This window comes from Triturus cristatus, chromosome 2_2 (assembly GCF_964204655.1).
Source record: "Triturus cristatus chromosome 2_2, aTriCri1.1, whole genome shotgun sequence".
NCBI classification, from domain to species: Eukaryota; Metazoa; Chordata; class Amphibia; order Caudata; family Salamandridae; genus Triturus; species Triturus cristatus.
The window spans coordinates 179,882,118-181,035,550 of NC_140582.1; positions in this window are offsets into that span (position 1 = coordinate 179,882,118).

The window sequence follows — 1,153,433 nt, forward strand, 5'->3', positions numbered from 1 at the left end:
GAGACAGCAGCCCTAAGAATGAAGTTAGAAAAAATGCAAAGAAATCCCTTTGATGCTTCATCTTCTCAGATACAGGTTAATGTTCCCCCTCCCATCTGTCTAGCTACTCCAGAGAGATTTAATGGTGACCCTCACAAAGTACAGGTCCTTTTGACCCAGATTCTGCTGCATTTTTCATGCAAACCATCTTCATTTCCCAATAATCTTTCAAGAGTGGCTTTTGCTATCTCCTATTTGGAAGGAGATGTGGCTAATTGGGCAGTACCATTGGTAAAAAACAATGATCCGGTTTGTCAGATTGGAATGCATTCCGTTCTGAATTCGAACGAGTTTTTGATAGGAGGACCACTACATTCAGTGCCGATAGAGAGTTGTTAGAGCAGAGACAAGGAAAAAACGATTTGGTCACTTACTTAACTACTTTTAACCGGTTGGTTGTGGAGGCAGCTTGGCCAGAAGAAAAGAGAATGTCTTTATACTACCAAGGACTTAGAGACCACACGAAAGACATACTGGGTCAAATCAAACCTCAACCAGCCACATGTGTTGACCTTATGAATCTGACTTAATGGGAAGATTATCGTTTGGCAGAGAGGTTTGGTGAAGAACAAAAGGGGGGAAGACCAGTAGGTCGTTTCGATTGAAGTTATCGAAAATGGACCATAAGCCATGAGAATCAGGTAGAGCCCATGGAATTGAGGGCGATCAGATCTCCCCTCTCTAAAGAAGAAAGAAAAGCATGTAGACTGCATGTATTGTGGAAAAAAGAGACATTACATAAGGGAGTGTCCCACTAAGCCAAAAACGCAGTCCAATGCTTTTCAGAATAAAAAGTTTGCATTATCATTGATACAGAAAGAGACCCTCAACAATGAGTCTCATCCCTTGGACACAGTGCATGAGTGGAGAGTTCACTCTCTATCTTTATGTACTATTAAGGGAACCGAGGCACACATATTGGTCCCAATGTTTTTAAAAGTTACAGATAAACAACATCAGGTAATGGTAATGATTAACTCTGGGGCCACTGGGAATTTTATAGATCAAGGTCTGGTATGCAAGTTATCGTTATAAAGAATTCCTAGAATCGTACCAGAAAAGGACTTGACAGTAGATGGCAAACCTTTGAAGTCCAGTCCCATCACGGAACAGACAGTGCCAGCTACTTTGAAAATACATGCAAACATCTATTGGCATGTTGAGTCCCTTGCATTAAACATCATAGGAGCCCCTCAATATGAAATCATATTGGGCATGCTTTGGCTTTGGCAACATAATCCTTTGATTGATTGGAAACAAAAATCCATACAATTCCTTTCTGACGACTGTCAGACACGCTGTTTGCAGACATCCTCCTCCACTCAGTTGGCTTCTGCATGTCAGTTTTAGATAGCCACCGCAGCGGACAAAGAAATTAAATTACCTGAATGCTATACGACATATAGTGATGTGTTCAGTGAAAGCAAAGCTGAGTCCTTGCCACCTCATAGAAAATATGATTGTAAGATTGATTTTATTCCTGCAGCCATCATTCCCTCTTGTCGAAAACATGAATATGTCAGGCACCAATGTAACATAAAGGAAAATGCAATGTTGCTTTTATCGTTCCTGAATGCCTCGAGCAGGTTCTTTTTACATGCATTTGCTCATGTTGATTATTTTTTCCTTTTAAGGATTTTGGGTACAGTATGCCTACATTTCCCATGAGTCAATGGGAGATTGTGGTCCAAGCACAGTGGAAGTCTGGGGAATTTAAACGTGTTCGCATGTCAGCCTGCATGCGCTATTCATAGAGGAAAGTTTGGAGGCGAGGGAAGGTTTGGGCGTCCAATGCTGTTCTCAGTTGGATCACTCCCAGTCGATTGAAGATTTTGGGAAAATGTCGGACAACGCTCTCCCGGTTTTTGTTTGCTGACACAGTCCGAGTAATTCTGCCGATTGCGAGGTTTAGCAGTCAGGTAGGAAAAGAGGTTTGAGACACGTGCTTCATAAATAGATTTTATGGAAGTTCAAAGGTTCCGGCTACCAGTGTTCTGGAAAGACAATTTCAACTTAAAAGGACTTGCTAATTACTTGAATGTAATACGATTCAATGCATTTTGCTGTGAGGATCTGAACAGCGATGATGCGAGACATTTAGGGGCATATTAACAAGGGCTTTATCTCTGCTTTTTTGGCTTTAAAAGCCAAAGAAGCGGAGATAAAAATATCGCCCTATCAACAACAGGGTGCTAACATGCAAAATTGCATGTTAGCACCCTTTTTCACTACGCTTCCCTTTGCATCTGTAATGAGATGCAAAGTGGGCGTTCCAGAGCAAAATAATAGGAGAAATGTCGCTTAAAATAGGAGAAATGTCGCTAAGCGATATTTCTCCTATTATCAAGCTTCACGCTAACCCTGTTAGAGACAAAAAAAGCAGCGCTAACCACGGTTAACCCTGCTTTTTTACGTCTGCTAATTTTCAGACTTAGCCATGTAATCCAATAGGAGGTGGATTACATGGCTAAATCCACCATGGGCTATCAACAAGGATATCCCTATCCTTGTAGTTTTATCGCTGCATTACCAGCGATAACCTCCCAAAATGGCGCTATCGCTGGATTTTTTATCGCCTAGGCGGTTAGCGTTGTTAATTATGCGATAACCAGGTGATATTATCCAGCGATAGCGGGCGTTAAAAAAATTAACGCTAAGCTCCCTTAGCGTTAATTTTCCCTGTTCCTTGTTAATATGCCCCTTAGTTCTTATTATTCTCATTTATTTTTGAGCCAGAGGAATTAACTGGAACTATTTTCGATATGATTTTTTTGTGCCATAAAGAAAGACTTTCTGTGAGGAATAAAGACACAAAATATAGGGGATAATTCTCCTTGGATGACTCAAGGAGTTTTGATACAATCTATAAAGAATACATTTTGTTCTTTTTGATTTCTTTGTTTGTCATTATGGAAAAGGGTAGGTTCACATTACTAGGGAAAGAGTGTTTATTTTTGCCTCTTTTTGGATGATTGTTTTCTAATGTATCTCTCTGTCCACAGGTGGTGAAGGTTGATTAACCTTTGTAGCTTCAAGTAGTCCAAGTGTGGATGTTCTTTAGAAGAACGATTATTACGAGTGCAGGAGGTAATATTTGTACCTTTAAATTAACAAGACTTTATGAGAGTAGTCTTGACATACTTACAGATCTTTTGTTCTCCTCTTTTCAGGTGTCTTCCTATTCCCTGCTGTTCCTTCCGTCGCTTGATCACCCTAGAACTCTGCGCCTTTTTTGGCAAGTGGAATTGGGGATATCAAGGGGTGGACCATTAGTTTATCAAGCTGATCCTGAGGCGTTCCATGTGCACGTTTATAAGTGCAACCCTGACAAACTTACTCAAAAGTGTAAATTTACCTTTGTAAATCAGGTCCTTAGCATGTTTAGCTGTGTCTTGATATATTGAGATTGAATGCAAAACACATGAAGACGGGCTATGTTGGTCAAAAAGGATTCATTTGCTAATAAATTTGGTATTGAATAAAAGTTATTGCAATGAAAGTTAGGCCCAGTGCCAGGAACTCAAGCTTTAATAAAATTTGATAAGGACTCAAGGGATGCATATATAGAAGGGTAAAATATATAATTAATTTGCTGATAATGTTGGGGGCATTTCTTGGAGTGAGGGAGTTCATAGTCTAAAACTTTTTAACACATCCAGACAAATTTCAGCAGATGTGAATGTGTATAGTTTCCTACAAATTTATCAAGGGAAGGCAGAGTTAATGGGGGGTCAAAAGGGATTTTTTTTACTTATAACTCCCATATTGTTTAATGCATCTGTATGAAATTCGCAGGCTGTTAGTTATGCCTGGAGCTAGTGTCTCAGGTTTCAATGATAATCCACCTGAGGGGGTGCATTGCAAAGCTAAACGAATACAAATATTTGGTTTACTGATAACTTTAGTGGCATTCCATGGATTTGCTTGAAATGTCCCATGTTCTTAGTACATTTAGCCTGCTCTTGATAATTTGAGTTCAGTGCAGATCCATGGTGGTGGGGGGCAGGTAGTTAAACTTACTTTTGAAAAATCAACAGTCGTTTCAGCAGACATGTACATGTTTAGGGTTCTGTTGACATTAAGGGCCTGATTATGATGTTGGGCGGATCGTCACAGATAGGCCGTCGGTAGGTGTCCGTCCAACATCTCAGGGTGCGATCCGACTGCCACATAATGATGAGATTGGGCGGAGTGCTGGGGGCGTAGGGAACGACTGATGCCTCCCACAGGCTCAAGGAGACTGTAGGAACCTGTGCCAGAGAGTAATCCCTACAATGGAGATGCTGCCTGCAGAGGCACCGCCATAGAGATTAAGATGACCCTTTCCTTCTGGCTTTACATGGCAGACCGACGGCCAGATGAGCCCCTAGCAGAGCCCCCGTCCCCTGTGGCCTCCGCCATTTGTCCAGGGGGGCACATGTGGTGCCCCCCAAACATTCATACACCGTATGCCAGGCACCAGAAGGTGCCTGGCACATGGATGTTTGTAAACTGCCCTTTTCCACTATGTCTTGTGCTGCGGCCCTTATCTAGGGCCACAGCACAACCCGCAATAGAAAAGAGCAGTTTTTTCAACAGCCTGCATGGCGGTCGCATTGTAATCGGGCAAGTGGGACATTTAGTCTGTCGAACACCTGCGCAATATGATGACTGTCATTGTAATGAGTCCCACAAAGTAAAATGTAGTGCTTGGATCCCAGGTTTCACACAAATCTGACAAAGGGTAGAGAATTGTAATGCAGGGCTCAAAAAGGTGTACTCATAACTTTGGGATCCTTTGACAAATTGAAATTAAATTCCGTAGACATTTACCTTTTTATTTTTATGTATCTGTGTAAAGTTCTGTGACAATAGATTTGAAGGAGCAAAAATAAAGGAAGCAAATACATTAAAATTCATTAATACGTTTGGCACTGTTTCATGAATCTACTTGAAAATTGACAGGCAGTTAGCAGTAAAACCTCTAAAATGTGTGGACTTGTAACAGTGTCCGTGAACTTTCTGGCAACTTTATATATCCTTCCACCACATCAAATAGTGCTTCTTTATTAGCAATAGACTACACTACCACCATTCTGAGAAGAGCAGGGTGGTCTTAACATTTGCTTCTGAGAGAAACAGCTGCATTTCACACCTAAGCCATGACAGACAGAGCTGAAGAGGATGTTCCTTAGAATTCAGCTGCTTCTGATCCTCAAGGAACAGGAGGAGGAACACTGTGGAACAATAAACACAGACAAAGATTCAATAGCCTGTGAGGTTTCCTCACATCCCCCAAGAGCACAACTGAAGATCATGCACAGCACTGGTTGGCAGTCCATGCAAGGTTGGTGGCAGGGAATGACCAAAAACCTGACCCTGTTACCAACCCATGCAGGGCACAGGATAAAGCAGTGCATAGTATGGTCGGCCACAGCTAATAAGCTGCCCGCAGGACCACGCCCATTGCCAAGCCTAAGAACAACCCCCCACTGTGCACAGCTGACAGCCATTTGCAGCGTGGGTTTGCTGCCTTCGATGGATTGGCCGCAAGGCCTTACTGCAGACTGGGAAGTGTGGCCAAACCCTGTTGCGAATTCCATTTCACTGTGAAAAGAAGGAATGGGCATCCACGAAGGGCTGGATGAAGGGCCATTCTGCAGACCACATCACAGGCCTTGCCCTGAGGTCAACCACCCATGTCCACGCTGTTTGTCTGTGCAAAGTGGAGTTTAACTGCCTGCTATGCATATTGGAGAGGAGGCTACTTTCAAAAAAGATGGACATAATATAACATCAAAACCCCTTGAGATTCACTGGAAAAAAACCCTAGTTCAAATAAAGGTATGATTAGCTTTGGTCCTAGCACATTAAAGCATGTTTACATAAACTTCTCTTATTCACTTATTCACTACAGGTACAGTGCAGTTATAGATATGAATTAAAACCAAAAACTCCCTGAAATTCCCAGGGTAAGGTTAACTCCATATCTCACACACCACATGTGATGCTTATGACCTCACAAAATGTATGCCAATAAGTAAAAACACTTTAAATACAATATCATTCAATAACAAAACATGCACAAACCTGCTAGTGTTAATGGTAATGCGATATATAATTGCAACTGCAAGATCATTTATGTAATGTGTAATTGCATCTGTCCCATCAAGCATGGGATCATGCAATTGCATTTGGTGTGTAAGTTATGGTGTGCATCATATTTTAATATATATTCCAACATGAGATCACCTAATTTTCCCATTTGCTTGGTATTTATATTTTTTGCTGTATTTTGAGGTCTTTAACCACCTAACTTCTCCATCCCCTTCTGCTACCATGGCTCCCAACACCCCTTGATATCAGGTGGTCCCCAAGAAGGTTGCACATTTCTTCCTAACCCCAAACAATGTTGAATGTCTTCATAAGCCTTCTTGGTGATGGTAGCTGTGCACAGTTGGTCAGCTATGACAGTCACCTTATCTCTAGTCCAAGTCAGTATGTTCCAGGGTTTTCCCTCTTCAGACTCATTAAATTATTTACACAGATCTGTATCTCTTCAAAAATCCTGGACTGTTCCATCCACCTGAACTTCTAATTTTGAAATGTGTACTGTTCTGCCTGGTCCCAGGTGGAATTGTAGGTACTTATGAGCTGTTATGTTTTCTGTTGTTTAAATATCCTGATCGGTGGATAAGGAAAAGCTTTCCTTTTTAGATGAAGAACAGATCGATCTGGCCTTATTGAAAATTATGTATTTCCCCACAGACATTAAACCAGTAAAGTTCTAGCTTTTCAACTGGTGGTTGGAGGGCATTAAGTGGCAGTCAGGTGATAGATAAATCATCAGGTGAAATCCAGGTAATCAGTTGTGTTTCATAAGTTTGTAACATTTGAAACAAAACATACGATTTGTATTTGGAAGGCATCTTGGTGCTGAATATCAGATTTCTTTTGTTACTTAACTCAATATTACTCATTTTAGTGACCTCAGAATGATGAAAGCCTGACTGGATCTCTTGGAATGTGCACCTGTTACAACTGTATCAAACACAAATTAATGGAGTGGGTGCAGCTATAATGGATGATCCCTTTGTTTCTTTTTTCATACAAACAGTCCTGCGATCAGCCGGGACTAATTTTCAATATTGTTTTCAGCCTTTTGATTTATGGATATTCCTATCTCTATGGGTTGGTTTAGGCAAAGAATCAGATTTTGAGGTTTTTTGCTTTTTATTCCACTACCTTTAGCCCAGTAGTAAATCCATTATTTTATTTTCCTTTAAGGTGACTACTTTTGCATTTATTAGGCAATATTTCATTTAGTGCTTTCTTTTGAGACTTACTGTTGGAATAGTTAGGTAATCTGTGTGGCTGTCAGAACTTGCACTCCTGCCCAGAGCTACCTTTTTGCAGTAAAAACTCTGTAGGTTTTAATTTTTCCCTGCAGTGCCCATGACAATTATGCATATTTACTCCAGGCATTTTGTGCATACTGCTTGGGACCCAAACTGGGGTACTGTGGTCCAGAGAGGCACCCCAATGGTACTCTTCCTTTTTGGAGAGTGAATACTTTAATCTCCCTGAACTGGGGATGACTGGCAGTGGTGTTCGCAGTTTGATCATAAGTGAGGCCGGGCCTGTTTCCCGTTACATTCAGTGAGAGAGTGCATACTGGCCTCTCATACTTAAATTGCCCTGCCTTCGAATTTTGAGAAGAGACATGTGCTTGCTACAACCATGTTGGACATGGATGACATGTCCCTTATTACTCTGCATACATGTGGTAGGTTTAGTATAGAGTATGTGTGTGTGTGTTTAACTGTACAGAGAGAGTAATTCACAAAGGAACTGCTGTGTGTGAGTGGCTAACAAGATGGAAGTCAGAGCAGAGCCTTGTCAGGCATGGATGTGGATTGGCTAAAGCTTTCAGAGCAATTCAGATGTGTATTTCAAGTAGACAAACCCCACTGGAGGATGGGAATCTGATAGTATTTTGATGTGGAAGTAGACACAACCCTCTTCCTCTGTGTCATCTTCCTCATATGTGAGTTGCAGACAGAAATGTGTAGTTGCTACGAAGCAAAGGGCCTCATTTCTTTTGTTCCTTTGTTCTTTAACTGCAAGACAGCGTTGGTCCTGCTTCACCAAATGTTCTAGCAGACCTCCAGACCAAAAGATATATAGCTAAGCAGCACCATCGAAGGGTTATCAAATGTCAATCATGCTGCACAGTGACAAGAAGGATGGCTCACTGGAAAGGGGGGCATGTGCCCTAGTTATAGCCCCACGCACACAGGTTCCTCCCGATACTGCTTTTAGCTGGCGTTATGCCACTCATCTGATAAGATTCAGAAGTGGAGGATGAAGGGATAGGCTGCGGGCTGGCGCATTCCCTTGACGAAGTAAGTGGTTCACTTTGTAGGTTCATTTTTACTCCACAATGGACTTCCTAAATAGGAAGCTAAAACATCTTCCTTAGTCTTCCAGTGTGTGAGTACAGGGCATGCTAACATCCCTGACCTCCATGAGGTATTGCTAACTAACAGTATGGTTAAGGTTTTGGGATAACTACACAACGTATGAGAGCATGCCCGTGTGCCAGTTTGATTACGATTGCCACCAGTATTTTCTACTTCTCTGAACTGACAAATGTTTGGTTTTTGAAATGTTACACAAAAACAAACAAGAATGCAGCATTGATTGACATGATTAATTGTTCTCACTTCTGTGCCTAGGAGCATTCTTTAATGCATTGCGATGTGTTGGTATGAGTATTACTCCATCGTCCAACAGACTACTACTATATATGTTTATGTATGTCTTCATCTTCATTTACATCCCCAGGCACTAGCTTGACCTGACAGTGTTATATCCACCTAGAGTACCACGTCTGTATACTTTAGAGAGAATGATAGAATGCATGAGTGTGAGTTGTATGTCTTAAAGATTAAAATCCTGGGAAAAGCCACATACCCAAAGTTGTTGTAAGGTAAAACAGGACCCACAATAAGTCACCATTTTAGCTACACATTTTAACTTGACATCTTTTCCAATGGTGATGTTTTACAATGCTTTGCACTTATACCACAATGTTCTTAGAAATTATTCTGCATGCAGTATATTTCTTAGTAAGCATTTTTATCATGTTGCTTGTACACTTTGGCCAAGGTTAGGAACATTGAACGAGATGCCCTTGAATTTGATTGTCCGGTTGAAGGCAACTCTAAGGTTCCAAACAAACCATTGCATCAGCTATGCACCTTTGGCACAGTGCAATTGGAACCATGGTTTTATTATATAAACTGCCACATGCCACATTCAGCAGAGGGGCAATTCTGCTGGGATTATCGTAGAACACTGTGCACTGTGACTGATATGCAGCACTGCTGACTCTGACCTTCATCCTGGAAGGGACGATATCCTATTCCATCTAGTCCAGTTTTCTAGCACATCATACCCAGGTATTAGGGGTTAGACTGTCCCAATGGATCAGGCAGAGGGTACTCCCACTCTGCTCTTGATAGTGTGGATAGTATTTCATATGAGTATAAGAATGTAATCATATAATCAGATAGTAATATAATGGTTGAACTGTTTAGATTTTTCACCATGCTGGCAAAGTTGGTCACAGTGCTTTGTTTCATCCTTTTACTAATTGCAGCTCAGGCTTTCTACATAAGAGTAAGATTGTTTCAAGAAATGTTTGAAAGTCAGATTTGTATATTTCTTATGTCTCCCTTGAGCATACCTAAGTAACAACGAAAGCGCAGATCTGGTTACACGATTTCCTTAAGAATTTAGAGCTGCTAGGATCGAGGCTGCAGATACCATCTGGTACCCTGATAAGGTTATGGGTTCAGATGAGGCATTGTGAGCTAGATAGGAATTGGGCCAACATGTGGACTACGTCTCATTATTCCGTTGTTTACGGTGTCCAGATACACAGTACTACTTAATTTGTAGGAATTGTATAACAATGTGGGATCATTGAGATGGCTGGAACATGTTGACAGGGGGTATTTGGGAACAATAACAATCCCTAAGATCCCACATTTTTGTTTTTAATACCCCACATTGTTTGACCCCAGAAAAAAATGTATACTAACAGGTACACACTGCACAGGTATTTTATCTACATGCTGATCTCCACTGACCTCACCAGTGGGTGAGACAGAAAGGGACCACCAAGGTGCTCTTGATTAGGTCCATTGAGCCCATCGCCCCCTCAGCACAGTACCCTGGCCTGAGAGCTCCTGATTAAGTCAGTAGGAGACCCCATCTATGCACCTTGCAGGGGGGCCCTCCTTATGTTGCATTACGCACCCTGCCCCTACGAAACTGTCGGGTGGACGTAGTCAGGCCTATGATGTAGCATGACACCTTGGTTGGTGTGTGAGGGTTCGTATACATTTTTCATGATTAAACAGGCACACACCAGTTTCTTTTGATGGTGGTCCCCATACCAATTCAATTGTCCCGGATCCTCAGCGTCACATGTTAGACACCCACGGTAAGGATATGTTTTTGCTGCTTACAATAGGGAGCCTGTTACCTTGGGTAGCCCCTATCTTTCTTCCCCCTGTTGTTTTTTGAGTGGCTGCTGCCACCTGTCTGGCTTGGGGAAGTATGCCAGTAGTTTTCATCAAAAGTGAAGGAGCTATCTTTTTGCCTGTTACGCTAAGTGGGAGATTGCATGCTGTCTCCTCTGATTTACATTGGTGTGCCAATTACTTTTGACAAAAGCCCTTTGTTACATTCATGTGGGCATGGATGGAGAATGCATGTGTATTCTTCATACATAAACGTGTATGAACATGGACAGTGTATGTGTGTTAACTGTTTGAAAACGTGAATCCATTTTGGATCTCCTATGTACAAGTGGCCAACAAGATGGAAGTCAGAGCTGCGCCTTAATAGACAGGGATATGAATTGGAGAGAGCTACCATAGCATTTCCTGCAATAGTACAGGATCCCCTGAAGGATGAGTAGTGATCAAACAACCTTTTGATGTAAATGATAGCCTCCAGCCCATTTCCTATTTATTTTCTTCCAAGAGATGGGGTGCAGACAGACATGTGTAGTAGCCAAGTAAGGAAACGCCTCTCTTATTTTGTGGCTTATATCTTTAATTCCAACACAGTGCTTACCTTGCTCTATCCTTATTTGTGCAAGACTCCCAAATCAAATGATTTCCTACTGGGCATTTTCTTGAATGTAATGCCGAACCCTGAAACCAGAAAGCCTCTAAAGTGGAGCAGAGCTGGGAAATCCATATTTTAGTTTGCTAGTCAGGTATAATAAAATAAGGCAGATTCCACAAGATCAATATTCTAGGGACTTCTTATTAACTAGTGTAATGGTGGCACACATGAGTGTGCTGGAGAAACTCTCTATGTTCCAGGATGATGTCTTTGGTAGAACAGATGCCTTTTCAGAAAAGAAACAGACCTGAGGTTCTGCAAACATCCGGCTAGAAGAAGACATTCACACATTCACATGGGATGATGAACCCCCACTTACCTAGTTGAGGTTCCACATCTAGAAAACTACTGTTCACTGTTTGCACAGTCTCCTGTTTATGGTTCCCTAGTTTGTGGAAGATCATGTCCCTTATGTTGACATTTATGTTCTTCATTTATTAAATTGTCATACATGTATTAAAAATGTTTGTAGAGTAACTAAAACATTGTTTTTTTTACCTCTGGATCCGTACCACAAGATTAAAAACAGGAGGGTTGAGCAAAGGACCTGGGGGCATATGTATCAAACTCCTTGTTAGCGAATCTCAATTTGCGATATTTTGCGATTCGCAAATTCAGATTCGCTAAACGGGATGTAAAAAATAAATCGCAAATCATTTGCGATTCCTTAAAAATCGCAAATGATTCGCAGACTCCCGTTTTGCGATTTCTTAATAGCGAAATTCGCAAATTAAGAAATCGCAAAAACGGGAATCTGCAAGCCAGGTGCAGCCTGATGACATCACAAACAGGAAACTGGAGTGATTTCCTGCACCTGCTCACCTGAGCCACACCCAGAGGCTGCTTGTGGAGTGTGAGGAGGCATCCCTGGAGAGTGCAACCAGCAATGGATCCCACCCAAAAACAGCAGGGCAAGGAAGCAGAGAAAAGAAAGCGAAAACATAAGTTTTCTGAAAAGGAGTAGGAGGTCCTCATTGAGGAGATGGTCTGCAGCCATGAGCTCCTCTTCGGAAAGAAGGCACTGCGTGTCCCAGAGTCCAGGAAGAGGAAAATCTGGCTAGACATACAGAGCAAGGTGAATACTTGTGGAGTCACCACACGTACCATTGAGGAGCTGCGCAAGCGGTGGTACGACATGTGCCAGAGGTCCAAGGAGAGGGTGGCAGCCAGACTGAAGGATGCCAATCAGACTGGTGGAGGACCATCCACTGCAGAGCAGCCAACCCCCCATGAGGAGCTCGTGGAGTCTACTCTCCTGCCTGAGAGCGTTGTCGTGTAGCTGACATAGACAGCTCCGACCCTGCATCCAACAGCCAAGGTAAGATGCATGCAAAATCAATCTGCACTCCTCCCCATCCCTTGCACACTTCCCCAATTGCGCATAGTAAACTCCCAAAATGTCAATCCAGGCCAGGTCTTACAGCACACCCAGCAATGCATCATGGGACTCGTAGTACTGTGTCTGACTGTGTGTCCATGACACTATCAAACTTAAATGCAACATGTGTGTTTTGGGGATAAGTGAATGAAACTGTGTCAGAGGTTAGCCTTAAACAAAAAGTAACTTTATTGATTGCCACATGCAGACAGTAACACAAACTCATGTAGTCCCCTTTACATCCACAGCACATGGCATGCCACAAGAAGACAGTGCAGAGGGAGAGGAGCCTGCAGACCCTGCGGACTCGAGCGATGACACAGAGCAGCAGCCAATTCAGCGCAGGAAGCGCGCACATGTGCCCCCACTGCCCCCATTTGAGGACGAATTCCCAGCAACAGGGGATGACACCAACATGAGAGAGGGGAGTCAGGATGTGACACAAATGCCCTGTCATGACGCACAAACACCAAGGCGAAGGGCACAGGAGACATCCAGATCAAGGCCCAGGAGCAGCACTGTGACAGAAGCAGAAGGGTCCATGTTCTCCGGCCTGGAAGAGAGCATGCTGCAGGAACAGCGCCTGCAAAAGGCACTGTGGTCAATTAATCGCCAGCTATGCCGCATACATAAGGACCAGAGGAACATGGCAGCGGCAATCCATGAGCTCTGTGCCACTTTGAGGGACACTCAGGCTGCCAATGACAGGGCTGGACGACGTGCCAATGCACGCCTACACAATTATACTAAGGCAGTAAACCGCCTCTGCACCACCACCAGCGCCCTCACACGCAGAAGCGTAACAATGCAGGTAGACATGGCACATTGCTGCCAGGACATTGCCCGAGGGCTTGCCCAGGTAACCACTGCTGTGGAGCAGCTGCAGACAGCCAATGCTGGTGGCAGCGCACTAATGGCCTCTGCTGAGAGTGAGGACACATCAAGTCGCAGCAGCATCACTCCCACCTTGCCAGGGGAAAGACGCCGCAGTGCCAGACAGGGTGAAGGCCAAGGGGACAACATGGGGGGCACTCAGCCTGGACGGTACCGAAGGAGGTGATCATCTGCGGGGACACTGACTGCAACACGGGTGCATTAACCCGAAAATGCTGTTTGCACAATTACTTGTGCCTTATCTGCACTGTGTGCACAACATGTAATGGGGACAGCTACTATTTCTGGCATGTGAAGTGTGATTAAACACTTGACACATCATCAAGCTTTGTTGTCTCATTTCATCATTACTCACCTAGAAGTAGTTTTGTGTGATCTCAGTCCGTCTCTGGCGTCCAGCAGCTGCCCCAACTCCTGCTGCTGGTCTGGCAGGGGGAGCAGGGCGCTCGTCATCCGATGTGTCTGTATCGGTCACATCAATTGTGGTGCCTTTCCTCATTGCCATGTTATGTTGCATTGCACAGCTTGCCACGATTTTACAGCAGGTCTCAGGGCTGTATTGCAGTGCGCCTCCACTCTTATGCAGGCATCTGAAGCGGCTCTTCAGGATTCCAAAGGTACGCTCAACGACGCAGCGTGTAGATCTGTGTGCCCTGTTGTAGCTCCTCTCATTAGCATTTGCAGGATCCAGATATGGGGTCAGGATGAAGTAGCGCACTGCATAGGCACTGTCACCTGCATGGAAAAAAACACAATAGGTAAGTCAATGTCCCCCCCCCTCAAGTGATGTAGTGGATGTATTGATGTGTGCAATGTATTTACCAAGCAGGTACCCCTCCCCAAACTCTCCAGCACTCAGACGTCTGTGTATTCCACTGTGTCGGAAGATGAAAGAGTCATGTGTACTGCCGGGGTATTTGGGTATGATGTCTGTGATGAGATACTTAGCGTTGCGCACAATCTGTATGTTGAGGGAATGGTAGCATTTCCGATTCCTGTAGACATATTCAGTTGCTGCTGGGGGTGGGATGGCCACATGGATCCCGTCAATGCAGCCAATGACGTGGGGGAAATATGCAATCTGGTAGAAGTCCAGTATTGTTTGCTGTAATGCCTGTTGGGTGGTGGGGAAGTAAATGTGATGTGAGAGCCTCTGTAGCATTGCATCTAGGAAGGCATGGAAGAAGCGCGAAAGTGCACTCTGTGACACCCCACCAACCTCCGCTATGACCCGTTGAAAACTCCCTGACGCCAGGAGGTGCAGGGAGCACAGGACCTGCGCATGTGTGGGAATTGTTTGTGTCCTGCGTGTAGGGTGCTCCAAGTAGGGTTTCAGCTCCTCAATCAGGTCCATTATGGTCTGTGGGTGCAGTCTGTACTTGTCATAGATGTCCTCTTCAGTGTGCTGGAACAGGGTGATGCGCAGCCTGAATATACGTACCTGTCTCATTCTCCTGTGAGCAAGGGCCCGAATACGCAGCCTCCTGGCTATCACGTACATTGCTGCCATTGTGGGTGGGTCTGTTGCATTGTGGGGTGGTTTATGTACCTTGCACCAGTTTACCACCTGCAAGCAATTGGTGTTAATAGCGATTTCTTAGAATTGCGAATTCTGCGAATTCGCAATTTGTGACTTTTTCATACATGCGCTTGCGATTTCTTAGTTTGCGATTTCTTATTTTGCGATTTTCGCTAGGCTAAGAAATCGCAAATTAGGTATTCGCAAGATATTTCGCAGTTTTGCTGTGTCGCAGCCTAAGAAATCGCTAATTTAGCGATTTCTTAATTTTCCATGTGGAAGTGTGTCATACATCTGGAATAGCGAATAATCAGTCGCAAACGCTGTTTTTAGCGATTCGCAGTGTTTGCGACTGATTTTTCCTTTCATACATATGCCCCCTGGTGTCTTAATTTTTGGGTAGATCATGCATCTTTTTTTCTGTTTACATGTTTGGGGGTTCAAAGATTGCCGCAATGTGGCCGGCACCTTCTTCAGGACTACACATCTTGGTACCCTGCATTAGATATGGGGAATGAGTCCTTGATTGATAGGGCATGTTATACAAGTGCATTCAATCTATCAGTTGTACACCTTGGGTAGGAACAGTGCAAGCTTCCCTCCTTCAGAGAACAGGCAGTTCGGTCAACAGGTGTGCAAGGTGTTTGCATCACCGGAGGCTTTCTAATCTTGTAAAAGTCGTCCAAGATTTACTTCCTCATAGAACAGGTACATCATAGCAGTAGAAAAGCAAGCCTCCTTTTCTCTCTGACTGCAGTAGGTGCAATATTCAATTTTCTGCTGGACAGATTCAGCAGGACAGACTATTACAAGTGTTCATCTCTCACATCTCTGCAAATTCGGACATCACTAGGTGATATTCCACATCAGCGTCCGGAAATTCTTGTTGCTGTCACTTGGAAACCTGTTGTCATTTTTGTCACTCCAGTTGTCATATCCTGCAGTCTTTCTGCATTCACTTCCTGTAGATCCAACTCCTGCCACTCACGTGCACATTCATCAATGAACCCTAGAATGGCAGCGCACTTGCTCTACCAATCCAAAGACCTTTTCGGATAGTGGTGTGAAAGCGAGCGGAGGGAGAAGCATGAGCCCTGTGTGGCCATTCAAAAAAAACTTTTTAAAAAATAAATAAAAAACATCTCTTTGATGCTCTTTTGTTCTTCCCCCTCTATTGCTCCTTTTGCCTCTGTTGTCCCCCTTTTCTACATAAAATATTTACCCATTCTCTCTCTCACTCTTTCTTTTTAGCCAGCCCCTAACTCTGTCCTTTCCCTTCCTCCCTTTTCTCTTGTTCTTTCTCTCTCTCTCTCTCTCGCTTTACCTCCATCTCTCTCTTGTTCATCTCTTTAGCCTACATTTCTCTCTCTTTACATTCTCTTCTCATCTTGTTTCACCTACCTTTGTCTTTATCGTCATTTTTTCTTAACCTAAACTCTCTCGTGCTCTTCATTCACAACTGCTCTCACTTGCTGTGTTCGATTCCAGGTTAATCGCTTGCACATAACGTCTGCAGCACTCTTACTGTTGCTGAGTGGTGCCATGATGCACTTCAGGAAAGTCTGTGTTGGGGCAACGTACCCAGGCTTATATGCATTGCATCCGGTATGGAATGATACTTTGTACGTTCGAGATGACAAAGTGATGAGAGAAAACGCAGTCAGAGTAAGATCTTTGAAGTTTATGTAGTGACATCCAGTGACTGCCACTAGGTAAGTGTGCCAGCTCAGGTGGCAAAAGTATTTTTAATAAGATGCAGTCAGAGTTTCTCTGAAAGTATATTGAGTCTAAGTTTACCAATAATTTGGGCTTTTAGAAACAAATTGCTAAACCTGCCCACTTGCTGGTCTGCCTTGCATGTACCCTGCTGCTTTCCATACCTCTGACCTTGTCGTAGACTAAACATTCTAAATGGGGTGATGTTTCCATGCTCCATTCCAAATGTCTCTTAATTGGGCCTGCTGTGCAGCTGGCCGCTCCCAGCAGACAGACACTCCATCACTTGCAGCTATGTGACTGCTAAGTGTAATGGAAGCGTTATTCGCTTCGCTCTTGATGAATTAAAGTTGCCACTCTATCCCTCCGCCTCTGGACTATCTCCTTCCGCACCCTTCTTTTAACTAACCCTACCACCACAGTTGTTTGTGTGATATGTGTGTTGACCACTATCCTCCTTCATGCCCAGTGCCAGAAATAGGGCCTGTTTGCCCCCTGCGGAGTATTCAGTGTGTTACTGCCTTCAAAGCATACACAGATTATCCCTCATGCCAGGAATTAACTCCCCAGGGCACAGGTGAGAGCTGAGTATGAGGTGTCGCTTATCCCCTCCCCCCCCCCAGTGCCTTGAGACCCTCAGGGGTGAGTAGTGCGCTTTACAAACCCCTGATTGATTGACTGATTGAAATCCCCTCTCAACTGATTCTTTGGTTACTAGTAACTATCTAATATTTTCAGAAAGTGGAGAACTAAACACCTGCTTTATGATCACTGACAAGCGATGACATGGTTAACCCTGTTTTTGGCAATACACAAAAGTGCAATCTAGCTAGGTAGTATCAGATCTTTTCAAAGTTTCATGCAGAGCTGAAGTGTTTGTGGGGCCTGGGACATCGGACAGTAGCAGGGTCGTTCACGGGCTTTGGACCCGTTTCAAACTTTAAAAATATGTCCTGTGGGGAAAGTCGTATCTCCTTGACTTCAATAGCAAAGCTTTATTGTAGGGTCAGCAATGCGGCTCACGACAATACCGCTACCTTATACTATAAGAAACTCTTCTTCTGCGTGCTGCCCTTTGTGCCTGTTCACCCTACTATATCAGTCAGTGGGGCGAATACGAGCAGAGCACAGTGCCACCAGCTACATAGTATTCAATGTATATGTCAGTAATAAAATAAGGTATATGTACTCAGTTAACAGTTGTGAAGTTGGCCTTGAAATCCTAGTTGATCAAAATACAACTCAGAAAAAAACCTTCAAAGACGTGTTAACATATTTCAACTCTTTAGTGTCTCGTGTACTGGGTTTGTTGGCATTTGCTTCAAAATATGCACTCATGAAACAAGCAGTGACAAAGCCAATAGGTTTCATCTTTTGGCTACCAATGTAGACCTATTGTCTTTATCAGTGCTTTTTTCCCCAATGTTTTTTAGCATCGACAAAAGAAAAAAATTACGGGGCATATTATCAAGAAACGGCGTTAAAATTATCGCCGTTTTAGCGGCAGAAAACTGCTGCTAAAGTGGCGATAATGGGCTTGATAATATGCCCTTGAGAATTCCCATAGAAGCCCAGGTTCTGGTGTCAACATGGGCTTCTATTGGAATTCTCTGCGGCATTTTATCAAGCCCCCTATCGCCGTGCTTGATAATATGCCCCTACTTTCTGCCGATGGTGTTCAGCATCGGCAAATTAAGTTCAATGAGACTGATGTGCAGCGCCTGCTGTTTGTTGACGCCCCCCAATGACCACCCCACCACAGATTCCCTCACCACCACCCTTTAACAGTGACTATCACATCTCCATAACCGTTCTCTCTTACATGCTTTTCTTTTTGTTTATAGCGCTACTGATACCAGTATATGGTGTCAGAGCACTTTACATCACACACAAGTTACACAGAGGCAATGAATCACGTGTGTGTAAATCAGTGTAGAAATGTTACATCAGAAAGAGGACTATAAGGTATAGGAGGCACATGTCATTCATACTGGTAGGCAGTACACTTCAAGAGTGCTTGATCTTGAGTAGAGCAAGCTCAGAATTTAAAACATACCACCATGGTTGGGGGTTGCTTTTATTAATCAAAATTACCCAACTGAACCCTTTTTGCAATATAAGGATAATGAAAGACTGGGGCTAACCTATACTTTGCAGTTTCCATGCAGCTCTTTGATGACAGTTAATAGCTCACTGTTCTATATTCGGATTACATTACTAATTGAAAGTAAGAAAAGGATCTCTTCGACAAAATCAGTAACCCACTAAACGATTTACAATATTCGGACTTCAGTGATCGGCAAGGTACAGTACTTTGCAGCAGGCATATTAACCCTCTGCATTACTTTATGATGAGTCAAAACTTCCACTAGACAAAACTCGATCTCTCTCCAGCCAGTCCCTTAATCACCTTTGCTGTCTTGACATTTTTATTGCTGCCTGAAAACTGCTGGAGGCAAGGAACGCTGCTGCAGGTGGTTTTAATCCACAATGTATTTGACAACTCAACGCCACCGGCACAACATATTTGACAACACAGCGCCACCGCCAGTGCCACAGCGGTGGCACCGATCGCACCGTCCTAGAGCCGGCCCTGTGGATGTGCAATGGTCATCACACAAGAGCGCACGTATCATGATGCTACAACTGCATTGGCTGATAAAGTGTACATGCATTAGCACGCAGGCACATGTATAGGGGCAGGATGTAGTCTACTGCTCCAAGAAAGCAGATTCCAATGTTGGAGTGGTAAATAAAACAAGTAACAATTTAAACGTGTGTTAAAGTGTGATTTGAAAAAATAGCAAACTGGCAGCAAATTACAACTGCCTGGCCTTTCATTTTTTTTAATTCATTTAGTTTCTTAAAGGTGCGGGCCATGATGGGTGGGACGGGAAAGCAATGGAGGAGTGGGTGGGAGAGAAGTCAAAGCAGGGGGGGCAAAGGAGAGTGGAAGAAGGGGTCAGGGATCAACTGAGAGGCTTGAAGAGGAGAGGGAAGAGGAAAAAATAAATAAAAGTAAAACCACTGTCGAGCTGGGTAGGAGTAGACGGATACAACAAGAAGCTCAGCATGGAAATTGTTTGAGAGAGGGAAGCAGCACACAGGGTAAAAACACATGCAATCCCATGGAGCTTAGAAAGAAAAAGAGAAAATGACTTTCCAGAATGCAAGCAGTGGCAGGACAAAGTCATCTAATCAGAACACAGAAAAGAAGAAATGCTCAATAGGCAGTACAAACAATGAATAGTGAAGCAGGTAAATGGGATCGACAAGTAAGCTAACACACTCTATAAATGGTAAACATCCATTAGTACGCGGCTGTTACACCGCGTACCATTGCTTCGCAAGCGTTACAACGCATGCGATGTTACAACACGTAGCCTTTACTGCACAAGTTGATACATCGCATGTGTTGCAACGCTTGTGAAGTAAAGGCTATCCACATTGTTGTGTGGAAACGAACGCGCTTCCGTTTCATCACAACGATGTGTAACACTGATGACGCAGGAAGCCGGAGAAGACAGGAACCCAGGAACCGAGGACAGAGAGGTAAGAGGGGCTATGTAGTATTTAAGGGTTCAGGGTAGGGGGAGGGTTGTGTCTTTTTGGTTTAAGGGTAGTGTAATTGTGTTTGTGTAGTGTACAGTAGTGTATTTGGGTTTAGGGTAGTGTCTGGGGTCTTGAAGGGTAGTGTTTGGGAGTAGGGACAGGAATGGGAGTAGGGGCAGTGTTGTGCTGGGGGTAGTGTTTTAAGGTTTGGGTAGTGTTGTGGTGTTAGTGTAGTGTAGGATAGTGTTTTAGGGTTTGGGTTAGTATCGGGGGGGGGTCGGGCAGGGTAGTGTTTCAGTGTAGGGACCGGCATTGGGGTAGGGGCAGGGTCGTGATGGGGGTAGTGTTTTAGGGTTTAGGGTAGTGTTGTGGTGTTAGTGTAGGGTAGTGTTTTAGGGTTTATGGTAGTGTTGTGGTGTTAGTGTAGTGTGGGGTAGTGTTTTAGGGTTTAGGGTAGTGTCAGGAGGTCGTGCAGGGTAGTGTTTCAGTGTAGGGACCGTCTTGGGGGTAGGGGCAGGGTCGTGCTTGGTGTAGTGATTTAGGGTTTAGGGTAGTGTTGTTGTGTTTGTGGAGTGTATGGTAGTGTTTTAGGGTTTAGGGTAGTGTTGGGGATGCGTGCAGGGTAGTGTTTGAGTTTAGGGATCGGGCTAGGGGCAGGGGGAGGCTCGTCCAGGGGGTAGTGATTTAGGGTTTAGGGTAGTGTAGTGGTGTTTGAGTAGTGTAGCGCAGTGTAGTGTTTGAGAGTTTTGGTAGTGTTTTAGAGTTTGTGATGTGTAAGGTATGTATTTGTATTTAGTCTTTAGTGTAGTGTTGTTTTTTTTTACATTAAAAAAATGGGTTAGGAAAAATAAGCGGGGTAAATGTCTGTTTTTATACTAGGCAAATTTTTAGTTCGCATACATTAACACTTGCAATGTAAAGGTATGCAAACTAAAAACTTGCGTAGTAACGGTATTTACTAAGTAAAAACATATAAGTAAAAAGCTGCGAAGTATTGGTATGCGAAATAACGAGTCATATTCTCTATAAACTCTCTACTCCATAATGGCAACATTCCTATATACCTCTTGCTAATGTGCTATATGCCTACCACCACATAGAAGTCACTTTTTAACCTGTTGCCTTACTATTTTATCCCCTCTTCCATTTTTCATGCACCTACCTCTCCTTTACTGCCTCCTCCCCATTTTTGAGCCTCAAATTCTCTTTGGGCTTGATTTTGATCTTGGTTGGACTGGTCCCGCCGCTGCTTTTTCAGCAGTCTTCCTGCCCATCGCTTTGGCGGTCCACCACCTCAATTCAGATGTTGGCTAGTCACTGGAGGGATGTCCCCAGCAGTCCCATTGCCTCTGCCAGAATCTTTCCCCTACATCAACTGCATCAGAGGCAGAAGCTGCTGTCGGAGGAACTCCCACCAAGATTCCCCTGTCCAGATTACTATGTGCTTCTCTGTTGAAGCAACTGTGGTGGGGAAACCTCCAAGCTCGAATTGGCCCAATTGAGGAAAGAGAGGTGAAAACCCACCTTTTTTTACTGTCCCACCTCTGATTCCATCTTGAACTTCATTGTCCAGCCCCATCCTGCGCTGCTGCCACTTGACCACGATGCTCAGCCACCCCATTTTTGCAGTACACATTACCTACATATACATATTGACAGATTCACAACATGTATGTGTATTGAGATGAGAATATATCGCACTTACCTCTCGCCACACCACCATGGCCTCACTCCGTAAGGACTCCACCTCCAGGACACCACCAGCACAACATTAACATCTAAATCAGCAAGGTGCAAGTCAAAGAGCGTGACAGCGACAGAGTACTGTTAGCCAGCAGAGAAGACCGGCGCTGGACTGTCTCTAGTGCCGCAATGTCTCAATACTGCGGGCGGGCCACCCTCAACTCGACGGAGTACTTGGAACCACTTCTGCGGCGGAATAGGAACAGTAATACCGCCAAGATTTAAATCAGGCCCTTTGTCTAATCATTGCATTAATCCCTATCATTAATCTTTTCCTCACAATTACCTCAAACCTCCCCAATCAAACGTTCTCTCAATATGCTTCCTTATTACCACATGTTCTGTGTAACCCCTCATCTCAGAATCCTGCTAATATTGCAAAGTCTAGTTCTTGCATAACATCCATTGCCACCTTTAGAGCTTTTAAGCAGCATAAAGTGAAGAGGTGACTGTGCCACATCACATCAACACCAACAAACCCTCTTTCCCCAGTTTCCCTTTTACTTCTAACCTCCCGAATCTTGACAGCCTTTACTTACTACACTGGCTAGCTTACTTCTTCACATGCAAACCACCTCCATTCTCTGCCTGCTGACTTTGAACAGTCTCCCACCTTTGCATTACCCCTGCTCAATCTCTCTTTCTAAATCCCCTATTAATGCCTTTTCCTCTCTAACTTCTGCGTGTTCCCAACTAGCCCTTTTAAGTTACATACTGATCAACCCAAGCATTTTCCTACACTCAGGAAATAAATCTAACTACGAAACAATCACTGCTCTATCTTTTTTATACTCAAGTTTCCTTCAAGACCACTTCCAGATAATAAAATAATTTAAGCTTCTAGGAACACAGATTACACCTCTTGGCAAAATAAAAGATGTTAACAAGGTTATTCCACCTATCAAATTCAAATAAAAAATATTGTGACATAAAAATATCGCTGCAATATAATCAAATTTCATATCACAGGTAAGAATATCTTTTGAAGTGTTTTTAAAAAAAAATATTGCTGTTAATAATATAATTGTTTAAATATTTTTATATTTACTGTCAGTTTTATTCTATTTTATTTTATGTATATGTTTTCTGTTACATATATTTTTAATTATTTTAAATTTTTAGGAGTGAGGTGGGAGGTTTATAGGGAAATAGGTTAGGGAGTCAAATTTTGATTATGATGTTTTAAAAAAGTATGCAGTTTCATTGTGATGTATCGTCTTATTTTTATATTTATTGTGTTTTTCTATATAATGTAATAATACCAGGTGCATATATTGATGTTTTGTTTTGGCATGCTCTTTTAAATATTAAACTGTTTTATGAATGGAATATTGGGTTTATTGGGGAATTAGGTGAGGAGTTTTTAAAATGTGAATATTTGTTTAAATGTTTATATTTTTTATATAGTTTAAATAAAAGTCGGATATTTCTAAAATGTTTAAGTTATATTGTTAAATGCATTGTGATTTTTTATTTAAAGAATTTTATTGCTTAAGTAGGAATGTTTTACAATATAATAATATTTATATTTAAAGTTTTCTAAAGTATGTGGAATTTTCTATTGTTATAGGGGCTGATTAGGATGGCAGGTGGATCGCCACCGCCAGTCCCGGCGGTAGCCATCCGCCCGCCATCGCAACCCGATTTACCCTCTGCCATATTATAATGGTGGGGGTATCGCAGCTGATGCACAGTGCGTCCGCTGCTTTTCCGCCGGTCGGTAATCGTTGCGATTGCCAGCCGGGCGGATATGGGCCACAATATGGTGGCGATGCCTAGCAGGCACTTCCATCCATATTAGGATGTGTGCATTCAAGGCCTTTCCATAGCGTCGATGCCATGGAAAGGCTGGCGGGGATATTCTTTGGGGGCCCGTTACGGGCCCCCGTGGGGAAGGGGGTGGGGCTGCATTTGGGGGGTACCTATGGTACCCCCTAATTGCCATGCACAAGGTGGCAGGCACCGCGCGGTGCCTGCCACGTTGTGCATGGCAATGCACAACATGGCATTTCACCATTGCGGCGGGTGCTACAGCCAGCAGCACTTGCTGCATTGTTAAAATGCCTGATGTGACCGCCGCGGTGGCGGTCGCATCATGATTGTGGTGGTGAGACCGCCGCATGGCTGGCAGGCAGTCCCGTTACCACTAGGGTACGTCCGCCCGCTATCCTAATCACCCCCCCATAGTTACTTTCTTGGGTATTGTTACTTTGATAAAAGTATTTAAATATAATTACAATTTTAGTAAAATTGTTTCATGTATTATACTTTGTTTATTTTCAATTTTTGCATACTTTTTGAATATTTACGTACTTTGTGTTCATTTTTATATAATTTTTTCACATTTTTATTTATGTTTTTATCTGTTTTTTTAAGTTAGTAATTCTTTCATTTGTATTTTGTATATATTAATTTTGAGACGTAATTACAATTTTTATCACTATTTTATTTATTTTGTGGCTTAGATTGGAGTGGAAATATTAAATCTACCTCCCTAAAAGTCCAACGCTTTCACCAATGTGGCTTGGATTGGAGTGCTATTTTTGAATATACATCCATTAAAGTCTAGCACTTTCCGCAATGCTGCTTAGATTGGATTTGGAATAGTAAAGCTAAACTTCTTTAGCTTTGTTCAATGTTGCTTAGAATCGAATGAAAATAGTAAATCTATACCCTTCAATACTTAAAATTTACTACAATGTATTTTATTTTGGATCTAGAACATTAATTTACACCCTTGTAAATTGAACACTTGGTTTACTGTGTTTAACGTTTTTTGCAAACAAAGTTTGCTTTTAAGCAGTGTTATTTTTTTATTTTATTGCCTTTTATTTTGTTTTAGTTCTATAGATAAAAGTAGGATTTATATGTGAATGTAAACATTTATTAGCATACTTTGTTTTCCATTTCAGGCTATCAAGTGTAAATTCAAGAATGACACAGTGCTGTTGTGAGATACGTTTGATGTATTACATGTAGTTATTTTAGTAACCCCAATAGTTCTGGTGTATTTGCTGTGTATTTATAAATGTTATATTTATTTGCATTTCAGCACTCACTGTCATGCATCCTTTCAACATGATTTTCATGTACAATATCTTTTTTTAGCAACATGAACATTTTAAACTTAGATTTCTTTAGTATTTTCTAATACATTATTTTAACAAATATGATGAATATGTTAAGTTTTTAGAGTTTTTTTACATAAATATATGTATAACATTTGTTTTTACAAATATATAAAAAAATCTTCATCTATAACATTTATTGTATATATCGTACATTCAGACTCAATTTTAATATATAAAAAAGTACTATAAGAGCACTATTTTGATGCCGTGTTGGAAACGGGACCACCCAACAAGGAGTCTGAGGTCCAGAAATCCAAATTACGATGCAACCACATTCACGGCGGTCATAAAATGTATGTTTTCTATTTGAGCTTGTGCTGTGGGCCACAGCACAAGCAGCAAAAGTAAACATGCACTTTTTAAACATCCCTGCACCGTGTAGCACACAGTGCAGGGATGTTTGGGGGGGCACACCCAGGCCTCATAGTGGAAGCAGCGGAGGGACAGGTGCCCTGCTAGGGGCCCCAAAGTCTGTTTCCATTCGCCTTTCTATAGCCGTTGGATGCCATTGAAAGGCAGACCCAAAGGGACATCCTAATCCCTATGGTGGCGCCTGAGCAGGCACCACCCATATTGTAGGGAATACATTCCGACTGCTGGGCCGAGGGGCTCCTTGAACCTGTTGGAACAGCAGCAGTCGGTCCAGCAGGGGCAGATGTTGGTAAAACCGCAGCCGACAACCAGTCAGTACTGGTCCAACCGACATCGTAATGAGGGCCGATGTTATTTTAAACTTGTTTTTATTTATAGATCTTTTTAATATGTTTCCATTTTTTGTTAATTTACATTTATTTACATATCTTTCAACTGTTTGTTAACTTTTACAACTTTTTATATAATGGAATAAAATATTATAAAATATGAAATAATGTGTTTTAATTTTGAATTGTTCTCTACAGGGTTTGAGTCATTTTTCTATGTTTATTTAGTTGCCATTTTTCTGCTTTTTAAAATTTTTATACACTGACATTTTCGGCTGTTACTGGTTGTGGTTCCTGTGTTCCTTTTTCCGGGTCAAGTAATATTATGTTTTTGTAATTTTTGGGGGGTTTAGTGTTTTGGGTATGTGTTTAGGACTAGTATAGTTAGATTACGTTAGTGCTTTTTAGCATTTTGTTTGGTTAGTGGTATAAATGTGTTGGATTTGTGGTATTTGAGTGTGCTAGGCCTCATTCTCTTGAACGCTGAGTGGACCTCATGTGATACTTCAGAGAGATCCAAGAATCTTTCCAAATCTTGCATAATTTAAAAACATAGACAGAATTCTAAAGTTTGCATTAAAGAGATGTGATACTTATAGTTCAGAAATTTTAGTGAAACTTTTAATCAATATGAAAGCCAAGCCAAAACATGTTTTGCAACTTCTACAATTAACTGTTGCTTCTTCTGAGCTTTTTATGCAATTGTTTTTAAGTTTATGACAATACATAAAGGATTATTTGTTGCTCACAGTGTTTTAATGCTCTATATATACTAAAATTGTATTTTGTATCAGATCTTTTGATTTTTAGAGTTGATATTTGTTCTATTTAATATTGATCTTTATTTAAGTATTTTATTCAATTCAGTCCTATTAAGTAAAATACATGTGTATGCCTATTCTTTACTTAGGGCCTTATTACCAGTATGGCAGTCTCGGGATCGCCGTACATGTGGTGTCGGTCTGACCACCGGGGTCAGTCTGCCATATTACGAGTGCGGTGGTCAGACCTCCAGAAGCCTGCTTCAATACCACTGGGACTACCAGGATCGTGGATCCAGTGATGCCGGTGGTGTGTGAAATGAGGAGAAATGGAAGCGTTGCCGATCCCGTGACTGCCATCCATATTATGACTTGCCCTTCCGCAAGTCTTTTCATGGCGATTCTCTTGCCACGAAAAAGTTGGCAGAACGGCAAGGATGGGGCCCCCAACAGGGCCCCTGCGCAAATCTGCTCATGGGTGGGATGCAGGGGGCACATGATGTGCCCCCCTACAAGTGCATGGTTATGCGTTCATTTTGTGGCATGCACGGACGAGCATTTAGCGCTGTCATGGTGGCTGTAACTGTATAGGCTCTCCTATGAGCCTAACATACCTGCCACGATGACACAGCTGCCACCTTCCCCTCCCACTCTGGATTCTACCCGTAATCCGGCGGGCAGGTGCACCTCGAGTTTGGCAGTCTTCCTGTGACTGCAGTGGTCCCAGTCGAAGACCACCAATTCGGAATAAGGCCCTATTTATTGAATGCTAAAAATATGAATGTAATTATAGCCAATAAATACATTGTTTAGTTTTTTTTATAGTTTGTTTAGGGTCGTTTTTGAGGTGTTTTTTGGATTGGTTAAATTAGAATAAGGTTCTTGCTATGGACTTTAGGTATGGTAGATCTTATCATTGTCACATAAAAGGAAAGTGTCATTTGTGTATGATGAGGTTAAGTTTTGGGGGTTATTTGTATGCTTGAACATTTTTGGAGCAGTATGTAATTTTCTAGTTCTGACTTTGAATCTTTTTTAAATTAGGAATTGCAGGACTGAACTGTAGTAGAATCTGGAACATTGGGGATTATATTTTTAAAAAGGTGCCAGTAGTCACTTGTGAGCTTAAACTAGCTTCCCTGAGTTCTATAACCTTGGTGGGATGGTTATGCTCTTTAAATGTGCAACTATTTAATTTTTTGCAGTTATCCACCTGCGACATGCATTAGAATAATATATTTTATATTTCCAGTGCATTCTCTCACTGCTTGAACTATCTTGGTTGTACGTGCATTTCATGAGGTTTAATAATAATTTTCTGTTCTGGAATCTTGTGTATGTGGCATTTTATCTGTGGGTTGCACAATAATTATTATTAATAAATTGTACAATACTGCATTTTTACTAGGGAATCATTTATACATTTTTGAAACATTTTTGTACGTTTATACTTCCAAATTAGACTTTTTGGTGTGTTTTTGGAAATGTTACTTTCATTGCTCATTATGGTTTTTGCCATAAGTGTTTTTTTCGGAACTGTTGGCAAAAATATAGTACCAGTTGTATGTGGTTGTTTATTAATTTCCTTTGAAATGTTTAACTCTGTTTTATTTTATCTTTAAAAGATAAGTTGTTAGCTAATTATTTGTTAGTATTCTATAACATTTTACTTAATTTTTATTTGACGCTGCAGTGTTAGATATTTGTTTTATATGTATCTCATTTTAATTTCACTGCTGTTTGTTTTGTTTTTGGCTTGAATGCATTTTATTGTTCTATTTTTTGGGACATAAAAATATATCAAGTACTTAATTACATTAGGCATTTTTAGTTTTTCGTTTCATTATTAAGTTTAAATGTAATTTATTTGTTTTCTTTGGAGCTGGATTTTTCCTGTGGTGTGTTTCACTATTTCAGCAGCGTTTTAGCTTCTTGAAGTGCAGGGAGTTTTGTGAAACTACTTCTTGAATGTTAGTGACTTTTTAGTACTGTTTTTCAGTTACCAAAGCATTATAATTTGTTGGTTTCTTTTCTTTATGAATTTTGAGTTTTTTACCTTATTTGGTTAATGCTAATTAATGTTTGTTTGTTTGTGCTCTATCAGTGGTTTCTTAAAGTCATAGATTCATCAATTGCACATATTTAATTATTTAAATATATATTATATATCTATTTTTCTTACTGGTGAATAATGATACTCTTATTTTGTTCAACAGGTTCATTGTTCATTTTGATTATTTGTATAGTAATGCATTAAAATAAATATATATTTAATAATGTGTATATTTTTATTGCATTATATTTTTTATTTTATTCTTTTGGAATTATTTGTGAAAATTATATATACTTATTGTTGTTCAGGGCATTAGTTAATTTTTTGATTGTAATAACTTTTTTTGTTGTCTATATTTTAGCTATTGATGTTTTTGTTATGTTTAGTATGTTTTATTGTGGTGGCAACATTTATTGTTTCTGTATTTTTTTTCCAATACTTTAGATATTTTTGATGGCGATATTTGTGTGGTCCATATTATTGTATTCTCTTTTTGAGTATAAGATCGCAATGTTAGGCTAATCAATATTTTTGGGCATTATATGCGGAGTTCAATATTATTTTCCTCAATATTATGTCATACAACTATGACAAAGCTATAGAATGATATCACTACTAAACCCTTTAACAAACTCACCCCTCGCAAAACATTCACATATCATTAAGAATGACATAAGGTGCCTTGCACCAGTGAAGGAATTGACAATAACATAGGATGCCTTGGACCAGTGAAGGAATTGTCACACTCAAGTCACCACCACAATGTAGATATGAACATTGCTGCATGAACAGCATGGTAACCTCACAAGTGTCATTCTCCATTAACTGTGCTAAAACGTCCAAGACTGCACTTGACGCTGACAATAAAGACAGGGAATGGGATAGAGACAGGACAGAAGGCACAAAGAGATATTGGTAGTTTGTAGTCACAAAGTTTGTTTTGCTAAATGGAGGTTCTCATTGATTTTCTGCAGCCTCTCACAAAGTGCTTTTTTATATTAAACTGAGCACTGCTCTACTCTCTGCTCATACATCAACTTAAAATACACACTTTTTTCATTTACATGTATTTCGAAGGAATGGTAACATTCTACATGACTTGAGACCATCACACAATTTAGCCCCAGGCGACACGAGTTTCGGGAGCGGCAGCCTCCACCCTCCCACTCTTTCATGCAGCCGCCGCGGCTGGCAATGCAAAAACCACTAGCACCCTCCGTTCTTTCACGCGGCTGCCGGGCGGCAATAGCAGTGACCACCATGGGTGTCACAAGGGCTAGCTACACCACTGCTTGTCTTGGTCTGATGCCCTATAGCAGTTGTGAATGCTTTACAATATTGCACACTGGACTAAACAAAGGTTCATACAAGATCTGCAAATAACACTGCAGTTATTAAAGAGACATTTGTTAAGGCACAACTTTGAAGGTGTGATAGAATTTCAGCATGTAGACAGTACAGGGACCCAATAGACATCCCACAATGTAAACAATGTTATATTTACCTCTCCTTAGCTATCACTAAGCTGAGCCCTCTGAAGGCAGTCTTAACATTCTTTTGGAACTGATGACATCATAGTGTCATTTACACATTACTACAGGCAGCACTTGGAGAAGTCAAATATTTACAAGGATGCAGGGAATGTCTTTGAGGTGATCCTTCAGAAGACATTTCAAGAAGCACTTGCAAACGGAAAATCTCTGTGAAGATAATTCCAATGGGTGAGCTGGGAACACAAGTGAAGAGATAAGCCCAAGCAGAACAGCATTGGTGAAGAGCAGAGCCCTAGAAGAGACTTGCTCTTGTCACCTGGCCAGTTTCTGGGTGCGGCTTTTATAGAAAGCAAGATCCTCATATCCTGCAGTAGATCCTTGAATCATGGGATTCTTTGAGCCTTTGGTCGCTGCTCGAATCCTGCTGTAGCCTGCAACTTAAGGCATACAGTCATTGTTTTTGGGTGCCCCACATGGGGACAGTATTGGCTGTACTGTGACGGGGTAGCATTTGTACAGTGCACATGTGATAGACACAATCCTGTGTGTCATGACTCCAATCATGCAGCGCGCATCACATCCTGACTGGCAATGCACTAAGCAAGAGGTGAAAGGTACAGCCAGTAATGCCCAGGACAAGAGGTGGATGAGAGTGGTGGCAAGCCTCTGTGAGAAGAAGGACAGTAATAATGAGGATTAAATCATAAATGGATCCACTTCAAAATCAATGGAAGAAATACAAAGCTTGCATGACAAAGCCCACTTCCAAAAAATCAACAGGATCTACAAATCAAAAAAGCTAAAATGCCACACCACTCAAATTGGAACTCCAGTGCCAGGTGCCCCACAAGGGAACTCCACAAGGTTGTCACAGAACTCTGAATCTCAGAATGCACTACCTAAAGGACTCCACAATCCACAGACTTCTGCATCTCCATCACAGACCACTTTGTTTCCAGAGTGAATATGCTAGTATTAAATGTCTATAACAAAATGCAGTGGTCATTCCCTCTAAGGTCATGAGAAAGAGGACTATAGGAACCAACATTCATTTAACACTTGATTTCTTAAAGCAACTCTCTGTCTTATATCTGATCAAGGGAATTCGAATTGCTAGTTTAATTTCTAAATCTGCCCACAAAACCTCCTCAATAACCTCCTCTTACCCTTGAACCATAATTACCTACTCCCTGACTTTAAGCACCTTCCCAGCATAACTTAGGATATTTTACATATGGCCACTCATCAAGAAGAACGATTGTGATCCAGCAAACCCTGCCAGCTACAGACCAATTTCAAATGGTTCAAAACTGATTGAAAAAGCATCATTAATGCAGATATGTAACTTCCTTACAGAAGCCACCCTGATCTCAGATCTGTATTCTATCCAAGATGAGACACAGAATTAACCCTGATCTCTTTCTGAGATGATCTTAAGGCCACTGTGACCAGGAATCCGTAATCAAAATGTATATATTTATTAAAAATAAGTTGAATGCCTTAATTAATTACATTCATGAGAATTTAATAAGGCCTGGGAGAAATTTTATTTACGCTGGAGTAATCAAAATATTTTGCGTTGCACTTGTGAAAATTATGCAGTTACATCGTTTTGTGTAATTTGGAATAATTTTTGGCAAAAATAATTGGCCATGAGCACAGAAAAAGAGCATGAGTTGGTGTCTGCTGCTCTTCCTGTTTTAGTGCCTAATGCCTCCTCTGGTTCCTTTTGAATGCAATGGTGCATTTTTTTACTAAGAAAATAGCACTCACTGCAGGGTTATGCTCCCTGCATAATTCTGCATAATGTTATGTAACTCTGTGGTATTTTTGTGTAATTACGCTACAGCAAATTACGGATTTTATGCCCACCCCTGAATTTGAAATATAAAGTTCAGAAAACAACAAATGTAATTGCACACCCTGGGTATCCTTTACAAAAATAAAAATTCGATAAGTCACATAGGTTTCAGAACACAAGTACAAGTAAACATCTCATCATCCATGTAGGTAAAAGTAGACATACATTTTTATTGAATTGGTAAACAATAATGTACCAATGTGTAGAAATTAAAATTCTATGCACTTGATTTCTCTAAAAAAAGATTAGTGCATCAGCACAGGAAAAAGCATTAAACCTAAGAAATACTTGCTCTTTAAGAATCAGAAAGCAAAACAACCCAATAGTAATTCTGGAAGTAAGAAATGAACATGCAAAACAAATATACATAACCCATTCTGGCCTCCAATGGCTTCCACAATCCCTTTAATCTTCACGCTGAGGATACTTCAATCCTCCATCTAAGGAGCTCCTTTCTCACCTTGGGTTCTGAGAACTATACCACTTAATAATTCCAACACAGTTACCAAGATAACCCTATAAATGAAGGATTGTTTTTTACTGGCAAGATAAGCTAAGGCACACATGTGCCGATTCACGAAGGGCCTCCATACTCATGGTGGAGGTCTCACAGTCTGCAAATTTCACATGCATATATTATATGCACGCAAATACTTCGGGATATCACAACTAGTGTAGATTTAGGCCTCCTATGGCTGCGAACAAATCCTATAAAAATCATGTGTGGCATGTAGCAGGAGGCATTAATACCAATGAGGATACATGCTTCAGGGCCACTGGATAACCTTCTGTATCATGTAATGAAAGGCATAAAATCAACACCAACAACATCCTTGGTTTAGAATGCTAAATGTTCAACAAAAAGTTTAAAGTTTGTGATTTCACATAAAATTCTAAAGACATTGGGCCTGATTACGATGGTGGAAGGCCCTCCACCAACAGCCTGTCGGTGGCGAGCCCTCTGCCATTATACTGCGGTTTTCCGCCCTCCAGATTACTGTGGCGGTCAGAAACGTGGCGGTCGGAAAGACCAACTGCTACGGTTCCAACAAGTGGTCATTTTCCGACCGCCTGTCTGAGCTGCTGCAATGCCTAGCTTGGCTGCGGTGCCTGTCAGGCACTGCCGTTGGGATAATGATATCCCTTTCCGTCCACCTCTTCATGGTGGTTAACCCGCCATGAATACGTTGGCGGAAAGGGACCTTGGAGGCTCGTAGCGGGCTTCAGCCCGGGCACTTTTTTTAGGAGGGCCCCATACATTTCCATGCTCCATGTGGTAGGCACCGCATGGTGCCTGCCACGTAGTACATGAAAATGTAAATATTGCCTTGCAGTGCGGCAGGTGCTGCTGTAGCCAGCAGCACCCGCCACAATGTAAAGTATGGCAAGTGCAACTGCCACAGTGGCGGTCACATCGTAATTCGTATTGTGGGGAGGCCGCCTCATAGGCGGCTGGTCCCAAATCCAAAGCGATGACAGACGGCAGTCCGTCCGCTATCGTAATGAGGCCCACTGTTATTCCACTTTGATACCTTGACAGGTACCCAACTGAGACACACCTAGAGCTGTCTTATAAGTTTGCCCTTCTGATAACAATAAATTAATCAAGCTATCCAGTAGTATCACTGGGTAGCTGTAGAAAGCAATAGGTTCAATTATGGCTTTTATGGAATTTATTAAGTGTTTAAAAGAAACATCCTCCCTCGTATGGTCTGTTAAATTTCAACAAACCTGTAACAATGCTTATCAATATTGTTTTCTCCGAATTTTTTCCCAGGATAACATATAATAAACTACATACCGAGATACTAACAGGATTCCACTAGATCCAGCTTCACATCTACTGTCAACCATGAGGATCTATTTTTTACACGCAAACACCTTATGTTGTGCCACGATTTGTACTTACTAGATGATTTAGGGCCTCACTCATATTTTGGCGGTTGATCAGTCCTCCGCCAAGGCGATAAAGTAAATTATACCATTGCCCTGACAGAGGTGAAGACAGTGAAATTTGAAATGTCCTTCAGCCCAGCGGATGTTTCAAGCATTGATAGGTACTACCATTTTCTCCTATAGACTAGCCTTGGAGTTGGTGTAACTTCCAATTGGAAATAAGATCAAAAAAGTAAATTGGTGTCTCCGGACTCGCAATATAAAAACACATCTTTTATTGAAGTTGGTTTTGCAGGTATGAAAAGGCCACTTTTAGAAAGTTGTCATTTTCTTACATTAACCATTCTGTGCCTTATGTCGTCCTCTGGAATACACGCCTGGGATGGGTGCCAGCTGGGATTTGTGCATTCCCTCTGGACAGTCACACACACAGGGAGCTGAGATCTTCCACTCACGTCCTGATGGCCCTTCACCAGACTGAGAGTCTTCTTGAGCTAGAGTGAGCGGGAGGAGCAGACACTTGTACCTGAATAGAGCTGTGCCTGTCCCCACACAAAAAGTTGCATACCCCCTGTGGTGAGTCCAGAGCCAGGGCAAGAAAGGGCAGGGCCTTGTGCACTACAAAGACCTTTCTTTGAAGGATCTCTACTTCATAGGCTAAAATGGGTATACGTACTGGACCTATGACATGATATACTTAGAACTGAGGATTTTCTACCAACAAGAGGATCTGTTGTGCTGCCAGGAGGGATTGCCACAATGCTGCTTGCTTTTCGGTGTTGACCTGCTGCTTCTTGCATGGGAGGGAGAGGACTGGGCTTGACTCTCTACATCCTGCATCTCTAAAGTTCTCGTAGGGCTTGTTGGGATTGCCTCCTGTTTCTGAATTCTCAGTGATATTATAGACTTCACCTGCATCTTGCTAAAGCACCTGTGCACCTCTGCTGTGAGTCCTACTCTGCCAAGTGTATATCCAGTCCTAGGCCCTTGGAAGTGAGTATTTGGTGCGGCAACCCAAGAACCAACACATCAACACCAAGCTGATCCGAACCTGTTGATTTCCCTATGATATTGATGCATCGTCGCTGCCTGCACCGAAGCTACGGACACTGCAAGCCGACTGCACGATGCAATGACCTCGACATACAATGCAGCCCCAACTTTGCTGATACAGCACCTCCCAATCACTACTGTAGCACAAGTCTCGAACACTGCATCGCTGACATCTGCAATGCACTGTCCCCAACACATTTCTGTCCCTGCATAGCTTCCCGCCAATGCACTGCCTACAGCCCAGCAGTTCGACAGCGAAGTATCGGCCTGACATAGAGTGCTCTTGACATTGACGCATCAACGACATTGCCTGACTTCGGAAACAATGCATCGTCTTTGGCAGCGACGCATCCCCTCCTTTGCTCAACACATTGTCCCTGATCTTCAATGCCTCCAAGGTACACTCAGCGGGTCTGCGTGACTCCTGTATCCAGCCCGCATTCCATCATGGTCAGACTGAATTTTGGATTTACCCCAGTCAAGCGCGACCAGATAGCCCCAGTTGAAGCTATTGATTTCTGAGCACTGCATTTTGATTTAATCTTGCAAAATTCATATCGTGACTAGTGTATATTGGATTTTTATCACTTTGGTCTTGTTTTACTTAAATAAATAGTGTCTGTGTTTCTAAACTGGTGTGGAGTACTTTTGTGGTGTTTTCACTGTGTTGCTGTGTATGTGTGCACAAACACTTTAAGCATTGCCTCTTTAGTTTTGCCTGAATGCTCTGTGCCAAGCTACCACAGGGTGAGCACAGGTAATCTTTTAGTGTGTACTACACTCATCCTGACTAGGATTGTGGTTACTGTTTGGACAGCTCTGCCAACCAGAAACCCAATTTCTAAAAGTGGCTATATATAAGCCCATCTAAATTAGATGGGCAAATATAAAGCCAAATGTCTGACTACCCTTACTCTGCCAGACAGTCGAAGAAGCTTAACCATGGTGGAGACAGAGTAGTCTCCACCATCGTCAAACTATGGTCCGCATTGAAATCTGGTGGAAAAACAATAGCCTCTGGTGGCTTCGCGGTGGAGTTTCCTCCCCACAAAGATATAAATCGGACCCTGGGTCTAAATAATTTCCCTGACAATGAGTCTCATGGAGTGTGATTCGTCTCCATAAATTTAAAATGTTTCCATCTAAGACAATGAAATTGCCTGTAAAAGCGACAAATATACCAGTCTAGCCTAGGTGAAAAAGAATTAGACACCAACAGAGACATGCCAGAAAAAGGGAAAAAAGCGGGGTAAGGGAGCAAACATACACCAGTGCTTAAGCCCGTTTCTATTATCTAGCCCATAGCTAGTTGTTTACACTTGGGCCCGGGGCAGGTTATTTTGCTTTAATAACTGCAAGACTACAAAAATTACAGGAGTAATTCCTCATTCATGAAATCTGTCCCAATGCATTTCACAAGTTACAGAGTCAGAAGTTGATTTGAAGCCCACAAAGCAGCAATCCACGCTGCGATATAGACTTCTAAGCACATTCTCTGAGGCCCAGACAATAAACTGTCATGGCGAATTTTGTTTGAATGTCTGCTTGTTCATTTGAAAACAAATAGTAGGAATCTATACATTCTCTTAAGTAAGTAAATACCAATTTATGAAATACTTTAACAATTACATCTAGTAAAGAGATTTAATGGTAGTACACTGGTTGTTATACATCCTCCTTCAAACAAAGGCCTAATTTTAGCCCCATCCAGATTTATGAGAAAGTTCAATTTTGAACCACCTATCAGAAGAATAAGCATAATAGTGCAGCTCGCCAGTCTGTGTTGCACCTTCATATATTCCCTGGAAGGTAATTCCGACCCACTGTCCTGCTCCTATCCAATGAATGTAACTTTATCTTGCACACAATAGTGCAATTAACACTAGCAGGTTATTATCAACAACATAATCTAAACTTTCAAGAGTTGGACCAGCATATGTCAGGCTCTCCAGTTCTGTATCCTCTGGGCTGTGCCGATGCTCAAAGGAGGCCCACCTCTGAATTGACCAAAGTCTGGAACATGTGAACACACACAGACTTTTGGGGCAATTGAGCGGGGGAAGGAAAAGGTAGGAACTGCGGGGAGGGAGACCTGTGGGGGAAACAAGGAGACACTATGAGGTTCTGACTATAACACCTTCATCTATTGCTACGTTCTATTTTCCTTGACCCCCCCTCGATATCCTTTTCCTACCTGCAAAGGAAAATAACGACGTCCCAACACACTTCAGAGGAGAGGATAACGCCCTCAGATCAAGGCTCCGGTATTCCGGTTCTGCGTGACCCGGCTTATGCCCTGTAATGTCTTTGCCTTTTTGTTTCTCCCTCTGAGCTCTCACTCCTATGTGGTTACCAAGATAGAAAAAAAAATAACAAACAAAAAAACACGGAGAACAAACACAATAGCAGGGTACTGTATTAGGAAATATCCTGTCCGGTGATGACACAGAGGAAAACGGTAGCCAGCACGTCTCCTCTAATGGCTTTGCACTCCAAGACCCAGTATACTGCGTGGGTGTATACAACACACACGAACTGAAGTAAGTGCAATAGTCAAGCTGTGTTATTCCCACGCAAGCGTGTTGCTGGTACCGTGTCTCGTGCTCTGAACCCAGATATCATTATATATACATATATACACTCTCGGTATGTGACTGTTTGCCAAAAGTCAGGCTGTAATATACCCCCCTTCACGAGCGATGTGCAGGCAGCGAATCCCACGTACTGGGTTCAGGGAATATCACACACACCAACACACACTGTCGGAGGACAGTTTTTTCGCGGGCGTGATTACTCACCCTGCATGAAACCGAGCACGGTTTCTTCAACAGGGTAAACAACAGCCCAAGCGCCTCTAAGGGCACCTATACTCCCCTGCACGAGACCTCTGCTAGAAGTGGTCTCAGCCAACAGAGGAGTCACTCGCAACCAGGGACTCGTCTCCGGTTGCCGAAAAGATAGCGGTTCTCAAGAGTTGTGTCTACGACACTTTTACCGCCCACGGAGCAGCCAAAAGAAACATCCTGTTTCTCCCAAGAACTTGGTCGAATAATCGGCAGCGCGGTCCGGAGTTCAGGTGTCTTTATTTCCTGCTTCCGGAGCCGCCGCTGCCACACGCGCGACGTACTACGCTTTGCTTTCTGGGTAGTGCAGTTCCATTTAGGATCTCTTACAGCTGGTTTTCCTTTTCAGAGAGCAGATAGCATGACTGCCTGCGCTGAAATCCTGACAGAACATCCCCCTTCCCGGGAACGCTAGCTGCTATCAGGTTTTTCGGGGCGCAAGCGATGAAACTGGGCTACCAACCTGGGGGCGTGCACCGCCTCCCTCGGTACCCAGGAGTTCTCCTCCGTGCCATACCCCTTCCAGGCCACCAAGTACCACAACTTCCTTCTTACTTTCTTGGCATCCAGTATGCCCTGCACTTCATACTCAGGTTTTCCCTGCACCAACACAGGAGCTGGTCTTTTCCGCACCCTACCCTGAACAGGTTTCAGGAGAGACACATGAAACACGGGATGTATGCGCAGATGGGAAGGGAGCTTCAGCCTAACTGCCACAGGGTTTATGTGTTTAACCACCTGATACAGGCCTATGTACTTAGGACTAAACACGCTGTATTTCTTAAACCTGATGTGCCTTGTGGACAACCAGACCCAATCACCACTCCCATACGTAGGACCTGGTCTACGATGTTTATCGGCCTGTACCTTTTACCTCTCTTTGGCCTTAATCAGGTTGTTGTGTGTTGCCAAAAGTGTTTTGCGCATGAGCTGTAGCCTTGTGTGTACCTCAGGAAGACGGGTGTTGGTGCTGGGAAGGATCAAGGGAGTGAATCTAGGGTGGAACCCATTTGTGCAAAGAAACAGAGTGCACAGTGTGGAGCACTGTCTGGCGCTATTGTATGCAATTTCTGCTGTCCACAACCAGTCAACCCACTCGTCAGTATTAGTCTTGAAATAGCACCTAAGGAATTGTTTTAGGGTTTGGTTGAGCCTTTCGGTTTGGCCGTCTGTTTGTGGGTGGAAGCTAGTGGAAAGAGAGGTGGTTATCTGCAGTTCCGAGCACCAGGTTCTCCAGAAACTGGCCGTGAACTGGGCACCTCGGTCTGAGACGATATCTTTGGGAAGGCCATGGAGTCTAACAACGTGGACTAACAACAGTTTGGCCAACTGGCTGGCTGTGGGTGCTTGTCTGCAGGCTATGAAGTGGCCCATCTTGGTCAAGTAGTCTAGGACCACTATGATGGCGGTGTTTCCTTGATTAGCCGGTAAACCCATGATGAAGTCCACCAAAAACCGTTCCCATGGCGTTTTGGGCGTGGGCATGATCTGCAGATGTCCTTGTGCCTGTTGGTGATCTGATTTTGCTTGGCCACACCTGGTACACTCCCGTACCCATGCCAACACATCCGGGCGAACCGTTGGCCACCAGAATTGACGCAACACATTCTCCAGTGTCTTTGTACCTCCTAGATGTCCTGCACATGGGAGATCGTGACACCATGAGAGTACTGTTTTGTGTAGTTTTTGGGTAGGGAGTAACAAGTGTTGTCCTTTTATAGGGAGACCATGTCGTATTCGCCACTCTGGATGTGCTTTGAGCCAGCTTCTCCATGTGAAGGTCTGCATCCCAAGTCGGACTCCACGCAGAAAGCCGTTGGTTTGCATGGAACACAACACCCTGCTAGGTTCGATAATGGGGTCTTCGGCAGGACTAATACCAAGCGGGGCTGTGTCTTGTCTTGTCAGGGCATCCGCCTTCTTGTTCTGGACTCCAGGCCGGAAGGTAAAGACAAAATGGTACTCGGTGAAGAAGAGCATCCACCGGAGCTGACGAGGAGTGAGATGGCGAGGGGCCTTCATAAACTGGAGGTTACGATGGTCGGAATACACTGTGACCTGGTGGACTGCTCCCATTAAACAATGCCTCCACTCAAGAAATGCATCTCTGATTGCCAACACCTCCTTCTCCGCAATTGTATAGTTCTGTTCCGCGGCATTTAGTTTCCGGGACATGAACGCTATGGGATGCAGATAGCCTGTGGTTTCATGCCGTTGTGAGAGCACCGCTCCGATAGCTGCCTCAGACGCATCGGCTTCCACAATAAACGGCAGGGCCGGATTGGCGTGGGTGAGAACCGGGGCTGTTGTGAAGGCGTGTTTGAGGTGGTCAAAGGCTTTCTGGGTGTCTTCGGTCCATAGGAACGGTGTCTTTTTTGCTGGTTAACCTGGTCAAAGGAGCCACTATGTCCGAGAACTGTCAGATAAATCTGCGATAGAAATTTGCGAAACCCAGGAGGCTCTGGATCTCCTTGACGTTGCGAGGACAGGGCCACTCGATGATGGCCTTCCCCTTCCTTTCCACCATCACTTGGCCAGACGGGGTAAGCATAACCCCAAGGAATTCCACAGTATTTACGTGGAACTCGCACTTCGTGATCTTACAAAACAGCTGATGCTTCCTTAGTGCTTGCAATACCAGGCGCACGTGACCGACGTGTTCTTCCTCTGTGGTGGAAAATATAAGGATATCGTCTATATAGACCACGACGAAGATGTCCAGATATTCCCTCAGGACCTCGTTGAGAAAGAACTGAAACGCCGCTGGGGCATTGCATAACCCAAAGGGCATCACAAGGTATTCGTAGAGCCTATACCGTGTCTTGAATGCGGTCTTCCATTCGTCCCCCTCCTATATCCGGACCAAGTGGTAGGCACCCCTCAGGTCCAATTTAGTGTAGATGCCTGCTGCCCGCACTTGTTCCAAAAGCACTGGAATCAGAGGAAGTGGGTAGCAATTCTTGATAGTTATGTCATTTAATGCCCTGTAGTCAATACAACATCGCAAATCCCCGTTGGCCTTAGGAATAAAAAAAAGGGGAGAGGCCGCTGGTGATCTAGAGGGTTGTATAAAGCCCAGCTCTAGGTGTTTATCCAAGTACCCACGTAGGTAGGTAGATTCTGGCACCGTAAGAGCGTATATCCTCCCACACGGAACTACCGATCCCGGGACCAGGTCTTGTCGTACTTTAATCTCTGAGACCGCGTAGGGGACAGGGCCCTACCCCTGTCTATCTTGGTATTAGCGAACCGCAAATGGTGAATGCGGCATGTACGAGTGTTTTATATACCGTTCTAGTTATGAATGCACTGTGTACACGTCATTCTGCTTCACTACGCGGGTTCCATTTTGGAAACAGTGGCCATCTTGTCATTGCCCTCACATAGGCTATAATGGAGCAAACACGGGCCTCACAGTACATGTGCTTTCCCGTGACTTCTCTGTGACCTGGGCAGCTGGCTCTGCTGCCCTGGGTCAAACCGGTCTCACGAGCTCTCCTTCCTCCGTCCACCTGTGATTAGCATCAGGGCTTGACCCATCATAAAACCCTTTCATTCTACACAAACCTCCGGCTAATCTCTTCCACACCTGCTTGTTCCTGCTTTATGACTTGTTTCCCAAAACAGGAGATGCTCATGTTTATTGGGGGGTCTGCCAACATCAAATGTGGGATCTGAACCTTACTGTGTAAATCATTGTGGGCTGGCCGAACTGGAATGTGGGATGGTCATCATGACTCTGCCTTTTCTTTGTAATATATACTTGTATATGGCCGTATCATAAAACCTAGGAATGTATGCTTGAGGCCAGAAAAGGCCTATTTAAAGTGAAGTCCGTTTCTATGATTTTCAGCAGTCTCCTGAGAACATACACGCTGTTGTACTTCTAGGATACCTGTCATTGGTCTGCAGCCAATAAACGATTCTTTGACTTCACCCAGAAGACTCTGTGTTTCTGTAGGTCCGGAACAGGGTGAAACCCAGAAGTCATAGGGTGTGTGCCCCTGCACCGCTGGGACTAAAATACCCAGTACTTCAGTTTGGCGCCCAACTCGGGACGATTTCAGCGGTACCAGTCCAAGCCAGAGGTTCGTGAGGAGCTTCGTGTGGAAATTCCGGAGGAAGGCCGCCACTTCATCGACCCCTGCATGTCGACGTGGTCCGAAAGTCTTTTCTGCGAGGTTCTCCGCGTGCCGACGGCTACGAAGGACTGCTGCCCTGATTAATCGACCTGTTTTGGACCCTTGACGAGTTTGAGAGAGCGAAACAATCAAGAGAGTCTTCTGGTGACGCCATTGATCAGCAATATTCAGTTAAGTATAAGTGGAGCGTCTCCCATTTGTTTTGGTATCCTTCGGGATCATTTGAAATTAGTGTTTTGGAGTTTGCAAACGCCAAAACCAGAGGACTCGTGTATTCACGAGACTATCGTAATCGATAATCCTTTGACGTTTGGGATCTAGACTAGTGAGCGAAGATGCCTGGTTCTGGAATATTTGGTAGATTATCCTGTTTGGGTTGCGGAAAGGATTTCCAGCTGGAGGAATCATGTCCGGTTCCTCCGGTTGGAACCCCAACTTATGAGCTCTATGTGAAACATGGCGTAGGCCCCATTGCATATAACGAAGTATGGATCCACTGCACCAGGAAAGATGGTGTTTTAAAATGGCCCCAAAATGGTAGTTTCGATACTGATATTTTAGATAATTTGGAAATTAAATTGTTCAAGAAGAAAGCCCGGCCGGCGATGTTTGACTCTCTCCGCTTATGGCGAAAGGAAGCCAAACAAAAGGAAATTAAGCTAGCGAAAAAGAATAGAAGAGAGAGAGGTATGACAGTAATGCAAGCAGCTGTACAATTTAAAGACAATGAGGAGGAGCAAATGAGTGAGCAATTGCACAGGCAGCGCAAGTTAGGTATCGACAAATGTTACCCAGTTTTACCACACTCTAAGCAGAATGAGTCCGAAGAAAAGGAGAAAGATCCTCTGATGTCACATTTGTTGAGTTCGCCACCCCCGTATGCTCAAAATGCCACGGCGCCTCCCCAGCTTGTAAATATGCCACCTCCAGTGAATATACTGCAAGCCTTGCCGCAGCCGCCAGCGGTGTTCCCGACTGCCCCCGCGCTCCCTGCGACTTTGCCTAATTCAGCAGCTGCCTCTTCTGACACTTTTCCTTGCACTACTTCAGTACCTGTTTCTACATCCTCTTTTCTTCCCTCTGTTTTTCCCCCTGTTTTCGCCTCAAATTCTCCTTCGGCGCGACAACGTTTAGCTAATGTGGTTACTACGTTAATGTCGCCTCTCTTTGATGCGTCTGGTGCGACTCCTGGCTGACAGCGTAAGCAATTGCGTAGTCAGTTGCCTAACCCCGATGAGAAAAAGGTAATAGATCGCATGGCGCGCAGATGGATTGTTTTCCCTTCACTGTATGATGTGGAGTCAGTGGTTAATGTCTTCCATCAGTGGGATGCCCCGAAACAGAGATATGTGTTTGAGAAAATGTGTGAGATTCTCTGTGAAGAATTGGAGGATAGTGGTAAAAACCCGAGCCCGCAGGAATTGTGTAGAGTGAGGTCTGATTTTGAAACTGGTATAATTGTGGATCGCGAAGTAGATAAAGCAGTCGCGGTTGTATTGTCCTTCAGGAATGGTGATTGTCAACAGTCGTTGTTTGAACCTGATGTCCTTGTGGGGAAAAAGGTAAAAGCGCGACAATACCCTATGAGAGAAGTTCCCCCGGTATGGAAGGAAGCGGTTGCAGCTGCCGGTGGTAACCCCGCTGTGGCAGCACATTTCCAGCGTGTTTGGGTGCATGTTCCATGGAAGCGCTCTGAGGTGTTAGCGCTTAAGCAGTCCTTGCCTGATCCCCGTAAAAACCCAGCAGGTTATTATAAAGAGTTGTCACAGACGGCAGGGTCATGCGTTATGAATCTGGCCGACATAGACATGTTGTTTGGTAATGTTGTCCCGCAGCCCCTATGGGGGTCAATCCGTAATGTAGATCACGATGCAGAACTAGGGGACATATGGGCTAACATTGTTGCTGCTGATGCTAGACAAACTGGTGGTGCGAAACCGGAGCCTTTAGTAGCTGAACTGCCTGGTAGAATTATCACGTATATGAAGACAATAATGCCTGCGATGCGCGTAAATTGGGACAAGCTATCTGCCTGCAAGCAGAAGAAAGATGAGACAGTGTCAGACTTCTTTACCAGGTTTGAAGAAACGTTTATTGATCACAGTGGGCAGGATATGAGTACTGAGGGTGGCCAACGGTTATTTGTGGATAAATTTGTGCAGAATTTACTTCCTGATCTGTGTAAAAAGTTGAAAGATTCAGAGAGTTCTTGGGCTGTTTCTTCTTCAGCGCAAATACTGGCTACTGCACAGTATTACGAAAATCGGGATAAAGACGAGAAAGATAGGACAGAAAAGAAAACGAAGGAATTGAAGACAAAGGTCCTTTTACAGCAGGCCTATCCACCACGTGGAGGTCAGAATAATTATAGGCAACCCCAAGGTGTCTATCACCAACCCCAACAGCTTCAGAACAATCAGCAAATGAACGGGTATTATCAACCACGTGTCCCTGTAGGTCCCAACCAATGTTCATACTGTAAAGAGGAAGGTCATTTTAAATATAGTTGCCCTAAATTACTACAGCGGAATGGTAATATGTATGGCGCAAGAGGTAGAGGTGGTCAGCAAGCTCCTAGAGGTAGAGGGCGTGGAAATGTTCCCCAGAACGCGCGTCCTCTGCCGCCTCAAAATACCATTAATAGCTTCGATCAGCAACCTAATGCGACTAGTAATACAGCTCAGTATTATAATAATGATTATTATGCAGAGGATGGTGATGCAGAAAATAATGATTACTAGGACAGCCATAGACAGAGAGAGGGAGTTGTTTCAGTGCCAGTGGATCAGAGTGGACCGTATGTTGAGGTGACTACAGCAAATGTAACGGAGCCTTTTCTGCTAGACACTGGTGCTGCAAAGAGTTCAATTATGCATTCCAAACTCCCTGGCGCACCTTTGTCTGGCAATATAAATGTTTCAGTAGGTTTTTCTGGCGCCCCTGTTAGGAACCCGATTTCTAGTCCCATGTCTCTTTCTGTTGGGCCTTGCGAGCTGAAAGCACCCTTGATTCTGACAACAGGTTGTGGTGAGAATTTGTTGGGATTAGATTTGTTGAAAAGATTGCATGCTACACTGTATTGTTCTCCTTCAGGAGTACAACTTACATTAGGTAAGAAAGTGATTTCCCCGATGTACTTGTCCAAAAATACAATGCCGCCTGAACTGTCATCCCTTCCGGATGCCCTCTGGGCTACTGGTCCCAATGATGTGGGCCTCTTGGAGATACCGCCATACGTGGTGACTTTAAAGGCTAATGTCAGACTGCCACGTATTCCCCAGTATAAAATCTCTAATGAAGGTCAGAAAGCGTTGTTAGACATTGTCAGCGACTTGATTAATAAGGGTGTGATTGAAGAAACAAGAGGCAACGTTTGCAATAGTCCGATTTTACCTGTCTTAAAACGAACGGATCCTTCACAGCCACCTGTTTACAGATTTGTGATTGATCTTAGAGAGGTTAATAAGATTGTTGTACCACAGTTCCCGGTTGTCCCTGATATAACTGCCTTGTTAACGATGATTCCAGCCTCTGCTGCATGGTTTTCAGTGATTGATTTAAAGAATGCTTTCTTTAGCATCCCAATTGCGGAAGAGAGCAGAGACATTTTTGGTTTTAGTCTGGGAGGCCAAAGCTTCCACTTCAAACGCGCCCCCCAGGGCTACTGTGAGAGTCTATCCATATACAGTCAAGCTTTGAAAGCACAACTTGATGCACTTGTTTTACCCAGTGGCGCTATCCTGATTCAGTACGTGGACGATTTACTAATCGCCGCGGACACTGAACAAATCTGCAAAGAAGCCACATTGTCATTGTTGCGCCATTTATCTGCTTTCCATCACAAGGTGTCTCTCTCTAAGCTGCAATATTGTCGACAAGAGGTGACCTATTTAGGTCATCTCTTATCGAAGGAGGGAAGGAAACTGACCCCAGAAAGAATTCAAGCTATTGCACAGTTGAGTGTGCCGAAAACACAGAGAGAAGTGCGTGCTTTCTTAGGAATCACCTCATACTGTAGGCATTGGATCCCTAGTTTTTCTTTGTTGGCAAAACCTTTGTTAGCATTAACATGTAAAGACACACCAAATCCTATCCCATGGTCTGAAGAGTGTCAGAAAAGTTTTGTGGAATTGCGAAATGCATTGTGTTCGGCTCCTGTGTTGGGTACCCCTGACTACAGCAAGCCTTTTACATTGTATGTTCACGAGAAAGATGGTTGTGCGTTGTCAGTGTTAACACAGCCTTTTGGCGACAGACCGCGCCCATGCGCATATTTTTCATCAACCTTGGACCCTGTAGCGAGGGCATTGCCAAGCTGTCTGAGAGCGACAGCTGCTGCAGCAATGTCTATCCGACAATCTGCTGGTTTGGTAATGGACAACACATTGATTGTTATGGTTCCACATGCTGTAGATACATTATTAAATAGGACCAAGACACAGCACTTGACTAGTGCGCGATTATCAGGCTATGAGCTCACACTGTTAGCCAATCACATACACATAAAGAGATGCAATACGCTGAATCCAGCTACATTGTTGCCAATTCCAGCAGATTCAGATGAGATTGAGCAACATGATTGTCTGTTCAGAACGGAAGAAGAGACGAAAGGGAGAGTGGATCTCAAAGATACTCCCCTGACTGAGTGTGATGGCACTTTATGGGTGGATGGTTCCTGTTTCAAGCTCCCTAATGGTGACACGACTGCTGCATATGCTATCACGACTTTACACACGGTCGTGGAAACTGCACGAGTGCCACATAATTCGGCCCAAGCAGCGGAATTAATCGCCCTCACGAGAGCGTGCGTGTTGTCTGAAGGAATGAGAGTGAATATATACACAGATAGCCAGTACGCCTTTGGCGTGGCTCATAATTTTGGGCGACTGTGGAAAGAGCGTGGGTTCCTGACGTCACATGGAGCTAAAATTCAGAATGGCAAGCTGGTGAATGATCTCCTTGAGTCACTGACCCTACCGTTGCAAGTTGCGATCATGAAATGCAGTGCGCACAGGAAAGTTGCAGATGATGTTGGACGTGGGAATGCGTTTGCTGATGAGACCGCGAAAGAAACGGCACAGAATGTGAAGACTAGAATGTATGTTGCAGGCCCCGCAAGATGGGTTAATGATGTTGGGATGTGTGAAAACACAATAGAGAGTGTGAAGTCGCTTCAAGCTGAAGCCACAGAGGAAGAGTTAAGCAAGTGGAGAGAAAGTATGGGTAAGTTGGATGAGAATGGTTGCTGGATTGATCTGACAGAACATAAGCGATGGTTATTGCCTGATGCATATGTACTTCCAGTGGTTACTATGGCACATGGAATGGCACATATTAGTACGAAAGGTATTTGTAAGTTGTTGGCTCCAGTATGGCAGAATGCTGGGATTCCCAAGTGTGCAGAGAATGTGGTCAAGAATTGCATGGTATGCTTGAAGTACAACCCTGGTAGGGGAACCCCAACTCCAGCCGGTCACTTTGCACCCCCATCATGTCCATTTGAAGTTTTGCAGCTGGACTTTATTCACATGGAAATATGTAACAACCTGAAATATGTACTGGTGGTTGTTTGTGCTTTCTCGAAATGGATAGAGGCTTATCCTCTGAAAGATAACACTGCCCTATCCACAGCTAAAGCCCTTGTGAAAGAGTTTTTCCCTAGGTTTGGGATGCCAAGAATGGTGTGGTGTGATAATGGAAGTGAGTTCGTGGGTAAAGTGATGAAGAATGTATGTGAAGGTTTAGGCATCCAGCAGAAATTCCATGCTGCAAATCACCCCCAATCAGCTGGATTAGTAGAGCGCTACAATGGAGCCTTAAAGCTCAAGCTGCCCAAAATTCAGGCGAGCACCGGTCTTAAATGGCCTGACGCTCTGCCTCTAGCACTCCTGTCCACCAGAATGACCGTACACTCACGAGTGGGACTTAGTCCTTACGAGGTAGTTTTTGGCCGTCCGGCCAACATATGGGGTGTACCGAGGCCTACGAAGTTCAGTGAGATAGAGCATCCAGTACTGCTCGATTACCTGTATGATTTGACTGTTAAACTGCGTGTTTTGCACCAACAGGTACATGATACTCTCCCTCAAGCCTCTGAAACTCCTGGACACCCTATCAACCCTGGTACGTGGGTGCTAGTCCGAAATTTCCAGCGCAAGAGCAACGACGAGCCTCGCTGGATCGGCCCTCATCTTGTTCTACTGTCGACAAGATCAGCAGTGCGAGTGAAAGGGAAGAAGCACTGGATCCATGGCACCCACTGCAAAGTAGTCCCCTTGCCTCTGCCATATGACCAGTGGGTCCAGGAGGGCATCGCCGACTCCGAGACAGACACTGTACCTCGTTTCATACCATTCAGTGACGCACGCATAAAAGACACAGTTTCAGACCAAGAGAGTGACAATATTCTGCAGGAAGCTGTGCCGCCATCAAATCGACTGGACACTACTCAGCCTGAACTTTTGTTCCAAGACCAAACAGCACCTGGCCGTCTCCGTTATAATTTGAGACCTAGGCCCATGGACAAATAAAGATTTCCTTACTATTTCCTTTTTTGACATTTTTTGCTCTCCCATCTGAAAGACTTTCTTGATTTTTAGTTTTTCGAACCACCATCCGGGTTCTGCCGCAGGGTCGCGGTGCCAAGACTTTGGGGTACAGGCCGAAGACGCTAGGTCGACGGTTCTGGTTGGTCTAGGGCGTTTCCCTGGACTGACAGGCGTACTCCTTAGCAGAAGAAACTCATCCGCAGCGAGCGGCCCGAGTAGAGGATGGAGTTTTTTATGATGGAGAGACCCATTGAGGAAATGAACTTTAAAGCAAGGATATGTAAAATTATGAAAAGTAAATGTTTTGTCTTTTTGTGCCTTTTTACACTGTGTAGTACAGTAATGTTTATTGTTGGATTTGTGTTTTTCTCCGCTCAAAAGCCCATTGCACCCACTCAACAGCCTATATCTCCTTCTACCGCCTCCTCTCACTCTTTTCACCCTTTGCCTGAGCACGAGCAGACCAGACGATCGGAGTTTGTAAATAACTTGTTTATCCAGCTCTTGCACCAGCACCAACTAGTAATGAATACGACCAATTGCTGGGTGTGTGGGTTAATGCCACATACCATTAACAAGGGTATTCCCTACCTGGTGCTGCCGTATAGTTACAATGGATCGTCATGGGCATTCCAGACCATGTTTCTCTATGCTCTAGATACGTACTCCCCTCGCCAACCGCGTTCCATCAGACCTGTCACCAATAATAAGGCTTTAATGAAAGGAGTTGCCGATATGAGTAGAGATATCGACGCATACTCGTCCATTCCCAAAGAAGAGTTGAGACCTTATGTAGGATGGAACGCGACGGGGTATAGTATTAGTCTGGGTGAAAGACAGCGAAAAATCTCCTCTCCAATCTGGGTCGTACCCCACTTGGGACGGTTCTGCTTACAGGGTAATGGTCAGAATCCTAGAGCTCAACTGGGAAGAAGTGACTGTACTGAAACGTACACTTTCCCGTCACAGTTCTCCCCTGCGTTTCTGGCTGCCAAGGGCACATATTTCATCTGTAATGACCGAGCATATACATGGTTGCCCCCTGATTTCTCGGGCACATGTTATATTGCGAATCTGCTACCGCCCACATTTACTGCCGCCTCCGACTATCACAAGACCAGAGTTGTGAGAGGTGTGATTAGTAAGGAGGATACTGCCGGTCAGGAAGCAGGAGACTTCTTCTTGGGTTTCCTGCCGTTTTGGGGACCTATGGTGAATAGTAGAAACCTGCGACAACTGACACGTGTGGTTGAATCCACTATAAATGTAACGGCTGGTGCCCTTAGTAATCTGACAGCTGAGCTCCAAGCGGATCGCCTTATGACTCTGCAGAACCGCATGGTTCTAGACGTTATCCTTGCAGACCGCGGTGGAGTATGCAAGGTTATTCAATCCAGTTGCTGCATTTTCATACCAGATAACGCTCCAACAGTGTATCAAGCCATCTCCAAGCTCCATAAAATATCTGAAGCCATACACGTGGATAAGGGAGACTGGTCACTGATGGGGTGGTTCTGGGAACTGATATCTGCCTGGGGTTGGAAAGTTCTAATGGTCATTGGAATGATCTTAGCCATTCTTTTCCTGTTCTGTCTGTGCATACAGTGTGCTCCTGCGATATGTGACCTCTGTGCTACCTTATGTGTAAGGAAACCTGTATCGAGGGACGAGCTAAGTAATAGGATGATGCTACAGCAACATCTCCATGACTTTGCGGACATTGACCTAGACTCGGATTGAGATGAGTATAGTGATTGCCTATGTAAGGGCAAAAGGAGGGTCTGTCGTACTTTAATCTCTGAGACCGCGTAGGGGACAGGGCCCTACCCCTGTCTATCTTGGTATTAGCGAACCGCAAATGGTGAATGCGGCATGTACGAGTGTTTTATATACCGTTCTAGTTATGAATGCACTGTGTACACGTCATTCTGCTTCACTACGCGGGTTCCATTTTGGAAGCAGTGGCCATCTTGTCATTGCCCTCACATAGGCTATAATGGAGCAAACACGGGCCTCACAGTACATGTGCTTTCCCGTGACTTCTCTGTGACCTGGGCAGCTGGCTCTGCTGCCCTGGGTCAAACCGGTCTCACGAGCTCCCCTTCCTCCGTCCACCTGTGATTAGCATCAGGGCTTGACCCATCATAAAACCCTTTCATTCTACACAAACCTCCGGCTAATCTCTTCCACACCTGCTTGTTCCTGCTTTATGACTTGTTTCCCAAAACAGGAGATGCTCATGTTTATTGGGGGGTCTGCCAACATCAAATGTGGGATCTGAACCTTACTGTGTAAATCATTGTGGGCTGGCCGAACTGGAATGTGGGATGGTCATCATGACTCTGCCTTTTCTTTGTAATATATACTTGTATATGGCCGTATCATAAAACCTAGGAATGTATGCTTGAGGCCAGAAAAGGCCTATTTAAAGTGAAGTCCGTTTCTATGATTTTCAGCAGTCTCCTGAGAACATACACGCTGTTGTACTTCTAGGATACCTGTCATTGGTCTGCAGCCAATAAACTATTCTTTGACTTCACCCAGAAGACTCTGTGTTTCTGTAGGTCCGGAACAGGGTGAAACCCAGAAGTCATAGGGTGTGTGGCCCTGCACCGCTGGGACTAAAATACCCAGTACTTCAGTCTATGCGACAGTCGTAGTCCCTGTGGGGTGGCAACACCTCTGCCTTAATATCGCAAAAACCTCGGCATAGGTCGCACAACACGGAGACAAAGCCACGTCTTTTTCGACTGCGGTTGCTATATTTTGTCTGGTAGCTAAGAGTCTCGACAGCCAGGATAACGTTGTGGTGCAATGGTTTCGGCAATACTCAGAATCGAAATTCAATGTCTTGTGAGCCCACCGTAAAGTTGGGTCGTGCTTCTGGAGGCAGGGGAGACCTAGAATAACCCCGTACTGCAGGGCGTGTATTATACAGAATGATAGTTTCCCCCTATGATAGTCCTCATAGAGAAGCTCATACTCCGGAGTGCTGTGTGTGATAGGTCCGGTTTCCAGTTCTCTGCTGTCCACTGCGTACACCGTCTCCGGAACAGTCCTGGGAACAAGTCGCACTCCCAAACGTTGTGCCTCTCCTTTGTCCATGAAGCTGGCTGTGGCTCCCGAGTCTACCATCGCATGGATGCGCTTGGTTTCATAACCAATTTCGATTGTCAATGATATAAAGAAATGATCCGTCTTAGCAAAAACATAGGTATCCACCGAAGGGATGGTACAACCACTTGAGGGCTTCCCTTCCTGCTTCCTCAAGCCTTGCCGTTTCCCTCCTCTTTTTCGGTGGTAAGGGCTGCAGCTTGCCCTATCCTAACCCTGCCATACTTGGGTTTTACCTGACATTCCCGAAGGAAATGCCCTTTCTTACCACAATAGAGATATAATCCTTGTTTGCGACGATGATCCCTTACGCTTAGCGTTAGCGATGCTCTTACCGTTCCTATGTCCATTGGTTCGGGCTGGGAGGTTGTCTTTTCAGAAAAGGAGGTACGATCTCTGTACGTGGTGTTTTTCTCTTTCCTTTTGTGTTCTCCTCAACGTTCCCGTAGTCTGTGATCCAGACGTAGCGTGAGGTCAATAAGGGCTATATACGTGCGTGGTTGAGGATCGATCTGGGCTAACACGTCCTTTAACTCCTCCGTGAGCCCTCGATAGAAGATCGCCGATTGCTTCGATTCCGGCCAGTCGGTTTCAGCCACCAGCCTCTGGAAGCTATTCAGGTAGCTAACCAGATCGGATGACCCCTGTCGTAACTCCAACAGGTCTCTATCCGCGGAGAATGTTTCGGCCCTTCTGTCAAATGTCTTTTCGAAGCTTTCCCGGAACTCGTTCCAATCTTACAGCCTTGGGTCGTCTCTCAACACTATGGGAACTGCCCATTGAGCTGCCTCTCCACCCAGGTAAGAGATCAAAAAGGCTACCCTTGCTTGATTTGTACTGAACATCTTAAGCTTGCAGGTGAAGTGAAGGAGTACCTGAGTAAGGAACACCTGAACCTTCTTAATGTCTCCATAAAACCTCTCAGGAGGTGCTAATGGAATCTGTGCTGGCATCTCCACCACTACTGACGTTGGGTGTGGAGGTACCCCGATGCCAAAAGGGTTTCTCTGTAGCCTATCTACTCGAGAATGTAGAGCAGCCGTCTCCTGACGCGAGGCAGCCAGTTTCGCTTGAACAAGCGCTAAGGCCGCTACTACATCCTCCAAGGTGGCCATTTCCGAGCTCAACACAACCAAGAGGAGACCGATTCGTGGGCCGAATATTCTGTCAGGCTCTCCAGTTCTGTATCCTCAGGGCTGTGCCGATGCTCAAAGGGGGCCCACCTCTGAATTGACCCAAGTCTGGAACATGTGAACACACACAGACTTTTGGGGCAATTGAGCTGGGGAAGGAAAGGGTAGGAACTGCAGGGAGGGAGACCTGTGAGGGAAACAAGGAGAAACTATGAGGTTCTGACTATAACACCTTCATCTATTAATACGTTCTATTTTCCTTGACCCCCCCCTCGATATCCCTTTCCTACCTGCAAAGGAAAATAACGACGTCCCAACACACTTCAGAGGAGAGGAGAGGATAACGCCCTCAGACCAAGGCTCCGGTATTCCGGTTCTGCGTGACCCGGCTTATGCCCTGTAATGTCTTTGCCTTTTTGTTTCTCCCTCTGCGCTCTCACTCCTGTGTGGTTGCCAAGGTAGAAACAAAAAAAAACACGGAGAACAAACACAATAGAAGGGTACTGTATTAGGAAATATCCTGTCCGGTGATGACACAGAGGAAAACAGTAGCCAGCACGTCTCCTCTAATGGCTTTTCACTCCAAGACCCAGAATACTGTGCGGGTGTATACAACACACACGAACTGAAGTAAGTGCAATAGTCAAGCTGTGTTATTCCCACACAAGCGTGTTGCCGGTACTGTGTCTCGTGCTCTGAACCCAGATATCATTATATATACATATATACACTCTCGGTATGTGACTGTTTGCCAAAAGTCAGGTTGTAATATCCCCCCCTTCACAAGTTATGTGCAGGCAGCGAATCCCGCGTACTGGGTTCAGGGAATATCACACACACCGTCACACACTGTCGGAGGACAGTTTTTATGCGGGCGTGATTACTCACCCTGCATGAAACCGAGCATGGTTTCTCCAACAGGGTAAACAGCAGCCCAAGCGCCTCTAAGGGCACCTACACTCCCCTGAATGAGACCTCTGCTAGAAGTGGTCTCAGCCAACAGAGGGGTCACTCGCAACCGGGGACTCGTCTCCGGTAGCCGAAAAGATAGCGGTTCTCAAGAGTTGTGTCTACGACACTCTTACCGCCCACGGAGCAGCCAAAAGAAACGTCCTGTTTCTCCCAAGAACTTGTTAGAATAATCGGCAGCGCGGTCCGGAGTACAGGTGTCTTTATTTCCTGCTTCCGGAGCCGCCGCTGCCTCACGCGCGACGTACCGCGCTTTGCTTTCTGGGTAGTGTAGTTCCGTTTAGGATCTCTTACAGCTGGTTTTCCTTTTCTGAGAGCAGATAGCGTGGCTGCCTGCGCCGAAATCCTGACAGCATACATAACTTGTAAGAAGCTAACTCATCTGTCTTCTAGTACATTACATTTTTATCATGTAGCTAGTTTATTGGTACTCCTTATTAACCACCAAGAATTGTTCCTAGTCAGGGCTTTGTGCATAAACAGAATTGGCATTGCTGTACTTCTTCCTCTAAACCTTGCTGCTACATTTGATGTAGTTCACCACCACTCACTTTTATAGAGATGACAACAATTTGGCATGAAAGGAAGTATGCATGATTGATTCTCCTACCTCTCTGGCACATAAAGCATCATCTCACTTCCCCATGCACAGGACTGCATTTCAGTATCAAGGCAGGCATACCTGAAGGATAAATCATTGTTTTGCTCCTCTTCAATGTCTCTCATGGCCTACTATTACTTGATCTCAACAAATCATTCAACCAGGTATGCTTTAACTATGATAATAACTGGCACGATCCTAAAACTGTAAGAATAAAGGGACCTTTATTGATCAAGACTAGACCACTGTCTCCGAGCCATCAACCAATGGATGTTGACTGATCACCTTAAACATAACTCATCAAAAACACATATCTTCACATGTAGAAATTAGAAAACTGCCATCATTTATCAGTCTAATACAAGCAACAGTGATCCTCAAGAGAAGGGATGATCAACAGATAAATATAGTACACAATCGAAACTATATTCTAGAAGTCCAGCCGGACAACTGATTTAATGATTCAAGAACATATACAATCTTCAAATTGCAATACGTGTGGGACACAGTCCTGTGTCCAGAGAGAACATTAGACATTAACAAAACAAACAAGGCATTTCAGGCAAGACAAAAAATGGAGCTTTGTGAGATTATTCGGTGTCAAAAGCTTTTACGAAACAGCGAATGCACTTTCATAACACAATGGAACAACGTGCATGCTATTTGCAGGGGTCGACGACGTTTCGATCCTATTAAAAGAATTACAGGATCATCATCAGGACTGAGATGTGTACATGCCTGATTTGAACGAAATTGCCTGTGGGGAAAAACAAAAGGGTAGATATAGAGAAAATGGAGGGAAACTTGTTTTTAACAAGAAGGGTTGGCTGACCGCTTAAGAAGTATGTAACTACAAGTGCATGCGACTTATGTGAGCATGCATGAATATAAAGAGCAGGGGTAGATGTGAAACGCGTGTGATAGAACAACGCAAACGATTAGCTTGCCGCTTTGAGGTATATTTCATCAAGTACATGCGACTTGTAAGGGCATGCGTAAATAATTATGGAACATGAATAGAAAGCGCGGTGGTACCACGCATGGGTGATGTGATAGGGTGTCAATACCTATGCAACTAGCATAGATCAACATCGGTAGAGAGTAGTGGAGACTACGGTGATAGACATGCTGGAATCGTGCCTGTGACCAGCCGAGGGGGTCGGAAACAGTGTGTGATCTCGGGCAGTGAAAATAATGCTGGGTGTATGCAGCCGAGAACAGTGTATTGCGGTAACGTGCGAAAAATGAATACGTGACCGTGCAGAGGTGGTGAATCCACTATGCTGGAGGCTCTGACCAAGGGTTACTGGTCTGTGACCCTTGGTTTCCTTTTCCAGTGGCCGCTCATCTTTAACTTTTACCGCGCGTAAGTCTGCCCGGCTCAGACCCTCGAGCCTCCGCAGCTGCCCCCGTCATTGTACGGTTTACCTCAATGTTTACAGGTCAGAGCCTCCAGCATAGTGGATTCACCACCTCTGCACGGTCACGTATTCATTTTTCGCACGTTACCGCAATACACCCTATCACATCACCCATGCGTGGTACCACCGCGCTTTCTATTCATGTTCCATAATTATTTACGCATGCCCTTACACCACCCTTAGAAGTTCCTGATTGACTTCCTATCAGTAGAAAATCAACTTTCATGAATATGGGTATCACCCAAAGACCCATTAACTGCAATTGACCACCTTTCACACAAGCAAAGCTAAAAGGATGGTGATGGAAGAGAATATTCCATCTCTGCTTATACGAAGTATGAAAGAGAACAGTGGGACCTCCTTCTCTCTCAGATGGTAAGATCTGAAGCTCTCTTCCACTGAGGGTAAAAGCCATCTGAAGTCACCTTGATTTCAGGAAGGATCCTGAGACCAAGATGATGACAAAATGTCTACAACTATTCCCATAATAGTCAAGAAACAGTCATAGTCTAAGCTGCTCTGGGTGGATGATTTTACCAGCCGTGAGAGCATTTTATACAAAATAAATTGTTGTAGAACAAAGTGTACCAACCAGAACGGAATCCTTCGATCTATACTCTCTATGAAATAGTCTTGCAAGAAGACTAATTATACATCCGTGTTCGTATTAACCTGTGGATTTATGCTTTAGATGGTTCTGTCAGGAACAGTGGTAGTATGGACAGGAACTGTCTACCATTCTCTGATTAACATATTGTCTCATTATTATCAGGGCCCTCAGAATGGCCTATCGCCTGCTGTCAATGCTGACTACGGACTATAAAATATTAAGTCGGATACTGGCGACCCGACTGCTTCCATATATGGCACAGTTAATACATACGGATCAGGCGGGGTTTATACCCTCCTGGAATACAGCCCGGAATGTGTAGCGCCTTCTCAGTATTTTGGATGCAGATACATACCCCAAGTTCTCCGCTGCTGTGTTGGTAATAGATATTGAGAAGGCTTTTGATAGCTTGGAATGGCCATATTTGTTCCAAGTCATGCGACGGTTTGCCCTAGGGGATGATTTTGTGGATTGGACAGCTCTCTTATATCGCCAGTCTACAGCGCGGGTTAAAACAGGTGGGATAATTTCGGGTGCCTGTGCTGTGAGCCGGGGAACAAGACAAGGCTGTCCCCTATCCACGCTGCTGTTTGCCCTGGCCATGGAGACGCTGGTGGCCCGGACCAGGACGGGATTACATTATCAGGGACTTCAAGTGCTTGGGCACGTCCACCACATTGCACTTTATGCCGACGATCTTCTTATGTTTTTGGCGAACACGGAAGACGCTCTTAGGGCACTAAGACCTTGTTGGCTGACCTTAGCGCCATTGCTGGTCTCAAAGTAAATTGGACAAAGACCTGTTTGTTTCCTACTGTGCCTATGGCTGAAGGTCCACCGACAACGCAGGGAATACAGTGGGAGCATCAATGCCTGGCATACCTCGGTACTCCTATTTATTATACCCAACCTGACTGATTGGAGGGCAATGTGGGCAGGCCATCAGGGGACTTAAGGGCTGTATCTATTTTTGGGGTACTCTTCCTCTATCGGTAACCGGCGGGTGGCGCTTCTTAAAATGGTAGCACTTCCCCGGCTGTTGTACTATTTTAGTACGCTACCTATCTGGATCCCGGCCTCTGTTTTTAAACAGCTTCGATCAATGATGGTTGGGTTTATATGGGCGTCGGGCATGTGGAGATTGGCACTTAGTACGCAGATGAGACCGAGGTCGGAGGGCGGCTTGGCAGTCCCAGACTATGAAACATATTACATAGCGGCACAGTTGCAGTGGCTTACTCAGACGTTGGTACGGATATTTTGGGACCCACCTGCTATAGACGAGACTCAGGGAACTAGACAGATACTCTCCAGATTGATATTGCAATTGCCGCTTCCGGCCACCTCTCTCACTCGAGAAATGATGATGCCGAGCACACATTGTGCGGCCATATGCTCCTGAGATCCCGCTAGTAATGTGCACGGTTCTACCACATGGGGGGATTGAGGGACGCTGACCGACTGGGCGATGAGGGGCCTGACTACCATGGGGGATCTTAACGAGGATGGTGCTGTACTTCCTTACGAGACACTGCAAGACAGGTTTGAACTGGCCCTGGGGGACTATTTACTGCATATGGCACTCATGACAGCCATTCAAGCGCATTGGAAGGTGGGGCTGAGAGAACCTTCAACCTCAAAGGCATGCCAATATGTAGTTATGGCAGCCGGCCCTTTTAAGGTGGTTACGTGCCTGTATCGTCGAATGACGCATGAGAATCTCACCCCTCTGTGCTCCCTTCAACAAAAATGGGAGGAAGACCTAGGTGTGGAAATCCCTCAGAAAACATGGGCGGGATTATTGGAGCAAGCATGGAAAAGCATGAGGAACGCATGCTTCCGATTGATACATTTTTTTATGCTCCACAGGGCTTATCTTACACCAGCAAAAATTAACCAGCATTTTAGGGCCAATTCGGCAATGTGCCTGCGCTGTAGTACAATGGGAGCGGACTTCTCCCATATGATGTGGGGGTAACCTCAACTGGTGACATATTGGGAGGAGGTGGTAACGCTTCTGCAAAATGTCAAGACTAGAGACATAGAACCCACCATAGGCCTCTGTTTGTTACATTGGTTCCCATGCACCTCCAGGAACAAGGTGACGAGCACATTCATAGATTTAGGACTTTTGCTAGCAAAGAGGGAAATCACAATTCACTGGAAGGGTCCTAGTTATCAGAGAAGGCATGCTGAATTTCTTAAGTGGGTAGAATGCGAAGGAACTACAAGACTGCAGTTGGCAACCCGCGCCAATAGCGAAAAGGCAATGGAGTTGACAAGAGCGTGGGAGGCACTGGTGGCGTTATTGAAAATTCCAGACACTGAGATTGACCTGGATTCTGACGAGCCAGCTTTGGATGTGCTGCCTTGAGGGTTTGTCCCACCTGGGGGCCTTGGGCGCTCTGTTGCCTTGCTTGGGGGCTACCTCTGACAGCCATACTCATGGTGGCCCACGTCTCTGGGGACCCCCCCGGCCTCACCGACCACGCACGCAACCTGGGAGTCATCCTCGACTCGAAACTCACCATGACCAAACAAGTCAACGCAGTCTCCTCCACCTGCTTCAACACCCTCCGCATGCTCCGCAAGATCTACAGATGGATCCCGGCAAACACGAGGAAAACAGTCACCCAGGCCCTAGTCGGCAGCAGACTCGACTACGGAAACGCCCTCTACGCCTGATCCTCGACGTCCCGCGCCGCGACCACATCATCCCCCACCTGAGGAACCTGCACTGGCGCCCCGTCAACAGGAGAATCTCCTTCAAGCTCCTGATCCATGCACACAAGGCACTCCACAAGACCGGACCAGCCTATCTCAACAATCGGCTCTCCTTCTACGTACCCAACAGGAAACTCCGCTCTGCTGAGCACGCCCTGGCCACGGTCCCGCGCATCCGTAGAACAACTTCCGGAGGCAGATCCTTCTCCCATCGCGCCGCCAGGACCTGGAACACCCTCCCCCTCTACCTACGACAAACCGAAGACCTGCTGACCTTCAGGAGACAACTTAAGACCTGGCTCTTCGACCAATAGCAGCTGCACCCCCGTCCCCCACCCAGCGCCTTGAAACCCTCACGGGTATGTAGTGCACTTTACAAATTACTTGATTGATTGATTGATTAATAAACGGTGTCAATGCTTGATGTTGTATTTTTGTTTAATGTCGACCCGCCTAGCTCATGTGACTACAAATGCTTGTATATAATTGTTACGGCACTAGGGAGAGGGGTGGGATGTGAGGGAGGGACGGGAGTTTATATTTTAGCAATGCCAGGGTAGAGACACTTATACTTGCTCGCCAGGTTGGGAGATTAGGACATATGAATAGCAGTTTTGTGCGACTATAATTACAGTGATATGAGCCTTTGCCTGATGCTAGTAATTGTCCTTGATTATACCGCGCCCAATTACATATTACCCGGATTGCATATTTTTCTGTACATTGCATTTCTATGTGTTGTTTGTGTTGAAATAATAAAAACATATAAAAAAATATATATATATATATTATAACAGGGCCCTCGCTGTTCCCAGATGCTCCCCTGATCAGCACAACATCAGCTATAGAAGAGTGGGAGAAGCTGAGTAATACAAAAAAAGTCAAGTGAGGGTTGCCCTACATGGGGCGTTAATAACAGAGTATCTTTGTGCAGGTGCTGCTCCCGCAAGCCTTATAGTAGGAAATAAGCCGAAGATATTTCTGGAGGATAGACTGTTCCGGGTGGATTGGAGTTTCATTGCCAACAAGTGCACCCGGAATTGGCTTATCCTGATTATTGATACAGCCAGGAGACTTAGCAAGGAGTTATTAAAAGAAATCCTTGAGCTTGAAGAGACAATTAAGAAGGATACCACCATTACTGACACCAAAGAACAGCTGACACATGTTCAAAGTAATCTTGCTGACTATAAGAACGATATGGTCAACCAAAAGATCAAGGGGTTGAAATGTAATCTGGACCGGTTTTCCCATGAATGGGCATTTCCCTATGTGGAAGACAAATATTATCAACCGGGAAACGAACAAGTACAGCAATCAAATTACCAAAGAGGTGGGCATCATCAGGCCAGGAGAACCCTTCAGAACTGGACTTTTGACAATATTAGCAGGGAGGAAGAAAGAGACAGGTGCACAATCATCAAACCGGAACTGAGTAAGATTCAATCCCCAGAACAGATCCAACGAAGATCTAGGAGCCTTATTGTGGTATTTTTTAGGACAGAACCAGAGGGGCAACAGAGGGGGAGGAAGAGGCAGGGCACTCCAAAATCAAGACCAAAACACAATAAGGAGGTATAGGGGCAGAGAACAGGTTGTCCCCCACTCTAAAGACTTGTATACAATAAATGACCTGTTTACACGGTGAAAACACAGCTCATACACCTATTAAAGTTGTCATATATTTTTTAGACAATGGGCGAGAAAACGAGCATACAACACGCCATGCGCTGCTCTTTTGGAAAAGACTCCTAAGAAGAACAGTGATTGCATTCCAGTGGTTACCACTTTTGGTCCACTTTCCACGAAAATCAGACAGATCATCCGCAGGCACTGGCACCTGTTAAACACCACGAATATGCAAATGCCTCCACCGCGGTTTGCATTCAAACGATCAGCTAACATCCGCGGTCGTTTGGTACATACTAGACCCAAACAAGATCTACGGGAGACCAATGTCCCGCAGGGACCCTACCCATGCGGGAGTTGCTCAGTCTGTGTGTTCACATCTTCAACGAAAAGTGTTACTCTTGCTAATAACAAAATTTGGTTTTTAAATAAATTCAGCAACTGCAGTACAATAAATGTCATTTACAGATTGACGTTCCCCTGTGATCTACACTATATTGGCCTAACCACCAGGAAGGTCAAAATAAGGATACAAGAACACCTCAGTACATTACGTGCAGGCAAACTGAGCACCAGTTTGATACAACATTTCCAATCTCATAAACACACATACCCCTAAAGATGTTCGCTGGGTGGTTCTAGAGAGGGTGATGGGGGATCAATTTAACATGGAAACAAGATTGAGTACCAGGGAAGCACGCTGGATTTACCAGGAAGGTGTAGATCAAATCGGATTGAATGATCTCATTGAATGGAATAAGGTAAATATAAAATCCATTCATTTTTTATACCTTTTCAGGATGATGTACACACACTCTTCCATTGTATGTGATGAAATCACCAACTGACATGATCTGCCAGATTCTCTGTGCTTTATCTGTGGGGATTACGTTACTTCATCTTCCACAGTAACAGCAAAAAGGCACCCTTGTTAAAAACCCTATCACTTATTTAGGTTTTCCCAATAATGTACAGTCATTGCCAATAAAGTTACTAGGTATTGAACATGTTATCCTGGCCTGGAACAAGGGTTGTTGAGCGACCCTACTACAGGTGTTTCTGTACATCAAGCTACAGGTAGTGCAGATGGGGCAGCATATGTTTATGTATAGCGGATGCAGCACTTCAAACATCTTGTTCTCATTGTTTCGATGGGTCAATAAAGTTGATAGGTATTGCATACATATTCAACCTTATAGCAGGGGCCCGTATGAGTGTTGAGTTAAGTTGACCAAAATATGATTTTTTGGATCGAGCCACATTAACTGCATGTAGGATTACATGTGGATATATATGTGGCTCTGTAACATTTCTAAAGTTCCTTTGAAGGTTTTTCAAAATATCGTAAATGATAATGCCTATATAATCGACACGAGCAGATGATACATTCACTGTTGTTAAAATCGCAATGCATTCCTCTCTGAGCGTGGGAATTTGCAAAAAAATGAAGACCTTACTGTTGATTTCGCCATTCAATCATGGCGGCGACGGTAATAGCGCAAAAAACTTTGATCCCCTAAGGGAGGGCGGGAACGATTTAGTGCGATCACATGTTGAGTGTGATTACGTTTATATTCACGATACACAACAGCCGGGTAGACGCGGTGCCGAGTTGATGCCGGATACGTACTCGGTCACGGTGAGTCTTGCCGGGTTGGTGTGTTTGGAAGGTTTTTAAAGAGGAATGGCAACACCTATCATGCGATTTGCCATAGCTATAATGGGAGTATATGCTATAGGGTTAACAAACTGGTTGGGGACGAGGTTGAGGAGCAATAGTCACCACATAGCATAGGGACTTCTTCGATCATACGATGAGTGAAAGTTACAATTAAAAGGTACACTACAGAAGGGTAGATACACGCTAAAAATGGGGAACAGGAGCATTATCGTTGAAGAACAAACATTTTACGGCAAAGACAGCGGTGGTCATACGGGGAAGTTATATCTCCCATGGCCTCATGATTTCTGTTATGTGTTACAGACTCACGTTAGGGGGTGACCGGAAGAGCCTTGAAGGAGTGATCGCAGTCACACACATAAGTGCTCGAGGGTAAAGGTATGCCCATGTTGGGCAATATCCCAGTAAAGGTTTTGGAGGATATGCAGTCAGGGAAACAGTACATACTGCATACCGTTCTTTATAATCAGAGGCCAACTAATTTTGCTATGTGTTGTTTGTCTATCTTTTGTTTCCCTGTGTCTCTAATAGAATTGTTTTTAATAGACAAGCGGTGGTGCAGGGTGGAGCGATAATACCCCACGCCCTGAAGAAATTGCCGTGAGTTTATCCTCAGGCAATGAAACATGTCGGCATTTTAATATGAGCAGACACACAGCACAGAATAAAAATCGAAAGCCAGTGTGATCTAGCTCAAGTTTGTATACAGTGACACGGGGAGCGATTTCTTGATCCCCAGGTCCCTACTGTGGGGTCGCATTTGATGCACGAACTATTGCACAGCTATTCCTTATCATACACCCTAGCACCTTGTCTTTTGGGTCTCAACCCACCTATATTCTTTTGCACACTTCTTTCCTTGGAGTGGTGGTAGCTGATGATGAGATCTTGAGGTAGCAGGTGAGTACCTTCCTGCTTATCCTCCCTGGTGTTGCTACCGTGAGGCACCATCACTCCACTCTCACAATTTTTTCACCACATCAGGGTGTTAGAGACACAGGCTATTGGTTACAGAGATAGTTTTTAATTCGTATGAAATCTTTCTTTCTCTTTCCTTTATTGGTGATTCATACCTATAGCAGTATAGATGGTGTAACCACTTGCTTAATAGATTGTCTAAAAAATATATGACAACTTTAATAGGTGTATGAGCTGTGTTTTCACCGTGTGAACAGATCATTTATTGTATACAAGCATTCCAAAATCAAGAACAAACATGGCAAGCCTACTCATCGCGGATAACCCGCAGTCGGGGCAGGACTCCCCTTTAAGTAACATAGTGGTCAATTTATCTGACCATCCACTCACACAGAGTGAGGTGCGAGTCTTGAATAAAGGTTTTGGTTATGTACCCACACCCCAACATGGTGCTTTCAAGTTCAGGATGGAGTTTCAGGAAGTGATGAGAAAAATCAATCTCAAAAACTTCTTTGCAAATAAGAATCTTGACCCCCCATGACTGTTTTCAGCGAGTTTTCATCGTCTGTTCCAGTTTTGTCCACCAAGTTCCTCTGTGGGACCAGAAGTTCTGGTTTTTGAAGAGCGAGTGCTTCAAGATATTATCACATTGGAGAAATCTGTAAACCAACACACATTCAGTAACTTGAGTCGTGATGACTGGCAGGCAATTAAATCTTTGCAGGACAATGAGGAAATCACAATAAAATCTGCCGATAAAGGCGGTGCAGTGGTTGTAATGAATACCAGGGACTATTAGACTGAAGTCCTTAGATTACTGGGGGCTTATGAAAACTATCAACCCCTCTCTAGAGATCCTTCTGGTAAACTACAGGATCTTATTAAGACCATGGTAGGACAGGCAAAAGGAAAGAAGTGGATCACTCAGAAAAAGGCAGAATTCTTGATAAATTCCAAACCCAGGACAGTGGCATTTTAAATACTTCCATAAATTCATAAGGCACAATGTCCTCTGCCAGGACGCCCTATAGTTTTGGGGATTCAATCTGTCCTAGAACCTCTGTCTCAGTTTGCAGACTTCTTTTTGAGGTAGTCAGTGTTAAATCAAGCCTCATATGTCCAGGACACTACTGACATTTTAAAATTTCTCAATGAAGTAGAGTTTGATACCATACACCAGATCTTGGTGACCATAGACATTGAATCTCTTTATATCAGCATACCCCCAGATGCCACGCTGGTGACAGTAGCACGTGCTCTTGGGGCCTAAGACTGGTTCTATGATACACCTCAATCTTTTGTACTTCAGTATGTCGAGCTGGCCCTGAATAGAAATTACTTTGGCTATAAGGACCAGCTGTTTTTAAAAGTCTCTGGAACATCAATGGGGGCAACTTTTGCACCGAGCCTGGCCTGTATTTATGAGGGTCAATTCGAAGAAAATTACATCTAACACACATCAAACCCCTTCTAGACAAACATCTGCCTCTGGAAGAGGTATATTGATGATATGCTGTGTATTTGGACAGGGCCCGAGACCAGACTCATGGAGTTTCTGGTTTGGCTTAATGAATTCGACAGGTGTCTCAAATTCACTTGGACAACCAGTAAGCAGGCGGCAGTATATCTGAATTTGGACATTTCCATAGTGGATAAAGAACTGTGCACCACTGTCCACAAGAAGCCTACTGATAGAAATGTATTACTCCACTACCAGTCCTTTCACCCGAGGGCATTACAGGACAATCTTCCCGTGGGACAATTTCTGCGGTACCGCAGGAACTGCACTTCCACAGAAATGTAAATGGAGCAGTCAGAGAACCTGGAGGCCAAATTAGAACAAAGGGCTTATCCCTTCAGGGTGGTAAAAAGAGCTAGTAAGAGCCTTAAACACACCCTGCGATGCATTATTAGAAAGAAATGTCAGACAGAAGAGTGCTTGCCTGCCAGTAGTCACGACTTTTGATCCATTGTCAACAAAAATATTACAAACCATCAGAAAACATTGGTCATTGTTAACCACGACTGAATTCAACATGCCACCACCCAGATTTGCGTTCAAAAGAGTGTCGAACTTGAAAGATAAGTTGGTGCATACTCAGCCGGTCCAACATATAAAAGAGTCAACTATCCTGCCTGGACATTACCCTTGTGGTAGTTGTTTGGTGTGTGACCTCACGGTAAAAACCAGGAGTGTGCAGCTGCTGAATGGTAAGACATGACATCTCAATAAATTCAGCAACTGTAATACTGCCAATGTGATATACAGACTTACCTTTGATTGTGGACAACATTACATTGGTTGAACCACACGAAAAATTAAAGTATGGATCCAGGAACATCTTAGCACAATAAAAGCTGGAAAGCTAACTACACGGTTGGTTCACCATTTTCAGGAACAACAACACAATTTTTGTGCATTAAAATGGATGGTGGTAGAGAGAGTGACAGGTGAGGCATGCAGTATAGAGGGGACACTTGCTAGAAAGGAGGCCCGTTTTTTTCTGAGAAGGCTGACCAATCGGGCCTTAACAACTGCATCAAGTGGAATAAAATCAGTAGATAAGCCACTGGTGAAATAATAGTTAGTTGTATCATTTTCCCTAAACAACATACTTTCTGCAGTATTGGTGTCAGTGATGGTGTTGGTTGAACCAATGATGCATATCTGATGGGACTATACCTTAATGACATGGTCCTTACAGTAAGAACCATTCACCGTGATCTGCATCACAGCCATTATTTAGCTGGCCTCTTTGGATATTCTTCCCCCCTCCCAGATCTGACAACTATGAAAAAAGAAAAATGTCTTTATCATATTTAAATTTAAAAATTCCAGTGGATTCCTGTGTGAAAGGGAGATTAGAGACCCCCTTTTGACAACTGTGGCCCTGATGTTGGGGACGTTCTGGGACATGAGAGCTACCTTAACGGCTGTAGCCCTGTGCATTGGTGCACCAAGTCCACCTATTAAGACACTGATTGGTATGACTATTATGAGCTACCACTTGGTAAATACATTTTGAACGTTGTGTCATACAGATCACCTCTGGCAAATTTGTCAGTATATGTGTTGTAGGATGTCCTGCTTGGTTGGTACTTTTAACTTGTTCTTTGTTATTTGTTTATCAGTCACCTTTGGTCTAAACTTGAAATCCAGTGAGGTGAAGTCTGGCCCAAACCCTGACAAAATTGCCGCAGCGGAAGCTTGGCAATGAAACATGTTGGCCCATCTTAAAGTGGTCTGAGACATGCAGTTTGTTCTTAATCTCCAGTAGGCTCACTACATGGAATAAAATTAGGATCTTATATATGTGAGTCATAACTCAATTTTAGTTTGAAAAAAGTGTTTTTCTTTCTCTCACATTACGGGATCCTGTTATCGACACAAACCCGTTTCTGTGCATATTCTTCTTTAACTGTTTCTTCACTTCTTGTGTTTTACACTGGATACTTCTTCCTTTTTTCTTTTCACGGGTAAGAAAGTTACCGATGATGAGAAATGTGGGCAAACTGGTGAGTACCTACCAGCAGGTCCTCCGGTGATGCGTACATGAGGTACTTTCTCCCCTTCACACATTTTTTTTGTATACACCTTTCAAAAGGAGGTACATAAACACGGGTGGACTGATAAACGTGTGTTTGGAAGATTTCTTGTGGGACATTTAGGACTTGATACGACTGGCAATTGACTTAAGCCGGCGGTTGTTTGGAGAGATCAGTACCCCCAGTTTTGAAGAGATTTTTAATATGTCCTAACCAGTCAGGTCTAATGTTGTTGACTGTGGATGATTTTACATGACAAATGCTCTTACTGAACGATAGAAGCTGAATGAATCAATCAGTGATCTTCAGATAGCCAAAAGAGGATTTGATTGCCCGCATGATGTCCTTCCAGACGCTGAACCAGTATGCCTAATGTTCAGCTTCTAACATTTGCCAACAAAATCTGTCAGTGCTTGGAAAAGTGCTGACTGCAGTACTCAATCTATTTACATCTCACTTAAATCAAAAAGGGTTTTTGAACTTTGCATGTGTTTTGTGTGAACAGTGCTAGATAAAGTTTAATTGCTGTGCTACTATTTTTACAGTCTGGTTAATGCCCACCTGAAATCTCGAGTGCTGATCTGACCAAGTTTTGTGAGAATGCCACCATCAACCTAATGCTTAATTTTCTCTAACACTTTACTACATCATTTGATCTGTTTAAGGTTCACCTGAATACAAATGAATTCTTCAATGGCACATGTTTTGTGTAAAATATGCCACTGGTGCAAAGAGTTATTTGCTGTATTGTGTCACTAGAAGGCTCTGCGTCAGTGCCTGCAGGCCATGCATCCTTGGGCAGTGTCAATCCCTCCCAATTATCCTTTGGAATGTTCATCTTTCTCCCCTTGATTCACCTTATAATATTTTGGAAAGATGGTTATACCATGCTCATGACTATGTGTTGGTCTCAGTACACTTGAGTAGGCACATGAAGACATTGACTACGGCTGGCCAACAGTAATCCCTCCTCTGTTCACTTCAAAATAGACCTAACAGATGATATACAATGTCTGGTACTAAAACACCCCTCCCTTTGGATTTCTTCCTTCCACTCTTGGTGGAAACCTCAGAGCATATAACATGGCTGATTACATAATGGCCATTCCTATGTGACGCTCCTCTGCAACCCGGGGAGACACCAAGGAATATACTACGGGTAATTCCAACCGCAGCTCTAAAAGTTGCATCCTTCAACTCAAGGTGTCTCCCTGGGTGCCAAAGTTAACTGGGTGTCGCAGACCTCTCCATTAATTCTTGTGTCTCTTACACTTTTTCTTACACCCATGCATAGTCGCAGCTGCTTAGGATGGAATGGGGCTTTATCACAAAAACTGTGCACTGGAAGTGCAATTTGTAGACAACTTTGAGCAACAGTTTTGGGCTGACAGATGTTTTAAATAGAGGAAGAGCGGAAATAGCAGTGTTCTGCCACTGTAGATAGATATTTGGTCACTGCAACTTTAAAGGAATGTGCTGCTTTTGTCTGCGAATATAGCATCATCTCTAAAATAAACAACAGAACATAACACAATAACCTTACACAAAGCAACCATACAACACAACTTAAACATAATAAAATACAACACAACTAAACAGTCAAAAAGAATACAGTCTTTGGGCTTGCAGAAAACCTAAATAGGGAAAAGGGCAAAGAGAGAGAAGCAAATTGGGCAAGTTTGAGAGAAAATCTAAGCAAAATAAAGGAGGGAAGAAAAGTAACAAAGATAGAATTGATGCATTATGGAGAGAAAAACGAATTGAAGGCTGAAAAGAAGGAGGAAAGAAAGGGTTTCAGAAGCAAAGGGGGAAAAGAAAAGAATGGTGAAATGATTGGTGAATCGAAATTCACTAAAAAGTATGAAAGGAAAGATGGAAAGCTGAAAACAATGGATGGAAATGTAAAAGGCTCCATTGATTGATGGGGTGGTAGGATTTTTGGGTGAAAGATGGATAGATGGAAGCATCAAAAGATGGGTGTAAAGATGGATGAAAGCATGGACAGAAGATGAAAGGATGGAAAGTTGAATAGAAGGGCATAAGGGTAGAAGAGTGAAAGGATGGGGGTTCCCATGCGTGAGTTTTGATGGAAAGCTCTATTTGCTGACAATAGCTGACAGACCTTTGGGCCAAAATATAACGCCTTTTCGATAGTGGTGTGTGAAGGTGTACCCCTCCAGTAAAGACAGTAGTTTGTCATGGAGGAGGTCAAGGTATATTTATTTAGGTACAACAGCTACAGAGACCCCATCCATCTTCAAGCTAAGACCAACCGACAATATCTCTATTCCACTCACCACCTAGCAACCATCCCCACATTCCAAAACACCATAACGCAGGACATCACATGGTGTTAACTTGGACAAATGTTTTTATTTCTCCAAATTTGTTTGACTTTGCATGTGTGCTGCACTGGACAGTGTTTTGTACTTGAATGGTACCCGTAAAGAACAAACCCTATACTAGACACCACACACACACCATGGCACTAGGGCACAAAGTTGTGTGTGGCAGCTAGGCAGACTAATTGTGTGGCAGGGCTAGGGGGAGAGCAGGACAGTGCCATATTTACTACTGTCCCGCAATGCAGTTTATACTGTCCCCATGCTCCCTTCATGCCATTTTACCAAAAAACTGCCTGACAGTGACCGTTCCAGTCAGCACCAAAAATGCTTTTCTTGCAGCTCCCAGGTACTGTTAGCATTTCAGTGTCCATTCTGTTGTGGTATTTAGAAAGTTTACTGTGGTTTTATGGCAGCCTTTCGAATGTATGCTGAGTTATTTGATGAGGTGGTTGTTCTGACAGCTTTCTGCTCCTTCTCAGACGCCTTCAGCTTTTTTTATTTAAACTTCTAAAGCTTTTGTCTTTTATGTAAGGAAAGATGAACGTCGCTGTCAGCGTAGTTGTGTGCCAAGAGTCCCCCGAGGTAATCACTTGCAGATAGATAAGCTCACTTGGGAAGAAATTAGATCTGGCTACTGCGTAGTAAAATCATCTGATATGATACCATGTGAGAGCAACGCAATAAAACGAGCAGCAGGCTCTCAGGCAGTTTTCTTCACTTTTGAAGCCACTGCTGCAGGGGTATTTGGAGCTGTCTTCTGGTCTGATGCCTCCAGTGTTCTCTTGCTTGCATGACACTGATAAAAAGGTATTTTGCCCTTTGGAGTCACATCTCTGATCATTAGCCCTATGGAGGGTTTGGAATGCCTGTTCATCTGATATGCCTGTCAAGGGTATCATTTTTATGGGCAGAGGTGTGCAAAATATATTCCATTTATGCGCCGCGCCCACAGATTTGTCATAGCTGTCAACTGAAAGCTTCTGCTAATTAGTCTTTCTGCTATTTCACACTCAGAAACTTTTGTGCTGATGTTGGAGGCGAAGGAGTGAATAAAAATACACCCTGTTCTACGCACCCTACTGATTTGTGATTACTACGCTTCATTTCGAAAATTTCTAGATATATATTAACTAACATCTTGAACCGGGTTTGCATCAAAAATGATTTATTTTCCAGCACAAAACTTTGCCCTGTAAAATAGCCCTAAGGTAATGCAAAGTAGTGCCAGAGCTGCTTTGCGTCAACATGCCATACCATGGGTGGTACGTCCGCGTTCCAGTTTAACCAGTCATGGTTTTTTATACAAGGCCCCAGCTGCTACCATTAAAAAGGAGAAATGTTTTTATTTCTCCATACTTTCTTCACTTTGCATGTGTGCTTCACTGTACAGTACACATCCAAAGTGGGTGACCTTTTACATTTTTCTTGGCATAGTATTTTGCACTTGAAGGATATTCTTGCAGAAGAATTAGACTAGGACAGAAAATAGGCCCAGGCACTAAAATAAAAGTGGCCCCCATTAAAGAATCAGACGGCTAAGGAAGTTGCCAAATTAGGCAGATTTGAACTTGCACAGAAACTCTGTAAAAGGTTTTTGGGTGGTTAGGCAGACGGTATGCATTAGTGCTTGCTGTAGGCAATATTTGTGGTAAAATCCGTGTAAAGAATAGTAAAAACTGTCCCACCAAGCCATAAAACCGTCACACAAACATGCAGAAAACTGGGCCACACCCTGACCTGTAAGACCAGCCTATTGACTCTGCCAAATTGCCCTATAGACCAGCTCAGTCCAAGTACTTTATTCAGTTTTAGAAACAGACCATAAAAGCATACAGATAAAAACAATTACAATATCGATCATAGACACAGGTAATCATAAAATATGTACGATTTAGTTAATCTTGAGATAAAGGTCAGAATAAAGTGCTTTAGTAAAAACAAAATAAAACATCTCATAAAACATTTCACTTAAACAGTATTAAAAAAGGCATGTGTCAAACAATTCATTCTTATTTACCAGCTAATGTCCTGTGTTTCATGACACATGCAATATATTTATATACATTTATACAAACTTGCTCAGTCTGGAGCAATTGCAGACACTCCCAAGCCTCTTTGCACTTTCTAATGTTTAAAATCCTCATGAGGGGCCTTAGGATCCGAATTCTCATTTATCTATAAAGCTCACAGAAAAAATACATGTGGCTTTGAAGATTGGAGCGTAACTGAATTGCGTGGGCACTGAGCCAAATCTTTCTCAGTAAAAACATTGGAAGGGTAAGACGCCAAAAAGCAGGCCAGGCCAAGTCTAAAACCTAACAGAAGAAATCTCTGGTGACGGGGCACCTTCAGCAGATATGGCTCTATGCTAGTTGTAGTGCACAAAGGAAAATACATCCTCACCAAACCTTCTTCTGCTCACCCCCCCCCCCACCTCCTTTAGGCGATCAGATGCAGTAGCTCCCTTTATACCAGTAATCTGGTCTGTCAGTCGATGGACTTCGAATCAGTAAACAACTCTTTCCCGCATTACCAACTTACTTTATGCCGATGACCTGGTGCTATTAAGCCACACAAAAGTGGGCCTACAGAGGTTATTGGACGAATTGTTATCATACTCGACAAAAAATCATCTAGAACTTAACCTGTCAAAAACCAAAACTATCTCCTTTGGGAAACTAAAAAGGACAATAGAAAGGTGGTACTTCAATAAAACAAAGCTGGACTCAACTCCCAGTTATAAATATTTGGGCATCTTCCTGGAGGCAAGTGGCTCCTTTAGCAAGCACAAGGAAGCATTACAAATAAAAGCACTCTCATTAGAGGTGGCCGCTGCAAAACGTTCAAACCAGCTACTAGTTCCCAGTCTTACACCTATCCTGAAAGTAATGAAAGCCAAAGTAATCAACTCACTGACATATGGTCATGAGATCACCAAGGGCTCAACCAGTAAATTAATAAACAAATTAATTACAAAAATCTTCAAACGAGCATTCCGGCTGCCAAAATCTGCATCGCCAGCCAAGGTGAGACTAGAACTGGGACTCCAAGATCACCTCGGTGTGGAGGCAGGTGCCTTTGTTAAACTGTGCCATAGACTGAGTCAGGCCCGGGAGGGTTCTTTGGAGGCCCGACTCTGGCAGGAAATACAGAAAAAGCCTACCAGTCAAAAGCACCGACAATTCTTGGATCACAGCTTACAGCTGTTAGGCGTAAAAGACCTCTGGGACTTAAATCTCTCCCCATCAGTGTTAAAATCTGTCATAAAGAAATCTTTTAGGTTGTGGTCCTTCCATTCAGACAGGGCAACACTATCGAAGAGGGGACATGCCTGGGCGGTAATTGCCAACTACGAAGTGGGTGTCCAGTTGCCCTATCTGTCTAGCACATATGCACTTTATTGGAAACGCAAGTTTTTAGCCTTGAGGATGGGAGAATGGCCCTTTTTGAAGAATCTCCCGGCATGGCGCCGGTCGGGCTGTAGCATTGCATGCAGGTTGTGCGGCTATCATACTGAATCAATAGAACATATTGTTTGTGCATGCCCAGTACTACTTCAAGCCAGACGGCAGTTATTGAGAGGCCAATGTATTAAATTTGGTGTACGTTCCTGCCGTCAAGCAATATTGGCTGCCCTTAACCCTGTTAACACCAAGTTAAATATTGGGCTTGCGAAATTCGTTCATAAAGCGTCAAGACTTCTTGAAGCTAAACTTCCATTTCAGTTAGAGTTGAGATTCTGAACTAAATGATGTTTTATCTAAAACTACATGAAACCTAGGGTGACGTATTGCATCAGAATATTACCAGATTTTCACGATCCCTGAACTTTATTTTATTGATTGATTGTTTTAAAATTTTTATTATAGTTAAACCAGATTATTCAATTATTAGCATGTTCAGTTGTAAATGGTTTTTAAAATCAAACAATAAAGAGCTATTATTATTATTAAAAAAACAAAAAAAAACTCTTTCCTGCCTGTTGATCGTAACATGATCTTCACATAGTTCAGCCACGTGATCTTGTGGGCCCATGATAAATTTAACCAATCATTGAGCGCTGACTGTGTCAGTGCTGCCTCAGATGTGGTCCAAACTGAAAGCCAAAGTAATGTAGGTGCCATCTTCACTTTGGCCCCCAAATATTGCAATCCTAATTCCTTGTGCATTATTGATGAGGGAATGCTGCTAGGGAGGGATCAATCTGGCACTGGCTTCCAGTACAAACCTATGCTAGACTTGACACAGGAACCTTTGCACTTTGGTGTGTAGGTGTGTTAGGCCTCTGTCCTGCTCTTTGCTCTCACTCAATGCAATGCGGCAATTTTGATTGCTAAACTGCGTGAAAACTTTGAAAATATGCCACTGCATCTTTAAATCCACTGATCCCTTCAAATACACACCTAAATGGGCATGCATCTGTTTTGATGTCTATATGTTACTCATGTGCCTCAAAGTTGGTAGGAGGGCTTGAGAGAGGAAATACCACAGATGTAACCCTCTAATGTAAAAATGGGAACACAGCACTGGCCAGGTTTCTTTCTCAGTTTGGAATGCTGCACACAAGTTGCGCACAAGCCCGTGATGCATCTCTCAGTTGTGAAATGATGGGTTGCTGAACAATTAGACCAGACAGCTGGAAAAGAGCAGGGTATTCAGTGCTGTATGAACACAAGTGTTTTGAAAATGGGATGCTCTCTGAACCCTTACAATAAAGTCATTTTTAGGCCGTTTGCGTCTTGTCAGACTCATGCTTTCATATAAAAAATATATACATATATAGGGGCTTTCAGTAAACCCTCTTTTGCAATTGACCTGTTCAAATGTCACTCACATCATGCTTCCTCCCAACACAAAACAAAGTATTGATCAACAGGCCAGCACCCTTCACCATTGGATCGTTTTATTTTGAGTGACTGCATTTTTCCCTTACATTTATGCACATAAATAAACACATTCCCCAACAATGAAAAGTTACAGGCACTTGTATTTACCAGCAATTGTTAGTGCGTCTGGATTGCAGGATGTCATCAATAATTTTCATTACAAGCAAGATATTTATTGAAAGTTGCAATGTTAACTCATCATCATAAACCAGCTTTGAAATATGTATTCATCCAATAGAGAACCTCAAACCCTGACATTAATGAATGACATTTCAAGAAAATGCATCTGGCCCTAGTGGCATATCTAGTAATGATGAGATGTGCTGCAGCTTTGTGAAAAACTTCAGGCTTATAGATCTATCAAGAGGAACATCTATTAACTAAAAGTACAGAAGTCTTAGTTAGGATCTCACTAGATGTTGACAAGGCGGTAGTAGACCTGGAAGACCTTCTGGCTAATTTGGCACCCACAGAAATGCCCATCAGAGTTGGCAAACCATGTGAGCCAAGACAAATGGGTAACGCATTTCCAATCCCAATATGCAGGCACCTTAGATGACAGGGAGATACCTGCCCTTCTTTACACCTATTATGATGGTCCGGCTTTTAATGAAGACGAGGTTAATATTGCCCTAGGCGCTTTGTTGGGCGGTAAAGCGCCAGGTCCGGATGGAATTCCAGCTGATATATTTCTTTCCAACAAAGTTAAATGGAACCGTTATTTCCTGTCTTTAATGAACGAAATTGCGAAAGGTTTGTCGGTACCAGAGTCCTGGAAGGGAGTTGAGATAATCCCAAATTATAAAAAGGGTGATAAGTCATTACCTGGGAACTATAGACCCATAAGTCTAATTGATTCATCACAGAAGATTATGGGACGTTTGGTTTTAAATAAAATCCAGGAATGGATTAGTGCACAAGATATTTTATCTCCCTTCCAGGCTGGATTCCGGGCATGCACAAGTACTATCGATCAAACCTTTCGTTTTACATTACTTTACTGGAAGACAGTGGTTCTGGAAAAAGGCAGCTTGTATGCTGCCTTTGTAGATTTAAAGTCAGATTATGGAGAGTTCTACAAGACTTGGGGATGCCCCATACACTACTTTCTCTGATTGCAAGACTCCATCAGGGCACCTATGCAAAAATTAGGTGGGGTTGTCAGGGCCAGGTTACCCCCCATTTGGAGTAGAAAGAGGGGTGAGACAAGGCTGTGTGATGGCTCCAACCCTGTTTTCCATCTTTATTAATGGGGTAGTAAAATTCTTGGAAGATACTCCAACGGACGCTCCGAAATTGGTAGGTGTAGGAATTCCGATTCTTATGTTCGCCGATGATACGTTGTTATTATCAAAAACACCGAGTTGTTTACAGCGTGCTTTATCTCTCTTCGAGGAATTTTGCCATCTCCGGGGATTAGAAATAAATGTCTCTAAAACAAAATATATGACATTTAACGCCCATAGATCATTTGATGGAAGATTGTTACTAAATAATCGTCCGCTGGAGCAGGTAAAAGAATATACATTACTTTGGGGTTCTCATACAGAGAGATATGAAATGGGGCAAACAACTGGATATGGCCACAGTGAAACATCGACAGCTAGCTGGAACTCTTGTAGCTGAGTTCAATGCATCTTTAACAAAACCAGTTAGCCCAGTTTTGACTATTTACAACATGAAAGTCATTAGTGCAGTTCTTTATGGGGCAGAGTTATGGGGCTTTAAAAACCTGTCTAAATTGTCTGTTGCTGAAAATAGCTTTCTACGAAAAATCACTAACCTCCCCCAGAGTACACCAGTGCTGCCTCTACTTAGCAATCTAGGAAGGAAGGCATTGGCTGACAGTGCTAGACTGCGACCCCTAATATACTGGTGAAGAATTTGGTCAACCCCAGAATTATCCTCGTATGCTGAGGGTTTCAAAGATCAAATAAGAGTTGACCAATTCAAGAAAATTAAATGGTTGCAGAGTCTTAGATCGATCTTAGGAGACATTGGGATGATTGAACTTTGGGAGAATCCAGAAAAAAAGCAGTTCCCATCGAAAGTGCAATTGAGGGAAAGATATTGGGGATGGGTGGAAGCCAACACTTTTAGGAATAGTGACCCATCAACGCTGACGGGCCAATTTTTTATGGCTAAACCAACTCAAAGGCTAGAAGCCTATTGGGACACTATAACAAAGCCATTTGATAGAAAGCTTCTGTTCCAATTAAGAGTTGGTACACTACCTGTCAAGTCTTTATCAGCTAGCTGGGGGACCATACTTGATACGTCTTGTCCTCTTTGTCATATATCTAGGGAGTGTCTGGCTCATTTATTATTTGTGTGCCCTGCCTATACTATTCCGCGGCGCATATGGCTGGCTCCTATTTGCCGTGTCCTGGGTACCCGAAAATGTGAGATTGCCCTCAGATTGATTCACACAGAAACTTGGCTACCTCTTCTTATAGCTGTAGCCAAATTCCTTGGTTGGGCATGGATAATAAGATCAAAAGTGACGGCGTCACTCTAAGCCATGCATTTCATCCCGCCAATGAATGTAAAATGTTTGCTATCATTTGTACATTGTTATATAGCCTGGAGACGAGCCCATGAATCTTATTTTTATTCTGTTTTTAAAATTGTCTTATGGTATTCTTAACTGAGGAAAAATTTCCTGTTTTATCAATTTTATAATATTGATTTTCTATCATGTATTGGATTGTGCTTTTATGACACACTGTCGAATAAAGCTTTTATGACTGACAAAAAAGTACATTTATATATGTATGGATGAAAAAATTGACTTAACTAACAGGTATTTTATAGCAAAATGCAAAAAGTGGATAAGAACAATAAAGCTTACTAAAAGTAACAATAATTTACTAGCATACGAACAGTGACACGCCAAAATCAGTTTCTTAACAGTAACTTTGAAAGCACTTGAACATAGCTGTCAGTTTTATTACCTATTTATATTAGGGGGCATACAAAATGTTGCATAGTAATAAAGATATTTATTAAAATTTGCAATATTGACTAAATATCATAAGGGGGAATATCACATGGGGAAAGTGATATTGGATCATTTAACAGTGTTGCTTGATTATTTTAATATCATCTCAGACCAACAGTATGGTTTTAGGCAGTGTAAAGGGATGCTGGATCAATTCCTTAACCTACATTGATTGGGAAGTACACTATTGCTAAGAAGGGAATTTTACATATGGCTTTTATGGATCTAACATCGGCATTTGACCGTGTAAACAGGTCCAAATTATGGTCGATCCTACATGACATGGGATTGGACATAGAATTGGTGGATTTTTTACATACTGCCCATGAAAACACTACGGCCGCGGTTATATAACGAAAATGGCGGCCTGACCGATTCCTGGGCAGTTAAGACAGTTAAGAGAAGGGTTCCACAGGGGTGAATTTTGGCCCTCCTGTTGTTTACGCTGTATATCAATAAGTTAGGGGACTTTTTATTATTCAGCTGCAAAGACATCTCTAGAGCTGGGACTAAGATGATCCCCGCGCTCCTGTATGCAGACGATGCAGTCCTACTTGCCAGAACCACTGTGGGTCTCTAACAACTTTGAAATGGTTTTTATAGTTTTTATGGATTCATTCGATTTGACCACAAATTTGACTAAATCACACACCATGTCAACAGGCCCCCGAAAGACTGCCAAGGCTAAGTTTTTTTGCAAGGGGGCTGAATTAACTAAAGTGCCCACTTTCCCATATTTAGGGGTGCTATTTAATGAACAAGGGTCTTGGTGTGCACAAAGAATGCACAAAACAAAACTATGCCCCAGCTGCTACCATTAAAAAGGAGAAATGTTTTTATTTCTCCATACTTTCTTCACTTTGCATGTGTGTTTCACTGTATAGTACATATCCAAAGTGGGTGACATTTTACATTTTTCTTGGCATAGTATTTTGCACTTGAAGGATATTCTTGCAGAAGAATTAGACTAGGACAGAAAATAGGCCCAGGCACGAAAATAAAAGTGGCCCCCATTAAAGAATCAGACGGCTAAGGAAGTTGCCAAATTAGGCAGTTTTGAACTTGTACAGAAACTCTGTAAAAGGTTTTTGGGTGGTTAGGCAGACGGTATGCATTAGTGCTTGCTGTAGGCAATATTTGTGGTAAAATCCGTGTAAAGAATAGTAAAAACTGTCCAACCAAGCCATAAAACCGTCACACAAACATGCAGAAAACTGGGCCACACCCTGACCTGTAAGACCAGCCTATTGACTCTGCCAAATTGCCCTATAGACCAGCTCAGTCCAAGTACTTTATTCGGTTTTAGAAACAGACCATAAAAGCATACAGATAAAAACAATTACAATATCGATCATAGACACAGGTAATCATAAAATATGTACAATTTAGTTAATCTTGAGATAAAGGTCAGAATAAAGTGCTTTAGTACAAACAAAATAAAACATCTCATAAAACATTTCACTTAAACAGTATTAAAAAAGGCATGTGTCAAACAATTCATTCTTATTTACCAGCTAATGTCCTGTGTTTCATGACACATGCAATATATTTATATACATTTATACAAACTTGCTAAGTCTGGAGTAATTGCAGACACTCCCAAGCCTCTTTGCACTTTCTAATGTTTAAAATCCTCATGAGGGGCCTTAGGATCCGAATTCTCATTTCTTTATAAAGCTCACAGAAAAAATACATGTGGCTTTGAAGATTGGAGTGTAAATGAATTGCATGGGCACTGAGCCAAATCTTTCTCAGTAAAAACATTGGAAGGGTAAGACGCCAAAAAGCAGGCCAGGCCAAGTCTAAATCCTAACAGAAGAAATCTCTGGTGACGGGGCACCTTCAGCAGATATGGCTCTATGCTAGTTGTAGTGCACAAAGGAAAATACATCCTCACCAAACCTTCTTCTGCTCACCCTCCCACCTCCTTTAGGCGATCAGATGCAGTAGCGCCCTTTTAACCAGTAATCTGGTCTGTCAGTCGATGGACTTCGAATCAGTAAACAACTCTATCCTGCCTGTTGATCGTAACTTGTTCTTCACATAGTTCAGCCACGTGATCTTGTGGGCCCATGATAAATTTAACCAATCATTGATCACTGACTGTGTCAGTGCTGCCTCAGATCTGGTCCAAACTGAAAGCCAAAGTAATGTAGGTGCCATCTTCACTTTGCCCCCCAAATATTGCAATCCAAATTCATTGTGCAGTATTGATGAGGGAATGCTGCTAGGGAGGGATCAATCTGGCACTGGCTTCCAGTACAAACCTATGCTAGACTTGACACAGGAACCTTTGCACTTTGGTGTGTAGGTGTGTTAGGCCTCTGTCCTGCTCTTTGCTCTCACTCAATGCAAGTCGGCTAATTTGATTGCTAAACTGCGTGAAAACTTTGAAAGTATGCCACTGCATCTTTAAATCCACTGATCCGTTCAAATACACACCTAAATGGGCATGCATCTGTTTGATGTCTATATGTTACTCATGTGCCTCAAAGTTGGTAGGAGGGCTTGAGAGAGGAAATACCACAGATGTAGCCCTCTAATGTAAAAATGGGAACACAGCACTGGCCAGGTTTCTTTCTCAGTTTGGAATGCTGCACACAAGTTGCGCACAAGCCCGTGATGCATCTCTCAGTTGTGAAATGATGGGTTGCTGAACAATTAGACCAGACAGCTGGAAAAGAGCAGGGTATTCAGTGCTGTATGAACACAAGTGTTTTGAAAATGGGATGCTCTCTGAACCCTTACAATAAAGTCATTTTTAGGCCGTTTACGTCTTGTCAGACTCATGCTTTCATATAAAAAATATATACATATATAGGGGCTTTCAGTAAACCCTCTTTTGCAATTGACCTGTTCAAATGTCACTCACATCATGCTTCCTCCCAACACAAAACAAAGTATTGATCAACAGGCCAGCACACTTCACCATTGGATAGTTTTATTTTGAGTGACTGCATTTTTCCCTTACATTTATGCACATAAATAAACACATTCCCCAACAATGAAAAGTTACAGGCACTTGTATTTACCAGCAATTGTTAGTGCGTCTGGATTGCAGGATGTCATGTAATAATTTTCATTACAAGCAAGATATTTATTGAAAGTTGCAATGTTAACTCATCATCATAAACCAGCTTTGAAATATGTATTCATCCAATAGAGAACCTCAAACCCTGACATTAATGAATGACATTTCAAGAAAATGCATCTGTCCCTAGTGGCATATCTAGTAATGATGAGATGTGCTGCAGCTTTGTAAAAAACTTCAGGCTTATAGATCTATCAAGAGGAACATCTATTAACTAAAATGACAGAAGTCTTAGTTAGGATCTCACTAGATGTAGACAAGGCGGTAGTAGACCTGGAAGACCTTCTGGCTAATTTGGCACCCCCAGAAATGCTTATAGGATTTCACGTTGATATTTTCTTTCATCTTCGTTCCTATTTTTTAAAATCTAATAGAAATAAGGGTATTTATCAAAAGAAGGGAAGTAAATGGTTCAATAGGGATTGTAAGGAGGCTCGGAGATCTCTGGGGCTTGCCATCAAGGAAGGAGATATCCCTAAGATCCGGCTAGCCAGGTTAAAATATAAGAAAGCTCAGGACCTGGCAAAAAAATGTTGGGACGATAACAAATGGCTGGACTTAAAAAGGGCCTGTGAAAATAAAAACCAAAAAGTATTTTGGGAAGTGGTAAAATGGGGTAGAGAGAGATGCCCATCAGAGTTGGCAAAACATGTGAGCCAAGACAAATGGGTAACGCATTTCCAATCCCAATATGCAGGCGCCTTAGATGACAGGGAGATACCTGCCCTTCTTTACACCTATTATGATGGTCCGGCTTTTAATGAAGACGAGGTTAAGATTGCCCTAGGCGCTTTGTTGGGCGGTAAAGCGCCAGGTCCGGATGGAATTCCAGCTGATATATTTTTTTCCAACAAAGTTAAATGGAACCGTTATTTCCTATCTTTAATGAACGAAATTGCTAAAGGTTTGTCGGTACCAGAGTCCTGGAAGGGAGCTGAGATAATCCCAATTTATAAAAAGGGTGATAAGTCATTACCTGGGAACTATAGACCCATAAGTCTAATTGATTCATCACAGAAGATTATGGGACGTTTGGTTTTAAATAAAATCCAGGAATGGATTAGTGCACAAGATATTTTATCTCCCTTCCAGGCTGGATTCCGGGCATGCACAAGTACTATCTATCAAACCTTTCGTTTTACATTACTTTACTGGAAGACAGTGGTTCTGGAAAAAGGCAGCTTGTATGCTGCCTTTGTAGATTTAAAGTCAGATTATGGAGAGTTCTACAAGACTTGGGGATGCCCCATACACTACTTTCTCTGATTGCAAGACTCCATCAGGGCACCTATGCAAAAATTAGGTGGGGTTGTCAGGGCCAGGTTACCCCCCATTTGGAGTAGAAAGAGGGGTGAGACAAGGCTGTGTGATGGCTCCAACCCTGTTTTCCATCTTTATTAATGGGGTAGTAAAATTCTTGGAAGATACTCCAACGGACGCTCCGAAATTGGTAGGTGTAGGAATTCCGATTCTTATGTTCGCCGATGATACGTTGTTATTATCAAAAACACCGAGCGGTTTACAGCGTGCTTTATCTCTCTTCGAGGAATTTTGCCATCTCCGGGGATTAGAAATAAATGTCTCTAAAACAAAATATATGACATTTAACGCCCATAGATCATTTGATGGAAGATTGTTACTAAATAATCGTCCGCTGGAGCAGGTAAAAGAATATACATTACTTTGGGGTTCTCATACAGAGAGATATGAAATGGGGCAAACAACTGGATATGGCCACAGTGAAACATCGACAGCTAGCTGGAACTCTTGTAGCTGAGTTCAATGCATCTTTAACAAAACCAGTTAGCCCAGTTTTGACTATTTACAACATGAAAGTCATTAGTGCAGTTCTTTATGGGGCAGAGTTATGGGGCTTTAAAAACCTGTCTAAATTGTCCGTTGCTGAAAATAGCTTTCTACGAAAAATCACTAACCTCCCCCAGAGTACACCAGTGCTGCCTCTACTTAGCAATCTAGGAAGGAAGGCATTGGCTGACAGTGCTAGACTGCGACCCCTAATATACTGGTGAAGAATTTGGTCAACCCCAGAATTATCCTCGTATGCTGAGGGTTTCAAAGATCAAATAAGAGTTGACCAATTCAAGAAAATTAAATGGTTGCAGAGTCTTAGATCGATCTTAGGAGACATTGGGATGATTGAACTTTGGGAGAATCCAGAAAAAAAGCAGTTCCCATCGAAAGTGCAATTGAGGGAAAGATATTGGGGATGGGTGGAAGCCAACACTTTTAGGAATAGTGACCCATCAACGCTGACAGGCCAATTTTTTATGGCTAAACCAACTCAAAGGCTAGAAGCCTATTGGGACACTATAACAAAGCCATTTGATAGAAAGCTTCTGTTCCAATTAAGAGTTGGTACACTACCTGTCAAGTCTTTATCAGCTAGCTGGGGGACCATACTTGATACGTCTTGTCCTCTTTGTCATATATCTAGGGAGTGTCTGGCTCATTTAATATTTGTGTGCCCTGCCTATACTATTCCGCGGCGCATATGGCTGGCTCCTATTTGCCGTGTCCTGGGTACCCGAAAATGTGAGATTGCCCTCAGATTGATTCACACAGAAACTTGGCTACCTCTTCTTATAGCTGTAGCCAAATTCCTTGGTTGGGCATGGATAATAAGATCAAAAGTGACGGCGTCACTCTAAGCCATGCATTTCATCCCGCCAATGAATGTAAAATGTTTGCTATCATTTGTACATTGTTATATAGCCTGGAGACGAGCCCATGAATCTTATTTTTATTCTGTTTTTAAAATTGTCTTATGGTATTCTTAACTGAGGAAAAATTTCCTGTTTTATCAATTTTATAATATTGATTTTCTATCATGTATTGGATTGTGCTTTTATGACACACTGTCGAATAAAGCTTTTATGACTGACAAAAAAGTACATTTATATATGTATGGATGAAAAAATTGACTTAACTAACAGGTATTTTATAGCAAAATGCAAAAAGTGGATAAGAACAATAAAGCTTACTAAAAGTAACAATAATTTACTAGCATACGAACAGTGACACGCCAAAATCAGTTTCTTAACAGTAACTTTGAAAGCACTTGAACATAGCTGTCAGTTTTATTACCTATTTATATTAGGGGGCATACAAAATGTTGCATAGTAATCAAGATATTTATTGAAATTTGCAATATTGACTAAATATCATAAGGGGGAATATCACATGGGGAAAGTGATATTGGATCATTTAACAGTGTTGCTTGATTATTTTAATATCATCTCAGACCAACAGTATGGTTTTAGGCAGTGTAAAGGGATGCTGGATCAATTCCTTAACCTACATTGATTGGGAAGTACACTATTGCTAAGAAGGGAATTTTACATATGGCTTTTATGGATCTAACATCGGCATTTGACCGTGTAAACAGGTCCAAATTATGGTCGATCCTACATGACATGGGATTGGACATAGAATTGGTGGATTTTTTACATACTGCCCATGAAAACACTACGGCCGCGGTTATATAACGAAAATGGCGGCCTGACCGATTCCTGGGCAGTTAAGACAGTTAAGAGAAGGGTTCCACAGGGGTGAATTTTGGCCCTCTTGTTGTTTACGCTGTATATCAATAAGTTAGGGGACTTTTTATTATTCAGCTGCAAAGACATCTCTAGAGCTGGGACTAAGATGATCCCCGCGCTCCTGTATGCAGACGATGCAGTCCTACTTGCCAGAACCACTGTGGGTCTCTAACAACTTTGAAATGGTTTTTATAGTTTTTATGGATTCATTCGATTTGACCACTAATTTTACTAAATCACACACCATGTCAGCAGGCCCCCGAAAGACTGCCAAGGCTAAGTTTTTTTGCAAGGGGGCTGAATTAACTAAAGTTCCCACTTTCCCATATTTAGGGGTGCTATTTAATGAACAAGGGTCTTGGTGTGCACAAAGAATGCACAAAACAAAATGTCTTAGCCAGAGCGGTTGGGGCCACAATAGATTTTGGAAAAAGACTGGGGTCAAAACCTATCCCTGTCCTGTTAAAGATCTATAAAGACAAATGTATCCCTATGGGTGTGATGTCTGGGGCTACAAGAAAATGCATCTGACCCTAGTGGCGTATCTAGTAATGACAAGATGTGTTGCGGCTTTTTGAAAAACTTCAGACTTATACATCTATCAAGAGGAACATCTATTAACTAAAAGTAGATTTATATATGTATGGGTGAAAAAATTGACTTAACTAACAGGTATTTTATAGCAAAATGCAATACAGTGGATAAGTAACAATAATTTACTAGTATGCGAACAGTGACACATCAAAATTTGTTTATTAACAGTAACTTTGAAAGCACTTGAACATACCTATCAGTGCTATTACCTATTTATATTAGGGGGGCATCAACAATGCTGCATAGTAATCAAGAATTTGTTTGAAATTTGCAATATTAACTAAATATCAAAAAATGGTTTTAACTATAGAAAACAAGCACACATTTTTAGAGTAACTATCGCTTATATGACATTTTCTGATTTAAGCCACACCTCTAAAGTTTATGAATGGCATTTTAAGCAATTGTATTTAGGGGCTGGAGTGCCACCTAGTAACGACTTGTGAGGCCACAGCTTTGTGAAGCCTTGAAGCAGTTAGTTCAAACTCCAGAGGGTCAACTAGTAACCACTTGAACTATTGCAGCTTTTTCAAAAAATGCCAGGGTCCAGATTTAGCAAGATTTTGAATCAGGGTTGTGTCACTTTTATGGCACAGCCCAGACACAAAATACGTTTTGGCAGTTACTAAGCTATTCAAAGTCAATTTGCATGGTCTCAGTAAATACAAAATAACAAAACACAGCACACTGCGCTCCCCTGCCTTACTTTGCATCTGGTAGGCTTTACTTGGGTGTAGTATGGGTGCTCCCATGAAGCCATCCATGTATTTTATGCAAACCCAGATTTACAGACACTTGTAAACCTGGGTTTGCACTAAATGGGTGCACCTACCTGACAGAGGAAAAACAAGGAACAACATCTTCTTTTCGCCTCGTTGCTTCCTCTTTCCACGTGTGTTGCATTATGCTGCACAAAAAGAAGAGGCATAGGCCTACAAAGATAGTTTTTGTGCAGGAAGGCATCCCTTCCTACACAAAAACTATTCTGCCCACAACACAGGCATCCTTGCACCATGGCACAAGGGTGCCTGCATTACCGCAGGCAGCCACAAGTGCGCCAGTGCTTAGAGGGCGCTAAACAGCACCATATGTTGTTAAATATGGCACTATACAGCTCCCTCGAAATCATGCAAGGCAGCACAGCAAGGCAAATTGCATGAATTGTAAGTAAATGTGCCTCCAGACTTTTACACTTGCCGCAAGAGTAACATCTAGTACCAACTCTCCAAACACACCTTTTCTAAAATAACTCATAGTAAAAAGGCATAATTCTTTTTATACTTCTGAGTAAAATAAATGTCTTTTCCTTTTTTTATTCCCTGATTTGCGCAACTGACCATGATGTCGTACAACAGCCTTGTTTTACTAAAAAACAACTGGAATTTACTAGCACATATGTATATAACTACTCTAAACCCAGTGGGATAAGGACACATTTGAAAGCCCTTGGTCATGTCAGTACATAATTATATTGGTATGCCATCACAAATGCTGCATAGTAATCAAGACATGTACGGAAATTTGCGATATTGACTAATCAACATATACCAGTCCTGACATATTTTTTTATCCTATAGAAAACAATTAGAAATCATTAGAGTAGCAATAGTGTATATGCTAATTTCTAGATTGAAGCCACGTCCCCACAGATTTGAGAAGAATATTTGAGGAAGCTGAATTTGACTTGAGAGCGACATCGAGCAAATACTGCACTGTACTGCAGTTTTGTGAAAGACATTATTTTATGCTTTTATATCTGTCTTGAGGAAGCCATCTAGCAGCTTTTGAAGATCTCCAAACACTTGCAGCTGTCTCAAGAGGTGACGGCCCTGGGCATAATGTTTGGCCAGCCCTCGCGCTGAAACGTAGCGCAGCACGGCAGCAGTGACGCGTCACACGCTCGCCTCTCCTCAGCGGCCGCCAGCACAAACATAGTAGGTGGTGTTATTATAAAAAGCATAATCAGTCTATTTTTATTTGTATTCTCCGTTTCACAGGGTTATTATAGAATGCATAATCAGTCCAGGGTTATTATATAATGCATAATCAGTCAATTTTTGTTTGTATTCTCCGTTTCACAGGGTACTCGGTTAGAGTCTTTCATTTCTATAAATCGTGAAGGTCTCTTGTCCGCCTTAAAAACTCTGACCTATTCTTATCGGGAGCGGAAAGCCGTGCAGATTATAGTCCCGCTCACGTTACCATCAAAATAATATTGCAGACGCCTCCGATTACTTTCAGTGGATGCCCTGTCCAAACTCCCCTGAAGATGCAGCTCATTGTCACACTGGGGAAGCCCTGGACAGACTGCGTTTTCGTTTCGTTCGTGATTAAATCGCCATCTGAAATAACGCCCTTATGGACAGCTGACTGACTGTATGCGAGACTGCGCGTTTGGGGGTACGATCTGGTAGGAAAGAAAACGTGACTGCAGTTCTCTTTGTTCAATGACATATTCTTTGGTTTTGCTTCATAGCTGTTGAAAGTAGTTGGCAGACTCTACTGCTCCCTGCGGTGTACTATGTGCCATTTCTATGTACTGCTACATGCTTCGTGAATGCATACTTTTGATATAGCCGTTACTGATTCTCTCCCCTTGTTTAGCACAGCCTCTTTGAATCTTTGTGCAAGATTGGTTTGGGGAAACTGACTCAAAGTTGCTTAATAAGGGCCCTTTCCTCAGGGTTTTCTCATCAGCGCGGAGTCAGGCTTGTACTTTTCCCTGTCAGAATTTGGTAATATATGTAATTGGGATTGTGCTGTATTATGAGTTGCCTATTCAGCTGCGGGACTAATTCTTTTTGGGTAAGCCTATTAATTGGCTTGGTAAACTGCTCGAGTTATTTTTTTTCTCGAGTTAATTTAGTAATCATATATTCAGGTAATTGAAACCTTTACATGATGAGAGAAAATGCAAGTAACAAATATTTTTAAAAAGCATGTACTCTATCAAAGAGCTTTTTTAAAAACATGTTTTAAAAAGGCTGTATGTATGCTCTGCCACCCTTCCGAGCGTACACAAGAGTGCCAATGATCATTTAAACTTTGTCCTTAATGGAACACGAACGTGCAAATTAAAGTTATTATTTTTTCTTGTGTTTTTTCAAATTTATTAATTGTTTCAAAAACAACTAACTACCCACCATTGTGCTGCAGTTGGGTTCCAGATACTATCGACCAAGGGTTGTTAAACAAATGAATCCTCTTCGTTCTTCTCATATGGTCCAGCTGGCCTCACGGCCCCCGAAATGGGAGGGCTCGGGTCACTCGCTCAGGTCACTGATGTAGCAGCAGCTGAGCTTGCATTGTTTTTTTGGGGGTGACCTAGTGGTTAATGCTCTGGGTTTTTTTTTGGTGGGGGATGAAGTCAGCCTGTTCCGTTCATCGCCAATAGTTCTGTTAATCACCGAGTGCTCCGATCTGTGAGTTGTGAATTGTAAGGTCTTAGAAGCTACCGAAGTGTGGCTTCATGCCGCACCTCTGGTATTAGTTTCTGCCCAGATACTTCCTGTTGGTGAACCTGCAAGGCCAGAAGGCGTCCAGCCTTCATCCCCCAATCATAATAGCATTGTTTATAGCGTAGAAGTGTTTTTTCTGCTCTGGTGGTGTACAGAGTGGGTGTAGAGTGTGACCTATGTGGGAGTCGTTTTGGTGTTCTTGATGTCTAGCGGGTGGTTTTACTGCTGTGGTCTTGTAGCAGCAGTTAAGTATGGAGTGGTGTAAAGAGGAGGAAGGGATACATTTACTTATGCGTTTAGCAACCATTTTAGTGCTGGTGGGCCTTCATCAACTGAGACTTGACCTTCGAGGTTTGCTCTATGCTTACGTCTCAGTTTCACACCCTTTCTTGTGCAGTGGAGTAGAAAGTGGCGTCGTAACTTCAACCCTGTCAATCCACCCCTGCTGCTCTCCATAATTTTTCTCCAGGTCCCCCCCTCCGCCCCTGCCGCTACCTGCCATGGGCGGCAATCTGGGGGATAGCCCCGGGCGCCATGAGCTCTAGCTACGCCACTGGGTACGTCGCTGCTTTTAAAGCAGGTGCGCGCGCTAGCAGTTTAGACGGGGCCGCGCGGCCCGTGGCGGCTGCCTTTATCATTTATTTGGGGACAGGACACTACTGTGGACTGAGTGTCCAAACAAATGATAAGGCCCCCACCACGGGCCACCAATGCCGCGTGGCTGCCGCCTCAAAATTAGTGCCGCCTGGGGCGGACCGCCCCCACCGCACCCCCCTAGCTACGCGCCTGCACTAGAAAGTACTGCACAGTTGTAAAATACATTTCAAGACTCTTGACTTTGAATCAAGGGGGACGTCTTAATAACTTGAAAGACTACAGCTTTGTGAAGATTTCAAACACTACCTTTTAACTAGAGAGGGGCAACTTGTAACTTCTTGATTTAATGCAAGTTAGTGAAACTGTTGCATCTAACTCGAGAGGGACGTCTACTATCAACTTGGGATAATGGAAATTTGCTAAAGACTTTTCATGCAGTTGCTTCTAGCTCAAAAGGAACTTATCAGTAATGTCTTGAAAAACTGCAGTTGTGTTAAAGACTTGAAGCTAGTAATAATGTGGTCTGACGGCTAGATTGCGGACTTTGGTGCTGGGAACCAAGGTTCGAGCCTCGGGGTGGCGTCCACATCCTGTGAATCTCCCCATGCCTGAATGTGTACTTGTGTAACGTAACCGGTGCTCATGTAAAGCGCTCCAATACCTTTGGGTCGAGTACGCGCTATATAAATCTGCATTAAAAAAGAAAATGACCTTGAAGTACTGCAGCCATGTCAAAAGCCATTCCAATTGTTGTTGAAAATACTTGTTTATCTCTGGCATTAGCAAAGACTTTAAGGGGACTATAATGGCAATGTGTCCTTTTTAAAACCCACAAAAATATTTTAGCTTTTAGCCAAAGATTTGTTTTGATTGACAAGGGTCCAGCAGTTTGCTCAAGAATAAAGATTTGCTAAACTCTTGACAAAAACATTGACAAAACCAGACCTATTGACTTTGCCAATCCTTGCTGTTAATTGGCAGGACCTAGTGCGGCTCTATAAGGCTGCTGGTATCTCCTCTTTATATTGAAGTGCCAGTCCTGCCTTAAAACTACGGGCCCGATTCACAAAGGCAATCTGAGACAAAAGTCTAACTTTACGACTTTTGGTATTCACCGAGGTCATTTGCGAGTCATATCTTTATGTTCGTAGTCGGGCTGGCATCTCCGGCATGGGCTGTCCTCTCCACGCCAGGACCATATTCTCCGGCTCTGGCCGTACTCTACAGCTCTGGCCGGATGAAGTGTAATCAATGGGTCAGAATGCAATTTCTACACAAAGAGACATAAGGAACGTATAAAAAATGGTAGAGGTGGTCATGAAATTCAGTTTGGGCAGGGAAAGGGTGTGGCCGGACACTACATCATATCCCAGAAAAGTTTTCTTCTTTGCATCATGGTACTTGTAGTCCACAATTTGCGCTCCCCTCAGTGCTGACTGTAGTGTCAACAGTACAGTCAACACTAAGGGGAGTTCAGCATTCTGGCTACTTATCACGCTTTCTAAAAACATCTTCTTTCCCAGAAAGAAGGAGAACTGGATGTAAAAAAACAACAATCGATGATGAGGGAACAGCATCCTCTCCTGGCCTTCCGGCTGCTTATCCAAGTCATAATGCCAGTGGAAAGTAAATGAAAAAGAAGGATATTCAGATACTATCTGGATTATAAAGGTGAATGTTCAGTGTTCTCATTAAAAAGTGCAGATTGATGAAAACAATGTTTAGAGAAAGCTACTTATTTATATAATGCTTAAAACTAATGGTAGCCAAATCTGTAGAACTGTATCATAGCCATTGATTTATGTTATTTATTTATGAGATCCTCAGCGATACTACCATTGTTGGGGGACTTGACTAATAAAGTTGGGATGGGAAATTGGTGTCTTCCGCTGACATTGTAAGTATACTAAGGACAAGAAGGGGGCCATCAATATGGCCTTCATGGACCTCATCTCGGCCTTTGACAGAGTTAACCGCTCTAAGTTCTGGTCGATGATGGAACTGATGGATGTTGATATAGTCTTAATTAAATTTTGCGTGATTTGCACAACCGCCTCTCTGCCAGCGCTAGGTATGGCCCCAATGGGGTATGCACTGAGCACTTTAAACTTGAGGGAGGGGTACGGCAGGGTTGCATTTTAGCTCCTTTTCTATTTATATGTTACATCAACAGCTTAGAGCAGGTCCAGACTGTTGCAGGTGTTGATGACCCCAGAGGAGGTGGCCGTCCCATTCCTGCCTTACTATATGCTGATGACACAGTTTTAATGGCCCGTACTGCTAAAAGCCTGAATAAGCTTCTCTCCCTTTTTATTAATTTTATGAATAGTCTTGACCTATCCACTAATTTCTCTAAATCACAAGTCATGAACAATGGATTATGTAATAAATGGCCGGCACATTAGAAGGGTGGATAAGTTCAAGTGTCTGGTGATTGAACTGGATTCAGAGCTTAATCGGCAATCGCTCATTAATCAAAATGTTTCCTCTTTAAGAAGGGCTATATTCAGTGTCAGGGATTTTTACGGTCGACTGGGGCGCATTAACATCCAATCAGCTCTGGAGATTTACATGGCTAAATGTATCTCCTTAGCATGTTATGGCAGCGGAATCTGAGGATACAGCCAGGTTGCTCCATTTCAAGTGGTAGAAAATACGTTTTTAAGGAGTCTCCTGGGCGTTTGCCTAGCACATCCTATGAAATAGTCCACGAAGAACTAGGTATGGATTACTTATCTGATCGGCTTCCACCTAATCCATTAAAACTCTGGAACTCGATCTGGACAAAGGAGGAGTTGGGTTTTGGTAGATTAATCTTACAATTAGACAGGCCCCTACAGATCCCATTGTTGGCGTCTGTGGCACGCAGTTTGTGGGCTATAGGGAGGCCGCATATGTTTATTAACACCACAAGCATAACCCGTGCCGATGGAAAATGGGTTGAATCCGCACTTATGGACAAGTTCAGGTCAGAACGCGAAGATATTGCTCTAACAAAACACCCTATGCGACACACACTGTTGGTGAAAACAGTTACAAACATTGAACCATATCTGACCTGGGACATACCTCGTCATCAACGCCGATTGTTGACCTATTTTATCGACTGGTCCCTTTTAATCGGGGTTGTTTCAAATACTCAGACCTGCCCCTATGCAACTGCGATAACATCTCGATTAATGACAAAAATTACATGTGGTTATGTTTTGCCCAAAATATAGTTACCTGTGCCACAATTTTATACGCCCGATTTTATCACCGCTTAATTTTAACCAAGTTAGGCCAGCCTTACTTTTTTTTACAGCTGTTGAATTCACATTTACCTGCTTTTTTCTTGTGCGCTTTCTGGTGGGAGTTTTAAAATATGAATGACTATAAAACTGATTTTCCATATGTTGTTTTTAAATGAAATGCTTTGCCTTTTGTGATTTTAGCTATAAAGATTTTGATGATGGGCAAGAGTGGCTAAGATGAACCCAAGATTGAAGTGACCACTATTGTATTCAAAACCAAAATAAAAGTAAAATCTTATATTGGCATAGAGTTTAAATGTAAATATTTCCAAAAGTCTTAGGGGCCGATGACAATGTCGGGCAGAAAGCCTCCTCCCTATAGTCAGATTCTCCTTGACCGTGTCGGAGCCCTTCCGGCCGGCTCAGTCGGTTTACAATCCACCCGAGAGATTACGATGTTCCCGGTCAGAAGGAAAACCGCGCGGTCATTCTGAATCGGTTCCGACCGGCTTTCGGAGGATTCATGTCAGTTGGGACCGCATAGTACATCCCAATGGACAGCTTTACCGACCTCTCGATTTCCAACAGCCTTTTTCCACATCAGTCAGTCTGACACAAAAAGGCTGTCAGAAAGTTACTTTGGGGGGCCCTTGCAGTGCCCCCTTCATTCTGCGGCCTCCAGTTGGGGGCAGAAGGGGTACCTAAGGGACCCCTGCAAAACCGTGCACTGAGGGGCAGGCACTGTGGGGTGCCCGCGACAGGTTGCAGGGTTTTCCACACATACCCCATTTTTCCATAGGAGCCTGTGTTACGGGCAGTTGTCGGGCGGAGCACAAGCTCCCACTGGAAACAATGGGAATCCGACCGAACAGTGTTCAGTCGTATTGTAATCGGGCAGGCAAAACCGCTGACCACGAGACGGCCGGTCCCGATTCCTTGTCGTTGTCGGGCGGAAACTTTCCGCACAACATCGTAGTCAGCCTCTTAACATGTGGACAGGACTGGTAGTGCTTGCCATCAGTTTATTATGATTTAACTATTTTAAGCACATTCAAAAATAATTTAAATGATTTGGTTGCTTTAGTATTCTTAAAATATGGGAAAGAAGCCGCTCATTAGCTCTATACAGTGTGAAAAAGCATAGCGTGTCTGCTGGTAGTAAAGGCCTGCCCTGCACAGAACAACATATTCCTAGCTTTTCTCTGCAGACCAACAGATGGAGTTTCTGTTACCATAGCACATTGCAATGACATTTTTCACTGTCCAAAGGCAAAAAACTAAGGTCCTCATTACAACTTTGTCATAATAGGGTGGGTATTTACCATATTTACCAAACCTAAGGCCAGATGTAAGACCCTTTTTTGCGGCCGCAAACGGGAGAACCTCCCGTTTGCGGCCGCAAAAAAGGATAATAGCATGTACAAATGCTATTTTGCGAGTCCCTGACTCGCAAAATAGCATTTGCGATTCTGGCTATTAGGAAGGGGTGTCCCTTCCTAATAGCAGGTCAACATGTCATGTACGAGTGTTTTGTGACGGCATTTGCGGTCGCAAAACACTCGCAGTTTACCACCTACTTCAAGTAGGTGGTAAACCACTTGCAAAGGGAAAGGGGTCCCCAGGGGACCCCTTCCCCTTTGTGTGTATGTTGTAAAATATTTTTAAAGAGCAGGCGGTGGTCCCAGAGACCACTGCCTGCCCTTAAAAAGAACTGAAACTGAGAAATTTCATTTTTCTTTTTTAAATGCAGCGGCTTTCCTTTAAGGAAAACGGGCTGCATTTTTAAAAAAAGAAGCTGCTCTATTAAAAAGCAGTCCCGGACATGGTGGTCTGCTGAGCCCAGCAGGCCACCATCCCTGGGAGGGCTGCAATTCCTAATGGGCTTACAAATTGCGAGAGGCTCATTAATATTAAAGGGAATCGCAAACAGTGTGAAATACACTGTTGTACATCGAAAATTGCGCCTCTCAAATTGCGTCTCGCAAAAGATTTGCAATTTGCGATGGGCAGTTTTCGAGGTTGTACATCTGGCCCTTAGTAAATTCCATTACCACACAGTGAGGTATTTCTGAGGTGATAAAAACCTTCTGGCCGAATTTTTGCAAGGGGCAGAACATGCAGATTTCCATGTTTTGACTTTATGTAGGGAGTTTTCTCCCCATACATTTCAGCAAGTTTGACTTGCCAGACTTTATATGAGTAAAGCTGCAATGGTGTCATCATTTTCACACAATTCGTAATTCTGATCCTGGTGCAAAAACTTTTCCAACGGGATCATAATTTATCTTTGAACTAGCAATGAGGGCCAAAGAAGTTGTGACAAAACTTTGCACATTTGAAATACCATTATAGGTTCATCCTTTGTGTGAAAGTATTGACTGAGTAAAAATATGAGCAAACAAGTAAGCGACTGTGAGAATACTGCGACTGTACGGAGTTTGCGGGTGAGCAAGTGTTTAAGTGAGATGATACAAGAGGTAGGTGAGCGAATGAATAAGCGAACAGGCGATTTTTTTCTTAGAGCTCACCTTTCAACTCAAATTTCCGATAGCTAGAGGCTTCCCTAATAAAAACACAGGTATTTCCCGTGTTAGTGGTTTCTCTCTCTCTCTCTCTCTCTCTCTCTCTCTCTCTCTATATATATATATATATATATATATATATATATATATATCCTTTGGGTGTGACCTTTGATGTGTTTGAGCTCATGCCTTCTGAGAATAGAATTATCATCACATTTAGTAAAGGCTATTTTTATAGTACAGTTAAGCGTGTTTTGGCTTAAACCCTCCAATGCCTGAGAAAAAAGATCATGTGGTCAATTCTGACAAAAAACAAATAGTGTACTTGCAAGGGACATGGTAGGGACATGTTTCTGTCGTGTCCCTGTGCTGCCTACTGTTCTTTTTTGATGTCTCGATTTATCTTGTTGTTTTTATGAGGCACAGACTAATGCATTTTGTTTTCTCTTATGGTCAGACAACCAAGTTGCACCTTACTTATATGTATGACAGTACACTGCTCCCGAAGGCCAGACACGCTTTAAGAATACACTAACTAAAACAATGTAATACTCAACAAAAACTAATTGGCAATCTTGTTCTATCGGGATTCTCTCTGACTATGCTGTGCTGCGATATGATGTCTACTACTGCAATTCAATGTAATGCTCCAACGTTAGGAAATTACATGGTAATCTGAAAACTGTTGTTTTATACCCACATTATAATTCGAAATGTTAGCTAAACCATCTGCCCTCTGAATTTATGTACCTATGTATCTGACCTCTGGTCCTGAATACAATTGTAAGAAATGATAATAGACAGGAGCAGGCAACCCTATATAAAAGCCTGCCTCTAATTTCCTTATTACAGACGACTTGATATGTCCCTAGTCGCCTGTAATAAAGAAATTACATAGCCGCTTAGCTGTAATAACTTATTACAGTGGAGGTTTGATGTCACAGTGCCTGCAGCCAGAGTCAGCAGCCAGATGAAAGACAGGTCACAGAGCATAATTAAAAATGCACTTTAGTAAATGAAACGTGACTTTGCTAAGTTTTTCTAGATAAACAATGATAGGCAGGAAGGAGAGATTCACAGCAACATGTTTATTTTTTCCGCTGTTTAGGTAAATAAAATGGAAAGATAGAATATATCTCGCCATCTTTCTACATATTCTGAGCTACGCTTTTTAAAACCTGGCTTGTAATAACTTTTTTTTTTGCAACAAAAATTAAACTGCTTTTTATTGCGCTTAATTTTGCACTAGAAATTCTAATTGCAGGCTTTGTGTTTACAAACGTCCTATCTCCTTCTTTTGAAAGAAAGAGCACCACACCCAGGATTTAAGGTGTTTGTGTGAGGGCAATGGTGTGACCATACGCCCTCTGCCATAATTTATAAGGGTATTGCAAATTACCTCTGAGTTCCATGACCTTATAAAGAAACGTGGGCTTCAGCCTCATTCCTCTTTATGGCCACAGAGCTCCTCAGTGACTTGCAATAGCTTTGCAATGTATGACAGGAGGTTCTTTATTCCATATATTCTATGCAGACTCCGGGGCAGATTTATGTTTGACTTGCGCCTCATTTACGCCGCCGTTGCGTCACTTTTGTGACGCAGCAGTGGCGCAAATCCTGCGCCATGGTGCGGGGTATTTACAACGTGACGCATCTGGGAGATGCGTCACGTTGTAAAGCCCTGCGCCACATGTAGGCGTTCTAGGGCAGGTGGGGGCGTTCCGGCGCAGGAACGCCTCCTAAAAGTGGCTGAGTGAAATCTACAAGATTTCACTCAGTCACTTTTGAGCCCATGCTGCGTCAAAACCCTGCGCCTGCTTGAAGCAGGCGTAAGGATTGACGCAGCATTGTGCAGATAGGGCACCCCAGAGCCTTGCTGGAGCTGCGTCGCGCTTGCGACGCAACTCCAGCAATGCGCCACTTTTACGGCACAGATGCGTGACACATCTGTGCCGTTTTTGCCCCATGGTGCGCCGCATTATAAATGCGGCGCATCCATGATGGCGGAGCTGGGGCGCAAAATAACTGGCGCATCCCTGCTGATATGCAGGGATGCGTCAGTTATTATAAATCTGCCCCTCCATTTATAATTCCAGTGAGAATACTCAAGGTTAGAGTATAGTCAAATAACATCATGAACTGTACATTTAGTGCCCAATGTTTTATTTACTATTAACAGACTGTGCTGACAGGCACCTGTGCTACATTAGGGGAATAATAGGTAGCAACATTTTTTTCTACAAGATAAATTTCAGAGCTCCTGTCTGTTTGGTTTTGTGTATTTGTTTAATTATTCCCTGTGGTGATTTTTCATTTACTTTTTGATCCAGGTAGACTGGTAGCCACAGAAAATTTCTAACAAGAACTATGAAATAGATTACTGACATTTTATGCTTGGACAAGTCTCTCCCTGGTAACTTTTCTGACTTTTGTAGACAGGGTGATCCTTGCTTACAATTTTTATTGCAGATGACTTGCGAGTTGTATGTTCATAAAAATTAAGGCCCATATATTCACAAAGGTTTTGCAGTGGATTTGCATCACTTTTGAGGCGCAGCTCAAACACAAAATTCATTTTGCCATTTTCTAAGTCACACAAAGTTAATTTGTATAGATTTGCGTGGTTTTGTAAATATAAAGTAAAACAACACAGTGCATAGGGGCATATTTACAAGCAGGCGATAAAAAATTATCGCCGCATTTGCGGCCGTTTTCGGCCGAAAAGCGGCGATAATTTTATCGCCTAATTAGCAAGGCTACGCTAACGCGTGAAACCTTGCTTTAGCGTGGGGATTACTAACGCCCAGCTTTGCATCTCTAATGAGATGCAAAGTGGGCGTTCCTGACCTAACATGACACGAGAAATGTCGCTAAGCGACATTTCTCCTATCATCAAGCCCCACGCTACGAAGCATAGCGTCAGAAAAAGTAGCGATAACCCCTGTTATCGCTACTTTCCTTACGCCTGCTTCAGGACTGACTTAGCCATGATATCCTATGTGTTAGACGGACCGGGAGGGTCGGCCGAGGACAAGGGGAGAGGTCTCCGGGGAGAGCCGTCTCCAGCGATCGTACAGATGAATAACTTCCCCCCCACAGATATACACCACACAAGGATAGGATTTAACGTTCTTTATAGGTGATTTCTTAAGGTACGATGAAATGGTACAAGGAGGTCTGGACTCAGGGGTCCCCTCGATTCTAGTCTCTTGGTTTGGGAAAAGGGGGTAGCGGGACAGTCTGGTTACAAATCTGGTAGCTGAGATGGTATGGTGGATAGCTCACAATCCTCGAGCTCGGTGTTCTAGCTTGGACGGGCCGCGGCAGCGCCAGCAGGTCCCGGTGAAGGTGGTCGTTACACGGTCCGCGGCAGCGCCAGCAGGTCCCGATGAAGGTGGTCGTTACACGGTCCGCGGCAGCGCCAGCAGGTCCCGATGAAGGTGGTCGTTACAACGGTCCGCGGCAGCGCCAGCAGGTCCCGACGAGGATGGATGATGCAGAAGGCCGCGGCAGCGCCAGCAGGCAGGACGATATTTCACAAGGCAGGGCTACGGCAGCGCCAGTAGTCCGTCAAGGCTGAGTTCTTCTCGGTGTCTCTCGACTCCAGGATACAACTGCCTTCCTGCTCTGGAGCTGCCCTAGTTATAGGTCTGGCGCCCTTTGATGTCCGGACCCTCGCACTTGGAGGTCGGGGGGTCCGGGATGAGGGAGTCCAGACACCCAGCAGGGGGTGGAGCCAGCGCCTGGGGGAGCTGGAGGGCGATCGGCACCTGGCGGGGGAGAGCCATCGACACTTCTTTCTCCCATTGACCTGCCAAGTGGTCCGTTCACCTCCTGGGTGGATGGTGGTGCCGGGATGTCGGGGCCGGCCAGGCCCAGGGTTAGGGTCGAGCTGAGGCCACGCGGCCTCGTGGCGCAGTGTCCAAGATGGCGGCTGATCCGGCCGGGGGAGCCGGTAGTGGTTCGGCCCCATGATACATGGCTGTCCGGGGGCAGGAGTTCCGTTGGGAGACGGGGTGCGGGTTGCCCTTGTGGGTAACACCTGGGAGTCCGGGGCTTGGGCCTTGTCATGCGGGGAGGGAGCAAGCCCTTCATGTGGCCTGTCCAACATGCGTCCCCCCCAGCTGAAGGCGGGGAGAGTCACCCATCCTCTTGGGGACTCTCCTCGTCGAGGCGGAAAAAGCGTGACAGGCCATCTGCGTTGGCGTGGTCTTGGCCCGGTCGATGTTCCACAGTGAAGTCCATCCCCTGCAGGGAGATGGACCAGCGCAATAGTTTTGGGTTTTCCCCCCGCATCTGCATTAGCCACTGCAGGGGTCGATGATCGGTTTGCACCCGGAAGTGGGTACCGAAGAGATAGGGCCGGAGCTTTTTGAGGGCCCACACTACTGCGAAGGCCTCCCTCTCGATTGTGCTCCAGCGCTGTTCTCGGGCCAGGAGGCGTCTGCTGATGAAGGCCACCGGCTGGTCAAGACCCTCGGGGTTCAGCTGGGAAAGAACCGCCCCGATGCCGTGGTCGGAGGCGTCCGTTTGCACAATGAATTCCCGACTGTAATCGGGGGCCTGGAGCACAGGGGCGGTGCACAGGGCGGCTTTCAGCTTCTCGAAGGCCGCTTGACAGTCGGGGGTCCAGTTAATCTTCTTCGTGTGGTTTTTGGACGTGAGACCCGTGAGGGGCCCCACAATGCTGCCATAGTCCCTCACGAACCGCCGGTAGTAGCCGGTGAGTCCCAAGAAGGCTCGGACCTCGGTCTGCGTGACTGGGGGTTGCCAGGACTGGATGGCAGCAATTTTGAGTTGCAGAGGGGCCACCAGACCGCTTCCCACCTGGTGTCCGAGGTAGGTCACGGACCCCTGACCAATTTGGCATTTGCCGGCCTTGATCGTGAGGCCGGCCCGCTGGAGGGCTTGCAGGACCTCTCGGAGGTGGTGGAGGTGGTCGGACCAGTGGCGGCTGTATACAGCGATGTCGTCCAGGTAGGCGACGCTGAACTCTTCGAGCCCCGCCAAGACCTGGTTCACTAGACGCTGAAAAGTAGCTGGGGCATTCTTCATGCCGAAGGGCATGACCTTGAAGTGGTAGTGGCCATCGGGGGTAGAAAAGGCGGACCGTTCTTGGGCCCGGGGTGTGAGACCGATCTGCCAGTAGCCCGCTGTCAGGTCGAAGATGCTGAGGTAGCGGGCAGCCCCCATGCGGTCGATCAATTTATCCGCTCGGGGGATGGGATGAGCGTCGGTCCTGGTGACAGCGTTCAAGCCCCGATAGTCGACGCAGAATCGGAGTTCAGGAGTGGTGCCGGGGGCAGCGGCTTTGGGGACCAGCACGACCGGGCTGGCCCAGGGGCTGTCCGAGGGCTCGATGACCCCGAGCGTGAGCATCTTGGACACTTCCTCTTGGATGCAGGCCCGCACCCGATCTGGTACGCGGTAGGCCCGGTGTCGGATAGGGGGACAGTCCCCAGTGTCCACGTCGTGCAAGCACCAGGGGGTGATCCCTGGGGTGAGGGAAAACAGAGTAGCAAACTGCAGCAGGAGGTCCCGGCAGCCCTGGCGTTGCTCTGGGGTGAGGGCATCGGAGAGCCGGACCCCGTCCACGGAACTGTCTTTCTCCTGAGTCTTCAGGAGATCAGGGAGAGGCTCGGAGTCTTCTTCCGCCCCACTGTCTGTAGCCATCAGGAGGCTGAGTTCCGAGCGCACAAAGTGGGGTTTGAGTCTGTTGGTGTGGAGGACCCGGAGGGGGTTCCGGGGGGACTCCATATCGATGAGATAGGTGACGGGGCTCTTGCGTTCGACCACTTTGAAGGGCCCCGTCCACTTATCTTGCAAGGCACATGGTTCGGTGGGGGACATCACCCACACTTGTTGACCAGGTTCGAATTCGACGGAGGAGGCATTCTGATCGTACCATTTTTTCATGTCCTCCTGACTGGCCTCAAGATTCGCTTTTGCCATTTCCCTGAATCGCCGGGTCTGATTGCGTAGTGCCAGGAGGTACTTGAAGACGTCTGGAGGGGTCTTTAGGGGGGCCATCTCCCAACCTTCTTTGACTAGGCTGAGGAGCCCTCGCACAGGGTGCCCGTACAGGAGTTCGAAAGGGCTAAAACCGAGGGACTTCTGGGGAACTTCTCGATAGGCGAAGAGGAGGCACGGAAGTAGTACATCCCACTGGCGACGGAGGGGCTCTTCCAATCCCCCAATCATTCCCTTGAGCGTGCGGTTGAATCGCTCAACCAGTCCGTTCCCTTGAGGATGATAGGGGGTCGTGAATCGGTAGGTGACCCCGCACTGTTGCCAGAGGGACTTCATATATTTCGAGATAAAGTTTGTGCCTCGGTCGCTGACGACTTCTCGGGGGAAGCCCACCCGGGAGAAGATCCCCATTAGGGCCCGGCCGACCACCGGAGCTGTTACAGTTTGCAGGGGCACAGCCTCGGGGTAGCGGGTGGCGTGGTCCACCAGTACCAGGATGAACCGATGTCCTTGTGCTGTGCGGGGGTCCAGGTGCCCCACAATGTCTATTCCTACCCTCTCGAACGGGGTGGTGACCACTGGGAAGGGTTGCAGAGGTGCTTTGAGCTTGCGGCCGCTCTTCCCGCTGGCCTGGCACGTGGGGCAGGACCGGTAGTGGTTGAGGACGTCGTTTCGCATCCTCGGCCAGAAAAAGTGGGTCACCAGGCGACTGTAGGTTTTGTCCTGGCCCAGGTGTCCAGCCAGGGGGACATCGTGGGCCAAATTTAGCAGGAAGTCTCTGAAACGGAGGGGCACCACCAGCACTCGACTGGCCCCTAACTCCGCGATTCTTTGTTCACTGTATAACAGGTCGTTATCCCAATAGACCCAATGGGCTCCGGTGGAGTCCCCTGCGCTCTGGGCGATGGCTTGCTGGCGGAGTCCCTCGAGGGAGGGACAGGTCTTCTGCTCCTGGCGGAACTGTTCCTGGGTGGGCCCCCCTTCTTGACGCCACTGAGCCAGGCCGGGAAGGTCCTGGGGCTGGGCGACCCTTTCGGGGGTTGGCTCTGGGGGGTCGGTATAGTCGGTGTCCTCTACTGGAGCGATCGGGGGAGGAGGTGCTGGCCATTCTGGTTCTTCTGGTCGGGGGATGGCACGGGCGGCCATGGACCGGGTGGTTACGCACGCCCAGTCCGGGAGGCCCAGCATCCCCAGGTGCTCTCTTCTTTCGACGGCGGCCCACGGGGAACTCTCAAGGTCATTCCCCAGGAGACAGTCCACGGGGGCATCCTCCCGGACCGTCACCTTCAACATGCCGGAGACCCCTCCCCATTCGAAGGGGACGCAGGCCATCTGACATAGACTCTCGGAATTGTCGGCTGAGCGGACGGGGCAGAGAATGTTCGGCAGGATCTGCTCTGGTTTTACCAGGTGACAGCGGACGGCCGTCACACTGGCCCCTGTGTCACGTAGGGCTTCGGCCCAGCGCCCATTAATGTTCACCCACTGGCTATATTTTCTGGTGTTGGCAGGTAGGGGAGCCCGCGGGACCATGTCTTTTCCCACTAGGCACGCTAGAACCATGGCGGCCGGTTCCCACTCTTGTTGTGCCTGCTCATATTCTTCTTGTTCCTCGGAGATTTGTTCTCCCCCCAGGGCGGCGGCAGCTACCTGGCGGGGTTTTGGCGTTTGGTTCTGCGGGCAGTTCGGGTCATTGGCGTAGTGGCCGACTCGCTGGCATCGGTGACACGTGACGTTGGCTCGGAACCCCGGGCGCATCGGGGGGTTGCCCCGGCCGGCCGGGGGCGGGGTGCTGGCCGCGGGAGTGGCCGGGACGGTGTCTCTCCCTCGCCCCTGGCCTCCTCCTCCTCCTCGGGGACGGTGCTGACCTTGGTTGTTCCGGTTTTGCTCGTGTGGCCCTCTCCGGCCCACTCGGGTGCTTTCCCACTGGTCAGCTTCGGCGGCGAGTTGCCGTGGGTCAGTCAATTTACTGTCGAGGAGGTGCTGCCTGAGCTCGACGAAGCAGTTGTTAGACAGGTGCTCCCACACCATGAGATTAAAGAGTTGCTCGTAGGTCGTTACGTGGCTTCCCTTGATCCAACCCTCGAAGGCTCGGCTGAAATAGTTGACATATTCCACCCAAGTTGTACCCGGGATCCGGGTGCAGTCTCGGAACCTCTGGCGGTACATTTCGGGTGTGAGCCCATATCGGGTGAGGAGGGCAGCCTTCATGTGGTCATAGGATGACATCTGATGGTCTGGGAGCTGCAGTAGGGCATCGCGGCCTTCGTTGACGAACCTCCCCCATAGGCCGGCTCCCCAGTCACTCCGATCGATCCGGTGGGAGGTCATGGCGATCTCGTAGGCTTTGAACCACTGTTGTATGTCGTCCTCTCGGACATACTCTCGGACAACATCCTTGGGGATGTGGACTTTCTTTTCGGTTGCTCCCGGGGTGCGCGGTCGCTCAGGCACCTCCGGTTCTTTATTCTGCTTCCGTAGTTCTATTTCTGCCAGTTTGCGCTCGTGTTCGAATGTTAGTCTTTTTTCTTCGAGCTCTCTCTGCCTCTGTTTTTCTTTCCGTTCTTCTCGGAGCCGCAGATGTTCTAGGTTCAGTTTTTGCTCGGCTAATTTTAGTTCACCGTCCATTTTGAGTCGTGCCATTTCCAACTCATGTAATCTGTTTTTTTCTCTTTCTTGGATCTCTTCCTGCGAGAGGCCCGTTCCTCGCTCCTTGGGAGCTGTGGCGTTCCCCTCCGATGCTGCACCGTTTTGGTCTGGGGATCCGGCGACCCCGGTTTCCGCCCACGACTCAATGGCGTGCTTCAAATCGTCTTTGGTACTCAGGCCGGTGGTAGCAATGCCTAGTTCCATGCAGAATTGTTTCAGTTCACGATGGCTATACTCTTCCAATTTATCCATCTGGAATTTCTCGGTGGATCCGCTCTCTTTGGTTGACATCGTGGTTTTGTCGTGGAGTGAGCTACTCTCTGTACGATTACGCGTTGATTCGGATCGCGCCGCTGGCCACCAATGTTAGACGGACCGGGAGGGTCGGCCGAGGACAAGGGGAGAGGTCTCCGGGGAGAGCCGTCTCCAGCGATCGTACAGATGAATAACTTCCCCCCCACAGATATACACCACACAAGGATAGGATTTAACGTTCTTTATAGGTGATTTCTTAAGGTACGATGAAATGGTACAAGGAGGTCTGGACTCAGGGGTCCCCTCGATTCTAGTCTCTTGGTTTGGGAAAAGGGGGTAGCGGGACAGTCTGGTTACCAATCTGGTAGCTGAGATGGTATGGTGGATAGCTCACAATCCTCGAGCTCGGTGTTCTAGCTTGGACGGGCCGCGGCAGCGCCAGCAGGTCCCGGTGAAGGTGGTCGTTACACGGTCCGCGGCAGCGCAGGCAGGTCCCGATGAAGGTGGTCGTTACACGGTCCGCGGCAGCGCCAGCAGGTCCCGATGAAGGTGGTCGTTACAACGGTCCGCGGCAGCGCCAGCAGGTCCCGACGAGGATGGATGATGCAGAAGGCCGCGGCAGCGCCAGCAGGCAGGACGATATTTCACAAGGCAGGGCTACGGCAGCGCCAGTAGTCCGTCAAGGCTGAGTTCTTCTCGGTGTCTCTCGACTCCAGGATACAACTGCCTTCCTGCTCTGGAGCTGCCCTAGTTATAGGTCTGGCGCCCTTTGATGTCCGGACCCTCGCACTTGGAGGTCGGGGGGTCCGGGATGAGGGAGTCCAGACACCCAGCAGGGGGTGGAGCCAGCGCCTGGGGGAGCTGGAGGGCGATCGGCACCTGGCGGGAGAGAGCCATCGACACTTCTTTCTCCCATTGACCTGCCAAGTGGTCCGTTCACCTCCTGGGTGGATGGTGGTGCCGGGATGTCGGGGCCGGCCAGGCCCAGGGTTAGGGTCGAGCTGAGGCCACGCGGCCTCGTGGCGCAGTGTCCAAGATGGCGGCTGATCCGGCCGGGGGAGCCGGTAGTGGTTCGGCCCCATGATACATGGCTGTCCGGGGGCAGGAGTTCCGTTGGGAGACGGGGTGCGGGTTGCCCTTGTGGGTAACACCTGGGAGTCCGGGGCTTGGGCCTTGTCATGCGGGGAGGGAGCAAGCCCTTCATGTGGCCTGTCCAACACTATGCAAGGTGGATATCATGGCTAAGTTTGTGAGTCCCTATCAGCAAGCTAACGCCACATTACGTGAGATTATCGCTGGGTTTCCAGCGATAATCTCACGTTAGGCAGTTAGAGTGAGGATTTTTATCGCTGAGGAGATAAGCGTTGCTAATAGCACGCTATCTCAGAGATAAAAACCCACGTTACCCGGCGATAATTATCCTCACGCTAAGAGCGCTGAGCAATAATTATCGCCGTGTGTTGCTGATATGCCCCATAGTTTCTTATTTCTCATTTGAGAACACACACATAGGGATGCTGGTTTGCTGTGTTTTGTAAGGCTAACATCTCTGTGTTTGTGGACAATCGTAGTAGGACACAAATAGCAATCTACCTAATCAATATTCCTTGTGTGGGCCATTCTATGACCCGATGCCTTCGGGCACTTCACAATGCGACTTATCAGGGTATAGTTTGAATTGGAAAATCAGAGCCAGATTGTAAAAAGTTGGTGTGGAATTTGTGGCCACTATTTACACCCTGTCTCCTAGTAAATACGGCCTGTGACCTTTATTGACGTACCTAAGTGTATTTTTTCCGGGACATGAAGGAACTCTTGGATTTGGACAAATACTGTGGACACTGTACATGGACAAGAGTACTCCGAGGATGACACAATATATGCAGGCTTATGAAAAGCTGGCAAATCCAGGTGACCTTAGAGAATTCATCATTTAAAGTTACACATTTATCAAAATGTTTTACTCAATAACCCAGAACACTGACCTTTTATCAGTGACCTCGTTATGTGTGGTCTTTGCATACAAAGCTCGTGCACTCATAAGTTCTCGTTTATGAAATAGGGCATTCTTTTTGAAATATTAGTCATAAGGCATAATCTAAAAACGTTATTTTTAGTAGAGATGTGAAATAGCAAGCATACACTTAATATTAAATCACAGAGAAATCACTCTTAAAAGAAAATAAAGAATATAAAGATGAAACATTTTCTGGGATTGATATTAGGGCTCATACTACAGGTTTTTAACTGTTTTACTAAAAGCCAAGAACGCATTGTGAGTATAACTATTTCCTTTTGCCAAGGAATGTAGCACCGTTGGACCTTTCCACCCAAGCATTCCTACACATTAACACATCGACTTCTGAGAGTGCAAAAAGGTGAAGTAAATATTAATTAAGGTTACACCAACGTATCTCTGATAAATGCAACTGGAATGCAAAATATCTGTAGCTTTACTGATTCTCAAAGTAAAATACAGATTTTGGTCAAGCTGACTTCTCCGGTGCAGGGGTGTAGTTATAACCTTGATTGGAATGTTTACCATTCTTGCAGCTTCCGCCAGCATGTCACTGCTTTGTCATCTATTAACCTTATTGGGTGTGCCTTTTCGAAGTAGAGTTGAGCAGTCAGTTTCAGTGTTTTGATTTTCATGACGATGGACTACACTCAGTTAGCATGGCCATGAAAATTGAGCAGAGAGTTTGAGAAAATTAGTTTGAATGTATCATCTATCAGGCGCGTAATGTAGACTTATGCAGGCTAGTCTGTGCAGGAAGACCTCCACCCTTCAGAAGCCCAAGGCTCTTCCCTCAGCTTAAGACCTGAAAATGAATTTAGCAGTGGTGGTGCGGGCCGCCTCGCCACCACCCTGCTCCCACACCGCCAAACCTCACCGCTGGCCGCCCACCAGACTACAAGTTACCTCGTGGTCTGGCTGGCTGTCCTATGGCGATCCCACGGCGGTGCCTATTAAATGGGCACCACAATGGGAGCATCAAAGCCCGTTCCTGCATGGCATGGACTGGGAAGTGCATGCAGTGCAGGATGGGGGTGCATGCAGAAAGGGGGTTACCCCCTGCATGCATCCCCTGCCCTGAGGCAACCTGGGGCCCCATAGGGCCACCTTTGTTTCTTCACTACCACAGTTTTCATGGCGTCCTCACTGATATGAAAACTGTGGCAGTGAGGAAACTCCAATTATGCTTGGTGATGCCGCAGCAGCACCGCCATGCATATTGGAGCCTCTGTAATCCCTGGCGGTTGTGGCGGTCCTTTTGTGGTCCACCTGCCGTACTCATAAGACGGCAGTCGAACCACTGGTGCGGAGGTCCATGAATACCACCGCACCTCCACCGCAAGTTTGGCAGTCCTATTGACCGACAAACTAGTAATTCGGCCCTTAGATACATATCAGAGATGAAGGAAAACAAGGGAGCCATCAAAACATTTTGGGGGGGGTGGGGCATAATCTTGCATTATGCCTCTTTCTTTTATTCACTTATGACTTTAGAACCAAGTTTCTAGACAACATCCCACCCATCGTCATAATTCAACTTAATGCAAGTTCTCGCCAAATTCCGTGGATGGTTTACTCCAATTATTATAAAACGCATGTGAAAAAATCCCCCTTTTTGTGCAGGCACCCCATATTCTGCTGAAATTTACTGGTGTTTTTTAATCAGTGCACTGGAACACTGATAATCAGCCCCTATTGCATGTGCTTTGCCTCCTAAAGTATATTCAAATGTGCTAACTCAAATTGGCATGTTTAACTTTTCTGTAAGATAAGACCACAGTTCACAGTGCAGAAATACAACCAAAGCATGAAAAGTTAATTATTACCTATGGACGGCAGCTCTTATTAGGCCTTCCCGTTTGTGGCAAAGGAAAACATAACTTCCGGCCTACTATTGTAGCTTGACTGCTGTAGTTAAACTTGCAGCCTGACCTGTCACATAACCCCTTTGGCAGGTTAAAAACATTTATTAAAGATTAATAAGTTACCCCTATGTAAAGGCTTGTAGCATACAAGGCAGGGTGCATGGTATTTAAAAGTAGAACATTAAGAAATGTAAGGTTGCCATGTACCTTGTGTGACAAGCACCCAAAAGCTCTGTGGAAGACTCTGGCTGTCATGTGAGGAAAACTAGAGTGCAGATTAATACATTAAGTTTGCCTTCTTGGGTTTGAGACATGCTTGAGAAGTGATTCAACTTCTATTTTTAATATTTAATAAAAGTCCAATTCAATGGTGAAGTTACATTTAAAAAAATATTTAGGAAAAGTAACATTTTGAAAGCTACCTTTTTCCTTATTGACGGTCCTGGAGACGATTTTGCATTAGCCTGCCAGCAGCTGGCCCTGCCAGTGCTTCACCTTAATGAGGTATGAAAGCTGCTCCTAAAGCAAGAAAATAGCTTAAACCATGGAGCAGGATGGGCTGGACTTGGGGCATATGATCCCTACCACATAAGCAAGAGCAACTGGGGTTGTTCTAGGAACTTCATTCACTTGAAAGGACTCGAGGGGAGGCCGTTGTCTCATTCATAGTTTAGTGCAAGTATAAAACTGGGAGGGGGAACTCTTTGATTCCAGAACAGATGGTAGTAAGCCTTGCTCAGTCCCAGTGGGAGGGGACACTGGCACCAAATCAATATGGTGTAGCTTAGGAGGAGGGAACTTCTAATTTCACTAAACACACCACTTACTGGCACCCAAAAACCCTCCAATGGCTGAAGACCTGTGTCATCTTAGATTTCACTTAGAATAGTGCACTTTGGGACAGTTTGCAGTAAGCTACACAAGATGTACAGTAAAGGGGGTAGGGTTCTCTCATGAACTTTTACCTCATAGGTTAGGAAGTTTCCAGGAGTCGCGCCACTCAGTGCGAAGCAAATCTTAGAAATCCTACAAAATGAACCTGAACAACAGCTTCTCATAACACTTTCTTAATCCGCAGAAGAAAAAAGAGGACTGAACCTGCTGTCTGAAACCAGTGAGGAGACCTGAAGGGCTGGACCTGCTCCCAGCTGTACCCAGGATAAATATGTGAACTCTGTAGCTCAGTTGGCTGACCTCCTGTGTGGCTACTGGGAAATCAAAAGCTGCAAGAGGCATTTTTCTAGAGTGATCAGTGACCATTTGTAACTTGAATAGGACTAGACCCTGCTGGTGGCATTTCATCCCTTAGTGGTTGATAGACTGAGCAGAGGTAAAGTGGATGATTGTAGCATCTGTAATTTATCCTGCTTAATACTATTCAAAATAAAAACAAATATTGATTATTATTATTATTCGTAATAGTAGTAGTAGTAGTAGTAGTAGCAGCAGTAGTAGTAGTCATACTAGTTGTTTTTAATATTATTATTGCTATTATTATTGTTGTTATTATTGTTATTTATTCATTGCGAGGTAGGGAAACAGAGATATGCATATGGCAATATAGCGGTGCAATCCTATTCAAGCAAAACAAACCGGCATAGTGAAGAATAAAGGGGCAACACCAATGAAAAAGGACTGAAGTTAAAAATAATTTGTGGTGAAGAGTGGTTAAATACTTAGGAGGACAAAGCACAATTTAGCCAATAAGCTGGGAAAAAGTTCACTCGTCAGTTATGAAATTTACTCAAGGAAAAGAAAAACAAGTATGATTGCCCATATGGAGCACCTAGATGAAAACATTGCCTATGATCTACAGGAAGTTGTGAAGACATTTATAGCTTTTATGAATGCATTACAATGTACGAATCTGTGGGTTTTACCAACAGTAGGAAACCATGTTTGAGCCAGATATCCTATTCAGTGAGCCACCCACAGATCAGGTAAAACTAGAGACCTTAATAAAATATGATTGAAGTCTCAATGACCAGCAAACACTCACTTTACTTACTTAAGAACAGTTTAGTTCAGAAAGAGTTTTGCTTAAAAACACAATACACATAAAAACAGATTAAATAAAATACTAGCAAATAACACACAACAGAAAATAAAATTGGCTATATACAATACAGATTGATAAAACGTCCAGCATTCATTTTATTATTCTAAAAAAAAAAGTTCAATAAGATAGTTTAGATAATACAGACTATAAAAATATCCCATTACATTTCCATAAAAGAACAACATTTGGTAGCCAAGAATTGCTTCCTTACCACCCCCTCTAATCACCCAAACAGACAAAAAAAATTGGGGAAAACAGTATACGATACTTAAACTTGCATCATTGCAAAGAATTTTAAGGGCCTCCATATATCTTTTAGTACCAATTCTTTAGCACAACGGGGCTATCCACTTATTTCTTAGTGCTACATAAATCCTACGAGAAATAATATGTGGGACACTGACTCTTCTTCTACGATACAAGGAGGGCAAAGCACAGAGCCGTCTTCCAAATTAGACCACTTTTTGCAGACAGTTGTCTGGTTTAAGCATTGAAGGTTCCCTATCTATCCTGGAATTTTTTTATTTTTTCTAGTGGATGGATGACCAAATCCTGAAAGGGCTCATAAAGCAGAAAGGGCTTAAATCCAAGAAACATATCAACTGGCTTCCCTAAGGACTGAAGTAAGATCATCTGGATGATGCCAAAATCACACAAGGTACAGTTTGGCTAAAAATAAATTTACAAAGCACATCTAAGGAATCTTGGCACAACCTGAGAATTTCAATATTTCTTGGACCCCTACTCTATAGGAGGAAAGTTCTTCATTTGTCCATGAGCAGTACCAGTATAACAATGGATGGCTATGTACTTTCCAACGGATCTGTCTATGAGCCAGGTCTTGGAGAACAGGGACTAAAGGGGTGCTTTGTGGTAATGAGGGAAGAAATCTCAAGAACGTATTTTTAGCGTCTGTTACCAATTTACAATTTGCATAACCCTAAATTTCTGCACCACACAAAGACACCCATTGGGCTTTAATATGATATATTTTGTTTGCTGGAGATATGGCTCTTGACTGTGTCGCTTTAACCATCTTTACTATGCTAGATGAATGTTGTATTATACTTACTTGGCTTTTTGTATGTACGGAAGCCAAGATAAGCCATTGGAGAGTTTTGTGCCCACGTAATCAAAGCTTTCTGGCTGTTCAATCTCTTCCTTGCCCGCATTCAGCTTGACTCTGGGGGCATTTGTTGCACTAAAAAACAAACGATTACATTTTGAGGAGCAATTAAGTTCTATTCCCCTTTCAAGGCAGAATGGGTGAAACTCACTTAATAGCTTCTGTAAGCCTTGGGGGGACTTTGACAGCAGAAGAGTATCATCAGCAATCATTAGGGCAGGAATCCTTTGCCCTCCTTGCCTAGAGACATTGCAACCATCTTTGTCAAGATATTTTGTTAATAGTAAACCACAACATGTACAGAAAATCATGTATTCTTACAATGATTTTAGATGAGCGAGACTATGTTTTAAGGAAGTAGCATCATCATTGGGATTTTTATCACTTGAGTGCTCGGTTCGCCAAATGATCTCCTTATCCTACACCTTAAGGTAGACCATCTGGTTTTCCGACAGTTGTGAAAAGTAAGTGCGAAGGTGTGCTGTGAAGAGTGAGGTTAAAATTGCCTACTGTACTCAGTTAAATCTTTTATTTGCCAAGCATTGGGCAAGATTAAAATGGAAGTGTCAATGTCCCACTGCGCCTGATTGTAGGTCTTAATAGGTCGACATGTTTTGGCCCGTGGTAGCCCTCATGGGTCTGTGGGCCTTCTTCAGGACCAAATCGAAGTAAGCTACCTTTGAGGTAGCTTATGGATGATAGGTAAATTTACTCACCCTGCCTCATCACTGAGCCCATTCTCTCATCTTCATATATATTGGTTATAGAAGGTACTACTGTCAAGGAGATCATTTGGAGAACCGAGCACTCAAGTGATAAAAGATCCAATGATGATACTACTCACTTAACAACAGAGCGGAGAATCAAGATATACCGCACAGTATGCTTGATGTTAATGAGGGTCTTCACCATACAAGAACCTGAGACCCTGGTAAGAACAGTAGGTGTGATTCATTCCTCTTTGATTTTTACTATATCCAACGGAAGCTAAATGAAACGCTGCTTCTTCCTCCCTGCTTTAATTAAATGACTATGTTTTTAGGAAAACAAGAACCAAAAAAAGGTCTTGCTAGTCCAAAATCATTATAGGAATACATGATTTGTCATACTTGTTGTGATTTATTGTTTCGTTTTGGAGGATGAACAGTAAGTAGACCTCTAGCTCTCTTGTTGTGTGAGTCAAGATATTTTGTTACCCTCTGATGTACCACAAAAATAGTATCGGACTAGCACGCACCCTTACCTCACACCCTTCTGGAAATTAATGCACTCTGTAAATTGGCTCTTCTTACCCCATATAGCTTGTTCATAATTGTGTGAGTGTAGTCGAAATTAGTATAGATAGCATGTTGCCTGGCAAACCTATCTCATACTAAGTGGCCAAAAGGTTTTGCCTAGGGATCAGGTCAAAGGCCGAACTCAGATCAACAAAGGTGACATATTACCAGGCCCGTTGATCAAAATGGTCTTCCAATAGATGGTACAAAATGGGAAGACCTTTTCTATTGTGCTCATTACCGACTTGAATCCCGCCTGAAAATCTGATAGGGTTTTATTATCATCCATCCATTCCTGCAATTGGTTCACTGTCTGTTTGCTATAGACCATCTGTAGGCTATCTAGTAGCCTGATCAGCCAATAGTTATTGGGACAGTCCCTGAGGACTTTTTTATACAGTGGTAACATCTCTGCTGCATCTCACGAGCTGGACATCGCTGCTTTCTCAAGAATAGATTTTATGATGTAGTTAGTGTAACAAGTCCAAATTTCTGGGTGAGCCAAATATAAATCCTCAGGCATTCTTTCATATCCCAGTGTTTTCCCAGCTGTAATACTTTTAATTGCAGCTTTTGGCTTGCTGATAGATAGGGCCAATGGATGACACTCCTTCATCCGTACTTGAATCCTTACATGAATACCCTTGTCCTCTGTCTCAATTAAATCCTCATTCCCCCGGCTATAAAGGGAGCTAAAATACTCCACTCAGATCTCTGGTTGAGTATAATAATTTAGCTCATTTACAGTTCTAGACAATCCTAGTGCCACTATTGCCCAAAATACCTTATTGTCCTTATTTCTACCAGCTGTTGGCAAATCATCCAAGAGGGGGCTTTCCCATGCTTTCTTCTCTGAAGCTTTAATATATTTATAATATTTCCTGTGAATCAATAAATACTCTCTGTTCATTGATTTAAAATCTTCCACTAATTTGCTATTGCTTGCCTGAAGAGATTATAATACAATAGGGACGAGCTATTTTCCTTACCAGCCTCCTTGGAGCTGCGGCTTAAAGTTTCTCTTATCTGCTTAAACAAAGCTTTATACTGATCCACTGAAAATATTCATCTTTCTTTATTAGGGATTGATAAGAGATTTTCCATTTCAGAAACCACCTTAAAAGCCACCTTTGAAAGAACATCAGAATCCCGCACAAGATCTCTAGGGGAACAGGAATCTGACGATTCCATGGGCACCAAGAAATGTAGTCTTCAGCCCTGAATCTAGGACTCCCCTCTAGATCAGTGTACATAAGTGTTACAGGGAGAGTCCTCACCAATGTTACAGGGAGACAGAAGCTTCAACATGCATACACATGATGAAAGATGTTTTATTCGAAATAAATCACAAATCCTTGGGGGCAGCCACTACTCAACACCTCCAGGTCGCAGTCACCTCCAACTGTCGCATCACCCCTTAAAATTCCAAATGAATGTCCGAGCGGTGACGCATAGGAGAGGTATCATGAGCCAGACTGACCACGCGCCAGCTCCCCTAATATTGGTAGATGCTATACATTGAATATAACTTTTTAAAATAATTTCCATCTCAATTGCCCCATTGGTATCATATCTCCCCAGGGTGGTAATCCTCACAACTTTAGAACTTCGCAGTCTATCTTTCTGATCCAGATTTGAGGCCATATTTTCACCTCTACAAACCATGATCAGAAGACATTTCACACTAGAACTTGATTGCCAGCCCTTCAGCATCCTATATCTAATCCCATTTTCTGTACGTGCATTGCAAATGATATGTGCATCAATTGACATTAGCGCATCAACTATTTCTCTACTGTAGAATGGAACCCCTATTCATCATAATCTTTTACAGTCTTTCTACCAACACTATGTCATTCCTTAAAACAAATATACAATTCCTGGTCCTTCTCAACCAAAATATCACTTTGTGTTTTTTAGGGATTCCTCACTTTCCCCAACTCCCTTTTATGTTTGGGGACAGGTCAGGGGCGTAACACAGGCCCCTGCAGCCCCCCGCGGTTCGGGGGGGGCCCAAGCTCCAGGGCCCCCTCTCAGCACAGCACTCTGGCTGCAGAGCTCCTGATTGTGCCCGGAGGGGGCCCCTCCACGTGCCTTGCAGGGTGGCCCCCTCGAGTTTCGTTACGCCAGTGGGACAGGTGACAAATAGACTTGAGCTTCTTGAACGTAAGATGGTTTCTTCAAATATTTTCCTCTATATGCTGTCCCTAACTGTTACTCTCTTCTCTTTTTCATTGGTGGGCTTCTGGACTATAATGGTCATGCTTAGTCTGGTTTCTAAAGCTATACTGGGATGCTTGTTCTGTTTTTAGCAGGCCACAACCCATGCCAGTAGAGGCAGTCAAATGCAGGATCAGGGCTTGCATGTTTACTTTTTGGTTTGCATTGGACAGATCTGAACACCTCAAAAGGAGCACGTCACTTTAGTGTATCGGTAACTTGCATTTTATTATGCGATATCTGCGCAAATTTTTGTAGTGCAAATTTGTGCGATTGTGAACCCATAAAAACGCCACTGAAGAACCCATAATTTTTCAATCAAACGCCTTTGTAAACTTGTGCTTTTATATAGCCTGTGAAGTGTGCTCGTTTGTGAAGAGATTGTGTAATAATACACTTTATGTGATGTGGAAACTATTTCATTGCACGTGGGCTTAACTAATTATTATGTTTTTAGATTCAATTAGTGTCCACTCCCTGTTAGAATGTGTGAATTTACAATATTGTTTCTCTTGGCTCCAGGCGCGTGAACGTAGCCACCTGGGGCTCACAGAGCAGCTTTCTTCGAATAGAAGGTAAAGACCTATTGATACTTGCCCTGTGAATATTTATAGTAACTTCAGAACTCACAAGGGGAAGAAAGATCCCAGATCTGCACATTTGTTTGGCACTGCATACTGTAGCATTTTCTAGCACTCCAGAGTGAGATTCAGCCAGCAATAAATAATCTATCCTATTATCCTTTCCCTTTCAGCTTACACTCTTGCCCCCTCGCATTCTCCTGCTAAAAGAACGAGTCCTTAGAAATATACCTTGATGTCCACTCTCCTGTGGTTTCAGCATAAAGTGACCAGATAACTGTGGCATTAGAGACGCCATTTTCCTGTCCTGGATATTCAGTTACAACGCAATGCATTCTGGGAGTTGCAGCCCTGGCAAACCTCAAGTGGACCAACATTTTTAATTACAAATGAGTGCAAAAGAAAAGCTAGGAATGAAGGGAAATCGTTTTTTAAAAAAAATAAAATATCTGCTTTTATTAGCAAATGTGAAATCATTGTTATACCTGCTTAAAGCACCAAAACCGTTACGCTATTCCACAGTAACACGTATTTTAAATGTACAGCCAAGTTGTGTTTCAAAGTCGTAAATTTAACATCTAGCCTGCCTGTTCAAGGAAGCGTAGCCATATTTTGTAGTCTGCATAGTCAATAGAGAACTGCAGATTTAGTGAGGTCAGCTTTCTGCTGTACTGCACAGTGTTTCCACCCAAGGTCTTCCTACATTCTTCCTGCGATAACTTGTATGTTAGTGTTCATATATTGACTTTCAGTTTAATCAGGCGTTTGTTTCTCTCCTTAGTACATTGCAAAAAATGTACAAAAGTGAAGTAAAAATGTACGGAATTTAGCATATGTGAGTCGAAGCGCTAGTCTTTTGATTAGACTTAGATTTGTACTTTTTGCAATAAACACGTGTTAGACATCTATGAGCTTTCCAGACTGTCTGCTTTCTTTCTTAATAACATGGCGAGTAAACTTTTTGAAAACAAGGAGCTGGGGAGAATGTAGCAAACCCCTAGGGAAAGACAAAGTGAAGTTGTAATCTTATTTAACGTGACAGATGTAGGAAATCCTCCTTTTCTGTTTTTCACTTTTACTGGGCCCTATGTTTTTGCTAGCTTTTGAACTTAATGCACCTTACCTCTGCTAATCAGGCGTAGACTGCTTGTGCTCCCCCTTTAAACATGGTCAGTTTGGCTTATTTCTGTTTGGCACATTGCACTTGCCTGTAAGTCCATGGTATATGGGGTATAGAAAGCGATAAAAGTTAAATGTCACTTGTGGACTGCAGCACATATTGTGCCATCCACTACAGTGGCAGTGCATACATGGCTACTGGTCTACCCTAACTCACCTGACTGCTGCAGTGTAAAACCTACAGCACAACCTGTTAAAATGACAATTTTTGACAGGTAAAAAACCTCTCTTTTAAATATTAGTTAATCAGCCCTATAGCCTACAAGGTAGAGTGCACGGCATTTAAAAGTGGGACATGTAGAAAATTTATATTACCATGTCCATAGTGAAAAGCCCTAACAAGCTATTTTCACTGTGGCAGGCCTAGTTATCATAGGTGGAAGCCAGAGTGCAGACTGAAAAACTAATACTGCTAACTCGGGAAATGGCCCAGCTAGAAAAGTCATTAAACCACTATTTTTAGTGAATTGTTATAAATCCAATTCAATCGTTAAGTTGGATTTTCAATAAATATTAAGGAAAAGTAACTTTTAGAAAGTTACCATGTCCATGTCTGACGTTCTTGGAGGCTAATTTGCATTAGTTACTCACTTTCTCTCAGCATGTGCTCAGCCCTGAATAGGTGTCAACAAAATGTGAAATGCTTCCCAGGAACAAACAGTAGGCTGATCTGAATGGGTAAAGATGACTCTTGTGAACTCTACAGATTATTCAGGGCACCTGAGACACCTAACTATCAAATCCTGCTTGACAGGTCTGTTGAGCAACATGAAACACATGAGCACACGTGAAAGGGAGAGAATGGGATGCCAAGAGATTTGATTGCTGAAGGACCATGAGTTTGTCCTTCCAGACATCTCTGGATTTGTTTTGGGTACAGTGCCTGCCTCATACTGGAGTTTAGTATTTGGCGTGGGAGGACAATCGGATTACTATAGTACACTCCCCACCTACACATCTGACCCTTAGAGCTCAAGTTTAGTGTTGCCGAAGATTTTGCCATCTTGGAAATGCCTTGACAAATGGCATTTTGGACCTGTTTCCAGTTGAGCAAACTGAAACTGCTAAATACGGGGTAGGGTTGGCCCTGTGATCTTTTACCCATTGGTTAGGGAGTGCCCAGGAGTTACCCCCACCCACTTGCTGGTGCCAGGCATAAATGTGCACCTCTAAACACCCACTTAAGAACACTTTCTGAAAGTGCGGAAGAACCTAAAACGACTGAAAATGCTGTCTGTGACCTGAAAAGAACCCTGAAAAACTAGACCTGTTCCCTCTTGTACCCAGGACAAAGAAGTGTACTCCGGGTGTCAGTTGGCTGGCTCCTGTGTGCTTAAAGGGATACAACAACCTGCAAGACGCCTTTCCCCTGAAGTGCTCAGCTGAATAGTGGCAACTGGACTTGGATTGGACTTTGCTGCTGGCATCTGCCAGATACCCTGAGAGTCTCTAAGTGCCCTCCCGTGAGGTCCTTGGGCCCTTAGAAGTGTAATCTGCTGCTTGGTTGGGACTTAAAAGACTGAATAAGATGGTAAAATCTTTGACTGGGTTGAACCTGGTTGGTGTATCCACCCCACGCTCCATTGCGATCAGCCTGAAATTGAGCCTGGGTCCCAGTCTATCGCAACTATAGCCTATCATTGGCATCTAGTGCTTTTTGGCGCTAGTCCTACTTAAAATTAGTTTTAAAAAATTGTATCTCTGACTCCGCTTATTGGATATTTGTCATTTTGGTATCATTATGTTTCTTCAACTCTATTTCTCTAATTTGTTTTGGGATTTGTATGGTTTGGCATTTTGACTCTATCTGCTCTGTGCTGTAACTTTCAGAGGGTTGAGCTTAGGTTAATTTAGTGACCTTGAGCTGAACAGTCCCCACCCCCAAATAATAATCCAATTTCTTACACAAGGTACCTATGGATTGTAACTCCTCAGTAAAGATTGATGCAGAGTTCGCTCATATCATTCTTGAGTCTTCATGTAACATCAATCCAGTGCAATTTTCAAATAAAATTGGTGAAAGCCACCATAAAGTTATAGAAAGATAATTCCTTTAATTTTCATGGTCATAAATTTCAGGTGATAGTTTGGGGAGCAAATAAATGTGAGGGCTGTCGAGCTGTCTGTTGTATTGGAAGTACCACAGGCCTCCAAGAAAGTTGAGAAGATATGTTTATTTTTTCATCTGATTAAGTCTTTAATACGGAAGTTGCTTTATCAAAATTAAGTAGGAGTAATATAAAATGCAGTCTGAACTCTTTGACCCTTAGCATAATGCTTTTTATGGCTTATCACATCCGCCACCACTTAAAGACTTCCTCTTTTCTGCTGAGAGGACAGGGTAAGGACAATGGGCCAAATGCACAAATGTTTTATGCGGTCGCAAATGGGAAATCGGCCCGTTTGCGACTGCAAAATCGGTCTGCCCTCTGTAAAACTCTATTTTGCTAGTTTGTAATCTATAATCAACTCGCAAATTAGGGTTTGCGGCTCACTGTTAGTAAGGGACGTGCCAAGGGCGTCAATTCTGAATAGTGAGTCGCACTTCATTGTACGATTGTTTTGCGGCCGCAACTGCGGCCGCAAAAAACTCACAGTTCACCACCCATTTCAAATGGGTGGTAAGCCACTCGCAAACTGGAAGGGGTCCCCCTGGGGACCCCTTCTCCTTTGTGACTGGCACTGAAAATATTTTTTAAGGTCAGGCATTGGTCTCACGGACCACTGCCTACTCTTAAAAATTGAAACAGAAACGTTTCATTTTACTTTTTTAAATGCATCCCATTTACCTTTTAGGAAAATGGGCCGCATTAAAAAAAACTGCTTTATTTTAAAAAGTAGTCACAGACATGGTGCACTGGTGACCCCAGCAGGGCACCATCCCTGGGAGTGCTAGACTTTCCCAATGGGGTCGCAAATTGCACATGCCTCATGAATATTAATGAGGCAGGCAATTTGCGACCCCATTAGGAATCACAGACTGTGTCTGAGACACTGTTGTAAATTCCAATTTGCGAGTCGCAAATTGCGAGTCACAAAATGACGCAATTTGCGAGTCACAAATTGAAAGGGTCAGTCATCTGGCCCAGTGAATAGAATGGGCAGAAACCAAACATGCTGGGGTAACAGTGCCATTGCCAAGGACAAGCCATCTATTTCGCTCACTATTTGCCACCTCGATGGCGCATTCAGAGTAAAGTCTAATTACACATCACCTTACTATGCTTATACCAACAGTGGACATTAGCCACAACCTATGACACATCATACAAAACTATTCTTTCAATCCATATAGTTAGCTACAAATTATCAACCTTGGAAATAGACTGTTTCAAGTTAAAATAACATGTCTATCCCTTCTCACCACTCTATATGTCAACCATGCTTTTAAAATTAACTTAAACATACCACACACACACATATACATAGAACACTATCTAAGGCACATAATGAAGACAGATACCCTAAACCGTAATAAACCACCTCAAGTTAAGCAATAAACTATCATACACCCAAGAAAGATCAAATAAATCGTAATAGCCTTTGACACACACATACATTCACATATTGCTCCACACATATCCATAACAGAATCTACCTAGCACTATCCAATTAAATTCATCACTAAACAGTACAATGCTTTATTTTAACTGAGCAAATGAAAGGCAAATGACATATGGAGAGGTCTGATGCAATAAATGTTTTCACTGACCACTCAGTACACTATGCCCACTACACTGTACTCCATGACACTTCATTGTATGTCACTCTACTTAACTGTATACCCCTCTACTGTACTCCACTCCACTCAACTCCACTCTACCACGCTCCACTATACAACATGCTACTCTTTGGTACTCCACTCTATGACACTACACTGTTTGACACTCTGTTCCTCTCTACAACACTCCACTTGACAACACTCACCCTACCTCCACTGTACTCCACTCTATGACACGCCACTCTATGACATACCACTCTACGACACTGCACTACACTCTACTCTGTCATTTAAGTCTAATCCACCCAATGCCCCTCTACTCTAAGACACTCTACTCCACTCTATGCCACTCTACAACACAGTCCTCCACTGCATAACACTCTACGCAACTCCCTCTACTCTAGTACATGCTATTTTACTCCACTGTCCTCTATGACACACTACTCTACTCTATTCTAGTCCACTAATCCACTCTACGCAACTCCACTCTATGGCACTCCACTGTAACACAGTGTACAGTACACCACTCTATGACACGCCATTCAAGTCAACTCCACAAGACGCTACTTCACTCTACGGCACTGCACTCTGCAACACTCTAATCCACTCTATTCCCTTCCCCTCTGCACCAATCTACTCCACTATGCAAGACTGTACTACACGCCACTCTGTTACATGCCACTCCACACTACTGTACAATCCACCACTAAACTCAACACCACTGCTCTCTACAACACTCTGCTTGTCTGCATGCCCCTTCCACTCTACGCCACTCTGCTTCACTCTACGACACTGTATAAGAAGCCACTCCAACTCTACGACACATCACTCCATTGTATGATATACCTCTCCACTGAATAACACACCACCACACTCTATGACACTCCATTCAACTCTATGAGATTCCATGCCACTCAACTCTCTGACACACCACTCCACTATACAACATGCCACTACACTGTACACACTTCCACTCTTCACCGCTCGAATCTAAGATACTTTATGACACCACACTATGACACCCCACTCCACTAAACTCTCCGACACGCCACACCACTGTACATCACTCCACTCTACTGTACAACATGCCACTCCACTCTACAGCACTCCACTCTATGACACACCACGCCACTCCACTGCATGACACTTTACTCAATGCCACTCCACTGTAATCCACTCCATTCTACTCCACTCTACGTCAGTTCACCGTATATTACACTCTACATCACTCTCCGCCACTCTTTTCTATGACACTCAACTTAACGGCACTTTGCTTGGTGAAACTCCACTCTCCCATTTGAAACATATTTTGATTAAAAATAAAAAAACATAGCAATTCAATTAACCCCTTCGATGCTCATGACGGAATGGTTCCGTCATGAGCATCGGTGCCCCTGTGCTCATGACGGAACCATTCCATCATGAGGACAGCGACACGAAATCCCTCTGATGCAGACAGCAGAGGGATTTCCTTTTCTCCCCCAGAGCCTCAGGAGCTGGGGAAGAGCTTCCCCAGCTCCCGAGGCCCCCTCCCTAGTTTCTGTGAAAGGACGATCAGCGCGCACCTCGTGCTGTCTTCATTTCACAGAAAGCGAAACTAAAATGAACCTTTAGGTTCATTTCAGTTTCACTTTCTACGTGCTCAGGGGTTATCTCAGCCCCCTGAGCACGTAGAAAGATGGGAGAGGTATCATTGGAAAGGGGAGAATCTAACATTTCCAATGGTACCCCTCCCCAGTGGATCTCTGCTTGGGGATCACCCCAGGAGGGCAATCCCCAAGTAGGGATCCACCCACTAGACACCAGGGAGGGGGGAGCGGCCCCTTGGGCAAGGGCCAATTTAGTCTTTCTGCCCCCCCCGGGGGGCAGATGGCGCAGTAGCCCCCAATCTGCCCCCCCGGGGTGCAGAAAACCCACTAGATGCCAGGGATTTTCATTTATATTTCAATTCGGGGTAGGGGCTGCCAAATATGGGCATGCCAATGCCCCCACCCCTCCCCCCACCCCCGGCCACAACATCTCAGACGTTCTGCCCCACCAGGGGGGGCAGAAAGCCCACTAGTTACCAGGGATTTTTAAAAAAATTATAATTAGGGGTGGGGGCTGCCCAAAATGAGCATGCCGATGCTCCCACCCCTCCCGCCACAAAGATACAGTCTTTCTGCCCCCTCTGGGGGGCAGATGGGGGTAGTAGCCCCCAATCTGCTCCCCCGCTACCCCTACCCCAACCAAGACTTTGTGAGCCCTTGCTCTACTTGTACATACGCCTCTGCGGATCATAAAGATCCTGATATCTCTAGATAAAGCATACGTACTCCAGAATCTACGGTGTGGTGTCTCTGTGTTGCCTGGTACTAAATCAGCTACGATCCTCGGTACGAGACCCAGCTCTGAGGGGGTCTCCGGCCAGTGCTCGGCTACTTCTCCCAGAAGGGTGAGGCGCAGGGGGGTCAGGTACCTAGTCTGTCCGTCCCTGAGGCTAGCCTTTCTAACACTGGTGGCAAGCGACGGGATCCGAGCCCACAATCTAGAGATCGTACAACGAACGGCTGACGCACTACCGAACAAAGACGACAGAAGAAACCACCATGAGCACCGCTGAAACCGACGCGAGTGCTACGTTTTGTGTACAGCGATTAGAAGAATACACACACAAGGAGCTGAAACAATTTTGCAAACAACGAAAGATCGCTACCACTGTTCTGAACACCAAGGAAGACATGCAACACGCCCTGAAAGCCTGGGTGGAGTCCGGAGCCTCCCTTCCCCGACTGGATGACGTCGGTGAGGAGACAGAGCGGGCGGACGAGCACAGGAACTTCCCGAGAACAAGCAATAACCCCCAAGCGCAAAGCAACGCAGCGAGTGGGGGCAGGTCCCCGGAAGATGTCACAGACAGGGAAAGGGACCGAAGTCATGAACTAGAAATGGCCAAACTGAAAATAGAAGGCGAGATAAGGCTAGCCGAATAAAAGCTATCAGTGGAACAACTCCGAGTACAAGGAGAGCTAGAAGAAAAGAAGTTCGACCCTCGGGGGGCCAGGAACCCGCACCCCTGGGGTAACCGAAAGTCCACATCCCTAAGGATGTGGTCAAAGAGTACTATCGGAATGATGACATCCAGCAGTGGTTCAAAGCCTACGAGGTAGCCATGACCTCCCACCGCATCCCACAGAAGGACTGGGGGGCCGGGTTGTGGGGGCGATTCCTGAGCGAAGGACGAGACACCCTCCTCGACCTACCGGCCTCTATGCAAACATCCTACAGCCACATGAAAGAGGCCCTCCACACAAAATACGGCCTCACCCCCGAAATGTATCGGCAGCGGTTCCGGGACTGCCGAAAGGTCCCAGGCACCACCTGGGTGGAATACATGAACTTTTACAGCCGGGCGCTGGAAGGGTGGATCAAGGGCAGCAAGGTAACCACCTTCGAAGAATTGACCGACCTCATTGCCTGGGAACACTTGTCCACAAACTGTTTTGTAGAACTACACCAGCACCTGCTCGACAGCAAGCCCGCAGACCCGAGGAAACTGGCCGTCGAAGCAGATCGCTGGGTAAACACCCGGGTCCCCCGTAACCCCGTTGGGGACTACCCCCGCAGCCATCAAGGACCTCCCCGTCAGAGAGGGTGGGGAAATCAAGGGAAACAGAGGGAGTTTCCATCCGGGACCCCGCGTAGCACCCGAGGAACCCACCCCCGGGGTTCCCAGCTCCTCCGCCAGGCAGTGCCGCCACCCCAGGCAGACAAGGACCCCGGGTGAATATCACATGTTTCCGCTGTCAACGGCTAGGGCATTACGCCAGCGACCCTCAGTGCCCCATGGCCCAGAAACCCCTGCCACAACAGCTCCCCCAGCCCGACACATGGCCACCGTAACCCTAGGGGAGGAGTTTGAGGACCCTGAGGGATGGGAGCCTGCAGCCATGGCCCTGGTCTCTCTAGGAGATCGAGATATGATTCCCGGGGCACCCCTACCCGCAAACACCAAGAAGTACCGCCAGCTAGTAAAGGTTAACGGCCACCCGGTGGAGGCCCTTCGCGACACCGGGGCGAGCATCACTGGTGTCCTCAGCCACTTAGTCCAGGCGGACCAGATCATCCCAAATGTCTTTTGCCCTGTGTTAGCTTCCGACAACACTGAGAGTTTGTGTAAGGTGGCCTTGGTACCATTCGAATGGGGGGGAGTAACCGGAACATTACGGGTAGCTGTCCGAACCGCCCAACCTGTAGACTGCCTCCTGGGAAATGACCTGGAAAGTTCCCCCTGGAGACAGGTCGAGCGCAAGACCCACCTCGGGATGATGGGTCTGCCAGAATGGGTGTGCGCTACCACCCGATCCATGGCGGCCCGACTACTCCCCTGTGGGGGAGTCGAGGATGAAACCCCCAGCACCACCTCCGTTGACCAAACCGGAGACGACCCTGTTGAACCTCACGCCCTATCCCCAGGAGAAGAGCCCCTCACCGATGACGGGCTCGTCCAGCCCGACCACGCGCAGATCACGGAGTTAGGTGATCTGCCCGAGTTGGCCCAGTGGCGCCATGAAGGGGGCCCCTCCCGAGAGGAGTTCTGCAGAGAACAAGCGACCTGTCCTTCCCTGGTCGGACCTCGGCAGCAGGCTGCCGCCCAAGCCGCAGGCGACCAAACAGGAACCCACTTATTGTATTGGGAGAATGACCTCCTCTATAGCGAACAGCGGGCTGCCGAGCTAGGATCAGCCCGGGTGCTGGTGGTCCCCCTACGCTTTTGAGACTTCCTCCTGGGCTTGGCCCATGATGTACCCCTGGCCGGCCGCTTGGGCCAGGACAAGACCTACCACCGCCTAGTAACGCACTTTTACTGGCCAAAAATGCGAGCCCACGTACAGACCCACTGTAAGTCCTGCCCCACGTGCCAGGCCAGTGGTAAAAGTGGAGGGAAGCGCAAGGCTCCCCTCCAACCCTTCCCAGTCATCAGTACCCCCTTCGAGCGGGTCGGAATTGACATCGTGGGGCCCCTGGATCCCAAGACTGCCCAGGGTCACCGCTTTAACCTCGTCCTAGTGGACCATGCCACACGATACCCAGAGGCCATCCCCCTCTGCACCGTCACGGCCCCCGTGGTGGGCCGGGCCTTAATGGGGATCTTCTCCCGGGTAGGGTTCCCCCCGAGAGGTCGTGAGCGACCGGGGCACCAATTTTATCTCCAAATATATGAAATCCCTGTGGCAACAATGTGGAGTAGCTTATAAATTCACTACCCCTTACCATCCCCAAGGCAATGGCCTAGTGGAGCGGTTTAACCGGACTCTGAAGGGAATGATCATGGGTCTCGAGGAGCCCCTGCGGCGTAAGTGGGACGTCCTTCTCCCCTGCCTCCTGTTCGCCTACCGGGAAGTCCCCCAGAAGTCCTTGGGGTTCAGCCCGTTTGAATTATTGTATGGGCACCCAGTCAGAGGTCCCCTGAGCCTAGTCAAAGAGGGATGGGAGACAGCACCCCGGAACCCCCCGCAGGACGTGTTCCGGTACCTGTTGACTCTCAGGAACCAGACTCGGAAGTTCAGAGAGCTGGCCGAAGCCAACCTCGAGGCGAGCCAGGAAGAAATGAAGCGCTGGTACGACCAGAACGCCACGCTGGTCAAGTTTCAGCCCGGCCAGCAGGTATGGGTGATGGCCCCAGTGAAGCCGTGCGCCCTCCAAGACAAATGGACCGGGCCCTTCAAAGTGGTCGAACGGAAAAGTCAGGTGACATACGTGGTGGACGTCCAGTCCCCTCGGAACCCCCTTCGGGTCCTCCACGTGAACCGCCTCAAGCCTCACTTCGTGCGGACGGAGTTGAGCTTGCTCCTGGCCACAGACGACGGGGCGGAAGAGGAAACGGAGCCTCTTCCTGACCTCCTGCGGGCCAAAGAAAAGGACGGCTCCGTGGAGGGGGTGATCCTCACCCCCTCCCTCATACCCCAACAACACGAGGACTGCCGCCGGCTCTTGGGCCAGTTCTCCGACCTGTTCTCCCTCGTCCCCAAGGTCACCGACTGGTGCGTCCACGACGTGGACACCGGAGACAGCCCACCTGTACGGCACCGAGCCTACCGCGTCCCCGACCGAGTCCGGGCCTGCATCCAGGCGGAAGTATCGAAGATGTTATCCCTAGGGGTGATCGAGCCCACAGACAGTCCGTGGGCCAGCCCAGTGGTGCTCGTCCCAAAAGCAGCTGCCCCTGGTGTTGCCCCCGAGCTACGGTTCTGCGTGGACTACCGGGGGCTCAATGCGGTCACCCGAGCCGACGCTCACCCTCTCCCCCGCGCAGATGAGCTCATTGACTGCCTTGGGTCTGCTCATTTTCTCAGCACCTTCGATTTGACCTGCGGATCCTGGCAAATTGCACTCACGGAAGGCGCCAAGGAGCGGTCCGCCTTCTCCACCCCGGATGGGCACTATCGCTTCAGAGTGATGCCATTCGGGATGAAAAACGCCCCGGCCACCTTTCAGAGACTGGTGAATCGAGTCCTGGCCGGGCTGGAAGAGTTTAGCGCCGCCTATCTGGACGATATTGTGGTATTCAGTTCCGAATGGGGTGAGCACCTCCAGCACCTCCGGAGGGTCTTGGGGGCCCTGCGCCAAGCTGGCCTCACAGTAAAAGCCAGCAAATGTCAGATTGGGCAAGGAACGGTGGTCTACCTGGGGCACCAGGTCGGCAGCGGGCGGGTCGCCCCCCTCCAACCTAAGATTGACGCCATCCTGGCCTGGGAACCACCAACTACCCAAACCGAAGTCCGCGCCTTTCTGGGCCTCACTGGTTACTACCGGAGGTTTATCCAAGGTTACGGCAGCCTCGTAGGACCCCTCACGGAGCTCACGTCCAAAAAACAACCTAAAAAGGTGCAGTGGACACCTGCCTGCCAGAAGACGTTCGACGCCCTGAAACTCGCCATGTGTACTGCCCCTGTGCTCCAAGCCCCCGATTACTCCAAAGAGTTTGTGGTACAAACGGATGCTTCCGAGCATGGCATTGGGGCCGTCCTATCCCAGCTCAATGAGAAGGGCTTAGATCGCCCCGTGGCCTTCATTAGCCGACGGTTACTGCCCCGAGAGCAACGATGGAGCACCATTAAACGCGAGGCGTTCGCCGTAGTCTGGGCTCGAAAGAAACTGCGACCCTACCTCTTCGGAGCCCACTTCCGAGTCCAGACAGATCATCGACCTTTACGATGGCTCATGCAGATGAGGGGGGAGAACCCCAAATTGCTACGATGGTCCATCTCCCTCCAGGGGATGGACTTTACAGTAGAGCATCGCCCTGGCAACGACCACGCCAACGCTGACGGCCTCTCCAGATTCTTCCGCCTCAGCGAAGAGAACCCCCAAGAGGATGGGTAGTTCTCTCCGGCCTTCAGCTGGGGGGGACGCATGTTGGACCCGGCCTCGTGGCGTGGCCCATTCAGACCCGTAGAAACACCAGACTAACCTCTACACCCCACACAACCCTGACTAACGTAGCCTACCCGACCCAGAACCCGGGGTCACCCCCGTCCTCCCCTCCATCTTCCCGACACCGGGCACCCTTCCCCTTCCATTGGCCTCGCGGCCTCCAGTGACCCGGCCCAGTACCCCAGATGGCCGCCCTCGATCCAAGCGCAACCCCGGCCTAGCCGCACCATACCAGCTGGGGGGAGAGAGAGCTCCTGGTGAGTAGGAGAGGGAGGAGTAGTTTCGTTCACACCTGGCCTCTTCCCAAGAGATAGTTTCGATCGCCCCTCCGGCCACCCTGAGGGCTGGCTCCACGCCTGCTGCGTGTCTGGGATCCCTCCCGACCCCGCTTTGAAAGGATCAAAGGGCCGCGGGGCAAGGACCCCCAACAACCGACCCCCAGGCGCTAAGACCCCTGCCCGTGAGGACTCCGGACATCAAAGAGGAGTCGACCTATAACAAGGGGCGCCCAGGTACCCTTGGAGTTGAATCCTGGAACAGAACAAGCCCTGCTGACGTGGTCGCGGCTGAAGAACATCCTCCCAAAATCCAATGGAACTTTTGGAACCTCGGTGAGCCCTGCAGACAGCGTCGCGGCTCCCCCTGGCAGAGACGGACTTCTGCCTAAAAACATCCGAGCCCTGCAGACGTGGTCGCGGCTCACCTTGCACCCTAGAGAACTCTGAGCCCTGCTGAGTGACTCGCGGCTCCTGAAAGATTGTCCGACCTCCAACACCTGGACTCGAGTCCTGCAGATTTGGGACCCACACAAGAGACATTCCGGTCCGGCTGGGCCCCAAAGATCGTCTCGTATCCCCCGGCTCGAGGATTGAGAGCCGTGCACTGGATACGCTCCCGCATTGACCCAGAGCCTAAGACTGTCCCGCTACCCCTACCCCAACCAAGACTTTGTGAGCCCTTGCTCTACTTGCACATACGCCTCTGCGGATCATAAAGATCCTGATATCTCTAGATAAAGCATACGTACTCCAGAATCTACGGTGTGGTGTTTCTGTGTTGCCTGGTACTAAATCAGCGTGTACGATCCTAGGTACGAGACCCAGCTTTGAGGGGGTTTCCGGCCAGTGCTCGGCTACTTCTTCCAGAAGTGTGAGGCGCAGGGGGGTCAGGTACCTAGTCTGTCCGTCCCTGAGGCTAGCCTTTCTAACACTGACCCACACAAGTGAGGTACCATTTTTCCTGTAAGACTTTGGGGAACGCAGGGTGGGTGGAAATTTGTGGATCCACGCAGATTCCAGAACTTTCCACCACAGAAATGTGGGGAAAATGTGTTTTTTTGACACTTTTTTAGGTTTGCAAGGGATTCTGGGTATCAGAACCTGGTGGGAGGCAGTCAAGTCACCCCATCCTGAATTCCCCTGGGAGTCTAGTTTTAAAAAATGTATAGGTTTGCTAGGTTTCCCTAGGTGCCGGCAGAGCTAGGGTTAAAAAACTACAGCTAGGCACTTTGCCAAAAAAGGGTCATTTTTCACTGCGAAATTGAGGTGTGACCAAGTTGCATTTTGCGCCGTTTCCTGTCGCGGACACTAGGCTGACCCACACAAGTGAGGTACCATTTTTCTCGTAAGACTTTGGGGAACGTGAGGTGGGTGGAAATTTGTGGATCCACGCAGATTCCAGAACTTTCCACCACAGAAATGTGGGGAAAATGTGTTTTTTGGACAATGTTTTAGGTTTGCAAGGGATTCTGGGTAACAGAACCTGATGGGAGGCAGTCAAGTCACCCCATCCTGGATTCCCCTGGGTATCTAGTTTTCAAAAATGTATAGGTTTGCTAGGTTTCCCTAGGTGCCGGCAGAGCTAGTGTTCAAAAACTACAGCTAGACACTTCGCAACAAAGGGTACATTTTCATTGTGAAAATGTGGTGTGTTCACATTGGATTTTGAGTCATTTCCTGTCGTGGGCACTATGCCTAACCACACAAGTGAGGTACCATTTATCTCAGGAGACTTAGGGTAATTCAGATTTGTAAAGCAACTGTTATTACCTATTGATTTTTGATGCATTTCTGCCTTCCAAATGAAAGACATTGTGTAAAAAAGAAGTCACTTTGAAAAATGACCGCTAATTCTCATGCTAGTATGAGTATTCCCAATTTCGAAAATGTGCAAATATGTACTGTTTCTAAACTCTATAATTTGTTCCCATTTCAGAAATACATAGGTTTCTTTCATACCGATTTTTCCATGTATACAGTTTCCCACAATAAATGCTATATTCCCGGAACATAATAAAAAACCATTGCAAATTGCTGCTCAGTTTTTCACTTTGGGTTCGTCAGGTTCTTGGTGAACCTACAAGTCCTATATATCCCCACAAACAGGAAGGTCCAGCGGATGTAACGGTATATTGCTTTCAAAGAGCTGTCATAATTAGAAGAAGTTACAGGTGAAAACGTTGACACAAAAGACTGTTTTTTTCAACTAATTTTCAATGTTTCCTTTATTTAAATGTTAGTTTCTATAAAGAAACCTTGATGGATCTACACAAATGACCCCTTGCTGAATTCAGAATGTTGTCTACTTTTCTAAAATGTATACCTTTCCAGGATCCATTATTACTTTCACACCCATTTCTACTATTAACTGGAAGGAGGTTGAAAGCACAAAAAATAGCAAAAATAGGCTATGTCCCAGAAAAATGCCAAAACTGTGTAAAAAATTTTGGTTTTCTGACAAAAGTCTGTCATTCCCTAAAAGCTGGGGAAGTGGTGATTTCAGCCCCACAAACCCTTCTTTGATAACATTTACAGGGAAAAACCCACCTCCATACAGTGTTGGCAACTCGCTAGCCACACTACATAAACGCTAACTCACCACTCTACCATGCAGAGTGTTCTCACAAATGGTGTAATTTGAGATGTTATAAGGGTTATTACGAATGCTTTGTTTTTTCAGTGGCATAAGTGATGTAATATGTAAGGGTATAAGCAGTGCATCGTAAAGGCGCAAGTTATAGATAATGTAGTGTGGCTAGTGAGCTGGCAACACTGTGTACAAAGGGGTGTCAGTTAAAACATATTGAACAAAATATCACCAGTTACAGTTATCTCAGGTAACTATAACTAAAGCCTATAAGTAAATATAACTTCAGCCCCAGCATATACAGGGTTGTCATCAATGATGTTGTTTCAGATATTGCAGTGATGTTAGCAATGATATCATAGAACATGTCATGTGTAATGTATGTAATTATGTGAGATAATTGGCAGTGTATGGCGAGGGCATAAGTTATAGTTACTTCAACTATAACTGGCGAGTTTCACTGTTTTTGTTCTTTTAAAACAGTATGTTTTCATTGTCATTTTTACTTAACCATAGTGTCCCTTTAACCTTTGCTTTTTTTCAGTGAATTTCTAGTTTTTTTTTTTAACGCAAAGTAAGATGTACATCGCCATGTGAGCCATGGGGTTGAAAGTTGAATGCAGGGCTTGCCAACATTTATATATAAAAAACTGGTCAATTGGTTTTTATCATAGGGACAGCACATCAACATATATAAAGCAGGAATATTAGCTTTATCAAAAGATGATGAATATCTATCTATAATTAAATGTATATTTCATAAATTCACATGTTGCAAGGTTCAATAATAGTGATTGTAATAAAATATCCATTCAAGTATTTTGTGAGAAAATAAATAACGATGATTCTGAGTGTTTTTTGACCATTCACAAATTTTTACCATCTTTCAGACCAGAAAGCACAGATACAGAACCATCCCACAGAAGTCTCTGCATTCCAGTTGAAGAGCATACAGCTTCAGCTCGGAGTGCCACAAAAATAATAAACATTAGGTAAGCTCTCCTGAGGTTATAAATTGAATGATAAATATAATCAAGAGAAGGAGTGTAGAGGTCCAGTAAGTAGTGGACTCACCCTTCTCTGTGAATCATGAAAAAACAACAAAAACAACAAAACAAAGAGAGTCCACCCTTTTTTTTTGATAAACAAATTTTTATTGTTTTGAATGAAACAACAGAAAAAACATTGAGCCTGATGAGCCACCAAATTACAATCACACAGCACGAGGCCCCGCCATCCCCTCGCCCCCACCTGAAGCTCCCCCCTCCGCCCCAAGAGTCCACCCTTTTAAACAGAATGATATTATCCTTCCTAGATCAGTTCTATGGTGTCGAGAACTGTACGTTTCCCTAAAAATGTATAGGAAAACACAATGTTTTGTTAAAATAACCCTCACCCACCAAAAGGTCCCTTGGTGGCATGCTTCATCATTGGGTTCTTCTCCTTCCTAGACAACGAGCAATGTAGATGACAAGGTATCGTTTTAGAACAACAACTTTATTTCTGATTTCGTGTGCACTTTGTCTTCCACAGTGTGTGACTACAAGCGCTCCTCCCTTCCCGTGAAAATAGCTCACGGGGCTATATTTTGGTAACTAAAGTGTACATTTACATGGAACCCCTCTCCACCCTACTCAAAAAAGGTAACATTGCCTTCCACCTATATGCTGACGATACTCAGATTTACTTAGAAATCTCCTCCGTTAAAGACATTCAAAGGCTCAAAGGCATACTGAGGGAAGTGCAACTCTGGCTGTCAAGTAACCACTTAAAACTGAATCCTGATAAAACCGAATTACTCCTCATATCGAACAAAGAAGAGAACCCCCAAATGGTCGATTGGTTAAAAGCTATTGATGCGCTCAATGGGAACCTCACCCTGGCCGACTCTGTTAAATCACTAGGCATCACGATAGACCCGAAACTGGACATGACCAAACACTTTAAGAACTCAGCTAAGAGCGCCTTCCTTAACCTGAAGCTACTGAACAAAATAAAACCTTTCATCCCGCCCAAAGATCTCAAACAAGCCACCCAATCATTGGTGCTGTCAAGATTAGACTATGGGAATGCAGTCCTCTCTGGAATAGCTAAATCACATCTTGCTCCTCTTAAAACAACTCTCAATGCGGCTGCCAGAATGGTCACTGGAATCAAGAAATTTGATCACATCTCACTTGCACTCAGAGAACTCAAGTGGCTCCCAGTCGAAATGCAGGCGAACTTCAAAACAGCCTGCCTCACACACAATGTCCTACACACCGGCAAACCCGAATATCTGGCTGCCAAACTCAAAAAAGCAGGTCAAAACAGGAACCTCAGAAGCTCTAACACCCTACTACTCATCCCTCTGAAATCACAAAAACAAAAAACCGCGGCCAGGTCCTTCGCCGGAAACGTGCCCAAAATCTGGAATTCTATTCCCCCTCATATCAGAACTATTCCCTCCTTTGCTAAATTCAAAAGTCAGCTCAAAATCCTGTCTGTTCCTCGACTGATCCGTAGTGAACCGATAGGAGCAGTCGGAGCGCTGAAGTAGACACCTCACTCCTCTCCGACGCTGCATCAGCAAGACCCCGAACTAGAACTCTTCGTCATTGACATTTATTTGTATTTTTATTACGGGATTTTCTGCATTATTGTATTATGTTATGTTCTGCTCTGTAACTGATATAAAGCGCTCTGATACCCTCCGGTCAGGTCAGCGCTATATAAAACTTCTCACATAAAAAAAAAAATAATAAATAATAATATAATAAATAAATATGTTAACTATGCTTCACTATTTTTTCTTGTACCTTGTTTTATAGAGTATCTCACAAGGCATTGCAGTATATTTTGCCCGCATATAAACAACAAAGAGTCCGCAAGAGTTATAGACATGGATTTGAATACCAGAAATACAGATCATTGTGTTCAGTATTGTATTGTACGTCACAATCAAGGGCCACACGGCACCCACTTGAATTACGAGCTGTCGTACACTAAGTGAGAAATATATCACTGAGTAGACCTTCCACAATTTTGGTGATGTGGTCTTGCAATTATAATACTGCTATAATTAACCATGTTTTTTTCTATCCTTCCAGATTACCTTCCATGACTATACCAATTGGGTAGTGTATAAGTGCATGTTTTTAATATGCACAATAATCTTCAACATTGAGTAGGCAGCCCACATTGTTGTTTCCTATTTTAGAGTGGTGCAGGGATCACTTTCTTGGTCCTGATGAGAAGCTAGGGGAATGGCTTTGAAACATGTAGACTATGGAGGAAGTAGTCCATTAGAGCATACATCCTCCACTTTCCATGTTACTAATACTAGCTATAGGGAGTATTACATTATAGTTTCCACACAGCCAGATATTTTTTAATCACACTATATTCAATCTGACCCTTCCACTCTCACTTTACACATAGCATTACCTCACTAATAAGTGCTCCCACGTCTTCGTCGGTCGCAGCACTCCCGTCCCGCAGCGGGGCGGGAAGAACCCGATGATGAAGCATTCCACCAAGGGACCTTTTGGTGGGTGAGGGTTATTTTAACAAAACATTGTGTTTTCCTATACATATTTAGGGAAACGTACAGTTCTCAACACCATAGAACTGATCTAGGAAGGATATTATCATTCTGTTTAAAAGGGTGGACTCTCTTTGTTTTTTAATGATAAATTGAATGACTCAGGAAAATTAATGTATTTTTTTAATGTTACTGGGGACTTGTGGTGCTCCCTGAAGTTCTCCACAACATTACAAACTGCTTGCTGGTACCCCTGTCCCTTCTAGGGGATCCAAAAGGATCAAACACAATTAACTAAAAAGACCTCACAAGGCATTATGGGGCGCTCATTGCTGGAGCTGTGAATATTAGATGAGTGTCTCTTGCCACATATTTTTTATCTTTTTTGTGGCTCTGTCCCACATGGTAGACCCACACCTTGAATTAACTTTGGGGCCACAGGGGGAGTCGCAAGGCCTCCACAGCCCCTACCAGTACCTCAGTCAGCACCTATGATTGGTGCCGGCGGAAGACGGGCATTATTTTATTGTGGGTGCCCCGATGGTCAACAGGGGCATCCACAACATAACGAATTATTGGGGCCTGTGAGGGGAGCCCCATGGCCATCCAGGCCTCTGCGGGTTACCCTGCCAGCACTCATCCATGGTGCCTGCGGGAGCTGCCTCAATTACATTGCTCCTGCCCGGGAGAGTGCAGCTTATTTCTCTGCTCCCACAACCAAAGTTGGGTTCCCTCCTGTTAGGTAGGGAACAGTAGTGTCCTGGGTAATGGGGTCTGCAGGACACTGCTGCATAGGTGCTGGAAATAGGGCTTCTGGCGGTGCTACACTGCTCCAAAAATATCAGTGCTGGAGTTTAGAAGGTGAATTAGCAATAAAGATGCCTTTAAATGTTGTTATTATTTGGTAATATTTGCTGGGATTCAAAGACGTAGGTCAAATGTCATTCAATACCTTGTGGCAAATGGCTGTTTATTCTTTTAATACGGAGATTGAGGTTTACCTTCTCTAACTGCAAAGTGAGATGATTTTGTAAAGTGAGCTATTTGGCATTCTTGCAGGGGTATAGTAGTTGTCATTTTTTTTAACACATAATAACATTTAAATAACTTTAAATGAACTCTACACATTTTTCAGGCTAATTCAGTAATTTGGAAAGCATAAATAAAGTACAATCATTTTGTCATTCTGAAGTGTGATAGAAATAAACATTTTAATATGATCGAAATAAATCAAGACATACTTATTTACAGGATCCTAAGTTTCACACATTATTACTTGCCTGCTATTTAGCAGTCACAAACTATTTGTCTGAGAAGACTTAGGGCCAAAGCAATAGTAAATGTGCAGACCAGACTGAAAAAACAGTGACCTATCACATCATGCTTTAGTAATCACTATGCAATAGTGTTTTCCAAAAAGCACCACCATCTACATACTACACCCTTACCACTGTCATGCTGAATATCTTTGCTGCACTTGTTCTTTGATGACAGCACCCCCACTCCGAAAATTGTTCCAGCACCACTGCACTGCAGCAATCAGGCCCACAGGGTTGAGGTCTTTGGGGCCATAGGATGGCTGGGTGAGGTGGGCCCTACGGCCTCCCACCTTTTTCGAAAATTGCTTTGGCCCTGGTGGATGGGGTCCCCTCAGTCTAGAAAAGGCTCAGAGAGGGAGTTCAAGCTTCCCCCCCCAAAAAATATCGACCCCAGCGTTTGGGGTCCTCAAAACCTAAAAAGGTCTTGGTGAGGGGAGTCACATGTCCTCCTCCCCAAAAATGTAAATCAGCCCTGGGGGATGGGGTCCCTGGGGCCTTAAAGAGGCTCATGGAGGTCTCCCCAGACAAATATAGCAGACTAGGGGGATGGGGTCCCCAGGGCCTATAAACTACTAGAGAAAGGGGGTCTGCATTCCACACTCCCCAATTAGAATTGTTGCTCCGACTCCCAGGGCCATGGCTCACAGCAAGGGGCATAGAAAAAGGGTGGCAGCCCGTAATTAATGTTTTGTTGTACTGTGGATCCAAGTATCCTTTGTGGATCTCCAGTAGCAAATTACTGTCTTTGGCCCCGGGGAAGGGGGATCCTTCCATCAGGCATAGGGGGAAGGTATCCTTACCCTGCTCCCTATGTATTTTTTTACTTTTTTTCTCATGACCGAGGACTGAGTCCAAGAGTCCTAAAATAGCTGCCGCCACATCATTGTTGATGTGGTGTCAGCCAATCAGGTCATATTTTGAAATCATTCAGCTCAGCGGATCCTCCTGCAGCATGATATATACATAAAATATTAACCTTAATTTCTCAATAACTACTTTACTAATTTATACCAACTAACAAAAAGCATGCTTTCTGAACCAAGATCTCGCTTTCTGTCAAATTCGGTGTAATCCCATTCAGTAGTTTTTGGCGCTATCGCTGTTTAATTTTCATATGGGAAAAATGCATTGAGAAAAAACATTTTGGAAACTCCCCCCACTTTTTTAGCTTGCCCCTCTGATAGATCAGCCCTGAACTTTCCAGGATGGGGCTGAGGTGGATGAGGCTTCTTCTCTGGAAAGTTTTGTGAAGACTTGTCAAAAGGCACCAAAGTTATTAGCAAACCAAAAAAAAAGCTCTCTATAGAAATGGTGACCTAATCATAACTGCCCAGTGGCAACTGCCACTAGGTAAAATAGATCAGATAGATCAGATAGATCAGATAGATTAGATAGATAGATAGATAGATAGATAGATAGATAGATAGATAGATAGATAGATAGATAGATAGATAGATAGATAGATTTTTTTTAAAGTAATACTTCATTTCAAAACTTGCTTCAATTGCCAACTGATTTGCAATAATCTACTGTGTGGTGAGCAGAGCTCTTGCCATTAAAGACCTCCCTTAAACAGGAAATCCAATCTTTTTCTAGGAGGAATTGCTTTTCTCTGCAAATGTGCGAATACTACTCAAAATCTTTCAGTAAGAAATTGAAGGCGTCCAGTGACCTAAGAGCAACTTTACAGGTCTGAAAACCAGAGCTGTGAAAAATGGCACTTCGGCCTTGGTGACATGCCTGTGGTTGGTGGACTGTGAACCACTCTCTGCAACGCCTACAGTTTATCCTCAATTTTTAATTTGTAGTTTTTTCTGCACAATTACTCAAGAGGAGGTGACTTGAGTTTCCAAACCTGTGTCTTAGAGTTTAGAATTCCAACAAAAGTGATATACTAAAATATTTTTCTGAGTTAATCTTGCAGAAATAAAAATGTCAAGTAAGAAAGCAGAGAAATTAAATGTGCCATTGCTCCTGTGTTTTGAGCTTGAGATGAATATGTATGTGACTATAATTTCGTTTTATGTGAAGTGAAAAAGTGCTTGGAGAGTATCATAAGCCTCTGAAACAGCAGTACTATGGAAGCACTTGGAGATGTAAAAGGGAAAGCGAGAGAAAACTTTTCCAAAATGTATTACACTGCTTTGCATTTGCAAAGTCTGTGATTACCAAAATTACAGGCTTTGAGACCACAGAACATCAATCACATTATACAAAGGTTAGTTGGCGAGCTGGAAATGTCTCTCTGACCCAGAAGGTGTGCTTTTTGAATTGCATTTTTTTGTACAGTTTTATATAGCGAAATCGACCGAAGGAGCAGGAACATTTACACCAGTAACATTACACATACATTTTTTAATGTTTTTTAGAAGGTGGAGATTAAGTGATTTGTTCACAATCACAGGATGCTGAGTGGATGCCTAGACTCGAGCCTGGTTCCCCAGTTCCAATGTCGAATACTCAAGCGCGAACACCACATCCCCTCCCTTTCATTGCAAATCGTAAATTATCGAGGGGGTGAAAGGTGAGCTGTAACATATTAGGGGCATACTTACAAGGCACCTGGGCCACAGTGCAGAGGATAGCACCGGAATGCGTCATATTGCTGCAAATACGATGCATCCCTGCACTTTCCTAATGATTCTGCTTGACGCAGCAAGATGGCTTGCAGCACTGGGCTGGGTCATTTTCTAGTAAATGTGCCCATGGGTCTCTAGTTGGCAGAGGTATTCATGCAGTCGGGTAAAGGCGTCATCGTTGAGCCTCACAGTCGGGTCCCCCGTCGGCTTTGAACCCCTTACAATGTAGGCGCTGCTTTGTCATAGAACCACGCACTCGGGTCCTGCGTCGTCGTCAAACCCATTGCGATGCAGGCACTACGTCGTCAAATCTCGCAGTTGGGTCCCACATTGCCGTTGAGCCATACAGGGATGTCCTCGGATCAGCGCTACATCGGCGTCAAAGGGCACTGCGTCAGTTTTGATTGCCACAAAGTCATCACTGTGTCGATGTTGATGGTTCTGGACAGCAGAAGTCACCTTTCAAGGGCCCAGGACTGGATTGGCACCACTTTGCAATGCAGGACTGTTAGAAATGGGATTTCTGGTCGGCTGAGGCTTGCGCCAAAGCCAGGCAGAAACCACCACTCTATTCAGGGTAAGGGGGAAACACGCCAAAGATAACCCCTGCTCATCCCCTTGGTCGCTTGGCACGAGTAGTCAGGCTTATCCCGGAGGCAATGTGTAAAGCGTTTGCGCAACACACTCTCTCACAGCAGCAACACACTAGGTACGCCACACAAGGTTATATAAAAAATAGCCTCTGTATTGCCAGAAACACATTAGAAACATAATCACACATTTACACTGTGCCAACTGGCTCGGGCAATATTCACAGGGGATTATCTACAGGACCAGGCCAATCGGGCCACGGTCAGGACCATTAGAACAGGTAAGCAAATGCAAATCTAAAACACAATCAGTAACTACTGGTACCATAATGACCTAAGCATTATCACATTAGCATTAGACATAATCCCACATTAGGCCCAAACCTCATCAGCATAAACACATTACACAATGGGTCTCACCATCATAAACCCTATGAACCAACCCCATAAGCATAAACACATTACGCAATAACCTCGTGGGCATAAACCACAGTAGAGGCATCAATCATGGTGCATAAAACTCAGGCATGCATCACATTTCCTAGCACCTGCATAAATCACATTAGGGCCTGGTGCCCTACCAACCTCCTAGTCCCCTGGCCAGCTGGCCTTCTCAAAAGGGGCTTGAATGCCCTATGTCCACAAAGTCAGGGCGCTAAGCTGCCACTCGCAGCTGAAGCAAAAAGTGTGCAATGCACTGGCACCACTGTGCCTCCTGGCTGCCGTCCTGGGACTCCTCAATGCGACCTGGCCTAAACGTAGCAGCTGCCCACTAATTGCTGGGCAGCTGGGATCACCAAATGGCACCACTGTGCCCTCCTGTCCCATTCAGGGACTCTCATCATCATCATTGTCACCAAATGGGCACGGGCCCCGCAGGGCCCTCGGGATGCCCCTTTGGGCCCTAAAACAACTTGGAGCCACGCAGGCTCTTGAATTCGAGCATGCCCCACGTTGCAGCTGCCCAGTGTCCAGCGGGGCAGCTGTGACCAACTGACACACTGGCACCACAGTGCCCCAAGTACCCCACTGGGACTCTATAGAACAAATGGTCCCATCAATGCTGCTGCCCACAACTGCGGTGCAGCTGGGTACCAAGATCAGGCACCAGCACCACTTCTTCACCGGAAGCCCCACCAGGCCCAAGGGAGGGGGTAGGCACCGACAATGTGCCTCGGACAACCCCTGCCCGCTCACACCATAGCAGCACTCACCGGGGCTGGGATCAGGCTCCGTCTCCTCCCGTCGGCTCAGGAGGCTTCAGCTGCTCTCTCTGCCGCTGACACCGCCGGGCTCCCCCTTGCACACGGGAGCCTCGCTGCACCGGTCCTCCTCCACTGATCTCCTTTTCACCCGGTCCCGCTCCTGGGGCCGGGACTTCTTCTGCCACAGTCCAGAGTGGGGTGGGCTCCGGCCTGGAGTTTCTTTCCCACGTTCTTCACCGGCCGGCAACTTCCTCCTACCGGCCCTGCCCACAACCAGGCAAGGGTGCCTGTCTTCCGGGTTGCACTCAGCAGTGGCCCGGAAAGTTCTCTCGGCGGCTTCGGTTTCATCGGCCATGATGCGAGGTAGGCACCCGCTGTCCCACATAGCATGAGAGCGGGGTGGGCAACCGCTCTCCAACGTGAAATTCCTCTGGAGCGAGGTGGGCACCCGCCACCACTCTAATCATAACCGCGGGGTGGGCACCCGCAAAAGGAGCCACAGTGTTGGTCAGCACAGTTGCGGGGTGGGCACCTGCCAGATGAGGCAAAATAGCGGCACCGGCAGGGCGGGATGGGCTCCGGCTCTACCGCTAGAAGTCCCCACAAGGCGGACACGGGGGAATCCCTACACCGGGGGTTCCCTCTGAAGTCCACAGCACGCTATTCACGCCAGCTCCTTTTCTGGTGATTTGCATGCAGAGCGCTCCTCTTCTCCTGGGCAAATTTGGATCTCTGACATATTATCGAAAGACACATTATCGAACTACAAAAATTTCGCAACAAAAATATCGACATCAAAATTATCGATATTGTATACTTAATTAAAAAACTACACTAATATCGACACAACAATATCGTAATACAACTATATCGATCACAGAAAAATCGCACACATCAATATCGCAATACTAAAAATCGACATAAAGAAATAAATATACCACATGTAAAAAATATCGATAACCAAAATATAGACATCAATAATATCGTTTTTTTACATGTATCGAAAATTCTAATACAAGTAAAACCAATACTTTAAACAACATAAATACAATATTTTCCTAAAACATACATTTTCAAATTATATTCAACTTAAACATAAACATAAAATATATAACAATATAAATATTTAACAACATAATAAAAAAACACAAAATTTATTATCAACTTGGCATTTCGAACATATTCTAAAAAATTCATACACATTATAAACAATGATTTTCTATATAATTATTTAAAACTCTCCTCCTTTAAAACAAATTATACTCTTAGTTAGCATTTTCCATAAAAGGAAACCAATTAAGTAAAAAAATTCAAAACATCCAATAGAAAGGCCACATACAGAAAGCAACCAATCACCTTCAAGAAACAATTTAAAATCCACTATATAAACCAATAAAAACAAGTCTTCTACTGTGCCTTAAACCAAAGCATTGAAAGAAGAAGAAACTCTGCTAAACAGAAGAAACCTAAATACTACTACACTTCTAAAAACGTAAGTAAATTACCTTTTCTAACTAAACCGCTAAATTAAACTAAAACACTAATTTAACTTTACTCAAAAAACTAACTAACTTATATAATTCATCTCTTTATATTTCCACTACAGATATTACTCTAAACAGCTAAAGAAAAGATTGAACATTGCCAGAAAAGACTCACAAAAAAAGTAAGTATACTATCAAAATACTTTCGAAAATGTTAATTAAATCCTACTCAAACCCCAAAACAAATCCATGTTACCTTTTTTAAGTTTTTAATAACCTGTATAAATTAAAACCTATAGTCTATACCAAGCAGCAATACCAACCCACTTAAAAAAATAAAATAACCAAAACAATATATTTTCTTTAACTTTCACAGACTACATCAACTAAACAGCATTTTGTCTACAAAGAACATCTTCATTCAAATACAACAAAAAACACTTGGTAAGTATATATAAAAAACATTCATTTTTGCTATTTTCATTTAAATATATAAAGTACTATTTCATATATTTTCATATACATTTTTTCCAGATTTCTAACACATCACAATGACAGAAGAAGCCCAATTTATATCATCGCAGAAAGGAAAATTCCTATTGTGTTACATGGGTTACACATACACCCAAGAAAAGCAGACTGAACGAAAAGTGAACTGGAAGTGTTCAAAATATTATTCAAACAAATGCTATGGTTGAGCAACAACAAGAGAAACAACTGTACTATATACTAGAGAGCATAATCATCCACCCAATATCTCTGAAATAGAAGTAAGATCAACCCTTGAAAATATAAAAGAATTAAGCACTGGTTCACAAACTGCTACAAGTGTTATCCTAAAAGAAATATTATCTAAAGTGCCCAAAGAAGCAAGAGGCCAATTACCATCAATTGCTTCTATGAAAAGAACAATTGCTAGGACCAAAAAATCAACCACAACAACAATACCATCACGTAAAACTTTTCAAGATATCATCATTCCACCAGAATTAACTATCACCCACAATAATTAACCTTTTATTTTTTTTGATAACAAAAGTACAGAAAAAAGAATCATAATGTTTGCTACTGCAAACAATATAACTAAACTCCAACAATGCCAAACATGGATGATGGATGGCACCTTTACAATATGCCCAAAACCATTCTACCAGCTTTACACAATACACGGTCAATATCACAACACTTGCATACCTTTAATCTATGCACTATTACCTAACAAACAAAACACAACATATAATGAAATGCTAGGAAAAATAAAACAAGAATCAAACGATTTTTCCCCTCAAAGAATTATCATAGACTTTGAGCAAGCCATGATAAATTCCATTCTAAAACTGTACCCCCATACATCTATCCAAGGATGTTACTTCCATCTAAACCAATGTCTATGGAGATATTTACAAAAATCTTCACTCAGGTGCCAATTACGATCCGGCAAAAACCGGGTACGAACCGTCGGACGGAGGCTTTTTTCCTCGTACCCGGTCGCAAAACTTTACAAACATGCATGTACGATTCGCACGGAAACACCATTTCCGTACGAGTCGTACAAAACACCGACCGACGAAAAGATACATACAAATGGGATCCGGGGAATGCGCCGACGTGACGTCGGGACGCTCTCAGGCCGCGTTTCACGACCCAGGAAGTACGATTCGAACCGACAGCAGTCCGGACGGCAATATTTTTACGGCACCCAAAAAGTGCCGGAAAAGCGAAGTACGGCGCGAAACGACCAGAGTAGGTGGCCCGGTAAGCGCCGTACCCCCCCCAGCCCCCGCATGTACGTGCCGTACCCCCCCAGCCCCCGCATGTACGCGCCGTACCCCCCCCAGCCCCCGCATGTACGCTCCGTACCCCCCCAGCCCCCGCATGTACGCGCCGTACCCCCCCCAGCCCCCGCATGTACGCGCCGTACCCCCCCGTGTATGTACGCCCGAGTACGTGTCGAACCCCCCCGTGTATGTACGCGCTGGGGGTACGCACCGTACATACACGGGTGGGGGTACGACTCGAACGTACACGGGTGTACATACACGGGGGGGTTCGACACGTACAGTTCGGCGCGTACTCGGGTGTACATACACGGGGGTTCGACACGTACTCGGGCGTACATACACGGGGGGTACGGCGCGTACATGCGGGGGCTGGGGGGGTACGGCGCGTACATGCGGGGGCGGGGGGGGTACGGCGCGTACATGCGGGGGCTGGGGGGGGTACGGCGCGTACATGCGGGGGCTGGGGGGGTACGGCGCGTACATGCGGGGGGGGTACGGCGCGTACATGCGGGGGCTGGGGGGGGTACGGCGCGTACCGGGCACCTGTTTGGACGTCTCCATGGTTGCTATTGGAGTTCGGTGCGGACGGTCTTTTAACCATACGGTTGTACATTCGGACGCCCGGGACGGATCGTGATTCCCCGGTCGGACTTCGCTTTTCACGTTTGTACGGTAAATCGTCCGAGGACGTGTCGGACACTTTTTACGACCCGAGGACGTGTGGGGAATTATTCCCAATGCGACTCGTATGGGCTTTTGACCATGCGAATCGTGATTGCCAGTTTGTACGGCACTTGTACGATTCGTACGGTAAAAAGACCGGATACGAGTCGTATGGGAATTTTTTTTACCGGATCGTGATCGGCACCTCAGTGTAGAATATGCCACAAACATAACTTTTGCACATCAAATAAAACTTCTAACAGCCCTAGCTTATGTACCAACCACAGATGTTGCAGAACATTACAATCTTTTATTAGAAAGTCAATTCTACAAGCAAAATGAACTAAAGTTATCTCCCCTCTTAGATTATTTTGAGGATACCTGGGTGGGGAGACTACACAGATCAGGCCATAGACGTCATCCAAAGTTCCAAATACCTTGGTGGAATGTATATCTAAGTACACTCAACCAACAAACCAAAACTAACAACGCAGTCGAGGGCTGGCATAATGCATTCCTAACTTCTACTGGAAGAACAACTCCAACACTAGAAAAACTACTAATTTCCATACAAAAGGAACAAAGTTTCCAAGAATTAAGAATGCAACAATCTGTCCTACAATTAAAACCAAAACAATCTAGACAAACTACTCAAATGTATAATTACCTACAACAACAGGTACAGCTATACCCATCCACAAGAGGACTTGAGTACTTAAATATAATAGCTCAAACTCTCTTCTAAACCATTTCAACAAATTAACCCACAATTTTACTAAAACAACTATCACAACGTAAAGAAACCACTTTATTATATCAAAAAATAATTATTTAGTCTAAAATATATAAATAATTTATATATACATATATTTAGACAACATAATTAACCCCTTCCCCGCTCATGACGGAACCACTCCGTCATGAGCCACGGGTGCGCTGTGCTCATGACGGAGTGGTTCCGTCATGCTGCGGCCGTTGGTGGCCGCTCCTCCCACGCGGCGCTAATTCCCCGCCTGTGCGGGCGATTATCGCAGTGGGTGGAGTCATGACGGAACCACGCCGTCATGAGCACAGCTCACCCGTGACTCATGACGGCGTGGCTCCATCATGAGAACAGCGGCGCTGTCAACCCCCCCAAACCCCCCCAGCGCTGCGGCAGAATTCGCGCCGCAGCGAAGGGGTTAAACAAAACAAGTACACAACAACAACCATAAAAATACAATATTTTCCCACCCACAATTACAATATTTAAATCAACTTACCTGTCTGGTTGCTCCAATACAATAATTAAATTTCTTCCAAATAAATCCAGGTAGCTCAAAATCCATAGATATAAAAAATAAACCCAAATAAAATGGAAAAATACAACTGTTTTTCGAAAAAATCGTCTAGGCAAAAAAACGACAATCCAATAACCATAAAAATCCCGAAAAATATTAAAAAGATAAATAACCGCTCCTGGAAACCCGAACAATAAAGGAAGTGTAAAATAAATATTAGTAAACACAACTAATACACACTTCCTTAAAAAAAAACGGATTTTGAAAGAGACGAAAATATCTTCTCCGTAAAACCTACAAAAGAGAAACAAACATTACCACCCACACATAATGCACCTAAAAACATCACTACAAACATTATTCAAACACTATAAAACTTTAACACACCTAAATAACAAAACACTAACTAAGCCGCAAACACGGAACACAACGTAAATTATAAAATCGTATACAAACTATTACTAACACCCTAACTTCTAAAACATCACTCCACACACACTTATTACAACATTACTACTTCCAGAAAACACTTAAAACTATTTAATAATAAAGAAAATAACTCTTACCTTCTCAAACGCGAAACAGCTCCCAACCGCGACCTGGATTCTACCAAAATAACCCAAAACAACAGCAAGCGGTTACTAAATAAAAGACCCAAACAAACATAACAACTAAAAAAACACCAAATAAATATCCAAACTATTTATTTAACATTACACATTACTTTAAAAATTAGTAAAACATTTGAATAAAATACTAAAAAAGAATACCTATTTATTTTATATACGTGAACATTCTTTAAAATTATTTAACTTATAATAATAAATATAATAAATTAATTATATTTACTAATATAATATTAAAAATGTATATATTACAAAAAAAATTATGAACATGATATAATTAATATATTGTATCTAGAACATACCAGAACTAAAAATAAAATAAACAACTGTTATAACATGTAAAAAGTATCAATATTAATGATCTAATATCAATATTAATAATTAAAATATATTAATAAGATATTTCAAAACATACAATTTCTTATAATTTCTAATAAAGTGTACAAATATTTACAGTATACAATATAAATTAAAAAATGTTAAACAGCTTTAAAAATCTGAAAAAAATAAATGTTATTTATTTTTTCTGTTAATATATTAATGTACAAAATATACATTACAAACATGGATATCCATTATAATATATTTCTTACAATAATACAAATGTAAACTACAAATTATTTTATTACATGTTTATTTCAATAATTTCATTGTTAAAATATGCCTACTAATAAACAATATTTTCTCTGTAATCAATATACCTTCCAACAACTATACAAAAAATTATATTTTCCTTTGCACTATTTAATACAAAAAATTTCAATTTGCATTCTGATGTGACTTCTATGTTTTATCCAATAAAAACTATAATCTACAGAATTATTTTAAATTAAAACAAACTAATTTTACTGTTCCTATTCAACTCTATATTTAATGATAATAACTGCTGTTTAACAAACTTAATTAATTTACTACTCCCACTAGACACTTAACTTAATTAATTTACTATTCTCACTCCAGTCTATTTAACCCCTTGAGTGTCCATGACGAGATAGTCTCGTCATGGGCCACGGTTGCGCTGTGCCCATGACGAGACTATCTCGTCATGAACCCGGCCCGCTAATTCAACGCCCGGCACAGGGCGGGGAAAGGGCGGGGCACACAAGGGGTTAATTAGGAAAACTGCTGGACACTGAAGTTAATTAATTTACTATTCCCACTCCAGTCTACATTTAATTAAAATAAGTGCTGGACACTGAACTTAATTAATTTACTATTCCCACTCCAATATATATTTAATTAGGGTAGGTGCTGCACACTAACCTTAATTAATGTACTATTCTCACTCCAGTCTATATTTAATTAAGATAAGTGCTGGACACTGAACTTAATTAATTGACTATTCTGACTCCAATCTATATTTAATTAGGGTAGGTGCTGGACACTGAACTTAATTAATTTACTATTCCCACTCCACATATATTTAATTAGGATAGGTGCTGGACACTGAACTTAATTAATTTACTATTCCCACTCCAGTCTATATTTAATTAAGATAAATGCTGGACACTGAACTTAATTAATTTACTATTCACACTCCATTCTATATTTAATTTAGATAAGTGCTGGACACTGAACTTAATTAATTTACTATTCTCACTCCAATCTATATTTAATTAGGGTAGGTGCTGGACACTAAACTTAATTAATTTACTATTCCCACTCCAGTCTATATTTAATTAAGATAAATGCTGGACACTGAACTTAATTAATTTACTATTCTCACTCCAATCTATATTTAATTAGGGTAGCTGCTGGACACTGAACTTAATTAATTTACTATTCCCACTCCAAAATATATTTAATTAGGGTAGGTGCTGGACACTGAACTTAATTAATTTACTATTCCCACTCCAGTCTATATTTAATTAACATAAGTGCTAGACACTGAACTTAATTAATTTACTATTCTCACTCCAATCTATATTTAATTATGGTAGGTGCTGGACACTGAACTTAATTAATTTACTATTCCCACTCCAAAATATATTTAATTAGGGTAGGTGCTGGACACTGAACTTAATTAATTTACTATTCTCAATCCAGTCTATATTTAATTAAGATAAGTGCTGGACACTGAACTTAATTAATTTACTATTCCCACTCCAGTCTATATTTAATTTAGATAAGTGCTGGACACTGAACTTAATTAATTTACTATTCTCACTCCAATCTATATTTAATATTTAATTAGGGTAGGTGCTGGACACTGAACTTAATTAATTTACTATTCCCACTCCAGTCTATATTTAATTAAGATAAGTGCTGGACACTGAACTTAATAAATTTACTATTCTCACTCCAATCTATATTTAATTAGGGTAGCTGCTGGACACTGAACTTAATTAATTTACGATTCCCACTCCAAAATATATTTAATTAGGGTAGATGCTGGACACTGAACTTAATTAATTTACTATTCCCACTCCAGTCTATATTTAATTAACATAAGTGCTAAACACTGAACTTAATTAATTTACTATTTTCACTCCGATCTATATTTAATTAGAGTATGTGCTGGACACTACACTTAACTAATACACTATTCTCACTCCAATCTATACTTAATTAGGGTAGGTGGTGGACACTGAACTTAAATAATATACTATCCTCACTCCATTCCATATTTAATTGTGTAGGTGCTGGACACTAAACTTAATTAATTTACTATTCCCACTCCAGTCTATATTTAATTAAGATAAGTGCAGGACACTGAACTTAATTAATTTACTATTCTCACTCAAATCTATATTTAATTAGGGTAGGTGCTGGACACTGAATTTAATTAATTTACTATTCCCACTCCAAAATATATTTAATTAGACTAGATCATGTACACTGATCTTAATTAATTTACTATTCCCACTCCAATATGTATTTAATTAGGGTAGGTGCAATATAAATATATAAATATAAATATATTAAAAAATTTTTTTATTTTTAATCATTATTTCAAATTTTCCATAAAACACTCCCCACCCTTATCCTCTACAAATCCAACTCCCCAATCTGAAATTTATAAAAATATTTAAAATTTGAATATATTATTATAACTAAAAAATTACTCAATATTACAAATTTAATAAACTTTTTTAAAACACTCCCCATCCTTATCCCCTATAACCCAACATACAACTCCTAGATTTAAATATAATATTCAAAATTTAATTCAAAATTTCTAAATTAATTTTGTAAAATATTCCAAAGTAAAAAAATATTTTTAAAACACTCCCAACACTTATCCCCTATAACCCAACATCACACTCCTAAAACTAAATATAACATTAAAAATCTAAATCAAAATTTCTAAATAAATTTGATAAAATACTCCAAAATGTATAAACATTTTTAAAACACTCCCCACCCTTATCCTCATAACCCAACATCCTGCTCCTAAAATTAAAAATAACATTCAAATTTTAATTCAAATTTTCTAAATAAATTTTAAAAAATATTCCAAAATTTAGAAACATTTTTAAAACACTCCCCACCCTCATCCCCTATAACCCAACATCCCACTCCTAAAATTAAATATAAAAATCAAAATTTAATTCCAAATTTCTAAATAAATTTTATAAAATATTCCAAAAGAAAAACAAATTTTTAAAACACTTCCCACTCTTATCCCCTGTAACCCAACATCCCGCTCCTAAAATAATTATAAATTTCAAAATTTAATTCAAAATTTCTAATTATATTTTACAAAATATTACAAAATAATAAAACATTTTTAAAACACTCCCCACCCTTATCCCCTATAACCCAACATCCCGCTCCTAAAATTAAATATAAAATTCAAATTTTTATTCAAAATTTCTAATTAAATTTTTCAAAATATTACAAAATAAATAAATTTTTTTAAAACACTCCCCACCCTTATCCCCTATAACCCAACATCCCGCCCCTAAAACAATATAAATATTTTTAATATTATATACATTTCAACAATTTATACAAACAAACAACTTAAAAATATTAACTAAACATACAATAACGATATTTTGACATGTTGATATTCTTACTAACGATATCACTTACATCGACATATAATTCAAAAATAAAAAATGATTTTTTTAACATCGATATTATCAATTTCGATATTTTTTACATTAGATATTTTTTACTCGATATTTAGGTCCCTTGATATTAAAAAGTCGATATTTAGACTGCTCACTGGGAAATTTAAAATAAAAAGTGCTCACGGGGCGCTAGGTGCAACCAAAAGAAAGTCTTTAGGAATCAGGGGTCAATGCTGGACCCAGAGAGGCAGCCCTCCTGGCAGGTCCTCCTGGGCCCCAGCAGCAGCACCCCCCCTTAGCATCAGGAACAGCACCCAGGACTGAACAACCACATGGGGTCACAGCCCATTCTTTTATACACCCTTTCTCTTTTGTCTGTGCCAGCACAGGGCTTGGGGAACCAGCAGAAACCGGTTCAGGGGGGAATTGGAGCACTCTGTTGACAGGGCTCCTCCTCCCCATTGTTAGGTGGGGGCTAGCCATCAGACACACCACAGGGGGGTGGAGCCAGCATTCACTAGGAAAGACACCAGCCTATTCAGAGTCAGGGGATTACCCCTCCCACCACTCTTCCTCCAGGTATCCCATTCAGCTCAGTGTTGACTCACCCTGTCCCTCCTGGAGACACCCACACCTCTCAGCTCCTGTCACTCACAAGCCAGACATGCAATTCACATCAGGCAGGCAGACACATAGCACACAGAAACGCCAACTTCTAAAAGTGGCATTTCTCCACCAGTCAACATAAATCTGCGCACACCATTGCTCAGCATTTATCCTCACGAGTTCATACATACTAAATGTGCCCCTGCCGCTCCCCTCATACCAGTAGTTAGCACGGACACACTCATCCCCAATCCATTCCTATGGGAGGGCAGGCCAATCTCACCACACATACACAGAGAGTGCACGCACTTTACACTGGACCACAGTGCTCAGAGGCCTAAAATCACCAACACCAGGTTACAAAAACAGGCAAGGAGAATGCAAAACGTTTCAGGGTGAACCTGCCAAAAGGCCCAAGTCCAACAAAGACTCACAGATGGAAGAGACCAGGTGCTGTTTCAGAGTTGAAGGACGTCTTTGATAACCCTGAGACTCCAGAACAGGATGCAAGTGAGCAAGCCCTTGGAGTCACTCTGGGTTCAAGTGAGATGGATCTAGTCCTTGTCCTCAGCAGGGCAGCACAGCAAATCAGAAAATCAATTCTTCCAGAACAGCAGTCAAGCATAGTGGCAATCCTTTTAGCACAGCAGTCTTTACTCCTGGGAGAGTTCTTCACAGGTCAAGTAGTGTACTTTCTTGGTAGGGTCAGTGGCCCACACTTATATGTAAATGTGCCTTTAAAGTGGGAGGTGACTTCAAAGCAGGCCCTTGAAGTGCACAGGTCCCCTTTCATCTCAGCCCTGTCTGCCAAGCTATCTGTGGGCGGTAATCAGCCCTTTGTGTAGGGAACAGAACACTGCCTAGTCAGGTGTAAGTATCAGCCTTCTCGTCTTGGCCAGGTAGAGCTATAAAATGCAGATGAATGCAGATGAATTCTCTGTCACACCTACTCTTCCTGCATTTGTAGCTGTCTGGAAGGAATGCACAACGTATAGCTGTCACCCACTCCAGACATGCATTGGAAGCAGGCTGCAGGCACACAGAGCTAAGTTAAGAGCAGATAAAGGTCCACTTTCTAAAAGTGGTGTTTCTAACACAGTAATGTTAAATCCATCTTTACCACTAAAGAGGATTTCTCATTACTATTCCATAGATATGAAACATGATGCAGCTACTCCTTTCTAATCAGGAATTTTAGCTTAAGAGTGTTTTAAGAAATGTCCAATGCCAGCTTATGAGAGGAGTCGGTCTCACAGTTGCGAAAAATAAATTTGGGTGTTGGTCACTACAAGGACATGCAAAACTTACCAGAACATTTCCTACCTTTTACTTACACATCACCCTGTCCTATGGCGTACCTAGGGCCTACGTTGGCGGTGTGTAATAAGTAATAAAAGGGAAGTTTAAGGGTTGGCAAGTGGTTTTAAATGCCAAGTTGAAGTTGCAGTAAACTGCACACACAGGACTTCCGATGGCAGGCCTGAGACAAGTTTAAAAGGCTACTTGTGTGGGTGGAACAACCAGTGCTGCAGGCCCACTAGTTTATCAAGGAACAAAAGGTCCCTAGGTTTGAGAATGCATCCAACAATGCACATAGAAATTCAATAAGTTCTATGTTACAAATTTTGTAAAGAGAATTTTTTTAATATATTTTCACTCACATAGTAGAGCGGAACAAAATGAAACTGCGACACATAAGACAACATACACAGTGGCGGCTCCTCGAGGGAGTGCTGTGGGGCGGAGAAGGGGCAGGGTGGGGGGTAGTAAACTCCGGCATACGGCCGAATAGAGTAAAGTAAATAAATAAATAAACAAACAAAACAATTTACATTGAGCGCGCTCCATCGCCGAGTTGGTGATGCAGTACGTGCAATGTTAATTGTTTTATTTATTTATTTATTTACTTAACACCGTTTGGCCATATGCCAGAGTTTGCTATTCGCCACCCTGCCCCTCCCTCACCCAGCCCCCAAGGCCCGCAGCACTCCCTCGAGGAGCCACCACTGAACAGACAAGGGGAAATTTACAAGGAAACACGTGAAAACCCCAACAGTTCGAGGGGAGTGACAATTAGCAAAGTTACAAAGGCCATGTCACAATTGCTGGAATCAATGCTATTGTACTTAGGAATCAGTAATATGCAATAGGTACTGGGTGTCGACGACGTTTTAATCCCCTTACGAGATATAGGGATCATCATCAGGACATGGAATATGCCTGAGAGTATCAATTTGTCTTGTCATGAAACCAATGGAAGTGTGGTTTCAAAGTAGGAAGGGAACTCACTATAGTAAAGTATAGCAGCAATGGCAGCCAGCTGGTAATGCTGTGAATTGGTAATTACGAGGCGTAATGCTCGAGGGGTTGATTAAGAAGGCATCGCGTCCAAATTATGAAGACGCAGCCATGCGGAATTGCCATTCAAAGCGATGACCAGGAGGCACCCATAAATGTGAAGATTAGGGGGAGAGCAGTGCAATCGCACGGATGTGCGGGTGCTAGCCGTGTGCTCACAGCTTACTGGAGATGCTGAGAAGAACCTGTGTGGGCGGACTGAATGCATGTGAAAGACTGGAGTTCGAGTGAGCATTTAGGTTACAGGCCTTGGGTATATGGTATATCATTTTACAAGGGTCTTACAAGTAAACTAAATATGTCAATTGTCAATTGTGTATACACTAATTATACCATGTTTAGGGGAGACGCACAAGCACTTTACCACTGGTCAGCAGTGGTAAATTGCTCAGAATCCAAAAGCCAACAAAAAGAATGTCAGAAGAATAGAGGAGGGAGGCAAAATGTTTGGGGTGACCCTTTAGAAACAGCCATTTTGCAATGGGCACCTCAAGCAAGTAGGAGCAAACAATACTCCCTGTGAAGTCACAAGAAGCCTCACTGCAAGAAGCATAGGGCCTTGTCTTGAGGGCTGCGCTGGCTCAGCAGAGCAGAGAACCCAGCATATGATTTTTATGTGCATGGCATGAGTAAAGTGTTTTAATTTAATACCATATATCTTCAAATTAATTACTGCATTATTTTAGACAGCACAGCTATGAAACAGAAAGAGGCAAACCCTACTCACTGTTTCTGAGCTGTGCTGTCTGAACAGCAAGTCATATCTTTGACACATATCAGTTGACATTTGATGTAAACGAGGGAGACAGAGATACCCATCTAATGCCAACTGAAGTTTTGGTCCTTTTCAATTGCTAATGAATCACTTGCCTCCTACTGTCTGATGAGTGTGGATTTCAGATGTCTTCGCAAATGAAGATCATTAAAATAGCAGACTGGACTAGGGAGTACAGCACATCTCCACTTCCAGAGAAAAAAACATCCAAGAGTGTCAACGTGTGAGAAACATTTTGTGTAGATCTGTTAGAAAGGAACATCTTTTCAGTGGTATTCCCCCAGATGTTTGCCTTCTGTAGCTGAACCCATTTTGTTGGCATTAGTACTTTGTGTACTTTACCTCTGCCAAACAGTGGCAAAGTGTCTGTGTTCTTTCCTTTAAAGATGGTAAAATTGGCATCCACCTGACAGGCACAATTAATTTAATTTAAAATTCCCATTTACATGGTACTATATGCAACTACGACCTGGAAATTAGCTGCTACAGGTGGGTTGCAGCATTCATTCTGCCACTCACCAAAGCAGCTCTCTAAAACATGCCTCAGGCCAGACATTGCAGCCTCTGGTGCAGTTTGAAACTGCTCTTTCTACATGGAAAACAAACCACTTTGCCAAGCATAAACCTTCCTTTTTAATACTTCTAAGTCACCCCTATGGTAGACACTAAATGCTCATAGAGCGGGGTATTTAAAAAGTTGGGCATGTATATTTACTCTTTTACATGTCCTGGTGGTGAAAAACCTCCAAAGTCATTTTTCAATGTGGCAAGGTTGGCCTTCCACAGAATAACACTGGTTTCCATTGTTATATTTAATAAGTGCTAAATTCAGTTTGGGAACAAAAATATAAATACTTCTTCTACTCATATTAATTGTAATTTTAAATCCTCTTTAATGGTAAAGTCAGGCTTTAAATTACTATTTTAGAAATGCCACTTTTGGAAAGTTGGCTTTTCCCTGCCTAAAGTTCCTTGAGCTTTTCTGTGAGTGTCCATTGCTCTTGGGCTGGTGATGGTTCCCCCACTGGAAAATGTGCATTGGTGCTAGACAGTGGAAGGGAACTTTTAGAAGGGGATGAGTTATGTCCTGACTTGATTACACTTCAAAGGAACCTGCCCCAGCACACACAAATGAATCTGACACCAGGTCAGGCCCTGCCTTTTGTTCCTCTAGCCAGGCTGATGTCAAACCTAGGGAAGAGGGATAACTGAACAGAAATGGTTTTGGTGGTAAGCTAAGAGGCACCTATGGTAAACAAGAAAGGGGGGGGATGAGAGGAATCTTTGTGATCCAGCACATACCCTACCGGTTTTTCACAAAAGAATGCGCAGTTCCATCGTATAGGCCCTAGTTTCCAAATGCTGGTTTTATAATCGATTTGAGATTAGTGGAGACATCCTCAATGGGATGTGTAGACCCACACCAGCTGAAGTGGCATGCTTCATCTATGGGTCAGTCCTCACCATGAAATAGTATATATGCATGCAAGTGTATTATGCAATGACCCAAAAGAGGCCGAACCTTGAGTGGGTCATGATGTTCCTGCACGCACTCAATGGCAGCAATAAACAGCATTTTGAATTCAGTGTCTCTGCATGCATGGTAACGGCATGATGCTGTTTCACACGTAGAAGTTCTAAACAAAGTCATTAACCAGAATCTCAACATCAGCAGTTAAATGTAGGGCAGAACAATAAAGTAGGCCATGCGAGCATGGGCCTAGTTGACTTTCTCTGTAAAGTGATTGGAAGATGGAATTTGTGAGAGTGTGAACAACGATTTCTCAAGGTAGTTATTGTGTACTATGACAATAGTGTGGAATTTGACCTTTGCACTGTTATAATTAATATATGTGAAAATGCAAATTGTTGATCTACTTGTTCTAAATAGCATGATTGATTTGGCCACATATTTTGACCATCATGGCACTAATACACATATTAGTGGCCCCTGTTCCTGGACGAGCGCTCCCACGACAGAATGCACTTTTGGCGGTAGTGGCGCACGTACCATATGGCTAAGAAGCTGGGACAGATGTGGTGAACTCCATATACCCAGAGTGGGTATATGCTGAACATACTGAACATAAAAATCCCTGGTTCAGTATTGTATTATTTACTTATCACATGGTTTTTCCCTTGTTTTTTTCACGTATAATGCACGTATTTATTGCAGTAGCTATGTTACCAACCCTGAAGAATGCCTTGACACTATTCTAGGTCTGATAGGCTGAAACATGTTGGTCTTGTAAAAACACAGTGGCCTTGAATTCTGGCACCTGCGTTAAAAGCTATATTCTGTTTTTAATCCTGACCCCGGGCAGCTGAATAAATGGTGCTTAATAGCTGACCCTGTAGCCAGTTTTAACCACTTAGATCACAGCACTGCACTTCTTTCATCACACCAAGCTCTCATGGGGGTTTAGTACATCCCTGAGCTCCTCCCTCGCAGCGATGGGGTAGTAGCCCGCGTGAGAACTAGGTCTCTCACCCAAGGAGGTACCCCCACGATGAAGCAGGACACCTCTGGTGTGTGAGGGGAACTGTCCTTAAAATGGGAAATCCCCTGTTCTGCACTAAGACACTTCTCGAGTCACATGATAGACTTCCCTATCACTATGGACCCGGGGCTTCTTTTGTGACGTGAATATATGAGTGGGGAGTTGGCTCCCGCTGGTCCTTAAACCTCCTCCAGCCCCCTTGTGTGATTACTAATACACATATACCTATGCCATTACTGAAATAAAATGTTTGCTTGCTGTGCAAATTCTGGATGTCATGCCAATTTTCAGGGAACTTAGAGTGGAATAACCACGTGCAGAAGGCAGCCCTAGTCCTGCGACAAATGGCAGGTGTGGTACTGAAATCTGTACATAAAGTTGGTGCCAGGAGCATTAGTGTCATTCTGCAGATATACTAGCAATGGGCAGTGGTGGACGCTCATTATGGGGTGGAGCTCTGGGGGTATTCGAATCTGTGATCACTTCAAGAGGCCGAGAACAACTTTTTAAGCGCTCTTCTGAGTTTGGGGCCAGGTAATCCCCTAGCAGCACTTTACGCAGAGTTAAATTTTACTTCAATGTCAGAAACTACAGAATCAAGGTCACTTCTCTATTGGGTTGGGTTGTTAAGAAACTCCAAGACAGCGGATTTTTTAAAAACCCTACAGAAGCTAGCTACAATTGTGAGCGCAGGGGCAGCACATGTTCATCTCATGTGCAGAAGATCCTAAGCAACCTACAGTTGGCATTCTTATGGGCAGCTCCTTGTATTGTTAGGCAAGACACTACAGACATAATCCAATAACGGTACCACGTATATATGTAGACGAAGAAGAATCTGAAGTTGAGGCCAGGTTCTATTACATTCGACTATTTTACTAGGATCACTCATGGCTCCACCCCCATTGAATACTTAGATGTGTTATATCCTGAATTAAAGAGAACGTTGTATGTAAAGCTTAGGCTGGGTATCCTGCCGACTAGGGATTCCCTAACTAAAATTTTCAGGCTAGCTGCGGGATCTGAGTACTGTGACTGTAGCTTTAGTGAGATAGATAATCCGAATCTATTTTCTCTTGCTCTGTAGTAAATGTGATTCTGCCCGGCGACATTGTCTTCTCCCCCTCTTCAAAGCTTATGAAGCTAGATGTGTTAAGTCAGCAATGACACTGTGCATTAGGTTGGATGATATGTATGTGGTTAATTCAGTGGCATCATTCCTTTGGGTGGCGTGGCCCTGTCTGAGAAAACTATCCACCATGCTAGGTATCAGTTCAGCTAGATACCTTAAGAGGTTCTCTGTATCATTGAATGTGCTGCCAGCCATAGGTCATACTGTGTAAATTATATACATTGTATGAGCATTTAACGAGATGGCTGGCTGTTTATAACGGGACTGTGAATATCACCTAAGTGTTTTATTCCTCACACTTGCACTTTCACATTCTATGAACTTGATGACTGGTAGACTGGGAAGCAATGCTGTGTTTAATTGTGGGATGGTTTTTATCATTTAAGTGTTCTATCCTCTGCACTTGTATTTCTAGGCATATAATTAATTTGTTGTATGCAATGCAGGAACGCAATGCTGTGTTGAATTTCTTTTCCTACAGATTTTATTTTCAACACGTTCTTAAGAAATCTTTACTGTATTTATTGTGTTTTTACCTCCAGTTTTTATTATTATATGGCTGACAGCTGAAACAATAAACGTTGACATAACAAAACCAATGAAATTTGCCAGTTATAGTTTATCTCAAGTAACTATAACTTGTAGCCTAAAGTGACCATGCAATGCTGCTATCAATGATGTAATTTCAGATGTTGCAGTGATATTGTCAATGATGTCATAGAACATGTCATGAGTGATGTAATATAGGATGTAATTAGAAGTGCATGGTGAGGGCGAGAGTTACATTTACTTAAGTGCATAAGATATAGTTACTTGACATAACTATAATTAATGATCTTCAGTGGCTTTGTTAATTTAAAATGGTATGTCGTACCTGACATTTTAATAAAAATAATAATAATAATATGCGTTTTATAGAGAACCTATCTACTCCTGTGAGGAGTGTCCCAGTGCTGAGTAGTCAGAAACAAGCTGATGAGACAAACAGGAGAGGGGGGCCTAAAAAAGCCAAGTCTTAAGGTTTTTGCAAAACTGAGGCTCTGACGGGGATTGCCTCAGCTGCAGCGGATAGGAATTCCAGAGTTTAGAAGCAAGAAAGCAAAAAGATCTACCGCCAGCGCGAGCTTTCTTGATTCTGGGCACTTGCAAAAGTATTGCCTCCGAGGACCTGAGGCACCTTCTAGGAGAGTATGGAGCAAGAAGAGAGTGTAGATAAGTCGGCCCAGTCTTCCTATGGATCCTATAACAGTAGCATAGGGCCTTAAAAGAAAGGCGCTTTTCCACCGGGAGCCAGTGCATTTTCTGAAGTGCCCTACTCATAGATGCACGTTCAGGGAGTTTATGCAGCAGGCGAGCCGCTGAATTCTGTACTTGCTGGAGTCTCTTGATCCTACCCTGAGAGGCTCCCAGGTATAAGGCGTTAAAATAGTCCATCCGACACCACTAAAGCCTGGATCATAGTTTTCTGGGCCGAGAATGGTAGGAGATGGATAAAACATTTGAGAGATCTAATAATACCAAAACACTTGCCTGCTATGGCTGTGATTTGACGCTTAAAAGTGAGTTTATCATCAAAACCAAACACCCTTATATTCTGGCCACCAGGCTGAGGACCAGATCGAGGGCTGCTAGCCAAGGATCAGGACCTCCATCTTACCTGCGTTTAACTTCAGGCAGTTAAGGTCCATCAAGTGGGATACCTCAGCCAAGCAGGCCTTCAAAGCAGTAGCGGCTGAGTTATGGGACAAGGTGACGATCAACTAAGTGTTGTCGGCGTAGGATAACATTACGAAGCCATGTCGCACAATGATGTCTGACAGGGGCGGATGTACAAATTAAAAAGGGTAGGGCTCAGTAAGGAGCCCTATGGAGCTCCCTGGGGCAAAGGAATCACTGGGAGCAGAAAGACTTATGGAGGACCAGGAAAGTGCGGTTTTCCAGGAAAGATACCAACCACTCTGGGGCTTTAAGGCCGAAATCGTAACTCAAAAACCGCTCCAGAAGATGACACGATGTCAAAAGCCACACTTAGGTCCAGTACTAGTAATGCTGCAGTGTCCCCATTGCCTGGCACATGGATTCTGAGGCTAACAAAAGGGCTGACTCAGTGCTGTAACTGGGGCGGAAACTAGCTTCTTTAATATGTAGAAGATCCCTTTCCTCAATGAAACCTGACACTTGCTGATTGATGTAGTCTTCAGCTACTTTAGATAAGAAGGGAAGGAGGGAGATAGGCCTCTAACTCTCTGGCTTAGCAGGATCAAGAGAGGGCTTATTTAGCAGAGCAATAACAGAGGCATGTTTCCAGTTAAGAGGTATCTGGGCTGCCTTGAAGAAATGGTCAAACAATTTCTTGAATACAGGAAGAAGTTCCATAGTGCCCCGCTCCAGGATACTAGGGGAGGCAGGGTCAAAAGGAGAATCCGACTTGATGGAACATATGACCACCCTAAGCTCAGCCTCATCAATAGGTTTGAAATGAAGCAGTCGGTTGCCTTCACCAGAAGGCTCAAACCAAGTTTATCCTAATTAAACCTAACCTTTGATTCTTGAATGAATTTCTATGTTTTTTTTATTGAAAAGTAAGATATTATTACAATTTCTGACTTTACAGTCACTTGAACCTATGTTTTTTTCAGTGAATTTCATTTTTTTAAATTGAAAATAAGTTGCCCAATACCAGTAGGCAGGTCATACACCCAATCCCCCTGCTGACGCCCAGCTTCTTGCCATCCACAGGCTTTGGCCATGCTCAGCGTGGAGTTTGGGAGCTGGGAAATTATTTTCCATAAATCATTCTTTAAAATAAGATATTAACATCTTTGAGCCTTTTCTTACATTATTTCTAGGCTACAAAGCACAGTTATAAAACCAACCGCAAGGGGTATCTGTGCGCCAGCTGAAGACCATACAGCTCCAGCTCGGAGTACTTTGAAAATATTGGTCAGCTAAGCTGAGATCATGGATTCAATGACTGAGTATGCTTACTGCGATTGTTTTTAATGTTGTTAGAGGGAAGGGCAGGTGTGCTCCCTGTAGCCCCAATAACATTTAAAAAAGAAGCTTGGTGGTGCTTCTACCCCTTCTAGGGCCACCACAACCATCAAAGAATATTTTTTTGAAAAAGCCCCTGGAGGCCATTAGGGAGTGATTTGTAGCTGCATCAGTGAATGTGAAATGAGTGAACTCATTTCACATTTACAGCTATATTTATGTATTTTTTTAATTGAAGAGGGAGCGTGCAGCCCCGTTACCCCTGCCATTTCATGACCCTGGGAACCCCATCATCTAGGCTGCAAAGTTTTTTTGGGGGTAGGGGCCCAGCTCCCCAAAGCTCAGAAGGGTCCAAGGGACCGCATCTCCCATGGTCAAATGTCTTTGAATTAATTTGTCTTACATTCTCGAGATTTGTTCAATAGAGTCATAAAACCCGTTGGCATGCAACCATGAAGCTATGATACAGCTCTCAATTAAGGACTCAGATGACGGCCGAAAGAACATTTATGACTCTTTTTAACAAATCGCAAGAATGGAAAACAAATGTGTTGATAAATTACCTTTCTCTTTTGGATAATAGTAAAATGCCCTAAAGACGTCCCGTTGTCTCTGGGACAAAACGTGTTGGCTGTGTTCGTCATTCACATTGTGGCTATGTTTGGCATTTATATTACAACAAGGATGTAAAGAATATCACTTAGATCCCAAACAAGTGTTCTTCTATTTGACGGATTTAACAATCATTTTGGGATTTACACGTAGAACATTAAATCTCTTCTTAGCCAAATTGAGATTTGGTCTATTATTTAAAGAGTACCTATCCCCTATTTTGTATACGCATACACACACAGTTACACACTGTCACATGCATGCACACACACACTCACTCACAATCATACACACTCACATATACAGTCACACACACACTCACATACAAACACTTTCACACTCACATGCACAGTCACTCACACAAGACATACACAAACAATGATATACACACACATAAACACACACACATGCAAGCACACACATCCACACACACACTAACCCTCTGACATGCATGTACACACACTCACACAGGCACACTTACACATACACACAAACTCTCACTCATAATCATACACTCTGTCACAGACTCTCATACACATATGCACACACACATTTACACTCATTTACACAGAGACACTCCAAACCTGACACACACACACTCTGATATACACACACATACAACAAGACAAGCACACAGAGATACACTCTGATATACACAGACACACATGCAAACACAGTCATAAACTGTCACACTTACACATACACACATGCACACACACTCTTATTCATAATCATACACTCTAGCACACTCACATGCACATACACACATATGCACACAGTCACATACACATAAGCACACATTCACATACAAACACACACACTTTCACACTCACACACACACAGGCACTCCGACAATCACACACAAACATACACACACACACTCTGACAAACAAACATGTACAACACTAACACATGCACACATTGTTATACACACACATACAAACACAGTCAAGCACTGTCTCACTTACACATACATTAATACACACTCCCTCAAACTCCTTCACTCCTCTACACTCTCACACATGCCTACACAGACAGTCAAACACTGTTGCATGGGAGGAGACTTGCAATAGGTCTAACCTATGGCAATCACTCTGGATAGTATTACAACCCATTCATCTGTTGCCCACCTTTTGGACACTTCGGTCAGGTTTAGCATGGTTCCAGTGGAGACAGTGAGCAAGGGACCCACGTCTGGGCATATCCTTGGCCAGATACTCAAGCTGCTGAATTGATAGATTTGCTAACAGACCTGAATCTAAATCAGCACATCCATGTACCCACTCACCAGAAAGGTCACAGCTTGGACCAGATATGGACGCATAATCTATCTTTATCCAATTTAGTCATCAGCCCATGTATCTGGTCGGATCATTTCATCATCTATTTCACACTAGAAGTAGGCGGAAATGTCAAACCCAAGCCATGCAAGAGCAAAGAATTCCGCAAATGGAAATCTATGGACCTTCCGGGATTTATTGACATTTTAAACAAAACCGTACCACCACCGTACGATGATCTGGACACTAGCGAGAGAGCGCTGTCTAACTGGTTACTTAACGCAGCTGACCTCTCAGCCCCCTTAGTACGGGTCCCTAATGTTAGAGGAAATGAAGCACACAAATGGTTCTCCCAAGAACTGAAAGATCTTAAACTGGGAGTTCGACAGAAGGAACGGAAATGGAGACAAAGCTACTCCCCTCAAGCCAGGACAGTGTACTGTACCGCAAGAAAGGAGTTCCAAAAAATCTTGCTCCAACATAAATCTGACTATTTTTCTCAAAAAATTTTAAATTCCTCAAATAAAACTAAAGATATTTTTAACATAGTCAACGAGCTCTGTGACGATGATAGGACAGCCCCATCAATAGCCCCTACCCAGAAGTTGTGTGACTCTCTGAATGATTTTTTCAGAGAGAAAATTGTAAATATAAAACGCAACATTGCTAGCTCTCCTAAATCGTCTCCTTTAGATGATATTTTTAATAACCCCACTACATTAGACACCCTTCCTGCTATAGATGCTAAAACTTTTTCAACTCTCCTGGCACGGGTTAAGTCTGGATCACCCGATGACATCTGCCCACCCCACATTTTTACAGAGATTGGGCACTCTATCCCTCACGGGATCCTCTCTCTGCTTAACGACTCACTTAACCAGGGAAAGGTACCGGCAGGATTTAAGCATGCTCTATTGATTCCCCTGATCAAAAAACCCAGTCTTGATCCTCACGATCCATCTAATTACCGCCCGATATCCCTGCTGCCATTCCTATCAAAAATCCTGGAGGCACACGTTGCTAGCTGTCTTTCTAGCTTCGTTGAAACCACTGGATATCTGGAGCATAACCAAGCTGGGTTTCGACCAGGGCATTCAACCGAGATGGTGACACTGGCGGTCCAGAATGTACTAAGAAGCAATGCAGATAGGGACATTCACCAAGCATTGGTACTTCTCGACCTATCGGCCGCATTCGACACGGTCGACCATACCATCTTGGTCGACCGTGTCGAACAGGCTGGCCTGAGAGGCTCGGCACTTAGATGGCTGAAGTCATTTATCTCGGAGCGTACCCAGGCAGTGAGATTGGGAACTTTTACAGCGCCCAAAATCAAAAATGAATGTGGAGTCCCCCAAGGCTCGTCCCTGTCCCCACTTTTGTTTAATTTGTACTTACGACCCTTGTTATTTTCATTAAAAAAGTTTAGCGCCTTAATTTTTAACTATGCAGATGATCTGCAACTGATCTTCTGTCTGGACTCCCCTGGCGCTGCCACCGAATTTCGGGAGGTCATGGTTCACATTCAGAGATGGATGGGTTTAAATCATCTGAAACTCAACCCAGGCAAAACTGAACTGATTTTGCCCGGGAAGAGTGAACTGCATTGGGGACCACACTTCTGGCCTCCAGAAATGGGAGATCCTCCAGCTAAATCCCAAACAGTTAAGAGCTTAGGTATCACTTTTAATGAAGATCTTTCGCTCAAAAGCCAGGTAGGGACTGTGGTATCTGCAAGTTTTTTCCAACTTTGCAAGATTAAGAAGATCGCCCACCTTTTAACCCACCCTGCTCTGATTCAGGTCATCATTGCTCTTGTGCTGTCCCGTTTGGATTATTCCAATAGTTTATATCTGGGCCTACCGGCGGGGCAGCTCAAGAGACTCCAACTGGTTCAGAACCAAGCGGCCAGGTTGATCTGTAAAATTCCTAAGTGGCAGTCTATTAGACCTGGACTGGCCAGTCTCCACTGGCTGCCTGTAGCGCAGAGAGCAGCATTTAAAGCGGGATGCATTATCTTCAGGGCTCTACAAGGTAAGGGCCCTGGATTCATTAGCTGCCTGCTGGTCAGTTACACTCCCTCCCGTGCTCTCCGTTCTGGCCAAAAGAATTTGTTAGTCGTGCCCCGGATTAGGAAACAACGCCAGGGAGGAGGATCTTTCCACTTCCTGGCTTCCTCCCTGTGGAACTCCTTACCACTGCCACTAAGACTCCACGAAGATCTGTTAGCCTTTAGACAGGCTTTTAAGACTTGGCTCTTTAAGCAAGCTTATCCTTAGTTAAATTTTCTTTCTTTCTGTCACATGTTATGTTTTGCTAGTCTTCCACAGCGCCATGAAGCCTACGGGCGTACGTGCGCTTAATAAATTTAATTTAACATAACATTTAACATAACACATCGGGCGGTACACAAAACACACAAAAGGGGTTGCGAGGATGCTTGCCTACCACGGCTTACCTCTGGCAATCACTCAGGGTAGCATTCCAACCCATTGTTCTTTTGCTCACCATGCCACCCAGCAATATGCATGTCAGTCTTGACCCTGATTCAGTAGGAACAGTCCAGCCCGAGCTGCCAAGCCAGTTCCTCTATGAACTGAAACAACCAGTTTCACCCTGATTGGGGCTCTTCAGCCAGGTGTGGCTTGGTTCCAGTGGCACAATGAGCAAGGGATCCAAGTCTGGGCATAACTTTGGCCTCATAGGGTGGTACATCAAACACACAAAATTTGATGGCAGGCTACATACAATAAGTCTAACCACTGGTAATTGCTTGAGGTAGCATTCCAACCCATTGTTATTTTGCCCATCATTCCAACTAAGATTAGACCCAGCCATATGCAAATCCATCTTGACCCTGCTCCAGTAGGAACAGTCCAGCCCGAACTGCCAAGCAATATCGTCCCTCAACCGCAACACAAGAAACCCAAAACCATTTTCACCCTGGTTGGAGCTCTTCAGTTGGGTGTAACTTGGTTCCAGTGATGCAGTGAGCAAGGGACACACTCTCAGCATAACCTTGGCCACTTAGGGCATTACATCAAACAAACAAAAGGTGATGGTAGGATGTTCAATAAGTCTATCCATTAGAGTCTAACCAATCACTCAGGATAACATTCCAACACCATCGTTCTTTTACACACAATGCCACCTCAGATTAGACCCAGCCATATGCAAATTAGTCTTAATTCTTCTCCAATAAGACTAGTCAAGCTAGAACTGCCAAGCTAGGTCCTCCCTGAACTGGAACACAAGCAATCCAAGACCAGTTTTACCCTGATTGGGGCTCTTCAGTCAGATGTAGCTTGGTTCCAGTTGCACAACGAGCAAGGAACTTACACGTATACTCACTCACACTCATACATTCTTTCAAAAACACACAAAGTCACTCACACAGTTTCACACACACACACACACACTCAGGTATACACACAACTATGATGTGCACACAGTCTCACACAGACATACACACACTCTGACATACACACATGTACACAATCTCAGAGACACACACTCACTCTAACAAACACACACACATACTCTGACACAGTCACACACCTATAGACACACACAGACACTCTCACACAGATTTATACTCACACACAGTCACACACACATACACACACACACACACACATACCAAGTCAGACACGTTCATAGTTGCACTTACTCACTTGCTCACACTTACTCACACTTATACAATATCACAAACACTGACACATACATACACACACAAAGTCACACACACAAATGCAGTCTCCCACACACTTTCACAACACTCACAGTTTCCCACATACATACACACACATAAAAATATTAGCATACAGACACAGTCTTATATACACACACGTCGACAGTCACATATACACATACACACAACCTCTGAGATGCACACCCGCACACAGTTTCATACCCACACCTACACACATACTCTAGTATACACACACACACACTCATACATACACATACACTTTCTGACACAGACACATATATAGACACTCACAATCACTAACTCACACCTATATACTCACACACACATGTACACAGACATACGCACTGATATAGATGCAGACATACACATACTCTCTGTTTCACTCTATCAATATATACAAACTTAAAGACTGATACATGACAAACAACATGAATGTTTTCTATTTTTCAACCACAATAGCAGTTCTTAAAAGATCCTTTATGTTTGTATTTTCAAAAGTTTTTAAAAATATTTTTATTATTTTTCAAGTAAGGGAGTTGAAACTAAACACTTGTAGGTTATAACCAAAACATATGCATTGTGGGAACATTGTTTTCCCTTAAAAGTTTGTTGCTTGCAAAAGTTGACGACTCTCCAACAACAACTATTGTTCAGCATGTTCCGCAGTAGATTACATTTTGCAGGTGGTCTGGAATGATCTCTGGGTCCTGATCCACAATATCTGGTGGCACAATATCTCCAGGAGTCATAGTTGGTGCTTTTGATGTCAATGGCTGTTCCCCATCTTGCTTTCTCTGAGCTTGACACAAGTGTCAAGGGTGAATCCGGTATTTGTTAAGAGCAAACTAATCACCCCTAAAGGTCTAAAGGTGATGGGGATGCTCGGGGAGATTAAGTGAGGTATTGCCCAGAGTCACATGGTGCTGAGTAGAGCTGCTGCCAGAGATTGAACCGGGATCCCCGCTCTCCGGAGTCAGTCACTCTGGCCTCTGCGCTACACCTCTCCTCTTTTCTCTCCTAATGGAATAGCAAATAATTTCCACACCAGGGATTCTATTTTTGAATCTTGAGGAGTCTTCTCCTCCTTCACGACCACCTGGAAATCTCTGTCCTCATCGGACGCCATTTTCAATTCCTTTTTTGGAATGATAATGAATTCATCAAATAAACAAAGCCACATTCAGCACACAAACTGGCAACAGCTCTGTGCTTCACCAATAGAATTTGAAAGGGTATGATCTTCCTGAACATCATGAAGGAGGACAATACTTTTAGCCAATCAAAAATGTTCTATGTGTGTGTCATCAGTCCTGCAGTATTCTCACAATAATCCTTGAGGACCTTGAAAAGTGAAAAGAAGACAATATTTACACAGAAACAGTCAAGGTATCTTTGTGAAGTGTTCCAGATAAAAAAACTCTAGGCTTCGACTTTGATAAAAATTATTAATTCATAGAAAATAGACGTTTTAGGTGTCATGGCAGACTTGCAGTGAAATGCAGAATAGGAAGTAAAACCCATTTAGAGTTCCCTTGAGGGCTTTTCACGAGAGTACGCAGGACCTTAAACAAATCCCCAAAAATAATTCTATGTATTACATTTTTGTTTTAAAAAAAAACAAATAATAAATGTAATGAGTAAAGAGAAATATAATATTATTGCAAAATCAAGGCAAGTATAATGTACAGTAAACTTAGTAAAATGGTTTTAAATGCTAACTACCAGTACCTGCCTTTTAAAATAAGGTCCACTGCTGCACAATTGGAGTAAGAGGCTCTTGGCTGATTGCACAGGATCATGTCCTAAATGCATGGGCATTTGCATGTGGGCTGATTAATGGAAATGCTGTCTACCTCAGCCTTGTATCTGCATGCAGGTAGCATGTCACAGATGCGACCTTTACTGAATTGACTATGGGTATTACAAAAATTTATATTTTCCAATTTCTTTTTGACTATAGTGTGATTCTGTAGTGCTTTCCTGAAAGTCTGTATTGATTTACTGTATATACGTTGTAGACAAAACCTACACCAAAGCAACATGTACCCATTGGCTGAACCTAGAGATACGTTTAACGTGCACTTCCCTAGGTAAACAGAAGTCCTGAGTGCAAATATTACATTATTTCATCTATATTTACACTCCTTCATTGACTAAAAAACCCCTTAATTAGGTTTGGGCTTTGAACTACACTGCTAGCCTAAGTTCATTATTATGATGGTCAGCAGGTAGATCAAAGTATTCCCAATAAAATAGGCACTTATGGAGGCTTGTTTTTTAGAGAATCTGCATAGATTAATTACATTCACATTGACTAATAGGCCAGGGCATAACCATTCCCAGAAAACAAAGAGAGGAGGCCCTACCTTTGGCACCATTCATGAGATGGGCTCTCCTCTGATGATTGGTGGGAAAGAAGCAATTTGGAAGGGGTAGTTAGGCTGTCCGAGAGCTATGACCACTATCTAATTGAAGTTGCAATCTTGAAAAGTCCCAAGATGCTAGGCAGGCAGGATGGGCCAGGGATGACTTGATAATGTGTCCTCTTTTGAATGGGAAGAGGTGTCCACTTTCATGTGCTTCCAACAGACTTAAAAACCATTGCACAAGGGAGATAACTTGGAACCTGGGGAAAATTATGCCTAAAGAAGAATTCAAAGCCGGAAGAAAGAAGATTTCTGATTCCAACTGAGGGAAAGCATTTAAGAACTCCTGACTCATGTTAAAGAGAGGACATCAAGGATTTCTGACTCTTTATAGAAAAGAAGCCCTTTGTGACACAAGACCTGCCTGCCCAACACAAAGTAGTACAAAAAACAATGGTCCTAGACCTGAATTCAGAGATAGGCTATAAGTCCTTACTTAGTGTTATCATTCAAATGTTCTGGGCTATACAGCATCAATTTGGGTAGCCCTCAATACTCAATATAACATTTGTCATATAAAACAAGACATGCAACCAACCAGCATCAAAAATTCTTATAGCATTTATTATTTTTATAATTTTCTTTTGACAAATTTCAATCAAGGTTGCTCCAAGGGGAACGTGCAAAGAGTAAGGTGTTGGAATATGAAAAAGTGAAAGGAAAGAAAAAGTATTCGAGAGATTGTGACATAAAATACTTAAAAGACTTGAACACTGGACCGGTTGTCAATCACTAGGGCTCTAGTGGATGGCACTCTGTCTAATAGTACGAAGATTTTCGCATATCCCTGGTTGACTTTTTACTGTCAGGTTATTATTCTCCTATGTATATATTTTCAGAACACATAAATTGATTATGAAGTGAGAAATTTGAATCAATGCCTAGAATGTATAACCTGGGTTTATGTGTCTAACATATTCCATCATTCGAATTATGCTGTAAAACGTATCGCTGTTTAAGGATAAGTGCCCGTCAAGTGTTATTATACTATATACTTACTCCCTACCTTTTGCAATGCTGCTCTATATGAATTTTTCTTGACTGTGTTGAACCTATGGCCATGTATAATTTGTTTTTTTGTTGTCCAATGTTATAAAGTTTTAATCTAATGTATAGTTTGTCTTGGAATGGATAGACCGAAGACTTAACACCGAGTGTTCGTTGCGATTGCCTACTCGGTATCAGTATTAAAGTAATTTCCAAATATGTGGTAGTTTCCATATAGGAATTGATGGTGTGAACTAATGCAGCCCACATCAGGGTGAATTAATTACCGATAGCCCGGTCGGGCTATTTCATAATCATTGGCTATGTTTAAATTGTTTTCTGTCATCACAATTAATGTCCGGGTGCCCTTGAGCCAATATGATTCAACAACGAGTGTCCAGGGCGGTTGTCTACCCAACATCAACATTCAATTAAATTCCAATATGTGGTAGCTTCAATATATGAATCAATGGCGATTACTCATATAGCTCACACCAGGGACAATCATATACCGATAGTCCGGTCGGGCTGTTCCAAAACTAGCACATTGATCATTCTAATTGTATCCTGAATTAATACGTGGCAGACCTTAAACCATATGAAATATAATCAACTGTGACAATTTATTATTCACAAGGGAGACTCAGTACCGGCAGCCCGGTCGGAGTCTTTTAACTCTTTCCATCCGCGTCCCGGTACCGTCACGTTGACGTTCTCATTAAATCAGACGTCTCCGAGGTGCGCGGTTGCTTAAACACGAGCGCCTCGCGGTACGGACGTTCGCCGGATGATAGCGGCACCAGGTAAAGACTTTTAATAACACAACACCCACCCTTTAAAAACTTCCTCCCTTGATGGACCTTCCCTTAAAACACGCTTCTTTATATATTCTTTCAGTTTGGCAATCAATCCGGCTGTGTTTACAAACATCGAGAAATCTAGTGGAGTGACACCACGTATTAAGGTACCTCTCGCATTGTTTATTCCCGTCAGGTCACCAATCAACTGACTTGTTTCGGTTACTAATAGCCGTAACTTTGTTTTTGCAGTTTTGAATTCAATTCTACCTAGTGGCACCTCACCAATGGAGTCCAGCCACACGATGTCCACCGTTATACCTTATTTACAAGGATAAGCGGGTAAGCCCCTTAGGCTTTACACAGCTGATTAATAATACATTAGCCTCATGCAACAGCCTCAATTTAATTTTCATTAATTTTAGGCACTCCACAAGGCCCAGTACCTATCTAGGTTGCCCTTCAGTCCTGATGAAGATCCGCATGGCCAAGGTCCAAATTTCCTCTTGAGGCCACAAAGACGGATCGAAACGTCGACGCCCTATATCATAAAGCCTGGAATACGTTCATTTATTCACGTGCCTTATTGGAATTAGTTTCCAATTTACCTTGTAATTGTTTAATTCATCCGCTGTACAAATTGATTAACGTGACCGGGCTATTTCATTTGGACGGTGATTGACAACCGGTCCAGTGTTCAAGTCTTTTAAGTATTTTATGTCACAATCTCTCGAATACTTTTTCTTTCCTTTCACTTTTTCATATTCCAACACCTTACTCTTTGCACGTTCCCCTTGGAGCAACCTTGATTGAAATTTGTCAAAAGAAAATTATAAAAATAATAAATGCTATAAGAATTTTTGATGCTGGTTGGTTGCATGTCTTGTTTTATATGACAAATGTTATATTGAGTATTGAGGGCTACCCAAATTGATGCTGTATAGCCCAGAACATTTGAATGATAACACTAAGTAAGGACTTATAGCCTATCTCTGAATTCAGGTCTAGGACCATTGTTTTTTGTACTACATTGCACCCAGGTCCTTGACTTTTTGGGTTACCCCACTTTTGTAATGGTTGCCCAACACAAAGGGCAGAGAAACTCTAGTCAAAGAAAAAAAATCATGTCCGAAGATACACTTGCCATTTTCAACCTGTGGCCACCTCAAAGGCAGAGCTGCAGGACCTAAACAGCTGGGGAAGGGATTGCACCATAAGCCCATGCGAGGACTAATTAATTGGCCTTGTTGAAAACAAAATAGGGCAGAGGTACCACCAGAGGAGTGTCTGCAGGTTCTGGGAGCTGCCATGAACCCAAAGGCCGCCTAGGCGAGTTAATTAAAATGTTTTGATTGCCTCCCAAATTTTCCCAGAGAACATTGTTCGCTGCTTCATGTACTACTTGAGCCAGACCCTTACATCCTTATTATGACTGCTGCAGTCCATAGGACCACTGCAGTTGTGGTGGTGGTCTGACCACTGCCACACTGCGGGACCGCCGGAAGTATAATAAGTTCAGCAGCTGCACTGCCGAGCATATTATGAGTTGCCTCTCCACAGTCCTTTTCATTGAAAAAGGGTGGCCGTGAGGCAACAAAGGGAGCCCTACAGGGGACCCTCTTTTCCCTGTGCAAGGGGGTGCATGCAGGGGGCACATGTAGTGCCCCCTGTAGTTTTGCACCCCCAATTCCTGCACGGCAAGGAATGCACAACAGGGTGCATTCCTTCCCGTGCAGGAACATGCACTGGCGGTACTGTTCAAGGCCTACAATGAGACTTTAAACAGCACCGCCTTGGGACCGACATGCCGCCCGCCAGACAATAAAATTACTTGTAATCTGGCGCACAGGCGGCGGTGAGTTTTGGTGGTCCTGAAGCGGAACGGTGGCATGCCACCCACTCCAGGACTGCCGAAACTCGTAATGAGGCCCTTAGTCTTTTGGCTCCAGGATGGAGGGACCTTTGTCTAGGTCCTGTTGATGCTTTTCAGCAAGTGTAAATGTAGAAGAAAGACTTATACAGTGCACATCATTCAACATTGACAATAACACTATTAACAGTGACTCATTACAAGTATGACTAAATGTAGAAAGCTGGTACCATCCTGAAATGTTTTAACATTGATTGCATCGTGTTTTAACCTATCACTCTACTTTCAACTACTGTGGTAACTGCACCCACTATATTTTGTTGAGCACATGGGGTGAAGGGTGACTTGGCAGACACTGACTGTTAGGTGTGCCTCTAGCAAAAAAGATATAGTGTACATATATAGAGTTACCTGATCTGTGGACCTGTATTTAGTGTTAACCCCTTAATTTTTTGAGGGACTTTAGAGGTTGTTACCATAGGCACTTCCACCTGCTACTCTGCATACATTTGCAAATGTGTGCGTTTTATTTATAAATGTGTGGGATAAAGTACTTTTAATTGTTTTTACTGGAAAATGTATGGACTACACAGTTACTTCTTAAGTTTTGTTTGCTGCTTTTTCTGAGTTCAGAGTCTCTAGCTCACAGAACCTTCCCTGAATAAGCCTTTGACAGTTCCACCTTGTTTTTTCAGAATCAAATGCTAAAAAGGGTGACTTGGTTCCAATAAGAGACTCTGCAGTACATGATCCACTAGGCACCAGTAGCGAAAGACCCAAGTTGATGCTTTTGGGGCCCAGTACTCTCTGTCTGCCCTGGGGCCCTCCAAACCAGATTCCTGGCAACCACCTGCCCATGCCACTTTTATTTCTACAATAGTGAGTAGCAACTGCCAAAATCTCATATATTTTACTGTTGGTTTAGGAGCCAGTGATTCCCTTAAAAATGGTTTGGGGCCTAACCTGTTGTATGCAGCAGTCATGTAATGGGATCTAAAAGACACATCCTTTAGTATGTCTGCAATGAATGAGCCTTGCAGACAATTCCCTTTTAGGCTGCTTTTAAACAAATCAAAAGAATACCCAGTTCTCGGCCTGGTTTTAATTTCAACTGCTCAATTATGCTATTCAAATAAACACACCATTGAGCATTATGAACCTGCATTTTATTCAGCCAAAGACAGGACTTCAGGGATCCCATTTCTGCCCTCCATAGACTGTAACACTATTAGATAAATTGAGAGAACACAATGACCTCTATGTCCAGTAGCTTGTATTCTAGTCGCAATTGTGGATGTGAAAAATATCTGGTCAAGTTGAACTCAAATATCATACCCATCCGATGGCCTTTTCCGCCAATGTGACTGCTTTATTTATAAACATTATGACCCAATATGTCACGTTTGGAAGCAATTTGACTTTGGGAATATTTAACACAAACAGCACTGTAGGAATTATGAAGATTACAATAAAGTTTACTGAGCTGCCACAGAAAAATAGACTTTTGGATTTTGAAGCGTTATGTAAACTTTTAGACTGACATGTTTTAATTACCACATGCCAAGATAGTTATAAGTATTAAGTGGACTAATTGAAATGACTTTTAGGTTTACCATATGTGATCATCTTTGGTTTCTTAACTTTGACTATTAATTTATTAACTGTGTTATAATCTAATAGAGCAGAGAAAGACCTTTTCAAACTGTCATCTGCATAGGGAAGCAGGGGCATGTGTTGGCCACCTAATTTGACTACAAAATGTTATACATTCTCAGTAGATTTCTCAAAATAAGCAGTATATAAATGTAACAGTAATGGTGCCTGCACAGAGTGATGCCTCAATCTACAGGTGGTCTGAATTTGATTTTTACTCCTGAGCCATACCAACCTTAATACACGCCTAGGTGTTCCAATGTAACTTATGAATTGCTCTGAGTAAAGATGCTGATATTCAAGATTGCAACAGATTTTCCCATAAGATTAACTTGTTAACTCTATCAAGTGCTGGTTAGTAGTCCAGGTCAGAGTCCAAAAGCCTGCTGCTTGGATACCCAACAGCTTTTGGCTTAATATATTAATTGCAGGGATGTCAGTCACAGCTCAGCCATCGCTCCTAAACTGAACCTAATGGAGAAGTACTTTTGTTTAATTTGTCCAAGCTTGAGATACCTTCAGCAGAAATTAGGTTACTTAACATTGTGTCTAAAAGAGCTATGAATCAAAAGTCACTAGGATTGTTAATGCCCCCTTTCTGAAATACAGATAGAGGACTTACCCACACCAAGAATCTGGAATGACATGTAGTTTGAAGCAAGAAGAGGAAGAAATTTCATTTTCGGAGACCAAAATGCTGGTTCTTTTTAAAACACATCTACAATCACTTCATTCTGGCCGGCTGCATTGGATGACCAAACTGCTGTTCACTTGCTATACACTACATCTTCTGACATTGACATTCAATAATCAATGGCTTAGCCTATGAGTGATTTAACATGTTGGATCCAGTCCGTGGCCTGTACTGCATTCCTTTCATTGCTACCCTTTTTCCTCCAAGGGTACTAAGAAGCTCCAAACATATTTTATGGCCCTAATTTTTGTCATCTAGGAAAGATGTGCGTAATCCTACATAAAAAAATCACTGTTTTGCCTCTCAAAGTCTTTTTTTGTATGATTTTTTTAAGACACTCACTGAGTTAAATTACTTCACGCAGTCTTGTCTTCTGCTCAGCCACTTAAAGAGTTGGTTATGATAAAGAACCCTCTCTTACCTTTCACATTTACTAAACCCACCATGTTTGAAAGAGAGTCATCCCAGCGAATACAAATAGAATCCTAATTGAATTCACTATCAACATTTCCATCAAGCCATGGCCTCCTAAAATGCTACATTTTTTAACTGTTCCCAACTATTTTGTGTCAATCTAAACTTTTTGAGGGCGACTATCCCATAGTATGCACCAAGACTAGTGCCATAATTTTCTCTGTTTTATCCTAAAGCAAACACTTTAAAAGGAATGAACACCATCAATTTGTCTCCCACATTTGAAGGGATTTATACGCTCACAAAGGTGTAGTCCAGTAATTTCCTTTGCTTTTTGTCAAACAAGAAGCTTGAGTTGGAAAGTCAGCCCCTAATGTACCCTTTAGGCATCTAAGAGATACTAAGGTAAATTCCCTCTAAAGTTGGTGATCATCATTTTCCCTTTTCTTCCACTTAGAGGTCATACCTTGAATCATTCCATTTATATCTCTCCAATACTTGAAAATGAAGAATCAAAGGCATCATTAAAGTCCCCCATTAATATGTCATTACATTCTGGGTTAAAAAAGAGATTGTGGGACTTTTCAAGGAATTGAGGGTTTGACATTTTCTTTATTTATCTGGTAAAATTTAAGCATTAATAGGAACATTTTCCCTTAAGGTTTCTACTAACCAATGGTTCAATTCCAATTTTAAAATCTGTATTTTACTGAATGTGTTTTAATTATAGTACCTTTCATATCCAATTTTACAGAAAGGAAAGCAATCGGCTGTCAGCAGAATTTGCCCTTTCTGTGGAATCTTTTAGCTGAGTGTTCCCATGATAGATAGCCCTCTACACAGCCCTCTCAGTCTAATCAGCTTTCCACTTACATATTATATCATATAAACTCCAAAGATTCCTATTGCTGTCTTGATCTAAATGCATTTAAAAATTCATCTCATATGACTTAAAGCAGTGATGTCATTGATGTAATCGATAAAAAATGAAATGTGTTTGCCTATGATGGGTATTTGAAACCTTCCCTGGACTATTTTGGGGTAGGCCTCTATTGCTCTACGTGAGCTCTGAGTGGTCTGTGCTACAATCATTTGCTTTTAATGTTTAGGGGAAAAATAGTGGAATAAGATGCCCCTTTAGAAGGACTGGGCATTTTCTTTAATTTGCTGTCTTGGACCAATGCTTTAAATAAATCTAACACATCACAGGTCATCTTAGGGATAAATATTTCTTCCTTGCTAATGTGAAAGAATGCTTTTGTTATCCTCAAGGCTTCATTACCCTCTGCTACCCACAACAAGTTGATGTGATTAACGTATCTCTGCATTACCTTAGTACTATTTCCTTACTCTTACTTTTATTGTGGTTAATTAAAGTGCCCTTTTCCTCAAGATGACCCCTTTGTAGGGCGCGGACAAATAAAAAAAAATAGAGGGCTTTCATCTTGGTTTGAAAATCTTTGCCCTTTTGGAACAAGAGGGTTTTGTTCTAGATGAAATCTGCTGCATATTTGGACTAAAAATCACTTCAAAGTTAAAAGAAAGAAAGGTACCTTGTGAAATAGATACAGGAGGCCTGCTGCTTGCCCTTTGCCTGGATGCCAGTCCGCATGTCAACAATGTACTTGTCATTCTATGTACTTGTCATGCTTACTACTATGGCGCATCACTGATGCTCTGTGTTGGTTTCCTTGCGATTGTAATGGTAATAGCAATCAGCTTACAAGTAAGCAGACAATTGAATGTTGTTTGTCTCTTTTAAGCTGTGAGTAATTTAATTAGTTTTAGAGCCTGGTTTAAATTCTTGCAGTAAGCGTACTCTGTTACAACAGTGACAGAGTATGCTTACTACCAAAATAATGGTCCATTCGCTAAATTTAGATGCGGGTGGACCTTTGGTTTAATCACGCCAGAGACTACTCCATCTACACCATGATCAGACTCCTCTGACGTCCCTGTGAAGAGCCGGCAGAGGTAGACCTTTATTTCTAACCACCAAATTTAGACGGCGAGGAATAAGACGTCACATTTCACTGCCTGTCACTGCCAGGAAAAGGGACAGTGAAAACCGCTAAATGCCCCTCACCATGGGAGAAAACTCCCATGGCGAGCAGACTATTTTCTTTTCCATTTTCAAAAAGAAAATTTCGAAGCAGAATTTTTCTTTTTGAAAATGGAAAAGAAATAACATAAAAAGAAAACAGTTTGGTGCACAGCTCCGCCATGTTGGTGGAGCTGTGTACCAAACTGCAAAAAGCATTGACAGGCGGTCATTTCTAAATCTGGCAGATGGTACCTTAATCAGGGCGATGGAATAATTTAGTCCGTCAACCTGGGGGAGAAACAGGCGCTCCGCAGGATCATACATCTGGCCCTTTAGTGTGGTAAACATACCACGTTAGGATTCAGCAGCTATGTTCTACAAGCAGAGAGTACCAATGTTTGGTGAGCATTGTCATCCAACAATTCTAGCAACCTTGAGCATAATCCTTGATGATAGAAAGGGTAGTTATGTCAGGCAGAGGAAATCACTGAAATATGAAAATGGGGCTCTTAAATTGCTAAAAAAATAAAGGTACATGTCCATAGATTTTGTAAGGAGCCTTGTGCTGCTGAATACCGGGTTTGCCAAATACCATGACTGCTGCGTTTTGATTCCACGTTATGCCACTTTCTTCTGCCACCCTACATAGCATGTCTATCTCCCTCTTGCAGGTTCTTTTTCACCCCTGCTTTATCCTTTTATCTATTTAAAAATCTGTATCGTCCTCCTTTCTTCCTTTTCTATCTTTACTTGCTTTGGATCACAACCAGATGGTAAAAAAATTGAGCTCCAGACCCCAAAAATGTGGGTGCCTGTTAGAAGTTGGGTCTCTAGCTGGCGGAGGTATGCCCCCTATCCAAGTAGGAACCAGAGTCCCGGTCAGGGAAAGTCAGATACACACCAGAAATTAACCTGTGCTCACCCTCTGGTAGCTTGGCACAGAGCAGACAAGCTTAACTTATGAGGCAATGTGTAAAGTATTTGTGCAACACTTAAAACAGTGAAAACTTCACATAAAAATATTTCACACCAAGATAGGAAAATAGAGCTTAATTTAATATAGAAAAAAAGACCAGAATGACAAACATCCAAGAAGTAGAACCGGAGTTATGAATAAAGCTCCCTGTTTTCCATTTTTACTGATTTTTACAGACCATTTATTTTCTTGTCTTTATTTATTTTCAAAAGTGGATAAAAACAGAAATTTGGTTGTTTTTGACTGATTCCAAATGATATCAGTCATGACTGCCAGGCCAATAGCTGTGCGGATTGACAGGCGAGGGGATTAAAAAAAATAAGACATTTAGGGCCTCATGTAGGTAAATTACATTTACCACTTCATAAATACCGAATCATACCGATTCGATATTTATGAAGTGGTAAATGCAATGTAGGTAAAAAGTCGGTAAATATTACCGAATCAGAAAAATTCGGTAATTACCGAATCGGTATTTACCGATTCGGTAATGAGGCATACCTTCCCATTGATTCCTCAATGGGAAGGTATGCCTCATTACCGAATCGGTAAATACCGATTCGGTAATGGGGGGAGCACAGTCAAGGGTGGCAGGGTGTCACATTGAAACCCTGTTGCACCCCTGATTCCTGCATGTGTGCACATGTGGCACACATACATGCCCTGAGGGCATGTATGTCTGCCACATTGCACACTTAAACGTGCACAAAAATGCTTTTTTTCACCTATTCGTCATTTACCACCAACCTTTAGTTGGTGGTAAATAACGAATCCCCACACCCACGACACACTCCCCCTACTTCTCATTTCATGATTCGGTATTTACCGATTCTGTAAAATTACCGATTCGGTAATTTTACCGATTCGGTAATTTTACCGATTCGGTAAATACCGATTCATGAAAGGAACCCCCTACATCTCAAAAGCCCAAATACCGGTCGGTAACGGTATATTTACCGAAAATCGGCCGTTACCGACCGGTATTGGGCTTCCTACATGAGGCCCCTAATGAAGAGCCTTAAACAGCAGTTGATTTGCACAACTTTGATACTAAAATTTGCATGCTTTTTTATAACTGCATATTTTATCACCTGAGTGTTTATATATATCATAGAAACCTGTCAGGCGTTTAGGAACGAGAGTACGTTAACTTGTTAAATAAATGCAGAAATATACACATTTCAGCTTAATTTTTTCACAAACCTAAAATAAAAATGGATAAATACTGGTAAAATTAGCAAAAAATAAATATGGATAAATACAGACGGAAATGACAAAAATATAAATACCATAAAACCAGGAGCCCTAGTTATGAATGTTTAAAGAGTATCTGCAAATATAGTGCTTAAAAGCATAAAGCGCCAACCAGTGACATGTGGTTGTGCTTGAGCGGGGTGAATCCAAAATTCGGATGGACTACAATGGAGCTTGGGTCTGATACAGGGACCAACCTTGTACCATTTAAAAAGTACCTTTCGATGGAGGACGTGTCGTCATCAGAGACCCGATGCGAGGAGCAGAGGAGGCGATGCATCAACGTTGATCTGCACAGCTGGAGATGCGTCATCGGCAAACCCTTTACAATGAAGGCAAAACATCATTATTGAACCGCGCAACCGGCAATGCGATGTCTTTGTCCTCAGCGGCAGCAGCGATGCATCGGGATTGAGGGCAAATGTGCTGGTTCCAATGGGCACAACAACAGTGATGCATGGATTTTGCAGCAAACAGCCAGAAAACCCACTTTCAAGGGCCCAGGACTGTATTGGCACCACTTGGCAGGGCAAGACTCACCATTGGCGGAGGGTGTAGCAGGTTTGTTGGAAGTCTTTGATGTCTCTGAGATATCAGAACAGGAGGAAAGTCAGCAAGCCCATGGAGTCACTTTGGTCCTGGGGATGTAGAAATGCAGCACTCCCAGGCAAGAAAGGCAGCAGGCAGCTGGACAGGTACAGCCAAGCAGCAGTTCTTAAAGTCCAGCAGTGTCCAGCAGAATGACAGTCCTTTCAGCAGCACAACAGTCCTTTTCCCTGGCAGAATGTCCTCATGTCCTGATGTGTACTGATTGGTGGTATCAGGGGTCCAGTACTTTCACGAAGTTGTGCCTTTGAAGTGGGGGGACTTCAAAGAGAGACGTTTGAAGTGCACAAAGTCCCTGCCCTACCTCTAAACTCAGTACAGGGGGTATGCCGCACTTTGTGTGGGGACAGGCACAGCACATTCAAGTGCAAGTGTCAGCTCCTCCCTCCCATCCTGCCCAGGATGACCCATAAGGATGTTAATGCCCCACAAAGATGTTCCATTTGTGCATGGCTGTCTAGAAGGAATACACAAATCCCAGCTATCATCCACCCCAGACGTGTTTTCAGAGACAGGCAGAGGCAAAGAATGGTTAAAGTAAGAAAATGCCAACTTTCTAAAAGTGCCATTTTCAGACTTGCAACTTAAAATCCAACGTTACCATAAGTTGTGATTTTAAATTGTGAATCCAGAGACACCAAACTCAAAATATCGATCTTTTCCCAATTGGAAATTACACTTCTAAAATGTAATAAGGTAATCACAAAGTTAACCTATTAGCAGAGATAGGCCTTGCAGTAGTGAAAACCAAATGTAAGAGTTTTCAACTTTCTAAATACAATGCACCCTGCCCTGGAGGCTTTCCGGGGCCTACCTTTGGGTGACTTTATATGTCTTAAAAAGGAATGTTTGGGCCTGGCAAAAGGGTTAAATTGGCATGCCAAATAAACAAAAGGAGACTTTTAAGATCGTAAAAGAACTCAGCAAAAAGTTAGATGCAAACTCTGCAGTAGCACCCACTGACTGTAATGCTTTACAATCCTTTTTTTCCAGAAAGTAACTAACATCCTCCTAGAGATTGAAAAGTCCCCATCACCATGACCTCCCTGGAGCTGATTACACCCCTATCCCTCCCCTGCCATCATTTCACTAGCTTCCCTCAACTAGACCCAAGGTCCCTTATACTCCTGTCGAACGGCACTAAATCAGGCTCCCCTGCCGACCCCTTACTGCCACGGACCTTCAGGATGGCACTCCCTGCCTTGGAAAGTCAGATTCTCACCCTCCTGAATAATTCCTTGGCGACTGGTCAGGTCCCCTCAAACCTGAAGGAGGCTAGAGATACAACTCTACTAAAAAAACCAGGGGCAGACAGGACTGAGCTAAAAAATTATAGGCCTATCTCCCAGTTCCTTTTCCTGGCAAAGGTTGTGGAGCAACACGTCTTGAAGACGATCTCGGCATTCCTGGAGGAACACGAGCTACTCCATTCTCACCAGGCAGGTTTCAGAGCCCACCACAGTACGGAGTTGGTTATGCTATCTGTACTGGATGAATTTAGGATCAAGGCCAACAACAAAGAATCGAGCGCCCTGATCCTACTAGATCTTTCAGAGGCGTTTGATGCGGTCTGCCACACAAAACTACTGTCACGGCTGGTGGACCTGGGCATTAGGGGGCAGGCTAACAAATGGTTAGAATCCTTCTTATCAGGACGATCACAGAGGATCCAACTGGGCGAGCAGGTATCGAAAAAGGGCAACATCTCTTGCGGGGTCCCTCATGGCTCTGCACTGTCCACTCTCCTCTTATATATATATACCTACAGCCTCTGGTGGCCGCGCTAGCGAAAATGGACTGCCGAGTATTTAATTACGCAGATGACACCCAACTAATCCTGAGGATTGATAATTCGGCCCATGCCCAACAGTCAGCCCTGAGCATACTCAGGTTCACAGTAAACTGGATGACTGCTAACTCCCTGAAAATCAATCCAGACAAAACTGAAGTTCTAGCCATCTCAACTAAAAACAACCCCTGAAGCGATCGGTTTATTCCCCAAGAGCTGGGGTCCACTCCTAACCCAGCACCCATTGTGAAAAGCTTGGGCATTAAGATCGACTCTGAGCTCTCTATGACCAACCAAGTCAATCCGGTGGTCGGGACATGCATTGGGCTTCTTAGACAGCTGAGGAAACTGGTTCCTCTTCTCTCAGTTTCGTCAATGAAAACAATAGTATCAGCAACTATTGTCTTGAAACTTGAATATGGCAACACGCTTTATGTCGGGCTCCCCCAGAAACTTACTAATAAACTGCAGTTGGTGTTGAATGATGCAGCCAGGCTAATCTTTAGGCTGCCCAGAAGAACTCACGCCACTTCCTTGCTGTGCAAGTTGCACTGGCTGCCTATCAAGCAAAGAGCGAAGCTTAAGGGGTTATGCATTACCCACAAAGCTCTACACAGACATGCCCCAGGGTACATAAAATAACGCCTAATCAAATATGTGCCAGGGCGCGCGTTGCGTTCAGCGGAAGCAGGCCGATTGATATGCCCACGTTTTAACACCACATCCAAAGGGGGACGAGCGTTTTCGTCCTTCTGCCTCAACTCTGGAATGAGCTGCCCGTTAATCTCCGTAACGGAAACAACTAAAAACTATCCTTTTTAGGTTAGCTTTAGATACGGCTTAAAATTCTTTCAGTACCTGGAGACAATCCCGCCTTTGACTGTGTTTTCTACTTCCAAAGCGCTAAGAGACCTGTCGGTGTACATGCGCTATATAAGAACAAATTAATATAACATAACATAACAGGTCGAAATGGCAGATTAAAACTGAACACACAGTCTCTACAGTGGCAGGCCTGATGCATGTAAAAGGGCTACTGAAGTGAGTGGCATAATCAGTGCTTCAGGCCCACTAGTAGCATTTAAATTACAGGCCCTGGGCACAGGTGGTGAACTTTTCTAGGGACTTATAAGTATATTAAATATGCCAGTTGTAGATAAGCAAATGGTACTATGTTTTAGGGAAAGAGCACACACACTTTAGCACTGGTCTGCAGTGGTAAAGTGCCAAAATCTTAAAGCCAGCAAAAATGAAGTCAGCAAAACAGCAGGTCAGAAGGCAAAACAGTCAGGGGAAACTATGCCAAGGATGCCAGGTCGAGGAATGCCTAACCCCTCCGATAATCTTCACAAATGAAGCACTGGCATAAGGGCTGTAATTCTATGGCGATTGGTACAAGATGTGTCATAATTTAAGGTTCCTGTTCCACAAGCTGCCCTTCTTTCAACCTACAAACTACCTGGTACCCATTACTGGGGCTTTTATGATCTTCTCTTTGGGGGAAACACCCTTTGTCACTTAGATTGCTCATACAGTGGCTTCACAATACTCTAGACATTTTGCTACCCTTTCCTAATGTGATCGTCTAAACAAATGTCGATTATTGATGAAAAGTAGCCTAGGTTTATGATGTGCCTGCTGGAGGAGAGACTAGAGTTCAGCTCCCGGCCAGTGGAAGGCTTGAACCCTACAGAGATGGTTTCTCTCAGACAGAAGACTGCAGGTGGGCTTCAGATGAACACCCAGCACGAAACCTTCACAATAACCTTTTAAATGCTAATGTGTTCACATTTCCCCTCCGTGGATTAGTCATTCATACAAACATTGACGCTGTTAGAATCATATCAATAAAATTATTAATTATTCTCTTTTATTCAACTTTATAGGGCCGATTCACAGAACTAACATAAAACAAAATCCTAAACTTACTACTTTTGGTATTCACAGAAGTTAGGATTTTGTCTTAAGTTTGTCTTAAGACAGACTTAAGACAGACTTAAGACACACTTAAGACAGACTTAAGACAGACTTAAGACAAATGTAAGACAAAATCCTAACTTAAGTCTGTCTTAAGTCTGTCTTAAGTTTGTCTTAAGTCTGTCTTAAGTCTGTCTTAAGTTTGTCTTAAGTCTGCCTTACGTTTGTCTTAAGACAAACTTAAGACAAAATCCTAACTTCTGTGAATACCAAAAGTAGTAAGTTTAGGATTTTGTCTTAAGTTAGTTCTGTGAATCGGACCCTATGTTTCTAAGTGGTGCTCTGTAGTAAATGGTGTACATTTGCAGTGCTTTGTACTTAATTTCTTCCTGTTTTTAGAGCGAAAAGGCCAGTTTGCTGTGGGGTTTACCTCAGCAGCTGACGTCGAAATTGTCTTGGGTATGTAACGAGCGCCTGGGTGTTTTTTGATTGATTGCTGCATCCTTTTTTGGTTTTATTAGTTTCAAATGGTGGGGAATGATGTGATGGGTGGGTGATATAGGAATTTAATTTCCTGCCTTTTTAAAGGCTCGTGTACAATTTGAAGGTAGTTAAGGATACTGCGTGTGATATAAAAACATTTTTTCTCAGCCTGACATGGGGAGCACCATTAATTTCCCTGAAACAATCCGTGAGCGACCGACGTTCATTTTAATTGAAAGGAGCAAGAAGCAAGGTTTGCAGCTGTAATACAGGATGTATATCCTGTGTTGTTACAGGGTTCAGGTCAGGTGAAATCCCTCTTCGTCTATGCGTGACTTGTCAAAGCTTTGAGGTTCATCAACTGGCCTCGATTTCCTTATGAAACAAGGGTCGAAGTTGTTAGCTGCCCCACCCAGTTTTACAAACCGATGGCAGACCAAATTTCCTTCACAAGCATAAAAGTAACTTTACTTTTGATTTTGCATGCAATATTACTGGGTTATTTCTGACCTTGAGGTTTTTTTGTAGTACCAGCTCGTCCTGGGAAAAATAAGAATTTGTCACGCCAAGGAAATTTGAGCGGTTTCTTCAGTTGTGCAAATGAAGTCATGGGATGTTAACAAAACAGACAACTAAAAGTATTTTACTGAGCATTTCCAGACAAAAGTCTGAGGGTGTTATTTAAATTGTTTTTTAGATGTAGTGAATTACCATTGAAAGTATGGAAAATAATGTTTACTGTCACTCTGCATTTTCAGCTGATCTCAAACAAAATCAAAAGAATGTCAAAAGTACTTTACTGGTAATCTTTATTGAGCACGTGAAGGAAGAAGCCAGGTCTCAGAGTAATGATTACCTGTAATTAATCGCATATTACTATCTGAACTGCTTCCTCATGGCAGTCTTAACTACTGAGGATGTACCAAGCAAGAATCCCCATCTCATGTGATTTGTTACAAAACACAAAAGGGCGGATTTGCAAGCCCCTTACCCCTCCTTGCACTGCCATTGTGTTCCTTTTTTTTGACGCAACAGCGGCGCAAACAATGCAGCCAATTTACAAGGTGACACATCTAGGTAGATGCGTCACGTTGTGTAAAGCCCTGCTTCACATTATACCTGTATCAGGTATAATGTATGCAGGGTAGGCGTTCCCACGCAAAAAGCCATGTAGCACTGATGCAGTGAAATTTACAACATTCCAGTGCGTCACTCTATACCTTCACTGCGTCAAAATCACTACGCCTTCTCGGACCAGGCGTAAAGAATGAGGCAGGGCTTTTTGAATTGGACTGACCTATCTGTTGTGGCGCAGTGCTGGAGTTGCGTCACTTACATGAGCAACTCCAGCACTGCGTCACTTTTGGGCCAACAGATGCATCAGAATTTCAGACGCATCTGTTAATCCGTGCGCCCTGGAGCTCTGTATTGTAAATACAGCGCATCCATGGTGGCTCTAGGACATTTGGCGCTGGTGCAAGGAAACTGACACATCTATGCAGATGCACCAGTTCCTTGTAAATCTGCCCCAAATACTTTAATGGTTTACATCACCCAGCACTGAATTACCGAAGGCAGCAGAACGGAAAGCTCCAGTAGGCAATTTCTAATGCTGGGAATCGGTATCTGACACAGAATATGTAGAAATACAGAAGGGGTTTGGCAATCAAGCTCTCTGTAGCTCAGCTCTAGAATTCTGGGTGGATCATCCTTCATATGTCGAGGATGAGGTAAAAGGACCATAGAAATGCTAAAGAAAACAAGGTGTTAAAGGTAAATTAGGAAGACCCTATGCATATCCAAGAGAAGATGTGGCAGGAGGAAGTGCAAGGAGAACCAGTTCCTAATCAACATGAAAAACAGAAAAAACCCTAAACTGAAATAGAAAAGACAGGATGGAGAAAAATTCCATCATAAAATATTGCAGCCAGTGTGCATGACACAATATAATGCCCAATTCCACATCCTACTAGGCAATGGTAACGATCACAAGGAAGAAAAGGTCTGCAGGGAAAACCGAAGAAAAAAAAAATCCCGCAGAAAGAAGTTTTCAAAGGAGTGACCTGTAATGTATTCTAGAACAAAGGTAGATCCCATTGAGAATGTACACCAGGTTAGAGACTGGAGAGACTCCTCAGAAGATTCCAAACAAAAGGAGAAATAATAAACAGATCTGAACATGGAACACTGAAGGTCTGAACAGCAGACCATTGGAACCTAAGAGTCAACACAGTGAGACTATGTAGGAATTTGTTCCTTCCAACATCAAGTATTTTCAATAGATCATAACTTCAAGAATGCAGACCACGAGGAGAACACTAGGAGGCAGACAGATCCTAAACTTTAGTGTAAGAATTTAAAGTTGAAGGATGACGAACTTGCTAACATACTAACTGTACTCAGGGACAACCTAGCCGCTTGAGCCTGATCTGCTAAACTTTCAAACATGTAGGCTAAGATGCAGAGGTGAGGGAGTAAAAAGAAGGATAAGCAATGGGAATTCTCTCACTGCAAGGAGTCAGGGCTGACCCAACACATACCAGAAAATGGTATCAGGACTTTCGATAAGTGAGCATACCCTTGCTTGCCACCAGAGACAAAATGCTCAGGACAGCTTTATTGAGTACAAAACGGACTTTTCAAATGGAAAGCCCCCGGGACATATCAGTTTAATTTACACAGACATGTTTCAAAGACAAAATTAAATTTTTCCAGCTTTTAGTTCAGCAAGATTTCTGTTAGTACTCATAGGAAAGCCTTTCACAAGCTGGCGCACAGACTACATTCGCCCTTGCGCTATTTTGTTTCCCACAAAACTGATATTAGGGTCCAATGGTATGAGCAGTAACCTCAAAAGTGTGGTGGCTAAGACCCTACTTGTTCTTAGAATATTATCATTAAAGGAGCTGCTGGTGAGATCGAAAAGTTGATCCCTGTGTTTTTTATCCTATTGGACCACCTCAGAGAGACCTGACATTGTGTGGCAGCAGCAGAAAGTAAACACTTCCTGAAGAGTACTACTAGCTAATGTGGGTTCTTCGCAGCCTCTTTAGGAAACTAGGATCTGCTTTTCATGGTTACCCCCACTATTTGCTGGTGTCTTTATGTTTTACTGACTAGTCTGACTGGGATCCTGCTAACCAGGACCCCAGCCTCTGTGCTTTCTCCCTAAATTAGACATGGTGAGTACCTAGGTACACTCCAGATTGGCTACTGGAATACCCTTGTAAATCCCTACTATATGGTACTAAGGTACCCAGGGCATAGGTACATCAGGGGTCCCCCATGGGCTATAGCATGTTTTGTGCCACCCATGGGAAACCATCCAAATTGTGACTAAAGGCTTGCTATTGCAGCCTGTGTAAGCAGGTGCTAGTACCACTTACAACAGATATAAGTTTACTTATTTCAGAGGTCACTGCACTTAAAACCTATAAGTCACCCCTAAGGCGGGCCTTTCAATCCTGAAGGCAGGGTGTTTGGTTATAAGTGTGAGGGTGCCCCTGCATGAGCAGGGCACCCCTACAATCCACGGAGTCCATTTCCTCTTCTTCACCAGCGGCATCTTCCTGAAGTCCTCTATTGTTGACTACGGCAGTTTCTGACGTCAATTCGCACCTATACACCTGGCTTCCATGCTGTATGTATCCTGGTTCCTGGGGTATCCATGGGTGGGGTGACTCTCTAACCTTCCATCTTCCACGGGGTTTCTTCAGGGTTCACTGGGAAGGGTCCTTCTTCTTTAAAAATGCAACCACGACTTACCCATTGACATCTATTGAGCATGCGGCCGTGTTCCCACTCTGCACATGACCTCTGTGGGGTTCTTAGATATTCACCTTGGGTGGTTCCTTGGGTCCACAACTCTTCTACGTCTTCTGGGTCCAGTCTCGACTTAAGTCATGGTTTGCATTCCAATATTTTAGTATATGGTTTGGTCTCCCCCTGACGACCATTGTGTATTTGTTCTACTTACATATTCTATTTCCAAAGTATTGTGTGTATTGTGTTTATATATCTGGGTAAGAGATATTACAATGTGTTAGTAAGTGTTACTAATAAATGCATATTTTTCTAACTACACTGTGTAGTTCTTTTTCCCTTAACTTATACCATAAGATTAAGTACTGCTAAAACAAGCTGCTTACAATCTTTCTGGGCTAAGCCTGAAAGCTGCTTTCCACAGCTACCACTCATAGAGCTTTTCAAGGTTGTCTAAGACCACTAAAATCACCATAAGGGTTGTCTGGATTAGTGCAGGGTACTACACTTACATAAGTGAGCACCATATAATAAGCCAGCCTCCTACAGACTCTCTCCCCTCCATCGCAAGTGTGTCTAAAGACTGTGACAGTCCATGAGAGGAGTAGGGCAACGTTCCACCATTCTGTATAAATTAATTGTGGATTTACAGTTTCAATGTTGTCACAGCACAAAAGCAAGAGGAAAACACATCTGGGGCTAGAGTTGAATATATAACAATATTTTTTCTTAATGCATTGTTTGAACAGAATACGTCAGACCCAGCAGCAACAACAGGTAAAACATAACATTAATTGTAAAAAAGGGAGCAGCAGCAAAGTTATGTAAGAGAGCTGGGAATGTCACATCAACACTGCAGTTTCATGGCAAAGAGGAGAAAATTTGAGAAAAACTGCAGCCATCATCTTAGATTATCATAGATTGCATCAGCGTCAATGTTTAGATGACACACAAAAGAGTGCTCCTCACATTTGAGCAGGGATGGAGCATTGATATCTTTCACTGCTTGATCCGTCATCATGTCTAGGAAGGTTACAACCCAGGAGACAAGTGTTTCTGGAGTTCTGAGAATAATCCACAAAACACCGTCAGAATCCACATTTACTCAGGACTGGGCTACAGTCTGGAATTTCAGTGCCAATCAGTACAAGACTTTTCATTCTATGCCTGTTCCTCAGTTCCCTCTGAAAAAAAGAGCCTCTTCTCTGATTATGGACCGAAAAACAATTCCTGCTGTTCCAGGGAATAAGGACCATGGGGTGGTATTCAATAATTTCTCTTGTGAGCAAGACGAAGAGGGACTTTTCATTCCATTTCGGTTCTTGTACAAGAACAAGTTCCTGCTACCTCTGATGATTAGGATGAAAACTCTACATTCTAGTCTACCTTAAGTTCATCCAGGAGGTTTTTCTGTGTCACATCACAAATCATGGGTGTATATGTATTTATTTATCTGTGTATGTGGGATTTGCAGTACACAAACATAGCCACAAGGCAGTGGAGTGCTGTACAGGATCAATGGCAAGCATACAATCAATGAGTGATATGAGAGGTAGCTGGGATATGGGAGCAGAAGTGTAAGATTTCTGCATTGTGATGCAATACTCTTTAAAGTGGCTTGCCTCCTTTATCCTCAGTTAGAGTAACTTTCCTCGTGGGTATGGAAATGTTGTTCTAGATCCTAGGTGCAGTGATGGAAAAGTACTGCATCCTTCTTTTTTTTCTTTTTTACACTTCTTAGTCTCCAGTCTGATTGTTCCCTAGCTGAGGGAGTGGCAAGATCAATACAAGACAGTGAGCTAGTCTTCAAGGTAAGCAGGTTGCTGGTGGTGGTTTGTAAATCACACCTGGGTTTGAAGATGGTGCAGGCCGGCATGGGGAGCCAATGAAATTCAGTCAGGACTGAGGTGATGTGATCATATTTCTTCAGGCACTAAACGAGAGTTGCTGTGGCGTGTAGGATGTACTTGGGTGGGGGGGTTGCAGTCTAGAATGTAATGGGGCAGAGTGTTCCCACCATCCAAATGCATGAGTAGGAGGGCTTGAACAGCAGTCCTGAAGAATCTTTATGAAAAAAATGGTTTCACTGTCTTTGGGAGAGACAACCTCTACCAGGCCTTTTTTTTGGCAAAGTGTTCCTTGAGTTTGAATTTGGTGTCCTGATAGCTGTCAAGGCTCATGTCATTAAGCCTGGTTTGTACTATTTCTTGCAGGTTGCTCTTGCCAAATAAAAGGAATTTTGTTGTGGTGGGGGTGAGCTTCATGAAGGCTCTAAACACCCAGGTCTGGATGAGGTGCAGGGAGTTATTAATGCATAGGATGTCCGAGCAGAGGAGACTTTCAAGTAAACTTGTGTATTGTCTTCAGATTTGTGAACTTTGAGGCTGTTATCTGTGAGTAGAGCACCAGGGTACAACATGTAGAGATTGAAGGGGACAGTATGGAACACACGCTCCTCCCCATAGTGTGGTCTGACCATTTTCTGCTTGGTTTCAGGGTCCGTAAGGAGTCAGGTAGTCCTCAATCATTTTGCAAGCCTCACGCCTGCTGTTTTAGGCCATTTCAGTTCGCCTCGGAGGTGCTGTATACTGCACTTAGTCTACACCCCATCCCTCACAGCGGAAACCTCGAGAGTGATGTGCTCTCCTTGGAACACCAGCTACAGCTCCTTTCTTTGGATCTTGCCCCTCCTACCAGTCGGGCAGCAAAAACCAGCAGAACCTCGGCCCATGGTTTATGGAGGCCTTCAGCAAGAGCAAAAGCGCTTGCAAATGCCTGGAGAAAGCGTGGCGGAATAATTTTAATCCACTGACAAAATTACTTATAAACTGGCCCTGAAAGTCCACTACAGTAAAGTTTGCGAAGGAAATTGATCAGGCAAGAAACTTTTACAATTGTAAAAGACTTCTCATCCCCTAAAGCAATTCATAGCCCATTTGCCCCTACCAGCGACTGGACTAACCAGCCGGCTCACTATTTCTATGACAAAATCAAAATCATCCAAGATTCCTTTGAGGCACTGCCCCAGGTGATGGAAGTAAACATGGGTTTGCTCCGCCCCCCCACGCCAACCCTGATACTGGGTTTTCATTCCTGCAGTTTCCTTTTATCACTTTGGATGAATCCCTCGATATAATGAAATCTCTTAAGTCAGGGTCACCCTCCGACCCTTGTCCATCAAAAGTCCTGGCGTCTATTGCTGGGGTGATTAACCCAGCCGTCAACTTGGTCCTGAACACCTCTCTGCATGAGGGGCAAATGCTAGAGAGCTGGAAACATGCAAAAATGCTCCCGCTTTTAAAGAAACCCACGGCCGATCCATTGGTAGCCGGTAACTACAGACCAATATAATTGCTGCCCTTCTTTTCCAAGGTTTTGGAGAAATATGTAAATACAGTCACCACCGAATATGTGGAGGCCAATCATTTACTTCACCCAAGTCAGTTGGGCTTCAAAGCAAACTTCAGCACCGAAACAGCTCTATTAGAAGTCTCGGAAACTATTAAAGCAACACTAAGTTCAAAAGAATTTTATTAAACAAATAAATACAGCAGAAAACTTAAAGCATAACAGCAATATGGGCGGTGAAATAAAACAAGGCTATGGAGATAAACATGATTGAGGCTATATAACAGAAAGCAGTACTGGGTAAATATGCAGTAAAAATGAAACATAAGAAATGCAAAGAAACTGAAAGGTCAATCAAGGAGGTTTAGAGACTTCTTGCTGAGAGGGGACAAATGAAACGAAGGAGACGAGCGTTTAGCACAATTATCAAGGTATAAGGTTACAGGAAGCCAAAGATCATGTCGCTTTTTGGCCAGATTAAGGGGGTGAATAAAGACAGTATCTAGCCTATGATTATGACACACATTGTACCACCATGCTCTAAAAGATACATTAGCAAAATGTTTCCAACTAACCGTAATTTGCTGAAATGCAACAGCTAGCAATAAATCAACAATTTGCACATTAGAATCAATATCAACCCAACAAGGGGAGAGACTGCCTAAAAAAATATTAACAAAGGAGAAAGGAAATACAGTGTGAAATATGGCATTGATTTGGGTCCAGACTTGCTTCCAAAAATTGAGCGTAGCAGTGCAGGAAAAAAGCATGTGAAAAAGAGTAGCCTTAGAGGTCGAGCAAGACCAGCAAAGATCGGGAATTAGAGGAAATCTCTTATTTAACATGTGAGGTGAGAGAAGGAGTCTGTTGTAGATAAAAAAGAGGGTTTGTGTGAGGGAAGCAGCTCTGGACGACTTGCGAAGCTTGGTCCACAGTTTATCCCACAGAGAAGTGGGCCAAGAGATGCCAAAATCAGATTCCCATTGTTCCTCTACTTTAGATTTTGGCCGGGGTGCAGGAGTCGCGCGAAGTGAGTGATAGATTGAGGAGGCTGTGGGCTGGGTTCGTAGCATAGAGTGGAGGCATGAAGAAGGACTGGGAAGGGCAGGATGAGTGGGGGAGTTAGAGAACTGGGTATATGTGGACATAATTGCATTCTTAAGTATAATATACTTACGGGTGAAGGAGTGAGGAAGATCAAACTTTTGGCTAAGGACAGAGAAAGGTAGGAAATCGGAGCCAGAAAAGAGATGGGACACCCAAATCAAACCCTTTTGTCTCCAAGATTTCCAATAAAAAGGTTTACTGTTATTGTTCCATATGGTGGTATTGAGAAAGTCCGCAACAGAAGAAGGGGGATTAGGAGAAGTGGAAAGGAGAAGCTTGGTGGTGAACTTATGTATGGGAGTGGACATAACCTGGGGCTTACGAGAAAATGAGAGATACTCAGTGAAGGTAAAGGGGGACAAAGAAAGACGTTCAAGAACAAGCCATAAGGGGGAAGATTCAGCAGGGTCCCGCAACCAAAGGGAGGCTTGTCGCAAAAGGAATGCTTTGTGATAAGTGGGAAAATCTGGAAAGTTGACCCCACCCTCTGATTTAGGAAGACGTAATCTACATAAGGAAATACGCGCTTTTTTGCCGGACCAGAGGAAAGAAGAGTAAATAGTATTGATTTTCTTGAAAAACTTAGCTGGGATAGGTACTGGAATATTGGATATAGTGTATAGAACTATTGGGGAGATCATCATTTTAATCGTGTCGAGGCGACCCCACCAGGAAACGTAAAGTGGATGCCATCTGGAAGTAAGATCGGACAATTTCTGGGCACATTTAGTAAGGCACAACGAGATAGTATCAGGGAGAGAAGGGGCAATATATAAACCAAGGTATTTAAAATGTGAGGGTCTCCAAGTAAAATTGGACGCCTCAAAATCAGGCTTAAAGGTAAATTTAGTAAGGGGTAAGATTTCACATTTGTCATTATTCAACTTATATCCAGAGATTTGGGAATACTCACAAACTTCATTGAGAAAGGTGGGAACAGAAATAGCAGGGTTGGACATAAGGAGTAGGATATCATCTGCATAAGCAGCAAGCTTAATGTTTGTATGGGAGAATTGGAAGCCATGCAGATTAGGATTTTGGCAAAGCTTTGAAAGAAAGGGTTCTAATGCCAGATTGAAAAGGAAGGGGGAGAGGGGACAGCCCTGACAAACTCCTCTACCCAAACTGAAAAAAGAAGAGACTAGACCATTGGCACAAACCGCCGCTCTGGGACTGGAATATAGAAAAGAAACAAAAGAAATAAAATTAGGACCAAACCCAAACCATCGGAGGGCGGAGAAAAGGAAAGTGCACTCTACTCTGTCAAACGCTTTCTCTGCGTCTAAAGCAATTGCCGCTAGCGAATCCTGAAACCTTGAGGATTTGGATAAGACATTGAACAAAAGTCTAGTATTGTCTGTAATAAAACGACCCTTAACAAATCCGGATTGTTCCGGACCCAACAGTTCAGGAAGAAAGGGATCTAGTCTTAAAGCAAGAGACTTAGCGTATAATTTATAATCAATATTAACCAGGGAGATTGGCCTGTAGTTCTTGCAATGTTGGGTGTCTTTCCCTTCTTTAGGTATGATACAAATATGGGCGTCTGAGAAAGTACCAGAGGAAGTGCCACTAAGTATAAAAGAATCAATAAGAGAATGCAGTCTAGGTAATAGCAATTTAGAAAAGTGCAAATAAAATTCGACTGTGAATCCGTCCGGACCTGGAGCTTTATCCTTCTTAAGTGATTGAAGTGCAATTTGTAACTCAGAGCTAGAGATGGGCAATTCAAGAGTGGATAGATCAACAGGGAAATTGGGAGGTGCCTTAATACTGGAAAAAAAGGTAGTGAGGGATTGGGCGGATGGGTGAGTTTCAGAAGAGTAAAGCGTGGAATAAAAACGGGAGAATTCCTCTAAAATATCAACATCTGTATGCTTTAAAACCAAATTAACATCAAAAACAGATTCAATATTCAATTTGCGTTGCTTGACTTTTAAATAATTGGCTAAAACCTTACCCGCTTTGTTCTTTCCCCCATAAAATTTTGAGCTAGATTTCAGTAAATATAGTGAGGCATCATCAGTGGAATGTTTGTTAAATTGCATCTTAGCTTCAATAAGAGTTGTCAAACTTTCCTGTGAGTGAAAAGTATAAAAAGAATGCTCCAAATTCTTAATCCTGAGGAGGAGATCAATCGCAGTTTTGCAAGCGATCTTACGCTTTTTGGACACAAAATCAATGATAAAACCTCTGGCTGAAGCCTTATAAGCATCCCAAATAACATGCTTGGGCAAAGTAGGCGTATCATTAATGGCAACAAATTCTGTGGTGAATTCAACAAAGGAAGTGGTGAACTTGGGATCTAAAAGTAGGGTGTTATTAAAGCGCCATCGTTTTGGCCCAGTGGACTTGGGTAGGACATCTATGTTAACCAGCACAGGGGCATGATCGGAGAACAGGATGGGACCAATATCGGCGTGAGTGAGGGATTGAGAGATATGATGGGAGAGGAAAATATAATCAATACGGGACTGTGAGTGGTGGGATGGGGAGTAGAAGGTAAACTCTTTAGTAGTGGGGATACAAAGACGCCAGGCATCAATGAGTTTGTGCTGGGAAATTGCTTGAACAAACAGTTTTTGCGACTTATTAGGGACATAAGATGCTTTAGAATGTCTGTCTAAAAAGGGGTCAAGGGGCAAGTTGCAGTCTCCCGCCATAATGAAATTATCATCAACGTATTCAGAAATACGAGAAGCCATTGTGCGCCAAAAGGCAGGGTCACCGCCAGTAGGTGCGTAAATGTTGAGAAGGGAAATGGGGATACCCCTCGAGGAAAGTTTGACATACAACCATCTACCTTCAGGATCTGATTCAGAGATCAAGAGCGAGTGGGAAAGAGATTTACGGATTAACACAACCACACCATTTGTTTTACCATCACCAGGAGCAGAGAACACATCGCCTACCCAGCCCCTCTTAAGCTTAGCAGCTTCAATGTCAGATAAATGAGTTTCTTGCAAAAAGGCAATGTCGACATTTAACTTGGCTAAATGTGAGAGAATTTGTTGTCTCTTAATTGGAGAATGGAGATCTTTAACGTTCCAGGAAACAATACGTACTGCCATTAAGAAATATTAAAGAAGTAATACAAAGAAAAATCTATAACATCGAGAAAGAGCCTCATGAAAAATAGTAACGTAAGGAAAAGAAGAAAAGAAATAGGAATAGAGAGGGGATGAAGTATACAAAGGAAGGAAGAGAAAAGGAGGAATGAGAGATGTCATGAAGAAAGAAAAAAGCCAAAGTGATGCTTAGACCAATGAAAAGATAAAGTGAAGTCCAGAGAAATCGGTAAGTAAGGACAAGTGAGAAAGAAAGAAGAAAAAACAGAACAAGATCAATGAACCATCAGAATAAGAGAGAAGAAGATCAAGAGAAGAAGAACATATATATGAGTTAAAGGTGATATGAAATAGCAGGGTGAGAAAATTTTGAGAACGAAGGGAGTATGACCAAGGGAACCAATAAGCGATAAGGAAAAAGAAGAAGAGAGAGAGGAGAGAAGAAAAAGAGCGTGAAAAAGGTACCGACACCAATAAACCTGAAAGTGCGAAGAGAGGAATCAAAATAAGGAAAAACAAAACAGGAACGGACATGTTAGAAAAAGGATGAAGAATACTCACAAGGGGCAATTCGGGAAAGGTACGGTCAGGAACAGGAACAAACAATGACGCACGTGGATGCGGGGGGAGGGAGTTAGGGCCAACTGGAGAAGGCAGGACACTCGGGGTCAGGGAGACGTCCAACCAGAGAAACAGGACGGAACGCATAACAATAATCTGTGGAGGAGAAAGGTAACAAGATTAAATATCGGCAGATGACAAGGGCAAAAGGCAGACAGGGAATAGGACAAACCAAGGAATCATAACATCAATAATAAATACTACAATGGAGAGCATGCACTGATCAAGAGAACTAACATGTTTTAGAACAGTGAAATTAGAAAATAAAACAACAATTATAGGAAACTAGAGCTTCATTATAAGACTTCTGCAAAGAGTCACGTTGGAGGAAAAGAAGAAGGACCAGAAAGCTCCATATCAGCTTGACCGCAGGAATTCAGGAAGCTCCGAAGTCGCGCAGGCTCCTCATATGTCGTAGTCTTATTATTATAGGTGACTTTGAATAAGCAAGGATGAAAAAGGCCATATCTAGCGCCAATGGAACGTAGGTCAGGTCTCATGTCCAAGAAGGCCTTACGACGATTTGCAGTGACTCTGGCGTAATCCTGCGCAAAGAACAAAGTGGAGCCTGACCAAGTGATACGAGGAGAGGCTCTGGCCGCAAAAAGAACTTTCAGCAGATCTGTGTATTCCAAAAAATACATTATTACACCTCTGGGCTTCACTGACGTGGAAGGAGAGGAGGGAGCTCGCCCAAGCCTATGGGCTCGCTGGATATTGAGAGGGGTGTCCTCAGGTAAGTGCAACAGCTTAGGAAGAAAAGACTTGAAGAAAGTAATGGGATCACTTCCCTCGCAACCCTGCACCAGGCCATAAAGACAGAGATTATTGCGTCTATTTCTATTTTCCAAGTCCTCCACTTGTTTCTGAAGAGAGGAGATCTGCGCGTGCATATGAGTAACTTTGGCTGCAGAATCCTGAAGAGAAGACACGTCACGCTCCACCGACGACATTCTTTCATCCATCAGGGTCCAATTGTCAGTGAGAACCTGCAACTTAGCGTTGGTTTCCTCCATGAAAGGGCGCAAGGCCCGAATCTCTTCAAAAAGTAACTCCATCGAAATGGTCGAAGAGGACTTGGGAGGAGAAGGTGGGTCCTTTTTTAAGCGCTTAGGCGTCATTTTTGCTGAAGACTGTGAGGAGGGTTCCATGATGGGCGACGTCTCGGTGGTAGGAGGAGACTGAGAGGCTTCTAAATGAGCCAATTCCGTGAAGAGCTTAGAGTTCTTGATATAATTGCGCCTCTGGGACTTGGTGGAACCTTCAGCCATAAATGCGTCTGCAAAGTGTGGTTTCACACAGCCAAACTAGAGACAGAATCAAGTATTTTACAGGATCCGAAGCACATAAAGAGTAAAAAAGGAGCAAGCAGGAAAATTCGATGGGGAGAGATGTCAATCCAAAGAAGCAATAACACCAAAAAACCAGAAGACACAAATTAAAAACTCAAAATGGCCGCTAGATGTGAGGAGAGTAAAAAATTAAGTCCAAGAGGCAATTTTGCCAAAAAACAAATAAAATAGTCACCAAACAGTATGAAATCGCGACATCTAAGTTGTTAGAGGTGCTGAAAGCATTGCAGGTTCAGTGCAGCAACCAGGGATGCAACGCACGATAAACGTGCTACTGAAAGGAGGGCGAGCACATCAAACGCGGCGAGCGACCGGGAGTAAAACGGGAACTAAACTCAAAGCAGGTCTGCCGTTACGCTGAAGAAGGTCTCAGGACATTCCAGAGACCTTCCGATACAAGAGGCTTCCTTTCATCGTCCGCTCGGTGGATGTGAACCGCCTGTAGTACCCTGGCACGGACGGAGCCCTCACGCCGGCGCAGCCATTCCCTCTGGCACCTAGCCACGCCCCCTTAAAGCAACACTAGAGAAAAGTGGCAACGCGGTACTGGTATTGCTGGACCTTTCCGCGGCCTTTGATATCGTGCCCCACGACCAACTCTTGCGAAGACTCCAGGAGTGTGACATTGGTGGCACAGTACATAGATGATTCACCTCCTTTTTAAGTGGCCGTCAGCAAACAATATGGTCCCCTCCCTTTTTGGCTCCCATCCCCCCTATGAAAGTAGGGGTTCCACAGGGCTCGATTTTGAGCCCGACACATTTCAACGTGTATTTGGCCCCCCTTGCGCTCCTAGCGGAGGAATACGGCACAAAAATAGTATCTTACGCCGATGACACGCAATTGTTGTTCACCTGTGATAAGGGTGCTGATTTCAGAGGTGGTGAGATAAACAGCTGCTTGACAGCAGTGTTTTCCTGGCTTAAACAAAACCAATTGAAGTGTAATCCGGAAAAGTCAGAGATTATTTTCTTCGCCGCTAATCTGTGTGAAGCATGACGCCAATGGTGGCAGCAGGATATATCCCGCCCTGTGACCTCAGTTAGCACTGTGAAGAACCTTGGGGTCAAGCTGGATGCCAACCTGTCCATGAAGGCTCAGATTCAAACTGTGGCCGGCACCTGCTTTGGGTTATTGAAAATGTTAAGTAATTTTCTTCCCCTGCTCCCGGTCCCACACAGAAAGACTGTAGTCCAGGCCCTGATTGTAGCAAGGCTTGACTACGTCAATGCCCTGTATTTGGGCCTCCCTGACTATTTACTAGTTCATTTGCAGGTGATTCAGAATAGGGCGGCCAGAACTATTCTCATGGTAGGCCCCAGGGAGCGAATGTCCCCTCACTTGATATCCTTGCACTGGCAACCAGTCCGGAAGAGGATCCATTTTAAAGCTCTGGTCTTGGCCTTTAAGGCCCTTCATAGTACAGGAGACCCTTACATCAGGAAAAGTATTCCGTACTATGTCCCACAACGGACTTTGAGGTCCTCAGTACAGCTCCTGATGACCATCCCAAAGTTTTCCCGCTCCCGTATGGGCGGACGATCCTTTCAAGTGGTGGCATCAGGGCTATGGAATAGCTTGCCACTCTCGCTTAGACAGGTGCAGGACCTCCTCGTTTTTAGGAGGCAACTAAATACCTAGCTAGTCCAACATGAGATCTAGGCCTTCCTGGTTTTGTGCATACTGTCTGTGTCGGGGTCCTTCCGTGCCGGGACACTCTGTGGAGTAGCTGCGCACTTTTACAAGTACCTAGTTACATTACATTTGGTACTCCTCTGTGATAGGAATCTTTTGTGGTTCTTTTGTTCTAACATCCCAATACTTGCAGTCCACCCTGTACCATTTTCTCTAGAGTAGGCATTGTTTTGTTGTACTATCTTTAGACCTTATATTCTTGTTAGATCAATGCAAGAGTTTATATGTAAGAGGACAGCAGCTATGTTGGCTGTGAATATATATCTGTGCCTGAACTTTTGTCCTTTGCCTGGCAGCCTGACGTTAGTAGGAAGCAAGTCTGCCCTTTCCATGTCTCAACGCTTACGCTTTCCAGTTTTTCTGCTTTTTTGCATTCCAAAAGTATCTCTGCTTCTTCATAGAACTTCTGTGAAGCTCTCTTGACTTCCACAGTGCAGCATCTAGCCATAGAAAGAAAAGACACAATGGTATGTGCACCTACCCTTTTATTCCCAACAGCGCCCCACTGCTAGTATGCATGCAAAGTTTTTATATATATATATATATATATATATATATATATATATATATATATATATATATATATATATATATATATATATATATATATATATATATATATATATTCACCGAAAAAACCATAGGTTTCACACATGTTATAGTTAGCTGGAAATTTTACTGATAAAAAACCAATGAAATTCCCCCGTTATAGTTACTGTAGGCAACTATAACTCACGCGACCGCAATCTTCTGCTGATGCTAATACTGTATTTAGACACTTATTTGCCCATGTCTTCTTCCATTAAATTTTAGCTATACATATATTACAATTTTTTTTTTTTCATAAAGACACATATGTCATCAGCAGAGGATTACGGTCGCGTGAGTTATAGTTGCCTACAGTAACTATAACGGGGGAATTTCATTGGTTTTTTATCAGTAAAATTTCCAGCTAACTATAACATGTGTGAAACCTATGGTTTTTTCAGTGAATTAGCAAGGTTTTTTAAATGCTAATTCCTAACTATAACGTGTGTGAAACCTATGGTTTTTTTTTTATTTGTTTAATAAAGTTTTTTTCCGGGTGCGCGCTGGGTGCGCGCACTCGGCGATATTTTTTAACAAAATATAAATCTTTTTTTTTGCCCTACAAGGTCCTACTTTGACCCCCTTACAATGCCTACTGAGTCAATTTCTACCCACTCTGCCCCCTTTTCAAGTTCTCCCCCTTTGTTTATCAACCCCTCTTTATGCGATAGACAAAATGGCGGCCGCCGCTTCCTGATTTCCACCGATTCGAATGTTTACTAAGATCTAACAACCAATCAGAATTGCGCTCGCGCATGGCGAGGTGCGTGCACCCAGCGCGCACGGAGCGCGCTTACAGATATATATATTGATTTAAAGGCTATTTTCTCATAATCTACTGAACAGATTTACACCAAACCTACAAAAGGCACTTCCTTGACCTGAGGACTACCTCTCTGCCAAATTTCTAGTAATTCTGTTCAGCCGTTCGGGCTGTAGCTGTGTCTAAAGGTCCTATGGAAAAATGCATGGGAAAAACGCGTTTTGGGACCCCCCTTTTATCTCAGCCCCCGCTTGACGAATCCCCCCGAGACTTTCAGGGTAGGAGCGGAGCGGAGCGCCCCACCTATATATATATATTATCTACTGGCGGGCGCCAGTAGATAGTTATAGTTAGGACCGTGTTTCCATAGGAAATCTCAAAATTCTATTTTGAATAACTTTGGCGCCGGTTGACGAATCCTCGCGAATTTTCAAAACTACTGGGGCGCTCCGTTCAGCTCCTACCCTGAAAGTCTCGGGGTGATTCGTCAAGCGGGGGCCGAGAAAAAAGGGGGGTCCCAAAACACGTTTTCCCGATGCATTTTTCCATAGGACCTTTAGATGCAGCTACAGCCCGAACGGCTGAACAGAATTACTTGAAATTTGGCAGAGAGGTAGCCATAAGGTCAAGGAAGTGCCTTTTGCAGGTCTGGTGTAAATCTGTTCAGTATTTCCTGAGAAAATAGCATTTAAAAGCATATCAATATCTATACGCGCGCACCGTGCGCGCACCGTGCGAGCACCCTAACGTGCGCGAGCGTAATTCTGATTGGTGGTTACATGTTAGTCAACGTTCGAATCGGTTGAAATCAGGAAGTGTCGGCCGCCATTTTGTTTGTTTTCAGTGCGAGAGTGAAAAAGGAAGGTGGCGAACGTGAAAAGGGGGCAGGGTAGAGAGTTCCTGACCCCCTAGCCTTTGTCAGGGGGTCCCTGAAGGACCCCGAAGGCAGAATTTTTTTTTTATTTTTTTTTAAATCGCGGGGATGCGTGCACCGTGCGCGCACGGTGAAAACCAAAAAAATAAAAATAAAATGTAATACGTAGTTTATTGTAAAATAAATATATAAAAAAAATAATAATATATAAATAAATTAGAATTTAAAAAACCGTACCAATTCACTGAAAAAACCATAGGTTTCACACACGTTATAGTTAGGAATTAGCATTTAAAAAACCTTGCAAATTCACTTAAAAAACCATAGGTTTCACACATGTTATAGTTAGGTGGATATTTCACTCGAAAAAAACCAATGAAATTCCCCCGTCATAGTTGGTTCAGATAACTATAACTCGCGCGACCCCCACTCTATCACAAGGATGATGTCATCAGTGATGTCATGAGTGATGTAATATGTGACTTCATGAGCAGTGGATTGCAGGCGCGCGAGTTATAGTTATCTGAACTAACTATAACGGGGGAATTTCATTGGTTTTTTACGAGTGAAATATCCACCTAACTATAACATGTGTGAAACCTATGGTTTTTTAAGTGAATATATATATATATATATATATATATATATATATATATATATATATATATATATATATATTTATTATCTAGTGGCGGTCGCCAGTAGATAGTTATAGTTAGGACCGTGTTTCCATAGGAAATATCAAAATTCTATTTTGAATAACTTTGGCGCCGGTTGACGAATCTTCGTGAAATTTTCAAAACTAATGGGGCGCTCCGCTCAGCTCCTACCCTGAAAGTCTCGGGGTGATTTGTCAAGCGGGGGCCGAGAAAAAAGGGGGGTCCCAAAACGCGTTTTCCCCCATTGCATTTTTCCATAGGACCTTTAGTCGAAGGTACAGCCCGAACGGCTGAACAGAATTACTTGAAATTTGGCAGAGAAGTAGTCCTCAGGTCAGGGAAGTGCCTTTTGCAGGTCTGGTGTCCATCTGTTGAGTAGTTCCTGAGAAAATAGCATTTAAAAGCATATAAATATCTATAAGCGCGTGCCGTGCGCGCACTGTAAGCGCACGGTGCGCGCACCCTATCGTGCGTGAGCGAAATTCTGATTGGTTGTTACATGTCTGTAAACATTCAAATTGGTCGAAATCAGGAAGTGTCAGCCGCCATTTTGTCTGTCACACTGAAAAGGAAAGGTGGAGAACGTGAAAAGGGGTCAGGGTAGGGAGTTCCTGACCCCCTAGCGTTTGTCAGGGGGTCACGGTGGGACCCCGAAGGGCCCAAAAAAAGATTTAAATTTTTTTAAAAAATTCGCGAGGTGCGCACATGGCAAAAAAATTTTTAAAAAAAGATTTAAAAAAGAAGATTAAGCACCATATGTAGGTAAATTACATTTACCGATTCTTAAATACCGAATTTTACCGATTCGGTATTTATGAATCGGTAAATGTAATGTAGGTAAATAATTACCGATTCGGTATATGTCAGTATTTTAGAATCGGTATTTACCGATTCGGTAATGGCAACTGGCTTCCCATTCATTCCTATGGGCCTGGAGGCCCATAGGAATGAATGGGAAGCCAGTTGCCATTACCGATTCGGTAAATACTGAATCGGTAATGGGGGAGGCATCATCATGGGTGGCAGGGTGTCACATTGACACCCTGTTGCACCCCTGATTCGTCCATGTGTGCACATGTGGCGCACATACATGCCCTAAGGGCATGTATGTCTGCCACATTGCACACTTCAAATTGCAAAAAAATGCCTTTTTACAGGTATTCGTCATGTACCACCAACTTTTAGTTGGTGGTAAATAACGAATCCCCACACCAACGACACACTCCCCCTACATCTCATTTCAGGATTCGGTATTTACCGAATTGGTAAAATTACCGATTCGGTAATTTTACCGATTCGGTAAATTAACGAATCCTGAAATATGCCCCCTACATACCAAAAGCCTAAATACCGGTCGGTAACGGGATATTTACCGAAAATCGGCCGTTACCGACCAGTATTAGGCTTCCTACATATGGCCCTTAGTGTTTAGATATTAGGTGGCTCTAAAAAGAGCCGTTGTGTTTATTGAGTGTTTTTTGGTACCTACAAGTAAGTACCGATGCAGAGTCTAAAGTTCAAGAGGAAGACTCTGTTCCCTTCATCATTGAAATGTACATCGTCTCCTCTATAAATGCCTTGCATGTTGTAACGCAAGTTGTTGTGGTATATAGAACCCATACCATAGTCTCTGAGGAAAGCAGAAACAGACTTATTGACATGCTTTCTTGCTTTGTCAATCTGCGGACAATGTTGGTTGGACCAGTTCCACTTTTGCCTTTGGCATATATTAGAATATACAAAGGCAGTTTGTGGAAAAAGTGACATCAATTGCAGAAAGGTGTCCTTAATAAGCATTTCCAGACCTACCCCAGTTAAAGTGCCTAGGTCATTTCCACCACAGTGCACAATAATAAGGTTAGGCTGTGGGAGATGTAGAAAGGTTTTCACCAAAGGCATTAATTGGTGCCACTTTAACCCTCTCTGACCAATCCATTTAATGTCTACATTTGGCAAAGCAAGATCTTTCACAATACCTCTTTTTTCTGCAAACTTTTCACTCCAGAATACATAGCTGTGACCTATAATCCACACTGTGAACATCTTCCAAGGAGATCTGGATGCACTCAGAAGGTGTCTTTCAGTAGAATGGCAATATGAAAAGAAAGATAGATGTAAAATGGAGGCTTACATACTTTTTTAAAAATAAAAAGAAATCATTGGCTGTTTCAGACCATTCAACACTAAAAACTAGGCTGTATGTTTAAATTTTTAAAAACATGTTTTGTACTGGTTCAGAAAAATGTGTTCCCACAGAACATTAGTTTGGATTTGCTCTTAGGTTTGAAAAGTCAATCACTCCTGCTCTTTGGATTTGAAACATTGAGTGCTGAACTTCTGACCTCTCTGCTCACACCAGTGTTCCATGACCTGTTGCTTATGGTAGCAGGCAGAAGTCATGTTGGGGGAAGGGATCATTTGGAAAAGGGTTGAAATTTGCAACCAATAGAAATGTGTGATTCCATTTGAAAAAATGTGGGAAACACTGTGATTTGAAGTTAACATGTATATGTATGAAAAAAGAGAGGGAAAGATTGCCATTTACTGGTTCTGCTGAGAGGTGTACAGTTCAGAGATTCTGGCTCTGATAATCTGCTGTGTGAGTGGCACATTTCTTTCTCAACTAACTACTTTTAAAGGTGAGTTATGAATTTGAGAGGGGATGTATGTGGTGTAGTTGGATATAAATAATAGAAATGTGATTCTTCTTATAAAGTTGTGTTTTACATTTTATGTTAAGGAAGATATTTAACTGCCTTGAACATGTCAGATATTATGGAGTATGTCTTCACCATAAGTTAAGGTGTACTGGTATCACCCAGAAATAATGTTTTGTGCCTAGAATCACACCATGAGTCTGTCTGTACACAGGAATTTTTCACAGAGATTTAATTCGTGTTGCTCTTGCTCTGTTAGACTTGCACTCGAAGGAAAGGGGAAGCTTGTTTTCAAGAACTGTGATGGTTAGCATTCAGTAAAAATAACCTTCACACAAATGAGAGGCAAATGCTAACACATTTGAAATTAGCATGGTACATTTTCCTACCACTTTAAAAGTTGTGTTTTACATTTAATGTTAAGGAAGATATTTAAGTGCCTTGAACTTGAAAGATATTATGGAGTATGTCTTCACCATAAGTTAAGGTGTACTGGTATCACCCAGAAATACTGTTTTGTGTCTAGAATCACACCATGAGTCTGTATGTACACAGGAATTTTTCACAGAGATTTAATTCGTGTTGCTCTTGCTCTGTTAGACTTGCACTCGAAGGAAAGGGGAAGCTTGTTTTGAAGAACTGTGATGGTTAGCATTCAGTAGAAATAAACTTCACACAAATGAGAGGCAAATGCTAACACATTTGAAATTAGCATGGTACATTTTCCTACCACTTTAAAAGTTGTGTTTTACATTTTATGTTAAGGAAGATATTTAAGTGCCTTGAACTTGAAAGATATTATGGAGTATGTCTTCACCATAAGTTAAGGTGTACTGGTATCACCCAGAAATACTGTTTTGTGCCTAGAATCACACCATGAGTCTGTCTGTACACAGGAATTTTTCACAGAGATTTAATTCGTGTTGCTCTTGCTCTGTTAGACTTGCACTCTCAGGAAAGGGGCAGCTTGTTTTCAAGAACTGTGACGGTTAGCATTCAGCAGAAATCACTTTCTCACAAAGTAGAGGCAAATGCTAACACATTTGAAATTTCGCATAGTACATTTTCCTACCACTTTAAAATTTGTGTTTTACATTTTATGTTAAGGAAGATATTTAAGTGCCTTGAACTTGAAAGATATTATGGAGTATGTCTTCACCATAAGTTAAGGTGTACTGGTATCACCCTGAAATACTGTTTTGTGCCTAGAATCACACCATGAGTCTGTCTGTACACAGGAATTTTTCACAGGGATTTAATTTGTGTTGCTCTTGCTCTGTTAGACTTGCACTTGCAGGAAAGGGGCAGTTTGTTTTCAAGAACTGTGATGGTTAGCATTCAGCAGAAATCACTTTCTCACAAATGAGAGGCAAATGCTAACACATTTGAAATTAGCAAGGTACATTTTCCTACCACTTTAAAATTTGTGTTTTACACTTTATGTTAAGGAAGATATTTAAGTGCCTTGAACTTGAAAGATATTATGGAGTATGTTTTCACCATAAGTTAAGGCGTACTGGTATCACCCAGAAATAATGTTTTGTGTCTAGAATCACACCATGAGTCTGTCTGCACACAGGAATTCTTCTCAGAGATTTAATTCATGTTGCTCTTGCTCTGTTAGCCTTGCACTTGCAGGAAAGGGGCAGCTTGTTTTCAAGAACTGTGATGGTTAGCATTCAGCAGAAATCACTTTCTCACAAATGAGAGGCAAATGCAAACACATTTGAAAATAGCATGGTACATTTTCCTTTTAAAGTTGTGTTTTACATTTTATGTTAAGGAATATATTTAAGTGCCTTGACCATGTCAGATATTATGGAGTATGTCTTCACCATAAGTTAAGGTGTACTGGTATCACCCAGGGATACTGTTTTGTGCCTAGAATCACACCATGAGTCTGTGTGCACACAGGAATTCTTCTCAGAGATTTAATCCGTGTTGCTCTTGCTCTGTTAGATTTGCACTCACAGGAAAGGGGCAGCTTGTTTTCTTGAATCGTGATGATTAGCATTTACCAGAAATCACTTTCTCACAAATGAGAGACAAATGCAAACACATTTGCAAATAGCATGGTACATTTTCCTTCCACTTTTAAAGTTGTGTTTTACATTTTATGTTAAGGAAGATATTTAAGTGCCTTGAACTTGAAAGATATTATGGAGTATGTCTTCACCATAAGTTAAGGTGTACTGGTATCACCCAGAAATACTGTTTTGTGTCTAGAATCACACCATGAGTCTGTATGTACACAGGAATTTTTCACAGAGATTTAATTCGTGTTGCTCTTGCTCTGTTAGACTTGCACTCGAAGGAAAGGGGAAGCTTGTTTTGAAGAACTGTGATGGTTAGCATTCAGTAGAAATAACCTTCACACAAATGAGAGGCAAATGCTAACACATTTGAAATTAGCATGGTACATTTTCCTACCACTTTAAAAGTTGTGTTTTACATTTTATGTTAAGGAAGATATTTAAGTGCCTTGAACTTGAAAGATATTATGGAGTATGTCTTCACCATAAGTTAAGGTGTACTGGTATCACCCAGAAATACTGTTTTGTGCCTAGAATCACACCATGAGTCTGTCTGTACACAGGAATTTTTCACAGAGATTTAATTCGTGTTGCTCTTGCTCTGTTAGACTTGCACTCTCAGGAAAGGGGCAGCTTGTTTTCAAGAACCGTGACGGTTAGCATTCAGCAGAAATCACTTTCTCACAAAGTAGAGGCAAATGCTAACACATTTGAAATTTCGCATAGTACATTTTCCTACCACTTTAAAATTTGTGTTTTACATTTTATGTTAAGGAAGATATTTAAGTGCCTTGAACTTGAAAGATATTATGGAGTATGTCTTCACCATAAGTTAAGGTGTACTGGTATCACCCTGAAATACTGTTTTGTGCCTAGAATCACACCATGAGTCTGTCTGTACACAGGAATTTTTCACAGGGATTTAATTTGTGTTGCTCTTGCTCTGTTAGACTTGCACTTGCAGGAAAGGGGCAGTTTGTTTTCAAGAACTGTGATGGTTAGCATTCAGCAGAAATCACTTTCTCACAAATGAGAGGCAAATGCTAACACATTTGAAATTAGCAAGGTACATTTTCCTACCACTTTAAAATTTGTGTTTTACACTTTATGTTAAGGAAGATATTTAAGTGCCTTGAACTTGAAAGATATTATGGAGTATGTTTTCACCATAAGTTAAGGCGTACTGGTATCACCCAGAAATAATGTTTTGTGTCTAGAATCACACCATGAGTCTGTCTGCACACAGGAATTCTTCTCAGAGATTTAATTCATGTTGCTCTTGCTCTGTTAGCCTTGCACTTGCAGGAAAGGGGCAGCTTGTTTTCAAGAACTGTGATGGTTAGCATTCAGCAGAAATCACTTTCTCACAAATGAGAGGCAAATGCAAACACATTTGAAAATAGCATGGTACATTTTCCTTTTAAAGTTGTGTTTTACATTTTATGTTAAGGAAGATATTTAAGTGCCTTGAACATGTCAGATATTATGGAGTATGTCTTCACCATAAGTTAAGGTGTACTGGTATCACCCAGGGATACTGTTTTGTGCCTAGAATCACACCATGAGTCTGTGTGCACACAGGAATTCTTCTCAGAGATTTAATCCGTGTTGCTCTTGCTCTGTTAGATTTGCACTCACAGGAAAGGGGCAGCTTGTTTTCTTGAATCGTGATGATTAGCATTTACCAGAAATCACTTTCTCACAAATGAGAGACAAATGCAAACACATTTGCAAATAGCATGGTACATTTTCCTTCCACTTTTAAAGTTGTGTTTTACATTTTATGTTAAGGAAGATATTTAAGTGCCTTGAACTTGAAAGATATTATGGAGTATGTCTAAACCATAAGTTAAGGTGTACTGGTATCACCCAGAAATACTGTTTTCTGCCTAGAATCACACCATGAGCCTGTCTGTACACAGGAATTTTTCACAGAGATTTAATTTGTGTTGCTCTTGCTATGTTAGACTTGCACTCGCAGGAAAGGGGCATCTTGTTTTCAAGAACTGTGATGGTTAGCATTCAGCAGAAATCACTTTGTCACTAATGAGAGGCAAATGCTAACACATTTGAAATTAGCATGGTACATTTTCCTACCACTTTAAAAGTTGTGTTTTACATTTTATGTTAAGGAAGATATTTAACTGCCTTGAACATGTCAGATATTATGGAGTATGTCTTCACCATAAGTTAAGGTGTACTGGTATCACCCAGGGATACTGTTGTGTGCCTAGAATCACACCATGAGTCTGTGTGCACACAGGAATTCTTCTCAGAGATTTAATCTGTGTTGCTCTTGCTCTGTTAGACTTGCACTCACAGGAAAGGGGCAGCTTGTTTTCTTGAACTGTGATGATTAGCATTTACCAGAAACAACTTTCTCACAAATGAGAGGCAAATGCTAACAAATTTGAAATAAGCATGGTACATTTTCCTTCCACTCCCGCAATGAGTGAGGTAGTTTTAACATGTTCAAAGCTCCAATTAACCTTTACCACACATGTAGTCTTACATACATGTCTGCAGTCTTCATGCAGTTGTGCAAGCGGACATGCAGATCTGTGTTGCACCTGACAATACACGGTCTCCAGAAGCACGCTCTTAGCACACTGACAGGTGCTTCTCCTGCACTCTCATGCTTACTATTCAGCTCTGTGTGGTATTTCAGATAGCAGTGTGTAATGCTAACACATTCAACGTCACCAAGGCTCATTTCCTTTGCTCTACTCTAATTACTCACCCTGTAACACATGCTGATGGTCTCAAGTAGCTGTTAGGACATGTGCTCTTTTCTGCCTCTCTAAAATATAAGGAAAATGTGTCAGGCTGCCATAGTAATTATCACTTACTCTTCCACAGTAGTAAATGTGCTTTGAAATAGCCAAACCAAAATCGTTTTTTCCTAGATTCACACCATGAGTCTGTGTGCACACAGGAATTGATGTTAGAGATTTAATACGTGTTGCTCTTGTTCTGTCAGACTTGCAGTTGTAGGAAAGGGACAGGTCATATGATAGGATTTGAAAAGCTCAAAAAAAAATCGTAATGTAGTAAAATTACATAAATGTATTTTTTTTTGTTTCTTTCAGGTATTGCTGAACAACAGTGAAATTAATTAAAGATGCCTATAAAGTCAAGAAAGAGAAAAGAACAGCAACAACATCTATATTTGAAGAAAACTGGACCAAAAAAAATTGTTGAAGAACCTCATGTTGGAAAAAAGAAAAAGTCTTCCGGTAAGCAGACTAAGGATTTTTAAAAAAATATCTTCAAACAAAGAAAAGATGTTAAAAATATATCCACTGCAAATAGTGTTTCAAGTACAAAACAACAACAGAGTCGACAGAAAATACGAAAAGCCAATGTAGAATCAGAAGTAAGAAAGAGTGACTTAACACGAAAAATAGATTTTAAAAACATTCGTAGAAAAATGTTTCAGAGAAGAGTGATGTTAAATTTGCTAAAGGATGTGAAAAAATATAAGAAGAAAACCAAATTTTATAAAAAAAAGAAATATATTGAAACAATTGTTGCTAAGGCTTTGGAAATAAAACGAAAACTATTCATTTTAATTTTGAACAGGATGCGTAGATTAGAAAAATTAGTCAAAGCAATGAAGTCACAAAGCAAAAGGAAAAGAGTAGTAAAAAAAATAACTTTTGTAAAGTGTTCTTAGGAGAATGGAAGCATAGTTCAAGTACTGAACCATTTTTTAATGAAGAGAGTTATCTTCAAAGTAATAGTTTGTTGCATGCAGTTGACACCAATGGTCGAGCTTATGAAGTTAAAGATGGTTGTGTAATGGAAAAGGTGAAAATGGTTCCAAGAAATGAGGAAGAAGTGTTAGCTGATGAGGTTATGGGGAGACGTCCTAAAGCCCCAGTGTACACTTGGAATTGTAGTAGTATTTGCACTGTGCGACAGGAATCTATTGATAAATTACGTGACTTCCTAAGAGAATATAGTAAAAAGAGTGTTAAACAGAAGATTAAGGTGCTTCAAAGACTAGACCCATGCCGAGTGAGAGAGAATACTGGTTTGCAAGGACATTCTCTTGCTTGTCTATCTATGAAAGTTTGCAAAAGTGTTTTTCACAATTTTAGGATGCTGGCTGTTCATCATACTGAAATGAGAAAGTTTGTGAGAACATTGTATTTTGCTAAAAGTCCAGCACTAAAGTTAAATGGGTTGAATAGTGCTCTGTCCCGTGGATCTGTATCAGATGTAGTGAAGGTTACTGATGATATTCAGTTTTGTTACTTTGGTCCAGAGCAAGAAAGTGCAGGAAATGACACAGTTATTGAGGAAAATGTGGAAGAGAAGGTACAACTCACTGTTAGTAAAAATTTTGAAGATGAAATGACAAAATTTGCTATCATCTCTAATGAAAGACCAAATATTACTTGTATTTGTTGCCGGAGAAGCCATTATAAAACTCAAACAAGGAATGTTGATCTGTATAAAAAAAGTGAAAAGGAAGATAATTATAAGTGGAAGGATTTTGCAACATATATATTTCTGGAAAATAGTTTTGATTTGGGTGAAGATCAGCATATTTGTAAATACTGTTATAACAAGTTAGAAGAAAATAGAATGCCAGCCAGAGCTGTACATAATAATTTAGAATTGGTTGATATTCCTGCAGAACTTTCTCAATTAAATACGTATGAGTCTATACTCATTCAATGTGTCCATCCGTTTCAGACCATAGTGTGTATGGAGCCCAAAACAGGTAAATTACCTCCTTCAGATTTACAAAGAGGTTTAAAAAGAAGAGTTGTCTATTTGCCATTGGATTTGAAAAAAAATATGGAAACAAATGATGCAGATAGATTGGAAACTGAACCATTAGTTATTCTGGTTAATGGAGTACCAACAAAGAATAAGAACATTTGGCAGGAGCTGTTAGATGTACGAATAGTACAAAGAGCAACTTTATATTTGAAAAGAAATAATAAATGGTATGAAACAATTTATATGGATGAAGATGAAGAAGTTTTACAAGCAGACCCAGGAATACCAGCTGGGCAAATTGAAAAAGTGGATAAGTCAAAAGAAGAAGAAATGTATGAACATTTCAGCATACATCCTCTTTATTCTACAGAAGTTATGGGAAACACTATTGATCTGTTTCAGACGAAAAAAGCACAAGGAACTCTCGTGAGTGTATGGGAGGAGAGCTTGGAAGCTCGTTGTTTTCCCCAGCTGTTTCCTACAGGAAAATGTGGACGATATGATGAACGTCCAGTACAGATTCCTGCTTCTGAGTATCGGACTACAAGGTTATATGCAGAAGATCCAAGATTTCGTCAAAGTATTCCATATTTGTTCCATCTTTTATTTGAAAGTGACTTGTCTGCACTATCTTATGCAGTAAATCACATTTTAAAAACTGGAGTACATCTACATAATGTGTCTGCAAAGGATTTTATGAACAAAGTGCAACAGAGAGATGACCATTTGGAATCTCAATTGATAAATTTGATGGCTTGTCAGCGAGGAACTAATGAATATTGGTACCGACACCATGGAGAATTGAAATGTATGTTACGGAATTTAGGAACTCCTACATGGTTCCTTACCCTAAGCTGTGCTGAGTACGCTTGGGATGATTTACTGGATTTTCTTCGAGAGGCAAATTCAAATATTGAAAACATCCAATACAAGACAGCAGGAGAATTGTGCTCATTGGATCCGGTTAATGTTTGCAGATATTTCAATCATAGATTTGAGGCTATGATGTCCTTCATCAGCAATAAAAAAAATCCACCTCTTGGAGAAGTTGTGGATTTCTTTTGGAGAAAAGAGTACCAAGCAAGAGGTGCTCCTCATATTCATATGCTGTTGTGGATCAAGGATGCCCCAAAATTTGGAACAGATTCTGATGATGCAGTTTTATCTTTCATTGAAGAATATGCAACATGTGCTATACCTAAAAGCACAGAAGAAAAAAACTTAAAAGAGCAAGTTTTACGTTTCCAAAGACATCGGTGTGGAAAATACTGTCGACGAAAGTACAAGAGTAAAGATAAATTCTACACAAAATGTCGATTTGGATATCCACGACCAGTTCTTTCAAAAGGAAGAGTAAACAGTTTTATGTCAGCTGTGCGACATACTATTACAAGAAAATCGCCTAAGTATACCTACAACCTAAGAAGAAAAGAAGAGTCAAAATATATAAATGACTACAACCCAGTCATTTTATCCATGTGGAATGCTAACATGGATATACAGTATGTAGCTGACAATTCTATTGCTGTTGCTCGGTATGTCACATCTTACATCACTAAATCTGAGAAAACAGAATTGAAAGAAATGTGGGAAGAGATTTCTCACGAGAAGACTGTCAGTAAAAAGCTATACAGTTTCAGTTTAAAGATGTTATCGCATCGAGAAATTGGATCCTACGAATGCTCAGATAGGTTATCATCTGCAAGTCTGTACTCCAAATCCAGAAGAATAATTTGGGTAAGTTTAGGCCTTGCAGGAATGAGAAATCGGGTACTGAAATCTGTTCGAGAAATTGAATATTTAGCAGAGTACGAACCTGAAAGTACAGACATTTTAAGAACAACCATGTTGGACACATATTACCCACAAAGAAGTCATCATCTTGAGAACATGTGTCTATTTGAAGTGCTGCAGAACTACATTTATAAACGGAATACCACAGAAGACATCAACAGTGGAAAATATAAAGTCACTGGTGAGGAAGGATGTTTAGTAAAACAAACAAAAGGAAGTTTGATTAATCACCGGAATTTGAGTTGTGACACTACTGACAAAAAGGAATTTTACTACTTGGCACTTTTACAGCTGTTTAAACCATGGCGTTCAGAGTACGAACTACTTGGAGATTTTCAGAGCTATGAAGATTCCTTAAATGCTTGCAAAGATAGCATAGAATGCAGTACTTTCTCAACTTATGTTCAAATGTTAAATGAAGAAATTGAACAAGAATCAACAATTGCAGCTGAAGTAGCTAGAGACAGTTCTCAAGACAGTCAAAGTTCTGGGACGTTCAGTCAAGATCCTCTAGGACAACCAATCGTAGAAAATGAAGCTGCAATAGCCATGACTGAAGTCGAAACAGCTATGAATCAAGCTCAGGAAGATTTAATAAACTTACCAAATATGGAACAACAACTGCATGATTAACAACAACAAATTTATGAGGAAGTCAGAAAAAAATTGATCACGGATTACTACATGAAAATAAAGAGTGCTCATGCACATCGTTTCAACCAATCAGAATGTATGTGAGTGGACAAGCCGGAACTGGAAAAGTTTCTTCATTAAAGTAATTAGAAGCTACCTACAGCAAAAAACAGATTCAACTTTGTCTTGTGTTGTTACTGCTCCAACTGGGTTAGCAGCATATAACATAAAAGGAATTACCCTCCATCGTTTGCTAATGTTACCAGTAGAGCACGAGAACAAAATACAATACCACAAGCTAACAGGAGAAGCATGTTTTGAAGTTACAAGAGTATTGAAAAAAATGAAAGTTCTCATCATTGATGAGGTAAGCATGGTATCAAACTTAATGCTTGCCTTTGTGCATTTAAGAATGCAGCAAATTCTAAAGACAAACTATGACGTGCTATTTGGAGGAAAACATGTTATAGTTTTTGGGAATCTTCTGCAGCTTACTCCAGTTAAAGGACAACCAGTATTTCAAACCCTTACACATGAAGACACAAAAAAGTCATTAGGAAGTATAGGTAATGTGAATATTTGGACATACTTTGAGTATAAAGAACTCATTACCAATATGCGGCAAACCAATGATGAGGATTATGCAAGTATTCTCAAAGATATCAGAATTGGACTACTCACAGAACATGGCAGAAAAGCTTTACAGAGTCGATTGCTATGTAATGTGTTTCCAACAGAACAAATAGTTCCAAAGAAAATATACAAGAACATTGCTGGAAAAAATATTGTAATCTGCTTAATGCCAACACTACATGAATGCTCTATTTCAATCAAGAACTTTTGAAATTGGAAAATGAAGAGATTGTCAAACTGCAAGCTGTGGATAAAATACAACATGAAGGAATAACTATTATATTGACAAACAAATTGACAAGTAAATTGTATTCTCTAGAGAAAAACATCTCGAAAACAGCCGGTTTAGAAAAGAATCTTTATGTATGTATGAACTGTCGAGTAATTTTAAGACGTAATTTGGATGTAGAGAAAGGTTTAGTGAAAGGAACTATGGGTAAAGTTGTGGGTTTTGTTAATTACCAGAAAAAAGTTGGAATTGAATTTTTAAAAATAAAATTTGTTCAGATTGAAGAGGTTAAAGACATTTGTCGTTGTTCAGTTCGTTTCTTGCTTGTGAAAGACTTATATGTACGTAGGAAGCAGTTTCCGTTTTCTCTAGCATATGCAGTAACTATTCAAAAATCTCAAGGATTAACTGTAGATAGTGCATTTTTAAACATGGGATCTACTGTGTTTAAAGAAGATATGGCATATGTTGCTTTGTCACGCGTGAAACAAATATCTGGTTTATTCATGATATACTTTGATGACTCAAAAGTTAGTGCTGATGCAAACTGTGTAAAGGAGTATAATAGATTAAGAAGAAGCTATGCTCCTCATTTAGGTCAGTATCCTGTGTTTGAAAAACGTGTTGTTTGTCGGAAAAGGAGATTTGAGAATATCTGTAACGAGGATGTACAGAAGAGAAAACAAAAAGAGAGTGATGTGACTGCAAGCAAAAAGAAAAAGGACAGTGTTGAAGAGGTTGTTGTTGTCATTTTGAAAATAGCTCTGGTGTCAACTGCTACGTAAATGTAGTGCTCAATGTTGTATTTTATCTTCAAATTTTGCAAGAGCAGATAATACTAAATCATGAAAAAAGATTCTGTTCTCTGCTGAGTCTCCTTTATGAGAAGCTGAGTAATGATAAAACTAAAATAGAAAGTGCTTCTGATGTTAGAACATTTTTAGATGAATGTTCTGGATGTACACAGTTTACACAAGATGTCCAGCAAGATGCACAGGAATTCTTGATGTATATGCTTATGGTACTAGAAGATGAAGGGGTAGAAATAGAAAATATATTAGGTGTTTCATATAAATGGGAACATTGTTGTGAAAACTGTATGAACACATGCAGCAGTAATGTTGATTCAGAAAGGTTCATATATTTAACATTACCAGAGAGTAAAAGAGTGACTTTTAGTAAATTAGTTAAAGATGCAAATCACAACATGGAATGTTCTCAATGTAAATCAGACATGTTATCAACGTTATTTTTACATAAATATGGACAGTATGTAATTTTAATGATGCAATGTTGTAGAGCAGATGGAACTAAAATGGAAACTTTACTAAAGAAGTTTGTAGGAAATCAATTATCAATATGAGGTAAAACTTTTGTTGCAGTTGCAATTATTTTTCATGATGGACCTTCTATAACTTCTGGTCATTACACAGTTTATCTTAAATGTGAAAAAAGATGGACACTGTGTAATGATTCTCAATTGATTTTCAAGCAACGTTTGCCTTATGATTTACCAAATTGTTACTTAATTTTTCTAAAACCAAAATTTTAGATACAAATTCCAGCATCTGAAGAAACCATTATTTCAATTTTATAGGATTAACATTGGATATTTCACTTACAAAGGATTTTAAAATTACCATTTGGCCTCATGGAAAGGTAAAGGTAACAATTGTGGACTTGTTTGACAGATATTATTTTGGTGTACGTGCTTAAGCAGCAAGATTTACATACGTTATTTATTGCAAATAGTTATTGTTCTTAGAAGGTATTATTAATATATTTGTGACATTTCTATCAAGGTCTGTTTTAGTGAGAAGAGATTCAGGGCTTTTTTTAAACAATCCTTCAGATTGTTTTTTTTTTGCCCGCTGTTAAATGATGAAAACAATTGATATCACTATCTTCAGTGAAATTCAATACATTCTGAAAACAGCAAAAAAAAGGGCAAATAATTGCTTTGTTAAATATGAAAAAGCATGTACTGCTTAAGAAAATGTATTGTTGAATATTAATACTTTTTTTCTTTTTTCAGATCATGAAAGAAAATGTAGGAAATGTAATCCATTTTACTTGCAATTTAAAAAAAACATTTAAAAATGTGTTTAAATTTAAAACAAAGGTGGAGAACATGGAAAGGGGGCATGGTAGAGACTTCCTGACCACCTACTCTTTGTCAGGGAGTCCCTGAAGGATCACAAAGGGTGAAAAATACGATTAATTAAAAAAAAAAAAAGTGCGCGCACGTTAAAAAAAAAACACCGAAAAATGGATTTTAAAAACAAGTTTTTGTGTTTAGATTTTAGGTGGCTCTAAAAAGAGCCCTTGTGTTAATGTAGGGACAGAGGAACAGAAAAACGAAAAAATGAAAAAAACTATGGCCGGGTGCATGAGTGCTGCTCTAACTTTCTCTAAATGAGATCAATACTGGTTTCACCAATAGAAATAAGAGCATGACAGTCAACGCACCGTGTATACAGCCTCCGAAAAGCAGGGCGTATATCCAGAGGTAAAGAAGTAGGTGAAGGCACCACCGCAGAGGAAGTACTCGGCTGAGCTGCCAATGATGTGCTCGGCTGAGCTGCTGCGGATGTGCTCGGCTGAGCTGCTTGTGAGTTTTCACTAGCAGCTCGAGCAAAAGCCACAGGATGTTGGCCTTCAACGTGCCTTAACATCGTGTGAATACTAAAAGAGTATTTCTTATTAGCATTTCCACGTGATAAGGTCCGCTGGCAAATAATGCAGGTGATTTTGAGAGCATTTACCTTCTTCTGCCCCTCTGGAAAAGTGAAAAACTGCCATATGAAAGTCTTTCTGCTTCCTCTGTCTCTGTGGCACAAGAGTCTCCCGATCATTTCTAGAAGATGGCTGCTGCTCTGCCATTGTATCTCAAAAACAGATCAGCTCCTTCTCCCAGAGAATCAGAAGTAATAATGAGGGGAGTGGGTGTGGTATTGGAAGAATCTGGAACCGAAACCAATAGGAACCAATGAAAAGTGTTGTTTCCTAATCACATGACTTGCCTGGGTGTGGTGTTGGAAGAATCTGGAAGTGAAAGTACTATGAACCAATGAAAAGTGTTCTTTATTAATCACATGACTTGCCTGGATGTGGTGTTGGAAGAATCTGGAAGTGAATGTACTATGAACCAATCAAAAGTGTTCTTTCTTAATCACATGACTTACCGTGCGCGCACGGCGCATGCACGAACGTACTACGCACACATGCGCGAACTTAGCACACGTAGTACGTGCGCACACGCGAACGTTTCGCGCATGCGTGAACAGAGGTAGCGTGCGGAGCACGCACGACGTACGCATGCGTACGTAGTGCGCGCACTGAACACGTACGAAGCACGTGCGCATGCACGAACGTACCGCGCGGAGTGCACGCGACGTACGTATGCGTATGTGGAGAACGTACGCATGCGTACAAGAACAACGTACGCATGCGTACGTAGTGCGCGCACCGAGCGCGTACGATGCACGTGCGCATGCGCGAACGTACCGCGCGGAGTACGCACGACGTACGCATGCGTACGTTGAGAATGTACGTACGTGCACAGCACCGAACGCGTACGATGATGTAGCAATCACCGTACGCGCACCGAGCGCGCACGGTACAAACCCATCAATAAATAAATAAAAAGAATTCAAGTGTTTATAAGTTAATAGAAGATATTAACTATGCTGTTCAACTTTATCAAACATTTTTTTTTTAAAAGCAGAGCCATTCCAAATTAAAGGATAGAGGTAATCTATAACTATATACATAGGTAAGAAATTTATAAAAAAGATATTAAAAAATACATAAATTAGCATTAAAAAAACCTTTGAAATTCACTGAAAAAAACATAGGTTTCACACACGTTATAGTTAGGAATTAGCATTTAAAAAACCTTGCAAATTCACTGAAAAAACCAAAGGTTTCACACATGTTATAGTTAGCTGGACATTTCACTCGTAAAAAACCAATGAAATTCCCCCGTTATAGTTAGTTCAGCTAACTATAACTCGCACGCCCGCAATCCATTGCTGATGACGTCACATATTACATCACTCGTGACATGGTCAGTGACATCACTCATGACATCACTGATGACATCTCAAATGACATCACTGATGACAATGCTGGCAATGATTAAGGCATTCGCCGAAACACGTCTGCCAGGTGTTTTAAGCTTTTATCTGTCTGGATGGTAGCAATTAAAACCTTACCTAATCTGTCCAAAAGCATGTGTCGGACCCGTTTCTTGGCAAAGAGGCGGGTGTGGTGGTGGATATGTATGCAGCAGTCGATGCTGCATAACCGGCACGCCTCTCGATTTGGTGCTCCGCTTCAGGTCGACAACTCTGTGGTGTTTGGTGCTGGTTGCACAAAGCGGCGCCCCCTCGCCCAAGATAGCGTTCCTGGTATCGAGGAGAGAGCAGCAGCTTGCTGCTGATTTGGACAGCGACAGGCGATGTTTGCTGCCATGGACCCTGCGGCAGTGGATGAGCGGACTCACAGGCTGGCAATAGCTGGGGCATTACTTAATGTATGGACCGGTCACTGTACCAAAGTCGCGATGTGGGACTGCTGACATGCACTATTTTTCTGGGCCCTTACAGACTGCAGGACTTTAGTTACCAGCATCCTTGGCGCCTACTGCCCACAGCAATGGAAGAACAAGCGCTGTGATTGGACATATGAGTACCAATAGGAACACCGTGAACAGTATGTAAAGTCCTACACAATTCAACTGCTTTCTTAAACACAATGCTGGCAATGATTAAGGCATTCGCCAAAACGCGTCTGCCAGGTGTTTTAAGCTTTTATCTGTCTGGATGGTGGCAATTAAAACCTTACCTGATCTGTCCAAAAGCATGTGTCGGACCCGTTTCTTGGCAAAGAGGCAGGTGTGGTGGTGGATATATATATATATATATATATATATATATATATATATATATATATATATATATATATATATATTACCTACTGCCGGTCGCCAGTAGGTAGTTATAGTTAGGACCACGTTTCCATAGGAAATCCGCAACATTCTATTTTGAATAACTTTGGCGCCGGTCGACGAATCCTCGCAAATTTTTCAAAATAGGTGGGGCGCTACGCTCTGCTCCTACCCTGAAAGTCTCGGGGGGATTCGTCAAGCGGGGGCTGAGATAAAAGGGGGGTCCCAAAACGCGTTTTTCCCATGCATTTTTCCATAGGACCTTTAGACAGGGCTACAGCCCGAACGGCTGAACAGAATTACTTGAAATTTGGCAGAGAGGTAGTCCTCAGGTCAAGGAAGTGCCTTTTGTAGGTTTGGTGTAAATCTGTTCAGTAGATTCTGAGAAAATAGCCTTTAAATCAATATATATATCTGAGCCAGCTTACGGTGCGCTTACGGTACGCTTACCGTACGCGTACGGTGGCGTGCGCGAGCACGATTCTGATTGGCTCTTAGATCTTAGTAAACATTCGAATCGGCCGAAACCAGGGAGCGGCGGCCGCCATTTTCTCTCTCGCACTGAGAGTGATGATGAAAATACAAAGCACAAAAACATGTAAAGGGGCTGTTTAGACAGCTCCCACACACATAGCCATGTTGAGGGAGTCCCCAAAGATCCCCCAAGGCCAAAAACGGAATTTTTTTTTTTTCGCTAATTTCGCCGATTACGCTTACCGTATGCGTACGGTTACAATTTATATAAAATAAAAAAAATATCCACACTCTCCCCACCCCGTGTGCAATTGGTGGGCGAAGGCCACCAATTGTGCATGGCTTATAACAGATGAGATAAACTATAAAATTAAAAAAAAAAAAAAAAAAAAAAAAATTATCCACACTCTGTCCACCCCGTGTGCAAATGGTGCCCGAAGGGCACCATTTTGTGCATGGGTTATAAAAATTACGAAAAATTAAAATATTACCTTTCAAAACGAAGTGCATCATATGTCCTCCATGTGCGCACGGTGCGCGAAGCGCATCGTGCGTACATGGCCCATCTAGCGTAACGTGGGCACGCGGTGCACGTAGCGCACCGCGTGCCCACCGTGCGTGCACGGCACTAACTGCGTAAAGTGGGCGCGCGGTGCGCTGTGCTTACTGTGCGCGCACCGTGCGCGCACGGAACGAACTGCGTTGAGTGGGCGCGCACGCCACGAATGGCGTAAAGTAACTTAGCATTTAAAAAAACGTACAAATTCACTGAAAAAACCATAGGTTTCACACACATTATAGTTAGGAATTAGCATTTAAAAAACCTTGCAAATTCACTGAAAAAACCATAGGTTTCACACATGTTATAGTTAGCGGAAATTTTACTGATAAAAAGCCGAATAAAATTCCCCCGTTATAGTTAGTGCAGGCAACTATAACTCACGCGACCGCAATCTTCTGCTGATGACATATGTGTCTTTATGAAAAAAAAATATTTGTAATATATGTATAGCTAAAAATGTATGGAAGAAGACATGGGCAAATAAGTGTCTAAATACAGTATTAGCATCAGCAGAGGATTGCGGTCGCGTGAGTTATAGTTGCCTGCACTAACTATAACGGGGGAATTTCATTGGTTTTTTATCAGTAAAATTTCTGCTAACTATAACATGTGTGAAACCTATGGTTTTTTCAGTGAATATATATATATATATATATATATATATATTCACTGATAAAACCATAGGTTTCACACACGTTATAGTTAGGAATTAGCATTTAAAAAACATTGCAAATTCACTGAAAAAACCATAGGTTTCACACATGTTATAGTTAGCGGAAATTTTACTGATAAAAAACCAATGAAATTCCCCCGTTATAGTTAGTGCAGGCAACTATAACTCACGCGACCGCAATCCTCTGCTGATGCTAATACTGTATTTAGACACTTATTTGCCCATGTCTTCTTCCATACATTTTTAGCTATACATATATTACAAATATTTTTTTTTCATAAAGACACATATGTCATCAGCAGAAGATTGCGGTCGCGTGAGTTATAGTTGCCTGCACTAACTATAACGGGGGAATTTCATTGGTTTTTTATCAGTAAAATTTCCGCTAACTATAACATGTGTGAAACCTATGGTTTTTTCAGTGAATTTGCAATGTTTTTTAAATGCTAATTCCTAACTATAACGTGTGTGAAACCTATGGTTTTTTCAGTGAATTTGTACGGTTTTTTAAATGCTAAGTTACTTTACGCCATTCGTGGCGTGCGCGCCCACTTAACGCAGTTCGTTCCGTGCGCGCACGGTGCGCTTCGCGCACCGCGCGCCCACTTTACGCAGTTAGTGCCGTGCACGCACGGTGCCCACGTTACGCTAGATTGGCCATGTACGCACGATGCGCTTCGCGCACCGTGCGCACATGGAGGACATATGATGCACTTCGTTTTGAAAGGTAATATTTTAATTTTTCGTATATTTTATAAGCCATGCACAAATCGTGCCCTTCGGGCACCATTTGCACACGGGGTGGAGAGAGTGTGGATAATTTTTTTTTTTATTATTTTTTTTTTAAATATTTTAGTTTATCTTAGGTGTAATAAGCCATGCACAATTGGTGCCATTCGGGCACCAATTGCACACGGGGTGGAGAGAGTGTGGATAATTTTTTTTTTTTTTTTAATTTTTTACCGTACGGTACGTACGGTAAGCGTAATCGGCGAAATTACCGAAAAAATAAAAATTCCGTTTTTGGCCTTGGGGGATCTTTGGGGACTCCCTCAACATGGCTATGTGTGTGGGAGCTGTCTTAACAGCCCCTTTACATGTTTTTGGGCTTTATATTTTAAAAATCACTCTCAGTGCGAGAGAGAAAATGGCGGCCGCCGCTTCCTGGTTTCGGCCAATTCGAATGTTTACTTAGATCTAAGAGCCAATCAGAATCGCGCTCGCGCACGCCACCGTACGCGTACGGTAAGCGTACCGTAAGCGCACCGTAAGCTGGCTCAGATATATATATTGATTTAAAGGCTATTTTCTCAGAATCTACTGAACAGATTTACACCAAACCTACAAAAGGCACTTCCTTGACCTGAGGACTACCTCTCTGCCAAATTTCTAGTAATTCTGTTCAGCCGTTCGGGCTGTAGCTGTGTCTAAAGGTCCTATGGAAAAATGCATGGGAAAAACGCGTTTTGGGACCCCCCTTTTATCTCAGCCTCCGCTTGACGAATCCCCCCGAGACTTTCAGGGTAGGAGCGGAGCGTAGCGCCCCACCTATTTTGAAAAATTTGCGAGGATTCGTCGACCGGTGCCAAAGTTATTCAAAATAGAATGTTGCGGATTTCCTATGGAAACGTGGTCCTAACTATAACTACCTACTGGCGACCGCCAGTAGGTAATATATATATATATATATTTTTTTTAGTCTCAAATAAGGTAACCTAGGAATCTTGTACACTGAAAAGCAAAAAGAAGTGAAGAGTGGACTGGGGTGAACTACCATCACATGGGCAACAAGGAAAATCCCTTTGCCAAACTCCCATCCTTGGGAAAGACACTAAAAAAATAGTGCTGCAGTTTTGAGATAATAGTGTGTCAACATGAATGTGTGTTGGCTGTTTATCACAGTTTGAAAATAAAATTGCATACCAGCATTAATTATTTGCAGTCTGTGTGGCCAATATTCGCTGTTTTTGTTGTACCATTAGCCACCCTGCCATCCATACAATCAAACCGCAAAACAGAATTTTTATGTCAGCCTTGGACAAGGTACAACAGAAGTCAGGATTATTAGACAGATCAGGTTTATGAAGGCTCTTTCACAAATTCTTAATGAATCCTAACCAAAGAACAGGAGAGATATAACCTAGAGCTAAACCATCCCACAAGACCATTCTATTGAAAGGAGGTTACAGGTTTGGACACAACTGTATGACATGAAGGGAGGGGTCATAGCCTTATCAAATCCCTCAGAAATCCAAGGACAATTACTCGTGGTCTATGCAGTTCGAGCAACTATGAGGTACGGCCACTAATCTCTACAATTTTTTTTTTTTTACCATGTGTAGAATTTCACAATCTATATATCTTCAAAGGCCCAAACCATAACTAACCAAAGAGACACACTTGGCTTTGTAGATAGCACACATTTCCTGTATGGGCTCCTGCCTCGATTTGGCCCCAAATATAGCCACACTCTCAATAGAACGTTCATACTGTTGGTTACGGATGTTCCTTATGTGAACTCATCTTCTGACCTCAGCTAGCTGGATCCCCAGATTGGGTAATGTGCTAACTGCAGAATTTAGAAATCTGGACAGAGTGGGAATCGGACTTTATAGCCTTAGGACCATAAATCATCTTAAACGTCTTGTCAAAGTTGTTTTTCAAATCCAGGTGATCCATAAACAGTGTAAAATCCCTTGGTAGTGGTTGAAGGCCATTGGCTGCTCCTGATATCAAAAGTGCATTGTCAGTCTAAAGCAGAACTGGGATCGAACGCCTGCCAATTTGAGGCATGTCTTTGCCCATGGCCACCAACAATTTTTCAAAATCATTAACATATAAATTAAACAAAAAAGTCACTAAACACAAACCTGCCTCTCCCCTTGCCTATCCCAAAATATTTGGTGGATTCCACATTTGGTCCAAAGAGTACTGTAACTTAGATATCAGTATACAGTTGATGCAAGAACTGGACGAGTGGGATAGCCGCACCCATATTTAGCATAATTGCCATAACTTGGAGTGGTTCACACATGGAGTGTTAAGCGCACATTAGAGATCCATAAGCTCCAAGTGCAGTGATCTCTCTTTTGCTAGAGTGTATTTGCCTATTTATAGATGTCAATTCAGACACCCTTCCACTGTTCCAAGCCCATACCTGAATTTTATACTGAAATCAGTTAAAACAGAGTTCACCTCTGCCCAGCTGGTTAATTTAGCCAGAAGTATCCACCCATGGCCTTCAACAAGGAATTATGAACTATGAACTAAGTGGGCCACATTTAGCTACTGCACTGAGAACATTAGTCAGAACAGGGGGCCAAATATGTCTGCAACTTAAACAAATCTAAAGGTACCCAGTAAAGTCTAGGGGTGTCACCTCCACCACTCAAAATAATTACCAACAACACATCAGAGTAATCAAAATGTAAAACTTTCCTTGTCAAATCGATTGGTAGATTAATATTTCCATTAGGTATTAGAGTGGAAGATGCTGCAGGAGTCTCTAAGCTTGAACTGAAGCCACTATATGCTCACAGCAAGGATACTGTGTGGCCTTAACTAAACCTTGAGTCTTGATTATATGGTCCTTTGAAAGAAGTATCACACTATGTAAACAGCAAGCAATGTGAATATCGTTTATTCCAATGGAATTTATTAAATATCAGTTGCTCACTGTCAAGAAGCAGATCATTCAACATCTGATCCTACTAACAAAGGACAAACTTTCTCTTCTCCCCCAAAGTATGACCCGAGAAGTTGAGTGCAGACCCAAATCTTTTGACATTAATTTGGATACCATAATTATGGCTTGTGTTCAGGAGATATACCAAGCATATATTGGCAGCTATCCATGTTTTCCTTCAATCTTTATATTACATTGAGACAAAGTGAATCAAGAGGAAAATCATTACACAACATACAAAAGTGACAGGAAGATAATTTAAAGAGAACTGACCAAGGTCCAGGCCTGGTGAGGAATGGGCATGCATTGTCTCAATTTTTTACATATAACAGACACTTCCACACCAAATCACTTCTTCAAGTGAGATTTCAGAGTGTGATAAATTGCTGTTTCATTGAGTTTGTAGGCCACACTATTGACAGAGCCTTGAACATGACACTACCATGATGCTGAGGGAGCAACATAATTTGCATATTTATTCACATAAGAGTTGTGTGAAGTGCTAAAGTGTCATGTTGTGGCTATTATGGAGTCATAGGATGGGCACCAGTTTTGGTTACATTATTGTGGAATACAGTACAGCCATAGTTATTTGTTGTTCTGGCAGGTACTGGGTTGATGGTTTCATATTATTGTCAAGATGAGTTGCCCGTCCATAACAAGCTGTGGTGGAGGGTCACCCATGTCCATTAGCTAAACTAAGAGACGGGCCAAACTGGCTAATTAGTCTTCATGGCAGGATGTTTTGGAGTCCTATACAGTTTGATTGAGATGATCTCTTTGAGGTGGGACAACCTCATTCGTGGACAATGTTTTAAAGTTTGCCTGAACAGTATGATGTCCGGGTCCTGCTTGTTGTTAAGGCATAAACTCTAGAGTCTAAATATCATGAGTACCATTCACAATTAAAAGATAATTATTAATTGATGATACGTTTGAGTTAATTTAAGATTACAATGAAAAACAATAATTTCTAGCTGAAAGTGTTTTACTGATTATGTACTGCAATATTGGACAGGAGGGACCTAAGAGTTTTTAAAGAAATAAACGCAAAAAATTACAAAAGAAGCAGAGGAAAGACCATCTGCAACTTCATAGAGGTGACTCAGAGTCTGTTTAAGGAAAATCAGCCGTATGAGTATGCCAAAGTGTCTGGCAGCAAAGGAAAACCAGTGAGGAGCGGTTTAGTAGATGAAGGTGGAGGGGAGAGGTGTTGAAAAGTAAGGACCGTGTAGCATCTTACTGTTATGAAAGAAATGACAAGACATGACATTAGGGGTGCATTTATAGAAGTTTAGCAAGCAAATTCATGTTAAACGGAACTTATTGTTTTACTATTAATCATATTAACAATTTAATGCAAGCTATCTAACTCTTTCAAAATGATTTTAATGAAAAGCAGTCGAGATTAATGAAATTAAGTTGATAGCACTTAGGAATTAAATATAGATCATTAAAAGTGCCTATCACCAATTTGCCCTAGCAATTGAATTCTGGATGTAAATGATGAACTGTATTGGCTGCCCTATGTAACTGTGTAAGTACTGTGCTTTACTCCTCCTTTTCTTGCCCAAAGGCTGTGCAGGTTTGTTACAATTGGTGATGAGGAGCGTTTAGAAGTCAGCAGGGTGCAGATCCGTAAAATACACACTTACAGTGTGTCACATCTTAACCAGAGGTTCAGCAAGATCTGGTGAGTTCCACATCTCAACCTAATCCCCAGGCAACAAACCATATTTCACCTTCTTACTACTGTAGGCAAGCTTAGTATTTAAAGTGTAGGGTGATGTAGTGTGGGTTGCACACATTCTGGTAACCGCTGGATAGTCAATGGAATCTCAGTGTGGTGTGTGCGCCCTGTTGCCAGCAGAAGGTAATGCAATTGTGCAGGAATCTGTGCAGATTTAGTACACAAAGGCTCCATAACCAGGTGTGGGCAGTACTCATTATCTGGAAGGCTGCAGAGACTTATGTGGCGAGAATTCAAATGCAGGCCCTTGTAATGTTCTGGAATGCAAAATCCCTGGATCTTTGGATAATGCAGACTGTGTTTTGTTTCATAATTGACTTGCTGAGAAACAATATAAACAAGAAAGCTCCAAGGTACAGGAGATCTAGTGCTTAGCTTTTGAATGTCCCTAGGTGTTGCCTGAAAACCTAAGGAATGTGAATTCCACAAGCTGTGAAGAACTGTACGCAATCTCATACCCAGCAGGTCAGCATCAGGGCACTTTGAAGACAGATGCAGGATCTAGAAGTAAAGTGGATTTAATTAGACAAAACGTACAACCTCCAATGTCACCTCACCAAGCTCCACTGATCAACATTCAAACTGTCAGGGATACCTGGAGCATTCCAAATGTAAGGTATGCAGGGGGAACAGGAGTGGGGGAAGATACCACATTATATAAACGTTGTAAGATCATCTTGAAGGTTTTCTAATATGATTAGTTATAATATATGTCTTTCCTATAGAAGGGAAACGGAAAGGAACAACGTCCTAACTGGTGATAGGTAATATACACAACTGAATACGCTTAACTATTAAACCGCATACATTTATAGTGCAGGTTGATTCATATCCTGGAAGAAACAAAAATCAAGTACATTGCACATTACTTAACAATGTAATCCTTGTGCAAATGAGGTACTTTTCTTCCTCTGTGCCGAATGTTCATCTCATACGAGTTCTTAGTTACTTCAAACGGTACCAGGGAATTAGAGTGTTTACCTGGTACTTCGTGAAATCCGGTTAATTTGACAACGCTCCATGTATTGCCATCATCCAAAACCACTACATTTTTGTGCACCTGTGCTATTTTCTTGGGATTAGAATAACAACTGTTCTACTTTTACATAGATTAGGAACTTTTACTGTCACTATATCTCTAACCTCCATATTCTTCCTTGCTACACCATGTCTTTTTTTGTATTGGATTCTGTAATCTTCTTGGTGCTGCTTGGCATTCTCTCACTGCATCTCTCTGCACCCTTACTGGTTGACCACCACCCAAACAATTGAGTGATAGGTTGGTTACTGATACTCTGCCTTTGAGTGACACAAATGGGATACACCTGTGACTGTATTAATGGTGTGTGGTAAGACCATAACACGTTTCGTAGGGATTTCTCCAATAGTTATCTAGACAAATTAGCTAACTGCAAACATTCTTTAAACATCCAATTCACACATTCCACTAGGCCATTAGCTCTAGCGCAGTATAAGTCTGTTCTGTGGTGTTTGATGGATAAATTAGACAAAATCACCTCCATCTCTTCTGACATGATTTGTGTGCCATTTGTCTGCTATCAACATACTGGGGATCCCCTCAGTAGAAAATGTATCCGTGAGGAATTCCAAAAGTACTTTAGTGGTTATAGAACTTACAACTTTGGTTACAATCCAGTGAAAATGATGGTCCACTAAGAGTAGCATATACCTTCTTTCCCATGCCATTTGAAGAGCCCAATAATGTACACTGCCAGCTTATCTTAAGGTTTACATGGAACTTCTACAGGTGAAATAAGTTTTTTTCTGGTGGTTTTAGCCTGAGTGCACAATTCAGACAAACCTTAACTTTGTTTTCTAACAAGGAGTCCGTTCCAGGTAGCCAATAGTGAGGCCTGGCTTTACTTTTGGTGAAATTCCTTCCCAGGTTGCACTCATGGGCTAATTCAGCAATTCTATCCTCAAAGAGTATTTGAAGTGCAGTATTGCCCAATAGCAAGTTAGTGCTTCTCTTATAACAGTGGAGTCATTGGATTCTGAACATTTAAGGGCACGGGAAGCAGAAGCAACAATATTTTCTCTATTGTCAACTATTTGGGTTAAGGTGGCTCCTATACTTTAAGTGCTTGCATCTGTAGTGAAGATGGCCTTGCGTCTCACATCAAATTTCCCTAATGTGGGTGCAGTAAGCATGGTATGTTTGATATGTTGATTGGGTTTTTGCAGTACATTCTAAATGACAGCCCTTTTTCATGAATTCTCTTAGAGGTGATACTTTGTCTGCAAAGTTTTTTATGAACTTGGACATGTATTCCACTAATCCTAAGAATAATCTTAGTTTGTCTTTGATAGATAATGGAAGTGCTTAGCGAACTGCCTCAGCAAGATCAACTTTGGGTTTTATGCCATCTTTTGAAATCGTGTGTCCTAGATACACAACAGGTCCTACCCCAATCTGGCATTTATCAAACTTTAAGTTTAAACCAGCTTTCCTTAATGCTGAAAAGACTGCTCTTGGAGTTTCATTGTGTTCTGTCTCAATGCTGCATTAAACTAAAACATCTTCTTGGAAACACAAGACTCTGCTTAATCCTTTCAAAACTTGCTGCATTATTCATTGAAATGCTGCACCAGCAGAGGCTAGTCAAAATGGCAGTCTGCCGTATCTGAAAGCTCCAAATGGGGAGAGAAAAGATGTGTGTGGCCTCTATTACTATCACTGAAAACACCAAGTATACTGTACAGGAACATCAACTCTGCACTACTGTGGAAGGGATGCAACACTATCTTTCTGTAATTCCTTCTCCTTTCTCCCGCATGCTCGTGACCCGGCTCCGCACTGACACTTTTTTCAGACTGTTGACATTCCCTAATCAGAACTGTTGGTCGAGAAACTTGGAGAAATGCCCATGTGATGGCCTGTCATCTCAGTTCAACATTCACTGCATCCTTTTTTGTAAATTTTACAAACTGCCAAGGGTTGCCTATTTGAAACCGCTGCTCAAATCCTGGGGACTTCGTTCCTGCAGGGCAGCCTATCTTAAAATGAAAGCTTTAGACAGCCCTCTAGCTATCGCAGTGATTTCTTTTTATTTAAAAAAGATTTTAATGACTAGGGCTTCTATGCACCCATAAAAGAACACATTGCTTTTATGCTCATTTATTGAATTTGATATGTCTACTATCACTCTTTTAAACTTTTATTTTATTTCATGATGTGATAATGTGATTTTATTGTACTTTTATGATAATGCTTTTGCATGTCGAATAAAGAATTTTGACTTGACTTGACTATTAGGGGTGTAGGTCTACCTGATGGAATGCTGAGGAAAGGTCGATCACACTGAAGCAACTTAATTTACCAATCATACTCAACATTTTGTTTATTCTGGGGAGAGAAAAACAATCCAACCATATGTTTGCGTTGAGGTCCCTGAGGTCTGCCCATAAACATATCCCTTATCCTCCTGTTTAATTGATGATCACAATAGGAGCAAGCCACTCAGAACTCTCTATGAGTTAAATTACCCCTTGCTCTTCTAACTTCCTAAATTCCCCCTTTATTGACTCTTCCATGAGATGGGGAATAGGTCTAACTTTATGTACTACAGGATTGGCATTATACTTCAATTTAATATCATGTTGATAATCACATAAAAGGCCGAATTTGTCGTAAGTTCCAGGAATTCATTACAGACTGTTTGACCAATGTATGATCTTTCACACAGCAGAACTTGTTCAGGATTATTGGATTTAAATTCATCCCTAATTCCTTCTGGTGTCTTCATCCAAGTAGATTAGGCCCTTGTTCTGTAGCATACATTTTTCTAGTAGTCAAGTGATCCTTGAACTCTATACACATTGTAGTCATACTCAGTAAAGGAATAGGATTCCTGTTGTACACTCTAGGTTTGATATCAGCTTCTAGTAACTTATACCCTGTACGGGAAAATTTGCTGTCAAATACATTCTCTTCTATCAATGTATAAGGAGAACCACAGTCTTCAAAAACCTTTACTTCCTCCCAATCCATGGTAACCATACATTTGGGATATGAGTTGTGTACATTAGTATCTTGCAGAATAACTTGGTAAAACACATTTTCTCTGTTATCTTCCCCACTCGCTATCACATATGTGTTATGTTATGTTATGTTATTGTGTTTTTATAGCGCGCTCAGCTACTCCTAGGAGTGTCCCGGCGCGAGCTAAGAGGACAGTAAAGCAGAAAGGAAATTAGAACAGGAAAGTTTTGAGCTGCTTCCTGAAAAGCTTAGGGTCCTGAATAGCACGCATAGATAACGGCAGTGCATTCCACAGCGTGGCTGCCTTAAAAGCGAGAGATCTACCCCGCATGGGGTGGACGCAAGAAGCTGAGATGACGATCTAAGAAACCTGGTAGGCTGGTAGAAAGAGAAGCGCTTTCTGAGATAGAGAGGACCTACATCATATAGAGCGCAATGGGCAAGAACCAGAGCCTTGAATTCGACGCGTTTCCTGACTGGAAGCCAATGCAGCAAGCGAAGCGAAGGTGCAATACGATTTCTGATGGGGAGGTTTACCACCAGCCGGACTGCCGCGTTCTGAATTACCTGCAATTTTTTAAGCAAATAATCGGGAAGACCAATATATAGACCATTGGCGTAGTCGAGACGAGAGAGGATCAAAGCCCGGACCACTGTTTCCTTAGCTGGTCTTGGTAACAAAGGTAAAATCTTTCTCAGAGATCTAAGTATACCAAAGCAGCAACCTGTATGTTTTTTAATCTGAGTCAAAAAAGACAGCTGCTCGTCAAACCAGACCCCCAAATTTTTAACTGGAAGACCCGTGCAGGAGGGAGAAGGATAGGCGGAGGGCAAGAGAGTCCCTAAAAAGAGGAGGAAATTTACCATAAAGTAGGATTTCCGTCTTATCCTCATTGCATTTCAATTGAGCGACGGACAGCCAATGAAAGACAGCTGACAGGCAGCCCTGCACTCTGGAAGTAGAGAAGTCAGATTTACCCCACGTAAACAGGAGCTGAGCGTCATCGGCATATGCAATAACCTTGGCCCCACATTCCTCTGCCAGTTGAACCAGGGGCGTGACATATATATTAAAAAGCAGGGGGCTCAACGAGGATCCCTGAGGAACTCCGGTAGTAACAGGCTGAGGAGGAGACACAAAGGGCGGGAGCCAGACCTGTTGTGACCACCGTGTGAGAAAAGATTCCAGCCACTTCCAGGCCTGACCTGTGATACCGATATCGGCTAGCCGAGATAACAACAGAGCATGAGGAACGGTGTCGAATGCAGCCGACAAATCCAAAAGAATAAGTGCTGCACTTCCCCCCCGAATCCAAACACTCACGGATAGCTTCCAAAACCTCAACTAAGGCAGACTCTGTGCTGTAGGAAGCTCTAACACCCGATTGAGCTGGATGGAGTAGCCTCGAGTTCTCAACAAAATCAGTAAGCTGTTTGTTGACTACCTTTTCACAAATTTTAGCCAGACAGGGGAGTAAAGATATCGGGCGATAATTGGCAGGGTTGCTGGCGTCAAGGGATGGCTTTTTTAACAGCGGGATGATTTTAGCTTGTTTCCATTCCTGTGGAACAACAGCCTCAGTAAGGGACAGATTGATGAGTGTATTTACCTCAGAATTAACTGACTCGGCAATAGAGGCCAAAAGCCTGGCCGGGCACGGATCTGACGGAGACCCTGACTTTAAAGATTGAAATAATTTAAGGGAATCGGAGAGATCCACAGAAAAAAAGTAGAAAATAGCACCGCCGGAATAAGACCCCCAGCCGGAGGCTCACTATGGCAGGCAAATGTCGCCTGGATGGTCTGAATCTTAGCTACAAAAAAATTAGATAGCTTTTCGCACCATGACGCAGAGACCGGTAGTTTAGTGGCAATGGCTTCAGGAGCCATAAAACTCTGAACGATTGAGAAGATTTCTTTAGAGTTGTTGCTGGCGGACTCAATCTGATTGGTATAGTAAAGACTTTTGGCCTTACGAATGGCCTGGTAGTACAACTTCTGGCTATCCCTCAGAGCCTTCTTGGCTGCTGGGCAAAAGTCGGTACGCCAGCAGCGTTCAAGCTTTTTGCAGTGCTGTTTAAGCAGCTTCAAATTAGGAGACAACCAAGGTTGCGAGGGAGAATCCCTATGGCGACGACGACAAGACAGGGGAGAAAGACTGTCCACAGCTCGCTCAATCCAACCCAGAAAACAAGCAAGAGCCCCTTTGAGGTCAGTCGGAAGAGTAACCCTAGAGTTGTCTAAACAGAGCCGAAAAGCTATAGGATCAATTTTTGCTGTCGGAGGACAGGAATTGACCTGTTGGTCGACTGCCCCTTCACTCACAGACCATGTAAAGCAACAGAGAAAATGATCCGACCAAGAGACCGGAAGAGGGTTTTCAATAGAGATAGGGTTATTGGAGCAAATAGGGTCAAGAATGTGACCGCCACAGTGGGTAGGAGAGCTAACCCATTGGGTAAGCTGAGCTAGATCCACCGCCTCTAGAAAAGCTTGAGTATTGCCCAAATCCCGTTGGTCTAAGTGAATATTAAAATCTCCCACAAAGAGATATTGCGAGAAACGCAACACGCGGGGAACAAGCACCTCTCCAAGACTGCTTAGAAAAGGACCAGCGTAGCCAGGTGGCCTATAGACTAGAGTACCGCCCAGCGTAGAGTGGGCCGAAAAAACTATGGTGAAGTCAAGGAGTTCACTCTGGTCCAGTGAGATATTGTTGCCCAATGTCACCTCCCAGACATCTCTGTAAACAATGGCTACACCACCCCCCCTGCCACACAAACGGTAAGCTCGGCAAATCAAATAATCTGTGGGGATCGCCATCTGAACAATAGGGTTGGAAGAGTCATTCATCCAAGTCTCTGTGATAAACAGAAGGTTGAAATGTTGATCGAGGATAAGATCAAAAATATCCTGGTGGTGTTTTACCAGCGACCGACTGTTTATAAGGCCAGCTCTGATAATTGGGCGGGCTTTAGAACTCACCGCCCCACTGAGGCGAGGGTACAACCTTCTCGGCGAATGGCTCAGATGGAATAGGCACTTGGTACACAATAAAGGACGACTACAACAAACAAGGTTGGGGGTGCATATATTGGGTCTAAGTACCAATAAATCATTACGGCTGTATATCAGCGGGGCCTCCACGAGACGAGGGCCACGGACAGCATAGCTGGCGCTGGCCGCTTTCGGGACACGGACGGGCGCAGACGGGCTTGCCTTAGGCGCGCCTCTGGCGCGTCCGCGGCATGTCCGTCCGGCGCGCATCAAATAGTCATCCCGTGTGCCCGATGCTAGAGCGCCCCAGAACCAAGATGGCGGCTCTCGGCGGCACAGCGAGGGACCAGGAAGTAGTTAATCACGAGAATTCACTAATTAAAACACAAGTTAAAACAAATATGAGGAGAACAGTGGAGATTAAAATCGTTTTCAATTTTTAAAGTGCAAGTATGAGGGCATTTCAGAATCAAGTGTACAAAATAAGCAATTCAGCAAAGAGACGCCTAACCAGCGTAAGGCGTGGTGTCAACTGAGCCTCAGAGCCTCATGTTCACATGTTATCTGTGTTCTTGCACACTCTTGTGTAATGTCCCCTTTTGTTACTTTCCAGCTTACACATGATCGCGCTGGATAGTAAGGGTTATTAGCCATGTGATTGCTATTTCCACACCTATAACATTTCAGGTTCAAGGTTCAAAGACACTTTATTCGGATAACATTGTATACATAGAAGCACAAAACACAACAACAAACAGGTTAAAAAATGTGCAAATTAAAAAGTCATGATAAAACCCTAGCAGCATACAATATACAGTAATCAAGAATTCATTAATGGAGATCTTAAAAGCTCAGGGATTGGACATCATTTGACGTGCTCGGGCTGCAATTCTCTACAAAGTGCCTGTGCGAAAGACCAACTCTTCATCATCCAGGGTAAGTAATCTTAAATAAGCTTGTTCCAAGCTGATGGGCATGTACTTTTTAAAATACGGAGTTAAAAGCCACTTAATATACTTTAAATAGTATTTACAGAAAAACAAAAAGTGCTGAATAGATTGGCCACTCTGGCCATCACACGGGCAGGGAATACAATCAAGGTCAGAGTGGTAGCCAAGGGGAAAACATAATACAAATTTAATAGTGCCAGCCCTTAAACGAAACAAAAGGCTCCTCTCCCAGTGGCTCCTTGGCAGGGTAATGTAATTAGCCAGTGGGTGTGCAGAATTTCCAATGGCAATGTAGCTGTAAACAAGGGATTTTTTTAGGATTCCTTTACGAACCTTTCTGCTCTATATAATGAATAGAGCGGACTCCTAAGCTCACTTTTATTTGCGGCCATTGCTGTGCTAGAATCTTTATAAATACTTCCCTTGTTAACGCTACAGAGGCTCTGATACATCCCTGAAAGCCATGGTATGTCTTTCCCTTTTGCGCATCCTATACAGTTACTAATGATCTCTCTTGTTAGGAATGCGGCCGGGTTTTTCCAGACTGATAACCAGAAGAAGGCAGGGCGAGCTCTAATAAAATCTTCAATAAAATGTAGGTTGAGTTCATTGTGGCATATATATTGGGGTGTAGAGATTGGGACACCATGGCCCAGATGTATCAAACAGTTTTACACATTCTGTGTCTATAGGAAAATGTGTTCATACATCTGGCCCCTAATAATTTCCTGCAAAATCTACTCTCTTCCTGTTGGATGCAGGTACTATTGGCGAAGCCTCAAACCTCAGCACCATACGTAGCTGTTGGCATGCATTGAGACATAACATTTTTTTAAATGGCCAAAATGGCACCGGTTTTTTACTCATGTGGTTCAGGTGTGGCTTGTATTTAGGTTTAGCGTCTGGATTTCTTTTAGTTACCTCCATTATTCTTGATTCACTTTCTTTAGTACCATATATTTCCTTATTGTATATAGCTTGTTTCATTAGTTTTATACATTCAGCTGTGTGCTCAATAGTCTTCCCAGATCTGGATTACAAGCAAGTAGTTTTTCCTGTATGTTGATGCTATTACTGCTGCACCTGACTAACTGATCACAGATTAAGGAATCACACCAAAGTACACCAAAGTACACTAAAGTCACACATGTCAGAAATCCCTCTGAGCACTGCAATGTAGCAAGTTACCTTCTGATTTTGCTGTTGTACCTTGCTGAAGACCTTGTGTCTCTCTAGGACTATGTTAATTGTTTGTATAAAAATGTTCTTTTAATGTCCTGAATTTTGCCTGGTATCCATCTAATTGTTCTTCATCCTCCTCATCATTCCCTGTACTAGAATTACACAAGTTCTCAAAAATCGTCCTTACTTGCACTCCTAAATTAATTAAGAGGATGTATTGTTTCCTACTAGGTGAGAATGTTTCTCCCCTATGACTATACAATACCACTCAAATAGTTTTACCTATTCTTTCCATGGTAAAATGGGATCACGTATGTCATTTAAGAAGGGTGGGGGTTGGCTGCTGCCATTTTATTTCCTATAATAATTTGACTGTAGCCTTAAAGTTCTACACACTAAGGGGCATATTATCAAGACAGGCGATAAAATTATCGCCACTTTAGCGGCAGAAAACTGCCGCTAAAACGGCGATAATGGGCTTGATAATATGCTCTATGGAATTCCAATTGAAGCTCAGGTTAGATGTTCTTCACATCTAACATGGGCTCCAATTGGAATTCCATAGAGCATATTATCAAGCCCATTATCGCCGTGTAAGCTGCAGTTTACTGCCGCTAAAGCGGCGATAATTTTATCGCCTGTCTTGATAATATGCCCCTAAATTAGAATGTTTACTGAAAGAGAACTACGCAGTGAGCTCAAAGGATGCCATGGTTCTCTCAGCGTTCAGTTCTCAGTAAGGGCGTCATGTGCACTGCATACAAAATTAAAATATAGCTTCAAAAATCAGGCTCCTTGGATAGAAAATAGAGGCAAAAATCTGTGCACTACTAGTGGCCAAATAAAACTTGTATGCATAAAATGACTGCTCCAATTACATATATAGTCAGAGGTTAGGAGCGTTCCAACGATAATTTGGGGGGAACAGGAATGGTGGAAGACACCATATTATATAACCATGGTATGATTGTCTTTAAGGTTTTTTAATTATAAATATGCGCAAAAGAATAATATGATTAATTATGACATCCCCTCTGTTTCGTCTCTCTCTATAGTCTTGGCAGAGCACAGGAGACGGTGATGCAATTAGTTATTTTCCTTAGAGAGCACGCACTGTGAATTAATTTTCTTCATGTTCCTAAAGTAACCTTCTGATTGCATTTTAGCTGGAAGTTCAGATGTAGGTCTGCTAGAACACTTGCGTATGAGTCTTTGAAAATGTATCATGTTATATTGTACATCTCTGGGCAGCTGTTATTATGTTACGTTATTCTATGTTACAGTTAGACTTGGCATCTTTTGGCGTGTTTCCTCTGTGTTTTTGCTCTCTGACCTCCCAGTTTTGACTCTGTTTTTGCTGGTTTAGAGTTTCTGCGCACCTTCTCACTGCTGTTCAGTGTTAAAGTGCAAGTGATCCTGTTGTAAATTGTTATTATGGATTGGTGTTTCCATGATTGGCATATTTGATTTACTGGTAAGCCCCTAGTAAAGTGCACTGAGTGTGCCAGGGCCTGTATATCACATACTACTGGTGGACCTGCAGCACTGCTTGTGCCACCCACATAAGCATCCCTTCAACGGGAACTCAGCCCTGCCAATGCAGTGTCTGTGTGCAGTCTAGTACTGCCATGTCGACTTGGCAAGTGCACCCAGTTGCCAGGCCCTAACCTTACTTTTCTTACATGTGAGTCACCCCTAAGGTAGGCCCAAGGTACCCCTTTGTGCAGGGTGCAGTGTATGTGAAAGATGGGACATGCCCTGATGTGTGTGGCATGTCGATAGTGAAATACTGCCAAATTTGTTTTTCACTATTGCAAGGCTACCTCTTCCCATAGGATAAAATGGGGAGTTTGCTTATAACCTCTTATAAAAATAACTACCCTTGGGAACAAGGTAGGGAAATAAAGTTTGGAATGCCTGAACACAGAATGTCAAAATGCATCTTTTAGTGAGAGTGATTTTTACATTCTGTATTTGAAAATACCACTTTTAGAAAGTAGGTATTTTCTTGCTTAGCCATCCAGTGTGCCTCTGCTAGGATGTGTATTGACTCTCTGGCTTTGGAGTGACAGGGGCTGGGGATGTGCAGTGGCTCCAGAGAGTCTGAGTATGGATGAATAGACCTGGGCTGCATTTAGAGTAGGGGGAGGAGATTTCCTTTCACCTGAATGGGCCTTGTCTGCCTTCCACAATATGGTTGCCGCCTCCTGCCAGGAAGCTGGGCCAGAGACGACAGAACTGATTCGTACTAAGCACAGACACTCTCTGCCTGAGAGAAAAAAGGGATTTTGAGTATAAATATTGGGGCCCGGACCCCAGAACTTTAGAACTTGCTGGAGTCAAGGAACCTGCCAAGAAGAAGAGCTGGAAGAGCTGCCAGGATGGGTACTGCCCCTTTGCTGTGTTGTTGCTTTGTTGGGTTTGCCTGAAGTTGCTGCTTCTACCTTGGGCAGTGAAAGGACTGGACTGAACGTTCTTGTACTTGTGCTGAGTATCTCCAAGGGCTTGAAATAGAGCTTGCCTTCTGTTCTTAAGTCTGAGGGACTGCAAAGACTTCACCAACCTTTGGGTACCGCTTCTGGAACCGCTGTTTCAGTTGCCACAGAGAAGTGTAATGCAACCAACTCCATCCCTGGCTCTGTGTCCTGACTGCACCACAGAAGGCACCATCCACATCTTGCACCACAAACCTGGTCTCACTGACGATGACAACTGCAGCCACCATTCCTCTGCTTGCACCGTGACCTGTGTTGTCACCGCACTCCACACCCCCTTGCTTCACTTCGCATTCCTGGTCTCACAGACACGGTCGCTGCTGCTTACTTCGACATCCTGGCCACATCGTGGCTGGGGGCACTGCTCATAAGTTTCTTGATGCGTCGCTTCGTCCCACACAGCAGTCTGGACCGACCGATGCCAGCTCCTGCTAATTGGCTCTGTCACTTGCAGCGCAACCTGCCAGTACAGCATCGAGCACCACCTTGCGCTGCACCGTAAGCCTTGGTCTCACCGATGCGATTTGGACGATTGTCAACAAGCCGCTGCCTGCACTGGATAGAGAGGGCATCGCACCCTGCACCGCTTCCATTTTGCAACTCAACCACGATGGTTAGCACAACCGGCTTGAACCACAGTGCCAGCAGATAAGAGAAAGGTACTGTTACCGAGTCTGTCCACGCTTTCGCTGACCCATACCGATGCGGCCGGCTGGAACGAATGTATGGCATTACTAAGCCATCCATTACCCCGCAGTAGGTTACAACGCGGACGTTACATCGTCCGCGTTGTTACCATGCATGGCTTTACATCGCAAGTCATTTCTACGACTTGTGCTAAATGGCACGCTGGATTTAGGAATAGTACAAATTACTATTCCTACTCCAGTTAGCTCAACAGCAGGGAATGTGTTGGATTCAAAATCTAACACATTCCCTGGTGTTGCGCGCCATCTAGCTCAAGTCGTTGAAAGGACTTGCGATGTAATGCCATGCGTGTTAACAACGCGGACGATGTAACGTCCGCGTTGAAACCTACCCGCGTTGTATTACCAGCGTTGTAAACGCTGTTTCCCGGCTGGAACTGTTAGACTTGTTTTCAATTTCGTGGTAGCCCCAGACGGAGCTACTGACTTGTACAAACTGTGTTTTTGAGGTATTTCTGCAATTTTAAGGATGTCTTGCAAAGTATAGATTTTTTAATTACTGTATGTTGTATTTTTATCATTTTGGTCTTGTTTTGGATATATAAAAATATTGGATATTTTTCTAAACTGGTGTGGTGTCCTTTTGGAGTGCTTTCACTGTATTACTGTTGGTTATGTGCAAATGCTTTACACACTGCTTCTGAAATAAGCCTGACTGCGCATGCCAAGCTACCAAGGGGGTTAGCAGGGGATATTTAGGATTGTAACTCCCTTACCCTGACTAGGAAAAAGGGTCCCTACTTTGACAAAGGTGCAAACCCTTGCCAACTAGAACCCTCCATTTCTAACAGTAACATTAAGTTATTTTAGACTAAGCTATGTTAGATGGATTTGTAAAGCGCACTTTTCACACGAGGGGTATCCAGGCACTGGAGTGGATGAGTAGGCTGATTGGAATCCTAGCTGAAGAACCAGATTTCCTTTCCAGGATGGATCTCTGTTCGTTCCATTTCTGGATTTTGCCGTTTTTTGGGACTTAGATTAATTCTGATTTCTGACTATGTTCTCTGTATCCAAGCCTTCACAGCATTCCAACATTTCTGTATTGCCTATTTTGAGATAGTTCAATAAACTTTTTAACTTTTCATTGATCTAGAACTCAGTTATTGAGTGGGCCCAGTTAATATTGTATCCTCTGCTATTTTGTTGGGACTGATGTCAAGGAGGGTATTGATGCTTATTGCAAGATAAAGAAGGTCGAAGCTGAGCCAGTGGGGGTAGATTCTGGACTGATTAAAATATCAGGGTGCAGTGAAATATTGGGATTCAGCTCCCATACTAAAAACAGTCCAATCCATGGAATGTACCATGTGTGGGAGCCAAATATAGTTGGCAGAAGCCCACAGCTTCTAAGCAAGAGAAAGGGTTCATGGCAGTGGTAAGTCAGGTCAGCCAAGATATTAAATTCAACTAGAAAGACTCTATATGCATATTAAATAGCCACAGCTAAAATGGTACTGACTTAAAGATAGCACGCTTATAGAGGCTAGATACTAGAAAGAAATGCACCAGTAAAAATGGATGATTATGAGTCACAGGAAGAGTAAGCTTGCAGCGGACAAATTAATATCTCGAAATATGTGTGTGTGCATTCTTAGAGAAAGAAAACAATTCTGTTGAACATAATCAATATTCGGTTGATCTATATTTAAGATGGGTGATTCCTGCAAATACATGGTCAGAGAGCTATTTTCATAATAAACAACACATTCAGATCAATCCAAAAGAGCAGAAAGATGTCTTTTGGAGAATCTGTTGTGAACTGAAAACCAAAACAGGTCTCATTGTTTATGGCGGCTGACTGTCTTGCTCTCTGGTTTCAATGCTGCACGTTTGGTAGACGTCTTATTTGAAGTGTTACCATCAGCATTAAATTGCATGGAAGAGAAGGGTTTGCTAGCTGAATTGGAGTGGATTATGAGTATGGCACAGAGTGGAGAGGTGTGGTGCAGTGGCCAGGGCAGCTGGCTTCAGAGCACAGAGCTCACAATTCGATCCCCGGCTCTGGTGGCAGATCAGCTCAGAACCATGTGACTCTGGGCAATAGCTCACTTAATTTCCACAATGGCCCCTAGCGCCTTGAGACCCATAAGGGTGAGTAGTTCTCGCTTTACAAATACCGGATTTACGATTTATGTATCTATTGATTTAAATTTGGAGATATTTTCCCAAATGAGGACCACAATAAATGCAATTCCCCTAGGTTTAGAAAATTAAAATATTGGACACAATAGCATGGCCTGCTCCCCATGAGCTGTCCTGACTCAATAAGCATAGATAGGCTTGCCTTTGCCATGCCAGTGGTGTACAAGCCCAGTGCGTTCAATTGATGTAGTGACCACCTAACTCCTCGTCATTAAGGACAAGTAACTCCAAAAAGTGTTATTAGAGTGACGGAGTAGCAGCAAGCTAGGTTCAGCAAGATTGAAACACCTTCAAAAAGATAAGCATTTTTAAAGTTAACAAATTAAACAGTAATCAGTGTCATGAAGAGAAAAACTTGTTAATGAAGGTAATTGCAACTCACATAAGGAACATGGGGACATATTTATGAATACAATCGTAAGTCAAATTTTTAAAGATACGCAAAGCCAATTTGCGTTGCATTATTCTGCCCTGGGTAGGCGTTCTATGGGCATCGCGTCGATGTTCCCACGCAACTCCCATTGTTTTTTACGCATTCCCAGATTGACAAGACCTTGTAAACCTGGGAATGTGCCAAAATGATACGCTTCCCCAGGAGAGGCGTAACGAGGAGATATATCTTTATTTCTCCTTGTTACTTCTTTTTTCTATATGTGCAGCACACATAGAAAGAGGAAAATGCCTCTCAGGATTGGTTTTGAGCAGGAAGGTGTCCCTTCTTGCACAAAACCAATCCCGCATGCAACACAGAAACCTTTGCACCATGATGCAAGTGTGCCTGCATTGGCGCTAGGCAGCCCATTGTGCGCCACAGTGGGGGGAGAAGTCAGAATTGCACTCTATGACTTAAATATTGCACTTTCCTGCAGTTTCCCAGTGATGCAGTGCAGTGCAGTAAGGATTTGCTGCACTGTGCCACTATTTCGGATCTGTGATGCACATCTTTGTTATACACACTGCCCACACCACAGCAACTACTATTATCATTAATGCTCTGCTGACACTACTGGTCTGTGACAACAGGACCTGACGAGCCCACGCTGAGCATATATCGTCCTTTACCCCAAAAACCGAGGAAGCTACTAAAGTAGGAAAAGAACTTAAACCCCAGAGAAGCATGTAAATAAAACTTGAATGCCTTTCACCGTTTGGGCAGTAAGCAGATCAATTGATGTTAGGAGCATAATCAAGGCAGGTGGAATCATACAATTCCATGACAGGAACATTTTCAGCATAGTTATGGATCTTTCTATTTTTTATTTATTTACATTTTTATTTTATATATAAAGTGCATAATTACCCTCATAGTTCTCCTGGTGCTACAAAAATGTGTGAACAGAATAGGGGTGGGTTTATTGAGGGAATAGTCAAGTTTTGAGTGATTTGTGGAATGGACGATGACATACGGTCTGAAGAAATCATGGAAGAGAGTTACATTTCTAGGCAGCCAAGTACAACAAGCATTGGTATAGCCAATAGTTCTCGCCTTTGAGACCTTATAAGTGTTAGGCCATGCAACAGTTGATGTTGTTGCACCAAGGATATTGGGCTGGATGACGAAACACTTATAAGGTCCCAAAGGCGAGACCTATTGGCTATGCCAATGCTTGTTGTTGGATGCGATAACGAGAGTCAACAACAGAGTTGCAGATTATAACTATTCTTCATTGTGTACCAACCATGCAGCAATTAATATATTAAAATCTAATGAATAAAAAATGGGTTATGAAGAAAACTATAATTTTTTTGGAATAGTGGTGATTTGCACAAGTTTATACTTAGGGTGAACCTTACTATTATTAGATTCAGAGGGTATTTATTCCTGAAAAAACATTTCCCTACATTGGTGGATGGGCTGATCGCCTATGACAGAAAGTGCATTACTGTTTGAACTCTGAAAAGGGGAGGGGGACTGGAATTGAGAGAGGAGCAGGTTTGTGTATCAGTAAGCAGAAAGACTGGTTGAGGGACAACAGGTGGCTTATGTTGGTGTGGGGGGGAAATAGAGGGTGTCTTATTGGGGGGCAGGGGATGTCTATTATAGGAGGGGTAGTTGGGGGTACACCTCCAAACGGCCATACGGGCAACAGAAAGATTGCAGGGTAAATTATGGGGAAGGGGCACAGCCAGACATCTGGGTGGGCCAGCCAGACACCAGCCCGGGGAGGGGGCATGGAAGGAGGAGACATACACATACATACATACTTATGTACACTTTTCTATTGTTTTCCAAAAGGCCTAATCCCAAGTGTCTGCCAGGTCATTAATAGCACAATATACAGTATAATTATGACCAGAACAGATAAAAAATACAGTGGATTTGTGTGTGGACAAGTGGTTAGGGCAGTTCATGGAAATTCACACGTGAAAAGAAAAGGTGTGCTTTGAGTGGGGGATTTGAACTTTGATGGATTGTAGCAATTGCTGAACGCAGTTGTTGTAATGTATCACAGAATGCTACATTTGAAGAGAAGGGAGGGGCCAGGTATAACCTGAAAGACTAGGTTTAAGAATTTCTCCCAACCCCGGGAAAACAGGGAAAGTGAATGTGCAGGTTGCAAAAAAAAAATTTGATTCTGCCAAAGGGCATGCACGCACTCAAGAGACTGTTGCAGGAGTCAAGCTTTCTTAAGACTAGTGTCTTGACGACTGCCACCGTGAAAGGGGAAACGTAAGTAATCTTTCAAATGCGTAAATGGTGTAATCGGGTGGCAACAGATTACAAGGAAGTTCAAATCATCCAGTTTAAGACAAAGGATGAATGAGCATCAGGGGCTAATGAGATCAGAATAGCTGTGGCTGCAGAGACAAAGGATTTTGAGAAGTAAATGATTTCTCTTTCAGAAAGAAGCACAAGTTAGCCCCAGATGGATTGCGATCGTGCAGCCAGATTCTGGCTTTAAACTGCAAAGAAAGATGGGGAGGAGAACAAGCATTGGCCGCGCGTCCGTGAAATTGACACGGACGTGCGGCCCGCAAAAGTGAAAGTGATCGCGATCAAGAGAAGCGGGAGTTGCGGCTGCGCGCGTGCAGGCTCACGTGCACGCAAGCTTTAGGCCACCAAAAGCCTGTGGCAGCACTATGAAAACCCGTACACTAAATGTCTCGCAGGGCAGCGCATGCACTGGCTCAGCGAGACCTAAAAACGATTTACTGTTAGACAACATCTCTCGATTGTTGGAACTGCCAGAATTCTGGTAGTAGAACAGACAAGTCTATAGGGCTGAAGGAAGTCTTGTACAAACTTTATTCCAAGACCCTGTATAGTTTTATGACAAATACATAGACTTTTGATAATCATCAGTTTAGCCTCTTTACGAGAGTGAAGCTTGACCAGATGTTATGTTATCTTAGATGAGCTGAAGATGGATAAGGGGATCAACAGGAAGCAATAGCAAGTACTTCTGAGAAAAGGCAAACATGCAGAAGTGGTGGGGTTTTTGCAACATTCCGAGGTAAAAGAAACAAATAGAAGCAATGCATTCAATCGAAAGACCAAAGTGAGAGAGTTTTCAGAAGAAAGCCATGTTGCATTCCTCTTCTTGTTTTACCGGACTCCGAACCACTTTCTCTACCAAGCATTTGGCTACAGCTCTCTGTATGCCTTAACTGCTCTCTGCTTCTCCCTCTCTAAAAACCTGCCTCCTTCTTACTTAGCTGCCCTTCTAACTCACTCCTTATTGTGCCGGGTTGCTATTGCTATGTTTATGTCTTCCAATCTCTTGCTCTCTCTAACTCTCTATCTCGCTCTATAAACGTACCTATATCTCTAGTTCTCTTATCGTGTTCTCGATCTACCTGTTCCCACCTCTCTGTATCTTTCTGACCCTCTCTCTCTCTCTAAGTCATCTCGTTTTACCCATGTGCCCTTTCTCCCTCCCCTACCATTTCTCTAAATCAACAAACACATAAGTCACAGTCTAACAAGAGTACACATAGAAAGAGGAGAGAGAGGGAGGACAAGGCAGATAAAGAGACTTAAGGACAAAATGATCCATTTCTCTTTCAATGGAATGGAATAGTGAAAATCCTTGGAACAGTGTTTTGATTGTCACTATTGTGGCTGAATTTAAATATCCATCATTAATTCTACAATGTAAAGTGCATTGTGTATGTATCTTCTTTTAATATTATGCACTAGTTCACTAAATATCCTTCTAGCCACCCCCACTGTGATTTTCCTACAGTGGGAGGAAAAGGCTGGCTTGATACTGAATTCCAAATAAATCTTTCTTGCTAAATATAAGTGAATGCCAAAAGAAATGGTTTTATGCCATATTTGGTAAAAATTTCATTTGGTATCGTTTAGCTGACACGTTGTGCTTTCACCTGTTTCTAAATGTTTAAAGGACAGTTCAATATTATTTGTAATCATGAGGGCTTGAATTAAATGAAAATGAATAATACATTCAGAGCAGTATCAAACCTGGTCCTCAAAATATATATTTTACGTGGTCTCAAAAATCCTTAAAATGCGACTGATTGGGAATGGGACCGAAGTCGACCGGAGGGATGGTGAGCCTACAACCATGACAGCCTCAGTCTTGACCAATTTTAGTTAAAGAGACTCATCATTCATGCAGAATGCGATTGCCACTGCATGCATAAAATTTTGATTTTTTGGGAGGATTTCCCACACCTGCCACATCTGCCGCATAATTTGCATATTTCAACAAAACACTTTTCTAGCTCAAACAGACTGTGTTACTTAAAAAACAGGCACAAGTTGAAAAGGATGCCAGGTCTCTTTTCAGTTAAAGATTGCTGTGTTCAAGTGTGAAACTGGTACTAAGGAGGTAAAACCTTTGCCCACATATTATAATAATAATTGTTAAAATGGCAAAAGGTGAATAATACTGCTACAGAATTAGCCACATTATGTTGCATAATGTATTTTTCATTATGCATAATGTATTTTTCCTTGTCACATGATTTAGTCCTTCTTTGCTTTCAGGGGCACTGATTATAATATGTGTTCATCTAGGCAGGCAATATGCAACTAATTTTAGAACATTATTAAGTTACTATGCTGAGGCTCAATATTGATTTAATATGTGTCTATACTGCTCTGTGAAGTTGCCAAAAGTTGAAACCTGGAATCCACCCCCAACCTAGCTAGTAAAAATCATACAAATGTTATTACCGCTGCAGGAGTGTTCCAAAGTTCTGAATATTTTGGAAGGATGCTAATAATACATGTGTCTTGTAGTGATAGGGTGGAGTCAAAGCACAATATTGCCTTGCAATGCTTTTCTCAGTATGTGCACTGCGGCACATATACATAAGTGTGCACTTTCCTGAGGATGTGGTGGCATAATACACATTATATGATGCTAATCTAGCAGTAGTGGCTGGTGTTGTGGACGAGTGGCGGGGTGGAGGGTACGTCAAAATACAAAAAGAAGTAAAAAAATAACTTACCTTCAGCCTGCCGTTTCGCACTCTTCTGCTCTTCTCCTCCAGGCACCGTCTCCGAGACCCAACTGCGGCCAATCCTGACTCTGCTCTCATGTCATGAAAGCATTGTTAGGATTGGCCTGAGCACTCCAAATTTGCGCTCCCTGTTAGACTGGGAGTCTGTGCCTGCTCTGTCTAACACAGCAATGCAGCGCAGTTTGGAGAGAGCTTCAGTGTGCATGACGGTTTGCCGGCCTGATGCGGCAGGCTAAACGGTCATGCACATTGGCAACAGTGACCAACACTCTTCCTGCAGCCTGTCATCCCCCATGGCCCGCCTCCAAAGCAGGAAAGTAAAAGTAAAACGATAATAAAATATGTTTATTACCATTTTATTTTTCCTTTCCTGCTGATTTGAGGCAGCTGGCGGGGGATGACGCTCCTACGTCTGATTCAAAAAGGTAAACTTACATTTTTGGGTAAGTTTATGACTGTGTGCTATTCACAAAGTTATTTTATTGGTAGTATCTTTACGACTGCGGAGTCTCCACACATAAAAAGATAGAACAGTACTTTTAGGTAAGTTTAGAATTGTTTTTTATTCACAAAGGTTTTTTACTAGCAGTATCTGTATGACTCTATAGTCCCTGCGCATTAAATATAGGACTTCTTTTTGTTTGCAGAGTCTCCACAGTCATAAAGATACTGGGCGAGTCGCAAATTGCGCACAATTGCGACTCCCACTTTGCGACTCGCTAAACTTAATGTACAAGTGTCTCAGACACTGTTTGCGATTACCAATGGGGTCGCAAATTGCATGCCTCATGAATAATAATTCATATTAATATTAATAAGGCTGTTGCAATTTGCGATCCCATTGGGAATGGCTAGCACTCCCAGCGATTGTGGCCTGCTGGGGTCAGCAGACCACCATGTCTGTGACTGCTTTTTTAATAAAGCAGTTTTTTTTTAATGCAGCCCGTTTTCCTTAAAGTAAAACAGGATGCATTTTAAAACAAAATGAAACTGGTACCACTGCCTGCTCTTAAAAAATATTTGCAAACCCATTCACAAACGGGAAGGGGTCCCCTAGGGACCATTTCCCATTTGCGAGTGGCTTACCACCCTTTTGACAAGGGTGATAAAGTGCGACTGTTTTGCGACCGCAAATGCGGTCGCAAAACAATGGTACATGGCAATTGCACTTACTATAAGAAGGGACGCAATTGGCACGCCCCTTCCTAATAGCAAGTCACTAACCATATTTTGCGAGTTGCTAATAGGTTAGCGACTCGTAAAATAGGGTAGGTACATTGGGCACACGTTTTTTGCAGTCGCAAAGGGGCTAAATTCCCCTTTGCGACATCTGCCTCACTATCAGTAAAATACATTTGCACATAGCAAACAATCATACACTTACTCAAAAGTGGTAATTTACCTTTGTGAATTAGGCTTTTAGTAGGCGCAGGCCCATTTTGTTTGCACCAACGAGTTCATTCCTCATAATAGAGTTTACGACATTTCAAAAACATGACAATCATCACTCAATAGAGTTGGCTTCCAATAGTTCATCAACTGCCAAAATCATCTTTAAAAATAAACTGTACCCTTTAAGTAATTTTTGTAAACATTTTATTTGAACCTAAAACTGTACAATAAATCCAAAATAAAGTGATGTTAATGTGACCTAAGCATTTAATAACTGAGTATTTTATTTTATATAACCCTACCCAGTCACATCATAAAAAGGAAAATGCATGAAATGACACAAATACACGACCATTACTTATGAGGCCGCACTCAATCATAAAAGAAATTGAGATGGCCCCAATTGGTGTTCAATGTATGCAGCGTATGGAACGTCTTTTCCATACAGACTTGGATCACCCAGCCAGGTTTCAATTCAGGGGGGCAGATTTACAAGCCCCTTGCACCTCTTTTGCGTCACTTTTAACATGGGAAAAGTGACTCAAAAGTGGCTCGTAAATCTGCCCCAGGGTATATATCTATTTTTCGAAAGACATTGTTCATCTTTTTTTAACAATGATAAATGGAGGGAAAACGCATTTGTCTTCAAGGAACTGCAGAGGGAAAAAAAACTGTACTCATAGGAGCATATTATCAAGCACTGCCCTTGAGAATTCCCATGGAAGCCCATGTTGACACCAGAGCATGGGCTTCTATTGGAATTCTCGGCAGCATATTATCAAGCCCATTAACTCAGTTTTCTGCCGCTAAAGCGGCGATAATTTTAACGCCATTTGTTGATAATATGCCCCATAATTCTTTGACCGATATGCCGATACCTTTAGTAAAGTACTCAGCATCGGGAAAGTTATAACCCTCCACTGGCAGCGAAACTGGTATTATTAAAAACGATGATGAATTTCATGGAAAAGCTTGTTGGCCAATTTTTGGAAAATCCACATGAGCCGTTTCTGAAACACAGAATGGAATCTTTAGAACATCACCGCCTAACACTGATCAAATAAAAGACCTCAAATGACTACAGTGAGGCCTAGCCGGACAGAAAACACTAGAAGCATTCTATGCATGGTTTATGTAATAAGAAAGCTTTTCTTTCAGCCCAGAGGCCAGGCATTATAGAGGACCACCCAACGAAGGGGTCCGCTTCGACGCGTCGCCCATAAATTCTGATGTTTATTTAAAGGAATGTCAAGAGAGGATTCTAAATTGGTGCATTTCAACACATAATTGCCTCGCTGTGCTGAGCAGTGCCGCTCAGGAGAGCAATTTGATGTTAGTGTGGAGGGGAGGGTGGGAGTTGACGGCTGCTGAGTATATGTTGTAATGAGAGTTTGGAAAGGCGCCGACATTACACGTTTGATATTAAAAAAAACATGTTACAAGGCTATATCAACACGTTGGTTTTCTATTGAAACATATTTCTGAATACCACACACTTACTGGCGACCTCTGCCAATGTTAGCATATCACACACACTGGTGGCAGCCGGGATCTCAGCTGAATAGAGGACAAATCCCTACTTGTGTTCGATTTGGAGTAGATGTTTCCATTTGATCCAATCGTAACAAGCCCTCTCACAATTCATTATTTTACTATTCATTAGATCCAGTGGTGGCAGGGGAAGAGATAACTTAATTTCTGCCACACACACTGGTATTTAGTGCTGTGCTAATACTTCACCACACTCTTTAAAATTCTGCAACTGTTTACAACCATTAAATTGCAAAAATGTATGTGGACATTGGTATCATATGCTAATCCTCATTTATCCACCCATAAACTCTAAACGGGGGGGGGGGGGTAACAGCAGGGGGTGCCTTTATAATTGCAAATATGTGTTACCCCCATATGTACATTCTAATGTAAAGGAGGGTAATCGAGATAAAATCAATCAGTTAATCAATTAAGGTTTAGTAAAGTGTGGATACTCATCTGTGAGGGTCTCAAGGTGGTGGGGGTCTGGGAGGGGGGCTGCTGATCCATCAGGGGGATGGAGTGGAGGTTCAGTCGAAGAGTCGGGTCTTGAGGTCCTTGCTGAACTGTGTCAACGACGCGCATTGCCTGAGGTGGAGTGGCAGGGTGTTCCAGGTCTTGGCAGAGAGGTAGATCCAAGCTAGGTAGAAGAAAGCTCATGTTCAAATTCAGCAAGAGCTATACTTCTGAATATAGCTTCAGAATCAACTTCCCAGCCTCAAGTGGAAACAACAGCTTATTGTGCACCTTCTGAATGGAAGATCTTAACATTGAAACCATCACATTATGTCCCGCTGAGTTAACGTCACTTTGTAAATGTGGAGTTGTATGATCACAGTACTTCTATTTATCCTAGATTATGCTTGCCTAGACTAAGAGAGAAGTGTCATCTTTTTTGACCTCCCCAAAACAACTCATTGTCAGACTCCAAAGAGTGCAAACCATGCAGGCATACTTAACGTACCCAAGAGAGTACACATAAAATCCACCCCTAAAGCAAACCAAAGCTCCCTTTCGATATCAAGATCAAATGTAATATATTATGTACCACCCAAAAAGCAGCATACCAAGGCAAAGGCCTGTACACCTACAGAAACTGGCACCATACTGGGACCCAACAGGACCCTTTCCCTCAATGTCAGCAATGTGGATTAGTCCACGAGCTTTCAAGAGGATGAAGCACAGACAAGTATCTCTGGGTTAGAAGGACCTGTACTTTTGAATGGTTGTAAGACATTGTATTTCGGTTGATAAATCAATGTATACGTATTATTTTTGCCTCCATGTCTACTTACTTGAGCTTACCTGAGAAATGTAGTGGTTAGGTCAATGTAGTAAATGCAATATTGTCCTATTATATAATGCATCCACACACACACACTTAGATAGATAGATAGATAGATAGATAGATAGATAGATAGATAGATAGATAGATAGATAGATAGATAGATAGATAGATAGATAGATAGATAGATAGATAGATAGATAGATAGACAGACGGACGGACGGACGGACGGACGGACGGACGGACGGACGGACGGACGGACAGACAGACAGACAGACAGACAGACAGACAGACAGACAGACAGACAGACAGACAGACAGACAGACAGACAGACAGACAGACAGATAGATAGATAGATAGATAGATAGATAGATAGATAGATAGATAGATAGATAGATAGATAGATAGATAGATAGATAGATAGATAGATAGATAGATAGATAGATAGATAGATATCAGATTTTCAATTATAAAAACAAAAGGGGTTGGCTGGATAAGGGCTGAGAAAATGCTTTTTTTGGCCATATCAAAGCTCAAAGCTCAATATTTGGCTGTTCATTTCGCATTGCAAAAAAACCCATTGCAAAGCCATGGGACAGCCAACCCCAACGCCGGCCGACTCTCGGAAGTGGGCATGTGTGTCCAGATATATGGAAAATCCGTGGTACACATGAAAAAAGTTTGGTATTCAGGGGGTGGCTCGCGAGTTGAAGGCAAGTTGGCCAGCAACCATTTTAGGTTCTGTATTCGACTGCTGTGCAGCAGTAAAAAACACAAGCAAAGCCAAATACTAAAATCAGTAACTGGCTTTGCTTGGAAAGCCTGAGGTAGGTTGTGGCTAGTCCCTGTCCCCATACTCCACTGAGTATTAGTAGCCACCTCAGCAAGTTGGGCAGAAGACCAGGCTCAGCTGCCAACCGCTTACAAGGGTTAGCCTGCTACAGCGGAGTTGGACTCAGGGCCTGGCACAGGCAGTGCACGGCAGGGGTTTAGTAAATAATAAAAAAAACAATGAAGTTCAATTAAACTAAATGATTATGTTTAAGACTCATGTGTGCTAAACTAATAAAAATTGCCAGTTATGTATAGGCATGCCAAACAACACACAACATAACTCATGGACAGTTTCCATGAACAAAGGGCCATAGCTATAATTATTTCACACGCTATGCGACACAGCAAGACACCTTGTCTATTAAAGTATGGAACATTCCTACTCTCTGCCTGTGCTGGCGCACAAACTCCTTCCTAGTGCAAATGCAGGAATCCTTGCACCACAGTGCAAGGGTGCCTGCAGTACAGGCAGGATACTTTTTTGTGCAGGAAGGGACACCTTTCAACAGAAAAACAATAATCTAAGGTTTTTTCCTCTTTCTACGTGTGCTGCATACACGGCACATGTAGAAAGAGGAAAAAACAAGGAGACACACATATATTTCTCTGCATTATGCCTGCCCAGGGAAGGCGTAGCAATCTGACGCATTCCCAGGTATACCAGTATTGGTAAATCTGGTAAAGCTTCATAATCCATGGGCAGATGGTTGGGAACACCTCGCTCCATCCATGGAATGCCTGACACGGGCAAAGTAACGCAAGTCAGCGACTTGCGCTGCTTTGCATTACTCCAGATTTTCCAAGCCACGCAAGGTGACATGGAGTGACGTGGCAATTCTCATTATAGGTTTTGCGTTGCCCTGTGCTATCCTGCATGGTGCAAGGGTGACACAAAACTCTTGATAAACCTGCTCCAGAGTTTCAAGGCACCCGTGGTTAGATGACATAACACTACAACTGAGCATATTCGAATCCAAATAGATATCTGAATTTCAGACTAAATTTTCAGGGGGCTTAAATCTGGATATAGAATTCCTCTGGATTAAGAATGGAGTATACATTTATAGGAAGTTGAATGCTTTGATTGTTTCTGTGTTCTCACTTTCTTTTTCATCCTTCACTCTATTTATATTGCAGTGTGATATGCTGATATGTTTGAAATGTTATCTTACATTTGAATCATGATCTAGAACTCACACAAAATCTATATTATCCTTTGGGTCAGTGAGTACTTATTAATTGAATTATTCTGCATAATGACTAGAATTGGAAACAATATGATAAGTCCTTTTAATGAATTAACCGGCTGTTGCTGAAATATGATCTATTATTGCCATTCGAAAGGAGCTGCTTTTATTACATTGACTGAAACTGAGGTTTTCTGTGTTAAATGTTCTTCCAAGTATCTCAACGATGTTTTTTCATTCATATTCATTTATGAATAGCACAAGGGAGTCTTTTCCCGCATCACTTTAAAATATGAAAAGAAGAGAATATGTTTAAATGATTTAAATAAATTGTGACTGATAATGCACAGTCTTTTTTCTATGTCTATGAAACATAGTATGTTTGTGAAATGATAATTATGCTATACAGATATGACTGTTATGTGTTATATCAAAAAATGTAATGCATTTAGTGTAAAGAATCATGACAATCCACATTACGATTTACTGTTAACTAAGGCCCTGACTTAGGGTTTTGCAGACAGAGTATCAGCAGGCACAGTGGCTGGGCTTATGTCCACAACTCTGACTTTATTCCAACCATTACATTGAGAGATGTAAGCCTGTCCTGCAGACATCTCCATACATTGACAGGAACCGCTGTCAGGAAATTCTTGCCAGTGTTGTAAAGGTTTGACTAATGACACCATCAAGCATGACAGATGCCCGTCACACTTTTTCAAAGTTTTTCTTTTTCAAAAAGAGTCTTACATAGAGGGAGTTTCTCCCATGGGGTGTGGGGAGTAGGCGGGTGGCATTATATTATTCCTGTCCTCACTGGCAGGTTGTACCCGGTGGTGGAAAGCATAAAAACAAACCACATAACACAATCAACTTGAAATAGGGCAGACAGTGTTATGTGCTTATTCTGACAGCCCCCACTCCAATAAACCAGAATAAAGGTAATCGAGTTGCCATGACCTAACACCTGTCTGGCATTAGAGTTTCGACAAAATTGCTCTTTCTGCAGAGATGGGAACAATCTTGCCAAAAAGATCTCCATCAAGATTCGAGTTTTCTCTTATAAGTGGGCTGTCCTCCATCAGAGATGCAGAGGTCGAACGTCTGCTGCACCCACGGGCTGAAGGACTGATTGCTCAATGCGAAATCAGCCCCCACGGATACTTTGTAAGACACAGAGAACATAATAGGCCTGGCTATTTAATATTGTTGCCGTAAAAATCAGTAGAAAGTGAAAATCATCAAGACTGATATAAATTAGAAGGGAGGGAAAAGGGAAGGGTGATTTTTTTTTTAACAAAGATTGTGACTCCAATGTGAGGCCAGTCAATCTGGTTTTCATGTGCTAATGTATGGAAATGCAGGCATTCATAAATGCTGTTTGCAGGCTAAAACCAGACCCTTTGATTTTCGTAATGAATGTTGCAACAGGAGGTTACTGGTGAAGTCAGCTGATGCCTGTGGTTGGTGCAGGCGACGTACATGGCAGTGGGAAGCTGCGTGGCTGCAGCTGCCCTGTGGACTCCCTGCTGCCTGTTACGTCTACTTTTATCAACACAATGCTGCGGTATTATGTTGGGCTAAGGATGATAAGCAGCATTTCCCAAACATGAAACGCGGACCAAAACACGTGCACTTTTACCTGATCTGGCCTTAGTTTTTGGACTCAGAACTGTTAAAATTGATTGTTTTAAAATTAGTATACTTCACTGTAGGTAAAATTAGATACCAAGCTGGGTGGGGCTCCAACAAGTGCTTTACAAGCATTAGTTTAATATTTAATTGTTTTTAAAGCCGTAAAGCAAGGTGCCATATAATTAACGGAAGTACTGCCCATTTGCCTCAAACCTTGACTCCACCATACATATATATATATATATATATATATATATATATATATTCACTGAAAAAACCATAGGTTTCACACATGTTATAGTTAGCTGGACATTTTACTGATAAAAAACCAATGAAATTCCCCCGTTATAGTTACTGTAGGCAACTATAACTCACGCGACCGCAATCCTCTGCTGATGCTAATACTGTATTTAGACACTTATTTGCCCATATCTTCTTCCATTAAATTTTAGCTATACATATATTACAAATATTTTTTTTTCATAAAGACACATATGTCATCAGCAGAGGATTACGGTCGCGTGAGTTATAGTTGCCTACAGTAACTATAACGGGGGAATTTCATTGGTTTTTTATCAGTAAAATGTCCAGCTAACTATAACATGTGTGAAACCTATGGTTTTTTCAGTGAATTAGCAAGGTTTTTTAAATGCTATTTCCTAACTATAACGTGTGTGAAACCTATGGTTTTTTCAGTGAATTTGTACGTTTTTTTAAATGCTAAGTTACTTTACGCCATTTGTGGCGTGCGCGCCCACTTAACGCAGTTCGTTCCGTGCACGGTTTTTATCAACTTTAATAAGCCCTGTACATTTGGTGGCCTTCGGCCACCAAAAGCACAGGGGGTGAGGTCAATGTGGATAGTGTTTTTTTTATTTCGATTTTATAATTTCATGTTGCCAAAATTACGTTTTTTTTCTCTATTAATAAGCCCTGCACATTTGGTGGCCTGCGGCCACCAAAAGCACAGGGGGTGGGGTAAGTGTGGATAGTGTTTTTTTTATTTTTATTTTTTTACCGTAAGCGTACGGTAAGCTTACGGTAAGCGTACGGTAAGCGTACGGTAAGCGTACCCCGCGAAATTGCCGAAAAAAAAATAAAACCGTTTTTGCTCTTGGGGGATGTTTGGGGACTCCCTCAACATGACTATGTGGGAGGGAGTTGTCAAAACAGCCCCGTAACATGTTTTTGGCCATCATGTTTGATAAACAACACTCAGTGCGAGAGACAAAATGGCGGACGCCGCTTCCTGGTTTCGGCCGATTCGAATGTTTACTAAGATCTAAGAGCCAATCAGAATCGCGCTCGCGCACGCCACCGTAAGCTTACGGTAAGCGTACGGTAAGCGTACGGTAAGCGTACCGTAAGCGGGCTCAGATATATATATTGATTTAAAGGCTATTTTCTCAGAATCTACTGAACAGATTTACACCAAACCTACAAAAGGCACTTCCTTGACCTAGGGACTACCTCTCTGCCAAATTTCTAGTAATTCTGTTCAGCCGTTCGGGCTGTAGCTCGTTCTAAAGGTCCTATGGAAAAATGCATGGGAAAAACGCGTTTTGGGACCCCCCTTTTATCTCAGCCCCCGCTTGACGAATCCCCCCGAGACTTTCAGGGTAGGAGCGGAGCGTAGCGCCCCACCTATTTTGAGAAATTCGCGAGGATTCGTCGACCGGCGCCAAAGTTATTCAAAACAGAATGTTGAGGTTTTCCTATGGAAACGTGGTCCTAACTATAACTACCTACTGGCGACCGCCAGTAGGTAATATATATATATATATATATATATATATATATATATATATATATATATATATATATATATATATATATATATATATATATATGTATTACCTACTGGCGGTCGCCAGTAGGTAGTTATAGTTAGGACCCCTTTTCCATAGGAAAACCTCAACATTCTATTTTGAATAACTTTGGCGCCGGTCGATGAATCCTCGCGAATTTCTCAAAATAGGTGGGGCGCTACGCTACGCTCCTACCCTGAAAGTCTCGGGGGGATTCGTCAAGCGGGGGCTGAGATAAAAGGGGGGTCCCAAAACGCGTTTTTCCCATGCATTTTTCCATAGGACCTTTAGAACGAGCTACAGCCCGAACGGCTGAACAGAATTACTAGAAATTTGGCAGAGAGGTAGTCCCTAGGTCAAGGAAGTGCCTTTTGTAGGTTTGGTGTAAATCTGTTCAGTAGATTCTGAGAAAATAGCCTTTAAATCAATATATATATCTGAGCCCGCTTACGGTACGCTTACCGTACGCTTACCGTAAGCGTACGGTGGCGTGCGCGAGCGCGATTCTGATTGGCTCTTAGATCATAGTAAACATTCGAATCGGCCGAAACCAGGAAGCGGCGGCCGCCATTTTGTCTCTCGCACTGAGTGTTGTTTATCAAACAAGATGGCCAAAAACATGTTACGGGGCTGTTTTGACAACTCCCTCCCACATAGTCATGTTGAGGGAGTCCCCAAACATCCCCCAAGAGCAAAAACGGTTTTATTTTTTTTTCGGCAATTTCGCCGAGTACGCTTACCGTACGCTTACCGTAAGCGTACGGTAAAAAAAATAAAATAAAAAAAACACTATCCACACTTACCCCACCCCCTGTGCTTTTGGTGGCCGTAGGCCACCTAATGTACAGGGCTTATTAATAGGTAAAAAAAACTAAATTTTGGCAACATGAAATTATAAAATCGAAATAAAAAAAACACTATCCACATTGACCCCACCCCCTGTGCTTTTGGTGGCCGAAGGCCACCAAATGTACAGGGCTTATTAAAGTTGATAAAAACCGTGCACGGAACGAACTGCGTTAAGTGGGCACGCACGCCTCGAATGGCGTAAAGTAACTTAGCATTTAAAAAACCGTACAAATTCACTGAAAAAACCATAGGTTTCACACACGTTATAGTTAGGAATTAGCATTTAAAAAACCTTGCAAATTCACTGAAAAAACCATAGGTTTCACACATGTTATAGTTAGCGGAAATTTTACTGATAAAAAACCAGTGAAATTGCCCCGTTATAGTTAGTGCTGGCAACTATAACTCACGCGACCGCAATCTTCTGCTGATGATATATGTGTCTTTATGAAAAAAAAATATTTGTAATATATGTATAGCTAAAAATGTATGGAAGAAGACATGGGCAAATAAGTGTCTAAATACAGTATTAGCATCAGCAGAGGATTGCGGTCGCGTGAGTTATAGTTGCCAGCACTAACTATAACGGGGCAATTTCACTGGTTTTTTATCAGTAAAATTTCCGCTAACTATAACATGTGTGAAACCTATGGTTTTTTCAGTGAATATATATATATATATGTATATATATATATATGCTTTCTGGAAGGCCAATACACATGGGGGGATGGGTACAAGGTGTGTATTATGTCTTTTTTTAAATAGGAATTCAGTGTTTAAAAAGCCTCTCTTCTGAGACCATCACACATATTCTTATAGTTAATTGTCAAACAGAATGTTACAAAGATACAAGCAGATTATTTAACAAGATTCATCTGAAATAATATCCATTAACAGGATTAATAACACTGGTTTTGGGGCAGGGTTGAAGAATGGGTACTCACTGGACTATCTAACTATATTATTGTTCTTGAAGGACCGACAGATTTCGAGATAGGTGTGTGCATGTAACTTAATTTTTATTAATGACTGATTTTAGAGCACGGGTGAGGTGGATAGTTTCTAGCCATGTGACCAATATTGGTAGGCTTGACTGTTTTAGGTTTAAATCTGTAATAAGTTATAGAATCACACTGAAAGAGAATTCCACCACAATGTGACTCGGTTAGACTAGGTAGCAGAAAGAAAAACTGGTCTATGATTAGTCCGCCTGCTCTTTGTTGTTTAGACATGTCATTAAAATATTGTCAATTTTTCCTTTTTGTTCTTACAGTTTTATGTTCTTGGTTTAAAGGGTAGAGTTTAGCTGCATGTCTTCTGAACTGAGCTACATATTTTATACACTAGAGAATCTGAAAGTATTTTTTTGCCACTGGTTGATAAAATGGCTGGCTCATAAGAATGGCCCAGGAATTATTTTATTTTAAAAACATATGAATGTAACATGTTTGCACTTTATTACTCCATTATTTTCCTGTTAATCAGACAGAGTCCAGATAGAGTGAGCGTGAGTGGTAATGAGATGAAGGAGAGGGTATGTGTGAGAGCTTATAAATGTGAGTAACAGTGCAATACACAGTCTTCTATGCTCAGCACAGCCTGCTAGAAGTCCATGGAACACCCAGCTATCCTGCAACTTCTTTAAATGAAGTATGTGCATTAAAACAATCACTGTAAAAAGAAACATATTTTTGTTTCTTTCTGTTTTGGAGGTTATGCAGCTGGTTAGGCAGCTGAATAAACACCTCTATGCTTTGATTTCAAAACGTCTGGAAAACACAGAGAAACCACCACTGAAACCCACAAAAAATAAACACTGTGAACTCCAATTTCCTTCTCTGGTCTCGAAAGTCCATGCTTTGGAAAATGCACAATTTTGTCCTCATGGACAACGGCCTACTGAAGCTCAGGCAGTGCGACAAACACCAAAGCTCATTAATCCAGGGAAGAGATGCAATGTAGACAACCATGAAAGCTTCCTCACTATGCCCATGGCTGATTGCCCACTCTGGCCTCCTTCTTATGGGGCTCTTGTTTGGTGTTCATCAGCAACGCAGGAGTTTTCCAAAGACTCAGATTAGAGCATGAACACAGTGGATGAATATAGCATAAGTTTTGTGCTCCTACACAAGGAGGAGTCCTTGTTCACTTCACTGTCTCCCACCTTGAACTTGGTGACCATTGTGAGTCATTATAGTTAGCTGGTAAAGCCTGACTCATCTCTCCTTCTATGTGACCTCCACATTAGTTTTCTTGAGTTCCAAAGATGTGACCTCATGCATGGCTTTGATATCTGGATTGTGTGCAATTCATTGCGAAACATCATTTAGCGCGTTATATGCATTTAGTACTTTCTACATGACAAATAACTCAGTGTCCTTTTGGAGCAATTTTAACAATGCTTTTTGCATATTGTCATGTTGTGGTGAAAAAATCTGAAGCTTTAGTGCTCACTGTTTTATATTCTGCACCAAGGAAAAGAAGCACACAGTTATTTTCGTATTTGCAGCATCATTTTTTGATTTTTCAGTTTTCCGTAATGTGGCATAACAATATGACAATACTTTACCTTTAGGTTTAGTAACTAGAAGCCAGATGTACTAAGAGATAGGTAACAAAAAAACATCCAAATTGCACAGCAACTTTTTACGACTTCACTCTGATTTTGCCATGCAACCTATACAGTGGTTGCATCGAAAAACTCTCCAGTCTCAGTGGGCCACAGAATGACCTACTTATAGAATGCTACTATTAATTGCAACTTCTGATTGTCTACAGGCGCAGGGAGGGTAGCCTGTAAGAAATAGCAGACCGCCACCCTTTGTTTACATTTCTAAACATAACCCTTTGTTTTAAAATCAGTCCAAGTTAGTTAACCCCTTCCACGCGCGGCAAATTCCGCCGCGGTGCGAGGGGGGGCAGGGTTGGGCGTGGCGCTCAGGTACTCAGGACAGCTCCCGGCAGTCATAAATCATGGTGGGCGTGGGCTCATGACGGCCGGGAGCCGTCCAAACTCCACCCACTAATTATTTCACCCACACAGGCGGGTGATTTGCAGCACGTGGGCGGAGCGGCAACGGTCGGACGGCTCCCGGCCGTCATGAGCACACGACTACTGTGACTCATGACGGCCGGGAGCCGTCCTGAGCATGGATGTGGTTAAAGTAACTGGGGCTGTTTAAATGAAACGCCTGTCTGGGAACATTTAAGAAGGAACAGAAAGTGGCACCATTCACAAAGGAAACACCTTCCCATTTACTAACTGATCAATGGTTTGCAACTGCAATTTTGGCGCAAATCATTGCTGCACTGTATATCAAATTTCACTTAGTAGGGACACCTCTTTTATGACCTACATCATTGCACTAGTGTATATGTTGCTAAACCTATTTTGAGTGTCCTAAAGGCTTTCCTGACATGCAAAATGGGAGTAATGCATACCTAAAAGACATTTTGCAGTTCCAAATCCTTTGTTTTTGTGACACTGCACACACTGTAAAATAGCTTTGAACATCTGGCCCTAATATATAGGTTCTTGCTCTGCGACAAATTAACACAAGGAAAAACTATCCTTTTCCACTAAATACCATCTGCCTTACTACTATTGCAAAAAATAAAATTTGATTAATGATTGTTAACTAGGAGAATGAGCTGTGTGCCATATCTGTTTAACCCCAAGTGGATGTTTTTGAGGAAATGGCTGGCTAGATAATTCATTTTTGTGTGTGACTCAGAGCCTCTGTTATTAGTAGATATGCAATTATATAATTATTTGGGCAGTTTGTTAATACAAATAGTATCATGGTTTTGAGATAACTCATGATTTGTTGGCTTGGTAAATTTAGTCCAGATGCAACACCAAGTAAGTCTCGTTTTGCATATTGATTATGCTGGTTAATGCTACTTCTTAAGATGTCAAACTCCCCTGCCTATTCAATGGCAAACATGTACTCCAAGGATGCAATTTGAAGCTGTAATCACACTCTAAGTAACTTTTAAATATCCATTGAACCTTTGCCCTTTCTTTCCTCTAGGATAATTGCAGGATATGACAATAACCAAATAGAAAGCTTATTTATGGTCATTAATATAATTAGTGGAAGCAACTGTTACCTAAGCCTATTGTCCACTAATGCTATTATAAATGAACATGAAAATGAATAATCAAATTAAATTAAATATACTATAAACAGTCAAGTCTGACCTAGAGTGTGTTCCACCAGGCGAAAAAAGTTTCCGAGGACTAACAGGCTGTAAAAAACCCTCTAATTAAATACTTTTCCTAATGGAATATTGACAGGTTCAGCTGCAACTAGGTATGTTACTTTACAGCAACTCAAATTACCATTGTGTATCCTGGAGGTAAAGTTCATGGGGCTTTATAGACAAACGTATTTTGGACTTCCAGGGTAAAGGAATGGTTTCCAGCGCATACAAGTAAATTGCTATTTGTTGTTGGCATTGTGACTCACAGTGCGCATGTTACAAACAATTTGAGTCTCAAGAGAAGGGCGGGGGGGCTGTCAAACCAGCCAGTCCTCACTCTTTTCAACTTGCACAGGTGCTTTGTGACCACTCTAGCGGATTGAAGGTGCCAACCGTTCACAAGATACGAGTTATCCATATATCAGGGTGTTAGAAATGGGTCTCTAGTTGGCAGAGGTATGCACCCTGATCAAGTAGGGACCACCACCCTTGTCAGGGGGTCACATACGGGCCCTAAATTAACCTGTGCTCATCCTCTGGTAGCGTAAGCCTAGCTTAAGCCTGAGCAGTCAGGCTTAACTTAACAATGTGTAAAGTATTTGTGCAACACATTAATTAAAGTAGCACAGTAAAAATACCACAAAAAGGACTACACACCAGTTAAAAATAATATAGAATATTTATCTGAATAGAATGCGAACAAAACGATAAAAGTCAAATAAATTGATCTAGAGATATTCAACTTTAAAGTTAACAAGATTTATCATGAAGTAGGCAAGATCATCACGAGAAGAGTCACACCTATACTTTTGAAGCGATGCAGGTTTAAAATCGCTCTGTTAGGGGAATCCTTGCGCTTCTATTCTTAGGTCTACAGTCGTGCTGGGGCTTAGTAGGGAATTGACAATTCTGAAGTGCTTCTACAGACTGTGGCGAACAAACTTATGGCCCCGCCTTCAAGACCAGCAAGCCCAAAGCTTCGATAGAATATGTAAAGCGGTTCTCACAGCCGCTTGGGCATTAGCAATGCACAGTACCTCCTGGGTAGAGGAGAAGGGCGGGCTCGGCGGTCTCTCCTTGTTGGGACTGTTATTTCTCCTCCTTTTGGCATTGTGGGCATTGCTGAGCTGTCCGATGACTTGCAGACAATACAGCAAGCTCCAGCAGCGCACAGCAGTGGTGGTTGTGTCGGGGGAAGTGTAATGCTGCATCAATGATCACACAGCAAAGACGGCCACAACGGCCTGATCAGCACACCACGAAGGTGGATGGGCCTGATGAATGCAAAGCAGAAGTGTGCAAGGGGATCACACTGTAAGGGGAGACATGAAGACGGATGCGCCTGATGAAACCAAAGCAGCTGTGCACTTGCTGATGTCACAGAGAGGGCAGGCAAGATAGCCTGCCTGTTACAAAAGAAGTAATTTCTGGTCCTGAGACTTCGGGGAATAGGGGGCAAGCCAGCAAACCATTGGCAAATCTTAGTTCCAGGATGTAGAGAATAGGTTTAGTCCTTCTCACTCCAGGCAAGAAGCAGCAGGCCAAAGCAGCAAAACAAGTAGCAAAGTGGTAGTCCCTCCTAGAAAACAGCACACAGCAAGTAGTAGGCCAAAACAGCAATGCGGTTTTAATTTTTTTTATAAGTAGCTCCACTTTAAACTTACTAAGCGAACCTCCAATTTCCACGCCTCTTCGGGTCGATTAATTTTTGCCACCATATTAGCATGGATCACCACCCAAACACATTTTTAAAACAAACATTGCCTTCAGCATTTCTTGTTCAGTCAATAATGAGAGGTTTGATGAAGTTTTTTAAGTTTATTTTCTCTTTAAGAAATTAGTCTGTATTTTTGTCAGTTTCTTTGGTCTTTTTATTCAGATTAATCAAATAAATCCATTTACAAAATTATTGCAAAAATGTAGTTAGAACAAGCATACAAAATAACAGCGTGTTCCATAAAAGAACTAGGAACACAAATGCTGTGAACGAATATGAAAACGTCCTTTTTATGGATTCAGCTGTCATATTTATTTCAACTGCTGACCAAAAATACATAAATAGAAATACTAAGAATTCTACAGTATAACCTCTCTACATCCATACTATGGCCTAATTGGACTCTAGGGCCATTTTGTTCTCTTGTTTTCTGCCAGTTCCTTATACCTCTTAGAGTCCTTTTAGCCAAAATAATTATTGCATAACTTTGAGTTGTCTGCTGAGTCAATTGGTCATAATTGTACGGTAGCTCACAAAATTATTTTATTTTACTCCCAAAAGGATGTTTATAGAATTAGAAGCAAGCCCCATTTTATCTTTATCACTGCTTTTCACAAATTTGCGAATTGGTGGTTGGAAAACAACTGTCCCTTGCCTATGACACTATCTAGATGGGTAGCCGCCCATCTTTCCATCACTTTCCATAGTCAGGGTAGGTCAGAAAAGTGTTCATAGCTGTATAATTGTCCTGGTTCCATTTTCCTTTTTTTTTAGGATTGGTGTGGTCTGGTTGTTTTTTTAAAAAGTTGGTTGATTTGCATTTCACCTGGAAAAGTCCTGTAAACGTGAACTGGGGAAAATGTTCAGGGAGAGGAGAAACAATTGGAAATCAGTGCACAAAGTACACATTCCTCATGCCTCATTCTTAGGGGACTAGGAAAAACCTACTTTGTGAAATGTGAGCCGAGCCTGGCTAACATATTCCGAGCATTGGTGCACATTTGCATCCTGCACCCATTTAAGAAGCTGGGCCCATTTGTACCATCAACATATTAAGTGATCTACACCCATTGAGTGAAATTCAGAGTCAGTCCATAAACCCTATAAGCCAATGTCACTCCTTGCCCAGTGGCGTAATGCTAAATGATAAGCTACACCTGCAGAATGTGAAGAGGGGCCATTAGGCTTCCTTATCTCACAGATACTTATTTGGCGTTTGAATCAATGGGGTCCCCCTGAAGGTTTGGATGCCCCTGAAAGGTTTGGGCCACCGGCACCACAGGGGATGAAGGGCTTGCATTACGTCACTGTCCTTACCCATTACTAACCTATCAAGTGTCACCTAGGGACCAACTCACGCCATCTTCTAATTGCAGTGTCCCTCCCATAACCGGGGTATTGCTAATTACTGCCCTTACTCAGGACCTCCAGTCTCTAAGGCCACCGGAAGACTACTCCCCACATTTCAAGCATACATGCACACCTACCCCATTGCCTTTTTTCATGCCCACCACATGCATCACTACCACGGCAAACTACTCCTACACAACCACAGCTAACCAGAACTACTAGACACTGAGGGCCAGATTTTCTAAAAAGACATGCAATGCAGTGCAGCACCCAAAGAGGCTGTGCTGCATTGCGTGACAAGGAGGGAGCAGGTGAGCACCATATTTACAGAGATATGGCTCTCTCCTCACCTCTCCCTCGCACTGGCGCTGATTTCAGCTGCAGTGCACCAGGCACACACCTTAGCGCCATAGCAATAGGGTGCGTGCTTGACTCTATCTAGCATGGGTTTTATAGAAGAAGGGTAGCCTTCCTGTACAAAATACTATGCCTAGACAAACTTAAAAACTTTTCCCACTTTGTATGTGTGCTGCACAAAGCAGCATGCATGCAAAGTTGGGAAAGAAAGGACAAATAAAAGCATTTCTTCTTTTAACGCCTCCCTTGAAGTGGTGTTAACTTTTGACACTAAACCCTGCCTACCATTGCTTGCATCAAAAGGCATGGGTGGTTGCATGGAAACGCCCATGTACCACCCATGTAGGGCCACCTTGGCACTGAGTAATGCAAAGTTACTTTTACTTGTAGGGTACTTTCCAGCACAAAACCAGTTTTGAGCTGGAAAGTAAATTAGAAAAAAACATTTTGTGCTGGTTAGCATCACTTTTGTGATGCTAACCCAGCACAGAATGTTTATAAATCTACCCCTCTTTAAGCTCTTGGGTACAAAACAAAATAATCAGCCACCTTTTCAATCTCCTTCTTTCTTTGAATCTATGGGCCACTGTTTGATTTCCCTGTCCAGCATAAGCCTACCATGCAGTATCAGGGAGGAAAATTGAGAAATGGTTGCCTCATCGTATAGTTGTGGCGAGAACCACTGTGACATTGATGTCCAGTGGAGAAAGGGCATCCAGTGCAAGGGTTTCCACCAGCAGAGCCAGCTGAGGCTTTTTATGTGGAAACCATGCAATCCCGACCTCTGTAAGGGAGACCTGACTTTTTGTTGTGGGTGCCCTGCATCCACCAACTCCAAATCCCCTTTCCCACGCAGGCCTCCTTCATCACACATATTATCTTTTACAAGCTCAACCATAACATGATAGAATAACAAACAAATCACTCCCTCTTCTCCCCAGGCAAACAGACATGAAAGTCAATTTAATGGTGTTCTTTTGTATGTTATACTATCTCACTCTGCTCACGGCCTAAGACGGATGACTACCCATGTTCTCTCTCACAGCACTCCCACTATCAAGTCTTGCAAGAATTCAAGTAAACAAACTTGAACTTGCAGTCTCCATTTGCACCATTACCTTTCCATTAATGTATTTTCTCTGACGTGGATCTTCTTTCCCGTGTCTCAGATTTGACTTCCTTGAAGTTGAAGTTGAAGTTGAAAAGGATTTCTTAAGCGCTCTATCACCATGCGGTTTCTTGGCGCTATAGATCAGTGTCAAACCAGAGGGGGAAAAGTAAGAGAATTAAGAGGGATAAGCTAGGGAGAACAGGTGGGTTTTAAGTTTAGCCCGAAATTCAGAGTAGGAGGGAATAGAACGGATGGCAATGGGAAGAGAGTTCCAGAAGGTAGGGGCAAGGATGGTGAATCTGAAACCACCGTTTTTTTTCTTACGGAAGCGGGGAATTTTAAGAAGGAACTGAGTGGAAGAGCGGAGATCTCTAGTGGGAACATAGGAGTTAATTTTGGCATTGATGAAAGCAGGGGCGGTGCCAGCTAGGGACATGAAGGTCAAACATCCTATTTTAAAGAGTGAGCGTTCCTTGATGGGAAGCCAGTGAAGGGTTTTCAACAAGGGGGTGACGTGACAGGTTTTAGAAAGCCTATGAATAAGACGGGCCGCTTGGTTTTGGACGAGTTGTAGACGGCGGCCTTCATAAGCAGGAATGCCCGCATAAAGGGCATTGCCGTAGTCCAGGCGAGAAGAGATGAGTGCAAGAATAATAAGTTTAAGTGCCTTCATAGTGAAGTAACGTGATATTTTTCGGATGGTTCTGAGGGCCAAAAAGCATGAGGATACTACAGAACTAATCTGGGGACGCATGGAGAGGTCTTGACTTACTTTGATACCCAGCGTTTTCACAGAGGTAGAGGGGGTAGGGGGGAACCAAAGCGGGAGACCAAGGATTGGAAGGACCGCCAAGGAGGACCAACTCAGTCTTATCAGGATTCAGTTTCAACTGGTTGAGATTCATCCAGTTGAAGATGAATGTAAGGGTAGAGTGGACCTTGGCGATGGAGTCAGAGGACGGGGAGAGGTTGAAGATAAGCTGCAAATCATCAGCGTAGTTAAACGCGGTGATCTCCATGTCCTGAAGAGCAGCAATGAGGGGGTGGATGTAAAGGTTGAACAGGAGGGGGGAGAGAGAGGAACCCTGAGGGACCCCACAAGAGATAGAATGGGTGGAAGCAAGAAAGCCGTCAAGACGGAGGGCCTGGGTACGACCAGTAAGAAAGGAGGTAATCCAGGCAAGGGCTGGGACTCGAAGGCCAGCGCCCTCGACACGGTCGAGGAGGATGGAATGATCGACCGTGTCGAAGGCCGCGGAAAGATCAAGAAGGACAAGGGCCTGGGGGGAGTTAATATCGTCTCAGCGTGGTTGGAGAGCGAAGAAGTGATGTGGCTCTCAAGGATTTTGCTTAAGAGCAGTAATAGGGAAATAGGTCTAAAATTAGAAGGAATAGTAGAATCAGCGCCAACTTTTTTTTTAATGGGAATTACAGTGGCAGCTTTAAATAAATCAGGTACCATGCCGCAAGTGATGGAGGTGTTTAAGAGGGTAATACAAGGGGAAGGGCAGCGAGAAATAATATCTCTTAAGATGTGTCCCGGGCAGAGGTTGGCCGGAGAACCTGAGGTGACTTTTCCTAGAAGCATGCTGAGAGCCTCATCAAAAATCAATGGAAATTGGTCTATGAAGAAAGATGACAAAGGTAGCGGGGGACAGGTGAAGGAGGCAGAGGCTATAGGGATATTCTGTTTTATAATGGCAATCTTCTCGATGAAGAAATCATTAAGGGTATCGCAGAGGGTCTGGGAAGGGATGGGTTTCGAGGCGGCTCTGTCAGAGGAGGAGAGTTGGTGTACAATGGAAAAAATCTCCTTTGGTTTATTAGCTGCCAATTGAATTTTCATCGAGAAGTATTTTTGTTTGGCAGAGAGGATAGATTTTTTGTATGCCTGCAAAAGAATAAGATATTGTAGCTTAGCGTCGGGGTGGTATTTGCGGCGCCAGTGGCGTTCCGCCTGGCGCAAGGCAAGTTTTTGAATTTTAAGGGCACTGGAAAACCATCTGTTAGCGTCATGGGGGCGCCGAGTTCTCACCCGTCTAAGAGGAGCCACTTGATTGCAGGTGTCAAGGAGCCAGGTGTTAATGAGGGCTACCTGTTTGTTGGGGTGAATATTGATCAGAGTGGGAACTGATGAGGCTAAAGACAATTCGAGGGCGACCATGTCCACTCTGTTCCAATTTCGAGCGGGGATGTTTTTAGGACAGGGGGGGAGATTAACCTCTGCCAGGTGAGTAGAGAAAGTAATCAGGAAATGGTTGGACCAGGCACATGGGGATATATTAGGAGCCGCGATGGATAGGTTAGTGGACCATACTTGGTCCAAAATGTGACCGTGTATGTGGGTAGGTGTAAAGATGTGGGGAGTAAAGTTGATACTATAAAGGGTTTCAGAAAAATCTTTGGACATGATGTCCTCACGCGGGTCACATGGCCAGAAATTAAAATCCCCTAATAGGAGGAGAGATGAGTTGTTGACTACCAGGGTGGGTAATAAATCCTGAAAGGCTGAAATGAAGTGGGACATGGATTGGGGGGGGCGATAAAGCAAAATGATAGTGAGGGGAATGGCCAGGTTAGTGGAGCGCACTACTAAAAGGTCAACAGATGGAATAGGAGAGTGAGAGAGGGATTGAAATAGGAGGTTGGAGCGGACAATCATAGCGACTCCACCGCCAATCTTTCCCCCTTGAAGCAGAGCCTTTTTTAAATGTACTGGTGAACCTGCATGAAAGTTTAAAGCAAGACCTTTACTAGTTGCATGGTGCATAATGCCAGTTTTTCTACTCATGGCTAACCTGTGCCTAATGAGGAGTTGCATCTTTCGAGACTAAATATTTCCCCAAGTGTAAGAAGAATGCAACTTTTGTTACTTCTTTTCCATTACTGCTTTCTAAACTCAACCTAATTTAAATCAAAAGTTTCTATGTCTGCAATCAGTGGAACTAGCAGGAGCATATCATTTGAACCATTGAGTGGTCCTAATTTATGAGCTTTCTCGCTCCTTTGAGTTACATTGAGATACACGCCCGACTCTTCGGGCATAGGTACTAGAAAATGTCGGAGAACGGAGCTACGCTAATTCTGGCAGTGCAGCGATCTGCCATTTTCAAAACGCAGGGATGCACTGTATTCACTGTAATAGAGCACACCCCTGTGTTTTCCCTAGCGCTGATGCTAAAATTAGCTGCCTAGTGCCAACGCAAGCCCCCTTGCACTGTGGTGCAAGGGTGCCTGCTTTGCAGGAAATGATTGTTTACGTGCAGGAAGGTATACCTGGCTATTTGTTACTTCTATGTGTGCTACAAAATGCAGCACACATAGAAATATCAATCGTCAATATTTAATGATTGTTTATGTGCAGGAAGGGACACCTTCCTGCACATAAACAATCATTAATGGCTTTTTGTTCTTTCTATGTGTGTTGCAGAATGCAGCACACATAGAAAAAGCAAAAACAAGGAGAAATAAGAGTATTTCTACTCATACGCCATTCTAATGCCAGCTCTTGCATGGTGTTAGTTTTTGGCACTGCAATAGATTTACACCATGTGCAGACGTGGTTTCCATGTTCACTGCGCCACTGGATTGAAGCTAGCCTGGCTGATGAATGGTGATTCCCCAAAACCAGTTCTAGGATGCTTGTTTCCGGTCCAGGGAAGACCAGGCTTGGCAGTTCGGGCTGGACTGTTCCCATGGGGAGTAGGTTCAAGACTAATTTGCATTTGGCTGGGTCCAAACTGGGGTGACGTGACGAGTAAAATAACGATGGATTAAACCCAGATCTGTGACTGAGGTGAGTGTTTGAAAAGTCTCAATACTCCGTCCATCATTTAAAAAAAATATATATTTTGTGATGTTGCTATGTGCGCTCTAAGAGGCTAAGGATATGCCCATCCTTGTGTCCTTATTTGCTCGCTGCACCACTGGATTCAAGCTGGACTGGCTGGTGGGAGGTGATAAACCGACACCGGTCCCAGGATGCTTGTTTCCGGTCTAGGGAGGGCCTGGCTTGACAGTTCGGGCTGGACTGTTCCCATGGGAAGCAGGTTCAAGGCTGATTTTCATATGGCTGGTTCCAAACTGGGGGGACGCGGCAAGAAAAATAACAGTGGAATAAATCCAGATCTGTGATTGGGTGTGAATGTTTCAAAAGTTTCAACACTCCATTCATCATTTTATGTTGTGATGTTGCTATATGCACCCTAAGTGGCTAAGGGTATGTTCAGACATGGGTCCCTTGCTCGCTGCGCCACTGCATTCAAGTTAGCCTGGCTGATGAGGGGGATATCCTGAAACTGGTCCCAGGATGCTTGTTTCCGGTCCATATAGTACCTGGTTTAGCAGTATGGGCTGGACTGTTCCCATGGGAAGCAGGGTCAAGACTGATTTGCGTATGGCTGGGTCCAAACTGGGGTGACGTGGTGAGTAAAATAACAATGAATTAAACCCAGATCTGTGAATGAGGGTGAGTGTTTGAAAGGTTTCTACACTCCATCCATCATTTTATTTTGTGATGTTGCTGCTGTTACAAATGGGGCTTCTAGTTGGCAGGGGCTTGCATCCTGTTCAAGTAGGGGCCACCAGGTTAGTCAGGGTAAGTCAGACGCATATCCTAAATTAACCTGTGCTCACCCTCTGGTAGCTGACAGGCGTAACTTAAGAGGCAATGTGTAAAGTATTTGTGCAACACTTACATAACAGTAACTCAATGAAAACACCACAAAACCCCTCCACATGGATTTAGAGAAATGGAGAATATTCATCTGAGTAAAACAAGACCAAAACAACAAAGATCCAATATGTAGAAGTCGAAATATGGATTTTTAAATATTAAATGAAAAAACAGTGCTTAGAAGTCACTAGAGGTCAAAAGGTTACTTAAGGTCGAGAGGGACTTGTGCAAATTCAAAGTTCAGGCCAATCCCGATGGAGGGCAGACCTAGACAGGTCCAGCTGAAAAAATAGCTTGGAGGGAGTTTCTGTCAACGTCAAGGGTCTACTGCTTCCTCGTTGAACTGCGCAAAGGCGGGGCCTGCATTATCGTCAAGCTCTGTTGAAGCGAATGCAATGCATTGTTGTTGAGCCCTGCAGAGTGTTGTTGTCAAGCTACGCAGGCTGTGGATCTGATGTCGTTGAGCACCCTCTGTGTCGGCATCGAAGGTTCAATGTGGAGGAAATTCTCATGGAGTCGAGGCAATGACTCGGGTTTGCAGAAATCAGCTGTAGAACCCACTTCTAAGCAACAGGAATGGAGGGGGCACCTCATGCAAGGGTAGAACTCACAGGTGGCAGAGTCCAGCAGCACCAGCATGACTGCAGGAAGTCTTTTGTGTCCCTGGGACTTCAGAAAACAGGAGGCAAGCCAGCAAGCCCTTAGAGTCACTCTGGGTTCAAGTGACATGGCTCCAGCCTTTGCCCTCAGCAGGGCAAAGATCAGCAGGCAGCAGGGCAGCTCAGTAAAGCAGAGAAGCAGTTCCTCAGAACAGTCAGTCACAGCAGAGTGGCAATCCTTACAGCACAGCAGTCTTTACTCCAGCAGAGTTCTTCCTAGTTACAGCAGTGTACTGATTTGGTAGGGTCAAAGCCCTGGTACTTACACTCAAAGGTGCCTTTCATGTAAGGGGTCACTTCAAAGGAACTCTTTAAAGTGCGGAAGTATCCCTTTCAACCCAGTCCTGTCTGTCAGGCTATCTGTGGGGGATAATCAGTCCTTTTTGTGAGAACATGACACAGCCTATTTAGATGTTAGTGTGAGCCACCTCTCCCCCTTCCCAACCAGGAAGGCTATCAGAATGCAGATGAATGCAGATGAGTCCTCTCTCATTCCCAGCCCTTCCTGTGGGTGTGGCTGTCTAAAGGGAATGCACAACATGTAGCTGTTACCCAGCCCAGATGTGTCTTGAAGATAGGCTGCAGGCACACAAAATAAACTGAAGAGCAGCGAAATGTCCACATTTCTAAAATGGTAATGTCAAATCTAACTTTAGGAGTAGGCCTCACAGTAGTGAAAAAAGAATGTAACTGTTTGTCACTACCAGAACATGTAAAACCTAAAAGTACATGTCCTACCTTTTAGTTACACAGCACCCTGCCCATAAGGTCTCTTAGGGCCTACATTAGGGGTGAATTATTTATGTGTAACAAAAGGGATGCCAAGTCGAAGTGGCAGTCAACTGCACGCACAGGCCCTGCAATAGCAGGCCTGAGACAGATTTGAAAGGTTACTTGTGTGGGTGGCACAACTACTCCTGCAGGCCCACTAGTAGCATTTCGATTCCAGGCCCTGTGTGTATGGTATATCGCTTTACAAGGGACTTACAGGTAAACTAAGGAAGATCACCCTAAGGATGACAGGTCTAACTGCTATCTACTGGAGACCAATGGCCACAGCCCCCCTTCCTCAGGTTTCTTGGCTCCACATGAGAGCAAGAGAAGTTTAGCAGTCCCAACATTAACTGCGGTGGTAGATAGCTCACATGGCTCAGAAGGAGCATACAGAGAGAGGTCACTATCCTATACGGCTGCTTAAGAGACAGAGCAGCAGAACACAGACTGTAAATGGCATTACACAGTACTCTACTCTGGACTTTTTTACACAGAACCTCTGCTTTGCAATTATACCTCACTGCAACCATGTCCTGGGAATCTGACATCAGCAACATTCTGACCTCTTCAGAAATGTCCTTGTTCACTTCTAGAGTATGGTGCTTTATTTGGCTGGAACCCCTTCACTCCGACTCAAACGCTAATGAGTGCATGTATTCTGCACTTCCGCTGTTCAAGTTCACATATAAAACCCACCTCCTCATACCAGAACTGCACATTTAATTAGGACTAGTACCTCCCTCATGCTTTTTACCTGCCTCCGCTAAAGGAATAATATATTAATTTCAATTTTAATACCTCTTTTGTCCAGATAAGAGGGCAGAAACATGTGTAAGGCATATTCCATGGGCTAGATTCCCGAAGGTAAACTTAGACGTTTGGTCTAAACTTAGACAAATGTATAAGTTTACAACTTTGGGAATTCGAAAACAGTATTTACGAGTAATATCTTTATGTCTGCACTCGAGGCGGAGATCCCGCTTGTGTGTGTCTGTGTGCAACTGCTTTTATTATTTGCATTTCAGCCATTAATTAGACCCTGACAAACTTATCCCCAATACAGAATTGTGTTTTTTAAAGCACAACACGACTTTAACTGTAAAAGGAACAATAGATGACAAAAAGTTAACAAGTAACACGTTGCTGTTGTAGATCAGCCACTGGAAGCCTCTGGTATGGAAACTGTGATTCAACCAACAATATATCTATTCATCCGGAAAGCATGAAATATGAATGCATTTGAGCAAATAACTTAATATATCTCCAGGGCAGCAGACCATGTGAGTTCTCATCATCATGTGCTTTCATATGCACATTTTGTAAAAATCTCACAGTCACTTGACTATCCCATGCTGCAGTGCGCCTGGGCACACTTCAGAAGCGATGAGCAGGCAGATTAATCCGTGGCCAACAGCCATGACAACCGGTCTTTGATATGTGAAATTGCGGTCAATCACGTTTTTTTTATTCTGATACTTACACAGAGACATCCTTTGATCATAATTTAAGAAGGCATTTTTCCCAGTGTGTTTTTGATTGGGGAATGATGGCTATTGGTGCAGTGGACATGAAACATTTCAGGGCAAATTAGTTCGTTTCCGCCTTCGAAACATGGATATTTTCTCACTGTTAATTAACACCTTCATGCTGCTGCCAGGGAACACATGGTACTACCAAAAATTGGAGAGTTACGAATAGGACATTGTTTTTCGCCAGGACTGTAGCTCTGCCACGGTGCGACAGGACTGGAGTCAGCTCCCGCCCCTCTGCTACTGTCTTCAGCTGCCATGTTCTGCTTTGTCAATGTCAATGTCAATGCCAAAGATTTTTGTATAGCGCACAAATCACCAAAGGTCGCAAGGCGCTAGCAACCAAGACAAAGAAGGCTTGTCTGTCAGTTCTCTAATCTCAGCAGTCTGTTAGTCGTGTCTGTGGCTAGATAAATCTAAACTCTGGCTTCCGCAAACTGAGCCTAATTTCTCGGCACACATACCGCTAGGACATGCAAGCCAAACTTGGAGAAGACACCTTGTCCTCAATTCCGACTTTGGCTCCTTGCTTTCTGGCTCCAGATACGTGGAAATATATCTCTGGTTAGGCAGAAAAAATAGAACCACATTTGAGTGCAAATATTTACAGTTATGTGACCTACTGAGAGAGAGAAAACATGTTATGTTTAAAAATAACTCTGCGCTTCAGTTATTGATCACAGACGTTCCTGAGGGACAAAGTCAAGAAGTAATCTGAAAACTGTTCAAATAAAACATTGGAAGGAACAGCACTTGGCGCTGTTGGCTACCAGCCAGTCCCAGCGAAGCACAAAAGAAAGACAATGGAGAAGACACTAGAAACAAGCTGAGATGCACATTCTTTCTTACTGAAGGTGAGTCAAGAAGTGCTGCATGGGGAACAAGTCTGCCGTAATGGTGGAATCGAAAACACTATTCCTACAACCATTGCTATGAATCATACCACAATATGTTCTAATTGCATTGCTGTCCTACTTGTCTACACGGTATAGAGCACAGGGCTGCAAAGCTGCACCCTTTAACACCAACAGCTCTAGGACTAAACCACTGTAGGCCACAAAACCAAAGCCAGGATTAAGAGCCATGGGGTCGATTTAGGGCCTCATTTATGAGGAGGCCCCTTGTGCCGATGGAACGCCACTTTTTGTGATGTTCCGTGGTGCAGGAGCATGCTCTATATTTACGAGGAAGCACAAAGCCACTTTTTTTGGCTTAATGCTGCCTCATAAATATCGTTCCCTTTAACGCAGTTTTCTGCATTAAAGGGGTGTGCAAACAGTGTTGCTGTAGGCGTTTCCAGAAACATCCGTGGTTTTTTAACACTGTCCTAGATACACAAGAAATTGTAACACTGAGGCAGCGTCAAAAACGTACGCCTCCCCTGCTCTTATTTTTGGTGGCAGCTTTTTTTTGCATTAGATAAATACAGGAGGTAAATTCATAGTAGTAAAAAAATTATACAATTGTCAGGACAGGCCATAATGATGTTACCTTTTCTGTTTACAGATTCCCCTACCACTCATCTTTGAACACATAAATGGGTGGTCCTGATGAAGGTTGATACAAATCAAAATTTCCACCGAAACGTGCGTTGACCTGGTTGTTGTGAATCCCAATCTCGAATATGGTGCATCCCTGCATTTTCAAAATGTCGGAGGGCGTCGTTACCAATTATGGCATAACACTGTGCTCTGCGATTCGGTAGTAAATATGCCTGAATATATCTGATGCTATGATAGTGCAGCCCTCCCTTGTTTCCTCCAACATTGTTTTTTTTCAGAGTAGTATGTTGTCGCTGAATGGCTTAATTTGCATCCACACATCTGGGTTCGGTAGCTGGCACGTGCGAGATGGGAATTAGGGAAGCCTTTCATCTGATTTTTGGTCGAATTTATCTAGGATTGATTTACATCTGTGTAGGGCAAGGTGCTTGTCTGTGTCTTTCGCTGTCTACCACAGAACAGCCTTCTGAGTGTATGCCCCCCAGGCCATATCTACCCGCCAGTACTTATTAGATGGAGTACACAGCCTTCCGACCCATTTGTATCCTGCATTTGTCCAGAAACAGCACTAACTCTTTACATTTATGTTCGCATTTCATCTTGCCAGTGTGTGGGAATTTTGCCAGCAGGCCTGTATCCAGGGACCTAGTCAAATGGCTTCCCTTATCGACATTGATGTTGCCTTTTATTTTTGCCCAAAATTCATTCCGTGCATACTTGAGTGACACTAAACATATTGCATATGTATCAGATAAGGTGTTTTCTTATGGAATTGCACTAAAGACACTTTACAGAACAACAGGGTGTAGGCATTTTTAAAATTATTTTTTTATTAAAGTTTTTACATCAACAAGCAAAGAAATAACAGAGTAAGAAAGAAAAAACATTACCGCATTTCAACACAGTATTGCTGTAGATGTGCATTATCCAACTGTTATAATAGAGCATACAGTGTAAAGTGCACACATCACAAGTTTTATTGCAACTAGTTGATCATGGGGTTTTACAATACTACTCGACTAGTCTGAAATTGCATGTTATTCCAATATATAAAGACCTCGTGTGCCTACAATGCGTCTCCGTCAGCAGCACAAAGCCAGCTAGTGAATGGAGACCAGATATCTTTGGGGCGGGATCGAGCCGGTAAGAGCTCCCAATAGCATGACAATTGGTCTCTACAATATGTGATGTCTTTCACCCAGGCTTTTATGGTTGGGTTGATATTGTTCCCCAGTGCATTGCCACTCTTCTTTCGGCCAGCAATAGCATTAGTGCTGTGAGCCATCTCACTGAGGTCGGGGTGTTGTGTATGTATCCCAATAGTACCACCAGGGTAGTACAAGGCAAGGTCTGCTCAGTTATGTTCTCTATGTGGTTAAGTACCTCTACCCAGAAAGTAGCTATGGGTCGGCACTCCCAAGCCAAGTGTAAGAAAGTTGCCTGGGGAATCCTGCAACGCCAGGAGCACGCATCAGGCCTTAATCCCATGCGGTGCAATTGCGTCCGGGTGTGGTAGATGCGATGTATATATTTAAAATGAATTAGCCTGAGACGATAGTTGGGAGAAAGCTGCACTAACTGGCTGCAGCAGAAGACCCACTGTTCGTCTGTGATTTCTTCTCCAATATCTGCTACCCAAGCGCAGCGTGATTGGGGGACAATGATCGGGGATTCACGTTGCGTGACCAGCTTACAAGCCGAGGTAACTGTGAGCATATGTTCCAGTGCAGGAAATGGTGCTGGGGCAGTTGGGAATGTACTATATCATGCGCGGCATGCTGCTCGCAACTGGTAATATAGTAGTGTATCTAATGCTGAGTGTTGTGATGAGCTGTACATTTGTTGGAGTGTGAGAAATTTGACCTTCTGGATACAGGTTGGTGCCGGTGATGATTTTGTTCAAGTGTGCACGAGCCTGTGTGTTTCTCTCAGTATCGGGGGGATCAATGGGTTATTTGCCAGTGGCATGGATGGCGCGTAGATAACCTTCAATTTCGCCAGGTTACAGATGCCTGTCCAGGCCCACCGCATGGTTTCTGTGGTACAATTTTGTGTCTTGGGCGTTTGTAGTTTTGGTATAGTGCCGTGTTCAGGGGTAGAGGTACCACCTTGTCTAATTCAATGGCTACATACGGTTGGAATGGCGTTGGGTGCTGCCAGAGTTGTAAAAACTGGGCCTGAGGGCTGTATGCGTATAGTACAAAGTCTGATGCACCAAATCCCCCTGTGTCAGCGGCAGTATAAGTGTTTCCCAAGATACCCTGGGCTGTTTCCCTGCCCATACAAGCTTGATCATGCTAGACCTGAGGCGTTTAAAAAATTGTGTAGTTATTGGTATGGGTATGTTTACAAATAGATGCAACAGTTTTGGGAGAATGATCATTTTGGTGATGGCAATTCAACTCGTGAGGGACAGGGGCAGAGTTTTCAATTTTTTTTATTCTATCTTCAATTCATCCCATTGCCTTGCCATAGTTAGCCGACCATTTTTCCTGCAAATCTCTGCTGAGCCAGATGTCCAAATATCGTGTCGGACAATCCACCGACACTATCAGATAGTCAGTGTCAAAAGCGATTGTACTTGTTGTTAGAGGGAATATAGTGGATTTTGCACAATTGATTTGGACCCCAGATAGTCCTCTGTATCGCATGAGTTCCCTGGTGATGGGTGCAAAATTTACTGCCGGATCAATAATGTAAAGATTGATGCCATCTGCATACATCAATACAATCAGACCCATGGTGGTGAAGCCTATCCCCCAATTTGGTGGTGTTGCTAGTGGTTCTGTAGCTATGGCAAGTAATGAGGGCGATAATGGGCAGCCCTGGCGAGTGCCCCGTGTGATTGTTATGGGATCGGAGATCAGGCTGTTTGTTCAAATCCTAGCAGTAGGTAAAGTGTAGAGAAGTTTAATTTGTTGAATAAAAATGGGACTCAGTCCTAATCGGGTTAGAAGGGTGAACAGCAATTTCCACTCTAAGGAGTCGAAAGCTTTAGTGGCGTCTGATAGTGAGGCAATTGCAGAGACATGTGGTGCGAGATGGTGTAAAAGTGTGAATATTATATGCAAGTTATGCGAGGTAGAACAACCTGGCACAAATCCAGATTGGTCATGTCGCACAATTAATGGGAGTAGTGGTTGCAGTCTGTTGGCTAGTAGCTTGGCAAACATTTTAGTATCTAGATTTATTAGTAAGAGCGGGCGAGCGGTCTTTGCCCGGTTTTAGCAATGTAATGATGACAGCTTCTCGCATGGACTTTGGCAGTATGCCATTTTGTGTCGCTTCTTGGTACACCTCTAGGAGGCTAGGGGCCAACAGCTCCGCATATTCTTTATAAAAATGTGGCTGTAAAGCCATCAGCCCCGGGGGCCTTGTCTGGCGGTAGGCTATGAATGAACTGCTTTATATCATCTGCTGTAAATGACACCTCTAGATATTTGCGATGTGCCCTACTTAGCCATAAAAGTACCAACAAATCTAGATACCCCAACAATTCTGAGTAGGGCGGCTCTGCTTGAGTGGAGTACAGTTGCGAGTAAAAGTTTTTCATTGAATCCAACACCTATGGCGGCGATCGGGAAGGTGGTGCATCAGGTGTGCAGAGTTCAGTGATGTAAGCAGTGCCTCTGGGACGTTAGGGGCGTAGGCATTTTTTGATCACCTTTTAACTGTATATAAAATGAAGATTCCCCCATCATTTTTATATGCTATAGAGACAATAACGACTGATCAATGGCATTTTATGCATAAGGTAGAGGGAGATATTATTTGCACTAGCTGCACCTTAAATTCTATGGTCTTGAAAGAAGTCCTAATGTTGTAATTAAGACTGGTGAGCACGTTTGTAAAAGGGTTGGCTGCTATGTTATGGTGGTACCATTGTTTATTACATACTACAGAAAAGTCTTTAGGTATTATAGCTTCAGAATGTTATGCATCTACCATGGGGACTCATTTTTAACTAATATTTTAACAGCAATCCAGCACTTTTCTCTAACTAAATTTGATATTCAGGATGTGAGTTATGTTCATCTTAAAAATCACTTAAAATATGTTATGAAAAATTGCTCCATGGAAAAAGAAGCAAAGGCATGTAGAGTAAAACGTCAATTTAAAAACATAATTCAATCATTTTGGGCAGCAGTTTCTCAAAAGTGTCTGACTTAGAATTTGGAGCACAAAGTGAGAAGATGTAAAATGATGTGTAGACTGAATTGTTTACCACTAAAAACTGTGATAGATTCGTGGCAGAAGGTAATCTGGGAGGGGAGAATATGTACCTTATGCTGTAATGATGACAGACTATTGAACATGTCTTATTTGCTTGTCCTGCTTTGAAAGTTTATCAACAGTAATTTTTAATACCACTTTTTCTGAAAAATGTTATTGCAACAGCAAGTGCTGCAAAATAGATGATAAATTTCCCAGTTAATATTAATGTGTTGTAAGATGTTTACATTTTATCTCTTTTTTAAATTTATATAAATTGATAGAATTTTTGTGCACGGTAAATCTCATAGTAAGATCTAAGGGGCACATGCATCAAACTTCTTTTTTGCGATTACCAAAGAGCAATTTTTAAGGAATCGCTATTTGGAAATCACAATTTGCATTACTTTAGCAAATCGGTAAAAATCGCAATTCCAATTAGCGATTGCCAAATTGCGAGTCGTAAAATAGTGAATCTGCAATTAGAGAATCGCTAATAGCAATTCCTGGATTTCGATGCAGCATGATGACATCACAACCAGGAAGTGAGGCATCCCATGCTGTTACCTGTGTACTGAGAGAGAGGAGGTGAAGGCAGACTGCAGGAGCACAGCACAAGGAAGCCTTCTGGGACAGCTGAACCTGTGCAAGGACATCAGCATGGCTACAGGAAACAGTGAGAAGGAGGCAGCAAAGCACAATAAGAAGCTGAAGTTCAGTGAAAAGGAGTGGGAAGTCTTCATTGAGGAAGTGGTCAAGAGCCATGAAAAACTGTTGGGGAAACTCTCACTCCAGTTCCCCAAGACTGAGAAACGAAAATATGGCTGGGAATACAAGCTAAAATCAGCACAGTGGGGGTCACACAGCGCACCATTGCGGATCTGCGCAAGCATTAGTATGACCTGCCGATCCGTGCGAAGGAAATGGTTGCTGCCAGGCTTGCTGATGCAAAGAAGACTGGAGGAGGACCAACGAGCCAAACAGCCACTACACCCCTAGAGGACCAGGTAGAGTCAACCTTTCAGCCTGAAGCTGTTGTTGGAGTGATGCAGATAGACACCTCTGCACAGCCCAGTACTTCCCAAGGTAAGATGCATGCAAATGGCCATTCAATGCTAAATTTTTAAAAATACCCCTTAAGTTAGATCAGGCTCAGTGTTGCAAATACTACTCCAGTCCACATTTTACTTGCTACACACAAATGCATTATGGGATTCGCAGTCAGCAACTCCAATAGGAAAGGAAAGGAGGGATCCAAACAGCATAGGTGCACGTGTTACTAAATAACTTTGCCAAACAAAACCATGCGCTATGTGACATACATGTACAAACATAAAAACAAAAATTGCACTGTTTAACATCACATATGCAGCTGCACATGAGTTTGATGAAGGTGAAGACCATGACACTCTGGAGACTCAGGCCCAGTCAGGAGATGAGAACAGAGTGGCACCATCACCCTTAATACCTGCACCAAGAAGACGTAGGACCACAGTGGCACCATTACCTGCATTTGGTATAGAAGAGGAGAGCCAACCTCACCCTCAGACAACACAGGCTAGGCATACCCCCACACCAAGACCCCAAGACCAAATGTGGCGCAGCAATGTCCTCATCAGGAGGAGCAGGGCAATGGCTCAAATGGGAGCTGAAGAAGGCAATGGTTCAACAGGCTTTGGTGGGCTGGAGATCCAAATGTTGAAGGTGCAGCGTCTGCAATGCAAACACATGCATTTAATGCAGGCACAACTTGGAACATTTGCAACAAACATGACAGAGATGTGGGACCTCATGAAGGAGCTCACAACAACAGTGGTGGAAGGATGGAGGAAAAGAAATGAAAACTTTAGGAATGTGACCCAAGCCCTCCAGGATTTATGCAAGGTTATGCAGGAAGAGCATATGTCCCACCGCAAAAGGTACCATCAGTTACTTGGGCACTTGGATGGCTACACTACATCACACCACCTGGGCACCACAACAGCTCTGCTGTATCGTCGTGCTGTGAGCATGCAGGTCGAAATGAGCCATTGCTGTGCTGAGGTGGGCAGGGGACTCATACAGGTCACCAATGCTGTGGAGCAATTGCAAATTATTTCAGTTGGGGGAAACAATGCCCTAGGTGGAGGGGATAGTGAGAATGCCTCCAGCCTAATAGTATCTTGTCACCAGTGACCACATGCAGGAGGCACAGTACAAGGAATACTTCTGCATCAGAACGCCCCACAAGGGATGTGACAGAGCCCACAGAACGGCCCATGGGAGTGCGTGGCTGCAGAAAATAGTGTGGCATTGAGAAAAGGAAAGTAATTTGATAAGGTAACCAGTAGTATCCATTTGTCAGAGGCTGATGTTCAAGTTCCATGGCAATGTTATACTTTTGCATTCTGAATGGCACACTGCATGTTTTCACCTGGTTTGTGTACATTAACACTATCTGAATTTTTTGGGAATAAATAACATTACAATGAAACCCTTTAGTGTCTCTTGTCATCATTACCCACCTTAAAAATAATTATGTGCTATTTCTGCACATCTCTGTCTCCTCCTGTGCTGCATTCGGCCAGTGTGCTGCTTGTGGTGGTTGCCTTGGCTGATTGTCTTCTTCAGGCTCATTGTCTGATAGTTTCAGGGGTATGCCTCTTATAGTTGAAATGTTGTGCAACATGGCTCAAGTGGCTACAATTTTGCAGCAGGTATCTGGTCTGTACTGCAATGCACTGCCAGTTTTGTGTCGGCAGCTGAACCTACTTTTCAGTGAATCAAAGGTCCTCCCTATCACATTGCGGGTAAAAATGTGTGCTGCATTGTATCACTGCTCACTTGGTGTACTTGGATTTAAATGGGCTGTCACCTACAGGGTAGAAGGCAACAGATTACTCAGTGCTATGCTTCACAATGACCAGAGAGTCAGCAAGACAGTGTTACATATATTTACCAAGCAGGTATCCTTCTACAAATTCACCCTTAAGGAGACGAGTACTTATGTCACTGTGTCGTAAGATGTAGGAATCATGCATACTACCTGGGAATCTTGCCACTATGTCTGTGATGATATTTTTGGAATTGCATATGACTTTTATATTCAGTGAATAGTATAATTTGCTGTTCCTGTAAATGTGCTCATTCACTGAGGGGGGACATATAGCTACATGCGTCCCATCAATGCAACCAATTACATTTGGAAATTTGGCTACTTGATAGAAGTCAATTTTGGTTTGCTGCAATTCCAGTGGTGTTGTAGGAAACCTTATGTGGTAGTGTGTCCTCTGCAACATGGCGTCCAGGAAGGAGTTGAAAAAGCGTGATAGGGCACTCTGTGAAATCCCTCCAGCTGCAGGTATTACACCCTTGAAGCTACCCGACGCTAGGAGGTGCAGTGAACATAGGACCTGCACATGAGTGGGGATAAAATGTGTCCTGCGAGTCTGACGCTTCAGTAGGAGATCTAATTCAGCTCATAGACCATGTCTGCATCTAATCTATATTTGTAATAAATCTCTTCCTCTGTCCACCCCAACAATGTTATGTGTACTCTAAAAATACGTTCCTGTATCCTCCTGCTCCATGCTGCTGCTCGTAGCCTCATTGTTGGACCCGGCCTCGTAGAATGGCCCTACGTGCCCCCGCACCCCCGAAACCTGGTACCTGCAGCCCAAGCACACGGCCCAGCTGACCCTCCCCACCAGGACACACGCACCGACCCGGACGTCCCCGTCCATGGCCTCTCTCCTTTCGGCCACCCCGGGCCCGCGTGCCCACTTCATGCACCAAGATGGCCGCCGGCCCCAGCGCGACCCGGGCCTAGAGGCGCCACTCCGGCTGGAGGACATCACGCTTCCAGGGGATGAGAGAGGGAGGAGCAGTTTCTATCACACCTCTGAACTCCCCTGGGACGATGGGTTTCGATCGGCCCTCCGGCCTCCCTGAGGGCTGGCTCCGTGCCTGCTGGGTGTCTGGGACTCCTCCCGACCCGGCCCCGAAAGGATCAAAAGACAATAGCAGGAAATCCCGACAAGCGACCCCCAGGTGACAAGACCCCTGCCTGCACAGACTCCGGACATCAAAGAGGGGTCGACCTATAACAGGGGGTGCTCTGGGTCTGTCCGGCAGATTCGACGCTGGAACAACGAGAGCCTGCCGACGTGGTCGCGGCTCCTGGAACTTGGACCCTCCTGAGCCCTGCTGAGAGACTCGCGGCTCCCTGAAGATCGTAAGACCTCCGAACTTGTACCTGAGCCTGCTGAGTGACTCGCGGCTCCCTGAAGATCGTAAGACCTCCGAACTTGTACCTGAGCCTGCTGAGTGACTCGCGGCTCCCTGAAGATCGTAAGACCTCCGAACTTGTACCTGAGCCTGCTGAGTGACTCGCGGCTCCCTGAAGATCGTAAGACCTCTGAACTCGTACCTGAGCCTGCTGAGTGACTCGCGGCTTCCTGAAGATCGTAAGACCTCCGAACTTGTGCCTGAGCCTGCTGAGTGACTCGCGGCTCCTTGAACCTCGTAAGACCTCCGAACCTGCACCTGAGCCCACTGAGTGACTCGCGGCTCCAACGGACTCTCACGGTCCCGCCGGACCCCGACTACAACCACGTAGCCCCCAGCTCGAGGATTGTGAGCTGTGCGCCGGATACGTCCCTGCCTTGAACCTTTACCAGAGACTGTCCCGCTACCCCCTACCCCTTCCGAGACTCATTGAGCTCGTGCTCACCTTGTACATATTTGCAGTGATAACCTACTTGATAAAGATTGATTTCTAAGAATACCCGGTGTGGTCACTCTGTGTCGTGTGGTGCCAGAAGTACGATCCTAGATACGAGATTCCTCCCCCTGGGGAGTCTCCCGCCAGTGCCCGGCTACGATACTTCGAGGGTGGGTCTCAGGGTAGTCCGGACCCCTTCCAGGCTCCTCTGAGGTCGCCGTCTAACACTCATCCTCCTCTCCATGACTTGTAGCGCTGCCATTGTGAAGTATTCTGAGACCTTCTGGGCCTGTTTAAATAGTTTGCCAATGGTTCCCACCAGATTCGATGGCTTTCACCTGGTTACTGTGGAAATTTAGCTTGCAAACTGAACATTATCTGCGCCATCTTGTCTCTCCCCAGCGCGACACACAGGAAAGCGCACGGTAGCCATTTTAGGCACCCTGGTCTCTCCCTGCTCATTGCCGATCGCCAGCGCGTTCCCCTGGCGCTGCAAGCATCCCCCACGCGCCGACCACCCCCGCTCTCTCATACACGGGCCATAAACCCTCTCCTTCTGCGCGACCCTGCCATGGAACCACATCCCACGCCTGACTGACATCCCATACATGGTCATGCATCTCTTTGATAACCCCCTTCCTCTGCGCCCCATTGTCCGAACCGATCCCAGGCCATCACCTAGCCCTGCGGATGCAGTTTATTGCCCCTACTGTAAGGGAAACACCCCACATCAAAGGGATTACAGTAGATCAAAGCCCCTACCCCCTGAGACCCGGCCGTTCGCACACACCCCCGGGAATTGGCGGAATGTCCAGCTGTGTGATAGCCATCTCCTACTGTGGATGGGGTGGGGACTTCCACTGTAGATATGTGTGGGAACGAGCTCGAAGTGGGAATTCCGAGGATGTTCTTTCATGTTCCAAGACAATCTCAAGAATGTGCCATGTATGATAACTCTGCAATAAAGTCATAAACCTGTGTATAAGAGGCCAGGCCTCAGAGATGCAGTTAGAGCACCTCGTGACGATACCTTGCTGTCTGATCTGATGTGTTCTGCTCCGACGGAATAAAACTTTGTTTCCTGCCTTCCAGTCTCCGGCGCCTGCCTCTTTATTGGTTTAACATCGAATGGTATAAGAGGCGATTACCGCCGGGCAATACTTGAAAGGTTATCGACTGAAACTGCTGCTACCGTTTAACAATTGGCATCCCAAACGTGGGGCCCAACAGCGACACGTGGATCCAGTGGGAGAGGTCCTGACGACAGAGTGAACAACTGCAACGATCGGGAGAGCTCCTGCCCGATAGACCCTCGTCTGGCAGCCGATCATCCGAACTTCACTGGTTCTGAGCAGACCTCTCTCGAGTGATCTACGGTCCTGACTGGGAACCATCAGGAGTGCCGCGGCAAATACGGAAAGTAGAGGACGATCGGGCGCTGGAGGCGGAAGACGAGAAACTGTCCACGCGGTCCGGGTAAGGTCGTGAAACACGACAAATTGCGAAATAATTGATTGATTATTTGAAATACTAGTATTGCTCATTGATTGTTCTCTTTGAGATATTCGCTGTCTACAAACGGGGAGGAGTAGAAATACTCTCTCTCTCTCCCTTTGCAGATAGTGAAGGGTAGGTAACGCAGACTTTTGTCCCCGTCGTAACCCGTCGTGCCTATCTTTATCTCCCCACTGATTGATTGTCCGAACATTGATTGTTTTTGAAGAATAGTGCTCTTTGAGATATTCTCTGTTTGCAAATAACGTAGAATAGAAATATTCTGTCTAGTCTTTGCAAATAGTGAAGGGTAGGTAACGCAGACTTTTGTCCCCGTTGTAACCCGTCGTGCCTATCTTTATCTCCCCATTGATTGATTGATTGATTGTCCGAACACTAGTTGTTCGATATTGGTTCTTTGGAGGTATTCTCTGCTTACAAATAACGTGGAATAGAGATATTCTGTCTAGTCTTTGCAAGCAGTGAAAAGATAGGTAGTGCTGACTTTTGTCCCCGTTGAAACCCGTCATGCCTATCTTCTCCCCACTGATTGGTAGTTGGTTCTGCCCGGACCGCTTATTAGAGGTGAACCATCCGGCTCCACTGGAAGGCACCCCTAATAAGGACATGTTCACTAAATATGGACTAGTCGCCGTAGCTTATAGCAAGCTATGGCATAAATATACAAGGAAGGACCCCGAGAGTCAGTGGCCACTGATGGGATCCTTCGACGACCATAAGTTAGAAATGCTAGAAATAGCTCTGCGTAGCAATAAGACGACGCCTACTATGCTTGACAGTATCGGCATGTGGCGCAAAGAAGCAACACAACGGAAAAAGAGGGAAGAGGTAAAAGCAGAAAAGGAATTACGAAAGGCAGCTCACCTTGCCGCTAGAAAGTTAGAAGAAGAAATAAAGGAGAGAAGGGAAACTAAACTAAGACAGGAGCCCGAAACATCAGGCCAGTACGCTGTTAGGACCCCCTCTATGCTCTACCCTGAGTTGTCCTCTAAGCAACGGACGAATGATGAATTACTATTAGGTCCCCCGATCATTTACATGCCCCCTCCATACGCACCCTCCCAATCGGTAGTGCAACACCCACAACCCCCAAACACAAGCGAAAGCAGTACAGGGGCCTCGGTCCTCACGGCCTCCGCGCCGGCCGAGCCACTTGTACTGAACACAACGTCGGCAATAACGTTGGATGACCCTGAGATGAGAAAGAAAGATTCCACCAGAATGAATCGACTAACAAGGGATGAACGAGCAGGAATCGACAAGATAGTAGGGACACTGGTGGAGCGAAAGGAAAGTGAGGAGTATATAACAGACGTGTATAACTCATATGCCGACAGCCGCAGACGACACTTTGTCGTACGACTTTGTTATCACGCCCTGAATACATATGAGGATAGGTACCACGATAAAGGTCCCGAAGGCTTAGCGGCCCTATATAGGAAGGTAGACATTGGGGAAGAAGGAGAGGGCGATGTGACGAACCTCTTCACTCGTACACTCGAGGTCTATCGACACCTTAAAGAACACCGACAGGCCACCAAAGCAGAAACCCCCATAGCGACTAAGCCCCAGGAAGGAAGGACTGATACCATGATGCCCATCAAAGAGGCCGCCCCCTACTGGGTCCCCCCACGAGGTCAGGGAACACATGACGACATCAACCACCAAGATGCGAAGGGAAAGGTTGTATATAATTGGGTCTACCAGCCATGGGACCGACAAGATATTTTGACCTTTCGAAAAACTCTACCCGACTTAAGAAAGAACCCGGCTGCCTTCTACACTGAACTAGGTACAGCCTTAGGCTCAACAATAATGACTTTAGCAGATATCGACTTGTTCTTCGGATTATGTCTGCCGGCTGATGTGTGGAAGCAAATCCGGAAAGTTGACTACGCTGAGCCGTTCGGATATACCTGGGTACAACTCGATACCATAGATAAACAGCGAGAACCGGGACAGAAACCCCCGAAAGCCATATTGGAGCTCCCAGACAAGATCGTACAGAAATTGAAGACTCTAATCCCAGAAAGAAAGGTAGACTGGTCGATAGTGACGGCTTGTCGCCAGAAACCCCAGGAGGATGTGTCTGAATACTTCTCTCGATTCGAGACTGTGTTTTCCGATTATAGTGGCCAGGACATGACCACTGCAACCGGACATCACCTCTTTGTCCAGAATTATGTGAAGGGTCTGTCACAAGAAGTCTCCCAGAAGCTACAGACTAGCGAGAGTAGTTGGGCAGCCTCCAAACCCGCAGCAATCCTCCAGATGGCCCAATACTACGAAAACCAAAAGAATGAGAACGATAGGGCGTCAGAGAGGAAGAAAAAGGAACTGAAGGAGAGGGTAATGATAGCACAGTTGCAAGGGGTGACCATAGGAAGGGAACCCCCGAAAGGGAATTACCAACCAACCGCCCCTAGAAAGCTACCCCCTAGAGACCATACACCTGCACCCTACAACGGACGGAGAGACTTAGATGGGAACCAATGTGCGTTCTGCAGAGGGTTCGGACACTGGAAATCCCAGTGCCCGGTCCTTCTGGAACTGAACAAAAATAGGGACCCCAGAGACACAGCATATGACCCCAGAAATAGAGGACAGGGACGAGGGTACACGAACGACGCCATCAACGACAGGCCAGGCAGACCAAACACTTTTGATCGCCCCCGACAAAACCAGTGTCAGCAGTCCGACTACGAAAGCACCCATGACTTCGCATAGGACCGCCAGGGACAAGGGAGGGATCTAGTCGAACTCCGTGTTGACCAGCAAGGTCCTTACGTCACTGCTAAGGTCTTGGGCACCAAGTCTCCATTCCTGGTAGATACTGGGGCGACACGTAGTGCGTTATCTAAACGACTGATTCCTAGGGCACCGTTGTCTGGCTCACATGTAACCTCAATAGGCTTCGATGGAACGCCCTCCACTAACCCCTTATCAGCACCAATCTCCTTTGACTTAGAAGATAACGCCACTGACACGACCTTTCTACTCTCCTCCAACACCCCCGATGCTATTATGGGACTTGATTTGCTAAAACATTTTCGAGCTACCATCAGATGCTCCCCAGACGGAGTTTGAGTCATCCTGCACGATAACCCAGATCCGTTCAGACCTTGTCACACACGGCGTATGCTCTCTATAACCGATGCTGACCTGTCCCTACTCGACACGTTACCTTCACATCTATGGGCTAAAACTGACTCAGATGTAGGGCGCATGGTGATCGACCCAGTACACATAACCGTCCGACCGGACGCAGTGCTCCCAAAGCTTCCACAGTATCGGATATCGCCCGAAGGCGAGAAGGCATTGGTGGAAATCATCGAGTCCCTAGTCGATGCAGGAGTGGTAGAAGAAGTAGTCAGTAATGTTTGCAACAGCCCTATCCTACCCATTGTAAAGAAGCAAGGCGAGGGAGATGAGAAAGCATACCGCTTTATTGTTGACTTACGAGAAGTTAACAAAGTAGTCATACCTCAGTACCCCGTGGTCTCAGACATCACCACCATCCTCACCCTGATTCCATCCACTGCCACCACCTTTACCGTTATTGATCTCAAGAATGCATTCTTTTCCATCCCCATCCACCCAGACAGCCGCTACCTGTTCGGCTTCACTTTAAAAGCCCGTTCGTACAGATTCTGTAGGGCACCCCAAGGCTACACTGAGAGTCCCAGCATTTATAGCCAAGCCCTCAAGAGACAACTAGATGCAGTCCAACTACCCAATGGAGTGGTGTTAATACAGTACGTCGATGACATTCTTTTGGCGGCCGACACCGCTCCACTTGCCGTCACAGCCACCATTCACCTCCTCCACTTCCTCGCGGAAAACGGTCACAAGGTCTCCAGGAAGAAGTTGCAATTCTGCCAACCCCAAGTGACATATCTAGGCCACCTACTATCCAAAGACGGGAGGAAACTTACCCCTGACCGAATTCAGACCATCCTAGAAACCCCTGTTCCCAAAACTCAGAAGCAAGTGCGGTCTCTAGTAGGCCTCACCTCCTTTTGTCAACAATGGTTGCCAAACTTCAGTCTTATTGTAAAACCTCTGCTTTCCCTGCTGGCTAAAGATGTCCCCTTCCCCCTCCCCTGGACACCCGAATGCCAATCCTCCTTCAAAGAATTACGAGACGCCCTCTGCTCGGCCCCAGTCCTAGGAACCCCAGACTACACTAAACCTTTCTCCCTCTACACCCACGAAAGGGAGGGATGTGCGTTGTCTGTCCTAACCCAGTCCATAGGCCCTAAACAACGCCCTTGTGCCTACTTCTCTGCCACTCTTGACCCTGTAGCCAGAGCTTTGCCCGCCTGCCTTCGAGCAGTAGCCGCCGCTGCTGTCTCTATCCGGCAAAGTGAGGGGATCGTGCTCTCGAACCCCCTCACAGTATTGGTACCCCATGCGGTTGACACCCTCCTGAACCAAACCAAGACTCAACACCTGACTAGCGCACGACTGACTGGTTACGAACTGACTCTACTCGCACCCCACATCACATTGAAACGATGCACCACTCTGAATCCAGCTACTCTACTACCTCTCCCTGACGCTGACCCCAATGCGTCCCCTATACATGACTGCGTGACCCTCACCGACGAACAGACCAAGAGTAGGGTTGACCTCCGGGATACTGCCTTCCCGGACCCTGACGGAGAACTGTGGGTGATGGCTCATGTATCAAGCTCCCCGATGGCACCACCTCAGCTGCCTATGCAGTCACCACAGCCCGAACAGTTGTTGAGACAGCCCGCATCACACAGCGATCCGCACAGGCGGCGGAACTAATTGCTCTCACACGAGCATGCATCCTGGCAGCAGGGACAACCGCAAACATTTACACAGACAGTCAGTACGCCTTCTGGGTAGTTCACCACTTTGGGCTCTTATGGAAAGAGAGGGGATTCTTGACTTCCCATGGCACACCCATCCTGCATGGAGATCTAGTCTCTGCCCTGACCGAAGCAGTCCTCCTCCCCACACGGCTGGCTGTGATCAAATGCCAGCCACACAAGAAGGTGACAGACATTATAGGACAGGGAAATGCACTAGCTGACATTACTGTCCGAACCACAGCCGAGAATAGGTCTACGACCCATATGTACGTGACCAGGTCGCAAACTGAGAAATGGAAGGATGCTAGGGAAACGATTAGGGATATCCAACTAGCCAGCACACCACACAAATTAACTAAATGGGCCAGGTGGGATTGAAGGACGATGACGGTTGCTGGCGAACTAAAGACTCGAACAAATGGTTGCTACCCGACTCATACTTGATCCCCATGCTGACCATGGCACACTCCCCCGCACACATAGGGTCTGCCCCCATGATCGAACTCATCTCCAAAGTCTGGCACAACGACAAAATCCCAGACTCAGCCAAACGTCTGGTCCAACAATGCCTGGTATGCCTCCAACACAACCCTGGGAAAGAAACTGCTGTACCCCGGGGAGGGTTTGGGGTTCCCAATCACCCCTTTGAAGTCCTACAAATGGACTATGTCCAGTTAGAAAGGTGCCAAGGTTTTAAGTACGTACTTGTCGTTGTGTGTGCCTTCAGCAAGTGGGTGGAGGCCTACCCAACCCACGACAACACCGCTATGACTGCCGCAAAAGTACTACTGAAAGAATTCTTCCCCCGATACGGCCTTTGTCGAATTTTGTGGAGCGATAATGGCCCCCACTTTGTAGCCGAGGTTATCCAACTCATCTTAAAGGGGCTGGGTGTGAAACAGAAACTCCACGCGGTCTTCCATCCCCAATCTGCAGGCTTGGTTGAGCGACATAATGCCACATTGAAGCTTAAGATAGCAAAAATAGTTGCCACCACAGGACTGAAATGGCCAGACGTTCTCCCGCTAGCATTGCTATCAATGCGTTCCACCCCCACTAAACACCACTTAACCCCCTACGAGGTCGTTTTCGGGCGGCCCATGAACCTTTGGACTGCACCAAAACCAACATCCATCCACGACGTCCCGGACGTCCTCATGTCTGACTATTTGTATAACCTAACTAAAACGTTGTCTGTTATCCATCAGCAGGTGCTGCAAGGCATTCCCGATGTTTCCAGGGGCCCCGGGCACGACATCCAACCCGGCGACTTTGTCTTAGTGCGTAACTTCCAGCGCGCCAAGAGTCTGGAGCCCCGGTGGACGGGCCCCCTGCAAGTCCTGATCACCACCCGAACAGCTCTTCGAGTGGAGGGGAAACGCAATTGGCTGCATGCACACCACTGCAAGAAGGTATCACCGACCCTGACGACTACGGACAACATCACCGCCCAAAAAGAACTTCTGGACAAAGACCGACCATCCCTGAACCGCCGCCCAGATACGGAGACACTTGAGCTAGTGAAATATCCCGATCCCACCGTGCCATCCAAGGAAGGGTATAACTTGCGACGAAAGGAGAGAACTTCGGCTAAGCAGACCACAAACTAAGTGGAAATCTCAGAGCGGTAGCCTAGTCACCTCAAAGGCCACCAAGAGAGAAACTAAACAAAGTCTGTGGTTCTGCCCGCTACCGAGTCTCTTGAAGGTGATGGAAGCGCCCGACATGAAGATGATGGAAGCAACCGGACGTCCGAAGATCCACTACAAAAACCCAAAGACTGACAGAATGCACAGCTCAAAGACTATTACACTTTTCATTACCCTTCTCTTTTGCCTTCTCCTCATGGTCACCTTCTGGATCATGGAGGAGAGCACACCCACTCATAAGACATTGCTGACCACCGTTCAACCTACCACCATGAAAGAACACCATCTGATCTCACTTTCACCCCAACTCCGAGAAAGGCGTAAGGAGTTCTGGAATAACTCTTTTGTGCAGTTGCTCCACCAACACAATCTTGCCGCCAACGCCACTAATTGCTGGATCTGTGGATTGCTACCACATGCCACTGGACACTCTATCCCTTTCATCCCTTCACCTTTTTCTGTCCATGGTTCCTGCCTCGCCTGGCTAATCCTCCTGCAGGAAAGCTACAGGGACAATGCCACTTCCGGCAAAACTGTGTCGCACTTCTACCATGGGTTCTGGCTGAACAAAACTGGAAAAACTTCTGCCCCCTTCTGCCCTCTGAGATCAAACACTTCCTTTCACATGGACATCCCTGCCAAAGAACGAGTTGAAATGCAAGTGTTCAACAACCCAGCCAGACCCACCTTCTCTTACCTCCGGAAACGGACGGCCGCCACCCTAACAGTGGCCCTATCCGTCATCAACATCACTGGATTTGTGTGCCTCGAAGGCCTGGGGGCGCAGCTGGTGGGCCACAGCTCCTGCCTCATCACCCGAACATTGGACTCAGTTGATCCACCCTCCTTTGTTGCCTCCCCGAATATGTACTTCGTCTGTGGTACTAAGGCCTACACCTGGCTTCCGAAAGGTTGGGGAGGCACCTGCTACATCGCCTTTGTCCTTCCTCCGACATATGTGGCTCCAGCAAACCATCACCGACAGAAACGTGCCAAAGACATTGTGCAAGCCGACTCCACCGGAGCACAGTTCATGGACGCAGTAAAAGGTCTTGTTCCACTCTGGGGTCCAATGGCAAACAGCCGTGCCATCCGCCACTTAACCCAGGCAGTCGAAACGGCGATGAACATTACGGCTGGCATCCTCGCCAACAACACCGCCGAGCTCCAGGCCGTCCGCCTAGTGGCTCTTCAGAACCGCCTCGTTCTAGATGTGGTTCTGGCTGATCGTGGAGGAGCATGCCGCATCATTGGGTCCAGCTGTTGTACCTACGTACCGGATAACTCACCCTCAGTCTACAAAGCAATTGAACACCTCCACAGACTTTCCGCAGAGGTTCATCAGTAGCAAGAAGAATGGTCACTGGGGAGTTGGTTTTGGGACACTATTAGAAGTTGGGGATGGAGGCTGTTTTCATTTATCCTAATGCCAATTGTGATACTATGTGGATGCTGCTTGGGGATTCAGTGTCTGCCACCTTTATGTTCGCTTTTTATGAACTGCATCTGCCCTAAGACTTTGAACTTTGAAGCGGAACGAATGAAAGCTCTGTATGAGAAGTTCGTAGTATTATGGGGATAGATCCGAACTAGACAAGCTGGCGAGACATGTTAAAAGGGAGGACTATGGAAATTTAGCTTGCAAACTGAACATTATCTGCGCCATCTTGTCTCTCCCCAGCGCGACACACAGGAAAGCGCACGGTAGCCATTTTAGGCACTCTGGTCTCTCCCTGCTCATTGCCGATCGCCAGCGCGTTCCCCTGGCGCTGCAAGCATCCCCCGCGCGCCGACCACCCCCGCTCTCTCATACACGGGCCATAAACCCTCTCCTTCTGCGCGACCCTGCCATGGAACCACATCCCACGCCTGACCGACATCCCATACATGGTCATGCATCTCTTTGATAACCCCCTTCCTCTGCGCCCCATTGTCCGAACCGATCCCAGGCCATCACCTAGCCCTGCGGATGCAGTTTATAGCCCCTACTGTAAGGGAAACACCCCACATCAAAGGGATTACAGTAGATCAAAGCCCCTACCCCCTGAGACCCGGCCGGTCGCACACACCCCTGGGAATTGGCGGAATGTCCAGCTGTGTGATAGCCATCTCCTACTGTGGATGGGGTGGGGACTTCCACTGTAGATATGTGTGGGAACGAGCTCGAAGTGGGAATTCCGAGGATGTTCTTTCATGTTCCAAGACAATCTCAAGAATGTGCCATGTATGATAACTCTGCAATAAAGTCATAAACCTGTGTATAAGAGGCCAGGCCTCAGAGATGCAGTTAGAGCACCTCGTGACGATACCTTGCTGTCTGATCTGATGTGTTCTGCTCCGACGGAATAAAACTTTGTTTCCTGCCTTCCAGTCTCCGGCGCCTGCCTCTTTATTGGTTTAACATCGAATGGTATAAGAGGCGATTACCGCCGGGCAATACTTGAAAGGTTATCGACTGAAACTGCTGCTACCGTTTAACAGTTACCACCTAGTTTGAATTGGTGCTATTTTACGAGTGCAAAATTGCAAATCCCAGTTTATTTGCAATTTGCGAATGTTTCATGCATAGGTTTGCGATTACCAAATAGCAAATTCAGATTTGCTAATTGGAAAGCGCAAAATAGGTCATTGTAAATTTAATATATCCCAGATAACCTGGCCAGTTTTGAAATGTGCTATTTCTATTTATTCATCCTGAGAACCAAGAGTTGCTTTCTATGGGTTAGCCAGGCATCACAATGTAGTATGAGAGGGGGATTTTTGCTCAGTTCCTCTGGGATTTTAAACTGTTTTGATTATTTATTTTTAGCCTCCTGTCCCTTGGTACTTTGGTGGAAATGGCTATTGTCCTACCCATACATTAGAAACATCTCATCACATTGATAGAGTAGAATATTCTGCCTTATTTAGCTGAAAGTAGTCTTGTATCATTAGAGCCATTTCAGCCCTATAAGTGGAATCCATTTTTAATCTCTATTTTTCCTATGGCCCTGTCTCTTTTTCCCCACCTACATGTGCAAGGTCTGCAAGAAGAATGATTGATATTGCTGCATCTTCTAAAGCCCAGATCAAACCCTGAGATATAAAAGTGATATTTTATGTGGGAATACGATAAATGTACCTTTGAGTAAAAGGAGTAATTACTTTCCTCAGGTTGCACTGTGTACCATGCGTCCTCTAAACACGGTACTCTAAATCTGATTTTCTTGCCTTTAGACATTGCCCCTGTAGTTGCTTATTTATTTTATCATCTAGTATCACCACTCCTTCATTAATGACTACCAGATCTTCCAGGACCTCTCTCAGAAACTGGTCCTTTTATGTTTTTGGTGCACATATATTGATCAGAGCTCAATGTTGGTAAAATATCCACATTTTTGCCCACAGATAATTATCTCCTGAATCTCTTGTAACTCGTGGAGCTTTTCCATCCCGTGCTTGTTTACACAAGATGCCTACACTTGCAGTTTTCAAAGTTGCTTAACCTCACAGTTACGGGAGGACTGTTTGTGCCTCATGAGGAAATAGCACTCTGCATTAAATGCATTTAATGCAAGAAAATTATGCCTGGATCTTCATCTGTAATAAAACCTCAGAATGTTTTTTTTAGGTGTGAGAGATTAGTCTTCTCTCATTAAGTGAGAGGAGCCCATATAAAGCTTCCAATTTGCAAACTTTCTGAGTCCATTTGCCACTAGTTGATGCTGCACTGGTCCTCACCACGTCTCATATCCGCTCTCTAAACTTCAACAAGGAGAACTGGACCATAACATTGTAGTGTCTTGTGAGTTTTATGGTGGAACGCTTTTGGTTCATACCTTACTCCGTAAAGCTGTGGCGTCAGTATTAGAGTGGAACGCAATAAAAGCCTGGTTTTGAATTTTGAATTAGCAGTTTCATGCAGCAGAACAAAGACGTGTAATAGGAAGCTCCATTTGAGGCACAGTCATTGGCAGGCACACAGGCTAGGGTAGATGCTACAACTGGCAATGAGATAAGAGATAAGTAACCCAAAGAATGACTGTTCACCCTCAGGAGTTTGCCCTGGTCCAAGCAGACTGCTTATGCATGCCATGTGTGTAACTATTGAAGTGTGGATTCCCCTTTTAATGCATGTGGAATCAAAATGCAGATCCAGCCCCTGTGAAGGAGTTCAAGATTACATATACAGTGTAAAGAATCTACACGTTGTTACCAAGAACCTGTTGGTCGAGCTATACATAAAGGTACCACGCAGCCACGCAAGATAGAATTGTGCATCATACAGAGTTTAATGCTGAAGGCAGATCAACCAGGTGGAAGAAACACAAACTAACGTTCCAAAGAAAAGAATTTAAGTGACTTACCAAATTCTTTAAAGAGAGTAATCGTACCACAGAAAATCCATGAGGTCACTAAGGGAGATGTGTTTATGGTGCCACCCATATGCAAAGAGGGCGTCCGCAAAGGTGCCGAGTGGGGCTCAGAACAGCTTCATGGGTCTAAAGCAATTCAGAGCAGAGAGTGCCTTTCGGAATAGTGAACTTTCTCAGATGGCTGCGCAAAAAGTCAACTTTCCAGCTATCATTATAGAATGAGTTAAAGGCCAACACGTCTCAATGTCTCACTGATGAATTACCCACATCAAGTCCAAGTCTAAGTAATCCACCAGCAGTGTCAGTAAGTTACGGTCTACACACTGCTGCATTCCTCAAACCACCAACACCTTTCGAGAGTGCCAAAGAGCAAAATATTGGTGATAGATGGACTGCTTAATTAGAGACATTTGATGATTTCATTGATGCACTTGAAGAGACCAATAACAAAAAGATTATCAAGTATTTCAAAACGTATTCTAATGATGATGTGAAAGAAGATATAAAGTAAATGCCCAAAATTGATGAAGAAATCACATACTGTCATATCAGAGAAACGTTGTGAATTTGTGGAGAGACTTGAGACTCTGTAAGCTCAATTAGTACAATTATGAAGAAGCTTTGCATCTTAGAGTTATCGATGGATGCTTGCAAGATTCATTGAGTCAACAAATACTGAGATAAACTCTTAGGGGCCGATTCACAGAACTAATCTGAAATAAAATCCTAAACGTACTACTTTTGGTATTCGCAGAAGGCATTTAGTTGTATTAAAGTTAGGACTCCTAACTTTATTACTACTAAACTGAGAGAAAATCCTAAACTTACAACTTTTGGTATTCACAGAAGGCATTTAGTTGTAGTAAAGTTAGGACTCCTAACTTTACTACTACTAAAAGCCTTTTGTGAATACCAAAAGTAGTAAGTTTAGGATTTTATCTCAGATTCATTCTGTGAATCAGCCTCTTAGTCTGGAGTGAGGTTTGATGCCTGAGAGTGCCTTGATTTACAAAAGTTATCATCATTTGGAACTCGAGGGGAATTGCTGGTACATTGCAACATTTTCTACACATTTGGCTTTGTTTTGTTAGCAGAGATTCCATTTTGGTGTGTCATTAGCTGCAGAAGTTTTCCAAGACATCATTCAACGTATCATACAGGCTATTATAAATGCATTCAGTTATATCAATGACATATTGATTTTTGGAGCTACACAGAAGGAGCATGATAAAGCTCTTGCACAAGTGTGTCGTTTACTTACAGATGCAGGTTTGACATAAAAATACCAACGAATGTGAGTTCCACAAAACAAAGTTGAAGTTCTTTGGTTACATCTTTGCAGATGTGGGGCATGACTCCTGACCCTGCAAAGGTGCAAGCACAGTCAAACGCTGATCTCCTACAAGATGTTTATATACTACATTTGTTTTGGCATGGTCATTTACTGTTGACGCTGCATAAGAGACTTTGCTACTGTAAGTGCTCCATTACAAGACTTGACAAAGAAAAATGTTTCATTGAATGGTCGTAAGAATACATGAAAAGTTTTAAGAAAATCAAAGAAGCCATTGAAAGTGCTGCAGAAATGAATTACTTCAATCCAAAGCTTCATACAGAGGTTGTTGTTGATGCTAGCCAAGTTTGGTTATGCACTATCCCCGCACAGCACAGTAGACATCCAAATGCACGAAAGAATATTGTGGCATATGCCAGTAGAAGTTTGTCCCACACCGAACATGCTTACTCACAACCTGCAGAGAGCTTGACTGTGGTATGCACTTGTGAATACTTCCATGTGTTTCTGTATGGAAAACCTTTCACATAGGTAACTGATCATCAAGCTTTACTGAATATATTTGGCAATCCAAAAGCCAAGATGCCTCCTCACAAGAATACCATTGTGCATCATCCAGGAAAGGATCAGAATCCTGCTGAATACTTTTCCAGAGTGCCTATACATCAACTCAGCCTATGTCAATTTCATTATCAAAACAAATACACCAGCTGCCAAATTGTCAGCTCAGATTATCACTACCACAGGTTGTGATAGTAGCATGCTGAGATTTAAAGAATTACTTACACATCAGTCATGGAACCAACTCAGGTTGTGATAGTAGCATGCTGAAATTTAAAGAATTACTTACACATCAGTCATGGAACCAACTCATTCGACCTCTCACCAGTGCAGGTGAAATAAAAAATACAAGAACGTTAAAGATGAACTGTCCGTAACTCAGGAAGGAGTCATACTACAAGGGTCAAGAATCCTAATTCCAGAATTTTTTTTCCCCATACCTATATGAGTGAGTCGAAAAGAAAATGGATAACCTCTTTGTGACTTGGGGCATTCCAGCCATTGTGAAGTCTGATAATAGCCCGCCCTTTAATAGTCGGGAGTTTATGGATTTTCTGCAGCATCTGAACATAAAACATCAGAATAGAACACCTCTGTGGCCGCAGGCTAACTGACTCTTTGAGTGTTTTATGAGTATGGTGCAGAAAGAGGTAAAGTGTGCCACTCTTGAAGGGCACAAGTTGAAAACAGTACTGAATTGTACCCTACGAGCCTGTCATTCAATGCCGCATTCGACCACTGGTTAAAGTCCTGCAACTTTGATGTTTGGTAGAGCAATGACTACCAAGGTACCTCAATGGACTAACCATTGAGAGCAGGGAAAGTACCACTCGTACAAAGGACTTGGTTAACAAGCAAAAAACTAAAGCCTATGCATACAAGAGGCAAAGGGCAAAGCACCTACTGTTCCATGGAGGAGATATCATGATCGCCCGGCAGATGCGACAAACGAAGTCTGATGCTCCCTATGATGTTGAACCCTTCTGTGTGGTATCCACTAAGGGACATATGGTGACTGCCCAGCATTCTGGGAAGTCTGTAAGCAGAGACTATTGTCACTTTAGGCATTCCACTTATTGGTTTTCTGATCGAAGTGGTGAACGAAATACTGAGTTTGAAAACCCACTAACTTGTTGTTTTCCACTGTCTTTAATGGTCCCTGACACTGAAGACAACAACTCCCAGCTTCCAGTTACCAGTTCCAGTCATATGATTAAAGCACCAAAAAGATTAATCGAAGAAATGTAAATTTATGTATATCAATATTACCTACTGGTGGTTGCCAGTAGGTAGTTATAGTTAGATAGTAGTTTCCATAGGAAAAGCGTTTTTTGACTAGCCTATATCTTTGGCGCCGGTTTACAAATCTTCACAAACGTTTCCAAACAAAGTGTCACAGTAAATCGTGTTGTGCATGGCAAGTTTTGGGGTGATCCATCAAGCAGGGGCTGAGAAAAAGGGGGCTAAAAAAGCGAGTTTTTTCTTGTTAATTCCCATAGGACTTGTAGTCGAAACTACAGCCCCAACCGCTGGGTGGAATAACACCAAATCTGGCAGAAAGGTAGATGTCGTAACACATTTTGTACTTATTGTTATTTGGGGCAAATCTGTTCAGTAGTTTTTGAGAAATGTAAGAAGGAAAAGATAGTGACATCGGTTTAGGAGGATATTTTGCAGAGATATTGAAATTAATTGTGAAAAAAGACAAGCTTGCACAGGGAAATACAGAGCTCTGATTGGCTGCCAACACTTCAACCAGGAAGTGCTGGCAACCATCTTGGGACTTGGCTTTACAGAGTTAAAAAAAAAGGAAAATAAAAAAAGGGGGCAGAGTAGTAATACCCTGATCCCCAAGCCATGGTCTTGGGCTCCCTCTGGGATGCCACCATGAAAAAAAAGCATTTCTGAAAAAATAGAATCACTGCAAGGTCGCGATGAATTCGCGATAAAAATTAAGAAAAAAACACGCTTCCGTCCTTGTGTTTGAAAAAGCCCCCAGGAGGGCCAAGTCCTGGGGGCATATGTAATAGTATGCAGGGGTGCTGCACCTCCCTAAAGCAATGAATGCAGCCCGGGGACCATCACCTCCCCAAGGCAATGAATTATTGAAGTGAGGGGGTCCCGCGCAGCCCCTCCACAGCCCCAGCACCTGCTACCTACCCGAGGCACAAATAATATAATGGAAGGGATCCGTTGCAGACCCCTGGTCCTGGGGACTACCACCTCTCCGGGGCAAAAGTAAACATTGGAGGAGGGCCCACCTGGCCCCCTCCTGGAGCCAAAGATGGCCCTGGGGATGAGCACCCCTTGCTATGTCCCAGGGTGCCTACCCTTAGACTATAGCTGTTTGCCATGGCTTGTGTAGGAAAGTAGGATCTGCTTCTCATGGTTACCCCACTTTTTGCTTGATGTTCTACTGTTTTGACTAGTCTGACTGGGATCCTGATAATCAGGAACACAGTCTATCTACTTTCTCCCTAAACTGTTGTGTTATGTACCTGCATACACTCCAGATTGGATGCTGGGGTACCCTTGACAATCCCTAGCATATGCTACCCATGTACCCAGGGCAAAGGTACCCCAGAGGCCTCCCATGGCTGAAGCATGTATTATGCCATCCATGAGAGGCCATTCAAATTGGAACCTACAGGCCTGCCACGGCAGCCTGTGTAAGTTGATGCATGCACCACTTACTTAAGATATAGGTTTACTATATCTAAGGGTCACTGCACTTAAAACCTATAAGTCACCCCTATAACAGGCCTTAACAATCCTGAAGGCAGGGTGCTTGGTTCTAAGTGAGAGAGTGCCACTGCATGAGCAGAACACCCCTGCAGCCTACAGAGTCCATTCCCCCAGGTTGTCAGTGCATCAGCCATTTATGACATATAGAGTAGCATTATGCGACTGCCTGATAACCAACTCTAAAATGAGTGAAACAAACCCTATCGCGTTTGGTGTCAAACACTGTGAAATCATACCCCCACCCTGGTAACCAGTGTGGGAGGTATGATTCGACACCTCAAAAGCAAGCTTCATTGATCTGTGGTGTTCCCAGTACCAGCCTTCTAGTCCCGAGCAGCACAAAATGGTTGCTGCCGACCAGAGACACATTTATGCCCACCTGCTGCTGAGCCAAGCTCAAGCAGGGGAAGGAAGAACAATAGACATTCTGTCACAGGGAGGTGTGACCAACTCCCAGACAGGATTTATTGCAATAGGGCTGGGTGGGTGCGCTTGCTAGTGATCGAAAGTCTGCATGAGGGGCACATTTTGTGTCCCAGTGCATAGTCCAGTTCAAACCAGTCCTGGGAGCCATTAGCTCCTGCTCGGGCGTGAAACTGGACAAAGGACATAGGAGTAACCGCCCCACTGTCCAGACCCTCCCCTGGGAGGGTCCCCTGAATCTGTCCAATCCTCTCCCAGGGGTAAAAAAGGGCTTACCTGGCTGTAGGAACCTAGATTCGACATGGACAAGATTGTGAACCAGAAAACACTGAACTTCGACCGTCTGGACACTCTGGACTTCGTTTGGGCCCGACTTCATCTCCCACTCAGTCTGCTGCATGGTCTGTGCCCGTGCACCATATATGATCCATATAGGACCTGTGGAGCATCAAGGACAACTGAAGATATCTGCAATAAGAATTTTGTTAGGGGATTGAGGCAAAAACGCATTGCACATATCTATTTGCATGGTAGCGTATCTAGCAATTCAATAGGTGCTTGGAACCTGAGACTCAAAACCCCTAAGCCTCTTGGGATAAACAAAATCCCTCAATAACATAAAAAAAACAATGATCCAACACACTCAGAATAAGTCCACGAGGACGAAACGCGTTGGCTACGGTTTTATCTACTGTGAAGAAAGAAGTCACAAATAAAGAAATTGAAAACAATCCTGCTGAATTGCTTTTATGTTTGGTCTTGTGACAAAAGTGAACCAACTGAAGACATATCCCTGCATCTGCAGGCACCACAACATTGCTGTCCAGTCTGCTGACCCTGAGCTCCTACGGACTCCTGCGGCTTCAGCAACACAGGCAGTGGGTTTCTACGTCCCTCGAGATCTGAGCTGCCCTCTCACCAAGTTTGAGGTTAGAATCCCTCGTGGGGGCTGCCATACCCAAACCCCTGTGCACCACGTACATGTGCAAGTGCATATGCAAGTTTGCATTTCCAGAACAAGTGCACTGTGATCCAAGTAGCACCAACCTTTGCCACCATTTCCTACAAAGAACTCCGCCCTCCTCACACAGAGTGCTCCATGGGCTGCTGCTATGTGAAATCACTTGTGGTCCTCTTGCGACTCCTGTGCCTCTGGCCTGGGGGTCCATTTGAGAGTCAACTTTGCTTTCCTTGGGCTCCCCTAGTTGCTCCAGGCCTGCCCTGACTCCACTTCCTGTAGTGAGTCTCCTAGACCTTGCTGGTCCAAACCGTAACCATCTTTTTCCTTCTGTGTGGGTTGCCATTGCCAAGGCTTGTTGGTGCTCACGCCGGACACCAAACCCTCAGCACTCGACATCCTTCGTGGGACAGCTCCGGCTCCTGGTTGTCCTTGACATCTCCTGGTTCCCATAGCTACAGAGTCAAGGACTCCCTCGACGCACCTGAAGCACCCGACATCGGTGAGCATTCAACTAGCGAGCCCCTGGTCACTCCTAAGTGACCCAGACTCTGTCCCCTCTGCTTTCAGTTTCTTCTACACAAGAATCCACCTTTGGATTCCAACTGACACTTTTCTTCGTTCCAGCAGCGTCTCTTCTTCGAAGTCCTCCATTAAGTTCGGCTGCAGTTTCCGATGCCACTTCAGACCTATGCACCCAGACTCGCTGGGATAGGTAACTTGGGTACCTCGGTATACACTGGTGGGGTGCCTCTCCAACCTTCTGTCTTCCACAGGGTTTCTTCGAAGTCCACTGGTAAGGGTCCTCAAGCTCTAAAAATTAAACCACGATTTTCCCATAGAATTGTATAGAGCATGCAGTCGTGTTCCCACACTGCACCCATCCTCCGTGGGGTCCCTACTTACTTACCTTGTGTGGTTCCTTGGAGTCCAAGCGATTTTACGTCCTCTCAACACTGTCTTGACTCGAGTCATGATTCTTATACCACTATTTTCAGATATGGTTTGGTCTTCCCCTGGGGCCCACTGTGTATTTGTGCTATTTACTTTCCTTTCTCTGCTACAGTATTGTGTGCTTTGTGTGTAGGAGATACTGTGTCATACTAAATAGGGTTATATTAATAAATACATATTTTTATAACTACTGTGTGGTTCTCCGTTTGCTAAAACAAACTGCTCGACATTCCTTCTAGATTAAACCTGAAGGCTGCTCTCCACAGCTACCACTTGGATAGCTTTCTAAGGTTATCTTTGACCTCTTAAGTCACCATAAGGGTTGTTTGGACTGGTGCAAGGTGCCCACTTTGATTACTGGACAGCATATACCAGGCCAGCTTCTCCCAGCTTGGCAGGAACTTTCATGCTGATCTGTAAAGAAAACTTCTACATATTTATTTAGGAAAGGGGGAGATGTAGTCTCCTGCTAGCTGTATGATGGAACTCTCTTGGTTCATACCGTACTCCATAGATCAGCAGTGTCAGTGTTAGAATGGAACGCACTGAAGTCTTGATTTAGAATGGTGAGTTTGCAGTTACACACAGCAGAATAAATACGTGTAATATGTAGCTCTGTGTGTGGCACAGTCATTGGGAGGTAGCAAGGCTGGGGTAGACACTACAAACATCACCTTCAAAATGAATACTTTTGTCCCACAGGAGAGCAGGATTGTATCCCGTCTCTCGTCATCAAGAAGGTTGAATAACTATATATCACCCTACGGAAAAACAAATAATAAACAGGATTGCGAAGGGGAAAGCAGAGGGGGCGCCAGGCCCCAATGGGATTCCCCCAATATTGTATAAACAAAATCCGGACTGCAGCCCTAGCACCACTTTTTAAGCAGATAACAGACACTGCAACAATCCCAGCGTCCTGGAAAGGCTCTATAATAGCACCAATACATAAGAAGGGCAACATAAAGGATCCAAAAAACTACAGATTAATAGCCCTAATCGACAACGAAGCCAAATATTACGCTGGTCTCCTATTAGAGGAGCTTCTGGACTGGATAGAAGAAAATGCAGTAATTCCTATCACCCAGACAGGATTCCGTAAACAAATGGGCACATCAACAAACATGCTAGCTCTCTCGCTCCTCATTGATGCCACAAAGGCAGCCAACCTCCCCCTGTATGTATGCTTCATTGATCTCACCTCAGCATTCGACACCGTCAATAGAAACTTACTATGGTCAAAATTGGAAAAAGGGAACATTCCATCAGGCCTCCTCACACAGCTGATTCTACTTCACACCGACACATGGGTCCAAGTCAAGCTAGGGCCAGGAGACTTCCTTTCAAGAAAAATAACGACCTCGAAAGGCTTAAAACAAGGCTGTGTCCTAGCTCCAACACTTTTCAACATTTTTATGTCTGATCTGGCACAGCTGCTAGACGAAACCAACTCTCATGCCCCTAGCCTTGGTGGCCTTACTATCTCCAACCTAATGTATGCCGATGACATTGTCCTAATAAGCAGAACATCGATAGGGCTACAACATCTGATAAGCACCACGTTTAAGTACTCGACAGACAATAACCTCACCATCAACCTTTCCAAATCCAAAACAATGAGGATAAACGCAAAAAGACGATAAGTAGGATTTCACTGGCACATGGGAGGCTCCAAACTGGAGACAGTAGAGGAGTACAGGTACCTGGGGGTGATCTTTGACAGAAAGGGCTCATTCAACCAGCAAAAGGAAGCAATAAAACGGAGGGGCACCAGCGTAGGGATTGCATTAAGGAACCTCAAAACAAAAGCAGCCGGCCGAAGCTTCACACCTCTGCTTCAAGTGCTACAGGCTAAATTAACACCGGCCCTGACCTACGGAAGCGAATGCCTCCGAGGAAGGGACGCTCAGCAACTGAACAGCACAATAGCGAAGGCCATGAGAATAATCTTCAGTCTGCCCAACCACACCTCCCAGGCACAAATTAGGCTGGAATTTGGCCAGAGAAATCAAACTCTAGAGCGAATGGGTGCCTACGCCAAAAGTTGGCACAAGATACAGAGAGGGGAATCCACAAGCCTAAATCATCATCTATGGAAAGATATGGAAAGTAAGACCAAGAGCGCGGCTGCGCTATACCTTAACCACTCCCTAAATTCCTTGAGTCTTCAAGAAGCCTGGACGAGCAGCGGATCTCATAACACCTTCAAACAATCAGTCAACAAATCAGTTAGATCCATAATCGAGGACAAAGCAAGCCTAGCAACCCGGTCCCATGGCTGGATAGTTATCCAAAGCTATACAACCAGCCTCTGTCAAAGCTACCTAGGAGCTGGGTTTACTAGGCGCACAAAGGAAAAGTTCCTACGTCTACGGCTGGGCCAACTTCCTGTACAAAACCATCTCCCCCCATGGTTAAGACCCAAAGAAACCATCAACTGCCGAATTTGTGGGAACACAAAGGAAGACATCCTGCATTTATTATGTACCTGCAAAGGTCTGGACGCAGAGCGCAGATCCCTTTTAAAAAAACACTGTAACAGGCTGGGCATAAGAACTTGCCGGCAAGCAGTAAAGGCCTGCTTGGACGGAACGAACATTCAGTTAGCAAGTCACGTTGTCAAATTTTTGGACAAAGCAGAAAAGAAACAAGAATGACAGTGGGCAAAGACAGGCCGACACCAACAAACGAAGTAAAACCTAAATCTGATAAGGAATCCTTTCACCTGCTATGGATAATGGCCTGATATCAGAATGGCAAAAACAGGACACAATAACACTGTAGGGGTCTGTAATGACCCAACAGACTCAGTAACAAAAACCACGGCTTAGCCAACACCCAGGCGCAAAATAGTCAGACAGTCTTTTTTTTTTTTTTCTGTAACCATTATTATTATTCTCTTTCTTGCTATTATTTGAAGCTAATTCTGCTGTATATATATATCTGTTATTTTTTCTTTTAACATCAATTGTATTTAAATTACGGTTTTTATATGTTAACAATTGCAATGGTTTTAATTAACTGCGCAATAAAGACTTCTTCTTAACTATATATCACCCTGCTGTCCTTGAGTGAAACCCAAGCTTCGTCATTAATTAGAGGTAGTTCCATAGGACCTGCTTCCCCAACTCCTCTGTGCAGCTGACACACCCCTCACCCTTCCCAACTTTTGTGTACTAAATCCCCAACTCACAGTCAGATAAGGTGTCTGCTTAATGCCCATGATCTTGTCCTTATTAACACTGCAGGACTTCAATGTTGGGACATCTTCCTGTTGCCTTTCTTCCTGGTCAATTTCCTGTTGTGGTGCTTCTCTTTTCTTTCCTTCACTTGTAGTGTGATCAATCTCTGAGTGAGTTGTGGAACCATCCGAGAGTACAGAGTAGTTGTGTTTGACCTTCTTCCAATGAGGGGATTGTGACCTCTTCACTTTGCCAGAGTAAGCTAAAAGGATACAACCAACTTTGTTGTGGAGAAATCCTTGTACAAGGACACTTGGGTGTCACAATATAGGAAAAGCACACCTGATAATAAAATACCACTCACTCAACTTACTGGGGAACTTCTAACGTCAACATTCTGAAAGTTATCAGTGTACATGACAATGAAAATAATTTTCTATTACTCTTTGTATTATTACTTGCACTGCTAAAGAACAACTTATCTTAACAGCAGCAAAAGAATGAATCAGGGGGCACAAATGAGATTTCAGGTTGCATTGGACAACTGCAGGTTTTCATAAGCCTGGGGATAGAATGCCCACAATAAACATTCAAATAATCCATAGCTACCTTGCTTGAATTCCACTTCCACTTCACTTTATGTTATGTTATGTTATGAATTTGTTGAAGCGCGACAGCTGCCCCAGCAACGGGGCGTCCCGGCGCTGAGAAACCATAACATTACCTACTGAGAAGGGCGGAGAGGGCAAAGGCTTAAGGTGGTGGGAACAGATGAGTTTTAATTGCCTTGCGGAAGGCAGATATATTATCAAGACAACGAATATTGAGGGGAAGAGAGTTCCAGAGTTTGGCTCCCAGAACTCTGAAGGAACGCCCCCCGATACGGCAGAATTTCGTACGGGGGACCACTACCAGATGTTGCCCTAGGGAACGTAGATTGCGCTGGGGGATGTAGGGTCGTAGCAGTGAACGGAGAAGTACAGGGCCTTCAGTCTTAAGGATTTTGAAGGCAGTAATAAGAGCCTTAAATTGGATCCTGTCTTCCATTGGGAGCCAGTGGAGCTTGTGTATGGTGGCTCTCGCCGAGCACCTTCTCGGAAGGCCGACTATAGCCCTGGCTGCAGAGTTCTGAATTTGTTGAAGCCGAGTAGTCTCTGCTTTATTAGTGCCTAGTAATAGGACACTAGCATAGTCCAGCCGGGAAAGAATAATAGATTGGACTATCAGCTGGCGTGTTTTGGGATCGAAGAAGCCAAGAATGGGGTTAAGGCTTCTCAGCAGGCCCACACACGTAGCTGCCACTTTTTTGGTATGGGTTTGATAGCACAATGATGAGTCCAGCCAAACTCCCAGGTTTTTAACCAAAGTTTTGGAGGGAGGTATGGGGCCCAGCAAGGAAGGCCACCAATGGTTGCTCCAGCGGCTGGCGTTCTTACCAAGGACCAGGACCTCGGTTTTCCCTGCATTCAGTTGAAGGCAGTTTCCCGTCATCCATTGGGCGACTGCGGCCAGTCCATCCCTGAATCTCGCGGCAGAGGTAGAGGGGGTCTCAGTAAGGGTAATCACCAGCTGAGTGTCGTCAGCGTACGACACCAGCGTGAGGTCCCATTCTCTAGCCACTGCCGCGAGGGGTTGAACATACAAGTTAAAAAGGGATGGACTGAGTGCCGAACCTTGCGGGACGCCTTGGTCAATTGAGTGAGACCGGGAGGTGAACGGGGGTGCTGAGACACGGAAGGATCTGCCCGTCAAGAACGAACGAAACCATTCGAGGGCCAAGCCACTAATCCCTATATCTTCCAGGCGCTTCAGCAGGATGTCGTGGGAGACAGTGTCAAAGGCTGCACTGAGATCAAGCAGTATCAGTGCAGCACTTTGACCGGCATCCAGTATCATCCGAAGATGTTCGGTGGTAGACAAAAGGGCAGACTTCGTACTGTGCCCTGGCCGGAACCCATTCTGAGAAGGGTCCAGGATGTTGTTGCGGGCCATATGATCTGATAGAACGACGTTAGCATGGGCTTCTGCTAATTTGGAAACCCAGGGAAGCAATGAGATGGGCCTATAGTTCTCCGGCTTATTGGGGTCCAAGGTCGGCTTTTTGATAATGGGGGTGACCCATGCTTGTTTCCAGCAAGTAGGAACAGTTGCCGATGCAAAGGAGAGGTTGAGAAGAGTAGCCAGGGAAGGAAGAAAAAAGTCAAGTGCCTCTAGAAATTGGGCCGGCCTCATGGGGTCTGAGGGGGCGCCGGATTTAACCTTTCTGCAAAGTATGAGAAGCTCCCCGTGGGAGATTTCCGGTAGGCATAAAAGTCTGGTACCTTTAAAGGGAGAATTAGAGGAGCTAATGTAATCAAGGGAGTTCTGTGAAAAGGTACTATAAATTTTCCTTACCTTTTCAATAAAGAAGGTGGCGAGGTCCTCACACTGCTGTGTAGAGGAGACACACGAGGCAGGATTGCCACAATATTGCAACTTTTGAACTAGTTTAAAAATGGTTTTTGTGGGATTGGGGCTGGAAGCAATTTCTTTGGCATAGAAGGCTGCGCGGGCCACGCGTATAGCTTTATGGTAAAATTTTAACTTGGACAGGTAAGAGGCTTTGTCCTTGTCCTTATAATCCTTCCTCCAGTTGCGTTCTGCTACTTTACATTCCTTTCTTAAGAGTTTCAAAAAGTTTTAACAGCATTTACTCCTACTTCTTTAACTAACGTATGGGTTTAACACATATTGTGGAATTTTACCCTCTCGTTGTTGCCCATCTTGCACTTGTGAGTGCATGATGGGCAATTTTGATATCATACCTCTTGGACTTGTTGATATCATACCTCAATTTAGCAGAAGCTTGACTAGCTGTAATGGTTTTAAGACTTTTTCATCTACATTAGCTAATAATTTGTTTGTGGCTGCCCAGCTTCTCTTAAGCACTGGGACATAATTGCAGAGTTCAATTGAACTCCATTATCAGACATAATTTCAGATGGGGAAACCTATCTAGAGAAAACCTTGCTCAGGAATCTACGGCACAGTGGCTGTAAAGTTTATTGATTAATTTGACCTTACAACATTTACAGTCATTGTCATCAAAGACTATAATGTGTGATTATTATTTGGGTAAACAATGAAAAACACCTAGAAGATCAAGTGCTAATAGAGGCCAAGATGTCAAGGGCAATTTAAAGGAAGTGTAAGGAGATTGTGTATTTTATAGTGTCTGTCTCTGTGATCACGCTCAACACATTTCTTTATCCTATGGTCCATATCATTGTCCATGGAGGGTCCCCAATAGATATTCTAAATCTTGAGTTTTCCATTATGGGCAATCTCAATTTTTTTGGTCGAACTATGTAAAAGAAGAGCAAATTTATTTTGCCTCTGTACCGTGCCATTTTTGACAGACATCTTGTGCAACTCCCTAAAAGGGATGACGTTTTGCGCAATGTCAACTAATGACATTGAATTTTAGCACACCATTCAGAAACGGGTCACTTAGGGTGGTACAAAGACATTCGTCTGCCAGTAAGCAAGCATTTCTGTCTCTGCCATTGCCATGCATATCTATGGCGGTACTCAATCATTCCTTATCAACTTCAAATCAGACATGATATGAATGAGATTCAATGGGCGATCAAGAAAGTTTGACATTTCTACTTTGACATTTCTACTCCCTGGAATATATAATACTCTAAAATAACACTCTTAACATTTTGTGCATATTATAAAAAGTCTAGGAGTGTGTATGTTCATGTAAGTTCCTTTAAGAATGTTCACAAGTGGCCTAATATCAGTCTTGAGATAGAACTGAGTATTTCCCATTAAATAGTCAAATTTGATGTCCGGCCATACACAGGTAAATAGTACTTTTTCATTAACTGAGTATATTTGATAAGTTTGATATAAATATACAGAAGCAAAATTTAGAGTAAATCCTTTCCTACCATCCACTGATCAGAGAAGAGCTCATATTAATTTATCACTCTCATCAATTATAATATAGCACTCTAGGACCTCTCTGAATGTCTTGAGACTGTGGAGACTATGGAAGATGAGTGAGTCCCTAAAAGCAGCAGGTATTCAGGTTTATTTACAGGAGCCCGCCAGGCTGAAGATTCTGCTGCATGGACATACCTATTTTTGTCCAACAGAAGTGAAACCTACTAACATCAGAAGACATGGCCCCACCATAGAGAACATGTGCTAATGAAAATAGTCACATTTCTAGCAATAGTGACTATAAGGAGTAAGTATGCATTGATAACATATGGTGTGGGGTCCGGTGGGGGGCGAGGGCAAGCGCTAATTTCTGGTTTGCTTATCTAACAGCAGAAGTGGGATGATTTTTTCCCTTGTTCGGAGGAGGGGTGGTGTGACCATGGGTCATGATTGTTGAGTTGGGTGAAACTTCATGCATGGTGTTTATAACATCAGTAAAAAAGGAGAGAATCTGCTAAGCAAAATAATTCAATATAAAAGTACATCAAGGGATTGAAGAAATGGTCACATGGCAATTGCAATGCTGACCTGGAATGTGTGTGGTTTGAATGTCCCTGTAACGTGCTGATTAGTCTAAGAAGAGATAAGGTAGCACAAACCACATATTCTTTGTCTTGTTGAAACACACACTGCATAAAAAGATTGAGTTCATAGAAATGTAGTCTATAACTAAAGATGTGATTATGAGTTTAGGCAGTGATTATGAGTTTTGGAAACACTTCCAAACTCTACCACCACCTGCCCGCCGGATTACAAGTTGTAATACAGATGGGTGGTCCTGCGGTGGCTTGTTCATGGCACTGCCTTTTACAAGCTCATAGGAGAGACTTAGAAAAGCATCATGTGGGACAGACACAGCGTGTTCCAGGGTGGCACGGACTGTAAATTCCATGCAGTGCTGGAACAGGGTGTGCATGCAGACAAGGGGGCACACCATGTGCCCCCTGCATGCATCCCAAAGGTCCTAAGGCAACAGGGAGCCCTGTAGGGCACCCTTTATTTACTCTCCAACACCCTTTTCATGGCGGTCTCACCATTGAGTAAAGGGTGGCTGATAGCCAACTCATAATATGTGTGGCAGTGCCGCAGAGGCACCACCAAGAATTTTGCGGCTTCAGACTAACCCCAGGTAAATTTCCGCACACTCCGCAGCGGATCGGAGTTGGCCAGCCCCCCACAGTAGTTGTAATACAGTGGTTGGACCACTGGTGTGGCAGTACCCAACCGCCACCACACCTCCAACGTGAGTTTGGTGGTCCTATGGACCGCCAACCTGATAATTAGGCCCTTGATCATTTGTCTGGCCCAACAAGTGTCTATATGCATTGTGACCACCGTAGCAAAATTAATTCCCAACAAAAGTAATTAAAAGGGCTACAGATCAACATGGGAGTAGCTCAATCACTCAATTAGCGATGTATAATAGATTATATTTAGGGCTCCCAGTTTTATGGTATTTATTTTTTTAACATTTCCATCTGTATTTATCCATATTTATGTTTGGCCATATTTTTGGTATTTATCCACATTTATGTTGTGTTTTGAGAATAAATGGAGCTGCAAAATGGTACATTTCCACATTTGTTTCACTGATGAACATACACTCATACTTTGATGCATGTTGAATTTTAGCAAATTATGTAGCCAGATTTTACAAACCAACCACAGGTCATTACCTTTATACTTGACATATGCTTGTAGTTAAGGACAGCTCATCTTGTTTAACTCCCCATACTGTTTGTCTGTTCAGCTGTTGGCCTGGAATTCACAAAAGACAGCTTTGTAAGTCACTCCAAAGAAGCACAATTTTAAGTGTGTTTCCGCTTTTAACAATAAATACAGACAGGAAACATATTGTTTTTTGTCTGTATTTATCTTAAACAATCAGTAAAAATGAAAAACCGGGAGTCTTAGCTATTTCGTATTTGTGGTATATATGGGCATAATATAGATAGATGATCCCCAACTGTTGAGTACCCTTACCTTAGATTTTACATGTTACTGTAATTATGTACTAAATTACAAGAGAGTCTCTACTAATAAGTATGCAAGTCTCTGAATGTCCAATACTAAATATGCCATACTAGATTTAATAAGGGTGCTATGTGAACTTGATGTTTGGAGGACTCTGAAAAAGCATCAACCAGGCTATACATATTACTGAACAGTTCATAAACACTATTCTAGATCTCATATGACACTGGCTTCATAGAAAATCACTTCCCTATTCAAATCCACCCCAAAATAACCTCTGACCACAACTCCCTTTGTATGACAATTAGGGTTAAGTATAAACATTGGAGGTGGACATTCAAACATTCTTTATTTTTAGATCCTGAGTATGAAAGGCTCATGAAACGTGGTTTACAGGAATTTCTGTCAATAAATATAGGAACATCTTGTATTCACATAGTCTCAGATAAACTTTAAGGGTATATCAGAGGAATCACATTTAAATACTCAGCCAATAGAAATTTGGCATAATGTTTGAGGGAAGAAGAAGTACATTCAGAGCTATTGAGTTCAGAAGCTAAACATGGCAGATTAGTTATAAATCACCTAGAAGTCCTATAGAGGGCAGGATTACAAATATGTAGAAGCGGTTGGTAAAGTCTTGGCCTGTAAGTCGAAAGAAAAGTATAAGAGAACAATTATTAGGGATCAACATGATACCTGAATCTAAGGAGATACCTACTCAGTTTTAAATTTTTTACCAACCACTGTATAAGGCTGAATGAGTAAGCTCTCAGGATGTGCTAGACTTATAGTTAGAATGACTTAACATGTGTTTACTTAATAGCTCACAGGCCAATTTATTAGATGTTGAGACACCTTGCCCCTGAATATTATAAGGCGTTCATTGACTTGTGGATATTATCTTCTTACAGATAATAATCAATATTGACTTAGGGTTCTGTATTCCACATTCATGAAACTATCAATATTGCAATCTTCCTTATGAAAGGGAAACTCACCGATGAAAGAGGAATATATGGACTGATAGCCTTAACAAATACAGATACAAAAATCTTTGCAAATATTCTAGCTACTCATATTGCTTCTATCATTGAAACGCGTGTCAGCTCACAGCAGCGTGGCTTTATTCCTGGGTGTGATACCATTATTCACACATCATGTCTATCTCATTGTTTGATGCTTCTAATACTCATTTCATGGCTGTTTTTTATGGGCTTTAATTAAAAGGGCAGCAATTTCTTAATCAGGTCATGACGCTTTAAAAAACCCTATTATAAAAATGGTTTCATATGGGCAGACTTCTGACACCTTTTACAGTGGGACCCAGCAAGGCAGTCCAATGTCCACATAGTTGTTTGCCATCTACTTAGAATCCTACTTGTATCATATTATGCATTGTAAATGCATAATCTCTATAGAACTTCATGAGGTTTAAGTAAAGATTACTGCTTATTCCTACAACACAACAGTATACTCTACAGACATTATCAGTGCTATTTCACACATATAAGCCAAGACGGCTAATTTTGGCACTATCTCTGAGCATAAATTAAATGTATATACAACCCAATTCAGCTCAAATAGACAAGCGTATGACAGATAGCTGCTTACATAGGAATTATACCATGGCGGAAAACTCAGCTCTGCTTGTGAGGAATTCGGGCACTCCGTGGCCTGGCGCGGACTTCCTGCATTCTGCCTTCCAGTGTCAAGTGAAGTTTCTGTTCGCACACACAAGATTTGTTTTGGTGCTCGCTTGCAAGTGCCACGATATTGTCGGGTCGCTAGCGAATGCATGCAAGACTGTGCGCCACTCGCATGGCTTCTGGCCAGTACGCCACCTATATAGTGCCGCCTGTGATCGCAAATGAACCACTCAAGTAGCTTTTGTGCTTGAGAAGCAGCAAAATCTACAAAAATAGGTTTTGAGTGTATTTCTTCTCCAACAGACCATTTGAGTTGCTTTTTAGTGCAAGAAGTCTTTATTTAACTTTTTTTTCCAACAGGAAGGAAGCGCCCCAGAGGCTCCAACTTCCTGCTCCTGTCCAGCAGGCTCCTCCAAGTGCTCCGTCAATCTCCTGGTCACATTTTATTTGGATTTGGAGCTGGAAGGATCACTCTCTTTGTCTGCTGTATATATATATCATTGGATTTAAGAACTTTGTATTTGAGATTTCACATGTAAGTTAAAACAAATCCTCTTGTATAAGGATTTTGTTTGTTTGATAGTGGGCATGCACTAGTATTCATTTGTTTTTTCAAATTTATGTTGGCGGCTGGCCTGCAGTATAGGCAGGGGCCTAGTTATGGTTTTGCATTTAATTTTTCTTCTTTTGTAAAGGAACAATGTTGCACAGTTCAGTAACTTTTCTCCTTGTTTGTTAAGTTTACAAAATCTATTTATTTTACTATGTTGCCTTGTCTGCCAATGGGTCATCCAGTCAATAGGCACAGGCCAGTACGAATAATGGGTGCATGAAACAATTCTTTCTGTGGTATATGTTGTATTAAAAGATAATTTGGTGCGGAGGTGGCATTGTATTTACTTAAAAATTTGGGGGGGTTGTATTTCATTTTTTTGTGTACAAAAAGTGTATTGTGAGGTAATATTTGATGCCTTGTGAGAATGTGTGTTGTTGTAAAAAAATGTATAGCTCAATTCATTTTCGTTTTTTGCATTGCTGAATTAATGGTAGTGGTTTTTTTCAGTGCCACCATGCCTCCTCTGCCTGGCCAGTGAACGTGCTTGCCAAAGGGCACCATTTGTTTTTGTTCTACATGCCATGTGGGCAGAGGCCATTTTGTGGAGTCTGTGTCCATAGGCCTGAATGCGTTCTCTTTGTTCCCCATACCTCCTTTCTTGCTGTTGTTGTTTGACCACGTGGCTGGCAGACATTTTGTGCATCCAGCCAGTGTGTTTTTGCCATATGCTTGCATGTGTTCTTTGTTCTCCATGCCTCCTTGCTCGCTGTTGTTGCTTGATCATGTGGCTGGCAGTTCTTTGTGCATCCAGCCAGTGTGCCTTTTCCATAGGCTTGCATGTGTTTTTTTGTTCCCCACTCCTACTTGCTCGCTGTTTTTGTTGGACAATGTGGCTGGCAGCCATTTCGTGTATCCAATTAGTTTTTCTTTGCCATAGGCTTGCATAGATGGATGTGATATCAGTGTAATAAAATGCTAAAGCATCATTGTAGTATATGTATGTTAAGAATATGATTTTGATACACAGTACTTATATATTACATGTATTGATTTTGCACCTCCTTGCCTTGGTTTCTTCTCATCCTTCCATACAATGTATTGATCAGTTTTTTAATTTTTATTTTCATGTTTTTAATCTTTAGGTTAAATTTCAATTTTTGCATTTTAATTTTATATTTAGGTTTTTTAATTCTAAATTTTTATTTTAATGTTTAAGTTTTTTATTTTAATTTGTAAACATTTAATTGAATTTTTTTGTTTGATTTATTTTTTATTTTTTATTTTATTTATTTTTAATATTTTTAAGTTCGTTTTTTATTTTTGTCTTTTTTTTAAAAAATGTTTGCATTTTGCCTCGGTCCATCCATCCATGCAACCACTATAGGCGATCAGCCATGCAACAGCATTCTGTTTTTTTAGGTATAATTCCATTTCCTTCTGGACATCCTGGCTGTGGTGCACTGCAGACAAATCAGCATCTTTTATTTTTTAATGATTGTTCCATTTCCTCCTGAACCACATTGTCTGCAATAGGCGCACACTAACCTTAATTTTAAAAAAAAGATTTTTATTCCATTTACCCATGTACTTTCCTAAGTGCCACAGGTGTACATAAAGCAAGGCGCTATATCAGTATGTTCTGTTATCCTGATTGGAAATAAAATGTTATGGTAAGGCAGCGTGGTTTGACTTTACAGTGGTTGATTACCTAAGTAACCAACCACTCTAATTTTGCTTTTGTCTGTACTAATTCAAACTGCAACAATGCCACTTTTTAATAAAAAAAATTCTTGCTTGTTTGCTTTTAGGTGTACAAGAGAAGAAGAGACATCACCCACAGTACTGCCAAACACAAGGCCTGTTCAGTGATGTCAATCCTCCAATCTCTGCTTAGTGCCACTTCCAACTGAGAGCTTTAAGATAAGCCCAAAGAAAGTTGCTGTGTCCGCCACACCCTTTTTTGGAAAGTGTGAGCCTGCTGGACTGGCATCCGGGTAGGAACCTGGGAGTAGCACTTCCGCATCAACAGGTCCACCCCAACCTAAGCCCAAGACAATGTCTGTCAATGAGGCAGACATTGCAATCATGGCAACGCGACGAACAGTGGAGCTGAATTTGATTTGTCCCTTTCGCAAAGTAGTACCCAATCATTTCAGGAAACAGAGCAAATTGGACAACAGCCATAGCCAACAATAGTACATCTTCCTGAAGTTAGAGCAGAACAGGAGGGCGAGTTTCCTTTTGAGGAAGAACCTCCTCTTTTGGAATCATTGGTTCCCAGATCCCCAACAAGGAAAAGGAAGGTAATTACTCCACCATCTTCTTCAAGCACCACTTCTGATGATGATGATAGGGACATGGAGTGAACCCGGCAGGGTGCGGGAGACGACAGGAGAGGCAAGGGAAAAGAAAAGTTCCCAAAAGCCTTAAAATTATGGAAGGGGATGATGATGAAGATGATGACAACGAGCTAGTCATTGTGGAAGCTTGTTCAGCAGAGTCCGATATCATTATTCAACCTGCTCCGAGGGATGTGGCACAGGTAGCACAACCAGCTCTCATATTTACAAAGCCTCAGCTGAGACCTGCACCAATGACTACCTCAGTAGAAGTATGCACTGCAAAGAGTCAATTGATGACACTTCAACCTACCACCAATTCTTCTTCAAGCATTGGCAGTGCATAGTAATAAGTACTTCTACCCATTTTGGGACTTTTTTATGATTAGCAAAGATGAGGAGAACATTGCAATATGCACCATTTGCCAAACGTGTTTCTTGAGGTATGCACGTTTCACATTATGGCACTGGAGGCCAAATGACCCATATGAAAAAACATCATGCAATCCGGAGGGAGGAGAACCTTAAAAACGTTGCTGAATGTGGTTGTGCTGGTGTAGGTGAGGAGAGCTACAAGTCCAATCATGGTGAGAGGTGATGAGGAAGAAAAGGCTGACATCCTCACTTAAAGCAGCCCTGTCCTCAGCAGTACACCAGTAGAATCACCTGCCTCAGCGACTTTACAGTGGCACAAGAAGACTCAGAGTCATATGGAGACACCATGGCATACAGTGACTGCCCTACCACGACGTACAATGAGACTACCACCACTTACTTCTCAAAAGACGCCTGTGTCAGTGGCCCCAGAAACCACCCAATGGCACATTTGTACAATGGAAAGCTGGCAAAAATGTTAGGGCTACACTTCCTCCCTTTTTCTTTTGTGGAATGAGTGTATTTCTTGGAATTTGTGGCAGCATCTGCCTGAAATGGAAGGTTCCAAGCCGGACCTATTTTGCCAGGACTGCTGTTCCAGCACTGCATCATGATGTGCTGAAATTGGTTGGCACATCTTTGCAGCAAAGTATTGTTCACACTATCCACCAAATGACAGATATGTAAGGCGACTGATTACATGTGTATCACTGCACACTGGATCTCTTTTTCGGGGGTGCAGCAAAGCTATCTATGGGTCTTGGCCCTGAAGAAAATTTTAAGAGCATTTAGCAGCATGCAACAGTAGCCATGGAGAAATCACATTCATCTGCAAACATCTTGGACAACTTCAACAGCAAGGTGTCTGAATGGTTGCGACCCAGAGGTCTCAGAATTGGATTTGATGCCACAAACAATGGCAGTAACTTATTCAAGGCCAATGGCAGATGGTGGCTATTTCAGGGTCCTATGTTTGGCGCATTGCATTAACCTGGTTGTGCAAGACTTTCTCAAAAAAGAAGACATAGTCAGCAACATGCTGACCACCTGCAGAACAATCTACACTCATTTCAGCTATTCTTTTAAAGCCCAGAAGCAGTTGCAGATTATTCAGTGTGCTAATAGAGAATGAGTTAAAGCCGTGTTACAGGAGGGGCCACCACATTGGAACTCGACCTATTACAGGTTGCAATGTCTGTGTGAGCAGTACAGATAGATAAATGACTATGTGGTTTTAGGTTTAAACCTATAATAACTGAAAAACCCCACCGAAAGGGAAATAGCCAAAACCAGTGTAAACCTATAAACACCGATAAACACCTGCAAAAACACAAACTTGGGGGCATATTATCAAGCATGGAGTTAAAATTATCGCCGCTTTAGCGGCAGAAAACTGCCACTACAGCGGTGATAATGGGATTGATAATCGCACTTGAGAATTCCAATAGAAGCCCATATTGTCACCAAAACATGGGCTTCTATGGGAATTCTCAAGGGCATATTATCAAGCCCATTATCGCCGCTTTAGCAGCAGTTTTCTGCCGCTAAAGCGGCGATAATTTTAACTCAGTTTCTTGATAATATGCCCCTAAATGCCTTTCAAAAAACAGAAAAAGGAGAATAAAAGAGTCATTTTTATTTCTTCCTCATGTGGTCAATACAATGTAATTTTGTTATACAAGGTAGCAGCAAGAAAGACTGGGCTAACATTATGCTGCTTGAGTTTTGTTGTTTGGGAATGTCATTAAAATATTGTTTCTTCTTCCTTTCGCTTTTTTCAGTTTTTTGGTGTTTGGTCTAAAGATGCAGGGTTTCGAAGTAAGTTTTAGGTCTTATTAAATTATTTTATGAACTTTGGAGAATCAGGAAGTATCAAAATCATATTTCATTTAAGTAATGGCGAATTAATCATCAAGGATGCCAATAAGAGTAAGAAGCCCGGCCCAGTTCACCTTCCTCCTGAGGCAGCTCCCTACACCGTAGTGTTAGTGGGGATACCAGAATTGAATGTTACCTCAAAAGAATCCACCATTTCACTTAAGAACAAGGTGATAAACTGGCTATCCAGATATAGACCGCTCCCGGAAGGTATTACGAGCCCAGTCCTTATGGTACGAAGGGCTCCTTGGTTGGGTAACTCAACCAAATCTATAAATGGTGATTGTGTCATAGTTAGCTTCAAAGACCAAAGGACAGTACAATATATATGTAGATGGACTTTGGAGAATGAGGGGACTTCTATTAAATCGCTACCCCTCTCCTTTTTCTATCCCCCTGTGGTGTATGATAGAGAGGACGAGGCACGGGGGAGCTGGCCACTAACCTTGGTTGGATGGGATGAAAGCCAAAGAAGGCTGGATTCTTATAATCCCAGAAGCAGATACCAAGGCTGCCCCGAAATTAATGCCCAGCAAATCTACCCAGAGAAACTGGGTGGTGAGTTGGATAGAGGATGGAGAGAGTTTCCCAACCCTAGTAGACAGCAGCACATCCACCACACTGAAAACTTGGATGATGCAGGCTGGGAAACCTGCCACAGGAGGGGTGGTAACCGGGCCTTTACTGAGCAAGATTATTACCACAGGAGATTTCCCCACCCATTCTCTCTCCCAACTCAGAACAGATATAGTCAACTTGAAATGGTAGACTGACTATCTTTACCTTTAGGTGGACAGTGCAATCCTCTACCAGAGCAGGGAGCGGAAGGAAATACTCCAGTGTCAGAGCAGGTCGACGCCCTGGTGCACCTTGGAGATTCACCTATTTCCTCTGGTGACTCACGAAACACTGTGAGGGAAGTAACAAACTACTTCCAAGTACACACCATGACTACGCCCAGTGACATAGGGGATGATCTCACCACCATCACCATCCCAAAAAACAGCTCCGACCCGCTAAAAATATTGTCATGGAACGTGGCAAGATTGGGAAACAAGCTTGATTGTCAGGCATGGCTAGAATATATTAAGGCCAAAGATCTATGCATGTTTCAGGAAACCTGGGAGAGAGAGGAATACTCAAGACAGGATTTCGCAGTATTTTCCATACCAGCGAAATGGGGGGGGTCGAGGGCGTCCTTCGGGTGGCCTCCAAATCTGGGTTGCAGTTCATTTGGGCTGCCAGGCTACGCGCCTTCCAGTGGCATCTGAGGACATACTTGTGGTCCTACGGGAATGGTCGAAATGCTGCAGACTAGCAATAGTAAACGTATATTCTAGGCCAGTCTCTTTTACCCAGGAGTCCCACACCATCGCGGAACTGTCCGAAGTTCTGGGCGAACTCCCCAAGGGGACCCCTTTCCTAGTAGGTGGAGACCTGAACTCACATTTTGAGCCCCTACCTGGTCTTTTGGACGGGGCCGTCCTAGAGGAAGATGAGAGATGGCGAGTTCCACCGACGGTATCTACACCACCTAAAGCTTGGACACCATTAGCACTCCAGATTACTGCCCTAACGCTTAAACATGGCGTGAGGGCTTGCAACGGGCGTGTCAAATCTGACATCCCGAGCAAACCCACGTACAATCGGAAGGGCAGGGAGTCAAGATTAGATTACATCTTGGTACAGCTACCACACTGGTCGTATGTCTCTGATATCAGGGTAACAGATAGAGCTGACAGTGACCACAATGCCCTGGAATTGGACTTTCTTCTCCCCGGCCGGGCTCATGGGGAATTGGAACTGCCTAAAACTAACCCGGATCTAGTCTTAGAAAGCAACAGGAGGAAAATTAAGTGGGAGAAATTTGCGGCAAGCACAGTGAAGCTCCCTCGGCTCTACAAAAACTTTATCCCCATTCTGGAAAAAATGGGCGTCCTAATAGAGGAACCCAGCAACAGGGGAAAAAACACACAAATATGGCTGTTGCATGAAGAAGTCGTAAAGACCCTGGCTGCAGACTTAACCTGTAACGGACCCAAGAAGGGGGGTAGAAAGACCCAGCACACTTGGTTCAATGCAGTGTGTCGCAGGGCAAGGAAGGACCTTTTATTGAGTATCAAGTCCCATAAAAGTAGGCCCGAGATTCAAGCCAGGAGACGTGAATATAAGAAGCTGCTCTCCAACGCTAAGAGTGAGGGGGATCAGAATAAGTGGGAAGAACTCACTAGCTCTCTGGCCGTAATGGACTCACGGAAGTTCTGGCGTATCGTCAATACAGGCACGGAGGAGCTTGTCTTGGCAATCGATTATTACATCTCTCCTCGCATATGGCAGGAGCACTTCCAGTCACTCTATGCACTGGAAGCAGGGCACAGGGGCTGTACATTTCCACTCGCATTAAATCACTTGGAAGCGGACCTTTTTACTGAAAAGGAGGTCAGGGCTGCTATTGCAGGCCTCTCATCTGGGAAGGCACCTGGATTGGACGGTCTGCCTGGTGACCTTTTTAAACAGGAGCCTGATATATGGGCCCCTTATCTCCTGATATTATTTAACGCAGTCCTAACGGGCATGGAGGTGCCCTCTACTTGGCTGGGCGCAGAGGTGGTCCCGATTTTTAAGAAGGGCTCGCCTCTGCTCCCATCCAACTACAGGCCCATCAGCCTGATAGATGTGTCCCAAAAACTCTTTGGAAGGCTTATCCTGGACCGTCTCCAGAACTGGATCGAGGAGACTGCTGCCCTGAGCCCATATCAGGCTGGGTTTAGAAAGGGGGTATCCACTACGGATCAGATCTTTCGCCTAAATCTCATCTACTGGAGGACGGCGCTCGTCGAGGGGGGCAGCTTGTTCACGGTGTTCGTGGACTTGCGCGCCGCCTTCGACCTTGTGCCGAGATCCAAACTCTGGAGTGTCCTTGACGATATGGGAGTCCCACCAGACATTCTGGAAATCTTAATTAAACTACACCAGAAAAACTATGCCCGGGTCATGTGCGGCAGGATGGGGGGTTTAACAGAAAAATTCCCCGTTGACTGGGGGGTGAGGCAGGGTTGTGTGCTCGCACCCACCCTGTTTTGTCTTTTTGTCAATGGGGTAATCGCCCACCTGTCTAGGATAGTTGACATCGACGCCCCCAAATTGAACGGCAGCAGAGTGCCCGCTATAACGTTTGCGGACGACACTCTGCTGCTGTCTAAATCCCCTATGGGAATTCAACGAATTGTGGATGGGTTCTTGCAATTTTGCACCGAGAGGGGCCTTGAAATCAATGCCTCTAAGACCAAATTTATGATTTTGAACCCTACCCCCTCAACACGCCCAAACCCTATGCTGGGTACAGTGCGTTTGGAGAGGGTCTCCACATTCGAATATCTGGGGGTAACCTTAAATGAGAAACTGACATGGGGTACTCACACGATCAAGGCAAACATGAAGCTAGCACAGAAAGCGGGTGGCATTACCAGAATGGTGGGCAAATCCATATACCGCCCATTGGGCCCCATGTTACAGATCTACAAATCCCAAGCTCGGGGCTCAGTTATTTATGGGGCTGAACTATGGGGTCATACTCCTGTCAACAATTTAACATCTACAGAAAATAAATTTCTGAGGCAGCTGGTGGCTCTCCCTCCTAGCACGCCCCTGCTCCCTCTGAGACTTGACCTTGGTCTCAGGCCAATTGCAGAGGAATTGGGTCTAAAACCACTAACCTTTGGGCAGCGTGTTTGGAGTAGCCAAGATCTTGGCAACTACAGAAGCGAGCTTCAGGAATTTCTTGCCTTACCCAACAATAGTAACATCCCTTGGTTAATTTATGTAAAAAGTTTATGTGAAAGCCTAGGTTTGCAGGAATTATGGACTGATCCCGCAAACTCAAGTCTGAGAATTTCACGGAAGGCACTTTCTCAACTTTATTACCAGTTTAAGCTGACCTCTCCTCTACACAGCACACGGGTGGGTTCATTGACAAACTCATTTAGATATCAGAAAGACTTTTACAAAATGGAAAGCGTTCCAGACGGAATGGCTCCTGTGTTGGCTAGAAAGCTTTACCTACAGTGGAGGTATGGCTCTCTACCACTGAGGGCCTTTACTAGCTCCTGGTCCAAGCCCCCAACAAGTGAGCAATGCCCAGCCTGTCTGAATCATCAGGAAAGTTATTTACATGTGTTATTCTTCTGCAAAGCTTACCAGAGAGTAAGGAAGCACTGGCTTCTACCCATTCTAAAAAACATTGGTTTTAGGGAATTTTTGCCTGCCTTTAGAACACTAAAATTTGATCTGTCACCCCCAATTGTTTTTGCAGTGGCAATGTATTTACTGGCTATGTGGCATGTTCGAACCAGCCTCCTAAAAAAGGTTGGCCCAGTATAACTGGTAATTTATTTTAGAATACATTTCGTATCTTTTTAAATGTATTTACCATTCATTTTATGATAATCAACTGTTCTTATGTTAATACTTGGATACTGATAACTTTGAACTTTTATACAATTGTAATGTACTATATCTTTGATGATCTAAACGATCGAAATAAAGATTCTAAAAAGATATTTGATATTTTGGCTACGTTTGATTCTTTCACTGACAGGTAAAATGGCTAGTTTCATAAGAATCTTTCCTAATTTGTACAATCCCATTTACCCACAAACAGAGAATAAGTTAAACCCTTGGATACATCAGCCCCCTTTTCTAGCAAGTCAGCATTGATAGTAGGTGAATTGCCAAACACCCCAGGCTTTAAACATTCAATGCAAGGTGTAGTGACAGGCATATGTTATAAGAGTGCTGTCACAAAGTATCTGGGATAGTGGTGAAAACATGACACTAGACTTTTGGGAAACATGGAACGCAGTGTCACTTGGAATGCTGCTGCAAAAAGTTCTTACCAAGTTCAACAAAGATCTGAGTGATATAGTTTGTATTTGCTGAAAATACAAACTATGGCAGTGAGGGCTCAAAGCAAGTGTGCACTGTTGTTATTATCAAGAAAGTTCAATCTTTACACGCTCAACTTTCGGTTGCCCCACCACCACTGGGCAACAAACATGAAAAGGCAAATCTTTGTGGAAAGGAGCGTGTCCAAATCTGTCATTAATTATTCTTTGTGTTTTTTAGTCTCTGATTAGTTCTTGTTATTTCTTAATTTTCACATCCAAAAAACCACATGGGAGTCTGGCGCTTCATTTCTATCCAGATGTTTATTCATTGAATTTCGTCACTAGTAGTCAACTCAGCCCAGCCGCTTTTGTGCCATCAAAGAAAGAGTCATCCCAACTGTGCCATTTAGCCAGCAGTTCTCAGACCTAGAGGCCGTTTATGCTATATTATCCATGTGGTGACCGTTTACTGAATTGTGGTGATGCCAAAGGCAAGACATGTGAGGATCTTTGGTCCCGTATTGATAGTGATTGAAAAAAGTACACTTTACTGCATTCTTGGATTTTTACAGGAAAACATGATTGTTGTAGTGAACATAATAAAAAAACTAGAGTCTAAAAACACCCTAGTCTACCAAGTGTTTAGCGTAATTGGTATAGATGTGTAACATCTCCTTGAGAGTAGGCTAGGCAACACTTTAGTGACTTTGGCACTGCAACATGTTCCATGTAAGAATGCTTGTCACTTGAGAAAAGAAATGTTGAGGAGCAATTTAGGACATTTTATTTTACAAGCCTTGCAATGATGTATAGAAATGTCCCTTCACCAACCATAGCATTTGAAGTCAATGAAGCTTCACTGTGTTACTATGCACACGTTCTAGATCCCTTCTGTAAAGGGGAAGTTTCTCCGGACTTTGAAAAGTACTGATTGATTTTTGATGGCTTCAATAAATCTGAGGGCATATGTAGCCAGTTCAACGAATATGTTGAAGAACCTGTCCAACAGAATTGCAATATTCAGGTGCATCAGTATTGGCATGGAAAGCCATGTCAGTGGCCAAAGTTAGCAAATTGTGTACTGGCTGTTTTGGCGTTGCCCATCTCAAGTGTCAATGTCGAGAGGGCCTTTTCACCAATAAAAGTTTACATGGGAAGGAAAGAGTGAGTGTGCATGACCAAAGGCTCACTGAAGAAATATTGTATGGTGTACTACAGTAAGTTTGATTTCTAAAAATGTATTTGGACCTCAAATACAATGCATGTACACTGTCTATATATCATGCACTATCAGTGCAGAAAGCAAGCAATAATTAAAGTAAAACGTTCCATAAACCCGGAAAAACACTCTTTCTGTTGATTTTAATGGTGTGAAAATGTGTAACCACTCATAACCACTGTTTTTTTAAGGTATTGAAATCACTGGAAAACACTGAAAAAACCCCACCAGAATTTACCAAAAATAGAAACTGAAAACAGGAAAGTTCAAAGAGGAGGGGATGCAATTGGGAAAGCTATGACCATGGATTCGGACAAATGGGGCCTAGTTAACTGCCTAACACAGATGCTGCTCCCTTTTGAGGTTTTCACATGGGAAATTGGCAAGGGGGACAGTACGATGGGGCAAGCTATCCGGTTGTTGCATCTGCCACAGGACCAGCTAAAGAAGGTGTCTGAAAGGTCACACTCGCAGGTGTGAACCAAAACACAGAAGCACATGCCTTGGTTGAGAGCTTAATATTTTGACTTGGCTTTTAATTCAAGGAAGCAAAATGACATCATCTCATCCAAAGAGTACATCTGTGCCACACTATTTGATTCATGGTGCAATCAATTCTGCCCACTTTCATTCCTTTTTACGAAGGGATTTTTCAAAATACAAGAGATGAATTGTTGACCAAGCAAGAGACCTGGAAGAAGAATGACTATAGCTTAGAGTCTCTCTCTGCAGTTCTGAGGTGCCACCTTAAACTTCCAGAGAGGGCAGTCTTGTCTCACAGCAGCCAACACCAGCAACCAGAACAGCACAACAACAGCAACTTAAGAAGCTGATCCAACCTCTGCATTGACTTGGTTTCAAGTGGCACGTCTTAAGTCCAGTGCAGAGGCGAAGGCAAAAGAGGTCGAGCAAGTGGCAGCCCCAATGATTATCATAGGATATTCCAGGAGTATCTGGATGATGCAAAAGAGGTCTATGTGGATCAAAACCCATTGATGGATTGGTATGGGAAGATCTGCCAATGGCCAGAGCTCAACAGGCAGGCAATACAATATCTGGCCTGTCCTGTAGCCATTGGTGTCTGCTGAGCATGTGTTCAGTGCAGCTAGCACAGTTGTTACAGTGAGAAAGGCAAGTCTATCATCTCAAGATGTAGAGAGATTGACCATGATCAAAATAAATCAAAATCACATACCGCAAAACTATACCATTTTTTAAATAGCACAGGATGAGGAGGAGGATGATCGGTCAAAATTAAGTGTGTTAGCTGACCAATGTCTGGGTTAACCACCCGAGTTTGAGAGCAAACTCTGCTTGCTGGACTGAGTATGCCAGTGCCACCTTAGAACTTTTTAATTATTTCTTGTTGAACTTCTTTCTTTGCATAAAAAAATTAAGTAGCAAATGGAGCATTATGTCTGTGTCAGATTTATGCTGCCCCACCATTTTGAGTAACATATATGGCCAGGTTGGAGTTGAACCAGTGTGTAGTGAAGAAGCCTCCACAATTCCTTCATGTCATTAGGGACAATGCCTGCCTCCCTCGCATACCTATCCTTTTTTGCATCAGTTAACAGAGCTGCCTAAGAAGATCATTGATTTACAGGAGTGCAACACCAAATTCCAATATGTTGCCTGTGACAATGATACAATTGTGTACCTACTAAGTAACCTGCCCGTGCTTGGATTGGAAGAGGTAACTGCAGCAATTGCAACAATGAGTAATTGTGAGTGATGATTGATAATTTATGTGGTGGCAGACAGTGAGGAAGGGTGTTCAATTAATAGTAAACTTGATTTTGATGAATTGCAATGTTTTGTGCCTAATAGGTAATCATTTTGTCTTAAGATGATTGGACTTTATAAACTTACTTTGCGAAAATGTACCTGTACGGTCCACTACTTTTTTGGGGCCTTCAGAGACCAGACCAGTCAATTTAGTTAATAAACTTATACAAAATAATGTATTTCTGTTTCTCTACTTGTTCTTCCACAGCTGTGCACTACACGTCTATCTTGATCCAGTCGGGACTGGGATAGAGTTTCTCAGGTCAGGAGTATGGAAGGACCCAGGGTGAGACTATCTCATTAACAGCTAGAAGAAGGATGTTACCGACTTCAAAGAGAAACCATGATTCTTAAGCCTCATACTCAGCTATGTCGAATGGAGAGAGGTGCGTTGATTTAGGAAATGCTGTGTGTGTGTATGTTGCACTGGTGTCTAAAGTGAAACTTCAAGACCTCTTGTTTTTTGCTCTGCGTCATCTTTATACACTACTCATGAAGCTTACATTCTTTCTGTCCTTCTTGACTCTACAATACAGTTTCTGTTTTACAATCCGCAGGCCTTCTCTCTTGCATGAACAAAAGGAGAAAGCTGAGCTCCCGCTTACCTTCCGGACCAGTCCAGACAGGCACCTAAGAGTGACGGATATTCCCAAGGAGAATGCAGATGCACCACCCAATTTGGCAATGCAGTATCATTTTTCTTTTAACAATCATATTTTTAGACCTGTGTGGGTTCAAGTCACTCCTCCACATTTATATTTTTTCAAACCTAGAAGACAGAACATTTAGATATCTGATAACTCGAGTCTCTGGGGCAGGACTGTTTGCAATACATTTAACTGTTCTCATTCCTTCATTTCCTTCCACAACAGATTGATGTTGATGATGTGCTGCTCATCGCCCGATTGAATATTGTTCTTGTGTTGTGTTTGTCTTTGTGACAACTTTCCCATCCATTCATCAAACCTCTAACCCTCTTTGCCTGGGCTGATTTTTTGGACGTGTGTCTTAATATACACCAAATAGATCACCCACTTGGTGTGGGCAGATTTGGTTAAATGCAACACCAACTCACCGCAGGATCTTCTATTACCTGAGCAATAGCCCACACCAGCCCCTCTTTCCCAACAATGCATAACTAAGAACGTCATTCCTCAATGTCAACACCATATTTAAGGCCTTTGTTATGTGTAAATAAAAATGCTTAACCTTGTTGACCACAGAGTACAGACTTTGAGTACATTTGAGTACTGACTTGAGGATTTCATAACTTTGTTTTTCAAATTCCATGCTCACCATTGCTCAGAATAATTTACTATTGCTAGTTTTGCTATAATATGTAGTATTCTTTGATGTGTTATGGTAGCAGTAGACTTTCTTCAGGCTTTCTAAAGCTATAATATAAAAGTATTTATATTACCTACTAACACTAGTTTTTCCTTTCAATTTACTTGCCTGTGATCTTGTTGATTAATCCTGCAGTTGGAGATCACCTAGGTGGGAGCGGGACCTCACTGGGATGCCTTCCCTGTTAGCACACTACCACTACCATAAAGAAGGCACCTTGGGAAACCCTCCAGTAAGGTGTTGGAAGATTGACAGTGGGAGCAGCCACCAGCTGTCACTTCATCTATTCAGGTAAGGGAACCATGGGGTGAAGTGAACTACTATACTCAGTACATAACTATCTTGTACTGGAGATGAGATAACGTAATTGTTTATCTATGTTTCTATACACAATATAGGTTGTGGCAGCATACCACCTAACTGGCATACACTTTAAGAAATAGTAAAGACAGGCTGCGCGAAAAGGCATCAGTGCAAAGTTGAAATAAAACACACAAAAACTTCAGACATAAAGTGGATTATAAAAGATTTCCCCTTTACTAACATATATGTAATAACATAGAAAACACAACCTCTACAACCACAACAGGCCCACTCCTCTCACACATTTTTTCCCCAAGGAATGTCCAAAATAAATATAAATTGTGTCCAAAAATTCCCTGCCCAAATTCTCACCCTCTCCACCCACAACAACTCCCACCAAAATAAAAAAAAATGAGAAAAGCTCATAGAGGGCATTCTCTATGAATTTCTCCAGATGTTGAATGCAGTTCTCAAGGCATGCCATCCTACGGCCAAGCATGCCAGCTTTTGATGCACGTGGTGATGGTGGACCCCGTCTGAAAGGGGTGCAGCACGGGGACTGGCACAGGCAGGTCCAAGATGCTGGTGCGGCCTGGAGGCTGGAGGCACAGGCGGATGGCCGGTGGGACTGGGCCAAAGAGCAGGAGCATGTGCTGGGCCTCCTTGTCCACTAGCCACTGATAGTAGGTCCTGGTGGCTTTCAGTCTCTGCCGCTGGAGCCAGCCCATGATCTCCTGCCGGGTTGGTAGTGGTGGACCAGCAGGAGTAGCTATAGCAGGAAAGACAAAAAATGAAACAGACAAATTGTGAAGAATGCTCCATGTAAACACTTTAGATAAAATTATATATAGTGGCACATTATGAGTACATTTGCTGGTCCCCTAGGGACATTGGAAATTTTAATGTGAACAACCCATGCCTCACACAAAAGCACTGACTGTCTGAAAGTAGGTTTCATAACTTTTGTTCTAGAAAAAGGATTTCCTAAAAAAAGTAAATCACACAGACACTTTGGGGCATATTTACAAGAAACTGAAGCATCTATATAGATGCATCAGTTTCCTAGCCTGCGAAACCCTTGCGCCACCATGGATGCGCCATATATACAATATGGCTCACCATGGCGCAAGGATTGACAGATGCGTCTGAAATTTGGATGCATCTATCAGCAGAAAATACACGCATTGCTAGAGTCATGTCATAAGCACAATTCAACTGCAGCAATGCATGGAGAGGCCTATTCCTGATACATTGCATCACTTCTTATGCCTGCTCCAAGCAGGCGCAGGGTTCTGACGCAGTGACATCCTAGAAGTGGTGCAGTGAAATCTTGTAGATTCATTGCATCACTTCTACGAGGCTTTCCCACGTGGTCGCCCATCCCGAATACATTATACCTGACGCAGGTATAATGTGACGTAGGGCTTTGTAACGGGATGCATCTCCCTAGATGTGTCATGTTGTAAATGGGCCGCAATGTGGCGCATTGCTTACACTGCCCCTGCATCACAAAAACTGATGCAACGGCAGCACAAAAGTGTTTCTTGTAAATCTGCCCCTACGTGTGGAAAAAAAGAAACATACCTCTGTTTAATGAGTACGGCATTACCCACTTTGGAATACACGCATTCTTTTCTTGTTGTGCTAATTGACTGGAAGCATGCTAGCTAGCACATTGGGCACACATTTGCTGCTCTCTGCAGTCTGCAGCTGGAGCAGCTCCAATGGACAAAAATTATCTTTGATTCCAATGGCCTTGCTCTTCTCCAAATGCCGTTCAGTTCTACCCTGACTCCAAAGTGGCAGATGATTACTAATATGTCACACACGTCATATATAACATGCAGATAATAGATATCCTGTCTACCATAAGTAGATGGTGGGATAAACGATGCACTGCAGTACAGGGAAAGGAGCGGGATATATAGATTCTATTGGTCACATTCGTCACAGAGTATCCCATCCTCAAAATACGAAATCACAGAAACTTAATCCCACTTTACTTCCTGGCCTCACCCTTAAACCCAATTTATTTAAATCAAGTACTTTCGCTTGTCAATATGAGAAGGAAACGTGACTTATGGACTTATTTAGACTATAGTTTGGCAGAGGGGTTACTCCGTCACTAATGTGACAGATATCCTATACACCATATTATGATTTGTAATACTGCAGACAGGATATACGTTACGTTTGTGAGTAACTCCCTCCGCTTAACTTTAAAATCAGGCCCTTAGTCTGCAGCAGCAGGGTAAGGTACAGGGAAAAGTTTGGGTAGGTAAGGTAGAAGTTTTGCGATAGAATAGCTTGGGGGTGTTCACTGTTGATGTAGCTTCGGCTTAGTCAGTCATTGTAGTTAAAACTTAAAGTTGATGAAAGTCAAATTTGTACAGGCATAAACCAATTATGGAAGCCACATGAACTACTTGTCCTGTAACATGTGATGCATGCCATATATGTTTTTTTTTTCAATGTTTCTGGCAGGCTAGGACAGAACATAGGAAGGAATAAAGGAATGCATACTAGGAGGTGAGTGACTGAGTGGTCACTGGGAGGGAAGAGAAAGACACCTTGTTTTCGTTTTGATTTGCAATCCATTCAAAGCTTTGTAAATACTACATGAACAGAAGCAGACGCACATTGCAGTGCCGGATTGAACTATGCTGCAGTTGGAAATGGGGTCATGGCCCATGGATCGCGACTCGCAAAGTGTCATGGGCCGGGAGGTCATGAATGAATGATGATGGGCGGGGTCTACCTCACTTAACAAATACAGTGGGCATACTAGAAATTGTCAATAACCAAGCAATGTAACTTACCACCACCCATCTCTGCCACTGCAGAGACTTCCCCTTCAGCTACTGCTGACTCACTGGTGTGGCTGGCCCCATCACTGGTGGTCTGTGCGGCTAAAAAAACATTACACATTTTAGATGCCAGATACACATGCCCCTTTTTATTTCTTTTAGCAAAATACAACAGCAACGCATGACCCCAGTTTAGTTGCATTGTAAAACTCCTGCGGTACTGAATAGTAATATATACAAGCCAGCATTGTGGTGGGGCGGTCACCATAACCATGGCCACTCCCTCGTCTTTTGTGCATGAGAGAGAAATAGAAAGTCTTCTCAACAAACATACATAGAAGATCTTGCTTGGGTCTACAATCTCTGCAATCTTTACAGTAGACAACCTAATCTAGTGGCTAGAAAGCTTAAGCTACAGATTAGTACAGACACAGGAGGACGTCAGCTGCAGAAAGAATGAAAAAAGGTAATGCAGGGAGGGATAACAAGAATAAACATTAAATAGAACAGTTAGAGCATTTAAAAAAAGTCACAATATAAAAGAAAGAAGGAAAGCATTATCTAATGGGGAGTGGTAAAAGTTAGAGAAATAAATAATATTAATGAGAACTTACTGGGGCCAGCAGATCCATCTGCCACGGCCCCTGGTGGTGGAACTTCCACCCGCTGCAGCACTGGTGGTGGCACCCTCTCCAGCCTGACCCCCTGATGCCCTCTGCTTGCCCTTGGGTGCTGATGTAAGAAATAAAGAAGATAACAAAAATAGATGAGTGATACAGTTAGTCTCCTAGAAAATATTTTGACAGACAAAGTCAAATGCAGGAACATATTGGCATTATACTGTTCTAAATCAGATTGCCTATATTATCGAGTTAACATATTCCTAATTTCCGAAACCTTACCTAGCACCTATTCTGAGTTTCCTAAATGGCATTTGGAAATACTTGATCTTTGCTTCACAAATCGCAACCCCTTTGATGGGCCAACTCATCCAGTTTCCCTTTTCAATGTATAGATACTTATTTTGCATACTGCTTCACTGGAAGATTGCTTGGGACTGTACAAGATACATGAAAAGAAAGACACAGAGAACACTAACTCACCAATAATATATTTCTAATACTTCCACAGTACCAATATCTTAGTGACAAGAGGACCGAGGAGTCAGTATAACTTCTTACATAATCAGCTCAAGCAAGGGCCTACAGCAACAAGCAGAACTGGGTAGCACCAAGCACCTGGCTCGCTCAAATTGGATTACATACTATTCATACTGTTACATTACGTAAACTTAACTTACCTCTGACTCTGAGCAGCATGCTATTTGGAAAGCAAAACTAGCCTTATTGGATAGGACACAAAAAAAATATGAATAATTAATTTTTAGTACTCACCAAGCCTTGCAACCTGGACCCCCAGCAGGTTGAGCAGGTCTCTTTCCCAGTTAAGGATGTCAGCCCAGCATTGCATCAGCTGCTACTGTGTGCGCCGAACCCCAGTGCATTGGCAAATGCAACGGTGCACCCTCCCCCACAGCAACCAATGCTCTCGAAGGCTGTACCCTCTCCCGGGCCTGCCGTCTAGCAAGGAGGGTAGGAGGCGCTGCACAAAAAACAGACTGCGGCCACCTTCTCCTCCCTAAAAATGGCACAAGGCTTCACTCTGGTGGCGCTGGCACCCACAGGGTGTGCGGTTTGCTGCAGCCCCTGCACTGGTGCCACCTCTCCCATGCTCTGCCATGGCGCTGGGTAAATATGCAAAAAGGAGAAAGACAGGAGCAAGAGATGGAATAGACTAGAGAGGCAGAAATTAGAAAGTTATAGGAAAACTAATAAAGGGACAGAATAGTCACAGAAAAAATTAAAAAAATTAAAATACACCAATTAAAATACACATAATAAGTAAATAAATATGAAAAACAAGGGAGGATAAGTTGGATAAAGCAAGGATGTCAACTATTTAGTTAGGATTGAGAAGTAGGCCCAGTGCCATGCACAGAAAAATTAGTTAATTAAATACCACCTTGATTGAGTAGTTGATGGACAGTGATATGCCATTTTGTGAAATGGAATCTTCTATCCTTAAAGTTAGAGGTACAAAGGCCACAGGGTACTTTCAGAAACTTGGTCGTAATTGTTTCAGTATTAAATAACATTAACTAAACTTTTTTATTTTGATCAACAGTATACTTATCTAATTTCTTACTTTGCTATGAGCTTAACTATCCGATATGAGAAATATATGTATTTAAGCCTGACTCTCCCAAAAAACACTACCCCCATTGCCTTGGCTTAAAATTTACAGCAGCAGTGTGTGCATCTACAGGAAATTCCCCTGGCCTTTCAATCTCAAGAAAGCCTACAGAAATAGCTATTGCACTCAGCCTATGGGCTGATGAATTGATTAAGCAAAAAGAGACCTTTTGATCATGACACTCAATACAGCAGTCCCCATCTGATTCCACAGCTCATCCAACTGATAGTCAAAGGCTGAAGGCCAGTTTCCAAATTTCTGAAATCCAGTACTCAACATTTTTATATTGGTGATTGCAATCCAAATGGGGTATTCAACGATGCTAGTATCTCCCTCTAACCCCAATCCTGTCTAGGCAGAAATGAACTAACCACCAAGTTCAGGAACACTTCTTGCTTTCTTTCTAGTAACTTCTATTTCTCTCGCTCTAAGGCAATTCAAATCAGTGTGCAGGACTTCACAAGATCCTTTAAATAATTAAATAGGTCAGTATTTAAAAACCCAAATTCATAGACTCAAAATAAGTGACATTTAAGGCTCAAAGTACAGGCGTATTTAAAGGGAGTCTCGGAGGCTTGAGGCTTAGGAGTAGAAAGCACAGCCTATACTCTGGCTTACACATTTTGTGAACAAAGACAGAAGAGACAAGGACAGGTCTGGGAATTTGAGATGACTGTAAATGGTGAGGTGTTTAGTCAGAAAGTCTCACAGTATGCTTATTGGATCAACTGCAACAAATTGAGTTTGATTTTGAGAATGTTAACCAATGGTTGTCTGGAGAGTGATTATTTGGTGATAAAACAGGGACGGCATGGTGAAGGGACTTTGGATAAATTGATCGATTTACACTAGTAGTAAGTAATCCCTCGGTAGAGAATTTATTTTATTCACAAACTGAAGAATTTTCCTTTATCACCCACTATAAATCAGGCCCTAACTTTGGGCCTTAAAGAAGTCATTATATTATCATTACTTGTCTGAAGATTCAGATCCAAGCGATAATGTCCATTCCTCAGCTCTATTACTAGCTGTTCAGGTGCCATTAATGGGAACATTGTCACTGGTACTGATCACACTACTGTAAACATCACATTCAGAACGCATTTTGGTATTATTTAGTTTCCTTTATTTCAGTCATGTCTTCTCCAAACATAGAGTCAGATAAACTTTGCCTAAAAAGAGTATATTTCTTTTGACTTCTAACACACAGTTTATATGAGTGATTTCATTGCCAATTTTAAGGAAAACAGTAAAAGAAAATGTGTTACTGAAGCTGGCATTGATACTGAATAGCCCATTCATTCAAGGCAATATATCTGGTTACAATGCATGGGATTCGCATGGTTATTAATGTAATGCAGACATGAACACAGAAGCTGTGATGCAGGCAGTGGTGTAAATGTTTCCTTGTGAGTGTGATGGATTGCATGTTTTGTATAGTTCACTCCTGAGAGTGGATGCTTTTGTTTGAATCCGGCCTCAAATAGGCACAGTAACATAGCTATTTCTTTAAAACATTAGAGTGAGGATTTTTGTCATTCACTTTTCACATCTTATTTCCTTCAGGTGTGGAAATTCCAGTAAATGAGATACAAACTATGTCTTCTGGATCTAGTTGTGGCATGTGAGCTTTTGAACATTCAATTACCTGGGTTCTAATAAACAAATGTATAATTGCTCATTTGTTTTTGCAGAATCGTGAGACCAGACATAATCTCAAGATTTACAGAAACCACACAGGAAAAGTGGACCAGACATTAAGAAAAGAGGAAAAGCAATGCAAATGTAATCTCCAACCAAATGTGACCCTAAGTTCCTCGAGGATAAGGACATTTGAATGACCACATCCACCATGGGAAGTGCAAAGTTGCAAAGATTTATGAGTTCCATAGAAAAATTTCTAACTTCACAAAGATATTTCGCTTTTTCACTTACATGTGACATTTGTTAGTTTAGGCAACATGTTATGTCATACATATCTTTATTTAAAACATACACAAGTTCTGTTTGAAACTTACTTTACAGAAAACCGTCATCGATCCCACACTGTCAGCCAAAGATTTCTCTTGTGGGCTTGTGTCTGGTCCATGCCATGTTCTTGTTGTATGCCTCGTGTCAGGCCCATGTCATGTTATTATTTGTATGCCGTTCTAATTCTAGGAATGTCTTCAAGACTGCTTGGGGGACTTCTATGGGCAGTTGGAGGATGGCACTGTGTGGGGAGGACCATGTTTCCTGTTTCCTTCCACTTTGTACCTTGATAATAAAGAGCACTTTCCATCAAGAAGTGTATAGTGCTTTCCTACAATTTGGCGACAAGGATGGACCTAATCCAAGAATACTAACACCGCATTGGTATCAGCATTCTGCACCACTTTGACCACAGGCCATCTAGAGAACAGATCCATAATCACTATGACATATTTTTGTGATGACCCTTTTCCTACTGGCCCCATGATGTCTATAGCTATGGCTTCTCATACATGTTCATGAACTTGCGTTCAATCTCAGGATCCACTCCCGGCCATCATAACAACCTTTTTACAATGAATTTGGTGCATCCTGTGCCAAAATGACCTTCATGGCGCAACTACAGTATACCGTCCCTAAGGCTGAATGGAGGAGCAATTCTTTCACGTCTCAAAATCATCTCCCCATCCACAGATAGCTCCAAACGTACTTGCCAGAAAGGTTTAGCCTTTTCTGCTAAGTTCCTCTTTTTGGGCCACTGACCTCTAATAGAATTGACAACCTCCTGTAACAATGTGTCTTTACTGTAGTCTTGCTCCCACTCTTTCCTTTCAATAGCCAGAGACCCACTATTGTGTATTAATGCAGCTTGAAAGTCATCCTCGCATTCTTCCAGCTGGATTGGCATTCTGGATAGAAAATCCACCACCACATTATCTTTCCCTGGAATGTACCTGATTTCAAATACGAACTCCTGCAATCGCATTGAAATCCTAGCTTTTCTAGCCAAGGCATTAACTGTACGTTCAGTAGTAAATACCCTCACTAGAGGTTTATGGTCACAATGGATTGTGATTGGTCTGCCCCACACAAATTCTTTGAAATATTCTAGGGCCCAGACCCTTCTTCTCTACAGTAAGGTGTTTTCCCTCAGTAGACGTTAATGACCTTGAAGCGAAAGCTATTTTAGTTTCAATACCTCTGTTATTGATTTGCATCAACATATCGCTCAAACCCTTATTCCTGGCATCAGTTGTTATAATGCTATCAGCAGTTTGGTTGTGCTACCCAATTTGGTTGCACTTCAGATACAATTTTTTATAATCAAAAAATCTGTCTCAAGCTGTTTTGACCATAAAAACTTGCTTCCATGTTTAAGACGTTGTCTAATATGATAACACTTTTCTGAAAACTTTGGAATAAATTTAGCACAAACTTTCTGGGCATCCCAAAAAAGAATGTACTTCATCCTTATAGTTTGTTGTGGCTTCCGGTTTTGATGGCTTCAACTAGCAATGGCTTACGTTTAACTCATGTGTCATCAATTATATGGCCCAAATATGTAACACTCCTTTCCAACAACTTACACTTAGAAAACTCTACTGTTAGCCCTTTAGATTCCAAAAAAGATATTGCTGTTGTCAACTTAGCATTATGTTCTTCCTTGGTTTTTCTAAATACCAGAATGTTATCCGGGAAGAACACAATGCCCCTTTCTTTACCAAAAAGTTTAAACATTAGCCTTTGAACAAAGACAATGCATTTTAAAGGAGGGGGATATGTTACGGGCTTGTGTCTGGCCCATGCCATGTTATTGCTATATGCCTCGTGTCAGGCTTGTGCCATATTATTATTTGTATGCTGTTCTAATTCTAGCAATGTCTTCAAGAATGCTTGTTGGAATTCCATGGGGCAGTTGGAGGATGGCATTGTGTGGGGAGGACCGTGTTTCATTCTGCTCTGTACCTTATTAATAAATAGCACTTTTCCATCAAGAAGGGTACAGTGCTTTCCTATAACTGCCTTACATATTCGGAGACTGCCACTGTGTCAGCAGGGACCAATTTGTCTAAAGTGCTTCTATCAGTGCGGTCCAAGCCTGTTTAGCAAACTTGAATGCTGGTCAGATGCCACATCATGTGACAGGTCGACATTAAGTTTTGTTTTGCAGAAACAAACTCCCAAAGCTGGGGTTCTTTATGTAAACCAAAAATATCACAGGCTGTGACATGAAAGGAGTAGTCTCAGTCTGCATAGGGGCCATTGCCTCAACTGCCATGGTGGTCACAGAGAGGAAAACAGAGCAGCATAAGAGCTACCTTAATTGACTTTGTGGTGGACAGGCTGTCAGTAGGGTCTTGCCTGTAGCAGAGGCATCTGAGGCTCCACCACAGGAAACCCTCATGTATAAATGAGGCTAGATGATGCCTATAAATATTCAACATACATTTTCCAGGTGTCTATGTGGGAGTGAAAATGGTCTCTCCATGCAAAAAAAATAATTTGATCAAGCAAAGGTAAATGGGGACATTTTGCAATCATCCTTAAAGGAGCACATTGTGAACTGTGCAAATGTTTAGTGGCAAAGAAAATGTTTGAACATACCCAGATCACACCAAGTGCATCTCTTTTTTTATAAAGAAAGACAGTTAGTGGCAGCTTGCCACAGTCTGAGGTGCAGAAATGTTTCCATTACTCCAATTGAGAAGCCACCAAGCTTTCAGCGTTCACTCAAATGCAACATATATGCAATGAACAAGTGTTCTGGGGACACCTTTGTGTGTGCCTTTAGCTATAAGATTGGGGGTTTACATACAGGGCAGTTGTAGACCTTTCTGCTAGTCATCCATATTTGTCCTCATAGGTGCCCCTGCTGATGCTCACTGTGTCCTACCTTCTTGCAATAGGCAGTGTAGCTCAAGGTTTTTGCATCTAGATTAGGCTGGGTTGCCATAAACTGATATATCTTTGGGATATTAACTTGCCCTTTCATGACAGCAAAGCTTTGTGCACCTGTATAAAAGTGTAAATGAACCTGTTGCACCACGTTCTGTCTTCTGCTAAGAGCAATGGATTGAACTGAAGAAGATAGACAGTCAAATGATAGGGACCTGTATGAACTCACTCTAAGATTTAAACAGGCCAGCAGCATTGAGCCTTGCCATAGACACCATATATCTCTAACAGATGTATGTGTCAGGATTGGGGGGCTGCTTCTTCTGCCCTCATCCAATAGAATTGGGCCATCACAGAGATCACTTAGGTGTCTCTAATTCCATCTTGCTGCTGTACTACAGTGTTTTGCACATGAAGAATGCAACTGCTGTGGGAAAAGCGTGTATACTACCAGAGTGAACTAGAGCCTTCGTGTGGGTTACGCAAAGCACACTTCCTCCTCAGTGGCACTGCTTTGCCCTCTCTCATTGTCTGTGTGGTCCCTGCAGGCCATCCCATGCCCCCACTGCTTGAACCTGCTAAACAAGCCAAGAGAAAAAGTGAAGGTGTCATTGCCAAACATCTGCACAGAAAACATAATTTCACAGTTCACTGTATTCACAGAGTTAGATACTTCCCACTTGCATCACCCACACAATCTGCAATATATATATCATTGAAATTAGGGTGACTTCCTCACTCTATGTCATCATGGGCACACAAGCTTATTTTGAGAGTTGCACTCTGGGTACTTCCACATTGCATAGCACCCTTTATTCAACAATCTGTATCCCCCCACTAAGTTTAGAGTCTGACAAGTTGTCCTAATTCTACCGGTGAGTTCTCCTCTGTCTCTGCTTGCACAAACCTTACTTCACTTGGCCAGGAGACATTCACACATTGTGCCTTTGGTCAATGAACATCTGGCCATCTGCCTGGATATCAGACCATCGGCAATGCTGAGTACAGCAGATTTTGCAAATTACTTTTTCATCTCTGTGACTGTTAGGGAAAGCCTGGCAGGTTCCAAACTTAGAAAAACATAATTTGTTTACCTGTGCTGTGAAAACAGTCAATAGATGTGATGTGTTTATTAATATTTTTTTAAATTGTAAAAAATATATGTTTCAATTTTTAAATATAAAAATATATATATTTGATGATTGTCTGCATTATCCATGGTCTATAAATGTGTTGTGTTTGTGTAAAACATTTAATTGGATCAAAACAATCCTACAACATTCAGGATGCTTCAGGTTCTCACACAAAAGTCCTGGACGTGAATCAGTGTATGCACTTAACTGCAGGACACCTTGCATAGAATTGATTTGCTTTGTATAAATGCATGATGGATGGAGTAGTGAAGGTTGAGCAACAGTTGTTTGGAGCTCAGGTGCAGACTACAAATTTGAGTCAGCATAAAGGAATGTTGGCCAGAAAACTGGACAGGGTGAATGCTGTGTCCAATGTGCGCAGGATGACATCCTAGCTAACTTGTTACGCAGACAATCTAGGCACACAGCTTCATCTAAGTCTTGTAGTACACTCTGAAAACAATGCCTGTAATATTCATATGTTATGGTAACCTTGCAGAGTTATAATGCATGCCCTGATGTTGCACACAAAAGGAGATGTTGTAGGGGAGGGTAAAATAAATAAATAATTCTTTAAGAGAAACGCACTTCATCAATAATTACAGTCGTTGAATAGAAATTAAATGTTCAATAAATATATTAATTTATGTGAAATATTTTGATTATTAAAATGAAAAATATAATCATGCCAAATGGCACTCAACTACACCTCCAATGTTTTTTTTTTTTTTTTAAACAGACTTTATTAGGTCACAAAACAAAATGCAGTCAATCCCCTTCCCCTGTACTCCGCCCTCCAGCCAAATCAGAACGTGGTGCAGTGACCAGTCCACCAAACTGATCACAACTGTACAACATTCACCCCAACAGCGTCTATGCTATGAGGTAGGTCATCCACTGGAGTAATCCACAATAAATGTGCGATAAAACCAATATGCCCCATCCCCCAGCAACCCCCCCAACGTAACCCCCCCCTCAACTACACCTCCAATGTCCCACACCTTGTACAAACCTTATTATTACAAATGTAGTGACATATTGCCCTAACTGACATCTCCAGATAGATGTAGTTACAGAAGACAAATACTAAAATGTATATGTATTTTTTTACAATAAAAATTATGTAGATGTAAAAGAATAATTGCTGAAGCTTACAAGATTGTAGTCAGCGGTACCTGCAAGGGTGTCACATATCAATCAATCAAAGTAATCTTTATTTCGGTCGTAGACCATAAAAGATAATCAATCCACAAAGACATACATTTGTACAAAAAAAAAAAAGGATATTGCAGTTCATAAAAGGTATGTACAATAAAGATTACATTAATTCCCAGTTAATTCATGAAAACAGTAGGTAAAAGAATAAAAGATTAAAATATTATAAAAACAGTGATACATAAAATCAATAGCTGTTAAGTTAAGCCAAGGAATTAGACAATAAAAGGGAGCATCTCCTTCGCCACACAGCATGCCAGAAACGTGATCCCGAGAAGACTATAGGTAATGCTGTGTCTGTCTTCAGGATTCTGTAGGCAACTTTACAATGTATGGTCCCCAAATTCCTACAGAGTTGAAGAAGCCAACGTTTTCTGATAGGTTTATATGTGGGGCAAAAAAAGAGAACGTGTAGATCAGTTTCACTAGTGGCTCCACAGGTTGAGCAGTCAGAAGAATTATTTATCGACCACTTTCCTGTGAAAGCTCTCAAGGGCAATGTTCCATACCTGAATTGCATATATAATTTTCTAGAGGCATTAGGCTCCATCAGGTCTAAAACTGGCTCTATTTTGAAGTCCGTCTTAATATTTAAAAAGTCCATGGTCAATGAGCCTGATTTATTATTGGTTAGCATCATATTTTTGTTATTTAACCAAAATGCATTTGCCAATTCAGCTCTAGAAAATTTAGGGGCGTTTATTTCAGGATGATGCCATAGAGCTGGAAACCCTAATCTAATAAGCTCCCTTTTAATGTAAAGGAGCCACGGTATATTATCTATACCACAGGGGGTCAGTAATGGTTTTAAATCCTTTTGGTAATTCACTAACTCTGGTGTTGCCCACAGCCTGCGCCAATACAATAATGGCCTTAGAGCAATTTCGTCTTGGATGGACCTAACTGGCAGGTCCATTTTGAGTGGTATAAGGGGGGTGCTGGTTGGTAGGGACAATAATGACCTTAGGAACAGATTCTCAGATCTGCCGATGTCTCCGGTTGGACAGTGCCCCCATAGTTCAACCCCATAGAGAGTTGCAGCCCGTGCTTGTGCTTTATATATCTCAATGGTGGGTGCTATTGGTTTTGAGATGGATGCTCTATGTATTTTAAGGATCCCACCGCAAGTCTGCGTGAGTCGTAATTTAGCTTTTGCTAGCTTGGGACCCCATTCCATCCTATCCGAAAGTGTGACACCGAGATATTCAAACACTGTAACCCTATCCAGAGTAGCACCGTTAAGAGAAGGGTTAGGGCCATTTTTTTTAGGCGGGTTGCATATCATAAATTTTGTTTTTGAGGAATTAACCTCAAGCCCTCTATGGGAACAAAATTCGAAAAAACTATCGAGGGCACGCTGGATCCCCATGGGGGATTTTGACACCAGAAGGGTGTCGTCAGCAAACATTAGTGCGACCACCTGCTCGTTGTTAAGTTTGGGGGCATCGATGTCCTTAACTCCCCTCAGGTGGGACACTAATGCATTAGTATAAAGGGAAAATAAGGTTGGGGCCAGGACACATCCCTGTCTAACTCCACGGTTAACGGGGAACTTTGGGGTCAAATTGCCCCACTTGCCACACCTAACTTGGGCAAAATTGTCGTTATGGAGCCGTTTTATAATCCCCAGTAGACAGGCAGGCATCCCCATCTCAGCCAGGACCGCCCACAACGTTTGCTGGGGGACTAGGTCAAAAGCTACTTTGAGATCGACAAAGATAAGGTAGAGGCTGCCACCCTCTACCCTCACGGTTTTCCAGTAAAGGAGTTGTAATCGGAAAAGTTGGTCCACCGTGGATGTCTTCTCTCTAAAGCCAGCCTGGTAAGGAGTTAGTATTAGTTTTTCGTCCATCCAGGCTTGCACTCGATCTAGAATGATACGTGCAAAGACCTTCTGGCTGACGTCGATTAGGCTTATCGGGCGGTAATTACTGGGCATGAGAGGGGAGCCCTTCTTGAAAACCGGGACTATCTCTGCACCTGCCCAAGTATTCGGAATGGGAGCACCATGGAGAATGGCATTGTAAAGTAAGCAAAGATAAGGGGTCCACACCTCGGGTTTATGCTTGTATAGGTCCCCTGGGATTTTATCAAGGCCTGGTGCCTTTCCTACTGGGAGTCTGTTTACAGCCTTTTCTACCTCCCTGAGAGATATATTATCAGTGGCTTCGTTATTCGCATCTGGGAGGGATGAGGCCTCAGTAGTGGGGGCCAAGGGGGCATATAAACTCTGAAATTGATCAACCCATTGACTCGATGCGATATTAGGATCATCGGGTATAAGGCCTTCCTTAGATTCTGATCTAACAATTGCCCAAAATTCTCTCATGTCCTTTTTGATAAGAGCTCTTTTAATGTCCTCCCATTTATCGTATTCCCAATTCTGCTTGGCCACTTTTACAGCCTGCTTGTATTCAATTCTACTCGTAGCGACCGCATTCCTATCACCAGATTTTAGTGAGGCCAATAAGGCTAATTTAGCCCTCCTGCATTCATTGTTAAACCAGGAGAGGGCCATCACGGTTTTCTTTTTTCTAGATGCCAATGGGTTTAAATAATTTCCCAGTATGGTAACTAACTCGGTGTGGATTTGGGACACATAGTTTTCCCTGGTATCGCTATCCTGGTCTAGGGTGTGACACATTTGTGCAAGGGCATTACATGTGGCCGAATAGATGAGGCTGATTTTGTCAGGAGATTTAAGAATCATCGACCACTTAAGGCGTCTTCTGTCGCCAGAGAGGTGTAAGGGTCGGGGCCTGCCGCTATTTTGTGTGGGACTATTTTCCATCACTAAAGTCAGATCGAGGGTCAGCGCATTGTGGTCACAATCGTGTTGAGGGTGGATCACAAAATCCATAACCCTCGGCCAAGTTTTGACCTCAACCATGATGTAGTCAATACGCGAGGTCTGGCCAGGGCGATTAAAAGTATGGTTACCCTCAAGATCCGACAAAGAGCGCCCGTTGCAGGCTCTGAGTGAGTTAGCTAATATTAGGGAGTTAATTTGCAAGGCTAATGGTGTCCAGGCCTTGGCAGGTGGAATTTGGAGGGCCGGTATGGACCATTGTTCATCTTCCTCCCTAGTAATAGGGTCAATGAGCCCCGGTAGGGGCTCAAATTGACAATTGAAATCGCCAGCAACAATCAGGGTGCCCTTATCTTTTACTGTTTGAATAAGTTTATCCAATATGTCTAGTGTAGATGATTCACTACCTGACTTGGTAGGGCGGGAATAAACATTAAGCAAGATAAGGGCAGAACCTGAGGGAAACATAAGCTGTAGACATTGAAGATCAAGTGTTTGCGTGGCAATTTCAGAAGTTACACATCCCAGATGTGACCCTATAAAAATAGACAACCCACCAGATTGCCTTCCCCTAGGACTCGCAAGGGCTAAAGTATTGGCTGTAAAGAAGCCCTTTTTTGTAAATTCTTCTTTTGCCCAAGTCTCCTGCAGCAGACAAATGTCGTACTGGTTAATAAAAGAATTCCAGTCGGGGCAGAGAAGTTTATTTACAATGCCCGCGACATTCCAGGATAGTACTTTTAATTGGTTATTTAAGTGAAGATTCTTTCTTTCAGGTCGTTAGACGGTAGGCGAGGGAAAAGAGGAATGGGTAGTCACCTCTCTTAATATGGGTCTAAGGGGAATGGATTCAGTGGGAGCGATATTATTTTGAGGGGCGGGGTGTACAGGGGGGAGGGTAGAACTAGTGAAGGAATTAATCAAGGTATTGGTGTCACTTATCGGGGGGCAGAGCAAACCCCTATTTTTTGAACCAGTATCAGTCGAATCTTCAAGTCAATCGACGTCCTCTAAGGGAGCAAATCGATTGTGTACGGGAACTCCAAAATGTGAATTATTCAAGTTAGTTCTATGTGATACATTTTGGGGTAACCCGGTATCTGAAAAAATGGAGCCGATTCGATAGGGGACTGAAATCCAGGGAGCCTGAGGATAGAAAAATTCGAGGGGGGATGCATTAATTGAAGTATGGTGTCCTAAGGATAGTGTGGGATGGTCAAGAATCTTTTGATTAGTCTGCGGATATATAAAATTAATGACCACGCAATCCCCCCTAAGACTTTTTCCCGTTGGTCCTATCCATGCAACCCTTCTCACCATCAAGATCTCATTAGCCATCACATAACGAATTAAACAAGATCTAACATACAAAGTAGTTAGATTTGAGAAATTGTAACAGATGTTGAAGTGAAAACCATTAGGGTCGATTTGATTTAAATAAGAATGAAATACAAGCATTATAACAGTTGATGTAGTATGATTACCAGATGTATGTGGGGGCTCAGGATGAAGAAAATGAATACTCTATTTTATTTTTTTTATCTAATTTTATTGTGTTATTAAAAACATAGGCACAATAACGTACCTGAATAGGGCTGCAAATGGACAGATTGAAATCAAAATTAGTACTTAGCAGGATATTACATTTCCACAGTACATCAGCAATCATCAGTAAACAAAAGGAGAAAAGGAACCCTCTCCTGACATGGGGAAATGTGAGCTGAATGGGGGATAATCGCCAGTACCCCATCCTCTGTCTTGTAATATGAGTTAGTGAGATCTTTTAGTTGGTATCTCTCCAGCCACCATCTATAGCTTGGAACTCTAACAACCCCCCTCCCGTCCCAATCTCAACTATCCCCTCCTCCCGCCCGCCCCGGCATGTTGCTGAGTTAAGAAAAGGTTCGCTGCTGGATCCGTGGGCAGGACAGTGATGTTCCGTGGCCCATGCATTCCAAACCGCAAGTGTCAGTGTTAGGGACAAGTGTTCACCCAGGAACTCCCGCCGTATCTGCGCTCTGCTCTCTAGTCAATCAGTGCCTCCCAATCTCAGTTATCTGCTGCTGGCTCCCCCCGGTCAGGAGTGCCCTCAATATTGCCAGGTGGGTGTTTTACCAGCTCCACCAGTGTAACCCACGCACGCGCCATCTCCAGAGATTTGTCGCTCCCAGTTCGGGTGGCCATGCGCAAAAGAAAATGAATACTCTATGATATTATTTCTAGGGTAAGTAAATAGAAGAAAAGGTCTAAATGTAATCACAGGCACTCTGGGGTGCACATTTGTGCATGTAGTTTTTTAACAATTTTTGATTAAATAGAATTTATTATTATGATTTAATGTGCTTTAATGATGAAGTGTATTTGTATCTGTTTCTCAACAACTGTCAATAGTTTTATTTCCATTTCACATTTGAAAATGTATTTGAATTACTGAAGCCGACATAGGCACATGGCAGCAAAAAATAAATTATACTGAAGTTAATGTCACAAAAAAGCATTCACATAGAACAAAGTAACCATTAGTCAACAATAATAAACTAATGCATTTCATTCATATACCAAGTGGCCCATATGAAACTAAAACAGTTGATCTATCTGGTGTACTAACAATATTATGGATACTCTTCATTTAAAAAACTAAAAAAACAATATAATTCACTGCTATATGTATTAAATCTCAGTTCCACAAAATATTGCCTTTTCATAAAGCCATTCAACAATTATCTGACAAATGTGCTGTAATTCACTGCAGTGCAATGGCTGTAAATACACATTCATTGCAGTATGACATGTAAAGTCTCCACTACAATGTTTGCTCAACATTTTCTCAAGTGAGTGGTTCAATTTACTAGCAATACACATATAATGACAGCACCAAAGGCATGATACCAATAATAAACAGACACAATTGGATGAGCAATTGTAGCAAAAATGTGCATATATCTTACATTTGTCGGAATATTACAACTACTAATATGCTGCATGTAAACACAACATCCTTCTACCTATTCAATCACAGTTATACACATTTCATTAAATCTTGGGCAACACATTGTTGTATGCCCTCAACAACATAGAAATATCAGGTATGAAGTTTACATAATGTTTGACACTATTCAATGCACGTCTATGATCATCATCAAATAACAATGTAAAAAATGTCTATGACTCTAAATTAATTAAAAACATAATACACAACACCTCTCCCAATGCTCCTGTGCCCCCACTCCCTGTTTTAGAGGAGACACTACAGGATTAGAGGGCGCTTGGTTCTGAGCAGGCAGCTGTGTTTGGTGTCCTTCATTGGCCAATATGCTACACACAACAGTGTCAGTCAGTCAGTCAAATATGTTTTATTCGGTTCTTTTCACAACCATAAAAGAGAACATCGAATATAAAAAATAGACAATTTAATGAAATTTGTTATAAACAATGTAGACTGGGTGGTAAAATAACATTCCACAGGACAGCATAACGTCATAGGTTTCCAAATGTTAAATGTAAAAACAATTCCAATAGATCAAAGCATGTGGTTTGGACCAGTTGGAAATAAGTAAAGTGCATAGTGCCATAAAGTAAAAAAAGGAAGACATTAAGTACACAATATAACGATTTCAGTAAATACATTAAAAGTTTTGAACAACCACCTTTTTACACTACATCGCGCATACCTATCCCCTCAAAAACTAGCGAAATTCCAACATGGGAAAAAATGCAATAAATGTGACCTAGTAGAGGCCTCGGATGTGCACATGTTTAAAGATTGCCCAGTTATCGGTCTCTTTTGGGAAGAGGTGATGGAAGCAATATCCTCTATCCTAAACATCACTCTCACCAGCACTCTTCCCTTGATCATCTTTGGGATTGATGAAAATATTTTAGGGCCTGCTAGATCCTTCTTGTTTTTTGCAATTTTAATGGCTAGGAGACAGATTTGCAGATTCTGGGTGGATACAGCTCCTCCAACATATACAGGATGGTTATCGTCCCTATATGAAGTTTCTAAAACAGATCTGGCTAGACCCTGCAGTATAAAAAATAAGAAAACTGCTTTTTGGGATTATCTGATACAGTGGAAGTAGGTTTACCGGGGTTTTTTTTTTTTTTTTTTTTTTTTTCCCCGGTCCTATGATTATGCCAGTCTCCCTACTCCATGGACCTACAACAAGGGTCTTCTCCGATTTTCTGGTCCAAATAGGCTGAAACATGCCTAGATGGAGTTTCTAAAGGCCGCCTTTTTTGTGTGTTGCTCTCTCCTTCTTCCGCCAATTTGTTGTCCGCTCTTCCTTGTGCAATTGTCCAGATCACACTAATGGCCTCTGGGTGGTCGGGACAAGATAGCACAAAATGGTGGTTGGCGGTTTTCTTTTTTCACACACAAGGGCTGGGCAAATGAGGACAAAAGAAAAAAAAAAAAAAAAAAAAAAAAAACATGTAAGTGAGTATCACATAAAGTGCAGGAATCATGATAAAAAACCATAAAGTTATAAAGTTAAGATCAAAATACATTGTGCATCCTTTAAAAAGATATACTTCATCACCTAACAATAGAAATCCTAATTTCCCAACTAAATTATGCAAAGGAACTGCTGTAGAGATGAATCTATACTCCATTAGGCATGTATATTCATCTTTCAGGAGCTAGAGATGATACAGGGCAGGGCTAAACTTTTTAATATTCAAAACCCTTAAGTCCGTAATAGTAAAATCCCTCTGCGGTTTGGTGTATAGCCGGCAAAAAAGCAGGAAATGCAACGTATTCTGAGCTGACTTAAAATTGCATGTACATGAATCAATTTCAGCATCACACAAATCCTGTAGAGCATTCATTCTGCACAGGCTGGGCAGCACAGAGTGTCTTGTGGAGCTATTGCCACCTTGAAAACCATAACCGCCACACGGTTGTCCATCCCACACCATTCCAAATTCTTAAAACTTGTTGTCCCCTTGTTCCCACCCCAAACTCACCAGGGGTGTTTGGGCAACTAGAGTCTGCAGTGAAGGATTCACTAACAAGGAGGAGGGCATTCTATAATATTTAGCACTGCAAGAGTACTGCCAAGAACTTTATTAATCTCCTATTTTTCTATTTCACATTTAACCAAACCCCAGTGAAGTCTGAGATGTGTTTATGTTTTTGATACATAAATTTGGAAAGTTTATTTCTGTAACAACTGTTTTAATTTGCTTTTTACAGGTGCCTGAAGCATTAAAGTCTGGATTGTACATACATGATTGGAAGGCACATTTTTGTCAGCTTCTCCAACATTTGGCCCTTCAGGCCTGTTGGTTGCAAGTGCAGTGCATTGTGGTAATTGTATTGAAGAGTCCTAACCTAGGTTGACAAGCTATTTTACGCTCTGCTGATATTCATATGTCAGAGTAAATAATTCAGGAAAATTAGTTGATGTTTTATGTGGCTGATCTCAGGGGTTATTTAGTAATGTGAATTTTAGTGACAGAGTTATTGGAACCTTGGGTTAGATTACCTAAATGGATGTTTTGTATTTTTGTTAAGGGTTTAGAATATTGTCAGCATTTAAAATTGTGCCCATAACAACATTTTTAAAATAATTGTCATTTTTTATTTTTGCAATTTTAGGATAGATCTTAGTGTGTGTGACATATGACAACATGCACATATTTGTGGTATATGGTTTGCTTATCCTATAAGTATTATTTGGGTGCATGAAAACAGACTTGATATTAGTGGTGGGAAGAAACCTCCGCTCCACCAGCGGAATTCAAAGAAATGTTGCCACTCAGCGCTCCGCTTGGAGTGTGGAGTTCAGCCACATCTCTGCCAACTGTCACATGGCAGAGTTTACTGGTGCCCACCCTAAGTTTAAACCTGTCCTTGCTTCGATCCGCACAGAATATTACCGCAAGAACAACTTCTTTAAAAAAACAAGAATTAACAAGACTACCAACAAGGTTTTTGAAGGAGCTATGTTTGGCCTACTGTTGTAATGAATGACTAGAGTATCTGCATTGCCAATGCTTAGTTTACAAACTGTATTTGATTTTGAACAACTGTGTGTACGTTATCTTGTAAAAGAAAGGAGAAATACAGACCGCATGGGTTTCCTGTTTTACGTAGTTTTGTAAATAAATTAAAAATGATTACTTATTTGTCGCTCAGTTCGCTCTTTGTTTTTTTACCAAGTATAACATTTTAATCAAAGTAAGTTAATACAAATATTTTGACTGTTTAAAAATCTAGTTATCAGTTCAGCAGGAACAACCCCCCACTCTAAAATGGCAGCTTGCCTTGGTGGTAGGGGTGACGTGTCCCCTTGACCAGGGGGAACCAGATCATACTCTGCACATGTGCGTTGAGCTGGGTAGCAGTCTCTGCATCCAGTGCTGCTCTGCACTTCAGCTTAGGTTCTTACCCTGTCAATCTGTGCCTCCTCTCTAGCCTCGGTAAGTAGGGACAGACGTGTGTAGCCCTTGTTATGTAATACTGTCTGAGGTTACTAATTAAAAAGTAGCAAATATATAAGCAGGAAATATGAATTAATAGCAGGATAATGCAAACCCAGTAAAGAAATGTGGCAAGTTACATCTTCCTTTTTTTGCGTTTCTTGGTATTTCAGACAGTGGGGATTTGGTAACTGAGATAGCAAAAGATGGAAATGCATACCTTTCTTAGATAGCTTGAAGTGCTTATTTAGATTATCATATTGAGGTACTTAGGTATAATTTTGAAAGCAGAAGGTCGACTTGGGAGGTACCATAAGCCTTTGAGTGGGAGAAAAGAATGTTTCCTCCATAAGCGCCCCATTCACGCTGATAGTGGTTGAGGCAGCACGGAGGAGCGCAGCTTAGGGGCCACCGAGACCACTCCATAAAACATCTGTGACCCGCTCATTACTGAGCGATGTCACTGTTTATTAACAAGACAATCACACAATCCACTAACGAGTATTATCATGGACGTGGTTACTGGAAGCTTGAGATTGACTAGAAGACATGGTCTGCATGTCGGATCACTGCCTGCGACGCCCAAGTGTGTGACCCTGATGGTGCCCTTTGAGCCCTGTTTCTGGGGTGCCACAAGATAATCCCCCTGCAGTGCATGCACGTATATAAGGGGGGGGGGGCTTTTGTTAGCTTTGTTATGAGTGTCTATTGTCTGTAGCAAGTGATAGGTGCTAATGTTGCTCATTGTTTGGGTGCCTTGTCCCCATTGCGGAAATCCAAAATGTACCACTGAATGCTGTTTAGACAGTGAACATGTTTTCACCCAACCATACCCCAAAGTCTGATGCATAGTGGGTGGTAAATGTGTACTGAAACTCTGGGGGTGCCTGCACATACTCTGGTTTTGGTGTCTGGTCTTGATGCTGCCTTGGCATGGGCTTCATTCTACAACCTGTTCACTGTAATCTGGTCTAAACGGGAAGTGGACGGAACTCAGTGGAATCGTGCAGAGTTTTTAAGTAACTCTGAAAAAGTCTGCAGAGTAAAACTTAGTGAGTTCTACCCACCCCTACTTGATATATGCCATTATTGCTATTTTGCTTTAACATGTAAGTTTTGGTAATACTTTTGTTGTGGACTTACCTTAGCTCTCATACAGCAGCTGCCAGTTGGTTCAAAACGTCTTTCCCATAAATTCCAAGAGCTCTCAGCCTCAGGGATATCTTGGCTGAATTGATTATGGAACGACTTTTAGCAGGGTTTTGCAATTTCTACGTTTCTTTACTCCATAACAGGTGTGGAATTTCTTGCTCCATGAATCTACTGACGAATGACAGACTTTCAATGAAACAGGCGGAATGGTGGTTTTTGTAAGGACCCTCCTTCAATTTTTAAGAAAAACTGCGTTGACTGACTGAAGTATGGATGATATGCATGAATCAGACAGGAAGCAGTAGGTTACTTGAGGGTCCTTTAATGTAGCAAGTAATCTTAAGACCTCATCCTCCAACATAACAGATATAACTGACTTAACATTCAATGAATCACAATCCACCTGAAGAACATTCTAAAAAGGAATATACTATGAACACATGACATCACAAACCTAACATGGACACTTCAGCATAATAAAGTCAGAACACTACATCACCTCCCTCTTTTCATTAACCAAACAAAAAGAGAAATACAAGTGAGGAAAGAAACAAAAGGCAAACATATTATAATTAGTGTTGCAATCGAAGAGGAATTTTCTTTAGCCTGACCGGTCTCATATCCTCAGAGAGAGAAGAGTTGTTAGGAATCCCAGAAATATTATCCTCGCTACATTTAGGAGGGCATTTAGCAATTCTACTGAGATTCCAGACTCTATGATCTTGTGTTCTGACTGCGTTACCGAGAAGTTTAGTCACTCTAATTGGTTGACTAAACTTGGATTTACCAAATCTTCTTTCAGGAAGTTTTATTCTGACCAAGTCACCGACTTGAACAATAGTTTTTTTTACAGATTTCTTGTATCAAATACTTGTTTCCTTTTTATCATTTTTTCCAACTCACGGTCTTTCCAGTCTATATTTTTGTCAACCACACCACCCATTTCCAACCTTTTTGAAGTCACCCAAAGAGGACTTACTTGTGTACTAGCCACCTTACCCTTAAATAAAGTAAAAGGAGCAACCCCAGTAGAAGAATGCAGAGTGAACCTATACTCAAACACTTTCTTCTTGATAGCTTCCTCCCAATTGAGATTGGAGGTTAAGGCCAAATGCATAGTCTCCTTTAAAACTCTCACAAATCTTTCAACAACCCCATTGGATTCTGGATGATATAAGGCCGCACGTTTATGGGTAATTCCTCTTTCACTCAAAAACTCCTCTACCACTCTGGAAACAAATTGTACCCCATTATCTGACAACACTGAATTTGGCAACACCTCACTCGCAAAAAGTTCATCCAGAAAATTAATGACAGACAATGAATCTACACAATTGACAACTTTGATAGTTGGCCACCTAGAAAACATGTCCAAACCAGGACATACTGATCCTGAGATCTTACCTTGATAGGGCCTAAAATTTCAATAGCAATATCAATCCAAGGACCAGTAGCCTGCTCCCTAACCACCATAGGTTGGATTCTGCATTTCAGAACTTTATCACTACTGGCCCACTGAAGACAGTCACGCACCAATCTTTCCACAAAGGTATCCATTGCAGGCCACCAATAGCTGTCCCTAAGTCTTTCTTTAGTTTTAGCAATGCCCATGTGGCTAGCATGCGCATTGTCTACCAACTTTTTCTGCAAAGCCGAAGGGACAATCAGCCTGCTTCCCCTGAAAAGAAGATCATTGGAGACAGATAATTCTTCCTTGATAGGCCAAAACCCTTTGATTTCTTCATTACATAGGCGTTTTTCACACCACCCATCACGTATATAAGAAATTACTTGTTGAAGAATCAAATCATCACGCATACCTGCCTTCCATTCTTCTTCAGTGATTACACCTTGAGTAACTAAACACACTTGCACATCTTCTCCAGCATCTTCCCCAAGGAAAGAATCATGATCTCCATCGTCAGCATCAGATGTACTACCAAGTCTCGACAAGCAGTCTGCTAGAACGTTGCTAGCCCCCGGCAAATAAGAGACAGAAAATTCAAAATCTTGCAAAGCAATCACTCATCTTCTTATTCTATGAGATACTCGATCAATCCCTTTTTTTTCAAACACTTCCTTTAAAGGTTTGTGATCGGAAGTTACAGAAAATGCTTTACCCCACAAAAATTTCTTGAGTTTACGAATCGCCCAATACACAGCCAAAGCCTCCTTCTCAACAACCGAGTAGTTGCATTCCGCACCCCTAAGTGGTCTTGAAATGAACAAAATTGTATTGTCCACCTTTTCTCCGGGTTGAAACAGCACTGCACCCAATCCTTTACAACTGGCATCAGACATGATGAAGGACTCTTTCTTGGGATCAAAACTAGAAAGGTTGGGCGCTTTGTTTAGACAATCTTTAATTAAGTCAAACTCATTACTGCAAGACTTATCCCAAACAAATTCACTCCCTTTTTTAACAACGATCTGATTTTTTCAGTTTTTTTAGCAAAACCAGGAACAAATTTATTATAAAATTCTGCCATACCCAAAAATGTTGTAAGTTCATCTTTACTTGCTGGATAACTGAGATTAGAGATAGTTTCAACCAATGACGAAGATACTCTATCTCTTTCACATCAAACTTGCATTTATCTAATCTAAGGGTAAGGCCTGAATCTTGAAATCTAGAGAGTACCAGACTCATCCTCTCATCATGTTCTCTCTAGCTGGAACCATGAACGAGAAAATCATCTTGATAGACCTTGACTCCATCAATGCCATTTAAAATATTCTCCATAACCCTTTGAAACACTGACGCAGCTGATATTAAGCCAAACGGCATTCTAAGAAACTTATAAGTGCCAAAAGGTTTTATGAAGGTAGTCAATTCTTGGCAAGAAGGATGGAGTCTGACTTGATGGTAGGCAGAAGACAAGTTTAGCGTGGAATAATGTGTGGCACCACCTAATGCGGACAACATCTCTGTTATATTCGGGAGAGGATAACGATCAACAACCACTGCTTTGTTAAGTTCTCTTAAATCAATGCACAACCTGGCCTCACCATTGGCTTTCCGGGCCATAACAACCGGAGAAACCCACTCAGTGGCCTCCACTTCTTTGATAACACCATTATCTAGTAATTTATTTAATTCTTCTTTCATTTTGTCTCTGACTAACAGAGGAACATTCCTGACTTTGGCTTTAATGTAGCAAGTAATCTTAAGACCTCATCCTCCAACATAACAGATATAACTGACTTAACATTCAATGAATCACATTCCACCTAAGAACATTCTAAAAAGGAACATACTCTGAACACATGACATCACAAACCTAACATGGACACTTCAGCATAATAAACTCAGAACACTACACTGAGGTATTGGCATGTGGTAGAGGCAGGAGATGTATGGATGTGGTTTGTTAACTATGCTGCCTAACTGTACAATCCACTGGCAGAATATGTGGGCAGTCCTGTGGGCAATGGGCTTTGGCTCTAACTTCATTAAGTTAGTGTCATTATTGTATACTGAGCCAGTAGCCAGGATGCACATAAGGAACATCGTTTCAGCCCCATGGAAGCTGGGTAGAGGCATTGGACAAAGACGTCGCTGGTAATTTTTGCCCTTGTAGTGGAACCACTGGCCTGTAGGTTAAGATCAGAACTCAGACCCTGGGGTATCCACTTAGCAGGCATATGCCACATAGTGTCAATCTAGGCAGATGATAGCTTGGTATATCTGTGAGACCCAGAGCACTCAGCACCTCTACTCCTAGAGGAACTGAGTGACTTTGCCAGAATGTCGTGGTTGCAGTGGCTTATCTAGCCCTCTGGGTGCCTGTAGTGTTCCCTGTGGTTGTCACCCCGTGGCAGCATCGAAGAGCGGGGGAAGGCTGTTGGCGCGATTCGGCCCAGATTGCCGCTCCATGGTGCCCGCTTTGTGGAGCCGGGTTGTGGGGGATTGAAGGCTGCCCCGAAATGGCAGGTAGTAGTGGGAGGCAGGCAACTGCCTCACACTATTACCTGCAAAAGTCATGCCGTCTGAGGCAGACTGACCCCCTTGGTACGCCACTGCATGCTTGCACACAAATAGGTCTAAAAATAGTGGCCCAGTACCACTTCAACGTGGAAAAATTGCAGGAAGAATTGCTTCGCTCTGTTGAATTCTTGACTAATGTACCTCTCTCTATAACAGGACATACATTCCTAGCTAAACGTGAATTGCATAGTCCCATATAATACATTTGTTCAGCTGGCCAAATTGCTGTGTACAGTAGTGCGGGCTGGTAAAAGAACCTGTGTAAAGTTGGACATTTTTCTGCTTGCATGGGTAGAGGGTGGGCTGAGCCTCCCAGGTCTTTTCGTATACTTATTCTTAAACTATGCAGCCACCCAGCTCTAGCACATTGTGATCTGATTCGATGATGACCCCAAATGGAAGAATCTCTTCTGACAGGCACACATGATACATACACTCTTTCTAAACTTTTTATGATGGGAGAAGGGTGCTCCTAAAGACCTTCTGTACCTCCATACCTCATTAACTTAACTGTGGAGGTGTGGCACAGAATAGTTTCTAAACTATTTCACAGGGCCCCCTTTGCAGAGAATATGCCCCTCTGGTCATTAAAACCAATCTATAATCGACGAACAGATATGAATTACTCGAGATGGAGAGAGGAGGCTTATGAACGTGCATGAGAACTGTACTTAAATATTGACTCCACTCCTTTCCCCAAGCACAGGAACATTTTGGGTTGGGACCTGGGCAGTTCTTACACTATTCTAGACTAGCACACGTGGGTCATGGGATTTGGCCTTCCTTCCCAGACAAACCACAGGAGCACATCGTCGTGCAACAGCTACTGAGACCGGTGGGTTGTAGGCGCTTATTAATTTGCCTGTATGTGGCTTTGGTAAAGTGAAGGGAGCAAAAGAGACTGAGCTATAGATTGGTTGGACCTGACTATCCAGATGCACTGAGTGCATCAGAATGGAAGAAGGTATGTGAACAGGTCAGGTAGGTGTCCCCTAATGCCAGGTGTAAGCTGATACAATTTCACTTTTTACATAGGACCTACCTGACTCCAGCCAAGTTCACTAGGATCTATTCAGCAAACGCTAGTCACTTTCAGCTGGTGCAGGCTCCCCTATGCTATTTTTTTGCATATGATGTGGACTTGTCAAAGTTGGCAGAGCTCTAGTGGAAGGTCTAGAGGTAATTCTATGTCACATATTGTGGGGATGGAATTAGAGGGCCCTGACAAAATGTGCCTTCTGATTGTGATGCAGCATTGCAAACACTCTAAAATGAAAGCACAAATGATGGCACTTGGTAGTTGTTGGCGGGGAGGTGAATTGCAATACATTAGGTACCTTCTGGAGCTCCAGAAGTACAGCCTGAAAGGCGGACTTACTAGACGAAAAAGTAGCAGAGGACTTGGTAACCTGGGTATAAATGCTTGCAAAGAAGCATGGACCTGCCCAATGGTAGACCACCATGAGTGCGAGCTAAGGTGCCACTGACAATATGTGCGGATGGAGCTGTGGACCAAACAGGGGGAACCTGACTGCATGGCAGTAAATTGTACTATGTTTACGCCATTTTATTGTACTGTATGTGTCAAGGTTTTTGGCTACTCCTGTGCCTGCGATTGTGGTGCTGTTATATGTTTGAAAAATTAATTTAAAAATGCTGACAAGCTTTTTTGCATCTCCCAATCTCTGAATGAGCCCTTAGGTTTTTTGCACTGGAAAGTCAGGTTATTGTGTTGAAACCATGCTCGCGAACTGTCACATTTCTACCAAACCTTTCAATCCTTATATGAAAGTCCTATTTGTGACAAGGCATCGAAGTTTAGCGCAATTTACTAGATTTCTAAACTTGATTTCCTCTCCGAGTGCAAGCTTCACTACTCTCCCACACCACCAGAGTCTAAATCCATATAGGAGATGCTTGACAATTCTGTAAGCGGTAAAGTAATAACCAGTTTTGCACAAAAACCATATTAAAATCGGCAATCGCAACAAAAAAACTTTATAACAAGTGGGTTGGATAATTCTGATCCATCTGCAATCCCTGTTTGCGCAGGAATCAGAAGTATATGTTTATCAGCTGGGTGAAGTTTGCCAATTAAACTCGACCCCTTGGTATTTTCTCCAAGTAAATCTCAGCAATTCAAAACAGCACCAAAAGATACACAGACATATAGGGCATATAGATTTCAGTGAGAAAGCACCAATATGTGCATTCCATGCCCCATTTTGAATCGCAAAAGTCTTATTTGAAGGTAATTATTACACCAGATGAATGCCAATCTGCAGGGTGTCAGATTTCACCTCATTCACCCAATTATCTCATTCAGCTCTCTGGGATAATCATAATTTCAGCCTAAAAGTTGACTCATCCCCGACCCGCCTGCCCCCAACCAGGCATACCCTCCTGCCTGCCCCCAACCTGGCATACCCATGTCTTCTGCTTTCTCGCAGCGCGAGAAGCAGAAACTTAAAATGGTATTAAAAATACCATTTTATGTTTCTGCTTCTTGTACTGCAAGAAAGCAGCTGGGCCGTGCACCTCCACCCTAATGGAGGAGCCACCCCTGGCCTAAGTGGATTACAACAAAAAGGGAGATTGGGCGCAAACTTGAGTAAGAAATGTGTATATTGCAGGCGTATTGTATATCTTACAATGGAGATCAGATAAACAGGAGGTGCTTAGGGTCTTACATTTAACAGCAACAAATCATCATCCTAAATGTTTTTTTTTGTCAACAATCTTAAAGAAAATTAAGTGAGGTAATCACTACTCTTCTCAAAAATGTTATTCCATGCCCCAAATTTATGGGGGTTTAAATAGCATTTTTGAGAAATGAACAAATTAAGTTGAAATAACCTGTCGAAAAAAGAAATAAAAGAAGGGGTGATGTATTATTGTCATTATGAGTTGAATGAAAATGTAATGAAATATTGGTTGAAAATTAACAGTGTAAGCAGGAGGAACACCACAAACACATATACACTACCACATTAATACCAAATTAAGGTTTCTCTGATCAAATAAATGCTGTGACCTCAGCAGGTTTTTTTATGCTGAGGGTTCTCAAGAAGATTCTCCCGTTTATTCCGTTTGACTTACAAAAAACGGCGATGATGGCTCTCATCTCCTCGAAGATGGATTACTGCAATGCCCTCTCTCTAGGCACCTTCAAGTATGTAATAAAAGAACTACAGTCCCTGCAGAACGCTGTAGCAAGAAAGCTACTGAAGGTCCCCAAATTCAAACCAAGCTCTTATCTAATGCTTGGCCTCCATTGGTTGTCAGTGGGAAAAAAGATTTCTTTCAAGGCTCTGTGTTTAATCTACAAGGCCCTCTACACCGTCCTTCTTTCAGAATCGTTTCTCCTGGTATTTTCCTGGTAGGAATCTCAGATCGAGCTCCACGCAAATGGTCATGGTCCCAAAAATTAGCAAAGCGAAATGGGGTGGAAGAATGCTCCTGTACTGTGGGGGGAAGCTATGGAACTCCTTGCCTCTTGCCCTACCTTCACAACCCATAATGCAGCTTTTCAGGAAACACGTGAAGACCTGGTTGTTTTTGCAATAGGTCACTGAGTCACACCAAAGGAATGTTCTTAGGCTTAGGGCCTTCCTGGTTTTTGATCCTTCTAGCGCTAAGACACCTTTGGGTATTGCGTGCACTACATATTTATTTCATTCATTCATTCCCAACCAGCAGTAAGTAAGCCAAAGGTCAACATACACACAGCCACACACACACGCACATAAACACATGCAGACCATCAACCTATCTGAAGGTAAACATCAGGGACAATTCTAATCATTGGAATCTGTTAGAAGAACCCTACTCTTTTGATATGTGACAGAATGACACACATATTCAGATGAAACTTCAAGAGAGAGAGGAGAGGCCACTAGTAAAGAAGGAGTGAGTTAAGTTCAACAGCCCATCTCTGCAATTAACTATCATGTCCATAAACTTTTAGTGCAAGGGGGACATCAACACCCTGATATGGCTTATGATGCCCATCAACCCCCCTCTGAAAAACACACCGCTCGATGACAAGAGCAATGTTAAACTTCCACAAAGGTTGTAATCTAGTGCTGTGTTTGGTAAATAAAGTTTCAATGGGCAGTTCTGGGCTTCTCCTTTGTCGCTGCAGCAGACTATTGAGGCCACTCTTGCACCAAAAATGACAAATAATTACCAGAAAACTGTGCTGCCCCACACAGCCTGGAGAGGTTGGAGCAGGGTCATTTATATTACTAGATGGTACATTCATATGCTTCTCAGGTTCCTGTGGCAAATGACAGATTCCAGTGATGTAATCTATACATTGTTGGCACACTATATTTTTATATTCATTTACTCTGAGTTCACATTTCTCACTTATTAATGTATATTGTATTTAGTGTTGTGTTCCCCAATACAATGTATGACATTTGCTTTGCTAAAGTTTGATAGGGTACCAGTTATTCATATATATGTAGTCACATGATTTATAAGGTTTTAGAGAATTGAATGAAGGTGCAAAAAGAATATTCGATGTGAGGACTGTCCTTTTCAACATATCACCAAAAGTGCATTTAAGCTAAGTAAAGACAAGTACAAGGAAGAGAAGAATTTAGGACATGGAGATCAAGTAAGCATAAGCTTTAAGCATCCTTTGTGAAGGCCATAGACAGGCCTCTCATAGCATTATTGGCTGTCTGGGACCTCGAAGATATTGAGTACAAAGACAGATAACGTTCTTCATACAGAACAACACTTCTGTTGTTTCACTAAGGTATGTGGATCAGAGGGCAACTTAAAAACTCGTACACATCGTTTTGGTGTTAAGACAGCTTAGCTAGAGGCAACAAGGGAGGGCTTGGAGGAGATAGATTGATTCCATCTTTTTAATGCAGGGAAATTCTAAAACACCTTTACAATGCTGCAATTCTTTTTAATTGTGTGTTTCTTAAACATTGTATTGACTCTGGTTTGTTCATTTGTATATTTACAACTGTACAGAGCTTATGCACTAGGATAGTAAGTGATTTAATACAAACCATAAAGAATATTCCTTGTTAGGGGGAACCACAAGAGTCACTAAATTAACCTGTGCTTAACCCTCTGGTATCTTGGCACAAAAGCAGTCAGGCTTAACTTAGAGGCACTATGTTAAGTATTTAATGCAGCATACAAACAGTTTTAAAGTGAAACCTCCACACAAGAAAAATACCACACCAATTTACAAATATAGAGCAAAATGTAATAAATAAAATCAGACCAGAATGATGGCAAAAATCCAATTATTAAAACCAATGATATTGAATTTGAAATGTTTACTTAAACAAATATCGCTAACTGAGGGTATCTGGTCGGGATGGACTGGGACAACGTGACAAGTTACGGACGGCCACAATAGAGCAAAGGCTCGTTAGGAGTTGTACCGTATATTGTTGATGTGAGGTCTGCGCTGAACTCCTTTGCGTGGCTTCGTGCTGGTTTGTGTTGATTCTAATGAGGCTTCCAGTGATGCACCAAGGTGTTGCTGGACTTTGCTTTGCTTGGCGTTGGTTTTGATGAAGGTTGCATCTGTTCAGCAAGGTTTTGTGGGGCTTTGTGTCGCTCTGTGTCAGTTCTGATGAAGTTTTCAGCAGTGCAGTGAGACATTTCTGGTCTTTGTATTGCTTGGTGTTCATTACAATGAAGCTTTCAGCTGTGCAGCAAAGCGATGTGGGGCTTTGTGTTGCTTTGTGATGGATTTGAAGGACCCTCCAGTTAGGCAAGAAGGATTCTCTCTGAGGTCAGCCTAGGGTCTAGGACTTGGGAAGCCCCTCTTGGGGATCAGGGACACACTCCAGTAGAAGCCAGCAAGGCTCAGACAGGGCCAGTTACAGGCCCAGGCAGGTGCGATTGCAGTAGGTCAGCTTGGCAGTTGCAGGGAGGCCTCTTCAGCCTGTTGTGCCCCTGTAGCTCAGATCAGGAGGTCAGCCAACTGATCCTTGGTTAGCCTAGGATGATGTGCCAGGTCCAGTTTTTCTTCTCGGATAGCTGGGTAGGCCTCAAGCAGCAAGGCAGTCCTCTGGTGAACAAGACAGGCTTCAAGCAGCAATGAAGGCCTCTGGGGAACAAGGCAAGCCTCAAGCAGCAGGGCAGTCCTCTAGGGTACACAACAGTGTTTACTCCATAATGTCCGTAGGGTGCGGAGTGTAGGGAAGAGTTGGTCTGAGGGTCCAATATTTATACTTGGCGTCAGCCTTTGAAGTGGGGGAAACGTTTAGACTACCCACACATCTGGTTCTTGAAAGTTCCTTCCCTTCCCTATCAAGGCTCCAAGAAGTCTAGGGTCACACAAGACTAGTGTTAGATTACTGTGTGTGTGTGCTGGTGGCAGTCCCTATTGAAAGGTAAGTGGGTCTGGTAATAGCTCAGCCCCCACCTATCCTGTCAAGATGACCCATCCTAGCCACTTCTAAGCCCTTTTGTCTCACTGTCTGGGAGTAATACACAGGGCCTAATAGCAGGGTCATGTGACCCAGGACGCTGGTAGCAGGCATCAAATAATTAGGACAAGAAAATGCCAATTTGAAAAAAGTGGAGTTTTCAGAATTTTGACTTAAAATCCAACTTTACCATTAAAGAGGGTTTTAAATGACAATTGTTTGGTTTCCAAATATGAAAGTCCGTTCTGTGATCTATCTGAAGTTAGCACTTAATAAATAAAATAAGGTAAACTGATGTTATTCTATTGAATCAGTAGGCCTTACACTGGTGAGAAACACATTTAGGAGTTTTTCAGTACCAGACCTATATATTCTACTTTTTAAATACAATGCACCCTACCCTATGGGCTGGTTGGTGCATACCCTAGGGGTGACATATATGTATGGGAGGCACTGCTGCATTTGCTGTGCCGCTTGCCTGCTAAAGGGAGACTACAACCCCCAGAAGTCACATGAAGCCCGAAGAGGCGGGGCTTGTTGGAGAGCGCTTTAAAGCATGGTCTGCTCCCGAGGACCTGGGTGCACTTGGAAGATCTTTGCCGCATTCACTTTGGCGCTTACCTGCTAAGGGTGAATCTATAACCATTGGGAGTCACCTAATGCCCGAGGAGGTGGGCTTTTTGAAGAGTGCTTTCAAGATCAGTGTGCACCCATGGACGCGGGGGCACTTGGAGAATCTTTGCCGTATTTGCTGTGCCGCTTGCCTGCTAAGGTGGAATTACAACCCTGGAGTCACCTGACGCCAGTGGAGGCGGGCCTTGTAGGAGAGCACTTTTAAGCATAGTGTGCTTCCATATACTCATGCAGTACTCACCTGGGCCTATGCCTGGGTGAAGACCTGGCCTGTCTTCGCCCGCCATCACCCAACGGCGGCTAGGCTGGGCCTGCCGCTTGGCTTCTTTTCTGGATTGTGGCAGGTACCCTAACTTTTATCTGGTGAAACTTTTTTTCTTTTTTCTCAGCACAGTTGTCATTTATTGCTGAGCCTGCCTTAAGTATGATAGAAAAGAAAGGCTTCCCCCAATAAACTATCACATTTACCTGCACTTCTAAGAATCTTCACCATCGATGGATTTTTGGCTCATGCAGTAGGGGCTGTTTTAAAGGAGATCGAGCTAGTGGAGCTTCGACTCTCTCTGATGGAAGAAGGACCCCACCGTGCCGACTGAGTTTGACCTCATCATCTCTTGGAGATCCCCTGCTCACTCTGTATAGCCCAATCTTGTGAATGCTTCTCTGTCATGTGACCCTTTCTCCCAGCCGCGCTCCTGCACTTTGACCGCACTAGCCCCATTAACTGCATTGGTGTCTGAGGCAGCACAGGTGCCTAGCCGGTCACAGAGCTCTAGCCCAGTGAGCAAACATAGGAGGAGGACCCTTATTTCTAATTTGAAGCCTGCTCAGATTACCTCTGAGTCCCAAACTGGGGACCTATTTCGACACGACATGAGCTCAGTGGGTGATATAGTTAATTTACTAAGGTGGAGTCTGTTACCGTCCTGATTGTTAAGTTAGATTCCATCATTTCGAGCCCAGCTTCTATTGAAACTACCTTGTCTAGAATTCTGGATCGTAATGGAGCGAGGGTCGGTGATAGTGTTGCATCGTAAGCGGATGAAGCAAAGAAATCCCTCTTGCTCTATTTTAACAGTTAGCTGCCCTATTGTACCTACTTCAAGTGGCTGTATCTCTGCCACTGGTGCTCATGGCCAGTCCACAGCTGTTGAGGATAGCTCTGGAAGACATGGAAATACTGCACTACCGGGCTGCACTCAGCCACTAGGATTTATTACAAGGGTGCATTTATGCAAGGAAGAGTCCCTGACATTACATATGATGCTGGCATCAAGCCCGTATGTGACTGTTTTGGCCAGTGTTCCCATGTTGTCCACGGGGTTTGTTGAAACGACTGCTCAATTGAAAAATAGGGTCGCTCACTGGCTAAGCTCCAAAACAAATTTATCCCAGGCTAAGGACCAGATTAAATACAACTCGATCCAGCATTTGCCTCTTTCTTATTTCTATAACAACTTGGCGCATGTGCTGTGTCACCCAGCTGCTCAACAAAATGTGGTACAGCCCTCGGGGCTTATTATCTCCAGTGGTTTTGAACCACTTTCCACCCTCACTGAGGTGGACTGACTCCCTGCTTTGGGGCATAGTAATTGTAAGCCAGAAGCTCTCTTGCTCCCTGTTTCCCCCCAGTGTGTAATGGAATCCGTGTGAGAGATACTAGGTTACACTTTGGCCCCTCTCCCCAGCATAGGTCCTCACTGGGCAAGTCTTATGGTACCCTATCCGCATATAAAGTTAATACTGGGCAGCATTGCTTAGTGCGCCTAGCTGGAATTTTCTTGGGGTGAAAGCAAAGTTGGGGTCTCAGGCCTTGTTGGACCTGGTGCAGCAATTTGACGTTGTTCTGTTGCAGGAGACTTGGGCTACGGAGGATGTTTTCTGTGATAATTTTGTATGTTTTATCCAACATGCCATTCAATCAGCTTCAGGTGGGCTAGTGCAGGCTTACTAGCCTGGTTCAAGTTTTCCATGGGATGTACCGTAACTAGCATTGATACTTAAAATGGGCTGATAAAAGTGGGAAATTGTTTGTGAATTTTTACAATGAGTATTTCTCCACCAAGGGTACATACTGGCACATGCATCAAGGAAGGCTTTTGCTATTCCTTAATAGCGATTATTAAGGAATCGCAGTTAAGGAATCCCAAAAGCCTATGCATGTAGGAATCGCTATAAAAATAACGATTCCTAAACATACCTTAATTGCGATTCGCAAATTGTGAGTCGCCATTAAGGTATGGCTTCCCATTCATTCCTATGGGCCTACAGGCCCATACGAATGAATGGGAATTGCATGTGCAATTTGCACGTAACAAATATGTACTCGCAAATTGCGCATGCAATTTCAAGCGTACAAGGGTGCCAAAAGGACACCATGTTGCACACACACATGCCCCAAAGGAATGTGTGTATAACATGTAACTTTGGAAAATGCACTTTAGTGCATTTTTCTAAGTTTTTGCAAATTACCAACCAGTTATTTTCCCGGTAATTTGAGACCCCTTATAGCGAAATCGCTATTTTAAATTTCTTCTAGCATTGCATTTAAGGAATCACAATTTGCGATTCCTTAAATGCAATCGCAATTTGCGTGTTGTGCATTTGGGATGATGCAGCCCAAATGCAAAAATACTGGTCGCAAAAGGACAGATTCTGAGAATTTGCCCGTTTGCGACTGGTTTTTAGTTTGATTCATGGGGCCCTAAGTGTTTTAACCTGTTGGTTGGGGGTGATTTCAATGCAAAGCTAGGGAATACAGTGGACCTTATTTAGTCATAACCCTATGAACTGTTCCATCAACCTTCCTGTTTGAATCTTGATGCAAGGGGTTCTTCCCTATCCTTGTAAGTTACAAATTATGTAACGCTTATGATTTCCTCATTCATGGTGTTTCCAAAGCTGTTACATTTACCGGACGAGGACAGTCCTCCATTATTGATGATGGTTCTATTACCAGAGGCATGTGCACCAGAGTTGTTGATGGAGGTGGCATTCCTAATGTTTTTATCAACTATTCTGTGAAGGCCCAGATGGGTACGTTGCTGGGCAACACTCTAACAAAGGTGAAGGACAATTTGAGCAGATTGGTATGGAGTCATGTTGATGCCAACTCAGTTCTAGCTGAACTTGTGGCAGGTAGCCAGACTAACATTCTAAACTGCCTCTCTTTGCAGATTGACAGTTATCTGGTAACTAAATCCTCTGTGGTCCTGTGAAAAGTTGTAAGTGCAAGTCTTACTATGAATATTAGGGGACCCGATCTAGGTATGGCCTTCTGGTGTGACAAAGTCTGCAGGCTGCTGTGTAGGAAATTACACCTTGTCCTAAGGAAAATCCCAAGGGACAGGCAGTGGCGTGACAACACTTGAGGGGGCCCCCCCGCTAAGTACATGATGGGATCCCCCTCCCCTAGCCCACAACTTACCACTGTTGCTGAGGGGGCTCCCTGGACCTCAAGAACCTCCACCTCCAACCTGCACCATGGTGGCTACAGGGGCTTAGGTTACACCACTGGGGACAAGGTGGAATTTGCCAACTGCAGCAAAGATTACACACAGGCCTAAAAACAAAGCAAGCCAAAGTGAGAAACATGCATTGGGACAAGCTGGCAAAGGCCTGTAATCATAATGATTACAGGGCCTTGTAGAATCTGGTTAATAACTACTCTTTGGTAGATGCACTCAAGCAAGCCTTGGATTGCAATATTGCTCGCAGCACTGGGGTAATCATTTCCACTGTACTCATGGGTTGAACGAAAATAGAGACAATGAGCTGTCATTTGGTTCAATCCAACTTTCTCATGGAAATCTCCTTCTCTTTGGAGAATGTCCCTACAGCCATCCAGTATAGTTCTGCCAATGAAGCACCAGGCCTGTACGGGGTCCCAATGGACTTGTACAAGCTAACATTAACTTCTGGTTCCCTTTGCTGACAAGTCTTCTTAATTCCTCCTGTGAGGGTGGGTTTCCTAAGTCCTGGAGCTCTGTTACCATAGTCCCAGTATTCAAAAAAGGGAACAGACTGGATCCAGCTTGTTACCGCCCATTTCCCTCTAGGATTCCTCTGTTAAGATTGTGAGACACATTGTACTTGACAGGTTGGAACTCCGGATCAGAGAGTATAATGTTTTACAAATACAAATTACAAATATAACAATGAAGGGGGTTCATTGCAGCCCTGGGGACCACCACCTCCCTGGGGCTTACTTAACAAAGGGGGGGGCCGCGTGGCCCCCCACGTGGATCCCTCCATGGCCCTGGGGACCTCCACCCCCAGGGCCGGCTCCAGCAGTGTCCCGAGTGCCCTCAGGACATTGCGGCTTGCTATAGCTTGGCTGGAGCACCCCTCCCGCCAAGCCATGGCATACAAGTGCTCTGCTTTCAGAAAATGAGAGCACAAAATGCTGCGAAGCAAGCAGGGAAACACATATTGGTTTGGGATACAGGGAGCCGCATATTCAGCATGCCCTCTTGGTCTCAAAGCAATACCAACTCCTGCAGGAGGCAGGGAACCAGCAGAGACCACGAGGGCCTTCAAGCTCCACTGCGGTCCCCAACAATCCGCGATTCCCAATCCCCAACAAGACTCCAGGGGATGGGGTCCCTGGGGAATTATTGGCCCGAGGAGGGAGGAGCCGCATGGACTCCCCCTACCCATTTAAAAAAGAAAACAGATGAAGGCCTGGCCCCAGGGGATGGGGTCTCCAAGGCCGAAAATGGCCGGAGGGGTCCGCTTGGCCCCCCCCCTACATTTCAATTATAAAAAAGAAAAAGAAAAGGCTGGGCCCCGGGGGTTGGGGTCCCCAGGGCCAAGTATATATGTTTATATATAGAGAGGAAAAGAGAGGGTTTACTTACCATGCATCGTAAAGCAATGGAAAGGCATGAGTTGTAAAGTCATATAAACATGTGAAAAGAACACAATTCCCAGCTTTGGAAACAATAAGATGAAATAGCCCTACAAAAAGTACCCCCAATAAAAAAATATTGTTTTCATGCCGACAAGTAAGTATTTCCCACCATAGCTGTACCAGCGTTCAGTTAAAACATTACAAACAATGCATTATCTAATACTCAAAGAACAACAAACTGTTTGTTTGAGAACCACTCACAAAACTCAATAAAAGCGATTGTTCCTTTTAACACCTCAGCCTTGCAAGACTATCCTTGAAGGTCTAGGACCAAGCCCTCCTGCAAATGGCCAAAGCCCCTGCATAGCAGGGATTGACTGTCTACAATAGATTGCACACAGACCTCAGGGCAAATACACACTGTGCATGGCCAAAGTCCTAGTGCATTAGGGCTTGATCACTCACAGCAGTTTTGGCACTCGGCCTGGAGCCAACACTTTTGAGCATTGATTGGTTGCCATCCACTACTGGTTCAGCAAAGAAACTGCACATTCGCACACCAAATGCAATCCCATCACCTCACAGTATTCCACAAGGAGGAGCAACCAATATCCCATTTATAAATAGCAACACATTCCCAAATAACTAAATCATGCTGTACCCAATGTGACATTAATGATCATGTTAATGGTGCTGTCATATTTCATGTCACCTTTTAGATCCATTATGTAATTTGTGATATATTTTATCAGAATGACGTCATGACCGCTGCTTTCGGTGTGAGGTTTATGGCTTGCATGGCAGGTGTGCATATGATTAGTGGTGCTAGCAGCAATTGGCGTTGTTAAGTTTTTTTTGTTTTAATTTGTAATCAAAAATGTGCTTTAATTGTGGTTTGTAGCTAATCATCCCCATAATTCACAGTGCTAAATTCATTTGCAGAATAATTTGTTGCCCTAACAAATAATAAAGATTAGTCAACACAGGTTGCTGTATTCTTTCAGTCCTTGTGAGAAACATGCTTCCACAATGACTGTGCAGCTCTCAGGGCATTAATCAGCACTCCTGACAAGCTCATGCTTGCAGGCCTATGGTGATGTCAGTATGTATCAATCAGTCTTCCCTCAGTGTATGAAAAGAAACATTGTAAACACAAAACCCTGTCAGCAGAAAGTCACACTGTTTCACATTGTAATTGCTTTCTTTATGTATGCCTATTAAACTTAATCTATTGAGCCAATGTACTACAAAGGAAAAGCACATGTTACGATAAGTTTTAATTTCCTCACAATGTGCTATGCATTTCAAATATGACTTATAATCAAGCACATTTTATTTTAACCATGCAGCTTACTTTTTTATTTTTTAGAGAACTTACAAATGCATTTAGTACTTTTAATTACAGGAAATATTTCAGCGTTCACACACCTCTTTTCTGTGAATCACAAAGTTTGAAATCACTTGCAAACATTCAATAAGGATGCTTATGCTGCATATATATATATATATGTATATATATATATATATATATATATATATATATATATATATATATATATATATTACCTACTGGCGGTCGCCAGTAGGTAGTTATAGTTAGGACCACGTTTCCATAGGAAATCCTCAACATTCTATTTTGAATAACTTTGGCGCCGGTCGACGAATCGTCGCAAATTTTTCAAAATAGGTGGGGCGCTACGCTCCGCTCCTACCCTGAAAGTCTCGGGGGGATTCGTCAAGCGGGGGCTGAGATAAAAGGGGGGTCCCAAAACGCGTTTTTCCCATGCATTTTTCCATAGGACCTTTAGACAGGGCTACAGCCCGAACGGCTGAACAGAATTACTAGAAATTTGGCAGAGAGGTAGTCCTCAGGTCAAGGAAGTGCCTTTTGTAGGTTTGGTGTAAATCTGTTCAGTAGATTCTGAGAAAATAGCCTTTAAATCAATATATATATCTGAGCCAGCTTACGGTGCGCTTACGGTACGCGTACCGTGGCGTGCGCGAGCGCGATTCTGATTGGCTTTTAGATCTTAGTAAACATTCGAATCGGCCGAAACCAGGAAGCGGCGTCCGCCATTTTCTCTCTGGCACTGAGAGTTAGGTTGTAAAATAAAGCCAAAAAACATGTAAAGGGGCTGTTTAGACAGCTCCCACACACATAGCCATGTTGAGGGAGTCCCCAAAGACCCCCCAAGGCCAAAAATGCAATTTTTATTTTTTCGCTAATTTCGCCGATTACGCTTACCGTACGCGTACGGTAAAAAATTATAAAAAAAACAAAACTATCCACACTCTCCCCACCCCGTGTGCAATTGGTGGGCGCAGGCCACCAATTGTGCATGGCTTATCAGTGGTGTGATAAACTAGAATATTTTAAACAAAAATAATAAAAGAAAAAATTATCCACACTCTCTCCACCCCGTGTGCAAATGGTGCCCGAAGGGCACCATTTGTGCATGGCTTATAAAAATTACGAAAAATTAAAATATTACCTTTCAAAACGAAGTGCTTCATATGTCCTCCATGTGCGCACGGTGCGCGAAGCGCATCGTGCGTACATGGCCCATCTAGCGTAAAGTGGGCGCGCGGTGCACGAAGCGCACCGCGTGCTTACCGTGCGCGCACGGAACGAACTGCGTTAAGTGGGCGCGCACGCCACGAATGGCGTAAAGTAACTTAGCATTTAAAAAACCGTACAAATTCACTGAAAAAACCATAGGTTTCACACACGTTATAGTTAGGAATTAGCATTTAAAAAACCTTGCAAATTCACTGAAAAAACCATAGGTTTCACACATGTTATAGTTAGCAGAAATTTTACTGATAAAAAACCAGTGAAATTCCCCCGTTATAGTTAGTGCAGGCAACTATAACTCACGCGACCGCAATCTTCTGCTGATGACATAAGTGTCTTTATGAAAAAAAAATATTTGTAATATATGTATAGCTAAAAATGTATGGAAGAAGACATGGGCAAATAAGTGTCTAAATACAGTATTAGCATCAGCAGAGGATTGCGGTCGCGTGAGTTATAGTTGCCTGCACTAACTATAACGGGGAAATTTCACTGGTTTTTTATCAGTAAAATTTCCGCTAACTATAACATGTGTGAAACCTATGGTTTTTTCAGTGAATTTGCAAGGTTTTTTAAATGCTAATTCCTAACTATAACGTGTGTGAAACCTATGGTTTTTTCAGTGAATATATATATAGATATTACCTACTGGCAGTCGCCAGTAGGTAGTTATAGTTAGGACCTATTTTCCATAGGAAATCCGCAACATTCTATTTGGAATAACGTTGGTGCCGATTGACGAATCTTCGTGAAATTTTCCAAACTTTTGGCCAGCTCCAGGCCGCTCCTATCTTGACAATTTCACGGTAATTCATCAAGCGGGGGGCGAGAAAAAAGGGGGGTCCCAAAACACGTTTTCCCCATGCATTTTCCCATAGGACCTGTTGACGCAGTTACAGCCCGAACTGCTGAACGGAATTACACCAAATTTGGCAAAGAGGTAGTCCTCAGTTCAGACTTGTGACTTTTGCTTAAGTGGTGTAAATCCGTTCAGTAGTTCCTGAGAAAATTAGAGTTAAAAAGATAGATATATCTGGGCAGAGCCTAACCACACATCTCATCGTGAGATCTGATTGGCTGTCAGTACTTCATCCAAGAAGTGTTGGCAGCCATCTTGGGACCAATATACATGATAGCACCTCATTAAAAAGCATTGCAGTTAATAGAAGGTTTTAAGACTTTAGTTACATTATAAATCATTTGTTGATGGTAACATACTCATTTTAGGAATTGTGGTGTGTTCTAAGGTGATTTTACCATGTGAAAAAGCCTTCTGCTGTGATATCATGAATCATACTTGAGAGAAAACTATTTTCTCATGCTTTTCCCACAGAGGTTTGGAAGGTGATCTATAAGCTAAACTGAGAGCATATTTTCTGTAAATTCACATTATCTTTCTCAGTCATGTGAGAATGAAGTCTGACATTCTCAGTAAAACATGTACATCCAACAAGGGCAGAGACTGTCAGTTGATTCCTTTGTGTTCTACTACAGCTTCCCAAAGTGTTCTAAAGAACAACAAAAGAGCCCAAATGTAGCCCAAATATCACCCAGATGTAGCCCAAGTATAGCCCAATCACAGAATGTCCCAGAGTGTTCTAACGAACAACTAGAGCGCTAACAGTCTTACTTATGACAAAAGTATGGCACACCTGAATCCATCTTGATTGGAATAAAGTGGTAACACTTAAAACATTTAATTTACAAAGGAACAAAATGAGGGGGTTCATTTTGCCATAGAAATTATGATTAGTACTGCAGAAAGAAAAATTAGGGCACATTTTGACTTCTCAAATACTCTTCTATTTCAGAAAAAAATTCTGACATGCAGATTGAAACATGCACTTTGAATACCAGCAGCAGACTTTCCCTGGTGAGAAGTAGCTTTACTACAGTGATCTAATGAGCAACTAGAGTGCTAACATTCAGAATTTATGGCAAATGTGTGACATATTTGAATGCCTTCTTGATGGAACCAAAATAAAAAACTGAAAGTATTTCCTACTGAGGAGACTGCAGTAAATGAGGAAATTAGGAAACTTCATAACAAATAAATCTCCCAAGATGGCTACCAGAGACAAAACAGCCCAAATGTAGCCCAAATATCACCCAGATGTAGCCCACATGTAGCCCAATGACAGAAGTGTGCAAAACACTTATTTGTTGTGTATTTGCAGTTTTATATAGTGCAGACTTGTCAGGTATTGGAGTGCTTTACATGAGCATTGGTTACATCACACAAGATCAAATTCATTTTGGTTGTAGACATGGGGAAATTAAGTGATTTGACCAGAATCACAGAATGTTGAGCTGAAGCAGAAACTCCAACCTGGTTCCCCAGTTGCAAAGTCTGCAGCTCTGGAAGTAACACTACATCCTCTCCCCTAGGTGCGACATTTAATCAAGTTGTCAACTGGATAAAAAAACATAAAGATTACAAATAATTTAAAAGTTCTTTGTCGCGATTTGAAAACTCAGAAAATATGTCCTCATTTTAGTTTTTCAGAGCACTAACCATAATTTTGATGCAAATAAGACCCTCTCATATATATTTAATTTCTAAAGGAAATGCTCTAGGTATTACAGTTTTGATTACATCAAGATGGCGTCAGGCGTTCCACACTTTTGTAATAAATATAGAACGTTAGCAATCTAGTTGTTCATTGGGATACTGTTGAGAGGCAGAGGCCAGGGGCACGGACTCTGAAAATTGAAATCAGGTAGGAGAGGGCAGAGGCAAAAATTTGACCACACTGGGCAGGCAGGAAGGGCAGTGGCAGCACAACAGACTATGGAGGGCAATGGAAAGGGGGGCAGGGGCAACAAACCAACAATACAGGACTGGCAAGGGAGGCTCTGGCAATATAATAGACCATTGTGGGCAGAAGGAAGAGGCAGTGGTAGTACAACCATACATGCCAACAGACCCGTTTCAGCCAGGAAACGTCCAATGTTTTTAAGCTCAAATTGGCTTTATTTGATCTGTCTCCTGTCTACAATCTCTTTTTCAATGTAACTCAAAGGGGAAAATCAATACCCCAGTTTTTTTTCAAAATCTCCCTCTTACCAAGTTCAAAATGTTCGCAAGTATGGTACATTGGATCATGGTAGGCAGGAGGAATTGGGGTAGGGACATGGACTCGGATAACAGAGGACAGGAGGGACATGGAGAGGTGCACCAAACTGACCCTACAGGGCAGGCATCAGGGTTTGCAGCAGCACAATACACCACACAGGGCATGCAGGACGGTAGTGCAGCACAACAATCTATAGAAAGCAATAGGGAGGGGACAGGACCATGCACATGGACAACAGAGAACAGAGGGGAATGAGGCAATTGTAGCTAGCTGACCATAATGGACAGACAGAAAAGAAAGCTGCAGCATAACAGACCATAAAGTGCAGGAGGGATGGATCAGGGGCATTACAATGGAACAGACAAGCCAGGAGGGAGGGAATAGGAGTCTGCACATGGAAACAGAGGGCTGGGGGCAAGGGGGCAGGGCAGGAGCAGGAAGATGACCATGGAGGTCAGGCAGGATGGCCAGTAGAAACAAGACACACCATGGAGAGCAACAATGAGACTATGATGGCATACACACAGACCATTGAGGGAAGGAGGGAGGGGGTCAGGGGCAGCTAGCTGACCACACAGGGAAGGTGGGAGGGGCCATGGCAGCACAGAAGACCATGCATGGCAAGCGGGGGGGTTAGTGACAGCACAAAGGCTATGATGGGCAAGAAGGAGGGAGCAGGGGCATGCACAGAGGACCATGGAAGATAGAAGGGAGGGTCAGGACCTGGGCACAGACAAGAGAGTTCAGGGGAAGGGGCCTCAAAACAGACCGCGTGGGGCAGGCAGGAGGAGCAGTTGCAGCACAACAGACCAGGGAGGGAAGAAGGATGTGGCAGTAAAATGGACCATGGAGGACAGGAGGAAGGGGATAGGATCATGGCATGTGGACAGGCAGGGTGGAGGTGGCAGGGACAGGTTACAGTCATCTGACAATGCTAGGCAGGTGGGAGGGGAGTGGCAGCTCAACAGAACACTCAGAGTAGATAGGAGTGGCAGGTCCATGGAACATGGTGGGCAAAAAGGATGGAGCAGGGGCATGCACAAAGACATCGGAGGGCAGGGGGAAGGAGAATAGGGGCAGCAACCTAAGCACAGAGGCTAAGCAGGAGGTCAATGATGGGCCATAGAATTGGGCAATGGAGGGCAAGAGGAGTGGACTGGTACATCATGCTAAATGGAGGGCAGTGGCAGCACATCAGACCGTGCATGGCAGGAGGGAGGAGGCTAGTCCATGGATTCAGAAAACAGAGGATAGGGAGGCGGTGGATGGGGCAGCAAGCTATCTGTTCAGAGAAGGTGGGTATTAGGAACTTTATTGTTTCTAAAATGGTGTGTCTATGCGAACTACCTAAAACATGAACAAGTATGCAGCATAATCTCACTTTTATTCAGGAAGAAGAGGACGTTTGTGACTGTGACTCCGGGCTCACTTGGCAGAAACACCCCCTGACCCTCCACCCACATCGCAAAATGTAATGCCCGTGAAAAGGGTAGGTGGACGCAGTGTTATATAGAACATAGTCCTGAGAGCACGATTGAAAATGAAAACTAGATATAGTATATGGCATAAACTATGCACCAAAAAGTGTGATATAAGATGAAATATAATATGCAATACATTGTGCGCAATGACAGATTCATTGGAGAGCGCGAGATAGCACAGGCACTAGCGCGTGCTATGCAATATGCACCTTGGAGTGTAATATGCACAGGGCAGTGTTGTGTAACCTAACTAGTCTCTAAAGTTGTAATATAAAATATGTGCTGGGGAGTGTAACGTTGCATGTGCACTGTGACAAAGATATGGATCCCAGATTGTAATATGTATGGCATAGCGCTGTGCGTTATAACATAGGCATCGAGGAAGGCACGTTAGATGGGGCAATATAACCCGTGCGAAGGCAAGTGTGGAATGACATACTCACGGGGTGGTGTTACAGTGCACATGGGCTATAGAGTGTCATAGCATACGCACTAGCTGGTGGAATACAACACAGAGGTGTGTAGCACTCGGCGGGCACTGGCGGGTGTAATACAGCATTGGGCTCAGCCAGGAGCACGCTGTGACTCTCAAGTGAGGTTCGTCTCCTTTACAGAGAGTAAAATAAAAAGTATTACACATCCGGCAGTGGAGGGGGGTTTCTTGCATAGTTTGGTCGAATTTTTGTCGAATCCCCTTTGAATGGCTTGGTGTGTGTGTGTGTATTAGATGTGCCCGTCAATAGCTACCCATGTTTGTATAAATAAACGACAAGGGTGTCTACTTGGAGAGTACCCTCCGGCGGGGGCGCCAGGATTAGGCATGGTAGGGAGTCAGACACATCAGAGCTTCACTAGCGGTGTAAATACATTCCACGTGGATTCATTGTATGCATAGTCGCCTTTTAATGAATATCGCGCAAATCGTCATGGTGATAGGTACATACGGTTTGTGTTTCTATAAATATATATTTTTTTAAATGAATAAAAAACAAAGGCCGTCCCCGGGGCATGGGGTCCCCGGGGCCCTAAGTGGCCTGAGGAGGGGGGAAACGCAGCCCCCCTCCTAAAGAATAAAAAAAAAAAAAAGGCCATTACCCGTGGGTTGTGGTCCCCGGGGCCGATTAAGGCCTTGGGAGGGCCAAATTAATTTTTTTCAACAAAAAAAATTAGGGTGCAGGCCCTGGGTGATGGGGTCCCCAGGGCCAATAAATTAGAAAAAGAAGGGGGCCACACAGCCCTCCTTCTTAAAAAAATAAAATAAATAAAAGACCGGCATCGCGCCGGAGGCCACGCCCCCTCCTTGCAGCACTCTGCAAACACACCCCCTGGCCAGTTGTAAGTTGGGGAATTAATTCCCCTTCAATACTGAGGGTCCCTGAGGGCCAACTAGCCCAACAGGTATCTCCAGTATGCGCCAGGGAACTGCGTTGCAGACAGGTGTTCTGAGGCCATGCCCCTTTTTACACCTCTATGCAACGCAGCTCTGTGGCGCTTACTGGAGGTACCTAGTGGGCTTGTTTGACCCTAGGGACCCCTAGGGACCCTTAGGATTCATGGGGACTTAATCTATCAACTTAGAACGGCCACAGGGCGCGTTTACACAGTGGTGAAGGGAGGGGACGGGGCCTGAGGTGATGTGTGCAAACACGCCCTGTGGCGAGTTTTAAGTGGGGAAAATAATTCCCTTTCAATCCTGAGGGATCCTGGGGGCCAACCTGCCCACCAGGTGCTTCCAGTAAGCACCACTGCTCTGCGTTGCAGAGAGGTGGTGCAGGCCGTGCCCCTTTTTACACCTCTCTGCAATGGCGTTTACTGGACGTACCTAGTGGGCTATTTTGCCCCTAGGGACCCTCAGGATTCAAGGGGACTTAATCTCCCAACTTAAATAATGGCCACAGGGCGTGTTTACACAGTGGGGAAGGGAGGGGACGGGGCCTGAGGTGGCGTGTGCAAACGCCCTGTGGCGCGTTTTAAGAGGTAGTTTTAATCCCCTGCCCTAATATATACTAGGGGCTTACAGAGGAGGTCATGCTAATCACAGGGGGACCCCAACGCATAATGTTCCCTAGTGTATGTAGGTGTTTTCACTGTATTCTGAGTGTCTTTTAACATAGCACTGGCTCTAGGACTTGTTAGTCAGACTCAGTTACCGCCAGTATCCGTCTGAAAAAGTTGAGGGTACGGGATGATTTTGTAACAAGGCTTCTTTCTGCTCTTCTGTTTGTTCTTTCTGCACGTTATCCTTCTTCCTGCACTTTTCTTCGTCTTTGAGGACTGCTGTTGCTTCTTTCTGCATTTCTTTTTTTTCTTTCTGTGCGTTTTTTCTTCTTTCTTTACATGTCCTATCTCTGTAGGCATAGTTAGAAATTAGCATTTAAAAAACCTTTGAAATCCACTGAAAAAACCATAGGTTTCAGGCACGTTATAGTTAGGAATTAGCATTTAAAAAAACCTTAGAAATTCACTGAAAAAACCATAGGTTTCAGGGGCGTTATAGTTAGCTGGACTTCTCACTCGTACAAAACCATTGAAATTCCCCTGTTATAGTTAGTTCAGCTAACTATAACTCGCGCGCGCGCAATGCACTGCTGATGACGTCACATATTACATCACTCATGACATGGTCAGTGACATCACTCATTACATCACTCATGACATCATCCTTGTGATAGAGTGGCAGACCTCCTCTCCCCCTAATATAACCTTTGATGCACACATTCAAAAATAGAAACTAAAATTTTCAAAACAATGGACATACCAATACCAGTTACAACAACCTATTCAGTAGTTCTAAGATCCACATACGCATCGACTCATTCACCAACAGTCCTATGCAGTCACTCATACATGTACTCACTCATCATATGTACTCATACACCTATACATCCTGTTACACAACGCCACTCATTCATAGAGTTACTCACACACAGTCACTCATGCTAATAAAGAATCAAACATCCATTTACTTGCATATAAAGTTATACACACACACCACCACACTTACTTCTACAGAAACTTACACATACTTAGTCTTTTAAACAATCACTTATAGAAACACATACTTATTCATACAAGAACTCTTTCAATCTCTCACTCTCACATATATTCACTTAAATACACCAATAGTCACATATACTAGTTTAAAACATATGTAGTTACTCATAAAGACACTATTGAGACAGTCATTCACTCACTAACACACCCATGCACACACTAATCCACCCAAACAGTCCTGCACACATGCGGTCTTCAACACATACAAACAGTGAGTCACTCATTCATGCACCTATGCACTACGTAATACCCCCCACCGAACCATACAGACACTCAGACACTCATACTGATACTCAAAAATCCAACTAATAACCTATATTGATACATGCATTTTTAAAACCATAAAATCATCCATTTTTTAAAAGGTGTGTAAAAAGCATTCAGGGATTATACTGTAAAACATTAAATAGCTATTGTTGAATCATATAATGTGAAATGAGATCACAATATTGCTTTTATATGTTGTTGTCTGACATCCAGCTTTAAATACCAATTTTCCATTTGTAGTCAGCACCAAATCAAAGTGCTAGTGCTCTTACAGTACTATACGATGTAAACGTCCATTTTATACACAGATCAACTGAAATTATGCTATTAGTGCAAATATAAATCGTGTAAAGTGCTAAGTGCGAATACAAAACAGTATGTATCCCTTAGTATATGAACTAAAAACCGTGTGTGTATGCAAAAAAGTTGGTTGGAAACGGCAGTGTAAAATTGTAAAACCTAGTGTTTACTCTGAATTATTTCAGATTGACTAGCAGCTCAATAGTATCTTGACTCAAGTTAACGAAATCCTGTACTACACTGTGCTCTGTTGGAGTTCTAGAGACACATATATAAATCCTCCGTTTGATTCAAACCCCCTGGGTGCTTAGTATCGAGATTTAATATGTATCTCGTTTCTAGTTGACGCAGAGCTTTCACTCGGTCACCTCCCCTCTTTTTCAATGGGACACTGTCTATTAGGAAATATTTCATTAATGCTGGATCTGTATTATGTTTGTCCCCAAAGTGTCGGGCCACCGGGTACGTCTGGTCATGGTTCTTTATTGCCCTTATGTGCTGGAGCACCCTCTTGTGCCCCTGCAGTATCATACTGCCAACATATCTGAGACCACAAGGGCACTCCAGCACATATATCACATGGTTTGTTTTTCAAGACAGGGCCTTGGTGATGGGCATTTCTACTGAACTGAGGGGGTCTTGTAAGAGGTTACATTAATACCATGTTGGCATGCCTTGCATGATTTGCATTTGTAAAAACCCATGCGTAGACTTAACCATGTTTCTTTAGCTGGACCCTCTAAGTCATTTCGCACCAAGGTATCCCTCATGCACGGTACACTGCTATATGTGATAGCGGCTTTCTTGGGTAGGAGATCACCAATAATTGGATCTCCCAAAATTATGGGCCAGTTTCTGTCTAAGATGTGTTTGATGGTGTTACCCTGCTTGCTGTATCCAAAGATGAACCTGAATGTATCAACTTCACTTTTGTTGTCTATGTCAGGTTTGGATTGATTTTTAAGGAGGATTTCCCTGCTGGTTGCATTACTTTTCTTAATTGCGGTGTCAATATACAACTTACGGAATATCCCCGTGCCAGAAATCTAGTTTTGCTGGCTATTTGTGTCTGTCTTAAATCCTCCTCACAGCTGCATAAACGTTTCAAACGTAACATCTCCCCAAACGGTATGCTCTGAATTAGATGTTTAGGGTGGGCACTTCTGGCGTGTAGCACTGAGTTGCCCGCAGTAGGTTTTCTATGCAGTGCGGTATTAGGGGTGGGCGGGAATTTGCGAAATCCACTTTCGCAAATTATCGCGAAAATGTTTAAAATTATCGCAAACAAGCGGAAATATCGCGAAGATGCGGAATTTTTTTTCCCGCATGTTCGCGAGCTTTTCTCCATGGTTGCGGGTCGCCAACTTACCCATGTGGTTGCTCGCGGGCGCGGCCATCTTGTTTTGAGTTGTCTCGCGGTGCATGATCGCGAGAAGAAAGACGTGATCGCGCGACGCATGACGTCACTGCGGGCGCGAACTGTCGGGAGACAGCGCAAATGGCTAAAAACAATCCAACATCTCATGGAGAACGCGACCGGATCAAGAAAACTTGTCGGCAAACGCAGGCATTCAGGTAAGGCGATCGCGCGCGCGCGAGAATGTATTATTTTACAGCGCGAGCAAGAAACAAATTATCGCCAAGCTGCGGAAAGCGGAAATTTTGACATTTTCGCGCTCTCCGCGGAACGCGAAAATGTCAAATTATCACAATTTCCGCGAACGGAACGAAATTTTCGCCCAGGCCTATGCGGTATGCAGTTGTCCATTTTTTATGTAAATCTGCACATCCAAAAAGTTAACACTTTCAGAACTAATAGAGGCAGTACACTGTAGATTCAGGTTGTTGACATTCAGATTTTGTACAAATATCTCAGCATAATTTTTTGTACCTTGCCTAATCAGAAACAAATCATCAATATATCTGAGCCATAATTTGACATTGTCGGTCATGCTTGTCTTATGTTCTTTGTGGAGAACCAGCTCCTCCCACCATCCCATGTGCATTCAGGCATAACTGGGGAGAAGCTGTCTCCCATAGCTTATCCATGTTGTTGTTGATATAGAGGGTTTTCAAACATAAAAACGTTATTATAAAGACAGAATTCCACCATGCTAACCAGCATTGCCCTGTGTTGATCAAAGTCTGGCCACCTGTGTGCAAGGTAGTGTCTTAGTGCCCTCAGCCCATCCTGGTGCTTAAAAGATGTATAAAGGGATGTGACATCTAATGTGATGAGCAGGTAATCGCCTTGCCATTCCATGTATTGGGTTTTTGAAAGAAAGTCCCCAGTATCCCTGATGTAGGAGGGCAACCCTTTCACATTGCTTTGAAGGAAGAAATCCACGTATTGCGAGGTTTTCTCTAGGAGACTGTTGCGGGCCGATATAATGGGTCGGCCTGTGGGTTTAAGGGGATTCTTGTGAACTTGGGGTATAAAGTACATTATGAGGATCACTAGATTGTAGTTTCTCATGAATTTGCATTCATCAGATGTCAAGAGGCCGGCATTTTTCCATTGTGCAAGCTTCATTCCATAGTTGTTGTATATACTTTTTAGGGTTTTTTGGTCACAGCGATGGTAGCAATCTGTGTCCCTTAGCTGTATCATAGCTTCCTCAATGTAATCCTTTTTGTTCCAAAGTGCAAGATTACCCCCTTTGACCGAATTTCGAATGATTATGTCTTTATTTTTTCTTAGCTTGATCATTAGTTGATGATATTGTATCTCTTGTTTGTTGGTCATAGCTTTCGTTTTTGTGTTCACAGCGTAGTTGAGTTTTTTGATGCTAGATGAGACCTGTTCATTAAATATATTGATAGAATCCTTCAAAGTAATCAGCTGAAATGTTGAATGAGGTTTGAAAGGTGTCACACACCTCCGAGGTTCAGGGTCGCAGATCTTATGTTCTCTATTTTGCGACGGAGTGTCACTTTCAATAGCTAGGTCCTGTGTTTTTTTTAAAGTTGTCATATCGGTTGCTGTCAAGTTGAATGGTGGGGAATTGGTCGATTGGCTATCCAAAGCACGTTTTTTGGTTTGGTCTTGTAAGAGAAAGTGCTTTTTGAGTTTTAACTTTCTTATAATTTTGAATAGATCAGTTCTAGTTGCTGCATATTTGAAGGAACTTTGTGGACAGTATGACAAGCCTAATGTCAACAGCTGTTTCTCTGTCGTATTAAGGGTGACGTTTGTTAGGTTGATTATGGTTTGACTATTGGCAGTTTGAATTTGGTCTACCGTCTCCAGTTGCGTCTTGGTTGTCCCTTCTGTTTTTGCTTTGGCTGCTCTTCGTTGTCTTTTGGCTTGCCATCTCTTCCTGCGTTTGATGTTTGAGTTCCTGTTTGTCTGCTTTGGTTTTTGTGGATGCAGGGTGTCCCTGCGTTCGATGCATAAAAAATCCACTTCATCTGCCAAAGAAATGTTAGCTGGGACTTGTTTCATTGCTTGTTGTCTGTTCTCCAATTCTGTCTCACTATCTTGTGCAGATCTGAGATCTGAAATGTAAGCTTCTTCTGATGTTTTTCCCTGATCACATTGTCCGGTTTGGGGCCCATGTGCCGTTTCACCATATTTGGAGATTTTTAGTTTGTCATATTTCTTTTCAAATGTAAAAACGCGACCGCATTCTTAGTCCATGCGGTCGCGATTGAATTTGAATGCTTTTCGTTCTCTTATTTTTTCCTCATCTTTTTTCAGCCTTTTGATCATTTCTTCCTTGAGTTTATTTAATTCATCTTGTTGTCCCTTTTTATTTAATTCCTCATTGAGGGCTTCTATCTCATTTTGAATTTTGGCACGGTCAGTCTCTGCATTTGTGACTAGGATTAGGATCAGTCTTTTGGAGGATTCCAAGTTTGTTTCCGCCCATTCCTTCATCATTGTTTTGTCAGTATTTTCATAACTGGGGCTAATAAAATTCGAAGTCCACGTGGGGCTCTCCCCACGTCAAGGTAGCGTTGGAGGGACTTGGCCTCTCACCACTTGCTTTGTTCGTTTTTCATAAGTTTCTCTAATTGCCTCACTTTGTCTCTGAGGCTAATGTTGCACGACCCAGATGGTGCATTGTGGGTGGTGTAGTCCTCATTTGGCAATCTGCTGTCACTAAACATGTCTGCCGCCGCTTCTTCTCTCTCCTTCAGCGTGTCGGCTGACATGGTGTTGTTTACGAGCCTTTGTGATGATTATTGAATACTCCCGGGCAAGCAGGCTGCAGTGGTTTCCCCGCTCCCTTCGTATTCCTCGCACGCCTCCGAACCCAGCTTGCCTATATATATATATATATATATTTTCACTGAAAAAAACACAGGTTTCAGGGACGGTATAGTTAGTTGGACATTTCACTCGCACAAATCAGAGAAATTCGGCCGTAATAGTTAGTTCAGCTAACTATAACTCGCACCCCTGCAATGCACTGCTGATGACGTCACAAAATTACATCATTCATGACATGGTCAGTGACATCACTCATGACATCACTGATGACATCTCAAATGACATCACTGATGACATCATCCAGTGACTGTGTTTCTGTAAAGTTTAAATATGTTTATACCAAGGTGTATTGAAGAATGAGTGGGTGTATAAGTGTCTGAATGGATGATTTAGTAGGTGTGTGACTGACCATATAAGTGACTGATTAAATGCGTCTTACTGAATACATGGGTGAGTGACTGATACAGACATTCACACAGTTTAGTTTGTAAGTTGGTGCGTAAGCGGTTGCACGGGTTGGTGAGTAGCTACATGAGTGTCTATATGGGTTATTGGTTGGTTGTCTGAGTATCTGTATGGGTGCCTGAGTGTGTGGGTGGTTGAGTTTGTGCATAGATGTGTGAGCGGGTGAGTTCATCTGTGAAGGGCTGTATGGGTGGGTGAGTGTATTTGTTGGTGAGTGTTTAGATGTCTCAGTGGTACATGTGTGAGTAACTACATATGTGAAAGGCAGTATATGTAAGTGTTGGAGTATATAAATGACTATATGTGAGAGTGAGTGATTGTGAGAGTGGCTGTATGGATGAGTGTGTGCTTGTATTAGTTATTGTATAAGAGTGTAAGTATGTTTTAGTATATGTTTGAATAAGTGAGGTGGTGTGTGTATTACTGTATAGGTGAGTAAATGGGAGTGTGATTGATTCTTTGCATGACTGACTAGGTGTGTGAGTAACTCTATGGGACCCCCTTCTGGAGCCCATGATGGCCCTGGGGACCGCCACCCCCAGGGTCAACTCTAGGGGTGGGCGTAATTTGCGTAATCGCGTTACGCAAATCTCCGCGAAACGGTAAAAAATCTCCGCGAACATGCAGAAATTCCGCGAACACGCGGAATTGCTTGTTCGCGATACTTTTTTCCTGTTCGCGATCGCTGTTTGCGTGCTCGGGGTGAAATATCTCGCGAACACGCATATTGAGAACGCAAACAAGCAAAACATTTCGCGAAGTTGCGGAACGTAGATTTTTTTTGCAATTTCGCGTTCTCCGCGGAACGCGAAATTACCCAAATTTCGCAAATTCCGCGGACGGAACGGAATTTACCGCCCAGGCCTAGTCAACTCCTGCAATGTACCGGGGTGCCCATCCCCAGGTCATTGCCGTTTGCCGTTTGCTTTGACAGGGGGGGAGCATGGCTCCCGCCCTGCCACAGCAAACTCTGCTTTGCTTCATTGAAGCAAGAGCAGGAAAAACTGCTCTCGCTTCAATGAAGCAAAGCAGATTGCTTTTGAGCAAGGGGAGCTGCATGTCAGCAGCTTCCATTGCACAAAAGCAATGCCAGCTCCTGCAGGAGGCGGGTAGCCGGCGGGACCATGGGGGCATTGGGGCTCCCCCCACGGTCCCCAACAGTGAGGTCAGGACACGGGGGATGGGGTACCCAGGGCCAAAATTGGTCCGGGAGGGGAGCCAGGCGGCCTCCTCCCACAAATATAAATACATTTTTATTTAAACGCAGGCCAGCCCCGGGGATGGGGCCCCGGGGCCAATAGTGGCATAGGGAAGCAGGGCCACGTGGCCCCTCTTCCCAATGAATACATTTAAAAAAGAAGGCCATGCACCGGGGGATGGGGTCCCTGGGGCCGAAATTGGCATCGGGAGGGGGGCTGCGCGGCACCCTTCCTGATTTTTTTTTAATAAGGGGTCAGGCCCTGGGGGATGGGGTCCCCAGGGCCTCAAAAATAGTAAAAGACGGGGGCCCACACAGACCCTCTTCTAAAAAATGAATTAAAAAGCCGGCATCGGAGGAGCCTAGCGCGCAACCAAGATGGCCGCGTAGGTGCGAGGCTCCCGAGGACCTCCGCGACCTCCTATCACTATCCTGAACATATCCTGTCCCAGATGAGGGGACTGTGTTGGTGAGCCCGAGCTGAGGTGGCGCCCGTTTTCCGCTTCCAAATCGGACCTCGGACACCGACTCTACCACCGATCGAGGTTTGCGGCCTTCTCCAAGCCGAACCCCGGATTTGCGTTGTGGGGCGATCCAGTGACGAAGTGAATAACAGCGGCGGGCAGGGTTTGGTGGCTCGCGGAACCCGCACTTTCACTTTCGCTTTCGTACCCTCCTGGCTGTCTCTGCGAGGTTGGGTCACGGGGCTTTGTGTGTTGGTGTGGCCTCTCTGGGGGACCCCGCCTGCCCGCCAGCTGTGATCCGCCCTGCAGATCTGGGGTGGCACCCCCCCGGAGCCCATGGACCGGCTTGCCTGCCCTTCACGACGTGGCTGGTGCGATCGGGAGACTGGGACCATGGCCACGAAACAAGATGGCGATCGGGCAAAGGTAAAATCGACCCGGCGTGGCGCAGCCCAACAGTCCAACAGCATGGATCGCTATACCCTCCAGAAGGGATCTCCTGAGGTGCCCCGCAAGTCCCCTGAGGGCCCTACTGATGCCCCCGATTTGCCCTCGGATCTGACTCTGCGGGATGTCATGGGCGCCATCGCCGAGATGAAGGCCTCTGTGGGCCAGCGTTTTGACACACTGGTGCAGAAGATCGACTCGGTCCTCGTAGATGTTGGCCTGATAAGGGCCGATCTCTCCAAGACCAACGACCGAGTTGATTCTTTGGCCCACACCGCATCGGGCCTTACGACAGATGTGGCGGCCCTGCAAATGGAGGTGCGCCGACTTGCTCGGGCGAGTGCGCTAATGGATCGTCGCCTGGAGGACTCCGAGAGTCGGGCCCGGCGTAACAACATCCGTATCATCGGGGTGCCTGAGGGACGTGAGGAAGCGGCGGCGGACCTTTTCGTGGAAGACCTGATCGTCAACCATCTCCAGCCACGGGGGCTGAGTAAATTCTTTGCTGTGGAGAGAGCCCACAGGGTTCCCGGGGGAAGGCCTAAGGTCGGAGCCACTCCGAGACCTCTCATCGCCCGGATTTTTAATTTTCGGGACAGAGACGCTATCCTGCAATCCTCCAGACTACAGGGACCGATTAGACTTGATAATATGGATATTAATTTTTATCCTGATTTCACCCCTGCGGTCCAGAAGCAGAGACTGAGCTTCCTTGGTGTCAAGCGCCGGCTTCGGGACCTAAACATCAAGTACGCCATGCTCTTCCCAGCTAAGCTGCGAGTGGAGGTGGAAGGTCGCACACACTTTTTTGATCGTCCCGAAGCGGCCGGGGACTGGCTGGATACTCTGTCTGGAGATCGGGATCGGGGTGGCGGGGGGGGAGCGGCCGGGGGAGAGGGCTCGCCGGATCAAGACTGAGGGACTAATATTAGGCCTCGCTCGGGACAAAAATGATGCCACTTTTCGACTATACGTCGGATTGCTTAATTTCCCCTCCTATGGAGGTTGTGTGGGGTCTCTTGGGGGTTCTCCCTCCTCCTCTGGGGGTCTAGTTAGTTTAACTATCTATGGGGCGACAGGCACACTGCACATTGGGGGGGCTGTCTGGGCTCATGCAGGGGTGCAGGGAGGGGGGAGTTTTGTTGGGGTGGGTGGGTAGGGATGGGGCGTTGTTTGTTATTCTCACAAGGCAACCCTTTTTTTGTGTAGGCTCTACTGTGCTCTCGGGGGGACGAATGATGGTCTTTGTGTATGATGGGGGGTAGGTAATTGACTTTGTTGTCTTGGAACGTTAATGGACTGGGGGACAGGATCAAACGAGGTGTGGTCCTACAGTATCTGAAGCGACTCTCGCCTGATGTGGTCTTCCTGCAGGAGACACACCTTATTGGCAATTCCTTCTGCACCATGAATCGGCGTGGCTACCGCCTCGTGGCCCACTCGGGCTTCACGTCAGGCTCGAGGGGTGTGGGCATCATGGTAAAGAACTCGCTCCCGTTAGAAATTGATGAGGTGCTCCATGATGACAGGGCACGTTACACTGTCTTGGTGGGGAGAATGGAGGGCAAAGTGGTTGTCTTTGTGTCAGTGTACGTCCCACCGGGGTTGCAGTCGACCACCTTTGCAGATCTGGGGCGCCTCCTCCTTTGCCTTCCGGGGGGGCTTCTGGAGGTGGGGGGGGATATCAACGCGGTGGTTTCTGGAACTGTGGATCGTCACCCCCCTAGGGACCTCCCCCGGGCACAGGCGTGGCTATCCGGCCTCTTGGATACACTGGGATTGGTGGACTGCTGGCGCTTAAAACATCCCACACAGTTGCAATACACTTTCCACTCGGGGGCCCATGGTAGTCTCTCACGGCTTGATTATGTCCTTGTCCCGGCGGCCCATGTCGGGAGGGTGGGGGAGGTGCGCCATTTGGCACGGGGTATCTCGGACCACTCCCCGCTATTGTTGCATGTTGATGTCTTTCCGAGGGCTGAGAGCAGGGTGGTCCCAATCAACTCCTGGTACCTGCGCGACCCCACCATTCGCGCTGACTTGATTAAATCCCTCCAGCGCTATTTTGAGGAGAACGTGGGGTCAGTGCCTTCAGCTATCTCCCTGTGGGAGGCCTTCAAACAGTACTTAGAGGGGAGGCCCTATCCCTTATTTCCCACGTCCGGAGGCGTGAGCGGGAAGAGGTGACCCGAGTGGAGGCTGAAATAGCGGAGCTGGAGGGTAATCTAGAAGATGGGGTGACGGACGCTGCACTACATGTCCTCCAGCTCAAGCAGGCGGCGTATAGGGCCCTCGTTACGGAGGCGGCCAGGGGCCTTAGCAGAGAGCAACAGGGGCGGCTGTATGATGTGGGTGATAAGGCTGGTAAACTGATAGCGTGGTTGGATAAAAAGGAAAGAGCGAATCGTGTGGTCCCGCTGATTGAGAAAACGAATGGTGTGTGTGTAACTGAACCAGAAGACATTGTCTCGTGCTTCGCGGAGTATTTCCGCGAGGTGTATTCCCCGGTCTCCTCTTGCTCGGAAGAGGATTCCCGTGCCCTGCTCAGAGATATCGCACTGCCTTCCCTGTCCGGGGAGGACAGGGTGTTGCTGGACGCCGCTCCCACCTCCGACGAAATTGCCCTCGCCATACGCTCGGTCGCTTCTGGCAAGGCCATGGGCCCGAATGGTATCCCTATCGAGCTGTACAAGCTGCGACCGGATACATTGGCGCCTCACCTCCGCGCAATGTTCCTTGCGGCCCACTCAGTGGGCTCCCTCCCGCTTGACCAGCGTCTGGCTACAATCGTGGTGATCCACAAGGAAGGGAGACCTCGAGATCGGGTTACCTCTTATCGGCCTATCTCACTACTGAATGCGGAGCCTAAAATTCTCGCTAAGGTACTCGCCAATCGGCTGGTCAGTGTGGTGGGAGATCTGGTTCATCAGGACCAGTCTGGCTTCATTCCCCATCGCAATACAGCCCTTAATCTGCGGCGTTTGCATGGGGTGCTTGCGCGCGTCCCATTCATACGGGAACCGGCCATTCTGGCGTCCTTAGACGCCACCATGGCGTTTGATACGCTTGAGTGGCCATACATCTGGGCGATGCTTGCTAAGTTCGGGTTTGGCCCAGGATTCATCAGTTGGGTCAAATTGCTGTATGCGGGCCCATTGGCACAGGTGGTCGTGAACGGAAGAGTATCGGCCCCGTTCGAGCTGGGCCGGGGCACGCGGCAGGGCTGTCCCCTGTCGCCGCTTCTTTTTGCGCTTGCCTTGGAGCCCCTGGCGGAGTGGCTGCGGTGGGAGCCTTCCGTCCGAGGTCTCCGTTGGACCCCCGAGTATGAGGATCGCGTATCCCTATACGCTGATGACATCCTTCTGTACCTAGCCTCCCCACGCAAATCACTTATAGTCCTAGTTGATGTTTTACACTCGTTTGGTCGTAACTCCGGTCTCGTCATCAATTGGGCTAAATCGTGTGTGTATGTTCTCTCTGGGGAGGCTCCTATTCTCCCGCGGGGCTGTCCGATCCAGATCGCCCCGCAGGGATTTCGGTACCTGGGTGTCTTCATTACTCTGGACCCGGAGGCCCGGTATGAACGGAATCTGCTTCCCCCCCTCCAGCGTCTGCGGGTAGATGTCGCACGCTGGCGGCGCCTGCCGCTTTCGCCGCTCGGCCGGGCAGCATTGTTAAAGATGATGTCTCTGCCGCGTTTTCTGTACGCTTTGCAGTACACTATGGACTTGGTCCCGGCGCGCTACTTCCGTGAGGTGGAGAGTCTGCAACGCCGCCTGTTCTGGGACGGGAGGCCGCGCATTGCTCTGGCTAAGCTGACGCTCCCATGGTTTGACGGGGGGATTGCCCTCCCGGATATTAAACGGTACTATTGGGCCTCCCAGCTCGCTGCCATTAACCATGGCCTCTACGGGCCCGCCTTAAACCCGGCTTTTGAAATGGACAAGATGCTCCTGCCAGGTGGCGACTACAATCGAGCGCTCTACTCTAGCGCGCCCGACGCTCGTCTGACGGGCCCCACGCGTGTCATGGTGCAAGTCTGGCACGCGGCCAATGCAGCTATGGGGTGGAAGGACCGTTTGACCCGGGCATCACCACTATACGCGTCTGAGCGGTTAGGTTCCCTGTGGACCTCTAAGGGCTTTGAGAAGTGGGACATGATAGGTATCAGTAAAGTGGGGGATCTTTGGACGAGGGGAGGATTTAAAACGTTCGATATGCTGCAGACGGAATTTCAGTTGCAGGACAGTGAATACTTCCGGTATTTGCAGGTCCGTCATGCGCTGGGTTCCGTCTTCACGGATGTTGCCTCCATCCCGGAATATTCCCCCCTGGAAGATAGAGTGCTGGATGGGCATGTCCCGGACAGCACGATCTCACTTATATATAAAAAGCTGATAAACGACCGCTCGGGCCTGTTGACTGCCCTTCGTGCGGCTTGGGTTGCCGACGGGCTGGAGCTGGACGACGAGGACTGGACCTCCGCGGTGGCCTCCCCGAAGGAGGTGGCCATACCGGCTCGCCTTCGCTTCGTCCAGCTCAAGATACTCCACCGGGTCTACATGACGGGGCCACAGCTTCTGCGTATGGGCTATGCCGGAGATGGGTTATGTAAGCGTGGGTGTGGTGCTTTGGGGACCTTTATGCATATTTTGTGGGAGTGCCCGGAGGTAGAGGGGTTCTGGCGTGGTGTACATGAGGTGCTGCGTCTGGTTACTCATGTGGCGCTGTCGCCTGAAGCGAGAAGATGCCTGTTGAATGTGTGGGAACCGACTGATTACTCAGCGCCGCAGAAGTGGTGGGTGACTCTGGGATATATGGTAGCCAAGCGTGATATTGCTCAACTGTGGGGATCCCAGAGGCCCCCGACGGTCTCGGCCTGGAAAGAACACATGGACTGGTGCATGTTTCGCGAAAAAGTGGTGTATGTGGCGAGGGGTAAGCCTGGGACATGGGTGAAAGTATGGGGCCCCTGGAACGCCTACCGCGGGGGTATCTGCGCGCCGCCGCTGCTGCCTGATCCCTCGCCAGCCCCATCCCCTTAGCCGACTCATTCCCCCGCTGCCGGGCATTGGGTTCCCCCAGTCCTCGCTTTGCTCTCTTCCCCCTCTTCACACTTCTGTGTATAGTTGGGATCCCCCCTCTTGGGGAGCACGTGCTGCTATTTTTGATTGTGGGTTGCCTTGTGGGTGTGGTTTTAATTTTTGTTGTTTTAATTTAAAATGAAACCACATAATGGGGCCTGGATGATGTGGTTTTTCGACATTGTTATCTATTGAGAAATGCTCCTCCTGTAATACCACGTGTTCCATGTATATATGTCGTGTGTTCCTACTATTGCTAGCGGCCGGCCGGAAGGTTGTGGGCCCATACTTGTATACTTTTAAGACCTGTAATAAACGGTTTCAAAAAAAAAAAAAAAAGCCGGCATCACAACGAAGGCTCTGCCCCCTACCTGCACCACTGTGCAAAAGCACCCCTTGGCGCATTGTAAGTTGGGAAATTAAGTCCCCATGAATACTGAGGGTCCCTGAAGGCTAACTAGCCCACCAGGTACCTCCAGTAAGCGCCATGTAGCTGGTTTGCAGAGAGGTGGTCCGAGGCCATGCCCGTTTTCACACCACTCTGCAAACGCGCCTCTTGGAGCACTACTGGTGGTACGATAAGGTCCTCTTGTGTCCTGAGGACCTCTGCTGATGGGGCGATAAGGTCCTCTTGTGTCCTGATGACCTCAGGACACAAGAGGACCTCATCGCCCAACCAGCAGTGTGCCAAGAGGCGCGTTTGCAGAGTGGTGAAAAAAGGGGCAGGACCTCGGACCACCTCTCTGCAATCCAGCTGTGTGGCCCTTACTGGAGGTACCTGATGGGCTAGTTGGCTCCCAGGGACCCTCAGTATTCAAGGGGACTTAATCCCCCAACTTAGAATGCACCAGGGGGCGCGTTTGCAGAGTGGTGGAGAAAAGGGGGCATGACCTGTGTTCACCTCTCAGCAATCCCACTGTGTGAGGCTTACTGGAGGTAAGAGGTAGGCTAGTTGGTCCCTAAAGGACCCCCAGCAGTGAAAGGGACTTCAATCCCCATCCAAGAGCACGCCAGGGAGCGGGTTTGCAGAGTGGTGGGCAAAGGGGGTGTGGCCTGTAATGAGAACTTAGCAATCCTGCTGTGTGGGACTTACTGGAGGTAATAGGAGGGGTAGTTGGCCCCTAAGGTTGTTGTTTGGGGCCAACTACCCCTCTTGTTACCTGTAATAAGTCCCACACAGTAGGATTGCTAAGATAAGAAGTCCAAGAAGGACATGCCCCCCTTTCGCCACCAATCTGCAAACGCGCCTCCTGTCAGACTATGGGATGGGGATGAAGTCCAATTTACTCCTGAGGGACTTTGGGGCCTAAGAAGCCATCTTGGTACCTCCTCTAAGTCCTATGCAGCGGAATTCCTGCACGCTGGACGGAGGCCCGGCACCCTTTCTCCACCACTCTGCAAACGTGACTACTACTTAATGAAGCATCTTTCTGCACCTCTGACTCTTTTCCAAGCGTCGGACGGCCCCCGGCCATCCTACGTCACGGTGGGCATGTGCGGAGGATGGCCGGGGGCCTTCTGAACCACACCCACTCATTATTTTACCCACACCGCAAATTCCACTGCGGTAAAAGGGTTAATCCCCCTGCCCTATTATGTACTAGGGCCTTACAGAGGAGGTCATGCCAATCACAGGGGTACCCCAATGCAGACAGGTGTTCTGAGGCCACGCCCCTTTTTACACCTCTATGCAACGCAGCTCTGTGGCACTTACTGGAGGTACCTAGTGGGCTAGTTTGACCCTAGGGACCCTTAGGATTCAAGGGGACTTAATCTCTCAACTTAGAACGGCCACAGGGTGTGGTTACACAGTGGAGAAGGGAGGGGACGGGGCCTGAGGTGACGTGTGTAAACATGCCCTGTGGCGCGTTTTAAGTTGGGGAAATAATTCCCTTTCAAACCTGAGGGACCCTGGGGGCCAACTAACCCACCAGGTGCTTCCAGTAAGCGCCACTGCTCTGCGTTGCAGAGAGGTGGTGCAGGCCGTGCCCCTTTTTACACCTCTCTGCAACGGCGCTTACTGGACGTACCTAGTGGGCTATTTTGCCCCTAGGGACCCTCAGGATTCAAGGGGACTTAATTTCTGCTGATGACGTCAGATATTACATCACTGATGACATATGTGTCTTTCTGAAAAATAAATATTTGTAATATATGTATAGCTAAAGATTAATGGAAGAAGACATGGGTAAATAAGTGTCTAAATACAGTGATGTAATATCTGACGTCATCAGCAGAGGATTGCGGTCGCGTGAGTTATAGTTGCCTGCACTAACTATAACGGGGGAATTTCATTGGTTTTTTACGAGTGAAATGTCCAGGTAACAATAACATGTGTGAAACCTATGGTTTTTTTCAGTGAATTTGCAAGGTTTTTTAAATGCTAATTCGTAACTATAATGTGTGTGAAACCTATGGTTTTTTCAGTGAATATATATATATATATATATATATATATATATATATATATATATATTACCTACTGGCGGTCGCCAGTAGGTAGTTATAGTTAGGACCCCTTTTCCATAGGAAATCCGCAACATTCTATTTTGAATAACTTTGGCGCCGGTCGACGAATCCTCGCGAATTTCTCAAAATAGGTGGGACGCTACGCTACGCTCCTACCCTGAAAGTCTCGGGGGGATACGTCAAGCGGGGGCTGAGATAAAAGGGGGGTCCCAAAACGCGTTTTTCCCATGCATTTTTCCATAGGACCTTTAGAACGAGCTACAGCCCGAACGGCTGAACAGAATTACTAGAAATTTGGCAGAGAGGTAGTCCCTATGTCAAGGAAGTGCCTTTTGTAGGTTTGGTGTAAATCTGTTCAGTAGATTCTGAGAAAATAGCCTTTAAATCAATATATATATCTGAGCCCGCTTACGGTACGCTTACCGTACGCTTACGGTAAGCTTACGGTACGCGTACGGTGGCGTGCGCGAGCGCGATTCTGATTGGCTCTTAGATCTTAGTAAACATTCGAATCGGCCGAAACCAGGAAGCGGCGTCCGCCATTTTGTCTCTCGCACTGAGTGTTATTTATCAAACATGATGCCAAAAAACATGTTACGGGGCTGTTTTGACAGCTCCCTCCCACATAGTCATGTTGAGGGAGTCCCCAAACATCCCCCAAGAGCAAAAACGGTTTTATTTTTTTTTCGGCAATTTCGCCGAGTACGCTTACCGTACGCTTACGGTAAGCGTACGGTAAAAAATAGAAATAAAAAAAACACTATCCACACTTACCCCACCCCCTGTGCTTTTGGTGGCCGTAGGCCACCAAATGTACAGGGCTTATTAAATCAGTAAAAAAACTATATTTTGGCAACATGAAATTATAAAATCGAAATAAAAAAAACACTATCCACATTGACCCCACCCCCTGTGCTTTTGGTGGCCGAAGGCCACCAAATGTACAGGGCTTATTAAAGTTGATAAAAGGATTGCGGTCGCGTGAGTTATAGTTGCCAGCACTAACTATAACGGGGCAATTTCATTGGTTTTTTATCAGTAAAATTTCCGCTAACTATAACATGTGTGAAACCTATGGTTTTTTCAGTGATATATATATATATATATATATTTTTTTTTTTTTTTTTTATTTAGTGTTGCGATAATTAGGAAAAGGAATGGTCAAAAAATGTAATGGTATCTTCACTAAGCCTGGTTCTTAAAAAAAATTTTTTTAAACTTTTTAATTCCTATTTTAAAAGGTTGGTAAACCAACAGTGTGTATAAATTAATATTTGAAAAACTTTTTATATTGTATATTGTATTTATGTATGGATTATTTGTACCCACCAGAAATGCTGCACTTTGTCATAATGATTGTTTTTTATTGTACGGTACTCTTTTATGGTTATTATAACCGAAATAAAGAATTGAATGGTTGATATATATATACATATATATATCAAAAACAATTTTCCTCCGTTCCGAGCAAAAACAAGGGACTGCAGCAGGGCTCCAAAAATGACTTTTATTCGGAGAAAAGGGCACAACGCGTTTCAGCGACAGCCTTCATCAGATGCCTTCTTCCTATAACAAGTCTCTTTAATCAGTCTCTTAAATAAGTGCCTCCTTCCATGTGGTGAGGCGCGCACCTGGACCACGTTGAAAGACGGTAGTTTGAATGAAGAAAACTACTTCCCCCACAATGCAGTATATCAGTAGCACAGTGCTTCCAAGATGTTAATTTCACCAGTGATACCAGGGACACGACTTGGTAAGTAATCACAACAAAAGTCTTAATGTCCCCAACTTTCAGCTCACCTATTTCTCCAGTTGTCAGGGGCTGAAGACGCCTGTTCAGTGACTGCGTCTTTCCATCCAGTGACAGACCCGCTGATGCTGGCAGTCTCTTAACGTCCAGCATCACGGTGGCGGGCCACAGCAGTCCGATACCTCGGCTAAAACCTCCAAACTTTCCAGCAATTGCCGTGGCCTCTTTGCGGAAGGGTCCCTTGTGCGTGATACTGGAAAACACGCTAAACTTCAAAAACAATTTTCCTCCGTTCCGAGCAAAAACAAGGGACAGCAGCAGGGCTCCAAAAATGACTTTTATTCGAAGAAAAGGGCATAACGCGTTTCAGCGACAGCCTTCATCAGATGCCTTCTTCCTATAACAAGTCTCTTTAATCAGTCTCTTAAATAAGCGCCTCCTTCCATGTGGTGAGGCGCGCACCTGGACCACGTTGAAAGACGGTAGTTTGAAAGAAGAAAACTACTTCCCCCACAATGCAGTATATCAGTAGCACAGTGCTTCCAAGATGTTAATTTCACCAGTGATACCAGGGACACGACTTGGTAAGTATGCATATATATATATATTCACTGAAAAAAACACAGGTTTTAGGGACGTTATAGTTAGTTGGATATTTGACTCATATAAAACCTGAGAAATTCACCAGTTATAGTAAGTTGAGCTAACTATAACTCGCGCGCCCGCAATGCACTGCTGATGACGTCACATATTACATCGCTCATGACATGGTCAGTGACATCACTGATGAAATCACTGATGACATCTCAAATGACATCACTGATGACATCATCCAGTGAATGGTTGTTTCTCTAAACTTTAAATATTTTTCATATATATCTATGCCAAAGTGTATTGAAGAATGAGTGGATTTACAAGTGCCTGAAGGGATTATTTTGTAGGCACATGACTGACTGTATAAGTGAGTGATTGAACGTGTCTTACTGAATGCATGGGTTAATGACTAAACTGTGTGAACGTCTGTATTAGTCTCTCAGTTGGTGTGCAAGTGGCTGCATGCGTTGCTACGTATCTACATAGGTGTCTATATGGGTTACTGATTTCTTGTCTGAGTATCTGTATGAGTGCCTGAGTGTCTGTGTGGGTCGGTGGAGGGGGGTGTGACTCTGTGCACAGATTTCTGAGTGGGTAATTCACTGGTTGTATGGATACAAAAGTGCATCTGGGAAAGGCTGTATGGGTTACTTAGTGTGTGTATGGGTGTGTGGTGAGTGAATGAATGTCTCAGTGGTATATGTGTGAGTAACTACATATGTTTTAAGGCAGTATATGTGAGTGTTGGAGTATATAAATGACTATATGTCAGAGTAAGTTATTTGAAGAGTGGGTGTATAAATGAGTGTCTGCTTGTATCACTGATTGTATAAGACAATAAGTATGTCTTAGTATCTGCATAAATAAGTGATGTGGTGTGTGTATAAATAACTCAATTGGTGTATATAACTGTATACATGAGTAAATTAGTATGTAATTCATTCTTTGCATGACTAACTAGGTGTGTGACTAACTCTATGGATGAGTGGTAGAGTGTGACTATGTATAGGTGTATCAGTAAGTAAATATTATAGTACTGTATTGATGAGTAACTGTATGTGTAAGACACTAGGGTGCCTATTCCGATCGGGTAAAATTATTTCCCGTACGACTCGTATCCGTATATTTTTACGTACGAATCGTACAAGTCCCGTCCCACCGGTGAAGTACGATTCGTACGTGAAAAATACATACGAATCGCTTCGGGAAAAGGTCTACGAGACGTACCCGGACAGTTTTACATACAAATCGTAAAACTGAAGTCCGAGCGCACAAGTACGATCCATAACGCCTTTCCGAATATACAAGCGTATGTAAAACGTCCCGTACGGAGCGAACTCTGTACCACTCATATCCCGGGTAAACTTGTGCCCGGGTGTTAGACCTGGCACCTTGGCGTGAGTCTCCCTTCCTCTTTTTGTCGCTGTGCCTCATGTGTTTTCATGGTGTTGGCCGCTCAGCGCGCTGTGCCACTGCCAACCAGTGTCGCGGTGCGAGTGCTCCCTTGTAAATTATATATGTTGGTTGGATTCCATGATTGGATTGTTTTGATTTACTGTCAGAGCAGCTCTGTGGCCAGTAAAGTGCGCCAGGAGCGCCAGGGCATGTACATGCAAACACCGCTGGTGGGCTTGCAGCACGGGTTGTGCCACCCACAGAAGCGGCCGGTAAAATATGTCTAAGGTCTGCCATCGCAGAACCTGCGTGCAGTCTGGTACTGACATGCTGACTGGCAAGTGCCCACACTTGCCGGTCCCTAAAACCTTCCCTTAGCTGCATGTTAGTCACCCCTCTGGTAGGTCCATGGGCAGGGTGCGTTGTGAGCGTAAGGTAGGACAAGCCTAGATGCGTGGCATGTCCTAGTAGTGAATTACCGCCATCTTGTTGTTCACTTCTGTAAGGCTACCCTGTTCTCATAGGCCAGTATGGGCGGCCTGGATTGTTACACCCTATGATCCTAACCGACCCAGGGAACATGGTAGAAGATCGAGTTTAGTATGCCTGAACTCGGAATAATAAGGTACATCTTTTCGCAAGGTTTATTTTAATATTCCGGGTTTGCAAATGCCGCTTTTAGAAAGCTGGCCTTTGCTTGCCTAAACATTTCAGCCCGCCTCTGCGTGATGTGTATCTGATGTCTGGCTGGTGTGAGTGACAGGGCTGGGGGAACCCAGATGGGCAGGGCTAGGTAGCCTGGTGGTGAATAGGACGATCGACAGGTAGATGGGTGGGAGGAGTGCTCCTAGGCTCTGAATAGGACAGTGCTCTGCCACCTCAATGCCGGCTCCGCCCCCTGTGGAGCGTCTGAGCCTCTGCCCTGCACTCTGAAAGAAGGAGCCTGCATCGCGTAAACAAAGTGCTCAGAAACCGGACTGGACTAGGCAAAGGACCCACTGGCCTGGGAGAACAAAAGATTTGCTGTATAAATGGAGGAGCCCTGCTCCTAAGAAACTAGATCCGCTTTTGACCAAGAAGAATCTCTGCCTGAGGAGGAGGCACCGGGAAAGCTGTAGGAGGAAGACTGTCCCTATCCTGGGGGATTGGCCTACAGTGGTGACCTTGCTGCCAAGGGGGAGAAGAGAAACTGTGGCTGAAGACTTTGCTTTATTTTTACTTTCAAGACTTGTGCTTTTCCAAAACGATCTCCAAGGGCTTGGAACTGAGCTTGCCCCCTGAACTGAGCCCCAGGACCATTGGGCTCTACCTGATCTTCACTCGCCTGCCGCTGGACCGGGGTGTCCTTTACCTCGCCGGAGCTGTGACCCTCGTGCCTCAGTCCCTCCCTGAGCCGTGACCAGGACTGCTTAGCCGCCCCCGCCTTGGGAAGAGCCTCGCTCGATCGGAGCCGCTCCCCCTACGCTGTGCTGGGCTGCCCCTGTCACCTCGCTCGCTGGAGGCTCGCTGCGCACCTTCACCCTCCCGCCGGAATCGGCGTTGTGAGCATCTCCAAGCCTCGGACGGCCCGGACGTGATCTGCGTGCCCGGCTGCCCCGCTTTGTTCACCCGCCACCTGAAACACCCCGCTCTTGTCGTGAGCCTGAAGATCAGACCCCCATCGTGAAGTGTGGGAGCCGCGGACGCCGCCTCGCCCTTCTGTCGAAGAGCCGCTGAAATCCCGCACCCGCCTTTGCGTCAAGAAACAAGGTACTGTACTTACGAACTCGACCGTGAGCTCGCATCGGATCCAGGGTCCGCAACGTTCTGATTTCCCTGTCATCTGCCGTGTGCTTCCCGGGCGCCGCCTCAGCACGAAGTGCGCTGAGGCCTACCGTTACCTTGTGGCCACCTAAAGAACTTTCCGTTACAAAGAGACTTTACCGTATTTCCAAGAATTGTGGCCCCATCAGTTCAACGTTACTGGGCCTTGTATTTGAATCTGCTGAATCTACATAAAAGCTTATTTTTATATACTTCCTGATTGGTGTCCGTTTTTGGTGCATGCAAGGGGTTTACTGTATGTGTAATTGCATTTGCTTAACCGTGTACTCCTGAGACTTAGCCTAGACTGCTCCCGCCACGCACCTAGAGGGTGAGCAGGGGTTATTCTGGGGAGTCATCCTTCGCGCTGACAAGAAGTAAAGGGTCCCTGCTTGTTGTGGGTTCACACCTGCGTCAACCAGAGCCCCCTCATTTCTAACACCGGGATACGAGTTGTACAGCCCCCTCCTCCCCCCTGCGTATGTCCGCACGTCCCCCCGTATGTCAGCACCGTACACCCCCCATGTCCGCACCGTACCCCAGCCCCGTACTTGGATGCACCGTACCCCAGCACCGTACCCCAGCCCCGTACTTGGACGCACCGTACCCAAGCCCCGTACTTGTACGCACCGTACCCCAGCACCGTACCCCAGCCCCGTACTTGGACGCACCGTACCCCAGCCCCGTACTTGAACGCACCGTACCCCAACCCCGTACTTGGATGCACCGTACCCCAGCCCCGTACTTGGACGCACCATACCCCAGCCCCGTACTTGGACGCACTGTACCCCAGCACCGTACCCCAGCCCCGTACTTGGACGCACCGTACCCAAGCCCCTTACTTGTACGCACCGTACCCCAGCACCGTACCCCAGCCCCGTACTTGGATGCACCGTACCCAAGACCCGTAATTGGACGCACCGTACCCCAGCACCGTACCCCAGCCCCATACTTGGACGCACCGTACCCCAGCCCCATACTTGGACACACCGTACCCCAGCCCCGTACTTGGATGCACCGTACCCCAGCACCGTACCCCAGCCCCGTTCTTGGACGCACCATACCCCAGCCCCGTACTTGGACGCACTGTACCCCAGCACCGTATCCCAGCACCATACCCCAGCCCCGTACTTGGACGCACCTTACCCCAGCACCGTACCCCAGCCCCGTACTTGGACGCACCATACCACAGCACCGTACCCCAGCCCCGTACTTGGATGCACCATACCCCAGCACCGTACCCCAGCCCCGTACTTGGACGCACCGTACCCCAGTCCCATACTTGGACACACCGTACCCCAGCACCGTACCCCAGCCCCGTACTTGGACGCACCGTACCCCAGCACCATACCCCAGCCCCGTATTTTGACGCACCGTACCCCAGCACCGTACTTGTACGCACCGTACCCCAGCACCGTACCCCAGCCCCGTACTTGGACGCACCGTACCCCAGCCCCGTACTTGAACGCACCGTACCCCAACCCCGTACTTGGATGCACCGTACCCCAGCCCCGTACTTGGACGCACCATACCCCAGCCCCGTACTTGGACGCACTGTACCCCAGCACCGTACCCCAGCCCCGTACTTGGACGCACCGTACCCAAGCCCCTTACTTGTACGCACCGTACCCCAGCACCGTACCCCAGCCCCGTACTTGGATGCACCGTACCCAAGACCCGTAATTGGACGCACCGTACCCCAGCACCGTACCCCAGCCCCATACTTGGACGCACCGTACCCCAGCCCCATACTTGGACACACCGTACCCCAGCCCCGTACTTGGATGCACCGTACCCCAGCACCGTACCCCAGCCCCGTTCTTGGACGCACCATACCCCAGCCCCGTACTTGGACGCACTGTACCCCAGCACCGTATCCCAGCACCATACCCCAGCCCCGTACTTGGACGCACCTTACCCCAGCACCGTACCCCAGCCCCGTACTTGGACGCACCATACCACAGCACCGTACCCCAGCCCCATACTTGGATGCACCATACCCCAGCACCGTACCCCAGCCCCGTACTTGGACGCACCGTACCCCAGTCCCATACTTGGACACACCGTACCCCAGCACCGTACCCCAGCCCCGTACTTGGACGCACCGTACCCCAGCACCATACCCCAGCCCCGTATTTTGACGCACCGTACCCCAGCACCGTACTTGTATGCACCGTACCCCAGCACCGTCCCCCAGCATTGCATATGTACGGACCTTACAACAACATTGCGTATGCGAGCACGGTACAACAACATCGCGTATGGACGCACCTTACATACGCGAAAAAGACTCGTACTGAACCAGGACACTGTAAAACAGCACAAGGAGGGTCAATTCGACTCGCACAACACCACAAAACACGTCTACAGTACAAAAAACATCCAAATGACTGACCTGGCACATCCAAACAGGTAAACAGAGGCCCAAACTCACAACCACCTCTTATAACACACCCACCAAAAATTCAAACTCAGGCCCACCCACAAATGGACCAATAAAAAGGGCCCAAAAACACAAACCATGAGCCTTTGCAACAGACTCACTGCAGCTACAGAGCACACCCTAACAACTGCACCCATACACCTTAACATATACACCTTCACACACACTTCTTCCCAAAACCCCCTCTCCACATTCCCACACACACCTTCACATTCACACCCACAAAACCCACAACCATCCACACCCTCACCCCACACCATGCCCACAGACAAGATTTCAAAGTTCACAAGGCAGGAGCTGGACATCCTTGTCAACGAAGTCATCAGAGTTGAGCCACAGCTCTTTGGAACATTGGTCAGGCAGACCAGCATAGCCGAAAAATTACGCCTTTGGCAGAGGATCATCGATAGGGTGAATGCTGGTGCGCCCATCAGAAGGACCAGGAATGAATGCCAAGCCAGGTGGTACAATCTGCGGAGGGCAGTCAAGAGCAAAATGAACGAGGACTGGTGAGTACACAAACAACTTATGTAACATGGGGTTAATGGCATCCACACCCCAACAACACCAAATGCACGCAACTACCCCCAAGCCCTCACCGGACACCACCACACTCAAAAACAATGCTCATACCACTAACATGTGTATGCCCCATCCACAAAGCAAGGCCATGCCATGTTCCAGTCTACACGAAGGACAAACCCAAGACTGGATGTCAGGGATGCTGGGAGGGTGGGTCTCACAAAACACTTTGTTCAACTCTGAATCAGACACCATTGCCCTCAGCCCATATGGCCCAGGTACATACCGATGCACCATGCTCAATGCACAGGGACTGGCAAAGTACTGACAAGGTAGCTGACACTTGGCCCTGCTGTAGGCAGCACAAAGCCCTCCTGTGACCACTGTAAACTCAAACACCAACACCACAAGCTCAGATATCTAGGACAGGAACTTACACTCACTGTCATGGCAGCATGCACCATGAGGGGACAGATACATCACCTGGGAGACCCACAGCCAAATCACACTACACCCACCAGCAGGCCCTGTCACACACACCCCTTACACAAGCACACACCCCCGGGGCAGGAAATGGATTTACCCACTCTCACAATGGACATGTGACACAACAAGATCAATCCATAGCCAGAGAAGCATCCAAGCCAAAAATCTACATGTCAAACACTCAGGAGAACATATCAATCTGTCCCCCCCACATACCCATCCACAAGTGAACAGTGAGGGGAATGCTAGGCACATACAACTACCTGGAGGAACTGTGCCAACTTGAATATGTATGAAACATGGATGTCGCATGAAACAGCATTAACATTGTCTCTCTCTCACACACAGGGCAACGTCATGGATCTCCCCCCAACAATGGGGGGAAGAATCACAGTCCCATGCTCGGGAGGAACCTGATCCCACCAGCAGCGACGCCTCTCAACACTCCGCGGATGACCCCAACCCACCTGGACCCTCTGGTGTCCAAGCCCCTGCAGCACCTGCCTCAGGTACATCTGTGCCAACCACCACCCCCATTCCTGCCACATCCCAGGAGACACCCAGGAGCCCTGCCCGCACTGAACAACTGAGCCAGTCTGACCTGGAGGGACAAGGTTCGCCGGGCACCCAGGAGGAGGCAGACAACCCCGCAACTGCCATCCCTCAGAGGTCCCGTAGACCCGATGTGCCCAAAACGGCAGGCCAGGCTCGTGTGAGCAGGGGTGGTGGGAGTGGAGGCAGGCGGAGGCGAGAATCTGACCAGCCAGCTGAAGGGACCGGTATGTCACACATACGCAACATCATGGACGCATACCGGCGTGACACCAGGGCCATCAGCCAGGTAGTGGAGACCCTCACAGAGATTAAGAACCAGCAGGCCGAGCAACACGCCAGTCAACAACAACACCAAGGACGGATGGAGGCAAGACTGGCTGAGCTCCTGGCGGTGCAAACGGACATAAGCCGTTCACTCCGTCGGATCGCCGACAACATGGGCAACCCTCCCTGTGCCACCAGGCGAAGACCAACACCAGCCACAGGGAGGGAGGAGGAGGAGGATTCGTCCGACGGAGCGTCCCAAACATCGTCAAGGCCTGCATATGAGGGTCCCGCGAGGAAGGTGGGTCTTCCACGGAAAAGACCGTGACAGGCAGCGGACCATCCACATCTCCCAGGTCACCTGGCCTGGCACCTGGCCTTCATGCGCAACAGCAGCACCTCATTCACTGACATTCTCTGCCACATGGACTTGCTGGTCACAGTCTGACCAATGATGACAACCACTGTGTTCTGGACTCTGATGACTTCAAATGCAAAGGATCCCATTTCCCCCTGTGAACTTTGGATTCTAGGCACACTGTATAGCACCTATTTTTACCCACAATAGATGCCCCCCACCGAGAATAAAACTAAATTTCTTTAATTAGATGTTGCAGTCATTTTGCATGATTCCACAACATATGTGTGGGGAAATGTCAAACTATGCCTGAGTGTTGAACTAACTCCAGCCATCCATACCCTGGGATCTGAGTCTGGTACAGGACACACATGGGTCACAATGTATCATCCAATACAGACATGGAGCACAATACTCACCTGTGATGGCCTCAAGCTGCTGAGAGGGGGCTTGCAATACTGTGCAGACAGACCAATATGGAAGAGCATCATTAAGGTGTAGAGGTCATGGCTCATGTGGAGGTGCCCGGGGAGGGAGTCCCAGGTATGTTTAGCCAGGTGGGAGAACTATGTCCTGCATGCTGGACTTCGTTGAATGTGAAGAATGTTGGCCAGGGCAAGGTTGGATGCACGAAGTTGGCCCAACAGGGTCTTGGATGACAGACGTCCAAGGTTGGTTTGGGGTCTGGGGTTGTGGACTGCCTCCTGAGTGTGGGTGAGGAGTGTGAAGGTCACCCTGCAGCAGACAGTGATCCATTGCAGCTATCTCAGGTGGACAGTGATGTGGCTGGGGAGCGGGATGTTGTAGCTGAGGTGGGCAGATGCACCCTGGATGTGGACAAGTTTTTCGGGAGTTTGGCTGTACTTGCTCCGTAGAGGGCGGGACTGTAGTTGACATGGCTGGTGTCGTGGACCTGGGGGACGGTCTGTCTTGCCTTCGAGTGGATCTATCTGTGGGTCATGTGCATCATGCGGAGGGTGTTGCAGCATGAGGTACAGATGCTGGTGAGTTGCATGGCAATTGTGAGCGACGAGTCCATGATGCACACCATCTTGTGTGCGTGGCCACTGGGTGCTGGTGCAGTGCCCTGGCGGGTGGGACACAAGGAGTTGACCCAGCTGTAAGGGGACAATCCTCAGATGATTACCTCAGTCCTGTACAAGTCCAGCCTCAGGTGGCTGATGTTCAGCCATTCATCAACAGACCTCATGCCTTCTTGAAGGTTGGAACTGGCAATGGCTGTGTCTTTGGTGAGGGTGAGGAGCAGCTGGCTGTCAATGGCATACGAGATGATGATGAGGTTGTGTGTGCATGTGATGGTGGAGAGGAGGGTCATGGACACATTGAAGATTGACACGCTGAGAGATGAGCCCTGGGCCATGTGCCAGATGACGCCACTGTACTACATGCTGAAGGCTTGAGTCCCACTCCCATGGCCTTGCTGGTGAGCCACTTGGTGATTTCATCCTGGTCCATCCCCTGGATACCAGTGTTGGAGATGTGTGAGCTGACAGTGTGTGAGCACATCGTGCATAATGCTGTGGAGAGGTCAAAGGGGGTTGGCCTCACCATTGTTGAGCAGGGCAAAGTTGTCGGTGTTGGTGGCAATGATGACGGTTGCAGTGGGGTGATTACTGTGGAAGACGGTCTTGTGCAGGTTGCCTGGAGCTCTTTGCGTGGAGGAAGTTAGTCAGTTGCTCATTGACTGTCTTCCTGATGACATTTGCTGGCTAGGGAAGCACGTTGAAGTTCCTTGAGAGCCAGCGTTCCTGCCGTCCATTGTCTAAGAAGGGCCTGGGTCACTGCATGCCTCCATTTTGCGATGCAGGGCGCGCTACGAAATTCGTTTTTTTTATTTAATTGTTTACTTACCTGCAATTATCCATGTTCCGGTGTTTAGAAACCCCCACCCTGCCCCTCCCCCGCCCCGCTTTACCGCCCCACGAAACTCCCTCCACGGGCCGCAGCTGCGCAGATATGTCCTCATGTGAAAATATCATGTCCGATGCATACAGACCCTGCTTACGTGGGAATCCATATGTGGCATGGTGTGCGTAGATGTGTGCCATGCCCATCTCCACACAGACACATGTTGGATGCAGCAACAGCCGATGTAGTTGACGGAACAGTAACAGCAAGTTCATGGGAACACATGACACACACATGACATAGTCTCATCGGGGCATGCTGATTGTGAAATATCAGTTGTTAGTGTCCCTGTCCCTGGCATCAGGGGACAGTTGCGGGTGGTGGTGACTGTGCCATACCAGTGATGCTGTGCTTGACATGTTTGTACTACAGGCACACATGTGCAAAGTGTGGAGGGGAAGTGTGCCACATAGTGCCCCATCACATATGACATGTGTACACAGGTCATCACACATCAATTGCGCAACTACATGAGGAGACATGTGCAATATCACTGCCTGACACACCTAGGCGCTGCACATGAAAGTCTGCAATGACAATGACTTGATATACAGCCTTGTGCGAGTCGGAGACCTCCATTCCTTTTGTGTGCGCCTCCTATCACCAGTGTAAGCGTGTGAAACACACCATACACACGCTCTGAGAGCGTGTGTATGGTCCGTATCACAATTGTAGTGGTGCCGTAGGAGTACGCGTGTTACAGACCGTACACACGTCGTGTGTACGGTCCGTATCACTATAATAGTGGTGCCGTAGGAGTACGCGTGGTACGGACTGTACACATGCTCTCAGAGCGTATGTACGGTCCATATCACTATAGTAGTGGTGCCGTAGGAGTACGCGTGGTACGGACTGTACACACGCTCTCAGAGCATATGTACGGTCCGTATCACTATAGTAGTGGTGCCATAGGAGTACGCATGTTACGGACCATACACACACGCGTACTCCTACGGCACCACTACTATAGTGATACGGAACGTACACAGGCTCTCAGAGCGTGTGCACGGTCCGTATCACTATTGTAGTGGTGCCGTACGTGTACGGGTACGTGTGAAACGCACCGTGCATGTTTTTTTTAATCAAAAATTACATAGGGGACAAGTATTAGGCCCAAAATGCATGCTGGTTGTCATGGATACAGAGATTTCAGTTGCAATGTGGCCAACATGTGGGCTTGAAAAGTCAACTGGCCCAAAAATTACAATGTTGCAAAGTGGTGTTTGCCTTGCTATGATGCTCAAAATTTGAACCATGCAAATTTGTGTAATTGGTGTATGTTTAAAGGGATTGGAGGAAACGTAGGATGCAAATGAGTCTGACCAATCACTCTGTACTCCTGTAAATGAAAGCCCCCAGCAAGACAGATGTAAGTCAGCCAGAACCCATGAGAGGGGACTTGCCTGCACAACTTTCCTATCGACCACACTGCTGCTGTCTGTGCTTCCTCTGGCACAATGTCGCGGACTGTGGAGAGGGCCCAGCCATTCACACTTGAGGAGAATGAGGCCTTGCTGAATGTCCTCCTCCCACAGTACCCCAGCCTGTATGGGAGACCAGGGGAGCAGGTGAGTGCTGACCTCACTACCTTTGACTGTGCACCTTTTTCGTGGCTGTCACTTCTGGCATTGTGTCCAGGTGTGACAGACATGCAATGAGGTTTAGAGTGGGTCCCGGGGGGGGGGAGGCTTATGTCTGTCATGCAGAGCACGAAGTAAGTCCTGTGTGCACTCCTCACTTGCATTGTGCTTACTGTGACATTCACTGCATAGTGCATGACACATTCAGCCTGGCAAATCCTTGGTGGCATTTTTTGACTATTGTCCTGAGGTGATTCAGTGGACCCCCCAGTGTGACAGGTGACTGTACCCACAGATGTGTCTGAGTTGAGGGGAGCTGTGGTGAGAGTGTCCAAGTGATGTGTACGCCCTCCTGGACATTGATGTGTGTGAAGGTTCCTTGTCATGTGGGTGAGTGTCTATGTGAAGTGTTGCACCACATCTGCATGGAGGAGGCAACAGCTCTACCCATCTGATGTGAGAAGTAAGCCGTGCTGTGAGTCTGACTTTCTGAGCTAGCCCGACACCTGTGACACCCCACAGGCAAGTGGCACATGTGCAGAGTGAGGTATGTATCTGCTGTTGCCAATGGCAGGTGATTGATCTGTGCCTGTGTGTGTCTGTGTACTCTGCTGAGGTTGCGTCAGTGGGCTGGGGCATGTAACTGCTTTGAGGTGCTGTCCATCAGCCTGGTGTTGCATGTGATGCACAGTGTGTGCCATGATCAGGGAGTGTGTCGCACCACTCCTGTCACCTGTGTAGTTTCAATGCCATGTAGTGCATTGGGGCTTCCACAGAGGCCAATGTCGATATGAGTAAGATGGGATTCCTTGGCAGCATCCTATGCCCTGTTCAACATATCATCGATGTTCAAATGTGTGTCTCTGTGACATGGAGCAGGTGCAGTGATGTTGTCTCACTTTGTCATCCTCACAGGTAACTGCCTACGAGAAGGGGGATCGGGAAGCGGATTGTCAGGGCCATGAGAGTGGCGGGGGGGTCGCAGTCGGCGCCTAGCCCAAGTCAGAAAACGGTGGCAGGACATCCGGTGCTGGACCCGGCGGATCGCCTGGGTCCAGCTGGGGCTCTCACCTCCACGCCCCCACGGTGGGCGCCGACACCTGACCACCCACATGATGCGTGTCCTGGGTGTGGTGTTCCCTGACCTGGATAGGCAGTTACAGGAGGGACAGCAGCAAGGAGGGGGTAGGTACCTGTCGGTTTGTTGTGTTGTGTGTTCCCAGCTTTTGGAAGTGCTCTGTAGCCTGGATACGCAGCCAGGGTTTATATGTGCAGTGCATATTCTGTTCCCCAAAGTCAACCGGTGCTCTTATTCGTCCCTTCCCCTGCTTGACATGTGTCCCCTGGTCTGTGTGTAATCACAATTGCACATGGTCATCTAGCCTGCCAGTTGATCCAAGTGCACATTGCTTTCTGCATCATGTGGGAGGGTGGTCTGTGACAAGTGTTGTTACCTTGCCTTTGCCCTGTCCTGTTCACTCTATTGGGGGTGCATATTTGTTGGCACTGATGATGAGTCTCAACATGGGAGTGTGAGGTATCAAATGAACACCCTTGTAGCATGCATGATCAATGTTGTGGCCTCAGACATGATGTGCATGAGTGGGAGATATGCATAGTGCCAGGATGGTTGCTCATGTTACAGTCAGATCATTCCAGGAACAAGGAGCAGTGTGCCCACTACAGTCCCCTGAGACACCCTTGCCTCGTAATCATGTGTGTCATCCAACACTGGGTCTATTCTCAGTGTGTTCAGCATATGTTTGCCTCTGTGGCATTGTTCCCTGGCCTCATTTGTATTTATCCAAAGTGTGCTACATGTGTCCACTGGACAGGGAGACCCCATTTGGCTTGTGCATACTCACACTGGGCAGTGCCTGTGTGTCTATTCACAACTTTCCGTCGATGGTTGTTAGTCACAAATATGTGTTGGCAGCCTCACAAGGTGATGTGGAGTACATTTGGGAAGTCTTGCTGCACATTTAAGTAAAGCCTGATTAAGAGGTGTCACTTCTTGATCTGTCTCAATCACATTGTCTCAGGTATGGGGTATTTGTGAGGGCGAGGCCTACATGGCCAGACCTAATGTCTCCTTGCCAGGTCTGACCTGTGTGTGATAATTGGCTGGACAGAGACTCAATGTGCAGTGTCCCAGTGATGTTGTGCAGGGTTTAATGTTTGTGCTTTGCAGCATGTGTCAATTGTTTAAATACATGATTCCTGCTCATTCATTTTTTTCACCAGTGTGTGGTCATGATGCTACGTAGTTTGGTCTTTGTGTGCTGACATCTGTGTGGACATTCTGGCTTGCCATAGGGGTGTCTCCTCAGTGCAGATATGCCTTTTTACAACACAATATCAGGCCCATTAGCTCATGCATTGTCCTGGGTTTGGACATGTGTGCCACTCCACATGACAGGCAGTGGGTCAGATGTGTTGGCAACTGTGTCATCAGGTAACGGATGGCCATGTGACAACTGACATAATTCAAGTTGTTAGTCACAAGGTATTGTACCTTGGCACTCACAACACTTGTCAACAGGTCTTCATGTTTTCTATGCTTTAGTTTGATGTTTTTTTGTTAAGAATAATAATGTGCCTGCATGACAGATGCCTCCCAAGGAAGTGCACAACAAACCACCTTTACACTTTCAGGGAACACGCTGGCACAATTTTAAAGAAGGCACTGTTCTAATGAGACTGTTTTTCAGATTATACAAATACATGTTCCTCCAGTGCTGTGGAAATTGGGTAAGTCCTTGGTTGTTGGTGAAACCAACTTACGAGTGTCAAGTCATCAAGCCCTCCGTGGGCCCATGTATATGTACTTTCTGCAACAACATTTCTTTCTAACAGTGGCTTCTTTAAAGAAGGCTGCCAGGTTCTTCAATGACTGGGTAAGTGTAGTTTTGTGTGCACATCCTTGGGAGCCATCTGTTATGAAGGCACATGTGTGATCTGTTCACAAAAGGGCACATTCCCACATTCTGACCATGTCGATTGTGTCAAGTATTGTGATTCCCAAGGGACCAACTTTTTTTCGTTTTGTGTTCCAAAGTACTTACAGGTCTCTGAGTGTGGTATGGAGGTGTGTTACTTTGCCTTGGGTGCACCACTACTGTTTCTTTCAGGGTAAACAAGAGGTGGCATGACTTCATTGTATTGCTGTGCTCACCTGTTCCCAGACACTAGCTCCTCAGTTTTTTCTCATTCAAGTTTTGGGCTGGTGTGTGCTATTGTTCCTTGTGTCCAAGTGCCATTGTGGGTCTACCAACTGGGGCGTACAGGGCTTACATATGTGCGGAGTAATCTAGCTGTTACTCATGATGCATTGCCTGATATGCACTGTGACCTATTGTTTTTGTACTCATGTGTCAGATGTATACAGGTGACTGATGTTTTTCTGTATCTTCACCTTGCCCACAGCATCATCATTGGAAACCGAGGGAGACACCTGCACGGACCTGGATGAGGGACCCAGCACCAGTGCCACCAGTGCTGGCGAGTCTGTGGGAGCCAGTGGCACGGAGGGCGAGGGGAGTCAGTCAGAGGACCTGTCTGGTGGCGATTCCAACTATGACGCAGACGGGTCCGAGGCTGACCTTATCGAGGGGGCGGAAGCTGCTACAACACCTGGCAGCAGCCCAACATCTGTCCCCACCTCCTCCATTCCCAGCACCGCCCTCCCAGTTGCTCCGGTCCCTTCTGTCCGTGCAGGGCACCACCATGTCTCCTTCGGAACAGGCACCACACCCCCTGCTCCTGTCACCCCTGCTGCCCTCAGTGCAGAGTCTGTGGACATACTGCGGCAGTTGCAGGTTGGGCAGGCATCGGTGCTGACTGTCCTCCATGGCCACACCACACTGCTAACACAGATGGTGTCGTTCATGGAAGGCATGTCAGCATCGATGTCTGAACAACGCAGGTTTCTGCGGTCCATGGACTCTTCACTGACGGCAGCAGTGAGTCTCCTGTAGCGCTTCATCCCCCCCCACCCCAGCCCCATCCACACTTCCATCTCCCATACATGTCCCATGCACACCCAGACATTCCCAAGCACGCACCCCACCAGACACGGGCAGCACACCACCAAGTAAGGGCAAGCGCACACCTCCTGTCACGCACACTCAGGGGGATGTAGGCACACCGACTGGGTCTGGGGCAAAAAGACATACACACAGCCACAGTCTGAGTCCGCAGGCCTCACAACCCAGTCCCTCCAAAAGCACTCCCCTTGGCTCCCCTGCCAAACTGACACCCGAAGAGCTGCCCATCACCCCCACTGTGAAACCACCCCGCAAGCAGGCGAGGAAGTCCCCGGGCAGGGCAGTCAAGTCCCCCCCCTGTCTACCCCCTCCCCCACGAGCGCTACACCCCATCCCTTGGCCACCCCCCCTCCGTTGGCCCTGGGGTTTCTTCCGGTGCAGGGCTTACCCTGGACGCCCTGGCAGCAGTGTGCAGCGACGTGCTCACATCCACCTTTGCCGCTGCCCCACCCCCTGCGTTGGAGACTTCCAACCCCTGCGCCCACCACACCTGCCCTTCCCCCTCCTGTCCCTGCGGTGCCTGGTCCTTCCCCACATGATGCCCCCCCCGGACGACGAACCTGAGGGTTCCAACGTGCAGGCAAGCTAGGGGAGACACGTGCCCATGTGTCCCCCCAAGGACTGGCCATTGGCCTTTGTATATAGTGTCATTTCATTATTATTTCTTTATGTTGAATAAAGCATTTTATTTTTACTTTGCACACTATTGCATTTCAGGTATTGATGTTGGTGCTGAGGCTCCTGGAGTTGGTGTTGTGGTAATGTGTTATGGTTCTGAGAAATGTTCTACTCTGATGGTCATGAGGTGGACCATGGTTTCTGCGTGCCATCACAAGGTCTCTGCAAAGAATCATTGGTAGTGTGTGTTATTTTGGTTTTGAGACATTGTCCCAAGGAGTGTTCCTTCCTCTGTGGCACCTGACATCTTCCCTGCAAAGAGTTGCACAATTGTTGTGCAGACCTGTGTCTACATTTCCTTTGTTGGTGACGGATCCCTTCAACTATGGCCATGCCTACTCAGCAATGTCTCCGGCTGCATCGTCTGTGCCATCCTTGCTAGTCACTGTACTTGTGTATTGAGTATATCGAAATGCCTTCATGGAGAAATTCTCCCTTTTCAGCACTATGCATGTGTGTACTCCCGGCCTAGCACACATATGGTACTTTTTCTGCAGGGTATTTGGGCACCTGACTCACAATTGTGGGCATTGTATCTGTGGGAACTCCACCCTAGTCCTTCCATGAGAGACAACATCTTGGTGGCTGGCCCAGCACCTGAACATTCCTATCAGTCCTGGGATGTGCGTGACAGTGTGTGTTCCCTTTGGCTCTCTTAGCTTAGTAGGCAGTGACATGACTATACAGTCTTGTGGCATGATCTCAGTGTGTGTATTGTGCTGCATCCGCCAGGGATGGGTATGCATGTGTTATTTGTCCTCACACCCACATGTGGTGTGTCATGCAGTCGGGGAGTGACATCCATCCTCCTGGGAGTGGGACACTGCTGTCAGTGATGTGTTGTTATGGCACAATCATCATTGTCCACAGTTAGGGATGTGTACATACACCCATGGAGTTGTGGTCATGTGATAATGATGTACACCCCCCATGTCTCTGTCCACTGCTGGGAGTCCTCTGCACCCACCCCTCACATGTCTGTCCACTGCTGGGAGTGATATGCACCCACCCCTCACAGGTATGTCCACTGCTGGGAGTGATATGCACCCACCCCTCATATTGAAGGCCACTGCTGGGAGTCCTCTGCACCCACCCCCATGTCTCTGTCCATTGCTGGGAGTCCTCTGCACCCACCCCTCACATGTCTGTCCACTGCTGGGAGTGATATGCACCCACCCCATGTCTCTGTCCACTTCTGGGAGTCCTCTGCACCCACCCCTCACATGTCTGTCCACTGCTGGGAGTGATATGCACCCACCCCTAATATTGCAGGCCACTGCTGGGAGTCCTCTGCACCCACCCCCATGTCTCTGTCCACTGCTTGGAGTGATATGCACCCACCCCCATGTCTCTGTCCACTGCTGGGAGTCCTGTGTACCCACCCCTCATGTCTGTCCACTGCTGGGAGTGATATGCACACACCCCTCATATTGCAGGCCACTGCTGGGAGTCCTCTGCACCCACCCCTCACATGTCTGTCCACTGCTGGGAGTGATATGCACCCACCCCCATGTCTCTGTCCACTGCTGGGAGTCCTCTGCACCCACCCCTCACATGTCTGTCCACTGCTGGGAGTGATATGCACCCACCCCTCATATTGCAGGCCACTGCTGGGAGTCCTCTGCACCCACCCCTCACATGTCTGTCCACTGCTGGGAATCCTAAGCAGCCACCCACCCCCTTGGTGCAGTACACTACTGTCCTGGGCCTACACACACACCAATATAGAGGTAATATGCTGCACCAGGCCGTAGGCCAACATTCGTGGCGTGTGTACGCCTTGTATCCTTTAAGTACTGGTGCCGTAGGGGTACGTGTGATACGGACCGTACCCCCGCATTCATGGGGTGTGTACGGTCCATACCACGCGTACCCCTATGGCACAAATACAATGGTGATTCAGCCCATACCCACGCTATGTATGTGTGGGTGCGGTCCATATCACTACAGTAGTGGTGCTGTAGGAGTACGCGTGGTACGGCCCGTACACACACCATGTGAGCGTGTGTATGGTCCGTTCCACACGTACCCCTACGGCACCACTACAATGGTGTTACGGACCGTACACACGCTCTGAGGGCGTGTGTACGGTCCGGACCACGTGTACCCCTTCGGCACCACTACAATGGTGATACGGACTGTACACACGCTCTAAGGGCGTGTGTACAGTCCGTACCACGCGTACCCCTACGGCACCACTCCAATGGTGATACGGACCGTACACACGCTCTGAGGGCGTGTGTATGGTCCGTACCATGCGTACCCCTACGGCACCACTACAATGGTGTTATGGACCGTACACACGCTCTGAGGGCGTGTGTACAGTCCGTACCACACGTACCCCTACAGCACCACTACAATGGTGATATGGACCGTACACACGCTCTGAGGGCGTGTGTACGGTCTGTACCACGCGTACCCCCACAGCACCACTGATATAGTGCTACGGACCGTACCCACACTATGTATGTGTGAGTACGGTGTGTATCACTATTGTAGTGTTGCCGTAGGGGTACGCGTACACGTCCACTTTCGTTGTTGCGTGAGGCAGGGATTGGTGGACATGCACCCCGGAGTGACCAGACCCTTGAGGTAATGTATGTCCTCAATATTGTAGGTTTTAATTTGGGTAGGGGGTATGTTTCCTGCCCCTCACCCCCCCTTGGCCCCTGGGTGTTGTTCTCACCTTCTGCGGCGTGTGCATCGGGTTTGATGCACTAGGTCGTAGGCAAAGAGGGCCGGGGTGACACGTAGGATGGGGTCCATGGCTGTCCGTTGGCTCCGTTTTCACGTCGGACTCAGTTTTCCGGCTTTTTTTGGCTGCCATAAAAATATAGCTGTGCGGAGTGACGTAGGGACGAATCGTACTTGCTGGTCCGTAAAACACTGCCTGACTCCGTACGGACGTCGCGTACACCCTGTCCAGGTTCAGACTCATAGGTATCTTTTAGCCTACGGTGTTTTGTACGATTCGTACGGAAATGGTATTTCTGTACGAATCGTACTTGCTGGATTGTACGGTGGATTTCCCGGGTACGAATCGTATGGAGAATACGCTCCGTACGACGAATCGTACCCGGGTTTTACAGGATCGGAATCGGCACCTAGATGTGTGTATAGACCTAGGAAACAGTCGGTGCTATGTAGTATCTGGCATTCTTGTGTGTATGGTTTCAAAAATAGTTGTCTGCATTTTAGAGTGCGTGTATCATAGTTTATATTAGGGAATCAGTATGTGCATCAGATTATCACATGGATGATGTCATCAGTGATGTCACCAGTGATGTCATTTGAGATGTCATCAGCGATGTCACTGACCATGTCATGAGTGATGTAATATGTGAGGTCATCAGCAGTGCATTGCGGGTGCTCGAGTTATAGTTAGCTCAACTAACTATAACTGGCGAATTTCTCTGGTTTTATATGAGTCAAATGTCCAACTAACTATAACGTCTCTGAAACCTATGGTTTTTTCAGTGAATTTCTAAGGTTTTTTAAATGCTAATTCCCAACTACAAGGTCTGTAAAACCTATGGTTTTTTCAGTGAATTTCAAAGGTTTTTTAAATGTTAATTTCATATTTTCATATTAATAAAACCTATATCTTTTCTAATTGTTTTTTAATATTTTGCAACTCTATTATCCTATTTTTAACTTTGAAAATAATGTAATGTTTTATATCTTCCCCAAAAAATATGCATATCAAACTTTCTTTTTTTATTAGAAAACTACAGTCCCTTACCGGTACTCTACCAACCTCGATCAGCACGCAAATCCTATCCACCACATTTAAATGATGCGCATTTCGTATTCAACAGGTTTGTGACACCATGTCCCGCATAACAACATGTATGTATGAGGTCGCGCCAGCTGCTACTTTAGTATGCGACGGGTACGCACTAACAAGCCATGCGTTTCGTCATGTATGTATGGGGTCGTGCCCGCTGCGTGTTGCGAATGCGACGAGTGCATGCTGCCACACCCTGTGTTACATCATAAACGTACGGTGCTGCGCCGCGTATGCCATTCTCTAATTTTTTTTTGTCTCAAAACTATATCTAAATAACTTTAAAGTGTTTATGAGAGCAAGCGATAATCTAACATATTTTTAAAATGTACATATTTCCATCTGTAATAAACTTATATTTTACCAATTATATTTTCTCAAAAACATGTCGGGTGCGGTCTCCTGGCGCACTAGGTGCGCGATTGCCATGTGACCCTTAAAAAAAGCACTTCATTAGTTCATAACATTTCCCATTGTAACAGTTGGAAAACGTCACCCATTTTAGTCAATCTCTGTAGTGCATTTTATGAGACACACCTCTTCTGCTTAGAGAGATTTTTTCTAAACTTTTTGCAATAAACACATATCTTACACTACACACAACATGCAACCATCATCTTCATCAATATTCATGGTCTGTAAAGTAGCATTCCACCTGTGATAGCCATACACCTACAAGTTACATAACCAAAGTTTTCCCCACTACCAGAGATAACATAGTTACATACACTGCCCACAGAACAATGTAATATCATACGGCCCAGGGGCACTATCATGCATAGATAATGAACACACGGACACAGATAGATAGTGGAAGTGGGTATGAGCACATGTGCTCGACAACTTTTTATTACCAGGGTCACATATCCAGTAACGTCTGTGGTAGATGCGTGTGGAGTCAGTGTAAACCATTCCTCAAGGAATAGTTGCTGCTATCATCTACTACAACAGTAATCATTGGATCACACACAGACATTCAATAATAAAAGAATCAATAGTTTGTACAGCAGTAAGGTAGGGACAGTAGATGTGAAGTAATACAGAAAAATATTCTATTGTAAAAGAAACACAATTTATGGTATACTGAGACACAATTAATAGTTCAGAAATAATACACAAAAAGATTTTATCATAAAGGATCCATCAGTTTTAGTGCACTCAGAAAGCCACATCAAATTCATTCAGGATGTCAACAACCAGCAATGATGTGTGCTGTAGACGGGCAGGCCGTGCTTGGAGTAATGTCTGTTGCCATCAAGAGAACATCATCAGCAATAGCAACTCAATCTAAATTGTGAACACTGCTGTCTACAGTGTAGGCCAGAGAGAGAGGTCAGCAAGGGCCCACAGCTACGTAAGGTGGAATTCAGCTACACACGAAGCAACAAAAGCGTGTCTGGAGCCTGTAATAATACATATTCATGGGGTAGACAGAGCGCATTGGAGCAATGTCTTTTCCTTCAGAACTGTGTCATCTACAAGACCAACTCGATCCGAATTGTGAACACTGCTATCTGGAGTGTTAATTGTAAACAGTACTCACACAGACATTCATGTATACTTTCTCTCACTTCCTCTTAACAAAAGACAACAACATCAGCTGCAGAAAAATCTGCAATAAATAAAACAAAACAATTCAAGTACCATTTCTGCTGTCTGCAGTGTAGACTATTCAGTGTTCCTTTGCACTTGCAAATTAAATTTGGTCATTGTACTAAACCTATAAGTCATTTATTAAAATGTCTTCAAAGAAGTATACTAAAAACATAATATGTATATTTTAATAGACGTTGTAGTTACTTGACTACTGGATTCTATAATTAAACAATCAGCACTCAATCTGAATTGTGAACACTTCTGTCTGCATTGTAGGCCAGACTCCCTATTCATTAACACCTGACAGCCATGTACCGTTCAATTCGAAAGCATGGACTTGCTTGCAGCAGATCAGAAGGGGTACACAGAAATAATATCAAACTTCAACTTCTGACATCCTCAATCATACACTCAAGACCTCATTTCACTGTTCGGACCTGCTGTGCCACAGTGTACTCCACCGACTAGTGTCAACCAAGCACAATAATAATGTGCAACAGTTAGCTACGGAAACACCGAGTCTAATGCACCTCAACGGAGGGAGTTCTATGAAAACCAAGCAACAAGTAATATCGGACATCTGCCACTGTGGAATCAAGACACCGTTCCACTGTTGGGACCTACAGTTGCTTGCACCTGGTCGAAGGGAGTACTTTCATCTCCACTCTCAGATGAAGATCTAACATCCTCCATTGTCAGATCAAGACACCGTTCCACTGTTGGGACCTAGAGTTTGATGCACCTCATCGGAGGGGGGTACCACAAATCATCACAAACTGTAACTTCTGACATCCTCAATCATAGAATCAAGACCCAGTTCCACTGTTTGGACCTGCTGTACAGTGGTGTACTCCACCAACTACAGTCAGCCAAGGCCATTAATCATGTGCAGCAGTTAACTACGGAAGCACAAAGTCTGATGCACCTCAACAGAAGGACCTCTGAAAATTCACCTGCACGTTATATCGGACATCGTCCATTATAGGATCAAGACACCGTTCCACTGTTGGAACCTAGAGTTGGTTGCACCTGGTCAAAAGGAGTACCTTCATCTCCACTCTCAGATGCAGTTCTAACATCATCCATTGTGGGATCAAAAGACCGTTCCACTGTTGGAACCTACAGTTTGTTGCACCTGATCAGAGGGGGTACACAAAAATCATCACACACTTTAACTTCTCACATCCTTAATCACAGAATCAAGACCCCGTTTCACTGTTCGAACCTGCTGTACCAAGGTGTACTCCACTGACTGGTGTCAACGAAGCACAATAATCATGTGCAACAGTTAACTACGGAAGCACAGTGTCTGATGCACCTCAACGGAAGAAGTTCTATGAAAACCAAGCAACAAGTAATATTGGACATCTTCCATTCTGGGATCAAGACACCGTTCCACTATTAGGACCTAGAGCTGGTTGCACCTGGTCGAAGGTGTTACACAGAAATAAACACAGACTTTAACTTCTGACATCCTCAATAATAGAATCAAGACCCCGTTTCAGTATTCGGACCTGCTGTACCGCGGTGTACTCCAGTGACTACACTCAACCGACCCCATAATCCTGTACAGCAGTTAGCTACGGAAGCACGGAGTCTGATGCACCTCAACAGAGTGAGTTCTACGAAAAACAAGTAGCAGGTAATATCGGACATCATCCATGGTGGAATCAAGACACCATTCCACTGTTGGGACCTAGAGTTAGTTGCACCTGGCGAAGGGAGTACCTTCATCTCCACTCACAGATGCAGTTGTAACATTGTCCATTGTGGGATCAAGACGCCATTCTACTGTTAGGAGCTAGAGTTGATTGCACCTGGACAGAGGGGGTACACAGAAATTATCAGAGACTTCGTGACTACATGGACCACTACTTTCACTATCTTGAGAACTATCATTACTAATTTCAGCTGTAATAGTTTTTTTCTGTTCAACTTCATCATTCAACATTTTTAAATATATAGCAAAAATTGTACATGCAACGCTACTTTTACATGTATTACAAGATTCTTCGTAACAGTCAAAGTCTCCAAATAATTCACTTTCACTACACCATGAATTAAACAGTTGCAGAAGTGCTAAATAGTAAAATTCTCCCTTATCTAAACTTTCACAACTAACTTTCTTGTGGTTTATGAGATTACACTTTGCATGTTTTACCAAACAACCATGACATCCAACTACTGCATATTTTCCTTCTTTTACATTCTCTTTAACATTTCAAGCTGTAATGTTGAAGTACTTCATGCAGCCATAGCTGCTCCAGATGTTGACTCCTTTTCGGTTAGTACGTGTCCAACACATTAGTTTTAAGATTGTCTGTACTGTCTGCTTCATTTACTGCTAATTCTTCAATTTCTTCAAATCGTTTCAAGACTCTATTTCGTTTGCAGGCAAGACCTAAACTTACCCAAATAATTCCTCGTGACTTTGGGCCCGATTCCCAGAACTAACTTAAGAGAAAATCCTAAACTTACTACCATTTTGGTATTCACAGAAGGCACTTACTCATTTCGGTATTCACAGAAGTTAGGAGTCCTAACTTTACTACTCCTAAACTGAGAAAAACCCTAACTTTAAGACTTTCTGTATTTACAGAAGGCATTTAGGAGTCCTAAAGTTAGGAGTCCTAACTTTACTACTCCTAAACTAAGAAAAATCCTAACTTTAAGACTTTTGGTATTCACAGAAGGCACTTTTGTGAATACCGAAATGAGTAAGTGCCTTCTGTGAATACTAAAATGGAAGTAAGTTTAGGATTTTGTCTTAAGTTAGTTCTGTGAATCAGGCCCTTTGAATTTAAACTTGAAGAGCACAATCAGTCTGAACATCCATACAATCCAATTTCTCAGTGGGAAAGCATTTTCAAAGTAAAGCTGTACAATTCTTTACTAAGGCTTTTCTCTTGTGTAATTTCTTCCCACAGTTCTTTCATCTCTATTTTTTTCTGATTTTTTTATGCACGATGTAACGTAACATGCAACAGCAATTGAGTTATCTGCAACATACTGAATGTCCATGTTCGCATTCCACATTTTTAAAATGACTGGATTGTAATCATTGATATACTTTGACACTTCTCTTCTTTTTAACTTGTAGTTATTCTTTTGAGATTTCCGAGTTATTGTGTGCCTTACAGAAGAAAAAAAAAATTTACTCTTCCTTTACAAATGACTGGACAGGAGAAACCAAACAGACATCTGGTGTAAAATTTCCTTTAAAGTTGTACTTTCTTCTGCAATACTTTCAACAACTGTGACTTTGGAAATGTAAAACTTGCTATCTCAAGCTTCTATCTCCTTCTCCTCTTGGTATCTCACATGTCACATACTATTCAATGAAAGATAATACTGTTCCCTCAGAATCATTTCCAAATTTTTGTTCATCCTTGATCCATAGTATCATATGTATATGAGGTGCACGTCTTGCTTGATACTCCTTTCTCCAAAAGAAATCGGTAACCTCTCTAAGAGCTGTATTTTTTTTATTGCATATAAAAGACATTATAGGTTGAAACCTATCATTACAATATCTGCACACATATACAGGATCCAATGAACACAGTTCACCACGAGTCTTTATTTCAACATATTTTATATTGGAATTTGCTTCTCTTAGAAAGTCAAGCAAATCTTCCAATGCATAGTCTGCACAGCTAAGTGAGACAAACCATGTTCTTGTACCTACGTTCCGTAACATACATTTGAGTTCTTCATGACGACAATACCAGTACTCATTTGCTCCATGTTGACATGCCATCAAATTGATTAAGTGTCCTTCTAAATTTTCATCTCTTTCTTGAAGTTTCTCCACAAATTCTTTTGCAGAAAGAACTTATTGATGAACTTTAGTTTTAAATATGTGGTTCACTGCATACGACAAAGAAGAGAGATCACTTTCAAACAAAAAGGTGAAATATGTATAAAGTGCACTGTCAAAATCTAGGATCTTCAGAATATAATCTGAAATTTCAAGTGGTCAAATAGAGAAAGTGGACAAGTCAAGGACTGAAGATATTTATGAACATTACACAATATGTCCTTTGCATTCAAAAGAAGTAATAGGAAACAGCATTGAGTTATTTGAAATGAAAAAAGCACATGGAACTCCAATAAGTGTATGGGAGAAAACATTGGAAGGTCACTATTTTCCACAGCTGTTTCCTACAGGAGAAGGTGGACGGTATAATGATCCACCTGTACCGATTGCAGCTTTAGAATATCGATCAACAAGATTCATCTTCTAAACCTACTACCTGTTCACCCACATTTACAGTTTTGTAATAAATATTGTTCTCTATAAGATATAAGGTAGCCTTTTAAACTTTATTAACACCCACAAAATCTTTCCATATTTTCCGACTTTTTGTTACTACAACATTTACTAGAATGACTACTGCCTAATTTTCCTCTTTCACTCGAGAAATAGTTTCAATATTTTTCTTAAAATCCAAAGGTAAGTACACCACTCTTCCTTCAAACCTCTTTGCAAGTCTGTTGGTGACAGTTTACATGTTTTAGGCTCTATCCGAATTATAGTTTGAAAAGAATTAACACATTGAAATAGAACAGTCTCATCTGTATTCAATTCAGCCAGTTCCTCCGGAATAGCTGCTAATTCTAAGTTATTATGAACTGCTCTAAAAGGCATTTTGTTCTCTTCTAATTTGTTATAACAATATTTACATATACGTTGATCACTACCTAACTCAAATTGACCTTCCACCAACAAGTAAATTGTAGATTCTACCCACTTACCATTGTTCTCCTTTTCACTTTTCAAATACAAATCATCATTCCTACTTTGACTTTTATAATCAGTACGTTGACAACAAACACAAACATAGTCTCGTATTTCACACCACACTACATTAAACTTTCCAATTTCTTCTTCAAACTGATCAGTGCTAATCACTTTCCCATCTCCTCCAACATCTGTAATTGTCAAACCTTCTATGAACTGCTCCTCTTAACCAAAATATCGCATTTCAATATCATCACGCTTTTTTTGAACAACTAATAAAGAAGCATATAAAAGACTTAAAAATAATGCAGAACTTTTGACATAGTACACTTTCCTCACTTCCGCATTTCTGAATAACATACTGCTAACATCCTCAACTGATAAAAAACACTTTTACAAACTTTTCTTCAAAGACAAGCCAGAGAATGCCCATACTTCTCAGTATATTTTCTTACGTGACATAGAAGTAGTCCTTGTAACAACTTAACGTTCTGTTTAATACTTTCTCTTCAAAATCACAATGAATATCTTCTGCTTTAAATTGAAAGCAATATCTACTATACTTTCAATACGCTGTTTCTCTTTCAATTAAAAAACATTCCTTTTATATTTGAAGCATTCTTTCATTGAATTCTGAATCACTCTAGATCGAAAAAGTCTCTGACGATTTTCATGAAACTCCTTTTGTCTCCAAGTAACAGATACTATTTCCTTATCATCTTTCCTTTTCCTGGTATTTGAAATTTAACTCTGCTTCACCTTACTTGAAAAATTCCTATTTTTCCTCTTGTGTGATCCTTTCTTCATCTTGTACTTATAGTACAACAAAGTTTTTTTGTACTACTCCCATTTTTTCCAAATACAAACTTTTGCCTTTTGCACAAATATATATTTTTCTTCTCTTTTCTTTTTTTTTTTTACTTCTTCTTGGCATTTCCAAATTTTAATCCAAACGAAATAAGTTTCTGTAAAAAAAAATAGATTCAATTATTTTTCACATTTGTTCACTATGTTAAAATTCTAACGTACTATTACAAAACTTCCACTAACGACTTCCACACCCAGTGCTGCAACGTGATTGAAAATGACAGAGCAGCGCTAACATGACAAGTAGTGCCATAGAACATACAGCAAGTATTTATTTAATTATCTACAAACACCTTTACAATTTATATGTAGCTTCACTTTCTCGTACTTTTCACCTCTACGCCGCACCCCACCACCCCACACCACTTTCTCTGCAACCCACCAGACAACTTTATAGATAGTTTTAAAAAAAAAATGTATCTATGTACTTAAGATGATATTATCAACCAAAAGCACACACAAAAATTACCATTATTAGCCTACAATGTTATCTACAACTTTCCAAACATAACACTGCCCCTCCAGTTTTAAGTGCGGGGGGAGGGGTGTCTGTGGGTGTCTGAGCAACAGCACTTTATTTTAGATAGCCTCAAAACAGGTCTTTATGGGGGTCTACTTTCAGGCCTCGCAAACCTCATCCTTTTTTTTTCTTTATTGCACTGCAGTGAGACTGTGAGAGCATGCACATTACTCACTACTTAGAAGTGCAGACATCATGCCAGTTGACTCGCATTGTAGGAGAAGGGAAATCCTTTACAAAGACACTTTTTCTCTCAGAATTTACTTTCTCTTTTTGCAAAGTAGGAGCAACATCATCGTGGGGTACTTAGCAAACACACCACCAGGGGCGCATCGCCCATTGCCCTGGACTCTCCCAAACAGCTTCCCGAGCGCACACTCACAGCCGCACCCGAGTACTTCACAGGTTTTCAAAAGATAATTTTTTGGTAAAGAAGACTCTGTTCTTTTTCACCCCTTTTTACAGCCCCTACATCCCCACTCTGCTTATTGCTGAAAAAATTAGTCTCCCCCAAAATTTCGCTCTGGTTGCGCCTCTTGAATCGACCACAAGCAAGCAACTCCAGCACGAACCTGCTCTGACCTTACACATTCTCTTGTTTTACGGCTACAAAAACACACGCTTTGCCTGCCTCACTTAGTTCTCACACCCCCTCTTTAATATGAACATAAAAGCTTTCCACTTACTTTTATATTCCAGTACTGTACTTAACATGGAAATATAGAAATCAAGGTTTTCTCACCACCCCAAATTACCTCTGGTATACTTTCTCAAATGTAAGAAATACAGGTATTCAGTATCTGTCAGTCACTGCCACTTTTAAACAGTGTACCTATATACAACTCGACAAAACGTTATGTTTCTAAATTAACGTCTTACACTTTAAAGGTCCTTTACATTTCTTTTGCTATATGTACCTTTCTTAAAACACCACCAGAGAAGGATGGTGAAGTATGCTCCACAAAGAGCAACTCAAAGCTTTGTTATTCTTTATAAAATATTCTGCCTGTCAATGCTTTTCGCTAACCTTTATGACCCCTTAACAGGCTGGATGGATGAGTATAATACGTCCTATTTAAGATCAGGGCGGACGATGCCAGAAAAAAAGGAAGGAAAAGTTGAATAAAAGGCGAGTGGATGCATGGCCAGATGCATCAATGCATATATACATAGATGGATTTATCAATGTATGAATGGAAGGATAAATGAATACAGGGACCAGTACTTACGATAGACTAGTGGACTGATAGATGCTTAGGATTGGTTATGGGACAGATGTATCTATGGATATATAGGCGTATGGCTGCATGAATGACACAGTGCTTACAATATGCGAGTGCGCTCATAGGTGCTTAAGATAAGTGCAGGAACAGCTGTATGTATGTATATAAGTATGAATGTATGCATCAATTAAAAGATGATTGGATGGCGCAGTGCTTAGGATAGATGAATGCTGGGCTTTAATCGGGCCGGGTCTGAGGACCAGCACTTATTTTCAAGGAGCCTCCACAAGGGTCTCTATCGGGCTCTATTTTCAGCCCTCGCAAACATAGTCAATTTTATTTTCGGCCCTCGTAAACATAGTCAATGTTTTTTTTTTTTTTATTGCACTGCAGTGAGAGCATGCACATCAATGTACGCATGCTTATTTTGCTCACTACTGAGAACTGGAGACATCACGCTACTTTACCCACGTTGTAGAAGGAAGGGAAATCCTTTAAAGAATGTTTTTTTCCAAACGTAGCATAATTGGAGAGGATTTTCTAAAGCACACAATGATACTTATCTTGATTTAGACCACGGCCCAACTTGCATAGCCCACACCCCTTTAAGAGCTTTGCCCCCGCCCCCTTTTAGAGCACCCCCACTTTCTGAAACGCTCATAAGCAAAGGGTATTAAAAAAACATGTAAATTTGCAAGTAAAACATATACCATGCCATAGGGCACTTAATAAGGCTCCCAGTGGTACTACATCACCTTCAGTAGCTCAACATCTGCATGTTACTATATTCTGTGTTTTAATCAGAAACATACCCGCCTCCCGCACACCCACAACCACCCACACCCTTCCTTAACCATACAAAATAAAAAAGAAACCCCCACCATCCCTTGTAGCGCAACTATACCCATACACAGGCTTAATTTTAACAGGTGTGTGCCGGAACACTTATCAACAAAAAGTATTCAAACATGCAAATTCACGGGAAAAACATAAACAATACCATAGCACGGTTAATAAATGGGCCCAGTGAAACTACATTACCTTTACTAATAACACATGCCCACGTTACAAATGTCCGTCTTATAATCAGCAACTTACGCACATCCCCCACCCCTATCCATACCATGCTTAACCTTACGAAATCAAACAACGAGCCCCTGCACTCCTGTTACCGCCACTATAGCCATAGATAGACTTAATGTCAACAGGTGTCTGCCGGAACGCTCATCAGCAAAAGCTATTAAAACGTACAATTTTGCAACTCAAACATACACCATACCATAAGACGGTTTATAAATAGCCACAGTACCACTACACCACCTCAACACCCGCCCTTGCTTAACTTTACGCAATGAAAGAAAGAGCCCAAGCAAACATAGAAGCGCCACTATAGCCATACACAGCCTTAACTTCAACAGATGTCTCCTGGAAAACTCATCAGCAAACCGTATTAAAACATGCAAATTTGCGGGTAAAACATATACCATGCCATAGGGCACTTTATAAGTGCTCCCAGTGGTACTACATCACCTTTAGTAGCTCCACATCTCCACGTTACTATATTCTGTATTTCAAACAGCAACATAACTACCTCCCCCACACCCACCTCCGCCCTTGGTTAACAGTACGAAATCATACAGCACCCCCCCATTCATAGTAGCACCACTATACCCAAACACAGGCTTAACTTTAACATGTGTCTACCGGAACACTTATCAGCAAAAACTATTCAAACATGCAAATTCACGGATAAAACATAAACCATCCCATAGCACTGTTTATAAATGGGCCTAGTGAAACTACATTACCTTGAGTAACTACACATGCCCACGTTACAAATATCCATCTTATAATCAGCAACATATGCACCTCCGCCACCCCCACCCATCCCTTGCTTAACCTTACGAAATCAAACAACGAGCCCCTGCACTCCTGTTACCGCCACTATAGCAATACATAGACTTAATGTCAACAGGTGTCTGTCGGAACACTCATCAACAAAAGCGATTAAAACCTGCAATTTTGCAACTCACACATACACCATACCATAAGACGGTTTATAAATAGTCACAGTACCACTACACCACCTCAACACCCACCCTTGCTTAACTTTACGCAATAAAAGAAAGAGCCCCACAAACGTAGAAGCGCCACTATAGCCACACAGTGGCTTAATTTCAACAGATGTCTGCCGAAATGCATCAGCAAAACGTATTAAAATATGCAAATTTGCGGGTAAAACATATACCATGCCATATGGCACTTTATAAGTGCTTCCAGCGGTACTACATCACCTTTAGTACCTCCACATCTCCACGTTACTATATTCTGTGTTTCAAACAGCAATATAACTATCTCCCCACACCCACCCCCACCCTTGCTTAACCGCACAAAATCAAACAGAAACCCCCACCATTCCCAGCAGCGCCACTATACCCATATGCGATGCTATTTTTAACAGGTGTCTGCCGGAACACTTATCAGCAAAAATTATTCAAACATGCAAATTGGCGGGTAAAACATAAACCATCCCATAGCACGGTTTATAAATGGGCCCAGTCGAACTACACCACCTTTACTAGCTAGACATCTATATGTTACGAAAGTCATTTAAACACTCTGTAGAGTGTATAGCAGGGCATGGGGAGAGTAAACAAAGTTGTAATTCCCAAACTTTTGCTATACAGTCCCTTTACTGTATCTATATTAAAGATATTAAATGGAATGAATAAATTGACGAGTGTCTCAAAAGGGATAGTGAAGCTCAGTAAAACACGAACCACTTCAACACCTACATAGTCTAATGTCAACAAACTCATACAGAAAATATACCGAACATTTAAATTTTTTTATCTCTCACACATTTATAAAACATCTCTTCTAAAGAAGCACTCCCCAACTACTTCTGTTCCATAAGAACAGGCAATAGTTAATATGTTTACTACCATTTATTTTAGTATATCTACCTTTTTATTATTCACTAGTCAGAAACTACAAAAACTATTCACTATACCCAAATACAAACCAGAAACCATATTCATATTTATCTCAACTTAGGATCACATGATTCAAACTATGCGTACATATAAAAGGAACGTATCACTTTTCCTATCTCCATCTCCTCTCCATGTAATCTCCAAACACTGTACACGGCCCCACTGTACAACAACCTACCCTGACTTACATTCAAACCTACCTCTCAGTGTCAAAAATAAGACCACAACCTGCCCACATAACATTTCTGCATTTTGTTTTATCGCTTTTAACTTAATAACACATATGTCTCCTACCACCACCCCCCCACCCCACTATTTCCACAAAAAGTCTCAGTTGCAAACGTGCAACATTTTCTTTATCTCCCCAAATACATTACAAACTCAAATTAAGGCTGTACCTCATTTTCAAAACAATACAGTCATATAAAGATAACAAACTACACCTTTTCTCTGTGAAAAATTCCTAAACATCTGTAAAATACTTATATAACAACAGCTCAAATTTTATGCATATTTCATAACCAATATCGAACACCACACTTTACTAACACTATATTACTTTGAAATAAAAAATACTTTCAAAATTAAAAACATCACCTCAAATACTTAATCAATACTAAAAAACACATAACACACCTTGTTCATTTCTAACTCACCTTTGTATTTGTTATGCAGATTTCAAATGACACACACATTCAATTCTCTCTTTCTCATGTAAAGCTCCGACTTCTCCAAAAATGAAGCCAGAAATGGCACAATTTCTCTGTTGCTCCACACATAAATACATGGAAAGAACAAATCAGAATACGTCATACTTTCAAAGACATTCCAAAACTTACCTCCATTGGTTTATTTTGAATATTCCTTCCGAAAAGCTACTTATTATTCAGCGCCACATACAGGTCACAAGGTCACAAGTTCAACCTATTTTATCACCACGCTTTCTGGAACCTTCTACGACACCTGCAGGTTAAAAGTTCATCTTTTTTTTTGACCTAACGGTACACTTTTGCAACATTTTATCGAACATTCAACGGCACGTGCACGTTAAAACTTTACAATAGGGGTCAGTAGTTCATCAGCTTTATTCCCAACTCCAGAAGCACCTCACCTTACGCCCCCAGCGCCATCAGACACGTAGGAGTCAGTGCTTTCCACTTTCCAAATACCAAATGCATTTCATACACATGAATTTACCTTCGCACTCCCTATATAACACCCCCTAAGCATCATACACAAGTTACAATGTTGGAAACAAAAGTTCCTCCAAGTAGCTATAACTACATGCTGACACTACTTGCACAGATGAGGCACAGCGGCCAGAGCACATTACTTCATAGCATATGACACACAGTTTGGGCTCACGCTTTCGTACGGCAGCAGCTCAGCTTAGCAGAATGAGACTCTACACACTACCTCACATATTTTCCATACCCAGGACTTACACACCACTACGGGTCAGTAGTTCATCCTAGTACGTATAAACACATGCTGACCCTACTTCCACAACTGTACTGCAGTGGCCAGGGCACATGACTTCACAGCATAAGACACACAGTGTGGGCTCACGCTTTAATCCTCGAGTCACACACAAGCTCACCCTAGAAACATCACACACTAGCCAAAACCTCACTTAATTTTTGTAGCCTAGAACTTTCACACCGGTAGGTATGATTAGTTCACTTTGCACCCCCTCTATAGCACACCCCAAACACCCCACAAAGGTTACAGTGCTCCTACCCTCCTCTTTCCCACATTTTTCCCCCTTACTCGCTTCAACAGAATCACAAAATGGCGGTCAACACTTCCTAGTTGCAAACGCTCGCAGCGCTCGCAGCCAATCAGCAGCAAGTTCGTGCTCGTAACGCCTCAGCCAATCAGATGGCAGAATTCCCAAATATCAATATTAGTAAATTTCTACATTTCTCAAAAACTACTGAATGGATTTACACCAAATAAACAAAAGTGTGCTTTCTAGACCAAGACCCTTCTCCCTGCCAAATTTTGGGTAATTCCGTTCACCCATTCAACCTGCAGCCTTGTCTAAAGTTTCCTATGGAAATTAACATTGAAAAAACACGTTTTGGGACCCCCCTTTTTTCTCGGCCCCCCCTTGATGAATCACCCTCAAACTTTCAACATAGGAGCTGATCTCAACAAAGAATTAGTTTTGAAAATTTCACGAAGATTCATCAATCGGCGCCAAAGTTATTTTGAATAGAATGTTGCCATTTTCCTATACTAACTAGGTCCTAACTATAACTACCTACTGGCGACCGCCAGTAGGTAATATATATATATCTATATATATTACACTTACACCCATAGGGCCATTGTAGTTATGGTTGAGTCTGAGTGCCCCGTGGAAAGACTTTTCTTATTAACTTAATAATTGGTGCCCGTTCTAAGAAACTACATGAATCTTTAAAAAACACATGGGGGCCGATTCACAGAACCAATCTGAGATTAAATCCTAAACTTACTACTTTTGGTATTCACAGAAGGCATTTAGTAGTAGAGAAGTTAGGACTCCTAACTTTACTACTACTAAATGTCTTTTGTGAATACCGAAAGTCGTAAAATTAGGATTTTGTCTCAGTTTAGTAGTAGTAAAGTTAGGAGTCCTAACTTTACTACTACTAAATGCCTTCTGTGAATATCAAATTAGTAAATTTAGGATTTTATCTCAGATTAGTTCTGTGAATCTGCCCCATGGACTTTAAATCCTTCATGGCAATTTCAGTTCCATCTAGTGAAGAGCCAACAAGAAGGAGAAGGGTTCCAAAAAGTGCAACAACCCACTTTAACTACCCAAAGAGTCTTTGATCTCTGCTACAAAAAGAAGCCCTGAAAACAATTATAGCAGTCTCAATAAATCAATCAATCAGTCGATCATGGGTCTCTAGAGGGCAGCTACTCACTCGAAAGGGTCTCAAGGAGCTGAAGGGTGGGAGGAGGGTGGACAGCTCCTAGAAGTTCACTGTGATTTGAAGAGCCAGGTCTTGAGGTCCTGCAGGAACTTGGAGAGTATAGGTGTCTGTCGGAGGTGGAGAGGGAGGGAGGTCCATGCCTTGGTCATGAGGAGAGAGACGGAGCGTCCTCCTGTTCTGGTCTTCTTGATGTGTGGTACTGTCGCAAGGGAGAGCTGGGCTGAGTGGAGGGATCTTTGGGGGGCGTGGAACGAGAGGCAGTGGATCATGTAGGCAGGTCCGGTGTTGTGAAGGGCCTTGTGGGCATGGGTGAGAAGCTTCAAGGTGATTCTCATCTCGATGGAGCCAGTATAGGGTCCGCAGGTGTTGGCTGATGTGACAGTGGCGCAGTAGGTTGAGGACTAGTCTGTCAGCGGCATTCTGGATGTTCTGGAGTGTGTTGCCGTAGTCCAGTCTTTGGCTGATGAGGGCGTGGGTGATGGTTTTCATGTGTTCGAGGAGAATGCAGTTGAAGGTTTTTCTGAGTAGGCAGAGGGTGTGGTAGCAGGAAGAGGTGGTAGAGTGTGTCTGGTGGTCCATTTTGAGTTTGGAGTCCAGAATGATTCTGAGGTTGCGTGCGTGGTCCCTGGGGGAGGGAGGGTTCCCGAGGGCGGGGATCACCAGGTGTCGTTCCAGATGTCAGGGTGTGGGCCCATGAAGACCACCTCAGTTGTGTCCGTGTTGAGTTGTAGGCAGCTGTTCTTCATCCACCTGGCTACTGCTTCCATTCCTTCTTGAAAGTTGTGTTTGGAGATTGTAGGTGTGTTGGATAGGGAAAGGAAGAGTTGGGTGTTGTCTGCGTATGATACGATGTTGAGTTCTTGTGATCTGATGATGGATGTGAGTGGGGCCATGTAGACATTGAACAAGGTGGGGCTGAGGGAGGATCCTGGGGGGATTCCGCAGGTGGTCGGTGTGAGTTTCAAGAGGAAAGGAGGGAGTCTGACCTGCAGAGCTCTGCAGGAGAGGAATGAGCAGATCCAGTTGAGGGTCTTGTTCCAGATTCCTGCTTCGTGGAGTCTGTGGGTTAGAGTATGGTGTGAGGCTGTGTTAAAGGCAGCGGAGAGGTCCAGGAGGATGATGGCCACAGTCTCTCCTCTGTCGAGGAGGGAGCGGATGTCATCTGTCGCAGCAAGAAGGGCGTTTTCAGTGCTGTCGTTCTTCCTGAAGCCTGATTGGGAGGAGTCGAGGATGCTGTTTCCTTCCATGAAGGAGGCAAGTTGACTGTTGACTGCTTTTATCATGACTTTAGCCAGATACGGGAGTAAGGAGATCGGTCTGAAGTTCTTGAGGTCGGAGGGGTCTGCCAAGGGTTTTTTCAGGAGAGGGTTGATCTCGGCGTGTTTCCAGTCATCACGGAAGGAGGTAGTTTTGAAGGAGCAGTTGATGGTTCGTGGAAGCTTGGGGGCGATGATGTCTGCGGCTCTGTGGTAGATGTGGTGGGGGCAGGGGTCTGTAGGGGGGCCTGGCGTGGGTGGTCTTTATAGTCTTTAGGGTGTCTTCGATGCTGAGGGCGGTCCAGCTGTCCAATTTTAGCTGCATGGAGCAAGGAGCGGTGGGTGTGGGTTCTTTGTGAAGGTTGTTGTCGTCAAAGTTGTCATAGATGTCTTGATGATTTTGACATGGAAGAAGGTGCTGAGTCTGGCGAAGAGGTCCAGGGAGGGTGGGGTGTCGGTGGTCTCACTGTTGGGTTGAGCGAATTCTTTGAAGATACTGAAAATGTCCTTACTGTTGTGTGCATGGGTGAATATTCTGGCCAGGAGTGCCTTCTTCTTTGAGTATCTGATGAGTTTGTGGTGGGCGTTGGTGGCTGCTTTGAAGTTGTTGAGGTCTGCTGGGGTTTTGGAGTTCCTCCATAGGTTTTTGAGGCATCTGCATGTTTGTCTAGTTTCCGGGAGTTCGGTGGAGAACCAGCTGTCTTTTTTCGTGTGTGAGTTGAAAGTTTTCTTGAGGAAGACAATGGTGTTTGCGCAGTCGATGATCCAGTTGTGAAGGGTACAGGCTGTGATGGTAGGGTTGTCGTCCACAGCGGTGGGAGCGGAGCTGCTGAGGGAGGGGGCAAGCTGGTCGTCAGAGATTCTGTTCCAAATCCTGCGCTGGATCTGGTGTGTACGTCTGCAGAAGATGTTTGTTTTGAAGGTGAAGTGGACGCAGTGGTGGTCCGTCCATGGGAGTTTGGAGGTGTGGCTGAAGGTGATGGAGTTTCCTGCTGTGAAGATGGGGTGGAGGGTGTGTCCTGCTCAGGGCGTTGGTTCTGGTATGATCTGTTTGAGTCCGATGTTGTGGAGGTTGTCCAGAGGGAGGTGGAGTTGAGGTCTTGGCGGTTGTCGAAGTGGAAATTGAGGTCTCACAGCATGGTATAGTTGGTGGAGGTGATGGCATGCAGGGTGATGATGTCGGTGGGGTTGGAGAAAGGTGCGCAGGGTCTGGGGGTCTGCAGATGAGGGTGCCTCGGAGGGTGGTGGACGAGTTGGTCTATATTTTGAAGTGGAGGTGTTCCATCAGGTCTGCGGGCTTATCAGTGTAGGTGCTCAGACAGAGGTTGGCCCTGTAGGCATTCACGGTGCCTCTACCGGGGTGGTTAGGGCAGTCCTTCTGAGTGATTTTGTATCCTTCAGGGATGGCGACCTCGATGTCTTGTCCTGTGGTGGCGTTCATCCAGATTTCGGTAAGGAAGGCGGTTTCAGGGGTTGTGCTGTCAAGGAGGTCCCATATTTCCGCCGCATGCCTGTGGAGGGAGTGGAAGTTGAGGAGGATGCAATGCAGGGAATGGGGTGATGGAGTTGTTTCTGGAGGGTGGAGGTGGGTCCTGGGACTCAGCGATGGTGAAGGGGTGGTGGCAGTGTCAGCAGGAGAAGGGTCCATGGGTGTCGAGGGGTGAAGCAGACTTGCAGTTGTTGTTCTTGCCGATGTTGAGTGCATAGAGGGCCGAGGAGCTGTAGTGCTGGCAGGTTGGAGGACCAGGGTTCCTGGCGCTGGTTGTGGTCAGGTCGCAGAGGGGCGCAGATGGGCTTGCCTTCAGTGCGCCTTTGGCGCACCAGCGGCGCAGCCGCCATTAGGTAGGGGTTGGGGAGGGTGGGACAGCTGGGAGGCAGGATCCTGAAAACATGGGAGCAGGAGGGTCCCCGGGGGCAGCAGCGGAGTGAAACAGCTGAAGGGGGGCAGAAGGAGAAATAAAGTAAAGGAGACTAGAAGAAGTATAAAGAGAAGAGACAAAGAGAGTAAAAACAAATAAGTGTAAAGAATAAAGAAGAGAGACAAAGAGAGTAAAAGCAAATAAGTGAAGACACAGGGCCTTAAGGCAGCAGAACAACAAAGCAAAGTAGAGAAAAGAGTAAAAAGAGACACAAACAAATAAGTGAAGGCACAGGGCCTCAAACCACCGTCAGCGGCGGTTAAAAGGAAGAGGCACTGCCCTTGAGAGCTGTTGGTGGAGCTGCACGCTGGGAGAGCAGAACCCGAGGGGGTCTTGCTTGTCTCAGCATGCAGTGGTGGCCATTAAGTAGGGGTCGGGGGCAGGCGGGACAGCTGGGAGGCGGGAACGGGAAATCGCAGGAGGGGCCAAGGGGCAGCAGTGGCAGGAAACGGCTGAAGTGGGGGCAGATGGAAAACTAAAGTAAAGGAGACTAGAAGAAGAATAAAGAGGAGAGACAAAGAGAGTAAAAGCAAACAAGTGTAAAGAATAAAGAAGAGAGACAAAGAGAGTAAAAATAAAGGCACAGGGCCTTCAGGGAGCAGAAGAAAAAAGCAAAGTACAGAAAAAAGAAAAAGCGGTCAGAAGGCAGAGAAGCTGCCCAGTAGCGCTGTTGGTGGAGCTGCATGCTGGGAGAGCAGAACCAGAGGCGGTCTTGGAATGAAACTCAAATTTTACCCCGGGAAGTGCCATTGTTTGGGTTGGAGCAAATCCATTCAGTAGTTTTCTAGAAATTAGCAGCACACTTATGTTTCAGTGGGCAAATCCATTCAGTAGTTTTCTAGAAATTAGCAGCACACTAATGTTTCAGTGGGCTTGCCATGGTTAAAATATAGTGATAGCAAGATCGTTAGGGTGTTAACAGTCCTCAGACCCAAGTTTGTAAACTTTCAGTTGATTTACATTTAAAAATAAAAGACCCCCATGCCATTGTAATAATAATGTTTTAGCTGCTGTTATCCATTTTGACACCACTGTATCAGCGTTTGGTCTGCAAACCTATTAAACAGGGACCCTAAATAATTGATCCAACAGGCTACAGGTTGACTACAGTCAACCTGTGCTATGCATGATAGGAGGCTGTGTGCCTCAGGAGTTGGCAGCCTGTGGCCATGTAGGAAATTTGCCCTTTCTGCAGGGTCACCCCAATCTGTTTTGCCTTTTTGCAGATACCTATTTTGGGTGACTATAAAACTCTGTGCACTTTACATCTTCTAACCAGAGTAAAGTGATTGTTCTCTTCCCTCCTTTCAAAATGATGAATTGGAATACTTCTGCTTGGCGTATTTACCTTATATGCATATGTTATATGGTAAAAAAAAATATCCAGGTCCTGAAAGCTAAATATCAATAGGGGCTGCTACTCTCATTTTGCCATCCACTACACTGAAAATGAAAACATGACTCAGGCCGCCTGCCACCAGTAACCAGGTTTAAACAGAAAATCAACCTGTTAAAATAATCACTTTGACAGGCCTAAAACCTCCTTTTAAGTATTCACAAGTCTCCCTAAAGAAGGCCTTACTGCCTATTAAGACAAGGGCTTGGTATTTTAGTGTAAGACATTCAAACCTTCAATGTTAAGCTTGCCCTTACAGTTACTAGGTTCAAAAGGCAATTTTCTCTCTAACCCAATGTTGGAAATGACCATCAGTGCATGGTATTCCCCCTGATTGTTTTGCCTACCTTTGCCGAAACCGTTTTTTCTAGCCAATGGCAAAGTGCTTGTGCTCTCCACCCGAAACATGTTGTAATTGGAATACCCCTAACTGGGACATTTAATGTACTTGTATGCTCACAGTATATGGTACCATAGGTACCCAGGGCTGTAATTTAAATGCTACTAGTGGGCTGCAGCACTCATTGTGCCACACACTAAAGTACTCCTTTAAAACATGTCTCTAACCTTGTTGTTGCAGACTGTGGGCCCTATTCACAAAGGTAAATTTACACTTTTGTGTAAGTTTAAGATTGTTTGCTATTCATAAAGGTATTTTACTAGAAGTACCTTAACAACTGCCCTATCTTATTATGTGCAGAGACTCCTCAGTCAAAAAAGACTACTTGTAAAACACCGCTAAGAATTGCAAAAGTGTTCTGCCGCTTGCCCGCACCGGTGGCCGCGCGGAGGGGTGCGCAGTACAGGAGTAGAGCTGCAGCCACCGAGCCGCGTCTGTGACACCGGGATCAGGCCTGCGGATGCCGACGGCCCAACAATACGTGATGGGCCGGCTCCGGGACAAAACACAGCAGGGACAGTCACGCACAGGGAGCGTGGACAACACGCAGTCCCGTCCAGGGGGAGACGCGGAGCCACAATCTGCAGCCCTGTCGGCCAAGATGGACATTATGCTCGCGGCGGTGGAGAAACTCGGCACCAGTCTGGAGCAGACGAGAGAGTCCTTAGAAGTCAGGATCGACAAGGTCACCTCCGACTTCACGCTTCTCCATGCAGATCACCGCAAGCTGGCGGAGAAGGTCACGGTCCAGGGCCAGACGCTTCGGGAGCTCCAGCCAATCACCCATAGCCATGGGGCTGCGCTGCAGGATGTGTTGGACAGGGTTAATGCACTGGAAGACCGGGTCGACGAAGCAGAAGGGCGCTCCCGTCGCAATAATGTACGCGTTGTGGGCCTTCCAGAGGGCGTCGAAGGCAGGAACCCGGAGCAGTATATCGAGCGCTGGCTGACGGACCTCTTGCCGCAGGGGGCACTATCCCAGCACTTTGTGGTAGAGCGTGCACACAGGGTGCCAGCGCAGCAACCCAAGCCAGGAGCCCGGCCCCGCCCATTCCTCTTCAAGCTCCTGAACTATCGCGACCGCGATGCGGTCCTGAGGGAAACGCGCAAGTCTGGTGACCCGACGGTTGGCAGTAGCCGTGTCATGTTCTTCCCCGACTACACGGCAGCGGTGCAACGGCGCAGGAGCAACTACCTGGCGGTGAAGAGGCAGCTTCGGGAGCTGGCGCTGCCCTACTCCCTGCTGTTCCCGGCCCGTCTGCGAGTGGTGGCAAAGGAGGGGACCCGCTTCTTCGACTCCCCGGAGGATGTCTGGGACTGGCTGGAGGAGACGGGGCAGTGGAAGGGGGAGAGACCCGCGGGCGCGGCGCCTGATGGCCGCCCGGAGAGAGGGCCCAGGAGGCGTAGGAGGCGGGGGGCCCGACAGCAGCTGAGGATGGGGCTGATGGCGCCTAGCCCGGAGCGGATCAGAGTGGAGCGGCAGGAGGTCCTCGACGCGGTGGCGACTCTGGGGACGCCGCCCAGTGGAGACTGCATGGAGATTGGAGCGTGCAGTGCCCCGGGGACCAGTGGTGCCTCGTCCCCGTCCACGGTGATATCGGAGGACCTGGCTCTACCGGTGGTGACCCCACAGACTGCTGATTTGATTGCGTGATGGGACACTGCTACACCGCACTGAGGTGGGAGCCATGCGGGGTGGGTAAGCCCACGGGATTGGCCTGCAACTGGGCGACTGGAGGAGTGACGGGGACTTGAGGGTGGGAGGGTCCTCCCACGGGGGGCGCAGGCTTAGCGTGGGGGGTGTCTGGTAGTGCAGGAAGGCCCGACCGTGGCGCGCGCCGCTGGATGGTCTAGTGGGGGGTCCCTACTACCGCGTACTAGAGCCCGGGCAGCGCGACAGTTTCATGCTAAGATATGCTGCTGCTTTTCCCTTCCCTTAGAGGCGATTGGGGAGGGGGGACATTGCGCCAGCTAGTCGACACTTTCGCGCGTACCCCATCAGACACTGTACTGACACATTGCATAGTTAATTAGTTTCTTTGACGTTTGGACGCATGCCCCGTTGGGAATACGCCCCTCTTTGTTCTATTGTTCACGGCAGTTACACTGTTCACATGGCAGCGCAGTTATATGCTCCCCTGGGTTGGGTGGCTGGCCCCTCGTCCCCCTCCCCGGGTACAGACGCTCTACCTCCAGCCCGGCTGGTTTTCCCACCTTCACGATGGCGCACACTAACGTTGTGACTTGGAACATACGGAGTATGCACACACCGTCAAAGCGCTACTCCATCTTCTCCTACTTACAACGCAACTCTGTCGGGATCGCTCTCCTGCAGGAGACGCATATGTCAAGGCTAGAACTGGACAGGCTTTCCAAGTGGAGGGGGCACACATATGGTACCGTTTATTCGGCGCACGCGCGCGGCACATTGATATGGGTGCGAGCAGGGGTCCCCTTCCGATGCGAGGAGGCGTGGTGGACGGCGAGGGCAGGTACACGCGGGTGCGGGGAAAATTGAACGGGCAGGAGATCTTGCTGGGGTCGATATACGCGCCCAATGTGGATCAGCCGTCCTTCCTGGAACGCCTGACACAAATCCTGCACCCTTACGCGGGGCTCCCCTGGCTACTGGGAGGGGACTTCAATATGGTGCTAGATGTCCAACTGGACAGATCCTTCCCTCCCCTGCGCGCTGCGGTGGTGGAGTCTAACGCTAGGGCGCTGGGGGACTGGCTTGCGCATTGGGCGCTACAGGACCTATGGCGCACCCTCCACCCGAGAGACAAGATATACTCTTATTATTCGGCGGTGCACGATCTCCACGTCCGGCTGGACAGGTTGGTGGGCTCGCAGTCGCTACTCTCACTCATAGTGCGCTCTGAGTATCTGGGCCGAACGCACTCCGACCATAACCCCTTGTGGCTCCAGCTTAGCTGGGTGGTGGAGCGGCAGCCGGTGCCCACCTGGCGACTCCAGCCGAGCGCGCTCGAGGATCCGGAATTTAGATCTTCCCTTGGCACGGCCATTCTGGCATATTTTGAAGCGAATGAAGGGACTGCGAGCGATACGCTGGTGGAGTGGGAAGCCCATAAGGCGACCATTCGCGGCCACTGCCTGGGGGCTACCTGGAACATACGTAGGGGCCTCTCGGACTCTCTGACGCGCCTGGAGAATGACCTCCTGCGGCATGAGAGGGAGGGAGAGGGAGGGGGTCGGCACTCACACACCCTGGCAGACCTTCGGGAAAGGCACGCGGACCTCCTGGAGCGGCTCCGGTGCCACAACTACGCTGCGCACACGGCCAGGACGCATGCTGGGGCGGATAGGGCGGGCCGCCTCCTGGCCTGGCTCATACGACAGGAGGACCGGCGTGCCCCTATCGGATCGATCCACAGAGCGGATGGCACACTAGTCCACACACAGTGTGAAATACACCGGGCCTTCACTGACCACTACAGGCAGCTGTACAAAGCGAGGGGAACTGGCCCCCCGCAGCTTCTTGGGGACTTTCTGGCCTCTGTCCAGCTCCCTGAGGTCACGGCGGCACACAATGGGGACCTCGCCGGACCTCTCTCTCTGGAGGAAATAGGGGAGGCGATTCAATCGATGGCATCTGGGAAGACGCCGGGGCCGGACGGCCTGCCCGCGGAATATTACAAAGCGTACCGCGAGTCCCTGGCGCCACTGCTGAGAGAGCTCTATAACACAGCACTGGAGGTAGGGTCGCTCCCTCCTTCTATGCGGGAGGCGTTCCTGGTCTCCCTGCCCAAGCCTGACAGGGACCACACGGAGCTAGGCTCCTACCGTCCCTTAGCGATGCTGAATGTGGATTACAAAATCCTCGCCAAAGTGCTGGCGGAGCGACTGGCGCCGGTGGTCCCCCACCTGGTGCACACCGACCAGAATGGCTTTGTCCCGGCACGGTCAACGTCCCTGAACATCCGGCGATACTTCAGGGTAGCAACTGAGGCAGTGCACAGGTGGCCCAGGGCGGGGTGCCTTATCTTGGACTTAGAGAAGGCATTTGACAGCCTGGAGTGGGGTTACTTAGCCGAGGTGCTGCTACGATATGGGTTGACTATAAAGAAACACTGGCTAACATTGAATACTCTTAACATCGGCCATGAGTTGCCTATGTTTTCCTTTAGAAAAGGGAAAAACATACGAGACCATCTGGTCCATTCCGATACAAGCATCAAGGAAACGAAAAGTAGCCTCACGGACCTTTGGTCATTACCACCTATTACCGGACATCATAAATGCGGCAGTTGTACCGCTTGTAAATTTACTAAAGAAACCAAGTCTTTTTCACATTCCAACATTAATTACATCTTGCGTGAATTTTCCAATTGCGCGACTTGTAATGTTATATACTGCATTTGGTGTCCATGTGAGCTGATTTATATTGGACAGACCACACAACCAGTTAAGAATCGCATCTGCCAACACCGAAGCAGAATACGGTGTTCTACTGAAAATGCCCCATTGGTTGAGCATTATAAGGAGAAGGCTCACTCACCTGATGACATCAGGTGGCAAGTTATTGAAAAGGCTAAACTGCCACCCAGGGGAGGGGATATGTCAACTCTGTTACAGACACTGGAATGTAAATGGATAGATAAGTGTCAATCGACAACTCAGGGCCTCAACAGTCTAGAGGAATGGCGGAAATTCATCAGTTTACATTAACATACAAATGAAGAGTTCTATCTATGATATTGTACCCAGCCTTTAGTAACTGTTAGTGGGAGTGGAAGGTTATGTGACCTATTAGAACTTTACCAATACACTAGTGAAAAGAGTTGCAGCCACGATAATGTACCCAGTCTTCAGAATTATCTCTTAGAAGTATAAGGTTGTGAGGCCTATATTAGATCTTCATTTGGTGGATTGTCATTTTCGAAAGTCGTTGTCTTTTAATTACATTTGAATTTTAAATCTAGTGTTTTGATTCAATGATGTCTTTGTGAGATGCCTGTATTGTGACCAGAAAAAGAATCGTTGCCATAAATTGATCAACACAGTAGCAAGCGAGGAAGCATTAACACATCTTGGGCTTATACCGTTGATAGTATGATGAAACATCATGTGTATGGATTATGTATAATGATTCCTTAATGATATTCCTTAACTAGTCTATTTTGCTCTCTCAGACACAGCTTCCTACTAAAGGATTAATATAATTAAGGTATGGACTCCTTAATCACCCTAGAGTACACTTTTATTTGGCCTAATTAATTCGTTCCGAGCGCACTTCAGTGCTCATAGAACTCCCATTCTTGGTTATATATACAAATTCTCATATTATTCATATTGTTTTTAGAACATTGAGCTTTTCAGACAAAAAAGACAGCCCCCCTCCAAGATGGCCGCCTTATACCTCTCCCCATTGTATACTTCTCCCCACTGTACACTCAGGGCGTGCAATCAAGCACTTCCGGTTCCGGGGCCAACAGGTAGCCCTTATGGATACGAATATAATACCCCTCCTTAAGATGGCCGCTAATGTAATCGGCTCTATCACCAGATACAGGCAGGCTCGAGGTGGTCTAAATAAGTCAGCGTTCATACACTCGCGCTGGCAATTGGACCCTTGGAGTATCGGCGATCTCTTATCATCAGATAAATAAGGCATATACGAGAAATGTGTACTTAAGCTCGCCTCTAATATGTCCGCCTCGTAATCCACCACCTCGGTGTCCACAAAGTTATAGTTAAAACACCCCACTCTAAGATGGCCGACAAAGGATTCAGCTCCACCCCTGCACACAGGCAGGTCTCCAAGTGTATTTAAATACTTCCGCCTTAGAGTCAGCGTTCACCGACTTTGCGCGGGCGATTTGGATGCTTAACTCATCCGGCGATTGAATTCCCTAATCGTTATCCTTGGAATAGTGAGTGGTTTATTTACACGCATTGCTTCGTTTATATTAACTCACGAAGTGAAGGCTTGGACTTAACTCTTAGCCTCGTTTTCTTTAGGGAATTGTCATCGGCACATCAAGTACAGTTCGAGGCCACGCTGGATCCTTAAAACAGCCCTGTGAGTAATTAATTAATTTTTCATACACAGAATACAACCGGTTTATGCAACCTCATTTATTGATTAGGTTTCACTACCATTGTCTTTATACAGATTGGGCACACAGCGTTTATAAATTGGGAAGCCTTACCATTGGTTATACAGAGAACGCGGAGATATTAATTACTCCAAGTAAGTGATATACATAGTGTAAATAGTGGAAAGATCACTATAGTGTGACCAACAACAGGAAATATACCTGATTGGTGATAGTCCCTTGGAGGAAGTTGTTCTATTTTAGTTCACGCCTTAAGTGCCGTCTAAATGACATACCTCCCGGTTTTTTGGGATAAGATCTATATATTGATAAGGATTTACTTGTGAAATTCCTTACACACTATTTTTTTCATTTTTCACTTTTTAGATTCGTCAGATAAAATTATCTATCATCCTTCATTTCTCAATTGAAAGTAATTAGGTAAGCCAACGGATCAATGGAGTCCTAAAATTCACTTATATAACTAGTGCGACTTGGGCACTCACACCTTGTTTATTTGTAGTCCCCAGATTATGTCCTGATGAGACCCCGTACCCAGAGAGGGTTGAAACGTCATCGACCTCAACAAAGGGAGAGCAAAAAAGACTCGTTACACGCTTACTTGCTCCTCATTGTTTTTTAAAAGAAAGACCTTTTTTATATCTACTTCACCTTATAGGCTACTTCTACTCACACTGGGTTCTAGCTTCACTTTCTTCACTATTTTCTTTGTGCCTGAAAACTGAAATATATATACTTTTTCATATTATTGTGAATTATGCAATTAATTGTTATTTGTCTGAATAAATAAGTACTCCAAAGTAACAAGATACTTTTGTTTGGCTTATAGATTAAATCAGTTAGGAGTTTAACTTTTGCTCCAAAATTGATAACATTTGTTTGTGAATAAGTTCCTTGTGGACATTGTTCTTACTTCACGATATGGGTTGGACCGGGAATTTCTGAAGATGGTCGACCTGTTATACAGGCGACCCACGGTCCGCGTCCGTCTGGGCCCTCACGTCTCGGAGGCGATACCGGTGGGCCGGGGCACACGCCAGGGGTGCCCGCTCTCCCTGCTCCTGTTCGCCCTGGCGATTGAGCCCCTGGCTGTGGCTCTGCGGGCGACACTGGGAGATGGCTTACAGTTGGGGGACGCAGTCCACCACGTGTCGCTCTATGCCGACGACCTGCTAGTCTATGTACAAGATGTGGGGCGTGTCCCGGAGGAGCTGCCGCGGCTGCTGAGGACGTTCGCCGCCATTTCGGGGCTACGTGTGAACGCAGCCAAATCATGCCTGTATGCCTTTAACGCCGGTATTGAAGACCCGCGATACTGCCTGGATGGCACGCTGGTCCAATGGAAGGCAGACACCTTCCGCTACTTGGGGATCCAAATCTACCGCTGCCCGGCCGACCTCTTCGATGGGAACCTGGGGAGGGCGGTCACGGCGCTTAGGTCGCAGATACGCTTCTGGAGCGCACTGCCACTGACGATCACGGGCAGAGTGGCGCTGGCCAAAATGGTCATGCTCCCCCGCCTCCTGTATTACTTCGCCAATCTCCCGATGTACATCTCCCCCGCATTTTTTGGCAAGCTTAGTCAGCTACTGCGGGACTTTGTCTGGGGTAATGCCCGGCACAGGCTGGCGCTCGCGAAGTTGTATTTACCAACAGACAGAGGTGGTCTAGCCGCCCCTTGCTTTGAGCACTACTACCTGGCTGCTCAACTACAATGGGTGGCCCGCTGGCTCGCTGATAGGGGCAGGGATGACACGGCCTCGGGGTTGGCACCCTACTCACTGGAACAATTAACCAGGTCCTTCCATCCCCTTCACAGGGTCGCGCGCCCGCTGCCACTCCTCCTGGAAGTGGCGCACAGGTGTTTCCGGAGGGCCTTGTTCCTCACGCGTGCTGTTATCCCGTATGCGCCGGCGATACCACTTGAGGGCTCCCCTGGTGGAGGAGGGGTGCTCACGGCCCACATGCTGGCAGACTGGTGGGGGGCCGATGTGCGCACGTTGGGAGATCTCTACCGGGAGGGTGAGCTCGTACCGTACGAGACCCTGGTATCGGAGGACGGGCTCCCGCCCGGGGGGTTCCTGACACACCGCTCGCTGATGGCGAGCATGACTGCCCAGTGGGGAGATATGACCTCGGAACCCGCCCTGCATCTGACCATGCAATACTTGCATGTTATGGGGAGAGGAGGGCACTTGATACGCTGGTTCGCAGCCTCACTGAGGGAGCTGTCGTCCGTCAGCCTGGACCGCCTCCGCGCTAAGTGGGATCTGGACCTGGGTAGACCGCTAGAGGACAAGGAGTGGGAAAGGATACTCAAGGGCCCGGTGCGTATACCCCGAAACTTGCGATTCCACCAAATCCAGTTATTTATTGTGCACAGAGCTTACCTCATGCCGGAGTTAATCAATCGGTACTTTCACCGCACAGACGCAGTGTGCCCTAGGTGTGGTGAGCCGGGGGCGGGTTTCCTGCACATGCTGTGGAGCTGCTCACGGTTGGGTGTCTATTGGAGATCGGTCAGTGGGCTGCTACTAGAGAGTGTGGGTCGCAGCATCCCATTCGACTGGCCCGAACACATATTGCACCACTTTAAACGGCCGCGCAAGGATAAGGTGACGTCTCGGTTCATTGACCTGGGGCTAGTGGTAGCGGCACGACTCATCACGAAACGGTGGAAAGCGCATGACCCGCCGCGCGTGCAGGCTTGGATCGCCTCGTTTCAGGCATGGGCCGGGGCTGAGGGGACCGCCATCCAGAGGGAGGAAACATTGGGCCTGCGGAGGGAACCCATGGCGGACCACTGGAAGCAGCTGCTGGGGAAGCTCAGACACCTGGGCGTGGAGGGTGATGCGGAGTTGCAGGGGGCGGCCGACGGCGCTGACGCGGGTGGGGGTGGATCGGGGGATGCCCCCCTGCCATGCTGACATGCCCCCGACTACTTCCTACCTCCCTTGGCGCCACGACACCCACACTTGCATAGCGCTGGTCACAGCCGGGGCGCACACACACACACACACACGGGGGTTCCTGGGGGGGGGGTGGAGGGGCGGGGGGACTAGCCGACAACTGGGAGGGTATTGGGCCTGTATGTACAGTTTATGCTGCCATTGTTAAGGTTTTGTTCTGTGTAATCTTTGGGCCTGGCGGGTATTTTGCCTGTTCTTCACTATCTGAATGAGGCGGGTAGCACCCGCGCATAGCCACGGAACCTAGCTGAGGTACGGTTAATACTGTTACTCCTGTTGAGACTACTACGAGACTGTCAAAGAGACTGTGGTTGGCTCCGCTGGGGACAGTGCTCACACACAAGACTGATTGCAAGTCCTGACGCAGTGGTTGTGGGTTCTGTTGCGGGGTGCTCCCTTGCCTATGCTATCAACTCTCTGCTTACCTATTGTGTCACTTGCCAAAGAATGTTTTTGTTTTCTTTAAAACAATAAAAACAGATTTAAAAAAAAAAAAAAAAAGAATTGCGAAAGTGTTCACTTACCTTTAGAAATCAGGCCCTGGGTGTTCAGTTTTGAACTGTCATTTCGGCTTTGCAAAACAAACCTTTTGCACGGCCTACACTTTTTAATACTTATAAGTCACCCCATAGGTCAGGGTGCATGGTACTTAAAATGTAGGACATGTATATATAGGCCCAAATTTACTAAGGACTTACGTTGTCCTTGCATGGGATTTACTAGGGAACAGAAGAGACTATTTCTGTTACCTGGCATGATTTTGTAAAGAAAACATAACACAGCACAACCCCTTACACTGCATCTGGGAGGTGTTCCATGGTACAGAATGTGCATTCCCATGCACTCACCAATGGATGTTGTCTCTTTCCCAGATGAACTAAAGCTAAAAGCTATGCTCTCCACTGTGTGGTGTAACAAGGAGAAATAGCTTTATTTTCTTCTTATTACTTCTTTTTCCTTTATGGGTATTGCATTCCACATCACACATACTCTAAGGATTGTTTTAATGCAGGATTGTGTACCGCTGCACCAATGGTGTGACAAACGTTGTAGGGGCCGCCCTGCAAGGTGCACAGAGGGGCCCTGCTCCATATTTGATCCGGAGCTCTCCGGCAAAGTGCAATGGTGTCTGCATTATGGGCAACATTGTTTTGTGCATGGCAGGGGCGTAACACAGGCCCCCCCGCAGCACCTGCAGTGCGGGGGGCCCCAAGGTGCAGGGGGGCCCCCTCAGCAAGTTTGTTTGTGTCTCTTTTTACTCTTATCTCAACTTTGCTTTGTCGTTCTGCTGCCTTAAGGCCCTGTGTCTTCACTTATTATGGCTGTTTTACTTTTACTAAGTTCGCTTTGTGAAGGTTCTGACAGTGGTCCAAGTTGCCCTGTCATGTGTAAATAATCCCTTGTAGATATGACCCAGTGCCAGGTGGCACCATGTATATTATGTGATTACTATTCTAATGTGTTATGAGAATACAAAGACTATTTTTGATATAACCTTGTGTGGAGTTCCTTTTGTCGTGTGCCTGGGATGTTGTTGCTGTGTGCGTGCGCAAATGCTTTACACATGGCCTCCGGGATAAGCCTGACTGCTCGTGCCAAGCTACCAAGGGGGTGAGCAGGGGCTATCTTTGGCGTGCTACTCCCTTGCCCTGACTAGAGTGGTGGTCTCCGCCTGGCTTTGGCGCAAGCCTTAGCCAACCAGAGATCCCATTTCTAACACCCACCAATTGAGTTGTACAAGCTCAAACCTGATGCCATAGCCCCGCATGGAAGAAGTGTGGTGCAGCGGCCAGGGCAACTGACGCCAGAACCCGGGGGCTCACGGTTCGATCCCCGGTGCCGGCGGCAGAAGAATTCAGCACCATGTGACTTTGGGCAATAGCTCGCTTAATCTTCCCGAGGGCCCCCAGCGCCTTAACACCTTCAGGTAATTGTCCGTGCTTTACAAATACTGGACAAAAAAATACTGGACTTCTCCGAGCCATGTTTGAGGAGGGCCAGGAGGTGGAACGACGTCCTTATGACCAAAGATTAGCAACCCTAGTAACAATACATAAAGAAGGTAAGCCTAGGGATAAGTGCTCATCCTACAGACTCTTCTCCCTGTTAAACGCAGAGCCCAAGATATTGGCCAAGTTGCTCGTAATGCACCTGGCCCCTGTCATATCTAAACTGGTACGCCCTGACCAGTCGGGCTTTATGCCTAACCAAAACACTGCACTGAACCTGAGGAGATTACACTGGGTACTGGGCAGACTTGGCATGATCCAGGAAGCTGCAGTGGTGGTCTTATTGGAAGCCACTATGCATTTGATACTGTCGAATGGTCATACTTGTTCACAGTCTTGGCAAAGATGGGTTTTCGGACCCGGGTTCATTGGATGGGTGAGGCTATTGTATGCTGAGCCCTTGGCTCAGGTGGTGGTCAACAACAAGAAGTCCGTTGTCACCTTTATTGTTCGCTCTCCCCCTTGAGCCATATATATGTCCACATTGGAGGAAGTCATCACCCCTTTCGGAGTGAGTGTCATCAACTATGCTGATGACACACAATTAGTGGTGTCTTTGTCCCACCCTCAACATCAGAAAGCCGATCTTCTTAACTGCCTCACTCAGGTCCATCACTGGATGAACACATCAGCGCTAAAATTAAACGGGGCAAAAACCGAGGTCCTTGTACTCGGCCCAAAAGGATCCTTACTTCCTTTGGACATGTGGCCAACATGTCTAGGTCCCCCCCCAGACCCAAAGACAGAGGTGAAAAGTCTGGGTGTCTGGATCGACTCGGAACTCTCCTTCGCCCCACAAGCAAAAAAGGTCGTAGGGACCTGTTTCGGTCTGCTAAAATCCCTGAGGAAGGTCCTGCCCCTTCTTCCTCTGAAATCGCAAAAACTTTTAGTCCAGGGTCTTATTATATCAAGACTGGACTATGGTAATGCGATCTATTTGGGTGCACCGGAAGCAACATTGACTAAATTGCAGAGGATCCAGAATACCGCTGCTCGGATCATTACCAACACCCCGGCCAGATCATCGGCCAAGCCTGCCCTCAAATTCCTGCATTGGCTCCCCATAAGGGAGAGAATTAAATTCAAAGCCCTGTGCTTGGTGCACAAAACCCTGAACAACCAAGGCCCTCCAATTCTCCGAAACTTCATTACCCCTTATAGAGCCACAAGATCCCTTCGTTCTAATGCAGAAAACCTTATCAATGCCCCAAGGTTTAGGAAAGCACGGTCAGGAGGAAGACGGTTCTCGGTCCATGCGGCCCGTCTTTGGAACTCCCTCCCGCGAGATCTTCGTTTGGAACCCCAATACCTCCGTTTTAGGAAACGATTAAAGACACATCTTTTCCCTTAGCCCTTATGCCCTGCCCGTAACTCAGTCCTCAGTCATGTCTCTAAGGTTCCTCAGCGCTGGGATACTTCCGGGTGACTACGCGCTTTATAAAAATAAATAATAATAATAATAATAATAATAATAATAATAACTGGTGGCCTGGATCCGCAGAGACCCGATAATCCGTGGTCTCAAGTGGACTGACTCATGGGAGGATCGCATCTCCCTATATGCAGATGACATTCTCCTGTATCTCGCTTCCCCTAAGTCTTCGCTTCATAGAGTCCTCAACATATTTACGAGCTTCGGGAAATTCTCAGGTTATACGATTAACTGGACCAAGTCCTTAATGTATGTCCTCAGTGGTGATCCTGCAACCCCACCAAACAACTATCCAATTTAGGTGGCTGTAATAATAAGTCCTGGCCAGATGACGTTGTTGTAAAAGAGATTTATTTGTAATTCATCCAAACCAGCATCAACGGTCTCATCCGCAGCTTCGCTCTTCATTCAATGAATCTCCCTCACTATAACATTCCAATGACATCGTGAGATTCCATTGAATAACATTCTGAAGTAGATTACAACACATCTCCCTTACCATGAAACAAAACAATAAGAAAAGAATAAAACAAAAGATAACAACAGGAAAGAAACAACTAATAAGAGTTTGCAATCCAAAGCAAGGTAATACATTACTTTGATCACAACTTAAAACTCAGCTTCCATGCAAAACGCATTACATAGCATAATCTTTGAATCTGACAGGAAAATTCCTATTTCTTTGAATGGTTTTCCTGAAAACAGAACTCTTACTCATAACTCGTTCTTTTCCACAAGTATGAGCACATTCATTAGAACTATCCTCAACTTTACCCTCACCCTCCACAGGATGGCTCATGCTTGTATGTTTTCCCAAACATTTCACCAATCTGGACATGCTCCACATACAACCCGTGTTCACTTTCACAACATTTTTCCTAATAGAAATTATCGTGAAAGGACCAATGAAAGATGATCTTCCTTTCAACGTATGCTTGGGGTTTTTCACCATCACCTTATCACCAACATTCCATTTCTTGTTCTTTACTCGCATCCTTGAATCAAAATCTGCTTTATACTTATTTTGATAATTCAAAATCCTCCTATTTCTCTCTTCTACAGGAATTACCACACTCGAGCTCACCGGCAGCCAAGATGGATTCAACTTAGAAATAGCTTTCCTTCCCCTCAAAGCCTCAAAAGGTGATAATTGAGTGAGTGCGTTAGGCGTCGTACGATGCGCCCACCATGTGTCTCTCAAAACACTACTGAATGAAACTCTAGAGTTAAGTGAACGCTGAGCACAATCCTTCACTATGCGATTCATCCTCTCAGACAACCCATTTGCTTGAAGTGCATACAGCGCCGTCTTCTGGTGTACAATGTTGTGATCCTCAAGAAACTCTTGCATCTCATGAGATACTAATTACACTCCATTATCTGTTATCAAAAACCTAGGTACACCTTCGGAAACAAAGACATCCTTCAAAAAGTCAATAACCACTCTCGTGCTCACAGAGGAGACACATTTTGTGACTACCCACTTAGATGTGTAATCAACTAGAAGAATGACAAATCATTCACTTGACGGCAATAGCTCAAATGGTCCGACAATATCCAGTCCTAATTTTTACCAAACAACCTCTGGAACCTCCACAGGAGATAAAGGCGCTTGACTGACCACATGAGACTTGTTACTTGAGGCACAGGACACACATTCTCTGACAACATCTTCAATCATACGATCCATGCCAGGCCACCAGTATCTCTCTCTCACTCGAGCCTTGGTGAGACTCCTTCCTAGGTGACCTTCATGCGCTGTGTTGATAATCTTACTTCTGAATTCTACAGGCGGAACAAGTCTTTCACCCCTCACCAGGTTCCCACTGATATACGAAAGTTCATCCCTGACAGGCCAATAACCTCTCATCTCCTGCTCCAAAGTTTTATAATCCGGCCAACCTTGAATAATCCACTGCCTCAACAATTCCAATTCCCTATCCTTGTTCACCCCATCTGTCCATGCTTCTTGTGTCATAGTGGACTCAGCGACCCAACACACATTATCACTGTCATCGTCATCACTCCCTTCTACCAAAGGTAACCGAGAGAGACAGTCTGCGGACTTGTTGCTAGACCCAGGTATATATTGCACCTGAAAATTATATTCTTGCAACCCTTCACTCCAGCGTTTGATCCTAGGAGTGATGTGTTCACTGTGTCTGCAAGAAAATATTTGGGTGAGAGGACGATGATCCGTCCTTACTAAAAAAGGAATCCCCCACAAGTAAAACATAAAATGTTGCACTGCCCAGAAGATACTCAAGGCCTCCCTTTCAATACAGGAATAATTTGCTTCAGCTCCCCTAAGAGCCCTGGACGCAAACGCCACTGTTTTGTGTTCCCCATTGACCACTTGGGAAAGAACCGCACCCAAACCCTTAAGACTAGCATCAGTAGTCAATATTGTTTTTTTATTAGTATCAAAATGCCCTAGAGTAGGCATTTTTCCAATCTCCATTTTGATCGCCTCAAAAGCCTTCTGACACTCACTAGACCACAGAAAATGTGCACCCTTCTTCAACAGCGCTCTGATAGGCTCAGTTACACAAGCAAATCCTTGAACAAATTTAGCATAAAACTCAGTAAGGCCAAAAAATGACCTTACTTCCTCCTTATCTTTGGGGGTGGGGGCATTCACCACACTTTGTGCCAATTCCAATTTCGGTTGAATGCCCTCTCCAGAGATCACGGGCCTCATGTAGGTAGCTAAATACCGGTCGGTCACGGCCGAAATTCGGTAAAAAACTCGTTACCGACCGGTATTTAGATAGTTGAGATGTAGGAGGCCAAAAACCCATATTCGGTAAATATGAATCGGTAAATATGAAGTGGTAAATATGAAGTGGTAATACGGAAAAATGATATGTAGGTAAATTCGGTAATTAAGAAATCCTTGAAAATCGGTAAATAAGAGTCAGTAATTAACACTGATAGAAAGCAGGTGGTAATTTTCAACAGTGCATATAAGCAATCCCAAAATGCAACAGCATGGACAACATGGCCGCTCTGTATGTCATTGCAAGGCGGCTACGTCTACAGGCTGCAGGACTGAGGATATGGAGACGGGAGGAACGCATCTACAGACAGCGCATCACACTCTTCCAACTGACTGACGCAGAGATACATGAAAGGTACAGGCTACACCCCCAAACCATCATGGACCTGATAAGGGACCTGCACCCACTCCTGGACCAGCCAACAAGAAGGGCGCATGCCATACCACCACATGTGCAGGTGCTCTGCAGCCTACACCTACTTGCATCTGGCAGTTACCAGGGGGTGATAGCTGCGGTGGGCGGTGTATCCCAGAGTTGCCTGTCCCATTTCTTCAGGAAGTTCCTGGATGCCATGATGCAGAGAATGCACCACTACATCAGCTTCCCAAACACACAGGCTGAACTGCAGAAAACTAAAACTGACTTTTATCACATGGCACAGTTCCCCCATGTCATTGGCTGTATAGATGGCACACACATCCCAATCTGCCCACCAGCTGCCACTGAGCACATCTACAGAAACAGAAAGTCCACCCACTCCATCAATGTGCAGGTAATCTGCGATGCAGGGAACATCATCACTGATATAGTTGCCAAATTCCCTGGGAGCACCCATGACTCCTACATCTTCCAGAACAGTGGGATCTACACACGACTGCTTGCGGGAGAATTTGGAGAAGGATACCTGCTAGGTAAGTAACAGTGACGCTCCATAGTACTCAGTGCAAATCATAGTGTATTGAGGCATGTGACTGATGTCTCCCTTTTACTCACCTAGGGGACAGTGCATATGCCGTGCGGTCATTCATCCTCACTCCCTACCTACACCCATCAACCCAGAGTGAGAGACGATATAATGTGGCACACAAATCTACTCGCAATGTGGTGGAGCGCACGTTTGGACTACTGAAGAGCAGGTTTCGCTGCCTCCATAAGAGTGGAGGTGCACGCCAGTACACACCCATCCTCTGCTGCAAGATTATTGCCACTTGTGCAATGCTGCACAACCTTGCCACAAAGAGAGGCACAGAGGTCGAAATTACATATATTGAGGACAATGATGATGAGTCTGCACATGCAGAGGCCAACGCAGCAGGAGTACAAACAGCAACAGATGGAAGAGTGAGACGGGCAGAGATCACATGCAACTATTTCTGAATGAGTAAGGGGACACAGCCTGTAGTTGACTGCCATAACGTAGTTTAATCAGGCAGCACTACGCCACAACACAAATGAAATTGTATTCCAACAACAATGAAAAATAAAATTTTGTTAGTTAAGGGTTACTTCACCCAATTGTGTCATTGTTTTGCCTGACGCATTAATGTTTGCGCCCACGCGCACCAGTGCGGGATGGAATTGAGGGGGTGTCCTCACTGGCTGGGGTACCAGTGGCACCACGTTGACGCCTGTTGCTCCGACGAGTGTCTGGGACAGGGGGGGTTATGCTGCTCCTGCTGGTCGTGTCTTCTGTGTCGCCAGCATCCAAAGCGCCAGCTGTTGCAGACTGGCTGGTGAGCAGCACTTCTAGTGCACTTGTGACCCTAACCATCCCCCTGGACACATCTGTGCTGCACTGTGCAAGGCCCTCCTGCATCGCCACAGAGCGCCTGCAGATCAGCGATGTGGCAGTCGCCAGCCGGTTCACTGCCCTCGAGGTCTGATCCTTCCTCTGATGTCCCCTGCGCCGTGTTGCCCTGTCCTCATCGTACTTTGAGCACAGCAGCATGATGGATTGGGACATGTCCCGCATGCCCGCTGCCATATCAGCCATGCCCCCTGCCATGGTGGTGATGCCCTTTTCAATGTTTCCAAAGGTTTTGTTGAGGCCACGCATCTGTCGCTGTACGGACACCATTGCCCTTGCCTGGATGCGTTGTATTTTCACCATGGTGCCCTCAAGACCTGAGAACACTCCATGGCCCTGCCCAAGGGGAGGTGGACTCTGCGGCCGAGCCCTGCGGTGCCGTCTGCCAACTGTGTGTTCTCCCTCAGACTCGGAAGGCACACTGGCATGGGTTACATCCTGGGGTACAGTGGACGTTTCCGGTCCCCTCGAATCTTCGGATGATGAGTCGGTCACATCCAACCTGGCTGCAGGACGCCTCCTCAACCTGTGCAATGCAGGAGGTGAAGATGGTGGTGACACCTGCAGGACTGGGGATGCTGGCAGGAGTGGCGATGCTGGCTGGGGTGGTGTAACTGCCTGTGGTGCCGTTCCCTGGGCGGAACTGGTGGTGGCCTTCTCTGTGCTGGGTGTGTGGTGTGCCCTCTCTCCCTTGTCATGGCCAGTTCTGTGCGCAGTAGTGCCTGTGGACAGAAAAGCGACAGCAGCTAAGTGTACCTGAAGCATTTTCTTGATGACATGACAATACAGTTTCTAGACAGTATCTCAATGTCCTCGTATCATGTTTGGCCTTTCAGGGACTACATCTCCCATGATGCATTGCAGGCATGCACTAATACCTGTACTGGAGTGGGATTCTCATAGCACATTTTGGGAGTTGGGATAGGGGTAGGGGGGGGCACATTGCTGTGCAAGCTTCTTACCTTGTTTGGAGGTGCCTCTGGCGGAGCTGTCAGCGTCCCCAATCCCCACGATGCTTTCAGGCTCAATCGTTGTCTCCACTAGCTCCTCCAGTTCTGTCAGGGCTGGTGCTCTGTTGCGTCCACCTCCTGTCTGGCTGGCCTCTTTCTTTAATTCTGCCACCTTCCTCTTTGTGATGATGCGGATGTCATACCACCGCTTCTTCAGGACATCGATGTCCCGGGGGGTCACTCCCATGGCATTCACCTGTGCCTGGATTCCAAGCCAGATCTTTCGTTTTTCTGACTCAGGCACTTGCTGTGACAGTTTTCCAAAAAGTTTCTGGTGCTGCTTCACGACCTCCTCCACCAGAACTTGCAGCTCCTTTGGGCTGAATTTGAGCTTTCGCTTCCTCTCCCCTCCTTCCCTCTCTGTGTCCTGGCTGGCCATTTTTGCAGTCTCCAGGGCTGAATCAGGCAGTTGCTCTCTTCCTCTCCTCAGCACTCCCAGCCTCTCCAGAGTCTGCTAATTGTGTGCACCTGCCTGGGTGTGGCCACTCCCTGGTTGGGTGGGGTTTAGGTTGCACAGGATTGGCTGCTTGAAGTCATGTGTTTTTGAACTACCGATTCGGTATTTACCGAATCGGAAAATACCACTTCGGTATTTACCGATTCGGAAAATACCGCTTCGGTATTTACCGATTCGGTAAATTCCGATTCATGTTTACCGAATTTTACCGATTCGGTAATGTTTACCGATTGTTGACCTACATATAACTTACCGATTCCTAAATACCGATTCGGTAAAATTCAGTATTTAAGAATCGGTAAAAATAATTTACCTACATATGGCCCCACGTGACCTAAATAAGAAACAGTTTCTACCCTAATGCGACACTTTTCTTTTTTTACTGTTAGACCTTTCTCTTTTAGTCTTCCTAAAACCTCTAGTAATGTTCGACTATGCTCATCATCATTCTTCCCATATATCAAGATATCATCTTGAAAAAACATGATGTTATTAATGCCCTCTAAAACTTTTTTCATGACCCTCTGGAAACATGCCGCTGCTGATGCCAAGCCAAACGGCATCCTCAGAAAGCGAAATGCCCCCAGAGGCGTCACAAACGTGGTGAGATGCCTTGAACCCTCATGCAAGAGAACCTGGTGGTAAGCAGACGATAAATCTAGTACACTAAAAATGCGAGCCCCTTTCAGTGTACTAAGCGATTCTGCAATATTTGGTAGAGGTTGTCGATCTACCCAAATCCACTCATTCAAGCCTCTCAAGTCAACACACATTCTGATACCTGCACCACCATCTTTTGGTGCCAAAACAATTGGGGCCAACCACTCCGAGGATTCTATCTCTTCTATAACCCCCAGTTTCAACAACCTTTCAAGTTCAGACTTCAGTGGTTCCATCATCATGTTTGGCACTTTTCTCACTTTGTGCACACAAGGTATGGCTCGATTTTATAAAATGATTTGGTGCTCAAAGCCTTTCAGGCACCCTAACTTTTCAGTAAAGACTTCAGGGAATCTGTCAAAATACACACAATTTTGGTTAACAGACGCCCCCTTATCAATCTCACGATCCACCAGCATGACCTGATCCTTAGGATCTTTGGCGTTGGGATTAAGAATAATGCCCAGGTCACGTTGATGCCTCCATCCTAATAGGTTGTCCCCTCTTTCTGCTACATAAACCTTACCCAGAGTGTTTCTGTCCTTGAATGTAATGCGCGCTTCAATATACCCTAGAACATTTATTTTTGCACCTCCATAGCTGACCGGACTAATGTCCGGTGGAATGAGCACCACATTGTCAAAACCCACTACTTCATCCCACTGTTTATTCCCTATCATGGTGAAAGGGGAACCGGAATCAGCTAGAACTATGAAGTCAAAGTTATCCACCCCAATTTTGCATTCGGGCATTGTTATTCTCCCAGTATCAATATCCCCTTCACCACCATCAATATGCAAAAGTACTGTGCGTACGATCTCAGTCTTCTTGCTTGAGTTGCGAGCTGATCTGCAAACCCTTGCATAATGGCCCTTGACCCCACACTTCATTCAAGTGGCTTCTCTGGCATAACAATGAGGATAGCTAGAAAAATGAGAGAAACTGCCACACCTAAAACACTTCATTTTAGATTGGTCCATGGCCTTCTTTTCACTGTCACCAGTGTTAGTACGAATTTCCTTGTCATTCCTAGTTGGTAAACTTTTATGGGAAATATGCGTGCGTAAGTCTTTTTCAGGCACCTTGGATTTCTCTTGAGGAGAAACTTTTGCTACATTATCAGAACCCTCTAGGTTCTCTGTTTCTGTTACAACATGGACCTCACTAGTTTCCTTCTTGTCTTCATGGTTTCTCTTCATTTCTTTCACCCAAGAGGAGGTGTTTTCCATGCCCTCTACGATCGCGACAGCTTCTACTAGAGTAGGATTTTTAGATAAAAGTTTTTCTTGCACGCGGGTGCTGTTTGTGCATCTTACTAACTGGTCCCTGACTAAGGAGTCAGAAAGATCTCCAAATTCACATGTCCGTGCCAGGGTCTTAAGAGAAGCAATATAACTTTTCAATCGTTCATTGCTACTCTGGACTCTAGTGAAAAATGTATGTGTCTCGAGAACCACATTTATCCTAGGGCCAAAGTACCTCTCCAACATCATCATGGACATTTCATAAACATCATTAGCCTCCCCCTCTGCTGTTCCAATTTGAATAAGATCCATGCTATCATACGTATTCCGCCCCTCAACCCCCAGATTATGTAATAGAATAGCTTGCTTTCTGATGGCTGAAAACTTTTCTCCCCCTATAGCAACAATGTAGGAATCAAACAAATTCCTCCACCTTTTCCATGGAAGTATGGGGTCACCTTTTTCCGAAAGAAAGGGTGGAGGTTGAGACATGCTCGTTGAAGCAGCCATCATTAATTGAGTAATTCAAGAGTTATATATGTAACAAAATCCGACAGACTGTGTGTTGTCCCTTGGCTTTTAAAAATAATCGTGGAAATAAGAGAAAAATCAATATAGTCACTTTCAATAAAATAAGCTAAAATAACTAAAGTAGTCACCGTAGTCTCCGTTGAAAAATAAGTCTAGAATTCCTACTTGTGGTGATGTGTGATGTCCCAATACTCGTGAATCTCGTAACAAAATCCACTTATCCAAAATGGCGCTGACGTAAGTTCACGTTGCTCAGATGAACGTAATGACAAGAGAAGGAATCCCCACCCGTCTAGGAAGTCAGGAACTGTATTCGGATGAATACACTTATCCAAAATGGCGCTGACGTAGGTTTACATTGAATAGACGAACGTGATGACGAGAGAAGTCCACTCCGTCTAAGAAGTCGGGAACTGCATTCGGATGAAGTCTTGCGCGAGTGAATCAGAGAATGTTGCCGGTGAGTGCGAGCGTTATCACATTCAAACAATGCAGTATGCGGGTTTCCAACGACAGGGATTTTATTTGATAAGAAAATTGAGTAGTCTTACCTCAGACTGAGTCACTAGGGTTGTTCGAAGTTCGTAGCAAAGAATTGTTGATTCAATTCAATTAAGGAACAAAAGAGTCCTTATTGAGCGTAGTAGAGATAATGCCAGCTTCCATCCGATGTATCAAAGTATCAAAGTATACGCAAGTCCAAATCGGATTCGTATGAACAATAGAGTCTCAATAACAAAACATTTCCTTGTTAAATATGTGGGTTCAATAAAGGTTTCCGAAAATTGTAGGGGAGTTGATGCTGGAATCCGGTGCTTGTCCCCAATCAAGCTTGTTGGTCCATCGTCGCCAGTGTAATAATAAGTCCTTGCCAGATGACGTTGTTGTAAAAGAGATTTATTTGTAATTCATCCAAACCAGCATCAACGGTCTCATCCGCAGCTTCGCTCTTCATTCAATGAATCTCCCTCACTATAACATTCCAATGACATCGTGAGATTCCATTGAATAACATTCTGAAGTAGATTACAACAGTGGCCAAAGAGGGCTTTCAGTATTTGGGCATCTTTGTATCGCCAGACCATGGGAACCGATATGACCGTAACTTACTCCCCCCCCTTCAAAGACTGAAGCGAGATGTTGCGCACTGGAAGACACTCCCTCCTTCCCTGTTGGTTAGAGCAGCGCTCTTTAAAATGGTGTCATTGCCACGTTTCCTCTATGTTCTGCAGAATTACCCAGACCTGGTCCCAGCACAATATTTTAAAGAAATAGAGGGCCTCCAAAGAGAATTACTTAGGGATGGCAGACCCCACATTGCCTTACCAAAGCTAGGGCTGTGCTGGTATGATGGAGGGATTGGTCTCCCAGATATCAAAAAATACTATTGGGCCGGCCACCTGGCTGCAAGAAACCACTGCACATATCGTTGCGGGGATGACCTTGGGTATAGAACGGAAAACTGGTTGCTGCTGAGTGGCAACTATAATGCAGCCCTATATTCCAGAACTCAAACGTTCCACAAACAGGACTAACTAAACATTCAGTGCTAGTTTGGCAGGCAGCAAACAGAAGTCTGAGGTGGGACCAGAAGCTTACACTTGCTTCTCCTTTGTGGGACACTGAACAGCTAGGTACCCTAAGGACCTCAAAGGGGTTTGACATATGGGATCTGATTGGGATCTCAAAGATTGCAGACCTATGGAAGAAGGGGGAGGTGATATAATTTGCCTCCTTACAGCAAGAATATGAACTAGCAGACAGGGAGTACTTTCGTTATCTACAGGTGCGGCATGCGCTACTATCGAGCTTGCCAAAGGGTGACTCTCCCCCAGAGTCTTCACAGTTGGAAGATAGGTTACTGGACGGTTACACGCCCACAAAAGTGATCTCCCTGACATTCAAAAAGTTGTCTGATCCCCTTATATTGATTAGGGAGTGGTGGGAGAAGGATGGACTGGAGCTTGACGATGAGGAGTGGCAGGAGGCAGTGTCGTCCCCGCGAGAGGTTGCAATCTCCTCCAGGCTGCCTCTGGTCCAGCTAAAGATTCTTCATAGAGTGTATGTATCTGGGGCCCAAATTGTCAGCATGGGAAGAGTGAATGATGGGATGCGTAAGGTGCATTGCGGCCAAGAAGGTACATTTATGCACATAATATGGGAATGAGGATACATCCAGAATTATTGGAAAGGGATACACGAGTCCTCAGGTAAGCCTCAGACCTGAAGCCAAATGATGTCTATTGAATGTCTGGGAACCCACTGACTTAAATACTAAGGATAAAATATGGGTCATATTGGGTTAGATGCTGGCTAAAAGGAATATTGCCAAGTTGTGGGGTTCGGGAGTGTTGCCTAAAATAGAACTTTGGAAGGCGTACATTGACTGGTGCATGGTTAGAGAGAAGACAGTGTATATTGCAGATGGGTGCACTAAGAAATGGTCTCCAATTTGGAACAATTGAAATGAATATCGGGTAACATATGTGTTCCGCCTGCTGCCCCCTCCCATGAGGAACCTTCAATGCCGTGATCCCCAACTTTATTTGTAACACCTGTGTGATCCATTGTCAACAGAACCAACTGTAAATTTTACTGCATTAGTCCTCCTTTTTGTATTCAGAAATGTCCATTCTCTCTGTTTAATAAAAAGAGTTATAAAAAAATACTGGCTTACACTATCATCTTTAATAAGTGCTATATTCAGTTTAGTAGTGGCTAGAAAAATCATTCAAGGACTCATTTTAATAGTAATTTTAAATCCGACTTAATGCCCAAGTCATATTTTATATTACTATTTGAAAATTACACTTTTAGAAAGTTGTCATTTTCCTGCCTAATACCAAAAGACTTTCCTGCCAATGTCCAACTGTCACTTGACCCCTGATGGCTCTCCTATAGTGAGACGTGTGTTGCTTCCAGACTGAGGACAAAGGCCCCTTATTTTAGAGTACTGGACTCCTTCCTTGACTGGATGGCCTGAGGCAGTGTGAGGCCCCTTTCTGACCTTCGAAGGATGCCTACATTGTCACTGGTAAATTAAGCACACATCTAGAACTGCCTCCCCTTTGTGTCTGTAGTAAGGCTAGCACCTAACTCAGGAGGGTAGAGGAACTGACTAGAACTGGTTTCGTGGTGGTCAATGACTTGCACTCTATCCTCAGGCTGACACAAGGCATACCAATGGACCTCACAGACTTCTTCTGAAAACACTCCTGGTCCTATGAAGATCAGAAGCCAGACTGCCCTGTTCTCAGAAACCTGAAGAAAGATTAGATCTGATTACTTTGAACCCAGAACCACAGACGTGACTCCAAGTGTCAGATGTCTGAACCCCTTGTCTGAGCTACAGAGACACAACAAGTTTCAAGAGACCTCTCACCCTCCTGTTACTGCCCAGCTGACCAGTACCAGCGGAACCTGTCCTAGACCATGTTGCTGGCCTCTCTTGGAGTGAATCCTAACCCCCAAGGGTTGCCCATCCAGATCTTGGACCTTTGATTGCTGCTAAAGCGTACTTCATCCTGTCCCCAGTTAAGCCAATCTAATGAATTCCCTGACTTGAGTCTGGGTGGCTGTAGCTACCCAGTCCACAATTGTCTGGATCTTGAATTGTAGGGGTTGAACTTGGCCTCCACCTAAAAGGTGGCCCAAGTATACAACTGAGACCTGTCCTTTCTGGCACTTGCTGCCTTGGTAGTGAGGCCTGCACTTCTCAGAGCCTCAAGAGCCTTGCCAAGGTGAATCAGGTCATCCTGCCAGGTGGAACTATAGACAGCAATATTGTCAAGATAAGCTGCAATAAAAGATTCCAAGCCCAGCAAGGATTTAGTTCACCAACATTTGGAAGGTGGCAGGGGCCTTCTTTAGTCCAAAGGACATACAGTAAACCGATAATACTCATCTGGGGTCAAGAATGCTGATTTTTCTTTTCCCCCAAGGGTCAGACCAATCTGCCAGTACCCTATTGCCAAATCAAGGTACGAGATACTTGGCTGTCCCTAAAACGTCAATTAATCTGTCAGCCCTTGGAATTGGGTGTGCATCTCTCTTTGTTTCTGCGCTGAGGCCCCTATAGTCCACACAAAACCCCAGCTCCTTCTTTCCACCCACCCTGGGTGTGAGGTTTGGGGACTAAGACAACTGGGCTGGGCCAGGGGCTCTCAGAGGGTTCAATGACTCCCAATTCCAGTAACTTAATTACTTCAGCTTTGATGCTCATTTTAACATGATCAGTCTGCCTGTATATTTTATTTTTGACAGGTAGGCTATTCCCAGTATCCACATCATGTGTATACCAGTTAATCTGACCAGGGGTCAAAGAGAAGAGCTCAGCATACTGATGAAGGACTTTCCTGTGGTCAGCCTGCTGTTGGTGCAGACAGAGTGTCTGAAAAGACAACTCCTTCCACTGACCATCTTTTGAGTAGTTAGATAGGAGGTCAGGGAGAGGTCCACACTCTTCTTCCTGATCCTCATCTGTGACCATTAGCATGGTTATCTCAGCCTTGTCACGGTAGTGTGTAAGGAGGTTTAAATGGATTACCCTTTTGGGGTTCCTGCAACTGCCAAGGGCCACCAGATAGGTGACCTGACGTTTTCTTTCTAAGATAGGGTTGGGCCCACTCCATTTGTCTTAGTGGGACCTAGGACCCACAGGCTCTAAAACCCACACCTTCTGCCCTGATTGGAACTCCACCAGTGCAGCCTTTTGGTCATACCAGAGCTTCTGGAGCTCTTGGCTAGCCTCAAGGTTTTTGCATGTTTTTTCCATGTACTCAGATATCTTGAAACGTTGGGCAAGAGCACAGGTCACTATGTCCTGTTTGGGTATTATGAGAGGTCTCTCCCAGCCTTCCTTCCCAAGACAGAATGGTCCCCTTACAGGATGACCAAACAGAGTTCAAAGGGGAGGATCCCTACTCCCTCCTGTGGCACTTTTCTGTGGGTGAAAAGCAGGCATATTAGCAAGACATCCCATCTCCTCCTGAGTTTTTCAGGGAGTCCACCAATCATGCCTTTCATGGTCTTGTTGAATCTCTCAAGGGTGAACTTATAAGTCACTCCACATTCGGCCGACAAGTGTTTCATGTAGCCAGACATGAAGTTTATACCTCTGTCTGACACCACCTCCTTAGGAGAACCCACCCTGGAAAAGACACCAATGACGGCATAAGTCACGGCAGAAATAGTGGAAGTCCTTAGGGGAATTGCTTCAGGGTACCTGGTAGCATGAGCCACTACTACCGGTGTGAATCTGTTCCTTGATGCAGTTGGAGGGTCAAGGGGACCAACAATGTCAGTCTCTACCCTTTCACAGGGGACCCCAACAACTAGAAGTGAAATTAGAGGGGCCTTTGGGTGGTCACCTGTCTTACCACTGGCTTGACAGATGGCACAGGAGTTATAACACTCCTTCACCTTCTGGGACATACCTGGCCAGTAGAAGTGGGGGACTAATCTACTCCAACCTTTGGCATGGCCAAGATGCCCAGCTAGGGGGATATCATGAGCCAATGAGAGGAAAAACTCTGTATACTACTGAGGCACTACCACTCTTCTAGTGGCACCAGACTTCCCACCAATTTATAAAAATAACTTGTATTTTTATATATGTTTAGGCACCAGAAGCAATTTGTTTAGGTAAGTACGTCTTTAACCTCTTCGATGCGGCGCCGATTCCCGCTCAGCGCTGACCGTTTCTTGCGCGGGCGTGGTCATGACGGAACGGTTCCGTCATGAGCACAGCTCAACCGACGCTCATGACGGAACCGTTCCGCCATGAGCACAGAAAAGGTTAATTAGAAATTATTTCGAGTTCAAAAAGTCGACACAGTGCAACTTTTGAGAGGCTGCAATGATATCCTATGGGAGGAAAATCAAATGCAGCATTCAAATACAGTACAGCAATTTACAGGACCAATCTCCAGGAGTTAAGGTGAGTGGTGGCAAGGTACAAGGCAGCACCAGCAGAGCCCACCAACGGCACTAGGGCGGCAGGTTACAGGGGTGCAAAACAGCATTGGGTGCCCAGTGTTACTCTATGGGAATTGGTCTTCGAGTAAAGAGGCTGCAGGTTTGGACTGGGAGGCCAGTCGGGCTGGACCAACAGAGGGGATCAGGCCTCACGATGCTCAGGACATAGAGGGACCTTTGGTCCCCTTCTCCTCAGCCCAGGGGTGACATGGTGGATGTGTCCTTAGCCGTTGGGTTTTTCTTACCAGGAGCTGTCACGGTAAAGGGGGCCTGTGTGCAAAGGCTGCAGTCTATATCGGAGAGTTCTCTGGGGGTGAAAGCACGGTGAACTTGGTGTCTGGAGAGCCGGGAGACCAAAATGGCACTGTTGGCCCTATTTTGCCTCAGATTTGGAGCGAAAGGTCTCTTTAGGCGTTGGGTTCCTGCAGTCACAAAGTCCTCTCAGGACTTTGGGTGCCTGCAGGATATAGGGAAGCAGGTCCACTACTTCTCAGGAGGTCTGGGTTCCTGGTTGAAGTGCTTGCAGGTTTCTCATGCTTTGGGGACTCAGCCGTTGCAGGACAAGTCACCTTTTAGCACAATTGTCAAAGTCAGCAGGCAGGCCGGCAGGGTTGGCGCCAAGTCAGTTGCTGGATCTTCTGTTCTTGCTGTGCGACGCTTCATGTCCATCTTCTACTTTCAAGTTAGCAGGATCTGTTCTTCTGGTGTCAGGGGCTCCCATAACTACTGAATTTAGGGGTGTTAGGGGAGCGTAGCATGGTAGCGAAAAGGCTGCTGACCCCTGGGGTCACTATGCCCCCTATATGACCTCATCCGAGCATAACCTTGTCCCAGAGTTCATAAGTGTGCAACACAAAGATGACCATTTCTGAAAAGTCGTACCCACATCAGGTTAGGCCACATTAGGGGTGGTACTAGCCTGGGGGTGGGTACACCTACCCGACTTGCTAATTTTCTTGCCTGTCCAGGTACCAAAGGTCTCTGGACAAAGGGGGTTGGTCACCTCTCCTGTGAGGGTTGCCAGATTTGCATTTCAAAGCCAGCAGCTTCTTTGAAACTCGCTGGCCAGGAGTGTTAAACAGCAGGTCATCCTGAGGGCGGGGGTGTGAACACACTCTTCCCGTGCAGGCTTTGTTTCTGACCTCTTCAGAGCAAAGGCTTTCACCATGGGAAGCCAGAAATCTGTCTTGGTGGCAGGCTGGGAGAGACCAGTCAGCCAACACACCAGAGGCTAGTAGGTTTTCATTGGGCACCTCTGAGATGCCCTCTGAATGTATATATTATTAAATCCAACACTGCAGTGTGGGTTTATTGATATGAGATATTTGATACCAAACATCCCTGTTTCCAGTGAAGCCATCATGTAGCTGGGGAACTCATTTTCACAAGTGTCAAGCACATGTTCTAAAATAGCTTCCCTGTTCACTTGCACTGGCAATAATGGAACTGAACAGCACAGATGCATATCTGTTCATGCAAGTATGCCCTCACATGTAATATTAAGCACCCTGGCTTAGGGCCGTAAGGCCTGCTGTAGGGGTGACTCACAAATACCACATGCAGTGTCAGGGGACATGGCACACAGGGATGTGTGTCATGATGTATTTACACTGTTCGCTGCACCAAAACACGCAACCTGCAGTGCCACTCTTGCATGTGTTTGGTGAGGGGTCCCTTAGGGTGGCACAGGTTCATGCTGCAGCTCTTGGGGAAACCTCTTTAGTTCCTCAGGCAATAGGTACCAGGGGTACCATTTACTAGGGCCTTATAGAGGGGGCTAAAGGTATTGCCAATTGGGGGAACAATTGCACAGTTTTGGGAAAGAGATCTGGCACTGGGGACCTGGTTAGCAGGAACCTAGTGCACTTCCAGTTGAAATCACATCATGTGCAAGGCACAAAGTGGGGGTGACCATGTCCAGTAAAACTAAGGAGCTCATTAGGATGGTGGTGTTTGGCACATCCGCGGTGGAGGACAACTTCCTTTTCCGCACTCCAGCGGCGGTCCTAGTGTACGCCATATTACAATGGGCAAAGATAGCCCATTTTCCATCCTCTGCGGAGTTTCATAATCCGCCAGGAATTTCTTTCTGCAATGGTGACGGAGGTAGCCAATAGAGAAAGACCGCCATGCAAAATGATGTTAGGACCGCCCGGCAAATCACGATGCCTCAAACAGCCCATCAGAACGCAGCGGAGAAACCAGCGACTCGGCGACGGCGGAAACACTACTGTGGGGATCAATTCAAAACTCGAATCCCGGGCACCTCCACGCGTTCCTGACCAATATGGATCCAGCTCTTCAAGCCCTTCCGCTGCTGTACCTCATCCACTACCAGCAGATAAGACGTTGCCATGGTCAACACCGCAGGTAAGTAAATAACACATCTCTGCATACAATCACAACACACATTTCCTGTGCTGAAATACGGTTCCTGCCCACATCAGACACTCTGGTGGAGACAGGAACATATCCCCCAGTGTACTCACACATGTCCTGCCTGCTAGGAATCCACACTTCTGCTTTGGGGTCACCCATCAACCGCAAAATCACTGCAATGTCCCAGTCACGTCACAGCAGCGGTGAAGACGCAGGAAAACCTGCGCACAATGTAGTAGGCAGGGCAGGCGCCAGGCATGGGCAGTCTGGGTAGCTTCCCAGGGCTCCACCTTCACCCTACCCACATGGTGGGCTGCATCAGTTGGCCACAGCCCACAGCACACTTCCCACACCCATTTCTGTGCATGCTGTGTGCCACTCTTGTGCCCCCATACCCCCTCAATGCTCAATTTAGCAGCCAGGTGTGGCTCGACCTCGTACCTCACACATCAAAGGGCAAGGTAGATTGACTGGGAAGGTTGAGGTGAAGATGAACACCCAGCACAGAAGGCCAGGGGCTGGACAACCCTCCTCCTCACACCTGCTTTCCACTCACGTGAATCAAACTAAGTAAATTAAGAAATGAAGACTCACACTGCATATTAACAACCACTGAACTGTTCACACTGCATGTCAAGTCCCTCAGAAAGATCCCACACTGACACTCTGCCACATTCACATACCATAGGTCAGCAGCAATGTAGAACCATAAATGGACTAGCCCAAAGTGGAGTGCACAGTGCTGGAAAACCATGGAGCAAACCACATAGCATTTGTACATCACATGCAAGAAGAGGAACATATCACACTACCCTTAGGTCATCAAATCAAACATGGGTGGCACAGTGAAATTTAACTAAAGTGACATCTGTGCAATATCTCTGAGATACAGCAATGCAAGCTATGCATAGGCACAGGAATGATAGGAATCCATACAGTGACCAGCCACACATCTGTGTCTACTTACTTGACATGTGTATGCCACCAGCACAACACACATGGCTCATTGTCACACTCCCTGACTGTCAAACCCAAGTAGGACCTTCACACATACCCCTCATCTACCCATCTCACACCTGCACCACTCAACACCTGTGAGAACCACACATACAAGTGCAAATAAGGTCCTGTGAGTTTCCAGACAACCAGTGACACAACCTGGTGTGTATCTACAAATGTCAGACTCACACTCAGGGATGTCTGAACCAATGTTGACCAAAAAACAATAGCCAAACATGAATCTCACAAACAACATCCACAAAGGTCCAACAAGCTCAGCCATGTGCAGGCAAAGAGTGGATAGGCAATGTGACCCTAGACAGAATAGGAATACACAACATTTTCACTCTGGACAAATGCACAGACACCATACTCTAACCCAAACAAGAATTGCATCATCAAATGCCAATCATGAACACTAACTGGGATCAATGGGACAAATCAGCTAACACAGCCATAGACACCACACCAGTTATTAAGTGTGCCTGGTGTCATAATGTACCACAAGCATGCACAAGCACAATCCTGACAAATGACAGGTCAAATATAGGAGGACATAGCACTATTGTGCAGTGAAAACAAGCTCATGAACAAGACTACACATTGCTGCATGTGACATACACACAAGAAATGCACACTAAACATGCAACACACATCTGAATGTAGTACAATGCACAAACTACTCTCACACAATGTTATGCAAGTAGAACATCACACACACATTGCACCTGTCAGTTGAAAGAGACAACACAGGCCAAACACTGCATCCATCTACATTAAAAACACAACAGACGCACATACCAATTCATCACATAGCCAACTCAGCTGTACATCAGTGGGATGCATTGCAGACCAGGCAAGTACAAAGCAACATACACTGACAGCACTGCATGCACAGTAAGCAGTGTGTGAACATCAACCAAACCAGTAGCACACATATCTGAGTGGCCCAACATGAACTCCCACAACACAAATCATCTTAGCACACAGATCACATCACAGTCAGGAAGGGTAGCAGTACCTCAGCAAACAGACATACAGCTTAGCCATCACCCACAGCTGCACAACTCAAGCAAACCCAGATGCAAACAACATGACTAGAGGACTGTGCTGCTCAAACATATGCACTGCACATGAGCAACCATGACTGCAAACAAGTAGAAGAAAATAACACATAAATAATTGTGAAACTGTCCTGGGTGGCACATTGGTCCTGTACACAGATCATCCTCCCACAGTATAGTTTCACACTATGAAGTGGTGGGGAAGGTCACACATTGGCAAGGCATGGGGTGGAAGACATGGGACTGAAGTGGTGTGTACATCAGTATTGGACAGTTGAGGAGTGTACAGTCCACAAACACATAGAGAAGTAACTCATAAAGTGTAGGCATCAGAAGCACCTATAGGGGATGGTATGCCTCCTCATATCACATACTATACTTGACCCAAAAATGTGTCAAGTGACAGCAATGCATTAGAAAAATTACAAATAAGGTCAGTGTGGCTGAGCAGGTCAGCACAGTGAGCACAAACTTAAACAAGACCCATGGCTGATCAACAAAACACAACACAGACTTTGCAGGGATACACTCTGCATACTCACAACTGACAGCGACAACAAGTAGGTGTCCCCCAGGAGTGCAAGGACACACCAACACACTGCACAGTGCTCAACCTACAACTCCTACATGTTCCCACAATCTGTAGCACATGTCTGACAATGAAACTAAACAGGCACACATTACCTAGATCATACATACATGTAGTTGGCATGTGCAGGGGCATATACACATCAACACTACTGAAAATGACAAGCCAAACACACTGTATGACTACTCAAGTGCACACATTCAAATGTACCCATGTGACTAAGAAGACAGGCCTACACACGATCACTACATAGCAACACTGCTGTGCACACATCAAGAAAGAGCCCACAGATATGACGCACCCTGGCCACCCCGCAAGTAATCCTGTGGATAGCATTCACCTCTGTTCTGGTATTGCATCCTAACATGACGTGTACAATTTAGCAAACATGAGCATAGAATGATTAGGATAAGAGTAGATCATCAAATACGACCATAATTGCACCCTCAAGACTCAGACTAATGAAGAACAAAAGTGCCTGTTACCTCTGGAAACCTCTGAAAAAGTAAAACAAGTAATTGCCAATGTGAAAGTGGCATACAGAGCATGTGTCACATCAACCGATACCCATACATAAAAGATTTTATTTAGCAAGGGCATTGAATGAATGAATGAAAAAAGAATTTAACTAAGCACACTGTGACCAAGCGGCTTCCTGGCGCTGAAGACTCTGAACCAGCAAACACAGAAGTCAATCCAGGGGAGTTAACAGGAGTACGCCTGAGAGAACAAGAAAGTTTTCAGTGCAGAGCGGAAGTGAGAATAAATAGAAATAGATCGCATAGAAAGAGGAAGACTATTCCAGAAACGGGGGCCAAAACGGAAAATCTGGTACCTCCCGTTCTGGATTTACGGAAACGGGGGAGATTGAGAAGGGCCAGAGAGGAGGAGCGAAGAGTGCGAGTAGGGACGTGAGAGGAAATAAGAGAACAGATAAAGGCCGGGGCAAAACGGGCGTGAGCCCGAAAAACAAGACAACCCAATTTAAAAAGAGATCTCTGGTGAACGGGAAGCCAGTGAAGGGACTTAAGTACAGGAGTGATGTGATGGGTTTTGGGAAGGTGAAAGATGAGACGGGCAGCCTGGTTCTGAATGGCTTGAAGGCGACGTATTTCATAGGCTGGTATGCCCACATACAGGCTGTTCCCGTAGTCAAGACGGGAAGTGATCAAGGCCATGATGATAATTTTGAGGGCATCAGAAGAAGAAAAACGAGAGATTTTTCGGATGAGCCGAAGAGAGAGAAAGCAAGAATATATAACGGAGCTGACTTGGGCGTGCATGGAAAGGTCATGACTAACCCGGATACCCAGGGTTCTAACAGAGGAAACAGGTGCAGGGGGGGGCAAAGGTAGAGGGCCAGAAGGCAGAAGACCAAGGACTCGATAAGCCACCCGTCAAGACCAGCTCAGTCTTGTCCGGGTTGCGCTTAAGGTGATTGAAGCTCATCCACTCAGAAATAAAGACCAAGGTGGAACGAAATTTAGAAAGGGACAAAGAAGGGGAAGAAAGATCAAAGACGAGCTGGAGGTCATCTGCGTAATTATACACAGAGACCCCCATGTCGAGAAGAGAAGTGATAAGAGGATAGATATAGAGATTAAAAAGAAGAGGGGAAAGAGAAGAACCTTGAGGAACCCCACAGGAGACCAGACGAGTGGGGGCAGAAAAACCAGATAGGTGAACCGCTTGAGAGCGTCCCGTAAGAAAAGAGGCCAGCCAGGAAAAAGCGGAGCCCCGAATGCCCGCTGCGCTGACACGGCCGAGAAGGATGGAATGGTCCACCGTGTCAAACGCAGCGGACAAATTGAGGAGGACCAAAGCTTGGGGAAGGGAGGAATCGGCCTTTAATTTCAGTTCATCGAGAACTGCGAGAACCACCGACTCCGTAGAGTGGCCCGGGCGAAAGCCCGCTTGATGGGAAGCCAGAAGGTGGTTCTCCTCGATATAAGTGGAGAGGCAGGAAGTGACGTGGCTTTCCAAAATCTTAGCCAAGTAGGGAAGAAGGGAGATGGGCCTAAAATTGGAAGGAAGGGAAGAATCTAGGCCAGGTTTTTTAAGAATAGGCAAAACAATAGTGGATTTAAAAGATGAAGGGACCAAACCCAAGGAAAGGGAAGCATTAAGAAAGGAAAGAAGGGGAGTGGGACAGTAAGTGAATAGGGCTCTCAAGATGCGTGCCGGGGCACAGTCGGCCGGAGAACCAGACTTGATGTTAATGAGCAGAGCGAGAAATGAGTCTAGAATAAGTGGGGGAAAAGAGTCAAAAGAAGAAGAGGACACAGGAGGGGCAAGGGAGGAAGAAGGAGGGGGTACAGAAGGAATATTAGATTTGATCTTAACGATCTTCTCGATGAAGTAATCGTTAAGTGAAGAGCAAAGGGCCTGAGAGGGGATGAGACTAGAATTGGCGCGATCAGAAATAGCTAAGTCATGAACCAAAGAGAAAATCTCCTTGGATTTGTTGGCAGAGAGGGCGACTTTCTCAGAGAAGTATTTGGTTTTAGCCGAGAGAACAGCTCTCTTATATTCATTTAAGAGACGTTTGTATTTAGCCCGGAGAATGGGGCAATAATTACGTCTCCAATGTCGCTCAGAGCGTCTAAGGTCCAATTTAAGGATTTTAATGTTGGTGTTGAACCATTTATGCGCATCATGAGGACGGACTGCCTTAGTTTTCCTGAGGGGAGCAACCCGGTCGAAAGAGGAAGACAGCCAGGAGCTAACCGCTCCAGCTTGAGAATCAAAAGAAAGTTCAGCAAGATCAGGAATAGAAGAGGCAAGAGAAAGAGAAAGAGAGTTCAGATCGACCCGGTTCCAGTTACGTGCAACAATGTTTTTAGGTAAAGGAATTTTGTCAGGGACACCAAGATTGATAGAGAAAGAGATAAGAAAGTGATCAGACCAAGTGAAAGGGAGAATACTAGGAGGGGGAATCATACAACAAGATGACCAAATTTGGTCGAGTATATACCCCTGGTCGTGGGTAGGGACAGTGACATGAGTCAAAAAATTGAAACACTGGAGAGTAGCCGAGAAATCTTTGGAGGACATATCCTCTTTAGGATCGCCCAGCCAATAATTGAAGTCGCCCAGCAGGAGGACCGAGGAATTATTAACCACAAGTGTGGCAAGAAGTTCCTGGAGGGCGGCTACAAACAGGGGCATGTGCTGGGGAGGTCGGTACAGAAGAACAACCGTGAGGGGAGCTAAAAGATTGACTGAATGAGCCACCAGAAAATCCACTCAAGGTATGGAAGGATGGGGTAGAAGCTGAAACTGTAGACTGGAGCGAACAATCATGGCCACCCCCCCACCAAGCTTGCCATCAGGGCGATCCTACCGGAGGGCATAGTAAGAATCGGGGAGAATGGCCAGGACATCAGGAAGTGAATCAGACGCAAACCAAGTTTCAGTAAGAAACAGGAAATCAGGGGATTCAGTGTGCAAAAGATTGAATAGTTCCAGTTGGTGCTTTCCGGCCGAACGGGTATTGAGAAGATAAGCAGAAGCGATATGAGGAGGAGTAGAAATATGAGTAGCAGGGAGAGGCCCTGACGAGGAAAAGGGGCTAGTGGGCAAAGCAAGAGGCACAGAAAGAACAAGAGGTGCAGCAATACCAAGAGAGTCAAGGCGCTGCAGTACAGGTACAGGAAGTGGTACATAGGCTGTGTGTGAGAGCAGTTGTGCAGAGGAATAGGCCAACAATGGAGCAGAATCTGTGGCCCCTAGTCCAGGCCCGTCGCGGACGGGCGCAGACGGGCTTAACTTAGGCGCAACTTCGGCGCGCCTTCGTCGCGCCCGCTGCGCTCATCCGCTGCGCTGCCGGAAAATGGATGCCATAAAATAGAGTGTACAGGCAACAGTGTGGGTGTGGCAGGGGGGGAGGGGCCAAAAGACTGCACCGCCAAACACGGAGCAGCCCAAGATGGCGACCTCGCCCGTCACCGCTCCGAAGGCCAGACCAGCAATGAGGAAGAACAATCAGCGGGAGGCGCTCGGAGCGCATGCAGGTAGGGAATTTTTAAAAGTGAAAGAGAGCGCAAAGTCCAGAGTGCAGTCTCAGGAACACACAGGGTTCCAGTTTAAAAGTACAATGCGGTAGGTAGCGTTGCTCCCGGAAAGCGCCTCGGGAGATCTGTGATGTAGATCAGAGCTGGGCATTGATGTGAGCGTGGGATGGATATACTTGCCAGGGGGGAGGGGCCAAAAGACTGCACCGCCAAACACGGAGCAGCCCAAGATGGCGACCTCGCCCGTCACCGCTCCGAAGGCCAGACCAGCAATGAGGAAGAACAATCAGCGGGAGGCGCTCGGAGCGGATGCAGGTAGGGAATTTTTAAAAGAGAAAGAGAGCGCAAAGTCCAGAGCGCAGTCTCAGGAACACACAGGGCATTGACAAAGCAGACAACATGAGTAACAGTCTTCATTACATAATATCCAGATAGGCATCAAAAGTACAAAACAGCAAGGCGATTGGCCAGTACAAATTCTTAGTATGCACATGTGTGCATGACAAACTGCACAGGAAATGGGCATCAAAAGTACAAAACAGCAAGGCAATTGGCCAGTACAAATTCCTAGTATGAACATATGTGCATGAGAAACTTCACAGAAAATGGCCATCAAAAGTATCAAACAGCAAGGCCATTGGCCTGTCCATTTTTCTAGTCTGCACATGTGTGCATGAGAAACTGAACAGGAAGTGGGTAACATCATTCACTGTCATGGGAATCACCACAGCTCAGGGGTTACATATGGGCAGTCCAGGCATCGCTATGGGAGAAATGGTGTGGGGAGGGGCACCTGGCTTCAACTTTGGCTTGAAGTTGAACTGGGAGGTGGCTGATTGTCGGGGCCAGTTGAAGGACTGGACCTGGGAGAGAGAGAACTGGCTTGGGAGGTGGAGACATGCTGCGTGGAGGCACAATATGTGAGGGTGAATGTTGAGGGCTGGATCTCAACTGGTTGGAGATTTGATAGCCCACAAGTGTCTTGGCCGGAGTGGGAAGTGAGGTGGGTACAACAGCCTTACTCTCCACCAAATGTGTATCAGGTGCAGGTGGCTCTCCCTATGGGGATTTGCTGGATCTGATGGTACGCTTGGGGTGGCTTTGCCGCTTCCCTTGCATCCCCTGTAGTCGAGGTAAACCCCCCACTTTGCTCTCTTGTCCCAGTTTCACAGGGGTGTGGGTAGGAGTTGACGTTGTGGGTGAATCTGCTTTTGAAATATGTTTGGGCTTAGTCTTTGTAGGCACCAGGTTCACAGCAGACAGGGCAAGTGTTTGTTTGTCTTTGGAAGCAGGTGTGGGGATGGTAGTGCCCTTGGATGGGGGTGATTTTGTTGCCTGCTTCTTGGCCTGATGCCCATGGGTGTAACGTGATGGGCTTTTGGTTTTGCACTCTTGTGTGCCCATTTTGTGTTGTGGGGATGGTGTCTGTGGCCTGGTCCGCTTCGAGTGTTGCTGTTGTGGGCTGTGTGTGGAGGACTTGGTGCCTGAGGGCTCTGGCATGTGAGCACTCTTGTCAGGTGGTGCTACTGGCAGGGTGGTTGCTGAAGGGACAGGAGCTGGACTGGGAGCCTGTGACTGCTGAATGGCTGCCGTCACTGTGGAGGACAAAGACTGGACAGTTTGGTGTAGGCCCCCCACGTCAGAATGAATGCCCTCCATGAAGGCAACTACCTGTGCCAACTTCTTGTCATGATCCTGGAAGGCATTCAGGAGAGCAGTCTGACCCACACACAGCTGGCACAAAAGGTCTACCGCCTCCACACTGAGGGCAGCAGGGCAGACAGGGGCAGGGGCAGCGTTGCCTGGCGGGAAGGAGACTACCCTTCCTAGGGCTGCGGGCATGGGCAGCACTTGTGGGAGCATCTGGGAGGGTGGGCACTGGACAATGTGTGGTGGAAGAAGAGGCAGATATGGAATTTCCTGTGCCCGCCAACATCGAGGAGTAATCGCTGGAGTCAGAAGATGTGGAGGTTTTTGTTTCCGGGCAGGGATCATCCAGGAGCACTCCTATCCTGTTCACATCAGTGTCAGTGAGCTCATGTGTATCAGTCATGGCAGGAGCTTCCTCACTGGTGTCCGTCCCCCGTCCTTCCCTGCCCTCGGTAGATGCTGCAATAGATAGAGACATAGATTCAGTTTAGTGCAATACTCACAAACATCATATGCAAGCAAAGCACAAAACTTCAAAGATTATTCTCTCTCCCATGTTGGCCTCCTCCATGTATAGTCAGCATGTGCTACATTTATGCAATCATCAGAAGATGCATGGAAACATGCATAGTTGATAGCAATGCCCCATGTAGCATTGGCACAGCCAAATAGCTGGCCCTGTGCCTCCTTGTAACCTAACATACTATTCTCTGTAAGCATACCTACGTGCCTGTAGGTGAGATAGATATACATCTAAATATGTTGTCTCTGTCACATATGGAGTCACTTTAAGGGAACACCACTGATACAAACTCCCAAGTGTCCTTTTGGAATGTCTACAAGCTCTTGATATCCACCATGTTGTGCTTTGAAGCAGAACTACAATTGCATATTGGTGTCATCTGTGTAATTGTCACAAATGTTATGTTGTGCACAGCACACATCTATAAATGCACACTAACATGATGCTCACTGCTGTTCACTGCCAGGTGATGTCTATGATACTCATACTGCAGCATATGTCACAAGGCCACATTTCATCTGTCAATGACAAGGGTCATGCTTTTAAACCCATGAGAAATCACATGTTGTTCAAATGCAGAACAGCTGCTCTCAACACTGAGGCCAATTAAAAGTCATTGCATCACACTAGAGACATCACAGAGCTTCCCACTGGCTCACGTTTGGGATTCATGCAGTCACTCTCACCCAAAGTCACACTTAACTGAATACTCACCCCCAATTTGCTGCTGATGGGCCCTCAAGCATCCAACCAGCTCTGGCTGTGTCACTGCCAAGATGCGGGCCATTAGTGGAGTCATGCTCCTGCGCGCCTACCTGCCACTCCGAGGGAGCACCCCCAGTGTCATCTCTGCTACGTTTTTGGTCAGCCGACAGATGTCATCCCACCTCTTGTGACAGTGTGTGTGCCGCCAGTTGGAGACACCTTGCATGTAATGGCCCTCCATATTGCCTTATGCTGGGGGACCTTAAGCTGCAGGCTTGGGAGACAAGAAGAGGAAGTTTCAGTGACACTGTGTAATGTACCACTGTGTGTCAGTACTGGAGCATGAAAAAACATAGCACACTAATACATAAATGTTGAGCAGAGGCCATACAGCATGACACGTAGTAAACTTGCATCAAATAAACTCATAGACATGTATACATGTATGATGATGGACACAGTAGATGGCCACCTCAAACACATGCAGAGTGCCAACCTCATCTGTGATGCAGTATGTGAGTGAGCATTACCTACAATACATTTGAAATGATGTGTTGGGCAGACTCACTGTGTCCAACACTACACACCCCTCAATGTCCTTGGCCAGTGAATGGCTACATGTGTCATGGTGGTCACATTTAGGGCCATTATCTTACATTCTCACACTCTTCTCACAAGGTGTAGTCCTGTCTTGTGCAATCCTCAGGCCTAAGATAGCTCTTTGAGAAATAGGGTGGTGGACAACACATATGTTTTACTCAGTCCATTTAGTGATGGGTCCTTGTAAAATTGGGCAGTTTCTGTGCAGGCCAGTGGGACTCACATTGAGGTTAAATGTGGGCCATCAGGGAAATCATAGTCATGTACAATATGAGAAGGCAAACAGTGCCTACACATGCGAGACTGAACGCATAATGAAATCAATAGAAGGATGACATCTCCAAATTACATTTATCTGAATTACCACCAAGAGTGTTACATTCAGGCATTTTACTCTTGTGTATAATGCAAACATCACCATAGGGGCAATTTGAAAACTGTACACACATTCTTCAGTACCCTCTGGACAAAATGCATTTGTAATGTCACAAATGAGCATGTGAAGACTTAGTGGACTATGACATCACATAGCACAGGCAATGTATGTTCAGACTTTGAGTGTCTCAAACCAGCTGTGTAACTGTATGGCTGAAAAACCACTGCATGTCACTCCCATCCTTCAATGCATTCATGGATCGGTAGAAATAAGATTACACACCCCATTGACATGAAGTCAGCATGCTAGACAGTGTATCACACATTTACATTACCCAAATGTCCATGTTGCCATCCTCCCCAAATACTCAAGTGCAATTCTTACTAGGCCATGTATGGAGCATAGTATATGAAAAATAAGGATGCATGCACATTGACTTGCACTCACAGGCACATACTACTGCAGAGCAACATCATGTGAGCATTCTGAGCACTCTCAAACTTTTACTCTGAAACACTTACCGGTACATCTGGCGCACCATACAGTCTCCCATACTGTGCAAGGACCTTGTCCAACAGGACCTCCAGCTCCTCTGTGGTGAAGGGACGGGCCCTAATGTTCTCAGTTCTTGCCATCACTGGATCCAGAATACGGGAACAGCAGCAGTTGGTGGTGAAGAATGGCAGGCAGCAGTGTCTGAATGCAAGTGAAATGTGTGGCTCTCTCACAGTCATTTATGGGTCCCTGGGGTTGTTTCAGTGGTACTCAGCTGCTGCAATTGGTCTTCCTGGTTAGCATTTTTCAATTGTAAGCAATGACCGGGCCTGCGGTGGCGGTGCACACTTACAGCGAGTTTCAAAATTGTAATTCACATTCGCGGTATCCATTGGCTGCAATGGCATTGGCACAGGCAGTGTCACACGGCGGGGGCCAGGCGGTAGCTACCACAATCCTGCATCTTTCGATTGTAACCAATGAACAGGCCCGCGGTTGTGGAGCATACCTACTGAGGGTTTAAAAATTGTAATTCACTACCGCGATCGCAGTTCCTATTGGCTGCAATGGCATGGGCATTGGCAGTGGCACACCGCGGGGTCCAGGTGGTCTCTACCGCAATCCTGCATTTTTCAATTGTAACCAATGACCAAACCTGCAATAGCTGAGCAATCCTACAGCGTGCTTCAAAATTGTAATTCACTACCACGATCACATTGGCTGCAATGGCATGGGCATTGGCGTTGGCACACCACGGGGTCCAGGCGGTTGCTACCATGATTTGGCATCTTTCCATTGAGGCCAATGACCCTGATCACGGTGACGTAGTAGGCATAACGCACCTATGGACATATTTTGCTCTAGCAATGGCAATAGCCTATTTTCATCATTAAACACTAGACCTTCACAATGTATCACAGCACCTGTTTGCAAATTGAATGCTAGTGTGACATTCAACTCACTGATACCTATACATGCCTAGCAAGTGCACATGATTACATGCTTTGGCGTGTACTTACTCACATGTCCCTATGATATTTGTGTGCATGTACACAGATTTGATGTGTAATGGAGTCTTATATTTGTGCACATGTCAATGTGTGAGATGGCTAATTAATGATGGCTTGCCCACATAATGTGCCTATTTCACTGTGTGCATTGCTGTGTTCATTTTGATAGTTGATCAGCTTAAACACACTGTGCTCATTGTGTAAAAAAGGTGTTCTGTGTGCGATTCAAGCCAGAAGGTGTGGCAGGTACAGCAGCTACGTAGAAGTCAGCAGTGTTGATGTTTCCAACATGTGCTGTGTCAACTACTCCCAGGGCTGGGGACACAAGATGTAGGAGTGTACCATTTACCATTCATATAGTTAGAATCTGTTTTTGAGGTAGTCAGTATGTACATACAGGCCACAAGTACAACTACATGAAATCAAGGTGTCTCTGCATGTGACTTGTGCATAATCTGTTGTTACAGTCCAGTCATTGTTGGCGCTACGTCAGTCAAGAGGTAAAGTGTTTTACACATCTCATAGGGGAATTAAATTGACATGTGTCCCCTTTCATAATATGCAGGAGATGACCAAATGTGCATCGTCCGTTCCCAGTGCTGGCGAACATGGAGGATGAGGACATCATAAGGAAATTCCGTTTGGATCGCCTTACCCTTCAAGACCTTTTTGGTCAGTTGGAGCCCCATCTGAGGCCTCACAGAACCTATCCGACTGCTTTGACACCAACAGTTAAGGTGATGGCGGCCCTGCATTTCTCTGCAACAGGTTCGTTTCAGTACACGGTAGCCATCGCCGGCGGAATGTCTCAAGCTATGTTCAGGCTGGTGCTACGTGATGTCCTGTCCGCAATGATTAAAAAAGAAGGGAAGGAGCACACCTTGTGTTAACAACTATTTAGTTTGTTTGTAACGTAAGTTTGAAACATATTAATCTTTAGGGTGCTAAGGTACTAAGCCCGCTGTCACTGCAGGATAAAAAGTAGAGAAAAAGGGGAAAGTGGGAAAACCCACCAAGTACCTTGCACTGTGCACCAGCTTGGGGAATCCCCCCAAGAATACATTATCTAACATAAATTTTTCAAGTAGCAGATTCAAAATGTGAAGAAACTTTACACAAAAAGGTTTAAACGAAACAGCTTTAGTGGAAAACCGTTAGATTTCCAAGAAAAGGACTTGTTGGAAATTCACAATATTGCAACAGGTTAATAATTTCTTAACTGTGCATACAGTTACACTTATTCATTGTTAAACAGACATAACAATTTTGTACATAAAGATTGCTTTCCATTCGTTGGTGAAGAATGCCCAATGCATTTCGGGATTAAAAATCCCTTCGTCGGGGGCCAACCTGAAATAGATATGCGCATTATAAATATTCATGTTTCAGTCCTGGTACTATAAGTCCTAATGACGTGCAGCTCAAGTGGAGGTTAGTGATAAGTCACAGCATGTTTTACAATTCAAGCCATGTTAGAATCGAAGGTGGCAAATTCTGTTTTGAAAATTCCCTTGTGATAAAATGATGACCGCAATTGAATAAACTGAGTGTTAATGGTATGTTTACCTTATGTGGGGTACACTCGTGAAAAAACATTTAGGTTTGAAAGTGAAATGTGAAAGAAGCCAAAGAACAAGTGCTGATGGACCGATTTAACAGGAGAAGAGAACTAGAGAAGTGGACTAATAGTGATACGCAAACCTAGAAAGCGCTCACCTGAAAGCAAAAATCGCCAGTTTGATCACTTAAACGAATGTGACAACCAATGGAATAATAAAATCTGTAACATAAAGAGTGGTAAAATTATACATATCGCAGCCGCCTGGGAAGCGCTGGGGTAACTGATAAGCAATGCAAATCGTGATAAGAATCTAAGCTTACCTAGTGTTCAAAAAGCGAAAAGGCAACGCTGTGTCGTCTATGGGAGAAGTGAACCCCGTGCGATGTGGCCACCTTCGATTCTAACATGGCTTGAATTGTAAAACATGCTGTGAGTTATCACTAATCTCCACTTGAGCTGCACGTCATTAAGACTTATAGTACCGGACTGTAACATGAATATTTATAATGCGCATATCTATTTCAGGTTGGCCCCTGACGAAGGGATTTTGAATCCCGAAATGCATTGGGCATTCTTCACCAACGAATGGAAAGCAATCTTTATGTACAAAATTGTTATGTCTGTTTAACAATGAATAAGTGGGAGGAGGAGCCTAGCGCGCATCCAAGATGGTCGCGTGAGCACAGGGCTCCCCGGACCCTCGCTGCTCCTCGGAATTTATCCTGACAATATCCTGATTTGGTTTATGGAATCTGGGAGAGGACGACCAGCTGAGCACGTATCTCTTTTCAGGAATCTAATCGGACCCGGGAATCCTGAAATATCGTTGTCTGAACTTTTGGGACCCACCCGACGGAGGTGCCCGGGGCAAGGTGAGCCGTGGGGCCGTGTCGCAGTTGAACAACAACGGCTGTGGCGCGGTGCCAGGGGCCGCTTGGCCACTTTCGGTTTCACTTTCAGACCTCAGGGGGCTGGCCGGTGGAGCGATTGAGGTGGCGGGGTGTTTCCCTAAACTCTGCACAAAGCTTTGTCTCCACCTGCCACTAGAGTGCCTATCGCCCTGGGTCCCCCCGCACCGCCGTATTGTGGCCTCGGGTGAGGCGTTGGTTTCCAGGGCCGGTATCCCAACTACTCTTGATCGGCGGTCCCCCTCGGAGTCCGTGGCCACATGGGGGGCAAGGGGGGCCCCGAGGGGCGTAAGACTAAATCCTCCCACCGTGGAGGATCGGTCCAGACCAACAACATGGACCGCTACACTCAGGGCAGAGGCTCTCCTGGAACGGCCGGTCCCCCCTCAGACGTCGCCGGTGGTGGCACATCCGTCTCTTCGGAACTTTCCCTACAGGACATCATGGGCGCCATTGATGGCATCAGGGAGACCATCGCCACGCAATATGAGGCCCTGGCCCGCAAGATCGATACGGTGGCGATTGATGTCACCTTAATACGGGCGGACCTCTCCAAAACAAACGAGAGGGTTCAAACTCTCGATGCACGGACCTCCACCCTGGGTGCGGATGTGTCGGGCCTGCAGGCCGCGCTTGGCGACATCAAGGTGGTCAACGAGCAGATGGCCCGGCGGCTGGAGGACTTCGAGGGACGGGCCCGACGCAACAACATCCGTGTCATCGGCGTACCGGAGTCCACCGACGACCGCCCGGTTGACCTCCTGGTCGAGGAACTCATCCTCCAACAGCTGACCCCTGCGGGCTTGAGTAAATTTTTTGCCGTTGAACGGGCTCATCGAGTTCCGGGCGGGCGGCCACGGCCGGGGGCCCCCCCGAGGCCTATCGTGGCCAAATTGTTTTACTACAGAGACCGGGATGCGATTCTGCAGGCCTCGCGGGTCCATGGCCCGGTTCGACATGAGAACTCATCCATTAACTTTTATCCGGACTTTACTCAACTTGTTCAGAAGCAGCGGATGGGATTCCAGGGGGTGAAACGTCGTCTTCGTGAGCTGGGCCTAAAGTACTCTATGCTCTACCCTGCCAAACTCCGAGTGGAACATGATGATCGGACTGCCTTCTTTGACTCTCCTGTGGCCGTGAGTGACTGGTTGGACTCGCTGCCTGACAGAGGTGGCCGTCCCGGGCCCTCTGCGGGTGCCAACGGTGGCGGGTCCCCTTTGGAGTGACTTTTGGTCCTTGATTTTGCCAATTTGCACTGCTCAGCTGGTTTGTACTTCTTTGGTTCAGTGTGTTTTGCTAGTATGTGTATGGGGGGCGGGCGGGGACGGGTCCCTTTCCTCCTCCGGGGTCTTTTTGTAGACTGGGGTTAGTTGGGCGACAGGCACACTGCAATTTTGGGGGGTTTTTTGGCCCGCAGGGGTGCAGGGTGGGGGGAGTTGGGTGTTGGGGGGGGTGGGGGGGAAGGAGGGGTTGTTTTGTAGTGTGGTTTTTGTTTGTAGGGCGAGGTATTGATTTTCTTCCACTTTTGGGACTTGTGCTGCTTGCGGGGGGACCTCTGATCTGTTGGAGGGGATGGGGGGGGACGGGTTGAAGCTGATGTCTTGGAACGTCAATGGGTTGGGGGACCGTATCAAACGGGGTGTAGTTCTGCAGTATTTGCGTCGTCTGACTCCTGATGTGGTGTTTCTCCAGGAGACTCATTTGGTTGGTAATGTCTGCCATGCAATGAACAGGGGGGGATACCGCCTCGTGGCTCACTCTGGTTACACAACTGGCTCCCGGGGGTGGGCATTCTCCTGCGATCCTCACTTCCGTTGGAGATCACGAGGGTGGTCTCAGATGACAGAGGGCGTTATGTTTGTCTGACTGGGAGGTGGGAGGGGCATCCCCTTGCCCTGGTCTCAATTTACGTCCCACCGGGCCTCCAGAACTCCACCTTCGCGGACTTGGGTCGAATGCTGCTTGAACTTCCGGATGGCCTTTTGCTTATGGGCGGGGATTTTAATTCGGTGGTCTCGGGCGACCTGGATCGTCACCCACCCAGGGCCCTCCCCGCTGCCCAGGCTTGGCTAGGTGGTCTGTTGGAGACCTTCGGCCTGGTGGACAGTTGGCGATTAATGCATCCGACCCAATGTCAATACACCTTTCACTCTGGGGCACATGGGAGTCTTTCTAGGTTAGACTATTTCCTTATGCCCGCGACGCAGGCGGGTCGAATTCGAGAGGTCAGGCACCTAGCGAGGGGTATCTCCGATCATTCCCCGCTGTGGCTTCTCTTTGACACCGAGTCGCGGTCTGCAGGGCGGATCGCTCCCATTAACCCGTGGTACCTGCGAGACCCCACGACCCGCGAGAGTCTGGTTAAGGCTATGGACCAATACTTTCTTGAAAACGAGGGGTCTGTGTTGTCTGCAATGTCCCTGTGGGAAGCCTTTAAAACTGTAATCCGCGGACACGCCCTCTCCCAGATAGTGGTGGCTAAGAAGCTCAGGAGTGAGGCGGTGGTGAAGCTGGAGACTGACATCTCGGGGCTGGAGTCGGCCTTGGAGGCGGGTGTCACTCCGGACGGGCTCCATGCCCTTAATCTGAAACAGTTTGAATACAGATCTCTTGTCACCGACGCTGCCAAAACTATGTATAGGGAGCAGCAGGGTCGGTTATATGATGCCGGGGACAAGGCGGGAAAGCTGATTGCGTGGCTGGATAAGAAGGAGAGAGTGAATCGTGTGGTCCCGGAGTTGCGTGTCTCGGATGGAGTGTGTGTGACGGAGCCTGGTGAGATTGTGGAATGTTTTGCCGACCACCTCCGGACTGTGTACTCCCCGGTGACTGATAGAGATGAGGAAGATTCTCGCCTTCTCCTGAGGGACATTGCTTTGCCTGGCCTTTCTGCCGAGGACCGTGAGCAGCTGGACGCTCCCTTGACGGTAGATGAAATCGCGACTGCGATTCGGTCCCTTCGCTCGGGCAAGGCTATGGGTCCCAACGGTCTACCTATCGAATTATATAAGTTGCGCCCGGATAAACTAGCGCCCTTCCTCCGTCGTATGTTTCAGGAGTCCCTTGAGGCCGGCTCCCTTCCGGTCGACCAGCGACTGGCCACGATAGTCGTGATCCCCAAGGACGGTAAACCACGGGACCGCTGTGCCTCCTACAGGCCTATCTCACTGCTAAATGCAGAGCCTAAAATCCTGGCTAAAGTCCTTGCCAATCGTTTGTTGAGCGTCATCTGCGATCTGATTCATCCTGATCAATGCGGATTCATCCCACATCGCAACACCGCCCTCAACTTGAGGCGTCTCCGTGGCGCCCTCGCCAGGGCGGAGTACCTCTCTGAACCGGCCGTGCTGGTTTCTTTAGATGCCACGATGGCCTTTGACACCATCGAGTGGCCATTCCTCTGGGCTGTTTTGACCAAATTCGGCTTTGGGGAGGGATTTCTTGGCTGGGTGAAGCTTCTCTACACGGGACCCATGGCTCAGGTGGTGGTTAATGGGCGGGTCTCTCGGCCCTTCGCTCTTGGTAGGGGTACGAGGCAGGGGTGCCCGTTGTCCCCTCTGCTCTTTGCTCTCGCCCTGGAGCCACTCGCCGCTTGGCTCCGCTGGGAGCCCTCGATCAGGGGGATCCGGTGGGCCCCGGGCTTTGAGGATCGGGTCTCGTTATATGCCGACGATATTCTCCTGTATCTTACCTCGCCGCGGCAGTCGCTTAACGTTCTATTCGATGTTCTGACTTCCTACGGGAGAAATTCGGGGTCTCACGATTAACTGGTCTAAATCCTGTGTCTATCCTATCTCCGGTGGCCCCCCTCTCCTGCCGCTTCGGCTTCCGATCCAAATATCTCTGTCCGGCTTTAAATACCTGGGGATACACATCTCGTTGGACCCGGTAGCTCGCTATGAGCACAATCTCCTGCTTCCACTTCGACGTTTGAGGGAAGACACGGCTCGATGGTGTAGGCTGCCCCTGTCCCCACTGGGTCGGGCCGCATTGTTTAAAATGATGTCCCTTCCCAGGTTCCTCTATGCACTTCAGAACTCCTTCGACATCATTCCAGTAGCCTACTTTCGGGAAGTAGAGAGTCTGCAGAGGAGACTGGTGTGGGACGGGCGGGCGCGTATTGCCCTGGCCAAACTTACTCTCCCCTGGTATGACGGGGGCATCGCGCTTCCCGACATTCGCAGGTATTATTGGGCCTCGCAGCTATCAGCCATTAACCACGCCACGTATGCGCCTGGCTTGAATCCGGCGTATGAGATGGATAAATTCCTGCTTCCCGGCGGTAACTATAACAGGGCGCTTTACTCCCGCTCGGCTGGACGGACCCTGACGGGCCCCACTAAGATCGCGGTACGGATTTGGAAGGCGGCCAATGTAGCCATGGGCTGGAGTGAGCGACTAACATGCGCTACTCCTTTATTTGCCTCCGACCGACTGGGAAGCCTCTGGACAACGAAGGGGTTTGACCGTTGGGACACGATTGGCATCAGTAGAGTGGGAGACTTATGGGTGAAGGGCGCGGTGAAGACCTTCGCGGCGCTCCAGAGCGAATACGAACTCACGGAAAAGGAGTTTTTCCGATACGCCCAGGTTCGGCACGCCCTGCTCTCTGTCTTTGGGGAGGGGACCAAGATCCCGGCCTCTTCGCCCCTCGAGGACCGCATCCTTGATGGTCATGTTCCCGACAGTACTATCTCCTTAATTTATAAAAAACTCATTAACAATCGGGCCGACCTATTGGTGCGCCTTCGGGAGACGTGGACGGGGGACGGGGTGGAATTAGACGACGAGGACTGGCAGTCCGCACTATCGTCCCCCAAGGAAGTTGCCATTCCAGCCCGCCTCCGCCTGGTTCAGCTAAAGATTCTCCACCGGGTGTATGTTACGGGCCCCCGTCTGGTCTCGATGGGATTCTCGGAGGATGGGCTCTGCAGGCGGGGGTGTGGGCTCAGTGCCACCTTTCTCCATATCCTTTGGGAGTGCCGGGAGGTGGCGGAATACTGGCGTCGGGTTCATAGGGTCATGGGGCAAGTCACCGGGGTGGAGCTGCTGCCGGAGGTGCGTCGCTGTGTCTTGAATGTGTGGGAGCCCAATGATTATAACGCGGCGCAGACTCGGTGGGCGGCCCTGGGCTACATGATTGCCAAGAGGGATATAGCGCAGCTTTGGGGCTCCCAGCGGCCGCCCACCGTGTCAGTATGGAAGGAAAACATGGACTGGTGTATGTTCAGGGAGAAGACTGTATATGTGGCCCGCGGTAAGCCCGGGGCATGGGGTAGAATTTGGGGGCAATGGAACGTATATCGTGGGGGTATCTGTACGCCCCCCCTAGTGGACACCGATATTGCTTTGTCCCCCTGACCCTTGATGGTTCCTCGTAACTGATTGTATAATTGCATATATGGATGTTCCTTCCCCGTTACCCCCCCCCCGATCTTTCAATACTCCCTCCTGTTGATAGCTAAATGCAGTCTTGGAGTAACAGTCCCCCGGATGTAGCCTGACCCACGTTTTCTGCCTGTATGCCTCGCCTTTTGTTTTTTGTTGTCATTTATGTTAAATGTATGTCTCCTGCTTCTCTCGAGCTATCCTGAGCCATTTACGGGGCTGGGCCCCAGGTGTCGCCTACTGCTTTAACTAATGTACGATCATTTCTGAATCTAGCGGCCGGCCCTGGTGGTTGTAGGCCCATGCTTGTATCTGATTTATTGTTTCAATAAAATTTTGGAAAAAAAAAAAAAAAAAAAAAAAAACCAATGAATAAGTGTAACTGTATGCACAGTTAAGAAATTATTGACCTGTTGCAATATTGTGAATTTCAAACAAGTCCTTTTCTTGGAAATCTAATGGTTTACCACTAAAGCTGTTTCGTTTAAACCTTTTTGTGTAAGGTTTCTTCACATTTTGAATCTGCTACTTGAAAATTTTATGTTAGATAATTTATTCTTAGGGGGATTCCCCAAGCTGGTGAACAGTGCAAGGTACTTGGTGGGTTTTCCCACTTTCCCCTTTTCTGTCCGCAATGATGACATACAAGGGCCGCCACATCCACTTCCCAAGGTGACATGAATTGGCAGGTGTGAAGGGTGATTTCTATGATCTTGGACACATACCTAATGGTGTTGGTGCCATTGACTGCATGCAAGTGGTATGCCTAGTGGATATGATTATCTACCATGTCTGTCCCCAGTTCTGCACATGACTCCTACATACTGCGTAGCAGCATCATCCCAACAATTGATGGAAAATCTGCATCTGGAGCGTGTTTGGCTTGTTGATGACTACACAGAGTCAAGTAGTGTGAAGTATTTGTGACATGCTGTTCTCAGCTACTATTTATATTAGTAAATTGCTCCCTGTATCTCACACCTAGGTGACTCTACGTATCCCAACCGGCCTTGGTTGCTGAGCCCACTGAGGAATCCAAGGACCCCGGTTGTAGTCCGCTACAATGATGCACATGGGAGGACACGTCATGTGGTGGAGCGTACTATTGGGCTTCTGAATTCTAGATTCCGGTGTCTGGACAAGAGTGGAGGTGCACTACTCTACTCTCCTCAAAAGGTGTGTCAGATCATAGTTGCATGCTGCATGCTCCACAACCTCGCCTTGCGCAAATAGGACGCTCCAGGACGATGATGAGCAGCAGATGCCTCCCCACTGCAAAGTCACACATGCCCAGTGATGACGATAGTGGAGAAGAGGAAGGTGTTGACCTGCATTAACAGCTCATCGACAACTACTTCCCTTGAGTGTAAGTGACATTGTACAACAGTGACATTGTCTGTTGTCTTTGATGGTAGTGGCAAGGCATAGATGTTCTTTTTGACTGCTGCCTGTTGTTGGTTCTGTGCTTATGGCTGATGTGTGTGGCACAGGATATTTTAATCCAGGTACCGCATGTCTATGTTGATGCTGTTGCTCATTGTTATGAGTGCTGGTTTGTGTACGTTGATGACTAGTGGTGTGATCTAGCTGTAATGGCAATACCTGACAAGTAAATCTCATTCTCTTGTGTCTTCCTAGGTCCCTGCCCCCTCTCAATGCCTCGTCACAATCAGAGCTTGTGGTACATTGGAATCTGAGTTGACATTGTACATACTGTGATAAACATGGAGCTTACACAATGACATAGGTGTGCAAAGAGAGTTTATTTACAATAAGTATTTGTGACAGAGAAGTGATTATTTACGAAATTGTGCTAAGTGCATTTATGAGTTGTCAGTGATGGTAAATGATACAAATAGCATAGTCACCACATTGATGTAGTCACACAGTCCAACAGACTCCTGCCATCAACATGGCAATGTGGGTAAGGATAGTTAACAAAGTCAATGTCAAGGGGAACACAGGCTGGCTCAGCGACTAGCATTTGGATGGTGCATTGCCACATGATCCTCCCCTGGTGTTTCTCGGACGGCCCCTTCTGCGTTTGGCAGGGGGGGGCCTCTGCTGCAGGCTCAGTGGTATCTGAGGAGTCATTTTGTTGCAGCACACTCCTCTCAGTGGCCGCAGCTGAGGTGGTGGGAGTATCAGCATGCGGGCCACTGGAGCGGGGTTGCGCTGTCATTTGGGCCACATGTCTATCCCTCAGAACACCCACAATCTGGCCCTTGAGGTCAACAAGTTGGCCGATAAGCGTGTCCATGGACCTCAGCAGCAGGCGGAGCTCATGCACTTCTTCCACAACCTGGCCTATCTGTCCCTGGGTCTGCTCATATGCCCCAAGGACTCTGGCGATGGTGGCCAGGGCTTCGGTCCCAGTGTCCTCCTGTATTTATCCCCTAGTTGCCCTCCTGACCCGGACCTGTGGCGTTGGCACTTGACGCACCCACAAACTCTCTCTGGCATCCTCTGATTGTGTGGTGGTATTGGTAACCACTGAGGCAGGAAGAGTGTTGCAGGCAGCAGTGGTGATGGTGGTGGTTGAGGCCGCACAGGTCGATGTAGCAGGGGTCAGTGCTGATGTTGTTGCGGGGGTGGTGGTGGTGGTGGTGGGGACAATGTGGGCCTGAGACGTGGTGCACCCTGGCAGTCCGGATGGGCCAGTTTGTTGTACCTCATCTGAGAAACGTATGGAGTCTGCAGTTGCTTGTGGATCTCCTGTTGAACAGAGGTCAAATGGTCTTTGAAGTGCAATCCACAAGTTTGGTGTTAGATATTTGGATGTTACATGTGATACACACTTTACATGGCAATCACTTTATATGTCTGCAAGATACTGAGCAGCATGACATGATGTTGTGGTACATACATTACTTGTCCATGGTGTGACATGTAAATAGAAACATTGTGCCATGTACAGATTGTGTGATTACAAGGACATGTCATCATCTAACGACTTGCGGCACATCAACTTTATGTGATGCGTCTTTTTGGTTTGCTCTGCATGGAATCACTTTCAGCTAAGCAAGAACTAGCCATTGTAATGTTATACATACCTTTTTCATACCATATACTTTACGTTGTTTGTCCGATTGACCATGTATGTTTTGTGTTCATATGGGCCTTCATGCTCTGACACCATGGTACTTATACATTGCATTCTATGCTGTGCATGATTGGACCCTGAATTTCTTCCACACTTGGTGAGTCAAAGTTTAATTTCTCGACAGTTACGTATGCTTAGCTGTCTGCACACTGGATGTGCCTTTTGGACCTATGCCAAGTTGTCTGACATTTGAGGGCTGGTGTGGTCATATGGCTCTATGCATTTTGAAAAGGATAGCAGGTGCAGGCACTGTCTACCTACCTGTTCGGTGACACAGTGGAGGGAAATAGCTACCACATGGTTATGAGTTAGAGGAGTGTACAATCTGCTCAGCTTTGGGACAATGGTGCCTGATGGGAGTTGTGGTTCTGGCTTCCTACCCACGAACACCCCTCCCTGTTAAGATGGCTACCTACATGTAAGTTTGAGGAGAACAATGAATTGGCTGCCACATGGTTGTGGGTGGGGGAGTGCTCCATCCTGCTCAGCTGTGGGACAAGGGGACCTGGGGAAGTTGTGTTGCTGGCTTCCTCCCCACACACACTACTACCTGTTGAGAAGGCTTCCTCCCTGTGAAGTGGAGCAGAGGATGGGAGTAGGTTACACAAGGATCTTGGAAGGGGGAGTGTTCCATCCTGCTGAGCTGTGGGACAGGGGGCCTGGTGGGAGTTGTAGTGCTCGCTTCCCACCCACAAACACCCCTTCCTTTTAAGATGGCTACCTACCTGTAAGTTTGAGGAGAACAATGATATAGCTGCCACTTGGTTGTGGGTGGGTTGGAGTGCTCCATCCTGCTCAGCTGTGGGACAAGGGGTCCTGGGGGAGTTGGAGTGCTGGCTTCCTTCCCACACACACTACTTCCTGTTGAGAAGGCTACCTCCATGTGAAGTAGAGCAGAGGAAGGAAATATGTTACACATGGCTCTTGGATGGGGGGAGGATTCCATCCTTCTGAGCTGTGGGACAGGGGGTCTGGTGGGAGTTGTAGTGCTGGCTTCCCACCCACAAACACCCCTCCCTGTTAAGATGGCTACCTACCAGTTCGTTTGAGGAGAGCAATGAAATTGCTGCCACATGGTTGTGGGTGAGGGAGTGCTCCATCCTGCTCGGCTGCGGGGCAAGGGGGCCTGGGGAAGTTGGAGTGCTGGCTTCCTTCCCACACACACTACTACCTGTTGAGAAGGCTTCCTTCCTGTGAAGTGGAGCAGAGGATGGGAATAGGTTGCACATGGCTCTTGGATGAGGGGAGGATTCCATCCTTCTGAGCTGTGGGACAAGGGGCCTGGTGGGAGTTTTAGTGCTGGCTTCCCACCCACAAACACCTCTCCCTGTTACAATGGCTACCTACCTGTAGGTTTGAGGAGGGCAATGCAATGGCTGCCACATGGGCGTGGGTGGGGGGAGTGCTCCATCTTGCTGAGCTGTGGGACAAGGGGGCCTGGTGGGAGTTGGAGTGCTGGCTTCCCACCCACAAACACCCTTCCCTGTTGAGATGGCTACCTATCTGTAAGTTTGAGGAGAGCAATGAGTTGGCTGCCACTTGGTTGTGGGTGGGGGAGTTCTCCATCCTGCTCAGCTGTGGGACAAGGGGGACTGGGGGAGTTGTAGTGCTGGCTTCCTTCCCACACACAGTCCTCTCTGTTGAGAAGGCTACCTCCCTGGGAAGTGGAGCAGAGGAAGGGAATAGGTTACACGTGTCTCTTGGATGGGGGAGTGCTCCATCTTGCTGAGCTGTGGGACAAGGGGGCCTGGTGGGAGTTGTAATGCTGGCTTCCCATCCAGAAACACCCCTCCCTGCTAAGATGGTAACCTACCTGTAAGTTTGAGGAGAGCAATGAAATGGCTGCCACATGGTTGTGGGTGGGTGGAGTGTTCCATCCTGCTGAGCTGTGAGACAAGGGGGCCTGGTGGGAGTTATAGTGCTGGGTGCCTGCCCACATGCCCACTTGGAAATATTGCTAGCTACCTTTGAGGTGATTCAGAGGAAGGAAATGTTAGATATGGGAGACATGTGTTGGGAGGAGTGTGTTGTAAATAAGTGCATTTGTGTTTAGGAAGTGTAGCTTTCTAGTTATGCAAGACAGTGCATAGCAGCGTAAAGTGAGACATTTGTTGGTACTTACCAGCCTCCACTCCCCGGGGTATTCCTGTGAGACTCTCTGGATGCAGTATGGCAAGCACCTTCTCCTCTCATTCGCTGAATGGTAGTGGTTGAATGGGAGGGTCACTGCCAGTCCTCTGAGCCAGCTCACGGTTCTTGTTGGTATGCTCTTTCACACTGCCCTTGAGGTCATGCCACCTCCTCTTGATGTCCTTCAGGGTGTGCGGGGTGATCCCTACTGCAGTGACTTTGTTGACTATCCTTGCCCACATTTGATTTTTGTGGCTACTGTTGTCTGTTGGACCATGCCTCCAATAAATGTGGTTCTACTCTGAATATCTCATCTATCATCACTGACAACTCATTGTCAGTGAATTTGGGCATCTTCCTATTTGACATGGTGTGTGATGTGCAAATGGATGAAAGGTGCATGTGTGAAGGTGGTGATGTGTGTGTGGTTGTAATGGTGTGATGTGTGCTGATTTGCCTCTCCTTTGTGCTGAGGAGTTGGGCCCTTCAGTTGTGAAGTTGTGCAAAGGATTCTGGGCAGGCAAGGGGCTGGTTTTATACTCAGCTATGTGGGTGGGTCCAAATGGAGGATTCATGTCAGGTGTGTTGTGTGGGTTGACCTGGGATTTGTATTTTTTACTTGCAATGGGGATGGCATTGGGATGTGTTAGGTGTTTTTCAAAGCTGAGCCAGATATACAGCCACACTTGGTAGCTTTGCTGTGTAGTTGCTTTCAACCGCCATTACTCGTCCTGCGCGACCGCGGCAGTCGGATTGCAACAGTTCTTCTGCTGGCTCTCCCATTTATCATTTGTTGCAATCGAGGCGGTCAGAAACAACTGATCGTTCCGCTGGCACCGCGCCATCATAATTTCACTTGCGGTCATTCTGCTGGTCGAACGGCGGTTTTTGGTCTTTCCACAACACTTCTGACCGCCGCGCATGGATTTTCAGCTATTCCATATGTTCCCGGCGGAGTTTCGTGGACTCTGTCCACCGCGGTAGGATTTTTCTGGCGGTGCATCCTAATCTGACTGCCATTTTTGCCGCGGTACATGCGGCCGGTTAATTTCCACTACCACGGCAGTCGGAATGCTTCTCAGACCGCCATCCTAATCGACCCCTAAGTACTTAGGTATTGGAGCTATTGGTTACCATGGAGAGAGAGCGAAAGAGAGTCTAACCCTTCTCTTAAGACAATGAGCTACAACTATTTTAGATGATGTGAACTGACCAAAATTGGAGTGGAGCTTTAGAGACCTCAGAAGGAGGGAGACAGTATTGCTTGAGCTGTAGAAGCATGCTAATAGGGGGTATCTATCAGTCCAAACTACTCTAGGGCTGGAGCCTTAGATGGTGCCCAAAACTTGGATAGGGTGTTACTGACCAGATTCAGGCTGGACCGGGCTGGACGAGATTAGGAGTTGGATTTCATTCTCTTTGGGCCAGTTTGATCTCACATTTATTTTGGTTTGCCCTTGTGACAAGCACTCATTATAGACTCTGGCACATTTTGTTTTTTTCTCAGGTGTTATACTAGAAGGTTTTTAATCCTGCTCTTCAAAGGTGTGTCTGATTTTAGATATAATTTGGCACTTTTATTTGTGCAGAAGCTCCCCACCTTGGAGGTGTGTAGTTATGGTGACTTTCATTTGGTTTGCCTGCAGGGCAGACAAACATTATTGATGTAGCTGACCTGATGCACCTTTGAGTTACAGTCTCCAAGCTGCTGCAGCATTTATTTTCTTGGAGCCTCTTTTGGCAATTTGGCACCAGTTGGGATGCTTTTACCTGTGATTTGTGGTTTTAATTATCCAGCTCGTACTATGCACTTTGATGAATAAAATCTGTTTTCAGACTTTCTCAGTTTTATATTGAGTCAGATGCTGAGTTTGTTTGATACATGCAGTTTGCTTGTGTTTGGCTTCTGCTATCTTATTTATATATGTATCCTTGTGCTGTTTTAATATTTTCGTTTTGTTATAATGTTTTAGGCTTATGTGCTATTATGGTTTGTATGTGACTCAAATAAAGAATTGAGATGAATGGAACTGAATTGAATTGAATTGAATTGAATGGAGTGTGGATAAAGTTCAGAGGTATCTGAAAGAACATAGGAAGCAGGCCCACCAAATCAGCTGACCCTGCAATCTTGTACAGTGCCAGTAGTTGAAAAATTATGAAAAGGGCTTAGCTTCATCTGCTGTATTCCTGCATATTCAAAGCTATTTGGAGTGATCCTATACAACCGGAACAAGCAGGACCAGCTTTAGCTATGGTGCCGCTAGGTGCGAGAATCATTTTTGGCGCCCCTATACCCCCATGACCATCTCCTCGGATTCTCTCACTACCCTCGGGTATAAGTGCCCCCTCATCTCTCCAATCCTAAGTTATTTTAAACACAGAGTCCCCCCACCCTGAGTTTGGTGCCCCCTCCACAGGTCAGCGCCCAGTGCGGCCGCACCAGTCACACTGCCCTAAAGCCGGCCCTGGGAAGCAGCCTTTTAGCAATCTAAAAACAGTTCCGTTGCCAGATGACTCATAAGGCCTTAGGCTGGGCAGTTATCACCGTCACCTGCAAGCTTTCCTTGGTTTTGCATAAAGCCTGAATGTTTGCAGATATTTCTTTCCCATCTGCAACTAAGAAAGAAGGGCGCATCGACCTAGCAGGAAACAGCTAATTTCAACCATTGGCTAATCATAAAACTCCCGTTCAGCCTTCCTTCATAAACCTCAGTATTATCAATCCTGGAGCCAAGGTTGTGACTAATAATGCCTCCTAAGTAGTTAGCTGTCTCTAGATCAAGTTTTCAGACAATTCAAATGTTGGAGCTTTAAAGTAACACTGAAATATTTATGAACCAGAGTACTTGAGTCGTCCTGCTGTGTTATCCAATCCTGCAGAGAACAACAAGTCAGCTCTGAATGGACAACCCCTTGCAGATTGATGGTAGGCTAACCGCTTTGACAGGGTGGCTGCAATGTCCTGGACATGGTGCGGAGCATGAAAAGGACTGTTTTCACATAGTAGGGTCTCCCAACAGCCTCATGTTGATGAACAGGCACTGGCCAAGAGAGTTCTCCCCCTATGGCTCTGGCAGTCACAGCACTGTGCTCTAGGCTGAACTGGCCAATGCAGGTGTCAGAATCAGAACTGAGAATGTGAGGAGAGGTCCTTGAAGCACAGAGGATCATGCAGAACAAACACACACCCTCATCCCCATGCAGTGAGAAAACAGTTATAATTATTTCAATGTCACTATCATAGACAGTACAGGTTATGAGGGGTATCCAGCCAGATCTCAGACCCAGCAGTTCTTAATGAGCCAGATTTCGGACAGTGGTAGGGGTTTTGCACCGTGCAAATTCTGGTTCAATAGGCACCCTCAGATAAATCTTTAGTTCCTATTAGGGCTGACATCAAATTCAATACACTTCAATAACATGAAGCACATTTGACTCCACAAGGAAGGGGTATATTTACAAGAACGTGTGATAACTACCGCAAGAGTAGCATAACGTAAATTTCAATATCACAGCCTAGCGCTGGAAAATAACCCCGTGACAACGTGGGATACACAACAAGGCAGTAGCATGCGATAGTCTGCTGAAACCGCGGACAATGTCTGCGATAAAACCACCGCGATGGAGATAAAAGCACAAACCACAACACCAAAAAACCTACGATGGGCCAAAGCGCGATGAGGAAATCAGCAATTAGCAGCGTCAGGCCTGCAACACACACCTGGCGGGTGGGAAAAATTCCCATAAACGTAGAAAAAACACCCACACACAAACTGACCTACACTCAAGCACCATGGAGGCAGCCGGAGCAGGTGCAGAGGACGAGCGCAACCCTACACGCACCCCGGACGACCAGCCCTGGACCACGGGGACAGGGTCGGGCAAGGACAAGAAGACGAAGAAGACAAAGTTCAGTCCGCAGGCGAACAGGATCATAGTCACGGAGGTGATGGAACACCATCAACAACTCTTCGTCACCTCCAATGTGTCCCTGGGCACCAAAACTGCAAGATGGCGGGACATCATCGACAAGGTGAATGCCGTCCGAGAGCACAAGCGGACAATGGACAAGGACAAGAGGCGATGGAATGACATCAAGCGGAAGACCAAGGAGTAACTCTCCGCCAACCAGAGGCAGCAACGCTGACCAGAGGTGGGGGCCCAGTGCCACAGCTGGAGCTGGATGACATGGAGGAGCTGGTGTGGACAGTCATCAATGTGGAGACAGTGGCCGGAGTCGGGGTACCGGACACTGCTCGACAGGACACAACACAATTGCAACAGGGTGAATGACCACCAGGTACTGGGGGGATGGGTGGAGATGGGCACAATGGCACACATGCACAGCCACATGGCGAGCCCCAACAACATCAGCAAGGCCACCCCAAAATACACACTTCCCCAACTCAATCCAATGCCATCCATGCCCAAAATGATGTCTAAAATCAACAGAACACACAGAAAACAGTAGATTACTAAAGCTGTGGCTACCTGCTCTGGTAGCAGTGGATGAAAGCAGGCCTGCTGGCAGACAAGGCCAGGCAAGCTTGCAGGCCTAGGCCTCAAAATGGCCACCAGCCACATGGAGAGCCCCAACAACATCAGCAAGGCCACCCCAAAATACACACTTCCCCAACTCAATCCAATGGCATCCATGCCCAAAATGATGTCTAAAATCAACAGAACACACAGAAAACAGTAGATTACTAAAGCTGTGGCTACCTGCTCTGGTAGCAGTGGATGAAAGCAGGCCTGCTGGCAGACAAGGCCAGGCAAGCTTGCAGGCCTAGGCCTCAAAATGGCCACCAGCCACATGGCGAGCCCCAACAACATCAGCAAGGCCACCCCAAAATACACACTTCCCCAACTCAATCCAATGGCCATCCATGCCCAAAATGATGTCTAAAATCAACAGAACACACAGAAAACAGTAGATTACTAAAGCTGTGGCTACCTGCTCTGGTAGCAGTGGATGAAAGCAGGCCTGCTGGCAGACAAGGCCAGGCAAGCTTGCAGGCCTAGGCCTCAAAATGGCCACCAGCCACATGGAGAGCCCCAACAACATCAGCAAGGCCACCCCAAAATACACACTTCCCCAACTCAATCCAATGGCATCCATGCCCAAAATGATGTCTAAAATCAACAGAACACACAGAAAACAGTAGATTACTAAAGCTGTGGCTACCTGCTCTGGTAGCAGTGGATGAAAGCAGGCCTGCTGGCAGACAAGGCCAGGCAAGCTTGCAGGCCTAGGCCTCAAAATGGCCACCAGCCACATGGCGAGCCCCAACAACATCAGCAAGGCCACCCCAAAATACACACTTCCCCAACTCAATCCAATGCCATCCATGCCCAAAATGATGTCTAAAATCAACAGAACACACAGAAAACAGTAGATTACTAAAGCTGTGGCTACCTGCTCTGGTAGCAGTGGATGAAAGCAGGCCTGCTGGCAGACAAGGCCAGGCAAGCTTGCAGGCCTAGGCCTCAAAATGGCCACCAGCCACATGGAGAGCCCCAACAACATCAGCAAGGCCACCCCAAAATACACACTTCCCCAACTCAATCCAATGCCATCCATGCCCAAAATGATGTCTAAAATCAACAGAACACACAGAAAACAGTAGATTACTAAAGCTGTGGCTACCTGCTCTGGTAGCAGTGGATGAAAGCAGGCCTGCTGGCAGACAAGGCCAGGCAAGCTTGCAGGCCTAGGCCTCAAAATGGCCACCAGCCACATGGCGAGCCCCAACAACATCAGCAAGGCCACCCCAAACTACACACTTCCCCAACTCAATCCAATGCCATCCATGCCCAAAATGATGTCTAAAATCAACAGAACACACAGAAAACAGTAGATTACTAAAGCTGTGGCTACCTGCTCTGGTAGCAGTGGATGAAAGCAGGCCTGCTGGCAGACAAGGCCAGGCAAGCTTGCAGGCCTAGGCCTCAAAATGGCCACCAGCCACATGGAGAGCCCCAACAACATCAGCAAGGCCACCCCAAAATACACACTTCCCCAACTCAATCCAATGGCATCCATGCCCAAAATGATGTCTAAAATCAACAGAACACACAGAAAACAGTAGATTACTAAAGCTGTGGCTACCTGCTCTGGTAGCAGTGGATGAAAGCAGGCCTGCTGGCAGACAAGGCCAGGCAAGCTTGCAGGCCTAGGCCTCAAAATGGCCACCAGCCACATGGCGAGCCCCAACAACATCAGCAAGGCCACCCCAAAATACACACTTCCCCAACTCAATCCAATGGCATCCATGCCCAAAATGATGTCTAAAATCAACAGAACACACAGAAAACAGTAGATTACTAAAGCTGTGGCTACCTGCTCTGGTAGCAGTGGATGAAAGCAGGCCTGCTGGCAGACAAGGCCAGGCAAGCTTGCAGGCCTAGGCCTCAAAATGGCCACCAGCCACATGGCGAGCCCCAACAACATCAGCAAGGCCACCCCAAAATACACACTTCCCCAACTCAATCCAATGGCATCCATGCCCAAAATGATGTCTAAAATCAACAGAACACACAGAAAACAGTAGATTACTAAAGCTGTGGCTACCTGCTCTGGTAGCAGTGGATGAAAGCAGGCCTGCTGGCAGACAAGGCCAGGCAAGCTTGCAGGCCTAGGCCTCAAAATGGCCACCAGCCACATGTCCAGGCCCAACAACATCAGCAAGGCCACCCCAAAAAACACACTTCCCCAACTCAATCCAATGCCATCCATGCCCTAAATGTGATTGAAAATGAAATATATTCAAAAAACAAAAGGAACAGTTGCTTCATCATGCACACACACACCCATGAGGCCATGCCCATGGCTAGCTCGGGCCTACTACTACAACCCACAAAATTAAAATAAATTAAAAAAAAAAAAAAGGAATGATGATAATTAATTATCAAAAATAAATTGTAGTTACACAACAACTGCAATGCCCACAATCAAACACAACAACCACTTACTTGTAAAATATCCTATTCCAAAAATCCTGAAATCCAATTGCAATGATGCAGCAGACAAAAAGAGAGATCTTTCCAGCTCCAAATCCAAAGGCAGAATGAGCAGGAGATGGACAAAGCACTGGGAGGAGCCTGCTGGACAGGAACAGGAAGTTGGAGAATCTGTGTCACTTCCTCCCTCTCTCCACTTTGTAAAAAAAAAATGACTCCTGGAGTCCTTGCACAAAAAAGGAAAGCCAAATGTGAATGTAAGGAGTTCTTTTCATCCAAAATCAGTATTTGCAGATGGTTTCATGCTGCTAGAGCCGATATTCCTCTCCAAATTGTAAATTTTACATTGTTGAGTTCTCCAGCTTCACATTACTTCCGCCGGCGTGTCGAAAACGATATGATCGCGTTCTCTTCTTTGTCCCTGTCGCGTTGGATATGACGTGTTCGCGGTCTCTTTCTCCTGTTCGCGTTCGATTTCATGTGCCCGCGTCCTCATTCTCTGGCTCGCGATGTAGAATGACATGTTCGAGATCTCAATCTTCTCATACTCGCGCGGTGCATGATCGCGAGAAGAAATACCTGATCGCGCGACAAATGACGTGATCGCGTGAAAAATGACTTGAATGCGGCCGCGAACTCTCGCGAGACAGCGCAAAATGGCTACCAAAATCCAACATCTCGTGGAGAATGCGACCGGGTCAAGAAAACTTGTCGGAGAACGCAGGGATTCAGGTAAGGCGATCGCGCGCGCGCGAGAATGTATTGTTTTACAGCGCGAGCAAGAAAAAAATTATCGCTAAGCTGCGGAATGCGGAAATTTTGACATTTTCGCGCTTTCCGCGGAACGCGAGAATGCCAAAATATCGCAACTTCCGCGAACGGAACGGAATTTTGGCCCAGGCCTAGTACACACCCACAATGACACTGGGTCATCGCAGAGATCCACAGACTGTCACAATGTGCAATGACATGCTGTCTGAATGTCAACCTGTACCATGCATCTACCCACATGTGGGCACATCGTAATACACCATCTCCCCTTCACATCGCAGGGGCACCATCAACACCTCCAGCAGAGCAGCCCCAGCCACTCTTCACGGATGACGAGGAGGACAACGCCAGCATCGACACCCAAACCATCCAAGACATCATTGACCTCATCTGCCACTCACCTCCAGGTTCAGGGCAGCCCAGCTACATCGATGAGACGCCACCCACCACCCAAACCACCCAGCAGGAGGCACCCACAGCCCCAGCTCCCTCCCAAGACCTCCAGGAACAACACATGGCCTTCCAATGCCGTGTGCTGGAGTGCCAGATGGAGACGGCTGCGTTACAACAAACAAATGATGGACGGAATGCTGACAATGCATACATTCTCCCCCAGTCAAGAGATCTGGGTTAAATCCATCGTTCTTTTGCCCACTACACGGAGACGGCTGAGCAGGCGCGGGTGGGTTTCGGCATCATGGCTGCCAAACTGGACACCATCCTTGGGTGTCTATGTCCAACCCTTGGTCTCCAACGAGCCCTGACTGACATCGCTGGAATCATGATGCGGAGAGAAGAACACCTGTCTGCTCAGGGTGGCTCCAGTGATGCCAGCCGTGAGCTGGCACACATACAGAGGCTCATGGAGGACATGTTGCGGGTGAAGGCGGAAAGGATGGCAGCCACCGCTGCATATCATCGAAATGTAGCTGGTATCTATCATGCTCTACTGACCTCCACCATGGCATTGCCATAACAAGGCGTGGCGCAGATAAACGCTGCTGCCCCCACACCATCCACATCCCCGGTCCCTGGTGTGTCTGTGCCATCCAGTGCAGCAGCCGGATCCACTCAGGCCCCTGATGTGTCAGTGACACACAGTGCGGCAGCGGGTTCTGCAACACCCTCAGGTGGGGCAGGTCGCACACCTGGGGATGAGGACGCGGATGGGACAATGGTCAGAAGAACCAGGCACTAGCATTCATTACCACCATCTGGCCTGTTTCTACTTGGTCCCGCACATGGCCTCATGACCTTACACTGACCCACGACACACTCCGATGTACTCACCTTGGACAGCAACATGGACTGCTACTTCCAGATTGGTGACCAATGACACGGCGACCATGCTGCGGACTGTACCCTTCCCTTCAGCAGGACTTGTCATCCCCAGATGGACTCTGGCTGGCCCTCCACGGGCCCATATTGTGTAGTGTGCTGGGCATTGCCCTGAACCGCTCCAGCTGCAGAACTGCACTGGATGTGCAATAAACATCCATTGACGCACTGCTGTGTCACGTCTTCCATCAGTCATGTATGCATGTGTGGATGAATGTAGGGGCAGTGATTACCCTTGCGTCAATGATGCCCATCCTATGGGATGCCAGTCAGAGGGTGCTACATTGCATTTTGTGTAGCGGGTCCCGTGGACACTACAACAGGGAGACACGGATCACTCACTTCCATGTCCGGACTTAGACTGAACCACGCCCAGAGCCCACGTGTCATTGTGGCAAGCCCTGCGTTGGTCCAGCGTACGCTCAGAGGGGACCATCATTGCTACCCGTCTCAGGCGTACTCGCTGGTGGTGTGCTGGTCGTTGATCTAGTTGTCAGCATGTAACAGCCAGTCCCTGAGGGCAGGTTTGCACGCACACCACACCCATCCGGCACAGGCGTCACACGCCATGTGACTCCGCCAACATAAGGGGCTGACGACGTCACATTCTCCTCTGACCGTGGCAACTGGATGAGGGACACCACGGTTCCCAATCATGAAGGGCCCAAGAGTTTGTTTGCGCACAGGGTTAGTGGCAACCCAGGCCTGCGAACGGCACAGGCCAACCACCACTTGGTGCTGACTGGAGTTGCACAGGGTTAGTGACAACCCAGACCTGCGTACGGCATGGGCTGACCACCATGTGGCGCTGACTGGGGTTGCACAGGGTTAGTCACACCCGGCGCATTGCAGCGGGGACAGGCACCCCGCCACTGGATGGTGACTTTGGGTGCACTGAGTCAGTGGCACCTTAAGCTGCTGAGCGGGTGGGCACCCTGCGATGATGCCCCGTCCTCGTGGTCAGGGCAACTCAGGTTTCGTGTCCTGCTGGACCGCAGTAAATGTATGTAAATGTATGTGTCTTGTAAAGCGCACTGCTGCCCTGAGGCGTCGTGGCGCTGTAGACCGCTGGGGAACCCGTCCTGGCTATCCCTGTGAGATGGTCCCTCCTGGGTATCTCCAAGGTGAAACCAGGCATCCCCGGCGAATGTGGGGGGCCGTTGTGGAGATGAGGCAAGCTAATGCCCAGAGTTGCCGAGTGTGTTCCTGGTTAGAGTAGGTACCGAGGTGAGAATTATCGAGTCCGTTTTGACCCTGGTCCACGACCCTGCCGCGTCGGGAATTGAACCCTGGTCCCTGGCCGATTCTCTGCTTGCAGATCTGCCGCCTCTAACCAGTGAGCCACACCTCTCCACCGTGTAGGCGAGAGCCAGCGGGCAGCGTGGGCCTACTGCCTCGTGGCCTCGCTTCCGCGTCACAGACTTTGTGGCACCCATTAGGCTCATCGTGTGTGCAAAAGACACACAATTGATGTACGTAATGATGAACAAATCAAAACTGAGCAGGTGTGCAGGCTGCGATGTTGCCGGGTGCACTGGTATGTCCTATGCCATGGTGTATTCATGACCCAGCACCAGACGTGAGACCTGTTGGCCTGTGGAGCGTGGCAGCATGGTGTGGAGGGTCCCATGTATGCGGGCCCCGGGCTTGTGGCTTGCAGCGGCATGTGGTGGGACATCCAGTCTACACGCCGGTGGCAGAAGGTGAGCAGTGAGGCCTGGGCGTGCATGGGCGGGCATGTTCCAAGGGAGGTGGTTGCCTTTGTGATGCCTCTGCCTGGGTGTGCATGGGCGGGCAGGCACTGTTGTCTTGTGCAAGTGTGTGTACTGTGCCAGTCATGTATCTGGACTCTGTTTCAGATGACGGCTATGATTCAGATGTGTGTCCTGCTGTACTGCTCTACATACCGGTACGTGGTTGGAGACACACCGGTGACAGCAGGTGAGCAGTGTGGCCTGGGTGCGCTGGGGTCTCTCTCTCTCTCTCTCTCTCTCTCTCTCTCTCTCTCTCTCTCCCTCTCTCTCTCTCCCTCTCTTTCTCCCTTCTTCTCTCTCTCTCCCTCTCTCCCTCTCTCTCTCTCTCCCTCTCCTATTCTCTCTCTCTGTCTCTCCCTCTCTCCCTCTCTCTCTCTCCTTCGCTCTGTCTCTGTCCTTTGATGTGCGCAGGACACACCTTCTCATCATGTAGGCTGTGACCTACGGACTGTCCCGCGGAGAGCCGCCATGTGTCTTCATTTAATTTTGGTGTTCATGTTAATAAAGTTTTATTGGTTTCTTCGAAAGAGAATGTGTGATGCTCATTTCTGTGACGACACATGCATTTCAACTGTTATGATTGTGGGACATCATACAGAATATATTGTATATGTTTTTGTGTAGCTGATGTGGCATGTCTTTGTTGGGGGTGCCCGGAAGGGGTGGTCTGGGGGGTGGTGTTGGTGGGTGTCATGGCCCTCTTGGGTGTACGGGCCGCGTGATGGGTGGCTCCATGGCATCTGTTGCACTTCCGATGTGGCCCTGGGCTGGCCTCCCTTTTGTGGTGCTGGCTGCCATCAGACTTAACACCAGGTCAGAGCAGGTGTAGATTTCCTGGTGCTAACACGCCTTATCTCCTGTTTTGTGTTTTTATCGCTGATCTGTCTGGTTGTTGAGAATGTTGAGGTGTGCTGTGGTCACGGCTTTTGGCACGGGAACGCCCACTCTGCATCTCATTAGCAATAGTTGCGGTGATCCTCTGTGGCGATGTTTTTTGTGGCTGCTATCATGGGTAAACTGGTGCTGTGGGCTGTTGGCACCAGCTTGTGAATGGGGAGGTAAATTTATCGTCACTTAGGCTGAGATAAAGTGCCGATGACTCGGCGATAAATCCTTGTCAATATGCCCCTGAGAGTGATCAAGTTTAAAAAAGTTACAAAGCCAATCATCAGGATTATTGTGATTCAATGGCCAATTCATGAATACATTAGTCAATATATTCAAAGCAATTCAAAATCATATGAGCAAAGTCGAACTGTTATGAATTTGTTTAAAATAGAATAGAACGAATCCATTTTCCCTTAAAGGGGAACACCCTACATTCCTAAGCTAGGGGTAAATCAGGGCTATTTTGAGCAGGAGTCAGAATACGAAAGTTCGGCCAGAAAGCCTCTGAAAGGCAATAGCAAGCATGTGCTCACAAGAAATGGAAAAGGGGAATTTTGCAAATAAAAAAGCTTCTGCATACCGGTGAGAAAGAGTTTCTGAATCAGAGTCTATACTGCATTAACTGAAATCATATATTTTCTAACATTGTGCTACATCTACACATGATTCTCATAAAGCGAACCAATCAGGTTGCAGTACAGATAAAACAAATTAATTAGTTTCTCAGTCTAACTCACAATGAACTCACACTAAACATTCTTAATGAGATGCTTTGGTCGAAGTTTTTCTCCAAAGGTGCTTGTTACTTAGTGCTACAAGGATTGTGTAAAAGTAAACATTGTCATGAGAACAGAAAATAACGGATACATCGTTTGAAATTGCTAGTTTAGTTTCTTCTGAAAAACAAAGACCTGATTTAAAGAGCCATCGGCCCTCCTTTTGTTCTACATCTTCCTGAATGTGAACTATCTGGACAATAACACCTAGATGAAAATGCAAGGGACAGAAACAAAGGTACAGAGTTTGTTATCACTTCACAAATACTTAAGAAAAACAATGATTTGGAGGCAGGTTCGTGACTTTGTTCAAGCCCTTTATATAAGAGATGTGCATGTACTGTAAGAATATCATATGTAATTGTCTGTATGAGTAATCACACAAATAACAATTTGAATGGCACTTCCAACTTATTTTTTTTAAACTTAATTATTGTACAGAGCTGGGCATCCCAATGCAGGGTGTCAGACTACTCTACATCCCACACATTATACAAAAACAATAAATCATACAGATGTCGCAATTAATGTAATAGAAATGTCACTTAAGATGAAGAGGTTTACAAGGTGTAGGGGGTCTTCAATGGTAGGCCTCCAATGTTAAGAGAGCATGGCCGGGCGAAACGCAAAGTCAAGAATTAAAATCTAACGCAGTGGTTGGGGCTGTTCGGGCCCGGCCTGGGGTACCAAAACAGCCTTGGCTAAAATCCTCAAACAGGGCCCCACTCTCTTTGTCTCCATGCACAAGCTCTGTCTTTCCATCCATCTTCTCTCTCTCCTACTCTCCACTCTCTTCTTCTCTGGACACTTTCTGTCTATCTTCCCCCTGCCTCCCTTTCTTTCTCTCTGTCTTGATGCCTCTCCATGCCTGATGCAATCAACCACAGAAAGATGGAGAAAGTGACAGAGGAATCAGGAGTGTCCCCTGCCCTAAAAACAGCTCAAGGGGTTCCAATCCACCCGGGAAATGGCCAGCTGATTAAAAGGCCTGTCCAGCGCTGGGGTTGTCAGTACTAATAAAACTTTATTATTAACCAAAGAACCACTTATAAGCAAACTTAGAATAAATACACACTGAGAAAGAAAGCAATAGAGTTCTCAACCCATATCCTGAAGTCTGAAAGTAACTCCTTGAGGCTTGTCCATAGCTTACTGTGCGATATTAGGAGTATTGCAATTATGAACTGAAAGTAACAAAAAGATCTCTACATCAAAAGCAGTAACCACTTACCTATCAAGATGAAATGCAAATCTATGATCTGCACGCTACACAATATGTTTGCAGCAGGCGCAATAACCATCCATTCTTCTTTATGAGCCAAACCTGTGATTTTGACAATACTCAGATCGACCCAGCATAAGTGTTCACCACCAAACTTCACTTACAATTTTTATTATCCACTGAAGATTGCTGACCACACATAAATCTCTACAACCAGACTCGGCACCCATTAGATGTTTTGAAATGCAGCATTTTTGTGATCACTTAAGTAAGACAGAACATATTTACTGCTACGTTACTCCTTGTTGCCAATTTCTTTGGCCGAGTGTTTAAAAAATAAGGGGCATATTTCTAAGAGGGTTGCATCAGTTTGCACCACACAATATGGTCAATCAATCAATCAATCAGGGTACTTGTAAAGCGCGCTACTTACCCGTGAGGGTCTCAAGGCGCTGAGGGGTGGGGGGGGTGCCGCTACTGCTCGAAGAGCCAGGTCTTGAGGAGTCTTCTGAAGGCGAGTAGGTCTTGGGTCTGTCGTAGGTGGGTTGGGAGGGTGTTCCAGGTTTTGGCGGCGAGGTAAGAGCAGGATCTGCCGCCGGCGGTCATACGTTGGATGCTGGGGACATCTGCGAGGGCGAGGTTGGCGGAGCGGAGCTGGCGGGTGGCGGTGTAGAAGCTGAGTCTGCTGTTCAGGTAGGCTGGTCCGGCATTGTGGAGTGCTTTGTGTGCGTGGGTGAGGAGCTTGAAGGCAATCCTCTTGTCGATGGGGAGCCAGTGCTGGTCTCTCAGGACGGGGGTGATGTTGCTGCGGCGGGGGGCGTTGACGATCAGTCGGGCGGAGGCGTTTTGGATGCGTTGTAGCCGCCGTTGGTGTTTGGCTGGGATTCCTGCGTAGAGTGCATTGCCGTAGTCCAGTCTGCTCCTGACGAGGGCCTGTGTCACTGTTCTTCTTGTTTCGGTCGGGATCCATTTGTAGATCCGGCGGACCATGCGTAGGGTGTTATAGCAGGAGGAGGAGACGGCGTTGACTTGCTTGGACATGGAGAGGGAGGAGTCGAGGATGAATCCTAGGTTGCGTGCGTGGTCGGTTGGAGTCGGTGCTGTCCCCAGAGCGGTCGGCCACCAGGAGTTGTTCCAGGCTGAGGGGGTGGGTCCGAGGAGGAGGACCTCCGTCTTGTCCGGGGCCATGTAGATGTTGAACAGCGTCGGGCTGAGGGATGAGCCCTGGGGGACGCCGCAGATTATGTCGGTGGCTTCTGACCGGAAAGGTGGGAGACGGACGCTCTGGGTTCTGCCGGAGAGGAAGGATGTGGTCCAGTCAAGGGCCTTCTCTTGGATTCCGGCTTCTTGGAGGCGTGTCTTTAGGGTGCGGTGGCAGACCGTGTCGAATGCGGCTGACAGGTCCAGGAGGATGAGGGTTGTCCAGTTGGCGTCTGATGTCGTCTGTGGCGGCGATGAGGGCTGTCTTGGTGCTGTGGTTACGTCTGAATCCGGATTGGGACGGGTCCAGGATGTTGTTGTCTTCGAGGCGGCGGGTCAGTTGGATGTTGACGATTTTCTCGATGACCTTTGCCGGGGACGGGAGTAGGGAGATGGGTCGGAAGTTCTTGAGGTCCGTGGGGTCCGCCTTGGGCTTTTTGAGGAGGGTGTTGATTTCAGCATGCTTCCAGCTTTCCGGAAATGTCGCTTTTTCGAAGGAGATGTTGATGACCTTCCGTAGTTGGGGTGCGATGGCTGCGTCTGCTTTGTTGAATACGTGGTGTGGGCATGGGTCTGACGGAGATCCTGAGTGGATGGAGTTCATTATCTTGCGTGTCTCGTCGTCGTTGGGGTTGGCCCAGGAGGTCAGGGGGTTGGCGCTGTTGGTGATCGCGGGGCGGGAGGAGTCGTGCATCGTTGCTGCGGTCGTGGAGTTGAAGCTGCCGTGGATGTCAGCGATCTTGCGGTGGAAGAAGATGGCCAGTGAGTCGCACAGTTCTTGTGAGGGCGGGATGTCGTTGGCACTGCCGTTGGGATTGGAGAGTTCTTTCACGATGCAGAAGAGCTCTTTGCTGTCGTGTGCGTTGTTATCCAGACGGTCTTTGAAGGAGGATCTCTTGGCAAGTCTGATGAGGTGGTGATGTCTGCGGGTGGCGTCCTTGGGGGCTGCGTGGTTTTCTGGCATTCGTTTGTGGAGCCATTTCTTCTCCAGTTTCCGGCAGGTGCGTTTGGAGGTCAGGAGCTCGTCGGTGAACCAGGTGGCTCTCCTGCTGGCGTGGCTGTAGGCTGGTCTCTTGAGTGGGGCGAGGGTGTTGGCGTAGTTGTCGATCCACTGTCTGAGGTTGCGGGCTGCGGCCTCAGGGCAGGTGGGGTTGATAGGTGGGTTCTGGGCGAGGGTGGTGGTGGTGGTCAGCTGGTCTTCGGTGACTTTGTTCCAGCAGCGGCGCGGCAGCTGTTGGGTGCGATGGTGCGTGGTTGGTTTTTTGAAGGTGAAGTGGATGCAGCGGTGGTCGGTCCAGTGGGGTTCGGAGGTGTGGTCGAAGGCGAAGTGGGTGCTTGTGGAGAAGACGGCATCCAGCGTGAGGCCTGCGGCGTGGGTGACGTGCAGTGACGAGTTGTCTGAGGCCGAGGTTGGTGAGGTTTTCGTTCAGAGTGGCGGAGTTGGCGTCGTTATTGTTCTCGAGGTGGAAATTCAGGTCCCTGAGGAGGATGTAGTTCGTGGAGGCGAGTGCGTGGGTGCTGGCGAGGTCGGCGATGGAGTCGCTGAACTGTGCTCGTGGTCTGGGGGGTCTGTAAAACAATCCTGCCTACAACACAAGCACCCTTGCACCGTGCTGCAAGGTTGACTGCAATTGGCACTAGACTGCTTAAAGTGCACCTGTGCAGGAGCTAAGGCAGGAATGCACCATATTCCCTTAAATACAGCTCATTCCTGCTCTTTTCCAATGGCACAGTGCAGCAAAATGACGCTGCACTGCACCATACTTTCATAAATATGCTCCATAATGTAGAAATTGACTGTCAGACCCCTCCCTTTTCTCTTGCCACACCTTGCCCTCCAGTTATGGGTTCACAGAGTACTTTTTTCTTTTTTTTTTTCCAAATTTGAGTACTGACCATAGACGAAAATTTGAGGCTTCTGAAAATTAATTTGTAAAACATAACTAACTGCTCCTCACTGGCTTTGAAAGGATAATGCCTGACCGTAACTGGCATGCATTTTGCGGGGTGGCATACTTCCCCCTGTGTAGACTGCAAGGTTTCCTCTGAGCCCTAAGCATTCTGCTCCTGCATGTGTTCCCACCTTTCCGGCCTGTGAAGTAGAGAGGGTCATGGCTCAATCTTGGAGAAACAGAAATCGATAAATCGGTGGGGAATGCGTACCCAGCTTCCTCAGATCGGTTTTGGTAGATCTAGAAAAAAAAACTAAAACAAGATTAATGCTGTTTCTGTAGATAAGAATCATATGTATGCAAATCTCGCAGGTGGGCCGCTAGAGTGCGGGGCGGTTTTGGGCCTCTGGGGCGGCCGTTTTTGTTACCGGGGGTCGGCAATATCGGCCCCCAGTATCAAAATCGGACGAAACTGGCCCTCGCAAACTGCTCGGCTGCACCCCCCCCCCCCTCACCCGGGGGTGGGGGGGCGGCTGAGCAGTTTGCCAGGGCCGGTTTCGGTTCACAGTGCGGCCCTGCCGAGAAGAGCACGAAGCAGTTGAAAACCATGACTAACAATATTGCCAAGTTGTGTACCATGATTTGCCAACTGCACGTGCCCACTCAGACTCTAGAACTGTGAGCTAAAGATGCAAAAGAGAGGTTTCGACATAATAATCTTCTTTTCTTGGATTTACCTAAGTGGGCAGAGGAATTCTTGAGCTATTCCTGGAGATTTGTTATCATGACAACTTTCTGTTGTAACTTACTGGTCTTACAACTTGTAAGACCAGTTTCTAGTAGAAAGGGAACAGAAAGCACTGTCGTGCCCAAGCCTGTTGCCCTTTTGAGCGATTGCAGCCAAGAGGCTGAACTTCATGGAGAGAAATGCCATATTATAGCTGCCACGGAATGGCATCATGGCAATGTATGAAGCATGATAAAATTCGAATTATTATACTGAAGAGAATCAAAGTCAATGCAGTGAAACAAAGACCTGCGACACAATGAAATTTAAAGTTAAAAATAAGGAAAAGACTCATTTCTTCAATACGCTGCTTAAAGCATGGCATCGGCATGACAGGTGGGAGAAAGCGAGATGCTCTTTTTAGATTTCTGAGGCAAAAACCAGCACAGATCTTGGTGGGCTCTAGGAAGACACTTTGATGATGCAACCAGAGTGAAGAGCCATTCCAGCACCCACTTGCCTCCCAGGGTGGTGGTCAATGAGGATGGCACTCTAACAGCCATGGACTTTAACTTCGGTTGCTTACTTTAATTATGTTGCTGTAGACAGGTCTGATCATTTTCCCTAATCTGGATGAATATTGAATTATGTATCTGAAAGGAGCACCTAGGCTGACCTCTAGTTGGTGTGACAATATTGAAGTGCACTGGAAGTGACAATACTAGCCTGAATACCCTATCTGTTGATCAGCCGCGCTTTATCAATTCGGATTTATTGATTGATTGTCAATTATACTGTCTACACTGGGAAAATGTCACTCATAGATGGCTTGGCAAGGCTAGCTAATTTCTGTACCCTGCTTATTACAGGTTCCACATTTTTGTTCTTTGGTTTGACTAGGTTGCTAATCAAGTCAGTGAAGTTTTGGTCTGTTTATTTCAAGTGAGACCATTCCACAAGGATTTTGTGGCTGTGGAGAGTTGATGGCTGTTGAAATTAGAGTTTTCATTCCACAGTCTGGTTGTCTTGCCTGTGAATGTTTTATGTTTTTATGTTATAGTTAGTAGATGTTTGGTTTTCAGTGAACATGTTCAATGGCCACATACGGATGTTGGCTCTGTGGGAGCAGAAAGGAGACAGGTTCAGGGCAGGCGAACTAAAGCACAAATATCTATATGATGGGAACTCAAATAACATTGTTGAACTGGAACTTGAGGTGTCTTATGTTACAAATAGTGCATTGGCTCCTAAAAGGAGCAGTGAGACAGATTCCTTCTTTTTCCAATGCACTACTCTGGGCCCTATCATATTTCTGAAAAGTTAGGGGATGAGGTTACTGTAATAAGGTGGACATGAGGATTGCATAAATAAGGGTCACACTAGTGAAGATGCTGCATTTGTTAAAGTGGGTAAAGAGGACAATTGTTGATGCATGTAAGACTAACAAAGAGGGCTACACTGACTTTGGAAGGGCTCTCTTGATTTCTCAGTTAATGGAGCACTTTTAACACTGACACAGGGAGGGAGACCAATTGCTACACTTTACAGGGAGCGAAAGTGAGGATTACCACAGGACCAACATGCCTGTTACACCTAAATGGGGCTTTCACTGTGTAGTAGTAGTAGTCAAACTTTATGTCGGGTTACCAAAGTAACCATAAAAGTGTAATACAAAAGTTAAAACACAGTGATAAAAACATTAAAACTTGACATGAAAAATATTCACAGTTTGTTGTTTACTTTTATTTTAGATATAAAAATATCTATTAAAAGATCACCTCAAAGTTACACAGCAAAACATTTTAAAAACAGAACCTTAGCATAAAAACAGTAATTAATAGAACTTCAAAACACAGTAAAAAACTTCACCAGTCTATCAATAGAAAAGGACTTAATGTGCAAAGTGCAATGACCGGTATAACATTTAAAGTGCATTTAGAATCAAGTCTTTGGCAAGGACCATGATTACTGACAATGGACCATAAAGTGACAGCCAATTGTGCAAAGCAACAGTCCAATAAAAAGGTATAAGCAGCAGTTGAGAAATCACAAAATAGAATGAAAAAGCATAAAAGTGAACCAGCCCGTAACTACTTAAGAGAGCGGTAAGCATTTCGTATGAAAATTGTAAAAGCAATGTTTAGACCTATGTTTTCTGGCATTAATGCTGCAATAATTGCTTGTCTGTACGTTCGGATTCCCAGCCTGTTCCACTCAATTTTCAATTTATGTCTACGTTGTGACATAAAAGATGGGCAAAGACAGACTATATGCTCCATGGTTTCGGGAGACAAGCCGCACCCCCTGCAGATTACGTCCTCTGACGGACGGCGCCAGACGGGAAGATCTTTTAGAAATTGCCATTCGCCTAGTCTGGCGGCCATAAAGCTAGTTTTTAGGTGCAAGGAGTAGGTGCAGGATAGGTAGGAAGCGGGAGCTAACCGACCATATGAGGACATTGTAGCCCAGGCGTGTCTGCGTTTGGCAAATTGGGCTTTGTCAATAATCAGGGACCTCATGCGAATACAGTTCTTAATGCTAGTTTTAAATGCTGATTTACTAGGGTTGAGGTCCCATAATGCACCAGCAGACATTTCACGGATCGAATCCTTAAAAAGGCGGCTGTAAGGGCCGCTTCGATTTGTCTGGGAAATATCCAGCCAAATTAAGGACTCCAATGATCCTGGCTTTGCCTGTCTCAGTTTGTGGCACAGGTTTAGATACAGACCAGTGGCTGAAATTTCATAATTTAATAGACCGAATTCTAGTCTGATCTGAGCAGCAGAAGCTGATTTGGGCAAGTGGAGGATTTTTTTGTAAAGTTTTGTCACGTGTTGGTTAAAAGAGGAATTTATTTTCCCCCTAAAAATCTCAGCGCCATAAGTCAAAGTGGGCCCAATATTTGCTCTCATGACTTCCAGTAATGGGGACAGGCTTGGGCCAGACAGATTTCTTGAGAGCTTACAGAAGCTTACCTGAAGGTTCATGGCTTTTACTGAGATAACCTTACGTTGTTGGTTAAAATTACCCCTGGGGTCAAAAGTTACCCCAAGATATTTGTAAGTGTTTCCTATGCTGAGGCTAGAGTTGTTAAACAGCCAACCACCCCCACGGTATAGCTTTCTACCAAAAGTGACAACCTGGGTTTTCTTTAGATTGACCTCCAACCCATTCGTGGTTGTATAGACTTCCAGTCTGTTTAATAGCCTTTGCAGCCCTACCCGTGTCAAGCTAAAAAGGACCAAGTCGTCAGCATACAAAAGGTTGCTTATCGGGACGCCTCCCATCTTGGGCGGGTGACTGTTCGTTTCTTCAAGGAAGGATGGCAGATCTGCAATGAACAGATTGAAGAGAAGGGGGGCCAGCACGCATCCCTGTTTGACTCCTCTAGTTGTCATAATTTTCCGAGAGAGATGCGTGCCGGTCCCCAACTTCACTTGTACCCACGTGCCCGAATGAAGTTGGATGATCGCGTCCAGGAGCTTATCTGGGATCCCCCATTTTTTTAGCTTCTCCCATAGAGCTGCCCTTGGTACCCGATCAAATGCAGCTTTAAAATCTATAAAGCAACAAAAAACCATGCTAGATGTAACTAATGCATTGTTGACAATGATAGACAATGATAGTAAGTTGGTCATGGTACCGGAGGAGGTAGTGAAGCCAGTTTGGTTCAGTGGAATCAGATTATTCTGCTCTACCCAATCTCTCAGTTCCCCCAATAATGTTCCTGCAAAGAACTTAGCTTCGATGTCTAACAAGGCTATTAGTCTATAATTGTTTGGGGATGCATGAGAGCCGGACTTGTAAATCGGGTGGATTATTGCCCCTCGCCATGAGTCCGGGATGGTTGAACTTGTCAGTACATAGTTGAAAAGATTGGATAGATATCTCGACCATAAATCAATGTTTGTTTTAAACAAGGACTGTGGTAGGCCGTTTGGACCGGGAGCGCCGTCGGATCTTGCTTTTACAAGAACTTTGGTGACCATTTCTTGCGTGACTTGCAGATCTTCACTTCGTATATCTGAACGGACCATCGAGCTGCTCCTGATCGATTGTGGAAGAAGTGACAGTTGTTTGGGAACAGATAAGACTGTAGACACAGAGACCTCTGAGGCCCTGAAATGGTCGGTCAGATAGGCAGACCAGGTCGCTTCTGTGATGTTTGCTGATCCAGATCTGGAGGAGCTACCATTTAGTTGGTTGATTAAGGCCCAGAATCTTTTAGAGTTACAGCTTTTGCTCTCCCATAGAAGTTTGCACCAAAATTGGGTTAGATGGCGTCGTTTATCAGATTGGATTGCGACCCTGAATAATTTTTGGATTGCTTTGAGCCCATTCGAAAGTTCATTATTTCCTGGGGATGACTTAAGAGATCGCAGTGCTTTGTCTCTAGATTTCTTCAGTGCCTTAGTGTGACTGGAGATTTGGAACTTGCGGCTAACGAGGGCCTTGTGGGCGTGATGGCTAGAAGGAAAGCAAGTTGTCAGTTGGGAGCAGAAAGATGACCATGCACCCGTGGAAAAGGCCGCTGCGGAGGTGCTTCCTGTGATAAATACCAAACAAGCTTCCATAATGTTAGGACTTATATCGTCATTCCATTTTAGCCGTTTTAGGTTTTCGGTGTATATTCCTGGGCATGTCGTTGAGGCAAGTTTATGAAAGTCTGGCTGAATATTAAGGGTAACAACTTGGGGACGGTGATCACTTCCTGAACGGGGCAGAATACTGTAGTTGGTCAAATGATGGAACAGCGCTGAATTGCAGATGGTGTAATCTAAATAGGAGCGTTTGCGGCCATTTGACCAGGACCAGTTGGGGGGAGTATCATTCGCAGATCTCCCATTCATTACCAGGAAACCAATACTTAAAAATTGCAGCACACAGAGCTCACCGAGGCCACAATAGGCTTGGTGTGGGGGTTTGGACTGGGCCTTGAATTCCGGAGTTGTTAATGGAAACAGCCCTTCGTAATCGGTGGAATTACCCTGGAAAAAGTTGGTGTTAAAATCTCCAGTAATTAGGTAGTCAAAGTTGGGATAATCCACCACCAGGTCACACACAATTTTCATTAGACGCCTTAAGTGGGCCTTCTTTGAACGGGTGTTAGGGTTGATATAAACATTAAGAAGAAAAAGAGAACGCTGGTTATTCCATGCACTGATTTTAACACCAAGTAACCAGTCTTCGTCAAAGGTCAGTGTCTCAATCGGGCCTTTTAGGTTATTTGAAACATATATCGAAAATATTCACAGATATCAGGCCTAATAAGCAAATCTTCAGTCACCATTAAATCACCCTACAAGAGCATCAGCCCATACCGTGTGGGACCTAAGCTCCACAATGCTGCGAATCATTTAAAGTGCATGTGCCAAATAAAAACATTAAGTTCCTTCATTTGATAGCTCATTTAAAAAAAAAGACACAGATGGGGTGTCCAGCATTTGCAGATATTCCAATACATCCCTCGACATTCTGACTCTCCGTTTCACTATAATTCGGAATAAAAACAGTTTGCTAAAATCACAGTAAAAATTGCAAAAGAACATAAAATGCAGCAAACTCTGAGGAGAGTCATCACGAGGGTACAACATAGTATTCGAGTGGGTTACATTGGCCTAACAGGAACCCCAAATGACAGCACACAAAATCCAATCTTAAACGGGTGAGTAACATTCTGTCCCAGTGGTGATTAAACCACCTCAAATACGGTTCCACCCTGGGGGTACATCAGCGAGGCATAGTCCTTGACAGAGGTTTTAATAAAGCCAAAGGGTCTCTCTGCGGCAGTGGCTAAGTGATTTAAAAGAAATTTTTACCCGTGCCGTGTCTTGTTTAGTCACGGCCTCAGGCTCAGCAAATAGCTGTGGTTCCCCCAGGTCAGCCAAGATGGTCTTGATGTGGTGGAACCAAGGAATGTTTGCACCTCTATCACATGACAAACAATATTGAATGATTTCACTGTTAAGGGAGGCATGCGGAAGAGTCCATATTGAGCAACACAGGAGTACAGGGGCCAGTTTAATTAGATCTACTACATATTCATCCCCAAGCTCCTGGTGCAAGATAAAGGCTAAGCATGCTCCTGGAACACTCATGAACATCCTCAGCACTCTAATGTGTGCTCCTTGAAACAGGTTTGAATTGATGTAGGCTCAAATACACAATCCATGTAATAACGTGGGGAAACATTTCCTTCTATAAATCTCCAGCATAGGGGCCACAGGTTTATTGGCAATGCGTCCGGCAAGGTTGAAGATGTATCCAATTGAGTTAGTGAATTTGTGGTGAACTTTGGCAAAATTAGGGCCCCAGTTGCCCTTGGCATCAAAGACGACACCCAAATGAGGGAAGGGGGTGTCCTTGGAGCGAGAATCCCAGCAACTTAGTATGCTTTGGATTTAAACCATTATGAAGGTTTTAGAACGATTAGTGGATAATTCAAGTGATCCTATAAAGGAGACAAATGCCTGAAACTGAATATTAAGTCAATTAGTGTTTCTTGATAGCAGAAATGTCTCATCCGCATATAATAGGACAGGTACTTTTTTCTTCCGATACAGGGGGCATCAGAGACTTTAGCAGTCAAGGCAGAGCCAAGGCCATTGATGTACAATATGAGCCATAATGGTGCTAGGACGTAGCCCTGGTGTACCCCTCTCCCTATCTTAAAGCTATTAGTCCGCTCTCCTGCAGGACCAAACTGAAGCACAGAGGTCATAGTGCAGCGCTCTCAAAAACTGAATGAGGCCCTCCTCTCACCACACTGTCAAAGGTGCAGGAGAGGTCCATAAAAGCCAGGTATATGGAGCCCTGCTTAGCGAGGGCATATTTACCAATCAGCAGGTGCATATTGAGGCATTGCTGCAGTGTACCTAATCCCTCATGAAACCCATACTGCACCTCCGACAGGACATTGTTTTCCCTGGACCAGTCTAGGAGGTGTTCCAGCACCACTCCATACCAGCTTGATTGTAGAGTCCAACAGGGAAAATGGTGGGTAGCACTCAGGGGATTGACCTATTTAAATATTTGCGCAATGACTGCAGTGCACCATGAATGTGGCAGGTCTGCCTTACAGATGGCATTGAAACAATTGCACAGAAGAGGGGCCCACTGATCCGGCTCGGATTTATATAGGTCCCTAGGCACCCCGTCCAGACCTGCCCAGTGTAAATTCTAGAGCCAGGCTGAAAGAGCACCTCCTCTTGTGTGACCAAAACAGAATTTGAAGCCTAATAGACTGCTTTTAAATGGCTGACCCAAGCCTCTTGGCGAATAGATGTGATCACAATATTTGGGCTAGCACATACAAATTTAATATTAGCCACCTTAGACCAAAGAATTCGTGTTTTTCAACTTACAGGCTGTGACCAGCTTTGCCCAGGATTCTTTGTGGATTTCTTTTGTCTTGCCCGTTGGGCTTGTAATGCACTCTACACTGGTGCACTTTAAGAGTGTCCCTTGGTGATTCATTCAGTGCCTCATGGAGCGGTGTTGACGCCAATCTACAGGTATGGTCAAACCATCTATGTTCATTTTGGCCTGGGCTGCAGAGTTTCATCAGCAGGTTCCTCACCTGTGAGCCTAGTTCCACGAAGTGGGAAGACACTGCCCCATGGCCACAGAACTGGTAAAGGTAGCCGAGTATCACAGGGAGGTTGCTCTGGCATATTTTGTCCCAAAGACCACTCATGCTGACATTTCCCCACACCAGACTCAGTCCTGGGACTTAACAACTAGCGAGTCAGGAGTCATGGTCTTTATAGCTCCCCTTCCTAGGTAAATGCATGTTTAGGTTTAAGGGATTATGATTGCTATATGGGCTTTCCTTGATGGCAGCCCCAATAATCCTTGTGGTCAAATAACAACTGACACAAACACAGGGCCCGATTCACAAATGTAAACTGAAATGAAAGTTGAACTTAACGACTTTCGGTTTTCACAGAGGGCATTTACTAGTAGTAAAGTTAAACTTAAGTTTCGGTCTCAGTTAGACTTAGGGCAAATACGTAACTTAAACTGAGACACAAGTCTAACTTTACTACTTGTAAATGCCCTTTGTGAATACCAAAAATTGTAAAGTTAGACTTTCATCTCAGTTTATCTTTGTGAATCGGGCCCACAAGGCAGGTTAGGTCTAAACCGGAAAAAAATTAAATAAAAACAAAACAGTGAAACATATTGTGAAAAACAAATTTTTACTGAATTCCCACTGTTTCCCACTTTAGTTCAATTGGGTTCATTGTACATTTCTCTAAATTATGAATTGCTATTTTTCTTCGATTTGAGTGTTCCCTGCCTCCAAGAAGAGGCAGGAAGGGTGCAATAAATCAGAATCTTTGCAAAGTATATCACTTTTATTTTCATTTTCCTCGTCCAATAAGAAAAATGTCCTTTACTGAGCTTGCTGTATTGTATTTCATGAACGTAAAACACAGACACATGTTCCCATTTCATCACAAAATATCAGATTTAAAATACTGCATATTATTTTTTTGTCTCCATATCCCAGGACCTGTCTTGGCAAGGACTGTTAGCTTTTTTTGTAATAAAGTAGGCTGAGAAGCTGCACCTTTCCAAATTGCCCATGAAATGCTTGAAGTTTTGATATTCCCCATAACATCTGGAATTAGCTGCACAGCTCTTTAAAGAGCCGTGACATGGAGTCTCTGGGGTGGTGGCCAAAACCAATTTCAAGTTATAATATATCACAAATCAAAACAACTATATGAGCGCCTGCAGAGTGAGACAAAGAACACTCCCTAAAGTAGATTTTGACATTCTACCTCATAACACACATTATCACACGTAAATATGATGCAAAGGATCGAACATTTAAAATATTTTCCCAATGTGGTATTTTACACTCCATTGACTGATCTTCAAAGTGCAGTTTAATGATTTCTGTTCAAAACATATTTTGCTATAAATACTGTATGAAATGTCTAGAGGCATCACTGCCTCTGCTGCTTTCTGTGACCTACTGCACATGTGTTTTCTTCTTTAGTAAGTTTTAGTTTTTAGGTCTGGCGGTAGTCTAGACCTTTTGATTTTCCTAAAAGTAAATCTATCTATCTATCTATCTATCTATCTATCTATCTATCTATCTATCTATCTATCTATCTATCTATCTGTCTGTCTGTCTGTCTGTCTGTCTGTCTGTCTGTCTGTCTGTCTGTCTGTCTGTCTGTCTGTCTGTCTGTCTATCTATCTATCTATCTATCTATCTATCTATCTATCCATCCATCCATCCATCCATCCATCCATCCATCCATCCATCCATCCATCCATCCATCCATCCATCCATCCATCCATCCATCCATCTATCTATCTATCTATCTATCTATCTATCTATCTATCTATCTATCTATCTATCTATCTATCTATCTATCTATCTATCTATCTATCTATCTATCTATCTATCTATCTACCTCCCTGTCTGTCTGTCTGTCTGTCTGTCTGTCTGTCTGTCTGTCTATCTATCTATCTATCTATCTATCTATCTATCTATCTATCTATCTATCTATCTATCTATCTATCTATCTATCTATCTATCTATCTATCTATCTATCTATCTATCTATCTATCTATCTATCTATCTGTCTATCTATCTATCTATCTGTCCATCTATCTATCTATCTTATGTTAAGGGATGTTATAATTAGGAGGAAATGTCAGATAAAAGATACCATTTTAAATTTAATAAAAACACTGAGATTCGCCAGTTATAGGTACTTTAAGTAATTATAACTCATGTCCTAAATTAAATATTTTCTGGCTCCCCCACCAGATTTGTCATCAATGACGTCAGTTCAGATGCTGCAGTGATGTTATCAATGATGTCATAGAACATGCCAGGAGTGATGTAGTATGAGAGGTAATAGGAATGCATGGCCAAGGTGTGAGCTATAGGTACTTTAGGACACAAATGATAGTTCGACTGTGCACAGCTTGGGGTTGAGTGCAGGTCTGACAACGCATGGCTATTTCATGCAGCAATATACAGGGTTTTATTTTAAGTAAGACAGACCTACTGGTTTTGTCAAAGGGTCAGACCACCAAATATAACAAGCATTGGCAAAACCAATAGGTCTCGCCTTTGGGACCTTATAAGTGCTTAGCCATGCAACAGCTGATGATGTGTGTTTTTTTAAAGGACAAGCAGTGCTATCAGGCTCTTGCTGCCACTTAGACCACCACATCCCACGGATATATGAGAGAGAGAAGAGAGAAGAGAGAGAGGTGTAGATAGAGGTAGAGAGGTAGGGGTAGAGAGAGGTAGAGGGGTAGAGCGAGGTAGAGGGTAGAGAGTGGTAGAGGGTTAGGGGTGGAGAGGTAGAGGGGTAGGGGTAGAGAGAGGTAGAGGTAGAGGGGTGGAGAGAGGTAGAGGTAGAGGGGTAGAGAGAGGTAGAGGGGTAGAGAGAGGTAGAGGTGTAAATAGAGGTAGAGGGGTAGGGGTAGAGAGAGGGGTAGGGGTAGAGAGAGGTAGAGGTAGAGGGGTAGGGGTAGAGAGAGGTAGATGGTTGATAGAGGTAGAGGTAGAGGGGTAGAGAGAGGTAGAGGTAGAGGGGTAGGGGTAGAGAGAGGTAGAGGTAGAGGGGTAGTGGCAGAGAGAGGTAGAGGGGTCGAGTAGAGAGAGGTAGAGGTAGAGGGGAAGGGGTAGAGAGAGGTAGAGATAGAGGGGTAGGGGTAGAGAGAGGTAGAGGGGTAGGGGTAGAGAGAGGTAGAGGTAGAGGGGTAGGAGTTGATAGAGGTAAAGGCGTAGGGGTAGAGAGAGGTAGAGGTAGAGGGGTAGGGGCAGGAGTAGAAAGAGGTAGAGGGGTAGGAGTAGAGAGAGGTAGAGGTAGAGGGGTAGGGGTAGAGAGATGTAGAGGTAGAGGGGTAGTGGTAGAGAGAGGTAGAGGTGTAGGGGTAGAGAGAGGTAGAGCTAGAGGTGGAGGGGTAGGGGTAGAGAGAGGTAGAGGTAGAGGGGTAGAGAGGGGTAGAGAGGTAGGGCTAGAGAGAGGTAGAGGTAGAGGTAGAGGGGTAGGGGTAGAGAGAGGTAGAGGTAGAGTGGTAGGGTAGAGAGAGGTAGAGGTAGAGGGGTAGGGGTAGAGAGAGGTAGAGGGGTAGAGAGAGGTAGAGGTAGAGGGGTAGAGAGAGGTAGTGGTAGAGGTAGAGGTAGCTGGGTAGGGGTAGAGAGAGGTAGAGGTAGAGGGGTAGTGGTAGAGAGAGGTAGAGGGGTAGGGGTAGAGAGAGGTAGAGGTAGAGGGGTAGGGGTTGATAGAGGTAGAGGGGTAGAGGTAAAGGTGTAGGGGTAGAGAGAGGTAGAGGTAGAGGGGTAGGGGCAGGGGTAGAGAGAGGTAGAGGGGTAGTGTTCGAGAGAGATAGATGTAGAGGGGTAGTAGTAGAGAGAGGTAAAGGTGTAGGGGTAGAGAGAGGGAGAGGTGTATGGGTAGAGAGAGGTAGAGCTAGAGGTGGAGGGGTAGGGGTAGAGAGAGGTAGAGGTAGAGGGGTAGGGGTAGGGGTAGAGAGAGGTAGAGGGGTGGGGTAGAGAGAGGTAGAGGTAGAGGGGTAGGGGTGGAGAGAGGTACAGGGGTAAAAGCATAGCTATGGCTGCATCACAGGCTGAGACTGTTGGCACTGTTTGTGAGCCTGGTGACCATCACTGGTACAGAGATTACACTGGCACAGGTGACCGGAAGCAGCGCAATCCCCACGTTGGAACAGGACAGGAGGGCCATACCATCACCGGCACAACAGCCCACTGGTAGACGATCCCTTGTGTGCCGGGTGGAAAGTGTGCCCTACAACAGGGACTACATTGACACAGGAGACCTCTTGCTCCAGAGGCCATGGAGATCCCCTCGCTGGAACAGGACAGCAGATGCCACTAGAGGCCTGGGAGAAACGGCCTCATGCACAGTTAACCACCAACACACAAGACCCATTGAACACACCCGCGTGGGGGGGAAGGAGACAAGATCCGACCTCGCCGCTGCGCCTAGAGCGCCCCACAGAGCCCCACATCCTGGGAGAGCTTTAATCGGTCTGATGCTTCCGCAATGCAGTTTTGTGGACATTTACGAAAAACCCCAAATAAAAAACACAGAACTGCTGACGTCTGTTTGCACGCCTCGCCGCCATCAGTGCCGAGAGGCTAAGATTTAGCGCTCAGCCAGCTATAAAAAACATGCATATCACAACATTACATTACAACTTTCTGTGACATATTCGGGAAACCCTCAAACCATCACCTTACGCCGCCTTTAAAAAGTGTGTTGAGGGTAATAGTCAGTAAAACAACCATGAAAGAGATTAGCAACGTGCACAGGTGACTGACTATAGTGTTCACACGATGGGTATACACACAGGACCTCGGGGCACCTCCCCGTTACTTGTCATATATGTATATTGTGCCATACAATGTTCTGCCGTTGAGTAGATGCGCCCCAGATTATCTCTGCCTGAATTCAAAGGGTAAAATGCGTCGTCCTTAATTCTTGGAAAGCGCGTAGCATGTGGGTGACGGCGGGCAGAATCCACATTTTACTTTTGGGCAGTTTCATATCGGGGGAAGCTTGGCCACAGACCTCGGAGAACGCCACAACAGTCACCTTTTAGGTTTTCTTATGACACTGGAACGTTTGCCTGGATTTAGAACATTCAGTGCAGGCACGGGGTTTAACCCGATATCCGTGTTTAAATGGTTGGTATTTGTAGCCACATCGCCTCACGTGAAAAGCTCGGCTTGTTTTGGGCTCGAAGTTCCAGGAAGTCCTCGCACCAAGTCAGAGCTAACCATTTGGCTCGAGCTTTCTGTGGCTCGCCCACCTCAATTAAATAATAAACAACACAATCTGAGAACGGTCTATACTGTGGTGATTTTTTTTTTTACTTTTATTCCTGAAAAAGAAAGATATGTCGGAGCGCACATTCAATAAAACAAACTGAGAAGCGTGGGTTAATCAGTACATATTAATGTAATGCTTTTAAAAACTTAATATTATGACATACAACATCCTTCAAAAGCATAATAGACTTTAAACAAGTGCGCGCGCCTAGCGCTGACAAGGAGAAGAGGAGGCAGCAGGGGGAGGGGAGAGAGGAGGGGGCCTGCATCTGTTTCCCTTGCGGGAGCGAGCATGAACCATCTGTCAAAGCTCGCTCCCGCAATGGGATCGCCAAACGTGCACGCGTTGCCATTGAAGGCAATGCAAAGCATGCATGTTTTTGGCTGAAAAGGCGAATCGATTGCTAAAGGTCTCCTTCCTTTCAGCGCATGCACGCCGCGTAGGCGAGACCTAAAAAACAGTGGGCCTATTGGCTTTATCAAGGGATCAGCACGCCACCATTTATAAAGGAGACCAATTGGCTTGGTCAAAAAGTCACCAATAACTATAATTTAATGTAAATTTTATAAATTCACACATTGCAATGTTTATTAATAGTAATTGTTACAACATATTTTCAATGAAGCATTTAATAAAAAACATATGTCCTTGAGTTTGAAAAAAATATTTTTAAGGCCACAAAGGGCATCCATAGTACCAAGCAAAAGGGGTTCTAGGATTCCAGTTGAACAGCAGGTAGCTCTAGCTCAAAGTACTTTGAAAATAGTGGTAAGCTCTCCTGGGGTCATGGATTAATTGACCCAGAAGACTTACTGTGTTTTTAAAATGCTGCTAGGGTAGCTGCTATGCTCCCTACAGGCCGCCTCACAACATTTGAAAAAATGCTTGGAGATGTCCTCGCCTCCTCTAGGGGAACCACCAAAACCAAACAATATAAATTAAAAGCACTCACAGGGCATTATAGGGCAATCTTTGGCAGGAGCAATGATTAATGAATTATTGGCTCTCTTCCTGGGTGTTGCCGGAGCTGGATTTGCTCCCTGCCGGCGGGAGCAGCTTTTCTTTGCATTACCACCAGGTGGGAGCAATTCTGTGTTTTCCCTGCTTGCAAGAGCAGGAGCAGCGAAAAACTTTTCTGCCCCCAACCTGCAGGAGCATTTCTGCTGCTCCTGCTAGGTGGGAGCACTGAAGTCATCCCTGCCCACACTCTTGCAGGAAGAGAACAGTGGTGCGTGGATCGGGTCCTCAGGACACCAACATCAAGCCAGACAGGGGATGAGGTCCAGGGCCATTGCCTGGCTCAGGGAGGAGGACTCCATGCCCCCTTCCCAAAATAAAATACGGCAAGCCCCAGGGGATGGGGTACCCCGGACTGTACTCAAGCATGTCCGTGAATCTTCTGCAGATCTGTGGTACGTTTTAAAACATATATCTTTTTGGTCTTGGGAGAGTCCTTCTAGGACCCCTCCAACCAGGCCAAGGGGTTCAGGCTATCCCTACCCTGCCCTCCCTATAGGTATGTTTTTTCTCCAAAATCTCTGTTGATGTTGACAGCAGCCAACAAGATTATTTTATTTTGAACAATCTGTTTGCGGGTCTTCTGTGGTGTAAAATATGTTTATCTTAATTTCTCATGGATTTCCACTAAATCACAAAAGGTAAATATCTAGCTTTCTGCCAAATTTGGTGTTATTCCATTCAGGCGCTTTGGCTGTAGATGTGTCTAATTGTCCTATGGACAAATGCATGGGCAAAGGCATTTTGGGACTCCCCTTCTTTTTTAGGCCCCCACCTTGACGGATCACCCCAAAACTTTCTAGGAAGAAGCTGAGGTGGATGGCACTTTGTTTTGGAAAGTTTTGTGAAGATTTTTGAAACGGTGGCAAGGTTAAAAGCAAGCCAAAAAATCCCTTTCTAAGGAAATATGGTTCTTACTATGACGGTTAAAGTGAAGTTAATTGAGGTATGGTAATAATGTTTTACATTACATTGAAAAAAAGTCAGAAAAAGACAGAAATTCATTGAAAAAAACAATGGTTAAAGTCACATTAGAATTAGGGGAAAATGGCAGTTAAAATGTAACATTTGAAACTTATTTTAATAACACTGAAATTTATCAGTGAGGTAACTGATAGAAATAGAACTCAGGCTCCCACCATTACAGGGTTGTCATCAGTGATGTTATCAATGATGTCATAGAACATGTCATGAGTGAGGTCATAAGTGGTGCATGGCGATGGCTCAGTAATTTTGTAAAAATGTTTTACAATATTTTGGGTGCCCCAGTCCTACCTGTGCACCAGTCCCACCTAGGGCACTCAGAGCTTTGTTGTTTTTTTAAAATCTGCTGGCAGCATGATGAACCCACTCCCACACTGCTGAGTCAGCTTCCTACCTGCAAGCAGTCTCACCACTGGCACAGGAGCCGGAACCTTCCTACACCATGTCCATTCCATGTAGGCAGAGCGCTGAAATATGAGTCCTGTTTCACCAGTCATAGGGTGTGAGAGCACACCACAATGCGGGGCTGGGTGATGGTGCCCCCCTCCTCTTTCCTTTAAGATCTAAAGAATAAGGTCTGGGGACCCCTTACAACTCTTGCAGCCCTCTGGATGATGGGGGCCCAAGAACTTCTTTTATCTTGAGTAGGTGGCTCTGCGGACACCTCATCACCAAATATATATTTATTTTAAGGAACATGCCGACCACCAGGCTCAGGCACACCCTGGGAGGATTTTAATTGAAAATGACAGGCCCACCCTTTTTTAAAGTTTGCTGCGGTAATGCGGTAGTACTGTGGCACCATTAAAAAAAATGATTCTGGCCCAGGGAGCAGGGGATTCTCTTTCACAAAGAGCACATGGATGCAAAGTAGTTCCCTTCAGTAGTAGGGACTACTATGGCAAAGTTTAATTTTCATATTAGTGAGAATGCAGGTGCTCCCCAACACATTTTTACAATGCCAATGATGAACCAATTATTAACAAAGCCAAAAGACTGGGTGCCAATGCCAGACCTCTTGGCTTTTTAATAGGTTTTTAGATTTGCGATTGTATTTAATGGGGCTGGGTGTTACTTCCTATTGTTTGAATGTGTGATAATCTTTATAAGAACATAATATACATTTCATAAGGTGGTGAAAGTTACAGGGTGCCACACTCCTAAGCAGTGCAACAATACAACAAAATAATTCAAGCAAAATCGCTGCAACAGAAAATGTGAGCAAAATTGTATTACATATCTAAAACAAAGTCAGTCTTACAATGGGATAGAAAATGGAAAACAAAAACCTAAAAGGTGCCTGAAATGGTGCCTGAAATTTAGCACCTCCTTCTTAAGAGTGTAACTTTTGATGTTTCAGGAATAGAAACATGTGTGGCACTTGTTGTCTTGTAACTTCAGGAAATGACGCCATGCAAATTAGACCATGTCCCCATGTAAAAGCTCAAATTTAGCAGGTGATTTACTAAGAAAGGATGACCCCTTGGATGTGTGGTATCGATAGTGTAGTAGGGAGGGATTGGGTCAATTATCAAATGGAAACCTGCTGGTGACTCCATACCTACCTGCCTTCCAGCCGAACTGGCTTTTTATTTGCTTTATTACATCATGCAGGCCATATCATCTGACCCCACCTATAAAGGGTTGTACCTCTGACCTCCCATCTCTCTCTCGTCACCCTGGGCTGACTTTCCACAACACTACATTTCTCCTTAACTGTGAATAAACAAAACAGAACAAAACACATCAATGACAGAGACACTGACACACAAACATTAACAAAGTTCTGCTGATTTCTTTCTGACGGACTTGGTCTCTAGTCCAGCGCAAAATCTCTGTACTGCGGAAAGGGTGTGGGGTTGGATCACAAAAGATATCTCGCAGAGCTGTCTCATTAGAGATGGTATGGGTGTGTCTCCCCTTGCACCTTGATCCAATTCAGCACTTTCCACCACTGGCAGGGACTCTCAGGTCTCACTTGATTGGTTGTGAAAGCTCTCCTCCTCGCCATCCTCTCAGGTGAAAATCGCGGATGTCAGCTGAATGAGTTTGGTAGGTGACTGGTTCCCAGAAAAGTTTGAAGAACGGCACATTCCTTGTGACCACTTCACCTCCCTTCCTGGCACTTACCATTGTGCCCTTGACTCTAGTGACTGTGTTGGTTTGAAAGACTTTCTGAATGTGCATCCCGTGATGGTTTTTTATGAGCACTCAGTTCCTGACTTGCAACACCCAGTGTTTTGTCATCATGGCCTGGTGGCTGAGGCATTGTGGCGGGACTGTCTGTTGAGAGAGAGAGGTTGGCCAGTGTGGAACCCATTGGCCCCTGTTGGGTGGTATGGGATGGTGCAGTTTGATCAGAGCTGGCTGGGGGCTACCCCTATTGTCACCCTGTACTCTCGGAGGAATATGTAGCTAGCCCCTTTAACACTTTGCGCCAACGATTGGGATAGATGGATTACTTTTGCCAAAGTTCTCGTGAAGCGTTCTGCATCACTGTTGGCTTGAGGCCACCGTGGTGTAATCCAGCAGTGCTTAGTGTGACTAGACTGCAGATATTCGGTCCACTCCATTTCATTGAATGAGAATGCATTGTCGGTACATATTTCTTGGTTGAGGCCATGGATTTCCATTATATTCACTAGCTTTGGTATGATGTCTGCAGTCGCTGTTGAGGTTACGATCTCAACCTCTGGGCACCTTCATTAGTCGTTTGTGATGACAAACATGTGGCAACCATCCAGGAGGCTGCCAAAATCAAGGTAGGCCCTGTGCCCACATGATGCTTGGGGTATCTTGAGTGATGATAAGAGCTGGCGACTTTGGGATTCCAGTCACCTGGCACTATTCACAGTCACAGTTTCTGATGGTCTCCTCTACGAGTTCATTTAGCCCAGGGAAGCATACTTTGCTTTGCAACCTGCTCTTGGTGGTTTTGAATATACCTTGATGTGAACTATGGGACAGTAACCCAGCCGGTTGTGTCAGCCTCTGAGGGATCAGCAGCCTTATCCCTCACAATAAAAATCCCTCCCACGTGGTATAATGAATGAAAAGTTAGTCGGGCTTCTTGTGGGTGGCATGCATTGTGAGGGTTTTTCTGCTGCCTGATGTGACTGCTGCTGTGGCTAGTTGTAGGCAGTCTTCAGACTTTGTAGCTTCATAAATGTCTGACAGTGACATGGGGAGTGGTTTAGCTCGATCAAGGACCATCTGCACACATTCTTCCGTGTCTTGTGCAGTCTCTTCTTCTTGTGTGGCTGGTTTGGCATGCCTCGAGAGATAATTCGCGAGGTTCTGTGACCCAGGCTTGTACTCAATTGTGAATCTTTACCCCTGGAGTTGCAGTATCCAATTGCCTATCTTGGGGAGTAACTGATGTCGGGGATAGAGCGGATTGTATGTAATCGACCTTTGCCGGTTCGAGTGCAGAAAAGCACTATCCAAAGAAGCTTTTTGTAGTTGTCCTACTTCTAAAAAAGGTTGTCCTGATGTTTGTGCTGATGTCGCCGTTTGTATAGGAGTTTGAGTTGGTTCGGTTGTTGGTGTGTTGTGTCTAGGTGGTCTTTGCATGGAGTCACTGTCCGTGGAGGATGTATCAGTGTTTTGTGAATATGGTTTGTTTTGCCTTCGTCTAGCATAGACTTCTGCCCAGCTATAGACTTCTCCTAGTTTATAATCCACCGTATCACGGCGAAACTTTCGTATTTTCCTTTCATTGATCTCTTGAGAATGTCTAGTAAGTTGTTCGTTGATGTCTTCAAGAACTTTAGGCCACTCTTCTGTGGACATTGAGCATTGGAAGGAATAAACAGGCCATAGATCATGAAAAATTAATGTGATTGAAACACTTAATGAATATGTATGAAGATTAAAATACACAAATTCATAGTTCCAAAAATGTGTGTTTTCATCTTTTCAAACTTCAGAAACCTATGAATATAGGGCTCAGTAGTGCCCAAGAGGGACACACCCAGAGAGGGTAGTGCAACTGTATACTCGTTTCAATTGGCAGTAAGAATGAAGACGCCACCCCTGGAGCACACATAAACCATATTTAACTAACCAGGAACTTCAACAAACCAGCGTAGTAGCGCGTCTTCCAGCCCAAGTATCATACCTACGTTCTTCATCGACAATACGCAGCTCACGCATCTAACATGGCATACAACGAAATATCTAACATGACGGACCTACGAGCAGAAACCTTTGCTTTCAAAGAAGATGAAGTATCTAGGATTTACGGATTAATACATGAGGAAACATCGCAAACCACAAACAATCGAAGTAAACAACAAAATATATGACAACTCATATACCTATCAAAACGTGAAATAAACCAACGGTTACAAGCAAGCACCCTCATCAAATACCACCGAGCACAGCGCATACCACGAGGATTAAGAATATCATTAAAACCATCCCTGTGCAAAAACACACAGAAATTTAAGGACCGCTGGTACGCGATCCTCAACAAATGTTCTCTAGATCTGATCTTATTGATCATAAAAGAATTGGCAACAATTTTAGAGGAATTATCCAAGGAAATAGTCACCGTCACCAACGAGCTCACAAACTTAATGTCCACAGAAGAGTGGTCTAAAGTTCTTGAAGACATCAACGAACAACTTACTAGACATTCTCAAGACATCAATTAAAGAAAAATACGAATGTTTCGCCGCGATGCAGTGGATTATAAACTAGGAGAAGTCTATAGCTGGGCAGAAGTCTATCCTAGACGAAGGCAAATTAAACCATATTCACAAAACACTGATACATCATCCACGGACAGTGACTCCATGCATAGACCACCTAGACACAACACACCAACAACCAAACCAGCTCAAACTCAAACTCCTATACAAACGGCGACATCAGCACAAACATCAGGACAACCGTTTTTTAGAAGTAGGACAACTACAAAAAGGCGACCCAGGAGGAGTAAAAGAAAAAGAAAAAGAAACTCTGAATACAAGGAGAACTACAAGTGGCAAGAAGGACAAGAACAAGAAACAAACCATAACATGAGCCTAGTTATTAACATATCAAACCAACAATTCAGTGAAGTCGAATTACGTACAATACAAAAAGGTACATCATATGTCTACACCACTAATACTAACCATCTAGAAATTGTAGTAAGTTTCTTCAAACTTATGCGAAAATTACACCTACGTCATTATTTTCATAACGTTGTTACACCACAGATTTCCACAGAACCTGATCAACTAAAAGGACTTTCACCTCCAAGCAAATATATGGTACCTATCAGCCACAAGACATTGGACATTTTTGAAAACCTAGTAAAAAACGACTTGCAAAAACTCAACCTCACACATAACAAGAATAAAAAAAAACTTCACCCAAAAAGAACATGGCATCATCAAAAGCATCGCTAATAATCCAAACATCATATGCCAAAAAGCGGACAAAGGAGGAGCCCTAGTCATACTCAACAAAGATAAATATGAAACAGAAGTCTCTAAACATTTATCAGATGAAACCACCTACATCAAACTGGACTCTAACCCCACTGAAAGTTTCCAAACCATGTTGAAAATGTTAATCAACCACGCCTTCGAAAACGGAATAATTAACGAAAAAACCAAACGATTCCTCATCAAAGAATATACCAAAAGTCCCACCATCTACATGGTCCCTAAAATACATAAGGACTTGAACAATCCGCCATTCAGACCAATAGTATCCACAAAAGGAAGTTTGCATGAACCTATCTGACAATTCTTAGACCGCTACCTGCAACCTTTGGTTTTTAAAATGCGAACATTCGTGAAGGACACAACAGATTTCTTAAATAAACTTCAAGACATCACCACAGATGAAAATGAAACAATACTCATGTGCTCTATAGATGTGAAGTCATTATATACCTCTATACCGCACAAATTAGGCATTGAAGCAGTTGAAACAGCATTATTAAATTCTCAGATAAATCCAGAAATGCAAGTTTTTCTTATGGAATTACTACACTTCACTTTGTTTCAAAGCTATTTCACTTGGAAAAATCAATGGTATTTACAAGCAACAGGCACTTCCATGGGCAATTGCGCCGCGCCCGCGTATGCAAAACTGTTCATGGAGAAATTCGAACAAGACCACACCTTAACTAAGAGTCCTTGGAACGGACACAATAAACTATTCTTGAGATACATCGACGACATATTCGTCATTTGGAAAGGCCCAGAAACCACATTAGCAGACGCATTAAACCATTTAAATTCCATCAATGAAAGGATACAGTTTACATATGAAATACAAAATAAACAAATCACATTTTTGGATGTGTCAATAACTTTGATCAACAACACCTTTACAACTGACCTTTTCAGGAAACCCACTGATCGCAACAACACATTGCATTACTCCAGCTTCCATCAAGAATCATTAAAACAACACCTACCATACTCACAAATGCTACGAGCTAAACGCTTCTGTCCAATCCACAAACCACTTCGATCAGATTAAAAGAAATAAAACAGCGATTTGAAGAAAGGGGGTATCCAAAAAAGGTTTTAGAAGATGCTGAAAAAAGATGCCTAAAAAGGGACAGACAAGACTTATTACGAACCACACCAGCCAAAAAAGAAGAACGCATAACGATGGTGTCAAAATTTTCTTTGGCTAGTCCGAAAGTAAAACGCATAATCAGACGACATTGGCCCATATTAACCTAAGAACCAGACTTCAATGGTCTATTCAACAATTTACCGACCTTCGCTTACACCAGAAAGAAAAATTTGGGAGAGATGTTAAAGCACAAAATGACAGAAAGACAACAACAATTCAAAGAAACTGTTGCCTGCTCTAACTGTAATAACTGCAATAACATCATCGCTGGAGCCAACATAACACACCCCAGAAAAGGTTACAACATCAAACTTAGAGTCACAGCCACATGTGACATTACAAATGGGGTTTACGTGTTAAAATGCCCATGTAGCATAGTATATGTTGGAAAAACTGAAAGAAAAATTAAAACAAGAATTAACAAGCACAAATCCAACATTCGCACAAAAAATCCTAAATAAACAGTGGCCAACCATTTCTTTTCACATAATCCTCACGTCAGCCAACTCAAATTCTTAATCCTAGAATGGTAGACAAACAATAAGGTCGAGACAACAAAACACATCTACTACAACGCGAACACTATTGGATAAACAGATTGGAAAGCCTACATCCATTCGGGATGAATGATTGAACCGAACTGACTTGCTTTTTATGAAATTCACTGAATAACACGAACTGGTCTAATTTATTTAAACACGTTTTCGTGAAAACCTATTTTATGTTCTTCACAACTTAAAAATCACTATTTGTTTTGATCTTTTTAGGTTCTTTGCGTTTAACCTTGTCTTTTTCAAGATGGCCGCATTGTAGTCTCAATCTAGTCTCTTTTCCATTTTTCTCACAAAACTCAGTCCCATTTCTTTCAACAATACATTTAAACCGCTACGAACACACTGCAAAACCGATGCAGACTTACGGAGCTTCACGCGACATGACCGCCACGTACTAAGGTATGAATAATCACTAAACAGAACCGTGCCCGTAATGATTGTCTTTTCACCACGTACACCGATAAATGTGAGCACAACCTTTCCGTTCTTAACTTTCAAGGAAAACGCGCAAACAACTGCATGCACGTCTTTCTCATGCCGGAACGTTGTTTACTTTCTCACTTTGGAACACTGTTCACTAGCACTTGCACAAACGTTCAATTTACATCGCACTTTTTAAAGCTTGCGCAAACGTTCCTTACTATATAACGTGCCCCCACTTTAACCAGTACTATTTCACAACCATAGAGTAAAGTCATTTTGATCGTGCACATAGCGCGCATTGATCACTAATGAATCATTAACAACTGAGTGGCACAACAAAATTCATATTAACGTGAATCAATTACCAAAGGGCATACTAACATCCACAATGTTGACAACCAGGCGAACCCAATTCTAAAATATTCGTGTATGAACGAACCACTGACACACATAAGCCCCATACTAACCTCGACCATTAGAAGCTACTAACTGACACGCTTAACACACCATATGAAAATAGGAAAATATCCCTCATTATTAATTTTTGACGTTTTGTCCTAGGACTGATCCCTGATGAAGGGTATATGTAAAACCCAAAATGCATTGGAAGGAATAAACAGTTCATAGATCATGAAAAATTAATGTGATTGAAACACTTAATGAATATGTATGAAGATTAAAATACACAAATTCATAGTTCCAAAAATGTGTGTTTTCATCTTTTCAAACTTCAGAAACTTATGAATATAGGACTCAGTAGTGCCCAAGGGGGACACACCCAGAGAGGGTAGTGCAACTGTATACTTGTTTGAGGATTTCACACTTATCCTTGTAGAGTGCCAGTCCACTGGCCAGGAGCCTGCAAAAGACTGCTCTCAGCCATGCGAGGTGTGCCTCGAAGGATGAGGCGTTTACCAGAATGTCATCACTGATGTTTAATACTACAGGCAGGCTAACAAGCATTGTTTAACACCATGGGACGGCTAGCTAGCACTTCTGAGCTGATGTCTTAAAAGACTGCGGCAGCAATAGAGATCCTAAAATTAATTTTGACGTAATCTGATTCGCGGTGGTGACATGCCAGGATTTGGGCGATTACAGAATCAAGTGGTACCTCGACCTCAGGTCCGTCTTTGAGAACCATTGCAAGCCGGCCAGCTCATTCCCAATGTCATCCATTGTAGAGGACTGATAGTGCTCCCTTTTGATAGCTGGGTTTGGGATGTGAATTCCCACACAGACACTGACTTCTCTGGATTGATTTGACTTCCTGGCCACCACTATCAGGAACACCCAGTGTGTAGGTCCATAGACCTTTTCAATGATGTCAGCATATTCTAGTGTCTTTAGCTCTTATCCTACCTTGGGGCGCAGGTGGAACATGACACATGGGTGATGGAGAGTGGCAGGTTTTATAGAGTGATCAATGTGGAGGCGCACCATCTTTCCTTTTAGGCACTCTCATCCTTGGAATTCTTCTACCAGTGCCTTCACTCCAGTCGTGTGGACGCTAAGGGTGAAGCGTATCAGATTAAGGTTTTCTGCCACGTGGCAACTGAGTAGTAGTCCCTTCCCTTCCTTTGTAATGTAAACTTTGTGGTGGATTCAGTTAGTTTTTGGCCGGGCTTCGCTGCTTAGATGACGTGGATGGTTCCTTCCTGATCCTCATAGTCCATATCACTGTTCTCCATGATCACAGTCAATGTGTTGAGCGTTTTTGCCCCTTTCTTCAGGAGTTTCTTTTGAGTTGGGGTTGACTGATAAGCCTTCGAGAAGTGGTTTTGCTTACCACATGCAGAGCATTTCTAGATAAATACTGAACATTCTCCTGCATGAGGGAACTGTCCTCCACACCATCTGCAGGGGTTGCGAGTGACTTTGTCTTCGTTATTGTCTGTCATTTCAATGTGAGGCACTCTGGACACAAGGTCTGACTTGATCAGTCATTGTATTGCACTCCTTGATGTGAAACGCTTGCACCATTGAGAGTTCCTTTGAGCGCCCTATTGTGAGGATGTTGTGCATGGACTTCTCTTGCAGGATTTGTTCTCTAAGTTTCACCGACGTACAACCTTAAATGAATTGTTCTCTAATTTCATCCTGTTCGTCAGTGAGCATGCACGTGGTGGCTAACTCTTAGTAATGGGAGTAAAACAAGTCTACTGATTCATCAGGGTTTTGGTACGCTTGCCATAGGAAGAACCACTCGTAGTTGGGGTGGCAAGTGGTTTCAAGTGGGCCTGTTGGTGGGCCTGTCTCTGTGATGTTCTTAGCTAAGATATACTTCCTTACCTGCAAGATGACGAGGCAAGGGGTGCTTCTGGCCATCGTCTATGGCCATGACTGCAAGTATGCCTATAATCTCTCCATCCATGTCTTCCACCTGGCAGCTTGCGTGGGCGGGGGCCCTATGAGGGTGAGCTGGTCAATGGACAGAATGGAGTCCCTGGACCCACAACCAGGGAGGTGGGCCTGCATGGTAGCAGACAGCATCTACAAGTAGATAGGAAGAGTGAAGATGCAGCCTGCAGGGGGCATAGGTGCTGGGCTTGGTGATTGACAGGGAGCAGGTGGAGCGCGTGGCACACGTGCCCATATGCGGGGTCGATAACTGCACCTGTCTTGTGGCCATTGTGGTGTTGATAGTGTAGTAGGCAGGCATCAGGCCAATTATCACAATGGGCACTTGCTGGTGGCTTTATGTATGTCTGCCTTTTTATCAACTTTATTATGTTATATAGGGCAATACCATCTGGCTTCATTCATGAAGGTGCTCCCTCCCACCTCCTCCATCATTCTGCTCATCTTAGTCTGAACTTCCCATAACAGCACAAGATCGACACAGAATATAGTTCATCAGCTTCGTAATCCACAATGTCTATGATCTCTCCATCTCTTCCCGAAATTGTTAGTGGCCCAGTCACAAAGGAGTCATCCTGTGGTAGTGAGTGTGCCGATCGTAGAATGCATTTGTAATTGGTCACAAAACGGTCTTGTGAATCAAAACCACATATATGTGCACCATTCATAAATTGTGCGGGGTGTAAAATTAACACCACAAAAAATCTGTACTTTTGCCTTCAGTTGAGATCACAGTTCTCAATAAAGGAATCTGCTTGATTTAGAACACCGAGGGAAAATGTGACACAGCACAAGATAATTGGTTGCACTGCAGCGTGTGGTGTGGTCCCCCTCACAGTCATGTAGCTCAGAGATATCAATTTTATTTTGACTGAGGGCCTCCTGAAAGGTGTCCAGCCAATTGCACTGCAGGGCTTCCATTATGTCTCTGATGGGAAATAAGTTGTTTCAATCTGTATTGTCAAAACTGTAAAACAGCAAAGGAGTAAAGTGTTCTTCCGTCAGGTACTAATGAAATAAAAGTTGTTTCTTACTACTTTCCCTTGTTCAAGTTCTGCTTTAGGCCAAGTTGAAAAAGGTCACAGTGTCATTTTGCTGCTGTATTGTGAATCCCCTGGCATCCAGCACTATATGTACATGACTACTGGGCAGGGGCATAACATAGAATGACTGAGCTCCCCTGTAGACTGTGAGGAGGGTCCTGAGTCTTTGTATCTCACAGGTATTCATTGGGCTTTTGGTGGAATGGGCCCCCCTGAAGTGGGGCTGAAGCTTTGTGGCTGCAGGGCCTGCTTTACACCACTGCTCATGGGAGCCAGTACATAAAAAAATGTTGTGCATGTGCTGGGCTGCTTTGTTATGTATTGGGTGTATGTTTAAAAACAGTGAACGTCTGTCTATTGGTGGGAAGCATTTTGCCTTTTGCAGGTGGGCTCTTGTGTTTCTTGAGTCCAGAGGTCGCAGTTTACACGGGCTGTGATTGATCAGCGTCAGATTGTTTAATTTTCATATAGATTGATGAAAAAGTATCGTGTTCTACAAAGAAAATACCGCAACCCTCCTGATACGTTCATTTTATAGAAGATGAAAGAACACGTTCCAGGCAAGCTATTATAACTTATCCCCGCCTGAGCCCCTCTCGTTCCTCATAAATCCCTTAGAGCTGCCGCGAGACTTTCCTTTAATGAGAGATTATAGGGTGGTTTCATGCGACGCCGCAGATTGGTCGGTGAGTGTGATCGTGCCCTCCTGATGAACAGAGGGGATGGCCCTGCGCCTCTTTGAGGGCCCCCTGCTCTGCTGCAGGCGGTTCATCTGGAGCTGGGATTGCTGGGGGGATTCCCACACAATGTATGGAATTCCAGCTCTCTGGGGAGGCTCCGGCATGACGTGGAGACGACACAAAACATCAGGAGGAATGAAATCACCAGCGAGAATTGCTTATTGTATGCCCTGGTCAAAGAAAAAGCGCTGCGTGGCTTTCCAATACTAAACTTAATTCAAAAATCATACATCGGTCCACATTACTTTTCATTTTTTTCTGATTTTCCTTCTGTCACTCATCAGTTTAGACAAATAGCTCCGAAAATATGACAGACCATCAACTGTGCAGGGTGTGTAATGCTCCACTTTACAGATGAGAAAGGTGTCGTCGTGACCTTACTTCCAACATTTTTATTAACCTTTACAAGGTTTTCAGTTGCTGTTTTTGACTTACGTACATTTATTTGAAGCACAATATGGGATTCATACGCATCCTTTTTTAGATAGCTCATGTTAAATTAGATTAAAAACCTAGCTTGTTTATTTGTTGCAAAAATATTTTGTATTGTTATGAGATTAAGTTTTATATCACAGGCGTGTAATGTATATAAAATAAACAGAGGCTGCTTCTAGATGTTCACTCCCAAGAGCAGAGCATGCATGAAACTTAAATGGGGCATTCAGGCAGTGGTTTTACAATAGACCTTAAAAGCCAAATTGACTATCAAACAAAGCAATACCCTGTAACGCCTGTTATTGATGATTGTTATCGAAGCACGACTTGGTAGGGAGAACTGAATTGACTTCTGCACTCTACGGCCCCTTTAAGGGACAGGTTACGCAGGACTAACCTGATTGCTGTGCTGGGGAGCCAAACGCTCTTCAGTGGACTACATGCTTGGTTTGTGTGAAGATATGGAACTGTATCTCTGGAAGTGCTCCAGTAGTACAATGGCCATTTTCCCAAGTATGGTTTTGTAATATCCATAATTCCTACCCAAATTTAGGGGCATATCTACAAGGCGGCGATACAAAATTATCGCCGCTTTTGCGGCCGTTCTCAGCCGAAAAGCGGCGATAATTTTATCGCTATATCAGCAAGGTCACGCTATCGCGTGAATCCTTGCCTTAGCGCCTGTTTTCTGAACGCCCAGCTTTGCATCTCTAATGAGATGCAAAGTGGGCGTTCCTTCCTGAAATAACTGGAGAAATGTTGCTAACCAACATTTCTCCAATTATCAAGGGAATCGCAAACAAGCATAGCGATAAGAAAAGTAGCGCTAACCATGGTTATCGCTACTTTCCTTACGCCTGCTTTTCAACTGACTTAGCCATGATATCCTATGGAAGGTGGATATCATGGCTAAGTCTGCCTTGCCCTATCAGCAAGCTTTCGCCAAACATTGTGCGATTATCGCTGGATTTCCAGCGATAATCGCACAGTTGGCAGCTTGCGCGTTGAATTTTATCGCTTTGGAGATAAGCGTTTCTGATAGCACGCTATCTCCGCGATAAAATTCAGCGTTGGGCGGCGATAATTATCCTCGCGCTAAGAGCACTGAGCGATAATTATCGCCTGGCCTTGATGATATGCCCTTTAGTGCCTGCTCAGGAGCAAATGGCTGCAGCCCCACGCATATGTAGAATGACTTTGCACATTTATAGGCACTGTATCGTAGATGCAGGTGACATGCAATGTGAGGACCACTGATGAAATGGTATACATTTAGCGAACAATGAAAGAGGAGGTATCAGGGCCTTCTGTGACCCCAATAGGGGGTGTCCCTGGTGCCCCATATCAAGATCAGGCTGCAGGTGGGATAGGAGCTCCAGCCAATTAACCCACATCCCAGTGCTGGGACCATCTCAGCAACAACTGTGCGGATTTGCTGAGGCGGTGACGAAGGTGGGAGAAGTGCCCTGCCCAAGTAAAGATGTAGGGAATCCACGTTTTACCCATGCTCATCCATGATTTTTCACCTTTTTCCGAACCTTACATTTGTCTGGTATTAGGACACTGTTCCCTGTGACACTGATATTCAATGCTATAGCGTGTGTTCTCTGTAAATGTTGTTGGTAAAATTGGTTCAACCCAATTGGTCTATTTGGCTTCTGTGTAAGATCACTGTAGATGGCACTGAAATATACCAATAGCAAAGAATGTAATTGTTTTTTTTTAAAACCTTTATTTTCAAAAGTCTGGACACAGCTATTCAGCCGACAACCCGGAGGTTCGGCAGCTTCGATAAAGAGGAACAGAGACGTGTCCACAGTACAGTGAAGGAGGAGTGCAAAGATTCCATTTTTAAATAAACACAAAACACACAACAACCCCCAGCAAGGCAAGAACACTGAATGCCCATGGTGATAGCCCCCCAGGGGAGGCAGGACCCCAATCATCTACCAGTTACAGTACTGTGAAAAGAGGAAGAAGGGGGACAGCAGAGGCCAAAGAAGTCCATTAACCATACTGAGCAGGAAAGAAGGTTAGGAGGAAAGCTGTTCCTCGGGGGGATCCAAATCAGGGGCAAGACATATTCCCCCCCTGTATTGATTCCACCGCCCCCAGATGGCATGCCACTTCCGAGGGCGGCCTCTAGCGCAATATACCGTCTTCTCCCTTAGCATACTCCAGTCCATATTTTCTTTCCACGCGGTCAATGTGGGGGGCCCCGCGGAGCCCCACAATCGCGCAATATCCCTCTTAGCGACCATGTTACCCAGAGTCACCCATTGGGTCTGTGCCTCATCGTGGTCAGTGGGCCCCCAGACATTCAGGAGGCAACACTGCGCTTCCGGCTGCATAGCAATGCCCGTCACCTCCCCCATCACTGCATGGACTCTCCTCCAGAATTCCGTAATGACACCACATTCCCAAATGATATGCAGGAAAGTACCCACCATACCACATCCCCTCCTGCATAGGCCGTCCTCCGAGAATCCCATGTGAACCAGCCTTGGCCCCGTCACATACACTCGATGCAGTATTTTAAGCTGCACCAGCCTCAGACGCGACGGGATCGCAACCTCCTTAGGAGAGGAAACCGCAGACTGCCAATCCTCGTCATCCAACTCGAGGCCATCCCTAGTCCACTGGTCCCTCAGCCCCAGAAGCATATCCGCCCGGACGTTGATCAGTTTCTTATAGATGAGCGAGATCGTGCTCTCGGGCATATGGCCATCAAGGACCCGGTCCTCCAAAGGAGAGGACTCAGGCACCTTCTCACCCTCTATGAGGACTGATCGGAGGGCGTGACGCACCTGAATATAGCGGAAAAACTCGGATGGCCCCAGCTCATACTCCTTCTGCAACTCTTCAAAGGACTTCACCCTCCCCTTAATCAGCACATCTCCGACCCTGGAGATGCCGATCAAGTCCCATTTGTCAAAGCCTTTTGTGTGCCAAAGCCTACCCAGTCTCTCAGATTCAAACAGCGGGGTAGCGAGGGTGAGCCTATCCTTCCAGCCCAGCGAGTCAGTTGCCATCTTCCACACACGCACCGCCACTCCAGTGGGCCCCGTGAGGGACGAGTCCAGGGACCGCGAGTACAACGCCCTGTAATAGTTACCACCACGCAGCAACCACCTGTCCATGGCATACCCAGGGCTGAGGGCAGGGCCATAAAGCCTATGATTAATCGCACTCAGCTGGGTGGCCCAATAGTACCGTCGGATGTCTGGAAGCGCAATACCCCCGTCGTACCATGGAAGCGTCAACTTTGCAATAGCTATTCGCGGCCGCCCATCCCACAGCAACGTTCGTTGGAGGCCTTCGACCTCCCGAAAGTAGTTGGCCGGTACCCAATCCAAAGTATTCTGCAGTGCGTAGAGGAACCGGGGAAGAGACATCATTTTGAACAGGGCCGCGCGCCCAACCAGGGAGAGCGGCAGCCTCCGCCAGCCCTCCACATCCCGCCTCAGGCGCGCCAGGGGGGGGAGCAGGTTCCTCTCATATCGCACGGCAGAGTCCATGGAGATAAAGATCCCCAGATACACGAAGCCCTGCTGAGCAACCTGGATGGAACAAGTTTGAGGGATCGGTGGAACCTCGCCACTAAGAACATATAAATACGATTTACTCCAGTTGATAACGAGACCCGAGTTCCTACCGAAAGATGTGAGTACGTCACAGACCACTATAAGTGATTTCTTGGGTGAGGCAAGGTACAACAGGATGTCATCAGCATAGAGCGAAATACGGTCCTCGTGTTCAGGCGACCATCTAAGTCCCCGTATATCCGGGTGCCAGCGTATCCACGCAGCCAGCGGCTCAAGGGCGAGGGCGAACAACAATGGCGACAGGGGACAACCTTGCCGAGTACCCCTCCCAAGTCGACGCCCGGCCATTTACCACCACACTCGCAAGAGGTCCCTCATACAGCAACTTCACCCAGCTCACAAAACCGCGGCCAAAGCCGAACTTGGTCAACACGGCCCACAAATATGCCCATTCCACTGCGTCAAAGGCCATCGTGGCATCAAGAGACGCCACAATAGCTGGTTCACGCAGCGTGCCCGCCCTGGCGATTACACCATGAAGGCGCCGAAGATTTAACGCAGTGTTACGGTGCGGGATGAATCCGGATTGATCCGGGTGGACCAAGTCACCGAGTACCCTAATCAATCGGGCCGCCAGGATTTTAGCCAGAATTTTCGGCTCTGCGTTAAGGAGTGAGATAGGCCTATATGAGGCGCACTTATCTCGGGGTTTGCCCTCTTTGTGTATAACCACAATCGTCGCCAGTCGCTGATCCAACGGGAGGGCCCCACTCCCCCGCGCCTCCACGAACATGGCGCGCAGGTGAGGGGCGACCCTATCCGGAAACAGCTTGTACAGGTCGACCGGCAAGCCGTTCGGACACGAGGCCTTGCCCGAGTTCAACGCGCGGATAGCCGCCGCCACCTCATCGACCGTTATGTCACCATCTAGATCGTCCCTATCTATATCGGAGAGACAGGGCAATGCGATATCTCGCAGGAGGTCACGCGAGTCCTCGGGCGGCCTGTCCGACACTGAGGCATAAACCATACGGAAATAGTCCGAGAAACACTGTACAATACTCTCAGGTTCCACAATCACCTCTCCCCCCTCTCCCGTCAACTCCGGCACTACTCTATTAACCCGTTCTTTTTTGTCCAGCCAAGCCAGGAGTTTCCCGGCCTTGTCACCAACATCATACAGACGGCCCTGCTGTTCCCTACTGAGGGTCTTAGCGGCATTCGTCACCAGGTCCTTATACTCGGATTGCTTCAAGCACAGCTCATGCAGTGAGGCCTCTGTAACCTCCTCCTCCAGCGCTCCCTCCAAAGCCGCGATCTCCTCCTCAACCTGCAAAACCTCGCCATCTCTCCGCCGCTTGGCAGCCACTACAAGGGAGAGGGCTTCCCCTCGCAGCACGGTCTTAAACGCTTCCCACAGCGACACTGCCGAGTCCACGGATCCCTGATTGTCCTTGAAAAAAATTTCTACTGTCTTTACCAGCGCGCTGCGCATCTTGGGGTCTCGGAAATACCAAGGGTTGATAGGGGCCACCCTTCCCCCTCCCTCCCGACCCAGATCCAGCCTGACCCACACTGGCGAATGGTCAGATATACCACGCGCCATGTGCCTGGCCTCGGACACCAATGAGGCATGCGCAGCCAGAGTGAGTAGGTAATCAATCCTAGAAAGGCTACCATGCGCCCCGGAGTGGAAAGTGTATTGGCTCTGTGTGGGATGCCGGAGCCTCCAGCAGTCTATCAGGCCAAGCGTGTCTAGAAAGTCTGGAAGCCACTTCTGAGCCCCCCCTGTGTCTCTGGGCGGGTATCTATCCAGCAGACCGGAGCCAACAGCGTTGAAATCACCTCCCACCACAAGCATACCCCCCGGGAGATCCAGCAAGGCCCTACCCAGATCTGTGAACGTGGAGGCCTGCAGGGCCGGCGGGACATAAACCGAAACTAAAACCAAAGTTCTTCCTTCCCACCGCCCCGCCACCGCCACAAACCTCCCCCTATCATCAACAATGGTGGAGTCCACCTCAAATGGTAGCGAGGCTCTGACTAGGATGCCCACACCCCTGGACCCAGAGGAGAATCCCGAATGAGCTATGAATTTATAACCCTTCCTATTCAGAGCATAGCACGTATTACCTATAAGATGCGTCTCCTGCAGCAGGGCGACATCCGGCAATGACCGTTTCAAGAATTGCAAAACAATCCCACGCTTAATGCGATCCCCCAAACCATTAACATTCCAGCTTATAACACTTAAACCCCTACCCCCCATCCCCAAACGTAAAGAGGCCCACCCCACACCCGAAGAGCCACCATGGAACAGTCCTGGAAATAATCACTATGCCTTGCGGAAACAAACCCCCCAACAACAAACCCAAAATCCCGGAAACCCCCCCCACCCTGCACCCCTGCTGCAGCTTACAAAGCCCCCCCAACTTGCAGTGTGCCTGTCGCCCTACCAAACCCAAAATCTACAAAAAGTACCCTAAGGGAGGAAAGAGCTCCCCTCGTCCTCCCACAACCTCCGTATTTACTGCAAGTCATTATCTAGAGTCAGTCCGAGTCAGTCCGGTTCCGAAGACATCAACCTTGTTCATCCCGGCCACTGTCCCCGTCTACGGCAGTGTCCTCTTCCGTGCGTCGTCGAGGCAGAACGTCCAGCCATTCATCCGCCATGGCAGGCGACTCAAAGAAGAATGTTCGGTCTTCATACACCACACGTAGTCTGGCAGGGAAGAGCATGGCGTATTTCAGTTCCCTCTCCCGAAGCCTCCTCTTCACCCCCAGGAAGCCCTGCCGCTGCCTCTGCACCTGCTGGGTGAAGTCAGGATAGAAATTCACCGACGCGTTCTGGAAGGGGACCGGGCCCGTTACCCTCGAGGCCTGCAGGATAGCGTCCCGGTCTCGAAAATGAAAGAGCCGGGCGACAATCGGCCTCGGTGGGGCTCCCACCTTGGGCCTCCCACCCGGCACTCTATGGGCCTTCTCAACTGCGAAGAACTTCCCAAGACCCTTAGGCTGCAAATGGTTGAGCACCAAGTCCTCCACGAGCAGGTCTACAGAAGTCTCGTCCGAGGACTCCGGGACCCCGATAACGCGCACGTTGTTGCGCCTGGCCCGGCTCTCAAAGTCCTCCAGCCGACGGGCGGCGAGATCACTCTCGGTCCGCAACTTACGGACCTCGGTCTGTAGTTCCGAGACGTCATCAGCGAGGCCCGTGGTCTTGAGGTCCAGGGTTTTAACCCGTTCATTTGTTTTGCCCAAGTCCGCGCGGATCAGATTAACGTCCACCAAGATGGTATCCACTTTGTGCGCCAGGGCATCAAACTGTCTCCCAATCGAAGTCTGCAGCCCTTCGAGCGCGCCCATGACATCCTGCAGCGAGAGCTCCGGGGCCAAGGGTGAGGCAGTCTTCTGTGTATCCGGCGACTGGCTCGGTCCACCCGGTGACCCCTTCTGCTGGGCATAGCGGTCCATATTATTGGCTTGAGTATAGGCTCCCCGCCTGGTGGCCTTAGGCTTCGGCCGGTCCACCTCTGCTTTGCCCGACATGGTGGGCTCAAGCAAGTCTGTTCAAACAGGACTGCCCCCTCTCAGCGAGAGAGAGCAGGAGTGCTCCGTCTTGCGATGGGTCGCCAGTGTGGCATGCAGAGCGTCCAAATGATAATAAAGCAGCCGTGAGCACTCCCTGGACAAAGGGCGAGAAAGTGAAAGTGAAAGGATAGGGACCTCCGTCTGGCAGTTCACACCTCGCCTGGCCGCTGTTGTTCAATTAGAGGTCGGGCATCCTGCCAACTCGAGCCCCTGGCATCCCTCGGAGATAGGCCTCAATCTTCCGCCATGCATAACTCCGGTTCCCGGTGGGCGATTCGACCTCGGGTGGCATCAATCGCCTCCCTGACAAGTCATCTACACGATGCCATGCATACAAACAGGATTAGATACAGGATAGACGACGGAGGGCACGAGGGTCTCGGGAGCTCAAAGCTCACGCGGCCATCTTGGTCAAGCGCTAGGCTCCTCCCTCGAGAGAATGTAATTGTTGCATGTGGGCAGCAGTGTGTATTTACATCCCGCACACAAATGGAAAAAATGTGTGGCTGTCAGAAGCACCACTGTGCTCTTGCTGGCTGAAATTAAAAAAACTGTTCAGTGAGACATGGAATTGAAACCTTGTTTACACCTTACTAACTCTGTCTGGCATACTTATTTGGCATGATGATGGCGGAATGCGCAGCCCCACAAACCCAGCCTCTGCTCCATTATCCAGTATGTCTTCCTCTGAACTCAGAGGGCTTGACACTATTCCTGACCCTTGGTGGGATTTTAAACTGCGCTCTGCTCTTGCTGCTGCTGATGCTATCTTCTTTTGGGCTGCTTCTGTTTCAGCTTTAAGGGCCACAGCAGTATCTAAATTGCCCATTACATTAGCCATTTTTAAATGCTTACCCACTATGATGGAATGCGGGCCTCCCCAGTTCCTGCCTCAAGGTAAGGGGGGAAAAAACCAACCATCGATCCACAACCAGGACACCGTACAAATGTACCAACATTCACTTCGGTACTTACCCCTGGTGCGAAACCTGATGGGTCTCTCCCGGTGCAACCTCTAATGCTGTGGGGGGTTCACAAACATAAGGCCTCCAGCGTCTCTTATTTTTACCCCCGTCTGGGTACAAAAAGGTATATTGAGGTGAGAGCAGCGCTGGAATTGTTTTCTGCTGGTTAATACTTTAATGCGGCCTGATGTTCCTCTTTTTTAATGGGCCACGCTGTTCGTCCGAGCCTTAAATAAAAAGAAGGTCCTACATGGGCCCAAAGCCTGGACCTGCGCTGCTGTTCTGAAACTAGAGCCACACAATTTTCCGCTCTAACATTGTCCAGCGTGCCGTATAGATCCTAGTGCTATTCTTTCAGCAGCCCGCTGTTTGCGAGTCCGCGTCTCAGCTGCATCCCTGTCGCGTCTCAGGATCCCTGGAGCTCTGCAATCTCGGAAGGGGAAACTGGTGCAGCGCAGCGAGTTGTGGGAAGGGGGAAGATCGGTCACCTAGCGGCAGTGCATGTGGGATTGCATTCCAGCACAACCACTGGCTGCTGAACTTGTTTTTGTTGGTCCTGGGACACTGTGCACTTTACCACTGCTAACCAGTCCTAAAGTGCCTTGTGCTTACTCCCTAAAACATGCCCTAAGAGTCCTTCCGAAATGCTGCAACACTAAGGGATATGGGCCTTCAAATGCTGACTTTGTGGAGCCCTGCCAGGGAGTTTTCCTCCCTTGAGACAGGTAGCAGGACGGGGAGAAAGGAAGAGATCTCCCTTGTCAGCGAGGGTCCGAAAGACTTTCCTTGGGTCCTGCCCTGGCTGATCGCGCTGCTCCCTAACCATGTGCAGAGTCACCTGGATCACCTTGGGCCCCACGACCTACAGACAAATCTAAACAAGGGCAATAACATGGCATCTCTCACCCAGAGACCCAGGGGCTGGTATCGATTCCCCCAGCCCTATTCTTCCACCACGCTGAGGTACATGCAAAGATGGGGAAAAACAAAAGGCCTACCACTTATAGCCAAGATTTACACCAAGATTTATAGCCAAGATTTACACCAAGATTTATGCATCATGGCAAACTGGGTCCCTGGGACCGATTGCCAGATCGCAACACTGGAGGACCAGATGACTGAGCTTTAGTACACAGTATACGAACTCCTCACCACCAAATGCTGGAAAACCACGCAGAGGAAGCGGAGAACAGGTACAGGCAGAACAATCTTCATTCATCAAGCTTCCACAATGACACTGAAACACCACTGGCCCGATTCACAAAAGTAATCTGAGACAAAATCCTAACTTTACGATTTTTGCTATTCACAAAGGGCATTTAGGAGTGGTAAAGTTAGGAATCCTAACTTTACTACTCCTAAATGCATTTTGTGAATGCCAAAAGTCGTAAGTGTAGGATTTAGTCTCAGTTTAGGAGTAGTAAAGTTAGGAATCCTAACTCTAATACTCCTAAATGCCTTTTGTGAATACCGAAAGTTGTAAAGTTAGGATTTTTTCTCGGATTACTTTTGTGAATCGGGCCCCACATCTGTAAACATTCCTATAAACATAGCTGAAGATGTGGATACTGGAATGGGAAGTGCTTACATAGCTTTGTGGTCGAGCTGTAACACCAGTCCTTGGGCGACGCACAACTCTTGTGGCCCCTCCATGCCCCCTGATCACCCGTATCCTTAACCATAGGGATAGGGATGCAGTCCTCCATTAGGTCCATCAGGGGGAAGCCCTGACCTTTGAATTCACCCACATTATGACCTTCCCCAACTTCACCAAGGCCATCCAACTGTGGAGTAAATGCTATGACAAAGTTAAGCAGAAACCTCAAGCTAGGAACATACAATATATGTGTTGGGGTATTAGCTGGGGCTGGGTGCATGGTCAGAATGGTGGGGATTGGATTGTTCTGAATATTCCATGCATGGAACTCTGTGAAGGTTTCATTTAGGGGTTCTTTTAGCAGTTGCTGCCAGGACATTGGAGTTGAGATCCATAAAGAGAGATAGCTCTTACCATTGTGTCTGAGAACTTCTTTTCAGTGGGGGCAAGCTGTCAACATCGGTGCACACCCAGGTGTGCTTGTGTGCCCAGCGGTGTTGGTGATCTGTGCAGCGCTTTGTGGGATTTCAGGCCTTGTGAGAAGTACGGCATCATATGGCATGTATGGGTATTTTTCCTGTTCCTGACTGCTGTTTTTGTACCTAAACGTGCTGTTTTTGGCTACCAAAACTCAGAAGTAAGCGAGCGCTGTGTGGCTGACTGCCCCGATGCGCTTGATCACCAAGTCCCATCGGTCATAGAAATACGTACTTGCACGTGCATCCTTAGCAACCATTTTGAGTATCAGCAAGCTGTCCTGACATCATCAAGCCAAACCAGCTGTAAATACAAGGTAGATGCATGCACCTTCATGGCAACTTTTACTGATTTCCCAAAGTGTGCCCTACTCACTACAAAAGCATATGCTCTACGTGTGCAACGTGGTGGCCACTTTGGATGTCTGGGACATCACTCTCTTTAGCTTCTGGCTGACCTGAATGGCCATAATCAACTCATTTTCATTTATGATAGTAATCATCAGGATTATCGTAGGCTCTGCACTGATATGCGGTGACAAGCACACCTGTAAATTCAGAACCTACTTGCTGAACTTCACTATACGCATGGTAGCAAGCCTGCATCAACAGTTGGTCACAGGCACACCTTTGTTTTTTTCCCAAGCATTACCTAGTACCTCAAAACATATACCCTGCACTAATTACCGTTATCAGAAATATCTGTGCAAGAAGAGTAAACATAGTACAGCATGTTCCAAACACAGCATCCAGGAAAAAGATTCATTAAGATTAGATTAAGATTTTTGTAGGCGGTGAGGCAGCACTTCACCCACGTACAGTTACCTAATGGAAATGGAAAGAATATTAGCAGCTGCACCTTTTCTTCAAGTACCACGCACTCCTCCATTAAACTGGCAACAGTGGATATAATTTTTTTGGGCTTATTTAGAAGCGTTTGATGGGTAAATGGGTGAATGGACATAATATTGAAGTTTTAATATCGAATTGCACTAATATCGAAGTTTTAATATCGATATTATCATTATATCGAAGTTGGAAATATCGTTGTACAAAATATGGTATATTTATGTTTTCGAAAAATATCGAAGTACAAAATATCGAATCAGTAATATCGTTAGTAGATAATATCGAATTTTTTGTGTTGTAAAAAATATCGAAAATAAAAATATAAACTGTGTTAAATATTGTGTTTTGCAAATATCTAAAAAGAATTTATTGATATTAATTTATTATTAGTTTAATTGTATTAATATTTGTATTAAATTGTATTAAAACAAGTTTTGTATGATATGTTTTAGGAGCGGGATGTTGGGTTATTAGGGGATAAGGGTGGGGAGTGTTTTAAAAATATTAGTATCAATTTACACCTTAAATTAAAAATTTGAAATGAGAAATTAATTAGAAATTCGAAGTTTTAATAAAAAATAGAAATTATTTGTTTTGTTATAGGAGCGGGATGTTGGGTTATTAGGGGATAAGGGTGGGGACTGTTTTAAACATTTATTAGAAAATTACATATTACATTTACATTTCTAGTTTTGAAAAAAAAAATTAAATAAGAAATTCAAATTTAAATTAAAAATTAAAGTGTTTTTTTAGGAGCGGGATGTTGGATTATTAGGGAATAAGGGTGGGGAGTGTTTTAAAAATATTTACGTAAATTTATAGAATTAATAAAAATAAAAAAAATTAAATAATTTTAAAATTAGAAATTTAAATCTAACAATGAAAATATATATTCTTTTTAGGAGTGTGATGTTGGGTTATTAGGGTATGAGGGTGGTGAGTGTTCTAAAATTATTACTATAAAATTTCAATTTAAATTAACTTTTAGAAAATGTAAATTAATAAAAAAATACATTATTGAAAATATATTTTTGTTTTATGAGTGGGATGTTGGGTTATTAGGGAATAAGGGTGTGGAGTGTTTTAAAAATAAAAATATAACATTAAACTTTTAAATAAGAATTAGAAAATTGAGAATATTTAAAAAATAGAAATTTAAAGTTAAAATAGAAATATTATTTTTTGTGTACAAGAGGGATTTTTTTTGTTTGTGGGATAAGAGTGTGGGGTGTTTTAAAAATTACATTATAAAATTAAAACATAAATTAAATTCAGAAAATAATTTAAAATTATAAAATGTATTTTAATTTAGAATATTTAAATGTTGTTTTAGGAGTGGGAAGTTGGGTCATTAGAGGAATATGCTGAGGTAGTTAAAACAGTAACTTATATATCTTTAGTGTTCAGCACCTTCCCTGACTTAATACTGACTGGAGTGGGAATAGTAATTTATATATGTTTAGTGTCCAGCACCTTCCATGAGTTAATACTGACTGGAGTGGGAATAGTAGTATATATATGTTTAGTGTCCAGCACCTTCCCTGACTTACTACTGACTGGAGTGGGAATAGTAATTTATATATGTTTAGTTTCCAGCACCTTCTCAGACTTAATACTGACTGGAGTTGGAATAGTCATTTATATATCTTTTTTGTCCAGCACTTTCCCTGACTTAATACTGACTGAAGTGGGAATAGTAATTTATATATCTTTAGTGTCCCGCACCTTTCCTGACTTAATACTGACTGGAGTGGGAATAGTTATTTATATATGTTTAGTGTCCAGCACCTTCCCTGACTTAATATTCACTGGAGTGGGAATAGTAATTTATATATGTTTAGGGTCCAGCACCTTCCCTGACTTACTACTGACTGGAGTGGAAAGAGTAATTTATATATGTTTAGTGTCCCGCACCTTCCCTGACTTTATACTGACTGGAGTGGGAATAGTAATTTATATATCTTTAGTGTCCAGCACATTCCCTGACTTAATACTGACTGGAGTGGGAATAGTAAATTATATATCTTTAGTGTTCAGCACCTTCCCTGACTTAATACTGACTGGAGTGGGAATAGTAATTTATATATGTTTAGTGTCCAGCACCTTCCCTGAGTTAATACTGACTGGAGTGGGAATAGTAGTATATATATGTTTAGTGTCCCGCACCTTCCCTGACTTTATACTGACCGGAGTGGGAAGAGTAATTTATATATCTTTAGTGTCCAGCACATTCCCTGACTTAATACTGACTGGAGTGGGAATAGTAAATTATATATAGTTAATGTCCAGCACCTTTCTTGACTTAATCATAATTGGAGAGGGAATTGTAAAATATATATGGATAATGTCCAGCATCTTCACTGACTCTTATTTAACTGGATTGGGAATAGTAAATGATGTATGTTTATGTATAAAAACTTTTTTGATTTATTTATAAATTTATCTAAGATTTTGATATTTTATATATGTTATTTGCTGTGTATTTACTCATTTTATATGAATAGTTGTAGGATAATTATATTATGGTGCCGATTCCTGTAAAGCCCGGGTACAAATGGTCATACGGAGTGTTTTCTCCGTACGACTCGTACCCGGGAATTCCACCGTACAAACCAGCAAGTACGATTCGTACAGAAATACCATTTCCGTATGAATCGTAAAAAACACCATACGGCTAAGAAATACATACAATTCCGATCCTGGACAGCGCGTACGCGACGGCCGCACTGAGTCAGGCAGCGTTTTACGGACCAGCAAGTACGATTCATACCTACAGCACTCCGCACGGCTATATTTTTACGGGAGCCAAAAAGTGCCAGAAAAGCTAAGTACGCTGCGATGCACAAGGAAAAGGGGGCCCGCTACGTGACGTACACGCCATCACCCACATCATACGTGTCATCATGTACGGTGCGTACCCCAACATTGCATATGTACGGCCCGTAACCCCCACCCCCGTATGTATGGACCATACCCCCCACCCGAGTATGTCCGCACCGTACCCCAGGCGTACCCCCCAACCGCGTATGTCCGCACCGTACCCCAGGCGTACCCCAATCCTCACGTATGTACGGTCCGTACATACACGAGGATTGGGGTACGCCTGGGGTACGGTGAGGACATACACGGGTGGGGGGTACGCCTGGGGTACGGTGCGGACATGCGCGGGAGGGGGGTACGCCTGGGGTACGGTGCGAACATACGCGGGTGGGGGGTATGGTCCGTACATACGGGGGTGGGGGTACGGTCTGTACATACAGGGGGGTGGGGGGTACGGTGCAGACGTATGTGGGAGGGGTAGGAGGCTGGGGGGGGCCGTACGACTTGTACCCCGGGCACAAGTGTACTCAGGGTAGGGCTCATACAAAGTTCGCTCCGTACGGAGCCTTTTCCATGTGCTTGTGTTTTCGGATGGGCGGTACGGATCGTATTTGCGCGCTCGGACTTCAGTTTTATGATTTGTATGTAAAACTGTCCGGGGACGTCTCGTAGACTTTTCCCGAGGCGATTCGTATGTATTTTTCACGTACGAATCGTACTTCGCCGTTTGAACGGGACTTGTACGATTCATACGTAAAAAAATACGGATACGAGTCGTACGGGAAAAAAAAATCCAGGATCGGAATCGACCCCTATGTGTTTTTATATGTGAACAAATATAAGACGTTTTTATTATGTGCAGTGATAATATATTTGTATTGTGTAATTGATGTATATTTTATAATTTACTAATAAAAAATATGATGCTTATTTATAGTAAATTAAAAAGGTACAATTATCAAATAAATACATTTAAGTAAAATATTAAATAATTATACATACACATAAAAATAATTAGACATTTTTAATTTTCAAACAAGCTTTATTTTTGTATAAGTAGGTGGAAAGAAAACAAAGTAAATTTGTATTTAAAGTATGGAATACACATTAGTAAAAACATAGAAAACATTCCTTTTTATTTAAGGAATTTAATTATTTTGCATACATTTATTAGTTAATGTAATTTTTAACGGAAAGGAACATTTTATGATATCATCAAATTTTATAACACAAGTATTTATATTTTGATATACAAAACATATTATTTTATTAATTTAGAACAGTTGTTGGAAAATCATAATATATTTATACAATTAATTTAAACATTGTTTACATATATATACATAACATAAAGGATTGTATATTTTATACGTTTTTTAATATTGTAAAATTATAATGCTGTATTAAACATCCTTGAAAATTTTGAGAAAATAATAACTTTATTATATGCAATTATAATTGTAATTAATATTATTAATATATACAATATTAATATTAATTATTACATTGTTGATTTGCATGACAACATTTTTCTTGACCAGATACGTTTAATCTTACATTTTTAGATAATGAATATGTCTTTTTAATATTGGTTACAATTAAAAAACATACATACATAATTATAATAATAATAAATATATTTTTATATTAATTATAATAATTTTACAAAGTATAATAAAATATAAAGCAATTTTTAAATATACAGAAAACAATTTACAATATAAGAAAAATATATGTGACATTTACACTTTACTATAATGCATGTTTTTAAAATTATTCATTTGTTTTCATTGATTTAAGTAGCCATTTTTATTTTAGAGGAACTATTTTGTAACCGCGTAATGTTATTTTGGGTCATTCCGGAAAGGAGAAGCTCGCAGTTGGAAGCTGCGTTGCGTTGAGCAAGGTAAGGGGAATTTTAATTATTTTATCTAACTTAAAACTCGTTTTTGGTGTGCTGTAGGTGTTAGTTATGTTGTAGTGAGATATCGTGAGTTAGTGTTTCAGGCCTAGTGTAGATAGACGATAATATGAATAAATATGTATTGGTTTGTGAATATAAACTAATGTTATTGGATAGAAATATTGTATTTATTGTTAGGTCGTCGCGTTTTTGGTGTGCTGGAGGTGTTAGTTATATTTTAGTGAGATGTCGTGAGTTAGTGTTTGAGGCCTAGTGTAGACAGACAATAAGATGAATAAATACGTGTTGGTTTGTTAATATAAATTAATGTTATTGTATGTAATGAATGTATTTGGGTATATTTGCTTGGGTGGGTATGCTTTCGACATTTTTTGCAGGTTACTTTTAATCGACGTTACGTTGGTGAGAAAAACAAGTTTTTTTTGTTTGAAAGAAGTGTGTATTAGTTGGTTTAACTAATATTATTATCACACTTTCTTTTATTTTTTGGGATTTCCTGGAGCGATTTTTATCTTTTTCGAGTTTTTGAGGGTTTCGACTACATGGATTTGTCGAGGATGGATTTATATTGGAGCTTTTGGATTTTTGCATTTTTCGGGGGGCTTTTTTTTACATTAACATGGATTCACAGACAGAGGAAAGGATTATTACTTGTTGGAATACATCGTTTACAGCTACATAAACCGTAAGTCTATTTTCTATTATTAATTTGGGTGGGAAGTGTTGTTATAATGAATTGTAATATATAGTATATTTTGATAAATATTATTTAGGGGCCGATTTCGATACCGGGTTGGACAGCTCTCCGAGAGCTGTCTGTAGCCTTACCGGGCGACCAGCACGTACCTGTAGCCGTTCCGTCCTGCAGAGGAAGTACGATGAGCATAACTGCCAAAAACACGACCGACACGTAGGCTGTGATTTAAGCTCCATTCTCCGTCCGAGCCGTAACTCCTAACGCTCAACCGAGTCGCCCGGAAACAGTATCCATAGCAGTTTCCGGCCTGACAAGTACGATGTGTACTTCCTATGAGCCGGACGGGTCGCCACGTACGGGACGTCACAGCATCCGGAAAACAAGCATATCAGCTACGATTTGCGCCACAACTCAATACACGGCTACGAGATGGAGCAGCTTACAGCGGGTACGAGACGGAGCAACAAGCACCGTGTACGACACGAACACATCATGAATCCCATCGCACAGGTCATACCAGTACTCTAAATCTATGACGGGCTCGGGAACCGAAGCCGACGGCGCAGGCGGTAATTCAGACACCTACCACATAAACAAATGACACGTACCCGCAAAATGGCACACACACAGGGGATCCACATCCTGGCCGCTAACAACAGGCCACCATAGGGGTTGCATGGCCAGCACCACTAACACCCCCACCCATAGGGCTTATTTTGCCTATCACCCCTGCCACCCCCAGCCATAGGGCATATGTTGCCCATCACTACTGCCACCCCCACTCATAGGGGACCTGTTGCCCATCACCCCTGCCACCCCCACTCATAGGGTTAATGTTGCCCATCACCCCTGCCACCCCCAACCATAGGGGACCTGTTGCCCATCACTCCTGCCACCCCCACTCATAGGGGACCTGTTGCCCATCACTACTGCAACGCTGATTCGTAGGGCTAATGTTACTCATCACCCCTGACACACCCACCCATAGGGCTAATGTTGCCCATCACCCCTGCCACCCCCATCCATAGGGCATATGTTGCCCATCACCCCTGCCACTCCCACTCATAGTGGACTTGTTGCCCGTCACTACTGCAGCCCCCAGCCATAGGGCTTATGTTGCCCATCACTACTGCCACCCCCACTCATAGGGCTTATGTTGCCCATCACTACTGCCCCCCCCACTCATAGGGCTAATGTTGCCCATCACATCTGCCACCCCCACGCATAGGGCTAATGTTGCCCATCACCCCTGCCACCCCCACCCATACGCATATGTTGCCCATCACCTCTGCCACCCCCACTCATAGGGGACCTGTTGCCCATCACTACTGCCACCTTCAGCCATAGGGCTTATGTTGCCCATCACTACTGCCACCCCCACCCATGGGGCATATGTTGCCCATCACTCCTGCCACCCCCACTCATAGGGGATCTGTTGCCCATCACCCCTGCCACCCCCACTCATAGGGTTAATGTTGCCCATCACCCCTGCCACCCACACCCATAGGGGACCTGTTGCCCATCACTCCTGCCACCCCCCACTCATAGGGGACCTGTTGCCCATCACTACTGCCACCCCCATTCGTAGGGCTAATGTTACCCATCACCCCTGCCACCCCCACCCATAGGGCCAATGATGCCCATCACCCCTGCCACCCCCACCCATAGGGCATATGTTGCCCATCACCCCTGCCACCCCCACTCATAGGGGACCTGTTGCCCATCACTACTGCAACCCCCAGCCATAGGGCTTATGTTGCCCATCACTCCTGCCACCCCCACTTATAGGGGACCTGGTGCCCATCACTACTGCCACCCCCAGCCATAGGGCTTATGTTGCCAATCACTACTGCTACCCCCACCCATGGGGCATATTTTGCCCCTCACTCCTGCCACCCCCAGCCATAGGGCTTATGTTGCCCATCACTACTGCCACCCTCACACATAGGGGTAATGTTGCCCATCACATCTGCCACCCCCACGCATAGGGCTAATGTTGCCCATCACCCCTGCTACCCCCACCCATAGGGCATATGTTGCCCATCACCCCTGCCACCCCCACTCATAGGGGACCTGTTGCCCATCACTACTCTCACCCTCAGCCATAGGGCTTATGTTGCCCATCATTACTGCCACCCCCACCCATGGGGCATATGTTGCCCATCACTCCTGCCACCCCCACTCATAGGGGACCTGTTGCCCATCACACCTGCCACCCCCACTAATAGGGTTAATGTTGCCCATCACCCCTGCCACCCCCACCCATAGGGGACCTGTTGCCCATCACTACTGCCACCCCCATTCATAGGGCTAATGTTACCCATCACCCCTGCCACCCCCACCCATAGGGCTAATGTTGCCCATCACCCCTGCCACCCCCACCCATAGGGCATATGTTGCCCATCACCCCTGCCACCCCCACTCATAGGGGACCGGTTGCCCATCACTACTGCCACCCCCAGCCATAGGGCTTATGATGCCCAACACTACTGCCACCCCCACCCATGGGGCATATGTTGCCCATCACTCCTGCCACCCCCACTCATAGGGGACCTGTTGCCCATCACTACTGCCACCCCCACCCATAGGGCATATGTTGCCCATCACCCCTGCCACCCCACCCATAGGGGACCTGTTGCCCATCACCCCTGCCACCCCCACCCATAGGGGACCTGTTGCCCATCACCCCTGCCACCCCCACTCATAGGGGACCTGTTGCCCATCACTATGGTATGTCGCAAACGATGTTTAGTCGGGTGATACGCGATGTCTTGGAGGGGATGTTGCATTTCCTAGACCTTTACATCAAGTTCCCTAGACCAACTGAACTCCCTGAGATAAAGGATGCCTTTTATACACTGGGGAGGATGCCGAACATCATTGGATCTATTGATGGGACACATTTGGCCCTGATACCACCACAGGCACATGAGCAGGCATACCGGAACAGGAAGCACTACCACTCCATCAATGCTCTGGTTGTATGCCTTGCTGACATGTCTATCACACATGTGTGTGCACGGTTCCCTGGTTCTGCGCACGATGCCTACATTATGAGGAGTAGTCGCATTGCAACGCTGATGTCACAGATGCCAGCTCAGCATGCCTGGCTTGTCGGTGTGTACTGACTGTTTCTCATTATGTGTGTTTGTCAATGTTCTATTCCGCACTCCTACAAAACTCAGCTACTTGTTCATTTTTGTGTGTGTAGGTGACTCCGGATACCCCAACATGCTATGGTTGCTGACACCCCTCAGGAACCCTGTGACACCAGCCAAGCTGTGCTACAATGAGGCACATGGTCGGAGCAGGAGGGTGATTGAGCGGACATTCGGTGTCCTGAAAAGCCGCTTTCGCTGCCTGGACAAGACTGGAGGGGCCCTCCCATGTGAGCCTGCAAAGGTGTGCAAAATAATCCTTGTATGCTGCATGCTACACAACATGGCAGTGCGGAAGGAGGTGCCTCTCATCCAGGATGACGATGACCAACCTCCGGCACCTGTGGAGGATCCCGGCCTGGGCCAAGATGCCCGTGATGATGAGGATGAGGGTGACGTCCGCTCACAGCTCATCAACAACTTCTTCACCTGAATGTGAGTTTCAAGGGTTGTTATGTGAATGTATGGAGGTAGCCTGGAATGTGTTGTGGCAGCTCTGTTGCTGTATGAGTGTGTCTGTGTGCCACTTGACTGGATGCGTGCAGTGATGTGTCCATTCAGGTGGTGTGTACTCCACAATAGGGTAGTACTGCTAACTTGTTTTGTAGGTTTCTTGCGACATGTTTTGTGCCTGTGTATTGCATTTCTCTCCTATTCCTCTGTGCTTTTGACTGTGTCTTGTGTTTGTCCTTCCCAGGGTAAATTGCCTGTTGTTTGGTCAACACTGACCCCCAACACCCAGAAGCCAACACCAGTGTGGAAGTTGTCAATTCCCATCAATTGATGTACCACACATCCCTGGACTTCAATTCTCCAACACTTTGTGAGCGTGTGTCCACTGTTACGTGGAATTACCGTGCAACTATTGTGGAATAAACGTGTTGCTGATGTGTAATGAACCTGTGCTACGCTTTATTATATGCGTTTTCTGTCTTCCCACATCTGAGTGACATCTGCTTACCTCACCTGTGGACTTGTTACCACTGACTGGGGTTGGTGTTGTGTCTGTGCATGCCAATGTGTTTCAAGTCAACATCATTGTGTGGGAGGAGTAACATAGCCTTGGTGAGTATGTGTTGTGGTGCCATAGTGATGTGTCTCCCTCACATGTGTCACATCACCATGACTCACCTTACGTTGGTCACATTGTTGCAGTATTTGGCATGCACTGTGTTGTGTAGCAGATCGACATCTCCCTGAACCTGACAAGTTGGAATCACAACAGAGGCAAGTATGGAGTACTGGTGAGCTTATTTTCAAACATGTGTGAGGGAAGTGCACAGGATGGTGGGTGCTGTACATTGGTTTTGGAATCCAAAGTTCACATTAGAGTTGGAAGTGCTGGTAGCTGAAATCTCCAGAGTAAAGTCCACAGTCATCTTCTACATTGGCCCAACATGAACACTCCATGTCATGTGGGTGAGTTGTGTGCGATTAGACAAGGTGAACGGGTTGCGCACAAAGAACTTTATCCAGAACAGGTTTAGAGGCCCTAGGGGATGTGCTGGGACATCTGCCTCTCACATGTCCTTCTTCGGAAGACCCCTCTTCTTCTGGGGGGGTATCCTCAGGTGCAGGCCTCTGCGGTGCAGGGGACTCTCCGCCAGAGTCCTCCTCCCTCCCTGTGGCGCTGGCAGACTGTGTTGCGACAGATGTTGTGGCCACACAGGGAGGTGTGGACAGGTTGGTGTTGATCTGGCGGAGGCATTGGAGTATGTCCGATGCACCGCAGTAATGGCATCCCACTTGGCCTCCATGCGGGTATGGTGGGCGACCTGCTCGTGTTGCATGTCCTTGAGGATCCCCACTACCTGGCCAAATCCTCCGGTGCTATCCTGGTACGCATCTATGATGCGTGCCAGGTGGAGGTCATCATGCAGTCCAGACCCCTCTGCAAGGCGTGCCCTCTGCCTCCCACACCTCCCACCCCTCCCAGCTCCCCTATCCACACAGGCAAGACCAGCGGCGGGACGCACAGGTGACACTGGGACCCCTTGGGTGGTGTTGCTGGTGGTGTTTGCTGTAGCTTCCGTGGGGTCCTGTGTCCCTGTGCTGTGGGTGTTGATTGGCCTGTCCGTGTTGGCGGGGTTGCCCTGTCGGAGTCCAGATGCCGGAGGCGTGGGTACAGGGGGTGCAGATGTTGATGTTGCTGGTGCTGCATGATGGCTCACACCGAAGGGGCCAGGTTGGTCGTCGTCATCCGAAGAGGACAGAGAGAGAGTCAGACCAGAGAGCTCAGTGTCCGCCAGAGTCTGGGACTGGGAATTCTCATCATTTGGTGCTGGGTGCCCAGCACCACCTGTGTTTGGAGGAGACACACAATGTGAGTTATGTTTCTACATGCATCGATGGTTCACAAACATGACATTTTCTACTTTATGAACAGATGCCTGCCTGTACACTGCTTTTTCCCAGCTTGTCAAGGACAGAGATTGATATTGTTGTTGCCCAGTTCCCAGCATGTCCTTGTGCTCCCCACAACAGAGCCCAGTGTCAGACATCCTGTCAGTCCATTCCCACTCCCTGTGAGGTGAGCATGGTTAAGTGTGAGCTTGCTGGACCATGTGGGTGGGTGGGGAATGTCTGTGACTGCAACTCCCATCATTCTCTGGCTACACCCCCCTTCCCAGCATGCCCATACTTTCTTCCTCTTGACTCTGCTTCCCTGTGAGGGGGTGTGACAGCAATGACAAGATGGCTGACTGTGAAGTCCTGGTGTTTGTTGGTGCCCAGTTCCCAGCATGGCCTTGTGCTCCCCACAACAGAGCCCAGTGTCAGACATCCTGTCAGTCACTTCCCATTCCCTGTGGGGCGAGTATGGTTTATTTAGAACTTGCTGGGCCATGTGGATGGGTGTAGATTGTCTGTGACTGTGACTCCCTTCATACTCTTGGCTACACCCCCCTTCCCAGCATGCCCATACTTCCATCCTCTTGAATCTGCTTCCCTGTGAGGGTTTGCGACAGCAATGGCAAGATGGCTGACTGTGAAGTCCTGGTGTTTGTTGGTGCCCAGTTCCCAGCATGGCCTTGTGCTCCCCACAACAGAGCCCAGTGTCAGACATCTTGTCAGTCCCTTCCCACTCCCTGTGGGGCGAGTATGGTTCAGTTAGAACTTGCTGGGCCATGTGGGTGGGTGTAGATTGTCTGTGACTGCGACTCCCATCATACACTTGGCTACAGCCCCTTCCCAGCATGCCCATACTTCCTTCCTCTTGACTCTGCTTCTCTGTGAGGGGGTGTGACTGCAATTGCAAGATGGCTGACTGTGAAATCCTGGTGTTTGTTTGGCTACAAGTCCAAAGATAGCCCCTGTGCTTCACACAGCAGCACCCAGTATGGTGTATCTTTTGCTGAAATTTCACAGAGGTGTGGGTCAATGCATTCAACCCAGTGAGTTGTGTGGAGTTTGTGTTGAGGGGTGTGTGTGTCTCCACATGCTGGTAAATATGGTCAGAGCTGTCAGTCCTCCTTCCCACCCGGCCAGATATCCCACCATGAAACGTGCTTCCATTGTGGGGCGTGCAAGTTGTCTTTCAGGATGTCAGTCAGTGGTGTCCTGCTTCTGATTTGCGCACAAGCCCTGCCATGGCCTTGTGCTCCCCACAGCAGGAGCCAGTGTCAGCCATCTTGTCAGTCATTTTCCAGTCCCTGTGATGTGGGCATGTTTCAGAGAGGTCTTGATGGGCCAATCAGGAGGGGGAGCATTATCTGTGACTACAGGCCCCATCATGCTTTTGGATACACTCACTTCACCTGCATCCTAGGGGACCTCAACTTCCACCTGGAGAACAACAATGACAGCAACACCACCGCTCTGCTGGACAACCTCGCCAACCTCGGACTCAAGCAGCTGGTCAACACCCCCACAGACTACGCCGGCCACACGCTTGACCCAGTCTTCTCCTCCAGCAAGCACATCTCCTTCAGCCACTCCACGGGACTCCACTGGACGGACCACAGCTGCGTCCACTTCAGCTTCAAGAAAACCACGACTCACCACCACCCCACAGGAGCTGGAGCAAGATCACTGCCGACCAGCTCACAACCTCCCTCAGACAGAACCCTCCCGCCAGCGCAACGGACCCTGACATAGCAGCCCGCATCTTCACACAGTGGCTCACCGACTGCGCTGATGACCTCGCACCACTGAAGACCCCTCCCTGCAGACCCAGCAGCAAGAAAGCCTCCTGGTTCACCGACGAACTCAAAAACTCCAAGAAGAACTGCCGCACCCTCGAGAAAGCCTGGCGCCTCGACCAGACCACAGAAAACATGACTGCCTTCAAGAACGCCACCTGCATACACCACCAGCTGATCCGCACCACCAAAAGGTCAACATTCAAAGAACGACTGGAAAACAACACCCACAACAGCAAGGAGCTCTTCAGCATCGTCAAAGAGGTCTCCAACCCCAGCTCCGGAAACAATGACATCACACCCTCGCAAGACTTCTGCGGCTCACTCGCCTCATTCTTCCACCGCAAGATAGCCGACATACACAACAGCTTCGGCGCCCCAACCACGCACCCAACCACCGAACCAACGCCCCCCACCTCCACCATCCGCAACTGGACCACGGTCAGCACCGAAGACACCACCAGCACGATGAACACCATCCACTCCGGATCACCATCCGACCCCTGCCCCCACCACGTATTCAACAAAGCCGACTCCATCATCGCACCCCAACTCCGGGACATCATCAACGTCTCCTTCACCACCGCTACCTTCCCGGAGAGCTGGAAGCATGCAGAGCTCAGTGCCCTACTGAAGAAACCAACAGCGGACCCCACCGACCTCAAGAACTTCCGCCCCATCTCGCTCCTCCCTTTTCCTGCCAAAGGCATCGAGAAGACAGTCAACAGACACCTCGCCGCCTTCCTCGAGACGAACGGTTCCCTCGACCCCTCGCAGTCCGGTTTCCGAGCCAACCACAGCACCGAGACCGCCCTGATCGCAGCCACCGATGACATCAGTTCCCTGCTCGACAACGGGGAAACAGCGGCCCTCATCCTCCTGGACCTCTCTGCGGCATTCAACACTGTCTGCCACCGCACCCTAGTACAGCGCCTCAGCAACATCGGCATCCAAGAGAAGGCACTGAGGTGGATCATCTCGTTCCTCACCGGCAGAACCCAGAGAGTCCACCTCCCCCCATTCAGATCCGAGGCCACCGAAGTCATCTGCGGCGTACCGCAAGGATCATCACTCAGCCCGACCCTCTTCAATGTCTACATGAGCCCTCTCGCAGCCATCGCACGCCAACACAACTGCAACATAATCTCCTACGCCGACGACACCCAGCTGATCCTCTCCCTCACCAACGACCCCGCCACCACCAGAGCCAGCCTACACGAAGGGATGAAAGACGTCGCTGAGTGGATGAAGAACAGCCGCTTGAAACTGAACTCAGACAAGACGGAAGTCCTCATCCTGGGATCAGTCCCCTCCGCTTGGGACGACTCCTGGTGGCCCCCCGCCCTGGGCACCACTCCCAAGCCAACGGACCACGCACGCAACCTGGGATTCATCCTGGACTCCTCCCTCTCGATGACCAGACAAATCAACGCCGTCTCTTCCTCATGCTTTAACACCCTGCGCATGCTCCGGAAGATCTTCCGATGGATCCCCACCGAAACCAGGAAGACGGTCACCCAGGCACTCGTCACCAGCCGACTGGACTACGGAAACACCCTCTACACCGGAACCACAGCCAAACTACAGAAAAGACTCCAGCGCATACAGAACGCCTCCGCACGACTCATCCTGGACATCCCCCGACACAACCACATCTCCGGCCACCTGAGAGACCTGCACTGGCTCCCCGTCAGCAAGAAGATCACGTTCAGACTCCTCACCCACGCACACAAGGCTCTCCACGACCTGGGCCCCAAGTACCTCAACAACCGCCTGACTTTCTACACGCCCACCCACCCGCCAGCTACGATCGACCAGCCGTGCCCTCGCCGCCATACCACGCATTCACAGAGCCACCGCCGGAGGAAGATCCTTCTCCTACCTGGCCGCCAAGACATGGAACTCCCTCCCCATCTGCCTTCGTACGACCCAGGACCACCTCTCCTTCAGAAAGCAACTCAAGACCTGGCTATTCGTGCAGTAGCGAACCCCTCCCCCCAGCGCCTTGAGACCCTACCGGGTGAGTAGCGCGCTATACAAATGCGATGATTGATTGATTGATTGATCCTCACTATTCCTTCCTGTCAGTCAGCTGCACTGTGAGGTAGTGTGTTTGTGGTGGCAAACTGCCTGGCAGTGTCTATTTAGCTTTGTGCCACTGGCTTGCTCTATTTGTTTGTAGGTTGGTGTATGTCATGACACAGTTCCAAGTCACTATGAGATGGCAGGTACGGTGTTTGTCTGACTGGCATACACGTCTTGGTATGATTATCTATTGGTTAGTGTAGCTTTGCTTGCGGTGCATGGTTTCACTGTCCCCTTGCCACACAATCTTGGGTAGGTTGTTTGTGTACTCACCAGGCTCTGGGATGTCTGTTAGGCCATGGACACTCTCTGGTGGTAGGATGTCCGGCACCTTCTCCTCCCAGGTCCTGAAGTATACTGGTTTGGCAGGAGGGCCACCGCTGGTGCACTGACTCAGGGCGTGATCTTTTTCGATGAGTTTCTTGACCCTCCTGTGCACGTCATACCACCTGTTCTGGATATCGTCCTTTGTGTGCCTTGCTGGTGCATGTGCGTTCACCTTGTCAACAATCCTCGCCCACATCTTTGTTTTCTGTGACATGGGGTTCCTTTGGCCAATGTACCAAACAAATGTGGCTCTACTCTGATGATCTCGTCTACCAGCAGTTCTAACTCACTATCTGTGAACTTTGGATTCTTCTTTGGGGGCATGGTGATGGGTGGTGGTGGTGAGGGATGTGTGTGTGAGAGTGCAAGTGAGGGCGGGTTGGTGTTGGTTTTGCTGGGTGTATGTGTGTGTGCTTTAGGATGAGGTGCTGATGGTTTGTGGGTTGTGGGATGTGTGAGTTGTCAGTGTGTCTGTGGTTGCTGTGTGATGGTGTTTGCTGCTGGCTGTGTCTCCTGTTTGCAAGGGATTATAGTATTACTGTACATTTGCACATCACAGTGGTAATATGCAACACACACAAAGGATTCTGCCCCCATGTACATGTGCACAGCCTGGGAGTGGCTGCACAAAAGTGCCACCCAACAAACCAAATGTGCCCCCCCCAAACACCCAGGGAATGCAGTCTTACATGCCATGAGACACTGTGTGGCCAATGCTGTAGTGTGGCAGGTGTGCACAGGTCTCTCTGGCAAGTAATTGTGTGTTGAATCTGTCGAATAGTCACACCAATGAGCTTTGACGCGGGTGACAATGCGTACGCATTGCACGGTTTATGACCGAGCCGTGCGTATGCTTTGCCATTTAATGCAATGAGGTCCGACGCGGGTGACAATGCGTACGCATTGCACGGTTCATGACCGAGCCGTGCGTACGCTTTGCCATTGACTGCAATGAGGTCCGACACGGGTGACAATGCATACGCATTGCACGGTTCATGACCGAGCCGTGCATACGCTTTGCCATTGACTGCAATGAGGTTCGACGCGGGTGACAATGCGTACGCATTGCACGGTTCATGACCGAGCCATGCGTACGCTTTGCCATTGAATGCAATGAGGTCCGACACGGGTGACTATCATGCGTACGCGTCAGGCAAGCATGGTCCGAGACAGGTGTACGCCTTGGCAATTGAATCGTATGGAGACGGGTGCATGTGTATTTTCAAAATACACGTTGTACAGTCAGTTGACCGAGCCAGGCGCACCCATTGACTCTGGACTGTCATGGAGACGGATGCGGATTCAAAACTTGTATGAGTTGTGCGCTGGAAATTCTGTTGGATGCCTACAACAATGTTGAAATTACTGGTGTTTCATGAAGGTGAATATTTGAACGATGCGGAAGGTGTGTACGAGTCTTACTTTTCCATGTATTGGCCAGATTCATAGAATGCAACCATGTTGGACCTATCACTTGGGACACATGGCGCAGATTCTGCCTCTGCAGCACAGATATAAGGCTGGCTGGCCCCCAGGGAGCTCACTTGCCTGCACTACATGCTACTGGATCACATCCCTGCTACCACTGCTGCTGTCTCTGTATCCTCTGGCTCCTGCTATGGCACCTACTCTGGAGAGGACCCCAGCCTTCACTGAGGTGGAGAACCAGGCCCTGCGGGGCGGGCTCCTTCCACAGTACAGCAAGCTGTATGGGAAACCAGGGGAGCAGGTGAGTGTGCAGTCCACTGCCTTCCTAATTGTGCATGTTGTCTGACTAGCAGTACTAGCAGTGTGTACACCAGTGGCAAGCATTCTCACTGACTATTTTCATCCCCCAAAGTGTGTAGGTACATGTAATGAACAGGTGTCCTGCTGCTAAAGTGCATTAGTGCAAGCTTAAACTTCCCAGGTATTGTTAACATGTCAGACATGCAGGTGATTTGTCCTTCCCCATGGTTGCACTACCTGTGTAACTCATTTCCCTTTGTGATGATAACATGTATCTCCAAATGTGTGCAGCACAAATATGGGGCATGTGTGTTAATGTACTTTTAACTTTGTCATCCTCACAGGTTGATGCCCACCAGAAGCAAGAGATATGGCTGACTATCGCCCGGGCAGGTCGATCGGTGGGGGTCTACAAGCTCCGGATCCGCAACTGCCAGAAGAGGATAGCTAGAGTCCAGCTGAAGCTGTCACCTCCACGCAGGAGGGGCGGACACCGGACCCTGACCCCCCACATGCTCCGGATCCTGGCGGTGGTCTTCCCGGACCTGGATAGGCAGCTGAAGGCCAGACAGCTGCAGGAAGGGGGTAAGTCCATGCCTAATCTGTGTACTATGTCTGACATTCTACTTGCAGTCTTTTGGCCTGGTCACACTTCCACATTACGTTGGTCTTGTAGTCCAATACTCAGGTCCCCCAATTGTTTGATGCACCCTACTCATCCGTTCCACAGGTGTGGCCCCTACAGTCTGTTGCTTGTGTCACTAGGGCACTGTGTCCCTGCAGTCAGCTATGCTTCAGCTACCGGACAGCTTCTGTTCCCGTGACTCTTGTGTGTTTCATGGGTGGGTCAATTGTTTGCCCAATGCCTGAGATCTGACATGTGATCTGTGTGTGCCCTTGAGATGTGTTCCAATTGCTGGTCTGACTCACCACATGTGGCTGAGGTATCCCAAACAAACCCATGCAGCGGGGACTCCAATTTTGGGGCCTCAGGAGTATGTATATCAAGTATGTCACACTTGCTTAGCCACCTGACTACTGTCCAGGGCCAAACACTGTTTCACGTAGACCTGGGCAGTCATGCTTCCTCAAGGGAATTTAGAAACACTCTGTAATCCCACTCCTGTGTATCAAATTACAGGTTGTGCTTAGTGACATGTGCCTTCAGGTGTCTGCTTCTGTGTTATTATGGTGTGGCTTGTTGTTACGTACAACTGGGGTGTCCATGATTTAGAGTGTCAGCAGGACATCTGAGATGTGACTGTGAGAGGGGACGTGCTTACCGAGGGGAGACTCACGACCCTAGAGCCTGCCAGAGCCTGCTTGAGCCCGCCGTGAGGGGAACGGCCACCGTTGGGGAGCATAGAGTTTATCTATCCGCATTTGAGCGCCATCAGCGCCGCAGTGAGGGGAACGGCCCGCAGGGAAAGACTACACTTCCCAGCAGCCCCTGACCCAGGCGCTTGCCGTCGTTGTCATCAGGCAGCGCCTGGGCCCTATTTCTTCACTGCTGGTGCCCCGCAGTGCGGGACGCGCGCGGGCTGCGCCCGGGTGAAGCCCGGGCCAAGGGCGGGCCCGTCCTTGCCCGTCACTGACAGGAACAGACTGGACTGGGCGGCTCCCCTAACGACGCATCTCCAGCGTATGTTTTAAGGTACTGTTGTCCTTTTTTTGTATGAGAGTCAACACTAGGGGTATATTGCCGGTGTTGTACAGATTGTTGGGTCTATTTCCCTCCTTTGCTCTGTTCGGACCCTGCCTGACCTGTGAAGCCCACTGTGCCTAAACTTGTTATTTCGACTTGCCGGCCTTTACTATGCCACCGAAAGATACTAAAGGTAGAGTGGCCAATGCTCATCTTACTGGAACTATGGATCAGTTTATCACTAAGGTAAATTGTGTCATTGACCAAGAAATTACGCTGTTGGAACGCCGAGTTTCACAGGACGTTGCGGTGGCCAGGAGGTCCTCAATGGGTCGCATTGCTAACACGCGCTCCCCTGTACATCAAGCTTCTAATGGCGCTGCCACTGCATGTTTTAATGTTGATTCCCTGACCCCAGATTTGTTACCCAGTGGAACAGTTGCTGTTTCCCTGGGAGAACAGTCCATGGCATCTGACTCATCGTTGATCTCTCCCTGTTTGTTGCCGTTTGCTCCCAGTACAGTACCGGAGCCTAGCACTAGGCAACTGCGTGAGAGGCATCCTGGGGCCATTCCTAAAAACAAGCAAGGGTGTACCTTCATTAACGGTGGGAAGGGCAAGATCGGCAGAAAGAAACAAAAACCTGTGAGCCATCCCAGAAACCCTAGAATGACCCCTGCTCCTCTGGAGGAGCCCACTTTGGCTGTATTAGCAAATAAAGTTGCACCCCCAGTTCACTCATTACCCATTAGAATGGTGCGCCAGGATGTTAGCGGGGTGACAAGTGAAGCAGATAGGGATGAGGGTAGGACTCCTGAGTTGTCCAATATATATGATGCAATCAGGCTTCTCCTTCGCCCTGTGGAGGATAGAATACATAAGATCGAACAACATCTATTTAGGATTGAACAAGGTCTTGGGGGAATTGTTGATTCTTTAAACAACATTGATCAATCTGGGGTTCCCAACCCATCGGATAATATCAGAGTAGAAAAAGTCCCGGCTGTTTCCAATGACCAGTTAGTATCGCCCTTAGACCATCAGGCCCTAACTGTAGCTAACAAGTCCACAGCAGCGTCCGATCACATGAAACCCGCCCAGCATAACATAACCCAGCCCAAAGAGGATGTTAGGATCTCTATATCCCAGGCCCCAAGGGGGGAAAACATTCCAAATTTGTCTCCTGAAGTTTCCCCGTTTGTCGTAATCCTAACAGGGGTCCCCGAACTGGGTAAGCATGAAGTTGAATCCCCTATAACTCTGAGGAACAGGGTTGTGCATTGGCTCAATAAAAACAGACCACTGCCAATGCACAAAGCCTGTAAGATACTCATGGTTAGGAGGGTGCCATGGGTAGGCCACTTGGCGAAGAACAGAAGGGAGGATTGTATTCTAATCAACTTCGATGACCCCAAAATAGTTGAGTACATTTGCAACTGGAGACATCTTAGCTCAGGAGCATCTAATTGCGCCCTTCCTTTGACCTATTTCTATCCCCCTGGCCATTTTGCTACAATATCGGATGGGTGGACACTTGTACACCGGAATGGGAGGGGATTGCCACAAGGGGGCTGGTCTAGACCCCTACCACCTCTAGATCCTATCCTCACGCAAAATCGGTTCAGTAGTTTGGAGGCTGTTGACTGACTGAAGGGCAGAGGAGGTGCACTAAGCAGTCCTTTGCTCCCCCCAGGTTGCTGTATATCTGGTTCTACTATATCACCAGAGCATCTGGGTCTGGAACTATCTACTTTGGTCATTTCACCACAGAGGCCTACTAATATTACTGATCCTCATTTGGACCATCCCTTAAGTGCTCTAACTTCCCGTGATGGCTCCTCTAGCTATCTTAAGCTTGTTTTTTGGAACGTGGCAGGTCTGCGTAGCAAGCTTTCTCTTCCGGATTGGAATGATTTTATCGAGGGATATGACCTATGTTTGTTCCAGGAAACCTGGAGCCTCGAGCCACTATACAAGCCGGGGTTTTCTTGTTTTTTTGCACCAGCTACCTCGACAGGTCGCCGCCGTCCATCTGGTGGACTTATGGTATGGGTTAGGGCAGAACTTAATCTTAAGATCATCCTTAATAGTTGCTCTACACCAGATGTAATGAGACTCTCCATCAAGTGTACTAAGAGCAACTATACATGGGAATTTTTTAATGTTTATGCCCGAGGAACCCAAGGGGGCGCAAAATCTCCCACCATTACAGCCCTTTCAGATATGCTTCATTCCTGTCCCTCTGGTTCCCTTTTCTTTGTTGCCGGTGACCTTAACTGCTCATTTGAACCGCTTGCCACAGATAACATCCTGGGAATACACGACGAGGATGCTAGATGGGGTATTCCCTCACTATCACTTAAGCCTGTAAAGAGATGGTCACCGGTTGTAATCCAAATAAATGCTCTAGCGATAGAATTTGGGCTAAGAGCTGTTAATGGGTGCACGACCTCTGACGCAGTGGGAGCAAATACTTTTAATAGGGTCTCTTGCCAAAGCAGAATTGATTACATATTGGTTGACAGGAGGGCATGGAATTTTTTTGTAGATATGACTATCATACCAACAATTAACAGTGATCATAACCCCTTGTCCCTCAAAATGTTGGAAATGCGGCATAGGAAAGAGCACACCCCTCCATCGGGAATGCAAATGCTATCCAAGGCAGTTTTGCCATCTAACTGCAACAGGTTCCTCAAATGGCCCAAGTTTATTTTGAGCAACTCAAAACTAACCACTCTTGAAGAAATTCTTGCTGATCAGACCCTTAGGCTTTCTACAGTTTGCAGGGATAAGGTTGGCCCTGCTGCTGCAGTTAAAGTCTTTGTGGAAACTATAGATTCGATCGGCACCTTGTTTCTTGACCATAGTAAAAAGCGCAAACCAAGTGCTAAGCTAGCACAGAAGTGGTTTAATAAGAGTTGCAGATTGAAAAAAGATAGCTTGGTCCTTGCTATCAAATCCAACAACCTGGGTTAGGTCCGGCAAGCAAGATTGCAATACAGGCAGGCCCTTGCAGCTGCTAAGAAGGAATGGGAAGAGCTGCGCTGGGATAGCTTAAAAACTGCGAGCCACTCAAAGAACGGTGAGCTCTTCTGGTCTATAGTTAGAAGATCCAATAGCCACGAACTGGACCAAATACCCAACCACATAACGGACAGGGAATGGTTTGAACATTTCAGGAAGTTATATGTAGGGGAGGAGCAATTGGGTGATCTTTGCATCCAAGCGGGGACCACAGATATTCATCCTGACCAGTTTTTATTTACCAGGATAGAGAAAAGAGAGGTCGAGATAGCTATTAATAAGATTGTATCCGCCAAGGCCCCGGGACCAGATGGCGTTCCGGGTGACTTATTCAAAGCTAACATCGATGGATGGGCCGCGTATTTCGTGATTTTCATCAATGCTTTGCTGGAAGGCTCACCGGTACCGAAGTCTTGGAAGGGAGCTGAAGTAATCCCCATTTACAAGAGGGGTCCAAGGGGGGACCCAGCCAGCTACCGTCCAATTAGCCTTATAGATACTGGACAGAAGTTGGTCGGTAAGGTCCTCCTGGAGAGGATCCACTCTTGGGCGGACGATAATGACATTATTTCACAGTTCCAGGCAGGCTTCAGAATCTGCACAAGCACGATCGACCAGGCATTTAGGCTAGTGCTCCTATACTGGAAGGTGGTCACTATTGGCAAGGGTGGCCTTTACCTGGCGTTCATTGACCTCAAGACCGCCTTTGATCTGGTCCCCCGTGATCGCTTGTGGTTGATCCTGGAGGAGATGGGGATTCCACCTTACATCCTGAATCTTTTGATTCGGATGCATGAAGGTAATTTTGCTCGCATTAGATGGGGGTCCCAGGAGCAAGAAACTGATAAAATCCCAGTGAACAGAGGGGTTCGTCAAGGTTGTGTGTTGGCCCCCACACTCTTCACACTTTTTGTGAATGGTGTAGTCTCTTTCCTGCTTGAAGCTAATGCTGATGTCCCTGCTCTGGCAGGTGACAAAGTCCCCGCATTACTCTTTGCGGACGATACGCTTCTAATATCGAAAACACCAGCAGGATTGCAGAAGCTATTGGATCGCTTCTCTTTGTTTTGTAAGTTGAGGGGCTTGTCATCAACACCTCTAAAACCAAACTCCTTTATTTTAATCCAAGCAGATCCTTCAGATCCACTTTGACTCTTGATGGGAAACCACTAGAGCGTGTTAAAGAGTTCGACTACTTGGGGATTAGAATCTCTGATAAACTCAAATGGCAGCCTCATATTGACAAAATGGTGCTAAACCATAGGCGGGTAGTAGGAGCTTTAGGAAGGGAACTACGTGCGTCCACTACTAAACCCATCGCCCCAGCCCTGGATATATACGCTGCAAAGGCGGTAGGCTGTGCTCTCTATGGTCCAGAACTATGGGGCTTCTGTTGTGTAGACGCACTTGTTACTGGAGAAAACAAGTTCTTTAGGGAGCTTGTATCATTCCCAAGGGGAACTCCGACTAAGCCATTATTGAGTGATTTTGGCAGGCGTTCCATTAAAGATTTAGCCACCTTACGTCTCCTTTTAAACTGGGCGCGGTTATGGCGCACCCCCGAGCTCTCTAGATATGCTGACGGCCTAAGAGAGGTCATGAATCTCCAAGGTGCCCACAATATTGGTTGGCTAACTAATATAAAGAAGCTTCTGGTGGCAACAGGCCTCACAACTGATTGGGATTCCGGGGCATCATTATCAAAGGAAGAAACCAAAAGAGCTTTTTGGGCATGGGTTGATGCACAGGAGCTGAGGGACCCAAACCCAGGCAGACTGACTGAGGCATTTCGTCAGCACAAGCCTACGCTCCACCTGGAACCCTATCTAGATTTTATCACGAAGCCCAGGGACAGATCACTTTTTATTCAGTTTAGATTTGGGACCCTCCCCCTTCGCGATCGCACTAGCAAGTGGAATCCCCCACACAAGACTCCTCTGGATTGCCCAAATTGTTCGGGCGCTATTGAGAATATTTCCCATTTCTTTTTTGTCTGCCCAGCTTATGTAAAACCCAGAATGAAATGGCTTAAACCTGTCTGTCTGCAGCTCGGAACGAGGGACCACTCTGCTGCACTGAGAATTCGCAAGACTGATGTCAATACTACTATAGTGTGCGGGGTGGCTAAATTTTTAGGTTGGGCATGGCTGATTAGGCAGAAGATAATTAGATTAATTTAATTATTTCTTGTTACTCACAAAGCTGCTAAAGTTTAATATATTTTTAATATATTTATTGTATTTAAAAAGATTCTTTTACGACATGTTTTTAAAATATACCTTTATGAATTGTGTTTTATGTATAAATGTGCTTTTATGATATTATATGTCGAAATAAAGCTTTGTTGATTGATTGATTGACTGTGAGAGACAAGACCTGTTTGACATATAGGTGTGTGATCATCTGACAGCACACAATGGTGTATGCAACTGTGTCCTTCAGGCAGCTGAGTTACATGCATGGCAGACTGTGATGTGTTAATGTACAGGGAGTTGTGTTTGCAGAGACTCTTATGTCTGATTTGCATGATGTGGGGTCTTCTGGGTCCTGGATATGTTGTTTGCAGGGGTTGGGCAAGTGCACCTGTCATCTGCAGAGTTAGCTTTACCCCTGAGCTATGATTGTGACACAGTGCATACTGTTGTTGTCTGGATGCCCTGCCCCTGTGACAGGAGACAGTGTTGACTAACTTTCAGGGCATGCCAGTGCCATGGCATTTAACTTGCTATGAGTGATCCTGCATTGTGTTCAAGTGTGCAGCACGCACCCCATTGTTGCATTGCCCATCAGGACATGAGAACATCATAGTGTGTGTTGCTGGCATGCATCACAAGCATGTGAAATGAGTCTGCCCATCCCTTCATCCGGACACCTGTACTGAGTCAGTAGCAAGAGATGTGCTGTCTGTATAGTGACATGCTCCTACATGTTCACTTGTATGTCCAACTAATGTGTGGGTGGTGCATGTCGGGCCATTGGGGTATTAGCATCCAACATGCAACAGACATATGTGTGCAAGTCAAGGAGGGATATGTATGCCATGGTTGATGTTGAGAATGACAATTGGCTTATTCTAAACAGTGTTGGCCCTTTGAGCTGTGTTCAGCTGATGATGCCAGGGCTTACCCTGTGATGTGATGTACTCACTGTGGTGTGTCCAGTCAGTGCAGGTGACTGATGTTGTTCTCTTACTTCCTATTCCTATCCAGATACATCCACGGCCACAGGAGGGGACAGCTCCACGGACCAGGAGGAGCCACAGAGCCTGACAGGGACAGAAGGAGAGGAGTCGGGGGGACCCAGTGGCACGGAGGGCGAGTGGAGCCACACAGAGGAGTCGTCAGCACCATCCCCCCAGCTGAGGGCCACAGCAGCTCTGAGGATGAATCCCTTGTGGAGGCGGGTGTCAGCAGCCAGCAAACCCCAGCTAGTGAGGCTGTCCCCGCCACCACCCCACCACCACCATCACCACCCTCCCATCGGCTCCCACCCCAGAGGTCCCTGGAGGGTCCCGTGTTGGGGAGCATGTCTCCTTTGTGCCAGCACCGCACCACCTGCCCCTGTGTCCCCTGCTGCCCTAAGTGAGGAGTCTGTGGACTTACTTAGACAGATCCATGTAGGGCAGACGTCGATGCTGAAGGTCCAAAATGCACACACAAGTCTGTTGACGCAACTGGTGTCGTTCATGGAGGGCATTTCATCGGGCATGTCTGCCCTACAGAGGACCAATCAGTCCATGGCCTCCTTCCTGACGGCAGCAGTGTCCCTCCTCCAATTGTCCCGCACCCCTCCTACCCCTGCACCACCCACGATTCCTAGCAGCCTACCTGTCCCAAGCACACGCACACCTGCACATTCTCACAAAGCCACAGACACGGGCAGCACACAAAAGCCCAAACCAAGGTCTAGACGTGCACACAAGCAAGTGCACTGGACTGATACCACACTCACAGGGGATGGTTAGCACACACACACACAGTCATCCACAACCACTCCGCAGTGCTCCGAAACCTCTCCCTCCCAGCCCCCTTCCCTTGCCTCACCTGCAACCCCATCTCCACAGGAGCTCTTCCTCTGTGACCCTGGTCTCTTCCCCACCGACCCAGCAGATCCACATTACAAGGGGAAGAGGAAGTCCCCACACACAGAGGGGAGTGCCCCTCACACCCAGACACCCTCCCCCAGGTGCAGTCAGACTGAGACCCCCACCCGCAAGTCCCCCCAGAGCCGGAACAGCAATACCCCACTGCCGCCACGCAGCTCCAAGGCGAAGTCTCCATCCTCCATCCCCCAGGCCACCACTCCAGAGGTTCCCCTGCCACTCCCTGCCCCGGGTTCCCCCACCCACAGATACACCATCCCCAAAATGCTGAGGCCCTCCCCCCCACCACTTGCTCCTCCACAACTGGTCAGACGGTTAGTGCCACTGATGTGAGGACCTTGTCCCCCCCTCTGTCCTGCCGACCTCACCTGCACCCCATTCCGCTCACATGGATTTAGGCACTGCAGTGGAGTCCACGACCACCCCGTCTGACTTAGGCACTGCAGTGGGGACCCAATCCACTCCATCTGACATGCCCACTGAAGTTGTGCCGGCACCCACCCCATCTGATTTATGCCCCACAGTTGTGACTGCACCCACCACTTCAGTCAGCTCCACTGCAGTTGCAAGTGTCCCTCCCGCATCCACCACCTCTTCACTGCCTCCTTCTGCTGCGCACTGATCCTGTCCCTGCAGTGCCTGGCATGCTCCCATGTATTCCCCTCCGAGGGGATGTTCCCTGTCCTTAGTAGTGCAGGCAAGCAACGTGTGACAGTTGTCACTTTTGTTCACTCCTGGGCATTTGATAATGGACTGGCCATTGGTCTTTTGTTTGAACGGACGTTTACCATTAATATGCTGAATAAAGCTTTTTTCTTTATCCCTGTGAACTTGATTTAGCTGTACATTAGGTTGATGATGTTTAACATGCCCTTGCACCTGTTATGCTTGGTTTCCAATGTTGAATACTGAGGTGTTGATGTGAGGTACTCCATGTGGTCCATGAGATATGTATCCTATTCTGGTCGTTATCCATGTCATCCTTTGCTGCTACCTGGGTGTGTCATGATCAACTATTTGTGGACATCTCTGTGAACATTTCATTTGCATGGTCACATCTCTGGCTTGCACCCATGCACATATGATGTGCTTCCCATTGTCCAATTTGTCTATTTCACAGACTTTGTGCGCATAACCACTGGACCTACAGGTATGGGCATCATTGGTATAGGAGCAACTGGGTGCTCTGTGCAACTTGCTGTACATATGTTTTGAGTATGTGCAGATGATTTAGGGGAGACTCCCGTACCCAGGATGTTGTGACCAGAGCCTTCATTGTGTGGTAACTGATGGCTGACTGACCAAGTGTTCTGCTGACATGACTGAGACATGCTGTGACTATGTTTGGCACAGCTGGGCTTCCACAGGAGTTGGGTCCCCTCAAGTAAGTGTGTTGTCCCATGACATAGCCTGGGCCCATGGTGTGTGTTGTATGAGCATGTGTGTGTGTGTCCACATCCCTTTTCATATACAGGCAGTGTTCCTTTGATATGTTCCTGTTGTTGATGCTTGCTGAGTGGTACTGTGTTCATCCCACAACTTTTCCATGGGCTACCAGATGTGTGGGTGCATGACACACTACTGTTAATTGGTGTTTCATCATTGGGATTTGTCAGTTCTGAGTGAGTGGTGATGATGTTGTCAGACGCAGATGGGACACAGTCAGGGGTCCTCAAGGCACTTATTTGTTCGCAATATCATGTAGTTGTCCCTAGGTGGTACCTTTCAGTGATTGAGACATGTGTATGTGTCTGTGACTGCTCCCACTTGTCGGGTTCAGGGCTGCAATGTTTGCAGGTGTCAGCATGTGTGCTTTGTGGTTCCCCTAGGCTTCTGCATTGCCCTGGGACTGTGGCAGGAATTCGGAGGCTTACGTGAGCTTTGACTTAATGGCCATGTACCCCATACTGTGCAGTATGTCTGTCATTCACCAGGGTTGTAAACTGTCCTTGTGTGATGAGTCTGTGCACCTTAGTTCCTCCCAACATTCCTGTGTTTGTTCTGGGTGCATGTGCAATGTCACCTGTCCATGCGGGCTTCACAGATGCACATTGTTGCAGTTCAGGGTGTGTGGTGTTGAGGGTGGACTGATGTAAATGTTTGCATGGATGGGCCCCTAGCTCTCGTTTGTCCATGGATGACGGGCCATGCTGAGTGATTTGTGTTTGTGTAGGTGTGATGTACGTTTGTGGCACAGGACACATGTCTGGGTTTCCCAGTTTGTACGACATCTACCTTTGTCACCACAGTGGAGGTGTCATGCATGCTTGTGTCACCCCAATGTCTGGTCCCTGGGGGTAGTGCTGTTGTGTTTCAGTCTTTTGCTGTGTTAGTTGGTGTTCATTCCAGCTTGTGCCACATGTGTCTGTTGTGCTCCCTCTCATCTCACAATGCCTGATTGCCCACTAAGGGTGTCCCAATGATGGTTTACGTTTGTATGGCACTGTGTCCACATCTGTGTCACTGTGGTTCAGCCCCCCTCATGTGTTGTGTAGTTGCCTGGGGATACTGAGACACACACACACACATGTTGTGTCAGATGTGCAGTGTGAGGTTGCCTGTTTGTGTTTGTGCATCTGCATCAGTGCATTGGTATTGCTGTTGCGGGCCATTGTCTGGATGCTGTTTCTGTGATTTGCCCTGCTGTCCCTGTGAGTCATATCACATCATTGTGCACATTCATCCTGGTTGTTAGGTGCCATTGCTGGCATGGAATGTGAGTTTGTGAGCTGACACCTAAAGTCTACACAGGTTGTTTTGATTAGTGTGACTATTTTCGAGATGTGTGTATGCTTTGTGATGGTCACTTCTGCTCTTGTGTCATTGTACACTGTATGCATTGTCAGCCCCCATGGGTAGCGCTTGTCTGCACATGGCCGAGAGTATGTTAGGTTTTCACAGCACTGTTAGCCTCACCATATCTCTGTGGGTATGGGACACAACCACTACTTTGCCCCAGAAGTGTTTGATGTGTTGGGACTGGGAATTAGACATGCTGTTTGGCATTTTCAGCTTTGACCATGATGACACTTACCTTTTGTTCACTGTGATGAGGGGGGGTTCAGACCCCATCACCACAATGCTCGACATTTGCTGCAGTTAGGAAGCCCGCACTTAACTTTTGTTCTACACAGTGAGGGGGTGTTATTTTTACATTGACAGAGTGCTATAGTGATGCTTGCCTTGTGTAGGGCACACTCATTTGTTGGTCACACATGTGCTTTTAATTACATTGTATGTTCGAAGTCATAATCACTATTGTGGGAATTTGTCAACGAGTACACACTGTTGTCATGATGTTAGGGGGATGTATTTTGCTGACATACCTAATGTTGGAGTATGATGAATGCGTGGCACATCACCCATCCTATGAGTGGGGGTGGCAGGGGTGATGGGCAACAAATGCCCTATGAGTGGGGGTGGCAGGGGTGATGGGCAACATATGCCCTATGAGTGGGGGTGGCAGGGGTTATGGGCAACAGGTCCCCTATGGGTGGGGGTGGCAGTAGTGCTGGACAACAGGTCCCCTGTGGGTAGGGGTGACAGGAGTGCTGGGCAACAGGTCCCCTATCGGTGAGGGTGGTAGTAGTGCTGGGAAACAGGTCCCCTATGGGTGGGGGTGGCAGGGGTGATGGGCAACATAAGCCCTATGAGTGGGGGTGGCAGGGGTGATGGGCAACATAAACCCTATGAGTGGGGGTGGCAGGGGTGATGGGCAACAGCTCCCCTATGGGTGGGGGTGGCAGTGGTGATGGGCAACATATTTCCTTTGTGTGGGGGTGGCTGGGGAGATGGGCAACATAAGCCCTATGAGTGGGGGTGGCAGGGGCGATGGGTAACATAAGCCCTGTGAGTGGGGTTGGCAGGGGTGATGGCCAACATAAGCCCTATGAGTGGGGGTGGCAGTAGTGATGGGCAACAGGTCCCCTATGGGTGGGTGTGGCAGGGGTGATGGGCAACAGGTCCCCTATGAGTGGGGGTGGCAGGGGTGATGGGCAACATAAGCCCTATGAGTGGGGGTGGCAGGGGTTATGGGCAACAGGTCCCCTATGGGTGGGGGTGGCAGTAGTGCTGGACAACAGGTCCCCTGTGGGTAGGGGTGACAGGAGTGCTGGGCAACAGGTCCCCTATTGGTGGGGGTGGCAGTAGTGCTGGGCAACAGGTCCCCTATCGGTGAGGGTGGTAGTAGTGCTGGGCAACAGGTCCCCTATGGGTGGGGGTGGCAGGGGTGATGGGCAACATAAGCCCTATGAGTGGGGGTGGCAGGGGTGATGGGCAACATAAACCCTATGAGTGGGGGTGGCAGGGGTGATGGACAACATAAGCCCTATGAGTGGGGGTGGCAGGGGTGATGGGCAACAGCTCCCCTATGGGTGGGGGTGGCAGTGGTGATGGGCAACATATTTCCTTTGTGTGGGGGTGGCTGGGGAGATGGGCAACATAAGCCCTATGAGTGGGGGTGGCAGGGGTGATGGGTAACATAAGCCCTGTGAGTTGGGGTGGCAGGGGTGATGGCCAACATAATCCCTATGAGTGGGGGTGGCAGTAGTGATGGGCAACATGTCCCCTATGGGTGGGTGTGGCAGGGGTGATGGGCAACAGGTCCCCTATGAGTGGGGGTGGCAGGGGTGATGGGCAACATAAGCCCTATGAGTGGGGGTAGCAGGGGTGATGGGCAACATAAGCCCTATTTGGGGGGGGGCAGGAGTGATGGGCAACATAAGCCCTATGAGTGGGGGTGGCAGGGGTGATGGCCAACAGATCCCATATGGGTGGGGGTGGCAGGGGTGATGGCCAACATAAGCCCTATGAGTGGGGGTGGCAGGGGTGATGGGTAACATAAGCCCAATGGGTGGGGGGGTAGTGGTGCTGGCCATGCAACCTCTATGGTGGGCTGTTATTAGTGGCCAGGATGTGGATCCCCTGTGTGTTAGTACCATTTTGCAGGTACGTGTCGTTTGTTTGTGTGGTAGGTGTCTGACTTACCATCTGCGCCGTCGGAGTCGGTTCCTGATGCGGTCATAGATGTAGAGTACTGGTATGACCTGCGCGATGGGATTCATAATGTGTTCGTGTCGTACACGCTGCTTGTTGCTCTGTCTCGTACCTGCTGCAAGCTGGTCCGTCTCGTAGCCGTTGATTGAGTTGTGGACGAATCGTAGCTGATATGCTTGTTTTCCGGATGCCGTGACGTGCCGTATGTGGCGACCCGTCCGGCGCGTAGGAAGTACGCATCGTACTTGTCAGGGTGGAAACTGCTGTGGATACTGCTTCCGGGCGACTCGGTTCGGCGTTCGGGGTTATGGCTCGGACGGAGAATGGAGCTTGAATCACAGCCTACGTGTCGGTCGTGTTTTTGAAAGTTATGCGCATCGTACTTCATCTGCAGGACGGACCGGCTACGGGTACGTGCCGGTCGCACGCTAAGGCTACGGACAGCTCTCGGGGAGCTGTCCGATCCGGATCGGAATCGACCCCTTAGTTGCTGAGGGATTAGAAAATGATTTTTGATGCTTTTGCAGTTCTCTGTAGAGGAGATAGATAAGTAATAAAATATGCATTAGTGAATTATGTTTGAAAATTAATTTTAGGTGGATAGGGAAAAAAAATAATATACTTACATTGCTTGTTATTTTATTGGTGACAATGTTGAAAATATTTTGCTGGCTTTAGAAGATATCTGTAGAGGAGATATACTTGTCAGAAATGAAAGATTAATAAATTATGTGTAATAATTCAGGTTGAAGGCTACTAGTATTGTTATATTTTAAATACAGTTTTACTTACTTAGTGCAGTTTTAAAGATTTCTGCAGTGATGAAAATTTTCTTTCAGGAAACAGTAGGGCAGAGTTTCACCTTCTTCTTTATTGTAGGTTTGAAGTGTAAAAAAGATGCAAACATTTCATGCTTATACAGTGTTTATTTTATTGGTTGCTTTATGTAATTGGTGCATTTTAAAATGTGAGTATTTGATTCATTCAAGTTAATTGTTTTTATTGTTTTGGCTGTTTGTTTCCATATAAGGGAAACACTAATTGAGAAATTGTTAGTAGAAAGTGATTAATTTCTCGTTTTTCATTTTAAATGTATTAAAGATTGTTTTGAATGTGACATGATGCAAGCATTATATTTTTCAAAGCTTTTATGTTATTATTATAATTGTTATTTTACAAAAAAACGTTGTTTTATACATTGATGTATTTTGAAATGAATATTTTATGTTATTTAAGTGTATTCTGTTGTTTTATAATGTCAATTTATATTTAGGTGCCGATTCCGATCCTGTAAAACCCGGGTACGAATGGTCGTACCGAGCGTATTCTCCATACGACTCGTACCTGGGAAATCCTCCTTACAAAGCAGCAAGTACGATTCGTACAGAAATACCATTTCCGTACGATTCGTACAAAACTACGTGCGGTGAAAAAATACCCACAATTCCGATCCGGGACATCGCGTACGTGACGTCCGGACGGAGTCAGGGAGCGTTTTAAGGACCAGCAAGTACGATTCGTGCCTAAGTCACTCCGCACGGAGAATTTTTTACGGCAGCCAAAAAGTGCCGGGAAATTGAGGACGACGCGAACAAGGAGCACCGGTACGCAACGGACAGCCATGGACCCCATCCTACGTGTCATCCCGGCCCTCCTAGCCTACGACCTGGTGCACAGAAACCCACGCCGACACTGCAGAAGGTCAGAACAACACCCAGGGGCAAAGGGGGGGGGGGGGCAGGGGCAGCAAACATAACCCCCACCCAAGTAAAAATGTAAATATGTCCTGTACATACATGACCTCCAGAGTCTGGTCACTTCGGGGGGGCGTGTCCACCAACCCCTACGTACCGTCACAACGGAAGTGGACGTGGATGCGTACCCGTCACCACGACAATGGTGGTACGGACCACCATTGGAGTGGTGATGTAGGGGTACGCGCCGTACCCATGCCCCCAGAGCGTGGGTACGGCCCTTACCACGCGTACCCATCTGAGGGCGTGGGTACGGCGCGTACCCCTACATCACCACTCCAATGGTGGTACGGGCCGTACCCACGCTGTGGGGGCGTGGGTACGGTGCGTAACCCTACATCACCACTACAATGGTGGTATGAGCCGTACCCACGTGTGTACGGTCCGTACCGCCATTGCAGTGGCGATGTAGGGGTACGCGCCGTACCCATGCCCTCAGAGCGTGGGTACAGCCCGTACCACCATTGGAGTGGCGATGTAGGGGTACGCGCCGTACCCACGCCCTCAGAGCATGGTACGGCCCGTACCACCATTGGAGTGGGGATGTAGGGGTACGCGTGGGTTGCAATGTAAAAGTTTGTTGGATCCAATGATGACCAGAGGTAGCCAGGAAGTATAACAGAAGTAGAAGGTTTATTGGTTGGTTTAGTAGAAGTATGTTACAGGTCCCACCAGGAGCAGCATCTTTGCCGCTCAGCCCACTCTCTCCAACTGCCACTCTCACCACACAAGCGTGTGTTGTATCTCAATTCCTCAAGTGCATCTTCTCCTTAGCTGCTCAGCCAAGTTAAATGTGATGTCTGCGTGGAATGTTGGAATGCTTTATGAGAGAGAGACTGGAATGTTGGTGTGCCTGCTTGTGTGGTGAGAGTGGCAGTTGGAGAGAGTGGGCTGAGCGGCAAAGATGCTGCTCCTGGTGGGACCTGTAACATACTTCTACTAAACCAACCAATAAACCTTCTACTTCTGTTATACTTCCTGGCTACCTCTGGTCATCATTGGATCCAACAAACTTTTACATTGCAACAGCGTGGTACGGACCGTACACACGCCCCCAGAGCGTGGGTACGGCTCGTACACCCCATGAATGTGGGGGTACGGTCCGTCCCACTCGTACTCCTACGGCACCAGTACAGAATGGATACAAGGCGTACACACGCCACAAATGTTGGCTTAGGGCCTGGTGCAGCATATAAGCAGTATATTGGTGTGTGTGTATGCACAGGACAGCAGTGTACTGCACCGAGGGGGCAGGTGGGTGGGTGGGTGGCTGTGTGGCTGCAGAGGACTCCCAGCAGTGGACAGAGACATGGGGGTGGGTGCAGAGGACTCCCAGCAGTGGACAGAGACATGTGAGGGGTGGGTGCCTATCACTCCCAGCAGTGGACAGAGACATGTGAGGGGTGGGTGCCTATCACTCCCAGCAGTGCCCAGACATATGAGGGGTGGGTGCAGAGGAACACCAGTAGTAGACGGAGACATGTGAGGGGTGGGTGCAGAGGCACACCCGTAGTGGACAGAGACATGTGAGGGGTGGGTGCCTATCACTCCCAGCAGTGCCCAGACATATGAGGGGTGGGTGCAGAGGAACACCAGTAGTGGACAGAGACATGTGAGGGGTGGGTGCAGAGGAATACCAGCAGTGGACAGAGACATGGGGGTGGGTGCAGAGGAATATCAGCAGTGGACAGAGACATGTGAGGGGTGGGTGCAGTGGAATACCAGCAGTGGACAGAGACATGTGAGGGGTGGGTGCAGAGGAATACCAGCAGTGGACAGAGACATGTGAGGGGTGGGTGCAGAGGAATACCAGCAGTGGACAGAGACATGGGGGTGGGTGCAGATGAATACCAGCAGTGGACAGAGACATGTGAGGGGTGGGTGCAGAGGAATACCAGCAGTGGACAGAGGCATGGGGGTGGGTGCAGAGGAACACCAGTAGTGGACAGAGACATGTGAGGGGTGGGTGCAGAGGAACACCAGTAGTGGACAGAGACATGTGAGGGGTGGGTGCAGAGGAACACCAGTAGTGAACAGAGACATGTGAGGGGTGGGTGCAGAGGAATACCAGCAGTGGACAGAGACATGGGGGTGGGTGCAGAGGATTCCCAGCATTGTCCTGACATATGAGTGGTGGGTGCATCATCCTCAGATGACCACAACTCCATGGGTTCATGAACGCATCCCCAATGTGCGAAAATGTTGAGAGTGCCATATCAACACATCACTGACAGCAGTGTCCCACTCCCATGAGGATGGATGTCTTTCCCCCACTGCATGACACACCACATGTGGGTGTGAGGACAAATGACACATGCATACCCACCCCTGGCGGATGCAGCACAATACACACACTGAGAACATGTCACAAGACTGCATAGTTATGTGAAAGCCTACTAAACTAAGAGAGCCAAAGGGAATACACACTGTCACGCACATGCCAGGACTGATAGGAATGTACAGGTGCTGGCACAGCCACCAAGTAGTTGTCTCCCATGGAAGGAATAGGGTGGACTTCCCACAGATACAATGACCACAATTGTCAGTCAGGTGACCAAATACCCTGCAGAACAAGTACCAATTGTGTGCTAGGCTGGGAGTACACACATGCATAGTGCATAAAAGGGACAATTTCCACATGGAGGCATGGCAATATACTCTATACACAAGTACAGTGACTACCAAGGATGGCACATACGATGCAGCCGGAGACATTGCTGAGCAGGCATGGGCCTAGTTGAAGTGATCCCTCAGCCACCAAGGAAATGTAGACACAGGTCAGCACAACAATTGTGCAACTCCCTGCAGGGAAGATGTCAGGTGCCACAGAGGAAGGAACACTCCTTGGGACAATGTCTCCAAACACAAAGAGCATACACGAGCAAAGAATCTTTGCAGAGACCTTGTGATTGCACGCAGATACCAGGGTCCACCCCATGAGCACCATACTACAACATTTCCCAGGCACCTAACACATGATCACCACCCCAACTCATGGAGCATCAGCACCAACATCAATACCTGAAAAGCAATCGTGTTCAAAGAGAAAACAAAATGCTTTATTCAGCAGTAAAATAACATGTATAAAAGGACACTATGTACAAAGGCCATAGGCCAGTCCAGATGCGATATCCTGGGGGGGACACATGTCCACGCATCTCCCTTAGCTTGCCTGCACATTCGAAACCTCTGGTTCATCGACTGGGGTGGGGGCATCATGTGGGGAAGGACCAGGCACCGCAGTGACAGGAGGGAGAAGGGTAGATGTTGTGGGTGCAGGGACGGACGACTCCACCACAGGGGGTGGGGCAGTTGCAAAGGTGGAGGTTAGTATGGCACTGCACACGTCCGCAAGCTTTTCCAGTGTCTCCCCTGCACCCGAATGAACCACAGGCCCCAAATAGGGGGGGGGCAGAGGGATGGGTTGCAGCGCTGCTGGGGGAGGTGGTAGACGGGGGGGGGACTCAACTCCCCTACCCGTGGAGTGCCTTGCCCATTTGCGCGATGGTGAAGCAGTGGGGCTGAGGCCCAGCACAGCCAAGTAGGTCTCCTTCTCAGACTGTGGAGCAGGGGAGCCGAGGGGAGTGACATTGGAGGGACTGGGGAGTGAGGCATGCGGACTCTGACTGTGGCTGCGTGTCTGCCTGTGTGCCCTAGACCCAGTGGGTGTGCCGTCTACCCCCTGAGTGTGTGTGACTGGAGGTGTGCGCTTGCCCTTCCCTGTTGGTGTGCTGGCTGTGTCTGGTGTGGTGCCTGCCTGGGAATGTGTGTGTGAGCTTGGGACAGGCATGGGAGTGGGAAGTGTGGATGGTGCAGGGGTAGGTGGGGGGACCAAGCGCTGCAGGAGACCCACTGCTGCCGTCAGTGACGAGTCCATGGACCTCAGCAACATCCGTTGGTCAGACATCGCTGATGACATGCCCTCCATGTACGACACCATCTGTGTCAGCAGTGTGGTGTGGCCATGGAGGACAGTCAGGATCGATGTCTGCCCAACCTGCAACTGCCGCTGAATGTCCACAGACTCTGCAGTGAAGGCAGCAGGGGAGACAGGGGCAGGGGGTGCGGTGCCTGGCACGAAGGAGACACGTTGTTGCCCTACACGGACAGAAGGGACCGGAGCAACTGGGAGGGCGGTGATGGGAATGGAGGGGGCGGTGACAGTTGTAGTGCTGCTGCCAGCTGTTGGAGCAGCCTCCGCCCCCTCAGGGAGTTCAGCCTCGGACCCGTCAGCGTCGTAGTCTGTGTTGGTACTACCCAGGTCCTCCGCCGCACTCCCCTCGCCCTCCGTGCCACTTGATGCTTCCGACTCACCAGGAATGGTGGCACTGGTGCTGGATCCCTCCTCCACGTCCGTGCAGGTGTCTCCCTCAGTGTCCCCCGATGATGCTGTGGGCAAGGTGAAGAGACAGGAAATAATCAGTCACCTGTGTACATCTGACACATGAGTCCAAACATAATAGGTCAAAGTGCATATCATGAAATGCATCATGAGTAACATCTAGATGACTCCGCACATATGTAAGCCCTGCACTCCCCAGTTGGTTCACCCAACATGCCACCTTAAATAATGAAAATCAGGACACAACAGCAAATAACTGGATATCCAATTATACAGAGAAGCTAGTGTCTGTGAACAATGGAGCACAGCCAGACTATGAAGGCATGCCACCCCTTGCTCACTGTGAACGAAACAGTATTGGTGCACCCAATGCCAAATAACAGACGCCAATGCTGAAGGTGTCCCCACACTCATAGACCTGTGAGTACTTTAGAAAATCCAAATAAATACTTTCTGATCCATTGGGAATCACAAAACTTTACACAATTGACAAGTTTGGAATGTGTGAATGTTCCACTTGTGGAACAGAACACACATGTGCATGAATATCAGAAGTCACACAAGGAGGTGCACACAAAACTACATTTACACAGTCATTGTATGAGCTGCCAGCTTAATGCCAAGAAGCCATTGTTAAGAAGAAATGTGGTATCTGGAAGTACATATACATGGCACCACGGTGGTCCAGATGACTGGACACCGGTAAGTTGGCATCAGTAACAACCAAGGACTAACCCAAATTCAAACATACTGTGGGAACATGGATATGTATAATTCCAGAACTAATTTTGGACAGAACTGTGCCTTTGTTTGAAATGTGCCAGCGTGTTCCCCCAAAGTGTAAAGGTGGTTTCTTGTGCACTTCCTTGAGAGACATCTGTCATGCAGGCACATTATTGCCCTTCACAATAATCAAAGTGAAGCATCGAAACTATTGGGACATGTTGACAAGTGTAGTGAGTGCCAAGGTACAAGACTTCTTGAATGACAACTTAAAACATGACACCTGTCACATGGCCATCTGTACCATGATGAGACAGTTGGCAACACATCTGACACACTATCTGTCATGTGGATTGGCACACATGTCCAGACACAGGACAATGCATTAGCTAATGGCCCTGAAGTAGTGTTGCAATAAGGAGCACCTGCACTGAGGAGACACCCTGATAGGAATGAAGAATGTCCACACAGATGTCAGCACACACAGACCAAACCACATAGCATCGGGAGCACACACCGGTGCCAATAATGGATGAGCTGGAAACATGTATTGTAACTTTTGACACATGCTGCAAAGTACAAACATGACACCCTGCACAACATGTCTGGGTCACTGCACGTTGAGTGTCAGTCCAGACAATTAGCATACACAGGTCAGACCTGGCAAGGAGACATAAGGTTTTGACATGTATGCCTTTCCTGCACAAACCCCCCCATACATGAGACAATGTGATTGAGACAGAGCAAGTAGTTACACCTCTCAATCTGTGTTTACTAAATGGGGAATCAAGAACTCCTAAATGTACTCAACATCACCTCGTGAGGCTGACCACACATATATCTGTGACAAACAACCATCAACTGATAGTTGTACATAGACACACAGGCACTGCCCAGTGTGAGTATTCACAAGCCTAATGGGGTCACCCTGTACAGTAGACACATGTAGCACACATTACGTTAATACGAATTAGGGCAGGGAACAATGCCACAGAGTCCAAACTATGCTGAACACACAGAGACTGGCCACAGTGTGTGATGCCACACATGATTCCAAGGATAAGGTGTCTCATGGGACAGTAGTGGGCACACTGCTCCATGGTCCTGGAATGATCTGACTGTAACTGGAGCAACTGTCCCGGCCCTATGCATATCTCCCACTCGTGCACATCATGTCTGAGGCCACTACATTGCTCATGCATGCTGCAAGGGTGTGTATTTAAAACCTCACACTCCTATGTGGAGCCTCAGGACAGTGCCAACAATTATGGACCCCCAAATGAGTGGACAGGACAGGGCACAGGCAAGGTACCAACACATGTCACAGACCACCCCTACACATGATGCAGAAAGCATTGTGCACCGTGATGACCTTGCAGCCTAGATGACCATGTGCAATAGTGATTACACACAGACCAGGGAAAACATGTCAAGGAGGGGAAGGGAGGAAGAACAGCAGCGGTTGACTAGGGGGAACGGGATATGCACTGCACATATAAACCCTGGCAGTGTATCCATGCAACTGAGCACTTCCAAAAGCTTGTGACACACAACAGACACACATGTACCTACCCCCTTGCTGCTGCTGCTTCTCCTGTAACCGCCTATCCATGTCAGGGAAGACCACCGCCAGGACACGCTTCATTTGGTGGGTCAGGCGCCGGCACCCGCCGTGTTTTCGTGCTGGTGAGTCCCCCAGCAGGACCCGGGCGATCCTCCTGGTCCAGCACCGGATGTCCTGCCAGCATTTCCTCACCTGGGCCAGGCGCCGACTGCGACCCTCCACGGAGATCACGGCCCTGACGGCCCGCTTCCATATCTTCCCCTTCTCGTCGGCGGTTACCTGTGAGGATGACAAAGTGAGAATAGATCACTACACCTGCTCCATGTCACAGAGACACACATTATAACATCTTTGATTTGTTGAACAGGGCATCGCATGCTGCAAACTAATAGCACCTTCGTCATAGGGAATTTCGCCTCTGTGTAAGCCCCAATGCACTACATGGCATTGAAAGTACACAGGTGGCATGAGGGGTGCAACACACTCCCTGATCATGGCACACACTGTACATCACAAGCACCACAAGGCTGATGGACAGCACCTCCAAGCAGTCACATGCCCCAGGCCACCTACCCAACCTCAGCAGAGTACACAGACACACACAGGTACAGATAAATCACCTGCCAGTGCCAACAGCAGATACAAACATCACTCTGCACATGTGCCACTTGCCTGGGGGGTGTCACAGGTGTGGGGCTAGCCCAGCTAGTCAGACACACAGCACGGCTTACTTCTTACACCAGATGGGTTGAGCAGTTGCTTTCTCCATGCAGCTGTGGTGCAACACTCCACATAGACACTCACCCACATGACAAGGAACATTCACACACATCAATGTCCAGGGGGCGTACACATCATTTGGTCACTCTCACCACAGCTCCACGAAACTCACACACATCTGTGGGTACAGTCACCTGTCACACCGGGGGAACACTGAATCACCTCAGGACTATAGAACAAGAATGGCCAAGAGGATTAGCCATGCTGAATGTGCCATGCACCGTGCAGTGAATGTCACAGTAAGCACAATGCAAGTGAGGAGTGCACACATGAACCACATCATGACAGACCTAAGCCATTCCCCCCCGGGACCCACTCTAAACAACATTGCATGTCTGTCACACCTGGACACAATGCCAGAAGTCACAAAAAGAAGGGGCACAGTCAAAGGTAGCGGAGTCAGCACTCACCTGCTCCCCTGGCCTACCATACAGGCTGGGGAACTCTGGGAGGATGACGTCCAGCAACGCCTCATTCTCCTCCTGGGTGAAAGGCTGGGCCCTCTCCACAGTCCTTGCCATGGTGCCAGAGGAAGCCAAACAGCAGCAGTGGTGTCGATGAAAGGTTGTGCAGGCAAGTGCCCTCTCATGGGTTCTGGCTGACTTATATCTGCCTTGCTGGGCTATTTCCTTTACAGGAGTACCGAGTGATTGGTCAGACTCATTTGCATCCTATGTTTCCTCCAATCCCTTTGAACATACACCAGTGACAGCATTAGCATTTTTTCAAATTTGCTGCATCATGTCAAGTCAACAACCACTTTGCAACAATGTATAAGCTGCCCAACTGCTTTTTCCAGGCCACATGATGGAAACATTTGATCTTGAAACTGGGTATCCATGACAACCAGCATGCATTTCGGCCCTAATACTTGTCCCTTATGGGTCCCCATTGTAATTTTCAAATACCCACACCGGAACGGTGCGTTTCACACGTACCCCTAGGGCACCACTACTCTAGTGATACGGCCCGTACACGCGTGTGTAGGGGTCCTATCCCTATGGGAGTGTTGCTGTAGGCGTACGCCATAGTGATACGGCCTCTACACACGCGTGTACGGGCCGTATCACTATGGCGTACGCCTACGCCAACACTACCATAGGGATAGGACCCCTACACACACGTGTACGGGCCTATCTCTATGGCGTACGCCTACGGCAACACTACCATAGGGATACGACCCCTACACATGCGTGTACAGGCCATATCACTATGGCGTATGCCTACGGCAACACTACCATAGGGATACGACCCCTACACACGCGTGTACGGGCCGTATCACTATGGCGTACGCCTACGGCAACACCATCATAGGGATACGACCCCTACACACGTGTGTACGGACCGTATCACTATGGCGTATGCCTACGGCAACACTACCATAGGGATAGGACCAGTGTGTACATGTATGTGTGTACGGTCCGTACACACACGCGTACTCCTACCCAACCCCTATATAGTGATACGACCGTACACACGCCCTCAGAGTGTGTGTACGGTGCGTTTCACAGCTTACACTGGTGATAGGAGTCGCACAGGAAAGGAATGGAGGTGTCAGACTTGCACAAGGATGGACATCAAGTCATTGTCAGTGCAGTCCTTCATGTGTAGGGCCTAGGTGTGTCAGGCAGTGATGTGGCACATGTCTCCTTATGTTTTAACCCAATAGTTGTGTGATGACCTGTATACACATGTCATGTGTGATGGGGCACTATGTGACACACTTCCCCTTCACACTTTTTACATTTGTGCATGTAGTCCAAACTTGTCAAGCACTGCATCACTGGCATGGCACAGTCACCAACACCCGCAACTGTCCCCTGATGCCAGGTACACGGATGATGACACCTGACATCTAACTACCAGCGTGCCACGATGTGACTATGTCATGTGTGTGTCATGTGTTCCCATGAGCTTGCTGTTGGTGTTCCGTCAACTTCATCTGCTGTAGCTACATCCAACATGTGTCTGTGTGTAGATGGCCATGGCACACTATTACGCACACCAGGCCACATGTGGAATCACACGTAACGTGTGTCTGTATGCATCGAACAGGGACTTGCGAGCTGAGGACATATCTGCGTAGTCTCAATGTCTGTGTGATCAGTTTTGACATGTACCCCTTCATGGCAAGGTGTGTGGTCTGTCCTTTTTCAATGACATGTGACCTGTGCGTCTAGCTTGCCGCCAGCTGTCTGTATGAGATAACATCCTTCAAATGCACATATGTAGATGTATGTCACTCCTGTAATGTGTCTGGCTGTTCACTCACACTGGCCCACAGCTACTTTCATGGCATGTCATGTAGACCTTGACAATCCACGTTTGTAGCTGGCTCTTGGTAGGAGTATCACCTGGCTGGCATACGTGTCCAGGATGTATTGCACAGAACAGACTCTGTATGTAGCATATGTGTATTAGCTGTTGAACATGTGCTCAGTTCATTGACATTGGTGTAGTAATGTACTAAATCTTCGTTATTCCTTCCAAATTTCTGCAGGGCACCGCCTCTCCCCCGACCAATGCTAGACTTGGGTGCCATGAGGGAACGTGACTGCATACGCCGTTACAGATTCTCCCAACAGTTAATTGAGGACCTGACAAACAGGCTGGCACCACACCTCCAACCGCGACACAGTTATCCGACTGCGCTGACCCCCAAGATGAAGGTGATGTCAGCCCTACATTTCTTTGCCACCGGTACGTTTCAATTCACCATAGCTGATGTGGGTGGCATGTCCCAGACCATGTTCAGCCGTGTCCTGCATGATGTTTTAGAAGCCATGTTGGAGCACCTGGATGAATTCATCCATTTTCCAACTCGTGAGCAGTTGACAGGTATCAAGGGTGAGTTCTATGCCCTGGGAGGGATGCCCCATGTAATTGGGTCCATTGATGGGACACATGTGGCTTTGGTACCACCACAGGCACAGGAGGTAGCCTATCGCAACCGTAAACATTATCACTCCATTAATGCCCTTGTGGTGTGGCTTGCTAACATGCTGATTTCCCATGTCTGTGCACGTTTTCCAGGGTCAACACACGATGCCTACATCATGAGGTGTAGCAGGGTGCCAGAAATGATGCTGCGGCTGCACAACGAACGAGTATGTCTTGTTGGTGGGTAGACACTGTTTGTCCAGTATTTAGCGGTATCTTTGTATGTTACGGCATCTCCTGACCCACTTCTTTACATGATGTTTCCATGTAGGGGACTCTGGCTATCCCAACATGCCATGGCTGGTGATGCCTCTCCGCAACCCCAGAACAGCTGCAGATTACCGTTACAACAACGCCCATGGGCAGTGATTGAGAGGACGTTTGGCCTCCGTAAGAGCCGATTCCGTTGCCTCCACAAGACAGGCGGGTCCCTCCCATATGCACCGGTGAAGGTCTGCAAAATCTTCCTTGTGTGCTGCATGCTGCACAACATGGCAGTGGAGAAAACTGTGCCACTCATCCTGGATCCCGATGAGCAGGAACATCCACCCGTGGAGGATGACGGCCTTGGTCACGAGGCAAGTGAGGAGGAGGAGGACATCCGGAGTCAGCTCATACGCAACTTCTTCTCATAATGGTGAGTCCCTGGGTCTGAGTGTGCACGCTTGGAGCCTTGTGTGGCATGTGTTGCAATGTGTGTGTCCAGCTGACTGTATGCTAAGTGACTTTGAGATGTGTTCTGATGTGTCACTCTAGTGCTGATGTCATTCCACACATTTAGCTGACACACTCAATTGACAACTAGCATGGTGTCAACCTTAGTCATGTAGAGTACATGACCATGCATGCGGATGACTATCTTTTTCCTGACTTCTTGTGTGTCTGTCATCCCCAGGTAGTTGTACATGCTGTCTGCTCATGGCATCGTTGTGCTCCTGCTATTCCTCATGAGTATTGCAACGTGTGCTGAATCAGCGTTACATGCACGGACATGGTGAAAAGTCCCCTTTGGGTAAGGATTGCAGCAAGGCATTTTGGGTGTGGTAGTTGTTTGGAATGTGTGGGCACTGCTCCTGTGCAGGTGTTGTTACTATGCATACATGTCGACTCACCATGGGGCACATGACATGTAGCATGACTCACATGAATTGATAGTCACACTTCGTGACAGTCATCTGTTATGGGATTGTGGATTGTGATGAAGGCATCAATGTGTGTACAACTTCCCTCGGAAACATACGGGAGGCTACGGGTGGACATAGTGTGGGACATCCCCATAAGAGGCTCAATGGGGAATTGCAGCCTCTCCGTGTGCAGCAGGGGATGTTTGGCTCACCCCCTTCACTTGTGTGCCAGTCCAATTGATTTACAGCATCTGTGGTGCGAAGGGGGTGTCCAGTGTAGGTCCCACATGTTCATCCAAAAGACCTGTGAGTCTGTTCATATTGATGCATTTCCAAAGGTGTTCCTCACCCTCCAAGGTGCCTCATCTCTGTCAATGCAGGTCTCTTGCCACTGTGCATGCGGCATCTCTGGCATGGTTGTCAAGGATTGTGCATATGAGTCTATGTGTAGATTAGCAACCTGCATGCTGTTCTTCATGTATTTTATTCTCTATTGTGCATGAAGTCCATGGCTGTGTATGTGTTTTGGCATGTTGGTCCCCACAACGGGCCGTCAACACCTTCTGGGGTGTGTTTCCTGTGCGCAGCTCGGCCTTCAGTTTCATGATCCGGTGTCAGTCATCTTTGGTGATTGTGCATCCTTTGTCTCTGGGTGTGCCATTGAAAACCGGTCACTCCTTCCTTTACATACACCTGTTGCAGTAGTCCTTTCTGACATCCTAGTCTTTGTGTGGAAATTGTGGCATAGTTCCCAGGACATGCTGCCTGCTGTTGCAGCTACTGCAGCAAGGGCACACGAAGTTTCCTGATTTGGCAACACACACACATCAAAGATGCTCCTCCCTTACTCCCTCAACCCATTCATTTGGCTGTAATCAGCTTGTCTGTGCCACAGTTGCGGCCACGCGGTGCCAAAGGCTGGACCGTCTGCACATGCAACGTGCACATTGCACAACCCTGAGGTCCTTGCATGACCCACATCAAACTACAGTCTGATGTTGCAGCCACCCTCCAAGCATTGTCCATCCACACATCTCACGCCTGCTCTCAGGCATACACTAAGCGCACACACAACACCTTTGCATGATGAGTGTGCAACTCCGACTGCCTACACAGCGCTGCCATGCCTTCCAGGCCCTGTCACACCTACCAGGTCATGTCCCTCCTACTCCCCACCAGCTCTGTTCCCCGGCAAGGCCATGGGAGTGGGAGTCAAGGCTTCTGCATGTAGTATGGTGCCGTCGTCAGGCACATGGCACAGGTATCATCTCTCAGCGTGTCAATCTACAATGTGTCCAGGACCCCCCTCTCCACCATCACATGCGCACACAACCTCATCATCAACTCGTATGCCATTGACAGCCAGGTGCTCCTCACCCTCACCAAGGACGCAGACATTGCCAGTTCCAATATTCAAGATTGCATGAGATCCATTGATGAATGGCAGAACAGCAGCCACCTGAGGCTGGACTTGTACAGGTCTGAGGTCAACATCTGAGGATTGTCCCCTTACAGCTCGGTCAACTGCTTGTGTCCCACCCGCAAAAGCCCTGCACAAGCACCCAGTATCCACGCACACAAAATGGTGTGCATCATGGATTGCTTGCTCACATTTGCCATGCTAATCACCAGCATCTGTGCCTCAGACAGCAACACCCTCCAAATTATGCACATGATCCCCAGATAGATCCACTCCAAGGAAAGACGGACCATCCCCCAGGTCCATGACAACATCCGTGTCAAATACTGCCCTGCCCTCTACGGAGCAGCCACATCCAAACTCCCGGGACACTTGTCCACATCCAGGCTGCATCTGCACACCTCAGCTGCAACATCCCGCGCCCCAGCCACATCACCGTCCAGCAGAGATAGCTGCAATGGATCCCTGTGTGCTGCAGGATGACCTTCAGGCTCCCCACCCACACTCAGGAGGCAGGCCACAACCCCGACCCAAAACCAACCTTGTACCACTGTCATCCGAGACCCCGTAGTGCCAACTCCGTGCATCCAACCTTGACCTGGCCACCATTCTGCAGATCCACTGTACTCCAGCATGCAGGACACCTGGGAACACATACCTGGGACTCCCTCCACGGGAACCTCCAAATGAGGCATGACCTCTACGCCTTAATGATACTCTTCCAAATAGGTCTGTCCGCACAGTATTGCAAGCACCCCCTCAGCAGCTTGAGGCCATCACAGGTGAGTATTGTTCTCCATGTCTGCATTGAATGATACATTGTGACCCATGTGTGTCCTGTACCAGACTCAGATCCCAGGGTATGGATGGGTGGAGTTAGTTCAACACTCAGGCATAGTTTGACATTTACACACACATATGTTGTGGACTAATGCCAAATGACAGCAACATCTCATGACAAAATATATTTTTTATTTTGGGTGGGGTAAGTCTTTTGGTAGATCAACTAAGGTACTCTACCGGGTGCATAGAATCCAAAGTTCACAGGGGGAGATGGCATCCTTGTCAGTTGGAGTCATAGAGTCCAGACCACAGTGTTGGTCATAATTGGTCAGACTGTGACCAGCAAGTCCATGTGGCAGAGAATGTCATTGGGTGAGGTGCTGCTGTTGCGCCAGAGGGCCAGGTGCCAGGCCAGGTGGACGACCCACCTTCCTGGGGGGACCCTCAGATGCAGGCCTTGACGATGTCTGTGATGCTCCGTCGGACGCATCCTCCTCCTCCTCCCTCCCTGTGGCTGGTGGTGGTCTTCGCCTGGTGGCACAGGGAGGGTTGCCCATGTTGTCGGCGATCTGACGGAGTGAACGGCTCATGTCCGTTTGCTCAGCCAGTCTTGCCTCCATCTGTCCTTGGTGTTGTTGTTGACTGGCATGTTGCTCGGCCTGCAGGTTCTTCATCTCGTCGAGGGTCCCCTTCATCTCTGTGAGGCTCGACACTACCTGGCTGATGCCCCTGGTGTCACGCTGGTATGTGTCCAGGATGTGGCGTATGTGTGACATACCGGTTCCCTCAGCTGCCTGGTCAGGTTCTCGCCTCCGCCTGCCTCCACTCCCACCACCCCTGCCCACACGAGCCTGGCCTGCCATTGTGGGCACATCGGGTCTACGGGACCCCTGAGGGATGGCATTAGCGGGGTTGTCTGCCTCCTCCTGGGTTCCCGGAGAACCTTGTCCCTCCTAGTCAGACTGGCTGTGTTGTGAAGTGCGAGCAGGGCTCCTGGGTGTCTCCTGGGATGTGGCAGGAATGGGGTGGGGGTTGGCACAGATGTACCTGAAGTAGGTGCTGCAGGGGCTTGGGCACCAGAGGGGCCAGGTTGGTTGGGGTCATCCACGGAGTGGTGAGAGTCGTCGCTGCTGGTGGGATCATCTTCACACTGAGCCTGGGACTGTGATTGTTCCCCCCCATTGTTGGGGGGAGGTCGATGACGTTGCCCTGTGTGTGAGAGAGAGACAATGTTAATGCTGTTTCATGCCACATCCATGTTTCATACATATTCAAGTTGTCACAGTTCCTCCAGGTAGTTGGATGTGCCTAGCATTCCTCTCAATGTCCACTTGGGGATGGGTTTGTTGTGGGGGACAGATTGATTTGTTCTCCTGAGTGTTTGACCAGTAGAATTTTGGCTAGGATGCTTATTTGGCATTGGATTGGTCTTGTTGTGTCACATGTCCATTGTGAGAGTGGGTAATTCCGCTGCCTGCCCCGGGGGTGTGTGCTTGTGTGAGGGGGGGGGGTGTGACCGGGCGTGCTGTTGGGTGTAGTGTGATTTGTCATTGGGTCTCCCAGGTGATGTGTCTGTCCCCTCATGATGCATGCTGGCATGACAGTGAGTGTGAGTTCCTGTGCTAGATATCTGAGCTTGTGGAGTTGGTGTTTGAGTGTACAGTGGTCACAGGAGGGCCTTGTGCTGCATACAGCAGGGCCAAGTGTCAGCTACCTTGTCAGTACTTTGCCAGTCCCTGTGCATTGGACATGGTGCATGGGTAATGTACCTAGGCCATATGGGCTGAGGGCATTGGTGTCTGCTTCTGAGTTGCACAATGTGTTGTGTGAGCCCCACCCTCCCAGCATCCCGGACATCCAGTCTTGGATTTGTGGTTGGTGTGGCCTGGGACATGGCATTGCCTTTATTTGTGAATGGGGCATGGAGACGTTAGTGGCATGAGCGTGGTTTTTGAGTGTGGTTGTGTGCGGTGAGGGCTTGGGGGAAGTTGCGTGCATTTGGTGTATTTGTTGTGTGGATGCCATTTCCCCCATGTTACGTGAGTTGTTTGTGTACTCACCAGGCTCTGCGACTCCTTGGACTCCGTGTACTCCCACCGGAGGAAGCATGGCCATCACTTTCTCCTCCCAGGGTTGGTAATGTACGGGTCTGCGGGGCAGCCCACCTCCAGTGATGTTACTCTGGGCGTATTCCTCGTTCATTTTCCTCTTGACTGCCCTGCGCAGATCGTACCACCTGGCTTGGCATTCATGCCTGGTCCTTCGGATGGGCCCAACAGCATTCACCTTATCGACAATCCTCTGCCGCAGGCTTGTTTTTTGGGCTATGCTGGTCTGTCTGACCAATGTTCCAAACAGCTGTGGCTCGACTCTGATGACTTCATTGACAAGGAGGTCCAGCTCCGCCCTTGTGAACTTTGGATTCTTGTCTGTGGGCATGGTGTGGGGTGTGGGTGTGGATGGTTGTGGGTGTGTGGGTGTGAATGTGACGGTGTGTGTGTGAATGTGAAGAGGGGGTGTTTGTGAAGGAGGTTGTGTGAAGGTGTGTAAGTTAAGGTGTAGTTAAGGTGTAAGTAAGGTCCAGTTGTTTGTCTGTGGGGTCTGGCAGCAGTGGGTCTGTTGCAAAGGCTCATGGGTTGTGTGTGTGGGCCCTTTTTATTGGTCCATTTGTGGGTGTGGCTGGGTTTGAATTTGTGGTGGGTGTGTTATAAGCGGTGGTTGTGATTTAGGGCCTCTGTTTGCCTGTTTGGATGTGCCAGGTCAGTCATTGAGATGTATTTTGTCATGTAGACGTGTTTTGTGGTGTTGTGCGAGTCAAATTGACCCTCCTTGTGCTGTTTTACAGTGTCCTGGTTCTGTACGAGTCTTTTTCACGTAGGTAAGGTCCGTACATACGCGATGCTGGGTGAGGGTGCTGGGGTACGGTGTTGGGGTACGGTGCGTAAAGGTATGGGGCTGGGGTATGGGCCTGGGGTGCGGCACGTACAGGTGGGGGGCTGGGGTATGGTGTTGGGGTACGGTGCGTACAGGTACGAGGCTGGGGTACGGGCCTGGGGTGCGGCGCATACAGGCACTACGGTCCTGGGGTACGGTGCGTACAGGTACGGGGCTGGGATATGGGCCTGGGGTGCGGCGCGTACAGGTGGGGGGCTGGGGTACGGGCCTGGGGTACGGTGCGTACAGGTACGGGGCTGGGAGATGGGCCTGGGGTGCGGCGCATACAGGTGCGGGACTGCGGTACGGTCCTGGGGTATGGTGCGTACAGGTAGGGGGCTGGGGTACGAGCCTGGGGTGCGGTGCGTACAGGTGGGGGGCTGGGGTACAGTGTTGGGGTACGGTGCGTACAGGTGCAGGGCTGTGCTACGGTGTTGGGGTACGGTGCGTACAGGTACGGGGCTGGGGTACGGGCCTAGGGTGCGGAGAGTACATGTGGGGGGCTGGAGTACGGTGTTGGGGTACGGTGCGTACAGGTACGGGGCTGGGGTACGGGCCTGGGGTGCGGCGCGTACAGGTGGGGGGCTGGGGTACAGTGCGTACAGGTACGGGGCTGGGAGACGGGCCTGGGGTGTGGCGCGTACAGGTGCGGGGCTGGGGTACGGGCCTGGGGTACGGTGCGTACAGGTACAGGGCTGGGGTATGCACCTGGGGTGCGGCGCGTACAGGTGGGGGGCTGGGGTACGGGCCTGGGATACGGTGCGTACAGGTGCGGGGCTGGGAGACGGGCCTGCGGTGCGGTGCGTACAGGTGCGGGGCTGGGGTACGGTCCTGGGGTACGGTGCGGAGGGGGGGTACAGTGCTGACATATGGGGGTATGGTGCTGACATATGCGGGGGAGGGGGGGCTGTATGACTCGTATCCGGGCACAAGTTTACCCGTGTACATGTTTGCTACAGCGGTCGCTCCGTACGGGGCCTTTTACATGCGGTTGTGTATTCGGACGGGCGGTACAGATCGTACTTGCGTGCTCAGACTTATGTTTTACGATTTGCACGTGAAAATGTCCGGCTCCCTATCGTACACTTTTCCCGACGCTATTCAGACATAAAAATTTCCGGCTCCCTCTCGTACCCTTTTCCCGACGCAATTCGTATGTATTTTTCACGTACGAATCGTACTTCGCAGTTTGTACGGTACTTGTACGATTCGTACATGAAAATATACGGATACCAGTCATACGCAATTTTTTTTTGCCGAGATTGCCGGATCGGAATCGGCACCTTAGTGTTAACGTTATATTTAATTTACCTGTTTTTCAATAGTCGATATTGTTAAAAAGTCGTTAATGTTGTTGTCTATATTTTGGTATTCGATATTTTTCATATTTAGTATGTGTTTTAACATTAATTGATATTTTATTTAACGATATTTTCTGTTTCGTTATTGTGGTGTATGATATTTTTTATAGACAATATTGTGTACTCGATATTTTGTATTTTTTTAAATAAGTATTGGTAGACGATATTATTGTATTCGATATTATGTTGACAATATTTTGTCCATACGATATTTTGGTGGTCGATATTTTGTCAGTGTCCCGGGAAAATGTTGACATCAAAGAAGAAAAAAGCACTTTTCATATACTATTTGGGTTCTGAAGGAAGAAATATATTGAAAAATCTACCTTTAAAGGTAGTTAGGGTCCACACTGGTGGAGGAGAAATTGGTGATTCTGTAATTGTGGTTGATGATTATGCATCCATCATCAAACCGTAGGATAAAAGAAAACACAGTGTTAAAAGGCCACAAGCTTCATCAATGTTCTCAAATTCCTGGTGAGCCAATCAACGACTTTGTTGCTGCTCTCAGACCCTTGCTGCTACATTAAATTATAGGGAATTCAGAGACAAAATAATCTGGGAACAGTTGATCGAAAGAACAAGCATCAACAAGGTTCAAGAGAAACTTTTATCCACGAGGACTCTGATTTAGAGACAACGCTAAATCTAGTTAGAAACATTGAGCATGTTCAAAGAAGCATAAGAGAAATGAACGAATGTGTTATATTTACTGAAGTGAAACAACTGAATTTGAAGCTCAATGCAACACAACCTATGAAAGGAGTGAATGCCAATGTTGTGCACAATTCTGAAGTCATTTCATTTAAGACAAAGGATGAGAAGAATGAGACTGTATGTTTCAGCTGTGGCAGCAAGTCACATTTAGGAAATGTAAAATTTTATTCTGCTGTGAACCACATGTGTTTCAAATGTGACAATAAAGGGCCCTCTGCACATGTGTGTATATCTCTCCCAGGACAAAAAACAGATTCATTCACAAATGTAAAAACAATTGTAGAGAAATGTGTTAATTCTGAGGAAGTTAACAATGATATTCTGGTGTTTTCTTACTCAGGACAGGAGTGTGGTGGTGTAGTGGAAACATCGTCCATGATGGGGTCACATAAAAGAAAACCTCCATCTTGTGTGATTATTGTAAATAACAGGGATATTAAATTCCTAGCGGACTTTGGTTCTCTTTTCATGCTGATTAATGTGAAGGATTTTGGAGGGTTGGAGGACATTGAAGTGCATCAATCTTGCATTAAAATGTTTGTGTATGGGGGCAAAAGATTAGAAGCCATGGGTAAATTTGATGCCAATCTAGGATTTGATGGAAACTGTGCTATGGGACCAGATTACATTTTGTTGGGTTGGAATGAGCAAGGAACACTTGGAATTGTTTTAAACCCCAATAATCCTGATCTAGTGTCATCTGAACAGAAAGTAAGTGGGTCCGATTGTACCCAACAGGTGGCACACACCTCCATCTCTAGCCAGATGTGTCATTTGAATGCTGATGAGTGGGTCAAGGATTATCTTGAGGTTTTAAATGAGAAATTGGGAAGAATCAATGGTTTCTAGCATTATATATAGTTCCTTAAAGATAACGCACAAGTGGTGGCCCACAAGGTACACAAAGTGACATTAGCCTTGGGTAAAGAAATGAAAGAACTGAAAGTTGATCTGGAGAAGTCGTGTTCCATGGGTGTTATCAAAACCATTGAGGGGTCGGAGTGGATGGCCCTCATAATCCTAGCACGCAAAGCTAAAATGTCCCTTAGGCTGTGTGTAGATTTGAGGAATTTAAATTCCAATATTTGGATGGATCGCCAACCCCTGCCTAATATCAACAAAATGCTGGTGACTTTGTATAGCACTAGTGTCTTCACTTTCCTGGCAGTGGTTAATTTCTAAACAATTAACTGCCGGGCTCTCATCAGGAGGCAGATTACACCAGCCCATTTCTCCTGCTAGCGCTGCCAAAAATAGAACCAAATGCTAACCATGAAAGTGGGGCGAGGATGTGGCATAATGGCCAGGGATGCAGGCTGTAGAGCTGGGGAACCAGTTTGTGTCTCTGTGTCGGCTCAGCTTCCTGCGATTCAGGGAAAATCACTTAATCTCCCCATAAATGAATGTGTTCTTAGCTGGTGTTCATGAAAAGCACCAGTGTTTATCATTAAGTGCCGGTGCTGAGCACCGGAACCCACTGGCTCAAATTAAGTACTGAGCACCACCATAACCAAATGCCACACAACAAATATGAATAAATATTCCAGACACACATTACAGAGTTCTGGTTTCAGAACGCAGTAATAAACAGTATTTGCTTCAAGCACTGCTTTATCTTACCACCAATAACATGAAATACTACCTGTCAAAATGTTTTGTTATTCAGCCCTGGCCCCAAACCACACTGCATGCAGAGAAAGGAGCACAACATCTGGCCATTTATAAGCCCAATTGCAAGGCTCATGTCTCATGTGGCCAACAACTTGACTATAGTTGGCCTCTCTTCCTTCTTTAAAGTCATGCCACATTTTGGGCAAAATGTACAAAGCCTTTTTGTAATGACAAACGTGATTAGCAAAATCAAAATTTAGTTTTCGAATGTATTACTCTCAGACTGAATTACAATTGGGGAGGGATGTGACAGGGACATGCCCTCGTAATTGTAATTTGGTACAGCAGGCATCAACGATCTGTGAACTGAACTGTGATAACAAACCATTGATCAGTTATCATCAGTTACCACTCCCCTAAAGCGGATGATAACTGATTTTCAATGGGAAAGATGTCCCTTGGATATACTATCTCCTTTGTGAAGGGTGTTGGGTGACCTTGAGGAGGGGGGGTGGTGAGAGTCAGTGGTCCAGGGAACTACTGCCTGCACCATTGATGTTTTTGCATATCGAAAACCTTATTTCTTTGACAAATGCAGCACAAGTTCCTTTAAGTCGCACAAACACTGAGATGGTTGTCTGATGGTCCTATCCCCCTGTTTGTATCCAATAGGTGGTGGGGTGGTAAAAATATTCACCCGCCTTATTAATATTCATTAGGTTAGTTGTTCTGCAACCCCCTGCAATTGTAAGGTTTGAAATCAGACCTATTATTACCAAGGTTGCATGCAAAATTAAAGACTTGTCACAAAACGTTGGTGTACAATTTACAAATCCTTTTCTGCCCAGTCTTCTAGTGTATCTGGCCCATATAGTTTGAATTGAACATCAAAATAGCTGTGGGTCATAAAAGCCATGGTGTATTGTATACATAGCACTTGCATCGTCATCACAAACATTGTGATTCATAAAATCAAAATGACTTTTGAATGTTGTAACCCCAGACTGAATCACAACTATGAAGGGGAGTGAAAAGAATATCCCCTCCTAATTGCAATTTGGTACGACATGTATCAATGGTTCATGTTGGAAGGCGTTCACCGGGGAGGCTGCGGAATGCGTTCCTGACCACCCAGGGACCCACCTCTCCCAGAGTTAGGCTGAGCAAGAGCGGGGAGGCCCTTCCTGGAAGGGTCTCGTACCTAGGACCGCACACGCTGCGCTTACTCTTTTCTGATAGAGGGACACCACACAGTAGCTCTTCGTAAGACAATATACTTTATCGTTAATTGTAAGGGATCTTTATGATCCAGAGGGCCGATATAGAATTAGTGCCACAAGCGGCGGCGATCTCATGATGAGGGTATGGGGGTGGCGGGACAGTCTTTGAGTCAGTGTCTCTGCGGAGTATCCTGCGCACAGCTCTCAATCCTCGAGCTGAGGGGATGTTGCTTCTCTCGGCAATCTCTGCCGATTCTCTTGGAGGCGGGTGCCGCGAGTCACTCAGCAGGCACAGGAGGTTCGTAGTTCGGGGAGCCGCGACGGCGTCAGCAGGGCTCAGATGGTTCAGAGTTCGGGGAGCCGCGACAGCGTCCGCAGGGCTCAGATAGTTCAGAGTTCGTGGAGCCGCGACAGCGTCAGCAGGGCTCAGATGGTTCAGAGTTCGGGGAGCCGCGACAGCGTCCGCAGGGCTCAGATGGTTCAGAGTTCGTGGAGCCGCGACAGCGTCCGCAGGGCTCAGATGGTTCAGGGTTCGTGGAACCGCGACAGCGTCCGCAGGGCTCAGATGGTTCAGAGTTCGTGGAGCTGCGACAGCGTCCGCAGGGCTCAGATGGTTCAGAGTTCGTGGAGCCGCGACAGCGTCAGCAGGGCTCAGATGGTTCAGAGGTCGGGTAGCGTTCTTCAGTTCGGGGAGCGATCGAGCCGCGACCAGGTCAGCAGGCTCTCGTCAGTCCAGGTCTTCTCTGCCTCCCGTCCCTTCCGCACCCCTTGTTATACTTCCCCTCCTCTTTGAAGTCCGGAGTCCTCGCCGAGAGGGGTCTTGGTGCCTGGGGACGGTGTGTCGGGGCTTCCTGTCGCTTGGCCCTTTGATCTGTTCAGGTGGGTCCGGGAGGGACTCCAGACACCCAGCAGGCGAGGCGGCCGCTCACCGGGGGCCTGGTGGTCGATCGAAACCTCCCTTGGGGAGGAGACCAGAGGTGTGACAGGGTCGGCGCCTCTCGGTCAGGCATGGGGGGTTTCTCTCTCCCTCGGCCGGGCATGCGTGTTGAGGTCTGGCCGGCCATCGGGATGTTGGGCCATGGTGGCCGGAAGTCTGTGACATCGAGGATTGCTGGTCGGGAGGGCCCACGCCACGAGGCAGGTCTCACAGTTCATGACTACAATTTCAAGCACAAGCCATTGATCAATTAGCAATACTTCGAAGCAGGTGATAACTGATTCGTAAAGGGGAGGGGTCTCTTGGGTACACGATCTCCTTTGTGAATGGTGTTGGGTGACCTTGGAAGGAGACAGTGATCAACAGAGCTACTGCCTGCTCCCACTAATGTTTTACCCTATTGGAAACTTTGGGGCATCTCTGCTAATCAGCAGGGATGCGCCAGTAAACTTGCGACACGTAAAACCACCCTTGCGCCGTGGTGCAAGGACAGGCAGATGAGTGTCGTATCTGCCGGCGTAAGGTTGGTGCAGTGCTGGAGTCGTGTCGCGGGCACGACGCAACTCCAGCACTGTCCCAAACTGGCCTATCTTTAACATTATGCGTCACGCCTTACGCCTGCTTCGAACAGGCGCGAGGTTCTGACGCAGCGGCGTCAGAAAAGTGACTGAGTGAAATCTTGTAGATTTCACTCAGGCACTTTTCTGAGGCTTTCCTGCGACAGAACGCCACACTGCGACGGTACCCCTACACTGCGACGGAACGCCCACACTGCGACGGTATGCCAACATTATACCTGACGCAGGTATATTGTGGTGTAGGGGTTTACTGCGTGACGCATCTCCCTAGATGCGTCACGTTGTATATCCGTCGCTGCGTGGCGCTTGCTTTACGCCACTGCTGCGTCACATAAGTGACTCAGCGGCGGCACAAATGTGTTGCACGGGGCTCGTAAATCTGCCCCTTTATTTTCAACAGCAGCATGAGTTCATTTAAGAAAGGAAAACACAGGAATGGTGGTGTGATGATCCATGCAGAACACTATCCCTCTGTTCGTAGGCAATCACAGGTGATTGCAAATACCACCGTGCCTAAATAATATTCATTCTGCGAGTCATTCTGCCGCCCCTTGCAATTGGAAGTTTTGAACCCGACAAATTATTACCAAGGTGATTTTGCAAAATAAAAGACTGGCCACAAAAAACCTGTGTGCAATTTACAAGCACTTTTATGACATCTGTTCCTTACAGTTTATATCGAAACTGATTGTGGACCATAACAAGCCACAGCTTACTGTATGCACAGCACACGGATCGTGTGAGCCAAAGAGTACTGACAGTTGCATACATTTCTGTGGCTTAGGCCCTTCATAATTCCTTCTTTGCAGCACATCAAAGTGCCGCGAATGTAACCCGTGCTCTTGGCACACATTAGAATCTGCTTGGCTTTTACTTTCCTAATTGCCCACAGACAGAAGCCCAGCATTTTGTTTCCTTATTGAACGTTTCACGGTAATTAGCATTCTATTTGCCTCTGTCACGTAAATTGGTAAACATTTCATCATGTTTCCATCTCGCTCTAATCCTGTTACTTGGTTTCGTAAGGGTTCTGGACAATCAGAGGCAATCCTGGAACTGATTATGAGCCTTCCCCTGCCGTGCCAGATATTTCCTAACAGGAATAATGCGGTCTTGGCACAGCGAAGGATGCGCCCTATCAAAGCGATGAAACAGTCAAGGGTTCACTGAGAAACAGGCATTAAGGCCACAAAAGAATAACACATATGCCATCAGTTGTCACTGTCCTGTGCTTAACAGCTGTACTGTAAACAGTTAGTTCATAAATGGGGAACCGGATATACTGCTTTCAGGATCCAACCAGTAGCCATTTTTTTGAACAGAGAATGGTTTATTTCCTGCGATTCGTTTTGCACCGTGAGATATGTATGAATCGTCAAAGATTAAAAATTGATAACCGGTACGATTTGTAAATCCTGGTTCATGCATTTTGAGGCATGATTCCTTTGCAAATCCTGCCAACTGGCCGGGAATGCAGTGATGGAGGCCTACAAGGGACAGCCGGCCTCCATTTTCTCATTTAAACCCACACAAAGGATCTGTAGGGAGATGCCCAATCAGAAACGTACACCTCCCTCAATAACATGAAACTCACACAGAGTACATCTGGGATCCAAAGAGAAAATGGAGAAAACAGCTAGAATGTCAGTATCTCCAGGGAAGAGTGCTTATTTGAGGACGAGAACCCTTACCCACTCAAGGGTGACATGTTTCATCATTGGGTTCACTCTTCACACCAGGACCACAAGATAGCCGGTGTGGGCTACAACTCCCAGATGGGAAGGAGCAGAGGTGTTTTTATCAGATAAGCAGATGTTGGTAGAGAGTGAGGGGCAAAAAAGAGCTAAAGATAGAGATAAAACTACTTCCAGTAGGGCTAAACTGAATTTATATGGGAGTTTTCCGGGGTAGGATGAAAAACCAAGAGAAGACAGGGGGATTGACAACAAATATCTCCCCTTTTTGTGGTTAACATGTTTCTGCCAAACGTTGACCCCCCAAGCGGGGTTCTAAGGCACTCGCCAGGACTCAGATTTGAAGTCACTCTCCTAAATAGTAAGAGGAAAATAACGGGCCTCGCAAAGGTAAGCCTGGTAGGAACAGGGATGGCCCAACAACACTCAGGGTTCACCAGCGTTCAAGAACAGAGAGGTACAATCCCCTCTCAAGCCATGAAGCTGCCTTAACTGCAAAGCTGCAGCGTCAGCGCTACAACTCTCCTCTGCCTTCCCTCTTCCCATTTTTAATCATACCCTCTAGAGGCCAAAATAAATAATAGTTTGCCTACTAGCCAGGTATTTTTAAAGTTTTATTTCCACACAAAATACACAACGCCCCCACTCCTATTGTCATCATTCTACACCAAATTAATGGACCTGGTAGTGCTCCTGTGTAACTCATAGGTCGCAAAACGCCTCATTCTGCAGCGGAAGAGGATGTACCCAATGATGAAGTATGCCACCAAGGGGCAACCCTGGTGGGTGAGGGTTATACAAGAAAACAATTGTGTTTTTTCATCTTGTGTAGGGTTATTTCACAACAAATTGGGTGGCATTCCCAGATTTGCCATTACTGCTAGACATGGGAATGCGTCAAAATGCTGTGCCTTCCTAGTAGAGGCTTTAACGAGGAAAAATCTTCCTTTTTCCTTGTTACTTCCTCTTTGTATGTGTGCTGCATTCCGCTGCCCACATAGATAGAGGAATATGCCTCAGGGGATTGTTTTTGTGCAGAAGGTGTACCTTCCTGCACAAAAACAACCCTGCATGCAATGGAGGCACTCTTGTACCATGGTGCAAGGGTGCCTGCATTGCCGCTAGTCAGCCCATTGCGCACCAGCACTGGGGAAAGGACAAGAATGTGTCATATTGGGATAAATACGGTGCATTCCCACCCTCTATCTGCAACACAGTGCAGCAAGGTGCCTTGCTGTGCTGCTTTACTTTTTTTTATAAGTATGCCCCTAAAGCTGCACTAAAGTGACAATCAGCAACAAGACTTCATCAGATTGCCGATGATCCCATCGAGTGTTTAATTTGTGCCAGTGTTTGGTGGTGGGAACCAGAACTCATTGTTGGGGCACACAACTCATTTATCATCATCAGACTTTGACACAGAGCAGGCTGGAGAATGGGAGAAAGAAGGGGGAAAAGAAATATAGGAAAACTGCGACAAAGGGGAAAAGGAGGAGGCAAAGAAAACCCTGTAAATTAAAAGGTGGAACTGCAGGGTGTTAGGAGAAAGAGGCATCAGGTGAAACAAGAACAATCAGTCTTGGTATTCAACAACTTCTGCACTGAGTCCCAGAGACGTGCACCTATGCAAAACCATTGACTATTTATATATACATACATTTTTAAATAAGCACTGCTGCAGGACCATGCTTTGTTACATGTTTGGTCGCCCCCCCCCTCTTTCCACCTAACAAACCGGACATTGATACAGCTGCGCGGACACGTCATGGTGAAAAGTAATTGTTCCAAAAATACATTATCTTTGATCCCCATACATGGTTACCAATGAAGCTTCTTCCTCGCCCACATTGGCGTGTGTCCTAGACATAGAATTGAATGTGGGGAAACAAATGGTGAAATATACTTTTCTTTGGATTTTCTGGTGTTCTTTAAAATTACTCCCTGTAAATTCACGGACAAAAGTCTAACAAATGGGGGCGTGGCTTCGAGGCTGGCCATGGCGGACACGTCTTCTTAGCGCTCCGTGTGCCCCAGACAACGCGGCGACAGACCTCGGCTGGCGGAACACACCGAGACCCCCGGGCTGAGGTTTAGTGCTGGTGGCACTCGCTGGAGGCCCGAGTTGGGACAGACGAGGCAGCTGCTGAGGAAGAAAGCTACAGTGCAAGATCCTGGGGCGCTGGGGTCCACTCCTCAGCTCTGAGAGGTGCTGGTCACCGACCACCCTGAACGGTTTGGGTAATGTTGGGTGATGTTGGGTGGGGGGGATCCATTGGGGGACTTGCCTGGGTGATCATGTTGGGGGCCTAGGACAGGATACCACCGTGACAGATACTCCTCGTTTATGGAAGTATGGGGGTGGGGGGGAGCGGGGGGAATTCTGTGGGGTTCCAGGTTCTTTGTTCTGTGGTTTGCGCACCAGACACACGCCTTCTAGTCACGTCAACAATGTACTATTGGTCACTGTATACTTCAGACGGTAGGGATGACTCAAGTTACCGATAGGTCTCCACTGGGGGAACTCAACATCTTGGCATGGAATGTCCGGGGACTGTTAGATCAGGTTAAACAGGGGCTGTACTTCATTTAGCGAAGTGTTACTAGGCCAATATCCTGCTAATGCCGGAGACTCATCTTTTGGGCACCAAAGCCCCCTGTCTTTCCTGATACGGGTTCGCTACTGTATATCACTCCGGCTTTACGAGGGGGGCACGTGGCACAGCGATATTAGTTCACCGACGCATGATGATTCAGGTTACACAACACTGGCCAGATCCCGGGGGGGCTTTTCCCTATTATTGCAGGTACTATAGCTCGCGAACCGATCACGCTGGGGAGTGTATAGGCCCCTCTGCCACTAGGCCAGACGTTCTTAGATAAACTTACACAGCTTTGGGGGGACCTTCCCGGTGGCTTGATGATTCTGGGTGGGGATTAGAATGACACTATGGCTCTCCTTGACAGATGGCGGGCTCAGCCGCCAGCTGCAGCCCTCCCTAGGTCCAAGCTACATATACTGGCAAAAACACTGGGCTGGGCAGATACTTGGTGGGCGCTTCATCCCTCCGAGGCGGGGTTCACATATGCATTGTCAGTTCATCCCTACCTTCCACGCCTGGATTATATATTTCTTCGGCATACCTCCACAGAGCGACACACGTCTGTATACTATCCAGGGGCCTCTCCGATCACTCGCCCATTCAACTTAGACTCCGCCTGCAAACAACCCAGCCCCCTTATCGGTGGTGCATGTCCCCCTGTCATCTTCATGATGATGACTACCGAGAGATGATACACCGCACCATTGTGGAGTACCACCCAGTCCCTGGTCACACTCTGGGAAGCTCTTAAACCTACGATTAGAGGGGCCGACATCAGCTAACGCTCTGGGGAAAAATGGTGATGTTGGACGCAGGTATGGGAGTTGGAGGACCGTCAGATGCATCTGCAGTCCAAGCTGGTAGAGAGCGCCAATTCCAGTACCCGTTGGAACTTACTGCACATCCAACAACAGCTCCACCAGCTGGATATAGACAGTGCTAAAGATGCTTGGTAGGCGACACAATATAGGATCTATCAGTGGGGTGACAAGTCCAGTCAGGCTCGGACGTCCCCAACTCAAGTTCCCCTCCTGCGCTCCCCGATGGCACTTTATGTGCCTCCCTGAGGTGGTTGTCCAGACCTTCGCTGGCTACTACGCGGCCCTCTACGAGGAGCGTGAAGTTATAGCCAAGCCCCTCATTGATGCCTTTTTTTCCGATATTCCTCCCAGTCGCATACCCGAAGATGTGGGGGGTGAGTTGGATAGGCCGATCACTCTGGATGAGTTGCAGGCGGCACTGTCCAATACACATCCGGGCCGGGTGCCAGGCCCCAACGGGTTTCCCAGTGTGTTTTTGCACCCACATGTACAGACCCTGGGGCCTCACCCACTGGGGGTGATACACGAAGCCTTTGAGCAGTGGGTCCTGTCTCCTGACTGGGGACATGCCGAAATAGTGTTTATTTTTAAACCCGGCCGTCCTCCAGAAGACCCGAGTTCATACCGTCCCATCGCCCTATTAAATTTGGAGCCCAAACTCCTCGGTAAAATCTTATCCAATCACCTCCGTACCTGCATTCAGGATCTGGTCCACCCGGACCAGTCCGGCTTTATGCCACAGCGCTCCACAAGGCACAATATCAGGCGGGTCCACAATGACATAGCGGAAGCTTTGTGGGTACATCTGGACTCTGTCCTTAGAGGGATGGACTGGATGCCGCAGTATTTAGACAGGATCGCGCTTCACGCCTACGACGTCCTATTTTTCATGTCAGACCCTTGGGCCTCCGGGCCCCGAGTTCTGCAAATCTTTCAAGTCGTCGGGGAGACTTCCGGTCTCGGTACCAATCTCTCCAAATCTATACTGTTCCCTCTTTATGGTGACCAGCGCAGCCAGGCTTGGGCGTCGTCCCTAGTCGTTGCGGGCGAACACCTGAAATACCTCGGGGTCTACTTAACACAGTCGTGCGGTGATGCGTGGACGCATAACATAGAGCCTTTGCTCCCTGCTGTTCGGGATGAGACAACGATATGGTCTCAATTGCCTTTATCGTTATACGGCAGGTCCGCAATTTTTAAGATGGTGACTTGGCCACACGTACTATATCAGCTTCAAAACTACCCGTTCCCTATCCCTCCGTTGTGGTTTTGCCAAGTCAACACACTTCTCAATCAATTTCTCTGGCAAGGGGTTGTGATCCATGTCTACATATTGTGGTGGAATCGCAGCAGCAGATGTCCGCGCATACTATTGGGCTTCGCATCTCCTTGTGATCAACGAGTGGTGGTATGGCTCGCAGACGGACCCGGCTTACGCCGTGGAGTGGTCGGCCTTGTCAGGTACCCCATGCTCTGTTTCCTATACAGCAACTCCCCCTTGGAGGCACTCCCCCCGGCGGGCCGGGTAGTGCTCCAGATGTGGCGACAGATGGTCAGACCCACGGGTTGGTGGGGAAGGCTGATGCGCGCCGCTCCTGTTTGGCAGGGAACATACCTCCGGCCTGTCTTGTCGCTAGTGGGTTTTCGCAGATAGGATGATATCGGCATCTCCACACTTGGTGATATTATGCAAGGAATTACCCTTAAATCCTTTCAAAGGCTACAGGCAGATTATGACCTCCTTAAGTCGCAGTTTCATTGCTATCTGCAGCTCCACCACACACTGACCCCCCTGATTCGGTGACCAGAGTCGCTACCGGAGTTCCACCCATTTGAGGGTCGCTTACGTATGGGAGACTTGGGGGCCCACAAAATCCGGCAAATTTACAAAACCCTCACTACACACTCCAAGACTACATTTCTTCTAACCCGGAGGGCGTGGGAGGTTGACGTGCCAGCTCTGACAGACAACGATGCGCCGATGCGCTTGCTAGCCCTTGGTACGCAGCTAATTCAAATACCTCCACAGGGTCTATTACACCTGTCTCTGCCTGTGGAAAATGGGAGCGTTCGGATCTTCTACCTGTCTCAGGTGTGGAGTGGAAGAGGGGTCATTTCTTCACACGGTGTGGAGATGAGATGCACTGCAGCACTTTTGGTCTGGTGTGATATCGTGCATGGGCCGGTGCTGGCATGGGATGTCCCAATGGACCCTCAGTTGGCGCTCCTGCACAGCACGACAGATATCGGGGGGAATCGGTATAAACGACACTTGCTGTTTTTGGGGCTCACTCTGGCCAAGCGAGACATAGCACAGCACTGGAAGGACTCGTCCCTGCCAGGTATAGCCAACTGGAAAAAGGCCCTAGACAGGTGCATGTTAGCAGAGGTAGCGGTGTTTCAGGTGAGGGGGTGCCCCAGAAGCATGGGACGATTTGGTCTAGGTGGGCCAAGTATGGGGGTATTGACTTGTCCCTAACGTCCCCGACAACTATCAGGGATCCAATTGAACGACTCGTGGTGAGTGATTCCCCTGTATAAAGTGTTGGTGATAAGAAGACGTGAATGTGATGCCTTTTGGCTTGTGTGTCCAATGTTATCTAGGTCTATATGGTGAGCTTAAGGGAGGAGGGGGTTGAGTGCGTTTCATGGTCTAATGTTCCGCAGACCTCTAGGGTGGGAGTTATACAGTACCCGAGGATTCATTACTTAACATTCCAACTGTATTTACTTGCTGGGCTTCGCTCTTGTGGTACCTTGCAAAACCCAATAAAATCTGTTGTCAAAAAAGTCTAATAAATATTCAAACGTGTATTCCAGTTTACATTTGTAGAAATGCAGTACTTTTTTTCCAGTTAATTAACTTTGCAGGCAGTTTTTTTTTCCTAAAAAACTTATTTTATTCTAACAAATGAAGCTCAGGATCACTGCTCACCGCTCCTCAAGTGCAGGAGATCCCAAAAGAGTGGCGGATCTGTTGGAATTTTCTATGGTCTTGGTAACATGTGCCTGGGAGCACTAGGTACTTCCCATCTCATAGTTAAATACCAATATCCCAGGGCTTGGAATTATCGGTGTAATAAGTCTGACCTATCACGAGGCTTCCCCTTTGTAATGAGGAAATTGCATGTAGTACTTTTATCTTGCCCCTGTTCAAAAGGTCCGTGTAGAGCAGACCACTTCTCCTTTATCAGAAAGTAAAATATGAGCAGGACATATCTCACGGGGAGAACCAGATTTAACTGAAATCATATCTTTGAGGACTCATATCGACTGACCATCATCTGCGCTGCGACCTTCATTAAATTCATTGAAGACAATGGCCATGGATAATGCTGGGCAAAAAGTGATGATTTTATCAATTTAAAAAGTTAGCTAAAATTTGTACATTTCCTTGGCTGGTGGCAATGCAGGGGAGTTGTAATTCAGATGAAATAAGGAATCAGCAATTTAAATATATATTTACTGGTTCTTTTCCAGACAGGTGGCTTTGGTTTTCCTAGTTTGTAATGTATAACTTTTCAAAGCAGTTGAGTACATTTATTTCTTCAGAATTGTAGTCTGTACTCCACCCCTGTTGCAATTTTTCACATTCAAGATTGAAGAGCTCAGAGGTAAGTCAGGGTTGCAAAGGGCTGGGCCAACAATTACAAAATTGTTTAATTGCACCAATATAGTTCAGGGATGTGCTTATTTAGGAGGAAAGACATTTGATCAAAGAGTGCAAATCTTTCCTATAGACTGACGGTGCAAAATAACAAAGTGCTTGGATTAATGCTTTCAGGCATGATCTCTAACTGAACTGGATGATATAATGATCTGTCCAGGCCAGGGAAAAAATATCTCTCACCTGAATAATTTGAAAGAGACAAAAACTATTTCAAATTGTGGCATTTAATGTGAGTGGCTTGGTTATAGTCTGCAATATGTCTAAGGTTTGTTAATCATTGATACGGCTAAAAGAAGTTAGTATTGTTGTCAGTCTAGACAATAAAACCATCCAAATAATACAATTTTTGGTAGAAGGTAGTAAACAGAAAGAGTCTCTACAGTTGTGAGTTGAAGCATCAATTGGACAATGGATGATGATAAATTGTGATTGCATGGCAGGCCGATGGTGTCAAGGGTAAAATTGTGTATAGGTAATGTCTCTTTACGTATATGGTCAAGCCCTTGACCCCGCCCCAAACCCTGATCAGCCGCGCAAAGATCTCTATAGCAATCCAGAATGCCAGTGGCGAGGTCCAGATTAGAGGCTTCATGGAACCAAGTTTTGGTAAAGAACAAGAAGTCAGTATCATGTAACTCATATATGTCTGTGTTTGGATAAAGACCGGCAACTTAACAATGCACAGTGCGGGGGCACGTCCAACCGCAGAGAAAGATGGCAGCACATTGAAGCTGCACCGGCATAGCACGCCTGGCCTGCACAATATCCGTACCTTTATCCGGAATGCGAAACGCTGTCCCTTAAGCTACGAACGCCTGAACCTACGGGGAATGTCCCTGCAGCAAACGCTGTAGTGATCGGGCGCTGTGAACTGGAGATACGCCCCCGGCCAGTAATACTGCTGCAAAACAATGGTGCCATGACGTCAGTGCGGTGAGCGGCAGAGGTGAGGCGGTGGGAACGGAGCAGCACTTACCCTGGTGACGCGTGGCTGGCGGAGCGGCTTTGGGAGAGTGCCGGTTCCCGAAGCGGCTGTGCCCAAGATCTTTGCTGCCTGCAAGTGGTGTCGCCTAGTGCAGAGGTGCCACGGGACGGAAGCGGTTGGACCGAGAGACAAAGCGGTGACTGGCCCTGGTGGTGTCATCGGGTTCTCTGGACTGAAGAGGCCTGCACGTCGGTCCCAGGCCTGACCTTGGAATCCTGTGGTGGAATATCGCATGGAGTGGAGCGGCCAGCAATTGATTTGGGTGAGATAAGGTGTGTGGCTGAGAGGGGTGCGCGGAGAACTGGCACCCCTGAGCATGTGGCGTGGCAGTACACTGTGGAGCACCCCAGTGAGAAGGGACACCAGGTGAACGACGCAGATCAGACCGGTGCTGAAGTTAGTACCGGTGGCATGGAACTGGGAAGTGCTGCCAGCGCTCATACAGTGCACCCATAGTGCGTGACGATTGCTGGACTGCTAGATAGCCAGAGGAAATCTGGTAACTGGGGAACATACCTGGTGAGTACTGCCTGGGACGTTCTGGGACCCTTGGGAGAGCCCTGCAAAGACACTTTCAAATTGGGGGTGGGCCCTGGTCCTCCCCCCTCCCCTCTGGACTGAGGGAAGGTGTGCCGGTGACTGAATTGGGTGCTGTGCAGGGTGTGGCAGGCGGAACCCAACAGGCCGGTCAGGACATCGGTCATGAAGTAAGCAGCGGAAAGTAGCCTGCCGCCCCAGGTGCCCAGGCACACACTGGTGGTGCTATGGTGAGTGGGAAAGCTGGCCGCATGGCGACACAGAAAAAGCTTGATAAATATACCCTTCAGAAAGGCGTGGACACAATAGACAAAGGGTCCGAGGGCGTGCCCGCTACTGTACAGCAGGTTGAGGAGCAGCCTGAGCTGACCTTAAAGGACATTTTGCTGGCTATCACTATGGTCCGAACGTCCCTAGAGGCTAGGATGGACAGTGTATCATCCGAAGTGTCCCTGATCAGAGCAGACAGGAGGCCACGTCGATTGAACTGACCAGTGATTCCGCTATGCTTAAAAAACAAGTTCAAGCACTTCAGGCCAGTGCTAGTAAGATGGAAGCGCAACTGGATGATTATGAGGGGAGGGCCTCATGCAATAATGTTAGAATTCTTGGGGTTCCTGAATGAGTGGAAGGGCAGGCAATGGACTTGTTTGTTGAATATCTCATAACAAAGACCCTTCAGCCTAAAGGCCTGTCGCAATTCTTCTCTGTCGAGCGTGCGCATAGGGTCCTGGTTGGTAAGCCGAGACCTGGAGAGCCACCTAAACCGATAATTGTGCGAATATTTAATTTCCGGGATGGGGATGTTTTCTTGCAAATGGCACGCTGTGCACCCTCGGTTCACATGGACAAAAATGTAATACATTTCTTTCCGGACTTCACGCTGAAGGTGCAAAAGCAACAGCGCAGTTTCCTTGAAGTTAAACTTGCACTGCGCGAAAAAAGAACTCAAATATGCAATGATGTTCCCTGCCAAGCTAGGGGTCAAATCCGATGGTAAGGTATGGTTCTTCAGCAGCCCGGCGGAAGCATGGAACTGGTTGAACGCATTGTGGGTGGTGGGGAACTGTCCGCAGCGGGAGCAGGCGGCCTGCTAAATAAACCTAAGCCAAGAAATGGAAGTGCGAGCAGACCAGGAAGTGGCATGGACAGGATCGCTCAAGGAAAAGATGCTTGTGGGTAACAAACTGTAATAACTTGAGGATTGGTACGGGTCCGGTGAGGTCTCTCTGCGATGGACATGACACGGGAAGTGGCTGCTATTGATAAACTATTCAAGGGGGCACAAGACACTGCTGAACAGTCTGGGAAAGCCGAGGACTCCTAGATATGTATTCTGTGGGGACATGCATATACGTAACTTTACCAGGCTTAAGCAAGACGGGTGGTCGGGTGTGTGGGCAGTTGGAGTAGGCACCCCACGTTAGTTTCCATGAGACACTATGGGCGACAGGCACTCTGAAAATTGGGGTGGTGGGTAGTTGTAGACCCACAGAGCAGTGCTGCTGGGGGGGGGGGGTGTTTAGAGGGGTTTTTGTTACTGTTCTCATGAGAATTGCGCAATTTTTGTTAAGTTTTGTGTTTCAGCTGAAGATCCACGATCATGGGTATGCAACGTGGAATTTCCTTGGTATGGGTGGGGGCTGGGGTGGGTGGTGACCGCATGTAAACAGCAATTTGATTACAGAGGGTTATCATGGCCAGTCACTTAGAGACAACATTGAAAATACTGTCGTGGAATGTTAACAGGTTGAGGGATAAGATCAAACAGACTGTGGTCCTTCAGTACCTATGTAGACATGCCCCCGACCTTGTTCTCCTTCAGGAGATGCACCAGCGTGACCATCATTATCTGGCGTTTAATCTGTATGGGTACCCGCTCCTGGCAAATGCGGGGTTTACATCGGGCTCCAGGGGTGTGGCGATCCTGATAAAAAATGCAGTCCCATTCATCCCGGGTCAGATCTGGCAGGACTCCAGTGGGAGATTTGTAGCCCCCACAGGGACTTGGGAGGGACTTCATTTTAATTTGTGCTCTGTCTACACCCCCCCTAGGTTACATGGGGACACGTTTCCAGAATTGAGTAATGTACTTTTGGACATGCAAGTGGGGGTGTTAGTATTGGGTGGGGATATGAATGATGTGATGTCACAGGAATGGGACAGATCTGCAACACAAAGCAGAGCCGACGTTGCAGGGCCGCTGCGGTCATTCGCCTCTGCTCTAGGTCTGTCAGACTTGTGGAGGCTGAACAGCCCTTCCTATAGGCAAGCGGGAGATAGATACCCTGGAGTGGGAGCAGACGGGGAGGGGACAAGCACTCCTGAGTCGCTCCTGTGGCTTCATGTCAAGCAGAAGGAACTGAGGGATTTGTGGGAGGAGGCGGCGAGCCATCACGCACTGGCCAAGCACAGGCGTTTATACAATGTTGGTGAGAAAGCGAATAAGTTAATCGCGTGGCTGGAGAAACGTGACCGGGACTGGGTTGCGCAGCTCACCACAAGCACGGGGGGATTGTTTGCACAGGCGCAGATTTTGCGGAGGAGTTTGTGACATACTATGAACAGCTTTATCAATCGGTATACTCCGGCCCATTCATGAGTCTGAGGAACTGTTCTTGCCGACAGTGGCTCTAGAGAACAGGGACGACATAGACCGAGAATAAACAGTTGAGGAGGTAGAAGGAGCCAAAAGGGATCTTGAATCGGGGGAGGTAGCCGGCCCCAACGGGCTGCCTGTCGAAATCTTTAAGTGTATGGTATCCGTGCTGGTGTAACCCATGTTGGAGATGTTTGTGGCTGCGCAACAGGAGAAGCGGTTACCCAATGATCTGCATAGTGCCATGGAAGTGGTCACCCCGAAACAGAACAAACCAAAGGAGCTCTGTGGCTCTTAGTGACCCATCTCTCTTCTTAATTTCGAAATGAAAGTATTAGCAAAGGTGTTGGCCAACCGACTGGTCCCGGTGATTTCCTCTCTGGTACACCCGGATCAGACCGGGTTCATGCCACAGCACAACACCAGGCTTAATCTTCGACGTTTGTATGGGCTAATGCAAGCAGTGTCGACCGGGGCGGATTATCCCAGGGCGCTGCTGGGGCTTGATGCGCCCATGGCTTTTGATAGTATTGAATGGCCTTATCTCCTGGTGGTGCTGACTAGATTCAGACTAGGCCCCAGGTTTGTGGCATGGGTTTGTCTCCTGTACTGTGACCCTGTTGCCCGTGTTCGGGTGAACGGGGTTGTATCCAGATCCTTTCTGCTCCAAAGGGGCACGCGTCAGGGCTGCCCCCTGTCCCCCATCCTATTTGCGCTGGTGCTTAAGCCACTATCGGCATGGATCAGGGGCGATCCGATAGTGAGAGGAATAGAGGTGGGGGGAAGGGGAAGAACGTATATCGTTGTACACGGACGATATTTTACTTTATGTAGGCAAACCCCGACAGACATTTAATCGGCTTATAAAAATTATCCAGCTTTTTGGTACCTATTCTGGTTACCAAATAAATTGGGATATATCCCTCATTTTTAATCTCGCCGGAGTACTCCTTCCACTTACCTCTGCCTGCGCAGAATTGACGCAGCAGGATAAGTTTAAATACCTGGGTATATGGATCTTGCACTCCTCGGAGGAGTTCCTGCACATTAACAACTGGGCACAGCTGATACAACTCCATGAGGACGTTGCCCACTGGCGTCGGCTCCCCCTCACTCTTATGGGAAGAGCCGTTTTGTTAAAATTGATGGCCCTCCCCCGCCTGTAATCCGTGATACAAAATACACCGCATAGACTACCCGACACATTTTTTGAAGTATTGATGGGGAACTATGAACTCTGCTCTGGGGCACCGGGGCGCCACGAGTTGCACTCAACAAGCTTCAGAAGGGAGTATATGAGGGCGGGCTTACCATACCAGATATAAGAAAGTATTACCTAGCATCCCAACGTATAAATATTAATGGCTGGGTTTTCGCACCACAGACTGAGCCTCCGTATAGAATGGATAGCATGCGTTGGAACCAAATGGGTACCCGTCTGCACTATACCGGAGTAGAGGAGGAGGAAGGCTCCCTGCGCACACCCAGACGGTGGTGAATGCATGGCATGCCGCCACTAAGGCATTTGGGTGGAAGGGCAGGTTAACCTAAAAAAACATTGCGGCCCAGTGACGGGCTGAGTGAGATAGGGAAGCTCGAGGGTTTCCGCAGGTGGAGCTGCATAGGTATAGATACCCTGGGGAACATATGGAGGCGGGATCGGATGCTCACATTCAGTGAATTACAAAAAGACTATCAACTGGTAGAGACGGAGCAATATCAATTCGTCCAATTGAAGCACGCGCTCAGATGCCATATCAAAGAGGGGTAAGCTGTACCAGAGTATGCCCCACTGGAAGGCCTACTGTTATTAGATCCAATCCTCGACAAAGCAATCACCCTCACATACAAGAAAATAATGATCAATTTACCTGATCCCCTCAAGACCCTCCGGGCGCAGTGGGAATCTGATACTGGCCTATTGGAGGACAATGATTTGCAGGAGACACTGCAGGGCCCCAGAGAAATAGCAATGCGGGTAAGTTCCGAATAATTCAGTTACAAATTCTACCCCGAACATACTATTCCCCCACACTTTTGCATAGGATCAGGTGTGCGGACTCAGATCAATGTGTGAGGGGATGCGGGTCACTCAGCACGTTTTTCCACATTTTATGGTAATGTCCTGTGATACAGCGATACTGGTCTTGGGTGGCCGATGTGATGACAGGGCTGCTGGGCATACACATTCAGCTGGAGGCCCGGTGGCTCTTGTTAGGCGTCACGGGGAGGATAGATGGCCAGCTCACACAAAAACCTGGCTAATGCTAGCTGCTGGAGTGGCTAAACAAAAAATTGCATGGCTCTGGGGTGCTTGTACACCTCCCAAATTATCGGACTGGATGGCAGATATGGATTGGTGCTGCCTTGCGGAACCGGTGGTGTATGAGAGCAGAGGTTGCCCTAAGAAGTGGGACAAAATATGGAGCCCCTGAGAGAAATATTGAGTTCAAGTAAAAGGGAAGGCTGTACAAAATGACTCTGGGGGGGGGGATGTTGACTCGCATGGGATGTATGAACCTTACTGGGCTGCACTCGGCAGTGTCCTCCATATGCTGTAACCCGTATTTTATATGGTGACATGATATATGATGTGTATTTGACTGGAACTGTTTCTTTTTCTGTTCAATAAAAATACGTAAAAAAAACAAACAATTCACAGTGCAGGTGGAGTTTTTAGATTTCAAGTTCTGCCCTGCCATATCTGGGGGGGGGGGTAGGCACTTTGTGATGGCTAATCTGATGAGCAAGTGGGTTCAGATGGGGTTTTAGGAGTTGTTGCCTCCTGTAGAAGATGCATGCTGTCTCTGCAGTTAAACCGGCATCATGCCCAGCACTGCGTGTGATCTGGGCACGCACAGATGCAGAGCCTTTGGTGTGCTTCTGACATGCCCTCTGTACATGCCAACTCCATGGACGTGCAACTGTTTCCTTAATATAGCCAACCACAGCTTTGCAGAGGTTCCAAAGCCCACTGTAGCTTTGCACATGTTCAATGTTTGAAGAAAATCTAGACCATGGAGAATAAGTTAGTCCAGCAATTGGCGGCTATTAGTATGAATTCTAAGCAGTAAGGGTGGTCGTAAAAACAAAAGCACTACCTACTAAGATCTCCAGAGACAATAATGACACATAATATACTAGAAAATTATATATTATAGATAAAAAAAACAAAGAGTCAGGAAAACTAAAATGTGTCAAGTAAATTGAAATATTGTGCTGTAGAAGGAGTAGAAGGCGAAACAATGTCAACAAAGGACAAATCAGAGCAAGCACGGTCGCACAGAACTTCCCTCACTGGCAGAACCTCAACATTTGGTGTAGCATTGAGTCTGGGTTTGCATAGAGCCCGATGCAAACACTTGCAAAACCTTTTTCAAAGAGGTTGGCACCTGCGTGCCTGTCTAGAGCACAGTTACTTGGGCTGTGGTGAGGCTGCTCCAAAGAACGATGACCTTCTAGGTTACTGCAAATTATCAATACACGGAAAACTAAAGAATCAACACAAACAGAAGGTCTCTGTATGACAGCAGCTGGAGTTTCAGGGCTCTGACGTGGAATGTCACCTATGAGAGAATGGTGTCAGAGCCCGCATATTCACTCACTCAACCTCCTACACATTCCTCTCAGTGAATTAATCACACTCTCTACATGTCACGGACTCCTTTGGTGTACTTGTTATGTTGGCAATGAAAACTTTTACAATTCCGCCCTGCTCTGGATAGGAGGCCCAAGACAACCACCTCCTGGGTCACTAATGAAATAGTCATTAGTGCTGAAGGGGGAAAAATGTGATGTCTATCTCGAATCTGAAGTGCACAATGTCTAAGCGGAAAACCTGATTTCAATCTCAGACTCCAAGCTCGAGCACACAGTGTGCCACTAGGAAATCACTTTAAATCCCTGTGCCTTCTTTTCAATGGTCTACACATTTGAGAGCAAGGTAAAATATTTCTGGATGTACATTGCATAACAGCCTTTCTTGTATATGGTTTGATAGACCATAATGTTCCTCCATTTATAACAAAAAATCAAGATACAGAAGGAACAAGACAACTTGAGTCATTAATAAAATTGTCACTCCATAAAGGGTGTAGTTCACTAATTTTAATAAAGGCCATTCAGTGCAGTGATATAATCTAAGGTACTAAAGTGAAACAAATCCAAAATACACTTTTTTTATGTGAACTTTGTAAAGTGGCAGTCAATGATACTTGCAGAGGACAGAAGATCCAGGCTGAGTTAAGAGCTGTTCTCCTCAGCCTGAAACAAAGCTGCTTTTCCAGACAGACTTCAACATGGATCGGGTCGCGGAGAATTACGATACCTGCCCATCACTGCCTAATTTTTACTGCCCTATTGTCACTGGTAGCGAGGTAAGTGATGTTTTGGCATTGGACGAGTAGTTTACCGTCTCAAGGACTATGCACTCCCTCAACCCGCACTCAGTAAGCTGCAAGTGTGGCTTGTCAGTGTGGACATGGCCTCATTCACAGTGCAGGCTGCGATTACAGTGACTCGCCACATGAGATATGCTGCACTTGTTGACAACTTCGCTGTCAGAAAGTTGTAAGAACTCTTCAAGTAGAGGGACCTCTCGAAATGTGCCCTGTAGACCCGCCCCTTCTGAGGCTAGTGAACATTCCTATGATACAGAGATTATTTCACAATGTTTGATGCAAGATACCTGTATTCCTGGCAAAGATGCCTAAGGTCATAGGGGAAAATTCGAGCACTGAAACATGCTGATGGAAAAGAGAAGTAGGGTCCTTTGCTTAGCCCTATTCTTTTTAATCTTGTGGTAGGCAGACACCAGTACAACACATGTTTAGCTGATCCACATACAATTTTAATAAAGGTATGGCCTAAGAAACAATGGTTGGCAAACCATACAACCAGCAAACAGCAGTACTCTTGAATGCTAACCAGAGCAAGATATGGAGCCCACTGATAAAGCATACCATACTTCGTTGGTGAGCGTTCATCATCCAATGTGAGTACATAAATGTATGGTAATTGCATAACAGGTTTGGTTGTGTCTTGCAGGAGTTTTGTACTTTTTGCATGTTTTCTGTTTATTAAAATCATACAACAGCCACAATGGTGGAGGAGCGTCCTCCCACTGTCTAGCTCAGAGCCAGCAAATGTAAATTAAAACGATGTTCTTGCACCGTTTTAATTTACATTTGCCAGCTCTTAGCTAGTGCACTCCACTCCCTAATTGAGAATATGTGTTTTGGCCAGCAATCTCAGGCCGACCAAAATACACAGACGGCCCAGCGGCATTGAGCAGCCGGGCTGGAGAATCCCCGCAGACTCCCTGGTCTGAGCCGGGTGTATTTTCTGCCCGTTCAGACCATTCCCCATGCTGCTCTGCAGCACAGAGGTTGGCGAGGGAGTCTGTCCCAGGGGCTGCTGGGACCTCACCCAGGAAGAGGAGGAGAAGCTGCGTGATGCTGGAGGTGGCTGAAGGTACGTTTTTCTTTTTATATATGCAACCCCCCGCGCAACGCATCCTGTGCAACCCCACCTGCCCCATCACCCTTCGTTTGTTGCGGCCGTTGCTGACAACAGCCCTTTAATGCCTCTCACTCACTCTTTAGTGTGTTAGCTACTTTTTTTGTACCTGTCCTGTATATGTGAGAGAATTGTGTGATATTCCTTCTGCTACTGCCACCCATCTTTTATATATACTTTGTTTTACGGAAGGTTGTGCTGTGGCTGTCCTTGTACTAATATTGTCTTCTGAAGCTCAAGTAGAAGAACTTTCCACTATGCATAAGAAAAATCGATCCCTATTGCCAATGGTTGCTTTTCTGCGTGATGTGTGTGATCAAGTGCACCCTCACAAAAATATGCGAGCAGGGTTGGTTTTACATGTCAAACAAGCCTTTTTTCAAATGGAACAGGTGACTTTGGAAAATTGTAAAACTTCGCTGACAAGTGCCTCCGTGTCACGTATAACACAACCAGACAATTTTGGCCTTTGAGCCAATAGCGCTTTGCATGTTGAGGGTTTGAGCCCATGATGAAAGTTATAAACAAAACTGCAAGCCCCACAAAGCAACATTCTGGGGGCCAGAAAAAATACATGCTGGCATCCTGTGCCATAGTGCCAAAGCTCAGAGTTGTGAAATACAACATAAAATTATGTATCTGCTTTTCTGCCTTTTGTTCTTATACGCATGCATAGGTTAAACAGCCCAGTAGGTGAGATGGCAGAGGCAATCTTTTAGATGCCTGTGTAAACAGCTCCTGTTAACGTGCTAACAATAATACTCCTTCAAGTCTTGCATGTTCAAAGACATTACTTACCAGAGGAGTGAAAGCATTACCAGTTAGTTGTGTCTAGAGTAACAGAGAAAGGAAAATTAATGAACAGCAACACCCTCTTCTCAAGCCCATCCTTGTGATTTTTGTGATTTACAACTCCACTGTGATGCACCTTGCACTGAACAAGTGCAGCACATACTGCAGGTAACGGCCGGACTGGACATAGAAGGGATCATGCATTTCCCTGGGAGACTGGAAAGGTGGGGGCTGGTTGTGTTACTGGAGGCTGGTTTTGCAGCGGTGCTGCAATATCATCCCCAATAACAAAAGCAGCAGTGCTTTACACTGGCGGCTGGTCCAAAACAATTGGCAGGTCTGGTTTTGGTGCCCTGCTGCAGGTGCTGCTCCACGAGGGCTGCAAGTCAGTCCCCTAACTGCAGCCAATCATAGCTTTCCACATGCTCAAAGCGTGAAGAAAAACTAGATCGCTGAGAAAAGACCTTCCACTATAATGAAAAACTGAGCGGAAAGGTCGGTAGTCACAATTGAAGTATTATCCACTAAAATCCCAAGACAGCAGAACTCTAGTTAAAACACTAAAAAATATATATTATAGATTCAAAAAGCCAAATTCAGGAAAAAGGAAATCGACACAAGGGGGGACATTTTGGCCCTTGGAGCAATGATCAGTAGGGGAAACAATGTCACCAGTGAAGCAATCAGAGCTGCTGTGGTTGCACAGGAACCCACCTTAATGTAGCCCACTGTAGCTTTGCACATGTGCCAAGCATGAAGATAAAACTAGACCACCGAGCGTGATTCAGTCAAGCAAATGGCTTCTGCTGTAATAAAAAACAAAAAGGTCAATAATGTAAATATATAATCACTATCCTCTAAGATCCCAAGAGAAAACAACACTAGTTAAAAAAATAACTACAAAATAAATGTACTCGCGCTAACATTACCACAATTAGGTGTTATTTAATGGAAGCATTAATCTATCAAAGGCAGGGAGAAGGCATTTAAGGACAGGGATTATCTGGAATGTTTGGGAACACCCAGTTCATGAACACATAATGATAATATCATGATCCAGCCCCACCTTGGAAACAGCCAGAAGTTTACACCTGTCAAAGGTGAACCTAAGTAAGTCTTTATTCAGATGTGGGATACTTCTTAACAGCATGTACTGTAGCAGGTGACCATAAATTACTCTTAGAAAAGTTAGCAAATTCCAGAAATTCGTAAATCTACACCCATGCGTAGGTGTAAACCAGGCGGGTTGATTTATGAATATTATTGTCAGTGCGGTCCCTCGTTGGTCTCAGTTTACGTTAAAGTCCCGAAGCTAAAGTGAGAAGTACATAAAACAGCTTTGGAAAATCACCATTCCCGCAAAACAAGGGCAAACCCGGCTGTCTATTAAGTAATCGGAAGTTTATTTCAGCCAATGAATAAAATTGACTCGCAGTTACTACCAGTAGGGTGCTAAAATGTGTGGCTAAGGAGATGAGTTCATTACATTTGCTCTCCAGTCTCACCTTACAGGTGTATTGTGATAAGCAGCGTGCAAAATATGAGTAATTTGAATTGCATAACTTTGCAAAATTTTGAATTTGTTTTAGTGAAAAAACGCATAAGTACGCAAAAACAAATCTGTCATGTTGTGCTTTATTTAGTGCACAACATCCTTCTGTCTAATTGTGAGGTGCGGCTGCATTTCATGGTAAAAATAGTGCAAAAACAAAAGAACCCCAAACAAAAGCAGTTTGCGTTCTGTTGTTCACATGCATGCGTTTGTGGTACATTTGTACAGTGAATGTGGTGCTTTTCTTGAAATTTAGCATACCTACGCAAAGTGACGTAATTGTGTCATTTGGGGGTTTTCACCTAATAAGTGTGACAAGAAAGTCTTGAAATTAGTTCCATTTCAACAGCGTAATTTAAATTTCACTCAGGTCTAATTATGATTGTGGCTCTTAAGATGGTGGTGACCATCAACACTGTAGATTTCTCTTGCTATGCGTTTAACACCAAGGGGCCATATTATCAAGGAACGGCGATGACATTATCGCCGCTTTAGCGGCAAGAAACTGCCGCTAAAGCGGCGATATAGGGCTTGATAATATGCCCTTGTGAATTCCCATAGAAGCCCAGGCTCACACCAGAACCTGGGCTGCTATGGGAATTCACAAGGGCATATTATCAAGCCCATTATTGCCGTTCCTTGATAATATGGCCCAAGGTTCCTTGAATCAGTGGAAAGTACTGAAAGCATTGGCAAAGCCATTCAATCTGGCTTTAATGTGCCAAATCATATGAACAAAGGCATTGATAGATGCTGGTTGCATGGGTTGTACACACACATTTTATCACATGCAAACCAGCCCAATTAGTTTTGCCAGTTTAGGGGAAAAAGTGCAGGGAACACTTCAAAGTCAAAATGCTATTTTGACAGAATTGCTAAAAACCTTGACACTCATCCTGAGTGCATCTCTTGTAGATCAACATACTTCTTAGAGCATTTGTCTTAATGAAGAGTTGTTTTAAGAACACAGTTTCACATAAAAAAGTGGTTCCTCTGGCCTCCTTAAGTAACACATTTCATTTAGAAAAACTTATACAATTTTAGGGAGCCCATATATTTGAGGAAAATGTGGCTTTTATCTAAATTTGAGGTTTGCAGTGGATTCAGGGAAGGAAAATGTTGAGAGATCAACGCAAGCCACACCTCCCTGGACTCCCACGGGTGTCTACTTTTCAGAAATGTCTGAGTTTTTTAGGTTCCCTGAAATGTCTGCAAGCCCGGGACCAAAAACACAGGTGTCCACCTATCTATCACAAAACGACCTGGTTTTTCAATTGGGTCACCTTCGTTTTTGGTCCCAGGCTCAGAGGCCATCTAGGGAGACCTACCAAGCTCAGACATTTCTGAAAACTAGACACCTAGGAGAGTCCAGGGCAGTGTGACTTGCATGGATCTCCCAACATTTTCCTACCCAGAATGCCCATCAAACCTCAAATTTAGCTAATGAAATCACATTTTCTTCACTTTTCTGCGTGGGAAATTTGTGGAATCACTGGGCCGCCACACATTTACTACCACTCAGTGTTACACCAGGTCTCCAAATAAAAATGGTACCTCACATGTGTGGGGAGGTCCATGGGAAACACTCTAAAGCATACTGTGGTGACTTCAAAATTATGGATCCAAAACTACCTGGTTTTGCGAGGGAGTCATCTGGGTTTTTGGTCCCGGGCTCAGCGGCCATCTAGGTAAACCTACCAAACCCGAACATTTCTGAAAACTAGACAACTAGGAGAGTCCAGGGCTGTGTGGCTTGCGTGGAGCTCCCACCATTTTCCTACCCAGATGCCCTGGGAAATCCAGGATGGGGTGCCTTGTGTGTCTCTCACCAGGTTCTATTACCCAGAATTCCTTGTAAACTTCAAACCTTGTAAAAAAACACATTTTCCTCACTTTTCTGTGATAGAAAGTTCTGGAAATAGCGTGGATCCACAGCCTGCATTACGAAAAGTCTCCCGATAAAAATGGTACCTCATTTGTGTGTGTAGGCCTAGTGCACCCGACAGGTAATGTCCCAAAACGCAACGTGGACAGATCACATTTTTCCAGTGAAAACTGACCCTTTTTTTGCAATGTGCCTAGCTGTGGATTTTGAACCCTTCCTCAGCCAGCACCTAGATAAACCTAGCAAACCTATACATTTTTTAAAACTAGACACCCAGAGAAATCCATGATGGGGTGACTTGTGTGGCTCCGGCCAGGTTCTGTTACCCAGAATTCCTTGTAAACCTCAAACTTAGTAAAAAAAACCACATTTTCCTCACATTTCTGTGATGGAAAGTTCTTGAATCTCTGTGGATCCACAAACTTACATCCACCCAGCATTCCCCATTTACACAGACAGATAAGGAGATAGGGTTAACAACTGAAATCAACTTTCACCCCTCCCCCTACGTCAATCATCCCAGTAGAAATACTGGCATTGGAGAAAGCTGTCCTGAAGGATATCGGTGAGATTAACCCGGACACCATAAAAACTTTCCACAACACCACCAAGGACAAAAAACAAGCTATCAAAGAACTTATCACGGAAAAACATTGTGATTAAACCAGAAGACAAAGAAGGAGCAGTAGTATGACAAAACATGGCGGTGTACCGCACTGAATGCCTCAGTTTACTAAGTTACACCAGGAACTATGCGCAACTACATGAGGACCCAACAGAATCACTGAGGATACATATCCTTACCATGACAGAGGAAGCTTTAGCACATAGCTGGATCTCACATCATGAAGGTAATTTCCTTATCAATAAATCTCCGATCACCCCGTATTTCTACAAGATCCCTAAAACCCAAAAAAAACTGACATTGCCCCAGGACATCCCATTGTATCAGGGATTGGTTCAATTCAAGAACCTTTATCAAAAATGTGCGGATGCTTTCTTCTGACCTATTGTACAGAAGACAGATATGAGAAGTCTAAGGACATGAAAGATGTCCTTAGACTTCTCAACAACATCATTTTTTACCCTAGCACTCAATTACTGATAAGCCTGAACATCAAAAGTCTATTCTTGAGCCGTCCACACGATGAAACTCTCAGCATCATCAAGAACGTATTATTTGAGGTTGAATTGGATTACCAGACCCCCAGAACATTGCAATGGAATGCTGCATATGAGCCCTAACTTCCAATTTTTTCAGATTTAAGGAGATCCTATACCTACAGAAACATGGGGTCAGCATGTGTAGCACATTTGCTCTTAGCATAGCCAAACTGTATGTACATCAACTTGAGAAACACAAAATCCTTAACCAACCCAACCCCTATTTTCTCAACATCAAAATATGGAAATTTAACATTGATGATGTCCTGGTGCTTTGGAATGGAGATGAGTTGAGTGCACATGTTTTCATCAAATGGCTCAGCAGGCTGAAAGTCTTCCTAAAATTCACACATACCATCTCCAGAATGGAACTAATTTTCCTTGACCTAGACATTATTGCAGACTAGGGAACACTGAAAACTACCACCAACATAAAAGCAACAGCAAATAACTGCCTTCTCATGGTTGATAGCTTCCATCCAAGACATCTAAAAGAGGACCTACCTGTTGTATCCTAGCAATCTTAGCATCTGGTTGCCATCTCCACTGGATTCTGGTGTGTGGAATCCAGGGGACAGAGAACAGGCAGTTGCTGATGAAGAAGTACCTTTGGGGTTGTTGTGCTTACAAATAAACCTCTTTAACCAACTCTAAATAGGAATCACAATTTGATCTGTGAAGGAGCTCGACATCCTCTGGGTCGTGGGTGCAGTTCGACATGTTGGTTTCGAACTGTATGCAGGGATGACCTTTCCGCTCATTGTTTATTTCCCTCGCCTGCACCAGCCCTATTTCCAGAAGGTAGGAGCACCTACGAGAGCCTGCGGCCTATGCCTTTCTTTTTGGCTTAAAAGGTTAGTGCGCACAACATCAATGTTCATTTAGACACTCACAATGCGCCTACCTTGTTCCCGTGCAGTGGTGTCTGTCTCATGGTCAGGCTGTAGTGCAGCCTGCGATCTTCTGTGGCATGCGTTGCAGTGTCCAGTAGTACGTGCTGACAAGGGGAGCTGGAGCAGTGTGGCGTGCCAGTGAAGCGCATAAGTGTATGTGAGGTGGTGAAGGGAGCCATACGTTGTGATGTTGCTCCTAAACGCCTACTCCCTGTGCGTCAAACTGGTTGCCTAGAGACGCGTCAAGGAAGAGACTCGACATTACGGTAAGACGCGTACTCTCAGTGTGTCCAACTGGTTGCCTGGAGATGCGTCAAAGAAGAGAGTGTCAGGTGTGCAGAGATCCTGCATCGTGAGATCATGTGTAGGGCATTTGGAGACACATTAAACATACTTGCAGACGTGTTGCAAAGGGAAAAGCAACTTTTTTAAATGTGCATGAGTTGTGGCTACAGCCATTGATAGTCACAAGCGAGCTCAGCATTCAGGTAGGTGATTGAATTGCGGTATTGTGGTGAAGACTAAAGAAATCTGGAGTCAACAGGGAGCAGAAAACCACAGTTATTAGTTTATTTATTTTAAAGACCACAGTGACTACTATATTTATTTTAATTTGTTGTGTTGCCAAGTAATGCTCGTGGGGATAGTGACTATTGTGTGTTTTGTGCACCTTAATCTTTGAATTGTATTTACAGGGCAAGCATTTACCATACACATATTTACTGTTATCTAGATTACGTGCAAGCATGGATACCACATCTGTTCTTGCCCTACCCACATTTTTACAAAATCCCAGTATTCCATCTAAGGTATGGAAAGATTGGCAGGAATCATTCGAGACATATCTAGAAGCTATAGGAGAGGAAACCTGTGTATCGTCTCGAAAGCTGGCATTACAAAAACATAATTTAGGTGTAGAAGGTCGGAAGGTGTTGAAAATTTTGACCAAACCTATACATTCCACTTCAACCAACTGTGAAGGTGAAGGTGAAGGTGATGGTGAAGAAGAAGGGTTGGTTTCAGAGGAAACATTGGCTGATGAATATCTCGAGGCCTTAAAAGCTTTAGAAGATAATTATGGGAAAAAGTCAAGCATTTTTGTGGCGAGACACAGGTTCTTTTCTAGAGCGCCATTAGCAGGCAAAGCAGTGGAGCAATATTTGGCAGTGTTAAGAACATTAGCTGTCACATGCAAGTTCAGGGATTTGCACAAAGAGATTATTAGAGATCAGTTCATCAACAGGACCAATAACTGCAAAATTCAAGAGAGTTTATTTGATTTAAAGGATCCATCCTTGCAAAAAACCATTGACATAGCCAGAAGGGTGGAAAACACATCTCGCCATGTCAAAGAACTCAATAGTGAACAAGGAAAGGACAAGTGTGATGCAGTATTGTTAACACCATTCGTAAAACTAAGTGTGTGGTTGACGATACTAAAGTTTAGGTTCGACCTAAACCTTTCACTGAAAAGGTATTGCTCAGCAATAGTAGATGCACATGTTTCAGGTATGGAAATTTGAGACATGCCGCCGAAGCAGTAAGGTGCCCAGCCTCTAAAGTCACGTGTTTCAAATGTAAAAAGCTGGGTCACTTTTCCATAATGTGTAGATTTGGGAAAAGTGAGGTCTGAAGACGATCCGTGACCTCTGTGAGGGGTAAAGATGCAGAAACTTCAGAGGAGGAACATGGCAATCTTGTCGAAGTAATAGCAATTTGGGAGAATGAGGTAAATGAAGTGTCTGAAGGGTATCATTCACACAAATGCATTTTAACTACGAACAAAGGCAAAGGAGCACTGTGGACAGACTCATGATCCCCATACACTATAATCAACAAAAATGTGTGGGAGAGTACCGGCAGGTGCAACCTATTGCCAACTGATATTGAACCCGAAGGGTACTGTGGCGTTAAATTACCATTGTTGGGTTATTTCATGTGCCATATATTGTACAAAGGCAGGAGCACCCAAGGGAAGGCATAAGTAGTAGAAAAAGGCAGGGATCTACTAGGGTGGAGAAAGCAGAGAAGCTTAGGCATTATACGTGATCCCAATGACCCTGATCAATTATTAACACAAGACACCGAGAGATCTAAGTGGCACATGATGTATACGGAATTGTTTAGTACTAAACTAGGATGCTTAAATGAATTCAGGCACAAAATTGTGTTGAAGGTGGGGTGTAGTCCAGTCGTACACAAAGTCAGGAATGTGACATTTGCTTTGCGTGCACAACTCAACGAGTAATTGGACAGATTATGCGAGGCCAAAGTCATAGAACCTTTGAAGCGTTGGAGTGGTTAAGTCTAATTGTTTTAGCATTGAAGTCAAAAGGTAAAAATGTGCATGTGTGTGGACTTGATGGACTTAAACTGCAACATCTGGGTAGATCGCCATCCCTTACCACACATAAACGGAATGATCGCCAGCGTTAAAAATGCCAAGTATTTTTCGTCAATTGACCTTTCCAATGTGTACCACCAAGTGAGGTTACACTCTGAATCCAGTCATCTGACTTCATTAATAACGCCTGAGGGAGTGTTCCAGTTCCTACAAATGCCATTTGGATTGGCTTCTGCCTCTGTGGCTTTCCAAAGCAGTGTTTTTAAGGGAGTTGCTAATATGATGGTGTTTCAAGAAGCTATTTTAGTTTCAGGTGACAACATGGACAATCATGATTGTGTTTTGAAAGACGTTCTGAAGAGATTGCAGGAATGTGAGTGCTGGGAAGGGCAAGTTTGGCATGAAACAAATTGATTATTTGGGGCACACATTATCGGGGGACGGTGTCAAGCCCAAAAAGAATTAGCTTGAGGTCATGGAGAGTACTCCGGCAGGAACAATTACGTTTTTTCCTAGGCCTAGCTGAATATTATTCAAAATGTGTTCAGCATTTTGCAACCAAGGTACATAATTTGAGACTTCTCATGAAAAAGGGTACACCTTTTCTCTGGAATGATGAAAGTCAGCTGGCTTTTGATAGCATAAAAGGAGACATAACAAAGGCAGTAGCTATCAAACCATATGATACCCACAACAAATCCATTGTAGTAGTGGATGCCAGTGTGTATGACTTGGGCACAGTACTTATGCAGAGGAAAGATGAAATGCAATGGGTAGTAGCTTTTGCCTCATGAACACTCAAAGGGGCAGAAGCAACTTTGTCATCGAAAAAGAGGCATTAGCTTGCTGGTGGGATGTCAACTATTTTAAAACATACATATGGGGAACAAACTTTTAGCTGAAAACCCATCATAGACCTTTAATCGACAAATTCACCACTAAGGGGGCTTGGAAAGCAACACCCAGGATTGCAAAATGGTTGTACCGATTTCAAGAATATGATTTCCAACTAAGATATGTGCTAAGTCATAAAAATATCAGTTCAGATTGACTATCTCCATTGCCTTCACCTTTACAAAAGGAAAGTGATGTGAAGGAGGAAAATGAAGAATGGATGGTGGCAACTGTGGACAAATCTTAAAAGGGTGCTGTGAGCGAGGGTTAATGCAAACAGGCAGTTTCACAGGATGAGGTTTTGCAACAGTTAATCACTTGTTTGTCCAACAACACGGGACAGTGCACATTGATAAAAAGGGAACTCACGAAGTATAGAATGGTGTGGATGAACCATCTGTGGAGAACGGCGTCGTTAGGAGAATAGACAAGTTAGTGGTACCAGTTAGTCTACGTGCTAGGTTGTGGGAGTTACTATATGACGGACAGGCATGGACAAGGACATAGAGAGATGTGTTCGAAATTGCATGCCATGAATGTGTAGTGACAAATCACACAAGTCGCAGGAATCCACCATATCGCCCACCTTTATGCTGGACAGACCCTGGCAAAAAGTGGCAATGGACATCTGTGGGCCGTTCAGTGCTAGAGGCATTGAGAACAAGTATGCCATAGTCATGATGGACTATTTCACCGAGTGACCCGAGGTTGCGTTTGTAAGGGAGACAAAGTCTTCCAATGTGATCGTGTTTTGTGAAGAAATGTTTCGCAGGGACGGTTATCCAGAGTGTGTCACAACAGACAATGGACCTCAGTTTGTGGCAGGAGAATTTGGAAAATACATGGAGAAGTCAGGTGTGTCACATCTAACTACCGCTGTTTATAATACCAGGGAAAATGGCATGGTGGAAAGTTTTAACCATGTGTTAAAGGAATGTGTGCAGTTGGCAGATGCGAGTGGGAAGGATTGTAAAAAAACAGTGAAGGAAATGTCATGGAGTTATCGCAATACACACTGCAACAAAGGAAACACCATTTAGCTTTCTTAAGGGCTACCTGGCGAGGAACAAAATGACACCAGCGTGGATGTGTAAAGTGAGTTCCACATGTGTTGACAGAGATGAGTTGGTACGCAGGGTGCAAGATTACCAGGAAAAGTACACACACAGACATAACGACAGGATAAGGAGCTGTGCACACAATTTCAGGGTTGGTGATTGGGTAAGGATGTATCTGGTGGGAAATCAAAGAGTGGGAATGTCAAAATGATTCAAACCAAAACAAGTGATGAAGAATGTAGGTAATAATGTGTGGTTAGATGATGGAAGGAGGTGGAGTGTGCGCAAAGTGACAGTGTGTAGCAAGTTGGAGCATGATGTTTGGTTGAAGCAAAAAACGGATCCAAGGATTGATGTCGCTAGTAATGTAGAAGGATGGATCATGTGAAGTCCAAACCGATTTGGCAAAAGGATTACATATGTACTTAGACTTTTGCATCCTGTTCATGTAATGTATTGTTATTTTCTGATGTTTCCATGCTTCATGGAATGTTGTAGTAGGCAATCTTATTTCATCTTTTTCTTAATTTGTTTTTGGTGTTTTTAAGTTATTGTGTAAAGGGGTGGGAATATATGTTGTATCCTAGCAACTTCTGCATCTGGTTGCCATCTCCACTGGATTCTGGAGTCTGGAACCCAGGGTACAGAGAGCAGGCAGTTGCTGAAGAAGAAGGACCTTTGGGGTTATTGTGCTTACGAATAAACCTTTTAACCAACTCTACATTGCTTTGTGGATCTTAAAACTACTGTTTGGCCAGTTCCTCAGATAGAGATGGTACTGCTCTACTCTTCATGACAAAAATACACAAGCAAAAACTCGATGACAAAAACTGGAAGCAAGAAATTATCCCCCAAAAATAATTTTGCGACCAACGAAATGGGCAAAGAACAACCACAGGGAAGTCCGTCTGGAGGAACTCCCTCCAAAGGAACAAGAACAGTGACTAATATGCATTACCACCCACAACTCTGCATCTATGTAAATAAAGTAAGATCATTAACAAACATTGATGAATTATGAATAGTGGTACTCTCCAGTTCTCTAGACCCATGCTCTCCCTAGGCACAAGCAACACAGACAATCACATTAAATGACAATACAACATGGGAACTGAGACAGTTCACAAATTGCAATTCTGAATGTGTGATATACATGATTACCTGCCAATGCAACCTACACTACATTGGCATGACCAGCAGAAAAGTGAAGGTAAGAATTGGGGAACACCCTAATAACTTGAGATGCAGACGCATTACTACAAAAATGTCATCACATTACATGGAACTGAAACACACCATGGACGATTTCCACTGGGTAATCCTGGAACAAGTCAATCGCAAATCTCAACTTTTTGAGAAAGAGCAACAGTGGGTGTTCCGTTTGAAAACACACCACAACGGACTGAATGAAAATATCCAATGGAACCAGTTCATTAAGTAACAAACCTTTTTGTAAGACCATGTGGCGTTCCTTATTACTGGCAGTAATTTGTTTTGTTTCCAATTGCAGTTACATACCACTCTTGCAACCCATTTACCGTTATTTATTTTTTGCCTTTTGTTCAAGAATACTCTAAACATATCTTCATTAAATTTGTAATCTTTTAATCCTACCCTCTTCCCATCACCCTTTCCTGGCCGAAAAGTCGGTAACACAGGTGTTTCATTTTAGAAACAGGAAGTGGTTCTGTTCTACTGTGGCCATCTTGTGCAGTCCGCATCCTAATCTTTCACAGACATAAGGACACTGATGTTCCGCTGTGGCTCAGTCAAAAATGCCTGCAGAAGCACAGCACAGGCACCTATGGAGCTATGGGTGGGCGCCACCCTTAGCAAAGGAGTAGCCTTGACAAAGTAGGTGCGGCATAGCTGTTTCCCGACAGGAATAACTGCATTTTGTAGACCCAGTCAGCAGCGATAATTGCTCACTAAAATTTTTTTTACTTTCTACGGGCATTTTTTCCCTTTGTTTTTCTCTACGCAGAGTTTGACTACAGGCATCCCTCCCCCCCCCTTCGGTCTCATGTTGCACTTTGGCGGCAACAGATATGTAGGTTCATTGAATTTACATATATATGTTAATTGTTTGTACGTTTCTGTCCTGTGTATACCTCACGTTTTCTCTCCATCCAGTACAAAATATATGGGTGCACTAGAAATTTGGCACCACTATTGTGAGAAATATATCACGTTTTTTCTCACGCAGCTGACAATTTCATGTAATTGTACGTTTAAGCTAAATATTTTGACAACCTAATTTTTTGTTTTCTTTTCCATACAGTTTCACAATAGAATATACTGATACAAACACCAATCGCTGCGGTATGTATTTTACTATATTTTTCTTCACTGTCTATTTCTCTTGAATAGGAGAGAATGTTATAGTGGTATCAGGAAGTATCTTTTCTTGGTCCTGAAGAATAGCCTTGGGCTAGAATCATGTCGACCAGCGGAACTAGGGCCTAATGATCCCCTGAAATTCCCTTATTCCCCCTTATTTTTAATCATACTGGTTGGATGTAAAAATTAAAACTTTGTTTCTCCTACTAAACCAGGTGTTTTTAATGTTTCCTCCCACTCCATTTGTCCATAGACTTCATCCTAACAATAGATCTTTTACCACCTATAAGTGCTCCCACTTAACTCGAAGGTTGTAGCACGCCCCATTCTGTAACAGAACGGGAAGAACTAAATGATGAAGCAAGCCACCAAGGGGAAACCCTGGTGGGAGAGGGTTATTTAAGGAAAACTCACCATTTTCCTAATTAACTTGTGAGTGGAAAGAAAAACAACCCCTCCCTTTCTCACAGAACAGCTCTTTTTGATTAATACATTTCTAGAAAGGAGGACAAGGCTTTTTGTATTTTTTCCTCTATCTCCCACTTGTTTTCTTTGCTTTATATTATTCAAGCAATAATTAATTTAGTAATGTCAGTTATTGTGCTGTCTTCAAGGTTAAGGTCATGTCACAGCACTTCCTAGGGACATTAAAGGTCAAAGGTCATGTTGTTACTTCTGAAGTCATTAAGGTCAAGAGGTGTGTAATGTCACTTCCACTACACCTGGAATTTTGGTACATGTACGCATATGCAGACCATATACAAAATCAAGAGGGAAAGAATCTGTGCTTGGAACTCTGCAATAGCGGCATCAGAATCAAACTATCAATGTATAAAGCTTGCCCATAATATTCTGCAATTTTACATCTAGTCATCCAACATTCAAACACTAGGGGCCCGATTCACAGAACTAACTTAAGACAAAATCCTAAACTTACTACCATTTTGGTATTCACAGAAGGCACTTACTCATTTTGGTATTCACAGAAGGCACTTACTCATTTCGGTATTCACAGAAGTTAGGAGTCCTAACTTTAGGACTCCTAAATGCCTTCTGTGAATACCGAAAGTCTTAAAATTAGGATTTTTCTCAGTTTAGTAGTAGTATAGTTAGGACTCCTAACTTTAGGACTCCTAAGTGCCTTCTGTGAATACCAAAATGAGTAAGTGCCTTCTGTGAATACCAAAATGGTAGTAAGCTTAGGATTTTGTCTTAAGTTAGTTCTGTGAATCGGGCCCTGAACATAAAAATAGTGAGAAAGCGATTGCTGTCTAAATTCACATAACACTGAGGGCCCGATTCGCAGAACGGACTTAAGACAAAATCCTAAACTTACTACTTTTGGTATTCACAGAAAGCATTTTGTCTTAAGTTTGTCTTAAGTCTGTCTTAAGTCTGTTTTAAGTCTGTCCTAAGTCTGTCCTAAGTTTGTCTTAAATCTGTCTTAAGTCTGTCTTAAGTCAAACTTAAGTCAAACTTAAGACAAAATCCTAACTTTACTACAACTAAATGCCTTCTGTGAATACCAAAAGTAGTAGGAGAAACTTAAGACAGACTTAAGACAGACTTAAGACAGACTTAAGACAGACTTAAGACAAACTTAAGACAGACTTAAGACAGACTTAAGACAAAATCCTAACTTAAATGCCTTCTTTGAATACCAAAATTAGTAAGTTTAGGATTTTGTTTTAAGTTAGTTCTGTGAATCGGGCCCCTAAAACGTAGCCTGAAAATATTTTTTAAAACTGGGATTTTCTGTTAATTACCTTTTTTTTTAACTTTCAAACGGCATTTTAAAGATGGCGTGGTTTGGACGCCGATCGGGATGGTGGCGTGAGCCTGCAGCTCCGTGCCAGATCCCGTTAATTATCCTGTAAATCCGCGGAAACACACTGCTGGCGGCGCGGGCTTGCCGCACAGAGCACCGGAGCTGCAGAGGAGCATGACTGCGGGCCAACAAGAGGCCATGTGAGGTGCTGGAGCCCGGTCTCGGAGCTGGGAGGTGCTGCGCTCTGAAAGCAAGATGGCGGCGGCCTGAACAACGGAGCCTGAATAGCGAAGAACGGCGGATCGCGGCTGGGGCATAGAGCGGATCACCCCCTGCTGTACTGAGCGGAGCAAGTTCCCCGCCGTACATGACTCCACGGACACGGCTGAGGTGAGGAGCGCTTTCCGCCGCAGCGGACATGAGTGATTGAGACGCCCCTCCCCCATCGTCGAACATGGCGGCTTTGCGAACGGGCCCCACTTCTAGATTGCGGCCCGGGACGTCCGCGGCTGCCAGGAACCTGACGGCATCAAGCCATAGAAACCGCACGCAGAGGCGTATAGCGGGGACGGAGCGGGAAAGAAGATTGGTGGACTCTATGTCCGACCTCAAGGCTGATTGATTGCCCCCAGCGAAGACCCCAATAAGGCACGGCTCCCTGTGTAGGGACATGACTGTCAAGAGTGGTTTCTGAGCCACAGGGGGAGTGGGCCCAGGCACGACCCAAGGGCTGGCAGGGGGTTCGAGAGATCGGCACTCAGCGGTTGTGCGCTGACGTTGTTGGCCCATCGGGGTATCGGACGCACTAGGATCACGAAGCGCTGAGGGCAGGCGCGCCGGACTGCCGCGGAGCAGCACCCCCCCGAGGTACATTACTGGCTTCTCCGAGTTTGTCGGGCTGGGTCTTCCTCGACGCTGTCTTGGAGACGAGGTGAGCCCACACTGCAGGCAACACTGAACTGTGTAGCGAGAGGCCCTTGACCCGCGGGGCGCTCACTGGAATATGGGTGGATGTGACCGCTGCCCACACCCGGAACGGGATGTAATGACCAGTAGACGGCCATCTTGCTACGAGAGTGGAGCATACGGACTGCAAATAAATTGATCCCCGAGCGTGGAGGCCGTGTTTAGAAGAAGACACTGAGACCATTGTGCAGAGGGCGGGCTCAGGGACCCTTTCTCACGTGGTGGATGGACATTGGAACCGGCACGTCCCCCAGAGGTGACCCTGATCTGGCGCTCAAGCAGGGCAAGATGGCCGCTAGGGGCCCTGAACCGCAACTGAATCCTGGGCACAACCAGGCGACGGTGCCGGCCACAGATGGCGGAGCCCATAATGACTCGGAAGGCTCGGCGCAGGAACGCCGCTTGAATAAATGGCTGGATGGAATACTGGAGGCGATAACCGCGACCAAGGAGGCCTTGCATCAAGACATAGCGCAGGTCGCCACTGGACTGGGCCTCTTGAGGGCGGATCATGCTAAACTTACAGATAGAGTGAAGGACAATGAGTTACTGCTTCAAGAGCTCAAACCGGCAGTAGTGACTGCAGAACACAAACTCGCTGATATCCTTGGCCGCCTGGCGACACTGGAGAAACGGGCAGAGGATGCCGAAAGTCGAAATAGGAGGAACAACGTGAGGGTAGTGGGCCTGCCGGAAAACATTGAAGGGGATGATGCGGTGGCCTATATGGAGAACTGGTTTAAAACGATCGTGGCCCCGGAGGGTCTCTCCCCCTTTTTCTCCCTGGAACGAGCGCACAGGGTCCCGGCCCGCCCGCCCATGCAGGGCCGCCCTCCCAGACCAATGGTGGTCAGACTATTGCATTACAGGGACAGAGATCTATTGATACAGAGGGCGCGCTCGGTGGGCCCCTTTCAGGTGGAGAATAGCTCAGTCACGGTGTTCCCCGATTATACACAGGAGGTCCAGAAAAACAGGGCTTCTTTTCTGGCTGTGAAAAAATAACTGAGGGACGAGGGCATACAATATTCCTTGCTTTTTCCGGCAAAGTTACGAGTGATCTTGGATGGAACGACCCAATTCTTTCAGACCCCTGATGAGGTGTGGTCGTGGATTGAGTTGTATCGTGCTGGCACGGCCCGCAAAGGGAAATGTGAGAAGGAGAGACAGAAGCCGGTCCAGGTGCGAAAATCTCAACACATCCGCAAACGTAATAAACTCAAGAGAGCGGTGCGGGACGCCCAGATGGCGGAAGACAGAAAGGGAGCGCTGGCTGCAACGGCGATCATCACGGGCTCACAACAGGAGAGGATATCGGTGGGCTCGGACTCTGGAGAGGATGGGGGAAAGTCTGGCGGAGACATCTCAGATGTTGATAGTTCTGGGGGGCCGGCGGTCACCCCACAGACGGCCGATGGCCTATTTAACGAATGACACTGGGAGTGAGGCCATATTCACAACTCCTGGTCTAGCTGAATACCATGGTGCTCTGTGGACTAGCAGGTACTGTGTTGAGACACCACATGGGATCATGGGATCATGGGCTCGGGGCGGGGGCCGGGCCTGCTCCGGGTCGGCTCTGAATCACCCTCTCGTTGCCCTTAAGGCCTTCTGTAGTGACGACTACAGAGTAGGGGACTGTGTGGAGTGTTGCAGGTTTGGATGGGGGCTGATATTGCATTATTGGGTCCTGTTCTGGGGAGAGGGGTGGGGGGAGTTTGTTGGGGTGTTTTGGTTGGGGGGTTACACTGCGATGCTGTGGGTGGCCAATTGACACTGGTGAAATTGTTGGGTAATGGCTGCAATGGGGACATTACCTAATTTGAAATGCCTCACATGGAATGTCCGTGGACTTCGAACTATGACAAGAAGATATAAGGTACACGCCCATCTGGTGAGGCGAGGCATCCAAATTGCACTACTACAAGAAACTCATTTGACCAAGCAGGAATACACTGCACTGCAGAAGAGGTGGCATGGCCAGGTGTTTGGCACCACGTACTCAGGGTTTCCCAGAGGGGTGTTGGTGTGGGTGAGAGCGGGGGTCCCATTACAGGCCACGAACCAGCTAGTGGACCCTGAAGGTCGATTTGTGGCGGTGGAGGGGAGGCTATATGGTCAGGACGTGGTCTTGTGCAGTATATATGCTCCTAATACTGACCAGGCCCGCTTCTTTGCTAGCCTGACAGGCTCACTGGCACACTTCCTGGCGGGCCCTATCTTAATAGGAGGGGACTTCAACTCAATCACTGATGTTGCACTGGATAGGTCGCATCCACCATTGGCCGACTCCCCAGTGCGCCGGTTAGCAGCACACTGGGCAGACTGGCAAGAGAGGTGGGGCCTTATAGATGTATGGAGGGAGCAACATCCTGGAGTCAGGGACTATTCCTTCTTTTCAGCTTTACATGCGCTGCATGTTAGGATAGACTCCATTCTGTGTAGCGGACCCCTGGCTCCCATGATGGCCCACACGGAGTATCTAACTAGAACTATCTCAGACCATAACCCATTGCTGCTGACGGTGCAGTGGCAGCGGCCGAGGTCAGCGGTCCCAACATGGAGGCTGCGGCCTGATACATTAGAAGACCTGGGTGCCGATCACGATCCGGTAAAAAATTCCCCCGTGCGACTCGTATCGGGTCTTTTTACCGTACGAATCGTACAAGTGCCGTACGAACTGGCAATCACGATTCGCATGGTAAAAAGTCCATACGAACCGCACTGGGAATCATTCCCCACACGTCCTCGGGTCGGAAAATGTGTCCGACACGTCCTCGGACGATTTACCTTACAAACGTGAAAATCCAAGTCCGACCGAGGAATCATGATCCATCCCGTGCGTCCGAGGTTACAACCGTATGGAAAAAACACCGTCCGCACCGAACTCCTACAGCAACCATGGAGACATGTGCCCGCATACGCGCCCAACACTCCCCCCAGCCCCCGTACGTCCGACACGTACCCCCGTATATGTATACCCCCACCCGTCTAGGTACACCCCAGTACGTTCCAGTCGAACCCCCACCCCAGTACGTGTCATAGCCCCGTCTACCTACACCCCAGTACGTTCCAGTCGTACCCCCACCCCAGTACGTGTCGTACCCCCGTGTACCTACACCCCAGTACGTTCGAGCCACACCCCCACCCCAGTATGTGTCATAGCCCCGTCTACCCACACCCCAGTACGTTCCAGTCGTACCCCCACCCCAGTACGTGTCGTACCCCCCGTGTACCTACACCCCAGTACGTTCGAGCCACACCCCCACCCCAGTACGTGTCATAGCCCCGTCTACCCACACCCCAGTACGTTCCAGTCGTACCCCCACCCCAGTACGTGTCGTACCACCGTCAATGTACACCCCCCCACCCCTGTACGTTTCGTACCACCGTCTATGTACACCCCAGTACGTTCCAGTCGTACCCCCACCCCAGTACGTGTCGTACCACCGTGAACCTACACCCCAGTACGTTCGAGCCCCACCCCCACCCCAGTACGTGTCATACCCCCCGTGTACCTACACCCCAGTACGTTCCAGTCGTACCCCCACCCCTGGACGTGTCGTACCACCGTGAACCTACACCCCAGTACGTTCGAGCCCCACCCCCACCCCAGTACGTGTCATACCCCCCGTGTACCTACACCCCAGTACGTTCCAGTCGTACCCCCACCCCAGTACGTGTCGTACCACCGTCAATGTACACCCCCCCACCCCTGTACGTGTCGTACCACCGTCTATGTACACCCCAGTACGTTCCAGTCGTACCCCCACCCCAGTACGTGTCGTACCACCGTGAACCTACACCCCAGTACGTTCGAGCCCCACCCCCACCCCAGTACGTGTCATACCCCCCGTGTACCTACACCCCAGTACGTTCCAGTCGTACCCCCACCCCTGGACGTGTCGTACCACCGTGAACCTACACCCCAGTACGTTCGAGCCCCACCCCCACCCCAGTATGTGTCATACCCCCGTGTACCTACACCCCAGTACGTTCCAGTCGTACCCCCACCCCTGGACGTGTCGTACCACCGTGAACCTACACCCCAGTACGTTCGAGTCGTACCCCCACCCCAGTACGTGTCGTACCACCGTCAATGTACACCCCCCCACCCCAGTACGTGTCGTACCACCGTCAATGTACACCCCCCCACCCCAGTACGTGTCGTACCACCGTCTATGTACACCCCAGTACGTTCCAGTCGTACCCCCACCCCAGTACGTGTCGTACCACCGTGAACCTACACCCCAGTACGTTCGAGCCCCACCCCCACCCCAGTACGTGTCATACCCCCCGTGTACCTACACCCCAGTACGTTCCAGTCGTACCCCCACCCCTGGACGTGTCGTACCACCGTGAACCTACACCCCAGTACGTTCGAGCCCCACCCCCACCCCAGTACGTGTCATACCCCCCCGTGTACCTACACCCCAGTACGTTCCAGTCGTACCCCCACCCCTGGACGTGTCGTACCACCGTGAACCTACACCCCAGTACGTTCGAGTCGTACCCCCACCCCAGTACGTGTCGTACCACCGTCAATGTACACCCCCCCCACCCCAGTACGTGTCATACCACCGTCAATGTACACCCCCCCACCCCAGTACGTGTCGTACCACCGTCAATGTACACCCCCCACCCCTGTACGTGTCGTACCACCGTCCATGTACACCCCAGTACGTTCCAGTCGTACCCCCACCCCAGTACGTGTCGTACCACCGTCAATGTACACCCCCCCACCCCAGTACGTGTCGTACCACCGTCAATGTACACCCCCCCACCCCTGTACGTGTCGTACCACCGTCCATGTACACCCCAGTACGTTCCAGTCGTACCCCCACCCCAGTACGTGTCGTACCACCGTCAATGTACACCCCCCCACCCCAGTACGTGTCGTACCACCGTCAATGTACACCCCCCCACCCCAGTACGTGTCGTACCACCGTCAATGTACACCCCCCACCCCTGTACGTGTCATACCCCCCGTGTACCTACACCCCAGTACGTTCGAGCCCCACCCCCACCCCAGTACGTGTCATACCCCCCGTGTACCTACACCCCAGTACGTTCCTGGCGCACCCCCAACACAACCTCCTAAGTACGGAGCGCACCCCATGCCCGAACATCACAACCGCATGTACGAGTCGTACAAAGCCGCACACAAGGACATAATCGTACAACCAAATGGCCCATGTACACACCGTACACACGCTCAAAACGCACGTACACAACAAGGACAAAACAAAACAACACAAGAATTCACCATTCGAAAGGCACACAGCCACTAAACATGGCCAACAACCACTAAAATAACACAATCACTGACCTGCAACTGTCAAAAACAAACAGAGGCCCAATACACCACCACTCCTTATAACACACCCACCCAAAATTCAAACACTGCCACACCCACCCATGGACCAATGAAAAGGGCCCACACACACAAACCATGAGCCTTTGCAACAGACTCACTGCTGCCAGACACCACAGAACCAGACTACAAGCTACACCACATCTTACACTTGCACACCTTCACACGACCACCCTCACAAACACCCTCTCATCACATTCACACACACACACAACCATCCACACCCCCCCCCAACATCCACACACCCCCCACACCCACACCATCCCCACCCACACCCCTCACCATGCCCACTACCAAGAATCCAAAGTTCAGTCACCGAGAGTTGGAGGTCCTTGTTGATCAAATCCTCAGAGTCGAGCCACAGATCTTTGGAACATTGGTCAGAAGCACCAGCCAGGCAGCCAAAACAGCCATGTGGCAGACCATCGTCGATGCTGTGAATGCTGTTGCGGACACCAGGAGGACCAAGCAGGATTGCCAGAACAGGTGGTATGATCTGCGGAGGAGGGTCAGAGCCAAGAGGCAGGAGGAACACGACCAGGCCAACGCCACCGGAGGAGGGCCCTCCCGCAGAGCCGTACAGTACCATCCCTGGGAGGAGAGGGTGATGGCCATACTGCCGGTGGAGGCAGTTGAAGGAGTAGAAGGACTCCGAGACCCGGGTGAGTACACAAACAACGCACCTCACATGGGGGGAACTGCAACCACAACCAAAATTAATAACAGGCACGCAACCACCACAAGCCATCGCATGACTCAACCACACTCCATGAGCAGGCACATGCCACTGCTGCCACCATGCCCCATGTACCCAGCTGGACAATGTCAAGTCACAGGCCACAGAAGACAACAACACATGACACGGTAACCCGGATGGCGGGAGGCTGGGCACCAAGAATCACATAGTGCGACTCCAAAGCAGACAACAATGCCCTCTGCCCATATGGCCTAGGTCACAGCCAGATAAACAGTGTGTCCCCACACAGGAAAGACTCACCAGCAAATGGCGGACGCCTTGCATCAACACATGGGGGTGAAGGCACTGTTTTGCACATGACAGCAGCTAATGAACAGACAACATTGTGAAAGAGTGGCAGCACACACCACCACAGCAGCAGCGCACAGACACACAGCAGACAAAATGGGTGCCTGGAGATCAGAAACAAACTCACATCAACAGGCCAAGGGCCACTCAAAGATCTGCTAACAGTGTGTGCCCAGGAAGCTGGGCCAAGGTGACAGAGGGTGACACACGGAGGGAGGGAGAGGGGGACACAGAGGGAGGGAGAGGGGGACTGAGAGGGAGGGAGACGGACAGAGGGAGGAGGCTGACACACAGAGGGAGGGAGAGGGGGACAGAGAGGGAGGGAGAGGGGGACAGAGAGGGAGGGAGACACAGGAAGATGGACAGAGGGAGGAGGCTGACACACAGAGGGAGGGAGAGGGGGACAGAGAGGGAGGGAGAGGGGGACAGAGAAGGAGGGAGACACAGGGAGAGCAAATCAGTCCTTTGGTGTGTGGGAATGTCTGCTCGTCAGCAGGTGGACTGCGTGCATGTAGACAAGGGTGGCCAGTGCCAGAACCCCCCCTCTTCATCATGGCAAAACGCAGGGCCATGTCACAACCTGTACACGAGCACAAGGACAGCCACCTGCATCATATAAGTGTGTGGATCCACTCCATGTGCACATGTACAGTGCTACAAGGAAGGCGCAAATGCATGGCTCGCCACACATGCACACTCCACTGCTGACTGCAGTCACACTTGACGCAGCAAGTAAGACTGTGCCACACATAGTTAAAGGGGCCAAATTGGTGCCCAAGGGACACACCCATGCACAAGTGCACTGTGAGTGGAATGCAAGACAGATCCTAATTCCAAGAGGAAATGTGCCAACTTTGTAACGGATGAAACATGGATGTTGCATGGATCAAAATTAACATTTTCTCTCTCACACACAGGTCAACGTCGTGCTGCACCCCCCAACACTGGGGGGGAACACTCACAGGACCCGGATCTGCAGGAGACCGATCCCACCGGCAGCGACCACTCTCACCACTCTGCGGACGACCCCGACCGACCTGGCCCCTCTGGTGTCCAACCACCTGCAGCACCTGCGTCAGGTACAACCGTGCCAACCACCACCCCCACTCCTGCCACATCCCAGGAGACACCCAGGATCCCTGCCCCAACACCACAATGCAGCCAGGCTCGCCAGGAGGGACACGGTGTCCCGGGCACCCAGGAGGAGGCAGGCGACAACGCCAATGCCACCCCTCAGGGGTCCCGGAGACCCGATGTTCCCACAAGTGCAGGCCAGACGCAAGTGGGCAGGGGTGGTGGGAGTGGAGGACGGCGGAAGCGCGAGCCTGACCAGTTGGCTGGGGATCCGGTATTTTCCCATGTCCGTAACATCCTGGACTCATACCGGCAGGACACCACGGGCATGGCCCAGGTTGTGTCCGTCCTCGAGGGGATCACGGTCCAGCAGGCCCAGCAACATGCGGAGCTAATAGCCTGTCTACAGGTACACCAACGGAGGATGGAGGACAGACAGGCTGAGCAAGTGACGGCGTCCCAGGGGATTCACGCTGAACTCCGTCGGATGGCCGACACCATGGCCGACCCTCCCTGTGCCAGAAGGCGGAGAACATCACCACCCACAGGGAGGGATCATGAGGAGGAGGAGGAAACATCCGACGGAGCATCCCAGACGTCGTCACGGCCTGCTGCTGAGGTTCCCCGCAGGAAGCCGGGTCGTCCACGGAAAGGACCGTGAGGGTGGCTGCTACATCACCATCTCCCAGGACACCTGGCCTGGCACCTGGCCCACTGGAGCAACAGCATCACAGCATCAAGAGACATTCTCTGCCACATGGCCCTGCTGGTCACTGGCTGACCAATGTTGACAAAGACTGTGGCATGGACTCTGAGGATTTCCAATGGCAAGGACACCAACTCCCCTACTGAACTTTGGATTCCCTAATCCCGGAAAGCCCCTCACTTTGTCCCCCCCCCCAATAATAAATCACACTATTAAGAGTAGATGCCTGCTGGTAGCATTATTACCTAACATGTGTCTTGTACAGTCTAAACATGCCTGAGTCATCTGTTCACTTCAACCATCCACACCCTGGGGCCTGAGTCTGGCACAGGACACATGGGTCACAGTTTATTAGGCAAGACAGACATGGAGCACCATACACACCCGTGATGGGCAGAACCAGCTGAGGGGGTGGCCGAACAACCGTGCTGACAGACACATTGAGTACAGCAACAGTCATGCGCAGAGGTCAGGGATCCTGGCCCGTGTCCTGGGGGGCACCCAGGTATGTGTAGACAGGTGGCAGAACCATGTCCTGCAAGCTTGAGTCCGGTGGATGCAGAGAATGGGGTCATGGACAACGTTGGATGCATGGGGATGGCACATGTCACAATACCCACACAGTCATGGACATCATGCCCAATACACAGTCTCAGCACACACACACAGCTTGCATCTTGCCACTCGACACATTGACACATAGCCACAATCAGGGAATACCATGCCAGACATGCAGGATGCACCGTGCCAACACACCAGCATTGACTGAGAAGAGGCACCTTGGAGGCATAGGGACACCTTTATTAGTCATGTTATTGGGATTGCAGAGGCAACTTGAAGTACACATGAACACATCATGTGGAGTAACATGTGGCTCCAACACTGGCACCCCCCTTCTGCAGCACAAATGCGTGATAGCCATGGAACTGGCACACAAGCGTCGGCTAACAGCTAAACACCCACAGCTGCTCACGGAGAGCCTGCCATACACCATACATCCGCTGATGTGGAAGTCCCACGCCATGTCAAGACAATGTTAACCGTATGTGTCCGAGGGCAGTGTCACACACATTGATGCCATCATCACAATCCACTATCCCATCACTGATGACTGACAACCAGGCAGCCCATCTATTCAGGTGTACCCAGCTGCATGTCGTGTCCCATGGGGATGCCACATGTCTGCAGAGGAACCAAACCCCGACCGGGGCAGTGTGCACACATCGTGAACAACTGCCACACCCAATACACCCCAGATGCATCCTTTACCCCATGGAGACTTCCAAACGTGTCCGTGCCTGTAACGCTGAGTCAGCCCACGATGTCATGTCCATGAGGAATAGCAGTGCCACAACAATGCAACCAGCAAACGGCATGCGCAGGTACCTGGGGAAGAGAGACACACAAGAAGTCAGCCACAAAAAGCACAGCCACTTGCATGTGCAGTTACTCGACACATGTATGGATGACAACATGCTAGGTCACAATTATGACTGGGGAAATACTACCATCACTGCCACCATCACTCCAGTGACACACCCACACACACCTCTGACCCACGTGCCATACATGCAGGTGGAGACACACATCACAACGCATGCCACACGGGGACCAATGCGTGCACACTCAGACCCTGGTACTCACCACTAAGCAAAGAAGTCGCGTATGAGCCGAGTCCGGATGTCCTCTTGCGGCTCCACATCCTCCACATCACTAGCCCCATTGCCAAGCCCTTCGTCCTCCACGGGTGGATGGTCCTCGTCATGTTGATTCAGGATGAGTGGCACAGCTCTTTCAACTGCCATGTTGTGCAGCATGCAGCAGACCATGAAGATCTTGCAGACCTTCGCCGGGGCATAAGGGAGTGCACCGCCGGTCTTGTGGAGGCACCGGAATCGGCTCTTCAGCATGCCAAACGTCCTCTCTATCACTCGCCTTGTCCGGCCATGGGCGGTGTTATAGCGGAGCTGGGCCGGCGTGATGGGGTTGCGGAGAGGTGTCAGCAGCCAAGGCATGTTGGGATAGCCAGCGTCCCCTACATGGGAAGCACATGGACATCGTTAGAACTGGTGTAGCGGTCGTGCTGGTCGGCTATACAGAATACAGGACAGACAGACTGTACCCACCAACAACACATGCCCGTTCGTTGCGCAGCTGCATCATCATATCAGGCATCCCGCTACGCCTCATGATGTAGGCATCGTGTGCTGATCCTGGGAAACGAGCACAGACATGTGAAATCACCATATTGGACAGACACACCACAAGGGCATTGATGGAGTGGTAGTGCTTCCGATTGCGGTACGCCACCTCCCGTGCGTGTGGTGGTACCAAACCTACATGTGTCCCATCTATGGACCCAATGACATGGGGCATCCCTCCCAGGGCATAGAATCCACGCTTGACCTCAGTCATCTGTTCAGGGGTTGGGAACTTGATGAAGTCATCCAGGTGAATCAACATGGCCTCCAAGAAATCATGCAGCACACCGCTGAACATGCTCTGGGACATGCCACCAACATGAGCTATGGTATTTTGGAAGGTACCCGTGGCCAGAAAATGTAGGGCAGCCATTACCTTCAGCTGGGGTGTCAGTGCCGTAGGATACCTGTGCTGCGGTTGCAGGTGTGGTGCCAGTCTCGCCGTCAGCTCCAGAATCAACGGTTGGGTGAAGCGGTAGAGCCGGATCCTGTCATTCTCCTGCATGGTAGCCAAGTCTGGAATTCTTCGGGCAACAGGAGGCGCTCTGCAGTAATTTGGAAGTGACAAGGAAGAGTGAGTGCACTACGAGAACAACTCATGTCTACTGAGCACATGTAAATCTGGCAATACACACATGCCACATAGGGAGTCAGGCATGTGCTACATGCCCAGGACACGTATGGATGCAAGGTGACACTCCTTCTAAGACCCAGCTACACACGGTGATTGAGAACCTCCCCATGCCACGCCATGGAAATAGCTGTGTCCCAGTGCAAGTGCACTGCCCGACGCAAGACAGGAGTGACATACACCCACACATCAGCAGAAGTGTGATGCCGATTGCAGAGACTGGTAGCGGAACACTGGAGCCACAGGTCACATGACATTACACTAGTCCAGCCCACACACCTTGCCATGAAGGTGCACATGTCATGACTCACCACACATTCCTTGTGAGTTTGCTGACATGGCCTTGTCACGCTACTCCGTGTCCCATGCATACATGTGCACCTCACATCCGATAACACATGTGGCATGGTGTTGGGAACAGTGTGCAATGACAATCTACACACAGCCACATGTTGGTTGCTGCAACGGCTGCAGCTTTTGAGCGTGCTACAACATCAACCTGATGTAAATCCCGGACACATATATGACATAGTCACATTGTGCACTGTGGGTAGTGACAAGTCATGTGTCATGACCCCTGTACCGGGCATCATGGGACACTTCCGTGTGTTGGTGTCCGTGCCATGCCAGTGACGCTCACCCCAAGTGCGCAGTCCCACATGCACACATGTCAAAGGAGTCAAGGGCATGCCTGGCACACATTGCACCCTCACACAGTACACATGTACACATCTCATCATACATCTGGTGCCTTCTCCACTCAGGAGGCATGTTCCACATCACAGCCTGTGACACCTGTGCCCCACACATGTAGTAATGCACAGACGATGCCTTGATGTCCATTCCTGGACAAGTATGTCCATCCATGGACAAGTATGTCCGCCCTATTCCTACATGTGTGTCGCCTATCACCACAGTGATGTGTAAAAAACGCCGTACAGCTGCTGAGAGGGCCTGTGCATGTTCCCAAATCACTGTGGGAGTGCTGCCGTATGTGTACCCATCGTGATGGCGAGCGTACAGGCATTTGTACGGTCCGTACCACTACGGGTACGCATACGCGTGCAGACCCATAGTGATAGTGAGCGTAGATGCGTGTGTACGTTCCGTACCACTACGGGTACGCATACGCGTGCAGACCCATAGTGATAGTGAGCGTAGATGCGTGTGTACGGCCCTATCACTATGGGTCTGCACGCGTATGCGAACCCGTAGTGGTACGGACCGTACACTCGCATCTACGCTCACTATCACTATGGGTCTGCACGCGTATGCGTACCCGTAGTGTTACGGACCGTACACACGCATGTACGCTCACTATCACTATGGGTCTGCACGCGTATGCGTACCCGTAGTGTTACGGACCGTACACACGCATGTACGCTCACTATCACTATGGGTCTGCACGCGTATGCGTACCCGTAGTGGTACGGACAGTACACTCGCATGTACGCTCACTATCACTAGGAGTACGCATACGCGTGCAGACCCATAGTGATAGAGAGCGTACATGCGTGTGTACGGTCCGTAACACTACGGGTACGCATACGCGTGCAGACCCATAGTGATGGAGAGCGTAGGCATGCATGTACGGGCCGTTGCCATGCATTTGGGGTGCCCTAGGGCCCCGAAACGCACCGTACCTGTGTGTGATGCTCCAAATTACATAGGGGACAAGTATTAAGGCCTACATGCATGCTGGTTGTCATGGAGACCAAGTTCAAAATTCGAAATTGTTCTGGAAGGTGCACAGCAGAAGTCAGTTGGAATTCTTCTACTTTGTTGCAATGTGTTTGTGGGGCTGACATCATGCAGGAGAATGAAACCGATAGAGAACCCACAGACTGCTAGGTTTGAAGGGATTGGTGGAAACATAGGATGCAAATGTGAGTGACCAATCACTCTGTACTCCTGTGCATGAGACTGGGCAGAAGGGCACATATAAGGCAGCCAGGTCCCATGAGGGAGCACTTGCCTGCACATCTTTGCATTCGTCGACCCAGCTGCTGCTACTGATTCCCTGGAACCATGTCAAGGGCTGTGGAGAGGACACAGCCATTCACCCTGGAGGAGAACATGGCTCTGCTGGATGTGATCCTCCCACAGTACTCCATGCTGTATGGGCGACCAGGGTATCAGGTGAGTGCATTGGCCACTGCCACAGACTGTCCCTATGTTGTGACTGTGACTTCTGCCATTGCGTCCAGGTGTAACACACATGCCATGTACTGTCGGGGGGGTCCCAGGGGGGGGTGCCTGATGTCTCCCAGCAGTGCCCTGAGACAGGAGGGGTGGGGGCCTATCACTCCCAGCAGTGCCCTGAGACAGGAGGGGTGGGGGCCTATCACTCACAGCAGTGCCCTGAGACAGGAGGGGTGGGGGCCTATCACTCCCAGCAGTGCCCTGAGACAGGAGGGGTGGGGGCCTATCACTCACAGCAGTGCCCTGAGACAGGAGGGGTGGGGGCCTATCACTCCCAGCAGTGCCCTGAGACAGGAGGGGTGGGGGCCTATCACTCCCAGCAGTGCCCTGAGACAGGAGGGGTGGGGGCCTATCACTCACAGCAGTGCCCTGAGACAGGAGGGGTGGGGGCCTATCACTCCCAGCAGTGCCCTGAGACAGGAGGGGTGGGGGCCTATCACTCACAGCAGTGCCCTGAGACAGGAGGGGTGGGGGCCTATCACTCACAGCAGTGCCCTGAGACAGGAGGGGTGGGGGCCTATCACTCCCAGCAGTGCCCTGAGACAGGAGGGGTGGGGGCCTATCACTCACAGCAGTGCCCTGAGACAGGAGGGGTGGGGGCCTATCACTCACAGCAGTGCCCTGAGATAGGAGGGGTGGGGGCCTATCACTCACAGCAGTGCCCTGAGACAGGAGGGGTGGGGGCCTATCACTCACAGCAGTGCCCTGAGACAGGAGGGGTGGGTGTGATGCACAGTGTGAGCCTTGATCATTGATTGTGACATTGCCATCATTCCACCTGTGTACCCACTGTGGCACGTACTGCTTTTGCCCTCACCAGGGGATGATGTCCCTATGACAAAGGTGCAATGCGTTGGCTGCATGACATGCCTTGTTGTAACCAGCTAATTTGTACCCATATGTCTCTCTGTGACATGTGGCTGGTGTATTGATGTGGTGTCACTTGTTCCTCCTCACAGGTAGGCGCCACTGCCAAGGAGCAGATCTGGCTGACCGCCGTCAGTGCCGTGAGGGGTGTGGATGGTCGGAGGCGGAGCCTGCCCCAGGTGAGGAAACGCTGGCAGGATATCCGGTGCTGGACGTGGAGGATTGCACGGCTCCTGCTGGGGGACTCACCTGAGAGCCACAAGAACCGCGGCCGCCGCCGTCTGAGCCACCTCCACAGGCGTGTGCTGCCGGTGGTCTTTCCAGACCTGGAGAGGCGCTTACAGGCGATGCAGCAGCCGGAAGGGGGTAGGTACATTTGTGTTTGTTGTGTGTCACCGGCATTTGTAAGGGCACAGTAGCATGAATTCACTGGCAGGGTTTAAAGGTGCTGTGCAGATCCTGTTTGCCCCAGTATAGCGCTGTGCCCCTGCCACCCTTCCCCTCCTTGCAATGTGTTCCCTGGTCTGTGTGTAGTCACTCCTTCACAAGGTAATGTAGGCTGGCGCTTTGTCCACGAGAACAATGACTGTAGCATCATGTGTGGGGGTGGTGTGTAACAGGTTGTGGGACCTTGCCTGTGCACTGTCAAGTTCACTGCATGTGGGTTCCATGTCAGTTGCCACTGATGCTGACTCCAGACATGGGAGTTGGTCTCTCATGTGTCATGCCTTACAGCGCGCATGTCCTATGTAGTGGCCTGTGACATGATGTGCATGAGTGTGCGATACACATAGTGCAGGGATGGTGACGTGTGTTGCAGTCATTACCATTCAGTAGCATGTAGTTGCGTACCCACTACTGTCCCCTGGGGCACCTTTTCCTCAGTGGTGTATGTGTCATCATAAACGTGGCCAATCTCAGTGTCTACAGCGTCGGTTGTGCTCTGTGCCATTGTCCCCTGTCACCATGTATATAGACGTGCTATTTTGTACAGGTGTCCACTGTGCAGCCTGACCTGATTGTCCTTCTTCATACTCACAGTTGCCAGTGCCTGTGTGTCTTTTTCTACTCATCTGAGGATGGGCACTGGTACCTCATTATTTGTACAGGCGCACCTTGGCTGTTTGGCGTCCAATCTTGCTTTTTGCCTGCCCCTGTGTGTATCACCCAGACTATGAGATGTTGGTGCCACCTGTGTCTCAACAATTTGCCTCGTGTAGGGTCTTGTTGGGGCGGGCAATGCCTATGTGTTAACTCCTGATTTCCACTTGCTGGGTCTGGGCAGTGTGTGATGTGTCTGGACACACACGCAAGGTGCAGTGACCGAGTCATGTTGTGCATGTTTTCAGCATTACCTATGCAGCATGTGTCTCAAGTTCATGGATATGCTCCCTGGTCATCGGTATTATTGCCAACGCTGTGTGGTGCAGATGCAGTGCTGGATTGTCCCCAGGGCCTGGGTGCTATGTCAGACTCCGTTTCCTGTGTTTAGCTATTGTCTCATGCTCTCCATGGTATTTCAGTGGCATGGTGGCTCAACCAACTGTGTGTTTCATGCCCTACATCGGTACCCTGTTCAGTAGATGTTAGGGATCTTCCTTTTCAGGCCATGCAATGTTACCTATGTAGATTGGACTCATGTGACAGATGTGTACAGGTGTCTGATTAATTTCTGTCTCTCCACCCTGCCCACAGCATCGTCGGGGGACACAGAGGGAGACATGGACACAGACCAGGCGGAGGGACCGAGCACCAGTGCCAGCCGTGACATCGGGTCTGGCACATCGAGTGGGACAGAGGTGGAGGAGAGTGTGGCCGAGGACCTGTCGACTGGCACATCAGACTACGAAGCTGACAGGTCCGAGGAGGATGTCTCCGAGTGGGCGGAGGCTGCACCAGCAGCTGACAGCGGAACAACACCTCGCACCGCCCCCTCAGTTCCCACCAGCCGCCTCCCACTTGCTCGTGTCCCTTCCCAGCGTGCCCGGTCACAGCATGTCTCCTTCCTGCCAGGCACCGCACCCCCTGCCCCTGTCTCCACTGCTGCCGCCAATGCAGAGTCTGTGGACATCCAGCGGCAACTGCAGGTTGGTCAGGCTGCGATCCTTAATGTCCTCCATGCCCACGGCAAAACCCTCACCAACATCGAGGCTTTCTTGGAGGGCATTCATTCATCGCAGGCTGACCAACGCAACTTGCTGAGGTCCATAGACTCCACACTGACTGCAGCAGTGGGTCTCCTGCAGCGCGACCTCCCCCCACCTACCCCTGCCCCATCCACACTTCCCACTCCCAAGCCTGTCCCACGTACACCCAGACGTCGGCATGCACCCACATCAACGGACACGGGCACCACACCAGCAGGGAAGGTCCACCGCACTCCTCCTGACACGCACACACAGGGTGAGGTAGGCACACCCACTGGGTCGGGGGGCAAACGTGTGACACGCAGCCATAGTGGGAGTCCGCATTCCACCCAGTCCACTCCCTCCAAATCCCCTCCCCTCAGCTCTCCTGGCCACAACTCCCCCAAGGACTCCTTCATGGCCGCTCTGTCCCTGAGCCCCACAGTTACACCACCACGCAAGCGGTCAAGGAGGTCCCCGGTCAGGGTGGTTGAGTCTCCCCCCCTGTCTCCACCCTCCCCCGGTGGCGCTGCGACCCATCCCTCTGACCCCCCCCCTCCTTGGGGCCTGAGGTCCCTTCGGGTGCAGGGGACTCCCTGGAGGACCTTGCAAAGGTGTGTAGTGCCATCCTGGCCTCCGCCTTTGGCACTGACCCACCCCCTGTGGTGGAGTCCTCCATCCCTGCACCCACAACGCCGCCCCTTTGCCCTGATGTCCCTGCGGTGCCTGTTGCTTCCCCCCCCCCTGATGCCCTCACCAGTGTGGAAGACGATGCCATTTGACTGTGCAGGCAAGGTAGGGGACACGCATCCCACTGTGTCCCCCATCCAGCTGAGAATCATTGACTGCCCTATGGGCTTTGTGAAGATTGAACTGCCTGCGATCCACGGACATTGTGCTCATGCTGAATAAAGCTTAATTTTGTTTTCATTTTCACACTACTGCTATGCTGGTATTGGTGTTGGTGGGGCTGCTACATGGTTTTTGGTGGTGTGTAAGGGTTTGGGTGTGTGGGATATATAGTAGTGTACTGCTCATTGGTGGGACCCTGGGATCTGTGTGCCATCACAAGGTGTTGGCTAACTTTCTTTGTTCATGTAAGCAGTTACTGCATGGTGCACTTGTCCCAGGGTGTATTCCTTCCTCTGTGTACCCAGCTTTCTTCCCTGCAGGGTGTTCCCAATGTTTAGCGCAGAGCTGTGTCTACATGAGCTGTGTGTGTGACGGAGCCCTTCTACTTTGGCCATGCATGCAGGGCCATGTCTCCACCTACAACAATCGTGGCATCCTTGATGATCACTGTACTTGTGTGTGGAGTCTGTTGACATGAGTTCATGGGGACATGTTCCCTTGTAGCCAGTATGCATGTGGATAATTCTGGCCTCACACACATGTGTTACACCCCTCCTGTCTCAGGGCACTGGTGGGAGGACTCCACACCCACCCCTCCTGTCTCAGGGCACTGCTGGGAGTGATAGGCACCCACCCCTCCTGTCTCAGGGCACTGCTGGGAGGACTCTGCACACACCCCTCCTGTCTCAGGGCACTGCTGGGAGTGATAGGCACCCACCCCTCCTGTCTCAGGGCACTGCTGGGAGGACTCTGCACACACCCCTCCTGTCTCAGGGCACTGCTGGGAGTGATAGGCACCCACCCCTCCTGTCTCAGGGCACTGCTGGGAGGACTCTGCACACACCCCTCCTGTCTCAGGGCACTGCTGGGAGTGATAGGCACCCACCCCTCCTGTCTCAGGGCACTGCTGGGAGGACTCTGCACACACCCCTCCTGTCTCAGGGCACTGCTGGGAGTGATAGGCACCCACCCCTCCTGTCTCAGGGCACTGCTGGGAGGACTCTGCACACACCCCTCCTGTCTCAGGGCACTGCTGGGAGTGATAGGCACCCACCCCTCCTGTCTCAGGGCACTGCTGGGAGGACTCTGCACACACCCCTCCTGTCTCAGGGCACTGCTGGGAGTGATAGGCACCCACCCCTCCTGTCTCAGGGCACTGCTGGGAGGACTCTGCACACACCCCTCCTGTCTCAGGGCACTGCTGGGAGGACTCCACACCCACCCCTCCTGTCTCTGGGCACAGCTGGGAGGACTCCACACCCACCCCTCCTGTCTCAGGGCACTGCTGGGAGTGATAGGCAACCACCCCTCCTGTCTCAGGGCACTGCTGGGTGGACTCTGCACACACACCTCCGATTTCAGGATATGTACGCTTGGCACATACACGGTGGGGGTACGCTCAATGCATTCGAGGTGAGGGTACGAGTCTACTTACACTGGTGTGGTGGGGGTACGCTCCATGCATACGCGGGTGAGGGTATGGGTCGAACTTACACTGTTGGGGTGGGGGTACGCTCCGTACGTCCGTGGATGGGGGTACGGGTCGTACTTACACTTTTGGGATTGGGGGTACGCTCCTTGCATACGCGGGTGGGGGTACGGGTCGTACTTACACTGTTGGGCTGGGGGGTACGCTCCTTGCATTCGCGGGTGGGGGTACGGGTCGTACTTACACTGTTGGGCTGGGGGGTACGCTCCTTGCATTCGCGGGTGGGGGTACGGGTCGTACTTACGCTGTTGGGCTGGGGGGTACGCTCCTTGCATTCGCGGGTGGGGGTACGGGTCGTACTTACGCTGTTGGGCTGGGGGGTACGCTCCTTGCATACGCGGGTGGGGGTACGGGTCGTACTTACACTGTTGGGCTGGGGGGTACGCTCCTTGCATTCGCGGGTGGGGGTACGGGTCGTACTTACGCTGTTGGGCTGGGGGGTACGCTCCTTGCATACGCGGGTGGGGGTACGGGTCGTACTTACACTGTTGGGCTGGGGGGTACGCTCCTTGCATTCGCGGGTGGGGGTACGGGTCGTACTTACACTGTTGGGCTGGGGGGTACGCTCCTTGCATTCGCAGGTGGGGGTACGGGTCGTACTTACGCTGTTGGGCTGGGGGGTACGCTCCTTGCATTCGCGGGTGGGGGTACGGGTCGTACTTACGCTGTTGGGCTGGGGGGTACGCTCCTTGCATTCGCGGGTGGGGGTACGGGTCGTACTTACACTGTTGGGCTGGGGGGTACGCTCCTTGCATTCGCGGGTGAGGTTACGGGTTGAACTTACGCTGTTGGGCTGGGGGGTACGCTCCTTGCATTCGCGGGTGGGGGTACGGGTCGTACTTACACTGTTGGGGTGGGGGTACGGTCCGTGAGTCCGCGGGTGAGGGTTCGCGTCGTACTTGCACTGTTGGCATGGGGGGTACGCTCCATGCATACGCGGGTGGGGGTACGGGTCGTACTTGCACTGTTGGGCTGGGGGGTACGCTCCTTGCATACGGGGTGGGGGTAGGGTCCGTACATATCCGTCCCCACGCTATGTGATGTTTGTGCGGCCCGTACCCAGGCCTTTGCCACGTGGGTGCGATCCGTCCCGCCATTGTTGGGGTGACGTGTGTGGGCGTGGTCCGACTCGTACCCACGCTCTTCAGGCGTGGGTACGGGACGTACCTGTCTGGTTGTGTTGCCGGTTCGCGTGGTGACGGACTTCCGTTGTGGCGGTCGCTGGCTTATCAGGACACGCCCCCACCCCCTCGTGGTGACCAGGGCATGGGAGTCAGGTATGTCCAGGCCATGTGTGGTGTGTGACTTATGTGGTTGTTTTGTGGCCTGCCCTGGTCGTGCCACCCCCACCCCACCCCACTTTCCCCCCTCCCTTAGTTATTCTGACCTTCTGCGGCGTCTGCGTCGTAACCTGTAGAGGAGGTGTACTGCTATGAGGGCAGGGATGACTCGTAGGTTCGGGTCCATGTCTGTCCGTCGCGTACTGGTACTCCTTGCTCGCGTCGTCCTGTCGCGTACGGGTCCTCCTTGATCGCGTCGTCCTGTCGCGTACGGGTCCTCCTTGGTGGCGTCGTCCTGTGTGTCCGTCACGTACTGGTCCTCCTTGTTCGCCTCGTCGTCTGTCCGTCGCGTACTGGTGGTCCTTGTTTGCGTCGTCCTGATTTCCCGGCAGTTTTTGGCTGCCGCAAAATATTCACCGTGCGGGGTGACATCGGTGCGAATCGTGATTCCTGGGTCGTGAATGGCTGGCTGCGAGCATCCCGACGTCAGGTCGGCGCTTTCCCGGATCGCATTGGTAGGTGTTTTTTTGTTCGGTCGGGCTTTTTTACGATTCGTACGGTAATGGTGTACCCGTGCGAATCGTAATTCCTTGTTTGTGAAAATTGACGACCGGGTACGCGTCGGGCGGAGTTTGTGCTCCGTCCGACGGTTCGTACCCGGTTTTTGCAGGATCGTGATCGGCACCCTGGTGTTTAGTGATAAGGTCCTTCAGGGCATTGAGCACTACTTTAGGGAGAATGAGGGCTCAACTACCACGAGATCAATAGAATGGGATGCAATGAAGGTAAAGGCCAGGGACATCTGTATGGGCAGATTTTCGAATGAACGGACGACGGTCCTGGCTGATCTGGGGAAGGCGGAATGGGCGCTGCGGGATTTAGAGCGGCACAGGCCCGAGCGACCAGACTTACAGGACAAGCTGCTTGAGGCGAAGGAGTTAGTTGCGACTGAAACAGAGCGACTGCGGTGTTTTGATTATAAGTTGTATGTCACCAGAGTGCATGCGGAAAGGGACAAGGTAGGAACACTACTGGCTAAGCTAGCTAACCCAGAACCTAGAGGTTGCCCGGTCATGAGCATTAGAACAGAGACAGGGGAGGTAGTCTACTCGCAGACTGCGATTTTGAAGCAATTCCAGTCGTATTATACAGGCCTGTATGAGAGCCAATTGGGGGTGGATGTCTCTACAATAGCCGACTATCTGGAGACTATTCATCTCCCAATGTTGGATGTCGAGACCGCGAAAGAACTGGGCGGACCCATAACACTATCAGAGATTCGGATGGCCATCAAGCAGATGGCTAGAAACAAAACTCCAGGGGTAGATGGTCTACCGATTGAATTTTATGTGCAGTATATTGATGTTTTGGCGCCCAGGCTCCTGGTGGTCTACACTGAAGCCATGACACTTGGGCGTCTACCCCAGTCGATGAGGGAAGCATTAGTGGTGCCGCTGCTGAAACCTGCCAGGGAGGCCTCCGATGTGACGTCGTATAGACCATTGTCTATGTTGACGGTAGATTATAAAATACTGAGTCGTATCCTAGCCACTAGATTACTGCCACACATGACCATGCTGGTTCATGAGGACCAAGCCGGGTTTATTCCCACCAGGAGCACATCTATAAACATTCGCCGCCTGGTTCGCATAATAGACAGCGCTTGGAACCTTGATCAGAAACCAGCAGTATTATCGGTGGATATCGAAAAGGCTTTCGACAGCCTGGAATGGGGGTACCTCGATGAGGTGCTAGAGAAGTTCGGTCTGGGAGATGGCTTTGGGCGTTGGACGAGGGTCTTCTACTCCTCTGCCACTGCCAGGGTACGATTGGGATCTGTTATATCCTCAGATTATCCGGTGTGCAGGGGGACGAGGCAAGGTTGCTCGCTATCTCCCATGTTGTTTGACTTGGCGATGGAACCTTTGGCGGCACAGGCAAGGACAGGGACGTTGTACAATGGGATTGGCTGTGGTGAGGAGACTCATCATATATCATTGTACGCTGATGATCTCCTGCTGTACCTAGAAAATACCGTAGAAGCTCTGGTAGGGGCTGTGGGGATGCTGTCAGGCTTTGGCAGGCTATCGGGCCTCAAGGTAAACTGGAATAAAACTTGTGTTTTCCCGCTGCGGGCGGATACGCTGTATCCCCCTCCCACAGTGAATGTGGTCTGGGAGGATACATGCTTCACCTATCTGTGGGTCCGAATCTACCACGACATGGCGAACCTGTTAGAAGGTAATATAGGGCGTTGTATAAGGGCCCTGAAAGGGTGCATGACCTTCTGGGCCTCCCTTCCGTTGTCGGTGCAGGGCCGAGTTGCATTGTTAAAGATGGTGGCTCTGCCTCGGCTGCTCTATTACTTCTGTACCCTGCCAATCTGGATCCCACAGCGGATCTTCAAAGACCTGAGGATGTTGATTATTGGCTTCCTTTGAGGGAGCGGACGGCGTAGGGTGGCCTTGACTACTCTGATGCGGCCCAAAATCAAGGGAGGGTTGGCGGTCCCTGATTTTGAATTATATTACCTGGCGGCACAGCTACAAGTTTTAACACAGAACGTTGCTAAAGTGTTTAGAGGCCCGGAACAAGAGAGGGGGACCGGTATCCAGAGACACATTTTATCTTACATAGTCATGCAACAGAAACTGGATCTGAGAGGCTTATCCATAGAGGAGAGAACTCTTCGGCTGTGCTGGCACAGGAGCATGAAGAGAGCGAAAGCAGCACGACCATATGCACCGGAGATCCCTCTGGGGATGCTGACGGCGTTGCCGCATGGAGGCGACTGGTCCTCGTTGGCGGAGTGGGAAGAGTTAGGGCTGCAGATGGTAGGGGACCTCTATGTCGACGGGGTGCTTGCGCCCTTCGGTGTGTTGCAGGATCAGTTTGGCCTCCCGGATGGAAGTTACCTCCTGCATGCGGCGGTGATTGCAGCGATACAAAAGCACTGGAGGGAAGGGCTGGTGGAACCTACCACAACCATGGCCTGCCAGTACGTGGTGATGGCAGCGGGAACGATTAAGGCGGTGACCTGCCTCCACTCTAGAATGCTACATGAGGGAATGGAGCCGCTCACAGCATTGAAGGAGAAATGGGAGGAAACCATAGGCAAACCCATTCCGGACACGGTCTGGAGCCATATTCTGCGAAGGACTTGGAAGGGTAGCAGGAATGCCCGTTTTCAGCAGGTACATTTCTTCATCCTACATAGGGCCTATTTGACCCCGGGAAAGATTGGACGATACTTTAAGGTGCAGGATGCGGCATGCCCGAGATGCTTAGCGCTTGGGGCCGAGCTAGACCATCTACTGTGGGGTTGCCCGAAGCTAGGGACGTATTGGGCTGAGGTAGGAGAGCTTCTGAACGCAGTCACTGACCGGGAGGTAGAGTTCGACATGGCGACATGTCTACTGCTCTGGTTCCATACGGCAAGGACGAAAGTAACGAGCAAATTCATTGACCTAGGTCTCATGTTGGCCCAGAGAGAGATTACATGGCACTGGAAATCCAGGGAGGGCCCATCAGTTAGGAGATGGATGAATGAGCTGTTGAAATGGTCTAGATGTGAAAGTGTGCTCGGAAGGCGACAGGCTGCCAAGGCGGGTAACGAGAAGGGCTTGGAGTTGGCGATGGCTTGGGAGATGATAGTACAGGCTCTGCAAGACTACCTGCTGGAGTGCGAAGAACACGACTTTTCGGAGGGCGGGGTTCCATGAGGCTTGGGAGACCAAATGCAAAACCCGATTAATGGCAAACTTTAGCGTCAGAACCCACAATTATAACCCACATCAGCAGCAGTTGGGGGGTGGGAAGGGTGGAGGGGAGTTAATGGGGTATTGCGGTAGTGATCAGAAGAGCGCCTGCAGAAAGGATCTATGACTGATGACTACAGGAGAACGGGGTTCCAGAGCAGCGCTCCTTGGGTACATATAATGTGATTACCGATAGGCCTTAGGAACTGCTACCACGGGAGGGCACTAGTGTGGACCTGATGTTGTGGACACGAACAATGCTGGTGCCAACCACTCTGAGTGGCTGACTATACTTGGCGGCGTTTTTGGGGAGGGAGTTTGATGGGTATAAAAGCAGATACTATATTATGCTGTTGACCTGACATCTCTATGAGATGTTCGCCATGATACTCTGAGTCACTGTACTGGTACGCCGCCCGGCCCCCGGGATGTGGGCTGAATGGCTGTGTGCATTTTTATAACGACGGATGTGCTTTGAGATGACATGTGTGTACAGGTTGACTTAATGGATGCCTTGTTTATAACTCTGCAATAAAAACATGTTTAAAAAAAAAAAAAAAAAATTCAAACGGCAGTTTAAAAATAGCGCAGCACGTTGTGACCAGTGATGAACCAAAAATGCCTCAACACAATTTGATGCTGACCTTCAGAAATACAAACACACTCCACTTTAATAGACTGTTTTTCAACAATGCAATTTTATAAAATTAACTGCATATAAAAACACCTTAACCAAAACATATCGGATTTGTACGTTTCTTGCAATCAACAAATAAATAACCAGGATTAAATTGAGGAAGATTGAGAGTAAGAGACAGCTAAATAAGCCCAAATATATAGAGTTCAGACCTTTGGCTCAGTATAGCTTTATATTGCGCCCTCCAAATATTGGTTTAGATTATGCGGAAACAGTTTTATTTAGGATATCTTTGTGTGTGTGTAAGTGAAGGCATCCTTGTTCATGCGAAACAGTGTCTTCCTGAGCCCGAGCACCTGACAGTCAAGGTAATTGATTATAGAGGTTGCTTTCAGTTGGGAGCTCTTATTGGAAAAAATAATATGGCACCCATAAGGTCTTTCCCTGAAGAGGAAAGTCATGCCCAGAGTTACTATGATTTTGCATCAGGTTGCATTACTTTGGTGCAGACCTGAAGCAAAATCCATTTTGGGATGTAGAAAGCCACGATTAACCAGATTTGCGAAGCTTTGTAAAAAAACCTTGTGTTATCTTGCATCGGCGAGGCAGTACCTGGCTGGAGCATAGGTGTTCTTGTGCATCCACCCATGTTTTTTGCTGCACACCCATATTTAGTAAAGTCACTAAACGTGTTTGCTCCAAAATGGTGAGCTTACTCGAGGATGGCATAATAAAGATAAATTTCTTAGTTCTCCTCATTACTACCTCTTTGTATGTGTGCTGCATTCTCCCCCATCCATGCATATATTAATCCCCAATCACTGGCTCTTCTGCCGCTCCTTCCTTAGCACTTCCCGCGATGCTACAGATGCATGCAAGGGGAATTATCATCCAGATAGTCTTCTCTCTTGGCTGTAGTGGGAGTTCTGGTGCTGGGTTGACATCACTCACCGTCCTTTCTTTGTTGAGTATATACTGCACATTTCTCTTCAATCAATCAATCAGGGAATTGTAAGCACGCTACTCACCCGTGAGGGTCTCAAGGCGCTGACGGGGGGGATCTGCAGATCTGTTTTGCCAAAGAGCAAGGTCTTGAGGGTCTTTCTGAAGGTATTTAGGGAGGGGGCGCATCTGATGTCTCCCGGTAGCACGTTCCTGGTCTTGGCTGCAATGTAAAAGAAGGATCTTCCACCTGGTCTGGCTCTGTGGATGCGTGGGGTTTCGACCGTGGGAGGTTGGAAGATCGAAGGTTTCTTTTTGGTACGTGGAAGTTGATTCTGTCATTGAGGTATTTGGGTCTGCTGTTGTGTAGGCATTTGTAGGCGTGAGTGAGGATTTTGAAAGTGACTCTTTTCTCCACGGGGAGCCAGTGGAGACTTCGTAGGTGTTGACGGATGTGTTCGTGTCTGGGGATGCCGAGGATGAGTCTGGCGGCGGTGTTCTTTATTGTCTGGAGTTTGCAGAGTAGGGACTTGTTGATGCTGGCGTAGAGTGCGTTTCCATAGTACAGTCTGCTGGTGATGAGTGCGTGGGTGACTGTCTTCCTTGACTCAGGGGGGATCACTTGAAGGTCTTGCAGAGGATGCAGAGGTTGTTGAAGCAGCTGGAGGTGACGGCGTTGACCTGTCGGTTTATGGTGAGTGATGAGTCGAGTACGAAGCCGAGGTTCTTGGCGGGGTCTGAGGGGGTAGGTGGGCTTCCGAGGGCGGTCGGCCACCAGGTGCTATCCCATGCAGAAGGGGTGGTACCGAGGAGGAGGACTTCTGTCTTCTCTGTGTTCAGCTTCAGGCAGCTGCTAGTCATCCAGACTGGGACGTCTTGCATTCCTTTCTGGAACCTGAGTTTGGCAGTGGTGGGGTCTTTGGTGAGGGAGAGGATGAGCTGGGCGTCATCGGCGTAGGATACGATGTTGAGGCCGTGTTGTCGCACGATGGCTGCGAGGGGGGCCATGTAGATGTTGAAGAGGGTGGGACTCAGGAATGAACCCTGTGGGACTCTGCAGGTGATTTTTGTGGGGTCGGGGAGGAAGGGTGGGAGTCTGATCCTTTGGCTTCTTCTGGTGAGGAATGATCGGATCCAGTCTAGGGCTGTTCCTTGTATGCAAGCGTCGTGTAGTCTGGTGACTAGTGTGCGGTGGGAGACGGCTTTGAAGGCCGCTGATACATGAACTAGGATGAGGGTTGCGGAGTGGCCTTGGTCTAGGAGGGTGCTGATGTCATCTGTGGCGGCGAATAGGGCAGTCTCTGTGCTGTGGTTGCTTCGGTATCCAGATTGGGACGTGTCGAGGACGGCGTTCTCTTCAACGAAACGTGTCAGTTTCCTGTTGGCTGTTTTCTCTGCAACTTTGGCTGCGAAGGGGAGGACCGAGATGGGCCGATAGTTCTTGAGGTCGGTGGGGTCAGCTGTGGGCTTCTTGAGCAGAGATCGGACTTCTGCGCGCTTCCAGTCATCTGGGAAGGTGCCTGTTTTGAAGGTGGTGTTGTTGGTGCGTTGTAGTTCGGGTGCGATGGCAGCCGTGGCTCTGTGGTAGATGTGAGGGGGCAGGGGTCAGTGGGGGCCCCCGAGTGGATTCTTTTCATGGTCGAGGAGGTCTCTTCGGCTGTGATCGGTGTCCAGTTGGAGATGGTGGACTGGCTGGTGTTTCTGGAGGGCGGGGGCCCGTCTGTGGCACCTGGTGGATGGTCGATGAAGTTGTTGTAGAGGTTTTTGACCTTGAGGTGGAAATAGGTTCCAAGCTTGTCGCAGAGGTCTTGGGATGGAGGGATATCTGTGGCTTTGCTGTGTGGGTTGGTGAATTCTTGAATGACACTGAAAAGTTCCTTGGAGTTGGTGGAGTTGCCCAGGATTTTGTTGTGGATGAAGTTCCTCTTGGTGGCTCTGATCTGGTTGTGGTAGTCCGTCATGGCGTCCTTGTAGGTGATGTGGTTTTCGGTTGTCTTGGTGTTTCTCCGGTTCTTCTTCAGGCGTCTGCAGGTGCGTCTGACTACTTGGAGAGCGGTGGTGAACCAGGCGGCTTTCCTAGGGTGTTGTCTGTCAGGGTTGCATAGCGGGCGAGCTCATCTGCGCAGTTGGAGAGCCAGGTGTGGAGTTCTCTGGCTGCGTTGTTTGCGTCGGGTGCCCAGGTGTGGTTGTCTCAGTTGAGGGTGGAGTTAAGTTGCTCGTCTGTAACCTTGCTCCAGTTCCTTCATGGTGGGCATGGGGCTGGTTTGGGTGCCTTGGGTTTGTTGATGGCGAAGTGTACGCAGTGGTGGTCGGTCCATGGTGGCTGCGTTGTGTGGCTGAATTCCTGCCACAAAGATGGGGTCGAGGGTGTGTCCTGCTCTGTGGGTCGGTGTGTTGACGAGTTGTTTAAGTCCGATGCTGGCGAGGCTGTCATGAAGCATTGTTAAAGATGGGGGTGGCAGGGTTTGACGATTGTCCTAATGAACTGTTTTTAAATGTGCTGTTAAAGCTTTTGATAGATATTTATTGTATTTTTAGGAACTTTTTTACTGTACTTTTATGGTCTAATCTGCTTAGATCAAATAAAGTTGGTACTAACTGACCTATCTGACCTAGTGGTCTTTCTTATTTTACATATAAGGACAGTTTATCACTCTACTCTCCCCTCACATACCTCAGCTTCCTTCAACTCTTCCTGCACCCATTTCCTTGCAGCTCCTCTTTCAAAAACTCTAACTCCCCCACACCTGTCTTGACCTGTGGCAAAATACAGTTTGATCTCATGTGCTAGCCCAGGCCCAGCATGGCACCATCCTGGCTCCAGTGATTCCTTCTGATTTAACTCCTGCACCAGGGCTACATGTATTTAGAAGTGAAGATAGAGTCTGGTGGCAGCAGGAATTGTGTAGAGTCTTAGGACAGCAGCTTACTTAGGTTTGATCTTACTCTGAGCATCCAGCATCTTCCATGTTTGAGGCAAATCAAGCAGCTCTTGGTTAGTGTTAGAATATCGCTGTTAGAATATCGTCTGACATAAGTATTACATCCTAAATATTGTTTTCAAAAACATCACCCAATTGGAGTTATTAATAGAAAGTTACTCCAATTCGGATTACATTCCTGTAATCAGATTTTAGGACAAGATATTTTTACCAGACAAGGAAGATTCAAGATCAGTCATTGGATTCTGCTCCTTGTATTTTGGAAGTGGGTTGACTGGGCAAATTTTCAGGGCATCACAGACAAAAACCTTGCATAAGGGAGACATTGACTGGCAATGTCATGAAAGAGATAAAGGAGAGGTTGATGCTTTTTACTAGATTAGTTAGTACAAAATGTGAGAAGTGGGAGGAAGACTTAAGATTTGTGATGATTTTGGGCATCTCAGATTGGGAGAACTCTCGAAACAATGAACACGAGCCTGATTTTTTGCAGATAAGATTATTGTGGGGTGACTTTGAGGGAATATGAGAGAGTGAAAGGTCAGTGTTCCTTATTTTATTGAATTCAGAAGCCTGAGCGTTTCTCACAGTTCTCCTTGGAGAATGAAAGTCTGCTGTGTACAGGTAGGTAGAAATGTATTTTTACATGGTCGAAAAGTTTCTTTGGATGAACTTTCCTATTGATTTCAGATTAGATGGAAAATATGGCTTTGAATGTTATTGGATCTCAGGTTAGGGAGGTTAAGAGCAGATGGTTTTGTGTGCCAAAACATTTCAGGATCTTTAAGGACTTTTCTTTCTTCAAGTATTCCTCTGGAAAACCACTTTGATTGTGAGAACTTCTTTTTCTTTTGTGTTTGAGTGGAGCAAGCTCATAAGCCTCTTTGGTCATGGTTGACAGAGACTTGTTGATCCTCTGAGTAGGGTGATGTTCTGGGACGGGTTTTAAAAGTTATAATGTTAACTTGTTGTCCAAAGTTGCCACGTTGATATTCTTGAAATCTATAACTTTGTAATTGGGCTGCTTGGATTTATGCATCTCAAGGGCTGTGGAATATCGTAAGGTGGAGGGAATGCAGAAGTGATTAGATGAGTCAACTTCAATACAACTTTCGTAAGAAGTGTAGCATGCTTTGGTGAATAAAACAGCAAGTATGGAAGCTTTCAGATGCGTAACTTAATTCACCATTGTTTAAGATCATAGATGTCCAAGAAATAGTCTTGAAGAGATGCTTCAAAATCATTATGGGGCAGTATTATATGAAGTGCCCCAGGTGCACCATATATGCTTTTTGCTACCCTGGTGCACTTTCATATTACGGAAGGGACTCCAGATACTTATGCACCCCCTTCTGTAATACATGTTGTGGGGGCGCACATATAGTGCTGGGGCTATCCTAAAGAGGTGTTCCCTCATTTGCATGGTGGTGTGGCCCCTTGCAAATGAAGGAAACATTTTGCTTTTGTACCCGCAGCATATTGTGGACATTGGTGCCCTTGAGGCAGTGCATGATCATTAACCCCTTCTGTGACACGCCATTTCCCCCTCCTGTGCCGGGCGTTTCATTAGTGGGCGGGTTTCATGACGAGATAGTCTCATCATGGGCACAGCGCGACCGTGCTCCATGATGAGACTATCTCGTCATGGGCACAGAAGAGGTTAATAGGGCACCCTGTCTCTGAGCCAGGTGCACCATGTTAAAGGTGTGCCTCAGCGCAAAGAGGGACAGTGCGCCCTATCTATGATACCAGCCCTGCTTTCCTCATGTACTTTGAAGTGACCCAGGAAGATGTTTACAGAAGAGCTGGTGGCAGTAGTGAAGAATTCTAGCAGCTGCTCTGAATATAGTGTATTGTTTTCTATTGGGTAGTAAATGAGATAGAAAATAGGATGAATTTCTTCAGTGCTTACTTCAATCGACAAGCACTGGAAAGTGGAAAAGCGATCACAGTTTAGAGCTTTGAACTGTTTAGAGCTTCTATAGATCAGAACAACGCCTCCTACTTCTTTTTTCCATGGCCCAGATGGATGGTAGGACAGCCTATTTGCAGGAGGAGGTCTCATAATTTCTGTGAGGTGTCTGTTAGCCACAACTCCGTTAGGAAGAGCAGTTTGAGGTTTAATCGGGTAATCAGGCAATTTCTAAACAATGTTTGACAGCTGATCAACAGTTGTGCAGGTTGAATTTAAGAAAGGAGTGTTCCATTTTGGTGAAGAGTCCGGATGGAGAGGTTGAGTTATGAGACCTTTGAGTGTTATAGAAGGCAATGAGATTTGAGAGGTCATAAGCTGGAATTGGGCACTGGGATCTAGAAGGTCAGTAGTCTCTTGTATTGTGGAGCTGACTTAAGGTGAGATTTAGGAGAGAAGTTGTGGGAGCAGACAAGAAGGTGGGACTTGATGTTTTCTTTGAGGTCTATCAAAGAAAGATGGAGGTCCCAGAGGGAGTGCAAAATGGAAGAGATTTGTGGAGTAAGGTTGTCAATTTCCCTTGAGAGGGAATAATTGTCAAGGGCTGGGGTGAGTTGAAGTTCAGAAGGAACATGGAATGAGAGTCCTTTGATGGGTCTGGAGCCAAGTTGTGTTCAGCACCAAAATGAAGTTGAAGAAGCCAACTGAAGGTGACATTGTGGCAATTGAAAAGACCAGAAAAAGTCGCAGTAGGGAGTGACAAACTGTGTGAAAAGAGAGGAGATTGAGTTTGAGCCATTTGCAGGACATGGGAGAGAGGTTTTTGGTATATGAGGAAGTAAAGTATGAGTTTTTTGTCTAGTAAGAAGAGATTCAGCAGTGCCCATGGCTGGGTGATTAGAAGGACAGTGCAATGAGTGGGAGGAACCAGGGGTGCTGCTATACCTGTGGCTCCTTGGCAGCAATGGGTGAAATACGTGGGAAGAATTCTAGAGAGCTATCGAGGAGAGGAGAGGAATGACAGTTTATGTTGGAGAAATCTGAGTCCTAGAATCCTTGGTGGGACTCACTGTTTCCCTGTAGGAGTAGTAAATATTTGAGGTTGAATTGGGCAAGAGAGTTGTCTGACAATTAAATAAGGATCTTTTCATTGTCAAATATGGAGACCAGAGGGGAGGATTTTGTAGATAGTTTTATACACATACAGGATGTTTCTGACTGTGACTGTGATATCTAGGTATTTGGTACAAACTGGTTTCCTTTGGCTGGTGGTTGCAGCTAAGAAGAGGAAGTCTGTTTGGAGGTAGCTTTTCTACCACAGGGCTATTGGCCAGAGATTTGCACCTCGGAAAGTTCCCTAAAAACTTTATCCTTCAATATTTTGATTCTATTTTCAGAGAGGTTTTGGTAGAGTGGGAGATATTAAACTAGTTGTGACCGACTTGCAGATGCATTTACATAGGACTGAGGTAATTGGAGGTGGGTCTAAGAATTGTAGGAATGATTGTAATGCTAAGCAGATATTCTTCAAATCACGCTCGCCAGACCTTCAAGGTAGCACTGCTTTAGAGGGTTTAGAATAAAATAGGCCTTCCTGAAACATTTCCACTAGTTCTTCAAAGGCAACCTTCAGACCGCCTTGAATATGACATATTGTTGTATGCTTAAATATTGCATTTTCTAATGACACTAGGAATACAAAGACTAAAACAGGGCTGATATTTCAATGTATCGAACACTGTGAAGTCCTAGCTAGCTACAACTTAAGAAATATAAAAACTTTCAGAAGGATCAATAAACAACTTGTATCCAACTATGTTTGTTCACAGCTTGGACACTGAGTGTGCCTATGTCCTACACTTTTTTTTTCTTTTTTTTGCATTTGGCTATGATAACTATGAATGATACATTTCCAACACCTTTCTTTTTTTTTCATAACCTTTCATACCTACATATTTCTTCATCTTATTGACATTCTTCGTTTATACTTCTTTATGTCTAAAAAACTAATTCAGTTTGCCCTACTAAGATATTTTGTTACTACTAGCTTTTTGGTAAGCTGTTGCATATCTTCTTGTGTTTGCTTTTTTCGCCCTAAGTTTGCAGGGTATGCCCAGACGTGGGTCCCTTGCTCACTTTGCCACTGGATGCAAGCTAGCCTGGCTGATGAGGGGTGTTACCCTGAAACCGGTCCCAGGATGCCTGTTTATGGTCCCGGAAAGACCTGGCTTGGTAGTTCGGTCTGGACTGTTCCCATGAGGCACAGGGTCAGGACTGATTTGCATATGGCTGGGTCTGAACTGGGGTGGCAGAGTGAGCTAAAGAATGATGATGGATTCAACTCAGATCTGTGACTAGGGGTGAGTGTCTGAAAAGTTTCAGCGCTCCGTCCATCATCTCCTTGTGTTTGCATATTTACCCTCTGCATTTTCTTTGAAGAAGGTCTTTCTTCTTAAGTCAACCATCAAAGTGTGAGCCAGGGTTTCCTCACAGAAACCAGTTTGTCTTTGTAGGTCAGATTGTTTTGGCTTTGTGTTAGCATAGTCAGAACTCACAAAAAGACTGTTTCCTCTCTACTCAATTAACTAATAATGCCTACCCTTGCATCTTTATCCCTTATGTCCCTACTTATCTTTTTCTGCCACCATGGCCTGTCTAGTCATAAATGTTTGCTTTATCCTTGATGGAGCTCTCCTATGGAATGCAATAGGCTCATCATTTTTTAGCAACCCTATATAGCTAAATGGGTTAAACAATCCCTTTATCAATGAAGCCATTATACTTACACAGCAGATGTTGCTCTTGTATGCATGTATGTGGTATCTCTATAGCTCATACTGATCAAAAAATGCGGTAGAGTGTTGTAGAGGGTCGAAGGTGCAAAGGCAAAGATGCAGTTGATGAAGTGGCTCAGTTCTAGGAACAGATACTGGACTGTTAGTGCACTGTGATCTAGTGCTCTCAAAAGAGGCTTGTTTTTAACTCTTTGCTAAATTGGGCGGTTTAGTTGGATCCAAGGATGTTGTTCCACATCATGGGTACATAAATGTAGCAGGACTGTTGCTATACTTTTTCCTTTTTAACTCTTCTTTATCTCCACTCTGATGGTGTTCTGGCTGCGGGTGTGCAGAGAGCCACCAAAAATGTTGAACCAAACAGGTAAATATATGGGGCTGCTGCTCTTGATGGCTTTTTTAAATGAAGCAGTTGATTTTGGGGATGTTGTGCACCGGCAAGGTACGCCAGAAGAGTTCCATCAGATTGGTGGAGATGTGGTCATATTTCCTCTGATCGTGGACGAGACATGCTATGACGTGTAGCATACCCTTGAGGGGCGGTCAGTGTTGAATGTGAGAGGCCATGGAGCCGGATATTACCATCACCCAGATTATGATGTCTTGAACAGCAGTTTTGAAGTCACTCTTTATTAGTGAGGGCAGGACTCAGGCTGACTTTTTTCTTGTAAATGTACTGATTTGGCTGAGGCTTGTGTCCATGGGTAATTGAAGTGGCTTGATGTGGTGTTAAGTTGGTTTTCAAAGTCCTCAAGGTTCATGTAATTGAACCATGTTTGAAATTATTATCTAGGAAAATAGTCTTTCGTACTGAACCATTGCAGCATAATATCTGTCAACGCCTAACGCCTAACCTCCGGCTCCTTCTCAAAATCTGAGTTTACCCAATGCAGTTGAAGTTATCTTTGGTACAATGGGGATTATGAACATTTTAAGAATGTGAAATTAATTTCCTACTTTTGTGTTGCACTCGTGTTAAGAATTATCCAATATATGTTTCTAAATATTATTAGAAGTCACGGAAACCAGGGGCGTGGCTTGGTACACGATGCGGATGGCAGCGTTCATGTGTCGCTCCGCGGAACGAGCTCAGACATCCACAATGTAAAGCTCCCCTGCTGTATTTGGTGAGTGGTCTTTGAGGGTGGAGGATGTCCTGACCCTCACTGACTGCACTCCGTGAACTTTCTGTGCTGTTTTCCATCCATATTTAATGTGGCACGCTCGGCTTTCCTGAGGTGCCGAGAGCGGCCACCATCTTGGATTCATCATCTGGCGCCTGAGGAGACAATCCGGTGAGGAGATTACTCGGCGCATGTGTTCCTGCCATTTTATTTTTTTACCTCTGGCATTTTGGGTAATAGACACCATACGGTCAAAGCACTTCTAGAGCCTCTTCTACTTGCCTGTGATGATTTGTTATGACCAGCCATGATTCTTTTTGGCTTGATTTCTTCCAACTCACGTTCTGGTATTCAGTTTATGGCGCAACACTGACTTCCTCATTCTGCTGGTTTTGAAGCTATCACCCTATGTGGCGCTTTTTAGGTGGACACGGTTCTTGTTATTCTGCCCTCGCTGCTGCGTCACAACGAAGCCCAGGCGATTGTTTGAGGAGAAATGTATTTATTTTATATGTTTTCAAGATCCTGGGCAGACCTACTGTATCTGGAGGAAGGAAAGCTATAATTGTCAAGTCTCTCACAGATGACAACTCGTCTCCGTTATTTTACAGGGTTGACCATAATATACTTGAGCTGACTTTTGTTGTGATTCATCCATCAATGATGTTACACAGATTGTAACTTTGTTTCTACTACAGCACAATATTACTTGGTCTCAACGCAATACTTTTGTGCCTTTCATATGGGAATACTGAAAAAGCTGGGACCCTCCACATCACATATAACACACACGTTCATCAAAAAGTCTACAATTTTCTCTGAGTTCTCCAAGATGGAAAACTCGCTGAACTCCGTGCCTAAGGCTCCTCCTTTGAATGCGAGTAACTCTACAACTGGTAAAGTCACTACCAAAAGACTCAAAAAAGATGCACCTTCCCCATCTAATGCTTCCTCACCTGCTTCCTTGGAGGTTCTGTTGGAAGAGATAAGGGCGCTTTGCCCTTTTATGGAAGATACTTCCACCAAATTGCAGTTTTTAACAGAGAATTGGTCTCAGATAAACGACTGTCTTACAACAGTGGAGCAAAGTGTCTCTTCCTTCTCTCATACAAATGAGAAAGTCAATACTCTCCAGTCCCAGATTGTGTCACTGCAGCAACAAGTTGAGGATTTGGAAAACAGAAACAGAAGAAACAACCTTCAAATTTGTGGTCTGCCAGAGAGTTCAGAAGGTTTAGAGCTTTTATCGTACTTCAAGTCTTTTCTTCCTAAGTTGCTTCATTTGCCTGAGGGAATTTCACTTAACATTCATCGAGCCCATAAACTTGGTCATCAACACACTGACACCTCCTCCTCTCGGAGACCGAGAGGTGTTATAATGCACTTTCTCAAATATACAGATCTACTTAAGGTGCTCTTGGCTGCCAAGTCTATCCAATGCATTTCTTGGTCAGGTTCTACATAATTCTTTGCTCAGGATTATGCCAGATCTACAACTAATAGATGCAAAGAGTTTTTGAATATGAGGCCTGCTTTACGTGCCATGGGTGCTAGATATGGCCTCTTCCAGCCTTGCCTCTTCAAGGTTACTTATAACAACAAAACAATGACGTATGAAGATCCTGTCAAACTGCGGAGTTTCATCAACTTTAGCAAAACCGACTCTATGGACATTTCTGGAGATCCATCTTCTCAAGCTGTTTAATTGGTTCTTATGTTTATTGAATTGAATTTTCTTATTGGTTTTCATGGCTCTAGGCGTTAACATCGATCATCTCTCTTTAAAACATTTGTTTGTTCTTTGACATTTGTCTAGTTAACTCTTTTTTGTTTTTCTTTGTGTTTTTCTCAAGGCATTGTATCTAAATTGTGCTTGTCCTACTTTTCTTTTCTTTTCTTTTGCAGTAATGATTAGTGTTAACCTGTTTTTTTTCCCCCCTTCTCCTCGACAGGTCCCTGGATGTTTGCAATCATTATGTACCCTCATCTTATTTGATTTGCTGTGGTATGTTTCCGTCCTTGTTTTGTTGAGTCTGGACGCGCCATTCGGTCCTCGTGGCTTTACCTACCCCATCCCTTTGTGATGTCTTTTGAATTAGGTATGTTGTCTCTCCTTTATTGTTCATCTCTTTTCTCCCTCCTTTCTCTTCTCTTCTCGTTTCCTATCCTTGTATTACATCTTCTTCTCTTACTCCCCTTTTTTTCTCCGCTCTTTTCTGGCTGATCATCTTCTCATCACACTAATATCTATTTTCTTTACTAACCTTCTCTCAGTGTCTTTCCTACTTACATAACTCTCCTTTGTCCTCTTTTTTCTTTTCTCTTTCTCCTTTGTTCATCTTACTATATTTTTTCTTCCCACTTAAGTCTCTCACTTCTTACTTTTCTTGGCTTCATTCTGTTTGCTTCCTTCTACATATATTGTTCTTAATTTTTCTTTATCATTGCATTTTGTGCTCATGCAGTTGGAATGTTACGATTCTTACCTTTTATTCTTCAATGGTCATTAGTGACCAAAAATTCCTGGTAATTTTATTGTTGATTCTATGTCCTTGAAAATCATATCTTGGAATGTTAGAGGTCTGAATTCTCCCATCAAACGACAACGGGTTTTAACACATTTATCTAAGTTAGGAGCAGACATTGTTTGTTGGCAGGAATCCCATTTAAATGCTACTGAGTCTTTGAAATTGAAAAGGGGCTGGGTCGGAGATGGTTTTTTTTTTCCGCGTGACGGTAAACGTAATGGGGCCGTTACTCTTTGCCATAAATCACTAAATATGAAATTGCTTTCTCAACAGTCTGATGATGAAGGTAGATGGTTATATACTAAACTACAAGTGAGGGGTATACCGTTATTTTTGTTTAATGTTTATGCACCCACTAACGGAGATCCTCTGTTTTGGTCTATTTTATCTTAGCAAATTTCCTCTTGTATTGATGATAACTTTATCCCTGCTGGGAATTGCAATCAAGTGTTGGATCCCTTCACAGAGCGAAGTTCATTGGTTTCCTTCAAACCACACAAAGCTCAGAAATTATTTGTTTAAACTATTCAACAATATAAACTTATCGATGCCTGGAGAATTTGCAATCCCACTACCAGAGAATTCACGTTTTTCTCCCCAGCCCAGCATACCCAATCCAGATTGGACTATTTTTTTGTCTCACATGATATATCTTAATCTTTAAGAAGTGCCGATATTAGCTCAATTTTTATCTCATCTCCATTCAATTGGATATAGTTCTAAAATCCAACTTACCTAGAAGATAAATATTTAATAACTCAATTCTTGACAAAAAAATTAATTCCTTTTTTGTCCCTTTTTCTAATTAATATTTTTCATTCGATCAGACTGACAATCTTCCCTTTTCTGTTGTTTGGGATGCATTTAAAGCAGCCGCCAGGAATTTCATAATTGGCTTTGTTTCCAGAAAGCGTACAAATGCCCGTCAGGTTACCAATGATCTTTTGGCTGAGATAAAGAGGCAAGAACATTCTTACTATTCTTCAAAATCCAAAAATTGTCTCTCACAACTTATTGAAAAATTTCAATTTAACAAGGAATCAACGGATAACACCTCGTTATATCTGTTGAAGTCTAGTGCAAGGTACTATGGTGGCCAAAATAAGGCAGGCAAGCTTTTAGCTAATTATTTGAAAATTAAACACAACAAGTTTGATATTGAAGCTATTTTTGATGATCATAATATATTACACACCAAGGATCCAGAAACATTAAATGAATTCCTTCTTTTTTATAAATCATTATACTCTACCGAGACCACACCATAAGACTCTTATATTACACATTTTCTTTCAGGTATACACAAGTCTTTTAATACTCAAATTGATTTTATCCCATTAGAAGCCGACTTAACACAACAAGAACTTCTTAGTGCTATACATTCACTTAAGAAAGACAAAGCCCCGGGTCCTGATGGATTTACAGTAGAATTTTTTACTCACATCGCCCCTATCCTCCTTCCTAAATAACTCAGGGCCCGATGTAGGTGGCCAAATACCTGTCGGTAACGGTGAAAATCAGTAAATTTCACCGTTACCGACCGGTATATAGGCATGCGCGATGTAGTGAAGAAATCAGTAATAAGGAATCGGTAAATACCGATTCCTTATTACCGAGTCAGAATTTACCGATTCGGAATTACCGATTCCTTATTCACCGAATCGGTAAATAAGAAACGGTAAAAACGATAAAATAGATGTAGGAAAATTCAGTAATACCGAATTTCATGAAATTCGGTATTTAGGAGTCGGTAATTAACACTGAATGAAAGCAGGTGGTAATCAGGTGAAGAGGATATAAGCAATCCCAAAATGCAACAGTGTGATCACTATGGCGGCCTTCTATGTAATTGCAAGGCGGCTACGGCTACAGGCAGCAGGAGTGAGGATCTGAAGATGGGAGGAGCGCGTTTACAGACAGCGCATCACACTCTTCGAACTGACTGAGGCTGAGATCCATGAGAGGTACAGGCTACACCCCCAAACCATCATGGGCCTGGTAAGGGACTTGCACCCACTCCTGGACCATCCAACAACAAGGGCGCATGCCATACCACCACATGTGCGGGTGCTCTGTAGCCTACACCTACTTGCATCTGGCAGTTACCAGGGGGTGATAGCTGTGGTAGGTGGGGTGTCACAGAGTTGCCTGTCCCGTTTCTTCAAGAAGTTCATGGACGCCATGATGCAGAGAATGCATCACTACATAAGCTTCCCAAACACACAGGAGGAACTGCTGAAAACCAAGACAGACGTTTACCAAATGGCACAGTTCCCGCATGTCATAGGGTGCATTGATGGGACACACATTCCAATCTGCCCACCTGCAGCCACTGAGTATATCTACAGAAACCGAAAATCCACCCACTCCATAAATGTGCAGGTAATCTGCGATGCAGCCAACATAATCACCGACATAGTGGCCAAATTTCCTGGGAGCACCCACGACTCCTACATATTCCAGAACAGTGGGATCTACACACGCCTGGCTGCAGGAGAATTTGGAGAAGGATACCTGCTAGGTAAATCATTGTGACACACCCTAATGGATACAGCAGATTAATGTGTCGGTGTTTGTGATTAATGGCACTCTCTTTCTCACCTAGGTGATAGCGCTTATGCTGTGTGGTCATTCATCCTGACTCCCCACCTAAACCCATCAACCCCGAGTGAGAGACGATACAATGTGGCACACAAGACAACACGCAAAGTAGTGGAGCGCACATTTGGACTATTGAAAAGCAGGTTCTGCTGCCTCCACAAAAGCGGAGGAGCCCGTCAGTACACACCCATCATCTGCTGCAAAATCATTGCAACTTGTGCTATGCTGCACTACCTTGCCACTAAGAAAGGCAAAGAAGTTGAATTAACGGACTCAGAGGACGATGATGATGAAATTGCTGAGCCAGAGCCCAACGCAGCAGGGGTAGCGCCAGCACCAGATGGGAGACAAAGACGTGCAGAGATCACACGCAACTACTTCTGAGTAAGTAAGGAGACACAGCCAGTTGTTGCATTTGAATGACATCGTTTTATTTCTGAGCACTACGCCACTACACAAAGGGCTAAACTTGCCAGTCCGATTTGTGACAACGCTAAGAGCTTGTCATGGGTTAAGTCACCCAATAGAGTACACAATGTGTGGGCTGCATCAACGCCTGCGGCCACGCACAACACTCCTGGGTTCACTCAGCAGACTGTCCTCACTTGCAATGCTCCCGGTGCCAGCCCCATGTCGCCTGCTGCTCCTCTTGGTCTCAGTAGAAGGGGGCGTTATGCTGCTGCGACTGGTAGTCTCCTCGGCGTCTCCTACATCATATGCACCAGTATTGGTGGCCTGAGTGGTTAGTAGCACTTCTAGTGCAGTTGTGACCTTGACATCATGGCTACACTGTTGCATCCCTTCTTGCATGGCCACGGAGCGCCTGCAGAGTAGAGATGTGGCAGTTGCAAGGCGGTTCACCGCCTTTGTATGGTTGTCCTGCTTCTGCCTCTACCTGCGCCGTGCCACCCTGTCCCCATCACGTTTGCTGCACAGCAGGATCACGACCTGGGACATGTCCCTCATGCCCTCAGCCATCCCTTTCATGCCATCCGCCATCTCCTTCATGCCCTCAGACAGCGTGGAGTTCATAGTGCTGATGCCCCTTTCAATGTCATGCATGCTACAATTGAGATGTCGCATTTGCCGCTGTACAGACTGTATTGCCTTTCCTTGCAGGCGCTGAACCTTGATCATGTTTGCCTCCAGCCCTGCAAATACACCGTTGTCCTCACCCTGCAAAGGTGGACTTTGTTCCCTGGGCCTGCGGCGTCTGGCACCTGTGTGCGATCTCCCAGAGGTGGACTGCGACCCTGCATTACTGCCATCCACTAACACAGTCAATATTTCGCCACCCCTGGTGTCCTCCAAGGACGAGTCCATCTCTTGTAGAGTGGCTACGGCATGCCTCCTGGGTCTTGCCACTGGCGATGGGGTTGCTGCTGGTGATGCTAGCAGTGTTGGTGATGCTAGCAGTGTTGGTGATGTTGGCGGTGGTGGTGGTGATGCTGGTGGTGGTGGTGATGGTGGTGGTGGTGATGCTGGCGGTGGTGGTATGGTGTGCCCTGTACTTGCACTGGCCCCCTCTGCTCTATCCTTCCGGGGTGCCCTTCCTCCCTTGTCTCGTGCAGCCCTGCGCGATGTCTCGCCTGTGGACAGAAATTGTACATTAGCTCACTAGTCTGGTAGCCCTACGTAGCAATAATAAATTGTCATTCCTGGAACACTAGTTTTCTGTCCTCTGCTTGCTTATCACTGATGTGTGTCACATGCCTTGGTGTTCAGTGGGATGATTGTCATGATACGTGTTCCACTCACTACGTTTCCCAGAATGCACTGCTGGTGATTAGTAAAACCTGTACTGGGGTGGGATTCACACAGCCTCATTGGGAAATGGGGATAGGGAATGGGGGGGCGCAGATTGGTGTGCATGCTTCTTACCTTGTTTGTTGACAGCTCTTGCTGAGCTGTCTGCATCCCCGATTCCGCATACGCTGTCCGGCTCTATGGTGGACTCCAACAGCTGTTCAAGGGCAGTCAGTGCAGGCGCTCGGTTCCGTCCTCCTCCTGTCTGTCTGGCTTGTTTTTTTAGCTCTGCCATCTTCTTTTTGGTGGTGCCCCTGATGTCATACCACCTCTTTTTCAGCTCATCTATTTCCCGGGTGGTCACTCCTATGGCATTCACTTGTGCCTGTATCCCCAGCCAGATCTTCCTTTTTGCTGATTCAGCCACTTGCAGGGACTGTTTGCCAAACAGCTTGGAATTTTGTTTGGCCACCTCCTCAATTAGGACCTGGAGCTCCCTTTCGCTGAACTTTAACTTTCGCTTCCTCTCAGCAACTTCTTTGTCTGTCTCCTTGTCAGACATTGTGCAGGTTTCACTGATAGAGTTCTCCTAGTGGCTCCTCTGTTCTCCTCTGAACTCCCAGCCTCTCCAGAAGGTTCAGATTCAGTGCACCTGCATGGGTGTGGCCACTTCCTGTTTGGAAGGTGGTGTGGATGCACATGATTGGCTGATTCCTCAATTGCTGGTGTTTTGAATCACCGATTCGGTATTTACCGATTTGGTAATACAGATTCGGTAATACTGATCGGTAATACCGATCGGTATTAAGGATTTGGTATTATTTTTCCGATTTTTACCGATTCGGTAAAAAATACCGATTTTTCACCTACATCGGAAATACCGAATTCTTAATACCGAATCGGTAAAATTCGGTATTAAGAAATCGGTATTTCTGATTTACCTACATATGGCCCTCAGTCTTTTAACTCTTTTTACAAAGTCTGGAAAATCTTCAGGATCCTTTTTAGAATCTCTTATTTGTCTAACACCCATAGATGGGAAGGACATGAAATATTGCAAGAATTATAGACCCATCTCTCTTGTAAATATTGATTATAAAATGTTCTCCAAAACTCTGGCTATTCGACTCGAATCATTCCTCCCTCAACTATTAGGCGCAGAACAATCTGGTTTTGTTAAAGGCCATCTCCTCTCTGATAATACTCGTCTTTTCTTCGATATTTTATCAAAAGCCCCGCACCTGCCCCTTTCTTTAGTTGCAATAGCCTTAGATGCAGAAAAGGCATTCGATCGTGTGAGTTGGTCATATCTCTTTCACACGTTGAAATGGTTTGGTTTTGGCCCTCAAATGATTTCTTTCATTTCTATCCTTTATTCGGATCCTCGAGCAGCCGCCTTTGTTAATGGTATCCCATCTCCGTATTTTGAGTTTAAAAGAGGGGTGCGTCAAGGTTGCCCATTATCTCCATTCCTTTTTAATCTAGCATTGGAACCTTTTTTGTCTAGGATCCGTCAGAATGTTGACATAAAAGGATTTGAATCCAAAGATACCCAAGATAAGTTAGCAGCTTATGCTGATGACATTTTATTATTTCTTTCTGAACCTCAGTCATCTGTTCCTGCTTTTTTAAAGGAGTTAGAACTTTTTTTGCTACTGTCTCTGGTTACAAATTCCACCGTGATAAATGTGAAATATTGCCTCTAACCAAATATACATTCAAAGATGACTTTCGCTCTTCTAATTTCACCTGGAACCCACAGCATATTAAATATTTGGGTCTCTACTTTAATCCTTTAATTTCTTTAACGCTATCTCTTTGCATGGAAAATTGCTTACAAAAAATGTCCTCTACTAAATGGCACTCGTTATATCTCTGCTGGTGGGGTCGTTTACATACCATTAAGATGATGCTTGCTCCATTAGTTTTATTCACCATTTCTAATATCCCTATTCCCATTCCTTTAAGATTTTTTACAAAAATTAATTTTATATTATCATCTTTCCTGTGGAACAAAAAACCTCCATGCATGTCCTTGTTGCCCCTAATAAAACCTAAAGCAGAAGGAGGGGTTAATTATCCCGATTTCCCTACCTACCACAGATATTTTCTACTTCGCCAAGCTTTGAGATGGCTCTTTGATTCTTCATTTGATTGTCCTTTGTGGGTTGTGTTTGAACGCTCCTTTCTTACCCCTTTTTCTTTTAAAGAATTTCTTTCCTTTACTTGTAGACCATCATCTTTATCTACTCCTATTTCCAAGTACACTTGTAAACTTTTGGGTTTCCCTCCACCTCCATCTCCCACTGATCTGGATTCTTTTCTTTACTTTTCTTATGGCATATCACTTCTATTTTAATTGGTGGGAACCCTTTTTATTAGAATTCTTGGAGAAATAAAGGTCTAATCTGGACGTATCAACTATTTTCTCAAAATAAGATCTTATCTTTCTCTGAGGCTAGTCAACAATTTCACTTACCCACCTCCTTCCACTCTAAATATAATTAAATCTCGCAAGCCCTTTTAACTGCTTACACTCGTATTCAAACACACCCAATAACTCCCCCGGTTAACAGTTTATGTTCTTTCCTACTTTCGTCTCCTAAAGCTTCCATTATCTATGCTCATATACGATCCTCTCTGCCCGTTAGAGCAAAGACCAAAGTTGAATTGTCTTGGGAAGCAGATCTCGAGATTGATTGGCCTTCTTCCCTATGGAACAAAATATGGTCTAAAATTAGGAAAATGTCTAGAGCGGCAAATGTTACACAGACATTATTCTTTATCTATAACAGGCTTTTGCTACAGCCAGCTGAACTACACAAAAGAGAAATGTCACAGTACCTTACACCTGTTGGTCTTGGTCCTCTTCACCTGCTGATTTAAAGCACATGTTTTTCACTTGCCCTCACCTACATAATTTTTGGATATCTGTTTGGGATCAAATCAACTCTATTTTCAACTCTAATTTCCCTTTCTCTATCACACACATATGCCTGGGAAGCTTATCTCATATCTGGGAAGACCATATTTCCAACACTAAGATTGTAGACTTGTTGTTGGCAGTTGCATTTCAACAGATCACTAAAAAATGGAAATACTTTTCAAAGTTATCATTCCAGGCTTGGTGGTATGCAGTATGCTATCATCACAGGTTGGATACAGCATGTCTTATTTCCATTCATTTAGCCATGAAGTGCTTTATTATATGGTCATCTGTTACACTGTTCTTTGATGGTAGTGCTAAACGCTCCTTCTCTTTATCTCCTACTCAACAAGAGGTTGCACTACCTCCATAATATTCAATATCTTCGACATTCCTATTCTATGATATGCTTATATTTTGGTTCGAACTATTTTGTTGCATGGTTGCTATCTATAATCCAATGTTATTTATATATATATCTATCTATATATATATATATATATATATATATATATATATATATATATATATATATATAATCTACTGGCGGTCGCCAGTAGATAGTTATAGTTAGGACCGAGTTCCCATAGGAAATCTGAAAATTATATTTTGAATAACTTTGGTGCCGGTTGACTTATCTTCGTGAAATTTTCAAAACTAATTGGGCGCTCCGCTCAGCTCCTACCCTGAAAGTCTCGGGGTGATTCGTCAAGCAGGGGCTAAGAAAAAAGGGGGGTCCCAAAACACGTTTTCCCCATGCATTTTCCCCTAGGACCTTTAGTCGAAGGTACAGCCCGAACGGCTGAACAGAATTACTTGAAATTTGGCAAAGAGGTAGTCCTCAGGTCAGGCATGTGCCTTTTGCATATATGGTGTCAATCTGTTCAGTAGTTCCTGAGAAAATCAAAAGTAAAATCACATATATATCTGGGCGGAGCCTAACCACACATCTCACCGTGAGATCTGATTGGCTGTCAGCACTTCATCCAAGAAGTGTTGGCAGCCATCTTGGGACCAATATACATGATAGCACCTCAATGACAGAATGTCCCAGAGTGTTCTAACGAACAACTAGAGCGCTAACAGTCTTACTTATGACAAAAGAATGGCACACCTGAAGCCATCTTGATTGGAATAAAGTGGTAACACTTAAAACATTTAATTTACAAAGGAACAAAATGAGGGGGTTCATTTTGCCATAGAAATTATGTTTAGTTCTGCAGAAAGAAAAATTAGGGCACATTTTGACTTCTGAAATCCTCTTCTATTTCATAAAAAAATTCTGACATGCAGACTGAAACATGCACTTTGAATACCAGCAGCAGACTTCCCTGGTGAGCAGTAGTTTTACTACAGTGATCTAATGAGCAACTAGAGTGCTAACATTCAGAATTTATGGCAAATGTGTGACACATCTGAATGCCTTCTTGATGGAACCAAAATAAAAAACTGAAAGTATTTCCTACTGAGGAGACTGCAGTAAATAAGGAAATTAGGAAACTTCATAACAAATAAATCTCCAAGATGGCCACCAGAGACAAAAGAGCCCAGATGTAGCCCAAGTATAGCCCAATGACAGAATGTCCCAGAGTGTTCTTAAGAACAACTAGAGTGCTTACTGTCTTACTTATGACAAAAGTATGGCACACCTGAAGCCATCTTGATTGGAATTAACTGGTATCACTTAAAATATTTAATTTAAAAAGGAACACAATGAGGGGGTTTATTTTGCCATAGAAATTATGATTAGTGCTGAAGAAAGAAAAATTAGGGCACATTTTGATTGACTTCTCAAATCCTCTTCTATTTCATTAAAATAATTCTGATATGCAGACTGAAACATGCACTTTTAATACAAGCAACAGACTTCCGTGGTGAGCAGTAGCTTTACTACAGTGATCTAATGAGCAACTAGAGTGCTAACATTCAGAATTTATGGCAAATGTGTGACATATCTGAATACCTTCTTGATGGAATCAATGTAAAAAACTGAATGCATTTCCTACTGAGGAGACTGCAGTAAATGAGGAAATTAGGAAACTTCATAACAAATAAATCTCCCAAGATGGCCACCAGAGACAAAAGAGCCCAAATGCAGCACAAATATCACCCAGATGTAGCCCACATGTAGCCCAATAACAGAAGTGTGCAAAACACTTTTTTTCTTGTGTATTTGCAGTTTTATATAGTGCAGACTTGTTAGGTATTGGAGTGCTTTACATGAGCATTGGTTACATCACACAAGATCAAATTCATTTTGGTTGCAGACATGGGGAGATTAAATGATCTGACCAGAATCACAGAATGTTGAGCTGAAGCAGAAACTCCAACCTGGTTCCCCAGTTGCAAAGTCTGAAGCTCTGGAAGTAACACCACATCCTCTCCCCTAGGTGGAACATTTAATCAAGTGGTTAACTGGATAAAAAAACATAAAGATTACAAATAATTTAAAAGTTCTTTGTCGCTATTTGAAAACTCAGAAAATATGTCCTCATTTTAGTTTTTTACAGCACTAACCATAATTTTGATGCAAATAAGACCCTCTCATATATGTAATTTCTAAAAGAAATACTCTAGATATTACAGTTTTGATTACATCAAGATGACGTCAGGCGTTCCACACTTTTGTAATAAATATAGAATGTTAGCAATCTAGTTGTTCATTGGGATACTGTTGAGAGGCAGAGACCAGGGGCACTGACTCTGAAAATTGAAGGCAGGTAGGAGAGTGCAGATGCAACAATTTGACCAAACTGAGCAGGCAGGAAGGGCAGTGGCAGCACAACAGACTATGGAGGGCAGTGGAAAGGGGGGCAGGGGCAACAAACCAACAATACAGGACTGGCAAGAGAGGCTGTGGCAATATAATAGACCATTGTGGGCAGAAGGAAGAAGCAGTGGTAGTACAACCATACATGCCAACAGACCCGTTTCAGCCAGGAAACGTCCAATTTTTTTAAGCTCAAATGGTCTTTATTTGATCTTTCTCCTGTCTACAATCTCCTCTTTTTCAATGTAACTCAAAGGGGAAAATCAATACCCCAGTTTATTTTCAAAATCTCCCTCTTACCAAGTTCAAAATGTTCGCAAGTATGGTACATTGGATCATGGTAGGCAGGAGGAATTGGGATAGGGACATGGACTCGGATAACAGAGGACAGGAGGGACATGGAGAGGTGCACCAAACTGACCCTACAGGGCAGGCATCAGGGTTTGCAGCAGCACAATACACCACACAGCGCATGTGGGACGGGAGTGCAGCACAACAATCCATAGAAAGCAATAGGGAGGGGACAGGACCATGCACATGGACAACAGAGAACAGAGGGGAAAGAGGCAATGGTAGCTAGCTGACCATAATGGACAGACAGGAGAGAAAGCTGCAGCATAACAGACCATAAAGGGCAGGAGGGACGGATCAGGGGCATTACAATGGAACAGACAAGCCTGGAGGGAGGGAATAGGGGGCTGCACATGGAAACAGAGGGCTGGGGGCAAGGGGGCAGGGCAGGAGCAGCAAGATGACCATGGAGGTCAGGCAGGTTGGGCACTAGAAACAAGACACACCATGGAGAGCAACAATGAGACTATGATGGCATACACACAGACCGCACAGGGAAGGTGGAAGGGGCCATGGCAGCACAGAAGACCATGCATGGCAAGCTGGAGGGTTAGTGGCAGCACATTGGCTATGATGGGCAAGAAGGAGGGTGCAGGGGCATGCATAAAGGACCATGGAGGATAGAAGGGAGGGTCAGGACCTGGGCACAGACAAGAGAGTTCAGGGGAAGGGGCCTCACATCAGACCGCACGGGGCAGGCAGGAGGAGCAGTTGCAGCACAACAGACCAGGGAGGGCAGAAGGTTGTGGCAGTAAAATGAACCATGGAGGACAGGAGGAAGGGGATAGGGGCATGGCATGTGGACAGGCAGGGTGGAGGTGGCAGGGACAGGTTACAGTCATCTGACAATACTAGGCAGGTGGGAGGGGAGTGCAGCTCAACAGAACACTCAGAGTAGATAGGAGTGGCAGGTCCATGGAACATGGTGGGCAAAAAGGATGGAGCAGGGGCATGCACAAAGAGGGCAGGGGGAAGGAGAATAGGGGCAGCAAGCTAAGCACAGAGGCTAAGCAGGAGGTCAATGATGGGCCATAGAATTGGGCAATGGAGGGCAGGAGGAGTGGACTGGTACATCATGCTAAATGGAGGGCAGTGGCAGCACATCAGACCATGCATGGCAGGAGGGAGGAGGCTAGTCCGTGGATTCAGACAACAGAGGATAGGGAGGAGGTGGATGGAACAGCAAGCTAACTGTTCAGAGAAGGTGGGTATTAGGAACTTTATTGTTTTTAAAATGTGTGTCTGTGCGAACTACTTAAAATATGAACAAGTATGCAGCATAATCTCACTTTTATTCAGGAAGAAGAGGACATTTGTGACTGTGACTCCGGGCTCACTTGGCAGAAACACCCCCTGACCCTCCACCCCCATCACAAAATGTAATGCCCGTGAAAAGGGTAGGTGGACGCAGTGTAATATAGAACATAGTCCTGGGAGCACGATTGAAAATGAAAACTAGATATAGTATATGGTATAAACTATGCACCAAAAAGTGTGATATAAGATGAACCGGGGCGTGAAATATAATATGCAATACATTGTGAGCAATGACAGATTCATTGGAGAGCGCGAGATAGCACAGGCACTAGCATGTGCTATGCGATATGCGCCTTGGAGTGTAATATGCACAGGGCAGTGTTGTGTAACCTAACTAGTCTCTAAAGTTGTAATATAAAATATGTGCTGGGGAGTGTAACGTTGCATATGCACTGTGACAAAGATATGGATCCCAGATTGTAATATGTATGGCATAGTACTGTGCGTTATAACATAGGCATCGAGGAAGGCATGTTAGATGGGGCAATATAACCCGTGTGAAGGCAAGTGTGGCATGACATATTCACGGGGTGGTGTTACAGTGCACATGGGCTAGAGAGTGTCATAGCATACGCACTAGCTGGTGAAATACAACACAGAGTTGTGAGGCACTCGGCGGGCACTGGTGGGTGTAACACAGCATTGGGCTCAGCCAGGAGCACGCTGTGACTCTCAAGTGAGGTTCGTCTCCTTTCCAGAGAGTAAAATAAAAAGTATTACACATCCGGCGGTGGATGTGTGTTTTATTAACCGTGAGGGGGGTTTCTTGCATAGTTTGGTCGAATTTTTGTCGAATCCCCTTTGAATGGCTTGGTGTGCGTGTATATTAAATGTGCCCGTCAATAGCTACCCATGTTTGTATAAATATACGCCAAGGGTGTCTACTTGGAGAGTACCCACCGGCGGGGGCACCGGGATTAGGCACGGTAGGGCGTCAGACACGACAGAGCTTCAACAGCGGTGTAAATACATTCCATGTGGATTCATTCTATGCATGGTCGCTTTTTAATGAATATCACGCAAATCGTCATGGTGATAGGTACATACAGTTTGTCCAGCATGTCCTAGGTGTTTCTATAAATATATATTCTTTTAAAATAATAAAAAACAAAGGCCGGCCCCGGGGGATGGGGTCCGGGGCCATAAGTGGCCTGAGGAGGGGGGCAACGCAGCCCCCTCCTAAAGAATAAAAAAAAAAAAAGGCCAAGACCCGGGGGTTGGGGTCCCCGGGCCGATTAAGGCCTTGGGAGGGCCAAATGTATTTTTTTCAACAAAAAAAGTTAGGGTGCAGGCCCTGGGGGATGGGGTATCCAGGGCCAGTAAATTAGAAAAAGAAGGGGGGCCACACAGTCCTCCTTCTTAAAAAAATAAAATAAATAAAAGACTGGCATCGCGCCAGAGGCCACGCCCCCTCCTTGCAGCACTCTGCAAACGCGCCCCCTGGCCAGTTGTAAGTTGGGGAATTGATTCCCCTTCAATACTGAGGGTCCCTGAGGGCCAACTAGCCCAACAGGTATCTCCAGTATGCGCCAGGGAGCTGCGTTGCAGACAGGTGTTCTGAGGCCACGCCCCTTTTTTCACCTCAATGCAACGCAGCTCTCTGGCACTTACTGGAGGTACCTAGTGGGCTAGTTTGACCCTAGGGACCCTTAGGATTCAAGGGGACTTAATCTATCAACTTAGAATGGCCACAGGGCGTGTTTACACAGTGGTGAAGGGAGGGGACGGGGCCTGAGGTGACGTGTGCAAACACGCCCTGTGGTGCATTTTAAGTTGGGGAAATAATTCCCTTTCAATCCTGAGGGACCCTGGGGGCCAACTAGCCCACCAGGTGCTTCCAGTAAGCGCCACTGCTCTGCGTTGCAGAGAGGTGGTGCAGGCTGTGCCCCTTTTTACACCTCTCTGCAATGGCGCTTACTGAACGTACCTAGTGGGCTATTTTGCCCCTAGGGGTCCTCAGGATTCAAGGGGACTTAATCTCCCAACTTAAAAAATGGCCACAGGGCGTGTTTACACATTTGGGAAGGGAGGGGACGGGGCCTGAGGTGACGTGTGCAAACACGCCCTATGGCACGTTTTAAGTTGGGGATATAATTCCCCTTCAATCCTGAGGGCCTCTGGGGGATAACTAGCCCACCAGGTGCTTCCAGTAAGCGCCACTGAGCTGCGTTGCAGAGAGGTGGTCCAGGCCGTGCCACTTTTTACACCTCTCTGCAACGCAGCTCTGTGGCGCTCACTGGAGGTACTTAGTGGGCTAGTTGGACCCTAGGGACCCTAAGGATTCAAATGAACTTAATCTCCCAACAAAAAACGGCCACAGGGCGTGTTTACACAGTGGTTAAGGGAGGGGACAGGGCCTGAGTTAACGTGTGCAAACAAGCCCTGTGGTGCGTTTTAAGTTGGGGAAATAATTCCCCTTCAATCCTGAGGGACCTTGGGGGCCAACTAGCCCACCAGGTGCTTCCAGTAAGCGCCACTGCGCTGCAGAGAGGTGGTCTAGGCCGTGCCCCTTTTTACATCTCTCTGCAACGCAACTCTGTGGCGCTTACTGGAGGTACCTAGTGGTCTAGTTGGACCCTAGGGACCCTCAGGATTCAAGGGGACTTAATCTCCCAACTTAAAACGGCCACAGGGCGTGTTTACACAGTGGGGAAGTGAGGGGATGGGGCCTGAGGTGATGTATGCAAACACGCCCTGTGGCGCGTTTTAAGAGGTAGTTTTAATCCCCTGCCCTATTATATACTAGGGGCTTACAGAGGAGGTCATGCTGATCACAGGGGGACCCCAACGCATAGTGTTCCCTAGTGTATGTAGGTGTTTTCACTGTATTCTGAGTGTATTTTAACATAGCACTGGCTCTAAACCTTAGAAATTCACTGAACAAACCATAGGTTTCACACACGTTATAGTTAGCTGGACATTTCACTCATACAAAACCATTGAAATTCCCCCGTTATAGTTAGTTCAGCTAACTATAACTCGCGCGCCCACAATGCACTGCTGATGACGTCACATATTACATCACTCATGACATGGTCAGTGACATCACTCATGACATCACTGATGACATCATCCTTGCTGATAGAGTGGCAGACCTCCTCTCCCCCTAATATAACCTTTGATACACACATTCAAAAATAGAAACTAAAATTTTCAAAACAATGGACATACCAATATCAGTTACAACAACCTATTCAGTAATTCTAAGATCCACATACACATCCACTCATTCACCAACAGTCCTATACAGTCACTCATACATGTACTCACTCATCATATGTTCTCATACACCTATACATCCTGTTACACAACGCCACTCATCCATAGAGTTACTCACACACATAGTCACTCATGCTAATAAAGAATCAAACATCCATTTACTTGCATATACAGTTATCCACACACCTACCACACTTACTTCTACAGAAACTTACACATACTTAGTCTTTTAAACAATCACTTATAGAAACACATACTTATTCATACAGGAACTCTTTCAATCTCTCACTCTCACATATACTCACTTATATACACCAATAGTCACATATACTAGTTTAAAACATATGTAGTTACTCATAAAGACACTATTGAGACAGTCATTCACTCACTAACACACCTATGCACACACTCATCTGCCCATACAGTCCTGCACACATGCTGTCTTCAACACAAACAGTGAGTCACTCATTCATGCACCTATGCACTACGTAATACCCCCCACCGAACCATACAGACACTCAGACACGCATACTGATACTCAAAAAACCAACTAATAACCTATATAGACACTCATGTAGCTACTCACCAACCCATGCAGCCACTTATACACAAAGTGAGAGACTGATACAGATATTTACATATTTAAACATTACTCACTAAGCAATGTATTCACTAAGATACACTTAATCAGTCAGTTATACAATCAATTTTTCAAAAACAAATCATCCATTTAGACACTTATATACCCAATTATTCTTCCATCGACTTTGAGATATACATATATAAAACATATGTAATTTTCAGAAAAACACACATTCACTGGATGATGTCATCAGTGATGTCATCAGTGATGTTATTTGAGATGTCATCAGTGATGTCATGAGTGATGTCACTGACCATGTCATGAGTGATGTAATATGTGACATCGTCAGCAGTGCATTGTGGGCGCGAGTTATAGTTAGCTGAACTAACTATAACGGGGGAATTTCAATGGTTTTGTACGAGTGAAAAGTCCAGCTAACTATAACGCCCCTGAAACCTATGGTTTTTTCAGTGAATATATATATATATATATATATATATATATATATATATCCAACAACACCTCCCTTGTAGCACAAAGAAGAGCACCGCACACCGGAGTTTGAACACACCAGGCGCTTTGTTCACGCTTGAAACAGGATGGCAGCATCTTTAATCCTAACGCGTTTCAGCTTATGAACAGCCTTGATCACAGGTGAGCCAAATGGATAATTGGGGCGTGGCCACATTGATGTCCGATTTATCTAAAACTACGACGTCACTTCGCAGTCTTAAAATACTTTGATGTCCACAATGCACTGGTAAAGTCATAAAAACACCTTACTTTGTTGGAGCTCACAACACCGTTTTCCAAAGTGTTTCTTATTCCTGGGGAAATGCAGGCTATTGCTTTCAAACATGAAACTGACTTCCCATGCAAAAGCGAGGCTCCAAACATATCTTAGTGCCACAATTGTTGTTATTCTCTTGCAGTGCCTGTCGTTCAAAATCCATCACAAAAAGACATTTGTTTCCCTTACTCTGCTGCACTGTATTTATATCGGTTGAACTTTTCATACCTTACTTCAGTGCATCATACGAACTGGTCGGGCTCAATGTAATCAACAATCCACCTCCATTTTCTCCGACGTTGAGCCCCTGACCCAAACAGGGCGGCCTCGGTGCGCGGGGAACGGAGCACCTCGCTATTATCCAACAACACCTCCCTTGTAGCACAAAGAAGAGCGCCGCACACCGGAGTTTGAACACACCAGGCGCTTTATTCACTCTTGAAACAGGATGACAGCATGTTTAATCCTAACGCGTTTCAGCTTATGAACAGCCTTGATCACAGGTGAGCCATATGGAAAATTGAGGCGTGACCACATTGGTGTCCGCTTTATCTAAGACTACGACGTCACTTCATAGTCTTAACATACTTTGATGTTCACAATGCACTGGGAAAGTCATAGAAACACCTTAATTATATATATATATAACACGTTGTAGTTAGGAATTAGCATTTACAAAACCTTGCAAATTCACTGAAAAAACCATAGGTTTTACACACGTTATAGTTAGGAATTAGCATTTAAAAAACCTTGGAAATTCACTGAAAAAACCATAGGTTTCACACACGTTATAGTTAGCTGGACATTTCACTCGTAAAAAACCATTGAAATTCCCCCGTTATAGTTAGTTCAGCTAACTATAACTCGCGGACCCGCAATCCACTGCTGATGACGTCACATATTACATCACTCATGACATGGTCACTGACATCACTCATGACATCACTGATGACATCTCAAATGACATCACTGATGACATCACTGATGACGTCATCCATTGAGTATGCGTTTCTGAACAGTTTTAATATGTTTAATATATATAGGGAAAGGCCTGTTGAAGAATAAGTGGGTGTGCAAGTGTGTAAATGGATGATTTTCTGTGGTGCATAACTGACTCTATAAGTGAGTCATTAAATGTATCTTACTGCAGACTAGTGACTAAATTGTGTGAATGTCTGTATGTGTCTGTATGTTGGTGTATACGTGGCTGCATGGTTTTGTGAATAGCTATATGAGTGTCTATATGAGCTATTGATTGCTTGTCTGAGTATCTGTATGGGTTCCTGAGTGTTTGTGTGGGTAAGGTCTGTGTTACTCTATGACTAGATGTGTGAGTGGGTGATTCAGTGGGTGCATGGTTTTAAGAGTGCATCTGTGATGAACTGTATAGTTGAGTGAGTGTATGTATGGGTGTGTTAGGGATTGAATGTGTATCTCAGTGGTACATTTGTGACTAACTACATATGTGAAAGGCAGTATATATGTGTGTAAGAGTATATAAGTGGGTAGATGTGAGAGTGTGTGATTGTGAGTGTGACTGTATGGATGAGTGTGTGCTTGTATCAATGATTCTATAAGAGCGTAAGAATGTGGTACTATTTTTATGAGTAAGTGAGCTTGAGTGTGTATAACCGCATAGGTGAGTAAATGGGAGTGTGATTATTTGCATGACTGACTAGGTGTGAGAGTAACTCTATGGATGATTGGTGGTGTGTGAGTGTCTATATAGGTGTATAAATGCATATGATAGTCTTGTATGGAGTGACTGTAAGTATGAGTGACTGTACAGGTGAATGAGTGGGGGTGTATGTAGACCTAAGAGTTAATAAGTGGGTATGTAGTTATTGGTATTGGAGTATCTATGGTTTTGAGAATGGAACTCTGAAACTTTGAGTCGGTGTATCAAAGGTTATATTAGGGTGTGAAAAGATGCGGTAATTTATCACATGGATGACGTCATCAGTGATGTCATCAGTGATGTCATTTGAGATGTCATCAGTGATGTCATGAGTGATGTCACTGACCATGTCATGAATGATGTAATATGTGACATCATCAGCAGTGGATTGCGGGCGCGCGAGTTATAGTTAGCTGAACTAACTATAACGGGGGAATTTCATTGGTTTTTTACGAGTGAAATGTCCAGCTAACTATAACATGTGTGAAACCTATGTTTTTTTCAGTGAATTTCCAATGTTTTTTAAGTGCTAATTCCCAACTATAACGTGTGTGAAACCTATGGTTTTTTCAGTGAATTTGCAAGATTTTTCAAATGCTAATTCCTAACTATAACGTGTGTGAAACCTATGTTTTTTTCAGTGAATTTCAAAGGTTTTTTAAATGCTAATTCCTAACTATAACGTGTGTGAAACCTATGGTTTTTTAAGTGAATTTGCAAGATTTTTTAAATGCTAATTTTTGAATGTATTATTATATTTTTTAAATATTTATTTTACAATAAGCTACCTATGTATATAGTTATAGATTGACTGTATCCTGTAATATGGAATGGCTAAGCTCTTTTTTTTAAAATTTGGATAAAGTTGAACAGCATAGTTAATATCTTCTACAACTTTTAAACACTTAATTATTTTTTTTTCTTTAAAGGGTTTTTGACCGTGCGCGCACTGTACGCGCACCGTTCGCGTACAGTGCGCGCATTGTGCGCATGCATACGTGCTCCGTGTGTGCATGCTTATGTGCTCCACGTGTGCATGCGTACGTCGTGCATGCTCCATGCGCACGTGCTCCGTACACGCATGCGCGCGTGCTCCGTATGCGCGTGCTCCGTACGTGCGTGCTCCGTACGCGCATGCGCGCATGCTCCGTTCGCGCACGCTCCATATGCGCAGGCGCGCTTGCTCCGTGCGCGCACTGTGCGTGCACGGTGCGCGCACGGCAAGTCATGTGATTAAGAGACAACACTTTTCATTGGTTTATAGTAGTTTCAGGTCATGTGATTAAGTAACAACACTTTTCATTGGTTTATAGTAGTTTCAGTTCCAGAAACTTCCAACACCACACCCACTCCCCTCATTATTTCTTCTGATTCGCTGGGAAAAGGAGCTGAGCAGCTTTTCCAGTACTTTAGTACTTGAGAATGGCAGAGCAGCAGTCATCTTCTGGGAGTGAGCAGGAGACCCTTGTGGCACAGAGACAGAAGAAACAGAAAGACTCTTTTTTATGGCAATTTTTTACATTTCCAGAGGGGCAGAAGAAGGTGAATGCTCCAAAAGTCACCTGCACTATTTGCGGTGTTGTCTTATCAAGAGGAGATCCTAAAAAGAAATACTCTTTTAGTATTTCCACTATGATCAGGCATGTTAAAGGAGTACATCCTGTGGCTTTTGCTCAAGCTGCTAGAGACAACCCTCCAGCAGCTCAGCCGAGCACATCCGCAGCAGCTCAGCCGAGCACATCATCGGCAGCTCAGCCTAGAACTTCATCTGCGGCGGCAGCTTCACCTGCTTCTGTTCCTCTGGATATTCACCCTCTGTTCAAGAGGGTGCATATACGGTGGAATGCGTGCAATGCTCTTCTCTCTTATGGTGACACAAGCATTCCCCTAATAGAGAGCAAGATACAGCAGCACACATGCAGCACCCTATAATTTTTTTCATTTTTTTGTTCCTCTGTTCCTCGTTTTAGAGCCACCTAACATCCAAACATTTACACTTGATTTTTAATTCTATTTTTTTAATGATTTTTTTCTGCCTTGCGCACACCGCGCTCACACGGTGCGCGCACCTCGCGATTTTTTGAAAGAAAAATAAAATGTTTTTTTTACCCTTCGGGGTCCTTCAGAGACCCCCTGACAAAGGCTAGGGGGTCAGGAACTCTGTACCCTGCCCCCTTTTCACGTTCTCCACCTTTCTTTTTCACTGTCACACACCAAACACACAAAATGGCGGCTGACACTTCCTGATTTCAACCGATTCGAATGTTGACTGACATGTAACCACCAATCAGAATTACGCTCGCGCACGGCACCGTGCGCGCACGGTGCGCGCTTATAGATATTTATGTGCTTTTAACTGCAATTTTCTCAGGAACTACTTAACAGATTGACACCATATATGCAAAAGGCACATGCCTGACCTGAGGACTACCTCTCTGCCAAATTTCAAGTAATTCTGTTCAGCCGTTTGGGCTGTACCTTCGACTAAAGGTCCTATGGGAAAATGCATGGGGAAAATGTGTTTTGGGACCCCCTTTTTTTCTCAGCCCCCGCTTGACGAATCACCCCGAGACTTTCAGGGTAGGAGCTGAGCGGAGCGCCCCATTAGTTTTGAAAATTTTGCGAGGATTCATCAACCGGCGCCAAAGTTATTCAAAATAGAATTTTCAGATTTCTATGGAAACCCGGTCCTAACTATAACAATCTACTGGTGACCGCCAGTATATAATATATATTTATATAAAATGATATTTTAATGCCTTTTTCCATTCCAACATAGATATGTTTATATGATACATTTATAATGTATGTTTCCCCTGTTTCCCTACCCCCCTTATATTGTATTGTGCTGCATCACCTGTTTTCTTAATAGACTTACTTTCTGAAATAGAGAAGTCACAGAAACCTTCCTTAAGCAAAGAGATTGATTTTAGCAAAATCTACCTATCATAATTTTCAGACTATAAGCATCATAAATTCCCTAAATCTGGGAACCAAGAGAGTTTACACCATATTCTATAATGTGCATTAATGGCATATCAATTAATTACTCTCCACACCCCGTGCAATAAGAATAGGTTATTTTACTGAGGACGAACCTTTTCTTTTGTGATATTTTCAGATTTGATGAGCAGTGAGGATAACATCACTCAATCCAAAACTATAGTAATTATTATACAAATTAATCACAATCAAAGCTTGGTGATTGATATCTGTTTTATTTTTGCACCAAGAATATCATTATTTCAGTTGTAACTGAGCCAACCGAAATCTGAGCAATGGGGCACCAGTGAGAAGATCATCACTCTTTCTTGCAATTAAGTAGCAGTCTCATGCAAAAAATGCAAAAACCTTAATGCATATCAAGTCTAATGATCGAGTCTCTTGTCGTATTACTTCACAATATGACTTTTCTAAGCAAAAGTCCATAATGATAATCGGGGTTATGAGTAATATAACTAAATTACATGACAATATGCTCAGTTTTGGAAACTATGAGTGCTTTTGAGCTGAACCCCTAGCTTTTCTCTATATTTTTGATTGACCTTCCAGTAGCATAACATACAAACCACATCACTGAGAGAGAGGATAGACCGATCAGCCCCTGACTGTCTGGCAATAATACATAATTACTATCAAGCACATCAATTGCTCTACACATCTTTTCTTTTGGCATACCTACCAATTCTTAAAAGATATAAACTGGGTATGGTGGCTTGGTGGACTAATGAGTCGACAGTAGGGTTCTCTGCTTAACCTCATGGTCACAGGTCCAAGTCCTTGCAGGTCCATTCATCTTTTCATTGCTCTGAAATTGATAAAATGAGTACTATTGAGGTGGGTAAGTATAAACATCAGTTATTCAGTGCCAAGATGCCCAAGGGCAAGCTTGTGCTTTACAAATACACATGTTATGTCATAAGCAAACAAAACCAAGATAAATCCAATTTCATCGTCTGTGGAAAATGTCCTTAAAAAGATAGTACCAGAGCATTTTCTGAATTGGTCAAAGCTGGAAAGATGACATACTTTGACCATCTACAAGTCTGGTTCACTTCTCCTTGTTCCTCGAACACACATGAAGAAAATGTCAGCCAACGCAAAAGTAGTAGAACAAGGTATCTTCAGATTTGCCAATTGCTGTAGTAGCACCTGTATGTCAGATGGTTTAGACATCTATGTTATGAAGCTGTTTAGCAAGAGTGAGATTGGGCAGCAGGAGGACTTCACCATCATTTTCTCTTTCAGCTAAGTGCATTCAGCTCAGATTCCCGATCTGTGTGTTTTGGTGTGTACATTTTGACAACTCTGAATGTTGCGGTGGGTCTGACTGAGATTGATGTCAGACAGTTGAGAAAGTGGTTTGACTGGATAAGAAGTATAAAGTGACCAGCACAGCAGGTCTCCCCATAAGCCTTCACAAAGGCAATCCAAGGTTAGAAAAAGACCCAGGCTGCCTGTCCTATTGGACTGTGGAAGGGGTCCGTGATCTCTCAATATTGACCCGAATTAATAGGAACCAACCCATATGTTAAAGTAGCACTATTGAGATGAGAGATTGACCCCAAAAACAATATGCTTACTGGGGAATCACCAGATTCCCACTTTGAGTAACTTTACGGGTAGGAATAATTCCCCGCACAGAATGCAGGACTGGATGACTCTGAGACTGAATATTGTCTACTAGAGTTCACTTTCCATTTAACTGTTAGAGATTTGCAGCCCGGAGAAGTCAACCTTATTTACAATTCAAACCATTAAGGTGTATATTTGTTTTCTAAACCTTTGGGATATTGATAGGATACCTTGCCCCATAGCAAGCAATGCTAAACCTTTGGGATAATGATAGGATACCTTGCACCTTAGCAGAATTTGCAGTGCTGCACAGGTTAGGACTCAAAAAATGAAGAGCAACTGATGTATTGTAATCATCACATGGAAATGGGCTTTACTTGCATTGTGGTTGTTGGGAATAAGCACATCATTTAGAGTTTATCAGAGTGGGAGCTTTGCCATAAGTCAGAAGTGTTCCTGTTTCACCAAATTTATGGTTTCCCTGCCTCATTCAGAGATGGGTAAACCACTAGATTTCTAATGACTAAGCCTCAACTGGTTCCGTCATTGGAAACAAATGGCCTGGTAGCCTACCCCCAAAAGGCAACCGGGTAAATGCAATGGGAGACCAACCTTATTTGGGAAGAGCCCTCTGATGAATATTTTTTCTTCCTAGGCCTCGAGCATAAAGCCTGGTAGAGCAGGGCTGTAAAAGTGATTAATTGCAGCTTGCACTGAGAGAGAATTGCCTGCGCTTCAGGGCAATTAAATATTTGTATTACACAAATGATCCCTTTGGGAGTGTTTGTTTCAGTACTATAAAATTTGAGTTTCATCCAGCTGCCATGACTTGGTGGCCTGCCAGCATTACGATTATGAAGTTTTGATGAAAGTGGTCCGCGATGCAGGAAGAAATACTTTCACCAAATTGATCCCACCACGCTGGCACAGATCTCTAAGTATGGAGGCTGGTTTTGTGCAAGGTGTGCAGAGAAATAGTTCGACACTATACTGGAAGATTTGCCACACATGACCACTTAAGATGACTATTAACCCAGTATAGAGGCTTAGTGGATTTCATATTTTCATGTAGATAGCTCTGTGTACTAACACACACATTGCGTGACACCTGTACACTTATGATGTGGAGAGACATTCCCTCCATCTGTCTATGTGACTGTTAAGCGTGTACAAAGTTGAATTATTACTCTATCACTGCCTAGGTAAAGTCAGGGTGGAGTCACTATAGGGTACCTGGCACAGCACAGACGTATAACAAGATTAATCATCTATGAACCTGGAATTTATCCTGGATTTTCCCTCACACATTCTACTTTTCACATTACCAGGTAATAATTTCAAGTTTGCTTGTCATTATAGTGTCATATTTTGAGGGAAGAGTAACAGGGGGCACCAGGTTCTACACTGTTGGGATGACCATTACAGTGCCTGTAAAGTGAGCATCAAACTCGATTTGTTAAGTATAGAAGCATTTGTGTCTTTCAGGATTCAGCATGATCATTTGGCAAGTGTGACGAAAAAGTAATAGAGACAGTTCATGTGGCTGACCCATTGCAAGGATGGAGACATAAGTGCTGGGTTTTGTGAAATTGTGTAAGCAATCACTAAGGTTTACATTTGAGAAGTGGTTGTTATTATCACAGACTATGCTATGTATCCGATGCACCTATGAGGATGGGAAAAAGTGTTATGTCAAACTTATAGGTGAAGATGTTGACTATATATTATGGTTAGCTATGTTACAATCTATAAATCCATGGGCCCCAACCCTGGCAGCCCACTGGGGAAACGCCCAGTGACCGCTTGGCCAGTGCTCCCACCCGGGCATGGCAGTTGACTATTTCCTGTTTTTCTTGTGTCGTTTGGCGTGGTACGTTACAGGAAGTGATTCATTTGTTCCTACCTTTTGTGGTGGCTCATGGGTAACTGGGGCCATCTTGGGGGGAAATTTAGAGTTTCAGCTAGGAAATTGATTCTGCCAGAAGTGAGAAGTATAATGGTTGAGGACTGCTTCCAGGAAGACGGACGAGGAGGTAATGGCCTAGTACGTGTATCCTTTCTCTGAAGGGGTTTTCCTTTTCTGTTTGTGCACTCATTTTGTTTTCTTGCAGAATGCATGTGTTTTCCTGGCTCAGCGCGGCGACAGCTTCATGGACGCCACACTTTATCTTTTAAAGACGCTCCCTCCCCTCCTCGCTTCACATCCGCCATGCTTCATGAAACGGGCGCCGTTTTGATTAAAGAAATCTGTGCAGCCGCTTCCTTCGATGCACCATTATCCCCCCGTCCATGCCCTTTGTGTTCCTTGTTTTATATGCAGCATTTCTAATGTCTGAGGTGTTTTACAACCACCCGTACACAATTTTTGTAAAATAACTTGGACTCCTTTCGACATTTTTGTGCACCGTTCATGCGCATTCACCTCTCCACATTTGTTGCAGCTAGAGTGTGTAATGTTGTCCTCGGTGTGTACGTATGTGGCTTCAAGTCCTCCACTGCAGCAATGTTAGCACTTCCTTCCACGCGTAGCGGAAGCAGGTACACAGTGGCGCACTCCCACTCTGAATTCACCAAAGCACAGTGCTCCCTTTACGTTTTGCGGCATCTTAATTCTACAGTTTCAGGTTTGCTACACCCCTTACTATACTTTCCTACATATTTCCCCTGCTGTTTCTGTTCTCCTGAGTGAAAGGAAGCTGTGTGTTCGGTTTAGTAAGAAACCCAGTTGGGAGAAGTCTGTGGTAAAACACCTTTCTTTCATTGCGCTTTTCACAGGGACAACATGTTTGCGTATGTTTTCATCATTTCCCCTGACACACAGACGTGGTCTCACTGATGTTCTGAACTGGTTATTGAAGATTTTATTTCTCTCAGTTTTTAATGTTTTGCGCACCTTATTATAGTCAGAGGCTCATATGTCCATAGCGATGAAGTTCTCAACTTGACAGAACACATTGTCTTATGTGGTGTGGGTGTTTCATTGCAGATGGGATTGTTGAAGAGACACGGACGGTGGCGTGGGTTTGTGGGTTTTATCTTGTGCATAGTATAGAAAACAGCGTACTCACCAGGACTCTACAATTATATATGCCACAATCCTAACGGAAATATGCATAGTGTAATTGCAAAGTCCACACAAGTGCGAATTTAGGAATTTCATTGGTGTGTACCAGAAATACATACATCCGTACATAAAACACGCATATATACAATGGTAAATAAACCCTCTGGCCCTCTCTCAGATACACCGATATATAGGCACACACACCAAATCACATAGCTACAGAAAAATGATTTCTCACCATCAAATCCCACCCTGGCTCAGACCCACACATCCAACTCAAGAACGAGCACACAAACATTCAAGCGCACACACACTCACTGATATTGGAAAGAGAATCACTCCCAGGCCTTGGTCTCTGCCACTGCCTTGTTCAGGGACCATATGAGCTTCTGGCGCCCAATCCGGGACTTGGCACAGAGACACCAATAGTTGACTCCCCTGCTACTTCACTTCCGTTCCTAAAAACAATAATCCTTCGGCATCACTACTGATCAATGCCATCTACACCTGGCAAGGCGTTGTAACAACTTAGAGCATCCGACGAAGTCAACTCCAGCCTCTGAAGATCACCCCTATGCTCCGCTGCACCCGCAACAAAAAGATCGTCCAACATGGCCTAGCCGCCTACTGCACTGGCGTAGCTAGGGGGGGGCGGTGGGGGCGGTCCGCCCCAGGCGGCACTATTTTCGGGGCGGCGGCCGCGCGGCACTGGTGGCCCATTGCGGAGGCCTTTATAATTTATTTGGTGACATTTACTGACACTACTGTCAGTCATTTTTCAGTAGTGTCAGAGTCCCTAAATAAATTATAAAGGTTGCCGCAAAGGGCCACCAGTGCAGCGCACGCGGCTCCGTTTGAAGCACAAGTGCCCCTGATTGCAACTGCAAGTGAAATTGCTTCCTGCAGCGCACGCATCACCACCTAGCGTGGTGGTGTGGTGCGCGACCGGACCGAGGTCAGAGGGGAAAGACTCCATTCAGCCAATGAGCTGTCTCAGCTCAGAGATCCAGCCGACGAGCCCTCCCCTTCGTAGTGTGCAGGCAATCGAACGGAGGCCAGGGCTGGCAGATTGAGTGTGCGGCGGATTCAAAACTTTGTGCGGCGCCTGTGGCGCCGCCGCGCTGCAGCATATGGATGCCTTGCATGCATCCCAGACCTCTTTCCTAAATTAGGTGCGTCTGTGGCTCTATGCCCTGCGGCCCCTGCCCACAAGTAACACCGCCAGGGCAATAAATCTATGCGGGCGGGAAGTTTCTTTCCATTTAGGCTCCTGCAATATCTGCAGTGACCTTTCACCTGCCCCCAGTAATGTTCCGACCGGCCTTGGAGTTGTTTGACCCAATCCAGGGTCAGGTCAGTTCAATGATGGGCGTGTCAGGCACATTACGGCCCGCCTCCATTCGCATGCAGCAGCAGCAGGTATGGTGACGTCGGAGATTCCAGCTGTAGGGCTTAGTGTAGTTGGGAAAGAGGGGTGATGAGCACACTGGGCAATAAGAGGGATGACTGGGGTGTCAGAGGAGCAAAGGGAGTGGAACACGGGGCAGGAAGGGGTGATGATAATACATGGCAAGGAGAGCGGTGAGAGCAGAGGGCAGCGAGGAGTGGCAGATGAGCGCAGAGTGGGAAACCGGGGACAGGAAGGGGGTGATGAAAACACAGGGCAAGGAGAGTGGTGAGAACAGAGGGGTGCAGAGGGCAGTGCGGAGTGGCAGATGAGCGTAGAGTGGAAAACAGGAGTCAGGAAGTGGTGATGAAAACACAGGACAAGGTGAGAGATGAGAGCAGAGGGGCGCAGGGGGCAGCGAGGAGTGGCAGATATGCGCAGAGGGGAAAACCGCGGACAGGAAGGGGTGATGAAAACACAGGGCAAGGAGGGGGTGAGAACAAAAGGTGTCAGATGTGTGCACTGGGAAGTGGAGCACAGGGGGCAAAAAAGGGCGAGATAACACCAGGCAAGGAAAAGGATGAGAACAGAGGGTAATAGGGGGGGCGAGGAGTGGCAGATGAGCAACACTGGGGACAGGAAAGGGTGATGAAAACACAGTGCAAAAAGAGGGATGACTAGAGGGGTGAGGGGGCAGATGAGCACACAGAGTGGAACACAGGACGTTGTGATTAAAATACAGGGCAAGGAGGGTATAAGTACAGAAGGATGCTGGGGTGACAGATGTGTGCACATCAGTCACACTCAACAATAACATTGATGATTATGAAAAGCAGACTTAGGCACCCCACACGGTATGAAATATTCGTTTATTGGCAGGGCAGGCTCCTTTTGATGCACTCATGCCTCAGCAGCCTGCCTGGTTCTGTCACTGGTCAGCGCGTGACTAGCACCAGACAGATCAGGTTTTTTTAAAAACAAATCCTGCTGGGCCCCCATAAACACATTGCTGCTACGCTGGCAGGGTCAAGGCAAAATCATATGAAATACTCGACTAGCTTCCTGTCACGGTGTTCGTGCAATTTGTCTGTGGTTTCGCAAGCAGTAGTAGTGATCACAAGAGTACAATCATGTACAATGTGAGTAGATTGTGGGCATACGATCATTTTACAGGAGGATCAGGTGCTCTGCAGCAGTTCTTTTTATAGTTTGGCCTTGCTCAAATCAGTGTAATTTCTTTTGTTTTATCTGTTTCCATGTACTTAATTTCTTGATTTTGCCTTGTCACTCTTAGTGTCATACCATTAGTAGTTGAATGTCATTCATAAGTAATCTGAAACTTTGAAAATGGCTCACCTACGCACTCTTAAAACGTGGCAACTATGCAGTTTATTTTCCATATCGGATAGTGTCCTTCCATTTCTGGTGCTTTGAAATAGTTTTAAGATCTTCATAGAGTTTCTTGTTGCTGGAATGGCTGTAATTTCTGATGTTTATATGTTTCCTCATCTTCTTTACTTGATTTTTGTTCCTGAGAAAGTGTCACTCGTAGTCGTTGAATGTCACTCATAATTACACAAAAAATGTGAAAATGTCACACTTAAGCAATCTGAAACCTTGGCAGCTATGAATCGCCTTCAGGCACCTTCGTACCATTTTTCTTTGCCTTCGTACCATTTTTCTTTGATCAGGCCACAATACTTCATGTTGCCTCACACACAGAACCAAGCTAGCTGTGTGAAACAAGCATTGGAATTCAATTGTTCTCATATTTGTTGGAGGTGGTGCTATTGGCAATGTGAATGTCCAAGTGTAATTCGTCCATACTTCATTGTTGGTGTCTTTGTAGTTCCTAGCTTATTTGGCAGGTTTGTAATGCACGCAGACCTTCATTTGAGGTTTATGTTTTGTATTAAGCTTGGCACACTTTAAAAATCGTGTTCCTTTCACATTGTGGTGAGTTTGTGGGTTAAAACACCCTTTCCTGTAAGCAGAAGGGTCATAAGATAGGTAGGTTCTTGCAACCACTGTGGCCGTTGAGATGGGCGCACTAATGGAAGAAAGGCTTCTCACCCCTAATTGGAGGGAAGTAGGCCTCTCACACCCACGGACCCCGCTGGCACTGCACCTACTGCATTTATGATAGTATACGTCTTTAAGGCAGTAAACATTTACTTTCCTCTGGCTGAACGAGGATCCACCATACTGTTGCCTGGCAAAGAACAGGAGATGGAGATTCTTCTGAGTCTTCAGAATGCACTTGCACTTTATCGGGTATTAGCTCATGGGAACATCAAGCAGCAAGCTCTGTACCCCATGCCATGGACCGCTCTCTTCAGATGAGTACCAAAAAGTACGTAACATATGTAATTTGCGTATATAAAGAGATGTTCAGCATTGCTCTTGGAGCATTCAAACAAGTGTGAAAAAACATGGAGCATTGGCCTATATTGCCATTACTCTGAGGGGCCTGACATGAGTATGCAAAAGGAACTTCATGCTGAAGAGCACCTTTCCCAAGAAGAACGTTTCCGCAGTTGCAGTCCTCAAAATTGGACCAAGAACATTTTTGGGCAGCTTTCTCCACACCATGCGATATCAAGTGAGTGACAGTTTTCCTGACAGACCAACTTTGATTTTAGTGTACAAAATATAGGTAATCTGATTAATGTGGGTACTAAACATATCCTTGAAATAGAAGTATATTTTTGTAATGTTGTAGAGAGGCTACACGTAAGTTAATGGAGTGGCAACATTGGGCTATTTTAGGCTACTTTTTTGTTGCTTTTGGGCTTGAAAGTTGTGAAAAAATCTGGCAACACTGATGTAGGCGCGCAAGGGTCTGTATTGGTACAGCAGGCTTTGAATTTTTCTCTGATTATTGCCGCCCGACGTACCGTGTTTGTTGTGGTTGCTTGTGGGTACGTCCCAGGGGCCAGTGGAGGACCAGAGCCAACCCGAGAGGAACTTCTACAGTGCATCACAGGTATCTCCACAGTTGTTTGTTTGGAACGTGTGAAGACAGGAAAGAAAGGAGAGGAGCAGACAGGTACGTCCACCCGGCAAGCGTGTTGAAAATTATGCAAATGGCAGTTTTGCCCCTCAATACCACACGTGATGGTTGGCGCCTGAAAGGATACAAGCATCCATTAACATGGGTCCCTGTATGCTATTTTCTAGTTTTCTTTACCATTAAAGCATTTTCGAGATTTACCATGATGTGGATCGGTTATCCCACAAACATCCTTTTATTTATAAGACATGTCACTGTCATGAGTGTAAAATCTGAAAATTTTGGGGAAGCAACAGTGTGGAGATTTTAGTAGCAAAGCATTTATTGTGGCATTGATAATGCATTGTTGGAGAAAGCTAATAATACCTGGAATCTGAAAGCACAGATAAGGCATTAGTGGAGGAAGATCATGCGTACCTCAACACTGATAAGGCCCTTCTGTGGTAAGGCCATACTGCTGAGGTCCTGTAGCAATGAGGCAGTGCTGGTAAGGCAAGTTGGCGGGCCTGGGATTCCCAAGGAATGAGAACACATCAGTTAAGAAGCTGGCACTGTTGATAGGCCTGGATGCTTTGGTGGATGGTGATGCTGTAACCCTGCAGGGTCGTACCTTGTTGTTGCTATAGTGGCTTGCTGCTGTGGTGGGCCACCAGTGCGACTCTCAATTAATGCAGGCTGGTGTTAGGTTGGTGACAAGATAGTGAGATCTTAGAAATCTCCCTTGACTTGAATTGAACTTAGCTGTTGCACACACTCCAACTTAGATTGGCACCAAACAGTAGGCACTAGGAGTTCGGCAGAAACTCTCTGGCTGCAATGGTGTGGGTCTGACTATTGAGACTGGTGTGACTCTGTTCTAAGGCCAGGCTTTATGTGTACCACCTCGCCCCCACCTCCCCTCAGTAGTTCATGCTGTTCTGAGTTCGTCATTGCATTATTGTACCTCAAGTCAGAGCACATCGCGTTTGTGCATGTCCCCACTGCTTTAATAGGGGAACCAAGATGTTTGGTCATTTAATGTCAGCTGTAGATGATGGATCCCCGAAAAGTGTCATGTATGTGCATGTTTGCATTGTGCTAAGGGAATTACCAGGTAATCGTTCACACAGCTCTCTGATGGATGTCACATGCGGTTTTTCTGAGTCCCCAGATAGATCATTCAGTCTGTGTGTTCTCCTTTGTACTGCTGGTCACTGGTATATTCAACTGTGTAGCCTTGGACCGTGTCATGTATGTGCATGTAACTTGCATGATGAAGATAAGTATTAGCGGCGATACTACGTGTCTCTCGGACCTCTTTCAAGTGCTCACCTGCATTTTTCCCCAGCACCCCTCCTCCCCCTAGGGGCGGCAACCTGAGGGATAGCCCCGGGCGCCACAAGCTCTAGCTACGCCTCTGGCCTACTGAGATCTGCGCCGCGGGCCACACAGTCACTCTTCACCTACCTGCTGATGTGCAGCCCCCACTCCGTGTGCCACACCAACCACTAAACACAGGCTGCTGAATTATTCACGCCGGACCGGCGGGTGTGACGACGATGGGTGCTGAGGGGAGCCGCTGCGCCATCTGCTGCTGAACCGGTGAGTGCAGACTCGTGATGGATTGCGCATGCTGCTCAAGAATTGCCTCCACCTGAAGCCTGTACAAATAGACATGGCGCTCATCACCTGATACTGATTTGCATAGGCTATGCACGCGGAGGTGCTGCGGGATGCTATGGAGCACTCCTGAATGTTGCAGGAGGTGAGCTGGTCCCAGTGTGCGACGGCTGCTGCTTCCCTCAGCCCTAGAAAGCGTGTGGTGATACTGAATGCTCTGCAGCATCTGCATGGAAAACATCCCTACATCCTGAAAGACTGAGCACCCCTTGGGGATAACTCCAACACAGAATTGCAAAATAAAGTGGGAGCACTGCCAGTGACCTTGAACACTTACCAACATCACACTCCCAGAAACCAGGGCAGAGATACGAGATCACTGCATGGACTTAACCAAGTTATGAGGTGGATGTAAGCGCTGTGAAAGGCATATAGACATTGGATACCAGCCTAGTTGGGTGCATTAACAAAACTTATGCAGGGCTGAGAATACACGCAAATTGCCTGCTGCATTGGGGAAGCCAGAAAAAAGCTAGTCCAAACTGAACTTTGAGCAGCGCAAATCCATGAGGGTATGCGACGAAGACACACCATTGCAGGAGCAAGAAGATAGCGCAACAGGACTGGAACTTGGAGATGATATACAGCAGATGCTGGTGAGTATGCAGAAGAGCTTGTTCACCATTGATGGCAAGATTGACACTCTGAAGCAGCAAATTTACCTGTGGTGACTCGTTCCACTTGGTCCACGCCGCTAGCGCCACCGCCAAGAGTCCAGGGGTGCCATTGCCAGCGTCAGCAAGCTCAATCTCCCACGTCGCCGCCCCGGGACTCCAACTCCCGGCAGCCCCAGCGGCGGCGCGCCGATCTGACGCGGCGCCAGCGCCAGGAGGCGCCTACAAATCGCGCAGAGGCCGGCGGAGCGGGGGGGAAGCAGCAAACTTACCTGTGGTGACTCGTTCCACTTGGTCCACGCCGCTACCGCCACCGCCACCGCCAAGAGTCCAGGGGTGCCATTGCCAGCGTCAGCAAGCTCAATCTCCCGCGTCGCCGCCCCGGGACTCCAACTCCCGGCAGCCCCAGCGGCGGCGCGCCGATCTGACGCGGCGCCAGTGCCAGGAGGCGCCTACAAATCGCGCAGAGGCCGGCGGAGCGGGGGGGAAGCAGCAAACTTACCTGTGGTGACTCATTCCACTTGGTCCATGCCGCTACCGCCACCGCCAAGAGTCCAGGGGTACCATTGCCAGCGTCAGCAAGCTCAATCTCCCGCGTCGCCGCCCCGGGACTCCAACTCCCGGCAGCCCCAGCGGCGGCGCGCCGATCTGACGCGGCGCCAGCGCCAGGAGGCGCCTACAAATCACGCAGAGGCCCGCTTCGCGGGACGCGCCGGGCGAAGCCCGGGCAAAGGGCGGGCCGTCTGTGGCCGTCCGGGGCAGGAGGAGGCAGGGCAGGGCCACGGATTATCGGCGTACAGAACTTGGATCCCGGTCATGTAGTAACGTACAACTTTTAATATTGTTCATTGTGTACATTACGATTGTTGGCTTTATTTCAACCTGAGGGTTTTCTAAATATTTGGACAGGTAAACGGACAGGTTACTGTGGTACTATTTTCTTGGTAGCTTGCTTCTGCTGGCCCCATTATGTCCAAACTTAGGTCCTCTAAATTGGTGACAAACAATGACTCAAGGACTCTGGACAACTATCTTGTTAAAGTTGTCAGTAAAATTAACAAAGATAGGAGATTATCATTAAGCAGGGTCAGCCCAGAAACGTCACCCACAAGGCAGTGCTCATCTACCTCATCGATGCCCCTTAGTGGCTTGGTTAATTCTAATAATGAGGATGACACAAGTATTGATGTACCCGTGGTAGAGCAGGAATTTTGTATTGAATCTATCCAAAGCCAGAGCCCGACACCTCCATTAAGGTCCTCTCCAATTCAATCTCCCACAAGGAGAGCGGTGCGTGCTTGTAGGAAGGTTCCTGTTAAGAAAGCAGGGGGTTGTAAGCCCAAAAAGGCAGGTCCAATATCTCTCAATAGGGGAAATATTCTGGAGCCCACAAATAGTATAGAGGGAAGTATTTTGCATTCAGCTCAGATTGATCTTTTGGCTACCATCCTTGAGTCTAAATTGGAAGTATTGATTAGTTCCCTGGTGGCAAAGGTAGAACTAGTGCTTCTTAGGGTTACTAGACTGGAAGGTCTCGTAGAATCCTGCATGACCCGGTCCATCATCTCGTCGAGCCCTCAATCTGGCTCATCGGGCACTATGGGTAACCATACAGTGGGTCCAGCAGCACATGCTTTAGTCAGTAATAGGGTTGATGGCCTAGGGGCTATTGTTCAGGCTCCATCAGCCGTAATCGCGCTGAATACTCCATCCTCGACTTTATCGCTAGCAGGATCTGCTAGAGCACAAATAACATCTGGACAACCACAAATAGTACAAAAGAGCAGTCAGGACACTATAGCAGGGTGAGACACTGTTGGGAGAAGTAGACCTAGGAGGAATAATTTAATTAATCTCCCTCCGGAGTGTGTTCCATATACCGTGGTACTAACAGATGTACCAGAGGTTGATTCCTGTTTGAATGATCCTAGGCTAGAAACTTATGATGCTCTTAAAAATAAAACGCTTGCCTGGCTGAATCGGAATTGTGGTTTCCCATGTGCCCTTGCTAATGATATATTATTTACCCGTAGAGTTAGTTGGATTGGCAATGGCACAAAAAATACAAAAGGAGACTGTATTATTATAAATTTTAAATATCCACAACATGTGGCAACAGTTCTCCTCAGAGCTGCCATCTTGCCAACCCTGGAAAATTCGGTACGAGTTAGACCCCTTGGCTTTTTCTATAATCATCTGGATAGTACCCAATGTCGTCTGTCCCATGTGCAAAGGTACCCTCTAAATGAGAATGGAAGACAGATGGCTGGGTGTGCCCCGAATGCATTTGTGAATATGTCCCGGTCTCAAATCAGTGGGGAGCCAAATTGTGTTCAGTTGGTCAATAGGCAGTTCGATAACATTTTACCTCTTTACAATCGTTATACTGCTCTATCATCATTGGAGGAAAATGACTGACTGCCCGAAGCCTTGGGGAGTTCTACTCAGTCTTTAGTACCGTCCCTCAAGATCACCACATGGAACATCGCTGGTATAAAGAACAAAATTGGGATTGCCGAATGGGAAATGACATTAAAATCTTTTGATATTATTGCCCTGCAAGAGACTTGGGATCAAATGAACAGCTTTTCCCTGGATGGCTATTGTCATTTTTGTAATCCAGCCACCAGTAGTGTGGCAGGAAGACCCAAGGGGGGCCTGTTAAGCCTTTTTAAACTGGACATTAAAGGTACTCTAACTCAGTGCTTTTCGGGCTCCGAAAATTGTCTAATTGTTGAGCTTTTTACCCAAGATAAGGCCAAGATTCTTTTTGTCAATTTTTATAATTCGCATGCAAATTAATGCACCAGTCAAAATTTGGATGTACTGGATACATTTCTGTCAGTCTATAGTATAAATGTAAATACTTTTGAATTAATAGCACTAGGGGACTTTAATATACACCCATGCACCCTACCATGCATTAGGCGGCTTGCTGAAGGCCCTCCTCTTTCCTCAACTGTTCACCCGGAACACACTAGGCAGGGTGATTATCTTGAGCTTTTTCTTGCAAAATGGAACTTGTATGAGTCTGGTTGCGGGGATGGTAATAATAGGTCCCCTACGTTTAAGGGTAAAGATAAGGGTACTGTTATAGATTATATTTTTTTGTCTTCTTTTTTGTTAAATAACGTGTTAAATTATCATACAGAGGTGTCAGTTTTTAGTGATCATAATCCTGTTTTACTTGTATTGAAGAATACTGAATTAATTTCTCTTAAAACAGTAAAAGTTAGTGGGGGCTTGAACCTTAAGGTCAAAGATCAGAATCGTAGGTTGAAGTGGACAAAAATAGTCCCTGAAATCTTTCTTCAAGAGGTCTTATCCAAATCGAGCAGATATAGCAAATGCTAGGAATGTGTACAAAAAAACCATTTTAGAAAGAAAGAGGGACCTGAAAGATAATGCTCTGGCCCAACTCTTAGAACCAGAAACCCTAAAAAATAGTGGTTTATTCTGGAAAATAATAAATCAGCCCCTCTTTTCTGATGACACAAATACCCCCTTAGAGGCAAACATTCCAGATGAGGGCTGGATTAAACATTTCAGTCAGATATACTCTGAAACATGTAACACTGGCACTCCCGATGGTATTTTAGAAGTTGAAGTCGGGGAAATCTGCACTGCTGAGGACGCTGTTATTTTTGCGGCAGCAGACGTGGAAAGGGCTATAGACCTGACCCTGAAAAATAAAGCCCCGGGCCCAGATGGGGTACCTGGGGATGTTTTTAAAAGTACCCCGAAATTTTGGTCTAAAGTATTATGTAAGGTTTTTAATGCTCTCTCATCTGATAAAATCCCGCTTTCTTGGAAGAAATCTATAATTATACCAGTTTTTAAAAAGGGTAACAGGCAAGACCCATCCTGTTACAGACCCATTTCACTGATCGATTCATCGGTGAAAATATTGGGCCAGGTTATTTTAACAAAACTGAAGGATTGGTTAACAGAGAAAGGGGTCCTAGCAGACGTTCAGTATGGTTTTAGACCAAAAAGGAGCACTATAGATCAAGGTCTGAATTTGTATTTCTTAATAGAAAAATACACGAAGGCTAAGGAGGGGTCCATGTACCTGGGGTTCATGGACCTCTCGTCAGCCTTTGACCTTGTAAATCGTTCCAAGTTATGGAAAATTTAGCTTGACTTGGGACTGGACAGGGCTCTTGTCAATCTCCTAGCAGATTTACATACCGATCTAACTGCTTCAGTTAGAGTTAACCCTGTGGGGCGATGTACGAGCCACTTTAACTCAGAAAGGGGAGTTAGGCAGGGGTGCATTTTGGCACCCCTCCTATTTACTGTTTACATAAATGCCTTGGAACCCACACTAAAAGATGCAACCCATGACATTCCACGTATAGGAGAACTTGGAATTACAGTCCTCCTATACGCGGACGACGCTGTCTTGCTTTCTCGTACTGGTGTTGGCCTCCAACGATTATTGGACGCTTTTGAGGTCTTTATGGCTTCCCTGGACCTAAAGATCAATGCTAAAAAGTCTCAGATAATGATTATGGGCAAGTGTAATAAAAATAAGCTCTCAAAAACTTTCATTTGTGGGAAGCAAGAACTGTGTAGAGTAGCAACATTTCCATATCTGGGGATCACTTTCGACGAGAAAGGCACCTGGGGTCCCCAGATAAAAAACAGAAACGTTGCCCTTGTTAAATCATCTTCTGCTCTTCAGGGATTTATGAATAAACTAGGAGCAAGGCCAATTGTAACTTTATTAAAAATCTATAAAGCAAAATGTCTTGCTGTTGCCACATATGGAAGTGCGATATGGGGTAATTGCTCTATGGAAAGTATACAGATCACGGAGAATAAATTCTTAAGATCTGTTCTTTCTCTCCCACAGTCTACTTCCACATATATTGTTCACACTGAACTTGGTGTGGGTTACATTTCAGACCTGATTAGAATGGCCCCCGTTTTGGCCTGGCTAAAGACCTGGTTGAATCAAGAAATTCCCCTCAACCATATCATTTTAAAAGACTGCCTGCAGCTGGATAAAGTAAATAAAATAGCTTGGTTAGTCTACATTAAAAATTGCCTTGTTAAAATAGGGAGACGAGACCTTTTCTATTCCCCGGAATTGATAACTGTCAAAGATATTGGTTTGATTAAAGGTATGATGAGAGATTTGTCAAGTTTAGAAAGAGAACAAGTAGAATTTGAGAAACCATCGGTGCGGGCTAGTATTATTTTGAGTACACATGTAGGCCCTGAATTATATTTAACCATTGTAAATCAACCTTTTCACCGTTTTCTCCTCACACGTTTTCGGTTCAATCTGATTCATCTAACCCTTGGCCATTTTCCAACTTGGTGAACTCCCGAAAACGCAATGCCATGTAATTGTGACAATTTTTCGACCCAGAACACACTGCATTTTTTGATGTTCTGTGACCATTACGCTGCATTAAGAAAGAAATAATTGATCCCAATTTTAAAGGAGGCTGGGTTTATACAGGTTAAGCCTGCCCTCTTGGTTTTACAGTTACTGCAGACCCCTAGGATCATGTTCCATGTCGCTAGTTTTTTAGTGGGTGCTGTTAGGGTTAAGAAGAGGAAGCTCTCTATTAATCCAACTATTACGATGTTATGAATGGCTGAATATTTAATTTCTCACATGAAATGCCTCCTCTGTGAACCTAAGAGAATATAAACTTAATATGCTAATGATGTTTTTAGGATGTTTTATTCAACTGACCTCTTTTTAAACATTTTAGAAATTATGAACTGTTGATTGTGTGAAATTTATATTGTACTGTTTCTATGCCTTTTTATGATATTTATTTATCGAAATAAAGTATTTTGACTGATTGACTGACACTTCCTGCGTTCCATTTCTATTTTGCATTGGTTTATTTTGTAAGTATTTTTCGGTATGCTGCATTCAAACAGCCCGGTCTTGACTGACATTCGAAATTCTGGAAGTGAAGTGATGGTCCAAAGGGGTGTGGGGAGCCTGTTCCAGGTCTTTGCTGCGATGCGGGAGAAGGAGCATCCTCCACTTCTGCTTCGGAAGATGTGGGGAGTATGGGCAAGTAAAAAGGAGGCAGAGTGTAGTATTATCAATGGTTGGTGGAAGTTAAGGCAGTGCCTAATGTAGGCGTATCCTTGGTTGCGTGGAGCCCTGTGAGCATGGGTCATCAGCTTGAATTGGAATCTCTTCTGTAGGGTGAGACAGTGGAGTTTCCTGAGGTGTGGTGTGATATGGGTTCACGAGGGAAGGCTGAGGATAAGTCTGGCTGTGGCGTTTTGAATGGCTTGAAGCATCTGTAGAAGGTGTGCGGCAATTCCTACATAGAGGGCTTTGCCATAGTCTAGTAGGCTGGTGATAAGGTCTTGTGTTACAGTGCATCTTCTGTGTAGGGGTAGCCACCTGATGATGACTTGGAGAGAGTTGACAACAATGATGGAACAACCTCCTAGCTATCACCGGAAAGGCATTGGCTGGATGTTGAGTGGACTTTGCTAGCTCCAGCATCATGGGGTAGGTAATGACGTCTAATATACTAAAACAGTGCAACTTTGAGTGTTCCATTTGTCGCATGAGAATGAAATGCCACAAATTTAGGCTGATGCTTGTCATCACAATGAAGCAAGAATGAGGTCAGGATTTAAAATTCAAAAGAATGATATGCAGGTTAAAGAAAGATCAACACATAACCATGAAAATATTAAGGCAGATGCATAACGGCTACACTATCCCTCCGTTTTCACAAATGATGATATTGGGAGACTTATGCAAGAGTATGTTTCTCACACAAGGTCACAGAAGGGATTGATCCTCATGACTTGAAATTAACTGAAGACCAATGTCAGAATAATGACAAGCATTTGCAATGCAATAGGTCTCGCATTTGCGAAAGTTTAAGCTATTGGAATTGTAAACGACAATGACTTTTATTTATCTGTTTTGCTGCTTAACATAAATAAAAAGCATTGCCATTTACAATGCCAATAGATCAAACTCTTGTAAATGCGAGACCTATTTCATTTCAAAGAAGTGGGCAGACAAATTCAATAACAGTCTCAGGTCAGCATCAGAAAAGTTGTCTATAATACATGACTGAAGACAGAAGTTATTACCCAAGAGAACTCAACAGCTGTATTAAATTTCTTCTTTGAAACATAATAGGTTGTAACAGCTATGCTACCCAACATGCAAATACAGAGGAGCGAACTGATAGGTCTAGGCCAGTCAGTGGGGCTGTCGGCATAGATCCCGCTTTGGGATCTATTCAGTTGTTGTACTACCTTAGAATTTCCACCCGACACTGGAATCTGTGATGCAATTTTTATAATAAATTGTCATCTTTAATGCGGTATGGGCTCTCTCTTTTTCCTGCATCATATTCTTTACGAACACCTTTTACTGCTATGCACTCCTCAGTCTAATTTATGACTTGTAAATCTTCACAAGATTGTTTAGTAAAAAAACATTCAACACCAGACAAAATTAAAAGACTGGCCAACCATCTTTTTCAATTGTAGAAACACAATTTAATACCATTATCACTTAACTAATTTTCTATTATAAATTAAATATTTAGCCAAGAAAAGAAATGTGACGGAATGGGGCACTGTAATTACAATCTTTCCAGTAAAAACAAATGCCCTTTTGTTACAGAAATTGCATAAGTTTAATATGTACTGTTTAACAGTGCAGGTATACCCCTTCTGAACGTTAACATCGAAGCACTTCAGAGGTATTGGGGTCATGAAGAATGCAACCTGTGTATGAGTGCTGTACAGAATGCAACCTAGGTGAAAGGGCCGTCAAGCTCGCAACCTGTGAATATGACTGCCATGCAGAATACAACCTTTGTATGGGTAGCACGCAGAAAGTGACCCATGTATCGATGCCATGCAAAATGCGACATATGTGCGAGTGTCATGCAGAATGTCACATGTACTGGTGGCACGAGGAAGTTCAATACTCAGCTCAGTCCCCTCCTCTTCCTCCTGTTACCGGGAGCCTGGTGGAGAGGACGCGAGGGCTGTCCCTGTGCACTGCTTAGTTCATGGAAACATCAAAGTTGTGTTTTCATGAACACTGCTAAATTCACTTATTACAACTGTAAAAATTTCTGTGAAGGATATTTTGTTAATGCTACTCTCGATCCTCGTCCAACAGTGGTGTCTTACGACCCTCTGTTCTGGAATAAACAAAAAGCTGCCCTGTGCTCACTTCCGGCGCTTGGGTTTAACCTGGCTCATCTCCACGTCTCCATTAGCCCCCCTCATTCCACACAACTTCTATTTAGGCCACCAATAAGGTGGGAAAGAATGACAGAAACACCAAAGGGAGCGTCGCTGGGATGACAAGTACAACTTGGTGCGACTCAAGGCACTTCCACGTTCTTAGCTGTGTTGCTTAACAATGGCGCGCAGGCTGATGGAAGCAATGACACTTAGCAGCCAATAATTGAATGAATGGCCAAAGATCACAAGTGGGTGTCAAATGGGAAGCAGGCATTTGAGCGAGAAATTCCTAGTTTCGTAGTGGGTAACGTGTCCACCAGAGACCAGGATTGCAGGCGATGTTATCACCAGTAAAAAAAAAAAAACATTCAACCCATTTGTCTCGCTCGGTCCTCAAACTGGTTGTCCTGTGAGTGATGTGGTTAAACACAAACGAAACTGAATGCACGTACGGCTTGCAGAAAATAATGTCCTTAATTGTGTTTGTGGGGAATGAGGAGTGATTAGATAGGTAGGATGAAGTATGAGCATGCTGCACTGAGGCGATGAGCAGCGGATTGTGGTTTGAAATGGTGGTGCAGTGGGAGTGCACTAAACACTTTTTAATTGGTGGCTTTCTAACTAAAAAAGCATTCATAGCCATTAGAGCAGATTGAATGGCCGGCTCTCCCGCGCTGCCTGCCGCATCATTTACGCTGGGGCAGCAGTCAGCGAGGGTAAGGATGAGGAGGCAGCCAGCTGGCTGTTTTATTGTTATGGTTTGCATGCCCCTCCTCCTTCTGCTCCCTCTTCCTGTACACTGCGAGCCTCTGGAGCTGGTATCGGCTGCAGCGCCTCTTTCATTTGCTGTCACCTTTAAAAGTGGTATGTGCCATCTGCGGATTCCCTGCTCCGCCCGGGAAGCGGCGTGGCCCTGCCAGCTTCTGCCTGCATGGAAACAAGGATTAATGCTCCCTTGCATTGCTGACTCCAACAGATAACAAACCCAATCCTCCTTGGAACAAAGCCCAAGCCCAAACTGGCACCCTACTAAAAATAGCCCAAAGGACGAACGACAATAAAATTGCTAAAAACCTAAACAATATAAACAGCGAAGTGGGAGGCATGGTGCAAGACAGAGAGGGAGGAAAACTATTTGAATGTAATTAGCTATTGTGCAGGAACTACATATAGGCAAACAGAAACAGAGCAGGAAACAAAGAAATAAAGTAGTCCCCCAGAGAACAGACAAAGAACTGTAGTGTGATGAGACAGTACTTAGTCCCTGCTGCATTGGAGGAATGAAAGAGAGAAAGGAGGGACAAAGAGGCAGGACTGACCACTGGCAAGGAAGGATTTTTGAAGGACACTGCAACAAACAAATCAAAAGCTGGGGGATGGCTTTAACCCAACATAAGAAATTACAATGGGTCTCGAATGCTCTACCTAAAAACAGAAACAGATGTCAGAATGGCCACTTGCCGCACAAAAGAATTAAGCAGAAGGAACAGTGAAAACTACAGCTGAAGAACGAGAGCCAAGAACAGAAGCTCATATATTTTCAAAGAACTATAGAGACGTTTTTGTAAGTAGTTGTTGCAAAGAAGGAGAATGAAACTGGAAAGTTACAATTGAGGACTTCGTTGATTTGAGTCTATTCCTGGAAAAGTTTATGAAAGGCGATCCTGAAACACACTGTGACTCCCCAGTGAGCATATCATGTGTACCTGAGGGAGTGTGGTGACAAAAAAAAGCTGTCAAGCATGCCAACACAAAGGTTTACTGAATTAAATCACAGGGTCTAGCAGAAGAGAATGGAATCAAAGAGATGTGGCCTAACCCTGTGGTGGGAGAACTGGTGACTGGCAATTGGTGGAACCACCCAAAGGTAGCAACCCGTCTGCCACAGGTTGCTGACCTTCAAATATTGTGAAATTCACTTTGTGTAAGACCGACCTCCTGATGTGTATTTTCCTGGGTTTACTTAGGGCATTTCTTGCTGAAAAAATACATAAATGCTGACCAGCCCTTCAAATCAACATTGCATCTCGCTCAGCATTCAGCTATGACAAAAGTGCATCCCCTACATCTGTCGATTCTCTTTCCTCAGATAGATCCCTGCAGACCCCTCTGACAGTTGATTCCGGTGGGGATCTCTAGATACACTCACAAAACAATAAACGACCGGCAGGGTGCCAAAGAAGGGCCTTCCATGAGATATGATTGTCTGAATACTATCAAGACTCTTCAGATGGTTCTGTCCCAAGAAATTGGTAGGATTAACTGTAGTCAGATGGGTAATGCACGTTATTCCAGTCCTTTGTTCACCCATTTTTACATCTCAGTTTTATTTCTTTTCGCCTCATATTATCTTCTTTTCTTCCCTAATTAATTCACAGATTATTTGCTTTTTGTTCCCAAGCTTACCTGCATTTCTCCTAAATTGAAACTCAAGCCTAACTTGCTTTCAGCTGTGCTATACCTTCATACTTTTCCACTTTTACGAGTGCTATTACTATAAATTTGTAATTTAATAATTTGTTACATCATCAATATTAACCCAGTATTTTGCTTGCAATGAATAAAAAAAATCGAGCGGAAATAAAAAATAAAATCGATCACTTCTGTACACTGCTGATGCTATTCGTTTATCTCTTATCCTAATTTGCCTTCTGCACTTAATACTCTGCTTTGCAAGTTTTAATGGAAGCAAGGGAGTTGCTAACCATTGCTTCAAAATCGCCAGTAAAGCGATTTTACCCGCCAAATAACTAGTTTTTTGCATATGTTTAGAAACAATTTTGGGGCATATTAACAAGGGCCTTATCTCCGCTTTTTTGGCTTTAAAAGCCAAAAAAGCGGAGATAATATTATTGCCCTACCTACAAGGGGATGCTACCATGCATTAGCGCATGCAAAGTGGGCGTCACTGGGCGTACCTCACACAGGGGGACTTGTAAAATATCGCTACGTGCACATTGCGATATTTACAAGCGGCCCACAGCATTTTAGCACATGTTAGTTTTTGGCAAAAAACGTGGTTTTTGCCAAAAACTAACATCTGCTAAAATCCTGACTAATATATGTGTATGGGAGGTGGATTATTGTGTCACGACCACAGGGTTGTATCATCAAGCATATCGCCGTTTTGCAGGGAACATCGCTGAAAAACCAGCGTGTTCTCTGCAAAACGGCGATTTCCCTTCTATCGCTGGAATTTATATCGCCATTGCGCTATGTGTTGTTGATACAGCGCAAGCATGGCGATAAATTCCAGCGATAGCCGGCCTTAACAAAAACCACACTAAGCGCGGTCAGCGGTAGTTAATGCTTACTCTTGTTGATATGCCCCATAATGTCCATGTGTATGTTTATTTTTCGTGTGTTTTCAAATATCAGCACATGAAACCACCAAATGGCAAATAAATTGCACTTAAAAGTCCGGGCAAATGTTGTAGTCTTTTGGGAGCATATTATCAAGGACGGCGTTAAAATTATCGCCGGTTTAGCGGCAGAAAACTGCCGCTAAAGCGGCGATAATGGGCTTGATAATATGCCCTGGAGAATTCCAATAGAAGCCCATGGTCACACCAGAACATGGACTTCTATTAGAATTCTCAAGGGCATATTATCAAGCCCATTATCGCCGCTTTGGCGGCAGTTTTCTGTCACTAAACTGGCGATAATTTTTAACGCCGTCCTTGATTATATGCCCCTACGTTGCCCCAACACTTTGACGGCTCTTCCGCGCACTCACCTATGCTCTGAGGGGCCTATTTACAAGTCCCTTGCGCCACTTTTGCGTCATTTTTAACATGAAAAAAGTGATGTACGGGTGGTGCAAGTTGCTTGTAAATAACCCCCTGAGTGCATAAGGTCACAAGAGAGGCACTGGGCCGGGCTGTCGTTTTATGCCATCGGGCATTTCCACAGGCTACTGAAGCCTTCGGAGGCTAGTTTTGATGGTAAAGGGCCACTGCTTTTGGTTCCTAGCCCGGCCCTGCAGAAGCAACTGGAAGAGATCAGTGGGTGATTTGGGGTTACAGACCTCTTACTTCCCTTCAGGCTGGAGAAATCAAATTCATAACACGGCTTTGGCGGGTCCATCAACGGTTTCATCTTACATTACGCATGAAGAACAGAGTATTAGACATTTAATAGACATTTAATAGACAATCTGCCTTTGGAATTTTCACCACTCTGGAAACCGATATGGGTATATGAGAAATTGAGCTGGTCAAGAAATCTCCTTGTTGACATTCAGAATTGCTCAGCTGTCCATAAAATCCCCTGAATAAATGACATGCGTGACCACCTAGCGCATATTCAACGTTTGCATTGGTAAGATGATCTCTTCCTGATCCTTTCAGAGGCTGGCTTGCAGCTCAAGAAAAAATATAACACATATTTGTTTATGGTATATTAATCTCACAAATGTGAAGGTGTATCCTCATATCAAAATGAATATGACAGCACTTCTGCAGCTGTGAAAATCACCATTTGCGCCACTTATTAACTTGCCTACGTATTTACAGCTTATTTTTAATATATAATGTAGTAATGGTACATTGATAATACAGATACCCTTTTTTATCCTCTGTGTTCGAGAGCGGGTAGGAATATATTTTACCATTTTTAGAGCATAGAAAATGTTCACAATGTAGGCCAGTTGTGTCTTAATATTAGATGATGGAATGTGCTATAAACTAAAAATTCTTTTGAATCATGAAAACTAACATAGAGAAGGATTTATATTGGTATTTATTCTATTACAAATAGGTACACCTCTGTCGACCCCATTCTCGGGACCACAGTGCAGAAATGGCCACTGGCTCCCGGCCGTGGTGGTTGAGGTCGTTTGTCACTGGTGTCCCATCCTACCTTGGCTTTGTAAGCTCTGTAAACTGGGCCAAGTGCAGCCCTTTCTGCACTTGACCCTAAAGGTAGTGTGGCTGAGAAGACCCTGGTTTTCATAGAAGTACATTAGGAGGCAAGAGGCTTAGAACTCAACAATCAGCCAACAAGCACAGTAAGGTATTGTCCAGCCCAGTGCTAGTCTTTATGGAAAAAGTATGTTTAATCTCACAGCAGAATTCAATATCATGCAGTTAAGTGAATAAGACATACAAGGTTGCAGAATGCTGCAGTCCCTTCCCTTCCTGGCAATTGCAATTTTTCCCCCTGGGCTATGATTGCTACTACTACCATCGCCACTCTTCTAAGCTTCTAGGCAGGATTATAGTCAGGTGTTGATAGCTCAGATGTTTTCACTGGTTTCAATAGGCAGCACTGTTGAATAGTTTATTGTTAATTTATTTGCAGCATAATTGCATCTAGCATTTGCAGTGGATTGATCCATGCTCGTTTATACCTCATCCTGCACCCCAGTTAACCTGCAAAACCTTTTTGACAGTGCAGGTGTGCAGCAGATGTGGCCGCACCTTGCCTTCTTATTAGCTTCACTGCTTTGATGCCGGATCATGGCTGCTGACTTTGGAGATGGCGTCAAGAAATGGACATGGGGAGTAGGCTCTTTACGGGCACAACTGGCTCAGCAGCAGTGGCTTTCAGTGTTATGGCCAGGTATGGCCTAGACCCCCTCCTCCCTTATCAATACTAAGACAGTAACATGTTTACCACAAGGAATTTTTTGGATTAGGGAGTCGTTAAACCCCCGGCCGTATTTATTAACATAGAAATTAAATCAACAATTTTTATATACATTATTTGCAAAATACGCAGAAAACTATTGTATTACATTGATTACCTGGATAGGTACAGGTGTCATATTGCTAACCTTAACATATCTCTAATACAAAGATATTCCTATCCGAATCTAAACATACCATAGTCAATAATCCTAATAATAACATTTCATTTTCTGCGTATCCCTATTTGAGCATTCGGCAAGGTCAATAACTGGCGCCAGATCCTTATCAAATTATGCCCGCCCTCCGACCGCAGTGCGCATACACAGAGGGCCCATTCACCGTAAGGGTACTTCCCCCCAGGTCACCCCCATACGCCCTTATGCCCGCCCTCCAACCAGAGTACGCATGTGCAGACGGCCCGTTCACCATGAGGGTACTTCCCCCCCAGGTCACCCCCGTAAGCCCTGTAGATTATCTCCATAAGGGGTCTTTTCAGTTATGCGCCATATACTTGTGCCATTGTGCACGTGCGGGGTGGCCAAGCAGCCTAATGGAAAGCGTAACTCTCACTCCCCCGCACCCATCCAGCTAACCGGCTGTAACTGCCCCTGGAGTTCTATGAGAGGCGACTTGTCCTCCCCCTTGGGCGACCCCATTCAAGAATGGGGCCGCCCTCTAAGGACCTTAAATTTACTGCTCACCAATCATGACCTTACCGCCTGACCAAGGAATAGCACTAAAACTACGACAATAAACAACCTGTAGAAGGAAACAACCTCTTAAAACAAAGGGAAAGAAAAACCATCACACATATGATAAACATAACCATGTCAACCTGAAAAATAAAATTCCAAACAATACACTCTGTAAATCCTGCTTTTAGGGGATGGTGGGTGGGGAAATTAAAATACAGTCTCCTAGCGAGGCTGGTTTCCTTAAGGGCAGGCTGTGGGAGCGGCGAACAAAGAGGTAGACTCCGCCACTCCCCAGCCTGTTATTCTCACCCCAGATAATCCAGGCCAGGCCAGTTCTAACCGGCCTAGCGTTGGTGCGACGCGTACCCCGGAAGTGATTACAATCACCTCCGGGGCACGCATCGAACCCAGAGACCAATCGTTGGCGAGGCGTGCCTGTTGCGTCCCCATGGAGCGTGACAGGCCCGCCCCTGTGTAGTCATCGGGGGCGGGCACGACCGCCATACATGTGGCGTGACCGATGCCGGCCCCGCCTTTCTATAGTTGTGTGCCGGTGCTCAGTGGGCATAGTTGTATCCTCTATGCCAAATTCTCTGACAGTGAGCTCTTGGGCGGGATGGCTTCTAGGCAGATCAGGCTCTCCACTCAGTGGTGACGCAGTCCTTTACTCTTCATCAACAGAGTCAGCATCAGATGTTCGAAATTGCAGCCGGTAGATGAGTGATGTGCTTCTGACATAAACCTGCCATAGCTCACTCCAGGAATAGTGCAGAGAGGTTGGGGAGACCCCCTAACAGTGTGGGGCTTATCTTGGCACAGTCTCTTTGGATATCAGCTTTCGCTATGGTTCCTCTTGCCAGGAAACATACTGGCATCTCCTCGTGGACCTCCCTACACTTTCTTCAAGTTAAACTTGGGTCTGGAACAAAGTGTGGTTGTTTGAATCCTACTTTTATATATATTTGTCAGATAGACAATGTCTTTCCACTGTCTCAAGCTTCAAAAGTGGTTTACATTGGTTTACTTTTAAATCTCTTTCTCAGACTACTCTCCAGACACAGCCTTTCTTTAAAGTGATGCTTCTCACAGAACTTAGCACTGAGGCTGTCTCCAAGGAAAAGTTCCCACAACAAGGACAGAATGAGGTGAGAGTTTCCTGCCCCTTGTTGTCATCACCCTTTGTGAAGCAGTAATTAGAGGACGAAAAAGGGCAGGACTGCCCTCAAAACATCCTCACCTTGAACAACACAAACAGCAGTTCCCCACTTTCTGCCTTTCAGGATAATTTAATCAGCACTGCCTTGCAAACAAAGTCCTCATGGAATTTCTAAAGGTAGCTCTGACTCCATCCTCCTCACTTCAATGTCTGCATCTCCATCCTCCAGACACAAGAATGCAGGAAATAATCTTCAACTATTTGGCAAAGCTATCCTCACCCTCCATCTTGTGTCATGTTGCAACCATGGACATCCAAACTGGATCCCACTGGCTTCAGTACTCAGAGTAGCACGCAAGCACGCACACGCATGCACACACACACACACACACATGCACACGCACACACCCACACACACACACACACACACGCACACACACACATACACACACACTGTCCTACTACAGCCCAAGTCAAATACTCTTTGTACATGCATGTGCACTGGACATACACACAGGATGTCACAGCAAGAATCTGGGCTACACAAAACTGCATATCTTTAGACAATTTGGGTCAGTAGGCATCACTCTCTCACTGATACAGAAAAACATCTTTGTCACCCTAAAGATTCACAAAACATGGTATGATGCTGTACAATCACTTTATGTTCAGACCCAGAAGAGGGACAATAGTCCACTGAAAACTATGATGGCACACTTGGTTCACCGCTCTAGGTCACACAACAAATCATGGACCTTTTCACGTCAGTGACAGGTCTAGCCCATTGCACCCGTGCTCAATGAGTATGATGGCAGGGCCACAATAAAAGTTAGGGTACAAGGTTGCACGTTTGCATGCAGTTGGGCACTCAGGGTCTTTGCACATGCAGGAAACACTCACATCCCAACAACTCTCAATGCAAAGAAACACTGGGGGCCCGATTCACAGAACTAACTTAAGACAAAATCCTAAACTTACTACCATTTTGGTATTCACAGAAGGCACTTACTCATTTTGGTATTCACAGAAGGCACTTACTCATTTCGGTATTCACAGAAGTTAGGAGTCCTAACTTTAGGACTCCTAAATGCCTTCTGTGAATACCGAAAGTCTTAAAATTAGGATTTTTCTCAGTTTAGTAGTAGTATAGTTAGGACTCCTAACTTTAGGACTCCTAAATACCTTCTGTGAATACCGAAAGTCTTGAAATTAGGATTTTTCTCCATTTAGTAGTAGTAAAGTTAGGACTCCTAACTTTAGGACTCCTAAATGCCTTCTGTGAATACCGAAAGCCTTAAAATTAGGATTTTTCTCACTTTAGTAGTAGTAAAGTTAGGAGTCCTAACTTTAGGACTTCTAAACTGAGAAAAATCCTAATTTTAAGACTTTCAGTATTCACAGAAGGCATTTAGGAGTCCTAAAGTTAGGACTCCTAACTTCTGTGAATACCGAAGTGAGTAAGTGTCTTCTGTGAATACCAAAATGAGTAAGTGCCTTCTGTGAATGCGAAAATGGTAGTAAGTTTAGGATTTTGTCTTAAGTTAGTTCTGTGAATCTGGCCCAAGGTAATCAGACATAGGAGAGTAACAAATACTTTTACAAAATCAGACAGAGCACACTGAATTCAAACTTAGCCTTCCTGTATATATACTAGAATCTGTGTGTCATCCTTGTACCTTGAACCACACCACGGTCAACAATTATACCTACAATGGAGATCATATCCCTGACCTGACGTAAGCACCAACCATGCTGGTTCTAATGTTCCTACTGACTGAGGACCACTGGTAGACTTATAAAAGTTTTAATTGAGCATGTAGAACTTTATCTCCCTACTGCCTACCTGCACCTGCATTGCTCACCTGCTTGCCGTGAGGGGAACGGCGTTGATCCTGCCACCATCCCGGACTCTAACTCCCAGGGGGCATAGCACTCGGAGCGCACCATCAGAGGGCGCAGGAAGCCCTCAAAAGCTGCGTGAGGCTCCCGCAGCGCGGGACGCGCACGGGCTCACCCGGGCGAAGCCCGGGCCAAGGGCGGGCCCGACCTTGCCCGTCATCGACAGGAAGAGGCAGGGCTGGGCCACCCCCCTTATGTCGACTTTTTGCACGTATCCACAAGGGCGATGGGACTCCGCACGCACCCACCGAAAGTAAGCACCAATTCCAATTTAAGTGTGTGACTTGTAATTGCCTTTCGCTGCAAGTGTTTAAGGATTGTTTGGAAACTGTTGACTGCCTGGTATCATAATATTAATATACAAGCTTGTTGCAAGGGAAAAGGCGGGCCAAAGGCAAATGAGACGGGTAATCTCATTAAGCCCGCCAGTAGAGCCTTTGGATACAAGAACTGTGACGAGTTTGGAGTGGCCCGAAAGGCAAGATATTGATTAAATATAAGTAGGGGACGAACAAAGGAGCTGTTGAAGGCCCATGCGGGTGCTACAGGCATATCTGCAGGGATCCCACTAGGTGGCCGGTGGGAACATAAGCCGAAGAATATTACCTGAAGATCTGAGGTTAAATCATAGACAGAATGGCGGGCACAGTTACAACACATTCGACCAAATCTAAGCTTAGGCTGCCAACCCAGTTAAAGTTGCTTTCACAGGAAGATGGCATACATCCCCCACAGATTGCTCAACCCACAGCAATTGATCGTATGCCACAAAAAAGCTATTGGGGCAGTCTCTAGCGAAATTGCACAAACAGAGAGACGCCTATCTCTCACCCCATTGATTGAGCCTCTAAATGCAAGTCAAGTGCTAGATTGCGAGATTGTGGATATTGTGCCTTCTCCCTCGCAAGAGTTTAGTGCCCTGGACTTACCTTGCGCCCAGCATAACACTGAGGGGGAAACGGGGGATTATATTATGGGCACACTAATGGAGGCATGCAGGAAACGCAAAGCCGGTTCAACGAAAGCCAGATTAAAGAGATCAAGAACCGGCAGTGCCGCTCTTACCATGAAAACCAAATTAGGGGCAGGGAGGGAGGTCGAGCCAAAACAACACACAATCCCACCTTTCTGGATGTTGCAAATAGTGGCTGACCTACAAACACATTTGGAAACTTTTATTGTGGGTCAGATTAAACCACTTGTAAGCAAATTGGACAAACTAATCAATGAAGTAAAAAATAAAGATAGGGTACATAGGCCAGTGATAGACTCTACTACTACCACCAATATCATCGGCCTCATTTGAGCCCCTGTTGTAGTGGAGCAAATCAGTAGTTTAGAGGGGAGACAAGTTTCAGCCATACAGATACCAACACGAGAGGCGCACACAATGCAACAGATAGCTACTACTAGTGTAATGGAGAAGGTCCAGCACAAAGGAGGGAAAGGTCAGAGTTCACTCATAACACCAAGGGATCAACTAAGCTCCATGAACACCACTCACACAAATCAAGCGTCCCATCAGCCGGCGATTATGCCCAGGATAGCACCCATTGTTCCCCTTCCAAAGATTAATTTACCTCCAGAGGCATGCCCACTAGTAGTGATCCTTGCGGGGGTCCCAGAATTAAAAGGTGAACAGAAGGAGTCTCACCAGGAATTAAAAAATAAGATCACACATTGGTTGAGCTATAACAAACCACTGCCTAAGGGGAAAGACGGGGAGATCCTTTTGGTTAGAAGGGTGAACTGGCTTGGAAGTAGACATAAAGACATCACAGGAAATTGTATCACCATTAACTTCAGGGACAGTAGTGTAGTAAAACACATCCTTAGGCAAGACTCAACAAACTACACTGGGACAATTAAACCTCTACCCCTGGATTATTTTTATCCCCGCCAGTTAGCCCAAAATGAGGAAATATATCATCAGGAAGGAAGAAGGGTGAGAACCTATACAAGTCCTCATTTAAACCATAGACACTATGGAGAAAGGCCAGGGATGTGGGAAGGAGGTTTGGTTAGCTGGAGAAACAGGTTTACCCCCTTGCTGTCCTTAGAGGACAATGACTGACTAACTTACCCGCCCGCTCCATTAACACAGCAAAGAAATGCGGGAAAGCTCAAAAAGTTGGTGGCCATGAGGGAGGGTTGGACGAGCCCATTACATGATCCCTACCATCTAGTTAATTGGAACACGGACGATACAGACCCACTAGTAATACTGAGGGAAGCAAGAAAGGAAGAGCCCCCTGATCACGTAATAGCACCTAATGGAGATACATTGCAGCCTATTAGGGCGGAAAGGGAGTTGGAGGGGGGTGAAACCCCCCATGGTCATGAGGGAACGAGAAGGGTATCAAGGGTCCCAGAAGGGTTAAATGGGGCTCCAAAAAACACTCAAAGTGTGGGTCAGGCTAATAAGTCAGAGGGAGGTTTAAATTTTATCTCCTGGAATACGGCTGGCCTAGCAAGTAAGTTTAACAACCAGGAATGGAGGGAAAGGATTGAACAATTTGAGGTTATCAGCCTCCAGGAAACTTGGGTGACTGATAATAGCTCCTTCCACATACAGGGCTATAAATGTTTTTTTATCCCAGCTCTAAAATCTAGCTCAGGTAGAGCTATGGGAGGTTTGTCCTTGTATGTGGATTTAAGGGTGCAAGGCAAATGGTCCAATACAGTAAGTCCATCCCGTAACGTACAGGCTGTAAGGTTTGAGGGGAAGGGACTCGGACTGATCCTATATAATGTCTACAACCCGGGAGATGGTAGAGAGGAAAATTATACCCTGGGGGCATTAGATTCCAGACTGAGTAAGGAATATCCTGACACAAATGGGGCAAAACATCCATTTAATATAATCATGAGTGACTTAAATATTCACTTATGCCCCTTTTTGTTCCCAATTAACTCAGACTGGTCACACTGCCCTACTAAAAAAGGCCCTCATTTCGCCCATACATTAGAAGGAAAGGACGTGAGTAAGATTTTAATTAACCACGATATGGAACATACAATAGATATGATGACCTTGAAGAGTGATGGCACCCTCCCCCGACCTTTAAAGGTAGAGGGTGTTCGTCAATCATTGATTACATCTTGGTCTCCAGGCCCCTTAAGCATAGAATTACAGCAGTGGGGATTGAGTGGAGCCCATTTAGTGATCATAATCCACTAATAATGCAAATTCAGTATTTGGTCTCACCAAGGACATGTGTAGCGGGGAGCATCGCCGAGAGGGCGAGAGACCAAGGTAGGCGACTCAAATGGACTAAAATCAAGAGTGCCGCATTTCATAGAGCCTTGATGGAGCAAGGGAAGCAGCCCATCAAAGAATGTTTAAATCTTGGAACTGATGGGCCACAACTATTAGATGCATTTGGGAGGATCACTAGTCTGGTTGAGGGGCTTTTGACAACACGTACCCCCTAAAAAAAACCCAACCAACCAAGATGGTTTGATAAGGACTGCTCACGGGCCCTTAGGGAGCTAAAAAGTTGCCTTAAACACAAGCCTAGGGACCCAAACAGGGTAACCCAGTGCAGAGTAAAATATAAGGCTGAGGTTAAAAGGAGGAAATTAGCACTACAGGGGGAATTGTGGGCAGATTTAAGGGAGGCAGCAGAAAGAAGGGATTTCACCAAATTCTGGAGTATAATTAATAAACCCTGTTCCCACGACAGCCGCACCCCGGAGGTTGGCGCAAACATCCTACCAGAGCAGTGGGTCTCCCACTTTAAGAGTCTGTATAATCATGGTAATGAGCCTACCGCTCCGGAGGAAGGTGCCGCTTCACAGGAGCAGCTGGTTGAGTTCACCCTAGCAGAAATAACTGAGGGTATCGAGGGACTATCTAAAACCAAGGCACCCGGCCCAGATGGGTCTCCACCTGATCTGTTTATCAGTAATGTGGAGTTATGGGCCCCGATCATGACTAGGGTGATAAATGCTGCCATCACGTCTGGTTTGCCACGATCCTGGTCAACTGCCATCATTGTTACCATCTTTAAGAAGGGTAACAGGGACAACCCCCAGTGTTACCGGCCCATTTCGCTGATCGACGTCTCTGCGAAGATCTTGGGAAGGGTAATCCTTAATAGACTAACTGAATGGACCGAAGAAAAAAACATCATATCGGACATTCAATATGGTTTTAGATCGGGGAGGTCAACTAGTGATCAATGTCTGAATCTTTACATGTTAGTCGCCCAGTACACTAAAACAACTAATGAAACCGTCCATTTAGGGTTCATGGACTTGGCGGCTGCCTTTGACCACGTAAATAGGGACAAGCTGTGGCTAATGATGAGCCAGCTTGGTATTGACCAGGGTCTGATTACCATACTTAGGGAATTGCACAAGGACACCACAGCTAGGGTACGCTATAACACTGAAGGGGGACTTACTGATCCCTTCATGTGCACAAGTGGGGTGAGACAGGGGTGCATTCTTGCGCCCTTTCTCTTCTCACTATACATCAATAATCTAGAGCAGACCCTGATTAATCTAAACACTGATTGCCCAAAAGTTGGCAAGCGTCACATCCCAGTTCTGCTTTATGCAGATGATGCAGTGCTGTTAGCCCGTACCCCGAAAAGTTTACAGATCCTAATCAATGGCTTTGTGAAGTTTATGGGAACTTTAGATCTCTCCGTTAATATTGGCAAATCATTCGTTATGATGGCAGGCAATAAACCCCGAACCAAGTATACACATAGAATTGGGAATCATATATTGGAGAGGGTGCATACCTTCTCATATTTGGGCATACTGTTTGATGAGACGCTAAAATTTACCCCCCTGGTAGAAGAGAGATGTGGGAAATTAATCTCATCAAATGGTGCAATAGCCATTCATGGGCGGAGGTTAGGGCGATGGTCCCCAGAACAAGCAATGATCTTGTACAGTTCTATTTGTTGCTCTAAAGCTCTGTACGGGGCCAAAGTCTGGGGCTTTGTGGATATGGAACAACTGCAGCGGGAGGAAAATAAAATTATGCGATCAGTGCTAAAAATTCCGCCGAGTACTCCAGCCGTTATCGCCCACGGTGAGTTAGGGAGGCCATACATCACAGACATGGACAAGTACAGACCTATTTCATCGTGCGCAATGTGTGGAAAAACCCAGAAGCTGCGATGAGCAGGCAAATACTGACAGATTGTTTAGGGAGAGAAAGGTGTATGAACAGACCCTGGCTTAAGTATGTCAAGACTAATTTGGAGAACCTGGGCCACTCAGATCTTTTTGTTAATCCATCAGCGATTAGAGTTCAGGATAAACTCAAGATTAAAGGACTGTTTCGGGCCCAAAGAAACACAAGCAGATTGTTAGTAGAAGGGATTAAGGGATCAGTGAATGCGCATAGTGCCGTTAAGACCACCGAGGGAATGGAACCCTATCTTTACCTCATGCACAATGCCCAGGACAGATTTTTAATATCTCGTTTTAGGCTCAATCTTTTACCACATCTATTAGCTGAGCCATTAGGCTATACTGTTTCGATTGAGCAGAAGGGTGCCTGCGGCTGCGACAATATGTCTCTGCAGGACACCCTTCATTTTGTATTTTTTTGTTCCTTTTATTCAATGCAGAGGCGGAGATTTCTAATTGACATTCTAAAAAGGGCGAAACTGACTCAACTTAAACCTGCATTACTCTTCTTACAACAGGTGGCCGATCCATTGACTTTGTGTTGCGTATTGAATTTTATTAAAGTTGCACGGAGATTAGGAGCAACTAGAGGTCAGGTGTAAATTGTGATTATCATGAATTCATGTACCTCTTTTGTGAATATGTATTTCTTTTTTTAACAGAGTTCTTATAATGCTGATTTAATTGTGTTTTTAATAATGAATTGTGTGTATCCTTTTATGGTGTTCTTAACAACCGAATAAAGAACTACTGAACTGAAATTGAGCATGTATTTTATGGATGCACTGACTTTGTATCTTTCCTTTTTTCTTTTCTTTATTATTTGAGTTTCTGTATGGCAGTCATATACAGATTTTCAATACATGCACATACGAGACGGTTATTGCTGATGGCAACCTAACCACTCCCTATCATACACTCTCCCATAGCAGGGGTTTTCTCCATTAATACTAAAAGCTAGCAGACAATGGGCATCCTAGGGCAGAATAGTACTGGGTGAAACAATGTGGGGCAACAATGTTTTAACCCAGAGTCACTTAAAATTGTAGCATGGAGAAAGAAGTTTGATAATGTCCTACAGATTGTCTTGCTGCTGTGACTGTGAAACTGTATTAATTATAACAATGTTAATTTTACAAATGCCAATAAAATAGATATTTCAACAAAAAAAAATACAATGGAGATCATATAGCCGTTGAACAACACACGTGATAGGGCAGAGCCCTGAGTGATCCTGCACATCAATCTCCAATGAGCAGGCCTAGAAAGGCCTACTTGAACAACTTAAAAGTGGCCATTCCGTCTAGGGCCCTACCTCTTACCTCCAGCTCTTGATGCAAATGATTTCACATCTGACCATGGTCTACATTATAAAAGGCAATGGACATCTCTAATAAGATAAAAAATGCAGGTACCTCGTCATCACTTAATATTGAGAGATGTTCCATAATATCAAATACTGCTGCGTACAAAATCGAGGCTGAAATTCTGAAAGTAAAATATTATTTTCTAATTGGTCCTGGATTTCAGTTCGTACTAAAGACTTGATTGTTGTGACCAGACAATGTAGAGTGGGGCTGGGCATGTAGGTAATGGGCAGTGAGGTACTTTATTCTTCTTCATCAAGGAGATAATGATGGCATTCTAAAAAGCGCCAGCATAAGCCAATTCACTGAAGAAAGGCAAAAATCAGCCAAGATGTTCCAAATGCTATAAATTAGCATTCTTTTTAACTGAACATGGTGGGAAAATGGCATCTTTGCACCCACAAGGATGCAATTAAGCTACAATGTAATGTATATCCGTATGAGATACTAAATCAAACAATTAAATTCTAATATTGCTAGATTTGCAAATTGGTGGATAAAATACAGAGGGGCATACTTACAAGCCCATATTGCCACCACAACGTCACTTTTCATGGCGTTGTGGTGGCGATAGAGGCATCGCCTTATTTACAAGGCAGTGTTAAGCCACTTAACGTGGCTTAACGTTGCCTTGTAAATAAGGCACCCTTCCACACTATACTTAGCATGAAAGGGAACGGCAATAGGTGTTGCGGTGGGCGACCCAACGCAACACCCATTGATTTTGATGCTGCCCCAGATTTCCAAGGCTGGCGTAAATATGGTGCAGGGCCAATATTAAGACCAGGGAAAACCTGGTCTTACCCTTGCAATGAGGTGACGTTTAATTTCTCCTTGTTTTTGCTGTTTCCATGTGTGCAGCACACAGAGAAATAGCAAAATGCCATTGATTGTTTATGTGCAGGAAGATGTCCCTTCCTGCATATAAACAATCATTTTAAAAAATGACGTTTTGCAACTTCTATGTGTGCTGTATTTAGCAGCCCACATAGAAGTTACAAAACACCATGTAAAGATTGTTTATGTGCAGGAAGGGACACCTTCCTGAACATAAATAATCATCCCGTGCAGCGTAGACACTAATTCACTATGGTGCAAGGGTGCCTGCATTCGCACTAGGCAGCTAATTCTAGTGCCAGCGCAGGAGAGAACACAGGGCTGCACCATATTGTTGTAAACATGGTGCAGCCCTGCATTTTAGAAGTGGTGGAGGATGGCATTAGGCCAAGGAGACTAATGCCTCGCTCCGCCACTTATATTGTACATATGCCCCAGAGTTTGTAGTATATTTTCATCTTTGTATGTAGCCTTACCATGAACTTGACCACAGTCAACCAGTCTGTATCCAGGAAGTTGGTGTAAAATTGAATGTGCCACAAAGGTAAAATTGGAGGCATTAACCAATTTCTGGATTACTAGAGGCAAGATTACGGTTTCATGTATACATAGCCTGGTAAGTTCTCCTGCAGCAGCTACAATACACTCAACCACACCACTGTCTACTCCTGTTTCTATTTCTTATGAGTGTTGGTATCCATCTTAACCTGTAGATTCAGACATCTTATTGCAAGTTCTGAAAGTTAAGAACTTGATCGATTTTGATAAAATGACTCTACTACTGCGTGCCATGCAATTGGCAATCTCACAGTTCTATATCTGTAAACTGTTTACCTTTGAAAAATGTATTTTCTGTATTTCCCAGTTGTTAAGGTGACTGGGGCATTATGCACATAGAGCTCAAACTCATTTATTGTGTGAATATTTACCACGCTGGTCATCTGCAAAATTTATGTGAATATTTACCACGCTGGTCATCTGCAAAATGTATGAAGGTGTTTTAAAAAATTCACAAGGTTCATGGCTTTTACGAAAAGAAGTTCTCAAATCTTGCACAAAAGGTTTTGGTCTATGCCTATTTTTGTGAATATTAAATATATAGTAACATTTGTGATGTTATGGTATGTTAAACAGGGATTTTTAGAGCGCTCAGCTACCCAACAGAGTGTCCCGGCGCTACGATAGTAAAGACAGAGGCAAAGGCTATGCACCCAGACAATTGAACGGCGGAGAAGCGAATTCGATTAACTGTTGAAACATCCAGATTTGTAATTGTTTTCTAAACTCCAAAAGGGAGGTAGTCTGTCTTAGGGGGAGAGGCAGAGTATTCAAAGCACGGGCTACTTGTACCTGGAAAGACCGTCCTCCACAACGTGCTCTACAGAACCTTGGCGCAGAGATCAAATGTTGATGGGCTGATCTAAGCGATCTTCGCGGGATGTAATAAAGAACTCTTTTACGCAAGTAATGAGCCCCTAGCCCACGTAAAGCTTTAAAAGCAAGGGTTAGTGCTTTGAAAAGAATCCTACAACAAACCGGGAACCAGTGTAATTTCTTCAAATGGGGCGAAATCCGTTCTCTGATTCCTAACTTCAGGACTGCTCTGGCCGCAGAGTTCTGCACGACCTGAAGTCTGCTCAATAAGCCCTCCGGTATGTCAAGGTACAGGACATTAACATAATCCAATCTAGAGGTGATGAGGGCCTGCACAACCACCTTTCTATGTGTCATTGACAGGAGATAGAGAAATTTCCTGATAATTTTTAATAAACCAAAACAAGTACCAGTCACAGTCTGGACTTGTGTTTTCATTGATAACATTTCGTCCATTTTCACCCCCAGATTTTTAACCATGTTAACAGCCATCTGGGGTGGCGACATTTCATCAGGCTGCCAATGTTTCCAAATGTCCGACGGAGGGGAACCGAAGACAATGATCTCAGATTTCTCCGGATTGCATTTGAGTTGGTCGGATTGAAACCAGAGAAACACTTCGGCCAGGCAGGCTCTAATCTTCTGACCTCTAAAGTCTTCACCCTTCCCACAAGTGAACAACAACTGAGTGTCGTCCGCATAGGATATAATCTTTGCATCTCCTGCCTCCGCCAACTTTGCAAGGGGGGACATACACAGGTTGAATAACACAGGGCTCAGAATAGAGCCCTGGGGGACCCCCACATTTAGGGTCGGGATCCTGGCGGTGAAGGGAGGAGACCAAACCTCCTGCTTTCTGTCCTTTAAAAAGGAGGCAAACCATTTCAGCACCGTGCTACCAAAACCACACTGCTGCAATCTCTGCAGCAGGTGATCATGGGCCAGGGTGTTGAAAGCTGCCGAAAGATTTAGAAGAATCAGGACAGCTTTTCCACCCTTATCAAGGGTTTATTTAATGGTCTCAGAGACCTCAAGTAAGGCCGTTTCCATATTGAAGTTAGAACGGAACCCTGATTGACTTGAATGAAGGAGGTCATTAGTTTCAGCAAAGTTGGATACTACCGAATGTACATATTTTTCCAGCGTTTTAGCAAAGAATGAGAGAAGGGAGATAGGTCTGTAGTTGGAGAGTATAGTCTGATCTGCAGAGGGTTTATTCAGCAATGGAATCACTTTCGCGCTTTTCCATAGCTCGGGTACCTGGCCCGAGCTCAGAGACAGATTCAGAATGGTATTTACTGTTGAATTCAGTATCTATGCCATCTTGGCCAGAAATTTGGCCGGGCAAGGGTCAGACGGGGAACCGGACTTCAGGCCCTTCATTATTATTAAGGAGGATTCTAAAGAGATCGGGGGAAAACAAGAGAGAGAAACCTTTCCTAACGTAGTTTGACAATTTACAAAGGTGGAATCTCTATTCACTGATCCGTCCGACAATCCAAAAGAGGATTGGATCTCTGTGATTTTAGAATAAAAAAAGCTGGCTAACTGATTGATCCAATCTGCGGTGAAGGAGGGATGGTTGACTCCCGCTTTGGGTGACGAGAAACTTTTCACTATGTTGAAGAGTTCTCGAATTTTATTCCCAGCATATTCAATTTTTCGAATGAAAAAATACTTCTTTTCCTCCTGTATCATTCTATGATAGATTCTTATTGTTTGCTTATATTTTTCTTTCTTTTCCTTACTAAAATCTCTCCTCCACACTCTTTCCAGACGTTTACAGTCTTTCTTTGCCTGCAATAAAGTGGCATTAAACCACTGTGCAGACCTTCTTACTGATCTTACTGGACAAACAGTCGGGGGGTCTAAAGATCTAATGCCAAAACTGACCCAACTTTCTAGGGACTCCACATCCCATTCTGTATTCCCACATAACACCATGGGGTGCCTGGCTAATTCCTCTTTGAAAGCTTCTGTCTGGGACTGTCGAGGTTTGAGAAGTTTCTGAATCTCAAAATCAGAAAATGGTCCGACCAAGGCAGGGGTAGGGGAGCATCAATGTGGATAGTAAAGTTCGTAAATCTTTGATCTAGAGTATGTCCCTTAATGTGAGTCTGGGATGTCACATGCGGGCCGAGGTTCAATGATTTCATTGACTCCAGTAAAGAGGAAGCATCGGCCCTCTCCTGGTTATCTAAGTGGATATTAAAGGACCAAGAAGTGTTTGAATCTAGGGGCCAACGAGGCTAGAGAGGCATCGAGGGTTCTCAAAAAAACCCTGGTGTGCCCTGGGGGTCTATAGATTAATATCCCTGCTAAGCATTGATGGGGGGAAAGGATACATTGAAAACTGAGGCATTCCGCCCGTTCTATGTCCTCCATAGCGATATGAGAGATAGAATACTCCATTTTACTGATAATAGCAGTCCCTCCCCCTTTACAGCCTACACGATCTTTCCTCAGGATAGAGTACCCTGGAGGAATCGCTATTGCTATGTTTGGATTCGAGCTTTCATTAAGCCAAGTTTCAGTCAGAAACAATAGGTCAGGGTTTTTCTCTATCAATAGGTCATAGATGTGAAGGTCATGTGTATTCGTGGAGCGGCAGTTTAATAGCAAAGCTCTAATATTTTCTTGTTTGATTATACCTACATTAGGGTTATAAATCGAGCAAAGCTCCTCATTTTCAGGGATCCCCCAATTACATTGCTTACACCCCTGATTCCCGTCATCATTGAGTGGTGGAAAAACATACCTACAACTTGTAGGGGTTCTCAACAACAAGAGCGCGTCTCTATCGTATCTCCGTCTTTTCACAGCATGGCCTATAAAACCGGCAGTGTCCTGCGCCTCGCGCCTCCGAGACGCTGACGGGCGCAGACGGGCTTGCCTTCGGCGCGCCCGCTGCGCGGACGCTGCATCCGGTTTTTTGTAGAAATGGCACCCAAAAAAGCTAGAGCGCTAACCAAGAAAAGCGGGACCACTGTAACATGCGGATACCGCGGCCATGCGTTTCTTAGTCACTTAAGGATCTCGCTCCCCTTCGATTCCCCTTTGATTCAGCTTCCCCAGTGCAAGTTTCCCCCGAATTTTAAAAGCAACAAAATCACAGACAATTTTAAAATGATGCGCACGGTTTGCTGCTTTAGAATACTGTACAGGTGGAAATTTGATTTTGCCTCTACCCTCGTCGTCATGATGGCCATTTGTGTGCCCTGTGACCCCCAAACCTGTTCTTGCACCAATCATTTCTTGGTCAGCAGTCCTGCCATGATAGACAATATATGGTATATGGGAGAGAAGGGTAGTACTAACGCTCTATCCTATTCTGTTATATATAGCACCACTCTGCGCAGCAGGCACTGGAAAAAGCAAGTTGGATGAGGGAAAATTGGGATAACAAGAACATCCGCTCCTCTCCAACATGCACCAAGGTATTAATATGTGGCAAGCTTTGGAGCTTATATTGTGTGACCTTACTGGCTGTGGAAGAGCTTGTCGGCCTGTGCCTTGGCGTTTTATTTTAGCAAAGATGCTGGTGTATCGAGGAATCAAGATGAAGGGATGAATGATGGTTCTAGTAGCGACAACGTATAAAAAATGGGTGTAAGTACTATCTGCATGGGTTATTCCCCATTGTATCCTCCATTTATAAACTGGGTGCAAACCCACAGCGATACACTTGTGTAAATGCTATTTGCCTGAAGTTATTGGCTAAATGACCCTTAAAACTATTTGTTGCACTTTGCATATCTTAAATAAGAAAATGAGGTATGAAAGTTCCCTGTATTGACTTCCTACCAATAGAAATTTCAATTGTCCAGTCACAAACGGTGTTTAGTGGATTTATTTATGACATACGATTCCACATTTCTAGCAAAAAACCACCAAGGCAACTTCTAATTTTTAAATAAAATTACCAAATTGCACAAACCACCGCAACAGGTCATACATAATCAATGTCTAAAAAACAACTGGATTCCCGTGGGTTTTTTCACGTCGCAGTTCACGGGGATCCAGTTGAAACCATTCGTAACAGGTCAGCAGGAAGTTACACCTGGGTTGATTGCAAGTTCCGACACCTAAGCTGCTGGCAGGCACACCTGAATTGTGACTAAGCCAGAGCAGTTTTAGCATGACGCAATGGCTTTCAAACTTGCAGGTTTTATCCCCTGTGAAGCAAGTCCTGTGCTTCTCATGCCTTGGGTGATAACTGAAAGATTTATTACCGTTAACAGTGAGTCAATCAGCAGTCATTCAGCCACGGCGATCTTTGTCTTTTTACTGAGGCGCGCTGTGTTTTTAAGAAAAGCTAGTGTGACTAATCACAGGTAGGTGTCATGAAATTCGAAATGCTAATGGTTTGCCCGGTATTTGCACTTGACTGAGCGAGTTAAAGAAATGTTGACTTTGCACTGACTGTTGAGATTGTGTCTGCCTATTGACTGTAGAAGTAAACATGATTTCTCAGGGACATACAATAGCATCAAAAGCATACTGCGTTCTGAAGCAGGTTCAATGGAATCGGAGCGCTATAATCGGTCTTGGGCAATATTTATCTATGATGAAGTAAATCTGGAAGACTCAATCGAGTACAATTAATGCCCTGCAAAAGATTAGAGGGTAACTGTCAAAATAAACTGAAACTAAAAATAATTCTAAAATTAATTATTGATCAGAGAGAATTTTATTTTCATACGAAAGTAAAAAGGGTCAGTATATTTTACTTTCGTTTTCACTAGATTTGTTGCTTTCAACGGATCCGCTTTGGTACACCTTCTACCTTCCTCATTTAGACTGCCAATGTTAGCTGAGGCCATATTATGTGCATGTGCGCTGGAGCTGAGAAGAGCTGTCTGTCTGTCTGTTATTAAGACATTGCACTCCCAAAAGCGAAAAGATTTAAGATGAACATTCTGAGTTCATGCATGAGCTGCAGAAAGCTTAGCTAAAGGGGAGGCAATATGGAGAAAACACATCATTAATGACAGTATGATTAATTCACTTATTAGAATGTGGAGTGGTACTATAGAAGTACTTCTGGACTTAATCATAAATGCCTTGTGGAATTGGCCCCAAAACATCTAAACATGTAATATTCAGAAAATATTCATGCACAATTAGCACAAATAGAAAGGACTGTGCCACCGTTGCACATTTACAAACAGTAACTTGAACATTACTAACTAATGCCTCGTTGTCACTCTTTGTGTAGGATGAATCCTTTAAAAGAAATTAATGTTCATCCCATGTCAGAATGTTCCTTGACTAGAGTAGGGAAAAGAAAAGCACATGGATGGTTTATAATTTCCCTTCACTGAGGCACATTTTTTCAGATCTTTTTATTAGTTTTAAACAAAGTACACCAATACAGTAGAGCAGTACAGCCCAAGTACCTGCTACCTGCCAGTGTGAACCCCTTTTCCACATCTCCATCACATCCTCCGTGTCGGCACTGCTCGACCTCTCCCAGCGCACTCTCTGCAGTGCCCTCCTGGGTTTATCTCATTGGGATAGAGCCCCGGCCACCCCCGCTGATGTAGGCCCTCTACTCCACTCGTCTAGTTCCAAGTCCACTACGCCCTCTCTCAATGGGCCCCCACCCACTCAAATTTACGTAGAATAGGCTGGTAGACTAGTTCTCCTGCTTTAATGCACCAATTCAACTTAGATGCCCATTCAAACTCTGCTGTAGTGGCCCATCCCCCACAGCATTGAACAAAGTCTCTTCTGTCCATCATTGAGGCCACATGGTAGAAAAGGAAAGAGTACATGGCCAATGTCTCTACTCCCCAGAAACCCAGCGTTACTAATAGTGGAATGAGCATCAAGAGGGTCCCTAAGACTGATGAGATCCTATCTCTCATCAATTCTCAATATCCCCAGATCCTTGGGCACTCCCACGGGGTATGTATCAGGATCTGGCTCTGTCCATAGGCTCTGAAGCACCTGTCGTTGTCTATCCTACAATATAACAAAAGAGAGAGAAAGGGATTTCTCAACTAAGTTGTAAGGGGTACTCCCAGTCCCCTGAGGTATACAAAATAAACAAAGAAGGGGGTATCCTTAAATGAGAGAAGGTGAAGACCTTCTGTCTGTTAGAGAGTTCTCAGAGAAGTAAAAAGAGAAATTATTTCTTTTTTATGAAACCCCTCACTCACCAACCTAGTTGGTGACATGCTTCATCATCGGGGTCCACCCGAGCAGTCGAATACCACTCGGGTGTGCTTCAACGCCTGATTACTGCACGTGTAAGTGACGTGTGTGAGTGAGTGAAATAAAGTTAAAAGTAATCCTACTGTACTCCCTAACAAATTTAATATGGAGCAGCAGGGTCACGGTTAAAAAAGTGGTGAAGTGTAATACTAATGTAGGTTTAATTTGACCTAAAGTATTATCCAAATATTGACGGTCTACATGTTTCAACCTTTGAGTGTAATCACAGGTTTTCGTCAGGACCTATCGACAAACTGGGCAGTCTACACGCACTAAGGTGCATCCAACCCTGGAGCGTCTGTGTGCCACCTACATATACTTGCGAAGGTGGTAAAAAGGGTTCAGGGAGTCCTCTGTGTACAGATGAACCTGAAAAAAGCACATATAGTTCTGGGCAATCAGAAAATGATCTATTTAGAATTAGAATGAACAGTGCCCATTTCCGTGTGAACTCTCATTTTTGCGCATATAATCACCTCATTCTGAGTTGTGCGCCCCATGTAATTACCATTGGTTGTTGGAACCGAGCATTCGTTCCATATTATGCGAAATTAGCATCAACCCACTAAATCATTGTGGAAATCGTGGGTGTCTTACGGCTACACAGCAATTGTGAGTATACTTGATGTGTGATTCTATAGAGCGGACAAAGACGCACGTGAAAAAGACTCTATTTGTGACATGCGTGCGCTAAGGAAATTATTTAAAAACAGAACACGGTGGAGAAAAGGAAACGACTCAAGACTCACTCGCGATTCTTACTCGAATCGTGTCATGGGCTCATAAGGGAGACAGATGGTGCTGCATTACTGTTGGACAAGAAACACAAAACACGGGCGGCAATGGTCAGAACACTTAACTCCGAGTGCCTCACGTGTGCGTGGCCACCAGCTCTTCCCTACATACTCTTACCTCAGCTCACCGACTGCCTCCCACAAACCTGCGGTCCTTCCCCCAGGCGCCCGGATGTTACTGAATGGGCAGCAAGGCTTCAACTAAATACTCCTCACTTCCTGATTATACGTCACATGACTAGTGGGCGTGGCCTGGAGTGAGGAGACAATTCTTAAAGCGACAGGTCGATTTCTGCCGGTGAATGGCTAGTCATAGGTGAGAAAATAAAAGGAGTCAAGAGTGATTCTTAAAAATATATTTACATGGAATAGGACCTTCCACACGTAGGAGGAATGCTACAGCATTCCTCCTACTCTTGACTCCTTTTATTTTCTCACCTATGTTCTGCAGTATGTATGGAAATTTAGGGAGGAATATCCTTTTATAGCCTGCCACCCCACCAGCTTGGAGACCAATGGGTCACTACTCCTTTGCATTCATATAGGATGCGCTCCAGGTTTTCCCTGAAAAAGGTTCTGGGGGTGTGGCAACATATATGCCCAGATACCTGACTTTCATATTTTCCCATTTGAGAAGGCCCTCTGGCACTCTGGGTTGGGTACCCTCTGTGAGTGGAAATGCAATGGATATGTTTCTATTGATTTTGATCCCTGTGTATGCGCCAAATGTATTGAGAATGTGGAAGACACGCTGCACCATCAGGTTAGCCAAATGTAGCAGGTCTTTGTCCATATATGGGGAGATTAGGTTCTCCCAACCTGGGTCCCAACTCATTTCCCTGAGCAGGGTATTTCCCAGTATCAGCATTGCCAGGGACTCTATTGCCAAAGCAAACAGCAGTCGAATCTCCCCTGATAAAAGATCGTTTGGGAGATAGACCTGGTAAACCACAATTAAAGATTAATTCTGAAAAGGATAACTCTGAGCAGGTGCCCGACTCTTCTACAAGAAGAAGTGGAGAACTAGAAAAACAAAGACAAGACTAAGTCACAGGGTGGGTCTCCTCAACAGGAAGCCACTGAGAAACGCTGTAACCTGCAAAACCGTTATACATTATATTGCCTCACAGGTATCTGGATTTTGATACACATTTATCTTGTTCTTTTCAAGATTAATCCGACAAACATTCAGAGGGAAGTGGATGGTCAGAGCCAGATTGGAAGAGATCATGAGACCGAAGAAGAACTCACAATGCTCATCTGACTACATAATTAAACAGGAAGACGACCCAAAGCCTTCCAAGCCTCAATTAAAAAACAAAAATGTAGACAGACTTAAAGTCAGGCATGGCCCGGATATTGAGGACTCTGCTTCTGAGTGGGGACTGGGCAGTAACCATGCTGGACAGCACGGCAGAAGTCACAATAGTTTGCCAGAACCTGATAGATTGTCTGGTGGGAGTAGCGCTAAGTCTGTATATCAAGGTTGAAACACCTGATTCCAGGGTGAGTGTCCCACATTATTTATAAGAAATAGAACTTCAATTGGAGGGGACATACCCAGAAATATTAATGTTCTCTTTTGGGAGGACTTAACCCAAGGTTAAGATATTTTTTTGGCTGAAAAGGATTGGCCACCTGATTTTGTAATGGGGGCTCAAATCGGGAAATTATACTTTTACCTGCTTTCTCCGACCTTGTTCCAGAATCAGTAAACACTCATATGCCAAGGTGTGGAGGCAAGCGTTAGCTACTGCATTATAACTCAACCATGTGGGGTGGGTTGGAGGTTCCCCTTACCACAAAATACCACTGGGGACAACCTGACAACCTCAAACACAATATCTAATTAAGCATGAAGCTAAAAAACAAGTTAGGGAAATACTCAAACAACTTGAACACCAAGGTGTGATAGAAAGTTGCGCCTCATCAATGAATAATCCCTTGTTTACCATAATGAAACCTGATCATTCATATCGTCTAGTATTAGGCTACAGACACTTAAACACAGTTATTCGCACATGTGCAGTGCAAAATGCATATAGTGCCGCACTAATGATCAGCATAGTGCAGAAGAAATACAAAACAACACTTGATATCTCAAGTGGCTTTTTCTTCCAAAACATAGCGCCTGGAAGCAGATATCTCACCTCATTCAGCAGACTTGGCTCACAGAGGCAGTTCTGTAAATTACCCCAAGGGTATAAGAATAACCCCGGGCCGTTCCCAGCCTGAGTAACAGAGAAACTACAAAAGTTTGATGACCAGGCATTATCCTATGTCGATGACATCTACTTGATGGATAATGACCTAAGGGAGCAATTGACAAGAGCAGACCACATAATTTTGGGTTTTTGCTCACATAGACTACAAATTCAATTTCTAAAAATCAAATATTGCTCATCTCAATGTCCTTTTTGTGAGATATGAGCTGTCAAGTGAAGGGAAAATCCTTGCGACACACTTCTTAGAGTAGTGTGCACTGCTTCATCCTTCAAATGTGTTGAAGAAATTATAATCCATGTTGGGATTTCACATTTTTGACAGAATTTACATTCCAGATTACGTAGACGGGTTAAACCGTTCTACAACCTGATACCTCCAGATTTTACCAGTACACATTGGACTCAGGAACACACAAATATCTTATGTTCTGTACAAGCTGACATGATAGCTTCAAAGCACTCACACATATGTGTAAACACCACAATCCTGGTGATCAGTGTCATCGCAGTGACATCGAGGCACATGTACGTCACGTCTAATGAAGGTGACCCAGTACCAATTGCATATAAATTGCATCTATACACCAGTGGTGAAATAGATCTTTTACCTACAGAAAAAAATGCTGACAGTGGTATAAGCTCAGGGAAAATGCATTATTGTCATTAACAAGGTCCCGATTTTAGAGGCCGTTACCAGAGCAAGCATTCAGAATGCTAAAGAATTGCATCTAAGATGGATACGTTGGGTTAACTCGCTCACAGCTACAGATGTAGACCACAAATTTGATTCTACACTACAAACACAAGCCTTTCTGCAGTACGAACAAAAATATCCTCTGCCTAATGAAATAATGCCTCTAGAAAGCTATGATTTCCTCATATTTACTGATGGTTCTGCCCAGCCTATCATAAGGCCAAAGCATTAATACTCAGCAGCATGTGCTATGGCGGTAATTAGAAGCACCGATCGGATTTGCGGTAGCCGTGCACTTGATTTATTTTAAAAACTTGCTGCTATTGTTTTAAAGGAGTGTTGCTTAAACCACTATTCTGCTATTTTTAAAGAAAGAACTTGCTGCTATAGCACCAAAAACGAACTTGCTGCTACTTTTTAAAATGAGTGTTGTTTTGTATTGTCTCGAGTGCGGGGAGAGCTGTGTTAAAGCTCTTGGGTAGAGGGGACTTTTAATTAACATACATCTGCACGTAGGCAATGGGTCAGCATTCTAGTTGCTGAATCCCGACGCACATCGGACGCTACAAAAGCGACAGATGACGCGACCGTGCAGCGGTAATTAGAGGCACCGATCGGATTTGCGGTAGCCGTGCACTTGATTTATTTCTAAAACTTGCTGCTATTGTTTTAAAGGAGTGTTGCTTAAACCACTATTCTGCTATTTTTAAAGAAAGAACTTGCTGCTATAGCGCCAAAAACGAACTTGCTGCTACTTTTTAAAATGAGTGTTGTTTTGTAATGTCTCGAGTGCTGGGAGAGCTGTGTTAATGCTCTTGGGTAGAGGGGACTTTTAATTAACATACATCTGTACGAAGGCGACGGGTCAGCATTCTAGTTGCTGAATCCCTACGCACATCGGACGCTAAAAAAGCGCCAGATGACGGAACCGCGCAGCGGGTGCACCGCTGGTGCGCCAAAGGCAGGCCCGTCTGCGCCCGTCCGTGCCCGACCGAGTCCAGGGGCCAGCACCCCTGTTTCTTCTCCCCCAGGTCAGTATCATTATACTAGTGCACAGCTTAAATCATTGAACTGTGTCCTTGAATCTAAATGTGCACATTCTATCTCAATTCAGGCATCCCAAGATAAGTGCCCCCAGTGCCAGTTCAAACCTTGCATACCTATAGACTCCCCACCACTCCTCGGGAAAGTATATAAATTATTCCTACTTAATTGTAGATCCCTGCCCAAGCACACAAGTGAAATTTCTATATTTTTAAACGATGAAGCTCCTGAAGTCTTATTCCTCACGGAAACCTGGCTCAATACTAGCTCAGAGCCAGATATTGTCCAAGCTCTCACCCCAGGCTACTCGATTCAGAGGATGGACAGAGGGATAGGTAGGGGTGGTGGGATTGCTATCATCTATAAGGATCACCTGACCTGCCGCTTGATAGGCAGTCCGTTGTCAGACTGTGAGAACTCCCATTTTGTGATTTAATTCACACCTACCCTTACATTCTCTGGCATCCTCACCTATCGCCCACCTGGGGCGATAGGCCAATTTGGCAAAACTTTATTAGAAACAGTAGACAATCTTGCTAGTCTCGCTGCAAACTTCACCCTCCTTGGGGATTTTAATCTGCATTTCAATGACCCCTCAGATATACTAGCAACAGAACTGGCTCAAGACCTACTGACCTACCAATTGACTCAGAAGGTCTCGCTAGCAACCCACAAAAAAGGACATCTTCTTGAACCTACTTTTTCAAATTTGGAAAATTTGGAAGGGAAAAAACCTATTCCCCTCTCATGGTCAAACCACTTTTTGATCCCCTTTCTTTGGGCACAACCTAACATGACTCCATGTGCCATGCGTTTACGTTCCCAAATCCGACTGTGGTCCAAACTCCCTCTAGAGAGGTGGATATCAGAACTGGAAAGGACTTTACCAAGTCCTGTTACTGATCCCACAATAGCTAATAACCATTTTTGTAACTGGATTGAGGGCTTACTTGATCTGGTGCACCGAAAGTTTTAAACCAGAAGAAAACTGTCCCTAACAAGGCCGAGTGGTACACCCCCAAATTACGCACTTTACGACAACAGTGCAAAAAAGCAGGAAGAATGTGGAGAAAAGACTTCTTCCTTGAAAAAAACCAGAATATCGGACAGCCATACGCTGATACAAAGCAGAAATAAAAACTGCTGAAGCCTCCTACTATGAGGGAAACATCGTATCGGCTGGTAACTCCCCCAGAGAAATCTTCCACATTGCTACAAAGCTAATGAAAGCCCCTGGCCCGGCGGCCCTACCGGATACTTCAAGTCTTCGCTGCACGGAATTGGACAATTGTTTCTCGACCGAAGTCCAGAACATTCTTAAGCACCTTCCCCAAGAAGACAGGAACATCCCAATCATGCACAGAAATGATGGTGGGCAGTCAGAAAAACATGAACTGGAGACCTTTCCCATGGTAACTCAGGAACTTTCCCTAGCCCTATTGTCAGCAGTAAAAAGCGGCTTATTTTTCAAACTTCATGAAGGAAACTTTGGACCCAATTTAAAACACCTGATTGTGTGCTCCAGGTTAAAAATGTCACAGAGGACTAACTTCAAGTGCTTAATAAAACATAACCCATTGCTAAGTACGTGTCAGAACTTCAAGTAAAATGCTGGCCATTTACTTACCAAGTGACTTGAACTGGAAAAACGTTTGACCATTTGGTGCGCTGCAACAGCCCTGGAAGCACATGTATGCTCCTTCGGTAGAAGATTATACCTAACAACAATGTCTCGATGTGGGATTCATTAGGAGGACAAGTTATGTCAAAGCGAATCATACAATAGAGTACTTATTAGAGGAATGAATCCACATAGGGAAGACACAGGGAGACCGAGGATGTAGAGAAATATATATTTTTAAGGATGTTCAACACATGATGGACATATTACGTCATATGTACATATCATATGGGTGGGAAGCACTGCGTGACAATTAGTGGCAATGTAACCAACAAAATACTGTGCACAAGTGCTCGTGAAATTTGTGACGGCGCAAGTGACACATGAAGTGGTATGTACAGCAGTGAAAGAGGCGCAACAGAAAAAACAATGGTACATTAAATCTGGCGAAGTTAGGGCATTCACACAATTAATGAGGGAGCAAATGCCCATAGTAAAAAGGGCGCCAAAAGTAACGCTGTTGAAGTCGACGGCGTTTTGGCCTGTTACACTCTAGGCCATCATCAGGACTATTTACACATACTTGGGGCAGTGTTGCGAAAACCGGAAGACAGATTCAACCAGCGGGGCACGGCCTTGAGGAAATGGGGGAGGTCCGTGGAGGCTTGACTTGATAACGGGCGGGGGACACTGTCAATTGGAGTGGTAAAAATGGCGAGTCAATCACCGGAAGGGAGTCCGTGGCATGTTGTCGGCCGGCGTGAGTCAGGCAGTGAATGAATGGGGTAGAAGAGGCATCTTTCCAGTCACTCCACCTCAAATGCAGGCTCAATGAGTGCAAAACATTGCCCCTTCAAGCATCATAAAAGAAAAACAACATGATATAGTATGCTCTTTATTCAAACCCAGAAAAAATATACCTACAGCTGTGCTTTTACAGGTGAATAGGTCAAAGTGGGAAGTAATAGGAAAGCATGGGGCAAGTTGAAAAGGGAAGTAGCACATGGATAAGTAAGCAAGAAAAGCATGTACTCCCACAGTGTGCTCAAAGAAAAAGAAAAGAAATCCCTGATGTGAGGAGAAAAAGATACAAATCATAAACCAAAAGAATGGTAAAGAAACTAAGGGGGATATGTACAAGGAAGTGGCAGAGAGAGGCGTTAGCCTTCCTGGCTTAATGCCGTTCTCCGCCACTTACAAAATGCAAGGCTGCACCATATTTACAAGAATGTGGTGCAGCCTTGCGTTTCCCCCTGCGATGTCGCTAGGTTCAGCAACTCAGTGCCAGCGCAGGCACCCTTGCACCATAGTGCAAGGGTGTCTGCGTACAGGGAAGAACTGTTTATGTGTAGGAAGGTGTCCCTTCCTGCACATAAACAATCCTGAAATACCATTTTGTCACATTCATGTGTGCTGCTTCATGCAGCACACATGAAAGTCACAAAATGGATTTTTTTTAAATATTGTTTATGTACAGGAAGGGGGACCTTCCTATACATAACCAATCCATGGCGTTTTGCTTTTTCAATGTGTGCTGCACAAGGCAGCACACTTGGAAAAAGCAAAAACAAGGAGAAATAATGCATTTCTCCTCGTTTTGCCAACTTAAGACCAGGTTTTACCTGGTCTTTAATTTTGGTGTTGCCTCCTATGTACGCCATCCTTGTACATAGGTGGCAGCGTAAAAAACAATGGGTGTTGCGGTGGAACGCTCACCGCTACACCCACTGCCCACCCCTTTCATGCTAACCATAGCGTGAAAGGGGGCCTTATTTACAAGGCAGCGTTCAGCCACGTTATGTCCCTATCGCCACCACAATGTTGTTAAAAGTGACGTTGTGGTGGTGATAGGGGCTTGTACATATGCCCCTATGGGTCTTATTGGCAAGCCCCTTGCACCTCTGGTACATCACTTTTTTCCCATATAAAATGTGACGCATCGGTGGCACAAGGGGCTTCAAAATAAACCCCTATGTTGCAGGACAGGGAGGTAACATTTGAAGAGGAATTAAAACCGTTGAAAAAGAAGCAAGCACCAGTGGTGTAACTAAACTTGGGGGGGCCTGAAAGAACATGGAGGGGACCCCCTACACTCCGGACCCAGTCAGGAGCTCTCAGAACAGGGGCCTGCCACCTGTGCACAGTGTCAGAAGGGGCCCACTGGAGCTTGGGCCCCGCCGCACAGCAGGGGTTATAGTTATGCCTCTATGAAGCTCATGAGATTGACTGCAAACCCAACAAATGCCAAACAATGGGCTGACTCAAAGCTTCTTGGTAGTGTACACAATAGGTCATCTGCTACTGACATTTAAAAACTATTAGTAGGTAGGACCAAAATTGCTTCACGTAGGGAATACATCCGCCCATGACACTCTACTTATGGTCAACTTTCCTCTATTGAATGCTGTATTCAGACATCTCTGCAATTTTGCAAAGATGGTGTTAACTTCTCCAAATATGGACTGGAAGTAGATCTTTTGTCTGCAGCAAGTAACAAAACTTCCTTCTTCATGAAAATGTTTTGTTAAACTATTCATCCAATTTCATGTTTACATCGTAAGCACTATTCTCAAACCAGCATATCAAGATGGCAAATTGAGTTCTGATAGATGCCAAACATGTTGCATATGTGTTTAGATCTTGAACTTTAAAGTGCATCCCAGTGGGATAAGTACGTTAGTGCATATGAAAAAGCTGTCTACATATCTCAGAGCTGTCTCAGGAAATATATGGGAGAAGTGGTTAATTTATCATGGGATGTCATAAATTGTAACTACCCTGCAATGCTTTGTAATGCGCAACTCCAAGATTAATACCGTACCCTACTAAATAGTTATGTAACACTGGTTATTTGCTCAAAGTAATAAAATTCAATGCATAGAAAAAATGCCTTCTACAATATTGTCTGAAAGCCTATTTCTCAATGGACATATTTGCTTCTGAGTCTCTGTACGAGGAGAACAGGGTACACCCATAACTGAAGACAAGTTACAAAATATAGCAAGAAAGTGCAGAATAAAAGTGGTGAGCATATTATCATATGAAATGTGTACATCAAGGCTGGTTTTCAGCTGAGTGCAACATTAAACATGTCTAACAAAAACTTTCTCGGAAATAGAAAGGTGGGTGTTAAAATGGCGTTCCTGAACTTCTGTCCAGGACAAAGTTGCTAATTGATGCTAAAACATATTTTAAATAGGATAGGCTGACTGTGCATGTCTTTCTGGGAAAATCTGTGCATTTTTACATCATTGGGATCCTTTTTGTATCAATGTGCAATGACATTTTGAAACAGGTAATAATGCCACTGATTGTGTCACATAATTTGTTCGTAATTAACAAATGTGCCACATAATTTGACTTTCCTGGTGCATTACTTATTTTTCCTTTATCAAATAATTTAACCACAGTTGGTCCATAATAATATGACCCACATTATAGCTTAGCCTTCCATTTACCCACGACTTGTCCAATGATAAACTATAAAACTCTCCCTAGCCAAGTGTTCTGGCTAATCCTAAACCCTACACCAAACTCTAATGTTATTTTTAACCCTAGTCCTGACCCTAAACAAGATGCTAACCCGAAAGCTAAACCTTGGTGGGTGCTCAGATCTCATGTCTCATGGTAAATTGTAGCAATATTACATTTCCATTGTTTGTGTTTTAAATGTATCTGATATTGGTGTATAAGCCAGTCCTTTTCCAGCAATTTTAAACTGCAGAATAGCTCACAGAATTTACTGTGCTGAAATCAGATCAAAGCTTCAGCAGTGATGTCACAACTCACAAGCTGTTCTTATTGTCAACTTGTTCGTACATTGCACCCTGGAACACAGCATTCCTGAGGCAACAATAGCTTGGACCTGTTTCTTCATGTGTGGACAAGTTTTCAGATTTGTTTAGGTTGAACTCCAACCAGCCTTACAAAAAATGTGCTAACGCCTTCCTTTCTACACAAATACATTGCACGGGTTAATCTTTTACTCACACGAGGAAAAACTAATAGTAACTTTAAAAAAAAATACTTGCAAGGATGTACTATATCATGGCTGCAATACACAATACAACGCATTTTTAACATATATTTAATTTATTTCTTCAAAATGAGCATAGATCAGTAACTCGTTGCATATTTCATGAAGGACCTCATTCATTGACCCATAATTGTGAATTCACTGTGTGTAAGCATGCATATATGTCTGCTGCCTGGGGGCATCTATCTTTCTTTTTTGCTCTGTCTTGAATCTTTGAAGTCTGAAGGGGATGTTAGTATACTATACACACAGAAAATCACTTTTTTAATGTATATTAAAACACTAACAAGAGTGTTGACCCCGTGGGTTTACTCAGCAGGACTTCAGACCTAACTTTCACTGAACACTCTGTTGAGGCAAGAATCCTGGCTTGTAGAAGCAGCGGGGTTCCTTGACCAAATGGCGTACTGGCTGTTCTGGAAGAGCTACCTGGAGAGCTTAGACAACACCTACCTATCAGAAAATTCGTGGAAAGGGACAATAACACACCCCATTTACAAGAAAGATTCATACACCAACCCGACAGCTACCGTATGATAGTATTACTTGACATCAACACAAACATTTTTGCTCGGCTATTACTTGTCAATTTGGAATCGTGGGCATCGGAAATTAACCTAATCCAATAAATCAAACAGGCTTCCAACCAACATCAAGCACCATTGATAACCTGAGAGCCTTTGCGTTGGTCACAGACAAACATGCAAGTAAAAAATCTGAGCTATATACCTGCTTTGTAGACCTAATCAAAGCATTTGACATGATCAATAGAAATTGCCTGTGGCAAAAACGTACGTAATGGAACATTCCAGAGAAACTCCTCTGGGAAATGCAGCTCTTATATTCAGGAAACTGAGCCTGGGTCACAATTGGGAACAACAGGGGTCTAGCAGTCAGAATTCAGAGAGAGAGAGAGAGAGAGGCATCAAACAAGTGTGCGTTCTGGCCCCTATGTCATTCAACCTTTACTTAGCAGACTTGAGTGCCCAATTGCACTCAGTCCACTCTCATCCACCACAAAATAGGCCAACAACAGCATTGGTATATGCCGATTACATTTTCTTATTTAACTTCTGGGGCATAGGTCTACAATCCAAATGAACTCTCTATCCCAATACTGTAGAACCAACGAGCTAGCTATAAACTTCGAGAAAACTAAGGTAGTTGTGCTTGGGAAAAGGGTTATCTGGAAGAAGACCTGACATTGTGGAGGTAACCCTTCGGCCAGAAGCAGGAGCTGCAGTACCTAGGAATATGGCTGCAAGAGCACAGGTCCCATTGCTTACATTTGAACGCACTGAAATTGAGGGTGGCATCTCAAACCTCAGCATTACAGACTCTGGTTACCAAATTTCAACGCCCCCTACTGACAGGCCCTTTTAACAGTAATAAAAGCAACGTTTTTGCCCTTACTGACATATGGCTTGGAAATCTTCCCTGGGAAATGTTCATGTTTCTTGAACAAATCACAGAGCAAAGCATTCCGTCTTATCTTTTCCTTGCCGCAAAGCATCTCTCGGGGGCAGTCTCAACTGTAATTTGGCCTCCAAGAACAGGAAGTTGCACAAATGGGAGCTCTTCTCAAATAAGCCTCTCTACTGAAGTAGGCGAAAGCCAACACATCAAGGGGACTACTATGGCAAGAGATCCTTTGAACACATCCCAGAATACAAACAGCTGGCCAGTGAGTATATTGGCCTCAGTAAAACACCTGAATGCGGGGAAGATCTGCCCCACCAGCTGCTTAAGCGAGCCCTGAGCAAACAATATAGATAGCTCTCCTCATGGGGAGATATATCAAGATTTAGATTGTGCAAACACGCATGGATGACCATTAATATCTACAAGGCTCCTATTGTGCAACCATAAACGCAGACCATCTTGAGGAACTATCCGAAAACCAAAGACCTTTGAGCTAGATTTCGAATCCTCCCATCAATTGACGACCTTCCAAAATGGCTCCCACTAAGGCAAGGGAGAACAAAGGCTGCAGGTTATGCGGTAACTCAAGACAAGATTTCTTGCACTTATTATGTATCTGCCCAGTCCTGCTGCTGTGGCGTAGAATGCTCCTTCGAAACCTTTTTGACTTAAATGGTAAAATAACCTGTCAACAAGCAGTTTTGTTTTGTATAAAAAGATCCACCCCAAATCACAGCATGTTTCGACAACTATCTATTAAAAGTGGACCATTTCTTCAAGAAAATTGACTCTCTACTTGGCTTAATTTAATCGACTGGGCTCAAGAAATGTTCTCTTCAATAGGGTAACGCTTCTGCTCTGAAAAGGTCCAATAAGGTTGCACTTTTACATTACTGGTGCGGGGCTCTGAGGAGTGGACTAAGGGACAAGACTCCGGAAGGGACAGTTTATATATTTGCCCCAAACTCCCAAATGATGTGATTAGACCAAAAGACAAGAATCATGTTGATTAGTAATTCTTCCCTTTCATAGTATTTACAATAATCACAGATAATACAGTTCAAGGGAGAAAAGTCTTTAAAGTGAACAGTCAAGCTCTACCACTCTGAGCTGCTGAAACTTTCTACAATTGGGACCATTTGTCCACTATCGAATTTTAAAATTTGCCTACAGATGATGTTAATTTTTCTTTTTAATTTTTGTCTTTTTAACTATTATGGCGTTCGCACAAATGTCCTAAGGGAAAAATATCTTCCGAGTGAATGTCTGGTTTTTCTAGCTTGCATTGCTGAAACTTACCCTGCTGGGAACACTATTTTATCTTTTCACTTTAACTTAGCTGCTCAAAAATAACCTCATAGATGATTCCAATCTCGATTTTATGCTTGTCTTTTAACTTTTTTACTATGGCTATATGACTGTTCGAATCTGAAGGATTGCCAATGCTTGCTGCTTTTATCCAGCAATTACAATGGTTTTTATTAACTGGGCAAACAAAGATTACTTTACAATTTTTTCGTATATTCAGAAAAGACCACGGAAAAACTCTGTCAATTACAGCAGTAAACGGGGATTTGAGCACAAATTAACAATAAATTGAATACGGCAACTTGCCTTGTTTTAGGTATGGGCTGTGTGAATACCATCCGACGTTCCTGTTGTAAACAAATAATACATGACAGAATAAATTAAAGTCTTTCTTAGTAATCTAGTTGTGTGTGATTCTATTGTAAATTATTTATTGTGTATATCACTCACACTCCTTCTGAGTTGAATGGTCCACTTGAGATATTTCCTAGCAAACGACATACAACAAAAGCGTTCCATAAGGATTTTCTGCCATCTTCCAAGAGGGTTGTCTGATATTTATCAACAGACATCAAGCTGGTTTTAGTCACCCTATATCATAGCTGAAAAATTGGTTGCATCTTCTGGGAAATTAAATATCTAAGGGCTCTAAGCTCGATAATTCCATAGGATTTAACCCGTTCACAATATATGATGTCAAAAGTATTAGCGGAAGAAGGACTACAGTCAGAATCATGAAAAGAGGATAAAGACAAGACAATTTCAGAGGTACATGCAACATCCTTGTCTCATCTTCATTTGGATTTGGATGCACTAGCTACCAAAGACCCAACATAAGATTGAAAAGATTGACACCAGGTAAATAACAGATTACCAGGGTCCAATTCAGTGGCCCAGCAGCTCACAAAGTCCTGAAACAAAGTAGGTGCCAATAAACTTTATTTGTTTTCAAATTCTGACTGAGTGAAGGCTTTTTAATTTGTCAAATTCTGTTAATAATAGTTCAATTTGATCTGCCACTGATGTAACAACCTGAGTACCGTGCAGGCGGGACCCGCATTATGGCCCGGAAGGTCTTCCCACACTGTGTATCACTCTCTGGCCAGGCGTGGCCAGAAAGCATAAATAAACAGCCGGAGGCTGCTCGGGATTTCCGGCCCATACCATCATAACGAGTGGTCGTGTCTTGTTGTTGGCTCCGCACTGCATGCCTCATCACTAGCACGTAGGCCAACACCACAACTACCACAGCTATGGCTAGCTCCACTCTTTGGCTTCACATTCGGGGTTTAATGAAAATTCATCTCGTCTTCAGGAATGTTTCATGTTGATAAATTAATTTTTTCAGAGGACAGAGAATGAAATGCGTACCTTAGCTCTCACAGCGTGATGCAGTTTTGCTGAAAATACTGTTTGGTTTGGCTGTTGCTAGATGAAAGTCTTGACAATGTCTCTAGCACAACTCAAGAGGAGAAGATGATTTTCCCTATATATTGATATTTATTCGAGCTGTCAACTTAGTGCGATTTATAAAATGGTCTATAGGACTTCCTTTAAATGATTTCTCTGTTTTTAATTTGGGATTAGGTTTATTCGCCTCTCCTGCCAGGGATGGAGTGCTTCTGAATCCCATAATCTATCCTGAGGTTTTGTGGGATGTTTCCTGAATGGATTCACATAACGCTTTCTCAATTACCATTAAGGTTTGTGCTAAATGTGGTTGATATATTTGTATCTATGGACATTGAAATCTGTTTCTATTCCTACTTTATGTGCCCTGTTTAATCCCGCCCCTCAACCTCAGATTTTAAGAATCATCACCTTCTGAATTCACCTTTGTGTTTGCCCTATGTTTATAAATTAGAGATCTGTAATTATCATTTACTTAGCGTTTCCAAGTTAAATCATGTACTCTTCTTATACTGGCAGAGTTTCACCAACAAGGGAGAAAGGAATCAGGAACCCATCACTAGCCTGCTTTCATTTGTGAGTTTTGGAGAGACAAGAAAACGTCACACGGCACAAGCCCATTCTAAGATCTGGCATCTCGAAAGAGCGGAGCTTCGACAGCGACAAACATGGCTGCATCTTGCCGGAGCTTGGAGAGGTCTCCTGGAGCCATTGCCTTCGTAAAGAGCAGAGAACGGCACACAGACTAGGAATAGCTGAGCCTGACATGATGGGAGTTACCTGATCGCAAAGTATTTCAAGGCGGTGAACAAGGAGAAGACAAGGTTACCAGCGTGGCCTGTGAGAAATACCTGCCACCATCCAGAAGGCTAATGCGGAACAGAAACATGGAGGAAATTTCCTGACAGCCATGAAGTACAACGACCAGCTTGGGCCGCCCCCGCTTAAAGGCAAGCAGTACACCGACAAAGGAAGCGGGATCCTGACAGGAGGTGCGGCGTTCGCTCTGTGTTATATAGAATGATTCTGGACCTACACAGCTTATGAGAAGCAGATTCAGGTATGAGCAAGAGGCACACTTAAACCTTTTAGGAATATCGGAGAGCTCGGAGAGGTGTGGTGATCTAGTCTGTACCGCCAGGGCCTGATGAGCTTGCAAGCACCTGCACTGTTCTAAGCAGCAAAAGCTAACACTGTGCCTGGAGAGACCTTGCCGGTATCGATCTAATTGAGGGGCAGCTCCAGGTAGGGAGATAGTGAAAATATATTCCACAGACTCTGAGGGCACCAACAGCCGAAACAGAGTCATCTTAATTTATGCATGCTAATTGTTGCACCGCCCATGTAAGCGATCCCTCCATGCCGCAGTTCCTGGAATATGTAATACATATTTTGAGGGGACAAATAAAAACAGACACTGTATTGGACCACCCCTGATCTCTGGTTGTGACTACAACAACATAAGAACCCTTGCAAAGGAAGAAAGGCCAGCAATGCCCACAAACTATTACTGGAAACACTGTAATAACTGAGATAGAGAGGCTTGTGGCTGTTAGACAAAGTGCCTAAAAATTGCCCCACTGACTACTTGACCCCGACACCATTGTCATTAGCGGGTGCTGCTTTTTCTCTTATTCGCACTCCTTATACATGACGGTGTGCCGCCCTGAGTGTGCAGTACTTGACCGGTGAAACTTGATCAACATGCCTGGCAACACAGTGGACTGGGTCCTGAATTGGACCCTATAGCTGCCCAAAATGGCTACGGTAAATCGTCCAGGCAACTGCTTTTTACAAATGTAATGAACAGAGGGAAGATCCCACTACTACTGAAACCACATTTTCTGACATCACTCTGAAAAACAATACTAAAAGAAATTATGACAGTGGGTTCAACAGTATCAAGCCTGGAATGCAAACTGAGGGCTGAGTGGATATTGAGACGTTATGACAAAAATGGAACCGCAGGTGTAAAGTCTGGAATACACACTGGGCAATATCCATGACTGGGGCCAAGAAGTCTGGCAGTTGCATCAGAAACTCACGGGGTTAGGAGGCAAAACCAAGAGAGATAATGTATGCTTTCATGACATCCTGGATGGCATGGAAAAAATACAATACAGAGGGTTTTCGAATGATCTTTTCAACTGAACTTCTAGGTGTGGACTTTCTGCTGCTTCTTGAATTCAATTGCACCATTTGTATTTGACCTCATCAAGTAGGCAACTTTAACTGACAATGCCTATGAGAAAATGCAATTACTATTAATATTATTTAGGATGGATGAAAATCCTCAGTAAATAATAATGTCACTATTCCTGGTAGGTCTAGTAAAGATTTTAGTAATTTAAACCTGGGCTCAACCCCTGGTAGCTATGGCACAGAGTAGACAGGTTTAACCAGAGAAATATATAAATGATTTAGAGGCACCGACACCATTTAAAAGTCGAAAACACAGCACACAAAAAATCCCACTCCAATTTATAATATAGAGAATAATTTAATGAACAAAATGATTCCAAAAGGACAACAATCCAATAAGGGAAACTAGAAATATGAAATTTTGAAATTGTAGATTTAAAATATATACTAAAATACATAACATTAATTAAATATCGATATTTTTAACAACTATATTTTTGCAAATGATATTAAACATTTCGATATTTTTAAAATCAATATTGCTTACCTTAAGTCGATATTCTGGATCACAATATTTGTGCTGTTGATAGTTTTTCACTCACAATATTTATGACTCAATATTTCTGCCAGTCGATATTAAAAACTCAATATTATGTCTGCACATAATCTGAATGTGCTTGAGTGGGACTTAAGCCTGATTTAAGACTGACCGTGATTGTATGCAGGTCAGATACAGAACCCAGGTTTGTCCCAGTCAGAAATCTTACCTTTCGACCTAGTATCTGAAACGGAAGGCAAAAATCCTCAGTAGGGTAAGACAACAGGCTGAGACCAAAAAGGGCTCCACGAAGCTGAATAACATTTTGACTCACTGTTTCCCAGTGAAACTGTTGACTTTTGGCAGAAAAGCTCAGAGGGGGAGGGATTCAAAATTTGTGCAAAGGAAGTTGCCTTGTTGGTTGGATCCTTTTAGTGCCTTTACCTAGAGAGGATTTCTAAGTTTGGACTAAATCACTTTTTTGGAGCTCAGATTCCTCCAGTCAGGCAAGGCTGCAAGCTGTTGCCAAAACAGCTCTCCACAATCCTGGATACTCTCTCTGCAACATCCCATTGAAACAGATTTTCTGTTGTGGGAAAGGTCTGTTTGAGAAAATCCTGAATCTGTGGCCAACTGACAAAGTATCTTCGTCGGGTTAACTTGGCAATTTTGTCTAGGTCTTCTGGAGGTCTTTGGGACAAAAAGCTTTTCAGTCCTAATTGTTTCAGGATATTAGTAGAAGAACACATTGACACAGCCAAGGATCCCATGATCTCAGGAACAGTAAATACTCAATACAGAAGAAACCACCAGCAGGACCCAGGACAGGTCTCATTGGAACACGTCAGCTCGGATCTTCAGGAACAGACATCTATCAACTTTAGACCTTGTAGCTTGTTCTGGGTACAAGTGGGGCCAGGTCCAGTCCCTCAGGTCTCCTCAAAGGTCTCATTAGCAGGTGCAGTCCATAAATTTTCCACATGTCCAGTAGTGTTCTGAAGAGGGTGCCCTGTGGTGCTACTTTATATCTTGCACTAGCATGTGTGTGGGTAACTCTTGGCCCCTCCCTATCCAGTAAGGAAAATGTTCCTGGGGCAACCCTACCCACTTTTGCAGCAGTTCCTATGTGCCCATCTGCAAACAATCCCACAGTTCCCCTCTCTACCTAAAACCGACAAAGCAGAGCATGTCCTTCTCTGTGTAGAGCTTATGTGCCCACCTCAGAGTTGTGGGTAGGGAAATGAGCAACCCCTCTCCTTGCCAACCAGTTCTGGGGCTGCATCTCTTCTGGTATTGGAGCCAGCCTGACTAGAGGGACGAACAAGGGCCCTGCACTGGAGTTTACTAACATTTGCCTGTGACAAGAAAAGCCTCTTGAAGTTATATTAAGTACCTGGGCACAGTCCAGGTGGTCATGTTCCAAAGGTATAGAACAGCTACCCACACCGAACATCTTTGTCTCAGCTCTGGGAGCATGTTCACACATCATCAAAGGGGCTATTCAGCTCCAGCAATCAGTTTTCTGGGACATTAGGAAGGGAAAAGGTAACTTTCTAAAAGTACATTTTCCAAAAGAAATATTGCCAGTGAATTGGTCTAATGATATATATTTTAAAAAGTCCAAGGAGGTAACGTTATTACATTTAATATTGTGTTACAATGCATTCCTGTATAGCAGATAACCCTGCTACAGTAAAATTTACTTTTGGGACATTGTCACTGTAAGGATATGTCAAGCATTAAACCTTTAAATGTAATGCACCCTGCCTTATCAGCCTTAAGTGTTACTTCAGGGTGGTGTTAATTTACAAAATGATGACTTAATGCTGTCAAAAGTACTGGTTTTGGCAGGGTGAAATAGCAGTTTCAAAACTGCACAGCCAGGCTACCATAATAGACCCGCAGTCATGTTTGCACTTTAACTGAAGTGGGTAGCACAATAGGCACTTAAATTCACTAGTAACATTTAACTTACAAGCTCTGGGTACACATTGTACCATTAACCAAGGACTTAAAGGCAAGTTAAATATGCCAATCTGGAGTGTAGCCAATTTCAACATGTTTTAGGGATCTAAGCACATGAACTGGAGCCTGGTTAGCAAACGGGGTTGATCATGCAAAAAGTGGTATTTTCCCACACCACTGTAGCACTGCATGCTTTGTCAGACACCAACAAGAGCTATTCTGGTTATGCAGGCTGTCAAGAAGCATGGTCTATATACCACCAAGGAACACAGAATATACACTTCTGCAGACTTTTCTTTTGATACCAACCTCAAGAAGAAGAAATTCCTGGCATCAGCGCCAAAAGGATCATTAGTGCAGCCTACTTAAACCAGCAGCCATGATCGCCACTGTAGATAACAAGACAAATGAATTCACAGAACCAGTTCTTGGATTCACAAGAATCCACAGAAATAGAAGTGACACAATATACCACTTCTACATCTATGGATGATGGACAGAAGATGCCACCCCCTAGTCATCAATACCCTAGACACCATGGGACAATGTTTCAGCCCTTTATAAAGAATGCCCACTGGAAGTAGTAGAGACACAGAGCAGAGACAGGAACACATCTAGATCCAAGGTAAAGGCTCAGTTGTGAAGGGATTATCGTAGTGTAAGTCAATTAATCAGGTCAAATGCAGATGCTAGCACATATAACACTCGCAACGCTAAACACACCATATCATGGATAACAGATAGAGGTTAATATAGATGTGAATTTCAGGTGGAGAGAAGGTCTTTGCCTTAGTTTGTTCCTAGTTCCTTACTGAAGACAACACTTCTACCTACCCTAGGATGAAACAAACATGCACACCATTTTAAGCACTTGGTGCTGCCAATAGAGGATGTATGCTGCCAAAATCCCCTGGTCAGTTGGCTCCCTCCAAATTGAAAGGTGTACTGCAATGCTGTTGGTTCCATGGTGGGATCAGAATAGGAGTTCAGCCCACTGAAGAAGGCTCATACACAGTCCCTGAAAGACCCCGTCCATAAATACAGCTCAAATGCTTTGGTTTGCCATTTATAGCTCAACTACCCAAGGGTTCCAAAGAGTGCCAATGTAATTTTCCTACCAAAAAAATAGTACAGGCATACAGCTTGTTTCCTCTAAACATCATCACACTGAAAGTGAAAGATGTTTCACTCTTCATTAAAAGGAAAAAAGGTCAAAAGCTCTTGCAATATTGCGCCATCAAAAAAAAGCAGACATTGCACTCTAACACCAACGGAAACAGACAAGCTGAAAAGAGATTGGGTGGGTTTGGTCATATGCAGTATTTACAAAAAATCTGTTGATAATGTATCACAAACCCGCAATACTTGCAGTCATGGAGAGTGGCTATTCAACTCAGAATAATCTCCTCCATTTAAAATCTTGAAAAAATGCAAGATACTCAAGGACAATACATATTTGCCAAAATGAAACTACAAGACAAGACACTCATCACCAGTTCCATATACACACCCAATGTTGTGTTATCACCCTTTTACACAACCCTGTACCATCTAATGATGGAAATTGACTACAGACACACACAACTCCATACTTGACTGAACTGAGGAATTATTCGTTTTTTCTAGTTACAGGATCAACAAACCCTTGAAGGATTCAACTTTCAATGGGTGACAAAACATTTATTTGAAGTATTTGGGTTCCTAAATTTGAAGTATTTGGGCTCTTGCTGAACACAGGATTGACAGATATGATTATTCATAACCTAAACCCTGTACTACAAAAAATGGGCCTAGATTTCAAACAATAGAAATGTTACAGCTGTCCTTCTGGGGGAAGACACAGACCATCAAAATGGTGACACCCTCAGGCTTTATTTACATACTGGAATTGCTTCTCATGCCAGTCCCCCTGCACATTTTGAAAACAATAGGTCAAAATATATGAGTTTTTGTTTGAACAAAGACAGACCATGGATAAGATCCTCAAAACTGTATTGCATACCTCTATCTCATCTCATTTGACATACTTATAGGGAGACAGACAACAAAGATTGCCCCCAATACTGTGCCATACTGGAACAAGAGATCTTGACCTCTGGTTTCAAGTTGGCTGATATTCTTGTTGCTAAACATGTGCCAAATCATTGATGTTGATCTAGGCCTCTAAACACAAAAATGTAAACTTCATCCTTACCTTCGTGAAAATACTCTGATCTGGCATAATGCCAATATGACAGGGTGAAAGTACATCATTCTCCAATATCCAGTCATTATGTTTACCCAGAATTTGTTTAGCATAAACATTTTGGAGGGTATCTATCAGGCTTGTAGGCCTAAAGCTAGCCTTTTTATAAATGGGGACTATGTCTGCCCCCTTCTAGGATGCTGGAATAGGCGCCACTCTTGCTACTGCATTACGTAAGAGGTTCACATACCGCACCCATATTTCTGGGGCATGTTTCCAAAGGTCCCCTGGTATCTTATCTGGGCCGGGGGCTTTTCCTAGATTAATTGTGGCTATGGCTAATGCAGTTTCTTCAATACTGAACTGGAGTTGCGGGTTTTGTATAAAGCATGGAGGCCCCTCGATGAAAACAGTGGGGTTTGGACCAAGGTCACTAGGTGTGGCATAGAGATCAGAAAAATAACCATGCCAAGTAGAGGGATCCAAATAATGGTCTGTATCGGTCTTACCCATTTTACTGCCATGTGCTATTATTCTCAAGAACGAGGACTGGCCCTTAAGGCTGGAGGATACCTAATTTGCCGGCAACAGTGTGTAGCCAAAGGTATATAGATGACATTTCTAGCTTTTGAGTATCTAGCACAACTTTCTGGTTTGAAGGATGGACAACAGTAGCGTTTTCAGCAACTAAAACACTGTCTTACCTGCACTACAACATGCCCCTGGAACTCTCCCCTATGTATCCAATATGTGATTATGTGATACAGTTGGGAAACTCCAAGCGTGCAATATCTGGACTGTTTAAACCTATCACCATCAAAATGTACTCTAATGCAACATATTAAACACTTAATAATGCATGGCAAAGAAATTGTGACTTTTATTACACAGAAGATGACTGAGCATCAGTGTTGGAAACCTATAGTCAGGCCTCCGGGAAGCACAACTTAAGTTAACCCCATACAAAATACTCCAGGTGTGGTATTGGTCCCCATCCTGCTTTGTTCAAGCAGGTCTGGGCCACGACCCATCCTGCTGATATGTGGACAATCTGTCGGTGTGCTCTGTCAGCTACTGTAGATCTCCTAGGCCTTTGCTTCTGACTGGACAGAGATGTGGTCCACTCTAACCACTTATAGCGTGGTCCCAATCCAAAGATATATGGATTTAGCTTTTATTCATGACCTTACTGATGTACCTGCAACCCCATCCTCCTGGAACTAGTGTATGGAAACAACTTTGGTAGTGTCTAAAGTGTATGTTCTTTGCCACAATAAATTGAGTTATCACCCTACTCATGATGCTCGTAGTGTTTTTAAGGCCTGCTTCATATGAGAACATGATATACTGTTTACAGAATGCTATAAACACATTTATCAAAATGTGGGACCCAGTAGTGAACAGTAGATGATATAAATAATTGGTTTCCTTGAATATATCTCGTAATAATTGTCAAAGGGCCTGTCTTCCTGGAAACCAACCTCCACCTTTTGACTCTTCGAACACGATGCTAGGGATTGGTATGTAGCAAATTGTGTTTTGCGCCCTGTATGTAATTTTATCTCCTTCTGTCAGCCTATATAGTCTATGTCCCTTCACGTCCGGCAATATTGCTCAATTAGTAAGCCCTGTGGGTGGAATGGCTATGTTGAACTATTATCCAATTCTTTATTGGCCTGTCTCTCTCTCGCAGCTATCCTTTTCTTCTCCCCTTTTCCCCATTTGACCTAATGTTCTACCGCACCACCGGATGTACTGTTAATTGTTCAAATTAATACGTATGAAATTTAATAATAGTTTATTTGTTAATTAAAGCCATAAACATGATCAAACATACAATTCAACAAGGTTGAAAAGATGCATACAAGCAAGACTAAAACATTTTCATATATCTACTTCAGCCATTGGGCATCATATTGCCTGTCATTCACTTTTTTTATTTTTACTTTCCTTCATAAATATATTAAAAAAAGATGCCAAATACAGATGCTAAGTGGATCGAAATGGCTACTCAGGGGCTGATCTTCGTCCTAATGTGGAAAGTGCAAAATTTCCATGTGAGCTACTGGAGTTTACATAAATAGATCGCTAAAAATAATTAAAGTGCTTATATGCTGAACTGAGGCGGGTATATGCGCAGTGCTAGAGCAACCATGGCTTTCCCCCTGTTAAGGTGCAGGTGTGCAAAAACTACGCATCATTAAAATGCCAAGCGGATTGTTCCCTAAGCATAGCGGGTTGAGAACAACTATCATGTCGGTCCCTAGCAGCCCGTCCTTAGAGATTGCTTAGTCATGTAAAGTTTACCTTAAAAACTTTGAATTTGTCACATCCTAGAATCCAAATTTAGAAGCCCCCTCCAGAATACTCAGTGTTCAACCTATATTCTAATCAAATGTTTTAAATGTTCAAGAACTGAGTTAGTCTAATGTTCAGCATTATGTTACTTGGGTCCAAAGACTCAACTGGTGAAGACTTACATGACGTAATTCCCCGGTCGAGGAACTCCCGTCTTAATAAAGATCTTCGTTGCTCCATCAATGCATGACAAATGCAAACAATGTGGATCTTAGTCTCGGTCCCCTGATGGCATAAGCGGCAGGACCGATCTTCACTTAATCCAACTATCCTCCATTTTGGCATGAGGTCTAATGTTGGTATCTCTCCAAATCTTAAGGCAAAAAATGTCTGTTTTATCTTCCCGTGGAAAGGTGCTGCCAACAGGGGTGGTTCTCTTAAAATGGAATATGATTTCAGCACCAGCCACCCATGACGGAGGCTAGAAAGGCTTTCCTTATCTGCCATCCAGCTTTGCAGTTTGTTTGATTTATTTACCAATTTCTTGAAAGTTTGTCCAGCGATATTAGAGTTCCATAGGTCACCCAGTTCGAGCATCCGAATGCTATTTTCAAGATATTTCATGTGACGGCCATTTCACCGTTGTAAGTTGATTTCGGTCCAGACTACATTAGCCACGTTGTTTTCTGCTGCTGTACGCAGGTTATAACAAAGCTTTACAAAAGCCGCTGGCCTAGCAAGTGTCTGCTTTGTAAAAAGAAATTCTAACCGGAGCTGTGCAGGCGAGGCCAACCTGGGGAGCCTAATGATTTGTGTATAGTCTCTTATCAACAGTTTCTCAAGCAGAAGAGCCTCGTCACCCAACATTATCTCTAATCCATATGTGAGAGTTGGCATCAATTTGGCTTTCTTAACTATTCCCATTGGTTTCAGATCATTGCCTCAAATGGATCTAGCCAGTGATGAGAAGCCATAATTAATGGCCTGCGCTTCCACCCTTATTGCTTTCTTCTGGGAAACAAAGAAGCCGTTTGCATCTATTTTTACTCCTAAATATATGTAGAGTTTAACCTCATCAATTCTATTTTCCGTAACAAGCCATTTTTGATTTTTCTTATGGGCACGATTACATACCATCACACTTGTTTCACTACTAAATTCAATGCTACTACATTGTTGCTTATGAGAAATACCCAGGAATGTGCATGCACCACATTCCGCTTATAATGTGATGGATGTTTAAATTATAATAAAGAAATGTTTCAGAAAGAAACTGAATTGACACCTCTGTGGCTGCAGTAATGTAGTCGAACAACAGCTGTACAAACCAGCCGCAGCCCGTGCAGGTAAGAGTGGTGGGGCCAGGTGGGGGAGATTTCGACAGATGATGACGAGGTAATATTAACCCCTTCGCTGCTGCGGACATTCCGCTGCAGCGCTGGGGGGGGCAGGGGGGCAGCGCGGTGGGCCTGTGCTCATGACGGAGCCGCTCCGTCATGAGCCACAGTTGAGCTGTGCTCATGACGGAACGGTTCCGTCATGACTCCGCCCATTTGCGTTGTCCCCCCGCACAGGCGGGGAAACAGCGCCGCGCAGGCGGAGCGGCCGCCAACGGGCGTGTCATGACGGAACCGTTCCGTCATGAGCACAGCTCAACCGTGGCTCATGACGGAACGGTTCCGTCATGAGCGGGGAAGGGGTTAAAGAATTAATTAATTTTCCCTTGTCGTCGTCTGTCAAAATCCCCCCCCACCTGGCCCCACTGCTCTTACCTGCATGCGGCTCCTACAAACACTTCTTATGGTTACATTGAGGTACTTTTGCTAATAAATGACTATAACACCACATTTTAGTCCATAACATAATGGTAAGAAAATGCCAAGTGCTTCCACTTGTATGGATTTAATCACGATGTAAAACTTATTATACTTACATTTTGCTCATGACAGAATCCACTGCATATATGTTTAGGTTCATATCTTCACCTTTAGATTGGTGTTTTTACTTAATGCACTATTGCATTATTAACTCTCGTTGCACATCATGCAGAATTATTCATTTGTTGAATTTTTGATTTATTCTTTTTTCTTCAGGGCTAACAACTGTTTATTTATGTTTTACTCACTCAAACTCAAGGTTGGCTGGAGTGTCCATAGGCAAAGATTTTACGTTAGAAACATTTCTCTAGTACTTAATTTGAGCACCAGCACTTATGTTTGGGGACCGGCAATTATTTTTCCACTTTAACCGAGTACAAGAAATAGAAAGACACAACAGGAGGTAAGAGGGAGGAAGAGAAAGAGAGTAATCAGTGACTAAGATAGACAGCAGCGATAAAAAAAGAACATTAAAGAGTGAGTTGAATTGACAGGAAGAGTTGGTGGTTGATGAACAAGGCATGAGGTGGAGTTCAGACAACATGTTCTTTATATTCAGAAACTCGACATTCAGATAGAGCAGGCCATGTGTATCTACACTTAACTTTGGGCACTAGCACTTATTATCTCACAAATAAAGTCTTGCATTTGAGTCTGGTCAGGGGCATTTTGAATATGAATTCAAAATGCTGGTTCATAACTTAATGCTCACATTAACAAGAAACACCTGCTGAAAGCCAAATATGATGTACAAAAACAGAGTAAACCTGTTTCTATGATCTATGATCCAGTCCTGCAAATGGTCGTAAAATAAAATGTTGTGATTTAGGTGGGATTTACAAAGCCAGAACTGTCTGCCAAGCCAACAGAAAGAAGAAATAGTCTATGTACTCCTCATAAATAACTTTGGGGCATATTATCAAGACAGGCGATAAAATTATCGCTGCTTTAGCGGCAGAAAACTGTAAATTCCATATACTCTATGGAATTCCGATTGAAGCCCATGTTAGATGTGAAGGACTTCTAACATGAGCTTCAATTGGAATTCCATAGAGCATATTACCAAGCCCATTATCGCCGTTTTAGCGGCAGTTTTCTGCCGCTAAAGCGGCGATAATTTTATCGCATGTCTTGATAATATGCCCCTTAGAAAGGCTTTCTATACTCATTAGTATGATGTGTGCAAGTATGACGGCAGTGAGTAGTAAGACTTATAACTGCTGCAAATTGGAAATGCTGGAGCAGCGGTCGAAGACACACAATGCAAATATGATCAACAACTATGTAGAAGTAGAGCATTTCAGTGTGTGTATGTCTATGTGTGTGTATTTCTGAGTAGTAAGGAAGGGGTGACTTTTAAAAAAAAAAAGTAAACAAGGGTTTGATTAGCTAGCCATACATTTCAGTATGTTAAGCATGAGTAAAGTAGGTGTAAGACGCATTACAGAAATAGGCGAAAGTCTCTATCTGTCATAAAATCAAGCATTTTTGTTGAGTTTGCGTTAACACAAGAAACTATAACTCCCGCTCCTGCCATGCACAGTGTTGCCATCAATTATGTAATTTCAGTTGTCATCATTGATGTCATCAGCGATGTTACAGAACATGTCATGAGTGCATGGCCAGGGAACAAGTTATACATTCTTGAGTTAACTGTAAATGGTGAAATTCAGTGTTTTTTAGTTTAAAATACTACTAAAATTTTTCACCTGACATCACTTTAACTTTTGTTTTTTCAGTGAATTTCAAGGGTTTATTTTTGTGAAGTAAAATTGTATTCACATATGCAACTATGCCATTCCCTGCCGCACGCAGCTTTTGGCAAGGCTCTGCACCCAAACCAGGGCCGGACTGGGAACCAAAACCGGCCCTGGCAAAGTGCTTGGCCGGACCCCCCTCCACCCGTGGGGTTGGGGGTGCCGCCGAGCTCTTTGCCACGGCCGGTTTTCGGCCGATTTTGTTACAGGGCCGATTTTGCAGCTATGCTGCAAAAACGGCACTGTAACAAAAACGGCCCCCAGGGGCCCAAAACCGGCCCCCACCCGTGCGGCGCACCGGGGGATTGCCCGGTGCCCACTACGGCCAGTCCGGCCCTGACCCAAAACCCCCCGCAGATGGCCAAACACTCCCCAACCTGAAGGGATACCAAACCCCTTCTATTTTTTGTTTTTCTCCAATCCCGCAGGACTCTTGCAGGAACAATGGAGGTTGCGCCCTGACTCCTGTGGGAGTACAGGGGCCTGCACTATATGCTGCAACACTCCAGCTGTATCATGGCACCCCAAAAAGAACACTTTTTAAAATTTGATCCCAGAGGGAGTTCATCTGGCACACCCTCACAAGGCACAAGGTCCAGTGGGTCAGGGTACCCCGTACCCTTCCCTCCAATACCTAGGTGTTCATTATACCTTCACTTTGACGACCGCCACAGTGCAATATATTTTATTTTATTTTTGGGGGGTTACCCTGCCAAACCCACCCACGCATTAACCCTAAAATCACCTTACATTATTTTACCTCTACCCATCTCTAAACTCTAAAACCATCCTTACCTTCATTTACTTCTTTGAAAACCTAAACCACTTTTTTTTTAAACATAACATAAAAATGATGGTATGCCCGACCTGGTACTTTCCTGTATGGCGTCTTATTCTCTTACTCGTTCTACTAAAGCAAATATACATTAAAAACTCATCAAATATGTTAATTATGTATGACCTTTAGTTCTGTTGAAGATTTTGTCCATAATTAATGTGACCACTATTTGGACAGAAAAACTCTTGTAATAAAATAATGCCGATAAAGAATATGTATATTCTTTGCAAATGATTACATTCTGATTTGTTATGCCATTGCATTTTGTCCATTTTTATGTGCTTCCATTAATAATATTTATAACTGGTTCATTTCAAAATAATAATAATATGCTAATTTAATATCTGTTCTTAGTCCATGGCTGACTGTTTAGTCTGTGGATCCAAAGTGCTTCTTCTCTTCTAGTGCCACTTCACAGTTTCTAACTCTTTGATATCTTTCTAGATAAAAGATTCTGAATGTTTGGATATTTTTCAATTATGACTGTTCATGATTAGTCATAAACTGTTCTGCCAGTAGGGACCATCTGTCTTAATTTGTAAGGCTCTTGTAGGATTTTTCCATCTGTCCCTTGACTGTTGTTTCGTAGATCCCACATATTATTATTAGCAGATGCAAATTAGGATATAAATACAATATACTGTTTTGCAGATCTTAAATTGTTGAAGTCGGTGAATCTCGAGTGTCTAGCTTTTAAATTATGTTTTTTTCAAAGATAGGGACAATAAACACTTGAGCCACAATTGTAACAGCCCTTTGAGTAGCTACATTGTTGAATCTTATTTAGGTACACAGGAATTTGAATCAGTTTGCAGCATATATTTCTAATGGCTGAGAATATTTCAAACGCTCCACCCATCCATTTTTTTTGTTTTCCAAGGTGTGCCACCTTAAGTGTGCCTGGTATGCCCATACATGTGCCCCATGCTTACTGTCTATGACACATACTTACTGAGCGCTTGTTTGCTGAAGCATCATGGTAATTGAAGGCCCACTGTCAAAAAGACCTATTGAAAAGACAGGATTTGAATATATCTATGTTTTAAGTGCTGGTCAACCACTTTGTGAACAGAAAGGGAGACCTGGAAACTTTGGGGCAGATTCATGAAGTTTTGACACATTGCAGCACTGCCTTCCATCCCATGTAAGGGTGAGAAGCAAAGTGCCATATCTACTAACATATTGCACTGTTTTTCTCTTCCCCGGGGTTGGTGCACTTTAGGCTGCATTGCACCAATACACACACCCTTGTATCATAGAGCAAGTGGAAGTCTATTCTGGCAAGCATAGGTTTTGTACTGAAAAGGAACCCTTACAGTACAAAACTATGCTTTGGTATGTTCCCCACTTTGTGTCTGTGCTATTCAGTGCAGCACACATGTCAAGTTGAAAATATTTGTAACCTTTTGTAGGTTGCTCCACTGTTATGCCTGGATGAAGCAAGAATACTTTTTGGTTCAAATCTCTTGCTACACGTGTTAGGAGGCAGAGATTTGCATCTAAATTCCTGGTTGGTTGAATGGGCACTCTTATGAATCATCCATGGTAAGCCCATTTGACGCAAATTAGTGCATTGCGCTACCTTGCATTATTTTAGGCAAGCTTCCAATGCAAATCATGATTTGCATTGGAAAGTAAATCCCACCACAATACTCTGCATTGCGTATGTGTCACTTTTGCGAGGGAAACCCAGTGCAAAGTGTTAGTAAAGCTGGGCTATTATTTGAGCCTTATTAGTCAGTGCAAATTCACACAAAGTTCCCATCTACATTTACAGAAATTGAAATATTTCTAATGAAAAATTAGTATAATTTGGCAGATGCAATCTCACATACAATCATCATGCATCCATGAAAGTAAAAACTTGATATGCCTGGTCTAGTAATGATGTGACTGACACAGACCAATTCACTATGTACAGCATAATACGCCTCACATGGCAAGGAATCCATACGTACATACCGATATGCACAAACACAGTCACGCACTCACAGAACCAAACTCCATGTTCAACCCCTTCGATCATCATGCCCAAAGTCCTCAACAGCACGTGCCTCTTGGGCAAGTGGGACTCGCTTCCACCTCCTTCACCTTTTACCTCTTTATCCATTTGCAGCCACTTTCAGTGTAAAATGCTATCCTATAGAGCGCTCCATTCTTTGTATGTTGGTTTATACAATATGATAGACACACAGACATAGAAACAGAGGCACACATATGGACACCTATACACACACACAGTCATACTTAGATACACACTGGCAGGTGGTGGCTCTACTTTTATCATGGTGGTTCTGCATGATGAAGGTTGGACCAGATGTCTGTAGGGTGTCGGGATATGCTACTGGGTGGCCGTGAATGGTTAGAGAGCGAGGCAGGGAATGAAGATACATTCACAACATGTCTCACTTCTGTTGATCTCTCTTCACCTACTTCAAGTAACTCAATTGATTCCTCTTTTGTTCCACACCATGGTCACTCAGAGCTGCTTGGCCTTGCAGAGGAACTGCATATTGACCTGTTCATCGATGCATGCTTGCTTATTCTACTATGAGGGTGTGAGACAAGAAGCCCTCCTCCCCCCACCATTCCACTGAACAGTCCCAACTCTAAGATCCGAAATGCATCTGCAAGTTGTGATTTGGTGTTTATAAGGACACCCTCATTCCACATCCTCCCTGGGATAAGGGGTTACTCTGGCAAAGGGGGGGAGAGATTTAAAGCTACACAAGGCATGTGGCACCCTCCTTCCAGTGATGTGGATGAGCCATGTGTGCCCAGTGAAGGCACATAGGGCCAGATGAATGACCCATTTTTGCATGAGCAAACGGTTTAGCGATCTGTTTGTGCATGCAAAAACTAATAGGGCCATGTTCAAACCCTATTTAGTGAGTTGCAATTTATTTGTGACTCGCTAAATAGTATTTGCGACTCACAATTAGGAAGGGGCGTTTCAAGGGAGTCCCTTCCTAATTGCGACTCGCTACACTATGTAAGAATGTTTGGCGACCGCAATTGCGGTTGCAAAACACTCGCAATTTACCGCTCTCTTCAAGAGGGTGGTAATGCCCTTTCAAATTGGTAGGGGACCCCATCCCCTTTTCAAATGCAGGGAAAAATATTTTTTAGGGGCAGGCACTGGTCTCAAGTACCACTAGCTGCCCATAAAAATGAAACGAAAATATTTCATTTTTTTTTTAAATACATCCTGTTTTCCTTTAAGGAAAATGGGCTACATTTAAAAAAAAAAACTGCTTTATTGAAAAGCAATCCAAGACATGGAGGTCTGATGAGCCCAGTAGGCCACCATACCTGGGAGTGCCAGCCATTCCTAATGGGGTTGCAAATTGCGAATGCCTCATGAATATTGATGAGGCATGCGATTTGCGATCCCATTGGGAATCGCAAGCAGTGTCTCTGACACTGTTGTACATGGCATTTAATGACTTGCAAATTGTGACTCACAGTTGAGCACAATTTGCGAGTCGCTTAATGCCCCAGTCGTACATCTGGCCCATAATTATTTGATGAGGGGAGAGGGTGTAGCCTAACGGCTGCAGTGGTCGACCACGAAACTGGGGAACTGGGTTCGAGTCTTGGCAAGGGACGCTCAACATCCTGTGATTCTGGGAAAATCACTTAATCTCCCCGTGTCTAATAAATAAATGTGTCTGTCTGTAATGCAAATGGTGCTCATGTAAAGCGCTCTGATACCTTCGGGTGAAGTTTGCGCTACATAAAAAATCTGGGGGGAAAAAATGACAGATGAAGGGGACAATGGAGCTTCATGGGTGATTTTTTTCCTTACCGCTCTCAGTCGATTTAAAATAAAACTTCAAAAGACTTGGCAGTATCGCTGTGAAACTGTCATTAAAGTCTATCTTGAAATGTATCAATTTCTGTTAATGTAGCTAAAATGTCACTGAAACCAACACTTTGTTTTTAATTCCTCATTAGAGTGATTGAAAAGTATGCGCTGTAATGCTATCTGAAAGAACAGTCGCACATTTCAGCTTTTTCTAAGGAAGGTGGAAATGCTGACTTGAGCAGTTTTCCCCTGTTTGATCTTGCAAATCGCTTGAAAAGAGAGATTATGAAAAGAGTTCCACTCTGGAATATAAAGTTGTTCAGAGTTTCGATTAGTAGCAAGAATATGAAAACGTTCGTCCACTAGCTGTTATAAAGGAAAGGTAGTTTTTAAAGGAGACATAAGTGAAAGATAAAGAAATGAATAATTGATAAGAATCTCAGACACATGAATGTCATTTAAATCATTCAGTGGGAAGACCTGCAAATGGGGTTAAAAATACTGAGGAATCAATCAATCAATCAATCAATCAATCAGTGACACTTATAAAGCGCGCTACATACCCGTAGGGTCTCAAGGCGCTGGGGGGGGGGGGGGAGTGCCGCTACTGCTCGAACAGCCAGGTCTTCAGCTTCTTCCTGAAGGAGAGGTGGTCTTGGGTCAGGCGCAGGTCGGACGGGAGGGAGTTCCAGGTCTTGGCGGCCAGGTAGGAGAAGGACCTTCCTCCTGTAGTCGCTCTTCGGATGCGGGGGACGGCGGCGAGGGCGTGGTTGGCTGATCGGAGGTGGCGTTTGGGAGCGTAGAAGTTGACTCGGCTGTTGAGGTAGCTCGGGCCTTGGTCGTGTAGGGCTTTGTGTGCGTGGGTGAGGAGGTGGAAGGTGATTCTCTTGTTGACGGGGAGCCAGTGAAGGTCTCTCAGATGTCCGGAGATGTGGCTGGATCGTGGGATGTCGAGGATGAGTCTGGCTGAGGCGTTTTGGATCCGCTGGAGTCTCTTCTGGAGCTTGGCGGTGGTCCCGGCGTAGAGGGCGTTGCCGTAGTCCAGTCGGCTGGTGACGAGGGCCTGGGTGACGGTCTTCCTGGTCTCTGTGGGGATCCACCAGAAGATCTTCCGTAGCATGCGTAGGATGTTGAAGCACGCCGAGGAGACGCTGTTGACTTGCCTGGTCATGGAGAGGGAGGAGTCCAGGATGAAGCCCAGGTTTCGTGCATGGTCTGTCGGTTTGGGTGCGGTGCCCAGGGCGGGAGGCCACCAGGAGTCGTCCCAGGCGGAGGGTGAGGAGCCCAGGATGAGGACCTCCGTCTTGTCCGAGTTCAGTTTCAGGCGGCTGGTCGTCATCCACTCGGCTACCTCTTTCATCCCTTCGTGCAGGTTGGCTCTGGCGGCGGCGGGGTCGTTGGTCAGGGAGAGGATCAGCTGGGTGTCGTCGGCGTAGGAGATTATGCTGAGGTGGTGTTTGCGTACGATGGCCGCGAGGGGGCTCATGTAGACGTTGAAGAGGGTGGGGCTCAGGGATGATCCTTGGGGGACGCCGCAGATGACTTCGGAGGCCTCTGACTTGTACGGTGGTAGGCGGACTCTCTGTGTTCTTCCGTCGAGGAAGGAGATGATCCATTCCAGCGCCTTGTCCTGGATTCCGATGTTGCTGAGGCGCCGTACTAGGGTGCGGTGGCAGACCGTGTCGAATGCCGCGGAGAGGTCTAGGAGGATGAGGGCCGCTGTTTCTAAATAAATATAAAAGGAATAAAAAAAAGTATGCATTGTTGGACATGGCATCCTTGTTGTGGTTTTTCCCACTAACTTTTTTGCCTTTAGAGCTCCTTTTTTTTCTGACTTTGTTTTGTCGGCCTTAGGACTTTGTGCCCTTTACTACTGCTTTCCAGTGCTAATGAGCTTATGCCCTCTCATTTAAAAAATGGCACAATTTGCCTATACCCCACTGGCATACTTATGTTACCTGTAATTCCCTAATAAAGTGGACCTGCCTATGCCCGGGGCATGTAAATTAAATGTTACTAGTGGACCTGCAGCACTGTTTGTGCCACCCACTCGAATAGCACTTTCAATGTCTCAAGTCTGCCATTGCAGCCTGTATGTGCAGTTTAGTTTTAAACTGCCATTTCAACGAGGCAAAGTAAACCTTTTATAGATGTGATAGAATGCAAGGCAATCTTTAACAATTTTTAACAACGCCCAAAGGCAGGTGTTTAACAATTATTCAGATGCTCAAAGACAAAATATTTGGTGTGCAACCCTGGTACTTATTCCACCCGGACAAGCACAATCTTGAATCAAGCTGGTGCCCAAATGGTACATCAGACTCAAGATGCACAGCCAACAGGCCCATGGGCCACTGTGTCAACATCAATACAAAACTTTACACCAAACTGTCATCATTATTTAAACATTTTCATCACTTCCTTCCGTATTAGTCCAAGAGAAATGCTGATATACAAACCTTCCATTTTAGTCACAGCATGATAATTCCAGTATTTTGTAGTTTGTCCAAGAAGCTACTTCAAGTTTGTTTCTACAGCATATGAGGATACTGATTTCATCCATAATAGCATACACACAGTGCATTCTGGGAAGATTCCCTTCATCAGGAGAAACTACAATACAGTACAGAAGACAGATGCCAAGTCTCTAACACAGCACAAATGTATGACATCCAATGCCACATACATAACGTGAAAATTAAACGGACATAGCATCTAAAAATATATATAGACTCATGTGTATTCGACCAAGCAATCTATGCACATGCTCACCTTAATCACTCTGTAAACTTAAATAAATTAAACACGTGATATTGCACAAACCGAGTGAAAACAACGACAACTTAGTGTTAAAAAACATGTTCACATCCTGTAATAAAGTGTAACCTGTGTGGTGAAAATCAACAACTAATGCTGTGAAGTGAACAGCGCGAAAAATGTGTTTAAAAAGTGGTGAATTACTTAAATATGGAGATGTAGACGTACAATATAATTTTGCCAACCAACAACCCAATTTCTTGCATGCAGTATATAATACAGATTGAAGCTATGTTTCATTACTGTTGCCTGAAGAACATAGACATAATCACCACACCCAATATCCTAAGTACCACAACTTAAGGCCTGATTATGATGTCGGGCGGAAATCCCCTGACCAGCGGTTAGAGGCTTTTTGCCCGACATGGTAGGCTTAACGTTCGACCACCGTATTAGGATGATGGTGGTTGGAGTTTAAACCTGCAGGGGGATTCCGACGTGGTTCCGACGGGCGTCGGAAAGTCTGCATAATCCCATAATAACGGCGGATCCGCAGTCAGGATTACGATGCCGGTTTCCGACAGCCATTCCATGTCAGCCTTTCCGACATGGAAAGGCTGTCGGAAAGTGCTATTGCTTCCCCCTGGCCCTCAGCATATGGACCTATGGTGCCCCCCTAAACATCCCTGTACCTTGTAGCAGGCACCGTGAGGTGCTTGCCACACAGTGCAGGGACATTTAAATACATAAAGTTTTCAATGGAAGCTTGTCCTGTTGGCCTTTTCTGCCCGCCACACAAGCTTCCATTGTGAAATGGATGTTTGCGACCGCCCTATGGGCAGTTGCATCTTACTGATGCGGTCGGAACCGCCAGCCTACGGTCGGGCAGTTCCTTTCCCCAACGGTCTGCCCGACATTGTAATAAGGCCCTTTGCCTTTTACTTTGCTTTCATGAAGGACACATCCACAACTGGGTCAGAGAATGTAATGATATGTAAGTTTGAAATACAACAATGCACACCACTGTAGTTTCTAATTACGGATTGAAATAACTTTAAATGCATAATAATTATAGTGCAACTCAAAATTCCATTTACTTTTCAGAGGGTCTAGAACCTGACTACTTTAAGGAGTATGTAAACATTTTAGCTTTTTCATTTCACCAAAATATCTTCACGTTCTTCTAAAGCACCCCTTTATATTAATGGGGCAGTTTTAATGCAGGATATTCTTCGGAAAAGCAGGGGATGTCCTGCGCATCCTGTTTAGAGTGTACTGATGTCTATGCACTTTAAACAGCTTGAACTGGACCTCTGCCGCTTTTTGACAGCTTTTTGTCAACCCTTCATCAGGGCCTAAAACGCATCATTTCTTGTACTAATTATTGCATAGACCAAAAAATGTGTATAATGGACTTTACTACATCTGTTTTATTTATAGTGGTGAAACTGTGTAAGTGGAGCACAGGTGTGAAACTGAAGAGTACCCGGCCTCAAGACTCTCTTTGGATAAATTGATGGCTGCACATTTTAAGATTATTATAACCTCCAATATCAGAGCTGACTTCTTATGTAAGACCAGAACAAAGAATTAAAAATTACTTAGTTAAGTAATATGATCTGTAATATCATGTGGAAATGAGGAAACATGACATAAAATAACACACTATTCTAATCTGAAAAACGTAATTGCATTTATATAGGTAGAAAAAGTGCAAGGAACTTTGTGGCATATTATCAAGCAGCAGCGATAATTATCGCTGGCCGCGTTTAGCGTGAGATTTTTTATCGCCGGCAATTATCGCCATGCTAGCGCTGTATTAACAATGCATAGCGCAATGGCGATAATTATTCCAGCGATAACGGTGTTTTCCATGGAACATCGCTGGTTTTCCAGTGATGTTCCATGGAAAACAGTGACAACCTTGCTGATACGACCCGGTGGTCGTATCAACATAATTCACCCCAATGTAAAGTATAGGTAAGTCAGCATTTTAGCAGACGTTAGTTTTTGGCGAAAACCGCGGTTTTCACCCAAAACTAACGTCTACTAAAATGCGTGAGCCTCCTTGTAAATATCGCAATGTGCACTTCAGCGATAATTTACAAGCAGTACTGCCCAGTGACACCCACCTTGCATCTCATTAGAGATGCAAAGCGAGGCATCGGGAAAACGGGTGCTAACCTGCTCTAATGCTTGTTAGCACCCACTTTGTAAATAGGGCGCTAATTTTATCTCCACTTTTTTGGCTCTTAAAGCTGAAAAAGCGGAGATAAGGCCCTTGTTGATATGCCCCTATGAAATCTGCCAGGAAGGAGGAAATGCATTCAATATCAAACAAAATAAAAATAGAATGGACTTTCAGGTAAATGTAAAGTTAATGATAGGTATAGGTATCTCAAACTATACAAAGTTTACGAAGAGTTAAATTAATTCCTGTCACAAGGCCAGTGAGATAGCTTCCTAAATTTTACCCTGAAATACTCATGCACATTGGATACGAGGTGACTGCAGAGAAATAATATTTTCTGACTGTAATTTAGATACGTGAAATAGTGAAGAAAAATATCTTTCGGAAATGTGTACTACAAAAGAACACTTTTTTATATACTTTGCAAATGTTCGAATTTTGGGATGATGTATCTAAAAGATTCAACTTGTTTCTCGGAAACTGATGAAACTAAACACACACATGTTGTACTATGAGCCACACACCCATACCAAAATCTGCCTGAAAAGATTGATTTATAGGAAGGAAGTAATGTAATCCCACTAAACAATGGCAGATTTACTGTCCTGAACGCTGGTGGCATATCATACTTGAACGGTGTTCTGTAGTTGGCACAAATCCAACCAGCTACACCAGTGAGTCCAGCAGATGTAACACTGCCAGAAATGCCAGACATGTCTGCTAGAGCTACCTCCATGAGAGAGCACTGCAGAAAAGGTGGGTGGCCAACTTGGAGAGTTAATGATAGTGCCCTACCATATTGGGAAATGTACCGAGGTATGTTATGAAGGCCAGATATTTGAGCACTGACAACGGACTCACCACCCATTTGTGGTAGATATCCAGTAACCACATTTGGTGGTAGAAAATCCTTCATTGTACACTTTGGAAGAATTTCCTCTAGGAGTCTTCCTGGAAAAGCCACTCCCCTCTAGCACATACAGATGCTGTGATAGCTAATGGAAAATTCCAGAGGTTTTCTTTTGCTTCCATGGTGGAGAAGAAAGAACTGTGTTGTATGGGACATGTCACATAACATCTAAATTGGGACCTACGACTTTAAGACACATCACTTGTAAAAATGTAGCAATGTTTAAGCACTGAAAGCCTCACAGAAGCTTTTCCATAAAAATATGGTTCGATGATCTAATAACCGATGCTAATCTGGGTGAAGGTATTGTTAAGTCATGTGAATAACTTTAAATAACTTTAAAAAGAACACAATTAAAAATGTTTTTGGACTTACATTGTGTGACCAGGGCCGATGCGGCCTGCCTTACACAGACAATATAAAACAACCATCCCAATACACCATTGAGTCGCCTCCAGGATATTATTTGAGAGGAGGAGACAGTGAAATGTGGGTTTCACTCACAAGCGTTTAGAAAGACAGGTAGAGTCCCTAATGGAGCGTTAGACATCAGCTGGGAAGGACCAAGCGGTGTCACCTGCAACATGATCATAGTCGCACCATTAAAAACAAGCGACATGAGTGAGAACATCTGTGCTTGGTAACTTGACACCTCCCACAGACCTTGCTTACTGGTAAGAAGAGAGAAACACATTTAAGAGAGAAGCACACATTTTTTGATGGCACAGAGAAAGAATCAAATAATTACTGGACCCCAAACCTGTGAACATAAGATAGTTACGATATATGTATTGAAAGATTTTGGTGTCTTAGGGACTTAAAGGGTTGACATGGGGCCTTGGACAAGAACATGACAGACAGCAGAACTCATTAACAGAGACAAGATTGACAGCAGAAGAGTTGCACACAGAGACAGGTTGAACATAACAAGGGTTTTGCACATGGGTAGAACAAATAGCTGATGCGTCTTGCACATGGCTAGGCAATAAGGGAAAACAGAACCATTAGGGAAGCAAAAAAAGAGGTTAGACTTGATGAATGGCAGTTGATTTAGGATTAGCCTCAGTAAGTTACCACTGGGAACAAGATTGCAGGCTTGGACTGAAGCAATCGGAGAACCTAGTAGAACTAACAATGAGGCTTGAAGAAGAAGTTAGCCAAGAAGTATGTCTACTTGAGACGATCAACAGGTTGAGAAGATCAGGTGTTTAATAAGGGGTGCAGGCTGCAATACAATGGTTTTCATCTAAATCTCACCAAAGACGGGTAGGTACAGGGCGATTCAGCAGTATGGGCAGCTGAGAAGCACTTCACTTCAAGCCTCACTTTTATAGCATTGTATATTAAAAACGGTGCCCAATAATGTGGTAAGAAATAATTTGTGTACATTTCCAACTGGCCACTGGCAAAGATTGCCCCTATACATCGTTGTAAATTCTTTATTCAGTTAATTACATAACCATAAAAGGAACATTCACAGAATAACATACATGAATATACACACGATAAAAAATCAACAGGTATAAAATAAAATCCCCTAATCAAAGATGGAAATCAGCTTCATTCAGGATAAAACCATGGGGGCGTGGCCAACTGCCGAGGATGGCGGACGCATGAAAGAGGAGCTCCCGAACTGGGGCCTGGCCTTCCAGCAGCATCAATACCCCAAGTGCCCCATCAACCCAATCTCCCTGGTGAGAAGCACTCAAGGCATTGGGAGAGCACCCCAGTCCAGACCAGGCAACATATTATCATCATCGCTGGACTGTGCGACCCCATTCTCCCTCAGCCCCAAAGAAAAATGGTGGATCCCCACCTCCGCAGCAATCACCCTGGACCTGCATGATCCATCTGATAGTTGTGGAACCAGATTGAACAAGTTTGGGGCCTGCCCTTGGCCCTGCTAGGGATAAGGGGTCATCAGCTCCGGGCCGGGCCTGGGCAAGCACAGCTGTAAACTACACGCTGCTGGGGCCGATTGGGTCCGATCGACTGCGCCCAGGCCTGGGGTTGAACGGACAGCCCATGATGATGCCCACTACCCGGAGGTGGAACCTGATATCTGGAACGGCGGTGTGACTGCACAGGCCGCTACATGAACTTCTCTGACCTGCGTGCCCGAAGCCTGTGGAGGTGGCCTAAAGTCAGCCCTATTGATGAGCTGCACCTGCAGAGATTACACACTACCGCCCCACGCGACGTTCAGATTGGAGGTCTGGCTGGGGCTGTCTCGGGAACGCCAATTGGCTGCCTCTGCTGGGGCACCTGGATGGTCCGGTGTGACCGGTCTGGTAGCTGCGAGCACCATGTTGCTGGCGTGGATTGAGGACTGAACAATGCTGGTGTGGTGCAGCCGTTGTGGCGGGCCCCTGAGGTGAGGGGCGGATGCTTAGACGGCCTTCAGGAAACAGGTACTTGGGACTAAAAAAAAACATTGTGATTTACAACACATTCCATCTGTCACCCTAATGTTGCCAGTGGCCTCATTCTCCCCCCCCCCCCCCTTATGTGACATGCTGGATCAGCGGACGAGTGGACGCGCTGCATTGCCAGGGTTGGTGCCGTAGGTGCATGCACAGTGCCGAATGAGCAGCACGTGTCCCTGGTGAGCAGGACTTGGTCCAGGTTGGGCTGGACCAGGATAGCTCATGCAACAACTGACAGCCTTGCTGCAGAGGTGGCGCCTCACTGGGTATTCAGCGCCAAGGTGAGGAGTGTGGGTGGCCTGGTGAGTCTCTTTATGTATGGACACAGGAAGAACTTATATCTCCAGCTGTCTCAGGGAACTGTGCTCGCCAGCTAGACTGACAGGCGCTCTACAAGGCCCATCTGGGATGGAGAAGTCCTGCCAGTGACTTCGACCATTGGAACTAAACCGCACACTACAGTGTGTGCTCTGACCTCCCCTGTGGGGGTGATACACGCAGAGCTATGGGACGAACCAAGGGGAGGTAGACTGATTCGAGAGACCCAGAGGGGACACCGCACACTGGCGTGGGCACCTCTCTAACGAGCACTGCAGATTAATTGATACGCCACCACACAGAGCCTTTCCCTAAATAAACTGAACATGATACTGAAGAAAATCAGGGAGTACCGGGTGGTGCTGGTACAACAACTAGGATCCCTTGCCAGAGAAGTTAACAGAATAAGAGCAGACCACAAGAAGCTTGCAGACAAAGTCAGTACGAACACCGCAATGCTGCATGATCTAGTCCCCTGAGGGAAAGAGCAGTCTGAAACAGTGGAACAACATCAGATCTCTGTATTTCAGGACAGGGCAGAGGACGCTGAAGGGCGTTCATGCTAGAATAAAGTTTGCATAATTGGACTGCCAGAAAACAGGGAGGGTTGAAACGCAACTCAATATACAGAAACCTGGCTGCAAAAGACGGTGGTCTCAGAGGGGCTTTCAGAACTGTTTTGTGTGGAACCGTCTCACAGAGTCCCTTCCAGGATGAGGGCGCTGGGGGCGCCCCCTCGCCCTTTAGTATCCAGAATACTCAACTACGGGGATCGTGACTCTCCACATTGCATGTAAAAAGGCACCAATAAGGCATGACAACACACACATTTCTTTGTTCCCTGACTACACCTTACATGTCCTGAAGCAGCGTGCCTCATATCAAGGGATCAAACAACACCACCAATCCATGAATTTGAAATATGCCCTACTATACCCCGCCAGGCTCAAAATAATTCATGATCAAAAAAAGTAACTTTATCAACACTCTCACTGAGGACTGGGACTCGATTGAGCACACCTTCACCAACCTCCCTATTGATGCGGCCCTCAAGCGCCCTGCTGAACAAGCTACACAGAGACCGCAGTCTAAATCTCAATGCAGAAAGCTGGGACGCTGTGATAAGGACCTAATGCGCACCCCCAAACAAATGCTGGAGGGTCAACAAGCAGCCATACTGTCTGCAGCCACACTCCAGGAAGCACATCCCGTAACAGATGAAAAATCCTCATTTGGTGACCTGATTCATTCAGAATCTGACAATAGTCAGCCACTCTTCTGCTCCATGACACCACGGAGAGCAAATGACTTGCTGAACTGAAGGACTACATGTTTAACTGATATGAAGGGGTACCAAAAATATTGTATTTTACTTTCTCCTCTGTGCAATCATGATAGTATGTCAGATGACTTACTGAGCAGGGGAGTCATGGGCAGGAAGCTATGTGGGGGTGTTGGATATTATTGCAGTCAGTCAGTCAGTCAAAAAAGTCTTTATTACGATTATTCATCTTAAAAGACATATATATACAATAAAACAATGTGGAATACTGCGACCATAGATTGGATATCATAGGGTATATAATTTATACACAACATACAATTCATTTAAATTAAAATGTCCATAAAATTCCATCTAAAAAGATAAAATTGGCAAGGTTTACTGTAGTCCACCATATCTTTCGCGAATAGCCCAAGACCAGCTTAGGAATTTGGCTACCCCTATGATAATAGTTCCATTGTCTCCAATTTTCAGAAGCCTTTTAGCAGTCATAGCGGAGGTTGTGCAAAGAGATCTACTCAAGGGTTTGAGCCACGTGCTCCTAGCTAAATGATAGGCTGGACAAACATAGATAAGGTGGCTTACATTTTCAATACAGTCAGGGCAGAAAGGACACCTGTCTCCCATACCAGTTTTCCATTTACTGGTAAATTTACTGAGTGGGAGCGTTTCTACCCTAAACTGGTGGTACAGCCTACGATCTCTAGGTTTGGTAATCAGATCCCAGTAAATTTCAAGGGATGGTTCATCCTTGAAATCCCCAAAAACTCTAGTCAGTGGGGATCCTACCATAGTAGAATGTCTCCTAGATTTTACTAAGCTCCAGTATGCGGCTCTTAAATCAGTCTTGTTTGGAGGGACGACCATTTCCGGGGATACCCAAAAATCCCTTATTCCCATATCAATAAGGAGGTTTTTGACAGTTTTTAGCCATAGAATCTTATTAGAGTGGTCCAACCCCCTTACTTCAAGTAAGGGCTTTGCGAAGTGATGTAATTCTGGGGTAGACCACAACCTTCTCCAGAAGAGGACCACTCTAAGCTGTGCAATGTCCTCAATAGGGTTACAACCAAGGTCAAACAATAGGGGGATTCGAGGAGTCGATTTTGGAAGGCCCACAATTGATCTTAAAAATTTATTTTGGGCCAGAGCTAAATCGGACAAGTTACAACAACCCCAGATCTCAGCACCATATAAAACAGCAGGGACTATTTTCAGGGAATACAGCTTTATTGCTGGAGCCACTGGCTTAGTTAGAGATAGCCTATGCTCCCTTAAAAGGGCTCCAGCTAGCTGTGAATGTTTCAGGGCTAGAAGCCTCACCTGTGGAATCCAGCTCAACTTTTCACTGAGGGTAATGCCCAAATAAGTAAAAACTTTGGTCTGCTCCAGGGGCTTCCCACCCATGAAGACTTTTGCCGAAACGTCTCCTGCCCCGTGGAGCACCATAAATTTAGTTTTCTCTACATTAACCTCAAGCTCATGTTCGCTGCAAAAGGCCTCAAAGCGGGATAAGCCCGCTGCAGACCCTGCCGTGTTTTGGATAGAATCAGGGTATCATCAGCGAACATGAGCAAGGGCACCCTTTGGACGGCCAACTTTGGAGCATCCGTGGGGTAATTTTCAAAGTACTGTACAACCCCATTTATAAACAATGAAAACAGTGTTGGGGCCAGGACACACCCCTGGCGGACTCCTTCCTCTACCTTGAATCTTTCGGTGACCTCTCCCGGGTTCCCCCAGCGAACCTGAGAATAATTAGAGCTGTGAAGCTTGATCACAAAGTCAACTAATTCCTTGGGCATCCCTAGTCTTATTGCATTTTACTTACACTTCTGTTACAATGCGGGTGTATTGATCAGGAGGCGTACCTAGATCCGATCTCCCATTAAGTGCTAGTGTCTCTGGATCTCACATAACATAACTGAGCAGATATATCGCTTGAGTGGATTGGAGACAGATGGGTATAACCACTGGCGTACTACTCCTGCGGATGCATGGAATGGTTGGGCCCCGGGGTGGGGAAGTAGTACCCACCTGGGTGAGCACACTAGGACTTCCTGGATGTCCCCGCTGACTGTTTCGCCTATATAGCCCCATTTGTAACCACATGTTCTGCAACTAAATGGTTATTTTACGTTGCTATGTATGTTTGGGTAAACAATGTTCCTAAGTTGGACCTAATATTGGGGTGTTATCGGGGGTTAATGACGAGTGCCACATGGTTCTCACCCCGACAAAATAGACCTGACCAGGGCAAATGTACAGATACCATAACTCAAATAGGAAGCGTATATGGCAACAACACAGCACTAAAACTTCACCACTTGGAATGTTTGTGGGATGGGATAGATTCATAAACGTCATAGAATACATGCACAATTGGCTAGGCATAAAGCACACATAATATTTTTGCAAGAAACCCATTTGTCTACCTCAGAGGCTATCAAACTTCAAAAGAATTGGTGTGGACAGTTATTTTACACAACATACTCACCGTTAGCGAGGGGAACAGGTATTTGGATCAGGGTGGGGGTCCCTTTCATTGCACAAGATACACGCATAGACAAAAATGGCAGGTATGCTCCGGTTCAAGGCACCCTAAATGGCATGCCGGTAGTGCTTGGGAGTCTCTATGCCCCGAGGATAGAGCAGGACACATTTCATACACAGGTGGGTGCAACACTAGCGAATTGGACCCTATACCGCTGGATATTGGGTGGGAACTTCAGCACAGTCTTGGGTATTAGATCGGATCCATCCAACCTCCCACTCCCAGGCGTGACCTCAATCCGACAGGTCAGAACCCTACAGACTTGGTCTCAGGGATGGTCACTGAAGGACACATGGTGTAGTCGAAATATAGGTATGCATGAATATTCCTATTACTCACCGACACATGAATTGTATACACGTATAGATTGCATATTTTGTATTCCATCACTGTTCACACAAATCAGCCACATGACCTATATTGGTAAAACACTCTCAGATCATAACTAATTTGAAGCAACTCTTTCCTGGGGATGAGGTGCCACTCCAGTTCTCACTTGGAGACTTGATCCCTGCCTCCTGGAAAATGGTGTTTTTCATTCCACCAACTAATCGACCATTGACACCTGGATAGCCTTCCTCTGGAATTCTTTGCTGTTTTCACCCCGCAGATGGCTCCTTGGCTAGAGAGACTATATCGTGAATTTTTACAGGCATTGTCACTTCCTCCTACTACAGTACAGGCCCTGGTGACCTCACTACCGAAACCTGGAAGACATCATACAGACATCTCCGCATACAGACCACTGTCAGTACTTAACACGTTATACAAAATACTCAGTGAAATACTTGCTAGTCGCCTCCTTCCTCTTCAACTGAAATTAATGCATTTTGATCAATGCGGCTTTGTTCCCGAGCCGAGTACATCATTAAACATATGCAGGCTCTGTAATGTCATGTAAGCCTGCCCAGAGACTCTTCCTGGTGCGGCGTGCTTATCGCTAGACCTTTACCAGGCCTTGGATACACTGGGTTGGGACTACATGTTGGCTGCCCTATGGAGGCTTGGATCCCCTCTAAGTTCATTCAGTGGATCAAACTATTATACAATTTCCCTACAGCCCGGGTGCGTACTGGGGCCCATATATCACAGGCCTATCGTACACAAAGGGGTACGAAACAGGGATGTCCCCTCTCACCGATTTTTTGTGCTTGCCCTCGAACCCCTTGCATGTCGTTTATGTGCCCATTTAGTAGACTGGGGTATCCCTATTAATCATACGATTCATGCATTGTCATTATACAGAGGCGACAAAGTAATTTACTCTAAGGACTTGTGGGAAAACTTGCACATAGTAGCTCATACCTTCGCTCAGTTCGAATCGCTCACGCGACTTACCATACATTTCGGGAAATCGCATACATTCCCCTTTAGGGGCTCTCTCCGACTGCAAGTCATTCCTTTTGGTGAACATGAGATAGCCGTGGCCCCTACTACTTTCCAGTATCTGGGAATACAAATATATAAAAGCTCACATGACTTGCTTGATGGGAATATACAGAAGGCCATTGGCTTGTTGCACTTTGAGGTTGTTTTCTGGACATCACTCCCTCTTTCAGTTGCAGGCCGGCTAGCAATCTCTGAAATGGCGATGCTTCTGTGCATCCTTTACTTCTTTACAAATCTGCCTGTGGTGAGCCCCAGCTCAGTTTTTCGTGCATTGAACACACTTCTGGATGATTTAATATGGGGCCCAGGATGCCATCGTAATTGCTTAGCAAAGCTACAGCTTCCATCTGACGCTGGAGGGATGGGTGCAACTGACTTTCGTGCATACTGTCTGGCAGGGAAATTACAATGGCTCTCATACTGGATTATTATGTCCGGGGGTAGCAGTCCCACCATCAGCCCTGGTGCTACTTAGGACTGCACTCACCTACTGGAATCAAGCCCTGAAATATACCGCACACACCACTGCCTATGCCTCCAATATACCACTACTCACCCTACCCACTTCCACAGGCACGCTAACGCAACGTTGGCTCTTGCTGTGGGCACGAGCGGGCATATTGGAGGTGGGGGCACTGTTCAGGGATGGAACACTACTCACCCACACAGACTTTATGCACGAACAGGGGCTCACAGGGGCGCTTTTCATAGTACACTACATCACACAACACTGGGCACTGGGAGGGATTGAACCTGACACGAATTAACTAATACACGCACTATGCCTGATGAGGACGGCAAGACGCTTGATTCGCTGGTTTTACCTAGGTATCTGTTCTCACCAACCTTCACCTCTTTTACCAGTACACTCCAATTGGGAAAGAGACCAATAGAATACTTTCAGACAAAGAGTGGAAGACTATATTTGAATACCCGAAGCGAGTATCTCGCAAAACAAACAACTTACATTTATACAACATTTAATAACGCAGCGAGCATACCTCCATCTTCCCTAATACCAAAGCGGCATGTCGCAGATGCCCCAAGCAGGATGCTGACCTGCTACATATGCTCTGGGCCTGCCCTGTCCTACTCAACTATTGGAGTCAGGTCACAGAGGCCCTAGGGGAAGTAGTAGGGTACACATCATGGCACACAGCTGCAAGTTGCCTTCTAGGACTCAACCCTCGGAGGAAAGGTCATGAAACCGAGGCCAAATTTGTGGATCAGGCACTTACTTTGGCTAAACTCTGCATTACCAGGAGGTGGAAATCCGCTGCCCCTCCTAGGGCGCTGGCATGGAAAGAGGATTTGGAGCACTGGGGGCTGGCAGGGAGCGATGCGCTTAGCAGGGGAGAGAGCAGGGGTCTGTGGAAAAAGCCTATAGCAATGGGATGGGACCTCTTGCTAGAGTCCTTTTCAGCTTCAGACATTTAACAACTAATGATAGGTCGTTCTGCTGCCCTCATGCCTCTAGGCCATGTAATACATGATCTGACCAATTATTGCTGGCCTGCCCATCTTGCCCTCCTCGCCCTCCTCACCACTAGAAACTAAGTCTCAAACATAGTAGGGACCAAGTCCCTACTATGTCTTCCCAATGTCTACCATCCCTTGAACTTCAATAGATATTAACCTTTGTCACTCCCTACTATCGGAAAATAATCGCCTAAGCAGGTCTTTTCTTGACTCAGAGTTTACCGAATGCACCCGTCAACAGTTGGGAGTGGCGATTTTTTCACTTAGTATCAGTATTAATTAATTGTTCTCTACTAAACCGGGTTGACACATTATCGGCAACCACAACTCTACAAATAGGGTGTAGGAGAGTAGGATCTGCACTTATGTTGTCCCCACTTTTTTTCTGCTGTATACACTGGTTTCTGGCTATAGTCTGGCTGGGTCCCTGCTAAGCAGGGCCCCAGTCTCTCTGTTCTCTCTAAACGACTTGGTGTGCATATTAGATGCACTAGTGATTGGATACTGTGGTACCTTATTAGCCCCTACTATATGGTACCATAGGTACCTAGGGCATTGGTACTTCACAGGCCTACCAGGGGCTGAAGCATGTCTTATGCCACCCCTGGGAAGCAGACTCAATCTGACACCACAGGCCTGCTACTGCAGCCTGTGTGAGGTAGTGTTAGCACTCCTCACGGAGGTATAGGTTCCTATGTCTCACCATACACACACATATAAACCTATCAGCCACCCCTATGGCAGGCCCTATCAATCCTGAGGGCAGGGTGCTTGGTTTACTATGTGAGGGGGTGCCTCTGCATGAGCAGGACCCCTCTGCAGCTGGCAGAGTCTATTCTCTGTGGCTGTTTGTGGATGCGGTTAAACCATATACTCTTAAGTGCATTATAACCTCGCGGTAATTGCTAACTTTCGAATGACTGCATCAAAACATGTTGTGTTTGGTGTCAAACAACTTAGAATCATACCCCCACACCAGTAACTGGTGTGGGAGTTTGATCCCACCCTTCTAGAGGGGACGACATGTACCCACTGTACTTAAACGACAGAAATCTGAAAGAGCCCTTGCATCACAAAATAGATGCCACCAGCACAGACACTGGGTTGCCCTCCTGCTGCTGACTGAAACTCGCAGTGGAGGAGGCCCAACAATAGGCATCCTGTCACAGGGAGGTGTCACCACCTTCCAGACAGGATTTAGTGTATTGGAGCTGGGTGGGTGCCCTCCTAGAGTGCTTTGAAGTCCTGCATTGGGGGAGCAGTAGGCTCCTCTGTGCATATGCCAGCTGAAACCGGTTCAGGGGCTACCTGTCCCTGGTTTGGCGCAAAACTGGACAAAGGGAAGTGGGTGTAACCACCCCCTACCCTGACCCTCCTAGAGGAGTGGTCATAGAGCTAGTCCCTCCCCTATCTTCACTATAAGATAGCAAGCATTGCCATTGCAAAGCAGATAACCCTGGATGACGCTCTACAAAGAAGAATCCTGGCCCTTCGACGTTCCACTACCTTTGGAAGACAGAAGAATCTCCCTTGGAGTCAAGGAGTGACTCCCCTTCTTGGCAGGCACCAAAAACCTTCATCAATGGTTGCAAACTTTCCCGCTCCCGCCAGAGTTCAAGGTCCCTGCTGCCCTGGAAGTAGATTTCCTGACTTCTCGATGGCCATTATGAGTCCCCAGCAAAGCTGTGGTGAGTGGACCTCACGAGTGACGAGGAACAGCAATACCTGGGGACCGTGCACTATTGTCAAGTGCAATCTCTTTTCAATGTTCTACGAACTTGTGCTTTAGACCATTTGTTGTACAAGCCTCCAGCAGATTTTGCAGCGAACATCAGAGGCCTACCCCATCCTGAGTGACCGTAGGCTCCTGTGAAGCATTTCCTGAAGAGGCGTCTTTGCGATCACTTGCCCGTTAGCTAGTGGATCCCCAGAAGACTTTCCTATCAACTAAAAGGGCTCCCCTGATTGCTCTAGGCCTGCCCTCACTCACCCTTGCTGGGTGAGTCCCTCAGACCTTGCTGGTCTGCACCATCGACTTTCTTCAGTCTACACAAGACTTGCAGTTGCCAATGCTTGTTGGCTATAATCCGGTTGCCAACACAGCCATCAGCTACAGACATTGAGGGACACTCCTAATCCAGCTGCTGGTCATCGTGGACCTCGTGAGCAAAGAGTCAAAATACCATCAATGACCTGAAATCACGCGACATCTGTGGTCATTCATCTTCCTGGCCACCGGTCACTGGCAAGTGACTTTGAACACTGTCCCCTCAATTTTCAGGTCTTCTGCATCTTGAATCCACCCTTGGATTCGACCGGACACTTCTTCAGTCGACGCAAGCAGCAAGTCTTCTTTGGTCTCCATAGAAAACAGCGACGCAACCCGACACCAAAAGACACCTATGCACCCGGCTTCCCTGGGTGAGGTAACTCATGCACTCTGGTGCCCTAGTGTGTGTTGGCCCTCGAAGTACTTACCTTGTAAGTGGCTTGCTTCTAGACTTCCTCGAAGTACCCTAAAACTTTAAAAATCAAACCGCGACTTGCTCCATTGTAATCAATAGGGAACCCGCGGCTGTGTTCACACACTGCACGCGTCTCCTGTGGGCCTGTTACTCACCTGCTAACACTGCAGTAGTGAAGGTCCTAGGCCTTGTCATTTTGCAAGTCGACATTCTTATACCATTTTTTTAGTATATGGTCTGGTACGCCCCTAGGGCTCCAGCCATATTTGTGCTTAATTTATTGTGAAACGTTGACATTTGAATGTGTACCTGGCTTCTAATCTCATAAAGAGATTAGTAGAGTGTGTCTAGTAATAAATACATATATATTTGATATATATACCTGTGTGGTGTCCTTTCATTTGGTAATTCAAGAGATTATAAGGTAAAACAAGCTGCTTTACATTCCTCCGAGACTCAGCCTGAAGGCTGCTCTCCACAGCTACCACTAGGATAGCTTTCTTTGAAAGGTTGTCTTAAACCTATCTACCATAAGAGTCAAATTGGACTGCTGCAAGGTGGCCACTATAACTAGTGACCAGCATCTGCCAGGCCAACTTCTCACATAGGGTGCCTGTTAATATGGTCTCACTAGTGTACTAGAAGCGAATTTCACAAATTTCACTACTTGTTGTTACCAAATGTGGCCAATTGTAGTCACTGCTATTATATATGTATGTTGCAACGTGGAAAGATGTCATTTGGAAAACCCTATAAAATGTGTTTGAAGAAAAAAACAGGATAAAACCATAACCATATATTACATGAAATAGAATAGTAAAATATATTTATATCCTTATAACTTACAGACCCCTATCAATAAATAGAACTACTGTCCAAAGTTAATATGTACAACTTCCTCTAAATTGTATGCAATACTTAATATCTGTTCCTAATCGCTAATTCCTTTATAATAAAATTCAGAACTTCAGAGCAAATTAAAGAGGAGTTCAATTGCTGTAAAAATAAAAGTGCAATCCTGTATTGTCCCTACACACAAGTCTTCATGTATTTGTTTTCCATGCATTTCTCAATACCCACCATTCTCTGTGCATGCACAACAGTCAGAAGTAAGATGCTCACAGAAAATTATTTGTCAAGTGTTAGGAATCAGGCCAAAGAGTATTCTCTGCCACCCATTGCAGCGGTTGTAATGTTATTCTGTAAATGTAATGTGAATGAAACTTCCATGTTTTCTTTGTAGAGTGGTAATATTGATTTTCAAGGTATACTAAAATAAACAGGGTTTTATTGTAAATGGCTGCCTCTCTCTCTCTCTCTCTCACACACACACACGCACACACACCGGTCCCTCTATTGAAAGAGAAATATAAGAGTGATTAGTGTTCCACACTTTCTATGAGCCTTATGCTTGGGCTATTCCAACATAAGTTATATTTGTATAGAGGTTTGGAAAACTAACAGTAAATCTTTGAGAAAAGCCAACAAGTTACAACTATCTGGAGGTTCACCTTGGGTACATATTATTTCCTTGATCGCACTGGTGACACTGGGGAACACCCACTATCAAAAATAAGTTTAAAGCTTCTAGTACATAGCATCGTTATAACCAGTATCTAATTTGAATTGATGGTTGCAGGTGGGGCACTGCGTTGCTCGATTTTCAGGACAACTTAGTTTACCTACACAGACTCTGATTCAGAGCAAGGGAAAGAAAAACAAAAAAGAGGAAAGAAGTAAGAAGAGAAAGACTGAAAAACAAAGGGAGAAACCAGGGATTAAAAAGGCATGAGGTGGAATCAAGGCTATGTATCTTTGGTACTCGGCAACCCCGACCTTGGACAATGTCACCATGGGCTTTTGTGCAAAACCTTGTGTCCCAGCACATAGGGTCACATGTATAATTATTTCGCGTAATGCAGCACAGCTGTTGCACAAACGCTGCAAGAAAGGGAGAGCAGAAATGCTCCCTATCTTTGTAAATATAGAGCACCTCTGCTCTCTTCTTGCGCTGACACACTTTGTGCTGCCTAGTGCCAATGCAGACACCCTTACACCATAGCGCAAGAGAGCCTGCATTATGGGCAGGATTGTATTTGTCAACATAGAGATACCTTTCTGCACAAAACATTCCATAGAGTCATAGTGCTCTTTCTATGATTGCTGTACAAAGCAACACACATGGAAATAGGAAGTAACAAACAGGATTAATTCTATGTCAGGACTGGAGGCGAGGATTATGCCTTCTTTCTTCACTTTATTGATACAGCAGCGTTGAAAGAACTAACAAAGACTACGTTTCCCATGAACCATCGGGAAAAAAGTAGTCATTCAACATGTGTAAACAAATCCAATCAAAAGGAAGGGATATCGTCCAATCAGGGCTTCTCAGTCTCCTCATAGTCCTTTTTTTAGTGTCCTGATCTTCTCTTTCTTCGCTCCTGCGCAGCCAGTTAAGTCCCTTCAGATTATTATTCTGTTTTGGGGGGCTTTGTTTTGCTAATATCTGGATCTTTTCCTGTGACAGTAAATGCGTGTGATTCATGTTCGGGGCTGCCGTTTTTCGAGCGAGCCCCGCGTTGGTATTGTGATGGAAATTTCTTCCGCTCCTTTGCTGTGAGGCAATTTTGACGCGCTGTATTTATTTCATTAACGTTTCAGTTTTGTTTGCAGTTGTTGCGCTTATTGCGTAGGGTTCTAATTTACCGCGGGAGTGAGTGTCTCTCGCACTCACTCCTACGCGGTGGTTGCTGGTACACGCTCCGGTCCTCCCGCTGCCTGGGGGTGCGGGAGGCTGTGGCAAGCGCGACGCGTCTCTGGAGCTTCAAAGGGTCATTCCAGAGACGCGAGCGCATTTTGCTTGATCAGGAGCCCTGGTGCTGGACTTATTACGCCTCTGACGGTCCGTATAGGACCGCGAGCCAGTCGCTTCGCTAGCGGCCGTTTTTCTGTCATTACGCTCGTTTTCCCTGCTATTTAAGCATCAAAGGGATTCGAGTCAAGTATCGCTGAATAGCGCTGACGCCTCCTTTGGAGGTCTTGTACTGGCTATCTGGCCTTTGAGAAAGGGGACATTGCCAGTCCTGATTTACTTTAATTTAAATATATATTTTTTACCAACTTGTGTCCCCATAGGGTCAGTCACCCTCTAAAAAATTGTGGTTTCTGTCACCAGGAAAATTTTAAGCTGACACCCAGCTATTAAAACTTTGCTGTTACAACGCAAAGACAAAAGTTTGTTTTACCTCACTCGTAATGGAGTATTACGAGGATTATCATGAGGAGGAAGAAGACCCCCTGGCGGACATGCCTTGGGGTGAAGCGTTCTATGACGCGGTTGACACCTCTTTCTATAAGGAGGTGGATCAAGCCATTTCCCCTTTAGAAGACAGGCTTACACAAAAAATAGAACAAGCGTTCTTGCGTCTGGAGCATAGATCGGCTCTGCAACCTGCTTCATTCTCTAGTTTCCGGGATGACCCTGGCCCGCCCCTCCTAAATGCCCCTGTGCTCCTGGGGTAGACGTGGACGCTTTTGAGCGCCTAAAGCAGGCTTTTATTGACAGCCACCCGGCTAGTGGTACAGGGGACACTCTGTCTTTAACTCCTGCCCTTTCACCAGCTTTGCCAGGTCCTTCACGGGACCCTGATTCCAGTCCTTCCAGATCTTGGCTTCCATCCCGGCCCTCTCAGGTCTCTCAGGTCCCTTCAGTTCCCTCTGACTCGCAACCACCCCCAACACCTTCAGACATGTTGGACCCTAACGATATTGTGCACCCACGCTCGTCGGACTGGGTACCAGCCGAGAAAGCCGCGACGTAGGTCGCAGAACATATAAGACGCCCGCTGGAGAAGGAAGCTCGCAATTGTCTTCGAGCCGAGTGTCCCCGACCTTCCCTAGATGGGAAAGTGGCCTTTACTCCAGAGATTGACCCTAGAATGTCCACGTTTTTGCAGAAATTTATTAGAGACCCCAAAAAGGGCATTGACAGATCTTGGAGAGCATGCCAAGATAAGCTCTTGGACGTTCTCGGGCCTGCCACGAAAATACTGGACATGGCGGAAGAAGCCAAAGCTTCGGGCTCCATGATTTCACCCGAGACGCTATCCGGCTGGGCTCAGCGGGTAGTAATATTTTTGGGCAACGCTAACTGCGCCCTATCCACCGAATGGCGCAGGAGACCTGGCAGATTCAGAGGAGGGTGCCATTGCCCAAGGGGGACTGTTTGGGGAACCCTTCATTAAAAAGCTGGGCAAATTTGTTAACACTTTTACATCTTTAAACAGAGCACAATCCACTATAAAAAAATTATTCCCTCGAGGGGCCGGTCGAGGATGGGGCCGCTTGACCGGTCGGCAGAATCATCAAGCCAACCAAAGAAGCTCCGGACAGTACCAAGACCAGTCAAAATTTGGGAATTTCTACCCCACAAGAGGACGCCGTGGCAAAGGCAGAGGATTCAGGGGAGGAGCGTCTAACGCAAACTCCGGTGAGTGTTCCCCTTTCTTCCCCACAAAGCATAGGGGGGCGGCTGGCCAGCTGTTACGGGGCATGGTTATCTATCACCCGCGACGCTTGGGTACTTCAGACGGTGAGGGGGTTCCATATAGAGTTTGTCGGGAACCCAGTACAACATGTTCCTCCGCGTCCCATTCAGTTTTCAACCCACGATGCAAATCTGGTGGACGAGGAAGTGGCTTCCCTTCTTCACAAGGGCGCCATCTCACTTACATCGCCCCATCCGCGTGGTTTCCTCAGCAACATCTTTTTGGTCGACAAGACCGACGGAGGCAAGCGCCCGGTCATAAATCTCAGCGAGTTCAACGGGTGGTTGGTTTACCGCCATTTCAAGATGGAGGGCATTCACCTCCTTCGAGATGTTCTCCGCCCCCAAGATTGGATGGTCCGCTTGGACCTGAAGGACGTTTATCTGGTAATCCCAATTTTTCGACCGCATCGCCGGTTTCTTCAGTTTGCTTGGCATCATCAGGTCTACGAATTCACTTCTCTCCCTTTCGGGCTCTCTTCCGCACCATGGTGCTTCACCAAGGTGCTCAAACCGGCAGTGGAGTTTCTGAGGGCTCGAGGGGTCAGATTGATTGTTTATCTAGACGACCTCCTCTTGATGGCGTCCTGTTCCCGTCTGTTGACGGATCAGCTTCAGATGACAGTGACTCTGCTTCAGGACCTTGGGTTTGTGGTAAATGGGAAAAAATCCCTCCTTCAGCCAGCACAGTCCGTTACCTTCTTGGGGTTCGTCATCGACTCCATTTCCTCCACTCTAAGCCTACCAACCAGAAAGCTTACAAAGATTCGCCACGAGTTGCGGCGAGTTCTGGCCAAACAGCGGGTGTCCCTTCGCCAGCTGGCTCGAGTGGTGGGACTCCTGTCAGCTTCCATCCAGGCTATATTTCCAGGTCCACTCCACTACAGGGCCCTTCAACGCCTCAAGGCGTATTTTCTTCGGAAAGGGTATCCGTATTCCCACAAGATCAGCTTGTCCGACGAAGCTCGGAGCGAGATCCAATGGTGGCTAACACACATGGAGGCGTGGAACGGAAGAGCGATCTTCGGTTCCGTTCCAGCTTTAGCTATCGAATCGGACGCCCGCAAACTTGGTTGGGGCGCACGTTGCGGAGACCTTTCCACGTGGGGCTTGTGGTCTCCCGACGAACAGAGGTTACATATAAATTGTCTCGAGCTCCTGGCCGGCTCATTTGCTGTGAGATGTTGGACCAGAGACTCAGTGCAGTCGTGTGTACTCTTAAAAATGGACAATGTTTCGGCTGTCCGTTACATCAATCATCTTGGAGGCACCAAGTCGAAAGCTCTCTCGGACCTAGCGGCGAGTTTCTGGCAATATATCCTGGACAGTCAGGTGTCGGTCACGGCGGAGTATCTGCCAGGACGCGACAATGTGGAGGCAGATTTCCACTCACGCCACTTCCGAGATTCCAGCCTTTGGAAGCTGGACCACTCGGTCTTTGCGTCCCTCAGCGATCTTTGGGGTCCGTTTACGGTAGATCTATTTGCGTCCCGACTAGACCATCATATCCCGAGGTTTTTCAGCTGGAGGCTCGATCCTCGGGCAGCAGCCACGGATGCGTTTCTCCAAGATTGGAGCAAAGATCAAGGCTATGCGTTCCCTCCCTTCGCGATGATCACGCGGTCAACGGCTCAAGTCCGCAGGCAGCAAGCGGAATTGGTCCTAATCACCCCTCTTTGGAGGTCTCAAGTGTGGTTTCCAGTTCTGCTGGAACTTTCATGGGATTTTCCAATCCTACTCCCCCGGTTTCCGGATCTTCTCAAGGATCTGTACGGCGCTCCTCATCCGCTAGTGTCCACGAACTCGCTGTGGCTCATGGCGTGGAGGATTTCAGGGGTAGATGGCAAACCCCGGGCCTTTCGACAGCAGCGGAGGAGCTCATCTCCAAAGCTTGGGCGCACAGTACGGTTAAAAGATACAAGTCCGTGTGGGGCAGATGGTCCCGTTGGTGTTTGCGAAGGGGTTTCGATCCCTTGGTCGCAGACGTGGTCTACGTTGTGAATTTCTTGGCGCATTTGGCGTCAAACGGAATGGCATATCGGTCTATTAACACTTTCAGGTCGGCTATTTCCTCGGGTCACGTCCCAGTTTGTGGCTCTCCTTTGGGGGAACACCCTTTGGTATGCAGACTCTTAAGGGGTATTCGACTTTCCTTACCGCCGGAACCGCGGTATTCGGCTTTATGGGATGTTAATCAGGTCTTGAATCTTTTCCTGTCATGGCAACCCAATAGGTTTCTTTCCCGTAAAGAGTTATCAGCGAAACTGGCGATGCTCCTATGCCTGGTGTCTTGCCGTCGGGTGTCTGATGTGCGAGCGCTGGATATATCCGGTCGGATGTTCACTCCGGATGGAGTGACGTTTACCCTTTTACGCCGTACAAAGTGTCATACCAGAGTCATCTCTTATCCTGAATTTTCAGATTCTCCGAAGCTTTGCGTAGTTCGCTGCCTCAAGGCATACGAGGATATGACAGACGAGTACCGTCCTCCTGGTGAGCGTCAACTTCTCATTGCGCTCCGGAAACCCTTTAAAGCGTTTCCTCACCCACCATCACCAGATGGGTTCGTTGGGTGATGCAAGAAGCGGGCATTAGCCTCAGACATTTTGGTGCGCATTCTACGAGAGGTGCCATGGCATCTAAGGCGTTTGGCCTGGGTGCCCGCTTGGAGGATATCCTCAATGCTGCGGACTGGTCCTCAGATTCCACCTTCAAGCGTTTTTACTTCAAGCCAATTCTAAATTTGGCTCATCTGATGGTGGGCAAGCTTTAAACAAGCATAATCCTTGCCTCCAGTCCTGACATAGAATGAAAAATTTCCTAGCTATCGTAACGGAAAGTTTCAAATCTATTAAGGACTCGGAGGCGAGGATTATCCCGCCCTATGCTCTTGGAGATTCCTCCCCATATGGAAGTAGGTATACTCTTTTTCCTCATTCATATGTAAGAGAAGGTTGGGGGTCTGCTGTTTTCTGGTATTAATGAAAATGTTTGACTATTGTGTATTATTCTTTCCTAACATAAATGATACCTAGGGTTGTAGTTGCCTCTGGTAATGCTTCCTCGTTTGTTGCAGGTTCGGATACCCACAAATAGGATTCTTGAAGATGATGTATTTGGCTGTCTTGTGCACCGAAAGAGAAGATCAGGACACTAACAAAGGACTATGAGGAGACTGAGAAGCCCTGATTGGACGATATCCCTTCCTTTTGATTGGATTTGTTTACACATGTTGAATGACTACTTTTTTCCCGATGTTCATGGGAAACGTAGTCTTTGTTAGTTCTTTCAATGCTGCTGTATCAATAAAGTGAAGAAAGAAGGCTTAATCCTCGCCTCCGAGTCCTTAATAGAATTGAAACTTTCCGTTACGATAGCTAGGAAATTTTTCATTATATTTCTCCTCATTACACCTCTCTCGGGTAGGCACACCATTGTGGCACAAACCAAGGTTTACAAGTTTGGGTTTGCGTATAAATGTAACGCCTACCCGGCACAAAGTAATGGTTCACTTTGTAATAACTAAGCCATGCACAGTAGTGCTCTGCATGGCCTGCTAAATGGCGAAAAGGATTTTGTGCCGGGCTGCACCACAAAAGTGATGCAACTCTGAGGCAAAATGATCGTAAATCTGGGCCTTTTTCTTTTACCAATCAAGCCCTGCCTATAATTGCTATATACTATATACATGCAGGTCCATCTAACAAGCACACAAATGTGTGTGTTCTAAACTGTGAAATTCATGTAAAATTGGAAAACAAACAACTTTTCTTGTTGGTCCATTGGTATCGTACTAATTAAAAGGTGGCAGTGAAGTTTGGCCCAGATGTACTAAGATTTCACCCAGGACAGCAAGCAAAGCTTCCTCCATGTGCTGGTGCATTTTGTGCTGCCTAGCACCAACCCGTTGCACTCCATGCCACTGGAATCAAGCTATCCTGACTGATAAGGGGTGAAATCCCGAAACCAGTCCTAGGATGCTTGTTTCCAGTCCATGGAGGACCTGACCTGGCAGTTCAGACTGGACTATTCCCATTGGGTGCAGGGTCAAGACTGATTTGCATGTGGCTGGGTTCGAACTGGAATGGTATGGTGAGCACAAAAACGATGGATTTAGGCCCAGATTGCTGTACTGGGGTGAATGTATGAAATTATTCAGCATTCTGTCCATCAATTGTTCTTTTTCCATTTAGCACCAACACAGACAATCTTGCATGCTAGTTCAAGGATGTCTGTGTTGTGGTCAAGATAGTTTTTGTGCAGGCGGTTTCTCTTTTCTGCACTTTTGGACCTGGCTTTTTCAGTGGGTTTATCCCCAGACTTTTTGCTTTTGGGGCTCCTGTTTTTGACCCTGTTTTTGTTGGTTTTAGGACTCTGGGAACTTTACCACTGCTGATCAGTGCTAAAGTGTGTATACTGTCTGTGTAAATTGTTATTATGGATTGGTGTTTCCATGATTGGCTTATTTGAATTAGTACTATGTCCCTAGTACAGTACACTGTGTGTGCCTAGGGCCTGTAAATCAAATGCTGCTACTGGGCCTGCAGGGCAGATGGTAGCACCCACACAAGCAGCCTTTCAAATGGTTCTCAGACCTTCTACTGCAATGTCTGCGTGCAGTCTCTACTGCCATGTCGACCTGGCAAGTGCACCCACTTGCCAGGCCCTAATCTTCCCTTTTATTCCATGCGAGTCACCCCTAAGGTAGGCCCAAGGTACCCCTGTGGGCAGGGTGCAGTGTATGTGAAAGACAGGACATGTACTGGTGTGTGTGACATGTCCTGATAGTGAAATACTGTGTAATTTGTTTTTCACTATACAAAGGCTGTCTGTCCGATAGGATAGAATGGGGAATGCTTTGTAGCATCTTACAAGTATAACTTCCCATGGGGACATCATAGAAAGATGGAGTTTGGTATGCCTGCACTCAGAATATAAAAATGCATCTTTTAGTAAAGATGGTTTTTATATTGTGTATTTGAAACTACCACCTTTTAGAAAGTGGGTATTTTTTTGCATAGCCATCCTGTGTGCCTCTGCTGGTGTGTGAATTCACTGTCTGGCTTTGGAGTGACAGGGGCTGGGGATGTGCATTCAATGTAGACAGCCACTTGGGGGGGGTTAGGTGTGTCCTGCCTTTCCTGGATGAGTCAGGGCTGGGCTGAGTAGAGCTGGGCTGCGTTTAGAGTAGTGGGAGGAGATTTCCTTGCACCTGAAAAGGCCTGGTCTGCCTTATAAAATGCTGTCTCCATCTCCTGCTGGTAAGGTGGACCAGGGAGGACAGAACTGGTTTTGACTGAGCACAGAACCTCTCTGCCACAATAGAACAAAGAGAAATTGAGTTTACATTTTAGGGCCCAGACCCTAGAACTTTAGAAAACTTCTGGAACCTCTGCCAAGGAGAAGAGCTGGGAAAGCTGAAGCAGAAGTACTGCCCCTTTGCTGTCTGCTGTCTGGGGTTGGCCTGCAGTGGCTGTTTCTGCCAAGAAGAGGACAAAGACTTTGCTGTGTGCTGTGTATCCTGCTTGAAGATCTCCAAGGGCTTGAAGTAGAGCTTGCCTCCAGTTCTGAACTCTCAGGGACACAAAGGCTTCACCACTATCTCCCCTGAACTTACTTCTTTGCTGGGACTTCTGACCTGCCAAGAGAGAGGTACCTGTTCCTGTGTTGGGCCTCTGGAGCTTGTTCCTGCTGCTGGGAGCTGAGAAAAGAGAAGCAACTAAAGAAGCATGATGCTTCCGTACCCGTTTCTGACGCAACACCGCCTTGTGGAAGAATTCCCACACATCGCCTCCATGCCACTGAAGAAACTGACGCAGCGCCTACCCGCAGCTGAAGAAAACACCGCACGCCGAGTCTCGCGCACCGATCTCCGAAGTCTGAGATCACCACACCGACTCCGATGCAGGTCCTGCTCTGCAACTGTAAGAACTGGCGCATTGGTCGACCATGGCTGGAGGGATCGACGCAACTCCATTACTGCCACCGCATTGAGAGCCGACACTCCCCGAATCCCCATGCATTGCACTGGGGCATCAAGTCTACAACAACACCATTGCTGCAGTAAGAAACCGATGCACCACCTCCCCGCACAGTATAAAAAACGTTGCATCACCTCCTTTTCAGTAACAAACTGACGCATCACCTTCCCTGCGTGGCAGTAAGGAACCAATGCATCACCTCCCTGGAGCATGAAAGCGACGCCTCTCTTTCTCTGGGCGTAAGGAACCAATGCGCCATCTTCCCTGTGGCTGTTTTCGATTATGTATTTAATGCATCCAAGGTGCTTTGTGTTGAAAGTGTTGCATCTATAGTTGGCTATGGACAGAACAATTTTACCTTTTAAAAGTCACCTTTTGATAACTGTATGCTGGATTTTTGTTGTTTTGCTCTTGCTTGGTTTAGATAAAGATTGCTTATTTTCCTAGACTGGCGTGGTGTCCATTTGTAGTGTTTTCACTGTATTACTATATGTGTGCACAAATGCTTTACACACTGCCTCTGAGATAAGCCTGTCTGCTCATACCAAGCTACCAAGGGCGTGAGCAGGGGTTGCCTAAGGGCATAATTCCCTTACCCCGACTAGAAGCAAGGGTCCCTACTTGGACAAAGGTGCAAACCATTGCCAACTAGAGAACCCCATTTCTAACTAGCACACATACAAAGAGGAAATAACAAGTAGAAAGAAACAGATTTCTCCTAGGTATGCCAGCTTCTGACAGGCGCACTGTTTTTGGTGCAAACCCATGTCTAAATCATTGTAAATATGACTTTGCATTAAAATTCTTGGGTGGAGTCATGGGAACACCCATGCACCTTCCATGGAACAGCAACCTCACGGAAAGAAACACAAAGCAGCGTCACGCACTGCATTGCGTTTGTTTTTCCTACATGCAAATCGACATTTGCATGGCTTTGTAAATACAAAAAAGGATTTTACATGGGGACTGTGTCAAAAAAGGTGCACAACCAAGACACAAAGGGGCAGATTTACAAGCCCGTTGCAACACGTTTGCACCGCCGTTGTGTCACATTTGTGACGCAGCAGCGGCATAAACATTGCGACCAATTTATTATGTGATGCGCCTACAGAGATGCGTCACGTTGTAAAGCACTGCGTCACATTATACCTGCGTCAGGTATAACGTATGCAGGGTGGGCGTTCCCACGCAGGAAAGCCTCATAAAAGTGATTCAGTAAAATGTACATTTCACTGCATCACTTCTAGGATGCACTGCGTCAAAACCTTCCTGCTGCTTGAAGCAGGTGTAAGGAGTGACGCAGTGTAGTGGAAATAGGCCTCAAAATGCATTGCTGAAGTTGCGTCATGCTTGCGACACGACTCCAGCAATGCGTCACTTTTGCCCCAACAGATGCATTAGAATTTCTGACGCATCTGTCAATCCTTGCATCTTGGTGCACCGTATTGTAAACACAGCCAAACCATGGTGGCGCAAGGGTTTCTCAGGGTGGCGCAGGGAAAGTGACGCATCTCTACAGATGCATCACTTTCTTGTAAATCTGCCCCAAAATCTTTGTAAATCTGGGCCTGGTTCAACAAAGTCACTTCGAAAAACTGAAACCTGTCCTTGTTCATGGCGTATTATGATCACGTTTAAAGCTGGCATTCTTAAAAGCCACCATAAATCCAAGGTAAATAACACAAAACTCCAAAGTTTCATTAATTATGTATTCCTACTTAGGGTGTGGATTCAAAGCTGTCGAAAGCTACTCACATTCTTGCACACATATATTATTTTTGAAATCGAAGATGAGCCAGTATTTTTTATTGCAAAATTAACATTAAATAAACTACTCTTTCAGTAGCTGGCTTGGATTTGTCCTCAGACAAACAGGAGGCTTGTAAACATTTTAGTCTCTGCCAGGAATTTGGCCTTGCATAGCTCCCCAGACATTCAGGGCAAGCAGCACACATAGGTTAACATCTTGAAGTTGTCAGAGAGAAGAAAGTGAAATATAAATAAACAAATTACTTGAAATTAGCAGTGGTAGAAGCTGAGGAAGGCTGGAAGAGGAGTGGAACCCGATGGGCGAGGACCAAGCCCAAGGACATCCACAGCAGACATCCACAGCAGAAAGAATGTGACACAATTTGAGAGATAAAATAATTCGCCTTAAAAGTGCTTTCAGATGTTTGGGGTTTAACAGCTTGTGAGAACAGAATGAAAGCCATTATGTACGAAAAGCAAGGTATTCACAAAATGGCAGCAGCCAACGGCTTCATCTATGTGTAGAATATGCTGCCTGCCAAAAATAAATTGAGTATACTTGTTTATAGGAGCAAAGCATATGCTTAGATAAGAACTGGCTTTGCTCCAGTTAGTAACAATAATGTCGCCAAGGCGATGAGGAGCAATATAGCGAGAGGCATACTTAGTGGTCATCGATTATTACTGATAAACAAGATACACACAAGTGTATTTAAGTTAATTAATGTCAAATAGTCCCATGCTGTAGGAAAGTGGATATTATTTCTAAACGTCTGATAAAAATATTCTACGCACTTTAAAAATATCTACCATATTTCACACTGCTAGCTTTCGGTAGATCCCGTCCCCCCAACATTTTGCCTTTCTTCTCCATCTTTTCTGACCTCGTTGTTGCTGGCCTTAAGACTCTGTGCACTTTACCACTGCTAGCCATCTAAACATGGTAACATTGGCTTATAATAACACACAAAAACACCTTTAACAGGAAAAAGAAAACGGAAACAAGAGAAACCTAACAAGAAAGGGACATTCATTCCCTTTTAAGGACAATCTCCCTAGGGTGACCAGACTTCCTGGATTTCCTCGGACAGTCCCAGTTTTAAGAGGACTGTACCAGTGTACCGACCCTTTTCTTAATTTTAGGTAAATGTCCCGGTTTTTGGGACAAAGGTCAGGTCATTCTTTAAAGCAGATATACGCTCCATTGACAGGTGCCTCTGAAGACTGAAATGTTTTAGCTTAATTTATCTGTTTGTGCCAGACAGCACATGAGGGGGACCGCTGCCTGCTCACAGCAGAGAAAGAGTGGGAAGGAGGGTAGGGGGAGCTCAGGGTTGAGGGGCCCTGCCATAGATATATATATACACTCAAATATATACATATATACACACAGTTACAAGCCTAGTGCGCGTATATATTATTTATAAATATATATATATATATACATACATATATATAAATAAATAAAACCTCCAGCACCACAGAAGGAAGAGGCCACAGGCAGGGATTTCTGACGAGGTTTCTTTATTAAACAGCAGATATGGCATGATGCATTTCAGCTTCTTAACGCCTTCTTCAGATGCCGCTGCTAAACTGAAAGCAAGTTCTGCCCAGCTTTAAATATTTCTGCACCACTCCCCTGATAAGGAGTTGACGCCTCCCCCAACCATGTGATCGTCTACCATGCTGTAGCTTCAATGCGTACTACAACTCCCAGAAATCTTCATACCTGGGCGGGTGGGACGTGGGGAAACAAAAAGTTAAATCTTGATGTAATTGAAGCGTTGCAGTGTTGGGCGCACTATGTTCAGTTTGAATAAAGTCATGAAACCTCTCGAGTCCCCACACTACGTTCCAACCTGATGAGCGCAAGTCCGCCGGGTCGTGGGCTGATTGCAATGAATCAGTGACCTCTGTGGAGTCACAGACTGCCAGCTGGCAGCGTCCCTGGCTTGTCCCGCACTCAGGAGGTGGGCTGCTGCATGTCAATACCTTGACCGAAGAAAAAGCTGCTTTGCAGGAACCAGTAACGCAGGCAGCCAACTTGATGGAATGGGATCCCTTGACGTGTCTCTGGTTGACACGAACATATTCAACAAAACCTCCAGCAGCGTAGAAGGAAGAGGCCACAGGCAGGGATTTCTGACGAGGTTTCTTTATTAAACAGCAGATATGACATGATTAATATATCCTTTGTCACCAAATTGGTCCCAAGGAGAGCGCACTCTTACAGAGTGGGTGCCGGTGTCGAGGATGGACCATTCCTCGCATTCAATGATTCACCAATTATTCTTCACAAGGAATACACCGCACACCGGGAATTAGAGTTCTTCAATCTTTATTGCAAATGTGCAATTTTCACCAATGAACCACCACCACCAACGCGTTTCAACCTCAATCGGTCTTGCTCACAGTACTGTGATCCCCAAGGCAGAAGAAAATGTTTGTGCCAGACCCCAGGGTAATGGGAGCCCTTGGGGCAGAAGTTGAATGGGGAAGGGGTGCCAAGTATACCCCCTCAAAGTGGAAGATAGCAAAAAAGATTCACCAACCCCCAAGCAAAGGTCTAGCCTGGAGACATTTCCTTGAAATACAGAGGAGCACACCATGCTTGCTTTTTTCTACTTTCTATAAAATTGAGTAAACTCCAATGGGCATCTGTCTGACCCTGCTGGGCAGAATGTAATAAGGTTGAGTTTATTTTTCTCCTGGTGACCAGGTTTAGCTACCAGGTTATTAGTTATGCCCTCTAAAGAGGCGTTGTTTTCAAGTAGCAAGATGTCATGGCTCCTTGTGCCAGTCTTCTCTTCTGCTTGGCTATAGGTTCTTCTTTCCTGATGATGGGGGTCTCTTATGCAGCCCCTTCACTGCCAGTGAGCAGAACAGCCTCCTGCCCACACTCACCAGGCCCTAGAGCCTCCTGGCTGTCTTGCAGAGTACCGTTTGGGCACATTGGAGTTCAGGTCATTTCTATAAATATCCTAGCAGAACCATCCATGATCCCTCTGTAGGTCCTTCCCTCTAAAAGGTCCTCAGGGGGGCCTAAGGGGGCATGCACCATTGGACCTGGAGATACCCAGCCTAGTCCTGGAGATCATCTGGTGATAAATTCCTCAGTCTTTCTTTGCCGGGCATCAGGTGGCTTTTCGTTCCAGCTGAACAGTCTTTCCTCCATCATTGCTTCCCAGATTCAGGGTCCTCTCAACTGTATCTTCCTTGTGCAGGGAAGTGTTCTAGATGCTAGGCACCCCAGGCCAATCTTAGGATGCCATGTCATCCCTCCACCCAATATGGCAACGTCACTTTTTCTCTGGAAAGAGCTCATTAGAAAGCCTCAGCTCCGCCCATAGCTGACATCATTGCCTGATCCATTCCCACCAGTACTTCAAAGGCAAGCCCCTAATGTGTTGGCTCTAAAGGTCTGATCTGCCCCTTTGTTCTAGAGAGCCTGGGCAGTCCCTACCCAGGTAAAGTATGGTAAACTATTATCAGATTCAGATTTTCTCCCCATCCTTCACATTCCCAGGAACTGTGTATTGATAATTGTTCCTTTTGTTTGGGGGGATTGTTATTCCCTCTGATGGGGAGCAGAGTAGATAACTGGGTCCATTAGGAGGGAAAAAGTCCTGGAATCAGATTCTGTGCTGAGCCAGAGAAATTTGACAATTCCTGACGTCTCATAAGATGTGAATGTAGTGGGTTGGGAACTGCAGTTTATTGCCTTGCTGGACCCTATAGCCCTAAATAGACTAAAACTGTATTGTAAGACAGCTTTTGCCTCTATGTATAACACAGTGAAAGCACTACAAATTTTCCAGTTAGAGCTACAGGCCTAGACTATGAATGCACACTCATTTTATAGGGTTACCCGAGGTCTGAACCAATCCTTGCAGAGTCCCCTCTGTGACAGGCTCCATGTGGTCAGTTATCGGGCTGTAGTCTCATACATGCAGCCCGTGCATATGAGCACACTTGTATGCTCACGATTTCATGTGTTACTGCCAAGTGCCTCCTACCCTAGAATGACCACAGTGGCCTTAGTTTAAATGGCAAACATTGACGGTTAACATGCTTAGTCCAATTACCTTGGATTTACCTTGAGGTAGACTAAGGTAGTGAGACTTCCTAATAGTAAAACCCCCAAAACAGGGTAGACATTTGCAAGAATATCTGGTGGAATAAATGGACGGAACCCATTTGCTAAACCCGCCACCATTCCTCAGTAAAGCATCCAGATGTTTGTGGGTCCACTCACACAGCAAAGTGACTTGGGTTTCCCTAAATAAATCCTTGTTTGTGACACAGAGATGTTTTGCCTAGCTTGGTGGGTTACCCTAAGCGCTCTCTGTTTGTTGCTGTCTCCTATCTACCATTATCACCTTCACTTTTATATTATTAAACTGTGTCTGACCCACATTTTGGTACCCACAGGTCTCACAGTGGCTACTGGATTCCAACCATGATGGTTGCCCCTGGTTTCCTGGGATGCGTCATAATATGGCTGTGCAGCAAAGCCAAGTACACCCCTATCCACACTAGACACTCAGGGCAGCCAAGGCAACTAGCCTAAGGCTTCTAAGGAAGGTATTGTCGGGGGGCCCAGCCTCAGAAGCCAACAATCAACTAAACAACACAATTGCGATGACAAGATCAGTGCTTGCCTTTTTAGGAAAGAAGGTACATTTTAATCTCAAAGTATTACTTCACAATTAAATCCAACATCACATAACTGTGCTGTCTTCCACTCTAGTAACCCTAGATGAACATGTGTCCCAGTAATTATGGCGAAATAACAATAATGCTAAGGTGCAAATTGTGGGTGCCCCACAAGTCAAATGCCCAATCATTTCATCATCAACATTTCACTTATTTGTTCTAGTTCTTACCTTTTATTGTTTATAGGGTAGGAATTTGGTTCACAGTCCCCCACGATTGGCTAGCACGTACTGAGTAGCTCAGCTTTACCCAGGTTTAGTTATTCACAGAACACTGATTGCGTTGGGCGTGACCCAAGTCCATCCTGTATGCAGTCATACAGATAGATCCTATGCTATTTGAAGGTCTGGGTGCTCATGTAAGCACTGACTCAGCAATTGTAGTCCAGTCCAGCCGAGGAGGCAGAGGAAGCCCTGACTGTGTCGACGCAAGCAGCACAGTAATCTCAGCCATGGCTGAGTCGCTGCAATAGGGGGGAGGATGTGCCCTAATGGCTAGGGCGGTCAACCTCAAATCTGGGGAACCAGGTTCTAGTCTCGGCAACGAAGCTCAACATCTTGTGATTCGGGGCAAATCACTTAATCTCCCCATGCCTACCAGAATGAATTTGTCCATGTGTAACATAACTGGTGCTCATGTAAAGCTCTCTGATACCTGATACCTTCAGGTCAAGTTTGCGCTATATAAAACTCTGAAAAAGAAGAAAAGAAAAGATCCTAACTCTAGTGTTTGCCTCAATTGGGCTATGCAGTCCTTGGGGCATTTATAGCCCAGATTCAACTGCTGTGGTACTCACAGCACTGGTAGCGACTGATGGCAGGAACCACACTGAGAATGAAAAAACAACTTCAGCACAGTTCGCTCCAGGCTTTGCTCTCCAACCATCATCCTTCTCTGGGTATTCCTCCAACCAGAAACATCTTGGGCTTCTCACACTGGGTAATCCTGATTCTACTGCAGGGAAAGTTAGACTCTTTCCCTCTAGCAGCAGCAGACAGGCTTCTAGACCAAAGTCAGACCCTTAGCTCTTCCAGCACAAAGCGGAAACTCCAGGTGATGTACCCTCACCCCAGGTAGACTGACTGCCAGGCAGACAACACCCTGCGGAGTGTGCGATTCCTTGATCATGAAGAAGCTGGAAATTGCACCAAGTGAGGTGGTTTGAGCCCCATGTTTATGATCACTTTGGTATGTGTTTCCATTGTGTCAAACTTCAGAAGCACTTTGAGGTGGTTCTTTTGCAAATGTCCTTCTCAGGTTGTCCTCTAAACAAAGCCTTTATGTAAAGTGATGCTTCTGATAGTCGGTAGCACTGGGGATGTCTTCAAATTGGAGCACCCACAACTTGATTACAATGAAGTATGAGGTTTCTGCACCTGGTTGTCGTCAGTCTCTCTGAAGGGGTCAGGGAACAACACAAGTACAAGTCTGACTCAAACATTCCTTACCACTGCACAATGGACACTATAGTCTCACCCTTCATAGTATGCTAAGTAAGAACTAATCAGAAGCCGCTGCCTAAAAAGTATTCATGGAATCTCTGAAAGAAACCCTGTCTCCATATTCCTCACTTCAGAGTCTGAATCTTCACCATCCAGTCAGAAAAATGGAGGCAATTCACTTTCACTGTCGGCTAATCCTCCATTTATTCCCCATCTTGTGTCATGGCAATCTATGGGCATCCAAATTGGAATCTACTAGTTCAGTTATTCAGAATCATATACATGTGCATAGTCCTAGCACTGCACACACACACACACACACAAACAAACACACAGACAACATTCAGGCAGGTCGTCAGTGCAATGTGTAGGATGCATTCACATAACAGTGCAGCTTTACATTAGAAGACCAGTGGGCTACACTGCAGCTTACTCAGAGAAAAGGTCTCGTCAGACTATCAATTTCAAAACATTGGGGCAGAATCACAAAGAAATGGCGCAGTGCAGCCTTGCGAGCAATTTAGTAGCGTTGTGTCATTTAAAAAATGTAGCTATGCATTGTATTCACAAGAATAAGGCACTCCCCTGTGTTTTCCCTTGCGCCAGTGCTAAAAAAAGCTGCTTAGCTTCAACACATACACCCTTGCACCATGGTGCAAGGCTGTCTGTGTTGCAGGGGGATTGTTTATGTGCAGGAAGGGTCACCTTCCTGCACATAAACAATCATTAAAAGAGATATGGTTCTTCTATGTGTGCTGCATTCTGTAGCACACTTATGAAGAGCAAAAAGAAGGAGAAATAAAGGTATTTCTCCTCACTGCGTCAGTCTGACATCTGTTTTTCAGTGGCGTTAGTTTTTGGCACTGCCTCAGATTTACACATCCTTGTAAATCTGGGCAGCATAAAAAACAAATGGGTGTTGCAGGGGATCACCCACAGCAACACCCATTGTATGCCCCTTTCACACGGGTACCTGGGTGAAAGGGTATGATATTTGCAAATCGGCATTAAACCATGCAAAGTGGCTTAGCACAGGTATGTAAATATGGAGCAGGGCATTGCCCCACCAGAGCATCGTAAAAAGTGACTTTTCGGTGGTGCAATTCCCTTGATAGTATGCTGGCACTGTCGTGTATGTGTTATAAATGGCACGCCAGCCTTCGCGCGGCCGGACAGATTGAACTCCTGAGGCGGAAGCCGGGAGCCGCGAGCATTTCTTTTAAAAATTGTATATTTGTGTGTGTTGTTACTTCCTACCTTGCCACTGCATCTTGCCACCAGTCTTGCCGGTAATTCTCCCGCGTAGACATCCCGGGGAAGCCCTCCTGCTCAGGCCACGCCCCTTGGCGCTAGGCCACACCCCCTCATACTATATCACGTGTCTCTCACGGACGCGCAGCGGACGAGCGCAGCGGGCGCGCCGACAGCGCGCCGAAGGCGCGCTTAAGGCAAGCCAGTCTGCGCCCGTCCGCGATCGTACGCGGTCTAGGGCTATACCTTCTGTCCCACGGGAGAGACATATACGTTGGAGCAGGCAGGAACTGCTGACTCTTTGCGTGTCTACCCCATGTCTACATAAATTGAGAGTGAAAGACAATACTGGCTGTGAATACTGTCATTTCTCCTTTGATCCTGGCAGGGATGTGGCTCCCAGAGACTATATCCTGGATTGTGGCCTACTTAACGTACGTTCTCTGCGGAAGCACAAATTAGATCTTTACGACCTACTCACTGAGAAACAATGGGATCTTGTGTTTCTTACTGAGACATGGCTAGATGAAGGCTCTACCCCTGATGCCTTAGAGGCACTTCCAGAAGGCTATACTATGCTTAGGAAAGACAGACTCACCGGAAGAGGAGGGGGCATTGCTATTATAGCACAGAAAAATCTACGTTGTCAATTAGACCACTCCTCTATCCTGGACAGTGAAGCAGGGAGCTTCACTGTCAAAGTGAATGAGAGCTGTACGCTGAAGGGCATGCTATTTTATAGACCCCCAGGCCCTATAGCCAGGTTTGGGGAGAGTCTGGTGGAAGGCATAATGGAGGCTGTGTTATGCACAGACACATTTTTGGTACTAGGGGATCTTAACCTACATCTAAACAGTCCCACAGATAATGTTAGTAGGGACTTCTGCCAGGCATTGGGAGCCCTCCAATTGAATCAAATAGTAAGTGGTCCAACTCACCAGTTGGGACACTTACTGGACCCCATATTCGTCAATTGGGGGGAAGTAGAAGCTAGGACCCCTATTCCCATCCCTTGGTCGGATCATCACCTGGTACCATTCTTCATACGAATTTCCAGGGTTAAACCCCCGGAGCCAGCTATACTGTACCATCCCAGGCGGAGATGGGCTACCTTCTCTCAGGCTAAATTTAGTGCGGCACTGACCAAAGGGGGAAACCCTGGGGGGGATGATGCGGATACGGCTAATTTCAATCTATGCAAGCGTATCAACGAGGCGTTTGACTGCACAGCCCCACTTTCGCATGCCAGATTGGGTGGCCGCCTTCAAAAAACTGCCCCATGGTTCAGTGATGAACTACGGGTCACGAAAACAGCACTGAAGCGAGCCGAAAGACAGTGGCGTGGGGCTCCGTCTAAGGAAACTAGGGAGGCCTACCTAACGAAGAGGCGAATTTATCACGCGCTTATCAGGAAGTCCAAAGCAGCATACTACACCATTAGAGTTAGCGAAGCCGGCAACTCGACGAGGGAACTCTTCTTGCTCTATAAAACCCTCTCGAGTGGGAAACCAGCCATGGTTCCTGATGACTGTTCGGTAGAATCCTGTGATAGGATTGCGGAATTTTTTTCCGAAAAGATAGCAAATATCTACTCGGCATTTCCCAGTCATCCCATTACTGGAACCGATTTTGCGGAAAGCCCGAGGGAATGTAGGGATAGACATACTTTGACCAACTTTGTCACCCCGCCCTCGGAGGATCTACTAAAAATCTGTTTATCCGTCAAATCAGGCTCCCCGAGGGACACCACCACGCCGAAACGGCTAGTGGATAGTCTATCGGTGCTAGAGCCGTATATAAGACGCCTATTGGATGTGTCTTTTAGCACCAAGACCGTGCCCAAAGCCTGGAAACAGGCGGTGGTTCTACCTCTTAGAAAGAAATCTAACATTAGCTTTGAGAAACTAGAGAACCTTCGGCCGATCTCCCTTTTGCCCTATCTGGCTAAAGTGGCGGAAAAAACGGTAAATATGCAACTGATGGATTTCGTGGATGAGGCAGCTCTACTACACGATACCCAGTTTGGTTTCCGTCCCTGCCATTCTATGGAATCAGCGCTTTTGATGGCTGTGGAGACCTTGCGCCAGGGGGTGGATGAGGGTCATACTATGGCCCTCATCCTATTGGACCTGAGTGCAGCATTCGACACCGTAGCTCATTCCACCCTGCTACGGTGTCTGAATAATGGCGGAATAACTGGAGCTGCCCTCGCATGGATCCAGTCCTTTCTCACGGGGAGAAGCTTTCAGGTCCGCCAGAGCGAGTGTTATTCCAGGGATATTGGATTGGACCAGGGCGTACCCCAGGGATCGTCCCTGAGCCCCACCCTATTTAATCTTTATGTCTCCCCAGTGGCCCGTATTGCTGTGGGCCATGGTCTGTACATCGTGTCCAACGCCGACGACACGCAGCTGGTTATCTCCCTCTCGCGAGCGCCGGGTCTTGCGGCGGACAGTTTCAGAGTCTGCATGCAAGACCTTGCAGCCTGGATGTCCACCAACTGCCTTAAACTAAATGGCAGCAAGACTGAGGTACTCGTAGTGGGGGGGAACCCATCTGTCTGGTCGGCGGCGTGGTGGCCCTTATGCTTGGGAGAGGCTCCAACACCTTGCCAAGAAGTTCGGAACCTTGGAGTCTGGTTAGATGCTGACCTGTCTTTTGGACCGCAGATAGGACGTGTGGCGGGCGTCTGTTTCAGCGTCCTGAAAAGTTTACGGAAGATTTTAGATCTCCTCCCTACTTCAGCCCGCAGAACGTTGGTGCGCGCCCTCATCACATCACGCCTGGATTATGACAATTTGCTGTACCTAGGAGCAACCAACAAGGCCTTAAATCGCCTTCAGGTGCTGCAGAATGTAGCAGCTCGCCTCATTTTAAAATTTCCCAGAAGAGTGGCTTCTAATACCGCCCTTCGGACTCTTCACTGGTTGCCAGTGAGGAGCAGGGTGGAGTTTAAGGCCCTCTGTACCTGCCATCGCATCCTTACTGGGAAAGCGCCAATACCGCTCCAGAACTTGATCACCAGGTATGAACCAACACGCTCCCTTCGCTCCTCCCACGGAGGCCTTTTAAAGGTCCCGAGGATAAGGCGGGCTCGCATGGGAGGTAGATCTTTTCGCTACCTGGCGGCTAAGAGCTCGAATGCTCTACCTTTGGACCTCCGTCTTGAGTCATCTGAACTGGGCTTTAGGAGGAAGTTAAAAACATATCTATATACTCGCTAGCTTGCACAGTCTCATTGGTTGTGTCAGTAGGAGTCAATCTGTTTTAGTGCGGGGACACGCTTTGAGCGTAACCAAGCGCTTTATAAAATTCCCTTATTATTATTATTATTATTATTATTATTATTATACCCTGAACAGGGACAATGAGGATACACTTCATGCACCACTCCAAGGCAAGAAACTTGTAAACTTGTAAACAAGTACCTGAACGTAACATAATCAAGCCTGTGTGCACATTCTAGATTAGTCTGATGCTGTATATGATGCAGGGGACATTCCCTTTCCAACCCGCTCATATAAAGTGAACTGAAACTCCTGTGATAAATGCCTGCCTGGGAAGCAGGGAGCAGTAAACACCACTCATGTATTCTACAATACGCACAGCACAGCTTGTATCTACTGTTCCTGGATTCATATTTAAAATGATTAAATCAGAATATAAAATTTATAGTTCTCACCAGGTCTGTTTTTCAGCTCATTTTGAGATCCACCCACACAGCTCGTTAAACCTGGTCCACTGCCTTTAAAATATGTTCATCCAGACCTCTAATTGTTTCCTTCACACAGGATCACCTTAATAATATAAAGCACACATACGAAAGAGACAGTGCAAACAGCCAGCTACTTTTATATGTCTGCAATATTTTCCAAAGCATTTTGAAAGCAATTAGGCAACACTCAATAGAGAGACTTGGCAAACCAACACATATTTGGTGACTGCAGCAGCCTTCGAATGCAGGAAAAAAAGCTGTGAAATACATGTTGCTCTACTATACTTTAAGATAAATATGTTTGCAAGAATTATGATGCTCCCACCACTGATAACTCTACCACTGTCTCCTAAATGTGCATACATACAATTTATATGTGTTGTGAACTTTTTAGAGCACCTCACTTTGACTTACAAGTATGTTGTTTTCACTGCTTTATAACAACTTATTGCTGTATTGTTCAACTATGACCCTTATGGATCCCCTCATATACCTTTTGTAAATGTTATCACATAACATGTAAAGCGCTCTGATACCTTTGGGTCTAGCTAGCGCTATATAATACTCAAAATAATAATAATTATTATTATGTTCCAGTACTTTCTTGATCCGCAACGCCCATGAGAGGGAAACAAAACTTTCAAGGGTGCATAGGGTCCAACCAGAATTTAGATATGGGTCTCAACCTAATAATCTTGAACCAGTATCCTTCTCCAACAGGATTTCATTAGAAAGCTACCCAAAAGCTCTCAATCATCCTCTGAGGCTTCTGTTTGGGTTCTGCTCTTATGCTAGGGTTCAAGACGTTCCAATTTCTGGGGTCTAGAAGATCAATGAACTTTCACTAAGGTTGAATTGTACAAAGACTCGTTGGGAGAATATTTTTAAATACATTTGGGTTTCTGGTAGGGATCATATAGGTACATATCATGGAAATAATCAGGCCCTTTGGATCTGCATACTCCATAAAAAATATGCCTTTCTTTTATTGCCTAAACAAGATCATGGTGATCAAAAGATTTTTTTTTTAAAATTAATAACTGCAGCACTGGAAGCTGATTGTGTCTTACAATGCCCTCCAGTCAAAAATGTATTGTGCAATTGCATGTATCGCAAACTTTACCCGAGGGCATTAGAGTACTTTACAGGTGAACCAGATTATTTTACAAATTTTTTGTGAGACGCGCAGAGATTAAGTGATTTGCCCATATTCACAGGATGTTGAGTCAAGGCCAGAACTTGAACCTCTGTTCCAAAGTCAACAGGGCTCACCTCTATCCTACGTTTCTTCCCAAAAATGACTAATTGGCAGCAAATTATAAATATTTTACAGTTGTCGCCTATAGATTTTGCTAATTTTGAACTGAAGATGGTATAATAAGCAAAGTCTGCTTTGCTGAGGAAAACAGCTCTAGATCCACACCCATCTCATTTGGTGCAAAAGAATGAGGCAGTTAAATAAAGGTGCTGAATTTGAAACAGTCTAATGGGGAAACAGCATTAACCACACGGGCTAAGCCACGAGTGCCGTTTCAATGCAAGCTGAACACCACTTGCCTTAACCATGCATACGCCTTAACCATGCATAGGCATGGTTAAGGCAGTCAGTGGTCTAGGTGCAGAGACCAGAAGGAAGACCAGAGAGGAAGGATCAGACTCTGGAGGAGATTACAGCTACAGTAGGGCTTGGGGGTAGATTTCAGGGGGGAAGGGACGTTTTCAGCAGGGAGTAGTTTTAGGGCTCAGAGCAGGGGCAGTTTTCAGGGCTGGGGTTGTATTAGGGATGAGGGCGGGGGCTGGGTCGTTTTTTTGGGTTGGGGACCAGGTTGCAGGGTTGGGGTGGGCAGGGCCAGCTTTAGCACTGGTGGCACCCTGTGCGATAATGTTTGTTTGCGCCCCCAAAGACCACTGCTGCCACAGATTCCCTCACTACCACCATTGAACAGTGCCCCTCAAATCTCCATAACCAGTCTCTCAGATTAATTTACTTTTAAAGCGCCACTCATACCAGTGTGGGGTGTCAGAGCACTTTACATTATACACACATTTAACAGAGACAATCACACGTTTAAATCAGTGTATAGGAAAGGTTATAGAGGACAGAGGATTGCAAGATGTAGGAGTCACATGTCGTCCATACTGCTAGGCAGTAGGGTTTAAGAGTCCTTGGTCTGGAAAAGCACAGATTCAGAATTTAAAACATAACACTAATAGTTAGTGGTTCTCTTTAATAATAATTATTTCTTCCCATATTAACCCTTTTTGCAAGATTAGGTTAGGGAAAGACCGAGGGAAAAACATGTAGGTCTAATATAAACCTTGCAGTTTGCATGCAGACCCTTGATGACAGTTAATAGCTCAATGTTCTATATTAGCATTTTAATTTATAAACTGCAAGTAACAAAAGATCTCTCTGACAATAGCAGTAACCCATTCACCTATTAACATTATATGCACTTTGTGATCTGCATGGCACATATTTTTAGCAGCAGGCATATTAACCCTCTGAGCTACCTTACGAGGAGTCAAACTTCCACTAGACAACACTCAGTGTCTCTCCAGAAAGAACATTATTCACTGGAGTAATCTTGACATTTTTATTGATGTCTTCAAATTGCTGGAGGCTAGGAACACAGCAGCAGGTGGTTTTCAAGCCATAATATATTTGCAAACAGGGCGCCCCCACCCCAAGTCAACGCCCGGTGCGGTGGCACCGATCGCACCGCCCTAGAGCCGGCCCTGGGGGAGGGTAGTTATTAGGGTTAGGGCGGGGTGCATAGCATGGCTGGGGGATGTTTTTTTTGGACTCAGAGCAGGATGGGCATGGGGTGTGAAATTTACTACGCATCTAACTTTACCTAGCATGTCTTTACAGCAAAATGCATTGTAAATGCATGCATGGTAAAGGCAGGCGTAGTAAATGAAGTTGTGGTTTTAACGCATTTGTAGTTGTGAAATCATTGTTGAAGCATGGGTGGTTCGGCCATGCATGCTTCTATCATACGACCAGTCTGATGGGCGTTCTCTGGGCATCTGCAACTAAGCATTCTGGTCAGTGCAGTTCTCCACAGAAAATAATATCCCACAGTGGGTGCCGTCATACCTTCTGTGGTGAAATCTTGCCCCTGTGGGTTGATGTGGGCGGGAGACACTGGAACCACCCAAAATACCAAGGCACTCAGAAACAGCATTGCTCTCCCTAGCGCCTCGGAAATCCAAGACGCCGCAGGTCTGCATAATAGTAGCGGGGCATCTTCGCGACTAGGGGAGCCGCTAACATCCAGCAAACAAAGATTCCCTTTGAAGAAGATGCCACACAGAGCGCATTTTGACAACTTTAATTCTGAGGCATTAGGTAAGTTCAGTTCCTCTTCTCAAATCCAATATAAAAAGCCAAACGCGTTTCGGACTTGAAACAGTCCTTGTTCACTGGCAATAACAGAAACGGCAGTCTCTTGTGGAACAGCTGCTCCTAATCTTATACCCCACCCTGATGGGCGTTCTCTGGGCGTCTGCCCCTAAGCATTCTGGTCATTGCAGTTCTCCACAGAAAATAATATCCCACAGTGGGTGTCGTCATACCTTCTGTAGTGAAATCTTGCCCTTGTGGGTTGATGTGGGCGGGAGACACTGGAACCACCCAAATACCAAGGCACTCAGAAACGGCATCGCTCTCCCTAGCGCCTTGCAAATCCAAGACGCCGCAGGTCTGCATAATAGTAGCAGGGCATCTTCGCGACTAGGGGAGCCGCTAACATCTAACAAACAAAGTTTCCCTTTGAAGAAGACACCACACAGAGCGACTTTTGACACCTTTAATTCTGAAGCATTAGGTAAGTTCAGTTCCCCTTCTCAAATCCAATATTAAAAGCCAAACACGTTTCAGACTTGAAACAGTCCTTGTTCACTGGCAATAACAGAAACGGAAGTCTCCTGTGGAACACCTGCTCCTAATCTTATACCCCGCTCTGATGGGCGTTCTCTGGGCATCTGCACCTAAGCATTCTGGTCATTGCAGTTCTCCACAGAAAATAATATCCGCCAGTGGGTGCCGTCATACCTTCTGTACTGAAAACTTGCCCTTGTGGGTTGATGTGGGCGGGAGACACTGGAACCACCCAAATACCAAGGCACTCAGAAATGGCATCGCTCTCCTTAGCCCCTCGGAAATTCAAGATGCCACAGGTCTGCAGAATAGTAGCGGGCCATCTTCGCGACTAGGGGAGCAACTAACATCCAACAAACAAAGTTTCCCTTTGAAGAAGATGCCACACAGGGCGACTTTTGACACCTTTAATTCTGAGGCATTAGGTAAGTTCAGTTCCCCTTCTCAAATCCAATATTAAAAGCCAAACGCGTTTCAGACTTGAAACAGTCCTTGTTCACTGGCAATAACAGAAATGGCAGTCTCTTGTGGAACACCTTCTCCTAATCTTATACCCCGCCCTGATGGGCGTTCTCTGGGCGTCTGCACCTAAGCATTCTGGTCATTGCAGTTCTCCACAGAAAATAATATCCCCCAGTGGGTGCCGTCATACCTTCTTATTGAAATATTGCCCTTGTGGGTTGATGTCGGCAGGAGACACTGGAACCACCCAAATACCAAGGCACTCAGAAACAGCATCGGTCTCCCTAGCGCCTCAGAAATCCAAGACGCCGCAGGTCTGCATATTAGTAGTGGGTCATCTTCGCGACTAGGGGAGCCGCTAACATCCAACAAACAAAGTTTCTCTTTGAAGGTGATGCCACACAGAGCGACTTTTGACACCTTTAATTCTGAGGCATTAGGTAAGTTCAGTTCCCCTTCTCAAATCCAATATTAAAAGCCAAACACGTTTCAGGCTTGAAACAGTCCTTGTTCACTGGCAATAACAGAAATGGCAGTCTCTTGTGGAACACCTGCTCCTAATCTTATACCCCACCCTGATGGGCGTTCTCTGGGCGTCTGCACCTAAGCATTCTGGTCATTGTAGTTCTCCACAGAAAATAATATCCCACAGTGGGTGCCGTCATACCTTCTGTGCTGGAATCTTGCCCTTGTGGGTTGATGTGGGCGGGGGACACTGGAACTACCCAAATACCAAGGCACTCAGAAACAGCATCGCTCTCCCTAGCGCCTCGGAAATTCAAGACGCCACAGGTCTGCAGAATAGTAGCGGGGCATCTTCGCGACTAGGGGAGCCACTAACATCCAACAAACAAAGTTTCCCTTTGAAGAAGATGCCACTCAGGGCGACGTTTGACACCTTTAATTCTGAGGTATTAAGTAAGTTCAGTTCGCCCTTCTCAACTCCAATATTAAAAGCCAAACACGTTTCAGACTTGAAACAGTCCTTGTTCACTGGCAGTAACTGAAACGGCAGTCTCTTGTGGAACACCTGCTCCTAATCTTATACCCCGCCCTGATAGGTGTTCTCTGGGCGTCTGCACCTAAGCCTTCTGGTCATTGCAGTTCTCCACAGAAGATAATATCCCCCAGTGGGTGCCGTCATACCTTCTTACTGAAATCTTGCCCTTGTGGGTTGATGTGGGCAGGAGACACTGGAACCACCCAAATACCGAGGCACTCAGAAACGGCATCGGTCTCCCTAGTGCCTCAGAAATCCATGACGCCGCAGGTCTGCAGAATAGTAGCGGGGCATCTTCGGGACTAGGGGAACCGCTAACATCCAACAAACAAAGTTTCCCTTTGAAGAAGATGCCACACAGAGCGACTTTTGACACCTTTAATTCTAAGGCATTAGGTAAGTTCAGTTCCCCTTCTCAAATCCAATATTAAAAGCCAAACGCATTTCAGACTTGAAACAGTCCTTGTTCACTGGTAATAACAGAAACGGCAGTCTCTTGTGGAACACCTGCTCTTAATCTTATACCCCGCCCTGATGGGCGTTCTCTGGGTGTCTGCACCTAAGCATTCTGGTCATTGCAGTTCTCCACAGAAAATAATATCCCACAGTGAGTGCGTCATACCTTCTGTGCTGGAATCTTGCCCTTGTGGGTTGATGTGGGCGGGGGACTCTGGAACCACCCAAATACCAAGGTACTCAGAAACAGCATCGCTCTCCCTAGCGCCTCGGAAATTCAAGATGCCACAGGTCTGCAGAATAGTAGCGGGGCATCTTCGCGACTAGGGGAGCAACTAACATCCAACAAACAAAGTTTCCCTTTGAAGAAGATGCCACACAGGGCGACTTTTGACACCTTTAATTCTAAGGCATTAGGTAAGTTCAGTTCCCCTTCTCAAATCCAATATTAAAAGCCAAACGCGTGTCAGACTTGAAACAGTCCTTGTTCACTGGCAATAACTGAAAACGCAGTCTCTTGTGGAACACCTGCTCCTAATCTTCTACCCCGCCCTGATCAGTGTTCCCTGGGCGTCTGCACCTATGCCTTCTGGTCATTGCAGTTCTCCACAGAAGATAATATCCCCCAGTGGGTGCCGTCATACCTTCTTACTGAAATCTTGCCCTTGTGGGTTGATGTGGGCAGGAGACACTGGAAGCACCCAAATTCCAAGGCACTCAGAAATGGCATCGGTCTCCCTAGCGCCTTAGAAATCCAAGACGCCGCAGGTCTGCAGAATAGTAGCGGGGCATCTTCGGGACTAGGGGAACCGCTAACATCCAACAAGGAAAAGTTTCCCTTTGAAGAAGATTCCACACAGAGCGACTTTTGACACCTTTAATTCAGAGGCATTAGGTAAGTTCAGTTCCCCTTCTCAAATCGAATATTAAAGCCAAACGTGGTTCAGACTTGATACAGTCCTTGTTCACTGGCAATAACAGAAACGGCAGTCTCTTGTGTAACACCTGCTCCCAATCATATACCCCGCCCTGATGGGCGTTCTCTGGGCGTCTGCACCTAAGCCTTCTGGTCATTGCAGTTCTACACAGAAAATAATATCCCCCAGTGGGTGCCGTCATACCTTTTTACTTAAATCTTGCCCTTGTGGGTTGATGTGGGCGGGAGACACTGGAACCACCTAAATACCAAGGCACCCTTCTAAACCTTCTCAACCTTTTTGACAAATGTCAATGTACAAAATTTAGGCACATTTTTTGTTTGCCACATTTTACCTTGCAGGCAAAGATCGCTTTGAAAGCTATATTAAAACAAGGATTTGCAATGCAATAGGTCTCGCATTTATAATAGTTTGAGCTATTGGCATTGCCTTTTATTTATGTTTTGGTTTTAAAACAAATAAAAGGCATTGTCATTTACAAAGTCAGTAGCATAAACTCTCATAAAAGCAGTGTGTGGAGTGCAGCAGCGTGCTGCGTGCAGCAGTGTGCGGCGTGCAGCACTGTGCGGCGTGCAGCAGTGTGTGGCGTGCAGCAGTGTTTCGTGTAGCAGTGTGAGGCATGCAGCACTGTGTGGCGTGCAGCAGTGTGTGACGTGCAGCAGTGTGCGGCGTGCAGCAGTGTGCGGCGTGCAGCAGTGTGCTGCGTGCAGCAGTATCGTGCAGCATGCAGCAGTGAGTAATGCAGCAGTGTGCAGCAGTGTTTGGCTTGCAGCAGTGTGCGGCATGCAGCAGTGTGTGCCATGCAGCAGTGTGTGGCGTGCAGCAGTGTTTTGTGTAGCATTGTGCGGTGTGCAGCAGTGTGTGGCGTGCAGCAGTGTGTGGCGTGCAGCAGTGTGTGGCGTGCAGCAGTGTGTGGCGTGCAGCAGTGTGTGGCGTGCAGCAGTGTGTGGCGTGCAGCAGTGTTTCGTGTAGCAGTGTGCGGCGTGCAGCAGTGTGCGGCATGCAGCAGTGTGCAGCAGTGTTTGGCATGCAGCAGTGTACGGCGTGCAGCAGTGTGTGCCGTGCAGCAGTGTGTGGCATGCAGCAGTGTGTGGCGTGCAGCAGTGTTTCGTGTAGCAGTGTGCGGCGTGCAGCAGTGTGCGGCGTGCAGCAGTGTGTGGCGTGCGGCAGTGTGCGACGTGCAGCAGTGTGCTGCATGCAGCAGTGTGTGGTGTGCAGCATTGTGTGGCGTGCAGCGGCATGCAGCAGTGTGTGGTGTGCAGCAGTGTGTGGCGTGCAGCAGTGTGTGGCGTGTGGCAGTGTGTGGCATGCAGCAGTGTGCGGTGTGCAGCAGTGTGAGGCGTGCAGCAGTGTGAGGCGTGCAGCAGTGTGTGGCGTGCAGCAGTGTGCGGCGTGCAGCAGTGTTCGGCATGCAGCAGTGTGTGGCGTGCAGCAGTGTTTCGTGTAGCAGTGTGAGGCATGCAGCACTGTGTGGCGTGCAGCGGTGTGCAGCGTGCAGCAGTGTGCAGCGTGCAGCAGTGTGCAGCGTGCAGCAGTGTGAGGCGTGCAGCAGTGTGAGGCATGCAGCAGTGTGTCGTGTGCAGCAGTGTGTGGCGTGCAGCAGTGTGTGGCATGCAGCAGTGTGAGGCATGCAGCAGTGTTTCGTGTAGCAGTGTGAAGCGTGCAGCAGTGTGTAATGCAGCAGTGTGTAATGCAGCAGTGTGCGCAGCAGTGTGCGGCGTGCGGTAGTGTGCGGCATGCAGCAGTGTGCGGCATGCAGCAGTGTGCGGCATGCAGCAGTGTGCGTTGTGCAGCAGTGTGTGGCGTGCAGCAGTGTGTGGCGTGCAGCAGTGTGTGGCGTGGTTTGTAAACAACAAGAAAAGCGGACATCAAAGGAAGGGTGGGGGGAACGAGCATATGGGGTGTGAGTTATAACGAAAGTTAATTGTTGTAAGAGGGGATGCAGGAAGTGAGGCCGAGCGCGCGCTGGCGGAAGCAGTCTGCTGCTTTCAAGTCCGATGCCAGATGCCAGCTTCGCACTTGAATGCCTCACATGCACTGGCCATAAACCGCATTCCTAAGGTCTTGTGCCCCTTACTAAATCTCTCTGAATGTGTGAGGCGGCGCACATGCAGGAAGTAGCTGGTGGCAAATGGAATGCGCGTGGTTGTGCGTGTAACCACCACCGATCCGCCTGGGAAGCCTTTGGGAGCATTTTCTGAAGCCCCTATATAAGTCTCGCTGTGCAATCGCTTACGCGAAAGCCAGGCGAGACCTAAAAAGGTGCATGTTAGAAGGCGTTCCCCGGGGAGGCTGCGGAATACGTTCCCTACCACCCGGAGGGCCACCTTTCCCAGAGTTTAGGCCGAGCAAGAGCGGGGAGGCCCTTCCTGGAAGGGTCTCGTACCTAGGATCGCACACGCTGCACTTACTCTCTTCGGATAGAGGGACACCACACAGGAATTCTTTGCAAGACAATAGGCTTTATCGTTAGTTGTCAGGGATCTTTATGATCCGGAAGGCAGGTGCAGAATTAGTGCCACAAGCGGCAGCGATCTCGCGATGAGGGGTAAGGGGTAGCGGGACAGTCTTTGAATGAGTGTCTCTGCGGAGTATCCGGCGCACAGCTCTCAATCCTCGAGCTGAGGAGATGTTGCTTCTCTCGGCAATCTCTGCCGATTCTCTTGGAGGAGCGGGCCGCGAGTCACTCAGCAGGCACCGGAGGTTCGTAGTTCGGGGAGCCGCGACGGCATCAGCAGGGCTCAGATGGTTCAGAGTTCGGGGAGCCGCGACAGCGTCAGCAGGGCTCAGATGGTTCAGAGTTCGGGGAGCCGCGACAGCGTCAGCAGGGCTCAGATGGCTCAGAGTTCTTCGGTTCGGGGAGCGATCGAGCCGCGACCAGGTCAGCAGGCTCTCGTCAGTCCAGGTCTTCTCTGCCTCCCGTCCCTTCAGCACCCCTTGTTATACTCCCCCTCCTCTTTGAAGTCCGGAGTCCTCGCCGAGAGGGGTCTTGGTGCCTGGAGGGCGGTGTGTCGGGATTTCCTGTCACTCGGCCCTTTGATCTGTTCAGGTGGGTCCGGGAGGGACTCCAGACACCCAGCAGGCGAGGCGGCCGCTCACCGGGGGCCTGGTGGTCGATCGAAACCTCCCTTGGGGAAGAGACCAGAGGTGTGACAGGGTCGGCGCCTCTCGGTCTGGTTTGGGGGGTTTCGCTCTCCCTCGGCCGGGCATGCGTGTTGGAGATCTGGCCGGCCCTCGGAATGTTGGGCCACAGGGGCCGGAAGTCTGTGACATCGAGGTTCAGCGCGGTTGCAGGGTAGCTTGCTGGTCGGGAGGGCCCACGCCACGAGGCCGGTCTCACAGTGCAACTGCGTTCAGGAGAAGCAGGTTTGACTAAAATAAAAACAAAGGCTTTGCACCAATTTTTAAATCACATGACATTAATCAAATGCAAAAAAGCATTGAGCAGGTCTTGCAGAAACAATATATTCTGTGTGCAAGGTTCATGGTACTACCCTTTAATTAGTAAAGAGCAACTTGGAGGAATTGACCCAGGAACAATAAGGGATGCAGGTTCTGTAATTATGGAAGAAAATCGATTGCTCACTTACTCTGCCCTTGTCACGAATTTTTAATAGCACGTCGTCGTTTATTTGCATTAATGGGTACAAGATGGCCGCGGAGGGGAAGCACTGAAATCAAGCTCCCAGGCACTGGGATCACTGCTGAGGTGAGAATCCATGCTGCTCCCCCATCTCCCCCGCACAAGAACGAGGACTTACCGGAATAAACCCCAAGTCGGACAAGCCTGAATCGAGCTTCCATCAACATCAGGAAACGAAGATATGAGGATCTGTGCCCTGACATCTTCAGCATTGAAACTGATGCCTTGAAGGTGATCGGCGGCCAGCGGTCTTCACTCGATCCAAGGACACCTCACTTCGGACCTGCGAGAGTCCCATCAGTCCTGGACCTGGACTGAAACTTCCACCAAGCTGGCACGGGAAGAACCAGGGGAAAGCTGTGCGCAAGCTTCTATGGAACTCCACAGCGCCTGACAGCAAAATGGCCGCCTAGAGGTAGACGCAGCAAAGGAAAACCGTCACGGTCAGCGGACTGCATACATCATAAAGTCACCCCACAGTGGTCCCACGAGAGTCCCGACAGTCCCGGACCGAAACTTTTTACCAACCGGTCACTGAAAGAATCAGGGGAAAGCTGTGCGTGAGCTACTGTTGAGCTCCGCAGCGCCTGACCACAAAATGGCCGCCCAGAGACGAAAGCAATTAAAGAGACCCGGCACGGTCAGTGGACTGCACCCAACTCATAGACACCCCACAGTGGACCCCCGAGAGTTCAGACAGCCCAGGCCCGTAGCGACTTCTCAACTGACACTGGGTGAACTCTAGAAAGTGGATTGCGAGCTACTGTAGAGCTCCGCAGCGCCTGTCCCCAAGATGGCCGCCCCGACGTTGAACTGGCAAAGATAACTCTTCGCTTCCCTAGATGCCCATGCAACGTTCTCCACGGAGATTGCGGCTATGCAGATCGAACCAGGACCGAAGCCTGAGTCAAACAGCCACTGGGAAAGCAGACAAATAACCACTGGGCAATCTGCTCTCGAGTTATCGATGGTCTCCGAAATGCCTGACCTCGAGATGGCTGCACAGAAGTAGGACTTCTCACTGATGAACAGGCTGCACCAGTGAGTCCCCTCCACCCTAAATGCTCCCCAGACACCCTGTACCTGCTGGTCCAAACAAGATAAGGAATGAAGGCCCCTGCATCGCAGAGCCTGCCACCTCCTCAATCCAAATGCACACAGGGCCTGACCCTAAAATGGCCTCCAAGAAGGCTCTTACATCAGAGAGACTGCAAGGACCCCTGCTACATAGAGACCGCTACCTCCACCTGACCCTAAGTTGGCCGCCAAGAAGGCTCTTACATCATAGAGACTGCAAGGACCCCTGCTACATAGAGACCGCTACCTCCACTAACCCTTATGTCCGAAACCAATGATGGTCACCAAGAACTAACCACGGGGAATTCATACAGGGGAGGCCCAGACCAACCCTAACGAAGTGGACGGGGCACACTACAACTCGCCTTGCCTCGCCGACCCCAGTAATAAAACAATCCTGACCCAGTCAGCGAGGCCCACCTCTGTTGCTCTCCACCGGCCACACTACTGACCCCAAGTTGCTGCACCCCTCCAGCCGGGGCTGGCGAGTACCGACCTCCACCCTAAAAGGGGCCTGACCACCACAACTCCGCACCCTGACTCGCCAAGCATTTAATGCGACACTGGCCAATCTCCACTTCCAGACTCACCAGTCACTAAAAGACAGTGACGTTGGGCCCGCCACATCCCTGTCTTGCTGCACCTTTCTACAGTCCGGACCCATTCTGCCTGACCACCTGGTGGCCACGCTAAAAGAACTCTGGTGGATTACTGAACTCCAAATCTACGGCAAGACAACAGCAACAACCCACCCCATATCAGAAACGAAGGGTCACATTTTACCCCAATGCTCCCACCGCTCATACATTCTTACACTCTTCCTGCCCCCAGGACCCAACCGCATATTGGCAGCCAACCAACCTACTCCTATAAAAGCGGCTTGACCACGCTGCCAGTCTCATCCACCACTACAACCCACCCCGACCCCTGTGGTAGCATAACACACCTAGCCTTAAAGGAACCAGCCCCTGCCACTGTGGTAGCATAGCACACCTAGCCTTAAAGGAACCAGCCCCACTTCCAACTTAGACAATATGACTTCTATCACTCACACCAACCCACGCCAACCCCCTCACACTGAACTACTTAAAACCGCACGGCCCGAGCTCCTTCTCGATTAGTCTCCCCTCCAAACTCTCACCCAAAGCAAAAAGAAACTCAAACCTAAACTGATCCGACAATACCCAGAATCACTATTTGCTGACATATATCACTGCTCCTCCAAAGGCCAAGTAAAAATGGATCTCATTTTTCACACGGAAAGACCCGAAAAATGGAATTCCATCCTCAGATCACAACTCCACATCACTAAAACCACCAATACTCCCCATAGCTGCAAACTATCATTCTCTATCCCTAACCACATGACGCGGAGCGGGAACACCTCTGTGACCATCTACTCCAATGGCACAGTCCTGATCCAAGCTAATAACGACAACCTTGAGGCATTTGACTCCCTCTTCCCCTCACTTCGGACTGCCTCCTCTCACAAACATCTCCCCCGCCCAACCCACCCCTTCCACCTGGTCTGTCCGGATCTCCCAGCAGAACACACACACCATTCCTCCGCCCTCTACCATAAACTCCTGCTCCCCTCCACGAGAAACCACCCGCACCTATGGCACTAAGAGCATGACTCCCCCTCCCCCATCGAATCGTCACTCGAACAGCCCCCCGCTCACAACCTCCTCCAACTAACACCGATCAACCACAATATACAGTCTAAGACTTTCAACCACCTTCCTATACCCACCTGCAAAAGAATGCAGTTGACACAACATGACCCCCCTCACCCCACACCCATGACCCTTCTCAAAGCCATCACGGACAAAACAATAACTACTAGACGACAACACAATATCGTCAGGCCTTGTCCCCCTCTGGAGAGCCCCACCCAGAACCCACCCACACCCACCCCGGAAGAGACGGGGCAACGTCTCTCCCTGCTTGAAAGCCAATTAGCCGCTATAATACAGGGCTTTAACGAAATCCTAACCAACCACGCTACACTTCGCAAGCCCTCCAAAAATCCTTACTGTACTCCCACAATCTCCAACCCCACACACCAAAGGCTCCCCAAGGCTACACGACCTAGTTGAATCTCATCCCCCCTCTCGAGTCATACACTGAGACCCAAAAGAACCATGGAGGCCATGTCTGCGGATGAAGGAGCAGAACTGGCCTCTTTGTACGACACCCCCCTTTACGACCACCCCTCAATCCACGGTCCAGGTGATCACTGGATTCAGAAGAGATCACTTCATTCCGAAACCCCCTAGACCCCCAGCAACCCTCACCAACATCCCCATGGCTCCCCTAAGAAAGAAACCTAAGAAAGAGACACCCCCTACCAACTGCATGCTCATAAACTGCAGATCAGCCTCCAAACATGCCACAGAGCTAGCAGAATCCATCCTCACCCATAGCATAGACATAGCCTTCATCACCGAGACCTGGCTAAATGACTGCTCGCCTCCAATCATGGATAATTTCGTACCCCCAGGCTTTACAATCATTAACGAAGACCGAAAAGACCAAAGAGGAGGGGGTTTAGGGATCATTCACAATGACTACATGTCCGTGACCGAAATAGATACCTTCAACTATAACACCTTTGAATGCCTAACCACCAACATTAACACAAGCGACAACAAGACACTACACTGCCATCTCCTATACCATCACCCAGGCAACACCACCACATTCACGGAACACCTGTCAGACCTGGTTGCTCACTGTTCACTCTGAGACAACGACAACCTAATTCTGGGTGACCTCAACCTTCACTGGAACGTAAAAAGCAGCTCACTAATACAAAACCTTAATGAGCTATTACACACCAACAACCTTACCCAGCACTACTCATAAGAAACCCATAACAAAGGAGCATTCCTGGATGCCATCATCGCCCAACACAACACAATCACAATAGATCACATCTTACCGGTTGACTGGTCAGATCACCACCTAATCCTATTCCACATCACGCAATCCATCAAGTACCAACCTCCCATCCAAGATCCCCCCACATGGACGAGAAACCTAACACAGATCAACATGGTCGACCTAGAAGAAAAGATAAGCAAGCTCCTGCCCATCTCCCCAGAAGGTCTCTCCACAACAGAACTCACGTCTCACTACAACACAACTATGACATCCATCCGAGACCAACTAGCCCCCCTGAAACTAAAACAAAACAGGAACATTCCTTCTAGTTCCTGGTTCAACAGGGAAATTAACGCTGAAAGGAGACAACTTAGAGCTACAGAACGTCTATGGAGGAACAATCCCTCTACAAGCCTTCGCGAGCAACTCAAAGCAGCCCCAAGGAAATACAAAAAGCACATCAACAACAAAAAAAACACCTTTTTCTGCCCCCCTCTGGACAACGTGAAAAACAGGCCGAAAGAACTCTTTAACATCATCAGGCAACAAACTTCCAAGTCCTCTGCAACCCCAGTCCAGACCTCCAAAGACCTGTGTGACAACTTCGCCAACTTCTTCAACGACAAAATCACCAAGATTGAGCTATCACTAAACACCAACCTCAATCCTTCCTGCAAAAACCCAACCCCAACAATCAAAATCAACACCCGTAATCTCCCCACGAAAGCCTGGAAATCCTTCGACCCCGTACTTGAAGCTGAGATTCTTAAACTGATCTCCTCCTCCAAGCCCGCGTTCCATGTTCTCGATCCTGTACCCACCTAATTGACTAAGAAGCTGAAACTCTCCCTTGCCCCACTCTGGTGCGAAATCATAAACAGATCCTTGAAAACCGGCATCATACCTGACTGCCACAAATGTCGGCCAAGTCACACCACTATTGAAAAAGCCAGGCCTAGACACCAATGATCGGAACAACTTCAGACCTGTTTCCAATCTCCTCTTTCTATCCAAAATCCTTGAAAAGTGTGTTCTCCTACAACTGACCCAACACATGGACAACATCAACCTGCTAGATCCCCACCAATCAGGCTTCAGAAAAGGCTGTAGCACCGAGACCGCTATACTTAACATCGAGGATGACATCAAAAAGTCTCTAGATATTGACCAATGCTGCCTACTCATCCTCCTATCGGCAGCCTTTGACACAGTCAATCACAATCTACTCATCAAGGCTCTCCAAGACAGAGTAAGTGCGGACGAGGTGGTCCTACAATGGTCCCCCCCTGTTCTTAGACAACCGCTCCCAAAGGGTAAAATCAAAACCTTTACGTCCGACCTACACCCCGTCAGCAGAGGGGTCCCCCAAGGCTCAGTGCTCTCCCCTCAACTGTTCAACATATACATGGAACCCCTCACCACCCTTCTCAAAAAAGCGAACATCCCCTTCCACCTAAATGCAGATGACACCCAGATCTACCTGGAAACCTCCTCCATTGATGATATTCTAAGACTCAACAACACCCTGAGAGAAGTTCAACACTGGCTGTCAACAAACCACCTTAAACTCAATCAAGACAAAACCGAAATCCTCTTCATCACCAACAAAGAAGAAAACCCTCAAATCGTAGAGTGGTTAAAAGCAATCGATGCTCTCAATGGTAACCTCACCCTGGCGAACTCTGTAAAATCACTAGGAATCACCCTAGACCCGAAACTAAACATGACCAAACACATTAAGATCTCAGCGAAGAGTGCCTTCCTCAATCTGAAGCTCCTAAACAAAATTAAGCCCTTCATCCCGCCCAAGGACCTCAAACAAGCCACCCAATCACTGGTGCTATCTAGACTCGACTATGGGAATGCAGTCCTCACCGGTACAGCTCGATCCCACCTAGCTCCCCTCAAAACAACTCTCAATGCAGCTGCCAGAATGATCACCGGAGTAAAGAAATATGACCATCTATCACCCGCACTCAGAGAACTAATATGGCTCCCAGTCAAAATGAGTGCCATATTTAGAACTGCCTGCCTCACGCACAAAGCCTTACACACAGGGAAACTGGAATACCTGGCCTCCAAGCTCAAGAAAGCTGGCCAGACAAGAAACCTCAGGAGCTCCAACACCCTGCTACTCATCCCCATGAAAACACGCAAACAAAAAAACGCTGCACGATCCTTCGCTGGAAACACATAAAAAATCTGGAACTCCATCCCAGCCGATATCAGGACTATCCCTTCCTTTATAAAATTCAAAAGACTCCTAAAAGCCCTCTACCTCAACTGTGCCTTCCCGAACCGAGAGCCGCCGCAGAAATGCACAAGCCTGCACTATGCAGCTCCTTGACAATGTTCCACTACAACCTACCTCTTCCTGCACTCTGCAGCCACTTGACAATGTTCCACCACAACCTACCTCTTCCTGCACTTTACGGCCCCTTGACAATATTCCACCTCTACCTACCCCTTCCCCTCTACCCAACCCCCTCCTCATTCCCTCCTCCTGGATTGAGGTTTAGCCCAAGACATCCTGCACTCATCGAGGCCACCTCAGGACTTCCCCACCTCAATGACGCTCAGCACACTATGTCTTCTGAACATTTATGTTTACCTATGCCTTTTTATGTGATTTTTTATTTAAATCTGTTGTAAAGCGCTCCGATACCCTCGGGTCTGGCCAGCGCTATAAAAAACTTCTAAATAAATAATAATAATAAATAAATTCATGTTTTAAAAAAATTATATTACAACTTATGGCAATGCGCTAGCACTTTGCTTCAGCACTAGTGATACAATGGAACTCACTCGATTTGGAAAATGAATAAATATAGTAAGTAACAAAATGAAATGTTTGCAAAGCTAACTGGTTGTAATCTGTATTAGAATGTCAATAAAAACTGTAACTGCGATTATTTCAAATGATGACTGTTAGGTACCATGCTGAAATCTTTAGTATGCCTATTTTTGATTATTATTTTTCCGTAGTTTCGAAAATGTGTGTTAAAGGTAAAACGTATTTTTCTAAAACATTTTGCTATTTTAAATTAATAATGGTATAGACAAGAAACTCATTTTCTCTTTTTTACTGTGTTGAATGTAATTATTGTAACAATTTTAAATCCATGAAGTTTTGCCTACTTACTGTAGAGGATTCATCATGCTTCTAGTACTTCTCAACACATATGGGAGACCACTGCGGGGCACTGTTAGGAACTTCTGATTGCCTACCTTTCTTTGGCTCATATCACAAAGTAACAATATGTGTCAATGGTTCACGGGAAAATAGATTATTCAGGATTGCAGAAAGTAAATAAACCCTAGTGAATGGAAGATGAACTTTCTGAACCAGCCACTGTCATTCTCATCTTTTTTCATGCTCAATTCACATTTGCAATCCAGTTTAAGGATGAGATTATGAATGGGATCATTGGCAATGTAGAAATAACATAATTAAATGGGTGATGCCTGTTTGGCTGACTGAAAATGCAGAATGTACATCAGTCCTTTCTTTTTTTTTTCTTAGAAATACACTTCTGTTTGGGAGAGTACCAGTATCCATGCACCCATCCAACATTCAAATTCAGCACTTTTAGTCCAGTGGTGAAGATCACCTTTTTAGAACTTTGATTCCTCTTAAGATATTTCCAAAATTAGAGAAGACTTCCTCACCTTGAGTTGGGACCTACGGAGAGGTGCTCAATTCAGTTGTTTGGTTATTGATTACTTTGAGTGGCAGACATTCAAGAAGGGGTTGTCTGATAGAATATTGATGCTAAAAATATTGTGCGGACCGAATATTTTGTCAAAAATATCGAAGACCAAAATATCAAGAAGGTAAGTGCAAATAAGTAAGCATAGCTTTACTATTCTTAACACCACATCTTTGTACTTCGAAGATATATATATTGTCAAGGCATACATAGCTGGCGTGGATCAATAGCAGAAAATAAAAAACACAAAAAGTGTGTGGACAGAATATTGTGTCAAAAATATTGAAGACCAAAAAAAACGAGAAGGTAAGTGCAAATAAGTAAGTATAGATTTACTATTCTTAACTCCACATCTTCTTATCTGGAAGATATATATATATCATGAAGGTACATATATGTGGAGTTCCTCAGCAACATCATATTTCCTTTATTTCTGCTCATAGAAGGCCATAAAAGGCATCAACCATACATTCAGGAAAAACAATATACACATTCAATTTGCAAAAATGGTGCTAAAAGAGAAATATTTGCTGTTAAAAAATATTTTAAAAACTTAAAAAACAAATTCAGGTGCTAAACGCAATTTGGTAAGATATATGAGCTCCTCTCAAAACAGCAATCATCATCTCTAAGTAAGGGATTTTAACCTCATATACCATATTGCCAATAAATATTTTACAATTGACAACACTACCGGGCCACTGCTGTTGGTTTTACATACCCTCAAGGCCAAATGATGATCCCTAATGCTCATAAGTTTGCAGAGGGGTTTCAGCCAGCAGAAGCTGCTTTTTATAGACCATACAGAAGAATAAAATATAATCGATATTCTCCACTGCTCAAATCCCATCTGGCAGGTATTTGATGTGTCAGTCTTATTATTCCATGAGCAAGTAAAAGCTGTTAGCGTCGAAATCCCCAACTTGAACTTAACATAAAGTGCGCTTGCAAAAGGTTTGGACACCATGTCTAGATAGATGTAAAACTCAAAGGAACATTTAAATGATAAAAAAGAATCTGTCAAGCTGCCTGTAGCAACCATTGAAATGTTCCCACCCAGGACAAGTTCCAATAGGACAATTTTAACTTTTCATGTGCGTTGCGTGGTATCTCTGAAAGGTGTAACCAGAAGTCCACCAGGCCTAGCTTGAATTGCCAGCTTTTTATATGGATGCACCAGGGGGTCTTATCAGCCATCAATAGGCCTTGGATCCATTCCCCATAGGGCTCTAGGTCCTCCATTAACCACAATCTTATCCAGTATTGGATAGGTGTCAATGCCACTATATCAGAGATAGATCTCAGATTTAAGTCCATACTAATAGGGAGTGTTGGGGCACTTTGGGGGTGTTAATTATGACGTTAAAAATGTGTTCTCTGCTTTCTCCAGGATATCCAGATTGCAGTGCCCCAAATATCTGCTCCATAAAGGGTGGCTTCACACTCTTTGGTCTTGCATATATCCATGGGGGGGAAATAGGAAAAATAGATACCCTGTTAGCAAATCTTACGCTAGCCCAGCTCTTTGTTTTAAAATCATAGTGCTCTTCTGGAATTGGGCTGCCCATCTGTGTGACTCTTAAAGTGTGACTGCCAAATAATCAAACTCAAGGACCCTCTCTAGCACCTCGCCTCCTAAGGATATCTCTTTTTATTTTCTTCTTATGGTCTCCAAACACCATGTATTTTGTTTACTTGTTGTTAATTTCCAAGCCATAGTCTTTGCAAAAAAGAGAGAACTTCTCTAAAAGAATAGATAGGCCTATGGGACTTTTTGATAGCAACAAGGTGTCATCTGTGTAAAGTAAACAAGTGTTTTTGAATCCTTGATCTTGGGGGAGTCATTTTCACAAATGAAGAGATACAGGATTCATGCATTAATGTACAAAAGGAATAGTGTAGGGGCCAAAACGCACCTTGGCGCACTCCTCTTCGTAACGGGATTTCATGTGTCAATTCAGCCGGAGGGCCCCACCTAACTCTCACCTAGTTATTTGTGTAAAACTCCTGTATTAGGGTCAGCAGGCCCTTGGTACCCCAATCCTGAATACAACCTTCCATAATTTAGCCCTTGGGACAAGATCGAGCGTGGATCGAAAGTCCTTGTAAGAAACAAATAATCTCCCGTTCTCAATGTCAACAGTCCTCCATGTAATCGTATACTTTGATCCACAGTGCTAATATTTTGTCTGAACCCCACCTGCAAATGGAATAGCATCTTATATTGTGTAATCCAGTCCCATAGTCTAATGAGTATTTGTGAGCTAAACCCTTTCTGAATATTAGTGATCAGAATTATGGGGCTTGTAATTACTTGGGCTAGATCTATCTCCCTTCTTGTGAATCAGGATTATTACAGCACCCTTCCAGGAACTTGGAATCTGACTTCCTGCAATCAGAGCATTTGACAAATAATTTATTTAGGGGTCCAGATCTGAAGTTCACTGCAGTAAAGATCTACAGGTATTTTATCTAAGCTGGGGGGCTTTACCAGGTTTCTGGGACTGGATAACTGCGATGGTTTCTTTGAGTGAAAATTCCTTTTGCTCTTCCTCCTGATGTTACTAGAGCGATATTAGCAACTGATTTGCCATCGCACTAATCAATATTCTTTCATCATAAAACTCTATAGGCCACTCCCCAGGTGGAATGTGGAAGCCCAGTTGTAATGGATCAGTACGTCTACTTTGGGTTACCGGCTGCCAAAAGCACATACTGTATTTGCCTCTGGCTGTTGCTAGCAAATTGTCCCAAACTCCCTCTTCCCACTGAGCTTTGCTGCCCTTAATGGTGCTGGTTAGTCCTGTCTAGCCATGGTGATCACTGTTCTTTCCTTACACTTTAACGCTTTAATAAGGGAACCTTTGGCACTTTTACACACATCATTAAACCACTCATTTAACCTCACAGTCCTATCACCTATTTTCCCTCTACGGTTTTCCACAAATAGATTGCCCACTTTGATGAAGACGTTTTTATGGATTGTCACTATGTGCCCTGGAGTCAGTTCATTTTGTATGAATATTCTTAATTCTTTAAATACAAAGTTGGCATAGTTTGGACAGTGCTGGTTGTTGCTGACCACCACCAGGTTTAAGGACTCTTGCATGTCTAGAACCTCTCATCCCTTATTTGCCATCTTATCACAAAGCAGCAAGATGGGGAAATGGTCACTATCATGGCAGTCGATGACTTCAATATCTGATTTCTCCTGCCAGATTCTTAGGACCAATAAAACAAAATCGATGTGGCTATTGTAATCCCCCCTTTAAAAAGTAGGCCTTGCACAACTATCTGAAGGGAATTAGCCATTTCCAGGTCCTAGACCATACGAAACCATTATGTCTATAATCCGCAGGGCCGCTGCACTCACTTTGAGTCGTTTTCGAAGGTACTAAGGTGTGGAATGTCCCATGAATAGTCCTTTTCCTTGATAAGTTCCAAATAGGGTAAGTAGGTTCAAAACATTTAGCAAAATCACCAGTGATAATCAAACCATGGGGAAGAGCCCAATCTGCCATGAACGCATTTAAAATTATTAAGGTGTATGATGATTAAGCATTAGGGGTAGATCTATTATAAATGTTTATCATCAAGTATGGGGCCCCAATCTTTGGTTTTATGCTAAGAGCTAATACATCATATGAATCAATGTTAATTTTTGTACATTGCATCCAAGTGATATTTTTAACTGTATAATGAGCACCCCGAGGGCCTACCTGTGATTGATGGAATGACCTCAATACTATGGCCTCATTTATGTGTTTTTGCCATCGGTCAGCGCAACAGGCCTTCCTGCTGCGCTGCTGAAATAAACACAAATTAAATTTGTCAATATACATTCCCCAGTCCTCATCCTCCATTTTTGCCCTCATCCCCGCAATGTTCCTAGAAATAAAAAGAAGGGAGCACCCAGAGACATTCCATGGAAGGAAGGGTCTTAAGTTAGGCAACATTGTCTGCTGTTTTTTTTTGTTTGGGCAGAGTCATGAATAATTCTTGTTTTCGCTTGAGGGTTTATCAAGTGCCCCTGATTTAGCACTGATGGGTAACTTGTTCAACTTCTTACAGGGTGCAAATGTTTATGGAGGAGAGAGGAGCAGGGGAGTTTGGCAGTCAGTCTGGTTCAGACAATCCAATATCTTGGGTGCTAGGGCTCTGTGGCCTGCGATTTTCACAGATTGGACCCACTATGTTTTGAGGTTCTACCTTTTCAGGCCCACCCTCTCCCTCACGCCTAAATGTTTCAGAAGTAGGCTAGTTCATCTCAAAGCATGTTTTTGAGCCATTTATGGGTAAGGAGCGTGCCTCAAGGGAAATCAAACCAATGACCAAATCAGGGGTGATTAGGTTTATTTCAATCAAATCCCAGGGGCCAGCCCACATTGTAAGATGTTTGACAGAAAGAATGTTGGATGAAACAATTGACCAGCATTTTCTCACATGGCTGATCCAGTGAAGCAATTTGTTTTTCAGCGAATTGCCACCCTCATAAAATCTGAAAACAATTTCAGGACTTAGGTCATGTAAACTGTGTGGCCTGCTTGGGGTGAGAAATGTTTCTGCCGAAGTAAGGGGAATGTTGGACTGGAAACAGTTGTCTGACCATGAGTGTGAGCCTTATGTTAGGATCTGGTCAGTGGCCAATGCAGCAGGCTCACTAATGGAGTTGTTGCTGGGCCTTGTCTTCTGGCAGCCAGAGGCCTGCTTTCATCACAGGGACACTGATTTTGACCCATTGAAAACGTTGGGTCTCTGGCAAAGTCAGAATTAGGTTTGAAGGTCGAAGTGGAAGTATGCTCTGGTGTTTGTTTAGATCAATTATGGGCCTCATGAACTTGCTGAAGAATTTTGCAACATCTAATAAAAAAAAACCCTGAAGCAGGCAACCTCTATTTTTTAAGCAAAAATTAAAACCACGGCTTCTTTTAATGAAGAGAAATCTTCTGCCAAAGGTTGCGATAGAGAAGGTCTTAACATCGTCCCTAGCAGGGCTGTTGGCAACTGTGGGTTTTGTACAACAGAAAAATTTAATTAGAGCATACAGCTTCTACATGAGAATGAGAGACCTTCTTATTATGAGAGGTGGAGGGGTCTGTGCGAGGCACAGGCTCCACACGTTCAAGGATGTCAGACCTTATGTTACTCATGGTTTTTTTCAACTTTTGTTTTGTTTTAAACAGATCCGGGACCTTCCCACTTTTTCTTTCTATCCCTGCACTTGTGTCCCTACCTTTCATTATGGTTTCTACTTCCTCAATCAGTGTGTCAATTTTGCTCGATACCTAGTTTGACACCCTGGTTATGGATTGCTTTGGAAATTTGGGGGTTATAGGTTTGGCGGCCTCGCCTGTTGGGCTTTGCGCTTTCCCATTATTGATAGCAGCATTTTGAGAGTGGACCATGGTAGTGCAGCAAATAAAACCACCAGCTTCCAACTTCAGTTAAACACAACTAAAAATAAAGGGAAAGAAAAACTAGTACCTGAAGCCAAGGGGGTGACCCAGGCCAGCCTCATTCGGGCTCTAACAGGCGCGTAATGCACAATGTGCGTCCCGCACCACAGGACCACTGCGCGCTTTTGAAGCGCTGTCAATCAGGTGATGTGGGGAGGAATGTTAGGAAATATAGTAACCCAGCAGTCAGCCATCAGCAGCTCTTCCCCCGCCACAGGTTCTAGTGTCTCAGCTGCAGGAATGTGGACTATGTGGAGTTATATATAGTAAAACCTTAATTACCTTCATGATGTTTCTGTCCTCTATATTTTTAACACAATATTTTGTCCCATGATAATTGTGTTTTCGATATTCGGTCTAAATACCATCTGGAGTTAAGTATAGTACAACTTTGCTTACCTATAGAAACTTACCTTCACAATATTTTTGTCCTCCATATTCTTGAAACAATGCTATGGCCACATGATATTTTGGAAACAATATTCTGTCCAAACACCTCCAGAAGGAGAAAGTCATAAAAGGTCCTATTCATGGAAGCCCTTCCTCTCTACTTCCAGTGCACAATGTAGCACAGAGGAAGTAGCTGCTTCACGAAAGAAGCTTGCCAAGCTTGAGATGGCCTGTGCTATGCTGTCTGTTGATGAGAAAGTATCTTCAGGGAGCCCTGGAAGAAGGGGTTGTCTTGGTGGCAGAGGAGAGGAACTGTCCCACATGCGTATGTAGAGATCCGAGTCCTGGCAGCAGCGGAAAACAGCTGCCAAGTATCTTTACTGTGTTAGCAGCACCCTTGAGAGAGGGGAGAGGAGCCGGCGGATAAGAACTCAAGTTGAGCTTCTAGGGGGCACAGAAAGGAAGCAGGATCCCAGCAGCAATGGAGTATAGTGCGATTTTGAACAAACTAGTGCTGAGTTACTGTGCCTTTCAGAAAAAAACATAATGTTAATGTTATGGGGGATTTATAGAGCGCACAGCTACTCCGAGGAGTGTCCCAGCGCTGAAAGACCCCCTTGGAAAAGAGACGGTGTACATGCTGGACCTCACAAGCCGCCGTTACTGCTGGAACAGCCAGGTCTTAAGCTGGCGTCTAAAATTGAAAAGCTCCTGTTCCTGTCTGAGAGCAAGAGGAAGAGTATTCCATAATTGTTCCACCACCACCTGAAAGGAGCGACCTCCCTTCCTAGTCCAGAAAAACCTAGGTATCAGTAACAGGTGTTGAGTTGAAGATCTTAGAGTCCTGGCCGGGATGTAAGGAATAATTATTTTCCTAATCGACTGGGCCCCACTGTTATGCAAAGCCTCAAAGGCCAGCACAAGAGACTTAAAAATAATCCTGTTCTTCACTGGAAGCCTGTGCAATGCTTCTAAAAGAGTCGTCATATGGGTCCTGGGTCCTACCAGAAAAGTAGCTCTGGCGGCCGCATGTTGGACAACCTGCAGACGACCCAGTAAATAGTTTGGAATTCCTAGGTAAAAAGACATGGCACAAGCACAAAAAGGTGGAGAAATGCGCACTATACAATTTCATTTATTCAATGTGGCACTTCCTACTCCTGACCAGGCATAGAGGTGCTTTCGGTGAACGGGTAACATGCTACTCTGTATTTCTATAGACCATTTATGAGAATTAAGTTAGAACATATGGACTTTAGTTCTCTGCCTCAGCAATGTACAAAATCCTACTGCGTCACCTCCTTGCCAAGTCACGTGGCTATTTATTTGGGCTATGAAACTGAAAATAGCTTTATAATGTATATTTTTTATGTCCACATCACTGCATATTTCCGGTGCCACACGAACATAATAGAACCTCTTCACAAATTAGCGACAAAAGCCAGTCACCAAAGTAGGGTGACCAACCGTCCGTAAATTTCACGGACAGTCCGTAATTTCGGCCGTCTGTCCGTGAAGGATTTTTTAACGGACGCCATTTGTCCGTAATTTTAACCGGGCACCGATCGCACCACCCTAAGCCGGCACAGCTTCCACCCACCTCCTTCTTGACTCAGATGCTGATGAGGTCGGGTGTAACAGACTCTGATGCAGTACCAAAGCTCAAATACCCAGCAGCATTGGAGAGGCACAGCGGGATGGCAACCCTCACACCTTCCGCCCTTGATGAGCTGTTAAGAGGTGCATGAAGGTGACTGAGAGGGAGGGGCGGCAGCTTCAGGAGAAGAGGCATCTATTCAGATGCAAACAGCCCTGAATGCGTCATGTCTCTGCAATTTAGAGGGGCCTCACACATTCCCTTTCTGCCCAGGGCCCCAAAAATCGTACAAGCGGCCCTGATTACCCCGAGGCAGCACGTGGTTCTCTTCACAGAGCTTAATTACTGTTACTAAATTGTAAGCAAACCTCGGTTCTTCAAACATGCAGTCTATAATGTAATAAAATAAAGAAATGGCACAATCACACCCACACTGATTAACAAAGTATGGAGGTCAATCAGTTAAATCCGTTCTCTTGGAGGATCTCCTTTAAGTACTGTACATCACAGTGGGGGGGGGGCAAAACTAACATTTTGGAAAGAGAGCCTGTCCTCTCCTTGTCTTGACCAGGAGGGGTGAGGAGCCCTACCCCACCCTGGAGAGACCAAGATGATACTAGAATACTGCATGCCCACCCCTGTGCCCACCCTGGTGGATCCTGTTCCCCCTCCTGTGATGGCTCCTGCCCCCCGTGTGGTGGCTCCTGTCCCTCCCTCCCCCCCCCCGCCTGTGATGGCTTCTGCCCCCCCCCCGTGGTGGATCCTGTCTCCGCCCTGGGTGGCTTCTGTCACAGTCCTGGAATGGCTCCTGCAGCGAGGGTGAAGTTCTTGATGGGCCTCTTCTCAAAAAGGCTCAGCTCAAAATTAATATGAAAAGGTGAGCGAGTGAGTAAGTGAAGGGATGGGTGGATGGCTGGATGAATTAATGAAAGGGTGAATGGATGAATGAAAGATTGAATAGATGGATAATGAGAGAGGATGGATTGAGTGAGTGAGTGGAAGGATGGATGAGAGAAAAGGTCAATAGCTGGATATATGGGTGGAAGGGTAGCTGGATGGGTAAAAGGGTGGATGGATGAGTGAAAGGATGGATGAGTGAAAAGGTGGATGATGAGTGAGTGGGTGGATGGATGAGTGAAATGATGGATGGATTGATTAATTGATAAGTGCAAGGGTGAATGGATGGACGGATGATTGAAAGGGTGGATGTAAGGATGGATGAGTGAGTGAAAGGGAGGGTAGGTGGACAAAAGGATGAATAGATGAGTGAAGGAGTGAAAGGATAAATGGTTGAGAGAAAGGATGGATGAGTGATAGGGTCAATGGATGAAGTCATGAGTGGATGAGTAGATGGGTGGGTGGATGGATGGAAGGAAGGATGGCTAAGTGAAAGGGTCGATGGATAGAGAAAGGGAGGATGGATGGATGACTGAGGGTGGATGGGTGGAAGGATGAGTGACTGGGTGGATGGATGAGTAAGTGAAAGGATGGCTGGATGGGTGAAAGGGTAAATGGCTGGATTGATAGGGTGAAAGGATGGATAATGGGTGGATGAGTGAAAGGATGGATGAAGGGATGGATGAGTGAAATGATAGATGCAAGGATACATGATGAATAGGTTTGCAAATGGTTGAATATGTTTGGATATGGCTGGGCTTACTTATATACTATTGCGCGACCTCCTCTGATGTGTCTGTAAAACTTACCTATTGTCCTGAAGTTTTGTCCTGGATTTTGACCTCCTGTCCTGAATTTTGACCCTTTGTCCTGAATTTTTACACTCACCGTCCTGAATTTGCACCAATGCCAGTTTGTCACCCTACACCAAAGTCGAGAAAAGGACAGGGAGTTCAATAAGGCGCCTTCTGCCCTACGCGCTGAAGTGTCTTGTTGCTGTTTGCTCCTGTAGTACACGCTAAAATCCTCTCTATTTCTTATCACTGTTGTCTTTGCTGAAAAGGCGAAGGTCATGCTTTTTGTGAGGAAGTTGATTTAAGAGCGTCAAACTTCTCGCATTTTCTCGATAAGCGCCTGATAACATGACCGGTAACAATTGATGGAAAAGGTCAACGGGACCCTTTTCTAGGCAAGTCTTTGAGAGGGAAGTCCACTAAGACACGGTAAATCTCTCCTGGAGATAAGATGGCGGGTGCCGCGCCAGGAATGTATGGTTTGGCTTCGGCTATCAGTTTTACGTCTGGAGATTTCAAGCTGGGCGGAGATCAACAGGACAAATTGACTATTAAGAAGGCTTGTGATAAGAGCATTGAGGTTTTTCCCCCCGAACAAAACATTGCTTATCTGCCGCCTTTGACACGCGGAAACGTTCTAAACAGAAAGAAAAAATATATATTTATTTTAGGAAGAAGAATAAGAAACATATCTACAATAATTAACTTCACGTGACGCCGAACAAATAATCTGAGTAACGAAGCTTGCAAATTAATTAAGTTTTGCTTGACAGAAGGTAAAAAAAGCAAACGATGGCAAAGCTAATTGGTTTGATCATTTTATAAGTCAAAGTGCTGTTCAATAATTGGCAAGTTGGCATACGTGTTTTCGAATGGATAAGTGGGTAAATGTGAGAACGAGTGAACAGGTGGTGAGATGATTAAGTGCATTGATGGATAGATGAGTTTGAATAATGCGTGCAAGGATAGGTGGAGAGCAAAATGAAAGGTCGAGTGAGTGGATGGATGATCGCAGGCTGGTTACATCAATTTTACAAGCTGTGATAATGTTGTAAAATGGTATGATATACCAAAATTATGCCAATTCAATCATTACATCGAAGGCCAGATGTACGAGCGTTTTTTGCGGTCGCAAACGAGAAATCGTCCTGTTTGCCACCGCAGCATAGGTCTGTGCAATGTACAAACCCTATTTTGTGAGTCGGTAACCTATTGCCAACTCGCAAAATAGGGTTTGTGACTTGCTGTTAGAAAGGAGCGTGCCAAGGGCGTCCCTTCCTAATAGCGAGTCGCACTTCTATGTGCAATTATTTTACAACCGCAATTGCGTTCGCAAGACACTCGCAGTTTTCCACTTATTTTAAAAAGTTGGTAAGTGACTCGCAAACAGGAATATGTCCCTAGGGACCCCTTCCGCTTTATGACTGGCAGCGAAAGTAATTTTTAAGAACAGGCAGTGGTCCCAATAAATCAGAAATGCTGAATTTAAAAAAAAACTGCTTTACTTAAAAAGCAGTCACAGACATGGTGGTCTGCATACCCAACAGGCCACCATCCCTGTGAGTGCTGGCCATTCCCAATGGGGTCGCAAACAGCGGCCTACCTCATGAATATTCATGACGCAGGTCGTTTCCTACCCCATTGGGAATTGCAAACAATGTCTGAGACACTGTTGTACATTCCATTTTGCGAGGCACAAATTGTGAGTCGCAAAACTGTGTAATTTGCTACTCATAAAATGGAAGTGCCGTACATCTGGCTCCAAGTCTTCAAATATCAAACCAAGGGATTCCATCAGTTAACCTGCTCACTGAAACAATGGAAACAAGTATAATTAGTCAAAAAAAGTTGAAAGCCATTACAAAATGTAAATAGTGAAACACAAACTGACAATTTCTAAATTTTCCTAAAAGGGCTACCTTTTCCTCACCCGTAATGGGCTGCACCAACTGCATGCCTGAAAGGGAGGCTCCCCTTTTCTGATCAGTAAGGTCACTTTCCCTTAAAATAAAGAAGAAGAATGCATAGCATTTACTCATTCGGCAAATAAAAATAACAGTGAGCTCTTAAATGTATGTGGTCCCAGATTTCTGTACTTGAAAAGCATATACGGAAACATAGTATCACTGCTGTTTAGGTTTTGCCTGAGACAAAGAATGCATGCACTGTCATTGTGAAATCTGTAAATTAAAAAAAAGCTTAAATCTAGCTTAGAGCCTGCACCTCACTTACCATTACTTACCATTTGTTGGCTTTGATGTTACTGTCATTGCCTTGCTTCTAATTGGTCAGCGCCTCCTGCTTCCACTTTCTTTTCGTGTTTTCCTGTCTTCCATGGAGCATGGACCAAGAGCAACATCCTGTCTGCAGTCTGTGTCCTTATGCTGGCTATGTACTAGCAGAGATACTTTTGCTTTATTTTCAATCTAGCACTCTGTAAGGGTGCATAGGTTTGCGGGCCCTTTCAACCCTTCCCTGTCATTCCTGCCCTCTCCTGCATCCTTGTTGCTTGCCCTCGTTCATCTCAACCCCTCCAGCGGCCTTGTTGCTCTGCCCTGTTCCTCCCACCCCCTCCTGCTTTGTCACAGCATGCCCCACCCCTCCCACACCCTCCTGCCAACGTGTTGCTTGCCTCGTCTTGCCTACTCCCTCCTGCTTCGTTGTTGCTTGCACTCACCGTGTTCTTCTTTGTGGCCTTCCATCTGTCAGAACAGAAAGGCTATGACACAGCCAGCACTGTCCTGCTCACAATGCTTGTTTTCTAATTTTTTGCTATGCTGCTATGCAACATGACTGAAAATAAAGAAAAATATAATTACTATGATGTGGTCAATGTTGGCCACGTCATATCACTGTTTTCCTTATCTTTCTATGCTTTAAGCCATGCTGCACAGTAGGATGTGCTGTTGTGCAACATGTCTAACAAACATTGACAAAGCCAATAGATCTCACATAGGGGAAACCTATTGGCTTGGCTAATGCTTGTTTTGTATGAGATAAAGTTTGCCATTCTATGAATGCAAATAAGAGGGAAATTTAGAGAAAAAAGATATGAAAAAAGTAAATTACTGCATGACTTCTAAAGCAATGGGTCACTGCAGGAGAGACTCGGGCTTGTCAACTGGCAACATGAACAACCATCACTCATGATGGAGGGCTTCTGCTGCTGCACTGCTACCGAAAAATGTGCTAGACCCTTTTCTGGTCCTTTTTAAGTTGCTTGAAATGGTTGTAATGGTGAGTGATGAGAGTTTGAGGTTTGTTAGTCCTTCTATTCGGATTAGTGACCTAGGAACGTCCTCTGCTCTAGTAACTCTAACAGCTATATTTATTGCCTGGCTTCCACATGCACTATTTCAGCAATCTGTTCAAGGACTATTCCTTTCAAAATTCATAGAGCATGACTTTAGTTAAAACATAATTAGAACAAACAGAGTACCATACAGGGTTGGGCAATCTGGTAGCGCCAGATTGGCCGGTCTGACACGTGAGAGTGTGGGCTGGAGATGTGTGTGTGGGCTGGTTTTTGTGGCTGTGTTTGGACTAGTGTTGTGAAGTTCTTGATCTAAAGAGTAGGGGGCATTCCCAAGTGTCACAGTACAAGTGGCAGGAGGCTGCTGTGGACGCACAGAGCAGCATGCGTTGGGTGTCTCACATGGTCTGCAAGGAGATGCATCATGTCATTTCTAGTGTACAGTACTAATTTGAAAACATGTCAACTGCCAATCCACCCACCTTGCCTGCTGCACACACCTTTCTCAAGTCCCTTACTCTGTAACATGATCCTGCAGCTAGTCGTGCAGACATTGAACGCACAAATAAACACCCGTTTGCAAAAATCCACCTGAAGCGCCACCAGCAGCTAAGTGACTGAATGTGGGCAGGTGAAGCCAGTGAACAAGAAAGCTGAAGTCACTTGACAGTACAACTCTAACTCTGCAGAGGTATGAGAGGAGAGATGCTGATTGCAAGGCATGTTCTGTCACGTACTGCTGTTGAAGAGCTTCTGACATAATGGTGGAGGAATTGCTGAGCTAGGCAGGCATACAAAATATTGTTTGCTATGAATTGCATTTTTTTATTCATTTCACATCCACAAATGCTTTAATGTTTCAAAATGATACTTATATTTAATGGAAACTAAACATTAATTAGCTCTTTATCAGCAACTTTCTTACTATCCCTGTTGCTATAGTCTCTATACTGGAATCCCTAAGATTATAATTTTCAAAATCCACAGTGTACACTCAACTATGATAGCATATTGACTTAAACGTTGGGTTGATTGTCATACCTTTTTTGGTGAAGCACATAAAAACATCCCTTGTGCCTAATGGTTAAAGGTATTAGACTTTCACTCTGGAGACAAAGGGTGTGACCCTGCAGTCTCAATGGTCATGTCTTTGGTCAGGTACAAAGTGTTCCAATTTTCGATGAATATAGTTAAAAGATGATTTTTTCCGACTGAATTTTAAAATTTCTTTTTCCACTGTTTAAAAAAAAATCTCTTTTTAACCATTTCATGCCTCAGAGTAAAAAAAACCTTCTTTGTTACTCCCCCTACACCTCCATCTCATTCTGTAAAACAAGCATTTGCAATGCAATAGGTCTCGCATTAGGAAAGTTTGAGCTTTTTGTATTGTAAATTGACTAATTTTTTATTTATGTGTTGGTATTGAAAATATTCAAATTACTAGCTTTCAGGATAAACTTATTGTTTTGGATGTTTGAGACTCAGATCTGGGCAAAGCTGCAAGAAAACACGGCAGGGGGAGGGCGGTTGAGAGATAGGCGAGAGGCATGTGTCTGTGGCAAACACTGTTGGGGCGCGTGACAAATAGATCTGGGCAAAGCTGCAAAAAAAATATGGTAACTTAAATCCTTAGACGCAGAATTAATGGAGCTCATGTTATCGACCTTAGAAGGATGAAAAGGGAATGAGCGCGGCCTATGTTAAGTTTGTAAACGCAGAAAGCGTGCAGGGTAAACTTATTTTTTGGGTTGTTTGAGTTGCAGGGGTGCGTGTGATCAGTGCCTGTGTGTGTGAGCAGTGGGGCTGTGTGTGTGAAGTGCCTAAAGTTGCAAGAAAACATATAGTTATTTAAATCCTTAGATGCAGAATTAATGGAGCTAATTTTATCGACCTTAGAAGGATGAAAAGGGAATGAGCGCAGCATATGTTAACTTTGTAAGCGCAGAAAGCGTGCAGGGCAAACTTATTATTTAAGTTGTTTGAGACTCAGATCTGGGCAAAGCTGCAAGAAAACACGGAGGGGGGAGGGCGGGGGAGAGATAGACGAGAGGCTTGTGTGTGTGGCAAACACTGGTGGGGCTCAGAGCGTTCTGTTGCTGCCTTGCCTTGTATTTCTATGGTTCCTTAAACCCTTGGAAGGAAATTCTTTTATTTTAACTAAAAGGATGGTAGTTAAATGGTGTTTATGGCAGGATAGTCGTTAAATGGTGGCTACGGAGAAGCTGTGTGCTGAAAGGCAAAGAGAACACGGGCATGAAAGTGAAAGCGAGTATGAAAATGGAATGAGTGTGGCAGGATGGTCGTTAAATGGTGGCTACGGAGAAGCTGTGTGCTGAAAGGCAAAGAGAACACGGGCATGAAAGTGAAAGCGAGGATGAAAATGGAATGAGTGTGGCAGGATGTTAGTTAAATGGTGGTTACGGGGAAGCTGAGTGCTGAAAGGCAAAGAGAACACGGGCCAAAGCTGGAAGAAAACACGAGATGCGAGAGGCATGTGTGTGTGGCAAACACTGGTGGGGCTCAGAGCATTCTGTTGCTGCCTTGATGCCTGTGTGTGTGAGCAGTGGGGCTGTGTGTGTGAAGTGCCTAAAGTTGCAAGAAAACATATGGTTGTTTAAATCCTTAGACGCAGAATTAATGGAGCTAATGTTATCGACCTTAGAAGGATGAAAAGGGAATGAGCGTGGCATATGTTAACTTTGTAAGCGCAGAAAGCGTGCAGGACAAACTTATTATTTTGGTTGTTTGAGACTCAGATCTGGGCAAAGCTGCAAGAAAACACGGAGGGGGGAGGGCGGGGGAGAGATAGGTGAGAGGCATGTGTGTGTGGCAAACACTGGTGGGGCTCAGAGCGTTCTGTTGCTGCCTTGCCTTGTATTTCTATGGTTCCTTAAACCCTTAGAGGCAATTCTTTTATTTTAACTTAAAGGATGGTAGTTAAATGGTGTTTACGGCAGGATGGTCGTTAAATGGTGGCTACGGAGAAGCTGTGTGCTGAAAGGCAAAGAGAACACGGGCATGAAAGTGAAAGCGAGGATGAAAATGGAATGAGTGTGGCAGGATGGTCGTTAAATGGTGGCTACGGAGAAGCTGTGTGCTGAAAGGCAAAGAGAACGCGGGCATGAAAGTGAAAGCGAGGATGAAAATGGAATGAGTGTGGCAGGATGTTAGTTAAATGGTGGTTACGGGGAAGCTGAGTGCTGAAAGGCAAAGAGAACATGGGCCAAAGCTGGAAGAAAACACAAGATGCGAGAGGCATGTGTGTGTGGCAAACACTGGTGGGGCTCAGAGCATTCTGTTGCTGCCTTGATGCCTGTGTGTGTGAGCAGTGGGGCTGTGGGTGTGAAGTGCCTAAAGTTGCAAGAAAACATATGGTTACTTAAATCCTTAGACGCAGAATTAATGGAGCTAATGTTATCGACCTTAGAAGGATGAAAAGGGAATGAGCGCGGCATATGCTAACTTTGTAAGCGCAGAAAGCGTGCAGGGCAAACGTATTATTTTGGTTGTTTGAGACTCAGATCTGGGCAAAGCTGCAAGAAAACACGGAGGGGGGAGGGCGGGCTGTGTGCTGAAAGGCAAAGAGAACACGGGCATGAAAGTGAAATCGATGGATGGCAATGCGTCCGTGAGACTAGCCCTGTGGTGAGGGAGGGACAGTTGTGAGAGGCGCCATGAGGAAACAATCTCTCGGCATGCTATGGCGGGGGCGGGGAAGCGCATTCCAGGCGGGGGAGCAGACCCTTTGAAGTATGTTGCCGAGGCTGTGGCTACACGTGCACGCGCCAGTGGGCTGAAGCGCTTCCCCAAACGAATTGCATGGCGGCACGATGGACGTGATTGTGCGCGTGCTCGCCATGCAATCCACTTTTGGGAGCACTTTGAAATGCCCCTCTTACTAGAGTCTCGCATCGCGATTGCGTAAACGCAATAGCTAGGCGAGACCTAAGGAAGGTGCTGTCATGCCATAGGTGAGTGTACACTCACAGTGCACGCTGAACGATGGCACCACATTGACTTGAATTTTGCATCAAAGTTCAATGGTCACGTGTCTGGCCAATTATAAAGAGTGCAATTTTCAATTGTGAAAGATGATTATTTTATTATTGATTGGAATATAAATGTAATGTTTCATTTTAAATGCAAAAATGCCTTTTGGGCGGCATATAATGCCCTAAACCTAAAAACAACTTCTTTATTTCTCCCCCTCCTTCCATCTCAGTCTGTAAATAGTAGTCTGAACGGTACTAAACCTGAGTGTAGACTTACAGTGAATACTCACCTGAGGCCCCACACTGACTTGTGTTTCGGATCGAATGTCATAGTTGTGTTTTGATACAGGTAAGTAAATAGCCACTTCTCAGCTAACGGTTAAGGGATTTAGACTTTTCTTTTGTAACTTGCGGGTTTGATCCTGATGTTTCCATGACCATGTGCCTGGTCAAGTACAGAGCGCTCCAATTTTCAAGAAATCAAGTGAAACATGATTTTCACTTATTGATTGTCAAAAATATTTGTATTTGCACTTTGAATAAAAAAATGCCATTTAGTCACATCATGTTTGAAACCAAAATATAACTTATCTCTCTATCCCCCGCATTCCAGCTCAATCTGCAAACAAAATCAATAAGGTGCCACAGGGAAGTGTACACTTACAGTGTACAACCACATATAGCACAACTTTGACTTATATTTTTCAATTGAATGTCATAGTTATGTTTTAAAGCACCATGTCAAAGAGTTGCTTGAGGCCTAATAGTTAAGGACTTTGGAACTCACTCTGAAAAGTGAGGGTTCAATCCTGGGGCCCTATTACGTATAGGGTGCACTTTCCCTGTTCGCACCACAGTGCACCTTCAAACAAGTGCGATGTGCACATACAGGGAAAGTGCACCAAATTAGGTTGAATGTGCTGCCCTTAGGGCATCTGTGAACTCGTACTGCCCTGGGGGAAGCGCATTCAAGTGAACTATGGAGAGGCTGCTTTAAAGCCATGTTTCACTGAGCAGGCGGCACCCACCTGCATTTTAAAGAGGGGGTAGGGAGATCTCCTTGTAGGCGGGTGTAGTGACTGACCACACCCACCTGCAAGGGATGTCTGGGGGGTCCACATAATCCCTTGACAACCTCCAGAGGGTTGCCATCAGGGGGTTCTCCTGACAGCTTCTTTACATCTGCGCCTCTGTCCATAATACTGCGTGGGCACAGAGATAAAGAGATCCCCTCATTTGTATGGAGCTATGCCCCATGCAAATGAGCGAATGCCCTCTTGAGATAGTACTGGTGCAAAATGTGCAGCAGCACTATTTGTATTAAAGAAGGGGCTATACAGGGGTCTGCAGACCCTTGTGCAAAACCAAAGAGCCCCGGGGGTCACAAAGCGGGCTCAAATGCCCTTTGCGCCCCTGGGGACCTACTGTAATACAAGCCTTGGTGTCTTAATGTTCACATGTTTTGTCATTTAAAAAGAGTTTCAGCACTCAACAGTGTGGTAAGTGATCATGTTTTTTATGGTATTACCCCGATTGTTGCCTTCTGTTGGTGAGCCTGTTTTTGTTGGTGATAGAACTATGCACACTTTGCTCCTGGCAATCAATGGTAAAGTGCTTGCATGCTCCTTTTCATTCATGTTAAAAATGGTATCAATCAGGATTTATAAAGCACAGCTAATCACCTGATAGAGTATCCAAGTGTTTGAAAGGCCCAGAGGCTTATTCGAATAGCCAGGTCTTGAGGGCCATTCGGAATTCTGGAAGTGAGGTGATGGTCCGGAGGAGCGTGGGAAGGCTGTTTCAGATCTTTGCTGTGATGTGGGAGGAGGAGAGTCCTCCACTTCAGCTTTGGTAGATGCGCTGTTTATGGGCAATTAAAATGGAAATGGAGCATAGTCTTCTCAATGTTTGGTGGAAGTTCAGGGGGTGGTTAATGTGGGCAGGTTTTTGGTTGTGTAGAGCCTTGTGTGTGAGGATCAACAGCTTGAATTGGCATCTCTTCTGTACAGGAAGCCAATGGAGTTTCCTGAGGTGGGGTGTGATGTGGATTCGTCAGAGAATGCTGAGGATGGGTCTGGCTGCGGTGTTCTGTTGTATGGCCTGAAGTCTCTGTAGGAGGTGTGTGGCAATTCCTACATAGAGGGCATTGCAGTAAGTCCAGTCGGCTAGTGATGAGGGTTTGTTTCATGGTGTGTCTTGTGTGTAGGGGTTCCACAGATCAGTATTTCCACCATGTCTGAGTTCAGCTGCAGGCAGTTGTTTTTCATCCAGACGGCAACGTTTGTCATGCATCTGTGGAGGTTGGTTCTGGTGGTGGTGGTGTCATCGGTGAGTGAGAGGATGAGTTGGGTGTCATCTGCATAGGAAATTATGTTGAGGATGTGGGATCTGACAATGTTGGCTAGCGGGGTCATATATGCGTTGAGGAGTGTGGGGCTAAGGGATGAGCCCTGGGGGACATTTAATTTGATTATAAGTCCCTACTATATGGTAGCACCTGTACCCAGTGCCTAATAATGCTACTAGTGGACTGTAGTCGTCATTGTGCGGCCCACTACAGTAGCACTGCAAAATATGTCTCAAGTCCTGCCACTGCAGCCTGGGTGTGCAGTTTTAAACTCCCAATTTCACATGGGTAAATAGGACTTTTGTGAGGCCTAAACTTTCCTTTAAATACTTATAAGTCATCCTAAGGTATGCCGTAAAATCACATGGAGCAGAATTCATAGTATTTAAAAAGTAGGACATATATTTAACGTTAATGTTTCATGCTATACATGTCCTGGCAGTGAAAACCTCCAAAGTCGCTTTTCATTGTGGCAAGACTGTCTCTTCTATTGGTTAACAATGGTTTGCACTATCACCTGTAATAAGTGCTAAATTCTGGGAATAGCTAAGAAAATGGTTCAAGGACTCATTTTAATAATAATTTAAAAATAACTTGATGGTCAAGTTGCATTTTATATTACTATTTGGGAAATTCACTTTTACAAAATTGTTATTTTCCTGCCTAAAACAAAAAAGGCTTTTGTATCAATTTCCATGGGCCCGATTCAGAGAACTAACTTAAGACAAAATCCTAAACTTACTACCATTTTGGTATTCACAGAAGGCACTCACTCATTTTGGTATTCACAGAAGGCACTTACTCATTTCAGCATTCACAGAAGTTAGGAGTCCTAACTTTAGGACTCCTAAATGCCTTCTGTGAATACCAAAAGTCTTAAAGTTAGGATTTTTCTCAGCTTAGGAGTGGTAAAGTTAGGAGTCCTAACTTTGGACTCCTAAATGCCTTCTGTGAATACCGAAAGTCTTAAAGTTAGTATTATTCTCAGTTTAGGAGTAGTAAAGTTAGGACTCCTATCTTTAGGACTCCTAAATGCCTTCTGTGAATAACGAAAGTCTTAAAGTTAGGATTTTTCTCAGTTTAGGAGTAGTAAAGTTCCTAACTTTCTTAGAAGTTAAGTCATTCAAAGGGGTCACTATGGATCCATAACCTTTGACAAATCTTCTATAGTACCTAGTCAGGCCCAGGAAAGCTCTGACCTGAGTCTGGGTGGTTGGAGCAACCCAGTCCATGATGGTCTGGATTTTGCTCTGCAATGGTTGAACCTGGCCTCCACCTACAAGGTAGCCCAGGTACACAACCTGACTCTGCCCTGTCTGGCACTTAGTGGCCTTGATAGTTAGGCCTGCTTTTTGCAGGGCCTCCAAAACATTTCTTAGGTTGACCAGGTGATCCTCCCAGGTGGAGCTAGATACAGCATTATCATCTAGATATGCTGCACTATAGGCTTCCAGGCCAGTAAGGACTTTGTTCACCAACCTTTGAAAAGTGGCAGGTGCATTTTTCAAACCAAGGGGCATCACCACAAACTGGTAATGCTCACTAGCGGTAGAAAATGCTGTCTTTGGCTTTGCATCATCAGCTAGTCTGATCTGCCAGTAGCCAGCTGTTTGGTCAAATGTGCTCAGAAACTTGGCTGAGGCCAAAGTGTCTGTAAGCTCATCTGCCCTTGGGATTGGATGGGCATCAGTCCTAGTGACTGCATTGAGACCCCTGTAGTCTACACAAAACCTCATCTCTCTCTTGTCATCTGTGGTGTGAGGTTTAGGCACTAAGGGCCCGATTCACAGAACTATCTTAAGACAACATCCTAAACTTACTACCATTTTGGTATTCACAGAAGGCACTTACTCATTTTGGTATTCACAGAAGACATTTACTCACTTCGGTATTCACAGAAGTTAGGAGTCCTAACTTTAGGACTCCTAAATGTCTTCTGTGAATACCGAAAGTCTTAAAATTAGGATTTTTCTCAGTTTAGGAGTCCTAAGGTTAGGACTCCTAGCTTTACAACTACTAAACTGAGAAAAAACCTAATTTTAAGGCTTTCGGTATTCACAGAAGGCATTTAGGAGTCCTAAAGTTAGGAGTCCTAAACTTAGGACTACTAAATTGAGAAAAATCCTAATTTTAAGACTTTCGGTATTCACAGAAGGCATTTAGGAGTCCTAAAGTTAGGAGTCCTAAACTTAGGACTACTAAATTGAGAAAAATCCTAATTTTAAGACTTTCGGTATTCACAGAAGGCGTTTAGGAGTCCTAAAGTTAGGAGTCCTAACTATACTACTACTAAACTGAGAAAAATCCTAATTTTAAGACTTTCGGTATTCACAGAAGGCATTTAGGAGTCCTAAAGTTAGGACTCCTAACTTCTGTGAATACCGAAATGAGTAAGTGCCTTCTGTGAATACCGAAATGAGTAAGTGCCTTCTGTGAATACCAAAATGGTAGTAAGTTTAGGATTTTGTCTTAAATTAGTTCTGTGAATCGGGCCCAAGGACTACTGGACTATCCCAAGAGCTATCTGAGGGTTCAATAACTCCCAATTCCAACATTTTCTGGACTTCAGCCCTGATACAGTCCCTGATATGGTCAGGTTGCCTGTAAATCTTATTTTTAACAGGCAAACTGTCTACAGTGTCCACTTCATGAGGGCACCAGGTAGTCTTACTTGGAGTTAGTGAAAACATATGTCTAAACTGATTGAGAACATTTCTGAAAACAGTTTGTTGCTGGACAGTGAGGCTGCCTGCCAAGGCCACACCATCTACTGATCCATCATCAGGGTTCTGAGAGAGCAGGTCAAGGAGTGGGTCACTCTCTTCCTCCTGTCCCTCATCAGTAGCCATGAGCAAGCCCATGTCAGCCCTGTCAACATATGGTTTGAGCCTATTGACATGGAACATCCCGTGGGGGCTCCTGGGAGTTCCAAGGTCCACCAAGTAGGTAACCTCTCACTTTTGCTCAATTATGATATGGGGGCCACTCCACTTATCTTGGAGGGCTGCTGGTGCCACAGGCTCCAACACCCATACTTTCTGCCCTGGCTGGTAAACAGTCAGCACAGCCTTTTGGCCATGCCAGGCCTTTTGTAATTCATGGCTAGCCTCAAGGTTTTTATTTGCCTTCTTCATGTATTCAGCCATCCTGGAGCGGAGACCAGGTACATAGTCCACAATATCCTGTTTAGGGGGTTTGAGAGGTAACTCCCATCCCTCCTTCACTGGACACAAGGGACCCCTAACTGGATGTCCAAACAGAAGTTCAAAAGGGCTGTAACCAACCCCCTTCTGAGGAACCCCTCTTTAGTCAAAAAGAAGGCAGGGCAACAGGACATCCCATGTTCGCCTAAGCTTTTCTGGGAGGCCAATTATCATGCCTTTCAGGGTTTTGTTGAACCTTTCAACCGACCCATTGCATTGTGGGTGATAGGGTGTGGTTTGTAATTCACTCCACACTCCTTCCACATAGCAGTTATGTAACTTGAAATGAAGTTTGCACCCCTGTCAGTTAAGACCTCCTTAGGGAAACCCAAGCTGGACAAAATTCCCAGGAAGGGCCCTGGCCACCACAGGAGCTGTGGTGGTTCTAAGGTGTATAGCCTTTGGATACCTAGTGGCATGGTTCACCACCACTAGTATATATCTGTGCCCAGATGCAGTTGGAGGATCCATGGGACTAATGGTGTCAATCCCAACCCTCTCAAAGGGAACCCCTGCCACAGGTAGTGATGTCAGGGAGGCATTTGTGGTACCTCCTGCCTTACCATTGGCTTGACAGGTGGTACAGGTGTGACAAAACTCCTTTGTGTCCTCTGACATGTGAGGTCAGTGAAAGTGAGGAACAAGCCTGTCCCAAGTCTTGCTTTGGCCTAGGTGTCCTGCCAAAGGGATGTCATGGGCCAGTGTCAGAAGGAAGCCCCTAAACTTCAGAGGTATAACCAACCTCCTGGTAGCACCAGGCTTGGGGCCTCTACCCTCTGAATAAAGGAGTCCTTCATCCCAGTAAATCCTGTGGGACCCACTGGCACTCCCAGCAGCCTCAGCAGCAGCTTGTTGTCTGAGGGGTTGAGGAAAGGGGCAGCTGTGCTGCTCCTGACTCAGCTCTGCCATGGAAGGGCCCCCTGTCCCCAATAACTCATACTGATCTGGCTCAATTTCCTCTGAGACAGTTCCTTCACATGGACTGGGATCATCTTTCTCCGGAGAATGATCCTCACTCTGAGCCTGGGGGGAAGACACTGCCTTATCCCTACTGTTCCTTCTCTTGGAAGGTACCTGGTCCATCCTTCCAGGATCCAGGGCCTGTTCAGTGGAAGACATTTTTGTCTGTGACCTGGCCACAGCAAACACATCTGTAGAGATGCCCAACATTGCTGCATGTGTCCTGAGTTCCACCTCAGCCCAAGCTGATGTTTCCAAATCATTGCCCAACAAGCATTCCACAGGGAGGTCTGAGCTAACCACAACCTTCTTAGGGCCAGTTACCCCTCCCCAGCTAAAATTAACAACTGCCAAGGAATGGTCTGTCCTGACATTGCTAGCATTGGTCACTTGGTACATCTCACCAAGTATGATCTAGTCAGGGCTCACAAGACCCTTAGTCACCATTGTGACACTGGCTCCTGTGTCCATATATGCCATGGCCTCCTTACCATTTATTAAAGGCTGTTGTCTGTATTTGCCCAGGTTACTGGGACTGACAAATAGGGAGGCAATATCCATGCTTCCATCACAGACTAACACAGCCTGGGCTGGAGTTCTGACTAGGCCAGAACCCACCTCAGAACCCAGGGTTAACCTTACTATACCCGAGTTCCCTGTACTGCCACTAGGAGCTGAACTAGGGGGAACAGTTGCCTTAGGGGCAGTGGTGGTGGTAGGAGGATCCTTGGCGTTGGCACAATTGGCATCCCTAGGCCAATGTGTATTTTCCTTATACAGGATATACAAAGGCTTCTTTTTGCCTTTTCCCTTGTTGGATTGTGACCCACCCTCAGATGCAGGTTTTTGGGGCCCTGAAGAAGACTTCTGGTCTTTGCCCTTCTCTCCATCCTTATCTGCAGGTTTAGCATCTTGCTTCTTTTGGTCACCACCTTGGTTCTGATTTTTCTGCTTCACCCTGGTTCTGATCCATCTATCTGCCTTCTTTCCCAATTCTTGGGAAGAAGTCAGATACGAGTCAACCAAGTACTGATGCAACAATTGGTTTTGGCAATTATTAAGAATCTGCTCCCTCATAATAAAATTGTACAATCCCTTGAAATTATTCACTTTGCTGCCAAGCAACCAGCCTTCCAGAGCCTTAGTAGCACAATCTACAAAGTCTACCCAGTCCTGAGGCTGTGACTTCTGGGTGTCTCTGAACTTAATCCTGTATTGTTCGGTGGTTAAGCCAAACCCATCAATGAGAGCACTCTTCAAAACTGAATAATAGTCAGCATCCTCTTCTCTAACAGTGAGTAGCTTACCTCTGCCTTTGTCAGCAAAAGAGAGCCACAAGACAGCTGCCCACTGCTCTTGAGGGACCTTCTGCACTTTACAGGCCCTCTCTAAAGCAGTTATGCAATTGTGGATGTCATCCCCACCATAGTAGGGAGGGACTATCTTGCTCAGGTTCCTATGGTCATAAGTGTACTCCTTAACCCTAGGGGCACTGTTGCTGCCACCATGGGACTCTAGTCCCAATCTCTTTCTAGCCTCCTGGAGCTCTAAGGATTCCTTATCTAGTGCCAATTACTCTTGCCTGAGCCTAAGTTTGACTTTCTCAAGCTCTAGAAATTGGCACTGTCGCTCATAAGAGTTAATTAAAGTGGGCACCTACTACCAGTCCACACGACCCTTATGATGTATGAGGTCAAAGATAACCTTTAGAAAGCTCCCCTAGTGGTAGCTGTGGAGAGCAGCCCTCTGACTTAATCTTGAAGAAATGTAAAGCAGCTTGTTTTACCAGAATATCACCTCCTGAATGACTAAATGAAGGAGAATCACACAGTAGTTATATAAATATAATACACAGTGGGCTCCAGGGGGAGACTAAACCATATACTAGAATAGTGGTATAATAGTCACAACTGAGATCAAGACAAGGTCTAGAGCACGTAGAATCGCTGGGACCCCAAGGAACCACCCAAGGTGAGTAGACAGGGACCCCATGGAGGCCGGGTGCAGTGTGGGAACAGGAATGCGGGCTCCGTACAATTGTATGTGGAAGTCGCGGTTGCACTTTTAAAGTTTAAGGACCGTTTTAGGAGGACTTCGAGCGAACCCTTTGGAACTTAAGAGTTTGAAGAGTCACCCCACCCATGGATACTGTAGTACCAGAGTTACCTATCCCAGAGGAGCCAGGCGCATAGTTCTGAAGTGGCGTCAGAAACTCTTGTTGTTCTTAATGGAAGGCTGTGAAGAAGTACTGCTGCCATGAAGGTGAAAAGGGTCCGGTGGAATCCAAGCCTGGATTGTGGAAGGAAGGAACCTGAAAGCAGAGGAGACAGAGTCTAGGTCACTTCAGAGTGACCAGGGGCTCGGGAGAAGAATGCCTACCGATGTCGGGTGCTTCAGGTGCAAAGAAGGGAAACTTGACTCTCCAGCCACGAAGACCAGGAGATGTCGAGAATGACCAGGAGCTGGAGGTTAGCTGTCCCACAAAGGATGTTGAGTGCTGAGGGGTTGGTGTACGGCGAGAGCACCAACAAGCCTTGGCAAAAGCAACCCATGCAGTAAGGTCAAGCAGGTTACAGTGTGGAGCAGCAAGGTCCAGGAGACTCACCAAGCAATAGGGAGTGAGGGCACATCTGGAGCAACCAGGAAAACCCAAGAGAAATCAAGATGACCCTCAGGAGGACTCACAGGCCAGATGGCCAGGAGTCGCAAGGGGACCTCGATCAAGATTGCAAAGTTCCAGCCCACGAATCGCAAGGAGGACGGAGTTCTTTGGTGCAAATACTACTCAGGGTCAGGAATACACAAAATCCAATGCACAAACACGGGAATTGCCAACAAGCATATGCAACTGCAAAAGGATGCAGTGCACAAGGATTTGGGTTATGCAGTCCCCACAAGGGATACTGGCCTCAATCTCTGTTAGAGGGCAGATCAACCTCAGAGACCTTCAGAAACCTATCTCCTGTGTTGCTGAAATCTTTGGAGTCCGCAGAAGCTCAGGAGCCGCAGACCGGTCAGTTGCGGTTAGGTGCCTGTGAAGCAGGGGAGTGACTCCTTCACTCCAAGGGAGATTCTTCTGTTGTCTTGAGCACACCACAGGACCTGCACGAAGCCTGTATGGAGCAAAGGCACAAACCAAGCATCGGACGGAAAGGGGGACTTAGTCGAGCCCAGTCGAGGTCCAGAATCTTGTCCATGTAAAATCTAAAGTCTTACTGCCAGGTAAGACCTTTTGTACCCACGGGAGAGGATTGAACAGATTGAGGGAACCCTCCTAGGTGAGGGGCGGGACAGAGGGGTGGCTGCACCCATGTCCTTTGTCCAGTTTCGCGCCAGAGTATGGACTATGCACAGGGGCACCAAATGTGGCCCAAGTGCAGATTTTCAGGCATTCTCAGAGTGCACCCACCCAGCCCCAATAAACTAAATCCTGTCTGGGAGGTGGTCACACCTCCCTGTGACAGGATGCCTATTGTTCTGCCTTCCAATGCTCGAGATTGGCTCAGCAGCAGAAGGGCAGAAAGGTGTCTTTGGTCGGCAGCATCCATTTTGTGCTGTCCGGGTCAAGAAGGTTGGCACCCGTAAAGACCAGTGACACCACGAAGCTCGCTTCAGAAGAGTGGAAGCATACCTCCCACACCAGTTACTGGTGTGGAGGTATGATTCCAAGGTATTTGATACCAAACACAATATGTTTTTATGCAGCCGTTTTCGAGATAGCATTTACCGCAAGTTTATAATGCACCTCTACTTACATGTCCAGCTGAGTCACAAACAGTCACAAACAACCCGGGAGGCTGCAGAGAGGCTCTGCTCATGCAGGGGCACCCTCTCACATAAAACCCAGCACCCTGCCTTCAGGATTGTTAATGCCTGCTATAGGGGTGACATAGGTTTTAAGCATAGTGACAATTAGATATAGTGAACCTATATCTAATGTAAGTGGTGCAAGCACTATCTTACACAGGCTGCAGTAGCATACCTCGAGTTCCATTTTGCACGGCCTTCCATGGGTGGCATAATACATGCTTCAGCCCCTGGTAGGCCTCTCAGGTACCTATGCCCTGGGTACATGTGTACCATATACTAGGGACTAATAAGGGTACCCCAGTATCCAATCTGGAGTGTACCAAAGTACATGTATGTCAATTTAAGGGAGAATGCAGATAGACTGGGGTCCTGATTAGCAGGATCCCAGTCAGACTAGTGAAAAACATTGAGACATCAAGCAAAAAGTGGGGGTAACCATAAGAAGCAGATACTACTTTCCTACAGCCTCTACAAGTAATTGCTGATAATCACGTGTGCAGTTAAAATATCCCACCATTCCCCCATATCTTTTTGTGTTTATGTGGGAACCCATGTGCAGCATAGATTAACTCGTCGGTCCATAGCTGCTTGCCATGCCGCTAATATGGGCAAGGTCATTGAATTTCACAGACAAGATATGTCTCTTTTGGCAACCATTGTCTCCAGACCAACAAGCAGGCGGTCACTCCTGTTGACCCCCATGTCCTCCATCAAACCAAGGAGAACAATACGGGGAGATAAGTCAATTAGTCGATGCAGTACTCTGGCCAATGCTTGGAAGTAGATGGACCAAGGTGTCCCAATCAATAGGCAAGACAAGTTCACGTGGAAGAAGTCGGTTGCTTCCGTGTTGAGTATGTGGGCATCCCTCTATTCGCTATTTTCCAAGGGACCTGCACATGACTCCCAGTGGACCATCAGAGGGGTGAATAAGTCAGGCAAGTTATTGACAATGGAGTGGTAAACAAGAGAAATACCCTCCTGTGCCAGAGGACGCATGAGCAATTTGGCCTTCCAGGGTGCCACCCTGATTGACTATCAGTAAAAAGCCAGCGGAGCAAAGCGGCATTCCAGGAACCTGTAAAATTGGTACTGGTGTAGATTGGAGTCTGCTTGCAGGTTTTGAAAGGACTGCATATGTGCTCCCTGCCAAACATCACCTAATCTGGGAATGACTATGAGGTCTCATGAGTCAAACCCTTCCAAATTATCTACTTGGGTCAATGAAGTGCCCCTCCAAATGGGGGTCTGCAGCAGAATCTTGCCCACCCAACCGTTCCAGAGCAATGCCAAACTCCATGCCAGAAACAAAATTCTACTGAGGTCAGGCAGGGTGTGAGGTATGGGAGTTCCACAAAGCCTCCTTACTATGGTGTCCCAGCCCATAGATTTTATTTCACCTTTGTAGATCTGGTCGCCCCAATCTCCATGAAGCCAGTCATTAAGGACCACCAGCTGTGAGGCAATGAGTTTACATGAAAATCTGCTGCTGTTAAGCCCCCGTCTAAGGGCGTGTCACCCGACCGGCACACTGTGTCGCACACTCTGCAGTGTATCCTTGTGAACCAGTTTTTGGGATGGGTGTGTGGAAAGTTTTGCAGGACATATAAAAAGCCTGGGAGGACCATAATCTTTGAAACGAGCTACTCTCCTAAACAAAATAAAGTGGCAGGTGGTTCCACCTGTCCAGTTCTTTCCGCATCCTATGAACTTGTGGCATCAGGTTAAGTGACCAAGTGAGTGTTGGGACCAGTGATATATAAATGCCTAGGTAAAGGAAGCTCAGTCTGCGGATCAGTATATGAGTGTGCACTATCGTATCCGATGTGATTCCAATCAAGGGAACCAGATGCGATTTGTACCAATTACCAAGTAAGCCCACCCATATTGTTCTATCATATGAAGTAGTCTTAGACTTGTGGTCTCCGGGTCGGAGACAAAGATCAAGATGTTGTCTGCATATAGAGCTATCCGAGATATCGAGCTTCTATGCCGTCCCCCCACCGGAGTTTCTGGAGTTGTACATCACACCGCACCTATGACTTCAGTGTTTCTATGACCAGGACTAAAACGAGGGGGCAACAGGGTGATAATACCCCATTAAACCACACCTGTGTGGTCGGGCCGGCATATAGCACTCGCACATATGGCACAAAGCGAGGGCCAAAGCTGAAACGTCTCAAGGTGTCCCACAAAATATACCAGTCAAGGGAATCAAAAGCTTTTTTTAAATCAATAGGTTAAATGAAGTTAGGACCTGTGAGCTGCTGTTGATATGCCACGGCCGCATGCACCCTACAGATGCAGTGTTGCATACTGGATTGAGGCATAAAGCCACATTGGGCTAGGTGAATCAGCTCATGAACTACCTTAAGGAGTCTATTGGCCAGGAATTTGGTGTATATTTTGAGTTGCTCATTGATGAGAGAGATCAGGAGGTAGGGCTCACAGTCTTCATGGGGCATCCAGCTTGGTGGAGAACCACTATAGTTGCTATGTTCAGTCCTTCAGTTCAACTGGAAAGTGAACTTTTGCTATGGCTTCATTATATAGGACCAGCAGCTGGGGAAGAAGGGCCCTACAGAGTTTCTGGTAGTATTCAAATGGCAATCCATCAGGGGCTGGCGTTTGATCAGGTTTTATGTCAGAGAGAGCAGCATTTGTCTTTTCAAGGGTAATCAGTTGTTCTAGCTGTGCACTGTCAGGTGCTGGTAGGATAGACAGCGGTAAACCCACTATTAATGGGGTGGAAAACTATCTTTGACCCTTGCCCGTTTCGCGTATAGGGAGTTGTGGTATTCCGCAAACACTGATGCAATTGATCGAGCGTCCTCAACTCTCCCTTAGGCCGTATCTAGACTACAATGTACCGTATCACCCTTTCCACTGTATTGTGTTTGGCATACCAATTGAGGAGTTTGCTTGTTTTGTACCCCCACCCATAATCCTTGCTTTGTGGCATGATCCAGCAAGACCATCCTAGTTCAGGCAGAGTTGCATCTGGGATGCTCTGTCAATCCCACCTGGCGGGACTCAGTTTCGTCCTCCTCTTTGTGCTCTTCAGTTTGAGCAATGTGGGCTTCCAATTCCTCCACCTGGTATCATGTATGCCTATTTCTGGCTCTGAGGTGTGAGTGAGCAGTCCCCAGCATATAGGTTATGCCCGCCACCCACAGGGTCCCAGGTGACTCCACAGAGCCCTCATTCAGGGTGAGGTAGGCATCTAGTTCTTGTGAGAGAAGGTCTGTGGTCTCATGTTTTGTCAGATACTGTGTTAAGATGCCACATAGGGCATTTGGAGGGATGGGTCCCTCCAATCTGAATTAGCACCGGGGACTGGTCAGAAATCCCCCAGGATTGGATGCAGGAACCCATGGTGTGGAGCAAATCGGTGGCGGGCATGAGTAAAAGTCAATCCAGGATCTTGAGTTATGAGCCACTGATTTGTTGGAGTATGCCCAGATGTCTGTAATCCAAACCCCCAAAATCTCGCAGAGCCCAATACTGGACGACCATTCTGCCAATGGTAAGGTAGGGGGATGGCCATTGCCAGCTCTCTTGAAGCAGTCTTTGTATGCTGACATCACCCTATTGAAGTTACCTCCGACCAGCCAGGTCTGGTAACTGAGTAGCCAGCTCTGGTGGCTTTGTGTACTAATGTGTCCACTGTAGGTGCCAGTGTTTGATCTCGTGGTCACAGGTTAAATCCTGGCACTTCCACTCAGCCTTTCATCCTTCTGAGGTCGATAAAATGAGTACCATTGAGTTGGTACTCATCTGTTATTCAGCGCCAAGATACCCTTGGGTGAACGTGTGCTTTACAAATACAGATGCTATGTCACCACTGTAATGCCCAATGGCACTTATAGTAGTGTGGCCTTTACTACATCAAAGATGGACCAAAGCAATTGGGGGGAACGTAGACACACACCAGGTTATATGCTTTACCTTCAATCAACCATTCCACCACCACGTACATCCCTTGTGGATTGGACATGCTACAGGAGACCACTATAGATACATGTTTGTGATAAAAGATGGCCACCCTCCTGGATCCCTTGAAGTGTCCATCATGGTATACCCTTTCATATCCGTATGAGGCCAGAAATTGTCACTGGGTGCCCAAAAGGTGTCTTTCCTATAACATTAGGATGTGTGGTGAACTGTTTCACAAAACCCAACACTGCCCAACGTTTGATGCATTCATTGAGGCCATTTAAATTCCATGTCATAATTTTAAGCACTGCCATGGTATGAGGTATTGAACATGTAGGGGGCAATTCCCATGCATCAAGCTCTCTCAAGGCATAGTCAGGGCAACCTCCAGGTGGTGATTAAACCTCTGTAACCACAAGAAGGAATGTATGTTCGGTCTGCACTGCTGGATGAACTGTGGTCAACAAAGCCAAAACCTTACAATTGTCCCCCCAACACCTCCCACCCCACACTTTCACCCATGTAGCATCTGTCACCCCAACAATATCAGAACACACAAGAAAGTATCGTTACTGGGGCAATCCAACTAGGTCATCCCTCCGTACACTGACTCTGCAAGAATGATAATGGACTTCTGTCGAGATAAGTCTTGCTCACTCATGGTGCTGTTGCTTGCTCAATATTGATCTCTTGATAGGACAAACCATCAAGCAGAGGGCCCTCCCCATTAGGGGCATGCAGCGCTGGTGGCCCCATATCTGCATCTGTGTTTGGGGCTATCTGTCCCAATGGCGGAGGACGTTGGTGCGAGTCCTCCTCCTACAAGACCCCTAACGTTTGTTGTGGCTCCGGGGACAGGCTCTGACCAGTCTGTGACCTCTCTGGTGTGACGGGTCCCAGGGTGGGAAGAATTGCCATACAGGGGCAGCTGCACTACCACCCATTACCTTGCTGCTTCAGGAATGCCAAAGAAGAGAGATTTGAAAGCAGAAATGACCTGAGCCGGGCCAGAAAGAAGAGCATATATGTAATGTTCAATGTCCTCAGTTTCAGTTTGACAGCCTCAGATAATTTCCCTTGCCATTGAATTAGGCGATTATAGTCTAGAACAATAAGGATCCGGGTGGATTGGAATTGAGCCACCTCTACCTCATTAACAGTATGAAGGATGTTGTCTCATTCCCTATAATTCAAGATTTTGGCAATCAGGGGACAAGGGGAGTGGCCAGAGGTAGTTTCACCACCAGTAATCTGTGGGCCCTCACAATGATGAAGCAGGGTGACTGAAGCCCTTCCAAGATCCAGGAGAAAATCAATTGTTCCAAGAATTTCTCAGGAGATGCCCCCTACCCCCTCAGTAAACAGTATGAATTGCAGGTTGTTCTGCCTGGCTCGTTTTTCGGCGCCTACCATACAATCCTCCAGGATACGGGATGCCTCCGTCAGATGGGCCACCTCAGCTTGTGCAGGAGCCACCAACCCGCTTGCACCAGGACCCATCTGCAGTCCTGGCAGCGTGAGCAGTTGGGCTCAGGCCTGCAGCTTCTGTTGGAACCAAAGCAGGGCAGGGGGTCTCAATCTGATGCCCTCTGCTCCAATGGAAGTAGGTAGACTGTTGTTTGCTGTGAACAGAGCAGGGGTCCCCCAATGGCCTCAGAAATCCAGTTGTCAACAAGGGTTAAGGTGGGCTCAGGGGACCTACCTCCAGTATAAGGTGTGCTGAATGCCCCTAAAAGGCCTGCAAGGAGGGAACTGGGCTGCAGTTTATTGAGTAAAGTAGGAACACACCATGGAAAACCAGGGTAACTGACCCGCTTGCACATGGAATTGCCAGAGACCCTGGCACCACATGCAGTCAGGCCCACTGCTTCGTGCACTTTATGATGTTGTATACCCGGTACCACAGTCTCCTCCAAACCGGTACTTCCTCAGGCAAAGGGGAGAGGCTGCAGAGGACAATGAGGTGTGTCCTCAGGATCCCGAATAGCCAGGACACCCCAGCAATGACGCAAGCGGTAAAACTGAGCTCTCCCTGTCCAGTCGGGTCGTACAGGGCCCACACGCTCAAATTGGGATCCAAAGACTCTCCAGTGGCAGGGGCCGGCACAGACCTCGCATCTCTTTCGTGTCTCCTCTCCGATGCTGCATACCATCAAGTTTTCACAGGATTGTCTACAGTGATCTGACCAGCACCCCGTGTGGACAACAACAATACTACACAACCATTTTACTTATATTCTTTACAGCGCTCCGTGTGCTCAATATTTTCAGTACTACAAAACAATTCCTGGTGCAAATTTCTTTTTTTTTCATCCAGGATCAAACTTTATTGAACATCAGTTTAGTTACACTGCAAGTTTATTATATAATCTGTTTTTTTTCTCTTCTGTTGTTGTAATTTCTTTTAATTCCTGTGTTTTCCTTTTTTCTTTCCTAACCATTTTGCTCAACAGGTTTTGCTTTAATCATTTTGTCTTATTTCGTCTTTACCACTCTAATACAATGCAAACAGCCACACCTCCCAGTCCTTTTCTACAAGGACCAGGTGAACCACCTTTGAAATGGCGCTTATGGTACAGATCCTTCAATGCCTATTTAGGTACAATTGATGGTCTTAAGTTTAAAGCAGATAGAAAAAGTAGTCTTCTGTATTATTACTTAGGTGTAGAGAGTCAGAATGTATTCAATCACTTACCTGAATACACAGGTCACAATAGCAAAGATCTTGATGAATTTCAATTAGCTGTGAAACAATTGAGTACATATTTTGAAGGAAAAGTCAATTTAGTAGTACACATACACAAGTTTTCTACGCATGTGCAAGGTCCGAATGAATCAATTGATATCTATGTGACAGCTCTTAAAATGTTGGCTGGGTATTGTAATTTCGAAAGTTTCACTTCACAACTTATTAGGGACCAGATTGTTTGTAGATGCTATTCTAAAAAGATCCGGCAGCAATTATTGTCATGCAAAAACCCATCCTTGGACAAGACTATTGATATTGCCAAAAGTATTGAGAGTTCACAGCTTGATGCAAATCAGTTAAAGGTTGCCGTACCCGTTGCAGGTGTAGCTACTGTTAATTCGGCCACCAAAACGTCTCACTATGGTAGCTTCATTGGTGTCAATTTTAAAGAGGCAGATTCTGGAGAAGCTAACTTTAGAGGAGGCAAAAGTATTACTTTTACACATAATTTCACTAATTTGCAATGTTTCAGATGTGGATCACTTACCCATCTTTCTAATTTCAAAAACTGTCCAGCAGCATCACAAGAATACTGAAAATGTAGGCATTCTGGCAAAGTGTGCAGGGGCGGCAAACGCATACCTATATGGAACATTCAAGATTCTACAGCTTACCATGAACAGGATGTAGTTGAGAAAAAGGTAGAAGAACTATTACTATTTGTAGAATGTGTGTACGTCAATAATGTTCAGACCAGCAAAGACATTGGTGGTCCTCTATTACATATTGAAATTGATGGACGTAGTATTCCACTGCTTATTGATTCTGGGGCAAAGGCTCACCATCATTTCAATTGACATATACAAAGATTTGTGGTCTCACAAACTGTCATTACCCCATGAAGTTATTACTACTGCATTTGAAGGAAGCAGAATTGAATTAGGAGGGTACGTTTGGGCTGACATAAAATTTGAAACCAAAACCATTCATGGTAAAGTCTATGGGCCCGATTCACAGAAGTAATCTGAGACAAAATCCTAAACTTACTACTTTTGGTATTCACAGAAGGCATTTAGTAGTAGTAAAGTTAGGATTTTGTCTTAAATCTGTCTTAAATCTGTCCTAAGTTTGTCTTAAGTTTGTCTTAAGTCTGTCTTAAGTCTGTCTTAAGTCAAACTTAAGACAAAATACTAACTTTACTACTACTGAGGGGTCGACTGCAATCCGGGTCGGACAGCTCTCGCAGAACTGTTCGTAGCCTTACCTTGTGATCGACACGTTCCAGGAGTCGGTCCTTCTGGGCAATGAAGTACGATGCGCATAACTGACACAATTCCGACCGACACGTAGCCTGCGATTACAGCACCATTTCCCGTACGAGCCGCACCTCCGATCGCTGATCCGAGTCGGCCGGAAGCAGTTCCCACAGGAGTTTCCCGCCGGACAAGTACGATGCGCAAATCATACGCGCCGGACGGGTCGCCACGTACAGCACGTCACAGCATCCGGGAAAGCAGCATATCAGGTACGATTCACGCCAGAACACAATCCACGGCTACGAGACAGACCAGATAGCAACGGGTACGAGATGGAGCAACAAGCAGCGTGTATGAGATGAACACATCATGAATACCATAGCGCAGGTCATACCAGTACTGTAAATCTATGACCGGATCAGGAACAGATGCGGACGGCTCAGACAGTAAGTCAGACACCCACCACACAACCAAATAACACATACCCACCAAATGTCACATACCCAGGGGATCCATATCCTGACGACTAGCAACAGGCCACCATAGGGGTTGCATGGCCATCACCACTACCAGCCCCACTCATAGGGGACTTGTTGCCTATCACTACTGCCACCCCCACTCATAGGGAACTTGTTGCCTATCACTACTGCCACCCCCACTCATAGGGGACCTGTTGCCCATCACTGCTGCCACCCCCACTCATAGGGGGTATGTTGCCTATCACTACTGCCAACCCCACTCAAAGGGGACTTGTTGCCTATCACTACTGCCACCTCCACTCATAGGGGACTTGTTGCCTATCACTACTGCCACCCCCACTCATAGGGGATTTGTTGCCAAGCATCACAATAGCACTGTGTCAATGTGCACTAACCCCCCTCACTATGTAGAACATGTGAAGGCTCTGGTCATATCAGCCTGGGTACGGGAGTGTCCCTTAAGTCATCTGCACATACTCAATAAATATGTCTAGCAAGTTGCACAGAGGACACAGTTGCTCCTACACCAATGATGCCCACACCTGCATGTCCAGTGGAGATGGACCCACAGTCAGGAAAATAGACAAATAGGACAATGGGAAGCACATCATATGTGCATGGGTGCAAGCCACAGATGTGACCATGCAAATTAAATGTTTGCATCTATGTGCAAAAATTGTTAATCGTGACACACCCAGTTTGCTCAATGGATGACATGTATACAGACCAGAATCGGATACATATCTCATGGACCACATGGAGTTCATCACATCAACACCTCAGTATTCAACATTGAAAATCCAGCATTATAACAGCAAGGTCATGGTAAACATCATCAGCATAATGTACAGCTAAATCAAATTCGCAAGGATAACTACAAATGCTTGGAGCTGCGGGGTGGGGTCTTGCTCTTCCGTGTCCGGGGAGACTTGCGGGTGGGGGCCTCAGTCTACCTGTGCCTGGGGGAGGGTGTCCGGGTGTGAGGGGCACTCCCCTCTGTGTGTGGGGACTTCCTCTTCCCCTTGTATGCTGGATCGGTGGGGAAGAGGCCAAGGTCACAGAGGAAGAGCTTCTGGGGAGATGGGGTTGCAGGTGAGTCAAGGGAAGGGGTCTTGGGGGGAGAGGTATCAGAGGACTGCGGTGTGGTTGTGGATGCCTGTGTGTGTGTTTGCAAACCATCCCCTGTGAGTGTGGTATCAGTTCCCTGAGGTTGCTTGAGTGCACGTCTAGACATTGGTTTGGGTGTTTGTGTGCTGCCCCTGTCTGTGGGTTTGGGTGAATGTGCTGGTGTGTGTGTGCTTGGGACAGGTAGGGTGCTAGGAATTGTGGATGGGGCAGGGGTAGGAGGGGTGAGGGACTGTTGGAGGAGGGATACTGGTGCTGTCAGGGAGGAGGCCATGGACTGATTGGTCCTCTGTAGGGCAGACATGCCTGATGACATGTCCTCCATGAACGACACCAGTTGTGTCAACAGACAGGTGTGTGCATGGAGGACACCCAGCATTGATGTCTGCCCTACATTGATCTGTTGAAGCAAGTCCACATACTCCACACTCAGGCCAGCAAGGGACACAGGGGCAGGGGGTGCAGTGCCTGGCACAAAGGAGACATTCTCCCGAACACAGGAGCCTCCACGGACCTCTGGGATGGGTGCCGATGGGAGGGTGGTGATGGTGGTGGTGGCGAGGACAGTCTCACTAGCTGGGGTTTGGTGGCTGCTGACACCTGCCTCCACAAGGGAGTCATCCTCCGAGCTGCTGTGGTCCTAAGCTGGGGTGGATGGTGCTGAGGACTCCTCGGTGTGGCTCCACTCGCCCTCCGTGCAACTGGGTCCCTCCAACTCCTCGCTTGTTGTCCCAGTCTGGCTCTGCGGCTCCTCCTGGTCCATGGCGCTGTCCCCTCCTGTGGCCGTGGATGTATCTGGACAGAATTAGGAAAACCAGACCAACAGCAGTCACCTGCACTGACCGCACACACCACAGTGAGTACAGCACATCACAGGGCAAGCCCTGGCATCATCATCTAAACACTGCTCAAAGTGCTCACACTGTTGTGAATAAGCCAATTGTCAGTCTGACCATCAACCCCCTCCTGGACTTGCACCCATAGGTCTGTTGCATGTTGGATGCTAATACCCCAATGTGAAGACATGCACCACCTACACAGTTGTTGGACTTGCAAGTGAACATGTAGAAGTTTGTCACTATACACACATCACATCTCTTGCCACTGACTCAGTACAGGTGTCAGGAAGAAGGGATGGCCAGAGTCTCATTTCACATGCTTGTGATGCATACCAGCACCACGCACAGGATGTTTTCATGTCCTGATAGTCAATGCCACAATGGGGTGCATGGAGCACATTTGACTCCAATGCAGGATCCTTCATAGCTATGCCATGGCACAGGAATGCCTGGAAAATCAGTCATCACTGTCTCCTGTCACAGTGGCAGGGCATCCAGACACCAAGGGCCCGATTCACAGAACAAACTTAAGACTAAATCCTAAACTTACTACCATTTTAGTATTCACAGAATGCACCTACTATTACTGGTATTCACAGAGTGAACTTACTACTTTTGCTATTCACAAAATGAACTTAGGACTTTTGCTATTCACAGACTCCATTTACGACCACTAAACTTACGTCCGCACTCGGGCCAGAATTTCTGCCTCCGGAGCGGACTTTCCGGCTCCGAAGCGGACTTTCCGGGTCCGGAGTGGGAACTCCGCTTCATGGCCGGAAAATCCGGTCACGGGCCGGAAAGTCCGCATGCGGGCCGGAAAGTCCGCTCACGGACCGGAACTTCCGATTTTGGCAAGACTACATTAACTGTGGCCATTGATCATTTGAGCCAAGGGTAAACACCTGTCCAAGTCCCTACCATCCCCCATCGTGCATCAGCTGACACACTCCAGCCAATCCCAGGTCGGCAGCACGTATAACTGCAGAGCAGACACACACACAAACCCTTACAACATGTCACTGAATGTGTTTGTTGCACTGCCCCTTGCCATGCGGCAAAACCACTTGAGGAGGAGGAGGAGGAGAGCAGAGAGGATCTTCAGGCAGAGGATCAACCTATTTGGACTTTCCAGCCAAGATGTAAGGGCCAGGTACCGTTTCCCTCCAGAAGTCATCTTGGATATGGTATGTGAGTGGGAGCAGGAACTTGACTCTGTGACCTGCTGCTCCCATGCAATCCCAGCATATCTCAAGATCCTCTCTGCGCTCCATTTCTTTGCCACTGGCTCTTTCCAAAGGGTCTCCAGTGACCATGTGGGCATATCCCAGGCGAGCCAGTCGCGGTGCCTGCATCAGGTACTGAGATGCATCACTGCAAGATCCCACAACCACATACACATGCCACGTATACTGGCCCTGAGACAAAGGGCAGCACGAGATTTCTATCTCATTGCACAATTCCCACGTGTGCTGGGTGCAATTGATTGTACCCATGTGGCCCTTCAGCCACCCCGCCACATTGCACACATCTTCTGCAACAGACACCGATGGCATTCCATCAACGTGCAAGCTGTCTGTGATGCCAGGGGGAGGTTCATCAATGTGCATGCGGTGTTCCCAGGCAGTACCCATGACAGCTTCATATTCCGCATGTCACATCTTGCCCGGCGGATGGCTGCCGGAGAATTTGACAACATGTGGCTACTGGGTAAGTACCAAGCGTTAGAAATGAGGGAAATGTGTTTTGCAAATGTATGAATGCCCCCCAACATAAACAATTGTACAATAAGAATCATAAAGCTACATACATGGCCCAACAGATACTGCATGTAATACAGTACAGATCATGTCCTGTGCAAGTCAAAGATGGAAATGTAACCAACTGCCCTTTCACCTCTCCTCAGGTGATGCTGGGTATGCACTCACCCCACATCTCCTCACCCCTTACAGGCGTGCAAACACTGTACCACAGCGTAGGTACAATCGGGCACACATACGGACTCGAGCCATCATAGAGCGCACCTTTGGTCTGTTGAAGTCGCGATTCAGATGTCTCGACCGTACAGGGGGGGTGCTGCAGTACTCCCCAGAAGTCGTGTGAATGATCATATTAGCCTGTTGTTTCTTGCACAACATTGCCTTAGCGCATGGCTTACACATACCGCTGGAACCTCAGCTAGCTCTGAATCTGGGAAACCGGCCCATGGCACATAACCGAGGTCAGGGCATGCAAGTCCGTGAGCAGCTCGTTGCCACATTTTTCACATGAGCAACCTGTAGTGGAATGGACTAAATGTGGATTGCTGTCTGTTGCCAATGATGAAACTTGGATATACACGACTATGTCAATAAATTCCTTCCTGAGACAACTTTGCAAGCCACACTAACTGCATGTTCATCACAGCTGGTGACAGTAGTCTAAAGGTTGAGCGTGCTTCAGCTCATGTGCCCATGTCAGCGATCACTGTCTTGGATGTCCCGAAAGAATCTATTGACGCTGATGGAAAATGATACATGTACTGAGAGACACAGCCGGACCTCATGAGGATGGGTCACTGAATCAGAAAATGCCATAACCATAGCATTGGCAGGCCTGTGCCATCAACAGATGTGACTCACCCCCAAAAGATGCGCCTACGACGTGAGTGATGTCATGGGTGAATCAGACACCATGGGGCAGATGAATACGCCCCGTGCACCACTTTTGCGCCCCCGTTGCGTCACTTAAGTGACGCAGCGGCAGCGCCGACACAGCGCCATGCTGCTTGCTATTTACAACGTGACGCATCTAGGGAGATGCGTCACGTTGTCAAGCTTGCGCCACATGTGGGCGTACCTGCACAGGGGGGGAGGCCTCTGGCACAGGAATGCCTCCGAAAAGTGGCTGATTGAAATCCACAAGATTTCACGCTGACACATATCAGGCCATGCTGCGTCAAAGCCCTGCGCCTGCTTGAAGCAGGCTTAAGGATTGACGCAGCATGTCAGGGATAGGGGCACCCGGAGCCGTGCTGGAGCTGTGTGGCGGTTGAGACGCAACTCCAGCAATGCGCCAACCTTACGCCGGCCAGATGCGTCACGCATCTGCTTGTCCTTGCGCCACGATGCACGGCATTGTGAATGCGGCGCTTCTGCGGTGGTGCAAGGGAACACTTGCGTGACGCATCTCCCATGGCGCATCCCTGCTGATCTGCAGGGATGTGCCAGGGAACATAAATCTGCCCCCATGTGTCTGTGATATATCCACACTTCTCCACCCCAATGTTACGTAACACATCACACAACTCTGCTACTGAGCACCCAATATGGACTACATGTGCCATGATGCAAAGCATGAGAAATTGAAACAGGAGTTTCATGTTGTGTCAGCCCCCCTGCCCATTAGTGCAGAAATGTCTTTAAATGGTCTCTTCCCCCTGTTGTTACATTTTAATAATGCACACATGCACTGTCTTTTCTTTTTTATCCACAACAGAACAGCAGGATGGCAGTAGATTACATTCATGATTGGGGATGAATATGGATGAATACAAAATGGCTGCCAACTATTTCCTGTGATGTATTTCCTGCCTCCCACTCCTTGTCAAACATATCCTGTATTGAAAAATCAGTTCCGGGTCATTTTCGGAGTTTACGGCACAAAAGCGGAAGTCCCGATCATGGAGCGTACGGCGCGTGCGCGGACCCTCCGCTCCGGAATCGGAAATTGCTCTCGCGGGCCGTAAACTCCGAAAATGACCCGGAACACATTATTTCAGTCAGGAAATGTTTTATAGGAAGTTGGAGGCAGGAAATACATCACAGGAAATAGTTGGCAGCCATTTTGTGTTCATTCTGAGTCATCCTCACTCACAGATCAGATCCTCTGACAGCCTGCTGCTCCCATCATACTTATTATCCCCATAATGGCTGAGGGTTACGAAGAGAAGGCACCCCCTTTCACTGAAAGGGAGTTAGACATCTTGGCTGAGGGGGTGCTGGCCAAATATCCTCAGCTATATGGGGACCCTGAACACCAGCTGAGCAATGCAGCCCGGGCCAGGCTGTGGGCCAACATCGGGGAGCGCTGCAGTGCAGTGGGAGTCCACACCAGGAGTGCGAGGGCATGCCGCAAGCGCTGGGAGGACCTGAAAGGTGGTCCCGGCACAAGGCTGAGGAGATGGTGGGCCAGTCCTCCCAGCACCATGTGCATCGTCCTCGCCTATACCCACTGTACAGGAGGGTCCTGCGAGCAACTTGGCCGACCCTCCATGCTCAGCTGGAGGAGCATGAGCAGCAGGGACATGGTAAGTGCATCATAAGCCAAATGTGTCTGGGAGTATGATGTGAGTGAAACAGTGCTGTACCATTGTGTGTCCGATGCTTCCATTCACTGATTCTGTGTCCATGCAGCAGTCACCAAGCATAAAAAGGCACACTGTGGCATATGGACTGTACAGGGCAGAGTGCATTTTGGGAGTTGTAGTTTCGTCATGACAACTGGCTAAATGGATCTGAAAGCTAGGGGTATACCCAACTATTACACCATCCATTATCTGGCTAAAGTGAACACAATATATGAAGAAACGTGGTATGGAGGAAAAGATATAACTATATTTGTGAACAAGGACACATTTCATGATCCTTTCACATGTGATTGAATTCACTTCTCATTTTCTTTGTAATTGTGCTGAGCATATACAAAAACATATATTTACAAAACATAACCTCTGCACATATGACACAAGTACGCTACTGTCCTAAACATTAATTTTCTATTGTGGCTCCCCCCTTCAATAGTGTGGACAACCCCAGAGGGCATATACATTGCATGAGAAGTATCAATGTCCCCATAAATTCTAAGGCAATGCAATGCTAAGGCTACGCGAGTTTGTTCAGGAGAGCACTATCTGCAGCATACGCTGCAGATAGTGCTCTCCTGAACAAACTCGCGTAGCGAGAGTTAGCACCGATAGATGCGGAAGAGCTATCAAGGAGAGGCTAGAGAAGCAAGCGTGTAATCACGACGGAAGAAATATTGACTTTAGAACACGAACAGGGGGCCCAGCTGACTTTTCAATAAACAGATGGAATAGGGCGTGGATCCCCTGTGTCCCACTCCGGGCTATTGTACAGCACTTACGCTTGGTATGCTGAGTAGAGGGACCAGCCTAAGATTGCTGCGGTTATCCTTGTCCTGAAGAGGCCAAAAGGAATTGATTGGCTGAAATGCGCCCGCGTCGACATTTTGGTTTTACAGAGGGACCCATAAGAATTTGATTGTGTTGGGATTCAACAACCTTGCATTGCCTTAGAATTTATGGGGACATTGATACTTCTCATGCAATGTATATGCCCTCTGGGGTTGTCCACACTATTGAAGGGGGGAGCCACAATTGAAAATTAATGTTTAGGACAGTAGCGTAGTTTTGTTATATGTACAGAGGTCTGGTTTTGTAAATATATGTTTTTGTATATGCTCAGCACAAATACAAAGAAAATGAGAAGTGAATTTAATCACATGTGAATGGATAATTAAAAGTGTCCTTGTTCGAATATATTTGTATATCCTTTCCTCCATACCACGTATCTTTAGAAACTGGCTAAATGAGCCATAATAGTGCATTAATACTGAAATCTGCTCCTCCCGCACCACTACAATTGGCACTAGGAAATCATGTGTGCATTGGATGAGCAATGGTACAGACACTGTCCAGTGTGAGCATGGCAGGCCAAAGGGCATTGGATGCTATGACTTGCATTGCATTTGTAGAGTTTGGGTTCAAATTGTGACAAATCTTCATGTGCCATGGAGTCAAGACAGACTTTGACATCCTTGCATCACTCCTAAGCGCTTCTAAATTTGCAAGGGGTGTCCACTGACAGACGTCTCACCCTCAGTGGGCTTCTTGACATTTCACATGTACATGTAGCTGTCACAACAATCCCCCACTGTTCAGCGGTGTACTGCATTACCATATCAGTCACCAAAGACAATATGTGCCACTGGATAGTCAGATCATGTGTGGGGACAGCCCAAGGCTAGACTCACAATGTAGCTACACAAATAGCCCAGAGCCTCAGTGGATGTGTGACCCCCATTCCCCACTTGTCTTGTCCCATACAATGACACAAAGCAGCTGACACTTGTCCAGACCTTAAATAGCTGCGACTCCCTAGGAATGGCCAAAATCCGAGAAATCTGGACTCTTCATGTTCTCCATTGGTGGACTGCTTTTGGAACCTGCACATGTAGCAGTGTCAGGACACATAGATCACCAGAATGCCAGGTTGAGGGTTGGGCAGTGCAGTTGTGTAAGCCACAAACATCCACGTGAGATGGCCATGTCAGACTAAATCCAGTAAATGACAGTGAACATACACGTAATGTCAGCTCATAGACGGTGACAACTATAGAGTGTGATCAGAGGAAAATAAGTCTGAGCTTGGCTCCTCTATGTATGTGTCTCGTCCTGCATGACACGACCATGACATTATGATTTTGCTTATATTTCTGCAGGAACAGCTGGCGAAACGGAAGGGCAGCAGGACCAGGTCCGGAGCAAGAGGCCACCAGTGCGGCGGCGGCTACACCCTCTTTCCACCAGCGAGGAAGAGGAGGATGAGGAGGGACCCTCAACATCAAGAGACAAGGGGATTGCGCCCACCTGGACTGACAAGGGACACCCTGATGCTGGTGCTACATCCCGGGTGGAGGCTGAAGACATTGAAGGGGGGGTGAACCCGACACCTCGGACCATGATGTGTTGGGAAGCTACTCTCCCCATGACACTTCACCTGTGGGCCCTAAAGAGGTGTCCTTGGGGCAGGCCAACACACAACCTGGGCCTGCCATCAGCCCCTCCCTACCTCTAGAGTCCCCCATGCCATCAGGGGCTCCAGCTGAATCCCCTGCAACAAGTCCCCCTCATCGTCGCCGCCAGCCCCACAACATCATTGGCTCCGGACCTCAGGCACCACATCCCTCCTGTCCCCCCCAGGCCCCTCCCGGTGTTGTTCCTCCTGTGGCTGTGCCAGTGGACTTGATGTGGATATGTGAGGGTCAGCCAGACATGTCCGCTCGCATCCAGCTACAAGTGTGTATGGAGGTACGCATGATGCGAGAGGACATGCTCCGATGTATGGCCACCCTCGCCACCAGCATCAATTCACTGACCACAGCCATGTCGTCTGTTGTCTCCCCAATCCCTTCCCATACCACCGTCAATGTCTCCCCCTGTCCGTTGCCCCACACTGTTACCCCCCGTACTCCTCGTGTGTCACGAACACATGTGGTGCCTGTTACTGCACCTACCAGACTTGTGCCTGCATCGGACTCAGAGGATCTGGACATTGTGGTCCTAGAGGATGACCAGAAGGACACTTGACTTTTGATGGAGACATTGACGTGAACAATTATTTCAGTTTCCCCTTGTAAATAGACTGTTTTCCCTGACGCTCCCTGACGTGTTATATTTTTGTTGCCCCACCCCAATCCAGGTTCCATTCTCCCTCTGCATCAAGACCATCATTTGTTTTCCTTCCTCCCTTCCAAACGGACGGTTGTTCTGTTGAATCCTAAATATATTTGAGGAATCCTACTTACTTCTACTTGTTTGACTTCATTTAGAATGTCGGGTTCTGAATCAGGACACATATTTGGTGAGTCATCTGCTATGCACATAATGGCTTGTTGCAATGAAGGGTTACACTTGTAACTGTGTCACACACACACATACCTTCTCACATCTCGAGGCCACCTACATCGTTACACAGGACATGAGACACAACAGAGTTCTTTATTTTGAGGTCTTTACTTGGTGAACACACAATCACGTGGTTACATAGTCCTGGGTTCCTGTCACCGGGGATCGAGCTTGCGACGTCGCAATTTGGGGGGGGAGGACCGCTCGGAGTGCTCAGCTCTGGCTCGCCGCCTACGTGGAGGTGGGTACTGTCCAAGGGACTGTCCAGGGTCATCTACATGTGCTGGTGCAGGTGGTGTGTGCACACTTGATGGTTGTGCTTGGACAAGGGCCGGTTGTGCAAGTGGTGGGAGTGCCTGTACAGGGGGTGGTGGTGGTTGTGCAGGTGGTGGGAGTGCCTGTACAGGGGGTGGTGGTGGTTTTGCAGGTGGTGGGAGTGCCTGTACAGGGGGTGGGTTTGGTTGTGCAGGTGGTGGGAGTGCCTGTACAGGGGTTGTTGGTGGTTGTGCAGGTGGTGGGAGTGCCTGTACAGGGGGTGGTTTTGGTTGTGCAGGTGGTGGGAGTGCCTGTACAGGGGTTGTTGGTGGTTGTGCAGGTGGGGGTAGTGCCTGTACAGGGGTTGATGGTGGTTGTGCAGGTGGCGGGAGTGCCTGTACAGGGGTTGGTGGTGGTTGTGCAGGTGGTGGGAGTGCCTGGACAGGGGGTGGTGTTGGGAGTGCCAGTTCAGGCCGCTGGTGTAGATGTCTCCCTTTGCTCTGTTGGTGTGCAGTTGGTACAGGTGTGGGGATGTGCTGTCCTGTGGGCAGATATGATGGCTCCCCTCCCTGCGTTGACCGTGAAGGGAAAGGTTGGCTCACTCTTAATATGCCCTCCATCATCTTCTTGGCCAAGGCATGGTGTCTTGCACTCTCTTCCCTTTGGATGGATAGCATGTCTCGCATATTTCTGGACATGTCCTGCCAAGTCCTATCCATCCTATCCAACACTTGGCTCAGCCTCTCCACCGCCTGAGGGAAGTGGACCATGTCCTGCAGGGAGTGCGACATGTCGGACAGGGTAGCCCCTATGGCACTGATGTCCTGCCTCACATCGGTCTGCTGTTGGTAAAAGTCCTGCTCCCACTGGCCATCACAGCCAGCTGCAGGCCCTCTCTGCAGCTGTCTGCCATGGATGGGATGAGCAGGTCCTACAGCAGGGGGGAGGGGGGTGGCAGGTGGGAGCCTGTGGGCAGGTGAATGGTGCCCAGGGGATTCCGGCAGTACAACAGGGCTGGTACTACCCCCAGATGGTGGAGAGGATGGCAGGGATACACTGTCCAGGGAAGAGTGGGTAGGGGAACCACCACGTTGGTCCTGGACGTGAGGACTGTGAGGGAGTGATGTCTGTGTTGTGATGCGTGGGTGCTGTGGCTGGTTTGCTCGAGTCTGGGGACAGGCCATGGTATGCTTGGGAGGAGGCTGACGGACGTTGCTTGGCAGAGGAGTTGATGCCCTGACCGATTTAGCCAATCTGGCACGATAGCGCGCATTGGCATCTTCATCGTCATCAGACATGTAGTCCTCATCATCCACCAAGTAGACGTCCTCAGGAAATTCATCCTCCTCCTCCTGAGCAGTGCTTGCAGCCGACATCACAGCTTGGAGGATCAGGGGATTCTCCCCTTTGATTCCCCGTCGGCCCGCACTGGTCATAGGCCTGTCATCCTCGTCCTCAGCATCCCCTGGAACAGAGGTTGCAACCGTATTAGGGATTGACCTGGTATAACATGTGGTGCAACACAAGGGTTTGTATTAACTGTACTTTGCATCAACAGATGAGGATCATGTGACCTGTGTAGGGTACCACCACAAATGACAACTCACACCATAGCACTGAGGTGTTACACAGATACAGGCAAACTCACCAGCTCCAGCCACAACTCTCTGTCCCTTGGTGTTCCCCCCTAGTGTCACCTGCTGGACCTGTCTCCTCACGGCTTTTGTAGGCCTAGCTGTCCCTGAACCAGCAGCTGTAGAGGGAAGTGACAACATTCTCAATTATCTGCATCACCAATTGTCAGACAGGCACATGACACTCCTGATTTGTATTTCACTTTGCACACAACAACTGCTGATTACATGCAGAGGGGAATCAGGATCTCTGTCATGGCTTTGGAGTCGAAGCCAGTGACACACCTCATGCCAGAATTACCTGAAGGACAGGTGCGTGATGGTTTCAACGCTGCAGCCAGGCTGTCATTCAGTCCCCGGGATGGTGCACGCTGCTGTGGTGTAATCCGGTCAGCAGCTGTGATAAGACATACAGGTCTATATTTTGCAACCACAGATGGTAGCTCTGAGCCAACATGTCATTCTCAATGACCATTTGTGGGTAATCCAGAACTATGTGCAGCATGTTTAGCTCCTGAACTTTACATTTGGGCACCTGCTCACATGCAGCAGTTGCCAGCCGTTTCCTCCACACAGCAGTGACATCAATAAGATGACACATCAACAGACACCTCATGCTAGAATTACCTGAAGGACGGGTGCGCGAGGGTTGAACTGCTGCAGCCAGGATGTCATTCAGTCCCCGGGATGGTGCACGCTGCTGTGGTGTCATCCGGTCAGCAGCTGTGATAAGACATACAGGTCTATATTTTGCAACCACAGATGGTAGCTCTGAGCCAACATGTCATTCTCAATGACCATTTGTGGGTAATCCAGAACTATGTGCAGCTCCTGAACTTTACATTTGGGCACCTGCTCACATGCAGCAGTTGCCAGCCGTTTCCTCCACACAGCAGTGACATCAATAAGATGACACATCAACAGACACCTCATGCTAGAATTACCTGAAGGACGGGTGCGCGAGGGTTGAACTGCTGCAGCCAGGATGTCATTCAGTCCCCGGGATGGTGCACGCTGCTGTGGTGTCATCCGGTCAGCAGCTGTGATAAGACATACAGGTCTATATTTGGCAACCACAGATGGTAGCTCTGAGCCAACATGTCATTCTCAATGACCATTTGTGGGTAATCCAGAACTATGTGCTGCATGTTTAGCTCCTGAACTTTACATTTGGGCACCTGCTCACATGCAGCAGTTGCCAGCCGTTTCCTCCACACAGCAGTGACATCAATAAGATGACACATCAACAGACACACATGTATGAGAAGATTACTGATGGGAAGGGATAAATGACCCGGATTACACTGCTATCACCTTTGCCATTCAGACTTACATATTTCCAGAGTCTCATGTTGTTTGTTGTCAAGTCAGAAAGGGTTTCATGTGTGAGATTTGCAATAGTCAGGGACATGATGTTGCTCATTTGTGCTTCCCCACGCATGAAGTCACACATATTTGTATGAGAGAACACAGATGTCTTATGTCCATTCTTTGAGTGTCCTCTCTTTGCGTACTGTATTTCCCAGATCATGGTACTACTTAGCTGACGACGATTGGTGTCTTGTGCAGCAGACATCCAAACCTCATATGTCAAACACTCACCTATACATGTGAATACAGTAGGAGAGGAGGCAAGCAGAATGTAACATTTGGTTTATACTCACACATTGCGGATAGGCTGAGAGGCTTTGATGCCTTCTGCCTGCACTGGATTAGCGTGTTGCTCTTCAGCCTAGTCATTTAGCAGGTGTAACTGCATGAAGATTCACCTTAGCAGCCCCTGCATTCATCTGAAAGGTACACTACTGGCATCAGTGTTGGCCTCAGCCATGCTATTTTCATCATGGTGTTTCCTATCATTGAATTGCAAGCCGGTTGTGTTTTGGTCACTTCATATGACTCATGGTACTATTGAATGTCCATTCTGCACGCACTTGGCATACATTTTGTGTCATCCTTTCATTAGCCACCAGGGTCTGATCTTGCATGGGTTCAAATGCCATATGTGAGCATATTGTGATGCATATTGTGATGCAGAACAACAGTGTTGTAATACATATACAACATACGGCGGACGTGAAAGGCACATTTCATGAGCAGTCAGCCTGATATATTCTTGGGTTCCCCTCCCTTGGCCCAGCACGGGAACAGTGTGTGGGCCCTGAACAGATGTCACAGCCAACCTTGTAGCAGAAGTCAGTGTGTGTCTTTGATTCTGGGAGGACCTCGTTGTACCTACAATGATAAGTGTGTTTTGCTACTTTACATTCCTGCAGCCACATGTGATGCACTAGATTTCTGACACAAAGGATGAGCACAAGCGGTTGTGGGCACCAGCGTCGCGGAAGTGTGTTATACGTAATTTCATGATTGCTCCCACATGACTTCGAATGGGCCCACTACCTGGATGCAACCAATATCACAATGACATGTCTACGGATCCTGATGTGAGGTCCACTATCGTGTTTTGTTGATGGGCAACACAAAAGCCAAACAATATAAGTGGTACATGACTAGCTGTGTGGACTGGGAATTTGATCTATATTGGAAACATTCAAAGTTGGACAGTGTATGCATTGTCAATACTAATGACCCTGGGATCTCACTTGTTCATCATTGCCATATTTCAGTCAATTACTTTGATTGATTACGTCTAGAGACACCATTACAACATAGTGGGGGCACCCTTTTGAGTAGTTGTGGCACTCGATAACAGGATTGGATTCCCAGGTCTGGGGCTGTTGCAGAAAATCATGTCATGTTCCGCAATTACGAAGGTTTGATGAGCAAAGACATGTAATATATTGTCTTCAGCTGTTCACAATTATAATTAGCTAAAGGTGGATGTCCATTGACTACTCCAATAGTAATGCAGCTATTTGTTCATCTCTGGTTGACTTTCATATGTGGGCACTATATGTCCCTCGGTCACTCCTGACAATGTATGCATTTTGACCATCTCCTGGCCACTTTGACTTACCAGTCGGTGAGGGTGTACGGTGGCGATTCCTCCCAGTCGATGCAGGGACCTCTGCTGCGGCAGTTGTCTGTGCTCTGGCTGAATGTGTCAATGGGTGAGAAGAGAGAAAACTAAACATCTGGAATATGTGCTTGTGGAACATTTCTGTGATTTCCCCATTTCTTCTGCATGCTAACAGTGTTATGCAGTACTGCCGCTGACTGGGCAGGTAGGAGCAGTGGTGCATTGGGGTCGTAATGGCGTGGCAGGGTGGGAAATGTACAACAGAATAGGTGTCTGACTTTTGGATCTGATGATTCTCTCACCTTCTGCTTTGTGCTTTAAGCTTGCACGGGGTGATTTACTTCTTTAATATTTAGTGGCATGTTTCCACGCCCCTTGTAATACATTTACACCGCAGTTGCGTCACTTCTGTGACACAGCGGTGGGGTAATACAAGTGACACATTTAGACTTATTCACAATGATATGCATCTATGGGGATGCCTCACGGTGTGCGGTCCTGCGCAACATTAAACATGCATCAGCTGTGATGTAGGCAGGGTGTGTGTTTATTTGGTTATGCCTCGTACAAGTGATGCATTGTAATCGACAGCATTTCACGTAGTCACTTTTCATAGGGGGGTGCCATGCAAACTTAAACCAGCTTGAGGCACATGTAATGAGTGGCCCTGAACGTTAGGTGTAGGCGGTCCATGGACATTGTTGGAGTTGCGTCACACTTGCGACACTACTCCAGCAGAGCACCCCCCCTAATGCCATCAGTTGCGACACCCATCTGTCTATCCCAGCGCCACAGTCCACCGCATTGTAAATGTGACGCATCCGCGGTTGCACAAGAGTTGGATTGCGTGTGGCATTGTTACTGGCGCATCTCTGCTGATATTTGTCAATTGCTACTTAGCGGGCTGGTGTATTACTGCAACTGGACAGTGGCCATGTTTTCTGAAGTGGGGGAGGGATTTGCCATTTCCATAGCTAAGGATTGTGGGACTTGTAGTGCTACATACAGAGGGTGACACAGGAGTCTCTGACTGATGGATTAATTTATACACTTTGGACTACTTCCTTATTCACACTGACAGTGCAACACAGACATTCTATTCGTGCACTTTATCTTTTCATCCCACTTACCTGGTACCACGTAGCGGATGTCACTGACAGGCAGCCCATGGACCAAGTGGGGGTGTATGGTTGTCAGGATATCCTCTTCCAGTGGGGTAAGGCGCATGCGTGGTCCAGAGTATGCGGCGGGAGGATCCGTTGTAATTCAATTCTGGAGTATTTCTCCTTTACCCTCAGCCGCTCATCCTGCCATTTTTTTTTTAGGTCCTGGACAGTGCGCCTCTCCTCCCCCAATGCTGTGACAGCAGTGGATAATTGCTGCCACAGGGCTGCCTTCTGTGTCCCACTGGTGCAGAAGGGTGGGAGTCCATAGAGGCGTTTGTGGTGCCTGACAATGAACTCCACAAGCATGGTGGTCTCCTCTGCTGTGTAGTTCCTCTTTCTCTTCAGGAGGTCCATTTTTCTTAGCCGGTCTCTGCTTGCAAATACAAACTCTGTGTGGCCAAACCTGTTCCTTCACTGTGTGCTGCTTTTAAATGTTTTTTGCTGCTGGTCAATCAGTGTTAATTGGCTTCAGCTGGATCATGGTGGGGGATGGTAGGCACTGGCAACACGATGGCTAACTGGAGCTGTTGGTTGGGATTGGCTGGAGTGCGTCAGCTGATGCATGGTGGGGGATGGTAGGGACTTGAACAGGTGTTTACCCTTGGATCAAATGATCAATGGCCACAGTTAATGTAGTCTGGTCCCAAATCTGATTTTCCGGCCCGAGAGCGGAATTTCCGGCCCGAGAGTGGAAATTCCGCCTCCGGAGCGGACTTTCCGGCACGCGAGCGGACTTTCCGCTCCGGGCCCGGAAATTCCGCTCCGAAGGCGGAAATTCTGGCCCGAGTGCGGACGTAAGTTTAGTGGTCGTAAATGGATTCTGTGAATAGCAAAAGTCCTAAGTTCATTTTGTGAATAGCAAAAGTAGTAAGTTCACTCTGTGAATACCAGTAGTAGTAGGTGCATTCTGTGAATTCCAAAATGGTAGTAAGTTTAGGATTTAGTCTTAAGTTTGTTCTGTGAATCGGGCCCCAACAGTCTGCTCTGTGTCCCAATCATAGGTCATGGGTAAAGCAAACTCTGCAGCTGACAAGTGCACTTGTCCATCCCCTGCAAACAACATATTCCGGACTCTGATGACCCCACATCATACAAATCAGACATATGAGTGACTGCAAACACAACTCCCTGAATATGAGCACCTCACAGTCTGCTGTGCATGAAACACAGCTGCCTGAACTTCACAGTTGCATACACCATTGTGCACAGTCAAGTGATCCCACACCTATATGTCACACCGGTCTCGTCTCCTATAGTCACATCTCAGATGTCCTGCTGACCCTCAAACTCATGAACACCCCAGTTGTCCTGAAAAGGAAGCCACACCACAATGACACAGAGGCAGACACCTGAAGGCACATGTCACTAAGCACAATCTGTAAGTTGATACATGGGAGTGGGAGTACAGAGTCTTTTTAAATGCCCTGGAGTAGGCATGACTGCCCAGGTCTACGTGAAACAGTGTATAGCCCTAGACAGTATGCAGGTGGCTAAGCAAGTGTGACCCACTTGATGTACATACTCCTGAGGCCCCAAATTTGGAGTCACCTGCTGCATGGGTGTGTTTTAAATACCCCAGGCACATGTGGCGAGTCAGACCAGCAATTGGAACACATATCAAAGGCACACACAGATAACATGTCAGATCTCAGGCATTGTGTAAAGAATTGACCCACCCACAAAGCACACAACAGAGTCCCGGTAACAGATGCTGTCCGGAACCTTAAGCATAGCTGACTGCAAGGACACAGTGCCCTAGTGAAACAAGTCACAGACTGTAGGGGCCACACCTGTGGATCACATGAGGAGGGTGCATTACACAGTTGAGGGACATGAGTCCTGGACTACAAGACCGACGTAATGTGGAAGTGTAACCAGGCCAAAAGACTGCAAATAGCATGTCAGCCATAGTTCACAGATTAGGCATGGACTTACCCCCTGACCACCGCCAGAATCCTGAGCATGTGGGGGGTCAGGGTCTGGTGTCCACCCCTCCTGCGAGGAGGTGACAGCTTCAGCTAGACCCTTGCGATCCTCCGGGTCCAGCCCCAAAGGTCCTGCCACCTCTTCTGGCAGTTGCGGATCCTGAGCTTGTAGACCCCCACTGATCTAACTGCCCGGGCGATGGTCAGCCAGATCTTGTGCTTCTGGTGGGCATCAACCTGTGAGGATGACAAAGTGAAAAGGCCATTACCACACATGCCACATATTTGTGCTGCACACAGTTGGATATACATGTAGTCATCACAAAGGTAAATTAGGTACACAGGTAGTGCACCCATGGAAATGGACAATTGCCCTGCATGTCTGACATGTTAACACTGCCTGGGAAGTTAAAGCATGCACAAATGCACTTTTGCTGCAGAACACCTGTTCATTACATGTACCTACACACTTTGTGGGTTGAAAGTACTCAGTGAGTACGCTTGCCACTGGTGTACACACTGCTAGTACTGCTAGTCAGACATCATGCACAATTAGGAAGGCAGTGGACTGCACACTCACCTGCTCCCCTGGTTTAACATACAGCTTGCAGTACTGTGGAAGGAGCCCGTCCAGCAGGGCCTGGTTCTCCTCCTCTGTGAAGGCTGGGGCTCTCTCCAGAGTACGTGCCATAGCAGTAGCCAGAGAATGCAGAGACAGCAGCAGTGGTAGCAGAGATGTAGTCCAGTAGCATGTAGTGCAGGCAAGTGAGCTCCTGTGGGCCAGCCAGCCTTATATATGTGCTGCAGAGGCAGAATCTGTGCCATGTGTCCTAAGTGATAGGTCCAACACGGTTGCATCCTATGAATCTGGCCAATCCATGAATTGCAACATTGTTGTAGGCAGCCAACTGAATTTCTAGCGCATAACTCGTACAAGTTTTGAATCCGCGTCCGTCTCCATGACAGTCCATAGCCAAGGAGTGGGCACGGCTCGGTCAACCAGCTGTACAACGCGTAGTTTGAAAATCCATACGATTTAATGGGCTATGCGTGCGCACGGCTCGGTCCACAACTGTGCGATGCGTATGCATACAAGTCACCCGCGTCGGTTAACAATGCAGTCACTGGCCAAGGCGTACGCATGGCTCGGTCCATGCCTGCACGACGCGTATGCATGAAAGTCACCCGCATCGGTTCACATCGCAGTCACTGGCCAAGGCGTGCACACGGCTCGGTCCATGCCTGCACGACGCGTATGCATTAAAGGTATACGAGATCATCAGAGTAGAGCCACATTTGTTTGGTACATCTTGCCATTGCTGTCGCACCCCCTCACAGGGAAGCAGAGTCAAGAGGAAGGAAGCAGGGGCATGCTGGGAAGGGGGTGTAGCCAAGAGCATGATGGGAGTTGCAGTCACACACAATCCTCACCCACCCACATGGCCCAGCAAGCTCACACTGATCCATGCTCGCCTCACAGGGAGTGGGAAGGGACTGCCAAGATGTCTGACACTGGGCTCTGTTGTGGGGAGCACAAGGCCCTGCTGGGAACTGGGCAACAACAAACACCAGGACTTCACAGTCAGCCATCTTGCCATTGCTGTCACACCCCCTCACAGGGAAGCAGAGTCAAGAGGGAGGAAGTATGGGCATGCTGGGAAGGGGGGTGTAGCCAAGAGCATGATGGGAGTTGCAGTCACAGACAATCCCCACCCACCCACATGGCCCAACAAGCTCACACTGAGCCATGCTCGCCTCACAGGGAGTGGGAAGGGACTGTCAAAATGTCTGACACTGGGCCTGAGAAATGATGTGGCTGACAATCACACATATACGCTAACCAAACAAAACCCGGTCGCACACACAGCCATTGCAACCATATGTTCAAAATCATTGTCTGGTGATGCAGCGTCCAGCAGTGCCCCCTGGCCGGGCAGGGGAGGTGTGTCTTGCAGATGACAAATGTGGAGAGCCATATATATGGTACATTGCACAAAACACACAGGAACTCACATATTCATCATTGACAGGGGACATCTGACAGTGAATGGAATGGACACACCAATATAGCCGACACCATAGCATGGTCTCATTCACACTCGGTATTGTTGTGAGCTGCATTCCACTCCTACATCGTGCTGAAACATAGGCATCCTTCACACAACACACCACTCACTGACATAGACACTGTAGACACAAGGTCAAACCTTGACAGCATTGGAGGAGACATGCTACTCAAAGCAGCCAAACTGCAACACACACACCATCGGCCCTCACTGTCATGAACATTGAAAAGCCAGAGTGCTCCCTTGCCCAATCCATGTCACCATGGAGAACATTGACAAGTCAAATCACATATGCACGTACAAATCTCAGCACCAGACTCATTAACGATGGTGACATCATCACTTGTATGAAATGAGATGGGAACTAGGAACACTGGACGAAAACACTCCCTCCAGAGAGATCACAGCCATACCGGACTGTGACCATGTCGTACTGACACACCAATGTGGCACACAAAGACTAGCAAACTCTGCAACCACACATGCCCCAATAGTACAACATATCCCCAGTGGAATAGCACGTATGTCCTTGTTAAATCTCACATGTGTACAGGGATGACACACCTGTGTCAGCAACGTGATGGCCCTTGAGTAGTAATGGTCATGTACAGACAAATCTATACATGAGCTGGGCATGCACACACCTCGACATGCACATTGAAATGTTTCATCATGGCTGGGCAATGTGCAACAACAATATCAATCTCTGTCCGTGACAAGCTGGAACAAAGCAGTGTACAGGCAGGCATCCGTTCGTACAGCAGAAAATGTCATGTTTGTGAACTATTGATGCCTGTAAAAACATAACTTACATTGTGTGTCTCTTCCAAACACAGGTGGTGCTAGGGACACAGCACCAAATGAAGAGGATTCCCAGTCCCAGACTCTGGTGGACACTGAGCTCTCTGATTTGACTCTGTCTCTGTCTCTGTCCTCTTCGGATGACGACGAACAACCTGGCACCTCCGGTGTGAGTCATCATGCAGCAACAGCAGCATCAACATCTGCACCCCTTGTACCCACGCCTCCAGCATCTGGAATTCAACAGCGCACCCCCGCCAACACGGACAGACCGAGGCCACAGAACACCCACAGCACAGGGACACAGGACCCACCGGAAGCTACAGCCAACACCACCAGCAACACCACCCAAGGGGTCCCAGTGTCACCTGTGCGTGCCGCCGCTGTGGATAGGGGTGCTGGGAGGGGTGGGAGGCAGAGGGAGTGCCTTGCAGAGGGGTCTCGACTGCATGATGACCCCCAACTGGCACGCATCATTGATGCGTACCAGGATAGCACCGGAGGATTTGGCCAGGTAGTGGGGATCCTCAAGGACATACAACAGGAGTAGGCTGCCCACCATGTCCGCATGGAGGCAAAGTCGGATGCCCTTACTGCGGTGCATCGGTACATACTCGAATGCCTCCGCCAGATCACCACAAACATGTCCACACCTCCCTGTGTGGCCACATCATCTGTTGCAACACCATCTGCCAGTGCCACAGGGAGGGTGGAGGACTCTGGCGGAGAGTCCCCTGCACCGCAGTGGCCTGCACCTGAGGATCCCCCCCAAGAAGAAGAGGGGTCGTCCGAAGAAGGACATGTGAGAGGCAGATGTCCCAGCACATCCTCCAGGGCCTCTAAACCTGTTCTGGACAATGATCTTTGTGCGCAACCCGTTCACCTTGTCCAATCGCACACAACCCGCCCACATGACATGGAGGGTTCATGTTGGTCCAATGTAGCAGATGACTGTGGACTTTACTCTGAACATTTCATCTACCAACATTCCAACTCTAATGTGAACTTTGGATTCAAAACCCAATGTACAGCACCCACCATCCTGTGCACTTTCCACACACATGTTCAAAAATAAACTCACCAGTACACCATACTTGCCTCTGTTGTGATTCCAAATTGTCATGTGACATGGAGATGTTGATTTTCTGAACAACACAGTGCATGCCAAATACTACAACAATGTGACCACCGTTAGTTGAGTCATGGTGATGTGACACATGTGAGGGAGACACACCACTATGGCAACACAACACATACTCACCATGGCCATGTTACTCACACACAATGATGTTGACCTGAAACACATAGGTATGCATAGACACAACACCTATCCACAGTCCGTGGTAACAAGCCCACAGGTGAGGTAAGCAAATGTCACTCAGATATGGGAAGACAGACAACGCACCTAACAAAGCATAGCACAGGTTCATTACACATTAGCAGCATGTTTATTCTAAAATAGTTGCAAGGCAATTGTACGTTACAGTGGACACACGGTCACAGAGTGTCTGAGAATTAAAGTCCAGGGGTGTGTGGCACATCACTTGATGGCAGTTGACTACTCCCACACTGGGGTTGGATTCTGGGTGTTGGGAGTCAGTGTTGACCAAACAACAGGCAAAGTACCCTGGGAAGGACAGAAACAAGACACAGTCAAAAGCACAGCAGAACAGGAGAGAAATGCAATACACATGCACAAAACATGTCACAAGAAACCTACACAGAAACAAGTTAGCAGTACTACCCTATTGTGGAGTACAGACCACCTGAATAGACACATCACTGCACGCATCCAGTCAAGTGGCCCACAGACACACTCAGTAAGCAACCCAGCAGCTACAACACATTTCAGGCTAATGCCATACATTGACATAACAACCCCATAAACTCACATTCAGGTGAAAAAGTTGTTGATGAGCTGTGTGTGGACGTCACCCTCATCTTCATTATCACTGGCATTGTGGCCCAGGCCGGGATCCTCCACAGGTGGCGGAGGTTGGTCATCGTCATCCTGGATGAGAGGCACCTTCTTCCGCACTGTTATGTTGTGTAGCATGCAGCATACAAGGATAATTTTGCACACCTTTGCAGGCTCATATGGGAGGGCCCCTCCGGTCTTGTCCAGGCAGCGAAAGCGGCTTTTAAGGAGGCCAAATGGGCGCTCAATCACCCTCCTGCTCTGACCATGTGCCTCATTGTAGCACATCTCGGCAGGTGTCACAGGGTTCCTGAGGGGTGGCAGCAACCATGGCATGTTGGGGTATCTGGAGTCACCTACACACAAACAATTGAACAATTAGCAGAGTTTTGTAGGAGTGCGGAATACAACATTGCCAAACACACACAATGGTAAACAGTCAGTACACACCGACAAGCCAGGCATGCTGATCTGGCATCTGTGACATCAGCGACGCAATGCGACTACTCCTCATTATGTAGGCATCGTGCGCAGAACCGGGGAACCGTGCACACACATGTGTGATACACATGTCTGCAAGACATACCACCAGAGCATTGATCGAGTGGAAATGTTTCCTGTTCAGGTATGTCTGCTCATGTGCCTGTGGTGGCATCAGGGCCATATGTGTACCATCAATAGATCCGATGACGTTCAGCATCCTCCCCAGTGTATAAAAGGCATCCTTTATTTCAGGGAGTTCAGCTGGGCTAGGGAACTTGATGTACAGTTCAAGGAAATGCAACATCCCCTCCAAGACATCGCTTAGTACACGGCTAAACATAGTTTGCGACATCCCACCTGCTATTGCCACAGTGTACTGGAAGATACCAGTAGCAAAGAAGTGCAGGGCTGCCATCACCTTCACCTCTGGGGTCAGTGCTATAGGGTATGTCCGGCCAGGTAGCAGGTGTGGCGCCAACTGCTCCGCCAACTCCTCAATCAGTGGCCTGGTGAAGCGGTACCGTCGGATGCTGTCGCGTTCCTGCATTGTTGCAAGGTCTGGGAACGGTCGATGGACAGCAGGTGCCCTGCAGAACAGAGATTCACAAAGGAAGATTGTCGATTCATCCACTCATGTGGCCATGACCAGGCTCAATATCACATGATACATCATGACATTACACAATGTTCTGAGGTGTGTGCTGTTGGGCATGGACACATATGTCACCTACATGCCCATCCCCTCACATATCAATTCCACATGTCCACATAAGTCCCATGTAGTGCAATGGCCAATCATTGGGCTGTGTCACCCTACCTATGTACTGCTGTGACGTTACAAGCACACACCACAGTGACAAGTGAGGCCTGATGTCTCCCAGGCATCACAGATCTTTGCCATGCAGATACCCAGGGTCCCTGTATTGCCACATCGACAGTGGCATGACATGGCGTATCACGTACACACCACAAGGCAAACGTGAGTCCCACAGGTAGTGGCCACTGTTATCTCTGCAGGCCCTACATGTACGTCTCTTAGACACACACACACCATCAAGGTTGCTGCACATACCAAATGGATGTGGAGACTGTCTCCCATTGGGCACATTTGATCATCCACATCTGAGACACAACATGCACACAGACTGCGGGTGCACATCAGAATTGTGGCTACAGGTCTCACTGTGACGTACATGCCACCACCCCCAGGACTCAGGGTGTATGTGAATGCAGCCTTACATGCCATGGGACACTGTGTGGCCAATGCTGTAGTGTGGTAGGTGTGCACATGTGTCCCTGGCAAGAAATTGTGTGTTGAAGCCGTCAAATAGTCACACCAATGAGCTCCGACGCGGGTGACAATGCGTACGCATTGCACGGTTCATGACCGAGCCGTGCGTACGCTTTACCATTGACTGCAATTAGCTCCGACACGGGTGACAATGTGTACGCATTGCACGGTTCATGACCGAGCCGTGCGTACGCTTTTCCATTGACTGCAATGAGCTCCAACGTGGGTGACAATGCGTACGCATTGCACGGTTCATGGCCGAGCTGTGCGTACGCTTTGCCATTGACTGCAATGAGCTCGAACGCGGGTGACAATGCATACGCATTGCACGGTTCATGACCGAGCCGTGCGTACGCTTTGCCATTGACTACAAAGAGCTCTGACGTGGGTGACAATGCGTATGCTTTGCACGGTTCATGACCAAGCCGTGCTTACGCTTTGCCATTGACTGCAATGTGCTCCGACACGGGTTATAATGCGCATGCATTGCACGGTTCATGACCGAGCCGTGCGTACGCCTTTAGACATTGAATCGCATGGAGAAGGGTGCATGTGTATTTTCAAAATACGCGTTGTACAGTCAGTTGACTGAGCCGGGCGCACCCATTGGCTCTGGACTGTCATGGAGACGGATGCGGATTCCAAACTTGTACGAGTTGTGCGCTGGAAATTCAGTTTGATGCCTACAACAATGATGCAATATCTAGGGTTTCATGAAGGTGAAGATTTGATCGATGCGGAAGACGTGTACGAGTCGTATATTTCCATGGATTGGCCAGATTCATAGAATGCAACTGTGTTGGACCTATCACTGGGGACACATGGCACAGAGTCTACCTCTGCAGAACAGATATAAGGCTGGATGAACCCCAGGGAGCTCACTTGCCTGCACTACATGCTACTGGACCACATCCCTGCTACCACTGCTGCTGTCTCTGCATCCTCTGGCTCCTGCTATGGCACGTACTCTGGAGAGGACCCCAGCCTTCACTGAGGAGAAGAACCAGGCCCTGCTGGACGGGCTCCTTCCACAGTACAGCAAGCTGTATGGGAAACCAGGGGAGCAGGTGAGTGTGCAGTCCACTGCCTTCCTAATTATGCATGTTGTGTGACTAGCAGTACAAGCATTGTGTACACCTGTGGCAAGCATTCATATGAGTAACTTCATCCCCCAAAGTGTGTAGGTACATGTAATAAACAGGTGTTCTGCAGCTAAAGTGCATTTGTGCAAGCTTAAACTTCCCAGGCATTGTTAACATGTCAGACATGCAAGGCATTTGTCCTTTTCCATGGGTGCACTACCTTTGTCACTCATTTCCCTTTGTGATGAGGACATGTATATCTGTTGGACAGGCCACACAGAGGGCTGGCTCCCCCCCCCCGCACGACAGGGCCCGAGCTCCGGCCCACCCGGCATACCCCCGTGACAAGCCCCTGTACTCCGTCTCCCGACGGACCCTCTGCCCTCGGACCCCTACTCATCACGGGGTCCAGCCCCACCGGCTTCCCCGGCCAGGTCAAGCCGCCATCTTGGGCCCTGCACCACGCGGCCGCGTGGCCTCACCTCGACCCTAACCCCGGGCCTGGCCGGCCCCGACATCCCGGCACCACCATCCACCCAGGAGGTGAGCGGACCACTTGGCAGGTCAATGGGAGAACGAAGCGTCAAGAGCTCTTCCCCCGCCAGGTGCCGATCGCCTCCAGCAGCCCCCAGGCGCTGGCTCCACCCCCTGCTGGGTGTCTGGACACCTTCATCCCGGACCCTCCGACCTCCAAGTGCGAGGGTCCGGACATCAAAGGGCACCAGCCCTATAACTAAGACAGCTCCGGAGCAGGAAGGCAGTTGTATCCTGGAGTCGAGAGACACCGAGTGAACTCAACCCTGACGGTCTACTGGCGCTGCCGTAGCCCGCTCTTGTGAACCATCGTCCTGCCTGCTGGCGCTGCCGCGGCCTTCTGCAACCTTCATCTTCCTGGGACCTGCTGGCGCTGCCGCGGCCCGTTGTACCGACCATCCTCACCGGGACCTGCTGGCGCTGCCGCGGCCCTCTGCAACCTTCATCTTCCTGGGACCTGCTGGCGCTGCCGCGGCCCGTTGTAACGACATCCTCACCGGGACCTGCTGGCGCTGCCGCGGACCGTTCATCTTCCAGGGACCTGCTGGCGCTGCCGCGGCCCGTTGTATCGACCATCCACACCGGGACCTGCTGGCGCTGCCGCGGCCCATACCACCTAACCACTAAGCTCGAGGATTGTGAGCTCATCACCATCTCATCCGAATTACCTGATTGGTAAATAGACTGTCCCGCTACCCCCTTCCCTACCTTACGAGACTCTACTCGAGGGGACCCCTGAGTCCAGACCTCCTTGTACCATTTTACCGTACCTTAAATAAGTGCCTATAAAGATCACTGAACCTTACCCGTGTGTGATATCTGTCTGTGGGGGGGAAGTTACTTGTCTGTACGATCGCTGGAGACGGCTCTCCCCGGAGACCTCTCCTCCTGACCCCGGCCGACCCTCCCGGTCCATCTACCTTTTCTAACATTGGTGGCCAGCGGCGCGATCCGAATCAACGCGTAATCGTACAGAGAGTAGCTCACCCCACGACAAAGCACGATGTCGACCAAAGATAGCAGCTCCACCGAGAAGTTCCAAATGGAGAAACTAGAGGAGTACAACCACCGCGAACTGAGACAATTTTGCATAGAACTTGGCATTGCTACCACTGGCCTGAGTACCAAGGATGACCTAAAGCACGCCCTTGAGTCGTGGACAGAAACGGGGGTCGCAAGACCCTCCGACCAAAGCAGCGTCACACCAGACCAAAACAGCGTTACACCAGAGGGGAACGCCACGACTCCCGAGGAACGGGGAACGGGCCTCTCACCGGAGGAGATACGAGAAAGAGACAGAGTCAGACTGCACGAATTAGAGATGGCACGACTCAAGATGGATGGGGAGCTCAAGTTAGCTGAACAGAAACTCAACCTCGAGCATATGCGGATTCGAGAGGAGCGAGAAGAAAAACAGAGACAGAGAGAGCTGGAAGAGAAAAAGATAACGCTCGAGCACGAGCGCCAATTGGCAGAGATAGAACTGCGCAAACAGCATAAGGACTTGGGGGTGCCTGAAAGACCACACACCCCGGGACCAACTGAGAAAAAAGTTCACATCCCCAAGGATGTGGTCCGCGAGTATGTCCGAGAAGACGACATACAACAATGGTTTAAGGCCTATGAGATCGCAATGACCTCCCACCGGATCGACCGGAGTGATTGGGGAGCCGGACTTTGGGGGAGATTTATCAACGAGGGTCGCGATGCCCTGCTGCAGCTCCCCGATCACCAAATGTCGTCCTACGACCACATGAAGGCTGCCCTCCTCACCCGCTACGGCCTCACGCCCGAGATGTACCGCCAGAGGTTCAGGGATTGCACCCGGATCCCAGGTACCACTTGGGTGGAATACGTGAACTATTTCAGCCGGGCCTTCGAGGGTTGGATCAAGGGAAATCAGGTCACCACCTACGAACAGCTCTTCAACCTCATGGTATGGGAACACCTGTCAAACAACTGCTTCGTCGAGCTCCGGCAGCATCTACTCGACAGTAAGCTGACTGACCCCCGGCAGCTCGCCGCCGAAGCTGACCGGTGGGAGAGCACCCGAGTGGGCCGGAAAGGGCCACACGACCAGAACAGAAGCAACCAAGGCCAGCACCGTCCTCGGGGAGGAGGAGGAGGCCAGGGGCGGGGGAGAGACGCCTTGCCAGCAACAACCGTGGCCAGCACCCCGCCGCCGGCCGGCCGGGGCAACCCCCCGTTGCGGCCTGGGTACCGAGCCAACGTCACGTGCCACAGATGCCAGCGACTAGGCCACTACGCCAACGATCCGAACTGCCCGCTGAACCAAACGCCCAAACCCCGCCAGGTAGCTGCCGCTGCCCTGGGGGAGGAGCAGTCGTTGGAGGGTCCCGAGGAGTGTGAGCCGGACCAGCAAGGGTGGGAACCGGCCGCCATGGTCCTGGCATGCTTAGGGGGAAGAGACATGGTTCCGCGGGCTCCCCTACCCGCCAACACCAGGAAATACGGTCAGTGGGTGACCATTAATGGACAGAGAGCTGAGGCCTTGCGCGACACCGGCGCCAGCGTGACGGCCGTCCGCTGTCACCTGGTGAAGCCCGAGCAGATCTTGCCGAACATTCTCTGCCCCGTCCGCTCGGCAGATAACTCTGAAAGCATGTGCAAGATGGCCTGCGTCCCGTTTGAATGGGGAGGGGTCTCCGGCCTACTGAAAGTGACGGTCCGGGACGATGCCCCCGTGGACTGCCTCCTGGGGAATGACCTCGAGAGTTCCCCGTGGGCCACCGTCGAGAGAAGAGAGCACTTGGGGATGCTGGGCCTCCCGGACTGGGCCTGCATAACCACCCGATCCATGGCCGGCCGGGCCGCCCCCCGATCAGAAGAAACCGAAGGGCCGGCACCTCCGCCCCCGGTTGCCCCCGTAGAGGACAACGGCGAGGCCGACCTCCCAGACCCGGCCCCCGAAGGAAACGCGCAACCCCAGGACCTTCCGGATCTGGCTCAGTGGCGGCAAGAAGGGGGGCCCACCCAAGAACAGTTCCGCCAGGAGCAAAAGACCTGTCCCTCCCTCGAGGGACTTCGCCAACAAGCCAGCACCCAAGCCGCCGGGGACACCACCGGAACCCACTGGGTCTACTGGGATAACGACCTGCTCTACAGCGAGCAAAGAATCGCCGAGCTGGGGGCCAGTCGAGTTCTGGTGGTACCGCTCCGCTTCCGAGACTTTCTACTCAACCTAGCCCACGATGTCCCCCTGGCTGGGCACCTGGGCCAAGATAAAACGTACAGTCGACTGGTGACCCACTTTTTCTGGCCAAAAATGAGGAATGACGTCCTGAACCACTGCCGATCGTGCCCCACATGCCAAGCAAGCGGGAAGAGTGGCCGGAAGCTTAAGGCTCCTCTACAACCCTTCCCGGTGGTCACCACCCCGTTCGAGAGGGTGGGGATAGACATTGTGGGGCCGCTGGACCCTCGCACGGCACAAGGACACAGGTTCATCTTGGTACTAGTGGACCATGCCACCCGCTATCCCGAGGCGGTGCCCCTACGGACCGTGACCGCTCCAGTGGTTGGCCGGGCCCTGATGGGGATCTTCTCCCGGGTAGGCTTCCCCCGAGAAGTCGTCAGCGACCGGGGTACGAACTTCATATCGAAGTACATGAAGTCCCTCTGGCAACAATGCGGGGTCACATACAGATTCACGACCCCCTATCACCCCCAAGGAAACGGACTAGTGGAGCGGTTCAACCGCACTCTCAAAGGGATGATTGGGGGATTGGAAGAGCCTCTCCGTCGCCAGTGGGATGTACTGCTCCCGTGCCTCCTCTTCGCCTACCGAGAAGTACCCCAGAAGTCCCTCGGCTTTAGCCCCTTTGAACTCCTATACGGACACCCTGTGCGAGGGCCCCTCAGCCTCGTGAAGGAGGGCTGGGAGTTGGCCCCCCTAACGACCCCTCCAGACGTCTTCAAATACCTCCTGGCCCTACGAAACCAGACCCGGCGCTTCAGGGAGATGGCCAAGGCGAACCTCGAGGCCAGTCAGGAGGACATGAAAAGGTGGTATGATCACAATGCCTCCTCCGTTGAGTTCGAGCCTGGGCAGCAAGTATGGGTGATGTCCCCCACCGAACCATGTGCCCTGCAAGACAAGTGGACGGGGCCCTTCAAAGTGGTCGAGCGTAAAAGCCCCGTCACTTACCTCATCGACATGGGGTCCCCCCGGAACCCCCTGCGGGTCCTCCACACCAACCGGCTCAAACCACACTTTGTGCGCTCCGAACTAAGCCTCCTGATGGCGACCGACAGTGGTACAGAAGAAGACTCCGAGCCCCTCCCGGATCTCTTAAAGACTCAGGAGAAGGACGGCTCCGTGGATGGGGTCCGGCTCTCCGACGCCCTCACTTCGGAGCAACGCCAGGACTGCCGGGACCTCCTGCTGCAGTTCGCTGCCCTGTTCTCACTCACCCCCGGGGTCACCCCTTGGTGTTTGCACGACGTAGACACCGGGGACAGTCCCCCTGTCCGGCACCGGGCCTACCGCGTACCAGATCGGGTACGGGCCTGCATACAGGAGGAAGTGGCCAAGATGCTCACGATCGGGGTCATCGAGCCCTCGGACAGTCCCTGGGCCAGTCCGGTTGTATTAGTTCCCAAGGCCGCTGCCCCCGGCACCGCCCCTGAACTGAGATTCTGCGTCGACTACCGGGGCTTGAACGCTGTCACCCGGACCGACGCTCATCCCATCCCCCGAGCAGACGAGCTGATCGACCGGCTGGGGGCCGCCCGCTACCTTAGTATCTTCGACCTGACGGCGGGCTACTGGCAGATCGGCCTCACACCCAGGGCTCAGGAACGGTCAGCCTTCTCCACCCCCGATGGCCACTATCAATTTAAGGTCATGCCCTTTGGCATGAAGAATGCCCCCGCCACATTCCAACGTCTTGTGAACCAGGTCTTGGCAGGGCTCGAAGAATTCAGCGCTGCCTACCTGGACGATATCGCTGTATACAGCCGCCACTGGTCCGACCACCTCCGTCACCTCCAAGAGGTCCTCCAAGCCCTCCAGCGGGCCGGCCTCACCATTAAAGCCGGCAAGTGCCAAATTGGCCAAGGGTCTGTGACCTACCTGGGGCACCAAGTGGGAAGCGGGCTGGTGGCCCCACTACAACTTAAGATTGCTGCCATCCAGTCCTGGCAGCCCCCCGTCACCCAGACCGAGGTCCGAGCCTTCTTGGGGCTCACCGGCTACTACCGGCGGTTCGTGAAGGACTACGGCAGCATCGTGGGGCCCCTCACGGGACTCACATCCAAGAATCAACCGAAGCGGGTCTACTGGACTCCTGATTGTCAAGCGGCCTTCGAGGAGCTGAAGGCCGCCCTGTGCACCGCCCCGGTGCTCCAGGCCCCCGATTACAGTCGGGAATTTGTAGTACAGACCGACGCCTCCGACCACGGCATCGGGGCCGTCCTCTCTCAGCTGAACCCCGAAGGTCATGACCAGCCGGTGGCCTTCATCAGTCGACGTCTCCTGGCCCGAGAACAGCGTTGGAGCACAATCGAGAGGGAGGCATTTGCAGTAGTGTGGGCCCTCAAAAAGCTCCGGCCCTATCTCTTCGGTACCCACTTCCGGGTACAAACCGACCATCGACCCCTGCAATGGCTGATGCAGATGCGGGGGGAGAACCCAAAACTCTTGCGCTGGTCCATTTCCCTGCAGGGAATGGACTTCACTGTGGAGCACCGGCCAGGCCAAGACCACGCCAACGCGGACGGCCTGTCCCGCTTTTTCCGCCTCGACGAAGAGAGTCCCCAAGGAGATGGGTGACTCTCCCCGCCTTCAGCTGGGGGGGACGCATGTTGGACAGGCCACACAGAGGGCTGGCTCCCCCCCCCGCACGACAGGGCCCGAGCTCCGGCCCACCCGGCATACCCCCGTGACAAGCCCCTGTACTCCGTCTCCCGACGGACCCTCTGCCCTCGGACCCCTACTCATCACGGGGTCCAGCCCCACCGGCTTCCCCGGCCAGGTCAAGCCGCCATCTTGGGCCCTGCACCACGCGGCCGCGTGGCCTCACCTCGACCCTAACCCCGGGCCTGGCCGGCCCCGACATCCCGGCACCACCATCCACCCAGGAGGTGAGCGGACCACTTGGCAGGTCAATGGGAGAACGAAGCGTCAAGAGCTCTTCCCCCGCCAGGTGCCGATCGCCTCCAGCAGCCCCCAGGCGCTGGCTCCACCCCCTGCTGGGTGTCTGGACACCTTCATCCCGGACCCTCCGACCTCCAAGTGCGAGGGTCCGGACATCAAAGGGCACCAGCCCTATAACTAAGACAGCTCCGGAGCAGGAAGGCAGTTGTATCCTGGAGTCGAGAGACACCGAGTGAACTCAACCCTGACGGTCTACTGGCGCTGCCGTAGCCCGCTCTTGTGAACCATCGTCCTGCCTGCTGGCGCTGCCGCGGCCTTCTGCAACCTTCATCTTCCTGGGACCTGCTGGCGCTGCCGCGGCCCGTTGTACCGACCATCCTCACCGGGACCTGCTGGCGCTGCCGCGGCCCTCTGCAACCTTCATCTTCCTGGGACCTGCTGGCGCTGCCGCGGCCCGTTGTAACGACATCCTCACCGGGACCTGCTGGCGCTGCCGCGGACCGTTCATCTTCCAGGGACCTGCTGGCGCTGCCGCGGCCCGTTGTATCGACCATCCACACCGGGACCTGCTGGCGCTGCCGCGGCCCATACCACCTAACCACTAAGCTCGAGGATTGTGAGCTCATCACCATCTCATCCGAATTACCTGATTGGTAAATAGACTGTCCCGCTACCCCCTTCCCTACCTTACGAGACTCTACTCGAGGGGACCCCTGAGTCCAGACCTCCTTGTACCATTTTACCGTACCTTAAATAAGTGCCTATAAAGATCACTGAACCTTACCCGTGTGTGATATCTGTCTGTGGGGGGGAAGTTACTTGTCTGTACGATCGCTGGAGACGGCTCTCCCCGGAGACCTCTCCTCCTGACCCCGGCCGACCCTCCCGGTCCATCTACCTTTTCTAACAATATCCAAATGTGTGCAGCACGAAAATGGGGCATGTGTGTTAATGGACTTGTAACTTTGTCATCCTCACAGGTTTATGCCCAACAGAAGCAGGAGATATGGTGACCATCGCCCAGGCAGTTCGTTCCTTGGGGGTCTACAAGCGCCGGATCCGCAACTTCCAGAAGAGGTGGCAGGACCTTTGAGGCTGGACCCGGAGGATCGCAAGAGTCCAGCTGAAGCTGTCACCTCCTCGCAGGAGGGGCGGACACCAGACCCTGACCCCCCACATGCTCCGGATACTGGCGGTGGTCTTCCCGGACCTGGATAGGCAGCTGAAGGCCAGACAGCAGCAAGGAGGAGGTAAGTCCATGCCTAATCTGTGTACTATGTCTGACATGATAATTGCAGTCTTTTGGCCTGGTCACACTTCCACATTACGTAGGTCTTGTAGTCCAATACTCAGGTCCCCCAATTGTGTGATGCACCCTCCTCATCTTTTCCATGGGTGTGGCCCCTACAGTCTGTTGCTTGTGTCACTAGGGCACTGTGTCCCTGCAGTCAGGGATGCTTCAGCTTCCGGACAGCATCTGTTCCTGTGACTCTGTTGTGTGTTTCATGAGTAGGTCAATTGTTTACCCAATGCCTGAGATCTGACATGTGGTCTGTGTGCCCTTGATATGTGTTCCAATTGCTGGTCTGACTCGCCACATGTGGCTGGGGTATTTCAAACAAACCCATGCAGCACGGGAACTCCAATTTGTGGGCCTCAGGAGTATGTATATAAAGTATGTCACACTTGCTTAGCCACCTGACTACTGTCCAGGGCCAAACACTGTTTCACGTAGACCTGGGCAGTCATGCCTACTCCAGGGCATTTATAAACACTCTGTAATCCCACTCCTGTGTATCAACTTACAGGTTGTGCTTAGTGACATGTGCCTTCAGGCGTCTGCCTCTGTGTCATTATGGTGTGGCTTCCTGTTACGTACAATTGGGGTGTTCATGAGTTTGAGGGTCAGCAGGACAACTGAAATGTGACTGTGAGAGACAAGACCTGTGTGACATATAGCTGTGTGATCATTTGACAGCGCACAATGGTGTATGCAACTGTGCACTTCAGGCAGCTGGGTTACATGCACAGGAGACTGCAATATGGGTGCAAGTCCAGAAGGTATATGAGTGCCATGGTTGATGGTGAGACTGACAATTGGCTTATTCTAAACAGTGTTGGCACTTTGAGCAGTGTTCAGCTGATGATGCCAGGGCTTGCCCTGTGATGTGCTGTACTCACTGTGGTGTGTGCAGTCAGTGCAGGCGACTGATGTTCTCTTTCTTCCTATTTCTATCCAGATACATCCATGGCCACAGGAGGGGACAGTTCCACGGACCACAAGGAGCCACAGAGCCTGACTGGGACAGAAGGAGAGGAGTCGGGGGGACCCAGTGGCAGGGAGGGCGAGTGGAGCCACACCGAGGGGTCCTCAGTACCATCCACCCCAGCTGACGGCCACAGCAGCTCGGAGGATGACTCCCTTGTGGAGGCGGGTGTCAGCAGCCACCAAACACAAGCTAGTGAGGCTGTCCCCGTCACCGCCCCACCACCACCATCACCACCCTCCCATCGGCTCCCATCCCAGAGGTCCGTGGAGGCTCCCGTGTTCGGGAGCATGTCTCCTTTGTGCCAGGCACCGCACCCCCTGCCCCTGTGTCCCCTGCTGCCCTGAGTGAGGAGTCTGTGGACTTACTTAGACAGATCCATGTAGGGCAGACATCAATGCTGAAGGTCCTCCATGCACACACCAGTCTCTTGACACAACTGGTGTCGTTCATGGAGGGCATTTGATCGGGCATGTCTGCCCTACAGAGGACCAATAAGTCCTTGGCCTCCTCCCTGATGGCAGCAGTGTCCCTCCTCCAACAGTCCCGCACCCCTCCTACCCCTGCACCACCCATGATTCCTAGCACCCTACCTGTCCCAAGCACACACACACCTGCACATTCTCACAAAGCCACAGACATGGGCAGCACACAAACACACAAACCAAGGTCTAGACATGCACACAAGCAAGTGCAGGGGACTGATACCACACTCACAGGGGATGGTTTGCAGACACACACACTGTCATCCACAACCACTCCGCAGTCCTCCGATACCTCTCCCTTCCAGCTCCCTTCCCTTGCCTCACCTGCAACCCCATCTCCACAGAAGCTCTTCCTCTGTGACCTTGGCCGCTTCCCTACCGACCCAGCAGATCCAGATTACAAGGGGAAGAGGAAGTCCCCACACCCTGAGGGGAGTGCCCCTCACACCCGGACACCCTCCCCCAGGCACAGTCAGACTGAGGCCCCCACCCGCAAGTCCCCCCGGAGCCGGAAGAGCAAGACTCCACCCCCGCTACGCAGCTCCACGACGAAGTCTCTGTCCTCCATCCCCCAGGCCACCACTCCAGAGGTTCCCCTGCCAAACCCTGCCCCGGGTTCCCCCACCCACAGATACACCATCCCCAAAATGCTGAGGCCCTCCCCCCACCACTTGCTCTTCCACCCTCAGTCAGATGGTTAGTGCCACTGATGTGGGGACCGTGTCCCCCCCCCTCTGTCCTGCCGACCTCACCTGCACCCCATTCCACTCCCATGGAGTTAGGCACTGCAGTGGAGTCCACAACCACCCCGTCTGACTTGGTCACTGCAGTGGGGACCCAACCCACTCCATCTGACCTGCCCACTGAAGTTGTGCCTGCACCCACCCCATCTGACTTGTGCCCCACAGTTGTGACTGCACCCACCACTTCAGTCAGCTCCACTGCAGTTGCCAGTGACTCTCCTGCATCCACCACACCTTCACTGCCTCCTTCTGCTGTGCCCTGATCCTGTCCCTGTGGTGCCTGGCCTGCCCCCATGTATGCCCCCCCAAGGGGATGTCCCCTGTCCTTAGCAGTGCTGGCAAGCACCATGTGACAGTTGTCACTCAATTTCACGCCTTGTCATTTGATAATGGACTGGCCATTGGCCTTTGTTTTGAACGGACCTTTAAATTTCCATCTGCTGAAGAAAGCTTTTTTCTTTCTCATTGTGAATTTGATTTAGCTGTACATTATGTTGATGATATTTAGCATGACCTTGCAGTTGTAATGCTGGATTTCACATGTAGAATAATGAGGTGCTGATGTGAGGTACTCCATGTGGTCCATGAGATATGTATCCTATTCTGGTCATTATCTATATCATCCTTTGCAGCTAAATGTGTGTGTCATGAAGAACAATTTGTGGACATCTCGGTAAACATTTCATTTGCATGGTCACATCTGTGGCTTGCACACATGCACATATGATGTGCTTCCCATTGTCCAATTTGTCTATTTCCCTGACTGTGGGCGCATCTCCACTGGACATGTTAGTGTGGGCATCATTGGTGTAGGAGCAACTGGGTCCTCTGTGCAACTTGCTGGACATATGTATTGAGAAGGTGCAGATGACTTAAGGGAGACTCCCGTACCCAGGCTGTTGTGACCAGAGCCTTCATTGGGTAGTAAATGATGGCTGACTGACCAAGTGTTCTGCTGACATGACTGAGACCTGCTGAGACTATGTTTGGCACAGCTGAGCTTCCACAGGAGTTGAGTCCCCTCAAGTAAGTGTGTTGCTCTGTGACATTGCCTGGGCCCATGTTGTGTGTTGTGTGGGCATGTGTGTGTGTGTGTCCACATCCCTTTTCATACACAGGCAGTGTTCCCTTGATATGTTCCTGTTGTTGATGCTTGCTGAGTGGTACTGTGTTCATCCCACAACTTTGCCATGGGCTAACAGATGTGTGGGTGCATGACACACTACTGTTAATTGTTGTTTCATCATTGGGATTTGTCTGTTCTGAGTGGTGATGATGTGGTCAGACGCAGATGGGACACAGCCAGGGGTCCCCAAGGTACTTGTTTGTTCGCAATATCATGTAGTTGTCCCTAGGTGGTACCTTTCAGTGATTGAGACATGTGTATGTGTGTGTGACTGCTCCCACTTGTCCGGTTCAGGGCTGCAATGTTTGCAGGTGTCAGCATGTGTGCCTTGTGGTTCTCCTTGGCTTCTGCATTGTCCTGGGACTGTGGCAGGTATTCAGAAGGTTACGTGAGCTTTGACGTCATGGCCATGTACCGCATACTGTGCAGTATGTCTGTCATTCACCAGGGTTGTAAACTGTCCTTGTGTGATGAGTCTGTGCACCTTAGTTCCTCCCAACATTACTGTGTTTGTCGTGGGTGCATGTGCAATGTCACCTGTCAATGTGGGCTTGACAGATGCATATTGGTGCAGTTCAGGGTGTGTGGTGTTGAGGGTGGACTGATGTAAATGTTTGCATGGATGGGCCCCTAGCTCCCGTTTGTCCATGGATGACGGGCCATGCTGAGTGATTTGTGTTTGTGTAGGTGTGATGTACATTTGTGGCACGGGACACATGTCTGGGTTTCATAGTTTGTACGACATCTACCTTTGTCAGCACAGTGGAGGTGCCATGCATGCTTGTGTCACCCCAATTTCTGGTCCCTGGGAGTAGTGCTGTTGTGTGTCAGTCTCTTGCTGTGTTAGTTGCTGTTCATTCCAGGTTGTGTCACATGTGTCTGTTGTGCTCCCTCTCATCTCACAATGCCTGATTGCCCACTAAGGGGGACCATTGATGGTTTACTTTTGTATGGCACTGTGTCCACATCTGTCTCACTGTGGTTCAGCCCTCCTCTTGTGTTGTGTAGTTGCCTGGGGATACTGAGACACACACACACACATGCTGTGTCAGATGTGCAGTGTGAGGTTGCCTGTTTGTGTTTGTGCATCTGCACCAGTGCATTGGTATTGCTGTTGTGGGCCATTGTCTGGATGTTGTTTTTGTGATTTACCCTGCTGTCACTGTGAGTCATATCACATCATTCTGCACATTCATCCTGGTTGTTCGGTCCCATTGCTGGCATGGAATGGAGTTTGTGACCTGATACCTACAGTCTACACAGGTTGTTTTGATTTGTGTGTCTATGTTCGAGATATGTGTATTCTTTGTGATGGTCACTTCTGCTTTTGTGCCATTGTACACTGTATTCATTGTTAGCCCCCATGGGTGGTGCTTGTCTGCATATGGCCGAGAGTATGTTAGTTTTTCACAGCGCTGTTAGCCTCACCACATCTCTGTGGGTATGGGACAAAACCACTACTTCGCCCCAAAAGTGTTTCATGTGTTGGGACCAGGAATCATGCATGCTGTTTGGCATTTGCACCTTTGACCATGATGACACTTACCTTTTGGTCACTGCAATGAGGAGGTATTGGACCCCATCACCACAATGCTCAACATTTGCAGCAGTTTGGAAGCACACACTTAACTTTTGTTCTACACAGTGAGGGGGTGTTATTTTTACATTGCCACTGTGCTAGTGATGCTTGCCTTGTTTAGGCCACACTCAGTTTTTGGTCACACATGTGAAGGTAGTTACATTGTATGTTCAAAGTCATAATCACTGTTGTGGGCATTTGTCACAGACTACACACTGTTGTCATGATGTTAGGGTGGATGTATTTTGCTGACTTACCTAATGTTGGTGTATGATGGATGTGTGGCGCATCACACATCCTATGAGTGGGGGTGGCATTAGTGCTGGGCAACATAAGCCCTATGAGTGGGGGTGGCAGTAGTGATGGGCAGCAGGTCCCCTATGAGTGGGGGTGGCAGGGATGATGGGAAACAGGTCCCCTATGGGTGGGGGTGCCAGTAGTGCTGGGCAACAGGTCCCCTATGAGTGGGGGTGGCAGGGGTGATGGGCAACAGGTCCCTTATGGGTGGTGGTGGCAGGGGTGATGGGCAACAGGTCCCCTATGGATGGGGTGGTAGTAGTGCTGGGCAACAGGTCCCCTGTGAGTGGGGGTGGCAGGGGTGATGGGCAGCAGGTCCCCTATGGGTGGGGGTGGCAGGGGTGATGGGCAACATCAGCCCTATGGGTGGGGGTGGCAGTAGTGATGGGCAACATAAGCCCTATGGGTGAGGGTGGCAGTAGTAATGGGCAACATTAGCCCTATGGATGGGGGTGGCAGTAGTGATGGACAACAGGTCCCCTAATGGTGGGGGTGGCAAGGGTGATGGGCTACATAAGCCCTATGAGTGGGGTGGCAGTATTGATGGGCAACAGGTCCCCTATGAGTGGGGTGGCAGGGGTGATGGGCAACAGGTCCCCTATGGGTGGGGGTGGCAGGGGTGATGAGCAACATAAACCCTATGAGTTGGGTGGCAGTAGTGATAGGCAACAGGTCCCCTATGAGTGGGGGTGGCAGGGGTGATGGGCAACAGGTCCCCTATGGGTGGGCGTGGCAGTAGTGATGAGCAACAGGTCCCCTATGAGTGAGGGTGGCAGGGGTGATGGGAAACAGGTCCCCTATGGGTGGAGGTGGCAGGGGTGATGGGCAACATAAACCCTATGAGTGGGGGTGGCAGTAGTGATGGGCAACTGGTCCCCTATGAGTGGGGGTGGCAGGGGTGATGGGCAACAGGTCCCCTATGGGTGGGGGTGGCAGTAGTGATGGGCAACAGGTCCCCTATGAGTGGGGGTGGCAGGGGTGATGGGCAACATGAGCCCTATGGGTGGGGGTGGCAGTAGTGATGGGCAACAGGGCCCCTATGAGTGGGGGTGGCAGGGGGGATGGGCAACATGAGCCCTATGGGTGGGGGTTATAGTGGTGCTGGCCATACAACCCCTATGGTGGCCTGTTGTTAGTGGCCAGGATGTGGATCCCATGTGTGTGTGTGCTATTTTGCGGGTACGTGTCGTTTGTTTGTGTGGTAGGTGTCTGACTTACCGTCTGCGCCGTCCGCGTCTGTTCCTGATCCAGTCATAGATGTAGAGTACTGGTATGACCTGCGTGATGGGATTCATGATGTGTTCGTCTCGTACACGCTGCTTGTTGCTCCGTCTCGTTCCCGTTGCAAGCTGGTCCATCTTGTAGCCGTGGATTGAGTTGTGGCGCGAATCGTACCTGATATGCGTCTTTTCCGGATGCTGTGACGTGCTGTACGTGGCGACCCGTCCGGCGCGTAGGAAGTACGCATCGAACTTGTCAGGGCGGAAACTGCTATGGATACTGCTTCCGGGTGACTCGGTTCAGCATTCGGAGTTACGGCTCGGACGGGGAATGGAGCTTGAGTCACAGCCTACGCGTCGGTTGGGTTTTTGGCAGTTATGCACATCGTACTTCATCAACAGGACGGACCGGGTACGGGTCGGTCGCACGGGAAGGCTACGGACAGCTCTCGGAATGCTGTCCGACTCACATCAGAATCGACCCCTTAGAGAAGACAAGTGCATCTTTGCTGTGAATGAAATTGAATATTGAGGTGCTGATGTGAGGTACTCCATGTGGTCCATGAGATATGTATCCTATTCTGGTCATTATCTATATCATCCTTTGCAGCTAAATGTGTGTGTCATGAAGAACAATTTGTGGACATCTCGGTAAACATTTCATTTGCATGGTCACATCTGTGGCTTGCACACATGCACATATGATGTGCTTCCCATTGTCCAATTTGTCTATTTCCCTGACTGTGGGCGCATCTCCACTGGACATGTTAGTGTGGGCATCATTGGTGTAGGAGCAACTGGGTCCTCTGTGCAACTTGCTGGACATATGTATTGAGAAGGTGCAGATGACTTAAGGGAGACTCCCGTACCCAGGCTGTTGTGGGGTGCAGATTTTATTTGGGCTTCTACCTGTCAGGAGCACTTTAAATTCATTAAGGAAAGCATTTATCTGCTCCGGCTCTTCAAGCGTACGTTGAAAGGTGAGACACCTACATACTGTTGATGCCAGTTTTTATGGCATGGGGCTGTCTTGTCTCAAATGGTGGGAAACAAAGAAGTAACTGTTGGATTTGCATCTAGGAGAATGAAGGAGGTGGCACTAAAATATTCTGTTATCGAGAAAGAAATGCTTGCTTGTGTGTGGAGGATTGAGAAGTTCAAATCTTATGTATGGGGAAGGACGTTTTACCTCAGAACAGACCATAAGCCTTTGGTGGACATGTTGTCAGGCAATACAATTAAGATCCTGCAAGGTGGAGAAGGAGGCATTACTCGGTGGTGGACGGCAGCCCTGGAAAGCAAGAGTGCGTGTGGGCGGCTGTCCTCACTCCCCCGCTAGTTCGAGTTTATAATTTCAATAAACTCGGTTCCTCCCTAAAGGTGAGAGACCTCATTTGAGGTTATACTTCCTTATACTTCCCTAATTGGGAGTAGGAATGTTTTTTTACAAATTGGGAAATAACAGTGGTGAGAAGTCCTGAAGAAAGGCGGGTCATAATTTTCTTATTACTGGCTGAAACATGTCGACACCTATGCAGAGTGGGGGTGTTGGAACCTCATCATAAGCTCTCCAAACCCAACACCCACGATTTTTCGAAATCCAAAACTGGCCACCTAATATTAAAATTGGATCAAGGTAGCCCCAGTTTTGGTTTTTAATCACTGTCTATCACTGGTTCTGCACTTCCAACTCACCGTTAGTTCTCACAAAAAATCTTTTGCTTGTATGTGTTGTTTTCACCTCCCCTATTGCTCCACCTCCATGCATTTGGCTGACGCGGAGGTGTAGAAGCAGCCCTATGATGAAGCATGACACAGCTTGGTGTGTGTGAGGGCAGTTTTACAATTTTGGTGTATCCCCCACTCACTTTTTGGTCTCCACATAACATATATTTTTTTATCCCTCTTCTTTTTGTGATATTCATTCTCTGAGCGGGAGGTTGAAGAGGGATTTACCTCTCACCCCTATGTAGTTCTTGTGGTTTTGCTGAATACAATTAAGAAAACTACAGCCAGACAGGCATGTATGTCCACTAAATTACTTGAGTTTAATTTTTCAGTTCACTTCATATTGCAGGTGGTAATAATATTAAGGCAGACTTCTTGTCCAGACTACCTGTAAAGGACAGTAATGTACATTCAAAGGAGTGTGAGGATATTGAAGAGGGCATTATTGCAAGTGTTGAAGACACTGTAATGTGTCCCAATATGAGTGAATGGCTGAATGAGTTAAAGGCAGATCCTATTTTGAAGCAAGGTCTGAATTTGGTAATCACTGGTTGGCCCAAGGAAAAGTCCATTGTTATTGATTTACAACCTTGGGGCCAATTCCGATAGCCAGTCGGACAGCTGTCCGTAGCCTTACCGTGCGACCGACACATACCCGTAGCCGGCCGTCCTGTAGAGTAAGTACGATGCTCATAACTGCTAAAAACACGACCGACACGTACGCTGTGAATCAAGCCCCATTCTCCGTCCGAGCCGTAACTCCTAAAGATGAACCGAGTCGCCTGGAATCAGTATTCATAGCAGTTTCTGGAATGACAAGTACGATGCATACTTCCTACGCGCCGGACTGGTCGTCACGTACGGCACGTCACAGCATCCGGAAAACAAGCATATCAGCTACGATTCGTGCCACAAATCAATACACGGCTACGAGACGGACCAACTTGCAGCGGGTACGAGACGGAGAAACAAGCAGTGTGTATGACACAAACACATCATGAATCCCATCGCGCAGGTCATACCAGTACTCTACATCTATGACCGGATCAGGGACCGACGCCGACGGCGCAGACGGTAAGTCAGACACCTACAACACCAACAAATGACACGTACTCGCAAAATGGAACACACACACAGGGGATCCACATCCTGGCCACCAACAACAGCCCACCATAGGGGTTGCATGGCCAGCACCACTAACACCCCCACTCATAGGGGACCTGTTGCCCATCACCCCTGCCACCCCCACTCACAGGGGACCTGTTGCCCATCACCCCTGATCATCACAGCAGTAGTGATGGGCAACAGGTCCCCTATGAGTGGGGGTGGAAGGGGTGATGGGCAACAGGTCCCCTATGGGTGGGGGTGGCAGTAGTGATGGGCAACAGGTCCCCTATGAGTGGGGGTGGCAGGGGTGATAGGCAACATGAGCTCTATGGGTGGGGGTGGCAGTAGTGATGGGCAACCATAGGGGACCTGTTGCCCATCACCCCTGCCACCCCCACTCACAGCGGACCTGTGACCCATCACCCCTGTCACCCCCACTCACAGAGGACCTGTTGCCCATCACTACTGCCACCCCCACCCATAGGGACTATGTTGCCCATCACCCCTGCCACCCACACCATAGGATGGGTGATCCGCAACACATCCAGCATACGCAAACATCAGGTATGTCCGCAAAATACATCCCCCATGACATCATGACAACAGTGTGTAGTCTGCGACAAATGCCCACAACAGTGATTATGGCTACGAGCATACAATGTAAGTAACAGCACATGTGTGACCAACACATAAGTGTGACATACACAAGGCAAGCATCACCATAGCACTGTGGCAATGTAAAAAGAACACCCCCTCACTGTGTAGAGCAGAAGTTAAGTTGGGGCTCACAAAATGCAGCAGATGTGGAGCATTGTGGTGATCGGGACCAAACCCCCCTCATCACAGTGACCAAAAGGTAAGTGTCATCATGGTCAAAGCTGCAAATAACAAACAGCATGTATGATCCCTGCTCCCAACACATCAAACACTTCTGGGGCAAACTAGTGGTTGTGTCCCATACACACAGAGATGTGGTGAGGCTAACAGTGCAGTGAAAACATAACACTCTCGGCCATGTGCAGACAAGCACCACACATGGGGGCTGACGATGCACACAGCGTACAATGACACAAAAGCAGAAGTGAGCATCACCAAGCATGCACACATCTCGAAAATAGACACACCAATCAAAACAACATGTGTAGACTGTAGGTGTCAGCTCACAAACTCACATTCCATGCCAGCAATGGCACCCAACAACCAGGATGAATGTGCACAATGATGTGAAATGACTCACAGGGACAACATGCAAAATCACAGGAACAGCATCCAGACCAAGGCCCACAACAGCAATACCAATGCACTGGTGCAGATGCACAAACAGGCAAACTCACACTGCACATCGGACACAACATGTGTGTGTGTGTCACAGTATCCCCAGGCAACTACACAACACATGAGGGAGGCTGAACCACAGTGACACAGATGTGTACACAGTGCCATACAAAAGTAAACCATCATTGGGACACCCTCAGTGGGCAATCAGGCGTTGGGAGATGAGAGGAAGCACAACAGACACATGTGACACAAGCTGGAATGAACACCAACTAACACAGCAAGAGACTGACACACAACACCACTACCCCCAGGGACCAGACAGTGGGGTGACACAAGCATGCATGACACCTCCACTGTGATAACAAAGGCAGATGTCGTACAAACTGGGAAACCTAGACATGTGTCCTGTGCCACAAACGTACATCACACATACACAAACACAAATCACTCAGCATGGCCCCTCATCCATGGACAAACAGGAGCTAGGGGACCATCCATGCAAACATTCACATCAGTCCACCCTCAACACCAAACACCTGAACTGCAACAATGAGTATCTGTGAAGTCCACATGGACAGGTGACATTGCACATGCACCCATGACAAACACAGGAATGTTGGCAGGAACTAAGGTGCACACACACATCACACAAGGACTGTTTACAACCCTGGGGAATGACAGACACACTGCACGGTATGCGGTACATGGCCATGACCTCAAAGGTCATGTAACCTTCAGAATCCCTGCCACAGTCCCAGGACTATGCAGATGCCAAGGAGAAACACAAGGCACACATGCTGACACCTGCCAGCATTGCAGCCGTGAACCCGACAAGTGGGAGCAGTCACACACACATACAAATGTCTCAATCACTGAAAACTACACCTAGGGACAACTACATGATATTGCGAACAAACAAGTGCCTTGAGGAACCCTGACTGTGTCCCATCTGTTTCTGACAACACCATCACCACTCAGAATTGACAAATCCCAATGATGATACACCAATTAACAGTAGTGTGTCATGCACCCACACATCTGGTAACCCATTGGAAAAGTAGTGGGATGAACCCAGTACCACTCAGCAAGCATCAACAACAGGAACATATCAAGGGAACACTGTCTGTGTATGAACAGGGATGTGGACACACACACATGCACATACAACACACACCATGGGCTCAGGCCATGTCACTGGACAACACACTAACTTGAGGGGACACAACTCCTGTGGGAGCCCAGCTGTGCCAAACATATTCACCACAAGTCCCACTCATGTCTGCAGAACACTTGGTCAGTCAGCCATCAGTTACCACACAATGAAGGCTCTGGTCACAACAGCCTGGGTACGGGAGTCTCCCCTAAGTCATCTGCACATACTCAAAACATATGTCTAGCAAATTGCACAGAGGACCCAGTTACTCCTATTACAATGATGCCCACACCTGTAGGGCCAGTAGTGATGAGCACGAAGTATGTGGAGGTGACAATTTGGACAATGAGAAGCACATCATATGTGCAGATTGGGGCAAGCCACAGATGTGACCATGAGATGTACACAAATAGTTGATCCAGACACACCCAGGTAGCTACAAAGAATGACATGGGTACCCACCAGAATAGTATACATATCTCATGAACCACAGGGAGTATATCACATCAACACATCAGTATGCAAAATTGTAAACCAAGCATTACAGGTGCAAGGGCATGTAAAACAACATCAACATGCTGTACAGCTAAATCAAGTTCACAGGGACAAAGAAAAAAGCTTTATTCAGCATATGAAAAGAAAAACGTCTGTTCCAACAAAAGGCCAAGGGCCAGTCCATGTCCAAATGTCAAAGTGTGATCTAGAGTGACAAATTCAGTATATGAAATTCTAAACGTCTGTGCAACCAAAAGGCCAATAGCCAGTCCATGTCAAAATGCCAAGGAGTGAACTAGAGGGACAACTGTCACACCTTGCTTGCCTGCACTGCTAAGGACCGGGGTCATCCACTGGGAGGGGCATACATGGGGGCAGGCCAAGCACCGCAGGGACAGGATCAGGGTGCAGCAGAAGGAGGCAGTGAAGAGGTGGGGGATGCAGGCGAGACACTTGCAACTGCAGTGGAGATGACTGAAGTGGTGGGTGCTGTCACAACTGTGGGGCACAAGTCAGATGGGGTGGGTGCTGGCACAACTCCAGTGGGCAGGTCAGATGGAGTGGATTGTCTCACCACTGCAGTGCCCAAGTCAGACGGGGTGGTCGTGGACTCCAGAGCGGTGCCTACATCCATGGGAGCGGAATGGGGGACAGGTGAGGTCTGCAGGGCAGGGGGGGACACGGTCCCCACATCAGTGGCACCAACTGTCTGACCAGGTGTGGAGGAGCAAGTGCTTGGGGGGGATGGCCTTAGCATTTTGGGGATGGTGTATCTGTGTGTGGGTGAACCCGGGGCAGGGAGTGGTGGGGGAACCTCTGGAGTGGTGGCCTGGGGGATGGAGGACGGAGACTTTGCCTTGGAGCTGCGTGGTGGCGGGGGGGTCTTTCTCTTCTTGTGCCGGGGGGACTTGTGGGTGGGTGTCTCGGTCTGACTGCGCCTGGGGGAGGGTGTCCGGGTGTGAGGGGCACTCCCTTCTGTGTGTGGGGACTTCCTCTTCCCCTTGTAATCAGGATCTGCTGGGTCGGTGGGGAAGAGGCCAAGGTCACAGAGGAAGAGCTTTTGGGGGGATGGGTTTGCAGGTGAGGCAAGGGAAGGGGGCTGGGAGGGAGAGGTCTCGGAGGACTGTGGAGTGGTTGTGGATGACTGTGTGTGTGTCAGCAAATCAGCCCCGGTGAGTGTGGAATCAGTCCCCTGCACTTGCTTGTGTGCACGTCTAGACCTTGGTTTGGGGGTTTCTGTGCATGGGACAGGTAGGGTGCTAGGAATTGTGGGTGGTGCAGGGGTAGGAGGGGTGCGGGACTGTTGGAGGAGGGACACTGCTGCCGTCAGGGAGGAGGCCACGGACTGGTTGGTCCTCTGTAGGGCAGACATGCTCGAGGAAATGCCCTCCATGAATCACACCAGTTGTGTCAACAGACCTGTGTGTGCATGGAGGACCTTCAGCATCGACGTCTGCCCTACATGGATCTGTCGAAGTAAGTCCACAGACTCCTCACTCAGGGCAGCAGGGAACACAGGGGCAGGGGGTGTAGTGCCTGGCACAAAGGAGACATGCTCACAAACACGGGAGCCCACAGGGACCTCTGGGATGGGAGCCGATGGGAGGGGGGTGGTGGTGGTGGTGGCGGTGGCGGAGACAGCCTCACTAGCTGGTGTTTGGTGGCTGCTGACACCCGCCTCCACAGGGGAGTCATCCTCAGAGCTGCTGTGGCCTTTACCTGGGGTGGATGGTGCTGACGACTCCTCTGTGTGGCTCAACTCGCCCTCCGTGCCACTGTCAGATGATCACACACCTATATGTCACACAGGTCTTGTCTCCCAGTCACATTGCAGATGTTATGCTGATCCTCTGAATCATGGACACCCCAGTTGTACGTTTCAACAAGCCACACCCTAATGACACAGAGGCAGACACCTGAGGGCACATGTCACTAAGCACAACCTGCAATTACATACACAGGATTGGGATTACAGAGTGTTTCTGAATGCCCTTGAGGGGGCATGACAGGGCAGGACTAAGTGAAACAGTGTTTTGCCCCGGACAGTCGTCAGGTGGCTAAGCAATTGTGACATACTTGATATACATACTCCTGATGCCCAAAAATTGGAGTCCCCTTCTGCATGGTTTTGTTTGGAATATCCCAGAAACATGTTGCGAGTCAGACCAGCAATTGGTACACATCTCAAGGGCACACACAGTTCACATGTCAGATCTCAGGCATTGTGTAAACAATTGACCCACCCATCAAACACACAACAGAGTCACGGGAACTGATGCTGACTGGTACCTGAAGCATAGCTGACTGCAGGGACACAGTGCCCTAGTGACACAAGCAACAGACTGTAGGGGCCACACCTGTGGAACAGATGAGGAGGGGGCATCACACAAATGAGGGACCTGATTTTGGGACTACAAGACCTACGTAATGTGGAAGTGTGACCCGGACAAAAGACTGCTATTTGCATGTCAGACATAGTACACAGATCAGGCATGGACTTGCCCCCTTCCTGCTGCTGTCTGGCCTTCAGCTGCCTATCCAGGTCCGGGAAGAACACCGCCAGTATCCGGAGCATGTGGGGAGTCAGGGTCCGGTGTTCGCCCCTCCTGCATGGAGGTGACAGCTTCAGCTGGACTCTAGCTATCCTCCGGGTCCAGCCCTGAAGGTCCTGCCACCTCTCCTGGCAATTGCAGATGCGGCGCTTGTAGACCCCCACAGAACGAACAGCCCGGGCGATGGTGAGCCAGATCTCCTGCTTCTGGTGGGCATCAACCTGTGAGGATGACAAAGTGAAAAGTACATTAACACGCATGCCCCAGATTTGTGCAGGACACTATTGGATATACATGTCATCATCACAAAGGGAAATAAATTACACAGGTAGTGCAACCATGGGGAATAATAACTCACATGCATGTTTGACATGTTAACAATGCCTGGATAGTTTAAGCTTGCAATAATGCACTTTAGCAGCAGGAAAACTATTCATTACATGTACCTACACACTTTGGTGGATGAAAGTAGTCAGTGAGAATGCTTGCCACTGGTGTACACACTGCTAGTACTGCTAGTCAGACAACATGCATAATTAGGAAGGCAGTGGACAGCACACTCACCTGCTCCCCTGGTGTCCCATAGAACTTTCTGTACTCTGGAAGGAGCCCGTCCAGCAGGGCCTGGTTCTCCTCCTTAGTGAAGCCTGGGGCCCTCTCCAGAGTACGTGCCATAGCAGGAGCCAGAGGATGCATAGACAGCAGCAGTGGTAGCAGGGATGTGGCCCAGTAGCATGTAGTGCAGGCAAGTGAGCTCCCTGGGGGCCAGCCAGCCTTATATCTGTGCTGCAGAGGCAGACTCTGTGCCATGTGTCCCAAGTGATAGGTCCAACACGGTTGCATTCTATGAATCTGGCCAATCCATTCAAAAGTACAACTCGTACACGCCTTCCACATCGTTCAAATCTTCACCTTCAGGGAACACTTGAAATTGCAACATTGTTGTAGACATCCAACTGAATTTGCAGTGCACAACTCGTACAAGTTTTGAATCTGCATCCGTCACCATGACAGTCCTGAGCCAATGGGTGCGCCCGACTTGTTCAACTGACTGTACAACGCGTATTTTGAACATACACATGCACCCGTCTCCACACGATTCAATGGCCAAGGTGTACGCCTGTCCCGGACCACGCCTGTCCGACACGTATGCATGATAGTCACCCGCGTCGGACCTCATTGGATTCAATGACAAAGCGTACGCAGGGCTCGGTCATGAACCGTGCAATGCGTACGCATTGTCACCCGCGTCGGACCTCATTGGATTCAATGACAAAGCGTACGCATGGCTCGGTCATGAACCGTGCAATGCGTACCCATTGTCACCAGCATCGGACCTCATTGGATTCAATGACAAAGCGTACGCACGGCTCGGTCATGAACCGTGCAATGCGTACACATTGTCACCCGCGTCAGACCTCATTATTGTGGCTATTATACGGATGCAACACACATATACTGGCCATGGACACCTGCGCACACCTGCCACACTATAGCATTGGCCACACAGTGTCCCATGGCATGTAAGGCTGCATTCCCTGGGTGTTTGAGGGGGCCGCAGCTGGTTTTTTTGTTGCCACTTTGTGCAGCCACTCCCAGGCTGTGTCTGATCACATGTTACCAATGGGTGACAGTCTCCACATCCATGTGGTATATGCATCAACCTTGATGGGGTGTGTGTCTAAGAGACGTACATGTAGGGCCGGCAGGAACAACAGTGCCCACTACCTGTGGGACATACGCTTCCTTGTGGTGTGTACGTGCCACGCCATGTCCATTGCTGTGTTGATGTGGCAATACAGGGAGCCTGGGTTTCTGCATGGCAAAGATCTGTGATGCCTGGGAGACATGAGTCCTCATTTGTCACTGGGGTGTGTTTTTTGAACATTGCAGCAGCACACAGGTTGGGTGACACAGCCACATGATTAGCCCATTGCACTACATGGCACTCATGTGGACATATGGAATTGAGATGTGAGGTGGTGGTCTCATAGGTGACATATGTGTCCATGACCAACAGCACACACCTCAGTACATTGTGTAATGTCATGAACTAGCATGTGATAGTGATCGTGGTCATGGCCACATGGGTGGATGTACTGACAATCTTCCTTTGTGCATCTCTGTACTGCAGGGCACCAGCTGTCCATCGTCCGTTCCCAGACGTTGCAACCATGCAGGAACGCGACAGCATCAGACGGTACCGCTTCACCAGGCCACTGATTGAGGAGTTGGCGGAGCAGTTGGTGCCACATCTGATACCTGGCCGGACATACCCTACAGCACTGACCCCAGAGGTGAAGGTGATGGAAGCCCTGCACTTCTTTGCTACCGGTACCTTCCAGTACACTGTGGCTACTGCTGGTGGTATGTCGCAAACAATGTTTAGTCGGGTGCTACGAGATGTCTTGGAGGGGATGTTACAAATCCTCAACCTGTATATCAAGTTCCCGAGCCAAAATGAACTCCCTGAAATTAAGGATGCCTTTTATACACTGGGGAGGATGCCAAACGTCATTGGATCCATTGACGGGACACATATTGCCCTGATACCACCACAGGCACATGAGCAGGCATACCGGAACAGGAAGCACTACCATTCGATCAATGCTCTGGTGGTCTGTCTTGCTGACATGTTGATCACACATGTGTGTGCACGGTTCCCTGGTTCGGCGCACAATGCCTACATTATGAGGAGTAGTCACATTGCAACGGTGATGTCACAGATGCCAGCTCAGCGTGCCTGGCTTGTCGGTGTGTACTGACTGTTTCTCATTGTGTGTGTTTGTCAGTGTTGTATTCCGCACTCCTACAAAACTCAGCTACTCGTTCATTTTTGTGTGTGTAGGTGACTCTGGATACCCCAACATGACATGGTTGCTGACACCCCTCAGGAACCCTGTGACACCAGCCGAGCTGCGCTACAATGAGGCACATGGTCGGAGCAGGAGGGTGATTGAGTGGACATTCGGCCTCCTTAAAAGCCGCATTCACTGCCTGGACAAGACCGGAGGGGCCCTCCCATATGAGCCTGCAAAGGTGTGCAAAATAATACTGGTCTGCTGCATGCTACACAACATGGCGGTGTGGAAGGAGGTGCCTCTCATCCAGGAAGACGATGACGACGACCGACGTCCGGCACCTGTGGAGGATCCCGGCCTGGGCCAAGATGCCAGTGAGGATGAAGATGATGGTGACGTCCGCTCCCATCTCATCAACAACTTCTTCACCTGAATGTGAGTTTCCAGTGTTATTATGTGAATGTATGGAGGTAGCCTGGAATGTGTTGAGGCAGCTCTGTTGCTGTCTGAGTGTGTCTGTGTGCCACTTGAATGGATGCGTGCTGTGATGTGTCCATTCAGGTGGTGTGTACTCCACAATAGGGTAGTACTGCTAACTAGTGTTTGTGTAGGTGTTTTGCAACATGTTTTGTGCATGTGTATTGCATTTCTCTCCTGTTCTTCTGTGCTTTTGACTGTATCTTGTCTGTCCTTCCCAGGGTCCTTTGCCTGTTGTGTGGTCAACACTGACCCCCAACACCCAGAAGCCAACACCAGTGTGGAAGTTGACAATTCCCATCAACTGATGTACCACACATCCCTGGACTTCCATTCTCCAACACATTGTGAGCGTGTGTCCACTGTTACGTAGAATTACCGTGCAACTAGTGTCGAATAAACGTGTTGCTGATGTGTAATGACCCTGTGCTACGATTTGTTATGTGCGTTGTCTGCCTTCCCACATCTGAGTGACATCTGCTTACCTCACCTGTGGACTTGTTGCCACTGACTGTGCTTGGTGTTGTGTCTGTGCATGCCAATGTGTTTCAGGTCAACATCATTGTGTGTGATGAGTAACATGGCCATGGTGAGTATGTTTTGTGTTGCCATAGTGGTGTGTCTTCCTTACATGTGTCACATCCCCATGACTCACCTTACGTTGGTCACATTGTTGAAGTATTTGATATGCACTGTGTTGTGTAGCAGATCAACATCTCCCTGAACATGACAAGTTGGAATCACAACAGAGGCAAGTATGGTGTACTGGTTAGTTTATTTACAAACATGTGTGAGTGAAGTGCACAGGATGGTGGGTGCTGTACAGTGGTTTGGGAATCCAAAGTTCACATTGGAGTTGGAAGTGCTGGTAGATGAAATGTCCAGAGCAAAGTCCACAGTCGTCTGCTACATTGGCCCAACATGAACCCTCCATGTAATGTGGGCGAGTTGTGTGCGATTGGCAAGGTGAATGGGTTGCACACAAAGAACATTGTCCAGAACAGGTTTGGAGGCCCTGGGGAATGTGCTGGGACATCTGCCTCTCACATGTCCTTCTTCGGACGACCCCTCTTCTTCCGGGGGGGGGGGATCCTCATGTGCAGGCCTCCGTGGGGCAGGGGACTCTCCTCCAGTGTCCTCCGCCCTCCCTGTGGCATTGGCAGATGGTGTTGCGACAGATGTTGTGTGCACACAGGAGGGGGTGGACAGGTTTGTGCTGATCTGGCAGAGGCATTGTAGTATGTCCCGATGCACCGCAGTGATGTCATCCCACTTGGCCTCCATGCGGGCATGGTGGGTGACCTGCTCATGTTGCATGTCCTTGAGGATCCCCACTACCTGGCCAAATCCTCCGGTGCTATCCTGGTGCCAGTTGGAGGTCGTCATGCAGTCCAGACCCCTCTGCAAGGCATGCCCTGTGCCTCCCACCCCTCCCAGCACCACTCTCCACACGGGCAGGACAAGCAGCGGTACGCACAGGTGACACTGTCTGTATTGGCGGGGGTGCCCTGTCGGTGTCCAGATGCTGGAGGCGTGGGTACAGGGAGGGCAGATGTTGCTGCTGCTGGTGCTGCATGATGGCTCTCACCGGAGGGGCCTGGTTGGTCGTCGTCATCCGAAGAGGACAGTGAGAGAGTCAGACCAGAGAGCTCAGTGTCCACCAGAGTCTGGGACTGGGTATCCACGTCATTTGGTGCTGGGTGTCCAGCACGACCTGTGTTTGGAAGAGACACACAATGCGATTTATGTTTCTACATGCATCGTTGGTTCACAAACATGACATTTTCTACTTTTCAAGCAGATGCCTGCCTGTACACTGCTTTTTCCCAGCTTGTCACAGACAGAGTTTGATATTGTTGTTGGCCATTTGCCAGCATGGCCTTGTGCTCCCCACGACAGAGCCCAGTGTCAGACATCTTGTCAGTCCCTTCCCAATCCCTGTGAGGCGAGTATGGTTCAGTTTGATCTTGCTGGGCCACGTGGGTGGGTGTAGGTTGTCTGTGACTGCTACTCCCATCATACTCTTGGCTACACCCCCTTCCCAGCATGCCCATGCTTCCTCCCTCTTGACTCAGCTTCCCTGTGAGGGTGTGTAACACCCATTGGGCTTATGTTGCCCATCACTCCTGCCACCCCCACTCACAGGGGACCTGTTGCCCATCACCCCTGCCACCCCACTCACAGGGGACCTGTTGCTCATCACTACTGCCACCCCTACCCCCAGGGACTATGTTGCCCATCACCCCTGCCACCCCCACCCATAGGGCTTATGTTGCCCATCACCCCTGCCACCCCCACTCACAGGGCTTATGTTGCCCATCACCCCTGCCACCCCCACTCACAGAGGACCGGTTGCCCATCACCTCTGCCACCCCCACTCACAGGGGACCTGTTGCCCATCACCCCTGCCACCCCCACTCACAGGGGACCTGTTTCTCATCACTACTGCCACCACCACCCATAGGGACAATGTTGCCCATCACCCCTGCCACCCCCACTCACAGGGGACCTGTTGCCCATCACCCTTGCCACCCCCACTCACAGGGGACCTGTTGCTCATCACTACTGCCACCCCCACCCATAGGGACTATGTTGGCCATCACCCCTGCCACCCCTACTCACAGGGGACCTGTTGCCTGTCACCCCTGCCACCCCCACCCATAGGGGACCTGTTGGCCATGACCCCTGCCACCCCCACCCATAGGGGTCCTGCTGCCCATCACCCCTGCCACCCCCACTCACAGGGGACCTGTTGCTCATCACTACTGCCTCTCCCACCCATAGGGACTATGTTGCCCATCACCTTTGCCACCCCCACTCACAGGGGACCTGTTGCCCATCACCCCTGCCACCCCCACCCATAGGGGACCTGTTGGCCATCACTCCTGCCACCCCCACTCACAGGGGACCTGTTGCTCATCACTATTGCCACCCCCACCCATAGGGACTATGTTGTCCATCACCCCTGCCACCCCCACCCATAGGGCTTATGATGCCCATAACACCTGCCACCCCCACTCACAGGGGACCTGTTGCCCATCACCCCTGCCACCCCCACTCACAGGGGACCTGTTGCTCATCACTACTGCCACCCCCACCCATAGGGTCTATGATGCCCATCACCCCTGCCACCCCCACTCACAGGGGACCTGTTGCCCATCACCCTTGCCACCCCCACTCACAGGGCTTATGTTGCCCATCACCCCTGCCACCCCCACCCATAGGGGACCTGTTGCCCATCACCCCTGCCACCCCCACTCACAGGGGACCTGTTGCTCATCACTACTGCCACCCCCACCCATAGGGACTATGTTGCCCATCACCCCTGCCACCCCCACTCACAGGGGACCTGTTGCCCATCACCCCTGCCACCCCCACCCATAGGGGACCTGATGGCCATCACCCCTGCCACCCCCACTCACAGGGGACCTGTTGATCATCACTACTGCCACCCCCACCCATAGGGACTATGTTGCCCATCACCCCTGCCACCCCCACCCATAGGGCTTATGATGCCCATAACACCTGCCACCCCCCCTCACAGGGTTCCTGTTGCCCATCACCCCTGCCACCCCCACCCATAGGGCTTATGTTGCCCATCACCCCTGCCACCCCCACTCACAGCAGACCGGTTGCCCATCACCCCTGCCACCCCCACTCACAGGGGACCTGTTGCTCAACACTGCTGCCACCCCCACCCATAGGGCTTATGTTGCCCATCACCCCTGCCACCCCCACTCACAGGGCTTATGTTTCCCATCACCCCTGCCACCCCCACTCACAGGGGGCCTGTTGCCCATCACCCCTGCAAACCCCACTCACAGGGGACCTGTTGCTCATCACTACTGCCATCCCCACCCATAGGGCTTCTGTCGCCCATCATCCCTGCCAACCCCACTCACAGGGCTTATGTCGCCCATCACCCCTGCCACCCCCACTCACAGGGCTTATGTTGCCCATCACCCCTGCCACCCCCACTCACAGCGGACCTGTTGCCCATCATCCCTGCCACCCCCACTCACAGGGGACCTGTTGCCCATCACCCCTGCCACCCCCACTCACAGGGGACCTGTTGCCCATCATCCCTGCCACCCCCACTCACAGGGGACCTGTTGCTCATCATTACTGCCACCCCCACCCATAGGGACTATGTTGCCCATCACCCCTGCCACCCCCACTCACAGGGGACCTGTTGCCCATCACCCCTGCCACCCCCACTCACAGGGCTTTTGTTGCCCATCACCCCTGCCATAGGATGGGTGATGCGCAACACATCCAACATACGCAAACATCAGGTATGTCCGCAAAATACATCCCCCACGACATCATGACAACAGTGTGTAGTCTGTGACAAATGCCCACAACAGTGAATATGGCTACAAGCACACAATGTAAGTAACAGCACATGTGTGACCAACACATGAGTGTGACATACACAAGGCAAGCATCACCAGAGCACTGTGGCAATGTAAAAAGAACACCCCCTCACTGTGTAGAACAGAAGTTAAGTGCGGGCTTCCAAAATGCAGCAGATGTTGAGCATTGTGGTGATGGGGATTAAACCCCCCTCATCACAGTGACCAAAAGGTAAGTGTCATCATGGTCAAAGCTGCAAATAACAAACAGCATGTATGATCCCTGCTCCCAACACATTAAACACTTCTGGGGCAAACTAGTGGTTGTGTTCCATACACACAGAGATGTGGTGAGGCCAACAGTGCTGTGAAAACATAACACACTCTCGGCCATGTGCAGACAAGCACCACACATGGGGTCTGACAATGCACACAGCGTACAATGACACAACAGCAGAAGTGACCATCACCAAGCATGCACACATCTCGAAAATAGACACACCAATCAAAACAACATGTAGGTGTGAGCTCACTAACTCACATTCCATGCCAGCAATGGCACCCAACAACCAGGATGAATGTGCACAATGATGTGAAATGACTCACAGGGACAGCATACAAAATCACATCCAGACAATGGCCCACAACAGCAATACCAATGCACTGGTGCAGATGCACAAACAGAAACAGGCAAACTCACACTGCACATCGGACACAACGGGCCCGATTCACAGAATGAACTTAAGACTAAATCCTAAACTTACTACTTTGTGGTATTCACAGAATGCACTTACTACTTTTGGTATTCACAGACTGCACTTACTACTTTTGGTATTCACAGAATGGATTTACGACTACTAACTTTACGTCCGCACTCGGGCCGGAAATTCCGGCCCGGAGGTGGAGCTTCCGGCCCGGAGGCGGAGCTTCCGGCCCAGAGGCGGGGCTCCCGGGCCGGAGGCGGAGCTTCCGGGCCGGAGGTGGGGATTCCGGCCGGTGGGGGAGATTTAGCCACGGCTGAAATCTCCACCTCCGTGTGTGTGTCACAGTAACCCCAGGCAACTACACCACACATGAGAGGGGCCTGAACCACAGTGACACAGATGTGGACACAGTGCCATACAAAAGTAAACCATCATTGGGACACCCTCAGTGGGCAATCAGGCGTTGGGAGATGAGAGGAAGCACAAGAGACACATGTGACACTAGCTGGAATGAACACCAAGTAACACAGCAAGAGACTGACACACAACAGCACAATCCCCAGGGACAAGACATTGGGGTGACACAAGCATGATTGACACCTCCACTGTGATGACAAAGGCAGATGTCGTACAAACTGGGAAACCCAGACATGTGTCCTGTGCCACAAACGTACATCACACATACACAAACACAAATCACTCAGCATGGCCCCTCATCCATGGACAAACGGGAGCTAGGGGACCATCCATGCAAACATTCACATCAGTCCACCATCAACACCACACACCTGAACTGCAACAATGTGTATCTGTGAAGCCCACATGGACAGGTGACATTGCACATGCCCACATGACAAACACAGGAATGTTGGCAGGAACTAAGGTGCACACACACATCACACAAGGACTGTTTACAACCCTGGGGAAAGGCAGACACACTGCACAGTATGCGGTACATGGCCATGACCTCAAAGCTCATGTGACCTTCACAATCCCTGCCACAGTCCCAGGACTATGCAGATGCCAAGGAGGAACACAATGCACCCATGCTGACACCTGCCAGCATAGCTGCCGTGAACCCGACAAGTGGGAGCAGTCACACACACATACAAATGTCTCAATCATTGAAAACTACCACCTAGGGACAACTACATGCAAACAAACAAGTACCTTGAGGAACCCTCACTGTGTCCCATCTGTGTCTGACAACATCATCAACACTCAGAACTGACAAATCACAATGATGATACACCAATTGACAGTAGTGAGCCATGCACCCACACATCTGGTAGCCCATTGTAAAAGTAGTGGGATTAACCCAGTACCACTCAGCAAGCATCAACAACAGGAACATATCAAGGGAACACTGTCTGTGTATGAACAGGGATGTGGACACACACACATGCACATACAACACACACCATGGGCCCAGGCCATGTCACTGGACAACACACTAACTTGAGGGGACACAACTCCTGTGGGAGCCCAGCTGTGCCAAACATATTCACCACAAGTCCCACTCATGTCTGCAGAACACTTGGTCAGTCAGCCATCAGTTACCACACAATGAAGGCTCTGGTCACAACAGCCTGGGTACGGGAGTCACCCCTAAATCAGCTGCACATACCACAAACATATGTCTAGCAAGTTGCACAGAGGACCCAGTTTCTCCTATTACAATGATGCCCACACCTGTAGGGCCAGTAGTGATGAGCACGAAGTATGTGGAGGTGACAATTTGGACAATGGGAAGCACATCATTGGTGCAGGGGTGCAAGCCACAGATGCGACCATGGCAATTAAATTCTCACAGAGAGATGTACACAAATAGTTGATCCAGACACACCCAGTTTGCTGCAGAGGATGACATGGATACCCACCAGAATAGGATACATATCACATGGACCACAGGGAGTACCTCACATCAACACATCAGTATGCAACATTGTAAACCAAGCATTACAGGTGCAAGGGCATCTAAAACAACCTCAACATGATGTACAGCTAAATCAAGTTCACAGGGACAAAGTAAAATGCTTTATTCAGCATATGAAAAGTGAAACGTCTGTTCCAACAAAAGGTCAATGGCCAGTCCATGTCCAAATGGCAAGGAGTGAACTAGAGTCACAAATTCAGTATGTGAAATTCGAAACGTCTGTGCAACCAAAAGTCCAATGGCCAGTCCATGTCAAATTGCCAAGGATTGAACTAGAGTGACAACTGTCACACCTTGGTTGCCTGCACTGCTACGGACCGGGGTCATCCCCTCGGAGGGGCACACATGGCGGCAGGCCAGGCACCGCAGGGACAGGATCAGGGCGCAGCAGAAGGAGGCAGTGAAAAGGTGGGGGATGCAGGTGAGACACTTGCAACTGCAGTGAAGATGACTGAAGTGGTGGTTGCTGTCACAACTGTGGCGCACAAGTCAGATGGGGTGGGTGCCGGCACAACTCCAGTGGGCAGGTCAGATGGAGTGGATTGGCTCACCACTGCAGTGCCCAAGTCAGACGGGGTGTTCGTGGACTCCCAAGCAGTGCCTACATCCATGGGAGCGGAATGGGGGACAGGTGAGGTCTGCAGGGCAGGGGGTGGGGACACGGTCCCCACATCAGTGGCACCAACTGTCTGACCAGGTGTGGAGGAGCAAGTGCTAGGGGGGGATGGCCTTAGCATTTTGGGGATGGTGTATCTGTGTGTGTGGGAACTCGGGGCAGGGAGTGGCGGGGGAACCTCTGGAGTGGTGGCCTGGGGGATGGAGGACGGAGACTTTGCCTTGGAGCTGCGTGCTGGCGGGGGGATCTTGCTCTTCTTGCGCCGGGGGAACTTGCAGGTAGGCGTCTTGGTCTGAGTGCGTCTGGGGGAGGGTGTCCGAGTGTGAGGGGCACTCCCTTCTGTATGTGGGGACTTCCTCTGCCCCTTGTAATCAGGATCTGCTGGGTCGGTGGGGAAGAGGACAAGGTCACAGAGGAAGAGCTTCTGGGGGTATGGGGTTGCAGGTGAGGCAAGGGAAGGGAGCTGGGAGGGAGAGGTCTCGGAGGACTGTGGAGTGGTTGTGGATGACTGTGTGTGTGTCAGCAAACCAGCCCCTGTGAGTGTGGAATCAGTCCCCTGCGCTTGCTTGTGTGCACGTCTAGCCCTTGGTTTGGGGGTTTCTGTGCTTTGGACAGGTAGTGTGCTAGGAATTGTGAGTGCTGCAGGGGTAGGAGGGGTGTGGGACTGTTGGAGGATGGACACTGCTTCCGTCAGGGAGGAGGCCATGGACTGGTTGGTCCTCTGTAGGGCAGACATGCCCGAGGAAATGCCCTCCATGAATGACACCAGTTGTGTCAACAGACCTGTGTGTGCATGGAGGACCTTCAGCATCGACGTCTGCCCTACATGCATCTGTCTAAGTAAGTCCACAGACTCCTCACTCAGGGCAGCAGGGGACACAGGGTCAGCGGGTGCGGTGCCTGGCACAAAGGAGACATGCTCACGAACACGGGAGCCCACAGGGACCTCTGGGATGGGAGCGGATGGGAGCCGATGGGAGGGTGGTGGTGGTGGTGGCGGAGACAGGCTCACTAGCTGGGGTTTTGTGGCTGCTGACACCCGCCTCCACAGGGGAGCCATCCTCAGAGCTGCTGTGGCCTTCAGCTGGGGGGGATGGTGCTGACGACTCCTCAGTGTGGCTAAAATCGCCCTCCGTGCCACTGGGTCCACCTGACTCCTCTCCTTCTGTCCCTGTAAGGCTCTGTGGCTCCTCCTGGTCCGTGGAGCTGTCCCCTCCTGTGGCCGTGGATGTATCTGGATAGGAATAGGAAGTAAGAGAACAACATCAGTCACCTGTACCGACTACACAAACCACAGTGAATACCTCACATCACAGGGCAAGCCCTGGCATCATCAGCTGAACACAGTTCAAAGTGCCAACACTGATTAGAATAAGACAATTGTAATTTTCAACATCAACAATGGCACACATATCCCTCCTTGACTTGCACACATATGTCTGTTGCATGTTGGATGCTAATACCCCAATGTGCCAACATGCACCACCCACACATTAGTTGTACATACAAGTGAACATGTAGGAGTATGTCACTAGACCCACAGCACATCTCTTGCAACTGACTCAGCACAGGTGTCCGGGTGAAGGGATGGGCAGAGACTCATTTCACATGCTTGGGATGCATGCCAGCAACACACACTATGATGTACTCATGTCCTGATGGGCAAGGCCACAATGGGGTGCATGGTGCACACTTGAACACAACGCAGGCTCCCTCATAGCAAGTTCAATGCCATGGCACTGGGATGCCCTGAAAGTCAGTCAACACTGTCTCCTGTCACAGGGGCAGGGCATCCAGACAACAACAATATGCACTGACTCACAATCCTAGCTCAAGGGCAAATCTGACTCTGCAGATGACCGGTGCACTTGCCCATCCCATGCAGACAACATATCCAGGACCCAGAAGACCCCACATCATGAAAATCAGACATATGAATCTGAGCAAACACAAATCCATGTACATTAACACATCACAGTCTGCCATGCATATAACCCAGCTGCATGAGGGACAGAGTTGTATACACCATTGTGCGCTGTCAGATGATCACACACCTATATGTCACACAGGTCTTGTCTCCCACAGTCACATTGCAGATGTCATCCTGACCCTCTGAATCATGGATACCCCAGTTGTACGTAGCAACAAGCCACACCATAATGACACAGAGGCACACACCTGAGGGCACATGTCACGAAGCCCACCTGCAATTTCACACACAGGATTGGGATTACAGAGTGTTTCTGAATGCCCTTGAGGGGGCATGACGGGGCAGGACTAAGTGAAACAGTGTTTTGCCCCGGACAGTCGTCAGGTGGCTAAGCAATTGTGACATACTTGATATACATACTCCTGATGCCCAAAAATTGGAGTCCCCTTCTGCATGGTTTTGTTTGGAATATCCCAGAAACATGTTGCGAGTCAGAGCAGCAATTGGTACACATCTCAACGGCACACACAGTTCACATGTCAGATCTCAGGCATTGTGTAAACAATTGACCCACCCATGAAACACACAACAGAGTCACGGGAACTGATGCTGACTGTTACCTGATACATAGCTGACTGCAGGGACACAGTGCCCTAGTGACACAAGCAAAAGACTGTAGGGGCCACACCTATGGAACAGATGAGGAGGGTGCATCACACAGATGCGGGACCTGATTTTGGGACTACAAGACCTACGTAATGTGGAAGTGTGACCCGGACAAAAGACTGCTATTTGCATGTCAGACATAGTACACAGATCAGGCATGGACTTACCCCCTTCCTGCTGCTGTCTGGCCTTCAGCTGCCTATCCAGGTCTGGGAAGACCACCGCCAGTATCCGGAGCATGTAGGGAGTCAGGGTCCGGTGTCCGCCCCTCCTGCGTGGAGGTGACAGCTTCAGCTGGACTCTAGCTATCCTCCGGGTCCAGCTCCGAAGGTCCTGCCACCTCTTCTGGCAGTTGCGGATGCGGCGCTTGTAGACCCCCACAGAACGAACAGCCCGGGTGATGGTCAGCCAGATCTCCTGCTTCTGGTGGGCATCAGCCTGTGAGGAGGACAAAGTGAAAAGCACATTAACACACATGCCCCAGATTTGTGCAGCACACAATAAGATATACATGTCAGCATCACAAAGGGAAATTAATTACACAGGTAGTGCAACCCTGGGGAATGATAACTCACATGCATGTTTGACATGTTAACAATGCCTGGATAGTATAAGCTGGCAAAAATGCACTTTAGCAGCAGGAAAGCTATTCAGTACATATACCTACACACTTTGGGGGATGAAAGTAGTCAGTGAGAATGCTTGTCACTGCTGTACACACTGCTAGTACTGCTAGTCAGACAACATGCATAATTAGGAAGGCAGTGGACAGCACACTCACCTGCTCCCCTGGTGTCCCATAGAGCTTTATGTACTCTGGAAGGAGCCCGTCCAGCAGGGCCTGGTTCTCCTCCTCAGTGAAGGCTGGGGCCCTCTCCAGTGTACGTGCCATAGCAGGAGCCAGAGGATGCATAGACAGCAGCAGTGGTAGCAGGGATGTGGTTCAGTAGCATGTAGTGCAGGCAAGTGAGCTCCAAGGGGTCCAGCCAGTCTTATATCTGTGCTGCAGAGGCAGACTCTGTGCCATGTGTCCCAAGTGATAGGTCCAACACGGTTGAAATTGCAACATTGTTGTAGGCATCCAACTGAATTTCCAGTGCACAACTCATACAAGTTTTGAATCTGCATCCGTCTCCATGACAGTCCTGAGCCAATGGGTGCGCCCGGCTTGTTCAACTGAATGTATAAGACGTATTTTGAATGTACAAATGCACCCGTCTCCATACGATTCAATGGCCAAGGCATACGCCTGTCTCGGACCATGCCTGTCCGACGCATATGCATGATAGTCACCCGCGTCGGACCTCATTGCATTCAATGACAAGGCGTACGCACGGCTCGGACATGACCCGTGCAATGTGCACGCATTGTGACCCGCATCGGACCTCATTGCATTCAATGACAAGGCGTACGCACGGCTCGGACATGAGTTGTGCAATGCATACGCATTGTCACCCGCGTCAGACCTCATTGCATTCAATGACAAGGCGTACGCATGGCTCGGACATGACCCGCGCAATGCGTACGCATTGTCACCCGCGTCGGACCACATTGCATTCAATGACAAGGCATACACACGGCTCGAACATGACCCGTGCAATGCGTACGCATTGTCACCCACGTCGGACCTCATTGCATTCAATAACAAGGCATACGCACGGCTCGGACATGACCCGTGCAATGCGTACGCATTGTCACCCGCGTCGGACCACATTAGTGTGACTATTAGATGGATGCAACACACATATACTGGCCATGGACACCTGCACACACCTGCCACACTAGCATTGGCCACACAGTGTCCCATGGCATGTGAGGCTGCATTCCCTGGATGTTTGAGGGGGCCACAGCAGTTTTATTGTCTGGCGCGCTGTGCAGCCAATCCCAGGCTGTTATCTTGTACATGGGGGGGAGAGTCCTTAGTGTGTTGTGCACATTAGCACTGTGATGTGCAATTGGATAGTAATTGGCATGAGTGAAGGCCACAGTGTCAGGTTGGATGTGTTTAGGGCATGTCTCATACACCCTGAGTCCTGGGGGTGATGGCATGTACGTCACAGTGAGACCTGTAGCCCCAATACTGATGTGCACCCACAGTCTATGTGCATGTTGTGTCTCAGATGTGTCTGATCACATGTTGCCAATGGGTGACAGTCTCCACATCCATGTGGTATATGCATCAACCTTGATGGGGTGTGTGTCTAAGAGACGTACATATAGGGCCGGCATGAACAACAGTGGTCACTACCTGTGGGACTTACGCTTGCCTTGTGGTGTGTACGTGCTACGCCATGTCCATTGCTGTGTTGATGTGGCAATACAGGGAGCCTGGGTTTCTGCATGGCGAAGATCTGTGATGCCTGGGAGACATGAGTCCTCATTAGTCTCTGGCGTGGGTTTTTTGAACGTTGCAGCAGCACATAGGTTGGGTGACACAGCCAGATGAGTAGCCCATTGCACTACATGGCACTCATGTGGACATATGGAATTGAGAAGTGAGGTGGTGGTCTTGTAGGTGATATATGTGTCCATGACCAACAGCACACACCTCAGTACATTGTGTAATGTCATGAACTAGCATGTGAGAGTGATCGTGGTCATGGCCACATGGGGGGATGTACTGACAATCTTCCTTTGTGCATCTCTGTACTGCAGGGCACCAGCTGTCCATCGTCCGTTCCCAGACCTTGCAACCATGCAGGAACGAGACAGCATCAGACGGTACTGCTTCACCAGGCCACTGATTGAGGAGTTGGCGGAGCAGTTGGCGCCACATCTGCTACCTGGCCGGACATACCCTACAGCACTGACCCCAGAGGTGAAGGTGATGGCAGCCCTGCACTTCTTTGCTACTGGTACTTTCCAGTACACTGTGGCTACTGCTGGTGGGATGTCGTAAACGATGTTTAGTCGGGTGCTACGCGATGTCTTGGCAGGGATGTTGCAATTCCTTGACCTGTATATCAAGTTCCCGAGCCAAGGTGAACTCCCTGAAATTATGGATGCCTTTTATACTCTGGGGAGGATGGCGAACTTCATTGGATCCATTGACGGGACACATGTTGCCCTGATATCACCACAGGCACATGAGCAGGCATACCGTAACAGGAAGCACTACCATTCAATCAATGCTCTGGCAGGCTGTCTTGCTGACATGTTGATCACATATGTGTGTGCACGGTTCCCTGGTTCTGCGCACGATGCCTACATTATGAGGAGTAGTCACATTGCAACGCTGATGTCACAGATGCCAGCTCAGCGTGCCTGGCTTGTCGGTGTGTACTGACTGTTTCTCATTGTGTGTGTTTGTCAGTGTTGTATTCTGCACTCCTACAAAACTCATCTACTTGTTAATTTTTGTGTGTGTAGGTGACTCCGGATACACCAACATGCCGTGGTTGCTGACACCCCTCAGGAACCCTGTGACACCAGCCGATCTGCGCTACAATGAGGCACATGGTCGGAGCAAGAGGGTGATTGAGCGGACATTCGGCCTCCTGAAAAGCCGCTTTCGCTGCCTGGACAAGACCGGAGGGGCCCTCCCATATGAGCCTGCAAAGGTGTGCAAAATAATACTGGTCTGGTGCATGCTACACAACATGGCGGTGCGGAAGGAGGTGCCTCTCATCCAGGATGAGGATGACGACGACCAACGTCCGGCACCTGTAGAGGATCCCGGCGTGGGCCAAGATGCCAGTGATGATGAAAATGATGGTGACGTCCGCTTCCAGCTCATCAACAACTTCTTCACCTGAAAGTGAGTTTCCATGGTTGTTATGTGAATGTATGGAGGTAACCAGGAATGTGTTGAGCCAGCTCTGTTGCTGTCTGAGTGTGTCTGTGTGCCACTTGACGGGATGCGTGCTGTGATGTGTCCATTCAGCGGGTGTGTACTCCACAATAGGGTAGTACTGCTACCTAGTGTTTGTGTAGGTGTTTTGCAACATGTTTTGTGCATGTGTATTGCATTTCTCTCCTGTTCGTCTGTGCTTTTGACTGTATCTTGTCTGTCCTTCCCAGGGTCCTTTGCCTGTTGTGTGGTCAACACTGACCGCCAACACCCAGAAGCCAACACAGTGTTGAAGTTGACAATTCCCATCAACTGATGTACCACACATCCCTGGACTTCCATTCTCCAACACATTGTGAGCGTGTGTCCACTGTTACGTAGAATTACTGTGCAACTATTGTGGAATAAACGTGTTGCTGATGTGTAATGAACCTGTGCTACGCTTTGTTATATGCGTTGTCTGTCTTCCCACATCTGAGTGACATCTGCTTACCTCAGCTGTGGACTTGTTACCACTGACTGTGCTTGGTGTTGTGTCTGTGCATGCCAATGTGTTTCAGGTCAACATCATTGTGTGTGATGAGTAACATGGCCATGGTGAGTATGTTTTGTGTTGCCATAATTTGAATTTGAATTTGAATTTGAATTTGAATTTAAAATTTCTTATAGAGCGCTCATATACCTGCGGTTTCTTGGCGCTATTACTGACAGGATCCTAGTTAAAAAGCAGTGGGAGCAAGAGAGTTGTTATTCGAAAGATTTCGTGAATAGGTAGGTCTTAAGTTGTTTACGGAATTGTGGGTAAAGAGAGATGGTGCGGAGTTCAAGGGGAAGAGAGTTCCAGAGGGTCGGGGCGAGGGTGGCAAATTTAGAACCTCCCCACTTCTTTCTCCGATAGCGTGGGATGGTGAGGAGGGACTGGGAGGACGAACGAAGTTCCCTGGTGGGGATATAGGAGACAATCTCGGAGGAGATGAATTCAGGTGCGAGTCCGTGTCGAGCCCGGAAGGTGATGGAAGCAAGCTTGAATTCAATTCTGGCTCGCACAGGGAGCCAGTGAAGTGATTTCAGGAGCGGGGTAGAGTGGTGGAATTTGGGGAGTTTAAAAACCAGGCGGGCCGCCTGGTTTTGGATCTGTTGCAGGCGACGCAAACTGTAGGCGGGTAAGCCGGCATACAGGGCGTTGCCGTAGTCCAGGCGGGATACCACCATGGCCAGGATGATGAGTTTTAGAGCAGAAAAGGTGAAGAAACGGGACACCCTACGTATAGTGCGCAGTGAAAGAAAGGAAGAAGATACCACAGAGCTAACCTGGGAGTGAAGGGTGAGTTGAGAATTAAGTTTTATGCCAAGTGTTTTAACTGAGGAAGCGGGGGTAGGAGGAGGGCCAAGAGAAGGGGGCCAGAAAAGAGGGGACCAGGGGCTGGATGAACCACCCGTCAACACCAACTCGGTTTTGTCAGGGTTGAGTTTAAGGTGGTTGTGGTTCATCCAGTCCCTGATGTGAAGCATGACAGATTGAAAGTTTAGAATAGAGGAAGGAGAAGACAGATTGAAGACAAGCTGGAGGTCGTCCGCATAGTTAAATACGCCGACCTCCATCTGTTGAAGAGAGAAGATTAGGGGAGCAATGTACAGGTTAAACAGGAGGGGAGAAAGGGAGGAACCTTGGGGAACCCCGCACTGAACTTTCCGGACGTCCGCCGTGAAGTCACCCAGTCGAACAGCCTGGGTGCGGTCGCTCAGGAAGGAGGACAACCAAACCAGGGCGGTCCCCCCGATCCCCGCCGCTCCGATACGGGAGAGGAGGATGGTATGATCCACCGTATCGAAGGCGGCTGAGAGATCGAGGAGCACAAGGGCCTGGCGCTGATTGGTGTCCATGCCCTCCCTGAGGGTGTCCAGGACCGACAGGACAACGGACTCCGTAGAGTGTGCGGGGCGGAAACCGGCTTGACGGGGGGCAAGAGCACCATAATTCTCCACAAAGGAGCTCAGAGCGCAGGTTACGTGGCGCTCAAGCACCTTGGCCAAGAATGGTAGGAGGGAGATAGGACGGAAATTGGCGGGGACAGAGGGATCTGCCCCGGGTTTTTTTAAAATAGGCACAATTACCGCAGATTTCAAGGGTTTAGGGACGATGCCTTGGGCGAGAGAGCTATTCAGAAGATGAAGGGGAGGGTCAGGACAGGAAACAAAAATATGACGGAGAATGTGAGCGGGACAAGGGTCAAGAGGAGAGCCGGATTTGACCAGGGGAACCAAGGTGATCAGGCTCTCCCGAGTGATAGGGGGAAGTGAGGAAAGCTCGCCCTTCGGGGGGGGGCATTGGGGGTCGACAAAAGAGGAGGAGGGTGGCGGGATGTTAGCCTTGATGGTGTTGATTTTGTGAATGAAATAGTTGTTGAGGGAAGAACAGAGTGCTTCGGAGGGGGCCGGCTTAAGAGTAGTTCTGTCCGAGAACGCTAGGTTGTGGACGATGGTGAATATAGTGGTGTGTCTCCCTCACATGTGTCCCATCCCCATGACTCATCTTACGTTGGTCACATTTTTGCAGTATTTGGCATGCACTGTGTTGTGTAACAGATCGACTTTGCCCTTAACATGACAAGTTTGAATCACAAAACAAACATATGTGAGTGAGGTGCACAGGATTGTGGGTGCTGTACAGTGGTTTGGGAATCCAAAGTTCACATTGGAGTAGTTGGGAGTGCTGGTAGATGAAATGTCCAGAGTAAAGTCCACAGTCGTCTGCTACATTGGCCCAACATTAACCCTCTATGTCATGTGGGCAAGTTGTGTGCGATTGGACAATGTGAACGGGTTGCGCACAAAGAACATTGTCCAGAACAGGTTTAGAGGCCCTGGGGGATGTGCTGGAACATCTGCTTCTCACATGTTCTTCTTCGGACGACCCCTGTTCTTCCGGAGGGGGGGAGGGGGGGGATCCTCATGTGCAGGCCTCTGCGGTGCAGGGGACTCTCCGCCAGAGTCTTCCTCCCTCCCTGTGGCGCTGGCAGATGGTGTTGCGACAGATGTTGTGGGGGACAGGTTGGTGTTGATCTGGCGGAGGCATTGTAGTATGTCCCGATGCACTGCAGTAAGGGCATCCCACTTTGCCTCCATGCGGGCATGGTGGGCGACCTGCTCCTGTTGCATGTCCTTGAGGATCCCCACTACCTGGCCAAATCCTCCGGTGCTATCCTGGTACGCATCTATGATACGTGCCAGTTGGGGGTCATCATGCAGTCCAGACCCCTCTGCAAGGCGTGCCCTGTGCCTCCCACCCCTCCCAGCACCCCTCTCCACACGGGCAGGATCAGCAGCGGTACGCACAGGTGACCCTGGGACCCCTTGGGTGGTGTTGGCTGTAGCTTCCGGGGGGTCCTGTGTTCCTGTGCTGTGGGTGTTGATTGTCCTTGGTCTGTCCGTGTTGGCGGGGGTGCCCTGTCGGTGTCCAGATGGTGAAGGCGTGGGTACAGGGGGGGCAGATGTTTCTGCTGCTGGTGCTGCATGATGGCTCACACCGGAGGGGCCAGGTTGTTCGCCGTCATCTGAAGAGGACAGTGATCGAGTCAGACCAGAGAGCTCAGTGTCCAACAGAGTCTGGGACTGGGTATCCTCGTCATTTGTCACTGGGTGCCCAGCACGACCTGTGTTTGGAAGAGAAACACAATGTGATTTATGGTTCTACATGCATTGTTGGTTCACAAACATGACATTTTCTACTTTTCTAACAGATGCCTGCCTGTACACTGCTTTTCCCCAGCTTGTCACAGACAGAGTTTGATCTTGTTGTTGGCCATTTGCCAGCATGGTCTTGTGATCCCCACAACAGAGCCCAGTGTCAGACATCTTGTCAGTCCCTTCCCACTTCCTGTGAGGCGAGTATGTTTCAGGTTGGTCTTTCTGGGCCATGTGGGTGGGTGTAGGTTGTCTGTTACTACGAGTCCCATCATATTCTTGGCTACACACCCCTTCCCAGCATGCCCATACTTCCTCCCTCTTGACTCTGCTTCCCTGTGAGGGGGTGTAACAGCAATGGCAAGACGGCTGACTGTGAAATCCTGGTGTTTTTTTGGCTACAAGTCTCAAGTGAGCCCCTGTGCTTCACACAGCAGCACCCAGTATGGGGTATCTTTTGCTGATGTTTCAATGAGGTGTGTGTCAATGCATTGTACCTGGTGAGTTGTGTGGAGTTTGTGTTGGGGGGTGTCTCCCCATGCTGATTAGTATGGTCAGGGCTGTCAGTCCACCTTCCCATCATGACACGTGCTTCCATTGTATGGCGTGCAAGTTGTCTTTCAGGATGTCAGTCAGTGGTGTCCTGCTTCTGATTTGCGCACATGCCCTAGCAGGGCCTTGTGCTCCCCACAGCAGGACCCAGTGTCAGCCATCTCGTCAGTCATTTTCCACTCCCTGTGATGTGGGCATGTTTCAGAGAGATCTTGATGGGCCAATCAGGAGGGGGAGCATTATCTGTGACTACAGGCCCCATCATGCTTTTGTCTACACTCACTTCACCTGCATCCCCACTATTTCTTCCTGACAGTCAGCTGCACTGTGAGGTGGTGTGTTTGTGGTGGCAAACTGTCTGGCTGGATGTATTTCGCTTAGTGCCAGTGGCTTGCTCTATTTGTTTATAGGTTGGTGCATATCATGACACAGTCCCCAGGCACCATGAGATGGCAGGTATTGTGTTTGTGTGACTGGCATACACATCTTGGGTTGATTATCTATTGGTTAGTGTAGGTTTGCTTGGGGTGCATGGGGCATGGTTTCACTGTCCCCTTGCCACACACTCTTGGGTATGTTGTTTGTGTACTCACTAGTCTCTGGGATGTCTGTTAGGCCATGGGCGCTCTCTGGTGGTAGGATGTCCCGCACCTTCTCCTCCCAGGTCCTGAAGTAGACTGGTTTGGCAGGAGGGCCACCGCCGGTGCGCTGACTCAAGGCGTGATTTTTCTCGATGAGTTTCTTGACCCTCCTGTGGACGTCATACAACCTGTTCTGGATATCGTCCCTTGTGCGCAACGTTGGTGCTTGTGTGTTCACCTTGTCAACAATCCTCGCCCACATCTTGGTTTTCTGTGAGATGGGGGTCCTTTGAACCAATGTACCAAACAAATGTGGCTCTACTCTGATGATCTTGTCTACCAGCACTTCTAACTCACTATCTGTGAACTTTGGATTCTTCTTTGGGGGCATGGTGATGGGTGGTGGTGGTGAGGGATGTGTGTGTGAGGGTGCAAGTGAGGGTGGTTTGGTGTTGGTTTTGCTGTGTGTATGTGTGTGTGCTTTTGTATAAGGTGCTGATGGTGTGTGAGTTGTGTGATGGGTGAGTTGTGAGTGTGGTTGCTGTGTACTGGTGTTTGCTGCTGGCTGTGTCTCCTGTTTGCAAGGGATGATGGTAGTGATTGTAGTCCTTTATATAGTTGGAGTTCTGGGTGTGTCTTTGTCCAATTAATTTGTGTTGGGTATTTATTGGCTTAGTCATTGCTTGTTTGGTCCTTTTTTTGTGTTTTTTCTTTTGTGTTTTTTAGGCATGTTGGAGACGTTCATGTGACGGAAACGGCCGCTGCTGTTGTCTCGTGCGGGCTTCTCCGCCTCGTTCACGCTGCCTCTCTTCTGTGTTTGGTAGGCTTCGTTCACGGCGGTCTCTATTGCTTGTGTGCCGGGTTGTTTGTGCGTGTCGGTCGTGCGGCTTGGTCTCCGTGCAAGTCTGTCATTCGATTTTTACAGGATGTTTTCAGTAGGGAGGTACCCTGGAAGAATTACTGTCTGACAACGGTGTACAATTACTATGGCTAGTATGCAAAAGTTTTTACCCAAGACTGGAGTGAGACATTTACTCAATCCACTTTACCATCCTCAAGCTAATGGAAAAGTTGAGAGATTCTACAGAGTGCTAGTTGAATGCATTCAGAGTGCGATTAAGTTCAAGGTCGATTTTGAGACTGCTGTCAGAAATGTTGTATGGGCATACAAAACAATGCCACACTCGATCTCTGGATCTGTGCCCTTTGAATTGATGAGTGGTAGGAAAGTGAGTTGGACATTGAATTCTTTTTAGCACATAAAGGCTGTAGGGGGTGATTCGCAATATGTAGGCGGAGGCAAGCAAAGCTAAATCTACCTGCAATAATTTCAGTCGTAGAAGATGTGGAAAAGTGATTGGTCTTGGAAAAAGAAAAATAGCAAATTTTGCTATTGGTGAATGGGTGTGTGTAAAAGAACGGTTGTTGTTACAAAAGGGTATTCCAAATTCAGTGACCCTGCTTTTATTGCGGAGATCAAAGGTCAAGCTGTCAAACAAAGGAATGGTCAGTGGTGGAATATGTCCAGCTTAGCTAATGCTAAAATTAACAACTCTGTTGACACTAAGAAAAAAGTAAATGATGGTAGCACCTGAGTACCTCAAACTAGTATTAGACTCATGTACTTGCCTAGAAAGTTCAATGATTTTGTTGTTACATCAGTTATTTACTTTTTGAGTTTTTTTATCTTCCCTGTTACAAAAGTTAGATATGTGGTGTCCTTACTGTATTTCTTATTGTACCTATCATTATATGTCAGTGGTTGGAATGTTATCTTTCCTCTACTAGAACCTTTACTATGTTGGAACTGTTGGGCAGTTGGTGCTTATCCTTTGGGCCCTCTTTACCAACTTACTACTTACTGAATAAAACATTTCTTCTTGAAGCTCTACAATGCCTTTGTATGAAATTAACAGGATCACAGACAGAATATCAAAGAAAAAAATATCAAAGACAAAAAAATATAGAGGAAAAAATATAGAATACAAAAATATCGACTGCCTATACTTAAAAAGGCAAGAACAAAAATATTGAAATAAAATATAGTTTACATTAATATAGTTGTATTAAATATCGATTTTGAAATATATTTAATTTAAAATATAAATAAACATATATTAAATATTGACATTAATTTATAAAAATAAAATATATTTAAATGTATATTTTAACAAATAAACGTACTTTTAAAAATGCAAACACACACACTCATATATATATATATATATATATATATATATGAAAATACATATATATAAATAAATCAATATTTTAAATAATAATATGATTAAAAAAATTGTAAATAATATATTATCCCAAAAATATGTATACATATTTAAATATACCAAAAAAATAAAATATTAAGGGGCCGATTCAGATCCTGTAAAACCCGGGTACGAATGGTTGTACGGAGCGTATTCTCCATACGACTCGTACCCGGCAAATCCACCTTACAAACCAGCAAGTACGATTTGTACAGAAATACCATTTCCGTACGAATCGTACAAAACTACGTGCGGCGAAAAAATACCCACAATTCCAATCCGGGACATCGCGTACGTGATGTCCAGACGGAGTCAGGCAGCGTTTTACGGACCAGCAAGTACGATTCGTGCCTACGTCAATCCGCACGGCTAATATTTTACGGCCTCAGAGCGTGAGTACGGGTCCGTACCACGCGTACCCCTACATCACCACTACAATGGTGGTACGGACCGTACCCACGGCCTCAGAGCGTGGGTACGGTCCGTACCACCATTGTAGTGGTGATGTAGGGGTACGCGTGATACGGACCGTACCCACGCCCTCAGAGCGGGGGTACGGTCCGTACTACCATTGCAGTGGTGATGTAGGGTTACGCGTGGTATGGACCGTACCCAACCGATGAATGCGGGGGTACGGACCGCATCACCCGTACCCCTAGGGCACCAGTACATTTGTGAGACAAGGCGTGCACACGCCACGAATGTTGGTTTAGGGCCTGGTGCAGCATATAACCAGAACATTGGGGGGGTGTATGGCCAGGACAGCAGTGTACTGCACCAAGGGTGCGGGTGGGTGGGCGGGTGGCTGCCTAGGATTCCCAGCAGTGGACAAAGACATGTGAGGTGTGGGTGCAGAGGAATACCAGCAGTGGACAGAGACATGGGGGTGGATGCAGAGGACTCCCAGCAGTGGACAGAGACATGTGAGGGGTGGGTGCAGAGGACTCCCAGCAGTGGACAGAGACATGTGAGGGGTGGGTGCCTATCACTCCCAGCAGTAGACAGAGACATGTGAGGGGTGGGTGCCTATCACTCCCATCAGTGGACAGAGACATGTGAGGGGTGGGTGCAGAGTACTCCCAGCAGTGGACAGAGACATGTGCGGGGTGGGTGCAGAGGACTCCCAGCAGTGGACAGAGACATGGGGGTGGGTGCAGAGGACTCCCAGCAGTGGACAGAGAAATGGGGGTGGATGCAGAGGACTCCCATCAGTGGACAGAGACATGTGAGGGTGGGTGCCTATCACTCCCAGCAGTGGACAGAGACATGTGAGGGGTGGGTGCAGAGGACTCCCAGCAGTGGACAGAGACATGGGGGTGGGTGCAGAGGACTCCCAGCAGTGGACAGAGACATGGGGGTGGGTGCAGAGGACTCCCAACACTGGACAGAGACATGGGGGGGGGTGCAGAGGACTCCCAGCACTGGACAGAGACATGGGGGTGGATGCAGAGGACTCCCATCAGTGGACAGAAACATGTGAGGGGTGGGTGCCTATCACTCCCAGCAGTGGACAGAGACATGTGTGGGGTGGGTGCAGAGGACTCCCAGCAGTGAACAGAGACATGGGGGTGGGTGCAGAGGATTCCCAGCAGTGGACAGAGACATGGGGGTGGGTGCAGAGGACTCCCAGCAGTGGACAGAGACATGTGAGGGGTGGGTGCCTATCACTCCCAGCAGTAGACAGAGACATGTGAGGGGTGGGTGCCTATCACTCCCATCAGTGGACAGAGACATGTGAGGGGTGGGTGCAGAGTACTCCCAGCAGTGGACAGAGACATGTGAGTGGTGGGTGCAGAGGACTCCCAGCAGTGGACAGAGACATGTGCGGGGTGGGTGCCTATCACTCCCAGCAGTGGACAGAGACATGTGAGGGGTGGGTGCAGAGGACTCCCAGCAGTGGACAGAGACATGGGGGTGGGTGCAGAGGACTCCCAGCAGTGGACAGAGACATGGGGATGGGTGCAGAGGACTCCCAGCAGTGGACAGAGACATGTGAGGGGTGGGTGCCTATCACTCCCAGCAGTGGACAGAGACATGGGGTGTGTACATCATTATCAGATGACCACAACTCCATGGGTGAATGTATGCATCCCTAATTTGCGACTATGTCGAAAGTGCCATAACAACACATCACTGACAGCAGTGTCCCACTTCCATGAGGATGGATGTCTTTCCCCCACTGCATGACACACCACATGTGGGTGTGAGGACGAATGACACATGCATACCCACCCCTGGCGGATGCAGCACAATACACACACAGAGATCATGCCACAAGACTGTATAGTCATGTCAATGCCTACTAAACCAAGAGAGCCAAAGGGAACACACACTGTCACGCACATCCCAGGACTGATAGGAATGTACAGGTGCCGGGACAGCCACCAAGATGTTGTCTCTCATGGAAGGAATAGGGTGGAGTTCCCACAGATACAATGCCCACAATTGTCAGTCAGGTGCCCAAATACCCTGCAGCACAAGTACCATATGTGTGCTAGGCTGGGATTACACACATGCATAGTGCGGAAAAGGGAGAATTACTCCCTGAAGGCATGGCAACATACTCAATACACAAGTACAGCGACTAGCAAGGATGGCATAGACGATGCAGCCGGAGACATTGCTGAGCAGGCATGGCCATAGTTGAAGGGATCCGTCACCAACAAAGGGAATGTATACACAGGTCAGCACAACAATTGTGCAACTCCCTGCAGGAAAGATGTCAGGTGCCACGGAGGAAGGGACACACCTTGGTACAATGTCTCAAAAACACAAATAAGACACACAACCAAAGATCCTTTGCAGAGACCTTGTGATGGCACGCAGATCCCATTTCCCACCTCCTGACCATCAGACTCAAACCTTTGCCTGAAACATAACACATTACCACAACCCCAACTCCTGGAGCATCAGCACCAACATCAATACCTGAAATGCAATAGTGTGCAAAGTCAAAAGAAAATGCTTTAATCAGCATAAGATAAAAATTGTATCAACAACACTATATACATAGGCCAATGGCCAGTCAAGAATAGAAGTCCTTGGGGGGACACATGGGCACGTGTCTCCCCTAGCTTGCCTGCACATTAGAACCCTCAGGTTCGTCGACTGGGGGGGTGCATCATGTGGGGAAGGACCAGGCACCGCAGGGACAGGAGTTGGAAGGGTAGGTGTGGTGGGTGCAGGGCTGGACGCCTCCACCACTGGGGGTGGGGCAGCGCCAAAGGTGGAGGTGAGCTCGGCGCTGCACACTTCTGCCAGGTCGTCCAGAGTATCCCCTGCACCGGAAGAAACCACAGGCACAAAGGAGGGGGTGGGGTCAGAGGGATGGGGTGCAGTGCTACTGGGGGAGGGGATCAACTCCCCTAACCAGGGAGCGCCTTCCCCGTTTGCGGGCTGGTGAGCCAGTGGGGCTAAGGCCCAGCACAGCCAAGTAGCTCTCCTTGTCTGACTGTGTGGCAGGGGAGCCAAGGGGAGTGTCTTTGGAGGGACTGGGTAGTGAGGCATGCAGACTCAGACTGTGGCTGCGTGTATGCCTGTGTGCCCCAGACCCAGTGGGTGTGCCTTTATCCCCCTGAGTGTGCGTGCCAGGAGGTGTGTGCTTGCCCTTACGTGTTTGTGTGCTGCCTGTGTCTGGTGGGGTGTGTGCTTGGGAATGTCTGGGTGTGCATATTGAAGAACCAGAACCTTTTGGACCTGGCAGCGCAGGGTACGCCCTCCGTCTTCTGGGTTCACCTGCTTCGTTACACAGAGACACGGGACACTCTGTCGGCGTTAGAAGATTGGATTTATTTAGCTGCAGCTAGTACAGTTATCCTAGAAGTACACAAAGTAGGTTCTCAGGAGACTGCCCCTTCACTCTGTGGCGCATCAGATTAAATACTATACAATACAGAATTATTAACGAAACACACGCCCCAAACAAAGAAGAAAAGAGCCAATAGGGTAAGTGGAAAACAAAGCAGAACCAGTAAGAAAGTTTCGAAAACAAAAAGATCAGATGTCTGGAAGAGTCCGCTCCTCCAACTATGTTTGTCATCCCACCCCCGAACTAATTCATTAACAGAATACAACTGACTTGCAGGTGGTGAGATATGATTGTGTGTATTGGAGGACGGGCATGACACAAGAGAATGCTAGCAGGAGACACCAAGCTACACCAAGCTACGGGAAAGGCAGAATAAACTTTGTTCGCCGTGCTGCCTGAGTGATGGCAACACAAAATGGCGGCGGGTTACAAAATGGCAGGTTGATTCGATCGTGATCGAAAATCGAAGTTCCTCAGACCCTCCTTTTGCCAGAACTCAGGCAAGATAGACTTACGTTAATCTGAGTCCACATCAATAGCCATGAGATCATCAAGCTGTTATTGTAGCATCATCCTTATGTTTTCTGTTACTTGAGGTTTGGGTCTTGAAATGCACATAGTGGCACAAAGATCACAGAGAGCGGGACCACAGTGCATACAAAGGCAACAGGAAAATATGATTGTCAAGATTACTCCAAGGAATGTCAATACTTTCCAACCACATTTGGACAGTAGTCCCCAAAACCATTCCGTTAAGGACCAATCTCCTTCGTCCTGATGAATAGACTCGGAGATTATATGCAACTTGGAAATAGCTTGGTATACTGTCGGAGCGTCATTAGGAATGAAAATACAACAGCTTGACCCGATCAATTTACACACTCCACCACGATCGGCAAGAATAAAGTCTAAGGCAACTCGATTTTGTAAGGTCATAAGACGATCCGCCTGTAGTTCCACCGTGATATTACTCAAGGCTCCTACAGTGATGTCTATTGTAGTCTCCACAACACGGACCAGTTGCCTTATATTTCTGCTGTTGGCCATTGGACCCCAGAAAGGAAGAAAACCTTTAAATAAATCTCCTCCTTCTTGTCCCGTGGTGTCTTTGGAGTCAATAATTCCTTGGCTAAGACGGGTTCGGTGATAATTGGCAGAAGCAGTGTAAGTAGGAGGAAAGCTATGTAACAGGTACCAGAGAAACCCGTTGGCAACCAGGTATAAGCTTTATCATAACAAATGAAATAGGTGCCTTGAGACGGTACTAGAGGAGGTGAGTTCAGAGAGGAATAAATGTACGTGTAGGAGCAGTTACTCTTTGGTGCAGTGTCAGAAGAGCGATCGTTTATTTTTAAACAGAAATTACCTTGATGCGGGATAGTCCAGATTGGTGAGGATGTCTCCTTTCCCATTTTATTACTAAGACTTGACATGTATTGGGTGATGTTCCAATTGGTGTAGGCTTTTCTTTCATCGATAGAAATCTTGCTATTCTCCATGATTTTAGCCATAACTACCATACCCTTAATCAAAGAACTATGACTAAAATCCGGATAATTAATTTGTGAAGCAACAGACCGTCTGAATTTACTTTGATATGCATTTGAGAAAATAACAAAGAATGCCCAAGCAGAACCCTCAAAGGAGAAAGGGAGAACCAAATATGGTATTCCTTTCTCAGTAGTATGCGGCATAAGACCACATACTCAACAATCAGTTGTGTTAACCACTAATTGATGCTGGTGTAATAGCTGGACAAAGGAATTGTTGTAATACTCGGTTCTTCTGACAAGTTCATGTGAAGGGAAAGTATGAAAAAGGTGTGGAGAGATAGTAGAAGAAGGCAAAAAGGAGGAAGGGGAGGTGTTTCTTGGCTGCAATACATAAACTATCCAACCAATAATCGCCAAAGCAATACATAATGATATCAAAACACATAGGGTTATACTGTAACGACTGTACATTATTTTACAAGATGCTTTCTTCAGTTCATTTCTTCTCTCTTTAATGCTTGGTGTAGTTTCCATTTTCACTTGTGGATGCTCACGGCAATCTTCCTCAATCGCTAAAGTCACGATACTCAACCGTCCTACGACACTGAAAGATCCTGCAGACCTATTGTCACTACTCAGGTCGTGACCTAGACTCCTACCGTGACCCTGCAACCTAAACAGAACACTACACAAGGGAGAAGGAAAAAAGTCTTCAAATGCTCTTTTGTCTGGGTCGAAGATGGTAGCGCTCTTTCCCTAGAACACTCTGATCTTGAAACAATGTTTTTGGTTCAGTCGTATTCAAGCGACGATGCAATGGAATCGCTTCCTGTAAAATGTCGTTGTCCTCTTTCTCAGACAATGTCCCATTCAGGTGTGCATCGCTAAAGGGTATGAATCGTGGAATTGTTTCGCCTTCACAGTCACCAACCCCTCTACGAACCCACTGATCGAAAGGCAAGGGCAAAGGTACTTTCTTGCAGTGCACACCGTGAATCCAATTTTTCTTTCCTTCAACTTTAACTGCTGTGCTCGTCGTGAGAAGGACCATTCGGGGCTTCCACCATCTGGGCTCCAAATTCTTTTTCTTCTGAAAATTGCGGATGCAGACCCAGTCACCTGGTCGGATGGAGTGACCTGGATCTGTGGAAGCCTCTGTCAAAGCACTCTGAACCTGTTGATGAAGGACATGCAATTTAGTTGTAAGGTCATGCAAATAGTCAATTAACATTGGGTAAGGCAAATCTGAGAACTTTTTAGGACGAGGTATTCCCCATATGTTGGCCGGACGGCCAAACACCACTTCGTAAGGGCTAAGTCCCAGACGAGAGTGTACTGCAGTTCTGGTGGATAGCAAAGCTAACGGCAAAGCATCAGGCCAATTAAGTCCCATACTTGCTTGTATTTTCGCTAACTTTAACTTCAAGGTCCCATTGTAACATTCTACTAAACCTGCTGATTGGGGATGATTTGCCGCATGGAACTTTTGCTTGATTCCAAGACCTGCACAAACTTTCTGCATGACTTGGCCAACAAATTCGCTCCCATTGTCACTCCAGACAATGCGCGGCAATCCAAATCTGGGAAAGAACTCTTTTAGAAGGATTTTGGCTGTGGACAAAGCTGTGTTGTCTTTCAAAGGGTATGCTTCTATCCATCTCGAAAAGGCACATACTACCACCAGAACATATTTGAGGTTGTTGCATCGATCCATGTGAATGTAATCGATTTGCAACACTTCAAATGGGTATGTCGGAGGAGCAAAGTGACGTGCTGGAGTGGGGGTTCCCTTTCCTGGATTATACATCAGACAAACAATACAATGCTTTACTACGTTGTCTGCACATTTCGGGATACTTTCATTCTGCCAAACTGGAGCTAGAAGTTTGCAAATGCCTTTTGCACTAAGGTGAGCTGGACTATGAGCCATAGTAACCACTGGGAGTACATAAGCATCCGGTAACAACTAACGTTGATGTTCGGATAATTCTACCCAACAACTCATCTCATCTAACATTCCCGTACTTTCTCTCCACTTGCTCAGCTCTCTTTCTGCAGCCTCTTTCTGAATCGTTTTCACGCTTTCCACTGTATTCTCACACTTTCCTCTCTCTCTGACCCAATTCGCAGGACCTGCCATATACATTCAACTCATTGAATCTTTCGCTGTTTTCTTTGCTGTTTCATCAGCAAATGCATTTCCTCGTCCAACATCATCCGTTATCTTCTTGTGAGCACTACACTTCATTATCGCTATTTGGACAGGTAAAGTAAGTGACTTAAGGAGATCAGTCACTAATTGACCATGCTGTATCTTAGTGCCATGTGAAGTTAAGAAACCCCTTTCTCTCCAGAGACGCCCAAAATTGAACGCGACACCAAAGGCATACTGACTGTCAGTGTACACGTTCACTCTTTTCCCTTTTGATAATACTCAAGCTCTCGTCAGTGCTATCAACTCTGCTGCTTGCGCTGAATTGTGTCTAACACGCGCAGTTTCCACAATCGTATGTAAGGTAGTTACAGCATAGGCTGAAACCGTATCTCCATTAGGCATCTTAAAACAAGAACCATCCACCCATAGAGTCCCATCTGGATTCTCTAACGGTGTGTCTCTCAAATCAATTCTTCCTCTTGTCTCTTCCTCAGTACGGAAGAAACAGTCATGCTGATCTTCAGCACTCTCTTCATTTGGAAGGGGCAACAAAGTAGCTGGATTCAGAGTGTTGCATCGTTTGATGTGTACATGACTAGCCAATAGCGTCAGCTCGTAACCAGTTAAACGTGCACTAGTGAGATGTTGTGTCTTCGTTCTATTTAGTAAGGTATCCACCGCATGTGGTACCATGACAATGAGAGTGTTATCGAACACTATCCCAGCGGACTGTCGGATAGAAATCGCTGCGGCTGCGGTGGCTTTGAGACAACTAGGCAATGCTTTTGCTACGGGATCTAACGTAGCTGAAAAATAAGCACATGGTCGCTGTCTATCTCCAAATTGCTGTGTCAGGACTGATAATGCACAACCTTCTTTCTCGTGAACATACAGCGTAAAAGGCTTAGTGTAATCTGGGGTACCTAGTACAGGCGCAGAACACAGAGCAGTGCGTAAATCAGTGAAACTCTTTTGGCACTCTTCGGTCCAAGGAAGGGGCTGAGGCATATCTTTTAAAGTGAGTGTCAACAAAGGTTTCGCAATCAAAGAGAAGTTAGGGATCCACTGTCTACAATAAGAAGTGATTCCCAGAAAAGCACGTACTTCCCTTTGTGTGGATGGCACAGACATTCGAGCAACCGCCTGAATTCGTTCTTGTGTCAATCGTCGTCCCTCCTTTGATAGGAGATGACCCAAGTAGGTAACCTCTCGACAAACATACTGTAGTTTGGAAGGTGAAACCTTGTGATTCAGCTTAAACAAGTGACGCAACAGTGCTACAGTGACATCCTTGCAGATATCTTCTGAATCGGCGGCGACTAACAAGTCGTCCATGTATTGGATAAGGGCGGCACCAGACGGCAAGTGAAAAGTATCAAGATGACATTTCAAAGCTTGGCTGTAAATGGAGGCACTTTCACAGTACCCTTGGGGTGCGCGCTTAAATCGGAAGCTTCGGCCTCCAAGAGAAAAACCAAAAATGTCCCTACTCTCTTCTGCAATTGGAACACTAAAGAAGGCATTCTTTAGATCAATAACAGAAAACCAAGTCGCTGTGGAAGGTATCATGGTCAACAAGGCAGTAATATCTGGGACAACAGGAAATTGTGGAATCACAATTTTGTTTACTTCTCGCAGATCAATCAAAAACCGGTACACAGGAGGCTGAGAAGGATCAGTACGTTTAAGAACAGAAAGAATAGGGCTATTGCATGTGTTGCCTCTCGTTTCTTCGACCACACCCTTCCGAATAAGATCATGAATGATTTCCAAAAGCGCTTTTTCACCCTCTGCAGAGATTCGGTATTGTGGGATGTGTGGTAATTCAACATTGGGCTTGAGAGTAACAACATAAGGCGGTATCTCAAGACAACCCATCATTCGGACCCGTGGCCCAAAGTGCTGTCGGAAGAGAAAGCAACTCAGGAGGAAACTGATCTTTAGACAAATACATTGGGGAGATCAACTTCTGATCTAGAGTGAGATGTACGCCTGAAGGAGAACAATATGTTGTAGCATGCATCCTTTTCAATAGGTCTAGACCCAACAGATTCTCACCACAACCATTCGTTAACAAAAGTGAAGCTTCCAAGTCATAAGGACCAACTGAAATTGGCAGAGGACAAGAAACCGGATTGGGAACAGGGGCGCCAGAAAATCCTACAGAAACGTTCGTTAAGCCAGACAAAGGTGCGCCAGGGAGTTTAGAATGAATAATAGAACTTCTCATTGCTCCAGTATCTAGAAGGAATGGCTCTGATACACCCATTGTAGTGACGTTGACATAAGGGCCATTTTGATCTACTGGGATTGGCACAACTCCTCTACTTTGTCCATGGCTGTCCTAGTTGGCATGAAGACTCTCATTCTCGCCTTCAGCATAATGGTCCTCATTATAATATTGAGTGGATCTCACATTCTGCTTATCAAAATAGTTCATGGAATTAGGAGAAGGAAAAGCACGCTGTTCCTGAGTTAATATACCTCGACCTCTACCTCTGTTTGCTGACTGGAGGCCAGCACGACCTCGTGGAGCAGATAATGCTCCATTGCGCTGCAATAAAATCGGACAACTGCTCTTAAAGTGACCATCCTCTCTACAATAAGCACATTGATTAGGACCTAACAAAGGTCGCGGAATGTATGGCTCAGGTTTCTGATACAACCTCTGAAACTGCGGTGGCTGTTGAGTTTGAGGCTGAACGTAACGTGGCGGATAAGATTGCTGCAAGAGAACCTTCGTTTTTAAATCTTTCGTTTTCTTCTCTTGCTTCTCTTTTTCTTCTTTGTCTCTATTCTCGTAATATTGTGCAGTAGCCAATATCTGGGCGGAAGAAGAAACAGCCCAAGAACTTTCTGAATCCTTTAATTTGTGTGACAGCTCGGGAAGCAAATTGAATACAAATTTGTCCACGAATAATCGCTGTCCACCTTCGGTAGCCATGTCCTGACCACTATGATCAATAAATGTCTCCTCGAAACGAGTAAAGAAATCAGAGACACTTTCATCTTTCTTTTGTTTACATGCTGCTAGCTTATCCCAATTCACTCTCAATGCAGGCATCATAGTTTTCTTTAACGTAATGATTCTACCAGGTAGTTCCGAGATAAAAGCGTCAGGCTTTGCACCACCCACTTGGTCTCTATCTGTATCAGCTATGACATCCCAAGTAGCACCCAGTTCCTGTGCGTGATCCTCTCTACTAATCTTAGCCCATATTGTCTGTGGGACTACATTACCCATTAGCATATCAATATCTGCCAGATTCATAATACAAGCATCAATTGTCTGCTATAATTCTTTGTAATATCCTGCAGGGTTCTTACGAGGATCTGGTAGAGTCTGCTTAAGGACCAAAACTTCAGATCTCTTCCATGGTACGTGTACCCATATACGCTGAAAGTGAGCTGGAATAGCTGGGTTAGCACCTGCTGCCGCAACCTCTTCCTTCCATACTGGAGGAACCTCTCTCATAGGGTAATTTTTCGATGTCAATTTAATTGACGGATCAGAATCAAGAAAAATGTGAGAGAACAATAAGGTTCTATAAGAGATGAGTGTCCTCACAGCTTCCTCAATTTTGGAACCTACGATAAGTCCTTTTTCAAAATCGACTTGGACATCTAATAAATCTTGTGAGATCGGACTCGAACTCACATCTTCCCATTCTTTAATGAGAATATCGCACATTACATTAAAAACATACCTTTGTGTAGGTGCATTCCATTGCAAAAAGGTAGGCATAATATCAGACATACTATATTGTGGACCCTTCTTGATCCATCTTCGTGCAAGAGAATCTAACTTCTCTCGTTCCTCGAAATCTGGGAACTGACTACGTGATTGTCTTCGAGCAAAAGTCGGAGACGCATTAAGAGCTCCAAAGAAAGGAGATAAAATACTAGTGACGGAATCTGTGGGACGCTTACGCATAGACGGTGAATTAGACATCAGAACTGGAGACAAAATATTAGGAGAATTATCAAGAGAAGAACTAGAAATTACAGGAGGAGCACAAGGCAAAGGAGAGCTAAGATCAGGAGATGAAGGTTGAGAAGTTGAGACTAATGGTGAAACCGGCAAGGGCGGTAGTACTGGAGAAGGCAAATGCTGAAGAGCCGGAACCGGCGGAGGTACTACCAGCATCTGAGCAGGCTGTAACGGCTGAGGCACATTGGTATTTTGCGCATAAGGCGGAGGCAACCTTAATAAATGAGACATTAGGGGATCTTCTTCTATATCTTTCTTATTATCAGAAGGAGAAACAGGCAACACCGGATAGCATTTATCTATCGCCATACGATGTTGTCTTTCTGAGATTTCAGTCGCAATGTCAATTTCATCATTCTTGAACTGTTGGGCAGCTTGTATAATCGTCATACCCTGTGCTTTCCTAGCTCGTTTTGCTTGTTTAATTTCTTTCTGTTTGGCTTCCTTACGCCAAAGGCGAAGAGAGTCAAACATTGCCGGCCGGGCTTTTCTTTTGAACAAAACTGTCTCTAAATTATCTAGCACATCAGGATCAAAACTACCATTTTCTGGCCATCTAAGAACACCATCTTTCTTTGTGTATCGAGTCCATGTCTCATTAAAGGCAATGGGGCCGATACCATGTTTCGAGTAGAGCTCATATGTGGGAGTTCCAACCGAAGGAATCGGACAAGAGTCCTCAAGTCGGGAGTCCCCATTACAATCAAGACAACAAATTCTTCCAAACTTAGTCAGACCAGGCATTTCACAATGTCTCTGGACTGTTTACAAACTTCAAGGGAGTAAAACTCAGTTTACGCAGTACAAATGCACTTACCCTCGGCTTTAGTCTTTGCAAAAACTATATCTAAGATACCTAAGGACATCAAACAAAGAACCAAGATTTGTGGGCGCGACCCACGAAAATACTTAACTTAACTAAGGACTTCTTCTTCCACCAACAGAGGCCCTTCTATCGTCTCGCTTTACTATACATCACCAAAGGAATGGGCCAAAGCAGGGCAGCAGTCAGGGCAGCGGTCGCCAGTAGCCGTCAGGAAGGAGTAACCGCGCTGCAAAAGACCTTCAGACCACTTTCGACATACAGGGGTCGTTTAGTGTGGCTCGCGAACCGTCCGGAATTTTCTTGCGAAGTTCCTCACAACCTTCGAGCAGAACCGGTACCACTGAAGCCGCCCCACGTTGGGCGCAAATTGAAGAACCAGAACCTTTTGGACCTGGCGGCGCAGGGTACGCCCTCCGTCTGCTGGGTTCACCTGCTTCGTTACACAGAGACACGGGACACTCTGTCGGCGTTAGAAGATTGGATGTATTTAGCTGCAGCTAGTACAGTTATCCTAGAAGTACACAAAGTAGGTTCTCAGGAGACTGCCCCTTCACTCTGTGGCGCATCAGATTAAATACTATACAATACAGAATTATTAACGAAACACACGCCCCAAGCAAAGAAGAAAAGAGCCAATAGGTTAAGTGGAAAACAAAGCAGAACCAGTAAGAAAGTTTCGAAAACAAAAAGATCAGATGTCTCGAAGAGTCCGCTCCTCCAACTATGTTTGTCATCCCACCCCCGAACTAATTCATTAACAGAATACAACTGACTTGCAGGTGGTGAGATACGATTGTGTGTATTGGAGGACGGGCATGACACAAGAGAATGCTAGCAGGATACAGTGAAGGCCAGTTGATAAGATATGATCAGGAAAGAATGGTGTGAACCTACAGATGGTTGGAACAGGGATTAGGAAAGCCAGACACGGATTAGTGTACTCGGCTAGTCCAAATAACAGCCTCGCAAACAAGGCCGAGGACGTATTTTGACACCAAGCTACGGGAAAGGCAGAATAAACTTCGTTCGCCGTGCTGCCTGAGTGATGGCAACACAAAATGGCGGCGGGTTACAAAATGGCGGGTCGATTCGATCGTGATCGAAAATCGAAGTTCCTCAATGGGACAGGCATGGGAGTGGGAAGTGTGGATGGTGCAGGGGTAGGGGGGGACGAAGCGCTGCAGGAGACTCACTGCTGCCATCAGTGAAGAGTCCATAGACCTCAGCAACATCCGTTGGTCAGACATCGCTGCTGACATGCCCTCCATTAACGACACCATCTGTGTCAGCAGTCTGGTGTGGCCATGGAGGACATTCAGCATCGATGTCTGGCCAACCTGCAACTGCCGCTGAATGTCCACAGACTCTGCAGTGAGGGCAGCAGGGGGGACAGGGGTAGGGGGTGCGGTGCCTGGCACGAAGGAGACATGGTGGTGCCCTGCACGGACAGAAGGGACCAGAGCAACTGGGAGGGCGGTGATGGGAATGGAGGAGGGGGTGACAGATGTTGTGCTGCTGCCAGGTGTTGTAGCAGCCTCCGCCCCCTCGAGGAGTTCAGCCTCAGACCTGTCAGCATCATAGTCGGTGTCGCCACCAGACAGGTCCTCCGCCTGACTCCCCTCGCCCTCCGTGCCACTTGCTCCCGCAGACTCCCCAGCAGTGGTGGCACCGGTGCTGGATCCCTCCTCAAGGTCCGTGCAGGTGTCTCCCTCGGTGTTCTCCGATGATGCTGTGGGCAAGGTGAAGATACAGAAAATAATCAGTCACCTGTATACATCTGACACATGAGTCTAAACAAAATAGGTCACAGTGCATATCAGGAAAAGCATCATGAGTAACATCTACATTACTCCGCACATATGTAAGTCCTGCACTCCCCAGTTGGTTGACCCACCATGCCACTTGGAAACCAGGAAAATTAGGACACAACAGCAAATGACTTGATATCGAATTATACTGAGAAGCTAGTGTCTGGGAACAGTTTAGCACAGCAATACTATGAAGGCATGCCACCTCTTGTTTACTGTGAACGAAACAGTATTGGTGCACCCAAGGCTAAATAACAGACCGCAATGCTGAAGGTGTCCCCACAATCATAGACCTGTGAGTACTTTGGAAACCCAAACGAAATACATTGTGATCCCTTGGGTATCACAACGCTTCACACAATCTACATGTTTAGAATGTGTAAATGTGCCACTTTGTGAACAGAACACACATGTGCCTGTATAAAAGAAGTCACACAAGGAAGCGCACACAAAACTACATTTACACAGTCATTGTATGAGCTGCCAGCCTTATTCAAACAAGCCACTGTTAGAAAGAAATGGGGTTTCAGTAAGTACACATACATGGCCCCACGGCGGTCTGGATGACTTGACACTCGTAAGTTTGTTTCAGGAACAACCAAGGACTTACCCAAATGCCACCACACTGTGGGAACATGGATATGTATTACCTTAACAAAAGTGTTATTAGAACTGTGCCTTTCTTTAATATGTGCCAGCGTGTCCCCTGAAAGTGTAAAGGTGGTTTCTTGTGCACTTCCGTGGGAGACATATGTCATGCAGGCACATTATTGTCCTACACAACAAAACATCAAAGTCAAGCATTGAAAACATGAAGACATGTTGACAAGTGTAGTGAGTGCCAGGGTACAAGACTTCTTGACTAACAACTTGAATCATGCCACCTGTCACATGGCCATCCGTACCTTGATGACACAGTTGCCAACACATCTGACCCACTGTCTGTCATGTGGAGTGGCACACATGTCCAAACACAGGACAATGCATAAGATAATGGGCCTGCAATTGTGTTGGAATAAGGAGCACCTGCAGTGAGGAGACACACTCATGGCAAGCAAGAATGTCCACACAGATGTAACCACACAAAGACCAAACTATGTAGCATCTGGACCACACACTGGTGCCAAAAATGGATGAGCAGGAATCATGTATTTTAACTTTTGACACATGCAGCAAAGCTCTAAAATTAAACCCTGCACAACATGACAGTGTCACTGCATGTTGAGTGTCTGTCCAGACAATTATCACACACAGGTCAGACCTGGCAAGGAGCCATAAGGTTTGGACATGTAGGCCTTGCCAGCACAAACCCCCCATACCTGATACAATGTGATTGAGACAAATCAAGAAGTTACACCTCTTAATCTGGGTTTACTAAAATGTGCATCAAGAAATCCCAAATGTACTCCACATCACCTTGTGAGGCTGCCAACACATATTTGTGACAAACAACCATCAACAGATAGTTGTACATAGACACACAGGCACTGCCCAGTGTGAGAATGCCCAAGCCAAATGGGGTCACCCTGGCCAGTGGACACATGTAGCACACTTTACATTAATACAAATGAGGCAACGAACAATGCCACAGAGGCCAACCTGTGCTGAACACACAGAGAATGGGCACAGTGTTGGATGACACACATGAATCAGAGGCAAGGGTGTCTCAGGGGACTGTAGTGGGCACACTGCTCCATGGTCCTGGAATGATCTGACTGTAACATCAAACGGCCCGGCACTATGCATATCTCCCACTAATGCACATCATGTCTGAGGCCACAACATCGGTCCTGCATGCTGCAAGTCTGTTAATTTGAATCCTCACACTCATATGTTGAGACTCAGCATCAGTGCCAACAAATATGGACCCCCAAATGACTGAACAGGACAGGGCACTGTCAAGGTACCAACACATGTCACAGACCACCCCCACACATGATGCAGAAAGCAATGTGCACGTGGATTAACTAGCAGCCTAGATGACCATGTGCAATAGTGTTTACACACAGACCAGGGAACACATATCAAGGAGGGGAAGAGAGGAAGAACAGCACCGGTTGACTTGGGGGAAAAGGATATGCACTGCACATATAAACCCTGGCAGTGTATCCAGGCGACTGAGCACTTCCAAAAGCTGGTGACACACAACAAACACACATGTACCTACCCCCTTGCTGCTGCTGCTGTTTCTCCTGTAACCGCCCATCCATCTCAGGGAAGACCACCGCCAGAACACGCTTCATCTGGTGGGTCAGGCGTCAGCGCCCGCCGTGGCGGCGTGGAGGTGAGTCCTCCAGCAGGACCCGGGCGATCCTCCGGGTCCAGCACCGGATGTCCTGCTATCGTTTTCTCACTTGTGCTAGGCGCCGACTGCGACCCTCCACCGATCTCGCGGCCCTGACGGCCTGCTTCCAGATCTCCCCCTTGGTGTAGGCAGTTACCTGTGAGGATGAAAAAGTGAGACAACATCACTACGCCAGCTCTATGTCAGAGAGACACACATTTGAACATCTTTGAAATGTTGAACAGGGCATAGGATGCTGCCAAGGAATTGCATCTTAGTCATATGGACATTGGCCTCTGTGGAAGCCCCAATGCACTACATGGCATGTAAAGTACACAGGTGGCATGAGGGTTGTGACACACTCCATGAACATGGCACACACTGTGCATCACAAGAGACAACAGGCTGATGGACAGCACCTCCAAGCAGTTACATGCCCCAGGCCACTGACGCAACCCCAGCAGAGTACACAGACACACACAGGCACAGATCAATCACATGCCATTGGCAACAGCGGATACAAAGCTCACTCTGCACATGTGCCACTTGCCTGTGGGGTGTCACAGGTGTGGGGCTAGCTCAGCAAGTCAGACACACAGCACGGCTTACTTCTCACATCAGATGGGTAGAGCTGTTGCCTCCTCCATGCAGCTGTGGTGCAACACTTCACATACACACTCAAACACATGACAAGGAACATTCACACACATCAATGTCCAGGGGGCGTACACATCACTTGGACACTCTCACCACAGCTCCACTCAACTCACACACATCTGTGGGAACAGTCACCTGTCACACCAGGGGGACCACTGAATCACCTCAGGACAATAGAAAACAAATGCCACCAAGGATTAGCCAGGCTGAATGTGTCATGCACTATGCAGTGAATGTCACAGTAAGCACAATGCAAGTGAGGAGTGCACACATGAACTACATCATGCTCTGCATGGGAGACATAAGCCATTCTCCCCCCTGGGACCCACTCTAAACAACATTGCATGTCTGTCACACCTGGACACAATGCCAGAAGTGACAGTCACAAAAAAGGTGCACAGTCAAAGCTAGTGGAGTCAGCACTCACCTGCTCCCCTGGTCTCCCATACAGGCTGGGGTACTGTGGGAGGATGACATCCAGCAATGCCTCATTCTCCTCCTGGGTGAATGGCTGGGCCCTCTCCACAGACCTTGACATGGACGCACGAGGAAGCACGGACAGCAGCAGTGTTGTCGACAGGAAACTTGTGCAGGCAAGTGCCCTCTCATGGGTTCTGGTGACTTAAATCTGTCTTGCTGAGGGGCATTCCCCTCAGCAAGGCATTCCCACTTGGCGTAGGCAGTTACCTGTGAGGATGACAAAGTGAGACAATATCACTACACCAGCTCCATGTCAGAGAGACACACATTTGAACATTTGGAGGAGTACATAGTGATTGGTCAGATTCATTCGCATCTTACGTTTACTCCAATCCCTTTCCACATACACCAGTGACAGCATTTGCATCGTTCAAAATTTCTGAATCATGTCAAGTCAACAACCACTGTGAAACATTGTATTTTGTTGCCAACTGACTTTTCCAGGCCACCTGATGGAAAATTTGAACAGAAAACTCTGTATCCATGACAACCAGCATGCATTTAGTGCCTAATACTTGTCCCTTATGTGTCCCCTATGTAATTTTCAAATCCACACACAGGTACGGTGCGTTTCACACGTACCCCTACGGCACCAATTGCACAGTGCCTTTGACACATACATGTAGGCACTGGTAGTACACGTACGTGTAGGCACTGGTAGTACACGTACCCGTACGTGTACTACCAGTGCCTACCCGTACGTGTACTCACAGTGCCTACACGTACGTGTCTGCAATGGTAGTACACGTACCCGTATGTGTACTCACAGTGCCTACACATATGTGGACTCACAGTGCCTACACGTACGTGTCCGCAATGGTAGTACACGTACCCGTACATGTACTACTAGTGCCTACCCGTACGTGTACTCACAGTGCCTACACGTACGTGTCCGCAATGGTAGTACACGTACTCGTACATGTACTACCAGAGCCTACCCGTACGTGTACTCACAGTGCCTACACGTACGTGTACTCACAGTGCCTACACGTACGTGTCCGCAATGGTAGTACACATACCCGTAGGTGTACTCACAGTGCCTACACGTACGTGTCCGCAATGGTAGTACACGTAACCGTATGTGTACTACCAGTGCCTACCCGTACGAGTACTCACAGTGCCTACCCGTACGTGTCCGCTACCAGTGCCTACACGTACCAGTGCCTACATGTATGTGTAGGCACTGTGAGTACACGTACGGGTATGTGTACTACCATTGCGGACACGTACGTGTAGGCACTGTGAATACACATACGGGTAGGCACTGGTAGTATACGTACGGGTACGTGTACTACCATTGCGGACACGTACGTGTAGGCACTGTGAGTACACGTACGGGTACGTGTACTACCATTGCGGACACGTACGTGTAGGCACTGTGAGTACACGTACGGGTAGGCACTGGTAGTACACGTACGTGTGTACGGTCTGTACCACGAGTGCTCCTACGGGCACACAACTCTAGTGATGCGGGCCGTACACACACCCTCAGAGCGTGTGTACGGTGCATTTCACACACTTACGCTGTTGATAGGATGCCCACACGAAAGGAATGGAGGTCTCAGACCCGCTGAAGGATTTAAATCAAGTCATTGTCATTGCTGTCCCACATGTGCAGGGCCTAGGTGTGTCAGGCAGTGATATTGCACATGTCTCCTCATGTATTTGCACAATTGATGTGTGAAGACCTGTGTACACATGTCATGTGTGATGGGGCACTATGTGGCACACTTCCCCTTCACACTTTGCACATGTGTGCATGTAGTACAAATGTGTCACGCACAGCATCACTGGTATGGCACAGTCACCACCACCCGCAACTGTCCCCTGATGCCAGGGACAGGGACACTGACAACTTACATTTAATGACCAGTGTGCACCGATGTGACTATGTCATGTGTGTGTAATGTGTTCCCATGAGCTTGCTGTTGGTGTCCCGTCCACTGCATCTGCTGTTCCTGCATCCAACATGTGGGTGTGTCTAGATGGGCATGGCACACATCTACGCACACCATGCCACATGTGGATTTCCACATAACGTGTGTCTGTATGCATCTAACTTGATATTTTGACATGAGGACATATCTGCATCGTTTCAATGTCTGTGTTTTCTGTTTTCACGTGTACCCCTTAATCGCAATGTGTGTGATCTGTACATTTGGCCTTCCATGTGATCTGTGCGTCTAGCTTGCCGTCAGCTGTCTGAATAAGATGACATCCTTAAAATGATGAAATGTGGATGTATGTCACTCTTGTGATTTCTCTGGCTATTCACTGACACTGGCCCACAGCTCGTTTCAGGGCATGTCATGTACACTTGCCAATCAACGGGTGTAGCTGGCTTTTCGTAGGAGTATCACCTGGCTGGCATACGTGTCCTGGATGTATTGCCCAGACCAGACTCTGTATTTGGCAGATGTGTATTAGCAGTTGAGCATGTGCTCAGTTCATTGACATTGATGTTGTTATGTTCTCACTCATCGTTATTTATTCCCTATTTCTGCAGGGCACCGCCTGTCCCCAGACCAATGCCAGACTTGGGTGCCATGAGGGAGCGTGACTGCATACGCCATTACAGATTCACCCAACAGTTGATTGAGGACCTGACAAACAGGCTGGCACCACACCTCCAACCGCGACACAGTTATCCTACTGCGCTGACCCCCAAGATGAAGGGGATGGCAGCCCTACATTTTTTTGCCACAGGTACGTTTCAATTCACCATAGCTGATGTTGGTGGCATGTCCCAGACGATGTTCAGCCGTGTCCTGCATGATGTTTTGGCAGCCATGTTGGAGCACCTGGATGAATTCATCCATTTTCCGACTCCTGAGGAGTTGACAGGTGTCAAGGGAGATTTCTATGCCCTGGGAGGGATGCCCCATGTCATTGGGTCCATTGATGGGACACATGTGGCTTTTGTACCACCACAGGCACAGGAGGTCGCCTATCGCAACCGTAAACATTACCACTCTATAAATGCCCTTGTGGTGTTTCTTGCCAACATGCTGATTTCCCATGTCTGTGCACGTTTTCCAGGGTCAGCACACGATGCCTACATCATGAGGCGTAGCAGGGTGCCAGAAATGATGCTGCGGCTGCACAACGAACGAGCATGTCTTGTTGGTGAGTATACTCTGTTTGTCCTGTGTTTTGCGGTATCTTTGTATCTTACGGCATCTCCTGACCCACTTTTTTACATGATGTTTCCATGTAGGTGACTCTGGCTATCCCAACATGCCATGGCTGATGACGCCTCTCCGCAACCCCAGATCAGCTGCAGATCACCGTTACAACGATGCACATGGGCAGACCAGGCGAGTGATTGAGAGGACGTTTGGCCTCCTAAAGAGCCGATTCCGGTGCCTTCACAAGACAGGCGGGTCCCTCCCATATGCACCGGTGAAGGTCTGCAAAATCTTCCTCTTATGCTGCATGCTGTTAACATGGCAGTGGAGAAGGCAGTGCCACTCATCCTGGAGCAGCATGAGCAGAAACATCCACCCGTGGAGGATGAAGGTCTTGGTCACGAGGCAAGTGAGGAGGAGGAGGAGGATATCCGGAATCAGCTCATACGCAACTTCTTCTCATAATGGTGAGTCACTGGGTCTGAGTGTGCACGCTTGGAGCCTTGTGTGGCATGTGTTGCAATGTGTGTGTCCAGCTGACTGTATGCTAAGTGACTTAGATGTGTGTTCTGATGTGTCACTCGAGTGCTGATGTCATTCCAATCATTTTAGCTGTGACCCTAATTTTTATATTCGCATGGTGACAACATTATTCCTGTAGAGTAAATGACCATGTATGCGGATAACAATCTTTTAGCTGACTGCTTGTGTGTCTGTCATCCACAGGTTCTTGCACATGTTGTCTGGTCCTGTCATCATTGGCCTCCTGCTATTCCTCATGAGTATTGCAACATGTGCTGAATCAGCGTTCCATGCACGGACATGTAGAAAAGTCATTTTGGGTGAGGATTGCAGCAAGGCATTTTGGGGTTTTTAGGTGTTTGGAATGTGTGGGGACTGCTCCTGTGCATGTTGGGTTACCATGCATACATGTCGACTCACCATGGGGCACATGACATGTAGCATGACTCCCATGAATTGATAGTCTACCTTCGTGATAGTCATCTCTAATGGTTAGTGGATTCTGATGAAGGCATCAATGTGTGTATAACTTCCCTCAGAAACATACGAGATGCTACGGGTGGACATGGTGTGGGACATCCCCATAACAGCCTCAATGGGGAATTGTAGCCTCTCCGTGTGCAGAAGGGGGTGTTTGGCTCATCCCCTTAACTTGTGTGCCAGGCCATTAGGATTTACTACATCTGTGTTGTGAAGGGGGTGTCCAGTGTAGGTCCCACATGTTCAGCCAAATGACCTGTGTGTCTGTTCATATTGATGCTTTTCCCTTAGTGTGAGCCTGAGTAATAAAGGGGTTCCTCACCCTCCAAGGTGCCTCATCTCTGTCAATGCAGGTCTCTTGCCACTTTGCATGCGGCATCTCTGGCATAGTTGTCAAAGATTGTGCATATGAGTCTATGTGTAGTTTGGCTACATGCATGCAGGTCTTCATGGGTCAGAATCTCTATTGTGCATGAAATCCATGGTTGTGTATGTATTTGGGCATGTTGGTCCCCACGACGGGCCGTCAACGCCTGCTGAAGCTGTGTCTCCTGTGCGCGGCTCGGCCTGATCCTGTGTCAGTCATCTTTGGTGATTGTGCATCCATTTTCTCTGGGTGTTCCATGGGTAACCGGACACTCCTTCCTTTACTTACGCCTGTTGCATTTGTCCTTTCTGCCATCCTTGTCTTTGTGTGCTACTTTTGGCATAGTTTCAAGGACATACCACCTGCTGCTACGGCCCCTGCAGCAAGGGCCCACAAAGTTGCGGGATTCCGCAACACACATGCCTCAAAGATGCTCCTCCCTGCCTACCTCCAGACTTTCATTTGGCTGTCATCACCTTGTCTGTGCCACTGATGGGTACACGCGGTGCCAAAGGCAGGACCTTCAGCACATGCAACGTGCACATTGCACGACCCTCATGTCCTTGCATGACCCACATCACACTACAGTCTGAGGTTGTAGCCACCCTCCAAGCAATGTCTATCCGAAACTCAACCGCCTGCTCTCAGCCATACCCTAAGCGCACACATGACACCTTTGCATGCTGAGTGTACAACTGCAACTGCCTACACAGCGCTGCCTCTCCTTCCAGGCCCTGTCACACCAACCAGATCATGTCCCTCCTGCTCCACACCGGCTCCGTACACCAGCAATGCCATGGGAGTGGGACTCAGGCCTTCAGCATGTGGTATAGTGGCGTCATCTGGCACATGGCCCAGGGCTCATCTCTTAGCGTGTCAATCATCAATGTGTCCAGGACCCCCCTCTCAACCATCACATGCGCACACAACCTCATCATCATGTCGTATGCCATTGACACCCAGGTGCTCCTCACCCTCACCAAAGACCCAGCCATTGCCAGTTCCAAAGTTCAGGAAGGCATGAGGTCCGTGGATGAATGGCTGAACATCAGCCACCTGAGGCTGAACTTGTACAGGACTGAGCAAAGCATCGGAGGATTGATCCCTTACAGCTGGCTCAACTCCTTGTGTCCCACCCGCAGGGGCCCTACACAAGCACCCAGTGGCCACGCACACAAGATGTTGTGCATCATGGATTTGCCACTCACATTTGCCATGCAAATCAACATCATCTGTACCTCATGCTCACCCTCTGCATGATGCACATGATCCTCTGATAGATCCACTCCAAGGAAAGAGACCATCCCCCAGGTCCACGACACCAGCCGTGTCAACTACTGCCCCGCCCTCTACGGAGCAAGTATATCCTAACTCACGGGAAAATTGTCCACATCCAGGGTGCATCTGCACAACTCAGCTTCAACATCCCGTGGCCCATCAACATCACCGTCCACCTGAGATAGCTGCAAGGGATCACTGTGTGCTGCAGGATGACCTTCACATTCCTCACACACACTCAGGAGGCAGTCAACAACCAATCCAATACCAACCTTGTACGTCTGTCATCCAAGACCCCGTTGGCCCTACTCAATGCATCCAAACTTGGCCTGGCCACCATTCTTCACATCCACAACACTCCAGCATGAAGGAGATGGTTCTCCCACCTGGCCAAACGTACCTGGGACTCACTCCCCGGGAACCTCCACATGAGCCATGACCTGTAGACCTTCATCATCGTCTTCCTGATTGGTGTGTGCGCACAGTACTTCAAGCCCCACCTCAGCAACTTGAGGCCATCATGGGTGAGTATTGGGCTCCCAGGCTGTATTGGATGATACATTGTGACCCATGTGTGTCCTGTACCGGACTCAGATCCCAGGGTATGGATGGCTGGAGTTGGTTCCACACTGAAGCATAGTTTGACCTTAACACACACGTATGTTGTGGACTAATGCAACATACGTTTGCAAAATGACTGCAACATCTCATGACAAAAAAATAGTTTTATTCTCGTGGGGTGCGTGTTTTGGTAGATGACATAAGGTGCTCTAACGGGTGCATAGAATCCAAAGTTCACAGGGGGAGATGCTATCCTTGGCATTTGAAGGCATCAGAGTCAAGACCACAGTGTTAGTCATCATTGGTCAGACTGTGACCAGCAAGTCCATGTGGCAGAGAATGTCAGTGAATGATGTGCTGCTGTTGCGCTTGAAGGCCAGGTGCCAGTCCAGGTGAGCTGGGAGATGTGGATGGTCCGCTGCCTCTCACGGTCTTTTCCGTGGACGACCCACCTTCCTCCGGGGACCCTCAGATGCAGGCCTTGACAATGTTTGGGACGCTCCGTCGGACGAATCCTCCTCCTCCCTCCCTGTGGCTGGTGCTGGTCTGCGCCTGGTGTCACAGGGAGGGTTGCCAATGTTGTTAGCGATCCGACGGAGTGAATGGCTTATGTCCCTTTGCACCGCCACGAGCTCAGCCAGTCTTGCCTCCATCCGTCCTTGGTGTTGTTGTTTTCTGGCGTGTTGCTTGGCCTGCTGATTCTTAATGTCTGTAAGGGTCGCCACTACCTGACTGATGGCCCTGGTGTCACGCCGGTATGCCTCCATGATGTTGCGGACGTGTGACATACCGGTCCCTTCAGCTGGCTGGTCAGGTTCTTGCCTCCGCCTGCCTCCACTTCCACCACCCCTGCCCACACGGGCCTGGCCTGCTGTTGTGGGCACGTCGTGTCTACGGGACCCCTGAGGGATGGCAGTGTCGGTGTTGGCTGCCTCCTCCTGGGTGCCCGGCGAACCTTGTCCCTCCAGGTTAGACTGGCTCAGTTGTTCGGTGTGGGCAGGGCTCCTGGGTGTCTCCTGGGATGTGGCAGGAATGGGGGTGGTGGTTGGCACAGATGTACCTGAAGCAGGTGCTGCAGGGGCTTGGACACCAGAGGGGCCAGGTGGGTTGGGGTCATCTGCTGAGTGTTGTGAGGTGTCGCTGCCTGTGGGATCAGGTTCCTCCCGAGCCTGGGACTGTGGTTCTTCTCCCCCATTGTTGGGGGGAGATCCATGACGTTGCCCTGTGTGTGAGAGAGAGACAATGTTAATGCTGTTTAATGCGACATCCATGTTTCACATATATTCTATTTGCCACAGTTACTCAAGGTAGTTGTGTGTGCCTAAAATTCACATCAATGTTCACTTGTGCATGGGTATGTTGCAGGGGACTGATTGAAATGTTCTCCATGGTGTTTGACATGTCGAATTTGGCCTGGATGCTTCTTTGGCTGTGGCTTGATCTTGTTGTGTCACATGTCCATTGTGGGAGTGGGTAACTCCTTTGGCTGCCCCGGGGGTGTGTGCTTGTGTAAGGGGTGAGTGATCATCCCTCAGCCTGACGCTGTTCAACATCCACATGGCCCCCCTCACACAAGTGGCCCACCCCCACCACCTCCAAACCATCTCCTACGCCGACGACACCCAGCTCATCCTCTCCCTCACCAAGGACCCTCACACCACCAAAAATACATCCACAAGGGCTGAGGTCCATCACCGACTGGATGCGGAGCGGCCATCTGAAACCGAACACGGACAAGACGGCGGTCCTCATCCTGGGACCCACACCCTCAGCCTGGGACAACTCCTGGTGGCCGATCGCTCTTGGGACAGCACCAACACCCACCCACCACGCACGCAACCTAGGATTGATCCTCACATCCTCCCTCTCCATGTCCAAGCATGTCAACGCCATCTCCTCCTCCTGCTACGACACCCTACGCACGCTCCGCCGGATCGACTGGTGGATCCCGACCAAAACAAGTAGAACAGTGACACAGGCCCTCGTCAGCAGCTGACTGGACTACGGCAATGCACTCTATGCAGGACTCCCATCCAAACACCAACGGCGGATACAATGCTTCCAAAAAGCCTCCGCACGAATGATCGACAACGCCCCCCGCCACAGCCACATCACCCTCCTCCTGAGTGACCTGCACTGGCTCCAAATCAACAAGAGGATCACCTTCAAGCTCCTCACCCACTCACACAAGGCACTCCACAATGCTGGACAAGCCTACCTGAACATCAGACTCAGCTTCTACAACCCCACCGGCCAGCTCCGCTCCGGCAGCCTCGCCCTTGCAGCTATCCCCCGCATCCAACGTACGACTGCCTGCGGGAGATCTTTCTCCTACCTTGCCGCCAAGACCTGGAACACCCTCCCAACCCATCTACGACTGACCCAAGACCTACTTGCCTTCAGATGACTCCTCAAGACCTGGCTCTTCGAGCAGTAGTGGAACCCTGCACCCCCCAGCACCTTGAGACCCTCACAGGTAAGTAGCGCGCCTTACAAGTACCCTATTCGATTGTTGATTGATTGACAGTGCCTGCTGGTGCTGGTGCCATGTACCTGTCCCCCCATGGAGCATGCTGCCATGTCAGTGAGTGTGAGTTCTTGTCCTAGATATCTGAGCTGGGTGTGTTATTGTTAGATTTTGCAGTTGTCACAGGAGGGCCTTGTGCTGGCTACAGCAGGGTCAAGTGTCAGCTACCTTGTCAGTACTTTGCCAGTCCCTGTGCATTGCGCATGGTGCATGGGTATGTACCTGGGCCATATGGCCTGAGGGCAATGGTGTCTGTTTCTGAGTTGTCAAATATGTTTGGTGATCCCCACCCTCCCAGCATCCCGGACATCCGGTCTTGGGTTTGTGTTTTGTGTAGGCTGGGACATGGCGTGGCCTTGCTTTGTGAATGGGGCATACACATGTTAGTGGCATGAGCGTTGTTTTTGAGTGTGGTTGTGTCCGGTGAGGGCTTGGGGGTAGGTGTGTGCATTTGTTGTAGTTTGGGGTGTGGATGCCATTAGCCCCATGTTACGTAAGTTGTTTGTGTACTCACCAGGCTCGGCAACTCCTTCGATTCCGTGTACTCCCACCGACGGAAGCAGGGCCATCACCTTCTCCTCCCAGGGATGGTAATGTACCGGTCTGCGGGGCAGCCCACCTCCTGTGATGTTACTCTGGGCGTAGTCCTCGTTCATTTTATGCTTGACTGCCCTGCGCAGATCGTACCACCTGGCTTGGCATTCATTCCTGGTCCCTCTGATGGGTGCCACAGCATTCACCCGATCGACGATCCTCTGCCACAGGCGTGATTTTCCAGCTATGCTGGTCTGTCTGACCAATGTTCCAAAGAGCTGTGGCTCGACTCTGATGACTTAGTTGACAAGGATGTCCAGCTCCTCCCTTGTGAACTTTGGATTCTTGTCTATGGGCATGGTGTGGGGTGTGGATGGTTGTGGGTGTGTGGGTGTGAATGTGTAGGTGTGTGTGTGAATGTGTAGAGGGGGTATGTGTGAAGGAGGTTGTGTGATGGTGTGTAAGTTAAGGTGTATGGGTGCAGTTGTTTGTGTGTGGTGTCTGTCAGCAGTGAGTCTGTTGCAAAGGCTCATGGTTTGTGAGTGTGGGCCCTTTTTATTGGTCCATTTGTGGGTGTGGCTGGGTTTGAATTTTTGGTGGGTGTGTTATAAGAGGTGGTTGTGAGTTTGGGCCTCTGTTTGCCTGTTTGGATGTTCCAGGTCAGTCTTTTAGATGATTTTAGTACTGTAGATGTGTTTTGTGGTGTTGTGCGATTCGAATTGACCCTCCTTGTGCTGTTTTGCAGTGTCCTGGTTCTGTACGAGTTTTAGCGTATGTAACGTGCGTACATACGCGATGTTGTTGTACAGTGCTCACATATGCAATGTTGTTGTACGGTTCGTACATACGGGATGCTGGGGTACGGTGATGGGGTACGGTGCGTCCAAGTACGCGGCTGGGGTAAGGTGGTGAGGTACGGTGGTGGGGTACGGTGCATACAAGTACGCGGCTGGGGTACGGTGGTGGGGTATGCTGCGTACAAGTATGGTGCTGGGGGACGGTGTTGGGGTACGGTGCGTACAAGTAAGGGGCTGGGGTAGGGTGGTGGGGTATGGTGCGTACATGTACGGGGCTGGGGTACGGTGGTGGGGTACTGTGGTGGGGTACGGTGCCTTCAAATATACGCGGCTGGGGTACGGTGGCGGGGTACGGTGCGTACAAGTAAGGGGCTGGGGTACGGTGGTGGGGTACGGTGCGTACAAGTCAGGGGCTGGGGTAGGGTGGTGGGGTACGGTGCATACATGTACGGGGCTGGGGTACGCGGCTGGGGTACGGTGGTGGGGTACGGTGCGTACAAGTATGGGGCTGGGGGATGGTGTTGGGGTATGGTACGTACAAGTATGGGGCTGGGGGACAGTGTTGGGGTACAGTGCGTACTAGTAAGGGGCTGGGGTAGGGTGGTGGGGTACGGTGCGTACACGTACGGGGCTGGGGTACAGTGCGGACATGGGGGGTACGGGGCAGACATGTGGGGGGGCTGTACAACTCATATCACGGTGTTCGATCCGTACGGAGCCTTTCCCATGCGCTTGTGTTTTCAGACGGCTGGTACGGATCGTACTTGCACGCTCGGACTTCACTTTTACAATTTGTATGTAAAATTGGCCGGGGACGTGTCGTAGACTTTTCCCGAAGTCATTCGCATGGATTTTTGACGTACGAATCGTAGTTCGCCGTTTGTACGGGACTTGTACGATTCGTACGTAAAAAAATACGGATGCGAGTCGGACGGTAATTTTTTTTTTATTAACGGATCGGAATCGGCACCTAAATAAGAAAACCTAATTAATTCAAAATAAAAAGTAAACACATATTTTTTTTAATATAAGTATAAACAATCTACAAACAATATTGAAATCTTTAAATATTATTATTATAATAAATCAAACACATAATTATCTAAATATAAACATAAAATAAATTATTAAATAATTAAATGAAGGCATGTAAATTTCACACTACATTTAAAAAAACATATTTATACTGAATAAATATAAAAATAATTACCTGTACCTAACACAACACTACAACATTTTTTACATCACTTTAATGTGTCTATTTTATGCATCAATGTATGTATTTCATTGTAGACATTGTTTCCTTTTGTCTTTTTTCACATCACAGATGATCTATTAATACTTCTCTATTTACCTATGAAGCCACTAGACCGGTTGTATTTACTCCTGAGATACATCGGAATTATTTACAGGTTACTATTTTACACATTATTTAATATTCTACTAAGTAATTATCGTCGACTGTGATACACTTGCTGGGCTTTCTTTATATCTACACATGGATGTCTCTGTAAATATTTTGAGAGACTGAGGGACTGATTTGATGAGCTCAAAACTTTGGTACCACGCAATTTTAAAATAACTTTTTTTCATTGTTTCACTTTTTCTCTTTGTACATTTTGGTCCTCCGTCAGGGTATGTAATACGTTTTTTACCCTAATTATTATTTACTGTATACCTTGGTGATGTTATGCTTTAGGAGTTTTAAACAGGACAGGGATATACGATCGATAGAGTACGTGAGGCGCTACACTATGATAGATGGGTGCCTTTTCTTATACTCTGATTGGCCTGGTTCAACCTGTAATACTCCTTTTTTTACTTTGTTACATTAGTGACCACTTACTGCTCTTGGAGATATTCCTATAAAATGGCCTATGAACTTATGAATCACTTTTTGAGGCCATATTTGTTCTCAACAGGTTAATATATCGTTTATATTTTGTCTATTCACTTGAGTCTTCTGTTATTATGGGGAACACGTGCTATGTAACGATGTTACCACTTATGTTGATTTAGTTTTTTTTTTTAATTTTCACTTTTCGTGCTTGGATGTTTTTACACTCCAGATTGTTCGGCTTGGTATACTTATTTTTGCTACATTTTTAGGTTATTACCTCACATCGCCACTCTCCCTTATACTTTGCTTTTATATTGAATAACCTCTACTTTTTACTTTATTACCTTTTTCTTTAACTTGCGATGAACGTTTTGGGTCATTATGGCTTTTCTTACAAGAGGAACTTGCACTATTTTGATTGCAATGCACTGTGGTGGGTGTCGGTCCTTCTCGGTCATTGGAATGAATCATCTGATGCTTTGTATTAATAATTTGCAGCCCTGAAGAAGTTGTGGTAAGATTAACCGAACAACGAAACACGTGTTGGCTGTATCAAGTAGCAAAAACTGAAGAAATATATGCTGATTACATGAAATGGACTAATGTTGAACTTTTGTAATGAATCTGGATTGGCTGGAAAGGAATTGGATACTGATTGACCCGGACTTAATTATCTTGATTAAAAGTGGACAACGATAACACTTGTGTTGAACAACATTATTGACTTTGGAGTTTTTGTGTGCTTGGCTTGGACTTTTGATGCTGATTGTGTTCCCTTCTTTGAAGGGTAAATTGGAGCTATATTGGTAACCGACCATTCCTTTCCTTGTAGCACCACGTATACTTTGTTTTCGCCACTCTCCCCTACATAGGTTGCAGAGCGACTTGAGCTGGTGTAATACCTGATTACCAAAAGTATGATAAATTAAAAAATATGTTGAATGCAAAATAGTAATATATTTAATATTAAAAATGTACAATTAATTCACTTTCCACCCCATAACCCTACAAAACCCACAACCCACATCTAAATAAAAAAAAAAAATACTTGCATAATTAATATAATTATTATCAATTACATACATATTATTTTTGAAAATCTAAATCTAAATTCATTAAAATGAATTAACTTACCACCCTTTACCCGTATAAACTCCACAGCCCCAACCCAAAATTAAAGTTAAAAAAATAATTAATAACACAATTTAATAATTAATTTACAATTAAATATTTATTAGTATTTCACAAGTAATTAACAAATAAAATAAAAAGGTTTACTCCCACCATTTTTTCCCTATATCAACCCCACAAGCCAAATCTAATAAACATTTAATTAAACTATTACAACATTAATTATCAATTAATTAATTAATATTAATTAACAATTAGTTATTAATTATCACTAAAAATTAGTTCCCACCCTTTACCCCTATTAACCTACAACCCACACCTAAAAGTCTTAATTACACAATTAACAAAATTATCAATTAATTAAGGAATTTTAATTACCAACTAATTATTAATAAATAAAAAACAAATTACTACCCACCTTTTACCCATATAACTCCACAACCCACAAATAAAAAAAATTACAGAATTAACATAATTAATTATAGATTAATTAATTATGATTAATTAACAACTAATTATTAATACATTAACAATAAATTACTTTCCTCCCTTTAACCCAGCAAACACCATAACCTGCAAAAGAATATTTACATAAAAAAGTAATCACACAATTAACAAAGTTAAATATCAGTTAAATAAATATGAATAATTAAAAAATAATCATTAATTTATTATAATTAAACTACTTCTTACCCCATACCCCTATAAACCCACAACCTGCCACAGAACTAAAAAAAACACTATATTTAATTAAATTAACTTTCATAACAACTAAAAAGATAACTAATATAGTAAGAAATAAACAGTGATTAAACAAAAAGATAGTGTTGTATATATTTAAAATATATACTAAAAACATGACAATAATTGAAAAATGATATTTTAAACAACTATAGTTTCACAAACGATATTAATGACTTCTATAAAATTAAAAAATCAATATTACTTTTCCTTCAAATCAATATTCTTGACAACGATATTCTTGCACTCAATATTTCTTTTCCACAATATTTTTTACTCTGAATTTTTTTCCTTGATATTCTGTGAACTTCTGTACCTGTTTTGTCATGTAGTACAGTGACACTGCAAACCTGACTGCAGGTCTACCATTTATAGCCTGGATGTTTCAGTTTTAGGTTTCAGTAGTTTTTATTGAGGTTGTCAAACATACAAAGCGAAGGCAGACACACCCTCCTAAACCATGGAAAAAAAAGTAAACCAGACTTCTCGCATACTCCTGTATCCCCCCTTCATGGCTCCGCAATGTTAGAACTTAATATATATTTTCAAATATAATCAATTCCAGATATTGCACTTTGTTCTAGTCCTTGAGTGAGAAGACTCTGTCAAGGTACAGCAGACCAAGGGCCTGAATATATATTGATGCAGGTCTGTTGCAGTTCAAAACTGCAAAATCAACCTGTCAAAATAATCCTTTTGACAGGCCTAAACCTTCCTTTCAAATATTAATAAGTCACAACTAAGGGCCCAATTACGACGTAGTTTGGAAACTCTTCAGACCAAATCAGCTTTGGAATCTTTTTTGACCGACACTGGTTCTGCGAGTCTGACCGACCGATTACAATGCTCCCGTATATCTTTCGGTTGGACTCGGATTGACTTCAATGGGAACCTGTGTTCCGAACGAGAACGCTGACTCCCATGGACAAAAGGGATGGTTGGGGAAAACTATGCACCCTGTGACGGGTACCCCATAGTGCCTGCCACACTGTGCATGGTTGGTAAGAGGGGTCTTTTGGGTACCTCCACGAGCCCCAACCAGAGGCCAGTGGGTGAAGGGGGACCTGCTATGGGCTCCCAAAGCCAGATTCCGACAGCCATTTTGTGTTGGGCAGACCGAATCATAACAGCTGTCCGAATCAGTCATCACAATTGCTCATTCGGAAACCATTTCCATGTAGCTGTACGAACCGACTCTGAATGACTCGGGCTGTCTGAATGCCATTCGGAACCGATGTGGACAGCCCAAACGGTTTCCTTGCATCGTAACGCTCGTCGGGAAAGTTGTCCGATTCGTTCAGAAACATAGGTTCAGAATTGGACTGAAACATAGGTTCTGAATTGGATTAGCTGAATCCGAATCCCGTTCGGAGCCTTTCCAGACGGCATCACCCAAAGCGACCCCTAAGTAGTTATTACTACCTGTAAGAAAGGGTACATAGTACTTAAAAGTAGGGCATATAAAAGTTCAATATCTAACATGTCCTTACAGAGACAAAGACCCAAAAGCTATTTTCACTATAGCAAGGGTTGCTTTTCCATAGGAAAGAACTGGGATGCAAAATGAAAATGAATAATATATCTGGCTGAAAAACAACCACATGTTTCATTATTTGATTATTTGAAACATTTATTAAATACCCAATTCACTGGTGGAGATGGATGATTAATGAATATTTTAGAAAAAGTACCTTTAGAAACTTATCTTTTCCCTGTCTAAAGCTTCTGAATGCCCTTTTGCATGAGATTCAACTTTTACTTGGCAGATCAAAAGACTCCATAATGAGGTTTGAAAACTGACCCAGAGTAGGTCAAAGACTCGGATGTGGGGAGGTGTAATTGTTCCTCTGGCAGGGTGACCATATGGGCTGTGCCCAGGAACTTGATTAACTTCAAAGAGGCCTACCCTGTCACAGTTTTATGTGAGCGTTCACCTGGGCAGTGCCATTCCTATGTTTCCACAGTAAGATAGGCACTGTTGGAGAGGAGTACTCCCAGAACTGGTTTCAAGGGATAAAGGGGATGGGTTACTCATTTCCCTGGCCACACCTCTGGGGTGGGTACACACACTCTGCACAAGTGGAGAATGGTTTACCATCTTGGATTTAGGAAGCGAGGTGCACATTGGGACTGCTTGCAGTAGGGCACACAGGATGCTCTGCAAAAGTGTTTAGGATTCCACCCCTGTAGCAACATTTATCAGATTGTTTAGGAAGGAGCCAGGAGTCACCCTGCCCACAGGCTAGAGTCAGGTATACATGTTGAACCCACAGAAAACTACTCAGAACACTACTAGCCCTGTGGAAGATCAGAACAGGACTGAGCCTCCTGTCTATGACCTGAGAAGAGCCCTAAAACTGGATCTGCTCTTCCTCTTGTACCCAGGACAAAAAGTTGGACTCCATGTATCCATGATACTCCATGTATCATAAGGCTGAATTCTTGGATTGGACTTCATTGTTTGGCCTCTTACTGTCACCCTGTGAGTCTCTTAGTATCTTCCCTAAGGTCCTAGGGTGTTTTAGAAGGGTTCTGGTGTGTTGGATTGGGACTAACAGGACTAAAGTCAGAAGTCAAAATTGTTGACCCGGACAAACCTGGTTGGTGTATCCAGCTCACACTCCATTGTGGTCAGTGTCAAATTGTGCCTAAGTTCTGTTCTATCGCAACCATTCACTATCATTATTACTTTGTGCATCTGTGTTGTTCCTACTTAAAACATCTGTTCCCCTCACTGTATGTTTGTCAGTTTGGTGTCATTTTGTTTATTAAATGTTACTCTATTTCTCTAAATCAGTGTGGGATTTTTATTGTTTTACATTTCAACTGCTTTGATACTGCATAATTACTTTACACATTGCTTTAAGTAAGGCCTGTCTGCCTTGTGCCAAAACAACCAGGGGGTTCAACTTCGGTTAATTTAGTGACGTCCTTGCTTCACCCTGACAAGATTTGTGATTATTACATGAAATGCGAAGTTACCCTCCTCATCTAATACCCCAAGTGTCTTACATATGGTACAATTGTCACCAGGCCTCCACGCAAATAAAAAAAATATTCTACTGAGAATGCAAGGGCACACAATGGGTGCCCATACAATCTGTTTTACAAAAAGGGACATAAAGCCTTTGAAGCAGCTTCTGTAATACCTAAGTATACCAAGAGGCTCAGAAATCGGTGCAAGTGCATATTGCACTCTCTGGTGTACAACCACAATAAGGAACCTTGTGATGTTTCCACTGTTGTAGGTGGAATATGCACTTAAAAATTCATTCCTGATTTTGAAACAAGAATTAGGAAGTGGTCCCATAAGACCTGTTTACTTTATTGACCCGATTTTTCAAGGTATTTTAAATAGTGCTTAATATAAATGCAAAGTGTACACTGGTTAAGTATTCCATGAAGACGTAGTTCAAGTCCACAAATGGAGGCTACCAGGGGTATGCAGGCTAAAATGTATGCCTATGTGTGTGAGAAATTGGAGTTTTGGTTGACTGGGGTATGAGCCCTGGTCAAGTAACAGCCACAATCCCTTGCAGGGTGAACTACAAAAAGTCACAAAATTAACCTGTGCTTAACTCTGAGTAGCTAGTCAGGCTTAACTTAGAGGCAATGTGCAAAATATTTATGCAGCAGACAAACAGTAATAAAGTGCAAACACAATACAAGCAAAATCAGACACCAACTTAGAAAAATACAGTACATTTTAATAAATTATTTGTTGCCAAAATTGCAAAAATAGAATCAGGAAAACCAGAGTTATGAATTTTAAAAGTTTTTAGTAATAACTAGTGCCTAAAAGATCAAAGCACCAACGCCAACCACAGATATCTAGTCGTGCAAGACTGGGTCAAAGTCCAAAAATATGTCTAACCGCAATAAAGCGTGGCTCGAATACATGAAGTTAATTCGAACCTGTCAGTGCTTACCTTTGAACATCGAAGAAATTTTGAGAAAAATGTTCTGAGAAGGTAATGTTCAGTGGGCTCGGCTGCAGGAGTTGCTGAGTAGGGAGCATCGTCATCTTATAGCCTTGGGTTGAAGACATGGTGAAGAATTCTACATTCTGACTTAGGGGGTCATTACGATGGCGGTAAAACCGCCACCTACAGCCTGATGGTGGCTGTTTCACCGCCATCGTAAAGCACTTCTCCGACCACCAAATTACAATGGCGGGCGGTGTGCTGGCAGACTCAAAGTCTGTCCGCCACGGGTCCGCCACAGGCAATCGTTACGATTGCCTGGCGGACCCACCCTGCATCAACAATATGGTGGCAGTGCCTAGCATGCACTGTCCGCCATATTACGATGCTGCCTCCCCACCAGCCGGTGTATGGTGCTGCAAGCGCCATTCACAGGCTGGCGGGGATTACAATTGGGGTCCTGTAGTGTTCCCCCCTTGTGTTGGGGAGGTGGGTGTGCACTGGGCGGGTACCTATGGTACCCCCCCGTGTAGTGCCTGCCACGTTGTGCAGGGAAATGCAAACAGTGCATTTCAGTTATTGCGGCGGATGCTGCAGCCAGCAGCACCCTCCGCAATGTTAGAGATACATGATGCGACCACCACGGTGGCGGTTGCATCATAATATCATGTGCGGGACCAATGCATTCCAGGCGGACGGGCTCGAGCCCCAGCACGCCATCGTAATGACCCCCTTAGTCTCTGAAATGGAAGTCGAAAATCTCCAGCTAGATGAGGCAGGGGGCTGTAGTCACAGACAGTTCCACAAGGCCTGCTACCCCATATTGTTTTTGTGCAGTGATTGCTATAAAGCAATCTTTAAAGGAGATATAATACTCTCACTCACACTCACATCTTGTTACCCTGTTTCATATCTCATTACAACTCACACTCACTCTGTCAGGACTCTGTCTGATTTACAGGACTATAAATGATTTAAAAAAGTAAGAGTGTTATGTTTAAATGTTTTGTTAAACAATTCCTTGAAACAGTTGGTGGTCATCAACCTACCTGTTACTGAATATTATGACATTGTAAGGGTGGTCAACCCTGCCAACAGCACAGTGCCTAGTGAAACCTTTACTTTTTGAATTACAACAGATTCATTTGTAGCCCTGCATTGTAAGGTACCTGAAATATAATGGTTTAAGCATTCTTGCCGCCGCTTTTCTGTGCTCTATCTGGCTGTCTTAAGTTGGTGCTGATATTGTTTGGAAATCCGTAGCTGCCAAGTGTCCCCTTGGAAAATGTCTCACTTTAGGTCATTTCTGACCTTTTAACAAACATCACATTGTGTTCTGAGACTTGAAAAAATTAGTCAATGCAACAGTAGGGAAAGTGTTAGATTGCAGAGGTGTAAGATTTACTATTTCCACTCTTGTTAGTGCAACAGTAGAGAAAGTGTTGAATGGCAGAGGGGTAAAATGTACTATTCCCACTCCAGTCAGTGCAACAGAAGGAAAAGTCTATGATGTTAACAAATACCATAATTTTTAACAAATATCTTTCTATTCTTAAAAGTGTTCTTACTGAATTAACTTGCTATCATACATTTCAACTGAGTACACAACACATATCTAAAAATCTTTATTAATATTATTTACACATGTTACATAATTAAATGTTAGTTAAAATTTTCATAATAATTATTTATACCTCAAACAATTATAGTTAATTACCACTCCACAATTTATCCATAAAAATAAAACAACCCACACCAATTACACAAATTATTTTTTCCATCATTTTCATAATAAAGGGGCTGATTATGATGGTGGAAGGATGAGCATTCAACTGCCATCTTTGTTGGAACGGGACCAGACGACAGGAAGTCATTGGTCCCGCCTGCCAAATTACGATCTGACTGCTGTGGAGGCAGTCGAAAACAAGCCACTTAGCAGTGAGGCGTGTGCAGCGGCCTGGAGAAGGGCTGCAGAACAAACCTCACTGCTAGTAGGCATGTTTGTAAACATCCCTGCAGGCTGCGACACGGTGCAGGGATTTTTAGGGGGACACCATAGGTGCCCCCCAGGCCCCATATCTGAGGGCCAGGGGTAAAGGGGGGCTAGCTAGGGGCCCTGAAATTCACTTTCTGCCTACCTTTTGATGGCGGGGAAACCGCCATGAAAGGGCAGGTGGAAAGGGACATTGTAATCCCTATGGTGATGCCTGAGAAGGCACCGCCCCTATCATAGGGATTACTGACCCTGGCGAGTGAAGCACGGCGGATGGTCCCTCCAGCAGATGCCTCTGCCAACCGCATCATAATGCAGCTGCGGATCTGCAGGGGCCGATGTCGGTGGGTCTGCCACCGATGAGCCATCGGTGTTGGACTCACCAACATCGTAATCAAGCCCTAAATCTCAAGTAAACAATTATTATTAATAATTAGCTAATGATGGAGTAATAATATGTAAATAAATTCCCACCTTTTACTCCTACAAATTCAACAACTCACACTGAATTCGTAATTTAAATATTATTTTATTTACATATTTAACATAATTAATTATCATTTCTATAAATACTATAAAATAACTTTATTTATTAATTGGTATATTTAAATTCCTACACACCTTTTGCACGTACAAAAACAACAACACACTAAAACAATACAAACATTTAATGTGTGTCACAATTTGCATAATTAATTACCATCGAAATAATTAATAACATTTAGAAATTAATTATTAACAAAAATACAATTATTAAGGTGCCGATTCCGATCCTGTAAAACCCGGGTACGATTCGTCGTACGGAGCGTATTCTCCATACGACTCGTACCCGGGAAACCCACCGTACAATCCAGCAAGTACGATTCGTACAGAAATACCATTTCCGTACGAATCATACAAAACACCGTATGGCTAAAAAATCCCTACTAGTCTGATCCTGTACAGCGCGTACGCGACGTCCGTACGGAGTCTGGCAGCGTTTTACGGTGCAAGTACGATTCGTCCCTACGTCACTCTGCACAGCAATTTTTTACGGCAGCCAAAAAAAGCCAGAAAACTGAGTCTGACGCGAAAACGGAGCCCCGGTATGTGACGGACAGCCATGGATCCCCTCTTACGTGTCATCCCGGCCCTCTTAGCCTATGACCTGCTGCACCGAACCCGACGCACACGCCGCAGAAGGTGAGAACAACACCCAGGGGCCAAGGGGGGTGAGGGCCAGGAAACATACCCCCCACCCAAATTAAAACCTACAATAATGAGGACATACATTACATCAAGGGTCCGGTCACTCCGGGGGCGTGTCCACCAATCCCTGCGTCACGCAACAACGGAAGTGGACGTGTACGCCTACCCATACGGCAACACTACAATAGTGATATGCACCGTACACACACATACATAGCGTGGGTATGGTCCGTAGCACTATATTAGTGGTGCCGTGGGGGTACGCGTGGTACGGACCGTACACACGCCCCCAAAGCGTGCGTACGGTCTGTATCACCATTGTACTGTTGCCGTAGGGGTACGCGTGGTACGGTCCGTACACACACCCTCAGAGCATGTGTACGGTCCGTATCACCATTGTACTGGTGCCGTAGGGGTACGCGTGGTACGGACCGTACACACGCCCTCAGAGCGTGTGTACAGTCCGTATCACCATTGTAGTGGTGCCGTAGGGGTGCGCGTGGTACGGACCGTACACACGCCCTCAGAGCGTGTGTACGGTCCGTAGCACCATTGCAGTGGTGCCATAGGGGTACGCGTGGAACGGACCGTACACACGCTCACAGGGCGTGTGTACGGGCCGTACCACGTGTACCCCTACGGCACCACTACAATGGTGATACGGACCGTACACACGCTCTGAGGGCATGTGTACGGGCCGTACCACGCGTACCCCTACGGCACCACTACTATAGTGATACGGACCGCACCCACGCATACATAGCGTGGGTACGGGCCGTATCACCATTGTATTTGTGCCGTAGGGGTACGGGTGGTATGGACCATACACACCCCATGAATGCGGGGGTACGGTCCGTATCACATGTACCCCTACGGCACCAGTACATTTGGGATACAAGGCGTACACACGCCACGAATGTTGGCCCACGGCCTGGTGCAGCATATTACCACTGTATTGGTGTGTGTGTAGGCCCAGGACAGCAGTGTACTGCACCAAGGGGGTGGGTGGGAGGGTGGGTGGCTGCATAGGATTCCCAGCAGTGGACAGACATGTGAGGGGTGGGAGCAGAGGGCTCCCAGCAGTGGACAGACATGTGAGGGGTGGGTGCAGAGGACTCCCAGTAGTGGACAGACATGTGAAGGGTGGGTGCAGACGACTCCCAGCAGTGACCTGCAATATGAGGGGTGGGTGCATATCACTCCCAGCAGTGGACAGACATGTGAGGGGTGGGTGCACAGGACTCCCAGCAGTGGACAGACATATGAGGGGTGGGTGCATATCACTCCCAGCAGTGGACAGACATGTGAGGGGTGGGTGCAGAGGACTCCCAGCAGTGGACAGACATGTAAGGGGTGGGTGCAGAGGACCCCCAGCAGTGGCCTGCAACATGAGGGGTGGGTGCAGAGGACTCCCAGCAGTGGACAGACATGTGAGGGGTGGGTGCAGAGGACTCCCAGCAGTAGACAGACATGTGAGGGGTGGGTGCAGAGGACTCCCAGCAGTGGCCGCAACATGAGGGGTGGGTGCACATCACTCCCAGCAGTGGACAGACATGTGAGGGGTGGGTGCAGAGGACTCCTAGCAGTGGACAGACATGTGAGGGGTGGGTGCAAAGGACCCCCAGCAGTGGCCTGCAACATGAGGGGTGGGTGCAGAGGACTCCCTGCAGTGGACAGACATGTGAGGGGTAGGTGCAGAGGACTCCCAGCAGTGGACAGACATGTGAGGGGTGGGTGCAGAGGACTTCCAGCAGTGGACAGACATGTGAGGGTGGGTGCAGAGGACCCCCAGCAGTGGCCTGCAACATGAGGGGTGGGTGCATATTACTCCCAGCAGTGGACAGACATGTCAGGGTTGGGTGCAGAGGACTATCAGCAGTGGACAGACATGTGAGGGGTGGGTGCAGAGGACTCCCAGCAGTGGCCTGCAACATGAGGGGTGGGTGCATATCACTCCCAGCAGTGGACAGACATGTGAGGGGTGGGTGCACAGGAGTCCCAGCAGTGGACAGACATGTGAGGGGTGGGTGCAGAGGACCCCCAGCAGTGGCCTGCAACATGAGGGGTGGGTGCATATCACTTCCAGCAGTGGACAGACATGTGGGGGGTGGGTGCAGAGGACTCCCAGCAGTGGCCTGCAACATGAGGGGTGGGTGCATATCACTCCCAGCAGTGGACAGAAATGTGAGGGGTGGGTGCAGAGGACTCCCAGCAGTGGACATACATGTGAGGGGTGGGTGCAGAGGACCCCCAGCAGTGGCCTGCAACATGAGGGGTGGGTGCAGATGACTCCCAGCAGTGGACAGACATGTGATGGGTGGGTGCAGAGGACTCCCAGCAGTGGGCAGACATGTGAGGGGTGGGTGCCGAGGACTCCCAGCAGTGGACAGACATGTGAGGGGTGGGTGCAGAGGACCCCCAGCAGTGGCCTGCAACATGAGGGGTGGGTGCATATCACTCCCAGCAGTGGACAGACATGTGAGGGCCGGGTGCAGAGGACTCCCAGCAGTGGACAGACATGTGAGGGGTGGGTGCAGAGGACTCCCAGCAGTGGCCTGCAACATGAGGGGTGGGCGCATATCACTCCCAGCAGTGGACAGACATGTGAGGGGTGGGTGCACAGGACTCCCAGCAGTGGACAGACATGTGAGGGGTAGGTGCAGAGGACTCCCAGCAGTGGACAGACATGTGAGAGGTGGGAGCAGAGGACTCCCAGCAGTGGACAGACATGTGAGGGGTGGGTGCAGAGGAGTCCCAGCAGTGGACAGACATGTGAGGGGTGGGTGCAGAGGACTCCCAGCAGTGGACAGACATGTGAGGGGTGGGTGCAGAAGACCCCCAGCAGTGGCCTGCAACATGAGGGGTGGGTGCATATCACTCCCAGCAGTGGACAGACATGTGAGGGGTGGGTGCAGAGGACTCCCAGCAGCGGACAGACATGTGAGGGGTGGGTGCAGAGGACCCCCAACAGTGGCCTGCAACATGAGGGGTGGGTGCATATCACTCCCAGCAGTGGACAGACATGTGAGGGGTGGGTGCAGAGGACTCCCAGCAGTGGACAGAGACATGGGGGGTGTACATTATTATCAGATGACCACAACTCCATGGGTGTATGTACGCATCCCTAACTGTGGACAATGATGATAGTGCCATAACAACACACACTGACAGCAGTGTCCCACCCAGGAGGATGGATGTCACTCCCCCACTGCATGACACACCACATGTGGGTGTTAGGACAAATAAGACATGCATACCCACCCCTGGCGGATGCAGCACAATACACACACTGACATCATGCCACAAAACTGTATAGTCATGTCACTGCCCACTAAACTAAGAGAGCCAAAGGGAACACACACTGTCACGCACATCCCAGGACTGATAGGAATGTTCAGGTGCTGGGTCAGCCACCAAGATGTTGTCTCTCATGGAAGGACTAGGGTGGAGTGCCCACAGATACAATGCCCACAATTGTGAGTCAGGTGCCCAAATACCCTGCAGAAAAAGTACCATATGTGTGCTAGGCTGGGAGTACACACATGCATAGTGCTGAAAAGGGAGAATATCTCCATGAAGGCATTTCGACATACTCAATACACAAGTACAGTGACTAACAAGGATGGCACAGACGATGCAGCCGGAGACCTTGCTGAGCAGGCATGGCCATAGTTGAAGGGATCCGTCACCAACAAAGGAAATGTAGACACAGGTCAGCACAACAATTGTGCAACTCTTTGCAGGGAAGATGTCAGGTGCCACAGAGGAAGGAACACTCCTTGGGACAATGTCTCAAAACCAAAATAACACACACTAACAATGATTCTTTGCAGACACCTTGTGATGGCACGCAGAAACCATGGTCCACCTCATGACCATCAGAGTGGAACATTTCTCAGAACCATAACGCATTACCACTACACCAACTCCAGGAACCTCAGCACCAACATCAATACCTGAAATGCAAAAGTGTGCAAAGTAAAAATAAATGCTTTATTCAGCATAAAATAAAAAACATAAAATTACATTATATACAAAGGCCAATGGCCAGTCCACAATAGAAGTCCTTGGGGGGACACATGGGCACGCGTCTCCCCTAGCTCGCCTGCACATTGGAACCCTCAGGTTCGTCGACTGGGGGGGGGCATCATGTGGGGAAGGACCAGGCACCGCAGGGACAGGAGGGGGAAGGGCAGGTGTGGTGGGTGCAGGGGTGGACGTCTCCAATGCAGGGGGTGGGGCAGCGTCAAAGGTGGATGTTAGCATGTCACTGCACACTGCTGCCAGGGCGTCCAGGGTAAGCCTGCACCGGAAGAAACCCCAGGGCCAACGGAGGGGGGGGCCAAGGGGGGGTGGGCGAGGGATGGGGTGCAGTGCTCATGGGGGAGGGGGTGGACAGGGGGGGGACTTGACTACCCTGGCCGGAGACTTCCTCGCCCGCTTGCGGGATGGTGTCACAGTGTGGGTGATGGCCAGCTCTTCAGGTGTCAGTTTGGCAGGGGAGCCAAGGGGAGTGCTTTTGGAGGGACTGGGTTGTGAGGCCTGCAGACTCAGACTGTGGCTGCGTGCATGTCTTTTTGCCCCAGACCCAGTGGGTGTGCCTACATCCCCCTGAGTGTGCGTGACAGGAGGTGTGCACTTGCCCTTACTTGGTGGTGTGCTGCCTGTGTCTGGTGGGGTGCGTGCATGGGAATGTCTGGGTGTGCATGAGACAGGTATGGGAGAGGGAAGTGTGGATGGGGCTGGGATAGGGGGGGATGAAGCGCTGCAGGAGACTCACTGCTGCCGTCAGTGAAGAGTCCATGGACCGCAGAAACCTGCGTTGTTCAGACATCGATGCTGACATGCCCTCCATGAACGACACCATCTGTGTTAGCAGTGTGATGTGGCCATGGGGGACAGTCAGCACCGATGCCTGCCCAACCTGCAACTGCCGCAGTATGTCCACAGACTCTGCACTGAGGGCATCAGGGGTGACAGGGGCAGGGGGTGCGGTGCTTGTCCTGAAGGAGACATGGTGGTGCCCTGCACAGACAGAAGGGTCCGGAGCAACTGGGAGGGCGGTGCTGGGAATGGAGGAGGCGGGGACAGATGTTGGGCTGCTGCCAGGTGTTGTAGCAGCCTCCGCCCCCTCGATGAGGTCAGCCTTGGACCCGTCTGCGTCGTAGTTGGATTCGCCACCAGACAGGTCCTCTGACTGACTCCACTCTCCCTCCGTGCCACTGGCTCCCGCAGACTCGCCAGCACTGGTGGCACTGGTGCTGGGTCCCTCCTCCAGGTCCGTGCAGGTGCCTCCCTCGGTTTCCAATGATGATGCTGTGGGCAAGGTGAAGATACAGAAAAACATCAGTCACCTGTATTCATCTGACACATGAGTACCAAAACAATATTATGAGAATGTTGGGGATACGTAGCCCATGAATATTTGCTCTTGGTGCATAATACCTTTGAATTTGGGATAACGTGCTTGCAATTGGTGAGTGATTCTTCTTCTTATCCTAAGGTAGCTAGGGTTTATGATATGGCTCAACCTGGCAACCACAAGTTCTGTATGTTTTTTCCCTCTCAGAATTTTATACATAAGGAATCATTTACCGTTTTTAAGACATTGAGGATTCAAGGATACAATTTACTATGATATTTGTCTAAGGTTGGTAGCCTTTAAAATATCGCGCTAAATTTGGGTGGTTTTAGGTTTTAAACACTACAGTGTGCTAATTTTTCTTTGACAAATCTCAACATTAATGTTTGATGGTGTTTTACTGATTGGCACTATTGTTTGGACTATGGCTTTACTTTTCAGCTCTTTGGTGGTTGGTAATCCTTATCACAATTTAAGTTCTCCTATGACTATTGTCTCGGTGTCCCTTATATAATTCTTTGTTCGGTGGAGGTTTAAAATAATTGAAGTTATAAGGCTGATGGTAATGAGTTTATACAATTATCCGTTACAGCCCTGAAGAAGTCATTATGGAATATTGTAACCATAGACAAAACACGTGTTGGCTGTTTTGACTCAAGAATTGATCTTGTGGTTTAACAAAGTCCTCCGTGAACATCTGCGAAAATTGAAAAAAAAAGATCTTGAATGGATATTGGACATTTCTACTCTTTTTGGAACTTCTAACTGAAACACTATTGTGAAACTAATTTTGTTTCACTACTGCTCAGGGAATGTACTTTTGTCTTGATTTCTAGCAATTGTTATCAATTGCAACCAACAGCGTGGGGTGGTGGCTGTTCATATTCCCTTCTGATGCAAATTTAGGATTTGTTTGTTAAGATTGTACCTTTCAGACTCTGCGCAGTTGATACCTCACTACCCCATTTCAGTGTTATAAGAGGTGGTTGTGAGTTTGGGCCTCTGTTTCATTCCTTGTCCTTCTGATGGGCGCAACAGCATTCACCCTATCGACGATCCTCTGCCACAGGTGTGATTTTTCGGCTATGCTGGTCTGTCTGACCAATGTTCCAAACAGCTGTGGCTCGACTCTGATGACTTCGTTGACAAGGATGTCCAGCTACCCCCTTGTGAACTTTGGATTCTTGTCTCTGGGCATGGTGTGGGGTGAGGGTGTGGATGGTTGTGGGTGTGTGGGTGTGAATGTGAAGGTGTGAGTGGGAATGTGGAGAGGGGGTTTGTGTGAAGGAGTGTGTGTGAAGGTGTATATGTTAAGGTGTATGGGTGCAGTTGTTGGGGTGTGCTCTGTAGCTGCAGTGAGTCTGTTGCAAAGGCTCATGGTTTGTGTGTGTGGTCCCTTTTTATTGGTCCATTTGTGGGTGGGCCTGAGTTTGAAATTTTGGTGGGTGTGTTATAGGAGGTGGTTGTGAGTTTGGGCCTCTGTTTACCTGTTTGGATGTGCCAGGCCAGTCATTTTGATGTTTTTTGTACTGTAGACGTGCTTTGTGGTGGTGTGTGAGTCGAATTGACCCTCCTTGTGCTGTTTTACAGTGTCCTGGTTCAGTACGAGTCGTTTTCGCGTATGTAAGGTGCGGCCATACGCGATGTTGTTGTACCGTGCTCGCATACGCAATGTTGTTGTAAGGTCCGTACATACGAGATGCTGGGGGACGGTTCAGGGGTACGGTGCGTACAAGTACGGTGCTGGGGTACGGTGCGTCCAAGTACGGGGCTGGGGGATGGTGCTGGGGTACGGTGCGTACAAGTACGGTGCTGAGGTACGGTGCGTCCAAGTATGGGGCTGGGGTACAGTGCTGTGGTACGGTGCGTACAAGTACGGGGCTTGGGTACAGTGCGTCCAAGTACGGGGCTGGGGTACGGTGCTGGGGTATGGTGCGTACAAGTACGGGGCTTGGGTACGGTGCGTACAAGTACGGGGCTGGGGTACGGTGCTGGGGTACGGTGCGTCCAAGTACGGGGCTGGGGTACGGTGCGTCCAAGTACGGGGCTGGGGTACGGTGCTGGGGTACGGTGCGTCCAAGTAAGGGGCTGGGGTACCATGCTGGGGTAGGTATGGTGCGTACAAGTACGGGGCTTGGGTACGGTGCATCCAAGTACAGGGCTGGGGTACGGTGCTGGGGTACGGTGCGTCCAAGTACGGAGCTGGGGTACGGTGCTGGGGTACGGTGTGTCCAAGAACGGGGCTGGGGTACGGTGTTGGGGTACGGTGCGTCCAAGTACGAAGCTGGGGTATGGTGCTGGGGTACGGTGCGTTTAAGTATGGGGCTGGGGTACGGTGCGTCCAAGTACGGGGCTGGGGTACGGTGCTGGGGTACGGTGCATCCAAGTACGGGGCTGGGGTACGGTGCTGGGGTAGGTACGGTGCGTCCAAGTACGGGGCTTGGGCACGGTGCGTCCAAGTACAGGGCTGGGGTACGGTGCTGGGGTACGGTGCGTCCAAGTACGGAGCTGGGGTACGGTGCTGGGGTACGGTGCGTCCAGGTACGGGGCTGGGGTACGTTGCTGGGGTATGGTGCGTCCAAGTATGGGGCTGGGGTACGGTGCTGGGGTACGGTGCGTCCAAAGATGGGGCTGGGGTACGGTGCAGACATGGGGGGAGGTACGGTGCTGACATACGGGGGTACGGTGCTGACATACGGGGGAGACATGCAGACATATGTGGGGGGAGGGGGGGCTGTACGACTCGTATCTCGGGCACAAGTTTACCCGGGATACGAGTGGTACAGAGTTTGCTACGTATGGGACGTTTTACATACGCTTGTGTATTCGGTAGGGCGGTACGGATCATACTTGTGCGCTCGGACTTCAGTTTTACGATTTGTACGTAAAACTGTCCGGGTACGTCTCGTAGACCTTTTCCCGATGCGATTCGTATGTATTTTTCACGTATGAATCGTACTTCAATGGTGGGACGGGACTTGTACGATTCGTACGTAAAAATATTCGGATACGAGTCGTAGGGGAAACATTTTTCACGGATAGGAATCGCCACCTAAATGTATCTAATTTAATCACGTCCCTCTCTATATCCCTACAAAGCACACTACTCACACCTAAAACTTAATGTAAAAAAAAATAATATACTATTACGTTAATTATTTATCTATTAAATATTTAATATTAATTAATTACAAATAATTTACTTCTCACCCTATACCCCTACAAAACATACAATCCAAGCCTAAAACTAAATAAAAACAATAACTATACAATTAGCATAATTAATTATCAAGTAAATATTAATTATTAAATAACAATTAATACTTCATTAATTTTAATTAATTAATTTACTCTCCAACCTATACCCCTACACACACTGGTGCCGATCACGATCCTGTAAAAACCGGGTACGAACCGTCGGACGGAGCAAATTCTCCGTCCGACGCGTACCCGGTCGTCAAAATCTACCAACATGGAATTACGCTTCGCACGGAAACACCATTTCCGTACGAATCGTACAAAAGCCCGACCGACGAAAAACAAATTACAAATTCGATCCGGGAACGCGCAGACTTGACGTCGGGACGCTCGCAGCCTGCCATTCACGAACCAGGAATTACGATTCGCACCGACGTCATCCCGCACGGTGAATATTATCCGGCAGCCGAAAACTGCCGGGAAATCAGGACGACGCGAACAAGGAGTACCAGTACGTGACGGACAGACAGGACGACGCGAACAAGGAGTACCAGTACGCGACGGACAGACAGGACGACGCGAACAAGGAGTACCAGTACGCGACGGACACACAGGACGACGCGAACAAGGAGTAACCGTACGCGACGGACAGACATGGACCCAAACCTACGTGTCATCCCGGCCCTCATAGCAGTCGACCTCCTCTACAGGTTACGACACAGACGCCGCAGAAGGTCAGAACAACAAAGGGAGGGGGGAAAGGGGGGGGGGTGGCAGGACCAGGGCAGGCCACAAACCCCCCACCAAAGTCACACAGCACACATGCCCTGGACATACCTGACTCCCAGGCCCTGGTCACTACGAGGGGGTGGGGGCGTGTCCAGCCAAGCCAGTGACCGCCACAACGGAAGTTCTTGACGACGCGAACTGGCAACACAACCAGACAGGTACGTCCCGTACCCACGCCTTAAGAGTGTGGGTACGAGTCGTACCATGCCCACACCTACGTCACCCCAACAATGGCGGGACGGCTCGTACCCACGTGGCAAAGGCCTGGGTACGGGCCGCACAAGCATCACATAGCGTGGGGATGGACATGTACGGACCGTACTCCTACCCCGTATGCATGGAGCGTACCCCCACCCCAACAGTGTAAGTACGACCCGTACCCTCACCTCGTATTCATGGAGCGTACCCCCATGCCAACAGTGTAAGTACGACATGTACCCCCACCCGCGTATGCAAGGAGCGTACCACCAACCCCAACAGTGTAAGTACGACCCGTACCCTCACCTCGTATTCATGGAGCGTACCCCCACCCCAACAGTGTAAGTACGACCCGTACCCTCACCTCGAATGCATGGAGCGTACCCCCACCCCAACAGTGTAAGTACGACCCGTACCCTCACCTCGAATGCATGGAGCCTACCCCCTATGCAAACATTGTACGTACGACACGTACCCCCACCCGCGTACGTATGGAGCGTACCCCCACCCCAACAGTGTAAGTACGAACCGTACCCTCACCTCGTATTCATGGAGCGTACCCCCACCCCAACAGTGTAAGTACGACCCGTACCCTCACCTCGAATGCATGGAGCGTACCCCCACCCCAACAGTGTAAGTACGACCCGTACCCTCACCTCGAATACATGGAGCGTACCCCCACCCCAACAGTGTAAGTACGACCCGTACCCTCACCTCGAATGCATAGAGCCTACCCACATCCGTGTATGTCATGAGCGTACACATCGTGAAATAGGAGGGGTGTGTGCAGAGTCCTCCCAGCAGTGCCCGGAGACAGGAGTGGTGGGGGCCTATCACTCCCAGCAGTGCCCTGAGACAGGAGGGGTGTGTGCAGAGTCCTCCCAGCAGTGCCCTGAGACAGGAGGGGTGGGGGCCTATCACTCCCAGCAGTGCCCTGAGACAGGAGGGGTGGGGGCCTATCACTCCCAGCAGTGCCCTGAGACAGGAGGGGTGTGTGCAGAGTCCTCCCAGCAGTGCCCTGAGACAGGAGGGGTGGGGGCCTATCACTCCCAGCAGTGCCCTGAGACAGGAGGGGTGTGTGCAGAGTCCTCCCAGCAGAGCCCAGAGACAGGAGGGGTGTGTGCCTAACACTCCCAGCAGTGCCCTGAGACAGGAGGGGTGTGTGCCTAACACTCCCAGCAGTGCCCTGAGACAGGAGGGGTGTGTGCAGAGTCCTCCCAGCAGTGCCCTGAGACAGGAGGGGTGTGTGCAGAGTCCTCCCAGCAGAGCCCAGAGACAGGAGGGGTGTGTGCCTAACACTCCCATCAGTGCCCTGAGACAGGAGGGGTGGGTGCCTAACACACCCAGCAGTGCCCTGAGACAGGAGGGGTTTGTGCAGAGTCCTCCCAGCAGAGCCCAGAGACAGGAGGGGTGTGTGCCTAACACTCCCAGCAGTGCCCTGAGACAGGAGGGGTGGGTGCCTAACACTCCCAGCAGTGCCCTGAGACAGGAGGGGTGGGTGCCTATCACTCCAAACAGTGCCCTGAGACAGGAGGGGTGGGGGCCTATCACTCCCAGTAGTGCCCTGAGACAGGAGGGGTGGGGGCCTATCACTCCCAGCAGTGCCCTGAGACTGGAGGGGTGTGTGCAGAGTCCTCCCAGCAGAGCCCAGAGACAGGAGGGGTGTGTGCCTAACACTCCCAGCAGTGCCCTGAGACAGGAGGGGTGTGTGCCTAACACTCCCAGCAGTGCCCTGAGACAGGAGGGGTGGGTGCCTAACACTCCCAGCAGTGCCCTGAGACAGGAGGTGTGGGTGCCTATCACTCCCAGCAGTGCCCTGAGACAGGAGGGGTGGGGGCCTATCACTCCCAGCAGTGCCCTGAGACAGGAGGGGTGTGTGCAGAGTCCTCCCAGCAGTGCCCTGAGACAGGAGGGGTGGGGGCCTATCACTCCCAGCAGTGCCCTGAGACAGGAGGGGTGTGTGCAGAGTCCTCCCAGCAGAGCCCAGAGACAGGAGGGGTGTGTGCCTAACACTCCCAGCAGTGCCCTGAGACAGGAGGGGTGTGCCTAACACTCCCAGCAGTGCCCTGAGACAGGAGGGGTGTGTGCAGAGTCCTCCCAGCAGAGCCCAGAGACAGGAGGGGTGTGTGCCTAACACTCCCAGCAGTGCCCTGAGACAGGAGGGGTGGGTGCCTAACACTCCCAGCAGTGCCCTGAGACAGGAGGGGTTGGGGCCTATCACTCCAAACAGTGCCCTGAGACAGGAGGGGTGGGGGCCTATCACTCCCAGCAGTGCCCTGAGACAGGAGGGGTGGGGGCCTATCACTCCCAGCAGTGCCCTGAGACAGGAGGGGTGTGTGCAGAGTCCTCCCAGCAGTGCCCTGAGACAGGAGGGGTGTGTGCCTAACACTCCCAGCAGTGCCCTGAGACAGGAGGGGTGTGTGCCTAACACTCCCAGCAGTGCCCTGAGACAGGAGGGGTGTGTGCAGAGTCCTCCCAGCAGAGCCCAGAGACAGGAGGGGTGTGTGCCTAACACTCCCAGCAGTGCCCTGAGACAGGAGGGGTGGGTGCCTAACACTCCCAGCAGTGCCCTGAGACAGGAGGGGTGGGTGCCTATCACTCCAAACAGTGCCCTGAGACAGGAGGGGTGGGGGCCTATCACTCCCAGCAGTGCCCTGAGACAGGAGGGGTGGGGGCCTATCACTCCCAGCAGTGCCCTGAGACAGGAGGGGTGTGTGCAGAGTCCTCCCAGCAGAGCCCAGAGACAGGAGGGGTGTGTGCCTAACACTCCCAGCAGTGCCCCGAGACAGGAGGGGTGGGTGCCTAACACTCCCAGCAGTGCCCTGAGACAGGAGGGGTGGGTGCCTAACACTCCCAGCAGTGCCCTGAGACAGGAGGGGTGGATGCCTATCACTCCCAGCAGTGCCCTGAGACAGGAGGGGTGTGTGCCTAACACTCCCAGCAGTGCCCTGAGACAGGAGGGGTGTGTGCAGAGTCCTCCCAGCAGTGCCCTGAGACAGGAGGGGTGTGTGCAGAGTCCTCCCAGCAGTGCCCTGAGACAGGAGGGGTGGGTGCCTAACACTCCCAGCAGTGCCCTGAGACAGGAGGGGTGGGTGCCTATCACTCCCAGCAGTGCCCATGGAACGCAAAGGGTGGAGTAGCCACAGATACCATGCCCACAAATGTCAGTCAGGTGCACAAAGACCCTGCAGTACATGTACCACATGTGTGCGAGGCTGGAAGTATACGCATGCATAGGGCCGAAAAGAAAACATGTACACATGAAGTCATGTCAATAGTCCACATACACAAGTACAATGACTACCAAGGATGCCACGAATGATGCAGGTGGAGAATGGCTCAGCATGCATGTGCAAAGTTGAAGGAGTCCGTCACACACCCAGCTAATGTACACACAGCTCTGCACTAAATATTGGGAACACCCTGCAGGGAAGAAGTCAGGGTACACAGAGGAAGGAAAACACCTTGGGACAATTGCAACATGCAGCAACTGCTTACATTAATTGAGAAAGCTAGCTAACACCGTGTGATGGCACACAGATCCCATGGTCCCCCCTATGAGCAGCACACTACTACATTTCCCACACACCCAACACATGAACACCACCCACAACCATGTAGCAGCCCCACCGACAGCAATGCCAGCAAAGCAGGAGTGTTCCAAGGGCAAAAAATAAATAGCTTTATTCAGCATGATCCAAAAACTGGTATGTAGGAAGTTCAATATTTATAAAGCCCATAGGGCAGTCCAGGAGTCACAGCTGGATGGGGGACACAGTGGGATGCGTGTCCCCTAGCTTGCCTGCACAGTTACAAGCCGTTGTCTTCCACAGGGGTGAGGGCATCAAGTGGGGGGAATGAACAGGCACCGCAGGGACAGGAGGGCAAAGGGTAGGCGACGTGGGTGCAGGGATGGAGGACTCCACCACAGGGGGTGGGGCAGGGCCAAAGGCGGATTCTAGGAGCGCGCTGCACACCTTGGCAAGGTCCTCCAGGGACTCCCCTGCACCCGAAGGAACCACAGGCCCCAAGGAGGGGGGGGGGTCAGAGGGATGGGTCGCAGCGCCACTGGGGGAGGGTGTGGACAGGGGGGGGACTCAAGCACCCTGACCGGGGACTTCCTTGACCGCTTGCGGGGTGGTGTCACTGTGGGGCTCAGGGACAGAGCGGCCATGAAGGAGTCTTTGGGGGAGATGTGGCCAGGAGAGCTGAGGGGAGGGGATTTGGAGGGAGTGGATTGGGTGGAATGCGGACTCCCACTCTTTGTGTCCCACTCTTTGTGACACGTTTGCCCCCCGACCCAGTGGGTGTGCCTACTTCACCCTGTGTGTGCGTGTCAGGAGGTGTGCGGCGGACCTTCCCTGCTGCTGTGGTGCCTGTGTCTGTTGTGGTGGGTGCATGCTTACGTCTGTGTGTATGTGGGACAGGCATGGGAGTGGGAAGTGTGGAAGGAGCAGGGGTAGGGGGTGGGACGTAGCGCTGCAGGAGACCCACTGCTGCAGTCAGTGTGGAGTCTATGGACCTCAGCAAGTTGCGTTGGTCAGCCTGCGATGAATGAATGCCCTCCAAGTATGCCTCCATGTTGTTGAGGACCTGGCTGTGGCCATGGAGGACATTAAGGATCGCAGTCTGACCAATCTGCAACTGCCGCTGGATGTCCACAGACTCAGCATTGGCGGCAGCAGTGGAGACAGGGGCAGGGGGTGCGGTGCCTGGCAGGAAGGAGACATGTGGGGACCGGGCACGTTGGGAAGGGACACGAGCAAGTGGGAGGCGGCTGATGCCAATGGAGGGGGCAGTGCGAGATGTAGGGCTGCTGTCAGATGGTGGTGCAGCCACCGCCCACTCGGAGAGATCATCCTCGGACCCGTCAGCTTCATACTCTGTTGTGCCAGTCGACAGGTCCCCGGGTTCACTCTCCTCCGCCTCTGTCCCACTCGAAGTGCCAGGCACGATGCCACCGCTGGCACTGGTGCTCGGTCCCTCCGCGCCGTCTGTGTCCATGTCTCCCTCCGTGTCCCCCGACGATGCTGTGGGCAGGGTGAAGAGACAGAAATTATTCATACACCTGTATACATATGTCACATGAGTCAAATCTACTTAGGTCACAGTGCATAGCCTGAAACAAAGGAAGAGTTACAACTACAAAACAAGGTACATATGTAGGCCCTGCAAGACACAGTTGTGTGACCCACCATGCCATGGAAAAACTATGGAGAGCATGACACAATAGCAAATGAGATGACATGGAATTTTGACTGAGGAGCAAGGCCCAGGGGACAATCCAGCACTGCATCTGCACCACACAGCGTGGCAGCCAATAGGGATGAGCAGGGACCACATCCAGGAAATAGAGGCACATGCAGCATAGGTAATACTGAGAACATGCCCACCCTGACTGGCACAATGCACCTTGAGTGTATGTCCAGACAAACATCACACACTGGCCAGTCCTAGCAAGGAGATGACAGGTCTTGACATGTAGGCCATGCCCGCACCACCCACCCCCTACATGAGACAAATCTGTGGAGACACAGGAAGCACTTACATCTCTTAGTCAGGGTGAAATACACATGGGATGCAAAACTTCAATATTGCACACAAACTACCCAAGGTGTGGCTGTCCAAATTATCATGTACAAATGGGCATCATCAGATGATTGCAACAAGACACAAAGGCAATGGCCACCGTGAGTATGTAATAGGAAAATCAGGTCAGGCTGTACAGTGGACACTTGTAATACATCTCACGTCAATATACATGGTGCCAGGGGACAATGGCACAGAGCACAACCTATGCTGTAGACACAGAGATTGTCGACATTCTCGGATTACACACATGATACCTAGGAAAAGATGCCCCTGGGGACAGTAGTGGCCACACAACTCCATGCTCCTGAATGGGAATGACTGCAACACACGCTAACATCCCTGCACTATGCGTAACGCACTATCATGCACATCATGTCACAGGCCACCACATGGGACATGCCTGCTGGAAGGCCTCACACTCGAGAGATTAACTCCCATGTCTGGAATCAGCATTAGTGCCAACTGACATGGAACCCACAAGTCCAGAACTGGACAGGGCACAGGCAAGGTCACTAAACCTGTTACACACCACCCCCACACATGATGCTGCAGGCATTGTACACTTGGAGAAGGTGTCAGGCTACATAACTTTGTGATGGAGTGACTACACAGAGACCAGGGAACACATTGCAAGGTGGGGAAGGGAGGCAGGAGAGCCCTGCAACACTGTGGGTAACAGGATCTGCACAGCACCATAAACCATGGAAGTGTATCCATGGAACAGTGCACTTACAAATGCTGGTGATACACAACAAACACACACATGTACCTACCCCCTTCCGGCTGCTGCATCTCCTGTAGGCGCCTGTCCAAGTCAGGAAAGACCACCGCCAGCACACGTTTCTGGATGTGGGAGAGACGGCGGCGCCCGCGGTTCTTATGGCTCTCAGGTGAGTCCCCCAGCAGGACCCGTGCGATCCACCGCGTCCAGCACCGGATATCCTGCCAGCGTTTCCTCACCTGGGACAGGCGCCGCTTCCGACCATCCGCACTCCTCACGGCGCTGACGGCGTCCAGCCATATCTGCTCCTTGGCAGAGGCGTCTACCTGTGAGGATGGACAAGTGACACTACATCAATACACCTGGCACATGTCACAGGGACACAGATTAGAACACATTCGCTGTTTACAACAAGGCATAGTATGCATCCAACGCATTGCACCTTTGTCATAGGGACATGATCCTCTGGGGGAAGGCCAAAAGCAGTGCGTGCCATTGAAAGGACACAGGTGGAATGAGGGCAACTACACAATCAATGATCCAGGCTCACACTGTGCATCACACCCACCCCTCCTGTCTCAGGGCACTGCTGGGAGTGATAGGCCCCCACCCCTCCTGTCTCAGGGCACTGTTTGGAGTGATAGGCCCCCACCCCTCCTGTCTCAGGGCACTGCTGGGAGGACTCTGCACACACCCCTCCTGTCTCAGGGCACTGCTAGGAGTGATAGGCCCCCACCCCTCCTGTCTCAGGGCACTGCTAGGAGTGATAGGCCCCCACCCCTCCTGTGTCAGGGCACTGCTGGGAGTGATAGGCCCCCACCCCTCCTGTCTCAGGGCACTGCTGGGAGGACTCTGCACACACCCCTCCTGTCTCTGGGCACTGCTGGGAGGACTCTGCACACACCCCTCCTGTCTCAGGGCACTGCTGGGAGTGATAGGCCCCCTCCCCTCCTGTCTCAGGGCACTGCTGGGAGTGATAGGCCCCCACCCCTCCTGTCTCAGGGCACTGCTGGGAGTGATAGGCCCCCACCCCTCCTGTCTCAGGGCACTGTTTGGAGTGATAGGCCCCCACCCCTCCTGTCTCAGGGCACTGTTTGGAGTGATAGGCCCCCACCCCTCCTGTCTCAGGGCACTGCTGGGAGTGATAGGCCCCCACCCCTCCTGTCTCAGGGCACTGCTGGGAGTGATAGGCCCCCAACCCTCCTGTCTCAGGGCACTGCTGGGAGTGATAGGCCCCCACCCCTCCTGTCTCAGGGCACTGTTTGGAGTGATAGGCCCCCACCCCTCCTGTCTCAGGGCACTGTTTGGAGTGATAGGCCCCCACCCCTCCTGTCTCAGGGCACTGCTGGGAGGACTCTGCACACACCCCTCCTGTCTCAGGGCACTGCTAGGAGTGATAGGCCCCCACCCCTCCTGTCTCAGGGCACTGCTAGGAGTGATAGGCCCCCACCCCTCCTGTCTCAGGGCACTGCTGGGAGTGATAGGCCCCCACCCCTCCTGTCTCAGGGCACTGCTGGGAGGACTCTGCACACACCCCTCCTGTCTCTGGGCACTGCTGGGAGGACTCTGCACACACCCCTCCTGTCTCAGGACACTGCTGGGAGTGATAGGCCCCCACCCCTCCTGTCTCAAGGCACTGCTGGGAGTGATAGGCCCCCACCCCTCCTGTCTCAGGGCACTGCTGGGAGTGATAGGCCCCCACCCCTCCTGTCTCAGGGCACTGTTTGGAGTGATAGGCCCCCACCCCTCCTGTCTCAGGGCACTGCTGGGAGTGATAGGCCCCCACCCCTCCTGTCTCAGGGCACTGCTGGGAGTGATAGGCCCCCACCCCTCCTGTCTCAGGGCACTGTTTGGAGTGATAGGCCCCCACCCCTCCTGTCTCAGGGCACTGCTGGGAGTGATAGGCCCCCACCCCTCCTGTCTCAGGGCACTGCTGGGAGTGATAGGCCCCCACCCCTCCTGTCTCAGGGCACTGCTGGGAGTGATAGGCCCCCACCCCTCCTGTCTCAGGGCACTGTTTGTAGTGATAGGCCCCCACCCCTCCTGTCTCAGGGCACTGTTTGGAGCGATAGACCCCACCCCTCCTGTCTCAGGGCACTGTTTGGAGTGATAGGCCCCCACCCCTCCTGTCTCAGGGCACTGCTAGGAGTGATAGGCCCCCACCCCTCCTGTCTCAGGGCACTGCTGGGAGTGATAGGCCCCCACCCCTCCTGTCTCAGGGCACTGCTAGGAGTGAAAGGCCCCCACCCCTCCTGTCTCAGGGCACTGCTGGGAGGACTCTGTACACACCCCTCCTGTCTCAGGGCACTGCTGGGAGACATCAGGCATACCCCCCCCTGGCACCCCCCACTACAGTACATAGCATGTGTGTCACACCTGGACACAATGGCAGAAGTCACAGTCACTAAAAAGGGACACAGTCTGTGCCAGTGGACACTGCACTCACCTGATAACCTGGTCGCCCGTACAGCATGGGGTACCGTGGGAGGATCACATCCACCAAAGCCATGTTCTCCTCCAGGGCGAATGGCTGTGACCTCTCCACAGCCCTTGACATGGTTCCAGGGAATCAGTAGCAGCCGCTGGGTCGTGGAATACAAAGATGTGCAGGCAAGTGCTCCCTCATGGGACCTTGCTGCCTTATATCTGCCTTGCTGGCCCATCTCATGCACAGGAGTACAGAGTGATTGGTCACTCACATTTGCATCCTATGTTTCCTCCAATCCCTTCAAACCTAGCAGTCTGTGGGTTCTCAATCTGTTTTTTTGTCCTGCATGATGTCAGCCCCACAAACACGTTGCAACAAAGTAGATTTATTCCAACTGAATTCTGCCGTGCAGCTTCCTGAACAAATTCAAAATTTGAACTTGGTCTCCATGACAACCAGCATGCATGTAGGCCTTAATACTTGTCCCTCATGTGTCCCCTATGTAATTTGGAGCTTCACACACAGATACGGTGCGTTCCGGGGCCCTAGGGCACCCCAAATGCATTGCAACGGCCCGTACATGCGTGCCTACGTTCACTATCACTCTGGGTGTCCACGCGTATGCGTACTCGTAGTGGTACGGGCCGTACGCGCGCCTGTACGCTCCCTATCACTACGTGTACGCATATGCGAGGACACCCAGAGTGATATGGAGCGTACAGGCGTGTGTACGGTCCGTACCACTACGAGTACGCATACGCAAGAATACCCATAGTGGTAGGGCCGTACACGCGCCTGTACGCTCCCTATCAGTATGGGTGTCCTCGCATATGCGTACTCATAGTGGTACGGACCGTACACGCGTGCGTACGCTCACTTTCACTATGAGTACGCATATGCAAGAACACACATAGTTATACGGACCGTACACGCGTGCGTACGCTCACCTTCACTATGGGTGTTCTCGCGTATGCGTACTCATAGTGATAGTGAGCGTACAGGCGTGTGTACGGTCTGTACCACTATGGGTGTTCTCGCGTATGCGTACCCATAGTGGTACGGACCGTACACGCGTGCGTACGCTCACTATCACTATGGGTGTTCTCGCGTATGCGTACTCATAGTGATAGTGAGCGTACAGGCGTGTGTACGGTCCGTACCACTATGGGTGTTCTCGCGTATGCGTACCCATAGTGGTACGGACCGTACACGCGTGCGTACGCTCACTATCACTATGGGTGTTCTCGTGTATGCGTACCCATAGTGATATGGACCGTACACACGCCTGTACGCTCACTATCACCATGGGTGTTCTCGCGTATGCGTACCCATAGTGATACGGACCGTACACGTGTGCGTACGCTCACTATCACTATGGGTACACATACGGCAGCACTCCCATAGTGATAATGGAACGTACACAGGCCCTCTTAGCAGCAGTACGGCGGTTTTCACACATCACAGTGGTGACAGGCAGCACACAGGAAGGAATAGGGCTGACATACTTGTCCATGGATGGACATCAAGGCATTGTCTGGACAGTACTACATGTGTGGGGCACAGGTGTGACAGGCTGTGATGTGGAACATTACTCCTGAGTGGAGAAGGCACCAGATGTATGATGAGATGTGTACAGATGTAATGTGTTATGGTGCAATGTGTGCCAGGCATGCCCTTGACTCCTTTGACATGTGTGCATGTCGTACTGCACACTGGGGATGAGCGTCACTGGCATGGCACGGACACCAACACACGCAAGTGTCCCCTGATGGCCGGAACAGGGGTTACCACACCTGACTTGTCACTACCCACGGTGCACGATGTGACTATTTCATGTATGTGTGGGGGGTTCCCATTAGGTTGATGTTGGAGCACCCTCAAAAGCTGCAGCTGTTGCAGCAACCAACATGTGTATGTGTGTAGATTGACATTGGACACAGTTCCGCACACCATGCCACATGTGGTATCGGATGTGAGGTGCGTATGTATGCATGGGACACGGATTAGCGTGACAAGGACATGTCTGCATCCTCTCTATGAATGTGTGGTGAGTCATTACATGTGCACCTTCATGGCAAGGTGTGTGGGCTGTCCTAGTGTAATGTCATGTGACCTGTGTCTCTAGTGTTCCGCTACCAGTCTCTGCAATCGGCATCCTACTTCTGCTGATGTGTGGGTGTATGTCACTCCTGTGTTGCGTCTGGCTGTTCTCCTGCACTGGGACACAGCTAATCCCATGGCATGGCATGTGGAGGTTCTCAATCTCCGTGTGTAGCTGGGTCTTGGTAGGAGTGTCACCTGCCAGCCATACGTGTCCAGGGCATGTAGCATATACCTGACTCCGTATGTAGCATATGTGTATTGACAGATTAACATGTGCTCAGTACATATAAATTGTTGTTGTAGTGCACTCACTCTTCCTTGTCACTTCCACATTCCTGCAGAGCGCCGCCTCTTCCACGAGCAATTCCGGACTTGGCTGCCATGCGGGAGAATGATCGTATCCGGTGCTACCACTTCCCCCGACGGTTGATTCTGGAGTTGACGGCGAGACTGGCACCACACCTGGAACCGCTGCACAGGTATCCTACGGCACTGACACCCAAGCTGAAGGTAATGGCAGCCCTACATTTTCTAGCCACGGGTACCTTTCAAAATACCTTAGCTCATGTTGGTGGCATGTCCCAGAGCATGTTCTGCCGTGTGCTGCATGATTTCTTAGAGGCCATGTTGATTCACCTGGATGACTTCATCAAGTTCCCAACCCCTGAAATGTTGACTGGTGTCAAGCGTGAGTTCTATGCCCTGGGAGGGATGCCCCATGTCATTGGGTCCATAGATGGTACACATGTAGCTTTGGCACCACCACACGCACGGGAGGTAGCGTACCGCAATCGGAAGCACTACCACTCCATCAATGCCCTTGTGGTGTGTCTGTCCAACATGGTGATTTCACATGTCTGTGCTCGTTTTCCAGGATCAGCACACGATGCCTACATCATGAGGCGTAGCAGGATGCCTGAAATGATGATGCAGCTGCGCAACGAACGAGCATGTGTTGTTGGTGGGTACAGTCTGTCTGTCCTGTATTTTGCATAGCCTACCAGCACGACCGCTTCACCAGTTCTAACGATGTCCATGTGCTTCCCATGTAGGGGACGCTGGCTATCCCAACATGCCATGGCTGCTCACACCTCTCCGCAACCCCATCACGCCGGCCCAGCTCCGCTACAACACCGCCCATGGCCGGACAAGGCGAGTGATAGAGATGACGTTTGGCCTGCTGAAGAGCCGATTTCGGTGCCTCCACAAGACCGGCGGCGCGCTCCCATATGCCCCTGCGAAGGTCTGCAAAATCTTCATGGTCTGCTGCATGCTGCACAACATGGCAGTTGAGAAAGCTGTGCCACTCATCCTGGATCAAGATGAACAGGACCATCCACCCATGGAGGACGAAGGGCTTGGCAATGGGGCTAGTGATGTGGAGGATGTGGAGCCGCAGGAGGACATCCGGACTCGGCTCACACGCGACTTCTTTGCTTAGTGGTGAGTACCAGTGTCTGAGTGTGCACACATTGCTCCACGTGTGGCATGTGTTGTGATGTGTGTCTCCACCTGCATGTATGGCACGTGAGTCAGAGGTGTGTGTGGGTGTGTCACTGGAGTGATGGTGGCAGTGATGGTTGTATTTCCCCAGTCATAATTGTGACCTAGCATGTTGTCATCCATACATGTGTCGAGTTCATGCACATGCAAGTGGCTGTGTTTTTTGTGGCTGACTTCTTGTGTGTCTCTCATCCCCAGGTACTTGCGCATGGCGTCTGCTGGTTGCATTGTTGTGGCACTGCTATTCCTCATGGACACGTCATGGTGTGCTGACTCAGCGTTACACGCACGGACACGTTTGGAAGTCTCCTTAGGGTAAGGGATGCATCAGGGGTGTATTGGGTGTGGCAGGTGTTCACGATGTATGCACACTGCCCCTGTCGATGTTTGGTTCCTCTGCAGACAAGTACCATCACCATGGGACACGACATGCAGCTGTGTACACCTGAATAGATGGTCTGACTGGTTGACAGTCATCAGTGATGGGATAGTGGATTGTGATGATGGCATCAATGTGTGTAACACTGCCCTCGGACACATACGGTTTGCATTGGCTTGACATGGTGTGGGACTTCTACATCAGAGGATCAATGGTGTATGGCAGCCTCTCCGTGAGCAGCTGTGGGTGTTTAGCTGTTAGCCGACAATTGTGTGCCAGATCCATGGCTAACACGCATTTGTGCTGCAGAAGGGGGGTGCCAGTGTTGGACCCACATGTTACTCCACAAGAAGTGTTCATGTGTAATTCAAGTTGCCTCTGCAATCCCGAAAACATGACTAATAAAGGTGTCCCTATGCCTCCAAGGTGCCTCTTCTCAGTCAATGCTGGTGTGTTGCGGTGCTCCCAGCATGTCTGGCATGGTTTTCCCGGATAGTGGCTATGTGTCAATGTGTCGAGTAGCAAGATGCAAGCTGTGTGTGTGGGCTGAGACTGTGTATTGGGCATGATGTCCATGACTGTGTGGGTATTGTGACATGTGCCATCCCCATGCATCCAACGTTGGCCAGGCCCCCATTCTCTGCATCCACCAGACTCAAGCTTGCAGGACATGGTTCTGCCACCTGTCTACACATACCTGGGTGCCCCCCAGGACACTCCACATGATCCCTGACCTCTGCGCATGACTGTTGCTGTACTCAATGTGTCTGTCAGCACGGTTGTGCAGCCACCCCCTCAGCTGGTTGGGCCCATCACGGGTGTGTATGGTGCTCCATGTCTGTCTTGCCTAATACACTGTGACCCGTGTGTCCTGTGCCAGACTCAGGCCCCAGGGTGTGGATGGTTGAAGTCAAAAGAGAACTCAGGCATGTTTAGACTTTACAACACACATGTAAGGTAATAATGCAACCAGCAGGCATCATCTCTTCATGGTGTGATATTTTATTTTTGTGGGGGGGGGGGGGGGTATAACGTGAGGGGCTTTCCGGGAGTTTGGAATCCAAAGTTCAGTAGGGGAGTTGGTGTCCTTGCCATTGGAAATCCTCAGAGTCCATGCCACAGTCTTTGTCAACATTGGTCAGACAGTGACCAGCAGGGCCATGTGGCAGAGAATGTATCTTGATGCTGTGATGCTGTTGGTCCAGTGGGCCAGGTGCCAGGCCAGGTGTCCTGGGAGATGGTGATGTAGCGCCGACCCTCACGCTCCTTTCCGTGGACGACCCGGACTCCTGCGGGGACCCTCAGAAGCAGGCCGTGACGATGTTTGGGATGCTCCGTCGGATGTCTCCTCCTCCTCCTGATCCCTCCCTGTGGGTGGTGATGTTCTACGCCGTCTGGCACAGGGAGGGTTGCCCATGTTGTCGGTCATCCGACGGAGTGTATTGTGAATCCCCTGGAACACCGTCACTTGCTCAGCCTGTCTGTCCTCCATCCTCCGTTGGTGTTGCAGTAGACAGGCATGTTGCTGGGCCTGCTGGGTCTTGATCTCCTCGAGGATGGACACAACCTGGGCCATGCCCGTGGTGTCCTGCCGGTATGTGTCCAGGATGTTACGGACATGGGAATATACCAGTTCCCCAGCCAACTGGTCAGGCTCGCACCTCCGCCGTCCACTCCCACCACCCCTGCCCACTTGCACCTGGCCTGCCCTTGTGGGCACATCGGGTCTCCGGGACCCCTGAGGGGTGGCATTGGCGTTGTCGCCTGCCTCCTCCTGGGTGCCCGGGACACCGTGTCCCTCCTGGCCAGCCTGGCTGCATTGTGGTGTTGGGGCAGGGATCCTGGGTGTCTCATGGGATGTGGCAGGAGTGGGGGTGGTGGTTGGCACAGTTGTACCTGACGCAGGTGCTGCAGGTCGTTGGACACCAGAGGGGCCAGGTCGGCTGGGGTCGGGTTCGTCCACAGAGTGGTGAGAGGCGTCGCTGCCGGTGGCTCCGTCATCCTGCAGAGCCGGGTCCTGTGAGTCTTCCCCCCCAGTGTTGGGGGGTGATCCACAACGTTGACCTGTGTGTGAGAGAGACAATGTTACTTTTGGTCCATGCAACATCCATGTTTCATCAGTTTCAAAGTTGGCACATTTCCTCTTGGAATTATGATCTGTCTTGCATTCCACTCACAGTGCACTTGTGCATGGGTGTGTCCCTTGGGCACCACTTTGGCCCCTTTAACTATGTGTGGCACAGTCTTACTTGCTGCGTCAAGTGTGACTGCAGTCAGCAGTGGAGTGGGCAGGTGTGGCGAGCCATGCATTGGCGCCTTCCGTGTAGCACTGTACATGTGCACATGGAGTGGATCCACACACTTATATGATGCAGGTAGCTGTCGTTGTGCTCGTGAACAGGTTGTGACATGGCCCTGTGTTTTGCCATGGAGAAGAGGGGGGGTGCTGGCACTGGCCACCCTTGGCTACATGCACGCAGTCTACCTGCTGACGAGCAGACATTCCCACACACCACACGGCTGATTTTCTCTCCCTGTGTCTCCCTCCCTCTCTGTCCCCCTCTCCCTCCCTCTGTGTGTCAGCCTCCTCCCTCTGTCCGTGTCCCTGTGTCTCCCTCCCTCTCTGTCCCCCTCTCCCTCCCTCTCTGTCCCCCTCTCCCTCCCTCCGTGTATCAGCCTCCTCCCTCTGTCCGTGTCCCTGTGTCTCCCTCCCTCTCTGTCCCCCTCTCCCTCCCTCTCTGTCCGCTCTCCCTCCCTCCATGTGTCAGCCTCCTCCCTCTGTCCGTCTCCCTGTGTCTCCCTCCCTCTCTGTCCCCCTCTCCCTCCCTCTGTGTGTCAGCCTCCTCCCTCTGTCCGTGTCCCTGTGTCTCCCTCCCTCTCTGTCCCCCTCTCCCTCCCTCCGTGTGTCAGCCTCCTCCCTCTGTCCATGTCCCTGTGTCTCCCTCCCTCTCTGTCCCCCTCTCCCTCCCTCTCTGTCCCCCTCTCCCTCCCTCCGTGTGTCGGCCTCCTCCCTCTGTCCGTCTCCCTGTGTCTCCCTCCCTCTCTGTCCCCCTCTCCCTCCCTCCGTGTGTCAGCCTCCTCCCTCTGTCCGTCTCCCTGTGTCTCCCTCCCTCTCTGTACCCCTCTCCCTCCCTCTGTGTGTCAGCCTCCTCCCTCTGTCCGTGTCCCTGTGTCTCCCTCCCTCTCAGTCCCCCTCTCCCTCCCTCCGTGTGTCAGCCTCCTCCCTCTGTCCGTGTCCCTGTGTCTCCCTCCCTCTCTGTCCCCCTCTCCCTCCCTCTCTGTCCCCCTCTCCCTCCCTCCGTGTGTTGGCCTCCTCCCTCTGTCCGTCTCCCTGTGTCTCCCTCCCTCTCTGTCCCCCTCTCCCTCCCTCCGTGTGTCAGCCTCCTCCCTCTGTCCGTCTCCCTGTGTCTCCCTCCCTCTCTGTCCCCCTCTCCCTCCCTCTGTGTGTCAGCGTCCTCCCTCTGTCCGTGTTCCTGTGTCTCCCTCCCTCTCTGTCCCCCTCTCCCTCCCTCCGTGTGTCGGCCTCCTCCCTCTGTCCGTCTCCCTGTGTCTCCCTCCCTCTCTGTCCCCCTCTCCCTCCCTCCGTGTGTCAGCCTCCTCCCTCTGTCCGTCTCCCTGTGTCTCCCTCCCTCTCTGTCCCCCTCTCCCTCCCTCTCTGTCCCCCTCTCCCTCCCTCCGTGTGTCGGCCTCCTCCCTCTGTCCGTCTCCCTGTGTCTCCCTCCCACTCTGTCCCCCTCTCCCTCCCTCCGTGTGTCAGCCTCCTCCCTCTGTCCGTCTCCCTGTGTCTCCCTCCCTCTCTGTCCCCCTCTACCTCCCTCTGTGTGTCAGCCTCCTCCCTCTGTCCGTGTCCCTGTGTCTCCCTCCCTCTCAGTCCCCCTCTCCCTCCCTCCGTGTGTCAGCCTCCTCCCTCTGTCCGTGTCCCTGTGTCTCCCTCCCTCTCTGTCCCCCTCTCCCTCCCTCTCTGTCCCCCTCTCCCTCCCTCCGTGTGTCAGCCTCCTCCCTCTGTCCGTCTCCCTGTGTCTCCCTCCCTCTCTGTCCCCCTCTCCCTCCCTCTGTGTGTCAGCCTCCTCCCTCTGTCCGTGTCCCTGTGTCTCCCTCCCTCTCAGTCCCCCTCTCCCTCCCTCCGTGTGTCAGCCTCCTCCCTCTGTCCGTGTCCCTGTGTCTCCCTCCCTCTCTGTCCCCCTCTCCCTCCCTCTCTGTCCCCCTCTCCCTCCCTCCGTGTGTCAGCCTCCTCCCTCTGTCCGTGTCCCTGTGTCTCCCTCCCTCTCTGTCCCCCTCTCCCTCCCTCTCTGTCCCCCTCTCCCTCCCTCCGTGTATCAGCCTCCTCCCTCTGTCCGTGTCCCTGTGTCTCCCTCCCTCTCTGTCCCCCTCTCCCTCCCTCTCTGTCCCCCTCTCCCTCCCTCCATGTGTCAGCCTCCTCCCTCTGTCTGTCTCCCTGTGTCTCCCTCCCTCTCTGTCCCCCTCTCCCTCCCTCTGTGTGTCAGCCTCCTCCCTCTGTCCGTGTCCCTGTGTCTCCCTCCCTCTCTGTCCCCCTCTCCCTCCCTCCGTGTGTCAGCCTCCTCCCTCTGTCCATGTCCCTGTGTCTCCCTCCCTCTCTGTCCCCCTCTCCCTCCCTCTCTGTCCCCCTCTCCCTCCCTCCGTGTGTCGGCCTCCTCCCTCTGTCCGTCTCCCTGTGTCTCCCTCCCTCTCTGTCCCCCTCTCCCTCCCTCCGTGTGTCAGCCTCCTCCCTCTGTCCGTCTCCCTGTGTCTCCCTCCCTCTCTGTCCCCCTCTCCCTCCCTCTGTGTGTCAGCCTCCTCCCTCTGTCCGTGTCCCTGTGTCTCCCTCCCTCTCAGTCCCCCTCTCCCTCCCTCCGTGTGTCAGCCTCCTCCCTCTGTCCGTGTCCCTGTGTCTCCCTCCCTCTCTGTCCCCCTCTCCCTCCCTCTCTGTCCCCCTCTCCCTCCCTCCGTGTGTTGGCCTCCTCCCTCTGTCCGTCTCCCTGTGTCTCCCTCCCTCTCTGTCCCCCTCTCCCTCCCTCCGTGTGTCAGCCTCCTCCCTCTGTCCGTCTCCCTGTGTCTCCCTCCCTCTCTGTCCCCCTCTCCCTCCCTCTGTGTGTCAGCGTCCTCCCTCTGTCCGTGTTCCTGTGTCTCCCTCCCTCTCTGTCCCCCTCTCCCTCCCTCCGTGTGTCGGCCTCCTCCCTCTGTCCGTCTCCCTGTGTCTCCCTCCCTCTCTGTCCCCCTCTCCCTCCCTCCGTGTGTCAGCCTCCTCCCTCTGTCCGTCTCCCTGTGTCTCCCTCCCTCTCTGTCCCCCTCTCCCTCCCTCTGTGTGTCACCCTCTGTCACCTCAGCCCAGCTTCCTGGGCACACACTGTTAGCAGATCTTTGAGTGGCCCTTGGCTTGTTGATGTGAGTTTGTTTCTAATCTCCAGGCACCCATTGGGTGTAGTGTGTGTCTCTGCGCTGCTGCTGTGGTGGTGTGTGCTGCCACTCTTTCACAATGTTGGCTGTTCATTAGCTGCTGTCATGTGCAAAACAGTGCCTTTACCCCCATGTGTTGATGCAAGGCGTCCGCCATTTGCTGGCGAGTCTTTCCTGTGTGGGGACACACTGTTTGTCTGGCTGTGACCTAGGCCATATGGGCAGAGGGCATTGTTGTCTGCTTCTGAGTTGCACTATGTGAATTTTGGGGCCCACCCTCCCGCCATCCGGGTTACCGTGTCATGTGTTGGTGTCTTCTGTGGCTTGTGACTTGACATTGTCCAGCTGGGTGCATGGGGCATGGTGGCGGCAGTGGCATGTGCGTGTTCATGGAGTGTGGTTGAGTCATGCGATAGCTTGGGGTGCTTGCGTGCCTGTTAGTGATTTTGGTTGTGGATGACGTTCCCCCATGTGAGGTGCGTTGTTTGTGTACTCACCCGGGTCTCGGAGTCCTCCTAATCCTTCGACTGCCTCCACCGGCTGTATGTCCATCACCCTCTCCTCCCAGGGCTTGAAGTGTACGGGTCTGCGGGAGGGCCCTCCTCCAGTGGCGTTGGCCTGGTTGTGTTCCTCCAGCATCTTGGCTCGGACCCTCCTCCGCAGATCGTACCACCTGGCTTGGCATTCCTGCCTGGTCCTTCTGGTGTCCCCAACAGCATTCACAGCATCGATGATGGTCTGCCACATGGCTGTTTTTGCTGCCATGCTGGTCTGTCTGACCAATGTTCCAAAGAGCTGTGGCTCGACTCTGAGGATTTCATTGACAAGGACCTCCAACTCTCGGTTACTGAACTTTGGATTCTTGGTAGTGGGCATGGTGAGGGGTGTGGGTGTGGATGGTGGGGGTGGTGTGTGGATGGTTGTGGGTGTGTGGGTGTGGTTGTGCAGGTGTGTGTGTGTGTGAATGTGATGAGGGGGTGTTTGTGAAGGTGGTTGTGTGAAGGTGTGCAAGTGTAAGGTGTGGTGAAGCTTGTAGTATGGTGCTGTAGGTTGTCTGTGGTGTCTGGCAGCAGTGAGTCTGTTGCAAAGGCTCATGGTTTGTGTGTGTGGGCCCTTTTTATTGGTCCATTGGTGGGTGTGGCTGTGTTTGAAGTTTGGGTGGGTGTGTTATAAGGAGTGGTGGTGTATTGGCCCTCTGTTTGTTTTTGGCAGTTGCAGGTCAGTGAATGTGTTATTTTAGTGGTTGTTGGACATGTTTAGTGGCTTTGTGCCATTCGAATGGTGTATTCTTGTGTCGTTTTGGTTTGTCCTGGTTGTGTATGTGCGTTTTTAGCGTGTGTACGGTGTGTACATGGGCCATTTGGTTGTACGGTGCTGTCCTTGTGTGTGGCTTGGTACGACTCGTACATGCGGTTGTGATGTTGGGGCATGGGGTGCGCTCCGTACTTAGGAGGTTGTGGTGGGGGTGCGACTCTGACGTACACGGGTGTACATACACGGTGGTACGACACGTACAGGGGTGGGGGTACGACTCGAACGTACAGGGGTGTGGGTACACGGGGGTACGACACGTACAGGGGTGGGGGTAGGACTCGAACGTACAGGGGTGTACATACACGGTGGTACGACACGTACAGGGGTGGGGGTAGGACTCGAACGTACAGGGGTGTACATACACGGTGGTACGACACGTACAGGGGTGGGGGTACGACTCGAACGTACAGGGGTGTAGGTACACGGTGGTACGACACGTACAGGGGTGGGGGTACGACTCGAACGTAGAGGGGTGTGGGTACACGGGGGTACGACATGTACAGGGGTGGGGGTAGGACTCGAACGTACAGGGGTGTACATACACGGTGGTACGACACGTACAGGGGTGGGGGTAGGACTCGAACGTACAGGGGTGTGGGTACACGGGGGTACGACACGTACAGGGGTGGGGGTAGGACTCGAACGTACAGGGGTGTGGGTACACGGGGGTACGACACGTACAGGGGTGGGGGTAGGACTCGAACGTACAAGGGTGTACATACACGGTGGTACGACACGTACAGGGGTGGGGGTAGGACTCGAACGTACAGGGGTGTGGGTACACGGGGGTACGACACGTACAGGGGTGGGGGTAGGACTCAAACGTACAGGGGTGCGGGTACACGGGGGTACGACACGTACAGGGGTGGGGTTACGACTCAAACGTACAGGGGTGTAGGTACACGGGGGTACGACACGTACAGGGGTGGGGGTAGGACTCGAACATACAGGGGTGTACATACACGGTGGTATGACACGTACAGGGGTGGGGGTAGGACTTGAACGTACAGGGGTGTACATACACGGTGGTACGACACGTACAGGGGTGGGGGTACGACTCGAACATACACGGTGGTACGACACGTACAGGGGTGGGGGTACGACTCGAACGTAGAGGGGTGTACATACACAGTGGTACGACACGTACAGGGGTGGAGGTAGTACTCGAACGTACAGGGGTGTGGGTACACGGGGGTACGACACATACAGGGGTGGGGGTAGGACTCGAACGTACAGGGGTGTTGGTACACGGGGGTACGACACGTACAGGGGTGGGGGTAGGACTCGAACGTACAGGGGTGTACATACACGGTGGTACGACACGTACAGGGGTGGGGGTACGACTCGAACATACAGGGGTGTAGGTACACGGTGGTACGACACGTACAGGGGTGGGGGTACGACTCGAACGTAGAGGGGTGTGGGTACACGGGGGTACGACACGTACAGGGGTGGGGGTAGGACTCAAACGTACAGGGGTGTACATACACGGTGGTAAGACACGTACAGGGGTGGGGGTAGGACTCGAACGTACAGGGGTGTGGGTACACGGGGGTACGACACGTACAGGGGTGGGGATAGGACTCGAACGTACAGGGGTGTGGGTACACGGTGGTACGACACGTACAGGGGTGGGGGTAGGACTCGAACGTACAGGGGTGTGGGTACACGGGGGTACGACACGTACAGGGGTGGGGGTAGGACTTGAACGTACAGGGGTGTGGGTACACGGGGGTACGACACGTACAGGGGTGGGGGTAGGACTCGAACGTACAGGGGTGTGGGTACACGGGGGTACGACACGTACAGGGGTGGGGGTAGGACTCAAACGTACAGGGGTGTAGGTACACGGGGGTACGACACGTACAGGGGTGGGGGTAGGACTCGAACGTACAGGGGTGTAGGTACACGGGGTACGACACGTACAGGGGTGGGGGTAGGACTCGAACGTACAGGGGTGTGGGTACACGGGGGTACGACACGTACAGGGGTGGGGGTACGACTCGAACGTACAGGGGTGTGGGTACACGGGGGTACGACACGTACAGGGGTGGGGGTACGACTCGAACGTACAGGGGTGTGGGTTCGACGCGTACACAGGTGTACATACAGGGGGGGGGTGTACATTCACGGGGAGTACGACTCGAACGTATGGGTGCTGGGGGGAGTGTTGGGCGCGTATGCGGGCACATGTCTCCATGGTTGCAATGGGAGTTCGGTGCGGACGGTGTTTTTTCCATACGGTTGTGAGATCGGACGCACGGGTAGGATCGTGATTCCTCGGTCGGACTTCACTTTTCACGTTTGTACGGTAAATCGTCCGAGGACGTGTCGGACACATTTTCCGACCCGAGGACGTGTGGGGAATGATTCCCAATGCGGTTCGTATGGACTTTTTACCATGCGAATCGTGATTGCCAGTTTGTACGGCACTTGTACGATTCGTACGGTAAAAAGACCGGATACGAGTCGTACGGGGACATTTTTTACCGTATCGTAATCGGCACCACTATCTGCAGATAAAACGTAATTAAAATAAACAAATAATTATAAAATTAACATATTTAATCATATTTAAATAATAACATTTTAAATATATTTTTGTTAATAATTTACCTGCCACCCTATCTACTTTGACAAAACACATTATCCGCAACTGAAACTTAATTATCAAAAAATAATAATACAATTAAAATATTTAATTATCAATAAATAATTAATACTAATTAAAATTAATCATTAATTTATTATAATTAATTAACTTCCCACACTATGGATCAGTGACTTAATATCGAGAGACAGAATATCGATTACACACAATATCGACGACAAAATATTGTATACCAAAATATCGACCACCAATACTTAATTAATAATACACCAAAATATCGAACCCACTATATCGACTAAACAAAATATTGTTTCTAACATTATCAAAACACAAAAAATCGATTATACAAATATCGATATACATACAATTAACTAACAAAGCACCATAATATCGAAAATCAAAATATAGACAGCCTACAATATCGACCCTACCATAATATCGACTAATTATAAAACACATTACAACATGTAAATGCATATAAAACTGACTGTTTCCCAACATAAACATACATAATACAATTAATTAATATAAATCTATTTTAACAAACACATGAAAACCAAATAAAATACCTTTTACTAAAACCACTTATAAAATTATAAATAGATATACTAAACTAAACAAACACCAACATATAAAACATCAAATTACTTATAAAAAACATTCAAACAATGAAATATACTTAAAATACATGACTACTACTTAATTAGCATCTTCCATATATGGAAACACCAAGAAAAAAAAATTCAAACTGAACACAACAACAAATCAGAATCGAAGACTAACTAAACCAACCAATGACACAAAGTAACCAATTAATACAACAGTATAAACAAATATATATTTACTCTTCTCCACTTCAAAACTACAAGAAAACTGAAGAAAAACGCTACCAGATTTGTTCCTAACAACAAGATATACTAAAGAAACAAAACCTCCAATAGAAACAAGTGAGTAAATAATGTTTGGTAAAACGTTAATTGTACTAACTATTTGTAAAAAATGCATACAATTTATATGTAACTAAAATACACTTTCATTTACTTATATCTCCACTACAGATACTTCCAAACACAAGAAAATTCCTCTACAAATAAAGAAAGACAGCTAATCAAAAAGTACGTAATTTTTTGTTTATAAAACATTAATAATGGAAAAAAGTCGTAAGAAATACTATGAAATTAAAATAAACTACTAAATGCTTTCATGTATTTATATCTCCACTACAGACACTTCCAGCAATCTCCAAAATTATCTACAACAACAGAAAAAATAAAGCTAATCAAAAAGTAAGTATTTCAATTAATGACTTTAAAATAAATAGATATTATTACTAATTAAAACAAACCCTTTCCCAATTCCCCTATCACCTACAACAAATAATTGAAAATGTATTAACATTACATTTTATTTATCAACAGATATACCAACTCTATATGAAAATTAACAGCCAACAACCACCAAAAGAAAATTCTTTTCCACATCTACATCAAAATTGTAAGTATATATCAACAAATATATATCTTTCTAACACATTATTTCATGACATGATATTAACTTAATTATATCTACATTTTCTTTAGAAATAAAGACATCACCATGACTGAAGGCGCAGAATTCATCCAATCACAAAAAGGAAAAATGCTCCTATGTTACATGGGTTATGTCTATACGCAAGAACGACAGAAAGATTTAAAAGTCTTCTGGAAATGTAGCAAGTACTATGCTAACAAATGCTACGGAAGAGCCACAACTCAAGAAACTACTGTATTATCTGTCAATGAGCACAACCACCCCCCAAATATTACTGAAATAGAAATTAGAGGAGCAATAGAAAATATCAAAGAAGCAAGCACTAGCACAGAAAAACCCACTACTGAAATATTAAAAGAACAGCTACTACAAATACCCCAACATGCATCTGGACAATTACCATCCATTGATGCATTAAAAAAAATGATCATTAGACAAAAAAAGAAAACCACATCTCCCATACCTATCCCTAAAACTTTCCAAGAAGTAAACATCCCACAAGAACTAAGCATTACCCATAATAAAGAGCCATTTATTTTCTTTGACAATAAAAACAGTGAAAAACGTATTCTAATGTTTGCCACTGCAAATAACTTAACTAAACTCCAACAATGCAACACCTGGATGATAGATGGCACATTTAAAATATGTCCTAAGCCATTTTATCAACTGTACACAGTACATGCTATGTACCAAAACACTAACATTCCCTTCATCTACTGCTTACTCCCAAATAAAACTCAAAGTACCTATCTGGAAATTCTCAACAAAATAAAATCAGAAATTCCAAATTACTTCCCACATAAAATAATAATGGATTTTGAAATAGCCATGATTCATGCTATTTTAAAAACATACCCCCATACTTCTATACAAGGATGCTACTATCATTTTAATCAATGCCTCTGGAGATTTCTCCAAAAGTCAACACTGAGGTGCCGATTCCGATCCTGGAAAAACCGGGTACGAACCGTCGGTCGGAGTGTTTTCTCCGTCCGACTCGTACCCGGGAAAAAAACATTACAAACATGCAAGTACGATTCGCACGGAAACACCATTTCCATTTGAACCGTAAAAAACACCGACCGACGAAAATATCCATACAAATGTGATCCGGGAAAGCGCCGTCGGGACGCATGCAGCCTGCGTTTCACGAACCAGCACCCACAACAGTCCGGACGGCAATATTTCTACGGCACCCAAAAAGTGCCGGGAAAGCGAAGTACGCTGCGAAACGACCAGATTAGGGGGCCCGGTACGCACCGTACCCCCCCTCCCAGCCCCCATGAGTACGCGCCGAACCCCCCCAGCCCCTGTGAGTACGCGCCGAACCCCCCCCAGCCCCCGTGAGTACGCGCCGTACCCCCCCAGCCCCCGTGAGTACGTGCAGAACCCCCCCAGCCCCCGTGAGTATGCGCCGAACCCCTCCCAGCCCCCGTGAGTACGTGCCGTACCCCCCCAGCCCCCGTGAGTACGCGCCGTACCCCCACCTGTGTATTTACACCAGTGTACGTATGCGCCGTACCCCCACCCGTGTATGTACGGCATGAAAGGTTCGCGCAGTACATGCACGGGTGGGGGTACGGTGCGTACGTACACTGGTGTACATACACGGGTGGGGGTACGGTGCGTACGTACACTGGTGTACATACACAGGTGGGGGTACGGTCTGCATGTACACTGGTGTACATACACGGGTGGGGGTACGGTCCGCACGTACACTGGTATACATACACGGGTGGGGGTTCGGTGCGTACTCGCGGGGGCTGGGGGGGTTCGGTGCATACTCACGGGGGCTGGGGGGGGTTTGGTGCGTACTCACGGGGGCTGGGGGGGGTTCAGCACGTACTCACGGGGGCTGGGGGGGGTTCGGCGCGTATGCGGGCACATGTCTCCATGGTTGCTGTGGGAGTTCGGTCCGTACGGTGCATTTTCCATACGGTTGTAACATCGGACGCACGGGACGGATCGTACTTGCGCGCTCGGACTTCACTTTTCACATTTGTACGTAAAATCATCCGGGGATGTGTCGGACACTTTTTCCGACCCGAGGACGTGTGGGGAAATTTTCCCAATGCGATTCGTATGGACTTTTTCCCATGCAAATCGTACTTGGCACTTTGTACGCTACTTGTACGATTCGTACGGTAAAAAGACCGGATACGAGTCGTACGGGGAAGATTTTTCCAGGATCGGAATCGGCACCTGAGTGTAGAATACGTCACAGATAGCACCTTAGCATACAATATAAAAAAACTTATAGCCCTAGCCTATGTCCCTGTCACTGACGTACCAGAACACTATAACCTACTAATAGAGAGTCCATTCTACAAAAGAAATGAAGAAAAGTTAAGTCCACTACTGGATTACTTTGAGGACACATGGGTAGGGAGACTACACCGATCAGGCCACAGAAGATTACCAAAGTTCCACATACCATTGTGGAACGTGTACCTCAGCACCCTAAACAAAGAAGCCAAAAGTAACAACGCCATTGAAGGATGGCATAACGCCTTCCAGGCAACAACAGGGAGAGGTACACCCACACTTCAAAAACTACTACAAAGTATTCAAAAGGAGCAAATCTACCAAGAACTAAGGATACAACAATCTATTACACTAATTAAACCTAAAGTAAGTAAGCAAACAAATAAAATGTATGAACTTCTCCAAAGCCAAGTTACACTCTATCCTACAACTCGAGGCTTATAATACTTATCCCTAATTGCAAAAAGCATCCTTTAATTCAAAATTAAACATAAATGAAAACATTGTCATATAAATCACAACATATGCATAAATAAAATACTTCCATACTTTCATGAAACATTATTAATTTGTCAAATATATACAATTGATAAAATATTAAAAATATATTGACAAAATAATATTAATTAACAAAATACAATACATAGCAAAACAGAAATAAATGACATTTCCCTCCCACATACCATTAAAACAATTACTTACAGTTGTTGTAGCACCAAATCCAATGAAAGAGAAGGTCAAAGTCCATCCAGGTGTCAATGTATCCCAAACAACGTTAAATAAGCCCCCAAAAAAATGTCCAAAAACAATTCCTCGAATCGATGAATCCAACTTTAAATGGCATAAAAAACCCGAAAAAATATAAAACGTAAAAAACGCTCCAAGAAAGTGGCAAAAATAAAGAGTGTGTTAAATAAAGATTAGCTTACAAAACGAACACACACCTTCTCCAAAAAAAAAAACAGCAACTGATCCAAAAAAACATCATTTGGCGATAAATCCAATTGGCAAACCCTTCAAAAACCTGAAAACGCTTACAAAGTAAAAAGCACTCTATGAAAACGTGAAAAATTAAGAGTGTGTTAAATAAACATTAGTTCACTAAACTAATACACACCTCTTAAAAAAAAAAACTGCAACATTCTCCAAAAAGCGACGTCGTCAAAGAGAAACCTGTAAAACAGAAAAAAACATACCCACCCACACAAAAATACATAAACACAACTTCTAAACACGTTTAATAACATTTAATAACAATACACATAAAAATATCTACAAACACTACTACAGAAACACGAGTCCTAAAACACGTAACCTACTCGAAAATTCCCACAACGTAACACACACCTAAATTACACCAGAAACACAACCACCAAACTCTAAATACACTACAAGCCAACAAACTACATCCAAATTACCTTTAAACCTAATTTAAACAATATTAAATAACTCTTACCTGCCTCCAAGCGACACAGCTCCTAACCGCGATCTTATCCCGGCGAAATAACCCAAAACGACACTAAGCGGTTACAAAAATAGTCCCCTTCAACAAAAAGGATTGAATAAATAAAAAGGTTACACTTAAATATAATAAAACATACAGTAAACTTACTGAAACTTTTACCCAAATATTTTCTAAAAGGTTAAAAAAAATGATTAATTTCCCAAAATTTCGTAAAACTAGTACAACATTAATAATAAATAATAGAACACATATATTAATTTTTATTATTCAAAATCAATAGGATTATTAACTCTACATATCAAAATATAAAATAAATACATAAGTTGTCACCAAAATACTAAACACTTAAATAATGTAAATATTATTATTAATAAATAAAAAATATTAATAATATTAATTCAACATATCTACTATATATAAAAAATATACAATTAAAGTTATATTATGTTTTGTTAAGTGCAATTAAATGAAAATGCAATATTCCTTTTACAACAATAATGAAAATATAACCAATTTATTTATTAATACTATTAATAATACACATATTAATAATATTAATACTCTATTAATTATATATATATATAAACTGTTAGATGAAAATATGATAATTTTCTAAACTACAATATAAAAATGCTATATTGTATTAATCAATACTATTCCAACTCCACTCAGTATTAAATCATGGAAGGTACTGGATAGTAAATCTATATAATTTACTATTCCAACTCCAGTCAGTATTATATAAGGGAAGGTGCTGGATAGTAAATAAATATAATTTACTATTCCAACTCCAGTCAGTATTAATTTAGGGAAGGTGCTGGATAGTAAATAAATATAATTGACTATTTCAACTCCAGTCAGTATTAAATCAAAGAAAGTGCTGGATAGTAAATAAATATAATTTACTACTCCAACTCCAATCAAGATTAAATCAGGGAAGGTGCTGGATAGTAAATAAATATAATTTACTATTCCAACTCCAGTCAGTATTAATTTAGGGAAGGTGCTGGATAGTAAACAAATATAATTTACTATTCCAACTCCAATAAATATTAAATCTGGGAAGGTGCTGGATAGTAAATAAATATAATTGACTATTCCAACTCCACTCACTATTAAATCAAAGAAAGTGCTGGATAGTAAATAAATATAATTTACTACTCCAACTCCAATCAAGATTAAATCAGGGAAGGTGCTGGATAGTAAATAAATATAATTAACTATTCCAACTCCAGTCAATATTAATTTAGGGAAGGTGCTAGATAGTAAATAAATATAATTTACTATTCAAACTCCAATAAATATTAAATCTGGGAAGGTGCTGGATAGTAAATAAATATAATTTACTATTCCAACTCCAGTCAGTATTAATTTAGGGAAGGTGCTGGATAGTAAATAAATATAATTTACTATTCCAACTCCAATAAATATTATATCTGGGAAGGTGCTGGATAGTAAATAAATATAATTGACTATTCCAACTCCACTCAGTATTACATCAAAGAAAGTGCTGGATAGTAAATAAATATAATTTACTACTCCAACTCCAATCAAGATTAAATCAGGGAAGGTGCTGGATAGTAAATAAATATAATTTACTATTCCAACTCCAGTCAATATTAATTTAGGGAAGGTGCTGGATAGTAAATAAATATAATTTACTATTCCAACTCCAATAAATATTAAATCTGGGAAGGTGCTGGATAGTAAATAAATATAATTTACTATTCCAACTCCAGTCAGTATTAATTTAGGGAAGGTGCTGGATAGTAAATAAATATAATTTACTATTCCAACTCCAATAAATATAAAATCTGGGAAGTTGCTGGATAGTAAATAAATATAAATTACTATTCCCACTCCACTCACTTTTAAATGACACAATATTCTGTATATTTACAAAACATATGTCTGTATGAATTTTAATTAAAATATTAGTAAATATGTTATATATCTATTCCCACTACATTCTAATATAACAATTTACTATCAAATATTCTAACATATCAAAAATCAAAATCTTTTATTTACATATAGAAACTGAAAAGTTATAAATGTCCATTATTAGTAATTTTATCTAAATGAACATTGATTATATTTCTAAAACTTTTAATTATTTCACCAGTCATTTATTTTATGTTTAAATATATCTTTTAATCTCAAAATATTTAATTATTAGTAAATAATTTACTATTTTGTCTATAATTTAACCATGGCCAGCTTTATACCTTTACAACACAACAAACCACTACAAATTTAGACATAACAATATTAATCATAGAACATTTATGTACAACACCACAACACAAACAACCAAGAAAAATTCAACAAAAAAACAAAATGTACAAATTGTCTATAAATGTTGAAAAGTTGTAATATTCTAAATTATAAAGACAGTAAAAATATTTATTAACATTAAATTATCTTTTATAAACTCTCAACAAATATTACTTATTACTAACATATTAGAAATTTATAAGTTTTGAAAACAGTACACACCCTTACCCACTAATAACACAACATCACACTCCCAAAATTTCCATAACTCATAATATATTTATATATTAAAAATATAATGATCTCATAAATATATATTTACTCTCAACAATTAGGTGCCGATTCGGATCCTGGAAAAAATGTCCCCATATGAATCGTATCCAGGATTTTTACCGTACGAATCGTACAAGTAGCGTACAAACTGCCAAGTACGATTCGTATGGGAAAAAGTCCATAGGAATCGCATTGGGAAAATATCCCCACAAGTCCTCGGGTTGGAAAATGTGTCCGACACATCCTCAGACGATTTACCCTACGAATCGGAAAAATGAAGTCCGACCGCGCAAGTACGATCCGTCCCGTCCTTCCAATTTTACAACCGTATGGAAAATACACCGTACGGACCGAACTGCAATAGCAACCATGGAGACATGTGCCCGCACACGCGCTGAAACCCCCCCCAGACCCCGCGTATGTACGTGCCGTACCCCCACCCATGTATGTACGAGTCGAACCCCCACCCGTGTATGTACACCCGTGTATGTACGAGTCGAACCCCCACCCGTGTATGTACACCCGTGTATGTACGAGTCGAACCCCCACCCGTGTATGTACGAGTTGAACCCCCACCCATGTATGTACGAGTCAAACCCCCACCCGTGTATGTACACCCGTGTATGTACGAGTCGTACCCCCACCCGTGTATGTACGAGTCGAACCCCCACCCGTGTATGTACACCCGTGTATGTACACCCGTGTATGTACGAGTCGAACCCCCACCCGTGTATGTACACCCGTGTATGTACGAGTCGAACCCCCACCCGTGTATGTACGAGTCGAACCCCCACCCGTGTATGTACGAGTCGAACCCCCACCCGTGTATGTACACCCGTGTATGTGCGAGTCGAACCCCCACCCGTGTATGTACGAGTCGAACCCCCACCCGTGTATGTACACCCGTGTATGTATGAGTCGAACCCCCACCCGTGTATGTACATCTGTGTATGTACAAGTCGAACCCCCACCCGTGTATGTACACCCGTGTATGTACGAGTCGAACCCCCACCCGTGGGGTTCGACTCGTACATACACGGTTGGGGGTACGACTCGTAAATACACGGGTGGGGGTACGACTCGTACATACATGGGTGTACAGACACAGGTGGGGGTTCGACTCGTACATACACGGGTGGGGGTTCGACTCGTACATACACGGGTGGGGGTACGACTCGTACATACACGGGTGTAGATACACAGGTGGGGGTTCGACTCGTACATACACGGGTGTACATAGACGGGTGGGGGTTCGACTCGTACATACACGGGTGTACATACACGGGTGGGGGTATGACTCGTACACACACGGGTGTACATACACGGGTGGGGGTTCAACTCGTACATACATGGGTGTACATACACGGGTGGGGGTTCGACTCGTACATACACGGGTGTACATACACGGGTGGGGGCTCGACTCGTACATACACGGGTGGGGGCTAGACTCGTACATACACGGGTGGGGGTACGACTCGTACATACACGGTGGGGGTACAACTCGTACATACACGGGTGTAGATACACAGGTGGGGGTTCGACTCGTACATACACGGGTGTACATAGACGGGTGGGGGTTCGACTCGTACATACACAGCTGTACATACACGGGTGGGGGTACGACCCGTACATACACGGGTGTACAGACACGGGTGGGGGTTCAACTCGTACATACACGGGTGTACATACACGGGTGGGGGTACGGCACGTACATCCGCGGGGTCTGGGGGGGGGTTCAGCGCGTACCGGGCCCCATATTCCGCTCGCATCGCGCCGTACTTCGCTTTTCCGGCACTTTTTGGGTGCCGTAAAAATATTGCCGTCCGGACTGGTGATGGTACGATTCGAACTTCCTGGTTCGTGAAATGCAGCCTGCATGCGTCCCGACGTCACGTCGGTGCTGTCCCGGATCACATTGGTATGTGTTTTTACAGTCGGTCGGTGTTTTTTCCGACTCGTACGGAAATGGTGTTTCTGTACGAATCGTACTTGCAAGTTTGTAGGGTTATTTTACCGGGTACGAGTCGGACGGAGAAAACCCTCCGACCGACGGTTCGTACCCGGTTTTTCCAGGATCAGAATCGGCACCTAAATAATTTATATTAACATATAATAAAATAGTATATTTTAAAAAAACTCCCCACCCTTATCCCCTAATAACCCAACATCCCACTCCAAATATTTATATTATAAATAACCTTTCTAAAAACTTAATATATTATTATTATCTCATAAATATATATTTACTCTCAACAATTACAAATTATAATTTACATATTATATATATATATATTTTTAAAACACTCCCCACCCTTATCCCCTAATAACCTAACATCCCACTCCTAATATATATTATAAATAACCTTTCTAAAAAATTAAGATATTATTATTATCTCATAAATATATATTTACTCTCAACAATTACAATTTATAATTTACATATTATTTATATATATATATTTTAAAACACTCCCCACCCTTATCCCCTAATAACCCAACATCCCACTCCTATTATTTATATTATAAATAACCTTTCTAAAAAATTAATATATTCTTATTGTCTCATAAATATATATTTACTCTCAACAATTACAATTTATAATTTACATATTATTTATATATATATTTTTAAAACACTCCCCACCCTTATCCCCTAATAACCCAACATCCCGCTCCTAAAATTTATAATATTAAGACTTTTTTACATATTTTTAACCCTTTCGCTGCGGTGTGAATTCCGCCGCAGCGCTGGGGGGTGTGGGGGGGGCAGCGCGGTGGCGCTGTGCTCATGACGGAGCCGCTCCGTCATGAGCCACGGTTGAGCTGTGCTCATGACGGAACGGTTCCGTCATGACTCCGCCCATTTGCGTTGTCCCCCCGCACAGGCGGGGAAACAGCGCCGCGTAGGCGGAGCGGCCGCCAACGGCCGTGACATGACGGAACCGTTCCGTCATGCGCACACGGCAAACGTGGCTCATGACGGAGCGGCTCCGTCATGAGCGGGGTAGGGGTTAATCTATTATTATATATACTATTTAGAATTTATTATTATAACATTCGTAAAATGTTAATATTTTCAAATTCTAATTTTTGCTATAATTCGACATTATCATGTTCGATATTACTTAACTTAACAAAATAACTATATTTTGTCCTTTCGATATTTTAGATTCGATATTTTGACATTCGATATTTAAAATTTTAAAAAAAAACGATATTTAGGCATTCGATATACTGACTAACGATATTTTGGTACATTCGATATTACAAACTCGATATTATGTCATCTCGATATTTAAAAGTCGATATTATGTCCATTTACCCCACACTATACCCCTACAAAACACACAACCCTCACCTAAAACTAAATAAAAAATAATTCATTATACAATTAAAATTAATCATAATCAATTCACTGCAGAACATTAATTGAAAATAAAATATTAAGTAATTATAATTAAATTGCTTCCAGTCCAGTACCCCTATAAACCCCACAAACTGCTATAGTACTAAAAATGAAAAATAAATTGTAAAATTACCTTTCCAAACTACTAAAAATTGAATAACAATATTTTTAAAGGAGGAGGAGCCTATCGCGCAACCAAGATGGCCGCGTAGGTGCGAGGCTCCCGAGGACCTCCGCAACCTCCTACGACTATCCTGAATTTATCCTGTCTCGGATGAGGGGACTGTGTTGGTGAGCCTGAGCTGAGGTGGCACCCGTTTCCCGTTGTCAAATCGGACCTCGGACACCGGAGTGAGCTCCGATTGAAGTCTGCGGCCTTCTCCTCGCCAGACCCCGGATTTGCGCTGAGGGGTGACCCAGTGACAAAGTGAACAACAGCGGCAGGCCGGGCCTGGCGAGTCGCGTACCCCGCACTTTCGCTTTCGCTTTCGCACCCCCTTGCTGTCTCTGCAGGGTTGGGTCGCGGGGCTCTTTGTGTTGGTGTGGTCTCGCTGGGAGACTCGGCCTGCCCGCCGGCTGTGACCCACCCCGCCGATCTGGGGTGGCCCCCCCCGGAGCTTGTGGCCCTGATTGCCTGCCCTTCACGACGTGGCTGGTGCGACCGGGGGACTGGTGGCCATGGCCACGAAACAAGATGGAGACCGGGCAAAGACCAAGTCGACCCGGCGTGGCACCACCCATCAGGCCAACAGTATGGACCGCTATACCCTCCAGAAGGGATCTCCCAGCGGACCGCACAAATCCCCTGAGGGCCCTCCTGATGCCCCGGACCTGCCCACGGATCTGACTCTGCAGGATGTCATGGGCGCCATTGCCGAGATGAAGGCCTCGGTGGGCCAGCGGTTCGACACACTGGCACAGAAGATCGACTCGGTCCTCGTGGATGTTGGCCTGGTGAGGGCCGATCTTTCCAAGACCAACGACCGAGTTGATTCTTTGGCCCACACCGCATCGGGCCTTACTACTGAGGTGGCGGCACTACAAACAGAGGTGCGCCGGCTTAGTCAGGCGAGCGCGCTTATGGATCGGCGCCTGGAGGACTCCGAGAGTCGGGCCCGGAGGAACAACATCCGCATCATCGGGGTGCCCGAGGGACGGGAGGAAGCGGCGGCGGACCTATTTGTGGAGGACCTGATCGCTACCCATCTCCATTACAAAAATGGGGTTTTCCCAAGGAAGTCAAGGACCTGGGAATCGAATTAGTACAACAGACAATGGTCCTGACTCAAAACTTTACGAATCAGCAGTATGTCATCCAGTTCATTATTTGTTAAGCTAAGAGCTAAATACCATTTCGTAGAGCTCAAAAAACTCAATTTTGATACTTCACCATGAAGCGATACAACATCCACTGATTAATTAAACGATATTTATTTATGTACAACAATTTTGGTTATATAAAAATTCGGCGCATGGTTGCTCCAGAGGGAACGTGCATAAGATAAGGGTGCTAAGAAGTGATTGTGTAAGGTGAGAGATTTCAGAGAATAGTGGAGAATAAGGTAATTAACAAAAGTACACGGTTTACAATTCACCGTACAAGGTGTCCTGGTCACGTAACAATGAATACAGTCATAATTTCATGTACAGAATCAAATTCATATTTAGCACGTTGGGTGAGGGACGTGTACCAGGCTCATTTATGAGGGGGTGTCGACGTTTCGACCCGTCTTAGGGTACAGAGGTAATTTAATGCCTTGACCATGCGGGTCTTCTTCAGGACAACAAGGGGGGGTGGGCAACCTGACGGGTTCCTCAGCATAGCTTGAGAATCTAGTGTAATTCCAGGGGTGGTTCAACCATGGATTGCTAGTGGCAGTAGTACACTGACCATACGTGTGCTCTGGTCGGATTATATTTCATGAAACACCGGAACTGCGGCGCGGACCCAATCCGTTCTGCAGCGTATTCACAGGGAAAGGACTTCAACTTAAGCTTCTTATTCCCGAGTGCTGGCCATTCTGTCTCAAGTACAGGATGTGTTGCTCGTGGCGTCTCAACCGGCGTCTCAGCCTCCGGTTGAGACGCCGGTTGAGACGCCACGAGCAACACATCCTGTACTTGAGACAGAATGGCCAGCACTCGGGAATAAGAAGCTTAAGTTGAAGTCCTTTCCCTGTGAATACGCTGCAGAACGGATTGGGTCCGCGCCGCAGTTCCGGTGTTTCATGAAATATAATCCGACCAGAGCACACGTATGGTCAGTGTACTACTGCCACTAGCAATCCATGGTTGAACCACCCCTGGAATTACACTAGATTCTCAAGCTATGCTGAGGAACCCGTCAGGTTGCCCACCCCCCCTTGTTGTCCTGAAGAAGACCCGCATGGTCAAGGCATTAAATTACCTCTGTACCCTAAGACGGGTCGAAACGTCGACACCCCCTCATAAATGAGCCTGGTACACGTCCCTCACCCAACGTGCTAAATATGAATTTGATTCTGTACATGAAATTATGACTGTATTCATTGTTACGTGACCAGGACACCTTGTACGGTGAATTGTAAACCGTGTACTTTTGTTAATTACCTTATTCTCCACTATTCTCTGAAATCTCTCACCTTACACAATCACTTCTTAGCACCCTTATCTTATGCACGTTCCCTCTGGAGCAACCATGCGCCGAATTTTTATATAACCAAAATTGTTGTACATAAATAAATATCGTTTAATTAATCAGTGGATGTTGTATCGCTTCATGGTGAAGTATCAAAATTGAGTTTTTTGAGCTCTACGAAATGGTATTTAGCTCTTAGCTTAACAAATAATGAACTGGATGACATACTGCTGATTCATAAAGTTTTGAGTCAGGACCGCTACCCATCTCCAGCCACGGGGGCTGAGTAAATTCTTCGTGGTGGAGCGGGCCCACAGGGTTCCCGGGGGAAGGCCGAAGGTCGGAGCCCCTCCGCGACCTCTCATTGCCCGGATTTTCAACTTTCGGGACAGAGACGCTATCTTGCAAGCCTCCAGACTGCATGGGCCGGTTAAGCTTGACAATATGGAGGTAAACTTTTACCCTGATTTCACCCCAGCGGTCCAGAAGCAGAGACTGAGCTTCCTAGGCGTCAAGCGCCGTCTTCGGGACCTGAACCTTAAATACGCTATGCTCTTCCCAGCCAAGCTGCGAGTGGAGGTAGAGGGTCGCACGCACTTTTTTGATCGTCCCGAAGCGGCCGGAGACTGGCTGGACACTCTGTCTGGGGATCGTGATCGAGGGGGCGTGAGGGGGGCGGCGGGGGGAGACGGCACACTGGATCGGGACTGAGGGGGTAATATTGGGCTTCACTCTGGACAAAAATGATGCCACTCTCGATTAAGCGTCTGTCTGTATAATTTCCCCTCCTATGGAGGTTGTGTGGGGTCTACTGGGGGTTCTCCTTCCTCCTCTAGGGGGTTTAGCTAGTTTTTACTATATATATGGGGCGACAGGCACACTGCACGTTGGGGGGGCTGTTCGGGCTCATGCAGGGGTGCAGGGAGGGGGGAGTTTTGTTGGGGCGGGTGGGCAGGGATGGGGGGGTGTTGTTTGTTTTTACCACAAGGCAAAAGTATCATTGTGTTAGCTCTATAGTGCTCTCGGGGGGACAAATGGTGGCTTCTGTCTATGATGGGGGGTAGGGAACTAACTCTGTTGTCCTGGAACGTGAATGGACTGGGGGACAGGATTAAACGTGGTGTGGTCCTGCAGTTCTTGAAGCGAATCTCGCCCGATGTAGTTTTTCTGCAGGAGACACACCTCATTGGCAACTCCTTCTGCGCCATGAATCGGCGTGGCTATCGCCTAGTGGCCCATTCGGGCTTCACGTCTGGCTCAAGGGGTGTGGGCATCATGGTTCAGAACTCGCTCCCGTTGGAGATTGATGAGGTGCTCCATGACGACAGGGGAAGTTACACGGTCTTGGTGGGAAGGATGGAGGGCAAAGTGGTCGTTTTTGTGTCAGTATACGTCCCGCCGGGGCTGCAGTCGACTACCTTTGCGGACCTGGGGCGCCTCCTCCTTGGCCTTCCGGGGGGGGATTCTGGTGGTGGGGGGGGATTTCAATGCGGTGGTTTCCGGGACTGTGGATCGTCACCCCCCTAGGGACCTCCCCCGGGCCCAAGCGTGGCTATCTGGCCTATTGGACACTTTGGGATTGGTGGATTGCTGGCGTTTAAAACATCCCACGCAGCTACAGTATACCTTCCATTCGGGGGCCCGTGGTAGTCTCTCACGACTAGATTATGTGCTGGTCCCGGCGGCCTATGTTGGGAGGGTGTGAGAGGTGCGCCATTTGGCACGGGGTATCTCGGACCATTCCCCGCTCCTGTTACACCTGGATCTTTTTCCGAGGGGTGAGGGTAGGGTGGTCCCGATCAATCCCTGGTACCTGCGCGACCCCACCATTCGCGCTGAATTGATTAAATCCCTCCAGCGCTATTTTGACGAGAATGTGGGGTCCGTGCCTTCGGCTGTCTCACTGTGGGAGGCATTCAAGACAGTACTACGAGGAGAGGCCCTGTCCCTTATTTCCCACACCCGGAGGCGCGAGCGGGAGGAGGTGACCCGGGTGGAAGCTGAGATAGCCGAGTTGGAGGGTAATCTAGAATGTGGGGTGACGGATGCCGTATTACATGTTCTCCAACTCAAGAAAGCGGCCTATAGGGCCCTCGTCACGGAGGCGGCCAGGGGCCTCAGTAGAGAGCAACAGGGGAGACTGTATGATGTGGGTGATAAGGCTGGTAAATTGATTGCGTGGCTGGACAAAAAGGAGAAAGAGAGTCGTGTAGTCCCGCTGATTGAGAAAACGGACGGTGTGTGTGTTACTGAGCCGGAAGAAATTGTCTCCTGCTTCGCGGATTATTTCCGTGGGGTGTATTCCCCGGTGTCTTCCCGCTCTGAAGAGGATTCCCGTGCCCTGCTCAGGGATATCGCGCTGCCTTCCCTTTCGGAGGAGGACAGAGTGTCGTTGGACGCCGCTCCAACCTCCGACGAAATCGCCCTCGCCATACGTTCGGTCGCTTCCGGCAAGGCCATGGGTCCTAATGGTCTCCCCATCGAGTTGTACAAGTTGCGATCGGATACGCTGGCACCACATCTCCGATCGATGTTCCTGGAGGCTCACTCGGTGGGCTCCCTCCCGCTGGACCAGCGTCTGGCTACAATCGTGGTTATCCACAAGGAGGGGAGACCTCGGGACCGGGTTACATCCTATCGGCCCATTTCGCTACTGAACGCGGAGCCCAAAATTCTCGCCAAGGTCCTGGCCAATCGGCTGGTCGGCGTGGTGGGCGACCTGGTTCACCAGGATCAGTCCGGCTTTATTCCCCATCGTAACACGGCCCTTAACTTGCGGCGTTTGCATGGGGTGCTCACACGTGTTCAGTACATACGGGAGCCGGCCATTTTGGCGTCCTTGGACGCCACCATGGCGTTTGACACGCTTGAATGGCCATACATCTGGGCGATGCTTGCGAAGTTTGGCTTTGGCGCAGGGTTCATTAGTTGGGTCAAATTGCTGTATTCGGGCCCATTGGCGCAGGTGGTGGTGAACGGTAGAGTATTGGCTCCGTTCGAGCTGGGCCGGGGCACGCGGCAGGGCTGCCCCTTATCGCCGCTCCTTTTTGCGCTTGCCTTGGAGCCCCAGGCGGAGTGGCTGCGGTGGGATCCTTCCATCCGTGGTCTCCGTTGGACCCCCGAGTATGAGGACCGCGTATCCCTATACGCTGATGACATCCTCTTGTACCTAGCTTCCCCACGTAAATCACTGATAGTACTGGTTGATGTTTTGCATTCATTTGGTCTTAACTCCGGCCTTGTCATCAACTGGGCTAAATCGTGCGTGTATGTTCTCTCTGGGGAGGCTCCTATTCTCCCGCGGGGCTGTCCGATCCAGATCGCCCCGCAGGGATTTCGGTACCTGGGTGTCTTCATTACTCTGGACCCGGAGGCCCGGTATGATCGGAACTTGCTTCCCCCCCTCCAGCGCCTGAAGGAAGATGTCACGCGCTGGCGGCGCTTGCCGCTTTCGCCGCTCGGCCGGGCGGCATTGTTTAAGATGATGTCTCTGCCGCGTTTCCTGTACGCTTTGCAGAATACTATGGACCTCGTCCCAGCGCGCTACTTCTGTGAGGTGGAGAGTTTGCAGCGCCGCCTGTTCTGGGACGGGAGGCCGCGTATCGCCCTGGCGAAGCTGACGCTCCCATGGTATGACGGAGGGATTGCCCTCCCGGATATCAAACGGTACTATTGGGCCTCCCAGCTGGCCGCGATTAATCACGGCCTGTACGGGCCCGCCTTAAACCCGGCATTCGAAATGGATAAGATGCTACTCCCGGGTGGGGACTATAATCGAGCGCTCTACTCCAGCGCGCCCGACGCTCGGCTGACCGGCCCCACGCGTGTCATGGTGCGAGTGTGGCACGCGGCTAATGTGGCGATGGGGTGGAAGGACCGTCTGACCCGGGCATCACCACTATACGCGTCCGAGCAGTTGGGCTCCCTGTGGACCTCGAAAGGCTTCGAGAAGTGGGACATGATAGGCATCAGCAAAGTGGGGGATCTCTGGACGAGGGGAGGATTTAAAACGTTCGAGATGCTGCAGACGGAATTCCAGTTGCATGACAGAGAGTACTTTCGGTATTTGCAGATCCGTCATGCACTGGGCTCCGTCTTCCCGGACGTTGCATCCATCCCGGAGTATTCCCCCCTGGAGGATAGAGTGCTGGATGGACACGTTCCAGACAGCACGATCTCACTGATCTACAAAAAACTGATCAATGACCGCTCGGGATTGCTGACTGCCCTTCGTGAGGCTTGGGTTGCCGATGGACTGGAGCTGGACGACGAGGACTGGACCTCTGCGGTGGCCTCCCCGAAAGAGGTGGCCATACCGGCCCGCCTTCGCTTCGTCCAGCTCAAGATACTCCACAGAGTCTACATGACGGGGCCAAGGCTCCTGCGTATGGGCTATGCTGTGGACGGGTTGTGTAAGCGTGGGTGTGGCGCTTTGGGGACCTTTCTGCATATATTGTGGGAATGCCCGGAGGTGGAGCGATTCTGGCGTGGTGTGCATGAGGTCCTGCGTGTGGTTACGCATGTGGTGCTGCTACCCGAAGCGAGGAGATGCCTGTTGAATGTGTGGAAACCTACCGACTACTCGGCGCCACAGACGTGGTGGGTGACTCTGGGATATATGGTGGCCAAGCGTGATATTGCTCAACTGTGGGGATCCCAGAGGTCCCCGACTGTCTCGGCCTGGAAGGAACATATGGATTGGTGCATGTTTCGGGAAAAGGTGGTGTATGTGGCGAGAGGTAAGCCTGGGACATGGGTGAAAGTATGGGGCCCCTGGAACGCCTACCGCGGGGGAATTTGTGCTCCGCAGTTATTGCCCGATCCGTCGCCTGCCCCATCCCATTAGCCGACCCATCTTCCTTGTTCCGGGCATTGAGTTTACCCAGCCCTAGTCCTGATCTCTTCCCCTTCTTGATACTCCTATGGACTGGTAGGGTCCCCCTCTCAGGGGAGCACATGCTGCTATTTCAGATTGTGGATTGCCTTGTGGGTTTGTTTTTCTGGTTGTTCTTTCAGTTTAAAATGAAACCGTACAGTGGGGTCCGGATGGTGTGGCTATCAACGCTGCTAACTCCTGTGCATCTTCCTCAGCCGCAACACACGCTCTACAATGTGTATCATATGCTCCTTTTGTCTGCTAGCGGCCGGCCGGAAGGTTGTAGGCCCATCTTTGTATATTTTTTGAGTTTTGTAATAAACGGTTAAAAAAAAAAAAAAAAACAATATTTTTAAAACAATATTTATGCATACACTTTAAAATATATACAATTAAAATACATTCAAATTATTTAAAAACTATATTATTAACAACTATATTTTAGAAAATTATATTTATGCTTTCTATATTTCTATGAACTATATCAAGACTTCGATATTTTTAGGATCAATATTACTTACCTAAAATCGATATTTTTGGCAACCATATTCTTGCACACGATATTTCTATATGGTGAGATTTAAGATTCAATATTTTTGTAGGACGATATTTTGTTTTTGAGATTCTGTCTGAATATCACGGGAACGATTGCCCACAAAGTCGTAATGAAAGAAAAACGATGGTTCAGAAATTATTATAGCAGAGTCAAAAATAAGTTTTATTCAATACATACTTCTCACCATTTAACTTGACTTACTTCATGGGTACTCTATTTCCCTTCTGCCACCACGTTAGAAAGGTCATGCCTTATTTGATCTCCCCCACTATATCTTGTGAGTCAAAAATCATTGGTATCTAGATGAAGCACCAGGTGATTACACCCCACTGTGACTTTCTCAGCTTTCCAGTGATGCCTTCCGTTTTGTAAAATTCCTGACAATCATGAGCAATGGGCCTGTTTTCAGCCTCCTCCGCACTCTCAAGGAAACCAGGAAGCTGTTTCCTGGGTGTAGGTCCTGCAAATTACATCATCACATCACTGACACGATTGCATCATTTGAATGGCCCTCAGATCTCCCTAGGCCACAGTGGGAATCTTCCACTCTGACACAGGAGGGTGCACTACACAACTGCTGCTGTTTCAGTGCCAGGCACTTGGACGTGACGTCCATGCCCATAACACCCAGCTGTGATTGCTATGGACATGGAGGTCACATCATTAGTATTCAAGGGTGCTATTTGCACTCTAGTGTAGGTATGTAGACTTCAAGTGTAGGATTCTTGAGCTGCTAAAGACTGAAAACAAAAGCTGTCGTTTTCCTTCAATGACAGATCATGTGGCATGATCATGGGGTGCTGAACGCTGTTTGTGTCTCTCACATGTTTTCCATTTCCCTTTCCCTATTCATACATAAAATTGTTTAATCCTCTTTGACCCAGTGGTGCAATATGTTGTGTTGTTATCTATTTCCATCATAGGGATAATGGATGGCTGTGTTGTGAGACGGTCTGCCTGGCCTCCTGTGGTGGATGCTGCAAAGGTGGTGACTCCTTGCCCATGGTTCCGCTTGTTGACTAACTGAAGAAGTTTCCATTGCTGATGCCTTCTCCTCTTCCTCTAAGCCTGCAGAATGCCCCCAGTTTCTGTTAGAGCAGTCAAGCAGCTATCTTTCACAGGGCCTGTCGCCCTACATTAGTCTAATACTCTGGGACAAGTCCACCAACGGCAATAGTGGAAAGAAGAAAATAATTTGGATTGTAGGACACAGTGCAAGTACTTTTGAATAGTCAGACAGGCAGATATACACAGCACTGCTACTGGTTGTCTAGGGTGACTGCAATTATGCTTCTGTGATCATGGTATTTTTTTACACATTATTCTCATAATTACTATTTGCAGTACTTGGAATTAATTAATCCATGAGCTCCTGCAGAATTAGAAAGTTGCTCTAATGGAAGAAGATGAAAAATAAAAAGGCTTAAATAAATTAATTAATTGGGTGAAACACACCTTTCACATGTTAAAAAATGACTGGACTGAAAAGTTATATTCATATAGCCATCAACAAATATGCTACATTAAATCTATGCTTCACAATTCTTTTAAATATATTACACAACATTAATTGGGCTAACCTGGCAGTCTGGCATGATTTTAGACAACTATTAGCACATAAAATAATTCCAGTAGCCCTTCTTTTTTCCCTGATCCAGAGTCCTTCTGTGAGTCCTAATACCCCACACCACGCCCTCTTTCCACATTTATTAGCAGTACAACAAATGCTGTTTTGGGGTTTGGGTGCAAGTGTCTGTTAGGTAGGATGGATTATTTAATTCAGGGCTTGGGCTCGGTTTAGGTTAGGCAATGGGCAAGTTTGGTGGTTAATGGAAGGTTGAAGAGTGAGTAGTGTAAGATGTCACAAGAATAAGAAAAAACTTAGGATCAAGTTGAGGGAGAAGTCTACTGACATGGGTCGCGATTAGACAGAATGGGTATTGGTAGGCAGTGGGCACTGGGCACAACACCTCTTTTGCATTTGTTTACGCAGTTTTATATAGCGCCAACATGGCCCAAGTGCATTACAGCACTTTTCATGAGCACAAGCTTACATTACTAGCCAACATATTTCTTCACTGTTATTTACGATTGAGAGATTAAGTGATCCCAAGATCACAGGATGTTGAGCTGAGGTTGAGTATCAAACCTTGTTGTCCAGTTCCAGTTTGGCAGCTCTGGGGGTTAGACCTGATTTAAATGGCTGAAAGACAGATACCAAACCAGAGGAAGGTGGATAACTTAGAAATGATTGGGTCTCAGGCCTAGGAGATAGAAAAAATACCTTACCACATACAGCAGTTATCATTAAGAAAGGAAAATGACTTAACACTCATCCCAGCAGCCATTTGCTCCTCCCCTGTCTCACCGCTTCATGGTCTTCTTCCTCCTCATGGTCCTACACTTATTTAGTAATTTCACTAACAACCGCTGTATTTGAACAGGTAAAAAAAAAGTATTACTGTGAAAGGTGTAATTCTACATTTAAAAAATAAAAGTCAAAAGTTCATTGTTATAAAGATTTAATAGTGGGTGGAAATCGATAGGAAAGGAACAGGAAAAAAAATATTAAAGGAAGTAGAAGGGATTGGAGAGGAGAAGTGTAAGAAGGGTAAGGGAGAGGTTGCTCCCACAGTAAGAAACAAGCATTGGCAAATTCAATCGGTCTCATCTATGCCTGTGCTATTGGCTTTGCCAATGTCTTTTGGTATTATTTTACACCAGCGTGGCTGCTTTTCAGCATGGTTAAAAGTTATTGGCATAGAGGAGAGTGGAGTGGCATAAAGTGGAGTAGAGTGGCATAAAGTAGAGAGATGCAGAGTGGAGTGGGGTGGAGTGGCATAGAGTGGAGTGGCATAGGGTGGAGTGTCGTAGAGTGGAGAGTCGTAGAGTGGAGTGGCATAGGGTGGAGTGTCATAGAGTGGAGAGTCGTAGAGTAGAGTGGAGTGGCATAGAGTTCCATGGAGTGGTGTAGAGTGGGGTGGTGTAAACAGGAGGGGTGTAGAGTGTAGTGATATAGTGTGGCGTAGAATGGCATAGAGTGGTGTTAATTGGAGGGGGTGTAGTGTGAAGTGGCATAGAGTGGAGCGGCGTAGAGTGAAGTATAGTGTCATACAGTGGAGTAAAGTGTTGCAGAGTGGTGGGGTGTAGAGTACAAAGGCACAGAGTGGAGCACAATGTCGTAGAGTACAGTGGCATAGAGTGGAGTAGAGTAGAGTGGCATAGAGCACAGTGTGGTAGAGTGAAGTATAGTGTCATCAAGTGCAGTTAAGTAGTGTAGAGTGGAGTATAGTGGATTAGAGTGGAGTGGCATCGAGTGGACAACTTTGTGGGGTAGTGTGGTGTAGAATGGTATAGTGAAGGGTTATAGAGTAGAGTGGCATAGAGTATCATGGAGGGTCATAGAGTGTCATGGAGGGTCATACAGTGAAGTCTCATAGAGTGAAGGATTATAGAGTGGAGGGTCATAGAGTGTCCTGGACTGGAGTAGAGAGGAGTAGAGCTGAGCAGATATGCATGGGATAGAGGGTCATCAAGTGGAGTAGAGTGTTGTATAGTGGAGTGGAATAGAGTGAAGGGGCATTGATTGGAGGGGAATAGAGTGGCAATAGCATAGAGTGCAATGTATTACAGAGGAGTAAAGTGGAGTGTTGTAGAGTGAAGTAGAGTGGAGTGTTATAGAGTGTCATAGAGTGGAGTCTTGTAGAGTGAAGTGGAGTTTTCATAATGTGAAGTGGGGTAGAGTGTCATAGAGTGGAGGGGCATAGAGTGGAGTTTCTTACAGTGGCTTAGCGTAGAGTGGAGTAAAGTTTTGTACAGTTGAGTAAAGTGCCATAGAGTGGAGTAGAGTGGAGTGCTGTAGGGTGGATTAGAGTTGATTTATATGGCACAAAGTGTAGTAGTGTCATACAGTGGACTGGCCTAGTGTGGAGTGACATGCAATGGAGTGAAGTGGCATAGAGTGGAGTAGAGTGGCATAGAGTGGTGTGAAGTGGCATAGAGTGTCATAGAGAGGAGTGTCGTAGAGTGGATAAGCATAAAGTGGAGTGGAATAGAGTGGATTAGAGTTTCTTAGAGCAATGTGGCATAGATTGGCATAGAGTGGAGCGGCTTAGAGTGGTTTAGAGTGGAGTGGTGTAAAGTGGGGTAGTGTGGAGTAGAGTGGCATAGACTGGAGTGGCATAGCGTGGAGTGGCATAGAGTGGAATAGAGTGGGGTAGAGTTGTGTAGAGTGTCACAGAGTTTCACAAAGTTGAGTGGAGTGGAATGGAATAGTGTCATAGAGTCGAGTGGCATAGAGTGGACGGCATGAAGTGGAATGGCACAGAGTGGAATGGTGTATAGTGGTTGTAGAGAAGAATGGGGCGTCATAGATTGGAGTGGTGAGTGAAGAGGGGTGCCAAGAGTGGAGTGAAGTGGCGTAGAGTGGAATAGAGTGGAGTGGCATATTGTGGAGTAGACTGGTGAAGAGTAGAGTACAGAAGAGTGGTGTAGAGTGAAGTACAGTGGTGTAGAGTATTATAGAGTGGAGTGGCAAAGAGCAGAGTGGTATGGTGTAGAGGGGAAAAGGGTGTCATAGAGTGTCATGGAGTAGAGCAACGTAGACTGGAGTGGTGTAGAGTGGCATAGAGTGGATTTGTGTAGAGTGGAATCTGCATGGTGTGGTAGCGCACCGGCATTACAAACAACACATTTGCAGTTGAAATTACCATTACATTTGCACAGACATACAGTTTTACTGATAAAACTATACAGCACACAAAAAATAATAGGTGGAAAAGGCATCACTTAGGGGACGATTACAATGTCATCCAAAAACTATTCCAACCAAATTGGTTATAGAATAGTTTCTGAATGAATTGGGTTCTACGAGTCCGACCGACCGATTACTATGATTTTCATCATCGTTCGGTCAGATTTGCACTGACTTCAATGGGAGCCTGTGTTCCAAACGAGAACAAAGGCTCCCATTGAAAATAGGGTTGTTAGGGTAAACCTTGCACCCTCTGGCGGGCACCCCATGGTGCTTGCCACACTGTGAATGATTTAACAGTGGTACCCCAAATTGGACACCTCCGGGTGAAGGGGGGCTTGCAACGGGCCCCGAAAGACAGATCCCGAGAGCTGTTTCTTGTCAGGCTGACCAAATCGGAATGGCTGTCCGCATCGGACATCACAATCGCTCTTTCAGAAACTGTGCACATAGAGTTGTATGATCGGCTCCAAAAGACTCAGGCTGTCCAAATGCCTTTCAGGAGCGAATTGGAGTGCCCAAATGGTTTCCAGACATTGTAATTTGTTGTTGGGAAATGTGTACGATTTGTTCGGTAACAAGGGTTCTGAATCGGATTCTGCAATACCCAATCACATTCTGAGCCTTTCCTGGCGACATCGTAATAGGCCCCTTAGTGTAATAATTAGCTTTGATTATATTAAAGTATTTCTTTCTACCACACTCCATTATTACAAAAAAATTTGCATCATTTCTGCTTTCCTAATTCTGATATATTCTAAAATATTTGCACAGTTCAATTACAGAGATTTAAATGTTGGTGCTAGACAAAATAGCATCCTACGGCGTTTCCTTCATCGCCTTCCCAGTACCCACTAAGATTGTCACATAAATCCTCTCACTTTGATGTCAGAGAAAAAAATGTAAACATCAAGCTCCCCTGGAAGACATACTCACATTTGACCTCTGTCTTTGAATGCACAGGAAATGTGACAAGATAAGAGCAACATTTAAGGGCCTGTGTACAGAAAGGGATCACTTATAGAAGAATACAAGGAGCAAGTCTGAGAGGTGACAAACGGGCTATGCTCTGGGGGAAGGCCAAGGACATGCTGGACGGCCTAAAACTTATAAACCCAGCAATTAGACAGCAAGCAAATGTGAGTTACACACCACAAAGCCAATGGTAAGCAATAGACTGAATGCATTCCCAGGGAAGCTTTCAGAATATCCCCAAGATGTCTTTCAAACCAGACAGCTGTGCTTGCTACCAAATATATGTCTTTGCATCGAATACGCTACAACGCATTCCATTATAACGAGGTTGTAACAACGACCACATTGTTACACAGCAACCCATTACATCTTAAGATGTTACAACGGCTTGCTGTAGGGGGCGCGCTGGACTTAGGAATATTAGAACATTGGAATGTGGAGCACTCCATTGTAGACAATGGAGTGCTCCATGCTTCTACGGACTGGTAAAGGCCCGCAGAGCAACATTCCAATGGTTTACAAAACCCTCTCGATGCTCGAGGGGATTTAAATCCCTCGAGGTTCGAGAAGCCTTTGTTTAATTTGTTAGAACATTCTGCCCTCTAGTGGCAGAATGTTCTAATAGCCTTATAGCCCTTCGTAGCAGGGCTATACCGCTATTAAAGTCCCGCTGCTTTTGTTAAAGTCCCTCGCCTTCGGCTCGGGCCTTTAACGCTGCAGCGGGCCTTTAATAGCCGGTATAGCCCGCTACGGCGGGCTATAAGGCTATAGTATAAATTACTATTCCTACTCCAGTTTGTGCAACAGTAGGGAAGGTGTTGGATTCTAAATTCAATACCTTCTGCCCCCTACTGTAAGTCGTTGTAACGACTTGCGATGTAATGGTTCACATTGTAACAACGCGATCGTTGTAACCAACACGTTGGGATGGAATACGTTGTAGCGCATTCGTTGTGAACGATGCCTCCTGTGCTACCTGGTAGGCTTCGACCTTAAAAGAGGGAAGAAGGGACAAAACAAAGGAGGTAAGAGGAAGTAGGCTGAAGAAACAGAAGGTATTTAAAAAGAAACACAAGGTGGTGTGCAGGGTGTATAGAAACTAAAAGAGACAAGGGGAAGTTAGGAACAAGTAAGGTAGAATGAAAAAAAAAGAGAGTAAAGAAGGCCATGCTGCATTTTAGTATGGAATTAGTTAAATCTGAGAGGAAATAATTGAACATAACTTATCCACAACACCAGAGGGACTGCCTTCGGGTGAATGGTAACAGACGATGACTTGGTGTCATGGTCCTCCTCTTCTTCTTTTAATCATTTACAGGCAAAAAAATCTACAGTTTGAGTAACCAATCTTAAACCACCTGTATTACCCTCCGTCCTAAAAACAGTTCAATGCCATACACATTGTTAGCTAGAAACAATATTGCTCCTCCACTAGCTTCATACTTTATCACTAGTGTGACAGCAAAGGTATGTGGAAAGTCAGTCACCGGTCTTTCACTGCACCTCACAGAGAGAGAAGCATCATGGAGGAGCCCCACCGCCATCTGAATGTGCTCCTTAATTCTTGTACAAGAACATAAGCCTAAGCAAACCTAACTACCACACTTCTCATTCTGACATCCTAGGCGGCTTCCACTCACCAAGAAACAAAATCAAAAAGTGCATTTATTTATTTGAATCAAACCAATGTGTTATGTCTCTGAAATGAGCCTTATTCACAGTGAGCAGTCAGAATTACAAGTAGTGGGAAAACTCCACTTTTTCTTGTGAATAGCGTTCACCAGGTAAACTGTGAAAGAAGTTCTGTAGGGAAAGTACTACAATAGTATACCTTTTGTGGCTTATTTATGAAAACTGTTGCGACAAAACAGTAAAGGGACAGTTTTCACTGTGCCCTCCTTGCGACACGATGAATGTGCCGAATGTATTGTACAGCGCTCCATGTCGCAAGGAAAGCCAGATACGTCATGAATCCTGATGTATCTGTTGGCGCAAAAGTCACACATTGCTGGAGTTGAGTCGCAAGCATGATGCAACTCGCAAGCATGATGCCACTCCAGCAATGCATGAGAGAGGCCTATCTTTAATGCACTGTGTCACCCTTACGCCTGCCATAAGGCAGGTGTAAGGTTTTGACGCAATTGCGTTCTAGAAGTGGAGCTCTGAAATCTTATAGATTTCAATGCCCCACTTCTATGAGGCTTTGATGCGGGGGAATGCCCACCCTGCATACATTATTGCTGGCGCAGGTATAATGTGGCACATGGGTTTACAAAGTGACGCATCTGCCGAGATGCATCACCTTGTAAATATGGTGCAACTTATCGCAACGTGGCACATTGCTTACGCCACCTCTGCGTCAGGAAAAGTGATGCAACGGTGGCAAAAAAGTGTCGCAAGGGGCTCATAACTAAGCCTCCTTGTATGTAGGAATTGTGAAAGCGTTGTATTGCTCCATTATGTCCTATTCTGAGCAGCAGAACTCAATGAGGTGGCAATACTGCTTCTGGGAAAACCTGAAGGCCTCAGCATTGCTTTGGCCCCATGTGGCATTACTGCATTATTTTACTTCCGACCTTAAAATGTTGCCTGTGCAGGAAAGGGAACGCATACAGTATTAACACATTAGCTCCTATTTATATAGTGAATGCCTGCAGCCTGCAGTATTGACATTTGCCAGGTGCAATCATGAGGCCTAAAATGTGAACATCGAGGAAGGCCAATCTTCTGAGGGTTGTGGTTTAGCTGTTACCAGCATTCTTTTAATTTTTCCTTTTTAGTGAGTATTGCTGGATAATGCTTTCAGAGACTGTAAATCAGAGATGATCATGTCGGTTTAATAAACCTAACAACATAACCTCTTAGACATGCGCTTCACAAATGGTATGTATGCTAGGAAACTGCAAGGGCCGGGCTAGACAGAAGATGTCGAGTTAGTAATTCCAAAGATATTTGCTCCTGTCTGACAAAAAAGTGACTCAGTTTTCTCAAAGAGTTTTTATGTTTTTTTTCAGATCTTATTGAGGCCTCGGTTTTGCTTTTTATGAAGGGCTCTAACAGAAAATAGAAGGCAGCAGAGCGTTAAATGTTTCCATAAAGTTGATTAGGAATAAAATGAGCTTTATCACATTCAGAAGGATTGTTCATTTTTTTTCAAAATAATGGACTAGCAACTGCAGTCAAAGAGCCCGATTGTAGTTTTCTGTTAGATATCATTTAGGTATACTCATTAACGTCAGTTCACCAACATGCCAGTGGGAGCGGAAGTGACATCACATTCCATTTATCATTTACTTTGACTCACAAACGCATGCGTGCTAACACACACACACATACACACGCACGCGCACACACACTCTCTCTCTCTCTCTCTCGCTCACTTAAACAGGCTCTCACCCACAAGCACGAAAACAACATATTTAAAAGCATATTTTACTTACCTTAGCTTTCAGGGAGGGTCATATTCCAGCTTTTTGTAATCCCTTCTTCATTGCAGTAATCGTGGTGCAAGGGTGCCTGCGTTGTAAGCAGGATTGTTTTTGTGCAGGAAGCGACACATTCCTGCAAAAGAATAATCTTGAGATGTCTCTTTGTTAGGTCTCCCCTGGGGAGCAGCAACATTTCAAAACATTGCCAGGTCCACCAACAATGGTAAATCTGGGAATGTACCAAAATCCATGGGTTGGTGTTTGGGAACACCCATGGACTGCCTCCCTGGTGCAGAGTAACGCAAGGCAGCGATTTGCACGGTGTTGCATTACATTAGATTTATCGGGCCACGCAGGGCCACGCAAGGTGAGCATGCATGGCTTAATAAACCTAACTTAAGAGTTATGTTGCACTCGCACCCCACTGAGGGGCACAAGGGCGGCACAGCTCTCTAACAAATATGCCCCTTAATATGGGTATAGGTGAAGGGACTCCTCCGCAGAGAAAATACTTTCCCTGTTGGGAAAGATTAAATTAATTTTTCCTTGTAAGTACTCATGAGCATTGTCTTAGCTGTTCAAGATCACTCCAGATATTCATCGAGAGTACGACAAAAGTCCGACATTTTCCTAAAAGAAGTGGGTCTGTGGGAGCAATTTATGGCTTTTATATCCTTATCTTTGGTCAATGATGCATTACAGCAGCAGTTGGGATGGACTTTTGTTGGGTATCACCCAGAAAAAGAAGACTTTTGTGACCTTCTGACCCTACACTGGGTTCGGACACCTGGCACCCAAGGTAACCCATGCAACTGACATCTCCTCCATTTTCTTTTATTTTTGTGTGCTTAGATTTGAATTTTTATTTTTCCTCGATTTTTGGCACAGCACTTAAATTGGCACTCAAGGTGACCGCTTATTTTGCGAGCATGGAAGGGCTGCTTTGCCTGCCCATTTTACACAACCTACTATGACGACCTCTAAGTAGCGAAATGTCTAAAAAACGTTCTTTTAAGAAGTGGATGTTTTTTCAAGGCATGCAGGCGTGTGATATTGTACATTATTTCTGAGCATATAAGGGTGCTTTTTCAGTATGAATTGCCCATCCCACGCTCCTGGACTTCAAGATCACTACCTCCATACTGTACCTTGAAAACGCATTAATTATTTGCATATTCATTAAGCTTAGCCTTATCAAAGAGTTTCTTTCCCTATCTCTCCTTTGCTTGCATATGAAGTACCCAACTAGGAGAGGGCGAGAGGGCGCATGCAAGGGACACAACAATGTGCGTTACCATAGCAACTTCATTCAAGGCTAATTCGTGAGCAAGCCAGTTCTGAGCAACTACCATTACACATCCTTGCACAAGGTAAGGCGCTGATGTGGAGGCTCAGTGGGCTAATGCATCCACAGTGGGGATGTGTGTTTAATCACATGGTCACAGGTTCGAATCCTTGTGGGTTTGCTCAGTCCTCAGCTTTCTAAGGTCGATAAAACAAGTTTCATTAAGTTATGTAGAAAAAAGCAAATGTAATCTATTAATAACACATATTCTAGAAATACAGGCTTTCCAGAACAATCTACGGTTTGAGGCACAATGTGAGAATACCTGGTTGGAAGTACTGATGAAAAAGATATTTTGGGGCAAATTTATGAAAAAGTGGGGCAGTGCAGCACAGCAAGTGTCCTTGCTGTGCTGCGTCACAAGGAAAGGGCAAGAATGCATCGTATTTAGGGCATACAGCACATTCCTGAATTTTTCCCCTGCACATGCGCATAATGGTCTGCCTAGCACCAACACAGGTACGCTTGCACTATGGTGCCAGGGTCCCTGCATTGGATACAGAATTATTTGTGTGCAGGAAGGCGCACCTTCCGGCACAAAAACAATCCTGAAAGGCATTTTCCTCTTCCAACGTGCAGCACACATAGAAAGAGGAAGTAACGAGCAGAAATAATGGTACTTCTCCACGTTACACCCCTCCTGGGGAGGTGTATCTTTTTGGCGCATTCCCAGGTGTACAAGTTCTTGTAAATCTAGGAATGTGTCAAAAACCTTGAGAGTTGCACAACATCAATGGAAAGCCTTCCCAGGGCAGAGTAATGCAAAACAGCTGCATTGCGTTACTCCAGATTTTTGGAGCCACTCAGAGCCACACAAATTGGCCTAAAAAATCTGACTTACGGTTTGAGTCACACTTGCACCACGTTGCGTAGTGCAAGAGTGACGCGAACCCGGTCATAAATATGGCCCATGGTGTTTCTAGTAACACACCGAATCCCAACTTACTTCAAGATGTTTCAGCAGAAAGACCCATAAAAAATTCATGTAAGCAGGCTGTCTTATCTGTTGGATCTCCTCTCTCAAATGGAGAACTTTGCCGTTTATTCCTAATATACAAGAGAAGAAATCATATTGTAAAATTGGTTTGACTGCTTGCATATTGCATAAATAGGTACATGGCAAAAAAAATACACAATTTCAATATGCCTTAAGGAAGAGACACATACCCTATGATACAACCTATGATACAATCAGAAGTGCAACTGCTTGTTCCACTGAACTGAGTTTGTGGTCTGCCCTTGACCATAATTTTAAGCAGGAAATAAAGTGTCATCTAGTTGGAGTTGCAGGCAGTAAAGAAGAGACAAACCTCACATTCCTTGCCAGGAGGGAATGCATCAGTCATAAGGGAGGAGTGCAACTAGCTGAACTGCATGTGGTCTCAGCACAGGAAATGAGTCAACACACACCACTGAATTGGAATCCATAAACATCTACGTTTATCCAAGGTACCCCCAAATTTCCATATAAACCATGAGGGGTCTTCATATAGCTTTTCAACAAAAGGGAGTCTGTTCCTAGATTACAGAGGACGCATACTATACTTTTTTCTCTGAAACGTTGACAAAAACACCCTCCCCAGGATGCCATCCTGAAGATATGACTCAATGGCAGATCCTCAAGGGATGAGTGGCACTCCACAAACATGGAGCAAGCTAATTTTTTACTCTCCAAATGAGTAGCCACTGTGACTAGAACCTTAGAGCACATTTCCAAGCCTAGTTCTGTTCAGTGGTCTTACAGTGATTTCTCCTGATTCTGATCCACAGATCAGCTGTATCTGTTTCGGATGTAAGGTGACTATAAAGTTTGCAACACGTTGTTGCTATTTTTGTCTTTGCTTTATATACTAGGCTAGGCGTGTGACCTTATTGAGCAGGCATCGAAGCTGAGCCTATCTTTCATTTATGTTAATGTGCTATAGCAGAATAAGTTCAAAGCCTCTTGAAAACTAAAATGTGATATCCCTGGGAGTTGAATAAAATTGTGGAAAGATAGTGTTTCAGTGAGATATTATATTACCTATTTCTTGCATAGATTGTTTGTGCTTTTCCAAATTCCTAGATTCATTTAATCCACAGCCTGCTTAATTTTTTTTTTAGGGTTAGGTTTAACACCAGAGGACATGGTTGCAGGGTTTTTGAGTGAAGCGGATGTTTTATGTCTGCAGAGTGCAATTCAAATGTAAGTCAGTGATACAGTATCGCAAAACAACAAAGCACTCTATACCTAACGCTGTCACAAAAGGACATAGTTGTCGGTGCGATTCACTTGTGGGTAGGTGTGATTAGCAGCCAGAAACAAAGACTAAAAATATATAAATATAAAGTGAACTAAACTCAAAATTAAGAAACAACTTTGATCAATCCACAAATCATCAAACCTGCTACAGATGATAAGGACTATATATCTACAAAGCCGCAGGATTCTAAAATAGAAATAACAACATCAGTCTGTTTCTTCTAGAAACAGGGGGCCTGGTTTAGGCTCTGGTTGATGGTGTTCTAGTCGTCTGGGTGGCGGAGAACATTACCTCCGTCATCCTCACAGACTACACTCCACCAAATTTAGAGAAGACTTTCAGGCCAGCAGTGATCTCTGTACATTGAAGCCACAAAAAGCTTGGTTGATGGCTGCCAGTGATGACCATCCACCAAACCTTAACAATGTTTTTGTTTTTCAGAAACAAAGTGAATTGGAAGTTTCTTTCTGAAATCAAGACACTAATGACCCATCACTCTGATAGATTTCTTCCAGGGTAGGGGGGTTATTATTGTTTTCTTCTGAGCCTCACTACTCGGTTTTACCTGGGTGGTGACGGACAAAAACAAATGGACATTACAGTCTCCACCCAAAAAAGGGTGAGTGGTGTAATGCTCTTCCTAAGACACACCCTATTCCTTCATATTATAGGAGGCAGCTTTCCATAGATGGTGCCTCTTTTGGCTGAAAGCTTAAGGTCTGCCCATCTCTAAATGAGGTGGGTGGACGAAGGTTTGGTGGACGGGGTGCTCCTTTGGGTTTGCGATGGATTACCATGTTGGCAAAACCTAAATCAGGCCCATTGTCCTTCTTTATAAGAAACAGTCCAAACATTTAGGAAGGTGTTGGTTCAGGTTTAATCCGTCCTGCGTAGGCCAAACAGTAGACATAAAAAAGTTGTTGATGCAGTTTTTTGTGAAGTTCCCGCAATCTAGTACACCGCTTTTGTCAGGACTATGAAATCTTAATGCGTTTTTGAAGAGCAGAGGTTGAGTTCTAACATATATGACAGGAATCTATTAACAAACAATAATAATTAATGATAACAAGAAATATAATGAACATCAAAAATACAGATCTCAATTAGGGCAATAATGTGATGCCATTACATAAAGGAAAGATCCCAAATTACTATTAATTGCAATTATATTCATAATGCAGTGGAGCTCGATGATCTGTTGCTGTAACTCACAACAATTGCTAAATTCTAAAGACAATGAAAGGACACTTAAAATCATCATTCATTTAACATACAAAAATATATTAAAAATCGATTCTGAAGCACTGGAAAGAGGAGTGATATTTGAAGATGAGCATGACCTTTTAAATTACTCTGATTCAAGGCTGGCAGTTATGTATGATCTACCAAAAGAACTTAAAAAAGAAAAAAAAAATCTTCCCTTCAGACTTATCATTATTAGCATAGCTGGAATCACTGAACCTTGCCACAATATGCTGTTGTCTTTCTTGAACCAATTGTGAGTTCTCTAAAATCTTATGTGGAAGACACATCAGACATGATCAAAAAGTTTGCAAATTTGCCATTTGATCGCAATAGTAACTTTTTAGGGATGCTTGAAACTGAGTCATTGTATACTAATATTCCGCAGAAAGAAGTGGCGAAGATACTCAATAAAGCTTTACTAGACAATACTGAGAGGTTGCCTAAAGCCTTGATTTCTCAATGTGCTTAGATTGTTTCAGAGAATAGCTTCTTTTATTTATATGGCATTGTCTATAAAGAATACAAGGCAACTAGTATGAGATCCACATGAGCCCAGAGTACAGCAAACCTATATGTGTATTTTTTAAAGGTAAGCATATCTTTAATGAACTAGCACCTGTCTCTCAGAACATACATCATCGGTCCATATAAAGAGAGGATGTTTTCTTTATTTGGAGGAAAAACAAAGAAACTCTTAATGAATGCCTGGCATAGCTTGGGGAACCCTAATTAGAGATTCACCCCAAAAACTAGAAGATAATGAAGAGAATATTTTATATTTGGGCCTTTGTGGATGACAAGAAACTGCAGGTTGAATTGTTCACAAACCCCACTGCACATAAAACTTTGTTGCATTTTTCCAGCTTCAACCCTAGAAGTCAGCATGAGACGTTGCTTTTGGGCTAGATGTTCAGCTCCAAAGGAGCTGTTCTAATTTATGTTATTCTTATTTGTAGGGTATATTTGTGCTGAAAAGCTGGAGCGATGTGGGCAAAGCCAGGGCCAATACTAGGTGAAGAGCCATTCTTTGTGTTATTTGCAAAATTCAACAATGGGTGGAGGTAGCTGTGATGTGTAGTGATAGGACATTCCAGGCTTTTGGAGTGAGGTATGAGAAGACCCGGCCACCCGATCTGGTTCTGCATATGTGGGGGATGTGTGTAAATAAGAGTCCTGCTGATCAGAGTAGTTAAGTAGGTATGTGGAAGCTATTGTGATTGTTGAGGTAGGTGGGGCCGATGTTGTGCAAGGCTTTGTAAGCATGCTTGAGGAGTTTGACATTTGCTGGCTTGTGGATGGGAAAACAGTGAAAATCTTTAAAGTGTGGGGTGATGTGGGTGTGGGAGGGGAGCCTGAGTTTGGTAGCTGAATTCTGTATGGTTTGGAGTCTTCTGGTCAGTTACGTGTTGACTCCTGTTTGGTATTTGTATGTTATATGATTGTTGCACTTTAATGTTGTATACCACTGTCACACTTGTTGTGTTATTGATTTGCTTTGAGCAAGTGTACAAAATGAGTTATGTATGTTATTCTAGCCAAGCGTTGTCCACTCTAAGACATGCATAACTGAGTTTGATTGTTGTTTGTAAAAAATGCTACAAATTAATCTGAGTAAAGCTTTGTCGCCTTTCAATTGATGGCCTAAGGCGCCTACCAAACTCATGACTAATAGTCTACCTGGACACATTGTTTTGTCTTCCGTGGTTGGTTCTGAAGCGGGATTGGGTGGTGCTGAGGATGTTGTTGGTGAGGTGGGTGGCTATATGTCTGCTCATGATCTTCTCCATGATCTTAACTGGCAAGTAAACAGAAGAATTGTGGCACTACTAGTTGACTTGTGACTTAGGATTCGCTGAGGGTTTCTTTCGGAGGGGGAGAACTATGGCGTCAGAAAGGTGGCTGTGTTGACTAAGCCGTTCAGGATCAAGGTGAGCTCACACATTTTTTGCATGATTTTGTGAAACACTCAGAGACTTTGAAAGAAAACCATTAAATTAGAGGTTATCCCAATTGTTTGATTACTCATTCCTTTAAAAGACTAAGATTTAACAACAGCGGTTGTATGTTTGACCAACCTCTGAAAAAAGAAAAACATGACAGTGTAGTAGATGTTATGAATCATAGCAATATCTCAAATCATATTAGACATTTGATTATCTCCAATTGGCACATTTTTAAGTTGGACTAAGTCAACACATTGGAGAAGCCAATTGTTGCTTATGGCAGAAACTGAAATAATGTAGATTGGCTTGTTCTTGCTTTACCTTGCAAGATAAAAGGAAGACTACTTACCATGCGGCGCTAGTCCAACCTAAAAGGTGCCTATCATGGTGACCTTTGCCATGCATATGAGGTGGAATGAGAAGCTAGCCTCATAGTCTTTTGAGGAGATGATAATATATCTTAGGGACTTTACCAATTCTCCCACTAGGAATGTCAGACACCTGATTTTTTGCCCACATGACAAATTCTACATACGAGAGACAGGAAGATAAATTTAAATAAGGTTCAATGAACACAAATCTCCCATAACAAATAAATGAGAACCAGCCCCTCTTGTATGTCAGTGTGCTGGAGAAGACAATAAGGAAACTGATATAAGATGGGCTATTATTGAGAGGAGAGAACATGGAGGCAGCAGGCTGAGCTGCCGCTGCATCTGAACGCTCTACCCGCTCTACCCACTTTCCTGATGTCCGTGTAAAGAAGTGTCGCGACTTCTTAAGAATGCCCCATAATGCAGAGGAGAAACTGCCTACTTCATTTATGAATAGATAAGCCTGTTTTCTTCGGCAGCGGAGCCCCGTTTGTGTGAGTGGCGGCGGGAGGCTGATCCGGTCCAGGGTTTTGGTGTACGGCATTCGGCGGTGCCGGTGGCGCTCTCTCTCCCCTTCGTGCTCCTTGGAGTAGACGCTGTCAGATGGCCGCGAGGAGGCGGTTGCTGCTTTACCCGGGGTTTCATCCGGGGCTGTGGTTTTTAGCCCAGTTTATCTTGTTGGCTCGAAGCAGGTCATAGCTCTGGGTCGGTCTGTGCTCTCTTCGCTCCTAGTGCTCCTTTCAGCTTGCCGCGCTGGGGAGTAGAGGCGCAGGAGCTGAGAAGGAGCCGGAGAGTCACGGCTTGCGGGCTCCTCAGGGGGTGCGCCAGAGGAATGGCAGTCATCCTGGAGCAGAGCGTGGGGAGCGATTGTTTGGAGAGAAGCAGTGTGGACGGCCAAGAACAGGGCGCCATTGTGGCTGGGTCGGCCGACGTCTATTTTTAGGGGCTTCCGGAGGCTCAGCTGCAGGTCGGTGGAGGCGGATTGATCAATGAGATGTCCCACATTCAGGTAGGAGGTAACCTAGTTGATGGGGGTTCGCCTGCCCTTACCCCTGAATTCTCGCTTATCTCCGTCCCCTCACCGGATAGCAAGAGTTCTAGGAAAAATAAAAGGCATGGGGTGGAGGAGCGTTCGCTAGGGCTAAGCTTGCTAATTCTGCTAACTCTGTTAAGGTAGCCATCAACCAGCTAAGTTGTTTGGGGGGAGAATCGGTCACCTGCACACTAAATTCTGGCAATACTGGCAATATTTTGAGTAACAGTGCAGGGGAAGATCACGGCATTAGCAGTAACATTGGCTATAATAAAAATAAGTGGAAGGTAAAGTCCGGGAAGACTGAGAAGAAAAACACTTCCACTTTTCTATCAGGGAAGTCAAAAAAAGAACTCTAAAATAACTAAGAGTAAGAGCGTCTTCCCAGATGCTAAGCCCAGGATCACTCCTTCCCTAAGATCATATTTTATGGTATTGCCGGAAGTACTGTGTCTTGCAAGACAGGGAGAGGCTGGAAGATTGGGGGGTGAGACCACAACTGATCTGTGCAGACCTGTTAACCCTGCCTTAGGAATAGTGAAGTTGACAGGGAAAGTTAGCAGGATGGAGGTAGTAAACTAAGGCATATAGGTAGCAGATCAGACTCCTCATGTGGTATGTTCAGAAAATCTTCAGGACCCACTCAATGGCCAGAGCCAGTGTTCGATTTCTTCGGAAGGTCTATTGGAAGGGTGAGTAACAGTAACAACTTCAAATTTAGTGACTCCAGCTTTAGAGACACACTCGATCTCCTCCCTAGAGCGTCTTCTGGCTTCATTGGCGGTAGATATTAAAGAGGGCTTTGAGACCTCCGCCGCAAACCAAGGAGAGATCCAGAGTTTTTGTGAGACACTGGATAAAAAAATAGACCTTTTAAATGCAAGGGCGGAAACCCTAGAATCTAACGTTGGGGCATTAACGGAGCAGCTTGACGCTATGAAAGTTGATGTTACGGTTATGAAAAAAGAAGAAGGAGCCCTGCGGGACAGGTTGGAGATATTAGAAAATAATTCCCGTAGGAACAACTTACGAATATTGAATGTTCCGGAAGGGAGTGAGGGTGACGATCTTAAACCCTTTATGATCAAGCTCTTGAAAGAAGCACTTGATTTAGAAATCCCTGATGAGGAATTGTATAGGGATAGTCAGAGGATCCATCGGGATCCCTTCAGAAAGAACCCGAATCGCTCTAAGCCAAGGAAAATCCTTATCAATTTTCACACTTATTCAGTGAAAGAGAGGATACTTAATCTATCTCTTAAATATAAATCATTGAAAAGTAAGGACTTTACCTTCCAGATTAGATCGGATTTGGCCAGAGCCACGTTAGATAAGCAGTGGGAAGTGGGTAGAAAGTTGGAGGACTTTAAAAAGTTGTGAGCAGTGGCCCAGCTTAAATTCCCTGCCTTTTTGAAGATCATGTTTAAAAATAAAATGTACAATGTTAGATCGGTACAGGAAGCAGAGGATTTGCTGGCAAATTTACGTGCGGGCTAGGTATATTTTTCCTATTGGGTTTGGTTTTTGGTTTTCAGCCCCTGTTTGCCTTCCTTCTGTTTCTCCCTTTTTGAGCATTGATATGCGTAGACGGGGCTTTTTCCTTTTTCCTTCTTCTCCATTATATCCGTTATATCCTAATTCATACTTATTGCTTTGTAAAGGCTGGTTCAGGAATAGGTATATTGGTTTCTTCTTTTTGACACTGCGGATTGTGTTTTCTTTGGGTATATGTGGGTGAGAGCCTTTGGGATGCAACTACCTGGACTCTTCCTTCCGGATGATTGGGGGATGGGTTCTGTATGGGTGGGGGTAGATGGGTATAGGGTGGGGGAGGGAGGAGGGGGGAAAAATAAAATAAAAATCCTCATTTTCGCCACTCTAAATAGGTTCAGTCTTAAATTTGAGATAAAGGGCGAAGGCAAGGGGCTGATGTTGTTGAAAGCCGACACTCCATGCTCTGACAGAGTAGGGAAGAGGGAACACCCTTGTCTTCTTTTCAGATTCTTTCCTGGAACGTCAATGGCCTGCGCACTATACCAAGGAGAGACAAGATCTTGCAGTATTTGCGGGATTCTTCGGCGCAGGTCCTTGTCCTCCAGGAAACACATCTAATAGAAGATGAAATGATTTCCCTGTTAAAGCTTCAAAGTTGGGTTGGTTCCCATGTAAGTACAAACCAATCAGCGAATATCAGAGTGGTTTCAAGTCAGCAGGTGCCCACATTTGCTCTTATTTAAAGGACCCAAATGGTAGATGGGTAATAGTTAAAGCTTCAATAATGGACACTTTGTTGACCTTAATTGGATATTATGGTCCCAACCAGGATGACCCTACTAGTTTGAAGGTTATTTTTTCGCACTTATTGGGTTTTCCAGAGCCATTTGTCCTGGCAGGGGATTTTAATATTGTTTTAAATCCTATATTGGATAAGACCCCCAACTACTAGGGCTGTGGTCTTTTCCAAATCTCAAGAATATCTGCTTGGGGCCATGAGACAGTTTACTCTATCAGACATTTGGAGAGATAGTTCAGGGCTGCAGCAAGGGGCGTCTTATCGAAATTTTAAATATAGACATCAGTCAAGGATTGATTTTGTTTTGGTTAGTTACTCACTAAGGAGTATGGTTAAAAATATATTCTATTTGGCTCCCCATCTTTCGGACCACTCTGGCATTCTCCTGGCTTTGAAATGTCAAGCACCTAGTCCAATTAGGACTTGGTCCTTCAATCGCGCCATACTCTTGGTGGAGGAAGAAGTTTCTTCTCTCTCTCAAGAGGTGGCTTGGTTTTTGGAGGTGAATTTTGGCACCACCTCAATAACCTCAGTCTGGGACACTATGAAAGCTTTCATACGTGGCCAAATTACTAACAGATCCTGTTATAGGAATAAAAAATATAAGGAAGAGATCACCAGTATTGAAGCCAGGTTGAAGGACGCAGAGGTGGATTTCTCAGTTGCTGTACCCCCTGAAATCCTGCAGGAAAAGCGAAATAAGGTTAGCAGTTTGAAGGCTCAGCTTGAGAGTATTCTGAACACTAGACTTATTCGAAGGTGGGAAGCTAGCAAGATCTCCCATTTCGAATATGGTGAAGGAGCAGGTAAACTCCTTGCTTGGAAGAGTAAGTCAGACCGAGCAAGGAGTTATATCAAGGAGACTAGAAATGAGAGGGACATCTTAGCAACTGATGATGAAATCCGGGATGCCTTTCAGGCCTTTTTCCAATCCATCTATCAGGAAGATGGCAATGTAGATAGTCGGAGTGCTCGGAATTGTCTCAAAGATATTTCGCTTCCCTCCCTTAGCTCAGAGCAACAATCATTCATGGACAGGGATTTTTCCTGTGAGGAAGTAAGGGAGGCTATCTTTAATTGTAAGAACAGTAAGGCCGCAGGGCCAGACGGTTTGCCTTCTGAGATCTATAAGGCAATAGGGGATCAGGTTGTTCCTATTATGACCAAACTCTTCAATCAGATCTTGCAAGAAGGCCTGATCCCCCCAGATTCATGGAATGAGGCCACTATAGTTCTGATTTTGAAACCAGGGAAAGCAGCATTCAATTGTGGGTCCTATAGACCCATATCTTTATTGAATGCTGATTATAAAATCTTTACTTCTATAATGGCAGCACGTTTGGGTACGGTGGTGGGGGACATCCTGCATCCAGACCAGAAGGGCTTTGTGAAAGGGCGCCAGATAACGCACCTAACTTACGATCTAATTGGCGCAATAGATCTGGCGTCCGCATATTCCATCCCCTTAGCAGCTATGACTTTGGACGCCACCTAGGCCTTCGACAGGGTAAATTGGTTATACCTGTCGGAGGTCTTGGAAAAATTTAATCTCGGCGAGAAGTTCTGTCATACAATACAATCTATATATAGGAGCCCCACAGCTAGACTTCTGGTAAACGGCAGTGTAACAGCACCCTTTAAAATATCTAGGGGCACTAGACAGGGCTCCCACTCTCCCCTCTCCTTTTCGACCTATATATTGAGCTGTTTGCTCAACGGCTTAGAGAGGACGTTAACATCCAGCCCTTTAGGTATGGAGAGTGGGCGAGGAAGGTAGCCCTGTATGCAAATGACATTCTGATTTTTACCTCCGACTTGGATAAGGCATTTCCAGCAGTCATCAGTCAAGCTCAGGAGTTTGGAGTAGTGTCAGGTTATGAAATTAATGCTGCTAAAACAGAGGTGTTGGTCTGGAATCAAGTGGTTAATCAATGTCAGTACTTGTTAAGCCCTAAAATGAGATATTTGGGAGTCAATATAGTGCAAGATATAGCTAAGATTGCTGAGTTAAATTTGACTGCAGTAGCGAGAGAATGTGTGAAGCTTATGAAGATTTGGGCTTCGCTCCCCCTCTCTATTATTGGTAGGGTTAATTTGGCTAAAATTTCAATACTCCCCAAAATTACTTTTCTTTTTAACTGTATCCCACTTTATTTAGAACAATTACAAATTGATAAAATCCAGAGGGATATTAACTCTTTTGTTTGGTGGTATACATTTTCACGATTGGCCTGGAAAAAGCTGAGACGCCGAAGGGAGAAGGGGGGCCTTGCCCTGCCTGATGTTCAGCTTTATGCATGGGCTTTTCAACTCTCCCACGCTCGCATGCTATTAAAAATGCCAGTTAAGGCTGGTGTGGGAGGGATGTTTTTAGCAATGCTACAGGGTGCACATTTACCGGTGGAGGGTTTTTTGTTTAAATTCGGAGATGTTAAGTTCTTCAAAAAAGTTTGCCTTAAGGTTTTGCAGGGTCTGGGTAAAACTTGGACAAACCTGAGGAGGTCGACCACTCTTGGTTACTTCTCCAGTATGGCCCCTTTATGGGACTCTCCTGGTGGTCCAGCGTGTCTGAGAGACAGTTTAGCGACCCCGTTAAGGGAATCTGGCTTGGTAGTGTGGGGGGATCTGATCTCAGATGGCACTTTGGTAACATGGGAACAACTCAGTGAGAGGGTAGGGCCAGGCATTTCTAGATTTAAATATTTGCAGCTGGCGAGTTGGGTTCAGGCTCAGTTACAGACTACCAAGGGGGGCTTATTAGGGAAAGGTAACGACTTAGAGTACAATCTTGTGACCAGACCCTGTGGGAAGAAAGAAGTTTCCCTTTGGTATCAGGCAATTCTGGAGGCAGTGGACGGAGAGTTTATCCTTGCTGAGGAATTATGGGGTAGTGTCTGGGTCAGGAATGCGATTCTTTATGGCAATCTTCATGTAAACTCCTGTATGATATAGTAAAGCCAGTGTGGTTGAAAAGGAACCACCTGTTCACCATTCACAGGGTTTACTTCACTCCGTTGAAGCTCTCTAAAATTTAATAAAGAGCAGCCTGTATGCTGTAAAAAATGCGGTTTGGCCATGGCTTCCGACATTCACATGTTTAAAGAGTGCCCAGCGCTGTTTTCATTTTGGGACAGTGTAGGCAAATTTTTGTGGGACATAATGGGGATTTCGGTTATTATGGATCTACCCCTGACTTTCTGCGGACTTCAAGACAATGTTAGAGGCCCTGCAAGATCGCTACTTTTTTATGCTGTGCTCCTGGCTAGGAGACAAATATGCAAGAATTCGACAGATCACACCCCTCCTTCCTTTTTTGCCTGGCAATCTTCTGCTTTGGCAACTTCTAAGCTGGGCTTAATGAGAACAGGCAGCAAAAAGAGGAGAACATTCTTTTTTTTAAATAATTTTTTATTTTCATCATCACAAATGACACATAAGTACTACAATGCAAAAGAAAAGAAAAAAAAACCTAGAAAGAAAATTTAACATCACCTTAGTAATAGATCAAAAAGAACATAGAAAATTACAAGGAGAAGGAGAGCCACAATCATAAGTAAGTCAAACAGGACCATGTAAACATATAGTACTTAAATAATATAGAGTTATATAATCAAAAAGACATAGGTCGCCAAAATACTTCAAATTTAGCTAAAGAGCGAATTCCCCTCGCCTTCGCTAAGGCGGCCTCTAAGCCGTAAATTTCCTTAATTATGACCCAACAATCCTCAACCAGCGGAGGTGTGGGAGAAATCCATACCCTGGCTATAGTTAATCTAGCAGAAGCCATCAAAATTGAAAAAAGACATGCCATATCTGGATTATTCTCCCTATATCCCAGCATAATTTCTAAGTCAGTAAGTGGTTGATCCATCCCAAGTTTAGACTGTAAGAGTAGTTCCATTTTCTTCCAAAAAGCCGTCAGAACTGGGCATGATATAAACATGTGTAATAAATTAGCAGCATATAATCCACATTTAGGACAGTGTTTTTTATCACCCACCACATTTCCTTGGGCCCATTTAGCTATTTTAGCCGGGGTATAATACAACATACAAACAGTACGTAATTGCTGAAGTTGCAATTTAACAGAATGGACCGATTTTTTCAAATCCCCTAATGCTTGTTTGATCATACTGGGTGAGACCACTATACCCAAAGTTTGACTCCAGCATTCGGCTAATTTTTTACTACCATCTAATTTAAAACCATGTATATGTGTATACATCAGCCCTATTAGAGATTTAGTCTTTCTTCCATATATACAATCCCAAACATTTGATTCCATAGCCACAGTTATCCTTAGATTTGAAGTCAAATAGTTTCTTACTTGCAAGTATTTAAAGTAAAAATGTGATGGCAAGTTATAAATTAAACACAAATTTTCAAAAGATTTGATTCCTTTCTCACTGTATATCTCGCCCAGACATGTAATTCCATACTTAGCCCAAGATTTACCAGCCTGATCCTGAAAAACCTCGGGAAAAAGAGGATTCCCCCACAATGGGCATTTGTTATGAAATAATGATAGTTTACACTTAGAAGACATATCTCTCCAAACATATGCAGTATCCCTCACAGTCTTAAACTTAACTCTTTTAAAATAATTAGGGTCGTTTATTCCATATAAAAACATGTCCTGTTGATTACCTAAAATAAACTTAAAGAATGAGTCCGTCTGGTCCAAACCCAACAAACAGCGAAAACGACCTGTAAATGAGGCCCAAAAATATATTTTGAAGTCCGGGAAGCCTAGTCCACCTTGTTCGTATGACGATTTGAGTAGCTCAATTGCCCTCCTAGGTTTCTTATAGCCCCATATGAAGCTGCTACAGATACCCTCAAGTTTTTTAAAATAAGTATTAGAAATTTTCAAAGGTATTGAACGAAAAAGATATAAAAATTTAGGAAGTATTTTCATTTTAATTAAGTTACATCTGCCAAGTAGACCTAAAGGAAGCCTATGCCAGATTCTAAACAACTTAGTAATTGCCTGTAGGAGTGGTACATAATTAAGATCGATAATCTGATTCACTTTAGCTGTTATCTTTACCCCTAGATAGGTCACGGTTGTATATGCCCCGGAAATAGATTTATGTATCCCGGCTGTAGTGAGCACCTGAGTTTTATTAACATTTAATTTATACCCTGAAACATTCCCATATTTCTCTGCTTCTTGCTTAATCCTCATCACAGCCTCACTTGGATTAGTTGCGTAAACCGCTATATCGTCGGCATATGCCGTAAGTTTGAGGTTGAAAGTGCCTGATACCAGCGGATTAATGTGCGGACAAGATTGTAAAGTGCGTAAAAATGGCTCTATGTATAAAGCAAACAGTAGTGGAGACAAAGGGCAGCCCTGTCTAGTCCCACATAGAATCCTAAAAGGTGCTGATCGGGATCCCATATAGGAAAGATTCGCTTGTGGATTACAATATAGAGCCTGTATACAAGATTGAAACTGCGTGCCTATACCGATCTTAGATAGCACTGCCCATAAAAACTCCCACCTCACACGATCAAACGCTTTTTCGGCGTCTAATAAAATCATTCCAAAATCAATTTTCTTTTGCTCTGCGTAGTCGAATGCTCCAATAGCCATATTCACGTGAGCGGTGGTATCCCTCCCTGCTATAAATCCATGTTGTCTTTCAGAAACTAGATCCGGCATAAGCGGAGCTAGACGGGTTGCCAAGATCTTTGAGAATATTTTTGCGTCTGCATTAATAAGAGAAATTGGCCTGTATGACCCACATTCAGTTGGTATTTTATCCTTTTTTTAAAAAAACACAATCTGTGTCTGGTTCCATGAGGTCGGTACTGTTCCACTGACAGCTACAGATTGTATTACACTAGTAAGGGGTAGAAGCAAGGTCTTCTTAAAGGTTCTATAAAATTCCAGCGGCAGTGAATCAGTGCCAGTAGCTTTCCCAATAGGCAATGTTAATAGTGCTGCCTCCACCTCTTCCAGCGAAACCATTTCATCCAAAGTACCAACTTTCTCACTATCTGCCACTGGAAGTTCACTATTAATAATGTAACTTATTACCTCATCTTGATTAGAGGGCCATGTAAGAGAATAAAGCTGTTGGTAAAATAACAGAAATTGCTCCAAGATATCTGAAGCTTCAGTATACATTAGCCCATTTACCCCTTTAATAGAGTTAATTTTAGTTTTCGCTTTTGTTTCTGCAGTCTGATATGCCAGTATGTGTCCTATATGCTCCCCATATTCATATTTTTCTAAACGATGCTTACAATAATTAACAGCCATTTTATCCTTTAGAAGCTGTTTGACTGAGATTCTTGCGTCGATTAATAAAGAAGACATCCTCTCCTGGGCCATTAAATCCTTTTTTTTAACTGCTTCTACGTGTTGATTCTCCAAATCTCGCAAATTATATACCAAAGTCTCCATCTCACTTTTTCGTTTAAATGACCACAAAATTCACATGTGACAAATATGTACAATAAACAATGCACAATAATAAACAAACAGATCCAAACAGACGGCCGCGTCTCGGACGGATAAAGACGTCTTGATTGTGCTCACAAATATGTGGCGATCGCTTTGACGGCACCACTCCTCCACATTAAATGAACATTTTGTAATCAAGAATTTATGACCAATTTATATTTCGGCTGACTTTCCCGGTAATTTGACACCAGGAATCCATGCTTCATTAAATCACAATTTTGATCCCAGGCCGCCAGCCCTCCGTTTGTCCTGATGAAGACCCACATTTGATGCACGTAATTCGGCACTACAGTATAGGGTCGAAACGTCGACGTTGTTTGTCCAATTTTCCATGCAATTCCACAAACAGAACTAGGAAATCATAACCTGCTGTGGTCTATGCTCCCAAACGTTGGATCTGTTTGTTTATTATTGTGCATTGTTTATTGTACATATTTGTCACATGTGAATTTTGTGGTCATTTAATTAGTATGTGAATCACCTTGTTTCATGTTGTCTTTGGTTGGTCAACCCTGTAAATGTTTCGCAGTTTACTCTTTTGATACACACGGTTGAGTAAAATTAATTCAACTTTTGAATTTCAGGACCCATGTGTGTGTTTTGTTGCTTCTCATTGAATGTGTACCTGTTTATTAGTTCATTGTATTAAGTACATATTGAAATAAGTCTGTGCACTCCCCAACAGAACCATTGTTTTTTGCTTTGACTATAACGCCCAGGTTCTGAGGGTCACTGGGTTACCCCATTATTTTTAATGAATACCCTAAGGGTCAGGTCCGGAACCCTCCTCCCAGTATGGGGTCGAGGTCCTAAGACAAGTCCTCCGACATCCAGAAGCTCGTAATATAGAGTTATCTCAGTGGGTGCTTTGGTGTGCATCTCAGCAAGTCTTAGTGCCGGTAGGCGGGCGATCTTAAGTGCTAGCTGCCTACGCTTCTCTGCCTGCTGAGTGTGGGCACGGACTGCTTGAATGTGCATTTAAAGGGAGATTGGCGGTAAATGAGGACAAAAATAAATAAATAAATAAATAAGATGGGCTATTATTGAAAAACTGAAAGGAGATTTGTGAGGTTTAAACATGGAAAGGAAACGTAAAAGAAATTATTTGGATTTTTAATCTGAATACTCATGTTACTGCTTTAAATGAATAAATGCTTTGGTGGATTCTAACATAAGAAAGTCATTCAAGGCTTTCTTCATTCTTGAGATTACTTTGTTGAGCATTTTGTTTTGAGATATGCCATATTTCTATCTAAGCTGCTATATTTATCTGTATATTTTCTACAGCTCACATTATGTTGTGTTGTAGAGTATGTTGTTGTAGAGGGAGGTTAGTGTACTAGTTTGTTATGGAATACTGTGTAGACGTTGTGCAGACATCCAATATTTTCTCCAGTCTTATGCCCCACTCATTGTTTGCCTTTTTCTCTTTTCTGATATTGTTCTAGTTATTTGTCTTTGGGAAGTAAACATGATACCATTGCTCGGAGGCACTGATGATGCCTCTTTTGGTCCTTTGCATTTAAACCTACATGTTTCACAAGATATTCTTTCACTCTGCTGATATGGAGAGCTATGCTGCCTCCCTGCCAGACTACTTTTTTTGGCAACATTTATTGTCTGTTTTATATCAATTGACTTCACTTTTAGGTGTCTGAAATATTTTATGGCCACTGCTGTACTTTGATGAATTATAGAGCCTTCATTCAGCTATTATATTTCAAGTAGTATTGCCTGCACACTTGCCACAATCCATAGTCACATGTTTCTTGATGGATTACCTACTGTTTCTTATTTGTTCTTTTGGCCCATCTGCGTGCCAGCAGCTTTTTTATTGGTTGGTACACTGTTTTGCATTTTTTATACGTGGTTTGCTTCTCACTATTTTTTTTGCTTTGGTTTTTATTTTAATAGATAGCTTTATTTTGTGATATATGTATATTTCTAGAATTTAATATTTTTCTTGGTGGTTTTTGATGTATTATCATAGATTCGAATTGGCATTAAATATACCATCACGTCTGTTGTTGATTGTGTATGCTATAGATAACATCTACTTCACTGTATTTGGATAAGTATTGTTTAGTCTTTTTTTCTCTGGTTTCCTGAAATAGCTTAAGAATCTGTTTTCATTTTCTGATACATTGTTGCTTATTGAGATCATCAAATATCATTCAGTACTTCTCACATACTTTCTGGATCATTTTCAAGCCTCAGGGTACGCTACACCTTGGTTTATTCAATGAATTATTTGAAATATTCTGTACATATCCCTTTACATTGGTACCCATTTGAACCAAACTATTATTGTTTTAGACATATTTCATAACATTGTGCGACTGATCTTCAGCTCTGGAGATTCAAGATGATGTACTTTTCCCTCAGTCCTTCCTCGGTGCCAGGACCATGCCTTCTATGGCCTTTTCTGGTCTTCTTCAGCAGCATTCCGATTTTCTGGTGGTAGACATACTTCTTTATAGCAATATTTCAGCACTGATTAGTCTTGAATTTTAAGCCTATCTCTAAAACATGTCAATACTGTCTCATCCTAGAATTTTTAGTAGTTCCTTTGCTTGGCGTAAGGACCTATCTCAGAAAGCACTGCTTTAAAATGTCCTAGGGGCGGTACAGGGCTGCTCAGCTTCATGGACCACTTTGGCCGCCCTCTGGGTATGCCAGTTCTAATCAGATAACCCTCTTTCCTTTAAACCCCTTCAAACTGGTCCACTTTCTATTTCCACCCCTAGAGAGTGAGCTACCAGTGTTTCTGTTGGAAGAGGTGCTTTAAAGGTCCTTTGTGACTGTATCTGAAAGTTCCAGAATCCTCTATTTACTTTACTTTGGCACAACTTTTCAAAATTATTTTGTATCCCTATATATGATTGCTAGCTCTTGTAATCATATGTTCTCTTTCATCTGATGGTGACAAGGCACTTATTTACAGCATTCAAACCTTTCTGGGCAGATTTCAATGATGGAAGTATCTTTAGAAATAATTTTTTCATCATTTATTCGAATGATCTAAGTCAGAAAAAAATTATGATTTTAACTTATTTTAACATATTACGAGAATGGAATCTCTATATTGTTCTTAATCCAAGATGTAAAATTGTAATTGTAAGCCCAGTGCAGGCTCCATCCCTGGACTGATATCATGAGCGCAGGGAAGAATGACACTCTGGTAGCAATTGCTACTGAAACATGCAAGTTAGCACAATCTTCATGTTTTACTTGTGAACATTCTGCAGCTGTACCTTCTGGGATTCAAAGATCACTTTATCGTTGGGAAAATGAATATTACAGATGGGTTTAAGATTGTCAAAATCATTTAATCCTAGATGCTAAAATTACAGCCCTGCCTGCAGTGCTACATGTCAGCTTGTCAGCCTTGCTGCCTTTTTCTTTTAAATTTCATAGGTGAGTGGTGCAATTCCTATACTATGCCCAACATTGGATACTTGATAATTATACCACTTGCACAGGTTTTGAACAGATGTTCCCTGAACTTACCAAAAAAGCAACTATGTCCATTGATTTTTGCTGTGAGTTATGTGCCATATTTTAGTGGGAAAATACAATGCAGATAGGCATTGGCTATCAGCTTCTGCCAGTGAATTGGTCCAAATTGGCAATCAACCTTAAATGAAAAAAATAGGAAACCATGCAAATGGATGGAGCCTACAGCTGGCCTTAGGGTTATTTTAAGGTTACCAATTTAATTTCATTTAATTTATAATAACTAAAGGTTATTATTTTTAATTCAATTAGGATAAGTTTAGTTGTAATTTATTTTAGTGAAAATAATAGTAATTTAAAACAAATCATTAGCAAAATGGTTTAGTTTAGTAATTACTTTAAAGAAATATAATCTAGTTTTAACAAGGATATATGCAAACTTCTGGTCAATGTTGTAGGTTTAATAGAGGAGTAATTTTACTTAAATCTTACCTTGCAGACGCAGTCATAGGCATGGTAGTTGATCACAATAATTAATGGACTACTTCCCTCATAAGAAAAACACATCCAGCTTCCCTCGCAACACCCTTATGTCCATCACCCCTCACATGTACTCACCCTACCCACTCAAAACCCTGCTTTACATCCTAGAGACCATTGATTGCTGCATATTACATAAACAAGGAATAGGAAAAGTAGTAAGGAAGGAAGAGAGAAAAGCAGGAATACAGAACTAAGGAAGTAGAAAGGGAAAACAAATTAAAGTAAAAAAAGTTACGGAAAAAGACTGATAAAAAAGGTAAATGAGAGGTGGATGAGTAGAATGAGGGAGGATTAATAGGATATTAGAGGGATACATAAATCAGGCCCAGGACCATGCAGAGAACATAAAGCTGGTTAAACAAAATTACCATGACCATGCGGACTGCGTGGTTCCGTTTGCACTGATTTTCCAGCGTGGAATGCACTACTTGCCTGAAAAAGCAGCACAAATTGGCGGACGAGCATTGTTCCACCCGTTCCCAGAGTTCCACAGAATGTTGCAGAGTTTTTTGGGATCACTTAAATCTGTTTCAATTTGTTCCTAAACATGATCATTTTTGTGAGGAGATTATGTTTCAGGGAAGAAAAACACAAGCATTTGGAACATAAAGCAATGAATGCATTGAGCGTAACCCTGCTTCAGGTGCTCTAACCAGGACAGCAGCAGATCATGCATTTGGTAGTGGTTGAAGTTCATTTTGATATATAGATATTGAAGGAAGAATTTACAGCTACCCCAGACTCTCTCTTAGTCCTTCTGTTACCCCTTCTTTCAGCTCCAACAAAATACCTTTGATCCATTGGTAGTCAAGTACATCTCCCAAAGGTGCCAATTCTTTCTTTAAATATTAAAGTCTCTGTTCAGCTGCAGAAAACTAAAAACACTGTCGCTCTACTGCGCTGAAGGTAGGTTTTACATTCAGAAGGCTCAAAATATATTTCATTTCTGACAGCCGCGGTCCGTGCAGGTAACAGTGATGGGGTGGTGGGGCTGCTTGGGGGGGATTTCAAGGGATGATGCAGAGGGAAAATGTATTTATTTAATTTTCCCTCTGCATCTTCCCTCAAAATCCGGCCCCACCGCCCCCTCCCCCCTCGTTGTTACCTGCACGGACTGCGGCTGGTTTCTGATCATCGACCTCAGTTGCAGCAATGATCCACTAGGGTTCTTCAATGCCATTTATTAAATCTGGGCCCCAGCACACATGCACATACCTTTGAGACTTGCAGTTGAATAACTCAGGGAAGGGGCACATGCTGGCAAAAGCATATAGGGTGCATTGCTAGCGCAACACCCAACTGGCAGACTTTCCAATTTTCCACAGTATTGATCTAGAAGATGGCAATGTTTCCTAAATTGCAGGTCAACACACTTTCAATACATTTTTGAAGCCAAAATGAAATAATATGTCAACTTGTCCATTTTCCTAGTTTCCATGAAGCAACAGGCATGCATGTTTGGTAAATTTCATAATTCTGCAGTTTGCAGACTGCTCGATAAGATTCCTTGGTATGGCTAGATTAGCCTTGGCTCAAAGACCGCAGCAGGGAGCTTGTGGTCTCCTTTGGAAGATTACAATCTACCACAACAGCTGTTGCAGCAACATTGTCTTGAACCAGAGGATCTAGGTGTCATTCAAGGTAGCGAGCTGTCTTTAGACTGTCAGGTTAATCGTACAGTTTCAACCTGTTTCTGGACGATTAGAATGTTGAGGAAGATATTCCTGTTTATGGCCCACCCAGCTCAAATACACGCTGCTCTGGCATCCTCAAGGATAGATTATTGTAATGCAATCTACCTTGAGACCACAAAGTTAACCCTTGCAAACTTGCAACTTGTGCAGTGGCAAGGTTTACTCGCATTCCCAATAGGCATTCAGTGTTGAAAGGACTCAGAGCACAGAACAGGCTTCTGGAAGAGAAACGTGTCCAGTTTCAGACCTTATCCACTGTACATAATGCACTCTATGCAGAAGGTGCAGTTGATATCAAAGCCATGTTTAAATGGTATGTCACACCAAAAATCTCCATTTTTTAACATGCCTCTGAGGAATTGTTGTTACAGTAGCCACTGAAAGGACAGGACGTGGAAAGGCACACATGCTCTCCTTCACAACAAAAGTATTTGTACCATGTAGCACTAGCACTGGGGGCAACACTTTAGAGTAACATGAACAACATATTGCCTATTTAGAAATGTAGTAGGCCATTGGGACATTGCAAATGTGATTCAGTCACAATTGTTTTCCTAAACAATCAGTAGCGGCCAGCAACATTGAATTATGGTGAGGCGTAATGCACAAAAAACTCACCATATACATGTTGCATTTGCTGGAGGGTCCGGTTGCCGTCTCTCTCTTCTATCCACTTCATTGACTTGGGCCAAAATGGAAGGACTTCTGCCTTTGTACAACCCAAAACCAACCAATCCTAGAGTTGCAGTGCAGCTCCAGGATTGGTTGGAGCAGGCTAACCCAGCACTCATTTTGAGGCTGGGGGCCTGCGGCTGCAATCACTCAGCTGTTTCCCAGTCCTGGGATTGCAGGCTCTGAAGTGTGCTGGTCAAATTGGCCGGCTGTAGGCAGCCAGCCAATTTGACAGGCGCCCTGACAGGGGGCTGAAGTAATAGTGCAATTTCAATAATTATCTCTCCTCCTGCCCTCGCGCTGTAACAGCGCAAGTCTGCTGTCGTGTAGTTCCTATAAAACCTATACAGGATCTGCGTGTTTAGACAACGTGCACTGTAGGATTGGTGTCAGACTGACTCTAGACACCCCCACTAGGTATGTTGGCTTTTGTACCAGCTAGCTCACAGTGCCATTATAAACTTCTCTTACCAAGGAGAGATTAGTTCTTGGCAAACCCTCGAGCATGACAACCCAGAGCCCACAGGACCGTGGAAACAGTGTACTAGCTTTTGTTCAGTCACCCGTGCTCAATTAGTCTCAGAGAGATACACAAAATAAACGGTAGGGACGTTTTCAAAAAGTGTTTATTGAGCAGTCATTATTCTAGTGTAAAATAGGTGAGCTGAAACAATCATTAGACAGTAACAGAAATAGATGATTAATAGCATTAGGAAAGTAAAAGGATGGTAGAGTTCTACCATCTTGCTGTAAAAATGAATACTGGCAAGTATATAAAATACATGGCAATAAAAATGTGTACTCCTACGATGCTACCCTAACTAGATGTACCCAAGTGTCCCTAGCATGTATGTAGGTGTTAAGCCAAGAATCCCTCTAGGATAAAGTCAACCCCCATTACCTGAAGTGAGAAACTGTGGGACCCTGTCCTGGTCTCGGTTTGGACACCCCGCAAGGGATGCCAGACCACTGTGAGCTGGAGTATCTGCATGCAGGTGCTTCAGCGTCTCATGTCAGTGTGTCGGCATGGAAGTCCTGATCTCCTCTGTCTATCTCATCAAGATGTGATGTTTATATACCCAGAGGTATCCCCGGGGGTCTACCTTGCTGTGCCACTGTCGGACTTAGGATGACGTCGGGAATGAACCTTGTACATAGTTATTATGCAGAAAGTGGTAATCCTGCTGAGTTTCCAAGAATCCAAGGATCCTCATGCATAATGTATGAGGCTAGTGTTCAGGGAAAACCCCACGTACTGTGCGCAGTACTGTAACTAGGTAAAGGGTCTAGAAGCCCGATATGTATGTAATATAGGGATGAATATAGGTGAAAGGTTGGTATGTTACCCTAGCCTATATCTGGGTACCTATATGGAATATAACACTGTAGCGCATAATAAAATGGTAGTTATTACCATTTTATTAATGTGTGTGCTTGCTGCGCTCACAGCAGGCAGGGCAAGGCTCCTCCGCCATAACGGAGGAGCCCCCCCTGTAAACAATGTGTTTGTAAGTGTGAGGGTGCTGTTTGTAAGCTGCCAATTTGGATTTTGGATGTCCATTTGAAATAGAGTCATATGTTATGTTATGTTATGTTATGTTAGATAGTTTGTAAAGCGCGTGAATCACCCCCGAAGGGGTCTCTCAGCGCTGGCAGAACTGTGCGGGGATGATGTAGAGATGTCATTCTGTAAAAAGGGTGGTCTTTAGTATCTTTCTGAACCCCAGGTAGTCAGAGCACTGTCTAAGCGGGAGGGAAAGCTGATTCCAGACCAACGGTGCTTGGTAGGAGAAGGATCTACCTCCTAACCGTGCTCTCTTTATCCTCGAAATGAGTAGCAGAGATTTGGAGCCTGATCTCAGGTCGCGGTTGGGAATGTATTGGAGGAGCCTTTCAGCCAGGTAAGGAGGGCCGGGGCTCCACAGTGCTTTATGAGTTAAGCAACAGAGCTTAAACTTGACTCGTTTCCTCACCGGCAACCAGTGTAGTCGCCGAAGCAGCGGGAGAGAGGCTGATCTGCCAGGAGCTTTGGTGACCAGTCGTGCTGCGGTGTTTTGCACCACTTGCAGACGGCTAAGGGCAGATTCATTGGCGGCGACCATAAGAGCGTTACAGTAATCCAGTTTATTTAATACCAGAGCCTGAACAAGTGTCTTGCGAAAAGAGTCCGGGAGATAGGGAAGAGCTTTCCTCAGAAGGCGCAGTGTAAAGAAGCATGCACTGACTGTGTGAGAAACATGATCCTTCATAGACATAGCCTGATCGAAGCGAACACCAAGGTTTTTTACTGTTAGTTTAGGCAAAGGAGCGGGGCCAAGCTCAATTGGCCACCAAGTTGGTGACCACATGATAGGGGCATCTCCATAGAGGATGATCTCCGTTTTGCTGGCATTCAGCTGCAGGAAGTTATCACTCATCCACTCCGAAATGGCCAGCATACCTTGGGAGAAACATGTTTGGGCAGTCAGTGAAGATTTATCAAAAGGGAAGATAAGTTGGGTATCATCCGCATAGGATATGGGGATGAACCCAAGGGATCTTAGGAGAGAAGCAAGGGGGGCCACATAGATGTTAAACAACGTTGGGCTCAAACAAGAGCCCTGTGGCACGCCCTTTGTCAGACATTCGGTGGTGGAACGAAAAGGGCCTAGGTTAAGGGTTTGTGTGCGGTTAGTAAGGAAGCTAGTTACCCAATTCAGCTCCATACCCCCTAGTCCTGTCCCTCTTAATCTTCCGCGCAAGGTCAGATGGTCAACCGTATCGAAAGCGGCGGAGAGTTCTAAAAGGACCAAGATGGCAGATTGTCCCTGATCGAGCGTCCGTCTGATGTAATCGGTAACAGCTACCAAGGCAGTCTCGGTGCTGTAATTTGCGCGGAACCCTGATTGGGACGGGTCCAGGTAGCCAGTCGCTTCGATATGGTTCAAGAGATGTTTGTTCATATACTTCTCGAGGACCTTGCTCAGATAAGGGAGGAGGGAGATAGGGCGAAGGTTGGAGAGGTCATCCATAGGAAGCTTGTTATTTTTACGCAGTGGGATGACCTGTGCAGCTTTCCAAGAAAGGGGAACTAGCCCCTTACGTAGAGAGGAGTTGAAAAGCAGGCTTACAGAGTCTGCAAGTGCATAGGCAAGAGACGTCGCTATTCTTGCAGGCATAACATCTAAGGGAGAGCCAGATTTAACATTGCACAATAGTGTGGCGGTCTCGTCTCGTGAGAGGGGGAAAGGTCAGCAAGGTTGCGTGTTTGATAGTAGGGGATTTCACAGTGTCATCGGACAATAAAGTGTCACAGGTTTTAGAAAACTTATCATAGATGGTATAAATTTTTTGTATGAAAAAATAACTAATTTTATTGCAAAGAGACTGGGAATGATTGTTGACCAAATCACAAGCTTTCGGACAAGTGAAATCTTGCAAAATTTGGTGGAGGATTTTAGGCGCATTACCTGCTGGCCTTAGTTGCGAAGCTATGTATGTGCTCTGCGGGCTTGTTTAATTTCTTTATGATAGAGAGTGAGCACGGCTCTAAAGTTCGCTTTATCGGTGTTTTGGAGGGTGCGCCGCCACTTTCTTTCCAGATTTTTGCAGCGGCTTTTCGTTGTACGTAGTTCGGGGGTAAACCAAACCGCCAAAGTGTTCTTAGGGGCTTTAGTACATATCTTTACAGGGGCAATAGAGTTGATGGCCGCTAGAACAGTAGTGTTAAAAAGGGTAAGGTTATCTTCAATATTGTTGGTCGGGGTGTGAATAGTAATGCTCATAAAAATACTTGTTTAAGTTAAGACTCTTGGACTTCTACCTTGTGATATTACCTATACAACATGCACTGAGGAAAATACCAGTCTTTATGTCAGAGCACAGGAGCCCTCTTCACCTTAGACTTCATGACAAACAAGCACTGGCAAAGTTAGTAGGTCTGGCCGTCACAAGCTGGCATGCCAGAAAAATATAATAAAGAAAGAAAGAACTTGGTGCTGACTAAACATGGCTCCCATATACGTAAAAAAAGGTTTTACCTTTAAAAATAATGTAATCATCACATATTACTTTTATAGAGAGTAAGGGTTATTTCAAGCAAGCAGGTATACTTAAAAAAGTATTCTTTCAGTTTTAATGAACTTCACATGAAAATAAGATAAGGAACGGAAAGAAAAAAGCTCTTATTAGACAACCATCCCTTGCACAGAAGTGAACTTCTTTTTCCGCAAATGTGCACACCAGATCAAGAAAATGCCACCATTCACAGTATAAGAGATCCAGTGGTTGACGTGGGTGAGCTATGTGGTGAGTGTAAGAAAAATGTGAGTGATAGTTCAATGTGAATGACAGTTGAACATACCAATGGATGACAGCTCCTAACCCCAAAAGCCCCACTACTGTAGTATATATGAGTGCATATTTATTGTATTCATGTTTTTCATTTCCTGAGGCTGGTGTGACAGTTAAAATTGTCCCTCAGCCAGACCTTACAATACCATCCTTTTCAAGTTCCCTAGGACCCATGTCAGCAAAAACAAAATTCAGAAAACAACTACACTGATACATTTAATGCATACAGCTTCTTAGCCAAAGGTGACTGTAAGGATTTGGGTATATTATATGAAATGTCTGTGGGGCCTTATCAAGGAATACAGTTAGGCTCATTTGCAAACCTTAATATGAGCCAAAGGGTAGTTGTGGCTTCGAGCACCAAGGCTTAACAAAGGCACTTAGTGTAAAGCATTTAACAGCACCAAACAACAGAAGAAGAAATGCACTCAACAAGACAGAGTCATGACAACAATTAACAACATAGAGCATATAGAGTTGTTAATTATCAAAATCCATCAAAGGGTTCCGGAGATACCGATTTTTGCACATATTAATACTTGTAAATGCAACTACAAACAAGCATTGGATAACAAAAATGTTGCAAACTTTTGAACAGTTTGAAACAGTTCGTTCGGTGACTCCAGCCTAACTTGAGCAACCAAATCCAACGGTCTGAGGCCTAGGAGTCCAGCAAGTTTACTTTGGACAGTTACCTGACCACCAGAGCCATTTCCAGTCCAGTTCCAGCCTTTTAGGAAACAACCACATTAGACAACAATGTAGTGGTCCTGATGTTGAGGATTCAGGCAGAAAAGAGGCTCAATGATGCTCCTGGAGCTATGTGGTCGAAGGGGTGAAGTGCGGGGGATTCCTTGGTTCACGAGTGAGGTAGGGTGACTTTGACCACGGCACTTGGGGTCCCACGACATTCTCTGTGTGACAGTAGAAGGCCAGCTGCTGCTAGGCTACCGATCTCGCAACACAATGGTTCAGCAAATATCCTTAGTGGGGGCTAGTGTTCCTCATGGGTGACAAATCTGGTCTTTGATAGCACTTGCGGGTCCAGCAGACTCTTTTTCTACTTTTGGCTATGTCAGATTTGTCTTGGACCAGCAGCGGTAAGCGGTGATTCCTCAGAAGTGGCGGCTACTGTGCCAGTTTGGGCTTCCTCAGCTTTGATGTCTCTGGTGCTGTTCCAGGGGGCCAGCCGACTGACCCTTGAAGTAACTGCTTTGGTCGGGGACTCAACTCTTCCCTGAGACAGGGGCCACAGGCAAGGTCCAACCTTCACTAGCTTAAAGTGAAGCAGTTGCAGTGATTCTGACCATGCAGCCTCTCTTTGTGCAGCTTCAAGGGCAGCAGGCCAGTCCTCTTTTGGTTCTTTCTAAAACTTCAATGAGTACTGAGTTTCAGGGTGCCAGGGGTGCCCATTATAGCCCATGAAAGAGCCCCAAATGGACAACCCGGGCACCAGCCAATGAGCTAGTAGGTCCCCATCTCTTTGGTGAAAAGGTTACAGTGATGTGTGGAATTTGGCAATCGCAGAGTGCAATATTCTTGCCACTCTCAACATGTCTGACCTTTCCCTCGGCAGTAAGGAGCTTGGTTGTCCACCGCAGAGGTGTGGCTACCTAAGGGCTACAAGCCCACAGGAAAACCGGTTTGGGAATAGGTTTTCCCTCTCTGCCACTGTTTCCAACTTGTTTGCAGGAGCAAAATGACATCCTGCTCAGCTGTATTGTCACAGGCAGCCCTACAAAGGTGGCTTCCCCTTTGAAGCTCCCCTTTTGGGCTAACACACCGTGTGGCCTTCCAGGGAGAGGACCTCACTCTGCGGCAACTGCCTTTGTTCTTCAGCCTGGCAGTTGTTCACAAATTTCCTCAGGCAGGCAGAAAGCTGTCTATTTGCCACGGCCTATGCAAAGCCACTGAACCACCTGGGGCACAGTGTGGCAATTTTCTAAAAGTTGCTTAACTTTAATAGTGACATTAAGTTTGACGTGGGCAACAAGTTGGATTTAATGCCATGTTTAATTTGATACCTTACAGTACCCAGTTAGGTAATCCCATTCAGAAGATAGGTAGGCTGGGATGCAAGCCAGTAATCCTGTGTTTGCCAATGGGGTTACTAACTTTTCCTCAGCAAAACGACAATTTTAAGGGTTTTGCTGCTATGAGATGCATAAACCTATATGTCTTGTTTAACAATATACAGCTCCCTGCCATAAGGCTCAATAGGCCTTCGTTAGGAGAGGCTGACATTTATTATTTAGGGAAGGGTTGCTTTTTCATTAATGGGAATGGCAAAGTCATACTAGCAGCGTGGCCAATGCCCTTCAAGTCTGCAGCGGCAGGCTGGTAGCCATTTTGTTGTTAGTCACACTCACGGTGGCACAAACAGTGCTGCAGCGCAGGGTTGACACTGCCTTACATGCCCTTGGTACCCTGGTTATCATATGCTAGGGACTTACAAGTAAGTCAGTGTTTGCTAATTGGAGACATACAATTCGACATATCTTTTGTAATGGGTCAGAACTCCGGTACTGGGGTCTGGTTAGCAGGCCTCTGTGCACTCTCAGAGTCAAAAAACAAGTAGTTCAAATGGGTGCAAAAAGTGGTATGAATAATACATGCAAAACTCTTGTTGCCTTACATGACCTAATACTAGTGTATTTACCTAAAGATAGACCCGATTTCAGAACAGTAAATTCAGAAATATAAACATCTGCTAATCTGGCCCTGTGATTAGAGACTTCACACGCCCATGCACTAACTTGCACTGTGAAAGCACAATCATGTGCAGTGCATTGATTTAAATCGTGTTTGACATCTTTCATTTTTAATATTTCAAGAGTGGCTCAGTAGTATTGTTGTGCTTTCAATCTTGAAGTCATAGAACAAAATGAACTATTTCTATAATTATTCCCACATCACCTAGAAGTAATTTGTGCAACCATGTGTTTATTTTCTGAAGATATGGACACAGAAGTAAGAAGTGCAGTCAAACCTCAAGTCATCTGAGCAATGAAATCTTGTTTCTGTGGAGTGCAGAAGCTTAAAAAGGAAATATATTTTTGGCCGAATCTACAGCCATTCGAATGACCTATAAGTAGCGCCTTTAGTTCCTTTTTTTCTTTTCCTTTGCCAATTGCCTAACACTTTTAAGTTACAGTATTGGAGGTTTTCCATTTTTCAGTTGATTTTTGTTTCTTTTGTAATTATTCTGAAACTCCAGGAGTGCAGCGAGAGATCGTTTTAGGGTTTGGCTAGAAATTCATGACAGAATTTGTCGATGGGAATAATTACCTGTGATGGAAAAGGGCTACTCAGTTTCAACCGTGTGGGCTCAAAACTGGAAGGCAAAGAATGTACATTAAAGAAGCTGCCTCAACAGGCTTAGGATAATGGAGAAATGACTTCCATGCACTCTTGCACTTCATGGTCCTGAAAATAACTAGGAGGTTAAATTCTGATCATGCAGATGTATCAGACGTTCAAGTTTTTTTTAATAATTATTGCACTCCACAGTTTTCCCCTGACAGGTTTTGCCAGGCAAACGTGGCTAATTTTATCTAGAGAAAAGGCCAAGTAAAGTAGCAAGACATGGAGGGTATGCAAGTTATGCCTCTCTTATAGGGCCACAACCTGGAGAGTTAGGTATTTTAGCACCACAGTAAATGTTCCACCCCAGGGAATTGCTATTTTCTTGAGTGCCTAGTCCGATATACTTACCATAAAGGCCTTAGACTTTGCACTTTTTACTGCCATATCAATTAGTAATCCAGATTATACATGGGCCTATATTAAAATATGAAGCAATAAAAAGTCAGGCAAACTATATAAAGTAAATAACTTCTACTCTAATAACAAATATCAATGTGCTTTAATAATATCAATATGTATTCTTCTAAGCGTCAAAATAAATAGCTAATTCAGTTCCATACTTTATGCAATTTATATTTTCTAAATCACTATGGGGCAGAGGTACAACCGTTTTTTGCGGTTGCAAACGGGAATTCTGCCCGTTTGGGACAACAAAAGTGGTCTGACCCTTGCACAAACCATATTGCACAAACCATATTTTGCGAGTCGCTAACCTATAAGCGGCTCACAAAATATGGTTTGCGATTTGGTTTTAGGAAGGGGCGTGCCAAGGGCGTCCCATCCTAATAGAAAGTCTAACACCAATGTTTTGCGACGACCGCATTTGCGGTCGCAAAACAATCACAGTTTACCATCTACTTCAAGTAGGTGGTAAACCACTCGCAAACAAGAAGGCGTCCCCAGGCGACCCCTCCCCTTTGTAAATGGGTGGGAAAATATTTTTTAAGAGCAGGCAGTGGTCCCAGGGACCACTGCCTGCCCTTAAAAAATGAAACTGAAAAGTTTCATTGTTCTTTTTTAAATGCATCCCGTTTTCCTTTAAGGAAAACGGGCTGCATTTAAAAAAAAACCTGCTTTATTGAAACCCCAGCAGGCCATCATCCCTGTGAGTGCTAGCCTTTCCCAGTGGGGTCGCAAATTGCTCTTGCCTTATGAATATTGATGAGGCATGCAATTTGCGACCCCATTGGGAATTGCAAACAGTGTCTGAGACATTCAGTTTAGTGAGTCGCAAATTGGGAGTCGCAGTTCTGCGCAATTTGTGAGTGGCTAAACTGAATGGTCGTACATCTGGCCCTATATTCTTTCCTAACTTGCCTCACTTACCAAAGTGCTGGGAATAAGATGTTGCTCCACCTATTCCATACAAAACAGTCATGCCAAACCCACTTTAGTTTATCCAACCCCCTTCCTTTAAACAGTAATACAGTGTTTTACCTCTACCATCCTGATCCTACTTTCCACTCTCTCTTACCTACACTTACTTCTTTCACTTAGCTTCCTTTAATCCCTTCCCCTTATTAGCAGATGTTATTTCTATCTCAGTTTTTGCTAATATTAAAAAAGGATTTAATGCTAACAATTGCAGCCAGACCCTTGATTTCATTTTGCTTTTAGAAGTGATTACTCTTGAAGTATTTGGTGTCTCAAAGTGAAATGGGGTTATATCAACTTTCACTTATACTTATGACTTTTATGGTTTCATTTACATTGTGCAGGGTTTGTATCAGACTTCTTTCACCAACATAAACACTATGATAAACTTCATTGACGAAAACTCATATCACTCTATTTCAAATTCAAATTTACAATTCATGGTGCAAAGGGCTGGTGAATTCATAATACTAAGATTTACAGAGGACTCCAGGGGCTGTACTACAATAAGTGCCCCAGGGGCGCAGCGGGCGTTTGCTCACACTTTACGTGCCCCCCCCCCCCCCCCGGGGCACTTTGGTATTAGAGAAGGGGGCGCAGACGCTTGAGGGACCCCTTCAGCAATATTAATAGCACTGGTGTACTGAAAGCGCCAGTGCTACCGTCAGGCTGCATTCCCTCATTTTCTTAAGGCATGCCCTATGCAAATGAGGAAATTCCTTTGCCTCTGCACCCACACCATATTACAGGCGCGAGCCCAGAGGCAAAGAAGCGCTCAGGGGGTGCACTCACAGTGCGTCACCTAAAAGGTATGTAGAAAACCTTGAAGGTGGCCCACTGTGAGTGTGCCCCCTAAGAGCAGCCCTCTGAAAGGAAGAAAGGGGGTACTATATACCCCCCAGACATCCCATTGAAGGCAGGTGCAGTCACTGACTGCACCCGCCTGCAAGGGTATCTCTAATCCCCTTTAAAATTGCAGGCGGGTTGCTGCCTGCACTGTGAAAACAAGAACGGCTGCAAGCAGCCGTTCCTTGTTTTCACATGAATTTGCTGTCCCCAGAGTAGTGCAAGTTTGTGGCTGCTCTGGGGGCATTCCATTCACCGTAATGGGGCGCAATGTCATTGTTTGCGTCCAGCGCACCTTTTAAAAGTTGCGCCAGGTGCAAACAATGACAATGCATAAAACGGCCCCAGATGTATAACATATAGATGTGGTGGTTAGTCTAAATATCGAGTTTTAAATTTCGACCTACAAGTATATCGAGTTGTTAATATCGTAGGTAAAGAATATCGAAGTCAAGAATATCGATGGACAGAATATCGACCCCAAGGTAAGTATTATCGAAGTTAATAATATCGAAGTCATTAATATAGATGTAAGTAATATCGTAATCAAAAATTTCGATGTCAATAATATCGATATTTTATTAGTGTAATGTATTTTAATATGTATTTTATTTGTATGTTAAAGATTATTATAATGTATTTTAATACATTTAAAAATAAATGTTTAGAGATTAATAATTATTTAAAATATAATTTAGCGTTTTAGTATCAGAGCGGGTTGTGGGTTTATAGGGGAATAGGGTGGGAAGTAATTTAATTATAATTAATTAATTAATATGTATTGTTTATTTGGTATTTATGAGTAATTAATTGTTAATTAATTACTAATTGTAAATTAAATATATTAATTGATTAATTAATTGTTAATTAATTATTAATTGTAAATTAATTTTATTAATTGGTTAATTATATAAGTTATAATTAGTTTAATATTAATATTTATTTATTGGTATTGTTAAATAATTAATTGTTAATTACTAATTAATTGGTGATTTAATTTTATTAAGTGATTAATTGATGATTAAATTAATTATGTGAATTTTTATGTGTAGTGGGTTGTGGGTTTATAGGGGAATAGGGTGGGATGTAATTAAATTCAAATAATTACTGATAATTTTTATTTATTTGTAATTAATAATAATTAATTGGTAATTAATTATTAATTGGTAATTAATTGTTATTAGTACGTTAAATATAGTAAATATAAATAATTTATTATTTCATGTTATTTGTTGTTATTGCTAATTAATGTATTGTTAATTAAGATTTAATTTGTGAATAATTGTAATTTGGTAGTTAATATGTATAAATTAGTAAATAATAAGTATATTAATTATAAAGAATGTATTATTAATTGTAAATAATAGATAAACTGATATTTAAATGTATTGTGTATTTTGTATGTGTAGTGTGTTGTGTGTTAAAGGGGGAATGGTGTGGGATGTAATTTAAAGTTTTTTATATAAATATTTATTTTAAATAATTGGTATTTAATAATAATTATTTTGTGAATTAATTATTAATATGCTATTTTTTTATAACTAAGTATTTAATTGGTTATTATGTTTATAGAATCCCTATGCTATACAGTGCTTTCCCAACTGTTTTACTATCTGGAGTGGGAATAGTAATTTTTACCCCTACGCTATCCAGCGCTTTTCCTACTGTTGCACTCTCTGGAGTTGGAATAGTAATTTTTACCCCTACGCTATCCAGCGCTTTCCCTACTGTTTCACTTACTGGAGTGGGAATAGTAATTTGTACCCCTACGCTATCCAGCGTTTTCACTACTGTTGCACTCTCTGGAGTTGGAATAGTAATTTGAACCCCTACGCTATCCAACACTTTCCCTACTGTTGCACTCTCTGGAGTTGGAATAGTAATTTGTACCCCTACGCTATCCAACACTTTCCCTACTGTTGCACTCTCTGGAGTTGGAATAGTAATTTTTACCCTTACGCTATCCAACACTTTCCCTACTGTTGCACTCTTTGGAGTTGGAATAGTAATTTTTACCCCTACGCTATCCAACGCTTTCCCTACTGTTGGACTCACTGGAGTGGGAATAGTAATTTTTACCCCTACGCTATCCAGCGTTTTCACTACTGTTGCACTCTCTGGAGTGGGAATAGTAATTTTTACCCCTACGCTATCCAACGCTTTCCCTACTATTGCACTCTCTGGAGTTGGAATAGTAATTTTTACCCCTACGCTATCCAACGCTTTCCCTACTGTTGCACTCTTTGGAGTTGGAATAGTAATTTGTACCCCTACGCTATCCAGCGTTTTCACTGCTGTTGCACTCTCTGGAGTGGGAATAGTAATTTTTACCCCTACGCTATAAAACGCTTTCCCTACTATTGCACTCTTTGGAGTTGGAATAGTAATTTTTACCCGTACGCTATCCAACGCTTTCCCTACTGTTGCACTCTTTGGAGTTGGAATAGTAATTTTTACCCCTACGCTATCCAGCGCTTTCCCTACTGTTTCACTTACTGGAGTGGGAATAGTAATTTGTACCCCTACGCTATCCAGCATTTTCACTGCTGTTGCACTCTCTGGTGTGGGAATAGTAATTTTTACCCCTACGCTATGCAATGTTTTCCCTACTGTTGCACTCATTGGAGTGGGAATAGTAATTTTTACTCCTAAGCTATCCAGCGTTTTCACTACTGTTGCACTCTCTGGAGTGGGAATAGAAATTTTTACCTCTACGCTATCCAACGCTTTCCCTACTGTTGGACTCACTGGAGTGGGAATAGTAATTTTTACCACTATGCTATCCAGTGGTTTCCCTACTGTTGCATTCTCTGTAGTTGGAATAGTAATTTTTTTCCCTTTGCTATCCAACACTTTCCCTACTGTTGCACTCTCTGGAGTTGGAATAGTAATTTTTACCCCTACGCTATCCAACGCTTTCCCTACTATTGGACTCTCTGGAGTTGGAATAGTAATTTTTACCCTTACGCTATCCAACGCTTTCCCTACTATTGCATTCTATGGAGTTGGAATAGTAATTTTTACCCCTTCGCTATCCAACGCTTTCCCTACTGTTGCACTCTTTGGAGTTGGAATAGTAATTTTTACCCCTACGCTATCCAACGTTTTCCCTACTGTTGCACTCTCTGGAGTGGGAATAGTAATTTTTACCCTTACGCTATCCAACACTTTCCCTACTATTGCACTCTCTGAAGTTGGAATAGTAATTTTAACCCTACGCTATCCAACGATTTCCCTACTGTTGCACTCTTTGGAGTTGGAATAGTAATTTTTACCCCTACGCTATCCAACATTTTCCTTACTGTTGTTTTTGTTGGAGTTGGACTAGTAGTTTTATTGTGTCTGATATTTAATATGTTTTGTATTATTTTAGATATTGTAATATATCATTAATAATAAAAATTATTCACATTAAAAATATTGATTATTATTTGCTATATGTAATTATTAAATATTTATTAATGTTATTGTTTTATGTGTATAGATGTATTGCTAATTTCTAAAAACATTTAATAATTTATACATTACAGAAATTATTATTAAAATTAATTACCCATTTTTGATCCGTATACTATATTCAATGGCATGATTTAAGAGGTCCAGTCTTCCACCCGTAAGAAGCAGGCAAGATTTGTCTAGTTGGCAGAAACCAATGCAAACTTTTAGTATGAATAGTGCAATAGTCCTACATACTAGTCCAGAAGAATGGTTCCTTGTAGTAGTGGCTCCTTAGATTTAACTATCAGAGTAGTGTGTTAACGAAGGCACAAAAATAGAGGGCATTCTCATTTGTTAACCATTCATCTATGTTAACACCACCAAAATCTCAAAGAACTATAATAGAGAAAGAACTATTGGCTGTACAGACAGCCTTCCAGAAGTGGTGCCATCATCTGCTTGGTGCTCAGAACACAATGTCGGTCTTATTTGATCATCATTATCTATAAATCCTTCATTCAGCAAAGTACAGAATGGCAACATAATTAGGAAAATCATTGTCTTTTTTTTATGGCATTCGAAGCTCATGTACTGCAAAGGTACCACAATGAGTAACTAGATGACTTGTCCTGTTCACAAGCTGCTGAAAATACACTGTAGTCTGACTCTGCCTAGAATTTTCCATCCTACATGCATTGCAATTACAGTGTTACATTGAAACTCAAGCCTCCAGCCCTCTAACCTCCACTAAATTGCAAAGATTGGTAGCTGAGGACCCTTCCTGTAAGACTATCAAGCACAACTTAACCTAAATATGACAACTGTGTACTTGTCGGCAGTCTTTATGATGAACAGCTCTCAATTACTTTCATGATAAGAAATTAGGAGGGCATCAGTGAGTGGCATGGCTGAGAGCTTGAAAGTAGTTGAATATGAACTGGAGAAAACAACTAAACCATGTAAAAAAAGGCTTCTTTTGCATCATCAACCATATTTTTGGGGACTGATGCTGCTGTTATCTTTCTCTGTTCACTGGCACTCTGCTAGCTTGGCCCCAGTGCATGTGCTCTGACCGCTAAAACATGTTGAAATTTGCTATATCGCAATTGGCATATTTAACTTATCTATAAGTTGATACTATATAATACATAGGGTACTCAGGGCCTGTAAGTTAAATGTCACTAATGGGCTTCGATTGAACATAAACAGGGTTTAGGCTGCAATCAGTAAGGCCATGCCTCATATCAAAAGTAACAACAAAAGTACCAATACTGATACACTTTTACTCCACTTTTTTATGTGGGGACATTTTGAAAGGAAACCAAAATGAACAAGGACCTTTTGTTTAGTCGATTTAATCAATCTATTTTAAACGTTTTGTTTTCAATTTACCATATACTTATGGTGTATTTCCACGATTTACATAAAACAAATAACAAAAATTAGTAACTGTACATATATAGACTTATTTACACATTGCACCACAATCATATCCACATTCACTCCCATACCACACTGGACAGTCCAGAAACAAACATACTCTCTAATAATACAATCAAAATTCACTCTAAAGACACAAATTCGAATAGGGCCATAGGGAAGTGTTATACTCGGTAGAAAACAACACAGAAATTACAAGTGGTTCTTTGAGTCCTTTAGGCCAAAAGTTTAGGGTCGACGCGTTTCAAGCCCCTTCTACTACTGGGGCTTGTGGACTATTGTATATAGGTAAAACCAGCCAGGAAATCAGAGTCCGAATATCACAACACAAATCGCGGATCAATAAAAATGTACAAAATGCTCCTTTGGTTCAACATTGGAAAACCCACAACCATCAAATAACAGATTTAAAATGGACTGTCATTTCCAAGGTGGATCCTGACTCAAGAGGAGGCGACCTTGAACGACAACTTTCGCGGCGCGAAGCAATGCTCATAGTGAAATTCAATACAGCCATGAATGGTCTAAATGAATTATCGGAAATCTATAATCTTTGATAAAACACCGTGGATGATAGTGGGACCCCTTCCCCTCCACACTGTCCCTTCAAGAGCCTGACACTCATTGAACAAAATTCTCATCTTTGGATGAGTGATATATGTAAATATTAAATCACAAGTCAAGCCCACTGTACCATTTCACCTTTCGCGTGGAGCGATACAAGTGAACATAACAGTGTACTTAACTGCCTGCTTGGCTCATCTTTGACTGAACAATAAAGTTAATCTATTCAAAAGAAAGACAGATTACAACCCTTACACTTATCAAAGTTGTTTTAAACATAAATGTACACCCTCGCAGCCAAGAAAAGTGTATTTAATTTTGCGAAGGAAATTTAGAAACAACCAACACTCCGCAATTCCTAGACTGAAGTTGTTCCGCGGCAAAAACCGCCAAGCACTACACTACCCAGAACTCACTGGGCGTGTTAGACAAGATTATATTCTCACGAGAATTGGAGAACAAACACGGAAGTTCATTTCCTCCGAGTTTGACGAGTGAGAAGCAACGAACACAGGTATGAGAAAGATCGAACAAAAATATTAAAGCGCACCCGCTTTCACGGCGGTTTGAACCCCTTTGATGAATTCTTTTTCATCATTTTCAGTGATCTAATCACGACGGAACAAATAAAACGGAACATACGAGAAGATTTGTTTCCTTCCAAAGCTCCCCGATCTAAGGTAGGCGACTTGTCTGCCAGCCGTGCGCAAGGCGCTCTTGAGTAATTGACACTCCCAGAGCACCTCTGACATTTGTTAATCAAGTAACCCGTTCCAACATAACTATCAACCCTAAGATGTGGTGAACTGATATCGTTTTTATCATACGTTGCAGCTTACACATTTCTCATTTGGTTTTCCAGACTAATTCCGCCCCAACACTTCTGCACGTAAGCATAACAGTAAAAATGTCACTTGTATGTATGGTGGTCTTCTAATTTGTAGTTTTGAAAATGACATAGTCGTATTGAATTTTGGTTTAATTTGTCATTTAGATCTCAGACAACAAGAGGTCTGGTGGACACACTAGTGAACTTCAATCACAGGTATATCTTTTACTATGAAATATGCTGTAGCATTTAAGAGGAGGTGACAGTTTAGTAAGACTCCCCTTGTGTTCTCCTTACAGCTCCCAGGTCCTGATGAGAGCCCCAGTAGTAGAAGGGGCTTGAAACGCGTCGACCCTAAACTTTTGGCCTAAAGGACTCAAAGAACCACTTGTAATTTCTGTGTTGTTTTCTACCGAGTATAACACTTCCCTATGGCCCTATTCGAATTTGTGTCTTTAGAGTGAATTTTGATTGTATTATTAGAGAGTATGTTTGTTTCTGGACTGTCCAGTGTGGTATGGGAGTGAATGTGGATATGATTGTGGTGCAATGTGTAAATAAGTCTATATATGTACAGTTACTAATTTTTGTTATTTGTTTTATGTAAATCGTGGAAATACACCATAAGTATATGGTAAATTGAAAACAAAACGTTAAAAATAGATTGATTAAATCGACTAAACAAAAGGTCCTTGTTTATTTTGGTTTCCTTTCAAAATGTCCCCACATAAAAAAGTGGAGTAAAAGTGTATCAGTATTGGTACTTTTGTTGTTACTAATGGGCTTCAGCACTCATTGTGCCACCCACTACAGTGACAGTACAAACACGACTGCCGCCTACCACTGTAGTTTGCCGGGGCAGTTTTAAAATTGCAATTTTGGCCTGTCAAAATAATCCCTTTTTACAGGCCTGACCCCTCTTTGAATATGACCCTTAAGTAGACTTTATGGACCATAAGGCAGGGTATATGATATTTAATAGTAGGACATGTAACAAGTTAATGTGAAACATGTACTTAAATAGACGAGCCCCAAAAACTATTATCACTGTAACAATGTTAGTTGTTCTATATGAAAGTATTGGGAAGCAATATTCATATGTAATCATGTTATCTTTTCTAGGAAACAGCTACAAAGTTCATTCTTGGTCTTTTTAACATACTTACTAGCCCAATTGACTAGAAAAGTCAGATTTGTACTAAATATTTAGCAAAAAGTACTTTAAAAAAGTGTCCTCTTACCTGCCTAAAGCCTCTAGAGGCCCATTTGCATAGGCTTTCATCTGTCACTCAGGAGCTAAATAGCTCCTTGATGAGGTGTGAACTTGCTTTCAGAGCTACGACAAAGGCCTTGGGTGTGGAGAGGTGTTCTGTTTCTCTGACCGGATGACCATCTGTACATAGATTGTATAGCACCAACCCAGTTTGCACTCACTTATTTCACTTACACTGAGTCATTGCACCATTTGGGATCACCTTTTTACTTCCACATTGATTTAAGTATAACATCGCAATTGTTTTTTTCTATTGTTTAGGAGATTGAACTAAAACTGTCTTATTGAGAAAGGGGACCAGTCTCTTGATGGTCAAAGTTACTCTCCCCCTAGAAGGGAACACTTATGTTTTATTATTTGATTACCAAGGTCCCATGGTTACTGGGTTGCTCCTTCTCATATATGTACGTATGACCATCTTGGTAGTGCCCAGGATTTTTAAATTAACTTTAAGAGGCCTACCCTGTCACAGGCAGATAAAGATAATACCTGGAACTGCCCCACCTTTGTCCTCTAGTCAGTCAGGCACCAATCCCTGTGAGAGATTGTACTATTGAATATAGCCAAGAAGAATACCGACATACAAGAATATCAAAGGCAGAATATCGAGTCACAAAATATCAAAAGGTAAGTGAATTTAGGGAAGTATGGATTTACTATACCTAATTATACATCTACGTACCTTGAAGATATATGTACCACATAGGTACAGATATGTGGACTTAGGTATAGAAAATCTAGACTTACCTACCTGTCAATATTTTGGGTGATATTTTGTCTTTGATATTTAGCACCCTCTATATTCGGACTTTGATATTTAGTATACCTTCCAAAAGAATGCAGACAGTGAGAGAGATTTCTGGGTGCTAATTTTGAGCTTTCTTTCCAAAAGTCAATGGGTTCAGTATGACTTCGTCCAACCTCTATCCTGCCTCAGACACAGCTTGTTGCATTAGCCTGAAATAATTTTTTGACTTCTATTTCAAATAAAATAAATAAATCCATATTTGTAAAGCGCGATCTACTCACCCATGCAGGTCTCACTCTCAAGGCGCTGGGGGCCGTCGTGGAAATTAAGTGAGCTGCTCAGAGTCACATGGTGCTGAGACGTGCTGCCGCTGGAGCCGGGGATCGAACCGTGAACCCTGTGCTCCAAAATCAGCTGCCATGGCCGCTGCACCACACCTCTCCACTCCATTTCAGATATCAAAGAGCCGATTATGATGTCGGTGGGACTGACAACGACGTGCCGCTGGTGTTGGTCCCACAGACATCTCTAACGGCTGTCAGACCACCGCATTAGAATGCAGTCTGTTGGACCGTATTGGCCCAGGAACCGACCGACAGCTTCCTACAGGCTCAAGGAGCCTATCGGGCGGTCAGTCCGATCATGTTCCTCACAATGGAGGTGGTGTCTTATCAGGCACCGCCATGGAGATTTCACATTGGTTCTTCTGACCTCAAAAGGCTGGCGGAAAGGCTTTTATGGGGCCCCCAGCAGGACCCCTGTACCCGTGGCCCTCCGCTATGGGCCCTGTGCCCCTCTAAACATCCTTGCATAGTGTGGCAGGCATTGCATGGGGCATACCACAAGGTGCAGGGATGTTTGCAAACATGCATCTTTGCATTAGGGATTGTGTCGAAGCCCTTTTCCAGGCTGCAACACAAGCCTAAATACAAAGAGGCATGTTTGCAAACGCCTCCACGGCAGTCGGATACTAATTTGGTGGGCAGGACCACCCACTACCTGTCAGTCAGTCGGTCCCGTTTCCACAACGATGGTGGTCAGACGGTCGTCCAACCGCCATCATAATTGCCCCCTAAGTCAGAAGGTAAAACTCCTGTCCAGGACAAACTTGATTTTTGTATGCGATCTGTGCTCCATCTCAGTTGGCCATGAATTGTGACTAGGTGCTGGTCAAGTACAACCAAATTACCGTGGTTGGTGATTAAAGCTTTTTGGAACTATTTTCATTTAAAACTTTAAACATTCATATTTCATGTTCGTCTTACTAGATTTTTTTTATTTTTGATGTTATGTTTTTCATTCAATTATTCTCTTTTTATAAATTGTTTTGGGATTTTTATTGTGTTTTGTGTTCAACTTTTTAACTATTTTGGTTACTTATAAATGATTAACATATTTTCTTAAGTTAACACTTTCTGCTCTGTGCCGTTACCAGAGATTGAGCTGAAGTGTGCACACCTTTTTTCAACCTAACAAGAATAGTGGCATTATTATTTATGGTGAATTTCCATTCACCACAATTAATAATACACTCTCTCACACACAGTACCTCAAATCCTTAGAGTTGTCCATAAAATAATTCTTAAAGACTACTCAAGGTATTAATGAACCCTAAACAAAGCTCCAAGGCCTGTCACACTGTTATCATTTTAAACTTACCCTAAGGGCATGGTAATGATAACATGTTAGTATTCACAAACTCCTTAATCAAATGATTTCTAAATGTGCCCGCAAAACAAATACATTCTGCATCCAAATTGACATCAATGTCTATACAATATTTCCTAGGAGCTCACAGCATGTCAGCAACCCTTTTTCCATCTTCTCTACAGATCTCTCAGAAGTGGTGTAGAGATGTGACTGTCTTCATGTTGTCATCCTCAGACCTAAGAGCATACCAGGAACTGTACTTTGATTTGAATACGTATTTCCATATTTGAGATGCAGCATGCTTGGACCTTCTCAGGAAGCTAGAATGTACCCACAACACAGAACATATACCTTTTGCTATGTGTGGATGCCAACCTAAAAGTGTGCTTCTGGTGAACTTCTGTGGACTTAACTATCTGTCTTACAGCACATGATTCTCATGTAGCACCATATTCAGCCCAATCAAAAGAACAAACCTTAGCAACATACTGGTTTGTGGATTCCAAACAATGTCCATCATCAGCACACTACCTAGGAGAATCTTTTAGCTTCAATATATCAGATAATTTCTGATGATAAAATCTGTTCAACACTGTGGAGGATTGCCTAGCTAGGCCAGCTCACATGTGCACATCATCCAGTTCTGACATCTTATTGTTGATGCCACCAGTTTTACCCATTAACTAATTTGAAGCCACTGCTTGTCTTGGTCGATCAAGAGGAAAGATTTGATGTGAAATAGATATTGAATTATCTATTTTCGCTTCTGCAATGTTAGGAACAATAGCTCTGACTCCAGGGTAGTAAAAAGCAAGAATTGGGCAGTAATGGGCAGCACAATTCCTAGAGTCAGTCTTCAGTCTTGCAAGAGCTACTCTGGTTCAACAAGTGTTCTCCAAGACTCATGAGAACTGGGAAGGCTATTGTGGGTACTATTGCCAGGAAAGCAATGCCACCTGTGCTCTTCTACCACAGTCATGGAAAATTGAGCAACTTGTAGTTAAGGATGTGTGAATTCGCAAATTTTCAATTTAGTTTTCCAAAAATGTCTCAATATTACACATATAGTGAGAACAGTGTTTATTATTATATCTACAAAAGCATTTTCATGCAAGGACATCCCTTGCATGCTAACGTCACGTAACATAATGGCAGAAGAATGGTTTGAGCTGAAAATGTCTTCTGACAAAACATCTTCTACTCAACTCAAGTTTTTTTCAAGCACAGAATGATTCAAAGTTGTACTACGCCAAATTTTGTAAAATGTGCAACATTTGCTAATACTACAAGCACGGTTACATGTCTACCCCGCATTCTCCTAATCCTGGGGATATCTTGAGCATGCATCATCAACATGACACCTGAATGCAAGAGCAACCCGCTTTGATTCCCGATCTCATCTATCGCTGTGAATAAGTGAATGTATAGGAACGAAAGAAGGTTATAGTGATCTCATGCTTTGCAGGCAATGCAGCAGAACCTAAGCCAAGCATCTTGCACAAGTGCCACCAACTTTGCAAACTTCACAGCAAAACTAAAGCCAGAAAACTATGCACTAGCTCTTTTTTTATATGTTAATCATCCCAACTATGCCAAGATTTGGGGAAGTTTGAAACTTTGGCCTCAAACTCAGGTAAAGTCAGTAAAAATCAGCCCAACTTCGCCTGTGGCATATTTTATTTCACGAACCTGCTACAAATTATGATTTCGTTCCTCAGGAGGTCCCCCCATTCCCACATTATTATTGGTATGAGGTGGATGCAGACGATGTGGAGGTGGGGGAGTTCTCATGACAAGCAGGGACTCACTTCAGGGGAAGGGCTAAAGGAAATGGTCGGATAACTATATAGGGTTGAATTTAACAAATGGAAATGGGTGACAAGCAATAAATCAGTGGAGAATCATAAATAATGCAAAAAATGTACATACAAAAAAATCCTAACATTTCTATGTACCTACAAATCTAAATCTAATATAATACAGGTCAAGTCAAGAATATATATAATTTCTTTACTCCAAAGTGGCCAATACAGGTATTACAACTCTCAAACATTCCCTACAGGAAATGGCAAGCTACTGACGGTGAAATATTTTGCCCAATTTTCATGTAAATAATGAGAATAAAGTAATAATATCCTTAGCCAACAGGTGTCTACTGCCTTCTATATTGGCTACTTGTAAACTATCAACATAGATTTTACGTCACTTAATTTGATCACTAAACTAAAAGAAGTCTACATTTTTCTGAAAATACTAGGAACAGTTCCTGTGTTGATGCCTTGCCTATGTCTTGAAGTCAGGCCAATTTTTAAGCAGTCAGCTTGTCAAAATATTTTTATTGTTCTGCTGCAGTTCTCTTGTTTCAGCTTTTGCCACTGCCGATTTGGGTTGGGTGTGTGTATGTTACTTTCAGTGCTTTAAAGTTGTTTGTTTGGGATAGTTTCCACATATCACAAATCCATAATTACTTAACAACTTAAGGCTGGGAAGTCACCAAAATCCCAGTAATAAAACGCACCGGCTGTGTTACATCTGCTTTAAATAATAGAAACCCTTAGGCAAACAAAAAAATGTATTTTTAGACAACGTGTGCATTTCTCCTCTCTGCTTCGATGATCTTCCAACCGCTGCCCAATGTTTAAGCAATAATTGGGTAACTGGAATTGTTTTTATTTTATTTTGTGTTTGAAGAATAAAACCTGGTCAAAGATACAGTAACGTTACAGTGACTCAAATATTGGGCAGGATGCCAGAATTAAACGTAATAATAGACAGTATAAGCACTACATCGGGTCTGTGGAAACTGCAACAGCAATAAACAGGGTTGTTAAATACAGGACACGTCGCAGTATCCACAGGATTTTTTCACGATTCATTAAAACGCCTGGGACAGCGAACTTGACATCACATGAGCTTAAATCACATCTCACGTTACAGGAGTGGAAACGATCTCTTTAACACATTCATCACCTTTTGAACATCGTGTGCAAAGACATTTGAAAACCCCACTTTATTAAATGTAAAAAGCAAATTAGCGACACAGAAGTCGTATGTGTTTTGCGAATAGAGGGTGAAAAGTGAGTTGGGGAGAGGATGGGCTACCTGAGGAGGTCTAACAAAGAGTGGGCATTAGCAGGTAAAACTTAGGCGATGGCACAAGGTTTGAAGGTTGGAAGCGTCATCTTGCTCTTATACAGGCCTGTCATCACTCCAAAGCATAATTCCACCTGTAGCATGGTCTTTGCATGCTGTGACAGGCATTTATGTAGAGTTAGATGCCAAAGAGATATCCATCTAAAAATCCTTTTTAGATAGATATCTCTTTGGCATCCCTAACTCTTTTTTTTACCTGCCAATGGCCACTCTTTGTTAGACCTCAGTTTTCTGCCATGCATTCCCCTGCTAATAATCACTTCCCTCGTGACCATCTAGACGGTCTCTAGACCCCGAGGAAGTTCTTCCACTCCTCTACTGAAAGAATGAATTTCCTGATATGGCTTCCACTCACTGTTCTCTTCATTTTGTTGCGTCGTGGCCAGCTGATTCACAACTTAAAGCTCTAATATCTGGATTGTGGTAACAAAGTGTATTATGCAAATGGACACTTGCAGAATCCATGCGCTCTCATAAAACAATGTACCCAAAAAGGCAGTTCTAGGTTTTACTTTGTTATGGCTTGAAAAACATGCCTATTGGAGCTGCATGCCCTCATACAGAAGAATCAGAGACCATACATAATGAACATCTTTAATACTCACATGCAGGTACAGAAAGGGCCCATGTACTGACTTAGCATGAACTGTCCTGTCTAAGTTGCAGATATAAACTTAGAAAATCTATGTGATGTGTATCAGCCATTAACAGTGCAAATCAGCAACATGAAAGGGGAACTACTTCTCTGTTAGTCCTTATGTGCTACAGACAGTTTGAGCAAAAACAGGTGCATGTACCCATTCTGAGTTTGCATTCTGATATAGATCACTTTCATGATACAGTTCCAGGCACACAAAGTTCTCTTCTGCTTCAATGTGAAAAATGATGCTTGGAACCTATGGTGCTGAACAAGGCTCGAGACTTGCCAGCTTCATCTGGGCTATCCACTGAGACTACATTTAATGGAAACATATTGAGCTTTGCTTGTTGTTTCCTCCAAGATGGAAAATATATTAGAAGAGTACATGCTGCACCAAACACCAAGGAAATGTGTCTTCAGCAACTCCTGCACATGCCCAGCAGGAGCTCAGACTCTGCACTGCTTTCAGATAAAAAAAGGCCCACATCCTTGAAAACAATCATGCTTAGCTGTCCTTATCCTAGCTTTAAAATAAACTAACAATCCCTTTGTCAGGGCCCAACAATGTAAATTAACTTCATTGACCATGCAAACTGCACTGGCAAATACACAAGGGGTCCTACACATCATGAAGTTTCTTTTCTACCTCAGCTGCTTCTTCACACAGTAGCACAATTTGCTGTCTCCAAAGGCACTTTAGCTAGCAGTATGCATATTAATTTCTTAGGAAGTGTCTTCCATATGAGCAGCTAGAGCAGGAACAGGCTCGAATTAAACATTAATAAGGAATTTATTAGGCCAGCCCTTTCTTTGTATCTCAAGGCTAAGAAAATGACAGTGAGACACTGGCTTGCACTAGCACAACACTGATTACTCCACAATAGATATCTCATGTACTAAGTAGAAAATCACAACCAATCTTTGTTAATTGTCTGTAGAATATAGTACAAGCATGGCGTGTTAAATGTCCACCTTTTGCTTCAACCACATCAAAATGAGATGCAAACACATCCCTATCCAACCACATCCTTGACAAGGGATGGGGCTGTACTAAGGGAAAAAGGAGTTTAAGTGCTAGGAAATGAGACAAGTAAGGAGGTGGGAGAAATAATAGAAACTGAAAGAGCAAATCCAAGGAAATCTTGCAGTGAAAGGAGTGTGAAAGAAGTAAGGAAGAGCTGACAAGGGAAAAACAAGGTAAGGAAAGAAAAATATTGTTTTTATAATCAGGGAAAAACACAATTTCTGTTATTTCATTGTACTATTTTTGAAAACAATGGAAAACACTGGGAAAAAAGATGAGAATTCACATCAAATTGAAACTGAAATAGGAATGCCGAATAGAAAGATCATATATTCAGAAATATGGCCCAGTGCCACCCCAATCTTTTAAGAGAAAAAAAAACTAAATGGCAATCACCCATGTAACAAAACATTTTTTTTAAAGGAAAACAAAAATAAGATCAGGGTTAAACATACAGCTAGTTTTAGTGCACCACAGAACAATAGTACACGTAAGCAAATTCACAGTAGATATGCTTTACTCAATGAAAACAGTATCCTATCCAATTTCAGATTTTAATGTTATTGTTTCGTGCTTAACAGATTACCACCATTAGGACAAAATAGAATGGGAGTTTGAACGCCACAATCCTAAACATAAAAGAACAAGAATTATACTTAAGACATTAATAAAAGGGGATACTTCAAAAAGTGAAGGCACAATGGATAAATCAGTGCCTCCTCACTGGAGTAGTGCCCTTGAGAAATGTTGCAAGCCACATCAAAATACTGGTGTCTTCAAACTCACTGCAATGTGTCTAATGAGTTGTCAGTGATTCAGAATGGAAAGGGAAAAAGCCACATGTATGTATGGTGGGGAGCTAATCAAATTCTTTAACGCCTTTAGCATTGAACCACCTTTCTCAGCCAAAATATTTTAAAATGTGAGAAACAGGAAGACACTCTAACTCAGGGACAGTCCTTAAACAGGCCTACATACAACAGTCCCATCTTTTTATGTGTGGGGACACTGTTGTAAAAATACTACTAGTAAAATATCTTTGTGAATAGCAAACAATCGTAAACTTACACAAATGTGTAGTAGTCCAGAGTTTTCCAGGCAGTGTCGCAGAGGAAGTAGCAGAATTCAGCAAATCTGAAACTAAAGAGCTTAATTTGGAACGGCAGGTGTTGCTGAAGAACACATACAAAACTCAAAGAAAAAGATTGGGGCTAAACTAAACAGCAGGGGACTAAAACAGTACAAAACATCATATTGCTGCAAACTTAGCTGCTTTCATTACCTACTTTGATTCATCCTTTCTGTACAAAATGTTTCTATATAAAAGATTGTAGATTGAAAAAAAAGACTGAGCTCTTTCTGCATAGTCTCTCCCCAATAAACAAGTGAATAACAAGAGAAAGTATGCACATCAATTTGAATTCCTCAACTTAGCTCTCAATTCAATTATTCCACTTACTTTGCTGTCCATGTAATAGACTGACACAATAAAATCACAATCATTCACTTTTGTTTTTATGTGTAAAAAGCAGTTTAAATGTATGCTTCTTTCGTGCAATTACCAGAAAATATGTTCCACTTACTTTAAAAATTGTTTTAGGTGAAGGCATTTCCTTCTTATTAAGTTTTTAAGTATGTTAAAAGTTGTATTTTGTATAATGTATTTCTTGGATTTTGGACAAATCTATATTTCTGTTGTGTTTCATTAAAAACCCATAAACACTCATTTCTAAGCAGAGAACATTGTCTACAAAGACAGCAGCCACTCCCTTTCTTCATCTTGAATTGTGACTTTATGCAATATGTTTGTGGCCCAGTGTCAAAGGTTCGTTCAAGCAGCAGACCTACTTTTGATGAACTATATGTCCATTGTATCAATATGCAGCATCTTTCATCTTCCTTATAGAGCACAGAAATTAGCGGGTGAGAAAGCCCAGTCTGAATTTTTATTCTAGTCTCAATTGGTAGCCAATATGAGTTCAAAAAGGGGTGTCTGGTCAGCAGAATGTAGGATGGTTTTAAGAGGGTAAAATGGGAAATGGGGTGAGGCGAGACTTGATCGGCCACCATGGCAGACGCAGCTTAGCAAAGCTCCGGTTACCCACGCCATAATACGTTAGTTATCCTACATCATCCTGCTTGGAGACGACTCACCTCGCTTCACTGCTTCTCCAAACTGACCTGGAGGTGCCATCGGCTTGGTGCTCCGCTGGGCGGGTGTGGAGTTCTCCCTCGCTCGCTCCTTCAGAGCGCTGAGCGCTGCTCCTGCCGCTGCGGCCCGCCCGAGGCCTGCTGGACGAGACTGCAGTGATGGGCCTGTTTACGACGCCCTGAGGCCCAGACCCCAGAGCGGAAGTGCCTGGCGCTCCTGGCGTGCCGCCCTTGAGGAGCAGAACCGCACGGGTGTGCGAGGATCCTGGCTGGGTCATCCCCATCGACCCCCGTGGCTGCCATCTTGCCGGTGGGGTCCGGGGCGCGTTGGCGCCGGCCCTTCGGTGCAGCCCGGATCATTGCGGGCAATCCTTGACGCCTTGGGGGCGGACGTTGGAGTGTGGCACCTTGCATCCCTGCCTGGCTGGTGGTTATGCCGGGAGCGTCGTGTTAATGTGGTGTGAATCCAGCTCTATCTTGGCCTTCCCAGACTACACACGCTTAGTCCAGCAACAACGCCAATCCTTCATGGCCGCAAAGCGCAGACTTAGAGAACTGAATGTACAATAAATGCTGCTGTATCTGGCTCGCATGCGCATAATCTATAATTCCAAGTCCTATTTCTTTGATACCCCAGAGGCGGTCTTTGCATGGTCTGATGAGTGCCCACGGCTCAGAGAGAACTCCCCATCTGCCTTGGATTCGGACTCCCCTTCGCAGTTCCAGAACTCTGCGTCCACGATGCAATAAGTCCCAGAAGCGGCGAGGCCCGGGGTCGGATAGAGTTTCGCCGAGCCCTGAGCGACCGCCTTGATGGCTTCAGACTGCTCCACTTGCCAAATGATGTTTCGTAAGACAATGTGTAGCTTGAATTTTGCTTTAGAGATGTCGTCCTCTGGCCATGATTGTTTTGCACTCCCCTTTTCTTAGGTTGATAGGGTGGGATGGGAACCTTTGGTGTGGTATCGGAGGGTTCCCTGTTGGGGGTCCTCTGCTCTCTACACTGCGACAGATGCTCCTTGTTTCTGGCAGTGGTGGGGGGTCCGTTTTTCGATAAGGTTGGTTTATTTTGTTTATGTATGGTTAATACATGCAGACAGTGCGTTATGTTACATATTGTATCCTATACAGATCCCCTTGTTTTACACAACTTCTTCCTAGAACCCAATGACGGCCGGTGAGGTACATCCCCTGGGAGACTTAACAGTGGTCTCCTGGAATGTTCCGGGACTACTGAATAAGGTGAAACGGGGGTCTGTCTTGCGACAGGCAAAGAGGTATGGGGCAGACATCCTACTCCTGCAGGAAACCCATTTGCTAGGCACGAAAGCCCCGTGCCTCGCTCGATTTGGCTTCTATTACATCTACCATGCGGGGTTCAAGAGGGGCTCCAGGGGGGTGGCAGTTCTTATACACCGCAGAGTCCAGTTCTAATATATAGCACATAGAGCAGACCCCGGGGGCCGGTTCCTTTTCGTCACTGGCAAGGTGCATGGCGAGCAGATCACCATTAGGAGTATTTATGCCCCTCCACCTCTGTGTGCCACTTTTATTGAAAACTTATTGGGGGTCTGGGGATCCCTTCCGACTGGCTTGACCCTTATGGGGGGCGATTGGAATGACACAATGGGGCCTTCTGATAGACAGCGCACCTTAGACACCCCTATACCTCAGGGTCCGACCAAACTGTATACCTTGGCGTCGACATTAGTCTGGGCAGACATATGGCGCAAAATCCACCCTACTGAACATGACTACACATATCTGTCTGCGGTCCATGGGTCACAGTCCCTACTTGATTACTTTTTTGTTCCTCGGGTATTTCTCCATAGATTTTCCCAGGTGCAACACAGGCCACGTGGTCTGTCCGACCACTCCCTGGTCACGATGTGCTTTCACACGTGCTCACGCAGGCCCCTTTTACACTGGCGCATGTCCCCTTGGCACCTCCGTAGCCCAGGCTATCAGGACATGCTCAACGCAGCGATCACTACATATCTAGCTGACAATGGCCCCTCCGCCCCCTCGAACATGACCCTCTGAGAGGCTCTCAAGCCGACCATCAGGGGCTCCGACATTAGCTATCACACACAGGAGAAACGGAAGCGCCGCGAACAACTCGATACCCTAGAAAAGCGCCAGGCGACCCTGTCTGCCCAACTCAGTGCCAATCCTTGCCCCTTCCTTCACCGTAATTTGCTCCTAGCGCAACAAGAACTGCATCAACACCTCCTGGGTGAAGCCAAGGGCGCATCTCACCATCGGATATATCAGTGGGGGGACAAGTCAAGTAAAATGCTCCATAGACTGTGCCAAATAGACGGTGCCCCGGCCATTACGCCTACGATCCAAGGCTCAGACGGGTCCCTGTACACGTCGTCGGCGGAGGTAGCAGACGAATTTGTGAGACAAATCTCTATATGCCCGCAAGGAGCAGATCTCTGCCGAACTTATAGCGGAGTTCCTCAGGGACATCCCGCCTCGCCGGCTCCCTGATTCAGTGCGAGAGAACCTGGAGGCACCAATTACATTATAGGAGCTGTCTGGTGCCCTCAGTGCGATCCAGCCAGGTCGCGCCCCGGGTCCCAAAGGGTTCCCCATGGAATTCCTTCGGTCCCACATGACCTTATTTGGGCCTCACTTGTTGGTGACCATTGCAGATGCAACCGATCGGGGAAGTCTGCCTAGGGACTAGCGACACGCAGAAATAGTGCTATTTCCTAAACCTGGCAGACCCCCTGAGGACCCGTCTTCCTACCGCCCCATCGCTCTTATTAATTTTGAACCCAAATTACTGGGGAAGGTCTTGGCCGACCGCCTTTGGGGGTGCATCACTGATCTGATCCACCCGACCAGTCAGGCTTTATGCCACAGAGGGCTACGAGACACAACACCAGACGCTTTCACAATGCCATTGCTGAAGGCCCCTACCTTAGGCTGTCCTGCTTCCCTGTTATAGGCCGATATTGACAAGGCATTCGACTCCTTAAGTTGGGTCTATCTTTTTCAACTACTTGAAGCAGTCAACTCTGGGCCCCGTTTTCTGACTTATATACGCCTGTTGTATACGAATTTGACGGCATCAGTTCGTATTGCTGGACACCGCTCTCGCCCTTTTCTGATCCAGAGAGGTACCCGCCAGGGCTGCCCGCTTTCTCCATTGTTGTTCACCCTGGCAGTCGAGCCCCTGGCGGCCTGGGTAAGAAGCGACCCGGTGCTCAGGGGGTTCGATTGGTCCCGCTCACGGTCAGATTGTACAGCGTTATACGCTGACGATGCCCTTTTTTTATGACGGACCCGTGGTACTCTGGACCCCGAATCCTGGAGATCCTTAGGGTGTTCGGTAGCACCACCGGTCTCCACACTAATCCTGCTAAATCCATTCTCTTCCTGGTGTGTGGACATCAAGGCCGTGAATCGTGGGCTGCGCAGCTGTCCCAGGCCACAGATGGGTTCAAATATCTGGGGATTTACATCTCCCCATGCCCCAAAATCTCTTGGACACATAGGGGCCGATTCCGATCCTGGAGAAATATTCCCTGTACGAATTGTATCCGGATTTTTTTACGTACGAATCATACAAGTCCCGTACAAACTGGCAAGTACGATTCGCATGTAAAAAACACCATACGAATCGCATTGGGAATATACCCCGACACGTCCTCGGGTCGGAAAAAGTGTCCGACACGTCCCCGGAGGGTTTTACGTACGACTCGGTAAACCGACGTCCGAAAGCGCAAGTACAATCCGTCCCGTCCGTCCGAATCCACAACCGTATGGTAAAAACACCGTACGGAGCGAACCTCCATAGCAACCATGGAGACGTCCAAACATGTGCCCGCATATGCGCCGAACACCCCCCCCCATGTCCGCGCCGTACCCCCAGCCCCCCCATGTCTGCACCATACCCCCAGCCCCCCCATGTCCGCGCCATACCCCCAGCCCCCCCATGTCCGTGCCGTACCCCCAGCCCCCCATGTCCGCGCCATACCCCAAGCCCCCCCATGTCCGTGCCGTACCCCCATCCGCCCCGTATGTCCGCGACATACCCGCACCCCACCCGTGTATGTCTGGTGCGAACCCCCACCTCACCCCCGTATGTACGGTGCGGACCCCCACCCTACCCCCATATGTACGGTGCGGACCCCCACCCCACCCCCGTATGTCCGGTGCGAACCCCCACTCACCGGCCGGTGAGGTACATCCCCTGGGAGACTTAACAGTGGTCTCCTGGAATGTTCGGGGATTACTGAATAAGGTGAAATGGGGGTCTGTCTTGCGACAGGCAAAGAGGTATGGGGCAGACATCCTACTCCTGCAGGAAACCCATTTGCTGGGCACGAAAGCCCCGTGCCTCGCTCGTTTTGGCTTCTATTACATCTACCATGCGGGGTTCAAGAGGGGCTCCAGGGGGGTGGCAGTTCTTATACACCGCAGAGTCCTGTTCTAATATATAGCACATAGAGCAGACCCCGGGGAGCCGGTTCCTTTTCGTCACTGGCAAGGTGCATGGCGAGCAGATCACCATTGGGAGTATTTATGCCCCTCCACCTCTGTGTGCCACTTTTATTGAAAACTTATTGGGGTCTGGGGATCCCTTCCGACTGGCTTGACCCTTATGGGGGGCGATTGGAATGACACAATGGGGCCTTCTGATAGACAGCGCACCTTAGACACCCCTATACCTCAGGGTCCGACCAAACTGTATACCTTGGCGTCGACATTAGTCTGGGCAGACATATGGCGCGAATTCCACCCTACTGAACATGACTACACATATCTGTCTGCGGTCCATGGGTCACAGTCCCTACTTGATTACTTTTTTGTTCCTCGGGTATTTCTCCATAGATTTTCCCAGGTGCAATACAGGCCATGTGGTCTGTCCGACCACTCCCTGGTCACGATGTGCTTTCACACGTGCTCACGCAGGCCCCTTTTCCGCTGGCGCATGTCCCCTTGGCACCTCCGTAGCCCAGCCTATCAGGACATGCTCAACGCAGCGATCACTACATATCTAGCTGACAATGGCCCCTCCGCCCCCTCAAACATGACCCTCTGAGAGGCTCTCAAGCCGACCATCAGGGGCTCCGACATTAGCTATCACACAGAGGAGAAACGGAAGCGCCGCGAACAACTCGATACCCTAGAAAAGCGCCAGGCGACCCTGTCTGCCCAACTCAGTGCCAATCATTGCCCCTTCCTTCACCGTAATTTGCTCCTAGCGCAACAAGAACTGCATCAACACCTCCTGGGTGAAGCCAAGGGCGCATCTCACCATCGGATATATCAGTGGGGGGAAAAGTCAAGTAAAATTCTCCATAGACTGTGCCAAACAGACGGTGCCCCGGCCATTACGCCTACGAGCCAAGGCTCAGATGGGTTCCTGTACACGTCATCGGCGGAGGTAGCAGACGAATTTGTGAGACACATCTCTATATGCCCGCAAGGAGCAGATCTCTGCCGAACTTATAGCGGAGTTCCTCAGGGACATCCCGCCTCGCCGGCTCCCTGATTCAGTGCGGGAGAACCTGGAGGCACCAATTACATTATAGGAGCTGTCTGGTGCCCTCAGTGCGATCCAGCCAGGTCGCGCCCCTGGTCCCAACTGGTTCCCCATGGAATTCCTTCGGTCCCACATGACCTTATTGGGGCCTCACTTGTTGGTGACCATTCCAGATGCAACCGATCGGGGAAGTCTGCCTAGGGACTAGCGACACGCAGAAATAGTGCTATTTCCTAAACCTGGCAGACCCCCTGAGGACCCGTCTTCCTACCGCCCCATCTCTCTTATTAATTTTGAACCCAAATTACTGGGGAAGGTCTTGGCCGACCGCCTTTGGGCGTGCGTCACCGATCTGATCCACCCGACCAGTCGGGCTTTATGCCACAGAGGGCTACGAGACACAACACCAGACGCGTTCACAATGCCATTGCTGAAGGCCCCTACCTTAGGCTGTCCTGCTTCCCTGTTATAGGCCGATATTGACAAGGCATTCGACTCCTTAAGTTGGGTCTATCTTTTTCAACCACTTGAAGCAGTCAACTCTGGGCCCCGTTTTCTGACTTATATACGCCTGTTGTATACGAATTTGACGGCATCAGTTCGTATTGCTGGACACCGCTCTCGCCCTTTTCCGATCCAGAGAGGTACCCGCCAGGGCTGCGCGCTTTCTCCATTGTTGTTCGCCCTGGCAGTCGAGCCCCTGGCGGCCTGGGTAAGAAGCGACCCGGTGCTCAGGGGGTTCGATCGGTCCCGCTCACGGTCAGATTGTACAGCGTTATACGCTGACGATGCCCTTTTTTTATGACGGACCCGTGGTACTCTGGACCCCGAATCCTGGAGATCCTTAGGGTGTTCGGTAGCACCACTGGTCTCCACACTAATCCTGCTAAATCCATTCTCTTCCTGGTGTGTGGACATCAAGGCCGTGAATCGTGGGCTGTGCAGCTGTCCCAGGCCACAGATGGGTTCAAATATCTGGGGATTTACATCTCCCCATGCCCCAAAATCTCTTGGACACATAGGGGCCGATTCCGATCCTGGAGAAATATTCCCTGTACGAATCGTATCCGGATTTTTTTACGTACGAATCGTACAAGTCCCGTACAAACTGGCAAGTACGATTCGCATGTAAAAAACACCATACGAATCGCATTGGGAATATACCCCGACACGTCCTCGGGTCGGAAAAAGTGTCCGACACGTCCCCGGAGGGTTTTACGTACGACTCGGTAAACCGACGTCCGAACGCGCAAGTACAATCCGTCCCGTCCGTCCGAATCCACAACCGTATGGTAAAAACACCGTACGGAGCGAACCTCCATAGCAACCATGGAGACGTCCAAACATGTGCCCGCATATGCGCCGAACACCCCCCCATGTCCGCGCCGTACCCCCAGCCCCCCCATGTCTGCACCATACCCCCAGCCCCCCCATGTCCGCGCCGTACCCCCAGCCCCCCCACGTCCACGCCGTACCCCCAGCCCCCCATGTCCGCGCCATACCCCAAGGCCCCCCATGTCCGTGCCGCACCCCCATCCGCCCCGTATGTCCGCGACATACCCGCACCCCACCCGTGTATGTCTGGTGCGAACCCCCACCGCACCCCCGTATGTACGGTGCAGACCCCCACCCTACCCCCATATGTACGGTGCAGACCCCCACCCCACCCCCGTATGTCCAGTGCGAACCCCCACTCACCGGCCGGTGAGGTACATCCCCTGGGAGACTTAACAGTGGTCTCCTGGAATGTTCGGGGATTACTGAATAAGGTGAAACGGGGGTCTGTCTTGCGACAGGCAAAGAGGTATGGGGCAGACATCCTACTCCTGCAGGAAACCCATTTGCTGGGCACGAAAGCCCCGTGCCTCGCTCGTTTTGGCTTCTATTACATCTACCATGCGGGGTTCAAGAGGGGCTCCAGGGGGGTGGCAGTTCTTATACACCGCAGAGTCCAGTTCTAATATATAGCACATAGAGCAGACCCCGGGGGCCGGTTCCTTTTCGTCACTGGCAAGGTGCATGGCGAGCAGATCACCATTGGGAGTATTTATGCCCCTCCACCTCTGTGTGCCACTTTTATTGAAAACTTATTGGGGTCTGGGGATCCCTTCCAACTGGCTTGACCCTTATGGGGGGCGATTGGAATGACACAATGGGGCCTTCTGATAGACAGCGCACCTTAGACACCCCTATACCTCAGGGTCCGACCAAACTGTATACCTTGGCGTCGACATTAGTCTGGGCAGACATATGGCGCGAATTCCACCCTACTGAACATGACTACACATATCTGTCTGCGGTCCATGGGTCACAGTCCCTACTTGATTACTTTTTTGTTCCTCGGGTATTTCTCCATAGATTTTCCCAGGTGCAATACAGGCCATGTGGTCTGTCCGACCACTCCCTGGTCACGATGTGCTTTCACACGTGCTCACGCAGGCCCCTTTTCCGCTGGCGCATGTCCCCTTGGCACCTCCGTAGCCCAGCCTATCAGGACATGCTCAACGCAGCGATCACTACATATCTAGCTGACAATGGCCCCTCCGCCCCCTCAAACATGACCCTCTGAGAGGCTCTCAAGCCGACCATCAGGGGCTCCGACATTAGCTATCACACACAGGAGAAACGGAAGCGCCGCGAACAACTCGATACCCTAGAAAAGCACCAGGCGACCCTGTCTGCCCAACTCAGTGCCAATCCTTGCCCCTTCCTTCACCGTAATTTGCTCCTAGCGCAACAAGAACTGCATCAACACCTCCTGGGTGAAGCCAAGGGCGCATCTCACCATTGGATATATCAGTGGGGGGAAAAGTCAAGTAAAATGCTCCATAGACTGTGCCAAACAGACGGTGCCCCGGCCATTACGCCTACGAGCCAAGGCTCAGACGGGTCCCTGTACACGTCGTCGGCGGAGGTAGCAGACGAATTTGTGAGACACATCTCTATATGCCCGCAAGGAGCAGATCTCTGCCGAACTTATAGCGGAGTTCCTCAGGGACATCCCGCCTCGCCGGCTCCCTGATTCAGTGCGGGAGAACCTGGAGGCACCAATTACATTATAGGAGCTGTCTGGTGCCCTCAGTGCGATCCAGCCAGGTCGCGCCCCTGGTCCCAACTGGTTCCCCATGGAATTCCTTCGGTCCCACATGACCTTATTGGGGCCTCACTTGTTGGTGACCATTGCAGATGCAACCGATCGGGGAAGTCTGCCTAGGGACTAGCGACACGCAGAAATAGTGCTATTTCCTAAACCTGGCAGACCCCCTGAGGACCCGTCTTCCTACCGCCCCATCTCTCTTATTAATTTTGAACTCAAATTACTGGGGAAGGTCTTGGCCGACCGCCTTTGGGGGTGCGTCACCGATCTGATCCACCCGACCAGTCGGGCTTTATGCCACAGAGGGCTACGAGACACAACACCAGACGCGTTCACAATGCCATTGCTGAAGGCCCCTACCTTAGGCTGTCCTGCTTCCCTGTTATAGGCCGATATTGACAAGGCATTCGACTCCTTAAGTTGGGTCTATCTTTTTCAACCACTTGAAGCAGTCAACTCTGGGCCCCGTTTTCTGACTTATATACGCCTGTTGTATACGAATTTGACGGCATCAGGTCGTATTGCTGGACACCGCTCTCGCCCTTTTCCGATCCAGAGAGGTACCCGCCAGGGCTGCGCTCTTTCTCCATTGTTGTTCGCCCTGGCAGTCGAGCCCCTGGCGGCCTGGGTAAGAAGCGACCCGGTGCTCAGGGGGTTCGATCGGTCCCGCTCACGGTCAGATTGTACAGCGTTATACGCTGACGATGCCCTTTTTTTATGATGGACCCGTGGTACTCTGGACCCCGAATCCTGGAGATCCTTAGGGTGTTCGGTAGCACCACCGGTCTCCACACTAATCCTGCTAAATCCCTTCTCTTCCTGGTGTGTGGACATCAAGGCCGTGAATCGTGGGCTGCGCAGCTGTCCCAGGCCACAGATGGGTTCAAATATCTGGGGATTTACATCTCCCCATGCCCCAAAATCTCTTGGACACATAGGGGCCGATTCCGATCCTGGAGAAATATTCCCTGTACGAATCGTATCCGGATTTTTTTACGTACGAATCGTACAAGTCCCGTACAAACTGGCAAGTACGATTCGTATGTAAAAAACACCATACGAATCGCATTGGGAATATACCCCGACACGTCCTCGGGTCGGAAAAAGTGTCCGACACGTCCCCGGACGGTTTTACGTACGACTCGGTAAACCAACGTCCGAACGCGCAAGTACAATCCGTCCCGTCCGTCCGAATCCACAACCGTATGGTAAAAACACCGTACGGAGCGAACCTCCATAGCAACCATGGAGACATCCAAACATGTGCCCGCATATGCGCCGAACACCCCCCTCATGACCACGCCGTACCCCCAGCCCCCCCATGTCTGCACCATACCCCCAGCCCCCCCATGTCCACGCCGTACCCCCAGCCCCCCCATGTCCGCGCCGTACCCCCAGCCCCCCCTATGTCCGCGCCGTACCCCCAGCCCCCCATGTCTGCGGCATACCCCAAGCCCCCCCATGTCCATGCCGTACCCCCATCCGCCCCGTATGTCCGCGACATACCCGCACCCCACCCGTGTATGTCCGGTGCGAACCCCCACCCCACCCCCGTATGTACGGTGCGGACCCCCACCCTACCCCCATATGTACGGTGCGGACCCCCACCCCACCCCCGTATGTCCGGTGCGAACCCCCACCCCCGTATGTACGGTGCGGACCCCCACCCCACCCCCGTATGTACGGTGCGAACCCCCAACCCCGTATGTCCGGTGCGAACCCCCACCCCACCCCTGTATGTACGGTGCGGACCCCCACCCCACCCCCGTATGTACGGTGCAAACCCCCAACCCACCCCGTATGTACGGTGCGAACCCCCACCCCCGTATGTATGGGGTCCACACCGTACATACGGGGGTGGGGGTTCGCACCGTACATATGGGGGTGGGGTGGGGGTCCGCACCGTACATACGGGGGTGGGGTGGGGGTTCGCACTGTACATACGGGGGTGGGGATTCGCACCGTACATACAGGGGTGAGGTGGGGGTCCGCACCGTACATACACGGGTGGGGTGCAGGTACGTCAAGGACATATGGGGGGGCTGGGGGTACATCGCGGACATATGGGGGGGCTGGGGGTACGTCGCGGACATACGGTGGGAGCTAGGGGGGTGTTCGGCGCGTACCGGGCCCCCTTTTCCTCACGCTTCGCGGCATACTTAGCTTTTCTGGCACTTTTTGTGTGCCGTAAAAATATAGCCATCCGGAGTGCTGTCGGTACGAATCGTACTTGCTGGTACGTAAAAAGCTGCCTGACTCCGTCCACATGTCGCGTACGCGCCATCCCGGATCACATTTGTATGTGTTTTTGTGTCGGTCGGTGTTTTGTATGAATCATACGGAAATGGTGTTTCTATGGTGTTTTTACCGGGTACGAGTCGGACGGAGAAAACGCTCCGACCGACGGTTCGTACCCGGTTTCTGCAGGATCGGAATCGGCCCCATAATATTTCCCCATTAATGGTTAGCCTCAAGAATGAGATGGCGGTATGGTCTGCTCTCCCTTTGTCCCTTTATGGGCGATCGGCCATTTTTAACATGGTGTCCCTGCCTCGGGTTTAATATCGCCTCCAAAATTTCCCATACCCTATCCCTCGCGCCTGGTTTGCACAGGTGAACGCAATACAAAATAACTTCCTATGGGGAGGTGGGGCTGTTCGGGTGGCGCTCCGCACCTGTTCACAGTCCTCGTATTGTGGAGGGATCGCGGCAGCTGACATCTATTCCTATTATGTTGCATCTCACATCCTTGTAATCAATGAACTATGGTACAATTCTCCCACAGTCCCGGCGTATGCTATTGAACACACCGCTATGGAGTAGGTCCGCCTACCCCACCTATTATACAGTTATACAAGGCTAGATCCTTTACCGCTGGCTGGCAGACAAGCCATACAGCTGTGGTGGGCTAAGACCAGGCAGATGGGATAGAAAGGGAGACTAAGTCGACAAACCCCCCTGTGGCAGGGTACATGCCTCAGGACTGCTACCACATTGAGGGGATTTCGGGGATGGAACCTTGTGGGGATCTCGACCTTAGCAGATGTTATGAGGGGTGCCACGCTAAAATCATTTCAACAATTGCAAACTGATTTCAGCCTCCACAAGTCACAATTTTAGAAATATCTACAGCTTTGACACGCTCTCCCCTCAGATCCGCAATTTGGAAACCATCCCTGAGTTTCAGCGCTTGGAGGTCTGTCTGTTAATGGGGGACCTCGGATTACATAAAATTAGGCACATTTATCAAACACTGACGACACACACCCTCTGGACAAGACCCAACTGGCCTGGCAGGCAGATATCCCTGAATTCACAGATGACGACTGGACCGAAGCGTTAGCCAGCCCTAGGGGCGCCGCTGTCTCCACATGCTACAGACTCATCCAGTTCAAATATTTGCATCGAGTTTATTATACCAGGGTACGTCTGTGGTGAATGGGTGTCCTTCAGTCCCCAGTACGCTTGCGGTGCGTCAGTGAGGAGGGGTCCTTTTTCCATACCGTGTGGACCTGCACGGCCCTGCAGCCCTTTTGGAACAGGGTTCGATCATGTCTCAATGAGGTGTTGGGGTGGGTGCTTCCATTGGACCCACGGCTGTTTCTATTACTTTCCACAGACGACATTGGCGGGAATTGTTACAAACAAAATCTACTGTTCCTTGCCCTTACTATTGCCAAGAGAGACATAGCGCAGTGTTGGAAGGCAACCTCTCCTCCGACTATCGGCAAATGGAAAGCCGCACTAGATAAGTGTATGGGAGCTGAGATTACTATCTTTGCAGCTCGGGGCTGCCCCCAGAAACACCATAAGATATGGACACGATGGGCGAATAATCGGGGAATTGACTTGCCCCCCCTGCCTGAGGAAGACCCATAAAAGCCCTTCGCTCCCTGCCCTGCATCACCCCGAACTATGTTGTTTCATTGTATCACCGTCTTATTGGAATGAATATTGGGAATCTGTTGCATCATGTACTGTATCTCGGGATCTGACCACTGTCTGCATATTGTTTTTATTTTTGGTCCACCTGCATGTTTGGCAAGGGCTGTTTATTTTAGTGGTAGTGATAATTGTTGTTACTGCATATGCTGTTCAAATGATCATATATGCCACTGTGGGGCTTCCGTCCGATATATTGCAAAATGACCAAATAAAATTTGTTGTTAAAAAAAAAAAAAGGGAAATGGGGCAGATCTGCAAAAACAACATAGCCAAAGAATACACACGATATTATAAATGAGTAGCTTTCGTAAGAGGGAGACACCAAGTAATTTATTTATAATTTAATTTATTTTATTTATTTATTCAATCGATCAAAAATATGATCATTCACATTTCAAATACAGTACATTATCATTAAGAACAATAATAACATGTGCAGCAATATACAAACCATAAAAAAAATGTTTACAATACAGTAAAACAGGCTACTAGAGTTTGTTTCTTGTTTTTTTAAATCAGTGTACATGCGTCTAAGAAATACCACTTAACCTAATTAAAGTTATGTCACCAGAACATGTTTGCTAGTTTTTAGCCTTTTCCACCATGCAAACATTAAAAACCTCGAGACAGCAAATACTAGCCAGCTTGTAGTATCTGATTTAAATATACGTGTTGCTTCCAGTGGACAATTAAAAGATAAAATACGACATACAGGGGCCAGCCAATTTTTCCTAAGATCAGCATAAAAGGAACAACAGAAAAAAAAATGCTCGATGGTTTTGGGGGAAATATGGCATAAAGGACACAAAGGATTTACAGACATGTTTCCCCAAGAGCTCTTCCATGCATTCAAAGGAAGGGTTCCATATCTGAACTGAACATACAAGGCTCGAGCCTGGGGCGGTTCAATATCATCCAAAAACCCTTCAAAGGCAAATACTCCTTTGATATTCAAGAACCCCACAGTCAAAGTGCCATGTGCAAACCGGTCAACCCTTTCTGAGATCATTAGATCCCAAAACCTTTTTTTAACAAGGGGGACCGTGAGTTTGGTCATAGATCCTGGATCCTCCCAGAGTTGCACCATTCCAATTTTTGAAAACCAGAGCTTGATCTTACTAAACCACTTGATGCAGCCTGTTTGATTATGCAAGGCAATCAGCTCTACCATTGCCTCCCTCAGGGGCACCTGAGTTTTACTTATCCACACCCTGATCCAAAATAAGATTGACCTCAAAGTGGCATAATGATCTATAGGTTTTAAGCCAAGATCAAGTCGAAGTGGCAAGAGTGGTGTATTCACTGGGAGGTTCAGAATGGCTCTGATAAATTTATTTTCAGCACAAATTAAGTTTCTCAGGTTTTCCAGCCCCCACAGTTCGACCCCGTACAGGGACGCACCTAGGCCCTTAGCCCTATGGATTTCAATAATGGGGGAAATTGGCCGAAAGGGGAAACTCTAGCCCTCTGAACTATAGCACAGTCAACATGCTGGAGAGTCGCAATGCTCTTTTCTATCTGCGGAGTCCAAGCCAGCCTATCGTTAATACAGATACCCAGGTAGTCAAAGGAACTAACCCGCTCCAAACTGTGCCTGCCCAGGGTAAGTTTTCTCTTGTTTGATTTATATGGGTTAAAAATCATATATTTAGTTTTAAGCCCATTTATTTCTAAACCCTTATCTTTACAAACTAAGGCAAATTTGTTTAGGAGATTTTGAATGCCACTGGGTGTTCTGGCAATAAGCAGTGTGTCATCTGCAAAAAGCAGGCAAGGCACTACCTTGCCAGCCAATTTTGGAGGGTTGCCACCGCAGTTAAAAAGTTCTCCTATTAAGCCATTGATATAAAGGATAAACAGTGTGGGGGCAAGAACGCATCCTTGACGAACGCCCTTCTGAACAGCTATGGCCTTTGTCAGAGTGCCTTCATTATTCCACCTGACCCTGGCAAAAGTGTCTTGATGTAGCCTGATGAGAATTCTGAGCAAATAAGGCGGTAATCCAAATGTGCTCAGCGCTTGCCAAAGTTGGGACCGATCAATGGAATCGAAGGCAGTCTTTAAGTCCACGAACACTACATATAGGTGACCTCCTCTGATTGTGACTTCTTTCCATATTAGCAGGAGGAACCTAAAAACTTGGTCCGTGGTACTGGTTGAAGCCCTAAATCCTGCCTGTAGGTTTGACAAAACACTGTTTTCCTCTATCCAGTTTTGGATTCTGGTTAGAATAATTTTGCAAAAATATTTTTGCGATACATCGATAAGACTGATGGGCCTATAGTTCCCCGGCGACCCTTTATCACCCTTCTTATGAATGGGAATGATTTCGGCACCCCGCCAAGTCTCTGGAATAGCACCCCCCTTCAGGATGCTATTGTAAACCCTTTGAAGCAGCGGGCCCCAAACGGTCGGTTCAGCCCTAAACAGGTCTCCTGGAAGTTTATCAAGACCCGGTGCTTTGCCGCTCTGCAGGAGCTTAATGGCCGTAATTGTTTCCGCAAGAGTGATGTTTTCAGCATCAACTACTACCTGTTCACAAGGATTCAAGCGTAAGGCTGGCGCCAACGACGGGCCTTGGTCTGCAAACAAAGCCCCAAAATATTCTTCCCATACGAAGCGCTGAATATAAAAATCAATTTGTGCTACCAGTTTTGGCGATCCCTTTGTCAATAGATGCCAAAAATATTCACTGTTCTTAAGTTTAGCGGCATCTAAGAGCAATTTCCAATTGTCACACTCCCAGTCCCTTTTTGCTTTGTTTTGGGCTAGTTTGTATAACGTCCTGCTGTTCACAATTTCTGCAGGAGATTTAGATTATACCATCACCATTAGTTCGTTCCTAGCCCTTTTGCATGCATCGTTGAACCAGGGTGCTGTTTGCTGCTTCACTCTATTTATTTGTCTATAAAAGACTGGTTTTAATTTTGCAATTAGTACCTGGAAGGTACTCATGACAGCCTCCAACCCGGTGGTAGGCATCCTTAGATCTATAAGAGACCGCTCCACCACAGAATATATTTGGGGAAGAGAGTTTGAGTCGGCTAGGATCATTGGCCACTTAACTCTCTTATTTTTTTATTTTTTGTGATGACCTGTGTGGACTCAGCCCTAGGGTGGCTGCGCTGGGTAACCAACCCCGTCATCGTCAGCGACAGAGTGTTATGATCACTGTCTTCCCGGGCAATGATGACCATATCCTTAACTAAAGGCCACAGATCTAAGTTGATAAGGATATAGTCAATCCGTGTCTTCGATGCCCCCCTCTTTAATGTGTGACCTGCTGCTCTATCAGAATCAGTTTGACCATTACAGGCTCCGACACCATGGGCAATAGTAAATGATAGTACTTGTTGCCCCACCCTTGTGGTTTTCTTAATGGGAGGGATCTGAAGTTTCGCAATCCCCCTAGCTTTATCCCCCTCCAGGATAAGGTCCTGTATATAGTTCACCGGTTCAAAGGTTGTGTTAAAGTCTCCGGCGACAATCAACCTGTCGAATCAAGGTAGTTAGCTAGCGATGTTAATGTCCCAGAAAGTTTGTGTGGGCTGACAACCCGATTGTATATATTAAAAAGTATGATTTTTGCGGTCCCCTTTTCTGAGGACAGTTCCAGACCAAGTAATTCGGGACAACCTAGGTGCAAGACCTTTACTTTATAGACAAGTGAGTTTTTCGCCCAAATCAAAAGGCCACCGGCTGGGCGACCAACCGGGGGCTGTATTGCTTCAATACTATACGTGGTAAAGCCAGCCCTATGGACACACCCTACTGCCCAGGTTTCCTGTAATAGGCAGAAATCAAAGGAGTCTATGAATTTACCCCAATCTGGGTAATTTATCTTTGAGTTTAGGCCCGCTACATTCCAGGATAAAAACTTTAGATCACAGCAGCCAGAAACATTTTCCTGTGAGTGACCTGTTGGAGCTATTGGCCCTTCATGATCATAATATTGGGGCAGGAGCAAAGTATTTGTATCTTGGTTACTAAAACCTGAATTACCTTGATTGCATGATACGGAAGAAGTACCAGGCACAGCAGTAAATTCCGAAGCAGAACCAACCTCATGTAGCTGTGGCAAAAAAGGGAGTACACTGCCCAGTCAATCCTGGGAATCTAAACCACTCAGGGGATAAAACCTATTACTCAATTCCAGGGGTGGTGCCTCGATAGAAGCGCGGAGCATAGCGTTTTCTTTTTTAGTAGCGTCAAAATTCCTCCCTCTACCATCGCAATGTCTATAAAAGAACCCTAACGGTAAAATAGTTATCGCTTTGTCCTGCCTCTGATAGGGTGAAAAAGTCCCCACCCCAACAGTCGACCCGTGATATGTGGAGATCTACAATTTATAACAATACAATCACCAGAATGAGACTTGCGTAGTGGACCCACCCAGTTAACTCTTCTCACACATAAAATGTTATCAAAATCTAACTTTAGAAAATTGGTATTCTGGGAGAGCCAATAACAAACTTTATTTTTTAGCTGTATCTGGGATTCAACTTGCTCATTAGTCAATGAAGGAACATTCATAAGGATTGCTACATAGGGACCACACTCAGGTGGAAGATATAACGTCACCTTATCGTCTTGATTATTAGAAACTTTCCCTGTAGGGGATAACAGTGGGGATATTTGCTCATTTATACCTTTTTTGTTCCCGCTCTTCCCATTTGTTGCGTTCCTAACTGTAGAAGAAGGATCTTGCCTACTAGCACTTTGTGGCCGATCCGTATTAGCCAAATGGCTGAGGCTTCCAGGCTTTCTATGCTTCTGCACGTCCTCACTAGTAGGGCTTCTGTTGGCACCATTCCTCACTGAACTAAGCGATTCAGCATTACAATTAGTAGATGACCTTTCAATTAATTCTGGGTGCCCAAAACAAGCTGAGCCACCAACAAGATCTTTAGATGTTACCCCAGAACATAAAATCATGTCCCCAACCATAGTACGCATAGATGCCACAGTAGATTCTACTTGATCAAGTCTTTGCAATAATGGCAGTAGAGTAATCTTTCTGAGGGCACGTGGGTAGAAGTTGGCAGCTTTGCAATTTTATTTATATGTAGCACCATTGTAAGACAGGTATGGAATGTAAAACTAAATTAGGTTGATCTGATGCAAGAAGGTGAGAATTCAGTGATTTTCAACTCACAGAGGAAGAAGTATCAAATTTGTTGTCTGGTTTTGGACAATGTACCATAAGTTTGATGTTTTTGGGAGTGAGTTTCAGGATGTTTTCTGTCATCCAGGATTTTAGTGCAGTGAGCACAGATTGCAAGGTAAGGATATTATGTACTGAAGAGGTATTCCAATAAAGTTTGTTATCATCCACATACTGATAAAGTAAGATGCCCTTATCCTAAAGAACGGAATTGGGATTGGCATTCAGGTTGAAGAGTGTGGATGACAGAATGGATCTTTGTGGCAAGCTACAGGATACTATATGGGAATGCATAAATTGTTCACCAGTAGCGATTGGTTTGAAAGAAAAGAGTACAACTTGTTCTGAACTGACACCCAGAAGCCCACTTGGTGTTTTAGAATAAACAGTAGCTGTCCGATGTCAAGGGTGTTGAATTCCTCCATAAGATCAAGAAGTATTAGGAGGCATGAGTTTCCTCCATTAAGTATCTGGTTAACATCATCTCAGATATTTACAGTGACACTCTCAATGTTGCCTCCAGAGGGGAAACCAGATGTATAGTTTGAAAGGAGATGTTCAGAGTTGATGTAGGGTGACAACTATAGAGGGATTCAGTTTTTTTGACACAATGGTCCTCAGTCTCTCACCACTTTTTGGCCACTTCTCTTCTCTTAGCCCTCTACCATCCAAAGTGCTTGTGCTTTCTTCTACTTGCTTTTGCACACTTTCATCCTCAGCTGCTTGGTTTATTGTGGTTATTCTCAACTCAATTACCACAGACTGTGCATCTGCCGCAACTTCACTTTGGGACACTTGCGTACTGTCTTCTCCTCCCAATTGAATTTGAAATTGCAAATCAGTGGTTGTTTTTACCACTTGTTCACCAGCTAGTCTCCCTCACTTGGTATGGGAGGTATGATGTAGTGGGGCAATCATTGGTGTTCATCACAAAGCTATCTTGGAATGGTCCCTTCCAACGTGGCGCAAGGCACAGCTTCCAAACAGGGTTTTTCACCAAGATCCAATCACCTGCAAAGAGGTTGTGGCACAGCTCTAGTCTTGCAGGTGGGTTTGGCCAGAATGCACCACATAACCCAATATTTTGCGGTAGTCAAGAACCATATCATCCATTTATACACAAGCGCAGCTGAAGGCATTAAGAAGATTCTCATACCTCTCTCCATCAACACTTCATATGGGAAGAGTTTATTCTTTCTTTTGAGAGTGCTTTGAAAGTTCATCGGAAAAAGGGGAAGTGCATAAGGCCATTTTGAAGATGTAGAGGCACACCCTTTGCCAGCTTAGATTATAGGATACAGTAATTGGCCTGTTCCAGAATACCAGAAGTTTCTGGTCAGTAACAACAGGGGAAACTCTGATCAGTTCCTAAGGCTACAAACAGCAATTTCATTATTTCATTTTTAAAATGAGAGCCTCGATCTGAGTCCAGAGAAACTGGCAGGCCACAATCTAGGAATCAATTCCCTCAATAATGATTTGGCCACAGTAAGGCTGCTATAGCTGTCAAGTTTCCCAGGTCAATGCATTATGAGCTGCTCCATTCCAGGTTTTCTCTTTGAATTCTGGGACTTGAAGTCCTGTTTTATAATGGAATACACAAGACTATAATTCCCAGACTTCTAAGACAAAAACTGAAATGAAATAGCATATCACGCATGGGCATGGTAAACTTGGCAGGGTTGGGCTATCACACCTCTGGATGGGTATGCTTCAACCCAACAGGAAAAGAGGTAAACTATTACTAGAATGTAGCAAAGCCTGTTGCATAAAGGCATCTCACCATAATCAAATTGCATGTGGTTAAAGGAGCCATCATACATTCCTATGTGATTCATGGTTACAACTGTTCATTTACCTGCATATATCTGCTGGCAAGTGACACATCTGTGACACAAATTCTCAGAAAAGAGACACAAATGGGGATTATATCAGTAATTTCGAACGGTGTGAATCATAGCATTTCTTTTTGCATGTGTGTAACTGTGGAGATTCTTAGCGTCAGAGAAGGCATAGTATCAGGTGAAACATGTCTCTTTTTACTAGAATCTCACATCTCTCTTTGATTCCTTATACATCACGACCTCGCATACTTTTCCTTCTATGCTTCTAATGCTTCATTTTGCAGTTCTCTCAATTACTCATAAGTGTTGACAGTGCTCATTAGCACGTTTGAAACAGGGGCATTATCTAGTTCACATTGTTCATCTTGATTGAATGTAGAGGACTTAAGAGCACAGCACCTGGTGAATTTGTCCGCAGATTGGTTTCCTGAGGTAACCAAATCACATCCGCTCTTGTGTGCTGCACATTTCCGGCTAATACCTCCCTAGTCCAACAACTCCATGACTTATTTTCCATGCCTAATTGGAGAACCAGAGGAGGTTAGGCACCCCTCTTTGACCACAACTGTCCGAAGTCATGGACCATGCCAAACCCATACTGACTGTTGCTGTAAATGGTGACACTATGTCTATTGGAAACGCAGCATGCTCTAGTCTGGGCTCTTGTGCAGGAGTTACTTTGAACAAATAGGACTTTTCCACAACAACACCTATGGTACAAATTACATATACTGCTTTTAAATGTCCTTGTCTACCTCTTAAATAAAAACCACCCACAAGCAAAGTAAAAACAGTCTCCTTTAGGGAGGCATTTTGAATGTCATATCTTGTCTTGGTGCTCAGCTAGGTAACATCAAGATAGTCATGGTCAGCATAATCATTTTCAAAATCAATTTCTAGGAGAAGCAAAAGAGTAGTTGGATTTCAAACTTTACACCTCCTAAGAGAAACATTTTCTGCTGCTAAAATTACTTGTTCATTGTTAGAGAGCCTGCTGTTTGTCATGTACTGAGTTTGAGTGTGGGTCAGTAAGATCTAGACTGAATGTAGGACCATCATGATAACTGAATAACCCATATCCATGCCTTTGCATTGTTGGATACTATTTTCCACTGCAGCTACGGCTTTATGGCTCCCATCAAGTTCCGCGGCCACTTGATCAAGTGTTTCAGAAAAATAGGCCACTGGTTGCTGTGCTTCCCTGTAGGACTGTGTTAACACTGACAATGTGCACCCTTTGCTCTCATAACAATAAAAAAGAAACTACTTGTTGTGATCAGGCATTCATAGGGCTGGTGACCAGCAGAGTATCTATCTGAGCTCTAGGAAGGTGCTCATGCATTCGTTGTCCTAGGGTAGTGGCTCTGACACATCATTATGTGTATGTCTCTGCAAATGCTTAGCCACTCGGGAAACGTTGGGAATCCACTGCCAACAATAGTAGGATGTTCATTCTCAAGACTGTACAGATATGTTCTTGACACACTTTCCTAGCTCCTTCCCCATAGTGGTGTTCTAACTAAAGAACCTCCGTCTGGCATTACTGTAGCTATGTAAGGGACACCTTGTGCCTGTTCTCTGCAAGGTGATTTAACATGACGGTTGTGTCTTGCTAGCAAACATCTTGAGGTATTGATAACACCAGTAGGCCATCAATGTACTGGACCAGAACTGAACTGCTATGCTATGAGGGGCAAAAAGGAATTGACAATCATCATGTAAGGGAATGAAAAATAATTCCTGATATAGATCAGTGACAGAGAACCACTCAGCATCAAGAGGAATCTGAAAAGGAATCACAATGGGACTCAGTACCACAGGACATCACTGGACTACAATTTGATTCACTTTTATGAGATCTTGAACTATCCTTCATTTCTTGTTTGGCTTCTGCAAGCCCATCAGTGATGAGTTATAGGGACTTCCTTGTACTTTTCTTCAAGATGCCCTGTTCCTGCATGGATTCCATGACAGGTGTAAGTCTTCAGATGTGATGTTGCATTGAGGATTTCGGAGATACTCTTCATTAGGTCTAACCGAGATTCTCCCTAGTTCAGTGTTTTTAATCAATCCAATGTCTTTGTCTATGAAATCCCATATTTCCTGATTCTCTGTACATGTTAAGTCCGGAAGCAAGTTTTCCTTGATAAGGACTGGTAATAACCCAACTGTTGCTTCTCTAGATTTCTACTTAAAGTCTACATCATCATTGTGTGTAGATCACACAATTAATTTTGCAGTTAACTCATTGCCCAACAGATTGACAGGACTGAGCCACATATCACAAATGATGGTAATTTTCTAGGGACCCTATCTTTACAGGGACCTTAGCTGAATCTGGTTTCACACTCTGTTTGAGATGCCTACAACCTGGATTTGTTTTCCAGAGAGGAGTAGGTTAGGGACCTTAACTGTTCTCACGGTAGAGGAGGTAGCTCCAGTATTAATTAGAAATGATACCGTGTGGCCATACACCTGTCCATCCACATATGGCGCACTCTGGTCTACAGCTAGAACTGCACCAAGCAAGCAATCCTTCTCTCCTATCAGGAACTGTCATTGTAGTTAATCAAGGTCCAGTACAGTTGGACAGTGTCAAACACTGGATATTGTCAGCAACTATGAAAGGATTCTGCTGAATCTTGGAGTTTGGATTTTAACTTTATCTTCTTTTAAATGCCCTTTATATTAGCATATTATGCATTAGCGCCACATTAATATTCAGCATTTGAACATCAGTCTGTACTCAATGTACGTTCAATCTACAAGTTTGCTGCTAGTGGCCCATGTTATTATAAATATGACAACAAGTGTTTTTCTTCAAAATACTTATGCCCCTCCCTGCATTCAAATCGGCGGCCATCCCTCTCTTTCTGCCTTGTGGGTGACCAGCTGACCACTACCAAGAAAACCAAATCCCTGCATTCCTGCACCAACACCGGGAACAGAATTAATCCTTTGATCTTCCACATACGGACTATTCTGGTATCATTTCTGCACCAACACAGTGTGTGTCAACATACATTTCTCCTTTTTACACAGATGAATGCAGGGGGCAAAACATGTGTTGCTACAACCTGGATCTACTTGATACAATCTGAATGCATCTTGAATATTATACTCATGAACAGACATTGGAACACATCATGCGAAATAAATCATGAAATCAGCAATGTTGAACATAAATGATGTAATTTATGACAACACTCAAGGAGAATAAAAACAACCTTATGAAAAAAAAGACAAATTATGTCAAATAGCACTCACAACCAAATGTCCTCACGTGATTTGCTTAGTATTATTATTAGACTCTAAATCTTTTGGGTGATACACTCTGCATTCATCTGTGGAAACTTTGACATTTGAAGAGGTACAGTTGGCCCCAACCTCAAGAGTGTACAAGCTCCAGACAAAGGGTATTATTCAATAGGATAGGAGTGTCTGGCCATTCTTCTTTTGCTTCAAACTATGAATTTCTCCTTAATCTTTTTCTGTTTTGCTTCCAAACTGTCATTGCAATACGTTGCATACCTGAGGATCTTGTCTAAAGACTTCAGCTGCCACCAAATCACATTCTGCTGTATGTGAGAGATCATTTTTGGATCTAAACATAGCACTAACTGAAACAAAAACCCACTGAGAGTCTCTCTTTCCTGATTTTTGACACCATTATGCTGAGTGAAAACATGCTTCCACCTCACATAATAAGCAAGTACCAACTCTTTGGACTCTTGAATAGTTCTGGTTGTTTTGAGCCAGTCCACCTTTTATGAGAAACCTTCATTTTCAAATGAGCAATCACTTTGTTATATTTGTCCATAACAGTAGGGGACAGTGTATGTATCTGAGGGTCTCTCTGCGGCTCATCTTCAGGCCAACCCACAACCACTTTGCGTTCTGCCCACAAATCCATCCATTTTTCCCACAGGCACTTTTGAGATTTTCACAATCCTGTCCATCTCTGTGTACCATTTGTCAGGATTGTCCCTCAACTTCGGAAACTGTTTTGTGAATGAATAAATATCACATCGCCTCCAGAGTACATGAATGTATGCACTTCCATACACTTACTCTAGATCTCTCTACCGTTCTTTCCATGTCACCCTTCTTTTTCTTCTTCTTCCCTTCAAGCTTTGCCCCAGGTTTTGTATATTTCTTTCCTCTCCCCCACTTTCTAATATATTCCACAACTCATGCATTTAAAACTGGGCAATCTGACCTTCGATAATTCATCACTATAGTAAAATTCTTCCTCAAATTCTAATTTTCATTCAGTTCAGCCACAAACCTTTCAGCTATCTCTTACCGTCTGGCATGCGCCTCACAAGAGAATCTTGCAACCTCTCTACTCAAAAACAAGAGTTTTGCCTCATAATATGCATTTATGAAATTTAGATCAAATGTCCACTTAACAAGCACCTCAAGCTCTGCTCTTTTAAGCTTATTGAGAATGTAATTCTGAAACTTAAGCTGTTAATATGACAAAGGTACAAGCAGCTTCTAAAGATTGTATCCTTCAACTATAGATGCAATGAAACCAGATGTACTGCGGACCTCCAAAAATATACCCAAAATGACATTGGATAAACCTCCTCCTGGGGACCCTGCTCAATTGGGGCACTCACACTTCCTATAGGGACTGTCCCTCTCCCATTACCCTCAACTAAGATTAATGTTGTACTACAGGTTGAGGGAAAACATTTGTATGGAGGTGGTCAAAAATTCAATAAATTATCAAACGTTCATCATCCATATCATTGTCTGTCTCAAACTCTCTTTTTTCATACCCACCTACTTCTCATTTTTTTGGGCTTATGCCTCTTCCTTTAGAACCGCATGATGCACAACCACAGACTCAAGTACAATTTCTAACCATTCTTGTTATCTCAGGTTCCATTTTGACTCCATCCAATTTTATTTCTTATCTGTATTTTGCATTTTAGCTTTTCTATTTTGTATGCAACATGTTCCCAGGCATTAAACGCCTCAAACTATAGAACTACAGCCTTGAGATCTAGGTTGGGGGTTCATCTCATACACCACTCTTCTCAAATTTTCAATTTTTCTCACATTAAACGTGCAACAGAGGGGAAATTGCAAACTCCCATTTTTTGATGTGATATTTTTCCATTGTTTGACCGAAACACATGCATGAAGTTCCAACATTAGTGGGTGTGCCCTCTTGGGAAGCCTCCTCACCCTCACGAACAGAAGAGTTGTCTTTTGTCATTTTTCAAAATAGCTTTTATTTTTTTTTAAAGAATTTCATTTTCACAACCCACAACATAATTTGTCAGTCATAAATTGAAATAACCAGCAGTTTCCAGCAAATCACAATGCGGTATTCAGCAACCAAAACATCCAATCCATCAACCAATTGCACCGCAACACCAAATGTCGTCATGACCAAAATCATCGTGGCACACACACTGGGCAACCAATCTCACACACAATGATGTGTCTCGCAGCATAGAACACAGTGATTCTCACTTCACCCCATCTGATTCGCATAAACAAAATAGCAAAATTACAACAGCACTTCTCTGCTTTAACTAAAGGAATATAGAACTGACAATCACTCTAGAGGAAATAGGGACATAGCAGGGACAAAGTGAGTTCTGGACCGGCGGGAAACCAACTCTGACTAGTGTGGTCTACTCCTGTGCAAAAAGGATCAACTGAACATCCTTCTCAGTTAGTACAATCTCACAATAGAACTTTAAAAATACCCTATCTTTGGTGCAGCCATGGCACCTCACAGTCCAACACCTCAGCATTAACAAACAAGTCATCTACCAGTTAAATCTATCCTGGGAACTTGGAATATGATGAATCCGATAACCTAAGCCTAAACTGTGAACATTAAGCACATTAACCACAATAAGCACAAGGGATAGCATGAAAAAACATTGTAATGTTCACTTCAACACTAAACGCTTGATTAGGAGTTGGACGTGCATAAACATCTGTTATGCACATGCTGAAATTACAAGTTTTAAGGTAATTGGTTTATCTGATCATGGTCAGATGTGTTAAATAACTCAACCTTCATTAAATATAGGCAAGTCAAACCATACAAAAATTTAACGGGGAAAACCATACAGTATTTACCATATCATTCAGATTTTGGTGCGTTAAACACCAAAACACGCATGGTATTCCACACCAACTTTTGATAGATAGTATTTATCACACTTGCTAAATAATGTACCCTGTGGTATCATTATTTATCATGTGTGGTAAATACCACCTATACTCGTAATCTCGGCCTAAGGCTGCTTGGGCACCATTGGACATCACAACTCAAAAAAAAGCACAGAAGAACAAAAATTATGAACACTTTGAATCTCAACAACTCACAATCGAAACCATGTAACCAAAAACATACTGCCCCACTTATGCTTGCACTCCTAGGGCACTAGAACTGCTTTCAGGAATGGTAGAATGCCATCAATAATCCAATGGGACTATGGAATAATGGGAACGCACATTGAATCATTGCAAACTTTTACACTTCGGAGCAAAATGTAAATCATCAAAACCCAGTCAGAAACCATCCTCTGCTACCATATTTTTGTTTCCACTTTTCTGTGTGTTAATTTCGAGAAACATTAGGCTCTATTGGATTGATCGGAGTTCACAACTGGGCTTCATCAACAAACCAAACGTTCAAATACTGTGAAGTCTACTTGGCTCCACAATTTGGACAGAGAATTATTAAGTTTCAAACCATGAAGGTTTATTAAATGTTAATGATTTACAGAAGATAAAAAAAGAAACAGGTTAGAATCAATTAGTAATCAAAATACCTATGCTTTAATTAATATGTAAATCAAGGTATCAAAGTGATATAAATCAAAGGATGAATCTGCACAGGGTTGCCTCATAGAGAGAAGGACAAAGGAAAGTCAATTATTGCCCTTGGGACAGTACTTTAACCCTTTCGACGCGCTTGACGGAACGGTTCCGTCATGCACGTCGGTTGGGCTGTGCTTATGACGGAACCGTTCCCTCATGGCCCCGCCCGCGCACGGAATCTTCAGCGTGGCGCGGAAATCCGCGCCGCGCTGAAGGGGTTAAATCTTATGCTCAGCTCTAAGATGTATCTAATAACTAAACACTGATCTATTTTGCACGCTGCAGCCACACCCCTGGTCACCTGAGAGACCTCCACTGGCTCCCAGTCAACAAAAGAACCACCTTCAAGCTCCTCACACATGTCTACAAAGCCCTACACAACATGGGACCTGCATACCTCAACCACCGCCTCTCATTCCACATACCCACCAGAAACATCCCCTCCGCCCAACTGGCCCAAGCCACCGTTCCACGTATTTGCAATTCCAAAGCTGGAGGAAGATTCTTCTCCTACCTTGCAGTAAAGACCTGGAACATCCAGCCTCTCCACCTCAGGCAATCACGGTCACTGCCTCAATTCAGAAAGCAGCTCAAGACCTGGCTCTTCGACTGAGCCGCAGTGCCCTCTCCAGTGCCTTGCGAACCTTACGGGTGAGGAATCGTGCTTTACAAGACACTTGATTGATTGATTGAGTGCCCTAACTTCAATAAAGTGTAACATTTTACACACTTTCACAGAGTTCTCATAGGATTGTTCACTCAGGTTAAAGCAAGATGACACAATTACATGTTCATAAGGTTCTCAAACTTTCTAACTTTTAAGCTTCTCTCTGCGTCATTCAAACTTATGCTAACTGTAACAAGATAAGATGCACAGTTAGCAAGTGGTACTCTGCAGGTGTCTTCTTGAAAGCACTATTCATTTAAAACATTCAATGATTATCAAACAAAAAGAAATTATTTTTTCATGTGAGAAAGTAAGAAAAAGAACATTGTGCTCGATAATGAGGACTCCACTTCGCCTAGAAATAAGAAGTTCACGTCACAAGCAAAGATGGCAACTTATGTTGCACATTTTAAAATTCAGTCTTACCTTAGCTCTAGTAAATCTAAAGATGAATAAGCAATGTTTCTCTCTGCAAACAGCATTAGCATGTCCATGTATTAATTTTGCTTATATGCAAAATATTGAATATTAAAAACCCAGAATTATACAATGTATTCTATTGTATTTTGTTGCATAACCACAAAACAGAAAAAATTGAGATTTTTTCTTCTTTTTATTATACATCCAAAATTCTTCCATAAAGCCTCATAGGGTAAATTTTAGCAAATTCATTAGCGTTATCAAAATGCATTCATAAAACAGTATAAATTATTATAAAAAAATCATTTAATGTGCGCCTAAATCCAGACCCCTGAAACCTCTCACAATCAATACATATACCATGATTACACATACAATCACCCATAGCCTTGTAAAGATCCTATGCAGTATTGTGTTCATAATGGTCATATGTTTGTGTTCATGGACTATGAACAAGAGGGAAACTTCAGTAGCTCAAAACAACATATGTTGTCACCTTTTCCAGCACCTCAATACACCACTACTCATCCAGAGGGTTACCAAATTCCAAAGCGGTCAAAAAGAATACATCAAACTTGTCAGTGAATCCCTGCGTGCATCTGTCACATTCAGTGCATTGCTTATAACATGTGTATTTGTAAAGCACACATTCACCCCAGCGACAGGGTATCTTGGCACTGAATACCAGATGTATATTGTTACCCAACTCAATGGTACTCATTTTATCAACCTCAAATGGATGAAAGGCTGAGTGGACCTGCTGGGATTTGAACCTGTGACCATGAGGTTGAACACAGGCCCCTGCAGTGGATGCATTAGTCCACTGAGCCACCAGACCCGGCAGTTATGAGTTTTGTTCGCTGCTATCTTGTTCGCAAATTAGTGATGCTCAAATTTCAAACAGTCTCCTTCGTGCTGTATCACTTACAATCAGATTATTTTGAAATCTCAGTGTAATGGCTCTTTCCCAACATGCACTATGGACCATCTGAAAGAAACATTATAGGGGGCTCTCTGATGCTGCCCACTATTGTTCACAAGGCAGAAGCAGTCTCAGGGGAGGAGCTTCCTCTTTGAGAATGGGTTATGTCCCCACATCTAGTTTCAGCGAGCTGTTATTGGTTTGAGACTGCAATTGTGGTTGTAAGCTATAGACTTGTATCTTTGGGGCTTGCAGACGGTGAGTATATATCCTATCATGCATTCTGCAATTTAGAAGGTGTGCGTGTGCAGTTGCAAAGCCTGTACATTTGAGAAAGACGGCGTTTGCAACCACCAAAGCACTTGACTCATTTTTCGTTTATTTCCCATATTTTCTGTTAGGATGTGCCTTAAATGGGCATGGTTGGTATGACTATATGAGTGAGTGTTGTAGGTATGGTGTTTGTCTTCACCTTTGAAGTAAGAAGTAGTATCCAATGAGTCAGTTAGTAGAAGGAGGGGCAGCAGCAGCATGCACTGCACTCAAGTAGGGGTTTGGTCTGGACCTGGCAGTTTATCTATTTTCACCAACTCTACTTGTTTGTTGAAATTTTCACCATGGATCCAACGGAGGATATCACGCTCTCAACAGAGTGCCATATATGCTACACTTTTTCACTGTGGTACTACCATGTCCAGCCCATAGTGCTGCCTATGGAAGAGTGATATTCATCATTTAATTACTAGGTAACAACTCACTCTTGTCACCTGGGGCCCTACCAAGATTTTCTAGAGCATCACAGAGCAGAGAGCGTGTGTTCAGGGAGTAAAGTGAATTGATTTAACCCTATATTTCTGTTATTTAGTGCTTTACTTTTAGACAGGACAGCTCAGAAATAGTGCACAAGATTTGCCTCTTTCTGTTTTTATTGTGTACCGTTTGAAAATAAAGTGCTAACACTGAGAAATATCGGGTTAAATGAGTGAATTTAACAATGCAGTCGCATAAAACAAGTATGTGGCTCCGTGATGCTCTGTGATGCACCAGAAAAGCCCATAATGATTCGGCCCAACTGAGTTGGCCCTCATCTTGCTACTCACAGACGTCATTTAGGGGTTGCCAGGGCTCCCTACTGCGACCCCTGAAATCCCCCTGGTACAGGCATTGTGACCCGGTCATTAAATCGGAGTAAGGAACAAAGGTTAAACACTGCACCCATGAAGCCTTTTTAAACGTTCTCGTCTTGCAGAAACAGGAACACTTGGCTGACAGGATTAAAGCTCAACAGAGAAACTGACACTACAAAGAAACAAAATGTTACCACCATTAGGAAACTGGCGGGCCCTGAAATCAAAAATAACAATTGCAACATAATTGCTTTATTGTTGCTAGTTTAGATGGCTGGCTGAAAAACGGAGTCTAAACACCTCTTAGTCTCCCAAGCATTGTCAGGTGAGAGGGAGGGAAAAGGAAGGGTTAATAGATGACATGGGGCAGCAGAGAGACTGGAAGAGAGGAAGATGACACAACACACAGACAGTTGTGAAATAACAGCAACAGGCAAAAAGAGACTACGAAGGCAGAGAGGGAAACACAGGTGAGAGATTAATTGGGTGGAAAAATGAGAAAGACGCAGCTAAGAGAAAAAGAACTAGAGGAAGAGACAGCAGAGAGGGTGAACTCATGAAAAAGAGATATCTGAGATAAAAGGGTGATGGGCAAGTGAGAGGTGAGACAGAAAGTTCAAAGAGACAGCCGTAGAGTAGGAGACATTAGTAAGAGCAGTAACAAAGAGAAACATTTCAAAGAACTCAGAAAGAGACATAGCAAGAGAGAAACATGAGAGACAGAGAGGGTAATGAGGTAAATGGGATAGAAAAAAGAGATGAGATTTGGGGAAACGGGGCAAAGAACATTGATTAGTGAGTTTCAGGTGTTTCAGTTATGATCCTGGCTTGCTCTTTGCAACCTCTGTTACTGCTTTTGGACCTCCATGACCTCAGTAGTGGCAAGATCTGTGTCAAGTATAGAGGGATAATCACCCTTATGTGTATAAGGTCTCTACCTCCTTTTTTTAACCAATTTTAAGTTTACTAATAATTAATAGTCATTTATTAACTCTCAGTGTAATAAAAAAAAATGGAGCACAAAGAACAAGACATTCAATGACAGCTGAGGGAAGGTAAATGCTCTTAAATGTATGTTGCGTCCATGTGTGCACGTGAGAGTGCATTTGTGTGAGATAGAGTATGTGTGAGTGTGCATGTGTGTGTGTTAAAATGAGAGAGACCGGTAGTGAGTGAGAACGAGTGAGACTGAGATTCACGAAGTGAGTAAGAGTGAGTGAGAATTAGTGAGTGAGAGAATTACTGGAAGTGGGGGTGAGCTAGTGAGAATGAATAAGAATGAGTGTGTAGACTATTAGAAGGTGTGAGGCAGTGTTAATGGAAATGAATGTGAGTGAGTGACAGTGACAGTGACTAAACTAAACGTAACTGTGAGTGAGAATGAATACTTCATAGTGAGTGGGAATAAGTGTGGCTAAATGAGAGTATGACTGTTCGAGTTAGAAAGGATGATCAAGACTGAATGTGAGTGAGAATGAGTACTAAAGAAAGACAATGCACAAGTTAGAGTGAGAATAAATTAGGCTGAATGAGAAAGAATGAGTGAGTTCAAGTGTATGTGTGATCATTTATGAATGTATCCAAGTGAGAGTAAGCGTGAATGAGTGAGTGAATGTAAGTGAATATGAGAGAGAATGTGGTGTTATGATTGCAAGTCCGCAGTTGGCCCTGGCATTCTGAAGGTAATTCTAGGTTTATAGAGATACACCTGGCAAAACGAGTGTGCTAGCACATTAGAGATAATTCTTAGCATGATACTTGCACTAACATGCTGGAGTTATACTTGGCATATGGGGACAGGCATGCAAAAATCCTGTCACTATGCATACTGATGTACATTATTTGCATGGGCTACCCATTGTAACATCCTGGTACTTGGTACTATCTAATGGCAATTCCTGGCTTAAGAGAGGACAACCTGTGGGGAGGGTAACCTCAAACAAATTCCGGTCCTAACATATAAGACGGAAAGTTTTGATATAAGGGTCGCCTATGGTATATGGAAAGCTTTAAATGGCAACATTGTGGCACTGGCATATTGTATGCTGTTTTTAGCCGAAGGGGGCACCCATGGCATATGGGGGACGGCACACCCATGCCAAAATGCTGGCCCTGGAATAAGGAAGGTAATTTTTTAAATAAAGTGACATTCATGGCAAAAACGTTTTTAAAAATGGTGTCAACTCTTGGAAAGCATCAAGATTCATTGTCCGTGCACACCATGAAAGGACTTTAATATTTCATGAGTGCCCTTTCAGAGCATGTGCCTTTTTAGAAAATGTATGTCATAATTCTTTTTTAAAATGCATCATTTGACCCAAATATTTTAAAAGAAATTCTCGGGGGATTATCCCCTCCCTCCATTTCCACTTAGAAGAGGTCAGGCTCACTCTCTTCATTCTCTCCCTACAATGCAGGTCAAGGATTGCTCCCCTACACTTTCGAAGGTCACCAGACATCCCTGCAAGAAGAGAAAGAAAACAGTGTCTTAATGAGCGCTTTTTACTTTCTGCAGCTTTCTCTGGAACCAGGGCATTATACTTGGGCTTTGTTAAATAAATAATTTCAGTGGTGCAATGTAGAGGTTTCTAATTAAATTAAAAAAATAACTAAAACGCAAACAAAGTTTTGAACAATTTGCTGCTTTGTTTCATAATTGTTAATACATGGAAAATGATGTGTGTGAAAAAACTTTCACCTCTGTGAGTTGCACAAGTGCTAGTGTATTTCAAATGATCAAGAATCAAAATGTATTGACAATAAGGAATGACAGCTCGTATACAACATGAAGTGCATATCAATTTTTACATGTGAACTTAAATACTCTGTATGATCTATTAATTTGCATAGCCTATTGTGCTATACACTCGGGTAACCATTAATCCATGGCTCTTTGTGTGTGGTATATATAATTTAGGCTCCCGTACTGTTCAGTGTTCTGTACACTATATTCACTTCAAACACATAATTTTTTATATAATAAACAGAGAAAGTAGAAAAGTGCCCTGGCATATCATATAAGCACCATAAAGGTCATGTGGCACCACTTTCTGTGAAGATCCAAGGTCAAAGGTCATGATGATGTCACTTCCTGTGATGTTATTAAAGTCAAGGGTTTATAATGTCACTTCCTCTACCCCAAGCATTCTGGTGAATCGATGGCCAGGTTGCAACTGTGGCAAATTAGAGTGTTAAAACGCACAGTAGCAGACTGTCTCTTTGCCCCTGTCACAATGTATTGTGGAGTGTACTGTGTGGCAGTGCCCTCTACCAGGAGGGCAAGCTCTGAATGGCACTGGTCCATGCAATGACCGGTTGTAGCCAATGCGCAGTAGAATCCCATACCATATTATATTAGCCCTACACTAAAAGACAGTAGCCCCTTCACTCAACAATCTGATTTTTAGGAAAATTATAATAAAAGTCAACGTTCAATAAACTGAGCCAAGAAAACAAATGTCCTCACTTCCCAAGTCAGAGAACGTCACACTCATTACCCTTTGAACACAAGAAAGCGCATGTTTGAACTTCACTTGTTAAACCGGTCTAGTGCAAAATTGTTTAATAATTATACGTAGCAGAATACAGTATAAGAGCAGTAAAAACCATTCCAAACAAAACAAACCCGCTTCAGTGAGAAAATCCCCTCGTTCACCAGAAGCGCATATCAGGCCCGGGGCTCCTTTCATGGCTCTCCAAAGTCTGATCTCTGTTTTTATACTTAATCCTATTAATCTGTGGCTTGTTTGACTGAACGATTTAACTGCACCAGTTTTGGGGAAGAGCAGCAGTTTGAAATAAATGAGCCGAACAATATCAGGAGTTTCCTGAGCAGTGCTTGAAAAACATTTTCCTCAAACTACAAAGCTATTGCAACATAACTAACTACCAAAAATATTTTTCAGCAGCACAAAACTTATTTGTACTAGGTTTATTTTTATTGAGCAATATTTCACATCAAATTTACAAGATACATAAACACACACTTTTTATCAAATCGCCGATATATGTTCCAACTAAGCGAGTTGTTTCACCTCGGTAAAAGTAAGCCCATAGTAAGGTACATTAGCAAAACATATAGGCTTGTCTTTAAAGTTCCAATACTTCTAAACACAGACATTCACAACGCTGTTTACTTGTGTTTAATAAAAAAATGCTATTTATCAACTTAACCCTGTCCCATTAGCTTTGCCAATGTCGGGTTAAAAGTATTAAAACGATTGCTTTCTGTACAAAATGTAGAGAGCTGATAAATTATTGAATGGAACAAACCTTGTGATGGTTGGGTGTACTTTTTAGATGAAAAATAGATCTTCATGCAGGCTAATGGAATCACTTCCTGGTATTGTGAAATTGTATACAATGGAGCCAATAGCATGAGGTGAGAGAGAGAGTCCTATTTTTTCCTTTTGTTTAGTTTTATATAGCGCGAACTAGACCCTAGACATTGGGTATCAGAGCGCTTTACATGAGCACCAGTTTCGTTCCAGAAGGACACATTCATTTTTGTTAGGCACGGGGAGATGAAGTGATTTGCCCAGAGTCTCAGGATGTTGAGCGTCATTGCCGAGACTCGTACCCGGTTTTCCAGCTTCGAAGCCGACCGCTCTAGCTGTAAGGCTATATCCTCTCCCCTAGTCCTAAGGTCAAAGCCAAAGGTCACTCAATGTATATTTTAAAGAATGTGTAACAATACCTAAGCAGAGAGCTGCACTGTCAAGTCAGATATAAGGAAGTACATTTATACACAAGGCCACATTCTAAAGGGCTAATTGATATTCAGAGAAATATGAAAGTACCTTCAGTACAATCAACTGTAATTCTTGCTCTGTGCTGCAACCAAGTTTTTTTCTAATTGAGATTTTCTATCCCTTTCTTAAACCCTCCCCAAATTTCCTTGCACATGTCTCGTAATCCTTTTTAAGTTTAAAATCAACTTCTAGAGATATAGCTCAGATACAACTTTGATATAACCACATTTTGGTGCTCCATTCTAACAGAGCGGAAGCTAACAGATACCTCTTGTGTGCAGTTATTGGTACTTGACCAAGAAGTTAAAAATATAAATTAATGTATACCTGAATGAGTTCCTGAATTCCTACATGATCCCAGTTATATAATTTTGGACATTATTCCAAGACTCAAGATAAATGGAAAATTGAGTTAAGTGCCTGAAAGAAACATCTTGTGCCTCATTAGGGGTTCTCTGAAGTCACTTGAGGGAGTATGTGATAAAGAGGCGTGTGACATTAGAAAGACGAGCAGTGGAACTGCACAGTCTGCCGTTTAGCTCCAGTCTGGAGGATAAGAATGACAAAAAATAAGGGTTTCATTCTTGTTTAATCTATATTCAATACCTGATATAACAGATTATAAATGAATTAAAACTTTTTACTATTACATTTCACCCTTGGAACTTGAAGAACACTGATCCCCACAAAAGATTTAAAATGCAAAATGTTTCAAGCTCTGACATCACTCCCTTTCCTCTGCCACACTTTGACCACCAATTTATGGGCTTCTGCTGTAAATGTTTTCCAATTCCAGCACTGGATGTATTCAAATATTGATTAATGACAACTTGATGGTTTTGTCTTCTGTAAACTTTACCTTCAATAAATCTTTATGGTTTGAAACTTTAACTATTCTCTGTCTTCATTGTGGAGCCTGATGTGCTTCACATGATGTGAATGTATTGATTTGTTGAACAGTTTCTGTTTTGAATTTTGATGCACTTGAAAGCGTCTTATGGGCCCCCAAATTTGCACAAGATAAAGCACTAACCAGAGACAGAATGGGCTATGGTGAGTCTGTCTATGAGAAACATCAGGTCCGATGATCAGGAAGTCCTCATAAATCGTGGTCTGAGCAGTAAAAGCTGATATAATGGGTAGATGAGCAATTGCCCAACATACTATAAGGGAAACAACTATTACAGCAGTATGTGACAATGGTCGAAATATTTATGACTTCTTCACCTTTCATACAATTAAAGTAGATGTAGGTTAACTGAGATTGTCTTATGTTTGTGCACGGGAATGGAATCTTGCACTGCACCCTATAGACAGGTCTGCTAAAAGACGTTTAAATCCTCAAAAAGAATTAACATAGGGTTTAAAACACTAAGGGTCAGAATTGTTAAACACCAGCTGCAAAACACTGGTTGCAAATTGCGACCAGTATTTTTGCAACCAGTGTGGTATTTTGTGAACAGACCTTTGCACTAATAGGTTGTTTTACAAAATATCGATTTGTAGTGTGGCAATTATCCTACCTTTTGAATATTAAAGAGGAAGGTCACAAATTGTAAGACACTACAATTCACCACCATCACGGGGATGGTGGCCTGCTGGAGTCAGCAAACCACCATGTTTGTGATTGCATTTAAAGGAACAAAATATTTTTTTAAAAATGTAATCCATTGTCCTTAAAGGAAACAGGACTATGTTTAAAAAAGAACATTTTAAATTTTTGTTTGTTTAAGAGGAGGTGTTTGTACCGTAGACCACTGCCTCCTCTAAAACAAACTTTTTTTACATTCACAAAAGAGCCCCTACCCTTTTGCGAATGGGTCAATACCTCCTTTGAAGTGAAAATATCAATGTTTTGCAAATGGATTTAAGTAAAAAAATATTGATACGTAGCATACTGATCCGCACCTTTTAAAGGATGCCTATAACACGTCCTTTTCATATACCAAATCTGTTCTCTATTTCTAAAGACATTTAGTGATATAGAAACAGTTTCCTGAATTGCTAAATGTATTTAGTACACAGGGAAAGGGTTTTAGCATTTGTAAACCCTCTGATTTACAGATTTGAAGGATTTGCAAATGCTAAAACTATTTGTACATCTGATCCTAAATGCAGAACTATGACCTACATCATCAATCTGGAAATTATGCCATCAAATCTTTGGTCATACTTTTCATTTAGTGCGATGTAATTAATATTCCCAAATTAATTTTTGGGTATCATAAACATGAGTTTATAAATTTATAAATGTCCGCTTTCACCTCATCACTTATAAACAGGAATTCTTACAATGGAATTTTGGAAAAATCCATGTTTTTATGTATTGGGCTCTTATAAAGTGTATCTGAGAGGCATAGTAATGAAATATGTATACTGAGGCAGAGAAAAAAGTTGCAGCAGGCAGGCAGGCAACCCACACTGGACACAACTTGCAGCCAGGCATTGCATTCAAACCCTGTGAACAGTCAAGCCTACACCACGCACAGCTGTGCGGCCAGGCCCTGTTCTGACCCCGAGCTAGCCAGTCACCCACTGTGCAGGGCCTTTGGCCGTGCGTCGCATGGGGTTATCTGCATGGACTGCCCTGAGCCAGGCCCCGCCTCCAGCCCATTGCGAGCAGCCAAACTCATTCCACGCACGGCCTTCTGGGATGCACAGTGTGCAGTTGGTCTCACAAGTTCTATACGCACTCAGGCAGACCATATCCTCTGGGGTCAGTTTGTAACAAAAAGAAGGGGTGCATGGCCCCTCTCCTCAAGCCTTTGCTGGCTCCAAGGACCCCATCTCCTGGGGCCTTTTTTTTGTTAAGGAGAGAGTATTGCACATCCCTCCTCCCTGTTGTTTAGGGGATTTAAAAAAGAACTTGCAGCAATCCCATGGGACTTGCGCAGGTACCTTGCAAGATTGCAACAAAAATCCTGACTTTTCTATGTTCTGGGCCAGGGGGCCCTTTGGGACCTCTCCACAAGGGATTGGTGGCAGGGTATCCCTACCCAGCTCCATACACAAAATCAGGACAGGAGACTAAGTCCCAGAGTACTGTAATGGCTGCCTGCAACATTTCTTCTTCATATTGCAGGAAGCCAATCAGAGAGCTTGCTGCCATGGGAGCATGTCACCCATGGAAGAGAAATGACACAAGGGCAAAAAGCCCTCTGGGATAATCAGAAAGCTCTATTTACTTAAATTGGGTTCAAGTGTCTCTTGTGAGAGTCCCTCGAACTCAACTGTCCAGATAAACAAATATTTTTGATCCTTAATTTCTCAAAAACTACTGAACGGATTCTCACCAAATCACAAAATGCCCAATTCCTGAACCAAGATCTATCATTCTTCCAAATTTGGTGCAATAATATTAAGCAGTTTTTGCGCTATCCCTTCCTAAAAAAACATTATGGAAAATGGATGGGGAAACTTTGTTTTGGGACCTCCTTTTTCCTCAAAAAAGCTGAGGTGGATGAACATTTCTTTTAGAACGTTTTGTGAAGATTCATTAAACGTTGCCACAGTTATTAGCAAACTGATAAAAGCTCTTCCAAAGGAAATAGAGACCTAACTAAAACTACCCACTGGTTACTGCTAGTGGGTGATATAATACATTTAGTGGTATAGGTGGGGACAGTAAAACAGTTTGAATATTTTAGGATTGAAAATATGGAGTCTTCAGACTTACTTAAATTCGAAAATGAAGGCAGCTTTGAATGGCCTAAAGACACGTTAAATCATCAGTCTGGCAGACAAATGTATAGCTCACGATACCACTCTAATGCAATATCGCAATTGTTCCAAAACTGCAGTATGAGAATGAAGTTTGGACCCAGGTGCTAACAATGGACTGGGTTTCTGATATCACCGGTGCAGATGATCACATATGACTATTGATTTCGTTGTATGTATAAAACATACACTAGTTCTAAATATTGTTGACAGCATCAAACACCCATTAAACAATATAAAATGTACCCTGAATCAATACACCAGTGTCCCAGATGTAAAGAGGCTAGGCTCATATGTGCAAAGGGCTTCTGTTGCCTTATGTCACTTTGAGGGATGCAAGGGTAGCACAAGCACTTCAGTGGTATTCGCTAGGCAATGTAAAATCACATTTGCAGCTCTGTGTGGTTTAGTAAATGCATAGTAATGCAAGGTAGTGCAAAACACATACTTGCATTATTCTGGGTTGGGAAGGTGGTCTATGGGTAGAACATGGGTGTTCCCATGCATCCACCCAAGGACTGTATCGCAATCCAATATTTACAGAGGTCAGTAAACCTGATTTGCGTCAAAATGGTATGACTTCACAAGTGAGACCTAACAAGGAGAAATATCTTTATTTCTCCTCATTATTTCCTCTTTCTACATTTGCCGCATTCTGCACAAAAACAAGCCTATCTCTAACACTGGCACCCATGACCAAGGGCACAAGAGGGCCCATGTTGGTGCGAGGTAGCACTCAGTGTAACCGCACAGGAACAAAGAAGGAAAGCATCATATTTTAGTAAATATGGCCCATTTCTGCTCTCTCCCCATCACTCAAAGCAGTGTAACAAGTGATCCTGCTACATTGCATTGCATGACTTTTTGATAAATCTGCTCACGAGGGTCTGATGTACGAAATTCCCATTTGGAAAAAGGTGGTCACAAACAGTGCACTGGCTATTCGTGAATTGAAAGGAATTTTCTGAACCGACTTATACAACAATATGTCAGTTCACAAAATTCCAAAACGTGGTGGTCTTAATCTGACCTCCCTCAAAAATATTCATGAGATAGGTTTAACTTGTGACTCGCTACAATCTGATGCCATCACAGGGATCACATTTTAAATAAAGTCAACTTCAGTTTTTTTAAATGCCACACTGCCATTTAAAAAGAAAAGGGCTTTTGTGTTTGTTTGAGTGTTGGCATTGAGCCTGTGGACCACTGCATACTTCCCAACAAACCTTTTTTAACATTCACAAACAAAAAGGAGTATCAAGCGGACTCCCTCCTATTTGCAAATGGAATTTCTAGGTGAAATTTCAATGATTTAGAATTGGATTTTGTTAGAAAAACATTGATACATACCATTGCAACTCCCTATTTGTAAGGCATACCCTAACCACACCCTTTCCAAATGACAATTCTTTATGGGTTTTTAAAACCATTTTGCATTTCAGTAATGTATTACATTATTTTTAATATATATAATATTTTTACATCAATATTTTTTTCTCAATATTTTTATACTTACCATTATAAATAAAGGATGTCGATATTTTTGACATCAATATTTATGACTCGATATTTGTGTATGGGGATATTTTGGGCGTCGATATTCTATCAGTGAACCGATTGACAGAATGGCAGATGATTTGTAACAATGTTACTATATCTGGTGATGTTTTTTAAATGAAGTATATGTTGTTGCAGAAAGTATACTGTTGCAAAAACTAAACAGAGTGGCTTGTGATGGGTGGGAGGAAGACAAACAAGACTAAGATGTGCACTCCCCAACTCAATAGCATTGACTTTTCACAGTTTACTGGGAAAATAGCTTGGTTCTGTTAGTTATTTTGGGCAGTAAGCACCTGCTATAATGCCCTGGAATGGGAGTTGGGATTCGGATAAAGCTGAGCTTGAGATGTTATTTTCGATTATCACTGGGAGGAGCACTGAAGATCACAATTACAGGAACAACAGCTGAAGATTGGAAGGGCCTTGAGAGGTTATACCATCATGCAGATAAATATGCAGTCAGTCAGTCAAAAAAGTCTTTATTATGATTATTCATCTTAAAAGACATACTGTACAATAAAACAATATAAAATACCACAATCGTGAATCAAGTAACACAGAGTGTTTATAACATATTAAAAAGCAATTCATTTAAAAGATTAAAAGTGACCATAAAATCCATCTACAAAATAAAATAGGAAGGAACTACAGTCCTCCACTCCTTTCCCGAATGGCCCATGACCAGCTAAGAAATTTGGCTACCCCTACAATGATTGTTTCTTTGTCACCGATTTTTAGCAGTCTTTTGGCAGTCAGAGCGGAAGATGTGCCGAGTGTTCTGCTCAACGGTTTTAGCCATGTACTCCTGGGTAGTTGGTAAGCTGGGCAAACATAGAGAAGGTGGCTTATATTTTCAATATGGTCAGGGCAGAAGGGACACCTGTCTCCCATACCTGTTTTCCATTTGCTGGTAAATTTCCTTAATGGGAGCATTTCTACCCTGAACTGATGGAACAGCCTATGATCTCTTGGTTTGGTGATCAAATCCCAGTAGGTTTCAAGGGACGGTTCATCTTTAAAGTCCCAGAAAGCTCTAGTCAGTGGGGAGTCTACCAATGTGGAATACCGTCTAGATTTTACCAGGCTCCAATCTGCTACTCTTAGGTCTGTTTTTGTTGGAATAGCAGCCGTTTCGGGAGACATCCAGAAGTCCCTCATACCCATGTCAGTGAGAAGGCTTTTAATAGTTTTTAACCATAAAATCTTATTTTGGTGGTCCAACCCCCTTACTTCAAGTAGCGCCAAGGAAAAATGAACTAATTCCGGGGTGGACCACAACCTTCTCCAAAAGTACAACATTTTTAACTTAACAATATCCCCGATGGGGTTACAACCGAGGTCAAGCAATAGAGGGATTCGTGGAGTCGATCGTGGAAGGCCCACAATTGATCTTAAAAATTTATTTTGGGCCTGTACTAGGTCGGACAAATTACTGCAACCCCAAATTTCGGCACCGTAAAGGATGGCAGGAACTATTTTCAGTGTATACAGCTTAATTGCTGGGGCCAATGGTTTGGTGAGGGATAGCCTGTGTTCTCTTAGTAGTGCTCCTGCAAGCTGTGAATGTTTCAAGGCTAAAAGCTTCACCTGAGGGGACCAACTCATTTTTTCGCCAATGGTGATACCTAAATAAGTGAAGACCTTGGCCTGCTTCCCACCCATAGAAACTTTAGCCGATACATCACCTGCCCCATGGAGAACCATAAATTTTGTTTTCTCCACGTTGATCTCTAGTTCATGTTCGCTGCAAAAGGCCTCAAAGCGGGATAAAGCCCGCTGTAGACCCTGCCGTGTTTTGGATAAAATCAAGGTATCATCAGCGAACATGAGCAGAGGCACCCTTTGGCCGACCAGCTTTGGTGCATCAGTGGGGTAATCCTCAAAATACCGTACGACCCCATTGATGAACAGCGAGAACAATGTAGGGGCCAGGACACACCCCTGGCGGACTCCTTTCTCGACCTTAAATCTTTCGGTGACTTCACCTGGTTTCCCCCACCGGACCTGAGCATAATTGGAGATGTGGAGCTTGACCACAAAATCGAGTAGTTCCTTGGGCATCCCTAACCTTAATAGAACTTCCCATAATTTGGGTCTGGGGACAAGGTCAAAAGCGGATTTTAGGTCCGCAAATGCAGCGAAGATGAGCCCCTTGCCCAAGAGGACCTCCTTCCAGTAAATTAAAACAAACTTAAAAACCTGATCCAATGTCGCCATGTGGGCCCGCAACCCAACTTGGAGGGTTGATAATATCTTTCTATCGTCCATCCAGCTTTGGATTCTGCCAAGGATAACACGGGCGGTAATTTTTTGCAGCGCGTCAATGAGGCTGATTGGCCTATAGTTGCCCGGTGCAGCACGATCTCCCTTTTTAAAAATTGGGATTATTTCTGCACCGGACCAGGAGTCGGGGAATGAAGTTCCCCCTGCCAGTGAGTTCATCAAGTTTGTAATATATGGGACCCAAAGATCACTATCCTGCCTGAATAGGTCTGCTGGAATGCAGTCAGGACCAGGAGCTTTGCCACTCGGTATGTTCTTCAGGACCACCTCAATCTCCTTGGTACTAAACCTTAGTGGGACCTCTATGGATATAGGAGGAGCAACGGGCACCCGTTCTAGGCCCTGTTGGTATTGGGCCTCGAAATGAGCAACCCAGCGATGTGGTTCCACGTTATTGTTTGGAACTAAGGACCTGTGTCCATTCCCCCACTTTATTAAATCCCAAAAGTGGGACATGTTCCTGCCTTTACAGGCTTCCAATAGGTCCTTCCAACGTCCCTCGTCCCACTCTCTTTTCCCCTGCCTTAGGGTGGATTTATACAAAATCCGGGCCTGTTTAATCGATGGATGGATCCTAGATTTAATTGCAGACAAGAGGGCTTTGTGTGTGGACCTACAAAGCTCATTGTACCAGGAAATGGGTTCGAGTTTCCGGTTGGTCCTCAAGGGCTTAGAATTGATGAAGTAAGACTTTAGCCTGTTTATGAGATCCAAATGGATCAGTGGCAATTTATCATTAAGGGTCTCTTGTGAACTACATAGGTTAATTTCTCCCAGTGCTCTTGTTACCTGGGCCCTAATTTCTAGCACCTTGGTCTCATCCAGTGCCACCTTAACCCATTTGACCCGCCTGAAATCATTACCTAGAATTAACGGGGCACGACAGCTTGTTATGTTCCCTCTAGCCGAAGGATTAAAACCTTGAATATCCAACGTCAGGATCAGTGGGTTATGGTCGCTTTCAATGCGAGTTTGTACGACCATATCAAGCACAGTGTGCCAAATTTCCAGATTAACTAAAATATGGTCGATCCTGCTTTTGGTGCGGCCGTTATCAAAGGTCGGAGCTCCCTGGGCATCAGATTTGGTCCTGCCATTTACTGCCCTGAGTCCCCATTCCAATCACATGCCTTTTACCTGGAGCGCTACCTCAGTCCATTTCTTTATGCGTTGTAAATTCAACTGGGGCACGCCCCAGAAGGCATCCTCCTCCTCACTCAACCTACCATCGTAACTATCCAGGGGTTCAAAGCATGTATTGAGATCCCCCAAGATAATCAAGTTGTTTTTGATGGGGCCTTCCACTAAAAAGGTTTCTAAAGCTGTAATGACCTGTGAACTCTTACCACCCGCTTGACCCCTAGCATATATATTGAGCAGTGTTAAAATTGGGCCATTCTGGATTTGACTTTAATTGCCAAAATATCCAGGTTGTCAATAGGAATCACATCTACGGTGACCCCTTTGGTTTGCCTGACCCAAAACGTCAAGCCCCCGACAGGTCTTCCCCTATGTCTCCTGATAGCGGGTTTTGAGAAGTTGAGATATCCAACATTAAAATTGTTCTCCACAGCCCAAGTTTCTTGGAATGCCCAGATGTCGACTTCGTTGATTAATAATAACCGATGAACTAAGCCAACCTTGGATTCCAGTCCAGCAATATTCCAGGAGGCAATAGCCATGGATTCCCTTGAACCTATATTAATCGGGTTTCCAGCAAAAGTTAATGACTCGACAAGGTGGCTACCTGGGCTCATTTGCGTCGGGGTAATTGCCCTGAGTTGGACAACAGACTCTGAGCAGTTAGGTTGATTAACTATGGCAGACTCTACAATAATACTGTTACCACCTTCCGCAGAGTGTCCTGAACCACCCATCCTCTGTCAATCAATGTCTTCTAGAGAGGACAGAACCTCGAATCGATTGATGGACTCAAATCGTTGTTCTGGTCTATGATCAGCCCCCTATAGGTTCGAATACCCCTTTGTTGCCTTACCAGGTCCTGTTTATAGAAATACCCTAGCGGTAAGATACTGATAGACAACCAATCATTAGGTGTATGAACAGCAGTCTCAAGTATGTGGCGGACCAGTTCAGGTGACCTAAAACTTAGGACCACACAATCCCCAGCTATAGTTTTGTCGGAGTGGCCTACCCAGTCTATCCGTCTGACCATTTTGAAATCCCTATACAACCTATCGCCAATACCAGTCTTTTTATTCAGGTAGTGTAGGGCTTTATTTTTGAGGGACGACCAGTGCTCTTGGGTATCTTGTGTTAGTGGGGGAACGTTTGCCAAAATAATTGTGTAGGGAGTCGCTTGGGGGGGCAGATGAAGAAAGGGATGCTTAAGTTGATCACCTACATTAAAGTTGGCAACCTGCCCTCGAGGGTTCATATGCGTCAAAACTGCTTGATTCGGTGGTGCTACCTCATTAGATCTTACAGGTGGTGCGGTGGACCTTACTTCCTTCTCTTGCCTTGCCACATCCCCCACTCTGTTTTGGCGTAGAGTAGCCCTGGTCTGGTTGCTGCGGGTATCATCAGCCATCACCGAAGAGGAAGAGGCCCCTACTGTTGCCTGCATGCTAGGCTGTGACGTGGCCACTGCGGCTGCACAAACGCATGCCTCCTCTATCTTGTCTAACCTTAGAACTACCATATCCAACTGTTTGTAGAGCGGCTCAAGAATAAATGCTAAGTTTTCCTCCAATAGGGTAATAAAATCCCTTTTGGTCAATGAACAGTTTACTACAGGGGGGTCACTAGGCAACAATCCATGCGATGGGTTATTTGAACCACCATGACCGGGAGTATCTAGCGAGACCTTGGTGGCAGTAGCTTTGGCTTTGGTTTTAGTGATTTTAGTAGTGTTACAGCCCTTCTTAGAAATGTTCTGTGGTTCCTTGGCAGATTTCCCCACCGCTTTCATCCCCCTAGTCTTGACCCTGACAGGACTATTCTGGTTACTCTGGGTAGTGGAGGTGGTAGGTAGCTCAGGTGAAGTAGAAACAGAGCTTTCGGCAGGAGGCCGGGGCTGCTCGGTAGGTTCAGTCAATCTATGAGGCGGGCTCGGGACATATAGGGGAGCAGCAGATGTAGCCCCCCCCTAGCAACCTAGGGTCCAGAGAAAGTCTTCTCTCAGTAGCCTCGATTTCGTGGACCAACAGGGATTCAGCGCGTACCAAAAAAGCATCCAAGGTGCCCACTACCTTGTCTCCTGTTCTCCATTTTTGACATATTTAACTTAAAATGGTCAGTAACAGCCTAGCCACCCCTCAAGGATCGAAGCCTACTCACCAACCCGATAACCGGTGCCACGAAGTGTACAGCGAGTGGCCCAGCCCAGCCTACTTCGGACTCTGACGGCCGTAGACGGCCCGCCCTTTGTCCGGGCTTCGTCCGGCGCGTACCGCGTAGCGGATGCCGTTGAGACTATTATAGGGCGTCACAAGACTGTAGCGGGTGGGCGTGGCGAGGCACAGGTGCAGCAACGCACGGGCTCCTGGGAACCGGAGTCCCGTGTAGTGCCTTCTCCTGCATCGGTGTAGTCCCACTCTGCAACGGACAGCAAGCGGAGCCCCTCCTAGGGCAGCAGCAGATCAGCCAAAGCAAAAAGCCCAGGTAAGGTCAAGGACGCAGCGGGACCCGCGCCAGCGGGTTCCGCAAGTTGTTTTAAGTGATCTGAGGCTGGTGGGCGTGGCGAGGCACAGGTGCAGCAACGCACGGGCTCCTGGGAACCGGAGTCCCGTGTAGTGCCTTCTCCCCGCGTCGGTGTAGTCCCACTCTGCAACGGACAGCAAGCGGAGCCCCTCCTAGGGCAGCAGCAGATCAGCCAAAGCAAAAAGCCCAGGTAAGGTCAAGGACGCAGCGGGACCCGCGCCAGCGGGTTCCGCAAGTTGTTTAAGTGATCTGAGGCGGGTGGGCGTGGCGAGGCACAGGTGCAGCAACGCACGGGCTCCTGGGAACCGGAGTCCCGTGTAGTGCCTTCTCCCCGCGTCGGTGTAGTCCCACTCTGCAACGGACAGCAAGCGGAGCCCCTCCTAGGGCAGCAGCAGATCAGCCAAAGCAAAAAGCCCAGGTAAGGTCAAGGACGCAGCGGGACGCATTTTTCAAGTAGAACACTAGGGCTATGGTATCAGTTGCAAAACATTTTAAAGTATAATCATACCTGAAAGGCAGGGTCCCAGATAATCTTCCAGTAGGAAAAACACCTCATGAAACAGGAAATGGGGAGATAGCAATGTAGATGGTGTTGCAATTATTTGCTACCAGCTATTGCTCATTATCTAGAGGTGCACAGCTCTGTGTGTACTGTGGAACCCAGCTCGTAGAAACTGAGACACACATTGACTGCAAAGGGCAATTTGTGCTAGTCAGGTGAAGGCTAGATGGGTTGACATTGTCCTGGTAAGTATATATGACCAAACCATTTAACATACTGCATTTTTTTACATATCGACACTGCATAGCGAGATGGCACATATCCACATGGTGCTGAATGGTAATTACAGTAGCCCAATAGATACACACTTTGACTGCTCCAGTCTTCTACTGCTGGTCACTCCAGAGCACAAAAGTGTAAGGGTTAAATATTAGCATGAGTATTTTATTTTATTAACTGGTGCATAACTTACATAACGAGCTTGCCCTTATTCTAGGCCCATCTCTGCTCCAATCCCAAGTTCCCCTTGAAATACCTAGTGTGGTCTTTTGGCCCACTGGTCAGAACGATACACAGGGACAATAGGTTGGCTGAACAGGGACTATTTACTGATTTAATGATTTCCACCATTTAATATAAGTCTGCACAAGACACAGAATGTGAGATACTTCTCCCGTCTACTCTGTCGGCATCTGAAGTTTTCTCTCTTCTCTCTCTCTCTATAAGGAGGTATTCTGACACCTTGAAGGGTCCATTAGGTGTGTTGTGTTGATCCTCGAGGAAATATATATAAGACCGGTTCAGTAAAATTGTGATAATTTGGCTGTGTATAGGTGCTCAGGTGTTTGTGACCTACACCAGGTGCCAACGTGGGTTTAATTCTTCCCTCCCTCTCTCTGTGATATAATTACATTCATCACTGGTGCACCTGTAGCCCAGCTCACCACCTTTTAAATACACTCATGCATGGCGATTTGACCTGCCAGTGGCCACAGCCTTCTTGGGTCATGACTTTGTGGGTCACAGTGTCCACAGCTCTCCAGAGCTCGCTGAAACCATACACAGTGCTCTTAGAGCAGTCGTCTAGTGGTTGCCATAGAGCGTTGTCCCACTCATCTTCTTGCTTCTCCGGTCCCCGCCTAGGTTGAATTCAGCTGTGGTCTGCATTCTCACTCGTCGTGCCCGCCTCCTCGGTCCGGTTGGGGTCGGCGTCTTCTTCCACTGCATTCTCCTCCTTCATTCGGCTGGAGTCGGTGTCTTCCTCCATTGTGTTCTCCTCTTTCTTCTCATCACCTCCAAGATGTAGCTAGTATTTCTTTTATGCTAATTGCTGTCACAGGCGGTTGGTCTTGCGCAACTGCGTTCTCCTCTTTCTTCTCATCTCCTCCAAGAAATGGCTAGTACTTCTTTTATGCTAATTGCTGTCACAGGCGGTTGGTCTTGCGCAACTGGTGTGGGATTAGCTGTATCACTGGGGTAATCAGTTGCGGCCATATTGGAAGCAGACGGCTCGCCCTATGGCGTACTACATTGCCTTCCTTCTGAAAATGGACGATCTGGCCATTCTCCAGCAGAAAATCTGGACACAGAGTCTCCAGTAGATTGTAGTTTACCCTGAATGTGGAAAGTCTGAAAAGAAAAGGGTTGTAAGGCAAGAAACCAATGTAGCAGTTTCTGATTTGTGTCCTTATGATGTGCTAGCCAAGTGAGAGGAGCAAGGTCTGTTAACAGAATGAAGGGTCTGCCTAGGAGATAGTATTGTAATGCCTCCATGGCCAATTTAACAGATAGACATTCCTATCCTATCATTGCATAATGGGTCTCTCTGGGAAATAATTTTTGACATATGTATAGAATAGGTCTCAAGTCACCAAAACAATAAGGTTGTGACAACATGGCTCCAATACCTCGATCTGAGGCATCGGTTTGTAAGATAAATATTTTATTGAAATCAGGGCAGAAAAGTAATGCGGTTGGCATAATGTGTATTTAAGAGTCTAAAGCTGGCTTTTTGGGCTTTAGTCCATAAAATCTGGTTCCCGGGGTATTTTTGGGACAAAACATCTGTGAGTGGATTTGCAATTTCAGAAAAGCGAGGGTTTAAATCTACGATAATACCCTGCAAGTCCTAAAAAGGAGCGTGTCTCTCATTTAGTTGTTAGTTTAGTAAAGTTTTGTATTGCCTCTACTTTAATTTTTGGGGGATCGAACCACATCAGCTCTGATGTTAAATCTTAGATAATTAAATTGATCAGTGGCAAAGGTGTGTTTTTTTGGGATTTACTGTAAGTCCTGCCTGACTGAGTGTATGTAACACTCTCTGTAAGTGTTGTAAATGGGTGTTCCAGTCTAGAAAATAGATGACTATGTCGTCAAGGTAAGCTCCAGCCGATGCTTGATGGGACCTTAACAGTATATCCACAAATCTCTGGAAAGTGGCCGGAGCCCCTTGTAACCCTAAAGGCATAACCTTGAAGTGATATAAACTGAAGGGGGTTGTGAATGCTGTCCTTTATCGAGCTTCAGAAGAGAGTGGAATCTGCCAATAGCCTTTTGTTAAGTCTATGGTGGACTTTATTCGAGCCTCCCCTAACCTTTTGACTTATTATCCACTCGTGGCATAGGATATGTATCAATTTCAAGATGGCATTCAACTGTTGAAAGTTGATACAAAACCGAAGACTACCATTGGGCTTTGCTACCAGGACTATGGGGGTAGAGCAAGGACTCTGGAAGGGTTCTATGATATCAGCTTTTAAGACAGCCTGCACTTCCTGTTCGACTGCTTCCCTTCATGCTGCCGCAATGCAATAGGGTTTGAACTTCACTACTCATGACTCTTCTGTGATGACATTTTGGGATATTAGAGATGCTCACCCAGGTTTATCAAATAAGAGAGTGGGGTACTGACTCAACAGGGCAAAATGTTGGTCTTTTTGTACCTCAATCAGCATGGCCCCTGTGTTTATGGATTTTGGTGTGTCTTTCTGCGTAGGATGAAGGGATATATCTAAAGATTTAGTGGTGTTCACATACTGGACTGACATTCTGGGTATTGAATGACTAGATAAGGGTTCTTCCCATGCTTTTACCAGGTTCACATGACATATCTGTCCCTGTTAGGGACAGCAACCCTGTATGTGACTACAGTTACTTTCTCCTGTATCAAGTAGAGGCCTTGGCATGTTGCAAAAAGTTTATTTTCTGATGTAGGCAATAAAATCAGTACTTTATCTCCTATATTAAACTCTCTAATTTGTGACCCTATATCGTAAACACGTTTGTGTTTTTCCTGAGTCGTCTCTAGATTTCAGTGAACCTCCTCCCAAAGTGTAGACAGAGTTTCCTTTGAAGAGGAACTATATCAGAGGAATGGTTGTCCCTCATCTTTCTCTTCGGTCCACTGTTTTATGGCCATATCAAGTAAAGTGCTTGTGTTGCTACCAAACAGGAGTTCAAAGGGGGAAAATCCCATTGACTTCTGCTCATGCGTTCTGATGGCAAAGAGTACTAGGTGTAATTTCTGGCCCCAATCCTTGCCTGTAGCATCAACAATATTTTTTAACATAGTTTTAATGGTTCAGTTTCATCTCTATACAAGTGTGTCTGTCTGTGGGTGATTAACAACTGTTCTAATCTGGTGAATGTTTAATATCTTACAAATCTAACTCATTAGTTTAGACATAATTTGTGTGCCCTTGTCTGGTAACAGTTCATGAGTAAAACCCACCAGGGGCAAAGAAAGTGATCATGGCCTGGACAACTGTGACTGTAGACATACAAGTAAGAGGGATTGCTTCTGGATTGCGAGTAGCGTAGTGTACGAGGACAAGTGTGTATTGATGTCCACGAGCAAAGGGAACCAAAGTTCCTACAAAGTCCATTCTCAGCCGTTGGAATGAGATATCAATAATGGGAAGGAACCGAAGGGGAGCCTTGGCTAGGCCTGCTGGATTAATCATATGCCATCTTGGAGAGCCTGCACAAAACAGGGCCACCTCCCGATAAACCACTGGCCAGTAGAACTTCTCTAAGACATATTTTAAATTGTGTTTTGGCCAAGGTGTCACCCTCTACTCCACTATGAGCAAGGTGCAAAACCTGATCCCGAAATGCTTCAGGGACCACCAGTTGGGTTGTTTTGTGTGTACCACGTTAAATACACCTATAAAGTAAGCCTTTCTTCATAAAAAAAGTCCTACCTGTCCGTTCTCGTCCTTGGTAGCCGATTCCCAGTCATGTTTCAGCGTACTATCATCCCTCTTGTGGGGGGGGCGGTAGTTCCGTAGGGTGCTGTGGTCATCTGAAGAGCCAGGTCTTGAGGTCCTTCCTGTACTGGAGAAGTGTAGGGCTTTGCCGGAGGTGGAGGGGGAGGTCGTTCCAGGTCTTGGCTGTGAGGTAGGAGAAGGACTTTCCTCCATTCTGGTCTTGTAGATGCATGACATGGTGACCAGTGAGAGGTCGGCTAAACAGAGGTTTCTCTTGGGTACGTGGAAGGAGAGGCAGTTGTTTAGGTATGCTGGTTCGATGTTGTGGAGGGCCTTATATGTGTGCGTGAGGAGCTTGCAGGTTATTCTTCTTTCGATGGGGAGTCAGTGGAGGTCACTGAGGTGTTGAATGATGTGGTTGTGGCAGGGGATGTCTAGGATCAGTCTGGCTATGGCTTTCTGGGCGGGCTGGAGCTTGCAAAGGAGTTTTTGTTGATTCTGGTGTAGAGGGCGTTGCTGTAGCCCAATCTGCTTGTAATGAGGGCATTTCTGGATTCAAGGGGATCCTTCTGAATGTTTTCCAGAGTATACAGAGGGTGTTGAAGCAGGCCGAGGATACAGCATTGATCTGGTGGTTCTTTTTTTTTTTTTTTTTTTTGAAACCGTTTATTACAAAGTTCAAAGAATATACAAAGATGGGCCTACAACCTTCAGGCCGGCCGCTAGCAAACAAGAGGAGCATATGATACACACAGTAGAACGCATGCTGCGGCAAAGGGAAACGTACAGGAGTTAGCAGCGTTGATGGCCACACCATCCGGACCCCACATAACGGTTTCTTTTAAACATAAATAACAAAAAAAAAAAAAATCAAACCACAAGGCAACCCACAATCGAAAACAGCAGCATGTGCTCCCCTAGAAGGGGGACCCTACCGATCCATAGGAGTATCAAGGGGGGGAGAAGGTCAGGACAGGGACTGGGTGGACTTCGTGCCCGGTACCGGAGAGCTAAACCGGCTAGGGGGACGGGGCAGGCGATGGATCAGGCAATAACGGCGGGGTACAGATTCCCCCGCGGTAGGCGTTCCAGGGGCCCCATACTTTCACCCATGTCCCAGGCTTACCTCTCGCTACATACACCACCTTTTCCCGAAACATGCACCAGTCCATATTTTCCTTCCAGGCCGAAACAGTCGGGGACCTCTGGGAACCCCACAGTTGAGCAATATCGCGCTTGGCCACCATATATCCCAGAGTCACCCACCACGTCTGCGGCGCCGAGTAGTCGGTTGGTTCCCACACGTTCAACAAACATCTCCTCGCTTCAGGCAGCAGCGACACACGCGTGACCACCCGCAGGACCTCATGCACACCACGCCAGAATCGCTCCACCTCTGGGCATTCCCACAAAATATGAAGAAAGGTCCCCAAAGAACCACACCCACACTTACACAACCCGTCCACAGCATAGCCCATACGCAATAGCCTTGGCCCCGTTATGTAGACCCTATGGAGTATCTTGAGCTGGACGAAGCGAAGGCGGGCCGGTATGGCCACCTCTTTCGGGGAGGCCACCGCAGAGACCCAGTCCTCGTCGTCCAGCTCCAATCCATCGGCAACCCAAGCCTCACGAAGATTAGTCAGCAATCCCGAGCGGTCATTAATCAGTTTTTTATAGATCAATAAGATCGTGCTCTCCGGTACATGTCCATCCAGCACTCTATCCTCCAGAGGGGAGTACTCCGGGATGGAGGCGACGTCCGGGAAGGCGGAGCATAGTGCATGACGGATCTGCATATACCGAAAGTACTCCCTGTCCTGCAACTGGAATTCCGTCTGCAGCATCTCGAACGTTTTGAATCCCCCCCTCGTCCAGAGATCCCCCACCCTGCTGATGCCTATCATGTCCCACTTCTCGAAGCCCTTCGAGGTCCACAGGGAGCCCAACTGCTCAGATGCGTATAGTGGTGACGCCCGGGTCAAACGATCCTTCCACCCCATCGCTACATTAGCCGTGTGCCACACTCGTACCATGACGCGCGTGGGGCCCGTCAGACGTGCGTCGATCGAGCCGGAGTAGAGCGCTCGATTATAGTCACCACCCGGCAGTAGCATCTTGTCCATTTCAAAGGCCGGGTTTAGGGCGGGCCCATATAGGCTGTGATTAATCGCAGCCAGCTGGGAGGCCCAATAATACCGTTTGATATCCGGGAGGGCAATCCCCCGTCATACCACGGGAGCGTCAGCTTCGCCAGGGCGATACGCGGTCTCCCGTCCCAGAACAGGCGGCGTTGCAAACTCTCCACCTCGCGGAAGTAGCGCGCCGGGACGAGGTCCATTGTATTCTGCAGCGCGTACAGGAAACGCGGTAGCGACATCATCTTAAACAATGCCGCCCGGCCGAGCGGCGAGAGCGGCAAACGCCGCCAACGCACGACATCCTCCTTCAGACGCTGGAGGGGGTGAAGCAGGTTCCGATCATACCGGGCCTCCGCGTCCAGGGTAATGAAGACACCCAGGTACCTAAATCCCTGCGGGGCGATCTGGATAGGACAGCCCCGCGGAAGGATAGGAGCCTCCCCAGAGAGAACGATTTAGCCCAGTTGATGACAAGGCCGGAGTTACGACCAAATGAATGCAATACATCAACCAGTACTATCAGTGATTTACGTGGGGAAGCCAGGTACAGGAGAATATCGTCAGCGTATAGAGATACGCGGTCCTCATACTCGGGGGTCCAGCGGAGACCACGAATAGAAGGTTCCCACCGCAGCCACTCCGCCAGGGGCTCCAAGGCAAGCGCAAAAAGGAGCGGCGATAACGGGCAGCCCTGCCGCGTGCCCCTGCCCAACTCAAACGGAGCCGACACTCTACCGTTCACAACCACCTGCGCCAGTGGGCCAGAGTACAACAATTTAACCCAGCTAATAAACCCTGGGCCAAACCCAAATTTCGCGAGCGTCGCCCAAATATATGGCCATTCAAGTGTGTCAAACGCCATAGTGGCGTCCAAAGACGCCAAGATGGCCGGCTCCCGTATGAACGGGACACGTGCGAGCACCCCATGCAAACGCCGCAGGTTAAGCGCTGTGTTGCGATGGGGAATAAAGCCGGACTGGTCCTGGTGGACCAAGTCACACACTACGCCGACCAGCCGATTGGCTAACACCTTGGCGAGAATTTTGGGCTCTGCATTCAATAACGAAATGGGTCGATAGGACGTGACCCGGTCCCGTGGCCTCCCCTCCTTGTGGATAACCACGATGGTAGCCAGACGCTGGTCTAGCGGGAGGGAACCCACCGAGTGGGCCGCAAGGAACATAGCACGGAGATGCGGCGCCAGCGTATCCGGTCGCAGTTTATACAACTCGACGGGAAGACCATTAGGACCCATGGCCTTGCCGGAAGCGACCGAGCGTATGGCGAGGGCAATTTCTGCGGAGGTTGGAGCGGCGTCCAACGACACTCTGTCCTCCTCCGAAAGGGAAGGCAGCGCGATATCTCTGAGCAGGGCATGGGAATCCTCTTCAGAGCGGGAAGACACCGGGGAATACACCCCATGGAAATAGTCCGCGAAGCAGGAGACAATTTCCTCTGGTTCGGTGACACACACACCATTCGTTTTCTCAATCAACGGGACAACTCGACTCGCTCTCTCCTTTTTGTCCAGCCACGCAATCAATTTACCAGCCTTATCACCCACATCATACAGTCTCCCCTGTTGCTCTCTACTGAGGCCCCTGGCCGCCTCCGTGACGAGGGCCTTATAGGCCGCTTGCTTGAGTTGGAGAACATGTAATTTGTCATCCGTCACCCCACATTCTAGATCCTCCTCCAACTCGGCTATCTCAGCTTCAACACGGGTCACCTCCTCCCGCTCGCGCCTCCGGAAGTGGGAAATAAGGGACAGGGCCTCTCCTCGGAGTACTGTCTTAAACGCCTCCCACAGTGAGACCGCCGATGACACAGACCCCACATTCTCGTCAAAATAGCGCTTAAGGGATTTAATCAGCTCTGCGCGAATGGTGGGGTCACGCAGGTACCAGGGATTAATCGGGACCACCCTACCCTCTCCCCTCGAAATAATATCAAAGTGCAACAAGAGGGGAGAGTGGTCCGAAATACCCCGTGCCAAATGGCGCACCTCCCCTACCCTCCCAACGTGTGCCGCCGGAACCAGGACATAATCTATCCGTGAGAGACTACCATGAGCCCCTGAATGGAAGGTGTACTGTAGCTGCGTGGGATGTTTTAAACGCCAACAATCCACCGATCTGGTGGTTCTTAATGAGTGAGTGAGGAGCTTGGTCCAATAGTACACCTGGTCATACCACAGTCATTCTAATATGGCCCGTTTTATGCCTGCATAAGATGTATTCTCTTCTGGGCTGGTTTACTGGTAAGCCGCCTCTAGTTCACCATATAATGATGGGATTATATATTGTCCTCATCTCTCTTGCAGCCAAGCTGCTGTAGTAACAGATAAATAATCAGGATCATCTCTTTCTTGATATTTTTGTAGCACCGTTCCTGAAACATTGTACTCTTGCTTTAAGCAATCAGAATGCAACCTTTGTGGACATTCTAAAGCTCCTTCTAGAAGGCAGCCCCATCAAGTTAATTATCTGCACCTGTTCTTATTACAAACAATTAGAATGTGACATTTATGAACGTTCTTAAGCAGTCTTATTTAAAGACTGTCCACACTCAACCTTTCGCTTAGCCTCTTTACCTGCCACTCAGCTGTTTCCTGGCTTCCAGGACTCTGTCTTGTCAGCCCCCGTGATCCTCTCACTTCTACCTCACCGCAAAGAACGTCCCACATTAGTCCCGCACCGGGATGAAATAAAGAGCAAGAAGAAAAAGAGAGACGCATTAACAGACTTGTTTTTACCGCGCATTGAGCTCAGTCACAACATTGTGCTGCAAACAAATGTGACCAGTGTTTTTGTTCAACTTGTACATATGGTTGGCAGGGCTCTGCCAGAGAGGACTTAGGTGACGCTAACCCCATCCAAATTTGCTTGTGGGTTTGATGCTGTAATCATACTCACTACAGTTTTAAAAAAATTGATAAAGGAGCCTCCTTACTAGACTAAAGCCTTATTATTTGTTTGTTCAAAGGTACCATTTCTGCCGGTACCATTCACCAGACTGGTGTGAATGCCTGCTGCAGTGTTGCTGTTGAGTAGACAAGCCTCAGCATCTTTGACTCTACACGCTTCCCAGCCCCTTTCCCCCTCGGATTTGCCACTAGAGCAGTGTCTCCTCCTGTAACCCAAGGGAAAGTCTTGGTAGGATTCGGTAACTTGCATTGCCGCCTTATTGGATTAATCTGGGATTCAGGTAGGTGGCTTTTGACACTGCAGATCGAGTAGAACATCTATTCGAGTGGCAGAAAGAAGCCCTGCTCTATTGCGCTGCACATGGTGCCCTTCGCACAGATTTTCCAGTGTGGGACAGTCATCCGGAGCTTAAAATTAGCGCGAACAGCACAACCTAATGCACCCCACCACTTGCGGAACTTTGGGAACCCCGCGCTGGCCTTGTCTTGTACCCACTGGTTTGTGGTCAATAGGATTGCCTGTTCTTTTAATGCCTCCTGAAGGGCCTCATGATCTTTTTGGGCTGTTTGTGTCTGTTGCTCGAGCAGCAGTTGTAGATGTCTCTGTCCCTCTGACCATCGCCACCATAGTAATGGTTTGGGCCATTATACCCATCACCCAGGAGGAAAATCTCACTTTTGACACCACTGTGGTCTTTTGGTCCACTGGTCAGAAGGATACACAGGGACAATAGGTTGGCTGAACTGGGGCTCTTTATCGAATGATTTCCACCATTTAATATAAGTCTGCGCAAGACGCAGAATGTGGTGACCTTTTCCCATCTACTCCGTCAGCTTCATAAGTGTTCGTCTCTCTCTATAAGGAGATTTTCTGATGCCTGGAAGGCCCCTCCAGGCATGTCGTGTTGACCTTCGAGAAAAAATATATAAGACCAGTTCAGTAAAATTGTGGTTGATTGGCTGTGTATGGGTGCTCAGGTGTTTGTGCCCAGCACCAGGTGCCTATGAGGGTTTAGTGCTTCCTCTCGCTCTCTGTTATATAATTGCATACATAACTGGTGTGCCTGTGTCCCAGCCCACAACCTTTTAAATACACTCATGCACGTCAATTTGACCTGCTTGTGGCCACAGCCCTCCTGGGTCATAGCATCAGGGGTTACAGCATCCACACCTCTCTGGGGCTTGCTGGGACCGTGCACATTGCTCCTAGAGTGGCGTCTCGAGGTTGCCATAGAGTGCTGTCCCACTCTTCTTCCCGCTTCTCCTAATTCCTCGTCGTATCCACCTCCTCCCTCCGGGTTGGATTGGCGTCTTCCACTGCATTCTCTGCCTTCATTTGGCTGGAATGGCCATCTTCCTTTGTTTCATTCTTCTCTTTACTCTCGTCTCCCTCAGGAAATGGCTAGTCCTTCGATTACGCCAACTGCTGTCACAGGCGGTTGGTCTTGCACTACTGGTGTGGGATTAGCTGTATAAACAGGGTAATCTGCGGTGGCCATGTTGGAAGTAGACAGCGTGTCCTGCACCGTACTACACCTAGGTAAAACATTCTTGTGTCGTAGCTCTTGTGGCAAATGGGTTCTGCCCATTTAATCATCCTGAATTGCTTTTGTGCTACTTAGTTTTGGACTTAAACTCTGAAAGAGTCTCACCAACAGAGTTTCACTCACTTTAGATTCTGTGACAACAGACTGAGAGTGCTATCAGCTAGTGTCTACCTTTTAAATAAGGTCAGCTGCTGTGCAGGTGGGTTCAGAGTTGGTTATACGTGAACACATGAGCACACATGTGAGGCAGAGGGTGTGAAGATACTGCCTATCTGCCTGGTATCTATGCACAGCTAGCCTGTCACAAAGATCTACTTCAGGTACTGGTGCTAACCTAGTGTAGGCAATACGATATGACAGGGCATTAATAGTGTAGGTCTGAATTGCTTAACTGAAAAGAGTGGGTGCTTAACTGAATTATACATTATTGGTGAAATGTGCTCCAAAGCAAAGTTTCATCCTATGTAGGCTCAGAGATAAAGGTAATATAGCAATCCTAAGGTGAAAATGTACTACGATTCCAGATCCAAATTCACTTTTGTGATATTTGTACTCCTTATGACACTTGAGAAGTTGTCATAATTTTCCAGCTCTGTGCAAAATTATATGACAGGCCTTTATCCACCATACTGGAGCAAGTTTACTACCCAGCTGGCACACAATAGAGCGATTTTACAGTGCTTGGTATTATTCCTGGCAAAGGAAGGGGTGGCAACAGAATTTACTTGCGCAAATTAACTTTCACACTGCTCCTGGCCTGAGAGAGGAGCCTTACTCCCACAGAAACAACGGAGAACATCCAGACCTCTGTAGCCAATGTCAAGAGGGGCTCCCTTTTGAGGTTTTGGGAAAAAGAGATCAGGCAACTGTGGCACTTAAGGGCAGTACTGAGAATCTCATAGAAGGTCTTTCACCAGACCACTTAAGTCTCCATGTTGGAATGCCCCAGAATGCCATGCAGCAGTGTTGGGACAGGGGTGGAGAGATGATGCACCCTCCTAGGTTTAAGCAGAGGAGACTGCCTTCTAAAATTTTCCATGCCCACTTAAAAATCCATTCACAAGTGACAGACTGTTGAGAACTTTATGGATCTGAGAGTGATGATGCTGAAGGAATGTCCATCTGGATGGAGAAGTCACCTGACTCCACTGCAAGGATCAAAGATAGAATAAAGGACTTCTTGACTCCAACTGGTATCATGGTCTAGGAGTGTTTCTCCAGGGTCCCTGTGGGCCTTGTGAACTATTACTGCAGATGGGTGACCTCCATCCTGGCTGGGGGTACCAGACTTAGCTGCTGACACATAGGAGCCAAAGGCAACCAAAGTGATGGGGCCTGAAAGTGTTGCAGGGAGGTTTCTCTGCTGGAAGGCTGAGGAGGGACTGCTGAAGTATCTTTGAGACAAAGGCAGGTGCCAGGAGCCCAGGCAGAAGACAGGTTCAATGTCAAGAGCAGTGAAAATCAAGCTCCTAAGAGAAAGATACATTTAGAATCATCAGATTAAAGAGCATGAGAAGTTTGTTCCCCTGGGGCTCTGCTACTAATTTAGAAAATCCCCCTTGGTAAATGCCAAAGCCAAGGAGGTTAGCACAATTCAATGTTTAAGTGGAGACAGCATGCCTGAGCCCCCCCTCACCCTCAGATATACCCTCGGCCCCGGGGACCCCATTACGGGGAGACATCTCTGAATCATTGCCAATCAAGGTAGCCTTGATCAAGGTAGTCTGTCTCGCTGAGACAGAAATGGAGCACCTCTGTGCTACCGTAACAATGTGGTGTGCCTCCTCCACTCCCCGCATCTGGCAGAGCAGGGAGTATACTTTTAAAACCATCCCACCAAAATGGAAACAGGTGAGTGATTAAGAGGTGCTGGCTTCCGCGTCACATTGGAACAGTATTAGCCACACATTGAGCTGGCAGGCTGTGTGGAAGTGAGCTACACATTCTGCCCCCCCCCCCCCCTGAACTGAGCACACACCAAATGCTACTTCAGAGGGCCAGGAATGGCAGGCATTAAAAATCATGAAGACCTGTTGAGCGAGGCCACTTTTCAAATTAAAAAATGAAACAGAAAAGTAAAGCATTGCTATGGTGCGGGGATCCCCCATAAACCCCTGCAGCCGATAATCTGGGTCAAGCAGGTCTCCATAAGCCCCAGCAAGAGACTTAAAAATGTGCATATTATTTCTCTTGGTGTCTGAGGAAGGGAAGGGGCGCAACCAACAATTTAGCAAAGTGTTTTGTGACTGCCAGGGGTGCTGCAACTCCCACTAGAACCTCTCACAATGTTGTCCAAATGTCTCCCAAAGTCTCCCTGAATGTTATAGTGAAGCCCCAGGGAGAGGTTTGATTTGATTTTATGAACTCCAAGAGCTTGAGCTTTCAAGCATAGTCTCTGGAGTGCAGAGATTTTGGCTGGTTTGTTTGTCTTTGAGAAGCAATATCAGCATGTTAAGGGTAGACGAATGACTCTTCCACACATTGAGGTCAATTGCAATGCTTTGTTACCAATGACAGCATTATGACTAATGGTTTGATGAAGATCTTTACTTCATGGTATAATCTAGAATGATTTTAATGGCATTGCATTAAAATGGGATGAGCTATTTCTGCTTTTATTAATGTTGTGACATCCTCACAAAGCCAGTATACCTGCCTTTGGTACTTATACCCCTTTTAATATGTCTAGTATATTTGGGGAGGTATTGTGGTGTTAGCGTTTAAGGCTCCTTAAGGGTATGCAGTAGAGTACGCTCCTTAAGGGCATGCAGTAGAGTAGTACTGAGTGTGTAATACATTTTTTTGTGTTTTTATAAGTAAAAGCACTGAGTAGACCTGATTTACAGGGTGTTGTTTGGTTGTGTGCTTGCGAGATAGGGTACTAGCCCACACCGCTGCCCCATCCGAGGCCTTGGACTGCTCTGTTTCGTTGCCCTGACATTGTCAAGTGCTACTATGGGGTAATTGGTTCCCAGTAAATGTGGGTTGTGGAATTATCTTGTGAAGGTCTACCATCCTGTAAACTAATAACACATTTCTTTACAGCCCACGATTGCTCATTATGATGTGGGTGGACACACTTCACGCTTACCCCTATCAGGAGACTCCAAAGTACAATTCTTGAAGATGTGGCATTTAGGGGATCACTAAGGAATGTCATAAAACAGTACCTTAATAAAAATTAAAGTAAGGCAAAAATATAATAATTCATCAGGCTGCCTTCATGGGAGTGGTTAGCAGCTACTGTATAAAAGAGGTGGTGAGTATTAGGAAAGTGATTGAATCAGAGTTGAGAGCAGTGGCGGTGCGTCCATTGGGGGCGTTGGGGCGTTGCCCCACTAATGCCACGGCCCCATCGTTCTACTTCTGACGCTAATTGCAGCAATCAGGACTCCTGATTGGAATTAGCGTCAGAAGTAGAACACGGACGCTGAAGGGGGTGGGGCTGCAGCAGCATTCTCCGGGTTGAATGACAGCGGACAGCGCAATAGTGCGCATGTTAATTTTTGGGCTGATCATTTTTACGATCAGCCCGAACATGCACACTAGCCTCCCCCTTAAGAGACCGAGGATTGCTTCATGGCAGCCCCCTGTCTCCTAACGGGCCCTCAGCCAATCCTGGAGGCGGCGCTGCTGGAGCAGCGTCTGGATTGGCTGAGAGTCAGGGGTTGCCAGCCACTCACGCAAGACGCTGAGAAGGCGCCATTCCCATTCCAACGCACTGGACCCCGGCCCAGGAGCAGACAGCAGAGGCGGCCGCCTGGTCAGGTAAGTTTAAGTTTTTTATTTTTTAACTTTATTTTTAAACCCCCCTCTGGCCCCCACCCCGCACGAACATTGCGAGCAACTGCCCATATCCCCGGGGCAGGCTACGAATTCGAGCCCCATGCGGAGAAAATGGAAGGGAAGAGCCGACGGTCCGAGGGGCTTCAGGCCCGGTCTGGGTCCAGTGGGAGATTCAACACTGACCTCACCCGAGAGGGGCTCTCATTGGCGCGCGGCTCCAACTCCTAGTTTAACAAAAATTGAACGTTGGTCCGAACCTGCAGCAACAGGGGTAGCGCAGGGTTTTTGATCTCAATACCTCTTCAGAGGTGCTCGCTTCATCAAGCAGTCCTGTCTCTGGTGGCTCGGATCTCTCTCCCTGAACACGCTGCCTGCGGGCGATATTGACAGGCCAAGGGCGATGTACTTTGTTCATTACGTGGCATACAATCCCTGGATAGATTGTAGTAACATAAGTAGTTTATTGGTTGGCGATCATGAAGGGACAAGAGTTAAGAGTTTATATAATGCGGCATTGCACAGTCGATTATTGCTCAAAGAACACCCCACCCCCGAACTGGGGCCGGACATTTATTTGACAAGGTGTTGATATGCACAAATGCGCTATAGACATAATTACACTCACCAGTTGGTGCATGGCGGGCTGGAGTTATCCATAGTTTTAGTCCATGGCTTAAACCAAGTAATATTACCAGCTGCTTCGCTCCATAGGTTTTTGGGTTCCTGCACGGAAGCCCGGAACACCTGGTCATAGCTGGCCTGCAGGCAGTGACGGCTCAAGAGTGAAAAGTTCCGAAAGCAGGGACCAGGTGGAGCAGAACACAACGGTCCACGTGAAAATAACACGGGAAACCCCAATGATCTTGGCGGCAGAGTCCGAGGAAGACGACCTGGCTGCTCTGTTGCACTCGTAAAAGTCAAACTTTCAGTTTCCTGCACATGTGAAGCAAGCCGTGTAGAGTCTCAACTTAGTGCGTGCTATAGACGTGGTACTTTTTTCTGCATATCTGTGCGAGAAGAGTCTTTCTGGACAACATGTTTAGCATTGAGGAGGCTTGTTTTTAGTAGGAGAAGATATTTAAATGGAATGTAAAAGTAAAAAATACAATTGTTAGTGAAAGTTCTAAGGACCAATATCTCCAACCATATGGGCACCCATAGCATCCTCATCATTCCTTTATCCTGAAGTCCCCCTGTAGTGTTACCCTTTTTATCCTAGCTTCCCCAAGGACGCCTAAAACTGCAGATCTCATGCTTCTTAGCGACACCCTTGATGTTTCCTAAGGTTAGTAAGGCCCTCTTTTGGCCTGCCCACTCTCTAGGTTTGCCTGCCTTACCTCCTTCGTCAAGGCTGGCTGCAGTATTTGAGGTCACGGGGGTACAGAGGCTGAGCCCAGGAGTACTAACGTGATTGTTCGTAAACGTGCATGACTTTTGTAATAACGTGTGCAAATATCAGAACAATTCTACATACATGTGGTTTGCAATTCTATGTAATACACTTGCCATTTGTGGTTACACTCGAATCATTGCAAATACCTTTTGTTATGAAACAGTAGGTGAAATAAGTGGGACGGCTGATTTCCATGGAGAAACAGTAAGGCCTATTCCCACTCACCTTCTCTCTTCTTTCCTACTAGGGAGAGAGGTGTACAGGGAGAGGTGCAGACTGGGAGAGATGCAGACATGGAGAGATGCGTACAGCGAGAGATGCAGACTGGAAGAGAGGCAGCAGGGAGAGATGTCATGTGTACAAGGAGAAATACAGGCTGGGAGAGATGCAGACTAGAAGAGAGGCGGTAAGGAGAGATTTAGGTAAAAGTTTAATAACTTTTCATGCTCTGTTCTTGCAAATTGTTTTTTGTAACAGGAAGTCAGTGTTTTGAGTGCGAGCTAGGCATGAGTCAGGGCCTCTGCTCTCCAGCTCTCTTAATCTTAAATTCCAACTGCTCCGTATAGCACATGTGAACAGTCAGCCGGTTATTTTGGGGCACCATTTTCCCACCCCCGTAGTGAAGTACAATGTTTTACGCCTCACCACTTTCAAATGTCACCATCCGGCACTGGTTGAGAGCACTCAATAAATTGCCCAAAGAGCTGGAAGAGTAATTGGTCTCAAATCCTTCCAATCTAAAGACACTGGCAGAGTTGAGGGAGAAGTATACAACAATTCATAAGAAACTGCGCTGCCAGATTAATCCAGAGTACATTGCAGAAACTTCCAAAGAAGGGGAAAATCCAGTCAACTACTTGCTAAGCTGATCAACATGGAGTTAAGAGGACCACTGGTGTCACAGGTTAAGGATCAGTGGGAGGTAAAGCATTCACACAGGTGACATTAATACAGCTTTCTTGGTCTACTGCCCAGAAATAAATGGGGGCCAGGACATACCAAGTGGGGCAGAAGTCAAAGCATATTTATATAGAGGCATACTTGCCCGACTCCCCCAAGATGCATTAGAAGCTCTGAATCAGCATAAACAGAAAGTACAGAAGTGAAAATGACAGAAATGGAGATGGAAAACCTCTGGCTCGGTCAACCTGCTGGCGGAATTTTATGTATCATCAATAGACATATTGTTGCCTCATTTGTGGCAATGCACTCCACTTCACTGGAAATGGACCATCTACTGAATACGAATGGAGAGGTTACGTGGGAGATATGGCCTAGCAGCTTGAGCTGCGGCCGTTGGAGCCTCTGGACTAGTTCAAATCCTGTCCTTGGTGCTAGACCTAACTTTGTGTGATTCTGGGCATGTCACTTAATCTCTCTGTGCCTAAATGTGTGTAAAATGTATTTGTGATGTACATGATCTAGAATCATCTCCCAACTCCACATCTAATGTGCAGCACTCCATTGCTTCACAGTGAGGTTTGCACTATATAAATACCAGTTCATATATACATAGTCACACTGCTTAAACCCCACAAAGCCTTGTCCACTGTCCATGCTAAACATAGACTATAAAATGTTAGGCATTATCCTTGCACAATGGATCTAACCCCCTATTTGCCCCCCACCATGGTGTACCCAATCCAGAATGGGTTCATACCCAAAAGAAACACCTGCTTAAATGTAAGGCATCTATTGCAAGTACTAAAATAGGCCAAATTAAAAAACATATGCAACGGTTATGTCCATTGCCTTTAACAAAGCTGTTTTTGATTCACTTAGCTGGCAATATCTAATTGCAGTACTCTGATGCATGGAGTTTGTGAGGGAACTAATGCAATGGGTTGCACTATTATATACTACACCAACAGCCATGACTTAAATGGGGAGGGTAGTCACACCTACGATCAAGGTACTTCAGAGACCACCTCATGAACATCTGCTTTTCATTATGCTATTCAAGCAGGCAATGAACCATTCACTTGCATGATCAGAAATCTGGATGTTATGACTCCCCTACCTCAAGCAGCTAAAGTGGGGTCTGCCACTAGCCTCAAACATAATTGTTTAGAGGCCTATTCTGTCTAGAACCCTCAAGACAAAAAGGCACAAAATGCCACTGTTAGAGAATATAATGCCAAAGGGCAGTTAGCTGAAATATAAATTGAAGGAAACGTTGAAAGAGGGGGAATAGGGGAAAACAGAAAGAGACAATTAGTTGGAGCGAGCATGAGAAATGCAAGAAAGGCAGAAAAAAAGAGAGGTGAAAGAGCAGGAGGAAGAAAATAAGTTCAATGGATGGAAAAAAAATGGGTGGATAGAAAGAAGAAAAGTTGAAAGGTAAAATGGAAGGGTCGAAGGAAGGAAGGATGAAAGATGGATGGATGGATGGAACAGTAAAAGGATGGATAGATAGAAGGGTTAATGTATAGATGAAAGAGTGAAAGGGTCAATGGATGAAAGGGTGAATGGGTGGAGGATGGAAGAATGACCAGATGGGTGAAAGGATGGATGAACAGATTGATACATGGATTTACTAATGGGTGAAAGAACGGATGTTTATATGAAATAGCAGCTGGATGAAGATGTAACTGAATTAAAAAAAGATGAAAGGAAGAACAGATGGATGCATGAATAGATGGATCAATGGATGGAGGGAAGATGAAAGGATGAAGGGGACTCATCTAAGTAGGATTGGATTTGCTCACTTCATGTGCTTGGTGTGCTGAGATGTATGGTCAAAGAGGGGGTATGATATCTTTTTGGCTACTTTCTTGTAAGAAATGTTGGGGCAGAGAGAGGAGTAAAGCAGTCAGACAGTGTGCATCACATATCACTGTAGGTAGATGACATTCTTCTGTCCCTGCGTGAGGCATACACTGTACACTAGGCAAGATATAGAGATTGACTCCTTGCAAAGATTTGGCCACATATTGGGATTAAAAGTGAATTGGACAAAACCTGTCTATTTCTGACCAACCTGACAAAAGACGCAGAGTGATAGCAGCTTCTACACCAAAGGACAGCATGGAAGAAATACCCGGGTGTGAATGTTTTTATGTCGAGTTGGACCTGATTGATGGACACCTAGGGATAACACTTTGATTCCTGAGGAGATGCGTAGACTTCTGTCATGAGTGGAATTGTGGTGGCCAAAATGGTTGTTGTTCTGAGACTGCTGTATTTTTTTTGTAAGTCCATTAATATGGCTGAATAGATCTTTCTTCAAGGGCTTGGACTCACACCTAACATATCTGATTTAGGGGTCGGGTAGGAACAGAGTACCCCTTGGTAAATTGGGGCTGTCAGTGACAGTGGGGGAATTTTCGGCACACCTGAATTTGAGACCTATTTCTCAGTGACTGTTGCAGTGGATGTGGTGGAGGTTTGAGGCGTCCACTTGTGTGAGACAGAGATGACAAGAGAGAAAGAAGAGGAGGGATCTCTGTCTATCCTATTCACGGATCCAACAATTAAATTCAACAGAGGCTATCATTTGTTGCGGACAGAACTTCAGTACTGGGTAGCAACAAGGTAGAATACCCAAATCCACTGATAATTCCCTGTGGCCATGCCAATAGTGTGCTTGCTGAGACCACAAGTGTACTTGACAGTTCATTAGGTAGTAGACAGACAAAGGAATGGAAATGGTAGGGGGTTCTTACTCCTTAGGAGAGCTAAAATTGCTAGCTGGCCTGATGGACGAAGGACTCTCCACAGACATTCTGAGAGAGAGGTGGTACATGACAGAGGTATAATCATGACCACACAAAGTAATTCAGCTCTTATTAACACAGGGTAAGGGATGAAGATGGGTTCCACAGTTTGGCTCTATAAGGCTCTAACTAATGGTTCTATAAGGCTCTAACTAAAGTTTATATGGCTTAAATGCAAAGCATATTTAGGCAACTTTGATTGCACGGAGTGTGAGAACACTGTGGGCTATGTACAAGGAATATCCAGATATTCTCAATTTAAATACAGCCAATTCAATTGACTACATAGGATATATCTGACTTAGAAGTGGATTAATACAATCAATGTAACGAAAGCCTTGAAGTGTCCCAAATGTATACAGGCTTTCCATATGGTATGGGAATACCCAAACCCTGATTGGCTATTTGGGGGAGGTTGTGAGACAGCTGTAGGTAACCTTGGATAGGAGTAATTTGCTCGCTCCCAGGTGTTGTTTGCTAGGATGCACAAGATTGAAAGAAAGGGGCAGTATCTTCTTGGACCTTGCTCTGTTACTGGTGAAAAATGCTATTGCTATCTTAAGGAAATAGCCTGGGGCTTCCCCTATCCAGTATAGGGGTCATACAATGCAGACATGAGCCAGTAGTGAAAAAATTGCACCAAACAGGAAAGAAAAGAGAGGCCAATTCAGGCATTTGATAACTTCATTATGGGATGCTATGTTGGAAGTCCTAAAGAGAAGACATGATGAGTGATTGCATCATATGTAATGTTACTGACTACATCTGCAAATACTAAAGGGAAATAGATGCTTAACCACTAGACAAGGTTGCATATATACAGGAAAAGTGGTATTATTCATAGGAAAAACGGCGCCAAACGGATATTTACACTAACTTATTAAATTCTTTATAATTGTAGATACGGTGCTGTAAAACTCGACAAGGTTGTAGATAGGAGTGAGGAATGAAGCACTGGTTTGGTCACCCACTCTTTCAGGCTGATGATTTCCAGAGCCAAGTAACAGAGACACAAGCTTCCTTACACAATGTGATTCTTTAAGTCTACTAAATCCATATGAAATAGCGAGATCCCTCACAATCTCAGAACTCGGATAACAAAAGATCCACCAATGCATTAAGTGACAACAGACACCAAGGTGAGGTAAATATTTGTTGATTTATTCTTGCCTTATGTTGTTGACTTCTAGCATTGTAGAAATATAGGGACACTGAAACAGAAACAATCTAAGTCTTAAACTGTCATGCAAGCTATTATATGCTAATACAATAATACATATGTGTATTTGGAAACAAAAACAAATTGTTTAAAAAAAATATATACTAATTTATGTGATGTGCAGTCACTCAGTGGGTGAGGAAAGGAAGGTATTCATCGGTACAACATTTGTAATGGCTGATCATCCTTCAATCTTCCATATATTATTATATTATATTATACTATATTATATTATATTATATTATATTATATTATATTATATTATATTATAATATAATATATCATATCATAGCAATCATATTATATTATATTATAAAATAATATATTATATTTTATTATGTTATATTATACATAGACAAGCTTGGCAATAATATTCACTTTGGTGATAATGCTAGGAAAGATAAGGAATGCCACTTTGCTTTCAACGCATAGTTTTCGACTGAGAAATACTGTTTGCACATTGCATGCAGCTGCCCATTATTTTATTGATTTGCTTGAAATTAAGGTTCATATAAACCTCCATATCTCTTACAGTCATAAGGTTAAATGACGGCCTATGCTCAAAAGTATATATATATATATTCACTTAAAAAACCATAGGTTTCACACATGTTATAGTTAGGAATTAGCATTTAAAAAACCTTGCAAATTCACTTAAAAAACCATAGGTTTCACACACGTTATAGTTAGCTGGACATTTCCCTCGTAAAAAACCAATGAAATTCCCCCGTTATAGTTAGTGCAGGCAACTATAACTCACGCGACCGCAATCCTCTGCTGATGACGTCAGATATTACATCACTGATTAAATATGTGTCTTTCTGAAAAATAAATATTTGTAATATATGTATAGCTAAAGATTAATGGAAGAAGACATGGGTAAATAGATGTCTAAATACAGTGATGTAATATCTGACGTCATCAGCAGAGGATTGCGGTCGCGTGAGTTATAGTTGCCTGCACTAACTATAACGAGGGAATTTCATTGGTTTTTTTACGAGGGAAATGTCCAGCTAAGTATAACATGTGTGAAACCTATGGTTTTTTAAGTGAATTTGCAAGGTTTTTTAAATGCTTATTCCTAACTATAACATGTGTGAAACCTATGGTTTTTTAAGTGAATTTGTACGGTTTTTTAAATGCTAAGTTATGTATTTATTAATATTTTTTTTTTCAGGTTCTTCACCATGCGCGCACTGTGCGCGCGCTGTGGGCGCTCGGTGTGCTTCACGCATCGAGCACCCACGATGCGTTGTGCGTGCCGTGCATGCACAGTGCGCGCACCCTGCGCATTTTCGAAAAAAAAGTAATGTTTTTTTCATCCATGGGGGACCTTCAGTGACCCCCTAACAAGGGCTAGGGGGTCAGGAACTGTCCACCCTGCCCCCTTTTCACATTCTCCACCTTTGTTTTTCACTGCCTCAGACTGCGAGAGACAAAATGGCGGCCGACACTTCCTGATTTCGACCGACTGGAATGTTTACTGTCATGTAACCACCAGTCAGAATTACGCTCGCGCACGTCAGCGTGCGCGTACGGTATGCTTACCGTACGCGCACGGTGCGCGCCTATAGATATATATGTACTTTTAACGGAAATTTTCTCAGGAACTACTGAACAGATTGGCTCCAGATATTCAAAAGGCACATCCCTGACCTGAGGACTTTCTCTTTGCCAAATTTCAAATAATTCTGTTCAGCCGTTCGGGCTGTACCTTGGACTAAAGGTCCCTATGGAAAAATGCATGGGGAAAACGCGTTTTGGGACCCCCCTTTTTTCTTGGCCCCCGCTTGACTATTCACCCCGAGACTTTTAGGGTAGGAGCGGAGCGGAGCGCCCCATCTATTTTGAAAAACTCGCGAGGATTCGTCAACCGACGCCAAAGTTATTCAAAATAGAATTTTCAGATTTCCTATGGAAACACGGTCCTAACTATAACTATCTACTGGCGACCGCCAGTAGATAATATATATTGGAAAAGGTTTGCCATCTTGTGAGATGCACTCCCAGGAAGTAAGCAGACTCAGTAACTGAAATGTTAAAACACACTGACCAGCAGTTTAATGAGACGCGTTTCAGGCGTACGCCCTTCTTCAAAGTCAACTGCTCTCCAGGACAGCCAAACATTACTGCCAGCATTTTCCCTCCATTTATTCAAGTCACGCCCCAGGTGGGCCGGCAAATCACATTGCTCGCAAAGCATGATGGGGCTGGTTGTTCCTTACCCATGTGGGTCTGTTTGTAGCCATCACTGGTTTTCAAAGTTCTTTAAATGGTGCTTTAAAACAAGGAAACACAGCTCTCTTTACAGGCCGCTCCTCCTGTTCCACCCGCAGTCAATATAAAACAGCAGGCAGCCCCGCTTGGGATCTTGTGGTGGTGCTTCTCTCGACCTAGGCGGGCCGAATATTTATTGGAAAATGTTTGCCATCTTGTGAGATGCACTCCCAGGAAGTAAGCAGACTCAGTAACTGAAATGTTAAAACACATTGACCAGCAGTTTAATGCGACACGTTTCAGGCTTACGCCCTTCTCCAAAGCCAACTGCTCTCCAGGACAGCCAAACATTACTGCCAGCATTTTCCCTCCATTTATTCAAGTCACGCCCCAGGTGGGCCGGCAAATCACATTGCTCACAAAGCATGATGGGGCAGGTAGTTCCTACCCATGTGGGTCTGTTTGTAGCCATCACTGGTTTTCAAAGTTCTATAAATTGTGCTTTAAAACAAGGAAACACAGCTCTCTTTACAGGCTGCTCCTCCTGTTCCACCCGCAGTCAATATAAAACAGCAGGCGGCCCCGCTTGGGATCTTGCGGTGGTGCTTCTCTCGACCTAGGCGGGCCGAATTATTTATTGGAAAATGTTTGCCATCTTGTGAGATGCACTCCCAGGAAGTAAGCAGACTCAGTAACTGAAATGTTAAAACACACTGACCAGCAGTTTAATGCGACGAGTTTCAGGCTTACGCTCTTCTTCAAAGCCAACTGCTCTCCAGGACAGCCAAACATTACTGCCAGCATTTTCCCTCCATGTATTCAAGTCACGCCCCAGGTGGGCCGGTAAATCACATTGCTTGCAACGCATGATGGAGCTGGTAGTTCCTTACCCATGTGGGTCTGTTTGAGCATCACTGGTTTTCAAAGTTCTTTAAATGGTGCTTTAAAACAAGGAAACACAGCTCTCTTTACAGGCCGCTCCTCCTGTTCCACCCGCAATCAATATAAAACAGCATGCGGCCCCGCTCGGGATCTTGCGGTGTTGCTTCTCTCGACTTAGGCAGGCCGAATTATTTATTGGAAGAGGTTTGCAATCTTGTGAGATGCACACCCAGGAAGTAAGCAGACTAAGTAACTGAATTGTTGAAACACACTGACCAGCAGTTTAATACAACGCGTTTCAGGCTTACGCCCTTCTTCAAAGCCAACTGCTCACCAGGACAGCCAAACATTACTGCCAGCATTTTCCCTTCATTTATTCAAGTCAGGCCCCAGGTGGGCCGGCAAATCACATTGCTCGCAAAACATGATGGGGCTGGTAGTTCCTTACCCATGTGGGTCTGTTTGTAGCCATCACTGGTTTTCAAAGTTCTTTAAATGGTGCTTTAAAACAAGGAAACACAGCTCTCTTTACAGGCTGCTCCTCCTGTTCCACCCGCAGTCAATATAAAACAGCAGGCGGCCCCGCTTGGGATCTTGCGGTGGTGCTTCTCTCGACCTAGGCGGGCCGAATTATTTATTGGAAAAGGTTTGCCATCTTGTGAGATGCACTCCCAGGAAGTAAGCAGACTCAGTAACTGAAATGTTAAAACACACTGACCAGCAGTTTAATGCGACGAGTTTCAGGCTTACGCTCTTCTTCAAAGCCAACTGCTCTCCAGGACAGCCAAACATTACTGCCAGCATTTTCCCTCCATGTATTCAAGTCACGCCCCAGGTGGGCCGGTAAATCACATTGCTCGCAACGCATGATGGGGCTAGTAGTTCCTTACCCATGTGGGTCTGTTTGAGCATCACTGGTTTTCAAAGTTCTTTAAATGGTGCTTTAAAACAAGGAAACACAGCTCTCTTTACAGGCCGCTCCTCCTGTTCCACCCGCAATCAATATAAAACAGCATGCGGCCCCGCTCGGGATCTTGCGGTGTTGCTTCTCTCGACTTAGGCAGGTCGAATTATTTATTGGAAGAGGTTTGCAATCTTGTGAGATAAACACCCAGGAAGTAAGCAGACTAAGTAACTGAATTGTTGAAACACACTGACCAGCAGTTTAATACGACGCGTTTCAGGCTTACGCCCTTCTTCAAAGCCAACCGCTCACCAGGACAGCCAAACTTTACTGCCAGCATTTTCCCTTCATTTATTCAAGTCAGGCCCCAGGTGGGCCGGCAAATCACATTGCTCGCAAAGCATGATGGGGCTAGTAGTTCCTTACCCATGTGGGTCTGTTTGAGCATCACTGGTTTTCAAAGTTCTTTAAATGGTGCTTTAAAACAAGGAAACACAGCTCTCTTTACAGGCCGCTCCTCCTGTTCCACCCGCAATCAATATAAAACAGCATGCGGCCCCGCTCGGGATCTTGCGGTGGTGCTTCTCTAGACCTAGGCGGGCCGAATTATTTATTGGAAAATGTTTGCCATCTTGTGAGATGCACTCCCAGGAAGTAAGCAGACTCAGTAACTAAAATGTTAAAACACACTGACCAGCAGTTTAATGCGACGCGTTTCAGGCTTACGCCCTTCTTCAAAGCCAACTGCTCTCCAGGAGAGCCAAACATTACTGCCAGCATTTTCCCTCCATTTATTCAAGTCACGCCCCAGGTGGGCCGGCAAATCACATTGCTCGCAGAGCTTGATGGGGCTGGTAGTTCCTTACCCATGTGGGTCTGTTTGCAGCCATCACTGGTTTTCAAAGTTCTTTAAATGGTGCTTTAAAACAAGGAAACACAGCTCTCTTTACAGGCCGCTCCTACTGTTCCACCCGCAGTCAATATAAAACAGCAGGCGGCCCCAGTTGGGATCTTGCTGTGGTGCTTCTCTCGACCTAGGCGGGTGATTCCTTTGTGTTCTACTGCAGCTTCCCAGAGTGTTCTAAAGAACACCTAGAGCGCTAACAGTCCTACTTATGACACATGTATGGCACACCTGAAGCCATCTTGGTTGGAATAAAGTGGTAACTTTTAAAACATTTAATTTAAAAAGGAACAAAATGAGGGGGTTCATTTTGCCATAGAAAGTATGATTAGTGCTGCAGACAGAAAAATTAGGGCACATTTTGAGTGACTTCTCAAATCCTCTTCTATTTCATTACAAAATTCTGACATGCAGACTGAAGCATGCACTTTCAATACCAGCAGCAGACTTCCCTGATGAGCAGTAGCTTTACTACAGTGATCTAATAAGCAACTAGAGTGCTAACATTCTGAATTTATGGCAAATGTGTGACACATCTGACTGCCTTCTTGATGGAATCAAAGTAAAAAACTGAAAGTATTTCCTACTGAGGAGACTGTAGTAAATGAGGAAATTAGGAAACATCATAACAAATAAGTCTCCCAAAATGGCCACCAGAGACAAAAGAGCCCAAATGTAGCCCAAATATCACCCAGATGTAGCCCAAGTATAGCCCAATGACAGAATGTCCCAGAGTGTTCTTAAGAACAACTAGAGCGCTTACTTCTTACTTATGACAAAAGTATGGCACACCTGAAGCCATCTTGATTTGAATAAACTGGTAACACTTAAAATATTTAATTTAAAAAGGAACACAATGAGGGGGTTCATTTTGCCACAGAAATTATTATTAGT